The 1,057,245-nt window shown below is 42.3% G+C and overlaps 4 protein-coding genes and 2 long non-coding RNA genes across 6 annotated transcripts; 3 read left to right on the top strand and 3 right to left on the bottom strand.

Annotated features, from left to right (window-relative positions):
• Positions 1 to 64,523: 64,523 nt before the first annotated feature.
• LOC134621193 (C-X-C chemokine receptor type 2-like) lies at positions 64,524 to 76,868 on the bottom strand. Its single transcript, XM_063467629.1, has 2 exons — positions 76,812 to 76,868; positions 64,524 to 65,468 (listed from the first exon to the last, which is right to left on the bottom strand). Exons 1-2 carry the CDS (start codon positions 76,866 to 76,868, stop codon positions 64,524 to 64,526), a joined length of 1,002 nt encoding a protein of 333 aa, XP_063323699.1.
• Positions 76,869 to 86,087: 9,219 nt separating this feature from the next.
• Positions 86,088 to 565,294, top strand: LOC134621184 (uncharacterized). Its single transcript, XM_065470134.1, has 6 exons — positions 86,088 to 86,335; positions 88,376 to 88,714; positions 90,292 to 90,393; positions 562,295 to 562,377; positions 562,859 to 563,106; positions 565,192 to 565,294. Exons 1-6 carry the CDS (start codon positions 86,194 to 86,196, stop codon positions 565,292 to 565,294), a joined length of 1,017 nt encoding a protein of 338 aa, XP_065326206.1. The 5' UTR covers positions 86,088 to 86,193.
• On the top strand, positions 95,154 to 101,675 carry LOC134646776 (uncharacterized). The gene is made up of 14 exons (XM_063500708.1): positions 95,154 to 95,192; positions 95,371 to 95,532; positions 96,232 to 96,240; positions 96,351 to 96,509; positions 96,669 to 96,737; positions 96,809 to 96,888; positions 97,161 to 97,262; positions 97,367 to 97,572; positions 97,688 to 97,787; positions 97,863 to 98,025; positions 99,027 to 99,124; positions 99,254 to 99,413; positions 99,606 to 99,726; positions 101,499 to 101,675. The coding sequence occupies exons 1-14, from the start codon at positions 95,154 to 95,156 to the stop codon at positions 101,522 to 101,524; spliced, it is 1,494 nt and encodes a 497-aa protein (XP_063356778.1). The 3' UTR covers positions 101,525 to 101,675.
• LOC134616277 (uncharacterized) lies at positions 218,545 to 220,024 on the bottom strand. Its single transcript, XR_010091433.1, has 4 exons — positions 219,922 to 220,024; positions 219,121 to 219,232; positions 218,721 to 218,809; positions 218,545 to 218,607 (listed from the first exon to the last, which is right to left on the bottom strand). It is a non-coding gene; the product is annotated as an uncharacterized LOC134616277 (long non-coding RNA).
• Positions 412,484 to 424,144, top strand: LOC135932487 (uncharacterized). Its single transcript, XM_065469970.1, has 4 exons — positions 412,484 to 412,490; positions 415,026 to 415,352; positions 420,968 to 421,342; positions 424,044 to 424,144. Exons 1-4 carry the CDS (start codon positions 412,484 to 412,486, stop codon positions 424,142 to 424,144), a joined length of 810 nt encoding a protein of 269 aa, XP_065326042.1.
• A 476,734-nt stretch (positions 565,295 to 1,042,028) lies between the features above and the next one.
• LOC134616273 (uncharacterized) lies at positions 1,042,029 to 1,054,225 on the bottom strand. Its single transcript, XR_010091432.1, has 3 exons — positions 1,054,186 to 1,054,225; positions 1,042,262 to 1,042,308; positions 1,042,029 to 1,042,113 (listed from the first exon to the last, which is right to left on the bottom strand). It is a non-coding gene; the product is annotated as an uncharacterized LOC134616273 (long non-coding RNA).
• Between the last annotated feature and the right edge of the window lie 3,020 nt (positions 1,054,226 to 1,057,245).

Genomic DNA, 1,057,245 nt, shown 5'->3' with positions numbered 1-1,057,245 from the left:
TTTTTAATGTAAATAAGACTCGTCATTTAACACAAGTAAAGTAGAATTTCTTTAAAATCGACAGTATTTTCTAACCCCTGTAGTAAAATGTTGTGATCTACACCGAGTCCTAACAGGACAAGCACAGAAATAAGTCCTCTGTAACAGGTAATAAGGAGGCCGTTAGTAACCTTCACCACAGCTCACGTTTGGCTTTGTTGTCCTCTCAGTTCCCCAGGTGGAGGTGGATTCAGGGGTGGAGTCTGTCCAGCTGACGTTAAAAACCACAGTTTGGCTGCCTAAAGATGCTAAAGTGGAGTGGAAGAACAAAGACAACAGGAAGGTCCACGTGTATGAGAACGGCTCTGACCAGCCTGAAGAACAGGACGATAAATACAAGAGCCGAACAAAGATGAAGAGAAACTTACTGGAACCTGGAGACCTCAGTCTGACCCTGAAACACCCCACAGATGGAGACAACTCCACCTACACCTGCACCGTCTACAGCAGGGAGAGAAACATCCTGCTGAGGAAACAGCTGAAGCTGAAAGTCAGAGGTCAGTGCTGTAGATACAGGTCAAAGGTCAGAGGTCAGACTCATGATGGTGGTTCAGTCTCAGTGGGCTTCATCCAATTTTTGTTTAGCATGTGGCTAAAACACAGGCTAAGCTAAGTCAGTTCAAATATCAGTAAAAACCTTCTTTGGTCCTCATCTATAATCAGTCATATCTGAGTCACAATAACTAGAAGATGATTTCTAGCAGAACTGTGAAAATCTCCACATCCTTTCTCCATGTTATCATCCAAAGCTGTGTGAAGTTTCAGAGCTCTGCAGCTAACAGAGACTTTCAGTTTGCTGCTCTCTTCCTCTGACAGCTCCATTCTTAGGGAGCGTTAGTTCTCTGTTTCACTTTATTCCACTTATTCAGTCTGATGTTCTCTGATCTGTTTCTCTTGTTTAGTGTCTTAAATGCTGCCAGTGCCTCTCTTTGCTTTAACCAACCTTTCTCTTTATTTCTGAGCTTTTTAAGGACTTTAACTGCTGCATCAACCCAGAGGTGTGGACTTGAGTCACATGACTTGTACTCGAGTCAGACTCGATTTTATGACTTTAGACTTGACATGAAAAAATGTTCTAAGACTTTTGACTTGACTTGGACTTTTACACCAATGACCTGGGACTTGAATTGGACTTGAACCGGTTTACTTGAAAAGACTTGATATTTCACCCCAAATATAAAATTTAACACGCATATTATATAGAATATGCGTGTTAAATCATTTCATTCATTCATTTATTTAAACCACACTCCGTACGTATGTGTGCGTAAGCTGTAGCACAGCCAATCAAATTAACTATATATTTTTTTAAGAAGAAAAAAAAAACGCTCAAAAATGCTGCAAGGAGTTATTTTTTTCAGGCACATAAACTACGAAGTAGTCAACAAAAAACAAAATGCAATATGCAAAACATGCAAGAAGAGAATCACAGACAGAGATGGAACAACTTCCAACTTTGTCCGACAGTTGAAGTTGCATAAAGAACCGTAAGTGGTGCTTCTCTTTTGCTAAGATGAGATAGCTGACTTCATCCAACTAGCAAATGTTGTCCAGGCTACGTTGGTGATACTGTTTTTTTTTTTTTTTTAAATGTGTATAATATTTTTCTCATGCTATTTTAAAGCCGGTCCTACAAGCGCATCCTAGAATAACATGCAGCTTATCTCAGAACTGTCGGTGAAAATTATCCTTGAAGCTAAGTTTAATTGAGCTGCATTTTATAGAGGTGCAATTTCACAATTTGTGTATATTTTCTAAGTTCACTATTTCGACATGTGTTGAGAAAAATACAAATTTAAAAATCACATATGGTCTAATATTTACATTTAGCATATAACTGCAACATTCTTTTTTTTTCTTTTTTTTTAAAGACTTGAAAGGACTTGAAAATCTAAGTTTCAGACTTGTGACTTCACTCGGACTTTTACACAAGTGACTTGAGACTCAACTTTGCCTTGCCTAACATTACTTGAGACTTGGCTTGTGCTTTGAGGATAAAGACTTGAGACTTACTTGAGACTTGCAAAACAATGACTTGGTCCCACCTCTGCATCAACCTTTGAAAATGGAAAGAAATCAGTCAGATTCATGGCTGCATCAAAGTGTCACATGTAGTTCTCCCACATCAGCTGGATTATATCTATAGCAGCAAACAGCAGCTGATCCACAAATCTATGTTGGCATCTTGTACGGTTTCCTAACTAACACTGTAAGTCTGTACATGAGATTTTATTGGCTGTTAGTGAGTCAATCAAGAGCATTCTGACCAATCAGGAGACTGTGGGGGAGTGAAGTGGAGTTGACCTTGTGGCATTTAGCCACGAGCTGTAAACTTGGATAATGTTAGCAGAGAATAATGTCTGTTAGGGAGGTGGATACAGAGTTTAACAATAGGGTTAATAATAATAAGGCATTGCATTTATATAGCGCTTTTCAAGGCACCCAAAGCGCTTTACAATGACATTATTCATTCACACTCACATTCATACACTGGTGGAGGCAAGCTACGGTTGTAGCCACAGCTGCCCTGGGGCAGACTGACAGAAGCGAGGCTGCCATATCGCGCCATCGGCCCCTCTGGCCAACACCAGTAGGCGGTAGGGTAAAGTGTCTTGCCCAAGGACACAACGACCAGGACAGAGAGGCCGGGGATCGAACCGGCGACCTTCCGGTTACAGGTGCCCTTCCCAACCCCTTGAGCCACGGTCGCCCGACACGGTTGGGTGTCATCTGCATAACAGTGAAAATGTATGCTATGCCTTCAAATTATGCTGCCTAGGGGAAGAATGTATAATGTAAACAGAATTGGTCCAAGCACTGAATCCTGTGGAACTCCATAATTCACTTCAGTTTGTGAAGAGGACTCTCCATTTACATGCACAATTTGGTAAATGGACTGATTCTTATATAGCGCTATCTAAATTCACACACATTCACACTCCGATGAACGCATCGGAGGGCAATTTGGGGTTAGTATCTTGCCCAAGTACACTTGACATGCAGACTGGGGAAGCCTAGGATCGAACCACCAACCTTCCGATTAGTAGCTGATCTGCTCTATCACCTGAGCCACAGTCTGGAGTCTATTAGATAGATATGATACAAACCACTGCAGAGCATTACCTATAATACTTACAGTGTGCTCTAATTGCTCTAATAGAATATTTTGATATGAATGGAAGGGTAAAGATTGGCCTATAATTAGCTAGAGAATGCTCATTACAAATGTTACAGCAGCTGATCCACAAATCTTTGTCTGTGTTAATAAAGTTGGATCAGTTCAAATAGTTTGTTGCTCTGCACTTGAAAGCAGCAGTTTTTCTAATGCACCACCTTCATGTTTCCTTCATATTTGAATCCCCCTGTAGATACTGACAGGTAACCATGTCACACAGAGCTCAAGCCTTTGAATCCAGCTGTGATTGTTGATTTTCTATTGAATGGACTTTTTCAAATCCAGCTGTAGGCCTGTGTTTGTGAGCTCATTAACGGCTGTTTATTTAGAGATACGTGGTCCTCACAGGACAGCCACTACAAACATATGATTTTATAGAATATGATGCATTACTGCAGATTCAACACAATAGAAAGGATTTGAAATGACCTCAGCCTTAAACATGTGCAGCAGTAATATTGATCCATAGACACTGATGGGAACATTTTTCTGCACAATAAGTACTTTGACTTTTCATACTTTATGTCCAATTTGCCAGTACTGCAGTTTTGTGTGTAGTGAGGTGTTTTCATGGTGTTTTATTGGTGCTTTTACTAAAGGAAGGCTTCTATCAAATTCTTCCAAATGTTGTCAAACTGAGCTGTGTGATGAAGTGAGTGTGACAGAAACACTCAGACTGTGTTTTCTCTGCTTCATCCAAGCTCATGTTGTGCTTTGTTGTCCTCTCAGTCCCCCAGGTGGAGGTGGATTCAGGGGTGGAGTCTGTCCAGCTGCCCTGCAAAACCATACTTCACCTGCCTGAAGATGCTAAAGTGGAGTGGATGGATAACAAATACAACAGGAAGGTCCACGTGTATGAGAAAGGCTCTGACCAGCCTGAAGAACAGCACCAGGTTTACAGAGACCGAACAAAGATGAAGAGAAACCTGCTGAAAACTGGAGACCTCAGTCTGACCCTGAAATACCCCACAGATCGAGACAGCTCCACCTACACCTGCACCGTCTACAGCAGGGAGAGAAATATCCTGCTGAAGAGAAATGTGGAGCTGAAAGTCAGAGGTCAGTGCTGTAGATACAGGTCAGAGGTCATGTAGGATTTTATTCTCCATAACAGGGGTCTCAAACTCACGTCACCCCTACTTGCAGTCTGCATATTGACGTGAAGAAACATAATGCAATTTGGACCTTGAAGTTACTTTTTTCATTAAGGGGGATTTGTTTGTTGGTGAGTGCAATGTTACAATTGTCATGGTTCTGGGTCTCTTTATCCAGCATTTAAAGTTTCATGTCCCTTTTGTTTTATGGTCTTCTATAAAACTCCATGAAACTCCTGAAAACATTGGTCGATGTTCCACAGTGATGTAAAACAGGTGGAGCAGCCACAGTAAGTCTCCCCACGCTTGCAACTGTTAGCACTGTAGCAGCCTCTCTTACGACCCTCAGAACAAACCAGCAAACAGCTGTCTTTCAGTTCTGAACTTTCTGTTTTTAACAGCATGCTGTGTCTGATCAGACTCACACCCCGTTTCCTTCCACTGAAGCTGTCACACAGTTCATGCACAGGTCTCACTTATGGCTCTTTGGAAGTGGTTTCTGTTGGAACATCCACACAATGAAGGCCTTAATCACACTGATACTAAGAAAACCCCAAAATATAATTACACCTCTTTTTTGTGGGGCATTATGACATCATAACAGCCTCCACCCCAGAACTGTTGGTTGGAATGTAACTTAAAAAATTACATTCATTTAAAACTGATGACGATGTTGGTGCTGGGATTTGTTTGTGCGTCCGGGTTTTTTTTTTTTTATTCTTTATTTCTAAACTGTAACTTCAGATAGGTGATTACAGGCATTAATTAACACCATTTACAAGAGAAAACAAGGACGAAACGAATAAAGAAAGGAAAAGAAAACAACAAAAACAAAAAACAGGCAAAAAAGAAAAAAGAAAAAAAAAAAACTGTCCGGAGTGACTAATTAGCTAGGTTGGTAATTTTCAGCTGTGGAAAAAAGATTAGGCTTATGGGTATTGGCATATAGGACCTACTTATCCCAGCACACCCGGAACCAACACACCCTGTCATTAACATAGGCTGTTACCTCCTCCATCCTATAAATCTCTAGTGTGATTTCCCACCATAGTGACAGAGTCGGTATATCTTGCGAGGACCATTTCTTAGTTATACCTTTCTTGCTGGCAACAAGTAGCGCTCTTAACAGAAAAATATCATTTTTAGACCAATTCTGCGGTATACAACCAAAAAAGATTGTCTTCATGTCCAGAGGGAATGTGCAGTCAAAAATGCCTTGTAGTGTACCATGAATGTCTTTCCAGTAGGTCCGTAGCAAAGAACAGTCCCACATAATATGGGTGTGATGTGCTCGTTGATGCCCACAGTTTCTCCAACACACAGGAGGATTCCCATCATAGTGAGCCTTTTGACACGGAGTAATAAAGAACCTTATCAAGGACTTCCATCCAAATTCTCTCCAGCTGCTGGAAGAAGTACTCCTCCATTGCCATTCCCACATCTGAGTCCATTCATCCCTTGAAATACACACCCCTCCCTCCTTTTCCCATAACATCTTCACGTAGTCAGTTGAGTGGGAAAGCTTTTTTATAAAAAAATTATATAGAAAAGAAATGAGTCTTGTATTGACAGTCCCACTGTATGCCTGTCTAAACAGGGTTACCAATTCCACATTAGTGTTTGACATCACACCGATTGTTGTCTTTATATAATGTCTTATTTGCAAGTATCGATAAAAATCCTGTTTTTCTAGATTGTATTTCTGTTTCAGTATGTCAAAACTAATTAAGTTCCCATCCTTAATCAGACTATCAAATGTAGGTAACCCTTTAGCAGACCAACTTTTAAAACGTGAGTCCAATTTATTTGGGGCAAAGTCAGAGTCATATGCATACCATTTGAATAGAGCCAAATCCTGTTCCAATTTAAATTCTTTCACAACTTTTTTCCATACGTTAAGTGTACATGACACCCAGGGGTTGCAAATCTTGTCGATACATTCACGAATGTTTGAATCCATCAAGACAGCTTGTATTGGAGAGGAAAATATGTTCTCCTCAGTGGTCTTCCATTGTGCTTGGTAGCTTGTATCACACAAATTTACCACTGTCTTTAACTGAGCAGCCCAAAAATAATTTTTTAGTGACGGCAATCCCCATCCTCCCGCCTTCTTATGTAATTGTAAAGTTTTAAAACAAACCCTCGGCCGCTTCCCCCCCCATATAAACCGCGATATTATTTTATCCCATTCGTTCAATCGTCTTGAATCAATAGGTATTGGTAATGTTTGAAATAAATATAATAATCTTGGCAGAATATTCATTTTAATAGATTCAATTCGTGAATATAGAGAGAGAAAGGGGATCATGTTCCATCGTCTAATATCACCCACTATTCTCCTTTGTAGGGAGCCAAAGTTCTCCTCAAATAGTTTAGTTAAATCCTTAGGAATAACAACTCCTAAATATTTCAATGATTTTGCTTGCCATCTCATTGGATATCGAGCAGCCAGATGAGCCGGAGGGCTGTAGTTATAACAGAGAATTTGAGTTTTAGACATATTAATTTTATAGCCAGAGAGTTTCCCAGATTTTTGACATAAATTCATCAACAGAGGCAGGGAGCTAGTGGGCTGATCTAGGTATATCAATATGTCATCCGCATAGCAAGCAAGCTTGTGTTCCTGTCCCGCGATGGTGATCCCCTTAATATCTTTATTTTGTCTAATTGATTGTGCCAAAGGTTCTAAATACAAAGCGAACAGAAGTGGGGACCAAGCACAGCCTTGTTTATTTCCTCTTTGCAGAACAAAGCTATTTGAGAGAGAACCATTAACTTTAACATTAATTGTGGTGGGAGAAGTATATAGTGCCCTCACCATATTAACAATTCCCTTATGTAAGCCAAATTTATCCAAGACTTTATATAGAAAGTCCCAATTTACAGAATCGAAGGCTTTTTCTGCATCAATACTCATAAGCATGGCTGTACTCTTAGATATCTGTATCTGATGTATTACATGAAGAGTTCTACGTATATTGTCCTGGGTCTGTCGTTGTCTTATGAACCCTGTTTGGTCATTGCAAATCAGGTCGGGTAAAAATTCTTCCATTCTCCTGGCCATTATCGAAGTAAACAGTCTGTAATCGATGTTAAGAACAGAAATAGGTCTGTATGAGCCACACTCCATTTTGTCTTTCCCTTCTTTCGGAATAGCCGAGATAATAGCCTCTTTCCAACTCGACGGGATTTGCGCTGTTTTTAACACCCAGTTAAAAGTAGTGAATAATGTAGGGATCAAGTCCTGTTTAAATTCCCGATACCACTCCGCAGTGTAACCGTCGGGGCCCGGTGATTTATTTGGTTTCAATCTATTGATGGCCTTCGTGAGTTCAGCTTCCGTCACCTCCGCTATCATCTTTTTATTTTGTTCTTCATTAAGGCTTGGTAGGCATAAAGAATTCAGGAAATCGTCCATTTCATACTCAGTCCCTCCTGGGACTCTCGCTTATAATGTTTTATAAAATGATTCAAAGGCCTCCTGTATCTTACTAGGATGAGTCATTATGTTTCCCGTCTTTGGGTGTTTAATTTTAGTTACAGTATTCTCCGCTATCTTCTTCTTAAGTTTCCACGCTAAGATTTTCATTGATTGCAATCCCCCTTCATAATATTTCTGTTTCAAATATAACATTTTTCTCTTTATCATCTGTGTGCTCAGCGAATTTATTTCATTTCTGACCGATGTTAGTTTCTGCATAGTGCCCGCTGAAGGCGTATGTTTATGCTCCCTTTCTAATTGTTTTTGAATCTCTTGTAATTCTTCCATTTTTTTCTCTCTTGCTTTTTTTTGGAAGGAGGCAAACGCTATGATCTTCCCCCTCATGACAGCCTTTAACGCATCCCATAGTATCAGGGGAGACACCTCCCCATTATCGTTGATTTCAAGATAATCTTTAAGTTCATTTCTTGTTTCTTTCCTAAATTCCACATTTTTAAGCAGAGATGAATTCAGTCTCCAAATTAAAGTTTTGGGGTGTGGGTTCATATCAATCGTCAAATACAGCGGTACGTGGTCACTTATATCTATCGAGTCCATCTCACATGTTAAAATTTTATCCCTATCTTTTCCGAACGTCAAAAAATAATCTATCCTCGTATAAAGGGAGTGTGGGGCTGAGAAATGAGAGTAATCCCTCCTTGTAGGAAAACAATTTCTCCATACATCAATTAAGCCCACCTCGTCAAACAATGCTGAATTTTTTTTATATAGGGTATTCGATTGCTGCTTCCTTCTATTAGAGCTAAGTCCGGCTGCAGGCGTATGTTCAGATCGCCGCCGCAAATTAAGGGGCCCTGAGTTTCTGTCACCATTATATTAACAATGTTCTTAAAAAAAATCAAGTCGCTTCCTGGTGGGGCATACACATTCATTAAGGTAATCTGATCGCCATCAACTGTTCCCCGAACCAGTATAAACCTCCCTTCCTTATCTTTAAGTTTGAATGACTTTTCAAAATTCAAATCCCTAGAAATCAATATCGCCACACCCCGTCTGCGGCCAGATTCGTATGCTGAAGAGAACATGTTTGTGAAGCCCATCCTCTTAAGTTTTTCATGTTCATTATTATTCAGGTGTGTTTCTTGTAAGTATACGATCTGTACTCGATCTTTCTTCATTTTAGTCAAAATTCTACTTCGTTTAATAGGATTTGTAAGCCCATTCACATTAAAAGATACAACCTTAATTCCCTTAGCGCTCATTTTTCCAAAATAAAGTATCCAAATTTAAGTAACTTATCAGCTGATCTACTCCCTCTAAAAACCCAAACATTGAACAACAACAACCTTCCAAAACCAGACAAAAGGACAAAGAAAACAAAAAAACAAACAAAAATAAAAAAATAAAATGTGAAAAAAAAAAAGCGTGATTCCAAGGTTGGGGTCAATCCTATCAGACCCTGGCACATAAATCCCATAAACAGGGGGAAACCTCCCCTGGCTAAAGGGCAAGGGCCCCTGATAAATCCTTTAAGATGCATTTCTCCATAGTCTCTCTAGCAATCTTAATTATTCATCTAGTAAGGGGAAAGTATTTGTTATCTCACCCACTTCGCCAAAACAGTATCTCTCCATTAATCTCCTGTCGTGGAGGAAGAGCAACTTCTAAGAAATTGAAGCTGCTCTTGAGTAGGTCTTTCTCTGTGCTCCTCCGAGTCGCGCCGCTGCGGCATTCCCATCTTCTCCCACGTCAGATTTGACAGCTGCTCCGTTAGATTCTGCTTTGGGACGACTTTAGCGATCTGGAATCCCCTTGTCCGCATGTCCGCCGTCGCATCCTCCGCAGTCGAGTAGAGCACAGTTCCCTCTTGATAGAAGACCCTTAGTTTGGCGGGATAGGGAGTTTGAAATCTTATTTTCTGTTGTTTCAAAGCCCTTTTAGCTTCAGCGTAGTCCTTACGTTTTCGCAAGATATCCGGTGCGTAGTCCTGATCGAAGTATATTCTTTTACTGTTCCACAGAACAGCCCTCTTGGCCCACACTTTGCGCAGAACTTCTTCCTTTGTTTTAAAGCGTGCAAATCGGATCAATATCGAGCGCGGGGTTCCCTCTCGGTTCCTCGCTGCTCCCAGAGCCCGGTGTGATCTCTCGATACCAAGCTCTGTACCCTGGGGGAGGTCGAGGCATTCCGTCAATACTTTTTCCACGAAAACTGGCATGGAAGATCCCTCTGCTCCTTCGGGGACATTATACAGCCTCAAGTTGTTTCGCCGAGCCCGGCCTTCCTGATCCGCGATTTTATTTTCTTGCTCGCCAATAACTTTTAGCATCTTTAGGATCACCTGTTCTACGTTTTGGACCCGGTCTTCCATCTTCACGATACGGGTTTCTGCTTCGGTTATCCTATTGTTGGCTCTCACCAAGTCGGATTTAAATTCTTGGTACTCTCTTCAAAAGTCCCGTAATTCTTCCAGTATCATGGTCAAAGCCGAGCCTTCCTCTGTATTAGCCCTAGCATGGGCTTCATGTCGAGGTGGAGATGCCGCTGCTAATAATCCTTCATTTGCGCGTTCTTCTGCCGTGCCTTTCTGTTTATCTCTTTTCTCCATGTTCACCCCGCTTATACCTCTGCTGTCTGTCAAAAAATTGGTGTTAATTGTAGCACTTCACGAGGTGAACGAATTAATTATGAGAGAGAGCTACTCATTAGACTGCCATGCATTGGGATGACGTCACCGGAACCCCCGTGCGTCCGGGTTTAATTTAGAAGCCACGTCCGAAGTTCACTCTGACACCTCTGTCTTTCTAAATAGAGTGACATTAACTGTGTGTGAATATGTAAGCATGTACAAACTGCAGATAGGAAGACTTACAGCAACAGTATTTTGTCCATATTTGCCATTGTACAAATGAATCCCATGTAAACAATAACGTGGCGCACAGCTGCATTTACTATGACAAGGTTTAAACACTGGGCACTACAATGAACGTAGAAAGCATACTTGGCCACCACGTTCATCTGAGCTAAGCACATGCCCTGCTCTTTCTGCTTCAGTTAGGGCTGCTGCCAGGGTTTTTGGTTCATGCAAGTAGATCTGCTCCTGCAGTTGTTTTGGCTGGAGTCCACAAACAAAAGTCTCATTAGCAAGCGCTTCCTGTGCTGCAGCATCAATAGTGCCATACCCCCTGTGTGCATAAAAAGGAAGATCTGCAACATAGGTGCCCAAACTCTCCCCTTCTCTCCATGGGCGGCTGGCACGAGTATGGTGTCCAAACCGGCACTACATTGCTCTTGCAATGGCAGACCAACTTAGACTCTCATCCAGCTGAAGGTCCATAAGGATCTGCAGGGCCCTGCCTTCCAAGGCTACTTGGATACCTGTTTCTTCTGCCACCACCCTGGGTAGCCAGCTGCACCTGGATAAGGTAGGTCTCTGGACTTTCTTCCCCATTATAGCGTGGCAGCTTCGTGCCCTCCGGGCCAATAACTTCTGGTACCAGCGCGAACTGCGCTTGGTCCGGAAAACAGGTGATGCTATCCCCTCCTAGCTGCCAGCAATGAGGGCGTGCTGCTCCTGGATGTCACTGTCAGTGGAGGCAAGCTGGGCACTCGTGGTCATGAAGCCTGAAGCATCCCTCATTGGCTCCGACAGCTTTCCACCAGTGGGCAGGTGTGTGATGCTCCATCCGGTAGCCCAAAGGATCTCCCCCTGGGCAACTTGATACCGCCTTCTGGGGGTATCAGGAAGGGAGAAATGGCATCAAGCAAAACAATAACAATATTCTGTACTCTGGGAATACTCCAACCAAGGGTTGGAGTTCCTCATTCCCCCCCTTTTTTTTTTTTTTAGAATAACCACAGCTTTTAGGGTATTCTGTAGTGCAAAACAACATTAAATCATAAACATTAACTGACAGTTTTCCTGTACTTAATGTAGAAAAATATAAAGCATGACTTATTTTTCTAATGACTGTCAGGATGCTTGGTCTCTTCAAGCTGCATCTTGAGCTGATAATTTAGTTCCTGTTTAACCTCAGTTTAGTCTTGTATTATGCTCCTCTGTGTTTGAGTTTTGTGGTTTTCCTTCAATAAGATTGATTTGCTGAGGTTAATTTTGTCTCACCACCATGTCGCTCATGTGAGTCTGTCATGTCTTCTGTGTTTACATTCACCTCCCTGTATGTATGCGTGTCTCTCACCGCTCGTTGTATCTTGTCTCCATATTTGTATTCTCTCTGTGTCCCATATTCTCTCTCTTGCTTTCTCTCCTCCCTCCTCCCTAATTGTATTGTCTCTGTGTTTTCTCTCATCTTCCCAGTGTGTGTCTTTTGCCTTCCTGTTTATCCCTGATGCTATGTCACTTCTATGTTTCTTAGCACTGCATCTTTGTATTTCCTGTTTTATTTTGACAGTTTTGCAATGTGTTCTGTTCTGCTTCCCTCTGGCCCGTCACCCTTAATTTGTCTCAGCTGTTTCCCCATATGTTTCCATTTCCCTGATCAGCTCTTGTCTGTAAATATTTGCTGTGTCCGAATTCAGGGGAAGGATGCTCATAAGGATCCTACCTACCTACAGAACGTAGGTAGTGTCCTTCGACGGATGGGTAGACAGGAAGTGAGCGGTGCTGAACAGCCCCCTTTTTTTCGCCTTAGCAACTTTATTGGAAAAAAAAAACACACAAAAAAGGTTGGGGACCGCTGCTGTACAACATGAGGGTTAATAAAACCGTGCTCATATGAATATGATGTGTAAATTGATTTATTCTTGTACCTCCACACTAGGGCTGGGTATTGTCACTGATTTCTAGAATCGATTCAATTCCGATTCACAAGGTCCCGAATCGATTCGATCCACGATTTGATTTAATTCGATTTGATTCAATTCAATTTGAATCTGAGAACTTTTGACAGTCAGAAATATTATAATTCAGATCAGTACATTTACATATTGTTGTATCAATAAAAAGGAAGCCGACACAGGCAAGACTTTATGAAAGATGTCAGCGTCACAGCAAAGTGTCAAAGTAGCTGAAAATAAAACACAGAAAAACATGAAGGTGATTTTCCTGGCCTGGATTTTACAAAAAATATTCTGCAGTACATCAAAAACAAAAGAAACTCATTAATCAACATATGAACATTACCTCTGACGTTACAGTGGTTTTATTAGAGACTGAGAGGCTGAGCGTTTTGCATTTTGCATAATTTTAAAAAGTTTAAATTTGTTCAGTATTGAACGGCAGAAATCAGGTTTTCTTTTCGGAAGAATGTAAAAGGAAGAAAAAAGAACAGCGGCCGACAGCGCTGTAAACAACAGTAGACTTGTGCGTAACAAGCAAGTGAATAATGCAGAAAACGATTTTTAGACGGGAAAGAGAGAGAGAGAGAGAGAGAGAGAGCTGTGTGCAACGTGGTGGAAGCAAAACAGGAAAAGTCAGAGTGAATTCATGACGATGTTTATGTGAAGCGTAGTTGGGATCTTTTTTTGCTGCTGGTTTGATCAATATTGTTTGGAGAGAGATAAAACTAACAGCTTTAGAATCAGCGCAAAAACGGCGTGAACACAAAGCGCGACCCGCCGACAGATCAGAATCAGCAAGCTGTCGACTTTCAGCCCCGACCGTGAGAAAGGCGAAAACTCACTGATTCTGATCCGCAGGTCGCGCTGTGTGTCTACATCTTTGTGCAGAATCTCTCATTTACTGCCTTAGCTGTTTGGTGGTTGTTGAAATTTTGTGAGATTTCACCAGAGATTCTGGCATTTTGGGTAAAATACATGTATATTAAAATATCGATTCTGGATTTTAATGAATCGAATTTACGTTTTCCAAGCCAGAATCGATTTTAATCGATTAATCGATTATAAAAACCCACCCCTACTCCACACCACAGTGGCCCAATAAAGAGGTGATCGTTTTCTCCTCTAATTTTAATAAATTAAGCCGTTTGGACTTTGTCCCCAACAATATATCACCAAAAGATTAATTCACAAAAATCCATTTGTGAATTGGCTGTATGTAAGCGGCAATACATGAAAAACCGCGAGACCCACCACACCACTAGTTTACAGTTATTTTAATAAAAAAAACCTGTCTATGCAGATGCCCATAGCTTAACAACACAACCGCTATAAAAATTTACCTTTTGTACCACCAGATTTCATATACTTACAATTGAAAGTGTTTTCCTCTCCCGCTTCGATCAACATCGTTATTAGAAAAACGGCCCGCAATGAATCCTGGGATATGGTAGGACACGGAGGATACACCGGACCCATGTTAAAATTTGGGGAAAAGTAGGACACATTTCTTGCCACATTTGGAGGACTCTTTGAATTCGGACAGACTTCGTCGCGTCACTGTGACGTCATTGGGTCCAAATACGGCATTTGAAGCATCCTTCCCCTGAATTTGGACACAGCTAGAGTGTTAGTTTTTACCCTGACCTTTGTCAACCCGTCAGTGTTTCCTCCTCGTCTGTGTTTCCAAGTTTTTTCTAGTGTTTCAGCTTTTGTGCTTATTTTCTTAGTTTCCCCAGTTTAGGCGTTCCTCTGTTTAGTTTGTTATCTATGTGTTTTCCTTGTTTGGTATTTCTGCCTACTTAAATGACACACTTTCAGTTTAATTCAGTTTTTGTCTCTCTGTGGTCTGCATGTGGGTTCTAAAAAGAAATCACACACAGGCTGCCTGCTCAAATGACAATAACACATGCCATTATGTCATTTCCAGAATGTACAAATCCGTACTGTTCATTCAAAATGTCCTCTGGCACAAATCAGACCAGAGCATCAGTTGCCATTTACAATAAGGGAGGTGGGAAGTTTGGAGGGGACACTATTGGCTGAACCATTTTGTTTCATGTTCAACACATCAGACATTCGTTGTTGTGGAGAATCTAACAGATCTCAGCGTTTGTAGCTCACACTGAGAAAAGTTTAAAGGCTCATATTTGTGTCCAAAATGTGAAAGCTCTTTGAAGCACTTTAACAGGTGACTGTTGTCAGGTTAAAGATGTTTGGTCTTTATTGGATAGAACAGTGAGACAGAGACAGGAAAGCAGGGAGACAGACTGAGGAGTGGACATGCAGCACAGGGCTGAAACTAAAGTAGGCTGCTGCTGTTGGGGCTTCGCTCTGCTACATGGACACGTGTTCTACAGGTTGAGCTACAACCATCTCAGCATCTCATCTGAGCCTCTCATCCTAACAACCTTTGTGCTTGGAAATGAAGCTGCATTAAAGGTGGAGCCATTTGTTCTGCTTTGAGATGCTGGTCTGACTTCCTGTGGCTCTGAGTTTCCATTATTGCAACTTTCAAAGTTTCAGTGTGTTAGGTCTGTGTTTCCACAAGTCCCGCTGGTTTTAGAGACTTATTCATCATGAAAGAAAACAAGACAGTCAGCGATCAATTACTTGCGCAAGGGAGGGCTCCTCTATGTCCACCACGAAAATGATACTGCATATGAGAAACAGTTCACACAGCAACACAACGTCCACATGGTATCTAAGACAAGGCATTGTATGTATATGTGTGAACTTCTGTATGTAAGTAAGAGTGTGTGTGTGTGTGTGTGTCCCGGACGAGCCCCCATTTGTCACAACCCGGCTCATAGGAAATGACAAACAAATCGTAGGCCACACACAGGCTTTTAAAGACTGTAAGACATATTTAATGAAAATAAGGTAAAGTAACTTAAACACAATTTAAAGGACATAACAGCCATAACTGAAACTTCCAAATGAACAAGCCGGGAGCCAGAGACAGAGCCAGTCAGAGCCTCCCTTGGTTCAGTCAAGGTGTCTTCATATACACTGGGACTGGCCTACTCAGGTGTGCTGCATCAATAATTGGGTCAGCTCCACCTACCTGCAAGAAACAGGTAAAAGAAAAAGCAAAACACAAGGCCAGCCCACTGGCCGTCACAGTGTGTGTGTGTGTGTGTGTGTGTCACATACACAAAATAGGCCTATCGCTTGCATCTGCACGCACAACTCTCATGGACCTGCATCCTATCCGTTTCTTTAGTAGCCTGCGACCTTCCTGCACGGCTGGCGCACTCCCGTACCTGTGAGTAACCACACGGTCACTTAGGCACTCTCTATTATTTTAGGTTTGCGTGAAACCTTGCAACCAGCGCTCCCCTGGACCCGTGTCTGCCCGCGCAGTCTCAGTAACGCATAAGGCCTTTTCTACTCAGTGTTCGTGTTGTTTTGGGTTCATGGGAAAAGTCTCTGGTTCCCATCAATTGACATCCATCCCGAGGGGAGTTGAGGCGCAAACTCTCCGGGCTGGTGACAAAGTACCAGGGGTTTCGTCAGTCATCCCAGACGATGCGGTGGCGTCCTCTCCCTCTCCTCGGTGGATGCTATGTGTTAGGCTCTGGCTCGGAGGACCAAATAAATGTTGGGTCTGTGTTTCCACAAGCCCAGCTGGTTTTAGAGACTTATTCATCATGAAAGAAAACAAGACAGTCAGCGATCGATTGATTACTTGCGCAAGGGAGGACTCGTCTGTGTCCACCACGAAAATGACCCCGACGATGGCCTCCTCCTGCTGCCTTTTATTGAGAGACAGCTCACACAAAATGCATCATAGCAAAGCAACGCCCACATGGTTCTAAGACAAGGCATTGTATGTACATGTGTGAACTTCTATATGTAAGTAAGAGTGTGTGTGTCTGTGTGTGTGTGTGTGGTGGGCAGGAAGCTTACATCAAAAAGACCCTCACAAGGATGTCTGTAATAAAAAACTACAACCCCCCACCTAGAACCTTGAGAACCTGGGGAGGGGGACAGTGGAATTCATTTTGTAGAGATGGCAAGCATGAAAATGACAACATTTAACAGTGAAACTGTGTTCAGCAAAGGGCTGAACTACGAAGCAGATTAATGTGTTAGTGATAGGGCTTCACGATTTTGCATAAAATGAGAATCACGATTTTTTTTGCTTAGAATTGAGATCACGATTCTCTTTTCCAATATAAATATTTATTGCACTTATTAACTGCACATCAACTTCGTAACAGTTGAGACTGAACATAAAAACAATAAATAAACATAAAAACAATAAATGCCTCACATTTTGTGGTTGCCGCAAAATGTTGTGCTGCTTGAAATTCCGTCTCCACCGTTGCTCGACACTGCGTGTATAGAGCAGGTAGTGCAACAATAGAAAAATAGTTGTGGGACGGCACTGTGTAGCGTTTGTCTAGGGTGTTGATCATTTTCCTAAATCCCTCGTTTTGCACAGTGTTGATGGAGCCATATCTTTGGTCAGGTGATAAGTAATAGCCTCCGTAATTTCGTCATGCCTGCGGGAGTTCAGCATGTATAGGGAAGCGCTGTATAAGGTTCCCGTTATTGATGTTTGGGTGGTTGACCAGGATGGATTTTCTCCTGTCACTTCCTCATCATCCCTGACGTGTTCTCCCTCGTCATTTGTTGAGCAGGAAGAGTGAGCCCTTGTTTTCATGCAGATCGTCCCGGATCAAAATGAGGTACAATCGTCGTCTTTCTTATTCTTTTTTCTTTTTTTTAAAATCGTTGTCATTTGGAAATGAGATCGCGCATAAGTATGAATTGAGATCGCGATTTTCTAACGATTAATCGTGCAGCCCTAATTAGTGAGTTGAGTTTGTGTGCATTTTCATTGTAACAACTTTGCTTCCTCTTACTGAGCATTTGGGCCAACATGTGTGATGTACAGGAGTCAGAGTGCAGTGTACAGAAGATGTAAATAGCACACACATTGCTGGCTGTCTGAGTGGTGTCCCAGAAACGATGTGTGCTTCATAGATAATTGGCAAACCTTCTGGAGGAAACCTGGTCTTGTTAGGAGAGACGGCATCCATCCCTGTTTGGATGGAGCAGCTCTCATTTCTAGAAATATGAACCAATTTATTAACCCCCCCAAAATATGACTATCCAGAGTTGGGATCAGGAAGCAGAGTTGCAGTCTTACACGCCTCTCTGCAGCTTCACTCAAAAAAACTGAAATTGGGTGGTTGTTACATTTACAAAATTTTAACTTGTAATGTAAACAAAACCATTTCATGTTTCTGTGGTGAACATAATTGAATCATGTAGGATCTGCATGAAATCCACTACTTAATTTATTCTTGTTGAGATGACATGATACAATCTAGTAAAAGTGGTTAGTTGCCCGTATTCACAAAATTCACAAGATCACACAAGAGTTCAAACAGGAAAATCACTAGGGTTAGAAGAGACAGACAACCATACACACACTACGTATATGCCTTAGGTATTTATTGCAATTTAACCTGTAAAGGACAAAAAAGTACAGAAAATTCTATACAAAGCCTTGTAATCATAGTTTCATTTTTTTTAAGTCTAGATTGACAACTCGGTGGCACAGTGGTTAGCACTGTTGCCTCGCAGCAAGGAGGTCTTGGGTTCAAATCTGCAATTTGGCCATCTTTCCAGTGGGTTCTCTCTGGGTACTCTGGTTTCCTGCCGCAGTTAAGTCATGCATAAATTAGGGTTAAGTTAATTGGTGTTTCTAAAATATCTGTGAAAATGAGTGCAAATGGTTGTCTGTCTCTCTGTGATAGACTGGTGACCTGTCCAGTACTCTGATTCCCACCCTATCACATCTGGGATAGGCCCCAGTGTCACTGCAAGCCTGGTAAAGATAAGAGGAGTGCAAGTTATTATAAACCCATTAAGATTTTATGTTAACCAGACTCACACTTTGTTGAACACTCCAAAAAAGAAAAGAAAAAAGAAACCTGTTTAAATGAACGTAAAATAATCATGGAGAGGATTTCCACATTAATAAATGGCTTTTTCTATCACGTTTAAGCATTTTTGTTGCACTAACGTAATTTGCATGGGTTGGATCAACTCAATTAAATTAAGTTGGACTCAACTGTAGTTGATTCATCATTAATTAATCAAGTTAGTCCAACTCAAGTACTGTCACGGCTGCCGAGGCGAGCCATGTGGTGTTGGAGGAAGGAGGACCCAAGATGCAAGCAGTGGGTGAAATGCTAGTGAAGTTTTATTTACAAAGAGGGGAAGTGGCAAAACAGGCAAGAGGAAAGACAAAGCTAAAGGACCTAAACTGGGGAAAGCTAAATGACAAACCTGGGAACATACAAACGGGGCGAGAAGCAGAGAGACGCAGACGAGGAACAGGACACCGTGGACCACAGACTGACGCGGAGTAACACAGGCAAACCGGCAACAGGCAGGAGAACACACAGGGCTTAAATACACACACCAGTAATCAGGGGATGAGAAACAGGAGGGCAACACAGCTGGGAGAACTCAGAGCTGACGGGACAGGGGAAACGTAAACTGAGCACACTCACAGAAGACACCGACCTTCACAATAAAACAGGAAACTCAGACACGGGGAACCAGACAGGACGCTGAACTAAACAGATTCATAAACAGACGGGGTGACATCATAGACAGACAGAGACACAGACTAAGGCAGAACGAATATAACACATAGAACTCAAACAATGATAATCGTCATCATCATCAGACAGCTAAAGAAACAGAACGTAATTATAACCAAAACAGCATCCCCAGAGAAGAACTAATGCAAAACTAAACCAAAACATAAGAAACACAAAATGCTGGGTCGAACCGACCCAGGACCGTGACAGTACCCCCCCCCCCCCCACCCCCCATCAAGTTGGAATAACAGAATTGCACAATGCTAAAATAAAGCAATTTAATTACGTGGAAATTCTTTCCATGATTTTTTTTATGTTCATTTAAAGAGTTATTTTTTTTAGTGTTCTCTCCTCCTGCTACCCCCCCCCCAAAAACCCATCTCCATTGAGACTGTGTCAGCTCCCAAAAAGACAAAAACAAACCAAAAACCAGCAACAAACAACTTAAACATAAAAAATAACAAAGAAAGAACAATACAGTATCCACATCTGAACCAAAGAGTAAAACAGTGAAATGTGGATTATTAAATATTAGGTCTCTCTCCTCCAAGTCTCTGTTAGTACATGACTTAATAATTGATCAACAAATCAATTTACTCTGCCTTACAGAAACCTGGTTGCAGCAGGATGATTATGTTAGTTTAAATAAATCAACACCCCCGAGTCATTATAACTACCAGAAACCTCGAAGCACAGGCCGAGGGGGCGGTGTGGCAGCAATTTTTCACACCAGCCTATAAATTAACGAAGGATTAAGACAGACTTTTAATTTATCTATCTAATAGACTCCAATTTGTAAATGTAAATAGAGAGTCCTCTTCACACACTAAGGTGAATTATGGTGTTCCACAGGGTTTGGTGCTAGGACCAATTCTATTTACATTATACATGCTTCCCCTAGGCAGCATCATTAGAAGACTGCTCGGAAGGAACAAAAACAAAAGAAAAATTGAACGTTTTTGGCCGGATTTGTGCAAAATTTGGCAATGGAGAGATGCAAGGATACCAATGGTTACATGCTCGTGCAGTACAGAGGATGAATGTTGGATCCTAAAAACTCGCTTAAAAGCCTTCAGCTAATCCAAAATGCTGCAGCAAGAGTCCTGACAGGGACTAGAAAGAGAGAGCATATTTCTCCTGTTTTGGCTTCCCTTCATTGGCTTCCTGTAAAATCCAGAATTGAATTCAAAATCCTGCTCCTCACTTACAAGCTCTTAAATAATCACGCCCCATCTTATCTTAATGACCTAGTAGTACTGTAAGAGCCAAAGTCAATGTTTATGTTTTGCTTATTTGTTATGGTGGCACAGGTGTAGAGCTTTACCTGCATCTCAGCTGATGACATGGGGGTGTGGTCACTGTCTATTTACCTAAGGTCGGTGTTCGCAGCAGGTGTGTTGGGTGAGTGGTTTGTGGGCAAACTTTTCTGTTGACCGTCATTTTTTGGCACACCAGTTAATCCATGCGCTATTTGTAAATCGATTGAAGCACAAAGTTTGTTTTTGTTTTGTTCTTAAAATAAATACGCAAACTACAAGTACGACTCATTATGGATTATTGGTGGCGCATCACAGGGACACAACCAACTCAGCCGGCCACGGCTTTATTTATGAAAGTCGCAACATTTAGTCAACAGAAAAGCTGTCTTTTATCGCATGCATCAGAACAATGAAGAGGATTTGTGGATATACGTTTTGGAGTCACGGAGCTTTCAGATGAGTGGACGCAGTTTTCAAATGAGTAATTGGAAACTGCACTGTCAATCAAGGCTGGACTGGGACAAAAAATCGGCCTGGGCATTTTGACTAGAGACCGGCCCACCAGGTATTATAGGAAAAACCATAAATCCTTTGAATGAAAAAACCCCCCGCTGTTGTCATAGTGATGTACACTGTCTTGTTGGTATATATGTATCAATCTAATAAACTTAAACCTTCACCATCCTCCCTATTCTGGTATTCTAAACAGTACCTGAAAGTAGACTGCTTGGTCGAGTTAACCTCCTGAACTATCTACAACACATGGTGAAAACTTGAACTTAAGACAGAGAAGACTGGAGGTGAGACATGATCATTACTGATTACTGATGACAGATTTAGATATATTTTCATAAACCATTCATTTGCCACATCAATAAACAGCATGGCAGGGCAAAATATTTTTTTCTAACATGGCAACCTTTAAAAAGTGAAAGGAGATTGAAAGACAGATGAGAAAGAAAAACTTAATTGACTTTTTGATGGCATTTTACACACAGTACTGGTACAGTATCTAGAAAATGTGGGAAAACGCTGGCATCATAAACAGTACTTAGCTACTTCTGATAGAAATTATGATGGGACCCTAAAAAAATTACTATGTACAATAATGGATTTCTATACATTTTACATCAGATGAAAACGTTTGTTGTAAGATTAGGATAATTATTTGTTAAAAGGAGCCATTTTAAATGAGAAAAAGAAAGAAAAGTATTTCCCTGTTAATGCCCTACCTGCCCCCCTGGCAAAACTTTGCTAGACCCACCCCTGCACAGTTACCAGCTGTGAGCTACTTAGAAAAGGATCCTGGTGTTATTTGTCTCTCAGAAACAGTTCATAACTTCCCTTCAACTCATTCATGTCACCTAAAAGGTAAACCTGTTTCTCCATCACCTGTTCAGCTCTGATGATTCAGTAAGGACATCTCCTGGTTTCATCTTCATGTTTCCCTCTCACCAGATAACCAAACTGACATCATGACCAGCAGCTTTTACAGCTGTGGCTCCAGCAAACATCAGCTGATACTAGAAATTAATATTAAATGAATTCTAACAACAGCTGTTTAAGCTTAAACGTGCTGCTGTTGTTTAGCACGACATCCGCTGGTTTCCTCTTTCTGTCGCAAAGTGGGCGATAAATAAACAAGAGAGAAAAGCCGATCAGCTGATCATTGATCAGTTTCATGATTGAAGCAGCAACAGGAGAGGGAGGGGAGAGAATGAGAGGAGAAGAGGCAGCTGTGCAGCAAAGACAGAATAACTCCAGCTTTGTGTCTTTTTCATTGTAGCTGAAGTCCGGGACAAACTGTGATCCTTTTCACCTCAATACCAAACACGCAATATTCTGCTTTTTTACTAACCTAATAAATAAAATAAGATAAAAAAAAGTTCAACATCAATAATATCATAGCACCCGCCCAGCAGTGGCCGTCATGCTAGCTAGTAAGCAGTACGAGTTATTGTAACTGACTGTAAAAAGTCATCATAACGAAAATAAACTCCACCTAAACTTGGTTTATATCTGACCCAGATAGACTGCAGGTCATAACTTCTTACCTGAAGTTCAGTTCACTGCCTCGGGTCTCTGCTCCTCCTGCCTTTCCATCATCCACCTGCCAGCGTGTTGCATCTGCGCCTCCACCACTTGCTAATATTACTGAATCTGTAGAAGCTCCGCAATAGCCACCACCAAACAACTGAGTTATTTTTACACATCTCCCTTCATCTGGCCAATCCACTACCTTTCAGTGTTTATACCGTTACGGGGGAAAAAACAAAATAAAAAAAAAAAAACCAAAAACCATCGGCCCATAAAAACGAAAAATCACCATCGGCCCACCGGGCAAGTGCCCGGTATGCCCGATGGCCAGTCCAGCTATGCTGTCAATGGCATGGTGGAACGCAGCGCAACAGACACTTCGGAAGTGGCAAGATGTTTTGAACACAGTTTGTAAGTGTCGCCGCTTGTCCATTGGGGACATTGGTTTGATCTGCATTGTGTGTGTGCGTGTGCTTGATTTGGCAAGCTGGAGGATGCTGCTCTGGTTTTGACAGCCTATGACGCTGCAGCGCAGTGGTTTACACGGATGAAAAGTATTGGCTGTGATCTATCTTTGAAGCTGTGGAATGTGTTGTTTTGATACATGTGGAAAAAGTGACGATGAGTGAAACAAAAGAAGCCGAAAATGAATTGGAAGAAAAAAGATCTGCTAAATTGATGGCTGAAGCGCTTGCTTTTAAAATGGAAACTTTGCAGAAAGAGCAAAAGTCCCATGTTAACAAGATTAAAGGGTTAACACGTGATGTTAATAAATTGATGGAAAATGATGACCATGCAAAAGCTGTGCAGCTTAACTTGGAAAAACTGAATGATTTGTATAAAAATGCCAAAGCAGTTCATGATGCATTCATTTTATTAATTCCTGAAGATGAACAAGCTCATATTGATTGGTTTGGACGCATAACAAAATGTAATGATGATTTTGTTGAAGATGTGAAACAGTGGCTTCTTGAAGCAGGAAGACCTTTTATGGAAAAAGGCAATGAAGTTGAGAATGTGCCTACTGCTGTTACTTTAGATTTGCCCGTTTCTGCTGAGACTGTTTTATCAAAGGAGATGGTTTCTTCCACAAACGACAAACATAACATCTTAACATCTCCAAAGCAGGTTAAAACAAATTCAGACATACAAGATGAAATACAGCCAGGTGACAGTGTTTCAAACGTAGGAAGCAAAAAGAGTAAAATCAGTTCTTCAAGCTCAAACTCCAGAGCCTCAACATCAGCACGAATAATGGCTGAAGCAGAAGCAGCTGCACTGATTGTAAGGCAAAAACTGCTTAAGGATAAACACGCCTTGGAGGAACATAAAGCACAGTGCTCAGTGCTGTTGTTTTGGGGTTTGTTCCCTGTGTTTTGGTTCCTGGCTCCTTGTGTTTTGTTTGTTTCCATGCTGGCGTGACCACAGTGTACACGTCTGCTGTTGCACACAGTGGTCCAAGGGACGGCTCAGGAAGTGTGTGTGTGCTCTAGTGATGGGAAATCTGGCTTTTAATAGAGAACTGGCTCTTTCGGCTCAGCTCACTAAAATGAGCTGTTGGCTCCCGATTGACTCTTCGGGTTGTTTTGTTGCTTTAATTACAGTGGTCCCTCACTATAACCCAGTTCACTTTTCGCGGCCTCGCTGTTTTGTGTGCGTGTGTATAATATTTTTATTTGTGTGTGTGCAATTTTGCATTTTTTTTTCTTTCTACGAAGAACGTTGAGTGTTTAAACGAGAGAGAAGTGTGAAAATGTTCATGCCTGTCTGAGAAAAGTGTATAAAGCATGTAGTGAGGGGTTTTGTCCTAAAACGTATCTTAAACATGTCTACATCTATAATAATTGTAAAAAATAAAGTTGGCTAATTTGCTTATTCACCTATTGTGGGTTATTTTTGGCTCCGCTGGAGGGTCCGAGGGGCCTTTGTAATTTATTATCAACAACAATATAAAATTATGCACAAAATGAATTACTAGTGTAAAAAAAGTGTTTTTATTTTTAATTTTTGTTTATATAAATATGCTTTAATTTATTCACTCTACATAAAATGTAAAAAGTATAAACTTTTAACTTTTTAAAATTGTCAGCCTTTTCCTTTTAAACAAATGTAAAATGAAACAACACAAAACACTGCAAACCACAACACAATTAAATATAAATTTAAATATGTAAAACAAAAAGAAGATGCACGTTCTCTGTCATATAGGCCTGGGATGATTTTTTTTTGGGGGGGGGGGGGGGGGGGGGGGGGGCTTGGAATTGCATACAAAGGATTCACTGCATGAATAAACTTTCTGAATCCTTTATCATCCACAACTGAAATCATGGTGGTTCAACTTTGCAACAAAAGAAAAATCATCAGCTAGATTAATCCCAAAACATTCATCCATCAGCCACATACCTCATAACCTTAACATAACCTTAATGTCTTACCGAGCAAATGCCCGGTATGCCCGATGGCCAATCTAGCTATGGCAGTGCCATCACTTAACCCTTCACGTGCCTAGGGTTGCCGACCCCTGCTTTACACACATGAGTCAGGATGCAAAAAAGGCTGCTGCCAAAGACAAATTAGACGTGTGAGGGGAAAAAACACTGAGCTCACAGACAGCTGCATGTTTGAGCTATAATAGCTTTGTTTCCCTCCCTTTGATGTGTTCGTATGTAGCTCCTGCTCTAAAAAATGTGTAACCTGCTCATCAGCTTAGCAGTGACCACATATTTAATTCAGCTTCTCAATCTTGTAGCTTTAGCTGTTGTATACAGGGTTTAGCTTATTAGTTGTTAGTATAGGTGTACTCTATATTTCAGCAATGTCCCATCTTGGATGGCAGGTTTTCAAGCAGGTCAAGTGTCTCTATGCACTTAATTAGTTTAGATATTTTCTTTATTTTCTTCATCTCATATGTCACTGTACTGAATTTGAGCAACCTTAAGCTTCATGCAGACTACCTTTAACAATTATCCACCTCACATCGTAGCTGACTAAGGTGCCTTTTCATACTAATATTATTTCATTATTAATGTTATTATCTTTTTATATAACAGCAATAGCATATTACAATATTTTATTTATATTTTATTTTGTATCCACCAAGGGCTGCGGGTGATCTGCAGTTTCACCCTTTACCAAGCTGGAGACATTTTCCTTTTCACACACTTGGCTGAACAATGACACAACCTTAATATACCTTATGCATCTCTCTATTTCATTTAAAACTGTGTTTGTGTGAATTATCTTTCGTTCATTCTATTCATTCTGGGTATGATCCTCAACCCAACTATGTTTCATTGTTAATACCAGTTTACAGGTTGTTATCCTCGCTATTATCTAGCTATTAGCTCTAGTTTAATTTAGCCTTTTGTTTATTTTACTTTATTCCTCTTGTACTTACATTTATTCAATTCAATTAGGTCTGTTTCCAACCCTTTTTAAACTCTAGTCGGCTGATAAAACAATCCGGTTTCTGTGATCTCTACTTTAGTATGTATTTTTCGGTTTGACTCAATTTTTTTCACGCTATCCAGCCGGCCCAGCAACGAATCTTGTGTCCTGGATCTCTCAATAGGTACTCCGGGAGTCCTGGCTGACGTCAGGTTTCAGCCCGTTGTTCTCCTCCCCGACAAACCAAGATCCCGAATCCGGCTCAAAGGACCAATTAATGTCAGAGTTTTACCCCTGATACTGCTGGATAAACAGAAACTCGCTCAGGAACGAGGTCACACAGAGCTCAAGTTTTCACTTGCGAGAGGGAAGCAGTCTCCAACCCACTTCAACTTGCTTTCCCCCTGCAGGTTGTTTTTATTGGTTACACACATGAATATTCATAAAGCTTGTTGCTGTATTATCTAAGAGAGATTGCTATATCTGGTTATAAAGTGTAATTGTGCAAGCATGGTTATACAATGTGTGTGGTTATATGATGGGACTGCAGCCCTCCCAGGATGTTGTCAGTAGAATCTATTCTTCTCAAGACTGCTTGTTCCCCTTATCAAGGTTGTGCACATATTATATGTGTGGGTTACATGCAGAGCAAACAGAAGCATTCTAGCTTTTTAAATGGCAACCTACAACACATACATTAAACCTAACAGTTACGTTGAAACCAAGCACACCATTGTTTTTCTTGTGACATTACCAATAAGTTTGATGTGTCACATGGCCCTCTTCCTATTGAAAAAACAAAAGTTGGCCGACTTCTAAATGTCCACCATGGTCACCACCCATCTTAAGGAGTTTGCCCCCTCACATATACTAATGTGCCACAAACAGGACTTTAATATGACCAACCATTCCCATTTTATTACAGTGTATCCATATAAGTGGCCCACCCTGTACTTTGACTTTTCATACTCAACGGTCTTTCTTCCTGTCAGTCTTCATCTTTCTGCTGCGTCTCCTCTTCACACTGACCACTTTCTATCTAACAGTGAGCTTCCAGTGAAGCAGCAGCATTCAGCCTGTTAGAGTCAACACAAATGTCTCCATCCAAGCTCATGCTGTGCTTTGTTGTCCTCACAGTCCCCCAGGTGGAGGTGGATTCAGGGGTGGAGTCTGTCCAGCTGCCCTTCAACACCACACTTCACCTGCCTGAAGACGCTAAAGTGGAGTGGATGGACAAAGGCAGCAGGAAGGTCTATGTTCATCAGAACGGCTCTGACCAGCCTGAAGAACAGCACCAGGCTTACAGAGACCGAACAAAGATAAAAGTAGACCTACTGAAAACTGGAGACCTCAATCTGACCCTGAAACACCCCACAGATGGAGACAACTCCACCTACACCTGCACCGTCTACAGCAGGGAGGAAAACATCCTGCTGAAGAAACAAGTGGAGCTAAAAGTCAAAGGTCAGTGCTGTAGATACAGGTCAAAGGTCAGAAGTCATGCAGGAGTTTGTCTACAAGCTTTTAGTTTGAATCCATTTTCAGTTCATTAAACTATCGCATGTCCACCATGACCTGCCCGAAATTGGAAGTGATGTCATTTTGTGGAAATAGTTTTTTTTTTACCATCATGGCCTCATGAGCCTATACTGGTGTTTTTAAAAGTTATGTTTGACTTTATGACTTTCTGTGATGCTTTACTCATATTGCACTGCTGGAAATTGCAAATTTCCAGCAGTGCAATATGCAGAGCCACCTCCACGGGACAAGACTCAGCAGTTCATCTGCATCTAAAGGATAAAGGTCACTCTTTCGAGGATGCCTACGTTCACATTTTAGACAGAGAGGACAGATGGTTTGAAAGAGGAGTGAAAGAAGCCATTTATGTCCACTGTGAGCGACCATCTTTGAACAGAGGCGGGGGTTTACGACACCAACTGTCTGCCATCTATAATCCAGTTTTGAGTTCTCTTCCCAGACGCCTTAACGCCCACTCACATTCTGGGCCATCTGACCTCAGGAAATCACATGATAGGGTGGGGCCAGGTTTCACAATGAGCTCACCCGAAACTCTGGCTGATTAGGTCCCACACCCGCTTTCACACCTTGGCTCATGAATTAGGTAGAGGATCATCAGGGAGTCCTTTGTCCCTCTTTGGGGGGAAACTCCCACTGGGTTTAAATCTGGGACTCTCCACCACTGATCCTTAGAACTGAAGAAGCTTCTCGGATGAGAGGTGAAACGTCTTCATGCAACTTAAAGAAGTCCAGACACTTTTCTTTCCAAGCTCCTTAGACTCTAACTAGAAATATATGTTAAAAAAAACAAAAATGATTTTCAATTTTTTTTGTAGTTTATTGCACTTTTTTGCAGTTTATGTAATTACTAGGGATGGGTATTGATAAGATTTTCATGATTCCAATTCCATTTTCGATTCTGTTTAAGGATTCGATTCTTTATCGATCCTTTTTTAAAAAGGAGAACACTAAGGTCGATTAGCTTAGAACTTTATTTTATATCTTCTCTTTGAACAAGATAGAAATTTAGGAGTAACATGGCCTTACAAACCCAACAGTGAGATCTTAAGAGATCCACAGCCTACGCCTCTTCAAAGTGGTGACAGGGTCCACAGGGAAAAAATTGTAAATGTAAAATAATAAAATAAATATTCTTCTATAGCAATAACAGAGTATAACATAAATTACTCTGTTTACACAAGAATATCCAGTAATGTCCCTGCCTACAATTAAACACATTCACTTTCCGAAAATCGGGGGCATCTGCTGTGGCAAACGGGTGCAAGCCTTTGACCACAAACTTAGTCACTGCTCGGTGACATTCGGGCCTGAAAGGAGACGCTACCGGCAGACTGCAGCGAGAACTGCCAACGAGCGCCAGCCAGACACTGTCCGAAGCGGAATTAAAAACACGACATTCATTTAAGGTCACCGCGTGTTTTGTGAGCAAATGCTTTTGCATATTCGTAGTGTTTCCTCCCTATTGGAATATCTCCTTTGCAAGTATTGCAAGTTGCTCTGTTGTCATCCGTTCTCGTAAAGTATAAAAAACCTTTGAGCGTTTGAGCCGCTGTGTTTCCTGCCAGGTACACTCCGACGCTTAGAAATCATACATATACCGACAAGACAGTGTACATCACTGTCACAACAGTTTTCAACGTTTTCATTCAAAGGCTTTATGGCTTTAATACCTGGTGGGCAGGTCTTTAGTCAAAATGCCCATTTTTTTGTCCCAGTCCAGCCCTGGGCACGACATGCAGTGAATTAATCTGAGAAGGTGCATTAAAAAAAATGGCCGGGCCAGCGGTGCACATCACAAATCAGCTCGCATAGACACATTAGTTGTGCCTCTTCTTAATGACGGTATCTTAGATAACAACCCCAAGTACCAGATTCAGCTTGTAATTGGCTAAAAAATAACTCACCGGTGAGAGGGACATTGCTAGCTGGCAGTTTTTTCAAGCAGTGTTGAAATTTCCACATTCTGACACTTCAAATGCTTCAGTAGCTTTCCACTCAGCACAGCATCAGCACCATGGAAATACACGGATACATCCTTAGACTCAACACAGAATTCACAACGCGTTTTCGGGACTTTCAGGCGTATGGACCAATGTTTTCTTTTCTGATCAAACCAGAAAGCTTTAATGAGCAGCTGGATTTGTCTCGCATTAGTTGGCTGACTTAATACCAGTCAATGCGACATCGAATTGCAGCTGATTGAACTGAAAACTTCGACTCTGTGGGGGTCAAAGTTTGCAGAACTACAGACGCAGCTGTAATCCACAGCTGTGTGTGTTCATGGAGCTTGCATTTTCACCTGCTGGACATCACTACCTGACAAGTTTAACTGTCTTCATAACATTACAGAGGCCTTATTGACAGTATTTGGCTCTACATATCCATGTGAGCAGATTTTCTATCACATGAGTGTCCTCAGGTAGGCGTCTGAATACTGGACACTCAGACCTGTGTCTCTGAGTAGGAGACCAGAGATCACATTTACATGTGTGTCTCTGTATTAAAAACATGCCATATTGGCTCAATGTATTTTTCTTATCATTGTTGTGAGGAGACCATAAATAGCATTTGTATTTTCTGTTGTACAGTTCATTTGCTGTTATGGATAAAAAGTGTCTTTTTTTTGTTTCAAAATAGCTGATAACTATTCACTGATAGCTCCCAACATCTGCGAACAAATATAATTCTATATAGTGTGTAACTGTTAATATAGAGCGTTATTAAATTTATTGATAATGCAAACATATGGCACACTGACCTCTGAGGAACTTTTAGATGGCACTGGTCATCAGAAAGGTTGCCGACCCCTTTCACATGGAAATCAAATGTGTGATAAGCTGTGATAAGGATTCAAACACAAGTGTAACTTATAAACACATGTTGATACTTTTATTCCACAATCAGAGAGAAAGAAACAGAGAGAGTGCAGGACAGACAGACAGGTGACAGTCTCAGGTGTACACACTGCTACAAAACAGCACAAGAGAAGGAGGATTTAGTGTTTGTGTTATTACGAGTGCTAAACAAGAAGAGTTCCAGATGGTCCAGTGGACACATGTGTGACTCCTGTGATTAAAGCATCTTTCTTTCAGCTTAACGAGTGAACCGTCAGCTCGTTCAAACACACGTTAAAGTCCGTTTGGCTCGACACCACCGAACAGAGGCAGCAATATAACATAGCTAACATTAACAGTGCAGTGAATCCTGCGTGTGCCGTGATATTCAGGACTGCAAACCGAGCAGCATCACTGACTTTCAGCTTGTTGTGTTTGTGGATATATGACTGACTTTAATTATCCACAAAATCATCACATTCTCTGTAAGATTAAAGTTGACTATTGAACGACGTATAAAGTAAAGGCTTTAAAACCAAGTTAGTACAAACATCACTAATGTTACATAACTTTGCCGACATGTGGCCAACTGGAATGTGTTAGTGTTCTTCATTATCAAAAATTTTGCACATAAATAAGTGACACCATATTCAGTACTAACTTTTAAAGGTTCACTTTTCGGCCGCCCTGCTTCAGCCGTCCGCCATTTTTTTCTAAAGACTTATCCACAGCCACCGCCATACCATGAATTCTAGGATAGGGGATAGGTTGGGCCCCATTTGGAGCAGCCCTCGAATTGGGACAGCCTTCCTCACGTCGCTGTGACGTAATCGGCCTTATAATGCGGCTTTCAAGGCTGCAGACTCTAATTGGGATACAGCCAAAATAGACACACACAAGGCAATGAGGGAAATTTGGAAATGACACACAGGAGGGAGACAGAGCTAAACCTAATTAAACATTATGAGACAGGGAGGAAGCAAAACAAATTATTATGTAGTTTTAGTTTGCATTATTCTCCTGACTTAGAAGAAGGTGATAACTATTACATTTATTAGACTGATTTCCATTACATTAGACTGCTGATTTATTGTGAATGAATTGTTTATGATGCATTATACTGCTGATTTATAAGGAATGCCGTTCTCAGAGAATCATGACCTTATTTGTCTGATTAGAAAGAACAGAACATACTGCACAGGAAGCCAAGGTCATAACTTTGTCTCACTGAGAGAGAGAAATGATGTGGATGTTTAGGTTTTATGACTGTGGAAGGGGGGCCAAAGCTATCAGAATGTGAGAAACACTCAGACACTTCGAGATCAGGTGGACACCCTCTGAGTCTCCTTAATGTCAGTTTGTTTTTGTTCAGACAGGGGGTATCCTTTATTCTGCATGAAAAGAGCAATGTCCTCCCTAAGCTCAAAAAAACCCAGCAAACAATTAACACCACGCCGATGTTGTTCACAGGACAGCAAGAGTAAACGATTGGGAGGCTCTTGTCGTCGTTATCGTCCACCTCGTACATTTTATCACTCCAATTTCAGCGTTTTTGCTTCACAACAAAAGTGTGTAGTTTACTTTGTGTTCACTCAAATGGAGTCGAGTCAACCAGCGCCACCTCTGGCCAAGTTGACAATCCACATTGCTGGGATTGCATCTTTCAACATGTTAGTGGGTATATTTGGATGCACCAGTTATAAGTGCAGCTATTCATCCTCTACTCAATGTGATCATAGAAGCAGGTGCAGATGTGTCACAAATTAATCTAGTTGTAGGCTGTGGCACTTGGCCACAGGTGGCAGCAGTGAGCTAGTGAAATATTAGTGTCATATATTTGTTCAAGACTTTTTTCTTATGGCAAAAATATTAAAATCATGATGACCAATTGGAGTGGTGATTTCTATGTGTGTATAATTTGGCATTTCTTACTGATGTAGGCCAAAAATAAATACATGATATCATTTCATTCAGTTCAAACTTTTATTTGCATGACTCACAAACACACAATTGAAAGGTACAAATGAATTGTGCATGAAACGAATTCAAACAGATGTGTGTCACAAGTTGATCTGGCTGTAGGCTGTGGCACTTGGCCAGGGGTGGCGCTGGTTGACTGGAGTCCATGTTAGTGCACACAAAGTAAACTGCACGCTTTAGTTGTGAAGTAAAAACGCTGAAATTGGAGTAATAACATACCCCACCTGATGGGAACGATAACGACGACTAGAGTCTCCCGATCGTTTACTCTTGCTGTCCTGTGAACAACACCGGCGTGGTGTTAATTGTTCGCTGTTTTCGCGATCGCGTCGTGCATGAGGAGATCACCAGGTAAACTCGCAACATTTTTAAACATTTTGTTGTTCAACAGCATCAAGACTGACAGAGTGTGTTTAAGTTAACCTCACAAGTGTCAGAGATGACACATTTGGCGGTTTTTTGCTGGTTTGTCGGTAGCAATTCCTGAAACGAAAGTGTGCCACACATCTGTTCGACCAACGCCAGTTAATCTGGACCACCGACTTAATGCTTCTAATAAAAATGGATAGCTGTGCTGTATCCGTGTTGTCTGTGCTTTCATCAACAGCTAATGAGAAAGCTGTGTAACTGTGAGACTCTTCAGTCAGCTGTGTTGAAAGGTTCCCTGCTTCCGTGACTCGGTCCGCGATGGCGTTACTTGACAAACTGACATTTTGAAAAGTCTGTATCTGGTCGGGGCACACCTGCTCACAAACATTCAGCATGCACTGCTTCATTGAAGCGCGGGTGATTTCTTCAGCCACAATAAAGCTAGTTCTCACTGCCGCATCGTTTTTGGCTTTTGTGAACACATTCTGCTGCCGTCGCAGTTTTTCCTTTTAATTCTTTGACTATTTGGCGTTTTTCTTGAAGGCTAATTTTGGCATACTTGGCTCTGTGTTTGGTGTCAAAATGCTGATGTAGATTATACTCTGTGACTACCGACACTGCCTCATGACACAAAAGACATACCGTTTTTTCTCCTTAAGACATAAATATATATTCACCTTCCCATCTTTCTTGAAATAAGCCTTCCTTCTTTATCAATCTTTATTTTCCTGGACATTTTGGGATCATTTGCGGATAGCTCTTTTCACTTGTCGCATTATTTAAACTGACTTCAGCGTGTTCATCACAATCATGGTGCTCTTCCGTCAAGTGTTTTATTCTCAAAAGATTCAGAGTAAAAAATTAAGTCCTGATGATGCTCTGACTCATTCTGATGTGATACGAGATGAAAATGTTCAATAACTTTCGCGGCTATTTTCCTTCTCTTTGTCCTCTGAGATTGCTCCATTGCTTTCTGAAAGACAAATAGTATAAAAAGGATAAATGTAGTATTTTTCAGTCACCTGGGTAACAGCTTGGATACGTTACACTAACTACATCAACAGGTCCTTACTCACAAATATTATTAGGGCCTGACAACTATCCAAAGCACATTTGCATGGGATTTGTGCTGTTTGTCCTTTAGTTTAGCTTTAGATATTTAGAAGTCAATGTGGGCAAAGGTCTGCTTCTATATAATAAGCTCTAGTGCATCAATCTTTATTATTTTCAGCTCATGATTTATTTCCATCTTTCAGCAAAGCAGCCTTTGAACTATGCACAGCACCTGCAAAGGGAGTTTTTCCTTCCCATTGTTGCCAAAGTGTTTGCTCATAGGGGGCAATATTATTGTTGGGTTTTTCTCTGTATGTATTATTGTAGGATCTACTGTACAATATAAAGCGACTGTTGTTGTGATTTAGTACTGTATAAAGAAAACTGAACTGAATTGAACCATCTCACAAGCTTACTCACAATTAGGGGTGGGTTTCAATAACAGATTGTCAGAATAAAATTGATTTTAGTTTGAATAAAGCGATATGGAATTATTGAAATCCTGAATTCACTTTTACATTTAAATGTATTTTGCCAGAAACACCAGAATCTCAGCTCAAAACTCAAAAACCTATTTCAACAACCACCAAACAGCTAAAACAGCAAATGAGAGGAGGTTTCAGCCCGTCGGGTGAGAAAGCCAACATCTCACTTATTCTGATGCCGATAAATGCGTCCTCCTTTTCCCCAGATTTGAAGGATGGGTCGGGTGTATCCTTCAAATCCCATAATTCATTGCGCGGCCCAGCCAATTCCAGTTTCCAACAATGGCGACCGCTACTTAGTTTTCACATTACCCTAGCTGTGTCCCAAAACGTAGGCCGCATCCATCGGAGGACCTGGCCTTCGCAGTTTATGTGGGCCGGGTCACTCAAAGACTGAGAAGGCCGGAATTTCAAGGCTGTGAAATGGGACAGTCTAGCCTTCAGATTTGCATCACCGTTGTCTTGGTGGAGTTTAATAAACATGGCCGTCTGCTCCTTGCTATCTAAAATATAACAGGACACTGGCGTAAATTCTCGACTATCTCACACTTCGGTTTAATCAGTTTTCTGTTTGATGTTTATTCAGCTGTGTGAAAACCAAGGAGGAATCCACCCGATGGATTAAAAAAGTTTTATTTAATCTAATCTAATCTAATAACTTTGATCTCAGGAAACCGATTTACCCCGGAACAAATAAAACACAAAAAAAGCCGAACAATAACATTTTTAAGTTATCCAAGTGACTTATATATCATGTTTAACCTGTATAGCGAAAGACCGCGGGGGTCTGAAAATGATGAAGCCAGGAGTCCGCTGCTCTCGCCGGCTCAAGTGACCATTGAACCCCCCCGGCTAGCTATCTAGTGGGTGGATAACAGACATTTCCGAAAAACATCAGCGCACTTTTGCAAATATGCGATGTCTTGATAAACCAAGCAGATATTTGAAGTTTACACAGAAAGATTAATAAGCGTAACTTATTAGCGGTCGCCATTGTTGGAAACTGGAAAGGCTGGGCCATCCTATGAATTCTGGGATATGGTGGGCCACGAAGAACACAACCAACCCATCCTTCAAATTCGGGGAAATTAAGGCCACATTTGATGGAGTCAACGAATTGGGACAGCCTTCGTCGCCTGGCTGTGACGTAATCGGCCTTCAAATGCGGCCTCCGAAGGATGCTGGCGACGTTTTGAGACACAGCTTCTTATTAATCTATGTCACAAAATAAACTTTTAACATATTTTCAGATGAGAAAGTAGCTGTGTGACACGCCAGTGTCCTGTTATATTTTAGACAGCAAGGAGCAGACGGCTGAGTTTATTAAACTGAAACCGAGACAGCGGTGACGCAAATCTGAAGGCTCGACTGTCCCATTTCACAGCCTCACACTTCCGGCCTTCTCAGTCTTCGAAGGACCTGGCCCACATAGACCGTGAAGGCTGGGTCGTCCAAAGGATGCGACCTAGGTTTCGGGACACAACTAATGCCTTCAAACTGTGAAAATCAGCTTTGTCCAACATTCTGGTCAAAATTTCAACTAGCTTGAGTGCTAGGAAAAAGTCCAGGACTTGACTAACACATACGACATACATTATCATAACTTTGTAAACATTTCTTTCAAATCAGGTCAAAATGTCCTTACTTTTAGTGCAGAAAATAAGATCCACTTAATCCAAAAAATGACAGCTCAACTGTCCAAGGGCGCGACATGATGAATTTTCCAGATTGGGGGGATGGGTTTACAAAAACCTGACAATATTTCTTGAAGTAACGCGAGATTTCAAAAAAACACTCCTACATGGATTTTAAAAAATATTTCACTTAAATGTAAAACCTTACAATTTTAAGTCACATCTGTTCTTTGTGTTTCATTCATAATAATATATTTTAGATGTATATTTTTATTAATTAAATATACAATTTAATTGCTCTAATAGAATATTTTGATATGAATGTAAGGTTGAAGATTGGCCTATAATTGGTAAGCTTGGTAAGCTCCAAGATGGCGCCGCGTATGGATGCCCTGGTACTTTAGTGCGTTACTTCTGTTTTGTTTTTGTGCATAACTTGTGTGTCTGGGCACTACTCTGGATATTCTTACACCCGAGAAGAGCTTCTTAACTACAGGACTACAACACCTGTGGATTTACTTCCAATTTTTGTCGCATCTGCGGCAGATTTACTACAGACCTTGATCAGGAAAGTGAGACGCTGAAGGAGAGGAAAGCGAGCCGGCGCACTCGTGCGCCTGAGGAGACGCGGACTGCGAACTGCTCTTCCTGGGATCTTCCTTTCCAACGTACGCTCACTCAGGAATAAGATGGACGAGCTGGCCATGATGAGAAGCATGAACAGAGATTTTGTCTCCTCCTGTGTCTTATGTTTTACGGAGTCGTGGCTCTGCGAGGACATCCCGGACTGCGCGCTTAAGTTGGAGGGTTTTCATCTGCTGCGCGCGGACCGGCAGGCCTCTCTCTCTGGTAAGACCACAGGTGGAGGTGTCTGCTTCTACATTAATAGTGGCTGGTGCACAGATGTAACAGTGATTGCTCAGCACTGCTCTTCCTCTCTTGAATACCTTTTTATTCACTGCAAACCGTTTTATTCTCCGCGGGAGTTTGCTTCATTCATCTTGGCCGCTGTTTACATCCTGCCAGATGCGGATGTGCAGGCAGCTCAGTGCGCCCTCGCGGAGCAGATACTGCACATGGAGCAGACTCTGATCACGTCATGGTCCACCTGATCCCCGCGTACAGACAGAGGCTGAAGCTCTCCAAACCTGTCACGAGGACTAAAAAAGTGTGGAGCAACGAGGCTGTGGAGGAGCTTCGCACGTGTTTGGAGTTCACAGACTGGGACACAATGAAGGCTGCTTCTAACAGCTTGGACGAGTTTACAGACATTGTCACCTCCTATATCCACTTCTGTGAGGACAGCATTGTGCCATCACGCACCAGGGTGAGTTATAACAATGACAAACCCTGGTTTACTCCTAAACTCAAAAAGCTGTGGCTGGAAAAGAAAAAGGCGTTCAGAAGCGGAGACAGGGACTGCTACGGAGAGGCCAAGTACAGGTTCACTAAAGAAGTGGACATTGCTAAACATCAGCACTCTGAGAAGATGCAGCAGCAGATCTCAGAGAATGACTCGGCCTCTGTGTGGAAAAGTTTTAGGAATATCACAGACTACAAGCCTAAAACCCCCCACTCCACTGATGACTTGCTCTTGGCCAACACCCTTAACGACTTTTACTGCTTTTTTGATGAGCCATCAAGCAGCCTTCACACCTCCAACGGCCCCAACAATAGAGACACTTTGGACACTAATTCCCCCACCTCTCCCCCCTCCATAGAGCCATCACCACCATCATACACTTCATCTACAACACCTCCCTCCACACCCCACACCAAGGAGGATTTCACACCACCTTCTCACACCACTACTCATCATATTCATGAAGCAGATGTGAGGAAGCAGTTCAAGAGTCTGAATGCTCGAAAAGCTCCTGGCCCAGACGGTGTGTCTCCTGCCACCCTCAGACACTGTGCAAACGAGCTGGCCCCAGTGTTTTCTGGTATTTTCAACTCCTCACTGCAGGCATGTCACGTGCCTGCCTGCTTCAAGTCCTCTACCATAATCCCTGTCCCCAAGAAACCTAGGATCACTGGACTAAATGACTACAGACCTGTGGCTCTGACATCTGTGGTCATGAAGTCATTTGAGCGCCTGGTTCTCTCCTACCTCAAGACCCTCACGGCCCCCCTCCTGGACCCCCTGCAGTTTGCATACAGAGCCAACAGGTCTGTAGACGACGCGATCAACATGGCTCTACACTTCATCCTGCAGCATCTGGACTCCCCAGGAACCTATGCCAGGATCCTGTTGTGGACTTCAGCTCTGCCTTCAACACCATCCTTCCAGACCATCTCCAAGGCAAGCTTTCCCAGATTAATGTGCCTGATCCCATCTGCCGGTGGATCACTGACTTCCTGACGGACAGGAAGCAGCATGTGAGGCTGGGAAAGAATGTCTCGGACTCCCGGACCATCAGCACCGGCTCCCCTCAGGGCTGTGTTCTTTCTCCTCTGCTCTTCTCCCTGTACACCAACTGCTGCACCTCCACCCACCAGTCTGTCAAGCTAATCAAGTTTGCAGATGACACCACCGTTATTGGACTCATCTCGGACGGGGATGAGTCTGACTACAGAAGGGAGGTTGACGTCTGGCGTCCTGGTGCAGCCACAACAACCTGGTGCTGAATGCCCAGAAGACAGTGGAGATTATTGTGGACTTCAGGAAGCACACAGCCCCACTCGCCCCCATCATCCTGACTGACACCCTCATCACCTCTGTGGACTTATTCCGCTTCCTGGGTACTACCGTCACCCAGGACCTGAAGTGGGAGCCCACCATCACCTCCGTCATAAAGAAAGCCCAGCAGAGGATGTACTTCCTGAGGCAGCTGAAGAAATTCAACCTGCCAACACGGACGATGATGCAATTCTACACCGCAATCATCGAGTCCATCCTCACCTCCTCCATCACCGTGTGGTACGCTGGAGCCACTATCAGGGACAAACAGAGACTGCAGCGTGTTGTGCTCTCTGCTGAGAAGGTGATTGGCTGCAAACTCCCATCTCTGCAGGAGCTATACACCTCCAGGACACTGGGGCGTGCAGCTCGGATCAGAGCTGACCCTTCTCACCCTGGACACAGTCTGTTTGACCTGCTCCCCTCAGGCAGGAGGCTCCGGTCCATCCGCACCAGAATCTCTCGCCATAAGAACAGTTTCTTCCCCTCTGCTGTTGGACTCATGAACAATAACCATATGACTGTTCCCACCACTAACACATGACCCTACACTGTGTTCACTGCATCATTCCATGTTTGGCACTGATCACCACCTGCACTCATGTACATATCTATCCTCTTAGCACTTTTAATTCTTATTTTTATGTCTATTTAAGAGTTGTATAACAGTATGTTTGCACTAAGTACCGCAGCAATTTCCTAATGTTGTAAACCTGCTCAATATTTGGCAATAAAACCCTTTCTGATTCTGATTCTGATAATTAGCTAGAGATGGCTTTTTAAGTAACGCTTTACCTACTGTCAGCTTGAAGGCCTATGATACATAGCAACTTATTAGAGATAGATTGATCATATTTAAGATTGAAGCATTAATTAATGTCAGGACTTCATTGAGCAGTCTTGTATGACTGAGGTATTGATTCCAGCTGTGATTGTTGATTTTCTATTGAATGGACTTTTTCAAATCCAGCTGCAGGCCTGTGTTTGTGAGCTCATTAACAGCTGTTTATTTAGAGATACGTGGTCCTCACAGGACAGCCACTACAAACATATGATTTTATAGAATATGATGCATTACTGCAGATTCAACACAATAGAAAGGATTTGAAATGAGCTCAGCCTTAAACATGTGCAGCAGTAATATTGATCCATAGACACTGATGGGAACATTTTTCTGCACAATAAGTACTTTGACTTTTCAGACTTTATGTCCAATTATCCAGTACTGCAGTTTTGTGTGTAGTGAGGTGTTTTCATGGTGTTTTCTTGGTGCTTTTACTAAAGGAAGGCTTCTATCAAATTCTTCCAAATGTTGTCAAACTGAGCTGTGTGATGAAGTGAGTGTGACAGAAACACTCAGACTGTGTTTCTCTGCTTCATCAAGTCAAATCTGGTCCTCAGAGACTGAATAAAGTCCTGTCCCACTAACAGCAGCTCCAACAGTCTGTTCACTGCTTTCTTCCTGTCAGTCTTCATCTTTCTGCTGCGTCTCCTCTTCACACTGACCACTTTCTATCTAACAGTGAGCTCCCAGTGAAGCAGCAGCATTCAGCCTGTTAGAGTCAACACAAATGTCTCCATCCAAGCTCATGTTGTGCTTTGTTGTCCTCTCAGTCCCCCAGGTGGAGGTGGATTCAGGGGTGGAGTCTGTCCAGCTGCCCTTCAACACCACACTTCACCTGCCTAAAGACGCTAAAGTGGAGTGGAAGTGCATCCATGACAGTTATATCCATGTGTATGAGAACGGCTCTCATCAGTTTAAAGAACAGCACCAGGCTTACAGAGACCGAACAAAGATGAATGAAGACCTGCTGAAAACTGGAGACCTCAGTCTGACCCTGATATACCCCACAGACTGGTACACAGACATCTACATCTGCACCGTCTATAGCAGGGACGGAAACATCCTGCTGAAGAGAAAGGTGGAGCTGAAAGTCAGAGGTCAGTGCTTTAGATACAGGTGAGAGGTCATGTAGGAGTTTAGGTGACATACAATGTAAAATGTAAAAAAAAAAAAGAAAAAGTTGTGAAAGAAAAAGTTTTCCTCCAGAGGTCTGTGGTGCAGACCATTTCATGGTGAGCTTCATTCGATCATTAGAAGAAGCTGAACAATATTTATTGAAGTACAGAATTCAATTACGCTGTTCAACAGTTGGACTCCAACGGGCCGTTACAGCAGAGCAGAATAGTGATAGAAACAGCCACCCCCCACCCCCCTCCGGTATAGATACTGGTGGTGGTGAAGATAAGGTGGAGTCTTGGATGAAGCACTGAGCTGAGGTTGAGATGGGGAGAAAGTGACTTGCATGAAGTCTGCAAAAGAGTAAGAGAAATGGGAAGTGAGGTTTTTATTACACAAGGAGGAGGCTGATATGCTGGAAGAAGATGGGCAGTGAGATAATTGGACTAGTGCAGGGGTCAGCAACCTGCGGCTCACGAGAAGTTTATTCTGTTTAGTGTCCTCAAGTTCTCATCACTTTTCATTCAGCCTCATTTATCCAAAGAAAGAAAGGAGCTTCGTGTAGATCCTTGTATGTGTGACCTCTGTGATGTCTCCTCTCTCTCTGTCTAATGAATGTTCTTGAGCAGCTCAGCTTTGAGCTAATAACCACTTCACTTCACATATTTATTCATGACAGTGGATCATCTCTCATCTAATCATCACTTCTAATGTTGCGTTTGTTTTTCTCTCAGTCCTTGCGTTAGAGGTGCATTCAGGGGTGGAGTCTGTCCAGCTGACCTTCAAAACCACAGAAAACCTTCCTGAAGACGCTAAAGTGGAGTGGAAGGATGAGAGATCCAGAAAGGTCTATGTGTATATGAATGGCTCTGACCAGCCTGAAGAACAGCACCAGGGTTACAGAGACCGAACGAAGATGAATGAAGACCTGCTGAAAACTGGAGACCTCAGTCTGACCCTGAAACACCCCACAGAGAGAGACAGTGGAAGTTTCATCTGTAAAGTTCAGAGTAGTGGAAACATCCTCAGGACAAAATCACTGCTGCTCAAAGTCAAAGGTTTGATTCATTGTTTTTCTTTTTTTCCTGACTGTCACTGAGGACAGACTTCCTGGACTCTGACTCACATCATTTCTTCTTCTCATGTTTTATTTTCAGCTCACATGATTGCAGACATGAGCATAAAGAGCACTGACAGCAAACCATGTCAGTGTCATGCTCATGTCTGTGTAACTATCTCTGTTTCTAATCACAGAGGTTATTTATGTTGTTGAGAAGGATTAAAACCACTGTTTGAGGTGCTGTTGGAAGGATACATATAGGCTTAAATGTAAAAAAAAAAAACCCTACAAGGCAGTCCCATTTCAAAATAAAATTTAAATGCCCTTACATTATTTTCACAGTAAGGTTACGTAAAAACATGTTGTGGTGAGGCGTGGTGGGAGGTGCCATGCGGATGCACCGGCACGGCATCCGCAATCACGCCCATCTGTTAAAACACGGGGACTCAGGGGTTGGTGAGGATTGTGGCGTGATGTATGTGCGGCTGCCAGCAAAGAGCTGCAACCATGGAATGAATAAAGATGGCTCTCAATAACAACCTGTGGTCTCTGTGTGGGATTAGAACGATGCCACCTTATCCCATATCCCTTATCCAGCCAATGATGAGATTCACATTCGTATATATGCAGCTAATCAACGGCGTTGACAGGCTATGACAGCGTCCTTATGTTCCGACACCGGTGTTTTAGCTGGCAAAGCGGAGTGGCTGATGTGGAGTGAAGCCACATTAATGACAACGTGTACAACCATTGGAGATGTGAGCAGGACAGACGGAACAATTGATGGAAAAACTGTGGACTTTATACCAGTTTTTAAATTGTGTTGATAGGCCACGTAAAACCAGAGTTATGATAATAAAAAAAAATGCAATGTTAGTTTGTTTTTCTATCGTTGTTTATATTTACTGCGGAAAAAAACTGTGTTTTATAAGGAAAACGCTCGAAAGCGCCCTCCGTCTGTGAGCCAAAACAGCCCCCCCCCCCCCCCCCCCAACTCCCCCAGCCTTTCCTATTGGTGGAAAAATATACTATGTGGACCAATCAAAAAATGATATGGCAACATGGCATTTAGTTGTTTTAGGAGTGACGGCGGTGTTTTGAGATGTGAGAGGTTTGCGACGTTTAGCGCAAATCTTGTGTAGTTAGTGTGTAGTAGTGGTGCAACGGATGAAAAGTGTCATGGATCAGTTCGGATCACGTTTTTTTCGTCACGGATCGGATCAATTTTTGGATCAGCAGAAAAAAAAGACAAGACAACAATTTAACTCGCCATTTACTTATTTAAGTACTTTTTGCCTATTAAAAAACAATTATATAAAAACAAATTAAGATGAAACATAGGGCAGTTCGGGGCTTTCTATCTACCACTCCGCTGTGATATAATGAGCGGTCATGGTCACGTAGCTTTCCGTTGCTCTGGAGGTGCAATCCGTGTTGTGCCAAAAAGTGATTGTCTGCCAAAAACTGATTTCCGGTATTTGCCAAAAACTTATTGCTCGTATTTAAACTGCTATAAGTAACTTCTTGCGCTATAATATGTGAAACATATGTCAAATGCATCCCTCATGGATGACATAAAGTCATGTGGAGCCACAAACAACATTCATGTAAAAAGGTTGAAGTCGCAATCAGTTTTTGCCAGTGACTTTTATATAACCTTTATTTATGCAGTTAAAAAAAATCTCATTAACATTAAAAAAGTCTTTTGTAGGAGTAAGTTGGCCAAGAGGACAGCAGAAACAGCAGAAAATATTACAATAGTTCTGTAAAAATAAGTGGGGATAAAGGACTGGATTGGTTATAATGTAAGTACAATAACACAGAGTTGTAAAGATACTTGAAAAACAGATAATCTTTTAATTCTATATATAACCGGGTGTTCACCTAAGTCTATTTACCAACATACATAAAGATATTACACATAACAAATACACAGAAACATTGGAAATCAGTTTTTGGCAGGCAATCACTTTCCGGCACAACAAGTTCCACAGAAGATCCCTGGGACAGCTCATAGGACCATAACTTTAAACTTTTCCTGCTCATACATGCTTGGAGCAATCTTGTCACAGAAGTGGATGCGCGACGGGATATCATAGCGTGGCTCAAGCACGTTCATCATAGTTTAAACTAGTGCTGTCAGCGTAAAGTGTCTGTCTCCCGAATCCAAACTGGAAGCTGGTTCCACAGAAGAGGGGCCTGAAAACTGAAGGCTCTGCCTCCCATTCTACTTTTAAATACTCTAGGAACAACGAGTAGGCCTGCAGAGCAAGAGCGAAGTGCTCTAATAGGGTGATATGGCACTACAAGGTCATTAAGATAAGATGGGGCCTGATTATTTAATACCTTGTATGTGAGGAGCAGGATTTTGAATTCTGGATTTAACAGGAAGCCAATGAAGGGAAGCCAAAACAGGAGAAATATGCTCTCTCTTTCTAGTCCCTGTCAGGACTCTTGCTGCAGAATTTTGGATTAGCTGAAGACTTTTCAGGGAGTTTTTAGGACATCCCGATAATAATGAATTCCAGTAGTCCAGCCTGGAAGTAATGAAGGCATGAACTAGTTTTTCAGCGTCACTCTGAGACAGGATATTTCTAACTTTAGAGATGTTGCGCAAATGGAAGAAAGCAGTCTTACATAATTGTTTAATTTGTGCGCTCAAGGAACTGGTCAAAAATTACTCTAAAAATGGTTCTTCACAGCATTACTGGAGGCCAACTTAATGCCATCCAGAGTAAGAATCTGGTTACCATATTTGTAAGATTTTCAGGGCCGAGTACAATAACCTCAGTTTTATCTGATTTAAGGAGCAGAAAGTTAGCGGCCATCCAGGTCTTTATGTCTTTAAGACATTCCTGCAGTTTAACTAATTGGTGTGTGCTACTTGGCTTCATGGATAGATAGAGCTGTGTGTCATCTGCATAGCAGTGAAAATTTATGCTATGTCTTCTAATGATGCTGCCTAGGGGAAGCATGTATAATGTAAATAGAATTGGTCCTAGCACCGAACCCTGAGGAACTCCATAACTGACCTTAGTGGGTGAAGAGGACTCTCCATTTCCACTTGCAAATTGGAATCTATTAGATAGATATGATAAAAGTAGTATGAGTAGTATGCAGATGATGTGCTACTGTTCATAACAAATCCAAAAAAAATATTTAGCTGCTGTAATGTGCTGCTCATTCAAACTTATAGTATGTTAACAATAAAATAGCACAGACTATGAATTAACTGGACCCACCTGAGAGGTTTCTGGTTGATTTTAAACTAGAAAAGGGATTTATAGGGCACTGCTGTGATAAATTATAAAAACATGATGGACATTCTATTGGAAAGCAATGCTTCCCTAAGCATTGGGAAGAAGACCTTCAAAAGAATTATGATGAACAATGTTGGAGGGATGGCATTTAATCAACTCATCCTCTTTTTCTTTGTACCAAATGCAAAAGATTACAATTCAGAATACTTTACAGACTCTAAAGAACTCCTCATTGTCTGAACAAAGTGGACCCACATAGATCAACCTTTTGTCTCAAATGTAAAACTACAGATACAGATCTTTTACTGGATTGTCCAAAAATGTCAAAATTCTGGCTATGCATAAAAAATGAAGTAAATTGTTATTGAACAGGATTAAGGACGTATGGACTCCACCTTACATCTTCCACCAAATGTGATTTCCATGTCTCCTTCATGATGTGACAGTGTCAGAGCTGAATGCACTTGTAGAGTATCATGTTTTTATGGCTCACATTTAAAGTGTTCCAGCTCTAATGTACAGCTGTCATATTAGAAATAGAAGCAGCTTTTAGTGCTCAAATAAATCTATGAAGTTATGAATTCACACATGAACAGTTTTCTGCAGCGTTCCTCTCGGCCTTATTTGCAGCTCCACTCTTGTTTTTGCTCTAATAATTATTTCTCTCCATGAGCTGTTTCTCTGCCTGAAGGAGGCGCCACTCCATCGCTTCATTTAGTGCAGAACAAGAGTCACATGATGCTGCTCTGTCAACACCAATCACACTTTGTACAGCTCATGTTGTGTTTGTTATCCTCTCAGTCTGTCAGGTGGAGGTGGAGGAGGGGGCGGAGTCTGTCCAGCTGCCCTTCATAACCACACAAAACCTGCCTGAAGATGTTAGAGTGGAGTGGGAACGCTATGATCCATTAATGTTGGTCCATGTGTACGAGAACGGCTCTGACCAGCTTCACAGACTTCAGCAGGTTTACAGAGACCGAACGAAGATGAATGAAGACCTGCTGAAAACTGGAGACCTCAGTCTGACCCTGAAACACCCCACAGTGAGTGACAGTGGGAGATATGTGTGTGAAGTCTTCACTAAGAACATCTGCATCAGAGGGAAAACAGTCCAGCTCAAAGTCAAAGGTTTGTGTGTGTGTGTGTGTGTGTGTGTGTGTGTGTGTGTGTGTGTGTGTGTGTGTGTGTGTGTGTCTGTGTGTGTGTCTGACTGTCTTGTGTCTCCTCTGCAGGGAGAGTTCAGGTCCAGGATCAAACAGGGGACATCAGGAACAGAAGCAGCTCCATTGATCCGACTCCTCTGATGGCTGATCAATCAGTTTGATCTGTGTGTTCTTTGATTATTGATCAGTGATGTCAGAGTGGAGTCAGTGTGATGTTGTTGTTGTGTGTTTGAGACTTTTAGTGTCCATGAAGGTCTCTGCTGCCGTAGATCCTCTGAACTGTGACAGAGGTCTCACTCTGGAGGAAACTCTCAGCACTTTCCAGCAGCTCCTCCATCATGGAGGACGTTCCCTCACTGTAACAGGTGGAGGAGAGAGGAGAGGAAGCACAGGTGGATCCTCTGAGGAAGAGGAGCGTTCCTACAAACCACATGATCACATGACCAGAGGGGCGTGGCCTTCAGTGGTAGTAAAAAAGGAACAGTCCACATGTTCCACTTTGAAGGCTCATCTCCAACAAAGCAGACCTGTGATCACTTTAACTCAGTATGATGGATTGTTTGGATTTGTCTTTGTTTCTCTGGCTTTTCTTGTGTGTCTGTGTGTCTTTGTATGCTGGATAGAGTCATGTGACCTGCCCAGGGACTACACATGGAAATGAGCAGTTTAGCTCAAATCTGGCAGGTTTCCATCTCCTGTTTTTATCCTGATGTCCATGAACATGAACACTGTCCCTGTCAAATAAATCCAGATACAAAGATCAGATCTACTGAGCATCATCAGCGTGTCAGCCGCTAACTGCATCTTCATATAAATAAATGTGTCTGATCAGCGGTGATAAGAGGAGAGACGCTGAGCGAGTGAAACTTTAAAAACTGACTGAAAAAATTCTTCTTGGCTTCATTTTTCCTTCCAGTCTGAAAAAACTTCCATTTAATGATTTTGTGGAAATATGAGACATTTGAAGACCTTCATTTATTTGAATTTCAGAGTTTTTAATGAGCCACAGCAGCCCTGAATAAACACTTGAATTACTGTCTGAGCTGCTGCAGTTTCCTGCTGCGTCCACTGGGTGTCAGTAAAGCTGCAGGTGTCTCACCTGTGAGTCCAGCTGTGGGGAAACAGTCCAGCTGCTGGTTCTGTCTCCAGCTGAGGAAACACTTCATTCCTTTTATTGCTGATCTCTCTTTATGAATCCACCTGAACTCGTCTGATCCTGGAAACCTTTCACTTTCCTTCCTTGCTGTCTCCGTCTGTCTCTCACTTTCACATTGGTTGGTTCCTCTCTGAATCTCTCCTCTTATCTGTGAACATTCATGAGGAAAAAGCAGAATCAGTTCAGGCTTCGCTCTCACAGGATTTTAATGTTTGTGCTCAGAGTCTTTTCAATGAGCTCCATCTTTTTCCTGGAATCATCTCCAGAAGGAGCTGAAAGGATCCGTGTTACACAACGTGGCCACTTTAAGGCCATGAAAAGGATCCAGGAAATAGTCAGAGCACAAAAACCTTCAGGGGGGAGTGAAAGGTGTGTTTTCTTTGATGACGTCACCAAAATGAGAGCTTTGTAAAAACAGGAGAAAGAAATGTGCCAGTTTATTAAACACGTCTCATTTCAACTTCCCGATGAAAGTGTCGCTTTGAAGTCAAAATCTGAATCCAAGACTGAGCTGTGTTTTTGTTTCTGCAAAGTTCTTCCACAAACTCAGGTTTTCAAACAGCTGTGACAGCTGCCTCTGTGTGTCAGTAAGTCTTTGAGCTTCTTTATCATAATATCAGCAGCCTTAAAAATAAAGACGTACTGATGTGGACGATTATCAGTAATCAATGAGACCGATCACTGATATCTGGAGCTGACAGAGATTTAGAAACAAATCAAATCCAGCAAAGAAAATGTATTTTTCTGTTGTGGCAGAAACGGTTGGTTTCAAATATCTGATGATGTTTAAGTTCATGCAGCTGTTACACATCTGTACTCACAGCCAGCTGTAGTGCTCAGGCCTGCTTAGCCTCTAATCTGCTGGCAGAGAGCTAATAATCTACTAATAATCTCACTCATACGTTACAGGATGGCTGACAGTGAACATCACAGCAGTTGTGTTACTGAGGTATAACAGGGCAGCACTAACCATGAATGTGCATCAGACCAACTCACCAGAGGCGTTTGTGTGATCACAATAACTCCTGGACACAGCTTCAAAGTGACTCCTCACTCTGACAGCACATTACACTCATCAGTTTCACTCACACACATTTTTATAAACTCATCATAACTACTTTGAAACAAAGTTCCAGCACACAGAGGAAAATCCACAGCTGCAGTGTGTGGCTGCCACGCCCACATCAACATCACCGTGGCGTGTTCACTGACCATTAAACAGTAGGAAATGTCACTCAGCAATGAGACCTGGGTCACGCTGACATCATGGTTGTGTTCTGTGTCCATATGAGTTTGAATCTGCTTCAGTGAGGAGAACATCACAGTCCACGCTTCCTTCAAACAGTCCACAGACCCGTCAGGTCTGAGCGTCGGGGACATTTCACGCTTTTTGAAATCAGCTCTCAGGATTACAGCAGCTCATGGATGTCATCAGTTTCCTGTTCTGGTGAGTTCACAGCAAACAAAGTTCCTCCTCGTGTTCCTCTGTGAATCCAGTCGTGCTGGAAAATTTAACAATATTCCCACAGTAATGATGTCATTTCTACAGGAATTGGTTTTATAGAAAAATCCTGATATCTGACAGCTCATGGGAAGGACCAAAGGGAGGAGGCCAGATATGATAGTTTAGCAAAAATGTTCTATAACAAAAGTAAAATAAGCAAACTCATGTAGCTCAGTGAAGTCAGCGGGATGTGCAGTGTCTGGATCTGTGACATGGACTGAAAGAAACCATAACACAAAGCAAACAGCCAAAATCAAACTCCAAGTAGAGACAGAAATCCTGCTGCCACCATTCATTTCTGTTTGGAAGCAGACATAAAGTCCTCGTGCTGTCAAATCCAGAACCACTCGAGCCTTTTGGAGCCGTTTACATCTGTGAAAAAGGTGGAAACATGTCAAACATGTGAGGAAGAACCAGCAGCAGCTCACACGTTTACCACAACCACACACAGTCCTCTGAGAGCAGCGTGGCCTCCATCTTTGAAACAAAGTTCACAGTGAAAATCAAACTCGCTGATTGATTATTGATTGATTTTCAGAGATGATGTCAGATCGGGGCTGCTCAGGGTGCTGTGGCTGTAAAACACCAATCATATCCACTCAGAGAGCCTCACTAAGCCCCGCCCCTCTTCATACACCTTTTCATAGAGGACACACACACTGATGCAGGAAAAGATGGATGCACATGAAAGCTTCACACACTCCTGATGAGTGAGGACACACACACTCACAACATGAGCAGCGAACAGGCTTTAAATGCTCAGTGTGAAGAAGTTTCCACACTTACCTTAATATCATCAAGCAGCTTCTTCTTCTACTGGTTCCCACAGTTCCCAGTGTTAATAAATGCACAGCCACATGTGCTCTCTGTCATCACCTACAGATCTGAGATCAGTAGCTTGTCCACTGTAGGCTTTATCTTTTCCATGTAACTGTGCTGCTTCACAGAGAGGGAGAACTGCAGCGCTTTGTTTGCTTGTGAACAATATGTGCATGTTAAATATGAACAGCTGCTCCAGCATGTGTTAGTGTGACAGACTGAAATGTTGCTCCTTTTAAAGCTTCTGCAGGAACTTCATTTGAACAGGCAGGAATTAGTTGTTCAATAAAGGCATGAATTGGACCTTAAAGGTGGCCAATCGATACCAACGCTGGTATTGGTGTCGGATCAATACTAGTGTGATGGGACTGAGACTTTGTTTCTATGCTCTAAGTTCATTATACAGACACTGGACTGTGTTACATCAATATTTTGGAGAAAAACAAAGTAGGTCAAACATGCACAATGAAAACTGTCTGAAGCTTTTGGTGTGACTATCACACCTATTTTATTTGTAGCCTGCAGCACATTGTGTTTTACTGAGACGCACATTTATATTCAAGGTGTCCAAAAAAGCTCAAAGCTGTGTTTTTATTGTGTTAACTAATTATTGCAGAATGTGAACATCACAGTGATTTAGTGTCATTAAAATGTGTTCAGAACATTGATGATGGTTCATCTCATAAATGCTGACACACTGCTCTCCCCTACATATACATACATATACTGCCATTAGAAGTGACACAGAGCAGTGTTAGTATTGATATGAGCAACACTGCTCATGGATTTACTTGGTAGTGCACAGCACTGCTGGCCTTTCATCACACAACTTGGTCCTTTGATACAGCGAGTTCAAAAAGTTGTTGAATGGACTCATTTCATGTCAGTGATTGTAAAGATTGTTTTTCTTCTTTCAGCCCTTAGAACTGCAGATATTTGTGTTGATGTTCTTTCCACACAGATGATCCTTCTGCTCAGCCCTGCTGTGTCAAACCAAACAGCTCGTCCACTTACAGAAACACAAACAGAAAAAACAAAGAGTTGATCTTTATTAACCTTGGAGCAGATTCCAGTCATGAGACATCCTGCTGAGTTCATTTGGTAAAACTCCTCCCAGCAGCTTATAGAGACCTTTTCTAGTGGAAGTTCAAGATTTGCTGTCATTGCAGTTTGTCTGATGCACATCACGTCATGGCTGCCTGCGGCTAAATCTGCACACCTTCTTTCTGCGAGTGCTGAAGACACGAGTGCATTTACAGCAATATTTGTTAGCCTGCAACAAACAGCTCCAACCACAGTAACAAATGTGTGACATCAATGATTCATTGTTCAGCTGCTCAATGTTCAACCGTTTATTTGAACTAAACGTGACGCTCCCCCCATGTTCTTCTCTAATTGTCTTCTATGTCCTCCCTCCTCATCCAAGCCGTGCCAGCCCACAGACCATAATCAGCCCACACACTGAACTCACACATGAAACTCCAGCTGACGTGGTTTTACATCAGCATCAGCAGATTGGACGCAGCTTTGTGTTCATCTGTAAATCAGCATCTCCCTGGAATCGTTTGATTCCTGTGGATTAAAGGCAGACAGTAAACTGAGCTTCCAGGCATGTAGGCAGCTACAGTAATGCTGCACTAGACAGCACGTCCTCGCCCATTAGCAGGCATCATCTTTACATTTGATTTTATAAAAACAAATCATGAATTAAATCCAAACTGAACAACTGCAAGACTCATGAAAGGATTTGCAGTTTTGCAAACTCCTGTTAAAAGGGAGTTTTTCCTTCCCACTGTTGCCAAAGTGCTGCTCATGTATGTATTATTGTAGGTCTACCTTACAATATAAAGCACCTTGAGGCGACCGTTGTTGTGATTTGGTGCCTGTGTAAATAAAACTGAATCTTTAATAGAAGAAATGCAGTTTTTAAGAGCAGCTGTGTCATTTAGAAACATGAAAACAGTTTCAAACTGTTAAATAGTTTTAATTACAAATTCATCGTCTGAAAAACCAACGGCTGTTTTTATCAAATCATATTTCAAATGTTTGTGTGAAGAGTGAAAAAAGGGGGAACTTTTCTAATGTGTTGTAAAGAGCAGCATAACTGGAAGTTGAACTGCTCAGTCAAAGCCTTTTTTCCCTTTGAGCTTCATTTCAGGTGGAGTCATTCTGGATTCTGAGTGTGTCCCAAAGGCCACAAGGATCCTCCAGGATAGAGGTACAGACTGCACTCCGGGACAGAGGAGCAAGGAAACATGTTGCTCTTCATAACTTGATGTCAGAGCTTTGAACTAGTTTGGGATTCAGCTCCATCCTGTATCTCTGTGAAACCTGACCTGTGTGGCTTTTGTCCCCTCTGTGAGAAACATGCACATTATAAAGCCGACACATTCATTCAGTTTACTCTTTCATTCTAAAGTGAAAGTGACTGTGTGAGCTTTCTATACAAAGATGTGTAGTTGTGTTGACTTCAGTTTCAGTCAGAATTAAAGAGACTAATTGTGTTTAAGAGAGGAGGCAGAGACACCATTGATGTCACAGTTCCAACTACTCACACCAATCACATTCAGTCCAGTTCATGTGGACAATAATTAGATGTTGTAAAAGCAGAATGGGAGTCTGCATTTAAATCAATAATGAGTTCAGAGTTATTTTTCAGGCCGACCACAGTTATTCTATAACATGCAGGTAAAAAGGAGCCTGTATATTTGATGGATCTTGTTAGGGTTCAATTTCGAGAGAGGAATCCATAAATAACCACAGATCCGGTCCGGTGTGCAATTAGACAGTATTTTAATAAACACATGCGTGAGTCCGACCGCTGTGCAGATTTCAGCGTCGAACTGAACTTACAATCATTAGACAAGGTTTTATAGGAGTAGGACAACAAAGCCCCCTCTTTTGCAAAACAGACAATAGTACAGCTTACGTCAATCCAAACCACAAAATGTTCCGTGAACTTTAACATAGTTTAAAGAACATTACGTCTCATCTCCATCCCGGTATCGCCCCACGTACGCCTTCTTATCTCAACATCAGTACGCTTCCTCTAAGTACTTCGGCACAATTCTGCATTTGCAGCAAAAACACATCTTCACTTCCTACTTACCAAAATAGATCTATTATGGTGTGTATGTGTGCACGTGCGGGGGCGCGTGCGTCCTGTGTACTGTGTACGTGTCATGACCTCTCCTGCACTCTGGCTCACCTCCCACCTCTGTCATAGCCAGACATAAGGCCTGAGCTTTTACCCAACTACACTATGAGTGACTCCTAGACTAAAGGTCTAACTCGAACTTACTTAAAATGAACCTAAATGAAACTTAAAACTTACTTAAAAGGATATAAATGATAAATGATACAAACTTAAATCTTAGCTCTAAAGGATATAAGGATATAACTCCAGGCATATGTCATGTAAGCAGGTGTGTTGCAATTCCTTTCAGAGCTCCTGTTCTTCTCACCTTGTATTGGCTGATCATTAACGCCCGCCAAGAGTTTCTGACCTTCACTTGACCAGGAGCCACAGCTCTTTAATAAGCTCAAATGCAATCATGTATAAAAGATTAAAATCATTTTCATAACACAGGTTTTCCTTCTCAGATCTGCCAATATGTTTGCTCCTCCTAATATAATCTAAAAGCAACCCCAAGCAAAACAATTTGAACTTTCCCCTATCAGTGATCCCTCTAACTAAGTGTGTGTGTTAATCAACGATACATGCATAATAACACCCTGTTCTTAACTTGCAGTTAAACTCTGGTTTCAGTTTCACTTCTGCAAAAGCCTGCAACTTCAAACAAATGTAACTTCCTGTCCCTGCAGTCTACACAGAAACATTTAAGATTATCGAAGCATTAGAAAAGCATTTAAAATTATAGATTCAACTCAACAATTTAAAATGGTTCTTCTTGGACTTGTAATAAAGACTAATATAATACCCATATATTTGAACATCTGAATGCCTCTGAATGCAACATCACTATTAACATGAAATGGTAATGATGATTATAAAAATAGCAGCAAATAATAGCAGGAAAATATTTCTATTCTTCACAATCTGTTTGAATGCAGAAGTTTGTGAAAGAAGTTCCTCCAGTGATTCTCTGCAGTTACCTTGAGTGGGTCCAGTCCAGCTCCAGTTCCATCATGACCATTGTACAACATCTGTTGCAGCTGCATGAACCAATAACAGCTAATACATTGTTGAAAACGTGTCTCTGTCCTTGGAGCAGATGTCTGTTCATGCAGGGTTTTACTGCTGGTTTCTTATTCCACCTTATTACCCACTCTGATACATGACTGAGTGCCCATGTGCATCAGTGGGTCTGGGCTGCTTCTCACAACAAGAGATTTAAGAAGAGTCTTCCTTTAACTAGGAAGTGATCCACAGGTGGCCTAACACATGGAGACAGACGAGCATTGGCACATTTAGACTCAGCAAATAATCCACGCAGACGTGGGGAGAACATGCAGACTTCTCACAGAAAGGCCCGACGGTGGGTTCAAACCCGTCGGCTCACACGGAGAAAATCTTCCCTTATTACCCGCCGACTCAGCAGATTTGTGTCTCTACAGCTTTGTGTTCTTCTTCAAAATGAAATTCAAATGGAGGGTTTTGTTTGACACTAGAGATCAGAGATGCCCCACAGACCAACACATGAAGTACTTTCTATGTGTGGATTAGAAGGAGAAATATATCTGTATTATCAGTTTATTATAATCTACCTGAATCAGTGTTTGGGATCAGATTTCTGTGTGGCCTGGTTCACTCACTTCATCATCATTTTAACATCATTTTCTATTGACTTTGACTGTATAGAAATGATGCACACTTAACCTCCGTCTGTAGATTTCTTTGGTTAGTAGACACCTGCCTTTGTTCGCTCTAGAGTGGATATTATAATATGATTCCTGACTGGTCTCTACTCTGTGTGGGTCAGTCTAAACCCTGGGCTTCAGACTTCAGGCAGAGCTCCCTGCAGCCATGTTAAAGAGCTGGGAAAGCTTCAACGTTGTGGAATTGACTGGCAGAGCTTACAGGCTCATAAAGGTTCAGCTGTGATTTACAGGAAGCACTTCTTTGATCTTTGTAAGTGTAGATCATTGGTTAAATGATCACCAAGCAATATTTGTTTGCGCAGACTTGCCATAACTGTGGGGGACTAGTCCAACCGGAATAGTGTGGTGGGGGAGTTTTGTTCTTCCGGTTCGCGGGCTTGGTGTGTTTTACCGTGTGCTGGAGTACACATTAAAAGTTTTATAGCGGACTAACGTCGGGAGTGATTATTGGCTCGTCGCATCACACGAGAGTGCTACATGGTGTCAGAAGACGGCACGGACTTCTCGCCAGCGCGTATGTTTACATCCCTCTCGGGGTACCGCACTGCTTGTTGTGCGCTGTGTTGGATTAGCCGCTGAAAAGAAAAGAAGTCGCCCCGTCATGGCGGACGGATTTCACAGACCTGACCCTCTGGCTTTTGATGAGAACATTGCCGAGAATTGGCATGTTTTTGAAAGGGAATATGATATTTTCATTGCCGCTGCTCACTCTGACAAGCCGGCAAAGACACAGGCTTACATTCTCCTAAATATTGCTGGACCGGACGCCATTGAACGAGAACGCTCATTTGTTTATGCTCCTGCCGTTCGCGCAGCTGGTGCAGACGGAGAGATACTCACTGCTGCTGAGTCCAGAGAGGATCCAGAATGTTTGAAGGCAAAATTTCGAGAAATCTGCAATCCTCAACACAACAGGACGATGGAAAGATATAGATTCCACACCAGAAATCAGAAGCCAGGTGAGACACTTGAATCATTCATCAGTGATTTGAAGATTAAGGCTAAATGTTGTCACTTTGGGGACCTCACTGACGAGCTGCTCAGTGATCGTATCGTCTGTGGTGTCATTAGCGACACGTTGAGAAAAGCTCTGCTAAGAGACAGCGAGCTGACACTTGCTAAAGCTATCTCAGTGTGTCGAATACACGAAATGACTGAAAAAAACAGCAAGACACTAGCAACACAAGCTACCAGTGTCGATGCAGTAAAGCCCATTCTGAACAGCAAGCACAAGCCTAAGCCCCTTTCATTCCCACAGACTGTCACCAATTGCTCCAATTGTGGAGGCAGCCATGCAGCCAAGCGAGACAAGTGTCCAGCATTCGGACAGCAGTGTCACAACTGTAAAAAACTGAATCACTACAAAAGTTGCTGCAAGTCTAAACCACGCAGCCATCACAGAGCCCACCCTAACAGACAGACTGCAAGGCGGCTTGTGAACGAATTAACGGTGAGTGAGCCACCACTCCAAGATGAAACGTCTTATGTGGATGGTGTAGAGCTTGACAGCCAGATTGATTGCATCCACGCTAAAGCTAATAAGAAAGATGAGGGATTTGTCACAATACACATACATGGCGAGCCCACCGAAATGAAAGTAGATACAGGAGCGAAATGCAATGTCATGTCCCTCAAGACTTTTGAAACAGTGAATGGCGGAAGACAGACTGTGAAACAAGAGAATGCTGTGAGCCTTGTTGCCTATGGAGGCACGAGAATTCAGACCAATGGAACTGTTACACTCCCTTGCTGCTTAAAGAAGCAGTGTCACGCGTTGCCTTTCTTCTTGGTGGATAGAGAAGTGCAACCACTGCTAGGATTTCGAGCATGCATGGACATGGGCATTGTGAAAATGAGCCCTGAGGTACACCAGATCAGCACAGAAAGCAGCACAGATTTCAGCTCCCACATATTCACACACTACCATGACCTGTTCAGTGACGAACTGGGGGAACTTCCAGTCACATAATCAATGATGCTAGATCCGGATGTACAACCTGTGGTCCGTCCAGCTCACCGCATCCCCGTCGCGATGCAAGAAAGAGTCAAAGCTGAACTTGAACGCATGCAACGCATTGGCGTTGTAACACCAGTCACCGAGCCTACTGACTGGGTGTCCTCGATGGTGGCAGCACACAAGAAAGACAAGCATGAGATCAGACTGTGCATAAATCCAAAAGACCTCAACACAGCACTGAAGAGACCCCATCACCCAATGCGCAATGTTGAGGAAGTGGCAGCACAGATGTCAGGAGCGACAGTGTTCTCAGTGCTAGATGCAAAAAACTCCTTCTGGCAAATACGGCTCGACGAGAAATCCTCAATGCTGACCACATTCAGCACCCCATTTGGGCGATACAGATTTCTGCGGATGCCCTTTGGGATCAACTCTGCCAGTGAGGTGTTCCAGCGCTCCATGGAACAGCTGTTTGCTGGTTACCCGTCCTCTGTCACCGTGGATGACATCATCATCGGAGGACACGGGGTGGCCGAACATGATGCCAACCTAAAGAAAGTGCTGACACGTGCTCGAGAGATCAAACTCAGGCTAAACCCTGACAAATGCAAATTTCGCCTAGATCAAGTGTCATATGTGGGCCACATTTTCACAAAGGACGGTCTGAAAGCAGACCCCTCCAAAACCACAGCAATAGGAGCAATGCCAGTGCCCACGGATGTCACGTCGCTACAGCGCTTTCTCGGTATGGTAAATTACCTTGGGAAATACATACAGAACCTCAGTGAGATAGCCGCACCCCTCAGAAAACTAACCCACAAGGAGACTGCATGGTGCTGGTTCCCGCAGCACCAGGAGGCCTTCGACCACCTCAAATCATGCCTCTCCAGCCCGCCAGTATTGGCGTATTACAACGTCAAGGAGCCGGTCACACTGACATGTGATGCATCATGCTATGGACTAGGTGCCGCATGTTTGCAAAATGGCAGACCGGTGGCTTTCGCTTCGCGTGCTCTCACTGACACAGAGACGCGATATGCTCAGATAGAGAAGGAGCTCCTCGCCGTGGTGTTTGCCTGCACGAAGTTCAAAGATTATGTCTATGGCAAAGCAACAATCATTGAAACCGACCACCAGCCCCTGGTGACCATAATGAAAAAGCCCATCCATGCCGCCCCTGCCCGGCTCCAGAGGATGTTGCTGCGACTACAGAGTTACGACATCAGCCTGGTCTACAAAAAGGGGAAATACATGTATCTAGCCGACACCCTTTCAAGAGCCCCGCTCGCCCCGCTGTCACACTGCCCGGCTGAACACACTGATTATGAAGTGATGACAGTGAGCTACATCTCCACTGCTCGCCTGGAGGAGCTAAGGCAGCACACAGCACAAGATGATGTGCTACAAGCGCTCAGCACAGTCATCCAGCGAGGATGGCCCAGCAGAGAAAGCCAAGTACAGCCTGCTCTAACTCCGTTTTTTCCTTATAGAGATGAGCTCAGCATGGAGGATGGGATTATCATGAAAAGCCACAAAACGGTCATTCCCCAGTCCCTGCACAAAGAGTACATTAACATCGTACACAAAGGTCATCCAGGTACCGAAGCAACCAAGCGCAGAGCGAGGAGTGTCATCTTTTGGCCAGCAATGTCAAAAGACATCACAGAAGAGCTGCTCTCTTGCACTGTGTGTAACAGCACTAAGACACATCAGCAGAGAGAACCACTACAACTGCACCCTGTTCCAGACCTCCCATGGTCAACGGTGGCCGCTGACATTTTTACCTGGCATGGAAAACAATACCAGGTTCTTGTAGATTCCTATTCAGGATGGATCGAGATTGACCTTCTCCGTGACTTGACCACAGCAGCGGTCATCTCCAAACTAAAGAGACACTTTTCAGTTCATGGCACACCGCACACGCTCCTCACTGACAATGGCAGACAATACACTAGTCAACAGTTTATCGACTTCGCAAAGCAGTGGGACTTCACCCATTTAACCAGCAGCCCAGAGTTTCCACAGTCAAATGGTCTTGCAGAGAGAGCGGTGCGTAGTGCAAAACAGCTCATGGAAAAATCACACAGAGATGGAACCGATGTGTTTCTTGACCTTCTAAACCTTAGAAACATTCCTCGTGACACACAACTAGGCTCCCCTGCTGAACGCCTCATGTCTCGTCAGACACGCGCGGGCATTCCCGTGTGCAGCAAGCTGTTGGTGCCCATTGCAAAAAACACAGGACAGATCTGTGACCGACTTCGCGACAAAAGACTCAGACTGAAGCGTCACTATGATAAGTCCAGCCGCACGCTACAGCCGTTGCAAGAAGGAGAAGTGGTCCGCGTGCAGACAGAGAAAGGCTACAACAAGCTGGGAATTGTGGAAAGGAAGAGCAAGGAGCCGCGATCCTACATCATTCAGGTCGATGGAAGAACCTACAGGAGGAATCGCCGCCACATCCTCCCAGTGGCAGAACCGCCGCCACCACTCCGTGACTATGACCCTGAGTACCAGGACACTAATCATTCTACAATGGACAGTTCCACACTCACACCGCAATCACACACACGCTCAGACCAAGATTCACATAACACATCCTCTCCTCAGCCCCAACCTGCTGTGCAGGTGCCCGGCCAGAACATTGTGAACCAGACACCATACACCACACGTGCAGGTCGCATCTGCAGACCCAACCCAAGATACATGTAAATGGAAAACACGAGGATGCCACATGTGTAATCAGTTTGTTGTCAATATGTTGAAATATGATGCTTGCTGGCTATTTGCATTTTGATCATTGCTGTTATGTTAAGGTGTGGGGTTACTCCGAGCATAAACATTGTTAAGTTAAAGTTGTGTTAAGAAGCACTGTTTAGAAACTTGTGAGTGAATTAGTTTTGTTAGGTGCTACCAGCTAAATGAGGAGGATGTAGATCATTGGTTAAATGATCACCAAGCAATATTTGTTTGCGCAGACTTGCCATAACTGTGGGGGACTAGTCCAACCGGAATAGTATGGTGGGGGAGTTTTGTTCTTCCGGTTCGCGGTCTTGGTGTGTTTTACCGTGTGCTGGAGTACACATTAAAAGTTTTATAGCGGACTAACGTCGGGAGTGATTATTGGCTCGTCGCATCACACGAGAGTGCTACAGTAAGTCTTTAAATCAAAATCATGGAAACTTCCTCCTCCAGTGACAAACATCACAGTTTCATGTCTGACCGCTCACAGCACTTTTACACTTTTGTAGCCTTTTAGACACGACTGCAAAACTTTGGACATTTCCATAAAAGTGAGAAGACATTAAAGACCTCGGGGAGTGATGCTCCCTTTATTGGATTTTGGCTGAGCTGTCAACAAACTAAAGTGTGAAACATGTCTTATCTTTGTATGTGGCACACCAAGGGCTTTATTTACATATCCGGCTTCTTGACTAAACTGAGAGCATCATGTTTCCCATTTCTGTGGTATTTTAACGTTTCAAACACCAAACAGGCTCAGAGGACAACAAATCACATCTGATCCCTTTGAAATGTCCTCACATGTCACAGGATGGCATTAAAAGAGCTATAAAAGGACTAAATGAGATAAAATATAAATTAAAGTCACAATAAAAAAAATGACTTTTCACATCTAATCTCCTAAAAAGAGCAACAACAAGAGGAACACATCTAAAAGTCTACTTAGCCTGAACTTTTCACGTAATGGTATTTGGTTTCCTTGTTTCCTTCCTTTCTCAATCTTTTAAAAACATATTCACTTGTATGTTTTCATGCACTTGCTAATACAGTGTGCAATGTGTTGCTGTTGCCAGAAGGTTGCAACAAGACGCCTACAAGCTGTTTGCTAACCAGAGTTAAAAACTAAATGAAAGAACTGGTCAGGGTCCTGTTACTGTACTGGTCCTATACAAGGCTTCTCAGAGCTGCTGTCATCATATGTAGAAAAACATGTAGAAGAGCTTCTAAAGGAGGTGAAGCTTTTTCAAGCTTCTGCTTTTTGTTTGTCTTTAACTTCTTCCCTGTCAGGAAAAGACAGAAATCATAACAGACAAAGAGCTTTATGAAGTAAACAAATTCACTTTGTTCTTCTTATTCAAGCTGACGTTTCAAGCTGCCATTCAGCAGCACAGAGGTTACACTCTACTGTCTTATTAAAGGACTGCAGGACGATCCATCTCCACAGGTTTGTGGTGCTGAACTGGCATTTTTCTTTGTCTCATCTAACAGGTACATGAAGGGACACAAAGATGTAAATCCAGCTTTAGTTATGTCCCAGACACATGGGCCTAGAACATTTGGCAGATTGCTGCAGTTGCCCACAGTCTGCATAGAAGTTTACCTGCAAAATCAACAACTTGAGAAAGTGCCATCCAAACGAGAGACATAGAGCTTCACTTTCAAAGTAAAAGCTGGGCTTTACCTCTGCAACCAACATGCTTCAGCTTCAACTTTTACTCTAAAAGCACTTTCCACAGATTCACTAATCCTCAGCGAGTGTTTACAGGCATGTTGGTGTCTCCCATGCAAGCTACAGCCAATCAGGACAACCTTCAGTCCATCAAAGCAGTCACATGGAGGTTTTTGGTGGACGACCCTCTTTGTGACTAACTTCACCAGCCAGCAGTCAGGTTGGAGAATGCACATTTTTCACCAGCAACCAGACATGCCAGGAGGTCTGAAGTGTGTTGGTCTCAAGGTTTATGTGACAACGTACACTGCCATGCAAACATGTGTTGTCCAGTGTGATTAGGTACGACTGTACAAATATAAGAATTATTCAAAGCATGTATTACTCATAAAACTGTCAGTCAAAACTAAATAAAATAGAAAAAAGGTAAAATTCTGCAACTTAAAGTCAGCATATCACAAGTTTACCATGTTTTTACTTTCTGACTGCCATCTTCTTTCACCTCAGTGTTTGTCATTCAGGCAGCAACACTCTCAACTGTTGCCGCCCTTCAAACAGAAGACTGTGATTTTATGTTTGCTGTTCAGCTGGAACGCTTAAAGTGCAGCTTTGTGTTTCTTAGTACGTTGGTGTTTCTCTAGATTAGTGTGATGTTGAACTGCACAGCACACAGCTGGGACTAATCACACATGACAAGACAGAGAGGAAGCAAAACAGGATGCAGTAACACAGGACACGGGATTGTCAAAGTAAAACAGGAAATACACAAACATCAAAGACGAGAGCGAGACGTAACACAAGGGACAGAAGAGAGGCACAGAAACAAAACCTAAAGACTAGAAAGCACCAAAATAAACCAGAAACTACCTGAAACGAAGCACACTTATAAAAACACACAAACATGGAGTCATGATGATAGATCCATCATAACCACATCTGGTCTGAAGGTTCGATGTGTTTATGTGGTCGTGACTAGATGTGATTGGTTTGTAACTTTTAAAAAAGCTTAATTTTCTGAAAGTTTCACATCTCTGATGAAGACATGAGCCGATCAGAAATGCTGGAAGAACGATTTAAAAGCACAAATGTTTTACTTTAAGGGTCTGAAACTCAAAATTATGAATAATATGAAGACAGAGCTCTGAATGTCTTTGTAAAAAACTAAAGTTATGAGTTGATGTGGGCTCGACCCCAGAAGCAGACAGAAATAAAAATGTGATCAGGCTGAAGTGTCCAGGACTGATCCACGCTCTGAAGGTCACATGTTCACTCAGAACGATCATTAAACTGTATTTGTTCAATCATGCAGCACTCAGATATCCTCAGAGGAAAGGCTACAGAGACCAGCATCAACAGCAGCCTCACATTCACACACAGCTGATCAGTCAGAGTTACTGATACATGGTCAGTGAGAAGAAAGACGTACACAGAGCAGAGGAGGCCGAGAAAGAGCATCAAATAAATTCCAGCTCCATGGAAGAAAAACTACAGCCCATATTAGTCTGAGGAGCTTGGAAAGAAAAGCCACTGGACTTATTTAAGTTTCCTGAAGACGTTTCATCGAGAACCTTCTTCAGTTCTGAGAGCAATTGTTGGAGAGAGGCCCAGAAATTTAAGCCCTAAGTAGGGTCCCTAAAAGGGCCGTGTACTCTGCTTAATCACATGAGCCAAGGTGAGAGATTTTGTGACTCCAAGCTCCTTAGACCACCATGACCTGGAGGACTGAGAGCCTCCACAGACATACAGCCATTGCAACACGTTCTCACTCCCAACTCGTCAAACGTGTGACGCATGGTCAGGCTTCCTCTGCTTCACTTATCGACGCACAGGGTACCCCCCTCGCGTCGAGAATTGACGTGCAGGGTCCTCCTATTGAATACTGTGAAGGAAGTTCAACACAGCCCGGCTTCCTTTGAGGTAGTTGGCTCGACAAAACCTAAAACCTCATATAGCGATAACCGATATCAGGGTAGCTATCAGTTATTATCAGTGTTAAGCCTTGAGTTCTCCTTCAGGCTAATTAAAAACGGGTGTTTAATGATCTCTATGAGTGCTGGCTACTCCAGCCAGAGACATTATCAGATAATGATGATGAAAGGGTGATTAAAGTCTATAAAGAACATAAAATTTAATTTATTATTCATTTAATTCATTGTAACTACATAAGAGCCCAGTAGCAGCAAATAGGCACACTGAAGCCCGGTGATTTGCTGGGGGGGAAATAAAATAAAAAATCAAATCACTTTTCTGAATAAAAAGGATTCCATGACATTGCTCTGGAAAATAAACTTTGTGCATCTTGAACATGTAGCTTGTACATGTACATTAAACCCATACTTTTATTGAATATATTGTTTGCATTCATGCTGTACTCGTAAAAATGACTCAGAGTAAAGGTGTTTAAATAATTTAAAAGCTTTCTTAAATGCATTTTTTCAACTACCTTTAAGATTACCATAAAGACCATAAAACCACAAATACAGACGTGACTTTGGGGCCATTTGGTCACGACAGGATGGATGTACTGTTGACTTGGAGCTCATTTACAGACCAGTCGATGCAGAAATATCAGAATTCACAGAAACAGAAATGATGCCTGTTCTTTCAATAGGCCCAAAGGACCTACTTCATTTTTATTACACACAAAGACAGAGGTTATACACAAATAAACAGTTGCAAAATCAAAATGGCAAAATACAACAGATCTAAAGACTGATCTGGATTACTCAAAAAGAAAAGAACAAAGAAAATCAAAGACACAACGATGATTTAACACCCACATTTCATGTCCGCTTCACTTCTCTACTCTAAGCCCACACATGGCATATAAACAAAAGCGATGCACTGACTTCCTAGAACTACTTTCTCTACTGACACCATTTTCTACGTCTGGGTATGGTTTTAGATTTAATATGTAATAACTTGCTCTATAACATTTTAAGGAATGAACCTTTAATTAATATACCAAAAACAAAACAAAAAAACCACACATCAAAATTATTAATACAACATTGTATCAAGGTCGCTTTAAAATTGACAACAAATGCCTGCAGAGCCTGTTACAAGTATTTTCTAACAGTGTGCATTGAATCGTAAAAACAAAAAAAATCTGATGTAAATGAAGAATTAAACTCATAAATTCAAAATTATTTAAGTACACTTTGCTGTGCTCATTATCAGCTCTGCATTTTAAGTAAATTGACTTGGTGTGATGATTTATCATACAGTGACCCTTTATGCAGTCCCTCTGTTCATCCTCTGCCTGAAAACACATTTAGGTCATGTGTCAAGTCTTTAAGTTCAAACAATGATCATTTGGGACTCTGTCAGGTTCAACATAGCCAGTGGCTAGTAACAAAGTTTATCGGGAAGTTGACTGCGTGTGAGTGTGCGAATGACGTATTTGTTTCTGAAAATTCTGCATGATAAACACTTAAATCTTGTTTTTTCTCAATTTTTTTTAATGTCACATATTTGTCTATACAACTTCTTGGTCTTCATTGCCATCTGCTGGATAGTTTGTACAACTACAACTAGTGATGATGACAGTAATAAGCAAGAAGCACTCAGGGAGCCCAAACTTAAGCCATGGCAGCTCACTCCCTGGGCAACATTTACTTTTAAGGGGATAGCATTGTATTTTGTGTATGTCCATTTCGTTGTCTTTCTTCTTTTTACACATACTTTAAAATTTAAAGTGTGGTAAAAATAACAGATTTTGGGGTCAACTTGAAAGAAAGACTGATGTGAAATGTAAAAGTGAGGTCAGAGGTCAAGTGTGAGATATTTAGACTTTATATAATCATTCCCAATATTTGCTATTTGTTATCAGTACAAACAATGGCAGTAAGAAACATAGTTTAAAAAGCATTATTATCACTATGACCTTCAGATCAATCTACTGACATGGTGACCTCCTGAATTTTGAGCGTCACCTACTTTCCCATCTGTCTTTTCCCTAAAAAAGCAGTTTCATCTTCTTCCTGAGTTTTTCTTCTGCAGCGACATAAAGGAAAGGGTTGATGCAGCTGTGCAGCAGAGCCAGGCAGTGGGTTGCAACCAAGGCTGTGTTTAACGACCTCCTCGTATCACAGTCATGCTGTACCACATCAGCCCTCAGCAGTATGTCTATCACCATGGTTATCTGGTATGGTGTCCAGAGGAGAAGAAACGCAACCACGATGGTTATGATCACCCACATGGCTCGGTGCTTCTGGAAACCGTGAGTGAGCAGCAGCCGTGAAACAGTGATGCTGTAGCAGGAGATCATGACAATCGCAGGGACCAAAAAGCCAAAAACACGAATGAACCCCTGAATCGCGAGCCTCCATGCGGTAGAGATGCTGATGTCAAAGCGAAAGAAAAGAGTAGGCAGAGCAAGGGCACAACTGAGAACCCACACCACTGTGCAGAGGATCCTGCTGCACATCCTTTGGTGACTCTTGAGTGTCTCCCTGGCGTCCACATTCACAAGGTAACGATCGATGCTAATGCAGGTGAGGAAGATGATGCTGGTGTAGAAGTTCGCATCCATGACGATGTGGAGGAGTTGGCAAAGGAAGTCTCCTAAGAGCCATCCTCGAGTTAGTGCTGCAACACAGAACTGAAGCGTTAAAGCCAGCAGCCCATCTGCTATGGTCAGTTGGAACAGGTACACATCTGATGGAGCCAAAATTTCTTGGCTGGTTCTGATCACCCATCCTACCAGCAGGTTTCCGAATATGGCCAATACAGAGATGACTGTGAAGATGACGCACAGGATCACAACTGCTGTAGGTTCCAAAGGTTCATATCCACATTTCAAGCTATCTGGATCTGGAGAGAATGATTCACTGGATTCGTTGTAATCATAGGAATAATTGTTCCAAAAGAAATCATCTTCAAAGACAGACAAATGACATGGCTGTGGACAGAAAACAATGATATTTTAACCATAGCAATAAAAGCAATGATTCAGCCAAAGGTAAATCTACAAAGAGGGGGAAAACAAACAAACAAAAACAAACAAACAAACAAACAAACAAACAAACAAACAAACAAACAGGAAGTGTATGCACAAAAATAAAGGGATGACAACACTGACTTCGGATCTTATCCTGAAAATGATCAAGACTTGACTGGAAGTCAGGCACAAGACATCGCAGCTCCTTTTTCATTTTGATGTTTTCATTTGCTTTGAAGTTTCTGATAGATGCTGATCAAACAATTTTAGAACCATGAACAGCACACACTGTTTTCAATGTGATCGCATGAGCTGTGCTCTAACACCTGTTTTACTGGTGAACCTACACAAATTCAGCTGCATGAGCTTTGACAACACGTGAGACATAGATTGAGCAGTTTAGTAAATCTGGCCCCAAGTCTAATTGTTTGTCTAACCCTCAAAAAGACACAAAACCAAGATGCTGATTTTGATGGACCCCAAATTCTAACACACATCAACACTATCATGGCTTAGGTGGGCATTTGGTGATGCCAGGATGAGTAAAAAAAAGACAGGTGACAAGGCCCTGCTTACCTACTCACCTGTGTGCAGCAGACTATCGAAAATCCAAAAAGGACACAAGAAAAACAGCAACGAGAACAAAAGCACAATAAACCCTGGTTTCTCTGTGACGTCCTTTTTGTATTATACCAAGTAGAATTTGTGCAGATAGCAACAGCTTTGCAAACACATTTCCTGTTTCTGCCATATGTGTGAATCGGGCAAGACTGAGGAACCAAACAGCAAAACTAAATTACAAAAATATTGCTAAGTTGCAACATACAAAATCTAAACTGTGAGGAACTCCAAACCAAACTAACTGGGAGAACACACAGCTGGAGAGAGAGATCACAACAACCAGAGGGAGACTGAGGACTTAAATACACATACACACACAGGATAACAAGGCTGGGGGACAGGTGGGAACATAGGAGCAATAAATCAGACATAACGAGACAGGGGAAGCAAAACTGAACATAATCCACACAGGACAATAGACTACCAAAATAAGACAGGAAACAAACAAACAGGCTCATCTGCCTTGACCTGTGGGATGATAGGAGGAAGACAGTACAGAGACATGCTGTGAAAGAGATGAAAGGTTTAATGTTCACTTTTAATGATTCAGTGAAGATGTCAAGGGCCAGCTATGTATGAATTAATTCTAATAAAGTGGACCTTTAACCCCACAAATTTTAGTCAGATTTTGAATTTCTTACATTTCTAAACTGTCTAAACTTTTTTAAGGATAAAAATTTATCCAAAACAATACCTCCTGATTCTTTGTTGATGTCCCTTACCCAAACAATGTTTCATATTCATTTATGCCAGGCTCTGCAGATGAGCTTTTAAGTAGTCTGGTGCAACTGAAGCATTCTTCAAGGCATGTTGATAGCATACATCCAAAGTTTCTGTGTCAGGTTCTGAATCTCACTGCCCCTTGGTTTGTTTTTCCAAAATCAACACTTCTTTGTCCTCTAAAAAATTCTGGCCAACAATTGTAGAACAATCTAGAGGTTATAGCAGAACTCTTGTAGAAGTTTCTTTGTCTCCAGCTTCTTGAAGCATTATGTCAGAACAACATGTTTGAAAAATTTAAGACAGGTTTTAAACAGCAAAACAGTACAGAGACTGTGTTCTTTTTAGGGTTTATGATAGTATCTGAAGACCTGCTGATGCTAGCTAGTGGCCAGGGGCCCTGATCCTGCAACTTCACCAAGTGACGTCTTCTCTGAAGAGAATTAACACTAACAAAGCTGCAGGACCAGACAAGGTGTTGGGGAGGGCTCTGAGGACATGTGCTGACCAGCTGGGAGGGGTCTTTCTGGACATTTTCAATCTGTCCCTGCAACTTTCCACTGTCCCTCTGTCATTGTGCCTGTGCCCAAAAAATCAGCTGTGACCTGCCGAAATGATTTCCGCCCAGTTGCACTGACCCCAGTCACCATGAAGTGCTTTGAGAGGACTGGTGGTCTTGGTCTTTGGTCTTGCTGGTGCTGGTCATAGTAGACTACAGGAGGTCCAGTAGGATCTGACTTGATTACTGAACACTGCCTTTCCGGTGAGGAAGACCAAAGAAAGACTCTTCTTCCTCAGGAAACTGAAGAGAGCTGGACTCTTCTCCCAGTTGCTCAAGAACTTTTACAGAGCCGTGATCGACAGAGCATGACTGTGTGGTATGTAGCTGCACAGTCCAGGACAAAAAAGACTTGGCCCGGGAGCTGAAAACTGCCCAGCAGATTGTCGGGGGACAGTTAACAGACAGTATATGCTAGCAGACTGCAAAGGAAGGCCAGTCGTATTGCTGCGAACCCCACTCACTCAGGTTCATACTGCTGCCATCTAGGAAATGGTAAAGTATTTATTTTATTTATGACATTTATTTATTATGTTTCTATAAGTAAATCAACATGAGGCCATTGCTCACACGACATAAACCCTGCATGTGAACAAATTCATAATATGACTCTGAGCAAAGGCGTGCTGTCCACACATCACACTGTGGATGAAGGTTTATTTATGGTGTGAACATCACACCCTAGCAATGTATGTGCTGCAGAAAAAGTCACAAAGGTGTGAACTGCAATTGTGAGAACTCACGTTTATTTACAAGTGAATGTTACACCTCAAAGAGACACCAGAGGCAAAACAGATATGAGCTATAAACTCAGTGCAAAGTACATCAGAATTATTTGTACTTAAATCAGATTTAAATGATTAAATAAGAATAATGCTTATATTTTTACCCAATGTATCTATCAAAAAAGATGATTTGTTAACTACATCTTTTGCCAACATCGCCTTAAACAACAAAGAGAAATGAGCCACATGACAGGTCAGCATGGCACGTGTAAGTCTGTCTACAGAGACGAGATCTTGTGAGCTGTCTTTGCATTCAGACTTCACATGTTTCAGTTAGGGAGACTGAAAACCATTTTTTGAGGATAAATCATCATGGAAGAAGATATCATTAGGAGTTCTGTACTATATCCTCAGAGAAAGAGAAAGAAAGAAACAGAAAAGGTTGTTTGCAGCAAAAACCTGGAAAATCTGGATAGTGAGTTTCCTCGAGCTGTACAGGTTCGCTGTTTTTATATTCCAGTTTACCATATTTCTTCACCTGACTGCTGAGTGGTCAGTTGCTTAACCTGCAGTGGTTCAGGCACAGTTGATCGTCTGCAACACTAGATAATGAGTGAAATCTTCTGAAGTTGGTTAATAGTTAGGGAAACATTATTAGAAAGTATGTGATATGTATGCAAAATTTCCATACTTCCACAATAAATGTCACACGAGCTTCACCTCTGTGCGCAATTTAGTACAGCAGCAGAAAAAAGTGTGTGAAAATTTTAATTGGTCATAAAATTGGATCTGACCTTCATCTGTGACAATTATGAACTAAATTGACATTCTTATCCAAATAACACATAAAACAATGAAGATATTTTTGCCACTTTATTTGGCACATCATTAGATGCTCCAAGTTTGGTAAAAAAAAAAATAAAAAATAACAAACAAACAAACAAAAATAAAAACCCACCAAAAGACTGATGTCTAAACAAAGGCTAAACAAATAAAATGATATCAAACACTGAATCAAAAAGAACTTTTTATTCATCTCCATTGTTGGATGATTTCAGTGGATGTCAAAATCTAATGATCACATAAATACAGCTGTGAATCAGAGACTTGCACTATCCAGTTATGGTAGCTAAAACCATAATTGGATAACTTAAAGACTCAACTCACTGTCCACCTTAGAGGATCAATGGTTAGAGACAGCTGACACATACAGGTGATGAAGCCTCTGGCTGAATGGGATGAATACCTCACTACTTGCCTCTAAACACCAGATTTACCTTTTTGCCTCCTGTTGAACATTAGTATCTAGAGGAGGAGAGATGAAAGAAAGGAGGTTTGCTCTGCCAGCGGGTCAGAGGGACCTACTTAAGTTCCATTACAGTAAAGCAAAAGGTTATACAAAAGCAAACGGTAAATGCAGCTGAGGATCAACCAAAGAGGGAACGACAAAAAGAGCCACAACAACAAAAGGATAAATGAACCCTGATTTCTATGTCGGCCCTATTATACCACACTCCTTACAGTACTGCCCTCATCATCAGTGACATCAGTACAAATACAGCAACAGCGTAGCAGCCACATTTCCTTTCACTTCACATCTCTACTTTGAGCACAGATATGACATATACACAAACACCACAAAAGCACTGTTACAGAGATGTGACTGTCAACAAAGAAAATATGTTGGCTTCCTAGAACAACTTTCTTTGCTCACACAAAAAACATTTTCTATGTCTGTGTATAAATTTATCATGCTTAGTTTAACACTTAATCACAATGTTGTAGCTAAGAGACAGCTCTTCACTGAGACATTAATATATCTAAGACAGTCGTGCATTTTAATTTCAAGCTGAAGAGTCACATTTTTGTGTTTCTTTTTACTTGATCTCACTCTCCAGTCATCTAACTCCCTGCCATCCTAGTTACTGACATTGTCAGGACTATTTCTCCACATGATTTGAGTGACTGTCTCAGTCGGAGCTTCATCATCCCTCAGGCTATAATGTTGTAGGCTAAACAAGAGGCACATAAAATGCATTGAATTTTAGATAATGATAAGTTTCCTTTTAGGAAGAAGTAGGTTATATCATTAATAAGAAGAACACGGACCACATAAAGTTTTAGTCTGACCTCTCCACATAGATAAAAACATTTGTATGATTTTCTTTGCCTTTTAAGTCTGTTATAGTAAGCTGTGTTATAGTTATGTTTATCATTTATTTCATTCAGCTGAATTTTGTTGAACTCAACCCAGTTTATGGCCCTTTAATTTCATATGTAGTACAAGCCCTTGTTACAAACATAATGTCTTTAAATAACTGCTTAAAACAGCATCTCAGGTTTGCACAGTTCAGGGGTCACACATATGGAAACTGACTGCTTCCATCCTGCTCACACAGATATTGTCATGTGCCATGGAAGTGTCTGGAGTTTTTCCTGTCTGTGAGAAGAGTTCCAGCTTCCATCTTCTAGGGTTTAGTTTTTAGCATCTCACCTGCTCCTCATCCCAGGGCAATCAGCAGGAGGCTTTTTAAACCAGCGCCGCATGCCAGTGTTTGCCAGCTTGTCCTGCTACCATCAGTGGTAACTTGGCCTCCTCGTGTTCAGCTTCATGCTCGTCAGTTCTGTGTCTAATGTTGCCTCTCTGTCTGCAGCTCCATTAGATTCTCCTCCTGCCATGCTTTCTCTCCAGCACTGGTTCTGTTCACTTCCAATACTACAGTCAGTGCACAAACCATCCATACTCACGCTGCTCACCTGCCTGCCCTCCTGCTCCTGCCCATCGTGACTCTTCTGGATTCCTCCTCTTGACTCCCAGGAACTTAACCCTGTCCTGTCACTGTGCTTGCCCCACAGCACACCCTCACGGCCCACTCCATGTCAATCCATGCTCACCTCTGGCCACTCTCTCGCTGTCCTGCTCAGTAACCTCTCTCTCCTCTTCTCATTGCTCTCAACGTGTTCAGACATTCTCTGGCTACAGCCTTCTTCCGCTCTAGGTTCCCCATTAACATTTTAAGTCATATTCTAGTTTTTGAGTTCACATTTTGTAAATAAATCTTGTAAATAGTTCAACATGTATTGAGTGTACTTTTGGGTCCAAATCTCACACATACCACTGGTTCTTGATAAATATAACCCATATGGAAAAGATATAAATCTGACAAAGTTTGTATCTGTCTTGTGTGAAACTTATTTGAAAAGCATACAAAAGTGAAAACAGATATAAGATCCCATGAAAAATTATATGAATGAAACTTGTATGTTTTGGATACTTACTAAAACGATATATGAAAGTAATGAGAAAGTGACCACTTTCATGAGTAAATCATATAAGCCTTATATGATTCACTATATGAAGTAGGCCACATCTTATGCAAGTCTTTTATATGTATTTTCTATTTCTTTTCCATATGGGAATCTGCAAACTTTTAGATTTGCAGGTGAACTATCGCATGTTCGCCAATACCTCCCCGAAACCGGAAGTGACGTCATTTTCACGGAAAATGTAGTTTTTTACTTGTAGGCCTTATAAGCCTTTACTGGTGTTTTTAAAGGTCATGTTTGACTCTATGCTTTTCTGAATAGTTTCTAGGATGCTTAGAACTCAAATTGCACTGCTTTAAATAGTTTATTTTTATGCACATGCTGTTTTCTCTGCAAATTTGCATTATAGGATTGTTTTTCGTTTTTTCTGCAGTTTCTCACACAAACGAAGTGCAGATGTGTTTGTGATGTTCACGTTATTCATGTCAAACCATTTCTTTAAAACTTTCAGTTTTTTACCACTGCATTCAAAAGTCATCCCAGAATTTCACTACAGCAATTTAAAGCAGTGCCATTAGCAAATAAGGTGTTAACCATTTAGACACATTGTGCATCATTTGTGCACAACACAAACAAATTAGGGACCAGCTCTGTACATACTGATGTAATGCCATTTAATACCACATCTCTCAAGCTTTTCCCTCAGTAATCTGGGCTCTATTGTACCAAATCAAAGAACAGAGCAACCTGCCTGCTTTAAATTCACGCTTGTAACAACTCAATAAAATTTAGTTTCCAATGAAATGATGATGCCTTGATCTGTGACTAGAATAGTTGTTTATCTATTATACCTATTCAGCTTTATAGATCTTTAAGCTCATTCTGGACACACTGCGGTCCAGAGAAAATAACTAAATGTTGCCAAGATAGTATCAACACTTAAAGCATTTTGTACATAGAGTGAGTTTGTGTTGTTTCTGGGCTTGTAGTCTGAAGAAAACTGGGTTTTTACCCTGAAGTCAGGTTTCTCAGTTCTCCAACTATGAGTATGTCTTCATGGGGTTGATGGAGCCATCCCCATGCATCATCAGGATCCAGTTATCTGTCTGTTATTACTGATACATGCTGCAGTAAAGCACACAGCACAGAGGTGATGTGCTGTGTATCAGGGTTTTAGGAACCAGCTGAGTTTTAAGTGTTTTGTGTGAAGGCGTGGCTGTCTTACAAAATTTAAACACACATCTTTAGGAAAAATATCAAGAATAATTATAATGAAGTCCAAAATGTATTTTTTTTAAACTAAAAAACATGAAAATAAACCCCTCATGCATCTGTCTCTGTTTATTTCCTGTGAATGTGAACTTGAAGATGTTAAACTGTCTGCCCTTTGGATTATTGTGGTTAATAAATAGTAACAAAGAACAGGAACTATGACAAAAAAGCAGGACTTTAAAGTTACCAGCAGTGTTTCTACCTTTTATTGCAAACCAGTGAAACACCAAGGCTTTAATAAAAGGCAGATTAAAGTGGGTGAGGGTTTGATTAAAGGGTCCATGTGGTGTATTGTTCTTCACAGCTGGATTCTCAGTCTTTAGCTGCTGTTTGTTGCTGCAGCACATGTTCTAACAGACAAGCTTTAATTTTTGTTTTTCAACCAAACAGTCAGAAGACAGCACACAAACTTTACAACTTGTGTTAACAAGTATCTTCTCTGAAATGAGCTCCATGCTGGCTGGATGTCCTCACTCACAGTGTGAGATCTCTGCAGGCTCCCACAGATGCTGCAGAATCTGGATGTTCTTCACTGCTGTGAGTGTTATTACTGTGGTTCATGTGTATGAGAACAATAATGAACATGAAATAAAACAGCACTGAAGAACTGAAAACTTCATCTCTTAGATTTCTTAATAAGTTTGTGGATGATTTTTAATTTGACTTCAGATGAATGTACAGATCAATGCCAGCCTAATTACTGATAATTAGATCAATAATATCAGGAGACTCAGTGGAGATGTGAGGCAGGTCACGTGGTTCAATCCTAATGTAAATGTATTTGGAATATATTATTGTGTGGTGCCAGATTCAGTGACCATGTGACCCAGTAACAAACAGCCCCATCAGTAACACTGACACAGCACCAACAGGTTGAACAGGTGTGCCTAATAAAGTGGCAGGTGAGCGTAGATAACAGAAGCAGAGAGGAGGCCAGAGCAGCTGAAGCTTCATGTTTCTGTGAGCTCCACAAACGTTAACAGCTGACACAGACCATCAGCATCACTGACCGTCTGACTCACCGACACTTCCGGTGAAACCGAAACTAACCTGCGGTCAGAGTCACAGCTGGAGGAGGAGCAGTGTGTGGGAGCGGCTCCGTGGGAATTTCACGGGACTAAAGGAGGATGAAGATGCTGCTGCTGCTGCTCCTCGTCAGCGGTAAGAACCTCTCTGTTTAACCCGCAGTTTGAGCCTCATCACACGGATACACGCAGTTTAAAAAAAAAAAAAAACTGCCCCGACATCGTGCCAGCGCATTTTGGGGACTGCATGGGAACCGATCGGGCTTCTGTTGTCCATTTGTGGCCAGTAAGGGCGCCCTCCGTTTGCGAGGTGCGCCTGCTACTTGCCGCAGAGTGACGATACGGGCGGGGCGGCGGCGGGGGAATGAGGGTGGGGTTTGGGCGGTTTCTCTGGTTGGAGTGGCATCTACAACAAACACAGAAGCAGCAGACATCATGAGACAGACTTAAAAAACCCACATATACGTGTGCGCGAGGGCCTTCATTGCGCCTGCGTGCTGCTCACACATACCCTGTAGAAACGGCGAAGGGGGGGGGGGTTGCTTCCAAATAAAGCACATTTCATTCATAATATTGTCAATCCAAGCCCATTATGTCACAATCAATTTTTTTCTAGACTTTACGAAATTGCAGAAAAAACCTAATACAAACCGAGTCTGCAGTAAGGCGGAGGTCTGTTAATTGGTGCTGATTCTCGAGTTGGGGTTGGGTGTTGATATTGGAGAGCAAAATGAATACCGGAAGATGCACAAGAAGAGGTCAAAGCCATCAGGTGCTTGGTTTAGAAAAAAGACAGAAGAAGAGGAGGAGAAACAAGCAAAATATAAAGGGAAGCAGAGGTGTGATTGGATAATGGCAGGTATTATGTATGATGTGTATCCTGAAACAAGATCGCATTCATTAGTAGGGATAGTGACAAACTTATGTTTATGTTTAAACTTATGTTATGTTTACTAATGTTATGTTTGTTAGCCACTTGGCTTTGATAGTAAACAGTAGACAGACAGTAGACACTGAAGTAATATTATATAATATAATGATAATTAGCCATTATTGTATTTATTACATTAGGAGAGGTGTGTTGTTGATTTGTCTCCTATTCTCAGTGTATGATGAATTATAAGGGCTGTTTCTTACACTATTAGGCTGTTTTACCTCGGAAAGTTATCTTACTCTAATTACAAAGTAATGCATGACTTCCAAACAATGATGTTGTCATATTCATTAAATGCTTTTTATACATATAATTCTGAGTATTTGATAAACGGTGCAAAATAATATGTTTGTTTTAATTATTTGCATGTTTAATTAATTGCATGTTTCAGAGTTTCATACTGGGTTTCTGACAGGGGATTTCTTTAAATCATCCTGCCGTTCTTCAGTTGAGACGTCTGAGTTCAGAAAACACACAAACACTGCAGAAGTTTTTCACTTGCAAGGGGCAGTCATGAAACGCACGAACTGCGTCTATTGACTGTCTCCGCTTTTATTTATACTTTTCTGTGTGAGTGTGTGTGTGTGTGTGTATGTGTGTGTGTATGTGCAAAAGTAACAACGTCATTTAGAGCCGCGGGTTTTTCCCCTTCACTACATTTGCATGTTCTTCTAAAAGAGCTGAGGTTTCACTTCTCTGTTCTCTGAAGACAGGAAGCGGTTAGTATCTGCAGAGGTTCAGCACACAAGTTACTAGGTGAAAAGTCACTTAGACATGTCCTTAATAATAAGATAAAAAGGTACATTTCATATAGCTGATCATATTATACAATATTCTCTTGACAGTTTCTATTCAGGAGCACTTCTGAAATATTTTGGAGCACCCTCTGCTACTTCCCATGATGAGGGGCCGTCCACCTCCTCAGCCACATCTGTGTGTCCACAAATGTCTGATCCCGAGGATGGAGACCAAATTACAGGATCCCTTTCCAGACGCCTTAACGCCCACTCACATCCTGGGCCTTTTGACCTCAGGAAATCACATGATAGGGTGGGGCTAGGTTCACAGTGAGTTCACCCGAAACTTGGCTGATTGCGACCTATAGCCGTTTTTACACCTTGACTCGTGTGATTAAGTAGAGGATGAATAAGGGGTCCATGTCCCTTTTGGGGGATACTCCCATAGGGCCTAAATCTGGGACTCTCCACAAAGTGACCGTAGAGCTGAAGAAGAGAGATGAGAGGTGAAACGTCTTTAAGCAATGTTAAGGGAAAATCCCAAATGGCAAACTGCAAATATAAACAGAAACACAGTGAGACAAAATACTTAATCACATGTACATGGGTGAAGTCTCAAGTGACAGTCACACAGTGTACCTCTTTATTCGTGCATTTATAGTCACTGGTGCCCACACAACAGGGCGGCGTATTTTCACTCTTCTCAGAAAAATGACTATACAACAGTATGTGGCTATCTTACTGGAACATTCCGTTCCGGAATGTTAGTGCGTAGGGAGTGAAGATAAGAGTGGTTGAGGTGTGTGTGTGTGTTGTGAGATTCAGAAGGACGCGGCCCCTCTTCTTGTTAGGGAGCGCAGATAAATGTATCCAGCTGTCCTCTTCCTGCTTGTTCAGCTATTATCGCTGTGAGAAAGAATTTATAAAACAGTCTTGTAGTGGACAACAGTCTAAGTCATCAAAAGGTCAACATACAGTATTCTATCATATGCAAACTTATATCATTAAAAGCTTATACTGACTACTAAGTACAATTTTCCATTGACATTCCCTCCTGTTGTCAGTATAACTTTCAAGTGAGGTATCAGTATGTAACATCTTGTTGTACAGTTTCTATCACACCATCATTAATCACACAGAGTCTTCATGTTCCAACAGGTCGGGGTCATCATCATCATCATTTGTCATGGCTATGTATGCAGCAACAGTGGAAACAATTATGCGGTTAATCATGAGTTTTAGACATGGCAGGATACATGTTACAAAAACACAAAATAAAAGTAAAAATACAAAAAGGGATAACTAGAATAAATAAGAATAAGAATACAAAGGAATTGCAAGTATTTCAAGTATTGAAGTCTATTGCACCGTTGGTTTTTAACAAAAAGTATTGCACAGTGAAAAGGCAGTAGTAGTCTTTTTAGCAGTCACTTGTATTATTTACATAGTCCTGAGTTTGGGCCTGCTGGATCTGTCTCAAGGCGTTCAGGGCATCAGTCATGTTTGATGAGTGTACATTGTCTGATGTGTGTGTAGATGTGTATGTTGGTGTGTTTATCACTTTCCTGTTCTGGTGTTTTGGGTAAACCATGGCCTGAAGCGTGCCCTGGGGTCCTGCCCTCCTCCTTTTCAGTCCGGTTGCGACCATTGCTGCTGCTGCTGCTGCTCAAACTTCAGTCTGTCCTGGTTTTGGCCCCAATTGGGGCAGTCCTTTCTTCTTCTGTGTTTTGTCCATTCTGAGGTGCCTTTTGACCTCAGTTGCTCCTCCTGTCTCTGGCACGCCCTTTCTTCTGCTGCCCGATCATCCGTGTTGGTCCATCACTGTCCTGCACAGTGTTAATGCAGAGTTACCAAGGTCAGCATTCTTTTGCTCGGCCTGACTTTTCATTCGGGCTTAATGGGCGTCTCGTCACAGCTCTGTCAGCTGAAGCTGTCTGGAAATCTCCCCCGTGTAGTGAAACGGGCCTTGGATTTAACGCTCTCCGTCTCTGCTGCATGAGATCCTTTTCCTACAGCACTGTTGACATTTTCAGATTGTTGTTATGGGTCCAGCTGCTGCAGTATTTGGTCAGGGTCAGGGTCAGAGATGGTAGAGGGGAGAGCAGGAGTCCAGGTCAGCTTCGGCTTTCAGGACCGGCAAAGCAGCCTGTAATTAAACATAAAGAGAAAAAACAAAAACAGACGAACAGGAAAATGATGTTGTTTTGGCTGTGTTATTCAGAGAGGGGAGAAACACCGGGCCAGGCCCTGTGTCAGCCTTCTCTCCCCCTTTTTTTTGTGTTTTTCTCACCATATAATCAACTCATAACCCACCAAGTTGACAGGACAACACAGGTACATGGTAAAATTCATAAGATCATGTTTAAAAGCACAAAAAAGGAATTTTCCTTCCTTCAGTAATCACTTGTATGATTCAATCAGCAGAAAACATCTCACAATTTGACTCTTAACCACTAAATTTGTTGTTTCATCACTGGTTGGTCATACCAGTGTCGTTCTTTTTGAAGTTGTTGTCCTGCAACCCAGAGAGTTTATTTGTTAGTAGTGGATAAACTTCAGCATTTGATAACAAAACTATTAAGTTTTCCCTGTTTTAACACTAATGAGGGATATAGGCACATGTATAGTGTGTGCTGTAGTGTAAGCTGTTCTTCATTGCATGTATGTGTGTTAGTACGCTTGCATGCAGGGCCTCTGGGCCTGTCTCACCCAAAAGAGCATTTTCTCAACAGTTGCCTTTCTCTCGTGTGTGTTAAGAAAGGCAAATGTGCTTGTAGCAGTTGTGAGATTATTATGCTGTTATATATTACATTATACCTCTAATCAAAATGAGTGAATCATGATACTGCTGTAGGCCACATCATACTTCTGAGTTAAAAGAATGTGAAAATCATTAGATCTATTAGATAGGTTTGTATTATCCTATACTGCTGATTTACTGTGAGTGAGTTACACTGTTTCATGACATTTCATACTGCCGAGTTATGAAAAGAATATTGTATTCAGAGAGCAGGGGTCTCTCTCTCTTTTTTTCTTTGTGATAGTAAAAAGAACAGAGCACATGCCACGGGAGCGTCACCCCCACCTTTGGTGGAAGCAGAAAAACAGGGAGCCAAGGTCATAACTCAGGCTCACTAAGAGTTAGAAAAAATATGAATGCTTAGTTTGTGGGTGTGGCGCATTTTGTATGGCTTCTTTTCTTTGTTTAGTAGCTTTCTGCCTGCACCTGAGGGTGTGCCCTAAGCATGTGACGTCAGGTCTCCATAATTGGAGTTTATTTAAAGATAAATAAGATGATTTCATTTATTGCTCGCAGGTCATGCACTAAATGGTATTTTGCAGTATTAGCTGTCTTCACCACTTAAACAAAACATCACTCTTTGTTTTATTATTATTATTATTATTATTATTATTATTATAAATTCTCCTTTCTCAAAAACAGAAAATGAAATTGTAGTTGTTCTTGGCTGAGAAACACAAAACCTCCCTTTTTTCCCTTTTTTCTTTTTCAAAACAAGAAACTAAATTTTAACTTTTCTGCCTTGTCACCTAAAACAAAACAGACAGCCCAGCTCTCAGCTGGCTCTGGACTTATCATCATCAAGGACGCATGGTGAGAGCTACTTCAGAAGTTACAGTAGTCATCACTCAAGCAACATTTCAAAAAAAACAAAAGAAACAAAAACCAAACTCAGCACACTACACAGAGAACAACAACAATACACAACTGAAGATGTTGTTCTTGTTTGTTCTCCTTGAATTTTAGAATAAAGTTATTACATCTGCATTAGTAAATCATATGCCTAATCATTATGTGCCACTGTGATCCACAAGTATGATCACAAATTTATTCATTTTTCAACCCAACAAAACAGAAAACAAAACAAAACAAAAAACAAGTTACTGATGGCTTGAACGCTTTACACACGAGTCAGGATGCAAAAAGGCTGCTGCCAAAGACAAATCAGAAGCGTGAGGGAAAAAAAACTGAGCCCACAGATAGCTTCATGTTTGAGCTTTAATAGCTGTTTCCCTCCCTCTGATGTGTTCCTATGCAGCTCCTGCTCTAAAAAATGTGTAACCTGCTCATCAGCTTAGCAGTGACCATGTATTTAATTCAGCTTCTCAATTGTGTAGCTTTAGCTGTTGTATACAGGGTTTTTAGGTGTTAGTATAGGTGTGCTCTATATTTCAGCAATGTCTCATCTAGGATGACAGGTTTTCAAGCAGGTCAAGTGCCTCTATGCACTTGATTAGTTTAGATATTTTCTTTATTTTCTTCATCTCATATGTCATTGTACTGAATTTGAGCAACCTTAAGCTTCATGCAGACTACTTTTAACAATTATCCACCTCACATCATAGCTGACTGAGGTGCCTCTTCATATTAATATTATTTCATTATTAATGTTATTATCTTTTTATATAACAGCAATAGTATATTACAATATTTTATTTATATTTTATTTTGCATCCATCGAGGGATGGGGGTGATCTGCAGTTTCACCCCTTCCCAAGCTGGAGACATTTACCTTTTCACACACTTTCCTTGGCTGAACAATGACACAACCTTAATATACCTTATGCATCTCTCTATTTCATTTAATATGTGTTTGTGTGGGTTATGTATTTTCTTTCATTCTATTCATTCTGGGCATGGTCTTCATCCTAACTATGTTTCATTGTTAATACCAGTTTACAGGTTGTTATCCTTGCTATCACCAACTTGAATACATTACAGTTAAGTTCTAATTCAATTTAGCCTTTTGTTCATTTTATTTATTTATTTATTTTTTTTCTGTCTCTCTCTTTCATCTGTCTGGCAGCCACAGTGGTTGCAGCTAATCATTCTGTGTCGGGTGTTCTCTGTGTCTTACAATCGCGTGCAAAATGTCCCTTTTTTCCACACTTCCAGCATGTAGTGCTATAATTACTGTTTGGTGTGTATCTAGGTCTGTCTCTACCTCTTGCTCTTCCCCTACGCATTCCTCTCCCTCTCTTTTGGCCTCTGAAACCTCCCCTGTAGCCTCCACTAAAAGCTGTGAGAACAGTGTCAGCATCGAGGGCAAAAACTGAGACCTTCTCTTTCCGTTTCACCACTGTCTGTGCATGGTTAGCATATTGAAACTTAGGATTTCTCCATCTATATGCACTAATTTGTCCGGCGCCTGGACATTTTTTTCTCTAGCCACTGCTCGTCAGCAGTGAGTTTTGTTGTTTTATTTCCCATTTTCTTATTTGTTTTATATGTGTATTTCTACTTATTTTAGTAATACACACACACACCTGCGGTGCTTTCACTGGCACGAGAACAGAGAGAGGAGGCTGACACGCCCTTCTACTTTTGAGCTATTCTCAAAAGCGGTGTCGACTTTATGTGATAAAACACGACCTTCCTCTCAGTTCACCAGTACTTCAGCGACCAACAGTAAACAAATTAGTGGAATAGTTCAGCCTCCTTATTGTGCCGTGAAAATCAACTTATTCCACCAACAAAATGAACAATAAAGACAGACAATTACGCGCGTTCCTTAACCCTTTCGGGGAGCTCTCAATCCCTCTGGACAAGCTCAATATTTATTTACTTTAACCCTTTCGGGGAGCTCTCAATCCGGACAAGCTACTTTAATAACCCTTTCGGGGAGCTCTTAATCCGGACAAGCTACTTTTTCGTTTAGGTTTCGTTTTCGATTTCACGCAAACCTCTTTGTCTCAAAGTTATCTGTCTTACCTTAAGTGGTGGTTTCTTCAGATGCACCCGATCAGCCCCCGACGGTGCGGACCGCTTGTAAAACGTTGGCCAAGACCCGAATTCACGTTCCTGGACTTTATCACACACCTAGTGCGTGAGCTGCCAGCAGACTTCAACGTGGGCTTCTCGCACCGACGGGATCTGGTGGGGCGCCTCTTATGGGAGCTACTTTAAATAGGCCGTCCCATCCGGCTCGGAGGACCAAGAAATGTTAAGGGAAAAATCCCAAACAGAAATCTGCCAATTGTAAACAGAAACACAGTGAGACAAAATACTTAAACACATGTACATGGGTGAAGTCTCAAGTGAGAATCACACAGTGTACTTCTTTATTCGTGCATTTATAGTCACTGGTGCCCATACAACAGTGAATACGCCTATTCATAGGCAGAGGAATGTTAGGGAGTGAAGATAAGAGTGGTTGAGGTGTATGTGTGTGTGTTGTGGGATACAGGAGGATGTGGCCCCTCTTCTTGTTAGGGAGCGTCAGATAAGAGTGTCCAGCTCTCCTCTTCCTGGCAAGAGTGAAATAATAACAGCTTGTTCAGCTGTAAGAAAGAATTTATAACACAGTCTTGTAGTGGACAGCAGTCTAAGTCATCAAAAGGTCAACAGTATTCTATCATATGCAGACTTATATCATTAAAAGCTTATACTGACTACTAAGTACAATTTTCCATTGACAGTTCTGGTTCCAAGTGTTTGTGGCTCCATTTCACAGCTTTAAGAACACTTTCAGGACTTTTACTGTCAGAGCCTCAGTGTTTTTAACCTTTATTGAACACAAACAGTTTATAGAGAAATATAAACATGACAGATGAAGTCACATGGTGCAGACGGCATGAACAACACATGCAATGCTCGAAGGTTTAAAGAATGACAAATACTCTGTTTTTGTTCTCAGAGACTGAGCTTCAAGTTATTTATAAAACGACTAAAACAAGATTAAAATGTGTTAAACTTTGGTTTTAGGTGGTGAAACTGTCAGCTGTGGATGTGACATTTACCATAAATGAAAAATAAATCACCATCGATCTCGGTAAAGATGGTACAAAGAGACAATAAAACCTGTTTTATGAACAAAGTTCATCACATCAGTCCAGCAGAGAAGCGTCACTGTTTCAGAACGAGCAAAGTCAGCTGCAGTTTATATTTAAGAACATCTTCACAGCTGTGGATCATTTAGAGTCACCTCTGAACATTCAGGGTAAAAACTGTGACTGTTTCCAGTTAATGTTCAGAGTTATTGATCCAAAAGGAGACAGAGGACGGAGACGTGGTCGAGGATCTGAGAACGATGTTTCTGATCAGTTGGTTTGATAAAAAGTCTCTTATTTTTATATTTGTTGTTCCAGATGTGATTTTCATGGGGTGAGAATTATGTAAATATTATGTTTTTACATAAGTGGGCAGCTTAGTAACATCTGTTTGTGAACATAATCATTTATACTGAAGTTCCACCTTAATACAAAGATCATCCTCTGACTGAATGAAAGAGAAGAAGAGGTGTAGCATTCACAACAACATCTGGATTTTTAAGGAGATTTTGAGATAATATTTTATTTTAAACTTTTCTTGATTTTTCACTTTTCCCCTTAAATCAGAGTCACAATCTGATTGTAATTCTTTGCTAAAGTTTACATCGACCATAACAGATAAAGTCAGAGGATGATTAGTGGCAGAAACAGGCTTCCATACTTATCCCATTAAGTCATCAGCTGACACTAACAGAAAAAGGATATTTACACATTTCATATTTAAAATGACTCGACAACACCAGTCTGTACCTGGGGAGGATCACATGTGGCTATCCAATCACATGCAATTCAAATGTCACATTAAACCTTTGAACCACAACCAAAGCCGTGACAGACGTGGACTGTGTAGATCTCTGATGATCAGGAAACATCTTACTTTAAACCTCCAAAGCTTTAACTGCAGTGAGAGTAGAAATGATCTGTGTCATGGAAACGTAGGATCAGAAGTAAAAACACTAAAGATGTAAATATGTATCCAGGCTGCTTCAGAAGGACTTTGTTTTAGTTTAATGCTGCAGTGATGATCTCTGGATGCTGTGACCTGATCTGTGGATGTTCTCATCATTAACACAGCTCCATCTGCAAGACACTGAGGAAATGTAAGCTGTGTCCCAAAACGTCGGCTGCATCCTCCGGAGGCCGCATTTGAAGGCCGATTACGTCACAGCCAGGCGACGAAGGCTGTCCCAATTCGTCGACTCCTTCAAATGCGTCCTTCATTTCCCCGAATTTGAAGGATGGGTTGGGTGTGTCCTTCGTGGCCCACCATATCCCAGAATTCATAGTGCGGCCCAGCCAAATTTCAGCTGCCAACAATGGCTTCCGCTACTAAGTTTTAAAATTACTCTTATTAATCTTTCTGGGTCACAAAATAAACTTTTAACATATTTTCAGAGAAAGTAGCTGTGTAAACATCAAATATCTGCTTGGTTTATCAAGACATCGCATATTTGCAAAAGTGTGCCGACGTTTTCGGAGCCGTCTGTTACCCACCCGCTCGATAGCAAGCCGGGGGGTTCAGTGGTTCTCTTGGCTCATCTGTTCACTTGAGCCTCAGGTACCTTGGTGTGATCTTTGATTCTGCCATGTCCCTAGAGCAACACTCTCGACAGTTAATTAGGAATTGCCTTTTTCAGCTAAGGAACATCTCCAAACTGCGAACTTTGCTGTCTAAATCTGAGTTAGAAATGGTTATTCATGCTTTTATTTCATCTCGCTTAGATTATTGTAACAGCCTTTTTCTTTGTTTGAGCAAAAGGAATCTTGAGCGTCTCCAGTTAGTCCAGAATGCTGCTGCAAGGCTTTTAACCAAGACACGAAAAAGAGAGCACATTACACCAGTGTTACGTTCATTACACTGGCTTCCAGTACATTTTAGAATTCATTTTAAAATCTTGGTACTGACTTTTAAAGCTTTGAATTGTGATGCCCCTGCCTACATTTCCGATCTTTTAGAACCCCACACTCCCTCTCGCAGCCTGAGATCTTCTAATCAAAGGCTGTTGGTTGTCCCACGAACTCGTTTTAAGACTAGAGGTGATAGATCTTTTAGAGCGGTGGCCCCCAGGTTGTGGAATGCTCTCCCTCCATCTTTACGTTGTCTTGATTGTATTTATTCTTTTAAAAAGCAGCTTAAGACTCATTTATTTAGATTGGCTTTTAATTAGATTTGTGCTGTATGTTTGATTATTAATGTATTTTAATGTATTTTATGTATTTCTGTCTTATATTACTGTGAAGCACTTTGTGGTTTTTATCCTGTGAAAAGTGCTATATAAATAAATTGAAATTGAAAATTGAAATTGAAATGGTCACACAGCCGGCGAGAGCAGCGGACTCCCGGCTTCATCGTTTTCAGACCCCCGCTTTTTCGCTGCTCAGGTTAAACATGATATATAAGTCACTCGGATAACTTAAAAATGTAATTGTTTTCCTTTTTCGGTGTTTTATTTGTTCCGGAGTAAATCGGTTTGGCTGAGATCAAAGTTATTAGATTATTAGATTATTAATCCATCGGGTAGGTTCAACGATATCCATTATTTCACCGAGGGGGAGGAAGCGGTAAGGGCGGGAACAGCTGGTGACGCAAATGTGAAGGCTAGACAGTCCCATTTCACAAGCCTCGCACTTCCGGCCTTCTCAGTCTTCGAAGGACCCGGCCCACGTAGACCACGAAGGCCGGGTCCTCCGAAGGATGCAGCCGACGTTTTGGGACACAGCTGTAGTGAGCTTAGTTCATGGAAAGAAACAAATACTTCAGTAGAATAAATCATGAACGTGCAGGTTTTTAGGTCTGAAGATCTTTACACACTGAGTGCATTGAGGAAACAAACAAATTTTTTTTTTTCAGATTTTCACATTTGTCTTGTAACATATAAATAAACTGAAAACTCTGTGATTTTATGAAAAATGTATCCTCAGAAACGCACAATGTAAACAATGGTGTAGCCATGAAGCGATGATGATGGTCCTGATGTTTCTGAACAAAAAAAGAAGAAACAGAGATTCTTGGTTTTTCCATTTCTCAGGAAAAGGCAGCAAGAGTGAGAATTTCCTGGTTTTCCTGGTTCCATCTCATTGTATATTCAGTTGGCAGCACGGTGGTGCAGTGGTTAGCACTGTTGCCTCACAGCAAGAAGGTTTGACTCCACCATCAGGCCTTTCTGTGTGGAGTTTGCATGTTCTCCACATCTTTGTGTGGGATCTTTCTGGTACTCTGCTTTCCTCCCACAGTCCAAAGACGGTCAGTGTGGCTGAGTTATTGGATGATTCTTAATGTCCATAGTGTGAATGATTGCCTCTCTCTTTTTCCCTGAGACTGCTGACCTGTCCATGGTCTACACTATGATAGCTGGGACAGGTTCCAGCCCCCCGTGACTCTGAACTGGATAAGTGGAAGAGAATAGATGGATGGATATTCAGTACCAGTGCATGTTTTCTACTATTAGCTTGTTGCGAAATGCAGTGATCTGATTGGCCAGATCTGTTTATTTGCATGCGAAAAATCTGAAAAATTGAGCTTGAGCCCAAAAATTTCATGAATACATGTTTGATGTGAACAGCTGTATTAAGAAAAACTGAGTCTGAAAAGTATTTTTAACACACCAAATATTTGCATGAATTTTACAGGCCTGGTGTGTAAAGACTTCAACAGTTCAGCTCTAATAACAAATAAGAACAGAGGATCTTATTCTGAACTGAGGCAGCATTTAGCTGATGTTTTATATCTTCAGATGTTTGTGTGAGTCTAAACTCTGACAGGTCTCTGAGTGAACAGATGCAGAGTTCAGGTTTAGATCCACACACAGCTGGTTCATGTTTCTGTCTCTGTGTCCTCAGTTTCCCAGCATGCCTCGGCTCTGGAGGTGTATGAGGGGGTGGAGTCTGTCCTGCTGACCTGCAAGGCCCCTTCTGTACCTTTTGACCCCACTCTGGTGTGGACTCGCCACGACCTCGATCTTCCAATCGTCCATGAGCGTAATGATGCAGGAGATGAACTGACAGACCAAAACCAGCGTTACAGGAGAAGAACATCCATGAAGACGGACTCTCTGCAGACCGGAGACTTCAGCCTCACTCTGAGGAACCCCATCACCTCTGACAGCGGCACCTACACCTGCACCGTCACTGCATTTGGAAACACACGGACACTGACAGCAGTAGAGCTGCAGGTCAAAGGTCAGCAACACACCCAACACACCAATAAAGACTGTTGACTGTCTCAGCTTTGTTGTAGCTGTTTACACAGATGTTCACGCTCAGCTGTCATCAGACTGTGAACAGCTTCAGTCTTCATAGAGGACAAACCTCCACTCTGCTGTTTATTTGCAGAGCTGAGTTCAGCCTCACTGTTTATAAATGTCCTCACACATTCATAAGAACTAAAGCAGGAGGTCCAAACAGCTTCAGGTGTGAGCAGCACAGAAAGGTCTGACTTACAGAGAGACACCAAAGACAGCAACAGGAAACAGACGATTATCAGACATTAGAGACTTTAAACCAACATCCAAACTCCCTCTGTTAACATTAGGTTCTGACGCTGTGGCCATCAAAACTGATCATAATGGCTCTCTATTCTATTCTATTTTATTCTATTCTATTCTATTCTATCCTATTCTATTCTATTCTATTCTTTTCTTTGGTGTTCTATTTTGTTCTGTTCAGTTTGGTTCTATTGTATTTTATTCATGTTTTTGTTTCATTCTGTTATTTAGTGTTTGTTTTCTATTCTGTTCTATTTTATTCTGTTCTGTTTAGTACTATTTCTTCTTTTCTAGTCTGTTCTTTTCTATTCTATTTTATTTGGTTCTCTTCTATTCTATTCTCCATCCATCTTCTTCCGCTTAGGAGGGTCGCAGGAGCAGCAGCCTAAACAGACCAGTGCAGCGTCCGCATCACTGCAGCTGCTGCACCAATCCGTCTGTCGATCTCCCGCTCCCTTCTCCCATCACTCGTGAACAAGACCCCGAGATACCTAAACTCCTCCACTTGAGACAAGGACTCGTCCCTGACCCGGAGTGGGCACTCCACCCTTTTCCGGCTGAGGACCATGGCCTTAGATTTGGAGTTGCTGATTCTCATTCCCACCGCTTCACAATCGGCTGCGAACCGTTCCAGTGCGAGCTGGAGGCCATCGCCCAGTGAAACCAACAGAACCACGTCATCTGTGAAAAGCAGAGATAAGAGTTTGAGGCCACCTAAGTGAAAGCCTTCTGCCACTTGTCTACACCTAGAAATTCTTTCCATAAAAATTCTGAACAGAATCGGTGACAAAGGGCAGCCCTGGTGGAGCCCATCACCCACCGGGAATGAGTCCGACTTATTGCCGGCTATGTGGACCAAGCTCTTGCAACGGTCGTATAAGGACTGAATGGCCCGTAGCAATGGGCCTGACACCCCATACTCCCGGAGCAAGCCCCACAGGACTCCCAGAGGGACACCGTCGAATGCTTTCTCCAAGTCCACACAACACGTGTAGACTGGTTGGGCAAACTCCCATTCGCCCTCAAGTATCCTTCAGAGGATAAAGAGCTGGTTCAGTGTTCCATGACCCAGACGAAAACTGCATTGTTCCTCCTGTATCCGAGGTTCGACTAACGGACGGATTGTATTCTATTCTATTCTGTTGTGTTCTGTTCTATTCTATTTTCTTCTATTTGGTTCTGTTCTCTAAATTTAAATTATACATTTAAGTTTTCATTTGTGGCATCAGATATTGGATCTGTATATGAAGGAAAATTATGTTTTTTCATATTGTAAAGTGTCCAATAAAAACACTGAGGTACCTCATCAAGAAATGACTCTGCAGGATAAACAGGTTAGCTCATCTTTCTGTGATTAGTTTACAGTAAAGAACAGTGTGTGACTGCTGCACAGCAGCTGTGCTGTTCAGGGTCAGAGTTCACTCACATCAAGTGTAGCAGAGATGACACTTAGATTCATTTACTGGATTCAACCTTTATACCAACTGCCAACCATCTCGTATAAAGACATCATCAAGACAGTTTACTGTATGCAGAAAACATCTTTCATGTACCAATCAAAGAGCTACTTTGAGTACATTTCAGAGCCTGTACTGTAGAAGTTGAATCATTACTTCAAGTTTTACTGGAGTATTCTTAACACACGTATCTGTACTTTGACTTAAGTACAGACTGTCTGTACTTTTGCCGTCTCTGCACACAGCTGATTCATGTTTGTGTCTCTGTGTCCTCACAGTGTCCCACCAAGTCTTCACCCTGGAGGTGTACGAGGGGGCGGAGTCAGTCCTGCTGCCCTGTCACATCCCGTTTGTATCTGGACCCACCACAGTGATGTGGAGCCGCTACGACCTCAATCCTCCAACCGTCCACCAGCATCAGCAGGAAGAGGACGAGCTGACAGATCAAAACCAGCGTTACAGAGACCGAACATCCATGAAGACTGACGCTCTGCAGACTGGAGATTTCAGCCTCACTCTGAGGAAACCCCACATCTTTGACAGCGGCAACTACACCTGCACCATCAGAGTGACGGGAGAAGAACCCAGACTGACGGATGTTCAGCTGCAGGTCAAAGGTCAGCAACAAACTACAAATCCTAGTTTTTACCATGAGCTTTTCTGAAGGTGAAGTTACAGCTCATGTTTTCAGTTAGCTTTTAAAAATCTCATTTCCTTTTTATAAGACACACATTTTGTTTTGATTATGATGTAAACAGTGAAAGGATTTTCAGGGTTAACACCTTTAGTGAGGGTGCTGAAAGGAAAAGCAAAGATGATCTATAAGAAGAAACCACATACTAGATATAGAAGAAGAACTTGTAACTAAATCAGAGGTGTGTAGAAATGAAACAGTGATAATTATCATAGTGTTCAGAGAGGGAAAGGACAGATTACTGGAGGTGAGCAGGCAGGATGGAGGTGGAGAGCAGGCAGGCAGGTGGATGAGGAGGCCAGCTGAGTAAATCCAGGAAGCTTGAGATACGCAGGAGCAACACTTCTGAGAGACCAAACAGGAGTCATGTGGGACTGTAGGAGGGAGGAGAGCTAGGAGGCAACAGAATAACAGGATCACTACTCGAAGCCAGATGACTGAAAGGAAAACACAAGAGACCTTACATTATGATGGTTTATGATTATGATCCTACTATGATATCCACAACTTGATTTTTTTTTCCAAGGTAAAGTTTTTGTTGTGTGCCTGGTAGCTGGAGTACAGCATCTGATCTGTGGGTATCATCTATATCACCCCTGCCTCTCTGAGTGAGAGGGTTTTCTCCAAAACTGAAGAGGTTATCACCAAAAAACCATCTGAGTCGAGCACAGTGGAAAAATATTTCTTAATAAAAATGATTAATGCCACCATCACCCAGTATATTTGAACACAGTCACTGCCCATCATTTGAAGACACTGCAACAGCTTTAACATAAACATGTTGGATTTGACTGAAATCATACTGACTGAAGTTTTTTTGACATTGATGGAATTTTATTTCTTAGACTCACATTAATCAATAACAGATTAGATGAATTAATCTGAACACACACACATCAGATTAAGGTGTTTTTACTTCTAGGCAGGGATTATTCCCATGCTGACCTGTTGAAAGAAACGACAAGAGACCAACTTTTGATGGCTTAAACAACTAAGGTATTGACCAGAAAGGTGTTTGTCTGCATGTGAAGCCTCGAGAAATGAACCATTTTTTGAAGCAAAAGTATGGAAAGCTTCAAGGATTCATGAGGCTTCGTTTTGCCATCACTACCTAACATGTTACCATTACTGCTATAATAACAGTAATGTTCAGGCTGCTGCTTAAATACACCGCCCTGATGGAGGAGATCAGTCACAGCTGTGCGAAGCAAACCCCGCCCACTGTAGCTCCGCCCACAGGTACACCTGCTAACTGTAGGGAAATAAAAAAGAGGAAAACAAACAGAACCCCAGCCACACCCTCCCATTATAGTGTGACTAGAACATGAGTTATTCAGACTGAAGTGTTCAGTGTACTCTGATGTTTGGGTGGAGGTATTTTCTGACTGATTTTATTCTTTAACCAGTGAAACTCTTTAATGAGCAGCAGACCTGATACAGCTCAGACTGACTCACAATAATCGTGTTCATGTAAACCTCATTCTGTTCTTCTTCTCACAGAGCCGTACACTTTCCCAGCCGAGGCCTCGGTGATCCTGGCTGTCCTGGCCATCGCTGCCATTGTGGGTCTTGGAGTATATTTATGGAAACTCTTCTACAGAGGTGTGTGTGTGTGTGTGTGTGTGTGTGTGTGTGTGTGTGGCAAAGTGTTTCTGCACAGTGTACCAGGGGCATGGAGAAAAGTTGTCGTACCATATGCACGAGTGTGTGTGTGTGTGTGTGTGTGTGTGTGTGTGTGTGTGTCTTAAAATAATTAAAGTCTCTGACAGTGTTCTACTTTATTTCTGAGGTTATTCCAGTGACCTCTGTGATAATAATCAGGTGGTTTAGGTTGATGTGTTCGGTGAAGGTTTCAGCCTTTCAGCCTCATAGCATCAATATAATTCTCCTGCTTGTAAGTCAGAGTTACCATATGGTAATGTGACATGGTATTTACAACAGAACAATAACAAAATAAGCAGCCTTCTGTTTAAAACGTTGTTTTAATGGTAAGAGTTCCTCCCTGGAAGCTCTTGGTGTCATTTGCTCATTTATAAACTCCCATCTAAGCTCATAGTACATCTTCAGTCCATCCATCCATCTGTCCATCCATTTCTGCTGCTTATCCAGGACTCTTGTGGGGACAGCAGTCTAAGCAGAGAAGCCCAGATCTCCCCACAGCCACCTCCACCTGTTCATCCAGGTTTAAGCTGAGGTGTTTGCAGCCCAGCTGAGAGATGTCATTTCTCCAGGGCCTCCTCCTGGTAGGACATCCCCAGAACACTTCACCCAGCAGGCATCCACCTCATCAGCTCCAACATCTTTGTTTTAATGGTTAGCTCTCTCTTCATCATGATGGACCGCTGCAGAGTCCGGACTACTGCAGACACAGCCCCAATCCATCTGTCAGACTTGTGCTCCCCTCTCAGACGTGATGAAACCAACAGAACCACCTTTTCCTCAAAAACCAGAAACTAGATCCTGAGGACACCAAAGTGAAAGAAGTTATGAACAGGCATCCCCGGCAAAGTTCATCACCCACCGGGAACAACTCCAACTTATTGCCAGGAATGTGGACCAAACTCTCACTGTGGTTGTACAGGGACTGAGTGGTTTGCAGAACTGGACAATATTCCCAAAGCACCCACACATGATCCCTACGGGAAAACCCCCAAGTTGGTGAGATACAAGAACACCCACCCCTGCCCACTGCCTCTCGCTGAGGGCAACTCCAGTTTTGATTAGAGCCCCTCCCCATTAACTGGTTCCACAGCCCAAAGTGTGTGCTGAGGTGAGACTGATTGTATCTAGTCGGCATCTCCCAACCTCAGGCATTAGCTCAGGCTCTTTCCCCACCAGAGAGGTGACGTTCATGCCACAAGAGTCGGCCTGAGTAGTCAATTAATGGATCACCACCTGATCCCTATGGCGCTTCTGACAGGTGGTGAGCCCACAGGAGGACACGCTCATATTGTCTTTTGGTGTCAGCAGGTGTTCTCCTTTTAGGTCCATCTCCAGCTCTAGCTCCAGGGTGCTGCCCTGGTGAACTTATCCCAGGCAGGGTAAACTGATCCCTTGGTTCTTTGTCCTTCTTAGAAGTCTAGCACAGTTGGATAAACTTACTTTTTTACAAACACTAAAATCCCAGTTAAAGATTAGTTTGTTATTTTGTGGACTTCAATCAGTTGTGAATGATAAAGCAGAATCACAGTTAGAAAGATGTAGGGTACAGATTTAATCCTGACCTGATAAGTGATGTACTCACTGTCTCCATCTTTACTGTTTGAGCCATATTTTTATATGAATTTTCTGTCGTCTATATTTTATCCCTGTCAGGTTACAGATGGATGAGTAGGTTTTAAAATAAAATGTAAAATTAGAATTCCAGCTTCATGTAATAAAAATTCAAGTGTCTTTCCAGTGAGAAATAACAAAGACATCATGGTGCACATTGGTGAAAATACCCAAATTCAGAATTTGATGGTTGCAACATACTCAACAAATGTTGGGGCAGAGGTATATTTACCATTGTGTTAGATCACCTTTGCTTTTAATGACAGTTTGTAATCACTTGATGATGATGCATGCAGTCCAACCATGGATATACCTACAGACCATCACAGCTCTTGGGCGTTTATAACAATCTGGATGTTTCTTTCAATCAGAGAACCAGGCTTAAATGTGGACTCATCTGACCACACACATGGTTTAACAGTCATTTGGTCCATTTGAGATGAGCTTGGGTCCAGTTTTTCTTCTTAGAGTCGATGTATGCCTTCCTCTTTATGTCACTTTAAGGAGAGAAAATTGTTCCATTTCATTTCAATTCTGTATTCTCATTACATTTTTAACTCTGCTGCTGCTGTCTGTACAGCTCATGTTGTGCTTTGTTGTCCTCTCAGTCCCCCCAGTGGAGGTGGATTCAGGGGTGGAGTCTGTCCAGCTGCCCTGCAAAACCACACTTCACCTGCCTGAAGACGCTAAAGTGGAGTGGAAGGACGGTGGTTATAAAAAGGTCCATGTGTATAAGAACGGCTCTGACCAGCCTGAAGAACAGCACCAGGCTTACAGAGACCGAACGAAGATGAATGAAGACCTGCTGAAAACTGGAGACCTCAGTCTGACCCTGAAACACCCCACAGATGGAGAAGGAGGCATCTACACCTGCACCGTCTACAGCAGAGAGAGAAAAATTCTGCTGAACAAGGAAGTGGTGCTACAGGTCAGAGGTCAGTGATTAACACTAAGTGGAAACGTTCATCAGCTTAAAAAAGATATTTACATTTTTAAATGTAAGACACATTTCTAGAAACTTCCAACATTTTTTAAGAATTCAGCCCAACTCAAAATGTACAAACTGAACCTGCTGAATAGAGCACAAGTTCTTCAATTACAATAGATTTATATTGAGTACCGAAACTAAATACAGTCATAGTGTATTTATATTTTTTGCAATCATATCCATTATGTGATTGGATAATTACAGCTGTTAAGAATTTTAAATACAGTGGAACCACGACTTACGAAATTAATTCGTTCCCGAGGGTCTTTAATAAGTCGAAGCACCCATCGCGCCTTTTGATTGAACGATAGGCTATAGGCTAATTGCTAACTGCAACAACAATACGTCGTTCAAGTGGAACAGCGAAGCGGAAGTACGAAAGCCAAGGGGGTTGTCACGTGATTCTGAAGGCATTCTGGGCTCAGCCAATCAGAGCCAGCGGATTTCGTTGCGCGGGCATTTTGCCGTAACACGGGCGGAAATATTTTCGTTAAGTGCCTTTGTAACTTGAATTTTTTGTTAAATGAGGTATTGGTAAGTCGGGCTTCCACTGTACTTATATAATTTTAAAATACTGGTATGAAGTAGGGTAGAGTAGAAATGCTAAATGGACTGGTTCTTATATCACGCTTTTCTTAACTAACCATCCACACACATTTATACTCCAATGGTTGCATCGCAGAACAACATTGGGTTAGTACTGTGCCCAAGGACAGTAGGTATGCATACTGGAGCAGACTGGGATCAAACCACTATTACGGGTTCGAAATTGAGGATGAGAGCAAAACAATGATAGTCCAGAAGAGGTCGTTCAAACAATTGATTTTAATGAATGCACGCTGCGTGGAGAGGTGTAAACTGCAAAACAGTTGTACATCTCTACCCAAAATACACTCTAGATTGCTTTTATAACATCAGGGTATTGTAACGCCCCTTCTTGCGTTTACAAGCACATAATTTGCATGTACAGAACATTCAGGTATTTTAAGAATTAAATGTAACATAGAGGTTCCTCCTTGTGGCATACTCTTCCGAATATGGTGATGACCTAAGGCCTTTGAGGTCACCATGGGCTGGACATCCTTCCGTCACCTGTAACTAGGCAAACTCAAATCCCACAAGAAGCTGAATACATTCAGGCCTTTGCTCAGCTACTATTTTGCTGTACCAATATACTCAGCATATGAGTTATGATACATATATATTTAACTCAATCATTTTAAAGTAGTTATAACTGCACCTGTAATAAACATGTTAATATTTGATTATGATAACCCCTATAATATAAATTATAACATAATGCCAGCAGCTTCAATAAACACTTTGATGAAATGATAATTAATGCAATGATAAGATGATGGTTATATAAAATAATCCATGTAATTCCACAATTCCCTCTTTTGACATTCCAATCAGGAATGTCACCATACTTCGTGTTGCATCACTCCCTGCTCGGCTCTATGGGTTCTAAGTTCATCCTATAGATGCCCTCAACCCAGCCAGGGTTCACAACCCATTACCTTACCAACAGTCCTCTTACACAAGGAATGATACAACAACCAGCGATGACCAACATTCCCAAAAATACAGCCAATGAACATATCACTGACATAGCCACACCTTTCCATTGTCCAAACACAGATGTCATCCAGGACTCCAGCGGATTTTCGATACCTGAGTGCTCATGCATCATTTTAGACAAAATCTTCAGACCCTCCAGAGCTTATGGAATCAGAACGATGCCACCTTGAAACGAAACCGAAAAAAATATTAAAACCGAAAAAATCGCTTACAATTTTTATTTTTCAGTTTCAATCCATTTTTTTTCGGTTTCAATCCATTTTTCGGTTTCACTCCATTTTTTTTCAGTTTCAATCCATTTTTTTCAGCTTCAATCCATTTTTCGGATTCAATCTAGTTTTCGGTTTCAATCCATTTTTCGATTTCAATCCATTTTTCAGTTTCAATCTGCTGGCACTGTTTTGGCGTCCGGAGGCGCGCTTGAGGGGGCGGGGATTCCGACCCGCATGAATTTGCATACATTATAGAGTCCGTTGCTCGTGCTGACCAAGCTGCCATTTTTCTCTTTTTGCCTCTTTCAATGGCTGCATCAAGTTCAGGTGGACCCTCTAAACCGCAGGTAAGTAATCATTTTCCGTCGTCTTTCTTTGCTATTTCACTCGACTGGACATAGGTTTAGTTTTTATTAGCTAAATCTGGTGAAGTTGTGGTAAAATGCCAACATTAGCCTAGTCGTTGTAGCAAGCTAGCTGGCAGCTAAAATTTGCTAAATTCAGTGATGCCCCTGTCTCTTTTAGGAGTTAGAGGCCCGTGTTATAACAGCGGCACAAGATATAATCAACAGGTTAGCTCAAAGTCTTCAGCAACCTAATACCACATGTATACCAAATGCTGAACACTCTCACGAGCACTCAGGTGGACAAGCCCAGACCCCAAAAGATACAGTGCAGACGGAGATGGCAAGGTTAGAAATTGTATTGAACAATTATACTTTTTAATCATTTGGATTAGTAAAAAAAAAAAAAATCCCTGCATGTTGAAAATGATTTCTACTTCTCACATGTAGGTCATTTCCAGGATTTTTTACCAAAAAAAGGGGGAAAAATCGCTTTTCCCCACTCCAAAGTAGTGCGCTGAGGCCTAAATCCAGCAAGCCTTTCAGTGTATATATATATCTAGTGAATAAAGGCTGTACCAACACTCCTTCTGCTACTGAGGAGCTGCAGCTGAGCCAAGCAGGGCTGGGAAAGAGATCCCTCATCTTGACTGATGATATGAGCCATACAATGGTAATGTCTCACAGATTTAATGTAGTTACACTTATATAAGAGAAATGCATTTACATTAAAAAAAAAAACATGTTCTATATCAAATCATTATGATAGACATGCAAATGATAGTAGTTATTCTTTTTTTGGTCATATATTAGCACTGATAAAAATATATCTTAATTATGTAGTTTTACCAATTGTGTCCCCTTATGCACTGTTTTAGGTTAATAAAAAAATCAAGGAGGAATATCCCAAAATGGATGGAGTGCAAGGATGGTTGTTGCACAAGTCCTCAGGTGCATAATTTTCCTCTTTGAAATTATGTTTTTAGATGCTAGTGAAAGTTGAAAATTGTACAATGTTTTTTCTATCAATCTGTGTATTTAGGTGGTCAAGGTAGGAGGAAACTTGTAGCAATTCCTCCTGATGTAAATGGCTACACAGGAAGACTGATCCGCAACGTTTCCAGTGCAGGAAAGACCCTCTTGTATGTTGTTCCGCTGCAGCAGGACCTTGATCTTACTCCTCTTCCATCAGATGCAGCTGAATTTCAAACCATGCCAAAGGCTTCTTGCCAGGTGTGCAAGGAAAGTATGCCTCTGCATATCCTAGCACTCCATGTCAACAATTGTGTGAAGTCTCAGTCAACAGAAGAGGAAGATGAGGTGAATTTGTATTATATTGTGGAATATTGCCTTATTAACAGTCTATAAATATTTGGGATATTTGTGCACGGAATTATAGAAGGCTTTTTTCTGTGTGTGTGACTATTCTGTTTTTGTTAATGTACAATACATTGTAGTAATTACAATTGTACTTCATAGACTGATGTCCAGCTTCTGTCTGTCATGAATTCACCAAGCTTTTGTAGAGAGCCTCTTGACATGAAGCAGGTGATAATGTTCAATCCACATATTTACAAATCATTGTTTCTTTTATGTTTTAACAATATTTTTTTCTCTAGGACATGAAAGAATGCCCAATCTGTCTTTGCTGCTTTCCAGTGAATGAGATTGCCCAGCATGCAAGCCTGTGTGGTGAAAGGTTCCTTCAAATTTATACATATTAAACACATTTTCCTATGTTTACATCTGAATCCTTTTTAAAAAATTTATGGCATTACAGTTTTGAGCTCAGTATGTAGTTACAGTAAATACTTACTTGGTCCACATTTTAAGGCGTACAGTATATTTGAAACACACAATGTAATCACCGTACCTGTTAAGCTCAGGACCCAATTTAAATGCCAGTAAAATCAGTTAAAAGACATCATAATTTAGATCACATATATTTTTGCTATTGTTCATAATTTTTAGACCTGAGGACACTTCCACTCACATGACAGACGTTTATGTCAGTACTGACTCTGAGTGCAGTGTGCCAAGCAACAGAACAGATCCTTTGACTGATTTAGTCAGGTATGATTTATATTCTTTGCCCTTTCATATTATCTGGTTTTGTTTATAATACATTTGCTTTCATTTTAAGAAATGATAATCATTTTCAATTTTTCTTTTCTCAGTGAAGCAGATGTGCTACAATGGCTTTCAAGTCAGGTGGATACCAGCAAAGACTTTAGGATTTGCATCACTCGGAATGATCTTGTTCAAAGAGGCTTCATTCAGTGGCAACGACAGAAGAAGGGTTCCCCTGCCAACAAACTCCACGTGACTTTTATCGGAGAAGCAGGAATTGATACTGGTGCATTAAGCAAAGAATTTTTGACTGGTATAGCTATGTACATTGTACTTACAGTTCAGATATTGAATATGGCCAAATCAAATTAAGATACAGTATAAGGTTAACCCTTTAAATTATTTTGTCTTTCTGTATATCTATGTAGAAATGATGCATGGTATTGAGACTCGACTGTTTGAAGGCAGTGGCAAGAAGGGAAAGAGTCCTGTCTATTCTATCAGTGATTTAGAAAATAGTTTCTACAGGTTTGTCTGTTTTTATACATTTCCCAGCATTATGTAGCATATGAAGCATGTTAAATATTTCTTTGTATCTTGCAGAACTGCAGGAGAAGTGTTTTCAGTGAGCCTTGCACAGGGAGGTCCACCACCATGCTTCCTTAGAAGCTGGTGTTATCAGTTTCTTGCAACAGGAAACTTCGATGCGCTTCAGCTGACCAAAGATGATGTGGATGACACTGAATATAGGTCTCTAATTGAAAAGGTGAGCTGTGTTTGTACAGACTAGTGAAAAAATGCTGATTGTTTGTGTGTGTATACAGTGTTGCGGAGTAACGTAAGACATGTACCAGCGTTACGTATTTAAAATACAAAATATGAGTAACTGTATTCCGTTACAGTTACCGTTTAAAAAGGTGGTATTTAGAATACAGTTACTTTGTTGAAATATATGAATTACACAGCGGCAGCGTTACGGTTGCCATAGTTACAGGGTGACGCGCTCTCTCTGCGACTGTGTGTTTCCTGGGTGAGAGAGCGCCTTTTTGTTGTTGTTGTTGTTGTTGTTGTGCTAAGCTAATAGGCAGAGTGTTACAGGCATAGCTCTAAAGAATGTAGCCTCATGGGCAGTGTAGTCTGTGCTGTAGGGAGAATGGACTGCCATATTCGTTATGTGTCTGTGAGAGTGAGGACGGAGAAAAAGGCGAGTGGAAAAGTACGAACTGTCATCGAGCAGAAACAGGAGCTGGAAGCATGTAAATATAATAATAACCACAGCAGCCAAAAAGAGTGCCTGACGAGCCCAGTTGAAAGTAAGCTATTAAGACTTGACTGTACACTGTTTTTGTGTTTTCTTCCGAAACAATAAGTTCCGTTGGAGCAGCCTTTCAACGCCTCTCTCTGTCTCTCACTAGCAAAGTTAACCCAGACAACAAAGTAAAGCTAGTTTTTGGCTACGAGCCCGACACAAACCTGACATATTAGCCAGAGGTCCCTTTACAATGGTTCAGAGCCGCGGACCTTCAGTAATAGTAATAAATCATATTTATGTAGTTGTAAACAGCATGATAATATATTAAGTAATCCAAACTATTCAGAATATATTACTGCCATTCAGTAACGTAACAGAATACATTAAAAAATACAGTTTGGGGCCTGTAATCTGTAGTGGAATACATTTTAAAAGTAACCTTCCCAACACTGTGTATAGTTTCATAATTTCAAAAACTTGAAATCATTTACTGTTTTGTTTCTGTATGTTTTCAGGTGGAAGTGGCAGACAACCTGACAGACCTCACTGAAGACATTGTGAGCTGTGGTTACACAGGACTTGTGAAGCTGGACAAACGGGACAGTATAATAAGGTAGTATAATTTAATAGACAATATACCAACCAGAAACATTTGAAATTAATATTTTCTAAGTTCAAACCCTGGTTTCGACCACCATACCCCATCAGTTTCACTAATGACTGTGTTTGCTTTTCTAAATAGATCAATTGTTGTGCATGCTACGGTGCGTCTGACTCCAATGCTACAGCAAATTAGAAATGGCATGAAGATCTACAACCTTCTGGAGGTGATTGGAAGGCACGAAAGTCTCTGTTCAAACCTGTTTGTTCCCAGAGATGAGAATGATGATACAGCGGTAAATATGTCTTTATTTATTTATTTCAGTGGTTTAGTTTTTACAACAGATTCTAAAAATACATGTGATGTAGTAATAGCCCTGTAAGGACTTTTTTTGTTTCAGCCTTTATTTAGGTTGCTCAGATTAATGACTATTAAACAATTTCTTAATAAATAAACAATTTCTTATTGTTTATTTGAAATCACAACACGTGACACTGATTACATAATGAGCATCCTTGAGCCTGAGCTGAGTGAGAGGGGAAGTCCAAGGCATGCCAAAGAAAATGCCATCATCAACTTCTTCCAAGACTTCCTGGAGAATCTTGAAAGCTCAGGTTTGTGCCATCGGCCAGTTACTGGTATTATCATCAAAACATTAACACAACAGCTGTTACAAATACAGTGTTGTAGCATTTCTTTCAAACCTACTGTACTCTGCAAAATTGTCATCACAAACGATAACAGTCTAAAGGAACTGAAATCTCTGTAAAGATTTGTTTATATGTTTTGATGTTTTATACAATCTACCACATGTCTAAATGACAAAATTGGTTTTGCATATTAATAAATATTTTGGTATGATAGTTAAAGATTTAAAGTAAGTCGAATCTGCTTCTTCAGATCAGGATAAAGACAAAAAGAGCTGTGAGTATGGGATCCAAGACCACCAGGACCAGGACCAGGAAGAACACTGGAATTCCAAACACCAACCACCGAGAATGTCTGTCCCAGCGATTATGCAGTGGTTAACTGGACAAAGACACAAACCATGCCTTCCTTCAGAAAGGGCAAATTTTAAAATACATGTAAGATTTGAGCATCAATGCAAAGATATGATGCCTGAACACTACATATGTTACCCACTTGTAAGTGCCTGCACAAACACAATCTTCTTTCCTGTGGCACACATGAACTCATACACAGAGTTCACAGAAGTTATGACAACAGCTGTCACAATGGGAAGAGATTTCAGCCGTGTGTAGTTAGCACTTGAATAGCATACCATCACAAGTTATGCAGTATTGCACTGTATTTCTACTATTTGTCTTAGCCTTTAAACCTATTTCAGTTCTTGGAACACAGATTAAAAAAGGAAAGAATATTTACAGTTCAAGATTATTTTTCCACGTTGTTTCATTTTTTGTTCTTATAATGTTAAAAACTATGTTCTCAAATTCTGTAAGTCTGAAGAAGTTTAAATGAATTTTGTTTAAATATATTTTCTGTATATGAAGCATGTAGTATTATTTTGTTACTGAAAAGTTTTCCACTGTGAAGTGTAAAGTGATATTCCAACTGTTTTGCTGAAAAGAAATATTCTTACACTTGATGAATTGTTTTTTTCAGTCATTAAAAGGATATCATTTAATTGTTTATAGTATTTATTAACATGACATGTTAAACAAATTTAATCAACCCAGTTACAAAAACATCAGACGTGAGATGCTTAACTGAATGTGGCTACTTTAAACATTAAGTTATAAAAGGTAAAAACAGTATTTGATGCAATTAAAAAGGATACATTCATCTAATTATCTGACAATACATCTTAAGATTGATTGATTTGCTATTCTGTCATTACAATACAAATAATGTGGTTAAATCCTATGAGAAAGGCTAACTGAGTGGGTTCTGTTGTGTTACTGAATGAACTCTGATGTAGTTCAGCACTCTCTCATAAAGGTCTCTTCCGTTGTCAAAAGAGGGACTAAGAGGATGAATGGCTGCCCTCAGTCCTGCCATCGCCTCAGGCCCCAAAGGACACTGTATTGGTGGAAGAACTACTCCACCACCACTTTCTGGTCTCGAACAGTCAAGGTCCAAAGAGAAATGTTCTTGAATGTCCTGAAAATAGACTTGTTTTTGTTATGAACAGTATAACTATAGTATGCAGCTATTACAAAGGTATGTCTTTAAAAACAAGACAGGTGCACATTTAAATATGTGCATGTGATGAATTTCAAGGTACAAAAACCCAAGCGATATAAAACATCTGTAATAGCACATTTTATAGTCGTACCTCAGTGTTTTCTGGTGCAGCCACAGGATTTTGAAGAAGTCCTATAGTCCAAAGTTGATTAGGTGTAAGACTTTGTTCTGTTCGCAGGGCATGATTATCCCACCCGTTCTTGAAAGTGTCAAGGTCCTTCTGCAGACGTTCCACAAAGATGTACTGAGCACAGAACAGGTGGAGGCTGTTGGAGGGGTCAAGCAGGCAGTCTTCCTCAAGGTTGTGAAGTAGCTCATAATAAACACTGGTTACAGCCATCCAGACATCACGCCACAAGCGCTCAACTCTACAACATAAAAAATATCAAAAGAACACATTAGTTTACAAATCCAGGCTTGTACCTGTTTTTGATTTACTAATGATAAAAGACCCATATATATATATATATATATATATATATGCTAAGCCCTGTATATAACTTACCTTTGATTGTGAACACTTTTTCCTGAAATGTAGCTTGCTCTGCCGCAACCACGAACAGTAAACATGCAATGAGCAATGCCAACATTTTCGACACCCTGGTCTCCTCTAACTCTGCATGATGAAATAGAATACAAACAAGTTTTCAGAAAGTTGACTAATAATATGAAATGTATCAAGGTTTTACATTACCTTAAAGGAAAGCCAAACTGTTCAACAGAGCTCATAAAGAAGCCTAATGCAGTTGATGCCTTGTTATTATTTCCTGCACCAAGGTACATTATCTGGAACATAATTTATGAATAAATGATTTTGTTTTGAAGAAACAAACACAATATCTAACAAACTAATAAACACCTGACAGTTATATACTTCTTAAAGTAAAATAAAGACAACTCAACACTAATGAACGTAAATTTTTTGTCAAAGGAGTAGAAGAAGAATATGCCACTTTCTCTCTATAGGGTAGTTAATTTTGAGGAAAAAATTGTGATTGCAAGGGAAGATTGTTTACCTTTCGCGAATAGCCATCAATCCCAGCAAATATAACTATGCCATATCTAAAAAAAAAAAAGAAGAAAAGCGAAATATTAAACACACACGCCCAAGTATAACATTTGTCCACAAGTCTGAATTTATCAACTTGTTTGTTTCTTTGCTTACTAAACAGGAACTTTTTTTACTTTGTAGAAATAGAAATTTACCTGGATCCTCTAACTGTTAATGTAAAATGCCTTATGCTCAAATCAGAAATCAAAATAGTTACAGGGTATCCAGAGTACTGAACATACAAACACGAACTGTACACAAACCTGATGAGTTTGTGGTTTGTATCTACATGAACCAATGAGAGGGGACCTTTTACAGAGTACACTCTTCTTGCAACACAGCCGACAGATGCCATCCTTTCTAGGATTCCTGCAGCATCTACCCTATGCATCGATGCAGACACTTGCTCCCATCTGACACGGTATCCCATGGCCTGCAGTTCCCCCATCATCATTCGATAGCCGATGTGTGGCAGTCTCATTTTAACTGACCTAACAAGGCTGTCCAGCTCATCATCTGTGACACTGCTGTATGATGCATGCACTGAAAGTCCATACTCTTGCATCCGACGAAATAATGTCCTTTTGCTGACACCCAGAAGCCGAGCTATACTGGGAATGGAAAATTTCATGCTGATGAGGCTTTTCAAAGATTCTTCTGATATACTAAGTTTACGTTGTCCTCTCGCTGTGTATACAACATCAACAAGAGAAGAATGTGGGTGTCTCTCTCCGTCTTGAAAATTTATCAGTCTCAAAAGATTGGATAAGGCATTAAGAATATCTTGTGGTACTGCTAAAATATTACCAAATGACTGTATAAGTCTCAATTCATGAGTGATGACATAATGCAAATAGTCCATATCTACAGGTCTGCGTTGTAGAGCTCCATGAAGCTTTGTTAGCAATCTTTCATAGAACTGCCTCCTTATTAATGGTACCTGGAACAGAAATTGATACATTTGCTAATTGTGCACTAATGACAAAATAATCTATGCATACATACATGAACACAACAGGAAGATAAACAAATTAAATCGTTTCCATAAACAAGTAAATCCATTTCATAAGAAATACATTTCTTATGAATGTATTTCTTATGAAATGTTAAAATATCAGTACTACAGTCTAAATATCAGGAGAGCAAATCAATATGCTTTCAGATGTGTGGCTACATGTTGGTGACAAATGTATACAAATACAAATGTATTTTAAAATACATTGGTGATTTAAAAATACTAAAAAATGCAAAATATGTGAAAACTTTTTGTCCAGATTGGAGCAGAATATTCATATTTGAAATTAATTTAGTTAAAAATGGCAACTATTTTGTTTTAAAGAGTATGGCAAGCAAAGGTGTATAAAAAAAAAAGGTGACCCTTTATGGCAACACTGCCATAAAGACGTTACTTCCAAACCTACACTTGTCTTACCGTTATGTGCCTGGAATCTGCCATTGCTTAATATGTTATCATCACCACTGGCCATCAGGAGTAAGGCTCTGGCCTCCTTGTAGATACTTTTGCAGTTTGAACCTCAAATCCCTGTACTGCAGAATCCATTACAAAGTTAAAGTGTTTGTTTATTCACAAAAGAGACAGGGGCATCACTGAATTTAGCAAATTTTAGCTGCCAGCTAGCTTGCTACAACGACTAGGCTAATGTTGGCATTTTACCACAACTTCACCAGATTTAGCTAATAAAAACTAAACCTATGTCCAGTCGAGTGAAATAGCAAAGAAAGACGACGGAAAATGATTACTTACCTGCGGTTTAGAGGGTCCACCTGAACTTGATGCAGCCATTGAAAGAGGCAAAAAGAGAAAAATGGCAGCTTGGTCAGCACGAGCAACGGACTCTATAATGTATGCAAATTCATGCGGGTCGGAATCCCCGCCCCCTCAAGCGCGCCTCCGGACGCCAAAACAGTGCCAGCAGATTGAAACTGAAAAATGGATTGAAATCGAAAAATGGATTGAAACCGAAAACTAGATTGAATCCGAAAAATGGATTGAAGCTGAAAAAAAATGGATTGAAACTGAAAAAAAATGGAGTGAAACCGAAAAATGGATTGAAACCGAAAAAAAATGGATTGAAACTGAAAAATAAAAATTGTAAGCGATTTTTTCGGTTTCAATATTTTTTTCGGTTTCGTTTCAAGGTGGCATCGTTCTGATTCCATAAGAGCTCAGGTTACTGAGCCATCTCGGGCTGTATTAATAGGGATAAAAGTGCAGCACATGTCTCCGAACATGGCGCATACGCCTCCCCTCTCACGTCAAGGGTCATTTGATTTTGCACTCCCATCAGCAAACTCGGACCCAATTGTTCTTCCAACCCCATCATGGCGTCCCTGGTGAGGTTAGAGAGTCTCAGCAGGTTTTAGTGAACCAAATGCGGTCAAAATTTTGATTAGGCGTTACCCAAAGAAATATACTCTCAAATCCTGCAGCTATCAGATTTACCAGCTTGTGCTCGTCTGGAACTCCCCTAGGCACTCCTATGGAGTCTACCCAGGTCGGTGAGTTTAGGCGAGGATCATAAACATGTGTACTCTAGGTCCCTCTTTTGGCCAAAATCTGTCTCTTATGTCTGGCAGCTAATGTTCGCGAGTTGTGTTATGGAATAGTCTTTACCTGGTTTCTAATCAGCATGAGTGGAGCTCCCAGTCGCTCTGTAGACAAACGTGGCCTGGCTAAAGCACAGGCAACATAATCAGATACATGTTGTTCTCTAGCGTTTTGAGCCACCCAATCAAGCCAGAGGTTACTGTCCTTGAAACCAGTGACACGCTCAATTAAATCCTTAAGCCTCAGTCTAGAGTAATCTGTGGTCAGAAGTACTCTCCCTTTTGGTTCCTGTTGCTTTTGAGCTACTGCTCTCAAAGTTAGCATCTGATCAGTCAGAATGGTGATAGAACTTTCTGCGAGCGGCTTAGACTTTGGATCAACTACATTTACCTAAGCATATCATGGGGTGATTGCAGACCTGTACATCATACGCTCTCCAACTACTATTAGCTCCTGTACATTAATGACGTTACACAAATCAAACGTGAATGAGCTGGTAGTCCCTTTAACATAATTCAACTCTATGCCATTATTGCTGCTGAGACACTCATCACCTTTACCTGACACCTCGCGCTTTTGTCTTTTTACCGATCCCGTTTTAGCAACTACAGTCTCAGGAAGCGCTGGACTGGACTGGCGTCCGTGTTCAGACAAGGGGTCTGGAATACCCTGCAAAATATAAACAGTCAATGTATGTGGAGAGTGTTTTCACAGTTTAAACATAGGTTACTCACATTTCTAACCTGATTCTTTCCCAATAAAAGTGAAATCACACATTGCATTTGATTTCACTTATACATTATCATGTTCTGGGCTCTATCCATTATATTAACTTTATTCAATCTCAATACTCTTTATGTGTGTGAGCAACGCTTTTAGTTTTATTAAACACAACCCCAGTAAAATACACACCATCCCCATGTCAGCCTGACTCTCCGCTAAAAAACACACTTCAAAGTTTTCTATCCGAATTTACGCCTCTTTTGGCTTCAATCATATACATAACATGTAAAAATTACTGTTAATGCCAGTTAGACAAGTTTCCATTATCTACAACATTTTGTTTCACCCGGCTCACCCTCACACGTTTCCTGTTCACTTATTGCATATTTATCTTTAAGACCTTTTACCTCAGTAGTTGCTAAGCAGAAACAAAGCAACCTGTGGTCCACCTTTACCCTGTAAAATAAACCCCTGTCATGTTTGTGTCTGTAAGCATGTTTTGCATTCATTCGTTACACTCCACGCCATTCCTGCAAATTAGGAGCTGTAAAGTTGAAAGCTGCATCAAGTCCAGGCCTCTGGCCTGGCCTATATATAAATCATGTGTGTTTGTAAGCGTGCATGCAATTCACCTGCTATGTTCTCATCTTCCCTCAACATGTATCACCTGGACACTCTCACCAGTGAAGCTTAAAACCCTTTTGGACGGAACATCAACTCTAAACAAGCACAGTTATGCATTGTGTATAAAATGAACTCAACCTGTAAATAGAGACATCACTGTTATGACCAACATCGACCTCTGCACAGCTCAGACGCCAGTTGCAAGAGCTCTCTAACATTAGAATCATCAACTGTGACTTATATAGTGTTATTTCGGTACTTTATACTTCACACATTTTTGAACGTTGTTTATATGGGGTGTTCCTCTTTTTGTGTCTATATTTATTAATATGCCTTGTGCACTAAAGCTTCTTGTTTTTCAGTCTGGCTGAGCACTTGTTTGTGATTATAAACTGGCCTCTACAAGCCTTCATAGCAGATACACATTACAAATGCTTCATATATACAGAGAAAAACCCAATAATCTACATTTCACTATTTTGTTCTTTGGTTCAGATTTGGATTCTGTATTGTTCTTTATTTATTATTATTTATATTCAGATTGTTTTTTTTTTTTTTTGCTAGTCTTGGTTTGTTATTGTCTGTTTGGGAGCTGACATAGTCTCTATAAGTGAACTTCTTTTGGTGGAGTAGCATCAGGAGAGAGGCTCCAGAGAGGCATCTTCCATGTTAAACACTAAAATATAACATAAGAGATCTTCTCAACGTGTTGTATATTTTTAATATTTCCTTATTATTTTGTCATAAAATAAATCAACCAAATAACTTCAGCTGTGTGACAGCACCTTGCGTTTACGCCAGGCTGTGAGCTGCCCTGAAGCTACACCCCCTTTTACCCCATTTAATTTCTCAATCTTAGTTTAAACTATTCCTGACCTTCTCCTTCTCTCGTCTGATCATCTCAAGTACGTCCTGTACCAAATTTGCTTCCTCTTTTCAAGTCCCACATTTAATTTCAAGCTCTAAACTCAGAGCTGAAGTTCCCCTTTTCTAATTCTGTATGTTCTACAAGAGAGCAAGTCGGTAAACAAGTTTATCATCACAAAGGTTGTTAGGTACAGGTCACATAGACATTTGCTTAGTACCCCTAAAACAGCACATTTCATGTAGCTAATCGCATATATTAACACCCCCCTTTTTGTGACACATCTCATGTGTTACAAAATCAAAATCCTTCACTCAGGTTTGGGAATTAAAGCAAAAGTTTACTCCTATCGCATTATGTATAAATGCTCCAGAACTTCAAACCTGTGTGTTACCCAGAACATCACCTGTTATACTCACCTTCTCCACTTATGATCCAACCTGTGTTATAAAACAAAAGTTAAAACAGAACAATTATCAGTCATGTGTTCAACCTGAGTCCAGTCTTTTATCAGGGTCCAGTCGGTCCAACCTATGGTCTGCCTGGTCCGTCCATTCACCTGTCCATTCCCACACATTCACTCACACGCATCAACATCCGGTAGTGGTAAACGTCCACACAAATAATCACATTTTCCACTCTCTGCAAACTCAGTTTATTTATATAATCATTTATTTTCTTTTTAGTTGTGTCTAGGAAAATATTTCTTGATACTTTTGGACTGGATTGGCTCGCTGCAATCCTTTTAGACAGGGACTCACAATCTGTCCCATTGTAATTCGGAAAAGGTCACCTTACTTTTTGTTCTCCTGAGACTATTGTCGGCGCCGTTATTCATTGTTTTCTTCTGCAGGCCTGCTTAGAACAAAAATGAGAAAAAAAGAGAGCTGAGTATTAGCTCATCAAAGTACCAAACAAAATCACCTGACAGGTTTTTTCTTTATAAGTGCACTGTTACAAAACCCCTTAAACATGTCCATGTTTATTAAAACTCCCTCTTTAAAAATAAAACAACAACCTCAAAAATCTTCTACAAACTTAAATTTCACCCATAGAACACACCCAAAACGTAAAAAGCTTCACCGTTTTGTACACAGCATCCCCCTTTAAGCACTTTACCAAACTCACATTCATCCTTAACATATAAGCACGTTCTGACAATATGTCAACACTAATTTAAAACCTCTTAACCAAATTTGCACCTCTGAACAATCTACCCCTCCTTTAAGGCCTCAATCACACACACACAGCCAGCTCCTCTGTCGACATTCACACGAGCTCTCAAACTTTTTGCATACTCAGCCATATCTCAACAATTTAACTTGGCAAGAGAAATACTTTTTTAAACCTCATGCCATTATTCAATTATTTTCATTTTCTTTCTATACTAATCCCTTGTTTTCATCAATCAGTGCAAAGCACTCCTAAGTCACACTTTTAAACTAGTTTAATCAGTTTATTCAACATTCACACCATTCTATCACTCATACAAGTAGCAAGCCGATCTTCATTGCGTATGTTTGTGTGTGGTATTTTACATATATGGCTTCACAGTCTCACAGACACTTTCCCATTCTCCAGTTAAAGAGTCAGTTTTCTCCGTCCCCGAATCACTAAGCCAAACTTTACTTCCCCACCTTAAATCACAGCCCTCCTGGTCTTCCACCACCAGTTAGGGCTTGCTGTCAGGTTCCTGGACACTGTAAACAATTCAACCAGAAACTTGCCTTAACATATCCATTCATGTTAACCTGTACTTTCGTCCGACTCCTGCATCTGGAGAATTGGTGCGGGTCTGTTGTACCCCTGAAAATAACAAACTAAAACATTTTCATTATTATCACGGACGCCTAAACGACCCATTTCTCATTTTCTATTCAAAAATACCAATTATGTCATGTATGTAAGCGTGTTCTTCCTTGCGTTATGTGGTCATGTAAATGCAGTGTAAGCTGTTTTCTTCATTGCATGCCTTCATTGCGTTCCACATTACATTCTCCTGTATTCATGTCAATATACACTAAGTGTAAGCTGTTTCTTCATTGCATGCCAGGTGATCATCTTAATTAAGTGTAAGCAGTTTCTTCATTGCATGAGTGTAAGCTGCTTCTTCATTGCATCCTTATGTATTCATTGCATTTTCATGTTTTCATATTTAATTTATGCATCTTTTCACTGAGCTCTAGATTCAAACTATCTCACTTCTGATTCGTCTCAAAAACAATCTCACATGTAACAATTTGTATATGTGTGTTTTCTATTCATTAATATAATTGTCAGTTATTTTGATTATCTTTACCTTTTGTATTGTTTACCTCTTTGTTGTGATGTGGACATCCCTAAACGATCCCGAGTTCAGGGTTCATTTTCAATCCAATCATCTCCTATCTTCTCGCAGTCAAACTCGTCCAGCTTCATCTCTCACTGGTCCTTTTCCATTCACAGTGTCCTGTTCGGGCTTCAGAGCTCCAGCAAACACAGTCTGTTTCTTCTCTGTTTTGATCTTTCAGTATTTCCTCTTCCTTCAGTCTTATTTTCATTTGCTCTGTTTTCTTCTCCATTCATTTTTTCTGTCTTTTCTTCCAAGATTGCTCCAAGCTTGGCAAATATGACAGTCAGTGCCTTCAAGCAGACGTATCACGCTGTTCTTCACCAGCATGCATGTTGCATTTCGTGCTGTCTTCCATGCTGCTGGACTCATCAGTCGTTGTCAGTGTTACTGCTTTCGCCTGCACTGTCTTTTAGCTTCCGTTACTTCTTCACGTCCACGATGTTCTATCGGTCTTCATCAGGAAATTGGCTATCCCTTGCTTTTCTTCTCGGGGTCAAGGACAAAGTGAGAGCTCAAGCTGCACAATTTCGAGCCAAAGACTGGCTTATTTTCTCCCAATTCTTTTAATCTACTTTTCTGCTGCTGAACTCAAGGTTGCAAAGTTGAGAGAGTCCACCTGTATTGGCACACTAAAGCATATAATTAGTATCATATTCATTGTTATCTTAAAACCTCCCTTTTGCTTCATCTGCACAGAGTTACATCTCTCTCTCTACTCTGGGTGCACACTTATCACCGTGAGCTTCCCTTTTATGGGCATGCATTTCCTGTCCCAGACACACACACACGGTTTCCTGTTTCTACAGCTTCTGCAGAGACTTCCTTTTAATAATCAGTCTACAAATACTCAGTAATTCTACTAAATCTTTATCTAAAAACAATATGCCTTCATTTCACTCACACACATTTAAATAGCGCTCTTTCACACATCAGGACAACTAACACTTCTCCACACACATCACCATTCTTTAGGTCAGTTTTGTAGCATCAGTCACACAATCATTTCTTGAGTGGGTGTACTAAGTGCGTATACTTATGTGTTTTTAAACAGAAAAATAAAGTCAACCTCTCATAACATCACTCAAAGTCAAATATCTTCATAGACCCAAAGTAAACATATTATTTCCCTATTCAAAAGTCAAACCGTCACTCACAGTAATTTTAATCTCACAGCCTTTGTGTTTTAAAACTAAAAAGAGGAAGGAACAGCGCCCAATTTAAACTGCGCATCTTGTCACTCAACAACACACACACAGAAAATGTAACTGTATATATTATCTCAAACTGAAACAAAACCCATCTAAAAATCCTAAAACATCTTACTTCGACACCCCAAAACACACATCGCTTACAGACATCTTTATTAATTAAATTATCTCAAATTCAATTTCAGTTCTCAGAACCCAGGTAACGGTCTTAAGTATCAACAGTTTATGTATCCTATCTCAAAACCCCGCAAAAAGTCATACAGTCATGGCAAGAAATAAAACTTTACTTACAATATTGTAATAAACAAAACCAGCGTCTTAAATACAGCCATCAGCAATGTCTAGCAGTCTCTATAAACTTCCTCATACTCTATGCACCTCTCAGCTTCCTTATTTACATTTTCACACACACACACACAGTCTAAAAATAGTACCAGCCTGACTCACAGACTCCTCTGACACACAATTTTACCCAGACGTCTTTATAATTACAACTGCAGTATTAGGCCTGACATTTTAAAACCTACACAATTTCGACAAATTTAAATTAACAGTCCAACCGATAAACTCCCTGAGTTTTTTGTCATCAATTAAGCCATTATCCCGTCCCCGACGGTGGCCCGATTGCTACTGCCCTACCAGAATTTAAAAGCGTTAACCAACCCAAACTTTCCCTGAAGCTCTATTTGTGGCATCTCACAGCCAAGGCTTTTTTGAAATGTTAAGTTAAAGTTTCACGCCTGAAACCGGGTTTCTACTGACCAAAAAAGTGCAAACCACCGTCCCGGACGGTAAACTGACCCAGTCAGTGGCTATTTTGGAGCGTCGTTGTTCTCCACACTTGCCAAGTGAACTATCCCTCCCCGAGGAAGATGTCGATCGTCACCGACAAATTGGAAGCGTCACCTTCCGACAAATGCACTTGTTAGACTCCCAGAGTCCCGTTCTATACAATTTAATTATTTTGAAGACACCTCGAAAATCACAAACCCACCATGTCGGTGTCCAAGCCCGGCTTTATATTCAATTGAGACTTTAATGTCACAAACTTCACCAATTACCTATTATTCTAAATCCTCTTTATTCTAAATCCTCTTTATTCTTATTCCTTTGGGACTTTAACCCGATACCTTTAGTGAGACTCTAACTCACTTTTACTCTTTTTCTTATCATTACTTCAACTTCAACTTCTCATGAGATTTTCACCAAAATCAAAACAGACCTTTACCAGTAATTTTCAGTGAGTAGACTTTCAATTTGTTTTCAGATCCAATTCAGCACTGTTTGGAAATAATTCAACAGGTAGTGCCTTACCTTTAAATAAGCCGGCTTATGTCCACTCACTTCGACCACTGACTCGTGTCTGCCTGTTTGAGCACCTTGGACCCTCTCAGTCTCATTCTCCAACTTTCTCCCTCAACCTCGGCCAATGCACCAAATATTACGGGTTCGAAATTGAGGATGAGAGCAAAACAATGATAGTCCAGAAGAGGTCGTTCAAACAATTGATTTTAATGAATGCACGCTGCGTGGAGAGGTGCAAACTGCAAAACAGTTGTACATCTCTACCCAAAATACACTCTAGATTGCTTTTATAACATCAGGGTATTGTGACGCCCCTTCTTGCGTTTACAAGCACATAATTTGCATGTACAGAACATTCAGGTATTTTAAGAATTAAATGTAACATAGAGGTTCCTCCTTGTGGCATACTCTTCCGAATATGGTGATGACCTAAGGCCTTTGAGGTCACCATGGGCTGGACATCCTTCCGTCACCTGTAACTAGGCAAACTCAAATCCCACAAGAAGCTGAATACATTCAGGCCTTTGCTCAGCTACTATTTTGCTGTACCAATATACTCAGCATATGAGTTATGATACATATATATTTAACTCACTCATTTTAAAGTAGTTATAACTGCACCTGTAATAAACATGTTAATATTTGATTATGATAACCCCTATAATATAAATTATAACATAATGCCAGCAGCTTCAATAAACACTTTGATGAAATGATAATTAATGCAATGATAAGATGATGGTTATATAAAATAATCCATGTAATTCCACACCACCAACCTTCCAGTTAGTAGGTGACCTGCTCTACCACCTGTGCTACAGCCACCTCTGCATTAAAGTTATTAAAGTATGAATAGATTAAACATGTACTCCTCCTGGTCCTTTACATGTTGTCTTCCAGTGGTGTTGGTGGGAATTGTAAGATTAACAGAACTGTGGTCCAGTGACATTGTTGGTGGTGGGTGGGGGCACCACAAAGTTTTTTTTTATATTCTCCTCCTACACAAACACTTCCTCTCTGACTCTCAGTCCATCAGGTGGAGGTGGATTCAGGGGTGGAGTCTGTCCAGCTGCCCTTCACCAAAGTTCACCTGCCCAAAGATGCTAAAGTGGAGTGGACGGCTGATTCCAAAAAAGTCCATGTTTATCAGAACGACTCTGACTGGCCTGAAGAACAGCACCAGGATTACAGAGGCCGAACAGCAATGAAGCAAAACCTGCTGAAAACTGGAGACCTCAGTCTGACCCTGAAATACCCCACAGATGGAGACAACTACAGCTACACCTGCACCGTCTACAACAAGAGGAAGAAGATCCTGATGAAGAAACAAGTGAAGCTGAAAGTCAGAGGTCAGTGCTGTAGATACTGCTGTTTTGTTCTGTTGCTATTTTCCATCTAAATTGACAAGAACTTCTTTTTTCAGCAGCTTTTGAGGAAGCTAAAAGGTTCCTTCAAACTTTTTTTGTTTTCTGACCTGAAAAGATCATTCAGATTATTCTGCTGAGTTACCCAGGAAGTGGGCCGCCTCAGAGACTCACACGATCGACAGTCTACAGTTCCCTGTGGGCCCCACTGTAAAATGTAGGGCACATGTTGGCCCACAGCACAGTGCACACATGGTACATCAACCAACACCAAAAGGTCAAAAAAGAAGAGGAAAAAAGTTACTTTGTAGACTCTCAGCTTTCATTAGAGAGCATCCAAATTCAAATTGGATGAAGGGTTTAGGAGTTTCAGCTGCTTCACATGTGCCACCCCCCCCCCTTTTTTTTTAAACGGACCAAAAGTAGTTGGACAGTTGACTCAAGGGCTGTTTCATGTGAAGGTGTGGACTATTGTTTTTCATTATGTCATGCTCAATTAACCAGATAAAGGCCTGGAGTTGATTTGAGGTGTGGTGCTTGTATTTGGAAGATTTTGCTGTGAACAGACAACATGCGTTGAAGAATGCAGGTGAAACGAGCCATACTTAAGCTGTGAGAACAGAGAAACATCCCAGAAATCGGCACAATTTACAGTTTGGTCCATCCTGAGAGAGAAATAAAGCACTGATGAACGCACACAAAAAGACCTGGACAGCTATGGAAGACAACAGAGGTGGATGATCTCAGAATTATTTTCAGAGTGAAGAGAAACCCCTTCACAACAGCCAAGTGAACAACACTCTCCAGGAAGGTGTATAGATATCCAAGTTTACAATAAAGACAAGACTGCATGAAAGTAAAGTGAAGTACTTTGTGACATGGAGTCACACAACCACCTGCAACTCAACACCTCAAAGACCCCTGTAATGAAGGGATTGTGTAAAAAATACTTTAGTTCTCCACATTTTTAGGCAATCTTTTTGTTCAACTCACTGAATTGAAGCTAAAAGTCTGCACTTTAAGTCGGCACTGAGTTGTTGCATTTAAAATTCATTGTGGTAATGTACAGAACCACAATTGGAAAGTGAGATTATGTCTCCTTCCATACTTGAATCAATACTCTTGTTAAGCAAATATGTAAACCACTACAGTTTGGAGCCACCCACACTCAAAGGGGAAAATGAAAATACAACAAGTCTGTCTACAATATTCACAAGTCCCTTTGTGGCGTTTGTGTCCTGTGGTGGGAACACACATTTAACTGTTGCTGATAGTTCCTGTGGGTAAAATGGCCAGGTGAGACCTGGACCTGATGTAACATCAGTGACTCCAACAGGAGCTGATCCTTTATCCCAGTGTTCAGAGACACTGTCCTGTCCCAATAACAGCAGCTCCAACAGTCTGTTCACTGCTTTCTTCCTGTCAGTCTTCATCTTTCTGCTGCGTCTCCTCTTCACACTGACCACTTTCTATCTAACAGTGAGCTCCCAGTGAAGCAGCAGCATTCAGCCTGTTAGAGTCAACACAAATGTCTCCATCCAAGCTCATGTTGTGCTTTGTTGTCCTCTCAGTCCCCCAGGTGGAGGTGGATTCAGGGGTGGAGTCTGTCCAGCTGCCCTTCAACACCACACTTCACCTACCTGAAGACGCTAAAGTGCAGTGGATGGACAGAAGCAACAGGAAGGTCCACGTGCATAGGAACGGCTCTGACCAGCCTGAAGAACAGGACCAGGTTTACAGAGACCGAACGAAGATGAAGAGAAACTTACAGAAACCTGGAGACCTCAGTCTGACCCTGAAATACCCCACAGATGGAGACAACAGGACCTACACCTGCACCGTCTACAGCAGGGAGGGAAACATCCTGCTGAAGAGAAAGGTGGAGCTGAAAGTCAGAGGTCAGTGCTGTAGATACAGTCTTTTGTTTGTATTTTCTGTCACACTTACCCAAATGGAAAAAGTCTGATAGAGTTACTGAATCATCAAGGTGCACGTACGAGATTTAATTTGAAAGGTAACATGTTGTAGTGTAGAAATATTTGTGTGGATGGTCCAAATGTGAAGGGACAAAAACCTTTCTGAACAGGTGAAGGAAGACATAGAGTCAAACTTTTTAGAGACTACATAAATCACAGCTCTGTCCAGGGGACAAAAACATTAAAGAAAAATGTGAACAACAAAATATAAAAATACTATCTAAAAATCCAGTGATGAGTAAAGCAGTTCAAACCCACACACTTCATTAAAAGCTTTCCATGTCTGACTCCATCACCATGAATCACTGCTTGGTGACCAACAGGCTCACACTGATAGTTCAGTAGTGGAGCATGAACTCTGGCAGGTGAAGATAATTAGTAATCAGGCTGCTTTTCTAATAATAAAAATATGAAATAAAATAAAAAAAAATAAAAATAAAACCCATAACTCGAAGGATTAAAAGCAAAATAAAGATGAAAACATAACTGTAAAAGATAAAAAACCAAAACACCACTGGAAAAAAGTTTAACACATCTCATCTAAAACCAAACATCAAACAAAGCACCCTTCCCCAGGGTGACACATGCAAGTGAAAAAAATTAAGCTGAGACAGTTCAAATACCACTAATATCTCCTCTCTCTGTTTCCTATCCTACTTTCTTTGACCTCGATGAAAGATTCAGTGAGGTTGAGGAACAGTGGGTAGGAGAGTTGCTAACGACTGAGGAAAAGAGAAGAGTCCTGTTGTGAGAATTGGAACACCGTTACTCTCGTCTCTCCTTAACGATGTGACGCTGTGTTAAAACTACAATGTGCAGAAGATGGAGTACGAAACGCACATCTTACTTCACCACAGTGTGTTCTAACTCTGTGGTTTTATGCAGGTCATATTAACAAGAACAGCCGGTGAAAAATCTCCTTTTATTACAAAGTATGAAATTTTAAAGAAGGAACATTTAGAGTCAGATTAACAAACATCTGCAGCAGCACAAAGACACACAGCAGCATCTTACACCATCTGGAGACGGGTGATGCAGCAGCCACTAACCCCCACATAAAGAGCATCACAGTGATCCAGCTGAGTGACCTAAGTGTGTAATACTGTCTCAAAGTGCTGCCTGAAAGAATCACTTTAGTTTGACCGGCTGCCTTAATTAGAAGAAACTCGATGTAACGACAGACCTGATCTGACTGTAAAGCTTCAGATCAGTCTCCACTTTAACCTCGAGGTTTGTGATAGTTGGTTCTAGACCAAGAAACCCAGATCCACAGAGGGTCTGAGTGCTGCAGCCAAAACCATCACTGCTGTCTTTTTGAGAGTTGTCCAGACCTTTGTCATTAAGACTCTCGAGCAACAGTCTAACACAGTATGTGTCGTTCTTTTTAATAGGGACACAAATCTGACTGTCGTCCACATAACAGATGAAATGTTGCTTCGTAAGTATGAAACCAAGTGGGAGCAAATAGAGACAGAAGGGGCCTAAAACTCTGTGTGGTTCATCTATAATCAGTCATATCTGAGTCACAATAACTAGAAGATGATTTCTAGCAGAGCTGTGAAAATCTCCACATCCTTTCTCCATGTTATCATCCAAAGCTGTGTGAAGTTTCAGAGCTCTGCAGCTAACAGAGACTTTACACAGGCATCATGTGAGCTTATAAACATGGAGACGAGCTGAGCTGTGTTCATTCAACTTAAAAAAGAAGAACATGAAACAATCCATAACTATTCAAACATGAGCTTCAACAATCCATCAGCATCCAAAACAACACTTACACTCAGAACAAGTTTCTTTTCTGTTCACTTTGTAAAATGTCTTTTACTTTGTGAGCAAGAGTCCAAAAACTTCCTCAGACTGTCAGCAGATTTTCACAGAGTCGTCCCAACTAGTAGAAAAGCACCAAAGCTTTCAGCTTCTCCAGTGATCTCCACCTGTACAGACACACATGGAGGTTTCCAGCACTCATTAATACATTTGGCCCTCTTACTATTAGGACAAATAATTCATTTAGGTTTGATGAACGTCGGCCTAAATCCACCTCCCACCACCAGGAACTGAATAAGCAGTTATAGATGTAAATACATCTGTTTCATTATCATCTGGAGACCCAAACAGTCGAATGTACAGAGCTAAAACCATGTGTTTGATTTTTGGCTTTTACAAACAAGCCATTACTACCACACTTACTGGCCACTTCATTAGGTCCACCTTGTTAGTAATGGGCTGGAGCCCTTTTTCCTTCAGAGCTGCTTCATTCTTTGTAGTATAGTTTTAACAAGGAGACATTTTCACCATGTTAACATGATAGTGTTACACAGTGACTGCACACGTGTCATCTCCACATCCATGATGCAAATATCCACTTCCACCACAGCCACAGCTGCTCTATTGGATCCAGACTTGGTGGATTTGAATCCAGTGAAGTGATTTTCATGTTTGAAGAACTGCTTTGAGATGATGTCAGATTTGCTTCTCCTGCTAGAAACATCCACACCAACCAGGTGTTTCCACACAGAGAGCTGCTGCTCACTGGACAGCTTCTCTTCTTTGGACCATTGTCAGTAAACCCTGGAGGAGGCTGTGGTCAAATCCCAGCACATCAGAACAACCGAGCCCTGTTCACAGTCATTTAAATGAGCTTTCTTACAAGGATCCATGTGCAAGTGACAGGAAACTGCAACAGTTTTACAAGCTGTGTTACAAAATGAATGTCACAGAGCAAACTTATATATAACACTATAAGTCTTTGCTCTTTGTTTCCTTAGTGCAGCTTTAATGATCTCTGGTTACTGTGGGCCCATTAAAAAGTGTGGACGTGTCATTTCCACAGAATATTTTACAGACAGGAAGATAGAAGCATAACTTCATAAATATAGTGTTTTAAATGCACATGCTGCAGCTCACAGTGATGCTGCTGTGTGACAGGGTTGTGTTGTTCACACTGTCATACTTGGTTGTCTTGGCGACAGACTTTCTGGTATCTTTTCATAATAACTTGTACCTGTGGGTCACATGATCAGGGCTCGTCACTAAAAGAAGAAAGAAACATTCGATTCAATCTGTTTACTCAGTTTGATTCTTTTAGTACTTTAGTTTCTTTCACTAATCTGATGCTGCGACTACAGACAGAATCATTTTGTCCTCTTTAATGGTTTTGTAGATTCCCAGTAGCTCGACAGAAAGGCTGGTTTATATTTAAGGTCCAATCATGTACTTGTGTATTTGTAACTAAGCAACGACGTGGGCGGAGCTTCAGCTCTGAACTATCAGGAAACATTTTAGAGCATCAGCTGATAAAAACACTGTGAGACAGGAAGGATTTGAAGTCTTCTGCGCTCTTTATTCTTGCTTGTGCAGAGTTTGTGGGCTGCAAAGCGACCGTCAACAACAACTGCTTCCTCTGCTGACAGGAAATGACATCATCCCACCTGAGGCTTTGATTCAAACAATAAAAGAACTAAACTGCTGAGTAGAGAAAAGATGGGTTTACTAAAACAGAGTATCAGATGTCAGGTCAGTTAATGTCTTCATTTAATCCAGTAACAAAGCAAAGGTTCCAGATTTGAGCTTTTTGAAGTCCTGTTATTAAGTCTGTTCATCATTTTCATTTCATTTGATAACTTCTACCAATAACAACCAATTATTTTCAAGCTGAGAGATTTAGTGTGAAAAACAGAAGCAGGAAATGATGCTGTGCAGTATATTTGTGGAAAACAATGATGAGGCTCAAATCAAAATCACACACAGGTAAAAATAAACACAACATTTGTGTGTAAATATACGAGGTGGAACATTTATTTGATGCTTTAGCTGCTACTTGTGATACTAAATGTTTGCAGTTGTGCTTCATGGTTACTGAACGTAACACAAACACTGCTGATTGTTGGTTGGTGTGTTATTTGTGTTGTATTCAGGTGACTATAGAAAGACTAATAACACAAATATTATGGATGAACACATTTCCTGGGCTGTTTCAGGTTTTCCACACAAACACTTGATGTTTGGTAGTTGCAGGTTCAACATGGTGCATGGATATATCCAGCGTCCCTCTTCTGCACGTTTCCATCAGTCTCAGCCTTCCTCTCTATCTTTGTCCTGTAGACTCCTCAGCCTGAGCTGTCCCTGTCACCCACTCATTTCCATCCTTTCTATTCTGCTCACTTGTTCAAATCTTCTGCCACCTCCAGGTCGCCTCCTGTCTTTGTGTCATGTCTCCATCATCACAGCCTCACTAGGCTGGAAAGCTTCATATTGACTTTAGCTGCTGTCCTCCCGTCACAGATCACACCTGATACATGTGTGCACCCACTCCATCCTGCCTGTACTGTCACTTCACCTCTTTTGGACTTTGCTGCTTTGTATGGAGGACTTCATGTATTTAAACTGATCTACCATCACCACCTCGACTCCTTCATCTTCACTGTCGTATCTGCAGCTTCTTCACACACATGTATTCTGTCTTTCCTTCCTCTTCTCTTCAGAGCATACCTCCACCTCTGCAGGCTCTCCTCCACCCACCTGCTTCCTGCTCTCACTACAGATCACAATGTCCTCAGCAAACAGAGCTGCTGAGACTCCTGCCTGAGCTCATCTGCCAGCCTGTCCATCAGCACTGCTAACAAGAAGGGGCTTAGAGTGGATTTCTGATGTAATCCCAGCCCCAGCAGGAACCCATCTTTCCCTGCTGCTGCAAACCTTCCCGCTGTCTCTCTGTCCTCATACATGTACTGCACCAACCATTGTTTGCATGCATACAGAAACAGTGCAGCTCCTCCTGACCTTCTCTGTACATCTGAAGTGCTTGTTCTTGTCATGAAGCCATCCTGCTGCTCACACGTCACTCTTCCACCTTCTCAACACACTCTTTACATGTCAGTACATTTACACCTCTATCTGTCATCACACTAACCTGCTGTTAAATAATTCAACAGATTAAAAACAAAACATAAAATGAGAAACCATGAGTGAAACAAACAGTATGGTGGTGCTGATCATTGTTGCCTCACAGCAACAAGTTCCTGAGGTCATTTCCACCACCTGAGTGGGGCCTTTCCCCCGACACTCCTCTCTGTGTGCTGTGAGTGTCTCTCTGTGTTAGCTGGGATAAGGAGAAGAGGAAGAGGATGGAGGCTGTTGAAGGTCTCTAATGTTGCGTTTTGTTCCACAGTTTAGGAGCAGCTGCAAAGCCCTGATCTCCTCTGTGTTTGAACCTGATCTGGAGACAGTGAGAACCAATAACTGAGGGCAAAATAAGGACACTGAAACTAAAAGCATCTACAGGGACGACTTTATGTTAAAAACACCAAACCATGAAGCACTGGTGCAGCTGACTCACACAGACTCTCCTCCACACTGTCCTCAGTTATAAAGTGCTTTACAAACCCAAACATTATGACTAACAGCTGGATTTTCCTGTTTCAGTGCAGCGAACTAACAATGAGCCAACAAGGCCTCACGTAACATCAGTCAGTGAGAGTTTCACTGTTTCAGCAGCTCTGTTCACTCACACTTATTAATATTAATGCTCATTACAAATGTTACAGCAGCTGATCCACAAATCTTTGTCTGTGTTAATAAAGTTGGATCAGTTCAGATAGTTTGTTGCTCTGCACTTGAAAGCAGCAGTTTTTCTGATGCACCACCTTCATGTTTCCTTCATATTTGAATCCCCCTGTAGATACTGACAGGTAACCATGTCACACAGAGCTCAAGCCTTTGAATCCAGCTGTGATTGTTGATTTTCTATTGAATGGACTTTTTCAAATCCAGCTGTAGGCCTGTGTTTGTGAGCTCATTAACAGCTGTTTATTTAGAGATACGTGGTCCTCACAGGACAGCCACTACAAACATATGATTTTATAGAATATGATGCATTACTGCAGATTCAACACAATAGAAAGGATTTGAAATGAGCTCAGCCTTAAACATGTGCAGCAGTAATATTGATCCATAGACACTGATGGGAACATTTTTCTGCACAATAAGTACTTTGACTTTTCAGACTTTATGTCCAATTTGCCAGTACTGCAGTTTTGTGTGTAGTGAGGTGTTTTCATGGTGTTTTATTGGTGCTTTTACTAAAGGAAGGCTTCTATCAAATTCTTCCAAATGTTGTCAAACTGAGCTGTGTGATGAAGTGAGTGTGACAGAAACACTCAGACTGTGTTTCTCTGCTTCATCAAGTCAAATCTGGTCCTCAGAGACTGAATAAAGTCCTGTCCCACTAACAGCAGCTCCAACAGTCTGTTCACTGCTTTCTTCCTGTCAGTCTTCATCTTTCTGCTGCGTCTCCTCTTCACACTGACCACTTTCTATCTAACAGTGAGCTCCCAGTGAAGCAGCAGCATTCAGCCTGTTAGAGTCAACACAAATGTCTCCATCCAAGCTCATGTTGTGCTTTGTTGTCCTCTCAGTCCCCCAGGTGGAGGTGGATTCAGGGGTGGAGTCTGTCCAGCTGCCCTTTAAAACCACACTTCACCTGCCTGAAGACGCTAAAGTGGAGTGGAGGAATAATTACAACAGGAAGGTCCACGTGTATGTGAACGGCTCTGACCAGCCTGAAGAACAGCACCAGTTTTACAGTTTTACGCGAACGAAGATGAATGAAGACCTGCTGAAAACTGGAGACCTCAGTCTGACCCTGAAATACCCCACAGATGGAGACAACTACACCTACACCTGCACCGTCTACAGCAGGGAGGGAAACATCCTGCTGAAGAGAAAGGTGGAGCTGAAAGTCAGAGGTCAGTGCTGTAGATACAGGTCAAAGGTCAGAGGTCATGTAGGAGTTTATCCTCTAAAAGCTTTTAGTTTGAATCTATTTTCAGTTCATTCAAATAAAATAAATTCTTTGATGTTTTGATCTAAAAGCCAAAAATGTCAGGCGGAGCAACTGTGTGTTTAAATGAACAGACTAAGAAGACCATTAAAATGATCCTAACTTCAAAATAAAAGCCTCTGGCATGATTTGAGTTTGCATCAAATCAATATTTTTGTTAGTTTAGTCCAAATCAGTGTAAATGTATAAATATCAATAGTTTTAAAGCTGCTGAGATCATTCAAACACTTTGATCCAGTCATTTGGATGTTGTCACATGTCAGGGTGGAGCAGCCATAAATATGAGGCTTTTATTGTGAAAATGATGAGTGTGATGATCCAGAGGAGCCCATGGGGTGTTTGTGGCTGGATGCAAAGGTTTGTAGCTCTCCTTGTAAAGAGAAACAGCTTGAAGCTACAGAGGAGCGTCTGCAGAAGAAGACAGGGGAAAGAGGAAGAAGCTGAGGCCGCTGGAGAAAAGACAGGAAAAGAAAATCAGCTTTATTTGTTGGAGGCCGTTTGTTCATCACACTGAAATATTCCCACTTTAGAGACATGAAACAAAGTGAAGTGTGGATTGATGTTTGTCTCAATGATTTGGGCCCTGGAATCATTTCTTCATCTCCCACTTTAAGACATATTAATGTCAGCCTCACATGTCCCACAGTGGACAGATTTCTATTTCTAGATGATATTTGGAGGATTTTCATGTGTTTCTCTGCTGTCACAGCTCTTTGTGATATTTGAGCGCAGCTGTAATGTTTGTGTGGTTAAAGCCACCAGACTCCACTGACAAAAACTCTCATTTTAGCCGGAGAACACGGGGCTGCTGTGGGACTTTGTGTTTGCAAAGATTTCTATTGGAGGCATTTTTGCCTTTATTATATAGGTGCAGAGAGTAGACAGGAAAGTGGGGAGAGAGTGAGGGACACACAGGCACCTGTAGTAAGCCCCGCCTTCAGTCCACCTGCTCAGCCAGGTGAGCTATAGCGCTGCTTTAACATGTTAGTGTGATTGAGAGTGAATGAAAGTGAGTGATGGAGGCAGCAGGAAACTAACAGGCTGTTTGTTCTGAGAGGTCACATGACTGTTTTTCTCAGCAGAGTCTGATGGATTTGATGAGACCATGAGAGCGGCTTCAGTTCCTCATCAGAAAGAGTCTGACAGAAGCTCCTCCCTCTATACCCCAGTAGACTTCTATTAGACTGCTCCAGATTCCTGAGAGTTCACACAGAAAACTTTACAAACAGCCAAAGAAAAACTATTGAAAAGGCTTCAAGATGACAAAGAGCTCTTTCACAGCACATATGAGCCATTAAGAAGTGCACATTTGTGTTTTCCATAGTCCATCATCCAATAATATCAAAGGACAAACTGTGAGGTAAAAAGCCTTCAGCTCTTTGTGAATGAAGCAAAAAGACTTTGGTCCTGAGAGATGGTTCAAAACACAATTCAGACCTACCAAAGTATTATTGGTGCCAAACACATGAAGCCTTCAACTTTGTATTTGTCCAGTCAGTGTGGCAATAGAAGTCACTGTGAGGATTTTCAATGTGCTATCAAAGAGCATCCAAACAATCAGGTGAGAATGAAGAGAATTAGTGTGGATGGACAGAAAATCCATATCCAGTGTGATTTAGGAGCCGTTCATATATAATGAGTGAAATGAAAGAAGAGCACAGACAGTAAGAACATGAGTGAGCAGACATTTTGGAGCTGCTGATCCACACAGGGCTGGATGGAAGGAGTGGGAGTCCATGATGGCTCAAAGTCTCTGATCCTAACTGTTCCTGAGCCTCTCCCCCTGCCTCCTCTTTGGATCTTCTCCTCCTCTTCTTCCTTATCTGCCTCCTCCACCACTGCTCTCTCCTCCCTCATCTCCTCCTCAGCTGAACTGAAGTCAGGGCTGTAACATGAGGAAACGTGCAGAAATGACTGAGTCAGCATGTTGTTGAAGTGAGTTGAGTGATTGTGAGCAGATTAGATGTGCGAGCCTCCCCTGTAGAGAAAAGCAAATCTTCTCCAGAGTTTCCCACCTCATGTTTTCCTGTGTCACAGCTGATTGTCAAATCCTGGCTGTCACTAAATGAGTGGTCCAAAGGTGGAAGGAGGAGCACAGTTAGATTGTTCACCTGCTAACCTGTGAAATCAATCAGCTGAATGAAAAACACTGTGATCCTATGAGCTGCTATCAGGGCTGCTCCATTCTCAGGATTCTCATCTGGATGATTGAAGCAGATTATTGATGAAGTCAGCAAACAGCTTTCAAAATGGCTCTTTTTCCAGGGGAACTCCCTGAAATGTAAATCTCATGGAAATGAAGAAGAAGTCCAAAGGCGTGGTTAGGCCCAGACTTGTGGCTGTTTTCAATGTAAAGCCCATGTTGCAGGCAGCTGCTGCTCCTTACTGGCCCACAGTCTCCACTGATGGATGTGTCAGCTCACTTGTACTGTAGCCACGGGGAGAGCGATGGAGAGATGAAGCTGACAACCAGAGGTGTAGTGCTATTTGTTGAAGTAGCCCAGCGCACCGTGTGCCATGTAAGCACAAGTTTCCAGAGATGATTGGACTCTGAAATGATCCATGTTGGACTGAATGTAAGAACAGATCATAAAGTCCTCTGTGTGCCCGTCTGAGCATCTTCATCAGTGTGCAGCTGATCTACAGCTAATGTGCTGATTGATGAGCAGCCTGTTCATGGTGATGATGAGAAACAGATTTGATTCAAAGCACAAATGAGTGAAAAAGGAGCAGCAGCCATGATAGAGCGAGTCATCTGCTGACAGAAATAGTGGAGTGAAGGATTTGTGCAGCGTTTCTCTGTGAAAACAGCTGATTCAGATCAATGAGAGGAGGATGAAGGAGAAGCAGCATGTTTCTGATAGAAGGATCACTGCTGTGCTACAAACTGCTGGGACTGTGTGTGAATGTGTGTGTGTGACGGCTCAGCTGGAGGCAGGATTGGTCCAGAGGAGAGCTGCTTTATTCCAGACTAACTCTTCTAGAAAGCTGAAATCTGTGTGGAACAGCTGACCTGTACCATGTGGAAAAGAACAGCAACATGATTCAGCGTCAGATCCCGACACATCCACGGATTCATCCCGTTACAGGAACTGTGCCACACGTGGCCTCTGTTTGTTCTGCATGTGATGCTGCAGGGATTTCTTCAAGTCACTATAATATAGTGTCAGATGGACACATGAAGCTAACACGGCACATCTTTGTGAGTCTGCAGCATGTTGACACACATGTCAGTGTTGTACAGATCTGAGAGCAGCACAAACAAACTCCATCAAAGGGATTTGTGCTGTTGCAGAGCTGTGTGACTGCATTTGTCTTCATTATGGACACATTTCTACAAATGGGACTAAACATGTGACCCTCTGCACATCCATGGGCTCAGGCTCAACAGTGCACCCATTGGCTGGATGCAGCTTGTATTGTGGCTCCTCCCCCTTGACCTCCGTGTTAGCTTCAGGTCTGTTTAGCTGCGTTTCCTCCAAATCCCAGCATTCCTGAGGAGCAGGAATATGTGGGGCTGGGCTCTAAACACTCAGGGTGAGGACTGAGTGAAGAGCTACAGGACAGAGCCAAAGTTTCAGCACTGCGCTCACAGCTTTGAGACGTCCAATCAGCAACTGGTCCTGATAACATCTCCCCTCTCATTCCACATACATGAAGACTGCTAGAAGCAGCTATCAGCCACATCAGGCTCACATTATGCTTGGTATTAAACATGCTGCAGTCTGCAGTAAACTCACTGCCACAAAGCTTTGAGTGCTCTGAAAGGGAATCTCCTCCAAATCCACCTGTAACAAGGTCACCTGCAGAAATAACTGTGTCCACGGGCAGAGTCACTAACACTCTGCACCAGAGCTAAACCTGCTTTGGAGCTAAAAAGATGCTGTTTCCTGCAGAGCTTCACAGTAAATGTGGAGACTGAAAGCTGTGGACAGTTTCTGTGGCTGGATTATTTCATATGTGTTTGTAGGAGTTTCACTTTCAAAGTTTGGAGTAAAGTGTTGAAATAAATCAGGTCTGTGACGCACACTTTACTGCAGATTGTTCTCAATGGAACACAAAAAGCAATCAAAATGTGATTGATCCTGATGTGGTTGTGATTGTTGCTTCTAGCAGTGTTCATGTATTTGCACAGAGAGGGGGAGATGTTATCAGAGTGTGTAACTGATCAGATCTGATGCTAAATCATGTTCATGTACAGTCAGCTGATCCTCACAGTTCACTTTGTAATCATGCAGCTCTCCTCTGATCAATCCTGAGCTCCACCTGAGTCTCAGTCCTCAGGACCTCACACAGTCCCAGCAGCTTCTATCAGCAGAGTTCTCCCTGATATCACAAACATATTGATCCTCCTTCAGCCTCCTCTCATTGATCTGAACTGTTTCCACAGAGAAACTCATCAGTGAAACCTGAGCTTACTGTGGATTATTCTGGTTGCTCCATCACTCTCTGCCTCACACGCCCTCATCTGCTGCTTTCCTCTGATTGGCTGCTCTGACAGAGTCATGATTGGCTGCATGTTTGTATATAAAGCAGCACGTTGCTGGTAGATCAGCCATCAGCTCATGTTTGTGACTGCAGCATGGCACCAGTTTGCTCCTCGTGTTTCAGTCCCAGACTGACCTGCAGCTCTTTAGTAAATTCAGACAGCAGCTTTTGAACTGTTAGTAAATCTGACCATGAATCTCATTATGACACCTCTGACCACTCATTCTGTCTTTATTGGCTTTCATACATGAAACACGCTTAAAGTCACCATTGAATTTAAACTGGATGAAAGCAGCTGTGAGTCACTGCAGCAGCTCTACACCTGTGCCAACAACCAACCAACACCTGGGTGGAGTCCCAGCTGAAGCTGAGAGATACTCAGAGATCAGAGACAGAAGCAGCTGTATGTAAGCGTTCTACAGGACGGCTCACACAAACCTGATGTTACTGATGTCTCCTAGATAGATCTCATGGACCAAAGGCTCTCTGTGTCATCTTGGCTCCAGCTGAACTCAACTGAGAGTGAATTTGGGCTTTTAGGGAGGGGTGAAAGCAGAGCGCTGTAAAGGAAAGGGCTGTGATTGGTTCATAACACGTCAATGAGAAGAAAGGAAAGCTTCAGAGCAACATGAATGAAACAAAGTGTTTTGATGACGACTGAAAGCCAAAACTGTGACTGAAATCAGAATCCAGTTCATCTCCAGCCCTGTCAGCAGTTCCAGCTGTAGTGCTGTTACAATAATAGTCATCACTTCTAGTTTCACAGCAGGAAACTGGGAACATTCAGCGTCTCAAAGATTGACCTGTTAGCACCTGCAGACATTGTTGAGCTGGGTCTGCTGATATTGTGGAGGTCTTCATTTCTCCACTATTTGGAGAAGCTTCAGCAGGATCCACAGTCAGAGTCAAAGTGGAGTTCTAGCATGGACGTAACGCTTCAAGAAGCTTCAGACAGACAGTGTTCTCCAAAAGTTCTGCTCTAAAAGGAAACTTTGAGCTGGCTCTGTAATTGTTGTAGTCAGAAGGATGGAGGCTGGATCTTTGATGAGTGCTTGCACACAGGCTGTCTTTAAGTATTCTGGGACACAGCCAGAGGACAGACAAGTGTTCATTATTGGAAGCAGCCGAGGGGCAGGGACATCCCAAACTTCACTCAGGAACTTTGGAGGAATCATATCTACACAGCTTGATGAGCGTTTCAGTTGTGCCACAGTCCTTCAAAGCTCCTCCACAGAGACTGGCAGAAAAGAAGATCAGATATTGTGGCTGGGGTCGGGGACATCAAGAAAAGAATCAGGAGCTGCTGGTTTGGATTTCCTCTCATTCATTTGATCCTTCAGAAAGTTTAGAAAGTGAAGACGTTCCTCACTCGATGCCGTAATCTGATGAAAACTTGCAGGATTTCAAAGACGCTCCACTGAGCTCCAAAGAGCTCTGGGCTGTGCTTATTAGAATGAATTAAAGGAGAGAAATAGCCGGCCCTCGCCTCGTTCACCTGTTCATTGAAAGCAGTCGTTCATGCTTTCATTTCTTGATGACGGAGCTGAAGACTCACCTTCTTCCGTCTCCTTTCTGCCCTCCGGCATTGTCTTTTCAGACTGTGAATGTCTTTGTGAATCCAGGGCAGCGAGCGAGCACCACGTTTAGTCCTGATCTTAAAAGGTGCAGTTGAATCTAAAGTGGATGTACAAAGGAGGTTCAGATCATTCAGAGTGTTTGTGTGTGTGAGGGAGGAGGAATACCAGTGGTGGTAGGAAACACTGATGAACATGTTTCTCCTGTTTCCTCATGAAAAGAGCGTCAGCGTACTGACACAGCTTCTTTTGCCTGATCACTTGGAAAAATGATCTCAAACAGAATCCATCAATGATCAGATAGAAACACATCAGCTCAAAGCCTGGAGTTCATACTGAAGCCCACAGTTATATGTAGGCCAACAACACGCTGTTTGAAACCAATGAATTTACTGTACTGAGGAACTCTGTGGCAAATGAGTCAGTAAGATCATCAACATGGATCTTAAAATCAGCAGCTCAGATCATGTGATCACACATAAGAACCATGGAGCAGGAAACATCTGAGAGCTCCAACTCTGATGGAGTCTTAGGAGGGCGGAGATACCTGCACAGATAGGAGCTGTTTCACACTTTAACAAGCAGCACCTCCAAACTACACCCTTCATCCACCTTAATAGGGGAGCATTTGAAGCCAAAGCTCCACCCACCCAGCCACTTTCTCTGGGCTGACTGAAACAATCATATGTGGGGTCAGAGTTCACAGACTAGACAGTCCTCTCCAGATTTCATCATGTTTCTGTTCAAAACATCAAATCAAGCTGAGGGGAAGTTGTAAAATCCTTCAGAATAAAAGCCTGACTATTCAGAGCTCCAACATTAAGAAGAGCAAAGTGAACCAAGGTGGATGGAGGCAGCAGAGAAACTGTAGGGTGGAGCTGAATGCTTCATCAATGGGATGATGCAGCAGATTTTCTCCACCTTGCACAAACTGTCCTGTTAGTTATTATGACTGGAATATCCAAAATGTCTCCAGAGGCTCCGAGTCCAGCTGAACATGTATTAGTGTTTAGAGTGGAACTGAGATGATAGGGACTAGGACCTGGGGGACGTCAGTCAGTGACGGAGCGGTCAGCAGGTGTGGGCAGGTGTGGACAGGTACTTGATGGAGTGTTTCCTGCACGCTGGACTCCATGTGATATGTTAGCAGAGAGTATCTGGCTCCTGATTGGTTGAAGTGGAGCCCATCTGCTGCAGAAAGATGCCTCCTGTCCCAGAAAACATTGAAGTTGTCTCTAAAGCCCAGGCTGTGGGAGTCACACACAGAGGAGAGCCAGGTGTGGAGGCCGAGCAGCCGCCCAAACGCCCCACGGCCACAGGTGGGAGTGGGGCCGGAGATACAAACACTACGGTGGGCTTGTTTCACAGCCTCACAAAGACACACAAAGTCCAGTTTGAGGAAGTGGGAGCGCTGTTTGGAATCCGGTTTGTGCCCATGTGGATAAGGATGGTGTCGGCCTCCGGACGGGATCGTATTCTGCCAGGAAACTTGTCTAAAATGTCCCAGAGCGTCGGGCCGGGAAAAGACAGAGCGTACGCCGCCTTTATTGTGAAATTCCTCACCATGGTAACTGAACACATCAGCTGGTCTGCAGCAGGTTATGTTCAGAGTTTGAGGCTCAAATTGGCTCAAAGTGTCCCATTTTCACTGATTGTTTCCCGACGACATGCTTCAAGTGTGATATGGATCCTCTGCTGAAGGAATCTGCTTTCTATCCACAACCTGTTGATCCGTATCTGACTAACAGCAGCGCAGGAAGCCCTGCAGTTATAGAGAAACTGTCTGAGTCGCATTGTTGCTGCAATTTACCTGCAACTGCTGATGAAGAAAAAGTCTCAATGTGTTTGTGTTTGGTCCTAATCTGCTGCCAAGTCTGTTTGACACTGCTGGATTTCCAGCTGATAGATGACAGATTAGAAACTGATCAGTCTATTGATCACACAATATTCCATCAATAGAATTGATTTGACTTTGATTTGTGTAACAAAGTGATTTCCACGTCTCCTTCATGATGTGACAGTGTCAGAGCTGAATGCACTTGTAGAGTATCATGTTTTTATGGCTCACATTTAAAGTGTTCCAGCTCTAATGTACAGCTGTCATATTAGAAATAGAAGCAGCTCTGATTTTAGTGCTCAAATAAATCTATGAAGTGATGAATTCACACATGAACAGTTTTCTGCAGCGTTCCTCTCGGCCTTATTTGCAGCTCCACTCTTGTTTTTGCTCTAATAATTATTTCTCTCCATGAGCTGTTTCTCTGCCTGAAGGAGGCGCCACTCCATCGCTTCATTTAGTGCAGAACAAGAGTCACATGATGCTGCTCTGTCAACACCAATCACACTTTGTACAGCTCATGTTGTGTTTGTTGTCCTCTCAGTCTGTCAGGTGGAGGTGGAGGAGGGGGCGGAGTCTGTCCAGCTGCCCTTCAAAACCACACAAAATCTGCCTGGAGATGCTACAGTGGAGTGGAGACGCATCAAACCTGAATACAACATGGTCTACATGTATATGAACGGCTCTCACATCCAGCACCAGGTTTACAGAGACCGAACGAAGATGAATGAAGACCTGCTGAAAACTGGAGACCTCAGTCTGACCCTGAAACACCCCACAGAGAGAGACAGTGGGAGATATGAATGTGAAGTCTACAGTGAAGAGATCGTCCGCTATCACACCTTGAGCAATGTGCTAAGGAAGAAAACAGTGCAGCTCAAAGTCAAAGGTTTGTTTATTGTTGTTCTGTGTGTGTGTGTGTGTGTGTGTGTGTGTGTGTGTGTGTGTGTGTGTGTGTGTGTGTGTCTGACTGTCTTGTGTCTCCTCTGCAGGGAGAGTTCAGGTCCAGGATCAAACAGGGGACATCAGGAACAGAAGCAGCTCCATTGATCCGACTCCTCTGATGGCTGATCAATCAGTTTGATCTGTGTGTTCTTTGATTATTGATCAGTGATGTCAGAGTGGAGTCAGTGTGATGTTGTTGTTGTGTGTTTGAGACTTTTAGTGTCCATGAAGGTCTCTGCTGCCGTAGATCCTCTGAACTGTGACAGAGGTCTCACTCTGGAGGAAACTCTCAGCACTTTCCAGCAGCTCCTCCATCATGGAGGACGTTCCCTCACTGTAACAGGTGGAGGAGAGAGGAGAGGAAGCACAGGTGGATCCTCTGAGGAAGAGGAGCGTTCCTACAAACCACATGATCACATGACCAGAGGACAAGCATGTGTAGAAACACATTAAAGTCAGCCTGTAAACACGTTTGTGTAAATCCTAGTCGTGTTTGTCTGTTACTGTCAAATAAAAGCAGAGAAAGCAGAACAAATGCTGAAGCTGTCTGTGTGAAATAAAGGAGTTAAAGTACTCACACACACACACACACACACAATACTGAGGATGAGGAGTAACTCTGAGGTAATTATGACACAGACAGCAAAGAAACACTGACTAAAAGTTTCATCTTCATCTGAATCATCATGAAGCTTCAGTCTGATGAAAGCTGACAGTGTGACGTCACACACTGACTCAGGGAGGCACAAACTCCTCAGTAAATTAATGGAAATGGAGTCAACAAAAACACTTGAAACCATTTATTGTATCATTATCTCGTCTAACAAACCAACAGCAGCTGATTTTTTACAAACAGTCTTTCACAGTCTTTAACAGCACATTAGCTAACACCATTTTAGCTTACAACATATTAGCTAACAGCATATTAGCTAACACCATTTTAGCCTACAACACATTAGCTAACAGCATATTAGCTAACACTACATTTGCTAACAGCATATTAGCTAACAGCATATTTGCTAACACTACATTAGCTAACAACATATTAGCTAACAGCACATTAGCTAACAGCACATTTGCTAACAGCATATTAGCTTGCAGCAAATTAGCTAACAGCATATTGGCTAACAGCATATTAGCTTACAGCACATTAGCTAACAGCATATTAGCTTACAACACATTAGCTAAAAGCATTTTAGCTAACACTACATTTGCTAACAGCATATTAGCTAACAACATATTAGCTAACAGCACATTTGCTAACAGCATATTAGCTTACAGAACATTAGCTAACAGCATATTAGCTTGCAGCAAATTAGCTAACAGCATATTGGCTAACAGCATATTAGCTTACAGCACATTTGCTAACAGCATATTAGCTTGCAGCATATTAGCTAACAGCATATTGGCTAACAGCATATTAGCTTACAGCACATTAGCTAACAGCATATTAGCTAACGCTGTTTTAGCCTACCTTCAACACATTAACTAACAACATATTAGCTTACAGCACATTAGCTAACAGCATATTAGCTTACAGAACATTTGCTAACAGCATATTAGCTAACAGCATGTTAGCTTACAGCACATTAGCTAACAGCATATTAGCTAACAACATTTTAGCTTACAACACATTTGCTAACAGCATGTTAGCTTACAGCACATTAGCTAACAATATATTAGCTAACAACATTTTAGCTTACAACACATTAGCTAACAGCATATTAGCTTACAGCACATTAGCTAACAGGATATTAGCTAACACCATTTTGGCTTACAGCACATTAGCTAACAGTATATTAGCAAACAGTATATTAGCAAAGAGCATATTAGCGGACAGGATTTATTTGTGTAGCAGGTTTAGTCGTTCAGTTTTCTGTCCTGGTGCTGACTTTACTCCAGGACTGAGCTCACAGAAGTTTTTCACCCCTTCAGGAATAATTGCACATAAAGTTAAGTTAACTTAGTTAAGCTAACTTAGCTCACTTTAATTTCAATGAACTTTGCATCTCCAGATTAAAAACTAACTGCAGAGACAACCATCAGATTAAAGTGGGCCGTATTAAATGAATGTCTCAGAGACATTTTTACTTATTACAGCCTGTTACTGGCAGGCTGTAATTTCAATGAACTATTAGTAGTTCATTGAAACATAGCCAGATAAACACAGAAGTCAGACAACATTCAGTCAGCCTGTTTTATATGAATCTAACATGTGTGACAAACACAGAGGACACACGAGTGTTGCTGAGTCAGCACTAATGTTTATGAGGAAACCTGAGAATGACTGAAAGTGATGCAGAACCTCTGAGAACCTCATGTTTAACTTCTTTTAAATAAAGACGTCGTGCTGATTACTCTGACTGAGACCTCTGACTGAGACCTCTGACTGAGACCTGTGACTGAGACCTGTGACTGAGACCTCTGACTGAGACCTCTGACTGAGACCTGTGACTGAGACCTGTGACTGAGACCTCTGACTGAGACCTCTGACTGAGACCACTGACTGAGACCACTGACTGAGACCTGTGACTGAGACCTCTGACTGAGACCTCTGACTGAGACCACTGACTCAGACCTCTGACTGAGACCTCTGACTGAGACCTCTGACTGAGACCTGTGACTGAGACCTCTGACTGAGACCTCTGACTGAGACCACTGACTGAGACCTCTGACTGAGACCACTGACTGAGACCACTGACTGAGACCTGTGACTGAGACCTCTGACTGAGACCACTGACTGAGACCACTGACTGAGACCACTGACTGAGACCTCTGACTCAGACCACTGACTGAGACCTCTGACTGAGACCACTGACTGAGACCTGTGACTGAGACCTCTGACTCAGACCACTGACTGAGACCTCTGACTGAGACCACTGACTGAGACCTCTGACTGAGACCTGTGACTCAGACCTGTGACTGAGACCTCTGACTGAGACCTCTGACTGAGACCACTGACTGAGACCTCTGACTGAGACCACTGACTGAGACCACTGACTGAGACCTGTGACTGAGACCTCTGACTGAGACCTCTGACTGAGACCACTGACTCAGACCTCTGACTGAGACCACTGACTGAGACCACTGACTGAGACCTGTGACTGAGACCTCTGACTCAGACCACTGACTGAGACCTCTGACTGAGACCACTGACTGAGACCTCTGACTGAGACCTCTGACTGAGACCACTGACTGAGACCTGTGACTGAGACCTCTGACTCAGACCACTGACTGAGACCTCTGACTGAGACCACTGACTGAGACCTCTGACTGAGACCTCTGACTGAGACCACTGACTGAGACCTCTGACTGAGACCACTGACTGAGACCTCTGACTGAGACCTCTGACTGAGACCACTGACTGAGACCTGTGACTCAGACCTCTGACTGAGACCTCTGACTGAGACCTGTGACTGAGACCTGTGACTGAGACCTCTGACTGAGACCTCTGACTGAGACCACTGACTGAGACCTCTGACTGAGACCACTGACTGAGACCACTGACTGAGACCTGTGACTGAGACCTCTGACTGAGACCACTGACTGAGACCTGTGACTCAGACCTCTGACTGAGACCACTGACTGAGACCTGTGACTCAGACCTCTGACTGAGACCTCTGACTGAGACCTGTGACTGAGACCTGTGACTGAGACCTCTGACTGAGACCTCTGACTGAGACCACTGACTGAGACCTCTGACTGAGACCACTGACTGAGACCACTGACTGAGACCTGTGACTGAGACCTCTGACTGAGACCTCTGACTGAGACCACTGACTGAGACCACTGACTGAGACCTGTGACTGAGACCTGTGACTGAGACCACTGACTGAGACCACTGACTGAGACCTCTGACTGAGACCACTGACTGAGACCACTGACTGAGACCTCTGACTGAGACCACTGACTGAGACCACTGACTGAGACCACTGACTGAGACCTGTGACTGAGACCACTGACTGAGACCACTGACTGAGACCTCTGACTGAGACCACTGACTGAGACCACTGACTGAGACCTGTGACTGAGACCACTGACTGAGACCTGTGACTGAGACCACTGACTGAGACCACTGACTGAGACCACTGACTGAGACCTGTGACTGAGACCTCTGCACTAACAGCTCCAAACTGGAGGTTTTAGAAAGAACAAAGTTCAGTTGGACTCAACATTTACACCAAACAAAACTAAACAACATCCTCCAATAAAACTTTAAGTTGGTCCTGATATGTGTTCGTGTCCATTTCTACAAGACTCTCTGATGTAATCTTGTTACATGTAAGCAGGCAAATCCAACCACGTCAGCCTGCAGCAGGTGGAGGACGTCCAAGAAGCTGTGCTGCTGTAAGGAACATGATCCTGCTGCTCCATGGAAACAGGTTTAATGGTACCAGAGCTTCTATCAGAGGCTTCACACAGAAGCTGAAGCAGTTTGTTTGCATGAACACAGAGTTAGACGGTGTCTGTGGGCTGGGTGGATGTTCTCCTCTCACTGTGATGGAGGTAAAGAAGCTTTCTTCTGTAACATAATGACACAGTTTACATGTTTATAAGGATTTGATTCATGTTTACACTTGTTTTGTCTTGACTTTGGGGATAAAACCAGTTAATAAGAATATAATAAAATTAATAATAAAATCATTAATGTGACATTTTAGTCTCTTTGTTTGTCCTTAAAAAGCACGACAATAAAAACAAACGTTTTTAGAACAGAGGCTCCAAATTTGATCCTATGACTGAAAATATTATAATATTACTATTAGTGCTGTCAATAGATTTAAAAAAACAACTAATTAATCGCACAATTTTCTGTAATTAACTGCCATTAATTGATCAATCGATACTTGATCAATAGCCTGGTTGCTGTTACATTTTTTCAACTCTATATTTAAGCTTGTAACAGACATTTATGCAATATAATGAAGTAAATGCAGATTAAACACAAAGAATGTTAAATGCTTCAATTCAAAGAGAATTTAAATATTTATTTTATTTATGTTTTTATATGTTTATTCTGAGAATTCTTACCACCTTAACACTTAGTACCCAGCATAAATAAATAAACAAACACATGTTTATGACGCCACCTTTATTTGAGAAGGTAAAGCAAACAGAGTGATGAGTTTATGGGCTCAGTCGCTGGTTTCAGGTCAGATTCTCTGCTTTTCACTGGTTTTGTGAATTACAGCCCCCAGTACAGTCAGAAGGACCCGGCTAACGCAGTGATGCTCAAACTGGATCAGCCAGTCTGAGAACCACGTTTCACCTTCTGCTCTCACTTTTTACAGAACGTAGCAGAAAACATGCTGAACAATACAGTTTTATTTATATAGCACATTTAAAAACCTGAAGGCACACCAAAGTGCTCCACAGTAACACGTAGAAACAACATCAGTCAGTAACAGGCTACAGATCGGGCACCAGCACAGACAGGATGGAGGCACTAATAGACCAGAAGAGTTAAATAAAATAGGTGTCAAACCTCAATAAAGAGGGAAGGTCAGATCTCGAATACAAAACATCTACTGAGAAGATAAAACAGCAGTAAAATTAATAATAAAATAATAAATTTAATAAAAAGTTTAAAAGAGTATTAACTGGTCAAATAGGTAAGCTTTCAATCTTGATTTAAAGGATTGGATAGAGTCCAAGGCTCGAATCGAAGCAGGGAGGCTGTTCCAAAGGTTGGGTGCAGCTGAAGCAAAGGCACCATCGCCTCTGCTCTTCAGTCTGAACTTAGGTTGGATCAGGAGTAACTGACCTGATGATCTTAATGCACGACAAGGAGTGTACAGATTGAGGAGGTCAGTGAGGTAACTGGGCGCAATGTTATTCAGGATTTTAAATGTGAGGAGCAAGATTTTAAACTCAATGTGATATTTGATCGGTAACCAGTGTAGATCAACGAGAGCCGGAGTGATAGGATCAAATTTTCTAGCTCCAGTAAGAAGGCGAGCCGCAGCAATCTGAACAAGCTGCAGCTACGAAGAGAGAAGGCTTGGTTGAAAACATTCAACATAAGATTACACAACCAGTACTGCAAGTAACAACATTATATACAGATTTCTGCATAACAAATGCATTTAAACAAGTATATGTATTTCTTAAATAACTGAGATGGCTCGAGTGCATGTATGAAAAATGGCTACATCCTGTGGCTGTAGCTCAGAAGGTTGGTGGTGCGCGGGCGGCCCCCGGAATGGACACTTCCCCGTCGCTGGGCCAGGGCCTGGGGTGCCGGGGAAGGTCCGGGCCGATTCCCTCGCGGGGGTGGAGTAAGTTCAGCCGGATGGCTCCCCGGCCTCAGTAGGGCGATGGGGGTATGTGGCAAGGCTTGGTCTGCAATGCTGCTGCAGGTGAGATGGATGCACCTGCGCGGCATCTGCAATCACGCCTCGTCAGTGTAACAGGCTGAGCTGTTGTCATTACTCGTTGTTGTGGATGTGTTGGCTGGGACGCTGAAGCCGTTCATGTGTGTATTCAGCAGCCGTGTGCCTTAATAAAGCATTGCTGCAAAGTACAAATGTGTCATTGGGTCTGCTGTGGTGGTTTACATCCAGATGAGTCCAAACAAAGTGTAAAATAAGAGCAACATTTCACTGAAGCTGTGGCTTCATTTATCACAGTGTCACAAAGAGTTTCCTGTTTCTGTTTTCAGCCTGTCAGCTCTCACAGTGTTATATTGCACATGTGCTGTGAGTAATAATATAAATAATAATAATAGAAATGAATAAATAAAGAGATAAACAGCACCAACAGGAGCCTGTAGAGAGTTTCTGGTCTTGCAAAGACAAACATGTTTGTTCCAACAGAACATTCAGATCATAATTCAGATGTGAAAAGCTGTCAGACAGGACAGGTTATATAAACACAGTGTTTAGTTTGTGAGAGCAGGTAAAGGCAAAGAACCAGGAATGAACTGTGGGGAACCTGATTGGACGCTTTGGATTTCCTGATCTCACAGTGTTTTTGTCCTGTTTCAGTAGATTTTGATGGCTTTGGTTCCATGAAATGTTCGGGCTGATGAGTGTTTGCCTCTGCTCGCATCCTTTGTGTGCTTTGAGCTTTTAAAGGAAGAGTTTGTGACAAAGTCCAAATCTTCCATGTCAGCAGACCTGCTGGCCCCAGAGGAAAAACCATCATTAATAAAGTGAAAGAGCAAAGCGAGCGTGACACAGTGAGAGTTTGATCTGCTCAGAGTGTCGTCCTCACAGCTCAGAGACACAAAGTCTCCTTCAAACAGCTGCTGGACTCAGAGGAAGACGAGCTGTGAGGCTGGAGTGAAACCTGCTGACTGAACTCGTTCACAAACATGTGAATGAATAAAAGTGCTCCACAGCACAGAAGCTCCAGCACATTCTGTCACAGCTTTCCTCACAGCTCGCTGGAGCCACAGTCCACATGTTCACCTGTGAAAAAGCCTCTGAAAATAACACCGCTCCCTTTTTTCTTCTTCTTTCAGCTGCTCCTTTAGGGGGCGCCACAGCACATCATCTGCCTCCATCTCCTCCTATCCCAGCATCCTCCTCTGTCACACCAGCCCTCTGCATGTCCTCCTTCATCCATCAACCTCCTGTAGTCCTGGTTATATGAATAGGTCGTTTATTTTGATGGTTGAATTCAAATGTTCTGTGTTTAAGAATGTAAACAAATGCCTGTAAGCTATGTGATGTGTGTCAGACGCACAGCCTGTTTATTTGCATTGGTGTAGGTCATTATTTTCTGTATGTTATTGGTATGAACTACAGCTCCAACCAACCCTGAGGTAGTCTGAGGTTGAGGGGGTGGGAGTAAGGGTAAGGGTAAGTAAGGGGGGAGCTGGGTGCACTCCACGAGAAGAGAGAGAGGAGAGATGAGCAACAGTGTTGTGTGGACGCAGAGTTCATAGTCAGGCAACAAACTTTTATTTTGAGGTTGACGTTCAGTTAACTGAAGGGGGAAAGCTGTTGTACCCACTGTGGGGAGGAGACAGATGTCTTGCTGGCACGTCAGACGTCCCTTCTGCTGCTGTGTTGAACCTAAGTGTTAATGTGGGAATACATGGATACGACAACCACGAGTGCTGCTGCTGCGCCCTGCTGGGGGCCAGTTTCCCCCCAACTGTCCCTTTGAGCCGCCTGGAGGTGTGAGCACTTAATGTTAGGTGTTAGTCATTAATGTTACTTATTTTCTTTTGTGTTTTGGGAACTAATCATTACTAATGTGGGGTTAACTTTATCATTGACCTGCTTGCGTTCGGTTTATTTCAATATAGTCTAGTTTGATGCACGTTCCATGTCACAGGCATCAAAACGTTTGTCACACTGGGAGTGAACTATGACCCTAAAGCTAAATGAACCTTTCACTGAACATGAGCTCACTGCACAACAATGACTGCAGCTACACACACACACACACACACACACACACACACACACACACACACACACAGGCTGTGTGTTGAGGTGAATAACAGGCTTTTAATTTGCTTCTTAGGAATAAAAATGCTTCCCAAATATTTAATATTTATAAAAATGTTGAAACATCTGGAGCACAGATGTGTAAAGATGCTGTGATATTCAAATCAGAGTCAAAATGAGGAAAGAGGAACAGACGCTTTTCAGATCAGCACACATGAAGCCACCTGCTTAGAAACAAGCTCACATCTGAAAAAGCAGCTTTCACATGTGGAGAGGATTTAAATGATAAAATTAGCAATGATCTGATTTCTCACACTTGTACTTAAGACTGACGAGCATCACAAGCTGAGCTGTTTTCCTGTAAGTGAACCTCTGGCCAACACAAGCGAATCGTTCCTAAAATGATCGGTCTGAAAAGAAAAACCTGCAAATCTTTCCATAATTAATCCTTCCAGGAAACAGAACCAAGCTGAGTGCATGACCCTGCAGCAGAGTTCACTATAGTACAAGGTGGTTGTAGATGATGGACTGGAGTAAGAGCACATTTGATGTGTGATTCACACAGTCCCATCTTAAAGCCTCCAGCCTGATGTTTTGAAACTGGCGAGAGGGAACCGAGGGGACGCTGACGCAGCAGTAACGTGTCGCTACAGCATGAACATTGTTGTGTTGGAGACCAGAAACCCATCCATGTCTCACCAGAGTGGGCTTGTTTATTTAGAGGTGCAGTTACTGCAACGCTAAGGAAACACTACCTCCATCTTTTACACAAAGCCTGGAGTTCCCTGCGTGAGAGCAGGCATGGATAGACCTGACTGTTGGGTGTTAGGATGTATGTGTCCCACTGCGCAAGTGTCGTGTGAAGGGGGGCATGGCTACGCACAGGCAGGAAGGGGGAGAAAAGGTTTGGGGAGCGACAGTTCTTTTGCTGTGGTTGTATGAGAGAAGGCGACCATTAAAGTTGCAGTTACCATGCCAGTTGTGTGATTATTGCACTAACATTGGGAACATATCCACAGACTTCTGAGCGTTGAAGTGTTGACCGGTCTGCAGGCTCAGACAGCAGCTGACTGTTAGCCTGATGCTGGAGAGGAAGCTGTCAGCAGCTCCCACAGAGCCTGACTGACTGTGAGAGGACAGAGTGACTTCAAATCCAGCATCGCTTCAGCCTGTGATGAACTATTCGCCGTGGTTATTTTGTAGTACGATGAATCGTCTCTGCAGATCAAAGCGTGATTGTGAGATAGTAACAGGCAGTGGCTGAGATACAGTATGGTGACATTAAGTGCAGATTCCTTCAGAGCGCCATGCTGAAGCTGGACAATGTCAAATTCAATTTTTCCAGAAGGAATTCAGGAGAAATATCTGTCGTTTAAAAGATTTAATTTGCTGCAGCAGTTGAAATTACAAGTTTACAGCACTGGACCACAGTGTGACACAACAGTCTGCCTCACACCAAGGATGACCCTCATTGGGCCGTACAGCTCATGTGACAGTAACAAAGATAATTATGGCCGTCTTCTCCCAGAACCAAACAGTCTGCTGTGAATCCTCCCCGTTCAGTCCGACCTCGCCTGGTTTCTGCTCCTTCTTCTGTAAGAGACAGAAAAGAAAAACATCTCCCTCCATTAGATCTACAGTGTAGTTCAGGATATGTTGTTCGGACGTCCTGACCCAGAGATTATTCTCATCATTATTATGTGTCTGTGTAAGCATTGCTGCAAACCCTCTGCACTCCTGCAACATTTCAAATCCAGACAGTAACGCTGGACGAAGCTTTAAACCCTCAAACACAGAGCACCAACTCATTTATGAGCCATTGTGTATAAATACAATAATGAAATAGCTTCATTTAAATATTTTATAAACAATTGAATCATTTTACAATCCTAACAACAAAACTACTCCATCACTTTTATTCACACTGAGATCATATCAAAAGAAGAGCCTGACTGCTTTGGTGATATTTCTAAATGCCTCCGTCTGCTCCTCTGTGCTGTGTTCAAAAACAAGCAGCCAGCTGGGAAATCCCGCTCACGCCCCAGCCCTCGCTCATAAATACAAGCTGCAGCTCACCAAGTGCTTTCAGCTCCAGAGAAGTATGAGCAGCACATGGACAGCTTTACAGGAAGAAGATTCAAAATGAAAATATTTGACTTACTTTTTTTTTTTCAATGGTTGAGCAGTTGACAGTTGCTGCTTTAAGAGCCTACGAGGCTAAAACAGGTCACTTTGGCTGAAGTGATGCTATTTTCATGTGTGTTTACAATGCGAGTGATGGCTGTGGCGTGGTGGGAGGGAGCATCTTTTAAATGCAGTCATTAAATATTCCTCAGCCCTGAATGAATTCCAGGAGCTCTGGCTGCTCCGTACCCAGCAGGGCGGGGCCTGTGTCAGAGGGAATGGCAGAAACGTCACTATCATGTCTGCACTCTGTGTCTGTGTGTCGCTGCTCGTCTCCCACCACCCTGCAGTTCAAAGGGTTTCTGCATGGTGCCACCTCCTTTCTGTTTACATGAGGTCGTCCATCAGCCCTTCCCCACCAGCACTGAGCTGTATGTGTGCAGCTTCTTTTCTAAGGCGAGCAGTGCAACAATACTTCAGAATCAGCAGAGTACCATGTCCACAAACACCAGCCTGCAGGTCTGTCTGCACTCACAGCTAAATACACATAAAAGCATCTTCCTGGTGGACATCACTGAAGGTTTCCTTCATAAATATAAATAAATACTTAAAAAATAACAAACATTGAATAAAAGCGATATGATTTCATGAGATTTTATTTAATAAGCTGTTTTCTTTTGGAAACGAGGACCAAACAGATTTATGGAGCAGTAAGTCCAATAACGTCAGTGCTGGTCACAAGTTTTCCAGCTCACTGCATCGTCGCTTATTTCCTTATCTCTGACCTTTGACCTCAGCTTTGTCCCTGATTTTTTACTCTTTTTTTTTTCTTTTTTTTGAAACAGTTTTTAGGAGGCAGTGAATTCTTTGGAAGCTGATGTTTGGTGCGCCCTCACCAGCCGGATCTGATGGGAGCATCAGTTTGATGTTGCACGCAGGTTTATCTTCAGTATGTTTCACCTGAGCTCATATTTGAGCTGCTGTGTGTGAATGAATCACTCTGCTGCTCAGACGTCTGTTTATTCTGAGATTCCTACGACACGTCGCTCCTGGTGAGGTCTGGTTTTTGATGCTCGTCCTTTCTTGTGCTGCTGGAGGAAGAACTTGAGATCAGTGAAATCTCTGTGCTGCTGTGTCCAGACCACATAGCCAGTGTTTCTGTCACTGGGCCTTTTCACAGTCCCAGTGAAAGAACTGGTTCCATCGAAGTGCAGCCCAGAGGAGCAGTTAAGATGCACCTCCTCTTTCACTTTCTGAGCTCCTTTCTTTTTCTGTCTGAAAACATGTTTGCATCAAACGTGTCACAGCGGCACAAACACTGCTGCTGACAGGAGGCCTGCTGTGACTCTGCTGTGTCAGACTGAGGGTCCACACTCTGGTGGGTTTCACACACATCTCCCTGGAAGCTTCACACAGTCTCAGCTGGCACACGCAGATGAAGCTGATTAGCATCTTTGTGCTGCAGATTGAAGGTGATCCTTCTATAATAACTCGTTTGCAGCGATGCTGAAAATGGGAGCTTTAGCATTAGCAGCAGCTCGCTCTCTGACCTTTCACCTCTAAGCCTCTAAACAGAAACTGTGCTAGCACAGCTCCAGAAACACGAGGCAGAGGGTGGGTGTGAGACTGTAGCTGGATCGTGTTACACTTTATGGTGTTTATCGCATATTTGAACATCTCACACTGTGAACCTTCAGCTGATAGCACAGTTTGTGTGACGGTCACGGCTCCTTGCTGTCAAACACACTGCTGCACAAACACGTCGTCAGTGCTAATCACTGTTTTCTGTTGCTTTGTTTTTCAGGCTGTCGCCTTACTAAAGAAGATGTCCTGATCACTGGTGGTCAGTCTGATAACTTTCATGGCTGACTGAGAGACACGGCTCCCATCACCCCACACACACAAAACAACAGTGATGTCTGGTTGATCACAAATACAAATGAGGCCACATATTTCAGGTTTTTAGGGTTAAAATAATACCTGAAAAAATGCTGTGGTTTGGTTTATGTCTCGGTTTGTGCCAGGTGGGTGGAGCCTGTGTGATGGGGGACGTTTCAGATGCAGCAGAGCATTTTAAAGTGAAGGTTTAGAGGTTTCTCTGGAAGCTTCATGGGAGCCCAAATACCTCAGTTTATCCTGGCAGTGATTTTTTTGGGGGGGGGTTGTTTGTTTTTTTAGCATTTATAACGTTCCCGTTTCTGATTTCCTGATGTCCAGCACAGCCAACATCCACAGAATGTGGTTAATTCATGAAATAATGCTTATGCTGCACAACAGGCTGCTCGATTTTTGACCAGACAATCTCCATCAAAGGTGTGCACATGATTTTCTTTTATGTTTGTGTGTTTTCACAGTGAACTCATCTTCATGTGTCTGTTTTTATCTGGATAGCTGTAGCTGATTTTCTGAAAACCATAAACATCTTAATGTCTGCTGTTTGAGAAAACACACAAACAGAATGTTTGTTTAAAAAACAAAAAAGATGTGTAGTGGTAAGACTACACATCTTTGGAGCGGGAGTCGCAAGTTCGATTCCCATCCAGTATCCAGTAAGGGTCCTGGCTAGACCCTTCATGCTAAAAACCAAAAGGCCCTGGAATGGCTCGGCTACGTCTGCAGCCTGTCCACAACACGGACACAAGAACATTTTACTGCATGTTGTACTCTGTATGATACTGTATGTGACAGATAATAAAGCTTGTGAGAAGAGATATTTTACTGTTATGTTATCATTACATTAGAATCATATAATAAGCATTGCATTACAGCATTTATTGAAGCTATTGACATTACATTAACGTTTGTATTACAGTGATTGTTATAACCTCATGTTAATCTTCTATTTACAGGTGTTGGTATAATCATATAATCTTTCATTACAGGTGTAACCATGATCATCATTATACATATTGCCGCTTGGTGCTTATTATGGAGTTGTGCTCATGTCAGTAAGGGTTAAAAGCTACAGTCAGCGGGATGTCTGGCTGATCTATTGAGGGAAGTGACGTAGAGCGTAGAAGGCCGCACATGCTTACACGACACTTACATCATGTTATTTTTTGATCTTTATTTAGTGATATCTTTTGTTAACCTTTAAGTAGTGTGTATTGGCAATAATTACTCATTAGTTCATTTATGTATCACCATCATTATTAAGTGTTACTTCATTAGAGAATTTCTTTAGGCTGTCGGCCTTATGTTACAACTTGTATTACAGGTATTGTCATGATTACATATTAACAATTTCTATTACAGGTGCAGTGATAATTCTTTTGTATATACATGCATTGTATTTTTGTGCTTGCCAATGAGGGGGGCTCGGTCAACTAGTGGAGGGTCGGAAACTTTGTTCGGCGCGAGGACCGAACAATCTATTGTGTTAAGGATCTTGAGCTATAGAAAGAACACACTTACAAAACACAGATATCATGTTATTCACCATTATCCTTTATTCATTTATATTCTTTTATTAAGCTTTGAGTAGTGGCATTTGATTAGAACATTTATTACATGTATGGTTTCAGTTAGGTTATTGCACACATGCAGAGTTGGCCTCTGCCCTTATAGACAGAGTGAATGCTGAGGTCGAGGCACACACGCACACATACAAGCAGTAGTTAAACTCATGTGTAGGGGAGAGTTCAAATATTTAAATAACAATCTGCAAAGCCTTGTAGCTGTTTGATTATGCTTGCAGGAGAGACGGTTTGTTCCAGGGGATAAGCAGAGTTAGAAGATTACTGGGAAGGATCTGGCCTCGGGAAGAAGAAGATGTTCTTTTAATGTGTTAAAAGTTGTCAACATTGATTGTATTGTACCTACTTTACGCATGAGGGTGCATCCTAATACCCTGATGTTCATAAAAACTATTGTTGTGTGGTTTTCGTTGAGAGATCGATGCTGTCTGCGTGCAGTGTTCATCTCCCACACGTGTGCATTAAAATCATCGTTTGACTCAACCCGGCCGGACCAGTGTTGTTATTTTGGTTTTCCTCCTGTATCCATCCCCAATATTTTGAACTCGTAACACTTGATTGTTGTTGTATTAAAAACACTATGTGGATACAATGCTTTGTCGTCCTAAACAAGGCGTGTGTGTGCAATATATATCGGATTTATGATTTTTTTTAAACGTCTCCTCTCTGTAAGAAAAGATATTCGTATAAGTGATGAAACAAATGAAAAATAAAAGTTGTCAAAATATTTCCCCAATTTCTTTCTGTTACTCATGTTTTGTTTTTGTTTTTACTATGACACTTCTTTTTCAGCTCAAAAAAGAGAACAACCAATCAAAGTCTGCATGTGTTCCAACCATCCAATCACAGTGTGTGCTCCTGCATGCCTGTGATGGCTGAGGTGAAGTACACCTGAGGGTTTGGGGACTGTCTCTTTCTCTGTCATCGTTCTTCAGTTTTAAAGCTGACCTGTTGTACTGGTGTAGCTGCTGCACTGGAGCATGCTCACATTAAAAACAGCTACAGTTTCAGATAACAAGGTGACCCCCGTGAGTCCAAACCGAGTGCAGCAATCTGTGTTCACAGACAGGATGACCCTGAATCATACAGTTTTACATGTACAGTTTTATACCCCAACAATAACACATTATTAGGACTATCATCTTCTGGAACCGATGTGGCCATCCTGTTGTCTCCCTTCAAGACTCCTTCTTACGCCCACATCCCTCGTTATCTGCACCTTTTCCTGGAACGACAGAGACAAAAACAACTCTCTGCCTAGCCCTGATTATTTAATATGATCCTGATACTGATTCTATTTATCTAGTTCGGGAGATTCTGTTTGGACTTCCTTTGGCACAGAAATATCCTTCTAATCATTATCTGGTGTGATGTAAGCATGTAGGAAAAAGACCCTCTGTGCTTCTACATCAATTCTCTATCAGTCATAGCCCTGAACAACGTTTTTGACCCTCAAAGCATGGAGCACCAACTGATTTATGAGCACATTGCATTCTCTATATAAAAATAATAAAACAGCTTTATTTAATCATTTCCAACCCTAGCAGTCCCTCCTTTCACACGTATTTTACATGTGAATCAAAAGAACATGTGTTTCATTCAGCCTGCTGTCCCACAGCTTCCCCTGCAGTGTGATGCTCAGTCTTTCAGCTTTTCCCTTTTAACTGGAGTCCTGTGCTCAAGTCAGTGCTAAATCAGCTGTCGCCCTCCTTTGGTCAGTTACTGGGTGTTATAGACCGTCAGCCTGCCCCCTTAGGAGAACGCACCAAACGAACACAGGCATTTTACCTTTTGAACATCATCCAGTGTTTCTTTTAATCATTAAAAGCTTGAGTATGCAAATAAGAAATATACATTTAGCCCTTCCTACCTCTCAAAACCTGGGGGATCCAACTTACAGTGGGGCAAAAAAGTATTTAGTCAGCCACCAACTGTGCGCGTTAAAAAGATGAGACTTTTCATCATAGGTGTACCTCAACTATGAGAGACAAAATGAGTTTAAAACAAACCCAGAAAATCACATTGTCTGATTTTAATTAATTTATTTGCAAATTATGGTGGAAAATAAGTATTTGGTCAATAACAAAAGTTCATCAAAATACTTTGTTAAATACCCTTTGTTGGCAATGACAGACATCAAATGTTTCCTGTAAGTCTTCACAAGGTTTTCTCACACTGTTTAATTAACTTTGCTTAATGATTGGTTTTAGCCTTGACAACCCACATTGCTGGCATTGCTTCTTTCAACGTGTTTGTGGGTCGATTTGAATGCACCAGATGTAAGTGCAGACACTCAGCCTCTACTGCGGATGTGTCAATAGTTAATCTAGTAGTAGGCTATGGCACTTGGCCACAGGTGGCAGTAGTGAACTAACCTCCATTTGAGACTGCTCCAGCTGCTGTGTGATAGCAGATCTACTACAACTTGAAGATCATATGCAAGTTTTGGAAATTACATTATAAATATTCCTAACTTAGCTTTAAAAATTCTAGCTCTCCCCCACACTCAAACAGATGACAAACCAACTGACACACTTGAGTCACTCACTTTCTTCCACTCACATTTAAACATTTTGTTGTTCAAGAGCCACAAGACTGATGGAGTGTGTTTGAGGTAACCTCACAAATATCACAGATGGAATATTTGGTGTTTATTTCCTGTTTTGTCGGTAGCGGCTCCTGAAAAGCAAATCTACCACACATCTGTTTGACCAATGCCAGTTGATCTGCGACGCCAGTTAATCTGGAATTCAATTATCCATGTTATTAGCTAAGTACAGTGGAACCCCGACTTACAAAATTAATCCGTTCCCGAGGGTCTTTCGTAAGTCGAAAATTTTCGTAAGTCGAAGCACCCATTACGCGTTTTGAGTGAGGCGATGCTGAACGATAGGCTATAGGCTAATTGCTAACTAGAACAACAATACATCGTTCAAGTGGAACAGCGAAGCGCAAGTACGGAAGCCAAGGGGTTGTCACATGATTCGGAAGGCATTGTGGGCATTGTAGGCTCAGCCAATCAGAGACAGCGGATTTCATTACTCGGGCATTTTGCCGTAACACGGGCAGAAATATTTTCGTTAAGTGCCTTCGTAACTTGAATTTTTCGTGAAACGGGGTGTTCGTAAGTCGGGGTTCCACTGTAATTCCTAAATGCGTGTAGATTAAAGGAAATTATTTTACCTGGATATGATTGTCTCTGATGAGCCTAAGGTACAAAACATGCAGGCAAAAACGATAAGGTTTTTCTAGCTCATTAAGAATTAAAAATGTACAAGAAAACGGAGCGACATTTCTGGGTCCGTTTTAAAGTTTTCGCGCTATGGCGTTAGCGACTGGAAAAACAAAGTAGAGGAAGTAAGGGCAGACTTGAACGAAGGCTAGAAAGCTATCCACAGCCCACCTGTTATGTTGTATACTCACTGTTTGTTCAATAAAGTTTCTATTGATAAAAGGCTGTCCACAGCCGCTCACTTCCTGACAACCTGTCCGTTGAAGGACACTACTACTAAGGACACTATTTACCCGTAGGTACCTACCCGTAGGTAGTGTCCTTTCGAAGGATTAGAAATAAGCTTGTGCAGGGATCATAAGGGGTGTGCGGTTCAGATTTATGTGAACCTGAGATTTTTGCCAGGACGTGATGTAGGCGGTGTCCTTTGGAGCATCCTTCCCCTGAATTCGGACACGGCATTAGTGTGTGCAGCCAAACATGATGGCAGACTGCCACAGATCACTTCTGAGGAAAGAGGAGGCATTCAGCTTCCTCATAGTTTGACACCTGCATGAAGCAGCCTCACCCTGACAGCTCCACCTTCAAAATACTGTGTCAGCTGATCACTTCCTGTCCTGTGATTGGCTGGCTGTACTTCATCCCACAGATCTGCTTTCAGGGATTTGAACACTGCTTTTGGAGGATTAGAAATAAGCTTGTGCAGGGATCATAAGTAGTGTGGCTCAGATTTATGTGAACCTGAGATTTTTGCCAGGTTAAGTTTTAATGATGAAATTATAGACAGAGATTGAATAAACATATTTTCACAGTTTGTCAGAAAAATTTAAACAGGAAATGAAATGAAAAAGCTCCAGTGAGTCCAGGGCCCTTCTTGTGCTGGTCTGAATCCAGAAGAACAGAACTATAATACTATAATACAAATGAAACTATAAAACAAATGAAACATGGAGTAAACATGTGAAAAGCTTGGTGAAGCTTTTTAACACTGTGGATTTCCCACTCTGTGTCACTGTGAGGGCAGCTGTGGCTACAACTGTAGCTTGCCTCCACCAGTGTGTGAATGTGAGAGTGAATGAATAGTGGAATTGTAAAGCGCTTTGAGGGCCCCCGAAAAGCGCTATATAAATGCAATCCAATATTATTATTATTATTATAACCACAGGGTTTGGTTTGTGCTCTTTGAACTGATATTGAACAGATATTTATTTCCTGAGTGAATTTAATGTTTGATGTAGATTGCACACAAAATCAATTTGGATCATCTGCAGAAACGAGCAACATCACAAACATCATGAATATAAAGTAGAAAAAGCTGCGGACCAATCAGAGGTCCCGGGCTAGCACACGTGACCTCTCTAAATCCTGACACAGTGCCGTTAATCTGTTCACATTGTTGTCTGTTTTCCACACAGCTGATCTCACACTTCTCCACTGTGGTCAATAACTGACTGTGATCGATGGGATCAAAGCTTCTGTAGATCAATAGAAAAACAACAACACTCATCATTTTCAACGGCTTCTCTTATTCCTCCAACCGTCTCCATCACCGCATCAGTCGTAGTTCTATTTCTCCTCCAACCACACTGCTGTTCATCCAATCATTTCTATTGATCAATAAACAGATCAGATTGTTTCACAGATCATTTCTCTGATATTTGTGAACATTGATGAAGGAGGGATCCTGCTGCCTTCACTGTCTCTGCTTCTCTGCAGTAAAAACTGCTTCTAAAGTGGATTTTTCTTCCTGCGTGTCCTCTGCAGACCTTTAGTCATCCACAGCTTTTCTTTCTCCTCATCTTTAAGCAACATTTCCTAACAGGACAGAGTTTATGATGTGATTCTAAGGATGGATTTCAGAGACACTGTGTGCCTGATCAGGAACGTCAGCACACACTTCATCCCAGTGATGATCTGTTAGCTCCGTCTTTAAGGCTGTGTGCTGTGTACCTGTACAGGTGTGTGTGAGCTGAAGCCCACGCTGTCCGTCAGGTAGGAGGTGAACTTTTCAGGTCTGAGCCTCAAACTCCTGCAGGGACCAAACGTCTCCTGAAAAACATCCATAGAAAAGAATCTTTGACTGTGTCTGAGCTCATTTTCATATTCTCCACACATGAGGGCAACGCAAATACCAACAATCATCTAACAACAACACAAACATTGGCCCCCAATGAGAGGGCTGTGCTTGGTTTGGTCCAATCAGCACTTCCTGTATAGAACTACCAACAGCCCTCAGCAGTCACATGGAGCCTTCAGCAGCAGGAAAACAAAGAAATGTGACAAAGACAGAATTTAACTGTGTTGTACAAAAGCTCACTAAATGTGCTCCAAATAGAACTAATGGATTTCACCAAAGTCCAAATGAATGAGTGAGATATATGAACAAGAAGTGTGAGTCATTATATTTGTGTGTGCAGTGTGTGTGAAACTAACACAACTCATACTGCATCAAAGTGTTGCTGCACGGGGGTCACTCACTTCATAGTTGTGTGTCTGCAGGTGCGCCCGTCACACCAAACATCTTTTGCTGTGGCTGTTCCACAGCTGCAGCTCCAGGGTGAATAATCTGCCCAGCAACAGGCTCTGATAGGCCCGTTTAAACAGTCTAACTGCAGACATGTGAACACACAGAACAAACAGCAGACAGACAAAATAAGAAAAATGGTTCTTGGAAAGTTGAACATCAGCTAAAAAAACTAATATGTTTCTCAGGGTCTGATTTGACCCAAATCAGAGTTAAAATGAGGGAATCATGGACTTGTATGTAAATACTACTCCAAATAAATGGAAATGTTTCACTGTGTACACAACTTTGATGTGGAAGTGGGTAACAGAAATGTTTTAGCCTTCTTTCCAGGTGATCCTGTCAGGTGTGATTGTAGCCATGCAGCTACCGAGTGGACAGAATGTAAAATCAAATCAACTTTATTTCTCATTTCATGGATTTTATGCTTTATTTTAAACGTTAATACTTTTTTCTCCTCTGTGTAAGCTGGACTTGGAGTTTGTCAAGCTCACAGCAGGAAAGACGGATCGTTTTTATGAAGATGGGAAGCCAGTATCATTCTGAAACTCACATCAGAGGAAACAAGAACGTCCTCTCTGCTGAAGGACTTTGAAGAGAAGACTGAAGGTATTTTTCCATAAACATAAACTCCTCCCCTCACGTTTACCGCTAGAAAGTGAAAAAAAAAATTTATGACCAAATTAAGAAGTCTCCTTACTGTCTTTAGATGACGAGTAAGTGGAAGTTTTTATGATGTTAACTGAAAAATTATACAAAAAATATTTATAAATTTTTACTTTTGCTGCCACCCTCTGATAAACAGGTTGGAATATCACTGTGTTTACTGATGGGGGAGAATGAGGTCTATGGAGATGGTTGTTAACAGACTTTAAGTTATATGGCCTTGTGCAGCCGTCTTAGCTGCACATGTTTGTAACAAGTTTTGTCCAGCTTGGTCTGAGAAGACAGTTTATCACATAGGAGCCAAAGGAGGAGTCTTTAGCCTCTGCATTTCTGATTTCAGCCATTTTTGTTGTACATTTCATGACTGATTGAAAAACACATTTCATCACATTACTGAGAAGTAACAGCTGCTTAACATGAAGCCCAGATGTTGGTGTGGGTCAGTGCTGTGGGCATTTTTCTCCAGCATTAGGATCAGATTACATGATCTGGAGTCTCAGAGTGAATTGTTTATATCTTCTGTTACCACGGCACGTTAACTTCCTGTTACTTTAACCATAAATCTGTGATCCCAGAGCTCAGTGAAGACAGGAAGTGAAGCTGCTGCATCTACAGGAGGAAGAGGAGGGACCTGAGTTCCTGTTAGAGGAACAAAGTGCTGATTAAACAGACTGAACATCATGAGCTCTGAATAACAACCTCAAAGTTTCATCTTCTCAGACTCACAGGGAGGAGCGCCTGCTGTCAGTGTCAGCAGCACAGCAGGTGTCAGTATGAAGGCAGACTCTGACCTGATGGTCACATGACTCTTCTTCTTCTGCAGAAATGATCCCTGTAACTGCTGCCTGCTCCAATCAGTCAGTAGATGATGATGATAAAATAATTTAAAATCTGTGAAGAAGATGAAATTAAAATGCAGCAGCTGTAACAAATAAGACGAGATTAAAGCAGAAAATCATCAATCTGCTGATTTAGTGCACAAAGCAGTAAACAAACATTTTAATGTGATCATTATTTAACGCTGAGCAACTTTGTGCTGCTGTTTATTTCTGAGGTGATGGCTGCACGTTAGAGTCTGAAGCTTTAAACCCACGTAAACACTGGAAGATCATGCAAACTCTACACAGAACAGCTCTGGTGTGATGGTGGAATTGAACTCAAGACCTTCTTGTTATGAGGCAACGGTGCTAACCACTGCACCGCCGTGCAGAATGCTACCTTTAAAATAGTCTGTAAATAAAAGAATCAGTGAAAAGGTGGCACTTCTAAATGATTTACTCTACAGATTACAAGTTTTACAGTTTTACTAAGTCTGTGCAGGTTTTCAGTCATAACGGCTTGAAGACAACAGGGAACGTTCCCTCTAAGGTGGAAGAGAAAGAAAAGGAACATTAAAACTTGGTTATCCAAACTTGGCCTTTATGAAACTAGTGAAGACACAACAGAAGGAGTCTGAGACAGCAAGCAGAGAAGGGAGCAACAGACAGAACAACACCATCATCACTTATGTAGCAGGTTTATCAGAGAAACTCAGGAGAGTCTTCTCCAAGCACGACATCCCAGTGTACTTCAGACCCAGCAACACACTCAGACACAAACTGGTTCATCCCAAAGACAAAACTCCCAAACACAAACTTAACAATGTGGTGTATGCTGTACAGTGTACAGGAATGCTCAGACCTCTACAGTGGAGATGTGTGTTTACAGATATTTTATTTTGAAAGGCTGAATGTAAGGCGGAAGGAGTAGTAAAAAAAAAAAAGAGAACGAAAAACGTGATGAAGATGAAAAAGGGATGAAGCACATTATTGCATATGCAAGCAGAGCACTGAGTGATGTGGCAAGGAGATAGTTGCAAACTGAGAGAGAAGCACTCGCCATCGTGTGGAGCTGTGAACATTTCCATTTGTATGTTTATGGACATTCATTCACACTGGTGACCAATCACAAGGCTCTCGAAATCATCTGGAATAAGCCAAGATCGAAACCACCTGCCAGAATAGAAAGATGGGACTGAGACTTCAGCCATATAACTTCAGAGTGGAATACAGGAAAGGTGCTGATAATGCAGCTGACTTTATGTCACGTCATCCAGTGCCAACACAAGAGAATGAAAGTGCTCGTACATGTAAGGTTGCAGAAGAGTATGTCAATTTCTTCTCTTATCACTCCACCCCAAAAGCCATGACACTTCAAGAGATAAAAACAGAGACTCTGAAAGACCAGGTTCTGCAGGAAGTCATCAGTCACATCAGGAACAACACAGCATCTAACAGATAAATCCCAGCATGCTGACGTTTTGAAATCATCCAAACATTTCAAAGCGAACTAACAGTAGCTGACTCATCTGACTTCATACTCAGAGGCACGAGGATAGTTATTCCAACTGTCCTACAAGCAAGAATACAACTGGCACACGAAGGGCACCAGGGTGTCGTCAAGACCAAAGCGCTGCTACGTACCAAAGTTTGGTTCCCAGAGATCGATCGCAAAGCAGAATCTGCAGTTCAAAACTGTCTGCAATGCCAAGCTAGCACACCTGTCACACACCGACCCTCTGCAGATGTCACCATGACCCGAAACACCCTGGCACAGTGTCAGTGCAGATTTTTATGGACGGCTTCCTACGGGGGAATATCTGCCCGTCATCACAGACGAGTATTCTCGCTATCCAGTCGTTGAAAGTGTACGCTCAACATCAGCATCTTCTGTTATCCCAGTCATTGACAAAGTGTTCTCCATGTTTGGAATCCTAAGGACAGTAAAGACCGATAATGGTCCTCCTTTTAACAGTGAGGCTTTCTCACAGTTTGCAGACTAACTAGGATTTCATCATCACAAAATCACACCTTGTTGGGCTCAGATGAATGCCATTGCTGAGACATTTATGAGGACCCTAGGCAGAGCACTGAGAGTTGCCGAGACACAGGGCACACCATGGAAACAGCAACTAAACATCTTTCTTCGTGAGTACAGATCTACACCTCATAGCACAACGGCGAGCTCACCAACCGAAATACTGTTTCAACGCCAGCTATACACCAAACTCCCCTTCTTTAACACCACTCCACGGAAGAGTTCAGATGCTGAAGTGAGAGCAAAGGATGATGGTGCCAAGATCAAGATGAAGGTGATTGCAGATGCAACCCGTCACGCTAAACCACACTCACTAAGTCTGGGTGACACAGTGCTGCATCGCCAACCCAAGCACAACAAATTATCCACACCATACAATGTAAAACCTACAAAGTGACCAAGGTTAAGGGTTCTGAAATTACAGCTACAAGGGAAGGACACTCGATTGTCAGGAATGCATCATTCTTCAAGAAAACATGACATGGACTTGAAAACGCCTGGACTGCATGTCGACCCCGCCTTAACAGACAAGCCCAGATACCCAGTCAGATCTAACAGACGCGTACCCATGCATCTGTGTGATTACATCAGATCTAAGACTTGAACATCTGAGTGACCAGTTGAAGGTTACGCTGTGTGAACATGTTTGATGTGCCTGAATCTAACACCTGTATTCTAGTGTTGAATGTTTATAGTGTTTAGTCAGAGATCTGCACAAATGCAGTTCTGTTCAATTGATGTTTAGGTGTGGAGAAACTGAAGTAATAAGAACGTTCAGTAATTTTATCAGGCTTGTTTGTCATAGGTTCAGATTAATAATTCACCTCACTGAGTACCTAAGTTTGTTTAAGAAAATAAAAAGGGAGGTGATTGTGATGTTTACAGATATTTTATTTTGAAAGGTCGAATGTAAGGCGGAAGGAGTAGTTAAAAAAAAGAGAACGAAAAACGTTAGAGGAACAAGTTAGCGCTGCAGACTGTGTTGCTGCTGCAAGCCTGAGAATTAAAGAATGGAACTGATAAACACTGAAGGTGTCATCATTAATATTTGAGGCATGCAAACATTACAGGAGAGACCAAACAGCCACGTCATAAACTCACAACATAGAAGAGCCACCTCCACGGGACAAGAGTCGGCGGTCCATCTGCATCTAAAGGTCAAAGGTCACTCTTTCAAGGATGCCGATGTTCACATTTTGGACAGAGAAGACAGATGGTTTGAAAGAGGAGTGAAAGAAGCATCTATGTCCACTGTGAGCGACCATCTTTGAACAGAGGGCGGGGCTTACAACACCAACTGTCTGCCATCTATAATGCAGTCTGAGATCCTCCCAGACGCCTCAACACCCACTCACAATCAGGTGACCTCAGCAGGTCACATGATAGGCTGAGGCAAGTCACACCTGTGATGGTAATGACCCACGCCATGTTTCACATGTTGGTTATGTGATGAGTCACATGATCAGTAGTGGGTCAATAACCCTCAGCACCACCTCCAAGGTGACAGCCCCTCTAGGAGTAACATACCTGAGACTCTCCAGGTATCACATGAGAGCAGAAACATCTTCCAAGAACCAACAAAGATCCTTCTTTAAGGTTTTACTACGCTGTCACCATCTTGAAGTCCAGCCTGGTGGAGCTTCTCTGGTTTTCCCAGCTGGAAATCTGACTTCTGACACTGAAATCTGACATCGAGGCTGTGGACAGCTACAGGTACCTTGGTGTTCATCTGAACAATAAACTGGACTGGTCTCATAATTCAGACGCCCTCTACAGGAAAGGGCAGAGCTGTACCTGCTGCGGAGACTCAGGTCTTTTGGAGTGGAGGGCCCACTCCTGAAGACCTTCTATGACACTGTGGTGGCCTCAGCCATCTTTAACAGTGTGGTCTGCTGGGGTGGCAACATCTCTGCTGGGGACAGGAAGAGACTGAACAGGCTGATCCGCAGGGCCAGCTCTGTTCTAGGATGCCCTCTGGACCCAGTGGAGGTGGTGAGTGACAGGAGAATGGCGGCTAAGCTGTCATCCCTGTTGGACAACATCTCCCACCCCATGCATGAGACTCTGGCAGCACTGAGCAGCTCCTTCAGTGGCTGCGGCACCCACGGTGTGGGACGGAGAGATTTCCTCCCCACTGCTGTTAGACTCCACAACAAAGACTTTAATTGATCAAACACACACAAACCCACACATGTGCAATCACAATAACACTAAGTGCCCTACTCTCGCTTTCTGGCATCGTTGTATTATACTCATATTGTATATAGCATTTGTATTCTATTCTATTGTGTACAGGATCTTATGGATATATTATTCCAGTGTTTTTTCTCTAATTTTTCTATGCAACTTTGCACTGTCCACTGCTGTAACAAAACAAATTTCCCATGCGTGGAACTAATAAATGTTATCTTATCTTATTATCTTATCTTCCCATTTAAGCTGGAATGAAGCATGTGTGCTGTTGGTTCAATGACTGCTCACAGGCTCTGATACACAAACACAGGATCTACCACTAATCACATCACACTCATAAAAAGCATGACTACAATTTCATAGTTTTTATTATGTTTTTATTGATTAAACAGTAAAAGTAAATAAAAAAAATCCTAAAACAGATTCCCACTGATGTCAACATCTCACATTGTTACTACTTAAATGTTTAGCAGAGTAAAGTTTGAAGGATTCAACACAGACAATTAAAAAGAAATGTGAAAATGTCACATTTGACTTCTTTTCTCATCAATACATGAGCATTTATATCATAAATTACATTTATATTGGGTTATGTTTGATCCTGAAAACTATGACTTAAGTGAAAATTAATGAAAATTGATTATATTACTCTTAATTTATTGAGGCTATTCCATAACTCACATTATGTTATTAATCTGTGGCAGATCTTATTACTGCCTCATGAATCAGATTTTAACAGGATGTGTTCAGTTTAACTCTCTCACCACTATAAAGGCTGAAGCTTTAAATGATAATAATTATAATAATGTTTTATTTTTATAAAACATATTTTAAATGGAAACACTTTTATAATTTCACCATAACAAAGTTCACTTCCTGCATGAAGGTGATCCACAGCTCCATGAACTATTCCCACAAACATCACTGAGCCTCAGACTTTCTTTAACAGGCCTGTCAGACCACAATGATCCAGCTGTTTGTGTTCATGTGGCACATTTATACGTTTTATTTAAAATCTACTTCACACACATTTTATTATCTGATATCTGCGACACACGGAGACTTCCTGTTAAACAGAAAGTAACCTTTGTGCGTGGGCGTGTTTGGGAGCTGCAGGTGTGTCCAGGTGTGGGTTCGTTGGGTCAGCAGAGGATTTAACGGGACTTTGTGTCGGTTTGAGTTGTTTTTAAAGGAGGATGAAGACGCTGGTGGTGTTCCTGCTCCTCATGAACGGTAAGAAAGTCTCTGTTTAACCTGCAGCAGCTCCGCAGACAGTCCTCTGTGACCGGAAGTGTTACACTCAGGTGCAGCTCGCGCCTCTGACGTCATGGAAAGTCACAGTAGATTTAATGCTAGCTAGCTAACCATGCTAAAGTAGCCTCGTGTCTGCGCTGTTTCCGGTCTGAGCTCCGTTTCTCCGCACTAAACACAGCACAGGTGCACCTGATCAACGGTGATGAAGGATTTTGACATTTATACCACAGGTGCATCTACTGGGAGGCTGAGGGGAGCACTGGTGGCTGTCTGAATTTTTCACAATATAATAATGTTTTTGTGTTTGTCTGCTTTTCCAAAAGAAATACAAAATGAGCTGGATCAATGAGTCTGAAAGATCTTCCACTTGATTAAATTTCTCTGTTTTCCATCCATGGAGATCAGGATCAACACCGAGGCTCCTTGACTTTGTCCCCTTTACTCTGTCGGGCCCCTGCTGGGGTGTGTGAGGCACCCTTGAGTCTCAGGACTCTGGGCCTGGTGCGTGGTCTGCTCTGGCATAGCCAGCTGCCGGTGGAGCCTGCAGGCTCATTGCCGGGGCCCCCTGGGGCTTCTGCACTGTGCCTGCTGGCTAACTCCCGTCCAGGGGTCTGCTTTGGTCTTTTCTGAGTAGGTAGTGCGATTGCCCCTGCAGTGAGCCTCTTTGGACTCTCGTACTCTGGGGGAATCTAGATGTCTGGAACCTGCATCTCCTCCATGCCTGCTTCATCTCCTGGGGGGGCATGGCTATGGCTCCACATACCCACTATTAGACAGTTACATGATAAAACCTTGTGAACACAAGCTCACACACACAGGTGCACACACACGTACTCACAGACACACTATCTTGGTTGGCTGCTGCCTCTAAACATATCATGTAGTCCTGTGTGCTGCTCAGTGTGTGTGTTATAAGCAGGTTTGGAGCAGATCCTCAGTGTTTCTTTCTCTCCCTCTCCTTCTGTAAACGTTCTCACCAATTTCTTTCTTTCTTTTTCTTTTCTGTGGAAAGTCTTTTCTGTTCTGATAGTAATAACTCAAAATTTAAAAAAAGAATATAATAATCAGGGCTGTCAGTGTTAATCGGCGTTAACGCATTTAAGCCCCATTAAGGCGTTAATGCCATCATCATGACTAACGCAATTAACAATTAAGCCATCTGAGCGCAGACTGACTCAAAATCCCTGAAATGTCTCTGTCAATGCATTTTGGGCAGTTTGTCTAAAGCTTGTGCAGAAGCCCCCCCCCCGCTGGCTGAGCCCCATCCAGGGGTCTGCTTTGGTCTTTTCCGAGTGGGTAGTGCGTTAACGTGGGCTAATTCATGTTAATGAGTTAATGCAGATGCAAATTAGCCCATTTTAACGCATTAATGCTGACAGCCCTAATAATAATAATACATTTAAAAACCAAACAAAACAGTATGTCAGTTTGTTATCCTGGTATTCAGTCTGTGCTGCTCTCACTCAGAGATCAGAGGTCATGTTCAGTAACCACACTGACAGGAAGAGGAGGAAACGATTGGTTTAATTTATAAGAACAGTCTGAGCTGTGGATTAAAACAATAAGAAATATATAAGTGAGTCACATATCAAACACAGACCATTAAGTGTAATAAGAAGCAGAATAAAAAGCTGAGTGTGAGGGTCAGGGTGCTGTCTCACTGCAGAGGCTTCAGGCTGAATCCTGCTGAGCACACAGAGTCAGACTCACCTGTGCAGCTTGGACAGGTAAACACATCAGGACATGAGGAGAGTTGGCAAAGTACAGACATTCAGTACTTAAGTCCACAAATAGACTTTGTAGACATATGGGGCGACCGTGGCTCAGGGGGGATGGGAAGCTTATCTGTAACCGGCAGGTCACCGGCAGGTCACCGGTTCGATCCCTGGGCTCTCTGTCCTGGTCGTTGTGTCCTTGGGCAAGACACTTTACCCTACTGCCTACTGGTATTGGGCCGATGGCGCGATATGGCAGCCTTGCTTCTGTCAGTCTACCCCAGGGCAGCTGTGGCTACAACTGTAGCTTGTCTCCACCAGTGTGTGAATGTGAGAGTGAATGAATATTGGAATTGTAAAGCGCTTTGGGTGCCTTGAAAAGTGCTATATAAATGCAATGCATTATTATAAGTCTACAAATACTACTATTAAAGTACTCCAGTAAAAGTAAAAGTACTGATTCAACTTCTTTACTCAAGTAAAAGTAAAAAAGTACAGGCTCTGAAATGTACTTAAAATGAGAAAGTAAGAAAGTAAAAAGTAGCTCTTTGAAGGATGTTTGTAAAATATATTTATACTGGGGACACAAGTCTGGTCTAAGTCTTCTGTCAGAAAGACTGCAGCAGTCCAGGAGTTTGTTAATTGTCTTTAATTAAGTCCCACAAAAGATTTGTTTACATGAAAATGTTTGTGAGGCTTAATCTGAATTCAGTGCAGCCAAACTTGAACTTGTTGTTTTATAGTAAACAGCACGTGTGACTATAAACATGGTTTTCTGGAAACAGAAATGGGCAATTTTATAATTAGTAGAGTCATAGATAACTAGGAAAACAATCACAACACATCATCTACTCAACACAAGCAACATCTCACAATGTCCACAAGGGGTCACTGCAGACCCAAAATTAGCTAAATAGCACATGTCTCACAAGCTGCTAATAGTGAGGCATAAATATGGCAAGCTAGCAACAGTTAAAGGAAACCATAGAAAAGTCCTTTATTCCTCATCCCGCTGATTGTAGTCATTGCAGGAGATTACAGCCAGATTATAATCAGTATCATGTTAATGAATCTGCCAAAGTAAGAACACTAAGAACAGGTAACTGAACCTTGTGCTGTATTAACATAATGATAAAATCATATCAGTATATGTGAGTACAAACTTTAGTCTAACTCTTTTATTCTAATTGTATTCAGCTTGAACCAGAAGAAAAAGAAGGAAAATAAAACTATATTTCTATTTCCTGTTGCTACATTGTAGAGGGCGACTTTGCCTCTAAACAGGAACATGTGTGCAGTCCTGCATCAGCAGCTTCATTCTTATACAGACCTTTCTACTCTGTTTGTTAAACTGAGCTCTATGTTTGCTACATAGCAGTCAATGAATCCAGTTTTTATACCACAGTTAAGTTAATGTAGTTAAATCTGTGTATTTGTAACTCAAATATTCAGTGATCTGTTTTAAACACAAACCTGACTTTGACATATTTAAGTTGGTATGAACACAGTCAGAGCTGCTGCTGCTTTTATTGCTCTGTTGCTTTTTAAAAGCTTTCTGTGCAAATCAATAGAAATATTTATTGTTGCATTTTAAAGCTGACAGCACAGCAGCAGCATGAGGAGAAGAGTGTTTGCTCAGGAAATACACGGGTCCCTGAAGAGTTCCAACAGGAAATATTCCTGCATTAAATCTGCAGTTCAATCATCAGCAGCTCTCAGGTTGAATCAAAGCACAGATTACTGTCAGTGTCATCTGTCACCAGGCAGGTTTTAACAGGCGTGTAAGCCACATATTATTATAACACCCTTTTATGTTTGTATGATAAACACATGTCATTTAGTTCTGTTTGCTCTTTTAACTTGTGCTCAGTTTCCACAATGAATTCATGATGGAAATCTCTAATAAACTATCAAAATAGACACTATTTTCCCCCCAACACTCTCTGTCTGTGGCTAGTGCCCCCATCCTCTGGTGAGTTGGTGGTTCTTGGTGCTTGGGTGTTCTAGCTAATGGCTGCTTGGCGGGGCCTGGTCCCCTGGCTCCATCAGGCCCCTGCTTGGGGGTGAGGGGGCCCTTGGGTCTCGGATCTCTGGGCCTGTGGCGCGCTCTGGTCTGCCACAGCCGGCCCCCTGTGACTTCAGCACCATGGCTGCGGTTTCTTTGTTGTCTGGTTTTGGTATATGTGTGTGTTTGATTGTTTTTTGTTTGTTTGTTTGTTTTTTAAGCAGGTTTGGAGCAGATCCCCAGTTTTTTTCTTTATTCTTTTTCTTTTCTGTTCTGATTCTAATATCTCAAAATAAAAAATCCTAATAAATTTCTAATAAAATATGACTACTATTATAGCAAAAGCAGTAATGATGCACTTGGGAAAATCACAACACATGTAAGAAGTAGAAAGTTCAGATATGTGTTTAAAATTGTAGGGAGTAAAAAGTAGTTAGAAAAAAAACTACTCAGGTAAAGTACAGATACCTTAAAATTGTACTTAAGTACTTACTGCCCAACTCTGGAGAAGAGGAGAAGTTTTTATTCCTCACATTATGATTAATTAGCTGTTAGAATTGTCATCAGTTACTATGAATCTATGTAATCAATAAACACTAATAATGTAACATTAGAGTATTGACCTGAATGAGTTTTTCCTCCTGAGGGTTACAGCTGTGCATGATGTGTTTAACAGGCACAAACTAAGATTTACACACATGTTCATCCAAACTTAACATTAAATACACCTCCATGAGTCACCTGATACACACCTGTGCACGTGTAGTTTTGAGACTCTGTCAGCTTTCAGTGAGTCACATTTAGGCTACGTCCACACGTACACGGGTATTTTTGAAAACGCAGATTTTTCGATGCGTTTGAACCTTTCGTCCACACGTAAACGGCGTTTTCGATCACTGAAAACTGAGATTTTTAAAACTCAGTTTTTGCTTTTACGTGTTGACGAGGAAAACAGAGATTTAGTCACACAACGTCAAAGGTGTGCGCCTTTTTTGACGTGACGCTGTATCTCATGTTGTTTACATGAGATTAATTTCTATAATGGTGGATATAGACAAAATACTGTTTCTGTTAATCTGACTATCTGCAGTCTACTGCAGCCATAATACTGTTTTTGGTTATTAACATTTGAAATGATGAAGCCACTCAAAAACACAAAAACTTTTCAGCAGTACTTCAGGTTTGCATAAAAACCTGCTTACTCTTTCCCCCCCAGGCTTCTAGGCTTCTGATTGGCCAACATTTCTACACAGTTAGGATTTGACATGTTCTTGACAGTGTTTGACTGTGTTTTTGGCGAGATTTTCTTTAAAAACAAAAACAGAAAATCTCAGTTTTCCAAAGTACGTGTGGACGTAGCCTTAGTGTGTGCAGCCAAATATGATGGCAGACTGCCACAGATCACTTCTGAGGAAAGAGGAGGCGTTCAGCTTCCTCATAGTTTCACACCTGCATGAAGCAGCCTCACCCTGACAGCTTCAAATCACTGTGTCAGCTGATCACTTCCTGTCCTGTGATTGGCTGAGCTTCAGGCCTTCTCTCAGTCAAACTGGAAACAGGGATTGAGACAGTGTGAGGGTTTGTGGAGTGCCACAGTGCTGTAATGAATACTGTAGTGGAAGAAGTTCTTTCACACTCTTCATCCTGGAGCTGCTTTATGTCCATGATCTGCATGGAAACACATCTATGGAGAGCAAATCCAGCTGCTGAGGGTCACATCTGCATCACTGTAGCTACAGTGGATGTTTCAGTGTCAGGACTGAAGGTGGAGCTTTGTGCGTGTCAGGGTGAGGCCGCAGCAGCCGCCTCCAACCGGAGCGCTCGGGCGTGAAACTGGCAGGAAAGCCGACGTCCTCCTGAACTCTGTGACAGTGTGAGCAGTGTGAGAGTGTCAGTAGATGATCAGCAGAGGAAAGTGAGAGCTGCTGTGAGCTGATGTCCTGAAGGGCTTTTAAAGAGTCTCTGAGTTTGACAGGAACATGAAGATGTTTGTGGTGTTTGTGATCCTCCTGCACGGTAAGTACACCTTCCTCTCTCTGCTCTCATCATCATCTCTCTCTCTTTAATGTGTTGAAGTGCAGCAGGAGGAGATTTCCATCAAACACTGGATTCTGATTCAGATCAAACTAACAATCCAAAGCAGCAACTTTCAAATCACTGGATTCTTCTTGGTGGCTTTCAGATGAGCTGTAGGACTCCAGCAGTAGGTCTGTGCCTCTTTGGACTGGATCACAGACTTCAGGAAGTTGTGGTCATTGTTCAGTTTGGACTCAGTGTGAGTCACTTTCTATAATACATGGTCCAGATGTCAGGTGTGCTGTGACATCTGGAGTACTGAACACCTGTCAGAGCTGTAACTGAATCATAAGTGGGCAGATTGTGTCTCTGGGCTGTAGCTGGATCACTGTGTGCTGCGTAGAGACTGTTGCGCTGCAGTGGGCAGAGTGAGGTGAGGAAATAACTTATAACAGCAGGACCTGGTTATCTCACCCGTGGCTGCACTGATATTATAATACTCATGTACTCATGATGAACTCAGTTATTCAGGGTTTTCCCACACACGGAGCTCAGTTACAAACCTGAATAAAGGTTGTTGACATGGCACAACAGGCCATCTTTAAGAAGCTTTAAAAACAAATAAAAACAATGAGTTTCAATATGTATGATTGTTTTGTTTAGGTTTTTTCAACACGTAAATGCTAAAATCAACACTTGAATATTTCTTAAACCTTTGCAGTTAAAAAAAAAAAACTTAAAAAAGAGAAGAATAGAAATATCCTTTACTGTCCATCACTGGGTGAGTGTTCCAGCAGCAGAGGGACAGGTGTAGCGGTCTGGCCTGACACTCTGATTGCTGTGTTCTCTGTGTTTTGTTATGCGAATGATGAGACGAGTTAACTCTCGCTTTGCCAGCTGAGGCAGGTTTATCCTCCCAAAACTGTTCAAATAAAAACAAATTCAATGCAGCAACTTCATATGACCGGATGTCTGCATGCACACCTCTCCCCAGCAGGAGCTCTAGACGACTGAGGTGTGACATCACAACAAACCTCATTATAAATCAAGCTGCTAAAATACTGAAATATACATATAAACATATATAACAAATTAAGATGCACTGCATCGTCACCATATAGTAACTTTGTGAGACAAAATGCATAAGTGGAACAAACAATGTTTGAATGACTTTGATTACTTTAACAGAAAATAAATATATATACACATGCATGTCCATAAACATCAAAGTGACTCATGGAGTCTCTGTCTGTGTGTCCTCAGTTTCCCAGCATGCCTCAGCTGTGGAGCTGTATGAGGGGGACTCGTTCATCCTGCCATGTGCGTTAGACACTTTACTACTGGACGACCCCACAGTGTTGTGGAGTCGCTCCGACCTCAGTCCTCCAACCGTCCACCAGCGTCAGCTTCAAGGAGACGAACTGAAAGATCAAAACCAGCGTTACAGCGGCCGAACATCCATGAAGACTGATGCTCTGCAGACTGGAGACCTCAGCCTGAACCTGACCAACCTCCAACTGTCTGACAGCGCCACCTACACCTGCTCCGTCACAGACCTTATCTATGGCTACATGAGACTGGGAGACGTACAGTTGCAGGTCAAAGGTCAGCAACAAACACTCGTATCACTTGGTTTTATCACTCAGATAAAACTTTATTATTTTATTGCTGAAAACATGTTGACTAAAGGTATCTTGGCTTGAAGTATATTCAGCAAAAAATATTTCATTCATTCAGAGGTCAAAGGTCATGCTGTTCTTTGTGTTTCTCCACAGAACGGTTTCCATCCTGGGCCAAAGCTCTCCTGGTTCTCCTGGTTCTTCTTGTGGTTTCTGGAGGTCTTTTATTTTATTTCCGGCACTATTTCATGTCAGGTGAGTGTCTCCTACTACACTACCCATAATGCCGATGGTCAGCAGGTGTCCTCTGGTGGCTCCTTGACTGCGGCTCACACAAACTTGTTCCAGAAGCTGAAAGAGTTGAGAGTTACAAACAGCTGATACAGAGAGCTGAAGAGAAACTTCCAGGTTTGTTCCTGTCAGTCAGAAAACCTCCTTCAGACTCAGTCATTGATCAGTGAAACAGCTCCACAACATGACTTTACTAAACAGTGTGTGTGCTTCACTGCATTGATCTGACACAGAGGCTGCATGTGGACAAGCTGTTCTTCTTCTGTGGTGGTAAACAGCAGGCTGACATGGAAACATGTGCTGACAGTAAATGTTGAGGCGCAGCACAGAAATAAGTTTACTCTGAGGAGGCCATCAGAGGATCATTATTAACTTTTACTACAGCTCATGTTGTGCTTTGTTGTCCTCTCAGGTTATAAGGTGGGGGTGGAATCAGGGGTGGAGTCTGTCCTGCTGCCCTGTCAAGCCATAGTTTGCCTGCCTAAAGATGCTAAAGTGGAGTGGATGGACAAAAACAACAGGAAGGTCCACGTATATAAGAACGGCTCTGACCGGCCTGAAGAACAACACCAGTTTTACAAAGGACGAACAAAGATGAAGAGAAACTTACTGGAACCTGGAGACCTCAGTCTGACCCTGAAACCCCCCACAGACACAGACACCTACACCTGCACCGTCTACAACAGGGAAGGAAACATCCTGATGAAGAAAGCAGTGCTGCTCACTGTCAGAGGTCAGTGCTGTAGCTACGGGTCAAAGGTCAGAGGTCAGACTCATGATGGTGGTTCAGTCTCAGTGGGCTCCATCCAATAATGTTACAGTGTTAGCATGTCTGATGTTTGTGGCTGTTTTGGTTTTTATTTGATTTCCACCCAAATGTAAAAGCTTCAGCAGATGAACTGTAGGAGCAAAGTTCATGTGTGAGACTTCATCTGAAAGGTAACATCTTCTAGTTTCTGAACATGTGTTTGTTTAGCATGTGGCTAAAACACAGGCTAAGCTAAGTCAGTTCAAATCTCAGTAAAAACCTTCTTTGGTCCTCGTCTATAATCAGTCATATCTGAGTCACAATAACTAGGAGATGATTTCTAGCAGAACTGTGAAAATCTCCACATCCTTTCTCCATGTTATCATCCAAAGCTGTGTGAAGTTTCAGAGCTCTGCAGCTAACAGAGACTTTCAGTTTGCTGCTCTCTTCCTCTGACAGCTCCATTCTTAGGGAGCGTTAGTTCTCTGTTTCACTTTATTCCACTTATTCAGTCTGATGTTCTCTGATCTGTTTCTCTTGTTTAGTGTCTTAAATGCTGCCAGTGCCTCTCTTTGCTTTAACCAACCTTTCTCTTTATTTCTGAGCTTTTTAAGGACTTTAACTGATGCATCAACCTTTGAAAATGGAAGAATCAGAATCAGTCAGATTCATGGCTGCATCAAAGTGTCACATGTAGTTCTCCCACATCAGCTGGATTATATCTATAGCAGCAAACAGCAGCTGATCCACAAATCTGTGTCTGTGTTAATAAAGTTGGATCAGTTTAAATAGTTTGTTGCTCTGCACTTGAAAGCAGCAGTTTTTCTAATGCACCACCTTCATGTTTCCTTCATATTTGAATCCCCCTGTAGATACTGACAGGTAACCATGTCACACAGAGCTCAAGCCTTTGAATCCAGCTGTGATTGTTGATTTTCTATTGAATGGACTTTTTCAAATCCAGCTGTAGGCCTGTGTTTGTGAGCTCATTAACAGCTGTTTATTTAGAGATACGTGGTCCTCACAGGACAGCCACTACAAACATATGATTTTATAGAATATGATGCATTACTGCAGATTCAACACAATAGAAAGGATTTGAAATGAGCTCAGCCTTAAACATGTGCAGCAGTAATATTGATCCATAGACACTGATGGGAACATTTTTCTGCACAATAAGTACTTTGACTTTTCAGACTTTATGTCCAACTTGCCAGTACTGCAGTTTTGTGTGTAGTGAGGTGTTTTCATGGTGTTTTATTGGTGCTTTTACTAAAGGAAGGCTTCTATCAAATTCTTCCAAATGTTGTCAAACTGAGCTGTGTGATGAAGTGAGTGTGACAGAAACACTCAGACTGTGTTTCTCTGCTTCATCAAGTCAAATCTGGTCCTCAGAGACTGAATAAAGTCCTGTCCCACTAACAGCAGCTCCAACAGTCTGTTCACTGCTTTCTTCCTGTCAGTCTTCATCTTTCTGCTGCGTCTCCTCTTCACACTGACCACTTTCTATCTAACAGTGAGCTCCCAGTGAAGCAGCAGCATTCAGCCTGTTAGAGTCAACACAAATGTCTCCATCCAAGCTCATGTTGTGCTTTGTTGTCCTCTCAGTCCCCCAGGTGGAGGTGGATTCAGGGGTGGAGTCTGTCCAGCTGCCCTTCAACACCACACTTCACCTGCCTGAAGACGCTAAAGTGGAGTGGATGGAAAGTTACAGGAAGGTCCACGTGTATGAGAACGGCTCTGACCAGCCTGAAGAACAGCACCAGGTTTACAGAGACCGAACGAAGATGAATGAAGACCTGCTGAAAACTGGAGACCTCAGTCTGACCCTGAAACACCCCACAGATGGAGACAACTACACCTACACCTGCACCGTCTACAGCAGGGAGGGAAACATCCTGCTGAAGAGAAAGGTGGAGCTGAAAGTCAGAGGTCAGTGCTGTAGATACAGGTCAAAGGTCAGAGGTCATGTAGGAGTTTATTCTCTAAAAGCTTTTAGTTTGAATCTATTTTCAGTTCATTCAAATAAAATAAATTCTTTGATGTTTTGATCTAAAAGCCAAAAATGTCAGGCCGAGCAACTGTGTGTTTAAATGAACAGACTAAGAAGACCATTAAAAATGATCCTAACTTCAAAATAAAAGCTTCTGGCATGATTTGAGTTTGGATCAAATCAATAGTTTTGTTAGTTTAGTCCAAATCAATGTAAATGTATAAATATCAATAGTTTAAAGCTGCTGAGATCATTCAAACACTTTGATCCAGTCATTTGGATGTTGTCACATGTCAGGGTGGAGCAGCCATAAATATGAGGCTTTTATTGTGAAAATGATGAGCGTGACGATCCAGAGGAGCCCATGGGGTGTTTGTGGCTGGATGCAAAGGTTTGTAGCTCTCCTTGTAAAGAGAAACAGCTTGAAGCTACAGAGGAGCGTCTGCAGAAGAAGACAGGGGAAAGAGGAAGAAGCTGAGGCCGCTGGAGAAAAGACAGGAAAAGAAAATCAGCTTTATTTGTTGGAGGCCGTTTGTTCATCACACTGAAATATTCCCACTTTAGAGACATGAAACAAAGTGAAGTGTGGATTGATGTTTGTCTCAATGATTTGGGCCCTGGAATCATTTCTTCATCTCCCACTTTAAGACATATTAATGTCAGCCTCACATGTCCCACAGTGGACAGATTTCTATTTCTAGATGATATTTGGAGGATTTTCATGTGTTTCTCTGCTGTCACAGCTCTTTGTGATATTTGAGCGCAGCTGTAATGTTTGTGTGGTTAAAGCCACCAGACTCCACTGACAAAAACTCTCATTTTAGCCGGAGAACACGGGGCTGCTGTGGGACTTTGTGTTTGCAAAGATTTCTATTGGAGGCATTTTTGCCTTTATTATATAGGTGCAGAGAGTAGACAGGAAAGTGGGGAGAGAGTGAGGGACACACAGGCACCTGTAGTAAGCCCCGCCTTCAGTCCACCTGCTCAGCCAGGTGAGCTATAGCGCTGCTTTAACATGTTAGTGTGATTGAGAGTGAATGAAAGTGAGTGATGGAGGCAGCAGGAAACTAACAGGCTGTTTGTTCTGAGAGGTCACATGACTGTTTTTCTCAGCAGAGTCTGATGGATTTGATGAGACCATGAGAGCGGCTTCAGTTCCTCATCAGAAAGAGTCTGACAGAAGCTCCTCCCTCTATACCCCAGTAGACTTCTATTAGACTGCTCCAGATTCCTGAGAGTTCACACAGAAAACTTTACAAACAGCCAAAGAAAAACTATTGAAAAGGCTTCAAGATCACAAAGAGCTCTTTCACAGCACATATGAGCCATTAAGAAGTGCACATTTGTGTTTTCCATAGTCCATCATCCAATAATATCACAGGACAAACTGTGAGGTAAAAAGCCTTCAGCTCTTTGTGAATGAAGCAAAAAGACTTTGGTCCTGAGAGATGGTTCAAAACACAATTCAGACCTACCAAAGTATTATTGGTGCCAAACACATGAAGCCTTCAACTTTGTATTTGTCCAGTCAGTGTGGCAATAGAAGTCACTGTGAGGATTTTCAATGTGCTATCAAAGAGCATCCAAACAATCAGGTGAGAATGAAGAGAATTAGTGTGGATGGACAGAAAATCCATATCCAGTGTGATTTAGGAGCAGTTCATATATAATGAGTGAAATGAAAGAAGAGCACAGACAGTAAGAACATGAGTGAGCAGACATTTTGGAGCTGCTGATCCACACAGGGCTGGATGGAAGGAGTGGGAGTCCATGATGGCTCAAAGTCTCTGATCCTAACTGTTCCTGAGCCTCTCCCCCTGCCTCCTCTTTGGATCTTCTCCTCCTCTTCTTCCTTATCTGCCTCCTCCACCACTGCTCTCTCCTCCCTCATCTCCTCCTCAGCTGAACTGAAGTCAGGGCTGTAACATGAGGAAACGTGCAGAAATGACTGAGTCAGCATGTTGTTGAAGTGAGTTGAGTGATTGTGAGCAGATTAGATGTGCGAGCCTCCCCTGTAGAGAAAAGCAAATCTTCTCCAGAGTTTCCCACCTCATGTTTTCCTGTGTCACAGCTGATTGTCAAATCCTGGCTGTCACTAAATGAGTGGTCCAAAGGTGGAAGGAGGAGCACAGTTAGATTGTTCACCTCCTAACCTGTGAAATCAATCAGCTGAATGAAAAACACTGTGATCCTATGAGCTGCTATCAGGGCTGCTCCATTCTCAGGATTCTCATCTGGATGATTGAAGCAGATTATTGATGAAGTCAGCAAACAGCTTTCAAAATGGCTCTTTTTCCAGGGGAACTCCCTGAAATGTAAATCTCATGGAAATGAAGAAGAAGTCCAAAGGCGTGGTTAGGCCCAGACTTGTGGCTGTTTTCAATGTAAAGCCCATGTTGCAGGCAGCTGCTGCTCCTTACTGGCCCACAGTCTCCACTGATGGATGTGTCAGCTCACTTGTACTGTAGCCACGGGGAGAGCGATGGAGAGATGAAGCTGACAACCAGAGGTGTAGTGCTATTTGTTGAAGGAGCCCAGCGCACCGTGTGCCATGTAAGCACAAGTTTCCAGAGATGATTGGACTCTGAAATGATCCATGTTGGACTGAATTTAAGAACAGATCATAAAGTCCTCTGTGTGCCCGTCTGTCTGAGCATCTTCATCAGTGTGCAGCTGATCTACAGCTAATGTGCTGATTGATGAGCAGCCTGTTCATGGTGATGATGAGAAACAGATTTGATTCAAAGCACAAATGAGTGAAAAAGGAGCAGCAGCCATGATAGAGCGAGTCATCTGCTGACAGAAATAGTGGAGTGAAGGATTTGTGCAGCGTTTCTCTGTGAAAACAGCTGATTCAGATCAATGAGAGGAGGATGAAGGAGAAGCAGCATGTTTCTGATAGAAGGATCACTGCTGTGCTACAAACTGCTGGGACTGTGTGTGAATGTGTGTGTGTGACGGCTCAGCTGGAGGCAGGATTGGTCCAGAGGAGAGCTGCTTTATTCCAGACTAACTCTTCTAGAAAGCTGAAATCTGTGTGGAACAGCTGACCTGTACCATGTGGAAAAGAACAGCAACATGATTCAGCGTCAGATCCCGACACATCCACGGATTCATCCCGTTACAGGAACTGTGCCACACGTGGCCTCTGTTTGTTCTGCATGTGATGCTGCAGGGATTTCTTCAAGTCACTATAATATAGTGTCAGATGGACACATGAAGCTAACACGGCACATCTTTGTGAGTCTGCAGCATGTTGACACACATGTCAGTGTTGTACAGATCTGAGAGCAGCACAAACAAACTCCATCAAAGTGATTTGTGCTGTTGCAGAGCTGTGTGACTGCATTTGTCTTCATTATGGACACATTTCTACAAATGGGACTAAACATGTGACCCTCTGCACATCCATGGGCTCAGGCTCAACAGTGCACCCATTGGCTGGATGCAGCTTGTATTGTGGCTCCTCCCCCTTGACCTCCGTGTTAGCTTCAGGTCAGTTTAGCTGTGTTTCCTCCAAATCCCAGAATTCCTGAGGAGCAGGAATATGTGGGGCTGGGCTCTAAACACTCAGGGTGAGGACTGAGTGAAGAGCTACAGGACAGAGCCAAAGTTTCAGCACTGCGCTCACAGCTTTGAGACGTCCAATCAGCAACTGGTCCTGATAACATCTCCCCTCTCATTCCACATACATGAAGACTGCTAGAAGCAGCTATCAGCCACATCAGGCTCACATCATGCTTGGTATGAAACATGCTGCAGTCTGCAGTAAACTCCCTGCCACAAAGCTTTGAGTGCTCTGAAAGGGAATCTCCTCCAAATCCACCTGTAACAAGGTCACCTGCAGAAATAACTGTGTCCACGGGCAGAGTCACTAACACTCTGCACCAGAGCTAAACCTGCTTTGGAGCTAAAAAGCTGCTGTCAGGGTTTCCTGCAGAGGTTCACAGTAAATGTGGAGACTGAAAGCTGTGGACAGTTTCTGTGGCTGGATTTTTTCATATGTGTTTGTAGGAGTTTCACTTTCAAAGTTTGGAGTAAAGTGTTGAAATAAATCAGGTCTGTGACGCACACTTTACTGCAGATTGTTCTCAATGTAACACAAAAAGCAATCAAAATGTGATTGATCCTGATGTGGTTGTGATTGTTGCTTCTAGCAGTGTTCATGTATTTGCACAGAAAGGGGGAGATGTTATCAGAGTGTGTAACTGATCAGATCTGATGCTAAATCATGTTCATGTACAGTCAGCTGATCCTCACAGTTCACTTTGTAATCATGCAGCTCTCCTCTGATCAATCCTGAGCTCCACCTGAGTCTCAGTCCTCAGGACCTCACACAGTCCCAGCAGCTTCTATCAGCAGAGTTCTCCCTGATATCACAAACATATTGATCCTCCTTCAGCCTCCTCTCATTGATCTGAACTGTTTCCACAGAGAAACTCATCAGTGAAACCTGAGCTTACTGTGGATTATTCTGGTTGCTCCATCACTCTCTGCCTCACACTCCCTCGTCTGCTGCTTTCCTCTGATTGGCTGCTCTGACAGAGTCATGATTGGCTGCATGTTTGTATAGAAAGCAGCACGTTGCTGGTAGATCAGCCATCAGCTCATGTTTGTGACTGCAGCATGGCACCAGTTTGCTCCTCGTGTTTCAGTCCCAGACTGACCTGCAGCTCTTTAGTCAATTCAGACAGCAGCTTTTGAACTGTTAGTAAATCTGACCATGAATCTCATTATGACACCTCTGACCACTCATTCTGTCTTTATTGGCTTTCATACATGAAACACGCTTAAAGTCACCATTGAATTTAAACTGGATGAAAGCAGCTGTGAGTCACTGCAGCAGCTCTACACCTGTGCCAACAACCAACCAACACCTGGGTGGAGTCCCAGCTGAAGCTGAGAGATACTCAGAGATCAGAGACAGAAGCAGCTGTATGTAAGCGTTCTACAGGACGGCTCACACAAACCTGATGTTACTGATGTCTCCTAGATAGATCTCATGGACCAAAGGCTCTCTGTGTCATCTTGGCTCCAGCTGAACTAAACTGAGAGTGAATTTGGGCTTTTAGGGAGGGGTGAAAGCAGAGCGCTGTAAAGGAAAGGGCTGTGATTGGTTCATAACACGTCAATGAGAAGAAAGGAAAGCTTCAGAGCAACATGAATGAAACAAAGTGTTTTGATGACGACTGAAAGCCAAAACTGTGACTGAAATCAGAATCCAGTTCATCTCCAGCCCTGTCAGCAGTTCCAGCTGTAGTGCTGTTACAATAATAGTCATCACTTCTAGTTTCACAGCAGGAAACTGGGAACATTCAGCGTCTCAAAGATTGACCTGTTAGCACCTGCAGACATTGTTGAGCTGGGTCTGCTGATCTTGTGGAGGTCTTCATTTCTCCACTATTTGGAGAAGCTTCAGCAGGATCCACAGTCAGAGTCAAAGTGGAGTTCTAGCATGGACGTAACGCTTCAAGAAGCTTCAGACAGACAGTGTTCTCCAAAAGTTCTGCTCTAAAAGGAAACTTTGAGCTGGCTCTGTAATTGTTGTAGTCAGAAGGATGGAGGCTGGATCTTTGATGAGTGCTTGCACACAGGCTGTCTTTAAGTATTCTGGGACACAGCCAGAGGACAGACAAGTGTTCATTATTGGAAGCAGCCGAGGGGCAGGGACATCCCAAACTTCACTCAGGAACTTTGGAGGAATCATATCTACACAGCTTGATGAGCGTTTCAGTTGTGCCACAGTCCTTCAAAGCTCCTCCACAGAGACTGGCAGAAAAGAAGATCAGATATTGTGGCTGGGGTCGGGGACATCAAGAAAAGAATCAGGAGCTGCTGGTTTGGATTTCCTCTCATTCATTTGATCCTTCAGAAAGTTTAGAAAGTGAAGACGTTCCTCACTCGATGCCGTAATCTGATGAAAACTTGCAGGATTTCAAAGACGCTCCACTGAGCTCCAAAGAGCTCTGGGCTGTGCTTATTAGAATGAATTAAAGGAGAGAAATAGCCGCCCTCGCCTCGTTCACCTGTTCATTGAAAGCAGTCGTTCATGCTTTCATTTCTTGATGACGGAGCTGAAGATTCACCTTCTTCCGTCTCCTTTCTGCCCTCCGGCATTGTCTTTTCAGACTGTGAATGTCTTTGTGAATCCAGGGCAGCGAGCGAGCACCACGTTTAGTCCTGATCTTAAAAGGTGCAGTTGAATCTAAAGTGGATGTACAAAGGAGGTTCAGATCATTCAGAGTGTTTGTGTGTGTGAGGGAGGAGGAATACCAGTGGTGGTAGGAAACACTGATGAACATGTTTCTCCTGTTTCCTCATGAAAAGAGCGTCAGCGTACTGACACAGCTTCTTTTGCCTGATCACTTGGAAAAATGATCTCAAACAGAATCCATCAATGATCAGATAGAAACACATCAGCTCAAAGCCTGGAGTTCATACTGAAGCCCACAGTTATATGTAGGCCAACAACACGCTGTTTGAAACCAATGAATTTACTGTACTGAGGAACTCTGTGGCAAATGAGTCAGTAAGATCATCAACATGGATCTTAAAATCAGCAGCTCAGATCATTTGATCACACATAAGAACCATGGAGCAGGAAACATCTGAGAGCTCCAACTCTGATGGAGTCTTAGGAGACCTGGAGTTGCCCACCCCTGATTTAAGGTCAAATGTTAAAAACCACAGTTGTAAAAGTTTTTGTCAAGAAGTCTGTGGTCATTAAGAGTTTAGTTTTTTTTTTTTTTTTAGTGTCTTCAGGTTCTCTTATTTTTCTGTTCAGATTCATTTATCCAAAGAAGAGCTTTCTGTAGATTTGTAAAATCCAAATTGTGCCCTTTGTGAGATTTTCTACTGTCTGACTGAATGGTCCGAAGCTGGTCAGCTTTGTGCTAATAGCCACTTAAATCCACTTCTGTCGTCATGACAGTGGATAAAGTGGAACCCTCACTGTGGACACTGCCAGGTCTGTCCCTGCCAAGCCCCCATTGTGCTGAGGATTACCGACAATCCTTTGCCAGTACTACTCTCTGAAGACAGCAGGTGGCATAAGTGTTTACCTGAAGGGTTTATAATGTGTTACACATACATTAATTTTGACCAGCAAAGCCACAACTTCCTCTTTAGTCACCGTCAATTAGGATAAAAAAAAGCAGCTGTGGCTACAATGTAGCTTGCCATCACCAGTGTGTGAATGGGTGGATGACTGAATGTGTAAAGGGCTTTGGGGTCCTTAGGGGACAAAGTAAAGCGCTATACAAATACAGGCCATTTACCATTTACTTTTACCTTTTGCTTCTGTCCTTCAGCTTTCTCTACAACTCTGAAACGTGCTGCTGTCTGTACAGCTCATGTTGTGTTTGTTGTCCTCTCAGACTGTCAGGTGGAGGTGGAGGAGGGGGTGGAGTCTGTCCAGCTGCCCTTCAAAACTACAGAAAACCTGCCTGATGACACCAGAGTGGAGTGGAGATGCTATGGAACGTCAACAAAGGTCCACGTGTACCAGAACGGCTCTGACCGGCCTGAAGAACAGAGTGTATTATATAAAGGTCGAACAAAGATGAATGAAGACCTGCTGAAAACTGGAGACCTCAGTCTGACCCTGAAACACCCCACAGAGAGAGACGCCTACAAATATGCTTGTGAAATCAGAAGCAGCAAGATCTGGAGATACAAAACAGTGCAGCTCAAAGTCAAAGGTTTGTTTGTGTGTGTGTGTGCCATGTTTACATATCTTATTATTCCCAGTGTGTAAAATACTGATGATTTGTCCGCCCATAGAAGTCTCATTAAAGCAATCAGTACCCTTCCACGTCCTTATTAAACGCTCTGAGTCTTCGGTTGACTCCAACATAAACCTGCTTGCGGCAGTAAGAGACGCTTAGAGCAGAGACGCCAGTCGTCTATTCCAACACAAACACATCAAAGTATCACTGATAATTCAACAATGAAATAGCTTCATGTTGTGGCCATCAGATAGTGTTTTCTAAAGTGATTCAGGATCTGAAAGTGAACAAATTTAACGTACATAATTCTTTGTTAGGTTTATTATTTTCATTTCAAATGTGAAACACATTTATAGATTCATTCCAACCCACTCTCATTCCCAACATGTAAACTACCAATAACTTGTCAAAATCATTGCTTTTTTACGAATTAGAATGAGAACGTGTTGGTTTGAGACTCAAATTGTGGGTTGAGTGTCAGGGTTACAGTTAAGTTAGGGTTAGGCATTATGTCAATTAGATGTCCTTACTTAGGTATGGAAACAAGTGTGTGTGTGTGTGTGTCTGACTGTGTTGTGTCTCCTCTGCAGGGAGAGTTCAGGTCCAGGATCAAACAGGGGACATCAGGAACAGAAGCAGCTCCATTGATCCGACTCCTCTGATGGCTGATCAATCAGTTTGATCTGTGTGTTCTTTGATTATTGATCAGTGATGTCAGAGTGGAGTCAGTGTGATGTTGTTGTTGTGTGTTTGAGACTTTTAGTGTCCATGAAGGTCTCTGCTGCCGTAGATCCTCTGAACTGTGACAGAGGTCTCACTCTGGAGGAAACTCTCAGCACTTTCCAGCAGCTCCTCCATCATGGAGGACGTTCCCTCACTGTAACAGGTGGAGGAGAGAGGAGAGGAAGCACAGGTGGATCCTCTGAGGAAGAGGAGCGTTCCTACAAACCACATGATCACATGACCAGAGGGGCGTGGCCTTCAGTGGTAGTAATAAAGGAACAGTCCACATGTTTCACTTTGAAGGCTCATCTCCAACAAAGCAGACCTGTGATCACTTTAACTCAGTATGATGGATTGTTTGGATTTGTCTTTGTTTCTCTGGCTTTTCTTGTGTGTCTGTGTGTCTTTGTATGTTGGATAGAGTCATGTGACCTGCCCAGGGACTACACATGGAAATGAGCAGTTTAGCTCAAATCTGGCAGGTTTCCATCTTCTGTTTTTATCCTGATGTCCATGAACATGAACACTGTCCCTGTCAAATAAATCCAGATACAAAGATCAGATCTACTGAGCATCATCAGCGTGTCAGCCGCTAACTGCATCTTCAAATAAATAAATGTGTCTGATCAGCGGTGATAAGAGGAGAGACGCTGAGCGAGTGAAACTTTAAAAACTGACTGAAAAAATTCTTCTTGGCTTCATTTTTCCTTCCAGTCTGAAAAACCTTCCATTTAATGATTTTGTGGAAATATGAGAAATTTGAAGACCTTCATTTATTTGAATTCAGAGTTTTTAATGAGCCACAGCAGCCCTGAATAAACACTTGAATTACTGTCTGAGCTGCTGCAGTTTCCTGCTGCGTCCACTGGGTGTCAGTAAAGCTGCAGGTGTCTCACCTGTGAGTCCAGCTGTGGGGAAACAGTCCAGCTGCTGGTTCTGCCTCCAGCTGAGGAAACACTTCATTCCTTTTATTGCTGATCTCTCTTTATGAATCCACCTGAACTCGTCTGATCCTGGAAACCTTTCACTTTCCTTCCTTGCTGTCTCCGTCTGTCTCTCACTTTCACATTGGTTGGTTCCTCTCTGAATCTCTCCTCTTATCTGTGAACATTCATGAGGAAAAAGCAGAATCAGTTCAGGCTTCGCTCTCACAGGATTTTAATGTTTGTGCTCAGAGTCTTTTCAATGAGCTCCATCTTTTTCCTGGAATCATCTCCAGAAGGAGCTGAAAGGATCCGTGTTACACAACGTGGCCACTTTAAGAACATCACAGCAGTTGTGTTACTGAGGTATAACAGGGCAGCACTAACCATGAATGTGCATCAGACCAACTCACCAGAGGAGTTTGTGTGATCACAATAACTCCTGGACACAGCTTCAAAGTGACTCCTCACTCTGACAGCACATTACACTCATCAGTTTCACTCACACACATTTTTATAAACTCATCATAACTACTTTGAAACAAAGTTCCAGCACACAGAGGAAAATCCACAGCTGCAGTGTGTGGCTGCCACGCCCACATCAACATCACCGTGGCGTGTTCACTGACCATTAAACAGTAGGAAATGTCACTCAGCAATGAGACCTGGGTCACGCTGACATCATGGTTGTGTTCTGTGTCCATATGAGTTTGAATCTGCTTCAGTGAGGAGAACATCACAGTCCACGCTTCCTTCAAACAGTCCACAGACCCGTCAGGTCTGAGCGTCGGGACATTTCACGCTTTTTGAAATCAGCTCTCAGGATTACAGCAGCTCATGGATGTCATCAGTTTCCTGTTCTGGTGAGTTCACAGCAAACAAAGTTCCTCCTCGTGTTCCTCTGTGAATCCAGTCGTGCTGGAATATTTGACAATATTCCCACAGTAATGATGTCATTTCTACAGGAACTGGTTTTATAGAAAAATCCTGATATCTGACAGCTCATGGGAAGGACCAAAGGGAGGAGGCCAGATATGATAGCTGAGCAAAAATGTTCTATAACAAAAGTAAAATAAGCAAACTCATGTAGCTCAGTGAAGTCAGCGGGATGTGCAGTGTCTGGATCTGTGACATGGACTGAAAGAAACCATAACACAAAGCAAACAGCCAAAATCAAACTCCAAGTAGAGACAGAAATCCTGCTGCCACCATTCATTTCTGTTTGGAAGCAGACATAAAGTCCTCGTGCTGTCAAATCCAGAACCACTCGAGCCTTTTGGAGCCGTTTACATCTGTGAAAAAGGTGGAAACATGTCAAACATGTGAGGAAGAAGCAGCAGCAGCTCACACGTTTACCACAACCACACACAGTCCTCTGAGAGCAGCGTGGCCTCCATCTTTGAAACAAAGTTCACAGTGAAAATCAAACAAACTCGCTGATTGATTATTGATTGATTTTCAGAGATGATGTCAGATCGGTGCTGCTCAGGGTGCTGTGGCTGTAAAACGCCAATCACATCCACTCAGAGAGCCTCACTAAGCCCCGCCCCTCTTCATACACCTGCTCGTCCCGGTCGGGCTCACGGGGGCGGCGGTCTCAGCGCACACGCTCACACCTCTTTCCTCGTCCTCCAGCTCTTCTGGGATGCTGAGGCGTTCCCCGATGAGTCGACAGACTGAATCTCTCCAACGTGTCCTGGGTCCGCCCCGGGGTCTCCTCCCAGTCGGACGCCTCACCCAGACGCCCTTCAGAGGAAGCTCACGGATGGCGTTCGTACCTTCAGCCTGATCCTTTCAGTCACAGCTCGTGCAGTCACAACACTGCTGCCAATAAAGTGAAACAAAGCATCTTAAAGCCATTTCAATAAACGCACACACAGAGTTATCACAGCACTCATGAAACATGCACACTGGGCACAAACTAACTTCTAACATGTTGAACTTTGCTCCAGTTTGTTCTGATTGGCTGAAGCTTGGTAGTCACATGGCTGCCTGTGAGTGTGTTTAAACACAGAGAGAAGCTGAAGCTTCACATGTTGTGTTCTTCACACAGTCGGATCAAACGTGTAAACTTTGTGACACAGCCTGGTCTTCATGTGTGTGTGTGCACGGTCTGAGGAGCTCTCAAGCTTTTCATAGAGGACACACACACTGATGCAGGAAAAGATGGATGCACATGAAAGCTTCACACACTCCTGATGAGTGAGGACACACACACTCACAACATGAGCAGCCAGCAGGCTTTAAATGCTCAGTGTGAAGAAGTTTCCACACTTACCTTAATATCATCAAGCAGCCTTCTTCTTCTACTGGTTCCCACAGTTCCCAGTGTTAATAAATGCACAGCCACATGTGCTCTCTGTCATCACCTACAGATCTGAGATCAGCAGCTTGTCCAATGTAGGCTTTATCTTTTCCATGTAACTGTGCTGCTTCACAGAGAGGGAGAACTGCAGCGCTTTGTTTGCTTGTGAACAATATGTGCATGTTAAATATGAACAGCTGCTCCAGCATGTGTTAGTGTGACAGACTGAAATGTTGCTCCTTTTAAAGCTTCTGCAGGAACTTCATTTGAACAGGCAGGAATTAGTTGTTCAATAAAGGCATGAATTGGACCTTAAAGGTGGCCAATCGATACCAACGCTGGTATTGGTGTCGGATCAATACTAGTGTGATGGGACTGAGACTTTGTTTCTATGCTCTAAGTTCATTATACAGACACTGGACTGTGTTACATCAATATTTTGGGGGAAAACAAAGTAGGTCAAACATGCACAATGAAAACTGTCTGAAGCTTTTGGTGTGACTATCACACCTATTTTATTTGTAGCCTGCAGCACATTGTGTTTTACTGAGACGCACATTTATATTCAAGGTGTCCAAAAAAGCTCAAAGCTGTGTTTTTATTGTGTTAACTAATTATTGCAGAATGTGAACATCACAGTGATTTAGTGTCATTAAAATGTGTTCAGAACATTGATGATGGTTCATCTCATAAATGCTGACACACTGCTCTCCCTACATATACATACATATACTGCCATTAGAAGTGACACAGAGCAGTGTTAGTATTGATATGAGCAACACTGCTCATGGATTTACTTGGTAGTGCACAGCACTGCTGGCCTTTCATCACACAACTTGGTCCTTTGATACAGCGAGTTCAAAAAGTTGTTGAATGGACTCATTTCATGTCAGTGATTGTAAAGATTGTTGTTCTTCTTTCAGCCCTGAGAACTGCAGATATTTGTGTTGATGTTCTTTCCACACAGATGATCCTTCTGCTCAGCCCTGCTGTGTCAAACCAAACAGCTCGTCCACTTACAGAAACACAAACAGCAAAAACAAAGAGTTGATCTTTATTAACCTTGGAGCAGATTCCAGTCATGAGACATCCTGCTGAGTTCATTTGGTAAAACTCCTCCCAGCAGCTTATAGAGACCTTTTCTAGTGGAAGTTCAAGATTTGCTGTCATTGCAGTTTGTCTGATGCACATCACGTCATGGCTGCCTGCGGCTAAATCTGCACACCTTCTTTCTGCGAGTGCTGAAGACACGAGTGCATTTACAGCAATATTTGTTAGCCTGCAACAAACAGCTCCAACCACAGTAACAAATGTGTGACATCAATGATTCATTGTTCAGCTGCTCAATGTTCAACCGTTTATTTGAACTAAACGTGACGCTCCCCCCATGTTCTTCTCTAATTGTCTTCTATGTCCTCCCTCCTCATCCAAGCCGTGCCAGCCCACAGACCATAATCAGCCCACACACTGAACTCACACATGAAACTCCACCTGACGTGGTTTTACATCAGCATCAGCAGATTGGACGCAGCTTTGTGTTCATCTGTAAATCAGCATCTCCCTGGAATCGTTTGATTCCTGTGGATTAAAGGCAGACAGTAAACTGAGCTTCCAGGCATGTAGGCAGCTACAGTAATGCTGCACTAGACAGCACGTCCTCGCCCATTAGCAGGCATCATCTTTACATTTGATTTTATAAAAACAAATCACGAATTAAATCCAAACTGAACAACTGCAGACTCATGAAAGGATTTGCAGTTTTGCAAACTCCTGTTAAAAGGGAGTTTTTCCTTCCCACTGTTGCCAAAGTGCTGCTCATGTATGTATTATTGTAGGTCTACCTTACAATATAAAGCACCTTGAGGCGACCGTTGTTGTGATTTGGCGCTGTGTAAATAAAACTGAATCTTTAATAGAAGAAATGCAGTTTTTAAGAGCAGCTGTGTCATTTAGAAATATGAAAATCTTTTCAAACTGTTAAATAGTTTTAATTACAAATCCATCGTCTGAAAAACCAACGGCTGTTTTTATCAAATCATATTTCAAATGTTTGTGTGAAGAGTGAAAAAAGGGGAACTTTTCTAATGTGTTGTAAAGAGCAGCATAACTGGAAGTTGAACTGCTCAGTCAAAGCCTTTTTTCCCTTTCAGCTTCATTTCAGGTGGAGTCATTCTGGATTCTGAGTGTGTCCCAAAGGCCACAAGGATCCTCCAGGATAGAGGTACAGACTGCACTCCGGGACAGAGGAGCAAGGAAACATGTTGCTCTTCATAACTTGATGTCAGAGCTTTGAACTAGTTTGGGATTCAGCTCCATCCTGTATCTCTGTGAAACCTGACCTGTGTGGCTTTTGTCCCCTCTGTGAGAAACATGCACATTATAAAGCCGACACATTCATTCAGTTTACTCTTTCATTCTAAAGTGAAAGTGACTGTGTGAGCTTTCTATACAAAGATGTGTAGTTGTGTTTACTTCAGTTTCAGTCAGAATTAAAGAGACTAATTGTGTTTAAGAGAGGAGGCAGAGACACCATTGATGTCACAGCTCCAACTACTCACACCAATCACATTCAGTCCAGTTCATGTGGACAATAATTAGATGTTGTAAAAGCAGAATGGGAGTCTGCATTTAAATCAATAATGAGTTCAGAGTTATTTTTCAGGCCGACCACAGTTATTCTATAACATGCTGGTAAAAAGTAGCCTGTATATTTGATGGATCTGCTTGAATGCAGAAGTGTGTGAAAGAAGTTCCTCCAGTGATTCTCTGCAGTTACCTTGAGTGGGTCCAGTCCAGCTCCAGTTCCATCATGACCATTGTACAACATCTGTTGCAGCTGCATGCATGAACCAATAACAGCTAATACATTGTTGAAAACGTGTCTCTGTCCTTGGAGCAGATGTCTGTTCATGCAGGGTTTTACTGCTGGTTTCTTATTCCACCTTATTACCCACTCTGATACATGACTGAGTGCCCATGTGCATCAGTGGGTCTGGGCTGCTTCTCACAACAAGAGATTTAAGAAGAGTCTTCCTTTAACTAGGAAGTGATCCACAGGTGGCCTAACACATGGAGACAGACGAGCATTGGCACATTTAGACTCAGCAAATAATCCACGCAGACGTGGGGAGAACATGCAGACTTCTCACAGAAAGGCCCGACGGTGGGTTCAAACCCGTCGGCTCACACGGAGAAAATCTTCCCTTATTACCCGCCGACTCAGCAGATTTGTGTCTCTACAGCTTTGTGTTCTTCTTCAAAATGAAATTCAAATGGAGGCTTTTGTTTGACACTAGAGATCAGAGATGCCCCACAGACCAACACATGAAGTACTTTCTATTTGTGGATTAGAAGGAGAAATATATCTGTATTATCAGTTTATTATAATCTACCTGAATCAGTGTTTGGGATCAGATTTCTGTGTGGCCTGGTTCACTCACTTCATCATCATTTTAACATCATTTTCTATTGACTTTGACTGTATAGAAATGATGCACACTTAACCTCCGTCTGTAGATTTCTTTGGTTAGTAGACACCTGCCTTTGTTCGCTCTAGAGTGGATATTATAATATGATTCCTGACTGGTCTCTACTCTGTGTGGGTCATGTCTAAACCCTGGGCTTCAGACTTGGGGCAGAGCTCCCTACAGCCATGTTAAAGAGCTGGAAAAGCTTCAACGTTGTGAATTGACTGGCAGAGCTTACAGGCTCATAAAGGTTCAGCTGTGATTTACAGGAAGCACTTCTTTGATCTTTGTAAGTCTTTAAATCAAAATCATGGAAACTTCCTCCTCCAGTGACAAACATCAAAGTTTCATGTCTGACCGCTCACGGCACTTTTACACTTTTGTAGCCTTTTAGGCACGACTGCAAACTTTGGACATTTCCATAAATGTGAGACGACATTAAAGACCTCGGGGAGTGATGCTCCCTTTATTGGATTTTGGCTCATGTCCTTGCAGTTTCTCACATTACAAATATCTTTGTTGTCTTCTGTGTTTCACTTCAATGATGTTCTCTCAAGGGCAGCAACATGTCTGCCATGTTTCTGCAAACAGACAAAAGAACAGTAATAATTAGGATTATTAGCCAATCGGTGCCTCTTCCTGTTTATCACAATGTTACCGTTATTTAGAAAATAGCTGTTGGTGAAGAGACGAGATCAAACTTTCCTCTAATCAGCGATGTTTGATAGTGCTCTATGTTGAGGCTCATAATGACACTGGCACAGTGACTCATACTGTTTAATAAGCTGTCAACAAACTAAAGTGTGCATGTGAAACATGTCTTATCTTTGTATGTGGCACACCAAGGGCTTTATTTACATATCCGGCTTCTTGACTAAACTGAGAGCATCATGTTTCCCATTTCTGTGGTATTTTAACGTTTCAAACACCAAACAGGCTCAGAGGACAACAAATCACATCTGATCCCTTTGACATGTCTTCAAATGTCAGAGGATGGCATTAAAAGAGCTGTAAAAGGACTAAATGAGATAAAATATAAAATAAAGTCGCAATAAAAACTGACTTTTCACATCTAATCTCCTAAAAAGAGCAACAACAAGAGGAACACATCTAAAAGTCTCCTTAGCCTGAACTTGTCACCTAATGGTATTTGGTTTCCTTGTTTCCTTTCCTTTGTTTCCTTCCTTATTGAAACTGTGTCTTGAAATGTTCTTTGCATTTTTGAATAGTCGTGAAATTAAACATTATTTTAGTGTTTTTTATATATAAAAAATCATATTCACCTGTATCTTTTCCTGCACTTGCTAATACAGTGTGCAATGTGTTGCTGTTGCCAGAAGTTGCCCACAGTCTGCATAGAAGTTTACCTGCAAAATCAACAACTTGAGAAAGTGCAATCCAAACGAGAGACATAGAGATTCACTTTCAAAGTAAAAGCTGTGCTTTACCTCTGCAGCCAACGTGCTTCAGCTTCAACTTTTACTCTAAAGACACTTTCCACAGATTGGCTAATCCTCAGCGAGTGTTTACAGGCACGTTGGTGTCTCCCATGCAAGCTACAGGCAGTGTTGGCAAGGTTACTTTTAAAATGTATTCCACTACAGAATACTGAATACATGCCCCAAAATGTATTCTGTAACGTATTCCGTTACGTTACTCAATGAGAGTAACGTATTCTGTATACTTTGAATTACTTAATATATTATCATGCTGTTTACAACTACGTGAATGTACTATTGCTGTGATTTATTACTGATACTGAAGGTCCGCGGCTCCGAACAGTAGTAAAGGGACCTCTGGCTAATACGGTGGGTTCCGTGTCGGGCTGGTAGCCGAAAACTAGCTTTACTTTGTTGTCTGGGTCAACTTTGCTTGCCAGAGACAGAGAGAGGCATTGAAAGGCTGCTCCAACGGAACTTATTTTTTCCAGAGGAAAACACGAACACAGTGTACAGTTGAGTCTTAATAGCTTACTTACAGCTGGGCTCGTCAGGCACTCTTCTTGGCTGCTGTGGTTATTATTATATTTACATGCTTCCAGCTCCCGTTTTTGCTCCGTGACAGCTCGGACTTTTCCTTTCTCTCCCTCCCTCGCTCACAGACACATAACGGGTATGGCAGTCCATTCTCCCTGCAGCACGGACTACACTGCCCATCAGGCTACATTCTTTAGGGCCATGCCTGTAGCATTCTGCCTTTTAGCTTAGCACAACAACAACAACAACAAAGCGCTCTCTCACCCAGTGTATAAAAGGCTCTGGGATTTATGTCTATGTTCTGCAATATTGTGTGGGGTGGAGCCGTAGGAAATGACGTCGGCAGAAGCTGGGGGATAGTGCGCTGCTGCTCGAGAAGGGGAGATTGTTACCGTGAAATCTCTTTTTACCTTGTAAACTGTGTTCCTGGTTGCCATCCTTCGTTGCTCCGAGTGTTAAGTTCTTGACTGCAAGTAAGTTCCTTAAAGATGTCTATTTTCCGATCCTGATGTGCGCCGCGGCTTTAGTTACTTTCTACCGCGATATAGCAGCAAGTTTCATCTCGTGACTAGAGGCATGCGCCGCTGGCCGCCGCCATTATGTAGTAATTTTATTCGGCCACACGATGGCGCCAAAGTCCTTCTGTTCACAGTTAGAGTGGATGTTTCAGCTATGTATGACATTCTCACTGTGTTTAATTGTGTCTTTTCTGTGTTTAGAGCAAGAGATGTAAGATTGGCATAGTTCGAATCATATATGCTATATTATGTGTATATTCAGATGGATGTGTTGGTTTATTTCATTTTACTACTTTATGTTTATCTTAGTGAAGCTGTTTCTGTATATGTTTATATACTCATGTCAATTTGTTTGCTACTACAGACTGCTAGCAACACTGAGCATCTAGGTGGCAATAAAACAGCTGGCGGTGACAATCCAGCAAAGTGGAAGCCTGTTGTCCTCCTTCCTGTATCCTGACCGATACACCATCTTGTTAACTGCTGAACCTAAAAGAACTAGCCCACGCCAAGTACTCCTCAATACCCAGGAAACACGCAGAGAGAGAGTGTCACCCTGTAACCATGGCAACCGTAACGCTGCCGCCTGGAACAACAGAACATAAACAAACCCAAACAGTCCTGACCCGCCACAATATGAAACAGGAAAGTACCTCCGTGTAATCCATTTATTTCACCAAAGTAACTGTATTCTGAATACCACCTTTTTAAACGGTAACTGTAACAGAATACAGTTACTCATATTTTGTATTCTGAATACGTAACGGCGGTACATGTATTCCGTTACTCCCCAACACTGGCTACAGCCAATCAGGACAACCTTCAATCCATCAAAGCAGTCACATGGAGGTTTTTGGTGGACGACCCTCTTTGGGACTAACTTCACCAGCCAGCAGTCAGGTTGGAGAATGCACATTTTTCACCAGCAACCAGACATGCCAGGGGGTCTGAAGTGTGTTGGTCTCAAGGTTTGTGTGACAACGTACACTGCCATGCAAACATGTGTTGTCCAGTGTGATTAGGTACTACTGTACAAATATAAGAATTATTCAAAGTATGTATTACTCATAAAACTGTCAGTTAAACTAAATAAAAAGGTAAAAGTCTGCAACTTAAAGTTAGCATATCACAAGTTTACCATGTTTTTTTTTTCAATTGCAACAGCAAATGAGGTGGGAGAAGAGTTGGACTTGAAGTCCTTGAGGAAATGTTCACAGGTTCCCTGAATGTTGAATAGTAGCAAACAATGTTTCTACTTTTAGCTCCACTGACATCGAACAATATTCTAAGAAAAACTATTAGAGAGCTGGAAACCATTCACAACACCAAGTGTTACTAATAAAATACTCAGCCATTACTTTCTGACTGCAATCTTCTTTCACCTCAGTGTTTGTCATTCAGGCAGCAACGCTCTCAACTGTTGTCGCCCTTCAAACAGCAGACTGTGATTTTATGTTTGCTGTTGAGCTGGAACGCTTAAAGTGTCACAGCTTTGTGTTTCTTAGTACGTTGGTGTTTCTCTAGATTAGTGTAATGTTGAGTTGCACAGCACACAGCTGGGACTAATCACACATGACAAGACAGAGAGGAAGCAAAACAGGATGCAGTAACACAGGACACGGGATTGTCAAAGTAAAACAGGAAATACACAAACATCAAAGACGAGAGCTAGACGTAACACAAGGGACAGAAGAGAGGCACAGAAACCAAATCTGAAGACTAGAAAGCACCAAAATACACCAGAAACTACCTGTAACGAAGCACACTTATATAAACACACAAGCACGGAGTCATCCTGCTCTGGACCGTGACAAAGTGGCCCTTCTTGTGTGAGTTGTATTTTCATACATTTTATGAGTTATAATGGACTTTTCTCAGCATCCTGCTCTAGTGTTTGTGTTTTATATGAGCTTGTTTGTAATTTGGACTTTCAGCATATCTGAAACACAGTGTTGTGAAACATGACTTTTAAAAGAAAGTCCTGTGTTTCCCACGGTCTCTGAATGCAGCAGCAGTGTTCCAGGTTGTGTCCTGTGTGATGTCACACACATTTAAATAAGTCTTCACTGATGCAGCTGAATGTCTTTATGTGAGCACTGATGTCCACCAGCAGAGGGCGCCCTCGCCCTGCTACAGGGATGCATTTAAGGCCGTCCACAAAGGTTTGTTGGACTGGGAGAAACGTGCTGAGAACCAAAGAGCTCCAGTAACAGACTCTTAGTGTCGGACTGAAGCTGATCAGACCATCACAGAGAGCCTGTGGGGGACTGCTGACCTCTCAGCTTTGTGAAACACAGACGTTTCCTTCAAACACTCACAGAAGTCAGAGTCAGTTTATTATTTTAATGTGTTTCAGTTACACTTTGGTCAGGTTCAGGCAGCAGAACTACTCGGCTAGATTTAGGTTAGTTTAATAAAGTTTGGGGTTAAAGTCGTGTGTGTGTGTGTTTAGTTTGTGGGGCCACACTGTAACACTATGTCAGGTTAACTCACTGTGAGAAGAACAGTGACTGGAACAATCTGAGCTCATATTGTGAATAGAAGAAGAGAGAGCTGTGCCAACTGGAGCTCAAACAGAAACATTAAGATTCATTAAACATTATGAAGAGAAGTAAACCAGTTAAACCAACTTAAAGTCTGAATGATTAAGTTAAGTGTTTGCTCATAGGGGGTCATCGACCTCATGTTTGTCAATGTGGGAACTTTGTGTCGACTAAATGCAACTTAAAGCTCGACGGCTGCCCAAATGTTTTAAAGAAGTTGATAAATTCAAAAAGCTGTGACACTTGTTGCTCAACATTTTATAATTTTTGGTTTCAAAGCTTCTTCTGGTACGAGACTGACATGCCAGTGGGAGGAGTCAGCAGACGACCTGCTCTACCTGCTGAGCCACAGGTGGAGTCATCAGGGTGGAGTCGTTTCAGTAAGGACAGATCAATAGAAAGAATGAAGATGTGTTATTGATGAGCAGAATATAGACAGATGTTTGGTGGTTAGACTCCGGTGGCCCGTCTCAGCAGAACTGAACCCAGCTGTGACAGGATTAGAGCAGGACCCCAAAGAAAGGAAGTGGTGTCACCTCAGCAGAGTTCTGGTCTACAGGGAAAAGAACATGAGTGTTAAAGGTGATGCATGGCACAGGTAAGCATAGCAAGCATGAGCACAGAGAAGGGTGAGAAACTGAAGAAGGGTCTGGAAGATCCCGGTCAGGTCCAGAGGTCAGCCTGCTGGGCTGAGGAACAGATGCCCAAAGCATCGGCGTGAGTGTCGGGGAGCCCTGTGATAGCAGGACATGTTTGGTATTCAATCGGAAAGGAAAAGGGAAACAGTGAAAGGGCAGAGGGATGCAGAGGCTGGGTGAGAGTTTGATCCGTCTGATGATGACAGCAGAGAATGAAGAAATGGAAGAAAAACTACAGCCCATATTAGTCTGAGCAGCTTGGAAACAAAAGCCACTGGACTTATTTAAGTTTCCTGAAACTTCGTCAGTTCTGAGAGCAATTGGTGAAGAAAGGCCCAGATATTTAAGCCCTAAATAGGGTCCCTAAGTGGGCCGTGTACCCCCTTTTGATCCTCTGCTTAATCACACGAGCCAAGCTGTGAGATTTTGTGTCTCCAACCTCCTTAGACCACCATGACCTGGAGGACTGAGAGCCTCCACAGACATACAGCCAATGATTCTTCACAGCCATGAAGTGCCAGTTTGATCCGTCTGATGATGACAGTCCTGACAGCTCGTTGTTACTGAGCACAGAATAGAATAGAACAGAGGAGGTCCATATGAACATACTGTTTATCTGAACAGCTGCTTTGAAGCTCCAGATGTGAGCAGTGTTTTTAACCCTTTACTGTCTGATAGTAATATTTGATTAAACTGGACATTATCTGGTATTTTAGAGTTTTTACTGTTTCTGTATTAATATGTTTGTTCATTGATATTATCTGAGATAATCTTTCTAATGTACATCACACTGCTTCCACAGTGTCCACACTTTCCTTCATACAGCAGAGCTTGTGGGGAGATTGTATCAGAGGGATGATGGAGGAGCAGACAGTCCCTGGATCAGTTGCAGCTGTCCGGTTGGAGGGAGCAGATGTCTGAGGGTCTGGGTGAGCGCCACAGATGTTGGTGTGATGTTTGATCTGCTCTACACTCTCAGCTCTGAACATCCAGAGAACGTCAGGTACATTTAAGGCCGCCCACAAAGGTTTGTTGGACTTGGAGAAACGTGCTGAGAACCAAAGTGTTCCACAGTGTGGACACCAAGCAGGGAGTGAACAGGCTCAGGCAGCAGCAGTGCTGATATACGCCTGGCCTCCATTCTTCTCATTAAAGCTGCCCGAGCAACAACAACATTCACACACGTGAGCCTCACAAATATCACTGACGACCAAAAGTCCAATTTTTATATTGCTGTCAGCTTTATTCCATCATGAAGCAACAATAGAAACACATCTTCATTTTATCTCTGTTGGAGCTTTTTGTTCAGTGAAAGGACAAAAAGCTGTCAGTGAATCAGATTTACTCTGCTGCACTGAAACACTGTGGACACAGTCTGGAGACACGCAGACTTTAAACTTTATTTGCATGATGTGAAAAGAAACCACATCATAAATGTGATCATGTGGGACTTTAGAAACAGGATCGCTGTGATCAGAGAACCCGCCTCGTTAATAACCTGTACTGATCTTTTTGTAGTTTTAAAGTCCCCACAGCTCCACACAGTCACACATGTGAGTGTAGAAGCTGTGGACCAATCAGAGGTCCCGGGCTGGCACATGTGACCTCTCTAAATCCTGACAGAGTGTCGTTAATCTGCTCACATTGTTGTCTGTTTTCAAACAGCTGATCCCACACTTCTCCACTGTGGTCAATAACTGACTGTGATCGATGGGATCAAAGCTTTCTGTAGATCAATAGAAAAACAACAACACTCATCATTTTCAACGGCTTCTCTTATTCCTCCAACCGTCTCCATCACCGCATCAGTCGTAGTTCTGTTTCTCCTCCAACCACACTGCTGTTCATCCAATCATTTCTATTGATCAATAAACAGATCACATTGTTTCACAGATCATTTCTCTGATATTTGTGAACATTGATGAAGGAGGGATCCTGCTGCCTTCACTGTCTCTGCTTCTCTGCAGTAAAAACTGCTTCTAAAGTGGATTTTTCTTCCTGCGTGTCCTCTGCAGACCTTTAGTCATCCACAGCTTTTCTTTCTCCTCATCTTTAAGCAATATTTCCTAACAGGACAGAGTTTATGATGTGATTCTAAGGATGGATTTCAGAGACACTGTGTGCCTGATCAGGAACGTCAGCACACACTTCATCCCAGTGATGATCTGTTAGCTCCGTCTTTAAGGCTTCACTTCTTCCTGCTGTCATGTCAGTCGTGTTGTTTCACTGATTTTCTCCAATATTTTCTGTTCCTGACACTAAATCTCCTGCTGGAGCAGAACAAATATGTCTCCTGACTGTGGCTGTGTGCTGTGTACCTGTACAGGTGTGTGTGAGCTGAAGCCCACGCTGTCCGTCAGGTAGGAGGTGAACTGTTCAGGTCTGAGCCTCAAACTCCTGCAGGGACCAAACGTCTCCTGAAAAACATCCATAGAAAAGAATCTTTGACTGTGTCTGAGCTCATTGTCATATTCTCCACACTGCTGTGACCTTCTATATGTTTGTATTCAGCTTTCAGGGCACGCTTATATCACATTCAAAATGCACAAATATCCAACAGGAAGTGACACAGGGCCTCAGAGAGGTCAGCTGATCAGAACTAAACTCAAACAACTTCACTCCAAACTAACTGCTCAACACAATCAAAGTGAGCCGACCCACAAGAAACAAAGAGGACTTAAATACTGGCTGATCAGAGCAGTGTGAGACATGAGGGCAACACAAATACCAACAATCATCTAACAACAACACAAACATTGGCCCCCAATGAGAGGGCTGTGCTGGGTTTGGTCCAATCAGCACTTCCTGTGTAGAACTACTGTTAAGTATTTCACTATAAGCAAAGTCATGTCCAAGTGACGAGATGACGTCAGAGAGGTGCGTGCCTGCGTGCACGAGATTGTTATTGTTTTCTCTTGTGAGCATGCGCAATAAACGGCCAGTGTGGTTCCCAGGCCAAAATGGAAGATGGCTATCGTTATTTTCTCTCCGTGAATATTAAGCCACTAAAGAGTGCAAGCTAGCCACTTTGGAGAAGGTTTACACGCAAGACTGCTGTAGTAATGTCTATCGCTACAGGTTATGGGCCCAGGCATACCAGCCAAAGGTGGTTTAAGCTTTTATTCGACGGCGATGAGAAAAACTACGAGCTCTGGGAAACGCGGTTCCTCGCGCACATGGAGTTGCGCGGCCTCGGTGCTGTCCTGCAGCAGGAAGCAGAGGACGACGAGGATGCCCGCGCCGAAGACGAAGCGAAGAACGGGGAAGCATACGCAGAGCTGGTACAGTGCTTGGATGACAAGAGTTTGTCACTGGTCATGAGAGATGCAAGAAATAACGGAAGAAAAGCGCTGGAGATTCTCCGCGAGCACTATGCAGGAAAAGACAAACCACGTGTCGTAAGTTTATACTGTGAACTGTCCTCCCTCCAGATGACTAGTAAAGAAACAGTAACTGACTATATTATCAGAGCAGAGACTATATTCACGTCATTAAGAAGAGCTGATGAAAATATAAGTGATGGACTCCAGATAGCCATGGTAGTAAAAGGGCTACCTGATTCATATAAACCCTTTGTCGTGCACATCACTCAGACAAATGACACGGTAACGTTCAGCGAGTTTAAAACAAAACTGCGGAGTTACGAGAGTACCGAAAGATACGGGAGGAGTGACGTGAGTGTAGAGGAGGACAACGTGATGAAGACCATCGGCGGGACAAGGTCGCGGGGAAGACAGAGAGGAAAGAAAGTGGACATGGCTACTATCGAGTGCTACACCTGTGGTAAAAAGGGACACATGGCCAGGACTTGTCTTGCAGATCCCCAGTTAAAGAGAGAGGAGCAAAACTGGGGCACACCACAACGAGGAAGAGGACGCGGTCGTGGACGAGGACGTGACTACATGAATAAAGCAGAGGAAGAGGCTACATCCTTTTGTTTCTTTAAAATGAGTGACTGTCCTATGCAACAAGAAAAGAAAAGTCTTTTAGTAGACTGCGGTGCCACCACACACATGATTAACGACGCCACAAAGTTCAAGACAGTGGACAAGAACTTCAAACCAGAGAACCACGTGATCGAACTTGCAGATGGAACCAAGGTGAAAGGAATGGCGAAGATGAGGGGCGACGCAGAGATCTACATCCTGGACAGCGAGGGACGGCAGGTGAAAACAAGGCTGAAGCAAGCACTCTTCGTCCCATCGTTTCCTCAGAACATTTTCTCAGTTAAAGCAGCAACAGCCAACGGAGCCGAACTCCATTTCAAGAATGGGGATAACTGGTTATTCCACAAAAATGGAACCAAATTTGAGGTGAAGGTGTACGGTAGGCTGTATTACCTGAATACTGTAGAAAATGAAAATGTTGATGAGATATATGGTTGTCATGATATTCAGACCTGGCACAGAATACTTGGTCATTGTAACCTAGATGATGTTGCAAAACTTGAAAAGGTGGTTAAAGGCATGACCATAAAAGGAAAACAGGAAGGGTCCAACCAAAACTGTGAAGTTTGCATACAGGGAAAATTCACACAAAACAGAAACAGACAGGCAGATGCTAAAGCTAAAACTATACTGGAGCTAGTACACACAGATTTATGTGGCCCTATAGAGCCAGTAGGCAAAGATGGGTACAAGTATGCGATAACATTTACTGATGATTACAGTGGAATGATTTTTCCGTACTTTATAAAAGCAAAGAGTGGCACAACAAAAGCTACAGAAAAGTTCATTGCAGATGTAGCTCCATATGGAAAGATAAAATGTATAAGATCCGACAATGGTACAGAGTTTACCGGGCAACCGTTCCAAACTTTACTCAGGAGTAATGGGATAAGGCACGAGACTAGTGCACCCTACTCACCACACCAGAACGGAACTGCAGAAAGAGGTTGGAGAACCTTATTTGAGATGTCACGATGCATGCTGTTGGAGAGCAAACTCCCAAAGCATTTATGGACGTATGCTGTGCAAACAGCTGCCCAAATCCGCAACAGATGTTACAGTAGGCGACTGGAACAGACTCCTTACTGTGTATTCACTGGAAAAACACCTGACCTATCAAACATGAAGGTATTCGGTTCTGAGTGCTACGTGTACAAACAGGATAAAAAGAAATTGGACTCTAGATGTGAAAAGGGAATTTTCCTAGGCTATGACAAATATAGCCCAGCCTACAATGTCTACTATCCTGAAGTAGGAAAGATCCAAAAACACAGGCTGATAAAATGTCTTACTAAAAGTAATGCAGACAGTCAGACACAAACAGATTTTGACGTCAGAAATGTTTTTGAGATCCACAAAAATACACCACCAAACATGGTTGACCAAAATGAAGTAGAACCAAAGGCGAGTGTAGAACCAAACCTAGATGAGTTTACAGGGGCAGATTCAACAGAAAGTACTCAGGAAGGAGAAGAAGTGAGGTATCCTACAAGACAGAGAAAAGCTCCAGAGTATTTAAAGGATTATCAATGCAAAACTGAGTGTGACAATGATGATGATGAAGGTGTAGACTATTTCTATAAAGTGGCTTATGGGGTGCCAATAACATTCAAAGAAGCCATGGACTCTAAAAAATCAAAAATGTGGAAAAATGCCATGAGAGAGGAAATGAACTCTTTAAAGGAAAATGAGACTTTTATTTTGATGCCACTGCCAGAAGGTAAACAAGCAGTGGGAGGCCGTTGGGTGTATGCAGTAAAGGAAAGCCCAGATGGATCTGAGACTTACAAAGCAAGGTATGTTGCAAAAGGATATGGACAAAAAGAAGGGATTGACTATAAAGAGACTTTTTCACCAACAGCGAGTATGACGTCTGTTCGAGCTTTGATGCAGGTGGCGGTGCAGGAAGACCTCACACTGCACCAAATGGACGTAAAGACTGCTTATCTCCACGCTCCGATGGACTGTGAAGTTTATGTGGAGCAACCAGAAGGTTTTGAGGTAAAATCCAAGACAGGAGAACACTTAGTGTGTAAACTGAACAAGTCACTGTATGGTTTAAAACAGTCGGGACGTAACTGGAACTTGTTACTGCACGATTACCTTGAAGAGAATGGTTTTGTCCAGAATGATGCTGATTATTGTGTCTACAACAGAGGTTCTGAGAGTGGGAAGGTCATTCTATTAGTGTGGGTAGATGACTTGATCATAGCAGCAAGTGACAACACCTTACTCAGGGATGTGAAAGAGATGTTAAAGAAAAGGTTCAAGATGAAAGACATGGGTCCACTTAAACATTTTCTAGGCATCGATTTTTCACAGGATGAGGGAGAGATTAAAATGACTCAAAAAAGACATATTGAAAAGGTGCTGACAAAATTGGGGATGTCCGATTGTAAACCGAGATTCACGCCAGGCGAGCAAAAGTTAAGTTTTGACAGTGAAGGAGAGATCATTGATCCTACAGGGTACAGAGAGATGGTGGGAAGCTTGATTTACATTATGACATGCACCAGACCCGATCTAAGCTGGATCGTTAGTAAATTATCACAACATCTTGCGGAACCAAAACAACAGCACTGGTCTGCAGCAAAACATCTATTGAGATATTTGAAGGGTACTAGAGACCAAGAGCTTCACTATCACAAAAGTGAGAAAGGTCTAAAGCTTGAAGGGTACAGTGATGCTGACTGGGCGTCAGATAAAGATGACAGGAGGAGCACAACTGGATACTGTTTTAGTCTAACTGAAAATGGTCCAGTTATATCCTGGAAAAGCAGAAAACAGTCAACAGTAGCTCTATCTACGTGTGAGGCAGAGTATATGGCGCTGGCTGCTGCTACTCAAGAAAGTATGTATCTTGTACAACTACTTAGAGGAGTAGATAGTAGAGAGCATGTACCTGTTAAGATATATGAAGACAACCAGGGGGCGATAGCTTTATCAAAGAACCCGGTATGCACACAGAGGAGCAAACACATAGATATAAAGTTTCACTTTGTTCGATCTGCGCACACTGAGGGAAAGATATCTATTGAGTACTGCCCTACTGAAAATATGATAGCTGATGTTCTTACTAAGTCAGTGACAAAGGTCAAGTTCGAGAGTTTCAAGGAGTATCTATTTGGAAAATAAAATGGATCAGCACAGAGAATCCTAAAAAAAAAAGAACAAAGGAGCGATGCGAAAGTTTTTTTTTTTTTTTGGGTATGGCCAGTATTGAAAAATATATCTGTATATTTTTTTTTGTTTGTTCTATTTTCTATTACAGAGAACAATGAACATGTCTTTGAGTGGGACTGTTAAGTATTTCACTATAAGCAAAGTCATGTCCAAGTGACGAGATGACGTCAGAGAGGTGCGTGCCTGCGTGCACGAGATTGTTATTGTTTTCTCTTGTGAGCATGCGCAATAAACGGCCAGTGTGGTTCCCAGGCCAAAATGGAAGATGGCTATCGTTATTTTCTCTCCGTGAATATTAAGCCACTAAAGAGTGCAAGCTAGCCACTTTGGAGAAGGTTTACACGCAAGACTGCTGTAGTAATGTCTATCGCTACAACTACCAACAGCCCTCAGCAGTCACATGGAGCCTTCAGCAGCAGGAAAACAAAGAAATGTGACAAAGACAGAATTTAACTGTGTTGTACAAAAGCTCACTAAATGTGCTCCAAATAGAACTAATGGATTTCACCAAAGTCCAAATGAATGAGTGAGATATATGAACAAGAAGTGTGTGTCATTATATTTGTGTGTGCAGTGTGTGTGAAACTAACACAACTCATACTGCATCAAAGTGTTGCTGCACGGGGGTCACTCACTTCATAGTTGTGTGTCTGCAGGTGCGCCCGTCACACCAAACATCTTTTGCTGTGGCTGTTCCACAGCTGCAGCTCCAGGATGAATAATCTGCCCGGCAACAGGCTCTAATAGACCCATTTAAACAGTCTAACTGCAGACATGTGAACACACAGAACAAACAGCAGACAGAGAAATAAGAAAAATGGCTCTCGGAAAGTTGAACATCAGCTAAAAACCCTAATATGTTTCTCAGGGTCTGATTTGACCCAAATCAGAGTTAAAATGAGGGAATCATGGACTTGTATTTAAATACTACTCCTGTGTAGTACTACTGTTTCACTGTGTACACAACTGTGATGTGGAAGTGGGTAACAGAAATGTTTTAGCCTTCTTTCCAGGTGATACTGTCAGGTGTGATTGGAGCAGGAAATGAACCTGCTGCATCTACAGGAGGAAGAGGAGGGATCTCTTCAAAGTGCTGATTAAACAGACTGAACATCATGAGCTCTGAATAACAACCTCAAAGTTTCATCTTCTCAGACTCACAGGGAGGAGCGCCTGCTGTCAGTGTCAGCAGCACAGCAGGTGTGAGTATGAAGGCAGACTCTGACCTGATGGTCACGTGACTCTTCTTCTTCTGCAGAAATGATCCCTGTAACTGCTGCCTGCTCCAATCAGACGTCAGTAGATGATGATGATAAAATAATTTAAAATCTGTGAAGAAGATGAAATTAAAATGAAGCAGCTGTAACAAATAAGACGAGATTAAAGCAGAAAATCATCAATCTGCTGATTTAGTGCACAAAGCGTTAGATAAACATTTTAATGTGATCATTATTTAATGCTGAGTGCGCTCAGTGCTGCTGTTTATTTCTGAGGTGATGGCTGCACTGAAGCTGAAGCTCTGAAGCTTTAAACCCACATAAACACTGGAAGAACATGCAAACACAGAAAGGCTCCGGCCTGATGGTGGCACTTCCAAATGATTTACTCTACAGATTACAAGTTTTACTAAGTCTGTGCACTTTTTCAAACATCCAGGTCATAACAGCTTGAAGGCAACAGGGAACGTTCCCTCTAAGGTGGAAGAGAAAGAAAAGGAACATTAAAACATGTGGTTATCCAAACTGGGTCTTTATGAAACTAGTGAAGACACAACAGAAGGAGTCTGAGACAGCAAGCAGAGAAGGGAGCAACAGAAAGAACAACACCATCATCACTTATGTAGCAGGTTTATCAGAGAAACTCAGGAGAGTTTTCTCCAAGCACGACATCCCAGTGTACTTCAGACCCAGCAACACACTCAGACACAAACTGGTTCATCCCAAAGACAAAACTCCTAAACACAAACTTAACAATGTGGTGTATGCTGTACAGTGCAGCGAGGAATGCCCAGACCTCTACATTGGAGAGACCAAACAGCCACTTCATAAACACACAACATAGAAGGGCCACCTCCACGGGACAAGACTCAGCTGTTCATTTGCATCTAAAGGTCAAAGGTCACTCTTTCAAGGACACCAATGTTCACATTTTGGACAGAGAAGACAGATAGTTTGAAAGAGGAGTGAAAGAAGCATCTATGTCCACTGTGAGCGACCATCTTTGAACAGAGGGCGGGGCTTATGACACCAACTGTCTGCCATCTATAATGCAGTCTGAGATCCTCCCAAACGCCTCAACCCCCACTCACACCCTGCATCAGGTGACCTCAGCAGGTCACATGATAGGGTGAGGCAAGTCACACCTGTGATGGTAATGACCCACGCCATGTTTCACATGTTGGTTATGTGACGAGTCACATGATCAGTAGTCTGTCAATAATCCTCAGCACCACCTCCAAGGTGACAGCCCCTCTAGGAGTGACATACCTGAGACTCTCCAGGTATCACATGAGAGCAGAAACATCTTCCAAGAACCAACAAAGATCCTTCTTTAAGGTTTTACTACGCTGTCACCATCTTGAAGTCCAGGCTGGTGGAGCTTCTCTGGTTTTCCCAGCTGGAAATCTGACTTCCCATTTAAGGTGGAATGAAGCATGTGTGCTGCTGGTTCAATGACTGCTCATAGGCTCTGATACACAAACACAGGATCTACCACTAATCACATCACACTCATAAAAAGCATATGACTACAATTTCATAGTTTTTATTATGTTTAGTTTTTACTGATTAGACAATAAAAGTAAAACAAACAAAAATCACAAAACAGATTCCCACTGATCTCACCATCTCCCATTGTTACTACTTAAATGTTTATCATAGTAAATTTTGATGGATTCAACACAGACAATTAAAAAGGTGGAAAAAGTCACATTTGACTTCTTTTCTCATCAGTACCTGAGCATTTATATCATAAATGACATTTATATTGGGTTATATTAATGAAAACTATGACTTAAGTGAAAGTTAATGACAGTTAATGATATTACTCTTAATTTATTGAGGCTCTTCCATAACTCACATTATGTTATTAATCTGTGGCAGATCAGATTACTGCCTCATGAATCAGATTTTAACAGGATGTGTTCAGTTTAACTCTCTCACCACTATAAAGGCTGAAGCTTTAAATTATGATATAATAATTATAATAATGTTTTATTTTTAAAAAACATATTTTAAATGGAAACGCTTTTATAATTTCACCATAACAAAGTTCACTTCCTGCATGAAGGTGATCCACAGCTCCATGAACTATTCCCACAAACATCACTGAGCCTCAGACTTTCTTTAACAGGCCTGTCAGACCACAATGATCCAGCTGTTTGTGTTCATGTGCCACATTTATACGTTTTATTTAAAATCTACTTCACACACATTTTATTATCTGATATCTGCCACACACGGAGACTTCCTGTTAAACAGAAAGTAAACTTTGTGCGTGGGCGTGTTTGGGAGCTGCAGGTGTGTCCAGGTGTGGGTTCGTTGGGTCAGCAGAGGATTTAACGGGACTTTGTGTCGGTTTGAGTTGTTTTTAAAGGAGGATGAAGACGCTGGTGGTGTTCCTGCTCCTCATGAACGGTAAGAAAGTCTCTGTTTAACCTGCAGCAGCTCCGCAGACAGTCCTCTGTGACCGGAAGTGTTACACTCAGGTGCAGCTCGCGCCTCTGACGGCATTGAAAGTAGCCTCGTGTCTGCGCTGTTTCCGGTCTGAGCCGAGCTCATTCAGCCCTCTGAGCTCCGTTTCTCCGCACTAAACACAGCACAGGTGCACCTGATCAACGGTGACAACAAACCGGAAATAAACACAGTGATATTTGGAAATGTAAATCTGTCTGTAAGCTCCAGGCTGAACAGAAATGTCAAATAAAACTTAGTAAACCAGGTGAACAATTAAATAAAAACACTAAAAGAGCATAAATACATAAACAAAAGCAAATAATAATAATAAGGAATGTCTGTGAAGGTTCTCAGTTATTGTAGTCTAAGGAGCTTGGAACGAAAAACTCTGGACTTTAAGTTTCCTTGAAAACTGCTGTTTAAGTCGCAGCTTCATTTGCGTTTTAAAAATGTATTCTCAACAATTATTTACACACGGATAACAACAGATACTGATGTTTTAGTGTTTTTCTTATTTTGAGCCCCCTTGGCTCTGTTGGCTCCCTGCTGAGGTGTGTGTGGGGGGGCCCTGAGTCTCAGGACTCTGGGCCTGGTGCGTGGTCTGCTCTGGCGTGGCCGGCTGCCGGCGGAGCCTGCGGGCTCGTTGCCCGGGCCCGCATGTTCATTTTGGTTGCCATGTAGTCCTGTGCGCTGCTCAGTAACATTTAATATTATCATTTACTGGTACTTGTACATATCTTGGTTGTTGCCACGGTTTCTCTGTTGTTGGTTTTGTGTGTGTGTTTTAGGCAGCTTCAGTGTTTTTTCTCTCTCCATCTCTATTTTTCTCTCCCTCTCCTTCTGTAAACTTCCTCACCGATTCCTTTCTTTCTTTCTTTTTCTTTTCTTCGGACGGTCTTTTCTGTTCTGATTGTAATACTGTCAGTGTCATCTGTCACCAGGCAGGTTTTAACAGGCGTGTAAGCCACATATTATTATAACAACCTTTTATATTTGTATGATAAACACATGTCATTTAGTTGTGTTTGGTCTTTAACTTGTGCTCAGTTTCCACAATGAATTCATGATGGAAATCTCTAATAAACTATCAAAATAGACACTATTTTCCCCCCAACACACTCTGTTGGTGGCTGGTACCCCCATCCTCTGGTGAGTTGGTGGTTCTTGGTGCTTGGGTGTGTACTGGCTAATGGCTTCTTGGTGGGGCCTGGCCCCCTGGCTCTGTCAGGCTGTGGTGGATTTTTGTGTGATATGTATAACTATGTAACTATATACACTATATATCTATGTGCACTGAACATATATATTTTAACTTTCATGTGGAGTCTTAAGCACAAGATATTTTTGCTTCACCGAGGTTTATTAAGTTGGTACAGTAACAGGGCAGTTAATGTAGGGGGAGAGTTCTCTTGAATAATTTACTTAATAATTAATAATTTAACGTCTTTAACGCAGCACAACCAAAACAGTAACATTGTAATAGAGATCCTGAACACATCACGATAACATATCATACAAAATACACACACACACACACACACACACACACACACACACACACACACACACACACACACACACACACACACACACTTTGAACCCACACTGAAGTGTTTTTAAGCATGTAACCTGTGTATTATATGTTATAAGATTGTGCCACTTGCTGTATAAGATTTAATAATTAGGATTAATGTGTGACCTTTGACCGTGTCATGACCTATTGTGATAAGCCAGAGCAGGGGTACTCAGAGTCCTGACTGGCCTTTGGCCAAGACCTTGGCCGCTACCTGACCCCTGCAGCTGTGCTGGGCGTGTGGGAAAGTTACCCAGCAGCAGGGGGCGGCGATACTGGTCCCTATATTAGGGGACCAGAGGACAGCCCCAGAGCTCTTTTCCTCCTGCTGCTGCTACCTGTCCGTCTCTGTGTTGCTCTGCTGTCTGTGCTTAAGGCTGTACACCCCGGGGTTTTGCTTTGCTTGCTTTCTGCTTTGTAATTTTCTTGCTAAATGTCTGTATGTATTTTTCCTGCTGTTCATATGATTCAGTGTATTAAACTCTGTTCCAAGAATTCTACTCTTTTACAGAGCATCTTTTTGAGTGTCTTGGTTTTAATTGGATTTGGATCTCCACATCGTTGGTGGGAGAAGGTTATCAGAATGGCTTCAAAATTTGCGACCACAAGGCCCCTGCTTGTGAGTGAGGGGGCCTTGTGTACGTGTAGTTTTGCTTTCAGTGAGTCACATTTAGTGTGTGCAGCCAAACATGATGGCAGACTGCCACAGATCACTTCTGAGGAAAGAGGAGGCGTTCAGCTTCCTCATAGTTTCACACCTGCATGAAGCAGCCTCACCCTGACAGCTTCAAATCACTGTGTCAGCTGATCACTTCCTGTCCTGTGATTGGCTGAGCTTCAGGCCTTCTCTCAGTCAAACTGGAAACAGGGATTGAGACAGTGTGAGGGTTTGTGGAGTGCCACAGTGCTGTAATGAATCCTGTAGTGGAAGACGTTCTTTCACACTCTTCATCCTGGAGCTGCTTTATGTCCATGATCTGCATGGAAACACATCTATGGAGAGGAAATCCAGCTGCTGAGGGTCACATCTGCATCATTGTAGCTACAGTGGATGTTTCAGCGTCAGGACTGAAGGTGGAGCTTTGTGCGTGTCAGGGTGAGGCCGCAGCAGCCGCCTCCAACCGGAGCGCTCGGGCGTGAAACTAGGAGGAAAGCCGACGTCCTCCTCTTTCCTCAGAAGTGATCTGTGGCCGGCCGGACTTCATTCCACAGATGTGCTTTAACAAAGTGTGAAGCTGAACTCTGTGACAGTGTGAGCAGTGTGAGAGTGTCAGTAGATGATCAGCAGAGGAAAGTGAGAGCTGCTGTGAGCTGATGTCCTGAAGGGCTTTTAAAGAGTCTCTGAGTTTGACAGGAACATGAACATGTTTGTGGTGTTTGTGATCCTCCTGCACGGTAAGTGCACCTTCCTCTCTCTGCTCTCATCAACATCTCTCTCTCTTTAATGTGTTGAAGTGCAGCAGGAGGAGATTTCCATGAAACACTGGATTCTGATTCAGATCAAACTAACAATCCAAAGCAGCAACTTTCAAATCACTGGATTCTTCTTGGTGGCTTTCAGATGAGCTCATGTTACAATCAGCTGCTGTGTGTGTGTTGTTGTGTAGCTGAAGCTCTGACTCACATTTCATATGTGACCAAAGGAAACTTGGTGCTGTGTGACACACTTTAGATTCTCTGCTGCTGCTTTGAACTCTTCAAACTAAAGAGCCAAACTGATGATTGACTGTGCAGCTCTGACATGGCACCAAATGTCCCTGTTATCAGCTGCTGGATGGACGTTATCAGAGCTTTTTAGTCCCACACGGATCACCAGGAGCTCCTCCTCTGTCTGCATACAGGCTCAGCAGCTCTGATCATTCATTGGAGTCAGCACAGAGTGTGGAGACATCTAGTGGTCGTGGAGAGAAGTGCATGTAACATGTGTGTGTTGTGTTAATCAGCATGAGTAGTTAGGGGGACGTGCCTCCCTGTGCCTGATGGGAGTCCTTGTAATTACCCAGCATGCTGTGCTGTGTGTTTCATTTCTAACACTGGTTTCATGGTAACAAAAAATAATTGAGAAGCAATACATACAATAACGTCTGTATGGCCTTGAAGTCCTGAAGTCACAATGGGTGGTGGAGAATGACCAAGCTAAGATCCTGTGGGACTCCAGATACAGATGGACAAAATGGCGATGGCTAATGAACCGTGGTGGTGTTTATCTACCATCATACTGGTGGTGGTCAGAGGGCCCGGTGGCGCCAGTGTCCGGCAGCATTCGCCTCTGTCAGTGCGCACCAGGGTGGCTGTGGCTACAATGTAGCTTACCTGGTAGAGGACCCAAGCTTGAAGGATAAACAGACTTTTTGTAGGAAAAATGCCAAAATGCCAGGGCTGATTTTCCACCCCAGTCCTGCCCCGTTTTTATCTGACACAGATTTGAAAATGTCCTCCAGTCCTCCCTCATCTAATGTGTGGACATGACTGGACTTCTTGATAATGTTTTTATTTTTGATTGTTTTTATTTGTCTGTCATACTGTTCACTTTATTTGTTCAGGTTTTTATGTGTGAGATGTTAAAATGTTGAATGTTTCTGTCGTTCTGTCTCCTGGTTTCTGTAAATGTGTCTAAACTTGATCTTTACCTCAAAGTGACTCATGGAGTCTCTGTCTGTGTGTCCTCAGTTTCCCAGCATGCCTCAGCTGTGGAGATGTATGAGGGGGACTCGTTCACTTTGCTGTACTGTCAGTTTAATACTCCTCTACTAGAAAACCCCTCAGTGGTGTGGAGTCGCTCCGACCTCAGTCCTCCAACTGTCCACCAGCGTCAGGTTCAAGGAGATGAACTGAAAGATCAAAACCAGCGTTACAGCGGAAGAACATCCATGAAGACTGACGCTCTGGAAACTGGAGACCTCAGCCTGAACCTGACCAACCTCCAACTCTCTGACAGCACCACCTACACCTGCTCCGTTAGAGAATATGACCGTGAACTGAGTCGGAGTTATGTACAGCTGCAGGTCAAAGGTCAGCAACAAACACCTGATGTAGACACATTGGACATCACTCAGAGAAAAATTTATTATTTTAACACTGTCAGAATAAACATGTTGCCTCCTTGACTGAAATGCAGGTCCATTTATTGATTTCATGGATTTCATTGAGTCAGAGGTCAAAGGTCATGTTGATCTTTGTGTTCATCCACAGAACGGTTTCCATCCTGGGCCAAAGCTCTCCTGGTTCTGCTGATTCTTCTTGTGGTTTCTGGAGGTCTTTTATTTCATTTCCGACAGTATTTCATGTCAGGTGAGTGTCTCCTACTACACTACCCATAATGCCGATGGTTGAGCATTCACCATGCTTCTGAGGCTTTTTAAAGTCATGTACAATAACTTCAGCTTTGTCTGAATTTAGGGGGAACAAATCAGGTCATTGTGACTGTAGAAGATGTGTACATATATATATATATATATATATATACACATATCTATACACACATATATATATGTACACATACATATATATATATATATATATATATATATATATATATATATATATACACACATATATATATGTACACATACATATATATATATGTATATATGTATGTGTACATATATATATATATATATATGTACACATACATATATATATATATATATATATATATATGTATGTGTACATATATATATATATATATATATGTATGTGTGTATATATATATATATATATATATATATATATACACACACATATATATATATATATATATGTATGTGTGTATATATATATATATATATATATATATATATACACACACATATATATATATATATATATATATATATATATACACACATACATATATATATATATATATATATATATATATATATATATATATATATATATATATGTATGTGTACATATATATATGTGTGTGTACATATATATATGTGTGTGTACATATATATATATATATATATATATATATATGTATATATATTTATATATTTATAGCTCGGGTCCTCTACCAGAGGCCTGGGAGCTTGAGGGCCCTGCGCAGTATCTTAGCTGTTCCCAGGACTGCGCTCTTCTGGACAGAGGTGTCCGATGTTGTTCCCGGGATCTGCTGGAGCCACTCGCCTAGCTTGGGAGTCACTGCACCTAGTCCTCCGATTACCACGGGGACCACCATTACCTTCACCCTCCACATCCTCTCGAGCTCTTCTCTGAGCCCTTGGTATTTCTCCAGCTTCTCGTGTTCCTTCTTCCTGATATTGCTGTCATTCGGAACCGCTACATCGATCACTACGGCCGTTTTCTCCTGTTTGTCCACCACCACTATGTCCGGTTGGTTAGCCACCACCATTTTGTCCGTCTGCATCTGGAAGTCCCACAAGATCTTAGCTCGGTCATTCTCCATCACCCTAGGGGGCATCTCCCATTTTGACCTCGGGACTTCCAGGTTGTACTCGTCACAGATGTTCCTGTACACTATGCCGGCCAGTTGGTTATGGCGTTCCATGTATGCCTTGCCTGCTAGCATCTTGCACCCTGCTGTTATGTGCTGGATTGTCTCAGGGGCATCTTTACACAGCCTGCACCTGGGGTCTTGCCTGGTGTGGTAGACCCCAGCCTCTATGGATCTTGTACTTAGAGCTTGTTCTTGTGCTGCCATGATTAGTGCCTCTGTGCTGTCTTTCAGTCCAGCTTTGTCCAGCCACTGGTAGGATTTCTGGATATCAGCCACCTCCTCTATCTGCCGGTGGTACATACCGTGCAGGGGCCTGTCCTTCCATGATGGTTCCTCGCCTTCCTCCTCTTTCTTGGGTTTCTGCTGCCTGAGGTATTCACTGAGCACTCGGTCAGTTGGGGCCATCTTCGTGATGTATTCTTGGATGTTCGTTGTCTCATCCTGGACTGTGGTGCTGACACTCACCAGTCCCCGGCCCCCTTCCTTCCGCTTAGCGTACAGCCTCAGGGTGCTGGACTTGGGGTGAAACCCTCCATGCATGGTCAGGAGCTTTCTTGTCTTGATGTCAGTGGCTTCTATCTCCTCCTTTGGCCAGCCTATTACCCCAGCAGGGTACCTGATCACGGGCAGGGCGTAGGTGTTGATGGCCCGGATCTTGTTCTTACCGTTCAGCTGACTCCTCAGGACTTGCCTGACCCTCTGCAGGTAAATGGTAAATGGCCTGTATTTATATAGCGCTTATATATATATATATATATATATATATATATATATATATATATATATGTATGTGTACACTGGAGGAGGTGCTGGGTATAGAAGTCTGGCCTAAGTCTTCGGTCAGAAGAGGTCCAGGAGTTTAGTTCATCAGTTGTCTTTAGTTACGCTCCACAGAAGAATTGGTTACATATGAGCTTGCCATGTTTAATCCAACTGTGATGCAGCCAGATATGAACTTATAGTTGTAGCAGATGCAGTATATGTGACTATAAGCATGGTTGTCTGGAAACAGAAACAGGTAATACTATAATTAGCAGGGTCAAAGATAACTAAGGAACAATCATAACACATCTACTGAGACACAGCAATATTTTACAATGTCCACAAGGGGTCGCCGTAAGACCAGAAGTTGGCTAGAACATCTTCTATGTGGCTAGTACTTTTATCATCTTCCATCATGAATAAAAGTATCTGAGTGTCATCTTCTTAGACGTTGAAATGTATACATTGTTTTTATATCATCTAAGAGAAGCATGTGTGATGTCCTAGTCCCAGAAGCTTGTGGATTCTATCAATAACGATTGTGAGGAAGACGCCAAAAAGTTGGCATCTATCAGACAGAAATGATTAAAACCACTGCAGTGTCTGTTCTGGTTTCTGTAGTAAAATATGATCAGCTGTGGAATCAAATTCTGTACAGAAATAAGTTTATTTTAAGGAGGCTCAGAGAAGATCATTATTAAATTTGACTACAGCTCATGTTGTGCTTTGTTCTAATATCAGTTTACAAGGTGGAGGCAGATTCAGAGGCGGAGTCTGTCCTGCTGCCCTGCAAAACCACAGTTTGCCTGCCTAAAGACGCTAAAGTGGAGTGGAAGATTGGTTCATACACCAAGGTCCACGTGTATCAGAACGGCTCTGACCAACCTGAAGAACAGCACCAGGATTATAAAGGCCGAACGAAGATGAAGAGAAACTTACCCGGAGACCTCAGTCTGACCCTGAAATACCCCACAGACACAAACACCTACACCTGCACCGTCTACAGCAGGGAAGGTTTCATCCTGCTGAAAAAAGAAGTGCTGCTCACTGTCAGAGGTCAGTGCTGTGGATACAGGTCAGAGGTCAGACTCATGATGGTGGTTCAGTCTCAGTGGGCTCCATCCAATAATGTTACAGTGTTAGCATGTCTGATGTTTGTGGCTGTTTTGGTTTTTATTTGATTTCCAGCCAAATGTAAAAGCTTCAGCAGATGAACTGTAGGAGCAAAGTTCATGTGTGAGACTTCATCTGAAAGGTAACATCTTCTAGTTTCTGAACATGTGTTTGTTTAGCATGTGGCTAAAACACAGGCTAAGCTAAGTCAGTTCAAATCTCAGTAAAAACCTTCTTTGGTCCTCATCTATAATCAGTCATATCTGAGTCACAATAACTAGAAGATGATTTCTAGCAGAGCTGTGAAAATCTCCACATCCTTTCTCCATGTTATCATCCAAAGCTGTGTGAAGTTTCAGAGCTCTGCAGCTAACAGAGACTTTCAGTTTGCTGCTCTCTTCCTCTGACAGCTCCATTCTTAGGGAGCGTTAGTTCTCTGTTTCACTTTATTCCACTTATTCAGTCTGATGTTCTCTGATCTGTTTCTCTTGTTTAGTGTCTTAAATGCTGCCAGTGCCTCTCTTTGCTTTAACCAACCTTTCTCTTTATTTCTGAGCTTTTTAAGGACTTTAACTGATGCATCAACCTTTGAAAATGGAAAGAAATCAGTCAGATTCATGGCTGCATCAAAGTGTCACATGTAGTTCTCCCACATCAGCTGGATTATATCTATAGCAGCAAACAGCAGCTGATCCACAAATCTTTGTCTGTGTTAATAAAGTTGGATCAGTTCAAATAGTTTGTTGCTCTGCACTTGAAAGCAGCAGTTTTTCTAATGCACCACCTTCATGTTTCCTTCATATTTGAATCCCCCTGTAGATACTGACAGGTAACCATGTCACACAGAGCTCAAGCCTTTGAATCCAGCTGTGATTGTTGATTTTCTATTGAATGGACTTTTTCAAATCCAGCTGTGGGCCTGTGTTTGTGAGCTCATTAACAGCTGTTTATTTAGAGATACGTGGTCCTCACAGGACAGCCACTACAAACATATGATTTTATAGAATATGATGCATTACTGCAGATTCAACACAATAGAAAGTATTTGAAATGAGCTCAGCCTTAAACATGTGCAGCAGTAATATTGATCCATAGACACTGATGGGAACATTTTTCTGCACAATAAGTACTTTGACTTTTCAGACTTTATGTCCAATTTGCCAGTACTGCAGTTTTGTGTGTAGTGAGGTGTTTTCATGGTGTTTTATTGGTGCTTTTACTAAAGGAAGGCTTCTATCAAATTCTTCCAAATGTTGTCAAACTGAGCTGTGTGATGAAGTGAGTGTGACAGAAACACTCAGACTGTGTTTCTCTGCTTCATCAAGTCAAATCTGGTCCTCAGAGACTGAATAAAGTCCTGTCCCACTAACAGCAGCTCCAACAGTCTGTTCACTGCTTTCTTCCTGTCAGTCTTCATCTTTCTGCTGCGTCTCCTCTTCACACTGACCACTTTCTATCTAACAGTGAGCTCCCAGTGAAGCAGCAGCATTCAGCCTGTTAGAGTCAACACAAATGTCTCCATCCAAGCTCATGTTGTGCTTTGTTGTCCTCTCAGTCCCCCAGGTGGAGGTGGATTCAGGGGTGGAGTCTGTCCAGCTGCCCTTCAACACCACACTTCACCTGCCTGAAGACGCTAAAGTGGAGTGGAAGGACAATTATGATAATAAGGTCCACGTGTATAAGAACGGCTCTGACCAGCCTGAAGAACATAGCAAGTTTTACACAGATAAAACGAAGATGAATGAAGACCTGCTGAAAACTGTTGACCTCAGTCTGACCCTGAAATACCCCACAGACTACGACACCAGGACCTACATCTGCACCGTCTACAGCAGGGAGGGAAACATCCTGCTGAAGAGAAAGGTGGAGCTGAAAGTCAGAGGTCAGTGCTGTAGATACAGGTCAAAGGTCAGAGGTCATGTAGGATTTTATTCTCTTAAAGCTTTTAGTTTGAATCTATTTTCAGTTCATTCAAATAAAATAATTTCTTTGATGTTTTGATCTAAAAGCCAAAAATGTCCGGCGGAGCAACTGTGTGTTTAAATGAACAGACTAAGAAGACCATTAAAAATGATCCTAACTTCAAAATAAAAGCCTCTGGCATGATTTGAGTTTGGATCAAATCAATAGTTTTGTTAGTTTAGTCCAAATCAATGTAAATGTATAAATATCAATAGTTTTAAAGCTGCTGAGATCATTCAAACACTTTCATCCAGTCATTTGGATGTTGTCACATGTCAGGGTGGAGCAGCCATAAATATGAAGCTTTTATTGTGAAAATGATGAGTGTGATGATCCAGAGGAGCCCATGGGGTCTTTGTGGCTGGATGCAAAGGTTTGTAGCTCTCCTTGTAAAGAGAAACAGCTTGAAGCTACAGAGGAGCGTCTGCAGAAGAAGACAGGGGAAAGAGGAAGAAGCTGAGGCCGCTGGAGAAAAGACCGGAAAAGAAAATCAGCTTTATTTGTTGGAGGCCATTTGTTCATCACACTGAAATATTCCCACTTTAGAGACATGAAACAAAGTGAAGTGTGGATTGATGTTTGTCTCAATGATTTGGGCCCTGGAATCATTTCTTCATCTCCCACTTTAAGACATATTAATGTCAGCCTCACATGTCCCACAGTGGACAGATTTCTATTTCTAGATGATATTTGGAGGATTTTCATGTGTTTCTCTGCTGTCACAGCTCTTTGTGATATTTGAGCGCAGCTGTAATGTTTGTGTGGTTAAAGCCACCAGACTCCACTGACAAAAACTCTCATTTTAGCCGGAGAACACGGGGCTGCTGTGGGACTTTGTGTTTGCAAAGATTTCTATCCGGTTGTTAAGTGATGACGTGACGAATCGTACTTCCAGGCCTAAAGTAGTCAGCGTTTAATATGGGTTTTGTGTTGTTAACATGTTTAATGTTTTGTATTTTCTTCTATTTAATCTCAAAAAGCTCCTAAAAACAGTCAGTGATCACCGTTGACCTCCCTCAGCTTTTATTACCGCTAATCATTTATTTAAGCTCAGTTTTTAAAACCTTAAGATGTAACTACAGCACAGCCCATGCAGCAGTATATGAATAACTAACCTCGTATTGTGGATGGATTATCTCAGTTGTTCTCCTGGCTGAAGTTTGGTCCGTTTACAGCATCCTGCCATGCGATTACATTTGTTCCTGACCACCGAGAACACTCACGTTAACTTTTATCGAGTGGAAAAAAAGTTAGCTTGTTTATATTATGCTAACATAGCTGTGTCGCTAGCGGTCACGTAGCACATCATTATATACCAGCTAGCCAAACTTCAGTAACCCTACAAACGTCACTGCTGTTTAGTTTTCTGTCTTCATTTATGTTGGAAGTGATAGCAGAGCTGTACGTTTTAATTTGTTTCTAAACCCCCGCAGTCAGGACATGCTATATTGTATTTAGATAGAAGCTAGCGAGCTAACTTCCTGCTAACTTCTAACTCCGTTAAATGTCATAAATTCCGTTTTCATGGATGCCTGGATGTTAAACTCAATTGTTACACCTGGTAGAGAAGAACGCTGATCATTTTATTAAAGATGAAAGACTTTAGACAGTGTTTTAACTCTCAGTAATGCCACAGTGATCATTTGATATATGGACCTGCAGCAGAGTTTAGGCCCAGACACGGCCAGTGACGTCAGACTGAACAACCGGATTGGAGGCATTTTTGCCTTTATTATATAGGTGCAGAGAGTAGACAGGAAAGTGGGGAGAGAGTGAGGGACACACAGGCACCTGTAGTAAGCCCCGCCTTCAGTCCACCTGCTCAGCCAGGTGAGCTATAGCGCTGCTTTAACATGTTAGTGTGATTGAGAGTGAATGAAAGTGAGTGATGGAGGCAGCAGGAAACTAACAGCTGTTTGTTCTGAGAGGTCACATGACTGTTTTTCTCAGCAGAGTCTGATGGATTTGATGAGACCATGAGAGCGGCTTCAGTTCCTCATCAGAAAGAGTCTGACAGAAGCTCCTCCCTCTATACCCCAGTAGACTTCTATTAGACTGCTCCAGATTCCTGAGAGTTCACACAGAAAACTTTACAAACAGCCAAAGAAAAACTATTGAAAAGGCTTCAAGATGACAAAGAGCTCTTTCACAGCACATATGAGCCATTAAGAAGTGCACATTTGTGTTTTCCATAGTCCATCATCCAATAATATCAAAGGACAAACTGTGAGGTAAAAAGCCTTCAGCTCTTTGTGAATGAAGCAAAAAGACTTTGGTCCTGAGAGATGGTTCAAAACACAATTCAGACCTACCAAAGTATTATTGGTGCCAAACACATGAAGCCTTCAACTTTGTATTTGTCCAGTCAGTGTGGCAATAGAAGTCACTGTGAGCATTTTCAATGTGCTATCAAAGAGCATCCAAACAATCAGGTGAGAATGAAGAGAATTAGTGTGGATGGACAGAAAATCCATATCCAGTGTGATTTAGGAGCAGTTCATATATAATGAGTGAAATGAAAGAAGAGCACAGACAGTAAGAACATGAGTGAGCAGACATTTTGGAGCTGCTGATCCACACAGGGCTGGATGGAAGGAGTGGGAGTCCATGATGGCTCAACGTCTCTGATCCTAACTGTTCCTGAGCCTCTCCCCCTGCCTCCTCTTTGGATCTTCTCCTCCTCTTCTTCCTTATCTGCCTCCTCCACCACTGCTCTCTCCTCCCTCATCTCCTCCTCAGCTGAACTGAAGTCAGGGCTGTAACATGAGCAAACGTGCAGAAATGACTGAGTCAGCATGTTGTTGAAGTGAGTTGAGTGATTGTGAGCAGATTAGATGTGCGAGCCTCCCCTGTAGAGAAAAGCAAATCTTCTCCAGAGTTTCCCACCTCATGTTTTCCTGTGTCACAGCTGATTGTCAAATCCTGGCTGTCACTAAATGAGTGGTCCAAAGGTGGAAGGAGGAGCACAGTTAGATTGTTCACCTCCTAACCTGTGAAATCAATCAGCTGAATGAAAAACACTGTGATCCTATGAGCTGCTATCAGGGCTGCTCCATTCTCAGGATTCTCATCTGGATGATTGAAGCAGATTATTGATGAAGTCAGCAAACAGCTTTCAAAATGGCTCTTTTTCCAGGGGAACTCCCTGAAATGTAAATCTCATGGAAATGAAGAAGAAGTCCAAAGGCGTGGTTAGGCCCAGACTTGTGGCTGTTTTCAATGTAAAGCCCATGTTGCAGGCAGCTGCTGCTCCTTACTGGCCCACAGTCTCCACTGATGGATGTGTCAGCTCACTTGTACTGTAGCCACGGGGAGAGCGATGGAGAGATGAAGCTGACAACCAGAGGTGTAGTGCTATTTGTTGAAGGAGCCCAGCGCACCGTGTGCCATGTAAGCACAAGTTTCCAGAGATGATTGGACTCTGAAATGATCCATGTTGGACTGAATGTAAGAACAGATCATAAAGTCCTCTGTGTGCCCGTCTGTCTGAGCATCTTCATCAGTGTGCAGCTGATCTACAGCTAATGTGCTGATTGATGAGCAGCCTGTTCATGGTGATGATGAGAAACAGATTTGATTCAAAGCACAAATGAGTGAAAAAGGAGCAGCAGCCATGATAGAGCGAGTCATCTGCTGACAGAAATAGTGGAGTGAAGGATTTGTGCAGCGTTTCTCTGTGAAAACAGCTGATTCAGATCAATGAGAGGAGGATGAAGGAGAAGCAGCATGTTTCTGATAGAAGGATCACTGCTGTGCTACAAACTGCTGGGACTGTGTGTGAGTGTGTGTGTGTGACGGCTCAGCTGGAGGCAGGATTGGTCCAGAGGAGAGCTGCTTTATTCCAGACTAACTCTTCTAGAAAGCTGAAATCTGTGTGGAACAGCTGACCTGTACCATGTGGAAAAGAACAGCAACATGATTCAGCGTCAGATCCCGACACATCCACGGATTCATCCCGTTACAGGAACTGTGCCACACGTGGCCTCTGTTTGTTCTGCATGTGATGCTGCAGGGATTTCTTCAAGTCACTATAATATAGTGTCAGATGGACACATGAAGCTAACACGGCACATCTTTGTGAGTCTGCAGCATGTTGACACACATGTCAGTGTTGTACAGATCTGAGAGCAGCACAAACAAACTCCATCAAAGTGATTTGTGCTGTTGCAGAGCTGTGTGACTGCATTTGTCTTCATTATGGACACATTTCTACAAATGGGACTAAACATGTGACCCTCAGGGTCAACAGTGCACCCATTGGCTGGATGCAGCTTGTATTGTGGCTCCTCCCCCTTGACCTCCGTGTTAGCTTCAGGTCAGTTTAGCCGTGTTTCCTCCAAATCCCAGAATTCCTGAGGAGCAGGAATATGTGGGGCTGGGCTCTAAACACTCAGGGTGAGGACTGAGTGAAGAGCTACAGGACAGAGCCAAAGTTTCAGCACTGCGCTCACAGCTTTGAGACGTCCAATCAGCAACTGGTCCTGATAACATCTCCCCTCTCATTCCACATACATGAAGACTGCTAGAAGCAGCTATCAGCCACATCAGGCTCACATCATGCTTGGTATTAAACATGCTGCAGTCTGCAGTAAACTCCCTGCCACAAAGCTTTGAGTGCTCTGAAAGGGAATCTCCTCCAAATCCACCTGTAACAAGGTCACCTGCAGAAATAACTGTGTCCACGGGCAGAGTCACTAACACTCTGCACCAGAGCTAAACCTGCTTTGGAGCTAAAAAGCTGCTGTCAGGGTTTCCTGCAGAGCTTCACAGTAAATGTGGAGACTGAAAGCTGTGGACAGTTTCTGTGGCTGGATTATTTCATATGTGTTTGTAGGAGTTTCACTTTCAAAGTTTGGAGTAAAGTGTTGAAATAAATCAGGTCTGTGACGCACACTTTACTGCAGATTGTTCTCAATGGAACACAAAAAGCAATCAAAATGTGATTGATCCTGATGTGGTTGTGATTGTTGCTTCTAGCAGTGTTCATGTATTTGCACAGAGAGGGGGAGATGTTATCAGAGTGTGTAACTGATCAGATCTGATGCTAAATCATGTTCATGTACAGTCAGCTGATCCTCACAGTTCACTTTGTAATCATGCAGCTCTCCTCTGATCAATCCTGAGCTCCACCTGAGTCTCAGTCCTCAGGACCTCACACAGTCCCAGCAGCTTCTATCAGCAGAGTTCTCCCTGATATCACAAACATATTGATCCTCCTTCAGCCTCCTCTCATTGATCTGAACTGTTTCCACAGAGAAACTCATCAGTGAAACCTGAGCTTACTGTGGATTATTCTGGTTGCTCCATCACTCTCTGCCTCACACTCCCTCATCTGCTGCTTTCCTCTGATTGGCTGCTCTGACAGAGTCTACTCAGATAGATGACAGATTAGAAACTGATCAGTCTATTGATCACACAATATTCCATCAATAGAATTGATTTGACTTTGATTTGTGTAACAAAGTGATTTCCACGTCTCCTTCATGATGTGACAGTGTCAGAGCTGAATGCACTTGTAGAGTATCATGTTTTTATGGCTCACATTTAAAGTGTTCCAGCTCTAATGTACAGCTGTCATATTAGAAATAGAAGCAGCTCTGATTTTAGTGCTCAAATAAATCTATGAAGTGATGAATTCACACATGAACAGTTTTCTGCAGCGTTCCTCTCGGCCTTATTTGCAGCTCCACTCTTGTTTTTGCTCTAATAATTATTTCTCTCCATGAGCTGTTTCTCTGCCTGAAGGAGGCGCCACTCCATCGCTTCATTTAGTGCAGAACAAGAGTCACATGATGCTGCTCTGTCAACACCAATCACACTTTGTACAGCTCATGTTGTGTTTGTTGTCCTCTCAGTCTGTCAGGTGGAGGTGGAGGAGGGGGCGGAGTCTGTCCAGCTGCCCTTCAACACCACACAAAACCTGCCGGAAGATGCTACAGTGAGGTGGAGACGCATCGAACCTGAACCATCACTGATGGTCCACCTGTATAAGAACGGCTCTGACCAGCCTCACAGTCAGCACCAGGTTTACAGAGACCGAACGAAGATGAATGAAGACCTGCTGAAAACTGGAGACCTCAGTCTGACCCTGAAACAGCCCACAGAGAGAGACAGTGGAGAGTACAGATGTGACGTTGTGATGAATCGGCTTGTGATTAGAAGGAAAACAGTGCAGCTCACAGTCAAAGGTTTGTTTCTGTGCGTGTGTGTGTGTGTGTGTGTGTGTGTGTGTGTGTGTGTGTGTGTCTGACTGTCTTGTGTCTCCTCTGCAGGGAGAGTTCAGGTCCAGGATCAAACAGGGGACATCAGGAACAGAAGCAGCTCCATTGATCCGACTCCTCTGATGGCTGATCAATCAGTTTGATCTGTGTGTTCTTTGATTATTGATCAGTGATGTCAGAGTGGAGTCAGTGTGATGTTGTTGTTGTGTGTTTGAGACTTTTAGTGTCCATGAAGGTCTCTGCTGCCGTAGATCCTCTGAACTGTGACAGAGGTCTCACTCTGGAGGAAACTCTCAGCACTTTCCAGCAGCTCCTCCATCATGGAGGACGTTCCCTCACTGTAACAGGTGGAGGAGTGAGGAGAGGAAGCATAGGTGGATCCTCTGAGGAAGAGGAGCGTTCCTACAAACCACATGATCACATGACCAGAGGGGCGTGGCCTTCAGTGGTAGTAATAAAGGAACAGTCCACATGTTCCACTTTGAAGGCTCATCTCCAACAAAGCAGACCTGTGATCACTTTAACTCAGTATGATGGATTGTTTGGATTTGTCTTTGTTTCTCTGGCTTTTCTTGTGTGTCTGTGTGTCTTTGTATGTTGGATAGAGTCATGTGACCTGCCCAGGGACTACACATGGAAATGAGCAGTTTAGCTCAAATCTGGCAGGTTTCCATCTTCTGTTTTTATCCTGATGTCCATGAACATGAACACTGTCCCTGTCAAATAAATCCAGATACAAAGATCAGATCTACTGAGCATCATCAGCGTGTCAGCCGCTAACTGCATCTTCAAATAAATAAATGTGTCTGATCAGCGGTGATAAGAGGAGAGACGCTGAGCGAGTGAAACTTTAAAACTGACTGAAAAATTCTTCTTGGCTTCATTTTTCCTTCCAGTCTGAAAAAACTTCCATTTAATGATTTTGGGGAAATATGAGACATTTGAAGACCTTCATTTATTTGAATTTCAGACCCAGATAGCAAGGAAACATTGAAACAATGTTGAGTCAATATCAGGCGACGTCATTGAATCAACGTTGAAGTGTGACGTTGACCCAACGTCACTCTTGCACCCATTTTTAACATTGAAACAACGTCAGGTTTTGATGTTGAATCAATGTTGAAACCTGACATTGATTCGACGTTATATTTTCTAACACTGTTGACATTGAAACAATGTCAGATTCTGATATTGAAACACTGTTGAGCTATGGTATTGATTTTCCACCTCTTTCGCACAGTTGCTTTTTATTGAAAAAAACAAAATAACAAAAAAGGTCAATAGACATGTATCATTTGCAAAATACTTTATTAAAAGACAAAGTTTCCTATTTACATTTCTATGTTTCACGTCACTTTTTATTATTTACTCCGGGATGGGGATGGATGATGTGCGTCCTGCGTGCCACCCGTACGATCTGGATCATATCTGAGCCATTTCTGGACTGCTTGAGCAAAGACCAACTCAGACATAGAGTTCGCCCCTACCTGCTGCGCCAGGCCATCTAGGACAAAAATAGACACACACACAAACAAACAAAGACAAAAAAAGGGAATTAGAGCACATGAATACGCTCTTGTTAATTGTCTTCAGCAGTGAGAAAGTATGTAAACTCCTAGGCTGATAAACATGAAAGTCACCAGGCGGAAATCAGCAAACTGCTGCATTTGATTCCCAAAGAGCTATAAGCTGAAAATGTGATATGTCTTAGCATGGTGTGCCGTGTATCCTTTAAAAAAAAGAAAAAGAAAACATAGGGCCCTCAGGCCCGAGGACAAAACAAGCCGAAGACCAAAGACTCCATCTCCAGATTAACCGGACATGAAAGTCTTGTTATTAAGAAAGACAAAGTAATATAGCAAAAAACAGACATAGGAAATGTGAAACGCACCCAGCACATCAATTGATCCCTTTATTTTTCACTTTAGGCTCATAAAACTACAATAAATGTTCAAACTTACCAAATATGCATCTGCACAGCGCTGTCTCTTTAAATGCCCTTTTTTGCTTTGTCTGGTCCTTGGTTTTTTTTCCCCTGCCCAGTTGAGTACAGAGGCCAGCTCCTTTGTAATGGCATAAACCATTACACGGCGGACTCGCACCTCCAGTGTGGTTCAGCAGCACCAATCAATGCAAAGCGTCTCACCTATAGACACATTTTATGAGATGGAATTAGCGCGTCTCATGTCTTAAATGTGTATGCAAGTGCTTGTGTGTTTACTTCATGTAATTGATGATAGAAACATGTCATTTAGTTTTCCCTAAAGCCTGATTTTCAAGTCATACAAAGAATAAACCAAAGTATTGGCAGTACAATGTATTTCTATTCCCTTTTGTTGGATATTCATTTGTTAGTTCTTGTAACTGCTAAAAGTGTTTACTAGTTTTTGCCTGTCACATATATTTGTTATACCATGTAAACTGTGAAATTCCAAGATTTTCAAACTTGCCTTGTAATAGTGGCCTCACAGAGTCTCTGGAATCTACAGAAAAAAAAATCACAACAAGATGACATTCAGGAGTATAAATTGTTTTGTTTTTTTTAGATAAGAGTACAATGACATTGTGATGCAGCTTTAAAGCTTTTTAAAAAGCATACAATCTATAGGGAAGACATCAGACTCTGCATGCTGGCGAGATCGCAAAGCTGTGTTGGTTTGTGCCGGAGTGGCGAAAGGTGCCGGGAGGTGGGTGGGGCATTATGATGGTTGCTATCAGTGGGCTGGGGGGCAGACTGCGGAGTGGTGAGGGCTGTTTAGAAAAAGATAATTTTTTAAGTATTTAAGAATACAGACAACTTGTCAAAAAAGTTTCCTCGTGTCAGACACAGATATGTACACAGACACTAGACAGTATTTTATTACCTGGTATTTTCACTCGAGGGGCCTGGGGAAACCGTTTTTTTGTAGGCTGCTCATCCTCTGAGTCCGTATATGTGTACAGGGGATTTGGTCTAAAGAAAAGAAATTAAAAACGGTCTTAAGTAATTGTAAATATGCTTTTGGCATATTGTTTCCTAAAGTTAGTTTGATTTCTAACAACACACACAGGAAACAGAGACGTGCAAGAAGGTGCAGTATACAATGAATTTTTGAAGTGCACAAGTGTACACGGCTTTGCATTTTTAAAAAGTTTACAAACTTCCACTTTTTGGACTATATTATGTGGTGATATTGCAGTATGCAAGCACCACAGATATGTATAAAAGACAAGATCATAAATTCTTAACAATCAAAGATATGTTTGTGAATAAAAAAGTTTTACTTGTGCTTTCTTTTAAGACTGGTCTGAGTTTCAGCTTCGGACTGAAGGTCAGACGTATCACAGCGTTCACGTGGATATCTCTGAAGACTGCGTTCTGCTTCGTGAAATGCGCCTGGAAATACAAACACAATGTACGGCCAGACATACATTACGTGTGGACAAAAGGTGCAAACGCATAGAAAAATCAGCGGTTTCAAAAATACGCTGGTACGTGTGGACGTAGCCTTATTCATTATTTAAGGCACAAACGGAAAGTCATGTACGCGTGCAACGTAAAGTTAGGTGCGCGTACAACGTACAGTCACATGGGCATGCTGCGTGAGCATTCAAACTGAGTCTAAAGTTTTCGTGTGCGAATTGAAGCGAGTGCTCTCCAATCATCAAAAGTAACAAAGTCATTGAACACGTTTATACAGTTAACTTTACGTTTATCAATCATATATCACAGATTTAGAATTTTTTGTAGTACTAAGCAACTACAGAGCGAAAGTCTGGGTCAAGCGCCGAAGCGACGGCAAGAAGAAAGGAAACCTCGAAGCGTTAAAGCTAGCTTTGTAAGGGAATATAACAAAGAAATTATGAAACGAAAATGTTTTCTTTGTTGATAGACTTTGTTCGCAGTGCAATTTATTTGTTGCCGGATTGTAAGAAGTAGACACAATTTCGGGCTCCCACATTTTGTGGGAGCAACGTAAATAACAGTAAAAAACTCGTTAATGTACAACATTAACGAGTTTTTTACTGTTATTCAAATGCAAACATGGAAATAATGAGTAGGGAAAAAAAATCATTCATTCTTACCTTATACTAATCGTGGTGCAGGCCAGTGCAGTGCATGAACTGATGCCTTCTCCGGTCAATTCCGCTGAGAGTAAATCAAATGTCCCGCTCTACTGTAGAAGACAATGAATAGAGATTGACAGACCACGTGACTTTCGCGCGTTGCATGCCGGGAGGTGATGGAAAGACATTCGAAGTACCGCATTAAATGCAAGCATTTGCAGCACCGCAAAACGTTTATTCTCCGGTTCCAATACCTTCTTGCTTTTTCTTTCCTCACCAAAAAAAGAATGTACAAATGAAGGACAACAACGCCGGTCCGTACAGAGACAGACTCGACGAAAAGGCAAAGAAAAGCTACGAGGAAAATATCAAAGGAGTGAAAGGGTCAGACCCTTAGGAGCACACAGAGTGGATAAAAGACGTCAGCGTACTGGCCAACTTTCACCACGCTCAGATTTATAATTATTCTTGGAGTGAGTGCATACACTCATGAAGTTTTTAGTAACTTCAGGTCATTGCAACAAGCCCGGGTACAGTTTACCGACGGATGGGTGCAGGACCTTGAAATGCACCGTGTAGAACACAAGACCATCGTACGAACAAAGGTAAGTTTACCAGTCTCACAAATCGTCTGCATAAACGTGGCAATTATTATATATAATATATTATATTATATGAACACTCTGGATCGCATTCCAGCATTTCGTAGGCTGGTTTGCCTACAAAATACAGCAAACATTACACACAGCAGCATAGCGCGATGATTTCTGTTCAGCGCCAATTAAGACGTATTAACTACCACAAAACACTTACCTTTGTGGAAATGCTTGGAGCAGACTAACATGTGAGGTGGAGTGTTTTCGAACGTTATATTAGTTATTAGGATAGCGGCAATCCAGGCCATCCGTCGCCTCTTCGTGACTTCGGAGACATGGCTTGGACAATTTCTCTTTCACGCCGGAATCCGATAAAAACCAAACGCATTTCCCGTCGACTTCACGTGGCTGTCGTTCGCCCGGCTTGTGCAGTTAATAATACAACAGCTTCTTGCCATTTTATGTTTCTTTTTTATCGCTGTTTAACTGATTTCTATTGAAAGCCAGTGCCCGCTAGTACCTCTTTCCACCACCTCCCAGAATCCTTTGCGGTTTTACCCCTGAATGACGTCACATTTTCAATCTCTTAATTGGGGGGATGTACCAATGTGAGAGGGGTGCTGCGGAATAGTCCAAGTGATCGCTGCTTTAATTTCCCGGTCAACTATACATAATTTGCACGTAGACACGATTTTTTAAAGCTGGTGAACTAGACCAAGTCATTGATAACAAATGAACAATAAATCTACTTTCTCTGGTACTTTATACCCGATCAGTTGCAATGCAATTTAATGCTCAACTACAAATCGATGGTTTTTGATGGTGACCGGAGCCGAATGATCGTCAACTATAAATAGACGTTTTCTCGACGTTGTTGTTGTCACCTGGTCGACTATAAATAGATCAAATATCAATGACAAAAAAAACAACGGTGAATCAACATTGTTACAACGTCTCTATAGTAAGACCGTCGGTTTACCACAGTATTTCAATGTTGTTACAACATTGGCATTTCAACCCCGACCATATACGACGGTTCGGATGAAAAATCAACATAGATTCAATGTCGTCTTGCTATCTGGGGAGTTTTTAATGAGCCACAGCAGCCCTGAATAAACACTTGAATTACTGTGTGAGCTGCTGCAGTTTCCTGCTGCGTCCACTGGGTGTCAGTAAAGCTGCAGGTGTCTCACCTGTGAGTCCAGCTGTGGGGAAACAGTCCAGCTGCTGGTTCTGCCTCCAGCTGAGGAAACACTTCATTCCTTTTATTGCTGATCTCTCTTTATGAATCCACCTGAACTCGTCTGATCCTGGAAACCTTTCACTTTCCTTCCTTGCTGTCTCCGTCTGTCTCTCACTTTCACATTGGTTGGTTCCTCTCTGAATCTCTCCTCTTATCTGTGAACATTCATGAGGAAAAAGCAGAATCAGTTCAGGCTTCGCTCTCACAGGATTTTAATGTTTGTGCTCAGAGTCTTTTCAATGAGCTCCATCTTTTTCCTGGAATCATCTCCAGAAGGAGCTGAAAGGATCCGTGTTACACAACGTGGCCACTTTAAGTCCATGAAAAGAATCCAGGAAATAGTCAGAGCCCAAAAACTGTCGGGGGAAGTGAAAGGTGTGTTTTCTTTGATGACGTCAGCAAAATGAGAGCTTTGTAAAAACAGGAGAAAGAAATGTGCCAGTTTATTAAACACGTCTCATTTCAACTTCCCGATTAAAGTGTCGCTTTGAAGTCAAAATCTGAATCCAAGACTGAGCTGTGTTTTTGTTTCTGCAAAGTTCTTCCACAAACTCAGGTTTTCAAACAGCTGTGACAGCTGCCTCTGTGTGTCAGGAAGTCTTTGAGCTTCTTTATCATAATATCAGCATCCTTAAAAATAAAGACGGACTGATGTGGACGATTATCAGTAATCAATGAGACCGATCACTGATATCTGGAGCTGACATAGATTTAGAAACAAATCAAATCCAGCAAAGAAAATGTATTTTTCTGTTGTGGCAGAAACGGTTGGTTTCAAATATCTGATGATGTTTAAGTGTTCATGCAGCTGTTACACATCTGTACTCACAGCCAGCTGTAGTGCTCAGGCCTGCTTAGCCTCTAATCTGCTGGCAGAGAGCTAATAATCTACTAATAATCTCACTCATACGTTACAGGATGGCTGACAGTGAACATCACAGCAGTTGTGTTACTGAGGTATAACAGGGCAGCACTAACCATGAATGTGCATCAGACCAACTCACCAGAGGAGTTTGTGTGATCACAATAACTCCTGGACACAGCTTCAAAGTGACTCCTCACTCTGACAGCACATTACACTCATCAGTTTCACTCACACACATTTTTATAAACTCATCATAACTACTTTGAAACAAAGTTCCAGCCCACAGAGGAAAATCCACAGCTGCAGTGTGTGGCTGCCACGCCCACATCAACGTCACCGTGGCGTGTTCACTGACCATTAAACAGTAGGAAATGTCACTCAGCAATGAGACCTGGGTCACGCTGACATCATGGTTGTGTTCTGTGTCCATATGAGTTTGAATCTGCTTCAGTGAGGAGAACATCACAGTCCACGCTTCCTTCAAACAGTCCACAGACCCGTCAGGTCTGAGCGTCAGGGACGTTTCACGCTTTTTGAAATCAGCTCTCAGGATTACAGCAGCTCATGGATGTCATCAGTTTCCTGTTCTGGTGAGTTCACAGCAAACAAAGTTCCTCTTGTGTTCCTCTGTGAATCCAGTCGTGCTGGAATATTTGACAATATTCCCACAGTAATGATGTCATTTCTACAGGAATTGGTTTTATAGAAAAATCCTGATATCTGACAGCTCATGGGAAGGACCAAAGGGAGGAGGCCAGATATGAGAGCTGAGCAAAAATGTTCTATAACAAAAGTAAAATAAGCAAACTCATGTAGCTCAGTGAAGTCAGCGGGATGTGCAGTGTCTGGATCTGTGACATGGACTGAAAGAAACCATAACACAAAGCAAACAGCCAAAATCAAACTCCAAGTAGAGACAGAAATCCTGCTGCCACCATTCATTTCTGTTTGGAAGCAGACATAAAGTCCTCGTGCTGTCAAATCCAGAACCACTCGAGCCTTTTGGAGCCGTTTACATCTGTGAAAAAGGTGGAAACATGTCAAACATGTGAGGAAGAACCAGCAGCAGCTCACACGTTTACCACAACCACACACAGTCCTCTGAGAGCAGCGTGGCCTCCATCTTTGAAACAAAGTTCACAGTCAAAATCAAACAAACTCGCTGATTGATTATTGATTGATTTTCAGAGATGATGTCAGATCGGGGCTGCTCAGGGTGCTGTGGCTGTAAAACACCAATCATATCCACTCAGAGAGCCTCACTAAGCCCCGCCCTCTTCATACACCTGCTCGTCCCGGTCGGGCTCACGGGGGCGGCGGTCTCAGCGCACACGCTCACACCTCTTTCCACGTCCTCCAGCTCTTCTGGGACGCTGAGGCGTTCCCCGATGAGTCGACAGACTGAATCTCTCCAACGTGTCCTGGGTCCGCCCCGGGGTCTCCTCCCAGCCGGACGCCTCACCCAGACGCCCTTCAGAGGAAGCTCACGGATGGCGTTCGTACCTTCAGCCTGATTCTTTCAGTCACAGCTCGTGCAGTCACAACACTGCTGCCAATAAAGTGAAACAAAGCATCTTAAAGCCATTTCAATAAACGCACACACAGAGTTATCACAGCACTCATGAAACATGCACACTGGGCACAAACTAACTTCTAACATGTTGAACTTTGCTCCAGTTTGTTCTGATTGGCTGAAGCTTGGTAGTCACATGGCTGCCTGTGAGTGTGTTTAAACACAGAGAGAAGCTGAAGCTTCACATGTTGTGTTCTTCACACAGTCGGATCAAACGTGTAAACTTTGTGACACAGCCTGGTCTTCATGTGTGTGTGTGCACGGTCTGAGGAGCTCTCAAGCTTTTCATAGAGGACACACACACTGATGCAGGAAAAGATGGATGCACATGAAAGCTTCACACACTCCTGATGAGTGAGGACACACACACTCACAACATGAGCAGCCAGCAGGCTTTAAATGCTCAGTGTGAAGAAGTTTCCACACTTACCTTAATATCATCAAGCAGCCTTCTTCTTCTACTGGTTCCCACAGTTCCCAGTGTTAATAAATGCACAGCCACATGTGCTCTCTGTCATCAGCTACAGATCTGAGATCAGCAGCTTGTCCACTGTAGGCTTTATCTTTTCCATGTAACTGTGCTGCTTCACAGAGAGGGAGAACTGCAGCGCTTTGTTTGCTTGTGAACAATATGTGCATGTTAAATATGAACAGCTGCTCCAGCATGTGTTAGTGTGACAGACTGAAATGTTGCTCCTTTTAAAGCTTCTGCAGGAACTTCATTTGAACAGGCAGGAATTAGTTGTTCAATAAAGGCATGAATTGGACCTTAAAGGTGGCCAATCGATACCAACGCTGGTATTGGTGTCGGATCAATACTAGTGTGATGGGACTGACACTTTGTTTCTATGCTCTAAGTTCATTATACAGACACTGGACTGTGTTACATCAATATTTTGGGGAAAACAAAGTAGGTCAAACATGCACAATGAAAACTGTCTGAAGCTTTTGGTGTGACTATCACACCTATTTTATTTGTAGCCTGCAGCACATTGTGTTTTACTGAGACGCACATTTATATTCAAGGTGTCCAAAAAAGCTCAAAGCTGTGTTTTTATTGTGTTAACTAATTATTGCAGAATGTGAACATCACAGTGATTTAGTGTCATTAAAATGTGTTCAGAACATTGATGATGGTTCATCTCATAAATGCTGACACACTGCTCTCCCTACATATACATACATATACTGCCATTAGAAGTGACACAGAGCAGTGTTAGTATTGATATGAGCAACACTGCTCATGGATTTACTTGGTAGTGCACAGCACTGCTGGCCTTTCATCGCACAACTTGGTCCTTTGATACAGCGAGTTCAAAAAGTTGTTGAATGGACTCATTTCATGTCAGTGATTGTAAAGATTGTTTTTCTTCTTTCAGCCCTTAGAACTGCAGATATTTGTGTTGATGTTCTTTCCACACAGATGATCCTTCTGCTCAGCCCTGCTGTGTCAAACCAAACAGCTCGTCCACTTACAGAAACACAAACAGCAAAAACAAAGAGTTGATCTTTATTAACCTTGGAGCAGATTCCAGTCATGAGACATCCTGCTGAGTTCATTTGGTAAAACTCCTCCCAGCAGCTTATAGAGACCTTTTCTAGTGGAAGTTCAAGATTTGCTGTCATTGCAGTTTGTCTGATGCACATCACGTCATGGCTGCCTGCGGCTAAATCTGCACACCTTCTTTCTGCGAGTGCTGAAGACACGAGTGCATTTACAGCAATATTTGTTAGCCTGCAACAAACAGCTCCAACCACAGTAACAAATGTGTGACATCAATGATTCATTGTTCAGCTGCTCAATGTTCAACCGTTTATTTGAACTAAACGTGACGCTCCCCCCATGTTCTTCTCTAATTGTCTTCTATGTCCTCCCTCCTCATCCAAGCCGTGCCAGCCCACAGACCATAATCAGCCCACACACTGAACTCACACATGAAACTCCACCTGACGTGGTTTTACATCAGCATCAGCAGATTGGACGCAGCTTTGTGTTCATCTGTAAATCAGCATCTCCCTGGAATCGTTTGATTCCTGTGGATTAAAGGCAGACAGTAAACTGAGCTTCCAGGCATGTAGGCAGCTACAGTAATGCTGCACTAGACAGCACGTCCTCGCCCATTAGCAGGCATCATCTTTACATTTGATTTTATAAAAACAAATCATGAATTAAATCCAAACTGAACAACTGCAGACTCATGAAAGGATTTGCAGTTTTGCAAACTCCTGTTAAAAGGGAGTTTTTCCTTCCCACTGTTGCCAAAGTGCTGCTCATGTATATATTATTGTAGGTCTACCTTACAATATAAAGCAGCTTGAGGCGACCGTTGTTGTGATTTGGTGCTGTGTAAATAAAACTGAATCTTTAATAGAAGAAATGCAGTTTTTAAGAGCAGCTGTGTCATTTAGAAATATGAAAATCTTTTCAAACTGTTAAATAGTTTTAATTACAAATCCATCTTCTGAAAAACCAACGGCTGTTTTTATCAAATCATATTTCAAATATTTGTGTGAAGAGTGAAAAAAGGGGAACTTTTCTAATGTGTTGTAAAGAGCAGCATAACTGGAAGTTGAACTGCTCAGTCAAAGCCTTTTTTCCCTTTGAGCTTCATTTCAGGTGGAGTCATTCTGGATTCTGAGTGTGTCCCAAAGGCCACAAGGATCCTCCAGGATAGAGGTACAGACTGCACTCCGGGACAGAGGAGCAAGGAAACATGTTGCTCTTCATAACTTGATGTCAGAGCTTTGAACTAGTTTGGGATTCAGCTCCATCCTGTATCTCTGTGAAACCTGACCTGTGTGGCTTTTGTCCCCTCTGTGAGAAACATGCACATTATAAAGCCGACACATTCATTCAGTTTACTCTTTCATTCTAAAGTGAAAGTGACTGTGTGAGCTTTCTATACAAAGATGTGTAGTTGTGTTTACTTCAGTTTCAGTCAGAATTAAAGAGACTAATTGTGTTTAAGAGAGGAGGCAGAGACACCATTGATGTCACAGTTCCAACTACTCACACCAATCACATTCAGTCCAGTTCATGTGGACAATAATTAGATGTTGTAAAAGCAGAATGGGAGTCTGCATTTAAATCAATAATGAGTTCAGAGTTATTTTTCAGGCCGACCACAGTTATTCTATAACATGCTGGTAAAAAGTAGCCTGTATATTTGATGGATCTGCTTGAATGCAGAAGGTTGTGAAAGAAGTTCCTCCAGTGATTCTCTGCAGTTACCTTGAGTGGGTCAAGTCCAGCTGCAGTTCCATCATGACCATTGTACAACATCTGTTGCAGCTGCATGCAAAAACCAATAACAGCTAATACATTGTTGAAAACGTGTCTCTGTCCTTGGAGCAGATGTCTGTTCATGCAGGGTTTTACTGCTGGTTTCTTATTCCACCTTATTACCCACTCTGATACATGACTGAGTGCCCATGTGCATCAGTGGGTCTGGGCTGCTTCTCACAACAAGAGATTTAAGAAGAGTCTTCCTTTAACTAGGAAGTGATCCACAGGTGGCCTAACACATGGAGACAGACGAGCATTGGCACATTTAGACTCAGCAAATAATCCACGCAGACGTGGGGAGAACATGCAGACTTCTCACAGAAAGGCCCGACGGTGGGTTCAAACCCGTCGGCTCACACGGAGAAAATCTTCCCTCATTACCCGCCGACTCAGCAGATTTGTGTCTCTACAGCTTTGTGTTTTTCTTCAAAATGAAATTCAAATGGAGGGTTTTGTTTGACACTAGAGATCAGAGATGCCCCACAGACCAACACATGAAGTACTTTCTATTTGTGGATTAGAAGGAGAAATATATCTGTATTATCAGTTTATTATAATCTACCTGAATCAGTGTTTGGGATCAGATTTCTGTGTGGCCTGGTTCACTCACTTCATCATCATTTTAACATCATTTTCTATTGACTTTGACTGTATAGAAATGATGCACACTTAACCTCCGTCTGTAGATTTCTTTGGTTAGTAGACACCTGCCTTTGTTCGCTCTAGAGTGGATATTATAATATGATTCCTGACTGGTCTCTACTCTGTGTGGGTCATGTCTAAACCCTGGGCTTCAGACTTCGGGCAGAGCTCCCTACAGCCAAGTTAAAGAGCTGGAAAAGCTTCAACGTTGTGGAATTGACTGGCAGAGCTTACAGGCTCATAAAGGTTCAGCTGTGATTTACAGGAAGCACTTCTTTGATCTTTTTAAGATTTTAAATCAAAGTCATGGAAACTTCCTCCTCCAGTGACAAACATCAAAGTTTCATGTCTGACCGCTCACGGCACTTTTACACTTTTGTAGACTTTTAGGCACGACTGCAACACTTTGGACATTTCCATAAATGTGAGAAGACATTAAAGACCTCGGGGAGTGATGCTCCCTTTATTGGATTTTGGCTCATGTCCTTGCAGTTTCTCACATTACAAATATCTCTGTTGTCTTCTGTGTTACACTTCAATGATGTTCTCTCAAGGGCAGCAACATGTCTGCCATGTTTCTGCAAACAGACCAAAAGAACAGTAATAATTAGGATTATTAGCCAATCGGTGCCTCTTCCTGTCACAATAAAAACTGACTTTCACATCTAATCTAATCTCCTAAAAAGAGCAACAACAAGAGGAACACATCTAAAAGTCTCCTTAGCCTGAACCTGTCACCTAATGGCATTTGTTTCCTTGTTTCCTTTCCTTTGTTTCCTTCCATATTGAATCTGTGTCTTGAAATGTTGTTTGCATTTTTGAATAGTCATGAAATTATACATTATTTTAGTGTTTTTCTCTTTAAAAAAACATTCACTTGTATTTTTCATGCACTTGCTAATACAGTGTGTAATGTGTTGCTATTGGCAGAAGGTTGCAATAAGATGCCTACAAGCTGTTTGCTAACCAGAGTTAAAGACTAAATGAAAAGAACTGGTCAGGGTCCTGTTACTGTACTGGTCCTATACAAGGCTCCTCAGAGCTGCTGTCATCATATGTAGAAAAATATGTAGAAGAGCTTCTAAAGGAGGTGAAGCTTTTTCAAGCTGCTGCTTTTTGTTTGTCCTTAACTTCTCTTCTGCCAGGAAAAGACAGAAATCAGACAAAGAGCTTTATGAAGTAAACAAATTCACATTTGTTCTTCTTATTCAAGCTGACGTTTCAACCAGCTGCCATTCAGCAGCACAGAGGTTACACTCTACTGTCTTATTAAAGGACTGCAGGACGATCCATCTCCACAGGTTTGTGGTGCTGAACTGGCATTTTTCTTTGTCTTATCTAACAGGTACATGAAGGGACACAAAGATGTAAATCCAGCTTTAGTGATGTCCCAGACACATGGGCCTAGAACAGATTGCTGCAGTTGCCCACAGTCTGCATAGAAGTTTACCTGCAAAATCAACAACTTGAGAAAGTGCAATCCAAACGAGAGACATAGAGCTTCACTTTCAAAGTAAAAGCTGGGCTTTACCTCTGCAACCAACGTGCTTCAGCTTCAACTTTTACTCTAAAGGCACTTTCCACAGATTCGCTAATCCTCAGCGAGTGTTTACAGGCACGTTGGTGTCTCCCATGCAAGCTACAGCCAATCAGGACAACCTTCAGTCCATCAAAGCAGTCACATGGAGGTTTTTGGTGGACGACCCTCTTTGTGACTAACTTCACCAGCCAGCAGTCAGGTTGGAGAATGCACATTTTTCACCAGCAACCAGACATGCCAGGGGGTCTGAAGTGTGTTGGTCTCAAGGTTTGTGTGACAACGTACACTGCCATGCAAACATGTGTTGTCCAGTGTGATTAGGTACTACTGTACAAATATAAGAATTATTCAAAGCATGTATTACTCATAAAACTGTCAGTCAAAACTAAATAAGAAAGGTAAAATTCTGCAACTTAAAGTTAGCAACAAGTTTACCATGTTTTTTTCAATGGAGAGGAGGTGGGAGAAGAGTTGAAGTTCTGGAGGAAATGTTCACTCGTTCCCTGAATGTTGAATAGTAGCAAAGAATGTTTCTACTTTTAGCTCCACTGACATCGAACAATATTGTAAGGAAAATTATTAGAGAGCTGGAAACCGTTCACAACACCAAGTATTACTAATAAAATACTCAGAAAATCATTTGCTGCAAACAATAGCCATTACTTTCTGACTGCCATCTTCTTTCACCTCAGTGTTTGTCATTCAGGCAGCAACGCTCTCAACTGTTGCCGCCCTTCAAACAGCAGACTGTGATTTTATGTTTGCTGTTGAGCTGGAACGCTTAAAGTGTCACAGCTTTGTGTTTCTTAGTACGTTGGTGTTTCTCTAGATTAGTGTAAAGTTGAGTTGCACAGCACACAGCTGGGACTAATCACACATGACAAGACAGAGAGGAAGCAAAACAGGATGCACTAACACAGGACACGGGATTGTCAAAGTAAAACAGGAAATACACAAACATCAAAGACAAGAGCGAGACGTAACACAAGGGACAGAAGAGAGGCACAGAAACAAAACCTAAAGACTAGAAAGCAGCAAAATAAACCAGAAACTACCTGAAACGAAGCAAACTTATAAAAACACACAAACACGGAGTTATCCTGCTCTGGACCATGACAAAGTGGCCCTTCTTGTGTGAGTTGTATTTTTAAACCTTTTATGAGTTATAATGGACTTTTCTCAGCGTCCTGCGCTAGTGTTTGTGTTTTATATGAGCTTGTTTGGAATCTGGACTTTCAGCATATCTAAAATACAGTCTTGTGAAACATTACATTTAAAAGAAAGTCCTGTGTTTCCCACGGTCTCTGAATGCAGCAGCAGTGTTCCAGGTTGTGTCCTGTCTGATGTCACACACATTTAAATAAGTCTTCACTGAAGCTGCTGAAGCTGCTGAATGTCTTTATGTGAGCACTGATGTCCACCAGCAGTGGGCGCCCTTGCCCTGCTACAGGGATGCATTTAAGGCCGTCAACAAAGGTTTGTTGGACTGGGAGAAACGTGCTGAGAACCAAAGAGCTCCAGTAACAGACTCTTAGTGTCGGACTGAAGCTGATCAGACCATCACAGAGAGCCTGTGGGGGACTGCTGACCTCTCAGCTTTGTGAAACACAGACGTTTTCTTCAAACACTCACAGAAGTCAGAGTCAGTTTATTATTTGAATGTGTTTCTGTTACACTTTGGTCAGGTTCAGGCAGCAGAACTACTCGGCTAGATTTAGGTTAGTTTAATAAAGTTTGGGGTTAAAGTCGACTCTTCCTCAGGTCAAATCTATGAGTTAGTGCAGTTTGTTCTTTAGTATAAACCATAAAGACACATTTGTCACATGTCAAACCTCCTTAAAGGACAGCCTCTCCCGTATGTGGACCCTCAGTACTGCTGGACTCATCTCATACTGAAAACACCCACTCTGTGTCAGTCATCAGTGGATTCACTGTTTCTCAGGTTTCATTAAGGTTAACATTTCTACATTCTTTGTTCCTGTCAGAGCGTCACGTGAGTCATTAAACATCAGTGATCAGTATCAAATCTGGAACATGTACAGGACACGTCAGTCTGTGTGGACCTGCTGATGTCATCACTGTGTTTACTTTATTGTTGTCTTATGGTCGGGATTCAGAAATGTTCACTGCCATCACGTGTGTGTATGTGTGTGTGTGTGTTCAGTTTGTGGGGCGACCACACTGTAACACTATGTCAGGTTCACTCACTGTGAGAGAAGAACAGTGACTGGAACAATCTGAGGTCATATTGTGAATAGAAGAAGAGAGAGCTGTGCCAACTGGAGCTTAAACAGTAACATTAAGATTCATTAAACATTATGAAGAGAAGTAAACCAGTTAAACCAACTTAAAAGTCTGAATGATTAAGTTAAGTGTTTGCTCATAGGGGGTCATCGACCTCATGATTGTCACTGTGGGAACTTTGTGTCGACTAAATGCAACTTAAAGCTCGACGGCTGCCCAAATGTTTTAAAGAAGTTGATGAATTCAAAAAGCTGTGACACTTGTTGCTCAACATTTTTTAAGTTTTGGTTTCAAAGCTTTTTCTGGTACGAGACTGACATGCCAGTGGGAGGAGTCAGCAGACGACCTGCTCTACCTGCTGAGCCACAGGTGGAGTCATCAGGGTGGAGTCATTTCAGTAAGGACAGATCAATAGAAAGAATGAGGATGAGTTATTGATGAGCAGAATATAAGATAAGATAAGAGATAAGATAAGATAAAACTTTATTAATCCCTCGGGTGGGTTCCTCTGGGAAATTCGGTTTCCAAAAGCACAGCACCGACAGAAGTTACAGAGCGTGAGCAGAATATTATATATACACACATATATAAATACAGAGACATATATAAATAAAATATACCAAGGGGATAAATAGAATAAATAGGAATAAGAATACAAGGGAATTGCACATTTCAAATATTGAAGTCTATTGCACCGTTGACTATTAACAAAAAGTATTGCACAGTGAAGTGAAGAGGCACTACAGCTTAGTTCTTCCCCCCTCCTTTGTCCTCCTGTTTCCCCTCCCTCTCCCCTCCAGAGAGGAGTTAAACAGTCTGATGGCGTGTGGGACAAAGGAGTTTTTAAGTCTGTTGGTTCTTGTCTTTGGGAGAAGCAACCTGTCACTGAACAGACTCTTCTGGTTGTTTATGGCCGTGTGCAGAGGATGCCCAGCATTGTCCATAATGTCCAGCAGTTTTTTTAGTGTCCTTTTCTCTGCCACTGACACCAGAGTGTCCAGCTTCATGTCGACCACAGAGCCAGCCTTCCTGATCAGTTTCTCCAGCCTGGATGAGTCCTTCTTTGCTGTGCTGCTCCCCCAGCACACTACAGCATAGAACAGTACTCCAGCAACCACTGACTGGTAAAACATCCTCAGGAGCTTCCTGCAGATGTTAAAAGACCTCAGCCTCCTGAGGAAGTACAGTCGGCTTTGGGCTTTTTTATACAGGTGCTCTGTGTTGCATGACCAGTCCAGTTTGTTGTCCACCCACAGCCCGAGGTACTTGTACTTGTTGACCACCTCCACCACCTCCACCGCCGTCTGAACCGGCAGTGGACCTTCTCTGGACCTCCTGAAGTCCACAACCAGTTCCTTGGTCTTTGAGGTGTTGAGTTGCAGGTGGTTTGTGTGACTCCATGTGACGAAGTTCCTCACCAGACTCCTGTACTCCTCTTCCTGATCATCCCAGATACACCCCATGATGACCGTGTCGTTTGCAAACTTCTGAATGTGGCATAATTCAGAGTTGTAGCAGAAGTCAGAGGTGTACAGGGTGAAGAGAAGAGGAGACAGCACAGTTCCCTGTGGTGCTCCTGTGCTGCTGACCACAGTGTCAGACATGATGTCCTTCAGCCTGACGTACTGTGGTCTGTCAGTGAGGTAGTCGGAGATCCAAGCAACCAGGCAGGGGTCCACCTGCATCCTGTTCAGTTTTTCCTGGAGCATACAGGGCCGGATGGTATTAAAGGCACTGGAAAAGTCAAGAAACAGGATCCTGACCGTGCCTTTACCCCCGTCCAGGCGTGAGTGGGCTCTATGCAGGAGGTACAGGATGGCATCCTCCACTCCGACACCCGCCTTGTATGCGAACTGTAGTGGGTCCTGGGCATGTTGTACCTGTGGTCGGAGGAGGTTGAGGAAGAGCCGCTCTAGAATCTTCATAAGATGTGACATCAGTGCCACCGGTCGGACAGATGTTTGGTGGTTAGACTCCGATGGCCCGTCTCAGCAGAACTGAACCCAGCTGTGACGAGGATTAGAGCAGGACCCCAAAGAAAGAAAGTGATGTCACCACAGCAGAGTTCTGGTCTACAGGGAAAAGAACATGAGTGTTAAAGGTGATGCATGGCACAGGTAAGGCACAGCAAGCGTGAGCACAGAGAAGGGTGAGAAACTGAAGAAGGGTCTGGAAGATCCCGACTAGGTCTAGAGGCCAGCCTGCTGGTCTGAGGAACAGACGCCCAAAGCATCGGCGTGAGTGTCGGGCAGCCCTGTGATAGCAGGACACGTTTGGTATTCAGTCAGAACGGAAAAGGGAGACAGTGAAAGGGCAGAGGCATGCAGAGGCCAGGTGAGAGTTTGATCCGTCTGATGATGACAGCAGAGAATGAAGAAATGGAAGAAAAACTACAGCCCATATTAGCCTGAGGAGCTTGGAAAGCTGCCCGAGCCTCCAAACAACAACAACATTCACACATGTGACCCTCACAAATATCACTGACGACCAAAAGTCCCATTTTTGTATTGATGTCAGCTTTATTCCATCATGAAGCAACAATAGAAACACATCATCATTTCATCTCTGTTGGAGCTTTTTGTTCAGTGAAGGACAAAAAGCTGTCAGTGAATCAGATTTACTCTGCTGCACTGAAACACTGTGGACACAGTCTGGAGACACGCAGACTTTAATCTTTATTTGCATGACTTGAAAAGAAACCGCATCATAAATGTGATCATGTGGGACTTTAGAAACAGAGGATCGCTGTGATCAGAGAACCCGGCCTCGTTAATAACCTGTATTGATCTTTTTGTAGTTGTAAAGTCCCCACAGCTCCACACAGTCACACATGTGAGGAAGTAGAAGTGAGCAGTAAATGATCTGCAGGCCTTATAGTTTAATACATCCTCTGTTTTATACTCACTCAATAACCACTTTAATGTTTCCATGGTAACCTGTGATCAATCACAGCAGCTAAAATAAATAAACTCTTTCAGTTTGAATGTTTCACATTTTTCCTTCAGTTTCTTTTTGATGTATAAACATCATAAATGTGGTTTTCTTCATATTAAGTGACAGTTTATTAACATCAGACACATTTTAAGGACTTCCAGCTTCCTTCAACAGCAACAACAGATCCTGTAAATTTATCACACAACTAAATCAGTTTGGATCATCTGCAGAAATAACACATGTGAACAAACCAACAACATCACAAACATCATGAATAAAAAGTAGAAAGAGCTGTGGACCAATCAGAGGTCCCGGGCCAGCACATGTGACCTCTCTAAATCCTGACACAGTGTCGTTAATCTGCTCACATTGTTGTCTGTTTTCCACACAGCTGATCCCACACTTCTCCACTGTGATCAATAACTGACTGTGATCGATGGGATCAAAGCTTTCTGTAGATCAATAGAAAAACAACAACACTCATCATTTTCAACGGCTTCTCTTATTTCTCCAACCGTCTCCATCACCGCATCAGTCGTAGTTCTATTTCTCCTCCAACCACACTGCTGTTCATCCAATCATTTCTACTGATCAATAATCAGATCACATAGTTTCACAGATCATTTCTCTGATATTTGTGAACATTGATGAAGGAGGGATCCTGCTGCCTTCACTGTCTCTGCTTCTCTGCAGTAAAAACTGCTTCTAAAGTGGATTTTTCTTCCTGCGTGTCCTCTGCAGACCTTTAGTCATCCACAGCTTTTCTTTCTCCTCATCTTTAAGCAACATTTCCTAACAGGACAGAGTTTATGATGTGATTCTAAGGATGGATTTCAGATACACTGTATGCCTGATCAGGAACGTCAGCACACACTTCATCCCAGTGATGATCTGTTAGCTCCGTCTTTAAGGCCTCACTTCTTCCTGCTGTCATGTCAGTCGTGTTGTTTCACTGATTTTCTCCAATATTTTCTGTTGCTGACACTAAATCTAAGCACAGCTCACAGCTGAGTGTGTTCCAGTAAAGTGTGAGCAGCACAAACACAATCAGAGTTTGTCTCTGTCAGCTTTCAGCCAAACATGGTGGCAGACTGCCACAGATCACTTCTGAGGACAGAGGAGGTGTTCAGCTTCCTCATAGTTTCACACCTGTTGGTCTACTTTATGTCAGCATGAAGAAGAATCCCACTTATGCACTTATACACCTTCAAATGAGTGAACGTCCTCCTCTTTCCTCAGAAGTGATCTGTGGCCGGCCGGACTTCATTCCACAGATGTGCTTTAACAAAGTGTGAAGCTGAACTCTGTGACAGTGTGAGCAGTGTGAGAGTGTCAGTAGATGATCAGCAGAGGAAAGTGAGAGCTGCTGTGAGCTGATGTCCTGAAGGGCTTTTAAAGAGTCTCTGAGTTTGACAGGAACATGAAGATGTTTGTGGTGTTTGTGATCCTCCTGCACGGTAAGTACACCTTCCTCTCTCTGCTCTCATCATCATCTCTCTCTCTTTAATGTGTTGAAGTGCAGCAGGAGGAGATTTCCATCAAACACTGGATTCTGATTCAGATCAAACTAACAATCCAAAGCAGCAACTTTCAAATCACTGGATTCTTCTTGGTGGCTTTCAGATGAGCTCATGTTACAATCAGCTGCTGTGTGTGTGTGTTGTTGTGTAGCTGAAGCTCCGACTCACATTTCATATGTGACCAAAGGAAACTTGGTGCTGTGTGACACACTTTAGATTCTCTGCTGCTGCTTTGAACTCTTCAAACTAAAGAGCCAAACTGATGATTGACTGTGCAGCTCTGACATGGCACCAGATGTCCCTGTTATCAGCTGCTGGATGGACGTTATCAGAGCTTTTTAGTCCCACACGGATCACCAGGAGCTCCTCCTCTGTCTGCAAACAGGCTCAGCAGCTCTGATCATTCATTGGAGTCAGCACAGAGTGTGGAGACATCTAGTGGTCATGGAGAGAAGTGCATGTAATGTGTGTGTTTCATTTCTAACACTGGTTTTACTGAAGAGCTTTCTGAGCTTCTTTCATTGATTGTGACCAACATACATGTTTGCTGTGGATCCACATCTGCTCTTACTGCTAATGTCATGAAGCTGTTTGAGTGGTGAGCAGTCAAAGAAGCAGGTCCTAACAGGGACATAGCAGGATATTCCTGCCTCTGAATGAGCTGTAACTGCACATATGAGCACAGCTGGTCTGCATGTAGTGAACACAAAGAGTCTGTGTGAGCTGAATTTACACCAGTCTGTTTGTGTTCCTGTTATTTTGGCCCTTAGACAAACTCAAATGTATTTAAGCTTAAATGAAAGTGTACTTATAAAAATGCTGTAAAATCACAGTCCTGCTGATTTTCCTTTGGTGGACACCAAACATTTTTACCTGCAGGTGAAACTCTGCAGTGACCTGAGCATGTGCTGTTCTTTGGTATCTCTCTGAATCATGTTGAATGCTTGATGTTCTTGTCTGTGGTCACGAGGATCTTATCTTCCATCCCTGCTTCTGTTTCCTGCTCACAAACCTGCATCCATCTCAGTGTCTAAACTCAGAGTCAGCAGCAGCTTCTTAGCTGTCTCTGCCCTCATAGCCCTGATCTCAGGGACTCTTAGATCATTTCAATATGTACATGGAAATCTGTCCTTGATGACATCGCCCCATTGAAGGTGAAACATCAGAAATATAATGCCCTCCATGGCTCAGTGATCACAGCAGAGATATAAAAACACAAAGCAGAAGCAATGAGAGGAACTGGGAGAAAGATGAACAACCCCAGGGTTTTATTCCAGGTGATAAAGCCTCCTGGATCCTCCTGTCTGAGTTAATCTTAGACAAACTTCACACCTCCTGTTTTTATCTCAAACTTTGAAAACTCTGCGGCTTCTCAGTTAATCCCACATATATACAGCAGAAATATTTCTAGAAGTCTCTCTCAGGTTTGTTCCCTACAGCACAGAAACAGCTCTGATCTCTGCTGATTCTGATCTTATGTTGATCTAATGTTAAATGCTGGATGTCACACTGGGAATTTTCCCCAGTGTGCCAACACACTTTTGGGCTGATGAGCTGGACTGAGGCTGCCCATAGACATGAAGACCTGGATGGCCTCTAATTTTCTGATTCTACATTCAGACAAATCTGAGGTTTTTGTACTCTATCCTAAAAATCTTAGAAATATGGTATCTAACCAGATTCTTACTCTGAATGGCATTACCTTGGCCTCCAGTAACACTGTGAGGAACCTTGGAGTGATTTTTGACCAGGATATGTCCTTCAATGCACATAGTCTAAGGAGCTTGGAAAGAAAAGCGTCTGGACTTCTTTAAGTTGCTTGAAGACGTTTCACCTCTCATCCGAGAAGCTTCTTCAGTTCCAGGGTCAAATGGTGGAGAGTCCCAGATTTAAACCCAGTGGGAGTTTCCCCCCAAAGAGGGACAAAGGACCCCCTGATGATCCTCTACCTAATCACATGAGCCAAGGTGTGAAAGTGGGTGTGGGTCCCAATCAGCCAGGGTTTCGGGTGAGCTCACTGTGAAACCTGGCCCCAGCCTATCATGTGATTTCCTGAGGTCAGATGGCCCAGGATGTGAGTGGGCGTTAAGGCGTCTGGGAAGGGAACTCAAAACTGGATTATAGATGGCAGACAGTTGGTGTCGTAAACCACCGCCTCTGTTCAAAGCCTCTGTTTGAACAGAGGCGGGAGTGGCCTAGTTGGAGCCAAGTATTAGTGACAAAGAAGATGTCTACGTTTTGAGAGGTTACGTCACGGCAGGGGGGGACAGACTCAAGTGCAGAGAGAGAATCCCAGTTAAACAGTTCTTTATTTACAACGCCAGGTGCTCAATACACATGTGGGGGAAAGGCCAGGATTCCAGGGATCCACGGGGAGATTAGGGAAAACAGGATCTTCACACTTGCACACGCCATGCCAAACCACAAACACTCACGCTCAGGGTTCCGAGATTCAGTATTACAAGACAGGTCCAGGGATTCTATGTACAAAGACGAGAAGTCACTGCAAGAAGATGCACGAAGGCACACAGAAGTTTGCAGAGCCGGGATTACACTAACATGTGTTACTCAATAGTCCAGCAACGAGTAATTCAGAGCCACTGCCTTATGAAGTGGCCAGCAAACAGAGTGATGAACCACAGGTTAGTAATTATCTGCAGGTGCATGGACCAAAGGCAGGAGCCCATGATGAGCTCCACCCGGACAGAGTGATGCGAGCGAGAGAGATAAAAGTAATCTTCCAGGTCTTCACAGATTAAATGTTCAGATTTAATAAATAAATACATTAAATTTGAATGTCTGACTGTAAAACTGGTCTCTGTGTCCTGCTGATAAATGAGACAAACACACAGCATGCAGTTAATTTGTGTTTCTGTTTGTTTGTTCTTATAGTTTCCCAGCATGCCCTGGCTGTGGTTGTGGAGGTGAATGAGGGGGAAAGATCTGTCCAGCTGCCCTGTCTGCACTCAGGTTTCATACCTGAAGAGCCCACAGTGATGTGGACTCGCTCTGATCTTCATCCCAAATCTGTCCACGTACGACAAGAAGGAAGAGATGATCTTACAGGACAAAACCAGCATTACAGCGGGCGCACATCAATGAGGTCTGATGCTCTGGACACTTCAGACTTCAGCCTCACTCTGAGAAAACCAGCAAAGACTGACAGTGGCAACTACACCTGCTCCATCAGTGATGGGAGAGTAAAATGGAGACTGGGAGATATACAGCTGCAGGTCAAAGGTCAGTCAGAACTCTCGGTGGGTTATGTTACGGGTTCAAAATATTGAGGGAGAGCACAAAAACAACAATTGGTCCAGGAGAGTCGGTCAAACAATGATTTTTAATGAACACACGCGTGGGGAGATGAACACTGCACACAGACAGCATCAATCTCAAAATGGTGGAGCATTGCTCAAACTCTTATAGCCTCTAGTGGCCCCCACCTAGTCATAAAAGCCTAAACATTGACATTCTTTCTCTCACACGGCGCCTAAGTTATGACCTTGGCTCCCTGTTTATCTGCTCCTGCTGAGATGGGGCAGAAAACCTCTCCGGTATGTTCTGTTCTCTTCTAATCAGACAAATAAGATCATGACTCTCTGAAAACAGTATTTCTTATAATTCAGCAGTATAATGCATCAAAAAACAATATCATTCATTCACAATAAATCAGCAGTCTAATGTAATACAAATCAGTTTAACAAATGTAATAGTTATCACCTTCTTCTAATTCAGGAGAATAATGCAAACTAAAACTACATAATAATTTCAACATCTTTAATTAGGGGTATAACATGTCATAAAGTAATATTATAATCCCACAATTCCCCCTTTTGATCTCTTTTTAAAGAGATCACTTACACCCTGCAATCCAGTGTTGCAGGGTTCATTTCTTCTTTCCCCTGAGGCCCTTTGTCCCCCTTTAACGGGTGGACAATATGTGAGATGACCTCTGTGTTTGGGCAGTTCAGATGCAAGAAAAACTATGATTACAACAACAATAGTAGGTACACATGACACCCCCATCACTCCCCAGTTCTCCCACAGCTTTATTTTGGTGCTACCTTATACCCTTCAAACGTACTCAGACTAGAACCTCTGTCCAAGGAGCTTTTAACCTTTATTTTATTGCTGCAGCTACCAGTAACTTCCAGTCGGGTGATTCGCTGCTTCTCTTCTTTCTTCGACCTCAGGGGTTAGACCACCCTTCAGTCGTTGCACAGATCAGGGGATTATTCTGCCCCTATTTCAAACAAAGATCTGTGTATTTTGGGGTCACCGCCGTGTCCCCCTTTTTACCGAGAGCCTCTCGAACCTCATTGGTCTGGTGTTCCTGGATTTTTGCCAACCTCTTCATGGTTATTGCTGTGTTTATGGGATCCATCCTCTTGAGGTGACTAGCCGGAGCCCAAACGCCATGACACTTGAACCCAGTTGGTGTCTTGGCAGTCTCTGTGTCTGTCTCTGCTGCGAAGGATCCTCATATCTCTGTGACCTCGTCTGGTGTCTGTTTCTTTCTCTGTAGAGCAGAAAACCAAAACACCTCTCTGCCTAGCCTTAATAATCTAATGTTGTTATCCATTGTTCCTCTAGTGATTCAAAATCGGTTTAGCACATCATGTTCAGGACTTCCTGACCCAGCGACTTATTCTAATCATAATCTATGTGTGTGTAAGCGTGTTTGCATTTAGCCCTCTGCAGTCAAGGCATTTCCTACACTTTATCAGTCCGGACATCACGCCGAACGAAGCTTATGACCTTCAAAAGACTGAGTGCCAACTCATTATGAGCACATTTGCAATGTGTGTATGAAAATTATTAGAACCACTCATTTTAATAAAAGACATCAAAAACAAATTAACCATTTTTACTTCTAACATTTGCCCCCCTTTTTCACAAAAATCATTTGTTTCCTTCAGCCTACCGTCCCACGGTTTCCTTTCCAGTGTGGTACTCAGCTTCTCGTGAACACAGGCATTTTATCTTCTAAACGCTATTCAGTTTATTTCAATCATTAACGCTTAAACATGGAAATAATGATTTATGCTTCTCACTGGTTCTCTAAAAAAGTCTGGGATCTTTTGGGTCATTATAAGCTGAAGTTTTATACCTAAATTATTAAACACACAAATAAAATCATAAAATGTTTATAAAACCATTGTTTGATGTTCAAACTCAACTTCCCTCCTTTTTGACACACTCCCATGTGTCAATTCATCGGAGCTAGAAATTAAAAGAAAAGGTTAGTGACCTCATATCTCAGAAAGTATCAGAAATTCTCCTCTCCAGTATCGTTGCTCCAGTCTTGTCATCCTGTGCTAGGGAATGAAATCAATTTAGTTATTATGTCAAATCTGTTAAACTCCTGGCTCCTCCCAGAGCCTGTGTCCGCCGAATTGCTCAGAAACAAAACCTGTATTAACATGTACTTCACATATAAAAACGCCTTTTTTAAAATTTTTTATTTCCCCCTGTTTATCCCTCACTGAGCACAGCAGGGGAATCTATGTCTTGATTCAGCCATGAATCCCGCTCACCTGATTCATCACTGAGCCCCACCGCCACTGGCATCTGATAGTGTGGCGCTGCATATTTTCCCTTAATATCACTGTTTTCAATCTGTTAATTACAGTGCTTGAACATGAAGTAGACTGAGTCTATAACAAGTCAATACAGCTGTAAATGTCGCCAATTATCAATCTATTACCAATCAATAACAAAATGATAGCTTTTATTCTATGCATGCTTTAGTCAACCACTTACCCAGAGGATCTTCAATCCCAGAAACTTCCTTCTCCCCATTTAATAATGTCTGTCATCCGTCCATGCCCTGGTAACTGGTCCATCCAGAGCCATATCATCTTGAAAAATACATACAACAAGCCAAACCACACCTTGGTCACACCAACCCTTTTCCACCCTGAAGATGTCCAACGCCATCTTAGTCTGGACTGTCAAAAGTGACTTTAATGCCAACTGTTCCGACAATCCTGTTTACTGCATTTCCTGCTCAGATTAGCCAACCTATGCACACTGGAATAAACATAATCAACATGGTCAACATTTTACTGCGTGTTATTTTATCTTATCTTATCGATTCCAATGCTCCATCCTTATGTGGTTTGCTACATTATGTTTATCTAGAACTCCACTCTCTCTCTAAATTTTTCGGAGAATTTTTTATGCTTGGTGTCAAATTTTAAGAATTTGACATTTTTATGGTGACATTTATGGTGTTATCACCCCCATCGGGGCTTACCTTTCCCACTTTTGGTGATATTCCTCCCTCGAATATTCGCAATTACCCTCCTTTGGTGGCGAAAAACTGTTGGTGTGGTCAAGTGGGTGCTATAGGAAACAAAAGCTCTGGACAGAACAGCTATCAGTCATGTGCTTCATACAGAATTTGCATATATCATAATTCCAACTTGATCCTCTGAGTGTAATGGTACATTTTAATTTGAACTTATCAAAACTAAACACAATAGTTTTTCTTTCTTTACTTTGCTCTTCTTCTTTTGCAGTACCACATCTCAGCACATGCCCCTGTCTGTCCTATTCTACTTTTTTAAATCATTGACTATTTCAAGGGAGAACCTAAATCACGTGGACCAGTGTTTGTTATTACATATCTCTATTTTGAATGTGAAGTCTACCATTCCCCTGTTATTCATACATATTGTCAAAGTTTTGGCTTTTTCCTCTATAAAAGTTAATTGACTTTTTACAGTGGCCTGCTATGGTTAATAGTAACATATTCCAGTCATGAGTGAAATCAAACGTTTTCTCCGCTGTAGCATTTGGCATTCCCAACAATATAATGTGATACATTAATCGAAACACAGCTAATAAAACACAATTTTCTTATTGCAAACATCAGTAACTCAAAATTAGCAACCAAAGGGTTCAGTCTGCAGCTCCACACTCTCATGTGAAGCTACAGTCTCCCCCTCTGCTCTCTCTTATCCTCCTGCTCCTGCAAAAACAAAACAAAACAAAGTATCCACCCATCTGTTGCAGGCTGGGTGAATTATTGCTCAACATAAAGTCTGTGTCGTTTTTGTCTCAGTATCGAGTCAGTCAAAACCTTTAGTCCGTCCATCACAGTCCAGTCACATGCATACATTCACACACATTCATACCAGATATTGCTGATAATGGAGTCTCACACGCAACCTATTCGAGTATCCATCACCAGCAAGATGACATCATCATTTTAAAGGAAAACAGTTCCTTGTTTTTTGACCGGATTGACTCGCTGCAATCCTTTTAGACTCAGGACTTCTCATGTGATCAATGTCCCATATAAGTGAATTTCTCCCAAGCCCATTATAATCATGGAGAAACACTTTGCGACTGTTTTCAGTAAGAATATTTCATAGCACTCTAAATTTCAATCTCTCAGGCCTGCATTAAAGAGCTGATTTGTTAAATCAGGAACTCACAAAATACCAAAATATCACGACTGGTGGATCACACCTCTCAGATGTTCTTATCTCAGTGCACTTTAACAAAAGCAAAAACAACTGTACCCAATAAAATACTAATAAAATACCAAATACTAGGGCCCGTTGCAGACATGTCCAAGCATAAAACCATCCCTCTCTTTTAGAGAAAGAAAACAACCCAAACTTCACTGATAAAATCAACCAAGTGCTAAGCAAAACCCCAAAATCAACCATAAATTCACAGGAAAGTTTTGCTCCCTCCCGGAACAACATTGTGTGGGAATAAGAACCTCAGGTGCTGTAACACCTTTTGTTCCTCCTTGAATTAAATCTCAATCACAGAAAATGCGGTGCTCCGAAATAAAACTCACACCGTTAATTCATCATTTTCACTCTGTACCACTGCTCCTTATCAAGCTGTGTGAAGCACAGTAAACAATTCAGTCGAGGCCTTGAGCAGCCGTACACAGACATCGCGCACAGAGATTGTTTTCATAACCAAACTGCTTTAGACCCTGTCCCTTAAATCTACATACATGCAATCTGGGTGACATAAAACGCATTTAACCAATAAACAATCAATGGCTTCTTGTTGTTGTAACAGATTCTGTATTTGGATGTTTGTGTGCAGCATTTTGCGTATCAGCATAAGCATTTGTTAGCAAAGCATTCTTCATTGCATCAGCATGTGTATGTGTGTGTGTGTGTGTGGATCACTTATCAGTGAATCAGCATTTCGATTTGTGTGTGTGTCATTTCTCACTCAATCAACGAGTGCACATGCGTTCAGGTGTGTGTTCCTCTTCATTCTGAGTCAGTGCGTGTAGATGTGTGTTTGTGTGTGTTTGTGTTCATCACTTTCCTGTTCTGATGTTCTGGGTAAACCACGGCCTGAAGCGTGCCCTGGGGTCCTGCCCTCCTCCATTTCAGTCCGTTTGCCACCCTTGCTGCTGTTCAAAGTTCAGTCTGTCCTGGTCCTGGCCCCAAATCAGGCAGTCCTTTTCTCCAGTGTCCATGCTCACCGCAGGTGAAACCTGCATCTTCCTCTGTGTTTTTGTCCATTCTGAGGTGCCTCCTGACCTCAGTTACTCCTCCTGTCTCTGGCACTCCCTTTTTGCTGCCCGATCATCCGTATTGGTCCCTCACTGCCCTGTCCAGTGTTAATGCAGAGTTGTTAAGGTCAGCATTCTTTTGCTCGCCCTCACTTTTCATCCGGACTTAATGGGCGTCTCGTCACAGCTCTGTCAGCTGAAGCTGTCTGGGAATTATCCCCCGTGTAGTGAAACGGGCCTTGGGTTTAACGCTCCGTCTCTGCTGCATGAGATCGCTTTCCTGCAGCACTGTTGACATTTTCAGATTGTTGTTATGGGTCCAGCTGCTGCAGCATTTGGTCAGGGTCACATCAAAGATGGTAGAGGGGAGAGCAGGAGTCCAGGTCAGCCTCGGCTTTCCGGGCTGGCAAAGCAGCCTGTAATTAAACATAAAGAAAAAAAACAAAAACAAAACAAAAAACAGACGAACAGGAAAATGATGTTGTTTTGGCTGTGTTATTCAGAGAGGGGAGAAACACCGGGCCAGGCCCTGTGTCAGCCTTCTCTCCCCCTTTTTTGTTTTTTCTCACCATATAATCAACTCATAGCCCACCAAGTTGACAGGACAACACAGGTACATGTTGAAATTCATAAGATCACGTTTAAAAGCACAAAAATAAATTTTCCTTCATTCAGTAATCACTTGTATTAATCAATCAGCAGAAAACATCTCACAATTTGACTCTTAACCACTAAATTTATTGTTTCATCACTGGTTGGTCATACCAGTCTATTTCTTTTTGAAGTTAAGTTGTTATCCTGCAACCCAGAGAGTTTATTTGTTAGTAATGGATAAAATTCATCATTTAACAACAGGTGTATGTTAATTTTCGCTGCTTTAACCTTGCTGGAAAATCTTCACGTGTTCATGAGTGTAAGCTGTTTTTTCATTGCGTGTGTGTGCGTTTGTAGGCGGGCTATTTTAACTTTTTTCTCAAACAAGGCATCTCTCTAACAGGTGCCTTTCTCATACATTTCTCTGGTTGTGTGTGTGTTTTTATTTTGTTTCCCAAATTTTGATTTCCCACCTTAGATAACAGCATTCCTTGTCTTCAGCCAGGAGTTAGAGCTTGCCTGTGAGATTCAGGGACACATGGTGCCAACAACAATTTAGCCAAAAACTTGCCTGAACCTCTCCAGTGATGGCAACCTATAACTTTCTTCCGACCGCTGCATGTGGAAAATTGATCCAGGTCTGCTTGCACCTACAGATACCAAAACTGAGACATTTTCATTATTCTCATCAGTGCTTCACCGACCCGTTTCTCTCTCCGGTCAGAAATACCAATTTATATAATTTACAAAAATAATTTCACATGTAACAATTTGTGTATGCGTGTTTTCTATTCATTAATGTAATTGTTAGTTAGTTTCTCTCTTATTTTACCTTCTTTTGTTTATCTCTTTGTTGTCATGTGGTGGACATCTCTAAACCATCATAAGTTCAGCCTTCAATTTCAATCCAATTATATCCTGTATTCTCGCAGTCAAACTCGTCCGGGCTTGACCTCTGACTGGTCCCTGTCCCTCTCTTCTCACAGTGTCCTGTGTGGCCTTAAAATCTCCAGCAAACAAAGTCACCAATTCAGCGGTTTCTTCTTCTCTGTTTCTTCTCTGTTGATCTTTCAGTCTTTTCTTGTAGGTTAACTCCCGGCCTGGCAAATATCATCCAGTGCCTTCAAACAGTCATGTCACTTGTCAGGTTTCCAGCTTGAGATTCACAGCTCATGTTCCATCAGGTGTGTTCAGACATGCTGCTGCTTGACCCTTCAGTGTTATAGGTCAGTTGCACTGTCTTTTGCCTGCTGTTCACTCTTCACTTCCACGATGTTCTGTCGGTCTTCATCAGGAGATTAATTGTCCTTTAAGCTTCTTCTCAGGGTGGGGACAAAGTGAGAGGTCGAGCTGTAAAATTTTAAGCCAAAGCCTGGCCTGTTTGTCGTCCCAATTCTGTTAATCTATCCTTTTGCCGCTGTACTCAAGTTTCCAGGTTGAGAGAAATCCACCTGTATTAACACACTAAAACATTCAATTAGTATTTCTTTTCTGAAAACATCAATTGGCTTCATCCGCCCAGATTTTACTCTCTCTCTCTCTCTGGGTGCACACTTCACACAGTCCGGCAGTTGCCTTTTATGGGCATGCAGAGTTCCTGTCACACACACACAGCTACTCACACCCAGCGGCTGCAAAGCCGTCTTCACGTTATCTATCCACACACTCAGCCACAATCATCCGCTCCTTAATATAAATGTATAAAACCAGTAGTAATTATCCCTAGAAACACACACACCCTCAAAAAAATTTACTGTATTTAATCATTTATTCGTACTCACTGTGACAAATGCAACTCATGTAAAGAAGATCCCCTATAGGTGAAATTTCAATTCGGCACGACCCCGAAAAAGCATGCCTTTTATGTAAATAAAATGAAATTACTACACCACATCTAGTGGTGAAATCCGTGCTTGATCACACCCTATATTATGATAAAACCAAAAGTAAATCAAATGTAACTGCTTATATTATTTAACTGAAAGAAGAACCACTTAAAAATCTTATAAAATCCTGCTCCACACCACAAAAATGAAACAAATCACCCCCGTATTTATCACTCAAACTCCTCCACTCACTCTTACCCTGCTGACTGAAATGCCGGTCTAAATCATGCACGATTTGTCTCTTCTATATCAAAACCCAGCCAAACATCAAACATTCACCGTAATCAATCAAAACTTTATTTGTAATGTTATAATCAGCAAAATCAGCGTCTTAATTATAGGCAAGTATCATTGTTTGCAACAGTGTTTGTAGAGCCACTAATACTCTAAGCGTTTCACCGCCTCCTCATTTGCATTTACACACACACCGTCTAAAAATAGCCTGCAGCACTGCAGCGCGCTGTCGACACACACAGCCTCCTCTCACACCAAACTCTCTTATATTACAAAGACGTCTTATAATTACAACTGCAGAGGTTGTCAGGCCTATTAACACCTACACAATTTCGACAAATTTAAATTAACGGTCCAACCGATAAAGTCCAACTTTTTTGCGATCAATTAACCAGTATCAGTTCCAAACCGTCTCTCGCCTAATTTCTAAGATCCCTAAATCAATTTAAAAGTGTCCAACACCCAAGGTCCAACCTTTGCTACCCAAAAAAGCGCAATCCACTGTTCCAAACGGTAAAGTGGTCCAACCACTAGCTATTCTGGAGTGCCCCAAGCTCCACAGTAGCCAACTGACTATCCCTCAAAGAGGACAAAGCCTAAGCGTCCTTGGCCTTGGCAAGCGTTACCTCTGGGCCCTGCGCTTCTTAGCAGTCCAACTGCCGTTCTACAAAAATTTACCTTAATTTAAAACAACCATCACAACTTCACATGAAGTATGTGACCGAAGCCGGTCCAACCGTCTCACCAACTAAAAATGACCAATTACCTATTATACTAAATTCACTTAGGAGTCCAACTGCTTTAAATTCTCTTAGCAGTCCAACTGCTTTAAATCCTCAGTACTGTCACTTTCAACGTTTCATTATCATTACTTCAACTTCAATTCTCATGAGATTTTCACCAAAATCAAAACAGACATTCACCTGCAACTTTTACTGAATAGACATTTAATTTTATCGTCCAATTCAGCACACTTCGGATAAAATCAACAGGCCTGTGCCTACCTCTTTTATAAAGGCGCCTGTCCACTCAGTTCGATTGCCGGATCGTGTCTGCCCGTCTGACCACCTCGGACCCCGGATATCTCCGTCTACACCTCCAAGCTCACTCCCTTCCTCAATACACGGACGAGCCCCCAAAATGTTACGGGTTCAAAATATTGAGGGAGAGGACAAGAACAACAATTGGTCCAGGAGAGTCGGTCAAACAATGATTTTTAATGAACACACGCGTGGGGAGATGAACACTGCACACAGACAGCATCAATCTCAAAATGGTGGAGCATTGCTCAAACTCTTATAGCCTCTAGTGGCCCCCACCTAGTCATAAAAGCCTAAACATTGACATTCTTTCTCTCACACGGCGCCTAAGTTATGACCTTGGCTCCCTGTTTATCTGCTCCTGCTGAGATGGGGCAGAAAACCTTTCCGGTATGTTCTGTTCTCTTCTAATCAGACGAATAAGGCCATGACTCTCTAAACACAATATTTCTTCTAACTCAGCAGTATAATGCATCATAAAACAATATCATTCACAATAAATCAGCAGTCTAATGTAATACAAATCATTTTAACAAATGTAATAGTTATCACCTTCTTCTAATTCAGGAGAATAATGCAAACTAAAACTACATAATATTTCACAATCTTTAATTAGGGGTATAACATGGCATAAGGTAATATTATAATCCCACAGTTAGAGACTCCACATGGAGCCTGTTATCTATGTGACATATCAGAGTAAGAGGTCAAACTGAAGGGAACGTTTTGTAAATTGTTGTGACTAACCTGAAGAAACCAGCAGCAACATGTAGCTCAGAACTAACCTCAGTGGAAACAGGATCTCACTGCTACAACAGCTGGAGTCTTTACTGCATGTGGAGGGTTCACTCACAACATTTACACACTGTACACGGTGGAGAACATGAGCTCGCTAACTGCAGCTCACAGAGCAGCAGGAAGTGTCCTGATGTTGTACAGACTCAGACTGGAGGAGCTGCTATGAAACGCAGACAGAGCAGAGATGGTTCATCATGTTTCATCCAGCTGGTCCTGATGTCACTGAGACTCTCAGGTTAATAACTGCTGTGTTAGGATATGTAGTGTAAATCATAGCGGGGTTCAGGTAACAGTGAGGGGACTGCAGAGTTAATGGCATAAAACTGTAGGACTGATGTTTATATTTTGATATTGCTCTGCTTAAGTTTTTATCTGTTACATTTATCAACCATCATCTCAGACAGCTGCTGCCTGACGGAAACACTTGAAATAGTTTCAATAGACTAGACTTTCCTGTAAGTTCATTATACACAAACAAAGCATTTACTCATTTGAGAGACATTTGTAAAAAACTAAATAGAAAGCATCTTTTTCAGTGGACTGGCTGTCCCAGAGAAAGATCCAGTGAATATTTTATGAAACCATTCAAGAGTAAAAGCAAACGATCCCAGACACCCTCTCTATTTCTAAGGTTAGACTCCAAACTTTCCTTTTTTGATAGAGATTATAGTTTTTACACTTATAGGGCTATAGATAGAAACAATATGAATTTGGCCAACAGTAGAGATTTTGACTATAGCTCAATGGCAACTAAAGAGTCAAGTATAAGTCAATTAAGTACTGTATCTACATTTCTTTCATGTATGCTGTCCAATAGAGGCTGAACCGTTTGAAGTCCGGCATCACTTGTGTCACTGCTCTGACTGCTGGTGGTTGAGACAGACAATGTATCTGTTAGACTTGGAGAGCAGGGCTCTTCCACGTGTTGCTTCAGGACAGTCAAATCTGAGGGTGACAAACAAAAATATTAGAATATAAGGTATATACAATCAAAAACACAACACAACAAAGATACCATTTATGCACATAGGGCCAGTAAATTGCACGCTTTGATTAAATTATACTTTCTCCCAGGAGAACACATGGTTATTTTGTATTTTATTATGGTAATATGCAATTTACATACCACAAGGTGTGAGTGTCACATGGTGTGTTAGGTCTGAGCAGTCACGCAGCTTCTTGGATGATTCTGTTTCCATAATGTCTGAAATGCATGTGATAAATCCAACTTACTGTTGAGCCATGAAAACAGCATTTTCTGATTGTTACAACAGGATATTAGACAAATTAAAAATGTTTATTTAGGAGTAACTGTACAAATCAAATCCTTCAAAATCTATCAGAGCATATATTTACTTACCTTCACCTGTATAGATGACAAAACACACCTCTTTGACTGCTGCAAGTTCAGGAAAGACATCCTCATCCACCTCTATACCCTGCTCATCGGTGACTTTCAGTGCTGCATTTTCTGGTATGAGAAACTTCTGCCGCACTGAAGTAAAATCATCACTCAGTTAATAACAACATTAGTACAAACCATAACTTACCTGCTCTCACAAAATCTGTGAAGCTGACTTCTTCCAATTTGACATATTTCTTTGTCTCTCTGTGTTTTACTTTTATCAATATCTTGGCCACCCACGGAAAAAAATACCTTTACTAATATGAAACACAAGAAGAAGAGGTTGTTTATGGTAACTTTATGTGAACTGTGTATAACTTAATCAATAAACACTTTCTTACATAGAGTTAGCCTGCCCGCACTAAATATTGCTTAAAATCTATTTAGCTAGGCTAGGTTTAGCAGACAATGTGACCGGATGTTTGCTGTGTCCTTGTCTTTTCAGTTCTGGAGACAGGGTTGTTTGCATATCTCAGTGTGCAGCAGGACTAACTAACTGATGTTAATGGTACCTCGACATCTCATCAATGCAGGCTGCACCTCTCTTTGGTTAAATACGGCCATTACCATGAGTCTAAACAGAATATTACTGTAGTTAGCTAACATTAAATTAAACGTTAGTGTTAAAAATAAGAAATAGAAATAAACGTTTTCACTGACAATGTGAAATGTGTATCTTAAAATACAGTAAGATAAGTTAGTTAGCTAACTTTTGACTAGCGTTAGCCTAGCTGCTATCTCCAAATCAGCATAACATACAGAAAACACATGTAGTGCTAGTTGGTCAACTTTATATTTTACTTATGCATACATGCAACCAAATATATACAAATAACATCACTACACTCTCAGAAAATCCCAAAGTAAATAAAGTATTTTTACCTCCTACATGTCAGAGTCCAAGAAAGAAACACAGATAGGCGCAGTAACGGTCGACAGACAAACAACACCAGCAATGTGTTGAATTAGACTCCTTAGCACCCAGTGAATTAACACCTAAATATTACACCGCTTTAGAGTACTCTCCAACACTGACTGTAGTATAAGGTGAAAAATAAACTCCCGGAATGTAACTCTTGCGCACTTTTATGCCTAACTCCAGGATATTTAACTCCAGAGATTTGCTGTGTAGATACTCAGCTGTGCTTCAGTTACCATCAGTGTGACTGCTGCTGCTTCTACATCTGATACTGTGCTTTATTGTCCTCTCAGACCACCAGGTGGAGGTAGAGGTGGAGGAAGGCTCAGAGTCTGTCATTCTGCCCTGCAAAACTACAGCTGACCTGCCTCAGGACACCAGAGTGGAGTGGACTCACTCTGACCCTGAACTGATGGTGGTTCATGTGTATCCAAACAAAAGTAACCACCTGGATGACCAGGACAGTTTTTACAGAGACCGAACAAAGATGAATGAAGACCTGCTGAGAACTGGAGACCTCAGTCTGACCCTGAAATACCCCACAGAGAGAGACAGTGGAGGATACATCTGCACCATCTACAGGGACAAAGACATCCTGAGACAGAAAGTAGTGCTGCAGGTCAAAGGTCAGAGATGTAGAAAAACACCAGGTGTTAATGGAGGAAATTGAGGTCAATGTTCAGCAGTCATGTTGGTATTGTTTTATGTTTCTCCACAGAACGGTTTCCATCCTGGGTCACAGCTCTCCTTGTTCTCCTGGTTCTTCTTCTGATTTCTGGAGGTCTTCTATATTATTTCCGGCACTATTTCATGTCAGGTGAGTGTCTCCTACTACACTACCCATAATGCCGATGGTTAGCAGGTGTCCTCTGGTGGCTCCTTGACTGTGGCTCACACAAACTTGTTCCAGAAGCTGAAAGAGTTGAGAGTTACAAACAGCTGATACAGAGAGCTGAAGAGAAACTTCCAGGTTTGTTCCAGAAGTCAGAAAACCTCCTTCAGACTCAGTCATTGATCAGTGAAACAGCTCCACAACATGACTTTACTAAACAGTGTGTGTGCTTCACTGCATTGATCTGACACAGAGGCTGCATGTGGACTTTATTTATGCACGTAAAAGTCTCACTGGGATTAAAATCTCTTTTACAAGAGAGACCAGCGGAGAGCAGCAGAAGTTACAATGAAAACAACCAATACAACTGAACAGAAATGTCAATAATATATAATAACTTTACATTACATTGTAGAAAACCAAGTATAATATCAGCAGTAATGGTGACATTTCTGTGGAAGTCCATGTCTAAGTTTTCTATGTGAAGAAAACTCCTTACAAACTGGAATCTATCAGATATGATTTAAACCACTGCAGTGAATTTCCTTTAATAACTCTGGTGTGTTCTAGTGTTTGCAGTAAAATGTTCTGGTCTACACTGAGGTCTAACAGGACAAGCACAGAAATAAGTCCACTGCAACAGGTCATGAGGAGAACATTAGTAACCTTCACTACAGCTCATGTTGTGCTTTGTTGTCCTCTCAGTCCCCCAGGTGGAGGTGGATTCAGGGGTGGAGTCTGTCCAGCTGATCTGCAAAACCAAAGTTTGCCTGCCTAAAGATGCTAAAGTGGAGTGGAAGGACAAAAACAACAGGAAGGTCCACGTGTATGAGAACGGCTCTGACCAGCCTGAAGAACAGGACGATAAATACAAGAACCGAACAAAGATGAAGAGAAACTTACTGGAACCTGGAGACCTCAGTCTGACCCTGAAATACCCCACAGATGGAGACAACTCCACCTACACCTGCACTGTCTACAGCAGGGAGGGAAACATCCTGATGGAGAAGCAAGTGGAGCTGAAAGTCAGAGGTCAGTGCTTTACAGGTCAAAGGTCAGAGGTCAGACTCATGATGGTGGTTCAGTCTCAGTGGGCTCCATCCAATAATGTTACAGTGTTAGCATGTCTGATGTTTGTGGCTGTTTTGGTTTTTATTTGATTTCCAGCCAAATGTAAAAGCTTCAGCAGATGAACTGTAGGAGCAAAGTTCATGTGTGAGACTTCATCTGAAAGGTAACATCTTCTAGTTTCTGAACATGTGTTTGTTTAGCATGTGGCTAAAACACAGGCTAAGCTAAGTCAGTTCAAATATCAGTAAAAACCTTCTTTGGTCCTCGTCTATAATCAGTCATATCTGAGTCACAATAACTAGAAGATGATTTCTAGCAGAACTGTGAAAATCTCCACATCCTTTCTCCATGTTATCATCCAAAGCTGTGTGAAGTTTCAGAGCTCTGCAGCTAACAGAGACTTTCAGTTTGCTGCTCTCTTCCTCTGACAGCTCCATTCTTAGGGAGCGTTAGTTCTCTGTTTCACTTTATTCCACTTATTCAGTCTGATGTTCTCTGATCTGTTTCTCTTGTTTAGTGTCTTAAATGCTGCCAGTGCCTCTCTTTGCTTTAACCAACCTTTCTCTTTATTTCTGAGCTTTTTAAGGACTTTAACTGATGCATCAACCTTTAAAAATGGAAAGAAATCAGTCAGATTCATTGCTGCATCAAAGTGTCACATCAAGGGCGTAGATTTGGTTTTGGCATTGGTGGGGACGGATGATTCAACCACCGAACCCTGCCCTGTTTCTTTTCTTTTTTTTCCTTTTTGTCTTTGCTTCTTGCTTCTTGATAAAAAGAAGGAGAAATATACTTGTCTACATATGCTATTCTTTTAAACCATTTAAAATTACAATTCATAGTTTTATATGTGAATTATATAATGTTAAATTACTATTAAACAAATGACTAAGTATTTTAGACTTTAGTTTACTTCAGCCATATTTCATATAAATCAGGTATCATACAAAAATAAAAATAGCTTCAAATACAGTCATGACAATAAAAGAATATGACTTTAAGGACTTAAGAACATTACTTCAGTTATAGTACACCAACATTGTCACGGACTGCGCTGGCAGACCGTGGGGAGATGGGGAAATAGGACCCAAACGCCGGACTCTTCAATGCGACAGTGTTTATTTACAAAGGTGGTGAAGTAAACAACAATAAATCCCCTAGTGTCCCTGACTCCCGTGTAGTGTCTTCTTTCCCAAAAAGTCCCCGTGTAGTGCTCTCTGCTCCAGTTTCTCGAGCACTCCTCGTGCTCACTGCTCTCTCTCGTTCCACATTCCTCCTGAAGGAAAACAATAGAGGCAGCCGTTAACACACTATATCCTAGCAGGCATACACTCACACCTCCTACGAGCTAGAAGACTGACGTGTAGTCAAACGCAATAATCCCGCGCCGGTGGAAGCTCCATCACTCCTCTAAATAGTTCCACCGACGAGCCCTGATGAGGAGCAGGTGTGTGGCAAGGGCTTCGGGTGTGGCCAATCCTCGAGCTAGGCCATGCCCCTCAGGCCTGAAGATGCCTGTAACTTGGCCACAGAAACAGCAACACACAAACACACACACAAACCTGCCTACATACAGATGAGGACAGATCAGAGGCAGTGCAGACAACACACAATAATAATAATAATAATAATAATAATAATAATAATAATAATAATAATAATGGTCCACACTGTTCACGGACCCCGAGTCCCCGGAACCGGGTCCGTGACAGTACCCCCCCCCTAACGGTCGACTCCCGACGACCCGAAAACCAAAACCAAAACCACAGGACAACCAACCCAGGGCGGGCGGCGGGGGGTCCAGGACGGAGGGCCCCAAAACCACTCCAACAACTCCACTCAACAACAAAAAGGAACACCTCAGTTCAATAGTCCAACCCCAGCCCTAATGGCAGCGGACATAGTTCTGGCAACCGACCCGGTGGGCGGCAAAACAGGTGAGATCTACCGTAGGCAGGCAGAGGCAGAAAACAGTTCAGGAGGTCTACCTCTAGTCCATTGGAGGAAACGCAGGGTCTCCGGCGGACGGTCATGGGTCCAGTAGCGGCGACGAAACAGTTCTGGGGACCTGCCACTGACCCAGTGGCGGCGGTGCTGCATCTCTGGTGGCCTGCCAGGCGTCCAATGGTTGCGGCGCTGCAGCTCCGGCGGGCGGCCACGGATCCGGTAGCAGCAGTGTTGCAGCTCTGGCGGGCGACAGAGTAGAACAGCCCATGATGCCCGGCGCGCTGGACGTGGACGGCGTGGAGGGCGCGCTGGGCGTGGAGGGCGTGGAGGGCGCGCTGGGCGTGGACCCTGCACACCGACCCCCCGCGTAGACTGATCGGATTCCTCCCGCCCGCCGACCTCCGATGGCTGTGCGCGCTCCTCCGGCCTGCTGAGCCCCTCTCTCGATGGCGGGCACTCCTCTTGCTCGCCGAGCTCCTGCTCTGGCTTCTGCTGCAGCTCCGGCCCCTGCAACTCCAGCTCAGGCGGTGCGCGCTTCTCCGGCCCGCCGGGCCCCTCTCTTGACGGTAGCCGCTCCTCCCGCTCGCCGAATTCCGGCTCACAAAGCTCCTCCTCAGGTGGTGCGAGCTCCCTCCGCTCGGTGAGCTCCACAGTCGGCGAGGCGGGCTCCTCCGGCTCGCTGAGCTCCACAGTCGGCGAGGCGGGCTCCTCCGGCTCGCTGAGCTCCCCCGGCTCGTCGAGCTCCTGCTGCGGTTCGCTGAGCTGCTCCGCCGGCTCGCCGAGTTCCACAGCTGGCGAGGCGGGCTCCTCCCGCTCGCTGAGCTGCTCCTCCGGCTGCGACGCGGGCTCCTCCCGCTCGCTGAGCTGCTCCTCCGGCTGCGACGCGGGCTCCTCCCGCTCGCTGAGCTCCGCCGGCTCGCCGAGCTCCACAGCTGGCGAGGCGGGCTCCTCCCGCTCGCTGAGCTGCTCCTCCGGCTGCGACGCGGGCTCCTCCCGCTCGCTGAGCTGCTCCTCCGGCTGCGACGCGGGCTCCTCCCGCTCGCTGAGCTCCTGCTCGGGCAGCGCGAGCTTCTCTGGCTGCGGAGCGGCTATCGATGGATGAACCGGAGGTGAAGATGGCGATGCGGTAGCTGCAGGTGGTGAAGACGATGGTCGAGCGGGTGATGTGGAAGGTGAAGCCGAGAGTGCCGCGGTCGCTGCAATCTGATGGGACGCTGGTGGAGAAGTAGCTGCAGAGGGCGGAGGCGATGATAGTGTGGCAGCTACTCATGGTAGACTGGACAGCGATGCAGGAACAACAGACTGGTGAAATAGTGGCAGAGTAGGTCCAGCAGACATATCGACCTTCAACTGAGGACGAGGATGAAAGGCTGACTGGACTAAAGACGATGTTTCGTGCTGGGCAGCAGACTGAGTTTCGTGCTGGGCAGCAGACTGGGTTTCGTTCTGGGCAGCAGACTGGGTTTCGTGCTGGGCAGCAGACTGGGTTTCGTGCTGGGCAGCAGACTGGGTTTCGTGCTGGGCAGCAGCTATGGGCTGTGCTAACAGCTGGGTTACAACATTAGCATTCACACAGTCCGAGACAGAGTTGACAGATGGGGTGTGTAAAGAGAAATTGTCCACATGACTCACCACAGCCGACTGTTGAGAAGTCCGGAAATCCGGCTGCGGAGAAGAGCGCCGGCGGCGCGAGCGTCGCTTCTTTGACGATGCCGGGGCCGGCGCGAAAGGCTGAGATTCCACCAGTCGGCCGGGCAGGAGAGCAGCTGTGTGGTTTGGAGCAGCTGGTCCTTTGTCTGCCGACTCAGCAGATGCCGCGGAGGTGAGTGGAGATGTGGTGAGGTGCAGAGGGCGTGTGAGCCGTTTCCCCCGCAATGGAGGGTCCAATAGGTGAGTCGCAAACGACGGTGGGGAAGCTATCTGCCTATGAGAAAAGAAACAGGCAGCAAGGGCTCCCAGGGAGGCCGCCACATCCTCCTCGCCCGGACAGCCCAAACCGAAAAGCTCAAAGCTGGAACTTGCCCTCAGCATGGTTATAATAGAAATTAATTTCTTAATGTCCAAAAAGCTCCCAGAAAAGGTGGTTGAAGACAGGAAAGCATCAAAAAATACGACCTGTATGTGTCTCTGATGTGGATCTGCCGCCTGGATAATGCTCCGACAGTAAGTCCAGAGCTGGGCGAGCAACCCCTCCTGTGAAACGGTCCTTGAGTCCGCTGGGCCCATGATGGTGGGATTATTCTGTCACGGACTGCGCTGGCAGACCGTGGGGAGATGGGGAAATAGGACCCAAACGCCGGACTCTTCAATGCGACAGTGTTTATTTACAAAGGTGGTGAAGTAAACAACAATAAATCCCCTAGTGTCCCTGACTCCCGTGTAGTGTCTTCTTTCCCAAAAAGTCCCCGTGTAGTGCTCTCTGCTCCAGTTTCTCGAGCACTCCTCGTGCTCACTGCTCTCTCTCGTTCCACATTCCTCCTGAAGGAAAACAATAGAGGCAGCCGTTAACACACTATATCCTAGCAGGCATACACTCACACCTCCTACGAGCTAGAAGACTGACGTGTAGTCAAACGCAATAATCCCGCGCCGGTGGAAGCTCCATCACTCCTCTAAATAGTTCCACCGACGAGCCCTGATGAGGAGCAGGTGTGTGGCAAGGGCTTCGGGTGTGGCCAATCCTCGAGCTAGGCCACGCCCCTCAGGCCTGAAGATGCCTGTAACTTGGCCACAGAAACAGCAACACACAAACACACACACAAACCTGCCTACATACAGATGAGGACAGATCAGAGGCAGTGCAGACAACACACAATAATAATAATAATAATAATAATAATAATAATAATAATAATGGTCCACACTGTTCACGGACCCCGAGTCCCCGGAACCGGGTCCGTGACAAACATCTCTTATACATTAGCACTAAGGGAACACTGAACGACCTGGTGGTTTTTGTCCATAAAACTACTCATCTAAGATTACCACAAAATTATTATTATGTGCTTGATGTGCCTCACCTTTGGCCCTGGCTCTTCCCCTCTGACTGCACTAGGACATATTGCCATTTGATAAAATAACACATTGATTCGTGCCATATAAAAAGTGAGACTTGTCAATTCAGATTCTTTGTCAAATGTACACTAATGAATCAATTTACATCAGCAGCCTAACAACTGTCATGATAATAAATACTAGTTAATCTATAGCACCAAATCATCAGTCAGTCACCTGTGACCTCGCCTCTTCACCTCTGTCTGAGCTACAACATGGCAGAGCTGCCTCTGTCACCTGATAAATAACAGTGAGACATTCCAAATACATGCAGTCACACATGTGCTTCAAATACAGAAATGAACCACCAAGTCATCATCCAATTTCACCTGTGATCTTGCATCACCATTGCTCTCTGAGCTTTGTGTTGGTTCTTCTGTCACCTGACAAATAGGACATACATGACAATAAGAATAAAATGTGTAGCTGCTTCAGTGTTTCTGTCAATTTGTGCAGATCTTGACTCATCAGTAATGTTTGTAGGGTGAGTGCATTTTTAAAACAATTTGTGCAAACTGCACTACAAGGTGGAATATTTGCAAAATCATGACTACCTCATGATATATTGTCTCAAAAATCAACCCTATGAATATGTCAGTGCCATTAGGAAAAAATTATTGTGTCACCAACATTTTAACGTTAGACATATAATTTTAACAGCCTCTGTAAACTAATATCCTGGCTTGCTCGAGGCTGCCGTTTTCTCTGACACTTTCAGTCAAAATTAGAAATGCTGCTCTGGGAGACCGAGATAACTAATAGTGCTGCCTGTTGTGCAGTTAGTTTCCAAAACACGTTATTCATGGTTACATACAATTTTAGACTCATGTGGACCAAAGCCTAGCATAGCCTGTAACGTTATTATGACGGACACATTTTATGAGTGAACTTGGCTTTAAGTGACTGACAGGTTTCTTTGAAAAATACTTTCTTATATCCAGGTTCTTCCTTTTTTGCTGCCATCCTCCTCTCCTCCTTGCAGGTCCTCGCAGCGCAGGATTGCCGCTGCTAAAACTAAACAGAGCTCCCTGAAAGGCACAGCCAATCACATTGGCCATATTTGTCACATGAGGTAGGACTCCAGTAGCGAACGTAATTTAAATCTTTCTGCACCGCTGGGTGAATGAGACGTTGATAGATCTTTTTTTTTTTTTCTATCGGGTTTGTTTTTCTTTACTCGAAGAGATCAAATTATTGGTGGGGACAATTCAATAATCGCTGGATATTGGTGGGGACATGTCCCTTCCGTCCATGCCAAATCGACGCCCTTGTGTCACATGTAGTTCTCCCACATCAGCTGAATTATATCTACAACCCTGGGATTTCTGACCATTTCCCAGTTATGTTCATTGTCAAAATATGTAATGTGGAGCTGAAATGTGAGGGCCCTTTGCAAAATGTGCATATGATTAATTCAGAGGCTATTGCCCAGTTCTCTATGGGCACTGACTAACTCCTCCTTCTATGATGCTAACTGTAATACAGTTACACCGGTTAACGATGTCATTAACTCTTTTATTGCGACTTGTACCTCTACCGTAGACACTGTGGCCCCCTTAGAAACTAAACGTTTCAAACCGTCCCCTTAACCATGGCTGAATGACTGCACCCGTTATCTCAGACGTGAATGTTGCCGAGCTGAGAGGAGATGGAAGAAAGACACACTTCAGATTTCCTTGGACGTTGTTCATAACTGCCATAAGGAATATCAGAAGGCTGTTAAAACTGCAAAAACCTCTTTCCTATCGGGCATTATTGCCCGTAACACTCATAAGCCACAGGTTCTTTTTTAGATTTTTAACTCGCTAATAAATCCACTCTCCGTCACTCAGACTGAGACCTCTCAAGCCCTCTGAGAAAAACCCCTTAACTACTTTTTAGATAAAATCACAGCACTAAGATCTTCATTTTTACCTGTTGTAGACCAATCTTCAACTTCTGAACCCTCAACGGTCTTTCAACAGTCTGAACCTGTATCTTTTCTGGACCCTTAAGGAAATAATAGGCCAACTGAAAAGCTCTAATTCTCGTCATGATGTGCTTCCCTCTCGCATTATCAAGAATGTCCTGAACATTATTAGACCCTGCATCTCTCTTCTAATGAATTCATCAATCTTATCAGGCTGTGTCTCTACTGCTTTCAAATATGCAATTGTGAAACCTGTTATTAAGAAAAGTAATCTTGATCCTAATGTCCTTTCAAACTACAGACCAGTCTCTAAACTTCCTTTTGTGTCCCAAATCTTAGAAAAAACAGTTCTTAAGCAATTGCAATCATTCTTAGAGACAAATGGAATCAATGAAGAATTACAGTCCGAGTTTTTAATGACCTCCTTGTAACTGTTGACGTAGGGCGTCCTCTGGTTTTAGTTCTATTAGACTTGACTTCAGCCTTCAATACGGTTGACCACAACATCCTCCTTTCAAGGCTAGAACATGTAGTTGGCCTTAAAGGCAAAGTGCTTTCATGGTTCAAATTATATTTATCTGAGAGGACTTTCTCTGTCTCTATGGGGAATTATTCTTCCTCCTCTGCACCCCTCTGCTGTGGTGTGCCCCAGCAATCTGTGTTAAGTTGTATGCTGTTCTCTCTGTATCTGTTATCCCTGGGACAAATTTTCAGAAAACATAATATTTCCTTCCATTGCTATGCAGATGATATCCAAATCTATTTCCCCCTGAAGTTGGATCTTCAGTCCCCTTTACTGCCTTTTCGCAACTGCCTGCATGAGGTTAAAGACTGGTTACTGCACAACTCTCTCTCACCCTTAATGAAAACAAAACAGAAATTATCATCTTTGACAGTCACATCCCTGTGGAAGAGCTATCTGATACCTTGGGATCCTATGCCAGTCATCTTTGCTCTACTGTTAGGAACCTTGGTATAGTGCTGGATAGTTCCCTCAAGTTAGACAAGCAAGTGGTTGCAGTGGTGAAATTCAGCTTTTACCAATTACGTCAAATTTCCAAGGCAACGCCCTATATACGACGTACAGACCTTGAAAAGCTCATTAATGCTCTTATTATTTCGAGATTGGACTATTGCAATTCTTTTTATCTAGGCCTCCAATTTTCCCTCATCCAACGCCTGCAACTAGTCCAAAATGCCACAACACGTCTTCTAAGCGGCACCGGAAGACATGATCATATTACACCTGTCCTAGCTAACCTTTACTGGCTCCCTGTCAAATACCGTCTTGTTTTTTCAAAATCCTTTTACAGACTTGAAAAATTTTAAATAACTTGGCACCCAGCTACTTAATCGACCTCCTTCACCTATACATCCCCAAGAGAGCACTTAGATCCTCTAATCAGTGGCTCTTAGTGCAACCAATGTCCGGACAGAAGACTAGGAGGGATCGTGCTTTTGCTTTTGCCGCACCTAAACTTTGGAATAGCCTGCCGATTGATTGTAATTGATAACTGTATTTTCTTTGTCCCTCTATTGTTGTAACCTCGCAATGTGGCTGTTGTGTGAAGCACTTTGATGTACCTCTGTCTTTTAAATGTGCTATAGAAATAAAATTGAAACTGAAACTATTGCAGCAAACAGCAGCTGATCCACAAATCTTTGTCTCTGTTAATAAAGTTGGATCATTTCAAATAGTTTGTTGCTCTGCACTTGGAAGGAACGCTTCTATCAAATTCTTCCAAATGTTGTCAAACTGAGCTGTGTGATGAAGTGAGTGTGACAGAAACACTCAGACTGTGTTTCTCTGCTTCATCAAGTCAAATCTGCTACTCAGAGACTGAATAAAGTCCTGTCCCACTAACAGCAGCTCCAACAGTCTGTTCACCGCTTTCTTCTTGTCAGTCTTCATCTTTCTGCTGTGTCTCCTCTTCACACTGACCACTTTCTATCTAACAGTGAGCTCCCAGTGAAGCAGCAGCATTCAGCCTGTTAGAGTCAACACAAATGTCTCCATCCAAGCTCATGTTGTGCTTTGTTGTCCTGTCAGTCCCCCAGGTGGAGGTGGATTCAGGGGTGGAGTCTGTCCAGCTGCCCATCAACACCACACTTCACCTGCCTGAAGACGCTAAAGTTGAGTGGAAGGACAGAAATGACAGGAAGGTCCACGTGTATGAGAACGGCTCTGACCAGCCTGAAGAACAGCACCAGCGTTACAGAGACCGAACGAAGATGAATGAAGACCTGCTGGAAATTGGAGACCTCAGTCTGACCCTGAAATATCCCACATATGAAGACAGACTGACCTACACCTGCACCGTCTACAGCAGGGAGGGAAACATCCTGCTGAACAAAGAAGTGCTGCTGAAAGTCAGAGGTCAGTGCTGTAGATACAGGTCAAAGCTCATGATGGTGGTTCAGTCTCAGTGGGCTCCTCCAATAATGTTACAGTGTTAGCATGTCTGATGTTTGTGGCTGTTTTGGTTTTTATTTGATTTCCAGCCAAATGTAAAAGCTTCAGCAGATGAACTGTAGGAGCAAAGTTCAACCTTCTTTGGTCCTCATCTATAATCAGTCATATCTGAGTCACAATAACTAGAAGATGATTTCTAGCAGAACTGTGAAAATCTCCACATCCTTTCTCCATGTTATCATCCAAAGCTGTGTGAAGTTTCAGAGCTCTGCAGCTAACAGAGACTTTCAGTTTGCTGCTCTCTTTCTGTGACAGCTCCATTCTTAGGGAGCGTTAGTTCTCTGTTTCACTTTATTCCACTTATTCAGTCTAATGGTCTCTGATCTGTTTCTCTTGTTTAGTGCAGTGGTTCTTAACCTGGGTTTGATTGAACCCTAGGGGTTCGGTGAGTCGGTCTCAGGTGTTCGGCAGAGTCTCCGCCGTGACATGCATGGCTCATTTTGTGCACCAGTAAAAAACATATCTATGTCTTGAATTGGAAAAAAAATCACATTTTATTTTTCACTAAAGAGGGATTCAGTGAATGCGCATATGAAACAGGTGGGGTTCGCTACCTCCAACAAGCTTAAGAACCACTGGTTTAGTATCTTAAATGCTGCCAGTGCCTCTCTTTGTTTTAACCAACCTTTCTCTATTCATAAGGTTTGTAAGGATTTTAACTGATGCATCAGCCTTTGAAAATGGAAAGGAATCAGAACGTTTCATGACTGAAGTCTGAACTCCGCCGAGGATGGTCCCAAGCCCGGCTGCAAAAGGAGGAGTGTGGTCGCCCTGCCGAAGCGACCAGAACCAGGCGTCTGGGGAAATTGGGCATGAAACTATATGGATCCAAATTGATCAACGTCACACATTCAAGATACCGCATTGGGGACCCAGGTTGCTGGTGAGAAGTGGACTACTGGCCAAGGAAATATTTGAATTTCACCCAAAAGTGGCGATCAGCATCGGTGTATGGAATGTCTGCACAGGACATCATGTTGGCCAGAAAGAGATCATCGCGCAAGACATCTAGCACTATGAAATTGCAGCTTTGTCTGAACTTCATCAAATGGGATCAGGTACTACCAGCATCAACCCCTCTTCCCCCAACAAAATAATGACACTCTATTATTCTGGGGTAGATAAGCGAGAAGCAGGCGTCGGCTTCATGGTTGACCGCAGAGTTTCTACCAGTGTCCTCGCCTTCCAACCAATCTCAGAACGCCTTGCCACCCTCACCATCAAAGGAACAATCCTGATGCACATCATCTCTGCCTATGCATCAACAGAGACCAGCTTGGATGCGGCCAAGGACAACTTCTAAAACAGTTTGTGGCTCATCTTGGACACAACTCCAAAGACCTCATCATTATTTCCGGTGATCTGAACGCCCACGTTGGATCTGAACGACTTGGCTGGGAGGCTACCTTGGGGTATTCCAGCCATGGAGAGATCAATGACAACGGACTTTGTCTTTTGTCCTTTGCTGCGACCAACAAAATGGTCATCGGGAATACCATCTTTCAGCACCCCATTGAACACCAGCTCAACTGGAGAAATCCTAGTGGAAAGGACTCAGCGATGCTAGACTATGTGCTAATAAATGCCAGATTTTGATGATCCCTTCAAGATGCCTGTGCAATGAGGGGCCCAGACTGTGGCTCCGATCACTACCTTATTCACGCTCGACTACGATTGAAACTCCAGCACACAAAGCAGACGCCATCCAAGTTGCCCTGGCTGAAATGGAAACCGCTCACAGATGATGGACGTTGCCAAGAATTCCAACTTGCTTTGCTGAATTGTTGTGCCCTGCTGGCTGATTCAGACAATGTGGATAAAGAAGAGCAAAAAATTGCCAAGGCCATCTTTGAAAGTGCCCGCCCACTCTGCCCCCCAACTCGGCACCACACCCAGTTATGGATATCCGACGAATGTCTCGATCTGGTAGCAGAGCGCAAGAAAGGAAAACTAGTAGACCTTGAGCGTTACCGCCTGCTCAATCAAGGAGTATGCAGGATGATGAAGAGGGACTGGAAGCTCACTGGGACCAAGTGGCTGAAGACCTGGAAGTGGCATCATCGAGACATGACTACCCCACACTTTACTACTCGTTGTGTCATCTAAGAAACAAATCAAAGTCCACAAATGACATCAAGAAAGCTGATGGTACCTTCGTGCGCTCAGCAACTGAAAGCCTGCATTGGAAGGAATTCTTTGATGGCCTATACAATCATGACATGCTGCAAGGCCCAACTGCAGTGCCTCCCGAAATTTCAATTATGACCTCAACAAGCTCGAGGTCTTCCAAATGTACTGTTTGCGTCAGATTCTCTGAGTGTCCCTCTGTGATCATCTCAGCAACAGCGTGATACGAAGTCAATGTCACCAGCAGCGCTCAATGGAAGAGCTGATTAGGAAGCGATGACTGTAGGGGTTTGGCCACATCTGCCACATGAGTTACCATTGCCTGCCATATTGCCTTTTGATGCAGCAGCACCCCGCCCACTAGAGAATCAAGCGTGATGCGCCCAAGAAGACAGTCTTCAATTTGCTTGATCCATCTTAAACAACGACATCTAACCCTCAAGCAAGCGAATGTGAAGGCAAGAGACCACAAAGCCTGGAAGTGCATTGTTCATCAGGATGGAAACCGTACGGCACACACAGTGACGTATTTGCTTCGTATTAGCAGCCAACCGCCAGCTAGGGACGGAAGAAGAAGAAGAAGAAGCATCAAATTGTCACATGTAGTTCTCCCACATCAGCAGGATTATATCTATAGCAGCAAATAGCAGCCACTACACAAATATTTGTCTCTGTTAATAAAGTTGGATTAGTTCAAATAGTTTGTTGCTCTGCACTTGAAAGCAGCAGGTATAGTTCACGAGCAAACCCCACAGAGCTTTAGACTGTGTCATACTCTGTTTGCTAACGTTAGCAAGTTTAATGACAAGTAAAGGACCTTTAAAGATTTCCAGGAGGGAAATATTCATGTGTGTGATGAAGCCACTACAAACATATGATTTTATAGAATATGATGCATTACTGCAGATTCAACACAATAGAAAGGATTTGAAATGAGCTCAGCCTTAAACATGTGCAGCAGTAATATTGATCCATAGACACTGATGGGAACATTTTTCTGCACAATAAGTACTTTGACTTTTCATACTTTATGTCCAATTTGCCAGTACTGCAGTTTTGTGTGTAGTGAGGTGTTTTCATGGTGTTTTATTGGTGCTTTTACTAAAGGAAGGCTTCTATCAAATTCTTCCAAATGTTGTCAAACTGAGCTGTGTGATGAAGTGAGTGTGACAGAAACACTCAGACTGTGTTTCTCTGCTTCATCAAGTCAAATCTGCTACTCAGAGACTGAATAAAGTCCTGTCCCACTAACAGCAGCTCCAACAGTCTGTTCACTGCTTTCTTCCTGTCAGTCTTCATCTTTCTGCTGCGTCTCCTCTTCACACTGGCCACTTTCTATCTAACAGTGAGCTCCCAGTGAAGCAGCAGCATTCAGCCTGTTAAAGTCAACACAAATGTCTCCATCCAAGCTCATGTTGTGCTTTGTTGTCCTGTCAGTCCCCCAGGTGGAGGTGGATTCAGGGGTGGAGTCTGTCCAGCTGCCCTTCAACACCACACTTCACCTGCCTGAAGACGCTAAAGTGGAGTGGATGGATAACAATGCAAAGGTCCACATGTATGAGAATGGCTCTGACCAGCTTGAAGAACAGCACCAGGTTTTCAGAGACCGAACGAAGAAGAATAAAGACCTGCTGAAGACTGGAGACCTCAGTCTGACCCTGAAACACCCCACAGACTGGGACAACTGGACCTACACCTGCACCGTCTACAACAGGGAGGGAAACATCCTGCTGAAGAAACAAGTGGAGCTGAAAGTCAGAGGTCAGTGCTGTAGATACGGGTCAAAGGTTAGAGGTCATGTAGGAGTTTATTCTCTAAAACCTTTTAGTTTTAATCTATTTTTAGTTCATTCAGTGGATTAAAAATGGAGTTGAAATGATCCTAACTTCAAAATAAAAGCCTCTGGCATGATTTGAGTTTTGGATCAAATCAATAGTTTTGTTAGTTTAGTCCAAATCAATGTAAATGTATAAATAGCAATAGATTTAAAGCTGCTGAGATCATTCAAGCACTTTGTTCCAGTTATTTGGATGTTGTCAAATGTCAACCAACCAACACCTGGGTGGAGTCCCAGCTGAAGCTGAGAGATACTCAGAGATCAGAGACAGAAGCAGCTGTATGTAAGCGTTCTACAGGACGGCTTACACAAACCTGATGTTACTGATGTCTCCTAGATAGATCTCATGGACCAAAGGCTCTCTGTGTCATCTTAGCTCCAGCTGAACTAAACTGAGAGTGAATTTGGGCTTTTAGGGAGGGGTAAAAGCAGAGCGCTGGCAAAGATGAGGAAAATTGAAGATTTGGAGTGGATTAAGCTGTCGCTTAACTTATTGTCAACAGACGTCGAGAGAGTAGTTAAGAAACAAGGAATGTTAATGACTTTAATGGACCAAATTAAAGAATTAAAAAGCTTGATTAAGGAAAAGGATAAAACAATCCAGCTCTTAGAAAGGAGAGTGGAGGATTTAGAACAGCATGCACGACTGGAGGACGTGATTATTACCGGTTTGGAAACCAAACACAGGAGCTACGCGAGAGTCACTGAGACTGGGAATGGTGTGAAGTCTGGCGGAGATGAGCCCCCGGTGGAGGAGCAACAAACATTAGAGCGCCAGGTAGTGGAGTTTTTTGTGAGTAAAAGAACTTCCCCTGCATAGCAACAACATCGTGGCGTGTTATACCCTCCCCAGAAAGAATGCCAGGGCACATCCAGTAATACTAGTAAAATTTGTGAATCGAAAACACAAAATTGAGCTATTGGGGCAGTCCAGACAACTGAAAGGAAGTGTGAATGAATATCTCACAAAGAGGAATGCCGATATTGCCAGACAAGCCTGTATCATGCGTAAAGAAAACAAAATCCAAGCAACATGGACGAGAAATTGCAAAGTGATGATAAAGCTCAACGGAACACCAGAAGTAGCCAAGGTTGTAATGATCAGGGATCTTCATGATTTGGACAACTATGGGGGATGATTACACTGATGCAGTCGGACGGCAGAAGGTCTGTTATTATGTGTTTGCTAACAACTAGCCGAACTTATTCAATGAAAGACACCATTTCCGAATGTTGGAGGGGGAAAATGGCAAGGTATGAGACAGTAGACTGGAAGAGTATTAGTGTGAAGCTGCAAGTCGGATATGGAACTGGGTGTCACCATTATGCGCGGAGACGAGATATAGATCGGACCCGCAGTTATGTATGGATCAGAGAGAACTGTATAGGTATGAGTGGATTCCCAAAATATGTTGTGAAATACTTGTACGGATGTTAATGGGTATTTCATAAGGATAACAGACATTTAAAGAATACTTAATCACAATGACTGAAGATTTGGATTACAAACTACATGATTTTGAAGATAATATCGATCCAGAAAGGAATGTGCTTAATGCAATTAATGTTACATGCGAGTAGTATACTGAGAAACAATTTAGGGATAATGTTGACATAGGCAATACATTTTCATTAATTAATTTCAACTATAGAAGCCTCTATAAAAGTTTTGTTCTGATCAATGATTTTTTTGAATAACCTGAAAGGCAAGTCTAAAGTGACAGCACTATCACAAATTGATAGATGAGGAAAGTGGTTGGGACTTTCACATTGATGGGTATGAATTCATATAAATAGATCTAATAAGAAGGCAGGAGGTGTGGCACTTTTTGTTGATAGTGATTTGAAATGTAAGCAGGTTGAAAATATGTTTGTGGCTATTGATGATTTAATGGAGTGTGTGACAGTAGAAATAGAAATGGAAAGAAGGAGTAATATAATTGTTACTTGTATGTATGGGAGGCCTGGGACACTGATAGAAACATTCACATTCAGAATTCATATTCACATTCACACTCTTCTACATTCAGTAGAAGATTTATTGAGCAAGGTAAAGGGAAATAAGACATTTTGTATTTGCTGAGATTATAATATTGATTTTTTTTTTTTAAATGTCCAATCATAAGGCATCATCAGATTTTTCTTGAGTTATTATTTGGAAGAGGGTTCTACCCTCTGATTACTAACCCTAGTAGAATAACTGAAAAGTCAGCTACTTTAATTGATCATATTTTCATTAATAGCTTGGAAAGCAACATTATAAGTGGTCTTGTCATAAATGACATAAGTGATCTGTTTTTGTTACTTTAGATTATAAAATGACACAAAAGGAGGAAGTGTGTGTGGACAGATATATAAGAGTTAGAAATGACGATGCAATAAATAAGTTCAGGCAAGATCTTATGAAAGAAGATTGGAATGAGGTTTATTTAAATGAGGTCAATGCTGCATACGAGGCATTCCTAAATTCCTCGTATTTGGTTTTGTATGAAAATCACTGTCCACTGGTATTATATAAGCAAAAGAAAAAGAAAACTACTGGTAAACCATGGATAACAAAAGGACTAGAAAATGCATGTAAAAAGAAAAGTAACTGTGTAGAGATTATATAAAACTTCGAACAAAGTTTGCTGAAATGAAATATAAAGTTGATAAAAATAAATTGGTATTAATTATGAGAAAGGCTAAGAGTATTATAATAAATTATTTTACGAAAACAAAAATAATATTAAGGGTACGTGGAATATCTTAAATGTATTGGGTAATAAATATACATCTTTAAATTTGCCTACTTACTTTAATAAGAAAAATAAGGTCGTAAGTGATATGAATGAAGTGGTAATTGAATTAATTTTTTTTTGTAAATATTAGAAAACAGGATGATTCAGAATGGAATGACGAATGCTTGTGGTTAATAGTGGATGACAAGTTAACATGGAAATTTCATATTGAACACGTTAAAAAAAGTTTGCTAAAAGTATTTATATCCTGGGTAATGTCAGATATATATTAGATTACAAGACAATGCGAATATTATATTTTTCATTATTTCTAGTTATTGTGTTGAAGTAATGGGGAATACATATATAACTAATATAAAATCATGATACTTATTACAGAAGAGAGCGCTTCGAATTATGGATAATGTTAAATTATAAAGAACACACTAATGAGTGCTGAGTGTTTGTATATGTGTGCATGAGGGTGGGAAAGCATGTTTATGTCTGTGTGTGCCTGTTTGTCTGTGTCTATATGTCAGGTCGGGTCTTAGACTCCACCTCCCTGGGTAATCCCAGGCCCTCCAAGTGTGGAGGCCTATCTCCCCTCACCACACTCCCTGCTGGTAACTGATGCCCTCAGGGGTTGGTGCATTGGTGGTTCTTGGTGTCCGGGGCTGGGCGCTCAGGTATGCACCAGCTCAATCCCGGTGGCTACTTGGCGGGGCCTGGTGCCTGTCGCTTGGTCAGGCCTCTTCCGGGGCAAAGGGGGCCCTCGGGCCTCCGGCCTCGGGGCCTGCAACTCGGTTCACTCTGGCACAGCTGGCTGCCGGCAGAGCCGGCGGGCACGCCAGTGCAGCCCCCTCTGGCTTCTGCTCCATGGCTACTGGGTGACCCCCTCGTCTGGGGATCTCCTCAGCCCTTCCCAGGAAGGTGGCACGGATGCCCCTCCGGTGGTACTCCTTGGGCTCTCGCACTCTGGGGCCTCTTGATGTCTGGAGCCTGGATCTCCTCCATGCCTGCTTCATGCCCTGGGGGACGGGGCTATGGCCCTCCACACCCTCTAGCAGACCGTTACATGGGGAAACCTTTTGTATACAAGCGCGTTGATCCACACAGGTGTGCACACGGGTGTTCACTGTTTGTAGACATAAACTACACCTTTCTTAGCTGCTACTTCAAAGCACATTGTGCGCTGTCTGTCCTGCGTGCTGCACAACAACTTTCAATATTTAGTATTTACTGCTGTTCACACTTAGCTAGATTAACGTGATGGTGTTGTGTTTAGTATGTTGCTTTGTTTTTGTTTGTTTGTTTTTTGCTTGTCTTCTCTTCTTTTTCTCTCAACAGGTGATCCAGGAGATTTTTTTTTTTCCTTTCTCTTTGTCTTTGTAAGTGCCCTTTCTCACTGTCCCTTTTCCCTTCTGTTTTTCTTTTCCTTCCTCTCTTTCTTTCTCCCTTTCCTATCCCCCAGTCATGTCTGTCCCATCTGTAACAACTGAAAATAAAATAAATAAAAATAACAAAGTTTGATCAAATGGACCAATACGGCAATGCCATGATGATCCATTTGGCAAAATAAATCCATTTGGTTTCCTTGTTGGTCTTCAGACAACAATTCTGACGGCTAAAGAACCAAATGGGACAGACAAAAAAAAAAAAAAAGAACACACTAATAATTTGTTTATAAAATCGAAATTATTAAAACTAGAATCTATAGTGAAATTATAGTCATTAATTATTATGTTTAGGGAAAAAAATAAAACATTACCTCTTAAGTTACAAAGTTTATTTGTATTGTGTTCGGAAAATGGACAGCAGAAGGAAGTTTTATTTTAAGCATCGGTTTGCTCGAACCACACAAAGGCAAATGTGTCCAACACTCATAGGCATAAGAAACTGGAATTCTCTCCATGATCATCTTAAGGGTTGGTTGAAATGGTTTTCAATAAACCAATATGAAGAAGCTGAAAATAACAGAAGTTAACTGTAGAAAGAATTATCCTTTTAGTTTGATATTTAGTGGTATTGCTCATTGTTGAGTATACTGGGGTTTTTTTTGCTGTGTGCAGAATAGTGTCAGGGTGTATTTTGGTTGTAAGTGCTTAGCTGTACTATCACAGATAGGGGGCAGGTGTCAATAAGAATTTATTCTTCTTCCTGCTCCTTTTCACGCATGGAAACAGTGTTACTTTAATTGAAAGGAAGGTTTGTGTATAGGAAATGAATTACTGCTGTACCATGTGTGAAACAAAATAAAAAAATGAAAAATGAAATCAGAATCCAGTTCATCTCCAGCCCTGTCAGCAGTTCCAGCTGTAGTGCTGTTACAATAATAGTCATCACTTCTAGTTTCACAGCAGGAAACTGGGAACATTCAGCGTCTCAAAGATTGACCTGTTAGCACCTGCAGACATTGTTGAGCTGGGTCTGCTGATCTTGTGGAGGTCTTCATTTCTCCACTATTTGGAGAAGCTTCAGCAGGATCCACAGTCAGAGTCAAAGTGGAGTTCTAGCATGGACGTAACGCTTCAAGAAGCTTCAGACAGACAGTGTTCTCCAAAAGTTCTGCTCTAAAAGGAAACTTTGAGCTGGCTCTGTAATTGTTGTAGTCAGAAGGATGGAGGCTGGATCTTTGATGAGTGCTTGCACACAGGCTGTCTTTAAGTATTCTGGGACACAGCCAGAGGACAGACAAGTGTTCATTATTGGAAGCAGCCGAGGGGCAGGGACATCCCAAACTTCACTCAGGAACTTTGGAGGAATCATATCTACACAGCTTGATGAGCGTTTCAGTTGTGCCACAGTCCTTCAAAGCTCCTCCACAGAGACTGGCAGAAAAGAAGATCAGATATTGTGGCTGGGGTCGGGGACATCAAGAAAAGAATCAGGAGCTGCTGGTTTGGATTTCCTCTCATTCATTTGATCCTTCAGAAAGTTTAGAAAGTGAAGACGTTCCTCACTCGATGCCGTAATCTGATGAAAACTTGCAGGGTTTCAAAGACGCTCCACTGAGCTCCAAAGAGCTCTGGGCTGTGCTTATTAGAATGAATTAAAGGAGAGAAATTACTTTACTTTAGCAAGCAGCACATTGATGTTCAAAACATCAAATCAAGCTGATGGGAAGTTGTAAAATCCTTCAGAATAAAAGCCTGACTATTCAGAGCTCCAACATTAAGAAGAGCAAAGTGAACCAAGGTGGATGGAGGCAGCAGAGAAACTGTAGGGTGGAGCTGAATGCTTCATCAATGGGATGATGCAGCAGATTTTCTCCACATTGCACAAACTGTCCTGTTAGTTATTATGACTGGAATATCCAAAATGTCTCCAGAGGCTCCGAGTCCAGCTGAACATGTATTAGTGTTTAGAGTGGAACTGAGATGATAGGGACTAGGACCTGGGGGACGTCAGTCAGTGACGGAGCGGTCAGCAGGTGTGGGCAGGTGTGGACAGGTACTTGATCGAGGCGATCGTGGCTCAAGAGCTGGGCTTTCGCCTTGTAATCGGAAGGTTGCCGGTTCGAGCCCCGGCTTGGACAGTCTTGGTCGTTGTGTCCTTGGGCAAGACACTTCACCCGTTGCCTACTGGTGGTGGTCAGAGGGCCCGGTGGCGCCAGTGTCCGGCAGCCTCGCCTCTGTCAGTGCGCCCCAGGGTGGCTGTGGCTACAATGTAGCTTGCCATCACCAGTGTGTGAATGTGTGTGTGAATGGGTGAATGACTGGATATGTAAAGTGCTTTGGGGTCCTTAGGGACTAGTAAAAGCGCTATATAAATACAGGCCATTTACTTGATGGAGTGTTTCCTGCACGCTGGACTCCATATGATATGTTAGCAGAGAGTATCTGGCTCCTGATTGGTTGAAGTGGAGCCCATCTGCTGCAGAAAGATGCCTCCTGTCCCAGAAAACATTGTTGTCTCTAAAGCCCAGGCTGTGGGAGTCACACACAGGAGAGCCAGGTGTGGAGGCCGAGCAGCCGCCCAAACGCCCCACGGCCACAGGTGGGAGTGGGGCCGCAGATACAAACACCACGGTGGGCTTGTTTCACAGCCTCACAAAGACACACAAAGTCCAGTTTGAGGAAGTGGGAGCGCTGTTTGGAATCCGGTTTGTGCCCATGTGGATAAGGATGGTGTCGGCCTCCGGACGGGATCGTATTCTGCCAGGAAACTTGTCTAAAATGTCCCAGAGCGTCGGGCCGGGAAAAGACAGAGCGTACGCCTCCTTTATTGTGAAATTCCTCACCATGGTAACTGAACACATCAGCTGGTCTGCAGCAGGTTATGTTCAGAGTTTGAGGCTCAAATTGGCTCAAAGTGTCCCATTTTCACTGATTGTTTCCCGACGACATGCTTCAAGTGTGATATGGATCCTCTGCTGAAGGAATCTGCTTTCTATCCACAACCTGTTGATCCGTATCTGACTAACAGCAGCGCAGGAAGCCCTGCAGTTATAGAGAAACTGTCTGAGTCGCATTGTTGCTGCAATTTACCTGCAACTGCTGATGAAGAAAAAGTCTCAATGTGTTTGTGTTTGGTCCTAATCTGCTGCCAAGTCTGTTTGACACTGCTGGATTTGCAGCTGATAGATGACAGATTAGAAACTGATCAGTCTATTGATCACACAATATTCCATCAATAGAATTGATTTGACTTTGATTTGTGTAACAAAGTGATTTCCACGTCTCCTTCATGATGTGACAGTGTCAGAGCTGAATGCACTTGTAGAGTATCATGTTTTTATGGCTCACATTTAAAGTGTTCCAGCTCTAATGTACAGCTGTCATATTAGAAATAGAAGCAGCTCTGATTTTAGTGCTCAAATAAATCTATGAAGTGATGAATTCACACATGAACAGTTTTCTGCAGCGTTCCTCTCGGCCTTATTTGCAGCTCCACTCTTGTTTTTGCTCTAATAATTATTTTATCTCCATGAGCTGTTTCTCTGCCTGAAGGAGGCGCCACTCCATCGCTTCATTTAGTGCAGAACAAGAGTCACATGATGCTGCTCTGTCAACACCAATCACACTTTGTACAGCTCATGTTGTGTTTGTTGTCCTCTCAGTCTGTCAGGTGGAGGTGGAGGAGGGGGCGGAGTCTGTCCAGCTGCCCTTCAACACCACACAAAACCTGCCTGAAGATGCTGAAGTGGAGTGGGTACGCTATGAACCTGAATACAGGAAGGTCCACCTGTATGACAACGGCTCTGACCAGCCTGAAGAACAGCACCAGGTTTACAGAGACCGAACGCAAATGAATGAAGACCTGCTGAAAACTGGAGACCTCAGTCTGACCCTGAAACACCCCACAGAGAGAGACAGTGGGAGATATGTGTGTGAAGTGAGGAGGAACGGACGATTTAGATATAAAACTGTTCAGCTCAAAGTCAAAGGTTTGTTTGTTTGATTATTTTTATCTTCTCCATACTGTTTATGTGTGTGTGTGTGTGTGTGTGTGTGTGTGTGTGTGTGTGTGTGTCTGACTGTCTTGTGTCTCCTCTGCAGGGAGAGTTCAGGTCCAGGATCAAACAGGGGACATCAGGAACAGAAGCAGCTCCATTGATCCGACTCCTCTGATGGCTGATCAATCAGTTTGATCTGTGTGTTCTTTGATTATTGATCAGTGATGTCAGAGTGGAGTCAGTGTGATGTTGTTGTTGTGTGTTTGAGACTTTTAGTGTCCATGAAGGTCTCTGCTGCCGTAGATCCTCTGAACTGTGACAGAGGTCTCACTCTGGAGGAAACTCTCAGCACTTTCCAGCAGCTCCTCCATCATGGAGGACGTTCCCTCACTGTAACAGGTGGAGGAGAGAGGAGAGGAAGCACAGGTGGATCCTCTGAGGAAGAGGAGCGTTCCTACAAACCACATGATCACATGACCAGAGGGGCGTGGCCTTCAGTGGTAGTAATAAAGGAACAGTCCACATGTTCCACTTTGAAGGCTCATCTCCAACAAAGCAGACCTGTGATCACTTTAACTCAGTATGATGGATTGTTTGGATTTGTCTTTGTTTCTCTGGCTTTTCTTGTGTGTCTGTGCGTCTTTGTATGTTGGATAGAGTCATGTGACCTGCCCAGGGACTACACATGGAAATGAGCAGTTTAGCTCAAATCTGGCAGGTTTCCATCTTCTGTTTTTATCCTGATGTCCATGAACATGAACACTGTCCCTGTCAAATAAATCCAGATACAAAGATCAGATCTACTGAGCATCATCAGCGTGTCAGCCGCTAACTGCATCTTCAAATAAATAAATGTGTCTGATCAGCGGTGATAAGAGGAGAGACGCTGAGTGAGTGAAACTTTAAAACTGACTGAAAAAATTCTTCTTGGCTTCATTTTTCCTTCCAGTCTGAAAATGACCTTAAATTTAGTGATTTTAGAGAAATATGAGACGTTTGAAGACCTTCATTTATTTGAATTTCAGAGTTTTTAATGAGCCACAGCAGCCCTGAATAAACACTTGAATTACTGTCTGAGCTGCTGCAGTTTCCTGCTGCGTCCACTGGGTGTCAGTAAAGCTGCAGGTGTCTCACCTGTGAGTCCAGCTGTGGGGAAACAGTCCAGCTGCTGGTTCTGCCTCCAGCTGAGGAAACACTTCATTCCTTTTATTGCTGATCTCTCTTTATGAATCCACCTGAACTCGTCTGATCCTGGAAACCTTTCACTTTCCTTCCTTACTGTCTCCGTCTGTCTCTCACTTTCACATTGGTTGGTTCCTCTCTGAATCTCTCCTCTTATCTGTGAACATTCATGAGGAAAAAGCAGTTTGTCTGATGCACATCACTACGGCATTACCAATAAGTTTGATGTGTCACATGGCCCTCTTCCTATTGAAAAAACAAAAGTTGTATCCAAGATGGCCGACTTCTAAATGGCCACCATGGTCACCATGGTCACCACCCATCTTGAGGAGTTTGGCCCCTCACATATACTAATGTGCCACAAACAGGACTTTAATGTCATCATCCATTCCCATGTTATTATGGTGTATCCATATAAATGGCCCACCCTGTATTTTCATACCTTTTATGAGTTATAATGGACTTTTCTCAGCATCCTGCGCTAGTGTTTGTGTTTTATATGAGCTTGTTTGGAATTAGGACTTTCACCATAGCATATCTAAAATACAGTGCTGCTGAAGCTGCTGAATGTCTTTATGTTAGCACTGATGTCCACCAGCAGAGGGCGCCCTCGCCCTGCTACAGGGATGCATTTCAGGCTGTCCACAAAGGTTTGTTGGACTGGGAGAAACGTGCTGGGAACCAAAGAGCTCCAGTAACAGACTCTCAGTGTCGGACTGAAGCTGATCCATCACAGAGAGCCTGTGGGGGACCGCTGACCTCTCAGCTTTGTGAAACACAGACGTTGTCTTCAAACACTCTCAGAAGTCAGAGTCAGTTTATTATTTTAATGTGTTTCAGTTACACTTTGGTCAGGTTCAGGCAGCAGAACTACTCGGCTAGATTTAGGTTAGTTTAATAAAGTTTGGGGTTAAAGTCGACTCTTCCTCAGACCAAATCTATGAGTTAGTACAGTTTGTGACATGGTTTTGTAAACGGACTCAGGTGCAGACCAGGAGACCTTTGCAGAAACTGATAGTTCGTTTATTTACAGTGGTGTCACCAGGTGAATATATATACAAGGTGCTCGGGAAAGGGGTCCGGGGCTCCAGGGGGGAAAGGGGAAGGGTCCAAAACCACACTCTGCTCTTTCAGCCAACAATCCCACTCCTTTTCCACCAGTCGCTCCTCTCGCTCACTCGGGGGTACAGGGACGGGTCCGGGGGGAATCTACACACACACACAGAAAATCCAATTAGCTCTAGATCACAGGGAAACTCACAGACTAGGCAGATTGCTGAAGCACTAACGCGGGTGACTCAACGTTCCAGCGACGAGTAGTGGAGGTCTGCCATCTTAAAAAGTCCTTCTGATTGTAGTAAACAGCGACAGGTGTGATGATGAGCACAGGTGCGTGGGCCAGGGGCGGAGCCCGCAGTGAGCACCACCGTGGCAGGGGAAAGAGGGAGAGAGAGAGAACAAAAACAAACACATGTTGCCTAACACAGAATCAGCCGGTGAGGCACGGGGACCGTGACAGTTTGTTCTTTAGTATAAACCATAAAGACAAATTTGTCACATGTCAAACCTCCTTAAAGGACAGTATTGGGATTAGAGAAATTATTTCCCTGCTATTGTTCATATTACCATGGCATTAATCACATAATCTCCAAGTAGGGATAGTGCATTTAGATGTTTAAACATATTGGCACCCAATTAAGCTTTTATTACAAGTCCAGTAAGAACCACTTTGAACTGTTGAGTTGAATCTATAATTCTAAATACTTTTCAATGTTCCTATAATCTTAAATGTTTCTGTGCAGACTGCAGGGACAGGAAATATACTCTGTGCCAAAATGAGACAGGAAACACTTCTGCAAGGCTTGCTGAAGTGAAACTGAAAGCAGTCTGAGTTGGTTTGTCATTTTATTATGCATTTATATTTTTGATTAAGCTTTGATTAAGCTTTAAGTAGTTGTATCAGATTGAAACATTTGTTTTATACATTTTATATATCAGTCAAGATTATTACACACATACACACACATAGTTTCAGTTGCGTACGTGCTGGCCTTCTGTCTGGTGGAAAGGTTACAAGGTTTAGCTGATGAAGTGAAGGGTGAAACAAAGGGCAGCAGAAGCTGACACACACATACACCCACATACACACACACATATCAGTTAGACTCATTTATATAGGTAAGAGTTTAATCATGTTTTGCTTGCAACTGCAAAGTTGTGCCTGCATGAGTGACAGTTTGTGCAGAACGTGGACCTGATGTTCCAGAAGATAAGCCTGGGCAGGATGGTGACAGGAAGCACCTGGGTTCGAGCCGAAGACGATGTTCTTTTAAACTGTGTCAAGGGTTGACTGAACGGTTGTGGTTTTGGATTGACGTATGCTGTACTGGATCTGCCTGGCAACAGAAACCCTATAAAGCCTTTGTTCTGACTATTGTAAGACAGTTCAACACTGAATCTGCAGTGTTGGACTCCACATGTGTATTCATTAAAATGTCGTCTAATTGCACCCGGCAGGATCAGTGATCATTATTTTTGGTCTTCCTCCTCAATTTCTGAACCTTAACAACAGCCTCTCCCATCTGTGGACCCTCAGTACTGCCGGACTCATCTCATACTGAACTCACCCACTCTGTGTCAGTCATCAGTGGATTCACTGTTTCTCAGGTTTCATTAAAGGTTTTTCTACATTCTTTGTTCCTGTCAGAGCGTCTCGTGAGTCATTAAACATCAGTGATCAGTATCAAATATGGAACATGTACACTGTAAACCCAGATTTTGTTTCTAGTTAAACTTCTGAGTGATCATTACTTATACTGTTATGTTTTGTAAAAACCTGCTATCATTACTAAACAACATTAGTTAATTGTACTTTTTAGCTGAAATAGTAAGTGCCACTAATCCGGTTTAGTAGAATTAACTTGGTGTGTTTAGTTTTATAACAAAGGGGAGGGGCCTAATTCAAAACTTCACTGGGCGCCCCACAAGGCCTCTGCAACGGATTCAACGCGGACTCTGCGGGAGGGAAGAAAGCAGACTGTTGCCGACATTTTCTCAGCAGCATTGAACGCCTTGAACGGTTAGTATGTAAAATAAGTAGTATAAATATCTTTGTTGGAACATGCAACACCAAAAAGCTTGGAGGTATTTTTTGACGCTGTCACTTACTGTACGGTTTAAACTTGGTGCATATCGGTAATATATAGGCTACTTATTGCTAGCTAGAGTCCATCTATTATTGTCAGCAGAATAATAAAGTTAGATTTAGTCAGTTTAATTTGTCAACCACAATTACTTTGATATATAGGGTAACATAAGTTTATATTTGCTGAATCAACGATTTAGAACACTATGATGACCCAGGTCAGAAACTCAGAACACGATGTCTTAGAGAAATGATTAACATTAAAAAAATGTAACAACGTTAAAAAACAACATTGTTAGACAAACTTTCTTGTGGCCTTCTGAAGTGTTCTTTAATTTTTCACAACTCTGCTTGGCTAGTTATCAACTTTTACAGGTACTGCCACCTTTCGTTTTTAACATAAAAAGTCTTAAAAGGGTCAATCTTTTAAAACTACTTCTCCCTGAAATATTCATATAAAGTTTTAATTATATTTCGGGGGTCCGTGCTTGTTCCAAACGTTATTTTTTTGGCGTTATGCATATTTAGTGTGCAGTCCTCACTCCCGCCGCACTAAACGCCCCACTAAATATGCATTTAGTGGGGCGTTTTGAGTGAAAAAGCGTGCTCCAGCAGCTCCGTTTTCACTCTGCCTATAAGTACGAAAAGTATGAAAAAATGCAAAAATGAATGCACTAAATGCCCTACTAAATATATATGTAGAAAAATTAAAAAAATAACCGCCGATCAACTTTGAAACATGTCCGGCCATGTTCTATACACTTCCATAAAACAGAGCGGGCGAGAGCTACATTCATAGCCGGATAAAGGCGCTCGATGACCGGCCACAGCCAGCGGGGGTGAATACCCCTGCTTCAAAAGTGAACAAATGGCGCCACCTGCTGGCCAAATAAAAAAATTACAAATTTAAGCTCCCGACTCCCGAGAGAAATACTTAAGTCCGGTATTGGAGTGGTTTAAGTTATAATACATTTGGGATGAAAAATAGCGTTTATAATGTTTTTCAATGGGTCCTTTAACGGACCCAAGGAGGATGAGTGTGAGTATTTTTGCTGCTCAGCCATTTTAGGCTGATTTAAGAAAACCAGACTGAAATTTTAAAATTTATAAAAAAAAAAAATCCTTTGGCAAGTTTGGCTATATTCCATTCAACACAGTGGAAATGACATGAAATTAAAACTCGAAAGTGTCCGCAAAATGTAACAACGTTAAAAAACAACTTAACATTGTTAGACAAACTTTCTTGTGGCCTTCTGAAGTGTTCTTTAATTTTTCACAACTCTGCTTGGCTTGTTATCAACTTTTACACATACTGCCACCTTTCATTTTTAACATAAAAGGTCTTAAAAAGACTAACTAACCTGTAGGAACTCTGTTCTCGTTCTCCCTCACTCTCTCTTACCTATTTACGTGCCAGTTTTATGGTAACACATATATTTTGGTTCTATTACTTTTTTGTGTTATACAGCAATATTATTTTGGTCTGATAGTTTTCTTGTTTTATGTTTTACAGATCCTTGTGTTGTGAAGATGCTGTGGAAGTGTAAGTATTGTGAGTTTATGTGTGAGAAAAGGGGTTACCTTTTAAAACATTACCGGTTAAAACACGGAAACTATGGAAGAACAGCCCCATTTCCCTGCTTACACCAAGAATGTGTGTGCACATTCAACTCCATGAATGCACTCAAGGTTCACTTAGCAAAGATCCACCAAAAAACCCAGGTTCCACAGCCAATATATACTGCACAAGTAACCTTTCAGTGTCAGTCATGTGACTTTTCTGCACCCTGCACAGAAGCAGTCTTCCTCACTCACTTGCGCAGTACACATTTGAAGGTAAATCACAGAGTCCAGTGTCCATTTAATGGCTGCAACTTTCACACCAGTGTGTATTCTACATTTAATGCACACAGAAGTAAAGAGCACAGAACACTCGACTGGAGGATGTTCAGGCCGGAAATTGTTGCTGGTAATGTAACTAATGAAATGGCACAAGAATATCACGAGCCTCCCAATGACACCTCCGAATCGGAAGACAATGAGGACTCTACCAATGAAGATCTTCATGATTTAGAAAAACAGCTGGAGCACAATCTTGCTGCTCTTTTTTTAAAGATGCAAACAGTGCTACACATTCCAGAAAATACAGTACAAGAAGTTATAAAACAGCTGCTACAGATTTGTCAACTAGCCTAGCCACTGCTGCATAATGCATGACTCAGATTTCACAACAGACCAATGTAAGTTCATACAAATTATGTTTAGTATTGTTCTTTACAGGTTTTACAAACATCATAGTCCCAGTCTATAGTTTGTGTAATTCAGTTTATTGTTGATCAGTAGCTTTCTTACTGATAAGTTATTTTGTTTTATTTTAGTCGTCTAATTTGTTATTCTGTTTCATTCCCAAAGACTACTGACCCAACTGCAATCCGGACACAGGTGCTCAGAGGGCTTCCAATCATCCTGGGGGACAATCCTTCAACCTTCTTCAAAGCAGGCTTTGTAAGTACACTCTTGTGTTCTTTTAGCCAAACGTCTCCTGGCACAGCTTCACCCACATGCAAGGTGCACAGAGAAGGTCAAGAGTTGATTGGACAGACGCCTGCAGTAAATAAAACGCTTTGAGGTTATAGGAAACAATAATCAACCTGGAAATGCACAAAATATATTTGGAAAAAAGAACAAAAGAAAAATAATATGAAAAATAAAATATCAAAAGGAATGCAAAGAAAGAATGTCTAAGTATAAAAGGAAGTAATTAACACAATTAGAATGGAATTAGAACCGGATCAAGTCTGAAAAATCACTTATACTGATCCAGTTCAAATTGCTTTTGACCCAATTAAATTGAAGGTACCACCCCTACATTTTGATTGGTGTATCGACGTTCCTTCCTATATTATGCTGCATATTTAAACGCTGGTTGGTTGGTTGTTGTTTTTTGTTTCAATAACCCTGTCAATCTACTTATGAAGATTGTTTTATAGCACTTCCAAGTGTTCCCGAAGCCTCTATTCCACTCTTTTCTTTTACATTTCACTATGACACTCTCATGGTATCATGATTGAAGTTTATTTTTGTAACGAGTATTCTAATGATTATGTACTTTTGTTTTACAAGGAATCAGATGCTGATTTTTTCCGTGACCTTGACATCGGGATTCTTCTCACTGAGCGTGAAGAGGCTGTGCTCACATCTGCCCAGCATCCAAGTCCAACCTTGTTGAAAATTATCATTGAGGGAGAAGTCGTGATGGAAAACATCCAAGATCTGCCTAAAGCAATGTGCATTCTGTTTGGACTCACGTATGCACTCCATCTTAACTATCCTAAAAGTATGAAGCTGACCTTTCTGTTCATCCAACAGATTTTGCTCTCATTAGGCCACACTGACCTAAAGCCAAAGATACAATCTTTGAAAAATCAGCTTACAATGTAAAGTGATGTCATCTCTACTGTGACATGTTTGTTTTTTTTCCTCACCTTTTTGGTTCTGTAAAACAGCCCAACAAAAAGGCACAAAACGCAGAAACAGACACATTCAGCACCCAGTCAGAACAGTCCCATACAACACCTACAAACAAAAAACACTACACATAAACTTCTATACACACAAACACACACACACACACACTTAGATGCTTTAGAAGTGAGCAGAAGCATGTGACGTGAAAGTAAAAATTGAAGAGTTGTACCTGAAAGACAGACATTGTTTAAGTTGTTGCATCATAAGTCTTTGTAGATGGAGTTGGATATTGTTCTAATTAGAAAGTCTTTGTTAGTATGTCTGTTGACCTGCCTTAATGTAGGCAGATGGTGCAGATCCTGTTTGTAACAGGGAATTTTTGGGAATTCTGTTTTTTGTTGGTTGTTACATTCACCTACCACACAACACACACACATTCAACTACCACACAAACACACACACATTCAACTACCACACAAACACACACACATTCAACTACCACACAAACACACACACATTCAACTACCACACAGACAAATTAACATTGGCTTTGTTGTGGCTTTTTCTTAAAAATAAAATGCATTGGAGCATTTGAAGATTTTGTTTTTTTTCCTATCCAACTTCATTGTAACAATGTTTTTTATAATTCATAAAAAAGTTATTTTGTTAGAGGAAAATACAATCTAATTTTTTTAGTAAGTACCAGTAACAAGTAATATCTTGTTATTCAATAATTCTGACTACACAAAAAAATATGAATATGAAAATTCATGTTATATTAATACAGCTAAAAGTATTTAGTTTCAGCTTGTGTAAAAACGTAGTATTCCATGTTAATAAAACTAAAAATATTTAGTTTTAGCTTGTGTAAAAACTTAACATTCCATGTTAGTTAAACTAAACCTATTTAGTTTCAGCTTGTGTAAAAACGTAGTATTCCATGTTAATAAAACTAAAAATATTTAGTTTCAGCTTGTGTAAAAACTTATGATTCCAAGTTGGTCAAACTAAACCTATTTAGTTTCAGCTTGTGTAAAAACTTAACATTCCATGTTAGTTAAACTAAACGTATTTAGTTTCAGCTTGTGTAAAAACTAAAGTGGTATAAGGCAACGGGTTTCCTCGCAATTTGCGAGTAAAGTCAACTAATTCGGGTTAAGAGTGTACAGGACACGTCAGTCTGTGTGGACCTGCTGATGTCATCACTGTGTTTACTTTATTGTTTGTTGTCTTATGGTTGGGATTCAGAAATGTTCACTGCCATCACTTTATGAAATGTTACAGGGGTGTGTGTGTGTGGGGGGGGGGGGGGGTATTTACATCTTGATGGGGACCAAAAATTGGTAGTTTACTATACTTGTGGGGACAAACAGCCCTCGTGGGGACCAAAATCCCGGTCCCCACGAGTTTGAAGGTATTTTTGAGACTCAAAATGTGATTTTAGTGTCAGGGTTACAATTAGGTTATGGTTAGGTTTAGGGTAAGGGGCTAGGGAAAGCATTATGTCAATGAGATGTCCCCACAAGGATATAAATACACACATGTGTGTGTGTGTGTGTGTGTGTATTTTAACTCCTTTATTTCACACAGACAGCTTCAGCATTTGTTCTGCTTTCTCTGCTTTTATTTGACTGTAACAGAAAAACACGACTAGAATTTACACAAACGTGTTTACAGGCTGACTTTAATGTGTTTCTACACATGCTTGTCCTCTGGTCATGTGATGATGTGGTTTGTAGGAACACTGTCTCCAGCAGCTGTCTGAGCTGCAGTCTGTATTGTGTGTGTAATATCTTCATATGTTTCTAATATTACAGTTTTATCTTCAGGTGTAAAATCAGCTGCTCTGCTGTCTTATCCCCTGATCCTGTGTGATTGATTAGATCCTGCAAACGCCACAAATTTCATTTCAGCTTTTCTTTGAAAGCCAGCGAGTAAAAGGATTAGCGATAGTTTTCAGAGCGATGCCAAAGCTTGGGTTCCTCTCCTACAGCAGCTTTTCTTTTCTTTCTTTTCTCTCCCTGTGAAATACAGCAGCTGGACCTTTAGCTGCAACACACTGTGAGACAAACTGCACACAAACAGTTTGTGTGTTTGCTGATGTTTGTTGAGCTGATAGAAACGCTGCATTTGAAATGAGCTGACACTTCAAAAACCTTCCTCCCTTTATGCTCGCTCCTCTTCAGCAGGGCTAGCTAGATGCTAAAGTAGCGCTAACACAACTTACAGACACCTGCAGTCGTTCAGGTGTCGTCCCAAAAACATATCAAATAAAAACATGGCCCACTTTAAGCCCTGACTGTGACTCACAGTTTGACTCTTTGGTCTCTTTTTATGTGATTAATAAATGAACAGGATTTCCTTTCATGTGTTTCTGTTTAGGCTCAAATCACTTTGATGTTTGAAGGCTCGCACTGATGAAATAATAACTCCTGTGGAAAATATATCATTATATGACAGGGCTTTGAATTAGTGACATGTTAATCTAGAAGCTATTGAACGTGCAAAGCACGGCAGGGCCTTAGAAGCAGCGTTCTGCTTATAACTTGCATACGTGCCTGCTCAGCAACGGTTAGGACAGGATGTACACGGGATGTGCTATATACGAAAGCATGAACAACAGGAAACAGACAGTTGAGATAGCTTTCTAAGTGTTATAGAAAATTACCAAAAAAGGAATTATGTCTAAGTGTCACTAACTGTAACTGATGCATGTTATGTCATCTGCTTACGCATGAAGGGGCGTGAACCCTGACATATAAAACTGTATCTACGTGCTTCCTCTTGGTGGCGTTGTAAAGAAGTGTTGTTAACTGGACCTCGTCTGAGTATTTGGTTGTTTTTTCTCAGCCCAACATTAAAGAATTCGGGACACTCCCCTCAAATGTGTTAAACCTAAAGTAACCAGCCTGTTTGAACATGTAAGGAGTAGAAAGTACAGATACCTGAAAATCCTACTTAAGTACAGTAACAGAGTATTTGTACTTTGTTACTTCCACCTCTTCCTACCGTTTTATCCCATATGACTAAACCCAGGTAGGGGCTGGCTGGATTCAGCAGAGCAAACATCTAATGTAGTCGTGGGCTCACAAGTTTCTCTCTGGATGCTGTCATGTTGTAGTTGCCATGGTTACACAAGGTTTGGCCCTGACCGAAGCGCTCGGCACAGACATGGTAGAGAAGGCCGTCACTAAATGATGGAGGCGGGGAAGCGAGACTCAGAGGGGGTCAGGTATCCTGGTGTTACTGAGGAGAACTCTGCTCTCTCTTTCTAGTCCCTGTTATTTACTCACACTGTCCCATTTAAAGCAGCTGAATCCTCTGTGATGCTGTTCACACAAATATGGTTGGATCACGCTGAGACTGAAGGAACTCTGACTGTCAGCTCACTCTTGAACACACTGAGTTTCTGGGAGTCTGGCAGATATAAGACCCTCTTCAGGAACTGACTCAAAGAAGAAAAAGTGTGGATTTTTTCATTTGATTGTCATTTTTCACTGGACGTGGGTAAAACTCCTGGATATCAAAGACATTCTGAGGATCACTGAAGTTAAACGGCTGTTGCTGAAAGTTTAAAGAGAATTGTAAAATGATAAGATAATGATTGACTAATAAGATTATCTGACAGGTCCTTAAAGTGGCCCCTTGGTGGAGCTCAGCAGGACGACAGGTGGCTGTGAGCTCATTTTAAAATAATCATAGAATAAACAGAAACATTAGCAGATGACGTTTGAAGGCTTTACATGTGTTGGATATGAATGTTTGGAGCCCAGATCATCATTTGTCTTGTTTCAGTGGGAATGTTTTTCTCCATGTTGGCCTGAGGGTGGTGCTGTTTAGCCTGTACTGAGTATTTGTCACTATGCTGAGTTGTGGGTGGAGTCAGTGATTGGCTGAAGGTGCCTTCTTTAAAGCGGGAACACTGGCTCAGCTTTCCTACCTCCTTACTCCCAGCTGGACCACGCTGCATCAACAAGTGATTGTCTGTGTGTGGAAGAGTGATGCCATTGTACACACTGTAAATATCTTCTTCTTCTTCAGCTGTGTGGGTGGAGAAGCTTTTCTGTTAGGGAGACGGTGTCCTTCTCACCTTCAGACATGAGATTAGAAAGAGAGGGAGAGAGAGTTCAGATTACAGTGCAGATATGAATGAATGAATCCGTGCTCGTCCTCACGGCTCCTGCATGCTTTTAAAAAAGTGTGTGTTCAGCTCTGATCTCCAATCTGTTCTTTTCTCTCTTTGTTTCTTTCCTGGCTTCATGATCATCATCACACCGTCTGAGGCTCCTAAATATCCATGTTTGCTTGTTTCACTTTCACAGCTGAACTCTGGGAGTCAAAGATGTTTCAGCTCCAAACTCACTGAGAGCTCCTCGTGCCCACCACGTGACCAAAAACATCTTTGTGCTCACGTGCTGCACGTGTCTGAGACACTTTAGTTTGAAGGAGACAAACTGCAGACGCAGCATTTCCTGTTCCTGAGTGTAAAGCTGAGCATTTGAAATGAGCTCCACAGGGGAAGCTGTAGGTGACAGAGATACTCACAGACTCACTGACGTTACAGTCTGTTAGCATCACGCAGTATCACAGACACACGGCAAGATTTAGTGCAAGTGCTGAGAGACACACAGCAGACATATTGACTGGAAACATATCAGACTGAAATAAAGCAGAAGCACATGTTAGCACATGCTAATATGATGTGGATGTGTTTAGTGTGGAGCAGGACTCACCTGAGACACACCTGTGTGGATGATGCTGCTTCCTGCTCTGCTCTTTCTGCTGATTCAGCTTCTTCATCACGTCTGAGGCTCTGTCACAGTTTGTTTGTTAACATCATCATGGACACAACACAAGCACATTTATTTGACATTTTCTATGATTGTGATTGATGTGGATGTAGAACATGTCACTATTTCATTGTTTAATAAAGTAAATGTTCCATTAGAAACAAAGACAGTAGAATTATAAACAGAGTTTGAAACATGAGACATTTGATGGAAGTTTGACCTTATTTGACCTTGAAAAAGAGCTCAGAGGTCCAAAATGGCTCTAAAGAGCATTATTATCACTTTGACCTTCAGATCCATCTGTTGACCTTGAAAGTGAGGTCAGAGGTCAGATGTGAGCTGATATTTGAAATCTTCATGTGCTCCTTTCTACATGTTGATGATCCACAGCACACTTGTTCCAATCCTAGTTTCTAAGTTTGAGGCTTTTTCTCAGTTTCCATCAATAAATCATGAAGTCAGCCTTGAAGACTTGGGTGGATGTGAGCCAGATTTGAATAGATTGTTAACATGAGCCCGCTCTACACCCCTACAAAGTTTGATCAGAGTTCATTCACAACTCTTCGAGCTCTCGTGTTCACACACAGAACGACACGCACACACACGCTACCAAAAACATAACCTCTGTTTTCAAGGTGAGCTAAAGCTACAGGTGTCACATCAAACACTCACAGGGAAAACACCAATCACAGCACGCACACATATACTGAACATTACAGAGAGAATTATTAGAGATCAGCTTTTATAAGATTTATTCTTCCTCAAAGTTCCAACAGAGCCAAACAACCCAGAGGGAAATGTCCGGGTCCTCCCAACAGCCAGTGAGCTTCTGTAGAGAGGACACGTGAATAAAGCCGCAGTGATCCAAAAACACATAAACAGCTCTTTGCTGCCTTTGACTCCTTACTTGATGCAACAGCTGATGCTGTCAAATAAAAACAAACTTCATGTTGACGATCAAACTGATCTTTATTGTCTTTCTTGCAGAAAGTTTCATTATTTCATGGGCAGCTGAAAGAAGTAAGAAGTGCAGAATATGACAGGAAATAAGAACAAAATCTTCATTTCCTCCAAGTCTTCTGGGCCTGGATGTGATGGAAACACTCACTGAGTCCACTGCTGTGCTCATTACTGAAGCTCATAATGCAGCAGGTAGTATTGCACATTTCCAGGACTGAAACATGTTTGAAACCTTGGAGGATTTCCTGCGTTCTTCTCCAGGTCATTGAAGCAAACTGCTGGGCCTGAGCGGGCAGTTTCCCATCGAGTGTCCAAAAACTCTTTAACATGGTGGAGATTTCATAGCCACGCTGTAACCACGCTGTAAGAACATGAGGATGATCCCACCGTCACCGTTCTCATAGGGGGGTCGTCTGATTGGTGGAGTTTCTCTCTGTTATTGTCGAGTCTTTACTTTACAGTAGAAACTCCTGGAGGTGACTGTTGTTGTCATTTGCTGCTGTAGAAATAAAACTGAAGGAATTTTGCAGGTAGAAGATATTTGATTTACAGCTTCTCACACACGAGACCAGGCCTGCAGCTATCCATTATTTTAGTGTGTAAACAGACTCCGCCTCTCTGTGTGAACAGACTCCGCCTCCATGTTAAACTGTGACATCATCATTAGTGCTGCTGTTTTCAGTGTTTGTGTTTAACACTGGAGGCTGTGTGGGCTTAATGTGCTCAGACTTTTATTCACACGCTGCTCATAAACACGTTTCTATTGGAGGTCTGTGAAACATGGAAGCAAAGAATTTTATAATCCAATTATTGGAATTACTCGATGAATCGTTGCAGCTCTACACGAGACACTTTCTTTAAAAATCATCAGACTGGTTTCATACATGTTAACGCTTAAATACAGAAAACTTCAGCCTGATATTCCCGACGTATGAAACTATGTTCAAATCCAGATGAACTTTTTTACAAAGAGCCTGTTTCTGTTAATATTATATCAAAAGTCTGTGATGGTGTTCTGTCTCGTTTTCCCAACATTAACCTGTGAAATGTTCATATTTATGTACCAGTCAAAGGTAAAACATGTTTTCTAATAAACTGTGTTTGTAAAATCTGCTGGTTGTAAGAAGAAGTGTGTAAATGTCCCCAGTGGCTGCTGTGGTTTACATGGTGAGATAACATGTGAGAAATAATTCAGATACTGAGGCTACAAACTGTTAGTTAGTGCTGCTGTGGAGACGGATGAAGAACATGTGATGATGATAAAAACTAAGAGCTGAACTCCCCCAGCTCACATTATATGGGCTGAACCATTAAAATAGGTAGGGCACTTCCTGTAGGGAGTATAATAGACATTACAAACCTCCATGTGTCCACACATCAACTGTCACTGCAACCTCAGAGCAAAAAAAGGGTTTAGACCCACTGTGTTCTTAACCCACAGTTACCCCCCATGAGCATTTCTACTGCTGAAGACAAGCCTGGTAAAACTTCAGCTGCCCAACATACTGTTAGTGATTCACAGCTTACAAACAGCTGCTGGCACTTTAGATGATCGCTGTTCTAAAATAAATGTGTTCTCTTAACTTAGTTAACCCAGTTCAGTTTTGAAATGATTGCAGCACAAACAAAAATTTTTGCAGCACAAACCAGCACAAACGTTTGATACCACTTTTGTTGGATTTGAAGAAGATGGGGGGGCTGGTTGACCTTTTGACCTTTACATTTTCAATAATATCTTTAAAACAGAAGCAGCACAAACGACAATTTTAGCAGCACAAACCAGCACAAACGTAGCACAGTTGATTGACACCAGTTTTGTTTGATTCCATTAATATGGGGGGGCTGGTTGACCTCTGATGACCTCTAGAAATTTTTATTAATATCTTTAAAATGATAGCAGCACAAACGTAGCACAAACGTTTGAGACCACTTTTGTTAGATTTGAAGAAGGTGGGGGGGCCAACTTCACTCAGGTTCTACCTTCAGTCATTCCCACTCTGTGTGCTGAGCACTAGGGGTGGGTTTTTATAATCGATTTATCGATTAAAATCGATTCTGGCTTGGAAAACGTAAAATCGATTCATTAAAATCCAGAATCGATTTTTTAATATAAATTTATTTTACCCGAAATGCCAGAATCTCTAGTGAAATCTCACAAAATTTCAACAACCACCAAACAGCTAAGACAGTAAATGAGAGCAGGAACACGGATTCTGCACAAAGACGTAACACACAGCGGGACCCGCGGATCAGAATCAGTGAGATGTCGCCTTTCTCACCTAACGGCACGGACACGGTCGGGCTGAAAGCCGACAGCTGGCTGAGTCTGATCTGTCGGCGGCTCCGCGCTTTGTGTTCACGCCGTTTTTGCGCTGATTCTAAAGCTGTTAGTTTTATCTCTCTCCAAACAATATTGACCGAACCAGCAGCAAAAGAAGATCCAAACTACGCTTCACATAAACATCGTCACTCTGACTTTTACTGTTTTGCTTCCACCTCTCTCTCTCTCTCTCTCAGTTTCCCGTCTAAAAATCTGTTTTCTGCATTATTCGCTTGCTTGTTACGCACAAGTCTACCGTTGTTTACAGCGCTGTCGGCCGCTGTTGTTTTCTTCCTTTTACATTCTTCCAAAAAGAAAACCTCATTTCTGCCGTTCAATACTGAACAAATTTAAACTTTTTAAAATTATGCAAAATGCAAAACGCTTTACGTCAGAGGTAATGTCCATATGTTGATTAATGAGTTTCTTTCGTTTTTTATGTACTGCAGAATATTTTTTATAAAATCCCAAGCCAGGAAAATCACCTTCATGTTTTTCTGTGTTTTATCTTTAGCTACTTTGACACTTTGCTGTGACGCTCACACCTTTCATAAAGTCTTGCGTGTGTCAGCTTCCTTTTTATTGATACAACAATATGTAAAGAAAGCCCAGCAGAGGATGTACTTCCTGAGGCAGCTGAAGAAATTCAACCTGCCAACACGGACGATGATGCAATTCTACACCGCAATCATCGAGTCAATCCTCACCTCCTCCATCACCGTGTGGTACGCTGGAGCCACTATCAGGGACAAACAGAGACTACAGAGTGTTGTGCGCTCTGCTGAGAAGGTGATTGGCTGCAGACTCCCATCTCTGCAGGACCTGTACACCTCCAGGACACTGGGGCGTGCAGCTCGGATCACAGCTGACCCTTCTCACCCTGGACACAGTCTGTTTGACCTGCTCCCCTCAGGCAGGAGGCTCCGGTCCATCCGCACCAGAACCTCTCGCCATAAGAACAGTTTCTTCCCCTCTGCTGTTGGACTCATGAACAATAACCATATGACTGTTCCCACCACTAACACATGACCCTACACTGTGTTCACTGCATCATTTCATGTTTTGCACTGATCACCACCTGCACTCATGTATATATCTAACTACTTAGCACTTTTAATTCTTATTTTTATGTCTATTTAAGCATTATATGACAGACAGTATGTTCGCACTAAGTACCGCAGCAATTTCCTAATGTTGTAAACCTGCTCAACATTTGGCAATAAAAACCCTTTCTGATTCTGATTCTGATTCTGATTCTAAATGTACTGATCTGAATTATAATATTTCTGACTGTCAAAAGTTCCCAGATTCAAATCGAATTGAATCGAATCGAATCGAATTAAATTGAATAGTGGATCGAATCGATTCGGGACCTTGTGAATCGGAATTGAATCGATTCTAGAAATCAGTGACGATACCCAGCCCTACTGAGCACGTGACCACTGGTTTCCTTTGGGTGCGCTTGATTCTCGCTTCTAGACATCCTGAGGCCAAGTCAGAGCAGGAAATTTGAACAATGTTTGTATTTTTGTGCAAAGCTAACTGACCCTTGTGCTGTATTAACATAATGATAAAATCATATCAGTATATGTGAGTACAAACTTTAGTCTAACTCTTTTATTCTAATTGTATTCAGCTTGAACCAGAAGAAATAGAAGGAAAATAAACTATATTTCTATTTCCTGTTGCTACATTGTAGAGGGCGACTTTGCCTCTAAACAGGAACATGTGTACAGTCCTGCATCAGCAGCTTCATTCTTATACAGACCTTTCTACTCTGTTTGTTAAACTGAGCTCTATGTTTGCTACATAGCAGTCAATAAATCCAGTTTTTATACCACAGTTAAGTTAATGTAGTTAAATCTGTGTATTTGTAACTCAAATATTCAGTGATCTGTTTTAAACAGAAACCTGACTTTGACATATTTAAGTTGGTATGAACACAGTCAGAGCTGCTGCTGCTTTTATTGTTCTGTTGCTTTTTAAAAGCTTTCTGTGCAAATCAATAGAAATATTTCTTGTTGCATTTTAAAGCTGACAGCACAGCAGCAGCATGAGGAGTGTTTGCTCAGGAAATACACGGGTCCCTGAAGAGTTCCAACAGGAAATATTCCTGCATTAAATCTGCAGTTCAATCATCAGCAGCTCTCAGGTTGAATCAAAGCACAGATTACTGTCAGTGTCATCTGTCACCAGGCAGGTTTTAACAGGCGTGTAAGCCACATATTATTATAACACCCTTTTATATTTGTATGATAAACACATGTCATTTAGTTGTGTTTGGTCTTTTAACTTGTGCTCAGTTAACACAATGAATTCATGATGGAAATCTCTAATAAACTATCAAAACAGACACTATTTTCCCCCCAACACACTCTCTGTTGGTGGCTGGTACCCCCATCCTCTGGTGAGTTGGTGGTTCTTGGTGCTTGAGTGTGTACTGGCTAATGGTTAATGCTTGGCTGGGCCTGGCCCCCCTGGCTCTGTCAGGCCCCTGCTTGGGGGTGAGGGGGCCCTTGGGTCTCAGATCTCTGGGTCGGTGGCGCACTCTGCTCTGCCACAGCTGGCTCCTGGGATCCTGCAGGCTCCTCACCACAGTCAATCAAGCACAATCAAACACACACTGTGTGTGTGTTTGATTGTTTTTTGTTTGTTTATTTGTTTTTAGGCAGGTTTGGAGCAGATCCTCAGTGTTTTTTTTTTTCTCTCCCTCTCCTTCTGTAAACTTCCTCACCAATTTCTTTGTTTTTCTTTCTGTTCTGATTTTAATATCTTTAAATACATTTCTAATAAAATATGACTGCCATTATAGCAAAAGGAGTAATGATGCACTTGGGAAAATCACAACACATGTAAGAAGTAGAAAGTTCAGATATTTGTTTACAATTGTAGTGAGTAAAAAGTAGTTTAAAAAAACTACTCAGGTAAAGTACAGATACCTGAAAATTGTACTTAAGTATTTACTGCCCAACTCTGGAGAAGAGGAGAGTTTTTATTACTCACATTATGTAAATTAATTAGAATTGTCATCAGTTACTATGAATCTATGAAATCAATAAACACTAATAATGTAACATTAGAGTATTAACCTGAATGAGTTTTGCCTCCTGAGGGTTACAGCTGTGTATGATGTGTTTAACAGGCACAAACTAAGATTTTCAAACATGTTCATCCAAACTAACATTAAATACACCTCCATGAGTCACCTGACACACACCTGTGCACGTGTAGTTTTAAGACTGTCAGCTTTCAGTGAGCTCACGTTTAGGCTGCGTCCACACGTACACGGTTATTTTTGAAAACGCAGATTTTTCTATGTGTTTGCACTTTTCGTGCACAAGAAAACGGCGTTTTCGATCACTGAAAACTGAGATTTTTAAAACTCAGTTTTTGCTTTTATGTGTTGACGAGGAAAACTGAGTTTTAGTCACGCAGCGTCAAAGGTGTGCGCCTTTTTTGACATGATGCTGTGCGCCACGTTATTGTTTACATGAGATTAATTTCTATAATGGCGGATATACACAAAATACTGTTGCTGTTAATCTGACTATCTGCAGTTTTTACACACGTACATATACACACACAGTTACTGTCCCTCCATTTACACAGACAGGGACGTCAGAGTGAACTTCTCCATTCAACACAGACGCTCTCACAACCTAAATCCAGACGCCGACGTCGTTGTCGGTTTAGTATAAATTTAATTTGTATTAAATTAAAATTTATGCATGTTGTATGCAAATTCCTAAGTTGTGAGTCTACAGCAGCCATAATACTGTTTTTGGTTATTAATATTTCAAATGATGAAGCCACTCGAAAACACAAAAACTTTTCAGAAGTAAAGTTTGCGTAAAGCCCTGCTTACTCTTTCCCTCCCAGGCTTCTAGACTTCTGATTGGCCAACATTTCTACATGGAGTGGATTTCAGATGTTCTTGACAGTGTTTGGCTGCGTTTTTGGTGTTTACATGTGGACAGAGATATTTTTCAAAACTGCACGTGTGGACGGGATTTTCTTTAAAAACAAAAACAGAAAATCTCAGTTTTCCAAAGTACGTGTGCTGTGTGCAGCCAAACATGATGGCAGACTGCCACAGATCACTTCTGAGGAAAGAGGAGGCGTTCAGCTTCCTCATAGTTTCACACCTGCATGAAGCAGCCTCACCCTGACAGCTTCAAATCACTGTGTCAGCTGATCACTTCCTGTCCTGTGATTGGCTGAGCTTCAGGCCTTCTCTCAGTCAAACTGGAAACAGGGATTGAGACAGTGTGAGGGTTTGTGGAGTGCCACAGTGCTGTAATGAATCCTGTAGTGGAAGAAGTTCTTTCACACTCTTCATCCTGGAGCTGCTTTATGTCCATGATCTGCATGGAAACACATCTATGGAGAGCAAATCCAGCTGCTGAGGGTCACATCTGCATCATTGTAGCTACAGTGGATGTTTCAGTGTCAGGACTGAAGGCGGAGCTTTGTGCGTGTCAGGGTGAGGCCGCAGCAGCCGCCTCCAACCGGAGCGCTCGGGCGTGAAACTAGGAGGAAAGCCGACGTCCTCCTCTTTCCTCAGAAGTGATCTGTGGCCGGCCGGACTTCATTCCACAGATGTGCTTTAACAAAGTGTGAAGCTGAACTCTGTGACAGTGTGAGCAGTGTGAGAGTGTCAGTAGATGATCAGCAGAGGAAAGTGAGAGCTGCTGTGAGCTGATGTCCTGAAGGGCTTTTAAAGAGTCTCTGAGTTTGACAGGAACATGAAGATGTTTGTGGTGTTTGTGATCCTCCTGCACGGTAAGTACACCTTCCTCTCTCTGCTCTCATCATCATCTCTCTCTCTTTAATGTGTTGAAGTGCAGCAGGAGGAGATTTCCATCAAACACTGGATTCTGATTCAGATCAAACTAACAATCCAAAGCAGCAACTTTCAAATCACTGGATTCTTCTTGGTGGCTTTCAGATGAGCTCATGTTACAATCAGCTGCTGTGTGTGTGTTGTTGTGTAGCTGAAGCTCTGACTCACATTTCATATGTGACCAAAGGAAACTTGGTGCTGTGTGACACACTTTAGATTCTCTGCTGCTGCTTTGAACTCTTCAAACTAAAGAGCCAAACTGATGATTGACTGTGCAGTGTACTGGTGATGGCTAACGAACCGTGGTGGTGTTTGTCTACCATTGTAGTGGTAGACAAGAAGAGGAAGACGAACGTAGTGATAGATAGCGAATGACAGCAACATCAGGAAGAAGGAACACAAAAAGCTTTACAAGTACCAAGGGCTCAGACAAGAGCTTGAGAAGATGTGGAGGGTGAAGGTAACGGTGGTCCCAGTGGTAAGCGGAGCACTGGGTACAGTGACTCCCAAGCTAGGCGAGTGGCTCCAGCAAGTCCCAGGAAAAACATCAGAGATCTCTGTTCAGAAGAGCGCAGTCCTGGGAACAGCTAAGATACTGCGCAGGACCCTCAAGCTCCCAGGCCTCTGGTAGAGGACCCGAGCTTGAAGGATAAACCGCCCGCAGGGGCGAGATGGGTGTTTTTTTTATACACTGGAGGAGATGCTGGGTATACAAGTCTGCCCTAAGTCTTCGGTCAGAAAGACTGCAACAGTCCACGAGTTTAGTTCACTGTCTTTAGTTACGCTCCACAGAAGAACTGGTTACTTACCAGCTTGCCATGTTTAATCCAACTGTGATGCAGCCAGATATGAACTTATAGTTGTAGCAGATGCAGTATATGTGACTATAAGCATGGTTGTCTGGAAACAGAAACAGGTAATACTATAATTAGTAGGGTCAAAGATAACTAAGAAACAATCATAACACAACATCTACTCAGACACAGCAATATTTTACAATGTCCACAAGGGGTCGCCGTAAGACCAGAAGTTGGCTAAATAGCACATATATTCCCAGTTGCTAGTACTAAGGCAAGAATGTGGCAAGCTAACAACAGTTAAACTAAACAATAAACAACAGAAAAATCATTTAGAATAAAATAGAATAGAATAATCCTTTAATTGTCCCACAAGGGGAAATTTGGGTGTAACAGCAGCAAGAAAGACACATATACAAACAAACAGTACACAGGACACAGAACAGAAACATACACAATTTTTACATATTTACATGAAGGATTTTAACTGAGGGATGTAATCATTGGAGGAGATTCTGGCCACTGGTATTAACTTAGTGCAAATTAATGAAATACTTAAATAAACCTACTAACATGATATCAGTGTACCGAGGCATAACTTTAGCTTTAACATGCACAAACAACTATAAGTGTTATCACACCTGTCAAAGGTAATAACACTTACAGGTTCATTACAGGAATTACACAAAACTGCGTTACAACCAGTGTTGGGCAAGTTACTTTGAAATAGTAATTCAATTATAGTTACTAGTTACTTCTTCAAAAAAGTAACTGAGTTAGTAACTCAGTTACAATATTCTAAAAGTAATTAATTACTTGGAAAAGTAACTATTGCGTTACTTTTAAAAAAAACAAAACAAAGAATGTTTAACCCTCTGGGGTCCAGGGTATAATTGGCCATTTTTTTACTACTCTTGATTTTCCCTCCACATTTTACCTTTAAAAACTATTTACTTTCCCTTGTTTGGTATCATTCTTTTTAGCGCAACCTCACGTGTCTGAATTTACAGTTATGTTCTCATTTTGTCATACTGTATAACCAGAATTGATCTAAAATCAGACACAAAACATAAAATCAGAGTAGAAAAAGTTATATTTTTTACTGTAACAACCATAAACATGTTTAATGAATCATATTTCATAACTTTAAATGCAAATATTAATTGTCAATTTAAAAATCCTATGCACAAGTTTTGCAAACAACAAAGTTTATTTGCAGCCATTTACCTTTTACCCTTTTTTTAAATAACCATTTCAAACTATTTACAGAACAATCAGCTGCTCATCAATAAGATGGCACACAAATTATTTGTGCCACTCCAAAAAAAGTAATTTCTGTCCACTACAAAGGAGAACATCACAGCCTGATACCTGCAGGTCTGACAGCAGCAGGTGTATCACTCCTGTTTCTACCTGGAGACAGCAGTCGCCTCATTGTTCTGACACACAACACAAAACTATCCACAACACTACACACTAACTACACAAGACAACACATGAACTACACACTCCAAACACACTAAACGTTGTTTTGTTTTGTTTTTTTTGTTCACTCAGAGAGTGCTTGCTAGCGCTAACGTGGCGAAACTATTGAGCAAAAAAACGCCGCGTATATATTGTTTATCATGACTCTGGTTTTACGTGGCCTATCAACACAATTTAAAAACTGGTATATATCACCTTGTTGCTTTGTCTTTAAGTGGTCATGTGGTCAACTGCCATGCTCTGCCACTGCGCCTTTCGTCTCTCACTCTCCCGTGGTTTGATGCGAACATGACCACTGATGCGCTCATTTGGGTGCCCTTGATTCAAGCCTCTTGACATCCTGAGGCCGAGTTAGCAGTAAATTTGCACAGTGGCCTTTAGGCCTTTAAGAGATGCCTGTAGGTTAACTAATTGATTTGTGTCATCTTTCATCATGAATAAAAGTATCTGAGTGTCATCTTCTTAGAAGTTGAAATGTATACATTGTTTTTATATCATCTAAGAGAAGCATGTGTGATGTCCTAGTCGCAGAAGCCTGTGGATTCTATCAATAACGTTTGTAAGTGAGAAAGAAGCCAAGAAGTTGGCATCTATCAGACAGAAATGATTAAAACCACTGCTGTGTCTATTCTAGTTTCTGTAGTAAAATATGATGAGCTGTGGAATCAAATTCTGTACAGAAATAAGTTTATTTTAACGAGGCTCAGAGAAGATCATTATTAAATTTGACTACAGCTCATGTTGTGCTTTGTTCTAATATCAGTTTACAAGGTGGAGGCAGATTCAGAGGTGGAGTCTGTCCTGCAGCCCTGCAAAACCACAGTTTGGGCTCCATCCAATAATGTTACAGAGTTAGCATGTCTGATGTTTGTGGCTGTTTTGGTTTTTATTTGATTTCCAGCCAAATGTAAAAGCTTCAGCAGATGAACTGTAGGAGCAAAGTTCATGTGTGAGACTTCATCTGAAAGGTAACATCTTCTAGTTTCTGAACATGTGTTTGTTTAGCATGTGGCTAAAACACAGGCTAAGCTAAGTCAGTTCAAATCTCAGTAAAAACCTTCTTTGGTCCTCATCTATAATCAGTCATATCTGAGTCACAATAACTAGAAGATGATTTCTAGCAGAGCTGTGAAAATCTCCACATCCTTTCTCCATGTTATCATCCAAAGCTGTGTGAAGTTTCAGAGCTCTGCAGCTAACAGAGACTTTCAGTTTGCTGCTCTCTTCCTCTGACAGCTCCATTCTTAGGGAGCGTTAGTTCTCTGTTTCACTTTATTCCACTTATTCAGTCTGATGTTCTCTGATCTGTTTCTCTTGTTTAGTGTCTTAAATGCTGTCAGTGCCTCTCTTTGCTTTAACCAACCTTTCTCTTTATTTCTGAGCTTTTTAAGGACTTTAACTGATGCATCAACCTTTGAAAATGGAAAGAAATCAGTCAGATTCATGGCTGCATCAAAGTGTCACATGTAGTTCTCCCACATCAGCTGGATTATATCTATAGCAGCAAACAGCAGCTGATCCACAAATCTTTGTCTGTGTTAATAAAGTTGGATCAGTTCAAATAGTTTGTTGCTCTGCACTTGAAAGCAGCAGTTTTTCTAATGCACCACCTTCATGTTTCCTTCATATTTGAACCCCCCTGTAGATACTGACAGGTAACCATGTCACACAGAGCTCAAGCCTTTGAATCCAGCTGTGATTGTTGATTTTCTATTGAATGGACTTTTTCAAATCCAGCTGTAGGCCTGTGTTTGTGAGCTCATTAACAGCTGTTTATTTAGAGATACGTGGTCCTCACAGGACAGCCACTACAAACATATGATTTTATAGAATATGATGCATTACTGCAGATTCAACACAATAGAAAGGATTTGAAATGAGCTCAGCCTTAAACATGTGCAGCAGTAATATTGATCCATAGACACTGATGGGAACATTTTTCTGCACAATAAGTACTTTGACTTTTCAGACTTTATGTCCAATTTGCCAGTACTGCAGTTTTGTGTGTAGTGAGGTGTTTTCATGGTGTTTTATTGGTGCTTTTACTAAAGGAAGGCTTCTATCAAATTCTTCCAAATGTGGTCAAACTGAGCTGTGTGATGAAGTGAGTGTGACAGAAACACTCAGACTGTGTTTCTCTGCTTCATCAAGTCAAATCTGGTCCTCAGAGACTGAATAAAGTCCTGTCCCACTAACAGCAGCTCCAACAGTCTGTTCACTGCTTTCTTCCTGTCAGTCTTCATCTTTCTGCTGCGGCTCCTCTTCACACTGACCACTTTCTATCTAATGTTACACACTGAAGGACGACAGGGTTCATTCAGGTGCACATGAAGATTTATTGCGCTGAAACACAGTAAAACAGTTCAGTGTTACTGGCGGCTTCCATTGTAATAACTGGCCTGCGTTACTTTGTAGCATTACATGTAATGGCCATGTATTAATCAGCCCTTAACACACAGAGAAAATGACCAGGAAACACTAGACAACATAACATGTACTGGCTGGTCTATTTCCTATAACTTTAACTGAAACCAACTAACAGTTTCCTTTCACATTACTAATGGAACAACACGGTTACAGAGATTGATGCAGGAGGCTAACATCGCTTAGCTAGCGCACAAACGTTACTAGGATTACCCACAGATAACGTGAAACAACTCCCTTATTCCCTCACATCAAACACCATATAAACACGAATTGCACTCCAACATGTTAAATAAGCATCAACTCTACATAAGTGTATGTAGTGCTTGTATATCGCTCTCACCTGAAACACAGTAAAACAGTTCGGTGTTACTGGCGGCTTCCATTGTAATAACTGGCCTGCGTTACTTTGTGAGAGATTATTTTGCCAGTTACCCGTTTGGCTGAGCCGTCACTGCCACCTACTGGCGAAACTAAATATCGCCCTAACATCACATCAGGTGGGAGCAAATGAGCTTTTCGCTTTGTGTTATGATGCAAACTATTGTCACAACAAATAGCAAAAAAAGATGATGGGGGGGGGACACGAACACAAAAGGAACACATCTGAAACTTGTTCTTAATGCTCAAAATACTCAGGGTGCCACACCCTCCCCTACTTAATAAAAAAGAAAGAAAGAGAAAAAAAAAAGGCTTCTGTCTATTTTCTTTCCAAACTCTTTGAACATGTTTGCTGTTGTCAGTACATTTCTTGTGTACTACTAGTATACCTATCCATGAGTGACAATTATGGTTACACATACTTCTGACATCTGTTCAATGAAACATTGCATTTCAACAATTTGCATTCAGCAAATCAAAACTCATAGTAGAAGCTAATCATGAATCATGTTGTGCCAAGTAACCATTTTTCTCCCTCAAGGTTAGTAAACAAGTTTATCACATTACTACGCATTTTCGACTGTAACCAGACTCAATATTCGGCCAACAATACACTAGTCTGTTACCACACTTAACTTTGTTTACAGATTAAGGCACTTTTACAGATGGTCATCATCATCACATGTACAGCATGTGACAAGTGAGCACACACCACAAGAATGAGTGTTAGATTCTGTCTATTGTCTTTTGGTGCTACATTTGCTCTATTCTGCTTGTCACAATGTTCATGTTAATGTCTTCATTTTGGATCAGTTTCTTATTACTGTCTCTCACACCTTGCTGGTATATCTTCAGGCCACCAAGGCCTCCACAGTCTCTGGGTGCAAATAGCTCCCATCTTAACGCTGTCCATATCAGCTTGTCTGACTGTGGGTTGTCCTAATACGTCATATGTCAGCATTTTGGGCTGACGTCGCTCTCTCTTGGGGTGTCTGAGGACAGGTGACAACCCTTGTTCACTGTTGGAGTCACTGTCTCCTTGCTCATCTTGTTGTTCATCTAATGTTTGTTCATCCTGTGACTCCTGTTGGTTGTAATGTTGCTCTACTGTCTGCAACTCAGGTTCGTGTACCTCTCTGTGGTCCTGTAAGAAAGGGTCGAAGTCAGCTGTTTGAGGCTCCCCCAGTTGTTGTTCACCCACCAGAGATTCCAGGGTTGGAGGGATAATGCTGGTGGTACTGTTTTGCTGTGGAAACCTCCACACAAGCTCACCCTCATCTTCACTCTCCATGTCTGTGTCTTGTTGTAGTAGCTGTTGTTGAGCTTCTACCCCCTTTTGTCTCAGGCTTTTTTGTCTTTCGTGTTGCTCCTGTCTGTTTTTTTTTTCTACAGGTAGACTGTCACATGGAAGCAACAGGTTCCTATGTACTGTGCGGCTTTTTCCTCCCCTCTCTGGCTTGATCTCATAAACTGGGATGTCAGGGCTTTTTTGACTCACCACCACATACACTGTATCCTCCCAGTATGACCGAAGCTTGCCTGGGCCTCCTCTCTCTTTGAGGTTGCGGAGCAGGATTCTGTTCCCCGGATGAAGTTGAGGTCCGTAGATCTTACGGTTGTAATACTGTTTACCTCTCGAAGCTTCTTTTTGGGCTGCCATAGATGCAATCTCATAGGCCTCCTTCATTCGGGATTGCCATTTTGTCACATACTCCTCGTAGCTTAATTGCTGTTCCTGTGAAGGCAGGTTGAACAAGATGTCTATAGGAAGTCTCGGAGTGCGGCCAAACAACAAATAGTACGGGGAAAACCCAGTAGCCTCATTCCGAGTGCAGTTGTAGGCGTGCACCATCTTTGTCAGTGATTCCTTCCAGTCTGCTTTTTCAAGGTCAGTTAGTGTTCTCAACATGGACAATAAAGTTCTGTTGAAACGCTCCACTTGCCCATTTCCTTGTGGATGATATGGGGTAGTGTGAGAGCCACGTAGACCACAGACTTTTTGCAGCTGGGAAAACATCTGATTCTCAAATTCCCTGCCCATGTCATGGTGGATGCGTGCTGGGAAACCAAAGTTCAGAGCAAAGTGATTGAAGACCTTATCCACCACTGTTTTTGCAGATTTGTTTTTTGTTGCATAAGCTTGTGCAAAACGTGTGAAGTGGTCCATCACTACCAGTATGTACTCATATCCCTGTTTACAAGTCTCAAGGTGCAGAAAGTCTATGGACACAAGCTCAAATGGGAATGTCGTTGTAATGGTGGTCAGTGGGGCCCTGGTAATCTTACTTGGCCGCTTTCTCTTGAGGCATTCACAGGCATGCATTACAAAATGCTCCACATCACTTTGCATTCGAGGCCAGTAGAACCTGTCCCTTATTAAACACAGAGTTCTTTCTGCCCCCAAATGTCCCATCTCTTTGTGCAGTTCCCTGAACACAGTATCACGATGCTCTTTAGGGAGAAGGAGCTGATCTCTGCCTTTCACTCTCCTATAGAGGACTCCATCATCATTTATGTGCACTCTGCTCCACTGCCTCAGCAAGATTCTGACATCAGGGGGTTCTGCTGTTAGGGCACGACCTTTTGGTAAGTAGTTGTTGATTCTGTGTTGTAAAAAACGACCGATGATGGGGTCTTTCTCCTGACTCACTCGGATTTCCTCTGGTGACAGAGACTTTCCAGCAGACAGTGTGACCGCGTCTTGCACTAAACTGACGGCACTCAGGCTGACAACAACAGTTTCATGCAGCAGATTCTCCCTCTGCAATACTGCACTTTCAACAGCAGCTCTAGTGACACCCTGTTTGACTTCTGATGTGCACTGTGCCATATACTGCTCAATGTTTAGTGGTAAGCGGGATAGGCCATCTGCATCAGCATTTTTCTTCCCCGGCCGGTATTTGATAGTAAAGTTGAAGTCAGCCAGTTCACTCACCCAGCGGTAACCTGTGGCATTCAGCTTTGCTGTCGTGAGGACATATGTCAAAGGGTTATTGTCTGTGTAGACAACAAAATGTGGGGCAAAATATAGGTAGTCCCGAAAGCGTTCACAGACTGCCCATTTTAAGGCCAAGAATTCCAGCTTTCCCGAATGCATATGATAGTTTTTCTCAGGGGGTGTTAATGTCCTTGAGCCATATGCAATGACCTTCATCTTGCCTGCTTGCTTTTGATATAACACAGCTCCAATGCCCTGCTGTGAGGCATCACAATGGAGTACAAAGGGCTCTGTGAAATCAGGGTAACCCAAAATAGGAGGCTGTGTTAGACAATCAGTCAACTCATTTAGGGCATTTTGATGGCTCTCAGTCCATTTAATGGGTGTGTTAGGCGGTGGTCGACCTTTTGGCTTTGTCTTAACCACTTTCCCCTTTGTCCTGGGCACTGGTGGCGGTGCTTTATCTGGAGGTAGTGTCAGCAACTGGTACAGGGGTTTTGCCACTTTTGAAAAGTTTGGGATATAGGATCTGTAGTAGGACAGGAATCCTAGGACCCGACTCAATTCCCCCACTGTGGATGGTGGTTTGTCTCTGAGAGCTTGTACAGGGGCTATTTCCGCTGGGTCCATGGTATATCCCTCTTCGGACACCATCCGACCAAGGAAACGTACCTTTCTCTTGAAGATGTCACATTTCTGTGGGCTGAGTTTGACACCATGTTTTTGGTATCTCTGAAGGACGGCTCTGATGTGTTCAAGATGAATATCAAATGAAGGAGAGTGGACTAAGTTGTCGTCCAAATATGGCTGACAGATTACATCCCGCAGTCCCCTTAAACAGTCCTCCATGCTCCGCTGAAACTCTGCTGGGGCTGAGCTGAGGCCAAAGGGTATGCGGTTCCACTGGTACAAGCCCCAAGGTGTGATGAAGGCTGTCAGGGGACGACTTTCAGGGTCCAGGAACCCCTGATGATATGCTTTCCCCTGATCAAGAACAGAGAACCGGGAGCTGCCATGAAGGGAATCTAGCATGTCCTGAATTCTGGGAATTGGGTGTCTGTCCGGTACTGACTTCCGGTTGAGTTCCCTGTAATCACAGCACAATCTCAATTCACCTGACTTCTTCCGAACGCAGACGATTGGAGACGAGTAGGGTGACCTGGACTCTGAAATCCACCCACGGTTCAGCAGGTCTTGAAGATAGTCTTTCACCTCTTGGTGCAGAGGCTTTGGCACAGATATGTAGGTCTTTCGAACAGGTGTTGTGTCATGCAATGTGATGTGCATGTTTAAACTGGGGATGCACCCAACATCTTTATCATCATAAGCGAAAGCATGACATTCCTCTCTTAACAGCTGTCTCACCGTTTGTTGTTCATTTTCACGGAGATGGTCCAACTTAACTGGAGGGTCCCACTGAGGTGGCTTATGGCTGGAGGAAAGTGTGTTAATAACCTCACTCACCTGTATAGGAGGCTGTGACGAAATCTGCTCCACTGAGTCTTGTGTCTTTTCAGGGGTGATGGGGTACACTGCTTTTATTTCTTCCAGATGTCCCAGAACAGTGTGAGGAATTAAGTTGACATCCCGCTTGTTGGTATTAGCTATCGCGACTGGGATGTACACTGACCTGCCCTTCATTATTGTGACTAGTCCCTCTTGAATGACAAGACCCTCAGGCAACTGTGGTGGTTCATTTGGGACAAACAACAGACTCTGTCCCGAAAACTGGGCTCCAATGTGTGCACGGACATATGTGGTGGTAATCTGTTCAGCAGCCAGTAGTTCTCGCCATTCATTGTTAATCAGACTTGCCTGAGCTCCGGTGTCCCACAGCGCCTCCACTGGTACCTTATCTAGGTGGCACTGAACTGTGCATCTTTTCCCAATTAGACTGATGAGCTTGGTTTGCCGTTGTGAGGGCATATAACCATTAGATGTGTCACTTGTCAATTTGTTGCTGTTTGGCTCTTTGGGGCCAGTTTCAGTGTGTGTAGAGTCATTTTGTGGTGCTTGTTGATGCGAGGTGTTTTGCACATAGACAGGATTTACCTGGGACCTGGGTGATGAGTGGGCTACTGTGGGTCCCGGCTCAGTAGCCCCCTCCCGTTTCCCTGGGTGATCCTGGCCTGTCTACACCCTCGAGACAGGTGGCCCTCCTGACCACAGCGGTAGCAGTGTCTGCACAGGCCACCAAGCTGGGCGTCTCTACACATTTGACAACCTCTTGCACGCCTTGTTGTTGGAGAGGACCGACTGTCCATACTTGACCTGAACTTTGTTGCTTCTAAAGTCTCATTAAACATTTTCTTTACTTCAAGTACATCAGCTTTCAGGCCTTCAATCAGCTGAGCTGTCTCTGAGTCCATGCCCATACTCTGTCCTTGTTTTTTCTTTGTAACCACTTCACCCCCCTTTGTCCGAATTTCATCCTTTCTGTCTGATTCACTGTTCAAAGGTGGCTGAGTGTGGTTGTGTTGTGACTCTGTGTGTACCTCATTTATCCTTGGTGTTTTTACTGCAGTATTTCTCCTCAGTTTGTTTTGTCACTCTAATTCAAGGCTGGCTGCTTCGTTTATCTTCTCAATCAAAACCTCATCTGTTACTTGGTAGTTGCTAAGATAAGGCTTTAACTGAAACTTCACGGCTTCACTGAGGAGGCCAGTCTCTAATGAGCGCAGGAACTTGCGCTGAATTAAGTCTGGGCTGAACTGCTCCCCTTCATCATCATCACCAGACTTCCAGAGCAATTTCTCTCTGAGTTCTATTGCCCTGAACAGAAAGCACTGAGCAGATTCTTTGGGGTCTTGGGATATGCTCATGAGTTGATTAAGCAGGTCAGCTGACGAGTCTACTTTGTAATGTCCCCTTAATATAGTTCTTAGTGTGGGAAGTGTGAGGTCACGCTTCACTTCCAGCAAGTCTCGAAGGTGAAAGCCAGGGCTTACTGCCTTAATCACAGCTTCAATGATTTCATTCTCTGAGTAGCCTTTCTTAAGCCCGGAATCGATTTGGTTGGTCAAGCTAGTGAAAGATAACTTGTCTTTTTGTCCTGCTTCCCCAATCTGACCCCAGATCCGAAAGTCTTTTCTCAGAGTCACTTCTGGTGTAGTAAAGGGTGCAGGCTGACTTACTTGTTTTTCACTTATCCAAGCTGCACCTCTAAACTCTGTCCCCAATGCTTCAATTTTTTCTTCCAGAACACGTCGTGCCTCTGCTTGAGCTTGTTGGAGCTGACTGTACTCTTGTTTCAGTCTTTCTATCTCACTGAGCTCTGCACGTTGTAGCTCCACTTCAGTCACAGGATGTTCTTGTAATGACTGTACGAATGACTGGAGATCATGGATGAACTGCTGAAACACTTCAGATTCCTCTGCTTTTTCAATTTCGTCCAGAGTACTTTCTGCCAGCCGAATCAGAGCACGTCGGGACTGTCCTTTAAAACCCACCCCTGCTGGTTCGCTGCACTTAAGATGCTGGCACACCTTGGTGAGTTCGGGTTTCCCAAGTGTCCACAATGCTGTGCTGATCTCATCCTGTAGTTGTTCCATCTTTACCAGATGTTGATTTAACGCGTTCTAGGTTCTTGTCTGGAGCAGGAAATATGCTCCTGGCTGCTGGCTCGCCAAATGATATTACACACTGAAGGACGACAGGGTTCATTCAGGTGCACATGAAGATTTATTGCGCTGAAACACAGTAAAACAGTTCAGTGTTACTGGCGGCTTCCATTGTAATAACTGGCCTGCGTTACTTTGTAGCATTACATGTAATGGCCATGTATTAATCAGCCCTTAACACACAGAGAAAATGACCAGGAAACACTAGACAACATAACATGTACTGGCTGGTCTATTTCCTATAACTTTAACTGAAACCAACTAACAGTTTCCTTTCACATTACTAATGGAACAACACGGTTACAGAGATTGATGCAGGAGGCTAACATCGCTTAGCTAGCGCACAAACGTTACTAGGATTACCCACAGATAACGTGAAACAACTCCCTTATTCCCTCACATCAAACACCATATAAACACGAATTGCACTCCAACATGTTAAATAAGCATCAACTCTACATAAGTGTATGTAGTGCTTGTATATCGCTCTCACCTGAAACACAGTAAAACAGTTCGGTGTTACTGGCGGCTTCCATTGTAATAACTGGCCTGCGTTACTTTGTGAGAGATTATTTTGCCAGTTACCCGTTTGGCTGAGCCGCCACTGCCACCTACTGGCGAATCTAAATATCGCCCTAACATCACATCAGGTGGGAGCAAATGAGCTTTTCGCTTTGTGTTATGATGCAAACTATTGTCACAACAAATAGCAAAAAAAGATGATGGGGGGGGGGACACGAACACAAAAGGAACACATCTGAAACTTGTTCTTAATGCTCAAAATACTCAGGGTGCCACACTAACAGTGAGCTCCCAGTGAAGCAGCAGCATTCAGCCTGTTAGAGTCAACACAAATGTCTCCATCCAAGCTCATGTTGTGCTTTGTTGTCCTCTCAGTCCCCCAGGTGGAGGTGGATTCAGGGGTGGAGTCTGTCCAGCTGCCCTTCAACACCACACTTCACCTGCCTGAAGACGCTAAAGTGGAGTGGAAGGAGAATGAATATGACACAAAGGTCCATGTGTATGAGAACGGCTCTGACCAGCCTGAAGAACAGGACCAGTTTTACAGAGACCGAACGAAGATGAATGAAGACCTGCTGAAAACTGGAGACCTCAGTCTGACCCTGAAACACCCCACAGATGGAGACAACTCCACCTACACCTGCACCGTCTACAGCAGGGAGGGAAACATCCTGCTGAGGAGAAAGGTGGAGCTGAAAGTCAGAGGTCAGTGCTGTAGATACAGGTCAAAGGTCATGTTAGTGTGATTGAGAGTGAATGAAAGTGAGTGATGGAGGCAGCAGGAAACTAACAGGCTGTTTGTTCTGAGAGGTCACATGACTGTTTTTCTCAGCAGAGTCTGATGGATTTGATGAGACCATGAGAGCGGCTTCAGTTCCTCATCAGAAAGAGTCTGACAGAAGCTCCTCCCTCTATACCCCAGTAGACTTCTATTAGACTGCTCCAGATTCCTGAGAGTTCACACAGAAAACTTTACAAACAGCCAAAGAAAAACTATTGAAAAGGCTTCAAGATGACAAAGAGCTCTTTCACAGCACATATGAGCCATTAAGAAGTGCACATTTGTGTTTTCCATAGTCCATCATCCAATAATATCAAAGGACAAACTGTGAGGTAAAAAGCCTTCAGCTCTTTGTGAATGAAGCAAAAAGACTTTGGTCCTGAGAGATGGTTCAAAACACAATTCAGACCTACCAAAGTATTATTGGTGCCAAACACATGAAGCCTTCAACTTTGTATTTGTCCAGTCAGTGTGGCAATAGAAGTCACTGTGAGGATTTTCAATGTGCTATCAAAGAGCATCCAAACAATCAGGTGAGAATGAAGAGAATTAGTGTGGATGGACAGAAAATCCATATCCAGTGTGATTTAGGAGCAGTTCATATATAATGAGTGAAATGAAAGAAGAGCACAGACAGTAAGAACATGAGTGAGCAGACATTTTGGAGCTGCTGATCCACACAGGGCTGGATGGAAGGAGTGGGAGTCCATGATGGCTCAAAGTCTCTGATCCTAACTGTTCCTGAGCCTCTCCCCCTGCCTCCTCTTTGGATCTTCTCCTCCTCTTCTTCCTTATCTGCCTCCTCCACCACTGCTCTCTCCTCCCTCATCTCCTCCTCAGCTGAACTGAAGTCAGGGCTGTAACATGAGGAAACGGTCATTTCTTCATAGTCAGAATAAATCAGCACATCAGCCTGAGACAACATTAAATGTCACAAAAGAGAAATGTTGTACAACTTTAGGTCTGTGGTCCGGACTATTTCCAGATTTATTCATATAAAGAATTTAGTTCCGCTGTTCAGGGGTTGGACTCCAATGGCCCATCGCAGGCAGAATCCTTGCAGTGATGGAGCTGAGGTTGGGATGGAGGCAGGTTGCGTAAAGGAGTCTACAAAGGAGAATGAGAGATGAGCAGTGAGATTTAAATTACACAGAGAGGAGGCTGATTGGCTAGAAGAAGACAGGCAGTGAGATCATTGGACTAGAGTAATGATGTCAGCGTTGAGTTTGAGGGCATGGGAAAGTGGAAGCAATGTAAAGAATAGACGAGCAGCCAAGCACCTGGAAACCAGACAGATGAGTGAATACAGATGTTCCTTATTGAACTTACACATGAGCTTCATTTCATTATCTGCAGAGTCACTAAGAAGTTTATTCTGTTTAGTGTCCTCAAGTTCTCCTCACTTTTCATTCAGCCTCATTTATCCAAAGAAAAAAAAGGGGCTTCTTGCAGACCCTTATATGTATGACCTCTGTGAGATGTCTCCTCTCTCTGTCTGAATGAATGTCCTGAAGCAGCTCAGCTCTGTGCTCATAACGGCTTTATTCCATATCTGTATCCATGACAGTGGATCGTCTCTCATCTAATCAGGATTTCTAATGTTGTGTATGTTGTCCTCTCAGTCTGTCAGGTGGAGGTGGATTCAGGGGTGGAGTCCGTCCAGCTGCCCTTCAAAACAACAGAAAATCTACCTGAAGACGCTAAAGTGGAGTGGAAGGATAGTGATGATGAAACAGTCCACGTGTATGAGAACGGCTCTGACCAGCCTGAAGAACAGCACCAGGTTTACAGAGACCAAACAAAGATGAATGAAGACCTGCTGAAAACTGGAGACCTCAGTCTGACCCTGAAATACCCCACAGATGGAGACAGTGGAAGTTTCATCTGTGAAGTTTGGAGGAGTGGAAACATCCTCAGAGTGAAATCACTCCTGCTCAAAGTCAAAGGTTTGTCTTGTTTTCCTGGCTGTCATTGACACTTCCTGGACTTTGACTCACATCATTTCTTCTTCTCATGTTTTATCCTCAGCTCACATGATTGCAGACATGAACATGAAGAGCACTGACAGGAAACCATGTCCATGCTCTTGTCTGTGTCCATAAATGTCTAAATATCTTCTGTTCCTAATTACAAAGGTGATTTCAGTTGTTGTTGAGAAGGATTCAGCCCACTCTACAAGGCTGTCCTTTTTCAAAATAAAAGTCAGATGCCCTTAAATTGTTTTCACAATAAGATTATGTAAAAACACCTTTCAGCACACAGGCCTTTATCAGCAAGTAAAACAGAGTCCATGAGCACACTGAATATTTTTAGTGGTATTCCACCAAAGGCAAACTTCTAACTAAGAGTTAGAGGGATATTCCACCAGTGAAGCTCCACCAACAGGAGAAGTTCTCAAAACATGTGCAGGTAAATGAGCCTAAAAATATCATCATCAAGTCTAAAAATTCAGCCAAATTCAATTCAAATCAGACACGTGAAAAAGAACATATGATGGCATCAAACACGGATGACATGAAAGGAAACATTGATGGATAACTCTAGCTGGACTTTTATTATAGTAACCATCTACACTACAAGCCTTTGGAACTGACCTCATCATTTGGAGCTGACAGACAAACAATTCTGAACCAAAGCAAGACTCTTGGATTTATGAACTACAGACCATGGTCACTATAGAGACTATTGTGCTGCAAACCTGTTTTTGTTTCCTTTTCAGTGTGCAGCTGATCTACAGCTAATGTGCTGATTGATGAGCAGCCTGTTCATGGTGATGATGAGAAACAGATTTGATTCAAAGCACAAATGAGTGAAAAAGGAGCAGCAGCCATGATAGAGCGAGTCATCTGCTGACAGAAATAGTGGAGTGAAGGATTTGTGCAGCGTTTCTCTGTGAAAACAGCTGATTCAGATCAATGAGAGGAGGATGAAGGAGAAGCAGCATGTTTCTGATAGAAGGATCACTGCTGTGCTACAAACTGCTGGGACTGTGTGTGAATGTGTGTGTGTGACGGCTCAGCTGGAGGCAGGATTGGTCCAGAGGAGAGCTGCTTTATTCCAGACTAACTCTTCTAGAAAGCTGAAATCTGTGTGGAACAGCTGACCTGTACCATGTGGAAAAGAACAGCAACATGATTCAGCGTCAGATCCCGACACATCCACGGATTCATCCCGTTACAGGAACTGTGCCACACGTGGCCTCTGTTTGTTCTGCATGTGATGCTGCAGGGATTTCTTCAAGTCACTATAATATAGTGTCAGATGGACACATGAAGCTAACACGGCACATCTTTGTGAGTCTGCAGCATGTTGACACACATGTCAGTGTTGTACAGATCTGAGAGCAGCACAAACAAACTCCATCAAAGTGATTTGTGCTGTTGCAGAGCTGTGTGACTGCATTTGTCTTCATTATGGACACATTTCTACAAATGGGACTAAACATGTGACCCTCAGGGTCAACAGTGCACCCATTGGCTGGATGCAGCTTGTATTGTGGCTCCTCCCCCTTGACCTCCGTGTTAGCTTCAGGTCAGTTTAGCCGTGTTTCCTCCAAATCCCAGAATTCCCGAGGAGCAGGAATATGTGGGGCTGGGCTCTAAACACTCAGGGTGAGGACTGAGTGAAGAGCTACAGGACAGAGCCAAAGTTTCAGCACTGCGCTCACAGCTTTGAGACGTCCAATCAGCAACTGGTCCTGATAACATCTCCCCTCTCATTCCACATACATGAAGACTGCTAGAAGCAGCTATCAGCCACATCAGGCTCACATCATGCTTGGTATGAAACATGCTGCAGTCTGCAGTAAACTCCCTGCCACAAAGCTTTGAGTGCTCTGAAAGGGAATCTCCTCCAAATCCACCTGTAACAAGGTCACCTGCAGAAATAACTGTGTCCACGGGCAGAGTCACTAACACTCTGCACCAGAGCTAAACCTGCTTTGGAGCTAAAAAGCTGCTGTCAGGGTTTCCTGCAGAGCTTCACAGTAAATGTGGAGACTGAAAGCTGTGGACAGTTTCTGTGGCTGGATTATTTCATATGTGTTTGTAGGAGTTTCACTTTCAAAGTTTGGAGTAAAGTGTTGAAATAAATCAGGTCTGTGACGCACACTTTACTGCAGATTGTTCTCAATGGAACACAAAAAGCAATCAAAATGTGATTGATCCTGATGTGGTTGTGATTGTTGCTTCTAGCAGTGTTCATGTATTTGCACAGAGAGGGGGAGATGTTATCAGAGTGTGTAACTGATCAGATCTGATGCTAAATCATGTTCATGTACAGTCAGCTGATCCTCACAGTTCACTTTGTAATCATGCAGCTCTCCTCTGATCAATCCTGAGCTCCACCTGAGTCTCAGTCCTCAGGACCTCACACAGTCCCAGCAGCTTCTATCAGCAGAGTTCTCCCTGATATCACAAACATATTGATCCTCCTTCAGCCTCCTCTCATTGATCTGAACTGTTTCCACAGAGAAACTCATCAGTGAAACCTGAGCTTACTGTGGATTATTCTGGTTGCTCCATCACTCTCTGCCTCACACTCCCTCATCTGCTGCTTTCCTCTGATTGGCTGCTCTGACAGAGTCATGATTGGCTGCATGTTTGTATATAAAGCAGCACGTTGCTGTAGATCAGCCATCAGCTCATGTTTGTGACTGCAGCATGGCACCAGTTTGCTCCTCGTGTTTCAGTCCCAGACTGACCTGCAGCTCTTTAGTGAATTCAGACAGCAGCTTTTGAACTGTTAGTAAATCTGACCATGAATCTCATTATGACACCTCTGACCACTCATTCTGTCTTTATTGGCTTTCATACATGAAACACGCTTAAAGTCACCATTGAATTTAAACTGGATGAAAGCAGCTGTGAGTCACTGCAGCAGCTCTACACCTGTGCCAACAACCAACCAACACCTGGGTGGAGTCCCAGCTGAAGCTGAGAGATACTCAGAGATCAGAGACAGAAGCAGCTGTATGTAAGCGTTCTACAGGACGGCTCACACAAACCTGATGTTACTGATGTCTCCTAGATAGATCTCATGGACCAAAGGCTCTCTGTGTCATCTTGGCTCCAGCTGAACTCAACTGAGAGTGAATTTGGGCTTTTAGGGAGGGGTGAAAGCAGAGCGCTGTAAAGGAAAGGGCTGTGATTGGTTCATAACACGTCAATGAGAAGAAAGGAAAGCTTCAGAGCAACATGAATGAAACAAAGTGTTTTGATGACGACTGAAAGCCAAAACTGTGACTGAAATCAGAATCCAGTTCATCTCCAGCCCTGTCAGCAGTTCCAGCTGTAGTGCTGTTACAATAATAGTCATCACTTCTAGTTTCACAGCAGGAAACTGGGAACATTCAGCGTCTCAAAGATTGACCTGTTAGCACCTGCAGACATTGTTGAGCTGGGTCTGCTGATCTTGTGGAGGTCTTGTGGTTTGTGGTTTAGGGCCCGGATGGCTTGGGGATAGAAGCTCCTCTTGAGTCTCTTTGTCTAGGGCTGCTCAATTAATTGAATTTTAATCGTGATTACGATCTGGGCTTTCAACAAACATTAAAAATGACTGAGCTGATTATTAGCTCCTCCTCTCGCGCTGCTCCGTGTGGCAAACTGAGCGCACCTCTCTACGTTTCGAACACGTGTCACAACAATTAAGAGGACCCGAGGGAAGCTCGGAAAGCTCGGAAAGCTAAGCAAGCTAAGCAAGCTAAGCAGAAGTTATTTGGTGAGGATAATGGCTGCTGAAGAAAGAATGCCGTTGGTTGAAAAGAGAGGTAAAACGACTTAAGTGGTGTGGAAACATTTTGGGTTCGCGGAGTCAGACGTGGATCAAGTAGACATAGTGTGTAAATTTTGCTACGGTGTCGTAGCTGCACCATAGAGCAATGCTACAATTCAATCTTTGCTCAAATGATCATTTGAAGACCGCTCACAAAGTGACATATGATCAAACAATGAAGGAACATAGAGAAAAAACTCTTGACAACACCTGCTTCATCCTCACAGACCTCCATTCACGCTACCCTGTACAAGGCGACTAAACATCCCACCAGAGACACAAGGAGACAACAAACGCGATAACGTTTTCCTCGTCAAAGACCACTGCTCAATTAACACAGTGAACAACCAGTATTATGCAGTATTTTGAAGTTCACATGTCGCAGTACCAGAGTAACTGGGAGGCTGTTTTCAGAGAAACACTTGCCTTAAACCTCAGCTCACACAGGATTTTTGAGCCACTAATTTGCACTGATCTCTGCAAAGTGTTGGTTGGTGTATATAAATTAAAGTGCATTTTTAGTTCTTGCAGAACAAGAGTCACATGATGCTGCTCTGTCAACACCAATCACACTTTGTACAGCTCATGTTGTGTTTGTTGTCCTCTCAGACTGTCAGGTGGAGGTGGAGGAGGGGGCGGAGTCTGTCCAGCTGCCCTTCAAAACCACACAAAACCTGCCTGAAGATGCTGGAGTGGGATGGGGACGTACGGAACCTGAACCATTAATGGGAGTCCACGTGTATAAGAACGGCTCTGACCAGCCTCACAGTCAGAACCAGGTTTACAGAGACCGAACAAAGATGAATGAAGACCTGCTGAAAACTGGAGACCTCAGTCTGACCCTGAAACACCCCACAGAGAGAGACAGTGGAGAATATGTGTGTGGAGTTGTAAGAAAGGAAGGAAATACCTGGAAGTTAACCAAATACAAAACAGTCCTGCTGAAAGTCAAAGGTATCTGCCTCTCTGTCTTCATGTTCATATTTGTTTGTACCCATCTGAGTGTCTTCTCTCTCTCTCTGTTTGTGTGTCTCTGACTGTCTTGTGTCTCCTCTGCAGGGAGAGTTCAGGTCCAGGATCAAACAGGGGACATCAGGAACAGAAGCAGCTCCATTGATCCGACTCCTCTGATGGCTGATCAATCAGTTTGATCTGTGTGTTCTTTGATTATTGATCAGTGATGTCAGAGTGGAGTCAGTGTGATGTTGTTGTTGTGTGTTTGAGACTTTTAGTGTCCATGAAGGTCTCTGCTGCCGTAGATCCTCTGAACTGTGACAGAGGTCTCACTCTGGAGGAAACTCTCAGCACTTTCCAGCAGCTCCTCCATCATGGAGGACGTTCCCTCACTGTAACAGGTGGAGGAGAGAGGAGAGGAAGCACAGGTGGATCCTCTGAGGAAGAGGAGCGTTCCTACAAACCACATGATCACATGACCAGAGGGGCGTGGCCTTCAGTGGTAGTAATAAAGGAACAGTCCACATGTTCCACTTTGAAGGCTCATCTCCAACAAAGCAGACCTGTGATCACTTTAACTCAGTATGATGGATTGTTTGGATTTGTCTTTGTTTCTCTGGCTTTTCTTGTGTGTCTGTGTGTCTTTGTATGTTGGATAGAGTCATGTGACCTGCCCAGGGACTACACATGGAAATGAGCAGTTTAGCTCAAATCTGGCAGGTTTCCATCTTCTGTTTTTATCCTGATGTCCATGAACATGAACACTGTCCCTGTCAAATAAATCCAGATACAAAGATCAGATCTACTGAGCATCATCAGCGTGTCAGCCGCTAACTGCATCTTCAAATAAATAAATGTGTCTGATCAGCGGTGATAAGAGGAGAGACGCTGAGCGAGTGAAACTTTAAAACTGACTGAAAAAATTCTTCTTGGCTTCATTTTTTCTTCCAGTCTGAAAAAAATTCCATTTAATGATTCTGTGGAAATATGAGACATTTGAAGACCTTCGTTTATTTGAATTTCAGAGTTTTTAATGAGCCACAGCAGCCCTGAATAAACACTTGAATTACTGTCTGAGCTGCTGCAGTTTCCTGCTGCGTCCACTGGGTGTCAGTAAAGCTGCAGGTGTCTCACCTGTGAGTCCAGCTGTGGGGAAACAGTCCAGCTGCTGGTTCTGCCTCCAGCTGAGGAAACACTTCATTCCTTTTATTGCTGATCTCTCTTTATGAATCCACCTGAACTCGTCTGATCCTGGAAACCTTTCACTTTCCTTCCTTGCTGTCTCCGTCTGTCTCTCACTTTCACATTGGTTGGTTCCTCTCTGAATCTCTCCTCTTATCTGTGAACATTCATGGGGAAAAAGCAGAATCAGTTCAGGCTTCGCTCTCATAGGATTTTAATGTTTGTGCTCAGAGTCTTTTCAATGAGCTCCATCTTTTTCCTGGAATCATCTCCAGAAGGAGCTGAAAGGATCCGTGTTACACAACGTGGCCACTTTAAGTCCATGAAAAGGATCCAGGAAATAGTCAGAGCCCAAAACCCATCAGGGGGAAGTGAAAGGTGTGTTTTCTTTGATGACGTCACCAAAATGAGAGCTTTGTAAAAACAGGAGAAAGAAATGTGCCAGTTTATTAAACACGTCTCATTTCAACTTCCCGATGAAAGTGTCGCTTTGAAGTCAAAATCTGAATCCAAGACTGAGCTGTGTTTTTGTTTCTGCAAAGTTCTTCCACAAACTCAGGTTTTCAAACAGCTGTGACAGCTGCCTCTGTGTGTCAGTAAGTCTCTGAGCTTCTTTATCATAATATCAGCAGCCTTAAAAATAAAGACGGACTGATGTGGACGATTATCAGTAATCAATGAGACCGATCACTGATATCTGGAGCTGATTTAGAAACAAATCAAATACAGCAAAGAAAATGTATTTTTCTGTTGTGTCAGAAACGGTTGGTTTCAAATATCTGATGATGTTTAAGTTCATGCAGCTGTTACACATCTGTACTCACAGCCAGCTGTAGTGCTCAGGCCTGCTTAGCCTCTAATCTGCTGGCAGAGAGCTAATAATCTACTAATAATCTCACTCATACGTTACAGGATGGCTGACAGTGAACATCACAGCAGTTGTGTTACTGAGGTATAACAGGGCAGCACTAACCATGAATGTGCATCAGACCAACTCACCAGAGGAGTTTGTGTGATCACAATAACTCCTGGACACAGCTTCAAAGTGACTCCTCACTCTGACAGCACATTACACTCATCAGTTTCACTCACACACATTTTTATAAACTCATCACAACTACTTTGAAACAAAGTTCCAGCACACAGAGGAAAATCCACAGCTGCAGTGTGTGGCTGCCACGCCCACATCAACACCACCGTGGTGTGTTCACTGACCATTAAACAGTAGGAAATGTCACTCAGCAATGAGACCTGGGTCACGCTGACATCATGGTTGTGTTCTGTGTCCATATGAGTTTGAATCTGCTTCAGTGAGGAGAACATCACAGTCCACGCTTCCTTCAAACAGTCCACAGACCCGTCAGGTCTGAGCGTCAGGGACGTTTCACGCTTTTTGAAATCAGCTCTCAGGATTACAGCAGCTCATGGATGTCATCAGTTTCCTGTTCTGGTGAGTTCACAGCAAACAAAGTTCCTCCTCGTGTTCCTCTGTCAATCCAGTCGTGCTGGAAGATTTGACAATATTCCCACAGTAATGATGTCATTTCTACAGGAAGTGGTTTTATAGAAACATCCTGATATCTGACAGCTCATGGGAAGGACCAAAGGCAGGAGGCCAGATATGATAGCTGAGCAAAAATGTTCTATAACAAAAGTAAAATAAGCAAACTCATGTAGCTCAGTGAAGTCAGCGGGATGTGCAGTGTCTGGATCTGTGACATGGACTGAAAGAAACCATAACACAAAGCAAACAGCCAAAATCAAACTCCAAGTAGAGACAGAAATCCTGCTGCCACCATTCATTTCTGTTTGGAAGCAGACATAAAGTCCTCGTGCTGTCAAATCCAGAACCACTCGAGCCTTTTGGAGCCGTTTACATCTGTGAAAAAGGTGGAAACATGTCAAACATGTGAGGAAGAACCAGCAGCAGCTCACACGTTTACCACAACCACACACAGTCCTCTGAGAGCAGCGTGGCCTCCATCTTTGAAACAAAGTTCACAGTGAAAATCAAACAAACTCGCTGATTGATTATTGATTGATTTTCAGACATGATGTCAGATCGGGGCTGCTCAGGGTGCTGTGGCTGTAAAACACCAATCATATCCACTCAGAGAGCCTCACTAAGCCCCGCCCCTCTTCATACACCTGCTCGTCCCGGTCGGGCTCACGGGGGCGGCGGTCTCAGCGCACACGCTCACACCTCTTTCCACGTCCTCCAGCTCTTCTGGGACGCTGAGGCGTTCCCCGATGAGTCGACAGACTGAATCTCTCCAACGTGTCCTGGGTCCGCCCCGGGGTCTCCTCCCAGTCGGACGCCTCACCCAGACGCCCTTCAGAGGAAGCTCACGGATGGCGTTCGTACCTTCAGCCTGATCCTTTCAGTCACAGCTCGTGCAGTCACAACACTGCTGCCAATAAAGTGAAACAAAGCATCTTAAAGCCATTTCAATAAACGCACACACAGAGTTATCACAGCACTCATGAAACATGCACACTGGGCACAAACTAACTTCTAACATGTTGAACTTTGCTCCAGTTTGTCCTGATTGGCTGAAGCTTGGTAGTCACATGGCTGCCTGTGAGTGTGTTTAAACACAGAGAGAAGCTGAAGCTTCACATGTTGTGTTCTTCACACAGTCGGATCAAACGTGTAAACTTTGTGACACAGCCTGGTCTTCATGTGTGTGTGTGCACGGTCTGAGGAGCTCTCAAGCTTTTCATAGAGGACACACACACTGATGCAGGAACAGATGGATGCACATGAAAGCTTCACACACTCCTGATGAGTGAGGACACACACACTCACAACATGAGCAGCCAGCAGGCTTTAAATGCTCAGTGTGAAGAAGTTTCCACACTTACCTTAACATCATCAAGCAGCCTTCTTCTTCTACTGGTTCCCACAGTTCCCAGTGTTAATAAATGCACAGCCACATGTGCTCTCTGTCATCACCTACAGATCTGAGATCAGCAGCTTGTCCACTGTAGGCTTTATCTTTTCCATGTAACTGTGCTGCTTCACAGAGAGGGAGAACTGCAGCGCTTTGTTTGCTTGTGAACAATATGTGCATGTTAAATATGAACAGCTGCTCCAGCATGTGTTAGTGTGACAGACTGAAATGTTGCTCCTTTTAAAGCTTCTGCAGGAACTTCATTTGAACAGGCAGGAATTAGTTGTTCAATAAAGGCATGAATTGGACCTTAAAGGTGGCCAATCGATACCAACGCTGGTATTGGTGTCGGATCAATACTAGTGTGATGGGACTGAGACTTTGTTTCTATGCTCTAAGTTCATTATACACACACTGGACTGTGTTACATCAATATTTTGGGGGAAAACAAAGTAGGTGAAACATGCACAATGAAAACTGTCTGAAGCTTTTGGTGTGACTATCACACCTATTTTATTTGTAGCCTGCAGCACATTGTGTTTTACTGAGACGCACATTTATATTCAAGGTGTCCAAAAAAGCTCAAAGCTGTGTTTTTATTGTGTTAACTAATTATTGCAGAATGTGAACATCACAGTGATTTAGTGTCATTAAAATGTGTTCAGAACATTGATGATGGTTCATCTCATAAATGCTGACACACTGCTCTCCCTACATATACATACATATACTGCCATTAGAAGTGACACAGAGCAGTGTTAGTATTGATATGAGCAACACTGCTCATGGATTTACTTGGTAGTGCACAGCACTGCTGGCCTTTCATCACACAACTTGGTCCTTTGATACAGCGAGTTCAAAAAGTTGTTGAATGGACTCATTTCATGTCAGTGATTGTAAAGATTGTTTTTCTTCTTTCAGCCCTTAGAACTGCAGATATTTGTGTTGATGTTCTTTCCACACAGATGATCCTTCTGCTCAGCCCTGCTGTGTCAAACCAAACAGCTCGTCCACTTACAGAAACACAAACAGCAAAAACAAAGAGTTGATCTTTATTAACCTTGGAGCAGATTCCAGTCATGAGACATTCTGCTGAGTTCATTTGGTAAAACTCCTCCCAGCAGCTTATAGAGACCTTTTCTAGTGGAAGTTCAAGATTTGCTGTCATTGCAGTTTGTCTGATGCACATCACGTCATGGCTGCCTGCGGCTAAATCTGCACACCTTCTTTCTGCGAGTGCTGAAGACACGAGTGCATTTACAGCAATATTTGTTAGCCTGCAACAAACAGCTCCAACCACAGTAACAAATGTGTGACATCAATGATTCATTGTTCAGCTGCTCAATGTTCAACCGTTTATTTGAACTAAACGTGACGCTCCCCCCATGTTCTTCTCTAATTGTCTTCTATGTCCTCCCTCCTCATCCAAGCCGTGCCAGCCCACAGACCATAATCAGCCCACACACTGAACTCACACATGAAACTCCACCTGACGTGGTTTTACATCAGCATCAGCAGATTGGACGCAGCTTTGTGTTCATCTGTAAATCAGCATCTCCCTGGAATCGTTTGATTCCTGTGGATTAAAGCAGACAGTAAACTGAGCTTCCAGGCATGTAGGCAGCTACAGTAATGCTGCACTAGACAGCACGTCCTCGCCCATTAGCAGGCATCATCTTTACATTTGATTTTATAAAAACAAATCATGAATTAAATCCAAACTGAACAACTGCAGACTCATGAAAGGATTTGCAGTTTTGCAAACTCCTGTTAAAAGGGAGTTTTTCCTTCCCACTGTTGCCAAAGTGCTGCTCATGTATGTATTATTGTAGGTCTACCTTACAATATAAAGCAGCTTGAGGCGACCGTTGTTGTGATTTGGCGCCTGTGTAAATAAAACTGAATCTTTAATAGAAGAAATGCAGTTTTTAAGAGCAGCTGTGTCATTTAGAAATATGAAAATCTTTTCAAACTGTTAAATAGTTTTAATTACAAATTCATCGTCTGAAAAACCAACGGCTGTTTTTATCAAATCATATTTCAAATGTTTGTGTGAAGAGTGAAAAAAGGGGGAACTTTTCTAATGTGTTGTAAAGAGCAGCATAACTGGAAGTTGAACTGCTCAGTCAAAGCCTTTTTTCCCTTTGAGCTTCATTTCAGGTGGAGTCATTCTGGATTCTGAGTGTGTCCCAAAGGCCACAAGGATCCTCCAGGATAGAGGTACAGACTGCACTCCGGGACAGAGGAGCAAGGAAACATGTTGCTCTTCATAACTTGATGTCAGAGCTTTGAACTAGTTTGGGATTCAGCTCCATCCTGTATCTCTGTGAAACCTGACCTGTGTGGCTTTTGTCCCCTCTGTGAGAAACATGCACATTATAAAGCCGACACATTCATTCAGTTTACTCTTTCATTCTAAAGTGAAAGTGACTGTGTGAGCTTTCTATACAAAGATGTGTAGTTGTGTTTACTTCAGTTTCAGTCAGAATTAAAGAGACTAATTGTGTTTAAGAGAGGAGGCAGAGACACCATTGATGTCACAGTTCCAACTACTCACACCAATCACATTCAGTCCAGTTCATGTGGACAATAATCAGATGTTGTAAAAGCAGAATGAGAGTCTGCATTTAAATCAATAATGAGTTCAGAGTTATTTTTCAGGCCGACCACAGTTATTCTATAACATGCTGGTAAAAAGGAGCCTGTATATTTGATGGATCTGCTTGAATGCAGAAGTTTGTGAAAGAAGTTCCTCCAGTGATTCTCTGCAGTTACCTTGAGTGGGTCCAGTCCAGCTCCAGTTCCATCATGACCATTGTACAACATCTGTTGCAGCTGCATGCATGAACCAATAACAGCTAATACATTGTTGGAAACGTGTCTCTGTCCTTGGAGCAGATGTCTGTTCATGCAGGGTTTTACTGCTGGTTTCTTATTCCACCTTATTACCCACTCTGATACATGACTGAGTGCCCATGTGCATCAGTGGGTCTGGGCTGCTTCTCACAACAAGAGATTTAAGAAGAGTCTTCCTTTAACTAGGAAGTGATCCACAGGTGGCCTAACACATGGAGACAGACGAGCATTGGCACATTTAGACTCAGCAAATAATCCACGCAGACGTGGGGAGAACATGCAGACTTCTCACAGAAAGGCCCGACGGTGGGTTCAAACCCGTCGGCTCACACGGAGAAAATCTTCCCTTATTACCCGCCGACTCAGCAGATTTGTGTCTCTACAGCTTTGTGTTCTTCTTCAAAATGAAATTCAAATGGAGGCTTTTGTTTGACACTAGAGATCAGAGATGCCCCACAGACCAACACATGAAGTACTTTCTATTTGTGGATTAGAAGGAGAAATATATCTGTATTATCAGTTTATTATAATCTACCTGAATCAGTGTTTGGGATCAGATTTCTGTGGCCTGGTTCACTCACTTCATCATCATTTTAACATCATTTTCTGTTGACTTTGACTGTATAGAAATGATGCACACTTAACCAGCGTCTGTAGATTTCTTTGGTTAGTAGACACCTGCCTTTGTTCGCTCTAGAGTGGATATTATAATATGATTCCTGACTGGTCTCTACTCTGTGTGGGTCATGTCTAAACCTTGGGCTTCAGACTTGGGGCAGAGCTCCCTACAGCCATGTTAAAGAGCTGGAAAAGCTTCAATGTTGTGAATTGACTGGCAGAGCTTACAGGCTCATAAAGGTTCAGCTGTGATTTACAGGAAGCACTTCTTTGATCTTTGTAAGTCTTGTTCCCTGAATGTTGAATAGTAGCAAACAATGTTTCTGCTTTTAGCTCCACTGACATCGAACAATATTCTAAGAAAAACTATTAGAGAGCTGGAAACCATTCACAACACCAAGTATTACTAATAAAATACTCAGATAATCGTTTGCTGCAAACATATCCATTACTTTCTGACTGCCATCTTCTTTCACCTCAGTGTTTGTCATTCAGGCAGCAACACTCTCAACTGTTGCCGCCCTTCAAACAGCAGACTGTGATTTTATGTTTGCTGTTCAGCTGGAACGCTTAAAGTGTCACAGCTTTGTGTTTCTTAGTACGTTGGTGTTTCTCTAAATTAGTGTGATGTTGAACTGCACAGCACACAGCTGGGACTAATCACACATGACAAGACAGAGAGGAAGCAAAACAGGATGCACTAACACAGGACACGGGATTGTCAAAGTAAAACAGGAAATACACAAACATCAAAGACGAGAGCGAGACGTAACACAAGGGACAGAAGAGAGACACAGAAACAAAACCTAAAGACTAGAAAGCACCAAAATAAACCAGAAACTACCTGAAACAAAGCACACTTATAAAAACACACAAGCACGGAGTCATCCTGCTCTGGACCGTGACAAAGTGGCCCTTCTTGTGTGAGTTGTATTTTCATACCTTTTATGAGTTATAGTGGACTTTTCTCAGCGTCCTGCTCTAGTGTTTGTGTTTTATATGAGCTTGTTTGGAATCTGGACTTTCAGCATATCTAAAATACAGTGTTGTGAAACATTACGTTTAAAAGAAAGTCCTGTGTTTCCCACGGTCTCTGAATGCAGCAGCAGTGTTCCAGGTTGTGTCCTGTGTGATGTCACACACATTTAAAGAAGTCTTCACTGAAGCTGCTGAATGTCTTTATGTGAGCACTGATGTCCACCAGCAGAGGGCGCCCTCGCCCTGCTACAGGGTGGCTGTAGCTCAGGTGGCACAGCAGGTCAGCCACTAATCAGAAGGAAATATCCCAGGCTGCCCCCTGGCTGCATGACAAATATCCTAGGGCAAGATACTAACCCTATGTTTGCCTACTGGTGGTGGTCAGAGGGCCCGGTGGCGCAAGTGTCCGGCAGCCTCGCCTCTGTCAGTGCTACAATGTAATTTACCATTGCCAGTGTGTGAATGTGTGTGTGAATGGGTGAATGACTGAATGTAATGTAAAGCGCTTTGGGGTCCTTAGGGACTAAGAAAAGCGCTATACAAATACAGGACATTTTACCATTTACGGCCGTCCACAAAGGTTTGTTGGACTGGGAGAAACGTGCTGAGAACCAAAGAGCTCCAGTAACAGACTCTTAGTGTCGGACTGAAGCTCATCATGAGTTAGTGCAGTTTGTTCTTTAGTATAAACCATAAAGACACATTTGTCACATGTCAAACCTCCTTAAAGGACAGCCTCTCTCATCTGTGGACCCTCAGTGCTGCCGGACTCATCTCATACTGAACACACCCACTCTGTGTCAGTCATCAGTGGATTCACTGTTTCTCAGGTTTCATTAAAGGTTAACATTTCTACATTCTTTGTTCCTGTCAGAGCGTCACGTGAGTCATTAAACATCAGTGATCAGTATAAATCTGGAACATGTACAGGACACGTCAGTCTGTGTGGACCCTCTGATGTCATCACTGTGTTTACTTTATTGTTTGTTGTCTTATGTTGGGATTCAGAAATGTTCACTGCCATCACGTGTGTGTGTGTGTGTGTGTGTGTGTGTGTGTGTGTGTGTGTGTGTGTGTGTGTGTGTGTGTGTGTGTGTGTGTGTTTAGTTTGTGGGGCGTCCACACTGTAACACTCTGTCAGGTTAACTCACTGTGAGAGAAGAACAGTGAGTGGAACAATCTGAGCTCATATTGTGAATAGAAGAAGAGAGAGCTGTGCCAACTGGAGCTCAGAAACATTAAGATTCATTAAACATTATGAAGAGAAGTAAACCAGTTAAACCAACTTTAAAGTCTGAATTATTAAGTTAAGTGTTTGCTCATAGGAGGTCATCGACCTCATGTTTGTCACTGTGGGAACTTTGTGTCGACTAAATGCAACTTAAAGCTCGACTATTGCCAAATGTTTTAAAGAAGTTGATCAATTCAAAAAGCTGTGACACTTGTCGCTCAACATTTTTTAATTTTTGTTTTCAAAGCTTCTTCTGGTACGAGACTGACATGCCAGTGGGAGGAGTCAGCAGACGACCTGCTCTACCTGCTGAGCCACAGGTGGAGTCATCAGGGTGGAGTCGTTTCAGTAAGGACAGATCAATAGAAAGAATGAAGATGAGTTATTGATGAGCAGAATATAGACAGATGTTTGGTGGTTAGACTCCGATGGCCCGTCTCAGCAGAACTGAACCCAGCTGTGACAGGATTAGAGCAGGACCCCAAAGAAAGAAAGTGATGTCACCACAGCAGAGTTCTGGTCTACAGGGAAAAGAACATGAGCGTTAAAGGTGATGCATGGCACAGGTAAGGCATAGTAAGCATGAGCACAGAGAAGGGTGAGAAACTGAAGAAGGGTCTGCAAGATCCTGACCAGAACCAGAGGCCAGCCTGCTGGTCTGAGGAACAGACGCCCAAAGCATCAGCGTGAGTGTCGGGCAGCCCTGTGATAGCAGGACACGTTTGGTATTCAATCAGAAAGTAAAAGGGAGACAGTGAAAGGGCAGAGGGATGCAGAGGCTGGGTGAGAGTTTGATCCATCTGATGATGACAGCAGAGAATGAAAGTCCTTCAGCTTGGTTTAGGTTCAGGGCCACAGATGGTCGTCAGAAAGCAGAGAGCCGAGAGGGTTGAGAGAGATTTGGAAAGGAGATAAGGAGACAAGGCCAGGAACGAGGACGCTACTGCGCTTCACTTACATGTAGGAAGCGTCCACTTCCTGTGTGACTGCAGGTGACGGAGGCTTGTTTCCTGCTGCTGCCGCACATTCAGTGCAGTAGAAAACATGGAGGTGATGGAGGAGCTCACAGCAGGTCCCAGCTGCACAGGTGGTGTTTGTGCTGAAAGGACACGCCCCCTCCCCACCTGAGAGGCGAGCAGAGGAGGAGAGAGGAGTGGGGTAGTGATGGTAAATTTGATTCTTTTTACTGAATCGAGTTTTAATGAGTCACTCACCAAAGTGAATCGGGTTTTTTGAGTCATTTGAGTCACTGAGTCAGTTGACCAGAGAGTGCAAAAAATGTACATTTTCACTCAAACTTAATTTGTTTCTCTTTTAATGTAAATCCTACTGCTAAGATGAATGATTCTTAAAGAAAACAACTATTTTATATAGCAAAAAAGAGCAAAAGAATTTCTAAAGGGAACATTTCTTTTGTTTATTTTTATTTTATTAGTATTTTCCTTACATGTGTCAAATATATATTTTCTCATCTAAATGTCCACTGAGCTGTGAGCCAGGGGGCGGTAGTGCGCCTTAACATTGGTTGCCAACCAAGAAGAAGAAGAAGTAGCTGCGAGCCAGGAGGGAGGGGGTGAGTGAGTGAGTGAGTGATTCGTTCGCTCTATGATTCAGCACAGGAGGGAGGGGGTTAGTGAGTCCTGAGTGATTTGCTTATGCTACGATTCAGCACAGGAGGGAGGGGGTTAGTGAGTCATGAGTGATTTGCTTCCCCTACGATTGAGCGCAGGAAGGGAGGGGGTGAGTAGCTCAAATGTGCTGTTAGCATGTTAGCAGAGCGATGCTACTGTGAACCGAGGAGCTATTATCTTGATGTGAGCTTCTACTCAGGGTTTTTTCTTCCAGTTCAGAGCAGAAATGTTTTTGTTAAGATACTGGATGTTGTGTTTTTCTCCACAATTTGAATTATAAGCTAGATATATTTCTACTAATGAAATTAGTTTGCTAACAGCAACAGGGATGAGTCAGTGAGTCAGTTGCGCTTGTGAATCATGATTCACGAGTCAGTAAAGTGATTCTCGAGTATTGAACGATTCGTTCATGATTCACGCATCACTAGAGTGGGGTCAGTGCAGCTGTGGAGCTCACAATGTTGGGGAGTAACAGAATACATGTACCGAGTTACTTATTTAAAATACAAAATATGAGTAACTGTGTTCTGTTACAGTCACCGTTTAAATAGGTGATATTCAGAAAACATCTTGATGCATTCTCAATCATCCAGGAAAGTAAATCTCCAAAAGTTGAATCTGTTCATCTGGACGTAGCGTTTTGTGGGAGAAACGTTTCGTCACTCATCCAAGTGACTTCTTCAGTCTCAGCTGACTGCAGGTTTCCCCAACCCTTATAAACAGTACATTTGCATAATGACTGACAACTTGGTACTCATGGCCATTGATCAGTGTTCTTTGATCAGTGGGTTTTGGTCGGTGATTGTTGATCAATGGTCATGGGAATTTGCATAATTATGATTAAGGAACTGACCTCACAGCCCATTGTTCCTTCAGTGGGCTGGTTTCAGTCATTATGCAAATGTACTGTTTATAAGGGTTGGGGAAACCTGCAGTCAGCTGAGACTGAAGAAGTCACTTGGATGAGTGACGAAACGTTTCTCCCACAAAACGCTACGTCCAGATGAACAGATTCAACTTTTGGAGATTCAGAAAACAGTTACTTTGTTGAAGCAAATGGACTACCTGGCGGTCTTTTCCTGTTTCATATGTTCGGCTACGCTCTCTCTATTTTTGGTAATTCCACGCCGGTGGAAACCCAAACAAAAAACACATTAAGAGGCTCTAATGCCTGTGTCTCAATCTTGTGGCCCATGGCTCCTCTACTTGCGGCTGCATAATGACGTGAAGAAATATTTTTTTTAATTATTATTCACAAAAATGATTTAATATGAAGGCAATAGGCAGAGTGTTACAGCTCTAAAGAATGTAGCCTCATGGGCAGTGTAGTCCGTGCTGCAGGGAGAATGGACTGCAATACCAGTTATGTGTCTGTGAGCGAGGGAGGGAGAAAAAGGCGAGTGGAAAAGTACAAGCTGTCACCGAGCAGAAACGGGAGCTGGAAGCATGTAAATATAAAAATAACCACTGCAGCCAAAAACAGTGCCTGACGAGCCCAGTTGTAAGTAAGCTATTAAGACTCGACTGTACACTGTGTTCGTGTTTTCCTCCCAAACAATAAGTTCCGTTGGAGCAGCCTTTCAACGCCTCTCTCTGTCTGTCGTTAGCAAAGTTGATCCACACAACAAAGTAAAGCTAGTTTTCGGCTACGAGCCCGACACACAACCCGACGTATTAGCCAGAGGTCCCTTTACTACCTTACTACAACCTTGAAGACTTGGGTGGATGTGAGCCAGATTTGAATAGATTGTTAACATGAGCGCGCTCTACACCCCTACAAAGTTTGATCAGAGTTCATTCACAACTATTCGAGCTCTCGTGTTCACACACAGAGCGACACGCACACACACGCTACCAAAAACATAACCTCTGTTTTCAAGGTGAGCTAAAGCTCCAGGTGTCACATCAAACACTCACAGGGAAAACACCAATCACAGCACGCACACATATACTGAACATTACAGAGAGAATTATTAGAGATCAGCTTTTATAAGATTTATTCTTCCTCAAAGTTCCAACAGAGCCAAACAACCCAGAGGGAAATGTCCGGGTCCTCCCAACAGCCAGTGAGCTTCTGTAGAGAGGACACGTGAATAAAGCCGCAGTGATCCACTCCAAAAACACACAAACAGCTCTTTGCTGCCTTTGACTCCTTACTTGATGCAACAGCTGATGCTGTCAAATAAAAACAAACTTCATGTTGACAATCAAACTGATCTTTATTGTCTTTCTTGCAGAAAGCTTTCATTATTTCATGGGCAGCTGAAAGAAGTAAGAAGTGCAGAATATGACAGGAAATAAGTGGAAGAACAAAATCTTCATTTCCTCCAAGTCTTCTGGGCCTGGATGTGATGGAAACACTCACTGAGTCCACTGCTGTGCTCATTACTGAAGCTCATAATGCAGCAGGTAGTATTGCACATTTCCAGGACTGAAACATGTTTGAAACCTTGGAGGATTTCCTGCGTTCTTCTCCAGGTCATTGAAGCAAACTGCTGGGCCTGAGCGGGCAGTTTCCCATCGAGTGTCCAAAAACTCTTTAACATGGTGGAGATTTCATAGCCACGCTGTAACCACGCTGTAAGAACATGAGGATGATCCCACCGTCAGCGTTCTCATAGGGGGGTCGTCTGATTGGTGGAGTTTCTCTCTGTTATTGTCGAGTCTTTACTTTACAGTAGAAACTCCTGGAGGTGACTGTTGTTGTCATTTGCTGCTGTAGAAATAAAACTGAAGGAATTTTGCAGGTAGAAGATATTTGATTTACAGCTTCTCACACACGAGACCAGGCCTGCAGCTGTCCATTATTTTACTGTGTAAACAGACTCCGCCTCTCTGTGTAAACAGACTCCGCCTCCACGTTAAACTGTGACAGCATCATCACTGCTGCTGTTATCAGTGTTTGTGTTTAACACTGGAGGCTGTGTGGGCTTAATGTGCTCAGACTTTTATTCACACGCTGCTCATAAACACGTTTCTATTGGAGGTCTGTGAAACATGGAAGCAAAGAATTTTATAATCCAATTATTGGAATTACTCGATGAATCGTTGCAGCTCTACACGAGACACTTTCTTTAAAAATCATCAGACTGGTTTCATACATGTTAACGCTTAAATACAGAAAACTTCAGCCTGATATTCCCGACGTATGAAACTATGTTCAAATCCAGATGAACTTTTTTACAAAGAGCCTGTTTCTGTTAATATTATATCAAAAGTCTGTGATGGTGTTCTGTCTCGTTTTCCCAACATTAACCTGTGAAATGTTCATATTTATGTACCAGTCAAAGGTAAAACATGTTTTCTAATAAACTGTGTTTGTAAAATCTGCTGGTTGTAAGAAGAAGTGTGTAAATGTCCCCAGTGGCTGCTGTGGTTTACATGGTGAGATAACATGTGAGAAATCATTCAGATACTGAGGCTACAAACTGTTAGTTAGTGCTGCTGTGGAGACGGATAAAGAACATGTGATGATGATAAAAACTAAGACCTGAACTCCCCCAGCTAACATTATATGGGCTGAGCCCCTACAATAGGTAGGGGACTTCCTGTAGGGAGTATAATAGACATTAAAAGCCTCCATGTGTCCACACATCAACTGTCACTGCAACCTCAGAGCAAAAACAAAGTGTTTAGACCCACTGTGTTCTTAACCCACAGTTACTCCCCATGAGCATTTCTACTGCTGAACACAAGCCTGGTGAAACTTCAGCTGCCCAACATACTGTTAGTGATTCACAGATTTTTCCTTTGTTCACTGTCAAAGCTGATGTTCCCACTTCCTTGTGATCCTCCCTCATGTGCTCCTGGTTTCTCTTTTGTATTCTTTGGACTTCTGTATACAAACCAACACAAGATTAGTTTATAATGTTGACCTTAATCTAACCTTTAGGTCCAGTCCCTGCTCTGTCATTACAGGATGCTCTGACCAGTCATGGATCCAGCAGATTCAATGTGTTCAAAGACTTTTGCTCAGACTCCACAGAAGCAGCTTTGTGGAGGATTCATGAGGAGACTCTGGAACAATGATGGCTTGTAGATGTTTTGCTGCTGTGGCTCAGGGACTTGGTAAGTTCTCGCTCTCCAGCTTCATCTGACCAGGACTCCATTTCCCAGCTTTCCTACTAAAAGCAACACTTTCCAGTTCAGCAGAGTCCAGTGGGTGGTGCTGCCTCTGCTGCCCTCAACCTCCAGCTCAGCCACCCTCTGCTGCTCCCTTATACTGCAGTGTTGATGGAGTACTGCTGGTCCAGGCACCAGCACCCCCGGAGGGGCTTTCTGCCCCCAGACCCAGGAGATGGTTCCCTTTACTGGAACCATGAGCTCTGCTGTCTACCAAAACATCCTGAAGGAGAACATCCGGCCATCAGTTCATGCCCTGAAGCTCAAGAGCACTCAGGCAGCAGGACAATGATCTGAAACATACCAATAAGTCGACCTCTGAATGGCTAAAAAACAAACAAACAAAATGAAGTTTTTGGAGTTTGTGATAAAAGGACCCGACACAAACAGTGTTTAATTAAAAAAAACTGGATTTTCTATTTACACAAGTTGTCTTTGTCTAATAGTAAAAATTTGTTTGATGATCTGAAACATTTAAATGTGACAAACACACAAAAAAAGGGAAATCAGGAAGGAGGCAAACACTTTTCACACCACTGTGTGCAGAATTGTGCAACCTTAACAAAAAATATGTAACTTGTGTTGTTATTTGTTACGAACATAAATCTTCTTACACACAAATTCTCATCTATAGATGCACAAACATCACATCTCCAGATTTTTTGATTTACAAGGTTACAAAACTTAGTTCACAACTCTGCAGTCTCATTTACAAGCACAAAATATTTATGACCACAGTTTGAGCCCAAACAGCTGCCTCCACACATCCTTTTATACTGATGTAGGCTGAAGGTTTCTAAGTAGTGCGAGCGACTAGGCAATAACTAATATAACTAATAATCAGTAACAAACTAGATTCTACTAATCCCATACAACAATCAAACCCAACAAATCCTTTTACACCTTTTAAGGTCCACAAATCATAGAAAAAGTGCAAAATTCTTCCAGTAAATCTGGAATCCCTTTTTTTGTGTAAGCTGCATTTCTTTGGACCTTCCCTCCTTTTGACACATGGACCTTCCCCTGTGTTAATTTACCATAATTAGGAGAATGAGTAAAAGAAAAAGTCTCTTGGGTTTTCTGAGGGCTTCTCCTCTGGGCTAGTTTTACTCTGGGCCTGTAAATCTGTGTTAAGAGATGAAGTTAGTGTGGTTTTCAGCACGGTGGCACGGTGGTTAGCACTGTTGCCACACAGCAAGAAGGTCCTGAGTTCAATTCCACTATCAGGCCAGGGTCTTTCTGTGTGGAGTTTGCATGTTCTCCCCGTGTCTGCGTGGGTTCCCTCCGGGTTCTCCGGCTTCCTCCCACCGTCCAAAGACATGCAGTTTGTGGGGATAGGTTAATTGGATAATCGAAATTGTCACTAGGTGTGAATGGTTGTCTGTCCCTGTGTGTTGGCCCTGCGACAGACTGGCGACCTGTCCAGGGTGTACCCCGCCTCTCGCCCTATGACAGCTGGGATAGGCTCCAGCGCCCCCCGCGACCCTGAAAAGAATAAGCGGAAGCAAATGGATGGATGGATGGTTTTCATGTTTATTCTGTGCTCTGGTTCCATATTGTGTTTAACTCCTGGCTCTGCCACTGCATCCACACTATAACTGCCAGAAAACAGAATCTTTGAGTGAATATAAGCGTCACATTTACAAACAGCTGTAGTTTATGGGAGTAATAAGGCTGTAGCCACAAGTTTGTGATACAACAACTACAACAAGGGTCATCCTGAACTAGCTGCAGTCTAAAGTGTCAGTTTGAAGTCAGTCAAAGCTTTGTGTGCATCATCAGTCTGTTGTAGTCTGTCATGTCCAGTCAGTCCCTCACATGTGTCACTGCTGATTGTGGAGCCTCTCATGCAGCATGTTTGGGGTCCACTGACAGAAATATGAGCTCATGTAAAAAGAAAAAAATGAATGGATGGATCAATGCAATCCTTTTCAGACAGATGGACCATCTGATGTGATCACATGTTCCAGAAAGGTGAATCTCTCCAAAGCACATTGTAATTTGGAGAGATTCACCTTGTAAACATTCTCATTGAGGTATTTTGAAGCACTTTAGTTTCAGTCTTGCAGGGCTGCTTAAAAGGAGAACAGATTATTAAATCATTGATGCAAACATGTCGGCCCCTCCTGAGAAACGAAACCTGACAGGTTTTCTTTAAGTGCACTGTTAACAAACATGGGGTCTGGTTTAAGACATGTGCAAATATAATTTTGTTTAATGCTTCTCAAACACAGAGCAATGTTTCACCTGGAATGTCAGATTCTTCCCAGTGTTTGTGCTGTTGCACTCATTTTATTCAGCTTTTCAAATAAAAACAGATAAAATGCTCTCATGTATTTTGTAAAAACAGTTTTGTTCAGTATTCACAGCTTCACCTCTCATCCTTTTCTTATCCTGGAAAGAAGCTCCGAGGACGGTCAATCTCTTCCTGAAGACAAAAGGCAGCTCCAGAGCAACAGCGTCGACTTCAAGTTTCAACAGGAGGTGAACAGACAGCAACACTGACCTAAAACTCTGAAGGGGCCAGAAGCATATACAATACCACCATGGATGGAAGCATGCGCTCTTAATCACAAGCTGGGAAGATCACCAGTGACATCATTGTGTGGGAATGGACTTGAGAGGACTGTCTGAGTTTTACATTTGCCATGCTGGGAGTTAAGCGGCAAAAGAAGAGACCGAAAAGAGGAAGAAAGAATGAGGCAGAGAAGAAGAATGGCCCACTGGGCCTCTCACTGCTGCAGATTTGGGAGAGCAGACAGGAGCTGTGAGAAGTTAGGAGAAGAGGACATGGAGGAGAAATGAAGGCTGGTGTTGTTAAACTGAGAGCATATGAAAATTGGGTTGAAAATTGAGGCTGGCTGCCCTGTGGAGGTTGAGAAAGTGTCCAGAGCATCGCAACAGAAGGATAAATAAATAAGTAAATAAATGAATAAAAAGCATACATACACAAACAGAAACATGTGAAATTCTTATTGGAGAAAATAAGGAGCTGGGGGGAGAAAGTTTGAATCCACAGCTCCACATCACAGGCATGCATCAATCTGAATATAAACCCACACATGCAATGAGGATCAGCTTACACTCTCTAACATGCCTGTATCTCACATCAAGGCTAAAATAGTGTAGATCTAACAGACACTTGCTATCAAATGTTGAGGTTATCTATCACTGAGAAATAACTCTCCAAGTTGCAGGACAACAGGTTGACTTTTGTGAAAAAGGAAAAAGAGACTGGTGTGACCAACCAGTGACCAGACAATAAATGTAGTTTTAAAACAGTAAACTGTGAGAGGTCTTCTGCTGTTGGAGCAACACAAGTGATTTACTGTATGAAGGAAATTCCTTTTGTGGTAATATTTCAAATATGCATTTCTGTTGTCCTGTCAACTTGGTGGGTTAAGAACTGATATGAAAATTAGGTGATTGTTGTTAGATTAGGAACAGATGATTTGATCTAACAAGTGAACAGGATGTAGCAGAGTCTGTGAGAGTGGAGACTAAACAACAAACAAATGAGTTTCCCGTTTCTGATGCATGGGTGAAGCGTGCACCCAGATATACACGTCTGACTATATGAAAATAAACTTGCTTTGTAAAATACATGACAGCAGGTTAGAATATAATTGAATAAAGTGATTGGGTCTGTGACTAAAATGGGTGCAGCAGTGCAGACCTGGAGAAGAAATTCATAATCCAGTGATGAAACCTTGTCATGAAGTGTTTAGGAAGCGTTAAGGGTGAACATTAGTGTTGTGTGAATTTTGCAGCTGCCAACAAAGTTTTCTGTGTATTTAGCAGGTGGAACTATGCTAATGGACCCCAGACTCTCCAGGATTCTGGAGCACTTGTGGGGAACCAGTAAATATGATGTGCGGAAAATGAACAGAGCTAGTGACACTTAAGTCTGAGTTCAGACCAGATAAAGTAGGGGCAGTGACGACAACACTGAATCTCATGGTACTGGAAGTTGTTATGCCTAAATAATATTGTTTTATTGGGAGTGAAAGCTTTTCTGGTTCATTTTCCCTTTTAAGAGGAAGCAGTTTATACTTGGACATGTCCTGAAATGAGCCTAATATCTTTGTAACAGTGCACTTAGAGAAACCTGTCAGGTGTCACCCTTATGGTGATGATGTTTGTGTTTTGATGATTTATTAATCAGCTCTCTCTCTCTAATTTTTTTCTAAGCAGGCCTGCAAGATTGGAATTAACAGCGCTGTAAAACATTTTTGAGAGCAAATATAAGGTGAGTTTCTCACAACTTACAATGAGCTTTGGAGAGACTTACCTGTGGGAGATGCAATCAGATTGTAAGTCCCAGTCTAAAAGGATTGCAGCAAGTCAATCCAGTCCAAAATCATAAAGAACTCGTTTAAAAAACAAACAAAAAACAAAAACAGATTGATGAGCTCCTATTGCTGTCAGTGGATACTCAAATATGTTTTTACTCAAATACTCCACTATCAGCAATAACTGGTATGAATGTGTGTGACTGAATGTGTGTGACTGGACTGTGACTGGACTGACGATGTGGACTTAAGTTTTGACATTAAATTGAGATTAAAGACTGGACTTATTTTTATTTTCTTGAAGAACAGTGTATTTAATGGCTGTGTTTGGGTCATTGTTGGGAAATGCCAAATGTTAAAGTGGGGACCCCCCCCCAAAAAAAACCCCCAAACCAAAACAGAAAACAAAGCATGGGTGAGAGTTACTGTGTTACAGTCAGTGTTACTCTTGCTACAGAAAAGGGGTTGCAAATGTGAAATTCATAATAATTGACAGGTTTTGTTTTCAGCCAGGTGCTGTGTGGATGCTCCAGGAGTTCAACAGATTTAACAGGATAATTAAACTGATTTCATTCCCTAACACAGGATGGCAGGGCTGGAGCAGCGATGCCCGAGAGGAGAACTTGTGATGTTTTCTGAGAAATAATATGAGTAACCTTTTTCTTTTAACTTACTAGTTGTGGTGAAGCCTTTTCAGTCTGTGTGACACATAAAAGTGTGTCAAAGGGGGGGGAGGGGGGGGATTTCAAGTTTAACATGAAACAATGGTTTCTATGATCATTTTTCTTTGACTCTATGGTGATTTGTGTGACTAACAATTCAGGTACAGGTGTAACTTAAGATTGTAATGAACCATAAGTTCCCAGAATTCCAGATTTATTTATAGAGAACCAGCGAGAAGCACAAATCATTCCAGGCATAGCAGACGGCACAGTCAATGATTGCGGTCAAGGGTCAGGCTGTTTGGGCTCCTGCTGGTCACCTTGAGAGGATTCCAGAACCACAGCAATAACCATGAAGGGGTTGGCGAAAATCCAGGAAGCACCAGACCGAATGGCTCTGGTCAAGAAAGGGGGACACGGCGGTGACCCCAAAAGAAACATAGATCCCGGCCCAGGGGCAAAATAAATCCCCTGATCTATGCAACGAGCCAAAGGGTAGTCTAACCCCTGAGGTTGAAGCAAGAAGAGGAGAAGAGCGCAGAGAATCGCCTGTCCTGAAAGATTAGTTGTTTAACTGAAAAGAAGGTCAAAAGCTCCTACTAATAAAAGCTTTACTAATAGTCTGTGTGATCTTTATGTTATGTCAATTGCCTGAACACAGTGGTCATCCCACATCTGGTCCACCCGTTAAAGGGGGACAGATTGTCCAGAGAGGGAAAAAGCGCAACAACTAAGAGAACTGACAGGTACTGGGTATAGAAATAGTAACCTGTGGTTAGATTGGTTAATTCAAACTGTAAAGGAACAAAAGGTGTCAGACTGTGTGGCGTGCGTAGCCGCCCGACCACACATGTTCACCGAACCTGGCCCTGTCTATTCAAATGACACGTGGGGATTTGGTTGTATGCTTAAAATAACCGGAAGTGCTGTTTATATAGGAAACTGATTAACTCTGTCCAGCCTGTTTGCAGTAACTGACAATAAATGTAGTTCATAGGCCATAGGGGGTCCCTAGGGGAGTCGCATTAATCGCATAGATCGTATTAATTATATATATTACAAGGTCGTAAGGGGGTGTATGTGCAATGTTTAGAGAGATGTGTTGCACTTCCATGCCGAAGAGTACTGCTCCAGACAGTTCTGTAACCAGAGCCCTGGAAAGCCTAAGAACATTATCCAAAACAATACATGAACATTGAGGAATACACAACCCGTTGGAGGAATGCATGACATGTATGTTTGGGCAATGGAAAGGGTTTATTTTGTCGATTATGGTTTCACTTGCTAGACTCCTAGCTATCATTGTTACCTGCAGGACGGAGTAATGGGAGAACTCAGGAAGTAGTTCATATCTCAAATGAGATATGAAAAGGGGGAATATTGGGAAATAATATATTCTAGTGCTTACTTGCTGTGTATTTTGTTTTATGCATTTAATAACAGGTCAGTGTATTAAAGGCCACCTTTGAGTTATAAACTGTGTCATAGGTCATTAGATTGTTTAGCAAGACTGAAAACTGTGCAGAACAGGATGTACTCAGGATGTGTCATAGAGTATTATAGGCCTCATATTAAGAACAACAGGAAATAGAGAGGCGAGAGGCAGTTAAGATAGATTTTTAAGTAATTGTAGAAGATCACCAAAAAAGGAATCTAGCTGTCACTAACTGTAACTGATGAATGATAAATATACTTTGCTTACACATGAAGAGGCGTGAACCCTGATATATAAAACTGTGTATCAAAGTGCTTCCTCTTTGAGATCTACGCAGAAGGTGGTGTTGTGTGGATCTCCGTTGCATGCAAGATAAATAAATAATTGTGGATTGACTGGACCTGTTCTGAGTATTGGTTGTTTGTTCTCAGCACATCAACAAAGAATCAGGACATCAGTGAGAATTACCCTGGCTGCTCACTAATCTTTGTCAAATACACACTGTTTATTCATACTGCTCAGTGTCCTGCACCACTTTACTCAAACTGCTCATCAGCTCCCTCAGACCCATGTGCTGTTACATGTAGCGAGTTTATTTTCAAAGTAATCAGGTGTGTGTGTGTGTGTGTGTGTGTGTGTGTGTGTGTGTGTGTGTGTGTGTGTGTGTGTGTAAGCAGTTTGCTAGTAGTCTGTTGGAGTCTCCAGTAATTTAACCATCTGCAAGATTCTGTTGAGTTGTCTTGATGCATGCTCAGTCATCCAGGTAAGGAAATCTCAGAAAGTTAATTATCTGTGAGCTCGAGGCTGCTGTCGGGGGTTGGGGGACTCTGTGTAGTTGGTGAGGGCTTGGATACGTCTCCACACCTGGCGGGTGCTGTTGTCAGTGAGGAGGCCCTCTATCCTCCTCCTACTCACATCACCTCGGCACAGTTGGCTTGTTTGCAGGTTGCTGGTTTGCAGGGTTTTCCATTAGGTCAGAGGACCTTGTACCAGGTCCTTTTTTAGTAGCTGCTCGGCCGACGTTTGAAGGAGCAGTGATCCTCCTCCTGCTGTCAGGCCTGCAGGTTTATACCTGTGATGTTCTCCTCTGTCTTGTGGTGGACAAACTATTTTTTTCACTGGCACAAATAATTTGTGTGACACCTGATTGTTCTCTCGTTTTAGTTTTAGTAGTTTTTAAATGGTTGGACAAACTTCATTTTTAGATAAATAGTTGTATGTAACTTTTTTTTAGTTTTTTAAATGCAAACTTTATATTTGCATTTCAAGTTATGACAATAATTCAATAAACATGTTTGTGGTTTCTACAGTAAAATATAACTACTACTAGGATTTTATGTTTCTGTGTGATTTCAGATCAGTTGTGTTAATACAGTATGTCAATTAAAAAATAACTGTAAATTCAGACATGTGAGGTTGAACTGAAAACAATGACACCAAACAAGGTGAGAAAATAAACACATTTAAAGGTGAAATACAAATGTAAAATCAAAAGTAGTCAAAAATGTCCGATTATATTTTGGACCCCAGATTAACCCAACAAAACATGAAACATTAGCTTTAAATTTTTGGTGACAAACGTGTTCATGACAGTGCAGATTTCTGACATTTTGTGTAAATTCAAGCAAAAATGTGATTATTTTAACAAAAGTGTGACACTTAAGTTAGACTTGTGTTTGTAAATGTTGTGCAGCTTTCTGGATTTTATACTTATTGGGCTACATATTTATTTATTATACAGGTTTTACAGTACATGAAATAATTCACATGTTTATGAAACTGAAATGTTTCATTATGTGGGCTAAAGAAAAGAATGAAGTTACCAACTATATTTATATGAAACACTTACTGTATTTGAAGTATTGTAACCATATGTAACACCTGCATGTGTGTAAAAAATAGTAAAAAGAAAAAAGGCTTTGATTTTTCCTCCCCAGTTGATTTCCGTGCCACCCGAAGAACATTTCTCTAGATCCGGCCCTGTGCTGAACAAACAACAGCAAATGTAATCAGGCTAATTACAGTTTCAGCATTTGTCAGTTTAGTGTTTTACACGTTTGCCTTGTTTGACTCCAGGAGCTCAGAAATCAGTTTGATGTGTGTCAGAAAGGCATCCAGTGTAAAATCTCCCAAATCAAACAGACGGAGCTAAAAGCTGTGGCAGCGCCTTGTAATACCAGCTGCTGCAAGCAGCTTTTGTCTGGATAGATTTTTCTATATTGTTGAAAATCTGCTTTGATGTTGTTACATTGATTCAGTAACAAAACACATTTTTAAAAAGTTTCTTCAGTTCATCTGTGCACCATAATCCATCAGAGTCCAAATGCATCCTCACTGTGAACTAAAGACGTTTAGTTTATTGGTCATTAAATTACAGCATGTTTCCACAGATTATGTGTCTGAAGGTGTTTGTTATGAAATTCTCATTTTTACACTAAATAATAATAATGGAAACATGAAGTCTCAACATAACAAAGTACTTCAAGTTCTCACATCTCAATGAACTTTCTGTTTGTTATATTTGCAGTGACAGTATCAGTACATTCACACCAGCCTGCACAGTTATACATAAACAAACACATGTTTATGATGCCGCCTTTATTTGAGAAGGTAAAGCAAACAGAGTGATGAGTTTATGGGCTCAGTTGCTGGTTTCAGGTCAGATTCACTGTAACATGTCACTGGTTTTGTGAATTACAGCCCCCAGTACAGTCAGAAGGACCCGGCTAACGCAGTGATGCTCAAACTGGATCAGCCAGTCTGAGAACCACTTTTCACCTTCTGCTCTCACTTTTTACAGAACGCAGCAGAAAACATGCTGAACAATGAAAACATTCAACATAAGATTACACAACTAGTGCTGTAAGTAACATAAGATACAGATTTCTGCATAAAACAATGTATTTAAACAGGTATAAATGTGTGTCTGACATTTGTAACCAATCAAAGTGCTTAAAATGAAGACATCCTGTCGGTGACCAATGTGGTATCTGGATGTTTGGATCTTTGGCTCCACATATTTATGACACTGTTCCCCGCAGACAGGACACAAGTACAGTCTGCAGATATTATATGTGACTTGTTTGTAACACAATGAAAAGACTCTCTGGCTGAAGGAGGCGGCACATCAGGCAAAGTGCTGCTGAAATTCACTGGTGGGCTCCCACGTGTCATCCCAGATTTTACCCACTGGAAAATATCATTCCTGAAACAAACAACACCAAAAACATGAAATCAGGTTGGGGATTACTTTATGCTTTTTATGTTTAACACCAGTGGTGGAATATAATAAATACATTGACTTTAGTAGTGCACTAAAACACAAATGTCATTTTGATGGATGTTTTTGCTTCTGCTCCATTCTTTGTAATTCAGAGTGATTCCAAAGAAAACACTCGTGTACAGGTTCACTAAACTTGTACCACAGATTTAGTTTTTGTTCTTCAGTTGAACATTTCGTAACTTTCTGCAAAGTGGAAACAACATTTCTCCAAATGTGATTTGGATTTCGTGTCGATCGTTCTGAAGGCTGAAGTGTTTCTACTATTGAGAAATTCTGCCTCCTCACAAAGTTTTAAAGCCTCTGATTATCTGTTAAAGGCATCACACACACACAGGATATTTTTCTCTCCACTGATCAGAGATGCATCGTTCTCACACAGTATTACTGCTACAAATACAGGATGCAAACAGCTGAAACCTTCCACAGTGTGATGTTAGTACTTTGTTGTAAAGTGAAGAATCTGAGTACTTCCACCACTGCTTCAGCAGTTCAGCTTCTTTCACAGAGAAATCTGTGTAAGACATGAACATGTGCTCTCCACTCTGTCAGTGTCCTCATAGTGTTCATATATTTCCTCTCATTGCTGTGAGTGCTCTTATGCTCCCAGCACGGTGCTGCTGGAATCACTCCCAATACTTTTGCATCTAAGTGAGACACTACGTGTGTTTTTCCCACAGCTCCAAAAATACTTTAAGATAACAACTTCACACTAAACCTGTATCTAATACTCACTGTGTGCTACTTTTTATGATTCCACAAAGAAGGCAAGAAACTTTCTCCAAACACTGCATTTCTTAAATAACTGAGACAGGAGAAAACAACAACAACACTTTTAATTACTGTCCAACAAGGTCATAAATGGAAACTGAACATTGTCAGAGAATCAAGAACTTCTTACCAAACAGAGCGAGGCGACCACCGCACTCTTCCTTCTGCTTTCCCCCAGACAGAAGGAAGAACAACAGCAATCTTTAAATAACAGATTGATTATGTGCCTTTAAACAGCTCTGAATGAATCATGGAAGCAGTTTTCAAACATGAATTCAACGAACAGAGAATCAGGCCATGACTCAGTTTGAACCTTTTTCCCACCACAGCAGTGAGTCTGCCATGTTTAACTATCAGAAATACTGAATCACAGTGATACAAATGCACTGCACACACACATACTGCACAGTGAACGTGTGGCATCAGTAACACATCAGAGGAATTCTCACAGCATCCAAATCTGGCTTTTACCAAAACATTATTATTATTATGATCCCAGGTTTAGTTTCCTGCTTTCATCTGTTTCTGACTCTGTTCTTTTCTTCTGAATGTTTTAGTAGCTGTGACATCAAACACTGACATCATCAATATTCATTATCAGTTATTACAATTATGTCCATTTACACACTTCAAACAACACAAGTCACTACATGATTATTTCCAGTGGACAGTGAGACAGGTCAGCATCTATCAGCACCTATAAAGTGCTTTCTGTGCTGCTGAGTCAACAAGACCAGCTGAAGATTGAGGCTTACATAGAAACACTATGATCCTTCCTCATGCACTCATTTCTATGTCAGCCATGTAGGTTTCTGCTGCTACAAATGCAGTTTAGCTGTAGCAGCTATTCAATGACTGTGCTTCATTTTGCTGAATGGTTTGACAGCGTACACATGAAACACACTCTCTTAATGTAAATGCATTGAACGTTTCCCTCCACTCATCTCAACAACACGTTTGAATTCCAGCAGGAAGCAAAGTTCATGGCTGGAGTGTATGAAAAATAACACATGCTGTCAGTGAACAGTGGCTGTAGCTCAGGAGGTGGAGCAGGTCATTGACTAATCAGAAGGTTGGTGGTTCCATGTCTGGCTCACCACAATGACTTGACTACTAACCCCAAGTTGCTCTGATGCATCCATCAGAGTATGAATGTGTGTGAATGCTTAGATAAACAGCACAGAAGAAAGTGCTTGTGTGAATGAAGGTTGGTGAACGTGTCATGTTGTATAAAGCACTGTGAGTGCAGAGTAGAAATAAGCTGTATAAGAATCAGTCCATGTACCATAACTTGAGCCTGGCCTGCTGTAAACAGCCTGTTGAAAACATCTCTCAGTCTGACCTCATCTGTCCTGCTCCCAGTCACTGCTTCAAACTTCAACACCTGCTGCCTGCTGCATTTTCCAAAACTGAAGAAATGAAACGTTTAAAAAACAGAGACGCTGTTTACACTGAAGAAGAAATCAAATATGAGTTTTCACTCAAGAAGTGAACATTTGTGATGTGACTCGCATATTTGAATATTTCTCTCAAAGTAAGTTTTAGTTTCCTCAATCAAATCAGGTTGAATTACAAAGTCCTCTTAACTGAAGTCAGGGATTGACATTAACCATCGCCATCTTAGAGTGGCCACCAAAATACAGCTAAATAACTGGTGAATAAAATGCTGTGCACTGGTTTGTAAGTTCTCTAGGACAACATGTGCATCATTTTCTGAAGTCACGTTCATTTAGGAACAAACGTAAGAATCTAAAGACGTACGATGCAAAACTAAACTTACTCTTCCTCCTCTTATTTTCATGTTGGCCACCCTGCCTTAAAGACTGGGAGATGGCAGCAGGTGGATGAAGAGACTGCAGAGATGGTCTGTGGGTTTAACAGGTGGTGGCAGGTGTTGGAGAGGAGCTTCTCTCTCTTCTTCTGCTGGAAAGACTGGGAGCATGGACCAGAAGGAGGAGATAAAGGAAGAAGATGTAGAACAAAAACAGTCTCTGTCTGCTCGTCTGACAGGCTCTTTGGATGCTCCTGGAGGAGAAGCTTGATGCTCCTTGGTGGTCGTCTCAGGCTGCTCCTCGGTGAGGCTCTGCCTGCTTGTTGATCAGAGTCTCTGCCTGTTCTTCACTCAGGGTCCTGACTTCATGAATAAAGGATTCTGGTTCTGACAGCAGGTTGAGACCACTTGTTGTGAAATGCTGCTACATACATGACATTTAACTGAACTGAAAGTGCTGTGAGCACAAAAAGATTTCACTCTTAGTCAAGATAAATTCATAAGCCCTCTGCATCGTCTCCAGGAAACCTCTTATAGTAGAAGTGGGCTCCAAATGGGTAATAACATCTGCTACCCACTTATTTGAAACCTTATTTTTCTACCATTAAATAAAATGTAGCCTATAGCATCAAGTTTGCTGCTTTGATTGAGCAGGAACTGGTGGGGGAGCCTTTCAGAGCCTCCAGCCTCCTCTGAAAGACACAGGCATAAACACACAAACATGCATTCACATGTTCCACAGTCTTCCACTTTGATCATCTGGATTTTCTCATCCTGTGGACAACAACGTACATGGATGCAGGTTTATTGTTGACTTTTGTAAGGTGTATTTATTGAACATATCCAGCTCCAGCCTCTGTCATCCTGAACTGAATCATTAGTTAAGAAAATGTGTGAATAAATGGTCACAGATCAGCTGACTGAATTTATCCAGACAGACTGGACCAATCAGGGTTCACTGAATCAGACTTTAACAAACTCTTCTATCTGCTGATAGACCTGCAAACACACTACATGTAGCTGTCCTCATATGTCACCTTTATGTCTGCTTTCCCATTTTTATAATCATTACTTACATGTTGATGAGAGACTTTGACTTTGTAAATGATCAGATTACATACTTGGAATACAATATTTCCACTTCAGGGTTGAAGCCTGTCCCAGCTGCCACGGGGCAAAAGCAGGACAGTTTATCGCAGGGCAAACACCAAATATATGTGAGAGAAAATCCACTGAAGTGTTTGATATTTACTGAACCTGAGGAGCAGAAACAGGACAAACACTGAGCTTCCTATAAGAAGTACATTCATACAGAAGAATCTATGGAAACACTGGTTCACACTTTGAAATCAGTTTCTCTGAAACGTTTCTGTAAATGAACATCGTGTGGAGAATGAATGAAATGAGTTTTTCAGCTGACTCAGCCGTCCCACACCGATAAATGAAACTTCTGTTTATGAACAAGACGCTATATAAACCACAGTTATGTAAAAGCACATATTAAGTATTGTTGCTCACCTTTGTTTCTGATAACGTCACTTTTTAATAATCGTATCCCGTCAGCTCTCATGGGTGAAGTTTGGCTTTGAGGGTCGGGGAGCAGAAAAAGCTTTTAAGGACCTTTGATTTCCATCCAGTTCTGCTTTAAAGTGTTAATGATGAAGCAACAGTGCTCCTCTTTGCTCCTCTGAAATCTGTCTACACCCGACTGATAAACAACAGCAAACAGTGCAAAACTTATGAATAAATTAGTAACAGAAACACAGTGTAGAAGGTAAGTAGAGGCTTTACACACCATCATCAGGCCCAATGCTACGAAACTCCAAAGTCTCCAGCTGACCTGCATCCTGAGGTTTGTCTGCAGGATTAAAGGAGCCAGACTTTGTTCACACAGGTAGGATTGTATGTTACACTGACCCTGGGTCAGTATGAGGATGCTAAACTCTATAAATGCTGTCCATTTAAATGGTCTTACCTGTAAACACTGCTGTATCCACCAGAATCCAGTGAGAGTGGATTCTGGAGTCTTCCCATCCTCCTGTTAGTGATCCTCCATCTGGATGGATGATAACAACCTTGTGAACAAACCAGCAGGTGTAGCAGGTCCTACTGGCCCATATCTATGAACTGGTTACTGCTAATAACGCCCATTGAATGGACTGATGACATCTGAAGCTGGTGTTTCGAGTCTGTCTGTGCTGTCGTCAATAGACAAGGTAAGAAAATATAACATTTGAAGATAATTCCAGAAAATAACACTAAAATATGCTGTTATTACTGCTATTAACATAGTTGTTTTTAGAGGTGCTCTGATAAAATCTGGGGATTCTTGAACATTAAAAAAGGGTCTGAACTGGCCTGTGGTCCTGATTAATATCTTTACTCTCTCTGTGTCAGGGCTGCACTGCTAATCTAGCATACGGGCCTTTTGGGCCGATGGACCGGCCACATGTTTACTCCATGTTTCTATCTAATGGAAGGCCCAACACGTCCGTCCCATCTACCAGGTTTCATTTGTATTATAGTTCTTCTGGGTTCAGAGCAGCACAAGAAGGGCCCTGGACTCACTGGAGCTTTTTCATTTATTATCCTTTTTGAATCTTTCTGACAAACAGTGAAAATGTGTTTCTTTAATCTCTGTCTATAGTTTCATCATAAAAACTTCACATGACTCTGAGCCACGCCCCTTATGATCCCTGCACAAACTCATCTCTAATCCTCTGCTGATCTTTGTTCCATGGATTTAAGTCTTCGATGAACTGGACGTCTACAGTGGAAGTCCAGCCAGCCAATCATAGGACAGGAAGTGATCAGCTGACACAGTGATTTGAAGCTGTCAGGGTGAGGCTGCTTCATGCAGGTGTGAAACTATGAGGAAGCTGAACGCCTCCTCTTTCCTCAGAAGTGATCTGTGGCAGTCTGCCATCATGTTTGGCTGCACACACTGAATTTAACAGCTGAACAATGAACTTTTAGAAAGTGTCAAATCTGACAAACAAACTTTTACCTTCATGTTGTTAAAGTTTCACATGTTCAAATATTTCTGTCGTTTCAATGAACAAAATAAATGTTGATGTGATGTCCAAGTAAAACACAGTTTAGATTGATTTAAAAATGTCTGTAATCCAGATTATTCCAAACAAAGTGTAAAATAAGAGCAACATTTCATTGAAGCTGTGGCTTCATTTATCACAGTGTCACAAAGAGTTTCCTGTTTCTGTTTTCAGCCTGTCAGCTCTCACAGTGTTATATTGCACATGTGCTGTGAGTAATAATATAAATAATAATAATAGAAATGAATTAATAAAGAGATAAACAGCACCAACAGGAGCCTGTAGAGAGTTTCTGGTCTTGCAAAGACAAACATGTTTGTTCCAACAGAACATTCAGATCATAATTCAGATGTGAAAAGCTGTCAGACAGGACAGGTTATATAAACACAGTGTTTAGTTTGTGAGAGCAGGTAAAGGCAAAGAACCAGGAATGAACTGTGGGGAACCTGATTGGACGCTTCGGATTTCCTGATCTCACAGTGTTTTTGTCCTGTTTCAGTAGATTTTGATGGCTTTGGTTCCATGAAATGTTCGGGCTGATGAGTGTTTGCCTCTGCTTGCATCCTTTGTGTGCTTTGAGCTTTTAAAGGAAGAGTTTGTGACAAAGTCCAAATCTTCATGTCAGCAGACCTGCTGCCCCCAGAGGAAAAACCATCATTAATAAAGTGAAAGAGCAAAGCGAGCGTGACACAGTGAGAGTTTGATCTGCTCAGAGTGTCGTCCTCACAGCTCAGAGACACAAAGTCTCCTTCAAACAGCTGCTGGACTCAGAGGAAGACGAGCTGTGAGGCTGAAACCTGCTGACTGAACTCGTTCACAAACATGTGAATGAATAAAAGTGCTCCACAGCACAGAAGCTCAGCACATTCTGTCACAGCTTTCCTCACAGCTCGCTGGAGCCACAGTCCACATGTTCACCTGTGAAAATGCCTCTAAAATAACACCGCTCCCTTTTTTCTTCTTCTTTCAGCTGCTCCTTTAGGGGGCGCCACAGCACATCATCTGCCTCCATCTCCTCCTATCCCAGCATCCTCCTCTGTCACACCAGCCCTCTGCATGTCCTCCTTCATCCATCAGCCTCCTGTAGCCCTGGTTATATGAATAGGTCGTTTATTTTGATGGTTGAATTCAAATGTTCTGTGTTTAAGAATGTAAACAAATGCCTGTAAGCTATGTGATGTGTGTCAGACGCACAGCCTGTTTATTTGCATTGGTGTTGGTCATTATTTTCTGTAATGTTATTGGTATGAACTACAGCTCCAGCCAACCCTGAAGTAGTCTGAGGTTGAGGGGGTGGGAGTAAGGGGTGAGCTGGGTGCACTCCACGGTTGTGTGGACGCAGAGTTCATAGTCAGGCAACAAACTTTTATTTCCAGGTTGACGTTCAGTTAACTGAAGGGGGAAAGCTGTTGTACCCACTGTGGGGAGGAGACAGATGTCTTGCTGGCATGTCAGACGTCCCTTCTGCTGCTGTGTTGAACCTAAGTGTTAACGTGGGAATACGTGGATACGGCAACCACGAGTGCTGCTGCTGCGCCCTGCTGGGGGCCAGTTTCCCCCAACTGTCCCCTTGAACCGCCTGGAGGTGTGAGCACTTAATGTTAGGCGTTAGTTATTAGTGTTACTTATTTTCTTTTGTGTTTTGGGAACTAATCATTACTAAAATGGGGTTAACTTCATCATTGACCTGCTTGCGTTCGGTTTAATTCCATATAGTCTAGTTTGATGCACGTTCCATGTCACAAGCATCAAAACGTTTGTCACACTGGGAGTGAACTATGACCCTAAAGCTAAATGCACCTTTCATTGAACATGAGCTCACTGCACAACAATGACTGCAGCTACACACACACACACACACACAGGCTGTGTGTTGAGGTGACTAACACTTCTAATTTGCTTCTTAGGAATAAAAATGCTTCCCAAATATTTAATATTAATAAAAATGTAGAAACATCTGGAGCACAGATGTGTAAAGATGCTGTGATATTCAAATCAGAGTCAAAATGAGGAAAGAGGAACAGACGGTTTCAGATCAGCACACATGAAGCCACCTGCTTAGAAACAAGCTCACATCTGAAAAAGCACCGTTCACATGTGGAGAGGATTTAAATGATAAAATTAGCAATGATCTGATTTCTCACACTTGTACTTAAGACTGACGAGCATCACAAGCTGAGCTGTTTTCCTGTAAGTGAACCTCTGGCCAACACAAGCGAATCGTTTCTAAAATGATCGGTCTGAAAAGAAAAACCTGCAGTGAAACGTTCCTGCAAATCTTTCCATAATTAATCCTTCCAGGAAACAGAACCAAGCCGAGTGCATGACCCTGCAGCAGAGTTCACTATAGTACACGGTGGTTGTAGATGATGGACTGGAGTAAGAGCACATTTGAAATTAAACCAGGAGCCCAGGCTGTATGTAGAAGACGGATGAAGCCTCCAGTGATTCACACAGTCCCATCTTAAAGCCTCCAGCCTGGTGTTTTGAAACTGGCGAGAGGGAACCTAGGGGACGCTGACACAGCAGTAACGTGTCGCTACAGCATGAACATTGTTGTGTTGGAGACCAGAAACCCATCCATCTGTCACCAGAGTGGGCTTGTTTATTTAGAGGTGCAGTTACTGCAACGCTAAGGAAACACTACCTCCGTCTTTTACACAAAGCCTGGAGTTCCCTGCGTGAGAGCAGGCATGGATAGACCTGACTGTTGTGAACATATCCAACAACTTCTGAGCGTTGAAGTGTTGACCGGTCTGCAGGCTCAGACAGCAGCTGACTGTTAGCCTGATGCTGGAGAGGAAGCTGCCAGCAGCTCCCACAGCCTGACTGACTGTGAGAGGACAGAGTGACTTCAAATCCAGCATCGCTTCAGCCTGTGATGAACTATTCGCCGTGGTTATTTTGTAGTACGATGAATCGTCTCTGCAGATCAAAGCGTGATTGTGAGATAGTTACAGGCAGTGGCTGAGATACAGTATGGTGACATTAAGTGCAGATTCCTTCAGAGCGCCATGCTGAAGCTGGACAATGTCAAATTCAATTTTTCCAGAAGGAATTCAGGAGAAATATCTGTCGTTTAAAAAGATTTAATTTGCTGCAGCAGTTGAAATTACAAGTTTACAGCACTGGACCACAGTGTGACACAACAGTCTGCCTCACACCAAGGATGACCCTGATTGGGCCGTACAGCTCATGTGACAGTAACAAAGATAATTATGGCCGTCTTCTCCCAGAACCAAACAGTCTGCTGTGAATCCGTTCAGTCCGACCTCGCCTGGTTTCTGCTTCTTCTTCTGTAAGAGACAGAAAAGAAAAACATCTCCCTCCATTAGATCTACAGTGTAGTTCAGGATATGTTGTTCGGACGTCCTGACCCAGAGACTGTTCTCACCATTATTATGTGTCTGTGTAAGCATTGCTGCAAACCCTCTGCACTCGACGTCATCCTGCAACATTTCAAATCCAGACAGTAACGCTGGACGAAGCTTTAAACCCTCAAACACAGAGCACCAACTCATTTATGAGCACATTGGCATTGTGTATAAATACAATAATGAAATAGCTTCATTTAAATATTTTATAAACAATTGAATCATTTTACTTTAATTTCCAACTTTGTTTTATTGATTTCAACGATGACATACAAAGTTAGCAACAGCAAAGTCAATCTTGATTTCAGAACAATTGAATCATTTTACAATCCTAACAACAAAACTACTCCATCACTTTTATTCACACTGAGATCAAATCAAAAGAAGAGCGGCCTGACTGCTTTGGTGATATTTCTAAATGCCTCCATCTGCTCCTCTGTGCTGTGTTCAAAAACAAGCAGCCAGCTGGGAAATCCCGCTCACGGCCCAGCCCTCGCTCATAAATACAAGCTGCAGCTCACCAAGTGCTTTCAGCTCCAGAGAAGTATGAGCAGCACATGGACAGATTTACAGGAAGAAGATTCAAAATGAAAATATTTGACTTACTTTTTCATTGGTTGAGCAGTTGACAGCTGCTGCTTTAAAAGCCTTCGAGGGTAAAACAGGTCACTTTGGCTGAAGTGATGCTATTTTCATGTGTGTTTACAACGCGAGTGATGGCTGTGGCGTGGTGGGAGGGAGCATCTTTTAAATGCAGTCATTAAATATTCCTCAGCCCTGAATGAATCCCAGGAGCTCTGGCTGCTCCGTACCCAGCAGGGCGGGGCCTGTGTCAGAGGGAATGGCAGGAACGTCACTATCGTGTCTGCACTCTGTGTCTGTGTGTGGCTGCTCGTCTCACCACCCTGCAGTTCAAAGGGTTTCTGCATGGTGCCACCTCCTTTCTGTTTACATGAGGTCGTCCATCAGCCCTTCCCCACCAGCGCTGAGCTGTATGTGTGCAGCTTCTTTTCTAAGGCGAGCAGTGCAACAATACTTCAGAATCAGCAGAGTACCATGTCCACAAACACCAGCCTGCAGGTCTGTCTGCACTCACAGCTAAATACACATAAAAGCATCTTCCTGGTGGACATCAGTGAAGGTTTCCTTCATAAATATAAATAAATACTTAAAAAATAACAAACATTGAATAAAAGCGATATGATTTCATGAGATTTTGTTTAATAAGCTGTTTTCTTTTGGAAACGAGGACCAAACAGATTTATGGAGCAGTAAGTCCAATAACGTCGGTGCTGGTCACAAGTTTTCCAGCTCACTGCATCTTCGCTTATTTCCTTATCTCTGACCTTTGACCTCAGCTTTGTCCCTGATTTTTTTCTTTTTTTTGAAACAGTTTTTAGGAGGCAGTGAATTCTTTGGAAGCTGATGTTTGGTTCGTCCTCACCAGCCAAGAGATAAATGGAGCCGAGATTCTGTGATAAGATTCAGCGATTAAACCAAAACTTATTTTCTTTGTTTGTTCGCTGATGTTTAGTCTGAGAAATCCGACTCCCTGAATACTTCTGTGGTCACATGACCATCGAGGTCTAAGATGTTTCAGAAGGACAGTGGAAACATGTGGGAGTGGGGGGTCTTAGCCACAGTGAGATGTGGAGGGGATCTGATGGGAGCATCAGTTTGATGTTGCACGCAGGTTTATCTTCAGTATGTTTCACCTGAGCTCATATTTGAGCTGCTGTGTGTGAATGAATCACTCTGCTGCTCAGACGTCTGTTTATTCTGAGATTCTTATGACACGTCGCTCCTGGTGAGGTCTGGTTTTTGATGGTCGTCCTTTCATCGGCTGCTGGAGGAAGAACTTGAGATCAGTGAAATCTCTGTGCTGCTGTGTCCAGACCACATAGCCAGTGTTTCTGTCACCGGGCCTTTTCACATTCCCAGTGAAAGAACACACATCCACACATGTGTAATGACACTAAGTGCAATACTCTCCCTTTCTCACATCATTGTATTATACTCATATAGTATATAGCATTTGTATTCTATTTTATTCGATTGTATATAGTATTTTATTTTATTTTATTCTATTCTATTGTGTACAGTATCTTATGGACATATTATTCCAGTGTTTTTTCTCTAATCTTTCTATGTAACTTTGCACTGTCCACTGCTGTAACAAAACACATTTCCCATGCGTGGAACTAATAAAGGTTTTCTTATATTATTATCTTATCTTATCTTCCCATTTAAGCTGGAATGAAGCATGCGTGCTGCTGGTTCAATGACTGCTCACAGGCTCTGATACGAAAATCACAAATCACATCACACTCATAAAAAGCATGACTACAATTTCATAGTTTTCAGTATGTTTTTACTGATTAAACAGTAAAAGTAAATTTAAAAAAATCCCAAAACACATTCCCCGAAATATGAAAAAGTCACATTTGACTTCTTTTCTCATCAGTACATGAGCATTTATATCATAAATCACATTTATATTTGGGTTATGTTTGATCTCGTATTACTGAAAACTATGAATTAAGTGAAAGTTAATGACAGTTAATGATATTACTCTTAATTTATTGAGGCTATTCCATAACTCACATTATGTTATTAATCTGTGGCAGATCTAATTACTGCCTCATGAATCAGATTTTAACAGGATGTGTTCAGTTTAACTGTCTCACCACTTTAAAGGCTGAAGGTTCAAATTATAATAATATAATAATTATAATGTTTTATTATTATAAAGCATATTTTAAATGTAAACACTTTTATAATTTCACCATAACAAAGTTCACTTCCTGCATGAAGGTGATCCACAGCTCCATGAACTATTCCCACAAACATCACTGAGCCTCAGACTTTCTTTAACAGGCCTGTCAGACCACAATGATCCAGCTGTTTGTGTTCATGTGCCACATTTATACGTTTTATTTAAAATCTGCTTCACACACATTTTATTATCTGATATCTGCGACACACGGAGACTTCCTGTTAAACAGAAAGTAAACTTTGTGCGTGGGCGTGTTTGGGAGCTGCAGGTGTGTCCAGGTGTGGGTTCGTTGGGTCAGCAGAGGATTTAACGGGACTTTGTGTCGGTTTGAGTTGTTTTTAAAGGAGGATGAAGACACTGGTGGTGTTCCTGCTCCTCATGAACGGTAAGAAAGTCTCTGTTTAACCTGCAGCAGCTCCGCAGACAGTCCTCTGTGACCGGAAGTGTTACACTCAGGTGCAGCTCGCGCCTCTGACGTCATGGAAATTCACACAGTATTGGAAATACAGATTTAATGATGAGACTTTAATAGTAAAAGTATGAGGGAAGGTTAGAAACAGACCAGATTAACAGACTGTGGACTTTGTAGTCACAGATTGGACACTTCCGGTATGGTATCATCTACTCAACACAAGCAATATCTCACAATGTCCACAAGGGGTCACTGCAGACCCAGAATTGGCTAAATAGCACATGTCTTACAAGCTGCTAATAGTGAGGCATAAATATGGCAAGCTAGCAACAGTTAAAGGAAACCATAGAAAAGTCCTTTATTCCTCATCCCGCTGATTGTAGTCATTGCAGGAGATTACAGCCAGATTATAATCAGTATCATGTTAATGAATCTGCCAAAGTAAGAACACTTACAGATTCATCAACTCACTCACGGTGTGTTCACACCGAACGCGATAGGCGCGAGCGAAAACGCCCCAAACGCCCCTAATTTGACGCCTGCACATTTGCACCTCGACGCGTGTCCAACAGAAATCCACCGCGCCTCAAAATTGCATATTTTGACGCGCGTGAACCGGAAATGTGGGAGGGATGTGGGAGGAAGTTGTGCCAGACGGTATCTTTGCTAGATGGCAGCTGTCGAGCTAGCGCTTGAACATGACAGCATGCATAAAAGCAGAACGGTATTTGTACATCAGTGGGAAAATAGCGGTGGCTTGCTAGCTTTTGTGCGGCTTCCCCGGGTCAGTGAAAAATGTAAAAAGAGAAATGAATGAACTTAGCAGGTTGCCCGAACTGTTCACATTTCTTCCTCCAAACTCGGTCCTTTATATTCCTGTCTCGGTACACAAAGCAGCTGGTGTCGTACAGCTCCGGGTTGTTTGCTACGGTGTTGATTAGCCTGCCCTTCATTGAAGAATGAAGGACTTTGGCTGAATCTGCCCCTTTGACCTGGTTACAGCCACGTCACCAGGCTCCTGATTGGTTGACGCGGCGCGATTTGACGCTGGAGTTCAAATTTTTCCAACTCGAGCGGTAGAGGCGAAAGACGCGTATGCACAAAATGCAACACAAAAACTCACGCGCGTGGTTTTTTCCGCGAGTCAAACGCGCCAGACGCGGTACACTGACGCGCGTTTCAGGCGTTTTGGCGTTTTCGCGACGCAAATCTGCTTCAGAATTTTCGCCGGACGCGCAATCGCGTGTCATCACCCTCTTTCCATTGACTTTACATGTAAACCTGACGCTCTGGCCGCCTCTATCGCGTTCGGTGTGAACGCACCGTCAGTCACACAAAACTGCATTATAGCTGCGTTACAGCAGCTCCTTCAGTCATTCCCACTCTGTGTGCTGAGCACGTGACCACTGGTGCGCTTGTTTCCTTTGGGTGCGCTTGATTCTTGCTTCTAGACATCCTGAGGCCAAGTCAGAGCAGGAAACTTGAACAATGTTTCTATTTTTGTGCAAAGCTAAGTGAACCTTGTGCTGTATTAACATAATGATAAAATCATATCAGTATATGTGAGTACAAACTTTAGTCTAACTCTTTTATTCTAATTGTATTCAGCTTGAACCAGAAGAAAAAGAAGGAAAATAAAACTATATTTCTATTTCCTGTTGCTACATTGTAGAGGGCGACTTTGCCTCTAAACAGGAACATGTGTACAGTCCTGCATCAGCAGCTTCATTCTTATACAGACCTTTCTACTCTGTTTGTTAAACTGAGCTCTATGTTTGCTACATAGCAGTCAATAAATCCAGTTTTTATACCACAGTTAAGTTAATGTAGTTAAATCTGTGTATTTCTAACTCAAATATTCAGTGATCTGTTTTAAACAGAAACCTGACTTTGACATATTTAAGTTGGTATGAACACAGTCAGAGCTGCTGCTGCTTTTATTGTTCTGTTGCTTTTTAAAAGCTTTCTGTGCAAATCAATAGAAATATTTATTGTTGCATTTTAAAGCTGACAGCACAGCAGCAGCATGAGGAGTGTTTGCTCAGGAAATACACGGGTCCCTGAAGAGTTCAAACAGGAAATATTCCTGCATTAAATCTGCAGTTCAATCATCAGCAGCTCTCAGGTTGAATCAAAGCACAGATTACTGTCAGTGTCATCTGTCACCAGGCAGGTTTTAACAGGCGTGTAAGCCACATATTATTATAACACCCTTTTATATTTGGATGATAAACACATGTCATTTAGTTGTGTTTGGTCTTTTAACTTGTGCTCAGTTTCCACAATGAATTCATGATGGAAATCTCTAATAAACGATCAGAATAGACACTAATTACCCCCAACACACTCTGTCTGTGGCTGGTGCCCCCATCCTCTGGGTGTGTACTGGCTAATGGCTGCTTGCTGGGGGGTGAAGGGGCCCTTGGGTCTCGGATCTCTGGGCCTGTGGTGCGCTCTGCTCTGGTGCTGCAGGCTGCTGGGATCCTGCAGGCTCTTCACCCTGTGACATCAGCATGTGAACAACATGCTTTATGCCTCAATCCAGACACAAATAACAAAACTAACATGATGTTAGTCAGGCCCCTGTTTTGGGGTGAGGGGCCCTGTGTGTGTGTAGTTTTGCTTTCAGTGAGTCACATTTAGTGCGTGCAGCCAAACATGATGGCAGACTGCCACAGATCACTTCTGAGGAAAGAGGAGGCGTTCAGCTTCCTCATAGTTTCACACCTGCATGAAGCAGCCTCACCCTGACAGCTTCAAATCACTGTGTCAGCTGATCACCTCCTGTCCTGTGATTGGCTGAGCTTCAGGCCTTCTCTCAGTCAAACCGGAAACAGGGATTGAGACAGTGTGAGGGTTTGTGGAGTGCCACAGTGCTGTAATGAATCCTGTAGTGGAAGAAGTTCTTTCACACTCTTCATCCTGGAGCTGCTTTATGTCCATGATCTGCATGGAAACACATCTATGGAGAGGAAATCCAGCTGCTGAGGGTCACATCTGCATCATTGTAGCTACAGTGGATGTTTCAGCATCAGGACTGAAGGTGGAGCTTTGTGCGTGTCAGGGTGAGGCCGCAGCAGCCGCCTCCAACCGGAGCGCTCGGGCGTGAAACTAGGAGGAAAGCCGACGTCCTCCTCTTTCCTCAGAAGTGATCTGTGGCCGGCCGGACTTCATTCCACAGATGTGCTTTAACAAAGTGTGAAGCTGAACTCTGTGACAGTGTGAGCAGTGTGAGAGTGTCAGTAGATGATCAGCAGAGGAAAGTGAGAGCTGCTGTGAGCTGATGTCCTGAAGGGCTTTTAAAGAGTCTCTGAGTTTGACAGGAACATGAAGATGTTTGTGGTGTTTGTGATCCTCCTGCACGGTAAGTACACCTTCCTCTCTCTGCTCTCATCATCTCTCTCTCTTTAATGTGTTGAAGTGCAGCAGGAGGAGATTTCCATCAAACACTGGATTCTGATTCAGATCAAACTAACAATCCAGAGCAGCAACTTTCAAATCACTGGATTCTTCTTGGTGGCTTTCAGATGAGCTGTAGGACTCTAGCAGTAGGTCTGTGCCTCTTTGGACTGGATCACAGACTTCAGGAAGTTGTGGTCATTGTTCAGTTTGGACTCAGTGTGAGTCGCTTTCTGTCATTTAGTCACAGATCTGTAATACATGCTCCAGATGTCAGGTGTGCTGTGACGTCTGGAGCACTGAACACCTGTCAGAGGTGTAACTGAATCATAGGTGGGCAGATTGTGTCTCTGGGCTGTAGCTGGATCACTGTGTGCTGTGTATAGACTGTTGTGGTTCAGTGGGCGGAGCCTGAATACTGTTAGCTGGTTTCAGCTGTGCACCTGTCAGGTGGAAGGGGCTGATGGGAAATCAAAAAATCATTTTGATCAATAAAAAACAAAGAAAAACGGTTTAACACTTTTAATGCTCAATGATGGAGGACCAAACCACTGTGAAGGACATGAGTGATTGAAAACTTAACAATGTTTTTGTTTTCCTGCTTTAATTAAATAACTTTTTATGAATTCACTCAGTTATGTTCTCACAGTGAGGAAATAACTTACAACACCAGGACCTGGTTATCTCACCCGTGGCTGCACTGATATTATAATTGAGTACTCATGATGAACTCAGTGGCTCAGGGCTTTCACACACACGGAGCTCAGGTACAAACCTGAATAAAGGTTGTTTACATGACACAACAGGACATCTTTAAGAAGCTTTAAAAACAAATAAAAACAATCAGTTTGAAAATGTATTATTCCTTTTTGGCTTTTTTCAACAAATGTAATTTCTAAAATCAACACTTGAATATTTCTTAAACCTTTTGCAATAAAAAAAAACCGTTACAAAAGAGAAGAATAGAAATGTCCTTTATTGTCCCTCAATAAAGGATATTAAAGCTATCTTTAAAGGTACCACAGAGTCCTGGATTTGCGCTTTAGACTCAGGTAGGCATTTGAGTGCAGGAATCTGGGGCAAGAGTCTCTTTCCATCAGCAGGTAAACATGTTTCTGGGCCTCATCAAAGCAGGAAAGTGACAGGTGTAGCGGTCTGGCCTGACACTCTGATTGCTGTGTTCTCTGTGTTTTGTTATGCGAATGATGAGACGAGTCAACTCTCACTTTGCCAGCTGAGGCAGGTTTATTCTCCCAAAACTGTTCAAATAAAAACAAATTCAGTGCAGCAACTTCATATGATGGGACGTCTGCATGCACACCTCTCCCCAGCAGGAGCTCTAGCCGACTGACGTGTGCTAAAGCTGCTAAATACTGAAATATACATATAAACATATATAACAAATTAAGATGCACTGCATATCGTGACCATATAGTAACAGTGTGAGACAAAATGCATAAGTGGAACAAATAATGTTTGAATGACTTTGATTACTTTAACTGTGTTTAATCGCTCTGTAACCGGAACAGGAAGTGACTCTGTGGGAAGTCAAAGGTCACACAAAGAAAATAAAAGCTCCCAAAATATAAATACAGAAAATAAATATGTATACATATGTAAGTCCATAAACAAGACTGACAAATGAAAATAACACCACAGTATGGATCTTTGGTGAAATATAAATGTTCTTTTTAATACACCTGTTACAAATGGATGGAGCATGCAGATTCACAGAAAAGTAAAGAATCTAAAAATAAAAAATAAGAAGTGAGAGACTGTACAGAAAGTAAAGGAAAGAAAAACACAAATATCTACCTGGTGTATCTTTACCTCAAAGTGACTCATGGAGTCTCTGTCTGTGTGTCCTCAGTTTCCCAGCATGCCTCAGCTGTGGAGCTGTATGAGGGGGTCTCGTTCATCCTGCCCTGTCAGTTTGTTACTTTCAATCTGAGAGAACCCTCAGTGGTGTGGAGTCGCTCCGACCTCAGTCCTCCAACCGTCCACCAGCGTCAGCTTGAAGGAGACGAACTGAAAGATCAAAACCAGCGTTACAGCGGCCGAACATCCATGAAGACTGATGCTCTGGAAACTGGAGACCTCAGCCTGACCCTGACCAACCTCCAACTGTCTGACAGCGCCACCTACACCTGCTCCGTCACAGACCTTAGATATGGCTACATGAGACTGGGAGACGTACAGGTGCAGGTCAAAGGTCAGCAACAAACACTCGTATCACTTGGTTTTATCACTCAGATAAAACTTTATTATTTTACTGCTGAAAACATGTTGACTACAAGTATCTTGGTTTGAAGTATATTAAGCAAAAAATATTTCATTCAGTCAGAGGTCAAAGGTCATGTTGTTCTTTGTGTTTCTCCACAGAACGGTTTCCATCCTGGGCCAAAGCTCTCCTGGTTCTCCTGGTTCTTCTTGTGGTTTCTGGAGGTCTTTTATTTCATTTCCGGCACTATTTCATGTCAGGTGAGTCCGTCCTCCTACACTACCCATAATGCCGATGGTTAGCAGGTGTCCTCTGGTGGCTCCTTGACTGCGGCTCACACAAACTTGTTCCAGAAGCTGAAAGAGTTGAGAGTTACAAACAGCTGATACAGAGAGCTGAAGAGAAACTTCCAGGTTTGTTCCAGAAGTCAGAAAACCTCCTTCAGACTCAGTCATTGATCAGTGAAACAGCTCCACAACATGACTTTACTAAACAGTGTGTGTGCTTCACTGCATTGATCTGACACAGAGGCTGCATGTGGACAAGCTGTTCTTCTTCTGTGGTGGTAAACAGCAGGCTGACATGGAAACATGTGCTGACAGTAAATGTTGAGGCGCAGCACAGAAATAAGTTTACTATAAGGAGCCATCAGAGGATCATTATTAACTTTTACTACAGCTCATGTTGTGCTTTGTTGTCCTCTCAGGTTACAAGGTGGGGGTGGAGTCAGGGGTGGAGTCTGTCCTGCTGCCCTGTCAAGCCATAGTTTGCCTGCCTAAAGATGCTAAAGTGGAGTGGATGGACAGTTACAGGAAGGTCCACGTGTATAAGAACGGCTCTGACCAGCCTGAAGAACAGGACCAGTTTTACAAAGGACGAACAAAGATGAAGAGAAACTTACTGGAACCTGGAGACTTCAGTCTGACCCTGAAACCCCCCACAGACACAGAAACCTACACCTGCACCGTCCACAACAGGGAGGGAAACATCCTGATGAAGAAAGCAGTGCTGCTCACTGTCAGAGGTCAGTGCTGTAGATACAGGTCAGAGGTCAGAGGTCAGACTCATGATGGTGGTTCAGTCTCAGTGGCTCCATCCAATAATGTTACAGTGTTAGCATGTCTGATGTTTGTGGCTGTTTTGGTTTTTATTTGATTTCCAGCCAAATGTAAAAGCTTCAGCAGATGAACTGTAGGAGCAAAGTTCATGTGTGAGACTTCATCTGAAAGGTAACATCTTCTAGTTTCTGAACATGTGTTTGTTTAGCATGTGGCTAAAACACAGACTAAGCTAAGTCAGTTCAAATCTCAGTAAAAACCTTCTTTGGTCCTCATCTATAATCAGTCATATCTGAGTCACAATAACTAGAAGATGATTTCTAGCAGAACTGTGAAAATCTCCACATCCTTTCTCCATGTTATCATCCAAAGCTGTGTGAAGTTTCAGAGCTCTGCAGCTAACAGAGACTTTCAGTTTGCTGCTCTCTTCCTCTGACAGCTCCATTCTTAGGGAGCGTTAGTTCTCTGTTTCACTTTATTCCACTTATTCAGTCTGATGTTCTCTGATCTGTTTCTCTTGTTTAGTGTCTTAAATGCTGCCAGTGCCTCTCTTTGCTTTAACCAACCTTTCTCTTTATTTCTGAGCTTTTTAAGGACTTTAACTGATGCATCAACCTTTGAAAATGGAAAGAAATCAGTCAGATTCATGGCTGCATCAAAGTGTCACATGTAGTTCTCCCACATCAGCTGGATTATATCTATAGCAGCAAACAGCAGCTGATCCACAAATCTTTGTCTGTGTTAATAAAGTTGGATCAGTTCAAATAGTTTGTTGCTCTGCACTTGAAAGCAGCAGTTTTTCTAATGCACCACCTTCATGTTTCCTTCATATTTGAATCCCCCTGTAGATACTGACAGGTAACCATGTCACACAGAGCTCAAGCCTTTGAATCCAGCTGTGATTGTTGATTTTCTATTGAATGGACTTTTTCAAATCCAGCTGTAGGCCTGTGTTTGTGAGCTCATTAACAGCTGTTTATTTAGAGATGCGTGGTCCTCACAGGACAGCCACTACAAACATATGATTTTATAGAATATGATGCATTACTGCAGATTCAACACAATAGAAAGGATTTGAAATGAGCTCAGCCTTAAACATGTGCAGCAGTAATATTGATCCATAGACACTGATGGGAACATTTTTCTGCACAATAAGTACTTTGACTTTTCAGACTTTATGTCCAATTTGCCAGTACTGCAGTTTTGTGTGTAGTGAGGTGTTTTCATGGTGTTTTATTGGTGCTTTTACTAAAGGAAGGCTTCTATCAAATTCTTCCAAATGTTGTCAAACTGAGCTGTGTGATGAAGTGAGTGTGACAGAAACACTCAGACTGTGTTTCTCTGCTTCATCAAGTCAAATCTGGTCCTCAGAGACTGAATAAAGTCCTGTCCCACTAACAGCAGCTCCAACAGTCTGTTCACTGCTTTCTTCCTGTCAGTCTTCATCTTTCTGCTGCGTCTCCTCTTCACACTGACCACTTTCTATCTAACAGTGAGCTCCCAGTGAAGCAGCAGCATTCAGCCTGTTAGAGTCAACACAAATGTCTCCATCCAAGCTCATGTTGTGCTTTGTTGTCCTCTCAGTCCCCCAGGTGGAGGTGGATTCAGGGGTGGAGTCTGTCCAGCTGCCCTTCAACACCACACTTCACCTGCCTGAAGACGCTAAAGTGGAGTGGAAGAATAACAAATACAACAGGAAGGTCCACGTGTATAAGAACGGCTCTGACCAGCCTGAAGAACAGCACCAGTTTTACAGAGACCGAACGAAGATGAATGAAGACCTGCTGAAAACTGGAGACCTCAGTCTGACCCTGAAACACCCCACAGACTGGGATACCAGCACCTACACCTGCACCGTCTACAGCAAGGAGGGAAACATCCTGCTGAAGAGAAAAGTGGAGCTGAAAGTCAGAGGTCAGTGCTGTAGATACAGGTCAAAGGTCAGAGGTCATGTAGGGGTTTATTCTCTAAAAGCTTTTAGTTTGAATCTATTTTCAGTTCATTCAAATAAAATAAATTCTTTGATGTTTTGATCTAAAAGCCAAAAATGTCAGGCGGAGCAACTGTGTGTTTAAATGAACAGACTAAGAAGACCATTAAAACTGATCCTACCTTCAAAATAAAAGCCTCTGGCATGATTTGAGTTTGGATCAAATCAATAGTTTTGTTAGTTTAGTCCAAATCAATGTAAATGTATAAATATCAATAGTTTTAAAGCTGCTGAGATCATTCAAACACTTTGATCCAGTCATTTGGATGTTGTCACATGTCAGGGTGGAGCAGCCATAAATATGAGGCTTTTATTGTGAACATGATGAGTGTGATGATCCAGAGGAGCCCATGGGGTGTTTGTGGCTGGATGCAAAGGTTTGTAGCTCTCCTTGTAAAGAGAAACAGCTTGAAGCTACAGAGGAGCGTCTGCAGAAGAAGACAGGGGAAAGAGGAAGAAGCTGAGGCCGCTGGAGAAAAGACAGGAAAAGAAAATCAGCTTTATTTGTTGGAGGCCGTTTGTTCATCACACTGAAATATTCCCACTTTAGAGACATGAAACAAAGTGAAGTGTGGATTGATGTTTGTCTCCATGATTTGGGCCCTGGAATCATTTCTTCATCTCCCACTTTAAGACATATTAATGTCAGCCTCACATGTCCCACAGTGGACAGATTTCTATTTCTAGATGATATTTGGAGGATTTTCATGTGTTTCTCTGCTGTCACAGCTCTTTGTGATATTTGAGCGCAGCTGTAATGTTTGTGTGGTTAAAGCCACCAGACTCCACTGACAAAAACTCTCATTTTAGCCGGAGAACACGGGGCTGCTGTGGGACTTTGTGTTTGCAAAGATTTCTATTGGAGGCATTTTTGCCTTTATTATATAGGTGCAGAGAGTAGACAGGAAAGTGGGGAGAGAGTGAGGGACACACAGGCACCTGTAGTAAGCCCCGCCTTCAGTCCACCTGCTCAGCCAGGTGAGCTATAGCGCTGCTTTAACATGTTAGTGTGATTGAGAGTGAATGAAAGTGAGTGATGGAGGCAGCAGGAAACTAACAGGCTGTTTGTTCTGAGAGGTCACATGACTGTTTTTCTCAGCAGAGTCTGATGGATTTGATGAGACCATGAGAGCGGCTTCAGTTCCTCATCAGAAAGAGTCTGACAGAAGCTCCTCCCTCTATACCCCAGTAGACTTCTATTAGACTGCTCCAGATTCCTGAGAGTTCACACAGAAAACTTTACAAACAGCCAAAGAAAAACTATTGAAAAGGCTTCAAGATGACAAAGAGCTCTTTCACAGCACATATGAGCCATTAAGAAGTGCACATTTGTGTTTTCCATAGTCCATCATCCAATAATATCACAGGACAAACTGTGAGGTAAAAAGCCTTCAGCTCTTTGTGAATGAAGCAAAAAGACTTTGGTCCTGAGAGATGGTTCAAAACACAATTCAGACCTACCAAAGTATTATTGGTGCCAAACACATGAAGCCTTCAACTTTGTATTTGTCCAGTCAGTGTGGCAATAGAAGTCACTGTGAGCATTTTCAATGTGCTATCAAAGAGCATCCAAACAATCAGCTGAGAATGAAGAGAATTAGTGTGGATGGACAGAAAATCCATATCCAGTGTGATTTAGGAGCAGTTCATATATAATGAGTGAAATGAAAGAAGAGCACAGACAGTAAGAACATGAGTGAGCAGACATTTTGGAGCTGCTGATCCACACAGGGCTGGATGGAAGGAGTGGGAGTCCATGATGGCTCAAAGTCTCTGATCCTAACTGTTCCTGAGCCTCTCCCCCTGCCTCCTCTTTGGATCTTCTCCTCCTCTTCTTCCTTATCTGCCTCCTCCACCACTGCTCTCTCCTCCCTCATCTCCTCCTCAGCTGAACTGAAGTCAGGGCTGTAACATGAGGAAACGTGCAGAAATGACTGAGTCAGCATGTTGTTGAAGTGAGTTGAGTGATTGTGAGCAGATTAGATGTGCGAGCCTCCCCTGTAGAGAAAAGCAAATCTTCTCCAGAGTTTCCCACCTCATGTTTTCCTGTGTCACAGCTGATTGTCAAATCCTGGCTGTCACTAAATGAGTGGTCCAAAGGTGGAAGGAGGAGCACAGTTAGATTGTTCACCTCCTAACCTGTGAAATCAATCAGCTGAATGAAAAACACTGTGATCCTCTGAGCTGCTATCAGGGCTGCTCCATTCTCAGGATTCTCATCTGGATGATTGAAGCAGATTATTGATGAAGTCAGCAAACAGCTTTCAAAATGGCTCTTTTTCCAGGGGAACTCCCTGAAATGTAAATCTCATGGAAATGAAGAAGAAGTCCAAAGGTGTGGTTAGGCCCAGACTTGTGGCTGTTTTCAATGTAAAGCCCATGTTGCAGGCAGCTGCTGCTCCTTACTGGCCCACAGTCTCCACTGATGGATGTGTCAGCTCACTTGTACTGTAGCCACGGGGAGAGCGATGGAGAGATGAAGCTGACAAGCAGAGGTGTAGTGCTATTTGTTGAAGGAGCCCAGCGCACCGTGTGCCATGTAAGCACAAGTTTCCAGAGATGATTGGACTCTGAAATGATCCATGTTGGACTGAATGTAAGAACAGATCATAAAGTCCTCTGTGTGCCCGTCTGTCTGAGCATCTTCATCAGTGTGCAGCTGATCTACAGCTAATGTGCTGATTGATGAGCAGCCTGTTCATGGTGATGATGAGAAACAGATTTGATTCAAAGCACAAATGAGTGAAAAAGGAGCAGCAGCCATGATAGAGCGAGTCATCTGCTGACAGAAATAGTGGAGTGAAGGATTTGTGCAGCGTTTCTCTGTGAAAACAGCTGATTCAGATCAATGAGAGGAGGATGAAGGAGAAGCAGCATGTTTCTGATAGAAGGATCACTGCTGTGCTACAAACTGCTGGGACTGTGTGTGAATGTGTGTGTGTGACGGCTCAGCTGGAGGCAGGATTGGTCCAGAGGAGAGCTGCTTTATTCCAGACTAACTCTTCTAGAAAGCTGAAATCTGTGTGGAACAGCTGACCTGTACCATGTGGAAAAGAACAGCAACATGATTCAGCGTCAGATCCCGACACATCCACGGATTCATCCCGTTACAGGAACTGTGCCACACGTGGCCTCTGTTTGTTCTGCATGTGATGCTGCAGGGATTTCTTCAAGTCACTATAATATAGTGTCAGATGGACACATGAAGCTAACACGGCACATCTTTGTGAGTCTGCAGCATGTTGACACACATGTCAGTGTTGTACAGATCTGAGAGCAGCACAAACAAACTCCATCAAAGTGATTTGTGCTGTTGCAGAGCTGTGTGACTGCATTTGTCTTCATTATGGACACATTTCTACAAATGGGACTAAACATGTGACCCTCAGGCTCAACAGTGCACCCATTGGCTGGATGCAGCTTGTATTGTGGCTCCTCCCCCTTGACCTCCGTGTTAGCTTCAGGTCAGGTTAGCTGCGTTTCCTCCAAATCCCAGAATTCCTGAGGAGCAGGAATATGTGGGGCTGGGCTCTAAACACTCAGGGTGAGGACTGAGTGAAGAGCTACAGGACAGAGCCAAAGTTTCAGCACTGCGCTCACAGCTTTGAGACGTCCAATCAGCAACTGGGCCTGATAACATCTCCCCTCTCATTGCACATACATGAAGACTGCTAGAAGCAGCTATCAGCCACATCAGGCTCACATCATGCTTGGTATTAAACATGCTGCAGTCTGCAGTAAATTCCCTGCCACAAAGCTTTGAGTGCTCTGAAAGGGAATCTCCTCCAAATCCACCTGTAACAAGGTCACCTGCAGAAATAACTGTGTCCACGGGCAGAGTCACTAACACTCTGCACCAGAGCTAAACCTGCTTTGGAGCTAAAAAGCTGCTGTCAGGGTTTCCTGCAGAGGTTCACAGTAAATGTGGAGACTGAAAGCTGTGGACAGTTTCTGTGGCTGGATTATTTCATATGTGTTTGTAGGAGTTTCACTTTCAAAGTTTGGAGTAAAGTGTTGAAATAAATCAGGTCTGTGACGCACACTTTACTGCAGATTGTTCTCAATGGAACACAAAAAGCAATCAAAATGTGATTGATCCTGATGTGGTTGTGATTGTTGCTTCTAGCAGTGTTCATGTATTTGCACAGAGAGGGGGAGATGTTATCAGAGTGTGTAACTGATCAGATCTGATGCTAAATCATGTTCATGTACAGTCAGCTGATCCTCACAGTTCACTTTGTAATCATGCAGCTCTCCTCTGATCAATCCTGAGCTCCACCTGAGTCTCAGTCCTCAGGACCTCACACAGTCCCAGCAGCTTCTATCAGCAGAGTTCTCCCTGATATCACAAACATATTGATCCTCCTTCAGCCTCCTCTCATTGATCTGAACTGTTTCCACAGAGAAACTCATCAGTGAAACCTGAGCTTACTGTGGATTATTCTGGTTGCTCCATCACTCTCTGCCTCACACTCCCTCATCTGCTGCTTTCCTCTGATTGGCTGCTCTGACAGAGTCTACTCAGATAGATGACAGATTAGAAACTGATCAGTCTATTGATCACACAATATTCCATCAATAGAATTGATTTGACTTTGATTTGTGTAACAAAGTGATTTCCACGTCTCCTTCATGATGTGACAGTGTCAGAGCTGAATGCACTTGTAGAGTATCATGTTTTTATGGCTCACATTTAAAGTGTTCCAGCTCTAATGTACAGCTGTCATATTAGAAATAGAAGCAGCTCTGATTTTAGTGCTCAAATAAATCTATGAAGTGATGAATTCACACATGAACAGTTTTCTGCAGCGTTCCTCTCGGCCTTATTTGCAGCTCCACTCTTGTTTTTGCTCTAATAATTATTTCTCTCCATGAGCTGTTTCTCTGCCTGAAGGAGGCGCCACTCCATCGCTTCATTTAGTGCAGAACAAGAGTCACATGATGCTGCTCTGTCAACACCAATCACACTTTGTACAGCTCATGTTGTGTTTGTTGTCCTCTCAGTGTGTCAGGTGGAGGTGGAGGAGGGGGCGGAGTCTGTCCAGCTGCCCTTCAAAACCACACAAAACCTGCCTGGAGATGCTGAAGTGTGGTGGGAACGCTATCAACCTGAATACAACACGGTCGACGTGTATTTGAACGGCTCTCACATCCAGCACCAGGCTTACAGAGACCGAACGAAGATGAATGAAGACCTGCTGAAAACTGGAGACCTCAGTCTGACCCTGAAACACCCCACAGAGAGAGACAGTGGAAGATATGTGTGTGAAGTAAAGAGAAAGGGACGATTTAGATATAAAACTGTGCAGCTTAAAGTCAAAGGTTTGTTTCTTTATTTGTTTGTTTGTTCGTTTGTCTGTCTCTCTCTGACTGTCTTGTGTCTCCTCTGCAGGGAGAGTTCAGGTCCAGGATCAAACAGGGGACATCAGGAACAGAAGCAGCTCCATTGATCCGACTCCTCTGATGGCTGATCAATCAGTTTGATCTGTGTGTTCTTTGATTATTGATCAGTGATGTCAGAGTGGAGTCAGTGTGATGTTGTTGTTGTTGTGTGTTTGAGACTTTTAGTGTCCATGAAGGTCTCTGCTGCTGTAGATCCTCTGAACTGTGACAGAGGTCTCACTCTGGAGGAAACTCTCAGCACTTTCCAGCAGCTCCTCCATCATGGAGGACGTTCCCTCACTGTAACAGGTGGAGGAGAGAGGAGAGGAAGCACAGGTGGATCCTCTGAGGAAGAGGAGCGTTCCTACAAACCACATGATCACATGACCAGAGGACAAGCATGTGTAGAAACACATTAAAGTCAGCCTGTAAACACGTTTGTGTAAATTCTAGTCGTGTTTTTCTGTTACAGTCAAATAAAAGCAGAGAAAGCAGAACAAATGCTGAAGCTGTCTGTGTGAAATAAAGAAGTACACACACACACACACACACACACACATCTGTCTCCAGCTGCTGTCTGAGCTGCAGTCTGTATTGTGTGTGTAATATCTTCATATGTTTCTAATATTACAGTTTTATCTTCAGGTGTAAAATCAGCTGCTCTGCTGTCTTATCCCCTGATCCTGTGTGATTGATTAGATCCTGCAAACGCCACAAATTTCATTTCAGCTTTTATTTGAAAGCCAGCGAGTAAAAGGATTAGCGATAGTTTTCAGAGCGATGCCAAAGCTTGGGTTCCTCTCCTACAGCAGCTTTTCTTTGCTTTCTTTTCTCTCCCTGTGAAATACAGCAGCTGGACCTTTAGCTGCAACACACTGTGAGACAAACTGCACACAAACAGTTTGTGTGTTTGCTGATGTTTGTTGAGCTGATAGAAACGCTGCATTTGAAATTAGCTGACACTTCAAAAACGTTCCTCCCTTTATGCTCGCTCCTCTTCAGCAGGGCTAGCTAGATGCTAAAGTAGCGCTAACACAACTTACAGACACCTGCAGTCGTTCAGGTGTTGTCCCAAAAACATATCAAATAAAAACATGGCCCACTTTAAGCCCTGACTGTGACTCACAGTTTGACTCTTTTTATGTGATTAATAAATGAACAGGATTTCCTTTCATGTGTTTCTGTTTAGGCTCAAATCACTTTGATGTTTGAAGGCTCGCACTGATGAAATAATAACTCCCCTCAAATGTGTTAAACCTAAAGTAACCAGCCTGTTTGAACATGTAAGGAGTAGAAAGTACAGATACCTGTAAATCCTACTTAAGTACAGTAACAGAGTATTTGTACTTTGTTACTTCCCACCTCTGGCCCTACCGTTTTATCCCATATGACTAAAGCCAGGTAGGGACTGGCTGGATTCAGCAGAGCAAACATCTAATGTAGTCGTGGGCTCACAAGTTTCTCGCTGGATGCTGTCATGTTGTAGTTGCCATGGTGACACAAGGTTTGGCTCTGACCAAAGCGCTCGGCACAGACATGGTAGAGAAGGCCGTCACTAAATGATGGAGGTGGGGAAGCGAGACTCAGAGGGGGTCAGGTATCCTGGTGTTACTGAGGAGAACTCTGCTCTCTCTTTCTAGTCCCTGTTATTTACTCACACTGTCCCATTTAAAGCAGCTGAATCCTCTGTGATGCTGTTCACACAAATATGGTTGGATCACGCTGAGACTGAAGGGACTCTGACTGTCAGCTCACTCTTGAACACACTGAGTTTCTGGGAGTCTGGCAGATATAAGACCCTCTTCAGGAACTGACTCAAAGAAGAAAAAGTGTGGATTTTTTCATTTGTCCAGATTGTCATTTTTCACTGGACGTGGGTAAAACTCCTGGATATCAAAGACATTCTGAGGATCACTGAAGTTAAACGGCTGTTGCTGAAAGTTTAAAGAGAATTGTAAAATGATAAGATAATGATTGACTAATAAGATTATCTGACAGGTCCTTAAAGTGGCCCCTTGGTGGAGCTCAGCAGGACGACAGGTGGCTGTGAGCTCATTTTAAAATAATCATAGAATAAACAGAAACATTAGCAGATGACGTTTGAAGGCTTTACATGTGTTGGATATGAATGTTTGGAGCCCAGATCATCATTTGTCTTGTTTCAGTGGGAATGTTTTTCTCCATGTTGGCCTGAGGGTGGTGCTGTTTAGCCTGTACTGAGTATTTGTCACTATGCTGAGTTGTGGGTGGAGTCAGTGATTGGCTGAAGGTGCCTTCTTTAAAGCGGGAACACTGGCTCAGCTTTCCTACCTCCTTACTCCCAGCTGGACCACGCTGCATCAACAAGTGATTGTCTGTGTGTGGAAGAGTGATGCCATTGTACACACTGTAAATATCTTCTTCTTCTTCAGCTGTGTGGGTGGAGAAGCTTTTCTGTTAGGGAGACGGTGTCCTTCTCACCTTCAGACATGAGATTAGAAAGAGAGGGAGAGAGAGTTCAGATTACAGTGCAGATATGAATGAATGAATCCGTGCTCGTCCTCACGGCTCCTGCATGCTTTTAAAAAAGTGTGTGTTCAGCTCTGATCTCCAATCTGTTCTTTTCTCTCTTTGTTTCTTTCCTGGGTTCATGATCATCATCACACCGTCTGAGGCTCCTAAATATCCATGTTTGCTTGTTTCACTTTCACAGTTGAACTCTGGGAGTCAAAGATGTTTCAGCTCCAAACTCACTGAGAGCTCCTCGTGCCCACCACGTGACCAAAAACATCTTTGTGCTCACGTGCTGCACGTGTCTGAGACACTTTAGTTTGAAGGAGACAAACTGCAGACGCAGCATTTCCTGTCTCTGAGTGTAAACCTGAGCATTTGAAATGAGCTCCACAGGGGAAGCTGTAGGTGACAGAGATACTCACAGACTCACTGACGTTACAGTCTGTTAGCATCACGCAGTATCACAGACACACGGGAAGATTTAGTGCAAGTGCTGAGAGACACACAGCAGACATGTTGACTGGAAACATCTCAGACTGAAATAAAGCAGAAGCACATGTTAGCACATGCTAATATGATGTGGATGTGTTTAGTGTGGGAGCAGGACTCACCTGAGACACACCTGTGTGGATGATGCTGCTTCCTGCTCTGCTCTTTCTGCTGATTCAGCTTCTTCATCACGTCTGAGGCTCTGTCACAGTTTGTTTGTTAACCCTTTAAAACCGGTCGGAGCGGGTACGCTCCGTTTTGGGTAACTATTTTTAAATCCCGGTAGCTCTGCAACCACGTAAGCTAGAGCAATAATTTTTTTGCATATGAAATTGGAGGAGTTGTACCTACATCTTATGCCACCAGCTTGTCCTAGGTCACAGTTTTCTTCCACATATAGCTTTGCAAAAACTGCATAAAAAGCGCTTGCAGCAACAAAAACATAATATTCCAGAAACACGCTTTGCCGATCCGATCAGCTGTTCGTAAAACACTTCCTACGCTGGAATAGGCTTCAGCGCGAACTTTCGCATGTCCGCCATAGGGCTTTGGAGTTGACGTCACGCCGCGGAGCGCGACGCCATTTTCGGGGTCTACGAATCAAAAGAGACACTGTGTTGGATCGACGTCGACAAGAATCATGCTTAAAAGCAGCTCCAAAGAAAACGGACGGTATAGAGACCGATTGCGTCCAGAGGCGAAGCGGCGGTACTTGCAGAAAATAGCGTGCATTGGAAATGTGGACCCGTATGAAACACGGCCGTGGAGTAGAAACCCTGAAGACCAACCGCTACTGACATAGCCTCACATATTTTCATACCTTATCTGTGCAGTCAGCGAGTACAAGTCGTCATTCAAACAAAGGTAAGTCAGCTCGAGTACTGCGTGTGAAATAATAATAATAATAATAATAATAATAATAATAATATTATTATTTAATTCAGTATATAATTAATTATATAATTATTATATAATTCAGTGCATTGATGAGACATTGTCCTGAAGGATTTAGTTATTCTTTATGGTTAAAGAAATGGCACTGATTTATTCATATTTATTATAAATAATTTAAATATACATCTTGCTTCTGTGTTTGTGTCTTGTGTCACTAAAAATACATTTTATTTTAATTTTATACATTGATTAATGAACTGCAGAATCTCCTTATCATATTAAGTGATTCATAATTGTCACTTTATGCTTTCTCCATCTCTAAAGTGATGACATCCTTGCATTACATACTTTAGGTTCATTTTCTGCAGGCAGGTTTCTGACAGAAAACAGGCAGATTTAGAATATAACATGCAGCGTTCTATAGATGGATACATAAAATGATGGAAAATTACATGTATGTGCTAACTTTCTAAACACTTTGTTACATTTATGATAAAGTAGATAAAACACATTTATGTCGCCCTTGGCTCAAAGTTCTTGTCTTTAAATGAACTTTGTGTGTGTTTCAGGTGCTGCACTCTCAAAGACTGAATGAACCAGCATTGCAGCCATGGGTCACTGTGAGCATCACAGGGAAGGTTGAAGCCGCCCACTGCACCTGTATGGCCGGAGTCGCAGAGACCTGCACCCATGTCCCTGCTCTTCTGTTTAATGTAGAAGCAACAGTGTGGATCTGTGGCACAAGGCCTGTTACAGATGAACCTGCATACTGGGTTTTGCTGGGTAATGTGACCAAGATACAGTCAGAGGTTGGCCATAAGATAGACTTCTCCTCTTCAGCTGCCGAACAAAAGGCTCTGGATCAAAACATTAACAGACCATCCGTATTGAAAGGTAAAAGGAGCCGTCCTCAAAAAAGAAAAATCCCACCTGCTACTGTGGAGGAGTGTCACTGCTATAATGCCATAATGTTTTATCTAGGGGTCTAGATTTATGCCTGTAGTGCACTGCCATGTAAATAATTTGCATTTACTGAATATGTACTGACTGAGTACCACTGTTCAAAAGTTGAATAAAGAAACAAACTAATTTCTGCCTCTTTTTTTATTATTAAAACCACTTTATAGAACATCACACCACACTGTTCACCAAACGCAGCAAACCTTCACCATCTTATCCAGAAGGCTCACCTCTTCACCCTCACATGGAAGAAGTAATCTGATTGGCATGCTGGTATGTTTGAAGCAGGTCCCTTATGTAGCTCTGGAACCCAGTCAGGATGTGTTTCATCCATTTCATAGGCTGGTTTGCTGCAATAATGCCAAATAATTAGAAACTCTATAAATAGAAGGTAGTTCTGCAAAATCACTCAGTAGGATGTTTGTTCTAATTTGCTATGACCTCAGAGTGCATCGAAAATAAAACTAATAGGCTATAAAGAGTGATATGAACATATTTAGAACTTACCGGAATGAAAATGTCTGGAGCACCAAGAGATATTTGGAGATGGAAGAGAACTGGATATCAGCTCGTCTCACAGCTGCTATCCCGGCTAGATGCCTTCATTTAGTAACATCCGATACACGAGCTGCCTCATGTTGCTTCCAGGTTGGGAAAGACAAACCCTTTTCAAGCTTATTCTCTTGCCGGTCGTGCGATCGAACATTGCAGCCGACCAGACAGCAAATACGAACCATGGCTGTTGTGTGTGCGTTCGCTCCCTTTTCACTTGCGCTAGACCCCCAAAATGGCGGATGGGGCCAAAATCCTTTCCACGCCCACCCCCGTGACATCACGCTCCAAAGCCCTATTACCTACCCGAAACCGGAAGTGACGTCATTTCGCGGAAATGTAGTTTTTTTTATTATCAGGGCCTCATGAGCCTATACTGGTGTTTTTAAAAGTTATCTTTGACTTTATGACTTTCTGTGTCGTTTCTGGGATGCTTAGGACTCATATTGTACTGCTGGAAATAGTTTATTTTGATGCATATGCTGCTTTTTTGCAAATTTGCATTATAATATTTATTTTCGTTTTTCCTGCAGTATATGAAAATTGGTGTATTTCAAAAATAAAACTATGAAGACACTCAAAATAAATTTCCTGTGGTGGGAAACTATTTTGTGCAACTTTTTTGTATTTACAGTTTTGAGGGATAAGCCTCTTAAATTTCTCTACACTGTAAAAAAAAATATTGTAGAATTTACGGTGAATTACTGGCAGCTGTGGTTGCCAGAATTTCACCGTGAAAAATAAATTGTAAATGTAGAACACAAAACGGTATCCTATTTTGGTAACCTTAAATTTCACAGTAAATAATAATTATTTCTTTTACAGTAAATGACTGAATTTAAACATAAATTCATGTGAAAACAGCAGACATTCCGTTAACCTGATTACAGTCTGACTTTGTAAAATATAGTGAAACTGTATAAACTAATACGGTATCATACCTAAAAAGTTGAATATTACGGTAAATTACTGGCAGCTGTGGTTACCAGAATTTCACCGTGGAAAATATAGTAATAATGTAGAATATATAACGGTATAATTTGTTGATAAATGTAAAATTCACAATAAAGAATCATAAACCTGTTCATGGTAACTCATTTAAAAGCAACAAACATTCCATTAACCTGATTACAGTTTTGTATTGTAAAATACAGGGAAACTGTATAAAATAAATATTAAAAAGTTGAATATTACAGTAAAATACTGGCAGCTGTGGTTGCCAGAATTTCACCGTGGAAAATATAGTGATAATGCAGAATACATAACGGTATACTTGTTGATAAATGTAAAATTCACAGTGAACTTTGGTTTTTGGGCAATTATTACATTGAAATAAAGAACTAATATAAAGTAAACCAGTTAAAATACATTTTAATAAGCTTGTTTACCGTCTCCTATTGACAAAGCACAGAAGAGCTGTATAATACAAAACATGCCTTTTTATTTAAAAGTTCATATTTACATGAAATTATTGGCAGCTGTTGCAGACAGAATGTTGTCTAAAAAAATTAAGGTCCAACAAATGAGGTAATAAACATAATAGGGCTAACTGGCATAAAACTTACAGTCTTTGACTTTTTGTCATAATTTGCTACATTAATAAAAACCAGTAGAGACAATGATTAAATTAAACAGTTAACATCCATCCATCCATTCGCTTCCACTTATCCTTTTTCAGGGTCGCGGTGCTGGAGCCTATCCCAGCTGTCATAGGGCGAGAGGCGGGGTACACCCTGGACAGGTCGCCAGTCTGTCACAGGGCTAACACACAGGGACAGACAACCATTCGCACTCACATTTACACATATGGGCAATTTGGATTAATCAATTAACCTATCCCCACAAACTGCATGTCTTTGGACGGTGGGAGGAAGCCAGAGTACTCGGAGGCAACACACGCAAACACGGGGAGAACATGCAAACTCCACACAGAAAGACCCCGGCCTGATGGTGGAATTGAACTCAGAACCTTCTTGCTGTGCAGCAACAGTGCTAACCACCGTACCACCGTGCTGCCTTAAACAATTAATACTTAATAATCAAATTAATGACTAAAAAGGCACTGATCTAATTAATATCAAACTTAATACAACCAAAAACAAATAAGAACATAATAAACAGTCAAACAAAATTTAAAACACTTGATACTTGCAGTGGTTGCCAAAGTTTCTTTTTATCCAGACTTGATAGTAGAGGGCTTTCAAAACAGTCTCTGACAGTGTCTGAGGAACTGGAACAGGTTTTGGATTCAATGTGCTGGAGGACTTGCATGTTGTTCTTCAGATGCTCGGTGTAGATTAGCGTTCTTTCCTTGCAGTCTGAAAGCAAATACAAAGCACAATAAAGCAAACTGCCCATTTCAAAAGCAAATATACAATCTTACATCTAATAGAGCTGACACAATTAATCGTATGATTTACAATTGTGATGCATTGTGGGAAAAGCATTCTTAATCCATTCAGAAGAAACTAATTGATTATTAAATACAGTCCCGATCAAAAGTTTAAGACCACTTGAAAAATCATCTTTTGCATGGTTGGATCTTAACAAGGTTCCAACAACATGCAACAAGCAGAAATGGGAGTGAGACAAAACATTTAACTTACATTTCACAAACTTAAACTGGGACAGGCTGTTTTACAGCTGATCAAATGTTTAGGACCACATGCCTTTAAAAGGCCAAATCTGTGCAAAACTGTGGATTCATTGTCATTTTCTGTTAGGTAGTCAGACTGTCAGGATATTCTGATGGCAAAAGCAAAAAAACTTTCCTTGTTGAACATGGTCGGCTTGTTGAACTGCATAAGTAGGGTCTCTCACAGCGTGCCATCGCTGCTGAGGTGGGATGCAGTTAAGATGGTCATTTCTTAAATAATCCTGGGGGTTATGGAACAAAAACGTGAAGTGGAAGACGTAAAAAATCCTCAACCCGAATTAAGGCCATTAGTGGTGCCGATTGCACCCCCATAACCATCAAATGGCATCTGAGACTGAAGGGCTTCAAAAACTAATTCTCTGATGAGAAAAAAATATAAACTTTTTTTATTCTGTAAAAAAATGCAACCTTGATGGTCCTGATGGTTTCCAACCTTACTGGCATGACAAGCAGATCCCACCTGAGATGTTTTCTTCGCCCTACAGACGAGTGGGTGCCACAATGATTGGGAAGATGCTTTTTCCTTCAGTGGAACAATGAAGCTTCAGGAGGTGCAGGGGTGTCAAAAGGCTGCTGGCTATGTCCAGATGTTGCAGAGAGCATCCGTGATGGCTTAGGGCCCTCATCTGTGTGGTAACGACTGGGTTTTTCAACAGGACAACGCTACAGTACACAATGCCCACTGGACAAAGGACTTCTTCCAGGAGAATAACATCACTCTTTTGGACCATCCTGCGTCTTTCCCTGATCTAAATCCAACTATGAATGGACAACAGTTCCAGACAGTAGAGACCCTTCGTGTGGCCATCTTCACCACTTGGAGAAATGTTCCCACTCACCTCATGGAAACGCTTGCATGAAGTGATCAACAAGAAAAGCGGACCTATTAATTACTGAGTTAAAATTTGGAACTTTCTGTTTTGGGGGTTTACCCATGTTTTCTGGAGGTGTGGTCCTAAACTTTTGATCAGCAGTAAAACAGCCTGTTTCAGTTTAAGCATTGTTTTTAATAAATTGCATACTCAAAAAATGTTTTGCCTCACTTCTATTTCTTCTTGTTGCATGTTGAAGCTGTACTTGGAACCTTCTTAAGATCCAACCATGCAAATATGATTTTTTGCCATTTTTCAAATGGTCTAAAACTTTTGATCAGGACTGTACAACCTAAAAATAACAGCAATTTGTTTTCTTCAGCCACATACACAGTGGACCAACAAGTGCAGTTTGTGTTCAGACAAGTTTTGAGCAATAAAAAAGTAGCGTATATGTAAGCTCCTTTATTTGTTGATGAAAAGAAACAAACTGAAATGAAATTATCATGATGCACTGGGAATAAATTATATTTTTCAGCGTAAAATGTCTGTAGTTTTATAATAAAATCTCTGTTACTGAGCCTCACAGGTCCTTTTCTTCTGCTGCTGCGCATCACGTGCCAGCAGTGGCTTCGCACATGCGCGATTGGATGCAGTGGGGTAAAAATCATCTGCTCCATCTTCCATTCCACCACGTCATCAATCATGAGAGGCAACAGCCTTAAAAAGTTCCAGTTTTATATTAACTGTGCTGAGAGTTTGTTTGAGGACTGATCTCACATGGCTTTGAAGAGGTATCAGAGTCAGAGTATTTAAACTGTTTGATGCTCCAATTCAGAATGGAGTAGGTGAACCATTCTTTTTTTTTTTTTTTTTTACAAAAAAATTTAAGAAACAGCACAACATCATATGACAAAATTCCATAAAATCTTGTGTCCTAATCAAAATGGCAAACCTGGCTGACAGATGTGAAAATATTTTAAACAGTTGAAAACTGACTCAAACTTTACTCCTTCTATATCTGGTGTACCTTCAGTCTTGAGGTGTTCAACAGGAGAGTTGTACATTTCTTTGGTGCATTCTGCTCCACACTGATTTGGATCACCACCCTGAAAAACAGATTGCGTCATTAAACAGTATCTACAGAAATGTTGTGTACGACTAAAGCAGAGGCCACCAGTGCAATGTAAGCCCAAATTATCTCCAGCATGCAAAACAAGGTTCCTTTAAATACAGTTTTATCTATTTATTTCCATAACCTAAAGGATTAACAACTTCAAAGGCATTTTGGTATAGCAGTAGTTTGAAACATAATGGATTTTGGTAAAATAAATAAATAAAAAAAATATACTACTTTTGAATATCTGACCATCACTAATGTCACACACTACATTTGATGAAGACTCAGCTGATTGCTCACCTGTTACACATTTCTGGATCCCTTGACTGCCTCACAAAGCTTGGAAAGACCCTCATCAGATAATGTTGTTTTAGTTTTACGAAGTGTAGTGAGCTTATTCAGAGTATATGACTGACCCAACTCATATTATTTTATTTTTTTTAATTTCCTCTACAGTGGTCAGGATGGCAGAAGCAGGTCGCAATAAAATACATAACCCCTCAGTGACTTCACTGACTTGGCACAGAAATCAAAAAGGAACATTGTCTTTAGCTGCTTTTGGTAAATTAAACTGGCGTTTGTTGCACAGTAAAGCTAGCTAAAATCTTCAACCTGCTGCATTAGCATGAACTTTCCAGAAAACTAAACAGGACTGAAGGCTGATATACGTTTCAAGTGTAATGATATACTTACATTGAAAGAGAAGGTTGTTGGTTCGGAGCAGGGTGCTGCTGGCCTCCCTTGCTGAGCAGGAGTCTGTCTGGACCAGGTCTGGACCGTTAGAAGTGGCGCTATCTTCTTCTTCGTTGGTTTGGTTTTAAATATTTGGCGCTTCCAAGGAGTATTGGTGCCCTCTGCTGTTGCAGTACCTCAAAGTCAGACAGCTATTTCTGACAACATCGTACCCTCCTCGTCTAAGTTCATATATATATATATATATATATATATATAGACATATATAGACATATATATATATTAGACACGTGATGCATTTTCTCCCAAACGTGCATAGACTTTAAGGAAACTGATTGTTACAGCTTTTATAATACATTCGTTGACTGCTCTTGACCTTGCAAACTACACCAATTTATTAACATTATTTCATTGTTTTTTTGTATTTCATTTTGATCAATTAATTTTAATTTCAGAAGGTGGTATCACAGTCAAACAGATTGAACACGGACTGAACATTGATAAATCCATGATTTAAACCTCCCTATAACACAAAATATTTTTTTTTCATTGTAACTGTGATATACTTGGTAAGACTCTAGAACTTAAAGAAATATACAATTTTTTTTATTAGTAGTAATTGTTTGTATGTACTGTTAACATATACTGTTTTATCAAACAGCCTGAGGTTGTTGATATTAAAAACATTTCACCGTAACTTTCACATTAATTCTAACAATATTTTCACATTTTGTTAAAATTAAAAGTACGGTATGTTTTAGGTAATTAATATACAGTTGTAAATCGTAAATTCAAATGAAAAAAGCAGGAAAGATTGTCATTCATACAGAGTTATTATGTAAATTGTAGGGTGATTAATTGTAAATAATGTTACAGATTTTTCCTGTTGTTTTCAAATACAATGGGCCATATTACAGTACATTAATATATTTTCAACATATTAGGAGTGTAAAAATAAAGGCAAATCACCGTTTTTCAATTTACAGAAATGTAATGTCCATATTACAATCAATTACTCTTTATGATTTAATGGTAATTTTCCGTTGCCATTTTACAGTTATTAACTGTAATTTTTATGTACATTTCTTACAGTGTAACTAGAAATATATGTTAAAAAAACAAAAACGATTTTCAATTTTTTTGTAGTTTATTGCACTTTTTTGCAATTTATGTAATTACTATGCACTTAATGCGTACATATTATTAAAATGTGGGCTATAATGGTTGTATTGATGTATATCAACTTGAAATGGTCCCAAAATTGGCACTACAGCATGTAAAAATATAATATAAGCTCTGGCGGACTTGGTTCTATGGTAGGTCTTAAAGGGTTAACATCATCATGGACACAACACAAGCACATTTATTTGACATTTTCTATGATTGTGATGGATGTGGATGTAGAACATGTCACTATTTCATTGTTTAATAAAGTAAATGTTCCATTAGAAACAAAGACAGTAGAATTATAAACAGAGTTTGAAACATGAGACATTTGATGGAAGTTTGACCTTATTTGACCTTGAAAAAGAGCTCAGAGCTCCAAAATGGCTCTAAAGAGCTTTATTATCACTTTGACCTTCAGATCCATCTGTTGACCTTGAAAGTGAGGTCAGAGGTCAGATGTGAGCTGATATTTGAAATCTTCATGTGCTCCTTTCTACATGTTGATGATCCACAGCTGTCAAGAGATTTATTCTAAAACACTTCTTCAGTTTAGAATCAGAGAGGAGAAACACACCCTGCAGTTGTCAAAGGAGTTTGCAAAGAAAAGCGTCTGGACTTCTTTAAGTTGCTTGAAGACGTTTCACCTCTCATCCGAGAAGCTTCTTCAGTTCTAGGGTCAAATGGCCGAGAGTCCCAGATTTAAACCAAGTGGGAGTATCCCCCCAAAGAGGGACAAAGGACCCCCTGGTGATCCTCTAATCACATGAGCCAAGGTGTGAAAGCGGGTGTGGGACCTAATCAGCCAGGGTTTCGGGTGTGCTCATTGTGAAACCTGGCCCCACCTTGTCATGTGAATTCCTGAGGTCAGATGGCCCAGGATGTGAGTGGGCATTAAGGCGTCTGGGGAGGGAACTCAAAACTGGATTATAGATGGCAGACAGTTGGTGTCGTAAACCACCGCCTCTGTTCAAAGATGGTCGCTCACAGTGGACATAGATGGCCTCTTTCACTCCTCTTTCAAACCATCTGTCCTCTCTGTCCAAAATGTGAACGTTGGCATCCTCAAAAGAGTGACCTTTATCCTTAAGATGCAGATGAACTGCTGAGTCTTGTCCCGTGGAGGTGGCTCTTCTATGTTGTGCCATGCGCTTGTGAAGTGGCTGTTTGGTCTCTCCAATGTAGAGGTCTGGGCATTCCTCGCTGCACTGTACAGCGTACACCACATTGTTAAGTTTGTGTTTAGGAGTTTTGTCTTTCGGGTGAACCAGTTTCTGTCTGAGTGTGTTGCTGGGTCTGAAGTACACTGGGATGTCGTGCTGGGCCATCTGACCTCAGGAATTCACATGACAAGGTGGGGCCAGGTTTCACAATGAGCACACCCGAAACCCTGGCTGATTAGGTCCCACACCCGCTTTCACACCTTGGCTCATGTGATTAGAGGATCACCAGGGGGTCCTTTGTCCCTCTTTGGGGGGAAACTCCCACTTGGTTTAAATCTGGGACTCTCGGCCATTTGACCCTAGAACTGAAGAAGCTTCTCGGATGAGAGGTGAAACGTCTTCAAGCAACTTAAAGAAGTCCAGACGCTTTTCTTTGCAAACTCCTTTGACTACGATGACCTGGATGACTGAGAACCTTCACAGTCACACCCTGCAGTTAGTTACTTGCAAGCAAGGGCAGTCACAGCACTCACACAAAAGTGAGGGCTCTGAGACTCGCCCTGAGAACTGCCCTGGTCTTTATTTTATACTTCAGTGAGCGTTTGTTCCTTACATTGGAATGTGGATGTTTAGGTGTGTGTATGTGTGTGTGTGGTCAGAGTGTGACCCCACAAATGACTTCCCTAAACCTGCTGGCCTGGAAGTCCAGCAGTTCATCTAAACAAAAGGCACTTAGCCTAAAACTGACATAGATACGTTTATCCTATCATAAAACAATAAGACAAGGTATGTCCTTTCCCATGCTCCCAGGATGTGGGTGTGAATGCCAGAACACTCTGGAATGCACACAACGTTGTTACAGACTTCCTAGGATGGGACATTCTTTCAATATGCCAACAACTATATACTTCTAAACACAAATGATTACATGCAGTATTCTACCATATGCAAACTTATATTATTAAAAGATTATGCTGACTACTAAGTACAGTACAATTTTCCATTGACAACAGCACACTTGTTCCAATCCTAGTTTCTAAGTTTGAGGCTTTTTCTCAGTTTCCATCAATAAATCATGAAGTCGACCTTGAAGACTTGGGTGGATGTGAGCCAGATTTGAATAGATTGTTAACATGAGCCCGCTCTACACCCCTACAAAGTTTGATCAGAGTTCATTCACAACTATTCGAGCTCTCGTGTTCACACACACAGAACGACACGCACACACACGCTACCAAAAACATAACCTCTGTTTTCAAGGTGAGCTAAAGCTACAGGTGTCACATCAAACACTCACAGGGAAAACACCAATCACAGCACGCACACATATACTGAACATTACAGAGAGAATTATTAGAGATCAGCTTTTATAAGATTTATTCTTCCTCAAAGTTCCAACAGAGCCAAACAACCCAGAGGGAAATGTCCGGGTCCTCCCAACAGCCAGTGAGCTTCTGTAGAGAGGACACGTGAATAAAGCCGCAGTGATCCAAAAACACACAAACAGCTCTTTGCTGCCTTTGACTCCTTACTTGATGCAACAGTTGATGCTGTCAAATAAAAACAAACTTCATGTTGACAATCAAACTGATCTTTATTGTCTTTCTTGCAGAAAGTTTCATTATTTCATGGGCAGCTGAAAGAAGTAAGAAGTGCAGAATATGACAGGAAATAAGTGGAAGAACAAAATCTTCATTTCCTCCAAGTCTTCTGGGCCTGGATGTGATGGAAACACTCACTGAGTCCACTGCTGTGCTCATTACTGAAGCTCATAATGCAGCAGGTAGTATTGCACATTTCCAGGACTGAAACATGTTTGAAACCTTGGAGGATTTCCTGCGTTCTTCTCCAGGTCATTGAAGCAAACTGCTGGGCCTGAGCGGGCAGTTTCCCATCGAGTGTCCAAAAACTCTTTAACATGGTGGAGATTTCATAGCCACGCTGTAACCACGCTGTAAGAACATGAGGATGATCCCACGTCACCGTTCTCATAGGGGGGTCGTCTGATTGTTGGAGTTTCTCTCTGTTATTGTCGAGTCTTTACTTTACAGTAGAAACTCCTGGAGGTGACTGTTGTTGTCATTTGCTGCTATAACACAGAACAAACAGCAAACAGAGCAAAAGAGCCTGTTTCTGTTAATATTATATCAAAAGTCTGTGATGGTGTTCTGTCTCGTTTTCCCAATATTAACCTGTGAAATGTTCATATTTATGTACCAGTCAAAGGTAAAACATGTTTTCTAATAAACTGTGTTTGTAAAATCTGCTGGTTGTAAGAAGAAGTGTGTAAATGTCCCCAGTGGCTGCTGTGGTTTACATGGTGAGATAACATGTGAGAAATAATTCAGATACTGAGGCTACAAACTGTTAGTGCTGCTGTGGAGACGGATAAAGAACATGTGATGATGATAAAAACTCCGCCAGCTAACATTATATGGGCCCTACCGTTTAATGTCAGCATTTTAATCGCTTGTTTAAAGGCTGTAGGTTGCAGCTCTAAAGCTCTAACACTCTATAAATGTAACAGGGCTTAGTGCTGGTTCTAATAGTCTAAGCTGCTTCCAGCTGTATTTGTGAAGAGCACAGCAGCTTACAAAACACATAGCTAGCTAGTACAGCTGCAACATAAAATTTTCAAAAGCTAACCCACGTATCAGACAGGTCTGGCCCGGATCTGGTGTCAAGCTGGCACTGCTGGCTGACTTCTCGCATGGTAAGTGGTATGTCATCCAGATATGGGCCAGGCCTGGTGTAGATGACACTGTATATGTGATGGCATGCCACATCTGGCCCGATCACGGTTTGGTTTATGTGGCCCAGACTCATAGCAAACAGGTCTGGCTCAGATCCGGCATCAATCTGGCACTTCTGACTGACTGGTGTCATGGCAGGGTGTATGTCAACCAGATGTGGGCCAGGTCTGGCAATGATGGCACTGTATATGTTCCTATTTTAGTTAGAAGACCCAAATGCCACGTTGCAATACTATACTGGTATGGTAGCCAATTAGATCTGGTAAGCAGATCTAATTTAAGAGAGTTTAAGTAATAGCGAACTTCAATTAAAAATAAATTAAATAGTGGGGTTGAGTTTTGAAATTTACATTTATGTATGTGGAATTTCCCTAGTAAGATATAAAAATTGACAATGGCACATAATTCTTTTTCTTTGGTTTCAAAATAAGTGATAATGTCCTTCCCTTCAATTTTGATTTTGTATGTTGCTTTGCACAGTATATAATTTTCAAGTTCTCTCCAAAATGTCAAAATGTAGCACTATACACTGTTAAAAATGCTGGGTAAAAGTCGTAGGTTCGCAAGTTGGGTTATTGTGACCAAATATTGGTTCAAAAGTCATGACTCAGGAGTTGGGTTGGTAATGTGCCGGGTTCTTAAATTCACTCCACAGCTTGACTAATTCTGTTGGCTCATAGGTTGGACAGCTTTGATAATATATTGGTTCAAAATTTTACCCAATTGTTTGGGTTGAAGATAAGTCTCAGAAGAAGCGACATCATTCTTCACAAACTGCCATTTTCAGCTAGACTGTGACCTGATCAGATATCACTGGACTTCTCCACTACTATGAAATAAAACATGGTAAGTAAAAAGTGAATTCTAACAGTTTGAAAATCATATTTTTGACAATGCAATTTATTGGTTTATTCTAGAACTTTACCTACTCATTAAAGGTCTTTTAACAGATAACACCAGCTAGCTTATGATGAAGAACGCTATTTCTACTTAAAAATGCTTGATATCATCTTTTAAAGTTGTTATTTGAAGTGTGGCTGAGGTTGCTCTGTTTGATAAACTATTTAGAGATCAGTGTATATAGTACAAAGAAAGTATGAGATTGGGTGTTGCATTTGTGGGAAAAAGGTAAAAAAAAAAGAAAAAGGAACACAGTCCATCTAAACGATTTAATTTAATTCAATTATTTAATTTAACCTAAATGACATCTATGTTGAAAACATCTTTTTATTTTAAAAACAAAAGGAAATGATAATTTGTTCCATTTAGGTTTTTTAAAGATAGATTGCCCGAATACTTTGATCCCCTTTTTACCTCGTTCACTAGATGGCGCAAAGGGCACGCACATCCTTGCACTTAGCTTGCTTGCTACTAATGAAAATGTGACGGCAACAGCAACATACATGAGTATTTATACTGCCACCACCCAATATTTAGCCACCATCTTCGATCCTTACTCTGAGACCTCGGTAGCTTTAAGGTCTGCCACTCCAAAGTTTACGTGTAATCAAGGTAAAAAACAAACAAACACTAATTTAATGCCTTCTAAATACCGTTTGTATTTAGCCTTTTGGTTTTTGGTCAACACACAAGGGTAAGTTGTTAAAGGGTTAACCTGGCGGTGCTGAGAATGTTGGCTGCACTCAAACCCTGCTCATACAGCTAATCTGCTCTTCACAGATGGAGGCAGTGCTAGCTACTCTATGACACTGGGTGAAAGCAGCCTGCTATTACTTCAAAGTAACCGACTTAATTTGATTGGTCCCAGGTACACAAGCTGTGCAATCACACTTGCTTATATTTTTTGTAACTTCTATGTATGTACATTCACTTTAATGAAATTGAAAAATGAGAATTGTTATCCTTGCTAACCTTTGAGTATTGTGATGGACCGAGCAGCGAAGTAACGTCAGGTACAGGTTAAAGTGCAAAATAAGTTTGTTTTTTTGAATTTGACCCTAAAACAAACTTGGTTAAATTATACAGGAAATTCAAAATCTTGGGCCCATAAAAGAGGTCAAAGTAACAGGACTCTTCTCAAAAGCTGGCAACAAACAATATGACTAACTCAAGCAAACAGACCTTCATAAACAAGACAAAGGGGAAACTTAAACAAAAACACAGAAAGGCGTAGAACACACAAAACCCAACTAAAACTAACATAACAAATTCCATTTCCCCCCCATGATCCAGAATTGTGGTATGACCCAATTTGTAGGTCTCCACATAGGCCTGCTCCGCCCCCTTTCCACCTTTTAGCTCATAAACCAAGGGGCTGGGAGCAGCCACTGAGGTAACTCAGAAAACAAAGAAAGATTAAATCATACATAACAGTGTAAACTAAACTGTGTGCACTATTTTACATTTTATGTAATTGTAAATTACATAAATTAATTCTAAACCAAAACCAATTCTTTATTACCTTGTAAATTAAATACTATATGTAACCTCCTAGGACCTGGCGTCCACATATGTGGACATCACATTTTGGGTTATTTAGACCAAAATACTGAATTTTGCTCTACAAGGGCCTGATATCTACTTACGAGGACACTATACTACCATTGTTCTATCAAAACTTTAAACGAATATCCTCATATGTGGCTCTTGTTTTTCTTAAAAACAAAAAAAGGAAAAAAAATAATCTGGTAATTCTTTGTTTTTACATTCATCGGGCCCCAATGTGACCAAATATCAAAGAGAAATTAAAAATGCATGTCGTGGAAGAGTTCAGGTCTTAGGAGGTTAAAGAAAGAAAAATGTAAGTGTAGTGTTCTGGTTAAGCCTCTGTTGTAACACTGATGCTTGCTAGACATTACTACTGAGTGGCTGTAACTGCAGCCACCACAAGTAGATTCAATTATTCTAAAGTTAACATAAAAAATGTTTTAACTTTAATTATTTATCTTTAAAACATCCGTGAGGTTCACCTGAGGGGGGATCTGTGGTTGCTTTTGGTTGTCTTGAGGAACACCAGCACATCTGCATACAGGAAAGATGGAGGGTCTGGATACTTATTTTACGCTTGATGGAGCGCTGTGGAGAAAAGTGAGTATTTCTTGTACATAAACTAAATCATATAAATTATAAGGTGTGTGTGTGAGTGTGTGTGTCAGGGACACTGAGCTGTGTTGGCCCGAGTAAAATGACTCCAGTGGCAGCTCCTAAAGTGTGTGCGCTGGGGTGATGAAAACAAAGAGGATCAGTTAAAAATGTTTGATTTCTTTTATTTTTCCAAAGCTTCTGCTCTTTGTATTTGTTTATTTTACAAGAAATTTACAGAAAAGTAAAGTTTTGTTTATCCAATTTTATTAAATGCAACTGTTTTTGCTTGCAGTCCAACTTCAGGAATAAAGGCAAATTTGGCATCATCAATAGTAGACCAGTTTCCATGTTTAAAGGACTGCCGTGGCCCAGGATATGTAAGTATCTACACTTCAATGGATACACACAACAACAATTAAAAAACCTGAATACTGGTCAGTTTTTCAATCAGTATACCGAGTGTCATTGTGATTATAAAAATAAATATGATCACTCAATTTCCATATCTTTAAAAGATGTATGCACATTATATGTGAGTCATCTAAGTGACATCTTCAGTCATGTGCACATTATAGATGCATAAATAATAACATTTGTTTAAATCTATTGCGAGGTTGGAAAAAAGGTTTGTACAACCTTGTGACAGGATAAAGTGTGTGAAACATGATACTTGATCTTGGCTTAGTTCATCTCCTAACGATTAATTGCCAGCATTCACAACCACAGACGGGTCTGCTTCATTGTTGTTTTGCCTGACATTTGCTCAGAGAGGCATAGTGTTGGAGCTCACCGCTCCAGGATTACAGACAACTTGACATTAACCAAAGACCTGCAAATAATCTTTCAAATCTTACTTTACTGACCCCTTTCTTTTGTTAAAACATTACAGAACGCATGGTTAGCCCTTGCAGAACTCAAAGGCCAGCAACTGGATTTCTGAAGTGGTGTCTACGCAATGTCAGGAAAAGGCTTCGTTCTGTCAGGAAGAAGAATTCAGCACCAAGAAAATGTTCATCTTGCCTGGTGCTAGAAGACAGATTTGTTTCTGGTTTTTGCAGCAATCTAAGGTCTGTTGATGGCTGCAAAAAGCACTTTTTGTTTTTGATGCAGGTTAGCCAAAGTCATGCGCCCAGTTTTGGGAATTCTTTCACACAGTCCTCTTTCTCAGGAATAAAAGAATCCCAGGACATGAACCAAATATGATGAAATGAATGAGGGCTCATTTAGCTATGATGGAAGTGTAAAATGTTGCTCATAAAGGTGAATGACATGATCTCAGAGGGAGATCCTATCTTGCCACTTTTCCACAGTGTTGATGTATGTTAAGTACTGAGAAAATTTTAAAGTTTCTCAGTTTACAGTTTTTACATGTAATTTGTTCTAAAAACAGAGCCTGCTTTACATAGCATGTCTTCACGGGTACTAAAGACGGGCGCTAAAGAAAAAAAAATCAAATGCACTTCTGACCTGTTTATTCTATTTATTCAACCATTACACTGTTCAACCACAAATCAGTACAAAAGCACAGACTGCACAAACAAGGATAAATGCGAGCCACAAACTGTCACACCAAATTGCAGCATCAACCTGTGACCAACAGAAAGTTTCACTCCATGCTCGCTCTACCTTTGGGCTCATCAAACATCAAGTGAGGTGAACAGGTCAGTGCAACCAACTTTATCATGTAATACACGCCCATGAGTCATGCCACACAAACCACTCACCAAGCTCACATAAGGCTCATACACCAAATAAAGCTTCTGAAGTTGTAGGCTGTGTCCGAATTCAGGGGAAGGATGCTCATAAGGACACTACCTACCTACGTCACAAGGTAGTGTCCTTAGACGGACGGGTAGTCAGGAAGTGAGCGGCTTGGACAGCCCCCTTTTTTTCTCCATAGAAACTTTATTGAACAAACAATGAGTATCCAACAGATGATAGATGGGCTGTGCACAGCCTCCTAGCCTTCAACTCCGCCCTTACTTGCGTGTTTTTCTGGTCGCTAGCGCCACAGCGCGAAAACTTCAAAATGGACCCAGAAATGTCGCTCCGTTGTTTGGACAATTTTATTTCTCGAGGAGCTAGAAAAACCTTATCGTCGCCGCCCGCACGTTTTGTACCTTAGGCTCATCAGAGACAATCATATCCAGGTAAAATAATTTCCTTTAATCTACACGCATTTAGGAATTACTTAGCTAATTACACGGATAATTGAAATATTGCCAGCGTTGTGCCAAAAAAGTGTTCGCCTGCCAAAACTGATTTCCAATGTTTCCGAGTGTAATATGTGTAATATCTTTATGTATGTTGGTAAATAGACTTCGGTGAACATGGTTTACAAAGGGGTTTTATATATACAATAATTACCTGTTGTTCAAGTATCTTTATAACTCTGGCTATAATGTAGGTACAATTGATATATTTGTTGCGCTGTCTGCTGTCCTCTTGGCCAGATTACTCTTAAAAAATAAATTTGTAATGTCAACAAGATTGTTTGCAAACTGGATAAATAAAGATACATAAAAGTCACTGCCAAAAACTGTCTGCAGCTTCTACCTTGTTACAGGAATGTTGCTGGTGGCTCAAAGTGACTTGATATCACTAATGAGGGAAACATTTGACATGTTTCACGTATTATAGACCAACAAGTTATTCATAGCAGGTTAAATACGAGCGATCAGTTTAGGGCAAAAAACGAAAATCATTTTTTGGCAGACGATCATTTTTTGGCACAACACCGGTCATTGTCACACATGTACTGTATCATATAAAATATATAAACTAAATATCTTTGAAACGTATAGAATCTAATCTTTTGTTTGTTTTTTTACATAGCACTTTATCAAACTGTTGTCTGCTACAGAGTTACAAGTATTATAATAATCATATGGCATCCACCATCTCCTGCTTGCATATTTCTGTAAACATCTTAGTGGTGTGGCAGCCATGAGTGAGCCAGCCCTGCAAACCCTGTGGATGGACGATGCAGTGGACAGTGGGAGGAAGCATCCTAAAGCTCTTTGCAGACCACCCTGTGTGATTCTCCACTCGCCAACCAGAAAAGACAAACCGCAGGTCTCAGTTGCAGCAGCTCATCCACGTCTGATCTTCCTCGGGCAGATTCAGCAACACTGCCAGAGACTTCCTGTAATCTATTACAGTTGTTAAAGAAACGGTCCAGGAACAGGTCACTCAGGTTAATCCTGTGTGAACAACTGAAAATATTGTTTTTCCATCTTTACATACTGTGTATTTGAAATATTCTTGTTTAATTGTTATTGTTATTTACTTTATTGCTATCAAATAAATATCCAAGTAATATTGTTCAAAGTTAGTGTTATGTTTATACGTGTTACAAATGCCTGTAAATCAAATTGAGTTCAGTGACAATTACTGTTTGTTTGAATCAATTTATTAATAACATAAAACCTTTAAACTAATGCAACACATATAACAATGTAACAAATATATTCAAATAAATAAATTTCTCAATACATAACTCATTTGGGAACTAATCTTTCTAGAAGTGAAAACAGTCTGTCCATCCTCTCCCTGCTCTCCTCTCCTCAGCCTCTCTTTGCTGCCTCATGTCCTCTCTGATGAGGTCTAGCAGCTCATCATCCCTGTCTCTTTTCCTCTTTCTCCCTGTCGTAGGTGGCTGAGCCGCTTCGTCATCGCTGTCGTTTTGGTCACCCACTGCTGCGCTTGGCCCTGGAGTGTCCTCAGGGAGAGAGGACATTAGGACAGGAGGCTTAATGGAAGGCCTCTGTCCTATCACCTCATCCATGAGGGCAAACCAAGTAGCAGCAGTGGGCTTCCCACTGTCTCCCTCTCCTGAGCCTGGATACTTGCAATCCTAAAGGCAGAGGAAATAAAAATGACAGGAGGCAAATAAAAACACCACAACAACTCTTAGTAATTGCACATTTATTAACTTGTGTTCATAAGAATTATCTTCTTGATAACATACATACGTACTTTGTATTCTTTAAAGTTATCTCATGTCTTCTGGCCTGCAAGGGGGTGACTTTCCCCTGCAGGCCCATCCTCTCCAGAATTGTCCTGATCACACACAACAAATAAGAGAAGAAAGGAAACCATGGAAACTATGTTAATCCCTAAGCCCAAAGATTTTCACAGCAGAACACCAGAGGAACACCGTCTGGACATCACAGGTTCTGTACAGCAGCGGTCCGTGAGTCGTTTGGTACCGGGCCACAGAGTTAAGGCTCCGGTGTGAAATTTATGGTTTTCAGGGTTTTATCGTTAACTCGGTTTCCCTGAGTCTTTCCCTTGTTGTAGTTGTGTCTTATTTTGAAAGAATTATTTACACGTTACCATAGCGACCAGAGAGCATTAAGCGGCAGAGAGGAGGATGTTACTGTCAATATTGGTGCATTTTCAGGAGGACGCTGCTAATAAAGTTACACAATTACACAGTACATTCACGTTTATTATTATATTTACAAAATACCACCGTTTTTGTCTTGGTCGGATCATTTTATGTGGTTGTATTTATCCACGATACCTTAAAGGCCGCTCTGTGTCTGACATAAACCGGTCTGTGGCTCAAAAAGGTTGGGGACCGCTGCTGTAGAGCATGAGGGTTAATAGGACCGTACTCATATGAATATGATGTGTACATTGATTTATTCTTGTACATCCACGCCGTAGCGGCCCAATTCTTCACCCCAGTGAAGAGGTGATCGTTTTCTCCTCGTTTTAATAAATTAAGCCGTTTGGTCTTTCTTCCCCACAACATATCACCAATTTGAAAAAATCTAAATTAGCTGTATGTAAGCGGCAATACATGAAAAACCGCGGGACCCCCGATACAAGCTGGTTTACGGTTATTTAAATAAAAGAAACATGTCTATGCAGATGCCCAAAGCTTAACAAAACGACCGCTATAACAATTTAACTTTTGTACAACCAGATTTTCATATACAGGGAGTGCAGAATTATTAGGCAAATGAGTATTTTGTCCACATCATCCTCTTCATGCATGTTGTCTTACTCCAAGCTGTATAGGCTCGAAAGCCTACTACCAATTAAGCATATTAGGGGATGTGCATCTCTGTAATGAGAAGGGGTGTGGTCTAATGACATCAACACCCTATATCAGGTGTGCATAATTATTAGGCAACTTCCTTTCCTTTGGCAAAATGGGTCAAAAGAAGGACTTGACAGGCTCAGAAAAGTCAAAAATAGTGAGATATCTTGCAAAGGGATGCAGCAGTCTTAAAATTGCAAAGCTTCTGAAGCGTGATCATCGAACAATCAAGCGTTTCATTCAAAATAGTCAACAGGGTCGCAAGAAGCGTGTGGAAAAACCAAGGCGCAAAATAACTGCCCATGAACTGAGAAAAGTCAAGCGTGCAGCTGCCAAGATGCCACTTGCCACCAGTTTGGCCATATTTCAGAGCTGCAACATCACTGGAGTGCCCAAAAGCACAAGGTGTGCAATACTCAGAGACATGGCCAAGGTAAGAAAGGCTGAAAGACGACCACCACTGAAGAAGACACACAAGCTGAAACATCAAGACTGGGCCAAGAAATATCTCAAGACTGATTTTTCTAAGGTTTTATGGACTGATGAAATGAGAGTGAGTCTTGATGGGCCAGATGGATGGGCCCGTGGCTGGATTGGTAAAGGGCAGAGAGCTCCAGTCCGACTCAGACGCCAGCAAGGTGGAGGTGGAGTACTGGTTTGGGCTGGTATCATCAAAGATGAGCTTGTGGGGCCTTTTCGGGTTGAGGATGGAGTCAAGCTCAACTCCCAGTCCTACTGCCAGTTTCTGGAAGACACCTTCTTCAAGCAGTGGTACAGGAAGAAGTCTGCATCCTTCAAGAAAAACATGATTTTCATGCAGGACAATGCTCCATCACACGCGTCCAAGTACTCCACAGCGTGGCTGGCAAGAAAGGGTATAAAAGAAGAAAAACTAATGACATGGCCTCCTTGTTCACCTGATCTGAACCCCATTGAGAACCTGTGGTCCATCATCAAATGTGAGATTTACAAGGAGGGAAAACAGTACACCTCTCTGAACAGTGTCTGGGAGGCTGTGGTTGCTGCTGCACGCAATGTTGATGGTGAACAGATCAAAACACTGACAGAATCCATGGATGGCAGGCTTTTGAGTGTCCTTGCAAAGAAAGGTGGCTATATTGGTCGCTGATTTGTTTTTGAATGTCAGAAATGTATATTTGTGAATGTGGAGATGTTATATTGGTTTCACTGGTAAAAATAAATAATTGAAATGGGTATATATTTGTTTTTTGTTAAGTTGCCTAATAATTATGCACAGTAATAGTCACCTGCACACACAGATATCCCCCTAAAATAGCTAAAACTAAAAACAAACTAAAAACTACTTCCAAAAACATTCAGCTTTGATATTAATGAGTTTTTTGGGTTCATTGAAAACATGGTTGTTGTTCAATAATAAAATTATTCCTCAAAAATACAACTTGCCTAATAATTCTGCACTCCCTGTACTTACATTTGAAAGCGTTTTCCTCTCCTGCTTCAACCACCATCGTTATCAGAAACAAATCTCCTCTATGACCCGCAATGAATCCTGGGATATAGTAGGACACGAAGGATACATCGGACCATCCTTAAAATTTGGGGAAAAGTAGGACGCATTTGTCGCCACATTTTGAGTACTCTTTGAATTCGGACAGCCTTCGTCGCGTCGCTGTGACGTCATTGCCTCCAAATGTGGCATTGAAACATCCTTCCTCTGAATTCAGACACAGCTAAGCCTCAAATTCGCGGAAAAGTAGGACACATTTGTCGCCACATTTTGAGTGCTCTTTGAATTCGGACAGTCCTCGTCGCGTCGCTGTGACGTCATTGCATCCAAGTATGGCATTTTAAGCATCCTTCCCCTGAATTCGGACACAGCCATTGATCAGATGTTCAGATGAACCAAGCTTCAAGTCAGTGTTTCTGAAGAAAAGTGTTGTTTTTTTGACACATTTCACAGTCATGTCCTGCTGTTGTGTTGATGGTGCAGAGGTGCTGCGCAGTGTGTTGTGATATCGAGCACCGACCTCGATCTTTTTGAATCCATCACTCTGGCTTCAGTCTCATGGCTGTGTCCAACATGTTTCTGCCAAACTCATGCTCGCTGTCACGTATGAAGGTTTGTCTGTAAAGCAGAATTACACCTGTTCAAACAGCAGTAACATTATAAAGGACAGGAAGCAGAGTGTTCCTCAGACCTTCATGCTGACTTCCCCGTGTTAATGATGCTCAGCATGAAGCTGCTCTCACTGCTAACATGTCTGTGCTGTGATGATGTAACAGCCACAGATCATCTGTTGCTGCAACACACCCAGCATCTGCTGCTGTTCGTGCTGGAAGGACACGCCCGCTCCTTATTCCTCACTACCTACATCCTCGCATCCTTTGCTCGCCTCTTTGATCCCTCTTACCTGAGAGGCAAGCAATGGAGGAAAGAGGCATGCAGTCAGCACGGCTGTGGCACTCAGACATTTGAACTGTGGAGTCTGTCCATTGTTTAGTTACAGTTACTGCTGCCCAATCAGGGTGCAGAAACATGTCAACCAGCATCCAGACAATCGCACCTGAGCTCAGTTTCAGGTGTTTGTGCAAAAGCTCTAAATTGTTTTGTAAATGTGAGATTTCACTTTTTTCTTTCTCATAAATGTAGAAAAGCTTGTAAAACTCAGAGATGAGTTTGTCATCATGGGGCCCTGAGTGCAGATCACTGAGGAGCATGAATGGAAACATGACAACGTGTTAGAGACTGAACACCACCTCAGCCTGCTCACTCACAGGTCTCCACCTGCTTCAGCTCCACCTGTGTCTACAGGGGTGGTGTCCTGCTGTTGTAATGAAACGGCTGTGTAAAGGAGGCAGGAGAGAACCCAAATACAAACTCACAGGGACGAAAGGTGAACTCAAAACAGGTGATACAAGAACTAAACTGGGATTCAGTAACCTAGAGAAACACTCAGAGAAACGCAGGGAGAGTTACACAGAACTGAGTGAGACGCTGACATAAATAACACAGAAAGATAACGAGGGACGTGGGAGCACATGGGGAACACAGCTGACATGAATAATTATAACTAGACAGGGGAAGCTAGACTGAACAGAATGAACATGAAAACATGGGACCTTCACAATAAAACAGGAAACATGATGCAGGAGTGGAGGAGAGGCAGACGAGAGGGAGCGAGGGAACACAATTATTGAATTGAACAAAAAACCAAAAAAAAAAAACAATTTCCTTCGGGGCCAACCTTTGTGATCAATAAAGTTTTATTGAATTGAATTGAACGAGGGAGAGCACAGACATGACGGGCTGGGGAAACATGGATAAACATGATGGAATAAAACACGAGGGGAAAACAAGGCACAAGAACTCACAAAACTATATAAACACAGACAAACATGGAGACACAGAGGGCAAAGGCACAGGGGAGCCTAAATGTACAAAGGTCAACATGGAATAAACTCAGGATGCCACTAAGAATAATAAACCGTAACACAACAGGTCATGAAAACACAAGGAACACAAAATGCTGGGTCAAAAGGACCCTGTCCCTCTGCTGATTTGTTTAACTCTTAAACTGTATTTTACTGAATTTTGTTTATTTCTGTAACTTTTATGAATAAAGGTCGATTCTTGCTAAACAAAGAGACTTTTACAAATTCAGCTTTGATCTTCACGTCCTGCCTGCCACCCACACTCGACCCGCTCCAGTTCGCATACAGAGCTACCAGATCAACTGAAGATGCCATTGCTATAACGCTCCACACCACCATCTCTCACCTGGAAGAACAGGGCCGTTACACCAGGCTGCTCTTTGTTGACTTTAGCTCTGCTTTCAATACGATACTCCCGGACAGACTAATAGTTAAACTGCTGGATATCGGACTTCCTTCTACCACCTGCTGCTGGATCAGAGACTTCCTCTCAGACCGTGTACAGAGAGTTAGAGTGGGGCCTCATCTTTCCTCAGCCCACACCGGCTCTCCACAAGGCTGTGTACTGAGTCCCCTACTGTGCACTCTGTACACACATGACTGTGTTAGTTCCCACCCAGACAACACAGTAATCAAGTTTGCAGATGATACCACTGTGGTGGGGCTCATCTCTGGGGGAGATGAGACGGCGTACAGAGCTGAAGTTCAGAGGCTGTCAGATTGGTGTGTAGATAACAACCTGGACCTCAATACCACCAAGACAAAAGTAACTGGTAGTTGACTTCAGAAGGAGGAAGTCTAAGCTGCAGCCTGTCAGCATCAACGGAGAGTGTGTGGAAAGGGTCTCCAGTTTCAAGTTTCTGGGTGTGCACATAGACACAGACCTCCAATGGAGCTCTAACACCTCTGCGGTTTTAAAGAAGGGCCAACAGCGTCTCCACTTTCTGAGAATCCTCAGAAAAATGGACCTGAAGAAGGAGCTGCTGACCGTCTTCTACCGCTGCTCCATTGAAAGTGTGCTGACATATTGCATCGGTGTATGGTTCTCCAGCTGCACCACAGCACACAGAAAGGAACTCCAGAGGGTCATCAATATGGCCCAAAAATCCTTGGACATCCTCTTCCCTCCCTGAAGGACCTGTACAGCACTCGCTGTCTCAAGAGGGCACGCAGCATCCTACGGGACGGTACACACCCAGGACACCGGGTGTTTAAGCTGCTGCCGTCTGGCAGGAGGTTCAGGCTGCTGAGGTCCCAAACAAATAGACTCAAGGACAGCTTTTACAACAGGGCAATGGCCCTAATCAATGCAAACAGCTGACCTGATTGGCTACCTCCCTGGACTTATTTTTTTTTTGGGGGGGGAGGTAACAACGGTAAAAACAATAACAATAATAATATTTATAGTTATAACAAGGTGCAATAATATTTAATGTGCAATACACATATTATTCATTTTTTTATTATTAAGTAAATGGACTGATTCTTATGTAGCGCTTTTCTACTCTCCCAGAGTACTCAAAGCGCTCTATACAACACGCCACATTCACCCATTCAGACCCACTTATACAAGCACTTCTAAAGTCAAGTGCAACTAATAAGCATTCACACACATCCACACTCCGATGAACGCATCGGAGGGAAATTTGGAGTTGGTATCTTGCCCAAGGATATTTGGCACGCAGACTGGGGGAGCCAGGAATCAAACCACCAACCTTCCAATCAGTGGCTGATCTGCTCTACCACCTGAGCCACAGCCATCCCCAGTTAAGTTACTGTGTTGTGTTGTTTGTGTTGCGTTGTGATGTGTCATATCGTGTCATGTTGTGTTATATGTAGTGCCGACGTAGGACAGTTTTCCAATTTCATTGTACTACTGTACTATGTATGACTGTGCAATGACAATAAAGAGTTATCTTATCTTGATTGTAATCTAGAATGAGACAGTTGTGTGTCTGTGGTGGTCACTGGGATTTGTTGTTGTGTTTCTGAGGTTGATTATTACTGAAAGGTGCTTCTGTTTTATTGCTCCTTCACTTTTTGGACTTTTTCATTGTGTTCCTGTCTCGGGTTTATTTCCTGTGACTTGTTTGAGTTTGTGTTGTGAGTTTATTGTGGTTGCTGCCTCCTCAGTGTGTGTCTGGATCGTGTTTAGTTATTTCTCGTCTTGTTCATTCGTTGCTGTTTTGTTGTTTAATGTTTTACTTTAGTCTGATTTCTCTGACCATCATAAAACCTTAATCTTTTTAATCTGAAGTCCAGAGTTCAGAGTTCACAGTGTTTGATTTCATGTGTAGTTAATCATTTCTTCTTCCTGCTGGGATCCTTTGTCCTTTATTTCTCTGTTGTTCCTGATTGTAGAGCTGAGATAAACATTAAGCACCACTTCTGTTTCCTTCTTTTATTCGCAGAAGAATGTGTCTGCATGTGTTTCTGAGTGAAGTGTGCAGTGATAGAAACAGCCTGGTTTACATGTGAACACTTTAATGACAGATTTAGAGCTCAGTGCATGAATCTGAAATAATAACACACGTGTACATTTCAGCCTTTGTGCAAACACACAGTTTCAGTGAGTTTTGTTGGAGTTTGAAACAATAATGGTCTCTCACATTAATCACATCCATGTATATCAGACGCAATTTGGTTTCTTACTGCAGCTGTTTGTGTTGGTGGAGGTCAAAGGTGTGTTTAGTGTCTCCACAAAGAGTCTTAAATCACAGGAGTGTGTGACGTGTCATAAAAAGGTTCTGGCTCAGGCTGAAATCACCACATTAATCCCATAAACACTGATGTACACCACAGAGTGGAGCTTCTTGTTGGGGTGTGTGCAGTGTGTAGCAACATAAACTCACTGAAGCACTAAAGCTTCAAGTTTCAGTTTTATTGTGTTTGACTCATAAAGTTGCTCTGGGCTGGTTGTAAATGACGGTTATGTGACAGGACTTTGAGCTTTCTGTGTCGCTGTGAACCTGGAGCAGTTACACTACGAGGAGGCTGAACGTCCTCCTCTTTCCTCAGAAGTGATCTGTGGCCGGCCGGACTTCATTCCACAGATGTGCTTTAACAAAGTGTGAAGCTGAACTCTGTGACAGTGTGAGCAGTGTGAGAGTGTCAGTAGATGATCAGCAGAGGAAAGTGAGAGCTGCTGTGAGCTGATGTCCTGAAGGGCTTTTAAAGAGTCTCTGAGTTTGACAGGAACATGAAGATGTTTGTGGTGTTTGTGATCCTCCTGCACGGTAAGTACACCTTCCTCTCTCTGCTCTCATCATCATCTCTCTCTCTTTAATGCGTTGAAGTGCAGCAGGAGGAGATTTCCATCAAACACTGGATTCTGATTCAGATCAAACTAACAATCCAAAGCAGCAACTTTCAAATCACTGGATTCTTCTTGGTGGCTTTCAGATGAGCTCATGTTACAATCAGCTGCTGTGTGTGTGTTGTTGTGTAGCTGAAGCTCTGACTCACATTTCATATGTGACCAAAGGAAACTTGGTGCTGTGTGACACACTTTAGATTCTCTGCTGCTGCTTTGAACTCTTCAAACTAAAGAGCCAAACTGATGATTGACTGTGCAGCTCTGACATGGCACCAAATGTCCCTGTTATCAGCTGCTGGATGGACGTTATCAGAGCTTTTTAGTCCCACACGGATCACCAGGAGCTCCTCCTCTGTCTGCAAACAGGCTCAGCAGCTCTGATCATTCATTGGAGTCAGCACAGAGTGTGGAGACATCTAGTGGTCGTGGAGAGAAGTGCATGTAACATGTGTGTGTTGTTTTAATCAGCATGAGTAGTTAGGGGGACGTGCCTCCCTGTGCCTGATGGGAGTCCTTGTAATTACCCAGCATGCTGTGCTGTGTGTTTCATTTCTAACACTGGTTTTACTGAAGAGCTTTCTGAGCTTCTTTCATTGATGTTTGCTGTGGATCCACATCTGCTCTTACTGCTAATGTCATGAAGCTGTTTGAGTGGTGAGCAGTCAGAGAAGCAGGTCCTAACAGGGACATAGCAGGATATTCCTGCCTCTAAATGAGCTGTAACTGCACATATGAGCACAGCTGGTCTGCATGTAGAGAACACAAAGAGTCTGTGTGAGCTGAATTTACACCAGTCTGTTTGTGTTCCTGTTATTTTGGCACTTTGACAAACTCAAATGTATTTCAGCTTAAATGAAAGTGCACTTATAAAAATGCTGTAAAATCACAGTCTTCTCCCACAAAACGCTACGTCCAGATGAACAGATTCAACTTTTGGAGATTTACTTTCCTGGATGATTGAGAATGCATCAAGACGTGATATCGATTCATTAAATTCTGAATAGATTTTTAAGTATAAATGTATTTTGCCCGAAACGCCAGAATCTCAGGTTAAAGCTCACAAAACTATTTCAATAACCACCAAACAGCTAAAACAGTAAAGGAGAGCTGGTAAACGGATTCCATACAAAGACGTAAAGACAAAGTGCATCTTGTCCAACCGACAGCACGTGCACAGGCAGGTCATCAGTGCTGAAAGCCAGCAGCTCACAGATTCTGATTCAGCAGGGTTTGTCTCCAACCAAAATTGACTGAACCAGTAACAAAAGAAGATCAAAACTACTCTTCACATAAACATCGTCATTAATTCCCTCTGACTTATGCGGTTTTGTTTCCACCACGATAAAAATCACACTCTCTGCACTGCTCTCTCTCTCTCTGTACTTCAAGAACAGTTTATCATCAAAAATCTCTATTTTCTGCAATATTCGCTTGCTGATTACACCGCTGTTGGCTGCTGTTTTTTTGTTTTGTTTTGTTCTTTTTTCAAGAATAAACTCTGACAAAAAAGCCTAATTTCTGCTGTTTAATACAGAATAAATTCAAACATTTACAAATTGTTGCCTATCTGGGTCTCTAATAAAACCTCTGTAACTTTGCTCTCCTTCACTTCAGCAGCATCAGGTAATGTTCAGATGTTGATTCATGGTTTTCTTAAGTTTTTGTTCTACTGCAGAATATTTAAGGTCATCTGCTATAAAAAGTCAGGCCAGAAAAATCTCCTTCATGTTTTCCTGTGTTTTATCCTCAGTTACTTTGATGAAAAGACATCTTCTGTGATGTTTACACCTCTGATGAAGTCTCACAAGTTCGATTCCAATTCAATTCAATTTTAGTTATATAGCGCCAAATCACAACAAAAGTCGCCTCAAGGCGCTTCATAGATACAGAGAAAAAACCAACAATCATATGACCCCCTATGAGCAAGCACTTTGGCGACAGTGGGAAGGAAAAACTCCCTTTTAACAGGAAGAAACCTCCAGCAGAACCAGGCTCAGGGAGGGGCGGGGCCATCTGCTGCGACCGGTTGGGGTGAGAGAAGGAAAACAGGATGAAAGACATGCTGTGGAAGAGAGACAGAGATTATTAACAGAAATGATTCGATGCAGAGAGGTCTATTAACACATAGTGAGTGAGAAGGTGACTGGAAAGGAAAAACTCAATGCATCATGGGAATCCCCGGCCGGCAGCCTACGTCTATTGCAGCATAACTAAGGGAGGATTCAGGGTCACCTGGTCCAGGTCTAACTATATGCTTTAGCAAAAAGGAAAGCTTTGAGCCTAATCTTAAAAGTAGAGATAGTGTCTGTCTCCCGAATCCAAACTGGAAGCTGGTTCCACAGAAGAGGGGCCTGAAAACTGAAGGCTCTCCCTCCCATTCTACTTTTAAATACCCTAGGAACAGAGTAGGCCTGCAGAGCGAGAGCGAAGTGCTCTAATAGGGTGATATGGTACTACAAGGTCATTAAGATAAGATGGGGCCTGATTATTTAAGACCTTGTATGTGAGGAGCAGGATTTTGAATTCAATTCTGGATTTAACAGGAAGCCAATGAAGGGAAGCCAAAACAGGAGAAATATGCTCTCTCTTTCTAGTCCCTGTCAGTACTCTTGCTGCAGCATTTTGGATCAGCTAAAGGCTTTTCAGGGAGTTTTTAGGACATCCTGATAATAATGAATTACAGTAGTCCAGCCTGGAAGTAATGAATGCATGAACTAGTTTTTCAGCATCACTCTGAGACAGGATATTTCTAATTTTAGAGATGTTGCGCAAATGGAAGAAAGCAGTCTTACATATTTGTTTAATATGTGCGTTGAAGGACATGTCCTGGTCAAAAATGACTCCAAGGTTCCTCACAGCATTACTGGAGGCCAAGGTAATGCCATCCATAGTAAGGATCTGCTTAGATACCATATTTCTAAGATTTTCAGGGCCAAGTACAATAACCTCAGTTTTATCTGAATTAAGAAGCAGAAAGTTAGCGGCCATCCAGGTCTTTATGTCTTTAAGACATTCCTGCAGTTTAACTAATTGGTGTGTGTTACCTGGCTTCATGGATAGATAGAGCTGCATGTCATCTGCATAGCAGTGAAAATGTATACTATGTCTTCTAATGATGCTGCCTAGGGGAAGCATGTATAATGTAAATAGAATTGGTCCTAGCACTGAACCCTGTGGAACACCATAATTGACCTTAGTGGGTGAAGAGGACTCTCCATTTACTTGAACAAATTGGAGTCTATTAGATAGATATGATACAAACCACTGCAGTGCAGTACCTGTAATACCTACAGCATGTTCTAATCGCTCTAATAGGATATTATGATCAACAGTATCGAACGCAGCACTGAGGTCTAGCAGGACAAGCACAGAGATGAGTCCACTGTCAGAGGCCATAAGAAGATCATTTGTAACCTTCACTAAAGCTGTTTCTGTGCTGTGATGAGCTCTGAAACCTGACTGAAACTCTTCAAATAAGCCTTTCCTCTGCAGATGATCTGTTAGCTGTTTGACAACTACTCTTTCAAGGATGTTTGATATGAAAGGAAGGTTGGAGATTGGCCTATAATTAGCTAAGACAGCTGGGTCTAGAGATGGCTTTTTAAGTAAAGGTTTAACTACAGCCACCTTGAAGGCCTGTGGTACATAGCCGATTATTAGAGATAGGTTGATCATATTTAAGATCGAAGAATTAATTAATGGCAGGACTTCTTTGAGCAGTTTTGTAGGAATGGGGTCTAAAAGACACGTTGATGGTTTGGAAGAAGTAATTATTGAAGTTAACTCAGAAAGATCAATTGGAGAAAAAGAGTCTAACTTAACATCGATGGTACTAAAAGTAGCTGTAGATAATATTACATCTGTGGGATGATTATTGGTCATTTTTTCTCTAATGATAAAAATTTTATTTGTGAAGAAGTTCATGATGTCATGAACCGAAGTTCAGTGCACAAGCTGAACCCAGAAGCAGAGCCAACACACACACAGGAGTACGAGAAAATAAACTTTATTTTAACTAAAGGTGTCCTGGGAGGGTTAAAGGAAACACGCGTGAAACTAGAGAAACCAAGGGACCGGGAGATGAGTCGCGTAGGAACGCCGAAAACGGGACTGTGGGAGGCTGCAACAGAAAAAGGAAAAGAATTACTGGGGCGTGGGTAAATAGCAGCATACGTGGGGGAGAGTATGAGTCTTACAGTCAAAGCGGGGCCATGGGAGTCGGAGGGAGGGGTCAGGGTCCGCGGGGAGCTCCAGGAAAGGCGAGGTGACGGATACTGAAGGTGATCCAAACTCCAGGCGGGCAAGTGGACAGGCAGGTGGCTCAAAAAACACGCCGAGCTGTTATCTGAGTGCACAGGAAAAAATCAGCGCTCATACAGACAAATGAGGGTTTTCACAATCGCTTCCCCGTAGGTATACGTTACCACTGTGAGACGACTAACGGACTGGCGTGGAGCAGCAGGCTGGGCTGGATCAAATAGTCCACCTGATGATCGCCTGGGATGGGATGCAGGTGTGGAGTTAACAGCCACGCCCGTGGGCGTGAGCATCCCATCAGCTCCTCGGACGCCGGGCCGCGGACCATGACACATGAAGTCATTACTATTTAACGTTAAAGGGATGGTTGGCTCAGTAGAGCTCTGACGTTTTGTCAGCCTGGCTACAGTGCTGAAGAGAAACCTGGGGTTGTTCTTATTTTTTTCAATCAGTGACGAATAGTAAGATGTTCTGGCTTTGCGGAGGGCTTTCTTATAAAGCAGCAAACTATTTCTCCAGGCTAAATGATGATCCTCTAAATTTGTGACACGCCATTTCCTCTCCAGCTTACGAGTTATCTGCTTTAGGCTGCGTGTTTGAGAATTATACCACGGAGTCAGGTACTTTGGATTTGAGGCCTTAGTTTTCACAGGAGCTACAGTATCCAGAGTCGTACGTAGTGAGGAGGTAAAATTATTAACAAGATAATCGACCTCTGTTGGAGTAGCGTTCAGATAGCTGCTCTGCTCTATGTTGATACAGGGCATTGAAGATGATAACAGTGGGTGGATTATATTGTTAAAGACAGAAAGACATCTACTGTAATAAAGTCTACTCTCCACTGCTGTGTAATCAATTATTGTAAATGTAAATGTTATCAGGAAATGATCAGACAGCAGAGGGTTTTCAGGAAACACTGTTAAATGTTCAGTTTCTATGCCATATGTTAAAACAAGATCTAGAGTGTGATTAAAGTGGTGGGTGGGTTCTTTTACATTTTGAGAGAAGCCAATTGAGTCTAATAACAGATTAAATGCCATGTTGAGGCTGTCATTTTTAGCATCTACATGGATGTTAAAATCACCCACAATAATTATTTTATCTGAGCTGAGCACTAAATCAGATAAAAAGTCTGAGAAATCAGAGAGAAACTCTGTGTAAGGCCCAGGTGGACGATATATGATAACAAGTAAGACTGGTTTCTGAGTTTTACAGCTGGGGTGGACAAGGCTAAGCATCAGGCTTTCAAATGAATTAAAAGTCTGTCTTGGTCTTTCATTGATTAATAGGCTGGTGTGAAAAATTGCTGCCACACCGCCCCCTCGGCCTGTGCTTCGAGGTTTCTAGTAGTTAGAATAACTCGGGGGTGTTGATTCATTTAAACTAACATACTCATCCTGCTGCAACCAGGTTTCTGTAAGGCAGAGTAAATCGATTTGTTGATCAATTATTAAGTCATGAACTAACAGAGACTTGGAGGACAGAGACCTAATATTTAATAATCCACATTTCACTGTTTTACTCTTTGGTTCAGATGTGGATACTGTATTGTTCTTTCTTTGTGATTTTTTATATTTAATTTGTTTATTGCTGGTTTTTAGTTTGTTTTTTGTCTTTTTGGGAGCTGACACAGTCTCAATGGAGATGGGTTTTTGGGGGGGTAACAGGAGGAGAGAAGCTGCAGAGAGGCGTGTAAGACTGCAACTCTGCTTCCTGGTCCCAACTCTGGATAGTCATATTTTGGGGGGTTTAATAAATTGGTCCATATTTCTAGAAATGAGAGCTGCTCCATCCAAAGTGGGATGGATGCCGTCTCTCCTAACAAGACCAGGTTTCCTCCAGAAGGTTTGCCAATTATCTATGAAGCCCACATCGTTTCTGGGACACCACTCAGAGAGCCAGCAATTTAAGGAGAACATGCGGCTAAACATGTCACTCCTGGTCTGATTGGGGAGGGGACCAGAGAAAACTACAGAGTCCGACATTGTTTTGGCAAAGTTACACACCGATTCAATATTGATTTTAGTGACCTCCGATTGGCGTAACCGGGTGTCATTACTGCCGACTGCCCATTCAAGTGTGAGCTTTGTAGATAGAAAATATGGATATGCACTGATAAATGATCAGAATCAGCTATAAAACTCAGTGATGAGCCTTTCTGTTCTGCCTTTTATAAATTACGCTGGATTATACAGTTTGTAAACTGCCCCGGAGCTCCCTCTAGTGGCTGCTTTGTAATATTGTTCGGATTACTTTGCGAAAAAGAAAAAAGCTGAACGTAATGCCGAAGTATTATTGTTTTAAGCTGACGGGGACCTTAAAATGTTGTTGCTTTGGACGAGATTTGTCCGTAAGTATGAGTGATGATAAAATAATAATTGTTTCTTTGCTTAAAGTTGGTGTGATAATTTGTACGTTTAAGTGAGTGTGAACGTTTTATCCTGTTAGCTTGCAATAAGCATGTAACAAGCTAGTTTGCGATGTTAGTTAGCTAATACAATATTTAGTATGTTTTCAGATTTACGATGGTCAAAGAGAAGGCAATGGTCACAGGACAATAAATCAGCACAAAAAAAGGAAATAAGTCTGAAGCATCATTATCTCGCTGTCTAGCTGGTGAAACCCAGGAAACTCCAGGGACAGCTTTCATTTTTAACTTTCATTACCAAATGAACAAATTGGTCCTCTCTTTCTAATCAGACACTTAGCAGCACTTCTGGTTCTGCTTTGTTCATATTTAACAAAATCCAAATGCAGACATGAGTGGACACATTAGTTTTTGACGCTCTCACTGAACTAACACAGCCAATCCCTCAGCATGTTTGTGCTCTCAGCTCATATCGTCTTCATATTTAATACTTTTTTGCTTTTTCAAGAACTTGTTTTAACATCACACTCAACAACAAACAAATCCTCAAAAACAAAAAAAGTAACTTTAATGTCCAAAATGCATTATATTTCTTCATGTCATTCTATGGGCCATGTATGATATCGTATCCATGAATTACTGTGTGGTTAAACTTCCTGTCAGGTACATAATGTGGTCTGTGCCTCTGTCTGTTTAAAGGACCAGTTCATCCACATTAACCACAGCTGACTGTATCCTGAACACTGACAGGCTTCAGGTCACCCACAGAGACGGTTTTATGTGTGTCCTTGTTTTACTGCTTAACTTTACACTGACCAGAGGGAGCAGCAACAAACCAATGTAAAAGAGCGTGACAGCGTGGGCTGGGTTTATTCTGTCCTCCTTAATGTTTTCAGTTCTGGTCCTATAACATCTAAGAACAGAGGGTCTCATTTATATTTGAGGACTTCAGGTAGCTGATGTTTTATATCAGCACAGATTCGTGTGACTCTAAACTCTGACAGGTCTCTGAGTGAACTGATACAGAGCTCAGGTTTACACTCACAGCGTGTTCATGTTTGTGTCTCTGTGTCCTCAGTTTCCCAGCATGCCTCGGCTCTGGAGGTGTATGAGGGGGTGGAGTCTGTCCTGCTGCTCTGCAAGGAAACTTCTGTACCTGCCTTTCCCACTCTGGTGTGGACTCGCCATGACCTCGATCCTCCAATTGTCCACCAGCGTAATGATGAAGGAGATGAACTGAGAGACCAAAACCAGCGTTACAGGAGGAGAACATCCATGAAGACGGACTCTCTGCAGACCGGAGACTTCAGCCTCACTCTGAGGAACCCCATCACCTCTGACAGCGGCACCTACACCTGCATCATCACTGCATTTGGAAACACACGGACACTGGCAGTACTAGAGCTGCAGGTCAAAGGTCAGCAACACACCCAAAAACCTGCTTAGACTATAAAAGGTCAGAGGTTCTCACACTAACAGACTTGTGCAGGGACAAGAACAATGCACATGCATATGAGCTTTATAAACAGCTGTGCTGTAGCTGTATATATGTCAGATGCTAAGACCAAAGTATGATTAGTCGGATCAGCTGGTGTTTAATCTACAGAACTGAGAGACTCATAAATGTACCCACACACTCCTGAAAACTAACCCAGGAGGTCCAAACAGCCTTCAGGTGTGAACAGCACTGAAAGGTCTGACCTACAGAGAGGCACCAAAGACAGCAGCTCACCCACAGGAAACACAGGATTATCAGCCTTTAACACTTTAAACCAGCAAGTCCTGAAAAACCTCTTTTTGGAGTCATGATTAATGCAGCCTACATGTAGCATTACCTCGTGACTCTTATACAGACACCATCTTGTAGAACTAGTTTCTAATCTCAGGTGGTCATGTGACCAACAGGTCACACAGACAGCTGACTCGTGTGTGTGTCTCTGTCAGTGTTGGGGAGTAACGGAATACATGTACCGCCGTTACGTATTTAGAATACAAAATATGAGTAACTGTATTCCGTTACAGTTACCGTTTAAAAAGGTGGTATTTAGAATACAGTTACTTTGGTGAAATAAATGGAATACACGGCGGTACTTCCCTGTTTCATATTGTCGCGGGTCAGGACTGTTTGGGTTTGTTTGACAGCTACGTTCTGTTGTTCCAGGCGGCAGCGTTACGGTTGCCATGGTTACAGGGTGACGCGCTCTCTCTCTGCGTGTTTCCTGGGTGAGAGAGCGCTTTTTTGTTGTTGTTGTGCTAAGCTAATAGGCAGAATGCTACAGGCATGGCCCTAAAGAATGTAGCATCATGGGCAGTGTAGTCCGTGCTGCAGGGAGAATGGACTACCATACACGTTATGTGTCTGTGAGCGAGGGAGGGAGAGAAAGGAAAAGTCCGAGCTCTCACGGAGCAAAAACGGGAGCTGGAAGCATGTAAATATAATAATAACCACTGCAGCCAAGAAGAGTGCCTGACGAGCCCAGCTGTAAGTAAGCTATTAAGACTCAACTGTACGCTGTGTTCGTGTTTTCCTCCGGAAAAAATAAGTTCCGTTGGAGCAGCCTTTCAACGCCTCTCTCTGTCTCCCGCAAGCAAAGTTGACCCAGACAACAAAGTAAAGCTAGTTTTCAGCTACGAGCCCGACACGGAACCCACCGTATTAGCCGGAGGTCCCTTTACTACGTTTCGGACCTTCAGTAACAGTAATAAATCACAGCAATAGTACATTCACGTAGTTGTAAACAGCATGATAATATATTAAGTAATCCAAAGTATTCAGAATACGTTACCCTCATTGAGTAACGTAACAGAATACGTTACAGAATACATTTTGGGGCATGTATTCAGTATTCTGTAGTGGAATACATTTTAAAAGTAACCTTCCCAACACTGTTCTCTGTGTCCTCACAGTGTCCCACCAAGTCTTCACCATGGAGGTGTACGAGGGGGCGGAGTCAGTCCTGCTGCCCTGTCACATCCCGTTTGTATCTGGACCCACCACAGTGATGTGGAGCCGCTACGACCTCAATCCTCCAACCGTCCACCAGCGTCAGCAGGAAGAGGACGAGCTGACAGATCAAAACCAGCGTTACAGAGACCGAACATCCATGAAGACTTATGCTCTGCAGACTGGAGACTTCAGCCTCACTCTGAGGAAACCCCACATCTTTGACAACGGCAACTACACCTGCACCATCAGAGTGACGGGAGAAGAACCCAGACTGACAGATGTTCAGCTGCAGGTCAAAGGTCAGCAGCACACTCGAAAACTTAACTATATTATTTTTTATCATATCAGTTTGTCCAACATTAAAAGTAATATTTTCATTTGACGAGTAACTTTGTAAAATAGAAAAGCTCTTAATTTATTTGAACCAAAAATTCAAATCCTTGCTTGGATTCCACGTTTAATCCACACCACTGTATCGTTCAGTGGGTACGATGTTACACGTGCAGAAAGCAGTCGTACATATTTGTATAATATGTGTAATGAAGATCATTTGTAACCTTCACTAAAGCTGTTTCTGTGATGAGCTCTGAAACCTGACTGAAACTCTTCAAATAAGCCATTCCTCTGCAGATGATCTGTTAGCTGTTTGACAACTACTCTTTCAAGGATTTTTGATATGAAAGGAAGGTTGGAGATTGGCATGTAATCAATCTCAAGAGTTGACTTTTTAAGTAAAGGTTTAACTACTGCCAGCTTGATGCCCTGTGGTACGTAGCCGATGACTCCTGTAGACTTTGCTGTTTAACCTGATGAGCAGCAGACCTGTTAGGTGATTATTCACTTTAGAGAAGAATAATCATGTAAACCTCGTTCTGTTGTTGGTCTCTTACAGAGCCGTACATCTTTCCTGCTGAGGGCTGGGTTCTCCTGGCTATCATGATTATTGCTGCTACTGTGGCACTTGGAGTGTATTTATGGAAGTTACTGAAGAAAGGTATGCTGTGTGTCTGTGTGTGTGTTTCACCTGCATGTTCTTCTAACCCAGTCAACAGTTTCTTACATTCCCACATTGGAGCTGTCCACTACGACACAGTCTGCTCTGCAGGCGACAGCTCCACTGAGATTGGTGAAGCTGATAATTAACACCAGAATCTGTTGAATCAAAACCTTCCTCAAAACAGACAGAGCAGTGGAGCAGCCAAAGGAATGCACACGAATTAAAAACTGTATGTCTAAAATATAGTTTATTGTAGTTAAACAGTTAAAAATGTAAAATGAATTAAAACAACCCTGGCCAGGGAACAACACAATAGAAATCAATAAAACACAACATTAAAAATCCAGTGGCGTCTGCCACAGTATAAAAGTCACTAAAAATAAAAAATCCAGGCAAGCGGTGCTGAAGGGGGAAACCCGGCGGCGTCCTCGCCTTCCTGTCCGTGTTCTCAGCTCCAGCGCGCTAAACAAAAAACAAAAAAAAAAGGTAGCGACATTAACTACTCTTTTAGCGGCTACCGTTCAATAAAGTGGGATAAGTCAGAAGACTTACCCTGGGAGGGCAGAGCTCTCTCTCCCTCTCTCTCTCTCTCTCTCTTCGGCCGCTCCCTTCTGCCGTATTTTGCGGCAAAATTATCCACACCCACCGCCGCGCGATGAATTGTGGGATATATGGGACCACGAAGCGTGCACCGGACCACGCTTGATGTTTGGGGAAATCGACGGCGCATTTGGAGTATGCATTTGAAGTGCACTTCGAATTGGGACGCACTTGAAATGCGTACTTCAAGCGTGCATACCCTGAATTGGGACACAGCTTCAGAGAAACACAGGGGCTGTTTATCAATGCCCAAGTACGCGAGTACATACTCGCGTTCTCGGTGAGTACGTACCCGCCGAGAACGCGAGCACGGACTCGTGGGCTGTTTCTCAATTCTCAAGTACGCGAGCACGGACTCGTGATTTGTACAGTCGGAACACCTGCGTACGTGATGATGTCACAGGGCCGGAGTTTTTACTGCCGTCCCCTCTTAATGTAACTGTGAGTAATATGTTATGAAGCTTAACTTTAATCACAGCCAAACCAGTTTACTCAGGAACAAATAAAACACTGAAATAAACCAAACATTAACATTTAGAAGTGATCTAAGTGACTTATATATCATTGTTAACCTCAGTAGTGAAACCTCTATTAATAAAAATAGTGTACATGTACATACATGTACATACCTTAATAAAAACAAGCAGGTGAGATGTTAGAACGCTTTTATTTCTATTCTAGTGGACACTCAATACAATAGACAGCTGCTGGGGTTTCTTTAACCTGAGTAGTGAGAAGACCGCGAGCGGTTTGGGGGGGGGGGGGTTGGAAACGATGTGCCGGGAGTCCGCTGTTGAGTTTTGGACGAAATGCATTCTGGGATATTTAGCTGTCCCAAGTCTACACTGATGCATGCTCGATAAAACGGGCGGATCGAGAACACATCCGGGACTTTTTCGCACAAGTACGCATATTGATAAACGCCCAGGGAGATTACACACAGGTGGGGGACACAGCTGGGAGTGATTAACATGACGAGACCAGGGAGGCGAACTGAAAACACTCACATAAGACGCAGACCTTCACAATAAAACAGGAAACACATACAGGTGACACAACACACAAACGTAACACAGACTGGGGGACACAGAACACAGGAACATGAAACGTGAAAAAAAGAGAAAACAGAAAAGCAGGATAAACAAAACCACAGAATAATAATAAACTAAAACATAAACACGGAGACTGGACCATGACAGCTGTGTTGTGTGTTTGCCTGTAACTGTTAGTTCTTTCTAGAATGAGCTTTAAGACAATCTACTTTTTGAGTCTGTTAAATCCTGATGGTTCCAAGTTTGCCTTGTTCTAAGTTCCATGTTTAGTTGAAGCCAGTTCCTTTTCGTGTCCAGTGTCTTTCTCCCTCGCCCTTTTTCTCTCATTGTGTCTCCTTCTCTCGCTCTCTGTCTTCATTCTTGTCTCCTTAATCTTTTGTCTGTCTCCTCTCTCTGTTCCTTCTTTGTAGTCAGTCTCATTTGTGCTTGTTTCTCGTGTCTTCCTGTGTCAGGTCCGTCTGGTTCCTGTTTTATTGTGATAGTCACTCTTCCTGTGTGCATCGTGTTCAGTTTAGTTTTGCCTCTCTCGTCACTTAGATTATTTCCAGCTATCTTTCCCAGGCATGTCCTCTCTTCATCGATTCACTTGGTGTTTATATTGTCTGTCTCCCACTGCTCTTTGTTGTGATCACGTCATCTCTCCAGCAAGTTCCCAGTGTTTCCCAGTATGATTAAGTTGTTATACTCTACATCCAGCTATAAAGCTGACGTCAACTCCAGTCCTCCAAGTCCTGCAGTTTGGGTCCAATCCTGCTAATAATTTTTATGATCAGTACCTAAACCTGTGAAAAAATATTATGTTTTATCTAAAAACAGGATAAATATTGTGTTACAATTAATCATCTGTATACCCATATTATTAAACATTAGGCTTTATCTAATGTAAAAATGTCAACAGACATCTTTAAGTTAATTAAGAAAACTGTTTATTTATTTATGTTTTAAATTCAGCCTTTTTAAAATTTATTTTAAGTTCATTGCTTTCAGTTTACTGTCGGATGGGGCTGAATAGCAGGTGTCTTGCTCCACCCATCTGATGTGGAGTGTAGCAGAGCCATTTCTGCACTGCTTGGGTGAAGGAAACTCAAACGTGAATAAACTCCTGCCAAAAGTCTTTATCAGGGAGAAAGCCGATAAAATACTAGGCTGATAATTATGAAAGCCTTTTGGAAAGAGAAGATGAGCTGGGCCGCAGACTAACGTGTTGGAGTCCCACAATTTAACAGAAGGCAGAAATCAGCAAACTGCTGCCTCACTTTGTTCACCTGTGGATTTTATTCCACAGTCTGCTCATCTGCAGGAACAAACATGTGGCCTGAACAAACAGGCAGGGTCTAAAACATTTCCCTGCATCTCTCAGATAATAAGGATGTTGTCATCTGCCAGCATCCTCATGCTCTGCTTTAAGGCATCAACTCCAGCAGTGGAGAGTTTGTGATAGAGTTAGAAGCACAAACTAATGTGGTTCATATTGGAGGGGGTTCTTTGTAGCCCCCAGGACCCTGTCACAGATACTGCAGCACCTTAAACACTGCAATGCTAGCAAAGCAATAACAGAGGGAGAAATGCTCAGCCAAAGGTATCAGCACCTCACACAGCAGCTACAGACCAACTCTGTGTGCATCCAGTTACCATGAGCTGCTCCACTGCAGGCTCTAAATATTCAAGCCAGTTTGGGTGTTTTAATACTTTGTTGGTAGGGATGGGTATCGAAAACCAGTTCTTGTTGAGAACCGGTTCCCACTGTTTCAATTCCTTGGAATCGTTTGCCATTTTTGCAAACGATTCCCTTATCGATTCCAGTCGCCCCGAATGACGTCACCACGTTGCGGAGCATCGGAGCGTACCTGGCAGGAAACACGGCGCCTAAGCGGCTCAAACGCTTAAAAGTTTGTTTATACTTTACGAGAACGGATGACAACAGGGCAACTTGCAATACTTGCAAAGTAGATATTTCATTAAGGGAGGAAACACTACGAATATGCAAAAGCGTTTGCTCACAAAACACGCGATGAACTTAAATGAATGTCTTTAATTCCACTCCGGACTCGTGAATCTCAACCCAGCAGCAGCGGTAATGTTTGCACGTCCTCTCCCGTTAATGCGGCAGGTAAATAATCAACTAACAGTGCATATTATGTTAGCACAATCTGCCTTATTACAAAACCTGCCATTGTGCATTTAGGTGGCCATGATGAGACAGACAGACAGAGTCTGGCTGGCGCTCGCTGGCAGTTGTCGCTGCAGTCTACCGGTAGCGTCTCTTTTCAGGCCCGAATGTCACCGAGCAGTGACTAGTTTGTGGTCAAAACCTTGCAGCCATTTGCCACAGCAGATGGTAAGTGATAGGTTTGTAGCTTAAACCTATTCGCTGGAACGTTAAAGGCAATGTAATTACACAGCAAGCAAGACACGAAGTAGGCAAAGTTCTTTGTGTTACTCATGCATGAGGGAGGCCTGCCTGGAGCCAAGTGTCGTTGCACCCACTTGACCTCCGTCAGACTCTCAGCCAGGTTCCCCATAGCACTCCTTTTATTGAGGTTACTTGAATATGCATAGGGTCATTAACATATGATGTATACATACACACAAAGAGTACCTTGCCTGTGGTTTTGTAAGTGCGTGTGTGTGTGTGTGTGTGTGTGTGTGTGTGTGTTACCTCCTGCTGACCTAAGGGTCGTAAACGCAGGAAGCTTACATCAAAAGAAGCAGATCTTCCAGATAGGATGTATCTGCAATAAAACACTACAGCCCCTCACCCAGAACCTCGAGAATCTGGGGAGGGGGACAGTGAAATTCCTTTCATCCCACAGTTAAACAATATAGAAATGGATGGTAAGCATAAAAATGACAAACATTTAACAATTCACTCTAACAGTAAGTGAATGTGTTTAATTGTAGGCAGGGACATTACTGGATATTCTTGTGTAATTGCTACAGAATAATTTATGTTACACTTTGTTATTGCTACAGAAGAATATTTATTTTATTATTTTAAATTTACAATTTTTTTCCTGGGGACCCTGTGACACCCCATTGAAGAGCCGTAGGCTGTGGATCTCTTAAGATCTCACTGTTGGGTTTGTAAGGCCATGTTACTCCTAAATTTCTATCTTGTTGAAAGAGAAGATATAAAACAAAGTTCTAAGCTAATCGACCTTAGTGTTCTCCTTTTTTAAAAACAAGAATCGATAAAGAATCGAATCGTTAAACAGAATCGAAAATGGAATCAGAATCGTTAAAATCTTATCAATACCCATCCCTATTTGTTGGTATGTTTTTTTTAAAGCGTTGTTACTCTTTATGGTCATATTATTAGGTACACCTTTTTAATGTCTCTGTGATAAAAATATTAAATCAACCAATCACATGAGGCTCATCCCATTTAGGCATACAGTACTGTGCAAAAGTCTTGAGCTTCACCTTCTTTCTGTGTATTTTCCTTCCAAGGAGCCAGACTGCTTTCTGAAGGTCTTTCAGAGTTTGTTTGTGGACATTTGCTTTCTACTCATTTTCAGTGCAGTAAAAAGCACATAAAAGGCAAGTCAGCACAAAATCAATTTGAAATTATACATGTAGACACTTTACTAGTAGCCTGTTGAACTTCTTTAATTATATATTAATTATTAGATTAATTAGATTAATTTGTTATACAGGTAACTACCAAATAAATCCCAATCTGAGATCATGGAATAGTATTTTTAACAAGGAGAATTTAAAAACTTAGAGTTTTTATCTTTTTACGTTATGGAAAGGATGTGTTTTATTGGAATCTGAAATAAGACAAGAAAAGATTGACATGTAAATCAAGTACGCACATACTAATTACTTCACCTTCACACTTCCACCCTGTGATAGAATTAAAAGACTTGCTGCTTTATTACAAACCATTTAACCACTACAAGAATCCGTCTACCAGCTGACCTGTTAGAGGTGTATAAGAATACAGAAGTTTACAGTTACCCACTGTGTATTTATGCAGTTACACACCACTCCCACTTTAAATAAGTATTATTACTATTTATGCCAAACTTGCTTATTAACAATCCAGAGAAGAACAAATTAGCGGTGCTGGCTCTACATTACAAATATTCTAAATGTATATTTTAAGAATCCAGAAATTCAACAATACATAAATTAAATTATGTACAAAGTGCATAACTGTAAAATAATCTAAACATGGCTGAAAGATAAAATTTGTATGAAGGTTTTATGAAATATTATGAAATATTACTTCTCTGTTTCAGCTAGCTTGGCCAATGACAACTTAGCCAACTTATATATGATGGAAACCAGTTTGAGTCTATGATATTTTAGTGATCTCTTAAAACAACCAGACAGACACAACTGTATGACTCCCACATTGTTTAAAAAATCTATTAAGGTTTTTTCAATTGGACCTTCAAATACTCCACAGTGTTGGGCAGTGGTTGCTGTAATTTCTAACTTTGGACTCCCCAGAGCGACTCTTCAGATGATGTCTACAGAGTTAAAGATGATTTACTTTGGTCAAAGACATTCAAAGATAAACTCTGTTTTAGCACTCTGTCTCTCTAAACACAAGCGTCCTTTTACCCTCTCAGCTGCAGTGACAGGTATCCAGGGGGACTTTGGTCTCCGCTCTAGATTAATTAATTAATTAACTAGGTTAATTTCATTGAAAAATGTAAATGTGATGACGCGTCACCGCTGACAGCCCTGGTTTAGGTATGAACACAAAACCAAAATCAAAGATGAAAAGCAGCACAAAAAGTGGTCGTCATGGTGATTCTACTGTAGAAACATGAGCAGGTACAAACAGAGGCGGCAGTCTGGCTGCTCATCACTGCCAAATGTAATTTAATGTAATGCGTTACTTTCTAATACATTCAAATACAGGAACATCATTGCTGCTGTATTGAATAACATTGTGTGTGTTACAGTGAGTTTAGATGGGTTAAAAAGTGAAAATAATAAAGTAATTTAATATTTTTACATTTTAGGCTTTTGGCTTGTAAACTCATAAGTCACACATACCATGTGATACCCACACAGACAAGAGTCTCAATCAGCTTTCACAACACACAGGAAACAATCTTTAAATGACTTTTTCATATATCAGATAAAGTTGACTGATAATAACAACCTGATGAATCATACGTGAACAAAAAAATTGTGTATTTACTCTGTGAAGGTAGTACTTGAGTCCATAACAAATTTCAATGAGGGGACAATAAAGTTATCTTATCATTTATCCTCAAATGTTTATTTCTATTTTATTTCAATCTTTGTTTTCACTTACTTCTTAATTCTGAGTAACATGAGGCTACTTTGATGTTAAATATTTCAGTCAGAGAAAATGAGCTCAGTGCTGCTTTGTTGTCCTCTCAGTCCCAAAGGTGGAGGTGGATTCAGGGGTGGAGTCTGTCCAGCTGCCCTGTAAAGCCACACTTCACCTGCCTGAAGACGTCACAGTGGAGTGGACGGACAGAAAAAACAGGAAGGTCCACGTGTATGAGGATGACTCTGATCAGCCTGAAGAACAGCACCAGGTTTACAGAGACCGAACGAAGATGAATGAAGACCTGCTGAAAACTGGAGACCTCAGTCTGACCCTGAATCACCCCACAGAAGAAGACACAGACACCTACACCTGCACCGCCTACAGCAGGAGGGGAAGAGTCCTGATGAAGGAAAGAGTGCAGCTCTATGTCGGAGGTCAGTGCTGTAGAACTGAGAGGAAACGAGTCAGCTACACACTTGATTCACTGTCTGAAACAAATGTTTAGAACTTTCCAGCTTTAAAAATGCAAACCACAGTTTTAAAACTAAATTTACTTTTGACTCTTTGACTGTTGTGAATCTATCCAAGCAGAAATCCAACAGTGCTTTAGAACCCAGTTTGGTTCAACACTCAGAAACAAGAAAACACAAAAATGTCCTTGTACTCTTTCATAACTCCTGTAAGATACAGAATGAAAGAAATCAGAGTATTTACTGATGTAATCAGAGTATTACTGAAGTAATGGTGAGCTGTATGCACAGGTGATCAATCCAACCAAGCAGACAGATGAGAAGAAGACAAAAGTAAAACCCAGGAAACATAAATTTATTTATTTATTTATTTATTTATTAACCTTTATTTAACCAGGAGGAGCCCGTTGAGAATAAAAACCTCTTTTCAAGGGAGACCTGGCCCAGATAGGCAGCAGCAAGTGTCTCACAGTTACAGAGATTACTCAATTAAAGACAGGCAGCAACAACACACATGCAAAAATAAATGAAAAAATAAAATTCAATAAAGTTCAAATAAAAATAAAAAAACTCAGTTAAAATGACAGTCAATCTAATTGAAACAGTTGCATGTTATGGACTTGGCCTCAAGGATTCGTAGTTTAGATTTAAAAGCACTTAATGAAATGAATTCAGTCATTTTCCATTCGTTCTGCTGTTTGTTCCAAGCCGAGGGTGCTACATGGACAAAAGCTCTTTTACCAAGTTCAGTTCGGGCAAATGGAACAGAAAGCAACAAGTAACCATGCCGACGAAGAGAATCCCGACCAGCATGTTTCATTTCATTGCAAGCAGGGAACATGTATAAGAAGGCAGAAACCCAAGTATCGCCTTATAAAACTGTATAGATGAGAATTCCTCCGACTTACCAAAGCAGGCCATCCTACCTGAGAGTATAACTCACAGTGGTGAGTCTGAGATTTACAGTTAGTGATGAACCTCAGAGAAGCATGATACACAGTATCAACCATTCGAAGACATTGAGCAGAAGCATTCATATATAGAATATCTCCATAATCCAGCACAGGCAAGAATGTTGCAGCAACAAGTCGCTTCTTTGTATTAAAAGAGAAACACAACTTATGTTGAAAATAAAATCTCAGTTTTAACTTCAGATTTTTCACAAGATTCTCTACATGTGGTTTGAAGGTGAACGAGTCATCAATTAAGATTCCCAGATATTAATAGGTGTGAAATGACAACCAACAGTAAAATGTTGGACTGCCAAGTTCATACTGTGCTGTGAAAAACTATTGGCTCCTTCCTGATTTCATATTTTTCTCATATTTGTCACAATTAAATGTCTCAGACCATCAAATTAATTTTACTATTAGAGAAAGACAACCTGAGGACATAGAAAATGCAGCTTTTTATTAAATCTTGTGTGTTTTAGGCCCTTTTATCAAATATTCCAAAACCTTCATTTTGTTTTGTTTTTAGCCATTCAGAGGTCGACTCACTGGCATGTTTCAGATCTTTGTCCTGCTGCCTGAGTGTTCTCAAGCTTCAGGGCATGAACTGATGTCCTGATGTTCTCCTTCAGGATGTTTTGTTGGAGGGCAGAGGTCATGGTTCATCAGTTACAGGAAGTCATCCTGAATCAAAGCAGCCTTCACATCACACCACCACGTCTGACTGTTGCTGTTCTCGTTATGAAATGCTGTTAGTTTGATGTAACGGGACTCAAACCTTCCATAAAGTTCAGATTTTATCTCATCTTTAGATGTTCTGGGTTCTTCTGTGACCTCCTGGATGAGTCATTGATGTGCTCTTGAACTAATCTGTTTGTGAGTTTTCTCTATGTGTGGTTGATGATGGTCCTCACTGTGACTTTACAGGAGTCCCAAAGTAGAGGTCTGCATTCCCGCGGCTGTCCCGCGGGAGCCGCGGGACCCGACCAGATTTCTTGCGGCGCGGGAATAAATTTCCAAATAAAATGCGGTAGCGGTCGGTAACTCTGGTGTAATTTGAACGGGAGCGGGCGGTCTGAAAATATAGCGTGCCCGACATTTTTTCGGAACAGCATATCTGTGATTTCCTCATTCTAATTGAGCACTGGTACAGCCAGTGCTCACGCCTGTTACACGCACTGAGCGCATGGATCAGTGCTTTTTGCATGTGCATTTTACTTGCACAGTCTGTGACTCTGTGCGCGCATCACCTGCATCAGAGCGCGCTTTACCAACATGGCAGAGCAAACTGAAGATGCAATTTCCTTGAAGGACGTTCAGCTGGGATTAGACAACGGTCAGTTTACTTTAAGGAAACCCACATCAGGCAAGTCTGATGTATGGGAGTCTTTTTCATGCGTCATAGACGCAAATGGAAAAAAATTACCCTTTGTACAATGCGATAAATGCCTCAAAGTTTTACCCTTTTGCAGTCACAAGACTGGAACCTCAGGTTTAAGGCGGCACTCATGTCCCATCACAAAGGGGCAAACAAAACTGGCATTTACTAAATCTTTGCTGGTGCCAGAGAAGTTTAAAAAAGAAACCAGAGACAAATGTGTTCAGTTTGTTTGCCAAGACATTCGACCGTATGATACCATCTCTGGAAAAGGCTTCACACAGCTGGCCCAACATTTGGTCGACACAGCAGCAAGAATAGGAAAATTCGATGTCTGTGAGATACTACCACACCCCACAACGGTGTCAAGAAATGTTGAAATGAGGGCTCAGAGTCTACGTAAACATGTTGTGGAGGAAATCACTGCAACAATATCGAAGTTTGGATGCGCTGTTACAGCAGACATATGGACAGAAACATATCGAAAAACGTCCTTTTTGTCTGCAACCATCCATTACGTTAATGAGCAATCTGAGCTACATTCAAGAGTGCTTTTTGCTGCCCCTTTTGACCCAAGCACCTCAAAGACAGGTGAAAACATTCGAAGGCACCTGCTGCAGAATCTCAGAGTGTTTGGCATTGATGCGACAGACATGGGCAAAAAGATTATTTTTGTCACAGATCGTGGAGCCAACATGATCAGTGCCTTACGAGAATACACGAGGCTAAACTGCACAGCGCACATACTAAACGTGACTCTCTCCAGTGCGTTTGGTCCTGCCATAATCGAAAAGTCTCCAGAGATCGCTAGCCTTCTGACTGATGTTAAAAAGTTGGTTACATATTTCAAACACTCAGGACAGCAGGGCAAGCTTAAAAAGTCACTGAAACAATCCATAGAGACACGATGGAACTCTAACTTTGACATGTTAAATTCTGTCTTGGAACAGTACGAAGACATTGCATCTGTGCTGACTGAGAGCAATAATTATGACAAGATCGGACGCATTAGCATCAGTACTCTTAAATTACTAGTATCATTCCTAAAACCCTTCAAAGAGGCAACTGACGACTTGGAAACTGATAACACAGCTCCCAGTGCCTCACTTGTTCTTCCGTGGTCTGTGCGATTAATTGAGCACTGTACATCAGCCACAAAAGACCCTCTGCTCTCTGAAATTGCAACCGTCTGTGTAACACGGCTGAAAGAATTACTGTCAGCAGACAGCACTTCATCCCATTCTGTTCACATGCTTTATAAAATAGCAACCTTTCTGACACCAAATCTGCGAGGTCTGAGAATGTTAGATGAAAGAGGGCGACAGAATGTGATACAGGGAGTCAAGGAGATGATCGAAGATTTAAAGTTTGATCATGCACATGATGAGGATGTTGAACCAACACCTGCCAAAAGGCCTACTGTTCTTCATAAATTTTCAGATTGGGAGGAAGAGGAAGAATCATGTGGATCAAAATCACTAGATGTTCAGATTCAGGAGTACAGGACCATGAAACTTGAATTATCAAGTCAACAAAACATTTTGCAGTGGTGGAATTCCAACAGTTCCCAGTTCCCTGCCCTGAGCAACCTTGCAAGATTTGTCCTCTGCATCCCGGCAACGAGTGCACCTTCCGAGAGAGCATTCAGCCTTTGTGGTCGGATTTTGGAGGAGAGACGTTCAGTACTGAAACCCTCATCAGTCAGTGACATTCTTTTCCTGCATGGAAATTTAAAATAATTTGGATTTTTTAAGTAAGTTTCGTTCATTTGATTAATAGTTTATAATTTTGAGATGTCGTTTATTGTTGTATTTATATATGCATATTTTCTTTTGTAGGAGAGACCTTGAATTCGACATTGGGACATTTTTTCGTTAAACTGATAGTTTAAACAATCATTTAATTTCGCAGTGGCCAACTATTTTGTTCTTTTGTTTACAATTTTAAGTGACTTTTTTTTTTTTCGCGACACTTTCCCTACTGTGTTGACAGAAAAATGTTACGTTTGTATTTTACATAAAAATAACAAATAGGCCACAATGCTGTATTCGTTTTTATTTATTTTATTTTTGCAACACGTTTTCCATGTTAAAAGATAAATGTTGCATCTTGACAGATAAATGCATCTTGTTTAAGAAAAATAAATACAATCATTGCACAACCTGCAGTTTTATCTGTTATCTCTATTTTTTGGTGGTACCCCATTTAAATGTGAGATTTTGGAAACCAGATCTAAATTTAGCGGGAACGGTCGGGTCGGGTAGAAAATTATTCTAAGCGGGCAGCGGGTGAACAAAGACTGAATATACAGCGGGAGCGGTCGGGTGCGGTACAAAACCTTGCGGGAGCGGGCGGGAGCGGGACTAAAAAAACATTCCCGCGCAGACCTCTATCCCAAAGCCATAGAAATGTCTCTGTAAGCATTTCCACACTGACAGATGTCACTGTCTTTGTTTCTCGGCTGTTTCTTTAGATCGTGTCATGATGTGCTGCTGTTTGAGATTCACTCTGTCTGACAGCTTCTATTTAAGTGAATCCTTGATTCAGCAGGTCTGTCCCTAATCAGTGCAGGTTGTGGCAGTGAAATGTGGTTCATTACAGTTCATTCAGGATTTTTGATACATGGCCAGATAGCTTTGGATAGCTTTGATCTTTAATTAAAGAAATCCACATTTCAAAACTATGTTTGGAATTTAATTGTTGTGTTGTGTGGATTCTGGAAAGGGACAAATACTGCAGCACTGCACTGAGACTAAACTGAGGCAAGACACACAGCTCAATGCAGGTTGAGCACCTGAGAGAGGAGCAGGTAAACACAGGAGGACAGAGAGGAGATTAAAATGAAAAAAGAGGGTGAGTAACCCAACAGCATGCAGGAGAAACTCAAAGAAGAACTCAGCCAGGATCTGTCGCCTTCCTGTGGTCATTTTGTAGAAACTACAAGATACAGGATCAGTCTCCCTTATATAACTCAACTTCTGTATTCAGTAAACTTTAAACATGGTGGTATCCTGCAGAGATCAGATTGAACAGCCTAAATGTGAAGTTCCCCCAGAAAAGCAAAAAAATGTCTTCATTATAATTGAATGCAATTAAGTGGAACATCATGTTTGTTGTAATAAAAAGGGTTTTTATAACAATTTCCCACCATAAATCTCAAAACCTACAACACAAACTACCTTCCTCCTCATTCTGCTCCTTTTATGCAGTCTATCTCTCTCTCTCTCTCTCTCTCTCTCTCTCTCTCTCAGTCCCCCAGGTGGAGGTGGACTCAGGGGTGGAGTCAGTCCTGCTGCTTTGCAAAGCCACAGTTCACCTGCCCAAAGATGCTAAAGTGGAGTGGAAGGATGATTACTACTATGATGATTACTACTATGATGATTACTACTATGATGATTACTACAAGAGGAAGGTCCACGTGTATGAGAACAGCTCTGACCAGCCTCACAAACAGGACCAGGTTTACAGAGACCGAACGACAGTGAAAAGAAACCTGCTGAAAACTGGAGACCTCAGTCTGACCCTGAAATACCCCACAGATGGAGACAACCACACCTACACCTGCACTGTCTACAGCAGGTGGAAGAGGATTCTGATGGAGAAACAAGTGACGCTGAAGGTCAGAGGTCAGTGCTGTGGATATAGGTCAGGTGACAGTGGGATCAGATCAAACCATCCATCTATGTATTTTACAGTGTCAGGAAGTTTGATGTTATTTATTATATATTTAACTTGATGCAAAAACAGTCATAGCTCCGTCAGAATAACTACAACATGTATCAGCAGGACTGTGAAACATAAAATAGCAGAAGCATTAGACATCTCAGCTTACTGTCTTCAGCTTGATTTCCAAATGTTAAGACTTCTGCAGTTAACTATGTGATACTTTCAGTTTGTGACATCACTGGTGGCTCCGCCCCCTCTAAAACATCTCCAAAGCACCAGTTTTTCTTCTGTGCGTGAAAATAAGAGAGCTTCTCTTTCTTCAGTGTGACAGTTACAACACGCACATTAATCCAGAAAAGAGAGTGATGCTAAGAAGAAGATAATGAACGCTAACTGTGCTGAGAAACATCTCTTTAAAACTTACACGAATATCTCCACTCAGCACCTGGTGAAGGTTACAGTGATGGAAGATTACAGCTGCTGCTGTTGGGGCTTCGCTCTGCTACATGGACACGTGTTCTACATGCTGAGCAACAGCACATCTCATCCTAACAAGCTTTGTCCTTGGAGTTGAGACTGCATTAAAGGTGGAGGGAAGGTGGAGCTGTTTGTTCTGCTTTAAGATGCTGCAGCTCCACTCTGACCTTCTGTCTCTGAGTTTCCATTAGTGTATCTTTGAAGGTTTAACTGAAACAGTGTTGAGCAGAGGGCTACGAAGCAGATCAATGTGTTAGTGAGGTGAGTGTGTGTGTTGTCATGGTAACAGCTCAGTTTCTGCTTACTGAGCACTGGGCTAATATGTGTGATGTAGAGGAGTCAGTGCAGAGTGAAGAAGCTTTGAATAACTCCTTTAACACGTTAGCAAAGAAAGACTTGATGATGGAAACATCAGCTCCTGCCATGATTGATTTAATAAAACAGGAAGTTGAACAGGTGGAAAATCAACAGCATTTTCACATTAACATCTGTGAGAAATCACTTGGTTGGGTGAAAGTTGAAGCAGCAGTTTTTCTAATGCACCACCTTCATGTTTCCTTCATATTTGAATCCCCCTGTAGATACTGACAGGTAACCATGTCACACAGAGCTCAAGCCTTTGAATCCAGCTGTGATTGTTGATTTTCTATTGAATGGACTTTTTCAAATCCAGCTGTAGGCCTGTGTTTGTGAGCTCATTAACAGCTGTTTATTTAGAGATACGTGGTCCTCACAGGACAGCCACTACAAACATATGATTTTATAGAATATGATGCATTACTGCAGATTCAACACAATAGAAAGGATTTGAAATGAGCTCAGCCTTAAACATGTGCAGCAGTAATATTGATCCATAGACACTGATGGGAACATTTTTCTGCACAATAAGTACTTTGACTTTTCAGACTTTATGTCCAATTTGCCAGTACTGCAGTTTTGTGTGTAGTGAGGTGTTTTCATGGTGTTTTCTTGGTGCTTTTACTAAAGGAAGGCTTCTATCAAATTCTTCCAAATGTTGTCAAACTGAGCTGTGTGATGAAGTGAGTGTGACAGAAACACTCAGACTGTGTTTCTCTGCTTCATCAAGTCAAATCTGGTCCTCAGAGACTGAATAAAGTCCTGTCCCACTAACAGCAGCTCCAACAGTCTGTTCACTGCTTTCTTCCTGTCAGTCTTCATCTTTCTGCTGCGTCTCCTCTTCACACTGACCACTTTCTATCTAACAGTGAGCTCCCAGTGAAGCAGCAGCATTCAGCCTGTTAGAGTCAACACAAATGTCTCCATCCAAGCTCATGTTGTGCTTTGTTGTCCTCTCAGTCCCCCAGGTGGAGGTGGATTCAGGGGTGGAGTCTGTCCAGCTGCCCTTCAACACCACACTTCACCTGCCTGAAGACGCTAAAGTGGAGTGGAAGGACAATTATGAGTTCATAAGTGCAGCAGACAACAGGAAGGTCCACGTGTATGAGAACGGCTCTGACCAGCCTGAAGAACAGCACCAGTTTTACAGAGACCGAACGAAGATGAATGAAGACCTGCTGAAAACTGGAGACCTCAGTCTGACCCTGAAACACCCCACAGATGGAGACAACTACACCTACACCTGCACCGTCTACAGCAGGGAGGGAAACATCCTGCTGAAGAGAAAGGTGGAGCTGAAAGTCAGAGGTCAGTGCTGTAGATACAGGTCAAAGGTCAGAGGTCATGTAGGAGTTTATTCTCTAAAAGCTTTTAGTTTGAATCTATTTTCAGTTCATTCAAATAAAATAAATTCTTTGATGTTTTGATCTAAAAGCCAAAAATGTCAGGCGGAGCAACTGTGTGTTTAAATGAACAGACTAAGAAGACCATTAAAAATGATCCTAACTTCAAAATAAAAGCCTCTGGCATGATTTGAGTTTGGATCAAATCAATAGTTTTGTTAGTTTAGTCCAAATCAATGTAAATGTATAAATATCAATAGTTTTAAAGCTGCTGAGATCATTCAAACACTTTGATCCAGTCATTTGGATGTTGTCACATGTCAGGGTGGAGCAGCCATAAATATGAGGCTTTTATTGTGAAAATGATGAGTGTGATGATCCAGATGTTAGTGTGATTGAGAGTGAATGAAAGTGAGTGATGGAGGCAGCAGGAAACTAACAGGCTGTTTGTTCTGAGAGGTCACATGACTGTTTTTCTCAGCAGAGTCTGATGGATTTGATGAGACCATGAGAGCGGCTTCAGTTCCTCATCAGAAAGAGTCTGACAGAAGCTCCTCCCTCTATACCCCAGTAGACTTCTATTAGACTGCTCCAGATTCCTGAGAGTTCACACAGAAAACTTTACAAACAGCCAAAGAAAAACTATTGAAAAGGCTTCAAGATGACAAAGAGCTCTTTCACAGCACATATGAGCCATTAAGAAGTGCACATTTGTGTTTTCCATAGTCCATCATCCAATAATATCAAAGGACAAACTGTGAGGTAAAAAGCCTTCAGCTCTTTGTGAATGAAGCAAAAAGACTTTGGTCCTGAGAGATGGTTCAAAACACAATTCAGACCTACCAAAGTATTATTGGTGCCAAACACATGAAGCCTTCAACTTTGTATTTGTCCAGTCAGTGTGGCAATAGAAGTCACTGTGAGGATTTTCAATGTGCTATCAAAGAGCATCCAAACAATCAGGTGAGAATGAAGAGAATTGGTGTGGATGGACAGAAAATCCATATCCAGTGTGATTTAGGAGCAGTTCATATATAATGAGTGAAATGAAAGAAGAGCACAGACAGTAAGAACATGAGTGAGCAGACATTTTGGAGCTGCTGATCCACACAGGGCTGGATGGAAGGAGTGGGAGTCCATGATGGCTCAACGTCTCTGATCCTAACTGTTCCTGAGCCTCTCCCCCTGCCTCCTCTTTGGATCTTCTCCTCCTCTTCTTCCTTATCTGCCTCCTCCACCACTGCTCTCTCCTCCCTCATCTCCTCCTCAGCTGAACTGAAGTCAGGGCTGTAACATGAGGAAACGTGCAGAAATGACTGAGTCAGCATGTTGTTGAAGTGAGTTGAGTGATTGTGAGCAGATTAGATGTGCGAGCCTCCCCTGTAGAGAAAAGCAAATCTTCTCCAGAGTTTCCCACCTCATGTTTTCCTGTGTCACAGCTGATTGTCAAATCCTGGCTGTCACTAAATGAGTGGTCCAAAGGTGGAAGGAGGAGCACAGTTAGATTGTTCACCTCCTAACCTGTGAAATCAATCAGCTGAATGAAAAACACTGTGATCCTATGAGCTGCTATCAGGGCTGCTCCATTCTCAGGATTCTCATCTGGATGATTGAAGCAGATTATTGATGAAGTCAGCAAACAGCTTTCAAAATGGCTCTTTTTCCAGGGGAACTCCCTGAAATGTAAATCTCATGGAAATGAAGAAGAAGTCCAAAGGCGTGGTTAGGCCCAGACTTGTGGCTGTTTTCAATGTAAAGCCCATGTTGCAGGCAGCTGCTGCTCCTTACTGGCCCACAGTCTCCACTGATGGATGTGTCAGCTCACTTGTACTGTAGCCACGGGGAGAGCGATGGAGAGATGAAGCTGACAACCAGAGGTGTAGTGCTATTTGTTGAAGTAGCCCAGCGCACCGTGTGCCATGTAAGCACAAGTTTCCAGAGATGATTGGACTCTGAAATGATCCATGTTGGACTGAATTTAAGAACAGATCATAAAGTCCTCTGTGTGCCCGTCTGTCTGAGCATCTTCATCAGTGTGCAGCTGATCTACAGCTAATGTGCTGATTGATGAGCAGCCTGTTCATGGTGATGATGAGAAACAGATTTGATTCAAAGCACAAATGAGTGAAAAAGGAGCAGCAGCCATGATAGAGCGAGTCATCTGCTGACAGAAATAGTGGAGTGAAGGATTTGTGCAGCGTTTCTCTGTGAAAACAGCTGATTCAGATCAATGAGAGGAGGATGAAGGAGAAGCAGCATGTTTCTGATAGAAGGATCACTGCTGTGCTACAAACTGCTGGGACTGTGTGTGAATGTGTGTGTGTGACGGCTCAGCTGGAGGCAGGATTGGTCCAGAGGAGAGCTGCTTTATTCCAGACTAACTCTTCTAGAAAGCTGAAATCTGTGTGGAACAGCTGACCTGTACCATGTGGAAAAGAACAGCAACATGATTCAGCGTCAGATCCCGACACATCCACGGATTCATCCCGTTACAGGAACTGTGCCACACGTGGCCTCTGTTTGTTCTGCATGTGATGCTGCAGGGATTTCTTCAAGTCACTATAATATAGTGTCAGATGGACACATGAAGCTAACACGGCACATCTTTGTGAGTCTGCAGCATGTTGACACACATGTCAGTGTTGTACAGATCTGAGAGCAGCACAAACAAACTCCATCAAAGTGATTTGTGCTGTTGCAGAGCTGTGTGACTGCATTTGTCTTCATTATGGACACATTTCTACAAATGGGACTAAACATGTGACCCTCAGGCTCAACAGTGCACCCATTGGCTGGATGCAGCTTGTATTGTGGCTCCTCCCCCTTGACCTCCGTGTTAGCTTCAGGTCAGGTTAGCTGCGTTTCCTCCAAATCCCAGAATTCCTGAGGAGCAGGAATATGTGGGGCTGGGCTCTAAACACTCAGGGTGAGGACTGAGTGAAGAGCTACAGGACAGAGCCAAAGTTTCAGCACTGCGCTCACAGCTTTGAGACGTCCAATCAGCAACTGGGCCTGATAACATCTCCCCTCTCATTGCACATACATGAAGACTGCTAGAAGCAGCTATCAGCCACATCAGGCTCACATCATGCTTGGTATTAAACATGCTGCAGTCTGCAGTAAACTCCCTGCCACAAAGCTTTGAGTGCTCTGAAAGGGAATCTCCTCCAAATCCACCTGTAACAAGGTCACCTGCAGAAATAACTGTGTCCACGGGCAGAGTCACTAACACTCTGCACCAGAGCTAAACCTGCTTTGGAGCTAAAAAGCTGCTGTCAGGGTTTCCTGCAGAGGTTCACAGTAAATGTGGAGACTGAAAGCTGTGGACAGTTTCTGTGGCTGGATTATTTCATATGTGTTTGTAGGAGTTTCACTTTCAAAGTTTGGAGTAAAGTGTTGAAATAAATCAGGTCTGTGACGCACACTTTACTGCAGATTGTTCTCAATGGAACACAAAAAGCAATCAAAATGTGATTGATCCTGATGTGGTTGTGATTGTTGCTTCTAGCAGTGTTCATGTATTTGCACAGAGAGGGGGAGATGTTATCAGAGTGTGTAACTGATCAGATCTGATGCTAAATCATGTTCATGTACAGTCAGCTGATCCTCACAGTTCACTTTGTAATCATGCAGCTCTCCTCTGATCAATCCTGAGCTCCACCTGAGTCTCAGTCCTCAGGACCTCACACAGTCCCAGCAGCTTCTATCAGCAGAGTTCTCCCTGATATCACAAACATATTGATCCTCCTTCAGCCTCCTCTCATTGATCTGAACTGTTTCCACAGAGAAACTCATCAGTGAAACCTGAGCTTCCTGTGGATTATTCTGGTTGCTCCATCACTCTCTGCCTCACACTCCCTCATCTGCTGCTTTCCTCTGATTGGCTGCTCTGACAGAGTCATGATTGGCTGCATGTTTGTATAGAAAGCAGCACGTTGCTGGTAGATCAGCCATCAGCTCATGTTTGTGACTGCAGCATGGCACCAGTTTGCTCCTCGTGTTTCAGTCCCAGACTGACCTGCAGCTCTTTAGTAAATTCAGACAGCAGCTTTTGAACTGTTAGTAAATCTGACCATGAATCTCATTATGACACCTCTGACCACTCATTCTGTCTTTATTGGCTTTCATACATGAAACACGCTTAAAGTCACCATTGAATTTAAACTGGATGAAAGCAGCTGTGAGTCACTGCAGCAGCTCTACACCTGTGCCAACAACCAACCAACACCTGGGTGGAGTCCCAGCTGAAGCTGAGAGATACTCAGAGATCAGAGACAGAAGCAGCTGTATGTAAGCGTTCTACAGGACGGCTCACACAAACCTGATGTTACTGATGTCTCCTAGATAGATCTCATGGACCAAAGGCTCTCTGTGTCATCTTGGCTCCAGCTGAACTAAACTGAGAGTGAATTTGGGCTTTTAGGGAGGGGTGAAAGCAGAGCGCTGTAAAGGAAAGGGCTGTGATTGGTTCATAACACGTCAATGAGAAGAAAGGAAAGCTTCAGAGCAACATGAATGAAACAAAGTGTTTTGATGACGACTGAAAGCCAAAACTGTGACTGAAGTCAGAATCCAGTTCATCTCCAGCCCTGTCAGCAGTTCCAGCTGTAGTGCTGTTACAATAATAGTCATCACTTCTAGTTTCACAGCAGGAAACTGGGAACATTCAGCGTTTCAAAGATTGACCTGTTAGCACCTGCAGACATTGTTGAGCTGGGTCTGCTGATCTTGTGGAGGTCTTCATTTCTCCACTATTTGGAGAAGCTTCAGCAGGATCCACAGTCAGAGTCAAAGTGGAGTTCTAGCATGGACGTAACGCTTCAAGAAGCTTCAGACAGACAGTGTTCTCCAAAAGTTCTGCTCTAAAAGGAAACTTTGAGCTGGCTCTGTAATTGTTGTAGTCAGAAGGATGGAGGCTGGATCTTTGATGAGTGCTTGCACACAGGCTGTCTTTAAGTATTCTGGGACACAGCCAGAGGACAGACAAGTGTTCATTATTGGAAGCAGCCGAGGGGCAGGGACATCCCAAACTTCACTCAGGAACTTTGGAGGAATCATATCTACACAGCTTGATGAGCGTTTCAGTTGTGCCACAGTCCTTCAAAGCTCCTCCACAGAGACTGGCAGAAAAGAAGGAATCTGCTTTCTATCCACAACCTGTTGATCCGTATCTGACTAACAGCAGCGCAGGAAGCCCTGCAGTTATAGAGAAACTGTCTGAGTCGCATTGTTGCTGCAATTTACCTGCAACTGCTGATGGAGAAAAAGTCTCAATGTGTTTGTGTTTGGTCCTAATCTGCTGCCAAGTCTGTTTGACACTGCTGGATTTCCAGCTGATAGATGACAGATTAGAAACTGATCAGTCTATTGATCACACAATATTCCATCAATAGAATTGATTTGACTTTGATTTGTGTAACAAAGTGATTTCCACGTCTCCTTCATGATGTGACAGTGTCAGAGCTGAATGCACTTGTAGAGTATCATGTTTTTATGGCTCACATTTAAAGTGTTCCAGCTCTAATGTACAGCTGTCATATTAGAAATAGAAGCAGCTCTGATTTTAGTGCTCAAATAAATCTATGAAGTTATGAATTCACACATGAACAGTTTTCTGCAGCGTTCCTCTCGGCCTTATTTGCAGCTCCACTCTTGTTTTTGCTCTAATAATTATTTCTCTCCATGAGCTGTTTCTCTGCCTGAAGGAGGCGCCACTCCATCGCTTCATTTAGTGCAGAACAAGAGTCACATGATGCTGCTCTGTCAACACCAATCACACTTTGTACAGCTCATGTTGTGTTTGTTGTCCTCTCAGTCTGTCAGGTGGAGGTGGAGGAGGGGGCGGAGTCTGTCCAGCTGCCCTTCAAAACCTCACAAAACCTGCCTGAAGATGTTAGAGTGGAGTGGGAACGTGAAGAACCTGAACCATCACTGATGGTCCACATGTATAAGAATGGCTCTGACCAGCCTGAAGAACAGCACCAGGTTTACAGAGACCGAACGAAGATGAATGAAGACCTGCTGAAAACTGGAGACCTCAGTCTGACCCTGAAATACCCCACAGAGAGAGACAGTGGGAGATATGTGTGTAGACTCATGAGGAGCATATGGACCATCAGAAGGAAAACAGTGCAGCTCAAAGTCAAAGGTTTGTATTTTTGTGTGTGTGTGTGTGTGTGTGTGTGTGTGTGTGTGTGTGTGTGTGTGTGTGTGTGTGTCTGACTGTGTTGTGTCTCCTCTGCAGGGAGAGTTCAGGTCCAGGATCAAACAGGGGACATCAGGAACAGAAGCAGCTCCATTGATCCGACTCCTCTGATGGCTGATCAATCAGTTTGATCTGTGTGTTCTTTGATTATTGATCAGTGATGTCAGAGTGGAGTCAGTGTGATGTTGTTGTTGTGTGTTTGAGACTTTTAGTGTCCATGAAGGTCTCTGCTGCCGTAGATCCTCTGAACTGTGACAGAGGTCTCACTCTGGAGGAAACTCTCAGCACTTTCCAGCAGCTCCTCCATCATGGAGGACGTTCCCTCACTGTAACAGGTGGAGGAGAGAGGAGAGGAAGCACAGGTGGATCCTCTGAGGAAGAGGAGCGTTCCTACAAACCACATGATCACATGACCAGAGGGGCGTGGCCTTCAGTGGTAGTAATAAAGGAACAGTCCACATGTTCCACTTTGAAGGCTCATCTCCAACAAAGCAGACCTGTGATCACTTTAACTCAGTATGATGGATTGTTTGGATTTGTCTTTGTTTCTCTGGCTTTTCTTGTGTGTCTGTGTGTCTTTGTATGTTGGATAGAGTCATGTGACCTGCCCAGGGACTACACATGGAAATGAGCAGTTTAGCTCAAATCTGGCAGGTTTCCATCTTCTGTTTTTATCCTGATGTCCATGAACATGAACACTGTCCCTATCAAATAAATCCAGATACAAAGATTAGATCTACTGAGCATCATCAGCGTGTCAGCCGCTAACTGCATCTTCAAATAAATAAATGTGTCTGATCAGCGGTGATAAGAGGAGAGACGCTGAGCGAGTGAAACTTTAAAACTGACTGAAAAAATTCTTCTTGGCTTCATTTTTCCTTCCAGTCTGAAAAAACTTCCATTTAATGATTTTGTGGAAATATGAAACATTTGAAGACCTTCATTTATTTGAATTTCAGAGTTTTTAATGAGCCACAGCAGCCCTGAATAAACACTTGAATTACTGTCTGAGCTGCTGCAGTTTCCTGCTGCGTCCACTGGGTGTCAGTAAAGCTGCAGGTGTCTCACCTGTGAGTCCAGCTGTGGGGAAACAGTCCAGCTGCTGGTTCTGCCTCCAGCTGAGGAAACACTTCATTCCTTTTATTGCTGATCTCTCTTTATGAATCCACCTGAACTCGTCTGATCCTGGAAACCTTTCACTTTCCTTCCTTGCTGTCTCCGTCTGTCTCTCACTTTCACATTGGTTGGTTCCTCTCTGAATCTCTCCTCTTATCTGTCAACATTCATGAGGAAAAAGCAGAATCAGTTCAGGCTTCGCTCTCACAGGATTTTAATGTTTGTGCTCAGAGTCTTTTCAATGAGCTCCATCTTTTTCCTGGAATCATCTCCAGAAGGAGCTGAAAGGATCCGTGTTACACAACGTGGCCACTTTAAGTCCATGAAAAGGATCCAGGAAATAGTCAGAGCCCGAAAACCATCAGGGGAAGTGAAAGGTGTGTTTTCTTTGATGACGTCACCAAAATGAGAGCTTTGTAAAAACAGGAGAAAGAAATGTGCCAGTTTATTAAACACGTCTCATTTCAACTTCCCGATGAAAGTGTCGCTTTGAAGTCAAAATCTGAATCCAAGACTGAGCTGTGTTTTTGTTTCTGCAAAGTTCTTCCACAAACTCAGGTTTTCAAACAGCTGTGACAGCTGCCTCTGTGTGTCAGTAAGTCTTTGAGCTTCTTTATCATAATATCAGCAGCCTTAAAAATAAAGACGCACTGATGTGGACGATTATCAGTAATCAATGAGACCGATCACTGATATCTGGAGCTGACAGAGATTTAGAAACAAATCAAATCCAGCAAAGAAAATGTATTTTTCTGTTGTGGCAGAAACGGTTGGTTTCAAATATCTGATGATGTTTAAGTGTCCATGCAGCTGTTACACATCTGTACTCACAGCCAGCTGTAGTGCTCAGGCCTGCTTAGCCTCTAATCTGCTGGCAGAGAGCTAATAATCTACTAATAATCTCACTCATACGTTACAGGATGGCTGACAGTGAACATCACAGCAGTTGTGTTACTGAGGTATAATAGGGCAGCACTAACCATGAATGTGCATCAGACCAACTCACCAGAGGAGTTTGTGTGATCACAATAACTCACACAGCTTCAAAGTGACTCCTCACTCTGACAGCACATTACACTCATCAGTTTCACTCACACACATTTTTATAAACTCATCATAACTACTTTGAAACAAAGTTCCAGCACACAGAGGAAAATCCACAGCTGCAGTGTGTGGCTGCCACGCCCACATCAACATCACCGTGGCGTGTTCACTGACCATTAAACAGTAGGAAATGTCACTGACCAATGAGACCTGGGTCACGCTGACATCATGGTTGTGTTCTGTGTCCATATGAGTTTGAATCTGCTTCAGTGAGGAGAACATCACAGTCCACGCTTCCTTCAAACAGTCCACAGACCCGTCAGGTCTGAGCGTCGGGGACATTTCACGCTTTTTGAAATCAGCTCTCAGGATTACAGCAGCTCATGGATGTCATCAGTTTCCTGTTCTGGTGAGTTCACAGCAAACAAAGTTCCTCCTCGTGTTCCTCTGTGAATCCAGTCGTGCTGGAAGATTTGACAATATTCCCACAGTAATGATGTCATTTCTACAGGAATTGGTTTTATAGAAAAATCCTGATATCTGACAGCTCATGGGAAGGACCAAAGGGAGGAGGCCAGATATGATAGCTTAGCAAAAATGTTCTATAACAAAAGTAAAATAAGCAAACTCATGTAGCTCAGTGAAGTCAGCGGGATGTGCAGTGTCTGGATCTGTGACATGGACTGAAAGAAACCATAACACAAACCAAACAGCCAAAATCAAACTCCAAGTAGAGACAGAAATCCTGCTGCCACCATTCATTTCTGTTTGGAAGCAGACATAAAGTCCTCGTGCTGTCAAATCCAGAACCACTCGAGCCTTTTGGAGCCGTTTACATCTGTGAAAAAGGTGGAAACATGTCAAACATGTGAGGAAGAACCAGCAGCAGCTCACACGTTTACCACAACCACACACAGTCCTCTGAGAGCAGCGTGGCCTCCATCTTTGAAACAAAGTTCACAGTGAAAATCAAACAAACTCGCTGATTGATTATTGATCGATTGATTTTCAGAGATGATGTCAGATCGGGGCTGCTCAGGGTGCTGTGGCTGTAAAACACCAATCATATCCACTCAGAGAGCCTCACTAAGCCCCGCCCCTCTTCATACACCTGCTCGTCCCGGTCGGGCTCACGGGGGCGGCGGTCTCAGCACACACGTTCACACCTCTTTCCACGTCCTCCAGCTCTTCTGGGACGCTGAGTCGTTCCCCGATGAGTCGACAGACTGAATCTCTCCAACGTGTCCTGGGTCCGCCCCGGGGTCTCCTCCCAGTCGGACGCCTCACCCAGACGCCCTTCAGAGGAAGCTCACGGATGGCGTTCGTACCTTCAGCCTGATCCTTTCAGTCACAGCTCGTGCAGTCACAACACTGCTGCCAATAAAGTGACACAAAGCATCTTAAAGCCATTTCAATAAACGCACACACAGAGTTATCACAGCACTCATGAAACATGCACACTGGGCACAAACTAACTTCTAACATGTTGAACTTTGCTCCAGTTTGTTCTGATTGGCTGAAGCTTGGTAGTCACATGGCTGCCTGTGAGTGTGTTTAAACACAGAGAGAAGCTGAAGCTTCACATGTTGTGTTCTTCACACAGTCGGATCAAACGTGTAAACTTTGTGACACAGCCTGGTCTTCATGTGTGTGTGTGTGCACGGTCTGAGGAGCTCTCAAGCTTTTCATAGAGGACACACACACTGATGCAGGAAAAGATGGATGCACATGAAAGCTTCACACACTCCTGATGAGTGAGGACACACACACTCACAACATGAGCAGCGAGCAGGCTTTAAATGCTCAGTGTGAAGAAGTTTCCACACTTACCTTAATATCATCAAGCAGCCTTCTCCTTCTACTGGTTCCCACAGTTCCCAGTGTTAATAAATGCACAGCCACATGTGCTCTCTGTCATCAGCTACAGATCTGAGATCAGTAGCTTGTCCACTGTAGGCTTTATCTTTTCCATGTAACTGTGCTGCTTCACAGAGAGGGAGAACTGCAGCGCTTTGTTTGCTTGTGAACAATATGTGCATGTTAAATATGAACAGCTGCTCCAGCATGTGTTAGTGTGACAGACTGAAATGTTGCTCCTTTTAAAGCTTCTGCAGGAACTTCATTTGAACAGGCAGGAATTAGTTGTTCAATAAAGGCATGAATTGGACCTTAAAGGTGGCCAATCGATACCAACGCTGGTATTGGTGTCGGATCAATACTAGTGTGATGGGACTGAGACTTTGTTTCTATGCTCTAAGTTCATTATACAGACACTGGACTGTGTTACATCAATATTTTGGGGGAAAAACAAAGTAGGTCAAACATGCACAATGAAAACTGTCTGAAGCTTTTGGTGTGACTATCACACCTATTTTATTTGTAGCCTGCAGCACATTGTGTTTTACTGAGACGCACATTTATATTCAAGGTGTCCAAAAAAGCTCAAAGCTGTGTTTTTATTGTGTTAACTAATTATTGCAGAATGTGAACATCACAGTGATTTAGTGTCATTAAAATGTGTTCAGAACATTGATGATGGTTCATCTCATAAATGCTGACACACTGCTCTCCCCTACATATACATACATATACTGCCATTAGAAGTGACACAGAGCAGTGTTAGTATTGATATGAGCAACACTGCTCATGGATTTACTTGGTAGTGCACAGCACTGCTGGCCTTTCATCACACAACTTGGTCCTTTGATACAGCGAGTTCAAAAAGTTGTTGAATGGACTCATTTCATGTCAGTGATTGTAAAGATTGTTTTTCTTCTTTCAGCCCTTAGAACTGCAGATATTTGTGTTGATGTTCTTTCCACACAGATGATCCTTCTGCTCAGCCCTGCTGTGTCAAACCAAACAGCTCGTCCACTTACAGAAACACAAACAGCAAAAACAAAGAGTTGATCTTTATTAACCTTGGAGCAGATTCCAGTCATGAGACATCCTGCTGAGTTCATTTGGTAAAACTCCTCCCAGCAGCTTATAGAGACCTTTTCTAGTGGAAGTTCAAGATTTCCTGTCATTGCAGTTTGTCTGATGCACATCACGTCATGGCTGCCTGCAGCTAAATCTGCACACCTTCTTTCTGCGAGTGCTGAAGACACGAGTGCATTTACAGCAATATTTGTTAGCCTGCAACAAACAGCTCCAACCACAGTAACAAATGTGTGACATCAATGATTCATTGTTCAGTTGTTCAATGTTCAACCGTTTATTTGAACTAAACGTGACGCTCCCCCCATGTTCTTCTCTAATTGTCTTCTATGTCCTCACTCCTCATCCAAGCCGTGCCAGCCCACAGACCATAATCAGCCCACACACTGAACTCACACATGAAACTCCACCTGACATGGTTTTACATCAGCATCAGCAGATTGGACGCAGCTTTGTGTTCATCTGTAAATCAGCATCTCCCTGGAAACGTTTGATTCCTGTGGATTAAAGGCAGACAGTAAACTGAGCTTCCAGGCATGTAGGCAGCTACAGTAATGCTGCACTAGACAGCACGTCCTCGCCCATTAGCAGGCATCATCTTTACATTTGATTTTATAAAAACAAATCATGAATTAAATCCAAACTGAACAACTGCAGACTCATGAAAGGATTTGCAGTTTTGCAAACTCCTGTTAAAAGGGAGTTTTTCCTTCCCACTGTTGCCAAAGTGCTGCTCATGTATGTATTATTGTAGGTCTACCTTACAATATAAAGCACCTTGAGGCGACCGTTGTTGTGATTTGGTGCTGTGTAAATAAAACTGAATCTTTAATAGAAGAAATGCATTTTTAAGAGCAGCTGTGTCATTTAGAAATATGAAAATCTTTTCAAACTGTTAAATAGTTTTAATTACAAATTCATCGTCTGAAAAACCAACGGCTGTTTTTATCAAATCATATTTCAAATGTTTGTGTGAAGAGTGAAAAAAGGGGAACTTTTCTAATGTATTGTAAAGAGCAGCATAACTGGAAGTTGAACTGCTCAGTCAAAGCCTTTTTTCCCTTTGAGCTTCATTTCAGGTGGAGTCATTCTGGATTCTGAGTGTGTCCCAAAGGCCACAAGGATCCTCCAGGATAGAGGTACAGACTGCACTCCGGGACAGAGGAGCAAGGAAACATGTTGCTCTTCATAACTTGATGTCAGAGCTTTGAACTAGTTTGGGATTCAGCTCCATCCTGTATCTCTGTGAAACCTGACCTGTGTGGCTTTTGTCCCCTCTGTGAGAAACATGCACATTATAAAGCCGACACATTCATTCAGTTTACTCTTTCATTCTAAAGTGAAAGTGACTGTGTGAGCTTTCTATACAAAGATGTGTAGTTGTGTTGACTTCAGTTTCAGTCAGAATTAAAGAGACTAATTGTGTTTAAGAGAGGAGGCAGAGACACCATTGATGTCACAGTTCCAACTACTCACACCAATCACATTCAGTCCAGTTCATGTGGACAATAATTAGATGTTGTAGAAGCAGAATGGGAGTCTGCATTTAAATCAATAATGAGTTCAGAGTTATTTTTATGGAACGCCAGGACTGCCATAATGAGTTAATTAAATACACCATTAAACAATTAATTAAATGTGTCATAACTTTTTATTTAATTAATTAATTCCAATTTTAATTAATTGTTTAATGGTGTATTTAATTAATTCATTATGGCAGTCCTGGCGTTCCATAGTTTTAATGTTTCATGTGAAGTGATGACTCTTTTTTATAAAAGTTTTATTGAATCAGTTTTAACCTTCTGTATCATTGCTTTGTACGGTAATATGTCCCTGAATAATAAGACCTGACTTAGCAACCTGGTTAAAGTGGCTGGTCAGATTTCAGGGAGGTCTCAGGTCCAGCTTGTGGACTTTTATAACAGGCAGGTGCTGAGGAAGGAAACCTCTGTCACGTTGTGTTCAGATCATCTTTAATGATTTTCAACTGCTTCCATCAGGTCGTCGTTATAAAGTGCCTGCAGTGAAGACGAAGAGACCTACTGCTATTATCATGGTTAATAACACTAAACCATAAGTGTTGTTGCCATTGCACATTGCACTTTTTTGATGATAAAATCTAGGTTGTTTTCTCAGAGCTTATATTATATTATTTTTGTATGTGTATGTGATGTGTTTGGTTGTCTGTTTGTTTGTTTATATGGACATACTGCAAATCAATTTCCTGTTAGGGACAATAAAGTTACCATTGACCATTGACTTCCTGTGTGGCTGAAGGTGACGGAGGCCTGTTTCCTGCTGCTGCCATACATTCAGTGCAGTAGAAAACATGGAGGTGATGGAGGAGCTCACAGCAGGTCCCAGCTGAGCCACACTGTCACACTTCAGCACAGGTGGTGTTTGTGCTGGAAGGACACGCCCCCTCATTATTCCTCACTTCCTTGGTCCCTCCCACCTGAGAGGTGAGCAGAGGAACAGCGAGGAGTGCGGTCAGTGTCACTCAGACATGTGAACTGTGGAGTCTGTCCATTGTTTAGTTACAGTTACTGCTATGTCTTCTAATTCTTCTGCTATGCCTGATAGGTCAGCAGAAGATGAGTCATGACAGCTTTTATCCAATCAGAATGCAGAAACACATCCTGAGAAATATGTGACAGGAAGCAGAGACCCATTGAAAAGTCGCTGGTTAACAAGGATGAAAGTTTGTGTGGAAGTCATGAGAAAGTGTTGCTGTTGTGTTCCTGATGGTTTCACGTGTTGTGTTCACTCGTTTGTTTGTTTCTGTGATCATGACTTCAAATGCAAGCAGCTGATTTTCAAACAGGAACTTTTGATTTGGTTTTGGTTATTTAAAGCCGTTTAAATAACCGTCACGGTTCTGGGGGGAAGATTGCTGAGTTTACGAGGTGCACCTAAATGCCTCGTGCATTCCTGATGGCGTCTACAGCTTAAACCGTAAGGTCCTCTTCAGCAGGGCTAGCTAGATGCTAAAGTAGCGCTAACACAACTTACAGACACCTGCAGTCGTTCAGGTGTCGTCCCAAAAACATATCAAATAAAAACATGGCTCACTTTAAGCCCCGACTGTGACTCACAGTTTGACTCTTTGGTCTCTTTTTATGTGATTAATAAATGAACAGGATTTCCTTTCATGTGTTTCTGTTTAGGCTCAAATCGCTTTGATGTTTGAAGGCTCGCACTGATGAAACTCCTCTGGAAAATATATCATTATATGACAGGGCTTTTAATTAGTGACATGTTAATCTAGAACAGGGGTGGGCAAACTTTTTGGCTCAGGGGCCACACTGAAGTTTAAAATTTACAAAACGGGCCAGGACAGCACCAGATGCATACATATCAAAGAAAAACATTAAGAAGGCATTATGGTGTTAATACTTACATTCACTTTTAGTGGGAACAGTGTTGTTGATCACCGTTTTTTGTCAGTGCGTCAAAATCTGGTGTTAGATTTGTTGTGGCAATTCTCAGAACAGATCTGAGGTGTTCATCACTCAACTGGGATCTGTGGGATGCTTTGTTGTTGTTCATCACACTGAAAGTCTGTTCACATACATACGTAGAGCCAAACAACACCAGCATCCTCTGTGACATCTTCTGGATCTTTGGAAATTTGGCTGCGTTTAATGATGCATAAAACTTATCCAGTTTAAGAGAGTTGAACTTCTCCTTTAAGACAGTGTCACATTGCAGATCAATCAGTTCCAACTGCAACTCCTGTGGCGCTGTTTCAGGGTCTTGTGTGAAGGGACATGACACCAGCTGAAGTGACTTTTCAATTTTCCCAAAATCAGAGAACCGACGGCAGAATTCCTCATGGAGGTCATCCAGTGATTTCCTGTATTTTTTCACATGTTGAGGTGCCTCTTTCAGTATAGCCAGTGTGGGAAAATGAGCGAACAACTTATATGACTTTTGTTTTGAGAATAAAACCAGCTTGGTTTTAAAGGCTCTGACGTTTGTGTACATTTCATGTACAAACTGGTCTTTCCCTTGCAGCTTCACGTTCAGCTCATTCATGTGTGCCAGTATGTCCACAGCAAAAGCTAAATCACAAAGCCAATTTGTGTCACTCAGCTCAGGAAAATCGCCATCTTTCTCAAGTAGCTCCAAAAATGACACAATCTCCTTTCTGAGCTCCCACACTCGTTGACATGCTTTCCCCAAACTTAACCAGCGGACATTGGAGTGGTAAAGCAAGTCCTGGTGATCAGCATCAATTTCTTCAAGAAACTTAATAAACTGACGATGCTGAAGTCCCCTTGCTCTAATAAAGTTAATGCATTTTACAACTGGCTTCACTACGTGATCAAGGTGCAATACAGATTTGCACAGTGCTTCCTGGTGGATTATGCAGTGTAAAAAAATTACCTCCTGCTCAGGGTTGTCCTCTTTTACCCTGTCCTGGATTCTTTTGAGCAACCCGACTTTTTTTCCAGTCAGATTTGGCGATCCATCTGTGGTGACGTTGGCGAGTGTACTCCAAGGTAGGTTGTGCCTCTTGATGGCCTCCGACACGCTGTGATACAAGTCCTCTCCCCTCGTTTTCCCCATTAGGGATTCCATGGCCAAAAACTCTTCCGTTATCTCAAAATTGTCATTAATCCCTCTGATAAAAATTAAAAGCTGAGCAGTGTCCTTTATGTCATTACTTTCATCCAGTGCCAAGGAATATAATGTAAATGACTCCGCTTTTTTGTTTGGGTTGCTAGTTAAGTCTTCGTCGATTAGCTCAGCACGGCGAGTCACTGTCCTGCGTGATAAGCTAATTTTTTCAAATTTGTTCTTGCTCTCAGGACACAAGACACCTGCTGTCTCTACCATGCACTCTTAGAGAAACTCCCCGTCAGAGAATGGCTTGCTGGCCTTTGCTAATTTGAATGCCAGTAAATAACTTGCTTTCGTGCTTGATTCTTGGATGGTAGTTTGTCGGATAAAGGTGTTTTGCTGAGCCTGCAAACTAGCTGCTAATCTCTGAGCGGTAGTCGTCCGTTCTTGCGTCGACAGGTTGTTAGCATAATTTGCATGCTTAGTGGAAAAGTGACGGCTGATGTTGTATTCCTTAAAAACCGCAACGGTTTCTTGGCAAATAAGACATACAGCCTTTGACCGAACTTCTGTGAAAAAGTATTTAGTTGTCCATTCCTTGTTAAACACTCGGCACTCACTGTCAACTTTTCTTTTCTTTGGCCCACTCATTGTTGCAGAAAGGTTCAGAGCAGAACAACAGAGAGTAGCCCGGGCTTGTACAGTTTTCACAGCACAAATGCGTATGTGGCGGGGCGTGGCTTGCGCCAAGCTTGAGATCGGCGAGCTCGCCAGACCGGCTTCACCCCCACCAGAGGCTGGTGCACATCTGCCCAGCCCCCTGTGAGCTGGGGCTCACGACCGTGCCGGCCGTGGCACGTCTACCTGCCACGCAGCCGACCTCCGGACAAGCTTCACCGGCGCCGCTGAATTCGGGGGCGGCCAAATGAACTCACATCTCCCTGTTTCTTGACCTGGGCCCGGTGGCCGCCAACAGTCCGGGCCGATTCCCTCTCCTCTCCCGCTCGCGGGGGGAGGGGGGGATGGAGTAGGTTCTGCCAGATGGCTCCCAGCCTCAGTCGGGCGATATGGGTATGTGGTGGGGCGTGGAAGCTGCAGCTCTGTGTGTCCGAATAAATAGATGCTTAAAAACATGAATGTGTCATCGGGTCTGCCATGGTCACAGAGTACATAATTAGAGTAACTTCACACTGCGTGCCCTGCCCCTCGACTTCATGGCTCGAGACACACCAATCTTTGGCAGGCTGGAATAAAAAGCCCAATGTGGAATGTGGCCCGCGGGCCGTAGTTTGCCCACCCCTGATCTAGAAGCTATTGAACGTGCAAAGCACGGGGCCTTAGAAGAAGCATTCTGCTTGTAAGTTGCATACGTGCCTGCTCAGCAACGGTTAGGACAGGATGTACACGGGATGTGCTATATACGAGTATGAAGAAAGCAAGAACAACAGGAAACAGACAGTTGAGATAGCTTTCTAAGTGTTATAGAAAATTACCAAAAAAGGAATTCTGTCTAAGTGTCACTAACTGTAACTGATGCATGTTATGTTATCTGCGTACGCATGAAGGGGCGTGAACCCTGACATATAAAACAGTGTATCTAAGTGCTTCCTCTCTGAGATCTACGCAGATGGTGGCGTTGTAAAGAAGTGTTGTTAACTGGACCTCCTCTGAGTATTTGGTTGTTTTTTCTCAGCCCAACATTAAAGAATTCGGGACACTCCCCTCAAATGTGTCAAACCTAAAGTAACCAGCCTGTTTGAACATGTAAGGAGTAGAAAGTACAGATACCTGTAAATCCTACTTAAGTACAGTAACAGAGTATTTGTACTTTGTTACTTCCACCTCTGGCCCTACCGTTTTATCCCATATGACTAAAGCCAGGTAGGGGCTGGCTGGATTCAGCAGAGCAAACATCTAATGTAGTCGTGGGCTCACAAGTTTCTCTCTGGATGCTGTCACGTTGTAGTTGCCATGGTGACACAAGGTTTGGCCCTGACCAAAGCGCTCGGCACAGACATGGTAGAGAAGGCCGTCACTAAATGATGGAGGCGGGGAAGCGAGACTCAGAGGGGGTCAGGTATCCTGGTGTTACTGAGGAGAACTCTGCTCTCTCTTTCTAGTCCCTGTTATTTACTCACACTGTCCCATTTAAAGCAGCTGAATCCTCTGTGATGCTGTTCACACAAATATGGTTGGATCACGCTGAGACTGAAGGGACTCTGACTGTCAGCTCACTCTTGAACACACTGAGTTTCTGGGAGTCTGGCAGATATAAGACCCTCTTCAGGAACTGACTCAAAGAAGAAAAAGTGTGGATTTTTTCATTTGTCCAGATTGTCATTTTTCACTGGACGTGGGTAAAACTCCTGGATATCAAAGACATTCTGAGGATCACTGAAGTTAAACGGCTGTTGCTGAAAGTTTAAAGAGAATTGTAAAATGATAAGATAATGATTGACTAATAAGATTATCTGACAGGTCCTTAAAGTGGCCCCTTGGTGGAGCTCAGCAGGACGACAGGTGGCTGTGAGCTCATTTTAAAATAATCATAGAATAAACAGAAACATTAGCAGATGACGTTTGAAGGCTTTACATGTGTTGGATATGAATGTTTGGAGCCCAGATCATCATTTGTCTTGTTTCAGTGGGAATGTTTTTCTCCATGTTGGCCTGAGGGTGGTGCTGTTTAGCCTGTACTGAGTATTTGTCACTATGCTGAGTTGTGGGTGGAGTCAGTGATTGGCTGAAGGTGCCTTCTTTAAAGCGGGAACACTGGCTCAGCTTTCCTACCTCCTTACTCCCAGCTGGACCACGCTGCATCAACAAGTGATTGTCTGTGTGTGGAAGAGTGATGCCATTGTACACACTGTAAATATCTTCTTCAGCTGTGTGGGTGGAGAAGCTTTTCTGTCAGGGAGACGGTGTCCTTCTCACCTTCAGACATGAGATTAGAAAGAGAGGGAGAGAGAGTTCAGATTACAGATATGAATGAATGAATCCGTGCTCGTCCTCACGGCTCCTGCATGCTTTTAAAAAAGTGTGTGTTCAGCTCTGATCTCCAATCTGTTCTTTTCTCTCTTTGTTTCTTTCCTGGGTTCATGATCATCATCACACCGTCTGAGGCTCATAAATATCCATGTTTGCTTGTTTCACTTTCACAGTTGAACTCTGGGAGTCAAAGATGTTTCAGCTCCAAACTCACTGAGAGCTCCTCGTGCCCACCACGTGACCAAAAACATCTTTGTGCTCACGTGCTGCACGTGTCTGAGACACTTTAGTTTGAAGGAGACAAACTGCAGACGCAGCATTTCCTGTTCCTGAGTGTAAACCTGAGCATTTGAAATGAGCTCCACAGGGGAAGCTGTAGGTGACAGAGATACTCACAGACTCACTGACGTTACAGTCTGTTAGCATCACGCAGTATCACAGACACACGGCAAGATTTAGTGCAAGTGCTGAGAGACACACAGCAGACATGTTGACTGGAAACATATCAGACTGAAATAAAGCAGAAGCACATGTTAGCACATGCTAATATGATGTGGATGTGTTTAGTGTGGGAGCAGGACTCACCTGAGACACACCTGTGTGGATGATGCTGCTTCCTGCTCTGCTCTTTCTGCTGATTCAGCTTCTTCATCACGTCTGAGGCTCTGTCACAGTTTGTTTGTTAACATCATCATGGACACAACACAAGCACATTTATTTGACATTTCCTATGATTGTGATTGATGTGGATGTAGAACATGTCACTATTTCATTGTTTAATAAAGTAAATGTTCCATTAGAAACAAAGACAGTAGAATTATAAACAGAGTTTGAAACATGAGACATTTGATGGAAGTTTGACCTTATTTGACCTTGAAAAAGAGCTCAGAGCTCCAAAATGGCTCTAAAGAGCATTATTATCACTTTGACCTTCAGATCCATCTGTTGACCTTGAAAGTGAGGTCAGAGGTCAGATGTGAGCTGATATTTGAAATCTTCATGTGCTCCTTTCTACATGTTGATGATCCACAGCACACTTGTTCCAATCCTAGTTTCTAAGTTTGAGGCTTTTTCTCAGTTTCCATCAATAAATCATGAAGTCGACCTTGAAGACTTGGGTGGATGTGAGCCAGATTTGAATAGATTGTTAACATGAGCGCGCTCTACACCCCTACAAAGTTTGATCAGAGTTCATTCACAACTATTCGAGCTGTTCACACACAGAACGACACGCACACACACGCTACCAAAAACATAACCTCTGTTTTCAAGGTGAGCTAAAGCTCCAGGTGTCACATCAAACACTCACAGGGAAAACACCAATCACAGCAAGAAAGAAGTAAGAAGTGCAGAATATGACAGAAAATAAGTGGAAGAACAAAATCTTCATTTCCTCCAAGTCTTCTGGGCCTGGATGTGATGGAAACACTCACTGAGTCCACTGCTGTGCTCATTACTGAAGCTCATAATGCAGCAGGTAGTGTTGCACATTTCCAGGACTGAAACATGTTTGAAACCTTGGAGGATTTCCTGCGTTCTTCTCCAGGTCATTGAAGCAAACTGCTGGGCCTGAGCGGGCAGTTTCCCATCGAGTGTCCAAAAACTCTTTAACATGGTGGAGATTTCATAGCCACGCTGTAACCACGCTGTAAGAACATGAGGATGATCCCACCGTCACCGTTCTCATAGGGGGGTCGTCTGATTGGTGGAGTTTCTCTCTGTTATTGTCGAGTCTTTACTTTACAGTAGAAACTCCTGGAGGTGACTGTTGTTGTCATTTGCTGCTGTAGAAATAAAACTGAAGGAATTTTGCAGGTAGAAGATATTTGATTTACAGCTTCTGAAGCGAGATCATTCAACTGCAGACCAGACAACAAACGACGGAGGCCCAGAAAAGTGCAATCAAACGATGAGTTTATTGACAACGGAGAACAACCATCAGCATATGGCCTGTTTTGCTCTGACAAAAATACACTGGGTTCTGGTTTTATAGCATAGAGGATCACACCCCCACGTACACGTCAATACAGTTCAAAAATACATTGTGTACAGTCATTGTTTACAGACAAGGGTACATCTTGTACATCTCTAATAACTATAAACAGACATATAACTTCTCTTTTTGATAACACCTTCCTTTTAAGGTAATAACTTCAAGCTTCAGGGCCTCTAAGGGCTAATAATTGACCCTCGTCCTCAATCTCTAAGTAGACTGAATTGGCGCAGGTCTCAAATAAGAAGTAGAAGACACTTGGGCCTTCGCTCAGGCCCGCTACTAAATTAATATGTGTATTGTAAGCATGCATGCAATTAACCTGCTATGTTCTCATCTTCCCTCAACATGTATCACCTGGACACTCTCACCAGTGAAGCTTAAAACCCTCTTGGATAGAACATCAACTCTAAACAAGCACAGATATGCAATGTGTATAAAATGAACATAACTACACCTGTAAATAGAAAGGTCAGTGTAATGACAAACATATTCAATGCAATATGAACCCTGTAAACAATATTACTGTTAAAATAATACTCTAAAACATGTTATTAATACATTCATCATAAGGCAGATTATATGATAGCAATAAAAGAATCTCTGAATTCCAACACTTCTCACACACGAGACCAGGCCTGCAGCTATCCATTATTTTACTGTGTAAACAGACCCCGCCTCTCTGTGTGAACAGACTCCGCCTCCACGTTAAACTGTGACATCATCATCACTGCTGCTGTTATCAGTGTTTGTGTTTAACACTGGAGGCTGTGTGGGCTTAATGTGCTCAGACTTTTATTCACACGCTGCTCATAAACACGTTTCTATTGGAGGTCTGTGAAACATGGAAGCAAAGAATTTTATAATCGAATTATTGGAATTACTCGATGAATCGTTGCAGCTCTACACGAGACACTTTCTTTAAAAATCATCAGACTGGTTTCATACATGTTAACGCTTAAATACAGAAAACTTCAGCCTGATATTCCCGACGTATGAAACTATGTTCAAATCCAGATGAACTTTTTTACAAAGAGCCTGTTTCTGTTAATATTATATCAAAAGTCTGTGATGGTGTTCTGTCTCGTTTTCCCAACACCTGTGAAATGTTCATATTTATGTACCAGTCAAAGGTAAAACATGTTTTCTAATAAACTGTGTTTGTAAAATCTGCTGGTTGGAAGAAGAAGTGTGTAAATGTCCCCAGTGGCTGCTGTGGTTTACATGGTGAGATAACATGTGAGAAATAATTCAGATACTGAGGCTACAAACTGTTAGTTAGTGCTGCTGTGGAGACGGATAAAGAACATGTGATGATGATAAAAACTAAGAGCTGAACTCCCCCAGCTAACATTATATGGGCTGAACCATTAAAATAGGTAGGGCACTTCCTGTAGGGAGTATAATAGACATTACAAACCTCCATGTGTCCACACATCAACTGTCACTGCAGCCTCAGAGCAAAAAAAGTGCTTAGACCCACTGTGTTCTTAACCCACAGTTACTCCCCATGAGCATTTCTACTGCTGAACACAAGCCTGGTAAAACTTCAGCTCCCAACATACTGTTAGTGATTCACAGCTGAAAAACAGCTGCTGGTTCTTTAGATGATCGCTGTTCTAAAATAAATGTGTTCTCTTAACTTAGTTAACACAGTTATTAGACAATATTAGATATTTGCTGATATCTGGCATTTATAATGGGCCATGAATCAAAATGTGAACAGTAAAAAGAGATGGTGTGGGAGAAACACCCTTTAACCATATTATGAGTATTGATGTTGCACAGTTTGATCACCAGGGGGCGCTCTGCAACTTCCCTGCTGACAACACGAGTTTGAAATGTCACGACACCGAGTGATGGGAGCAGAGTCAGGCAGACTGATTCTTGTATGTAATCTATGACACCAAATATGACAACATCAGTTTATTTTTCAAAGGTTTCATAGACGACACAGTTTGGACCAAATCCTCTAAAACTGATTCTCTAAAACAGCCCACTGAAGGAACAATGGGCTGGGAAGGGTTCCTTCAGTGGGCTGTTTTCAGTCATTATGCAAATGTCCTGTTTATAAGATTTGGGGAAACCTGCAGTCAGCTGAGACTGAAGAAGTCACTTGGATGAGTGATGAAACGTTTCTCCCACAAAACGCTACGTCCAGATGAACAGAATCAACTTTTGGAGATTTACTTACCTGGATGACTGAGCATCATCAAGATGTTTTCTTGATTCATTTCGGTTCTTGGTAAGTTCTCACTCTCCAGATTCATCTGACCCACTATCTCCTCATTGCCACCACACCTCCCCAGGTTCTTCCCCACTGCATCCACCGAGCCTTCTAGCCTTGTTGCTCTTGCCATGTGTGATGGAGATGATGGCGCCCAGCCCGATGGAGGCAACACTTTACAGTTCAGTCGAGCCCAGTTGATGGTCCTGCCTCCACTGGACTCAACCTCTAGCTCAGCCACCCTCTGCTGGTCCCTTATACTGCAGAGATAAAAAGTAATTTTGTCAAGACTGAATGTACTTCTATGTTTACCAACTGCTCGGGAACTCCTCAGTCCGAACTGACTTTATGGTCCTGTCATGACCTCCTCTCTGTGAGCGCACACACACACACACACACACACACACACACACACACACACACACACACACACACACACACAGACAGAGAGAGATCATCAATTCAAACAAAGGATTGTTGCAGCTTTTGGATTTCTTTGGATGTCTCTGTTGGATTTTAGATGAACAGTCACATAAAATTCGTTCCAAATTTTTCGCCTTTGCTTCAATTAAGATGTGTCTTTAAATCTACGATACCTTTTTTTTTCAAAGGGTTTATTCACATAGTAAAGAAGCAGCTAGGGAACTCAGTAAGTAGGAACAACAATAGTTTCAGGACATTTTCTCAAATAAAGAGGATTTCATCATCCGCAGTCTTTGAAAACTGCAGGATCAGTAGATTCACAGATGATGGATAAAGACTTCAGAGGTAGAGGTACACTTCATGTAGTGATTACAGTTCAAAGACATGCATTAGGGTGCACACTTGGGCACCTTTTATTTAGCACAGTTATACCATTGTGGATTTTGCTATATGAATGAATATATTTATTTTAAATCAGCAACATTGTATATCTAGAGGAAATGTTTTTGGATAACAGATGAGTCACGTTTTAAACACTTTGAATAATCAAACAGACATTTATGAAGCGTGGGCTATAACAGACATGCTCACCGTGTGAAAGGGCATCTTGGAGCAGAGAAACACGCCGTATTGTTGCAGTTCTCTTTTGCATAAGCAACACCAGAAACGCTCTGTGAGGATAGCAAAGTCTGTGAGGGCGTTGCGGCTGGCTGGACCCTCAGCTTCCACGCCAGGATCTGCCGCACAACCTCGCACTGGCCCCAGGGGCACAGCAAAACTTGTAAGCCCTCGTTCAGCTCCCGAAAAAGATGCTTGAGTTGTTCTTGTGTCTAACAAAATTGGTTCTAATATGTTCTATTTTTAATGTTACTCTGGGCTGTGTTGAACAAATTGAGTCAGCAGATTTTAAATTCCAAAAAATTATTGGTCACTTAAATGACTGGCATGTGACTAGACCGTCATCTGGGACTCGGTGAGCGGTACGAGGCTTAAAAACAAACTATACTGTCAACAAACATCTCTTGGTCTGCATTTTGTCAGAACAAATTGTTTTCCATCTTGTGCATCCGAGTACACCGATTTAGAGATGAAATTACAAACTCAAAAGTGGGATAAATACACACACACACACACACACACACACACACACACACACACACATACACACACACACACACACACACACACATACACACACACACACACACACACACACACAAACAGTATGGAGAAGATAACTTGACATTTGTTAGGGATGAGCTCATTGAGTATAGAGAGACGGGATTGCTACTTCTCATTCATGTACTCTGCATTGTGCATTATGTTGAAAGTGTCCACATCTGTCCTTGTAACATGAATTATTTCTTTTCAGAATAAATGGCTGAGAAAAAAACATCAAAGTTGAGGTAAGTGGTGACTGTTCACCTCAACTAAACAGTGTTGTGTTTTTGTTTTTTAACTGTTATCAAATTTCTCTTTGGGTCAAAATGAAGCCAACATCCAAGTGTCAGAGAACTGTAATGCCTCTAAAGGCCTCTTAAGGCCGGTTCTAAAACCAAGTCAGTCCCTAAAGCTTATTTGTCCCTCAGATGCTGATTCGGTGACAACTCAAGTCTGTGGGAATGTGTAAGGAATGTTTTGGGATTGGACCCGTGTCATCTTAAAAAAAGCTAACTTTGTTGTTACATTACAGCAATATTGAGGAAACATTTAACGGTTGGAGGTTGATCATGGAGCAGGAAAGAGGTCAAAGGGAAAATCCCAGCCAAGCTTCCAGCCATGCTTCCATCCAATGTAGTCATTCAACCGGTCCATGCTACATCGCCCCTCCCAACCTGGAGTTGTATAACGTGTTGTAGAAAAGTTTGATTCGCTCTCTCTCTTTTAAAAAATAATAACTTCTGTGGGTTTTTTTTCTTATATGCTGGTACCCGACAGAGGAAGTTGAAGCATTCCGAGCTCTCCCTCCTATCACACCCAAACCTTGCGGGCTGCGCGTCAGGAGACTCGGAGGTAATTGACCGGGATGAACCTATTGACAGTTGTCTGACTCCTTCTTGACCCGCGGTGTGCGTAAAAAAAGCCGTTTCCCTTAATCTCACGCTAATTTTCTTTTAGGGTTGTGTTTTTCTGTCTATTGAGCGTTTCTGCTAATGAGAAAATCCGCTTCCTTGTTGTAAAAGTAGCTCTAAAAAATGAAGAAAAACTCTTTCCCCTCACTTAGCCTCAGTCTAACAGGCGGCTGCACAAAACCAAAATACCTAATCAAGGGTGAAATTGTTTAATAAACTTATTTGGGACGCTAAATAGCACCGAGTTCTGAATATGTGTGCAGTGCTTTTTTTACTCAGGATTATTTTACACGTACAAAGAGATGAGTCGATGACCTGTGCGTGTATGAAGTAGAAATTCTTTGCACGGACATCAATACTTTAGGATAGTCAGATAATCTTAAAGGTTCAAATCTCGTGCGATGACAAAGTTCATTTTATTGTGTCTGTAGTAAGGTTATTATAAGAAAGTAAAATAAATCTAAATCCACTATTGTAAAAAGAAAGAAATAGTCTTTACCAAAAAATGGTTAGATTTGTAGGTGAAAATGGTTATCGAGATTTCTGCTCACCATCTTCGTCATAATATAGAAACTAATAATAGAGACTAAAACATTTAAACTGTGTATTCAACAGAATTCAAACTGTGAGTTCAACTCTTGTCTATACAAAAGCAAACAGGCGGGTTTAAACTGCTGCGATCATTCTGTCATCAGCCGTATTCGCTCTGATCTCCACTGACTCATCAGAAATCTGCTGTTACCCCTGAACCTCCCTCAACCGTGCGCCCCAGGTACGACCCCCTCCATTCCTCTCTGGACAAACATGACTTTTTTTCCCCCACCGCACCCAATTTGTCACGCATCTGGATTTGATTCATCACGCTTCTCATTTCCGGAGTACTTCCAGTAAGGTCAAAAGGTCAGGTCAAAGGGTCATCAATCAAACTCGCATTCTTGAGTGACACAAGCTGTACCCTTATCTTTTTCTGCAGTGATGCTGGAATACTGCTTTGCTCCCACTGACCTCCTCCTATGCCTCTTAAGGGTCTTCGCCTCCACTGCTGCCTACTGCCTCACCAGCCTGTCTGTTCTCCTGAAGTGCTCCTCTTCTTCCACCTTGTGGATGCCCTCCTGAACTGTTTCTGCTCCCCTCTGAGTTTTTATTTTTTAAGTTCCTGTCTGTTGGTCGTCTGCTTCGACTCCTGGACTCTGAAGCTTCTCTTCTGTTTTCTCTAATTTTGATTTTCACTTTGTTCCACTGGAAATGTTTGTGTTCTTTGGACGTCTGCATGAAACCTAATAAACTGTTGGTTTGTTTGTTTTTAACTGTGTCAGTTTTGAATTTGGTTCCACTCACTCCTGGATCATAACACAGTTTTATTTAGAAGAGGTCAGAGTAACATGTTAAACATGTATATATATCTTATTTTTAAATCCCACTTCTCTTAAAGCTGTTTCCACTGGTTTGAATCCAAAACAACACATTTATAATAAAGACAAACACAAATATACCAGTTTTTTAAAAAGCCAAAAAGTTTGTAACATTTAAAAAATTACAGACCTAATGAAGTCTTCAGATGCAAAAACCTCTGAGTCAGTTTTATACAATCCCACAGTGATGCTGACTCGTAATGACCTTCATCCCAAATCTGTCCACATAAAATGAGAAGGAGGTGCACATCTATGAGGTCTGATGCTCTGAAGACTTCAGCTTCACTCTGAGAAAACCAAAACCGACTGACAGCAGCAAAGGCAGCTTCTCCATCAGTGATGAAAGAGAAGAACTGATACTGAGAGACGTTCAGCCGCAGGTCAAAGGTCAGCAACAGAGTTACTGGAGTTATCCTTACAGTGTCCTTAGCTTTGCCCTCTAAGTTGGACATTATTGCTGGGTACTGTTCCAGAAGAGGCGTGGCTTACTTCTTGAAGTACATTCTCATAAACTCCTCCCACTCACAGACTCCATGTTTATCTGACTCCTCTGAAGACTGGAGGCTCGCTCACATCTGACTGCAGGACTAACTCTGCTGGGTCAGGTTGGGGTCAGTGGGCTCACTGGGTGGCTGGTTCACACTGCTCTGAGCTTGTGTGTCCCTGTCATCACTTTCTTTCTTCCCCCTTTAACTGATCCCTAATGGTCTGTCCCACCTGCTGAGCTATTTGTGTTATCAGGTCATTTAATAGAACAGAACAGAAAGCTGCACTATGACCTGGTGTAACAGGCAACCCTTCAGCTAACCTCCCTCTCCCCACAGCAAAGCTGAAACAGTGCCTTGCTTCACTTTGTCAGGCAGGTTGTGTCTAAGTGATCTCATGATTCAGCAGGTCTGCAGTGATCAGGCCTGAGTGTGGCTGCTGAGACTGAACTCAGCTTTCTAAATATGTGTTTAATTACAGTTAATTCATGATGCAATAAAGAGGAGCAGTTACAGGATGATCAGAGCATCCCCAGTGTTTCCTACCTCGCTGCACATCTTTGTGTCTCCTTTGTTTCCATCATCAACACAGACATTAACCCACAAAGTCTGACACTGTAGCTTCATGACCAGCAGGAAGACGATGACCATGCTGTGTTGTCTGTTTGTTGTACTGGAGGTTAGAGATGCAGAAGATAAAGAAGGTGCTGAGTGTGTCCATGGATGATACAGTGGTGTCAAAGTCTTTGCCTGATTTCCTGAATTTTGGACATCTGTCACACTTTGCACTTTGCACACTGACATCTATCAGTTTTAAATGGTTTACAAAAGTCATATCGAAGGCTTTGAGACCAGCGAACCACAGTGACAACCATTATACACAAATAGAGAAAACTTGAAACAGTAATGAAGCTTCCCAGGAGTGACCGGCTGACCAAAATTACAGACATCAGTTCATGACATCAAGCTGAAGACCACTCGGGCTCTGCAGCAGGACGATGATCCAAACACAGCAGCAAGTCCACCTTAACAAAAACAAAATGAAGACTTTGGAGCGACTGAGTCAAAGTCCTGACCTGAATACAACTGAAATGCTGTGGGGTGACCTTAAAAAGCTGGTTTATCCCTGAAAAGCCTCCAATTCTGCAAAGATGAGTGGGCCAAAGTTCCTCCTCTGTAAAAGACTCAGTTATCACAAACACTTGATTGCAGCTGTTGTTGGTAAGAGTCGCCCAACCAGGTATTAAGTTTAGGGGGCGATCACTTTTTCACACCAGTGTTTGCAGAGTTTAGTTTGTGTGAGACCTTTATGCAGAATCAGAGCAGGATGACTTTGTTTCACACCTAAGAATGAAGCTCAGAGTCCTCTCACTGTCCTCAGATTCATGCTTCAGCAGACTGCAGCTCATTCTGAGCTCTGCACATAAAATGATTAAATAAAACTGAACACAAGAGCAGCTCACTCCGGTTTGGCTCCCAGGAAGAAACAATGTTTTATTTCTGACTTTCTCTCGAGTCCAAACTCAGAGATCCTCCACTCACAAACTTTGGAACAGCCGACCACAAAGTAATTCACACCGAAGTATTTAAAGTTAATAAATACTGTAAGATTACAACAGAGTAGCTCTACGAGACATTTATTTATGGCCTCACCTACTGAGTATCCATCTGATAACAAACAGGGTGCTGTGCTCAAAACATCCTGTTCTAATCTAATCTACTTTGTGCGTGTGTGTGTGTGTGTGTGTGTGTGTGTATGCGTGTGTGTGTGTGTGTGTGTAAATCATTCAGCTGAAGGATAACTGAATCTATACTTTGGTATAACTGAGGCACAAACTCAGTCCAATATGTTATAGTTCTCACAGTACGAAATGCTTCAAATGTCAAAGGTCAAAGTGGGTTTACAGTGTACACGATGGGCTCCTGGGAGGAGCTCACAGCAGAGCTTTGAGATGTTGAAGACTGTCTGGTCAGAGTGACTCAGATAAACGTAGTAACCAGAAACCTGCAGAGCTTCTGTAGCTGAAGCTGCCAGCAGGAAGGTCACGAATGCTTGGACCCCGACAGCCCGGTGTACCCGCCTGTGACAGGGTCTGATTCTGTTTGTCTACAGCTGAACCCCCAGCAGCGCTCTGTTATTATATTTATTATTTATTTGTTTTTTTGTTTAGTTTGTCTGAGCTGCTCCACTTTCTCCAAGCTGTCTTTTAATAAACTATTTTCTGCACTTTGAAGCTGCATCTCCAGCATTTTCATGCATGTGTTGAACCAACCTGACTACATTATTAAGAGTTTTGTGAGTTTAGCTCAGAGATCGTAAACTTGGTCCTCACTGACAGTTTTTTGACACAACAAAACTCTGTGGAAGCTCTTACCCACATAGCAAAATTGGTATGGTCCAGATCTGGCCCACACAATGTGCTTACACATGGCCCACATACCGCAAAGAATGACGGCCCTTTGGTGGCCCAGATCTGGTTTGCCAAAGGTGGCCCACACATGGGACAGCACAAGGCCAGTTGCAGACACACTGGTGGTCCTTTCCTCATATGCTCATATACAAGCTACAGTTGTAGCCACAGCTGCCCTGGGGCAGACTGACAGAAGCGAGGCTGCCATATCGCGCCATCAGCTCCTCTGGCCAACACCAGTAGGCGGTAGGTGAAGTGTCTTGCCCAAGGACACAACAACCGAGAGTGTCCGAGCCGGACAACCTTCCGATTACAAGACAAACTGCCAACTCTTGAGTCACGATCGATCCTAATTGGAGCCTCGTCGTCTCGTCTCTCTATATACTGGACTGTATGTAGCGGAGATGACAATAAAGTTTACTTTGACTTCGGCAGCGAGCAGGCGCACTGAGGGCTCTCGCGCTCACTTTATAGAATTTCGAAAAAACATCGGTGCAAATTGTAAGTCTATATCATAATGTCTGGTGTTTTCGTGTTTGTTGGTTTGTTTTTATTTTGTTTTATTTTGCGAGTTGGTTATTAAATGCTGCTCCAGCCAGCAAGAGAATCCCCTGCTGCCCCACCCTCTCCTCTCTGCGCTGCAAGCAGCAGGCGCACCTCGCAAATGAAGAGTGCCCTTACTCCCAGTAATTGGGCGATAGAAAACCAATCGGTCCCCAAATGCGCTGGCATGACGTCGGGGCAGCATTAGCGCAAGCAACTTTTTTTTGGAGATGCCTGTGATGCCGTCCCCACCACGATGCCGCCCTAGGCAACTGCCCATGTCGCCCCTATCAAAAACCGCTACTGTAGATTAAGTCAGATCCCAAATTAATGAAAGCTATGACGTAAGTGAAAGTTAATGAAAATTGATGATATTGCTCTTAATTTATTGAGGCTATTCCATAACTCACATTATGTTATTAATCTGTGGCAGATCTTATTACTGCCTCATGAATCAGATTTTAACGGGATGTGTTCAGTTTAACCTTCTTACCACTATAAAGACTGAAGCTTCAAATTATAATAATATAATAATTATAATAATGTTTTATTTTTATAAAACATATTTTAAATAGAAACGCTTTTATAATTTCACCATAACAAAGTTCACTTCCTGCATGAAGGTGATCACAGCTCCATGAACTATTCCCACAAACATCACTGAGCCTCAGACTTTCTTTAACAGGCCTGTCAGACCACAATGATCCAGCTGTTTGTGTTCATGTGCCACATTTATACGTTTTATTTAAAATCTACTTCACACACATTTTATTATCTGATATCTGCCACACACGGAGATTTACTGTTAAACAGAAAGTAAACTTTGTGCGTGGGCGTGTTTGGGAGCTGCAGGTGTGTCCAGGTGTGGGCTCGTTGGGTCAGCAGAGGATTTAACGGGACTTTGTGTCGGTTTGAGTTGTTTTTAAAGGAGGATGAAGACGCTGGTGGTGTTCCTGCTCCTCATGAACGGTAAGAAAGTCTCTGTTTAACCTGCAGCAGCTCCGCAGACAGTCCTCTGTGACCGGAAGTGTTACACTCAGGTGCAGCTCGCGCCTCTGACGTCATGGAAATTCACACAGTGTTGGAAATACAGATTTAATGATGAGGCTTTAATAGTAAAAGTATGAGGGAAGGTTAGAAACAGACCAGACTAACAGACTGTGGACTTTGTAGTCACAGATTGGACACTTCCGGTATGGCAGAGCTAGCTAACCATGCTAAAGTAGCCTCGTGTCTGCGCTGTTTCCAGTCTGAGCCGAGCTCATTCAGCCCTCTGAGCTCCGTTTCTCCGCACTAAACACAGCACAGGTGCACCTGATCAATGGTGATGAAGGATTTAGACATTTATACCACAGGTGCATCTACTGGGAGGCTGAGGGGAGCACTGGTGGCTGTCAGTATTTTTCAAAATATAATAATGTTTTTGTGTTTGTCTGATTTTCCAAAAGAAATACAAAATGATGCTGATTAATAGTTCTGATTATATCCAAAGAATGAGCTGGATCAATGAGTCTGAAAGATCGGTTAAATGTCTCTGTTTTCCATCCATGGAGATCAGGATCCTGGACCTGGACCTTCAGTCCACCTGTCCAGGGCTGGGTGCTCAGGTGTGTACTGAGTCACTCCCGGCATCTGCTTGGCAGTGTTGCCAACTCCTCAGTAAGGAAAATCGCTATTGGCTGTCCTAAAAGTCGCTAGAAGTCGCTAAATGACGTCATCGCCTAATTTGCATAATTGGTCATGCTAATGTAATTGTAACCTATGTTGTTGGAGAGAGAAATAACATCGTGGAAGAGACATAAATTGAGTAAAAAACATCCTAAATGCATTTAGAGTTTATTTAGAACTACAAATTAAATTTCTTTTAGCAATTATTGTTTTTTTAATGTCACAATTCCAACCCTGCTCCTTCACCCGGGCTTGGACCGGCAAAAGTGACCCGAAATAGGCGCTCTGGTGGAGTTATTTTGTGTGTGTGTGTGTGTTTATAAGTAGTTTTAAACCTTGTGATCCACAAAACAGCATAAGAGTAAAAGAAGAACTGACTGCGTTACAGTCAGTGCGGGAGCAGCGGCTTCGCTCATGCGCGATTCATTTGCAGTTTGGACGCACAGGTGTGAACATCTCCTGTCCTGATAGCAGCTGGGGGAGGACTATCCTCCGCCCGTGAGCGCTTTGGCACGGGCGAGGTGCCCACGGCAGCACCCGCTGCTTGTTGAAAGTAAAAGCGACACGCGCTTTCACGTCAAAAAGTCGTCATAAATAAGTCTCCAATAACACCAGAAAAAGTCGCCAGATTTGTCGCTAGTCGCTTTTTAGAAAAAAAAGTCGCTAAGGGGGTTTGAAAACTCGCTAAATATAGCGACAAAGTCGCTAAGTTGGCAACACTGCTGCTTGGTGTGGCCTGGCCCCCTTGGCTCTGTAGGGGCCCCTGCTGGGGTGTGGGGGGTGCGTGGTCTGCTCTGGCATAGCCTGCGGGCTCGTTCCTGGGGCCCCCTGGGGCTTCTGCACTGTGTCTGCTGGCTGACCCCCGCCCAGGGGTCTGCTTTGGTCTTTTCTGAGTAGGTAGTGCAATTGCCCCTGCGGTGAGCCTCTTTGGGCTCTCGTACTCTGGGGGCATCTAGATGTCTGGGGCCTGCATCTCCTCCATGCCTACTTCATCTCCTGGGGGGGCACGCTCACACACACAGGTGCACACACACGTACTCGCAGACACACTATCTTGGTTGGCTGCTGCCTCTAAACACATCATGTAGTCCTGTGTGCTGCTGAGTAACATTTAATATTATCATTTACTGGTACTTGTACATATCTTGGTTGTTGCCATGGTTTCTCTGTTGTTGATTTGTGTGTGTGTGTGAGTGTGTGTTTGTTTTATATAATAATAATTATGGCTGTCAGCGTGAACGCAATCATGACAACTAACGCGACTTACAATTAACCCATCTGGAGCGCAGACTGACTCAAAATCCTTGAAATGTCTCTGTCAATGCATTTGGGCAGTTTGTCTAAAGTTTGTCCATTTTTCAGAAGCCCCCCTGTGTCTGCTGGCTGAGCCCCATCCAGGGGTCTGCTTTGCTCTTTGCTGAGTGGTTAGTGTGTTAACGTGGGCTAATTTGTGTTAGCGAGTTAATGCTGACAGCCTGAATAATAATAATAACACATTTAAATCCATACAAAACAGTATGTCAGTTTGTTATCCTGGTATTCAGTCTGTGCTGCTCTCACTCAGAGATCAGAGTTCATGTTCAGTAACCACACTGACAGCAAGAGGAGGAAACAATTGGTTTAATTTAAAAGAACAGTCTGAGCTGTGGATTAAAACAATAAGAAATATATAAGTGAGTCACATATCAAACACAGACCATTAAGTGTAACAAGAAGCAGAATAAAAAGCTGAGTGTGAGGGTCAGGGTGCTGTCTCACTGCAGAGGCTTCAGGCTGAATCCTGCTGAGCTCACAGAGTCAGACTCACCTGTGCAGCTTGGACAGGTAAACACATCAGGACATGAGGAGAGTTGGCAAAGTACAGACATTCAGTACTTACGTACAACTACAAATACTACTATTAAAAATACTCGAGTAAAAGTAAAAGTACTGATGCAGCTTCTTTACTCAAGTAAAAGTAAAAAAGTGCCTTCTCTGAAATGTACTTAAAATAAGACAGTAAAAAGTAGCTCTTTGAAGGATGTTTGTAAAATATATTTATACTGGGGACACAAGTCTGGTCTAAGTCTTCTGTCAGAAAGACTGCAGCAGTCCAGCAGTTTGTTAATTGTCTTTAATTAAGTCCAACAAAAGAATTGTTCACATGAAAATGTTTGTGAGGCTTAATCTGAATTCGGTGCAGCCAAACTTGAACTTGTTGTTTTATAGTAAACAGCACGTGTGACTATAAACATGGTTTTCTGGAAACAGAAATGGGCAATTTTATAATTAGTAGAGTCACAGATAACTAGGAAAACAATCACAACACATCATCTACTCCACAAGGGGTCACTGCAGACCCAACATTGGCTAAATAGCACATGTCTTACAAGTTGCTAATAGTGAGGCATAAATATGTCAAGCTAGCAACAGTTAAAGGAAACCATAGAAAAGTCCTTTATTCCTCATCCCACTGATTGTAGTCATTGCAGGAGATTACAGCCAGATTATAATCAGGATCATGTTAATGAATCTGCCAAAGTAAGAACACTTACAGATTCATCAACTCACTCAGTCACACAAAACTGCATTATAGCTGCGTTACAGCAGCTCCTTCAGTCATTCCCACTCTGTGTGCTGAGCACGTGACCACTGGTGCGCTTGTTTCCTTTGGGTGCGCTTGATTCTTGCTTCTAGACATCCTGAGGCCAAGTCAGAGCAGGAAATTTGAACAATGTTTCTATTTTTGTGCAAAGCTAACTGACCCTTGTGCTGTATTAACATAATGATAAAATCATATCAGTATATGTGAGTACAAACTTTAGTCTAACTTTTTTTTATTCTAATTGTATTCAGCTTGAACCAGAAGAAAAAGAAGGAAAATAAAACTATATTTCTATTTCCTGTTGCTACATTGTAGAGGGCGACTTTGCCTCTAAACAGGAACATGTGTACAGTCCTGCATCAGCAGCTTCATTCTTATACAGACCTTTCTACTCTGTTTGTTAAACACAGCTCTATGTTTGCTACATAGCAGTCAATAAATCCAGTTTTTATACCACAGTTAAGTTAATGTAGTTAAATCTGTGTATTTGTAACTCAAATATTCAGTGATCTGTTTTAAACACAAACCTGACTTTGACATATTTAAGTTGGTATGAACACAGTCAGAGCTGCTGCTGCTTTTATTGTTCTGTTGCTTTTTAAAAGCTTTCTGTGCAAATCAATAGAAATATTTATTGTTGCATTTTAAAGCTGACAGCACAGCAGCAGCATGAAGAGTGTTTGCTCAGGAAATACACGGGTCCCTGAAGAGTTCAAACAGGAAATATTCCTGCATTAAATCTGCAGTTCAATCATCAGCAGCTCTCAGGTTGAATCAAAGCACAGATTACTGTCAGTGTCATCTGTCACCAGGCAGGTTTTAACAGGCGCGTAAGCCACATATTATTATAACACCCTTTTATATTTGTATGATAAACACATGTCATTTAGTTGTGTTTGGTCTTTAACTTGTGCTCAGTTTCCACAATGAATTCATGATGGAAATCTCTAATAAACTATCAAAATAGACACTATTTTCCCCCCAACACACTCTCTGTCTGTGGCTGGTGCCCCCATCCTCTGGTGAGTTGGTGGTTCTTGGTGCTTGGGTGCATACTGGCTAATGGCTGCTTGGCGGGGCCTGGCCCCCTGGCTCTGTCAGGCCCCTATTTGAGGGTGAGGAGGCCCTGTGTACGTGTAGTTTTGCTTTCAGTGAGTCACATTTAGTGTGTGCAGCCAAACATGATGGCAGACTGCCACAGATCACTTCTGAGGAAAGAGGAGGCGTTCAGCTTCCTCATAGTTTCACACCTGCATGAAGCAGCCTCACCCTGACAGCTTCCAATCACTGTGTCAGCTGATCACTTCCTGTCCTGTGATTGGCTGAGCTTCAGGCCTTCTCTCAGTCAAACTGGAAACAGGGATTGAGACAGTGTGAGGGTTTGTGGAGTGCCACAGTGCTGTAATGAATACTGTAGTGGAAGAAGTTCTTTCACACTCTTCATCCTGGAGCTGCTTTATGTCCATGATCTGCATGGAAACACATCTATGGAGAGGAAATCCAGCTGCTGAGGGTCACATCTGCATCATTGTAGCTACAGTGGATGTTTCAGTGTCAGGACTGAAGGCGGAGCTTTGTGCGTGTCAGGGTGAGGCCGCAGCAGCCGCCTCCAACCGGAGCGCTCGGGCGTGAAACTAGGAGGAAAGCCGACGTCCTCCTCTTTCCTCAGAAGTGATCTGTGGCCGGCCGGACTTCATTCCACAGATGTGCTTTAACAAAGTGTGAAGCTGAACTCTGTGACAGTGTGAGCAGTGTGAGAGTGTCAGTAGATGATCAGCAGAGGAAAGTGAGAGCTGCTGTGAGCTGATGTCCTGAAGGGCTTTTAAAGAGTCTCTGAGTTTGACAGGAACATGAAGATGTTTGTGGTGTTTGTGATCCTCCTGCACGGTAAGTACACCTTCCTCTCTCTGCTCTCATCATCAGCTTTTCTTTCATCTCTCTCTCTTTAATGTGTTGAAGTGCAGCAGGAGGAGATTTCCATCAAACACTGGATTCTGATTCAGATCAAACTAACAATCCAAAGCAGCAACTTTCAAATCACTGGATTCTTCTTGGTGGCTTTCAGATGAGCTCATGTTACAATCAGCTGCTGTGTGTGTGTTGTTGTGTAGCTGAAGCTCTGACTCACATTTCATATGTGACCAAAGGAAACTTGGTGCTGTGTGACACACTTTAGATTCTCTGCTGCTGCTTTGAACTCTTCAAACTAAAGAGCCAAACTGATGATTGACTGTGCAGCTCTGACATGGCACCAAATGTCCCTGTTATCAGCTGCTGGATGGACGTTATCAGAGCTTTTTAATTCCACACGGATCACCAGGAGCTCCTCCTCTGTCTGCAAACAGGCTCAGCAGCTCTGATCATTCATTGGAGGCAGCACAGAGTGTGGAGACATCTAGTGGTCGTGGAGAGAAGTGCATGTAACATGTGTGTGTTGTGTTAATGAGCATGAGTAGTTAGGGGGACGTGCCTCCCTGTGCCTGATGGGAGTCCTTGTAATTACCCAGCATGCTGTGCTGTGTGTTTCATTTCTAACACTGGTTTTACTGAAGAGCTTTCTGAGCTTCTTTCATTGATTGTGACCAACATACATGTTTGCTGTGGATCCACATCTGCTCTTACTGCTAATGTCATGAAGCTGTTTGAGTGGTGAGCAGTCAAAGAAGCAGGTCCTAACAGGGACATAGCAGGATATTCCTGCCTCTGAATGAGCTGTAACTGCACATATGAGCACAGCTGGTCTGCATGTAGTGAACACAAAGAGTCTGTGTGAGCTGAATTTACACCAGTCTGTTTGTGTTCCTGTTATTTTGGCCCTTTTCCAGATGGTACATGGCGGATCATTTACTGTCAAGATGGCGCCGGTGTATGTGGTTGCTTGTCTGTCGCTGTCAGTTTCGATTGTTTTTATATTGCTCCTGTCCAGGGGCGGATCTAGAGAAATATTCTTAGGGTGGCAAAGAAATCAAATGGGGTGGCAAAATCAAAGCCTTTTTTTTTTCAAACACATATGCAGGTGGTTACATATGGTTAAAATGATTCAAATGCAGTAAGTATACACGTTTTTCATATAAATATAGTCTATAACTTAATTATTTTCTGTAGCCCACATAATTACACACTTTAGTTACATAAAACATGTGAGTTTTGATTTTATGTACTGTATAGCCTGTTTAATTAATACATATGTAGCCCAATAAGTATAAAATCCAGAAAGCTACACAACATGGGGCGGTTCATTTACAAACACAAGTCTAACTTAAGTTTCACATTGTGTTTTATTAGAAAACAATCACATTGTTACAGCTTAAATTACACAAAATGTCAGAAATCTGCACTGTCATGAACAAAAATTTAAACCTAATTTTTCATGATTTGTTGAATCATGAGGTCCAAAATATAACGTTTTTGACTCCTTATGATTTTACATTTGTGTTTCACCCTAAAATTGTTTCATTTTATTTTTTCACCCTTGCCTTGTGTGGTATCACTCTTTTCAGCTCAACCTCATGTGTCTGAATTTAGTTGTTTTTTCACTGACATACTGTGTTAATTTTACTGATCTGAAATCACACAAAAAACTTAAAATCCTAGTAGTATTTTTTTTTTTACTTAAAAAAAACCACAGACATGTTGAGTAAATAATTTTTATAACTTGAAATGCAAATATAAATTGTACATTTTGAAAACTTATACACACATTTTGTAAACATATACAACTATTTATCTAAAAATGCAGCCAATACGCCTGCTGTTTTTTATTTTTTTTATTTTGTACAGCCATTTAAAAATATTACTAAGACTAAAATAAGAGAACAATCAGGTGTCGCAATAAGATGCCCCACAAATGATGTGTGCCAGTAAAAAAAAAAGTTTGTCCACCAAAAGACAGAACAGCACAGGGATAAACCTGCAGGCCTGACAACAGGAGGTGTATCACTCTGCTGGTTTTCTACTTAGTGACAGTGTTTACATTGCAAATGTGCCTTTGTGACATTCATTAGTGCCCTCACTGACACACAAAACAAAACGACTACACAACAGAACAACTACACAAGACAACACAACACACTAACTATACACTCCAACCTAAACGTCACAAATCTCCCACATCTAAAAACTCTCTCTCTCTCTCACTCGCTCGCTCTGTCTTGCTGCCGTTACTGTAACTCCCAAAACTCTTCCCTCTTCCTAAACAACCGAATCCTACGTGCTGACTTTTTAAAAAATTGGTCGACATGGTACATTTTTCCACCGATAGGAAAGACGTGGCCTTTTTCTTTCTTTACTGTTTTCGAGCTGTCCTTAGAATACGCTTTTTAAAAAAAAAAAAAAAAACACCCACAAAAAACGTGAGGACAATATTTAGAAAAAAGCGTGGCTTATACATATTTTTTTTATCATAACTCTGGATTTACTGGCCTGTAATTAAAATTTAAAAACCGGTGAATACTTTGAAATTCGAACTTTCAACATGGGCTGAAAGACTCAGCGTGGCTGCAGCTTGTTGCTGTGTCAGCTTAAACCAGTCATGTGATTTGGAGGTGCAGCATGTCGCCACAGAGGGTTAATAACACTCACCTTCCTTCCATTTCTAGAGTGTAACATCCAACCACCTGTTTGAAATCTGAAATTCCCATGGTGTTGTTCAAAATGTGCTCTGGCACAATCATAGACATCGCTTGCTACTGAAAACAAGAAAAAAGCCGGTCCTGCTATGGGCTGAACCATTTGGGTGGAGGGGGGGAACACTATGCAATATATTCAGTTTTAGCATTTATATTCACTGTTAACTGTAACGACGCTCAAACTGTTAATGCTATCTTATTTTAATAAACAACACTGTCATATGCAAAACTAGGGTGGCACTTGGGGTGGCAAGGGATCATTTTAGGGTGGCACTTGCCACCCCATGCCACCCTTCTAGATCCGCCCCTGCTCCTGTCATGTGTCACTCAGGAAATCGGGTCCTTACTGGTATATGACTGCCAATCGCTTCTGAATCTCCGAAGCTCTGGTCAAAATACAGTTACGTTTGCTAACGGAGGACAGAAATCCTGGTGCCCGCTGCTGTCAGAAACACCGTCTTACCTATGCCGTGTTGTCATGCTACCTCCCCAGTGAAGGCGTCGGGGTAGGCGCAGTGGTGGGCTGGTTAAACTCAAGCGCTTCTTTTTTTTTTTTTTTTTTTTTTTTTTTTTTTTTGCCTGTCCCGTTTGGCTCTTTTGCCATCAGAATTATTGTCTAAAGGCGAAGAAAGATGCCCAACGGATTTACTTTACCAAATGGACCATCCCAGCCTTGCCGTAATGGTCTATTTGATTCACCTTTTATTGTTTATTTTATTTTCACTTGCTGAATACGGGACAGACTTGACTGGGGGAAAGAAAGGGGAGAAAGAAAGAGGGAAAGAAAAACAGCTGAGAAGAGGGACGGGGAAAAAAAGGGCAAAAAACAAAAACCAACAGAATAAGCAGACAAAAAATACATATATCGATCACCTGGATCACCTGTTGAGAAAGAAAAAAGAAAACAAGCAGAAGAAAATGAGAGTAATAGAATAAACAACATCACAATGATATATGGGAATATAGCAGTAAATATTAAATGTTAAACATTATTGTGCAGCACGTAAGATCGACAGCGCACAGTGTGCTTTGAGGTAGGAGCCAAAAAGGGTGTAGTTTGTGTGTGTAATCATCCGTGTGTACACCTGTAAGCATGGACGCGCTTGTTTTTTTTAAAAGGTTCCTTCATGTAATGATCTGCTAGAGGGTGTGGGGGGCCACTGCCCCGTCCTCCAGGGCATGAAGCAGGTATGGAGGAGATCAAAACTCCAGACATCCAGAGGCCCTCAGAACACAAGAGACCAGGGAAGACCAACAGAGGGGCAGCCGCGCCACTATCCCAGAAAGAGCTGAGGAGAGTCCCAGATGAGGGGTCACTCAGCAGCCGCGGAGCAGAAGCCAGGGGGGATTGCAGTGACGTGCCCGTGAGCTCCGCCGGCAGCCAGCTGTGCCTGAGTGACCGAGCCCCAGGCCGAGAGGCCGAGGGGACCCCACCTCCGAAGTGGCCCGAGCGAGCCCCAGGCTCCAGGCCCCGATAAGCAGCCGCCAAGGAGTGAGCCGGTGTGTACCTGGGCGCCCGTCCCCGGACACAAAGAACCACCAACGCACCGATGTCTGAGGGCGTCTGCCACCGGCAGGGGAGGTGGTGGGGGGGAGATAGGCCTCCAAACCTTGGAGGGCCTGAGATGTCCCCAGAGAGGTGGCGTCTGATACCCAACCTGACATATAGACACAGACATACAGGCACACACAGATACAAACATCCATTCCCACCCTCATGCTCTCATAAGCAATTACGCCACACTCAACCAACGTGGAGATAGACATAAAGAGACACTAGACACACAATCACACTCCCCAAGCATACTCTAAGAACCGGGTCTAGGTACCCTTGCCGCTGGAGGGGGAAACTGCACCCAGACCCAGGTGGTGTTACCCTTTTCCCTGAGGTGGGGAGAAGCAGACCGCCCCGACTCCGCAGCGGCAGGGAGGCCCCACATTCCAGACCCCAGTCGGACGGCCAACTCCTCCTCCTAGCCCCCCTGCTCCAACAGGCCGCAGAGGACGGGGGTGTGAGAAGACTCCAAACCTCCCTCCACCCGCTCATATGTAGTGTTGATGTATGTGTGTTCTAAGGTGCATTTAAAACCCAGGAGGGCATGGAGCTACCTGCCAGAGAGCAGCAGGTAAGCGCATAGCCCACCTGATAGCCCTCAATGTCTACGTGTATTTAAAATTGAGAGGTGGGCAACGACGCCAGGGGTGAGGTGTACACCCTGATGGTAATTTGGATTCCGTGTAGCGTGCCCACCCCCAAGATCCTATATGTATGTGTTATGAGAGTGTGAGTAATGTGAATGTCTAAGTTGTGGGATAAAATTGAGGCAGAGGCAGCCAGAAGGGGACAGAGGGGGGGGGATGCCTCCTCTGCACCCTGGTGACACACCCCTACCCCAAGGCCCTGCATGTGTGGGTGATTGTGGTGGAGCGGGAAGAGGGAGGCAGCTGGAGATGGGGAGGGAAGGAAGGGAGGGGCAAGTGACCCCTCCCTGGGGCCAGCTCCCCCGCTAACCCCAGTAGGCACCCCCATACTCCACGACCCGCCAGGGAAAGGGGGCCCAGGCCCATCCGGACCGGGGCCCAGTGCAGCAGCGCAGCCCGGCCCCACAGAGCCCGGGACAGTCCACCTGACCCCACCACAGAGAAAACTGCACCCACCCCATCATCCACTCATCTTCCAGACTACACAAGACAATAGACGCCCAGGCTGAGATCTTCCTCCACCTCTCCTGTATCTCCCCCTCCTGCAGAGAGAGTTCCTGAAGAGAGGAGAGCACCTGCAAGGTGTAACAACCTCCCCCACCAGTTGAAGAGCCCCCCAGGTGGCTCGATGCACCAGCGGCACCCTGCGCCAGGGCTGTGCCCCCATACACCCACCCGCCCACAACCCCGGTAACACACCAACCAGGACCCAAGCCCCCGAGGCCCGGCTAGGGTCCCAGCCCAGTGACGGAGCGCCCCCAGAACCTCACGCCCATCCCGGACCCACCCAGGGGCAGCCAGGCTACCAGGTCAGTAACCCACGTCCGTCAGCACAGACCCTCCCCTAGCCCCGCTGCACGCACCCACGAGGAAACCGTCACCTAAGAGCCAACAGAGCCCCTAATTGGCCATGACCGCTACCCCTGGTGAGCCCCCCAAGGAAGATGCTCCTGGGGAACCCCCCGACGCCCTAAGCCCGTCCCTACCCCCACACCTATCACAACAGTGAAGGCGGGACCAAACTATGACCCCCCACCCCCACTAGGTGATGGAGCTGATCAAAGTAGCCCAGAGCAATTGATCTGATGTGGTGGCAGAGGCTGTATCAAGACTAATGTAATCTAATAGATAATTTCTATATTGGTTAGAATTAAGATTATTTTTATTTTTCCAGTTCATGAGGACTGTTTTCTTGGCTATGCATAGGGCAGTGAAAACCATATGGGCTATATTCTTTTCTGTAGTGACATTATCTAAGCTGCCCAACAAACACACTAAAGGGGAAGTTGGAATGTTACATTTCAGACACTTTGATAAGTCCTCACATATCTCGCGCCAAAACTTCTGAACTGGTGGACAGAACCAAAGAGCGTGGATATAATTGTCCGGTGAATTGGTTTGGCAGTGTGAGCAGTTGTTGGTAGACGTAAAGCCCATCTTGAACATCCGATGACCTGTATAGTGCACTCTATATAGTATTTTGTATTGAATTAATTGAAGACTGGGATTCCTAATTAGATGAAAGGTTTTTAAGCAAATCTGAGACCAGAAGTTTTGGTCTAAGTTAACTGATAAATCCGCTTCCCATTTTGCAATAGGAAGTGATATTGATTCATCTGTTTTAGAAAGCATTCTGTATATTTTGGATAGTAATTTGGGGGTTTTAAGAGTAAGAAATTGAACCACACTTGGTGGTGTTTGTAGTTCAACTTGACCCGGTTTAAATTTCTTTTTTATTATGGATTTAATTTGTTGATATTCTAAAAATCTTTTATTGTTGATCCCATATTGTGTAACTAGTCTGTCAAATGAAATATATTCTGTTCCTTCTAATATATGTTCTAAGTATTTGATTCCTTTACCACTCCAATCTGAAAAGTATATCATATTATTGTTTTGTAATATGTCAGGGTTGTTCCAGATAGGTGTACGTTTGCATGGGATTAATGAAGTCTCCGTCAACTTCAGAAACTCCCACCATGCTGTCAGAGAAGAGCTGATGTTGATGCTTTTGAAGCATTCATGTCGTTGGACGTTTGAGCTGATAAATGGTAGATCTGAAATCTCTAGATTATTGCAAAGTGCTTGTTCTACATCTAGCCAAGGTTCATCTAAGAGGGTATGTTTTTGCCATCCTGAGATAAGCTGAAGCCTGTTGGCTAAGAAGTAGTGCTGAAAGTTGGGTAGTTCTAATCCTCCTTTATCCTTGGTCTTTTGTAGTGTTTTTAAGCTTATACGTGGGGGCTTATTATTCCAAAGGAGTTTGGACATATATGAATCTAGAGATCTGAACCAATCTTGCGGCGGTTTAGTTGGGATCATTGAGAATAAATAATTTATTTTTGGTAATACCATCATTTTTATAGCGGCAACCCTTCCCATGAGTGATATGGGTAGACATTTCCACCTAGCCAGATCACCTTCTACTTTCTTTAAAAGTGGGATATGGTTTAATTTAGTTAGATCTGCAAGCTTGGGAGAAACATTAATACCTAAATATTTTATATTTCCCGATTGCAGTGGAGAAGAAGAGGAATTATGAAAGGAGCAATTAATCGGAAGGACTGTAGATTTTGACCAGTTAATTGAGTAATCTGAAACTTTTGCAAACGACTTTATCAATGCAATTACCTCAGAGATATTGGTTTGTGAATTTTGGAGAAAGAGTAACACATCATCCGCATAAAGGCTGATTTTATGTTCCACATTCTTGCATTTTATGCCCTTAATTACAGAATTCTGTCTAATTGCTGCTGCTAGTGGTTCGATAAAAATTGCAAACAGTGAAGGGGAGAGTGGGCATCCCTGCCTGGTGCCCCTCAGGAGACAGAAGCTGGAGGATGTTTGGTCATTTGTTCTGACACAAGCTGTTGGGGAGTTATATAATATTTTTAACCAGTTAATGAAAGAGGTTCCAAAACCAAATTTGTTTAAAGTTGCAAATAGAAATTCAAACGCTTTTTCTGCATCTAAAGATAATATTGTAGTTTCAAGGTTTTTGCTGTATGAGTAGTCTATCAAATTAAGTAATCTACGTGTATTTGTTGATGAGTGCCTACCTTTTATGAAACCAGTTTGGTCAGGATGAATTAAGAGGGGGGTTATTTTCTCTAGTCTCTTCGAGAGAGCTTTGCAGATTATTTTGAGGTCTACATTTATAAGGGATATTGGACGATAGCTTGAGGGATATACAGGGTCTTTGCCTGGTTTTAGCAGGAGATTAATGTTTGCAGAATTCATATTTGATGGAAGTCTGCCATTTTCTTTGATTTCCAACAACGTTCTGTAAAAAACTGGTGCTAGAATCGTCCAGAATTCTTTGTAGAATTCTGCAGGAAAGCCGTCTGGGCCTGGAGCCTTATTATTGGGCATACTTATCAGGGCTTCCTGGAGTTCACCTGATGTCAGTGGCGAATCCAGTGCCATTGCTTGAGAGTCTAATAATTTTGGGAGAGTTATGTTGTCTAAAAACTGATCAATTTCCTTTTTAGATGGGTTTATTTGTGGTGAATACAACGTTTTATAGAAATCCCTGAAAATGGTGTTTATTTGTTTTGGTTCATATATTGTGTTGCCAGATGAATCTTGAACAGCACATATAGTTGTTTTTTCTTTATTTATTTTTAGCTGGTTTGCTAGAAATTGACCGGATTTATTACTATGTTCATAATTTTGTAAGCGTAGTCTTTGTAAAAAGAATTTTTTTTTTTTTATCAATTATCTCATTTAATTCTAGTTTTGTTTTGCGTATTTTGTTCAATGTTTCCTGATCTTGGTGGTTTGATGGTTTTGATGTTTTTTTCTAATTCCTGAATATTTTTGTTTTCTTTTTTCTTTTTATGTGATGAGAAAGAAATTATTTTACCTCTCATCACAGCTTTCCCTCCTTCCCATAGAACAGAAGCTGATGTTCCGGGAGTGTCATTAAAATCTAAATATGAAGTCCACTCTTTTTTAAAATATTTAATAAAGTCTTCATCTTTAAGCAGTGATGTATTAAATCTCCAGTTTTTACTTGGCGTAGTATTATTCTTGTGCATTAGTGTTAAAGATACAGAAGCATGATCGCTGACAGCTATAGGGTGAATCTCAGTGTCTGAAATGTCACTCAGCAGTGAGCTGCTGACCAAAAAATAATCCAGACGAGAGTAGGAGTGATGAACATGTGAGAAAAAAGAATATTCCTTGCTGGTGGGGTGAAGGGAGCGCCATGCATCGCAAAGACCAAAGTCGCTCATGTACTGTTTGATTATATTTGTGGACTGCCAATTACGCTGAGTTCCTGTTGTATTGAGCCTATCCATTTCTTCATTTAGTCCAAGTTTGAGGTCACCTCCAAGAACAAGTGTGCCATCTAAGTGTTCAGAGAGTGCACTGAAAAAAACGTGAAAGAATGAGGGATCATCAACATTTGGACCATATACACTTACAATACATAGCTTTTTATCAAGTATAGATAGTTTAATAATTAAGAATCTGCCCTCTGGATCTATAACTGTATCGAGTACTGTGAAATTAATTTTTTTATAAAATTGCTACTCCCCTTTGTCTAGAATTATAACAAGCTGAGAACACATTAGGAAACTCAGGTGTTTTAAGTTCATTCGAACCTCTAAGAGGTCTGTGGGTCTCTTGTAAAAGGACAACATCTGCCTGTAGTTTTTTGAGTTGGTTAAATATTTTTAACCTCTTTTCTCTGGAGCCAGCTCCATTTACATTCCATGAGACGAATCTTAGTGCACCCATAGATGTCTGTGTATAACTAGGGGTGTACGCTGTGTGTGTTGCTTAGACAGGTGGAGAGAAAACATCACTTGTTCATAAATAAAGAGAAGGAGAGAGAGAAAGAATATGTGGCGAGATGCTCCCCGAGTCTGACTATGTGTGTGCATATTTACTAATATGAGTTCGCTTGGCTTAAGTGTGTGTATCCTGTAGGTCTGTGTGCGCTGTCTGACTGATGTAAATGTGCTGCCGTTGAGCGCATGACTGTGCGTGATTGTGCTGTGCGTATGTGTCGAAATAAAGGATGTTGTTTGTGGATGAGTGTGGAAGCAGGTGATCGAAGCAGTGAAAGAAAGAAACCAAGGACAAGGGTGAGCAGCATAAAAACAAGAGGGGGAAAAAGAGAGAAGAAAAAACGAGAGGGAAAAAAAACCGGAAACATTCCAATCAAACCATTGACGGAGAGTGACGGTGTTAATTCTGCTATGAAATCACACGTAAGATGCGATTTAATACTATTAAGTTAAACAGATGTTAATGCAAATTAGTGTGAGTGGATGGGGAAAGGGTGTAACGGATTCTTATCTGGTGTGAAGTTAATACAGCCACGGAGTGATGTCGGGGTTGCGGTGGAGCTGTCCGTCCACATACAGCCGGTCCACAGCGATGACAGCGCGTGAGCCCTTCTGGATGAAGCCGCGTCAGATTGGGAAGAGGACCCTGCGTCGTTCCAGGATCTCTTTGGGGAACTGTTCATTCACGCTGAAGTCCGTTCCTTTTAATTCCCTGCCGCGGCTTTTCACATGCTCCTTTTGTTTGCAGTGGCCGAATTTGGCCACGATAGGACGTGGTCTCCCGGCCGCAGCTCGAATGGGGCCGAGGCGATGCACCCTATCGAAGACGATGTTCTTCACCGTGTCCTCCGGCAGCTTCAGGTGGGTTTTGATGAAGCTTTTTACCGTGGTCTCCGCGTCCTCTCCAGCGGCTTCTGGAATACCAGAAAATACCAGATTGTCACGCATGCTACGAGCTTGTAGATCAATAACTGTTTCTTTTATTTTTTTATTTTCTCTATTGAGCTGGGTAACATTTTCTGTGAGACATTTCACCGACTCCCTTAGCGTGGCATTTTCAGCAGCGAGCGTTTCCACCTGCTGCTGGCTGAACTCCAGGGATTCTCGCAAGCATTTAAATTCCCGGTGAAGAATCTCCACCAAGGACAGCTTTGCATCGAAACTGGACAATCGCTTGTCGATTGACTCCAGTATGTCGGCAATATCTTTGCCGGCTGGCGATGTTGTGCTGGGGGAATCTGCCGGGCGAAGTCTTTTCGACGACGGCGTCTCAGATTTAGCCGGGGAAGCTGCACACTGGGCCTGCTTCATCACGAGATCCTGAAAGCACTGATCAATATAATCTTGGAGAGCCTCTAAACTCTCCCCGTTGTTCTCCAGGGTGTTAGAGATTATTTAGACAAATAATGTTAGTTGTAAGACAATTGATAAGTGTATTTGGTAATATTGAAGCTTAAAGGAATTTGTTCAAATCAAAACTACCATTCGCTTTAATTTTCCACCAAAAATCTCCAGCGTCTGACGTCAGTTACAACATTAGTCGCTTACCTTGTCCGTCACTTCCGTCACTTACCTCTCCTCTTCCGAGTTTAGCCTCAAGCGCTTCTAACTCAAGCGCTTCTAACTCTGTGCTCTTTGCTGTTATTTATCGTCACACTAAATACAATAAAAATTTCATAAATTACTTTTCAGAATTTCTAGCTGGGATTATGCCCAAATACGATCACGTTCTTATTGTGGGAGATTTTAATATCCATGTCTGCTGTCCTGACAAACCTCTGGTTTTTAAGCCTTATTGACTCTTTTAATCTGGTCCAGTCCGTACCTGGTCCCACACACTGGTCTTGTTGCACAGTCTGCCTGTGTCTAACGTGGAAATCTCTGCTTTGTCTGACCATATGCCTGTATTGTTTAATGCTGTGTTTTCGTGCACTGCAGTTCAGACCACCTTCCACTGCCGCTAGGGATGGGTATTGATAAGATTTTCACGATTCCGATTCCATTTTCGATTCTGTTTAACAATTCGATTCTTTATCGATTCTCTTATCGATTCTTTTTCTTTTTTAAAAAAAGGAGAACACTAAGGTCGATTAGCTTAGAACTTTGTTTTATATCTTCTCTTTGAACAAGATAGAAATTTAGGAGTAGCATGGCCTTACAAACCCAACAGTGAGATCTTAAGAGAACCAGCCTATGGGTCTTCAATGGGGTGTCACAGGGTCCCCGGGGAAAAAATTGTAAATGTAAAATAATAAAATAAATATTCTTCTGTAGCAATAACAAAGTATAACATAAATTATTCTGTAGCAATTACACAAGAATATCCAGTAATGTTCCTGCCTACAATTAAACACATTCACTTACCGAAAGTCGAGGGCATCTGCTGAGGAAAATGCCTTTTACCACAAACTTATTCACTGCTCGGTGACATTCGTCTATCCTGGCCTGAAAGGAGACGCTACCGGTAGACTGCAGTGAGAACTGCCAGCATCTGAGCCAGCCAGACTCTGTCTGTCTCATCATGGTCACCTAAATGCACAGTAATGGCAGGTTTTGTAATAAGGCAGATCACGCTAACATAATATGCACTGTTAGTTGATTATTTACCTGCCGCATTAACGGGAGAGGAGGTGCAAACGTTACCGCTGCTGCTGGGTTGAGATTCACGAGTCCGGAGCGGAATTAAAATCACGACATTCATTTAAGGTTATTGCGTGTTTTGTGAGCAAATGCTTTTGCATATTCGTAGTGTTTCCTCCCTTAAATGAAATATCTACTTTGCAAGTATTGCAAGTTGCCCTGTTGTCATCTGTTCTCGTAGAGTATAATCAAACTTTTTAGCGTTTGTTTCCTGGCAGGTAAATGATGCTCCGCAACGTGGTGACGTCATTCGGGGCGACTGGAATCGATAAGGGAATCGTTTGCAAAAATGGCAAACAATTCCAAGGAATTGAAAGAGTGGGAACCGGTTCTCAACAAGAACCGGTTTTCGATACCCATCCCTAACTGCCGCCCAGTTCTCCTCTGCCTTTAGCCAGCTGTCCGTCCCTGCTGATCTCACTCCCTTGGACACAGAGGGAGTGAGATCTTTCTTATTTAGAGGATGTGTTTGGCCATCTCTGTGGTTCTCCAAATGATCCTGCCTATCTACGATTTTTTAAGAAGACTTTTCCTAGCACAGGGCACGCTGTTCTTACTATTAGAGTTTCAGTGTCCTTGTTTTCCTCTGAGTTATTGATCCAGTCACTAGTTAGCTAACATAAAATAATGTAAGTCTGTTAGCCCCAACCAACCACATGACGTCCCGTACAGACACAAGATGGCGCTAAACATGTTTATAAAACTTCACTTTGAGCACAAATACAGCTTCACAGACAGAGTTACATCTGTGAGCAGGGCTCAGTGCTGTAAATTAGCCTTTATGTGTGTCAGGTTTCATGTCCCCTTTAAGAAATAAAACAAATATCACACATTTTTATGTAAAGCAGGCTTGAAAAAGTCCTCCATCATCTCATCATGTTTGGACTGTTGTAATTCTCTCTACTCGGCTCTCAGCCAAGTGTCCTCCAGCTCATCCACAACTCAGCTGACAGATTTTTAATAAACTGAAAGAGACGAGTCCTCATCACTCCATCCTCACAGCACAGGCAGCCTGTTAGATACACACCTGACTTTAACCTTTTATTCATCACTTTTAAAGCCTCACATCAGCTCGTTCCTCCACTTCCTCTGGACTTCCTGCCTCTTCCTTTTTTATCTGTCAGTTGTTAAAATGTTGAATGTTTCTGTCGTTCTGTCTCCTGGTTTCTGTAAATGTGTCTAAACTTGATATTTACCTCAAAGTGACTCATGGAGTCTCTGTCTGTGTTTTCTCAGTTTCCCAGCATGCCTCAGCTGTGGAGTCGTATGAGGGGGACTCGTTCATCCTGTCCTGTCAGTTAGATACTTTCAATCTGAGAGAACCCTCAGTGGTGTGGAGTCGCTCCGACCTCAGTCCTCCAACCGTCCACCAGCGTCAGCTTCAAGGAGACGAACTGAAAGATCAAAACCAGCGTTACAGCGGCCGAACATCCATGAAGACTGACGCTCTGGATACTGGAGACCTCAGCCTGACCCTGACTGACCTCCAACTGTCTGATAGCGCCACCTACACCTGCTCCGTCAGAAACTTTGGACGTGAACTGAGTCGGAGTGATGTACAGCTGCAGGTCAAAGGTCAGCAACAAATACCTGCTGTAGAGACATCTGACATCACTGGGATAAATCTTTATTATTTTAACACTGTCAGAATAACCATGTTGGCTCTTTGATTGAAATGTAGGCCTATTTATTAAATCCATTAATGGCATTCAGTCAGAGGTCAAAGGTCATGTTGTTCTTTGTGTTTCTCCACAGAACGGTTTCCATCCTGGGCCAAAGCTCTCCTGGTTCTCCTGATTCTTCTTGTGGTTTCTGGAGGTCTTTTAATTCATTTCCGGCACTATTTCATGTCAGGTGAGTGTCTCCTACTATACTACCCATAATGCCGATGGTTAGCAGGTGTCCTCTGGTGGCTCCTTGACTGTGGCTCACACAAACTTGTTCCAGAAGCTGAAAGAGTTGAGAGTTACAAACAGCTGATACAGAGAGCTGAAGAGAAACTTCCAGGTTTGTTCCAGAAGTCAGAAAACCTCCTTCAGACTCAGTCATTGATCAGTGAAACAGCTCCACAACATGACTTTGATCTGACACAGAGGCTGCATGTGGACAAGCTGTTCTTCTTCTGTGGTGGTAAACAGCAGGCTGACATGGAAACATGTGCTGACAGTAAATGTTGCAGCAGCTTCAGTAAATGTTCCTCCTTGAGTTATGCTCAGTCATGTGGTGGAGAGCTTCAGATGTTCAGAGCAGACACATGAGATCTTCATGGTTTCTGTGCTGATGTGTGTGAGACATGGCCGAATGTGGAGGCTCAGTCTGTCTGCTCTTCTGCTCTTCATTAAACATGTCTGCAGCACTTTACAGGACGCTGCAGACTAGTTACCAAAGAACGAGTCAGGAGCAAACTGAGACAGAAAATAGACATAAGTTTAAGGGTATCTACTCAGGGAATGTGTGTAACACACAATAACACAGGCATTTACATTTACACAAGAAGATATGTACAAGTTATACATACACATGTGTACAGCTTGTTTAGTCTGTTTACTAAAATGGCAGATCAACTGTGTCAAACGCCTTCAACATGCCAAGAAAAAGAGCAGCTCAGTATTTTTTGCAGTCCATTACATCAATGATGTTGTTCACCACGTTAACAGCAGCAGTTATTTGGTGTGTTTTTTTTTTTTTTTCTAATTCCTGACTGATGCTGGGAAAGAAGGAGCACCTATTTTCAGCAAAGAAAGAACAGGGGCAGGTTTCCATATTTCAGGGATCTCACTGTTTAAAGGCTAAAATTAGAAATATAAATGAGCAGTTCTGCTATAATGTCTGCAGCTAGCTTAAGAAAATTAGGATCAAGTTGATCTGGTGCTGCAGATTTATTTGGATCCAACAGATTTAAGGTCCTGTGGATCTCCAGGACATTCAGAGGAGAAAAGCTGAAGGCCTGAAGCACAGATTGAGTTTGAGTGGTTGCAGAGAGCCTCCTGTTCATTAAGCTATTTGAAATCTGATGTAAATATTCACATAAAGACCCTGAAGAATCTTAACCCTTTCATGCATGAATTATGACAACCTCAATCAGGATTTTTCTCTTAAGTATTTTTATTCATCTTTAGGCATCAAAAATATTTTTGAACTTCATTTTTTTAAACATGTACTTTTCAAAGAGTTTGTTAAATGTCCACTTAGGTGGACAACAGACATTTTGACTTATGAATTTGACACACGAATAAATAATATACACTGTGTAAAAGCTACAAAATAATTTTTAAAAAAAATTTATAAAAAAGATGACAATATAACAACATATATATAAACTACAACAAATAGAACCCTTCCACCCACTGGCTGACCGGTGGAGTGACACATTAGTGTCCAATGTGCATGTATACCATCAACACTGACACAAATACAAGAAAACAGCCTTTGAATAGCTGTCCACTGCAGTGACCACTATGTGTGAAAGGGTTTATGTATAGATCATTTAAGAAAGTCACATTTTTCAGTGAAGTTCATGACACTTCTAAAACAAAAGCTGCCATCTTTGTGGTTATATTCATGTAATAAGATTTTATTATTTTCCAGAACTTTTTAGGATTATTAAGATGTTTAATGTTTTATGTGTGGAAGATCTTAGATTTGGACTTTTTTAATTTTAGACTATTAAACGATTTCTGAGATGTCCAAAAATCAAACAGTTTTCCTCGGATTCAGTTTCTCTGGTCTGAGCCCAGATGGCATTTCTTTGTTTGAGGGAGACTGGAGGAGAAAACCAAGAATTGTTTCTGTACTGTGCTGATGGAGGCGTGTTTATTTATAATTCTTATCAAAACATCATTAAAGTATTTCCATGCCAGCTCTACATCAGTAATGAGGTGATTCTGTTCCAGTTTCAGTCCCAGAAATCATGAAAGAAAGTTTACACACAGAAATTCTTAAAATCTCTTAAAAACTGAGGATTTGGGCAGCTTCAGTTGTCGGCAGCGATCACACAGTGGTCACTGATATGGTTTGCAAAAACACCAATATGGGCATGTTAGGTAAAAGGTCAAGGATCACTGTGATGAATTTAGAAACAGGAGGTCATCAAGGCCTTATTGTCTTTAAGACGTGCCTGTGACTGATTTAACTGGTGACATAAAAATAAAAATCTAATGTCCATCATCTACATGGCAATGAAAATGTATACAGTGTTTTCTAAGATTATTACCTAACAGAAGCATGTAAACAGAACTGGTCCCAGCACAGAACTCTGTGGAACTCCAGTACAGATTTTTGAGTGTGAAGAAAACTGGAATCTGATCATTCAAATCATTGCAGTGAATTTCCTTTAATATCTCTGGTGTGTTCTAGTGTTTGTAGTAAAATGTTGTGGTCTACACTGAGGTCTAACAGGACAAGCACAGAAATAAGTCCACTGTAACAGGTCATAAGGAGAACATTAGTAACCTTCACTACAGCTCATGTTGTGCTTTGTTGTCCCCTCAGTCCCCTGGGTGGGGGTGGATTCAGGGGTGGAGTCTGTCCAGCTGATCTGCAAAACCATAGTTTGCCTGCCTAAAGATGCTAAAGTGGAGTGGATGGATGAAGACGACAGGAAAGTCCACGTGTATGAGAACGGCTCTGATCAGACTGAAGAACAGCACCAGTGTTACAGAGACAGAACAAAAATGAGGAGAAATTTACTGGAACCTGGAGACCTCAGTCTGACCCTGAAATACCCCACAGATGGAGACAACTCCACCTACACCTGCACCGTCTACAGCAGGGAGGGAAACATCCTGCTGAAGAGAAAGGTGGAGCTGAAAGTCAGAGGTTAGTGCTGTAGATACAGGTCAAAGGTCACGTAGGAGTTTATTCTCTAAAAGCTTTTAGTTTGAATCCCCAGAAGTTAATTCTGTTCATCTGGACGTAGCATTTTCAGTGGGAGAAAAGTTTTGTCACTCATCCAAGTGACTTCTGCAGTCTCAGCTGACTGCAGGTTTCCCCAATCTTATAAACAGTTTGGGGAACACGCTGTGCCAAAAACTGGTCCACCCCAAGGATCGGGTCCCCCGACACAAAGAGATTATGTATGCTGTTAAGTGCCAGGATTTATACATCGGGGACACCAAACAACCTCTGGTGAAGCGGATGGCACAACACAGAAGAGCTACCTCGTCAGGCCAGGACTCCGCAGTCTATTTACACCTACAGGCCAGTGGACACTCTTTCAATGATGAGGATGTACACATCCTGGACAGGGAGGAACGCTTGTTTGAGCGCGGAGTCAAGGAGGCCATTTACGTGAAAAGGGAAAGACCATCTCTGACTCGAGGAGGGGGCCTAAGGGTACATCTGTCACCATCTTACAATGCTGTGATTGCAGCCATTCCCCAACTCTCTGTGAATGGTACTCATGGCCATTGATCAGTGGTCTCTGATCAGTGGTCTTTGATCAGTGGCCATGACAATTTGCATATTAATGATCATAAACTGACCTCACAGCACATTGTTCCTTCAGTGGGCTGGTTTCAGTCATTATGCAAATGTACTGTTTATAAGATTGGGGAAACCTGCAGTCAGCTGAGACTGAAGAAGTCACTTGGATGAGTGACGAAACGTTTCTCCCACAAAACGCTACGTCCAGATGAACAGAATCAACCTCTTACGATTTACTTACCTGGATGATTGAGCATCAAGATGTTTTAGTTTGAATCTATTTTCAGTTCATTCAAACAAAATAAATTCTTTGATGTTTTGATGTAAAAGCCAAAAATGTCAGGCGGAGCAACTGTGTGTTTAAATGGACAGACTAAGAAGACCATTAAAAATGATCCTAACTTCAAAATAAAAGCCTCTGGCATGATTTGAGTTTGGATCAAATCAATAGTTTTGTTAGTTTAGTCCAAATCAATGTAAATGTATAAATATCAATAGTTTTAAAGCTGCTGAGATCATTCAAACACTTTGATCCAGTCATTTGGATGTTGTCACATGTCATGGTGGAGCAGCCATAAATATGAGGCTTTTATTGTGAAAATGATGAGTGTGATGATCCAGAGGAGCCCATGGGGTGTTTGTGGCTGGATGCAAAGGTTTGTAGCTCTCCTTGTAAAGAGAAACAGCTTGAAGCTACAGAGGAGCGTCTGCAGAAGAAGACAGGGGAAAGAGGAAGAAGCTGAGGCCGCTGGAGGAAAGACAGGAAAAGAAAATCAGCTTTATTTGTTGGAGGCCGTTTGTTCATCACACTGAAATATTCCCACTTTAGAGACATGAAACAAAGTGAAGTGTGGATTGATGTTTGTCTCCATGATTTGGGCCCTGGAATCATTTCTTCATCTCCCACTTTAAGACATATTAATGTCAGCCTCACATGTCCCACAGTGGACAGATTTCTGTTTCTAGATGATATTTGGAGGATTTTCATGTGTTTCTCTGCTGTCACAGCTCTTTGTGATATTTGAGCGCAGCTGTAATGTTTGTGTGGTTAAAGCCACCAGACTCCACTGACAAAAACTCTCATTTTAGCCGGAGAACACGGGGCTGCTGTGGGACTTTGTGTTTGCAAAGATTTCTATTGGAGGCTTTTTTGCCTTTATTATATAGGTGCAGAGAGTAGACAGGAAAGTGGGGAGAGAGTGAGGGACACACAGGCACCTGTAGTAAGCCCCGCCTTCAGTCCACCTGCTCAGCCAGGTGAGCTATAGCGCTGCTTTAACATGTTAGTGTGATTGAGAGTGAATGAAAGTGAGTGATGGAGGCAGCAGGAAACTAACAGGCTGTTTGTTCTGAGAGGTCACATGACTGTTTTTCTCAGCAGAGTCTGATGGATTTGATGAGACCATGAGAGCGGCTTCAGTTCCTCATCAGAAAGAGTCTGACAGAAGCTCCTCCCTCTATACCCCAGTAGACTTCTATTAGACTGCTCCAGATTCCTGAGAGTTCACACAGAAAACTTTACAAACAGCCAAAGAAAAACTATTGAAAAGGCTTCAAGATGACAAAGAGCTCTTTCACAGCACATATGAGCCATTAAGAAGTGCACATTTGTGTTTTCCATAGTCCATCATCCAATAATATCAAAGGACAAACTGTGAGGTAAAAAGCCTTCAGCTCTTTGTGAATGAAGCAAAAAGACTTTGGTCCTGAGAGATGGTTCAAAACACAATTCAGACCTACCAAAGTATTATTGGTGCCAAACACATGAAGCCTTCAACTTTGTATTTGTCCAGTCAGTGTGGCAATAGAAGTCACTGTGAGGATTTTCAATGTGCTATCAAAGAGCATCCAAACAATCAGGTGAGAATGAAGAGAATTAGTGTGGATGGACAGAAAATCCATATCCAGTGTGATTTAGGAGCAGTTCATATATAATGAGTGAAATGAAAGAAGAGCACAGACAGTAAGAACATGAGTGAGCAGACATTTTGGAGCTGCTGATCCACACAGGGCTGGATGGAAGGAGTGGGAGTCCATGATGGCTCAAAGTCTCTGATCCTAACTGTTCCTGAGCCTCTCCCCCTGCCTCCTCTTTGGATCTTCTCCTCCTCTTCTTCCTTATCTGCCTCCTCCACCACTGCTCTCTCCTCCCTCATCTCCTCCTCAGCTGAACTGAAGTCAGGGCTGTAACATGAGGAAACGTGCAGAAATGACTGAGTCAGCATGTTGTTGAAGTGAGTTGAGTGATTGTGAGCAGATTAGATGTGCGAGCCTCCCCTGTAGAGAAAAGCAAATCTTCTCCAGAGTTTCCCACCTCATGTTTTCCTGTGTCACAGCTGATTGTCAAATCCTGGCTGTCACTAAATGAGTGGTCCAAAGGTGGAAGGAGGAGCACAGTTAGATTGTTCACCTCCTAACCTGTGAAATCAATCAGCTGAATGAAAAACACTGTGATCCTATGAGCTGCTATCAGGGCTGCTCCATTCTCAGGATTCTCATCTGGATGATTGAAGCAGATTATTGATGAAGTCAGCAAACAGCTTTCAAAATGGCTCTTTTTCCAGGGGAACTCCCTGAAATGTAAATCTGATGGAAATGAAGAAGAAGTCCAAAGGCGTGGTTAGGCCCAGACTTGTGGCTGTTTTCAATGTAAAGCCCATGTTGCAGGCAGCTGCTGCTCCTTACTGGCCCACAGTCTCCACTGATGGATGTGTCAGCTCACTTGTACTGTAGACACGGGGAGAGCGATGGAGAGATGAAGCTGACAACCAGAGGTGTAGTGCTATTTGTTGAAGTAGCCCAGCGCACCGTGTGCCATGTAAGCACAAGTTTCCAGAGATGATTGGACTCTGAAATGATCCATGTTGGACTGAATTTAAGAACAGATCATAAAGTCCTCTGTGTGCCCGTCTGTCTGAGCATCTTCATCAGTGTGCAGCTGATCTACAGCTAATGTGCTGATTGATGAGCAGCCTGTTCACGGTGATGATGAGAAACAGATTTGATTCAAAGCACAAATGAGTGAAAAAGGAGCAGCAGCCATGATAGAGCGAGTCATCTGCTGACAGAAATAGTGGAGTGAAGGATTTGTGCAGCGTTTCTCTGTGAAAACAGCTGATTCAGATCAATGAGAGGAGGATGAAGGAGAAGCAGCATGTTTCTGATAGAAGGATCACTGCTGTGCTACAAACTGCTGGGACTGTGTGTGAATGTGTGTGTGTGACGGCTCAGCTGGAGGCAGGATTGGTCCAGAGGAGAGCTGCTTTATTCCAGACTAACTCTTCTAGAAAGCTGAAATCTGTGTGGAACAGCTGACCTGTACCATGTGGAAAAGAACAGCAACATGATTCAGCGTCAGATCCCGACACATCCACGGATTCATCCCGTTACAGGAACTGTGCCACACGTGGCCTCTGTTTGTTCTGCATGTGATGCTGCAGGGATTTCTTCAAGTCACTATAATATAGTGTCAGATGGACACATGAAGCTAACACGGCACATCTTTGTGAGTCTGCAGCATGTTGACACACATGTCAGTGTTGTACAGATCTGAGAGCAGCACAAACAAACTCCATCAAAGTGATTTGTGCTGTTGCAGAGCTGTGTGACTGCATTTGTCTTCATTACGGACACATTTCTACAAATGGGACTAAACATGTGACCCTCTGCACATCCATGGGCTCAGGGTCAACAGTGCACCCATTGGCTGGATGCAGCTTGTATTGTGGCTCCTCCCCCTTGACCTCCGTGTTAGCTTCAGGCCAGTTTAGCTGTGTTTCCTCCAAATCCCAGAATTCCTGAGGAGCAGGAATATGTGGGGCTGGGCTCTAAACACTCAGGGTGAGGACTGAGTGAAGAGCTACAGGACAGAGCCAAAGTTTCAGCACTGCGCTCACAGCTTTGAGACGTCCAATCAGCAACTGGTCCTGATAACATCTCCCCTCTCATTCCACATACATGAAGACTGCTAGAAGCAGCTATCAGCCACATCAGGCTCACATCATGCTTGGTATTAAACATGCTGCAGTCTGCAGTAAACTCCCTGCCACAAAGCTTTGAGTGCTCTGAAAGGGAATCTCCTCCAAATCCACCTGTAACAAGGTCACCTGCAGAAATAACTGTGTCCACGGGCAGAGTCACTAACACTCTGCACCAGAGCTAAACCTGCTTTGGAGCTAAAAAGCTGCTGTCAGGGTTTCCTGCAGAGGTTCACAGTAAATGTGGAGACTGAAAGCTGTGGACAGTTTCTGTGGCTGGATTATTTCATATGTGTTTGTAGGAGTTTCACTTTCAAAGTTTGGAGTAAAGTGTTGAAATAAATCAGGTCTGTGACGCACACTTTACTGCAGATTGTTCTCAGTTTAACACAAAAAGCAATCAAAATGTGATTGATCCTGATGTGGTTGTGATTGTTGCTTCTAGCAGTGTTCATGTATTTGCACAGAGAGGGGGAGATGTTATCAGAGTGTGTAACTGATCAGATCTGATGCTAAATCATGTTCATGTACAGTCAGCTGATCCTCACAGTTCACTTTGTAATCATGCAGCTCTCCTCTGATCAATCCTGAGCTCCACCTGAGTCTCAGTCCTCAGGACCTCACACAGTCCCAGCAGCTTCTATCAGCAGAGTTCTCCCTGATATCACAAACATATTGATCCTCCTTCAGCCTCCTCTCATTGATCTGAACTGTTTCCACAGAGAAACTCATCAGTGAAACCTGAGCTTACTGTGGATTATTCTGGTTGCTCCATCACTCTCTGCCTCACACTCCCTCATCTGCTGCTTTCCTCTGATTGGCTGCTCTGACAGAGTCATGATTGGCTGCATGTTTGTATATAAAGCAGCACGTTGCTGGTAGATCAGCCATCAGCTCATGTTTGTGACTGCAGCATGGCACCAGTTTGCTCCTCGTGTTTCAGTCCCAGACTGACCTGCAGCTCTTTAGTAAATTCAGACAGCAGCTTTTGAACTGTTAGTAAATCTGACCATGAATCTCATTATGACACCTCTGACCACTCATTCTGTCTTTATTGGCTTTCATACATGAAACACGCTTAAAGTCACCATTGAATTTAAACTGGATGAAAGCAGCTGTGAGTCACTGCAGCAGCTCTACACCTGTGCCAACAACCAACCAACACCTGGGTGGAGTCCCAGCTGAAGCTGAGAGATACTCAGAGATCAGAGACAGAAGCAGCTGTATGTAAGCGCTCTACAGGACGGCTCACACAAACCTGATGTTACTGATGTCTCCTAGATAGATCTCATGGACCAAAGGCTCTCTGTGTCATCTTGGCTCCAGCTGAACTCAACTGAGAGTGAATTTGGGCTTTTAGGGAGGGGCGAAAGCAGAGCGCTGTAAAGGAAAGGGCTGTGATTGGTTCATAACACGTCAATGAGAAGAAAGGAAAGCTTCAGAGCAACATGAATGAAACAAAGTGTTTTGATGACGACTGAAAGCAAAACTGTGACTGAAATCAGAATCCAGTTCATCTCCAGCCCTGTCAGCAGTTCCAGCTGTAGTGCTGTTACAATAATAGTCATCACTTCTAGTTTCACAGCAGGAAACTGGGAACATTCAGCGTCTCAAAGATTGACCTGTTAGCACCTGCAGACATTGTTGAGCTGGGTCTGCTGATCTTGTGGAGGTCTTCATTTCTCCACTATTTGGAGAAGCTTCAGCAGGATCCACAGTCAGAGTCAAAGTGGAGTTCTAGCATGGACGTAACGCTTCAAGAAGCTTCAGACAGACAGTGTTCTCCAAAAGTTCTGCTCTAAAAGGAAACTTTGAGCTGGCTCTGTAATTGTTGTAGTCAGAAGGATGGAGGCTGGATCTTTGATGAGTGCTTGCACACAGGCTGTCTTTAAGTATTCTGGGACACAGCCAGAGGACAGACAAGTGTTCATTATTGGAAGCAGCCGAGGGGCAGGGACATCCCAAACTTCACTCAGGAACTTTGGAGGAATCATATCTACACAGCTTGATGAGCGTTTCAGTTGTGCCACAGTCCTTCAAAGCTCCTCCACAGAGACTGGCAGAAAAGAAGATCAGATATTGTGGCTGGGGTCGGGGACATCAAGAAAAGAATCAGGAGCTGCTGCTTTGGATTTCCTCTCATTCATTTGATCCTTCAGAAAGTTTAGAAAGTGAAGACGTTCCTCACTCGATGCCGTAATCTGATGAAAACTTGCAGGATTTCAAAGACGCTCCACTGAGCTCCAAAGAGCTCTGGGCTGTGCTTATTAGAATGAATTAAAGGAGAGAAATAGCCGGCCCTCGCCTCGTTCACCTGTTCATTGAAAGCAGTCGTTCATGCTTTCATTTCTTGATGACGGAGCTGAAGATTCACCTTCTTCCGTCTCCTTTCTGCCCTCCGGCATTGTCTTTTCAGACTGTGAATGTCTTTGTGAATCCAGGGCAGCGAGCGAGCACCACGTTTAGTCCTGATCTTAAAAGGTGCAGTTGAATCTAAAGTGGATGTACAAAGGAGGTTCAGATCATTCAGAGTGTTTGTGTGTGTGAGGGAGGAGGAACACCAGTGGTGGAAGGAAACACTGATGAACATGTTTCTCCTGTTTCCTCATGAAAAGAGCGTCAGCGTACTGACACAGCTTCTTTTGCCTGATCACTTGGAAAAATGATCTCAAACAGAATCCATCAATGATCAGATAGAAACACATCAGCTCAAAGCCTGGAGTTCATACTGAAGCCCACAGTTATATGTAGGCCAACAACACGCTGTTTGAAACCAATGAATTTACTGTACTGAGGAACTCTGTGGCAAATGAGTCAGTAAGATCATCAACATGGATCTTAAAATCAGCAGCTCAGATCATGTGATCACACATAAGAACCATGGAGCAGGAAACATCTGAGAGCTCCAACTCTGATGGAGTCTTAGGAGGGCGGAGATACCTGCACAGATAGGAGCTGTTTCACACTTTAACAAGCAGCACCTCCAAACTACACCCTTCATCCACCTTAATAGGGGAGCATTTGAAGCCAAAGCTCCACCCACCCAGCCACTTTCTCTGGGCTGACTGAAACAATCATATGTGGGGTCAGAGTTCACAGACTAGACAGTCCTCTCCAGATTTCATCATGTTTCTGTTCAAAACATCAAATCAAGCTGAGGGGAAGTTGTAAAATCCTTCAGAATAAAAGCCTGACTATTCAGAGCTCCAACATTAAGAAGAGCAAAGTGAACCAAGGTGGATGGATGCAGCAGAGAATCTGTAGGGTGGAGCTGAATGATTCATCAATGGGATGATGCAGCAGATTTTCTCCACCTTGCACAAACTGTCCTGTTAGTTATTATGACTGGAATATCCAAAATGTCTCCAGAGGCTCCGAGTCCAGCTGAACATGTATTAGTGTTTAGAGTGGAACTGAGATGATAGGGACTAGGACCTGGGGGACGTCAGTCAGTGACGGAGCGGTCAGCAGGTGTGGGCAGGTGTGGACAGGTACTTGATGGAGTGTTTCCTGCACGCTGGACTCCATATGATATGTTAGCAGAGAGGATCTGGCTCCTGATTGGTTGAAGTGGAGCCCATCTGCTGCAGAAAGATGCCGCCTGTCCCAGAAAACATTGAAGTTGTCTCTAAAGCCCAGGCTGTGGGAGTCACACACAGAGGAGAGCCAGGTGTGGAGGCCGAGCAGCCGCCCAAACGCCCCACGGCCACAGGTGGGAGTGGGGCCGCAGATACAAACACTACGGTGGGCTTGTTTCACAGCCTCACAAAGACACACAAAGTCCAGTTTGAGGAAGTGGGAGCGCTGTTTGGAATCCGGTTTGTGCCCATGTGGATAAGGATGGTGTCGGCCTCCGGACGGGATCGTATTCTGCCAGGAAACTTGTCTAAAATGTCCCAGAGCGTCGGGCCGGGAAAAGACAGAGCGTACGCCTCCTTTATTGTGAAATTCCTCACCATGGTAACTGAACACATCAGCTGGTCTGCAGCAGGTTATGTTCAGAGTTTGAGGCTCAAATTGGCTCAAAGTGTCCCATTTTCACTGATTGTTTCCCGACGACATGCTTCAAGTGTGATATGGATCCTCTGCTGAAGGAATCTGCTTTCTATCCACAACCTGTTGATCCGTATCTGACTAACAGCAGCGCAGGAAGCCCTGCAGTTATAGAGAAACTGTCTGAGTCGCATTGTTGCTGCAATTTACCTGCAACTGCTGATGAAGAAAAAGTCTCAATGTGTTTGTGTTTGGTCCTAATCTGCTGCCAAGTCTGTTTGACACTGCTGGATTTCCAGCTGATAGATGACAGATTAGAAACTGATCAGTCTATTGATCACACAATATTCCATCAATAGAATTGATTTGACTTTGATTTGTGTAACAAATTGATTTCCACGTCTCCTTCATGATGTGACAGTGTCAGAGCTGAATGCACTTGTAGAGTATCATGTTTTTATGGCTCACATTTAAAGTGTTCCAGCTCTAATGTACAGCTGTCATATTAGAAATAGAAGCAGCTCTGATTTTAGTGCTCAAATAAATCTATGAAGTTATGAATTCACACATGAACAGTTTTCTGCAGCGTTCCTCTCGGCCTTATTTGCAGCTCCACTCTTGTTTTTGCTCTAATAATTATTTCTCTCCATGAGCTGTTTCTCTGCCTGAAGGAGGCGCCACTCCATCGCTTCATTTAGTGCAGAACAAGAGTCACATGATGCTGCTCTGTCAACACCAATCACACTTTGTACAGCTCATGTTGTGTTTGTTGTCCTCTCAGTCTGTCAGGTGGAGGTGGAGGAGGGGGCGGAGTCTGTCCAGCTGCCCTTCAAAACCACACAAAACCTGCCTGAAGATGATAGAGTGAGGTGGGGACGTTTTGATCCATTAATGTTTGTCCACGTGTATGAGAACGGCTCTGACCAGCCTGAAGAACAGCACCAGGTTTACAGAGACCGAACGAAGATGAATGAAGACCTGCTGAAAACTGGAGACCTCAGTCTGATCCTGAAATACCCCACAGAGAGAGACAGTGGGAGATATGGATGTGAAGTCTGGAGGAACGGAGACATCATGAGATGGAAAACTGTGCAGCTTGTAGTCAAAGGTGTGTGTGTGTGTGTGTGTGTGTGTGTGTGCGCGTCTGTGTGTGTGTGTGTGTGTGTGTCTCTCTGACTGTCTTGTGTCTCCTCTGCAGGGAGAGTTCAGGTCCAGGATCAAACAGGGGACATCAGGAACAAAAGCAGCTCCATTGATCCGACTCCTCTGATGGCTGATCAATCAGTTTGATCTGTGTGTTCTTTGATTATTGATCAGTGATGTCAGAGTGGAGTCAGTGTGATGTTGTTGTTGTGTGTTTGAGACTTTTAGTGTCCATGAAGGTCTCTGCTGCCGTAGATCCTCTGAACTGTGACAGAGGTCTCACTCTGGAGGAAACTCTCAGCACTTTCCAGCAGCTCCTCCATCATGGAGGACGTTCCCTCACTGTAACAGGTGGAGGAGAGAGGAGAGGAAGCACAGGTGGATCCTCTGAGGAAGAGGAACGTTCCTACAAACCACATGATCACATGACCAGAGGACAAGCATGTGTAGAAACACATTAAAGTCAGCCTGTAAACACGTTTGTGTAAATTCTAGTCGTGTTTTTCTGTTACATTCAAATAAAAGCAGAGAAAGCAGAACAAATGCTGAAGCTGTCTGTGTGAAATAAAGGAGTTAAAGTACTTTAAGTGTCAAAGCTTGGGTTCCTCTCCTACAGCAGCTTTTCTTTTCTTTCTTTTCTCTCCCTGTGAAATACAGCAGCTGGACCTTTAGCTGCAACACACTGTGAGACAAACTGCACACAAACAGTTTGTGTGTTTGCTGATGTTTGTTGAGCTGATAGAAACGCTGCATTTGAAATTAGCTGACACTTAAAAAACGTACCTCCCTTTATGCTCGCTCCTCTTCAGCAGGGCTAGCTAGATGCTAAAGTAGCGCTAACACAACTTACAGACACCTGCAGTCGTTCAGGTGTTGTCCCAAAAACATATCAAATAAAAACATGGCCCACTTTAAGCCCTGACTGTGACTCACAGTTTGACTCTTTGGTCTCTTTTTATGTGATTAATAAATGAACAGGATTTCCTTTCATGTGTTTCTGTTTAGGCTCAAATCACTTTGATGTTTGAAGGCTCGCACTGATGAAATAATAACTCCCCTCAAATGTGTTAAACCTAAAGTAACCAGCCTGTTTGAACATGTAAGGAGTAGAAAGTACAGATACCTGTAAATCCTACTTAAGTACAGTAACAGAGTATTTGTACTTTGTTACTTCCACCTCTGGCCCTACCGTTTTATCCCATATGACTAAAGCCAGGTAGGGGCTGGCTGGATTCAGCAGAGCAAACATCTAATGTAGTCGTGGGCTCACAAGTTTCTCTCTGGATGCTGTCATGTTGTAGTTGCCATGGTTACACAAGGTTTGGCCCTGACCAAAGCGCTCGGCACAGACATGGTAGAGAAGGCCGTCACTAAATGATGGAGGCGGGGAAGCGAGACTCAGAGGGGGTCAGGTATCCTGGTGTTACTGAGGAGAACTCTGCTCTCTCTTTCTAGTCCCTGTTATTTACTCACACTGTCCCATTTAAAGCAGCTGAATCCTCTGTGATGCTGTTCACACTAATATGGTTGGATCACGCTGAGACTGAAGGAACTCTGACTGTCAGCTCACTCTTGAACACACTGAGTTTCTGGGAGTCTGGCAGATATAAGACCCTCTTCAGGAACTGACTCAAAGAAGAAAAAGTGTGGATTTTTTCATTTGATTGTCATTTTTCACTGGACGTGGGTAAAACTCCTGGATATCAAAGACATTCTGAGGATCACTGAAGTTAAACGGCTGTTGCTGAAAGTTTAAAGAGAATTGTAAAATGATAAGATAATGATTGACTAATAAGATTATCTGACAGGTCCTTAAAGTGGCCCCTTGGTGGAGCTCAGCAGGACGACAGGTGGCTGTGAGCTCATTTTAAAATAATCATAGAATAAACAGAAACATTAGCAGATGACATTTGAAGGCTTTACATGTGTTGGATATGAATGTTTGGAGCCCAGATCATCATTTGTCTTGTTTCAGTGTGAATGTTTTTCTCCATGTTGGCCTGAGGGTGGTGCTGTTTAGCCTGTACTGAGTATTTGTCACTATGCTGAGTTGTGGGTGGAGTCAGTGATTGGCTGAAGGTGCCTTCTTTAAAGCGGGAACACTGGCTCAGCTTTCCTACCTCCTTACTCCCAGCTGGACCACGCTGCATCAACAAGTGATTGTCTGTGTGTGGAAGAGTGATGCCATTGTACACACTGTAAATATCTTCTTCTTCTTCAGCTGTGTGGGTGGAGAAGCTTTTCTGTCAGGGAGACGGTGTCCTCCTCACCTTCAGACATGAGATTAGAAAGAGAGGGAGAGAGAGTTCAGATTACAGTGCAGATATGAATGAATGAATCCGTGCTCGTCCTCACGGCTCCTGCATGCTTTTAAAAAAGTGTGTGTTCAGCTCTGATCTCCAATCTGTTCTTTTCTCTCTTTGTTTCTTTCCTGGCTTCATGATCATCATCACACCGTCTGAGGCTCCTAAATATCCATGTTTGCTTGTTTCACTGTCACAGTTGAACTCTGGGAGTCAAAGATGTTTCAGCTCCAAACTCACTGAGAGCTCCTCGTGCCCACCACGTGACCAAAAACATCTTTGTGCTCACGTGCTGCACGTGTCTGAGACACTTTAGTTTGAAGGAGACAAACTGCAGACGCAGCATTTCCTGTTCCTGAGTGTAAACCTGAGCATTTGAAATGAGCTCCACAGGGGAAGCTGTAGGTGACAGAGATACTCACAGACTCACTGACCTTGCAGTCTGTTAGCATCACGCAGTATCACAGACACACGGCAAGATTTAGTGCAAGTGCTGAGAGACACACAGCAGACATATTGACTGGAAACATATCAGACTGAAATAAAGCAGAAGCACATGTTAGCACATGCGAATATGATGTGGATGTGTTTAGTGTGGGAGCAGGACTCACCTGAGACACACCTGTGTGGATGATGCTGCTTCCTGCTCTGCTCTTTCTGCTGATTCAGCTTCTTCATCACGTCTGAGGCTCTGTCACAGTTTGTTTGTTAACATCATCATGGACACAACACAAGCACATTTATTTGACATTTTCTATGATTGTGATTGATGTGGATGTAGAACATGTCACTATTTCATTGTTTAATAAAGTAAATGTTCCATTAGAAACAAAGACAGTAGAATTATAAACAGAGTTTGAAACACGAGACATTTGATGGAAGTTTGACCTTATTTGACCTTGAAAAAGAGCTCAGAGCTCCAAAATGGCTCTAAAGAGCATTATTATCACTTTGACCTTCAGATCCATCTGTTGACCTTGAAAGTGAGGTCAGAGGTCAGATGTGAGCTGATATGTGAAACCTTCATGTGCTCCTTTCTACATGTTGATGATCCACAGCACACTTGTTCCAATCCTGGTTTCTAAGTTTGAGGCTTTTTCTCAGTTTCCATCAATAAATCATGAAGTCGACCTTGAAGACTTGGGTGGATGTGAGCCAGATTTGAATAGATTGTTAACATGAGCCCGCTCTACACCCCTACAAAGTTTGATCAGAGTTCATTCACAACTATTCGAGCTCTCGTGTTCACACACAGAACGACACGCACACACACGCTACCAAAAACATAACCTCTGTTTTCAAGGTGAGCTAAAGCTACAGGTGTCACTCACAGGGAAAACACCAATCACAGCACGCACACATATACTGAACATTACAGAGAGAATTATTAGAGATCAGCTTTTATAAGATTTATTCTTCCTCAAAGTTCCAACAGAGCCAAACAACCCAGAGGGAAATGTCCGGGTCCTCCCAACAGCCAGTGAGCTTCTGTAGAGAGGACACGTGAATAAAGCCGCAGTGATCCAAAAACACACAAACAGCTCTTTGCTGCCTTTGACTCCTTACTTGATGCAACAGCTGATGCTGTCAAATAAAAACAAACTTCATGTTGACAATCAAACTGATCTTTATTGTCTTTCTTGCAGAAAGCTTTCATTATTTCATGGGCAGCTGAAAGAAGTAAGAAGTGCAGAATATGACAGGAAATAAGTGGAAGAACAAAATCTTCATTTCCTCCAAGTCTTCTGGGCCTGGATGTGATGGAAACACTCACTGAGTCCACTGCTGTGCTCATTACTGAAGCTCATAATGCAGCAGGTAGTGTTGCACATTTCCAGGACTGAAACATGTTTGAAACCTTGGAGGATTTCCTGCGTTCTTCTCCAGGTCATTGAAGCAAACTGCTGGGCCTGAGCGGGCAGTTTCCCATCGAGTGTCCAAAAACTCTTTAACATGGTGGAGATTTCATAGCCACGCTGTAACCACGCTGTAAGAACATGAGGATGATCCCACCGTCACCGTTCTCATAGGGGGGTCGTCTGATTGGTGGAGTTTCTCTCTGTTATTGTCGAGTCTTTACTTTACAGTAGAAACTCCTGGAGGTGACTGTTGTTGTCATTTGCTGCTGTAGAAATAAAACTGAAGGAATTTTGCAGGTAGAAGATATTTGATTTACAGCTTCTCACACACGAGACCAGGCCTGCAGCTATCCATTATTTTAGTGTGTAAACAGACTCCGCCTCTCTGTGTAAACAGACTCCGCCTCCACGTTAAACTGTGACAGCATCATCACTGCTGCTGTTCTCAGTGTTTGTGTTTAACACTGGAGGCTGTGTGGGCTTAATGTGCTCAGACTTTTATTCACACGCTGCTCATAAACACGTTTCTATTGGAGGTCTGTGAAACATGGAAGCAAAGAATTTTATAATCCAATTATTGGAATTACTCGATGAATCGTTGCAGCTCTACACGAGACACTTTCTTTAAAAATCATCAGACTGCTTTCATACATGTTAACACTTAAATACAGAAAACTTCAGCCTGATATTCCCGACGTATGAAACTATGTTCAAATCCAGATGAACTTTTTTACAAAGAGCCTGTTTCTGTTAATATTATATCAAAAGTCTGTGATGGTGTTCTGTCTCGTTTTCCCAACATTAACCTGTGAAATGTTCATATTTATGTACCAGTCAAAGGTAAAACATGTTTTCTAATAAACTGTGTTTATAAAATCTGCTGGTTGTAAGAAGAAGTGTGTAAATGTCCCCAGTGGCTGCTGTGGTTTACATGGTGAGATAACATGTGAGAAATAATTCAGATACTGAGGCTACAAACTGTTAGTTAGTGCTGCTGTGGAGACGGATAAAGAACATGTGATGATGATAAAACTAAGAACTGAACTCCCCCAGCTAACATTATATGGGCTGAACCATTAAAATAGGTAGGGGACTGTTAAAAAACATGGGGTCTGGTTTAAGACATGTGCAAATATAATTTTGTTTAATGCTTCTCAAACACAGAGTAATGTTTCACCCCTGGAATGTCAGATTCTTCCCAGTGTTTGTAAAAGCAGACTGCTTGGCTAACAGCTTCATTTTAAACACATGACAATGGGACTAAAAACACCTGAATTCACAGATTAACAGCTGTGGCCCAACACTTTTGTCCATACAGTGTATATCCCTGTTTTTCCTTTGTTCTCTGTCAAAGCTGATGTTCCCACTTCCTTGTGATCCTCCCTCATGTGCTCCTGGTTTCTCTTTTGTATTCTTTGGACTTCTGTATACAAACCAACACAAGATTAGTTTATAATGTTGACCTTAATCTAACCTTTAGGTCCAGTCCCTGCTCTGTCATTACAGGATGCTCTGACCAGTCACGGATCAGCAGATTCAATGTGTTCAAAGACTTTTGCTCAGACTCCACAGAAGCAGCTTTGTGGAGGATTCATGAGGAGACTCTGGAACAATGATGGCTTGTAGATGTTTTGCTGCTGTGGCTCAGGGACTTGGTAAGTTCTCACTCTCCAGTTTCATTTGCTACACCTCTGGAGAGGCCTCGCCTCCACTACTGACTCACCAGCCTGTCCGTTCTCCTGAAGTGCTCCTCTTCTTGGCTCCACCTTGTGGATGCCCTCCTGAACTGTTTCTGCTCCCCTCTGAGTTTTTTACTTTTTTAAGTTCCTGTCTGTTGGTCGTCTGCTTCGACTCCTGGACTCTGAAGCTTCTCTTCTGTTTTCTCTGATGTTTGATTTTCACTTTGTTCCCCCTGCAGATGTTTGTGCTCTTTGGACGTCTGCATGAAACCTAATAAACTGTTGGTGTGTTTGTTTAGACTGTGTCAGATTTGAATTTTATTTAGAGAAGAGGTCAAAGTAACATGTTTAGCATGTAGATATATTTTATTTTTAAATTCCACTTTTCTTAAAGCTGTTTCGAATCCAAAACAACACATTTACAATAAAGACAAACATTAATAAACCAGTTGCAGAACTGTATGGGGTACACACACTCACACTCCCCATACATAATCTATACTCCTGGGTCCAGGCACCAGCACCCCCGGAGGGGCTATCTGCCCCCAGACCCAGGAGATGGTTCCCTTTACTGGAACCATGAATTCTACTGTCTACCAAAACATCCTGAAGGAGAACATCCGGCCATCAGTTCATCCCTGAAGCTCAAGAGCACTCAGGCAGCAGGACAATGATCTGAAACATACCAGTCAGTCGACCTCTGAATGGCTAAAAAACAAACAAACAAACAAAATTAAGTTTTTGGAGTATGTGATAAAAGGACCCGACACAAACAGTGTTTCATTAAAAAAACTGCATTTTCTATTTACACAAGTTTTCTTTGTCTAATAGTAAAAATGTGTTTGATGATCTGAAACATTTAAATGTGACAAACACAAAAAAGGGAAATCAGGAAGGAGGCAAACACTTTTCACACCACTGTGTGCAGAATTGTGCAACCTTAACAAAAAAATATGTAACTTGTGTTGTTATTTGTTATGAACATAAATCTTTTTTACACACAAATTCTCATCTATAGATACACAAACATAACATTTCCAGATTTTTGGATTTACAAGGTTACAAAACTTAGTTCACAACTACGCAGTCTCATTTACACGCACAAAATATTTATGACCCCAGTTTGAGCCCAAACAGCTGCCTCCACACATCCTTTTATACTGATGTAGGCTGAAGGTTTCTAAGTAGTGCGAGCGACTAGGCAATAACTAATATAACTAATATAACTAATAATCAGTAACAAACTAGATTCTACTAATCCCATACAAAAATCAAACCCAACAAATCCTTTTACACCTTTTAAGCTACACAAATCATAGAAAAACTGCAAAATTCTTCCAGTAAATCTGGAATCCCTTTTCTTGTGTAAGCTGCATTTCTTTGGACCTTCCCTCCTTTTGACACATGGACCTTCCCCTGTGTTAATTTACCATAATTAGGAGAATGAGTAAAAGAAAAAGTCTCTTGGGTTTTCTGAGGGCTTCTCCTCTGGGCTAGTTTTACTCTGGGCCTGTAAATCTGTGTTAAGAGATGAAGTTAGTTGGTTTTCATGTTAATTCTGTCCTCTGGTTCCATATTGTGTTTAACTCCTGGCTCTGCCACTGCATCCACACTATAACTGCCAGAAAACAGAATCTTTGAGTTAATATAAGCTTCACATTTACAAACAGCTGTAGTTTATGGGAGTAATAAGGCTGTAGCCACAAGTCTGTGATACAACAACTACAACAAGGGTCATCCTGAACTAGCTGCAGTCTAAAGTGTCAGTTTGAAGTCAGTCAAAGCTTTGTGTGTGTGATACCCACTAATGTGTGATCACATTTATGTGAAATTATTTAAGTAATTTTACTTTCAATGTAAGTGATATTTCCATTTTGGAGTGCCCTAAATAATTACAGTAATTTTAACAGGAAACTTGGTAACTACTCTGGGATATTTGTAGCGGACGCTCCATTTTTGTACCAGTAGGTGGCAGTGTGAGACCATGGTTTGGCCTGTTGTTAGCAGCCTGAAGCGCATGCTCCGCGCTGTTTTCTCATAATGGCGGAGTATTCAGGAACTGCAAGCCACGTCTCCTTGTCTGATCATTTCTTTCCTGTTTACAGGTTCGTATCGAGCCCGAAATAGAATATAACAGCGATTACATCCATTATATAGCATAGATTAACCATTATGGTTGTAAACTGAAAGCGCACAACGTTGTGTAGTACAATAAATTAGACTTTTGTAAGTATTTGTTTCCAGCTTTAGTAGCATGCTATGGTTAGCATGTTAGTTTGGGTCACACACCTCCTTGTGCTCTGTGATGTTAGTGATCGGCTCCACCGTTATTCTGTATTGTTTTAGTCCCTTGTTTTCTGCCATAAAGTGTTTCCGTGAATTCAGTGCACATGTCAAGATGGTGCTGATGACGCCATTCTTTCAAACTATATGAGATTTATAGATTTGTCTTGTTGGAATTCATTTTGAACCAAGTCTTACAAGAAAATTGGTCATGTTTATGACATTGGAATGTGTTAATTCCCTTTAGTCTAGTTGGTAACAGAACACATATGGAAAATGTGTGAGCTATGTTTAGGAACAAGTAAATACACAGTTGTAATACTGTAAAAGTAATAAAAGGAGTGCATAATTGTGAATTTGAATAAATAATGGCGGAGTATTCAGGAACTGCAAGCCACGTCTCCTTGTCTGATCATTTCTTTCCTGTTTACAGGACACATATATAGCTGTCTACAGGTGCTGCCACCCGGTACCTGTAACATGTGCATCATCAGTCTGTTGTAGTCTGTCATGTACAGTCAGTCTCCAAGTTACGTTGAAACCAAGCACACCATTGTTTTTCTTGTGACATTACCAATAAGTTTGATGTGTCACATGGCCCTCTTCCTATTGAAAAAACAAAAGTTGTATCCAAGATGGCCGACTTCTAAATGGCCACCATGGTCACCACCCATCTTGAGGAGTTTGCCCCCTCACATATACTAATGTGCCACAAACAGGACTTTAATATCACCAACCATTCCCATTTTATTACGGTGTATCCATATAAATGGCCCACCCTGTAGATTTCCTAACATGCAAGTTACATAGTAGGGGAAAAAAAAGGTTTCATAAAATATATGCCGGTTTGGATATCGCTACTATTTTCTCAAGGGCCCTGGTATAATGCAAGCATGTCACTGCCATTTTACATATGTGTATTGTTAATTGTATCTCATAATCAAAATGTCTGGATTTTCCATTTATTTATTTGTATTCTTGAGCCGGGTTGTTTGTTTTGTTTTGTCTGTTTTGTTTGGTCGTGTCATGTTTTGTTTTGTTTAATGATGGTGTCAGTGTAAAGTTTAAAACTCAATAAATACATGGAAGGAAAATAACAAAATAAAACAAACAAACAAAAAAACATGGCAACACTTTTTAAGGTTCTTTGTTCAAATTGTATTTAACACATGACAGTCTGCTGATGAGCCTTGTGTCAGCACTGAGGTGGAAGTTGTTGTCTGTAAAGAGGGTTTGTCACAGTGGACAGTTTCATGTCACATGGCTGACTTCCTCTTAAAAACAAAAGTGAACTTTTCTTTGCGTGTTTACAGCTGGAGAGTGTTTGTTTCTTTGTTCAGTCAGCTGCATATTTAAAGCACTTCGTGTTTGTTTGAGGTTTTTACAGGAGGATGAAGATGTTGCTGATGATCCTGCTCCTCATAAATGGTAAGAAAATGAATGCAGATCAATCTGCACTCACACCACAGTTTAAGACAGATAGTCTCACTGTGTGGTGTGTGTGTGATGATTTAAATTAATGCACTGTACAAAATATAAATGTAATGATGTGTGCTCTGTGAGAGTCGTAACAGTAAGACCAACTTTACATTTACAGAGTAAAGCTTTGTGTTTCATGCCTTGGTTTAGCTCACATGTACACCTTGTTGTATTTGACTTTGACTGTACTTGAGATTAATTACATATTTTTGCATTTAAGGAAATGTTTTATTTAAAACTCATAAACGTGTAAATACAACAATGGGTGTTGTTGGGTTTATGGACAGATGTATGTTTTCGTTAAACTTTAAAGTATTGCAATTTCTAAAATGGAAAGACCTGTGTTTCTTCTCTTTTTAAGATTTATTATTTTTCATTAATTAGACAAAAGCATTTCATATCTGATTGCTTCATTAACCCTTTAAGACCTACCATAGAACCAAGAAGGCCAGAGCTTAATTGAAATTTTTACATGCTGTGGAGCCATTTTTGGGAGCATTTCAAGTTGCTATACATCAATACAACTGTTATAGCCCAAGTTTTAATAATATGTATGCATTAAGTCCATAGTAACTACATAAATTGCAAAAAAGTGCAATAAACTACAAAAAATTTGAAAATCTTTTTTTTTTTTTTTTTTTTTACATATATTTCTACTTAGAGAAATTTAAGAGGTTTATCCCTCAAAACTTTAAATACAAAAAATTTGCAAAAAATAGTTTACAACAACAGGAAATGTATTTTGAGTGTCTTCATAGTTTTATTTTTGAGATACACCAATTTTTATATACTGCAGAAAAAACGAAAAACAATCATATAATGCAAATTTGCAGAGAAAACAGCATGTGCATAAAAATAAACTATTTAAAACAGTGCAGTTTGAGTTCTAAGCATCCTAGAAACTATTCAGAAAAGCATAAAAGTCAAACATGCCTTTTAAAAACACCAGTAAAGGCTTATAAGGCCTAGAAGTAAAAAACTACATTTTCCGCGAAAATGACGTCCGGTTTCGGGGAAGTAATGGCGGACATGTCATAGTTCTCTCTGACATCTATTTCAATGTAGGAAGTGTTACGAACAGCTGATCGGATCGGCAAAGCCCGTTTCTGGAATGTTATGTTTTTGTTCCTGCAAGCGCATTTTATGCTATTTTTGCAAAGCTTTATGTGGAAGGAAACCGTGACCTAGGACAAGCTGATGGCATAAGATGTAAGTACAACTCGTCTGGTTTCATATGCAAAACAAATTTTTGCGCTAGCTTACGTGGTTCCGGTTCTACAGGGATTTAAAAATTGTTACGCAAAACGGAGCGTGCCCGCTCCGACCGGCTTTAGGTGGAATAATCAAAGGCTTACTCAGTTACTAATGGCTGTACAATGTTGGTGTTCTGTGGATTAGGTTGTGGTCAGGATGGAGGTTCTAGTTGTCAATTTTAGTTTTATTTGTATAGCACTAAATAACAATCGCCCCAAGGTGCTTCATATCGAAAGGTAGACCCTACAATAATACATAGAGAGAAAAACAGGACCGTTCTCACTCCCGACACGTAACATACCCATGATCTGTCACATCCTGAGGCGTCCCATGGGAACGTGAAAGGTAATTATAACAGAGTGGCTTTCATCGCTGCCTGCAGAATAACATAGGAACAGGGTGGTGAAATATGGCTAGCATGTGTGTGTGGTGGAGCAGCGGGTTAGCAGACCCTGCTTCCCCCTCAGCTCATTTTTTCTCTGACTTAGGTATCACCTAAAAAGCTGCCTTTTTCTCTCTCTGTTTTCATTAATAATCCTTCACACATCAGCGAAGGATTGAACCGATTTAACTCTTTTTTTCCCCTAACATTTCTTTCCCCTCAACTGCTCTTCCACCTTTTTCAACACTAAGTGAGCCCATTTCAGGAAAACTATTCTCTTTTCACCCCACGTCTATACGCTAAATGGAAGGAAGGAGGCCGGGGACTAGTGAGTGTCAGAACCACACTCCAGGACAGGGCAACGAACATACACAAATACATCAGGCATATCTATGTTTCGCTGTGTTAATGCAAGTGGGATGAAACTTCCCAATGGTCTAGAATTTTTTCTGTTTTTTTTTTTTTTTTTTTTTTTTTTTAAATTTTCAACATCAGCTACTTAATAATATCAATAATTTACACTATACACCAAATTGTTCCTCTTGGCTCTATCCTGGCCATCTTTGGCCAGTTAAACGCATTAGAACCACCTTTTTAATTCTTTGTTATTGACAATATTAAATCATGTAATTTAGGTAAAATTGCTTTCTTTCTAAACTCAACACATAAAGATTGCAGCTTTTAATGTTTTGTACCAAATTACATAATTTCCATATTTTTGGCCAAACAAGCAATTTCATGTAATATTCTTAGTTTCCAAAAGGGGCGTTTCATGGCTTACTGCACTCCAGAACCAAAACATGACACAGTTTTGACATAGGTTTTAAGGATGTTATAGTTTGTGTTTGTGCATGATATTAAAGCACAAACACAAGATAAACTGGAATAAATTATAATGCATTAAATATTACATAGGTTGCAGCGAATTTCTGTCGATGCAGGCTATTGAGCTTTGAGGTTCCCAGTCAAACTTAGCTTTGAAGCACATCATAAAAGCACTTTTACTCTTGTACTAGATGTTACAATCCCTGACTGTTGTAAGGTCCTGTCACTGAATCATGAAAAGATACCATACCCAACAAAACTCTAAAAAAAAAAAAGTTATAGAACATTTTGGCAGAGTTCACAGCTGCAGCTGTGGTGCAAATAACAAAAACAAAGACAGTTTGTAAATGTCTCCTGGAGTTTATGCAGGTGCAGTCAGTGCTATTTCTGTAAGTACGCCTAACAGCTTCCAGATCATTTTTCTTTCTGGCAATAAGCAAGAAGGGCATCACTGCTTCAAGCACTGTCTATATGATCTTCCCTTGGAGACAAGACATCTGCCCAAGATGAAGAAACTCCCTCTCCAGAAGATGAGGGAAGAATCTCTAAAGAGGCTGACCAAAGCACCACTGGAGATAAGTACTAGCCAGTGCCTGAATCCTCTTTTTTGGGGGGATTGGGGGATGGGAGGAACTTTACTGACACGGAGGTGGAGGCTGAGCAGCTGATGGCAAAGTACATAGGAGCATTTTCGGAGAATTTGGAGCCGGCAACTGAGTGAATGCCTTGTGAAGAGAAAACCATGTTAAGAGAGACTGCTCTACAATCCGGTGCCCACTGGTATCAAACCAGGGCTCAGCCTGTATGCAGTTCCCTGCATTATCAGCCTGAGATCTCCTTTTGACTTTTTTTGTGAGAAATGAAATCTTTTAGCTGCTGTATACAACCCTGCACAGGAGGCGAAGTTGTTAGGATTAAAGGGTTATAGATGAAGTGAAGATGGCAGTGGAAATGGATGAAGTGGAAATGAGCGAAGGTGGTGGAGAATGGTAAATGGCCTGTATTTGTATAGCGCTTTACTAGTCCCTAAGGACCCTAAAGCGCTTTACACATTCAGTCATCCACACATTCACACACTGGAGATGACAAGCTACATTGTAGCCACTGCCGCCCTGGGGCGCACTGAGAATGACCAACCTAAGATCCTGTGGGACTTCCAGATCCAGACGGACAAAATGGTGGTGACTAACCAACCAGACACAGTGGTGGTAGACAAACAGAAGAAGACGGCCGTAGTGATTGATGTAGCTGTTCTGAATGACAGCAACATCAGGAAGAAGGAACATGAGAAGCTTTAGAAATACCAAGGGCTCAGAGAAAAGCTCAAGAAGATGTGGAGGGTGCAGGTAAGAGTAGTCACAGTGGTAATCAGAGCACTAGGTGTGGTGACTCCCAAGCTAGGTGAGTGGCTCCAGCAGATCCTGGGAACAACATCGGACATCTCTGTCCAGAAGAGCGCAGTCCTGGGAACAGCTAAGATACTGCACAGGACCCTCAAGCTCCCAGGCCTCTGGTAGAGGACCCGAGCTTGAAGGATAGACCGCCCGCAGGGGCAAGAGGGGGATTTTTTTCTAATATATATAATTGTTTATTAAGGATACAAAATGGAATGCAGAATACAGAAATTACTTAAATTAACTTACAGGTTTTCCTCTTCTTTGAATTCATCTTTACCATCTTTTTCTTTTTGTGTAACTCTTCATAGTTTCCACCTTGGCTTTGGGTTTGGTGGTGGAGGTGAACGAGGGAGAAAGGTCTGTCCCATTGCCCTGCCAGTACTCAGGTGTTATACCTGAGATTAATCCCACAGTGATCTGGAATCGCAATGATTTTGACCAAAAATCTGTCCACATACGACGAGAAGGAGGAGATGATCTCAGAGGACAAAACCAGCGCTACAGCGGGCGAACATCGATGAGGCCTGATGCTCTGGATACTTTAGACTTCACCCTTACTCTAAGAAAACCAGAACTGACTGACAGTGGTAACTACACCTGCTCCATCAGTGATGGAAGAAGAGAATGGAGACTGAGAGATGTACAGCTGCAGGTCAAAGGTTAGCAACAATCTACATAGCCTCCGTAAATATGGGTGAAAGATCAGTACTGTAGACAAGTCAGATGTTAGACTCATGGATGTATTGAATATTAATATGATAACAATATGTTGGAAAACCAAACACTAACAGTTTCTTGACTTGACCCCTCTCAAAACAAACAAAAAACCAAAATGTGGATGATTAGACTAAAACATTTTACATCCTGTATGTACAGTAAACATGAAGCTCACTGTACCTAAAAGGTTCTCACATGAAGCAACACCATAAACACTTAAATGCTGAGTAGAAATCTTGTGAGCACCACAGTAAGTTGCTTGCAGAAATATGAGCTTCCTTCAAACTTTTCACCATTTTAGGAAACAAACAAAAAAGTCAAATTTAATTTATGCAGCTCTAAAACACAAAAACAATCCCAAAATACTCCAAAAGTGATAAGATACAAGCTGCATGGTTGAGATTTACATGAACATCTTTTTTACCAGGCTTGATCCTGTGTATAATCTCTCCAGACGAGCTTTGGTTTGAAATTTACTGCATGCTAAAAGGGCAATTGCTACTGTACATTGCTAATATCACTTAATGAAACAGTGAAGGTACAAGGGGACTAACTGTTCCTCCTACCACATAAGTGTGCATTAATATGTTTGTCAGTTTGATCCTAATTAGCTGCTAAACTGTTGGCACCATAACTACTACTGCTGTGATAGCTAGTAGAAGTCAAATTCAAGCACTAGCTAATTGTAGACTAAAATTGATTTGAAGCCCTACAAACATAGTGTGGCCAAATCCATTTTTTCTGCTATGCATTCACAAGACTCAAAATTATATGTACAATCCATGTCACGCTGATTTTTACTTTTAAATATGTTATCTATAAAGCAAGTGAAGCTGCACTAAGGTTGTCAGTTTTGTGCTAAAGATAAATTAAAATATCCACCCCTGAGCAAACACAGATCCCAGAGTATATCACCACTTTCATTTTTACTGCTACCGCTTCTACAGCATTATGATTTTGTTGTTTATTGTCCTCTCAGACCACCAGATAGAGGTGAATGTGGAGAAGGACTCAGACTCTGTCATACTACCTTGCAAAACAAAACCTGACCTGCCTGAGGACACCACAGTGGAGTGGACTCACTCTGATACAGAACTCATGATAGTCCATGTATATTCAAACAGAAGTGACCAACTTAAAAAACAGGATGGCCTTTACAGAGACCGAACAAAGATGAACGAAGACCTCCTGAGAACTGGAGACCTCAGTCTGACCCTGAAACACCCCACAGAGAGAGACAGTGGAGGATACATCTGCACCATCTACAGGGACAAAGACATCCTGAGACAGAAAGTAGTGCTGCAGGTCAAAGGTCAGACATGTAGATGCAAGTCAGAGGTTAGTGCAATAGATTTAGTTCAGGATTCATAATTTTTTTTAAAGAAATTCTGTCTCTACAGAACCATTTCCATCCTCGGCCAAAGCACTCCTCATTCTCCTTGTTCTGGTTTTGGTTCTTGGGGGTGTTTTATTTCATTTTCGACACATTTTCAGAACAGGTGAGCATCTTCTGCAGTATTGAAGCTGAAGTAATAAAGAGTTACAGACAGCTGATAGAGCTGTAGAGAAATTTTCAGTTTTTTTCCAGAAATCAGAAACCCCCCCTTGAGACTTAGGCTACGTTCACACTGCAGGTCTTAATGCTCAATTCCGATTTTTTGATGAAGTCCGATTTTTTTGTCTGCTTGTTCACACTATAAATAAAATGCGACAGCAAACGCGCTCTAGTGTGAACGTTCAAAGCGGCCCGCATGTACAAAAGATGTCACACACAACGCGCTCTGTTTAGACCCAGACCAAGAAGTATTGTTTGACTGATGGCCCTTAATATAAAGACTTCGGACTTTACGTTTCCCAATTTTTGCTTTAAGTTATTTGTTATTTACATAATAACGTAATTAACCTAATAATTATCCTTATTGTTGTTTTAGAGAGGAGCGGTACTTCAAAGGATAGTTGCAGATTTTTGTCAGAGTCTGCAGATTATACAGTACAAATAAATTGACATCTACACTGGATGGCCAGGAAGCGTTCACGATGTCTTCTCGCACGCTTCTCCGGCGCTGATAATTGGCGTCTGTCTTGTGTCAGTGACGTAAAAGACGGATTTAATGTGACATGACCGTTCACACAGCAGTCGCTTTCTAAAACATCGGATATGTATCGGATTCAGGACCACATACGAAAGTGACCCAGATCGGATTTGAAAATATCGGATTTGTGCCGTTCACACTGTCATACCATGATCGGATATGGGTCGCATAGGGTCAGAAAAATCGGATTTGATGCGCTTTCGCCTGCAGTGTGAACGTAGCCTTAGTCACTGATCAGTGAAGAAGCTCCACAACATGACTTTATGACTAGGGCTGGGTATCGTCACTGATTTCTAGAATCGATTCGTTTCCGATTCACAAGGTCCCGAATCGATTCGATCCACGATTCGATTCGATTAAATTCAATTTGAATCTGGGAAATTTTGACAGTCAGAAATATTATAATTCAGATCAGTACATTTACATATTTTTGTATCTATAAAAAGAAAGCTGACACACGCAAGACTTTATCAAAGGTGTGAGCGTCACAGCAGATGCCTTTGTGTCAAAGTAGCTGAAGATAAAACACAGAAAAACATGAAGGTGGTTTTCCTGGCCTGGGATTTTATAAAAATATTCTGCAGTACATCAAAAACGAAAGAAAACCATTAATCAACATATGAACGTTACCTCTGATGTTACAGCGGTGTTATTAGAGACACGGCTAAGCGTTTTGCATTTTGCATAATTTTAAAAAGTTTAAATTTGTTCAGTATTGAACGGCAGAAATTAGGTTTTCTTTTCGGAAGTATGTAAAACGAAAAAGAAAACAAAACAGCGGCCGACAGCGCTGTAAACAACGGTAGACTTGTGCGGAACAAGCAAGCGAATAATGCAGAAAACAGATTTTTAGACGGGAAACTGTTCTTGAAGTACAGAGAGAGAGAGAGAGAGAGAGAGAGAGAGCTGTGCATGAAGTGTGATTTTATCGTGGTGGAAGCAAAACAGTAAAAGTCAGAGTGATTTCATGACGATGTTTATGTGAAGCGTAGTTTGGATCTTCTTTTGCTGCTGGTTCGGTCAATATTGTTTGGAGAGAGATAAAACTAACAGCTTTAGAATCAGCGCAAAAAGGGCGTGAACACAAAGCGCGGACCCGCCGACAGATCAGAATCAGCGAGCTGTCGGCTTTCAGCCCTGACCGTGTCCGTGCTGTTGTTGTGCCAGAAAGTGATTGTCTGCCAGAAAGTGATTGCCATCCGCGGGAGTGCGCGCAGCCTCTTAAAGCTGCAGCGCCCGTCGGGTGAGAAAGGCGACATCTCACTGATTCTGATCCGCGGGTCCGCGCTGTGTGTTTACGTCCTTGTGCAGAATCCGTGTACCTGCTCTCATTTACTGTCTTAGCTGTTTGGTGGTTGTTGAAATTTTGTGAGGTTTCACCTGAGATTCTGGCGTTTCGGGCAAAATAAATTTATATTAAAAAATCGATTCAGGATTTTAATGAATCGATTTCACGTTATCCAAGCCAGAATCGATTTTAATCGATGAATCGATTATTAAAACCCACCCCTATTTATGACTTTATTAAGGAGTGTATGTGCTTCACTCGATTGATCTGACACTGGGGTTGCATGTGTTGAACTTGCTTTACCCTGATTAACTTTGCCTAGATAGCTGAAGATGGCACTAGCAAGCTCTCCTTTACAAGGTCAGAGAAGCCTCCTCCAACCACTGAGAACCTACATACAAATTATTGACATGAGGTTAACACATAGTGAGTGAGAAAGGTGACTGAAAAGGAAAAACTCAATGCATCATGGGAATCCCCGGCAGCCTACGTCTATTGCAGCATAACTAAGGGAGGATTCAGGGTCACCTGGTCCAGCCCTAACTATATGCTTTAGCAAAAAGGAAAGTTTTAAGTCTAATCTTGAAAGTAGAGATAGTGTCTGTCTCCCGAATCCAAACTGGAAGCTGGTTCCACAGAAGAGGGGCCTGAAAACTGAAGGCTCTGCCTCCCATTCTACTTTTAAATACTCTAGGAACAACAAGTAGGCCTGCAGTGTGAGAGCAAAGTGCTCTAATAGGGTGATATGGTACTACAAGGTCATTAAGATAAGATGGGGCCTGATTATTTAAGACCTTGTATGTGAGGAGCAGGATTTTGAATTCAATTCTGGATTTAACAGGAAGCCAATGAAGGGAAGCCAAAACAGGAGAAATATGCTCTCTCTTTCTAGTCCCTGTCAGTACCCTTGCTGCAGCATTTTGGATTAGCTGAAGGCTTTTCAGCGAGTTTTTAGGACATCCTGATAATAGTGAATTACAGTAGTCCAGCCTGGAAGTAATAAATGCATGAACTAGTTTTTCAGCATCACTAAGAGACAGGATATTTCTAATTTTAGAGACAGGACATATCCTGGTCAAAAATGACTCCAAGGTTCCTCACAGCATTACTGGAGGCCAAGGTAATGCCATCCAGAGTAAGAATCTGGTTAGATACCATATTTCTAAGATTTTCAGGGCCGAGTACAATAACCTCAGTTTGATCTGAATTAAGAAGCAGAAGGTCATTTAGTCATCTTTATGTTTTTAAGACGTTCCTTTAGTTCAACTAATTAATGGCATTATCTGGCTCATTGATGGGTAAAATTGGGTGCCATCTGCATTGTGGTTAAAATGTGTGCTATGCTTTCTAATGAAACAAAACAAATGTGCTCATTGCTGCTGCTACCCCTATCTTTACAGCTAATATTGTCCTTTGTAGTCTTCTTCGTTCACCAGGTTGAAGTGGAGTCAGGGAAGGAGTCTGTCCTGCTGCCCTGCAAAACCACATTTTATTTATTGGAAGACTCTAAAGTGGAATGGACAGATAGAGACAACAGGAAGATTCATGTGTATCATAGTGGCTCTGACCAGCCTGATGAACAGGACTGGCTTTTCAAAGACCGAACATGGATGAATGAAGACCCGCTGAAAACTGGAGACCTCAGTTTGACTGTGAACTACCCCATAGAGTGGAACAGAGACATCTGCACCTGCACCGTCTACAGCAGGGAGGGAAGAATCCTGATGAAGAAGCAAGTGGAGCTGAAAGTCAAAGGTCAGTGCTGTAACAGGTCATTTTGTGTTTCAAGGAACATATTTCTTTTACATGCACATGCACTTCTTCTACATCATAATACAAACTAATGTTTCATACATGTGGCCTTGGGTTTTGAACTGGACCACAAACAGTGTGATTAAGCTCACTGTTGATTCTCAGCCAAATATTAGCAAGGGATGCAGTTTTGAGAGAAAAAGACATTACTGTTAAGCAGCATATGAAACAGCCCCCCACCAAAAGAACAAACAAACAAACAAAAACAAAACAAAACTGTGCAATCAGACTCTGATCATCGCTAAAAGCTTGAAAGGTGCTTTTATTCCCCATATTCCCCATGGATTAGTTAACTTTATTACCGCTACATGCTCCTCCATCTTGGACACTGTAGCCCCAGTAAAGACCAAACGCCGTAAAATCTCGCGTCAACCCTGGTTAAATGAATCTACCATTGCCCTCAGACGTGATTGTCGCCGAGCCGAGAGGAAATGGAAGAAAGATCAACTCCAGGTGTCTTTAGACATCCTGTACATGAGCCGGTCCAAATATCAGAAGGCCGCTAAAATCGCTAAAACGTCTTTCTTGTCAAACATTATTGCAACTAACAGTCATAACCCTCGAGTTCTATTTAAAATCTTCAACTCAGTGGTTAATCCCTGCCCTGACGTCTTGATGGATGCCTCCCCGGCCCTTTGTGAGAAATTCTTGAACTATTTTGTAGATAAAATTTCACTGCTAAGGGCTTCACACCCCCTGATTGTAAATCATGCCCCAATCTCAGTATGTTCAGCTGCCTTCCATCAGTTTGAACTGGCATCACTCACGACGTTAAAAGAATGAATTAATACCCAGAAAAATTCTAACTCTTTGCTTGACACCATCCCTTCGCGCATAATTAAGGAGGCGTTCGATACTATCGGGCCCTGTATCCTACTTTTAATGAACTTATCATTGTCATCTGGCTGTGTTCTGACTGCCTTTAAACACGCAGTCGTGCAACCAGTTATAAAGAAAGCTAGCCTTGATCATAATACGCTAGCGAATTACAGACCGATTTCTAAACTTCCTTTTTTGTCAAAAATCCTAGAGAAAATAGTGCTTCAACAACTTCAGACTTATTTAGAGAGAAATGGTCTATATGAAAAATTTCAGTCTGGATTTAGACAGCGTCATAGTACTGAAACTGCATTATTAAGGGTTTTTAATGACCTGCTCCTAATTACTGACACAGGGTGTCCCGCAATCTTAGTCTTACTGGATCTGACGTCAGCATTTGATGCTGTTGACCATGATATTCTTTTGACAAGGCTTGAACAAGTAGTTGGCCTAAAAGGAACTGTCCTTACATGGTTTAAATCCTATTTCTTTAATAGGTCATTCTCAGTCATGATAGGTAAATATTTTTCCACACCTGCTCTCCTTCGTTGTGGTGTCCCCCAGGGCTCGGTGTTGGGTCCTGTGTTGTTTTCCTTGTACTTGTTGCCTTTGAGTTCCATATTTGCTAAACATAATGTCTCTTTTCATTGTTATGTGGACAACATTCAAATTTATCTTCATCTGACAGGACTTGCATCCTCCCCATTACATCTTCTGCTTGATTGTTTAAGGGATGTTAAGGAATGGCTATCACAAAATTTTATTACATTAAATGAGAAGAAGACAGAAATTATTGTCTTTGACAGAGATACTTCTTCAGGACGGTTGAATGACATATTTGGTCCTGCTGCTAGCCATCTTACTGATGCCGTTAGGAACCTTGGAGTCATTATGGATAGCTCATTTAAACTAGATAAACAGGTATCCAGTGTGGTTAAATCCAGCTTTCATCAATTACGTCTAATTTCCAAGGCTAAATCTTATATTCCCTACAAGGATTTGGAGAAACTTATTCATGCCTTCATTACTACAAGGCTAGATTACTGCAACTCCTTGTATATGGGCCTACAACTCTCCCTTCTTCAACGACTGCAGCTAGTTCAAAATGCCGCAGCTCGCCTTTTGACTGGCTCAAGAAAGTACGACTCTATTACCCCTGTCTTGGCAAACTTACACTGGCTTCCCATTAAATTTAGAATTGATTTTAAAGTTTTACTGTTTACTTACAAAATTTTAAATAATATGGCACCTGATTACCTAGCTGATCTTCTCTGCCCGTATAGCCCCATAAGAGCATTAAGATCATCAGACCAACTGCTCTTAGTGCAACCCAGGTCTCGCTTGAAAACCAGAGGTGATCGTGCCTTCGCCGTTGCAGCACCTAGGTTATGGAATACACTTCCTTTCCATATACGCGCATCGGACTCTATTCAGTCTTTTAAATCACGTTTAAAAACATACATGTTCAACATTGTATTTAAGGTCAATTAGGGCAAACTGCATCCGGATTGCATTGGATTATGTAACTATTTTATTATATTTTCATATTTATAATTTTATTATATTTTGATTTTATCTGTACTATGATCTTATGGAAAGCACTTTGGTGTACTTCGGTCTTTGAAATGTGCTATATAAATGAACTTTGATTTGATTTGATATTTTTGTCATCTGTTGCGATTTCATCTGGTTCCTTCCTTTAGTTTTGTCTGCAACTATGTGTGTGCAGACAGCAGCAGGAGCAGGTTTTTAAATGTTTTTCTCCTCTCAGATTGTCATGTGGAGGAGGAGGAAGGGGTGGATTCTGTCCAGCTACCATTCAAAACCACTGGTGATCTACCTGGTGACACTAAAGTGGAGTGGAGACGCATTGAACCCAAAACACTGATGACTGTCCATATGTATCAGAATGGATCTGACCAGGTTGGAGAACAGAACCAGGATTACAGAGACCGAACAAAGATGAATGAAGACCTGCTGAAAACTGGAGACCTCAGTCTGACCCTGAAACACCCCACAGAGAGAGACAGTGGGAGATACAGATGTGAAGCTTACAGAAGGGAAAGTAATATATGGAGGGAGAAAACAGTGCTACTTAGGATCAAAGGTATGGTTGGTGGGTTGGTTGGTTAATTAATTGGTTGATTGATTGACTGAGTCTGACCGTGTCTTGTGTCTCTTCTGCAGGCAGAGTTCAAATCGGGAATCAAAGAGGGGAGATCCAGCTCAGCTGATGCAAGTCATCTGATAGCTGATCAATCAGTTTGATGCATGACTGATTTGATAAATAATCAAACAAAAAATTATGAAGAGAGGAGGACATTCTGAATGTTATTTTTTTTCAAAACCAAGACTAAAAGTGCTAGATGAAAAAGTTACTTTAACAATGAAAGAGATTGTGATGTACACAGATTAAGCAGTTCAGTGTGTTCTCCTTGATTTTCTGTTTGTGTCCATCCGCAGCTGGCACTCTTATGCACACACACAGAGAGAGAGAGAGCGAGAGAGAGAGAGCGCGCGCGCGCGCGCGCGAGCCTTAGATGCTCCTTAGAAAGTTGAATCTTGACAAGACATTTCTGGTAGTTTTTACTGAAAAAAATGACTCAAGGTCTCATCAACCCGAGACTGTCTAATTAAGAAATTTCTAGCACTAGGATTACTGGCAAAGTATAAAGTTTAGAAATGTACAGTGCAGTTACGCTAATGGTAATTTTCTTGAAAATGCAGGATAAAAAAAAGAAGTGCAGGTAAATTGAACATCCATCCATTCACTTCCGCTTATCCTTTTCAGGGTCGCAGGGGGCACTGGAGCCTAACCAAGCTGTCATAGGGCGAGAGGCGGGGTACACCCTAGACAGGTCACCAGTCTGTCGCAGGGTAACACACAGAGACAGACAACCATTCGCGCTCACATTCACACCTATGGGGAATTTGGACTAAATTCAGTTCAATTCAATTTTATTTATATAGCGCCAAATCACAACAACAGTTGGCTCAAGGCGCTTTATATTGTACAGAAGATCGTACAATAATAGATACAGAGAAAAACCCAACAATCATATCATCCCCTATGACCAAGCACTTTGGCAACAGTGGGAAGGAAAAACTCCCTTTTAACAAGATGAAACCTCCGGCAGAACCAGGCTCAGGGAGGGGCGGGGCCATCTGCTGCGACCGGTTGGGGTGAGAGAAGGAAAACAGGATAAAAGACATGCTGTGGAAGAGAGACAGAGGTTAATAACAGATATGACATATAGTGAGTGAGAATTAAGTCAAAATAATCATAGTTATGTGATGTGCTTAATGAGAGAAGTAAAATCATATCACAAAAAGAAGTGCAATCAAATCTTTCTGTACAAGCAAAATTGTGTAAAGCAAAACAGTGAAAAAGAGGACATAAGCATAGCACAACTCGAATGTGTTGAGGGATTTTAACAGCAGTGTAGAAAGGGGAGAGAAGAGTTTGCAAGAGAGGATGAAAGATGATGCTTTAATAATAAAGAACAGTTTGCTCTGTAGACCTGACTATGAGCAGATGGATCATCAGGAAAAAAAGGTTCACAATTGTATTTTAAAATAAGGAATACTCTACTGGAGGATTAACCATGTATTGAAGTCTTAGTGTCTGTGGCAAATAAAAAAAAACAAACAAAAAAAAAAAAAACAGAGTTTCCCAAGAATAAATGCCACATTTTTGGGGGCAGAAGTTGATACATTCTTATCTGACATTATCTCACTAAGTGGATTACTTTATACCAGAAAAGTGAAGACCAAACCTAAGTGACAGAAGAGATTTGGATTTCCCTGCAGTGATGCTGGCATATGTTAAGCTTCCTGAATGCGCTTCAACAAGAAACGTGTTTTGGTGTAAATTGACTGGATGTTATTAAAGAAATTTATTTTTAAATTTTATAGCATCAGATATGTGTATGTGTATATATTCAACCCACACCATCCTTATTTATAAAGTGCTCCGAAAACACCGGCATTATGGCTAATCGGTGGTCTGCTGTTTCCATACATTTCTTAAATTCAGTTTCACAGGAGAACCCCTAGAGACGTTATCCCTGGAGGGCACAACCCGGGGGGTTGTGGTCATAACCTGGTGAGTGGCTCTGGTCGCTCTTAGAGGGTGTTCTCCTCGTGGCTGCGTGCAGCGGGGCTGGGGGATGGTCTGTACTGGCGGACGTAGGTTACTGGCCTGGTAGCCTGGCTGCCCCTGAGTGGATCCGGGGCAGGCGGGGGGGCTTGGGGTTCGGGGGTGCTTCGTCTCCGTGATGGGGCTCTGGCTGGGCCTTGGGGGCTTCGGTCCTCGTCGGTGTGTCGCCGAGGTTGTGGGCCGGTGGGTGCACGGGGGCTCAGCCCTGGCGCAGGGGGCCTCTGGTGCATCGACCTAACTGGGGGACTCTTCAACTGGCAGGGAGGTTGTTCCATCCTTGCAGAAGTCCACTCTGCAGGTGGGGGAGAGACACAGGAGAGGTGGAGAATAAACCTAACCTGGGTGTCTGTTGTCTTGTGTAGTCTGGAGATGATTGAATGTTGGGGTGGGTATAGTTCCCTCTGCGGTGGGGTGGGGTGGGCTTCCCCAGGTCCTGTGGGGCTTAGCGGTGCTGCTGCCGTGGGCCCCGATCGGGATGGGCCTGGGCTCCCTTGCCTTGGTGGGTACTAGGGGACGGGGGTGCCTACTGGGGTCAGCCGGGGAGCTAGCCCTAAGGAGGGGCATCTTGCCCCTCCCTTCTTTTCCTCCCCATCCCCGGCTGCCTCCCTCTTCCCGCTCCACCACACCCACCCACACAGGTAGGGCCTTGGGGTGCGGGTGTGTCACCAGGGTGCAGGGGAGGCATTCCCCCCCCCTCTGTCCCCTTCTGGCCACCTGTGCCTCAATTTTATTTCACAACTTAGACATCCACATTATTCACACTCTCATAACACACACACACATATATATATGTATATAGGGCCTTGAGGGTGATCACGTTAACGGCGTCCAGAGGACGGTCTGTGTATTCAACCCTACCTCTGGCGCCGGTGCCCACCTCTCAATTTTAAATCCATGTAGACATTGAGGGTTCTCGGGAGGGGCCGTGCTAACACCTGCTGCTCTCTGGCAGCAGCACCATGCCCTCCCTTGTTTTAAATGCACTTTAGAACAACACGCAGCAACACTACACATGAGCGGGAGGAGGGAGGTATGGGGTCTTCACACACCCCCGTTCTCTACTAGCCATCGGGGCGGGGGGCTGGGAGGAGGTGTTGGCTGTCCGATTGGCCTCCCTTCTGCTGCGGAGCCTGGGGTGGTCTGCTTGCCTCCACCCCGGGGGAAAGGGTCACATCTCTTGGGTCTGGGTGCTGTTTCCCCCTCTGGGGGCGAGGGTACCTGGACCCAGGGCATAGAGTATGTTTGGGGAGTATGATTGTGTGTACATGTCTATGTATGTCTATCCCTACGTTGGGTGAGTGCTGAGTGTTTGTATATGTGTGCATGAGGGTGGGAAAGCATGTTTATGTCTGTGTGTGCCTGTTTGTCTGTGTCTATATGTCAGGTCGGGTCTTAGACTCCACCTCCCTGGGTACTCCCAGGCCCTCCAACTGTGGAGGCCTATCTCCCCTCACCACACTCCCTGCTGGTAACTGATGCCCTCAGGGGTTGGTGCATTGGTGGTTCTTGGTGTCCGGGGCTGGGCGCTCAGGTATGCACCGGCTCACTCCTGGTGGCTACTTGGCGGGGCCCGATGCCTGTCGCTCGGTCAGGCCTCTTCCGGGGCAAAGGGGGCCCTCGGGCCTCCGGCCTCGGGGCCTGCAACTCGGTTCACTCTGGCACAGCTGGCTGCCGGCAGAGCCGGCGGGCACGCCGGTGCAGCCCCCTCTGGCTTCTGCTCCGTGGCTACTGGGTGACCCCCTCGTCTGGGGATCTCCTCAGCCCTTCCCAGGAAGGTGGCACGGATGCCCCTCCGGTAGTGCTCCTTGGGCTCTCGCACTCTGGGTCCTCTGGATGTCTGGAGCCTGGATCTCCTCCATGCCTGCTTCATGCCCTGGGGGACGGGGCTATGGGCCTCCACACCCTCTAGCAGACCGTTACATGGGAAAACCTTTTGTATACAAGCGCGTTGATCCACACAGGTGTGCACACGGGTGTTCACTGTTCGTAGACATAAACTACACCTTTCTTAGCTGCTACTTCAAAGCACATTGTGCGCTGTCTGTCCTGCGTGCTGCACAACAACTTTCAATATTTAGTATTTACTGCTGTTCACACTCAGCTAGATTAACGTGATGGTGTTGTGTTTAATATGTTGCTTTGTTTTTGTTTGGTCTTTTTTGCTTGTCTTCTCTTCTTTTTCTCTCAACAGGTGATCCAGGAGATTTTTTTTTTTTTTTCTTTCTCTTTGTCTTTGTAAGTGCCCTTTCTCACTGTCCCTTTTCCCTTCTGTTTTTCTTTTCCTTCCTCTCTTTCTTTCTCCCTTTCCTATCCCCCAGTCATGTTTGTCCCATCTGTAACAACTGAAAATAAAATAAATAATAACAACAAAGTTTGATCAAATGGGCCAATACGGCAATGCCATGATGATCCATTTGGCAGAATAAATCCATTTGGTATCCTTGTTGGTCTTCAGACAACAATTCTGACGGCTTAAGAACCAAATGGGACAGACAAAAAAAAAAAAAAAAAAAAAAAAATTCAGTTTCACAGACAATGTGAAATTTAAGATTTATTTTATTTTTTTTAGATCAGGGCTCCATGGTCTTAATACATGTCGAATTTAACCCTTGTGCGGCCTGGACCAAAAAAAAAAAACAAAAGGGAGAGGGGGGGTCACGCAGACCCCGGCAGCGCAGACCCAGGTCTCGTCGCGAAACAGGGCCCCGGCTCGGGGTGGGGGCGGATGGGGGTCAGGTGGACCCCCAGCTATAGCGGGGCTCGTCACAGCGTCGGACAAAGGCACCTAATCGGCTGTAACCCTCCATCGATCGGGTAAGTTACGATGGCAAACCTTGGGGTCTGGAGGGACCCCCAAGCGCCAAGGCAACAACTCTCAACTTCACATCATCATCTTCATCATCATCATCATCGTCTCCTTCTCGAGAGTGTTTGCGTAAACCGGCCTCAGTGAGGACCTCGGGCGCTCTGTGTTCCGTGGGTACTCTGTGACCCCTTAGTAATGGTGATGGGGTATTTCGCAACCCCAATGCACATTCGTAAGTTACAATGACAAACACTGGGGTCTGGAGGGACCCCGAACTGCCGGAGGAAACAACTCTCAACTTCCCATCATCATCATCATCATCATCATCATCATGATCATCTCCTTCTTGGCAGTGGTCGCGTAAACCGCCCTAGGTGAGGACCTGGGACTCTCCCTGCCTCCTAGTCCTCCTACCTCCTTCCTCTTGGTTCTCCTGCGCCTCGCCGTGGGATGCTTAGCTTTGCAGAGGGCAGTGTTCGCATAAACCAGCCTAAGTGAGGACCTCGGACGCCTCCTGCATCCCAGTCCTCCTACCTCCTGCTCCTCGGTTCTCCTGCTCTTCGCAGGGTAGGGCTTAGCCTTACGGGCCCCGGGTTACGTGTAAACCGGCCTAAGTGAGGACCTCAGACTTTCCATGCCTGCTGGTCCTCCTTCCTCCTTCTGCTCCGTTCTCCTGCTCCTCGAAGGCGAGCACCTTGCCGGATGGGCCCCGGTTTACGCATAAACCGGCCTAAGTTAGGACTGGGGTAGCTCTCTACTCCGTGGGTACTCTGTGACCCCTTAGTAATGGTGATGGGGTATTTCGCAACCCCAATGCACGTTCGTAAGTTACGATGGGAAACACTGGGGTCTGGAGGGACCCCCAAGTGCCACGGCAACAACTCTCAACTTCATATCATCATCTTCATCATCATCATCATCATCATCATCATCTCCTTCTCGGCAGTGTTCGCGTAAACCAGCCTAAGTGGGGACCTCGGACTCTCCCTGCCTGCTAGTCCTCCTACCTCCTTCTGCTCCGTTCTGCTTCTCCTCGAAGGCAAGCACCTTGTCGGATGGGCCCCGGGTTATGCGTAAACCGGCCTAAGTGAGGACCTCGGACTCTCTCTGCCTCCCTCTCCTTTTTCCTCCTTCTGCTCCGTTCTTCTGCACCTCGCAGGCCAGCGCTTAGCCGGATGGGCCCCGAGTTACACGTAAACAGGCCTAAGTCGGGACCTCGGGCGCTCTGTGTTCCGTGGGTAATGTGTGACCCTTTAGGAATGGCGATGGGGTATTTCGCAACCCAAATGCACATTCGTAAGTTACAATGGCAAACACTGGGGTCTGGAGGGACCCCGAACGGCCGGAGGAAACAAATCTCAACTTCACATCATCATCATCATCATCGTCTCCTTCTCGGCAGTGTTCGCGTAAACGGACCTAAGTGAGGACCGGGGGTGCTTTCTACTCCGCGATTACTAAGGGGTCAAAGTGTTCCCATGATGGGGTATTTCACAACCCCAATGCACATTCGTAAGTTACGATGGCAAACCTTTGGGTCTGGCGGACCCCCAAAACACCATGGCAACATCTCTCAACTTCACATCATCATCATCATCATCATCATCGTCTCCTTCTCGAGAGTGTTCGCGTAAACCAGCCTAAGTGAGGACCTCGGACTCTCCTTGCCTCCCCGTCCTCCTTCCTCCTTCTGCTCTGTTCTCCTGCTCCTCACAGACGAGCGCTTAGCTGAATGGGCCCCGGGTTACGCGTAAACCGTTGTAAGTGAGGACCTCGGACTCTCTCTGACTCCCTGTCCTCTTTCCTCCTTCTGCTCCGTTCTCCTGCGCCTCGCAGGTGAGCGCTTAGCCAGATGGCCCCGAGTTACGCGTAAACAGGCGCTCTGTGTTCCATGGGTAATGTGTGACCCTTTAGGAATCGCGATGGGGTATTTCGCAACCCCAATGCACATTCGTAAGTTACAATGGCAAACACTGGGGTCTGGAGGAACCCCGAATGGCCGGAGGAAACAACTCTCAACTTCACATCATCATCATCATCATCATCGTCTCCTTCTCGGCAGTTTTCGTGTAAACGGGCCTAAGTGAGGACCGGGGGTGCTTTCTACTCCGCGATTACTAAGTGGTCAAAGTGTACCCACCATGGGGTATTTCGCAACCCCAATGCATATTCGTAAGTTACGATGGCAAACACTGGGGTCTGGAGGGACCCCGAACGGCCGGAGTAAACAACTCTCAACTTCACATCATCATCATCATCATCGTCTCCTTCTCGGCAGTGTTCGCGTAAACGGGCCTAAGTGAGGACCGGGGGTGCTTTCTACTCCACGTTTACTATGGGGTCAAAGCGTACCCACGATGGGGTATTTCGCAACCCCAATACACATTCGTAAGTTACGATTGCAAACACTGGGGTCTGGAGGGACCCCGAACCGCCGGAGTAAACAACTCTCAACTTCACATCATCATCATCATCATCGTCTCCTTCTCGACAGTGTTCGCGTAAACGGGCCTAAGTGAGGACCGGGGGTGCTTTCTACTCCACGTTTACTATGGGGTCAAAGCGTACCCACGATGGGGTATTTTGCAACCCCAATACACATTCGTAAGTTACGATTGCAAACACTGGGGTCTGGAGGGACCCCGAACCGCCGGAGGAAACAACTCTCAACTTCACATCATCATCATCATCATCATCATCATCATCATCATCGTCTCGTTTTCGACAGTGTTCGCGTAAACGGATCTCAGTGAGGACCTCGGACTCTCCCTGCCTCAGCGTCCTCCTTCCTCCTTCTGCTCCGTTCTCCTCCTCCTCGCAGGCGAGCGCCTAGCCGGATGGGTTCAAGGTTACACGAAAACGGCCCTAAGTGAGGACCTCGGACTCTCCCTGCCTCCAAGTCCTCCTTCCTCCTGCTGCTCCGTTCTCCTGCTCCTCACAGGCGAGCGCTTAGCATGATGGGCCTCGGGTTAGGCGTAAACCGGCCTTCGAGAGGAGCAGGGATGTTCTCTACTCCACGTTTACTATGGGGTCAAAGCGTACCCACGATGGGGTATTTCGCAACCCCAATACACATTCGTAAGTTACGATTGCAAACACTGGGGTCTGGAGGGACCCCGAACCGCCGGAGGAAACAACTCTCAACTTCACATCATCATCATCATCATCATCATCATCGTCTCGTTTTCGACAGTGTTCGCGTAAACGGATCTCAGTGAGGACCTCGGACTCTCCCTGCCTCAGCGTCCTCCTTCCTCCTTCTGCTCCGTTCTCCTCCTCCTCGCAGGCGAGCGCCTAGCCGGATGGGTTCAAGGTTACGTGAAAATGGCCCTAAGTGAGGACCTCGGACTCTCCCTGCCTCCAAGTCCTCCTTCCTCCTGCTGCTCCGTTCTCCTGCTCCTCACAGGCGAGCGCTTAGCGTGATGGGCCTCGGGTTAGGCGTAAACCGGCCTTCGAGAGGAGCAGGGATGTTCTCTACTCCACGTTTACTATGGGGTCAAAGCGTACCCACGATGGGGTATTTCGCAACCCCAATACACATTCGTAAGTTACGATTGCAAACACTGGGGTCTGGAGGGACCCCGAACCGCCGGAGGAAACAACTCTCAACTTCACATCATCATCATCATCATCGTCTCCTTCTCGGCAGTGTTCGCGTAAACGGGCCTAAGTGAGGACCGGGGGTGCTTTCTACTCCACGTTTACTATGGGGTCAAAGCGTACCCACGATGGGGTATTTCGCAACCCCAATACACATTCGTAAGTTACGATTGCAAACACTGGGGTCTGGAGGGACCCCGAACCGCCGGAGGAAACAACTCTCAACTTCACATCATCATCATCATCATCATCATCATCATCATCGTCTCGTTTTCGACAGTGTTCGCGTAAACGGATCTCAGTGAGGACCTCGGACTCTCCCTGCCTCAGCGTCCTCCTTCCTCCTTCTGCTCCGTTCTCCTCCTCCTCGCAGGCGAGCGCCTAGCCGGATGGGTTCAAGGTTACGCGAAAACGGCCCTAAGTGAGGACCTCGGACTCTCCCTGCCTCCAAGTCCTCCTTCCTCCTGCTGCTCCGTTCTCCTGCTCCTCACAGGCGAGCGCTTAGCATGATGGGCCTCGGGTTAGGCGTAAACCGGCCTTCGAGAGGAGCAGGGATGTTCTCTACTCCACGTTTACTATGGGGTCAAAGCGTACCCACGATGGGGTATTTCGCAACCCCAATACACATTCGTAAGTTACGATTGCAAACACTGGGGTCTGGAGGGACCCCGAACCGCCGGAGGAAACAACTCTCAACTTCACATCATCATCATTATCATCATCTCCTTCTCGGCAGTGTTCGCGTAAACGGGCCTAAGTGAGGACCGGGGGTGCTTTCTACTCCACGTTTACTATGGGGTCAAAGCGTACCCACGATGGGGTATTTCGCAACCGCAATACACATTCGTAAGTTACGATTGCAAACACTGGGGTCTGGAGGGACCCCGAACCGCCGGAGGAAACAACTCTCAACTTCACATCATCATCATCATCATCATCATCATCGTCTCGTTTTCGACAGTGTTCGCGTAAACGGATCTCAGTGAGGACCTTGGACTCTCCCTGCCTCAGCGTCCTCCTTCCTCCTTCTGCTCCGTTCTCCTCCTCCTCGCAGGCGAGCGCCTAGCCGGATGGGTTCAAGGTTACGCGAAAACGGCCCTAAGTGAGGACCTCGGACTCTCCCTGCCTCCAAGTCCTCCTTCCTCCTGCTGCTCCGTTCTCCTGCTCCTCACAGGCGAGCGCTTAGGGTGATGGGCCTCGGGTTAGGCGTAAACCGGCCTTCGAGAGGAGCAGGGATGTTCTCTACTCCACGTTTACTATGGGGTCAAAGCGTACCCATGATGGGTTATTTCGCAACCCCAATACACATTCGTAAGTTACGATGGCAAACACTGGGGTCTGGAGGGACCCCGAACCGCCATTCGTAAGTTACGATGGCAAACACTGGGGTCCGGAGGGACCGCGAACCGCCGGAGGAAACAACTCTCAACTTCACATCATCATCATCATCATCATCATCATCATCATCATCATCGTCTCCTTCTCGGCAGTGTTCGCGTAAACGGGCCTAAGTGAGGACCTCGGACTCTCCCTGCCTCCAAGTCCTCCTTCGTCCTTCTGTTCCGTTCTCCTGCTCGTCACAGGGTAGCGCTTAGCCGGATGGTCCTTGGGTTACGCGTAAAACGGCCTTCGAGAGGAGCAGGGATGTTCTCTACTCCACGATTACTATGGGGTCAAAGCGTACCCACGATGGGGTATTTCGCAACCCCAATACACATTCGTAAGTTACGATGGCAAACACTGGGGTCTGGAGGGACCCCGAACGGCCGGAGTAAACAACTCTCAACTTCACATCATCATCATCATCATCATCGTCTCCTTCTCGGCAGTGTTCGCGTAAACGGGCCTAAGTGAGGACCGGGGGTGCTTTCTACTCCACGATTACTAAGTGGTCAAAGCGTACCCACCATGGGGTATTTCGCAACCTCAATGCTTCTATGAGGACCTCGGACTCCCCCTGTATCCTTATCCTCCTACATCCTGCTGCTCTGTTCTCCTGCTCCTCGAAGGCGAGCACTTAGCTGGATGGGCCCCGGGTTACGCGTAAACCGGCCTAAGCGGGGAACTTGAACTCTCCCTGCCTCCTGGTCCTCCTACCTCCTTCTGTTCCGTTCTCCTGCTCCTCGCAGGCAAGCGCCTAGCTGGTGGGCCCCGGGTTACGCGTAAACCGGCCTTAGCGAGGACTGGGGGTGCTTTGAACACCATGGGTACACTGTGACCCCTTTGTAATCGCGATAGGGTATTTCGCAACCCCCAATGCACATTAGCAAGTTACGATGGCAAACACTGGGGTCTGGAGGGACCGCGAACCGCCGGAGGAAACAACTCTCAACTTCACATCATCATCATCATCATCATCATCATCATCGTCTCGTTTTCGACAGTGTTCGCGTAAACGGATCTCAGTGAGGACCTCGGACTCTCCCTGCCTCAGCGTCCTCCTTCCTCCTTCTGCTCCGTTCTCCTGCTCCTCACGGGCGAGCGCTTAGCGTGATGGGCCTCGGGTTAGGCGTAAACCGGCCTTCGAGAGGAGCAGGGATGTTCTCTACTCCACGTTTACTATGGGGTCAAAGCGTACCCACGATGGGATATTTTGCAACCCCAATACACATTCGTAAGTTACGATTGCAAACACTGGGGTCTGGAGGGACCCCGAACCGCCGGAGGAAACAACTCTCAACTTCACATCATCATCATCATCATCATCATCGTCTCGTTTTCGACAGTGTTCGCGTAAACGGATCTCAGTGAGGACCTCGGACTCTCCCTGCCTCAGCGTCCTCCTTCCTCCTTCTGCTCCGTTCTCCTCCTCCTCGCAGGCGAGCGCTTAGCCGGATGGGTTCAAGGTTACGTGAAAACGGCCCTAAGTGAGGACCTCGGACTCTCCCTGCCTCCAAGTCCTCCTTCCTCCTTCTGTTCCGTTCTCCTGCTCCTCACAGGCGAGCGCTTAGCCGGATGGGCCTCGGGTTAGGCGTAAACCGGCCTGCCTATTACGCGAACACTGCCCTCCAGTTGGACCTCGGGCTCTCCATGCCTCCTCGTCCTCCTCGCTCCCTCTACATCGTTCCCCTGCGCCTCGCTAGTGAAAGAGCAGCTGTTTGGCCTGCCTATTACGCGAACACCGCCCTCCATTTGGACCTCGGGCTCTCCGTGCCTCCGTGTCCTCCTTGCTTTCTCTCCATCATTCTCACGTGCCTCGCTAGTGAAAGCGCAGCTGTTTGGCCTGCCCATTACGCGAACACCGCCCTCTGTTTATGCTCCTCGCTAGCATACGCTTATGTCTGCGGAGGTCCGGTTTCGCGAACACCCCCTTCGGTGAGGACCTCGGGATCTCCGTTGCTCCGCGTCCTCCTTGCTCCTTCTCCTTCGTTCTCATGCGCCTCGCTAGTGAAAGAGAAGCTGTTTGGCCTGCCTAGTACACGAACACCGCCCTCGGTTTATGCTCCTCACGAGAGTAGGCTGAGGTCTGCGGAGGGCCTATTACGCGAACACCGCCCTCCAGTTGGACCTCGGGCTCTCCGTTGCTCCTCGTCCTCCTTGCTCCCTCTACATCCTTCTCAAGCGCCTCGCTAGTGAAAGCGCAGCTGTTTGGCCTGCCCATTACGCGAACACCGCCCTCCGTTTATGCTCCTCGCGAGCGTACGCTTAGGTCTGCGGATGGCCGGTTTCGCGAACACCGCCCTCTAGTTGGACCTCGGGCTCTCCGTTGTTCCTCGTCCTCTTTGCTCCTTCTCCTTCGTTCTCATGCACTTCGCTAGTGAAAGAGAAGCTGTTTGGCCTGCCTATTACGCGAACACTGCCCTCCAGTTGGACCTCGGGCTCTCCATGCCTCCTCGTCCTCCTCGCTCCCTCTACATCGTTCCCCTGCGCCTCGCTAGTGAAAGAGCAGCTGTTTGGCCTGCCTATTACGCGAACACCGCCCTCCATTTGGACCTCGGGCTCTCCGTGCCTCCGTGTCCTCCTTGCTTTCTCTCCATCATTCTCAAGTGCCTCGCTAGTAAAAGCGCAGCTGTTTGGCCTGCCCATTACGCGAACACCGCCCTCCGTTTATGCTCCTCGCTAGCGTACGCTTATGTCTGTGGAGGGCCGGTTTCGCGAACACCCCCTTCGGTGAGGACCTCGGGATCTCCGTTGCTCCTCGTCCTCCTTGCTCCTTCTCCTTCGTTCTCATGCGCCTCGCTAGTGAAAGAGAAGCTGTTTGGCCTTCCTATTACGTGAACATGGCCCTCCGTTTATGCTCCTCGCGAGCGTACGCTTAGGCCTGCGGATGGCCGGTTTCGCGAACACCGCCCTCTAGTTGGACCTCGGGCTCTCCGTTGCTCCTCGTACTCCTTACTCCCTCTACATCTTTCTCAAGCGCCTCGCTAGTGAAAGAGCAGCTCTGTGGCCTGCCTACTACGCGAACACCGCCCTCCGTTTGGACTTCAGACACTCCTTGCCTCCTCCTCATCCTTGCTCCCTCTACATCGTTCTCAAGTGCCTCGGTAGCGTACGGTTAGGTCTGCGGAGGGCGGGTTACGCGAACACCACCATCTTTGAGGAACCCAGTACCTCCTACACACACACACACACACACACACACACACACACACACACACACACACACACACACACGAGGCAGTGAGGAGGAGAAGGAGGTTGTTGCTACGCCTGTGTCGCGAAACCAGGGCTCATTGTGTGCGCGCCCGGAGTAGCTACGGGGAAACACGTGGGACAACCGACCAGTTTGGGGTCATGGTTTATTCAACGCGTATTTTCAGTGTGGTTTAACTTGGTAATCTGATCTGAAAGACTTTCCCTGAATGTGCCTTAATTTCACCTCTTTTTCCTTTCTCCTTTTCTTAGCTTACTGAAAATGTTGGCGACCAAAGGCCGGATTCAGAGACGTGTGCTGCTTGTGCTACTCGCGTTACGTGGGCAAACTGCTCGCTGTCATCATCGATACAAAGGTAAAGTGCAATCCCAGGGTTGTGTGCTGCTTGTGGTACTCGCTTTATGTAGACAAACTGCTTGCTGTCAACATCGATACAAAGATAACAAAAGAATAGCCTAGTGTAACGTAGTGTTTCATGTTTTGTTTTGTTTTTTTCTAGAATGATTCAAATGTAACCATCGTTTCCCCAACCCCGCAGGCTCTGCGACCCGTGAAGAACTGAGACTCCTTCTGGTCGGTAAAACAGGCTCGAGAAAGAGTGCGTCCGGAAACACCATCCTGGGGGATGCGTACGCTTTCAAAGAGGACGTTTCGCCCGAGTCTCTCACCGACAGCTGTCTCAGAAAAGAGGCAGAGGGCGACAAACTGGTGGGAGAGGATGTGGTGAAAATCGGCCAGCTGCGGCTGGTCACAGAGTGTTACAAAGGAGATTACTGAGATTCGTTTGTAACAAAAGGCTGATTCTTTCAATGCACGCATCCTACGGTGAGATTTATATCATGTATTCACAGCTACCAGAGGCGCTGTACAGCACCGAGTGCCTGAAACACGGACAGTTTGTTGATATTTTTTTAATGTAAACCTTCTTTTTTTTCATGTAAACCTGTTCTTGACATATCTACTGAGATTCGTTTGTCTTGAAAGGCTGATTCAACCCCGTTGTTGACTTTTATTTTGCCTTCCAGATTGCCTCAGTTGTATCGTGAGTGTAATTTCAAATAAAATAAAATAAAACTCAGAAGCATCTGTGTGTTGTATTCTTCTTCTTCTTCTTCTTCTTCTCATTATTATTATTATTATTATTATTATTATTATTATTATTATTATTATTATTGTTGTGATTATGCTTCATTTTCATGTACTGGGGTATCAATGACCCCCATGGTGCCACAGCAGCTTCTGTGCGTGGTCCCCAAGTGCTACGTTTTCTTTCCCGATCCCCTGACGAACCCATTAGAATCGCTCTGGGGCACTCTTCGACCCCAAATGATCATTCTGGGTTTTTTTAACATTTTCATTCACCGGTCTCTACTGAGGTTGGGGTACTCTGGGACCCCCGGGGTCTGGGGCTGCCCCGAAGGGAAGCATGAGGGTTAACATTTTCATTCACCGGTCTCTACTGAGGGTGGGGTACTCTGAGACCCCCGGGGTCTGGGGCTGCCCCGAAGGGGAGCATGAGGGTTAATACACCACTGACTGCTTCCAGGATGTGGAGTTTAAGACTTTTTTGTGCTGGCCCATATATTTTACCTGGGATTTTACTATGTTAATGATAACTGCTGTGCACACTGTGTATGTTAATACTAACGCAACTCTTGGTTAGTAATATAACACCATTAGCAGTCAGCAGAGTATGCATCTTAAGCCCATGAGACCATGGCCTGAACGTGCCTCTCATTGCTTGCAGAACAGCTTCGAGAGAATTTCTTCTGAAAAACAGTCAGGCAGATAAGTTGTCTGTACTTTCTCTGGTTTTCTTTTGAAGATAGGAAATCTGTATTTTTATACTTAAGATAATTGTATTTGCTATTTTGTCCACTTTGATCATGATGGCAGTAATGGCCAAATAAAACCATTTCGTTTAGACTATTTTCTGCTTTTACATGGGTGCTCTGTTCATGTGTCACCAAATCTAATGTGTAACAAGGCAGGTAATCGGTATGAATTCAATTCATCTCTCCATCATGTTCAGCATGAGGTCATGAACTGATAGCCGAATGTTCTCCTTCAGGATGTTTTTTGTAGACAGCAGAGTTCATGGGCCATTTGTCAGCACTGTAGCCAGTCTGACAAAACGTCAGAGCACTGCTGAGCCAACCATTCATTTAGCGTTAATTAGTAATGAATTCATGAACTTCTTCACAAATAAAATTTTAATAATTAGAGAAAAAATTACCCATAATCATCCCACAGACGTAATATTATCTACAGCTACTTTTAGTACCACTGATATTCATTTAGAGTCTTTCTCTCCAATTGTCCGAGCATTCCTAGATGAACAGTTTCCTGGAAAGTGGATTGGTCGTCGTGGGCCAATTGAATGGCCCCCAAGGTCTCCCGATCTGACCCCCTTAGACTTTTATCTTTGGGGCGGCCATCTTTGAACAGAGGTGGTGGTTTACGACACCAACTGTCTGCCATCTATAATCCAGTTTTGAGATCCCTTCCCAGACGCCTTAATGCCCACTCACATCCTGGGCCATCTGACCTCAGGAAATTACATGATAGGGTGGGGCTAGGTTTCACAATGAGCTCACCCGAAACCCTGGCTGATTGTGACCTACACCCGTCTTCACACCTTGGCTCATGTGATTAGGTAGAGGATCATTAGGGGTCCTTTTGTCCCATCTCGGGGCGACACTCCCACAGGGTTTAAATCTGGGACTCTCCACCATTTGACCCTAGAACTGAAGAAGCTTCTCAGATGAGAAGTGAAATGACTTCAAGCAACTTGAAGAAGTCCAGACACTTTCTGTTTCACAACAATGCGACAGCACCATACTACACCAACAATGGTCTTGAAAAATTATATATTTTGAAATAAAAGAATAAAACATACTAACCAAACATGGGGTTTAATTTAGTTTAAACCAAACCACTCCACTGGCTTTAGTGACAATGGGGACCATGTTTCCCGAATGCAGTAGCTAGGAGCTGACTGGAGACCAAAACAGCCAATCAGAACTTTTGCATCTGTTGAGGTTTAAATTTATAATCTTAAATGCTTATATGCTGATTATATTACTTTATATAAGAGAGGCCCAACTCTTAGTACAGTCTGTGCTGAAAGGACTGACAGGAAATTACATGTTTTTGCAGAGTATGCTTTTGATCGAAACTTAAAGTGTGGTGTGACGTGGAGAGGAAGTATATAAATAACTAGGCTTCCTTTGTGTTTGTGTGTTCAGGTCTCCATACTCCGGAATATGTAAAATTAAAGATCATTTTAAGTAAAAAGACCACTTTGAGCCGTGTCTTTTTTGGCCGTAAAGAATCCAAAAGAACTGGGATATAATACTTGGTGCCAGTGACCCGGATTCTTGTGCGGCTGAGGGGACTAATTTGGACCTTAAGGTACGATCTGATATGAGGCGGACAACAGACCGGTCTAAAAGATTAAAGGTAAGCACAAGCCTGTTAAAAATTGTGCACATTGGATGAATTCTAAATTAGTTGTCCACCGAATTGATGATTGTTACCGTTAAATTGGCTCAGTAGTGGAAATTAAACTAGATTACAAAATCTGTTAAGGTGACATGTCCATGATAATTTGGGTAATTAGAAATAAATGAAGGTAAAGTTTGGGGATATTTGATGAAAGCTCATTGTTGTTAATACTGGGGTGGATTTTTAATTGTTGTGACGTATGTTTGAAGTTGGTGTGTATTGTGTGTGTGTGTTACATCAGCTAAGAAAAGAGATATTAGGTTGGGATATTTGGTTAAGGGATCTATCCCTGTATTGATAAGTGGTAGAGTTGGACTCGGGTACCAGATAATTCAACTGTGGAATCCCCACAGTGGTGCTTTTAAATGTATTTAAATAAATTTTAGGAAGTTGGACTTCCAGCGGTGCAAAATGTTCTGTGGGTTATGCCTCCACTCTGTTCCGGACGCGGGACATTGTCCTCCGACGAGAGGGTTAATTCGGCTGGCAGCCGCGATCACCGAGGACGCTCGTTAATAGCTAGTGGTCAAGCACCACTTTTCTTGCACCGTTTGACCGATAGGGTTGGACCTGGGTGGCCCCGTTTGAATGTGATTGACAAGTAAACCTTAAGTAAAGCTTCAGGCGCAGACAGGATTCGAAAGCGCCCAGGAGTGGGGTTTCCGGTCAACTCATGGAGACCACTTTTAAATTATTATAGGGCTTAGAAATTTGACCGCTATCGGTGAGGGCGTTCCCGAAGCGGGTCGATCGGTCAGCAAGGTTGGACCTAGGCTTAGAGGCTTTTAAATTTGTCAAATTGCGTAGGAAAAGTCTGGTACCAGAAGATGGGGGAATAAAGGTTGGACCCAGGCAATGGACGCCAGAAAACCCCTGTAGGGATTATGTTTTTTGTGTCTGTATGGAATTGGGTTGTCTGAGTATTGTGTATTGCTGTAAGTGTAGAGTGTGGGTTATAAAACTTGATGTTGTTGTCCAGGGTGTGGTGTGTGTGTGTGAGACGACGAAGTTCAGGGAAGTGTGTAAAATGCTGATGAAAGTATTGTGTGAATGATGCTACAAAACTGAGCTGAAAGAATGGTGATATGTGTGGAAAACTGTTAATTGTGCCAAAACAGTTCTGGTAAGCCAACTGAAGATTTTGATGTGAATGCTGGCAAATGCAAAGAGCGTAGTATATTTAAGTGTGTGTGCATGTAATAAGCAGTGTTGGTCAAGTTACTTGAAAAAAGTAATCAGTTACTAATTACTGATTACTTCCCCCCAAAAGTAATCCCGTTACTTTACTGATTACTTATTTTCAAAAGTAATTAATTACTTAGTTACTTAGTTACTTTTAAAAAACACGATTTACAACCTGAATAGGTGATAAAGCGATAGATCTTTCAGCCCAATTCTACTTTTTCTGCATAATTCATCATACAAAATGTAATCAAACGGAAAAGTCTCTTTTTAAAACTTCTTTTATTAGTTTTAATCTTTTAACTTTATGCATCAAGCAAAAATTAAATTATATGCAACATTCTCTGACTGGAAGAAATTTGTTTAACATTTAAACCTATTTTCTGCACATTCCAGCACATAAAATAAAATATTTTTTTGTGTTTACACTCACTCTTTCAAATAGATGCAAGTAAAACACAGCAGAAAATAAATAAAATCAAAGTCTAGCGGTCCTGTTGCTCTATTTTCACCTGTAAAGCAGGACTGGGGTAGGCGGAGGAGGTTTACCCTGGTGCAGGTGTGCCGCAGCGGTCAGTGGAAGAATCCGCGAGTTTCTCTGTGAATTTCACATTACGTTGTAGTACACTCGGTGCTTGCTTGGAAGTTTAGGGGTTTTTTCGCTGTAAAAAGAAGTTTTCTTCCCACGCACAACGGACACTAATGTTTTTGTCACTTTTTATGGAATCAAACTCAAAATAAGGTCAGTACTTCCACGCTTTAAACGCTGCATGCTACACTCTGTCCCGCACTCGATATATTATGATCTGCAGACAGCTGTTGTCACGAACGTCGCACTCGTTTACGTCACTGTCATGAGACGTTCTCGCAAAAAATCACGGTTTTAGTAACGCAGTAACGCAGCGTTCCTACGTGAAAGTAACGGTAATCTAATTACCGTTTTTGCAATAGTAATCCCTTACATTACTCGTTACTTGAAAAAAGTAATCAGATTACAGTAACGTGTTACAAGTAATGCGTTACTGCCCATCTCTGGTAATAAGGGTGCATTGTTTTTAGATGAAGACTTAGCAGAATTACAGAGGGTTTATAACTGTAAATACAAAAAAAAACAAAAAAAAACAGAGTTCGATTAGCCTGTGTCATGGTCCTGGGTCGGTGACCCAGCGCTTTGAGTTTATTATTATTATCATTTTCTAGTTTATTCTGATTTTGTATCAGTTCTTTGAGTTTGGTTGTCGTGTCATCATGCCTACCTGTGTTTTCCCTCCGTACTCTGTTCGGGTCCTCGTGTTGGTGTGGTAAAATAGTCTGTGTGTTTCCTGTTATGCTTTGTAGGTCTGTGTCTCATTATGTCCATGAGTCCCAGCTGTGTGCCCACCTGTTCCTCGTTTCCTCATGTGCTTGCCAGTGTATTTTAGTCCCTGTCAGTTAGTTCTTGTTGTCGCGTCGTCAACGTCGGTTCCCCTTGCATGCTGTGTGTTTCCTTGTAAGTTCTTTTCCTTAGATTTTCCAGTTTAGTTTGATGCTGTTCTGTATTCCTGCCAAGCCTGCATTAAAGCAGAGTTTTTGAGTTCACGTTTTCTTCACTGAGTCCTGCATTTTGGGTCCAATTCCTGCCTGCCACACCGCACTCCTTGACAGCCTGTAGAAACAGGAAAGAGAGAAACAGAAAAATATGAGTCTGTGTGGCTGTGTGTGTGACAGGAAGTAGACAACTTTGCACGCCCATAAAAGGACACTGGCTGATGTGTGTAGTGTGGGAGCAGAGAGAGAGAGAGACTTAGGAAGGAATGTCTTACGAAAAAGTAATAAAAAATTATATTAATTGAATGTTTTAGTGTGTTAATACAGGTGGATTCTTCTCAACCTGGAATGACTACAGCGGCAAAAGGACAGATTAACAGAATTGGGAGGAAAACAGGCCAGGCTTTGGCTTAAAATTTGACAGCTTCACCTCTCATTCTCTCCTTATCCTGAGAAGAAGCTTAAAGGACAGTCAATCTCCTGATGAAGTCAGAAGACAGACAGAACACCGTGTACTTGAAGAATTAACAGCAGGCAAAAAGACAGTGCAACTGAACTATAACACTGACGACTCCAGCAGCAGCATGTAGGAAAGCACTTGATGCAACATGCACTGTGAATTACACAGTTATTTATCCCACTGGTAAGAACAGTGGAATAAATAACTGTGTGAAAGCACTGGACAGTACTGGACACTGAGTTTCATATTTGCCATGCTTGGAGTAATCCTCGAAGAAAAGACTGAAAAGATTAAGAGAGGAGCAATGGAGAGAAGAAACAGCTGATTTGGGCCTGTGTTGATCTGCGAGGCCCTACAGGAAACTGTGAGAACAGTGAGAGGTGAACCTGGACGTGATACAGTGAAAGCATATGGGAAAATTGGATTGAAGGTTGAGACTGAACTCATGGAGGTTTAGGAATGTTCACCACATCACAACAAAGAGGCTAAAAAAAAGGTTAAAAATAAAGATTAAAAGAAAAAGATATAAAGATAGAAATTAACTAACAATTACATTAATGAATAGAAAACTCATATACACCAATTGTTACATGTTAAATTATTTTTGGAGAGAAGCAGAAGTGAGACAGTTTGAATTCACAGCTCAGTGCAAAGAGGCATGAGTTAGACCTGATTATAAAATACATATGCAATGAAGAAGCAGCTTACACTCAATATTAATATGAACACATAACATAAACGCAACGAAGACACGCTTACACTTTTGTCGTTCAAGTTTGTCATTTTTAGGTGCAAAGCAGACTTGGATAAATTTTCCACATGCAGCAGTCGGAAGAAAGTTATAGGTCAACATCCCTGGAAACATTCAGGCCAAGTTTCTGGTTGAATTGTTTACAGCGCCATGCGTCACTAAACCTGACAAGCGAGCTCTAACTCCTGGCTGAAGACAAGGAATGCTGTTATTTAAGGTGGGAAATCAAAATTTGGGTTAGCAAACTTGGGAAAGAGAAAACTGACTGCTTAAGTGGGAAAATTGTGAAGGAGTCTGAAACACTGCAAAAAGAAACATATACAAAATCACACACACAAACAGAAAATGCATTAACCTTACAAATACAAGAGAGCTCATGAAGATTAGACAGCATCTTGAGCATGTGAGTCTGTTTATGAGTGTTAAAATAGTGTGAACACACTTAAACCCTGAAGTTGAGGAATAACTCAGGGAAGTTCCATGACATTAGAGTGACATTGATGAAAATGAAAAGTGATTAAAAGCTTAAATTAGTTTTAAAACAGTGAATTGGAAGTGCTCTTGTGTCGATTGAGCAAAACAAGTGATTACTCTAGGAAGAAAATAAAAATAATTTAATAATGTGGTAAGGTTTAAATATGAATTTCTTTTGTCAAGGCAGCTTCTTGAGATATGACTCGGTATGCAAATTAGCTGAAATGAGTGGTGACAAAGAGGCTTCCTGTGTGGCAGGGTGTCAGAGACTTTCAATGGAGGAAACATAGTAGAGACTGAGAACAATTACTTGGTGAAATACATAATGGTAAAATAACAGGATAATTAAATAAGGTGGTCAGGTCTGTTCAGAACTGCAGATTTGGACAAGAAATTTATAATTTAGTGATGACACATTGTTATAACGGGTTTATATGTTGTGCTGAATCTAAGTATGTTAAAGTGCGTAGAGGGGAACATTACTGTGTGCAAACTGTGTGGCTTTTAACAAGATTTTCTGTGTATTTAGCAGGTGAAATTATGTCAGTTAACCTCGGACTCTCAGGACGCTGTGGAATCTGAGGCCAACAACTAGATATGATGTGGGGAAAATGAACAGAGGGAGTGATTTAAGTCTGATTTCAGACTATGTAAGTATTAATTAAACCAAGAGTAGGGCAAAACTTTTGTGGCCCTGAAGTTCTAATCTCCATAACATATTGATAGATTAATAAGCAAATTTGTTCTGTGTTTAAGATTTTTGAGGTTGTTGTTTTAGTGATGGGTGGACTCTGTCGGTTAGGTTTGGGTTGTTTTCTCATTTTAATAGAGAGAGTTTTATTGAACATGGACATGTCCAGAACTGGGCCTTTTAAAATTGTAACAGTGCACTTAGAGAAAACCTGTCAGGTGATTATGTTTTGTGTTTTGATGAGCTAATAATCAGCTCTCTTTTTCTCATTTTTGTTCTAAGCAGGACTGGAAGATTGAATTAACAACGCTGAAAAATTTTCGGGAGAGCAAATAATGTGACCTTTTCCAGATTACAACTGGCTGAGAAGAAGGCTACCTGTGGGGACCTGATCAGCTTGTAAGTCCCTGTCTAAAAGGATTGCCGGGTGTCAATCCAGACCAAAAATGATAGACAAGTGTTTTTCTTTTGAGTGAATTTGGGTTAGCATGAATAAAGGGTGACAAACAATTGAATAAGTTGGGTAGAGAAAGGGGATGCTTTGCTTTGCTTTGTTTTGCTTTTGGCTGCAGCAGCTGGAGGAGAGAGTGTGGAGCTGAAGACTTAATCTTTTGGCTGCTAATTTTGGGTTGCGGATGTTTGCTTTAAAAAGGAAAATTTCTGTTTTATTGACTGGGTTTAGATTATGGTATTACATTATATTGTGGGGACAATGCCAAATGCTAAAGGGGAGAAACTTTTTGATATAATTCATGTTACCACTAACAAAATAGGCCACTGTAGAAGTCAATTAAAGTTTATAGAGGAAAATAACTAAAACAAAAGTAACATTTATGAGTCACATAGGGGATTGTCAGACGTTTCATATAAAAGGCAGTTATAGAATAACAAACACTTGTCCAAGTGACCAAGGTTTTTTTCTCCCTTTAAAACAGGAGCAAAGTAAGGAAAGCACATATACTTTGGTTAAGTCTGTTAAGTCCCAAACACAGGTTTGGAGGCCCGGATCAAATATACCCGAGAGGAGAATTGCTGAGGGTTTTGGAGAAATAACGTAAGCTTTTCCTTTCATTTTATAAGAGGTGGTGAAGTATTTTCAGTATTTTCAGTTTTAGTAGCTGGTCTTTAGTAGCTTTAGTAGCTTGGTCTGACTGAATTGATATACTGTAGGGATGACCTTGAAGGCCGATGGATAGATTCTAACATGCTTATACACGTAATTAGGTTAATCCTTTTGATTAGAGAGTCCCAAACATGATAGGTTGAACTAACTTTGAATAATTAAGAGAACAATTGATGAACATAATAAGTTAAGGAGGCGTAGCAGGGAAAGGTGTTTTGTTTCCTTTGCAGGAGATTTCAGGACCACAGCGACCACAAGTGTGGCGAGACTCCAGGGAACACCGGACCGTATGGAACCACCAGAAAGGGGGACCTCGAAAAGAACCACAGAGCACCATAGTTGAATAAAATTTGTTGTTTAGGAGATTAAAAGCTTGTTAAGGTTAAATGTGAGCATAAAAGTAATGAAGAGTAATGAGAGCAACTTTAGTAATAGTTTGCAGGATTCCTATGTGATGTAAATTGCCCAAGAAATAGTGTTAAGACCAGATTTATGTTACCCGTAGAGGGGGTGTCAGAAGTTGGTTTAAAGCTTGATTTATGGGCATGATTTGTTTCGTTACATTTTAGCTATTATTTTCACATGCAAGTAAATTTAAAGGGATAAATAAGGAATTAGTTCATTTCTCAAGAGAGAAATGAAGAGGGGGAACTGTTGAGGTTTAAATTTATAATCTTAAATGCTTATATGCTGATTATATTGCTTTATATAAGAGAGGCCCAACTCTTAGTACAGTCTGTGCTGAAAGGACTGACAGGAAATTACATGTTTTTGCAGAGTATGCTTTTGCAGGTAAAAAGGGAAACTAAGCAGAGTGTTTGATCGAAACTTAAAGTGTGGTGTGACGTGGAGAGGAAGTATATAAATAACTAGGCTTCCTTTTTGCGCTTTAGACCTGGGCTTGTGTGTTCGTGTGTTCAGGTGTCCATACTCCGGAATATGTAAAATTAAAAATCATTTTAAGTGTCTTTTTTGGCCGTAAAGAATCCAAAAGAACTGGGATATAATACATCCAAATCTGTGATTGGTTGGTTTTGTGGCACACTTACAGCGTACAGAAAGAGTTGAGCACGCAGGGAGCAGAGATGTTGAGAGAGGGAGCGACACACACACAGAGCAGAGATCTGAGCCAGAGCAAATGACAACAATTGAGTGAGAGTGCCTGTTATTGCGTGTGTGTATATGGATAATAGCAAACACTGAAATATATTTCTTGCACGTAGAAATGAATTTGTTCAATTAAACTTTTCTTTACTCAAAATGATTTTCCCCTCAAAGTGAAACATTTGTACTTGCAAAAATAATTTACGTGTGCTGAGAGTAGAGACACAAAAACAATGCCATATTGTTTGTGGAAGCTAATTACCACCACTGAGAAGACAACAGTCTGTTAGAGGGTGGAGGTCCTAGCCAGTCTTTATTTCTATGTCACATTATAAAGCAAACACAGTACATGGGTTATCAATGAGGACCCTGGGCTGTAAAACCATTTAACAAAAACTGAAACATTATCACAATAATATAGACGATAGGATAATAAGTCCTTTCCTCCTCCTTTCTCCTTAGATTGCAGACTGTCCAGAATGCGGTGGCACGCCTTTTGACGGGTAGAAGGAAATTTTCACTCCTGTTCTTGCTGATGTAACGGGTGTATTAAAAAATAATTTATATTTCACCAAAGATCCATCCTGCAGTGTTATTTTGCGTTGTCAGTATTGGTTATGTATATGTGTTTATTTATTTATGTTTATTTTCTGTATTTATATTTTGGGAGCTTTTATTTTCTTTGTGTGACCTTTGACTTCCCACGAAGTCACTTCCTGTAGCTGCGAGCTATTTTCCTCAGTCGCCTAGAGGCCCCGCTGAGGAGAGGTGAGTGTACGCTAGTGTTCTCAGTAACAGAGCGAATAAACACAGTTAAAGTAACTAAAAGTAATTCAAACACTGCTCGTTCCCTTTGTGCATTTTGTCTCGCAGTTCTGTTCGATGTTTCAGTGTGAATTATTGTTTCTCTGTCGAGTACAGCACTTTATTGTAACATGCTAGTTAGCCATTCTCAGATGAGAGCATATGAGCATGCAGGGGGCTTCTCATGTGGTCTGCTATCCTTCTCTCTCCCTTGAAGGTGTTCATGCAGAAGTCCAGTAAAGTTAAGTCGCTATACTGTTTTGTTTTTATTTTAAACAGGTATGTGAGCTCCCTCTTTTATTTTTATGTCATGTGTACTGGTTATATCTTTTGTTTGTTTGTGATTCATGTTCACTGTTTCAACTTACTGTTAGATTTATGTAACTAAATCAATATGTAAAATTGCCACTGGTAAATGAAGTCTCCCTAAAGTATAATTTTGTTGATGAGGTAATTGCAGTGTTGGGTAAGTTACTTTAAATTAGTAACTTAGTTACATTACTAGTTACTTCTCTAAAAAAGTAACTCAGTTACTTCAAGTTACTCGTTACTTTCAAAGTAACTAGTTACTAGGGAAAGTAACTTTGGTTTAACTCAGAATTCTCTTGTTAATGTGTTGCTTCCGTAACTGGATACCAGCCAGACTGCCAGTCTTCTAGCTTGCTTACTTGCCACAAGTGCACTGTGCCACCTACCAATAGAAAGTGTTAGGGTTCAATATTGAGAGAGGAATCCATAAATAACCACAGATCCGGTCCGGTGTGCAATTAGACAGTATTTTAATAAACACATGTGTGAGTTCAACAACCCAATCAGTGTTGAACTGTCTTTATCATATTCAGACAACTGTTTTATGGGGTTAAGATAGTACAGCCCCCTTTCCTGTTACTAGGCAGATTTAAACAAAGCATACGTCACTCCAAAACCACAATGACTTTTAACATAGAACATCATCTTCGTGTCGACGGCTGATGCTTCCTGTCTCCATTCTCGCTGTCGCTTATCTCCTAGGACATCAGGTGCACTTCCTGTACAAAATGTCACTCATACAGGCACAACTCCGCAGTTAGACTCATTTAGGTGAGAGTTTATATCTGTGTGTGTGTGCACGTGCGGGGGCGCGTGCATGCTGTGTACTGCGTACGTGTCTGGATGTGTATGTCTCGCCCTTAAATGCTCTCTTTGCTTTCAGTTTCACTTCTACAAAAGCCTGCAACTTCAAAGACATATAACTTCCTGTCCCTGCAGTCTACACAGAAACACTGAGATCATAGCAGCATTAGAAAAGCATTTAAAATTATATATTCAACCCAACAGTTCGACGTGGTTATAACTGGACTTGTAATAAAGACTGATATAATACCAATATATTTGAACATCTGAATGCATCTGTGAAAGCAACATCAGTATTAACATGAAATGGTAATGATGATTATAAAAATAGCAGCAAATAATAGCAGTAAAATATTTCTATTCCTCTCAATCCCCTCTCTCGACCTCTGGCACACCAGAGGTCGCCATACATTATGGTGGGTCACTCCTTGGCCCATTCAACTGCTTCCCTGTCCACCCCTGACATCATGGACATTAGGATCACTGTTCTTAGCTCTGACCCTCTCTTGGCATCCTGTGACTTAACAAATCAGACAACCTCATGTCATCTAGGTGGTCTTAGTTATAAAATGCCCGCTCCCACTTGAGAACACTTCATGCTTAAGTGGTCTCTGCTCCTCTTCTGGGTCCCACTCTAGTGGAAATCTGGCCACCTGCAAAGGAAACAAAACACTTTCTCCCTAGTACGGCTTCCCTGCCTTATGTCCCTCAGTTGTCTTCTTTATTCAAACCTAATGTTACTCAACCTAATGTTACTCAAAACATGAACCTAATTACGTATTTGGTTTTTCGACATTTATTTTTATATCTTATTCAACATTACTCAGCATTTGTGAACCTCTGAAAGCGTTGTCTTTAAGAGGATCAAAGGAAGCATGTCTCTGCATGTGCTTCCTGTTGCTCCTTATCTGATCATCAACATCCTGTGCACAAACTGTCGCTGCTGCTGCAAGTGCCTCTCATCTAAAGTCACCTATCACAAGCAAAATCATCATAAACGCTTATTCTCCTAAAGGATCAAAGGAAAACAACCACTTTAATCACTCAGTGTAAGCACATAGTTAATTGCTCCTAGATAAACTTCATCATAGCTAAAAGCTGAACTCTAACTGTATTTTGAACTCCCATTTCCTGGGTGATAACCTGTTTGAATATATCATTTTATTTCATTTTGCTGCTCTTAATGTAATGACTCCTTCTAACTTAAACTTTATCAGACTTAACCAACATATATAAGCTTTCTCCCTTTGCTTCTGTTTTGCTTCAACAAGTATTTGTTATCCTGTAACTGCTTTTTATATAAGAGGACTAATTTAGAGCTGCATGTGTTATCTCAATATTTTATATGTCACTCAGTTTAGTTACAAGCAAAACTCCTATTCAGTTCCTCTTTCTGTCATTTGTTATTGGGCCAACTCAAATTCAGTTAAAAGCTAAAGGAATTTCAGGCCCTAGGCCTCACCTATGTTTAAACCATATGTGTTTGTAAGCGTGAATGCTGTTTATCCTTCTGTTGCTCCAAGTCCCCTACAATATATCGACTGAGACATAACGCTCATCGAAGCTTATGACCTTTAAATGGACCGAACATCAACTCTGTTAATGAGCACGATTGCAATGTGTAAGAAAAAATCATTTCTACATATATAATCTCCAATATTATTCATTTGAGTCCATAACACTTTTAACATCCTCATAAAAAGCTCTCCTCTACCCTAGAAATAAATCTATTTACTATCTGTTTCTAAAGCCTACATTATAACAACATTCTAGCATTATGTCACTGTTACAACTTATCCTAAAAATCAAAAAGAAATCCCACATTTTCTACTCATCAAATGTTCACTATTTTCCCCAAAGCATATCCTTTATTCCCACGGTTCCCCTTTAAGTTTGGTGTAGAACTTCTTATTAACACCAGCAATTTATCTTCTCAACCTAATTCAGTTCATTTTACTCCTCTTTACAATCTCTGCCTCGGTTTTACCCTATCTAAATTATCAAACAACCCCAATAGTTATAAATCATACTAAAACCCATTTCAAATTAAACAAATTAAATCTTAAATCCCTCTCTTTTTTGACACATCTCATGTGGCAAAAAACTCAAAATGCTCCACCCAAGCTTAACCAATTAAAAGGAAAAAAGGTTAGTCATTTCATTTCATTTCTCAGAACAGCTCAGCCATCCTCCTCTCCGGTATTTTGCTCCAGCCCTGAAAACCTGTGTTTAAGGAACAAAATCAATTTAATCATCATGTCAAATCTTCTCAAAATCATTGCTCCATGCAAAGTCTGGATCCTTGGAACTTCCTGGAAACAAAACCTTTACTCAACTCTCCCCCTATATGATCCAATCTGTGTCATGACAAAAACAAACTTAAACAAAACAGTTATTAATCATGAGTTACCTCAGTTAATGGTAACTTGAATTTCATCAAACAATGTTTTCCCTTTTAGCCTTTAGCCTTCTCCCAACAATATAATGTAATCCCCTAATCTAACCCCAGTAAAAAGAAATTTTCTCCAAGCATACATCAGCAACCCAAAATCAGCATCCCCAGATTTAAGTCTCCCACTTGTCCTGCTTATGGCAAAAGCAAAACAAAGCATCCCCTTTCTTTTCCTCACATGATAAATCTGTCCACATTTATTCATTCCCACCTTAGTCCAGTCACTCACATTCACTCACACTCATCCACACATGATATTTTTTGCTGATCTGCAGCCTTCTGCGCACGTCATCAGATGCTCCACATCAGCAAAATGAGCTCAATCATTTGTTTTATTTCCTTTTTAGGAAAATAGTTCTCCATACTTTTGACTGGATTGACTCGCTGCAATCATTTTTAGACAGAGACTTGCCGCCACTCAGTCTCTGATTGTAATCAATTATAATTCTGTAATGCCCACCTGATTTTCGTACTTGGTAATTTTGTCAGCGCCGTCCGTTCACTCTCTTCCAGGCCTGCTTAGAACAAAAATGAGAAAAAAAAGAGCTGATTGTTAGCTCATCAAAGTACAAAACAAAATCACCTGACAGGTTTTTTCTTAAGTGCACTGTTCCAAAAACTATGGGCCCTTTTAGACATGTCCATGTTTATCAAAACTCCCTCTCTTGAAATAGAAACAACAGCCTCAAAAATCTAAAACAATCTCAAAGTTCACCCGTTCAATGCACTGAAACCTCGTCAAAAGCTGCACCGTTTTACACACAACCATGTCTCCTTTGACACTTCACCATACTTAAATTCAGCCTAAAATATAAACACGTTATAACAATGTGTCCACACTAAATTATAAATTTCTTGTCCAAATCTGCACCTCTGAACAGACCTGACCACCGTAATCAAATATCCTGATACTTTACCAGTATATATTTCGCCAAATAATCTTCAACAGCCACCGCTTTCTCTTGAACTGAACTGAAAGCCTCCGACACACACGCACACAGGAAGCGTCTCTGCTCCAGCTAATTTGCATAAACCCACAGCTCAACAGCCAACTTAACAAGAGGAATACATGTTTAAACCTTATCACATTATTGAATTATTTTCATTTTCTTTCTATACTAATCACTTACCCTTATCAATCAGTGCAAGAGCACTCCTAAGTAATCACTTCTCTTTTGTTTTGTTTTGTTTTGTTTTTTTCCATAACTCACTCCCTTGTCATACAGCTTCGTTTGAGTTATTCCACCACAACTCTATTTTATCCAAGTGTGTTTTAAGTGTCTTTTCTTCAACATTCACACCATTTTAACCCTCATGAAATTACCAGGCTGATTTAATTACATATGTTTGTGTTCTTAGCCAAATTTTAATCACTATCTATGCATTACTCTTCATGAGCTTATCTCTGTAAGGTTAGGAAAAAATAATGTGCACATTTCCACGAGAGAAATCCCACGCCTGGACCGTCGTTGACCGCCGCCATGATTCTAGCCTGCTTTTTACATCCAACACAAAAACTGCAGTCGTGGTGCTTTTGATTGTACTCAGAACTTGGAAATTCTGCCTTCTGAATAGGAAGATGTAGGTAACACCAGACTGCAGATGAGCTGCATACAGAGCTGGACTGGGACAAAACAATCGTCCCGGGCATTTTGACTAGAGACCGGCCCGCCATTATAGGAAAAATCATAAAGCCTTTGAATGAAAATAAACACTGTTGTGACAGTGATGTACACTGTTCTGATGGTATATATGTATCAATCTATCAATTGTTTGTTGTAAGACTCAGATAATTATTTTTTTTTAAAGCGAGACATTTTAAATGAGAATAATAAAGAAAAGTATTTCCTTGTCCCCCCCTTTCCCTGTTAATGCCCTACCTGGCCCCCTGGCAACACTTTGCTAGATCCACCCCTGCACAGTTACCAGCTGTCAGCTACTTAGAAAATGATCCTGGTGTTATTTGTCTCTCAGAAACAGCTCATAACTTCCCTTCAACTCATTCATGTCACCTAAAAGGTAAACCTGTTTCTCCATCACCTGTTCAGCTCTGATGATTCAGTAAGGACATCTCCTGGTTTCATCTGCATGTTTCCCTCTCACCACATATCCAAACCGACATCATACCAGCAGCTTTACAGCTGTGGCTCCAGCAAACATCAGCTGATACTAGAAATTAATATTAAATAAATTCTAACAACAGCTGATCAAGCTTAAACGTGCTGCTGTTGTTTAACGCGACATCCGCTGGCTTCCTCTTTCTGGCGCAAAGTGGGCGATAAACAAACAAACAGAAAAGCCGATCAGCTGATCATTGATCAATTTCATGATTGAAGTAGAAACAGGAGAGGAGAGAATGAGAGAAGAAGAGGCAGCTGTGCAGCTTCAGCTTTGTGTCTTTTTCATTGTAGCTGAAGTCCGGGACAAACTGTGTTCCTTTTCACCTCAGTACGAAACGCGTAATATTTTCTCTGAATACGAGACGATTCTGTTTTTTACGGGACGGTTGGCAACTCTAATAATTAACCGTATGAACAAAATAAAGTTCAACATCAGTAACATAGCACCCACCCAGCTGTATAGAAACTCCGTCATGCTAGCTAGCACGCAGTACGAAAATGTCAGCATACCGAAAATAAACTCCACCTAAACTTGGTTTATATCTGACTCCGATAGACTGCAGGTCATAACTTCTTACCTGAAGTTCAGTTCACCTGACACGCGGACCGGCGGCCGCTTCGGGTCTCTCCTCTTGCCTCCCTTTTCCTTCATCCACCTGCTGGCCTCCACCACTTGCTAATGTTATTGAATCTGTGGAAGCTCCGCGATATCCACCACACGAAGTAACGAGTAACGAGCCTATCTAAATCCCAGTAATGAGTAACGCGTTCCTGGTTTTGGCATAATAACTAGTTACCGTGCTCGTTACCACAATAATAACGTAGTTACTGTAACGCGTTACTTAATAACGCGTTAGTCCCAACACTGGGTAATTGTCATTATATGGTCACGATGCAGTGCATTTTCATTTGTTATATATGATTATAAATGCATTTTGGCAGTTTTATTTGTTAATTAGATTTGTTGTGATGTTGCACCTCACTCGTCTAGAGGCCCCGCTGAGGAGAGATGTTCATGCAGAAGTCCAGTAAAGTGAAGTCGCTGTACAGTTTTATTTTTATTTTAAACAGTTCTGGGAGAATAAATCCACCCAGCTGGCAAAGTGAGAGCTGACTCCTCTGGTTATTCGCACAACACAACGCAGAGAACTAACAGCAATCAGAGTCCAAGGCCAGACCGGCTACACTGACTTGCACTGGCTGACAGTTAAAAACCGTATTTAATTTAAAATAGAATAGAATAGAATAGAATAATCCTTTAATTGTCCCACAAGGGGGAATTTGGTTGTAACAGCAGCCAAAAAGACACATATACAAACAAACAGTACACAGGACACAGAACAGAAACATACACAATTTTTCTTACATATTTACATTAAGGACAATGGTTACTATAAACAGAGTACTGTACAGTTATTAAATTAAATAAAAATAACTACAGATAAGAGGCAAACCAGGTTGTAGTGCGAATCGGTTAATTAACTTATTGCAGTTACAGCACTGATGTAAACCTCTATGTTTGTTGGGAGCAGTTCTGATTGTACAGTCTGACAGCTGCAGGGAGGAAGGACCTGCGGAAACGCTCCTTCATGCATCTAGGATGCAGCAGTCTGTCACTGAAGGAGGTCTGCAGTTCAGCAACATTTACATTCATAGGGTGGGAGACTCTGTCCATCAGAGATGTTATTTTGGCCAGAGTCTATCTGTCTCCCACCGCCTGCACTGGGTCCAGGGTGCATCCCAGAACAGAGCTGGCCTTCCTGACGAGTTTATCCAACCTCTTCCTCTCAGCTGTCGATAAACTGCTGCTCCAACATACCACACTGTAAAAAATGACAGATGCTACCACAGAGTCATAGAAGGTCTTTAAAAGCACTGGACTCCAAATGACCTCAGCCGCCTCAGCAGGTAGAGTCTGCTCTGGCCCTTCCTGTAAAGAGCATCAGTGTTGTGGCTCCAGTCCAGTTTATTATTCAGGTGAACACCAAGGTACCTATAAGAGTCCACTATCTCAATGTCCACTCCCTGGATGTTCACCGGTGTCAGTGTGGTGGGTCTGCGTCTCCGGAAGTCCACCACCAACTCCTTGGTTTTCCCGGCGTTGATCAGCAGGTGGTTCTGCTGACACCAGTCTACAATGTCCAGAGTCCACTGTCTGTACTCTGAGTCGTCCTCACCTGTGATGAGGCCAACTATGGCAGAGTCATCAGAGAACTTCTGTAGGTGGCAGCGTGGGGAGTTGATGGAGAAGTCTGCAGTGTAGAGGGTGAAGAGGAACGGTGCCAGCACAGTTCCCTGCGGGGCCCCCGTACTGCAGACCAGCGTGTCAGAGACACAGCCCTGTGTCCTCACATACTGTGGACGTTCTGTGAGGTAGTCCAGTATCCACTGGGACATGTGGTGGTCCACTCCCGATAGCTCCAGCTTGTCTCTCAGAAGTCGTGGCTGTATGGTGTTGAAAGCACTGGAGAAATCAAAGAACATGATCCTCACAGTGCTTCCAGGCTTCTCCAGGTGAGTCAGAGCTCAGTGCAGGAGGTAGATGATGGCGTCCTCCACCCCAATGCCAGGCTGGTAAGCAAACTGCAGCGGATCCAATGAAGACCTCACCAAGGGGCGCAGATGGTTTAGAACCAACCTCTCGAGGGTCTTCATCAGATGCGATATCAGGGCTACCGGCCTGTAGCTGCTGAGGTCCTTGGGATGGGAGGTCTGGGAGGTGGGAGGTGTGAAGTCCTGAGATGAAGGACAGGCAGTCCCTGAAGATGAAGGAGATTGGAGCAGGGGGGACGATGCTGTGGGAGGGGTGGGTGGTTGATCAAACCTATAAAAATATTTATTTAGGTCATTTACCCACCCCAAGTCTCCTGCAGCCTGGGGGGTTGGTTTTTGTCCTGAGATTGTCTTCAGGCTGTTCCAAACCCCTTTGATGTTGTTCTGTTGCAGCTGCTCTTCCATCTTCCTCCTGTAGTTTTCCGAGCGCAGATGGAGAAAAACAAACCTCCAGGTTCATTATGACATCTAAAAAGAGAAACTTCACAATTATAATTTACAACTGAGGAGTGCAAGGAGGTCCTACTTCTCTGACATCATCACTAAAAACAGTCATAACGCTCGGGTCTTATTTTCTACAGTTGACAGGCTAACAAACCCTCCTTTGTCAGTGGCAGCTGAACTTCATTCGACCATGGCCTGCAATGACTTTGCCAAATTCTTCACAGAAAAAATCCAAAAGATTAGACAAGCAATTGGTACATCAACAGCAGATCCAGGATATATATTGTGTCCACCGAAAAACTGTTTAAACACCTTGAAACAGTTTCACCCTATGAACAGCAAAGACCTGGAGGACATCTTAGGTCAACTGAACTCCTCCTCGTGCTGTTTAGATGTCCTGCCAACAAGTTTTTTCAAAAAGGTCTCAAAGACTGTGGAGTCAGACCTGTTACAGATTGTAAACTTTTCTTTAATATCAGGTGTGTTTCCAGAATCACTAAAGACTGCTGTAATAAAACCTATACTGAAAAAGGACAATCTTGACAAGACACAAATGAATAACTACAGGCCGATCTCAAATCTCCCATTCTTAAGTAAGATCATTGAAAAAGCAGTTTCTCAACAGCTCTGTCAGGATCTGTGTCGTGGATGAGAGAAGGAGGACCCAAACGCTGGACTCACAGGTAGGTAGGTGAAGGTTGGTATTTATTGCCGATGGAGTGAACAAACAGAACAGAGGTAGGAAATGGCTGGCTGGCTGGACGACTGACTGAATGACTGAATGACTGAAGGACTGACTGAAAGGCTGAATGGCTGACTGACTGAATGCAGAAGTAAACGACAACATAATATCACCAGAACATCAATGACACGACAGAGAAGTGGTAAAACTGAGGAACTTAAATACACAGACTGGATGATGACGATAATTGGACACAGGCGAATACACAGCTGAACATTCTCTTCTCTTGCTCTCGGCGAAGGCGGTCGCACTTTTTTTCCTCCTCCTCTCCTCTCCCTTAGCTTCCCTGCTTAGCCTCTTGTGTCCTTGTCTAGTCTCGTGTTTTTTGTATTACTTTTCCCTGGAACACTCTCTCACAGTCTGTTCTCTAAAACCTAAAAGAGGAATTATGGATTTGATCAACTGGTCCCTGAATGCAATTGACACCCCTTTCTCAACGAGAAGTCTGGGCTCGGGTGAGCCTGACTGCTGAAGATATCTACCTATTTGGAACCATGATAACAGGGTTCTTGCTGATCGGAGCTGGCTTGGCCCTGGCTTATCGAAGAATTAAGGAAGCGGAACCGGCTGTTCAAACCCCCACAAGGCTGCCCGCTGGGATTGAAACGATGGGACGAGGCGTGAGTTTCTCAAAATGGGCTCATTGAGTGCAGCACGGATAAGATCTTGGAGAAGCTTACGGCTGCCGTGAATACTCAGAACAAGACCTCTGAGTGCAAACTGGATTACATCTGGAGGGGCTCGCTCGGAATAACACCTCTGAGCGCAAATTGGATCACATCTTGGAGAAGCTCACTGCGGTCGTGAGTTCTCAGAATCGGCTCTTTGAGCACAAGAATGACAACATCATGGAGCGTAAGTTTGATAACATCATGGAGAAGCTCACGGCTCTCCAACGGGAGATTGAGTGACCAGTGTTGGACTGCTAGAACAGCTTTGAAATTCATATGAGTTGTTCGCACTAAAGTTAAAACCACCATCACTTCATGCGGATACCCCTTTGGCGCCAGCTGCGGTCTCAAGGCTGGAGCTGAACAACAACACCCTGATAATGACTGTGTTGAGACTGTTCTTCCCTTTCTATGCAAGGCCACCTGGGTTGGCTGGAAGACTGTTTACTTAGCCTGGCAGGGCGAAGGACACTGTCTCAGCTGAACTCTGGACATACACACACACACACACACACACACACACACAGACATATATACACATGCAGATGTACACTCATCCCCCCTCCCCCTCCAAACACCTTCGACGCTTATTCCCTTCCGATGCTGACGGTGGATCATGGAGACCAGCGCATAGGCTGCAGGCCCGGATGTACTGTCTACATTGGCTGTCTCTCACCCTTTACCCATCCCTGTTGCTTGTCATGTGTTTCTTTGGTGTATTAGAGTTTTTTTTCATGTGCTATGTGCAGAGGTGTTTTTTTTCTGTTCTCAAACTGATCTCCCTGTTGGAGCTCAGTCTGGGGGGAGTTATTTCTTTTCTCCTTATCTTTCCTCATGTTGTGCTTTTCCATGTTATACCCCTCTGACCTGTCTTCCCCATGTGATGTTTGTGTAATGTATGTATGGTCAGAAGGGTAAGACGGCGCTGGCACGGCTGGCAGCCTTAATCCAATTTCCCTCGGGATGAATAAAGTATGATCAATCAATCAATCAATCAATAATGAAACAGGAAATGGCAGGAGTGGTGAAAACAGAACATGAACTGAAAACGCTGGGTCAATGACCCAGGAATCCTGACAGTACACCCCCCCCCCCCCCCCCTCAAAGGCCGGCACCCGACGGCCGAAAGAAAGGAAAACCAGACCAGGGCGGGAGGAGGGGGTCCAGGATGGAGGGACGGAGTCCAGGCAAAGACAGGTCAGGCGGGCGGCCACGTGGCCAGTGGCTGAGCTGAAACAGTTCCGGTGGGCGGCCACGTGGCCGGCGGTGACGCTGGAGTCGATCTGGTGGGCGGCCGCGAGGAAGACTGCGGCGGCCACTGAGGAGGTCCGGTGGGCGGCCGCGAGGAAGACGGCGGCGGCCACTGAGCAGGTCCGGTGGGCGGCCGCGAGGAAAACGGCGCCGACGTTGACGTCCAGAACATGGCTTGGGCGACGGCGTGGCAGAAGCTGGACCAGGCGAAGGCAAAGCTGAAGCCGAGGCTGAGGCCGAGGCTGGACCAGGCGAGGCCGAGGCTGGACCAGGCGACGGCGAAGCTGAAGCTGAGGCAGGCGGGGCCAGCGGGTGCGGAAACCCCTGGCCGAGGAGCGGCCGGGCCAGCGGGTGCGGAAACCCCTGGCTGAGGAGCGGCCGGGCCAGCGGGTGCGGAAACCCCTGGCTGAGGAGCAGCCGGGCCAGCGGGTGCGGAAACCCCTGGCTGAGGAGCGGGAGAGCTCACAGCTGGCTCTGGATGCTGTGGCTGCAGGTCCGGGAACTGAACAGGATGGTGGATGAGTGGCTGGGCCAGAGACTGGTTAGGGGATTGGACAACGGGCGACTGAACCACAGGATGCTGGATGACAGACTGAACTGACTGGACTACAGAAGACTGGACAACAGACTGGACAGGCTGGAGGATGGGCGACTGGGGGACAGGAGAAGACTGGAGAGGATGAGACTGGAGCACAGGAGACTGAGCTATAGGGGACTGGAGGACAGAAGGAGACCGAACTACAGGAGACTGGAGAACAGGGACTGACTGGACAGGAGGGGACTGGAGAGCAGGTGACTGGGCTACAGGAGACTGGAGGACGGGAGGAGACTGAACTACAGGAGACTGGACAGGAGCAGCCTGAGCTACAGGTGACTGGACAGGAGCAGCCTGAGCTACAGGTGACTGGACAGGAGCAGCCTGGAGAGCAGGAGAGTGAACTGACTGGGCTGGAAGCTGAACAGCAGGAGAGTGAACTGACTGGGCTGGAAGCTGAACAGCAGGAGAGTGAACAGACTGGGCTGGAAGCTGAACAGCAGGAGAGTGAACTGACTGGGCTAGAAGCTGAACAGCAGGAGAGTGAACTGACTGGGCTGGAAGCTGAACAGCAGGTGAGTGAACTGACCGGGCTGGAAGCTGAACAGCAGGTGAGTGAACTGACTGGGCTGGAAGCTGAACAGCAGGTGAATTAACTGACTGGAGTGGGGATGCTAAGGGACGAACAGAGGTGGGTGAGGCTGACGACGGAGCTGAGGTTGGTGTGGCTACCGGCTGAGCTACAGACTGAGCTAGTGACGGAGATAAAGCTATAGCCTGGGCTAGTAAAGCTGGTGCCTGAGCAGGGGAAACCTCAGCTAGCCTAACCAGGGATAGTGCGAGTGCGTGAAAGGCTGGATCAGGAGGTGGATGAAGTGGTGGACTGATGGGTAAGCAGGCTAGCTCTTCCGAGCCTCCAGAGCATGAGGGCACTGGCTGGAGAGCCTCGGCTGGGCCTCCGGGATGGTCAGGTTGGGTTCTGGCTGCCCTCAGCCTAGGCGCTAGGACAGGCACGGGAGGTGGCTGGACACCAGTCACCCCCACCCGAGGAACAGAAGCGGGTGTGGGGGTATACTGGGTCACAGCTGCCCCCGCCCTGGGAGCTGGCACAGGTGTGGGTGTAGGCTGACTGATAGGGGTGGAAATAATGACTGGGTGAGTGATACTGACAGGTCTATCGGGATTTGTTCTGGTCCTTCTGCCACCACCATTTACAGTCTTTGACTGAACACTCTTTGGGGGAGCAGAGCAGAAAAAATCTTCCCAGTCCACTTCATCCTCTAGGAGGGAAGTTCCCCATGAATCAGAAACGAGTCTATTATGCATTTTAGGAGAAGAATCCGACGAAGGGTGTGGAGAACAGTCAATGGAACTCACCACCGGGAGTTGCTCAAAATGGTCCATATTGTGGCGGCGTGTGCGCCGCTTTTTCCGAGAAGAGGAAGCGGCCGGGGTAAACAGATGAGCCTCTGGCGCGGTAGCCTCCGTTGAGCCGAGGTGGGAGGCGTAGCCGCTGTGCCGTGGCGAGGTTGGAGGTCCGGCGAATGAGACGGCTGGCGGGCGAGCGAGGAGCGGAGCGGCGGGAGAGCGAGCAGCCGAAGCTTGGCCTGTGACGCCCACTCTCCGCGGCGAATGCTCCGATGCATGTGAGGCAGCAAGTGGAGAACCGCGGCGTCTCCGAGGCCCGCCCAGAGCCAGACGAGTCCCCTCAAAGACGTGCTCTCTCTCAGCGAAGAGCCGCTGTTTTCCCCTGAGCTCCTCCGTCCAGCGAAGGAGCGCTGTCTCCTGCCGCTCAAAAGGTTCCGAGTCCGCTGGGTCCACAACGCGGGGTCGTGTCATTCTGTCAGGATCTGTGTCATGGATGAGAGAAGGAGGACCCAAACGCTGGACTCACAGGTAGGTAGGTGAAGGTTGGTATTTATTGCCGATGGAGTGAACAAACAGAACAGAGGTAGGAAATGGCTGGCTGGCTGGAGGACTGACTGAATGACTGAAGGACTGACTGAAAGGCTGAATGGCTGGCTGACTGAACGCAGAAGTAAACGACAACATAATATCACCAGAACATCAATGACACGACAGAGAAGTGGTAAAACTGAGGAACTTAAATACACAGACTGGATGATGACGATAATTGGACACAGGCGAATACACAGCTGAACATAATGAAACAGGAAATGGCAGGAGTGGTGAAAACAGAACATGAACTGAAAACGCTGGGTCAATGACCCAGGAATCCTGACAAGCTCAATTACTTCTTAACACAGAATAACTGCTATGATGCCTTCCAGTCAGGTTTTAGACAGAACCACAGCACTGAAACCGCTCTGACCAAAGTGTTTAATGACATATGTCTGAATACAGACAGTGGAAAAATGTCAGTCTTAGTTTTACTGGATCTCAGTGCAGCATTTGATACAGTTGACCACAACATATTACTCAAACGACTGGAGAACTGGGCAGGTCTTTCAGGAACTGTACTAAACTGGTTCAAAACATACTTAGAAAACAGGAAATACTTTATATCAATAGGTAACTTCACATCTGAGCAGACAAGTATCACATGCGGAGTTCCCCAAGGTTCCATCTTGGGACCCCTTCTGTTTAACATTTACATGACACACAAATACATACACAAATATATATCGCAATGTCACCAGGAGACCGAGGCCCTGTACAGGCTCTTGGTAAATGCATTGAGGAAATTAATGACTGGTTGTGCCACAATTTTCTCCAGCTAAACAAAAACAAAACTGAAGTAATAGTCTTTGGTGCCAAAGAAAAACGATTACAGGTCACCAGAGAACTTCAATCTATATACCTAAAAACCACAAACCAGGCGAGAAATTTGGGTGTAGTGATGGATGCAGACCTAAACTTAGAAAAACACATTAAGACAATAACAAAATCAGCTTATTATCACCTCAAGAATATTTCAAGGATAAAAGATCTGATGTCTCAACAGGACCTGGAAAAACTAGTCCATGCATTCATCTTTAGTAGGCTTGATTACTGTAACAGCATCTTTACAGGTCTACCTAAAAAATTAATCAGACAACTACAGCTCATTCAGAACTCTGCTGCTCGAGTCCTCACTAAGACCAAAAAAGTGGACCACATCAGTGCAGCTCTGAGGTCTTTACACTGGCTGCCTGTCCATCAGAGGATAGACTTTAAAGTTCTGATGCTGGTCTATAAAGCTCTGAATGGTTTAGGACCAAAATACATCAGTGACCTCCTGACCCAGTATGAACCTTCCAGATCTCTCAGGTCATCTGGATCCGGTCTTTTATCAGTTCCCAGAGTCAGAACCAGACATGGAGAAGCTGCATTCAGCTTTTATGCTCCTTATATCTGGAACAAACTCCCAGAAAGCCTCAGATCAGCTGAAACACTCAGTTTATTTAAATCCAGGTTGAAGACTCACCTGTTCTCAGCTGCATTTGAATAAAGCACCAAATCCACACTTTTAAGCTTAAATTTCAAAATTTACATTTTAACTACTGATTTTATCTACTGTTCTTATTTTATCTACTGTTTTGATTTTTGATTTTATATACTGTTTTGTTTGTTTGTTTGTTTGCTTGTCTTAATCAATTTTAAATCATGCTTTTTATCTGTTTTGTTTTTAATGTCTCTGTAAAGCACTTTGAATCACCTTGTTGTTGAATTGTGCTATATAAATAAACTTGCCTTGCCTTTCCTTGCCTTATCTTCCATTTCATCTTCTTCTGAACAACTCTCAGCTCCTGTTTGTCTCCAGATCTAAAGACTCTCTTCTTCTCCTTGAGGAGGGCCTTAATTTCAGGATTTATCCATGGCTTGTTGTTAGAAAAACACCGTACCTTTTTGATGGGTACGGTGTTGTCCACACAGAAGTTCATGTAATCCGTAATGCAGTCTGTGATGCTGTTGAGGTCATCCTCCAGGGGGCTGCAGAGGTTGTCCCACACAGTAGAACGCAAACAGTCCCTCAGGGCCTCTTCAGTCTCTGCCGATCATTTCCTTACTGTGCGTTTCACAACTGGTTCTCTGTGTACTAGAGGTTTATACACAGGCTGGAGATGAACCAGATTGTGATCTGAGCCCCCCAGGGGAGGAAGAGGTGATAAGATAAGATAAGATAACCTTTATTAGTCCCACACGTGGGAAATTTGTTTTGTCACAGCAGGAAGTGGACAGTGCAAAAGTTATGAAGCAAAAATTAGAATAAAATAAAATAAGAATAAATACAGTACACAACTGTACAGAATAGAATAAAATAAAATACTATATACAGTAGAATAAAATAGAATAAAATATACAATAAGATAAAAATAGAATACAAATGCTATATACAACTGAGTAAAAATACAACGATGCCAGAAAAGATTATTGCACATTAGTGTTATTGCACATGTGTGGATGTGTGTGTTAGATCAGCTGCAAAAGTCTTTATTGTGGAGTCTTACAGCAGTGGGGAGGAAAGACCTGCGAAATCTCTCCGTCCCACACCGTGGGTGCCGCAGTCTCCCACTGAAGGAGCTGCTCAGTGCTGTCACAGTCTCATGCATGGGGTGGGAGATGTTGTCCAACAGGGATGACAGCTTAGCCACCATTCCTCTGTCACTCACCACCTCCACTGGGTCCAGAGGGCATCCTAGAACAGAGCTGGCCCTTCGGATCAGCCTGTTCAGTCTCTTCCTGTCCCCAGCAGAGATGTATGCCTTCTTGGTGTTGGCATACAATAAGTCCAATGTTTTATTCTCTCTGGTGTAGCAGGTAACATACTGGGTGAAGGTGGGGAGAGTGGAGGACAGGGAGATGTGATTAAAGTCCCCAGAGATCAGGAAAAGGGCCTGAGGGTGCTGTGTTTGGAGTCTGCTGGTTACAGTGTACACTTCACGCACAAAATTCTCAATAATTTGGCGCCGAGCTACCTCAACGAACTTCTTTAGTTACACACTCCTGTCAGAGCACTTAAATCTGCTACCCTACTTCTTCTGGAGCAACCTGGTTCTCGGCTGAAGTCTCGGGGCGACCGTGCATTTGCTGTAGTTGCCCCAGTTTTATGGAACAATCTTCCTGTTGCGTCTGACTCTATCCCATTGTTTAAATCACGGCTAAAGACTTGTTTATTTAATCTTGCTTTTCCACCTAGCTAATATTTGGTGTGTGTTGATACATTTTTATCCGTTATGCTTTGTTAACTACTTTTATGTATTATGATTGTCATGGTTTTATAATTGATACATGCCAGGTCCTTTCTCTTTTCGCTCCCATCTCCTTTTTCCTAATTTATTTTGTCAAGCACCTTGGTATACCCTTGGTTTTTTTAGTGTGCTTTATAAATAAAGTTTATTATTATTATTATTATTATTATTATTATTATTATTATTATAAGTACATTTAAAACTGTAAATTAAATTTGTCCCACATATGGATGATTTCAGACAGAGTTAAGATTTATAGGAATAATAGGTTCAAAAATATAGAGACAAGCAGAAACTTTAAGCTGCCATTTAAATTGTGTTAGTCTGCTGATGAGTTTTGGTGAGTGTGTCAGCACTGTGGTGGAAGTTGTGGGCTGTAAAGACTGTTTTTTTCACACTGGGCAGTTTCATACCACATGGCTGACTTCCTCTTGAAAACAAAAGTGAACTTTTCATTGTCTTTATAGTTAAATTGTTTGTCTGATTCTTTGCTCAAATGACATTTATCACATGCCAGTCTGCTGATGAGCCTTAATAGTAAGTAAGTAAGTAAGTGAAATTTATTTATATAGCACATTTCACAGATAAAAATCACAAAGTGCTTCACAATAAGATCAGACATACAAGTTAAAATTAATTAAAAGCCTGTTTGTATAAAAATGTCTTCAGCTGCTTTTTAAAGGAGTCAGTAGAGTCTAGACAGCGTAAAGACAACGGCAGGGAGTTCCACAGCCTAGGTGCCAGTGCCTGAAAAGCACGATTCCCACGTGTTTTAAACCTAGTACGTGGGACCACCAGTAGCCTCTGACCTGAAGACCTAAGTGCTCGGGATGAAGCATGAGGTTTCAACAGGTCAGAGATATACTGGGGAGCTTCACCATGCAGAGCTCTAAAAGTTACAACTAAAATTTTAAAATAATGAACCCTAAAATTTACTGGCAACCAATGAGTGTGTCAGCACAAAGGTGGAAGCTGTGAATGTTTTTCATGCTCAGCTCACAGTAAAAAAAATTCCTGTTGATTTCACATAAAAATGGCAGCTGTAGTTGCAAGAATAATTCTGTAGAAAAACAGTGACTTGTAAATACAAGTACTTATGAGGCTCTAAAGATATATATACATATATATATATATAGATAGATAGATATATACTTTAAAACTGTTATAATTTACAAAACACAATTTCAAACTTGCAAACCTGTCAGCCCTTTTCTGTTGAATTAACATAACCAAACTGGCATTAAAAGTTTTTTTCTGTGAGAGTTACACAAAGTTTCCGCGCATAGTACGCTATAACTCAGTTTCACAGAAAAACACATTTTGTTGTAAACGCCTCATTGTTAAAACTGTCATCGAATTTAATGTTTCTAGAGGGTTTACTCCACAGAAGTTTCCAATGTTTTCTCCATCTTGCAGGTCTTTTACAATATAAATGCTTAAAATAACATTAACATCTAAATATTGCAGTATATATAAAAAAAAATTCATTGTAATTTAAGCTAAAATCCTGTTCGGACTTCTAAAAGAGTTAAAATATAACTGTAATGTACCATCAATAAATTGCTTATAAATCATCCTATTAGTCAGAGAAAAAATGTCATATCAATATATTCAATTTAAAATTGGAAACCAAACAATACAAGTTTAAGAGTTAATATGTTAACACACACACACACAAACACACACACACACACACACACACACACACACACACACACACACATATATATATATATATATATATATATATATATATATATTATGGAATGCCGTATAGGAAAATATTATATATATATTACAATCAAAGTCTGAATATATAGAATGAAACTTGAATATATAGAATGATCTTTTGAATATATAGAACGAAACTTGAATATATAGAATGATCTTCTGATTATGCATGCCAGATGCTTCGGTTATTAGTAAATTTGGTTGTGTTCATTAGAAAATGGGTTTTTTTGTTGCCAGACACTAAAATTTGTGAAATATCACAATACTGAAAACGTTCCAAGGCTATTATTTAGGTAAAGGTTGATAAGACTGGTTTTATCTTCGTATTCCTTTGTGCCATTTAAATCATAAAAGTAGTCAAAGTGTTTAAAATATACTTTTCTTTCATGACAAACCATACTTGTCACAGTAAAAAAATGTCACACTATATGTTACATATCATGGTATGATGTACTAATTTATCTGTTAATAAACACGAATTGTGATTCTTTTATTAAATAAAATATCTGTTATACATTTTTAACTATCAAACAGAGAAATGTCTTTATTTAAACTCTTACAGGCTGATATTTGGAAAAAAAATGACACATAAAAGGTAGGAACACAGAACACTTTATTTGTGTATTTCCAGTACCCGGAGGAAGAAAAGAGTATTCTGTAGTAACAGGGCAACACTGACCTTAAAAAAACAAAGAAAAGAAAAGAAAAGAAAGGGAAAGGAAAAAAACAAACAAAATACAATTAGCCTGTCTAATCAAGTAAACAAATTCCTTAAACATTCCCTAAAGAATGTAAACCAAGTTATGTTTAACAGTTATTATCATTATTATTATTATTATTATTATTATTAGTAGTAGTAGTAGTAGTAGTAGTAGTAGTATCATTGTTTGATAAGAATGCAATGTCATATAGTGTGATGATGATATAATGTTCATATTTCAGCTATATATTATTATATATTTCATGTCTGTCACATTTATAGACAACTTGCTGGCAGTGTTGGAGATACTCAACAAAAACTATTATTTAAAGCTGTGAGTTAAGCTAGAAATCAAGTGAAAATTAATATGAATTTCAATGTAAAGCATAAATGTTCAAATGGGACACTGAAATAAAGCTTAACTCATCTCATTTGAAAATGTAAAGAAAAGTTGCTCTAAGTGGCAGATCTTTCAATGACCACATCTAGCTATAGTATTTAAAAATAAACAAAGGTATCTGAAATACAAAACATGGCTGATAAACCTGTATGTTATGACATTACCACTGACATTTTGCATTGTGTGGAATAGCTGGACACAGGAAGCATTTGAGAAAATTGAATTCTATGTAACAGTGAGGTCGTGGCATATTCTTTTGCTCCCTGCAGGGGTACTAAATAATCTAATGTTACTATGGGTCATATCAGAGAACAGAAACAAAACATGCCATATAGGCAGGAAAACAGATAAACTACAATCCAAAAACAAAATATGCCTCATATGTATAAACTGAAACCAAATGCATCCATCCATTCTCTTCTGCTTATTTTTATCCGCGTTGCTAGCCTATTGCAGCTACCACAGGATGAGAGGCAGAGTACACCCTGGACAGGTTGATAATCTGAGGCTGGGTTAACAACATTAACAAGAAACAAGAAAATTAAACATGCATATGCAAAATAGAAAGACAAAAACAAAATCCTCATCATTTCTACAATCCTTGAGAATACACATCATGCTCTTCCAAATCCTGGTGAATTCTGTATTGCAAAATCCATGTCTGATTTGAAAGTAGTGTACACTACATGAACTGGGATACGAAGGATATTTTCACAAGTATTGGTCACTGAAAATCTGCAGTTAGTGATGGCTTGGCTTTGGAGAAAACCCAGGGCTGGAATGCTGTCACATGAGTGCAGAAAACAAGAATATGTTCCAAAGAGACATCACTTTCAACTATAAGATAGAAAAATACAAAATCAAAATGAGATTCTAACTAGGACTATTGGTATACTGATACATTAAAATACCAAAAGATTAATGCAAAAGTAAAACATGCATATTTTGAAAATTAAGCTGTACTTTGGAAGTCACACATGAAGCTAATTAGCATTTAATCTATACAGTGAAACCATAATGTTGAAAAAAGAAGTTAGTGAAGACCACAACAATTTAAGCTTAGGTGGATGCAGAAATAGTCTATTATTTGTACTCAGTAAACAGGATTGGTAATAATGCGTTTATCTACGCTTTTAATACACTAAAGTGAAACTGAAATCACATTTGGGTACAATGTTCCTTGTAAATTCAGCACTTGCATCGGTACTTGGTATTCTATACCTACTGCACAATCCACTTTGTATTGTCTCTGTCCTATCTTTGTTTATTGTACAGTTAGTATTGTACAGCTATGATTATAGTATTGTATAGTTAGTAATTAGTACCTTTTTATCCCTTAATTTTACCCACATTTAGCATGTTATTTATTTGTAATTTCTAGTATTACATCTCTCTGAGATATATCTTTTATATACTTATAAATGCACCATGGTTTCCAGTTTATTTAGACCTACTTTTAGATAGGAAAATTTACCGCATTTGTCAGAATTCAACGTTTCTGTGAAATCCTGCCTGCTTGTATGGCTACTCAACAAAATGGCATAGTAAATATTAATATTATGTTTATGTATTATGTATTAAAACATAATACAAGTGACAATGTTTAAGGGAGTTTAAAATCCATCTTTGCCTTTTTCACTCTCATTTTATGAACATACATACATTTGCTGAAATGCTCAGGATTACTTACTGATTCATTGTCCTCATGTCCTGACAAAAATTCACTTCTGATGACACAGTTTTTTCTTACAAGGTCTCCATTCAAAGTCTGTTTGGAAGTGAGTGATGGCTCAACTAGTTTGGTGTGGCATGCCAGCAAAATCTGTAGCCTAGGGGAGGAAGAAAACAGTGTATATGAAAGTTTTGTTAATGATAACAGACTACAATACAATACAATACAGTACATTAAAAGGTTTAATTTTTGTTAACTCTAAAAGATATCAATCCAGTCCAATCTGATCAGTGCTCATAGATGCTTTTTGGAAATACCCAAAGTTGACCTTTAATAGTATAATAATCCAAGTAACAAAAAAAATCTTTTTATGAAAAAGGATCTAAAGCTTACCTGCATCCTTCAACAACTTGCTGGAAGGCAGTCCTTATTGCCTGCATTACTTTGTCTGAGTCCCAATCACAGCTAAACTCCAGTGCAGATTTTATTTGTCCATTTTCAAAAAGCCAAGCTTTTTTGTTACGCCTTGGCACATGTGCAGTTAGATGGTCTGGCAAGAGAATTACTTCTTTGGTGAATGACTGAGCCACAGAATGTGACCTGCTTAGCTGTGCTGGAAACCTAATAGAGGATAAAGGCAAAGTAAACATTTCTGCATGTAATATATTCACACTTGTCTGTTCAATGAAGTACATTTTATTAAAAAAAAAATACACCATGCTGTACACATGTCTAATTTGCATTAATAAACACCCTCTAGCCCCATGGTAGCTAGGATAGGCTCTTGGAATCCTGAATTGGATAAGTGGAAGAGAATGGATGGATGAATGGATGGAAAGATGATGGAAGATAGTGGGATGGGTGGGTGGAGAAACTTAACAATCACATAAAAATTTTCTTAAATTCACGAAGTACTTTTGCACTGAATTATGTGCTTTGCTTTTACACAAGGTTTGCAGATTAAGTTTACGGGGCGTGAAATATTATACAATTAAACAAATTAACTGTTGTGCACAGTTAGTCTCCACAGTCACACGCTGTGAGTCTATTGCACACTGTTTTTTACTGTGATATTTTTGTTTACTTAGCTTAGTCTAGCAATTGAAACCTGCCAATTACCTTACACTAGTAATTTCAGTGCATTTAGTTCCGTTCTTACCTCTTCTGCCTTGGGCCCTTTCGAGTGAAAGGTCTAAGATTGTAGATGGGACCCGTTGTGGGGCACTCCTGTGATGTGGAAGGCACGTTCTCCATAACGTTAGCTGGATAACCAGGGGCTATCTGACCGGAGAGGTTCACTGCATTTGGTCTTCCACGTTGAAACAGTGAATAAATTTCTTCATCAGTAGTACGATGCGGTACACTGGTACTAATATTAGGTTGGCCAGAACATGCATTTGCCAGGGTGTTTATTAGCTCCCATTACTTAGAATTTGAGCCACAAGATTCCGTGCAGACTTGCTCATAGTGCCATTCCTCGCAGGTACAAACAAGGAAAACACTAGATGGCGCAAGCGCCTCCGTGATGTCAAATTTCATTCTATATATTCAGAAGACCATTCTATATATTCAAGTTTCATTTTGTATATTCAAGTTTCATTCAATATATTCAAGTTTCATTTTATATATTCAGAAAATCATTCTATATATATAATAATTTCCTAAACGGCATTCCATAATATATATATATATATATATATATATATCAACTATTTTATTTGACAAGTTAGGAATTTCAATTAAAATCATTTTGGTTCTCCTGCTCCTCCACATAGAAAGGATGGGGTGGTTCACGCATCTGAAAAGGATGCCCTTCTGGGAGCCACCTGGGTGAGGTGTTCCAGGCATGACCCACTGGGAGGGGGCCCCGGGGCAGACCCCAGTCACAATGGGGAGATTATATCTCTCGGAAGAACAAGCAGAGATGAAAACACTGGCAGTGAATTACCACCACTGATAGAGCAACAGTCTGGTAGAGAGTGGAGGTCCCTGCCAGTCTTTAAATTCTACTGAGTGAATGAGCTGATGACAAACAGCTGCAACAGCCAGAGTCCAGGAAAACTGGAGATCAAGCCATCCACCCGAGAGGAAAGAGGGAGCGAAGGAAACACAGAGATGAAGCAAAGAAGAAAAACAAACCCTGACCTGCCAGGACCATCAAGAGTTTCTATTTATTCTGAAAAAGTTGTGCAAAAAATATCCCATCAGTGTTGTTTCAAAAAGTCCAGCTTAAATGACAAAACTTAAAACTATTCTTAGATTAAACTATAAAATAATTCTGACACATTATTTATTAAGCAAAGTCCACTCTGTCTTATCAGTGAGGGCGCTGGACCATAAAACTAATTGAACACTTAAATATTAGCTATTATGATAAAATTCCTTTAGTAAATGACATTGAGATTTGTCCCAAATATGGATGATTTCAGAGATCTCAGCCTATGACAGCTTGGATGAGCTCCAAGTCCCCTGTGACTTTAAGATGGATAAGCAGAATAAGGGGGATGGATGGTTTCAGAGAGCCCAGACTAAAGATTTATGTGAATAACAAGTTCTTATCAATATTATAGAAACATGCTGAAGCTTTGGGTATTAAACTTAAACTTTTTAAGCACGGCAACACGTTTGTAATGTTTTTTGCTCAAATGAAATTTAATGCACATCAGTCTGCTGATGAGCCTTGCGTCAGCACTGAGGTGGAAGTTGTGGGTTGTAAAGAGGGTTTTTCAAACTGGGCAGTTTCATGTCACAGGACTGACTTCCTCTTAAAAACAAAAGTGGACTTTTGTCTGTGTGCTTACAGCTGGAAAGAAATTGCTTAGTGTTTGTTTCTTTGTTCAGTCAGCAGCAGATATAAAGGACGTGTTTGTTTTAGTTTTTTTTTTACAGGAGGATGAAGAGTTGCTGTTGGTCCTGCTCCTCGTAAATGGTAAGAAACTCGAACGCTGATTGAATGCAGATTAATCTCCACTCACACCACAGTTTAAGGCAGATAATCTCACTGTGTGGTGTTTATGTGATGATTTAAATTCATTGCTACAAAAAACAAATGATTTGTGCCAAGAAGACAGAGTAAAGCTACATTTTTCTGTCTTATTTGATTTTTTTTACTGTACTGTACTTTTACAGTAACTTTTACTGTACTTGAGATAAATTATGTAGTTTTGCATTTAAGGTTTTTTTTTTCAAATTTATTATGGCACATAAATACAATGAAAGTGTTTAATTGGGTTTTTTTGATGGATGTTATTTTAATTAAAATGAAATCAGTTCATTTTGAAAGACCTGTTTCTTTTCTTTTTATTAAATTTATTAATTCCCATTAATTAGACAAAAGCCTTTTATATCTGATAATGTCATTAATCGGTGGAATAATCAATAGATTATTCAATTACTAATGGCTGTAGGATTTGGGTGCTTTGTGGATTGGGTTGTGGACTGGGTGGAGGTCCTGGTGGTCAAATCCCCAGTTGACAAATCTGGCTATAGAAACAGGGAGACTCACCCCTCTGATGGGGAAGGAGCGTAAACTAGTGTGTAATGTCGTGAGATACTGGCCAGGTGTAGTTGAGCTCACCAGAACACACTGTTGTGCTGATCTGCTGTGGTGAAGATCAAGCTGAGCATGAAAGCAAAGCTGCTGATTCATTGTCCAGTCTATGTTCCTCACAGCCTCGGGCTCTGAACAGGGACTAAAAGAATAACTTTGCTGACACAGCAGAAAAGAGCTTCCTCTGAAGGGTGGCTGGGCTCTCCCTCAGAGACAAGAGGCAGTAGCATGGTTATTCCTGAGGGACTCAAAGTACAGCTATGTATGTGTGTGTGTGTGTGTATATATATATATACACACACACACACCCAGCACGCCCCTGCGGGCGGTTTATCCTTCAAGCTCGGGTCCTCTACCAGAGGCCTGGGAGCTTGAGGGTCCTGCGCAGTATCTTAGCTGTTCCCAGGACTGCGCTCTTCTGGACAGAGATCTCCGATGTTGTTCCCGGGATCTGCTGGAGCCACTCGCCTAGCTTGGGAGTCACCGCACCTAGTGCTCCGATTACCACGGGGACCACCGTTACCTTCACCCTCCACATCCTCTCGAGCTCTTCTCTGAGCCCTTGGTATTTCTCCAGCTTCTCGTGTTCCTTCTTCCTGATATTGCTGTCATTCGGAACCGCTACATCTATCACTACAGCCGTCTTCTTCTGTTTGTCTACCACCACTATGTCCGGTTGGTTAGCCACCACCATTTTGTCCGTCTGCATCTGGAAGTCCCACAGGATCTTAGCTCGGTCATTCTCCACCACCCTTGGGGGCGTCTCCCATTTTGACCTCGGCACTTCCAGGCCATACTCGGCACAGATGTTTCTGTATACTATGCTGGCCACTTAGATTTTGGCGCCCCATGTATGCCCTGTCTGCTAGCATCTTGCACCCTGCTGTTATGTGCTGGATTGTCTCAGGGGCATCTTTACACAGCCTGCACCTGGGGTCTTGCCTGGTGTGGTAGACCCCAGCCTCTATGGATCTTGTGCTCAGAGCTTGTTCTTGTGCTGCCATGATTAGTGCCTCTGTGCTGTCTTTCAGTCCAGCTTTGTCCAGCCACTGGTAGGATTTCTGGATATCAGCCACCTCCTCTATCTGCCGGTGGTACATACCGTGCAGGGGCCTGTCCTTCCATGATGGTTCCTCGTCTCCCTCCTCTTTCTTGGGTTTCTGCTGCCTGAGGTATTCACTGAGCACTCGGTCAGTTGGGGCCATCTTCCCAATGTATTCTTGGATGTTCGTTGTCTCATCCTGGACTGTGGTGCCAGTCCCCGGCCCCCTTCCTTCCGCTTAGCGTACAGCCTCAGGGTGCTGACCCTCCATGCATGGTAAGGAGCTTTCTTGTCTTTATGTCAGTGGCTTCTATCTCCTCCTTTGGCCAGCCTATTACCCCAGCAGGGTACCTGATCACGGGCAGGGCGTAGGTGTTGATGGCCCGGATCTTGTTCTTACCGTTCAGCTGACTCCTCAGGACTTGCCTGACCCTCTGGAGGTACTTGGTGGTTGCAGCTTTCCTAGCGGCCTCTTCATGCTTCCCATTCACCTGCGGGATCCCCAGGTACTTGTAACTGTCCTCTATGTCTGCAATGTTGCCTTCTGGTAGTTCGATCCCCTCATTTCTGACTACCTTCCCTCTCTTTGTTACCATTCGACTACACTTCTCCAGTCCGAACGACATTCCAATGTCATTGCTGTACAGCCTGGTAGTGTGGATCAGTGAATCGATGTCTCGTTCACTCTTGGCATACAGCTTGATGTCATCCATGTACAGGAGGTGGCTGACAACTGCTCCGTTTCATAGTCGGTATCCGTAGCCAGTCTTGTTAATGATCTCACTGAGGGGGTTCAGGCTTATGCAGAACAGCAGTGGGGACAGAGCATCTCCTTGGTAGATCCCGCACTTGATGGTGACTTGTGCTATGGGCTTGGAGTTGGCCTCTAGTGTTGTACGCCACATCCCCATTGAGTTCCTGATGAAGGCTCTTAGGGTCCTGTTGATCTTGTACAATTCTAGGCATTCCAGTATCCAGCTGTGGGGCATTGAGTCATAGGCCTTCTTGTAATCAATCCAGGCTGTGCACAGGTTGGTCAGTCTGGTCTTGCAGTCTCGGCTGACTGTTCTGTCTACCAGTAGCTGGTGTTTTGCGCCTCTGGTATTCTTGCCAATCCCTTTCTGTGCCCCGCTCATGTATTGACCCATGTGCCTGTTCATCTTATCTGATATGATGCCTGACAGGAGCTTCCATGTAGTACTGAGGCAGGTTATTGGTCGGTAGTTGGATGGGACCGGTCCCTTCTTGAGGTCCTTGGGGATCAGGACCGTCCGAACTTCGGTTAGCCATTTCGTTAACTAGCAGCTGATTCAAGAGGGAGTGTTCGCCCGGGGCGCCAAACAGGCTAGGACCGCCACTGCATCTGATGATACTGACTAAGGGAAGCATGTATAATTTAAACAGATTTGGTCCTAGCACTGAACCAAAATTAATCTTAGTGTGAGAAGACGACTCTACATTTATATGAACAAATTGGAGTCTATTAGATAGATATTATACAAACCATTCAGTGCAGTACCTGTAATACAGTGTGCACTAATTGCTGTAATAGAATATTATGATCAACAGTATCAAACGCTGCACTGAGGTCTAGCAGGGGAAGCACAGAGATGAGTTCACTGTCAGAGGCCATAAGAAGATCATTTCTAACCTTCACCAAAGCTCTGTGTGTGTGTGTGTGTGTGTGTGTGTGTGTGTGTGTGTGTGTGTGTGTGTGTGTCTGACTGTCTTGTGTCTCCTCTGCAGGTAGAGTTCAGGTCCAGGATCAAACAGGGGACATCAGGAACAGAAGGAGCTCCATTGATCTGACTCCTCTGATGGCTGAATGCACTTGTAGAGTATCATGTTTTTATGGCTCCCATTTAAAGTGTTCCAGCTCTAATGTACAGCTGTCATATTAGAAATAGAAGCAGCTCTGATTTTAGTGCTCAAATAAATCTATGAAGTTCTTGTTTTTGCTCTAATAATTATTTCTCTCCATGAGCTGTTTCTCTGCCTGAAGGAGGCGCCACTCCATCGCTTCATTTAGTGCAGAACAAGTCTCACATGATGCTGCTCTGTGAACACCAATCACACTTTGTACAGCTCATGTTGTGTTTGTTGTCCTCTTAGTCCCCCAGGTGGAGGTGAAAGACGGGGTGCAGTCTGTCCACCTGTTTTTTAAAACCACAGAAAATCTGCCTGAAGATGCTGTAGTGAGTTGGCGCCGTGATGATTCTGAAGGGGTTCATATGTATGTGAACGGCTCTGACGATCCTAATTATCAGCACCAGGTTTACAGAGGTCGAACAACGATGAATCCTAACCCGCTGAAAACTGGAGACCTCAGTTTGACCCTGAAATACCCCACAGAGAGAGACAGTGGAGAATACATATGTTCAGTCTGGAGAAGCATACAGTACATAAGATGGAAAGTCATGATACTCAAAGTCAAAGGTTTGTATGTGCGTGTGTGCGCGTATCACTCCAGCAGCGTTCCTCTCGGCCTTATTTGCAGCTCCACTCTTGTTTTTGCTCTAATAATTATTTCTCTCCATGAGCTGTTTCTCTCCCTGAAGGAGGCGCCACTCCATCGCTTCATTTAGTGCAGAACAAGAGTCACATGATGCTGCTCTGTCAACACCAATCACACTTTGTACAGCTCATGTTGTGTTTGTTGTCCTCTCAGTCTGTCAGGTGGAGGTGGAGGAGGGGGCGGAGTCTGTCCAGCTGCCCTTCAAAACCACACAAAACCTGCCTGAAGATGTTAGAGTGGAGTGGAGGAGCCCATTTTCCACAATCCTCCACCTGTATGAGAACGGCTCTGACCAGCCTGAGGAACAGGACAGTCGTTACAGAGACCGAACGAAGATGAATGAAGACCTGCTGAAAACTGGAGACCTCAGTGTGACCCTGAAACACCCCACAGAGAGAAACATCGGGATGTATAGATGTGTAGTCAGCAGAAGAGTGAGAGAGGGGTTTCCTAATGAAGTTTATAGATCCAAAGTAGTGGAGGTCAAAGTAAAAGGTTTGTTTTTTTGTTTATCTGTGTGTGTGTGTGTGTGTGTGTGTGTGTGTCTCTCTGACTGTCTTGTGTCTCCTCTGCAGGGAGAGTTTAGGTCTAGGATCAAACAGGGGACATCAGGAACAGAAGCAGCTCCATTGATCCGACTCCTCTGATGGCTGATCAATCAGTTTGATCTTTGTCATTTATTTGTATCACTTCTACCTCTTCTTAAAGGCAATAAAGAGTTCTTTTACTGATGGCATGAAGTTGGCTTTAATGTTAGTTGTAAGGTCTTGGGGTTGTTACAGCTTCACCTTGATCACAAACTACGCCACCGTCGAACTAAAACATAACATAAAATGCATTGGAATTGTAAGACGAGTGAAATAAAGACATAAAATGATCTATATAACATACAAACATACCTCGCTGGCTGACCCATGCTTTGAGGCAGAAATGAGCGCTTTACAGATACTTTTAAGAAACAACTTTCTCTGAATTAAATTCTCTTTCTTCAACTTGCCATGCTCACACATCAACATGGGTGTGCATCTCCCTCAGGTGCACCAGTGGAACCAACATGCAGTACAATAGTTCCTACTTGAGAATTTTCACAATAAATGACTTGATGGCATATAAAATATGCATAGTGCAAAACAAAAGACATTAACTGAAAGTAAGGCAGTAAAAATTTGAATCACGAACATGTCTGGGAATGAAAATATTAAATTTCTTAATGCATTTTTAAAGAAGTAAGAAAGAAGGGTGAAAAGAGAAAAAAAATTAAGTGATTTTCAGTTGGAAAATGTTAACTTTCTTACAAGCAGCAAGAGTTTTAACAGCTTTATGATTCACATAAACTTTAATTGATTGAATGTTTTGCCTGAATTGATAAGTACACAGAGAAAGAGGATGTCTTCCTGTATACTTGCGTTTATGGATATGAAACTTTGCCAAAAAAATAATAAAGGCTTATCATGTATCTGTTGGTGGTATTGATTTATTTATGGTAATTTTAAAGACCAAATAAAACATATTTTCAAAATAGTACAAAACGATCCTCTTAAAAAAGAAGTTTGAATACTTGAAACAGAGTTTGAATTTGACCTTGGAACTCAAGAAGCTTCTTGGATGAGAGGTGAAACGTCTTCAAGCAACGTAAAGAAGTCCAGACGCTTTTCTTTCCAAGCTCCTTAGACCATCTTGTAATTACTATAAATTTCGGGACCATTTATACAGATTAAGGATGAATATTCACAACACAATTATGTATTAAGCAACAGAAATGTGTTAAGGGTCCGAAATTGAGGACGAGAGTAAAACAATGATGGTCCAGAAGAGCTTGTTCAAACAATTGATTTTAATGAATACACGCAGCGTGGGGAGATGTAAACTGCAAAACATCAGTTGTAAATCTCCGCCCAAAAATACACTTCAGATTGCTTTTATAACATCAGGGTATTATAACGCCCCCTCTTGCGTTTACAAGCACATAATTTGCATCTTAAGAACATTGTTTGCCTCTTTTACAGTCAATGATCAATTCTAAGAGATAAATGCAGACACAGGAGTTCCCCTTTCTGGCATCCTTTTCCAAATATGGTGATGAGGTCCCCATGGACTTGTCCTCCTTCTGTCACCTGTTGTCAAGTAAACTCTAGTGCAACATGTTGCTGAATACACTGAGGCCCTTGCTCAGCTACTATTTTACTGTAAAAATACACTCAGCATATAAGCTTTTAAGATTATAGATTTAACTCAAAGATTTAAAGTGGTTATAACTGCACCTGTAATAAACATGTTAATATGTGATTATGATAACACCTGTAATGCAAATTATAACATAATGCCAACAACTTCAATAAATGCTTTGATGAAATGATAATTAATGCAATGATAAAGATGATGGTTATGTAAAATAATCCCTGTAATTCTACAATTCCCTCTCTTGACGTCTCTTCCAGAGACGTCACTACACCGTTTTCTTGTGTCACTCCTCGACCCACTCTGTCACCTCTAGATCCATTAATGGCATCATGGGCACCGAAACCACCATTCCCAGGCCCACTGCCTTCGCTCTGACCCTCTCTAGCCGTCCTCTGACTCAACAAATCAGACAATAACCTCATGTCATCTAGGTGGTCCAGTAATAAAACGCCAGCTCCCACTTGAAAACACTTCATGCTTAAGTGGTCTCTGCTCCTTTTCTGAATCCCTCTCTTTTGGGAAATCTTCTCCTGTAAGGGACAGAAAACAAACAGCCTCTCTCTGCTACACCTCACTAATCTACTGTGTTCATCTAATGTTCCTTTAATTATTCAAAGTTGGTTCACAATATCATGTTCTGGGCTCTATCCTTTATATTAACTTTACTTAATCTCAATGCTCTTTATGTGTGTAAGCAACGCTTTTAGTTCTATTAAACACACCCCGGGTAAAATATACACCATCCCCATGTCAGCCTAAATCTGCGCTGGAAAGCACGCTTCAAAATTTTCTATCAGGGTTTATGCCTCTTTTTGCTTCAAGCATATACATAACATGCAAAAGTTACTGTTAATGTCAGTTAGACAAGTTTCCATTATCTACAACATTTTGTTTCACCCGTCTCACCCTCACACGTTTCCTGTTCACTTATTGCATACTTATCTTTAACACCTTCTGCCTCAGTAGTTGCTAAGCAGAAACAAAGCAACATGTGTTCCACCTTTACCCTATAAAATAAATCTCTGTCATGTTTGTGTCTGTACGCATGTTTTGCATTCATTCACTACACTCCACGCCATCCCTGCAAGTTAGGAGCTGTACAGTTAAAAGCTACATCAAGTCCAGGCCTCTGGCCTCGCCTATGTTTAAATCATGTGTATTTGTAAGCGTGAATGCTGTTTATCCTTCTATTGCTCCAAGTCCCCGACAATATATCGACTGAGACATCGCGCTCATCGAAGCTTATGACCTTAAATGGACCGAACATCAACTCTGTTAATGAGCACGATCGCAATGTGTAAGAAAAAATCATTTCTACGTATATAATCTCCAATATTATTCATTTGAGTCAGCGACACTTTTAACACTCTCTTAAGAAGCTCTCTCCTCTACCCTACAAAGAAATCTATGTAATATCTGTATGTGTAAGCCTGCATTATTCTAGAAATCAAAAAGAAATAAAACCTTTTCTACTCCTAAAATCTTCGCTAGTTTTCCCCAAAGCATATCTTTTTATTCCAAAATGTCCCACAATTTCCCTTTAAATTTGGTGTACAGCTTCTCATGAACACCGGCATTTTATCTTCTAAACAGGATTCAGTTCATTTTAATCCTTTAACTTAAACATAACAATTTCTGCCCCAGTTTTACCATATCTAAATTATCAAAAACTCCAAAAGTCATAAAATGATCCTAGAACCCATTTCAAATTACCCCTTAAATTCCCCCTTTATATTTGGACACATCAGATGTGTCCAAATAAATAAAAACTCAAAAACTCAAAATGCATCACCCGGGCTTAGTAAATTAAAACAATAAGGTTAGTCATATCATCTCTCCAAACACCTCAGCAATCCTCCTCTCCGGTAGATCTGCTCCAGCCCTGTAAACCTGTGTTTACGGAATGAAATCAATTTAATCATCATGTCACATCTCCTCGAACTCCTTGCTCCATTCAAAATCTGGATCCTTGGAACTTCCTGGAAACAAAACCTGTACTTTACATTTCATACTCAACTCTCCCCCTTTATGATCCAATTTGTGTTATCAGAAAGAAACCTTAAAACAAAACAGTTATCAGTCATGTGTTTCTTCTGTTAATGGTAACATGAGTTATATCAAAAATGTTTCCCTTTTAGCTTCCGGCATTCTCCCAACAATATAATGTAATACTATAATCTAACCCCAGTGAATAAAACAGAAACTTTCCCAAAGGAAACATCAGCAACCCAAAAATCAGCATCCCCAAAATTACGTCTCCCACTCGTCCTGCTTATGGCAAAGGCAAAACAAACCATCCCCTTTCTCCTTCTGGCATGATAAAATGTTTGTCCACATGTATTCATTCCCTCTTTGGTCCAGTCACACACATTCACTCACCTACATTCACACAAGATATTTGTTGATAGTGGAGCCTCCAAATAATCAGATTCTCCACATTAGCAAAATGAGCTCATTCATTTGTTGTATTTTGTTTTTTCCTTCTAAGAAACTAGTTCTTTAGGCTTTTGACTGGATTGAATCGCTACAATCCTTTTAGACAGAGACTCACAACCAATCAGGTCTCCACAGGTCGCCTTTCTCCTCAGCCAGTTGTAATCTGAAAAAGGTTACCTTATATTTGTTCTCGGAAATTTTGTCAGCGCTGTTAGTCCACTCTCTTCCAGGCCTGCTTAGAACAAAAATGAGAAAAAAGAGAGCTGATTATTAGCTCATCAAAGTACAAAACAAAATCACCTGACAGGTTTTCTAAGTGCACTGTTACCAAACTAATGGGCCCCCTTACACATCTCCATGTTTATTAAAACTCCCTCTATTAAAATAAAAACAACAACCTCAAAAATCTTAAACAATCTTAAATGTCACCCGTTCAACACACCGAAAACTTTGTCAAAAGCTGCACCGTTCTTCACACAACAATGGGCCCCCTTTACAACAACGTATCATCACTAAATTATAAATTTCCTGTCCAAATCTGCACCTCTGAACAGACCTGACCACCGTAATCAATTATCCTGTTACTTTACCCTTTTATATTTCGCCAAATAAACCTCCCCAGTCACTGCTCTGTTTCCTCAACTGAAAGCCTCAGACACACACACACACAGGAAGCTCCTCTGTCGTCACTCACTCCAGCTAATTTGCATACTGAGTCATATCTCAACAAGTTGCCGTGACAAGAGAAATACATGTTTAAACCTTATCACATTCTTGAATTATTTTCATTTTCTTTCTATACTAATCACTTGCTTTGATCAATCAGTACAAGAGCACTCCTAAGTCACTCTTATAAAAACTACTTTAATCACTTGTCTTTTGTTTTTTCCATAACTCACTCCCCTGTCATATAACCCCTTTGAGTCAACTTCAACTTCAAGCTTTAAGTCTATTTTATTAAACATTCACACCATTCTATCACTCATACAAGTAGCAAGCTGATCTTCATTGCGTATGCTTGTGTTCTTAGCCAGGTTTAATCAATGTCTATGCATTAATCTTCATGAGCTTGTCTTTGTAAGGTTAATGCATTCTCTGTTTGTGAGTGTTATTTTTGCATATGTTGCTTCGCAGTATTTCAGACTCCTTCACAATTTTCCACCTAAACAGTCAGTTTTTCTCCTTCCCCTGAATTACTAGCCCAAACTTTGATTTCCCACCTTAAATAACAGCACTCCTGGTCTTCAGCCAGGTGTTAGGGCTTGCTTTTCCGGTTCATGGACACATCATGCTGTGAACAATTCAACCAGAAACTTGCCTTACCATATCCAGTGATGTTAACCTATAATTTCCTTCCGACCGCTGGATGTGGAAAATTGATCCAGGTCTGCTTTGTGCCTGAAAATAACAAAACTAAGACATTTTCATTATTATCACGAGTGTTTAAACGACCCACTTCCCTCTCTGTCCTGTCAAAAACACCAATTATGTTATGTATGTAAGCATGTTCTTCCTTGCATGTCATGTTAATTGAGTGTAAGCTGCTTTCTGTGTTGCATGTCCTGTGATCATGTTAATGAAGTGTAAGCTGCATCTTCATTGAATTAATTCATAGTGTTCTTCGTCGCATTTTTTAATGTATTCCTATTTAATTTATGCATCTTTTCACTGAGCTATAGATTCAAACTATCTCACTTCTGATTCATTTCAAAAATAATGTCACATGTAACAATTTGTGTCTGTGTGTTTTCTATTCGTGTTTCCCTCTTTTAAACGTAATATGGTGGACATCCCTAAACAATCATGAGTTCCGGCTTCAATTTCAACCCAATTATACCCTGTATTCTCGCAGTCAAACTCGTTCGGCTTCACCTGACACTGGTCCTTTTTCTTCACAGTGTCCTGTGTGGCCTTCAAATCTCCAGCAAACACAGGCTCAACTCAGCTGTTGTCTTCTTCTCTGTTTCTTTACAGTCTTTTCCTTTAGGTTAAGTCCCAGCATGGCAAATATGACACTCAGTGTCCAGTGCTCTTCCACAGTTCTTTATCCCACTGTTCAACTGCCCAGCCTGTAATTCACAGTACATGTTGCATCACGTGCTTTCTTACATGCTACTGCTGGGGTCGTCAGTCAGTCTTATGTTTCATTTTGCACTGTCCTTTGACTGCTGTTAAGTCTTCAAGTCCACGATGTTCTGTCGGTCTTCGTCCCGAGATTAACTGGCCTTTGAGCTTCTTCTCAGGGTCAAGGACAAAGTGACAGGTCAAGCTATAAATTTTAGCCAAAAAGTGGCCTGTTTTTCCCAATTGTGTTGATCTATGCTTTTTCCGCTGTACTCAAAGTTCCAGGTTGAGAGAAGTCCACCTGTATTAACACACTAAAGCATACAATTAATATCCTTTTCATTTCTTTTCTTAAAGCCTCCATTTGCTTCATATGCCTAGAGTTTTAACTCGTCTGTCTGTCTGTTTCTGCAGACTCTGTCTTTCTTTGTATTTTATAGCCTACAAACCATCAGTAACCGCATAATCACCGCATTCACACACTTAAAATCACTCAAAATACACTTTCCTATGAGTATTTTATCAGGCATGCTTTTCAGACTCAGAAAGAGCAAGTGAAATAAAAACAATTGAAACCTCTAATCATTCTCACAGCACACACATAAAATGGAAAAAATAAATAAATAAATAAACACCTGCATTTATTGCTTAAGAAATGTTACTACTGAAAGTAATATGTTAGTCTTAAGTATATACAATGCACTCCATATATATATATATATATATATAACTCAAAACTCAGTCAATTACTATACATCCACTACAGCAACTCAAAACTTTATTTATAACCCTCTAATAAACATAAATGGCGTCTTAAACACACGCATTCAACAATGTTTGCAGCAGTACTTGTGAAACCAACTGTGGTTTAAGCAGTTCACAGCTTCCTAATTTGCATTTTCACACACACACCGTCTAAAAATGGCATCAGCACTTCAGCTCAGTGCTGGGTCAGACTCCTTTCACACCAAACCTCTTACTTTATATTACAAAGACGTCTTATAATTACAACTGCACAGATTTTAGGCCTTGTAAAACCTATATAATTTCGACAAATTTAAGTTAACGGTCCAACCGATAAAGTCCAACTTTTTTGTAATCAATTAAGCAGTATCTGTCCAACAGTTTCTGCCCCGATTTCTAAAATCCCTAACTCAATTTAAAAGTGTCCAACACCCAAGGTCCAACCTTTGCTACCCAAAAAAGTGCAAATACCGTTCCAAACGGTAAACTGATCCAATCAGTAGCTATTTTGGACCGTCCTCAGTTGTCCACGATTGCCAATCGGACTATCCCTTCCAAAGGAAAATCCTGAGCGTCCCCAGGAAATTTGGAGCGTCACCTCCGAACAATGCACTTCTAAGCAGTCCAACTGCCGTTCTAGAATAATTGATAATACTTTGAAACAACAATCAACACCTCAGAACAAGTGTATGACTGACACAGGTCCAACCTGTTTCTGTCCAATGGGGACTCTAACCCACAAAATGACCAATTCCCTATCATACTAAATTCACTCAGCAGTCCAACTGCTTTAAATCCTGTTAGCAGTCCAACTGCTTTAAATCCTCGGCCTCAGTACTGTCGTTATAATTACTTCAATTTCAATTCTCATGAGATTTTCACCAAAATCAAAGCAGACATTTACCAGTAATTTCAGTGAGTAGACTTAAATTTCCAATGTCCAATTTGGCACAATTTGGAATAATTCAACAGGTAGTGCCTTACCTTTGAATAAGCCGGCTTATGTCCACTCACTTCGACCACTGACTCGTGTCTGCCCGTTCGAGCGCCTCGGACCCTCTCGGTCTCAATCTCCAACTCTCTCCCCCCTCAACCACCGGCCAATGCACCAAATGTTAAGGGTCCGAAATTGAGGACGAGAGTAAAACAACGGTGGTCCGGAAGAGCTTGTTCAAACAATTGATTTTAATGAATACACGCAGCGTGGGGAGATGTAAACTGCAGAACATTAGTTGTAAATCTCCGCCCAAAAATACACTCCAGATTGCTTTTATAACATCAGGGTATTATAACGCCCCCTCTTGCGTTTACAAGCACATAATTTGCATCTTAAGAACATTGTTTGCCTCTTTTACAGACATGATCAATTCTAAGAGATAAATGCAGACACAGGAGTTCCCCTTTCTGGCATCCTCTTCCAAATATGGTGATGAGGTCCCCATGGACTTGTCCTCCTTCCGTCACCTGTTGTCAAGTAAACTCTAGTGCAACATGTTGCTGAATACACTGAGGCCCTTGCTCAGCTACTATTTTACTGTAACAACATACTCAGCATATAAGCTTTTAAGATTATAGATTTAACTCAACGATTTAAAGTGGTAATAACTGCACCTGTAATAAACATGTTAATATTTGATTATGATAACCCCTGTAATACAAATTATAACATAATACCAACAACTTCAATAAATGCTTTGATGAAATGATAATTAATGCAATGATAAAGATGATGGTTATGTAAAATAATCCCTGTAATTCTACAATCCACATTGAATAAATTAGCCACTAATAGCAAATCCGCTTTCGTGCACCGCTCCAACTTTTCAATGGAGGGCTGTTGCGCAAAATCATCCATGTCAAACAACATCACGAGTAAAGCAAAAAAGAAAAACACAACTCTGCAGACAACTAACCACATCCGCTCACTAAAGGGCCGCAAAACACGCGCCTAACGCATAGACGAATGAAACTCTCCGTCTACCCACACACCCTCAATGACGCTTCCCCCACCGCAAAAGCGAAAAGGAAGCGAACCAATCACACGAACAAAAAGGGACGAGCCCCCATTTATGTTACGCCCCTAGTCTAGGCGTGTAGAGACGCACATAAGGTTGGAGGAGAGAGAGACACGTACCCGCCCTGATTCCCAAGCCAAACATCCAAAACCAGTTGTGAGTAAAAAAAGGGGATTTTATTGAAGGTAATGAAGCATAGCTCCAGGGTGAACCCAGGCCAAAATAATAAACAAAACCAACTAAGTCCCACCAGAGAAAACTAACTAAACCCTAAGAAAGAAACAGAACAAACAATACTAACCCTCGCTCCCTAACCCGGAAAACAGGAGAAAACTGGTCCCCAAAGAAAAAGGCGGCTCACCCCTTCCGCTTCAGCCTATGGGTGCCTAAGCACTAAGTTAACACACGGGGAGCGGCTCTCACAGAGCACGCTCACACAAACACACAGCAAAAGTATAGGCTGGAAACCAGGGCCAGGACCGCGTCGGCTGTCAAACTGCTTGCTCGCTCGCTTCTCTCTCTCTCTTCCCGGCGGGAGCTGTCAGAACGGCTTTTTGAACGCGGTCACGTGTTCCACGGGCCAATCAGCTGCTCACTACTCTTCATTAAGGGAGGGACCTGCAAAGAGTCTTAAGCACAGTAAAGAGACAGAACAAAACAGCCCACACAGAGATCTTATGGCCACAGCCGTAACACACGTCCACATCCACAATACCGTCGACCGCCCGGCAAGCCACCCGAGGGTCTTCGTGCAAGCCGCCTGCCAAGCCGCCCGACAGGTCTCGTCCACGTCGCCGCCAGCCACGAGCCAAGCTGCCCCAGTGGGGCCAGCCATACCTGCTTCGCCACTGCCACCTTCCACGTGGTCGGCCCCCTGAACCATTGAACTATGAACTGTTATGCTGTCAACCTCCAGGACGGCCCCCCGAACTAATGAACTGTGGCCTTTTGTGCCATCACCCTCTGTGTGTGTGTGTGTGTGTGTGTGTGTGTGTGTGTGTGTGTGTGAACTCTGTGTCAAATACTGAGCTTCAGTAAAGATTTAAGTTGCATTTATTTATATTTCTTATCACCTTAAATCTTCACACAAAGACAAGTATCTTTGACAGTGTATATATAGATGTATCATATATGTGTAAAAAGAAAATGTACGAGCTGTGATAACTGTGTCTGATAGAATGAAGAGTAGACTGATATATTAAATATTCCTTTATTGGGTGAGAAAATCAGACCATGTCATAACTGCTTTAAATCATACAGAATAGATATCAGAGCCATAAACAGGCTGACTTCTGCTAAATGGGTGAAACTGGGCAGAAAGTCTACAAACACATAACATCCTTATAGAATATGATGTAACACTATAGATCAACTTACCTCAGAATATATAAAGCATATAAACAATTACAGCAAAATGATGCAACAAACACAGCAGTGCTACTAATCCAAAATACTCAAAGCTTCATAGAACTGAAACAAACATTTATTTTTAGCTCCATTCTGCTGCTGATACATACTTTAGGTTTCTGAATATTAAACTTGTTACTGCCTTTCATAGTGTGTAACTTGAAGGCCCTGAGTACTTTCTCCCACACTGAAAACACTGGAACGATAACATTATTTGAACATTACCTAATAAGACTGATTCAGGACAGACAATTAGTTATGTTAAACTTTCCTAGCAGTCCTTCACAAACAGGGAACAGTCTGTCTATTCTCTCCATCTGTCAGCTGCTGGAGTACACTTCGAATTGGTACACCCTTCGTCGCCGCTGTGACATAATTGGTCTACAAATACGCACTACGAAGCATGCGGTCGCTGGATTGGGACACCCCCACAATCTGACTGAGACTAGGGTGTATCCAAATTCATGGGTTGAATCCTCCTGAGGCCGCATTTGTAGGCCGATTATGTCACAGCGACGTGCCGACTCCGAATGCAGCCGACAAATGCGTCCTCATTTTCCCCGAATTTGAAGGATGGGTCGGGTGTGTCCTTCGTGGCTCACCATATCCCAGAATTCATAGCGCGGTCCAGCCAATTCCAGTTTGCAACAATGGCGGCCACTACAAAGTTTTTAATATTACTCTTATTAATCTTTCTGGGTCACAAAATAAACTTTTAATGTATTTTCAGGTGAGAATGTAGCTGTGTAAATTTCAAATATCTGCTCGGTTTATCAAGATATCACATATTTGTAAAGGTGCTCCGACGTTTTCTGAGATGTCTGTTACCCACCAGCTCGATAGCTAGCCGACAGCTCAAGGGTCACTAGAGCCGCAGAGAACAGCGAACTCCCGGCACATCATTTTCAGAACACCGCAGAGTTTCGCTACTCAGGTTAAACGTAATATATAATTCACTTAGATAACCTTTCGCAGGTCTTTCCTCCTGTTAAGGTTCGTAATTGGTGGAGAGTACAAAGGCAAGACAGTCCAGAAGGTTTGGGTCAAAACGATCTTTTATTGAAGTACACGCGCGGGAAGACAGTCACTGCATACATCAGCAAGGGTCTTCGCCCAAATTATACTTCAGACTGCTTTTATAGCATCAGGGTATTATGACGCCCCTTCTTGCGTTTACAAGCATATAATTTGCATGTACAGAACATTTATGTATTTTAAGAATTAACTGCAGCATAGAGGTTCCTCATTTTGGCATCTTCATCCAAAAAAGGCAATCAGCTCGGGCCTCCTGGTCCCCAGGGGCTGGTCCCTGCCACGCGTCACCTGTTGTCAGGAAAGCTCTAGTGCAGCATGTCAGCCAAATACATTCAGGCCTGTACTTCAGTCTGGTTCTAAGTTATATGTAATATATGTGTATATGTGATGTGTAAGCATGTGTGCTATCTTTCTTAAGCTCCCGGCTTCTTAACCAATGGATCACCCAGACAGTCACGCTGGATGAAGCTTGAGACCTTTATCCCCTAGGAAAGCTTCAACTCCTTATGAGCACATAACTGCAATGTGTATAAAGATATAACAATGTATAAATGTTTATTACTGCGCCTGTAAAAGATTACTATGGTGTCAGCATGTTTAAATGTCTCAAGGCCATCTTAAAGCTGTATGCAGTATGGTTAATGCTATGTCAAAGCTATGAAATATATGTTGTGGCAATGAAGCAATTTTCTCTTATCTCAATAATCCTTCTTTTGACCTCGTGCCCACACGAGGTCACCACACCGTGTGCTGTGTCACTCCTCGGTCCAGTCCGTCATTTCCATTTCCATCAATGGCATCATGGATACAGGGGTCACCGCCCCAGGATCCACTGCCCTCGTAATTACCTTTTCCAACAATCCTCTGACACAAGGAATGAGACAGCATCCACAGGTGACCAAAATCCCTAAGAAAGCAGATACAGAAAGCATTGCAGACATGACAAACCCTTTCCAGTGCCCGAACACGGATGTCAACCAGCCCTCAAAGGGATTCTCAATTCCGGAGTCTTCGTGCATGGTTCTGGACAACGTCTTAAGACCTTCCAGCGCTCGGGTAACTGAGCCATCTGGGGCAGTGTTATTGGGAATAAAAGTACAGCACAGGTCACCAAACATAGCACAGACCCCTCCACGCTCGGCCAAAACCATGTCGAGAGCGAGTCTATTTTGGACCCCCATTAACGAGGTCGGACCCAACTGTTCCACTAATCCCTCAAAGGCATCCCTGGTTAGGTTTGAGAGTCTCAGCAAATTATAATGGACGTAGTTGATTCTGTCCACGTTCTTATTTGGGGTCACTTGAAAAAGAGCAGAGATTATTGGCAAATTTTCAAAACCTGCCGCTATTGGATCTACTAACTTATACTCATTTGGAACGCCTCTAGGCACTCCTATGCAGTCAATCCAGGTGGGTGAGTCCATCCTGGGGTCATATGCATGTGTCCCCTTCGTGCTTCTTTTACTCAATATGTGTCTCTTACGTCTAGCTGCCAATGCGCGGGTGTTGCTTTGAGGCAGGGGTGTCGCTTTGTTGCCTATCAGTATCAGTGGAGCTCCCAACCTCACCATTGCACACGTCCCGACACTACCCAAAGGAACACGGACCACCAGGGTTCTCTGCCCACAATAATAATACAACCCACTTCTTGCCCATGTGCCAATTAATGTGTCTGAATGATTTTTTACATTGGTGGTCCTTCCTGTAAGTGTCGTACCGCACCAGCTGGAGTCAATATCACCTAGGGTATATCTCATTTTGTCTGTAGAGAACTTAAAACACGTATAGTTATCTTTCTTTGGTCTGAATGGTCCTACCTGTGTGTGCCTGTCTATTGGCGGGAAGAGGCTGGCCAAGATTGAACAGTTGCCAGTACTCACCGCTTCTCTAGTCAGTCGTAGCATACAGTCATACCCCCATTTGTCCTCTGGATACAGTGGAGCGGGTTCTGTAAACAGACGCGGCCTAGCCGAAGCACAAGCCACACAGTTAGATACATCTTGTTCTTTGGCATTTTGAGCCACCCAGTCCAGCCACAGGTTACTGTCACTGAAACCGGTGGCACGTTCAATTAAGTCCTGAGGCTTCAACCTCGTGTAATCAACAGTCAGGACTCGTCTGCCTGTTGGTTCATGTTCCTCTGGTGTGACGGTTGGCGACCCATCCCCTCCTTTTCCTGTAATATTTGTGACAGAGTGTGATACATTATCAGAGTTATGTGTTATTGGCTTGGGTTTATTATTCACTAAATTTATCCTAATCACCCCTATTGGGTCCGTCCCTGAAATGTCTACTCCAATTACCAGGTAAAACACGCCTCCTGGGCTGTCTGACCTGGGCAGAGCGTTCCAGGGGCCCAGAGAAAGTGTGATAGGGTTTTGGGCAGTTGAGAAATCCCTTTGAATCGCTATTCCCCTCAGTCCTTCCGGTACATATGGCTGCCACCCTACTCCAGTCCAGGCTACCACCTTCCCCCACCCAGGGGCGCACCACTGCGCTGCTGTGTATGACGCCAGCACAGGGCGAACTCCCCGGCTGGAGTGAGGATTCCCTCCCCGAGTGCAAATGTCTCTATGACTACAAAGCCACACATCATATCCCCTCCAGCTGCTGTTTGCACCTTCACAATTAATCACTTCACACAAATCGAACGTGTACGAGCTTGTGGACCCTTTAACGTAGTCCAATTCCATGCCATTATATGCGCTGAGACAACCATCCCTTTTACCTGATACCTCACGCTTGGGTCTCTTCAATGGCCCCATTTCAGTATTCGGTTTTTCAGTCAGTGGAGGGCTGGGCCGACCTCCGTGCTCAGGTGGGCTGCGCCAAGCTGTCTGCCAAAAATACACAAAAAAACATATGGCCAGAACTAATACTGTCTTATATAAAAGCCATGTGGTTGTGAAAAGCAGTTTTACCACTTTCCTCTCCTCACGCTTCTTGCTACGTGCCTGTGAGTCAAATGTGTGCATGGTGTCGTGTGTAATGTGTATTTCTGACATAAAATTCTTAAAAATTCTATCTTTTTTTTTTTTTTTTTTTTCTTCACTTTGTTACCACTCCTTTACGTTGGCGTGGGGATCTCCTCCTTGGCTGTTCTTCTTTCTTCGGCCTCCCAGGTAGACTACTGTTCGGCCCGTCGCACGGGTGAGAGGATTTATGCCTCTGGCTGTCGTCAGCACCCGTGTTCGGTGGAACTGGGTCGTTGTCCACCAAGCTCTCGTCCGCTGCGGCGCACTGGGTCCAATGGTACCAATTTTCACCTTTTCCTCTCAATCTGACCGCTGTGGCCGTCCGAGCCACCACCTCATAGGGTCCGGTCCAGCGAGGCTCCTTCCACTTCCGCTTTATGACTTTCAGCCACACTGCTTTTGCTTCTGGAACCTCTCCTTCTGCTGTGGGCCTCCCGGCAGCAACCTGTTTTGTGAAACTGGAGACAATAGCTTTCAACTCATTAAAATATTCAGCGTGAGACCTGTTACTTCTCTTAGACTGTTCTGTCGCCGGAACCACAGTCCAAGGTGCCGGGAACTGCCGTCCTGTCAGCAGCTCATAGGGCGTGAAACCTGTGGATTGGTTAACAGAACATCTTATGGTCATCAGAGCAATGGGCAGGGCTGCAAGCCAATTCAACCCTGTCTGTGCACATATTTTAGCCAGTTTGTTTTTCAAATTTAGGTTCATTCTTTCTACTTTCCCTTGGGACTGGGGATGGTACACTGTCCCGAATTTATGCTGAACCCCCAACATTCTCTCCACCTCTGCTAAATCCTGATTTCTGAAATGGGTGCCATTATCTGATCTAATTCTCTTAGGAAAACCATGCCTTGGGATGTAGTGGTTAATCAAACATTTAATCACACTTTTAGCATCCTCTCTTTTGGTCGCCCATGCCTCTGGCCAGCCGGTCAGAGCATCCACACATACCAACAAATACCTGACCCCTCCTGGACCTGGATCCACCATGTCGGTGAAATCAATCACAATTTCTTCTCCTGGTCTCTCTGGGACGAGAAACTTACCTGCTTCTGGCTTCACTGCTGGTTTTGGATTGTGTGCCCCACAAATGAGACATGTTCTGGCTTTTTCTTTTATCATGTCTTTCAAGTGAGGGTGCCACCAGTGACACAAATTTTTCTCCATCTGTGTTACTCCTACATGAGCAAGGCCATGGGCCTCACTTACCTTCTTTTCAGCCAGCTTAGCTGTCAGAACCGGTCGCCCGTGGGGTCCTCTCCACAGACCTGCTTCTTTCCGGGCTCCTCGGGCCTGCCACACCTCCTTTTCCTCTGGGGTGGCTTCTTCCTGTGCCCTTCTGGTCTCTGCCAACACATCCGTGCTTGGCTCTTCTTCCGCGATGACTTCCACCATCTGCCTTCGTCCTTTGTAACCAGCAGCTTCTTTGGCGGCTTCATCTGCTTTCTGGTTCCCTCTGGCCACCATTGTGTTTTCTTGAGAGTGTGCTTTGCATTTTATGATACTCACCTCATCCGGGTCATTCAAGGCTGCCTCCAGTTCCTCCATTTCCTTCTTATGGCATATAGGGGCATTTGTTGCTGTTCTGAAGCCTGCTCTCTTCCACTGAGCGAGCTCCACGTGAGCTGCCCCAAACGCATAAGCTGAATCGGTGTAAATATTCACCTTCATGTTCTTTGCCAGTCTCAGAGCTCGTGTCAGGGCTATTATTTCAGCTCTCTGTGCCGACTGTTGGCCTTCAAGTCTTCCAGCTTCTCTTACCTCATACTGCTGTCCTCTTCTGGAAACCACAGCATATCCTGCTTTTAGTCCTTCTTCGTCACGGTGACAGCAACCGTCTGTGAACCAGTCCTGCGCTCCTATAATGGGCTCTGCTCTCAGATCTTCTCTGACTTTCTCTTCCGCCTCAGCTCTTTTGGCGCAGTCGTGTGGTTCCCCTGACCCCATTAAGTCCGCCATATTTATTCCCTCATGTGTAAATGTCAAGTTTGGAGCATCTAGGACTTTGCTCAATCTCTGTTGTCTCAGTGGTGTCATTGTAAAGGCTTGTGAGTTCACATAGGCTACTACACTGTGTGTGGTGAGCACTTTAAGTGGATGTTCTCTTACTACATGTGCTGTTTTCTGAATGATTTTTGCTACTCCAGCTGCATGCTGTGTGCATGGGGGATGTCTGACCTCTGTTGGATTTAATCTTATGCTGACATACATAAGTACATCCCTACCTCCTCCTTTTTTCTGGAACAACACCCCATTCACCACCCCATTTGTTTCAGAAACATCAAGGTAAAACGGTTCATCATAGTTGGGTGTGGCCAGATCTGTAGCTCTGGACAGATCCTGCTTCAGTGAGATGAATGCCGTTTCTGTAGGTGGTGTCCATGGCAGTTCAGCCTTAAGATTTCGAACGCCCACCTTCTTTATCAGGTCCCTTAAGGGGGCCGTTTTACCTGCATAGCTGGGAATGAACTGTCTGCTGTAACCTGTCAGCCCAAGAAAGGAAAGGAGCTCTTTCACAGTTCTTGGTTTTGGGTGTGTCAGAATCTGATCTCTGTGTGTGTTCATCAAACCCACTGACCTGTGTGCGATGACACGGCCCAGAAACGTTACTTCCGGTCGGACCAACTGCAGTTTTTCTTTACTTACTTTGAACCCACATTCTGCCAGTCGGTTCAGAACCACAAGCGAGGCTGCTGTGCATGCTGATGCTGAGGGGGCTGCAATGAGAAGGTCATCAACATATTGAATTAATGTACAACCTTCAGGCAGGTGGCACGGGGACAGTGCGTCTTTCAACACCTGATTGAAAATGCCTGGGGACAGTGCAAAGCCCTGTGGCAGGCGTGTGTATCTGTATTGCTGTCCCCTGTAAGTGAATGAAAAAATGTCCCTTAGTGATTCATGCAGGGGGAGACAAAAGAAAGCATTAGCAAGATCAATACATGTAAACCACTTTTGGTCCCACGTAATGGCTGTTAAAGCCGTGTATGGGTTTGGTACAGGCACTGTGTCTGTACGTAGTATGGCATTAATGGCTCTCAGATCATGTGCCATCCTGTACTTTCCTGTCCCGTGCTTCTCCACTGGCAGGATAGGTGTGTTCCAAAGTGACTCAGAAGGCTCAAGCACACCTACTTGTAACAACCCCTCAATAGTTTCTGCAATGCCTTCCTCAGCTTCTGGTTTGTGTCTGTACTGTGGTCTCTCAATTGGCACCTCCGACTTTAGCTGAAACAGGACGGGTGAACAATTAGCCAGGCCAACATCCGTGGGCCCTGTTGACCACAAACTGTCAGGGAGCTGTGAAAGCGCTGCAACTGCGTCAGGGTGGTCTGTTTTTTCCCTGCCGTGTGTTCTTGAAATTTCTTTGTGTTCCACAACCACCGCGTCGTTAGACAGACAGGTGATTCGGTAGGTTTTGCACTTGGGTGCATACCAAACATTTGGGATTTGAGTACTTTGCCAGCAGCCGTTTTCCAGGGCCCGCTTGACCATCGGACCCACTTCTCTGGCCTGATGACCGATGTGGACCGCCAAAGTGACATGGGGAGCTGATTCGGAGCCCATCTCATACCAAGGCAGTTGTTCTTCCGTTAATTTCACCGCAGCTGCTACTCCTTCCGGCCCAACATAGATGTTGTGGCAACGCACGTTCCAAATTTGACCTTCAAGGTCAGATTCAAACTGTTCCCGGTATGTCTCATCGTCGTCCCTATCATAAAACAGAGTGAGGTGGTAGGGGTCACGCGGTCGGGTGTAGACGGCCAGGCTCATTATCCAGGGTCTCCACAGCTCATATTGTCTGAGAATGCCGTCTTCCACCAGCCTTCCCCAGTAAATGTCGGCTGTAGCTTGTTCAAAGTCTTGGATCAGATATTGAGTCTTTGAATGTGTCCCCAGGCACGGGAACTGCTTCCCTCCTGGAAGAGTGACTGTGAGTCCATCTGCAGAGCACATGATGGTAGCTCCCAACTTCACGAGCAGATCCCTGCCCATGAGATTTACAGGTACTTGGGGTGACACTACATATCTGTGTTTTAAAGTCTGTTTTCCCAGCTTGGTCAGTGCTGGATCAGTTAGTGGCAGAGTCATTGGAACCCCAGAGAAACCAACCACGCTCACAGTGTGGTCTGAGAGTGTTGCACTGTTTGGTGTGGATATAAGCGTTGAGTAGGTCGCTCCAGTGTCCACCAGGAAGGAGAGTGGTGTTCCTTCCACAGTCATTGACAGCATGGGATCTGCCATTCCCACACCGTCCGGTTTCTCAGGGCCCCGTCAATATTGTTCTCCCTCCCAGCCCCAGTCTGCTACTGGATACTGGGCGACTGGCGCTGCACCTGGGTTAGGAGCTTGGTGTCCACCTCTGTATGCACCTCTTCCTCTGGGAGCTCCACGTGCCTGGGTTTGGTAGCCTCGCCCCCGGTAGTTCAGGGGTGGTTCTGGGCAGTCTCTCGCCCAATGTCCCTCTGCTCCGCATCTCAGACAGGCATTCCATGACGTGTAGCCGGGATTCCCTGTACCACGGGCCCTTTGTCCTCTCCCAGCGTAACCACCACGCCCTCTGTACGGTCTCACTGCCCCCCAATTACCAGCGGGTTGTCTCTGCCTTGGTGCGTTGACGGGCCAACGGTCATCAGGATAGAGGTTGGGGTCCAGATCTGGCCACTCAGGCACAGGATCAGGCTGGGGCTTTGCCACCATCATTTTCTTTGTGGCTTCCTTATTTTCCTTCTTCTTTTCACTTGCTTTATCTCTCGCGTCTATCAGCTGTAATTTCAAGAGCAGTGCCTGCGCTTCCTCCAGCTCCCTCTTCTGCTTGCTCACTTCCTCCTGTTCCAACGTCAGCCGGTGTGTTAAATGCCTCTCCCACTGGGTGGAGTCAGCGACAGCAAAATCTGGGTTCTTTTCTAAATCAGTTCTCACCTGCTTAGGCAGTCCTGCCAGCACCGCAGCTCTAAACCAAGCTCGTGATTCTCCTTCTTGGCCAGGATGGATTCCTGTCTCTGACATCCACTGCTCTTTTGCTCTTGCTAAAAACTCTAGGGGTGTGTATTGCGGATCCCAAATTATTTTAGGAATGGCTCCCGTGTTTGGGGTCGGGTACTTTTCACGCACTGCGTTCGCTAGAGCGTTTCGCACTTCACTATATGGCCTGTTGTTGGCGTAGCAGCTTGTTCCTGCTATTTCTTCCACGTCTGCCAGGCCACACCCAATCATCACTCTCCCAGCCAGAGCGCGGAAGTCACCGATGGCAATTTCCTCTCCTTCTGTTAACGCATCCAGCTTCCTCAGCCATTTTGCTCCTCCTTCTGTAATGGGTGGCAGTTGTCGAACCAGGGCTTCCAGATCCCTTATCTTGTATGCCCGGTAGATCGGTTCATGTTTGGGGCCAACTATTAGCGGCATACTCCAGCCTGCTCTCTCGACTTCCTCCTCAAAGTCTACTTCCCTTCTCTTCCTGGTCTTCTCTGAGGTCTTTGGCACGTCGAACACTGATTTTCGTTGTAATCTTCTGGCCGTTGACTGCAGTCTTTTAACTGGATGTCTATACACTGTTCTATTGCGCAAGTTCAATTGTTTGTCCGGGTCACAGGCATCTCTTCCTTTACTCTCCTCCTCTTCTTCTTGCTCCATCTCATCTTCCGATGAAGTCTTGCAGTCCTTCATGTCATCCTCCTCAACTTTTTTCAGGGGCTTATGCCCTTTGGATGAAATCTTCCGGTCCTTTATGTCCTTCTCCACAAGATCCTTCAGGGTTTTCTGCTTCACCGTGGTCAGCGTGTCTAGTACTGCCAGTAGAGCGTCTCGATCCTCGTGCATTCGCCCATGAACTTGTCCGTCCCACCTGTCCTGCTTCTTTGCAAACTGTGTTCTTGGTTGTTTGCGTGTCTGTCCTTCGGGGTTCTGCAGCTCCTCCTCACTATTTTGAGAGAGCTCCTCCTCATTTGGGACAGCAGATGAGGCTTCGGTGTCAGCCACCCCGGGCCCTGACGCTTCTCCTGGTGAGTCTTGGATCGTACAGGCCCGGCGACACGATGTCAACCCAGGGCCTGAGGCACAGGCTGTCTGAGTCTCTGCATTCTCCCTGTTCTGTGGTCCCACCTCCGTCATTTCTGCAGGTTGGGTTGGCCTGGTCACGCCTGGATATTCAACATTGACGAGTCCTCCTACCACAATGCCAGTTTGTCCCTCAGGGCCCTGTACCGCTCCTCCTTCTACGGTCATCACTGGCATCACATAAGGGGGAGGAGCCTCCGGTCCACCAAGCTGTGGCGGGGCGCTGGGAAGTTGTGGGATCCACGGGTAAATTGTTGGTGGTTTGGGTTTGTTTACTTCTTCTCCCTTCAACGTGAGTTCTGTCATTTTGTCCTCCAGCTTTTCATTGTCTTCCTGTAATTTCTGCAATAGTTTCATTATACTCACCGTATCCTCTCTCTTTGCTGCCTCAGGCTGTTCCACTTTATCCTTCATCCAGGAGGACACTGCACTGCACATCATCATCCACTTGCAGCAGTTTCCATGCATTGCCTTCAGAGCCGTCATTTCCTTTTTTGTTTTCCTGTTGACTGAGCGGCCTCCTAATTCATCCTGTAAGCTTTTCAGTTTCTTCTCACATCTCTCTCCCTCTGTTTTAAGCACCACCTCCAAAGCTGTCCTGTCATCTTTGTCTTTGTGTTGTAATTCAAAAATTTTGCTTACCTCTGCTTCCATGGCTCGGCACTCCTTTTCGGCTGCTTTGGACGTACCTGCACAGGCCATCCTTATGGCCTTTTTCAGCTCCTCCACCTGGTCCTTCAATGTTTTGTAACGTCTCTGTCCGTTGTCTGAGCTGTCCGCCATTTTGTGTCTTCCTGTAAGACAGCACTTACCTCTTCAAAAATGGCTGCTCTCGGCTCCTCCCTGTCAGTCAACCTCTTCAAAATGGCTGCTGTCGGCTCCTCCCTTGCAGTCACCCCCAGACACTTCCCGTTTCAGCCACAGAGATCGTCTCTTCGCTCTAACAGTCACTTCCTCTTTTAAGTCTGCTTGGTGACACAGACAACAGTGAACTCAGGACTCACGACACACTGTTACCTGCTCGGTCACCCCTTAGCAACGACCGAAATCCGGTCATCGTCATAAATCCAGACATAATCCCCCTCATAAAGTGAAAAACTTTTATTTTAATGTATTGCCTGTAATTTCATGTTTAACAATATGTACAAAAGCTTTTGCAGCCCTCAAGGGACCCTAGTGTGGCTGTCATGAAACAGAGCTGCGTCCTGTCACACTCCAGTGAGCAAACAGGAACCACACCCTAGCTCTCCAGGGACCAAGCATCTCATCAGCAAATGTCATCTAAAAATACACCTTCATCTATAAGTCTCACTGAACTGCGTCACAGTTTAAAAGCCATCAAACCAGCATGTACAAAGCCGCCCCAAAAACACATCCATCATAACACCACATTAACATTAGTAGTCTTCGTCTCCACTCCCCTCATCGGGAGATGCCCAATGGACAGTCTCCACCTCCTCACACAGGTCCATCAATATACTGAACAATGCAAAGCTCGTGGTCAACCACCATACTATTTGTGATTCTGTGATAGTGGCGGCAAACTCAATTTCAACAGGGTCTTCCGGTGCGTCCGCCCTCTCTCCACGGAACACACGACTCGCTCTCAACTGCCCCTCTCCCAGGGGAGTGATTGTTATTTTGCAGGACCCAAAAGTCAGCATATTCCTGTGTTAGTGTGTGCGCTTTATGCACTATTAGTTATACCACAAAATCAAATTTGTATATTCATACACAGCAATGTTTCCCATAAAAGACAAGTAAAATGAAATTCAAAGCATAAAGTAACAAAATTCACACAAGCATATAACACAGTAATTCTCAAGCGGTCTACAGTTCTGCGGCCTCCTCGCTATTTTGTTCCACTATCTCACGTAGGGTGGTTACCAAACGCAAGCAGTCATGCAATAACAAGGGGAATTCTGTTTCTGTCAAATCCACAATTATACTTAAGTCATGGTCAATGAGCCCTACTTCACAGCAAACACGCACCTCTGTTTCCACCCACCATGTTTCACCGTCCGTTATCGGAGTTAAAATAAGACTGAAAGTAAACCCAGTTACGTCCCTGTGAGCTGCCCCCAAAACTGTATGTTGTCTGTCATCCATCAAAGCTACAGGTAAGTGAACGTGAGTGGAGTTACAATACAGTATGTTGAAAACAAAAAGCAATCAGAAATACAATGCAATCTATCCGGTCCACTGAAAATCAATATCAAAATCCCGAAAGGCAGAAGCACAAAAGACCGGAAAGGCACCCCGGAAAGGCACGTTCAGCCTCAGAGGGAATCGGATTCCAATGTGGGTTACAATATAAGTCCAACACCCGAAATATAATACCACTACGAGCGGTAGAGTCTAGTAACACTTGTCGTGAGCGCCTTATAGCCGCAGTTACTGTAAAGCCATAAGCAATATTAGAAAGCTCAGCGTGACAGCGACAGGTGACGTTATCAAACTCGCCTGTCTATGTATATTCAACCACACAAGAGCCATCGTCAAACATGCCAGCGGGATGGGACAACAGTTTATCCCATCCACTCAAACAGGATTTCAAAATCCCTGAATGCAATGTCACAGAAGGCCGAAAGGTCACTTTCGGCGTCCGTGAGGTTTAAATTTCTATGCTGTCTGCAGTACAACGTCAGAGCCCGAAAGATAATAACACTACAACATGCAAAATCAACTAATTTGTCTTCTGATGAATCTATTACTGTAGTTACTGAAAAGCCGTATCGGATACCGGATGCCACAACACGGCATCGACAGGTTACGACATAGAGATTCTCTTCCCTTGGTAGCAAAGGGTGGTCTGCACACCGTGTGTATTGAAGTAAGCAGTACCCTGAGTCCGGCATGTGTATGTACGAAAAGTTATTATAAAATAAACGGAAAGTTCTCATAAAATATCAAAAGCAGTGTCAGTGTGAACAATCAATAAACCGCAAGTGCAATTTGCTTTCATCAAATTTTAAATAGTTCAGGAACTTGTAACAGAAAACACATCATATAGTAGCCATCATATTTAACAGTCGTGCTGCCAACAAAGTAAATAAAGCAAATAAAAGCAATTCTTTCCTTAAAACACCGTCACAAGTTGTCCTTCACCCAGGCTCTGCATGCAGTCATTAACTACTCATTAGTAAACAGGAAATGTCTAAATAAGTCACAAGCATCTCATTTACATAGACACAGACACTGTCTCAAAATAACCGGGCTGCTGCAGTGCCTGTCACAGACAGAGCCGAAACACAAATATAGAAATTATAACATACAGACGTCTGATAGAGAAATTTATATTTACATGGCCTTAAATTCCACAACCTACACAATTGAGACAAAATTTGAATTAACCCTCCAAGGGAAAAACTCTAAGTTTTTGATCATCAATGACAGTCTCAGTTCCAAACTGTATCTGTTCTAATTCCTAAGTTTCCTAAGTGAATTTAAAAGCGTCCAACGCCCAAGCTCCAAGCTTTATCGCCCAAACAAGTGCATGAACCGTTGCAAACGGCAAAGTGGTCCAACCACTGGCTATTTAGGAGCGTCGTTGTTCTCCACACTTGCCAAGTGAACTATCCCTCCCAGAGGTAGATGTCGATCGTCACCGACAAATAGGAAGCGTCACCTTCCGACAATGCACTTCCTAGAACATCCCACAGTTCCGTTCTACAGAAATTTACTTGTATTTTAAAGACATCCTATGAAACCACCAAACCAACTATATTGATGTCCAAGCCCAGCTTTATATTCAATTATGACTGTATGACCATATACAGATTTCAAATGACCTATATCCTAAATTCAGTAGTCCAACTACTTTTAACTTGTCCTTTTCCTATATCCTTATTTATACGTATTCTTATCCAGTAGTCCAACTACTCTACCTTGTGGTATTCCTATTTCCAGTACTATTTATTGCTATTCTGTATTTAAACTGCAAAATATCAGATCATATCAACACAAACAGTCACCAGTAATCTAATGAGTAGACACTAATTTGTAACATCCAATTCGGCACATTTCGGAATAATTCAACAGGTAGTGCCTACCTTTTGAGATGGGCTGCCCTTTGTCCACTCAGTTTGATCACCAGGTCGTGTCTGTGTGACCCCCTTGGACGTCCAGAGTCCTCCTCCCCGAAACCAACCGCGGCCAATGCACCAATTGTTAAGGTTCGTAATTGGTGGAGAGTACAAAGGCAAGACAGTCCAGAAGGTTTGGGTCAAAACGATCTTTTATTGAAGTACACGCGCGGGAAGACAGTCACTGCATACATCAGCAAGGGTCTTCGCCCAAATTATACTTCAGACTGCTTTTATAGCATCAGGGTATTATGACGCCCCTTCTTGCGTTTACAAGCATATAATTTGCATGTACAGAACATTTATGTATTTTAAGAATTAACTGCAGCATAGAGGTTCCTCATTTTGGCATCTTCATCCAAAAAAGGCAATCAGCTCGGGCCTCCTGGTCCCCAGGGGCTGGTCCCTGCCACGCGTCACCTGTTGTCAGGAAAGCTCTAGTGCAGCATGTCAGCCAAATACATTCAGGCCTGTACTTCAGTCTGGTTCTAAGTTATATGTAATATATGTGTATATGTGATGTGTAAGCATGTGTGCTATCTTTCTTAAGCTCCCGGCTTCTTAACCAATGGATCACCCAGACAGTCACGCTGGATGAAGCTTGAGACCTTTATCCCCTAGGAAAGCTTCAACTCCTTATGAGCACATAACTGCAATGTGTATAAAGATATAACAATGTATAAATGTTTATTACTGCGCCTGTAAAAGATTACTATGGTGTCAGCATGTTTAAATGTCTCAAGGCCATCTTAAAGCTGTATGCAGTATGGTTAATGCTATGTCAAAGCTATGAAATATATGTTGTGGCAATGAAGCAATTTTCTCTTATCTCAATACTCCCCACTGCTGTCAGACTCCACAATAAAGACTTTAACTGATCAAACACACACATCCACACATGTGCAATAACACTAATGTGCAATAATCTTTCTGGCATCGTTGTATTTTTACTCAGTTGTATATAGCATTTGTATTCTATTTTTATCTTATTGTATATTTTATTCTATTTTATTCTACTGTATATAGTATTTTATTTTATTCTCTTCTGTACAGTTGTGTACTGTATTTATTCTTATTTTATCTTATTCTAATTTTTCCTTCATAACTTTTGCACTGTTCACTTCCTGCTGTGACAAAACAAATTTCCCACGTGTGGGACTAATAAAGGTTATCTTATCTTATCTTATCTTAAAAATGTAATTGTTTGGCTTTTTCAGTGTTTTATTTGTTCATGAGTAAATGGGTTTGGCTGAGATTAAAGTTATTAGATTAGATTAGATAAAATAAAAATTTATTAATCCCCCAGATGGGTTTCTCCTTGGTTTTTACACAGCTGAATAACCGTCAAACAGAAAAACGATTAAACAGAAGTGTGAGATGGTCGAGAATTTACACCAGTGTCCTGTTATATTTTAGATAGCAAGGAGCAGACGGCTGAGTTTATTAAACTCCACCGAGACAGCGGTGACGCAAATCAGAAGGCTAGACTGTCCCATTTCACAGCCGTTTACTTCCGGCCTACCTGACCGTCTGAGGACCCGGCGCATGTAGACTGCGAAGGCCGGGTCCTCAGGAGGATGCAGCCCATAAACGACCTATAAGACAACCACAGCTGCTGCTCATGTCATTGTGTTGTCCTTTGTTGTCCCCTCAGTTTACAAGGTGGGGGTGGATTCAGGGGCACAGTCGGTCCAGCTGATCTGCAAAACCACAGTTTGTCTGCCTAAAGACGCTAAAGTGGAGTGGAAGGACACAAACAACAGGAAGGTCCACGTGTATGAGAACGGCTCTGACCAGCCTGAAGAACAGGACGATAAATACAAGAACCGAACAAAGATGAAGAGAAACTTACTGGAACCTGGAGACCTCAGTCTGACCCTGAAATACCCCACAGATGGAGACAACTCCACCTACACCTGCACCGTCAGCAGCAGGGAGGGAAAGATCCTGCTGAAAAAAGAAGTGCTGCTGAAAGTCAGAGGTCAGTGCTGTAGATACAGGTCAAAGGTCAGAGGTCAGACTCATGATGGTTCAGTCTCAGTGGGCTCCATCCAATAATGTTACAGTGTTAGCATGTCTGATGTTTGTGGCTGTTTTGGTTTTTATTTGATTTCCAGCCAAATGTAAAAGCTTCAGCAGATGAACTGTAGGAGCAAAGTTCATGTGTGAGACTTCATCTGAAAGGTAACATCTTCTAGTTTCTGAACATGTGTTTGTTTAGCATGTGGCTAAAACACAGGCTAAGCTAAGTCAGTTCAAATCTCAGTGAAATCTTCTTTGGTCCTCATCTATAATCAGTCATATCCAGTGTTGGGAAGGTTCCTTTTAAAAAGTATTCCATTACAGAATACTGAATACATGCCCCAAAATGTATTCTGTAACGTATTCCGTTATGTTACTCAATGAGAGTAACGTATTCTGAATACTTTGGATTACTTAATATATTATCGTGCTGTTTACAACTACCTGAATGTACTATTGCTGTGATTTATTACTGTTACTGAAGGTCCGCGGCTCCGAACCGTAGTAAAGGGACCTCTGGCTAATACGTCGGGTTCATGTCGGGCTGGTAGCCGAAAACTAGCTTTACTTTGTTGTCTGGGTCAACTTTGCTTGCCAGAGACAGAGAGAGGCGTTGAAAGACTGCTCCAACGGAACTTATTTTTTCCGGAGAAAAACACGAACACAGTGTACAGTCGAGTCTTAATAGCTTACTTACAAATGGGCTCGTCAGGCACTCTTCTTGGCTGCAGTGGTTATTATTATATTTACATGCTTCCAGCTGCCGTTTTTGCTCCGTGACAGCTCGGACTTTTCCTTTCTCTCCCTCCCTCGCTCACAGACACATAACGTGTATGGCAGTCCATTCTCCCTGCAGCACGGACTACACTGCCCAGAATGCTACATTCTTTAGGGCCATGCCTGTAGCATTCTGCCTTTTAGCTTAGCACAACAACAACAACAACAAAAAAGCGCTCTCTCACTCAGGAAACACGCAGAGAGAGAGCGCGTCACCCTGTAACCATGGCAACCGTAATGCTGCCGCCTGAAACAACATTACGTAGCTGTCAAACAAACCCAAACAGTCCAGACCCGCGACAATATGAAACAGGGAAGTACCGCCGTGTAATCCATTTATTTCAACAAAGTAACTGTATTCTGAATACCACCTTTTTAAACGGTAACTGTAACGGAATACAGTTACTCATATTTTGTATTCTAAATACGTAACGGCGGTACATGTATTCCGTTACTCCCCAACATTGGTCATATCTGAGTCACAATAACTAGAAGATGATTTCTAGCAGAGCTGTGAAAATCTCCACATCCTTTCTCCATGTTATCATCCAAAGCTGTGTGAAGTTTCAGAGCTCTGCAGCTAACAGAGACTTTCAGTTTGCTGCTCTCTTCCTCTGACAGCTCCATTCTTAGGGAGCGTTAGTTCTCTGTTTCACTTTATTCCACTTATTCAGTCTGATGTTCTCTGATCTGTTTCTCTTGTTTAGTGTCTTAAATGCTGCCAGTGCCTCTCTTTGCTTTAACCAACCTTTCTCTTTATTTCTGAGCTTTTTAAGGACTTTAACTGATGCATCAACCTTTGAAAATGGAAAGAAATCAGTCAGATTCATGGCTGCATCAAAGTGTCACATGTAGTTCTCCCACATCAGCTGGATTATATCTATAGCAGCAAACAGCAGCTGATCCACAAATCTTTGTCTGTGTTAATAAAGTTGGATCAGTTCAAATAGTTTGTTGCTCTGCACTTGAAAGCAGCAGTTTTTCTAATGCACCACCTTCATGTTTCCTTCATATTTGAATCCCCCTGTAGATACTGACAGGTAACCATGTCACACAGAGCTCAAGCCTTTGAATCCAGCTGTGATTGTTGATTTTCTATTGAATGGACTTTTTCAAATCCAGCTGTAGGCCTGTGTTTGTGAGCTCATTAACAGCTGTTTATTTAGAGATACGTGGTCCTCACAGGACAGCCACTACAAACATATGATTTTATAGAATATGATGCATTACTGCAGATTCAACACAATAGAAAGGATTTGAAATGAGCTCAGCCTTAAACATGTGCAGCAGTAATATTGATCCATAGACACTGATGGGAACATTTTTCTGCACATTAAGTACTGTAAGCGCCAGACGTCTGCTTTATATTTTTATTTACGATTGAGTTGATGTTTGTTTTATAATTCATAGATTCATTATATAAGTCATCTTTTCAGGATTAATAAATGTGAAAATATATGTGTTTACATAAAGTAATTTTAAGTCACTGTTTTGGGATTGGAACCTAAAAGGGGGTGACTCTCACTTTAAGTATGTAGTGCAATAGTAGCATGAAACCCTGTGTGAGAGGGAAGGGGAGGAGCATGGACAGAGAGGTTAGGAGTCTCACGGTTTTCTGACCCTGTGCACAGGTAGTTCTGGATAACTGCTATTTTTTGGAACTTTCATGCTTATTTAGGAAGGAGTTCATTGTTACATCTTCAGTTCGCAATAAATAAACAGTCTTCAAATCATAATGCAGCTGGAAGCATTTCTTTTGGAAACCAGGAACACGCATCAGCCATAGACTCCTTTTTGAACTTGGTTTATTGGAAATTACCCTACATCTTAGTCAGAAAACCCTCTTGCTCCTTTTTGGGAAAAGGAATACTGAAATGGATCATATTTAGCAATGAATGGCCGTGCACGGTGGATTGAAGGTAATAGCTTACTTGGAGGAAGAATCACGGTAAGCAGTGAAAACAAGCTTTGCTACTGTGGAAATTTGTCATAATGCATGAGGGTGATGAAGAACTAGTGTGTGGAAAAAGAGAATCAAAAATGACAGAAAAGGCTGTGGAGGAAAAGCTGCACAGGTTGACCCAGTCTAGAAAGGCTAAGCTAGGCCACCTAACTAGCCAAGCTAATCAGCTCGAACGGCTAATGGAAGATGATGCTAACGTGAATGCTGTTAAGCAGAAATTGCGTTTAGACTACCAAGATTCATTTGGAGAACTGTGTAAGATAAATGATAGTTTGAGACTATAATGCATGAAGAAGAATTTGAAAAGGACCAAAGTTCTTGGTATGAACCTAATGCTAGTCGTATTCGTGGATTCATGGAACATGTGGAAACGTGGGTTAAAGCAGCTGAGGAGCGCACAGAACAAGCTAGACAGTGTGATGCAGACATCCAGCCTTCCGACAGTGTTTCTGTGATGTCTGCTGCATTAAGCAGTAAAAGCAGGAGGCGCAGGTCTATGGAGGACCACAAGAGCCACGCGCATCGAAATAAAAAATTCTGTGCTTAATTTTAATAAACTGATTTTCAAAATGCTTTTCAGTCTTCATTTCAAAAAACATTTTCGAATTGCACTTTAATAAACTGCATTTCAAAAACATTTTCGAATTCCACTTTAATAAACTTCATTTCAAAATCCATTTCCCTTTCCTGTTCGCTCAGGGATTAACATGTGGATTAGCAGTTGGCAGTGGCGTGTCTAGAAAATTTTTGTTGGGGGGGCCAGGTAGGGGCACACATTTGGAGAAGGGTGGCAGATGTAATTGGCAGATAATGTTAAAAAAAAAAATCTACCAACCGTTAATCATCATTCAATAACCCTGTAAACCTAATAACTGAATTTGCTTTTGACTCTTATTAGAATGAGGTTTTAACCACTACGGTGCAAAGTTTTTAGATACTGCGTTGATGAAGTACAAGAGATACAATCAGTGCTTTGTCAGTGTTTACTCAGCATTCAAGGACAGCAATATTTGCATAGTATTTTTACTGACATATAGGGCACATATGTTTTGGGCAAAAACCATTTTTGAATATTAAAATACAAACATTTTTAACATACAATTGGCAAATTACCCAATGCAAAACTTTATCTGAATATTAAAAAAAGAAGATAATCTCACAAACTGGTGTTTGATTTTGAAACAGGAAAAAAGTGGGGAAACAAATGAAAAGACTAACATTTGAATGAAACCTGAAAGCAAGTAAATACTTTCTATGCTGCCTTATGGTAAACTTTGGTAATATTGAAGAACAACACCGGCTGGTGATGAAATACAGTCAGCTGGCATGGTGACACTGCCAGTATTAACCTGCAGGGCTGGACTGGTACAAAAAATTGGGCATTTTGACCAGAGACCGGCCCACCAGGTATTAAAGCCATAAAGCCTTTGAATGAAAACAAACACTGTTGTGACAGTGATGTACACTGTCTTTTTGGTATATGTATGATTTCTATCAATTTTACGTCAGATAAAAACTTTGTTCGCAAGATTCAGATAATTATTTAATAAAAGCTAGACATTTTAAATGAGAATAAGTAAGAAAAGTATTTCTTTGTGCCCCCCTTTCCCTGTTAATGCCCTACCTGGCCCCCTGGCATAACTTTGCTAGACCCGCCCCTGCACAGTTACCAGCTGTCAGCTACGTAAAAAAAGGATCCTGGTGTTATTTGTCTCTCAGAAACAGTTCATAACTTCCCTTCAACTCATTCATGTCACCTAAAAGGTAAACCTGTTTCTCCATCATCTGATCAGCTCTGATGATTCAGTAAGGACATCTCCTGGTTTCATCTGCATGTTTCCCTCTCACCAGATATACAAACCGATATCATGACCAGCAGTTTTCACAGCTGTGGGTCCAGCAAACATCAGCTGATACTAGAAATTAATATTAAATACATTCTAACAACAGCTGATCAAGCTTAAACGTGCTGCTGTTGTTTAGCGCGACATCCGCTGGTTTCCTCTTTCTGGCGCAAAGTGGGCAATAAACAAACAAGAGAGAAAAGCCGATCAGCTGATCATTGATCAGTTTCATGATTGAAGTAGCAACAGGAGAGGGAGGGGGAGAGAATGAGAGAAGAGGAGGCAGCTGTGCAGCAAAGACACAGAATAACTCCAGCTTTGTGTCTTTTTCATTCTAGCTGAAGTCCGGGACAAACTGCGTCTCTTCTCAGCTCAATACAAAACCTGTAATATTTTCTCTGAATGAGGGACCATTCCATTTTTAAGGAGCCGTTGGCAACTCTACAAACTAACCTTATGAATAAAATAAAGTTCACCATCAGTAACATCACAGCACCCACCCAGCTGTACAGAAACTCCGTCATGCTAGCTAGTACACAATACAAGTTATTGTAACTGATTGTAAAAAGTCCGCACAACAAAAATAAACTCCACCTAAACTTGGTTTATATCTGACCCAGATAGACTGCAGGTCATAAGTTCAGTTCACACTCGGACTGGCGGCTGCCTCGGGTCTCTGCTCCTCCTGCCTACCCTTCCCTCATCCACCTGCTAGCCGCCGTGGAAGCTCCGCCATGCTCGATGGCCAGTCCAGCTATGTTAAACTGTTAATCTTTCGCCGAAAAACTGTTTTCTGTGGTGCTGTCTTTCGTGCTTGGCTCTCCTACCTTTGCTAACATGATACTCATAGCGCAGAAGCCGATGCTGCATTCACTTGCACTCGGATATCTGAGCTTCACTGTGAAAACATAATCGTACATTTGATATTTCATTGGATTTTATTGTTTTGGCTTCGGGGTGGCACCTGGGGTGGCCAGTCTGGTTGGGGGGGTGGCCTGTGCCCCCCCAGGCCACCCCGCTGGACACGCCACAGGCAGTTGGATTAACAACTTCATTTTAAAAATCCTGCTGCTATCCGGTTGTTCAGTCTGACGTCACTGTCCGTGTCTGGGCCTAAACTCTGCTGGAGGTCCATATATCAAATGATCACTGTGGCATTACTGAGAGTTAAAACACTGTCTAAAGTCTTTCATCTTTAATAAAATGATCAGCGTTCTTCTCTACCAGGTGTAACAATTGAGTTTAACATCCAGGCATCCATGAAAACGGAATTTATGACATTTAACAGAGTTAGAAGTTAGCAGGAAGTTAGCTCGCTAGCTTCCATCTAAATACAATATAGCATGTCCTGACTGCAGGGGTTTAGAAACAAATTCAAACGTACAGCTCTGCTATCACTTCCAACATAAATGAAGACAGAAAACTAAACAGCAGTGACGTTTGTAGGGTTACTGAAGTTTGGCTAGCTGGTATATAACGATGTGCTACGTGACCGCTAGCGACACAGCTATGTTAGCATAATATAAACAAGCTAACTTTTTTTCCACTCGATAAAAGTTAACGTGAGTGTTCTCAGTGGTCAGGAACAAATGTAATCGCATGGCAGGATGCTGTAAACGGACCAAACTTCAACCAGGAGAACAACTGAGATAATCCATCCACAATACGAGGTTAGTTATTCATATACTGCTGCATGGGCTGTGCTGTAGTTACATCGTAAGGTTTTAAAAACTGAGCTTAAATAAATGATTAGCGGTAATAAAAGCCGAGGGAGGTCAACGGTGATCACTGAATGTTTTTAGGAGCTTTTTGAGATTAAATAGAAGAAAATACAAAGCATTAAACATGTTAACAACACAAAAGCCATATTAAACGCAGACTACTTTAGGCCCGGAAGTAGGATTCGTCGCGTCATCACTGAACAACCGGATTCAAATTAGCCACACCGTGGGATGTAAGGAGCTCTCTGATTGGTTGGACAGACACGGGCTGTCTGCCTGGATTTTTCTAGGTCATAGCTTCGCCCTGCTAAGAAGCATGTGTGCTTGTACAAAGGCCGTTCAGCCTCAGGATTTACACTCGGCTCGACACGGATATGTGAAGGGACCCTGCAGCGAAACGGAGAGCCAACCTCTGACTGAGTGCCTGTTTTCACAGTCTGACCACCTGTTTAAGGTAACGTGCTAACATGGCTAACGCTAGTATCACCACACGTAGCTCCGTTATTTTAAGGTCATTTTAGCGTATGAAAGTTTTACGTCGCAGCTGTACGAGCTCGCTACGTGTTTTGTAAGCTGCTGTGCTCTTCACAAATAAAGCTGGAAGCAGCTCAGACTGTTAGAACCAGCACTGAGCCCTGTTACATTTATACAGTGTTAGAGCAATGGCTGCAACCTACAGCCTTTAAACTAGCGATTACAATGCTGACAGTAAACTCGTCAGTCCAGATGTTACCACATTACCTTGTGATACTTAGAGTTAAAACAACTGAGACAGGCTGATTAAAATAACAGCTGTCAGTTCTCTCATTCCTTATATCAAGACTGGAGATCACACTACTGATTTCAGTTCATTTAATATGTGAGTGCACAGATTCATTCTCAACTGGACATAAATGATGATCAAAGGTTGTATATATGATGAATTCATCAAATCCCAGCCTCTAACACAGTGCGCTGAATCTTAGCTTTGAATGTCCAGTATATTCTAATCAGTGCAATTTAAGCATTCACTGAACCTACAGTATCTACACCTGTGTGGCAAATGTGTGGTAAAGACACAGATAATGAAATTTAATAATTAATACAATATACATCATGAAAAATGAAAGCTGAAATTGATTCAGTTTAGTACTTTTCTCTGTATGTTCTGTGATTATAAAGGCCTTAAATTCTGTGATATATACTGTAAATGATTTTCACAGAGGTCTTAAAGTACTTAAATCACTGCTGATAGTCTGGTTGTTTATATTTTCACATTTTTGTGTCTGTAGGGCTGTTTGATGACGATTTGGACTCCTCTGGGAGATGAGGACACACCCACATCTGTTCCATACTGCAGCCATTGATGGTGTTACGGCTCTGAGTCGGCTTTGGGCCATCAGATGTACACATCAGGCTCACATCATGCTTGGTATTAAACATGCTGCAGTCTGCAGTAAACTCCCTGCCACAAAGCTTTGAGTGCTCTGAAAGGGAATCTCCTCCAAATCCACCTGTAACAAGGTCACCTGCAGAAATAACTGTGTCCACGGGCAGAGTCACTAACACTCTGCACCAGAGCTAAACCTGCTTTGGAGCTAAAAAGCTGCTGTCAGGGTTTCCTGCAGAGCTTCACAGTAAATGTGGAGACTGAAAGCTGTGGACAGTTTCTGTGGCTGGATTATTTCATATGTGTTTGTAGGAGTTTCACTTTCAAAGTTTGGAGTAAAGTGTTGAAATAAATCAGGTCTGTGACGCACACTTTACTGCAGATTGTTCTCAGTGTAACACAAAAAGCAATCAAAATGTGATTGATCCTGATGTGGTTGTGATTGTTGCTTCTAGCAGTGTTCATGTATTTGAGAACGGCTCTGACCAGCCTCACAAACAGCACCAGGTTTACAGAGACCGAACGAAGATGAATGAAGACCTGCTTAAAACTGGAGACCTCAGTCTGACCCTGAAACACCCCACAGAGAGAGACAGTGGGAGATATGTGTGTGAAGTTGACAGCGAGAATATTTGGAGATACAAAACAGTGCATCTCAACGTGAAAGGTTTGTTTATTATTTTTCTGTGTGTGTGTGTGTGTGTGTGTGTGTGTGTGTGTGTGTGTGTGTGTGTGTGTGTTTGTGTGTGTGTGTGTGTGTGTGTGTGTGTCTGACTGTCTTGTGTCTCCTCTGCAGGGAGAGTTCAGGTCCAGGATCAAACAGGGGACATCAGGAACAGAAGCAGCTCCATTGATCCGACTCCTCTGATGGCTGATCAATCAGTTTGATCTGTGTGTTCTTTGATTATTGATCAGTGATGTCAGAGTGGAGTCAGTGTGATGTTGTTGTTGTGTGTTTGAGACTTTTAGTGTCCATGAAGGTCTCTGCTGCCGTAGATCCTCTGAACTGTGACAGAGGTCTCACTCTGGAGGAAACTCTCAGCACTTTCCAGCAGCTCCTCCATCATGGAGGACGTTCCCTCACTGTAACAGGTGGAGGAGAGAGGAGAGGAAGCACAGGTGGATCCTCTGAGGAAGAGGAGCGTTCCTACAAACCACATGATCACATGACCAGAGGGGCGTGGCCTTCAGTGGTAGTAATAAAGGAACAGTCCACATGTTCCACTTTGAAGGCTCATCTCCAACAAAGCAGACCTGTGATCACTTTAACTCAGTATGATGGATTGTTTGGATTTGTCTTTGTTTCTCTGGCTTTTCTTGTGTGTCTGTGCGTCTTTGTATGTTGGATAGAGTCATGTGACCTGCCCAGGGACTACACATGGAAATGAGCAGTTTAGCTCAAATCTGGCAGGTTTCCATCTTCTGTTTTTATCCTGATGTCCATGAACATGAACACTGTCCCTGTCAAATAAATCCAGATACAAAGATCAGATCTACTGAGCATCATCAGCGTGTCAGCCGCTAACTGCATCTTCAAATAAATAAATGTGTCTGATCAGCGGTGATAAGAGGAGAGATGCTGAGCGAGTGAAACTTTAACAACTGACTGAAAAAATTCTTCTTGGCTTCATTTTTCCTTCCAGTCTGAAAAAACTTCAATTTAATAATTCTGTGGAAATATGAGACTTTTTAAGACCTTCATTTATTTGAATTTCAGAGTTTTTAATGAGCCACAGCAGCCCTGAATAAACACTTGAATTACTGTCTGAGCTGCTGCAGTTTCCTGCTGCGTCCACTGGGTGTCAGTAAAGCTGCAGGTGTCTCACCTGTGAGTCCAGCTGTGGGGAAACAGTCCAGCTGCTGGTTCTGCCTCCAGCTGAGGAAACACTTCATTCCTTTTATTGCTGATCTCTCTTTATGAATCCACCTGAACTCGTCTGATCCTGGAAACCTTTCACTTTCCTTCCTTGCTGTCTCCGTCTGTCTCTCACTTTCACATTGGTTGGTTCCTCTCTGAATCTCTCCTCTTATCTGTGAACATTCATGAGGAAAAAGCAGAATCAGTTCAGGCTTCGCTCTCACAGGATTTTAATGTTTGTGCTCAGAGTCTTTTCAATGAGCTCCATCTTTTTCCTGGAATCATCTCCAGAAGGAGCTGAAAGGATCCTTGTTACACAACGTGGCCACTTTAAGTCCATCACAGCAGTTGTGTTACTGAGGTATAACAGGGCAGCACTAACCATGAATGTGCATCAGACCAACTCACCAGAGGAGTTTGTGTGATCACAATAACTCCTGGACACAGCTTCAAAGTGACTCCTCACTCTGACAGCACATTACACTCATCAGTTTCACTCACACACATTTTTATAAACTCATCATAACTACTTTGAAACAAAGTTCCAGCACACAGAGGAAAATCCACAGCTGCAGTGTGTGGCTGCCACGCCCACATCAACATCACCGTGGTGTGTTCACTGACCATTAAACAGTAGGAAATGTCACTCAGCAATGAGACCTGGGTCACGCTGACATCATGGTTGTGTTCTGTGTCCATATGAGTTTGAATCTGCTTCAGTGAGGAGAACATCACAGTCCACGCTTCCTTCAAACAGTCCACAGACCCGTCAGGTCTGAGCGTCGGGGACATTTCACGCTTTTTGAAATCAGCTCTCAGGATTACAGCAGCTCATGGATGTCATCAGTTTCCTGTTCTGGTGAGTTCACAGCAAACAAAGTTCCTCCTCGTGTTCCTCTGTGAATCCAGTCGTGCTGGAATATTTGACAATATTCCCACAGTAATGATGTCATTTCTACAGGAATTGGTTTTATAGAAACATCCTGATATCTGACAGCTCATGGGAAGGACCAAAGGGAGGAGGCCAAATATGATAGCTGAGCAAAAATGTTCTATAACAAAAGTAAAATAAGCAAACTCATGTAGCTCAGTGAAGTCAGCGGGATGTGCAGTGTCTGGATCTGTGACATGGACTGAAAGAAACCATAACACAAACCAAAGAGCCAAAATCAAACTCCAAGTAGAGACAGAAATCCTGCTGCCACCATTCATTTCTGTTTGGAAGCAGACATAAAGTCCTCGTGCTGTCAAATCCAGAACCACTCGAGCCTTTTGGAGCCGTTTACATCTGTGAAAAAGGTGGAAACATGTCAAACATGTGAGGAAGAAGCAGCAGCAGCTCACACGTTTACCACAACCACACACAGTCCTCTGAGAGCAGCGTGGCCTCCATCTTTGAAACAAAGTTCACAGTGAAAATCAAACAAACTCGCTGATTGATTATTGATTGATTTTCAGAGATGATGTCAGATCGGGGCTGCTCAGGGTGCTGTGGCTGTAAAACGCCAATCACATCCACTCAGAGAGCCTCACTAAGCCCCGCCCCTCTTCATACTCCTGCTCGTCCCGGTCGGGCTCACGGGGGCGGCGGTCTCAGCGCACACGCCCACACCTCTTTCCACGTCCTCCAGCTCTTCTGGGACGCTGAGGCGTTCCCCGATGAGTCGACAGACTGAATCTCTCCAACGTGTCCTGGGTCCGCCCCGGGGTCTCCTCCCAGTCGGACGCCTCACCCAGACGCCCTTCAGAGGAAGCTCACGGATGGCGTTCGTACCTTCAGCCTGATCCTTTCAGTCACAGCTCATGCAGTCACAACACTGCTGCCAATAAAGTGACACAAAGCATCTTAAAGCCATTTCAATAAACGCACACACAGAGTTATCACAGCACTCATGAAACATGCACACTGGGCACAAACTAACTTCTAACATGTTGAACTTTGCTCCAGTTTGTTCTGATTGGCTGAAGCTTGGTAGTCACATGGCTGCCTGTGAGTGTGTTTAAACACAGAGAGAAGCTGAAGCTTCACATGTTGTGTTCTTCACACAGTTGGATCAAACGTGTAAACTTTGTGACACAGCCTGGTCTTCATGTGTGTGTGTGCACGGTCTGAGGAGCTCTCAAGCTTTTCATAGAGGACACACACACTGATGCAGGAAAAGATGGATGCACATGAAAGCTTCACACACTCCTGATGAGTGAGGACACACACACTCACAACATGAGCAGCCAGCAGGCTTTAAATGCTCAGTGTGAAGAAGTTTCCACACTTACCTTAATATCATCAAGCAGCCTTCTTCTTCTACTGGTTCCCACAGTTCCCAGTGTTAATAAATGCACAGCCACATGTGCTCTCTGTCATCAGCTACAGATCTGAGATCAGCAGCTTGTCCACTGTAGGCTTTATCTTTTCCATGTAACTGTGCTGCTTCACAGAGAGGGAGAACTGCAGCGCTTTGTTTGCTTGTGAACAATATGTGCATGTTAAATATGAACAGCTGCTCCAGCATGTGTTAGTGTGACAGACTGAAATGTTGCTCCTTTTAAAGCTTCTGCAGGAACTTCATTTGAACAGGCAGGAATTAGTTGTTCAATAAAGGCATGAATTGGACCTTAAAGGTGGCCAATCGATACCAACGCTGGTATTGGTGTCGGATCAATACTAGTGTGATGGGACTGATACTTTGTTTCTATGCTCTAAGTTCATTATACACACACTGGACTGTGTTACATCAATATTTTGGGGGAAAACAAAGTAGGTCAAACATGCACAATGAAAACTGTCTGAAGCTTTTGGTGTGACTATCACACCTATTTTATTTGCAGCCTGCAGCACATTGTGTTTTACTGAGACGCACATTTATAACATGTAAGGAGTAGAAAGTACAGATCCCTGAAAATTCTACTTAAGTACAGTAACAGAGTATTTGTACTTTGTTACTTCCACCTCTGGCCCTACCGTTTTATCCCATATGACTAAAGCCAGGTAGGGGCTGGCTGGATTCAGCAGAGCAAACATCTAATGTAGTCGTGGGCTCACAAGTTTCTCTCTGGATGCTGTCATGTTGTAGTTGCCATGGTGACACAAGGTTTGGCCCTGACCAAAGCGCTCGGCACAGACATGGTAGAGAAGGCCGTCACTAAATGATGGAGGCGGGGAAGCGAGACTCAGAGGGGGTCAGGTATCCTGGTGTTACTGAGGAGAACTCTGCTCTCTCTTTCTAGTCCCTGTTATTTATTCACACTGTCCCATTTAAAGCAGCTGAATCCTCTGTGATGCTGTTCACACAAATATGGTTGGATCACGCTGAGACTGAAGGAACTCTGACTGTCAGCTCACTCTTGAACACACTGAGTTTCTGGGAGTCTGGCAGATATAAGACCCTCTTCAGGAACTGACTCAAAGAAGAAAAAGTGTGGATTTTTTCATTTGTCCAGATTGTCATTTTTCACTGGACGTGGGTAAAACTCCTGGATATCAAAGACATTCTGAGGATCACTGATGTTAAACGGCTGTTGCTGAAAGTTTAAAGAGAATTGTAAAATGATAAGATAATGATTGACTAATAAGATTATCTGACAGGTCCTTAAAGTGGCCCCTTGGTGGAGCTCAGCAGGACGACAGGTGGCTGTGAGCTCATTTTAAAATAATCATAGAATAAACAGAAACATTAGCAGATGACGTTTGAAGGCTTTACATGTGTTGGATATGAATGTTTGGAGCCCAGATCATCATTTGTCTTGTTTCAGTGTGAATGTTTTTCTCCATGTTGGCCTGAGGGTGGTGCTGTTTAGCCTGTACTGAGTATTTGTCACTATGCTGAGTTGTGGGTGGAGTCAGTGATTGGCTGAAGGTGCCTTCTTTAAAGCGGGAACACTGGCTCAGCTTTCCTACCTCCTTACTCCCAGCTGGACCACGCTGCATCAACAAGTGATTGTCTGTGTGTGGAAGAGTGATGCCATTGTACACACTGTAAATATCTTCTTCAGCTGTGTGGGTGGAGAAGCTTTTCTGTCAGGGAGACGGTGTCCTTCTCACCTTCAGACATGAGATTAGAAAGAGAGGGAGAGAGAGTTCAGATTACAGTGCAGATATGAATGAATGAATCCGTGCTCGTCCTCACGGCTCCTGCATGCTTTTAAAAAAGTGTGTGTTCAGCTCTGATCTCCAATCTGTTCTTTTCTCTCTTTGTTTCTTTCCTGGGTTCATGATCATCATCACACCGTCTGAGGCTCCTAAATATCCATGTTTGCTTGTTTCACTTTCACAGTTGAACTCTGGGAGTCAAAGATGTTTCAGCTCCAAACTCACTGAGAGCTCCTCGTGCCCACCACGTGACCAAAAACATCTTTGTGCTCATGTGCTGCACGTGTCTGAGACACTTTAGTTTGAAGGAGACAAACTGCAGATGCAGCATTTCCTGTTCCTGAGTGTAAACCTGAGCATTTGAAATGAGCTCCACAGGGGAAGCTGTAGGTGACAGAGATACTCACAGACTCACTGACGTTACAGTCTGTTAGCATCACGCAGTATCACAGACACACGGCAAGATTTAGTGCAAGTGCTGAGAGACACACAGCAGACATATTGACTGGAAACATATCAGACTGAAATAAAGCAGAAGCACATGTTAGCACATGCTAATATGATGTGGATGTGTTTAGTGTGGGAGCAGGACTCACCTGAGACACACCTGTGTGGATGATGCTGCTTCCTGCTCTGCTCTTTCTGCTGATTCAGCTTCTTCATCACGTCTGAGGCTCTGTCACAGTTTGTTTGTTAACATCATCATGGACACAACACAAGCACATTTATTTGACATGTTCTATGATTGTGACTGATGTGGATGTAGAACATGTCACTATTTCATTGTTTAATAAAGTAAATGTTCCATTAGAAACAAAGACAGTAGAATTATAAACAGAGTTTGAAACATGAGACATTTGATGGAAGTTTGACCTTATTTGACCTTGAAAAAGAGCTCAGAGCTCCAAAATGGCTCTAAAGAGCATTATTATCACTTTGACCTTCAGATCCATCTGTTGACCTTGAAAGTGAGGTCAGAGGTCAGATGTGAGCTGATATTTGAAATCTTCATGTGCTCCTTTCTACATGTTGATGATCCACAGCACACTTGTTCCAATCCTAGTTTCTAAGTTTGAGGCTTTTTCTCAGTTTCCATCAATAAATCATGAAGTCGACCTTGAAGACTTGGGTGGATGTGAGCCAGATTTGAATAGATTGTTAACATGAGCCCGCTCTACACCCCTACAAAGTTTGATCAGAGTTCATTCACAACTATTCGAGCTGTTCACACACAGAACGACACGCACACACACGCTACCAAAAACATAACCTCTGTTTTCAAGGTGAGCTAAAGCTACAGGTGTCACATCAAACACTCACAGGGAAAACACCAATCACAGCACGCACACATATACTGAACATTACAGAGGGAATTATTAGAGATCAGCTTTTATAAGATTTATTCTTCCTCAAAGTTCCAACAGAGCCAAACAACCCAGAGGGAAATGTCCGGGTCCTCCCAACAGCCAGTGAGCTTCTGTAGAGAGGACACGTGAATAAAGCCGCAGTGATCCAAAAACACACAAACAGCTCTTTGCTGCCTTTGACTCCTTACTTGATGCAACAGCTGATGCTGTCAAATAAAAACAAACTTCATGTTGACGATCAAACTGATCTTTATTGTCTTTCTTGCAGAAAGTTTCATTATTTCATGGGCAGCTGAAAGAAGTAAGAAGTGCAGAATATGACAGGAAATAAGTGGAAGAACAAAATCTTCATTTCCTCCAAGTCTTCTGGGCCTGGATGTAATGGAAACACTCACTGAGTCCACTGCTGTGCTCATTACTGAAGCTCATAATGCAGCAGGTAGTATTGCACATTTGCAGGACTGAAACATGTTTGAAACCTTGGAGGATTTCCTGCGTTCTTCTCCAGGTCATTGAAGCAAACTGCTGGGCCTGAGCGGGCAGTTTCCCATCGAGTGTCCAAAAACTCTTTAACATGGTGGAGATTTCATAGCCACGCTGTAACCACGCTGTAAGAACATGAGGATGATCCCACCGTCACCGTTCTCATAGGGGGGTCGTCTGATTGTTGGAGTTTCTCTCTGTTATTTTCGAGTCTTTACTTTACAGTAGAAACTCCTGGAGGTGACTGTTGTTGTCATTTGCTGCTGTAGAAATAAAACTGAAGGAATTTTGCAGGTAGAAGATATTTGATTTACAGCTTCTCACACACGAGACCAGGCCTGCAGCTATCCATTATTTTAGTGTGTAAACAGACTCCGCCTCTCTGTGTAAACAGACTCCGCCTCCACGTTAAACTGTGACATCATCATCACTGCTGCTGTTATCAGTGTTTGTGTTTAACACTGGAGGCTGTGTGGGCTTAATGTGCTCAGACTTTTATTCACACGCTGCTCAGAAACACGTTTCTATTGGAGGTCTGTGAAACATGGAAGCAAAGAATTTTATAATCCAATTATTGGAATTACTCGATGAATCGTTGCAGCTCTACACGAGACACTTTCTTTAAAAACCATCAGACTGGTTTCATACATGTTAACACTTAAATACAGAAAACTTCAGCCTGATATTCCCGACGTATGAAACTATGTTCAAATCCAGATGAACTTTTTTACAAAGAGCCTGTTTCTGTTAATATTATATCAAAAGTCTGTGATGGTGTTCTGTCTCGTTTTCCCAACATTAACCTGTGAAATGTTCATATTTATGTACCAGTCAAAGGTAAAACATGTTTTCTAATAAACTGTTTGTAAAATCTGCTGGTTGTAAGAAGAAGTGTGTAAATGTCCCCAGTGGCTGCTGTGGTTTACATGGTGAGATAACATGTGAGAAATCATTCAGATACTGAGGCTACAAACTGTTAGTTAGTGCTGTTGCACACTTGGATTAAAATGAATCAAAACCAGTGTTGCTTTGTGAGTTCGCCTTTAGTGTATCTGCAAAAATATATGTAGACATAGCACAAGGTTACACACTTTTGCAGTCTCACACAACTCTTATAGGCGCACTGCCTTATGGTTTGTTTTTAAACTCAAAACACTAATACTTCTTACAGTACAACAATGAAATAAACATAAACAAAAGACAGTGTGATCCACCAGTCTATATCTGCTGTGATTACAGCTCGGTGCAGGTCATTTTTGGAGACTGGGGCACACATTATTTTACAACAATCAAATTAAATACATATTTAAACAATCAGACCATTTAACTAACTATAGCATTGTAACTAAAGATTATGGGGGGTGTCCTGTTTTGTCCACAATGTCTTTCTTGTCCTTACAGTGCTGCTGTGGAGACGGATAAAGAACATGTGATGATGATAAAAACTAAGAGCTGAACTCCCCCAGCTAACATTATATGGGCTGAACCATTAAAATAGGTAGGGCACTTCCTGTAGGGAGTATAATAGACATTAAAAACCTCCATGTGTCCACACATCAACTGTCACTGCAACCTCAGAGCAAAAAAAGGGTTTAGACCCACTGTGTTCTTAACCCACAGTTACTCCCCATGAGCATTTCTACTGCTAAAGACAAGCCTGGTAAAACTTCAGCTGCCCAACATACTGTTAGTGATTCACAGCTTAAAAACAGCTGCTGGTTCTTTAGATGATCGCTGTTCTGAAATAAATGTGTTCTCTTAACTTAGTTAACCCAGTTATTAGTTATTATTATTATTACTTATTAGTATTCTCATAGAGCTCCCTGAATGTTGGTACCTGATGACACGAGACTGTTGTCTGTATATTTATATGGTTCTGAAATCACATTATAGTCACAAATACTGAACACAATAAATTATATCATCTAAACAACTGAGTGAAAATTACAGCAGATAAATTAATTCTAGGCCTTTGCTTTTGTATCGGTTATTGCATTGATGAAGGAGCTGATGCATGCTGGGTAATGTCACAGCTAGAGACTGACTGACTTTGTTGAACTGGCTTTATAAAATATTCTATGATCCTTTTCATAGTTGGCAGTTTTTGAATTTCTTAAGCTTTTTGTTCATTCTGCTGCAGCTTTAACATATTTTGTCCAGCTTCTCTGATCCATGCAGTCATTTTACCATCTGCAGTTGGATCATCACACTCTTAACTATTAAAATAAATAAATAAAAAGTTTCATGTGAGGCAAAGCATGCATGGTGCTCGTTAAAGATTATTTCAAAAACAGAAAGTGAGTCGTGTGTAAAAACATTTGTCATATTAAACCAGCATCATTGACGTCATCAAACATCAATCTGTATATTTTTTTATTTTTGTAATTTGAAATTAGAAGTTAGAAATTCTAGGAGTGAAGCGAAGCAATTTCATGGAACAGCCTGACTTAAAACATGTAAGTGCAGATATCTCACCACACCACATGTGCAGTCAGGTAGCTAAATTAGTTTCTGTTAGCCAATCAAGCTGAAGCTCATCACATGTCATCATCCAGAGTACAGTCACAGAGAAGTGTGTTCATGTTTGTTGTTGTTGCAACTTTGTAAAGTTTGAGGTCCTAATAAGGGTCAGTGTTGTAGGACTGGGTTGATGTTCAACATCTGGATGGATTTTGATCTCTCTCTCTCTCTCTCTCTCTGGATTAATAACTTGTCAGCGTTAGATAATCATTAAACACCAAACATCTCTGCGTTACATACAAATACAACACAAATGGACAGTAAACAGTGTTTATCTTAATTGTTACACTGCAACAAGTCTCAACAGTTTACCAGCTGAGTGACTAAATTCTTCACATCACGAAGGATTTAATAAATGTATTTATGTATTTATCAGCTGAAGATCCTAATATGTTTCTCAGGGTCTGATGGGACCTAAACCAGAGTTAAAATGAGGGAATCATGGACTTGTATGTAAATATCTCTCCAAATAAATGGAAATGTTTCACTGTGTGGGCAACTTTGGTGTGGAAGTGGGTAACAGAAATGTTTTAGCCTTCTTTCCAGGTGATGTTGTCAGGTGTGATTGTAGCCATGCAGCTACTGAGTGGACAGAATGTAAAATCAAATCAGCTTTATTTCTCATTTCATGGATTTTATGCTTTATTTTAAACGTTAATACTTTTTTCTCCTCTATGTAAGCTGGACTTGGAGTTTGTCAAGCTCACAGCAGGAAAGACGGATCGTTTTTATGAAGATGGGAAGCCAGTATCATTCTGAAACTCACATCAGAGGAAACAAGAATGTCCTCTCTGCTAAAGGACTATGAAGAGAAGACTGAAGGTATTTTTCCATAAACATAAACTCCTCCCCTCATGTTTACCGCTAGGAAGTGAAAAAAAAAGTGGATAATCAAATTAAGAAGTCTCCTTACTGTCTTTAGATGATGAGTAAGTGGAAGTTTTTATGATGTTAATAGAAAAATTATACAAAAAATATTTATAAATTTTTACTTTTGCTGCCACCCTCTGATAAACAGGTTGGAACATCTCTGTGTTTACTGATGGGGCAGAATGAGGTCTATGAAGATGGTTGTTAACAGACTTTAAGTTATATGGCCTTGTGCAGCCGTCTTAGCTGCACATGTTTGTATTAAGTTTCTCCAGCTTTGTCTGAGAAGACAGTTTATCACATAGAAGCCAAAGGAGGAGCCTTTAGCCTCTGCATTTCTGATTTCAGCCATTTTTGTTGTACATTTCATGACTGATTGAAAAACACATTTCTGCTTTGCATTGTTAGATGGGGTTTTTTACACTGCCCTGATGGTGTAAACACACCTGCTCCAACCAGTTGGTGCCAGTTGTTGCAGCCTGAAATCAGCAGCTGTTACTTCTCAGTAACTTAAAATGAAGCCCAGATGTTGGTGTGGGTCAGTGGGCAGTGCTGTGGGCACTTTTCCCCAACATCAGATCACATGATCATCTAGTCTCAGAGTGATGCGTTTATATCTTCTGTTACCACGGTGCATTAACTTCCTGTTATTTTACTGAGATCCTTCCCAGACGCCTCAGCACCCACTCACAATCGGGTGACCTCAACAGGTCACATGATAGGGTGAGGCAAGTCACACCTATGATGGCAACTCTTATAGGCCCACTGCCTTATGGTTAGTGGCTGGGCTTATTTACTCCCGCTAGAGCTGCTCATTTTAGGGGATACTCCCTCTTGTGGTGTAATGGAGGAATAACTACCCTCCTGCACTATGTCATTTTTGGAGACTGGGGCACACATTATTTTACAACAATCAAATAAAATACATATTTAAACAATCAGACCATCTAACTAACTATAGCATTGTAACTAAAGATTATGGGGGGTGTCCTGTTTTGTCCACAATGTCTTTCTTGTCCTTACAGTGCTGCTGTGGAGACGGATAAAGAACATGTGATGATGATAAAAACTAAGAGCTGAACTCCCCCAGCTAACATTATATGGGCTGAACCACGCCATGTTTCACATGTTGGTCACATAATCAGTAGTCTGTCAATAACCCTGAGCACCACCTCCAAGGTGACAGCCCCTCTAGGAGTAACACAACTGAGACTCTCCAGGTATCACATGAGAGCAGAAACATCTTCCAAGAACCAACAAAGATCCTTCTTTAAGTTTTTACTACACTGTCGCCATCTTTAAGTCCAGGCTCGTGGAGCTTCTCTGGTTTTCCCAGCTGGAAATCAATGACTGCTCATAGGCTCTGATACACAAACACAGGATCTACCACTAATCACATCACACTCATAAAAAAGGCATATGACTACAATTTCATAGTTTTAAATATGTTTTTTTTTTACTGATTAGACAGTAAAAGTAAATTTTTAAAAATCCCAAAACAGATTCCCACTGATGTCAACATCTCCCATTGTTACTACTTAAATGTTTATCAGAGTAAATGTTGATGGTTTCAACATAGACAATTAAAAAGATGTGAAAAAGTCCCATTTGACTTCTTTTCTCATCAGTACCTGAGCATTTATATCATATATCACATCATATTAGGTTATATTAATGAAAGCTATGACATAAGTGAAAGTTAATGAAAAATGATCATATTACTCTTAATTTATTGAGGCTCTTCCAACTCAATAAACTCACATTATGTTATTAATCTGTTGCAGATCTTATTACTGCCTCATGAATCAGATTTTAACAGGATGTGTTCAGTTTAACTCTCTCACCACTATAAAGGCTGAAGCTTCAAATTATACTAATCTAATAATTATAATAATGTTTTATTTTTAAAAAACACATTTTAAACACTTTTATAATTTGACCATAACAAAGTTCACTTCCTGCATGAAGGTGATCCACAGCTCCATGAACTATTCACACAAACATCACTGAGCCTCAGACTTTCTTTAACAGGCCTGTCAGACCACAATGATCCAGCTGTTTGTGTTCATGCGGCACATTTATACGTTTTATTTAAAATCTACTTCACACACATTTTATTATCTGATATCTGCGACACACGGAGACTTCCTGTTAAACAGAAAGTAAACTTTGTGTGTGGGCGTGTTTGGGAGCTGCAGGTGTGTCCAGGTGTGGGTTCGTTGGGTCAGCAGAGGATTTAACGGGACTTTGTGTCGGTTTGAGTTGTTTTTAAAGGAGGATGAAGACGCTGGTGGTGTTCCTGCTCCTCATGAACGGTAAGAAAGTCTCTGTTTAACCTGCAGCAGCTCCGCAGACAGTCCTCTGTGACCGGAAGTGTTACACTCAGGTGCAGCTCGCGCCTCTGACGTCATGGAAATTCACACAGTGTTGGAAATACAGATTTAATGATGAGGCTTTAATAGTAAAGGTATGAGGGAAGGTTAGAAACAGACCAGACTAACAGACTGTGGACTTTGTAGTCACAGATTGGACACTATCATCTACTCAACACAAGCAATATCTCACAATCTCCACAAGGGGTCACTGCAGACCCAACATTGGCTAAATAGCGCATGTCTTACAAGTTGCTAATAGTGAGGCATAAATATGGCGAGCTAGCAACAGTTAAAGGAAACCATAGAAAAGTCCTTTATTCCTCATCCCGCTGATTGTAGTCATTGCAGGAGATTACAGCCAGATTATAATCAGTATCATGTTAATGAATCTGCCAAAGTAAGAACACTTACAGATTCATCAACTCACTCAATCACACAAAACTGCATTATAGCTCCGTTACAGCAGCTCCTTCAGTCATTCCCACTCTGTGTGCTGAGCACGTGACCACTGGTGCGCTTGTTTCCTTTGGGTGCGCTTGATTCTTGCTTCTAGACATCCTGAGGCCAAGTCAGGAAATTTGAACAATGTTTCTATTTTTGTGCAAAGCTAACTGAACCTTGTGCTGTATTAACATAATGATAAAATCATATCAGTATATGTGAGTACAAACTTTAGTCTAACTCTTTTATTCTAATTGTATTCAGCTTGAACCAGAAGAAAAAGAAGGAAAATAAAACTATATTTCTATTTCCTGTTGCTACATTGTAGAGGGCGACTTTGCCTCTAAACAGGAACATGTGTACAGTCCTGCATCAGCAGCTTCATTCTTATACAGACCTTTCTACTCTGTTTGTTAAACTGAGCTCTATGTTTGCTACATAGCAGTCAATAAATCCAGTTTTTATACCACAGTTAAGTTAATGTAGTTAAATCTGTGTATTTGTAACTCAAATATTCAGTGATCTGTTTTAAACAGAAACCTGACTTTGACATATTTAAGTTGGTATGAACACAGTCAGAGCTGCTGCTGCTTTTATTGTTCTGTTGCTTTTTAAAAGCTTTCTGTGCAAATCAATAGAAATATTTCTTGTTGCATTTTAAAGCTGACAGTACAGCAGCAGCATGAAGAGTGTTTGCTCAGGAAATACACGGGTCCCTGAAGAGTTCAAACAGGAAATATTCCTGCATTAAATCTGCAGTTCAATCATCAGCAGCTCTCAGGTTGAATCAAAGCACAGATTACTGTCAGTGTCATCTGTCACCAGGCAGGTTTTAACAGGCGTGTAAGCCACATATTATTATAACACCCTTTTATATTTGTATGATAAACACATGTCATTTAGTTGTGTTTGGTCTTTAACTTGTGCTCAGTTTCCACAACGAATTCATGATGGAAATCTCTAATAAACTATCAAAATAGACACTATTTTCCCCCCACCACACTCTCTGTTGGTTGGTGGTACCCGCGTGCTTTGTTGAGATGGTGGTTCTCGGTGTCTGGGGCTGGGTGCTTGGGTGTGTACTGGCTGATGGCTGCTCGGCAGGGCCTGGCCCCCTGGCTCCATCATGCCCCTGCTTGGTCTTGTGAGAGAATTCTTATCACTTCTCTTTTGTAAGTGTATTTGCTAAAATGTGCAACTATTCCTTTAAGACTGAATCCAGCACATGCAGCCACAGTCTGCTCTGGCACAGCCGGCTGCTGGGATCCTGCAGGCTCCTCGCCAAGGCTCCCTGTAACTTCAGCACCATGGCTGTGGTTTATCTGTTACCTGGTTTTGTTGTTGTGTGTGTGTGTGTGTATGTGTGTGTGTGTGTGTGTGTGTGAGATTGTTTTTGTTTTGTTTGTTTGTTTTTTAGGCAGGTTTGGAGCACATCCTCACAGTTTTTGCTCTCCCTCTCCTTCTGTAAACTTCTTCGCCAATTTCTTTCTTTTTCTTTTCTGTTCTGATTGTAACAACTCAAAATAAAAAATCCTAATAAATTTCTAATAAAATATGAGCATTATAGCAAAAGCAGTAATGATGCACTTGGGAAAATCACAACACATGTAAGAAGTAGAAAGTTCAGATGTGTTTAAACTTGTAGGGAGTAAAAAAACTACTCAGGTAAAGTACAGATACCTTAAAATTGTACTTAAGTACTTACTGCCCAACTCTGGAGAAGAGGAGAGTTTGTATTACTCACATTATGTAAATAATAATGTAAACGTTATTGATCCCTGTGGGTAAACTCCTCTCTGCATTTAACCCATTCACTCAGTGAAGCAGGGGGCAGCCATTGGGCGCCCGGGGAGCAGTGTGTAGGGACGGTACCTTGCTCAGGGGAATCAAACCCTCGACCTTCCGATCATGGGCCACCACTCTACCTACTGAGCTATCCCTGCCTGATAAATTAATTAGCTGTTAAATTGTCATCAGTTACTATGAAACTATGTAATCAATAAACACTAATAATGTAACATTACAGTATTGACCTGAATGAGTTTTGCCTCCTGAGGGTTACAGCTGTGTATGATGTGTTTAACAGGCACAAACTAAGATTTACAAACATGTTCATCCAAACTTGACATTAAATACACCTCCATGAGTCACCTGATACACACCTGTGCACGTGTAGTTTTGAGACTCTGTCAGCTTTCAGTGAGCTCACATTTAGGCTGCATCCACACGTACACGGGTATTTTTGAAAACGCAAATTTTTCTATGTGTTTGCACCTTTCGTCCACACGTAAACGGCGTTTTCGATCACTGAAAACTGAGATTTTCCAAAACTCAGTTTTTGCTTTTACATGTTGACGAGGAAAACAGAGATTTAGTCACACGACGTCAAAGGTGTGCGCCTTTTTTGACGTGACGCTGTGCGCCACGTTATTGTTTACATGAGATTAATTTCTATAATGGTGGATATACACAAAATAATGTTGCTGTGAATCTGACTATCTGCAGTTTTTACACACACACATATACACACACAGTTACTGTCCCTCCATTTACACAGACAGGGACGTCAGAGTGAACTTCTCCATTCAACACAGACGGTCTCACAACCTAAATCCAGACGCCACGTCGTTGTCGGTGTTGAATGAATTTAATTTGTATTTAATTAAAATTTATGCATGTTGTATGCATTTGTTCACTCCTAAGTTGTGAGTTTACAGCAGCCAGAATACTGTTTTTGGTTATTAACATTTGACACGATGAAGCCACTCGAAAACACAAAAAATTTTCAGAAGTACTTCAGGTTTGCATAAAACCCTGCTTACTCTTTCCCTCCCAGGCTTCTAAACTTCTGATTGGCCAACATTTCTACACGGCGTGGATTTGACATGTTCTTGACAGTGTTTAGCTGCGTTTTTGGCGAGATTTACTTTAAAAACAAAATCAGAAAATCTCAGTTTTCCAAAGTACGTGTGGACGTAGCCTTAGTGTGTGCATCCAAACATGATGGCAGACTGCCACAGATCACTTCTGAGGAAAGAGGAGGCGTTCAGCTTCCTCATAGTTTCACACCTGCATGAAGCAGCCTCACCCTGACAGCTTCAAATCACTGTGTCAGCTGATCACTTGCTGTCCTGTGATTGGCTGAGCTTCAGGCCTTCTCTCAGTCAAACTGAGGTGTTCAGAGAATAATTTGTTTCCAGAAAGGATTCCACTCTCTTTCTGAGAAATCAGTAAATTCTTGGTCACTTAGTAGTTATTAAAACGCTATGTGGTCGTAGATTCCAGTTCTTAAGATAAACAAAAACTGGGACATGGTGAGTGTAAGGAGTTTTCCTGTAATTCAACTCAGATTGGAATAAATGACACTCAGACAGGTTTTACATATTAACGTGCACGGGAGAGAACTGGACAGGCGCCGTTCCTTCGCTTGACCTCAGTTGCTCTCGTCCGCTCTCCCGTAACACTGCTCTTTTATTGCGGTTACATAAATATGCATAGGTTCATTAACATATGACATCTTATAGGTATGCATGTGAACAAAGAATACCTTGTGTGTGTGTGTGAGTGTGTGTATCTGTGTATCTGTGTGTGGGAGTCTTCCTGGGACCCCAGGAAGACTCCCCAAAGCTGGTGCCAGGAGTCTAACGGTACATCTAAACAAAGGGCTCTTAGACTCAAACAGATATACGTGTGTTTGTTATACCATATATCAGCAAGAGAAGTTACGACCTCTCTTAGGAGACGTGTGATCTATGCCAGAACACTCTGAGGAGGAGTGAACGCACTCCCCTCTTCATGCTGCACAGAGTTGTTACAGACCTCCTAGGATGAGACATTCTTTCAATCTACAAATGACTATATACTTCTAAGCATATATGAGATAAACAATAAAACAAGGTGTGTGACCTCTCCCATGATCCCAGGATGTGGGTGTGAAAGTCAGGGAGCTCTGGAATGCACACAAAGCTTGCACAACGTAACTTCTCTAATAAAAAGAGCAAACACATCTATAAAACCTTAAACAAAATGTACTTCTAAACATAAACATAATAAAATCTTTCAACAGGCATCACACACACACAGGATATTTTTCTCTCCACTGATCAGAGATGCATCGTTCTCACACAGTATTACTGCTACAAATACAGGATGCAAACAGCTGAAACCTTCCACAGTGTGATGTTAGTACTTTGTTGTAAAGTGAAGAATCTGAGTACTTCCACCACTGCTTCAGCAGTTCAGCTTCTTTCACAGAGAAATCTGTGTAAGACATGAACATGTGCTCTCCACTCTGTCAGTGTCCTCATCGTGTTCATATATTTCCTCTCATTGCTGTGAGTGCTCTTATGCTCCCAGCACGGTCCTGCTGGAATCACTCCCAATACTTTTGCATCTAAGTGAGACACTACGTGTGTTTTTCCCACAGCTCCAAAAATACTTTAAGATAACAACTTCACACTAAACCTGTATCTAATACTCACTGTGTGCTACTTTTTATGATTCCACAAAGATGGCAAGAAACTTTCTCCAAACACTGCATTTCTTAAATAACTGAGACAGGAGAAAACAACAACAACACTTTTAATTACTGTCCAACAAGGTCATAACTGGAAACTGAACATTGTCAGAGAATCAAGAACTTCTTACCAAACAGAGCGAGGCGACCACCGCACTCTTCCTTCTGCTTTCCCCCAGACAGAAGGAAGAACAGCAGCAATCTTTAAATAACAGATTGATTATGTGCCTTTAAACAGCTCTCAATGAATCATGGAAGCAGTTTTCAAACATGAATTCAATGAATAGAGAATCAGGCCATGACTCAGTTTGAAGCTTTTTCCCACCACAGCAGTGAGTCTGCCATGTTTAACTATCAGAAATACTGAATCACAGTGATACAAATGCACTGCACACACACATACTGTACAGTGAACGTGTGGCATCAGTAACACATCAGAGGAATTCTCACAGCATCCAAATCTGGCTTTTACCAAAACATTATTATTATTATGATCCCAGGTTTAGTTTCCTGCTTTCATCTGTTTCTGACTCTGTTCTTTTCTTCTGAAGGTTTTAGTAGCTGTAACATCAAACACTGACATCATCAATATTCATTATCAGTTATTAGAATTATGTCCATTTAAACACTTCAAACAACACAAGTCACTACATGATTATTTACAGTGGACAGTGAGACAGGTCAGCATCTATCAGCACCTATAAAGAGCTTTCTGTGCTGCTGAGTCAACAAGACCAGCTGAAGATTGAGGCTTACATAGAAACACTGTGATCCTTCCTCGTGCACTCATTTCTATGTCAGCCATGCAGGTTTCTGCTGCTACAAATGCAGTTTAGCTGTAGCAGCTATTCAATGACTGTGCTTAATTTTGCTGAATGGTTTGACAGCGTACACATGAAATACACTCTCTTAATGTAAATGCATTGAACGTTTCCCTCCACTCATCTCAACAACACGTTTGAATTCCAGCAGGTAGCAAAGTTCATGGCTGGAGTGTATGAAAAATAACACATGCTGTCAGTGAGCAGTGGCTGTAGCTCAGGAGGTGGAGCAGGTCACTGACTAATCAGAAGGTTGGTGGTTCGATGTCTGGCTCACCACAATGACTTGACTACTAACCCCAAGTTGCTCTGATGCATCCATCAGAGTATGAATGTGTGTGAATGCTTAGATAAACAGCACAGAAGAAAGTGCTTGTGTGAATGAAGGTTGGTGAACGTGTCATGTTGGAAAAAACACTGTGAGTGCAGAGTAGAAATAAGCTGTATAAGAATCAGTCCATGTACCATAACTTGAGCCTGGCCTGCTGTAAACAGCCTGTTGAAAACATCTCTCAGTCTGACCTCATCTGTCCTGCTCCCAGTCACTGCTTCAAACTTCAACACCTGCTGCCTGCTGCATTTTCAAAACTGAAGAAATGAAACGTTTAAAAAACAGAGACGGTGTTTACACTGAAGAAGAAATCAAATCAGGTTGAATTAACTCTTAACTGAAGTCAGGGATTGACATTAACATCGTCATTTTAGAGTGGCCACCAAAATACAGCTAAATAACTGGTGAATAAAATGCTGAGCACTGGTTTGTAAGTTCTCTAGGACAACATGCGCATCATTTTCTGAAGTCACGTTCATTTAGGAACAAACGTAAGAATCTAAAGACGTACGATGCAAAACTAAACTTACTCTTCCTCCTCTTATTTTCATGTTGGCCACCCTGACTTAAAGACTGGGAGATGGCAGCAGGTGGATGAAGAGACTGCAGAGATGGTCTGTGGGTTTAACAGGTGGTGGCAGGTGTCTTCTTCTGCTGGAAAGACTGGGAGCATGGACCAGAAGGAGGAGATAAAGGAAGAAGATGTAGAAGAAAAACAGTCTCTGTCTGCTCGTCTGACAGGCTCTTTGGATGCTCCTGGAGGAGAAGCTTGATGCTCCTTGGTGGTCGTCTCAGGCTGCTCCTCGGTGAGGCTCTGCCTGCTTGTTGATCAGAGTCTCTGCCTGTTCTTCACTCAGGGTCCTGACTTCATGAATAAAGGATTCTGGTTCTGACAGCAGGTTGAGACCACTTGTTGTGAAACGCTGCTACATACATGACATTTAACTGAACTGAAAGTGCTGTGAGCACAAAAAGATTTCACTCTTAGTCAAGATAAATTCATAAGCCCTCTGCATCGTCTCCAGGAAACCTCTTATAGTAGAAGTGGGCTCCAAATGGGTAATAACATCTGCTACCCACTGATTTGAAACCTTATTTTTCTACCATTAAATAAAATGTAGCCTGTAGCATCACGTTTGCTGCTTTGATTGAGCAGGAACTGGTGGGGGAGCCTTTCAGAGCCTCCAGCCTCCTCTGAAAGACACAGGCATAAACACACAAACATGCATTCACATGTTCCACAGTCTTCCACTTTGATCATCTGGATTTTCTCCTCCTGTGGACAACAACGTACATGGATGCAGGTTTATTGTTGACTTTTGTAAGGTGTATTTATTGAACATATCCAGCTCCAGCCTCTGTCATCCTGAACTGAATCATTAGTTAAGAAAATGTGTGAATAAATGGTCACAGATCAGCTAACTGAATTTATCCAGACAGACTGGACCAATCAGGGTTCACTGAATCAGACTTTAACAAACTCTTCTATGTGCTGATAGACCTGCAAACACACTACATGTAGCTGTCCTCATATGTCACCTTTATGTCTGCTTTCCCATGTTTATAATCATTACTTACATGTTGATGAGAGACTTTGACTTTGTAAATGATCAGATTACATACTTGGAATACAATATTTCCACTTCAGGGTTGAAGCCTGTCCCAGCTGCCACGGGGCAAAAGCAGGACAGTTTATCGCAGGGCAAACACCAAATATATGTGAGAGAAAATCCACTGAAGTGTTTGATATTTACTGAACCTGAGGAGCAGAAACAGGACAAACACTGAGCTTCCTATAAGAAGTACATTCATACAGAAGTCATCTATGGAAACACTGGTTCACACTTTGGTAGAGAAATCAGTTTCTCTGAAACGTTTCTGTAAATGAACATCGTGTGGAGAATGAATGAAATGAGTTTTTCAGCTGACTCAGACGTCCCACACCGATAAATGAAACTTCTGTTTATGAACAAGACGGCTATATAAACCACAGTTATGTAAAAGCACATATTAAGTATTGTTGCTCACCTTTGTTTCTGATAACGTCACTTTTTAATAATCGTATCCCGTCAGCTCTCATGGGTGAAGTTTGGCTTTGAGGTTCGGGGAGCAGAAAAAGCTTTTAAGGACCTTTGATTTCCATCCAATTCTGCTTTAAAGTGTTAATGATGAAGCAACAGTGCTCCTCTTTGCTCCTCTGAAATCTGTCTACACCCGACTGATAAACAACAGCAAACAGTGCAAAACTTATGAATAAATTAGTAACAAAAACACAGTGTAGAAGGTAAGTAGAGGCTTTACACACCATCATCAGGCCCAATGCTACGAAACGTTTCTAGCTGACCTGCATCCTGAGGTTTGTCATGCAGGATTAAAGGAGCCAGACTTTGTTCACACAGGTAGGATTGTATCTTACACTGACCCTGGGTCAGTATGAGGATGATAAACTCTATAAATGCTGTCCATTTAAATGGTCTTACCTGTAAACACTGCTGTATCCACCAGAATCCAGTGAGAGTGGATTCTGGAGTCTTCCCATCCTCCTGTTAGTGATCCTCCATCTGGATGGATGATAACAACCTTGTGAACAAACTAGCAGGTGTAGCAGGTCCTACTGGCCCATAGCTATGAACTGGTTACTGCTAATAACGCCCATTGAATGGACTGATGACATCTGAAGCTGGTGTTTCCAGTCTGTCTGTGCTGTCGTCAATAGACAAGGTAAGAAAATATAACATTTGAAGATAATTCCAGAAAATAACACTAAAATATGCTGTTATTACTGCTATTAACATAGTTGTTTTTAGAGGTGCTCTGATAAAATCTGGGGATTCTTGAACATTAAAAAAGGGTCTGAACTGGCCTGTGGTCCTGATTAATATCTTTACTCTCTGTGTCAGGGCTGGACTGCTAATCTAGCATACGGGCCTTTTGGGCCGATGGACCGGCCTCATGTTTCCTCCATGTTTCTGTCTAATGGAGCCCAACACGTCCGTCCCATCTACCAGGTTTCATTTGTATTATAGTTCTTCTGGGTTCAGACCAGCACAAGAAGGGCCCTGGACTCACTGGAGCTTTTTCATTTATTATCCTTTTTGAATCTTTCTGACAAACAGTGAAAATGTGTTTCTTTAATCTGTTTATATTTTCATCATAAAAACTTCACATGACTCTGAGCCCCTTATGATCCCTGCACAAACTCATCTCTAATCCTCTGCTGATCTTTGTTCCATGGATTTAACTCTTCAATGAACTGGACGTCCACAGTGTTCAAATCCCTGAAAGCAGGATGAAGTCCATCCAGCCAATCACAGGACAGGAAGTGATCAGCTGACACAGTGATTTGAAGCTGTCAGGGTGAGGCTGCTTCATGCAGGTGTGAAACTATGAGGAAGCTGAACGCCTCCTCTTTCCTCAGAAGTGATCTGTGGCAGTCTGCCATCATGTTTGGCTGCACACACTGAATGTGACTCACTGAGAAGCTGAACCATGTTTTTGATGATCACACTTTAATTTAACAGCTGAACAATGAACCTTTAGAAAGTGTCAAATCTGACAAGAAAACTTTTACCTTCATGTTGTTAAAGTTTCACATGTTCAAATATTTCTGTCGTTTCAATGAACAAAATAAATGATGATGTGATGTCCAAGTAAAACAGACTTTAGATTGATTTAAAAATGTCTGTAATCCAGATTATTCCAAACAAAGTGTAAAATAAGAGCAACATTTCATTGAAGCTGTGGCTTCATTTATCACAGTGTCACAAAGAGTTTCCTGTTTCTGTTTCAGCCTGTCAGCTCTCACAGTGTTATATTGCACATGTGCTGTGAGTAATAATAGAAATAATAATAATAGAAATGAATAAATAAAGAGATAAACAGCACCAACAGGAGCCTGTAGAGAGTTTCTGGTCTTGCAAAGACAAACATGTTTGTTCCAACAGAACATTCAGATCATAATTCAGATGTGAAAAGCTGTCAGACAGGACAGGTTATATAAACACAGTGTTTAGTTTGTGAGTGCAGGTAAAGGCAAAGAACCAGGAATGAGCTGTGGGGAACCTGATTGGACGCTTTGGATTTCCTGATCTCACAGTGTTTTTGTCCTGTTTCAATAGATTTTGATGGCTTTGGTTCCATGAAATGTTCGGGCTGATGAGTGTTTGCCTCTGCTCGCATCCTTTGTGTGCTTTGAGCTTTCAAAGGAAGAGTTTGTGACAAAGTCCAAATCTTCATGTCAGCAGACCTGCTGCCCCCAGAGGAAAAACCATCATTAATAAAGTGAAAGAGCAAAGCGAGCGTGACACAGTGAGAGTTTGATCTGCTCAGAGTGTCGTCCTCACAGCTCAGAGACACAAAGTCTCCTTCAAACAGCTGCTGGACTCAGAGGAAGACGAGCTGTGAGGGTGGATTGAAACCTGCTGACTGAACTCTTTCACAAACATGTGAATGAATAAAAGTGCTCCACAGCACAGAAGCTCCAGCACATTCTGTCACAGCTTTCCTCACAGCTCGCTGGAGCCACAGTCCACATGTTCACCTGTGAAAATGCCTCTGAAAATAACACCGCTCCCTTTTTTCTTCTTCTTTCAGCTGCTCCTTTAGGGGGCGCCACAGCACATCATCTGCCTCCATCTCCTCCTATCCCAGCATCCTCCTCTGTCACACCAGCCCTCTGCATGTCCTCCTTCATCCATCAGCCTCCTCTGAGCTCTTCCCCTGTTCCTCCTGCCTGGCAGCTCCACCTTCATCCTCCACCCTCCCTCCTCTGCACATGCTCAGACCGTCTCAGCCTCTGATGGACTCATTTGTGTCGTTAATCTGCTCACATTGTTGTCCGTCAGGTTGGAGGTAAACTGTTCAGGTCTGAGCCTCAAACTCCTGCAGGGACCAAACGTCTCCTGAAAAACATCCATAGAAAAGAATCTTTGACTGTGTCTGAGCTCATTTTCATATTCTCCACACTGCTGTGACCTTCTATATGTTTGTATTCAGCTTTCAGCGCACGCTTATATCACATTCATGTTTTGGGGCGTGAGCGAGTGTGATGGAGCGAGCCGCTCAGACGTGAGAACACAGCGGCCATTTTGGGAAAAAGTGGCTTTTATTTAGCCAAAAATGCACAAATATCCAACAGGAAGTGACACAGGGCCTCAGAGAGGTCAGCTGATCAGAACTAAACTCAAACAACTTCACTCCAAACTAACTGCTCAACACAATCAAAGTGAGCCGACCCACAAGAAACAAAGAGGACTTAAATACTGGCTGATCAGAGCAGTGTGAGACACGAGGGCAACACAAATACCAACAATCATCTAACAACAACACAAACATTGGCCCCAATGAGAGGGCTGTGCTTGGTTTGGTCCAATCAGCACTTCCTGTATAGAACCACCAACAGCCCTCAGCAGTCACATGGAGCCTTCAGCAGCAGGAAAACAAAGAAATGTGACAAAGACAGAATTTAACTGTGTTGTACAAAAGCTCACTAAATGTGCTCCAAATAGAACTAATGGATTTCACCAAAGTCCAAATGAATGAGTGAGATATATGAACAAGAAGTGTGTGTCATTATATTTGTGTGTGCAGTGTGTGTGAAACTAACACAACTCATACTGCATCAAAGTGTTGCTGCACGGGGGTCACTCACTTCATAGTTGTGTGTCTGCAGGTGCGCCCGTCACACCAAACATCTTTTGCTGTGGCTGTTCCACAGCTGCAGCTCCAGGATGAACAATCTGCCCGGCAACAGGCTCTGATAGGCCCGTTTAAACAGTCTGACAGCAGACATGTGAACACACAGAACACACAGCAGACACACAAAATAAGAAAAATGGCTCTTGGAAAGTTGAACATCAGCTAAAAACCTAATATGTTTCTCAGGGTCTGATGGGACCTAAACCAGAGTTAAAATGAGGGAATCATGGACTTGTATGTAAATACTACTCCAAATAAATGGAAATGTTTCACTGTGTACACAACTTTGATGTGGAAGTGGGTAACAGAAATGTTTTAGCCTTCTTTCCAGGTGATACTGTCGGGTGTGATTGTAGCCATGCAGCTACCGAGTGGACAGAATGTAAAATCAATCAGCTTTATTTCTCGTTTCATGGATTTTATGTTTTATTTTAAACGTTAATACTTTTTTCTCCTCTATGTAAGCTGGACTTGGAGTTTGTCAAGCTCACAGCAGGAAAGACGGATCGTTTTTATGAAGATGGGAAGCCAGTATCATTCTGAAACTCACATCAGAGGAAACAAGAACGTCCTCTCTGCTGAAGGACTTTGAAGAGAAGACTGAAGGTATTTTTCCATCAACATAAACTCCTCCCCTCATGTTTACCGCTAGAAAGTAAAAAAAAAGGATAATCAAATTAAGAAGTCTCCTTACTGTCTTTAGATGATGAGTAAGTGGAAGTTTTTATGATGTTAATAGAAAAATTATACAAAAAATATTTATAAATTTTTACTTTTGTTGTCGTTTTTCAAAAAATTGTTAGATGCCACCCTCTGATAAACAGGTTGGAATATCACTGTGTTTACTGATGGGGCAGAATGAGGTCTATGGAGATGGTTGTTAACAGACTTTAAGTTATATGGCCTTGTGCAGCCGTCTTAGCTGCACATGTTTGTAATAAGTTTCTCCAGCTTTGTCTGAGAAGACAGTTTATCACATAGAAGCCAAAGGAGGAGCCTTTAGCCTCTGCATTTCTGATTTCAGCCATTTTTGTTGTACATTTCATGACTGATTGAAAAACACATTTCGTCACATTACTGAGAAGTAATAGCTGCTTAACATGAAGCCCAGATGTTGGTGTGGGTCAGTGCTGTGGGCATTTTTCTCCAGCATTAGGATCAGATTACATGATCTGGAGTCTCAGAGTGAAGTGTTTATGTCTTCTGTGCTGCATCTACAGGAGGAAGAGGAGGGACCTGAGTTCCTGTTAGAGGAACAAAGTGCTGATTAAACAGACTGAACATCATGAGCTCTGAATAACAACCTCAAAGTTTCATCTTCTCAGACTCACAGGGAGGAGCGCCTGCTGTCAGTGTCAGCAGCACAACAGGTGTGAGTATGAAGGCAGACTCTGACCTGATGGTCACATGATGCTTCTTCTTCTGCAGAAATGATCCCTGTAACTGCTGCCTGCTCCAATCACACGTCAGTAGATGATGATGATAAAATAATTTAAAATCTGTGAAAAAGATTAAATTAAACTGTAGCAGCTGTAACAAATAAGACGAGATTAAAGCAGAAAATCATCAATCTGCTGATTTAGTGCACAAAGCGTTAGATAAACATTTTAATGTGATCATTATTTAACACTGAGCGAACTCACTGCTGCTGTTTATCTCTGAGGTGATGGCTGCACGTTAGAGTCTGAAGCTTTAGTCCCACGTAAACACTGGAAGAACACGCAAACTCTACACAGAAAAGCTCTGGCCTGATGGTGGAATTGAACTCAAGACCTTCTTGCTGTGAGACAACGGTGCTAACCACTGCATCACCGTACAAAACAGTACACTTATTTATTGCTTACTGTGCAGAATGCTACCTTTAAAATAGTCTGTAAATAAAAGAATCAGTGAAAAGGTGGCACTTCTAAATTATTTACTCTACAGATTACAAGTTTTACAGTTTTACTAAGTCTGTGCAGGTTTTCAGTCATAACGGCTTGAAGACAACAGAGAACGTTCCCTGTAAGGTGGAAGAGAAAGAAAATGAACATTAAAACATGTGGTTATCCAAACTGGGCCTTTATGAAACTAGTGAAGACACAAAGGAAAGAGTCTGAGACAGCAAGCAGAGAAGGGAGCAACAGACAGAACAACACCATCATCCCTTATGTAGCAGGTTTATCAGAGAAACTCAGGAGAGTCGTCTCCAAGCACAACATCCCAGTTTACTTCAGACCCAGCAACACACTCAGACACAAACTGGTTCATCCCAAAGACAAAACTCCAGAACACAAACTTAACAATGTGGTGTATGCTGTACAGTGTACAGGAACGCTCAGACCTCTACATTGGAGATGTGATGTTTACAGATATTTTATTTTGAAAGGTCAAATGTAAGGCGGAAGGAGTAGTAAAAAAAAAGAGAACGAAAAACGTGATGAAGATGAAAAAGGGATGAAGCAGATTATTGCATATGCAAGCAGAGCACTGAGTGATGTGGCAAGGAGATAGTTGCAAACTGAGAAAGAAGCACTCGCCATCGTGTGGAGTTGTGAACATTTCCATTTGTATGTTTATGGACATTCATTCACACTGGTGACCGATCACAAGGCTCTCGAAATCATCTGGAATAACCCAAGATCGAAACCACCTGCCAGAATAGAAAGATGGGACTGAGACTTCAGCCATATAACTTCAGAGTGGAGAAAAGGTGCTGATAATGCAGCCGACTTTATGTCACGTCATCCAGTGCCAACACAGGAGAATGAAAGTGCTCGTGCATGCAAGGTTGCAGAAGAGTATGTCAATTTCTTCTCTTATCACTCCACCCCAAAAGCCATGACACTTCAGGAGATAAAAACAGAGACTCTGAAAGACCAGGTTCTGCAGGAAGTCATCAGTCACATCAGAAACAACACGTGGCATCTAACAGATAAATCCCAGCATGCTGACGTTTTGAAATCATTCAAACATTTTCAAAGTGAACTACCAGTAGCTGACTCATCTGACTTCATACTCAGAGGCACGAGGATAGTTATTCCAACTGTCCTACAAGAAAGAGCAATACAACTGGCACCCGAAGGGCACCAGGGTATCGTCAAGACCAAAGCGCTGCTACGTACCAAAGTTTGGTTCCCAGAGATCGATCGGAAAGCAGAATCTGCAGTTCAAAACTGTCTGCAATGCCAAGCTAGCACACCTGTCACACACCGACCCTCTGCAGATGTCACCATGACCCGAAACACCCTGGCACAGTGTCAGTGCAGATTTTTATGGACGGCTTCCTACGGGCGAATATCTGCTCTTTATCACAGACTAGTATTCTCGCTATCCAGTCGTTGAAAGTGTACGCTCAACATCAGCATCTTCTGTTATCCCAGTCATTGACAAAGTGTTCTCCATGTTTGGAATCCCAAGGACAGTAAAAACTGATAATGGTCCTCCTTTTAACAGTGAGGCTTTCTCACAGTTTGCAGACTACCTAATATTTCATCATCGCAGAATCACACCTTGTTGGGCTCAGGCGAATGCCATTGCTGAGAGATTTATGAGGACCCTAGGCAGACTGAGAGTTGCTGAGACACAGGGCACACCATGGAAACAGCAACTAAACATCTTTCTTCGTGAGTACAGATCTACACCTCATAGCACAACGGCGAGCTCACCAACCGAAATATTGTTTCAACGCCAGCTATACACCAAACTCCCCTTCTTTAACACCACTCCACGGAAGTGTTCAGATGCTGAAGTGAGAGCAAAGGATGATGGTGCCAAGATCAAGATGAAGGTGATTGCAGATGCAACCCATCACGCTAAACCACACTCACTAAGTCTGGGTGACACAGTGCTGCATCGCCAACCCAAGCACAACAAATTATCCACACCATACAATGTAAAACCTACAAAGTGACCAAGGTTAAGGGTTCTGAAATTACAGCTACAAGGGATGGACACTCGATTGTCAGGGATGCATCTTTCTTCAAGAAAACATGACGTGGACTTGAAAACGCCTGGACTGCATGTCGACCCCGCCTTAACAGACAAGCCCAGATACCCAGTCAGATCTAACGTACCCATGCATCTGTGTGATTACATCAGATCTAAGACTTGAACATCTGAGTGACCAGTTGAAGGTTACGCTGTGTGAACATGTTTGATGTGCCTGAATCTAACACCTGTATTCTAGTGCTGAATGTTTATAGTGTTTAGTCAGAGATCTGCACAAATGCAGTGCTGTTCAATTGATGTTTAGGTGTGGAGAAACTTAAGTAATAAGAACGTTCAGTAATTTTATCAGGCTTGTTTGTCATAGGTTCAGATTAATAATTCACCTCACTGAGTACCTAAGTTTGTTTAAGAAAGAAAAGGGAGGTGATTGTGATGTTTACAGATATTTTATTTTGAAATGTCAAATGTAAGGAGGAAGGAGTAGTTAAAAAAAAGAGAAAGAAAAACGTTAGAGGAACAAGTTAGCGCTGCAGACTGTGTTGCTGCTGCAAGCCTGAGAATTAAAGAATGGAACTGATAAACACTGAAGGTGTCATCATTAATATTTGAGGCAAACATTACAGGAGAGACCAAACAGCCACGTCATAAACACACAGCATAGAAGAGCCACCTCCACGGGACAAGACTCGACGGTCCATCTGCACCTAAAGGTCAAAGGTCACTCTTTTGAGGATGCCAATGTTCACATTGTGGACAGAGGAGACAGATGGTTTGAAAGAGGAGTGAAAGAAGCATCTATGTCCACTGTGAGCGACCATCTTTGAACAGAGGGCGGGGCTTACAACACCAACTGTCTGCCATCTATAATGCAGTCTGAGATCCTCTCAGACGCCTCAACACCCACTCACAATCAGGTGACCTCAGCAGGTCACATGATAGCCTGAAGCAAGTCACACCTGTGATGGTAATGACCCACGCCATGTTTCACATGTTGGTTATGTGATGAGTCACATGATCAATAGTGGGTCAATAACTCTCAGCACCATCTCCAAGGTGACAGCCCCTCTAGGAGTAACATACCTGAGACTCTCCAGGTATCACATGAGAGCAGAAACATCTTCCAAGAACCAACAAAGATCCTTCTTTAAGGTTTTACTACGCTGTCACCAGGAGTGGTGGAGCTTCTCTGGTTTTCCCAGCTGGAAATCTGACATTGAGGCTGTGGACAGCTACAGGTACCTTGGTGTTCATCTGAACAATAAACTGGACTGGACTCATAATTCAGACGCCCTCTACAGGAAAGGGCAGAGCTGTACCTGCTGCAGAGACTCAGGTCTTTTGGAGTGGAGGGCCCACTGCTGAAGACCTTCTATAACTCTGTGGTGGCCTCTGTGGGACAGGAAGAGACTGAACAGGCTGATCCGCAGGGCCAGCTCTGTTCTAGGATGCCCTCTGGACCCAGTGGAGGTGGTGAGTGACAGGAGAATGGTGGCTAAGCTGTCATCACTGTTGGACAACATCTCCCACCCCATGCAGGAGACTGTGACAGCACTGAGCAGCTCCTTCAGTGGCTGCAGCACCCACGGTGTGGGACGGAGAGATTTCACAGGTCTTTCCTCCCCACTGCTGTCAGACTCCACAACAAAGACTTTAACTGATCAAACACATCCACACATGTGCAATAAGACTAAGTGCCATACTCTCTCTCTCTGGCATCATTGTATTATACTCATATTGTATATAGCATTTGTATTCTATTTTATTTGATTGTATATAGTATTTTATTTTTATTTTATTCTATTCTATTGTGTACAGTATCTTATGGATATATTATTCCAGTGTTTTTTTTCTTTAATTTTTCTATGCAACTTTGCACTGTCCACTGCTGTAGCAAAACAAATTTCCCATGCGTGGAACTAATAAAGGTTATCTTATCTTATTATCTTATCTTCCCATTTAAGCTGGAATGAAGCATGTGTGCTGCTGGTTCAATGACTGCTCACAGGCTCTGATACGAAAACAGAGGATCTACCACAAATCACATCACACTCATAAAAAGCATGACTACAATTTCATAGTTTTTCTTATGTTTTTACTGATTAAACAGTAAAAGTAAATTAAAAAATAGCAAAACAGATTCCCACTGATGTCAACATCTCACATTGTTACTACTTAAATGTTTAGCAGAGTAAATCTTGAAGGATTCAAAAAAGACAATTAAAAAGAAATGTGAAAATGTCACATTTGACTTCTTTTCTCATCAGTACCTGAGCATTTATATCATAAATCACATTTATATTAGGTTATGTTTGATCCTGTATTACTGAAAACTACGAATTAAGTGAAAGTTAATGAAAATTGATGATATTACTCTTAATTTAATAAGGCTCTTCCATAACTCACATTATGTTATTAATCTGTGGTAGATCTTATTACTGCCTCATGAATCAGATTTTAACAGGATGTGTTCAGTTTAACTCTCTCACCACTATAAAGGCTGAAGCTTCAAATTATACTAATCTAATAATTATAATAATGTTTTATTTTTATAAAACACATTTTAAACACTTTTATAATTTGACCATAACAAAGTTCACTTCCTGCATGAAGGTGATCCACAGCTCCATGAACTATTCCCACAAACATCACTGAGCCTCAGACTTTCTTTAACAGGCCTGTCAGACCACAATGATCCAGCTGTTTGTGTTCATGTGGCACATTTATACGTTTTATTTAAAATCTACTTCACACACATTTATTATCTGATATCTGCGATACACGGAGACTTCCTGTTAAACAGAAAGTAACCTTTGTGCGTGGGCGTGTTTGGGAGCTGCAGGTGTGTCCAGCTGTGGGTTCGTTGGGTCAGCAGAGGATTTAATGGGACTTTGTGTCGGTTTGAGTTGTTTTTAAAGGAGGATGAAGACGCTGGTGGTGTTCCTGCTCCTCATGAACGGTAAGAAAGTCTCTGTTTAACCTGCAGCAGCTCCGCAGACAGTCCTCTGTGACCGGAAGTGTTACACTCAGGTGCAGCTCACGCCTCTGACGTCATGGAAATTCACACAGTGTTGGAAATACAGATTTAATGATGAGGCTTTAATAGTAAAAGTATGAGGGAAGGTTAGAAACAGACCAGACTAACAGACTGTGGACTTTGTAGTCACAGATTAGACACTTCCGGTATGGTATCATCTACTCAACACAAGCAATATCTCACAATGTCCACAAGGGGTCACTGCAGACCCAACATTGGCTAAATAGCACATGTCTTACAAGTTGCTAATAGTGAGGCATAAATATGGCAAGCTAGCAACAGTTAAAGGAAACCATAGAAAAGTCCTTTATTCCTCATCCCGCTGATTGTAGTCATTGCAGGAGATTACAGCCAGATTATAATCAGTATCATGTTAATGAATCTGCCAAAGTAAGAACACTTACAGATTCATCAACTCACTCAATCACACAAAACTGCATTATAGCTGCGTTACAGCAGCTCCTTCAGTCATTCCCACTCTGTGTGCTGAGCACGTGACCACTGGTGCGCTTGTTTCCTTTGGGTGCGCTTGATTCTTGCTTCTAGACATCCTGAGGCCAAGTCAGAGCAGGAAATTTGAACAATGTTTCTATTTTTGTGCAAAGCTAACTGAACCTTGTGCTGTATTAACATAATGATAAAATCATATCAGTATATGTGAGTACAAACTTTAGTCTAACTTTTTTTATTCTAATTGTATTAAGCTTGAAGCAGAAGAAAAAGAAGGAAAATAAAACTATATTTCTATTTCCTGTTGCTACATTGTAGAGGGCGACTTTGCCTCTAAACAGGAACATGTGTACAGTCCTGCATCAGCAGCTTCATTCTTATACAGACCTTTCTACTCTGTTTGTTAAACTGAGCTCTATGTTTGCTACATAGCAGTCAATAAATCCAGTTTTTATACCACAGTTAAGTTAATGTAGTTAAATCTGTGTATTTGTAACTCAAATATTCAGTGATGTGTTTTAAACAGAAACCTGACTTTGACATATTTAAGTTGGTATGAACACAGTCAGAGCTGCTGCTGCTTTTATTGTTCTGTTGCTTTTTAAAAGCTTTCTGTGCAAATCAATAGAAATATTTATTGTTGCATTTTAAAGCTGACAGCACAGCAGCAGCATGAGGAGTGTTTGCTCAGGAAATACACGGGTCCCTGAAGAGTTCAAACAGGAAATATTCCTGCATTAAATCTGCAGTTCAATCATCAGCAGCTCTCAGGTTGAATCAAAGCACAGATTACTGTCAGTGTCATCTGTCACCAGGCAGGTTTTAACAGGCGTGTAAGCCACATATTATTATAACACCCTTTTATATTTGTATGATAAACACATGTCATTTAGTTGTGTTTGGTCTTTAACTTGTGCTCAGTTTGCACAATGAATTCATGATGGAAATCTCTAATAAACTATTAAAATAGACACTATTTTCCCCCAACACTCTCGGTGCTTGGGTGTGTGCTGGCTAAGGGCCTGTGGCACGCTCTGGTCTGGTGCAGCCGGCTGCTGGGATCCTGCAGGCTCCTCACCAAGGCGCCCTGTGACTTCAGCACCATGGCTGCAGTTTCTCTGTTATCTGGTTTTGTTGTGTGTGTGTGTGTGTGTGTGTGTGTGTGTGTGTGTGTGTGTGTGTGTGTTTGATTGTTTTTTGTTTGTTTTTTAGGCAGGTTAAAGTAGATCCTGTTTTTTTCTCTCCCTCTCCTTCTGTAAACTTCCTCACCAATTTCTTTCTTTTTCTTTTCTGTTCTGATTGTAATAACTCAAAATAAAAACTCCTAATAAATGTCTAATAAAATATGACTGCCATTATAGCAAAAGCAGTAATGATGCACTTGGGAAAATCACAACACATGTAAGAAGTAGAAAGTTCAGATGTGTTTAAAATTGTAGGAAGTAAAAAGTAGTTAGAAAAAAAACTACTCAGGTAAAGTACAGATACCTTAAAATTGTACTTAAGTACTTACTGCCCAACTCTGGAGAAGAGGAGGAGTTTTTATTACTCACATTATGTAAATAATATTGTAAACTTTATTGAGCCCCATGGGTAAATTCCTCTCTGCATTTAACCCATTCACTCACTGAAGCAGTGGGCAGCCATTGGGCGCCCGGGGAGCAGTGTGTAGGGACGGTACCTTGCTCAGGGGTACCTCAGGGTAGCTGTTCAGGGGAATCGCACCGCCGACCTTCCGATCATGGGGCACCACTCTACCTACTGAACTATCCCTGCCTGATAAATTAATTAGCTGTTAAATTGTCATCAGTTACTATGAATCTATGTAATCAACAAACACTAATAATGTAACATTACACAGTATTAAGCTCGATGAGTTTTGGCTCCTGAGGGTTACAGCTGTGTATGATGTGTTTAACAGGCACAAACTAGGGCTGCCACAAACGATTATTTTGATAGTCGACTAGTCACCGATTATTTTTGCGATTAGTCGACTAATCAGATCATGCATCCATTGGACGTAAAACATACAGCTTATTGCACCAGCAGCATCTGCTCTTATATAACTATCATTAGCTTACAGCTTTAAGTGTTTAAGGTATGTGCTAACTAAAAATAAAGACAAGATGATAGTTTATTAAATTTAAATGAAATCTGCAGATTGTTTCGGTGAAGTTTAATAAACTCCTTGCTATCTAAAATATAATAGGACACCGGAGTATATTCTTGAGCATCTCACACTTCTGATAATCATTTGTCTGCTTGACGTTTATTCAGCTGTGTAAAAACTATAACTTTAATGTCAGCCAAACTGATTTACTCAGGAGCAAATAAAGTACAAAAAAAAAGCCAAACAATAACATTTTTAAGTTATCTAAGTGACTTATGTATGTTTAACCTGAGTAGTGAAAGACGGCGGTGGGTTTGAAAACGATTTGCCGGGAGTCCGGTGTTCTCACGGGCGCTAGTGAGCCTTGCCGCCGGCTAGCTATCGAGCTAGTGGGTAACAGACGTCTCCGAAAACGTCGGAGCGCTTTTGAAAATATGTGTGACGAGTGACGGACAAGGTAAGCGACTCATGTTGTAACTGACGTCAGACGCCGGAGATTTTGGCGGAAAATTAAAGCGAATGGTAGTTTAGATTTGAATAAATTCCTTTAAGCTTCAGTATAACCAAATACACTTATCAATTGTCTTATAACTAACAATATTTGTCTAAATCATCTCCAACACCCTGGAGAACAACGGGGAGAGTTTAGAGGCTCTCCAAGATTACATTGATCAGTGCTTCCAGGATCTCGTGATGAAGAAGGCCCAGTGTGCAGCTTCCCCGGCTAAATCTGACACGCCATCGTCGAAAAGACTTCGCCCGGCAGATTCCCCCGGCACAACATCGCCAGCCGGCAAAGATATTGCCGACATACTGGAGTCAATCGACCAACGACTGTCCAGTTTCGATGCAAGGCTGTCCTTGGTGGAGATTCTTCACCGGGAATTTAAATCCTTGCGAGAGTCCCTGGAGTTCAGCCAGCAGCAGGTGGAAACGCTCGCTGCTGAAAATGCCACGCTAAGGGAGTCGGTGAAATGTCTCACAGAAAATGTTACCCAGCTCAATAGAGAAAATAAAAAAATAAAAGAAACAGTTATTGATCTACAAGCTCGTAGCATGCGTGATAATCTGGTATTTTCTGGTATTCCAGAAGCCGCTGGAGAGGACGCGGAGACCACGGTAAAAAGCTTCATCAAAACCCACCTGAAGCTGCCGGAGGACACGGTGAAGAACATCGTCTTCGATAGGGTGCATCGCCTCGGCCCCATTCGAGCTGCGGCCGGGAGACCACGTCCTATTGTGGCTAAATTCGGCCACTTCAAACAAAAGGAACAGGTGAAAAGCCGCGGCAGGGAATTAAAAGGAACGGACTTCAGCGTGAACGACCAGTTCCCCAAAGAGATCCTGGAACGACGCAGGGTCCTCTTCCCAATCCGACGCAGCTTTATCCAGAAGGGCTCCCGCGCTGTCATCGCTGTGGACCGGCTGTACGTGGACGGACAGCTCCACTGCGACCCCGACATCACTCCGTGGCTGTATTAACTTCACACCAGATAAGAATCCGCTACACCCTTTCCCCACCCACTCACACTAACTTGCATTAACATCTGTTTAACTTACTAGTATCAAATCACATCTTAAGTGTGATTTCATAGCAGAATTAACACCGTCACTCTCCGTCAATGGTTTGATTGGAATGTTTCCGGGTTTTTTTTTGTTTGTTTGTTTTTTTCTTCTCGTTTTTTCTTCTCTCCTTTTCCCCCTCTTGTGTTTATGCTGCTCACCCTTGTCCTTGGTTTCTTTCTTTCTTCTTTCTTTCTTTCACTGCTTCGATCACCTGCTTCCACACTTCTCCACAAACAACATCCTTTATTTGGACACATACGCACAGCACGATCACGCACAGCCATGCGCTCAACGGCAGCACATTTACATCAGTCAGACAGCGCACACAGTCGCATAGGATACACACACTTAAACCAAGCGTACTCATATTAGTAAATATGCACACACATAGTCAGACTCAGGGAGCATCTCACCACACATTTTTTCTCTCTTCCCCTCTTTTTATTTACGAACAAGTGATGTATTCTCTCCACCTGTCTAAGCGACACACACAGCGCACACCCCTAGTTATACACAGACATCTATGGGTGCACTAAGATTCGTTACATGGAATGTAAATGGAGCTGGCTCCAGAGAAAAGAGGTTAAAAATATTTAACCAACTCAAAAAACTACAGGCAGATGTTGTCCTTTTACAAGAGACCCACAGACCTCTTAGAGGTTCGAATGAACTTAAAACACCTGAGTTTCCTAATGTGTTCTCAGCTAGTTATAATTCTAGACAAAGGGGAGTAGCAATTTTAATACATAAAAATATTAATTTCACAGTACTCGATAGTTATAGATCCAGAGGGCAGATTCTTAATCATTAAACTATCTATACTTGATAAAAAGCTATGTATTGTAAGTGTATATGGTCCAAATGTTGATGATCCCTCATTCTTTCACGGTTTTTTCAGTGCACTCTCTGAACACTTAGATGGCACACTTGTTCTTGGAGGCGACCTCAACCTTGGACTAAATGAAGAAATGGATAGGCTCAATACAGCAGGAACTCAGCGTAATTGGCAGTCCATAAATATAATCAAACAGTATATGAGCGACTTTGGTCTTTGCGATGCATGGCGCTCCCTTCACCCCACCAGTAAGGAATATACTTTTTTCTCACATGTCCATCACTCCTACTCTCGTCTGGATTATTTTTTGGTCAGCAGCTCACTGCTGAGTGACATTTCAGACACTGAGATTCACCCTATAGCTGTCAGCGATCATGCTCCTGTATCTTTAACACTAATGCACAAGAATAATACTACGCCAAGTAAAAACTGGAGATTTAATACATCACTGCTTAAAGATGAAGACTTTATTAAATATTTTAAAAAAGAGTGGACTTCATATTTAGACTTTAATGACACTCCCGGAACATCAGCTTCTGTTCTATGGGAAGCAGGGAAAGCTGTGATGAGAGGTAAAATAATTTCTTTCTCATCACATAAAAAGAAAAAAGAAAACAAAAATATTCAGGAATTAGAAAAAACCATCAAATCACTAGAAGAAGCCTATGCGTCCGACCAAGATCAGGAAACATTGAACAAAATACGCAAAATAAAACTAGAATTAAATGAGATAATTGATAAAAAAACAAAATTCTTAGTACAAAGACTACGCTTACAAAATTATGAACATAGTAATAAATCCGGTCAATTTCTAGCAAACCAGCTAAAAATAAATAAAGAAAAAACAACTATATGTGCTGTTCAAGATTCATCTGGGAACACAGTATATGACCCGAAACAAATAAACAACATTTTCAGGGATTTCTATAAAACGTTGTATTCACCACAAATAAACCCATCTAAAAAGGAAATTGATCAGTTTTTAGACAACATAACTCTCCCAAAATTATTAGACTCTCAAGCAATGGCATTGGATTCGCCACTGACACCAGGTGAACTCCAGGAAGCCCTGATAAGCATGCCCAATAATAAGGCTCCAGGTCCAGACGGCTTTCCTGCAGAATTCTACAAAGAATTCTGGACGATTTTAGCCCCAATTTTTTACAGAACGTTGTTGGAAATCAAAGAAAATGGCAGACTTCCATCAAATATGAATTCTGCAAACATTAATCTCCTGCTAAAACCAGGCAAAGACCCTGTATATCCCTCAAGCTATCGTCCAATATCCCTTATAAATGTAGACCTTAAAATAATCTGCAAAGCTCTCTCGAAGAGACTAGAGAAAATAACCCCCCTCTTAATTCATCCTGACCAAACTGGTTTCATAAAAGGTAGGCACTCATCAACTAATACACGTAGATTACTTAATTTGATAGACTACTCATACAGTAAAAACCTTGAAACTACAATATTTTCTTTAGATGCAGAAAAAGCGTTTGACAGAGTTAACTGGAAATTTCTATTTGCAACTTTACACAAATTTGGTTTTGGATCTTCTTTCATCAACTGGTTAAAAATATTATATAATTCCCCAACAGCTTGTGTCAGAACAAATGACCAGACATCCTCCAGCTTCTGTCTCCTGAGGGGCACCAGGCAGGGATGCCCACTCTCCCCTTCACTGTTTGCAATTTTTATTGAACCACTAGCGGCAGCAATTAGACAGAATTCAGTAATTAAGGGCATAAAATGCAAGAACGTGGAACATAAAATCAGCCTTTATGCGGATGATGTGCTACTCTTTCTCCAAAATTCACAAACCAATATCTCTGGGGTGATTGAATTGATAGACTCTTTTGCAAGAATATCAGATTACTCAATTAACTGGTCAAAATCTACAGTCCTTCCGATTAACTGCTCCTTCCATAATTCCTCTTCTACTCCACTGCAATCGGGAAATATAAAATATCTAGGTATTAATGTTTCTCCCAAGCTTGCAGATCTAACTAAATTAAACTATATCCCACTTTTAAAGAAAGTAGAAGGCGATCTGGCTAGGTGGAAATGTCTACCCATATCACTCATGGGAAGGGTTGCCGCTATAAAAATGATGGTCTTACCAAAAATAAATTATTTATTCTCAATGATCCCAACTAAACCGCCACAAGATTGGTTCAGATCTCTAGATTCATATATGTCCAAATTCCTTTGGAAAAATAAGCCCCCACGTATAAGCTTAAAAACACTACAAAAGACCAAGGATAAAGGAGGATTAGAACTACCTAACTTTCAGCACTACTTTTTAGCCAACAGGCTCCAATTTATCTCAGGATGGCTAAAACATACCCTCTTAGATGAACCTTGGCTAGATGTAGAACAAGCACTTTGCAATAATCTAGAGATTTCAGATTTACCATTTATCAGCTCAAACATCCAACGACATGAATGCTTCAAAAGTGTCAACATTAGCTCCTCTCTGACAGCATGGTGGGAGTTTCTGAAGTTGACAGAGTCTTCATTAATCCCATGCAAACGTACACCTATCTGGAACAACCCTGACATATTACAAAACAATAATATGATAAACTTTTCAGATTGGAGTGGTAAAGGAATCAAATATTTAGAACATATACTAGAAGGAACAGAATTTATTTCATTTGACAGACTAGTTACACGATATGGGATCAACAAGAAAAGATTTTTAGAATATCAACAAATTAAATCCATAGTAAAAAAGAAATTTAAACCGGGTCAAGTTGAACTACAAACACCACCAAGTGTGGTTCAATTTCTTACTCTTAAAACCCCCAAATTACTATCCAAAATATATAGAATGCTTTCTAAAATAGATGAATCAATATCACTTCCTATTGCAAAATGGGAAGCGGATTTATCAGTTAACTTAGACCAAAACTTCTGGTCTCAGATTTGCTTAAAAACCTTTCATCTAATTAGAAATCCCAGTCTTCAATTAATTCAATACAAAATACTACATAGAGTGCACTATACAGGTCATCGGATGTTCAAGATGGGCTTTACGTCTACCAACAACTGCTCACACTGCCAAACCAATTCACCGGACAATTATATCCACGCTCTTTGGTTCTGTCCACCAGTTCAGAAGTTTTGGCGCGAGATATGTGAAGACTTATCGAAGTGTCTGAAATGTAACATCCCAACTTCTCCTTTAGTGTGTTTGTTGGGCAGCTTAGATAATGTCACTTCAGAAAAGAATATAGCCCATATGGTTTTCACTGCCCTATGCATAGCCAAGAAAACAGTCCTCATGAACTGGAAAAATAAAAATAATCTTAATTCTAACCAGTATAGAAATTATCTATTAGATTACATTAGTCTTGATACAGCCTCTGCCACCACATCAGATCAATTGCTCTGGGCTCCTTTGATCAGCTCCATCACCTAGTGGGGGTGGGGGGTCATAGTTTGGTCCCACCTTCACTGTTGTGATTGGTGTGGGGGTAGGGACAGGCTTAGGGCGTCGGGGGGTTCCCCAGGAGCATCTTCCTTGGGGGGCTCAACCCGGGGTAGCGGTCATGGCCAATTAGGGGCTCTGTTGGCTCTTAGGTGACGGTTTCCTCGTGGCTGCGTGCAGCGGGGCTAGGGGAGGGTCTGTGCTGACGGACGTGGGTTACTGACCTGGTAGCCTGGCTGCCCCTGGGTGGGTCCGGGACGGGCGTGAGGTTCTGGGGGCGCTCCGTCTCTGGGCTGGGGCCCTGGCCGGGCCTCGGGGGCTCGGGTCCTGGTTGGTGTGTTGCCGGGGTTGTGGGCGGGTGGGTGTATGGGGGCCCAGCCCTGGCGCAGGGCGCCGCCAGTGCATCGAGCCACCTGGGGGACTCTTCAACTGGTGGGGGAGGTGGTCACATCTTGCAGGAGCTTTCCTCTCCTCAGGAATTCTCTCTGCAGGAGGGGGAGATATAGGAGAGGTGGAGGAAGATCTCAGCCTGGGCGTCTATTGTCTTGTGTAGTCTGGAAGATGAGTGGATGATGGGGTGGGTGCAGTTTTCTCTGTAGTGGGGTCGGGTGGGCTGTCCCGTGCTCTGTGGGGCCGGGCGGCGCTGCTGCACTGGGCCCTGGTCCGGATGGGCCTGGGCCCCCTTTCACTGGCGGGTTGCAGAGTATGGGGGTGCCTACTGGGGTCAGCGGGGGAGCTGGCCCCAGGGAGGGGTCACTTGCCCCTCCCTTTCTTCCCTCCCCATCTCCAGCTGCCTCCCTCTTCCCGCTCCACCACAATCACCCACACATGTAGGGCCTTGGGGTAGGGGTGTGTCACCAGGGTGCAGAGGAGGCATCCCCCCCCTCTGTCCCCTTCTGGCTGCCTCTGCCTCAATTTTATCTCACAACTTAGACATTCACATTACTCACACTCTCATAACACATACACATAGGATCTTGGGGGTGGGCTCGCAACACGGACTCCAAATTACTATCAGGGTGTACACCTCACCCCTGGCGTCGTTGCCCACCTCTCAATTTTAAATACACGTAGACATTGAGGGCTTTCAGGAGGGGCTATGTGCTTACCTGCTGCTCTCTGGCAGGTAGCTCCATGCCCTCCTGGGTTTTAAATGCACCTTAGAACACACATGCATCAACACTACATATGAGCGGGTGGAGGGAGGTTTGGAGTCTTCTCACACCCCCAGTCTCTGCGGCCTGCTGGAGCGGGGGGGCTAGGAGGAGGAGTTGGCCGTCCGACTGGGGTCTGGAATGTGGGGCCTCCCTGCTGCTGCGGAGTCGGGGCAGTCTGCTTCTCCCCACTGCAGGGAAAAGGGTAACACCACCTGGGTCTGGGTGCAGTTTCCCCCTCCAGGGGCAAGGGTACCTAGACTCGGTTCTTAGAGTACGCTTGGGGAGTGTGATTGTGTGTACAGTGTCTCTTTATGTCTGTCTCCACGTTGGTTGAGTGTGGAGTAATTGCCTATGAGAGCATGAGGGTGGGAATGGATGTCTGTATCTGTGTGTGCCTGTATGTCTGTGTCTATATGTCAGGTTGGGTATCAGACGCCACCTCTCTGGGGACATCTCAGGCCCTCCAAGGTTTGGAGGCCTATCTCCCCCCACCACTTCCCCTGCCGGTGGCAGACGCCCTCAGACATCCGTGTGTTGGTGGTTCTTTGTGTCCGGGGATGGGCGTCCAGGTACACACCGGCTCACTCCTTGGTGGCTGCTTATCGGGGCCTGGAACCTGGGGCTCGCTCGGGCCACTTCGGGGGTGGGGTGCCCTCGGCCTCTCGGCCTGGGGCTCGGTCACTCAGGCACAGCTGGCTGCCGGCGGAGCTCACGGGCACGTCACTGCAACCCCCCCTGGCTTCTGCTCCGCGGCTGCTGAGTGACCCCTCATCTAGGACTCTCCTCAGCTCTTTCTGGGATAGTGGCGCGGCTGCCCCTCCGTTGGTCTTCCTTGGTCTCTTGTGTTCTGAGGGCCTCTGGATGTCTGGAGTCTTGATCTCCTCCATACCTGCTCCATGCCCTGGAGGACGGGGCTGTGGCCCCCCACACCCTCTAGCAGATCATTACATGAAGGAACCTTTTAAATACAAGCGCGCTCATGCTCACAGGTGTACACACTGGTGCTCACACACACAAACTACACCCTTTTTGGCTCCTACCTCAAAGCACACTGTGCGCTGTCGATCTTACGTGCTGCACAATAATGTTTAATATTAAGTATTTAGTGTTATATTCCCATATGTCATTGTGATGTTGTTTATTCTATTACTCTCGTTTTCTTCTGCTTGTTTTCTTTTTTCTTTCTCAACAGGGGATCCAGGTGATCGATATATGTATTTTTTGATCGATATATGTATTTTTTGTCTGCTTATTTTGTTGGTTTTTGTTTTTTGCCCTTTATCCCCGTCCCTCTTCTCCGCTGTTTTTTTTTTTTCCCCCTCTTTCTTTCTCCCTTTTCTTTTCCCCTGTCCCGTATCTAGCAAGTAAAAATAAAAAAAATAAATAAAATAAAATAAACAATAAAAGGTAAATCAAATGGACCATTACGGCAAGGCTGGGATGGTCCATTTGGTAAAGTAAATCCGTTGGGCATCTTTCTTCGCCTTTAGACAATCATTCTGATGGCAAAAGAACCAAACGGGACAGGTTAAAAAAAAAAAAAAAAAAAAAAAAAAAAAAAGAAAATATGTGGTGTCTTGATAAACTGAGCAGATATTTGAGGTTTACACAGTTACATTCTCACCATAAAATATGTTAAACGTTTATTTTGTGACCCAGAAAGAATAATAAGAGTAATATTAAAACTAACTAGCTGCCGCCATTGTTGGAAACTGAGCTGGGCTGCGCTATGAATTCTGGGACAGAGCTACTTCTTCTTCTTCGGGGTTTAATGGCAGCTGGCATCCTTGTACATGCAGTGCTGCCATCTTCTGTTTCAGTCCGTTATTACACTCTTAAATCCTACTACTTATTCCTGCGTCTTTTGTGATACAAAGCTTCAAACGACGCGTCGACTATTAAATCAGTCGTCGACGATTTTGATGGTCGACGTAATCGTGACTAGTCGACTAATCGTGGCAGCCCTAGCACAAACTAAGATTTACAAACATTCATCCAAACTAAACATTAAGTACACCAACATGAGTCACCTGACACACACCTGTGCACGTGTAGTTTTGAGACTCTGTCAGCTTTCAGTGAGCTCACATTTAGGCTACGTCCACACGTACACGGGTATTTTAAAAACGCAGATTTTTCTATGTGTTTGGACCTTTCGTCCACATGTAAACGGTGTTTTCGATCACTGAAAACTGAGATTTTTTTTAAACTCCAGCGAGGGTGGAGATTTTCAGTTTTTGCTTTTATTTGTGGACGAGGAAAATGGAGATTTAGTCACACAACGTCAAAGATGTGCGCCTTTTTTGATGTGACGCTGTGCGCCATGCTATTGTTTATATGAGAATAATTTTTATAATGGTGGATATACACAAAATACTGTTGCTGTTAATCTGACTATCTGCAGTTTTTACACACGTACACACACAGTTACTGTCGCTCCATTTACACAGACAGGGACGTCAGAGTGAACTTCTCCATTCAACACAGACAGTCTCACAACCTAAATCCCAACACCACATCGTTGTCGGTTTTGAATGAATTTAATTTGTATTTAATTAAAATTTATGCATGTTGTTTGCATTTGTTCATTCCTAAGTTGTGAGTCTACAGCAGCCAGAATACTGTTTTTGGTAATTAACATTTGAAATGATGAAGGAAATCGAAAACACAAAAACTTTTCAGCAGTACTTAAAGTTTGCATAAAACCCTGCTTACTCTTTCCCTCCCAGGCTTCTAGACTTCTGATTGGCCAACATTTCTACACGGCGTGGATTTGACATGTTCTTGACAGTGTTTGACGGCGTTTTTTGGCGTTTATATGTGGACAGAGATATTTTTCAAAACTGCCCGTGTGAATCTCAGTTTTCCAAAGTACGTGTGGACAAAGCCTTAGTGTGTGCAGCCAAACATGATGGCAGACTGCCACAGATCACTTCTGAGGAAAGAGGAGGCGTTCAGCTTCCTCATAGTTTCATACCTGCATGAAGCAGCCTCACCCTGACAGCTTCAAATCACTGTGTCAGCTGGTCACTTCCTGTCCTGTGATTGGCTGAGCTTCAGGCCTTCTCTCAGTCAAACTGGAAACAGGGATTGAGACAGTGTGAGGGTTTGTGGAGTGCCACAGTGCTGTAATGAATCCTGTAGTGGAAGAAGTTCTTTCACACTCTTCATCCTGGAGCTGCTTTATGTCCATGATCTGCATGGAAACACATCTATGGAGAGGAAATCCAGCTGCTGAGGGTCACATCTGCATCATTGTAGCTACAGTGGATGTTTCAGTGTCGGGACTGAAGGCGGAGCTTTGTGTGTGTCAGGGTGAGGCCGCAGCAGCCGCCTCCAACCAGAGCACTCGGGCGTGAAACTAGGGGGAAAGCCGACGTCCTCCTCTTTCCTCAGAAGTGATCTGTGGCCGGCCGGACTTCATTCCACAGATGTGCTTTAACAAAGTGTGAAGCTGAACTCTGTGACAGTGTGAGCAGTGTGAGAGTGTCAGGAGATGATCAGCAGAGGAAAGTGAGAGCTGCTGTGAGCTGATGTCCTGAAGGGCTTTTAAAGAGTCTCTGAGTTTGACAGGAACATGAAGATGTTTGTGGTGTTTGTGATCCTCCTGCACGGTAAGTACACCTTCCTCTCTCTGCTCTCATCATCATCTCTCTCTCTTTAATGTGTTGAAGTGCAGCAGGAGGAGATTTCCATCAAACACTGGATTCTGATTCAGATCAAACTAACAATCCAAAGCAGCAACTTTCAAATCACTGGATTCTTCTTGGTGGCTTTCAGATGAGCTCATGTTACAATCAGCTGCTGTGTGTGTGTTGTTGTGTAGCTGAAGCTCTGACTCACATTTCATATGTGACCAAAGGAAACTTGGTGCTGTGTGACACACTTTAGATTCTGTGCTGCTGCTTTGAACTCTTCAAACTAAAGAGCCAAACTGATGATTGACTGTGCAGCTCTGACATGGCACCAAATGTCCCTGTTATCAGCTGCTGGATGGACGTTATCAGAGCTTTTTAGTCCCACACGGATCACCAGGAGCTCCTCCTCTGTCTGCAAACAGGCTCAGCAGCTCTGATCATTCATTGGAGTCAGCACAGAGTGTGGAGACATCTAGTGGTCGTGGAGAGAAGTGCATGTAACATGTGTGTTGTGTTAATCAGCATGAGCAGTTAGGGGGACGTGCCTCCCTGTGCCTGATGGGAGTCCTTGTAATTACCCAGCATGCTGTGCTGTGTGTTTCATTTCTAACACTGGTTTTACTGAAGCGCTTTCTGAGCTTCTTTCATTGATTGTGACCAACATACATGTTTGCTGTGGATCCACATCTGCTCTTACTGCTAATGTCATGAAGCTGTTTGAGTGGTGAGCAGTCAGAGAAGCAGGTCCTAACAGGGACATAGCAGGATATTCCTGCCTCTAAATGAGCTGTAACTGCACATATGAGCACAGCTGGTCTGCATGTAGTGAACACAAAGAGTCTGTGCGAGCTGAATTTACACCAGTCTGTTTGTGTTCCTGTTATTTTGGCACTTTTACATCGCCCCTTTGCAGGTGAAACATCAGAAATATAATGCCCTTCATGGCTCAGTGATCACAGCAGAGATATAAAAACACAAAGCAGAAGAGCTGAAAGGAACTGGGAGAAAGATGAACAACCCCAAGGTTTTATTCCAGGTGATAAGACCTCCTGGATCCTATCTGAGCTCATCTTTATGTCAAACTTTGAAAAGTCTGCTGCTTCTTCACATGAGCAGCAGAAATATTTCTAGAAATCTCTCAGGTTTGTTCCCCACAGCACAGAAACAACTCTGATCTCTGCTGATTCTTCTGGATCTCAGTTCTGGACCTGTTGTGGTCCACCATGATATCTTTCCTAGTTTCTCTCCTCGTTATCAGCATTGTTGGGCAAGTTACTTTAAAAAAGTAATTAGTTATAGTTACTTTTTTGAAGAAGTAACTAGTAACTGAGTTAAAATATTATAAACGTAACTAAGTACTAGAAAACGTAACTATTGCATTACTGCTAATCTGATGTTAAATGCTGGATGTCACAAACTTCCTTCACCTCATTGATTTCAGCTGTGAGCTCTTTCAGTTGCCCCAAAATCTTTAATTTAGAAAAAATCTTGAAAATCTGTCCTTAAACATCAGGAATTACAGTAAGAGCCTGGATATGACCTTTGACCTTGAGCTCTGTTTGGAAACACAAATCTCAAAGGTCCTACAGTCATACTTTCCCCAGTTAAAGGAGATATGAAACCTTACACACAAATGAAGGGTAATTTACAGCACTGAGATCTGCTCATAGATGTAACTCTGTCTGTGAAGCTGGATTTAAGAAATAAGTGCTTAAAGTGAAGTTTTATAAACTGATCGGAGCACATGCAGCAAAAGACTCATCACAGGAAATCCTTCGTACCAGTGGCAATAAGACTATGCAACTCTTCCTCGCTCTGTAGGTGATTCTCCTGAGGATTAATACCAAAGTTATTCTGTTCCCATTCAGACTGTGCAATATCACCCTACAGTATTTTGTCGAATGTTTGTTTCATCTCCCCATCATACACTACTACTCTCTTTAATCATTGCACAAAACTGGGTCACTTTTTTAGAATCACGTGCACTGATAGTTAAGATATTTATTTTACAGGATATAGTTATTTTGTTACTTCATTAGAGTTATTTGATATTATATTTTGCATTATCCTACTGTATATTACTGTATACTACTATTGTTATTGTATATATTGTATATCTTTATTCCTCTGTTCTCTGTCTCTCTTGCTGCATTGAGCATGTGTATGACTAAAGAATTTCCCTCGGGATAAATAAAGTTTTTCTTATCTTGTGTCTGTACAGGACGTGACATCATAGCTAACTGGTGACAGTATAGATAACTCAGAGGGAAAAAAGGACATTGAAATTAGTTTAATGGGAGCCTGTTTGAGACAGGTGACAGGTGATTCACTGGAAACCTCTGGCCGAGGTGCCATCAGCTGATGCGATCTGCCTTATTTTATGATGAAAATAGTCTTTGTCTTCCCAAACACTTCCAGAAGGTTTACAACATCACAAGTTACTACATACACATCACAGCACAAATATAACTGTGTAGGTCGATGTGTGTGAAGGAAAGAAAAACAGCGAGGCTCCGATGAGGAGATGGCACAATTTTTGGAGACCTTTTTGTTTTTTCCTCAAATCACTTCTCTGACTGGATTACTTCATATTACCAGTGAGGAAAAGTGAAGCCCAAATGTAAGTGAAGAAGACTAACGTGGGGATTTCTCCCCTGCAGACATGCTGATGGATGTTAGGATTTCCTTTGGTGAGAAGCTGTTATGTATTTCCTGTGATGTGCATGTTTTAACCTGTGGTGTTGGTGACAGAGATCATATCCGATCCCATAAAATAGAGCTGATTGCACAGTTTGGTCCACCTGACCTGGTGAGGAAAAGCTGGACCATTGGTCTGCTGGCTCTAACAGGCTCTCCTGCTCATAGTCTTCATTTATAAAGTGGACTGTTGTAATTCTCTCTACTCGGCTCTCAGCCAAAAGTGCCCCCGTCCAGCTCATCCACAACTAATCTGACAGATTTGTAACAAACTGAAAGAGACGAGTCCTCATCAGTCCATCCTCACAGCACAGGCAGCCTGTTTGTTGGGTCTAAAGTCAGACCCCGCTGTATCTCGGACTTATTCCCGTGAAAGAAAAACAAGGCAACAGCGATCGATCGGTTTCACTTGCAAGGGAGGTATGTCTGTGTCTAACACGAAAAAGACCCTGACTCTGACCTCCTCCTGCCTTTTTATTGAGAGAAAGTAACGCCCACTTGGTTCTAAGACAAGGCATTGTATCTATAGGTGTGTGTGTGTGTGTGTGTGTGTGTGTGTGTGTGTGTGTGTGTGTGTGTGTGTGTGTGTCCTCCTGCTGACCAAGGGTCGTAAACGCAGGAAGCTTACATCAAAAGAAGCAGATCTTCCAGACAGGATGTATCTGCAATAAAACATTACAGCCCCTCACCCAGAAACTCAAGAATCTGGGGAGGGGGACAGTGGAATTCCTTTCATCCCACAGTTAAACAATGTAGAGATGGATGGCAAGCATAAAAATGACAAACATTTAACAATTCACTCTAACACTGTTAGATACAGACCTGACTTTAATCTTGTATTCATCACTTTTAAAGTCTCACATCAGCTCGTTCCTCCACTTCCTCTGGACTTCCTGCCTCTTCCTTTTTTGTCTGTGAGTTATTGAAATGTCGAATGTTTCTGTCGTTCTGTCTCCTGGTTTCTGTAAAAGTGTCTAAACTTGATCTTTACCTCAAAGTGACTCATGGAGTCTCTGTCTGTGTGTCCTCAGTTTCCCAGCATGCCTCAGCTGTGGAGTCGTATGAGGGGGAGTCGTTCGTCCTGCCCTGTCAGTTTAACACTTTTAGATTTGGAAACCCCTCAGTGGTGTGGAGTCGCTCCGACCTCAGTCCTCCAACCGTCCACCAGCGTCAGCTTCAAGGAGACGAACTGAAAGATCAAAACCAGCGTTACAGCGGCCGAACATCCATGAAGACTGACGCTCTGGATACTGGAGACCTCAGCCTGACCCTGACCAACCTCCAACTGTCTGACAGCGCCACCTACACCTGCTCCGTCAGAGAATTTGGAGATGAACTGAGTCGGAGTGATGTACAGCTGCAGGTCAAAGGTCAGCAACAAACACCTGCTGTAGATAAAACTGACATCACTCAGATAAAACTTTATTATGTTAACAGTGTCAGATTAACCATGTTAGGTTTATGAGTTAAGGCCTATTCATTAAATTCATTGAGTCAGAGGTCAAAGGTCATGTTGTTCTTTGTGTTCCTCCACAGAACGGTTTCCATCCTGGGCCAAAGCTCTCCTGGTTCTCCTGGTTCTTCTTGTGGTTTCTGGAGGTCTTGTATTTCATTTCCGGCACTATTTCATGCCAGGTGAGTGTCTCCTACTACACTACCCATAATGCCGATGGTTAGCAGGTGTCCTCTGGTGGCTCCTTGACTGTGGCTCACACAAACTTGTTCCAGAAGTCAGAAAACCTCCTTCAGACTCAGTCATTGATCAGTGAAACAGCTCCACAACATGACTTTACTAAACAGTGTGTGTGCTTCACTGCATTGATCTGACACAGAGGCTGCATGTGTACAAGCTGTTCTTTCATTATCTGTAATTTATCCAGACCTGCAGAGGGCAGCAGAAGTTACAACAAATACAACACATGACAAGTAAAGAAACAACACAAACATGTGAAGTAACAGATTATTACAAGAGCGTCACACTGACTAACAGAGCTGCTCTCTCACTTCTTAAAAAAGGACTTAAACCAGCCCAAACAGGGATTTATAGATAAAAACCAAACAAACAGGAAAATCTTGCAGATATACAAAGATGGACATTTAGCAGCAGCGCACACAGAACAGTGATGTTCACAATTTCCACAGCCAGCAATCAAACATAAAGCACAACGATGGACAGTATCCAACCTGTTTAGCTACAGGATGGGTGCAGATCACTGTGATCCAATAAACATAAACAGTTACAGAGATGGAGTTTTTCCTCACTTGGAGAAGAAACAAGATTTATGCCCAAAATGTAAATTTTTAAATTTCAGCTTGGACACGATCCTTTCAATGTGAGCTTTAAATGACAAACTCTGATCTATAATGATACTGAGATACTTATAAGATGTGACCACTTCAGTTTCAGCCCTTTGAATGGGTTTGTTCTTAGGAGACGTAGATAACAACTCTTTGCTGTTTGAGAATAACATGAACTTGGATTTCTCTGCATTTAACACCAACTTAAATTAAATTGGACTGAAAAACATCAAAGACTTCAGAAATTCACAGGTTTGTTTTACTGAAGGAGACGAACAATCTGCATAAAGATGGAGTTTATTTATTTATAGAGAAAAGATCAGAGGTCCTAATATAAAACAACGTGGACACACTGAGTTCTTGGTGATGAGTTAAAAACAAACTCACAGCATTTACAGAGACCAACATTGTTTAGTCTGTTTACTAAAATGACAACTGTGTGAAAAACAAAGGCAGAACATGGACAGGTTTGCATATTTCAGAGATCTCACTGTTCAAAGGCTAAAATTAAAAATATAAGTTAGCAGTTCTGCTGTAACATCTTATTAAGAAAATAAGGATCAAGTTGATTTAGTCCTGCAGATTTATTTGGATCCAACAGATTTTAGGTCCTGTGGACCTCCAGGACACTCAGAGGAGAAAAGCTGAAGGCCTGAAGCACAGACTGAGTTTGAGTGGTTACAGAGAGCCTCCTGTTCATTAAGCTGTTTGAAAATTGATGTAAACATTCAAATAAAGGCCATGAAGAAACCAAATGCTCATTGAAACAGTTTAAAATACTGTTAAAAAAAAATCCATAGAAAAAGGGAAAATGTCCTCGGAATTTTCTGCCAGTACATTTTGTGTTTTTTTTACGGAAGACAGACTTTTCAGTAAATGATATTTTCCTTTAATAGAAAAATTGAAAGTTCTATTTATATTACTATTTACAGACACTTTTGTCCCTGTAACTCCTTTATTGTAACTCATTAAATTTACTTCTTTATATCCTTAAATGTACATTTCTATACAATTACAACCTAATACACCATTTGCTCAAAAAATCCTAATTCATAAATGAATCTGTGCTTAGTACACAACAACATTGGTACAGTTAATGTTAAATATTCTTTTATTTCCCTAAACTCAAACACTATACTAAAATATAATGACAGCATCCATCTCGTCATAAAACAACTAAACATCTAATACATGAACAAAATCACTCACAAACTTTCAAATTTGAGCATTTTTATTTCCTGGAAATCAGGTTTCCTTCATGTAAATGTGTTTCTATACATTCATTCAAGTGGCTCCAAAGTGTTTTCTTCAAACACCTGACAAACAAAAAATGTCATATTTAACGATATGTTCACATTTAATAATATCCAGATTACCTTTAAGTTAGAATCACAGCCTTGTGGTTGTTTTGCCTCAGCCAAACAGTTAATGTGTGGTTTACATCCATGTCTGTCCACTTATGATACAGTATACACATGTAGTCAGTTACAGCCAAACACCTTTGATTACTGAATTTGCATTTACTTCATAATTGAAGTGAATGCAATTCACATTTGTGTGAACATTTGTCTGATATTAACTCTTTGGGGTCTTTACCTTAGAATATAACGTGCTTTGAGTCAAGATTTGTTGACTGTTTATGTGATGCTACATGAATAAAGCTGAACAGACTTAAAGGAGTTCTGAAATTTGGGTTTATTAGAACAGGACGGATGGATAACCACAGGACTTTTCCCCATATGATAAATAAAACACAAATGGATTAACTCCAAACTTAAAGATAAAAGTGCGTTTACTGGACTTGTTTTGTCTGCTCTTGCTTTTCAAAGACAGTGAGAAGCAAAGTACAATTAGAAGAGCTTGTTCTGATGAAGGGTTAAATGTAAACAGCAGCATAGTGAATAGAGCAGGGTGATATGGCCAAAAATATTTATCACTATATACATTTGAAAATGTGCGATAACGATATAACTGACAATATAATTGACACGAGACAAAATATTTTACAGCTCCACAACTTTATTCGTGCAAAAAACCCCATCAATGTATTTTCACTTAAACAAGCAGCTGCACATTTAATGCACATAAAAATGTGCATTAAATGTGCATTAAAGTCATGTAAAAATGTAACGGTGCAAATTCTTTGCTGACAGTTTAACCAAAAGGCTTTTCCAGTGGAAATTGCCGACATATCCTCAGCATAACCATGTATAATATCCACAAAACTTAAAAAGGTTATACACACACAATGCAGTAATATTATGTTGAAGCACCGTATCACTGCGAGGCTCCCGACTACGGTAGCCGTAATGCTCCAACAGTCCATGAAGCGGTGCAGGTTTGTAGCTTAGCAAAGTCGTACTAAAACATTTGACAGATTTTCGAGCGCCGTGTACCACATAAAATCATTTCGAGGTCTGTAAACACAACCAGAATTCATAGATAAGGCACACGGGATTATAAGGGGCACTGTCAATTTTCAGAAAAATCAAAGGATTGATTTTAAGTGTGCCATATTTCCAAAAAACACGGTAATAACTAGCATGCTCTACCAAAAATTGTGCTTTGTTGTGTATCTGACGGACGAAAGCCAAACCAGTTCCACACCACTGAAGTTGCAGCATTTTTACAAACGCTTCATTCGACGATCCGCTTTCGCCCTTATCATTCTCTGTCGCCGCCATGCTTTTTCCACCATGTGCGTATGAAAACAAAGGCACTGCGCATGCGCGTTTTACCCATATTGTACCGCGATAGTTCATTTTCTTATCGTTGCCCGACATACCGGTATTACCCTGAATGGTATGATATGGCCCAGCCCTGGTAGTGAATTAGGATCTGTGTCCACGAATCCTCATCAGTGACCACAATTAAACATCATAGTCCAAAATCCTTAATGCACACCTTTTTCTCCACTGTGTTCAAATGCAAAATTTCTCATTACCACTCTTCATATATCAGTGTGTCAAATCCTGAATGCAACATGTTAGTCCGTCAAGTTCCATCTGAGCTTTAAATAAAATACATTCAGCTTTTCATTGGATTTTAAGAGTTGCTCAGTTCACAGCAATATTTTTTAATCATTTTGATGGTCACTGTAGTGGCTATATTAATTATATATTCAATATTATTGATGTTCTCTCTTTCTCTAATATTTAAAATAACCACATCACAGATAGACAAGCGACTGTTTTCACGTCTTTGTTAGCAACAAAGACGGTAAAACCATCATATGACTCTGCCGTCCCCTTGCTTATTTTCCACACAAACTTTTCACAATAAAGCTCAAGATCCTGTTGAGAGTTTTCAAAATAAACTGAGATGATATACATTATTCTCAAACATCAAATTTCAGAATATGCATCAAACAAATGACCTCTAATAAAAACATGAACTATAAATGGCGCTTACAGTCACCATGTGGATGAAGGCACAGAGAATACCAGCATGGCAAGTGACAATGAGGCAGAGCCATTTAGCTACAAACAGAATGACCAGTCAAAACAAGTCGAGGACCGTATTCCTAAACGAGGGGCTACCTCTATAGCATGGACATGGTTCGGTTATGAAAAGTCTGACATGGACCAGAAAACTCTACTATACAAATTATGCCGCAAACATCTGCCCACCTCAGACTCAAACACGACAAACCTCTTTAACCACCTACACAAGGATCACATGAAAGAGTTTGGAGAGAGTTTATGGATGAGAAGCAAAAAAAGAGCCGTCAGCTGCTCAAAATAAACCTTAGACTCAAACGTTAGAACAGGCTTTTCCTCACAGCACGCCGTGTAATAAATACTCACAAAGAAAATTGCGGCTGTTTCAACTTATCTCTAAAAAATATAGTTTCTTGCATCGGTCAAAACACTCGACTCCAGGTACATGACGCCCAGCTGAAAACACTTCACACAAGTCGAGTTGCCTGATATTCACAGAATTGAGAGAAAATGCACTATTTTGCGATATATATCGTTATCAGGAGAGAAATGTTTTATATCGGGATATGAGAGGTGATATCGCACAGCCGTACAAAGGATTATAATACACGTAGAGTTGCAGACACATAACAGCATTCTGTTGCAACATAAGCAGTTAAAGTAACATACATAACTTGAAAAACTAAATCAATCACAACATTAAACTCACCTTGTTTTTGTAGAGAAGGTGATCAGGCTTTTTCTTCAGCTGCTCTGGATCATCACCAGCTTGTATCTTCATCTTTTTGTCCACTGGGGGAAGTTTTTCCTTTTCTTGGCCATTGCTCTGCACTCGAAAACCAAAGTGTGTGATCACATGTGAAATTTAGGGATATTTTTCCACTGCAGGGTTTAGAGGGTTTATATGTCAGCATCCCCTACAAGGCATATAAAACCCCAGCACACCAGCACAGTGTTAATGTTATATAGTTATTATTGATTTATTATGTAGTTATAATTATTAGTATTTAATCACATTAGCACGATGGGGTGACAAAAATAGTCCACATACTGCTCAGCATTTCATAAATAACGTTTTCAACAAATGTTGGAGTAAAAACACAGTTACAGGGAAAATGTGTCTGTCTGCAAATATTAACTAAACATTTCTATGTGCTACAAAATGGACATAATGATAAATGTGCTGAGGTGAAACTAAACTTTAATTAATATTACCACTACAGTCTGTTAACCACCAAATTAATCCATGCTGGTCAGCTAGCTAAAAGTCTTTACTTTAGCAGCCCAAATCAGAGGCTAACATTAGCATTTGTTAGCATCAGCCAGGAAGGTCTGAGACTTAAACTAGGGTTAGTGTAACTTTGCCTGAAACCCTTTAAAGTGTACTGTAGAACCAACTGTAAAACATAGGCATTATTATATTACTTATTAGAGTCCTAAAATAATTTCTTCCTCTCTATACATTTAGTAGAACAATGACGTTTTCACTTTTCCCAGTTATCTACATCACTGACTTTCGCTAATTAGCTAGCTAGCAGTCACAGCTGTGTAGTACCCAGAGAGACGCAGACAGCTAACTATAGTATTTATGAAAACTGGTTCAGCCACTGAAGGGCAAAACAGGTGGTATCATAGTAAAAATTATTTTAACATTAACTAAAATGGAAAGCTTAAGTCATGTTTAATCTGGAAAACGATTATTTTAAAAATGAGTCGGCAAAATATTCCTGACTTGTCAGGAGACAGCAGAAACCAGTTAACAAATAAATTAATATTTCTTTCTAAATAAAAACGCGGAGTCTTTTGAAAAACATTATTTTAATGAAAGAAAATATGAGCTTGTACCGTACCGAACATTGTACCGTATTTTTATGGATTTTTTTTTTCCGGGTTCATTACTGATTTTTGAGTGTGAAAAAAACTGGAATCTATCAGATTCAAACCACTGCAGTGAATTTCCTTTAATAAGTCTGGTGTGTTCTAGTCTTTGTAGTAAAATGTTGTGTCTACACTGAGGTCTAACAGGACAAGCACAGAAATAAGTCCACTGTAACAGGTCATAAGGAGACCATTAGCAACCTTCACTACAGCTCATGTTGTGCTTTGTTGTCCTCTCAGTCCCCTGGGTGGAGGTGGATTCAGGGACGGAGTCTGTCCAGCTGATCTGCAAAACCACAGTTTGCCTGCCTAAAGATGCTAAAGTGGAGTGGAAGGATGCAAACAACAGGAAGGTCCACGTGTATGAGAACGGCTGTGACCAGCCTGAAGAACAACATGAGGATTATAAAGACCGAACGAAGATGAAGAGGAAGGTCCTGGAACCTGGAGACCTCAGTCTGACCCTGAAATACCCCACAGATGGAGACAACTCCACCTACAGCTGCACCGTCTACAGCAGGGAGGGAAACGTCCTGATGGAGAGAAAGGTGGAGCTAAAAGTCAGAGGTCAGTGCTGTAGATACAGGTCAAAGGTCAGAGGTCAGTGCTGTAGATACAGGCCAAAGGTCAGAGGTCAGACTCATGATGGTGGTTCAGGCTCAGTGGGCTCCATCCAATAATGTTACAGTGTTAGCATGTCTGATGTTTGTGGCTGTTTTGGTTTTTATTTGATTTCCAGCCAAATGTAAAAGCTTCAGCAGATGAACTGTAGGAGCAAAGTTCATGTGTGAGACTTCATCTGAAAGGTAACATCTTCTAGTTTCTGAACATGTGTTTGTTTAGCATGTGGCTAAAACACAGGCTAAGCTAAGTCAGTTCAAATCTCAGTAAAACCTTCTTTGGTCCTCGTCTATAATCAGTCATATCTGAGTCACAATAACTAGAAGATGATTTCTAGCAGAGCTGTGAAAATCTCCACATCCTTTCTCCATGTTATCATCCAAAGCTGTGTGAAGTTTCAGAGCTCTGCAGCTAACAGAGACTTTCAGTTTGCTGCTCTCTTCCTCTGACAGCTCCATTCTTAGGGAGCGTTAGTTCTCTGTTTCACTTTATTCCACTTATTCAGTCTGATGTTCTCTGATCTCTTTCTCTTGTTTAGTGTCTTAAATGCTGCCAGTGCCTCTCTTTGCTTTAACCAACCTTTCTCTTTATTTCTGAGCTTTTTAAGGACTTTAACTGATGCATCAACCTTTGAAAATGGAAAGAAATCAGTCAGATTCATGGCTGCATCAAAGTGTCACATGTGGTTCTCCCACATCAGCTGGATTATATCTATAGCAGCAAACAGCAGCTGATCCACAAATCTTTATCTGTGTTAATAAAGTTGGATCAGTTCAAATAGTTTGTTGCTCTGCACTTGAAAGCAGCATGTAGTTTACTAGCTAAGCCCACAGAGCATCAGTGTTTCAGTGAGACTCAGTGAATTAAATGGAGATGCTAATCAGGGTTAGAACATGTTGTAGCTCTATAAGTTACTAAGTTTGTTCATGTGGAGAATCTAACAGATCTAATCATGTGTAGCTCCCAGTGAAGCAGCAGCATTCAGCCTGTTAGAGTCAACACAATGACCAGGAAGTGAATAAGCAGTTGTAGATTTAAATACATCTGTTTCATTATCATCTGGAGACCCAAACAGTCGAATGTACAGAGCTAAAATCATGTGTTTGATTTTTGGCTTTTACAAACAAGCCATTACTACCACACTTACTGGCCACTTCATTAGGTCCACCTTGTTAGTAATGGGCTGGAGCCCTTTTTCCTTCAGAGCTGCTTCATTCTTTGTAGTATAGTTTTAACAAGGAGACATTTTCACCATGTTAACATGATAGTGTTACACAGTGACTGCACACGTGTCATCTCCACATCCATGATGCAAATATCCACTTCCACCACAGCCAAAGCTGCTCTGTTGGATCCAGACTTGGTGGATTTGAATCCAGTGAAGTGATTTTCATGTTTGAAGAACTGCTTTGAGATGATGTCAGATTTGCTTCTCCTGCTAGAAACATCCACACCAACCAGGTGTTTCCACACAGAGAGCTGCTGCTCACTGGACAGCTTCTCTTCTTTGGACCATTGTCAGTAAACCCTGGAGGAGGCTGTGGTCAAATCCCAGCACATCAGAACAAGCGAGCCCTGTTCACAGTCATTTAAATGAGCTTTCTTACAAGGATCCATGTGCAAGTGACATGAACCTGCAACAGTTTTACAAGCTGTGTTACAAAATGAATGTCACAGAGCAAACTTAGATATAACACTATAAGTCTTTCCTCTTTGTTTCCTTAGTGCAGCTTTAATGATCTCTGGTTACTGTGGGCCCATTAAAAAGTGTGGACGTGTCATTTCCTGAACACATCCACAGCTGTGAGGGACACTGGTGCTGTGACTGATTAAATACATCAAACACATCTGTGGACTCAATCTGTCAATATTATTTGTCATATTTGAAACAGCTTAAAAACAGTGCTGTGTTAAAGCTGTGCTGTGATGTCTGATTATATTTAAGGTCCAATCATGTGCTTGTGTATTTTTAACTAAGCAACGACGTGGGCGGAGCTTCAGCTCTGAACTATCAGGAAACATTTTAGAGCATCAGCTGATAAAAACACTGTGAGACAGGAAGGATTTGAAGTCTTCTACGCTCTTTATTCTTGCTTGTGCAGAGTTTGTGGGCTGCAAAGCGACCGTCAACAACAACTTCCTCTGCTGACAGGAAGTGACATCATCCCACCTGAGGCTTTGATTACAACAATAAAAGAACTAAACTGCTGAGTAGAGAAAAGATGGGTTTACTAAAACAGAGTATCAGATGTCAGGTCAGTTAATGTCTTCATTTAATCCAGTAACAAAGCAAAGGTTCCAGATTTGAGCTTTTTGAAGTCCTGTTATTAAGTCTGTTCATCATTTTCATTTCATTTGATAACTTCTACCAATAACAACCAATTATTTTCAAGCTGAGAGATTTAGTGTGAAAAACAGAAGCAGGAAATGATGCTGTGCAGTATATTTGTGGAAAACAATGATGAGGCTAAAATCAAAATCACACACAGGTAAAAATAAACACAACATTTGTGTGTAAATATACGAGGTGGAACATTTATTTGATGCTTTAGCTGCTACTTGTGATACTAAATGTTTGCAGTTGTGCTTCATGGTTACTGAACGTAACACAAACACTGCTGATTGTTGGTTTGTGTGTTATTTGTGTTGTATTCAGGTGACTATAGAAAGACTAATAACACAAATATTATGGATGAACACATTTCCTGGGCTGTTTCAGGTTTTCCATACAAACACTTGATGTTTGGTAGTTGCAGGTTCAACATGGTGCATGGATATATCCAGCGTCCCTCTTCTGCACGTTTCCATCAGTCTCAGCCTTCCTCTCTATCTTTGTCCTGTAGACTCCTCAGCCTGAGCTGTCCCTGTCACCCACTCATTTCCATCCTTTCTATTCTGCTCACTTGTTCAAATCTTCTGCCACCTCCAGGTCGCCTCCTGTCTTTGTGTCATGTCTCCATCATCACAGCCTCACTCGGCTGTAAAGCTTCATATTGACTTTAGCTGCTGTCCTCCTGTCACAGATCACACCTGATACATGTGTGCACCCACTCCATCCTGCCTGTACTGTCACTTCACCTCTTTTGGACTTTGCTGCTTTGTATGGAGGACTTCATGCATTTAAACTGATCTACCATCACCACCTCGACTCCTTCATCTTCACTGTCGTATCTGCAGCTTCTTCACACACATGTATTCTGTCTTTCCTTCCTCTTCTCTTCAGAGCATACCTCCACCTCTCCAGGCTCTCCTCCACCCACCTGCTTCCTGCTCTCACTACAGATCACAATGTCCTCAGCAAACAGAGCTGCTGAGACTCCTGCCTGAGCTCATCTGCCAGCCTGTCCATCAGCACTGCTAACAAGAAGGGGCTTAGAGTGGATTTCTGATGTAATCCCAGCCCCAGCAGGAACCCATCTTTCCCTGCTACTGCAAACCTTCCCACTGTCTCTCTGTCCTCATACATGTGCTGCACCAACCATTGTTTGCATGCACACAGAAACAGTGCAGCTCCTCCTGACCTTCTCTGTACATCTGAAGTGCTTGTTCTTGTCATGAAGCCATCCTGCTGCTCACATGTCACTCTTCCACCTTCTCAACACACTCTTTACATGTCAGTACATTTACACCTCTATCTGTCATCACACTAACCTGCTGTAAATCCTTTCAGCTGGAGCTTCTTTGTAGACACTTCCCTACATTGCAGCCTGATTACAATGCAGACAGTCGGCTACAGTGTGGCTGGATTTCCTTTCTTAGCGTCCTTTGCTATAAAATACCAGGATGTTAGGCTGAGGCTGAGTCGCTCCATAATATGAGCCGCGGCCCGGAAAGTACAAAGATGGAATATTGTTTGTTGTTCTGGAAATTTCCCATGAAATAACCCAGCACTTAAAATGACTGACGCTGTACTTAAATGTACTTACAGTCTAATTATTTTATTCTTTCTGTACAAACCTGCTTGTTACACAAACTTACAGGTAACTACAGGCTACTTGTGCCTTATTTGCAGGTCGTGTTATAAAGTGTTACTGAAACAGCTGCTGACCAAAGTGATGCACATTTAAATGAGTCAAAGTCCTGAAATAATTCAACAGATTAAAAACAAAACATAAAATGAGAAACCATGAGTGAAACAAACAGTATGGTGGTGCTGATCATTGTTGCCTCACAGCAACAAGTTCCTGAGGTCATTTCCACCACCTGAGTGGGGCCTTTCCCCCGACACTCCTCTCTGTGTGCTGTGAGTGTCTCTCTGTGTTAGCTGGGATAAGGAGAAGAGGAAGAGGATGGAGGGTGTTGAAGGTCTCTAATGTTGCGTTTTGTTCCACAGTTTAGGAGCAGCTGCAAAGCCCTGATCTCCTCTGTGTTTGAACCTGATCTGGAGACAGTGAGAACCAATAACTGAGGGCAAAATAAGGACACTGAAACTAAAAGCATCTACAGGGACGACTTTATGTTAAAAACACCAAACCATGAAGCACTGGTGCAGCTGACTCACACAGACTCTCCTCCACACTGTCCTCAGTTATAAAGTGCTTTACAAACACAAACATTATGACTAACAGCTGGATTTTCCTGTTTCAGTGCAGCGAACTAACAATGAGCCAACAAGGCCTCACGTAACATCAGTCAGTGAGAGTTTCACTGTTTCAGCAGCTCTGTTCACTCACACTTATTAATATTAATGCTCATTACAAATGTTACAGCAGCTGATCCACAAATCTTTGTCTGTGTTAATAAAGTTGGATCAGTTCAAATAGTTTGTTGCTCTGCACTTGAAAGCAGCAGTTTTTCTAATGCACCACCTTCATGTTTCCTTCATATTTGAATCTCCCTGTAGATACTGACAGGTAACCATGTCACACAGAGCTCAAGCCTTTGAATCCAGCTGTGATTGTTGATTTTCTATTGAATGGACTTTTTCAAATCCAGCTGTAGGCCTGTGTTTGTGAGCTCATTAACAGCTGTTTATTTAGAGATACGTGGTCCTCACAGGACAGCCACTACAAACATATGATTTTATAGAATATGATGCATTACTGCAGATTCAACACAATAGAAAGGATTTGAAATGAGCTCAGCCTTAAACATGTGCAGCAGTAATATTGATCCATAGACACTGATGGGAACATTTTTCTGCACAATAAGTACTTTGACTTTTCAGACTTTATGTCCAATTTGCCAGTACTGCAGTTTTGTGTGTAGTGAGGTGTTTTCATGGTGTTTTATTGGTGCTTTTACTAAAGGAAGGCTTCTATCAAATTCTTCCAAATGTTGTCAAACTGAGCTGTGTGATGAAGTGAGTGTGACAGAAACACTCAGACTGTGTTTCTCTGCTTCATCAAGTCAAATCTGGTCCTCAGAGACTGAATAAAGTCCTGTCCCACTAACAGCAGCTCCAACAGTCTGTTCACTGCTTTCTTCCTGTCAGTCTTCATCTTTCTGCTGCGTCTCCTCTTCACACTGACCACTTTCTATCTAACAGTGAGCTCCCAGTGAAGCAGCAGCATTCAGCCTGTTAGAGTCAACACAAATGTCTCCATCCAAGCTCATGTTGTCCTTTGTTGTCCTCTCAGTCCCCCAGGTGGAGGTGGATTCAGGGGTGGAGTCTGTCCAGCTGCCCTTCAACACCACACTTCACCTGCCTGAAGACGCTAAGGTGGAGTGGAAGGACAGTGGATATGATACAGTCCACCTATATGAGAATGGTTCTGACCAGCCTGAAGAACAGCACCAGGGTTACAGAGACCGAACGAAGATGAATGAAGACCTGCTGAAAACTGGAGACCTCAGTCTGACCCTGAAATACCCCACAGATGGAGACAACAGGACCTACACCTGCACCGTCTACAGCAGGGAGGGAAACATCCTGCTGAAGAGAAAGGTGAAGCTGAAAGTCAGAGGTCAGTGCTGTAGATACAGGTCAAAGGTCAGAGGTCATGTAGGAGTTTATTCTCTAAAAGCTTTTAGTTTGAATCTATTTTCAGTTCATTCAAATAAAATAAATTCTTTGATGTTTTGATCTAAAAGCCAAAAATGTCAGGCGGAGCAACTGTGTGTTTAAATGAACAGACTAAGAAGACCATTAAAAATGATCCTAACTTCAAAATAAAAGCCTCTGGCATGATTTGAGTTTGGATCAAATCAATAGTTTTGTTAGTTTAGTCCAAATCAATGTAAATGTATAAATATCAATAGTTTTAAAGCTGCTGAGATCATTCAAACACTTTGATCCAGTCATTTGGATGTTGTCACATGTCAGGGTGGAGCAGCCATAAATATGAGGCTTTTATTGTGAAAATGATGAGCGTGACGATCCAGAGGAGCCCATGGGGTGTTTGTGGCTGGATGCAAAGGTTTGTAGCTCTCCTTGTAAAGAGAAACAGCTTGAAGCTACAGAGGAGCGTCTGCAGAAGAAGACAGGGGAAAGAGGAAGAAGCTGAGGCCGCTGGAGAAAAGACAGGAAAAGAAAATCAGCTTTATTTGTTGGAGGCCGTTTGTTCATCACACTGAAATATTCCCACTTTAGAGACATGAAACAAAGTGAAGTGTGGATTGATGTTTGTCTCAATGATTTGGGCCCTGGAATCATTTCTTCATCTCCCACTTTAAGACATATTAATGTCAGCCTCACATGTCCCACAGTGGACAGATTTCTATTTCTAGATGATATTTGGAGGATTTTCATGTGTTTCTCTGCTGTCACAGCTCTTTGTGATATTTGGGCGCAGCTGTAATGTTTGTGTGGTTAAAGCCACCAGACTCCACTGACAAAAACTCTCATTTTAGGAGGAGAACACGGGGCTGCTGTGGGACTTTGTGTTTGCAAAGATTTCTATTGGAGGCATTTTTGCCTTTATTATATAGGTGCAGAGAGTAGACAGGAAAGTGGGGAGAGAGTGAGGGACACACAGGCACCTGTAGTAAGCCCCGCCTTCAGTCCACCTGCTCAGCCAGGTGAGCTATAGCGCTGCTTTAACATGTTAGTGTGATTGAGAGTGAATGAAAGTGAGTGATGGAGGCAGCAGGAAACTAACAGGCTGTTTGTTCTGAGAGGTCACATGACTGTTTTTCTCAGCAGAGTCTGATGGATTTGATGAGACCATGAGAGCGGCTTCAGTTCCTCATCAGAAAGAGTCTGACAGAAGCTCCTCCCTCTATACCCCAGTAGACTTCTATTAGACTGCTCCAGATTCCTGAGAGTTCACACAGAAAACTTTACAAACAGCCAAAGAAAAACTATTGAAAAGGCTTCAAGATGACAAAGAGCTCTTTCACAGCACATATGAGCCATTAAGAAGTGCACATTTGTGTTTTCCATAGTCCATCATCCAATAATATCAAAGGACAAACTGTGAGGTAAAAAGCCTTCAGCTCTTTGTGAATGAAGCAAAAAGACTTTGGTCCTGAGAGATGGTTCAAAACACAATTCAGACCTACCAAAGTATTATTGGTGCCAAACACATGAAGCCTTCAACTTTGTATTTGTCCAGTCAGTGTGGCAATAGAAGTCACTGTGAGCATTTTCAATGTGCTATCAAAGAGCATCCAAACAATCAGGTGAGAATGAAGAGAATTAGTGTGGATGGACAGAAAATCCATATCCAGTGTGATTTAGGAGCCGTTCATATATAATGAGTGAAATGAAAGAAGAGCACAGACAGTAAGAACATGAGTGAGCAGACATTTTGGAGCTGCTGATCCACACAGGGCTGGATGGAAGGAGTGGGAGTCCATGATGGCTCAAAGTCTCTGATCCTAACTGTTCCTGAGCCTCTCCCCCTGCCTCCTCTTTGGATCTTCTCCTCCTCTTCTTCCTTATCTGCCTCCTCCACCACTGCTCTCTCCTCCCTCATCTCCTCCTCAGCTGAACTGAAGTCAGGGCTGTAACATGAGGAAACGTGCAGAAATGACTGAGTCAGCATGTTGTTGAAGTGAGTTGAGTGATTGTGAGCAGATTAGATGTGCGAGCCTCCCCTGTAGAGAAAAGCAAATCTTCTCCAGAGTTTCCCACCTCATGTTTTCCTGTGTCACAGCTGATTGTCAAATCCTGGCTGTCACTAAATGAGTGGTCCAAAGGTGGAAGGAGGAGCACAGTTAGATTGTTCACCTCCTAACCTGTGAAATCAATCAGCTGAATGAAAAACACTGTGATCCTATGAGCTGCTATCAGGGCTGCTCCATTCTCAGGATTCTCATCTGGATGATTGAAGCAGATTATTGATGAAGTCAGCAAACAGCTTTCAAAATGGCTCTTTTTCCAGGGGAACTCCCTGAAATGTAAATCTCATGGAAATGAAGAAGAAGTCCAAAGGCGTGGTTAGGCCCAGACTTGTGGCTGTTTTCAATGTAAAGCCCATGTTGCAGGCAGCTGCTGCTCCTTACTGGCCCACAGTCTCCACTGATGGATGTGTCAGCTCACTTGTACTGTAGCCACGGGGAGAGCGATGGAGAGATGAAGCTGACAAGCAGAGGTGTAGTGCTATTTGTTGAAGTAGCCCAGCGCACCGTGTGCCATGTAAGCACAAGTTTCCAGAGATGATTGGACTCTGAAATGATCCATGTTGGACTGAATGTAAGAACAGATCATAAAGTCCTCTGTGTGCCCGTCTGTCTGAGCATCTTCATCAGTGTGCAGCTGATCTACAGCTAATGTGCTGATTGATGAGCAGCCTGTTCATGGTGATGATGAGAAACAGATTTGATTCAAAGCACAAATGAGTGAAAAAGGAGCAGCAGCCATGATAGAGCGAGTCATCTGCTGACAGAAATAGTGGAGTGAAGGATTTGTGCAGCGTTTCTCTGTGAAAACAGCTGATTCAGATCAATGAGAGGAGGATGAAGGAGAAGCAGCATGTTTCTGATAGAAGGATCACTGCTGTGCTACAAACTGCTGGGACTGTGTGTGAATGTGTGTGTGTGACGGCTCAGCTGGAGGCAGGATTGGTCCAGAGGAGAGCTGCTTTATTCCAGACTAACTCTTCTAGAAAGCTGAAATCTGTGTGGAACAGCTGACCTGTACCATGTGGAAAAGAACAGCAACATGATTCAGCGTCAGATCCCGACACATCCACGGATTCATCCCGTTACAGGAACTGTGCCACACGTGGCCTCTGTTTGTTCTGCATGTGATGCTGCAGGGATTTCTTCAAGTCACTATAATATAGTGTCAGATGGACACATGAAGCTAACACGGCACATCTTTGTGAGTCTGCAGCATGTTGACACACATGTCAGTGTTGTACAGATCTGAGAGCAGCACAAACAAACTCCATCAAAGTGATTTGTGCTGTTGCAGAGCTGTGTGACTGCATTTGTCTTCATTATGGACACATTTCTACAAATGGGACTAAACATGTGACCCTCTGCACATCCATGGGCTCAGGCTCAACAGTGCACCCATTGGCTGGATGCAGCTTGGATTGTGGCTCCTCCCCCTTGACCTCCGTGTTAGCTTCAGGTCAGTTTAGCTGTGTTTCCTCCAAATCCCAGAATTCCTGAGGAGCAGGAATATGTGGGGCTGGGCTCTAAACACTCAGGGTGAGGACTGAGTGAAGAGCTACAGGACAGAGCCAAAGTTTCAGCACTGCGCTCACAGCTTTGAGACGTCCAATCAGCAACTGGTCCTGATAACATCTCCCCTCTCATTCCACATACATGAAGACTGCTAGAAGCAGCTATCAGCCACATCAGGCTCACATCATGCTTGGTATGAAACATGCTGCAGTCTGCAGTAAACTCCCTGCCACAAAGCTTTGAGTGCTCTGAAAGGGAATCTCCTCCAAATCCACCTGTAACAAGGTCACCTGCAGAAATAACTGTGTCCACAGGCAGAGTCACTAACACTCTGCACCAGAGCTAAACCTGCTTTGGAGCTAAAAAGCTGCTGTCAGGGTTTCCTGCAGAGGTTCACAGTAAATGTGGAGACTGAAAGCTGTGGACAGTTTCTGTGGCTGGATTATTTCATATGTGTTTGTAGGAGTTTCACTTTCAAAGTTTGGAGTAAAGTGTTGAAATAAATCAGGTGTGTGACGCACACTTTACTGCAGATTGTTCTCAGTGTAACACAAAAAGCAATCAGAATGTGATTGATCCTGATGTGGTTGTGATTGTTGCTTCTAGCAGTGTTCATGTATTTGCACAGAGAGGGGGAGATGTTATCAGAGTGTGTAACTGATCAGATCTGATGCTAAATCATGTTCATGTACAGTCAGCTGATCCTCACAGTTCACTTTGTAATCATGCAGCTCTCCTCTGATCAATCCTGAGCTCCACCTGAGTCTCAGTCCTCAGGACCTCACACAGTCCCAGCAGCTTCTATCAGCAGAGTTCTCCCTGATATCACAAACATATTGATCCTCCTTCAGCCTCCTCTCATTGATCTGAACTGTTTCCACAGAGAAACTCATCAGTGAAACCTGAGCTTACTGTGGATTATTCTGGTTGCTCCATCACTCTCTGCCTCACACTCCCTCATCTGCTGCTTTCCTCTGATTGGCTGCTCTGACAGAGTCATGATTGGCTGCATGTTTGTATATAAAGCAGCACGTTGCTGGTAGATCAGCCATCAGCTCATGTTTGTGACTGCAGCATGGCACCAGTTTGCTCCTCGTGTTTCAGTCCCAGACTGACCTGCAGCTCTTTAGTAAATTCAGACAGCAGCTTTTGAACTGTTAGTAAATCTGACCATGAATCTCATTATGACACCTCTGACCACTCATTCTGTCTTTATTGGCTTTCATACATGAAACACGCTTAAAGTCACCATTGAATTTAAACTGGATGAAAGCAGCTGTGAGTCACTGCAGCAGCTCTACACCTGTGCCAACAACCAACCAACACCTGGGTGGAGTCCCAGCTGAAGCTGAGAGATACTCAGAGATCAGAGACAGAAGCAGCTGTATGTAAGCGTTCTACAGGACGGCTCACACAAACCTGATGTTACTGATGTCTCCTAGATAGATCTCATGGACCAAAGGCTCTCTGTGTCATCTTGGCTCCAGCTGAACTCAACTGAGAGTGAATTTGGGCTTTTAGGGAGGGGTGAAAGCAGAGCGCTGTAAAGGAAAGGGCTGTGATTGGTTCATAACACGTCAATGAGAAGAAAGGAAAGCTTCAGAGCAACATGAATGAAACAAAGTGTTTTGATGACGACTGAAAGCCAAAACTGTGACTGAAATCAGAATCCAGTTCATCTCCAGCCCTGTCAGCAGTTCCAGCTGTAGTGCTGTTACAATAATAGTCATCACTTCTAGTTTCACAGCAGGAAACTGGGAACATTCAGCGTCTCAAAGATTGACCTGTTAGCACCTGCAGACATTGTTGAGCTGGGTCTGCTGATCTTGTGGAGGTCTTCATTTCTCCACTATTTGGAGAAGCTTCAGCAGGATCCACAGTCAGAGTCAAAGTGGAGTTCTAGCATGGACGTAACGCTTCAAGAAGCTTCAGACAGACAGTGTTCTCCAAAAGTTCTGCTCTAAAAGGAAACTTTGAGCTGGCTCTGTAATTGTTGTAGTCAGAAGGATGGAGGCTGGATCTTTGATGAGTGCTTGCACACAGGCTGTCTTTAAGTATTCTGGGACACAGCCAGAGGACAGACAAGTGTTCATTATTGGAAGCAGCCGAGGGACAGGGACATCCCAAACTTCACTCAGGAACTTTGGAGGAATCATATCTACACAGCTTGATGAGCGTTTCAGTTGTGCCACAGTCCTTCAAAGCTCCTCCACAGAGACTGGCAGAAAAGAAGATCAGATATTGTGGCTGGGGTCGGGGACATCAAGAAAAGAATCAGGAGCTGCTGGTTTGGATTTCCTCTCATTCATTTGATCCTTCAGAAAGTTTAGAAAGTGAAGACGTTCCTCACTCGATGCCGTAATCTGATGAAAACTTGCAGGATTTCAAAGACGCTCCACTGAGCTCCAAAGAGCTCTTGGCTGTGCTTATTAGAATGAATTAAAGGAGAGAAATAGCCGGCCCTCGCCTCGCTCACCTGTTCATTGAAAGCAGTCGTTCATGCTTTCATTTCTTGATGACGGAGCTGAAGATTCACCTTCTTCCGTCTCCTTTCTGCCCTCCGGCATTGTCTTTTCAGACTGTGAATGTCTTTGTGAATCCAGGGCAGCGAGCGAGCACCACGTTTAGTCCTGATCTTAAAAGGTGCAGTTGAATCTAAAGTGGATGTACAAAGGAGGTTCAGATCATTCAGAGTGTTTGTGTGTGTGAGGGAGGAGGAATACCAGTGGTGGTAGGAAACACTGATGAACATGTTTCTCCTGTTTCCTCATGAAAAGAGCGTCAGCGTACTGACACAGCTTCTTTTGCCTGATCACTTGGAAAAATGATCTCAAACAGAATCCATCAATGATCAGATAGAAACACATCAGCTCAAAGCCTGGAGTTCATACTGAAGCCCACAGTTATATGTAGGCCAACAACACGTTGTTTGAAACCAATGAATTTACTGTACTGAGGAACTCTGTGGCAAATGAGTCAGTAAGATCATCAACATGGATCTTAAAATCAGCAGCTCAGATCATGTGATCACACATAAGAACCATGGAGCAGGAAACATCTGAGAGCTCCAACTCTGATGGAGTCTTAGGAGGGCGGAGATACCTGCACAGATAGGAGCTGTTTCACACTTTAACAAGCAGCACCTCCAAACTACACCCTTCATCCACCTTAATAGGGGAGCATTTGAAGCCAAACCTCCACCCACCCAGCCACTTTGTCTGGGCTGACTGAAACAATCATATGTGGGGTCAGAGTTCACAGACTAGACAGTCCTCTCCAGATTTCATCATGTTTCTGTTCAAAACATCAAATCAAGCTGATGGGAAGTTGTAAAATCCTTCAGAATAAAAGCCTGACTAGTCAGAGCTCCAACATTAAGAAGAGCAAAGTGAACCACGGTGGATGGAGGCAGCAGAGAGACTGTAGGGTGGAGCTGAATGCTTCATCAATGGGATGATGCAGCAGATTTTCTCCACCTTGCACAAACTGTCCTGTTAGTTATTATGACTGGAATATCCAAAATGTCTCCAGAGGCTCCGAGTCCAGCTGAACATGTATTAGTGTTTAGAGTGGAACTGAGATGATAGGGACTAGGACCTGGGGGACGTCAGTCAGTGACGGAGCGGTCAGCAGGTGTGGGCAGGTGTGGACAGGTACTTGATGGAGTGTTTCCTGCACGCTGGACTCCATGTGATATGTTAGCAGAGAGTATCTGGCTCCTGATTGGTTGAAGTGGAGCCCATCTGCTGCAGAAAGATGCCTCCTGTCCCAGAAAACATTGAAGTTGTCTCTAAAGCCCAGGCTGTGGGAGTCACACACAGAGGAGAGCCAGGTGTGGAGGCCGAGCAGCCGCCCAAACGCCCCACGGCCACAGGTGGGAGTGGGGCCGCAGATACAAACACTACGGTGGGCTTGTTTCACAGCCTCACAAAGACACACAAAGTCCAGTTTGAGGAAGTGGGAGCGCTGTTTGGAATCCGGTTTGTGCCCATGTGGATAAGGATGGTGTCGGCCTCCGGACGGGATCGTATTCTGCCAGGAAACTTGTCTAAAATGTCCCAGAGCGTCGGGCCGGGAAAAGACAGAGCGTACGCCTCCTTTATTGTGAAATTCCTCACCATGGTAACTGAACACATCAGCTGGTCTGCAGCAGGTTATGTTCAGAGTTTGAGGCTCAAATTGGCTCAAAGTGTCCCATTTTCACTGATTGTTTTCCCGACGACATGCTTCAAGTGTGATATGGATCCTCTGCTGAAGGAATCTGCTTTCTATCCACAACCTGTTGATCCGTATCTGACTAACAGCAGCGCAGGAAGCCCTGCAGTTATAGAGAAACTGAGTCGCATTGTTGCTGCAATTTACCTGCAACTGCTGATGAAGAAAAAGTCTCAATGTGTTTGTGTTTGGTCCTAATCTGCTGCCAAGTCTGTTTGACACTGCTGGATTTCCAGCTGATAGATGACAGATTAGAAACTGATCAGTCTATTGATCACACAATATTCCATCAATAGAATTGATTTGACTTTGATTTGTGTAACAAAGTGATTTCCACGTCTGCTTCATGATGTGACAGTGTCAGAGCTGAATGCACTTGTAGAGTATCATGTTTTTATGGCTCACATTTAAAGTGTTCCAGCTCTAATGTACAGCTGTCATATTAGAAATAGAAGCAGCTCTGATTTTAGTGCTCAAATAAATCTATGAAGTGATGAATTCACACATGAACAGTTTTCTGCAGCGTTCCTCTCGGCCTTATTTGCAGCTCCACTCTTGTTTTTGCTCTAATAATTATTTCTCTCCATGAGCTGTTTCTCTGCCTGAAGGAGGCGCCACTCCATCGCTTCATTTAGTGCAGAACAAGAGTCACATGATGCTGCTCTGTCAACACCAATCACACTTTGTACAGCTCATGTTGTGTTTGTTGTCCTCTCAGTCTGTCAGGTGGAGGTGGAGGAGGGGGCGGAGTCTGTCCAGCTGCCCTTCAAAACCACACAAAACCTGCCTACAAATGCTATGGTGAGATGGGAACGTGAAGAGCCTGAACCATCAATAAAAGTCCACCTGTATATGTACAGCTGTGACCAGCCCGGACTGCAGAACCAGGTTTACAGAGACCGAACGAAGATGAATGAAGACCTGCTGAAAACTGGAGACCTCAGTCTGACCCTGAAACACCCCACAGAGAGAGACAGTGGAAGATATGGATGTGGAGTCTCCAGCAGGAAGATCATGAGATGGAAATACGTGCAGCTCAAAGTCAAAGGTTTGTGTGTGTGTGTGTGTGTGTGTGTGTGTGTGTGTGTCTGACTGTCTTGTGTCTCCCCTGCAGGGAGAGTTCAGGTCCAGGATCAAACAGGGGACATCAGGAACAGAAGCAGCTCCATTGATCCGACTCCTCTGATGGCTGATCAATCAGTTTGATCTGTGTGTTCTTTGATTATTGATCAGTGATGTCAGAGTGGAGTCAGTGTGATGTTGTTGTTGTGTGTTTGAGACTTTTAGTGTCCATGAAGGTCTCTGCTGCCGTAGATCCTCTGAACTGTGACAGAGGTCTCACTCTGGAGGAAACTCTCAGCACTTTCCAGCAGCTCCTCCATCATGGAGGACGTTCCCTCACTGCAACAGGTGGAGGAGAGAGGAGAGGAAGCACAGGTGGATCCTCTGAGGAAGAGGAGCGTTCCTACAAACCACATGATCACATGACCAGAGGACAAGCATGTGTAGAAACACATTAAAGTCAGCCTGTAAACACGTTTGTGTAAATTCTAGTCGTGTTTTTCTGTTACAGTCAAATAAAAGCAGAGAAAGCAGAACAAATGCTGAAGCTGTCTGTGTGAAATAAAGGAGTTAAAGTACTCACACACACACACACACACACACACACACACACACACACACACACACACACAAACTAAATACTGAGGATGAGGAGTAACTCTGAGGTAATTATGACACAGACAGCAAAGAAACACTGACTAAAAGTTTCATCTTCATCTGAATCATCATGAAGCTTCAGTTTGATGAAAGCTGACAGTGTGACGTCACACACTGACTCAGGGAGGCACAAACCTCAGTAAATTAATGGAAATGGAGTCAACAAAAACACCTGAAACCATTTATTGTATCATCTCTTCTAACAAACCAACAGAAGCTGATTTTTTACAAACAGTCTTTCACAGGTGAAAAAGTTGTCGGTGGGGGGGGCAGCTTCACACATTCATCCTCTGATGCATCCATCAGTGGATGAATGGGTGAAGGAAACATACATGTATGCACAGTATGTTTGTCGGCTGTATGCAGTAAAAATATGGATAAAAGTACACAATACTTCACTTAATCCCACTTTCTAAATCTTGTAGTGTGGAATTTTAATAACATTCAAATCTATTACATACATCAAAAAATTCATAAGTCAAAGGCAGCAGGCTGTGTGGACTCCCAGATAGTCCAGGGTGGATCCATCCTCAGTCAGCAGATCCACGGAGTCCCTGATTCCACAGGATCAGCTCTCCTTCAGATCCATCAGACTCACTGCAGACCCACAGAGGATCCACTCATTTTATTTCTGCCCACGATCAGACTTTACAGAAGCTCTGTGGACTCAAACATCATGAGTTATTTAGAAATGTGAGACCAGTTAGCTTAAAGCACATTAGCTAACAGCACATTTGCTAACAGCACATTAGCTAACAGCATATTGGCTAACAGCACATTAGCTAACAGCATATTGGCTAACAGCATATTAGCTTACAGCATATTAGCTTACAGAACATTTGCTAACAGCATATTAGCTAACAACATATTAGCTAACAGCACATTAGCTAACAGCACATTTGCTAACAGCATATTAGCTTGCAGCACATTAGCTAACAGCATATTGGCTAACAGCATATTAGCTTACAGCACATTAGCTAACAGCATATTAGCTTACAGAACATTTTCTAACAGCATATTAGCTAACAGCACATTTGCTAACAGCACATTAGCTAACACCATTTTAGCTTACAACATATTAGCTAACAGCATATTGGCTAACAGCATATTATCTTACAGCACACTAGCTAACAGCATATTAGGTAACAGCACGTTAGCTAACAGCATATTAGCTTACAGAACATTTGCTGACAGCATATTTGCTAACAGCATATTAGCTTACAGCACATCAGCTAACAGCATATTTGCTAACAGCATATTAGCTAACAGCATATTAGCTTACAGCATTTTAGCTTACAACACATTAGCTAACAGCATATTAGCTTACAACATATTAGCTAACAGCATTTTAGCTTACAACACATTAGCTAACAGCATATTAGCTTACAGCACATAAGCTAACAGCATATTAGCTTACAGCATACTAGCTAACAGCATATTGGCTAACAGCATATTAGCTTACAGCACATTAGCTAACAGCATATTAGCTTACAACATATTAGCTAACAGCATTTTAGCTTACAGCACATCAGCTAACAGCATATTAGCTAACAGCATATTTGCTAACAGAACATTAGCTAACAGCATATTAGCGTACAACACATTAGCTAACAGCATTTTAGCTTACAACACATTTGCTAACAGCATATTGGCTAACAGCATATTAGCTTACAGCACATTAGCTAACAGCATATTAGCTTACAACATATTAGCTAACAGCATTTTAGCTTACAGCACATCAGCTAACAGCATATTAGCTAACAGCATATTTGCTAACAGAACATTAGCTAACAGCATATTAGCGTACAACACATTAGCTAACAGCATTTTAGCTTACAACACATTTGCTAACAGCATATTGGCTAACAGCATATTAGCTTACAACATATTAGCTAACAGCATTTTAGCTTACAACATATTAGCTAACAGCATTTTACCTTACAACACATTAGCTAACAGCATATTAGCTTACAGCACATTAGCTAACAGCATATTAGCTAACAGCACATTAGCTTACAACATATTAGCTAACAGCATTTTAGCTTACAGCACATCAGCTAACAGCATATTAGCTTACAGCACATTAGCTAACAGCATATTAGCTAACAGCACATTAGCTTACAACATATTAGCTAACAGCATATTAGCTAACAGCATATTTGCTAACAGATTTTAGCCTAAAACACATTAACTAACAGCATATTAGCTAACATCATATTAGCTTACAACACATTAACTAACAGCATATTAGCTAACAGCATATTAGCTTACAACACATTAGCTAACAGCATATTAGCTTACAGAACATTTGCTAACAGCATATTAGCTAACATCACATTAGATTCCAGCACCATTTCAGCTTACAACACATTAACTAACAGCATATTAGCTAACAGATTTTAGCCTAAAACACATTAACTAACAGCATATTAGCTAACAGCATATTAGCTTACAACACATTAGCTAACAGCGTATTAGCTTACAGAACATTTGCTAACAGCATATTAGCTAACAGCACATTAGCTTACAGCACATTAGCTAACAGCATATTAGCTAACAGCACATTAGCTAACAGCATATTACCTAACAGCATATTAGCTAACTGCACACTAGCTAACAGCACATTAGCTAACAGCATATTAGCTAACACCGTTTTAGCCTACAACACATTAACTAACAGCATATTAGCTAACAGCACATTAGCTAACAGCATATTACCTAACAGCATATTAGCTAACTGCACACTAGCTAACAGCACATTAGCTAACAGCATATTAGCTAACACCGTTTTAGCCTACAACACATTAACTAACAGCATATTAGCTAACAGCATATTAGCTAACAGCATATTAACTTACAGCACATTAGCTAACTTGGGCTAACATTAGCTAGCTTGGGCTCAGTCGCTGGTTTCAGGTCAGATTCTCTGCTTTTCACTGGTTTTGTGAATTACAGCCCCCAGTACAGTCAGAAGGACCCGGCTAATGCAGTGATGCTCAAACTGGATCAGCCAGTCTGAGAACCACGTTTCACCTTCTGCTCTCACTTTTTACAGAACGTAGCAGAAAACATGCTGAACAATACAGTTTTATTTATATAGCACATTTAAAAACCTGAAGGCACACCAAAGTGCTTCACAGTAACACATAGAAACAACATCAGTCAGTAACAGGCTACAGATCGGACACTAGCACAGACAGAATGGAGGCACTAATAGACCAGAAGAGTTAAATAAAATAGGTGTCAAACCTCAATAAAGAGGGAAGGTCAGATCTCGAATACAAAATATCTACCGAGAAGATAAAAACAGCAGTAAAATTAATAATAAAATAATAAATGTAATAAAAAGTTTAAAAGAGTATTAACTGGTCAAATAGATAAGCTTTCAATCTTGATTTAAAGGGTTGGATAGAGTCCAAAGCACGAATCGAAGCAGGGAGGCTGTTCCAAAGGTTGGGTGCAGCTGAAGCAAAGGCACCATCGCCTCTGCTCTTCAGTCTGAACTTAGGTTGGATCAGGAGTAACTGACCTGATGATCTTAATGCACGACAAGGAGTGTACAGATTGAGGAGGTCAGTGAGGTAACTGGGCGCAATGTTATTCAGGATTTTAAATGTGAGTAGCAAGATTTTAAACTCAATGTGATATTTGATCGGTAACCAGTGTAGATCAACAAGAGCCGGAGTGATAGGATCAAATTTTCTAGCTCCAGTAAGAAGGCGAGCCGCAGCAATCTGAACAAGCTGAAGCTACGAAGAGAGAAGGCTTGGTTGAAAACATTCATCATGAGATTACACAACTAGTACTGCAAGTAACAACATTATATACAGATTTCTGCATAACAAATGCTTTTAAACAAGTATATGTATTTCTTAAATAACTGAGATGACTCGAGTGCATGTATGAAAAATGGCTACATCCTGTGGCTGTAGCTCAGAAGGTTGGTGGTGCGCGGGCGGCCCCCGGAATGGACACTTCCCCGTCGCTGGGCCAGGGCCTGGGGTGCCGGGGAAGGTCCGGGCCGATTCCCTCGCATGCTCGCGGGGGTGGAGTAGGTTCAGCCGGATGGCTCCCCGGCCTCAGTAGGGCGATGGGGGTATGTGGCAAGGCTTGGTCTGCAATGCTGCTGCAGGTGAGATGGATGCACCTGCGCATCTGCAATCACGCCTCGTCAGTGTAAAAGGCTGAGCTGTTGTCTCGTTGTTGTGGATGTGTTGGCTGGGACGCTGAAGCCGTTCATGTGTGTATTCAGCAACCGTGTGCCTTAATAAAGCATTGCTGCAAAATACAAATGTGTCACTGGGTCTGCTGTGGTGGTTTACATCCAGATTATTCCAAACAAAGTGGAAAATAAGAGCAACATTTCATTGAAGCTGTGGCTTCATTTATCACAGTGTCACAAAGAGTTTCCTGTTTCTGTTTCAGCCTGTCGGCTCTCACAGTGTTATATTGCACATGTGCTGTGAGTAATAATATAAATAATAATAATAGAAATGAATAAATAAAGAGATAAACAGCACCAACAGGAGCCTGTAGAGAGTTTCTGGTCTTGCAAAGACAAACATGTTTGTTCCAACAGAACATTCAGATCATAATTCAGATGTGAAAAGCTGTCAGACAGGACAGGTTATATAAACACAGTGTTTAGTTTGTGAGAGCAGGTAAAGGCAAAGAACCAGGAATGAACTGTGGGGAACCTGATTGGACGCTTTGGATTTCCTGATCTCACAGTGTTTTTGTCCTGTTTCAGTAGATTTTGATGGCTTTGGTTCCATGAAATGTTCGGGCTGATGAGTGTTTGCCTCTGCTCGCATCCTTTGTGTGCTTTGAGCTTTTAAAGGAAGAGTTTGTGACAAAGTCCAAATCTTCATGTCAGCAGACCTGCTGCCCCCAGAGGAAAAACCATCATTAATAAAGTGAAAGAGCAAAGCGAGCGTGACACAGTGAGAGTTTGATCTGCTCAGAGTGTCGTCCTCACAGCTCAGAGACACAAAGTCTCCTTCAAACAGCTGCTGGACTCAGAGGAAGACGAGCTGTGAGGCTGGAGTGAAACCTGCTGACTGAACTCGTTCACAAACATGTGAATGAATAAAAGTGCTCCACAGCACAGAAGCTGCAGCACATTCTGTCACAGCTTTCCTCACAGCTCGCTGGAGCCACAGTCCACATGTTCACCTGTGAAAATGCCTCTAAAATAACACCGCTCCCTTTTTTCTTCTTCTTTCAGCTGCTCCTTTAGGGGGCGCCACAGCACATCATCTGCCTCCATCTCCTCCTATCCCAGCAGCCTCCTCTGTCACACCAGCCCTCTGCATGTCCTCCTTCATCCATCAGCCTCCTGTAGCCCTGGCTATATGAACAGGTCGTTTATTTTGATGGTTGAATTCAAATGTTCTGTGTTTAAGAATGTAAACAAATGCCTGTAAGCTATGTGATGTGTGTCAGACGCACAGCCTGTTTATTTGCATTGGTGTTGGTCATTATTTTCTGTAATGTTATTGGTATGAACTACAGCTCCAGCCAACCCTGAAGTAGTCTGAGGTTGAGGGGGTGGGAGTAAGGGGTGAGCTGGGTGCACTCCACGGTTGTGTGGACGCAGAGTTCAGAGTCAGGCAACAAACTTTTATTTTCAGGTTGACGTTCAGTTAACTGAAGGGGGAAAGCTGTTGTACCCACTGTGGGGAGGAGACAGATGTCTTGCTGGCACGTCAGACGTCCCTTCTGCTGCTGTGTTGAACCTAAGTGTTAACGTGGGAATACGTGGATACGGCAACCACGAGTGCTGCTGCTGCGCCCTGCTGGGGGCCAGTTTCCCCCCAACTGTCCCCTTGAGCCGCCTGGAGGTGTGAGCACTTAATGTTAGGCGTTAGTTATTAGTGTTACTTATTTTCTTTTGTGTTTTGGGAACTAATCATTACTAAAGTGGAGTTAACTTTATCATTGACCTGCTTGCGTTCGGTTTATTTCCATATAGTCTAGTTTGATGCACGTTCCATGTCACAAGCATCAAAACGTTTGTCACACTGGGAGTGAACTATGACCCTAAAGCTAAATGCACCTTTCATTGAACATGAGCTCACTGCGCAACAATGACTGCAGATCTACACACACACACACACACACACACACACACACACACACACACACACACACACACACACACACACACACACAGGCTGTGTGTTGAAGTGAATAACAGACTTTTAATTTGCTTCTTAGGAATAAAAATGCTTCCCAAATATTTAATATTAATAAGAATGTAGAAACATCTGGAGCACAGATGTGTAAAGATGCTGTGATATTCAAATCAGAGTCAAAATGAGGAAAGAGGAACAGACGGTTTCAGATCAGCACACATGAAGCCACCTGCTTAGAAACAAGCTCACATCTGAAAAAGCAGCGTTCACATGTGGAGAGGATTTAAATGATAAAATTAGCAATGATCTGATTTCTCACACTTGTACTTAAGACTGACGAGCATCACAAGCTGAGCTGTTTTCCTGTAAGTGAACCTCTGGCCAACACAAGCGAATCGTTTCTAAAATGATCGGTCTGAAAAGAAAAACCTGCAGTGAAACGTTCCTGCAAATCTTTCCATAATTAATCCTTCCAGGAAACAGAACCAAGCCGAGTGCATGACCCTGCAGCAGAGTTCACTATAGTACACGGTGGTTGTAGATGATGGACTGGAGTAAGAGCACATTTGAAATTAAACCAGGAGCCCAGGCTGTATGTAGAAGATGGATGAAGCCTCCAGTGATTCACACAGTCCCATCTTAAAGCCTCCAGCCTGGTGTTTTGAAACTGGCGAGAGGGAACCGAGGGGACGCTGACACAGCAGTAACGTGTCGCTACAGCATGAACATTGTTGTGTTGGAGACCAGAAACCCATCCATCTCTCACCAGAGTGGGCTTGTTTATTTAGAGGTGCAGTTACTGCAACACTAAGGAAACACTGCCTCCGTCTTTTACACAAAGCCTGACTGTTGGCAACATATCCAACAACTTCTGAGGTTGAAGTGTTGACTGGTCTGCAGGCTCAGACAGCAGCTGACTGTTAGCCTGATGCTGGAGAGGAAGCTGCCAGCAGCTCCCACAGAGCCTGACTGACTGTGAGAGGAGAGACTGACTTCAAATCCAGCATCGCTTCAGCCTGTGATGAACTATTCGCCGTGGTTATTTTGTAGTACGATGAATCGTCTCTGCAGATCAAAGCGTGATTGTGAGATAGTTACAGGCAGTGGCTGAGATACAGTATGGTGACATTAAGTGCAGATTCCTTCAGAGCGCCGTGCTGAAGCTGGACAATGTCAAATTCAATTTTTCCAGAAGGAATTCAGGAGAAATATCTGTCGTTTAAAAGATTTAATTTGCTGCAGCAGTTGAAATTACAAGTTTACAGCACTGGACCACAGTGTGACACAACAGTCTGCCTCACACCAAGGATGACCCTGATTGGGCCGTACAGCTCATGTGACAGTAACAAAGATTATTATGGCCGTCTTCTCCCAGAACCAAACAGTCTGCTGTGAATCCGTTCAGTCCGACCTCGCCTGGTTTCTGCTCCTTCTTCTGTAAGAGACAGAAAAGAAAAACATCTCCCTCCATTAGATCTACAGTGTAGTTCAGGATATGTTGTGCGGACGTCCTGACCCAGAGACTATTCTCACCATTATTATGTGTCTGTGTAAGCATTGCTGCAAACCCTCTGCACTCGACGTCATCCTGCAACATTTCAAATCCAGACAGTAACGCTGGACGAAGCTTTAAACCCTCAAACACAGAGCACCAACTCATTTATGAGCCATTGTGTATAAATACAATAATGAAATAGCTTCATTTAAATATTTTATAAACAATTGAATCATTTTACAATCCTAACAACAAAACTACTCCATCACTTTTATTCACACTGAGATCAAATCAAAAGAAGAGCGGCCTGACTGCTTTGGTGATATTTCTAAATGCCTCCATCTGCTCCTCTGTGCTGTGTTCAAAAACAAGCAGCCAGCTGGGAAATCCCGCTCACGCCCCAGCCCTCGCTCATAAATACAAGCTGCTGCTGCAGAAGTGTGAGACAGCTTTACAGGAAGAAGATTCAAAATGAAAATATTTGACTTATTTTTCATTGGTTGAGCATTTGACAGTTGCTGCTTTAAAAGCCTTCGAGGCTAAAACAGGTCACTTTGGCTGAAGTGATGCTATTTTCATGTGTCTTTACAACGCGAGTGATGGCTGTGGCGTGGTGGGAGGGAGCATCTTTTAAATGCAGTCATTAAATATTCCTCAGCCCTGAATGAATCCCAGGAGCTCTGGCTGCTCCGTACCCAGCAGGGCGGGGCCTGTGTCAGAGGGAATGGCAGGAACGTCACTATCGTGTCTGCACTCTGTGTCTGTGTGTCGCTGCTCGTCTCCCACCACCCTGCAGTTCAAAGGGTTTCTGCATGGTGCCACCTCCTTTCTGTTTACATGAGGTCATCCATCAGCCCTTCCCCACCAGCGCTGAGCTGTATGTGTGCAGCTTCTTTTCTAAGGCGAGCAGTGCAACAATACTTCAGAATCAGCAGAGTACCATGTCCACAAACACCAGCCTGCAGGTCTGTCTGCACTCACAGCTAAATACACATAAAAGCATCTTCCTGGTGGACATCACTGAAGGTTTCCTTCATAAATATAAATAAATACTTAAAAAATAACAAACATTGAATAAAAGTGATATGATTTCATGAGATTTTGTTTAATAAGCTGTTTTCTTTTGGAAACGAGGACCAAACAGATTTATGGAGCAGTAAGTCCAATAACGTCGGTGCTGGTCACAAGTTTTCCAGCTCACTGCATCTTCGCTTATTTCCTTATCTCTGACCTTTGACCTCAGCTTTGTCCCTGATTTTTTACTCTCTCTCTCTTTTTTGAAACAGTCAGTTTTTAGGAGGCAGTGAATTCTTTGGAAGCTGATGTTTGTTGCGCCCTCACCAGCTGAGAGATAAATGGAGCCGAGATTCTGTGATAAGATTCAGCGATTAAACCAAAACTTATTTTCTTTGTTTGTTCGCTGATGTTTAGTCTGAGAAACGCCGACTCCCTGAATACTTCTGTGGTCACATGACCATCGAGGTCTAAGATGTTTCAGAAGGACACAGTGGAAACATGTGGGAGTGGGGGGTCTTAGCCACAGAGAGATCTGGAGGGGATCTGATGGGAGGATCAGTTTGATGTTGCACGCAGGTTTATCTTCAGTATGTTTCACCTGAGCTCATATTTGAGCTGCTGTGTGTGAATGAATCACTCTGCTGCTCAGACGTCTGTTTATTCTGAGATTCCTACGACACGTCGCTCCTGGTGAGGTCTGGTTTTTGATGCTCGTCCTTTCTTGTGCTGCTGGAGGAAGAACTTGAGATCAGTGAAATCTCTGTGCTGCTGTGTCCAGACCACATAGCCAGTGTTTCTGTCACTGGGCCTTTTCACAGTCCCAGTGAAAGAACTGGTTCCATCGAAGTGCAGCCCAGAGGAGCAGTTAAGATGCTCCTCCTCTTTCACTTTCTGAGCTCCTTTCTTTTTCTGTCTGAAAACATGTTTGCATCAAACGTGTCACAGCGGCACAAACACTGCTGCTGACAGGAGGCCTGCTGTGACTCTGCTGTGTCAGACTGAGGGTCCACACTCTGGTGGGTTTCACACACATCTCCCTGGAAGCTTCACACAGTCTCAGCTGGCACACGCAGATGAAGCTGATTAGCATCTTTGTGCTGCAGATTGAAGGTGATCCTTCTATAATAACTCGTTTGCAGCGATGCTGAAAATGGGAGCTTTAGCATTAGCAGCAGCTCGCTCTCTGACCTTTCACCTCTAAGCCTCTAAACAGAAACTGTGCTAGCACAGCTCCAGAAACACGAGGCAGAGGACTGTAGCTGGATCGTGTTACACTTTATGGTGTTTATCGCATATTTGAACATCTCACACTGTGAACCTTCAGCTGATAGCACAGTTTGTGTGACGGTCACGGCTCCTTGCTGTCAAACACACTGCTGCACAAACACGTCGTCAGTGCTAATCACTGTTTTCTGTTGCTTTGTTTTTCAGGCTGTCGCCTTACTAAAGAAGATGTCCTGATCGCTGGTGGTCAGTCTGATAACTTTCATGGCTGACTGAGAGACACGGCTCCCATCACCCCTCTATCTGCCGTCTGTCTCAGCAGAAACATTTAACCCCAAATCATGGATTTAATCAGCTCTCAAGTTGCTGTTTGTCAGAATTCTTTTACATTTTTGGAGATTTTTTTAACCTCCACCTTCCTGTATCACTGGATATTTAGGGTTAAAATAATGCCTGAAAAAATGTTCTGGTTTGTTTTATCTCTCGGTTTGTGCCAGGTGGGTGGAGCCTGTGTGATGGGGGACGTTTCAGATGCAGCAGAGCATTTTAAAGTGAAGGTTTAGAGGTTTCTCTGGAAGCTTCATGGGAGCCCAAATACCTCAGTTTATCCTGGCAGTGGTTTTTTTGTTTTGTTTATTTATTTATTAACATTTATAACATTCCTGTTTCCGATTTCCTGACGTCCAGCACAGCCAACATCAACAGAATGTGGTTAATTCATGGAATGATGCTTACGCTGCACAACAGGCTGCTCAGTTTTTCCCATCAAAGGTGATCACATGATCGAGTTAGTTTATATGTCCAAGTGCAAAAAGCTCTGCAGATGTATGAAACAGTCCTGCAGTAAATCCTGCACCATGCAGGCTGTGATCAGTGCTTCTCCTGATAAACAGCATCACACAGCCTGGTGTTTCTATTATTTTGTCCTTTCACGCCACAGTAGAAAAACAGCAGCTGGTTGTCAGGGGTTGTGTGTGGAGGCGTGGAAGAGATGACCCAAACGCAGGACTCACGGTGCAGAAATGATGAGGGTTTATTGGAGCGGGTGAATGAACAAAGCTGGAACGGTAGGACTGACTAGCTGACTGAAAGACTGAGTGGCTGGCTGAATAACTGAGCACTAACAGGAACGACAACATAACATCAATGACACAACAAAGACCAGGAGAGAGCTGAGGACTTAAGTATACTGGCTGAATAATGACTGATAGGTGAGTGAACAGCTGAACATAATGAACTCATCATAAATGGGAAGAGGACTGAACATAATGCACACAGACCAAGGTTAACACAATAAAACAGGAAGTGGAACAGGCAGCAGATAAAGAGTGAACGTGAACTGAAAATAACCCTGACACTGGTGTGATGCAGGAACTCAGCGAGACGAGGATCCAGAGTTGAACATAGACAGCATCATTAACAGCACAAGCGTTACACTAAATCACATTGATCTTGCCCAAACTGTGCAAATTCACTTTTATTCTGATTACCTCCAGTTACACGAAGCTCCAACAGCTCAGTCTGTACTTACACTAATGAGGGGCGCCCCACAAAAACTCTGAGGCAACGACTGATAACACGCTGTCAGCCCACCAATCAGAGAGCAGCAGAAAGCAGGTCTCAAACTCAAACTAACACCTTAATAACTACACACACAGACACAGACAGTGTGTCCTTCCATAACCCCGGCTGGCCTTTTTACTGGCAGATTTCTTTATTCTATGTATTGATCACATTTTTTAACCATATCAATTTAATAATAGTAATATCACTTTGTCACTTATGTTAGCTTCACAAATGGGCCTTATGCTCTATCACACACACACACACACACACACACACACACACACACAGTGGGGCCATTGTAGTAAGTGGGAGACATGCATGTGAAGGACCATAATCTTGCTTATCTTGGGAAGCAGATCTGGGATGTAAATCTCCAGGATGAGCTGAGCTCCGGGTGACTTTGTGACACAGCCTGGTCTTCATGTGTGTGTGTGCACGGTCTGAGGAGCTCTCAAGCTTTTCATAGAGGACACACACACTGATGCAGGAACAGATGGATGCACATGAAAGCTTCACACACTCCTGATGAGTGAGGACACACACACTCACAACATGAGCAGCCAGCAGGCTTTAAATGCTCAGTGTGAAGAAGTTTCCACACTTACCTTAATATCATCAAGCAGCCTTCTTCTTCTTCTACTGGTTCCCACAGTTCCCAGTGTTAATAAATGCACAGCCACATGTGCTCTCTGTCATCACCTACAGATCTGAGATCAGTAGCTTGTCCACTGTAGGCTTTATCTTTTCCATGTAACTGTGCTGCTTCACAGAGAGGGAGAACTGCAGCGCTTTGTTTGCTTGTGAACAATATGTGCATGTTAAATATGAACAGCTGCTCCAGCATGTGTTAGTGTGACAGACTGAAATGTTGCTCCTTTTAAAGCTTCTGCAGGAACTTCATTTGAACAGGCAGGAATTAGTTGTTCAATAAAGGCATGAATTGGACCTTAAAGGTGGCCAATCGATACCAACGCTGGTATTGGTGTCAGATCAATACTAGTGTGATGGGACTGAGACTTTGTTTCTATGCTCTAAGTTCATTATACAGACACTGGACTGTGTTACATCAATATTTTGGGGGAAAACAAAGTAGGTCAAACATGCACAATGAAAACTGTCTGAAGCTTTTGGTGTGACTATCACACCTATTTTATTTGTAGCCTGCAGCACATTGTGTTTTACTGAGACGCACATTTATATTCAAGGTGTCCAAAAAAGCTCAAAGCTGTGTTTTTATTGTGTTAACTAATTATTGCAGAATGTGAACATCACAGTGATTTAGTGTCATTAAAATGTGTTCAGAACATTGATGATGGTTCATCTCATAAATGCTGACACACTGCTCTCCCTACATATACATACATATACTGCCATTAGAAGTGACACAGAGCAGTGTTAGTATTGATATGAGCAACACTGCTCATGGATTTACTTGGTAGTGCACAGCACTGCTGGCCTTTCATCACACAACTTGGTCCTTTGATACAGCGAGTTCAAAAAGTTGTTGAATGGACTCATTTCATGTCAGTGATTGTAAAGATTGTTTTTCTTCTTTCAGCCCTTAGAACTGCAGATATTTGTGTTGATGTTCTTTCCACACAGATGATCCTTCTGCTCAGCCCTGCTGTGTCAAACCAAACAGCTCGTCCACTTACAGAAACACAAACAGCAAAAACAAAGAGTTGATCTTTATTAACCTTGGAGCAGATTCCAGTCATGAGACATCCTGCTGAGTTCATTTGGTAAAACTCCTCCCAGCAGCTTATAGAGACCTTTTCTAGTGGAAGTTCAAGATTTGCTGTCATTGCAGTTTGTCTGATGCACATCACGTCATGGCTGCCTGCGGCTAAATCTGCACACCTTCTTTCTGCGAGTGCTGAAGACACGAGTGCATTTACAGCAATATTTGTTAGCCTGCAACAAACAGCTCCAACCACAGTAACAAATGTGTGACATCAATGATTCATTGTTCAGCTGCTCAATGTTCAACCGTTTATTTGAACTAAACGTGACGCTCCCCCCATGTTCTTCTCTAATTGTCTTCTATGTCCTCTCTCCTCATCCAAGCCGTGCCAGCCCACAGACCATAATCAGCCCACACACTGAACTCACACATGAAACTCCACCTGACGTGGTTTTACATCAGCATCAGCAGATTGGACGCAGCTTTGTGTTCATCTGTAAATCAGCATCTCCCTGGAATCGTTTGATTCCTGTGGATTAAAGGCAGACAGTAAACTGAGCTTCCAGGCATGTAGGCAGCTACAGTAATGCTGCACTAGACAGCACGTCCTCGCCCATTAGCAGGCATCATCTTTACATTTGATTTTATAAAAACAAATCATGAATTAAATCCAAACTGAACAACTGCAGACTCATGAAAGGATTTGCAGTTTTGCAAACTCCTGTTAAAAGAGAGTTTTTCCTTCCCACTGTTGCCAAAGTGCTGCTCATGTATGTATTATTGTAGGTCTACCTTACAATATAAAGCACCTTGAGGCGACCGTTGTTGTGATTTGGTGCTGTGTAAATAAAACTGAATCTTTAATAGAAGAAATGCAGTTTTTAAGAGCAGCTGTGTCATTTAGAAATATGAAAATCTTTTCAAACTGTTAAATAGTTTTAATTACAAATTCATCGTCTGAAAAACCAACGGCTGTTTTTATCAAATCATATTTCAAATGTTTGTGTGAAGAGTGAAAAAAGGGGGAACTTTTCTAATGTGTTGTAAAGAGCAGCATAACTGGAAGTTGAACTGCTCAGTCAAAGCCTTTTTTCCCTTTGAGCTTCATTTCAGGTGGAGTCATTCTGGATTCTGAGTGTGTCCCAAAGGCCACAAGGATCCTCCAGGATAGAGGTACAGACTGCACTCCGGGACAGAGGAGCAAGGAAACATGTTGCTCTTCATAACTTGATGTCAGAGCTTTGAACTAGTTTGGGATTCAGCTCCATCCTGTATCTCTGTGAAACCTGACCTGTGTGGCTTTTGTCCCCTCTGTGAGAAACATGCACATTATAAAGCCGACACATTCATTCAGTTTACTCTTTCATTCTAAAGTGAAAGTGACTGTGTGAGCTTTCTATACAAAGATGTGTAGTTGTGTTTACTTCAGTTTCAGTCAGAATTAAAGAGACTAATTGTGTTTAAGAGAGGAGGCAGAGACACCATTGATGTCACAGTTCCAACTACTCACACCAATCACATTCAGTCCAGTTCATGTGGACAATAATTAGATGTTGTAAAAGCAGAATGGGAGTCTGCATTTAAATCAATAATGAGTTCAGAGTTATTTTTCAGGCCGACCACAGTTATTCTATAACATGCTGGTAAAAAGGAGGCTCAGGGGACAACAAATCACATCTCATCCCTTTGAAATGTCCTCAAATGTCACAGGATGGCATTAAAAGAGCTATAAAAGGACTAAAGGATAAAAAATATAAAAGAAAGTCGCAATAAAAACTGACTTTTCACATCTAATCTCCTAAAAAGAGCAACAACAAGAGGAACACATCTAAAAGTCTCCTTAGCCTGAACTTTTCACCTAATGGCATTTCTTTTCCTTGTTTCCTTTCCTTTGTTTCCTTCCTTATTGAAACCTTGGGGAGTGAAGGAGGCCGTGCTGACGCTGCGGGCTGTGTTCCCCTGGCGTATTGCCCGCGGTTCGCCGGCTCACGCCCCAGTCGGACCTCTCTGTGTCTGATACCTCGGCCAGCGAGTGAGTGTTCTCAAGCTCGCAGCGCTGGCTCCCTGTCTGGCGTTGCCCGCTTCTTGCAGGGTTGCGCATCCAGTAGGATCCCCACCCAGCGGCTCGGTAAGCTACGCTTCCTCTCCTTACTTCCAATCCTGGGATTCCAGGTTCGGGCCCTGGGCACCCCAGGCTCCAGCTGGAGATCCTTTGGAGAGCATGCACACGGGCCCATCCTAGCCGACCGCCCATGCTTTCTGGCATGCTAACCGCGTCCGCGGGTTTACACGCTTGTCAGACCTCGCTGTGGTGAGGGAGAGTTCTCCAGCCTGTAGCGCCAACTCTCTGTCTGGCATTGCCCGCATGTCATAGGCCTATGCGACCAGCGGGATCCTACTTGGCAGCTCATTGTGCTGCACTCTCTGGCGGTCTGCCTCGCGGTCTCCGGGCTGACCTTGAGCAGCCAATCACTTGCGGTCCTGCGTCCTGCACGACCGGTTCAGGCCAGTCTGGCGTCTGCAGACTGCTGCCTCCACCCCCGGCTTGGCCTTCGCGTCTGGCGAAGCCCTGACTCGGGTGGTCTGCTTCTGTGTATTTTGTCAATGGTTCATTGTCACCTTCACTCTCCTCGCGGGGTGTTTTACAGGGTTACCCCTTACATATGGAATACGTAACGGTGTGGAGAGATGGTTTCGATATGCTAGAGAAGGTACGGTTACGGTGTAACCTTGGTTCTCTTAGTGAGAGACTATCTCTCCACCGTCAGGCCGCTTGGAGACACGTTCTGATCAAACTATCACCGGTGTCACGTCTGCACAGCTGTTTTATACCTGAGCTGTGTGGCGTGGCTGGGCGAGCCGAAGTGTCTTAAAGAAGTATCCACACGCCACGACCAAGGGGGGTCCCGTACATATGGAATATGTAACAGTGTGGAGAGATAGCCTCGATATGCTAGAGAACACCAAGTATTACTAATAAAATACTCCGAAAATCATTTGCTGCAAACAATAGCCATGTATTCTGTTACTCCCCAACCATCTTCTTTCACCTCAGTGTTTGTCAGAAGACTGTGATTTTATGGATTGCTGTTCAGCTGGAACGTTTAAAGTGCTCACAGTTTTGTTAGACCAGTGTAATGTTGAGTTGCCCAGTACACACCTGGGACTATTCACACATGACAAGACAGAGAGGAAGCAAAACAGGATGCACTAACACAGGACACTGGATTGTCAAAGTAAAACAGGAAATACACAGACATCAAAGATGAGAGCTGGACGTAACACAAGGGACAGAAGAGAGGCACAGAAACAAAACCTAAAGACTAGAAAGCACCAAAATAAACCAGAAACTACCTGAAACGAAGCACACTTATAAAAACACACAAACACATGCTCATGCTCTGGACCATGACAAACTGGCCCTTCTTGTGTCAGTTGTATTTTCATACCTTGTATGAGTTATAATGGTTCTTTTCTCAGCGTCCTGCGCTAGTGTTTGTGTTTTATATGAGCTTGTTTGTAATTTGGACTTTCAGCATATCTAAAATACAGTGTTGTGAAACTTTTAAAAGAAAGTCCTGTATTTCCCACGGTCTCTGAATGCAGCAGCAGTGTTCCAGGTTGTGTCCTGTGTGATGTCACACACATTTAAATAAGTCTTCACTGAAGCTGCTGAATGTCTTTATGTAAGCACTGATGTCCACCAGCAGAGGGCGCCCTAGCCCTGCTACAGGGATGCATTTAAGGCCGTCCACAAAGGTTTGTTGGACTGGGAGAAACGTGCTGAGAACCACAGAGCTCCAGTAACAGACTCTTAGTGTCGGACTGATCAGACCATCACAGAGATCCTGTGGGGGACCGCTGACCTCTCAGCTTTGTGAAACACAGACGTTTTCTTCAAACACTCACAGAAGTCAGTTTATTATTTTAATGTGTTTCAGTTACACTTTGGTCAGGTTCAGGCAGCAGAACTACTCGGCTACATTTAAGTTAGTTTAATAAAGTTTGGGGTTAAAGTCGACTCTTCCTCAGGTCAAATCTATGAGTTAGTGCAGTTTGTTCTTTAGTATAAACCATAAAGACACATTTGTCACATGTCAAACCTCCTTAAAAGACAGCCTCTCCCATCTGTGGACCCTCAGTACTGCCGGACTCATCTCACACTGAACACACCCACTCTGTGTCAGTCACCAGTGGATTCACTGTTTCTCAGGTTTCATTAAAGGTTTTTCTACATTCTTTGTTCCTGTCAGAGCGTCACGTGAGTCATTAAACATCAGTGATCAGTATAAATATGGAACATGTACAGGACACGTCAGTCTGTGTGGACCTGCTGATGTCATCACTGTGTTTACTTTATTGTTTGTTGTCTTATGAGTGGGATTCAGAAATGTTCACTGCCATTGTGTGTGTGTGTGTGTGTGTGTGTGTGTGTGTGTGTGTGTGTGTGTGTGTATGTGTGTGTGTGTGTGTGTGTGTGTGTGTGCGTGTGTGTGTGTGTGTGCGTGTGTGTGTGTGTGTGTGTGTATAAGATAAGATAAGATAACCTTTATTAGTCCCACACGTGGGAAATTTGTTTTGTCACAGCAGGAAGTGGACAGTGCAAAAGTTATGAAGCAAAAATTAGAATAAAAAAAAAAAAAAGAATAAATACAGTACACAACTGTACAGAATAAAATAAAATACTATATACACAGCAGAATAAAATAGAATAAAATATACAATAAGATAAAAATAGAATACACATGTTATATACAACTCAGTAAAAATACAACGATGCCAGAAAGATTATTGCACATTAGTCTTATTGCACATGTGTGGGTTTGATCAGTTAAAGTCTTTGTTGTGGAGTCTGACAGCAGTGGGGAGGAAAGACCTGTGAAATCTCTCCGTCCCACACCGTGGGTGCTGCAGCCACTGAAGGAGCTGCTCAGTGCTGTCACAGTCTCATGCATGGGGTGGGAGATGTTGTCCAACAGGGATGACAGCTTAGCCTCCATTCTCCTGTCACTCACCACCTCCACTGGGTCCAGAGGGCATCCTAGAACAGAGCTGGCCCTTCGGATCAGCCTGTTCAGTCTCTTCCTGTCCCCAGCAGAGATGCTGCCACCCCAGCAGACCACACCATAAAAGATGGCTGAGGCCACCACAGAGTCATAGAAGGTCTTCAGGAGTGGACCCTCCACTCCAAACGACCTGAGTTTCCGCAGCATGTATGCAGTATGTGTGTGTGTGTGTGTGTGTGTGTGTGTGTGTGTGTGTGTGTGTGTGTGTGTGTGTGTGTTTGTGTTTGTTTTTAGTTTGTGGGGCGACCACACTGTAACACTATGTCAGGTTAACTCACTGTGAGAGAAGAACAGTGACTGGAACAATCTGAGCTCATATTGTGAATAGAAGAAGAGAGAGCTGTGCCAACTGGAGCTCAAACAGAAACATTAAGATTCATTAAACATTATGAAGAGAAGTAAACCAGTTAAACCAACTTAAAAGTCTGAATGATTACGTTAAGTGTTTGCTCATAGGGGGTCATCGACCTCGTGTTTGTCAGTGTGGGAACTTTGTGTCGAGTTCTGAATATGTGTGCAGTGCTTTTTTTACTCAGGATTATTTTACACATACAAAGAGATGAGTCGATGACCTGTACGCGTATGAAATAGAAATTCTTTGCACGGACATCAATACTTTGATGGTTACAAGCTTTGGGAGCTCGCACTTCGCTCTCACACTGCAGGTATAAACACTAATATACCAGGTTTTTTTTGTTTTTTTAAAAAAAACTTTTAAAAAGCCAAAAAGTTTGTAACATTTAAAAAATTACAGACCTAATGAAGTCTTCAGATGCAAAAACCTCTGAGTCAGTTTTATACAATCCCACAGTGACGCTGACTCGTAATAACCTTCATCCCAAATCTGTCCACATAAGATGAGAAGGAGGTGCACATCTATGAGGTCTGATGCTCTGAAGACTTCAGCTTCACTCTGAGAAAACCACAACCGACTGACAGCAGCAAAGGCAGCTTCTCCATCAGTGATGAAAGAGAAGAACTGATACTGAGAGACGTTCAGCAGCAGGTCAAAGGTCAGCAACAGAGTTACCGGAGTTATCCTTACAGTGTCCTTAGCTTTGCCCTGTAAGTTGGACATTATTGCTGGTACTGTTCCAGAAGAGGCGTGGCTTACTTCTCATTAACTCCTCCCACTCACAGACTCCATGTTTATCTGACTCCTCTGAAGACTGGAGGCTCGCTCACATCTGACTGCAGGACTAACTCTGCTGGGTCAGGTTGGGGTCAGTGGGCTCACTGGGTGGCTGGTTCACACTGCTCTGAGCTTGTGTGTCCCTGTCATCACTTTCTTTCTTCCCCTTTAACTGATCCCTAATGGTCTGTCCCACCTGCTGAGCTATTTGTGTTATCAGGTCATTTAATAGAACAGAAAGCTGCACTATGACCTGGTGTAACAGGCAACCCTTCAGTTAACCTCCCTCTCCCCACAGCAAAGCTGAAACAGTGCCTTGCTTCACTTTGTCACACAGGTTGTGTCTAAGTGATCTCATGATTCAGCAGGTCTGCAGTGATCAGGCCTGAGTGTGGCTGCTGAGACTGAACTCAGCTTTCTAAAACATGTGTTTAATTACAGTTAATTCATGATTTAATAAAGAGGAGCAGTTACAGGATGCTCAGAGCATCCCCAGTGTTTCCTACCTCGCTGCACATCTTTGTGTCTCCTTTGTTTCCATCAACACAGACATTAACCCGCAAAGTCTGACACTGTAGCTTCATGACCAGCAGGAAGATGATGACCATGCTGTGTTGTCTGTTTGTTGTACTGGAGGTTAGAGATGCAGAAGATAAAGAAGGTGCTGAGTGTGTCCATGATGATACAGTGGTGTCAAAGTCTTTGCCTGATTTCCTGAGTTTTGGACATCTGTCACACTTTGCACTTTGCACACTGACATCAGTTTTAAATGGTTTACAAAAGTCATATCGAAGGCTTTGGGACCAGCGAACCACAGTGACAACCATTATACACAAATAGAGAAAACTTGAAACAGTAATGAAGCTTCCCAGGAGTGACCGGCTGACCAAAATTACAGACATCAGTTCATGACATCAAGCTGAAGACCACTTGGGCTCTGCAGCAGGACAATGATCCAAAACACAGCAGCAAGTCCACCTTAACAAAAACAAAATGAAGACTTTGGAGTGGCCGAGTCAAAGTCCTGACCTGAATACAACTGAAATGCTGTGGGGTGACCTTAAAAAGGTGGTTTATCCCTGAAAAGCCTCCAATTCTGCAAAGATGAGTGGGCCAAAATTCCTCCTCTGTAAAAGACTCAGTTATCACAAACACTTGATTGTTGTTGGTAAGAGTCGCCCAACCAGGTATTAAGTTTAGGGGGCGATCACTTTTTCACACAGGACCATGTTGGTTTGGATTATTTCTCCCTTAATAATAAACACCTTCATTTAGAAACTGCATTTTGTGTTTATTTGTTTTATCTTTGTTTAATATTTAAATTTGTTTGATGATCTGAAACATTGAAGTGTGGCAAACATACATTAAACAGGAAATCAGAAAGGGGTCAAACATTTTCACACCAGTGTTTGCAGAGATTAGTTTGTGTGAGACCTTTATGGCAGAATCAGAGCAGGATGACTTTGTTTCACACCTGAGAATGAAGCTCAGACTCTGAGCTCCTCGTACTGTCCTCAGGTTCATGCTTCAGCAGACTGCAGCTTATTCTGAGCTCTGCACACATAAAATTATTAAATAAAACTGAACACAAGAGCAGCTCACTCCAGTTTGGCTCCCAGGAAGAAACAATGTTTTATTTCTGACTTTCTCTCGAGTCCAAACTCAGAGATCCTCCACTCACAAACTTTGGAACAGCCGACCACAAAGTGATTCACACTGGAGTATTTAAAGTTAATAAATACTGTAAGATTACAACAGAGTAGCTCTACAGGACATTTATTTATGGCCTCACCTACTGAGTATCCATCTGATAACAAACAGGGTGCTGTGCTCAAAACATCCTGTTCTAATCTAATCTACTTTGTGTGTGTGTGTGTGTGTGTGTGTGTGTGTGTGTGTGTGAAGGATAAATTAATCTATACTTTGGTATAACTGATGAAAAAACACAGTCCAATATGTTATAGTTCTCACAGTATGTAATGCTTCAAAGGTCAAAGGTCAAATTGGGTTTACAGTGTACACGATGGGCTCCTGGGAGGAGCTCACAGCAGAGCTTTGAGATGTTGAAGACTGTCCGGTCAGAGTGACTCAGATAAACGTAGTAACCAGAAACCTGCAGAGCTTCTGTAGCTGAAGCTGCCAGCAGGAAGGTCACGAATGCTTGGACCCGACAGCCCGGTGTACCCGCCTGTGACAGGGTCTGATTCTGTTTGTCTACAGCTGAACCCCCCAGCAGCGCTCTGTTATTATATTTATTATTTATTTGTTTTTTGCTTAGTTTTGTCTCAGCTTCTCCACTTTCTCCAAGCTGTCTTTTAATAAACTATTTTCTGCACTTTGAAGCTGCATCTCCAGCATTTTCATGCATGTGTTGAACCAACCTGACTACATTATTAAGAGTTTTGTGAGTTTAGCTCAGAGATCGTAAACTCAGTCCTCACTGCCAGTTTTTGACACAACAAAACTCTGTGGAGGCTCTTAGAGACAGATTTTAATGGCACTAACATTTGTTTCTACTTAATAATAAGATCAGTCTGACTCGTTCTCCGTACAGATGCACTAACCTGTAGTTACACAGCAGATGCACAGTTTCTTCATCAGCCTTTCCCCCGTTTTGATTATGTTTTATGGGCATGAACACGTTTGAATCTAGAGTCACAATATTATCCAAAACTTTGTTCCACAGACACACAAACAGCGCTGTTGGAAATGTGCAGCACAGAATGTGGGTTCCCACTATGTGGTATATTTTTGTGTGTTGAGCCATCAGCTCTGACACAGACAGTATAAACAGCACATATAAAGTCCACAGTGTGGACACCAAGCAGGGAGTGAACAGGCTCAGGCAGCAGCAGTGCTGATATATGCCCGGCCTCCATTCTTCTCATTAAAGCTGCCCGAGCCTCCAAACAACAACAACATTCACACATGTGAGCCTCACAAATATCACTGACAACCAAAAGTCCCATTTTTATATTGCTGTCAGCATTATCCCATCATGAAGCAACAATAGAAACACATCTTCATTTCATCTCTGTTGGAGCTTTTTGTTCAGTGAAAGGACAAAAAGCTGTCAGTGAATCAGATTTACTCTGCTGCACTGAAACACTGTGGACACAGTCTGGAGACATGCAGACTTTAAAATTTATTTGCATGATTTGAAAAGAAACCACATCATAAATGTGATCATGTGGGACTTTAGAAACAGGATCGCTGTGATCAGAGAACCCGGCCTCGTTAATAACCTGTACTGATCTTTTTGTAGTTTTAAAGTCCGTCCCCACAGCTCCACACAGTCACACATGTGAGGAAGTAGAAGTGAGCAGCAAATGATCTGCAGGCCTTATAGTTTAATACATCCTGTTTTATACTCACTCAATAACCACTTTCATGTTTCCATGGTAACCTGTGATCAATCACAGCAGCTGAAATAAATAAAGTCTTTCAGTTTGAATGTTTCACATTTTCCTTCAGTTTCTTTTTGATGTATAAAAATCATAAATGTGGTTTTCTTCACATTAAGGGACAGTTTATTAACATCAGAGCACATTTTAAGGACTTCCAGCTTCCTTCAACAGCAACAACAGATCCTGTAAATTAATCACACAACTAAATCAGTTTGGATCATCTGCAGAAATAACAAATGTGAACAAACCAGCAACATTACAAACATCAGGAATATAAAGTAGAAAAAGCTGCGGACCAATCAGACGTACCGGGCTAGCACATGTGACCTCTCTACATCCTGACACAGTGTCGTTAATCTGCTCACATTGTTGTCTGTTTTCCAAACAGCTGATCCCACACTTCTCCACTGTGGTCAATAACTGACTGTGATCGATGGGATCAAAGCTTCTGTAGATCAATAGAAAAACAACAACACTCATCATTTTCAACGGCTTCTCTTATTCCTCCAACCGTCTCCATCACCGCATCAGTCGTAGTTCTGTTTCTCCTCCAACCACACTGCTGTTCATCCAATCATTTCTATTGATCAATAAACAGATCACATTGTTTCACAGATCATTTCTCTGATATGTGTGAACATTGATGAAGGAGGGATCCTGCTGCCTTCACTGTCTCTGCTTCTCTGCAGTAAAAACTGCTTCTAAAGTGGATTTTTCTTCCTGCGTGTCCTCTGCAGACCGTTACGGATTCAAATATTGGGGATGGATACAGGAGGAAAACCAAAATAACAAAACTGGTCCGGCCGGGTTGAGTCAAACGATGATTTAATGAATACACGCGTGGGAGATGGACACCGTACGCAGACAGCATCAGATCTCACCTCAAAAACCACACAACAATTGTTTTATGAAAATCAGGGTATTAGAACGCCCCCTCATGCGTAAGGCAGGTACAATAAAATCAATGTTGACAGTTTTTTGACACACCAAAGGAACATTCTCTCCTTCTCGAGGACAGGCACTTATCTCCTGGAGCCAACTGTCCCTTATGGAGACACAACATTGCAGCTACAAGGTTTCGCAGATTGTTAAGGTGATCAGTGTGTAATGCTCTGAATCAAGTATATAATATTAAATGAATGTTATTTAATCAACTGCCACTACTTAAAACTTAACAAAAGATATAACTGAGTAAAGATCACAAAAGAATAACATGATATCAGTGTTATGTAAGCGCGTGCGGCCTTCCATGCTCAAAGTCACTCCACTCCATAGATCAGCCAGACATCGCGCTGACTGTAGCTTTTAACCCTTATTAACTTGAGCACAACTCTAGAATGAGTAACAAACTGCAATATGTATAAAGATGATCATGGTTACACCTGCAATGAAAGATCATATGATTATCCTGGCACCTGTAAATAGAAGATTAACCTGAGGTTATAACAATCACTGTAATACAAATGTTGATGTAATGTCAATAGCTTCAGTAAATGTTTAATGCAATGCTTGTTATATGATTCTGATGTAATAATAATGCTGATGCTAAAATAAAAGTAAAACACCCCCCTTTTTATCCCACAAGACCTTTAGTCATCCACAGCTTTTCTTTCTCCTCATCTTTAAGCAAAATTTCCTAACAGGACAGAGTTTATGATGTGATTCTAAGGATGGATTTCAGATACACTGTGTGCCTGATCAGGAACGTCAGCACTTCATCCCAGTGATGATCTGTTAGCTCCGTCTTTAAGGCCTCACTTCTTCCTGCTGTCATGTCAGTCGTGTTGTTTCACTGATTTTCTCCAATATTTTCTGTTCCTGACACTAAATCTGAGCACAGCTCACAGCTGAGTGTGTTCCAGTAAAGTGTGAGCAGCACAAACACAATCACACTTTCATCACTAGTTCCCTCCAACAATGTGCTGACATGTGTGAGTCTTTATATTGATGCTGTCATTATTATTTCTTATATTGAGACAATGATTGTTATTCTGTCACTGATAAATTCAAAAAGTGCAAACGTAGCTGGAAATGCACTGAAGGACTCAACGCTGCTGAACGGGCCAATCACAGCAGCCGTGGGCTGCGCGGACCCGACGTGTAGTTATATTTGTTTGGAGGTGCTACGACATAAATCTCCTGCTGGAGCAGAACAAATATGTCTCCTCACTGTGGCTGTGTGCTGTGTACCTGTACAGGTGTGTGTGAGCTGAAGCCCACGCTGTCCGTCAGGTAGGAGGTGAACTGTTCAGGTCTGAGCCTCAAACTGCAGGGACCAAACGTCTCCTGAAAAACATCCATAGAAAAGAATCTTTGACTGTGTCTGAGCTCATTTTCATATCCTCCACACGGCTGTGACCTTCTATATGTTTGTATTCAGCTTTCAGGGCACGCTTATATCACATTCATGTTTTGGGGCGTGAGCGAGTGTGATGGAGCGAGCCGCTCAGACGTGAGAACACAGCGGCCATTTTGGGAAAAAGTGTCTTTGATTTAGCCAAAAATGCACAAATATCCAACAGGAAGTGACACAGAGCCTCAGAGAGGTCAGCTGATCAGAACTAAACTCAAACAACTTCACTCCAAACTAACTGCTCAACACAATCAGGTGAGCCGACCCACAAGAAACAAAGAGGACTTAAATATTGGCTGATCAGAGCAGTGTGAGACATGAGGGCAACACAAATACCAACAATCATCCAACAACAACACAAACATCGGCCCCCAATGATAGGGCTGTGCTTGGTTTGGTCCAATCAGCACTTCCTGTGTAGAACCACCAACAGCCCTCAGCAGTCACATGGAGCCTTCAGCAGCAGGAAAACAAAGAAATGTGACAAAGACAGAATTTAACTGTGTTGTACAAAAGCTCACTAAATGTGCTCCAAATAGAACTAATGGATTTCACCAAAGTCCAAATGAATGAGTGAGATATATGAACAAGAAGTGTGTGTCATTATATTTGTGTGTGCAGTGTGTGTGAAACTAACACAACTCATACTGAATCAAAGTGTTGCTGCACGGGGGTCACTCACTTCATAGTTGTGTGTCTGCAGGTGCGCCCGTCACACCAAACATCTTTTGCTGTGGCTGTTCCACAGCTGCAGCTCCAGGATGAATAATCTGCCCGGCAACAGGCTCTGATAGGCCCGTTTCAACAGTCTAACAGCAGACATGTGAACACACAGAACACACAGCAGACACACAAAATAAGAAAAATGGCTCTTTGAAAGTTGAACATCAGCTAAAAAACTAATATGTTTCTCAGGGTCTGATTGGAGCCAAATCAGAGTTAAAATGAGGGACTCATGGACTTGTATGTAAATACTACTCCAAATAAATGGAAATGTTTCACTGTGTGCGCAACTTTGATGTGGAAGTGGGTAACAGAAATGTTTTAGCCTTCTTTCCAGGTGATACTGTCAGGTGTGATTGTAGCCATGCAGCTACAGTGGACAGAATGTAAAATCAAATCAGTTTTACTTCTCATTTCATGGATTTTATGCTTTATTTTAAACGTTAATACTTTTTTCTCCTCTGTGTAAGCTGGACTTGGAGTTTGTCAAGCTCACAGCAGGAAAGACGGATCATTTTTATGAAGATATGAAGCCAGTATCATTCTGAAACTCACATCAGAGGAAACAAGAACGTCGTCTCTGCTGAAGGACTTTGAAGAGAAGACTGAAGGTATTTTTCCATAAACATAAACTCCTCCCCTCATGTTTACCCATAGAAAGTGAAAAAAATTTATGACCAAATTAAGAAGTCTCCTTACTGTCTTTAGATGACGAGTAAGTGGAAGTTAAAAAGTTAATAGAAAAATTATACATATTTATAAATTTTTACTTTTGCTGCCACCCTCTGATAAACAGGTTGGAATATCACTGTGTTTACTGATGGGGCAGAATGAGGTCTATGGAGATGGTTGTTAACAGTTATATGGTTATATGGCCTTGTGCAGCCGTCTTAGCTGCACATGTTTGTAATAAGTTTCTCCAGCTTTGTCTGAGAAGACAGTTTATCACACAGAAGCCAAAGGAGGAGCCTTTAGCCTCTGCATTTCTGATTTCAGTAATTTTCTTTGTACATTTCATGACTGATTGAATAACACATTTCTGCTTTGCTTTGTTAGATGAGGTTTGTCACACTGCCCTGGTGGTGTAAACACACCTGCTCCCACCAGTTGGTGCCTGAAACCAGCAGCTGTTACTTCTGCTTAACATGAAGCCCAGATGTTGGTGTGGGTCAGTGGGCACTGCTGTGGGCACCTTTCCCCAGCATCACATCACATGATGTTTAGTCTCAGAGTGATGCGTTTATATCTTCTGTTACCACGGCACGTTAACTTCCTGTTACTTTAACCATAAATCTGTGATCCCAGAGCTCAGTGAAGACAGGAAGTGAACCTGCTGCATCTACAGGAGGAAGAGGAGGGACCTGAGTTCCTGTTAGAGGAACAAAGTGCTGATTAAACAGACTGAACATCATGAGCTCTGAATAACAACATCAAAGTTTCATCTTCTCAGACTCACAGGGAGGAGCGCCTGCTGTCAGTGTCAGCAGCACAGCAGGTGTGAGGATGAAGGCAGACTCTGACCTGATGGTCACATGTCACATGAGTCTTCTTCTTCTGCAGAAATGATCCCTGTAACTGCTGCCTGCTCCAATCACACGTCAGTAGATGATGATGATAAAATAATTTAAAATCTGTGAGGAAGATGAAATTAAAATGCAGCAGCTGTAACAAATAAGACGAGATTAAAGCTGAAAATCATCAATCTGCTGATTTAGTGCACAAAGCGGTAAACAAACATTTTAGTGTTTTCATTATTTAACACTGAGCGAACTCAGTGCTGCTGTTGATCTCTGAGGTGATGGCTGCACGTTAGAGTCTGAAGCTTTAAACCCACATAAACACTGGAAGAACATGCAAACACAGAAAGGCTCCGGCCTGATGGTGGCACTTCCAAATTACTCTACAGATTACAATTATTATTATTATTAAGTCTGTGCACTGCTCATAGGCTCTGATACACAAACAGAGGATCTACCACTAATCGCATCACACTCATAAAAAGCACATGACTACAGTTTCATAGTTTTTATTATGTTTTTTTTTCACTGATTAAACAATAAAAGTAAAATAAAAAAAATCCCAAAACAGATTCCCACTGATATCAACATCTCTCATTTTTACTACTTAAATGTTTATCAGAGTAAATTTTGATGGTTTCAACACAGACAATTAAAAAGAAATGTGAAAAAGTCACATTTTCCTTCTTTTCTCATCAGTACCTGAGCATTTATAACATAAATCACATTTATATTAGGTTATGTTCGATCTCAAATTAATGAAAGCTATGATTTAAGTGAAAGTTAATGAAAATTGATGATATTACTCTTAATTTATTGAGGCTATTCCATAACTCACATTATGTTATTAATCTGTGGCAGATCTTATTACTGCCTCATGAATCAGATTTTAACAGGATGTGTTCAGTTTAACTCTCTCATCACTTTAAAGGCTGAAGCTTTAAATTATAATAATATAATAATTGTAATGTTTTATTTTTATAAAACATATTTTAAATGTAAACACTTTTATAATTTCACCATAACAAAGTTCACATCCTGCATGAAGGTGATCCACAGCTCCATGAACTATTCACACAAACATCACTGAGCCTCAGACTTTCTTTAACAGGCCTGTCAGACCACAATGATCCAGCTGTTTGTGTTCATGTGGCACATTTATACGTTTTATTTAAAATCTACTTCACACACATTTTATTATCTGATATCTGCGACACACGGAGACTTCCTGTTAAACAGAAAGTAAACTTTGTGCGTGGGCGTGTTTGGGAGCTGCAGGTGTGTCCAGGTGTGGGTTCGTTGGGTCAGCAGAGGATTTAACGGGACTTTGTGTCGGTTTGAGTCGTTTTTAAAGGAGGATGAAGACGCTGGTGGTGTTCCTGCTCCTCATGAACGGTAAGAAAGTCTCTGTTTAACCTGCAGCAGCTCCGCAGACAGTCCTCTGTGACCGGAAGTGTTACACTCAGGTGCAGCTCGCGCCTCTGACGTCATGGAAATTCACACAGTTTTGGAAATACAGATTTAATGATGAGGCTTTAATAGTAAAAGTATGAGGGGGGGCAGGGCTATGGCTCCACATACCCACTATTAGACAGTTACATGGTGAAACCTTGTGAACACAAGCTCACATACACAGGTGTACACACACGTACTCACAGACACACTATCTTGGTTGGCTGCTGCCTCTAAACATATCATGTAGTCCTGTGTGCTGCTCAGTAACATTTAATGTTATCATTTACTGGTACTTGTGCATATCTTGGTTGTTGCCGCGGTTTCTCTGTTGTTGGTTTTGTGTGTGTGTGTGTGTGTGTGTGTGTGTGTGTGTGTGCGTGTGTGTTTTGTGCAGGTTTGGAGCAGATCCTCAGTGTTTTTTTCTCTCCCTCTCCTTCTGTAAACTTCCTCACCAATTTCTTTCTTTTCTGTTCTGATTCTAATAACTGAAAAATAAAAACTTCTAATAAATTTCTAATAAAATAAGACTATTATAGCAAAAGCAGTAATGATGCACTTGGGAAAATCACAACACATGTAAGGAGTAGAAAGTTCAGATATGTGTTTAAAATTGTAGGGAGTAAAAAGTAGTTAGAAAAAAACACTACTACCACCATTATAGCAAAAGCAGTAAGCAGCAGCACTTGGGAAAATAATTATGTTGGGCATTTTTATTGGTTTGGAAACAGAAATAGGCAATTTTATAATTAGTAGAGTCACAGATAACCAGTGATGGGAATAACGGCGTTACAAGTAACGGCGTTACTAACGGTGTTACTTTTTTCAGTAACGAGTAATCTAACTAATTACTATTCCTATCGTTACAACGGCGTTACAGTTACTAACAAGGAAACGCGGTCCGTTACTATTTTTCAACAAACAGACGGTTGACGCTGTGTTCAGCTTACCGCATCTTCTGGGCGCTACAGCTTTAAGCAGCTGCGCGCTCCCGCGGACGCTAATCACGAGCACTGTCCAGCACAACACCTGGAGCTCAGGGGGCAAAACAATCGCATGAGTGCTGCTGTTTGACTGAGGAAGAATAAAGGAGTCGTGGTAAGCCAATCACATGACCACTTAAAGACAAAGCAACAAGGTGATATATACCAGTTTATAAATTGTGTCGATAGGCCACGTAAAACCAGAGTCATGATAAACAATATATACGCGGCGTTTTTTCCTCAATAGTTTCGGCACGTTAGCGCTAGCAAGCACTCTGCTTATGAGCAAAACAAAAAAAAAGTTTTAGGAGTGACGGCGAGAGAGAGAGAGAGAGCAGGAAAAGAGAGAGAGCGAGTTTTGAGATTTGTGACGTTTAGCGTGTTTGGAGTGTGTAGTTAATGTGTTGTCTTGTGTAGTTAGTGTGTAGTGTTGTGTATAGTTTTGTGTTGTGTGTCAGAACAATGAGGCGACTGCTGTCTCCAGGTAGAAACAGGAGTGATACACCTGCTGCTGTCAGACCTGCAGGTATCAGGCTGTGATGTTCTCCTTTGTAGTGGACAGAAATTATGTTTTGGAGTGGCACAAATAATTTGTGTGGCATCTTATTGAATGCAGAACAGCTGATTGTTCTGTAAATAGTTTGAAATGGTTATTTTAAAAAAGGGTAAAAGGTAAATGGATGCAAATAACTTTGTTGTTTGCAAAACTTGTGCATTGGATTTTAAAATTGACCATTAATATTTGCATTTGAAGTTATGAAATATGATTCATTGAACATGTTTATGGTTGTTACAGTAAAAATATAACTTTTTCTACTCTCATTTTATGTTTTTTGTCTGATTTTAGATCAATTCTGGTTATACAGTATGACAAAATGAGAACATAACTGTAAATTCAGGCACGTGAGGTTGCGCTAAAAAGAATGATACCAAACAAGACAAAGTAAATAGTTTTTAAAGGTAAAATGTGCAGGGAAAATCAAGAGTAGTAAAAAAATGGCCAATTATACTCTGGACGCCAGAGGGTTAAATGTTCTTTGTTTTTTTTTTTAAAGTAACGCAATAGTTACTTTTCCAAGTAATTAATTACTTTTAGAATATTGTAACTGAGTTACTAACTCAGTTACTTTTTGAAGAAGTAACTAGTAACTATAATTGAATTACTATTTCAAAGTAACTTGCCCAACACTGCAGATAACTAGGAAAACAATCACAACACATCATCTACTCAACACAAGCAATATCTCACAATGTCCACAAGGGGTCACTGCAGACCCAACATTGGCTAAATAGCACATGTCTTACAAGTTGCTAATAGTGAGGCATAAATATGGCAAGCTAGCAACAGTTAAAGGAAACCATAGAAAAGTCCTTTATTCCTCATCCCGCTGATTGTAGTCATTGCAGGAGATTACAGCCAGATTATAATCAGGATCATGTTAATGAATCTGCCAAAGTAAGAACACTTACAGATTCATCAACTCACTCAGTCACACAAAACTGCATTATAGCTGCGTTACAGCAGCTCCTTCAGTCATTCCCACTCTGTGTGCTGAGCACGTGACCACTGGTGCGCTTGTTTCCTTTGGGTGCGCTTGATTCTTGCTTCTAGACATCCTGAGGCCAAGTCAGAGCAGGAAATTTGAACAATGTTTCTATTTTTGTGCAAAGCTAACTGAACCTTGTGCTGTATTAACATAATGATAAAATCATATCACTACATGTGAGTACAAACTTTAGTCTAACTTTTTTATTCTAATTGTATTCAGCTTGAACCAGAAGAAAAAGAAGGAAAATAAAACTATATTTCTATTTCCTGTTGCTACATTGTAGAGGGCGACTTTGCCTCTAAACAGGAACATGTGTACAGTCCTGCATCAGCAGCTTCATTCTTATACAGACCTTTCTACTCTGTTTGTTAAACTGAGCTCTATGTTTGCTACATAGCAGTCAATAAATCCCGTTTTTATACCACAGTTAAGTTAATGTAGTTAAATCTGTGTATTTGTAACTCAAATATTCAGTGATCTGTTTTAAACAGAAACCTGACTTTGACATATTTAAGTTGGTATGAACACAGTCAGAGCTGCTGCTGCTTTTATTGTTCTGTTGCTTTTTCAAAGCTTTCTGTGCAAATCAATAGAAATATTTATTGTTGCATTTTAAAGCTGACAGCACAGCAGCAGCATGAAGAGTGTTTGCTCAGGAAATACACGGGTCCCTGAAGAGTTCAAACAGGAAATATTCCTGCATTAAATCTGCAGTTCAATCATCAGCAGCTCTCAGGTTGAATCAAAGCACAGATTACTGTCAGTGTCATCTGTCACCAGGCAGGTTTTAACAGGTGTGTAAACCACATATTATTATAACACCCTTTTATATTTGTATGATAAACACGTCATTTAGTTGTGTTTGGTCTTTAACTTGTGCTCAGTTTCCACAATGAATTCATGATGGAAATCTCTAATAAACTATCAAAATAGACACTATTTTCCCCCAACACTCTCTGTCGGTGGCTGGTACCCCCATCCTCTGGTGAGTTGGTGGTTCTTGGTGCTTGGGTGTGTTCTGGCTAATGGCTGCTTGGTGGGGCCTGGCCCCCCTGGCTCTGTCAGGCCCCTGCTTGAGGGTGAGGGGACCCCGTGTACGTGTAGTTTTGCTTTCAGTGAGTCACATTTAGTGTGTGCAGCCAAACATGATGGCAGACTGCCACAGATCACTTCTGAGGAAAGAGGAGGCGTTCAGCTTCCTCATAGTTTCACACCTGCATGAAGCAGCCTCACCCTGACAGCTTCAAATCACTGTGTCAGCTGATCACTTGCTGTCTTGTGATTGGCTGAGCTTCAGGCCTTCTCTCAGTCAAACTGGAAACAGGGATTGAGACAGTGTGAGGGTTTGTGGAGTGCCACAGTGCTGTAATGAATCCTGTAGTGGAAGAAGTTCTTTCACACTCTTCATCCTGGAGCTGCTTTATGTCCATGATCTGCATGGAAACACATCTATGGAGAGGAAATCCAGCTGCTGAGGGTCACATCTGCATCATTGTAGCTGCAGTGGATGTTTCAGTGTCAGGACTGAAGGCGGAGCTTTGTGCGTGTCAGGGTGAGGCCGCAGCAGCCGCCTCCAACCGGAGCGCTCGGGCGTGAAACTAGGAGGAAAGCCGACGTCCTCCTCTTTCCTCAGAAGTGATCTGTGGCCGGCCGGACTTCATTCCACAGATGTGCTTTAACAAAGTGTGAAGCTGAACTCTGTGACAGTGTGAGCAGTGTGAGAGTGTCAGTAGATGATCAGCAGAGGAAAGTGAGAGCTGCTGTGAGCTGATGTCCTGAAGGGCTTTTAAAGAGTCTCTGAGTTTGACAGGAACATGAAGATGTTTGTGGTGTTTGTGATCCTCCTGCACGGTAAGTACACCTTCCTCTCTCTGCTCTCATCATCATCTCTCTCTCTTTAATGTGTTGAAGTGCAGCAGGAGGAGATTTCCATCAAACACTGGATTCTGATTCAGATCAAACTAACAATCCAAAGCAGCAACTTTCAAATCACTGGATTCTTCTTGGTGGCTTTCAGATGAGCTCATGTTACAATCAGCTGCTGTGTGTGTCTGTTGTTGTGTAGCTGAAGCTCTGACTCACATTTCATATGTGACCAAAGGAAACTTGGTGCTGTGTGACACACTTTAGATTCTCTGCTGCTGCTTTGAACTCTTCAAACTAAAGAGCCAAACTGATGATTGACTGTGCAGCTCTGACATGGCACCAAATGTCCCTGTTATCAGCTGCTGGATGGACGTTATCAGAGCTTTTTAGTCCCACACGGATCACCAGGAGCTCCTCCTCTGTCTGCAAACAGGCTCAGCAGCTCTGATCATTCATTGGAGTCAGCACAGAGTGTGGAGACATCTAGTGGTCGTGGAGAGAAGTGCATGTAACATGTTCGCATCAAGCTTTAAAAAATTCTGTCCAATCACAGACCTTCTCATCTTTTTAAGTAGAGACAACATGCACACAGCTCAGGATGTGAAGCTTGTGTCCCAGTTTAGCTCAGTGAGTCGAGCAGCTGAAAGGCTGCTGCAGGGGCTCAGGTTCAATTCTGCAACAGATTTTATTGAAAGGTTCGATCAGACTGAAGTTTGTCTCCGTTTCTTTGGATGTTCCAAATTTCATGGAAATATGAGAATTCCCAGAAGACCAAACATCAGCCGAGAGTTTGCTGAACAGTCAAACGTGACGAGTCAGACTGACATCATTCACACAGAGTGAGCTCTCAGCAGGTCACATCAATAAGAAGGAAAACAGAAGGAATCATTAAACATGATCACACTGACTGTCTGATGTCCTCATGTTCACACTGTTCTACATCATAATGTTGTTGCAGGACCATCACTGCATCTGATGATCATATTTTTGTGATGTTACATATTTCAGGGAATTTCTCTGAAGCAGGAAACAAAAGAAAACAATCAGACAAAATCCTGCTGCAGCTTCATCCAGTTATTTAAAGGGTTAAACACACTGGTCACAGTTAGCTGTGTGTGTCCACAGATCAGCTGACCTGCTGGATCTTCATGATCAGTCTGGTTTCCTGCAGATAAAGGCTGAGACTCTTTAGTGCTTCAGTTCTCCAGAGAACCAGGAGGTCTGAGATCTGCAGGAACACAAAAACAAGAGCTGAAAAAAGTTACTGTGAGAAAACGAGGCTGGAGTATTGTGATCATTACTGAGTTTATATAGTTATTATACTTACTGCTGCAGAACGTTTTCCTTTTAAAAAATAAAGATTTGCTGTTATTATAAAATAAAATCTTGTGATAAAGAACAGATAAGAGTTTCAATGAAGAACAACATGAGGAGGATGAGGAGTAACTATGAGGTAATTATGACACAGACAGCAAAGAACCACTGAATAAAAGTTTAATCTTTATCTGAATTATCATGAAGGTTCAGTCTGAATTCTCAGGGCTGAATTTGAAAGCTGACAGTGTGATGTCAGACACTGACTCAGGGAGGCACAAACTTCTTCAGTGAGGGATGGAACAATCTCCAATATGTAAATGGAGTCAACAAAAACACTTTAAACCATTTATTATATCATTATCTCTTCTAACAAAACCAACACAAGGTGATTTTTTACAAGCTTTAAAGCAGAAAAACACCCTGCAGTCTTTATCACTGATAAAACAACAACAATCTTGCACAGGTGAAAAAGTTGTTAGGAAGGGGGCAGCTTCACACATTCATACTGTATGTATGTAGGTTGTATGCAGTAAATATTTTTGATTAAAGTCCAAGTCTAAACAAAACATCATTTAATTCCACTTTCCAAATCTTGTAGTGTGGGATTTTAATAACATTAACATCTATTACATACATACATAAAAAAAATCATAAATATTTTTAATATCTGCTGCCTGCATAGTGACTGCTCACTTTATTAAGAGCTTCTAAAATTCTGGTTATTTTCTTCATTCCTCATTTAAGCCTTAAATCAAACCAACAAGATTTGATTTAATTAAAAAACAAACAAACAAATATTTTTTTTTAAATAAGTCAAAGGCACCAGGCTGTGCATGATTCCCAGATAGTAACAGACTCCGGGGTGGATCCATCTTCAGTCAGCAGATCCACGGAGTCCCTGATTCCACAGGATCAGGTCTCCTTCAGATCCATCAGACTCACTGCAGACCCACAGAGGATCCACTCACTTATTTCTGACCACGATCAGACTTTACAGAAGCTCTGTGGACTCAAACAGGTCAGTAAACTGTGCTGTCAGGTTAACTCATGTTTGCTGTTCAGTAACATCAGACTGGTAGGAGACGATGAAGCTGATCATCATTTATTTACAAATGTGAGACTGAAACAGTTAGCTTACAGCATATTAGCTTACAGCATATTAGCTTACAGCATATTTGCTAAAATAGAGAGAAGATTTAAAGGGTTAAAAGTTTAAAAAAGACCTCATGGACAGGATTTATTTGAGTGTAGCAGGTGAAGTGGTTCAGTTTTCTGTCCTGGTGCTGACTTTACTCCAGGACTGAGCTCACAGGAGTTTTTCACCCCTCCAGGAATAATTGCACATAAAGTTAAGCTAATGTTACAGGTACCAGGGGCAGCACCCACAGACAGCCACATATGTGTCCTGTAAACAGGAAACAAATGATAGCTTAGTTAAGCTAACTTAGCTCGAGTTGTTTTCAATGAACTTTGTATCTCCAGATTAAAAACTAACTGCAGAGACATCCATTAGGTTAAAGTGGGCCTTTTTAAATGAATGTCTCAGAGACATTTTTACTTATTACAGCCCATTGTTGGCAGATTGTTGAATTATTAGCAGTTCATTGAAACATAGCCAGATAACTACAGCTAGCTGTTTAATACAGGTGAAACTGTATCAATGAGATTCTGAAGTGATGTTTTCCACAGTACTTGTTGTGTTAGTGGACAGAAATGTGTGGATGTATGTCATCATCATCATCCTATGAAAGTTTCATCACTCTGTCTGACGTCTTTTATGTTTGGAGATCAGTTTGATGGTGGAGGACGTCACAGGAGCTGTGCTGCTGTCCCCGTCCAGGAACATGATCCTGCTGCTCCATGGAAACAGGTTTAATGGTACCAGAGCTTCTACTGGACTAACAGAGGAAGCAGTGATCAGAGGCTTCAGACAGAAGGTGAAGCAGTTTGTTTGCATGAACACAGATTTCAACGGTGTCTGTGGGCTGGGTGGATGTTCTCCTGTCACTGTGATGGAGGTAAAGAAGCTTTCTTCAGTAACGTGATGACACAGTTTACACGTTTATATGGACTTGATTCATAATTGCACTTGTTTTGTTTTGACTTTGGGATAAAACCAGTTAATAAGAATCTAATAAAATAATAATAAAAACACTAATGTGACATGTTAGTCTCTTTATTTGTCCTTAAAAAGCACAACAATAAAAACAAACGACCAGAACACAAAGTTTTTAGATGAGAGGCTCCAAATTTGATCCTATGACTGAAAATACTGTAATATTATTATTTTTTTTATTATATCTTTGTTTGGAATGGACAGGAAAAATCAATCGATATAACAATATATAAATGACATGAAAAGGGATTCCATCCAGATTTTTGGAGTTAAGTCCAGGAAAAACAAATGACAAACACAGAGATCGCAGGTGCATATTGTCCTCTAATGAATATTGCCAAGTGAATTAGTTAAATAAAGTTCTACAATGTTCACATATTCTCTAGGAAAGGACTCATATCATATCACATAAAGGTAGAACATTATATGGAACTATAAACATGAACTGGGTTGGTTGCCTGAGCTGCTGTCAAGGAGAAAGAGGAAAAAAAAAATCAATAAATGAATTAACAATGGTCAGAAATTAGGTAAGTAGATTACAAAAGTATGATGATCAAGAAACATCTTACTATAACTTTAGTATAGTAAGATGTTACTTTAACTGCTTTAACTGCAGTGAGAGTAGAAATGATCGGTGTCATGGAAACGTAGAATCAGAAGTAAAAACACTAAAGATGTAAATATAATCCAGGCTGCTGCAGAAGGTGGATTTACTTAGTTCTAGTTTAATGCTGCAGTGATGATCTCTGGATGTTTTGACCTGATCTGTAGTTGTTCTCATCATTAACTCAGCTCAATCTACAAACCACTGAGGAAATGTAGTGAGTTTAGTTCATGGAAAGCGAAACAAATGAATATAACATGTTTTTTTAGGTCTGAAGGTCTTTACACACTGAGCGCACTGAGGAAACAAACAAACAAACAAACAAACATTTTTTTTTTTCAGATTTTCACATTTTTCTAACAACATATTACATATAAACAAACTGAAAGCTCTGTGATTTTATGAAAAATGTATCCTCAGAAACGCACAATGTAAACAATGGCGTAGCCATGAAGCGATGTTGATGGTCCTGATGTTTCTGAACAAAAAAGGAAGAAACAGAGATTCTTGGTTTTTCCATTTCTCAGGAAAAGGCAGCAAGAGTCAGAATTTCCTGGTTTTCCTGGTTCTATCTCATTGTATATTCAGCGGGCGGCACGGTGGTGCCTCACAGCAAGAAGGTTTGACTCCACCATCAGGCCTTTCTGAGTGGAGCATGTTCTCCACATGTTTGTGTGGGTTCTCTCCAGGTGCTCTGCTTTCCTCCCACAGTCCAAAGACATGCAGTCAGTGTGGCTGGGTTATTGGATGATTCTAATATGTCCATAGGTGTGAATGGTTGTCTCTGTGTTTTTCCCTGCTGACCTGTGGATGGTCTACCCCATTATAGCTGGGACAGGTTCCAGCCCCCTGTGAACTGGATAAGTGGAAGAGAATGGATGGATGGATATTCAGTACCCGTGCATGTTTTCTATTATCAGCTTGTTGCGAAATGCAGTCATCTGATTGGCCAGATTTGTTTATTTGCACGCGAGAAATCAGAAAAATTGAGCTTGAGCCCAAAAATTTCATGAATACATGTTTGATATGAACAGCTGTATTAAGAAAAACTGAGTCTGAAAAGTATTTTTAACACATCAAATATTTGCATGAATTTTACAGGTGTCAACAGTTCAGCTCTAATAACAAATAAGAACAGAGGATATTATTCTGAACTGAGGAAGCATTTAGCTGATGTTTTATATCTTCACATGTTTGTGTGACTCTAAACTCTGAAAGGTCTCTGAGTGACCTGATGCAGAGTTCATGTTTCTGTCTCTGTGTCCTCAGTTTCCCAGCATGCCTTGGCTCTGGAGGTGTATGAGGGGGTGGAGTCTGTCCTGCTGCTCTGCAACGCCCCTTCTGTACCTGCACGTCCCACTCTGGTGTGGACACGCCGTGACCTTGATCCTCCAATCGTCCACGAGCGTAACCCAGTAGGAGATGAACTGGGAGACCAAAACCAGCGTTACAGGAGTAGAACATCCATGAAGACGGACTCTCTGAGGACCGGAGACTTCAGCCTCACTCTGAGGAACCCCATCACCTCTGACAGCGGCACCTACACCTGCACCATCACTGCATATGGAAACACACGGACACTGACAGCAGTAGAGCTGCAGGTCAAAGGTCAGCAACACACCCAACACACCAAGAAAGACTGTTAACTGTTTCAGCTTTGTTGTAGCTGTTTACACAGATGTTCACGCTCAGCTATCATCAGACTGTGAACAGCTTCAGTCTTCATAGAGGACAAACCTCCACTCTGCTGTTTATCTGCAGAGCTGAGTTCAGCCTCACTGTTCATAAATGTACTCACACATTCATAAGAACTAAAGCAGGAGGTCCAAACAGCTTCAGGTGTGAACAGCACAGAAAGGTCTGACTTACAGAGAGACTCCAAAGACAGCAACAGGAAACAGACCATTATCAGACATTAGAGACTTTAATCTCAAAACTGATCTTAATGGCTCTCTATTCTATTCTATTCTATTCTATTCTATTCTATTCTATTCTATTTTATTGTATTCTTTTCTTTGGTGTTCTATTTTGTTCTGTTCAATTTGCTTTTGGTTCTATTGTATTTTATTCATGCTTCTGTTTCATTCTGTTATTTAGTGATTGTTTTCTGCTGTGTCCTCGTCTTTTCTATTCTGTTCTATTTTATTCTGTTCTGTTTAGTTCTATTTCTTCTTTTCTAGTCTGTTCTTTTCTATTCTATTTTATTTGGTTCTGTTCTATTCTATTCTCCATCCATCCATCTTCTTGCACTTAGGAGGGTTGTGGGAGCAGCAGCCTAAGCAGACCAGTGCAGCATCTGCTCTACTGCAGCCGCATCACTCGTGAACAAGACCCTGAGATACCTAAATTCCTCCACTTGGGGCAAGGACTCATCCCTGACCCGGAGTGGGCACTCCACCCCTTTCCGGCTGAGGACCATGGCCTCAGATTTGTGAACCATTCCAGTGCAAGCTGGAGGCCATCACACGATGAAGCCAACAGAACCACGTCATCTGCGAAAAGCAGAGATAAGAGTTTGAGACCACCCAAGTGAAAGCCTTCTGCCACTTGTCTACACCTAGAAATTCTGTCCATAAAAATTATGAACAGAATCGGTGACAAAGGGCAGCCCTGGTGGAGCCCATCACCCACCAGGAATGAGTCCAACTTATTGCCGGCTATGCGGACCAAGCTCTTGCAACGGTCGTATAAGGACTGAATGGCTCGTAGCAATGGGCCAGACACCCCATACTCCCGGAGCACCTCCCACAGGACACTCCGAGGGACACGGTCAAATGCTTTCTCCAAGTCCACACAACACGTGTAGACTGGCTGGGCAAACTCCCATTCGCCCTCAAGTGTCCTTCAGAGGATAAAGAGCTGGTTCAGTGTTCCACGACCAAGACAAAAACTGCATTGTTCCTCCTGTATCCGAGGTTTGACTAACAGATGTATTCTATTCTATTTTCTTCTATTTGGTTCTGGTTGTCCTGTCCTGGTTCTATTTGGTTATTTTGGTTCTTCTCTAGATTAAAATTTTTAAGTTTTCATTTGTGGCATCAGATATTGGATCTGTATATGAAGGAAAATTATGTTTTTTCATATTGTGAAGCATCCAGTAAATAAACTGAGGTACCTCATCAAGAAATGACTCTGCAGCATAAACAGGTTAGCTCACCTTTCTGTGATTAGTTTACAGTAAAGAACAGTGTGTGACTGCTGCACAGCAGCTGTGCTGTTCAGGGTCAGAGTTCACTTACATCAAGTGTAGCAGAGATGACACTAAGATTCATTTACTGGATTCAACCTTTATACCAACTGCCCACCATCTAGTATAAAGACATAATCAAGACAGTTTACTGTATGCAGAAAACGTCATGTACTAATCAACGAGCTACTTTGAGTACATTTCAGAGCCTGTACTGTAGAAGTTAAATCAGTACTTCAACTTTTGCTGGAGTATTTTTAACACACATATCTGTACTTTTACTTAAGTACAGACTATCTGTACTTTTGCCGTCTCTGCACACAGCTGATTCATGTGTCTCTGTGTCCTCACAGTGTCCCACCAAGTCTTCACTGTGGAGGTGTACGAGGGGGCGGAGTCAGTCCTGCTGCCCTGTCACATCCCGTTTGTATCTGGACCCACCACAGGGGTGTGGAGCCGCTACGACCTCAATCCTCCAACCGTCCACCAGCGTCAGCAGGAAGAGGACGAGCTGACAGATCAAAACCAGCGTTACAGAGACCGAACATCCATGAAGACTGACGCTCTGCAGACTGGAGACTTCAGCCTCACTCTGAGGAAACCCCACATCTTTGACAGCAGCAACTACACCTGCACCATCAGAGTGATGGGAGAAGAACCCAGACTGACTGATGTTCAGCTGCAGGTCAAAGGTCAGCAGCACACTACAAATCCTAGTTTTTTCATGTCTCATGTTTTCAGTTAGCTTTTAAAAATCTCATTTCCTTTTTATAAGACACACATTTTGTTTTGAATATGATGTAAACAGTGAAAGGATTTTCAGGGTTAACAAACTTTTAGTGAGGGTGCTGAAAGGAAAAGCAAAGATGATCTATAAGAAGAAACCAAGTGTTAGATATAGAAGAACAACTGGCAACTAAATCAGAGGTGTGTAGAAGTGAAACAGTGATAATTATCACAGTGTTTAGAGAGGGAAAGGACAGATTACTGGAGGTGAGCAGGCAGAGGAAGATCAATGTAGGTGAGAGCGGGCAGGCAGGTAGACGAGGAGGCCAGCTGAGTAAATCCAGGAAGCTTGAGATTTGCAGGAGCAACACTTCTGAGAGACCAAACAGGAGTTATGTGGGACTGTAGGAGGGAGGAGAGCTAGGGGGCAACGGGATAACAGGATTACTATTCACAGTCAGATAACTGAAAGGAAAACACAAGAGACCTAACATATGGTAGTTTATGATTATGATACTACTATGATATCCATGACTTGATTTTTTTTTCCAAGGTAAAGTTTTTGTTGTGTGCCTGGTAGTAGGGCTGTTTGATATAACGATATATATCGGATGACGATATAAAAACATCTAATGTTTCATTTTATGCTATCGCTTGTTTCGTGGTGTCGCAAAATAAACTGTTTACAGCAATATTTTTTTCATCATTTTGATGGTCACTGTAGTGGCTATATTAATTTCTATATTAATAAAATAAAGCTCAAGATCCTGTTAAGACTTTTCAAAATAAACTGAATCACATGAAAGAGTATCCAGAGTGTTTACGGATGAGAAGTAAAAAAGAGCCGTCAGGTGCTAAAAAATAAACCTTAGACTCAAACGTTAGAACAGTTTTTCCCCGCAGCACGCTGTGTAATAAATACTCACAAAGGAAACAGCGGCCGTTACAACTTATGTTTAAAAATGTATAGTTTCATTAAAACACTCGACTCCAGGTACACGACTCTCAGCTGAAAACACTGAAAACAGATTCACAGAATTTACAGAAAATGTTAAATTTTTGTGATTTATATTGTTATCGGGACGATAGATATCTTATATCGGGATATGAGATTTTGGTCATATCGCACAGCCCTAACTGGTAGCAAGAGTACAACAACATCTGATCTGTGGGTATCATATATATCACCCCTGCCTCTCGGAGTGAGAGGGTTTTCTCCAAAACTGAAGAGGTTATCACCAAAAAACCATCTGAGTCGAGCAGAGTGGAAAAATATTTCTTAATAAAAATGATTAATGCCACCATCACCCAGTATATTTGAGCACAGTCACTGCCCATCATTTGAAAATACTGCAACAGCTTCAACATAAACATGTTGGATTTGACTGAAATCATATTGACTGAAGTTTTTTTTGACATTGATGGAATTTTATTTCTTAGACTCACATTAATCAATAACAGATTAGATAAATTAATCTGAACACAAACACATCAGATTAAGGTGTTTTTACTTCTAGGCAGGGATTATTCTCATGCTGACCTGTTGTAAGAAACGACAAGAGATCTTTTGATGGCTTAAACAATTAAGGTATTGACTAGAAAGGTGTTTGTCTGCAGATGAAGCCTCGAGAAATGAACCATTTTTTGAACCAAAAGAATGGAAAGTTTTAGGCTTCGTTTTGCCATCACTACCTAACATGTTACTATTACTGCTGTAATAACAGTAACGTTCAGGCTGCTGCTTAAATACACCGCCCTGATGAAGGAGATCAGTCACAGCTGTGAGAAGCAAACCCCGGCCACAGTAGCTCCGCCCACAGGTACACCTGCTAACTGTAGGGAAATAAAAAAAGGAAAACAAACAGAAAACCAGCCACACCCTCCCATAATAGAGAGACTAGAACAAGAGTTATTCAGACTGATGTGTTCAGTGTGCTCTGATGTTTGGGTGGAGGTATTTTCTGACTGATTTTATTCTTTAACCAGTGAAACTCTTTAATGAGCAGCAGACCTGATACAGCTCAGACTGGTTCACAATATTCGTGTCCATGTAAACCTCGTTCTGTTCTTGGTCTCACAGAGCCGTACACTTTCCCAGCCGAGGCCTCGGTGATCCTGGCTGTCCTGGCCGTCGCTGCCATTGTGGGTCTTGGAGTATATTTATGGAAACTCTTCTACAAAGGTATTTGTGTGTGTGTGTGTGTGTGTGTGTGTGTGTGTTTGTCTTAAAATAATTAAAGTCTCTGACAGTGTTCTACTTTATTTCTGAAGTTATTCCAGTGACCTCTGTGATAATAATCAGGTGGTTTAGGTTGATGTGTTCAGTGGAGGTAAGAGTTCCTCCCTGGAAGCTCTTGGTGTCATTTGCTCATTTATAAACTCCCTATCTAAGCTCATAGTACATCTTCAGTCCATCCATCTATCCTTCCATCCGTCTGTCCATCCATTTCTGCTGCTTATCCAGGACTCTTGTGGGGACAGCAGTCTAAGCAGAGAAGCCCAGATCTCCCCACAGCCACCTCCACCTGTTCATCCAGGTTTAAGCTGAGGTGTTTGCAGCCCAGCTGAGAGATGTCATTTCTCCAGGGCCTCCTCTTGGTAGCACATCCCCAGAACACTTCACCCAGCAGGCATCCACCTCATCAGCTCCAACATCTTTGTTTTCGTTGTCCTCTCTCTCTTCATCATGATGGACCGCTGCAGAGTCCGGACTACTGCAGACACAGCCCCAATCCATCTGTCAGACTTGTGCTCCCCTCTCAGATGTGATGAAGCCAACAGAACCACCTTTTCCTCAAAAACCAGAAACTAGATCCTGAGGGAACCCACCGGGAACAAATCCAACTTATTGCCAGGAATGTGGACCAAACTCTCACTGTGGTTGTACAGGGACTGAGTGGTTTGCAGAACTGGACAATATTCCCAAAGCACCCACACAAAATCCCTACGAGAAAACCCCCAAGTTGGTGAGATACAAGAACACCCACCCCTGCCCACTGCCTCTCGCTGAGGAGAACTCCAGTTTTGATTAGAGCCCCTCTCCAGTAAACTGTTTCCACAGCCCAAAGTGTGTGTTGAGGTGAGACTGATTATATCTAGTCAGCATCTCCCAACCTCAGGCATTAGCTCAGGCTCTTTCCCCACCAGAGAGGTGACGTTCATGCCACAAGAGTCGGCCTGAGTAGTCAATTAATGGATCAACACCTGATCCCTATGGTGCCTCTGACGGTTGGTGAGCCCACAGGAGGACAAGCTCATATTGTGTCAGCAGGTGTTCTCCCTTTAGGTCCATCTCCAGCTCTGGGTCCAGGGTGCTCCCCTGGTGAACTTACCCCAGGCAGGGTAAACTGATCCCTTGGTTTTTTGTCCTTCTTAGGGGTCTAGCACAGTTGGATAAGTTTACTTTTTTTACAAACACTAAAATCCCAGTTAGAGATTAGTTTGTTATTTTGTGGACTTCAATCAGTTGTGAATGATAAAGCAGAATCACAGTTAGAAAGATGTAGGGTACAGATTTAATCCTGACCTGATAATAACTCAGTGATGTACTCACTGTCTCCATCTTTACTGTTTGAGCCATATTTTTATCTGAATTTTCTGTCGTCTATATTTTATCCCTGTCAGGTTACAGATGGATGATTAGGTTTTAAAAAAATGTAAAATTAGACTTCCAGCTTCATCTAATAAAAATTCAAACGGCTTTCCAGTGAGAAATAACAAAGACATCATGGTGCACATTGGTGAAAATACCCAAATTTTGAATTTGATGACTGCAACATACTCAACAAAGGTGGGGGCAGAGGCATTTTTATCCTTGTGTTAGATCACCTTTGCTTTTAATGACAGTTTGTAATCACTTGATGATGATGCAGCCCACCCGTGGATATACCTACATACCATCACAGCTCTTGATCATTTATAACAATCTGGATGTTTCTTTCAATCAGAGAACCAGGCTTAAATGTGGACTCATCTGACCACACACATGGTTTAACAGTCATTTGGTCCATTTGAGATGAGCTTGGGTTCAGTTTTTCTTCTTAGAGCCGATGTATGACTTCCTCTTTATGTCACTTTAAGGAGAGAAAATTGTTCCATTTCAATTCTGTATTCTCATTACATTTTGAACTCTGCTGCTGCTGTCTGTTCAGCTCATGTTGTGCTTTGTTGTCCTCTCAGTCCCCCCAGTGGAGGTGGATTCAGGGGTGGAGTCTGTCCAGCTGCCCTTCAAAACCACACTTCACCTGCCTGAAGACGCTAAAGTGGAGTGGAAGGACGGTGGTTATAAAAAGGTCCACGTGTATAAGAACGGCTCTGACCAGCCTGAAGAACAGCACCAGGTTTACAGAGACAGAACGAAGATGAATGAAGACCTGCTGAAAACTGGAGACCTCAGTCTGACCCTGAAACACCCCACAGGCTGTGACACAAACACCTACACCTGCACCGTCTACAGCAGGGAGAGAAAGATCCTGGTGAAGAAGGAAGTGGTGCTACAGGTCAGAGGTCAGTGATTAACACTAAGTGGAAACGTTCATCAGCTTAAAAAAGATATTTACATTTTTAAATGTAAGACACATTTCTAGAAACTTCCAACATTTTTTAAGAACTCAACCCAACTCAAAATGTACAAACTGAACCTGCTGAATAGAGCACAAGTTCTTCAATTACAATAGATTTATATTGAGTACCGAAACTAAATACAGTCATAGTGTAGAATGGTACTTTTTGCAATCATATCCATTATGTGATTGGATAATTACAGCTGTTAAGAATTTTAAGTACAGTGGAACCCCAACTTACGAAATTAATTCGTTCCCGAGGGTCTTTCGTAAGTCGAAGCACCCATCGCGCCTTTTGATTGAACGATAGGCTATAGGCTAATTGCTAACTGCAACAACAATATGTTGTTCAAGTGGAACAGCGAAGCGCAAGTACGGAAGCCAAGGGGTTGTCACATGATTCAGAAGGCATTCTGGGCATTCTGGGCTCAGCCAATCAGAGCCAGCGGATTTCGTCGCACGGGCATTTTGCCATAACACAGGCGGAAATATTTTCGTTAAGTGCCTTCGTAACTTGAATTTTTCGTTAAATGAGGTATTCGTAAGTCGGGGTTCCACTGTACTTATATAATTTTCAAATACTGGTATGAAGTAGGGTAGAGTAGAAATGCTAAATGGACTGGTTCTTATATCGCGCTTTTCTTAACTAACCATACACACACATTTATACTCCAATGGATGCATCGGAGAACAACATTGGGTTAGTACCGTGCCCAAGGATAGTTGGTATGCATACTGGAGCAGACTGGGATCAAACCACCAACCTTCCAGTTAGTAGGTGACCTGCTCTACCACCTGTGCTACATTAAAGTTATTAAAGTATGAATAGATTAAACATGTACTCAAGTACATTTACTCCTCATGGTCCTTTACATGTTGTCTTCCAGTGGTGTTGGTGGGAATTGTAAGATTAACAGAACTGTGGTCCAGTGACATTGTTGGTGGTGGGTGGGGGCACCACAAAGTTTTTTTTATATTCTCCTCCTACACAAACTCTTCCTCTCTGACTCTCAGTCCATCAGGTGGAGGTGGATTCAGGGGTGGAGTCTGTCCAGCTGCCCTTCACCAAAGTTCACCTGCCTAAAGATGCTAAAGTGGAGTGGAAGGCTGATTCCAAAAAAGTCCACGTTTATCAGAACGACTCTGACTGGCCTGAAGAACAGCACCAGGATTACAGAGGCCGAACAACAATGAAGAAAAACCTGCTGAAAACTGGAGACCTCAGTCTGACCCTTAAATACCCCACAGATGAAGACAACTACAGCTACACCTGCACCGTCTACAACAAGAGGAAGAAGATCCTGATGAAGAAACAAGTGAAGCTGAAAGTCAGAGGTCAGTGCTGTAGATACTGCTGTTTTGTTCTGTTGCTGTTTTCCAACCAAATTAGCAAGAACTTCTCTCAGCAGCTTTTGAGGAAGCTAAAAGGTTCCTTCAAACTTTTTTTGTTTTCTGACCTGAAAAGATCATTCAGATTATTCTGCTGAGTTACCCAGCAAGTGGGCTGCCTCAGAGACTCACACGATCGACAGTCTACAGTTCCCTGTGGGCCCCACTGTAAAATGTAGGGCACATGTTGGACCACAGCACAGTGCACACATGGTACATCAACCAACACCAGAAGGTCAAAAAAGAAGAGGAAAAAAAGCTACTTTGTAGACTCTCAGCTTTCAGTAGAGAGCATCCAAATTCAAATTGGATGAAGGGTTTAGGAGTTTCTGCTCCTTCACATGTGCCACCCCCCCACTTTTTTTTTAAATGGACCAAAAGTAATTGGACAGTTGACTCAAAGGCTGTTTCATGTGAAGGTGTGGGCTATTCTTTTTCATTATGTCATGATAAGTTAACCAGATAAAGACCTGGAGTTGATTTGAGGTGTGGTGCTTGTATTTGGAAGATTTTGACAACATGCGTTGAAGAAGCTCTCCATGCAGGTGAAACGAGCCATACTTAAGCTGTGAGAACAGAAAAGCATCCCAGAAATCGGCACAATTTACAGTTTGGTCCATCCTGAGAGAGAAATAAATCACTGATGAACGCACGCAAAAAGACCTGGACAGCTATGGAAGACAACAGAGGTGGATGATCTCAGAATTATTTCCAGAGTGAAGAGAAACCTCTTCACAACAGCCAAGTGAACAACACTCTCCAGGAAGGTGTATAGATATCCAAGTTTACAATAAAGACAAGACTGCATGAAAGTAAAGTGAAGTACTTTGTGACATGGAGTCACACAACCACCTGCAACTCAACACCTCAAAGACCCCTGAAATGAAGGGATTGTGTAAAAAATACTTTAGTTCTCCACATTTTTAGGAAATCTTTTTGTTCAACTCACTGAATTGAAGCTAAAAGTCTGCACTTTAAGTCGGCACTGAGTTGTTGCATTTAAAATTCATTGTGGTAATGTACAGAACCACAACTGGAAAGTGAGATTATGTCTCCTTCCACGCTTGAATCAGTACTCTTTAACTTGTTAAGCAAATATCTAAACCACTACAGTTTGGAGCCACCCACACTCAAAGGGGAAAATGAAAATGCAACAAGTCTCTCTACAATACTCACAAGTCCCTTTGTGGCGTTTGTGTCCTGTGGTGGGAACACACATGTAACTGTTGCTGATAGTTCCTGTGGGTAAAATGGGTGAGACCTGGACCTGATGTAACATCAGTGACTCCAACAGGAAGTGATCCTTTATCCCAGTGTTCAGAGACACTGTCCTGTCCCACTAACAGCAGCTCCAACAGTCTGTTCACTGCTTTCTTCCTGTCAGGCTTCATCTTTCTGCTGCGTCTCCTCTTCACACTGACCACTTTCTATCTAACAGTGAGCTCCCAGTGAAGCAGCAGCATTCAGCCTGTTAGAGTCAACACAAATGTCTCCATCCAAGCTCATGTTGTGCTTTGTTGTCCTCTCAGTCCCCCAGGTGGAGGTGGATTCAGGGGTGGAGTCTGTCCAGCTGCCCTTCAACACCACACTTCACCTGCCTGAAGGCGCTAAAGTGGAGTGGAAGGACAGAAGCAACAGGAAGGTCCACGTGCATAAGAACGGCTCTGACCAACCTGAAGAACAGGACCAGGTTTACAGAGACCGAACGAAGATGAAGAGAAACTTACAGAAACCTGGAGACCTCAGTCTGACCCTGAAATACCCCACAGATGGAGACACCTACACCTGCACCGTCTACAGCAGGGAGGGAAACATCCTGCTGAAGAGAAAGGTGGAGCTGAAACTCAAAGGTCAGTGCTGTAGACATAGCTTTTTGTTTGTATTTTCTCTTAAACTTACCCAAATGGAAAAAGTCTGATAGAGTTACTGAATCATCAAGGTGCACGTACGAGATTTAATTTGAAAGGTAACATGTTGTAGTGTAGAAATATTTGTGTGGACGGTCCAAATGTGAAAGGGACAAAAACCTTTCTGAACAGGTGAAGGAAGTCCTACAGTCAAGCTTTTTAGAGACTACATAAATCACAGCTCTGGGGGCAAAAACATTAAAGAAAATGTGAACAACAAAATATAAAAATAGTATCTAAAAATCCAGCTTTGAGTAAAGCAGTTCAAACCCACACACTTCATTAACAGCTTTCCATATCTGCTCCGTCATCACTGATTCCTGCTGTACATGTCTGACTCCATCACCATGAATCACTGCTTGGTGGCCAACAGGCTCACACTGATAGTTCAGTGGTGGAGCATGAACTCTGGCAGGTGAAGATGATTAGTAATCAGGCTGCTGTCCTAATAATAAAAATATGAAATAAAATAAAATAAAAAATAAAATAAAACCCATAACTCGAAGGATTAAAAGCAGAATAAAGATTAAAACATAAATGTAAAAGATTTAAAAAAAACACCACTGCAAAAAAGTTTAACACATCTCATCTAAAACCAAACATCAAACAAAGCACCCTTCCCCAGGGTGACACATGCAAGTGAAAAAAACTAAGCTAACACAGCTCAAATACCACTAATACCTCCTCTCTCCGTTTACTATCCTGATTTCTTTGACCTCGATGAAAGATTCAGTGAGGTTAAGGAACAGTGGGTAGGAGAGTTGCTGAGGACTGAGGAAAAGAGAAGAGTCCTGTTGTGAGAATTGGAACAACGTTACTCTCATCTCTCCTTAACGATGTGACGCTGAGTTAAAACTACAATGTGCAGAAGATGGACTAAAAAACGCACATCTTACTTCACCACAGCGTTTTCTAATTCTACAGTTTTATGCAGGTCATATTAACAGGAAGAGCTGCTGAAAAATCTCCTTTTATTACAAAGTATGAAAATTTAAAGGAGGATCATTTAGAGCCAGATTAACTGACATCTGCAGCAGCAGTAAGACAAACAGCAGCATCTTACACCATCTGGAGACGAGTGATGGAGGAACCACTAACCCCCATGTAAAGAGCGTCACAGTGATATAGCAGAGTGACCAAAGTGTGGACTACCGTCTCAAAGTGCTGCCTGAAAGAATCACTTTAGTTTGACAGGCTGCCTTAATTAGAATAAACGATGTAACGACAGACCTGATCTGACTGTAAAGCTTCAGATCAGTCTCCACTTTAACCTCGAGGTTTGTGATAGTTGGTTCTACACCAAGAAACCCAGATCCACAGAGGCTGCTGCCAAAACCGTCACTGCTGTCTTTGTGAGAGTCGTCCAGACCTTTGTCATTAAGACTCTCAAACAACAGTCTAACAGAGCAAGTGTCGTTCTTTTTAATAGGGACACAAATCTGACTGTCGTCCACATAACAGATGAAATGTTGCTTCGTAAGTATGAAACCAAGTGGGAGCAAATAGAGACAGAAGGGGCCTAAAACTGAGCCCTGTGTGGTTCATCTATAATCAGTCATATCTGAGTCCCAATAACTAGAAGATGATTTCTAGCAGAACTGTGAAAATCTCCACATCCTTTCTCCATGTTATCATCCAAAGCTGTGTGAAGTTTCAGAGCTCTGCAGCTAACAGAGACTTTGCACAGGCATCATGTGAGCTTATAAACATGGAGACGAGCTGAGCTGTGTTCATTCAACTTAAAAAAGAAGAACATGAAACAATCCATAACTCTTCAAAAATGAGCTTCAACAATCCATCAGCATCCAAAACAACACTTACACTCAGAACAAGTTTCTTTTCTGTTCACTTTGTAAAATGTCTTTTACTTTGTGAGCAAGAGTCCAAAAACTTCCTCAGACTGTCAGCAGATTTTCACAGAGTCGTCCCAACTAGTAGAAAAGCACCAAAGCTTTCAGCTTCTCCAGTGATCTCCACCTGTACAGACACACATGGAGGTTTCCAGCACTCATTAATACATTTGGCCCTCTTACTATTAGGACAAATAATTCATTTAGGTTTGATGAACGTCGGCCTAAATCCACCTCCCACCACCAGGAACTGAATAAGCAGTTATAGATGTAAATACATCTGTTTCATTATCATCTGGAGACCCAAACAGTCGAATGTACAGAGCTAAAATCATGTGTTTGATTTTTGGCTTTTACAAACAAGCCATTACTACCACACTTACTGGCCACTTCATTAGGTCCACCTTGTTAGTAATGGGCTGGAGCCCTTTTTCCTTCAGAGCTGCTTCATTCTTTGTAGTATAGTTTTAACAAGGAGACATTTTCACCATGTTAACATGATAGTGTTACACAGTTACTGCACACGTGTCATCTCCACATCATGATGCAAATATCCACTTCCACCACAGCCACAGCTGCTCTATTGGATCCAGACTTGGTGGATTTGAATCCAGTGAAGTGATTTTCATGTTTGAAGAACTGCTTTGAGATGATGTCAGATTTGCTTCTCCTGCTAGAAACATCCACACCAACCAGGTGTTTCCACACAGAGAGCTGCTGCTCACTGGACAGCTTCTCTTCTTTGGACCATTGTCAGTAAACCCTGGAGGAGGCTGTGGTCAAATCCCAGCACATCAGAACAAGCGAGCCCTGTTCACAGTCATTTAAATGAGCTTTCTTACAAGGATCCATGTGCAAGTGACAGGAAACTGCAACAGTTTTACAAGCTGTGTTACAAAATGAATGTCACAGAGCAAACTTAGATATAACACTATAAGTCTTTGCTCTTTGTTTCCTTAGTGCAGCTTTAATGATCTCTGGTTACTGTGGGCCCATTAAAAAGTGTGGACGTGTCATTTCCACAGAATATTTTACAGACAGTAAGATAGAAGCATAACTTCATAAATATAGTGTTTTAAATGCACATGCTGCAGCTCACAGTGATGCTGCTGTGTGACAGGGTTGTGTTGTTCACACTGTCATACTTGGTTGTCTTGGCGACAGACTTTCTGGTATCTTTTCATAATAACTTGTACCTGTGGGTCACATGATCAGGGCTCGTCACTAAAAGAAGAAAGAAACATTCAATTCAATCTGTTTACTCAGTTTGATTCTTTTAGTACTTTAGTTTCTTTCACTAATCTGATGCTGCGACTACACACAGAATCATTTTGTCCTCTTTAATGGTTTTGTAGATTCCCAGTAGCTCGACAGAAAGGCTGCTTTTAGTGCTCCACATAATATGAAGCCAGTAAGCAGCTGTGTGGATAGTATATGGTTCAGACTGGGACTGTGATTAGACAGGACGGCAGAGTGCTTTCATTAAAATGACATCATCTGAGTGGGAAATACTAAAGTGACTCAGATTTGTAACAGGAAGTGTGGACTGTGATGTCATCAGACAGACAGAAACAGTCATTCAGTAATAAAGTGATTTAATATTCAACAACAGAAAAATAACATCAAACATGTTTGTTTCATTCAATGTTACAGCTTCAGCTCATTAAGGCTAAAGTTCACTTTTTAAACTGTAAACTTAACTAGAAAGCGAAAATTTCCGAAGAAATTTTAAGTGTGCCTATGCTACTGCCGGATCAGATGTACGAACACATCAGGATGTATGCGGTTTGAGCAAAAAACTGCAGAGTTTTAAGCAGAGAGTCATCAGCTGTTCCTGCACTCAGCTGTTAGGGCCTGTTGCTATAGTAACTCCTGTGAGTGGCAGGAGGGGATGGGACACACACACACAGACTCTGTAGTTGGGGTCAGACAGAGAGATGGGCAAACAGGAATTAAGCTCTGAAACAAATGCTTGCCAAGAGAAAACTGTAGGTCCGATCGCAATAATTCTTTCACCGTCAGTGGCAGGAACTTCCAGACTACAACATATTAAATTTTCATGCCTGTAGAGTGTATTATACTGACGTGGTGACAGTGTAAAGACACCCTTCGATGTTAGGTTTGAGCTGAAAATTGAGAGCAGTTTTAGAATGGTCGTCTATGGGGGACAGAGAGGGAGGAGGCTGCGCTTTGATGGCATTTGTGAGAAAACCGTAAATCTGATCATGATCATAAACACATTGGATGAAAGAAGACAACGATAGCTACGTTTTGATGTATAAATTATTGATGTAAGGTGAACGGTTTGGGTGGGACAGGACGAGAAAGACAAATTTTTTCAATTATTCTCCACACTCTGTTTTTTTGGCAGTTGACAGTGCGGCGAACATTCCGTGAAAATCTCAATTTTCCTAAAACTTAAACTGCTCTTGTGAAACAACCGTAAGAGATCTGGTAACGAGGATTTGGACAATAAAAGTCCAACATCTTGTGACCCGTTTAAAGTTTAAATGACGTTTCTACGACAAAGTATGGCCGAGCGGTAGGCCTTCAAAGTGGCCTGGGTTGGCACCTTTTTTTGGGCCCTTCCCAATCGAAATGAATGGGGAAAAATGGGGTCTTTTTTGGGGAATTTTGGGAAAACCGTGCGACGAATCCCTACCAAAAGTCATAGCACCCTATTCCCGATTGAGCCGCACAAAACGGTGTGACATACGTGGGGGTCATCTCAAACCTGCGGGCTGTGAAAAAGTTCATAATTTCAGGCGGAAGAAAAATAATAATAACTAGAAAGCGAAAATTTCCGAAGAAATTTTAAGTGTGCCTATGCTACTGCCGGATCAGATGTACGAACACATCAGGATGTATGTGTTTTGAGCAACAAACTGTTGAGTTTTAAGCAGAGAGTCATCAGCTGTTCCAGTGCTCAGCTGTTAGGGCCAGTTGCTATAGTAACTCCTGTGAGGGGCAGGAGGGGATGGGACACACACACACACACTCTGCAGTTGGGGTCAGACAGAGACTTGGGCAAACAGGAATTAAGCTCTGAAACAAATGCTTGCCAAGAGAAAACTGTAGGTCCGATCGCAATAATTCTTTCACCGTGAGTGGCAGGAACTTCCAGACTACAACATATTAAATTTTCATGCCTGTAGAGTGTATTATACTGACGTGGTGACAGTGTAAAGACACCCTTCGATGTTAGGTTTGAGCTGAAAATTGAGAGCAGTTTTAGAATGGTCGTCTATGGGGGACAGAGAGGGAGGAGGCTGCGCTTTGATGGCATTTGTGACAAAACCGTAAATCTGATCATGATCACAAACACATTGGATGAAAGAAGACAACGATAGCTACGTTTTGATGTATAAATTATTGATGTGGGGTAAACGGTTTGGATGTGACAGGACGAGAAAGACAAATTTTTTAAATTATTCCCCACACTCTGTTTTTTTGGCAGTTGACAGTGCGGCGAACATTCCGTGAAAATCTCAATTTTCCTAAAACTTAAACTGCTCTTGTGAAACAACCGTAAAAGATATCGCAACGAGGATTTGGTCAATAAAAGTCCAAATTCTTGTGACCCGTTTAAAGTTTAAATGACGTTTCTACGACAAAGTATGGCCGAGCGGTAGGCCTTCAAAGAGGCCTGGGTTGGCACCTTTTTTTGGGCCCTTCCCAATCGAAATGCATGGGGAAAAATGGGGTCTTTTTTGGGGAATTTTGGGAAAACCGTGCGACGAATCCCTACCAAGAGTCATAGCACCCTATTCCCGATCGAGCCGCACGAAACGGTGTGACATACGTGGGGGCCGTCTCAACGCTGCGGGCCCTGAAAAAGTTCATAATTTCAGGCGGAAGAAAAATAATAATAATAATAATAAGAATAATAAATCTGTCGAATAGTAATAAGTGTGCCATTACATAGGCACACTTAACTAGAAAAATTTGCATTTCCTGCGAAAATGCAGTGTGGATGCTGGAACGCTGAAGCTGTCTGCTAAAAATAGCTGAAAAAGCTGGAAAGTTGCAGAAATTGTAAAAACTTTGCAGAAGCAAAGGAACTTTGCTAAAATGCAGTAACTTAGCAGAACTGCAATATGTTAGAGGAAAAATAATACTTGGCAGAAGTACAACAGCAAAGCAAAACTTAGCAGAAACATTGTAACTTGCCAGAAACACGATAACTTCTCAAAAATACAAGAATTTAGGAGAAATAGTATAAGATAACAGACAGAATATATTTAGCCAAACATTCTTAAACATTACAGAAATACTATGATTTAGAAAAACAGTACAACATAGCAGAAATGCTGTGATTTACCAGAGATACTGTAATATACTATGAATATTGTAATTTTAAATAAATACTATGTTTTAGCAAAAATTCTCCAGTTTAGCACAAATATTATAACATAGCAGAAGTACTATTCTATAGCAGAAATGCTATATTTAGAAAGAAAAAATATAATATAGTAGAAATACTATGGTTTAGCAGAAATGCTCTATTTAGCACAAATCTTATAAAATAGCAGAAATAGTATGATTTAGCAGAAATGCTGTATTTAGCACAAATCACATAAAATAGCAGAAAAAGTATGATTTAGCATAAATGCTGTATTTAGCAGAAATCTCATAAAAAACTAAAAATAGTATGATTTAGCAGAAATGCTGTTTTTAGCACAAATCTCATAAAAAAGCAGAAATAATATGATTTAGCAGAAAGGCAGTATTTAACACAAATCTTATAAAATAGCAGAAATAGTATGATTTAGCAGAAATGCTGTATTTAGCACAAATCTCATAAAATAGCAGAAAAAGTATGATTTAGCAGAGAATCTATATTTAGCACAAATCTCATAAAATAGCAGAAAAAGTATGATTTAGCAGAAATGCTGTATTTAGCACAAATCTCATAAAAAAGCAGAAATAGTATGATTTAGCAGAAATGCAGTATTTAGCACAAGTCTTATAAAATAGCAGAAAAAGTATGATTTAGCAGAAATGCTGTATTTAGCACAAATCTCATAAAAAAGCAGAAATAGTATGATTTAGCAGAAATGCTGTATTTAGCACAAATGCTGAAAAGCAGCAGTAATGCTATGACTTAGCACAATAGTAATAACTTAAATAGAAAAATTGGAAAAGCAAAATGGACAGCTGAACAAATGCTGAACATGCTAAGGGTCCCTCAAATGTAATTGTTAAATGAAAAAAGAATCAGCAAAAAAAAGTATAACAGTCACACAATCACAAATATGGACACATATGGAAACACACAAGCACAGAGAGACACACAGGATCAAATTCAGTCAACCAGTCTAAATATATTAAATTAAAATCATACAATAAGATGCTCCAATAGAAATTCTCTCTCGCCCTCTCTATCTCTCTCTCTTTGTCACACACACACACACACACACACACACACACACACACACACACACACACACACACACACAGGAAGAGAACAGCACGTTTGTAGGTCATTCAAGCAGCCTGGGAGCTACTAATTTGAATCCACCAATCAGAGAGGCTGTTTACTTTTTCCCGCCAAAACAGGTGCAACTGCTTACACATACGCAGCATAGAGAGAGCCAAACACACAGGGTCTATGCCAGTCAACCAGTCTGAATATATTAAATTTCTATCCACCAATGAGATGCTGCCCTAAAAAGGTTTTTTGTGTGTCTTTCTTTCTCTCTCTCTCTCTCTCTCTCTCTCCCTCCCTCCCTGTCCCTGTCTGTCTCTCTCTCTCTCTCTCTCTCTCTCTCTCTCTCTCTCTCTCTCTCTCTCACACACACACACACTCACACACTCACACACACACACACACAGCAGCAGCAAGTGAACAGCATGTTTCTAGGTCAGTAAAACAGCTGTGAGCTTCTCAATTTGAATCCACCAATCAGAGAGGCTGTGTGCTTTTTCCCGCCAAAACTGGTGCACCAAGTGCAGGCTTTTACACATGCAGCACAGAGAGAGAAAGGATTTTTGCAGTCTATTTCTCATAGTAAGGACTCCCCTCAAACAAACAGCCATAAATTCCTAACCGTAGGGGCTAAAACAGTCATTCTTAGACCGCTTTGTTCAGAAGACATGGGGGACTCTTGAAATGTTGACCATTTAAAATACAAATATGAAATATTAAAGATATATGACATAGATGATTGGTTGTCTTAGAAGCCATGAATGACCCAATATGCAAATTTGAATGTGCCAGGGCTCAGATATGATTGGCTGGCTGGGAAGCCGTCCAGGTCCTGATAGGTAAGTTTGAATATTACAGTCCTTACAGAGGACTGACTCCCTGGGGACCTGGCAGAAATATATAGAAATACAATGATTACCCAGAAATACTGCATTTAGTAGAAATACTATGTTTTAGCACAAATACTATAAAATGGCAGAAATACTATAATTAAGCAGAAATATTATATTAAGTACAAATCCTATAAAATAGCAGAAATAGTATGATTTAGCAGAAATGCTATATTTAGCACAAATACTGTAAATCAGCAGAAATGCTATGACTTAGCACAATACAAATAAGTTCTATAGAAAAATTGGAAAGGCAAAATGGACAGCTGAACAAATGCTGAACATGCTAAGGGTCCCTCAAATGTAATTGTTAAATGAAAAAAAAATCAGCAAAAAAAAAGTATAACAGTCACACAATCACAAATATGAACACATATGGAAACACACAAGCACAGAGAGACACACAGGATCAAATTCAGTCAACCAGTCTAAATATATTTAATTAAAATCATACAATAAGATGCTCCCATAAAAAGGCTCTCTCTCTCTCTCTCTCTCTCTCTCTCTCTCTCTCTCTCTCTTTGTGTCACACACACACACACACACACACACACACACACACACACACACACACACACACACACACACACACACACACAGGGAGAGAAAATCAAGTTTCTAGGTCAGTCAAGCAGCCTGGGAGCTGCTAAATTTGAATCCACCAATCAGAGAGGCTGTGCACTTTTTCCCGCCAAAACAGGTGCACCTCTTTTCACACACACGCAGCACAGAGAGAGACAGGATTTCTGCAGTCTATTTCTCATAGTCAGGACTCCCCTCAAACAAATGGCTATAATTTCCTAACCGTAGGGGTTAAAACAGTCATTCTTAGACCGTTTTGTTCAGAAGAGATGGGGGAATCTTCAAGTGTTGACAATTTAAAATACAAATATGAAATATTAAAGATATATGACATAGATGATTGGTTGGCTTAGAAGCCATGAATGCCCCAATATGCAAATTTGAATGTGCCAGGGCTCAGATATGATTGGCTGGCTGGGAAGCCATGAAGGTAAGAATATGCAAATTTGAATGTGCCAGGGCTCAGATATGATTGGTTGTCTTAGAAGCCATGAAGGCCCCAATATGCAAATTTGAATGTGCCAGGGCTCAGATATGATTGGCTGGCTGGGAAGCTGTCCAGGTCCTGATAGGTAAGTTTGAATATTACAGTCCTTACAGAGGACTGACTCCCTGGGGACCTGGCAGAAATATATAGAAATACAATGATTACCCAGAAATACTGCATTTAGTAGAAATACTATGTTTTAGCACAAATACTATAAAATGGCAGAAATACTATAATTAAGCAGAAATATTATATTAAGTACAAATCCTATAAAATAGCAGAAATAGTATGATTTAGCACAAATGCTGTATTTAGCACAAATACTGTAAATCAGCAGAAATGCTATGACTTAGCACTATAATAATAAGTTAAATAGAAAAATTGGAAAAGCAAAATGGACAGCTGAAAAAATCCTGAACATGCTAAGGGTCCCTCAAATGTAATTGTTAAATGAAAAAAGAATCAGCAACAAAAAGTATAACAGTCACACAATCACAAATATGAACACATATGGAAACACACAAGCACAGAGAGACACACAGGATCAAATTCAGTCAACCAGTCTAAATATATTGAATTTAAATCATACAATAAGATGCTCCCATAAAAAGTCTCTCTCTCTCTCTCTCTCTCTCTCTGTGTCACACACACACACACACACACACACACACACAGGGAGAGAAAATCAAGTTTCTAGGTCAGTCAAGCAGCCTGGGAGCTGCTAAATTTGAATCCACCAATCAGAGAGGCTGTGTAGTTTTTCCCGCCAAAACAGGTGCACCTCTTTTTACACACACGCAGCACAGAGACAGGATTTGTGCTGTCTATTTCTCATAGTCAGGACTCCCCTCAAACAAATGGCTATAATTTTCTAACCGTAGGGGCTAGAACAGTCATTCTTACACCGTTTTGTTCAGAAGAGATGGGGGAATCTTCAAGTGTTGACAATTTATCATTAAAATATGAATTATTAAAGATATTTGACTTGCAATGCACCATAACTGAGTAGAGGCGAAGAGAAAACTGCCTTGACTCACCCTCAAACAACGCTTTCTAACTCTAAATCTATTTGGAGTATTGATATCATTCTTTCACCGTAAGAGACAGCAGGCTTTGGTGAACAGTCATGGAAATTTTCAGGTCTCTGTGGAAATCCAAAAAAAAGATATGACGAGAGAAAAAAGTGCCTCATTTCCAGAGTTTGAAATCTGAAGAAATCTGAGCGAAGGACGAATTTCCTACCCTCAAACAAACCCAATTCATGGCCAAATGGTAATAGGTGAGAAAAAAATTCTTGAATTGTGAGCGTCAGGAGTGTCTGAAGATATACTGGGACAAGCCTCATGTTTTAACTTCGCTTCGTTAAGGAGATATGACGATTCGAATATGCCTCTCATGACAGAAATCAAGCGGTGATTTTAAACGACCTCTCCATTGACTTTCTATTGGGATTTTTGAGACTTTGTGTTGGTCTGAGGAGATTTGCCAAAATTCTATAAATCCCACAACAATGATAGTGCCATTTTCTGAAAGCCAGCAAGAATACCTACGTTTTGATGTATAATTTGTGTGGTTTGAGTGAAAATTGAGCGAGTAGCAAGAAGTTGTTCGGACATGAAGAGAAGACTGCGAAACTTACAGTGGCTCACTGAAAGCCAAGTGCATAGCAACCATAACAACGCATGTATTTTGTGAAAAATCACAAAAATGAAACTCAAAACTAAAAGAGGGATAAGATGAAAATGGTAACAGATATGAAAAAGCTGAATCAAACAAGAATAGCAGAAAAATTTGTGAACATTTTAAAGTTTGAATGGTTGTTCTAGGTGAAAGTATGAGGAAGTAGTTAAGTTTCAAAAACAAGCAAGTTTTAGCAGAATTTTGGAAGTTTTCCATTCATTTCAATGGGACAAATTAAAGGAAAAAAGCTTAATATTTTAAAAAGTATAATAGCAAAAAATACCAAAAGTCATAGCCGGAAAGAGCAAAAATAGCAGAATAGTTGAAAATTTGAACGGTGAAAATAGCACAAAAATTGTGGAAGCAGTTAAACAGCAAAAAACGTACGGAAGCAACTTGAAGAATAATAATAATAATAAAGAATAAAGAGAAACAGGAACTCAATAGTGTGGATGCATAAAGCATCCACACAATAATAATAAGAATAATAAATCTGTCGAATAGTAATAAGTGTGCTATTACATAGGCACACTTAATAAAACCAAACTGAAAGTAATATTTAGAATAAACACATGTTTGTATATAAAGTGAAGCCAGCAGGAGAAGCTGAACACATCCACAGCTGTGAGGGACACTGGTGCTGTGACTGATTAAATACATCAAACACATCTGTGACTCAATCTGTCAATATTATTTGTCATATTTGAAACAGCTTAAAAACAGTGCTGTGTTAAAGCTGTGCTGTGATGTCTGATTATATTTAAGGGCCAATCATGTGCTTGTGTATTTGTAACTAAGCAACGACGTGGGCGGAGCTTCAGCTCTGAACTATCAGGAAACATTTTAGAGCATCAGCTGATAAAAACACTGTGAGACAGGAAGGATTTGAAGTCTTCTACGCTCTTTATTCTTGCTTGTGCAGAGTTTGTGGGCTGCAAAGCGACCGTCAACAACAACTGCTTCCTCTGCTGACAGGAAATGACATCATCCCACCTGAGGCTTTGATTACAACAATAAAAGAACTAAACTGCTGAGTAGAGAAAAGATGGGTTTACTAAAACAGAGTATCAGATGTCAGGTCAGTTAATGTCTTCATTGAATCCAGTAACAAAGCAAAGGTTCCAGATTTGAGCTTTTTGAAGTCCTGTTATTAAGTCTGTTCATCATTTTCATTTCATTTGATAACTTCTACCAATAACAACCAATTATTTTCCAGCTGAGAGATTTAGTGTGAAAAACAGAAGCAGGAAATGATGCTGTGCAGTATATTTGTGGAAAACAATGATGAGGCTAAAATCAAAATCACACACAGGTAAAAATAAACACAACATCTGTGTGTAAATATACGAGGTGGAACATTTATTTGATGCTTTAGCTGCTACTTGTGATACTAAATGTTTGCAGTTGTGCTTCATGGTTACTGAACGTAACACAAACACTGCTGATTGTTGGTTTGTGTGTTATTTGTGTTGTATTCAGGTGACTATAGAAAGACTAATAACACAAATATTATGGATGAACACATTTCCTGGGCTGTTTCAGGTTTTCCATACAAACACTTGATGTTTGGTAGTTGCAGGTTCAACATGGTGCATGGATATATCCAGCGTCCCTCTTCTGCACGTTTCCATCAGTCTCAGCCTTCCTCTCTATCTTTGTCCTGTAGACTCCTCAGCCTGAGCTGTCCCTGTCACCCACTCATTTCCATCCTTTCTATTCTGCTCACTTGTTGAAATCTTCTGCCACCTCCAGGTCGCCTCCTGTCTTTGTGTCATGTCTCCATCATCACAGCCTCACTCGGCTGTAAAGCTTCATATTGACTTTAGCTGCTGTCCTCCTGTCACAGATCACACCTGATACATGTGTGCACCCACTCCATCCTGCCTGTACTGTCACTTCACCTCTTTTGGACTTTGCTGCTTTGTATGGAGGACTTCATGTATTTAAACTGATCTACCATCACCACCTCGACTCCTTCATCTTCACTGTCGTATCTGCAGCTTCTTCACACACATGTATTCTGTCTTTCCTTCCTCTTCTCTTCAGAGCATACCTCCACCTCTCCAGGCTCTCCTCCACCCACCTGCTTCCTGCTCTCACTACAGATCACAATGTCCTCAGCAAACAGAGCTGCTGAGACTCCTGCCTGAGCTCATCTGCCAGCCTGTCCATCAGCACTGCTAACAAGAAGGGGCTTAGAGTGGATTTCTGATGTAATCCCAGCCCCAGCAGGAACCCATCTTTCCCTGCTACTGCAAACCTTCCCACTGTCTCTCTGTCCTCATACATGTACTGCACCAACCATTGTTTGCATGCACACAGAAACAGTGCAGCTCCTCCTGACCTTCTCTGTACATCTGAAGTGCTTGTTCTTGTCATGAAGCCATCCTGCTGCTCACACGTCACTCTTCCACCTTCTCAACACACTCTTTACATGTCAGTACATTTACACCTCTATCTGTCATCACACTAACCTGCTGTAAATCCTTTCAGCTGGAGCTTCTTTGTAGACACTTCCCTACATTGCAGCCTGATTACAATGCAGACAGTCGGCTACAGTGTGGCTGGATTTCCTTTCTTAGCGTCCTTTGCTATAAAATACCAGGATGTTAGGCTGAGTCGCTCCATAATATGAGCCGCGGCCCGGAAAGTACAAAGATGGAATATTGTTTGTTGTTCTGGAAATTTCCCATGAAATAACCCAGCACTTAAAATGACTGACGCTGTACTTAAATGTACTTACAGTGTAATTATTTTATTCTTTCTGTACAAACCTACTTGTTACACAAACTTACAGGTAACTACAGGCTACTTGTGCCTTATTTGCAGGTCGTGTTATAAAGTGTTACTGAAACAGCTGCTGACCAAAGTGATGCACATTTAAATGAGTCAAAGTCCTGAAATAATTCAACAGATTAAAAACAAAACATAAAATGAGAAACCATGAGTGAAACAAACAGTATGGTGGTGCTGATCATTGTTGCCTCACAGCAACAAGTTCCTGAGGTCATTTCCACCACCTGAGTGGGGCCTTTCCCCCCACACTCCTCTCTGTGTGCTGTGAGTGTCTCTCTGTGTTAGCTGGGATAAGGAGAAGAGGAAGAGGATGGAGGGTGTTGAAGGTCTCTAATGTTGCGTTTTGTTCCACAGTTTAGGAGCAGCTGCAAAGCCCTGATCTCCTCTGTGTTTGAACCTGATCTGGAGACAGTGAGAACCAATAACTGAGGGCAAAATAAGGACACTGAAACTAAAAGCATCTACAGGGACGACTTTATGTTAAAAACACCAAACCATGAAGCACTGGTGCAGCTGACTCACACAGACTCTCCTCCACACTGTCCTCAGTTATAAAGTGCTTTACAAACCCAAACATTATGACTAACAGCTGGATTTTCCTGTTTCAGTGCAGCGAACTAACAACGAGCCAACAAGGCCTCACGTAACATCAGTCAGTGAGAGTTTCACTGTTTCAGCAGCTCTGTTCACTCACACTTATTAATATTAATGCTCATTACAAATGTTACAGCAGCTGATCCACAAATCTTTGTCTGTGTTAATAAAGTTGGATCAGTTCAAATAGTTTGTTGCTCTGCACTTGAAAGCAGCAGTTTTTCTAATGCACCACCTTCATGTTTCCTTCATATTTGAATCCCCCTGTAGATACTGACAGGTAACCATGTCACACAGAGCTCAAGCCTTTGAATCCAGCTGTGATTGTTGATTTTCTATTGAATGGACTTTTTCAAATCCAGCTGTAGGCCTGTGTTTGTGAGCTCATTAACAGCTGTTTATTTAGAGATACGTGGTCCTCACAGGACAGCCACTACAAACATATGATTTTATAGAATATGATGCATTACTGCAGATTCAACACAATAGAAAGGATTTGAAATGAGCTCAGCCTTAAACATGTGCAGCAGTAATATTGATCCATAGACACTGATGGGAACATTTTTCTGCACAATAAGTACTTTGACTTTTCAGACTTTATGTCCAATTTGCCAGTACTGCAGTTTTGTGTGTAGTGAGGTGTTTTCCTGGTGTTTTATCGGTGCTTTTACTAAAGGAAGGCTTCTATCAAATTCTTCCAAATGTTGTCAAACTGAGCTGTGTGATGAAGTGAGTGTGACAGAAACACTCAGACTGTGTTTCTCTGCTTCATCAAGTCAAATCTGGTCCTCAGAGACTGAATAAAGTCCTGTCCCACTAACAGCAGCTCCAACAGTCTGTTCACTGCTTTCTTCCTGTCAGTCTTCATCTTTCTGCTGCGTCTCCTCTTCACACTGACCACTTTCTATCTAACAGTGAGCTCCCAGTGAAGCAGCAGCATTCAGCCTGTTAGAGTCAACACAAATGTCTCCATCCAAGCTCATGTTGTGCTTTGTTGTCCTCTCAGTCCCCCAGGTGGAGGTGGATTCAGGGGTGGAGTCTGTCCAGCTGCCCTTCAACACCACACTTCACCTGCCTGAAGACGCTAAAGTGGAGTGGATGGACAATTACGAGTTATACAAGAGGACGGTCCACGTGTATGAGAACGGCTCTGACCAGCCTGAAGAACAGGACCAGGTTTACAGAGACCGAACGAAGATGAATGAAGACCTGCTGAAAACTGGAGACCTCAGTCTGACCCTGAAATACCCCACAGATGGAGACAACTACACCTACACCTGCACCGTCTACAGCAGGGAGGGAAACATCCTGCTGAAGAGAAAGGTGGAGCTGAAAGTCAGAGGTCAGTGCTGTAGATACAGGTCAAAGGTCAGAGGTCATGTAGGAGTTTATTCTCTAAAAGCTTTTAGTTTGAATCTATTTTCAGTTCATTCAAATAAAATAAATTCTTTGATGTTTTGATCTAAAAGCCAAAAATGTCAGGCGGAGCAACTGTGTGTTTAAATGAACAGACTAAGAAGACCATTAAAAATGATCCTAACTTCAAAATAAAAGCCTCTGGCATGATTTGAGTTTGGATCAAATCAATAGTTTTGTAAGTTTAGTCCAAATCAATGTAAATGTATAAATATCAATAGTTTTAAAGCTGCTGAGATCATTCAAACACTTTGATCCAGTCATTTGGATGTTGTCACATGTCAGGGTGGAGCAGCCATAAATATGAGGCTTTTATTGTGAAAATGATGAGAGTGATGATCCCGATGTTAGTGTGATTGAGAGTGAATGAAAGTGAGTGATGGAGGCAGCAGGAAACTAACAGGCTGTTTGTTCTGAGAGGTCACATGACTGTTTTTCTCAGCAGAGTCTGATGGATTTGATGAGACCATGAGAGCGGCTTCAGTTCCTCATCAGAAAGAGTCTGACAGAAGCTCCTCCCTCTATACCCCAGTAGACTTCTATTAGACTGCTCCAGATTCCTGAGAGTTCACACAGAAAACTTTACAAACAGCCAAAGAAAAACTATTGAAAAGGCTTCAAGATGACAAAGAGCTCTTTCACAGCACATATGAGCCATTAAGAAGTGCACATTTGTGTTTTCCATAGTCCATCATCCAATAATATCAGAGGACAAACTGTGAGGTAAAAAGCCTTCAGCTCTTTGTGAATGAAGCAAAAAGACTTTGGTCCTGAGAGATGGTTCAAAACACAATTCAGACCTACCAAAGTATTATTGGTGCCAAACACATGAAGCCTTCAACTTTGTATTTGTCCAGTCAGTGTGGCAATAGAAGTCACTGTGAGGATTTTCAATGTGCTATCAAAGAGCATCCAAACAATCAGGTGAGAATGAAGAGAATTAGTGTGGATGGACAGAAAATCCATATCCAGTGTGATTTAGGAGCCGTTCATATATAATGAGTGAAATGAAAGAAGAGCACAGACAGTAAGAACATGAGTGAGCAGACATTTTGGAGCTGCTGATCCACACAGGGCTGGATGGAAGGAGTGGGAGTCCATGATGGCTCAAAGTCTCTGATCCTAACTGTTCCTGAGCCTCTCCCCCTGCCTCCTCTTTGGATCTTCTCCTCTTCTTCCTTATCTGCCTCCTCCACCACTGCTCTCTCCTCCCTCATCTCCTCCTCAGCTGAACTGAAGTCGGGGCTGTAACATGAGGAAACGTGCAGAAATGACTGAGTCAGCATGTTGTTGAAGTGAGTTGAGTGATTGTGAGCAGATTAGATGTGCGAGCCTCCCCTGTAGAGAAAAGCAAATCTTCTCCAGAGTTTCCACCTCATGTTTTCCTGTGTCACAGCTGATTGTCAAATCCTGGCTGTCACTAAATGAGTGGTCCAAAGGTGGAAGGAGGAGCACAGTTAGATTGTTCACCTCCTAACCTGTGAAATCAATCAGCTGAATGAAAAACACTGTGATCCTATGAGCTGCTATCAGGGCTGCTCCATTCTCAGGATTCTCATCTGGATGATTGAAGCAGATTATTGATGAAGTCAGCAAACAGCTTTCAAAATGGCTCTTTTTCCAGGGGAACTCCCTGAAATGTAAATCTCATGGAAATGAAGAAGAAGTCCAAAGGCGTGGTTAGGCCCAGACTTGTGGCTGTTTTCAATGTAAAGCCCATGTTGCAGGCAGCTGCTGCTCCTTACTGGCCCACAGTCTCCACTGATGGATGTGTCAGCTCACTTGTACTGTAGCCACGGGGAGAGCGATGGAGAGATGAAGCTGACAACCAGAGGTGTAGTGCTATTTGTTGAAGTAACCCAGCGCACCGTGTGCCATGTAAGCACAAGTTTCCAGAGATGATTGGACTCTGAAATGATCCATGTTGGACTGAATTTAAGAACAGATCATAAAGTCCTCTGTGTGCCCGTCTGTCTGAGCATCTTCATCAGTGTGCAGCTGATCTACAGCTAATGTGCTGATTGATGAGCAGCCTGTTCATGGTGATGATGAGAAACAGATTTGATTCAAAGCACAAATGAGTGAAAAAGGAGCAGCAGCCATGATAGAGCGAGTCATCTGCTGACAGAAATAGTGGAGTGAAGGATTTGTGCAGCGTTTCTCTGTGAAAACAGCTGATTCAGATCAATGAGAGGAGGATGAAGGAGAAGCAGCATGTTTCTGATAGAAGGATCACTGCTGTGCTACAAACTGCTGGGACTGTGTGTGAATGTGTGTGTGTGACGGCTCAGCTGGAGGCAGGATTGGTCCAGAGGAGAGCTGCTTTATTCCAGACTAACTCTTCTAGAAAGCTGAAATCTGTGTGGAACAGCTGACCTGTACCATGTGGAAAAGAACAGCAACATGATTCAGCGTCAGATCCCGACACATCCACGGATTCATCCCGTTACAGGAACTGTGCCACACGTGGCCTCTGTTTGTTCTGCATGTGATGCTGCAGGGATTTCTTCAAGTCACTATAATATAGTGTCAGATGGACACATGAAGCTAACACGGCACATCTTTGTGAGTCTGCAGCATGTTGACACACATGTCAGTGTTGTACAGATCTGAGAGCAGCACAAACAAACTCCATCAAAGTGATTTGTGCTGTTGCAGAGCTGTGTGACTGCATTTGTCTTCATTATGGACACATTTCTACAAATGGGACTAAACATGTGACCCTCTGCACATCCATGGGCTCAGGCTCAACAGTGCACCCATTGGCTGGATGCAGCTTGTATTGTGGCTCCTCCCCCTTGACCTCCGTGTTAGCTTCAAGTCAGTTTAGCTGTGTTTCCTCCAAATCCCAGAATTCCTGAGGAGCAGGAATATGTGGGGCTGGGCTCTAAACACTCAGGGTGAGGACTGAGTGAAGAGCTACAGGACAGAGCCAAAGTTTCAGCACTGCGCTCACAGCTTTGAGACGTCCAATCAGCAACTGGTCCTGATAACATCTCCCCTCTCATTCCACATACATGAAGACTGCTAGAAGCAGCTATCAGCCACATCAGGCTCACATCATGCTTGGTATTAAACATGCTGCAGTCTGCAGTAAACTCCCTGCCACAAAGCTTTGAGTGCTCTGAAAGGGAATCTCCTCCAAATCCACCTGTAACAAGGTCACCTGCAGAAATAACTGTGTCCACGGGCAGAGTCACTAACACTCTGCACCAGAGCTAAACCTGCTTTGGAGCTAAAAAGCTGCTGTCAGGGTTTCCTGCAGAGGTTCACAGTAAATGTGGAGACTGAAAGCTGTGGACAGTTTCTGTGGCTGGATTATTTCATACAGTGGGGCAAAAAAGTATTTAGTCAGCCACCGATTGTGCAAGTGCCCCCACCTAAAATGATGACGGAGGCCAGTAATTTGCACCACAGGTACACGTCAACTGTGAGAGACAGAATGTGAAAAAAAAATCCATGAATACACATGGTAGGATTTGTAAAGAATTTATTCGTAAATCAGGGTGGCAAATAAGTATTTGGTCAATAACAAAAATACAACTCAATACTTTGTAACATAACCTTTGTTGGCAATAACAGAGGCCAAACGTTTACTATAGGTCTTTACCAGGTTTGCACACACAGTAGCTGGTATTTTGGCCCATTCCTCCATGCAGATCTTCTCCAGAGCAGTGATGTTTTGGGGCTGTCGCCGAGCAACACGGACTTTCAACTCCCGCCACAGATTTTCTATGGGGTTGAGGTCTGGAGACTGGCTAGGCCACTCCAGGACTTTCAAATGCTTCTTACGGAGCCACTCCTTTGTTGCCCGGGCGGTGTGTTTTGGATCATTGTCATGTTGGAAGACCCAGCCGCGTTTAATCTTCAAAGTTCTCACTGATGGAAGGAGGTTTTGGCTCAAAATCTCCTTCCATACATGGCCCCATTCATTCTGTCCTTAACACGGATCAGTCGTCCTGTCCCCTTGGCAGAAAAACAGCCCCATAGCATGATGTTTCCACCCCCATGCTTCACAGTGGGTATGGTGTTCTTGGGATGCAACTCAGTATTCTTCGTCCTCCAAACACGACGAGTTGAGTTTATACCAAAAAGTTCTACTTTGGTTTCATCTGACCACATGACATTCTCCCAATCCTCTGCTGTATCATCCATGTGCTCTCTGGCGAACTTCAGACGGGCCTGGACATGCACTGGCTTCAGCAGCGGAACACGTCTGGCACTGCGGGATCTGATTCCCTGCCGTTTTAGTGTGTTACTGATGGTGACCTTTGTTACTTTGGTCCCAGCTCTCTGCAGGTCATTCACCAGGTCCCCCCGTGTGGTTCTGGGATCTTTGCTCACCGTTCTCATGATCATTTTGACCCCACGGGATGAGATCTTGCGTGGAGCCCCAGATCGTGGGAGATTATCAGTGGTCTTGTAAGTCTTCCATTTTCTGATGATTGCTCCCACAGTTGATTTTTTCACACCAAGCTGCTTGCCTATTGTAGATTCACTCTTCCCAGCCTGGTGCAGGTCTACAATACTTTTCCTGGTGTCCTTCGAGAGCTCTTTGGTCTTGGCCATGGCGGAGTTTGGAGTCTGACTGTTTGAGGCTGTGGACAGGTGTCTTTTATACAGATGATGAGTTCGCACAGGTGCCATTCATACAGGTAACGAGTGGGGGACAGAAAAGCGTCTTACAGAAGACGTTACAGGTCTGTGGGAGCCAGGGATTGTCCATGTTTGAGGTGACCAAATACTTATTTGCCACCCTGATTTACAAATAAATTCTTTACAAATCCTACCATGTGTATTCATGGATTTTTTTTTCACATTCTGTCTCTCACAGTTGACGTGTACCTCTGGTGCAAATTACTGGCCTCTGTCATCATTTTAGGTGGGGGCACTTGCACAATCGGTGGCTGACTAAATACTTTTTTGCCCCACTGTATGTGTTTGTAGGAGTTTCACTTTCAAAGTTTGGAGTAAAGTGTTGAAATAAATCAGGTCTGTGACGCACACTTTACTGCAGATTGTTCTCAATGTAACACAAAAAGCAATCAAAATGTGATTGATCCTGATGTGGTTGTGATTGTTGCTTCTAGCAGTGTTCATGTATTTGCACAGAGAGGGGGAGATGTTATCAGAGTGTGTAACTGATCAGATCTGATGCTAAATCATGTTCATGTACAGTCAGCTGATCCTCACAGTTCACTTTGTAATCATGCAGCTCTCCTCTGATCAATCCTGAGCTCCACCTGAGTCTCAGTCCTCAGGACCTCACACAGTCCCAGCAGCTTCTATCAGCAGAGTTCTCCCTGATATCACAAACATATTGATCCTCCTTCAGCCTCCTCTCATTGATCTGAACTGTTTCCACAGAGAAACTCATCAGTGAAACCTGAGCTTACTGTGGATTATTCTGGTTGCTCCATCACTCTCTGCCTCACACTCCCTCATCTGCTGCTTTCCTCTGATTGGCTGCTCTGACAGAGTCATGATTGGCTGCATGTTTGTATATAAAGCAGCACGTTGCTGGTAGATCAGCCATCAGCTCATGTTTGTGACTGCAGCATGGCACCAGTTTGCTCCTCGTGTTTCAGTCCCAGACTGACCTGCAGCTCTTTAGTAAATTCAGACAGCAGCTTTTGAACTGTTAGTAAATCTGACCATGAATCTCATTATGACACCTCTGACCACTCATTCTGTCTTTATTGGCTTTCATACATGAAACACGCTTAAAGTCACCATTGAATTTAAACTGGATGAAAGCAGCTGTGAGTCACTGCAGCAGCTCTACACCTGTGCCAACAACCAACCAACACCTGGGTGGAGTCCCAGCTGAAGCTGAGAGATACTCAGAGATCAGAGACAGAAGCAGCTGTATGTAAGCGTTCTACAGGACGGCTTACACAAACCTGATGTTACTGATGTCTCCTAGATAGATCTCATGGACCAAAGGCTCTCTGTGTCATCTTGGCTCCAGCTGAACTAAACTGAGAGTGAATTTGGGCTTTTAGGGAGGGGTGAAAGCAGAGCGCTGTAAAGGAAAGGGCTGTGATTGGTTCATAACACGTCAATGAGAAGAAAGGAAAGCTTCAGAGCAACATGAATGAAACAAAGTGTTTTGATGACGACTGAAAGCCAAAACTGTGACTGAAATCAGAATCCAGTTCATCTCCAGCCCTGTCAGCAGTTCCAGCTGTAGTGCTGTTACAATAATAGTCATCACTTCTAGTTTCACAGCAGGAAACTGGGAACATTCAGCGTCTCAAAGATTGACCTGTTAGCACCTGCAGACATTGTTGAGCTGGGTCTGCTGATCTTGTGGAGGTCTTCATTTCTCCACTATTTGGAGAAGCTTCAGCAGGATCCACAGTCAGAGTCAAAGTGGAGTTCTAGCATGGACGTAACGCTTCAAGAAGCTTCAGACAGACAGTGTTCTCCAAAAGTTCTGCTCTAAAAGGAAACTTTGAGCTGGCTCTGTAATTGTTGTAGTCAGAAGGATGGAGGCTGGATCTTTGATGAGTGCTTGCACACAGGCTGTCTTTAAGTATTGTGGGACACAGCCAGAGGACAGACAAGTGTTCATTATTGGAAGCAGCCGAGGGGCAGGGACATCCCAAACTTCACTCAGGAACTTTGCTTTAGCAAGCAGCACGTTGATGTTCAAAACATCAAATCAAGCTGATGAGAAGTTGTGAAATCCTTCAGATTAAAAGTCTGACTATTCAGAGCTCCAACATTAAGAACAGCAAAGTGAACCAAGGTGGATGGAGGCAGCAAAGATTAGAAACTGATCAGTCTATTGATCACACAATATTCCATCAATAGAATTGATTTGACTTTGATTTGTGTAACAAAGTGATTTCCACGTCTCCTTCATGATGTGACAGTGTCAGAGCTGAATGCACTTGTAGAGTATCATGTTTTTATGGCTCACATTTAAAGTGTTCCAGCTCTAATGTACAGCTGTCATATTAGAAATAGAAGCAGCTCTGATTTTAGTGCTCAAATAAATCTATGAAGTGATGAATTCACACATGAACAGTTTTCTGCAGCGTTCCTCTCGGCCTTATTTGCAGCTCCACTCTTGTTTTTGCTCTAATAATTATTTCTCTCCATGAGCTGTTTCTCTGCCTGAAGGAGGCGCCACTCCATCGCTTCATTTAGTGCAGAACAAGAGTCACATGATGCTGCTCTGTCAACACCAATCACACTTTGTACAGCTCATGTTGTGTTTGTTGTCCTCTCAGTCTGTCAGGTGGAGGTGGAGGAGGGGGCGGAGTCTGTCCAGCTGCCCTTCAAAACCACACAAAACCTGCCTGAAGATGCTAAAGTGGAGTGGAAGGACAATTCATACGACAATGTCCACGTGTATAAGAACGGCTCTGACCAGCCTGAAGAACAGCACCAGGTTTACAGAGACCGAACGAAGATGAATGAAGACCTGCTGAAAACTGGAGACCTCAGTCTGACCCTGAAACACCCCACAGAGAGAGACAGTGGAGAATATGAATGTGTACTCTACAAACCGCAGTTTATTAGCAATATGCGCTTTCACGTCGAGCTAAGGAAGAAAACCGTGCAGCTCAAAGTCAAAGGTTTGTTTGTCTCTCTCTGTGTGTGTGTGTGTGTGTGTGTGTGTGTGTGTGTGTGTGTCTCTGACTGTCTTGTGTCTCCTCTGCAGGGAGAGTTCAGGTCCAGGATCAAACAGGGGACATCAGGAACAGAAGCAGCTCCATTGATCCGACTCCTCTGATGGCTGATCAATCAGTTTGATCTGTGTGTTCTTTGATTATTGATCAGTGATGTCAGAGTGGAGTCAGTGTGATGTTGTTGTTGTGTGTTTGAGACTTTTAGTGTCCATGAAGGTCTCTGCTGCCGTAGATCCTCTGAACTGTGACAGAGGTCTCACTCTGGAGGAAACTCTCAGCACTTTCCAGCAGCTCCTCCATCATGGAGGACGTTCCCTCACTGTAACAGGTGGAGGAGAGAGGAGAGGAAGCACAGGTGGATCCTCTGAGGAAGAGGAGCGTTCCTACAAACCACATGATCACATGACCAGAGGACAAGCATGTGTAGAAACACATTAAAGTCAGCCTGTAAACACGTTTGTGTAAATTCTAGTCGTGTTTTTCTGTTACAGTCAAATAAAAGCAGAGAAAGCAGAACAAATGCTGAAGCTGTCTGTGTGAAATAAAGGAGTTAAAGTACTCACACACACACACACACGAAATACTGAGGATGAGGAGTAACTCTGAGGTAATTATGACACAGACAGCAAAGAAACACTGACTAAAAGTTTCATCTTCATCTGAATCATCATGAAGCTTCAGTCTGATGAAAGCTGACAGTGTGACGTCACACACTGACTCAGGGAGGCACAAACCTCCCCCTCAGCAGATCCACGGAGTCCCTGATTCCACAGGATCAGCTCTCCTTCAGATCCATCAGACTCACTGCAGACCCACAGAGGACCCACTCATTTTATTTCTGACCACGATCAGACTTTACAGAAGCTCTGTGGACTCAAACAGGTCAGTAAACTGTGCTGTCAGGTTAACTCATGTTTACTGTTCAGTAACATCAGACTGGTAGGAGATGATGAAGCTGATCATGATTTATTTAGAAATGTGAGACTGAACCAGTTAGCTTAAAGCACATTAGCTAACAGCACATTACCTAACAACATATTAGCTTACAACACATTAGCTAACAGCATATTAGCTTACAAAACATTTGCTAACAGCATATTAGCTTACAACACATTAGCTAACAGCATATTAGCTAACAGCATTTTAGCAAACAGCATATTACCTAACAACATATTAGCTTACAAAACATTTGCTAACAGCATATTAGCTTACAACACATTAGCTAACAGCATATTAGCTAACAGCACATTAGCTAACAGCATTTTAGCAAACAACACATTAGCTAACAGCATATTACCTAACAACATATTAGCTTACAACACATTAGCTAACAGCATATTAGCTAACAGCATATTAGCTTCCAGCGCCATTTTAGCCTACAACACATTAACTAACAGCATATTAGCTAACAGCATGTTAGCTAACAGCATATTGGCTAACAGCATATTAGCTTGCAGCACATTTGCTAACAGCAGATTAGCTAACAGCAGATTAGCTAACAGAACATCAGCATTTTAGCTTACACCACATTAGTTAACATAGCACATTAGCTAACAGCATATTAGCTAACAGCATTTTAGCTTACACCACATTAGCTAACAGCATATTAGCTTACAGAAGCTGACTGAGACCTGTGCCTGAGACCTGTGACTGAGGCCTCTGACTGAGACCTGTGCCTGAGACCTGTGACTGAGGCCTGTGACTGAGACCTCTGACTGAGACCTGTGCCTGAGACCTGTGACTGAGGCCTCTGACTGAGACCTCTGACTGAGACCTGTGCCTGAGACCTGTGACTGAGGCCTCTGACTGAGACCTCTGCCTGAGACCTGTGACTGAGGCCTGTGACTGAGGCCTCTGACTGAGACCTCTGACTGAGGCCTCTGACTGAGACCTGTGACTGAGACCTCTGACTGAGACCACTGACTGAGACCTCTGACTGAGACCTGTGACTGAGACCTCTGACTGAGACCTGTGCCTGAGACCTGTGACTGAGGCCTCTGACTGAGACCTCTGACTGAGACCTGTGCCTGAGACCTGTGACTGAGGCCTCTGACTGAGACCTGTGCCTGAGACCTGTGACTGAGGCCTCTGACTGAGACCTGTGCCTGAGAACTGTGACTGAGGCCTGTGACTGAGACCTCTGACTGAGACCTCTGACTGAGACCTGTGACTGAGACCTGTGACTGAGACCACTGACTGAGACCTGTGACTGAGACCACTGACTGAGACCACTGACTGAGACCACTGACTGAGACCACTGACTGAGACCTGTGACTGAGACCACTGACTGAGACCACTGACTGAGACCTGTGACTGAGACCACTGACTGAGACCTCTGACTGAGACCACTGACTGAGACCACTGACTGAGACCTGTGACTGAGACCACTGACTGAGACCTGTGACTGAGACCACTGACTGAGACCACTGACTGAGACCACTGACTGAGACCACTGACTGAGACCTGTGACTGAGACCACTGACTGAGACCACTGACTGAGACCACTGACTGAGACCTCTGACTGAGACCACTGACTGAGACCTCTGACTGAGACCTGTGACTGAGACCTGTGACTGAGACCACTGACTGAGACCTCTGACTGAGACCTGTGACTGAGACCACTGACTGAGACCACTGACTGAGACCTCTGACTGAGACCACTGACTGAGACCTCTGACTGAGACCTGTGACTGAGACCTGTGACTGAGACCACTGACTGAGACCTCTGACTGAGACCTGTGACTGAGACCTCTGACTGAGACCACTGACTGAGACCTCTGACTGAGACCTGTGACTGAGACCTGTGACTGAGACCTCTGCATTAACAGCTCCAAACTGGAGGTTTTAGAAAGAACAAAGTTCAGTTGAACTCAACATTTACACCAAACAAAACTAAACAACATCCTCCAATAAAACTTTAAGTTGGTCCTGATATGTGTTCGTGTCCTTTTCTACAAGACTCTCTGATGTCATCTTGTTACATGTAAGCAGGCAAATCCAACCACGTCAGCCTGCAGCAGGTGGAGGACGTCCAAGAAGCTGTGCTGCTGTAAGGAACATGATCCTGCTGCTCCATGGGAACAGGTTTAATGGTGCCAGAGCTTCTACTGGACTAACAGAGGAAGCAGTGATCAGAGGCTTCACACAGAAGGTGAAGCAGTTTGTTTGCATGAACACAGAGTTAGACGGTGTCTGTGGGCTGGGTGGATGTTCTCCTCTCACTGTGATGGAGGTAAGGATGTTTATAAGGATTTGATTTGATTCATGTTTACACTTGTTTTGTGTTGACTTTGGGGATAAAACCAGTTAATAAGAATAAATAAAATTAATAATAAAAGCACTAATGTGACATTTTAGTCTCTTTGTTTGTCCTTAAAAAGCACGACAATAAAAACAAACGTTTTTAGAACAGAGGCTCCAAATTTGATCCTATGACTGAAAATATTATAATATTACTATTAGTGCTGTCAATAGATTTAAAAAAAACAACTAATTAATCGCACAATTTTCTGTAATTAACTGCCATTAATTGATCAGTCGATACTTGATCAATAGCCTGGTTGCAGTTACATTTTTTCAACTCTATATTTAAGCTTGTAACAGACATTTATGCAATATAATGAAGTAAATGCAGATTAAACACAAAGAATGTTAAATGCTTCAATTCAAAGAGAATTTAAATATTTATTTTATTTATGTTTTTATATGTTTATTCTGAGAATTCTTACCACCTTAACACTTAGTACCCAGCATAAATAAATAAACAAACACACATTTATGATGCCACCTTTATTTGAGAAGGTAAAGCAAACAGAGTGATGAGTTTATGGGCTCAGTCGCTGGTTTCAGGTCAGATTCTCTGCTTTTCACTGGTTTTGTGAATTACAGCCCCCAGTACAGTCAGAAGGACCCGGCTAACGCAGTGATGCTCAAACTGGATCAGCCAGTTTGAGAGCCACTTTTCACCTTCTGCTCTCACTTTTTACAGAATGTAGCAGAAAACATGCAGTTTTATTTATATAGCACATTTAAAAACCTGAAGGCACACCAAAGTGCTTCACAGCACAGAAGCTCCAGCACATTCTGTCACAGCTTTCCTCACAGCTCGCTGGAGCCACAGTCCACATGTTCACCTGTGAAAATGCCTCTGAAAATAACACTGCTCCCTTTTTTCTTCTTCTTCCAGCTGCTCCTTTAGGGGGCGCCACAGCACATCATCTGCCTCCATCTCCTCCTATCCCAGCATCCTCCTCTGTCACACCAGCCCTCTGCATGTCCTCCTTCATCCATCAACCTCCTCTAGCCCTGGTTATATGAATAGGTCGTTTATTTTGATGGTTGAATTCAAATGTTCTGTGTGTGTAAGAATGTAAACAAATGCCTGTAAGCTATGGGATGTGTGTCAGACGCACAGGCTGTTTATTTGCATTGGTGTTGGTCATTATTTTCTGTATGTTATTGGTATGAACTACAGCTCCAGCCAACCCTGAAGTAGTCTGAGGTTGAGGGGGTGGGAGTAAGGGTAAGTAAGGGGGGAGCTGGGTGCACTCCACGGGAAGAGATTCAATTCAATTCAATTCAATTTTATTTATATAGCGCCAAATCACAACAAAGTCGCCTCAAGGCGCTTTATATTGTACAGTAGATCGCACAATAATAAATACAGAGAAAAACCCAACAATCATATCATATGACCCCCTATGAGCAAGCACTTTGGCAACAGTGGGAAGGAAAAACTCCCTTTTAACAGGAAGAAACCTCCGGCAGAACCAGGCTCAGGGAGGGGCGGGGCCATCTGCTGCAACCGGTTGGGGTGAGAGAAGGAAAACAGGATAAAGACATGCTGTGGAAGAGAGACAGAGATTAATAACAGATATGATTCGATGCAGAGAGGTCTATTAACACATAGTGAGTGAGAAAGGTGACTGGAAAGGAAAAACTCAATGCATCATGGGAATCCCCGGCAGCCTACGTCTATCGCAGCATAACTAAGGGAGGATTCAGGGTCACCTGGTCCAGCCCTAACTATATGCTTTAGCAAAAAGGAAAGTTTTAAGCCTAATCTTAAAAGTAGAGATAGTGTCTGTCTCCCGAATCCAAACTGGAAGCTGGTTCCACAGAAGAGGGGCCTGAAAACTGAAGGCTCTGCCTCCCATTCTACTTTTAAATACTCTAGGAACAGCAAGTAGGCCTGCAGAGCGAGAGTGAAGTGCTCTAATAGGGTGATATGGTACTACAAGATCATTAAGATAAGATGGGGCCTGATTATTTAAGACCTTGTATGTGAGGAGCAGGATTTTGAATTCAATTCTGGATTTAACAGGAAGCCAATGAAGGGAAGCCAAAACAGGAGGAATATGCTCTCTCTTTCTAGTCCCTGTCAGTACTCTTGCTGCAGCATTTTGGATTAGCTGAAGACTTTTCAGGGAGTTTTTAGGACATCCTGATAATAATGAATTACAGTAGTCCAGCCTGGAAGTAATAAATGCATGAACTAGTTTTTCAGCATCACTCTGAGACAGGATATTTCTAATTTTAGAGATGTTGCGCAAATGGAAGAAAGCAGTCTTACATATTTGTTTAATATGTGCATTGAAGGACATGTCCTGGTCAAAAATGACAAAATGTCAAAAAGAGAGAGAGGAGAGATGAGCAACAGTGTTGTGTGGACGCAGAGTTCATAGTCAGGCAACAAACTTTTATTTTCAGGTTGACGTTCAGTTAACTGAAGGGGGAAAGCTGTTGTACCCACTGTGGGGAGGAGACAGATGTCTTGCTGGCACGTCAGACGTCCCTTCTGCTGCTGTGTTGAACCTAAGTGTTAACGTGGGAATACATGGATACGGCAACCACGAGTGCTGCTGCTGCGCCCTGCTGGGGGCCAGTTTCCCCCCAACTGTCCGTTTGAGCCGCCTGGAGGTGTGAGCACTTAATGTTAGGTGTTAGTCATTAATGTTACTTATTTTCTTTTGTGTTTTGGGAACTAATCATTACTAAAGTAGAGTTAACTTTATCATTGACCTGCTTGCGTTCGGTTTATTTCCATATAGTCTAGTTTGATGCACGTTCCATGTCACAGGCATCAAAACGTTTGTCACACTGGGAGTGAACTATGACCCTAAAGCTAAATGCACCTTTCATTGAACATGAGCTCACTGCACAACAATGACTGCAGTTACACACACACACACACACACACACACACACACACACACACACAGACACAGGCTGTGTGTTGAGGTGAATAACACTTCTAATTTGCTTCTTAGGAATAAAAATGCTTCCCAAATATTTAATATTAATAAAAATGTCGAAACATCTGGAGCACAGATGTGTAAAGATGCTGTGATATTCAAATCAGAGTCAAAATGAGGAAAGAGGAACAGACGGTTTTCAGATCAGCACACATGAAGCCACCTGCTTAGAAACAAGCTCACATCTGAAAAAGCACCGTTCACATGTGGAGAGGATTTAAATGATAAAATTAGCAATGATCTGATTTCTCACAGTTGTACTTAAGACTGACGAGCATCACAAGCTGAGCTGTTTTCCTGTAAGTGAAGCTCTGGCCAACACAAGCGAATCGTTTCTAAAATGATCGGTCTGAAAAGAAAAACCTGCAGTGAAACGTTCCTGCAAATCTTTCCACAATTAATCCTTCCAGGAGACAGAACCAAGCCGAGTGCATGACCCTGCAGCAGAGTTCACTATAGTACACGGTGGTTGTAGGTGATGGACTGGAGTAAGAGCACATTTGAGATGAAAACAAGGAGCCCAGGCTGTATGTAGAAGATGGATGAAGCCTCCAGTGATTCACACAGTCCCATCTTAAAGCCTCCAGCCTGGTGTTTTGAAACTGGCGAGAGGGAACCGAGGGGACGCTGAGGCAGCAGTAACGTGTCGCTACAGCATGAACATTGTTGTGTTGGAGACCAGAAACCCATCCATCTCTCACCAGAGTGGGCTTGTTTATTTAGAGGTGCAGTTACTGCAACGCTAAGGAAACACTGCCTCCGTCTTTTACACAAAGCCTGGAGTTCCCTGCGTGAGAGCAGGCATGGATAGACCTGACTGTTGGCAACATATCCAACAACTTCTGAGCGTTGAAGTGTTGACCGGTCTGCAGGCTCAGACAGCAGCTGACTGTTAGCCTGATGCTGGAGAGGAAGCTGCCAGCAGCTCCCACAGAGCCTGACTGACTGTGAGTCACTAAATCCTGCACCATGCAGGCTGTGATCAGTGCTTCTCCTGATAAACAGCATCACACAGCCTGGTGTTTCTATTATTTTGTCCTTTCACGCCACAGTAGAAAAACAGCAGCTGGTTGTCAGGGGTTGTGTGTGGAGGCGTGGAAGAGATGACCCAAACGCAGGACTCACGGTGCAGAAATGATGAGGGTTTATTGGAGCGGGTGAATGAACAAAGCAGGAACGGTAGGACTGACTAGCTGACTGAGTGGCTGGCTGAATAACTGAGCACTAACAGGAACGACAACATAACATCAATGACACGACAAAGACCAGGAGAGAGCTGAGGACTTAAGTATACTGGCTGAATAATGACTGATAGGTGAGTGAACAGCTGAACATAATGAACTCATGATAAATGGGAAGAGGACTGAACATAATGCACACAGACCAAGGTTAACACAATAAAACAGGAAGTGGAACAGGCAGTAGATAAACAGTGAACGTGAACTGAAAATATTGGGTCAGCGACCCAGAAACCCTGACACTGGTGTGATGCAGGAACTCAGCAGACGAGGATCCATCAGAGTTGAACATAGACAGCATCATTAACAGCACAAGCGTTACACTAAATCACATCGATCTTGCCCAAACTGTGCAAATTCACTTTTATTCTGATTACCTCCAGTTACACGAAGCTCCAACAGCTCAGTCTGTACTTACACTAATGAGGGGCGCCCCACAAAAAACTCTGAGGCAACGACTGATAACACGCTGTCAGCCCACCAATCAGAGAGCAGCAGAAAGCAGGTCTCAAACTCAAACTAACACCTTAATAACTACACACACAGACACAGACAGTGTGTCCTTCCAGAACCCCGGCTGGCCTTTTTACTGGCAGATTTCTTTATACTATGTATTGATCACATTTTTTAACCATATCAATTTAATACTTTGTCACTTATGTTAGCTTCACAAATGGGCCTTATGCTCTATCACACACACACACACACACACACACACACACACACACACACACACACACACACACACACACACACACACACAGTGGGGCCATTGTAGTAAGTGGGAGACATGCATGTGAAGGACCATAATCTTGCTTATCTTGGGAAGCAGATGTGGGATGTAAATCTCCAGGATGAGCTGAGCTCCGGGTGACTTTGTGACACAGCCTGGTCTTCATGTGTGTGTGTGCACGGTCTGAGGAGCTCTCAAGCTTTTCATAGAGGACACACACACTGATGCAGGAACAGATGGATGCACATGAAAGCTTCACACACTCCTGATGAGTGAGGACACACACACTCACAACATGAGCAGCCAGCAGGCTTTAAATGCTCAGTGTGAAGAAGTTTCCACACTTACCTTAATATCATCAAGCAGCCTTCTTCTTCTACTGGTTCCCACAGTTCCCAGTGTTAATAAATGCACAGCCACATGTGCTCTCTGTCATCACCTACAGATCTGAGATCAGCAGCTTGTCCACTGTAGGCTTTATCTTTTCCATGTAACTGTGCTGCTTCACAGAGAGGGAGAACTGCAGCGCTTTGTTTGCTTGTGAACAATATGTGCATGTTAAATATGAACAGCTGCTCCAGCATGTGTTAGTGTGACAGACTGAAATGTTGCTCCTTTTAAAGCTTCTGCAGGAACTTCATTTGAACAGGCAGGAATTAGTTGTTCAATAAAGGCATGAATTGGACCTTAAAGGTGGCCAATCGATACCAACGCTGGTATTGGTGTCGGATCAATACTAGTGTGATGGGACTGAGACTTTGTTTCTATGCTCTAAGTTCATTATACAGACACTGGACTGTGTTACATCAATATTTTGGGGGAAAACAAAGTAGGTCAAACATGCACAATGAAAACTGTCTGAAGCTTTTGGTGTGACTATCACACCTATTTTATTTGTAGCCTGCAGCACATTGTGTTTTACTGAGACGCACATTTATATTCAAGGTGTCCAAAAAAGCTCAAAGCTGTGTTTTTATTGTGTTAACTAATTATTGCAGAATGTGAACATCACAGTGATTTAGTGTCATTAAAATGTGTTCAGAACATTGATGATGGTTCATCTCATAAATGCTGACACACTGCTCTCCCCTACATATACATACATATACTGCCATTAGAAGTGACACAGAGCAGTGTTAGTATTGATATGAGCAACACTGCTCATGGATTTACTTGGTAGTGCACAGCACTGCTGGCCTTTCATCACACAACTTGGTCCTTTGATACAGCGAGTTCAAAAAGTTGTTGAATGGACTCATTTCATGTCAGTGATTGTAAAGATTGTTGTTCTTCTTTCAGCCCTTAGAACTGCAGATATTTGTGTTGATGTTCTTTCCACACAGATGATCCTTCTGCTCAGCCCTGCTGTGTCAAACCAAACAGCTCGTCCACTTACAGAAACACAAACAGCAAAAACAAAGAGTTGATCTTTATTAACCTTGGAGCAGATTCCAGTCATGAGACATTCTGCTGAGTTCATTTGGTAAAACTCCTCCCAGCAGCTTATAGAGACCTTTTCTAGTGGAACTTCAAGATTTGCTGTCATTGCAGTTTGTCTGATGCACATCACGTCATGGCTGCCTGCGGCTAAATCTGCACACCTTCTTTCTGCGAGTGCTGAAGACACGAGTGCATTTACAGCAATATTTGTTAGCCTGCAAAAAACAGCTCCAACCACAGTAACAAATGTGTGACATCAGTGATACATTGTTCAGTTGTTCAATGTTCAACCGTTTATTTGAACTAAACGTGACGCTCCATTACTCCATACATTTCAAGCTTGTTATTTAAGTTCTTGGGCTTAGCAACGCATCTATTAACGTTTGCTTGAAACCGTTATCAACATTAACAGACTGAACTGGACTTAATAACAGGAGTGCATATAATTTTAGTAAATTATTCTGGTGAGTATCAGCTGCGCTGGGTATGTAAATGGCCTGTATTTGTACAACGCTTTACTAGTCCCTAAGGACCCCAAAGCACTTTACACATCCAGTCATCCACCCATTCACACACACTGGTGATGGCAAGCTATGTTGTAGCCACAGCCACCCTGGGGCGAACTGACAGAGGCGAAGCTGCCGGACACTGGCGCCACCGGGCCCTCTGACCACCACCAGTAGGTAACGGGTGAAGTGTCTTGCCCAAGGACACAACGACCGAGACTCCCAACCTCCCAACTATTGAGCCACGATCGCCCCCATGTAAATCGGGCCATCCAGCTGTGGTGCTGATCGCCACTCATGGCAAAAATCCAGACAAATGTCACTCGATCAGGGAGCAGATCTGCATCAGACGAGATCAGCTGACTTTGCGTGTGCGTGCGCTGTGCACAGCGGTGTGTACTCTGTGTGTTAACAAGAAAAACGCATATAAGAAAGTGGTGCGCAAAAGCAGAGTAGTGACAGAATTGATGCGCATTATTGATATTTGAAGCAAAAAAATTAGCAGCTGTGCGGTGTCTGTGGCATCGGTGCTCTCATCGCATGCGATGGAGTAAAAATCAAAAGCACAGCTTTATCAGACAGTTGCAGTTTAATGTTGGCTGACAGTCTTCAGTGTGTCGCACAACTGTATTTCTGGACATGCTGACATTGTTGAAGTCCTGCACTTTTTCCGGGCACATTATTTCGGTGACTTTAACAAGGCCGTGTTTTATGAGGTCTCCATCTGAAAAAGGCTTGACATGTCTTGCGATGAGTTGGGCGACCCCATAGCTGGCTATTGTAGCCTTTTCCTGGATAATTTGAGCATAAAAAAATACTGTTGCTGACCCTGCAGGAGAGCTACCCTTTGCTTTAATTTCTGCTCTCGCTCAGCACCAGTGTAGGACGCATAGGCCTGATGTTTGGTTTCATAATGACGTCGTACATTATACTCTTTCATAACTGCCACAGTTTCAGTGCAGATCAAACAGACACACGTCCCCTTGAATTCTTTGAAGAAATATTCACTCTACCACCGTGTCTGAAATTTTCTGCATTCACTTTCTACCTTTCGCTTCTTTGGTTCTGCCATGTTTAGTAACTTGGGGTAAATTTCTTCTGTGATTGTCCTTTTTGGTGGAGCAACTGCCTTGATCAACAGCAGCTCCCCCTGGTGTTAAAACTAAGAAGTGCAATACACTCAAGCAAAAGTTGAAGTGCGGGCCATTTTCTATTCTATTTATAAAATTACTTGCTGGCCCACTTTAAGCCCTGACTGTGACTCACAGTTTGACTCTTTGGTCTCTTTTTATGTGATTAATAAATGAACAGGATTTCCTTTCATGTGTTTCTGTTTAGGCTCAAATCACTTTGATATTTGAGGGCTTGCAGTGATGAAATAATAACTCCTGTGGAAAATATATCATTATATGACAGTTTAATTAGTGACATGTTAATCTAGAAGCTATTGAACGTGCAAAGCATAGGGCCTTAGAAGCAGCATTCTGCTTGTAACTTGCATATGTGCCTGCTCAGCAATGGTTAGGACAGGATGTAGACGGGATGTGCCATATACGTATGAAGAAAGAGAGAACAACAGGAAACAGACAGTTTAGATAGCTTTCTAAGTGTTATATGGGGTGGCTGTAGCTCAGGTGGCAGAGCAGCCACTAAACAGAAGGTCGGTGTTTCGATCCCAGGCTGCCTCCTGGCTGCATGCCAAATATCCTTGGGCAAGACACTAACCCAAGGATATTTGGTCAGAGGGCCCGGTGGCGCCAGTGTCCGGCAGCCTCGCCTCTGTCAGTGCGCCCCAGGGTGGCTGTGGCTACAATGTAGCTTGCCATCACCAGTGTGTGAATGTGTGTGTGAATGGGTGAATGACTGAATGTAGTGTAAAGCGCTTTGGGGTCCTTAGGGACTGAGTAAAGCGCTATACAAATGCAGGCCATTTACCAGAAAATTACCAAAAAAGGAATTATGTCTAAGTGTTACTAACTGTAACTGATGCATGTTATGTTATCTGCTTACGCATGAAGGGGCGTGAACCCTGACATATAAAACTGTGCATCTAAATGCTTCCTCTCTGAGATCTACGCGGATGGTGGCGTTGTAAAGAAGTGTTGTTAACTGGACCTCGTCTGAGTATTTGGTTGTTTTTTCTCAGCCCAACATTAAAGAATTCGGGACACTCTCCTCAAATGTGTTAAACCTAAAGTAACCAGCCTGTTTGAACATGTAAGGAGTAGAAAGTACAGATACCTGTACTTTCTACTTAAGTACAGTAACAGAGTATTTGTACTTTGTTACTTCCACCTCTGGCCCTACCGTTTTATCCCATATGACTAAAGCCAGGTAGGGGCTGGCTGGATTCAGCAGAGCAAACATCTAATGTAGTCGTGGGCTCACAAGTTTCTCTCTGAATGCTGTCATGTTGTAGTTGCCATGGTTACACAAGGTTTGACCCCGACCAAAGCGCTCAGCACAGACATGGTAGAGAAGGCCGTCACTAAATGATGGAGGCGGGGAAGCGAGACTCAGAGGGGGTCAGGTATCCTGGTGTTACTGAGGAGAACTCTGCTCTCTCTTTCTAGTCCCTGTTATTTACTCACACTGTCCCATTTAAAGCAGCTGAATCCTCTGTGATGCTGTTCACACAAATATGGTTGGATCACGCTGAGACTGAAGGAACTCTGACTGTCAGCTCACTCTTGAACACACTGAGTTTCTGGGAGTCTGGCAGATATAAGACCCTCTTCAGGAACTGACTCAAAGAAGAAAAAGTGTGGATTTTTTCATTTGTCCAGATTGTCATTTTTCACTGGACGTGGGTAAAACTCCTGGATATCAAAGACATTCTGAGGATCACTGAAGTTAAACGGCTGTTGCTGAAAGTTTAAAGAGAATTGTAAAATGATAAGATAATGATTGACTAATAAGATTATCTGACAGGTCCTTAAAGTGGCCCCTTGGTGGAGCTCAGCAGGACGACAGGTGGCTGTGAGCTCATTTTAAAATAATCATAGAATAAACAGAAACATTAGCAGATGACGTTTGAAGGCTTTACATGTGTTGGATATGAATGTTTGGAGCCCAGATCATCATTTGTCTTGTTTCAGTGGGAATGTTTTTCTCCATGTTGGCCTGAGGGTGGTGCTGTTTAGCCTGTACTGAGTATTTGTCACTATGCTGAGTTGTGGGTGGAGTCAGTGATTGGCTGAAGGTGCCTTCTTTAAAGCGGGAACACTGGCTCAGCTTTCCTACCTCCTTACTCCCAGCTGGACCACGCTGCATCAACAAGTGATTGTCTGTGTGTGGAAGAGTGATGCCATTGTACCCACTGTAAATATCTTCTTCTTCTTCAGCTGTGTGGGTGGAGAAGCTTTTCTGTTAGGGAGACGGTGTCCTTCTCACCTTCAGACATGAGATTTGAAAGAGAGGGAGAGAGAGTTCAGATTACAGTGCAGATATGAATGAATGAATCCGTGCTCGTCCTCACGGCTCCTGCATGCTTTTAAAAAAGTGTGTGTTCAGCTCTGATCTCCAATCTGTTCTTTTCTCTCTTTGTTTCTTTCCTGGCTTCATGATCATCATCACACCGTCTGAGGCTCCTAAATATCCACGTTTGCTTGTTTCACTTTCACAGTTGAACTCTGGGAGTCAAAGATGTTTCAGCTCCAAACTCACTGAGAGCTCCTCGTGCCCACCACGTGACCGAAAACATCTTTGTGCTCACGTGCTGCACGTGTCTGAGACACTTTAGTTTGAAGGAGACAAACTGCAGACGCAGCATTTCCTGTTCCTGAGTGTAAAGCTGAGCATTTGAAATGAGCTCCACAGGGGAAGCTGTAGGTGACAGAGATCCTCACAGACTCACTGACGTTACAGTCTGTTAGCATCACGCAGTATCACAGACACGCGGCAAGATTTAGTGCAAGTGCTGAGAGACACACAGCAGACATATTGACTGGAAACATATTGCCATGTAGTTTGACACCAAAAGAACTGCAAAAAAAAGTCTTCACACATGCGGTTTCATATAGTACATGAATGACTGAGGGTGGTGTAACACTTTTACCACCGGTAACTGAATACTTAAATGTTAAAACACCATGCAATAAAACCAGCACAAGATCTCAGGTTTAGAAAATGTATTAAACATTTGCAGGAAACTCACATTCAAACCCTTTTTTTTTATGAAGCAGAATGAATATAGAAAATAAAATGGAACCCCGGGGGATAGGTTTTAGTCTTTCTTTCCTCAAACTGTCTAATTTTATTTTGAGTGCACTCTTAGTCTATTTTTGTTGGCGCGCTTTAGTTGGAGCTCTTTGTAATAACGATACCTCCGTGTATCCGTGAAGTCTTGGCCGCATCCGATGAATCACTCGTTCGTTGCGGTAGCAACCGTCTCCGCTCGCAGCAGCGAGCAACGAATCTCCGGTTCCCTCAGTAGTAGCGAATCGTCCTCCGTCAACGACTCTCTCCCGAGACGACTCTCAAAAAACTCCTTCTGTCCGTTCAAGCGGAATCTCCTTCAGCAAGGACCGCGGCGTTAGCCTAGCTCCAGCTAGCCAACGTAACCAAACTTGCCTCGTGTTCACCAAGCACAAATGGATACGGAACGTCCGGCTCAAACGCTCCGAGTAACTCCCGGAAAGTCCACAGTTGGGTGGTTTGTGGTTGCTGAACAACCTCAACCTTGGTGACATACGCAGTCCCGGAGTCTTTGCTCTGTCTACGCCATTTTCACATTACTCCTTTCCTTCTCTCTTGTTTTCGAGCCTTCTCCCGGAAGTGAAAAAAACTCAAGGTCATGAACTCACGTAACGTAGCATAAGAAAATAATTTTTAAACCTCTTCTCTTTTTAAAGACATTCACATTCCATGAAATTATGTTTTAAAGTAACTGATTTTAAACACAACTATTTATGCATTTTAATACATTTATCTATATCAAATATTTATGCAAGTTTTAGCTTCACCATGAACTGTAATTTTATCTTTAACTTATTCCCATGAAAAACAAACAAATACCACTGATATTTATCAGAGTATTACACTCTCCCCCCACCAAATAAAAGCATGCCCTCATGACTTTGTACCTTGAAAACATAAACCATTATGGCACAACTGGTGAGTAAAACACACAACTAAGCAAAGATGGGTGTACCTATCCACTTGTAAATACAAGAGACATATTTCACTGTAGGGGCTGCTACAACACTGGGATGACCTGGTTCATCATAAGTTAACCTTAAAGGAGCCCTCTTTAACCTCTGAGGTCTGGTCTTAATGTCAAAGTCAGGATTAGTCTCAGAGTTAAGTTCAGTGTCTTCTTCTAGCAAGAGAATGTCTTCAGTCAGTGTTTTGTCTTTGCCAGTCTCTTCGTGATTCTCACAAGTCTCTGGTAGTTTGGTTTCGGTTGTCCCAGTAGACTCAAATTCATTTACACTGTCCATTTCAGGTTCCTCCACACATTCCTGTGTTACTCCCAGCTCAACTGTTTTTGGTTGTTCAGTCCAGTCGCTTAAGGAAATATCCAAATCCAGACTGAATGGTTCCAGAGTATCATCATCCATGTTGTTTCTGAGAGGTTCAACAGTTAAATCATACCAAAGTCCATAGTCCTCATCCTCTGAGTCAATGTACTCTTTTTCAACTTGATCACTGGGTGTAACTCCTTCTCTTCCAGAGTCTTTATCTGGCGTTTTCTGTGATAGTGTCTTTTCCTTCTCAGGCTTGTCTGTGCGTTCTTTTTGTTTTCTCCGTCGAAGAACTCTCCTTGTAGGTGTAAGATCCGTATGATAGTGTGCTGGGTGCTCTTACTGCATCCTACATCAAACTCATGCAGAGAGAAAACTTCACTCCGTTCCATCATTTTTGTCACCAATCTTTCTTTCCACTCCTTAGGAACTGGTGAGTCTCCAAAGTTGAAAGAAGAGGAGCTCAACTTCCCAGGTGACTCAACTTCAGACTCTTCCTTTCCAGGTGGAGATGACGCAACGTCGACTGGAAACAGATGAGCTATTGGCGTCCCTCTGGTCAAGGTAATTTCCCGTGCTGACATGTTTCTGACTAAAACAGTGATTCTTTTAGCCATCACACCAGTGGAGGTCTGCAACTCTGGTCTCACCAGGAGTCCGTCGGGAAACCGTGACTCATCCGCAGGGTCATCAGGTGAGTCTACAAGGATTGTCTGAGTGCTCAGCACTCCCTGAAACTTTGGTGCCCCAGTCACTTTGGCGACTCCCCCAGGCCGTATGGTGACAGGTTTGGTTTGAGTGAACCACACAGTTCCTCCCTGGTTATTGTCAGTATCAGGTGGTAGAACTGAGATCTCACTGAAAACCTTTCTGAAGACTGGGTGAATGTGCATGGATCTCACAAAGTTTTCTCCTCCCTTTTTCCTGCAGTGGCTAAGCAATCGCCTCACAGTGGGTGTTTTTGTGCCAACAAGCAGGGAAGCTTCACCTCTCACAACTGTGTCGGGACATACCAACACAAGTGCATCAATGGTCTCACTCACGCCTACGTCTGCTTCCAAAAACTCCAGCCTAAGTGACAAATAGCCATCATAAGGGTACTCGGCGGAACTAAGACCCCATATCGCCAAAGTGTCGATAGACGTCAATGGCAGGTGTGTCAAATATCTGTTGTAGAAGGATCTGTACAGCGGCGTTACTTGAGAACCAGAATCGAGTATGGCTTTAGAGTAGATGCCTTCAATCTGTACCGACACTACAGAGCTAGGGCCGACTAAGCCTGCAGGTACAGTGTCGTTCACTTTTCCATCTAAGTTGCTGCACTTGGTGGAACGTTTTACAACCACCGAGATGCCAGGCCGTTCCTCTACTGGATCCCGCGGTAGTTTCCCGATTTCTTTGTCAGTTTAATGAGGTGCTTATTGACTTTGAGTAGGTTTTCTTCACCTTTACATTCTCTCTTAAAATGTCCATCCTCCCCACATCTATAGCAAAATATTCCAGGTTTATCCTCTTGATAACCAGACCTTTGTGGGGTAGCATTTTTTTTGTAAGGTGTCTTGGCAGGGATTTCTAGTTGTGGAATCTGGGTGTCTGGATGTGATGCAACTGTAGCAGCTTTAAGACTAAGCATCTCAGCCTTCATGACACTTATCTCTTTTTTCAGCTCTGCTACTTCAGGATCAACTTCTTGTTCAGGTGCCGACTTGGAAACAGGAGTTACAGACTGTGACATTACTGGGTTCTTAAGATCGTTTCTGCTTTGGAGCATATCCTCTTCCTCCCTTACTTCTTTTAGCAACTCACTGAAAGAAGGAGGTTCTCGCAGCTTGTGAGTCATACGAAGACGAAGTGCAATCATGTCTTGTTGCAGTGCTCCCCTCACAACCTGCTCCATCCGTAATCGATTCATGTCAGAAAGTGCCACGCCTCCTTTTCTGAAAATACAGTGCAGCAGTTTATCCAGCCTCAACAGGTAAGTAGACAGTTTTTCGCCAACATTCTGGTATGTATGTCTAAATTTCACCAGAAGATCAGATGCACTCTCAGTTGTTCCAAAAGCTGTCTCCAAAACTTGCATGTAGTCATATGAAGTTGCAGTGGGCTGCTGCACTCTCAGGAATCTTACAATGTCAGCAGCTGGACCTTTCAGACTTTCCACTATCCGCTGTTTCTTTATGTTGTCACTGCACTGCCACTCTTCTAGCAGATGTGTTGTCTGCTCTGCCCAGGCATCATACTCTTCCTCCCCATTGGGCGTAGGTTTCACACCAGAGAACATGCGCAGCTTACGATAGCTCTGAGAATCAACAGATGTGGTGTTACATTTATCCACTAAGGAACTGATGGCATGTATCAGGGCAGTGTTCACGTCAAGGGGTGAAGGCTGAAGTAAGCCACCAACATCAGTAAGAGTTTTACCTTCAGTCTTCAGGAATAACATTAGCTTAGATTGAAACCCGTCACTATCTGCAGGAGCAGTGAGCACATGAGCTGGCCATGGATCAGCCTCCCCAGGAAGTCCAACAACACCAGGTAAGGTTTGATTAGTCAAGTCAGTTGGAGTCTTGATCAGTACAAACTGTGTCTTAGAAGCTACGTCAAGACAACGGTCAACTATCTCGGATTTTCCAAATACTTTGACCTGACTCAAAGCTGATAGCAGAACTGCATCTGTGACATCTGGGTCCACATCACTCAAAACAACTGCATGTCCATAAGCTAACTGCTTCTTTTTGCACCAGGCTTCAATCTCAACGGCTTCCATTTTTCTTTTTAGCTCAAACAGTAAGAGATCTCACGATAAATGTAACCACACTTGACAATTCCCTGCTATTAGCAATGAAAATAATTACCTTAGCAATCTCAAAAAAATTAATTCCCTCTCTTTGGTGAATAAAGGAAAACCAGGTCAGTCATAACAAAAATTACATAAATCCCGGACGAGCCCCCCAAAATGTAACACTTTTACCACCGGCTCATGTAATAAAACCCACCTTATGCCTTCGGGTGATGTCTTAACCCTGGTTAAACATTCTGTGATAAAAGATACATCTCGAAAAGTAAACATCAGTCTAGGGTATCGTATGATTCTCACATCTAAATAATCAATTGGAGGCTATGGGAAATACACTTGGCCTGTAAACGCTTATGTATCTGAATACTTAAATGTTAAAACACCATGCAATAAAACCAACACAAGATCTCAGGTTTAGAAAATGTATTAAACATTTGCAGGAAACTCACATTCAAACCCTTTTTTTTTATGAAGCAGAATGAATATAGAAAATAAAATGGAACCCCGGGGGATAGGTTTTAGTCTTTCTTTCCTCAAACTGTCTAATTTTATTTTGAGTGCACTCTTAGTCTATTTTTGTTGGCGCGCTTTAGTTGGAGCTCTTTGTAATAACGATACCTCCGTGTATCCGTGAAGTCTTGGCCACATCCGATGAATCACTCGTTCGTTGCGGTAGCAACCGTCTCCGCTCGCAGCAGCGAGCAACGAATCTCCGGTTCCCTCAGTAGTAGCGAATCGTCCTCCGTCAACGACTCTCTCCCGAGACGACTCTCAAAAAACTCCTTCTGTCCGTTCAAGCGGAATCTCCTTCAGCAAGGACCGCGGCGTTAGCCTAGCTCCAGCTAGCCAACGTAACCAAACTTGCCTCGTGTTCACCAAGCACAAATGGATACGGAACGTCCGGCTCAAACGCTCCGAGTAACTCCCGGAAAGTCCAGAGTCGGGTGGTTTGTGGTTGCTGAACAACCTCAACCTTGGTGACATACGCAGTCCCGGAGTCTTTGCTCTGTCTACGCCATTTTCACATTACTCCTTTCCTTCTCTCTTGTTTTCGAGCCTTCTCCCGGAAGTGAAAAAAACTCAAGGTCATGAACTCACGTAACGTAGCATAAGAAAATAATTTTTAAACCTCTTCTCTTTTTAAAGACATTCACATTCCATGAAATTATGTTTTAAAGTAACTGATTTTAAACACAACTATTTATGCATTTTAATACATTTATCTATATCAAATATTTATGCAAGTTTTAGCTTCACCATGAACTGTAATTTTATCTTTAACTTATTCCCATGAAAAACAAACAAATACCACTGGTATTTATCAGAGTATTACAGTGGGTTTTATTGTGTCCTCTTAAAATTGTAATCTTGCATTTTTCAGAAAAATGTTGGTCCAGGTTAAGTATAATCAACAACTGAAGTATGTGAAGCTGAATGAGGATGAAGGACAGTACGACTTTCTGCGATTTAATGTAAAAGGTGTGCAGGTTCTTTCTACTTTATCTTGGATAAAGAATCTGTTCACAATAATATTTTAATACATATTGTAGGAACATCTTTTAGCAATGGTGTTGTATAATAAAGCACTTTACATTCAATTGAACAAATTATTTGAGGTTTTCTTTTTCTTTAGTGTTTTCTGACCTGTCTTCTGCTTCTGAGTTGTCTGACTCCAACTCAAGCTTCAGCTCACGTGCTTCAACTATAATCTTAGATGAGGTCTCATGCAAGAGACGAACAATTGCTTGACTCTCGTTCTTTGTTGTTTCCTCTCCAGTTTATAGAAAGGTTCCTTATTGCCAGTTTTTTTATTCTCAATGTTCATTTTTCTCTTTTTGTTTGTGTTTTCATTTTTAATAGTTAATTGAAACTGTCTTAAGAAGCAAGTCTGGTGGTGATGAAGTAATACAGGAATACCAAGCAACAAACACCATGAAGGATGCCACCGGGCGACAAATGGTTAACATACTTGTGGCTCACATGATTGATAGTCATGGGTATGTATTCAGTGTATGTTGTGTTCTTTATACTTGTGCTAAATAAATGCATACTAATTGTCTAAATTTAAAAAAACTGAAAATCTTCTCTCAGCCACCTTCCCCCAAAAGCAGTCAGAGAGGAGTGTGATGCTGTTCCCCTCGCTCAAGTATCCATATGCAGACAAAGGCTATGTAATAGTCAATATTTATTTATACAACACAAAATTGTTTAATGATGGACATAAAAATTATCTGATATTTTGCTATGAGCTAAATCTGACAAGATATTCTGTGTTTTCACTTATCCAGGATGCACTTCTTTGATGCAGCAAGTGGTACAGGATACATTTCTTGGCGTCTGAAAACTGTCCAAAGAAAGATTCGTCGTGGATCTCCAACACCACCTAATAGGTTGACAGACAGTTCTTCAGGTGGCCCAAATCTCCAAAGGACTGTGAATGTTATACACCAGCTTGATGGGGATGCTTGCAAGGAGGCCATGTCTTTGCTCAACCATACTACAGACAACTCTGTGATTCTGCAGAAGATGAAGGAGACCTTTAAGCACCGTCAGAGGCTTGTTAATGACCCAGGCAGAAGTGTTGGTATCCTATCCACTTTTCCAAGATTCCTGGATCCAAAGGGACTGGTAAGTTAGAATTCATTTTTTTAATGGTTTGGAATTTGGAGCTAGCAGTTGTTTCAAATACAATTTTCTTTCTTAAAGGTGGAGCAAGACTTCACTCTCCTATTCGATGATGGCAGGTTGCTTCAGAAATGGAAAACGTTCTTCAGGCCAAATGTCATAAAAGAGGCTAAGAAGCTCACATCAACACCAGAGTTGCTTCACTTAGTGCAGTCAGCAGAAGGTCATCCAGGAAATCATCAAGATGATTCTACAAGTGAGTTGTATTTTTTTATATATTAAAGGTTAAAGCTGCATTCAGGGGCAAATATAATTTGTTTCTGTGTTTTTTTAACATTTAAATTTATACAAATTAAATCTTTGTCAACTTTTTCTAGTTTTGATCATAGAATGTAATATAAAGTCAAACAAAGCATTGTCTGTTTTGTATGATGATCCTGAACCAATAATCCTGTAGATTATTTGTCTTCTTGTGTATCTCTAAAAATTGATCTACTTTTTGATAACTTTCAACAACAGATGGAAGACTCATAAGTCTCTTAACTTTCCCCTGTTTTCATTGTAAAACAGATCAGTACATTTGATGAAATGGTAATAATTTTGTGTCTTTTCATCTTCAGCCTTTGAACAAGAAATGGCATCACTGTTGGTGTTGTTACATCTCCTTCCACCACCAGGAGGACAAAGGTCTCCAAAAATCGGTGCAAGTGATGCAAGTCAGAGACTTTTAGTCTTTCATAAGGTAATTATATCACAGAATTTCAATAATATGAAAGTCTTTAAGCAATCTCTTCTACATTTATTTTTTCTGTATTTAGATTTCTGTGAATGATTTTCAGTTTCCTTATGTCAACCTCAGTCATGCTGCAGTCTGGAAGAGCATCTCTGCAATCAACAAGGTCGACGACCAAACCTCCTCACTGTCGGGCATCAGAAGAGCAAGATTGACACCTTCTACATCACCATGGATGAGCATCTCATTCCATGCCAGGCAGCCACTCACTCGGGGCATTTGATGAACTTTTCAAAGCACATTTTCTGTTTAATTTGTCCCAAGATAATATAAAGCTGGACTTGTTATTTGCAGTGCAGTGGAAGAAGACCTGCCTGTCTTTTGCCAAATAAGTGATTTACTTTTGGTTGAAGATGACATTTTTTTATGGGAAACAAGTTGTTTGCAGAGTGTTTTGATAACCATCTATATGCATTCAGAGTTGTACATACGGAGGAGAGATGCACAGTGAAAATGTCAGATCTAAAGTTTTATAAACCTTTGATATGCAAAGGTCATACGATGTTTCACATGAGAGAGTGCACATTGTGCCTTCATTCAAAAATCTGTGAAGACAAAATGAACGTCCTTTTTGGGAAAGTGTTTTTTGTGCAATGTAATTCTTTCTCAGAATTTACTTTTAACACTTTCCAGTGTAGAAAGCCTGACACTATAGGGAGTGAAGCCAACACTAACCAGAAGGTTAAACATTGTATCTCAGCAGAGTCATCTTAAAGGTTCAAATCTCATTTTATTGTGTCTGTAATAAGGTTATTATAAGAAAGTAAAATAAATCTAAATCCACTACTGTAAAAAGAAAGAAATAGTCTTTACCAAAAAATGGTTACATTTGTAGGTGAAAATGGTTATCGAGATCTCTACTCACCATCTTCGTCATAATATAGAAACTAATAATAAAGACTAAAACATTTAAACTGTGTATTCAACAGAATTCAAACTGTGGGTTCAACTCTTGTCTATACAAAAACAAACAGGCGGGATTAAACTGCTGCGATCATTCTGTCATCAGCGCTCTGATCTCCACTGACTCATCAGAAATCTGCTGTGTTACCCCTGAACCTTCCTCAACCGTGTGCCCCAGGTACGACCCCCTCCATTCCTCTCTGGACAAACATAACTTTTTTTCCCCACCGCACGCAATTCGTCACGCATCTGGATTCGATTCATCACGCTTCTCATTTCCGGAGTACTTCCAGTAAGGTCAAAGGTCATCAATTAAACTCACATTCTTGAGTGACACAAGCTGTACCCTTATCTTTTTCTGCAGTGATGCTGGAATACTGCTTTGCTCCCACTGACCTCCTCCTCGGCCTCCAAAGGGTCTCCACCTCCACTGCTGGCTGCGTGCTACACCTCTGGAGGGTCTCCACCTCCACTGCTGCTTACTGCCTCACCAGCCTGTCCATTCTCCTGAAGTGCTCCTCTTCTTGGCTCCACCTTGTGGATGCCCTCCTGAACTGTTTCTGCTCCCCTCTGAGTTTTTATGTCTTTAAGTTCCTGTCTGTTGGTCGTCTGCTTCGACTCCTGGACTCTGAAGCTTCTCTTCTGTTTCTCTGATTTTGATTTTCACTTTGTTCCACTGGAGATGTTTGTGTTCTTTGGACGTCTGCATGAAACCTAATAAACTGTTGGTGTGTTTGTTTAGACTGTGTCAGGTTTGAATTTGGTTCCACTCACTCCTGGATCATAACACAGTTTTATTTAGAAGAGGTCAGAGTAACATGTTAAACATGTATATATATCTTATTTTTAAATCCCACTTCTCTTAAAGCTGTTTCCACTGGTTTGAATCCAAAACAACACATTTATAATAAAGACAAACACTAATATACCAGTTTTTTAAAAAGCCAAAAAGTTTGTAACATTTAAAAAATTACAGACCTAATGAAGACTTCAGATGCAAAAACCTCTGAGTCAGTTTTCTACAATCCCACAGTGATGCTGACTCGTAATGACCTTCATCCCAAATCTGTCCACATAAAATGAGAAGGAGGTGCACATCTATGAGGTCTGATGCTCTGAAGACTTCAGCTTCACTCTGAGAAAACCACAACCGACTGACAGCAGCAAAGGCAGCTTCTCCATCAGTGATGAAAGAGAAGAACTGATACTGAGAGACGTTCAGCCGCAGGTCAAAGGTCAGCAACAGAGTTACCGGAGTTATCCTTACATTGTCCTTAGCTTTGCCCTCTAAGTTGGACATTATTGCTGGTACTGTTCCAGAAGAGGCGTGGCTTACTTCTCATTAACTCCTCCCACTCAGAGACTCCATGTTTATCTGACTCCTCTGAAGACTGGAGGCTCGCTCACATCTGACTGCAGGACTCACTCTGCTGGGTCAGGTTGGGGTCAGTGGGCTCACTGGGTGGCTGGTTCACACTGCTCTGAGCTTGTGTGTCCCTGTCATCACTTTCTTTCTTCCCCCTTTAACTGATCCCTAATGGTCTGTCCCACCTGTAGAGCTATTTGTGTTATCAGGTCATTTATTAGAACAGAAGAGAAAGCTGCACTATGACCTGGTGTAACAGGCAACCCTTCAGCTAACCTCCCTCTCCCCACAGCAAAGCTGAAACAGTGCCTTGCTTCACTTTGTCAGACAGGTTGTGTCTAAGTGATCTCATGATTCAGCAGGTCTGCAGTGATCAGGCCTGAGTGTGGCTGCTGAGACTGAACTCAGCTTTCTAAATATGTGTTTAATTACAGTTAATTCATGATGTAATAAAGAGGAGCAGTTACAGGATGATCAGAGCATCCCCAGTATTTCCTACCTCGCTGCACATCTTTGTGTCTCCTTTGTTTCCATCAACACAGACATTAACCCACAAAGTCTGACACTGTAGCTTCATGACCAGCAGGAAGATGATGACCATGCTGTGTTGTCTGTTTGTTGTACTGGAGGTTAGAGATGCAGAAGATAAAGAAGGCGCTGAGTGTGTCCATGGATGATACAGTGGTGTCAAAGTCTTTGCCTGATTTCCTGAGTTTTGGACATCTGTCACACTTTGCACTTTGCACACTGACATCTATCAGTTTTAAATGGTTTACAAAAGTCATATCGAAGGCTTTGGGACCAGAGAACCACAGTGACAACCATTATACACAAATAGAGAAAACCTGAAACAGTAATGAAGCTTCCCACGAGTGACCGGCTGACCGAAATTACAGACATTAGTTCATGACATCAAGCTGAAGACCACTTGGGTTCTGCAGCAGGACAATGATCCAAAACACAGCAGCAAGTCCACCTTAACAAAAACAAAATGAAGACTTTGGAGTGGCCGAGTCAAAGTCCTGACCTAAATACAACTGAAATGCTGTGGGGTGACCTTAAAAAGGTGGTTTATCACTGAAAAACCTCCAATTCTGCAAAGATGAGTGGGCCAAAGTTCCTCCTCTGTAAAAGACTCAGTTATCACAAACACTTGATTGCAGCTGTTGTTGGTAAGAGTCGCCCAACCAGGTATTAAGTTTAGGGGGCGATCACTTTTTCACACAGGGCCGTGTAGGTTTGGATTATTTCTCCCTTAATAATAAACACCTTCATTTAGAAACTGCATTTTGTGTTTATTTGTTTTATCTTTCTCTAATATTTAAATTGGTTTGATGATCTGAAACATTGAAGTGTGACAAACATACATAAAATAGGAAATCAGAAAGGGGTCAAACATTTTCACAGCAGTGTTTGCAGAGTTTAGTTTGTGTGAGACCTTTATGGCAGAATCAGAGCAGGATGACTTTGTTTCACACCTGAGAATGAAGCTCAGAGTCCTCTCACTGTCCTCAGATTAATGCTTCAGCAGACTGCAGCTTATTCTGAGCTCTGCACATAAAATTATTAAATAAAACTGAACACAAGAGCAGCTCACTCCAGTTTGGCTCCCAGGAAGAAGCAATGTTTTATTTCTGACTTTCTCTCGAGTCCAAACTCAGAGATCCTCCACTCACAAACTTTGGAACAGCCGACCACAAAGTAATTCACACCGGAGTATTTAAAGTTAATAAATACTGTAAGATTACAACAGAGTAGCTCTACGGGACATTTATTTATGGCCTCACCTACTGAGTATCCATCTGATAACAAACAGGGTGCTGTGCTCAAAACATCCTGTTCTAATCTACTTTGTGTGTGTGTGTGTGTGTGTGTGTGTGTGTGTGTGTGTGTGTGTGTGTGTGTGTGTGTGTGTGTGTGTGCTAGTACGTTATGTGTGGAAATCATTCAGCTGAAGGATAAATTAATCTATACTTTGGTACAACTGAGGAACAAACACAGTCCAGTATGTTATAGTTCTCACAGTACGAAATGCTTCATAGGTCAAAGGTCAAAGTGGGTTTACGATGTACACGATGGGCTCCTGTAATGAGACACAGAGCAGAGCATTGAGATGTTGAAGACTGTCCGGTCAGAGTGACTCAGATAAACATAGTAACCAGAAACCTGCAGAGCTGTTTGTTGGTTTGTTTTTATTTTCTTTTATTTTGCGAGTTGGTTATTAGATGCTGCTCCAGCCAGCCAGAGAATCCCCCGCTGCCCCGCTCTCTCCTTCCTGTGCCTCAAACAGCAGGCGCACCTCGCAAACGGAGGGCAGCCTTACTCCCAGCAGCCGTCCCCACCACGATGCCGCCCTAGGCAATTGTTCATGTCGCCCATATCAAAAACCGCTACTGTATATTAGGTTAAGTCAGATCCCAAATTAATGAAAGCTATGACGTAAGTGAAAGTTAATGGAAATTGATGATATTGCTCTTAATTTATTGAGGCTATTCCATAACTCACATTATGTTATTAATCTGTGGCAGATCTTATTATTGCCTCATGAATCAGATTTTATCAGGGTGTGTTCAGTTTAACCTTCTTACCACTATGAAGACTGAAGCTTTAAGTTATAATAATATAATAATTATAATAATGTTTTATCTTTATAAAACATATTTTAAATGTAAACACTTTTATAATTTCAGCATAACAAAGTTCACTTCCTGCATGAAGGTGATCCACAGCTCCATGAACTATTCCCACAAACATCACTGAGCCTCAGACTTTCTTTAACAGGCCTGTCAGACCACAATGATCCAGCTGTTTGTGTTCATGTGCCACATTTATACGTTTTATTTAAAATCTACTTCACACACATTTTAGTATCTGATATCTGCGACACACGGAGACTTCCTGTTAAACAGAAAGTAAACTTTGTGCGTGGGCGTGTTTGGGAGCTGCAGGTGTGTCCAGGTGTGGGTTCGTTGGGTCAGCAGAGGATTTAACGGGACTTTGTGTCGGTTTGAGTTGTTTTTAAAGGAGGATGAAGACGCTGGTGGTGTTCCTGCTCCTCATGAACGGTAAGAAAGTCTCTGTTTAACCTGCAGCAGCTCCGCAGACAGTCCTCTGTGACCGGAAGTGTTACACTCAGGTGCAGCTCGCGCCTCTGACGTCATGGAAAGTCACACAGTGTTGGAAATACAGATTTAATGATGAGACTTTAATAGTAAAAGTATGAGGGAAGGTTAGAAACAGACCAGACTAACAGACTGTGGACTTTGTAGTCACAGATTGGACACTTCCGGTATGGCAGAGCTAGCTGACCATGCTAAAGTAGCCTCGTGTCTGCGCTGTTTCCGGTCTGAGCCGAGCTCATTCAGCCCTCTGAGCTCCGTTTCTCCGCACTAAACACAGCACAGATGTACCTGATCAACGGTGATGCAGGATTTAGACATTTATACCACAGCTGCAGCTACTGGGAGGCTGAGGGGAGCACTGGTGGCTGTCAGTATTTTTCAAAATATAATAATTTTTTTGTGTTTGTCTGATTTTCAAAAAGAAATACAAAATGATGCTGATTAATAGTTCTGATTATATCCAAAGAATGAGCTGGATCAATGAGTTTGAAAGATCTTCCACTTTTAAAATTAAATTAAATTTCTCTGTTTTCCATCCATGGAGATCAGGGTATTTAACTTCATGTCTCACTGGTGGACCTTAAGTCCACCTGTCCAGGGCTGAGTGCTCGGGTGTTTACTGAGTCACTCTCAGCATCTGCTTGGTGTGGCCTGGCCCCCCTACTGGGGTGGGGGGGGGGGGGGGGGGGGGGCTTGAGTCTCAGGACTTTGGGCCTGGTGCGTAGGCTGCTCTGGCATAGCTAGCTGCCGGGGCCCCCTGGGGCTTCTGCACTGTGTCTGCTGGCTGACCCCCGTCCAGGGGTCTGCTTTGGTCTTTTCTGAGTAGGTAGTGCAATTGCCCCTGCGGTGAGCCTCTTTGTGCTCTCGTACTCTGGGGGCATCTAGATGTCTGGAACCTGCATCTCCTCCATGTCTGCTTCATCTCCTGAGGGTGGGGCTATGGCTCCAGATACCCACTATTAAACATTTACACAATGAAACCTTGTGAACACAAGCATGCTCACACACACAGGTGCACACACACGTACTCACAGACACACACTATCTTGGTTGGCTGCTGCCTCTAAACATATCATGTAGTCCTGTGTGCTGCTCAGTAACATTTAATATCATCATTTACTGGTACTTGTGCATATATTGATTGTTGCCACGGTTTCTCTATTGTTGTTTTGTGTGTGTGTTTTTGTTTTAGACAGGTTTGGAGCAGAGCCTCAGTGTTTTTTCTCTCCCTCTCCTTCTGTAAACTTCCTCACCAATTTCTTTCTTTTTCTTTTCTTCAGACGGTCTTTTCTGTTCTGATTGTAATAACTCAAAATAAAAAATCATAATAAATTTCTAATAAAATATGACTGCCATTATAGCAAAAGCAGTAATGGCCTGTATTTGTATAGCGCTTTACTTAGTTCCTAATGACCCCAAAGCGCTTTACACTACATTCAGCCATCCACCCATTCACACACTAGTGATGGCAGCTATATTGTAATGATACACTTAGGAAAATAATTCTTTTGGGTATTTTTTTGCCTTCAGACAATTATTCTCATTCTCGTATTGTCCTGTCCAGCTACACTGCCGGACAAGACAGGCAAAAAAAAAAGAATATAATATTTAGGGCTGTCAGTGTCAACGCATTAACGCAATCATGACAACTAACGTGATTTACAATTAACCCATCTGGAGCGCAGACTGACTCAAAATCCCTGAAATGTCTCTCTCAACACATTGTGGGCAGTTTGTCCAAAGTTTGTCCTTTCTGCAGAAGCCCCCCTGTGTCTGCTGGATGAGCCCCATCCAGGGGTCTGTTTGGTCTTTGTTGAGTGAGTAGTGCATTAACGTGGGCTAATTCGTGTTAATGCACTAACGCAGACAGCCTTAATTATTATATTACATTCTGCACTCCAGATGGGTTGAGTGCATTAAAAATTCTAATCGCGTTAATCGTGATGACTGCATTAACACCACATGAATGCGTTAACGCTGACAGCCCTAATAATAATAATAATAATAATAATAATAATAATAATAATAATACATGTAAAAACCAAACAGTACGTCAGTCTGTGCTGCTCTCACTCAGAGATCAGAGTTCATGTTCAGTAACCACACTGACAGCAAGAGGAGGAAACAATTGGTTTAATTTAACAGTCTGAGCTGTGGATTAAAACAATAAGAAATATATAAGTGAGTCACATATCAAACACAGACCATTAAGTGTAAAAGAAGCAGAATAAAAAGCTGAGTGTGAGGGTCAGGGTGCTGTCTCACTGCAGAGGCTTCAGGCTGAATCCTGCTGAGCTCACAGAGTCAGACTCACCTGTGCAGCTTGGACAGGTAAACACATCAGGACATGAGGAGAGTTGGCAAAGTGCAGACATTCAGTACTTAAGTACAACTACAAATACTACTATTAAAAATACTCCAGTAAAAGTAAAAGTACTGATTCAACTTCTTAACTCTAGTAAAAGTAAAAAAGTACAGGTTCTGACATGTACTTAAAATAAGAAAGTAAAAAGTAGCTCTTTGAAGGATGTTTGTAAAATATATTTATACTGGGGACACAAGTCTGGTCTCAGTCTTCTGTCAGAAAGACTGCAGCAGTCCAGGAGTTTGTTAATTGTCTTTAATTAAGTCCCACAAAAGATTTGTTTACATGAAAATGTTTGTGAGGCTTAATCTGAATTCAGTGCAGCCAAACTTGAACTTGTTGTTTTATAGTAAACAGCACGTGTGACTATAAACATGGTTTTCTGGAAACAGAAATGGGCAATTTTATAATTAGTAGAGTCACAGATAACTAGGAAAACAATCACATCATCTACTCAACACAAGCAATATCTCACAATGTCCACAAGGGGTCACTGCAGACCCAACATTGGCTAAATAGCGCATGTCTTACAAGTTGCTAATAGTGAGGCATAAATATGGCAAGCTAGCAACAGTTAAAGGAAACCATAGAAAAGTCCTTTATTCCTCATCCTGCTGATTGTAGTCATTGCAGGAGATTACAGCCAGATTATAATCAGGATCATGTTAATGAATCTGCCAAAGTAAGAACACTTACAGATTCATCAACTCACTCAATCACACAAAACTGCATTATAGCTGCGTTACAGCAGCTCCTTCAGTCATTCCCACTCTGTGTGCTGAGCACGTGACCACTGGTGCGCTTGTTTCCTTTGGGTGCGCTTGATTCTTGCTTCTAGACATCCTGAGGCCAAGTCAGAGCAGGAAATTTGAACAATGTTTCTATTTTTGTGCAAAGCTAACTGAACCTTGTGCTGTATTAACATAATGATAAAATCATATCAGTATATGTGAGTACAAACTTTAGTCTAACTTTTTTATTCTAATTGTATTCAGCTTGAAGCAGAAGAAAAAGAAGGAAAATAAACTATATTTCTATTTCCTGTTGCTACATTGTAGAGGGCGACTTTGCCTCTAAACAGGAACATGTGTACAGTCCTGCATCAGCAGCTTCATTCTTATACAGACCTTTCTACTCTGTTTGTTAAACTGAGCTCTATGTTTGCTACATAGCAGTCAATAAATCCAGTTTTTATACCACAGTTAAGTTAATATTAGTTAAATCTGTGTATTTGTAACTCAAATATTCAGTGATCTGTTTTAAACAGAAACCTGACTTTGACATATTTAAGTTGGTATGAACACAGTCAGAGCTGCTGCTGCTTTTATTGTTCTGTTGCTTTTTAAAAGCTTTCTGTGCAAATCAATAGAAACATTTATTGTTGCATTTTAAACAGCACAGCAGCAGCATGAAGAGTGTTTGCTCAGGAAATACACGGGTCCCTGAAGAGTTCAAACAGGAAATATTCCTGCATTAAATCTGCAGTTCAATCATCAGCAGCTCTCAGGTTGAATCAAAGCACAGATTACTGTCAGTGTCATCTGTCACCAGGCAGGTTTTAACAGGCGTGTAAGCCACATATTATTATAACACCCTTTTATATTTGTATGATAAACACATGTCATTTAGTTGTGTTTGGTCTTTAACTTGTGCTCAGTTTCCACAATGAATTCATGATGGAAATCTCTAATAAACTATCAGAATAGACACTATTTTCCCCCCAACACACTCTGTTGGTGGCTGGTACCCCCATCCTCTGGTGAGTTGGTGGTTATTGGTGCTTGGGTGTGTACTGGTTGATGGCTGCTTGGTGGGGCCTGGCCCCCTGGCTCTGTCAGGCCCCTGCTTAGAGGTGAGGGGGCCCTTGGGTCTCAGATCTCTGGGCCTGTGCTCTGCTCTGGTGCAGCCTGCTGCTGGGATCCTGCAGGCTCCTCACCAAGGCCCCTGTGACTTCAGCACCATGGCTGCGGTTTCTCTGTTGTCTGGTTTTGTTGTGTGTGTGTGTGTGTGTGTGTGTGTGTGTGTGTGTGTGTGTGTGTGTGTGTGTGTGTGTTTTTTAGGCAGGTTTGTAGCAGATCCTCAGTGTTTTGTTTTCTCTCCCTCAACTTCTGTAAACTTCCTCACCAATTTCTTTCTTTTTCTTTTCTTCAGACGTTTTCTTTTCTGATATTAATATCTCAAAATAAAAACTTCTAATAAAATATGACCATTATAGCAAAAGCAGTAATGATGCACTTGGGAAAATCACCACAAATGTAAGAAGTAGAAAGTTCAGATATGTGTTTAAACTTGTAGGGAGTAAAAAAACTACTCAGTTAAAGTACAGATACCTGAAAATTGTACTTAAGTACTTACTGCCCAACTCTGGAGAAGAGGAGAAGTTTTTATTACTCACATTATGTAAATAATAATGTAAACTTTATTGATTCTCGTTGGTAAATTCCTCTCTGCATTTAACTCATTCACTCAGTGAAGCAGGGGGCAGCGATTGGGCATCCGGGGAGCAGTGTGTAGGGACGGTACCTTGCTCAGGGGTACCTCAGGGTAGCTGTTCAGGGGAATCGCACCCCCGACCTTCCGATCATGGGCCACCACTCTACCTACTGAGCTATCCCTGCCTGATAAATGAATTAGCTGTTAGAATTGTCATCAGTTACTATGAATTTATGTAATTAATAAACACTAATAATGTAACATTAGAGTATTGACCTGAATGAATTTTGCCTCCTGAGGGTTACAGCTGTGTATGATGTGATCAACAGGCACAAACTAAGATTTACAAACATTCATCCAAACTTAACATTAAATACACCTCCATGAGTCACCTGATACACACCTGTGCACGTGTAGTTTTGAGACTCTGTCAGCTTTCAGTGAGCTCACGTTTAGGCTACGTCCACACGTACACGGGTATTTTTAAAAATGCAGATTTTTCTATGTTTGCACCTTTCGTCCACAAGTAAACTGTGTTTTCGAGATTTTTAAAACTTCGTTTTTGCTTTTACGTGTTGACGAGGAAAACAGAGATTTAGTCACACGACGTCAAAGGTGTGCGCTTTTTTGACGTGACGCTGTGTATGTCATGTTGTTTACATGAGATTAATTTCTATAATGGTGGATATACACAAAATACTGTTGCTGTTAATCTGACTATCTGCAGTTTTTACACACGTACATATAAACACACAATTACTGTTCCTCCATTTACACAGACAGGGACGTCAGAGTGAACTTCTCCATTCAACACAGACGCTCTCACAACCTAAATCCAGACACCACGTCATTGTCGGTGTTGAATGAATTTAATTTGTATTTAATTAAAATGTATGCATGTTGTATGTATTTGTTCATTCCTAAGTTGTGAGTTTACACCAGACAGAATACTGTTTTTGGTTATTAACATTTGACATGATGAAGACACTCGAAAACACAAAAACTTTTCAGAAGTACTTCAGGTTTGTATAAAACCTGCTTACTCTTTCCCTCCCAGGCTTCTAAACTTCTGATTGGCCAACATTTCTACACAGTTAGGATTTGACTTTTTGTTGACAGTGTTTGGCTGCGTTTTTGGCGGGATTTACTTTAAAAACAAAATCAGAAAATCTCAGTTTTCCAAAGTACGTGTGGACGTAGTCTTAGTGTGTGCAGCCAAACGTGATGGCAGACTGCCACAGATCACTTCTGAGGAAAGAGGAGGCGTTCAGCTTCCTCATAGTTTCACACCTGCATGAAGCAGCCTCACCCTGACAGCTTCAAATCACTGTGTCAGCTGATCACTTCCTGTCCTGTGATTGGCTGAGCTTCAGGCCTTCTCTCAGTCAAACTGGAAACAGGGATTGAGACAGTGTGAGGGTTTGTGGAGTGCCACAGTGCTGTAATGAATCCTGTAGTGGAAGAAGTTCTTTCACACTCTTCATCCTGGAGCTGCTTTATGTCCATGATCTGCATGGAAACACATCTATGGAGAGGAAATCCAGCTGCTGAGGGTCACATCTGCATCATTGTAGCTACAGTGGATGTTTCAGTGTCAGGACTGAAGGCGGAGCTTTGTGCGTGTCAGGGTGAGGCCGCAGCAGCCGCCTCCAACCGGAGCGCTCGGGCGTGAAACTAGGAGGAAAGCCGACGTCCTCCTCTTTCCTCAGAAGTGATCTGTGGCCGGCCGGACTTCATTCCACAGATGTGCTTTAACAAAGTGTGAAGCTGAACTCTGTGACAGTGTGAGCAGTGTGAGAGTGTCAGTAGATGATCAGCAGAGGAAAGTGAGAGCTGCTGTGAGCTGATGTCCTGAAGGGCTTTTAAAGAGTCTCTGAGTTTGACAGGAACATGAAGATGTTTGTGGTGTTTGTGATCCTCCTGCACGGTAAGTACACCTTCCTCTCTCTGCTCTCATCATCATCTCTCTCTCTTTAATGTGTTGAAGTGCAGCAGGAGGAGATTTCCATCAAACACTGGATTCTGATTCAGATCAAACTAACAATCCAAAGCAGCAACTTTCAAATCACTGGATTCTTCTTGGTGGCTTTCAGATGAGCTCATGTTACAATCAGCTGCTGTGTGTGTGTTGTTGCGTAGCTGAAGCTCTGACTCACATTTCATATGTGACCAAAGGAAACTTGGTGCTGTGTGACACACTTTAGATTCTCTGCTGCTGCTTTGAACTCTTCAAACTAAAGAGCCAAACTGATGATTGACTGTGCAGCTCTGACATGGCACCAAATGTCCCTGTTATCAGCTGCTGGATGGACGTTATCAGAGCTTTTTAGTCCCACACGGATCACCAGGAGCTCCTCCTCTGTCTGCAAACAGGCTCAGCAGCTCTGATCATTCATTGGAGTCAGCACAGAGTGTGGAGACATCTAGTGGTCGTGGAGAGAAGTGCATGTAACATGTGTGTGTTGTGTTAATCAGCATGAGTAGTTAGGGGGACGTGCCTCCCTGTGCCTGATGGGAGTCCTTGTAATTACCCAGCTTGCTGTGCTGTGTGTTTCATTTCTAACACTGGTTTTACTGAAGAGCTTTCTGAGCTTCTTTCATTGATTGTGACCAACATACATGTTTGCTGTGGATCCACATCTGCTCTTACTGCTAATGTCATGAAGCTGTTTGAGTGGTGAGCAGTCAAAGAAGCAGGTCCTAACAGGGACATAGCAGGATATTCCTGCCTCTAAATGAGCTGTAACTGCACATATGAGCACAGCTGGTCTGCATGTAGTGAACACAAAGAGTCTGTGTGAGCTGAATTTACACCAGTCAAAGGAAAATAAGGACAAACTGAAACAGACGAGTCCTCATCACAGAAACAGCTCTGATCTCTGCTGATTCTTCTGGATCTCAGTTCTGGACCTGATGTGGTCCACCATGATATCTTTCCTGATTTCTCTCCTCATTATCAGTCAGATCATTTTCTGTGGTGATTGGAGGATCATCCTCAGCCTCCCTCTCATGTGGAGTTCATCAGGGCTCAGTTCTTAGCCCCATTTTATTCTTTGTCTCCTTCCATCAGCTCAGATGTAAATACTGTTATTTCCACTGTCATGTGGATGATACACAGCTGTATGTTGCACTGATGGCAGTAACACAGATGTAATCTGAATCTGATGCTGATTTGATGTTAAATAGATCAGATTCACAAACTCGGTTCACCTCACTGATTTCACATGTGAGCTCTTTAAGTTGCCTTAAATCTTTAATATGGAAGAAATCTTGAAAATCTGTCCTCCAACATCAGGACTTCTACTCAGAGACTGGGGATGACCTTTGACCCTGAGCTCTGTTTGGATACACAGATTTCAAAGGTCCTACAGTCATACTTTCTTCAGTTAATAACACAAAGGCTAATTTACAGCACTGAGCCCTGCTCATAGATGTAACTGTCTGTGAAGCTGGATTTAAGAAATAAGTGCTTAAAGTGAAGTTTTATAAACATGTTTAGCGCCATCTTGTGTCTGTACGGGACGTGACGTCATGTGGTTGGTTGGTTGGGGCTAATAGACCCTACCTACATTAGTTTATGTTAGCTAACTACAGGGAGTGCAGAATTATTAGGCAAGTTGTATTTTTGAGGAATAATTTTATTATTGAACAACAACCATGTTCTCAATGAACCCAAAAAACTCATTAATATCAAAGCTGAATGTTTGTGGATGTAGTTTTTAGTTTGTTTTTAGTTTTAGCTATTTTAGGGGGATATCTGTGTGTGCAGGTGACTATTACTGTGCATAATTATTAGGCAACTTAACAAAAAACAAATATGTACCCATTTCAATTATTTATTTTTACCAGTGAAACCAATATAACATCTCCACATTCACAAATATACATTTCTGACATTCAAAAACAAAACAAAAACAAATCAGTGACCAATATAGCCACCTTTCTTTGCAAGGACACTCAAAAGCCTGCCATCCATGGATTCTGTCAGTGTTTTGATCTGTTCACCATCAACATTGCGTGCAGCAGCAACCACAGCCTCCCAGACACTGTTCAGAGAGGTGTACTGTTTTCCCTCCTTGTAAATCTCACATTTGATGATGGACCACAGGTTCTCAATGGGGTTCAGATCAGGTGAACAAGGAGGCCATGTCATTAGTTTTTCTTCTTTTATACCCTTTCTTGCCAGCCACGCTGTGGAGTACTTGGACGCGTGTGATGGAGCATTGTCCTGCATGAAAATCATGTTTTTCTTGAAGGATGCAGACTTCTTCCTGTACCACTGCTTGAAGAAGGTGTCTTCCAGAAACTGGCAGTAGGACTGGGAGTTGAGCTTGACTCCATCCTCAACCCGAAAAGGCCCCGCAAGCTCATCTTTGATGATACCAGCCCAAACCAGTACTCCACCTCCACCTTGCTGGCGTCTGAGTCGGACTGGAGCTCTCTGCCCTTTACCAATCCAGCCACGGGCCCATCCATCTGGCCCATCAAGACTCACTCTCATTTCATCAGTCCATAAAACCTTAGAAAAATCAGTCTTGAGATATTTCTTGGCCCAGTCTTGACGTTTCAGCTTGTGTGTCTTGTTCAGTGGTGGTCGTCTTTCAGCCTTTCTTACCTTGGCCATGTCTCTGAGTATTGCACACCTTGTGCTTTTGGGCACTCCAGTGATGTTGCAGCTCTGAAATATGGCCAAACTGGTGGCAAGTGGCATCTTGGCAGCTGCACGCTTGACTTTTCTCAGTTCATGGGCAGTTATTTTGCGCCTTGGTTTTTCCACACGCTTCTTGCGACCCTGTTGACTATTTTGAATGAAACACTTGATTGTTCAATGATCACGCTTCAGAAGCTTTGCAATCAGCTGATGCAGTCTGTGCTGTTTTATGCGGTAAATAATCTTTCTCTTCCCAAACACATGCAGTTTACAACATAACAGGTTACTACATACACATCACAGCACAAATATAACTGTGTAGGTCGATGTGTGTGAAGGAAAGAAAAACAGCGAGGCTCCGATGAGGAGATGGCACAATTTTTGGAGACCTTTTGCTTTTTCCTCAAATCACCTCACTGACCGGATTCCTTCATATTAGAAGTGAGAAAAAGTGAAGCCCAAATGTAAGTGAAGGAGACTAACGTGGGGATTTTTCCCCTGCAGACATGCTGATGGATGTTAGGATTTCCTTTGGTGAGAAGCTGTTATGTATTTGCTGTGATGTGCATGTATTAACCTGTGGTGTTGGTGACAGAGATCATATTCGATCCCATAAAACAGAGCTGATTGCACAGCTTGATACACCTGACCTGGTGAGGAAAAGCTGGAGCATTCGTTTGCTGGCTCCAACAGGATCTCCTGCACACGGTCCTCATTTATAAAGTGGACTGTTGTAATTCTCTCTACTCAGCTCTCAGCCAAGTGTCCTCCAGCTTATCCACAGTTAATCTGACAGATTTTTAACATACTGAAACAGACGAGTCCTCATCAGTCCATCCTCACAGCACAGGCAGCCTGTTAGATACAGACCTGACTTTAACCTTGAATTCATCACTTTTAAAGTGTCACATCAGCTTTTCCTCCACTTCCTCTGGACTTCCTGCCTCTTCCTTTTTTTATCTGTGAGATGTTAAAATGTTGAATGTTTCTGTCGTTCTGTCTCCTGGTTTCTGTAAATGTGTCTAAACTTGATCTTTACCTCAAAGTGACTCATGGAGTCTCTGTCTATCCTCAGTTTCCCAGCATGCCTCAGCTGTGGAGTCGTATGAGGGGGACTCGTTCATCCTGCTGCCCTGTCAGTTTCCCACAGAAAGATTTCGAAACCCCTCAGTGGTGTGGAGTCGCTCCGACCTCAGTCCTCCAACCGTCCACCAGCTTCAGCTTGAAGGAGACGAACTGAAAGATCAAAACCAGCGTTACAGCGGCCGAACATCCATGAAGACTGACGCTCTGCAGACTGGAGAGCTCAGCCTGAACCTGACCAACCTCCAACTGTCTGACAGCGCCACCTACACCTGCTCCGTCAGAAACTTTGGAGGTGAACTGAGTCGGAGTGATGTACAGCTGCAGGTCAAAGGTCAGCAACAAACACCTGCTGTAGACATCACTGAGATAAATCTTTATCATTTTAACACTGTCAGAATAACCATCTTGGCTTTTTGATTGATATAGGCCTATTCATTAAATTCATTGAGTCAGAGGTCAAAGGTCATGTTGTTCTTTGTGTTCCTCCACAGAACGGTTTCCATCCTGGGCCAAAGCTCTCCTGGTTCTCCTGGTTCTTCTTGTGGTTTCTGGAGGTCTTTTATTTCATTTCCGTCACTATTTCATGTCAGGTGAGTGTCTCCGACTACACTACCTGTTGGCTCTGTGTTTCCACATGCCCCGCTAGTTTAGAGACTTATTCCTCATGAAGACCGAAAAACAAGACAGAACATCTTCAACCGGCTTTTTACTCGCTAACGAGGGACGTTTGGGTCAGAACCAGCTCTTGGAGCTCACGCTCCTCATCTTTCTCTAGCCCAAATCCTTCAAAGAGCAGCTTCCCTCGCAGCCTTTTTATTGACATGACAGTTAAGGTACACATCACAGCACAAGCACCTCCCACCGTAAAACCCCCCAATGGTTCTAAGACAAGGCACTATGTGTATGTATGTGCAAGAACTTGTGTGTGTGTGTGTGTGTGTGTGTGTGTATGCATGTGCAAGAACTTGTGTGTGTGTGTGTGTGTCTCTCTCTCTGTATGCGTGACTTCCTGCTCACCAAAAGGATCATAAAAGCAGGAAGCTTACAACACAAGAAACAGATCTGTCAGATAGGATGTATCTACAATAAAACCTCCCCCAGCACAGAGTAGCTGGAGAGGTGGTCAGAGACAAAGGAATGTCTTGATCCTATAGATTGAACTAAGACTTTGCAAATTTAAGAACCACAATGACAACATTCAACAATTAAACTTAACACTACCCATAATGCCGATGGTCAGCAGGTGTCCTCTGGTGGCTCCTTGACTGTGGCTCACACAAACTTGTTCCAGAAGCTGAAAGAGTTGAGAGTTACAAACAGCTAATACAGCTGATGCATGTGGACAAGCTGTTCTTTCATTATCTGCAATTTATCCAGACCAGCAGAGGGCAGCAGAAGTTACAACAAATACAACACATGACAAGTAAAGAAACAACACAAACATGTGAAGTAACAGATTATTACAAGAGCGTCAGACAGACTAAAAGAGCTGCTCTCTCACTTCTTAAAAAAGGACTTAAAGCAGCCCAAACAGGGATTTATAGATAAAAACAAACAGGAAAATCTACAGATATACAAAGATGGACATTTAGCAGCAGCGCACACAGAACAGTGAAGTACACAATTTTCACAGCCAGCAATCAAACATAAAGCACAACGATGGACAGTATCCAACCTGTGTAGCTACAGGATGGGTGCAGATCACTGTGATCCAATAAACATAAACAGTTACAGAGATGAAGTTTTTCCTCACTTGGAGATGAAACAAGATTTAAGCCCAAAATTTACATTTTTAAATTTCATCTTGGACACGATCCTTTCAATGTGAGCTTTAAATGACAAACTCTGATCTATAATGATACTGAGATATTTATAAGATGTGACCACTTCAGTTTCAGCCCTTTGAATGGGTTTGTTCTTAGGAGACGTAGAAAACAACTCTTTGCTGTTTGAAAATAACATGAACTTGGATTTCTCTGCATTTAACACCAACTTCAGTTAAATGGGACTGAAAAACATCAAAGACTTCAGAAATTCACAGGTTTGTTTTACTGAAGGAGACGAACAATCTGTCATCTGCATAAAGATGGAGTTTATGTATTTATAGAGAAAAGATCAGTGGTCCTAATATAAAACAACGTGGACACACTGAGTTCTAACTGATGAGTTAAAAACAAACTCACAGCATTTACAGAGAGACCAACATTGTTTAGTCTGTTTACTAAAATGACAACTGTGTGAAAAACCTTCAATAAGCCAAAACAAAGAGCAGCTCATCAATGATGTCGTTCAGCACTTTAACAGCAGCAGTTATTGCACCGTTTTCTGAATCCTGACTGATGCTGAGAAAGAGTTTCATTTTTGTACAGAACATTTTTTAGTTGTTCACTAATAAGATTTTTGTAAACTTTTACTAAAGGATCGTCTCTTTTCAAAGGGAGAACATGGACAGATTTCCATATTTCAGAGATCTCACTGTTCAAAGGCTGAAATTAAAAATATAAGTTAACAGTTCTGCTGTAACATCTTATTAAGAAAATAAGGATCAAGTTGATTTAGTCCTGCAGATTTATTTGGATCCAACAGATTTTAGGTCCTGTGGACCTCCAGGACACTCAGAGGAGAAAAGCTGAAGGACTGAAGCACAGACTGAGTTTGAGTGGTTACAGAGAGCCTCCTGTTCATTAAGCTGTTTAAATCTGATGTAAACATTCAAATAAAGGCCATGAAGAAAAAAAATGTTCATTAAAACAGTTTAAAATGTCACATTTTTCAGTAAAGTACATCAGTCTTTTCAAACAAAAGCAGCCATCTTGGTGGATATATCCTCATAGTAAGATTTTATTATTATCCTAATTTGTTTTTGGATCATTCAGATGTTTAGTGGTTTTTGAGTGGTAGAAAAAGGGTCTAAAAATCAAACAGTCTGCCTCAGATTTAGTTTCTCTGGTCTGAGCTCAGACAGCATCTCTTTGTTTAAGGAGGCTGGACAGCTGAGGAGAAACCCCAGCATTGTTTCTGTGGTTTACTCTAAATTTAATGATGGACACATGTTTATTATCAAAACATCATTAAAGTATTTCCATCCTCATCAGTAAAGAGGTGGATTCTGTTCCAGCTGTCTGACTGCAGCGATTACACAGTGGACACATTTGAAAAAACACCACGTGTTAATAAAAATGTATCAATAGGATTTGTTTTTATATATCCAGGATCCATGGGACGAATTTAGAAGCAGGTCATCCAGGTTTTTATGTTTTTAAATCCCGTAACTGATTTAATTGGTGTTAATGATAAAAATCAAATATGTATCATCTGCATGGTAATGATACAAATCTATGAATAATTTTTGTGTCTGAAGGAAACTCATCATTTACACAAACAAACTGGAATCTATCAGATATGATTCAAACCACTGCAGTGAATTTCCTTTAATAACTCTGGTGTGTTCTAGTGTTTGTAGTAAATGTTGTGTCTACACTGAGGTCTAACAGGACAAGCACAGAAATAAGTCCACTGTAACAGGTCATAAGGAGAACATTAGTAACCTTCACTACAGCTCATGTTGTGCTTTGTTGTCCTCTCAGTCCCCTGGGTGGGGGTGGATTCAGGGGTGGAGTCTGTCCAGCTGATCTGCAAAACCACAGTTTGCCTGCCTAAAGATGCTAAAGTGGAGTGGAAGGACACAAACAACAGGAAGGTCCACGTGTATGAGAACGGCTCTGACCAGCCTGAAGAACAACATGACGATTACAGAGACCGAACGAAGATGAAGAGGAAGGTCCTGGAACCTGGAGACCTCAGTCTGACCCTGAAACACCCCACAGATGGAGACAACTCCACCTACACCTGCACCGTCTACAGCAGGGAGGGAAACATGCTGCTGGAGAAACAAGTGGAGCTGAAAGTCAGAGGTCAGTGCTGTAGATACAGGTCAAAGGTCAGAGGTCAGACTCATGATGGTGGTTCAGTCTCAGTGGCTCCATCCAATAATGTTACAGTGTTAGCATGTCTGATGTTTGTGGCTGTTTTGGTTTTTATTTGATTTCCAGCCAAATGTAAAAGCTTCAGCAGATGAACTGTAGGAGCAAAGTTCATGTGTGAGACTTCATCTGAAAGGTAACATCTTCTAGTTTCTGAACATGTGTTTGTTTAGCATGTGGCTAAAACACAGGCTAAGCTAAGTCAGTTCAAATCTCAGTAAAAACCTTCTTTGGTCCTCGTCTATAATCAGTCATATCTGAGTCCCAATAACTAGAAGATGATTTCTAGCAGAACTGTGAAAATCTCCACATCCTTTCTCCATGTTATCATCCAAAGCTGTGTGAAGTTTCAGAGCTCTGCAGCTAACAGAGACTTTCAGTTTGCTGCTCTCTTCCTCTGACAGCTCCATTCTTAGGGAGCGTTAGTTCTTTTTCACTTTATTCCACTTATTCAGTCTGATGTTCTCTGATCTGTTTCTCTTGTTTAGTGTCTTAAATGCTGCCAGTGCCTCTCTTTGCTTTAACCAACCTTTCTCTTTATTTCTGAGCTTTTTAAGGACTTTAACTGATGCATCAACCTTTGAAAATGGAAAGAAATCAGTCAGATTCATGGCTGCATCAAAGTGTCACATGTAGTTCTCCCACATCAGCTGGATTATATCTATAGCAGCAAACAGCAGCTGATCCACAAATCTTTGTCTGTGTTAATAAAGTTGGATCAGTTCAAATAGTTTGTTGCTCTGCACTTGAAAGCAGCAGTTTTTCTAATGCACCACCTTCATGTTTCCTTCATATTTGAATCCCCCTGTAGATACTGACAGGTAACCATGTCACACAGAGCTCAAGCCTTTGAATCCAGCTGTGATTGTTGATTTTCTATTGAATGGACTTTTTCAAATCCAGCTGTAGGCCTGTGTTTGTGAGCTCATTAACAGCTGTTTATTTAGAGATACGTGGTCCTCACAGGACAGCCACTACAAACATATGATTTTATAGAATATGATGCATTACTGCAGATTCAACACAATAGAAAGGATTTGAAATGAGCTCAGCCTTAAACATGTGCAGCAGTAATATTGATCCATAGACACTGATGGGAACATTTTTCTGCACAATAAGTACTTTGACTTTTCAGACTTTATGTCCAATTTGCCAGTACTGCAGTTTTGTGTGTAGTGAGGTGTTTTCATGGTGTTTTATTGGTGCTTTTACTAAAGGAAGGCTTCTATCAAATTCTTCCAAATGTTGTCAAACTGAGCTGTGTGATGAAGTGAGTGTGACAGAAACACTCAGACTGTGTTTCTCTGCTTCATCAAGTCAAATCTGGTCCTCAGAGACTGAATAAAGTCCTGTCCCACTAACAGCAGCTCCAACAGTCTGTTCACTGCTTTCTTCCTGTCAGTCTTCATCTTTCTGCTGCGTCTCCTCTTCACACTGACCACTTTCTATCTAACAGTGAGCTCCCAGTGAAGCAGCAGCATTCAGCCTGTTAGAGGCAACACAAATGTCTCCATCCAAGCTCATGTTGTGCTTTGTTGTTCTCTCAGTCCCCCAGGTGGAGGTGGATTCAGGGGTGGAGTCTGTCCAGCTGCCCTTCAACACCACACTTCACCTGCCTGAAGACGCTAAAGTGGAGTGGATGGACTACAGGAAGGTCCACGTGTATGAGAACGGCTCTGACCAGCCTGAAGAACAGGACCAGGTTTACAGAGACCGAACGAAGATGAATGAAGACCTGCTGAAAACTGGAGACCTCAGTCTGACCCTGAAATACCCCACAGATGGAGACAACAGGACCTACACCTGCACCGTCTACAGCAGGGAGGGAAACATCCTGCTGAAGAGAAAGGTGGAGCTGAAAGTCAGAGGTCAGTGCTGTAGATACAGGTCAAAGGTCAGAGATCATGTAGGAGTTTTTTCTCTAAAAGCTTTTAGTTTGAATCTATTTTCAGTTCATTCAAATAAAATAAATTCTTTGATGTTTTGATCTAAAAGCCAAAAATGTCAGGCGGAGCAACTGTGTGTTTAAATGAACAGACTAAGAAGACCATTAAAAATGATCCTAACTTCAAAATAAAAGCCTCTGGCATGATTTGAGTTTGGATCAAATCAAATGTTTTGTTACTTTAATCCAAATCAATGTAAATGTATAAATATCAATAGTTTTAAAGCTTCTGAGATCATTCAAACACTTTGATCCAGTCATTTGGATGTTGTCACGTCAGGGTGGAGCAGTATTAATCCCGATTCTTTTGTTCCCATGATAGAAGAGAGAAAACCAACTCATAGTGGTCAAAACATTTTATATTTCTTTTTATTCAATCATCTTCCGGAAGAGAGAGACCCCTGCACAGCCCAAATGCCAGTTGCAGGATCTCTAACATTAGAATCATAAACTGTGTCTCATATAGGTGTTATTTTGGTACTTTACACGTCACAGTTTCGATACAAACATTCCTTATATGGCAAAGTTCCTATTTTCTGTCTGTATTTATTAATATGCTTGTATAGCTCTACACTAACTTCCTGTTTTTCAGTCTGGCTGAGCACTTAGTTTGTGAGTCAAAAGTGGCCTTGCTTTACAAACCTTCATTATTAAAGTACATAAAACAATATAATAAGAAAATAAGCACTAAGGATATATTAATTACATGACACCTTCCTGTTAGGCTTCTTTGAATTCGCATGAAATCTGCCCGGTAACACAAAAGGGAAAAGCCGACATCCGCACAGCCCCTCGCGCTCACCGTCTGATGACATTTACATCACTGTGACCCACGTGGACCTTCAGAAATGAAGTGTTTGTGTCCACTGACATGTTAGAGTGCTTTTAATTTAAAATGCACACAGGAAGTGATGTCTTTCCATAGAGAGTGTAGTGGAGTAAGTTTAAGAGAGCAGGGCCAAAACAGACTGATGGATTATTGTGACATCACTGTTTGATTCTTCTATCAAACAGAAGAAGAAGAAAAGTTCTCTTCAGCAGGTGAGGTCAAAGGTTAAAGGTCAGCAAGTGGAAGAGAAAACACACAGTTCATGTGAATGAAGTAAAGGCCTCCCTCATTGTGATGACCTTTGACCTGCTGCCTGTTATTTTCACTCATTAACGTGTGAAAGCAGCAGCTAGCATCAGCTTTTAAGGTGCACTGTTTTCTTGCATGTTACTTAATGCAGGAGGTGACGTTGTGAAGTAATGAACACTTTAAGGGCAGATTCCCAAAGTGGGAAAATGATGGTGGAGACACAGATTTAGGTTTTAGTTGGAGTAATGACCTGTAATAATAGTAATCACCTGCTTCTCTTAAACAGCTGCAGCTTGATGGCAGTCATGTCCATAAATCTGTAAATGTCTTTGTTTCTAATCACAAAGCTGATTTATTCTATACAGTTCAACCTGTCTGCTTCCCTCAGTCAGTAACACACTTCTTCATTTCTTTACACAACAGCTGGTGTTGTTGATTTAGTTTGGGAGGTTTGATGTAAATTTATCACATGCCAGAGTTTAACCTTCTTATAGTGCATGTTCATTTCTTCATAGTCAGAATAAATCACCACATCAGCCTGAGACAACATTAAATGTCACAAAGGAGAAATGTTGTACAAGTTTAGGTCTGTGGTCCGGACCATGTCCAGATTTATTCATATAAAGAAATTAGTTCTGCTGTTCAGGGGTTGGACTCCAGTGGCCCATCGCAGGCAGAATCCTTGCAGTGATGGAGCACTGAGCTGAGGTTGGGATGGGGAGGAGGTGGGTTGCATAAAGGAGTCTGCAAAGGAGAATGAGAGATGAGAAGTGAGATTTATATTACACAGAGAGGAGGCTGATTGGCTAGAAGAAGACAGGCAGTGAGATCATTGGACTAGAGTAATGATGTCAGCGTTGAGTTTGAGGGCATGGGAAAGTGGAAGCAATGTAAAGAATAGACAAGCAGCCAAGCACCTGGAAACCAGACAGATGAGTGAATACAGATGTTCCTTATTGAAATTACACATGAGCTTCATTTCATTATCTGCAGAGTCACTAAGAAGTTTATTCTGTTTAGTGTCCTCAAGATATCCTCACTTTTCATTCAGCCTCATTTATCCAAAGAAAAAAAGGAGCTTCTTGCAGATCCTTGTATGTATGACCTCTGTGAGATGTCTCCTCTCTCTGTCTGAATGAATGTCCTGAAGCAGCTCAGCTCTGTGCTCATAATGGCTTTATTCCATATCTGTATCCATGACAGTGGATCATCTCTCATCTAATCAGGATTTCTAATGTTGTGTATGTTGTCCTCTCAGTCTGTCAGGTGGAGGTGGATTCAGGGGTGGAGTCTGTCCCGCTGCCCTTCAAATCCACAGAAAATCTACCTGAAGACGCTAAAGTGGAGTGGAAGGATGGGAGACCCTCAATGGTCCACGTGTATGAGAACGGCTCTGACCAGCTTGAAGAACAGCACCAGATTTACAGAGACCGAACAAAGATGAATGAAGACCTGCTGAAAACTGGAGACCTCAGTCTGACCCTGAAATACCCCACAGATGGAGACAGTGGAAGTTTCATCTGTGAAGTTTGGAGGAGTGGAAACATCCTCAGAGTAAAATCACTCCTGCTCAAAGTCAAAGGTTTGTCTTGTTTTCCTGCTGTCATTGACACTTCCTGGACTCTGACTCACATCATTTCTTCTTCTCATGTTTTATCCTCAGCTCACATGATTGCAGACATGAACATGAAGAGCACTGACAGGAAACCATGTTCATGCTCTTGTCTGTGTCCATAAATGTCTAAATGTCCTCTGTTCCTAATTACAAAGGTGATTTCAGTTGTTGTTGAGAAGGATTCAGCTCACTCTACAAGGCTCTCCTTTTTCAAAATAAAAGTCAGATGCCCTTAAATTGTTTTCACAATAAGATTATGTAAAAACACCTTTCAGCACACAGGCCTTTATCAGCGAGTTAAACAGTCCATGAGCACAGTGAATATTTTTAGTGGTATTCCACCAATAGCAAACTTCCAACTAAGAGTGAGTGGATTATTCCACCAGTGAAGCTCCACCAACAGGAAAAGCTCTCAAAACATGTGCAGGTAAATGAGCCTAAAATATCATCATCACGTCTAAACATTCAGCCAAATTCAACTCAAATCAGACACGTGAAGAAGAACATATGATGGCATCAAACACGGATGACATGAAAGGAAACATTGATGGATAACTCTAGCTGGACTTTTATTATAGTAACCATCTACACTACAAGACTTTGGAACTGACCTCATCATTTGGAGCTGACAGACAAACGATTCTGAACCAAAGCAAGATTCCTGGATTTATGAACTACAGACCATGGTCACTATAGAGACTACTGTGCTGCAAATCTGTTTTTGTTTCCTAATGTAAAGTCTCTGTAGTTGGGACACTTTAGCTCATAGATAAGATGGGTTAACATGAGTCATTGAGTAATTCCAGTATCTCAGTTGTAAAACATTCTTGACGTATATTCTTCATTTAATCCACAGTCATCACCATGAAAACAGCAAACTTTAATCCACATTCATGAGTAAACACAGCTTTGCAATAGAAACGTGTCTGGGAGGTGTGCACCTGATCTTCAGCTAATGTGCTGATTGATGAGCAGCCTGTTCATGGTGATGATGAGAAACAGATTTGATTCAAAGCACAAATGAGTGAAAAAGGAGCAGCAGCCATGATAGAGCGAGTCATCTGCTGACAGAAATAGTGGAGTGAAGGATTTGTGCAGCGTTTCTCTGTGAAAACAGCTGATTCAGATCAATGAGAGGAGGATGAAGGAGAAGCAGCATGTTTCTGATAGAAGGATCACTGCTGTGCTACAAACTGCTGGGACTGTGTGTGAATGTGTGTGTGTGACGGCTCAGCTGGAGGCAGGATTGGTCCAGAGGAGAGCTGCTTTATTCCAGACTAACTCTTCTAGAAAGCTGAAATCTGTGTGGAACAGCTGACCTGTACCATGTGGAAAAGAACAGCAACATGATTCAGCGTCAGATCCCGACACATCCACGGATTCATCCCGTTACAGGAACTGTGCCACACGTGGCCTCTGTTTGTTCTGCATGTGATGCTGCAGGGATTTCTGCACTGCGCTCACAGCTTTGAGACGTCCAATCAGCAACTGGTCCTGATAACATCTCCCCTCTCATTCCACATACATGAAGACTGCTAGAAGCAGCTATCAGCCACATCAGGCTCACATCATGCTTGGTATTAAACATGCTGCAGTCTGCAGTAAACTCCCTGCCACAAAGCTTTGAGTGCTCTGAAAGGGAATCTCCTCCAAATCCACCTGTAACAAGGTCACCTGCAGAAATAACTGTGTCCACGGGCAGAGTCACTAACACTCTGCACCAGAGCTAAACCTGCTTTGGAGCTAAAAAGCTGCTGTCAGGGTTTCCTGCAGAGCTTCACAGTAAATGTGGAGACTGAAAGCTGTGGACAGTTTCTGTGGCTGGATTATTTCATATGTGTTTGTAGGAGTTTCACTTTCAAAATTTGGAGTAAAGTGTTGAAATAAATCAGGTCTGTGACACACACTTTACTGCAGATTGTTCTCAATGTAACACAAAAAGCAATCAAAATGTGATTGATCCTGATGTGGTTGTGATTGTTGCTTCTAGCAGTGTTCATGTATTTGCACAGAGAGGGGGAGATGTTATCAGAGTGTGTAACTGATCAGATCTGATGCTAAATCATGTTCATGTACAGTCAGCTGATCCTCACAGTTCACTTTGTAATCATGCAGCTCTCCTCTGATCAATCCTGAGCTCCACCTGAGTCTCAGTCCTCAGGACCTCACACAGTCCCAGCAGCTTCTATCAGCAGAGTTCTCCCTGATATCACAAACATATTGATCCTCCTTCAGCCTCCTCTCATTGATCTGAACTGTTTCCACAGAGAAACTCATCAGTGAAACCTGAGCTTACTGTGGATTATTCTGGTTGCTCCATCGCTCTCTGCCTCACACTCCCTCATCTGCTGCTTTCCTCTGATTGGCTGCTCTGACAGAGTCATGATTGGCTGCATGTTTGTATATAAAGCAGCACGTTGCTGGTAGATCAGCCATCAGCTCATGTTTGTGACTGCAGCATGGCACCAGTTTGCTCCTCGTGTTTCAGTCCCAGACTGACCTGCAGCTCTTTAGGAAATTCAGACAGCAGCTGTTGAACTGTTAGTAAATCTGACCATGAATCTCATTATGACACCTCTGACCACTCATTCTGTCTTTATTGGCTTTCATACATGAAACACGCTTAAAGTCACCATTGAATTTAAAGTGGATGAAAGCAGCTGTGAGTCACTGCAGCAGCTCTACACCTGTGCCAACAACCAACCAACACCTGGGTGGAGTCCCAGCTGAAGCTGAGAGATACTCAGAGATCAGAGACAGAAGCAGCTGTATGTAAGCGTTCTACAGGACGGCTCACACAAACCTGATGTTACTGATGTCTCCTAGATAGATCTCATGGACCAAAGGCTCTCTGTGTCATCTTGGCTCCAGCTGAACTCAACTGAGAGTGAATTTGGGCTTTTAGGGAGGGGTGAAAGCAGAGCGCTGTAAAGGAAAGGGCTGTGATTGGTTCATAACACGTCAATGAGAAGAAAGGAAAGCTTCAGAGCAACATGAATGAAACAAAGTGTTTTGATGACGACTGAAAGCCAAAACTGTGACTGAAATCAGAATCCAGTTCATCTCCAGCCCTGTCAGCAGTTCCAGCTGTAGTGCTGTTACAATAATAGTCATCACTTCTAGTTTCACAGCAGGAAACTGGGAACATTCAGCGTCTCAAAGATTGACCTGTTAGCACCTGCAGACATTGTTGAGCTGGGTCTGCTGATCTTGTGGAGGTCTTCATTTCTCCACTATTTGGAGAAGCTTCAGCAGGATCCACAGTCAGAGTCAAAGTGGAGTTCTAGCATGGACGTAACACTTCAAGAAGCTTCAGACAGACAGTGTTCTCCAAAAGTTCTGCTCTAAAAGGAAACTTTGAGCTGGCTCTGTAATTGTTGTAGTCAGAAGGATGGAGGCTGGATCTTTGATGAGTGCTTGCACACAGGCTGTCTTTAAGTATTCTGGGACACAGCCAGAGGACAGACAAGTGTTCATTATTGGAAGCAGCCGAGGGGCAGGGACATCCCAAACTTCACTCAGGAACTTTGGAGGAATCATATCTACACAGCTTGATGAGCGTTTCAGTTGTGCCACAGTCCTTCAAAGCTCCTCCACAGAGACTGGCAGAAAAGAAGATCAGATATTGTGGCTGGGGTCGGGGACATCAAGAAAAGAATCAGGAGCTGCTGCTTTGGATTTCCTCTCATTCATTTGATCCTTCAGAAAGTTTAGAAAGTGAAGACGTTCCTCACTCGATGCCGTAATCTGATGAAAACTTGCAGGATTTCAAAGACGCTCCACTGAGCTCCAAAGAGCTCTGGGCTGTGCTTATTAGAATGAATTAAAGGAGAGAAATAGCCGGCCCTCGCCTCGTTCACCTGTTCATTGAAAGCAGTCGTTCATGCTTTCATTTCTTGATGACTGGAGCTGAAGATTCACCTTCTTCCGTCTCCTTTCTGCCCTCCGGCATTGTCTTTTCAGACTGTGAATGTCTTTGTGAATCCAGGGCAGCGAGCGAGCACCACGTTTAGTCCTGATCTTAAAAGGTGCAGTTGAATCTAAAGTGGATGTACAAAGGAGGTTCAGATCATTCAGAGTGTTTGTGTGTGTGAGGGAGGAGGAATACCAGTGGTGGTAGGAAACACTGATGAACATGTTTCTCCTGTTTCCTCATGAAAAGAGCGTCAGCGTACTGACACAGCTTCTTTTGCCTGATCACTTGGAAAAATGATCTCAAACAGAATCCATCAATGATCAGATAGAAACACATCAGCTCAAAGCCTGGAGTTCATACTGAAGCCCACAGTTATATGTAGGCCAACAACACGCTGTTTGAAACCAATGAATTTACTGTACTGAGGAACTCTGTGGCAAATGAGTCAGTAAGATCATCAACATGGATCTTAAAATCAGCAGCTCAGATCATGTGATCACACATAAGAACCATGGAGCAGGAAACATCTGAGAGCTCCAACTCTGATGGAGTCTTAGGAGGGCGGAGATACCTGCACAGATAGGAGCTGTTTCACACTTTAACAAGCAGCACCTCCAAACTACACCCTTCATACACCTTAATAGGGGAGCATTTGAAGCCAAGCCTCCACCCACCCAGCCACTTTCTCTGGGCTGACTGAAACAATCATATGTGGGGTCAGAGTTCACAGACTAGACAGTCCTCTCCAGATTGCATCATGTTTCTGTTCAAAACATCAAATCAAGCTGAGGGGAAGTTGTAAAATCCTTCAGAATAAAAGCCTGACTATTCAGAGCTCCAACATTAAGAAGAGCAAAGTGAACCAAGGTGGATGGAGGCAGCAGAGAAACTGTAGGGTGGAGCTGAATGCTTCATCAATGGGATGATGCAGCAGATTTTCTCCACCTTGCACAAACTGTCCTGTTAGTTATTATGACTGGAATATCCAAAATGTGTCCAGAGGCTCCGAGTCCAGCTGAACATGTATTAGTGTTTAGAGTGGAACTGAGATGATAGGGACTAGGACCTGGGGGACATCAGTCAGTGACGGAGCGGTCAGCAGGTGTGGGCAGGTGTGGACAGGTACTTGATGGAGTGTTTCCTGCACGCTGGACTCCATATGATATGTTAGCAGAGAGGATCTGGCTCCTGATTGGTTGAAGTGGAGCCCATCTGCTGCAGAAAGATGCCTCCTGTCCCAGAAAACATTGAAGGTGTCTCTAAAGCCCAGGCTGTGGGAGTCACACACAGAGGAGAGCCAGGTGTGGAGGCCGAGCAGCCGCCCAAACGCCCCACGGCCACAGGTGGGAGTGGGGCCGCAGATACAAACACTACGGTGGGCTTGTTTCACAGCCTCACAAAGACACACAAAGTCCAGTTTGAGGAAGTGGGAGCGCTGTTTGGAATCCGGTTTGTGCCCATGTGGATAAGGATGGTGTCGGCCTCCGGACGGGATCGTATTCTGCCAGGAAACTTGTCTAAAATGTCCCAGAGCGTCAGGCCGGGAAAAGACAGAGCGTACGCCTCCTTTATTGTGAAATTCCTCACCATGGTAACTGAACACATCAGCTGGTCTGCAGCAGGTTATGTTCAGAGTTTGAGGCTCAAATTGGCTCAAAGTGTCCCATTTTCACTGATTGTTTCCCGACGACATGCTTCAAGTGTGATATGGATCCTCTGCTGAAGGAATCTGCTTTCTATCCACAACCTGTTGATCCGTATCTGACTAACAGCAGCGCAGGAAGCCCTGCAGTTATAGAGAAACTGTCTGAGTCGCATTGTTGCTGCAATTTACCTGCAACTGCTGATGAAGAAAAAGTCTCAATGTGTTTGTGTTTGGTCCTAATCTGCTGCCAAGTCTGTTTGACACTGCTGGATTTGCAGCTGATAGATGACAGATTAGAAACTGATCAGTCTATTGATCACACAATATTCCATCAATAGAATTGATTTGACTTTGATTTGTGTAACAAAGTGATTTCCACGTCTCCTTCATGATGTGACAGTGTCAGAGCTGAATGCACTTGTAGAGTATCATGTTTTTATGGCTCACATTTAAAGTGGTCCAGCTCTAATGTACAGCTGTCATATTAGAAATAGAAGCAGCTCTGATTTTACTGCTCAAATAAATCTATGAAGTGATGAATTCACACATGAACAGTTTTCTGCAGCGTTCCTCTCGGCCTTATTTGCAGCTCCACTCTTGTTTTTGCTCTAATAATTATTTCTCTCCATGAGCTGTTTCTCTGCCTGAAGGAGGCGCCACTCCATCGCTTCATTTAGTGCAGAACAAGAGTCACATGATGCTGCTCTGTCAACACCAATCACACTTTGTACAGCTCATGTTGTGTTTGTTGTCCTCTCAGTCTGTCAGGTGGAGGTGGAGGAGGGGGCGGAGTCTGTCCAGCTGCCCTTCAAAACCACACAAAACCTGCCTGGAGATGCTGGAGTGTGGTGGTGGGACAGTTCACTTAACACTGTCCACATGTACAAGAACGGCTCTGATCAGCCTGACATGCAGCACCAGGTTTACAGAGACCGAACGAAGATGAATGAAGACCTGCTGAAAACTGGAGACCTCAGTCTGACCCTGAAACACCCCACAGAGAAAGACGGTGGGAGATATCAATGTTATGTCTCCAGCAGGAAGATCATTAGATCGAAATACGTGCAGCTCAAAGTTAAAGGTTTGTTTATTATTTTTCTGTGCGTGTGTGTGTGTGTGTGTGTGTCTGACTGTCTTGTGTCTCCTCTGCAGGGAGAGTTCAGGTCCAGGATCAAACAGGGGACATCAGGAACAGAAGCAGCTCCATTGATCCGACTCCTCTGATGGCTGATCAATCAGTTTGATCTGTGTGTTCTTTGATTATTGATCAGTGATGTCAGAGTGGAGTCAGTGTGATGTTGTTGTTGTGTGTTTGAGACTTTTAGTGTCCATGAAGGTCTCTGCTGCCGTAGATCCTCTGAACTGTGACAGAGGTCTCACTCTGGAGGAAACTCTCAGCACTTTCCAGCAGCTCCTCCATCATGGAGGACGTTCCCTCACTGTAACAGGTGGAGGAGAGAGGAGAGGAAGCACAGGTGGATCCTCTGAGGAAGAGGAGCGTTCCTACAAACCACATGATCACATGACCAGAGGGGCGTGGCCTTCAGTGGTAGTAATAAAGGAACAGTCCACATGTTCCACTTTGAAGGCTCATCTCCAACAAAGCAGACCTGTGATCACTTTAACTCAGTATGATGGATTGTTTGGATTTGTCTTTGTTTCTCTGGCTTTTCTTGTGTGTCTGTGTGTCTTTGTATGTTGGATAGAGTCATGTGACCTGCCCAGGGACTACACATGGAAATGAGCAGTTTAGCTCAAATCTGGCAGGTTTCCATCTTCTGTTTTTATCCTGATGTCCATGAACATGAACACTGTCCCTGTCAAATAAATCCAGATACAAAGATCAGATCTACTGAGCATCATCAGCGTGTCAGCCGCTAACTGCATCTTCAAATAAATAAATGTGTCTGATCAGCGGTGATAAGAGGAGAGATGCTGAGCGAGTGAAACTTTAAAAACGACTGAAAAAATTCTTCTTGGCTTCATTTTTCCTTCCAGTCTGAAACAAACTTCCATTTAATGATTTTAGGGAAATATGAGACATTTGAAGACCTTCATTTATTTGAATTTCAGAGTTTTTAATGAGCCACAGCAGCCCTGAAGAAACACTTGAATTACTGTCTGAGCTGCTGCAGTTTCCTGCTGCGTCCACTGGGTGTCAGTAAAGCTGCAACACACTGTGAGACAAACTGCACACAAACAGTTTGTGTGTTTGCTGATGTTTGTTGAGCTGATAGAAACGCTGCATTTGAAATTAGCTGACACTTCAAAAACGTTCCTCCCTTTATGCTCGCTCCTCTTCAGCAGGGCTAGCTAGATGCTAAAGTAGCACTAACACAACTTACAGACACCTGCAGTCGTTCAGGTGTTGTCCCAAAAACATATCAAATAAAAACATGGCCCACTTTAAGCCCTGACTGTGACTCACAGTTTGACTCTTTGGTCTCTTTTTATGTGATTAATAAATGAACAGGATTTCCTTTCATGTGTTTCTGTTTAGGCTCAAATCACTTTGATGTTTGAAGGCTCGCACTGATGACATAATAACTCCCCTCAAATGTGTTAAACCTAAAGTAACCAGCCTGTTTGAACATGTAAGGAGTAGAAAGTACAGATACCTGTAAATCCTACTTAAGTACAGTAACAGAGTATTTGTACTTTGTTACTTCCACCTCTGGCCCTACCGTTTTATCCCATATGACTAAAGCCAGGTAGGGGCTGGCTGGATTCAGCAGAGCAAACATCTAATGTAGTCGTGGGCTCACAAGTTTCTCTCTGGATGCTGTCATGTTGTAGTTGCCATGGTGACACAAGGTTTGGCCCTGACCAAAGCGCTCGGCACAGACATGGTAGAGAAGGCCGTCACTAAATGATGGAGGCGGGGAAGCGAGACTCAGAGGGGGTCAGGTATCCTGGTGTTACTGAGGAGAACTCTGCTCTCTCTTTCTAGTCCCTGTTATTTACTCACACTGTCCCATTTAAAGCAGCTGAATCCTCTGTGATGCTGTTCACACAAATATGGTTGGATCACGCTGAGACTGAAGGAACTCTGACTGTCAGCTCACTCTTGAACACACTGAGTTTCTGGGAGTCTGGCAGATATAAGACCCTCTTCAGGAACTGACTCAAAGAAGAAAAAGTGTGGATTTTTTCATTTGTCCAGATTGTCATTTTTCACTGGACGTGGGTAAAACTCCTGGATATCAAAGACATTCTGAGGATCACTGAAGTTAAACGGCTGTTGCTGAAAGTTTAAAGAGAATTGTAAAATGATAAGATAATGATTGACTAATAAGATTATCTGACAGGTCCTTAAAGTGGCCCCTTGGTGGAGCTCAGCAGGACGACAGGTGGCTGTGAGCTCATTTTAAAATAATCATAGAATAAACAGAAACATTAGCAGATGACGTTTGAAGGCTTTACATGTGTTGGATATGAATGTTTGGAGCCCAGATCATCATTTGTCTTGTTTCAGTGGGAATATTTTTCTCCATGTTGGCCTGAGGGTGGTGCTGTTTAGCCTGTACTGAGTATTTGTCACTATGCTGAGTTGTGGGTGGAGTCAGTGATTGGCTGAAGGTGCCTTCTTTAAAGCAGGAACACTGGCTCAGCTTTCCTACCTCCTTACTCCCAGCTGGACCACGCTGCATCAACAAGTGATTGTCTGTGTGTGGAAGAGTGATGCCATTGTACCCACTGTAAATATCTTCTTCTTCTTCAGCTGTGTGGGTGGAGAAGCTTTTCTGTTAGGGAGACGGTGTCCTTCTCACCTTCAGACATGAGATTAGAAAGAGAGGGAGAGAGAGTTCAGATTACAGTGCAGATATGAATGAATGAATCCGTGCTCGTCCTCACGGCTCCTGCATGCTTTTAAAAAAGTGTGTGTTCAGCTCTGATCTCCAATCTGTTCTTTTCTCTCTTTGTTTCTTTCCTGGCTTCATGATCATCATCACACCGTCTGAGGCTCCTAAATATCCATGTTTGCTTGTTTCACTTTCACAGTTGAACTCTGGGAGTCAAAGATGTTTCAGCTCCAAACTCACTGAGAGCTCCTCGTGCCCACCACGTGACCAAAAACATCTTTGTGCTCACGTGCTGCACGTGTCTGAGACACTTTAGTTTGAAGGAGACAAACTGCAGATGCAGCATTTCCTGTTCCTGAGTGTAAAGCTGAGCATTTGAAATGAGCTCCACAGGGGAAGCTGTAGGTGACAGAGATACTCACAGACTCACTGACGTTACAGTCTGTTAGCATCACGCAGTATCACAGACACACGGCAAGATTTAGTGCAAGTGCTGAGAGACACACAGCAGACATATTGACTGGAAACATATCAGACTGAAATAAAGCAGAAGCACATGTTAGCACATGCTAATATGATGTGGATGTGTTTAGTGTGGGAGCAGGACTCACCTGAGACACACCTGTGTGGATGATGCTGCTTCCTGCTCTGCTCTTTCTGCTGATTCAGCTTCTTCATCACGTCTGAGGCTCTGTCACAGTTTGTTTGTTAACATCATCATGGACACAACACAAGCACATTTATTTGACATTTTCTATCATTGTGATTGATGTGGATGTAGAACATGTCACTATTTCATTGTTTAATAAAGTAAATGTTCCATTAGAAACAAAGACAGTAGAATTATAAACAGAGTTTGAATCATGAGACATTTGATGGAAGTTTGACCTTATTTGACCTTGAAAAAGAGCTCAGAGCTCCAAAATGGCTCTAAAGAGCATTATTATCACTTTGACCTTCAGATCCATCTGTTGACCTTGAAAGTGAGGTCAGATGTGAGCTGATATTTGAAATCTTCATGTGCTCCTTTCTACATGTTGATGATCCACAGCACACTTGTTCCAATCCTAGTTTCTAAGTTTGAGGCTTTTTCTCAGTTTGCATCAATAAATCATGAAGTCGACCTTGAAGACTTGGGTGGATGTGAGCCAGATTTGAATAGATTGTTAACATGAGCGCGCTCTACACCCCTACAAAGTTTGATCAGAGTTCATTCACAACTATTCGAGCTCTCGTGTTCACACACAGAACGACACGCACACACACGCTACCAAAAACATAACCTCTGTTTTCAAGGTGAGCTAAAGCTACAGGTGTCACATCAAACACTCACAGGGAAAACACCAATCACAGCACGCACACATATACTGAACATTACAGAGAGAATTATTAGAGATCAGCTTTTATAAGATTTATTCTTCCTCAAAGTTCCAACAGAGCCAAACAACCCAGAGGGAAATGTCCGGGTCCTCCCAACAGCCAGTGAGCTTCTGTAGAGAGGACACGTGAATAAAGCCGCAGTGATCCAAAAACACACAAACAGCTCTTTGCTGCCTTTGACTCCTTACTTGATGCAACAGCTGATGCTGTCAAATAAAAACAAACTTCATGTTGACGATCAAACTGATCTTTATTGTCTTTCTTGCAGAAAGCTTTCATTATTTCATGGGCAGCTGAAAGAAGTAAGAAGTGCAGAATATGACAGGAAATAAGTGGAAGAACAAAATCTTCATTTCCTCCAAGTCTTCTGGGCCTGGATGTGATGGAAACACTCACTGAGTCCACTGCTGTGCTCATTACTGAAGCTCATAATGCAGCAGGTAGTATTGCACATTTCCAGGACTGAAACATGTTTGAAACCTTGGAGGATTTCCTGCGTTCTTCTCCAGGTCATTGAAGCAAACTGCTGGGCCTGAGTGGGCAGTTTCCCATCGAGTGTCCAAAAACTCTTTAACATGGTGGAGATTTCATAGCCACGCTGTAACCACGCTGTAAGAACATGAGGATGATCCCACCGTCACCGTTCTCATAGGGGGGTCGTCTGATTGGTGGAGTTTCTCTCTGTTATTGTCGAGTCTTTACTTTACAGTAGAAACTCCTGGAGGTGACTGTTGTTGTCATTTGCTGCTGTAGAAATAAAACTGAAGGAATTTTGCAGGTAGAAGATATTTGATTTACAGCTTCTCACACACGAGACCAGGCCTGCAGCTATCCATTATTTTAGTGTGTAAACAGACTCCGCCTCTCTGTGTAAACAGACTCCGCCTCCATGTTAAACTGTGACATCATCATTAGTGCTGCTGTTTTCAGTGTTTGTGTTTAACACTGGAGGCTGTGTGGGCTTAATGTGCTCAGACTTTTATTCACACGCTGCTCATAAACACGTTTCTATTGGAGGTCTGTGAAACATGGAAGCAAAGAATTTTATAATCCAATTATTGGAATTACTCGATGAATCGTTGCAGCTCTACACGAGTCACTTTCTTTAAAAATCATCAGACTGGTTTCATACATGTTAACGCTTAAATACAGAAAACTTCAGCCTGATATTCCCGACGTATGAAACTATGTTCAAATCCAGATGAACTTTTTTACAAAGAGCCTGTTTCTGTTAATATTATATCAAAAGTCTGTGATGGTGTTCTGTCTCGTTTTCCCAACATTAACCTGTGAAATGTTCATATTTATGTACCAGTCAAAGGTAAAACATGTTTTCTAATAAACTGTGTTTGTAAAATCTGCTGGTTGTAAGAAGAAGTGTGTAAATGTCCCCAGTGGCTGCTGTGGTTTACATGGTGAGATAACATGTGAGAAATCATTCAGATACTGAGGCTACAAACTGTTAGTTAGTGCTGCTGTGGAGACGGATAAAGAACATGTGATGATGATAAAAACTAAGAGCTGAACTCCCCCAGCTGACATTATATGGGCTGAACCATTAAAATAGGTAGGGTACTGTTAAAAACATGGGGTCTGGTTTAAGACATGTGCAAATATAATTTTGTTTAATGCTTCTCAAACACAGAGCAATGTTTCACCTGGAATGTCAGATTCTTCCCAGTGTTTGTACTGTTGCACTCATTTTATTCAGCTTTTCAAATAAAAACAGATAAAATGCTCTCATTTATTTGTAAAAACAGTTTTGATCAGTGAGAATTACCCTGGCTGCTCACTAATCTTTGTCAAATACACACTGTTTATTCATACTGCTCAGTGTATTGATGCATGCTCAGTAATCCAGGTAAGGAAATCTCAGAAAGTTAATTATCTGTGAGTTTGAGGCTGCTGTCGGGGGTTGGGGGACTCTGTGTAGTTGGTGAGGGCTTGGATACGTCTCCACACCTGGCGGGTGCTGTTGTCAGTGAGGAGGCCCTCTATCCTCCTCCTACTCACATCACCTCGGCACAGTTGGCTTGTTTGCAGGTTGCTGGTTTGCAGGGTTTTCCATTAGGTCAGAGGACCTTGTACCAGGTCCTTTTTTAGTACCTGCTGGGCCGACGTTTGAAGGAGCAGTGATCCTCCTCCTGCTGTCAGGCCTACAGGTTTATACCTGTGATGTTCTCCTCTGTCTTGTGGTGGACAAACTATTTTTTGCACTGGCACAAATAATTTGTGTGACACCTGATTGTTCTCTCATTTTAGTTTTAGTAGTATTTTTAAATGGTTGGACAAACTTCATTTTCAGATAAATAGCTGTATGTAACTTTTTTTAATTTTTGAAGTTTTATAAATGCAAACTTTATATTTGCATTTCAAGTTATGACAATAATTCAATAAACATGTTTGTGGTTTTTACAGTAAAAATATAACTACTACTAGGATTTTATGTTTCTGTGTGATTTCAGATCAGTTGTGTTAATACAGTATGTCAATTAAAAAATAACTGTAAATTCAGACATGTGAGGTTGAACTGAAAATTTCTATTTTATTCTATTGTATATATTATTATATTCTATTTTATTCTATTGTATATATTATTTTATTTTATTTTATTGCATTCCAGTGTTTTCTAATTTCTGCTACAAAACTTGCACTTTTGCTGTAACAAAAAAAAAATCCCACCTGTGGGACTAATAAAGGTCATCTTATCTTATCTTAAAACAATGAGACCAAACAAGGTGAGAAAATAAATACATTTAAAGGTGAAATACAAATGTAAAATCAAAAGTAGTCAAAAATGTCCAATTATATTTTGGACCCCAGATTAACCCAACAAAACATGAAAAATTAGCTTTAAATTTATGGTGACAAACGTGTTCATGACAGTGCAGATTTCTGACATTTTGTGTAAAGTTAAGCAAAAATGTGATTATTTTAACACAAATAAGAGTGTGACACTTAAGTTAGACTTGTGTTTGTAAATGTTGTGTAGCTTTCTGGATTTTATACTTATTGGGCTACATATTTATTTATTATACAGGTTATACAGTACATGAAATAATTCACATGTTTATGAAACTGAAATGTTTCATTATGTGGGCTAAAGAAAATAATGAAGTTATCGACTATATTTATATGAAACACTTACTGTATTTGAAGTATTTTAACCATATGTAACACCTGCATGTGTGTAAAAATAGTAAAAAAGAAAAAAGGCTTTGATTCCCCCCCCCTCCCAGTTGATTTCGGTGCCACCTGAAGAACATTTCTCTAGATCCGGCCCTGTGTGGAACAAACAACAGCAAATGTAATCAGGCTAATTACAGTTTCAGCATTTGTCAGTTTAGTGTTTTACACGTTTGCCTTGTTTGACTCCAGGAGCTCAGAAATCAGTTTGATGTGTGTCAGAAAGGCATCCAGTGTAAAATCTCCCAAATCAAACAGACGGAGCTAAAAGCTGTGGCAGCGCCTTGTAATACCAGCTGCTGCAAGCAGCTTTTGTCTGGATAGATTTTTCTATATTGTTGAAAATCTGCTTTGATGTTGTTACATTGATTCAGTAACAAAACACATTTTTTAAAAGTTTCTTCAGTTCATCTGTGCACCATAATCCATCAGAGTCCAAATGCATCCTCACTATGAACTAAAGACGTTTAGTTTATTGGTCATTAAATTACAGCATGTTTCCACAGATTATGTGTCTGAAGGTGTTTGTTATGAAATTCTCATTTTTACACTAAATAATAATAATGGAAACATGAAGTCTCAACATAAAAAAGTACTTCAAATTCTCACATCTCAATGAACTTTCTGTTTGTTATTTATATTTGCAGTGACAGTATCAGTACATTCACACCAGCCTGCACAGTTATACATAAACAAACACATGTTTATGATGCCGCCTTTATTTGAGAAGGTAAAGCAAACAGAGTGATGAGTTTATGGGCTCAGTTGCTGGTTTCAGGTCAGATTCACTGCAACATGTCACTGGTTTTGTGAATTACAGCCCCCAGTACAGTCAGAAGGACCCGGCTAACGCAGTGATGCTCAAACTGGATCAGCCAGTCTGAGAACCACTTTTCACCTTCTGCTCTCACTTTTTACAGAACGCAGCAGAAAACATGCTGAACAATGAAAACATTCAACATAAGATTACACAACTAGTACTGTAAGTAACATAAGATACAGATTTCTGCATAAAACAATGTATTTAAACAGGTATAAATGTGTGTCTGACACTTGTAACCAATCAAAGTGCTTAAAATGAAGACATCCTGTCGGTGACCAATGTGGTATCTGGATGTTTGGATCTTTGGCTCCACATATTTATGATTTATTTAGGACACAAGTACAGTCTGCAGATATTATATGTGACTTGTTTGTAACATAGAAACAACACAATGAAAAGACTCTCTGGCTGAAGGAGGCGGCACATCAGGCAAAGTGCTGCTGAAATTCACTGGTGGGCTCCCACGTGTCATCCCAGATTTTATCCACTGGAAAATATCATTCCTGAAACAAACAACACCAAAAACATGAAATCAGGTTGGGGATTACTTTATGCTTTTTATGTTTAACACCAGTGGTGGAATATAATAAATACATTGACTTTAGTAGTGCACTAAAACACAAATGTCATTTTGATGGATATTTTTGCTTCTGCTCCATTCTTTGTAATTCAGAGTGATTCCAAAGAAAACACTCGTGTGCAGGTTCACTAAACTTGTACCACAGATTTAGTTTTTGGTTTTCAGTTTAACATTTCGTAACTTTCTGCAAAGTGGAAACAACATTTCTCCAAATGTGATTTGGATTTCTTGTCGATCATTCTGAAGGCTGAAGTGTTTCTACTATTGAGAAATTCTGCCTCCTCACAAAGTTTTAAAGCCTCTGATTATCTGTTAAAGGCATCACACACACACAGGATATTTTTCTCTCCACTGATCAGAGATGCATCGTTCTCACACAGTATTACTGCTACAAATACAGGATGCAAACAGCTGAAACCTTCCACAGTGTAATGTTAGTACTTTGTTGTAAAGTGAAGAATCTGAGTACTTCCACCACTGCTTCAGCAGTTCAGCTTCTTTCACAGAGAAATCTGTGTAAGACATGAACATGTGCTCTCCACTCTGTCAGTGTCCTCATAGTGTTCATATATTTCCTCTCATTGCTGTGAGTGCTCTTATGCTCCCAGCACGGTCCTGCTGGAATCACTCCCAATACTTTTGCATCTAAGTGAGACACTACGTGTGTTTTTCCCACAGCTCCAAAAATACTTTAAGATAACAACTTCACACTAAACCTGTATCTAATACTCACTGTGTGCTACTTTTTATGATTCCACAAAGATGGCAAGAAACTTTCTCCAAACACTGCATTTCTTAAATAACTGAGACAGGAGAAAACAACAACAACACTTTTAATTACTGTCCAACAAGGTCATAAATGGAAACTGAACATTGTCAGAGAATCAAGAACTTCTTACCAAACAGAGCGAGGCGACCACCGCACTCTTCCTTCTGCTTTCCCCCAGACAGAAGGAAGAACAACAGCAATCTTTAAATAACAGATTGATTATGTGCCTTTAAACAGCTCTGAATGAATCATGGAAGCAGTTTTCAAACATGAATTCAGCGCATAGAGAATCAGGCCATGACTCAGTTTGAAGCTTTTTCCCACCACAGCAGTGAGTCTGCCATGTTTAACTATCAGAAATACTGAATCACAGTGATACAAATGCACTGCACACACACATACTGTACAGTGAACGTGTGGCATCAGTAACACATCAGAGGAATTCTCACAGCATCCAAATCTGGCTTTTACCAAAACATTATTATTATTATGATCCCAGGTTTAGTTTCCTGCTTTCATCTGTTTCTGACTCTGTTCTTTTCTTCTGAAGGTTTTAGTAGCTGTAACATCAAACACTGACATCATCAATATTCATTATCAGTTATTAGAATTATGTCCATTTACACACGTCAAACAACACAAGTCACTACATGATTATTTACAGTGGACAGTGAGACAGGTCAGCATCTATCAGCACCTATAAAGTGTTTTCTGTGCTGCTGAGTCAACAAGACCAGCTGAAGATTGAGGCTTACATAGAAACACTGTGATCCTTCCTCATGCACTCATTTCTATGTCAGCCATGTAGGTTTCTGCTGCTACAAATGCAGTTTAGCTGTAGCAGCTATTCAATGACTGTGCTTAATGTTGCTGAATGGTTTGACAGCGTACACATGAAATACACTCTGTTAATGTAAATGCATTGAACGTTTCCCTCCACTCATCTCAACAACACGTTTGAATTCCAGCAGGAAGCAAAGTTCATGGCTGGAGTGCATGTATGAAAAATAACACATGCTGTCAGTGAACAGTGGCTGTAGCTCAGGAGGTGGAGCAGGTCACTGACTAATCAGAAGGTTGGTGGTTCGATGTCTGGCTCACCACAATGACTTGACTACTAACCCCAAGTTGCTCTGATGCATCCATCAGAGTATGAATGTGTGTGAATGCTTAGATAAACAGCACAGAAGAAAGTGCTTGTGTGAATGAAGGTTGGTGAACGTGTCATGTTGTATAAAGCACTGTGAGTGCAGAGTAGAAATAAGCTGTATAAGAATCAGTCCATGTACCATAACTTGAGCCTGGCCTGCTGTAAACAGCCTGTTGAAAACATCTCTCAGTCTGACCTCATCTGTCCTGCTCCCAGTCACTGCTTCAAACTTGAACACCTGCTGCCTGCTGCATTTTCAAAACTTAAGAAATGAAACGTTTAAAAAACAGAGACGCTGTTTACACTGAAGAAGAAATCAAATCTGAGTTTTCACTCAAGAAGTGAACATTTGTGATGTGACTCGCATATTTGAATATTTCTCTCAAAGTAAGTTTTAGTTTCCTCAATCAAATCAGGTTGAATTACAAAGTCCTCTTAACTGAAGTCAGGGACTGACATTAAGCATCGTCATTTTAGAGTGGCCACCAAAATACAGCTAAATAACTGGTGAATAAAATGCTGAGCACTGGTTTGTAAGTTCTCTAGGACAACATGTGCATCATTTTCTGAAGTCACGTTCATTTAGGAACAAACGTAAGAATCTAAAGACGTACGACGCAAAACTAAACTTACTCTTCATCCTCTTATTTTCATGTTGGCCACCCTGACTTAAAGACTGGGAGATGGCAGCAGGTGGATGAAGAGACTGCAGAGATGGTCTGTGGGTTTAACAGGTGGTGGAAGGTGTTGGAGAGGAGCTTCTCTCTCTTCTTCTGCTGGAAAGACTGGGAGCATGGACCAGAAGGAGGAGATAAAGGAAGAAGAAGAAAAACAGTCTCTGTCTGCTCGTCTGACAGGCTCTTTGGATGCTCCTGGAGGAGAAGCTTGATGCTCCTTGGTGGTCGTCTCAGGCTGCTCCTCGGTGAGGCTCTGCCTGCTTGTTGATCAGAGTCTCTGCCTGTTCTTCACTCAGGGTCCTGACTTCATGAATAAAGGATTCTGGTTCTGACAGCAGGTTGAGACCACTTGTTGTGAAACGCTGCTACATACATGACATTTAACTGAACTGAAAGTGCTGTGAGCACAAAAAGATTTCACTCTTAGTCCCGATAAATTCATAAGCCCTCTGCATCGTCTCCAGGAAATCTCTTATAGTAGAAGTGGGCTCCAAATGGTAATAACATCTGCTACCCACTGATTTGAAACCTTATTTTTCTACCATTAAATAAAATGTAGCCTATAGCATCAAGTTTGCTGCTTTGATTGAGCAGGAACTGGTGGGGGAGCCTTTCAGAGCCTCCAGCCTCCTCTGACAGACACAGGCATAAACACACAAACATGCATTCACATGTTCCACAGTCTTCCACTTTGATCATCTGGATTTTCTCATCCTGTGGACAACAACGTACATGGATGCAGGTTTATTGTTGACTTTTGTAAGGTGTATTTATTGAACATATCCAGCTCCAGCCCCTCTGTCATCCTGAACTGAATCATTAGTTAAGAAAATGTGTGAATAAATGGTCACAGATCAGCTAACTGAATTTATCCAGACAGACTGGACCAATCAGGGTTCACTGAATCAGACTTTAACAAACTCTTCTATGTGCTGATAGACCTGCAAACACACTACATGTAGCTGTCCTCATATGTCACCTTTATGTCTGCTTTCCCATTTTTATAATCATTACTTACATGTTGATGAGAGACTTTGACTTTGTAAATGATCAGATTACATACTTGGAATACAATATTTCCACTTCAGGGTTGAAGCCTGTCCCAGCTGCCACGGGGCAAAAGCAGGACAGTTTATCGCAGGGCAAACACCAAATATATGTGAGAGAAAATCCACTGAAGTGTTTGATATTTACTGAACCTGAGGAGCAGAAACAGGACAAACACTGAGCTTCCTATAAGAAGTACATTCATACAGAAGTAATCTATGGAAACACTGGTTCACACTTTGGTAGAGAAATCAGTTTCTCTGAAACGTTTCTGTAAATGAACATCGGAGAATGAATGAAGTGAGTTTTTCAGCTGACTCAGCCGTCCCACACCGATAAATGAAACTTCTGTTTATGAACAAGACGGCTATATAAACCACAGTTATGTAAAAGCACATATTAAGTATTGTTGCTCACCTTTGTTTCTGATAACGTCACTTTTTAATAATCGTATCCCGTCAGCTGTCATGGGTGAAGTTTGGCTTTGAGGGTCAGGGAGCAGAAAAAGCTTTTAAGGACCTTTGATTTCCATCCAGTTCTGCTTTAAAGTGTTAATGATGAAGCAACAGTGCTCCTCTTTGCTCCTCTGAAATCTGTCTACACCCGACTGATAAACAACAGCAAACAGTGCAAAACTTATGAATAAATTAGTAACAGAAACACAGTGTAGAAGGTAAGTAGAGGCTTTACACACCATCATCAGGCCCAATGCTACGAAACTTCAAAGTCTCCAGCTGACCTGCATCCTGAGGTTTGTCATGCAGGATTAAAGGAGCCAGACTTTGTTCACACAGGTAGGATTGTATGTTACACTGACCCTGGGTCAGTATGAGGATGATAAACTCTATAAATGCTGTCCATTTAAATGGTCTTACCTGTAAACACTGCTGTGTCCACCAGGATCCAGTCAGAGTGGATTCTGGAGTCTTCCCATCCTCCTGTTAGTGATCCTCCATCTGGATGGATGATAACAACCTTGTGAACAAACTAGCAGGTGTAGCAGGTCCTACTGGCCCACATCTATGAACTGGTTACTGCTAAAAACGCCCATTGAATGGACTGATGACATCTGAAGCTGGTGTTTCGAGTCTGTCTGTGCTGTTGTCAATAGACAAGGTAAGAAAATATAACATTTGAAGATAATTCCAGAAAATAACACTAAAATATGCTGTTATTACTGCTATTAACATAGTTGTTTTTAGAGGTGCTCTGATAAAATCTGGGGATTCTTGAACATTACAAAAGGGTCTGAACTGGCCTGTGGTCCTGATTAATATCTTTACTCTCTGTGTCAGGGCTGCACTGCTAATCCAGCATACGGGCCTTTTGGGCCGATGGACCGGCCACATGTTTCCTCCATGTTTCTATCTAATGGAAGGCCCAACACGTCCGTCCCATCTACCAGGTTTCATTTGTATTATAGTTCTTCTGGGTTCAGAGCAGCACAAGAAGGGCCCTGGACTCACTGGAGCTTTTTCATTTATTATCCTTTTTGAATCTTTCTGACAAACAATGAAAATGTGTTTCTTTAATCTCCGTCTATATTTTCATCATAAAAACTTCACATGACTCTGAGCCCCTTATGATCCCTGCACAAACTCATCTCTAATCCTCTGCTGATCTTTGTTCCATGGATTTAACTCTTCAATGAACTGGACGTCCACAGTGTTCAAATCCCTGAAAGCAGGATGAAGTCCAGCCAGCCAATCACAGGACAGGAAGTGATCAGCTGACACAGTGATTTGAAGCTGTCAGGGTGAGGCTGCTTCATGCAGGTGTGAAACTATGAGGAAGCTGAACGCCTCCTCTTTCCTCAGAAGTGATCTGTGGCAGTCTGCCATCATGTTTGGCTGCACACACTGAATGTGACTCACTGAGAAGCTGAACCATGTTTTTGATGATCACACTTTAATTTAACAGCTGAACAATGAACTTTTAGAAAGTGTCAAATCTGACAAACAAACTTTTACCTTCATGTTGTTAAAGTTTCACATGTTCAATTATTTCTGTTTCTTCCATGTCAGCAGACCTGCTGCCCCCAGAGGAAAAACCATCATTAATAAAGTGAAAGAGCAAAGCGAGCGTGACACAGTGAGAGTTTGATCTGCTCAGAGTGTCGTCCTCACAGCTCAGAGACACAAAGTCTCCTTCAAACAGCTGCTGGACTCAGAGGAAGACGAGCTGTGAGGCTGGAGTGAAACCTGCTGACTGAACTCGTTCACAAACATGTGAATGAATAAAAGTGCTCCACAGCACAGGAGCTCCAGCACATTCTGTCACAGCTTTCCTCACAGCTCGCTGGAGCCACAGTCCACTTTTTCACCTGTGAAAATGCCTCTGAAAATAACACCGCTCCCTTTTTTCTTCTTCTTTCAGCTGCTCCTTTAGGGGGCGCCACAGCACATCATCTGCCTCCATCTCCTCCTATCCCAGCATCCTCCTCTGCCACACCAGCCCTCTGCATGTCCTCCTTCATCCATCAACCTCCTCTGAGCTCTTCCTCTGTTCCTCCTGCCTGGCAGCTCCACCTTCATCCTCCACCCTCTGCACATGCTCAGACCGTCTCAGCCTCTGATGGACTCATTTGTGTCGTTAATCTGCTCACATTGTTGTCTGTTTTCCAAACAGCTGATCCCACACTTCTCCACTGTGGTCAATAACTGACTGTGATCGATGGGATCAAAGCTTCTGTAGATCAATACAAAAACAACACAACACTCATCATTTTCAACGGCTTCTCTTATTCCTCCATCCGTCTCCATCACCGCATCAGTCGTAGTTCTGTTTCTCCTCCAACCACACTGCTGTTCATCCAATCATTTCTATTGATCAATAAACAGATCACATTGTTTCACAGATCATTTCTCTGATATGTGTGAACATTGATGAAGGAGGGATCCTGCTGCCTTCACTGTCTCTGCTTCTCTGCAGTAAAAACTGCTTCTAAAGTGGATTTTTCTTCCTGCGTGTCCTCTGCAGACCTTTAGTCATCCACAGCTTTTCTTTCTCCTCATCTTTAAGCAACATTTCCTAACAGGACAGAGTTTATGATGTGATTCTAAGGATGGATTTCAGATACACTGTATGCCTGATCAGGAACGTCAGCATATACTTGATCCCAGTGATGATCTGTTAGCTCCGTCTTTAAGGCTGTGTGCTGTGTAGCTGTACAGGTGTGTGTGAGCTGAAGCCCACGCTGTTTGTCAGGTAGGAGGTGAACTGTTCAGGTCTGAGCCTCAAACTCCTGCAGGGACCAAACGTCTCCTGAAAAACATCCATAGAAAAGAATCTTTGACTGTGTCTGAGCTCATTTTCATATTCTCCACACTGCTGTGACCTTCTATATGTTTGTATTCAGCTTTCAGGTCAACACAAATACCAACAATCATCCAACAACAACACAAACACTGGCCCCCAATGATAGGGCTGTGCTTGGTTTGGTCCAATCAGCACTTCCTGTATAGAACTACCAACAGCCCTCAGCAGTCACATGGAGCCTTCAGCAGCAGGAAAACAAAGAAATGTGACAAAGACAGAATTTAACTGTGTTGTACAAAAGCTCACTAAATGTGCTCCAAATAGAACTAATGGATTTCACCAAAGTCCAAATGAATGAGTGAGATATATGAACAAGAAGTGTGAGTTATTATATTTGTGTGTGCAGTGTGTGTGAAACTAACACAACTCATACTGCATCAAAGTGTTGCTGCATGGGGGTCACTCACTTCATAGTTGTGTGTCTGCAGGTGCGCCCGTCACACCAAACATCTTTTGCTGTGGCTGTTCCACAGCTGCAGCTCCAGGGTGAATAATCTGCCCGGCAACAGGCTCTGATAGGCCCATTTAAACAGTCTAACTGCAGACACGTGAACACACAGAACAAACAGCAGAAGGACAAAATAAGAAAAATGGCTCTCGGAAAGTTGAACATCAGCTAAAAAGCCTAATATGTTTCTCAGGGTCTGATGGGACCTAAACCAGAGTTAAAATGAGGGAATCATGGACTTGTATGTAAATATCTCTCCAAATAAATGGAAATGTTTCACTGTGTGCACAACTTTGATGTGGAAGTGGGTAACAGAAATGTTTTAGCCTTCTTTCCAGGTGATACTGTCAGGTGTGATTGTAGCCGTGCAGCTACCGAGTGGAAAGAATGTAAAATCAAATCAGCTTTACTTCTCATTTCATGGATTTTATGCTTTATTTTAAACGTTAATACTTTTTTCTCCTCTATGTAAGCTGGACTTGGAGTTTGTCAAGCTCACAGCAGGAAAGTCGGATTGTTTTAAATGAACATGGGAAGCCAGTATCATTCTGAAACTCACATCAGAGGAAACCAAAATGTCCTCTCTGCTGAAGGACTTTGAAGAGAAGACTGAAGGTATTTTTCCATAAACATAAACTCCTCCCCTCATGTTTACCACTAGAAAGTGAAAACAAAAAAAAAAGGAGGACCAAATAAGAAGTCTCCTTACTGTCTTTAGATGATGAGTAAGTGGTTAAGTAGGTTAAGTAAGTAAGTTAAAAAGTTATTAGAAAAATTATACAAAAAAAGGTTTATACTTTTTTTACTTTTGCTGCCACCCTCTGATAAACAGGTTGGAATATCACTGTGTTTACTGATGGGGGAGAATGAGGTCTATGGAGATGGTTGTTAACAGACTTTAAGTTATATGGCCTTGTGCAGCCGTCTTAGCTGCACATGTTTGTAATAAGTTTTGTTCAGCTTTGTCTGAGAAGGAAGTTTATCACATAGAAGCCAAAGGAGGAGCCTTTAGCCTCTGCATTCCTGATTTCAGCCATTTTTGTTGTACATTTCATGACTGATTGAAAAACACATTTCTGCTTTGCTTTGTTAGATGAGGTTTGTTACACTGCCCTGGTGGTGTAAACACACCTGCTCCCACCAGTTGGTGCCTGAAACCAGCAGCTGTTACTTCTGCTTAACATGAAGCCCAGATGTTGGTGTGGGTCAGTGGGCACTGCTGTGGACACCTTTCCCCAGCATCACATCACATGATCATTTAGTCCCAGAGTGATGTTTTTATATCTTCTGTTACCACGGCACGTTAACTTCCTGTTACTTTAACCATAAATCTGTGATCCCAGAGCTCAGTGAAGACAGGAAGTGAAGCTGCTGCATCTACAGGAGGAAGAGGAGGGACCTGAGTTCCTGTTAGAGGAACAAAGTGCTGATTAAACAGACTGAACATCATGAGCTCTGAATAACAACCTCAAAGTTTCATTTTCTCAGACTCACAGGGAGGAGCGCCTGCTGTCAGTGTCAGCAGCACGGCAGGTGTGAGAATGAAGGCAGACTCTGACCTGATGGTCACATGTCACATGACTCTTCTTCTTCTACAGATATGATCTCTGTAACTGCTGCCTGCTCCAATCAGACGTCAGTAGATGATGATGATAAAATAATTTAAAATCTGTGAGGAAGATGAAATTAAAATGCAGCATCTGTAACAAATAAGATGAGATTAAAGCAGAAAATCATCAATCTGCTGATTTAGTGGACAAAGCATTAGATAAACATTTTAATGTGATCATTATTTAACACTGAGCGAACTTAGTGCTGCTGTTTATTTCTGAGGTGATGGCTGCTCGTTAGAGTCTGAAGCTTTAAACCTACCTACAGAAACATGAGAAGAACATGCAAACTCCAAAGAGAAAAGCTCCGGCCTGATGGTGGAATTGAACTCAAGACCTTCGCGCTGTGAGGCAACGGTGCTAACCACTGCACCGCCTTGCAGAATGCTAAAAAAGTCTGTAAATAAAAATATCAGTGAAAAGGTGGCACTTCTAAATGATTTACTCTACAGATTACATGTTTTACAGTTTTACTAAGTCTGTGCAGGTTTTTAGTCATAACGGCTTGAAGGCAACAGGGAACGTTCCCTCTAAGGTGGAAGAGAAAGAAAAGGAATATTAAAACATGTGGTTATCCAAACTGGGCCTTTATGAAACTAGTGAAGACACAACAGAAGGAGTCTGAGACAGCAAGCAGAGAAGGGAGCAACAGACAGAACAACACCATCATCCCTTATGTAGCAGGTTTATCAGAGAAACTCAGGAGAGTCTTCTCCAAGCACGACATCCCAGTGTACTTCAGACCCAGCAACACACTCTGACACAAACTGGTTCATCCCAAAGACAAAACTCCAAAACACAAAAATAACAATGTGGTGTATGCTGTACAGTTCAGTGAGGAATGCTCAGACCTCTACATTGGAGATGTGATGTTTACAGATATTTTATTTTGAAAGGTCGAATGTAAGGAGTAGTAAAAAAAAGAGAATGAGAAACGTGATGAAGATGAAAAAGGGATGAAGCACATTATTGCATATGCAAGCAGAGCACTGAGTGATGTGGAAAGGAGATAGTTGCAAACTGAGAGAGAAGCACTCGCCATTGTGTGGAGTTGCGAACATTTCCATTTGTATGTTTATGGACATTCATTCACGTTGGTGACCGATCACAAGGCACTCGAAATCATCTGGAATAAGCCAAGATCGAAACCACCTGCCAGAATAGAAAGATGGGACTGAGACTTCAGCCATATAACTTCAGAGTGGAATACAGGAAAGGTGCTGATAATGCAGCTGACTTTATGTCACATCATCCAGTGTCAACACAGGAGAATGAAAGTGCTCGTAGTCAAAGGAGTTTGCAAAGAAAAGCGTCTGGACTTCTTTAAGTTGCTTGAAGACGTTTCACCTCTCATCCGAGAAGCTTCTTCAGTTCTAGGGTCAAATGGCCGAGAGTCCCAGATTTAAACCAAGTGGGAGTATCCCTCCAAAGAGGGACAAAGGACCCCCTGGTGATCCTCTAATCACATGAGCCAAGGTGTGAAAGCGGGTGTGGGACCTAATCAGCCAGGGTTTCGGGTGTGCTCATTGTGAAACCTGGCCCCACCTTGTCATGTGAATTCCTGAGGTCAGATGGCCCAGGATGTGAGTGGGCATTAAGGCGTCTGGGGCTTTAAGGCCCCAGACGGGCATTAAGGCGTCTTCCCCAGACGCCTTAATGCCCACTCACATCCTGGGCCATCTGACCTCAGGAACAGAGGATAGTTATTCCAACTGTCCTACAAGCAAGAGCAATACAACTGTCACACGAAGGGCACCAGGGTATCGTCAGGACCAAAGCGCTGTTACGTACCAACGTTTGGTTCCCAGAGATTGATCGGAAAGCAGAATCTGCAGTTCAAAACTGTCTGCAATGCCAAGCTAGCACACCTGTCACACACACCGACCCTCTGCAGATGTCACCATGACCCGAAACACCCTGGCACAGTGTCAGTGCAGATTTTTATGGACGGCTTCCTACGGGGGAATATCTGCTCGTCATCACAGACGAGTATTCTCGCTATCCAGTCGTTGAAAGTGTACGCTCAACATCAGCATCTTCTGTTATCTCAGTCATTGACAAAGTGTTCTCCATGTTTGGAATCCCAAGGACATTAAAAACTGATGATGGTCCTCCTTTTAACAGTGAGGCTTTCTCACAGTTTGCAGACTAACTAGGATTTCATCATCACAAAATCACATCTTGTTGGGCTCAGGCGAATGCCATTGCTGAGAGATTTATGAGGACCCTAGGCAGAGCACTGAGAGTTGCTGAGACACAGGGCACACCATGGAAACAGCAACTAAACATCTTTCTTCGTGAGTACAGATCTTCACCTAATAGCTCACCAACCGAAATATTGTTTCAACGCCAGCTATAAACCAAACTCCCCTTCTTTAACACCACTCCACGGAAGTGTTCAGATGCTGAAGTGACAGCAAGGGATGATGGTGCCAAGATCAAGATGAAGGTGATTGCAGATGCAACCCGTCACGCTAAACCACACTCACTAAGTCTGGGTGACACAGTGCTGCATCGCCAACCCAAGCACAACAAATTATCCACACCATACAATGTAAAACCTACAAAGTGACCAAGGTTAAGGGTTCTGAAATTACAGCTAGGGATGGACACTCGATTGTCAGGAATGCATCATTCTTCAAGAAAACATGACATGGACTTGAAAATGCCCCGCCTGGACTGCATGTCGACCCCACCTTAACAGACAAGCCCAGATACCCAGTCAGATCTAACGTACCCATGCATCTGTCTGATTACATCAGATCTAAGACTTGAACATCTGAGTGACCAGTTGAAGGTTACGCTGTGTGAACATGTTTGATGTGCCTGAATCTAACACCTGTATTCTAGTGTTGAATGTTTATAGTGTTTAGTCAGAGATCTGCACAAATGCAGTTCTGTTCAATTGATGTTTAGGTGTGGAGAAACTTAAGTAAAGTATAATTTCACCATAACAAAGTTCACTTCCTGCATGAAGGTGATCCACAGCTCCATGAACTATTCCCACAAACATCACTGAGCCTCAGACTTTCTTTAACAGGCCTGTCAGACCACAATGATCCAGCTGTTTGTGTTCATGTGCCACATTTATACGTTTTATTTAAAATCTACTTCACACACATTTTATTATCTGATATCTGCCACACACGGAGACTTCCTGTTAAACAGAAAGTAAACTTTGTGCGTGGGCGTGTTTGGGAGCTGCAGGTGTGTCCAGGTGTGGGTTCGTTGGGCCAGCAGAGGATTTAATGGGACTTTGTGTCGGTTTGAGTTGTTTTTAAAGGAGGATGAAGACGCTGGTGGTGTTCCTGCTCCTCATGAACGGTAAGAAAGTCTCTGTTTAACCTGCAGCAGCTCCGCAGACAGTCCTCTGTGACCGGAAGTGTTACACTCAGGTGCAGCTCGCGCCTCTGACGTCATGGAAATTCACACAGTGTTGGAAATACAGATTTAATGATGAGGCTTTAATAGTAAAAGTATGAGGGAAGGTTAGAAACAGACCAGACTAACAGACTGTGGACTTTGTAGTCACAGATTGGACACTTCCGGTATGGCAGAGCTAGCTAACCATGCTAAAGTAGCCTCGTGTCTGCGCTGTTTCCGGTCTGAGCCGAGCTCATTCAGCCCTCTGAGCTCCGTTTCTCCGCACTAAACACAGCACAGGTGAACCTGATCAACGGTGATGCAGGATTTAGACATTTATACCACAGCTGCATCTACTGGGAGGCTGAGGGGAGCACTGGTGGCTGTCAGTATTTTTCAAAATATAATAATGTTTTTGTGTTTGTCTGATTTTCCAAAAGAAATACAAAATGATGCTGATTAATAGTTCTGATTATATCCAAAGAATGAGCTGGATCAATGAGTCTGAAAGATCTTCCACTTGATTAAATCTCTCTGTTTTCCATCCATGGAGATCAGGATCCTGAGTGTTTAACTCGGCTCCTTGACTTTGTCCCCTTTACTCTGTCGGGCCCCTGCTGGGGTGTGTGAGTCTCAGGACTCTGGGCCTGGTGCGGGGCTATGGCTCCACATACCCACTATTAGACAGTTACATGGTGAAACCTTGTGAACACAAGCTCACACACACAGGTGCACACACACGTACTGACAATGACAAGACAATTACTAATGAGCACCCAACATTCACCATTTATTGTGCCATCTTAGTCATCTGAGAAACAGAAAAATCAGTGACGTAGCTCATCTTTCTCACAATCCATCAAAACTCAAAGGCTGCTCCTTGTGAAACAATAAATTTGAACTTGGTCTTGAGCCCAGTTTGGGTGAAGATTAAATTCTGACCAATACTCTAGGAGCAGTAGTGATTCTTGTGAAGTAACAACATAAAGTCTGCATTAATGTAACGTATCAACGGGACACTTGCTATTTTAGAAAAGTTATTCTTTACATTTGCAAAATCTTTAAACTTTATTGTGCTCAGTCACACCTGTTAGCATAAAACGTGAAATATTAAAATAGTACAAAACCTTTGATAAGTGACAGTAAAGATCAGTTTATAACAACTAAGACATCAAACTCTTGTATTTGTCTTCGTTTACAATTGCAACAAATTCCACAGAACCAATATCTCTGAAAATGAGTGCATGCTTCTGAAACATTTGATAATATGAATATTTCAGAAACATCAGTTTGAGTCTGCTCAATTGCAAAACAAAGGAAAAACTACTGACTTGCATGAGATAAGCATCTGCAGAGTCCACCATTATATTGTTGTTCACAGAAGTTTCTTAAACCATGAACAAATGAGTAATTGTCTAATCTGGAATGTAAAGTGTAGTCATTTAGTGACATACAAAAGTGAGAATGAGAACTTGCAAGAATAAAAAAACAAACAGTAAAATAAAAACTGTCCTTAACACTAAGGCAATTGTATGCTGTGAGCATACAATTACAGTTCTGCATGGCTTTCTGCAAGAATCTGTTTCTTAGACCATGCACTAGTGAGATGCACTGCCTTCCACCAATGTTCATTAGGATGTTCTGATTGACTTCAAAGATGTTCTTAAGTTCCTTTGGATAGTCTATGTTGAGGTCAAAAAGGAGGCCCATCAGCATGGAAATGGCACTTGAGACATCCCTCAGATTAGACAGGATTACTGCCGCCTCAAGGACAACCAACACATCGATGATGTCTTCTTCCTTCACCATCTCAATGCCAACTTTCATCCTCTTAGAAAACGTGTCTTCAATACCTGTCAGCTGTAAAAGACAAAAACAAAAATAAAATTACACAATTACAATTACACAATATCCCTTGTGCTTAAGAATTCATGTCTTTCCAAAGAACAGCCATACTGATGCTTTGGATGATGGTGATTGGCTTTGGGTAACACTTATTAGTTGTTAAAGTTTTTTCAGAATGAGATATGCACCCCCATGTTACAAATCCATTTCTTGCTTTAAACAAAGACCATGTTCATAAATAACTGAACATGTCTTCAACTGCAGAATTCAAACAAAATTTTCAATTTAAATGGTAAATGGCCTGTATTTGTATAGCGCTTTACTTGTCCCCTAAGGACTCCAAAACGCTTTACACATTCAGTCATTCACACACATGGGTGGATGACTGAAACTCAAGAGTTGACAGTTCGTCTTATAATCGGAAGGTTGCCGGTTCGAGCCCCGGCTCCGACAGTTTCAGTCGTTGTGTCCTTGGCCAAGACACTTCACCTGTTGCCTACTGGTGGTGGTCAGAGGGCCCGGTGGTGCCAGTGTCCGGCAGCCTCGCCTCTATCAGTGCACCCCAGGGCGGCTGTGGCTACAATGTAGCTTGCCATCACCAGTGTGTGAATTTAAATCTACTTATGCTAAATATTGGCTGTGCTCTAAACCAAATCTGGCTGAGAATACATGAAATGTGCAAACTGCAGCTACACTGCAGGATCAGATTATGGCTCTATAGACAATGCTTCTTCAATCAGTTTATTGATTAAAGTTTATTTTTTCCCCTATATTAACAGCATGAAAAAAGAGCATATAGACATGGCTGAACAGGTTGCATAATTGGCACTGAATATTAACATCCACCTTTACCCAGCTGCCCAATGACTCTCGGCCAGTAACCTTTAATTGCTTACCCAGTCTACACAGTCTCTTTTCCAGGGTCCAGGACATTTCACCAAAGTATTGCCCCCCACAGCTGTAGCAGCCACTGCAGCCCCTTAAATATCCTAATATCTCTGCCATTACAATATACAATGTGAGAAATCAAACGTAAAGCTGAAGTGAACAGTACAGCAGCGAAATGTCAGACTCTGGTGAAGACATGAATAAACACAAGACACTAATAATATCAATGCTAGCTTGCCAGTTAGTTTCTCTGAAACCCAGACCAACTCCAGTGTCAAAGATCTCGTAATAATACATTTGGTGAGGAAAAAGTACACATGTTATCATGTGGCATCTATTGTTTCATAGATGCCACATGTTTAATTTAAAATCCACTGTGGTGCTGTCATTATTAAATTTACTAAAAGAAACAATGCTAACCTTCACAGTATTGAAAGTGTGTGAGGGATCTTCCTTTAGAAAAGGAAGGTGAGGTCCTCTGTCCTCTTCCTTTGTGTAGGGCTCTGGTCAAAGAAGTCAAAAAGAAAACAAAAACACTTTTTAAACAGTGTTTATGAAGCATGTAGACAGCTCCAAATTCACAGCTTTTTGATACATAATTCCATCAATATATGATTATCATTGGAGATTTTGAATCAGGCTTATCAGGACATTCAAGTAGAATATGATATCCAACCTACCACCCTACCACCAATATACATAGATTCTGTAAAAGTTACCACACTAAATGTCCGGTTGTGAAATATGATCACAGACTTTACTTATCAGCTTTCTTTCAATGAGTTCATCAGTTGAACTGGATAACCTAAAACTTAAACAAAGGAGAACATTTCGCATTTGAACACTTACATCATCATTGAAGCATTTTATGAGGCTAGTTAGCCCTTCTATGCCGCTCTTGATTTTGTACAGCTCCACGGACCTCTCCATAATGGTCAAGCACAGCAAAAAGGAACCCTTTCAGCTCAACAGATGTAAGACGGGCAAATTCTGCTTCAACCTGAGCAATAGAAGAAGAGGGGTGGGGAGTACAGGCAGAATGAAAAAAAGATTCTTTGACACCCAAATTTAAGCAAACAGTCATCTGAGGCCCATTAGAGAAAACACAAACACACAAAAGCAAACAAACAAAAAGATGCACTTTACCTGCCGTTCAGCAAACAAGGAAGTTCAGAGAACAATAAGCTCTGTCTTGAAATCTTTTAAAGTAGAATGATTGTGAAAATGACTTATGTGATGTAAAACTTTAGTAAATGTGCGATTAAAAGAACACTGAGTAAAAGGACAAGTAACAGTTTCCTTATTCCTCAGATGTTTACCTTGATGAGCAATACTGTTTTAGTCCAACTGCCTCATTAAAGTTACACAACAGGCTTTTTACATTAAAGCCAGCAAGTCCATTACATACTCCCTTTTTAGATCTGAAATACTGTGCACTGTGCTCCATTGCCTTTGTTAATGAATCATTTGTTGGTAGCACTTCTGAAAAATTAGGTTATGCCACCTGCATGTGATCATCAATAGTGCAATATTACTTCTTAAGAAGTACCCTGACACTACAATCTTTATATCATTTGTTCTACAGAGCTATTAAGTTACAATATAATCTGTGGTGTTTCCAGTATGACAAAATGCACAAATTGTAACTTACCATTTGACTCCACTGACAAAAATAAATCCCCAGCATCAAGTTTGGCTTCACAGACCTAAAATAAGTAAAATAAAAATATATGTTATAATTATATTGTTTTCGCCATTTATTCATGTTTGCTAATTTTCTGACATATAAACAATATTAGTTTTGTTACAATACAGAGAATGCAGTTTAATTAAAAGGTAAATTATGCCAAAAAAAAAAAAAAAAGCTTCTGCAGTATACCATGCCAAAAATCAGTGTCTCTGATGCCAATTATTTTATCACTACAGCTCTTTTAGTATGGAAACTCACACAATCTAGTCATACTGATCACAAGAGTTCAAAAATAAGTTAAAATGGTGAGCTGTTGTTAAGCATAAAGCATTTCAGGGTAACAAATAACTGCACAATAGAATTAAAGCAAAAAATAAACACACTGGAAGACTATCTGATAAAAACTCATATAATGCTGGTTTGTAGACCATATTTTGTCTCAGTCCTCAGTGCACTCTTGCAGCTTAGCATGCAGCAGTTAATAAAAACTTAAGTGATTACATAGGGGTAAACAGATGACAACAAGCATCGGAGTCCTGCCAAAAAGTTCTTTTTGAACCCAGCCAGTTATTGGAAATATTGCCAAAATGAACTTCCACCAAAATACAACAGCCTGTGAACTTGAAAGAAATTTACAAGTACAGAGACAATATGAAATAAGCTTTATTAATTAGCTGAGTTAGCTTGCTAATATCGCAACAGTGGTTGAGTGCACAACCTTAAAGCTAGCGGCAAAAATACTTTTGATTAGGTCAGTGCCACATTAAACCCATAAAAAAGGCCATATGTCAGTTTATTAGGTCAAGTTTGGTCATGACACACAAGCTGGACCTTGTCGGCTAAAGTTACATTAGCTAAAGCAAACATTTCGATAAAAGAGAAAAACACACATCATGCCATAAATTCAAAACATGTTCCAACTTTTGTAGCTCTCTTTCCTTATAGTTATAACCAATGTTACTCACCTTGAAAGCATATTCCAAAGAAGATGATTAGAAAACGTCCAAGTAAAGTGAGCATGTCGTTAACCGCCAATTCCCCATGATGCATCTCGGTAGCAGTCACGTGAGGCAGTTTTGAATCCTGCTGTGCTCAACTTACCCACATTGTCAACTTCACATAAGTTGCTGATTTAGCTGGACATGAGTTTTTAAGTTAGCTTTTTTTGGTGTAATTGGGACGTTTTTAACTTGTAATTCTATGTTATAACAACAACTTCAGTCATCTATCGTCAAACTGACATAGAATAATATGTTGAAATAACAAACATCTAGAATTACATTTTACAGTGTAGCAAAAGCAGTAATGATGCACTTGGGAAAATAATTATTTTGGGCATTTTTTGGCCTTCAGACAATAATTCTCTTTCTCGTCTTGTCCTGTGCAGCTACACTGCCGGACAGGACAGGCAAAAAGAAGAATATAGTAATCAGAGCTGTCAGTGTTAACGCTAATGGGCTAATTCACATTAACAAGTTACGCAGATCAATCTGTGTAAGAAGTTTGTCCATTCTGCAGACCCCTGGCTGACCCCCATCCAGGGGTCTGCTCTGGCCTTTTCCGAGTGGGTAGTGTGTTAACGTGGGCTAATTCGTGTTAACGAGTTAACACAGATGCGAATTAGCCTGTTTTAATGTGTTAACGCTGACAGCCCTAATTATTATATTACATTCTGCGCTCCAGATGGCTTTAGTGCGTTAAAAATTTTAATCACATTATTCGTGACCACCGCGTTAACGCCACATTGACGCATTAATGCTGACAGCCCTAATAATAATAATAATACATTTAAAAACCAAACAGTATGTCAGTTTGTTATCCTGGTATTCAGTCTGTGCTGCTCTCACTCAGAGATCAGAGTTCATGTTCAGTAACCACACTGACAGCAAGAGGAGGAAACAATTGGTTTAATTTAAAAGAACAGTCTGAGCTGTGGATTAAAACAATAAGAAATATATAAGTCAGTCACATATCAAACACAGACCATTAAGTGTAATAAAAAGCAGAATAAAAAGCTGAGTGTGAGGGTCAGGGTGCTGTCTCACTGCAGAGGCTTCAGGCTGAATCCTGCTGAGCTCACAGAGTCAGACTCACCTGTGCAGCTTGGACAGGTAAACACATCAGGACATGAGGAGAGTTGGCAAAGTACAGACATTCAGTACTTAAGTAGAACTACAAATACTACTATTAAAAATACTCCAGTAAAAGTAAAAGTACTAATTCGCCTTCTTTATTCAAGTAAAAGTAAAAAAGTACAGGCTCTGAAATGTACTTAAAATAAAAAGTAGCTCTTTGAAGGATGTTTGTAAAATATATTTATACTGGGGACACAAGTCTGGTCTAAGTCTTCTGTCAGAAAGACTGCAGCAGTCCAGGAGTTTGTTAATTGTCTTTAATTAAGTCCCACAAAAGAATTGTTTACATGAAAATGTTTTATGAGGCTTAATCTGAATTCGGTGCAGCCAAACTTGAACTTCTTGTTTTATAGTAACAGCACGTGTGACTATAAACATGGTTTTCTGGAAACAGAAATGGGTAATTTTATAATTAGTAGAGTCACAGATAACTAGGAAAACAATCACATCATCTACTCAACACAAGCAATATCTCACAATGTCCACAAGGGGTCACTGCAGACCCAACATTGGCTAAATAGCACATGTCTTACAAGTTGCTAATAGTGAGGCATAAATATGGCGAGCTAGCAACAGTTAAAGGAAACCATAGAAAAGTCCTTTATTCCTCATCCCGCTGATTGTAGTCATTGCAGAAGATTACAGCCAGATTATAATCAGTATCATGTTAATCTGCCAAAGTAAGAACACTTACAGATTCATCAACTCACTCAGTCACACAAAACTGCATTATAGCTCCGTCACAGCAGCTCCTTCGGTCATTCCCACTCTGTGTGCTGAGCACGTGACCACTGGTGCGCTTCGTTCCTTTGGGTGCGCTTGATTCTTGCTTCTAGACATCCTGAGGCCAAGTCAGAGCAGGAAATTTGAACAATGTTTGTATTTTTGTGCAAAGCTAACTGAACCTTGTGCTGTATTAACATAATGATAAAATCATATCAGTATATGTGAGTACAAACTTTAGTCTAACTCTTTTATTCTAATTGTATTCAGCTTGAATCAGAAGAAAAAGAAGGAAAATAAAACTATATTTCTATTTCCTGTTGCTACATTGTAGAGGGCGACTTTGCCTCTACACAGGAACATGTGTACAGTCCTGCATCAGCAGCTTCATTCTTATACAGACCTTTCTACTCTGTTTGTTAAACTGAGCTCTATGTTTGCTACATAGCAGTCAATAAATCCAGTTTTTATACCACAGTTAAGTTAATGTAGTTAAATCTGTGTATTTGTAACTCAAATATTCAGTGATCTGTTTTAAACAGAAACCTGACTTTGACATATTTAAGTTGGTATGAACACAGTCAGAGCTGCTGCTGCTTTTATTGTTCTGTTGCTTTTTAAAAGCTTTCTGTGCAAATCAATAGAAATATTTATTGTTGCATTTTAAAGCTGACAGCACAGCAGCAGCATGAGGAGAAGAGTGTTTGCTCAGGAAATACACGGGTCCCTGAAGAGTTCAAACAGGAAATATTCCTGCATTAAATCTGCAGTTCAATCATCAGCAGCTCTCAGGTTGAATCAAAGCACAGATTACTGTCAGTGTCATCTGTCACCAGGCAGGTTTTAACAGGCGTGTAAGCCACATATTATTATAACACCCTTTTATATTTGTATGATAAACACATGTCATTTAGTTGTGTTTGGTCTTTTAACTTGTGCTCAGTTTCCACAACGAATTCATGATGGAAATCTCTAATAAACTATCAAAATAGACACTATTTCCCCCCCAACACACTCTCTGTCTGTGGCTGGTACCCCCATCCTCTGGTGAGTTGGTGGTTCTTGGTGCTCGGGTGTGTGCTGGCTAATGGCTGCTTGCTGGGGCCTGGTCCCCTGGCTCTGACAGGCCCCTGCTTGGGGGTGAAGGTGCCCTTGGGTCTCGGATCTCTGGGCCCGTGGTGCGCTCTGCTTGGTGCTGCAGGCTCCTCACCGAGGCCCCCTGTGACATCATCATGTGAACAACATGTGAAATCGTTTGTGCCTCAATCCAGACACAAATAACAAAACTAACATGAGGTCAGTCAGGCCCCTGTTTGAGGGTGAGGGGGCCCTGTGTATGTGTAGTTTTGCTTTCAGTGAGTCACATTTAGTGTGTGCAGCCAAACATGATGGCAGACTGCCACAGATCACTTCTGAGGAAAGAGGAGGCGTTCAGCTTCCTCATAGTTTCACACCTGCATGAAGCAGCCTCACCCTGACAGCTTCAAATCACTGTGTCAGCTGATCACTTCCTGTCCTGTGATTGGCTGAGCTTCAGGCCTTCTCTCAGTCAAACTGGAAACAGGGATTGAGACAGTGTGAGGGTTTGTGGAGTGCCACAGTGCTGTAATGAATCCTGTAGTGGAAGAAGTTCTTTCACACTCTTCATCCTGGAGCTGCTTTATGTCCATGATCTGCATGGAAACACATCTATGGAGAGGAAATCCAGCTGCTGAGGGTCACATCTGCATCATTGTAGCTACAGTGGATGTTTCAGCGTCAGGACTGAAGGCGGAGCTTTGTGCGTGTCAGGGTGAGGCCGCAGCAGCCGCCTCCAACCGGAGCGCTCGGGCGTGAAACTAGGAGGAAAGCCGACGTCCTCCTCTTTCCTCAGAAGTGATCTGTGGCCGGCCGGACTTCATTCCACAGATGTGCTTTAACAAAGTGTGAAGCTGAACTCTGTGACAGTGTGAGCAGTGTGAGAGTGTCAGTAGATGATCAGCAGAGGAAAGTGAGAGCTGCTGTGAGCTGCTGTCCTGAAGGGCTTTTAAAGAGTCTCTGAGTTTGACAGGAACATGAAGATGTTTGTGGTGTTTGTGATCCTCCTGCACGGTAAGTACACCTTCCTCTCTCTGCTCTCATCATCATCTCTCTCTCTTTAATGTGTTGAAGTGCAGCAGGAGGAGATTTCCATCAAACACTGGATTCTGATTCAGATCAAACTAACAATCCAAAGCAGCAACTTTCAAATCACTGGATTCTTCTTGGTGGCTTTCAGATGAGCTGTAGGACTCCAGCAGTGCCTCTTTGGACTGGATCACAGACTTCAGGAAACTGTGGTCATTGTCCAGTTTGGACTCAGTGTGAGTCACTTGCTGTCATTTAGTCACAGGTCTATAATACATGGTTCAGATGTCAGGTGTGCTGTGACATCTGGAGCACTGAACACCTGTCAGAGCTGTAACTGAATCATAGGTGGGCAGATTGTATCTCTGGGCTGTAGCTGGATCACTGTGTGCTCTGTAGAGACTGTTGCGCTGCAGTGGGCGGAGCCTGAATACTGTTAGCTGGTTTCAGCTGTGCACCTGTCAGGTGGAAGGGGCTGATGGGAAATCAAAAAAATCCTCTCAGCAATAAAAAACAAAGAAAACTGGTTTAATGATTTTAATTTTCAATGATGGAGGACAAAACTACTGTGAAGGACATGAGTGATTGAAATCTTACAAATGTTTTTCTTTTCCTGCTATAATTAAATAACTTTCTATGAATTCACTCAGTTATGTTCTCACAGTGAGGAAATAACTTATAACAGCAGGACCTGGTTATCTCACCCGTGCCTGCACTGATATTGTAATTGAGTACTCATGATGAGCTCAGTGATTCAGGGTTTTCCCACACACGGAGCTCAGGTACAAACCTGAATAAAGGTTCTTGACATGGCACAACAAGCCATCTTTAAGAAACTTTAAAAACAAATAAAAACAATCAGTTTCAATATGTATGATTGTTTTTTGGCTTTTTTCAACACGTAAATGCTAAAATCAACACTTGAATATTTCTTAAACCTTTGCAATTTTAAAAAAAAGAATTTAAAAAAGAGAAGAATAGAAATATCCTTTACTGTCCCTCACTGGGTGAGTGTTCCAGCAGCAAAGTGACAGGTGTAGGTGGTCTGGCCTGACACTCTGATTGCTGTGTTCTCTGTGTTTTGTTATGCGAATGATGAGACGAGTTGACTCTCGCTTTGCCAGCTGAGGCAGGTTTATCCTCCCAAAACTGTTCAAATAAAAACAAATTCAGTGCAGCAACTTCATATGACGGGACGTCTGCATGCACACCTCTCCCCAGCAGGAGCTCTAGCTGACTGAGGTGTGACATCACAACAAACCTCATTATTAATCAAGCTGCTAAAATACTGAAATATACATATAAACATATATAACAAATTAAGATGCACTGCATCGTGACCATATAGTAACAGTGTGAGACAAAATGCACAAGTGGAACAAACAATATTTGAATGACTTCGATTACTTTGACTGTGTTTAATCGCTGTGTAACCGGAACAGGAAGTGACTCTGTGGGAAGTCAAAGGTCACACAAAGAAAATAAAAGCTCCCAAAATATAAATACAGAAAATAAATATATATACACGTGCATTTCCATAAACATTAAAGTGACTCATGGAGTCTCTTTCTGTGTGTCCTCAGTTTCCCGGCATGCCTCAGCTGTGGAGCTGTATGAGGGGGACTCGTTCAACCTGCCCTGTCAGTTAGTTACTTTCAACCTGAGAGAACCCACAGTGGTGTGGAGTCGCTCCGACCTCAGTCCTCCAACCGTCCACCAGCGTCAGCTTCAAGGAGACGAACTGAAAAATCAAAACCAGCGTTACAGCGGCCGAACATCCATGAAGACTGACGCTCTGGATACTGGAGACCTCAGCCTGAACCTGACCAACCTCCAACTGTCTGACAGCGCCACCTACACCTGCTCCGTCACAGACCTTAGATATGGCTACATGAGACTGGGAGACGTACAGGTGCAGGTCAAAGGTCAGCAACAAACACTCGTATCACTTGGTTTTATCACTCAGATAAAACTATTATTTTACTGCTGAAAACATGTTGACTAAAAGTATCTTGGCTTGAAGTATATTCAGCAAAAAATATTTCATTCATTCAGAGGTCAAAGGTCATGTTGTTCTTTGTGTTCCCCCACAGAACGGTTTCCGTCCTGGGCCAAAGCTCTCCTGGTTCTCCTAATTCTTCTTGTGGTTTCTGGAGGTCTATTATTTCATTTCCGGCACTATTTCATGTCAGGTGAGTGTCTCCTACTACACTACCCATAATGCCGATGGTTATCAGGTGTCCTCTGGTGGCTCATTGACTGTGGCTCACACAAAATTGTAAATTGTAAATGTTGCAGCAGCTTCAGTAAATGTTCCTCCTTGAGTTGTGCTCAGTCATGTGGTGGAGAGCTTCAGATGTTCAGAGCAGACACATGAGATCTTCATGGTTTCTGTGCTGATGTGTGTGAGACATGGCTGACTGTGGAGGCTCAGTCTGTCTGTTCTTCTGCTCTTCATCCAACATGTCTGCAGCACTTTACAGGACGCTGCAGACTAGTTACCAAAGAACGAGTCAGGAGCAAACTGAGACACAGAAAATAGACATAAGTTTAAGGGTATCTACTCAGGGAATGTGTGTAACACACAATGTGTGAATACACAATAACACAAGCATTTACATTTACATGTACACATGAAGATATGTACAAATTATACATACACATGTGTACAGCTTGTTTAGTCTGTTTACTAAAATGGCAGGTCAGCTGTGTCAGGAGGTCATCAAGGCCTTATTGTCTTTAAGACATGCCTGTAACTGATTTAACTGGTGACATAAAAATAAAAATCTAATGTCCATCATCTACATGGCAATGAAAATGTGTACAGTGTTTTCTAAAATTATTACCTAACAGAAGCATGTAAACAGAACTGGTCCCAGCACAGAACTCTGTGGAACTCCAGTACAGAAAACTGGAATCTGATCATTCAAATCATTGCAGTGAATTTCCTTTAATAACTCTGGTGTGTTCTATTGTTTGTAGTAAAATGTTGTGTCTACACTGAGGTCTAACAGAACAAGCACAGAAATAAGTCCACTGTAACAGGTCATAAGGAGAACATTAGTAACCTTCACTACAGCTCATGTTGTGCTTTGTTGTCCTCTCAGTCCCCTGGGTGGAGGTGGATTCAGGGGTGGAGTCTGTCCAGCTGATCTGCAAAACCACAGTTTGTCTGCCTAAAGATGCTAAAGTGGAGTGGAAGGATGCAAACAACAGGAAGGTCCACGTGTATGAGAACGGCTCTGACCAGCCTGAAAAACAACATGAGGATTACAAAGACCGAACAAAGATGAAGAGGAAGGTCCTGGAACCTGGAGACCTCAGTCTGACCCTGAAACACCCCACAGACTGGGACAACTCCACCTACACCTGCACCGTCTACAGCAGGGAGGGAAACATCCTGCTGAAGAGAAAGGTGGAGCTGAAAGCCAGAGGTTAGTGCTGTAGATACAGGTCAAAGGTCATGTAGGAATTTATTCTCTAAAAGCTTTTAGTTTGAATCCCCAGAAGTTGATTCTGTTCATCTGGACGTAGTGTTTTCAGTGGGAGAAACATTTCGTCACTCATCCAAGTGACTTCTTCAGTCTCAGCTGATTGCAGGTTTCCCCAATCTTATAAACAGTTTGGGGAACACGCTGTGCCAAAAACTGGTCGACCCCAAGGATCGGGTCCCCCGACACAAAGAGAGTATGTATAATGATAATAATAATAATGATAACACATTTTATTTATAGGCGCCTTTCAGACCCTCAAGGTCACCTTACAGTAACACGTAAACAATACCATAAAAAACATAAGAAAAATGTATATATAGCAAACATGGTAAGATAAAATTTAGACATAAAAAGTCATAAAAGTATAAAAACTGAGCAAGGTAAAAATGGCCCAAGACAGATCAGGTGTATGCAATTCTAAATAGATGGGTTTTGAGTAGTGATTTAAAAGTGGTGAGACAGTATGTGGTCCGTAGAGCAAGTGGAAGTGCATTCCAAAGTCTCAGGGCAGAACAACTAAAGGCTCTGAGTCCAATGGTAGTGAGGCGAGCAGGTGGAACAGACAGAAGGGAAGCTGAAGAAGAGCAGAGTGTACGAAGGGGTGAGTATGTATGGAGAAGATCGAATAGATATGGAGGAGGAAGGTTATGAAGCGCTTTGAAAGTGAGAAGCAGGATCTTGAAATTGACACGGAGGTGAATTTGGAGCCAATGAAGCTGTTTAAGAACAGGTGTTATATGTTCAGTGGATCTAGTTCTGGAAATAATACGAGCAGCTGTATTTTGAACCAACTGCAGTTTATGGAGGGATTTACGAGGTAGACCATAGAGAAGAGAATTACAGTAATCCAGACGAGATGTGACAAGAGCATTGACAAGTATGGCGGTACTGTGTGGTGTGAGTGAGGGACGAAGACGGTTAATATTACGGAGATGAAAGTAGGAAGACCGAGTGATATTATTTATATGTACTGTGAAGGACAGAGTGCTATCGAAGATGACACCAAGACTCTTAACCCTTTAAGACCTACCATAGAACCAAGTCCGCCAGAGCTTATATTATATTTTTACATGCTGTAGTGCCAATTTTGGGAGCATTTCAAGTTGATATACATCAATACAACCATTACAGCCCAAATTTTAATAATATGTATGCATTAAGTGCATAGTAATTACATAAATTGCAAAAAAAGTGCAATAAACTACAAAAAAATTGAAAATCGTTTTTGTTTTTTTAACATATATTTCTAGTTAGAGAAATTTAAGAGGCTTATCCCTCAAAACTGTAAATACAAAAAAGTTGCACAAACTAGTTTCCCACCACAGGAAATTTATTTGAAGTGTCTTCATAGTTTTACTTTTGAAATACACCAATTTTTATATACTGCAGGAAAAACGAAAATAAATATTATAGTGCAAATTTGCAAAAAAGCAGCATATGCATCAAAATAAACTATTTCCAGCAGTGCAATTTGAGTTCTAAGCATCCCAGAAACGACACAGAAAGTCACAAAGTCAAAGATAACTTTTAAAAACACCAGTATAGGCTCTGAGGCCCTGACAGTAAAAAAAACTACATTTCCGCGAAAATGACGTCACTTCCGGTTTCGGGCAGGTAATGGCGGACATGCGAAAGTTCGCGCTTGTCACTACCCGATCCGTACCGGAAACCCGATCGGTACCCCGCATGCGCGAAAGGTGTCTACTTCCGGTCGAAGCGTTTTACGATAGTTACGGGTCAGAGTATCTGTTAAGATGTTAAGAATAATAAGTATCTCTTAAAATGTTTCCAATAATGAAACATTTCAATATAATGTAGACAAAAACGAAAAATAAAAAGATAGTTACGGATCAGGACTCCCCGATCCTTACTGCGCATGTGCAAAGTTGGACCGTACAAATCGGGTCTACCCGATCCGTACCGCGCATGTGCAGGGGTTTTCTTCTTCTTCTGTTTGTTTAATAGCAGTTTACTCCCCAGTGTACGAGGACACTGCCACCTGCTGACCGAGCGAATGAACCGCATTGTAAACTGAATTAGCGTCATTACAAATGTGTGTTAAATTTGATTTAGTGATAGTCGAGTGTGTTTATGCTTGTCTGTGTGGAGAGAATTGATTGGAATAGTGATGATGATGTCCGCTATCACTGTCAATTGTCACTAAACACTTAATCTGGCTGATGAATCTTCACGTGACATATTACAAAGTCTGTATTTTTAACTCTGTAATTTGGCACCATTCTTCTTATTTTACGGCGCTGTTGTTCAATCGGGGAACGCTCTCTGTTGAGGAGAAAAGCAGAAATTTGTTTGTATACGGATTTTCCATTGTTTAAATGTCCCGGTAGTCGAAAAGGAGGCACAGCTGTTGAGAAATGCTAGGCGCTAACTGGGCGCTAACCGTATCATTCAAATATATTGAATGTCGCAATGCTGGCAAAGAGAGGAAGTGACGTAAGGTTTGCGCATGCGGGGTACCTATCGGGTTTCCGGTACCGATCGGGTTGCGACAGCGCTGACGTCTATTCCAACGTAGGAAGTGTTATGAACATCGATCGGATCGGCAAAGCGTGTTTCTGGAATATTATGTTTTTGTTGCTGCAAGTACTTTTTATGCAATTTTTGCAAAGCTATATGTGGAAGAAAACCGTGACCTAGGACAAGCTGATGGCATAAGATGTAAGTACAATTTCTCCGGTTTCATATGCAAAAAAATTATTGCGCTAGCTTACGTGGTTGCAGTGATACAGGGATTTAAAAATAGATACGCAAATTGTAGCGGGGGCGCTACGCTCGGCTCTAAAGGGTTAACCTGAGGCGAGGGTGTGACAACAGAGTTATCAATGGATAACGAATCAATGGGAGAGTAGCTGTTGGTTTGGAGGACAGGTAGAGCTGGGTGTCATCTGCATAGCAGTGGATGTTATGCTTCCTAAAAATATTACCTAGGGGTAGGAGATAGATGATAAAAAGTAAAGGACACCGGAATTAACTGGAGTAGATACTGATCTGTGAGGGAGTAATTGAACAAACTGTGAGCGGCTAGAAAGATAAGAGGTAAACCAGGCGAGTGCTGTACCATTGATGCCAATAGATGCTAATCTGTGAAGGAGGATGCAGTGGGAGATAGTATCGAAAGCTGCTGTAAGGTCAAGGAGAATGAGGATGGATATAAGTCCAGAATCAGCTGCAAGCAGAAGATCATTGGTGATTTTTACTAGGGCTGTTTCTGTACTGTGACATTAACGGAAGCCGGACTGAAACTGTTCGTACAAGTTATTTCCAGTGAGATGATGATGAACCTGTGCAGCCACTATCTTTTCAAGAATTTTTGCTAGGAAAGGGAGATTTGAAATTGGCCTGAAATTATTTAGATTGGAGGGATCTGAACCATTCTTTTTCAGTATTGGAGTTATTATTGCAGTTTTAAGAGAAGAAGGAACAGATCCAGATATAAGAGAAGAGTGTACGATATTAGCAATCAGTGGGGCAAGAGACGGGAATGAGAGTTTAACAAGATTTGTCGGCAGTGGATCAAGTTTACACGATGATGACTTTAAGTTAGTAATTATGGAAGATAGCTGAATTATTGTGGGAAGATCAAAATTGGATAGAGAGGATGACAGCTGAGAAGGACAAAAAATGCAGATAGAACAATTGACCATTTCACAGGACGAGGGCAATTGTTGGTAAAGATTCTCAATCTTGGTGTAAAAAAAGTCCATAAATTTGTTGCAAACTGCGGCAGAGTGTGTATTTATGGCAAAGGTATCTGGGGGTTTAACAATATTATGCAATGTAGAAAACAAAGTGCGAGTGTTTCCTTCAGCGGATTCAATAACAGAGGTGTAGTAAGCAGATTTAGCATGATGAATAGCTTCTTTATAATGTTGTATATGACTGAGATACATGTCCTTGTGAATAGTAAGTCCTGTTTTCCTGGAGAGACGTTCCAGGCGGCGTCCAGTAGCTTTAAGTTGGCGAAGTTCAGATGAGTACCATGGCGCAGAGCGAGAGAAAGAAACAGTTCCGAGTTTTTTGGGGAGCCAAGGTATCTAAGAGGTTGATAAGTTCATTGTTATAGTGAGATACCAGGTCGTCTATGGAAGCTGAGGCATCAATGGTAGGTAAATTATTAGTGCCATGGGAAAGAGCTGATAGATCAATGCCCCTAATATTTCTAAAAGTAATTGAGCGGTTTTGTTTATTTTTGTATAGTGGGAGACTAACATTGAATAAAACTAATTTATGGTCTGAAAAATGCATGTCCAATACAGCACAATTCTTAGGGGTGACAACAATACAGCAAACAAGATCCAAAATGTGTCCTTTGTAGTGTGTGGGAACGTCCATATATTGGTGTCAGCCAAAATTGTCCAGACAGGATATAAAATCTCTTGTGACTGAATTTGATGTGTTGTCCATGTGGATGTTAAAATCTCCCAGCAGTAGTATATTTGGAGATAAGAGTAGGATTTCAGCGAGAAAGTTAGAAAAATCAGTTAAAAAGTCAGCGTTGATTTTAGGTGGACGGTAAACAGCAACTAATACTGTGGGGTTTGGTCCATTATTTGAATCAGCATGGATTCAAACGAGGAGTAGGCAGGAGCAGAAAGAGAGGTTACCTTATACTTGCTGTTGTACTGGATCGCAAGGCCACTGTGAATGTATGCTGTTAGTGCCAGGAGAATTGCCAGGATTTATACATCAGGGAAACCAAACAACCTCTGGTGAGGCGGATGGCACAACACAGAAGAGCGTGGAACTCTTTCAATGATAAGGATGTACACAACCTGGACAGGGAGGAATGCTGGTTTGAGCCCGGAGCCAAGGAGGCCATTTACGTGAAAAGGGAAAGACCATCTCTGAATCGAGGAGGGGGCCTAAGGGTACATCTTTCACCATCTTACAATGCTGTGATTGCAGCCATTCCCCAACTCTCTGTGAATGGTACTCATGGCCATTGATCAGTGGGCTTTGATCAGTGGTCATGAGAATTTGCATATTAATGATGAAGGAACTGACCTCCCAGCCGAATTGTTCCTTCAGTGGGCTGGTTTCACTCATTGTGCAAATGCACTGTTTATAAGATTGGGGAAACCTGCAGTCAGCGGAGACTGAAGAAGTCACTTGGATGAGTGACGGAACGCTTCTCCCACTGAAAACACTACATCCAGATGAACAGAATCAACCTCTTAGGATTTACTTACCAGGATGATTGAGCATCAAGATCTTTTAGTTTGAATCTATTTTCAGTTCATTCAAACAAAATAAATTCTTTGATGTTTTGATCTAAAAGCCAAAAATGTCAGGCGGAGCAACTGTGCATTTAAATTAACAGACTAAGAAGACCATTAAAAATGATCCTAACTTCAAAATAAAAGCCTCTGGCATGATTTGAGTTTGGATCAAATCAATAGTTTTGTTAGTTTAGTCCAAATCAATGTAAATGTATAAATATCAATAGTTTTAAAGCTGCTGAGATCATTCAAACACTTTGATCCAGTCATTTGGATGTTGTCACATGTCAGGGTGGAGCAGCCATAAATATAAGGCTTTTATTGTGAAGTGAAAATGATGAGTGTGATGATCCAGATGTTAGTGTGATTGAGAGTGAATGAAAGTGAGTGATGGAGGCAGCAGGAAACTAACAGGCTGTTTGTTCTGAGAGGTCACATGACTGTTTTTCTCAGCAGAGTCTGATGGATTTGATGAGACCATGAGAGCGGCTTCAGTTCCTCATCAGAAAGAGTCTGACAGAAGCTCCTCCCTCTATACCCCAGTAGACTTCTATTAGACTGCTCCAGATTCCTGAGAGTTCACACAGAAAACTTTACAAACAGCCAAAGAAAAACTATTGAAAAGGCTTCAAGATGACAAAGAGCTCTTTCACAGCACATATGAGCCATTAAGAAGTGCACATTTGTGTTTTCCATAGTCCATCATCCAATAATATCAAAGCACAAACTGTGAGGTAAAAAGCCTTCAGCTCTTTGTGAATGAAGCAAAAAGACTTTGGTCCTGAGAGATGGTTCAAAACACAATTCAGACCTACCAAAGTATTATTGGTGCCAAACACATGAAGCCTTCAACTTTGTATTTGTCCAGTCAGTGTGGCAATAGAAGTCACTGTAAGGATTTTCAATGTGCTATCAAAGAGCATCCAAACAATCAGGTGAGAATGAAGAGAATTAGTGTGGATGGACAGAAAATCCATATCCAGTGTGATTTAGGAGCCGTTCATATATAATGAGTGAAATGAAAGAAGAGCACAGACAGTAAGAACATGAGTGAGCAGACATTTTGGAGCTGCTGATCCACACAGGGCTGGATGGAAGGAGTGGGAGTCCATGATGGCTCAAAGTCTCTGATCCTAACTGTTCCTGAGCCTCTCCCCCTGCCTCCTCTTTGGATCTTCTCCTCCTCTTCTTCCTTATCTGCCTCCTCCACCACTGCTCTCTCCTCCCTCATCTCCTCCTCAGCTGAACTGAAGTCAGGGCTGTAACATGAGGAAACGTGCAGAAATGACTGAGTCAGCATGTTGTTGAAGTGAGTTGAGTGATTGTGAGCAGATTAGATGTGCGAGCCTCCCCTGTAGAGAAAAGCAAATCTTCTCCAGAGTTTCCCACCTCATGTTTTCCTGTGTCACAGCTGATTGTCAAATCCTGGCTGTCACTAAATGAGTGGTCCAAAGGTGGAAGGAGGAGCACAGTTAGATTGTTCACCTCCTAACCTGTGAAATCAATCAGCTGAATGAAAAACACTGTGATCCTATGAGCTGCTATCAGGGCTGCTCCATTCTCAGGATTCTCATCTGGATGATTGAAGCAGATTATTGATGAAGTCAGCAAACAGCTTTCAAAATGGCTCTTTTTCCAGGGGAACTCCCTGAAATGTAAATCTCATGGAAATGAAGAAGAAGTCCAAAGGCGTGGTTAGGCCCAGACTTGTGGCTGTTTTCAATGTAAAGCCCATGTTGCAGGCAGCTGCTGCTCCTTACTGGCCCACAGTCTCCACTGATGGATGTGTCAGCTCACTTGTACTGTAGCCACGGGGAGAGCGATGGAGAGATGAAGCTGACAACCAGAGGTGTAGTGCTATTTGTTGAAGGAGCCCAGCGCACCGTGTGCCATGTAAGCACAAGTTTCCAGAGATGATTGGACTCTGAAATGATCCATGTTGGACTGAAGTTAAGAACAGATCATAAAGTCCTCTGTGTGCCCGTCTGTCTGAGCATCTTCATCAGTGTGCAGCTGATCTACAGCTAATGTGCTGATTGATGAGCAGCCTGTTCATGGTGATGATGAGAAACAGATTTGATTCAAAGCACAAATGAGTGAAAAAGGAGCAGCAGCCATGATAGAGCGAGTCATCTGCTGACAGAAATAGTGGAGTGAAGGATTTGTGCAGCGTTTCTCTGTGAAAACAGCTGATTCAGATCAATGAGAGGAGGATGAAGGAGAAGCAGCATGTTTCTGATAGAAGGATCACTGCTGTGCTACAAACTGCTGGGACTGTGTGTGAATGTGTGTGTGTGACGGCTCAGCTGGAGGCAGGATTGGTCCAGAGGAGAGCTGCTTTATTCCAGACTAACTCTTCTAGAAAGCTGAAATCTGTGTGGAACAGCTGACCTGTACCATGTGGAAAAGAACAGCAACATGATTCAGCGTCAGATCCCGACACATCCACGGATTCATCCCGTTACAGGAACTGTGCCACACGTGGCCTCTGTTTGTTCTGCATGTGATGCTGCAGGGATTTCTTCAAGTCACTATAATATAGTGTCAGATGGACACATGAAGCTAACACGGCACATCTTTGTGAGTCTGCAGCATGTTGACACACATGTCAGTGTTGTACAGATCTGAGAGCAGCACAAACAAACTCCATCAAAGTGATTTGTGCTGTTGCAGAGCTGTGTGACTGCATTTGTCTTCATTATGGACACATTTCTACAAATGGGACTAAACATGTGACCCTCTGCACATCCATGGGCTCAGGCTCAACAGTGCACCCATTGGCTGGATGCAGCTTGTATTGTGGCTCCTCCCCCTTGACCTCCGTGTTAGCTTCAGGTCAGTTTAGCTGTGTTTCCTCCAAATCCCAGAATTCCTGAGGAGCAGGAATATGTGGGGCTGGGCTCTAAACACTCAGGGTGAGGACTGAGTGAAGAGCTACAGGACAGAGCCAAAGTTTCAGCACTGCGCTCACAGCTTTGAGACGTCCAATCAGCAACTGGTCCTGATAACATCTCCCCTCTCATTCCACATACATGAAGACTGCTAGAAGCAGCTATCAGCCACATCAGGCTCACATCATGCTTGGTATTAAACATGCTGCAGTCTGCAGTAAACTCCCTGCCACAAAGCTTTGAGTGCTCTGAAAGGGAATCTCCTCCAAATCCACCTGTAACAAGGTCACCTGCAGAAATAACTGTGTCCACGGGCAGAGTCACTAACACTCTGCACCAGAGCTAAACCTGCTTTGGAGCTAAAAAGCTGCTGTCAGGGTTTCCTGCAGAGGTTCACAGTAAATGTGGAGACTGAAAGCTGTGGACAGTTTCTGTGGCTGGATTATTTCATATGTGTTTGTAGGAGTTTCACTTTCAAAGTTTGGAGTAAAGTGTTGAAATAAATCAGGTCTGTGACGCACACTTTACTGCAGATTGTTCTCAATGTAACACAAAAAGCAATCAAAATGTGATTGATCCTGATGTGGTTGTGATTGTTGCTTCTAGCAGTGTTCATGTATTTGCACAGAGAGGGGGAGATGTTATCAGAGTGTGTAACTGATCAGATCTGATGCTAAATCATGTTCATGTACAGTCAGCTGATCCTCACAGTTCACTTTGTAATCATGCAGCTCTCCTCTGATCAATCCTGAGCTCCACCTGAGTCTCAGTCCTCAGGACCTCACACAGTCCCAGCAGCTTCTATCAGCAGAGTTCTCCCTGATATCACAAACATATTGATCCTCCTTCAGCCTCCTCTCATTGATCTGAACTGTTTCCACAGAGAAACTCATCAGTGAAACCTGAGCTTACTGTGGATTATTCTGGTTGCTCCATCACTCTCTGCCTCACACTCCCTCATCTGCTGCTTTCCTCTGATTGGCTGCTCTGACAGAGTCATGATTGGCTGCATGTTTGTATATAAAGCAGCACGTTGCTGGTAGATCAGCCATCAGCTCATGTTTGTGACTGCAGCATGGCACCAGTTTGCTCCTCGTGTTTCAGTCCCAGACTGACCTGCAGCTCTTTAGTAAATTCAGACAGCAGCTTTTGAACTGTTAGTAAATCTGACCATGAATCTCATTATGACACCTCTGACCACTCATTCTGTCTTTATTGGCTTTCATACATGAAACACGCTTAAAGTCACCATTGAATTTAAACTGGATGAAAGCAGCTGTGAGTCACTGCAGCAGCTCTACACCTGTGCCAACAACCAACCAACACCTGGGTGGAGTCCCAGCTGAAGCTGAGAGATACTCAGAGATCAGAGACAGAAGCAGCTGTATGTAAGCGTTCTACAGGACGGCTCACACAAAGCTGATGTTACTGATGTCTCCTAGATAGATCTCATGGACCAAAGGCTCTCTGTGTCATCTTGGCTCCAGCTGAACTAAACTGAGAGTGAATTTGGGCTTTTAGGGAGGGGTGAAAGCAGAGCGCTGTAAAGGAAAGGGCTGTGATTGGTTCATAACACGTCAATGAGAAGAAAGGAAAGCTTCAGAGCAACATGAATGAAACAAAGTGTTTTGATGACGACTGAAAGCCAAAACTGTGACTGAAATCAGAATCCAGTTCATCTCCAGCCCTGTCAGCAGTTCCAGCTGTAGTGCTGTTACAATAATAGTCATCACTTCTAGTTTCACAGCAGGAAACTGGGAACATTCAGCGTCTCAAAGATTGACCTGTTAGCACCTGCAGACATTGTTGAGCTGGGTCTGCTGATCTTGTGGAGGTCTTCATTTCTCCACTATTTGGAGAAGCTTCAGCAGGATCCACAGTCAGAGTCAAAGTGGAGTTCTAGCATGGACGTAACGCTTCAAGAAGCTTCAGACAGACAGTGTTCTCCAAAAGTTCTGCTCTAAAAGGAAACTTTGAGCTGGCTCTGTAATTGTTGTAGTCAGAAGGATGGAGGCTGGATCTTTGATGAGTGCTTGCACACAGGCTGTCTTTAAGTATTCTGGGACACAGCCAGAGGACAGACAAGTGTTCATTATTGGAAGCAGCCGAGGGGCAGGGACATCCCAAACTTCACTCAGGAACTTTGGAGGAATCATATCTACACAGCTTGATGAGCGTTTCAGTTGTGCCACAGTCCTTCAAAGCTCCTCCACAGAGACTGGCAGAAAAGAAGATCAGATATTGTGGCTGGGGTCGGGGACATCAAGAAAAGAATCAGGAGCTGCTGCTTTGGATTTCCTCTCATTCATTTGATCCTTCAGAAAGTTTAGAAAGTGAAGACGTTCCTCACTCGATGCCGTAATCTGATGAAAACTTGCAGGATTTCAAAGACGCTCCACTGAGCTCCAAAGAGCTCTGGGCTGTGCTTATTAGAATGAATTAAAGGAGAGAAATAGCCGGCCCTCGCCTCGTTCACCTGTTCATTGAAAGCAGTCGTTCATGCTTTCATTTCTTGATGACGGAGCTGAAGATTCACCTTCTTCCGTCTCCTTTCTGCCCTCCGGCATTGTCTTTTCAGACTGTGAATGTCTTTGTGAATCCAGGGCAGCGAGCGAGCACCACGTTTAGTCCTGATCTTAAAAGGTGCAGTTGAATCTAAAGTGGATGTACAAAGGAGGTTCAGATCATTCAGAGTGTTTGTGTGTGTGAGGGAGGAGGAATACCAGTGGTGGTAGGAAACACTGATGAACATTTTTGTTATTTAGTTGTTTGCTGCAAATTGCTTGAAATCTAATACTGGGGAAAAATTGTTTCTCCTGCCTGTTGTATCCCTGATAGTTGGTGATATTTTTAGGAGAGGAGATGTTATCGGCACTGTGTATGGATGGCTGAAGTGTGCTTCTCTTTATCTGCACACAGCGACCAACGTCTCTCTTACAAATAAGAGTGGTAGTGTGTTAGGTTAACCCTTTCATGCACAGTGGTCACTACAGTGGACAGGTATTCAAAGGCTGTTTGCTTGTGTTTGTGTCAGTGTTGATGGTATACTTGCACATAAACCACGACATTGGACACTGGATGTTGTCATTGGATGTGTCACTCCATACCCTGCCACCCACCTGTCTTTTAATGTTACGATAGATGTATGACGTGTGTCGTTGTATTTATTGTTATTTAACTCTTTCATGCATGAATTATAACAACGTCCATTGAGATTTTTTTTTAAGTATTTCTATTCGTCTTTTCATGCCTAAGGATGAATAAAAATACTTAAGAAAAAAAAATCCTGATTGAGTCATAATTCATGCATGAAAGGGTTTATACCTGATTTCTTCAGTGTGCTGTTCAAAATCATAAGAGATGTTTGCATTCACACACATGTCTCAGTACCAGAGTAACTGGGAGGCTGTTTTCAAAGAGAAACACTTGCCTTAAACCTGAGCTCACACAGGATTTTTGAGCCACTAATTTGCACTGATCTCTGCAAAATGTTGGTGGATTTAAATTAAAGTGCATTTTTAGTAGATCACCCTGTGGTTGTGACATCACAATAATTTGTGATATCAAATAAAATCTTATTTCCTTAGATTTTCCTGCTGTGATCCAGATGAACTCGTTTCCTCCTCCCTGTTTAAGATTTCTCTGACTGCAGTAAAATTCCCTCCAACCATTCCAGCCCTCTTGACCTGAAATTAAAATTATTTCATGAGAAGCATAAAGGCTGCAATGCAGCAACATACCTGACAAACTGCATTATACAGAACCTTAAGCACACTTTTATCAGTTAATATAGATCACAATCTAAACCTTAAACACAGCGGTCCAAATTATTATACAAATGACAGCCAGTATCATTTTCAAGTCATCAGCTGTTAGAGCACAATTCTGATTGAACAAACCTCCCAATGATAACTATGTTTTTGCAAAAGTAAACAAAAACCCTCAAATGCACAGTTCCACATTATTAGTTTCAAAACATTTCATTCGTTGTAAAGAACTGAACAGGTCCTTTGTTGACTTTGCAGCAGTAGGTGGTCATATTTACTGAAAGCAAAAGCTACTCAATTAAAAACAAATGAACACAAAAGATAACGAAACATCTAATGTTTTCATTCCGTGGCTCAGGGGGTTGGGAAGCAAAATGTAACCGGAAGGTCGCCGGTTCGATCCTTGGGCTTTCTGTCCTGGTCGTTGTGTCCTTGGGCAAGACACTTCACCTACCGCCTACTGGTGTTGGCCAGAGGGGCCGATGGCGCAATATGGCAGCCTCGCTTCTGTCAGTCTACCCCAGGGCAGCTGTGGCTACAACTGTAGCTTGCCTCCACCAGTGTGTGAATGCGAGAGTGAATGAATAGTGGCATTGTAAAGCGCTTTGGGTGCCTTGAAAAGCGCTATATAAATCCAATGCATTATTATTATTCCTTATCCAAGCCATTGCACTCTTTCACATTTTTCCCCAGCAAAGATCCCTTTTCTTTCCCATATTGCTTGAACCTGTGGTGTGCTTAATAATGTGGAACATCCTTCTAAAATAGTTTTCCTTTAACTGGGCTCACCTGACAAACTAATTATGACAGGTGTCTGAGATTAATCCAAAGAGCTCTGTGACAAAACACTGTCCACCGGTTTAACTGAAAACAAAACAATTAAAAATCCTATTTTTATAATAATTTGGAACACGGTCCGTATTGTTCTGCAGTCTTCATCCAGCAACAACTCACCAATAAGTAGTTTGTTCCAGCAGTGTGATGGAGGTCAGCTCTGCGTTAAATATACAATTATATAAATATATCAGCAGGTTCTGGGATGAAATACAAGATGGAGTAGAACTGACATTTACATGATCTGTGCCACTTTGTTTATTATGTTGATTTGTGTTTGTTGTCCTCGCAGTCTGTCAGGTGGAGGTGGAGGAGGGGGCAGAGTTTGTCCAGCTGCCCTGCAAAACAACAGAAAACCTGCCTGAAGATAGTAGAGTGGAGTGGGAGCGCATTGAACCTGAATACATGATGGTCCACCAGTATAAGAACGGCTCTGACCAGCCTGAAGAACAGCACCAGGTTTACAGAGACCGAACGAAGATGAATGAAGACCTGCTGAAAACTGGAGACCTCAGTCTGACCCTGAAACACCCCACAGAGAGAGACAGTGGAGGATACAGATGTGACGTCGTGAGGAATCAACGTGTGGTTAGAAGGAAAACAGTGCAGCTCACAGTCAGAGGTTTGTGTTTATTCGAGTGTGTGTGTGTGTGTGTGTGTGTGTGTGTGTGTGTGTGTGTGTGTGTGTGTCTGACTGTCTTGTGTCTCCTCTGCAGGGAGAGTTCAGGTCCAGGATCAAACAGGGGACATCAGGAACAGAAGCAGCTCCATTGATCCGACTCCTCTGATGGCTGATCAATCAGTTTGATCTGTGTGTTCTTTGATTATTGATCAGTGATGTCAGAGTGGAGTCAGTGTGATGTTGTTGTTGTGTGTTTGAGACTTTTAGTGTCCATGAAGGTCTCTGCTGCCGTAGATCCTCTGAACTGTGACAGAGGTCTCACTCTGGAGGAAACTCTCAGCACTTTCCAGCAGCTCCTCCATCATGGAGGACGTTCCCTCACTGTAACAGGTGGAGGAGAGAGGAGAGGAAGCACAGGTGGATCCTCTGAGGAAGAGGAGCGTTCCTACAAACCACATGATCACATGACCAGAGGGGCGTGGCCTTCAGTGGTAGTAATAAAGGAACAGTCCACATGTTCCACTTTGAAGGCTCATCTCCAACAAAGCAGACCTGTGATCACTTTAACTCAGTATGATGGATTGTTTGGATTTGTCTTTGTTTCTCTGGCTTTTCTTGTGTGTCTGTGTGTCTTTGTATGTTGGATAGAGTCATGTGACCTGCCCAGGGACTACACATGGAAATGAGCAGTTTAGCTCAAATCTGGCAGGTTTCCATCTTCTGTTTTTATCCTGATGTCCATGAACATGAACACTGTCCCTGTCAAATAAATCCAGATACAAAGATCAGATCTACTGAGCATCATCAGCGTGTCAGCCGCTAACTGCATCTTCAAATAAATAAATGTGTCTGATCAGCGGTGATAAGAGGAGAGACGCTGAGCGAGTGAAACTTTAAAAACTGATGAAAAAAATTCTTCTTGGCTTCATTTTTCCTTCCAGTCTGAAAAAACTTCCATTTAATGATTTTAGAGAAATATGAGACATTTGAAGACCTTCATTTATTTGAATTTCAGAGTTTTTAATGAGCCACAGCAGCCCTGAATAAACACTTGAATTACTGTCTGAGCTGCTGCAGTTTCCTGCTGCGTCCACTGGGTGTCAGTAAAGCTGCAGGTGTCTCACCTGTGAGTCCAGCTGTGGGGAAACAGTCCAGCTGCTGGTTCTGCCTCCAGCTGAGGAAACACTTCATTCCTTTTATTGCTGATCTCTCTTTATGAATCCACCTGAACTCGTCTGATCCTGGAAACCTTTCACTTTCCTTCCTTGCTGTCTCCGTCTGTCTCTCACTTTCTCATTGGTTGGTTCCTCTCTGAATCTCTCCTCTTATCTGTCAACATTCATGAGGAAAAAGCAGAATCAGTTCAGGCTTCGCTCTCACAGGATTTTAATGTTTGTGCTCAGAGTCTTTTCAATGAGCTCCATCTTTTTCCTGGAATCATCTCCAGAAGGAGCTGAAAGGATCCGTGTTACACAACGTGGTCACTTTAATAACATCACAGCAGTTGTGTTACTGAGGTATAACAGGGCAGCACTAACCATGAATGTGCATCAGACCAACTCACCAGAGGAGTTTGTGTGATCACAATAACTCCTGGACACAGCTTCAAAGTGACTCCTCACTCTGACAGCACATTACACTCATCAGTTTCACTCACACACATTTTTATAAACTCATCATAACTACTTTGAAACAAAGTTCCAGCACACAGAGGAAAATCCACAGCTGCAGTGTGTGGCTGCCACGCCCACATCAACATCACCGTGGCGTGTTCACTGACCATTAAACAGTAGGAAATGTCACTCAGCAATGAGACCTGGGTCACGCTGACATCATGGTTGTGTTCTGTGTCCATATGAGTTTGAATCTGCTTCAGTGAGGAGAACATCACAGTCCACGCTTCCTTCAAACAGTCCACAGACCCATCAGGTCTGAGCGTCGGGGACATTTCATGCTTTTTGAAATCAGCTCTCAGGATTACAGCAGCTCATGGATGTCATCAGTTTCCTGTTCTGGTGACTTCACAGCAAACAAAGTTCCTCCTCTGTGAATCCAGTCGTGCTGGAATATTTGACAGTATTCCCACAGTAATGATGTCATTTCTACAGGAATTGGTTTTATAGAAACATCCTGATATCTGACAGCTCATGGGAAGGACCAAAGGGAGGAGGCCAGATATGATAGCTGAGCAAAAATGTTCTATAACAAAAGTAAAATAAGCAAACTCATGTAGCTCAGTGAAGTCAGCGGGATGTGCAGTGTCTGGATCTGTGACATGGACTGAAAGAAACCATAACACAAACCAAACAGCCAAAATCAAACTCCAAGTAGAGACAGAAATCCTGCTGCCACCATTCATTTCTGTTTGGAAGCAGACATAAAGTCCTCGTGCTGTCAAATCCAGAACCACTCGAGCCTTTTGGAGCCGTTTACATCTGTGAAAAAGGTGGAAACATGTCAAACATGTGAGGAAGAACCAGCAGCAGCTCACACGTTTACCACAACCACACACAGTCCTCTGAGAGCAGCGTGGCCTCCATCTTTGAAACAAAGTTCACAGTCAAAATCAAACAAACTCGCTGATTGATCTACTTTCAAGATTAGGCTTCAAACTTTCCTTTTTGCTAAAGCATATAGTTAGGGCTGGACCAGGTGACCCTGAATCCTCCCTTAGTTATGCTGCAATAGACGTAGGCTGCCGGGGATTCCCATGATGCATTGAGTTTTTCCTTTCCAGTCACCTTTCTCACTATGTGTTAATAAACCTCTCTGCATCGAATCATATCTGTTATTAATCTCTGTCTCTCTTCCACAGCATGTCTTTCATCCTGTTTTCCTTCTCTCACCCCAACCGGTCGCAGCAGATGGCCCCGCCCCTCCCTGAGCCTGGTTCTGCTGGAGGTTTCTTCCTGTTAAAAGGGAGTTTTTCCTTCCCACTGTCGCCAAAGTGCTTGCTCACAGGGGGTCATATGATTGTTGGGTTTTTCACTGTATTTATTATTGTGCTATCTACTGTACAATATAAAGCGCCTTGAGGCGACTTTTGTTGTGATTTGGCGCTATATAAATAAAATTGAATTGAATTGAATTGAATTGAATTATTGATTGATTGATTTTCAGAGATGATGTCAGATCGGGGCTGCTCAGGGTGCTGTGGCTGTAAAACACCAATCACATCGACTCAGAGAGCCTCACTAAGCCCCGCCCCTCTTCATACACCTGCTCCTCCCAGTCTGACGCCTCACCCAGACGCCCTTCAGAGGAAGCTCACGGATGGCGTTCGTATTTTCAGCCTGATCCTTTCAGTCACAGTTCGTGCAGTCACAACACTGCTGCCAATAAAGTGAAACAAAGCATCTTAAAGCCATTTCAATAAACGCACACACAGAGTTATCACAGCACTCATGAAACATGCACACTGGGCACAAACTAACTTCTAACATGTTGAACTTTGCTCCAGTTTGTTCTGATTGGCTGAAGCTTGGTAGTCACATGGCTGCCTGTGAGTGTGTTTAAACACAGAGAGAAGCTGAAGCTTCACATGTTGTGTTCTTCACACAGTCGGATCAAACGTGTAAACTTTGTGACACAGCCTGGTCTTCATGTGTGTGTGTGCACGGTCTGAGGAGCTCTCAAGCTTTTCATAGAGGACACACACACTGATGCAGGAAAAGATGGATGCACATGAAAGCTTCACACACTCCTGATGAGTGAGGACACACACACTCACAACATGAGCAACCAGCAGGCTTTAAATGCTCAGTGTGAAGAAGTTTCCACACTTACCTTAATATCATCAAGCAGCCTTCTTCTTCTACTGGTTCCCACAGTTCCCAGTGTTAATAAATGCACAGCCACGTGTGCTCTCTGTCATCAGCTACAGATCTGAGATCAGCAGCTTGTCCACTGTAGGCTTTATCTTTTCCATGTAACTGTGCTGCTTCACAGAGAGGGAGAACTGCAGCGCTTTGTTTGCTTGTGAACAATATGTGCATGTTAAATATGAACAGCTGCTCCAGCATGTGTTAGTGTGACAGACTGAAATGTTGCTCCTTTTAAAGCTTCTGCAGGAACTTCATTTGAACAGGCAGGAATTAGTTGTTCAATAAAGGCATGAATTGGACCTTAAAGGTGGCCAATCGATACCAACGCTGGTATTGGTGTCGGATCAATACTAGTGTGATGGGACTGAGACTTTGTTTCTATGCTCTAAGTTCATTATACAGACACTGGACTGTGTTACATCAATATTTTGGGGGAAAACAAAGTAGGTCAAACATGCACAATGAAAACTGTCTGAAGCTTTTGGTGTGACTATCACACCTATTTTATTTGTAGCCTGCAGCACATTGTGTTTTACTGAGACGCACATTTATATTCAAGGTGTCCAAAAAAGCTCAAAGCTGTGTTTTTATTGTGTTAACTAATTATTGCAGAATGTGAACATCACAGTGATTTAGTGTCATTAAAATGTGTTCAGAACATTGATGATGGTTCATCTCATAAATGCTGACACACTGCTCTCCCCTACATATACATACATATACTGCCATTAGAAGTGACACAGAGCAGTGTTAGTATTGATATGAGCAACACTGCTCATGGATTTACTTGGTAGTGCACAGCACTGCTGGCCTTTCATCACACAACTTGGTCCTTTGATACAGCGAGTTCAAAAAGTTGTTGAATGGACTCATTTCATGTCAGTGATTGTAAAGATTGTTTTTCTTCTTTCAGCCCTTAGAACTGCAGATATTTGTGTTGATGTTCTTTCCACACAGATGATCCTTCTGCTCAGCCCTGCTGTGTCAAACCAAACAGCTCGTCCACTTACAGAAACACAAACAGCAAAAACAAAGAGTTGATCTTTATTAACCTTGGAGCAGATTCCAGTCATGAGACATCCTGCTGAGTTCATTTGGTAAAACTCCTCCCAGCAGCTTATAGAGACCTTTTCTAGTGGAAGTTCAAGATTTGCTGTCATTGCAGTTTGTCTGATGCACATCACGTCGTGGCTGCCTGCGGCTAAATCTGCACACCTTCTTTCTGCGAGTGCTGAAGACACGAGTGCATTTACAGCAATATTTGTTAGCCTGCAACAAACAGCTCCAACCACAGTAACAAATGTGTGACATCAATGATTCATTGTTCAGCTGCTCAATGTTCAACCGTTTATTTGCACTAAACGTGACGCTCCCCCCATGTTCTTCTCTAATTGTCTTCTATGTCCTCCCTCCTCATCCAAGCCGTGCCAGCCCACAGACCATAATCAGCCCACACACTGAACTCACACATGAAACTCCACCTGACGTGGTTTTACATCAGCATCAGCAGATTGGACGCAGCTTTGTGTTCATCTGTAAATCAGCATCTCCCTGGAATCGTTTGATTCCTGTGGATTAAAGGCAGACAGTAAACTGAGCTTCCAGGCATGTAGGCAGCTACAGTAATGCTGCACTAGACAGCACGTCCTCGCCCATTAGCAGGCATCATCTTTACATTTGATTTTATAAAAACAAATCATGAATTAAATCCAAACTGAACAACTGCAGACTCATGAAAGGATTTGCAGTTTTGCAAACTCCTGTTAAAAGGGAGTTTTTTCTTCCCACTGTTGCCAAAGTGCTGCTCATGTATGTATTATTGTAGCTCTACCTTACAATATAAAGCACCTTGAGGCGACCGTTGTTGTGATTTGGTGCTGTGTAAATAAAACTGAATCTTTAATAGAAGAAATGCAGTTTTTAAGAGCAGCTGTGTCATTTAGAAATATGAAAATCTTTTCAAACTGTTAAATAGTTTTAATTACAAATCCATCGTCTGAAAAACCAACGGCTGTTTTTATCAAATCATATTTCAAATGTTTGTGTGAAGAGTGAAAAAAGGGGGAACTTTTCTAATGTGTTGTAAAGAGCAGCATAACTGGAAGTTGAACTGCTCAGTCAAAGCCTTTTTTCCCTTTGAGCTTCATTTCAGGTGGAGTCATTCTGGATTCTGAGTGTGTCCCAAAGGCCACAAGGATCCTCCAGGATAGAGGTACAGACTGCACTCCGGGACAGAGGAGCAAGGAAACATGTTGCTCTTCATAACTTGATGTCAGAGCTTTGAACTAGTTTGGGATTCAGCTCCATCCTGTATCTCTGTGAAACCTGACCTGTGTGGCTTTTGTCCCCTCTGTGAGAAACATGCACATTATAAAGCCGACACATTCATTCAGTTTACTCTTTCATTCTAAAGTGAAAGTGACTGTGTGAGCTTTCTATACAAAGATGTGTAGTTGTGTTTACTTCAGTTTCAGTCAGAATTAAAGAGACTAATTGTGTTTAAGAGAGGAGGCAGAGACACCATTGATGTCACAGTTCCAACTACTCACACCAATCACATTCAGTCCAGTTCATGTGGACAATAATTAGATGTTGTAAAAGCAGAATGGGAGTCTGCATTTAAATCAATAATGAGTTCAGAGTTATTTTTCAGGCCGACCACAGTTATTCTATAACATGCTGGTAAAAAGGAGCCTGTATATTTGATGGATCTGCTTGAATGCAGAAGTTTGTGAAAGAAGTTCCTCCAGTGATTCTCTGCAGTTACCTTGAGTGGGTCCAGTCCAGCTCCAGTTCCATCATGACCATTGTACAACATCTGTTGCAGCTGCATGCATGAACCAATAACAGCTAATACATTGTTGCAAACGTGTCTCTGTCCTTGGAGCAGATGTCTGTTCATGCAGGGTTTTACTGCTGGTTTCTTATTCCACCTTATTACCCACTCTGATACATGACTGAGTGCCCATGTGCATCAGTGGGTCTGGGCTGCTTCTCACAACAAGAGATTTAAGAAGAGTCTTCCTTTAACTAGGAAGTGATCCACAGGTGGCCTAACACATGGAGACAGACGAGCATTGGCACATTTAGACTCAGCAAATAATCCACGCAGACGTGGGGAGAACATGCAGACTTCTCACAGAAAGGCCCGACGGTGGGTTCAAACCCGTCGGCTCACACGGAGAAAATCTTCCCTTATTACCCGCCGACTCAGCAGATTTGTGTCTCTACAGCTTTGTGTTCTTCTTCAAAATGAAATTCAAATGGAGGGTTTTGTTTGACACTAGAGATCAGAGATGCCCCACAGACCAACACATGAAGTACTTTCTATTTGTGGATTAGAAGGAGAAATATATCTGTATTATCAGTTTATTATAATCTACCTGAATCAGTGTTTGGGATCAGATTTCTGTGTGGCCTGGTTCACTCACTTCATCATCATTTTAACATCATTTTCTATTGACTTTGACTGTATAGAAATGATGCACACTTAACCTCCGTCTGTAGATTTCTTTGGTTAGTAGACACCTGCCTTTGTTAGCTCTAGAGTGGATATTATAATATGATTCCTGACTGGTCTCTACTCTGTGTGGGTCATGTCTAAACCCTGGGCTTCAGACTTCGGGCAGAGCTCCCTGCAGCCATGTTAAAGAGCTGGAAAAGCTTCAACGTTGTGAATTGACTGGCAGAGCTTACAGGCTCATAAAGGTTCAGCTGTGATTTACAGGAAGCACTTCTTTGATCTTTTTAAGTCTTTAAATCAAAATCATGGAAACTTCCTCCTCCAGTGACAAACATCACAGTTTCATGTCTGACCGCTCACGGCACTTTTACACTTTTGTAGCCTTTTAGGCACGACTGCAAAACTTTGGACATTTCCATAAATGAAGACATTAAAGACCTCGGGGAGTGATGCTCCCTTTATTGGATTTTGGCTCATGTCCTTGCAGTTTCTCACATTACAAATATCTTTATTGTCTTCTGTGTTTCACTTCAATGATGTTCTCTCAAGGGCAGCAACATGTCTGCCATGTTTCTGCAAACAGACCAAAAGAACAGTAATAATTAGGATTATTAGCCAATCGGTGCCTCTTCCTGTTTATCACAATGTTACCGTTATTTAGAAAATAGCTGTTGGTGAACAGACGAGATCAAACTTTCCTCTAATCAGCGATGTTTGATAGTGCTCTATGTTGAGGCTCATAATGACACTGGCAGTGACTCGTACTGTTTAATAAGCTGTCAACAAACTAAAGTGTGCATGTGAAACATGTCTTATCTTTGTATGTGGCACACCGAGGGCTTTATTTACATATCCGGCTTCTTGACTAAACTGAGAGCATCATGTTTCCCATTTCTGTGGTATTTTAACGTTTCAAACAGCAAACAGGCTCAGGGGACAACAAATCACATCTGATCCCTTTGAAATGTCCTCAAATGTCAGAGGATGGCATTAAAACCAAGCATTAAGACCAAGGAGATGGTAATCGACTTCAGAAGAACAAAGCGATCTGAGCACTCTACCCTCTACATTGATGGGGAGGAGGTAGAAAGGGTAGAAAGCTTCAAGTTTCTCGGAGTCCACATCTCGGCCGACCTTACCTGGTCCACAAACATCTCCCACCAGGTAGGGAAAGCACAACAAAGGCTGTACTTCCTCAGGAAACTACGTCAGGCCCAATTACCCCAAAGACTGCTAGTAAACTTCTACCGCTCCACCATTGAGAGCCTTCTGACTTACTGCTGCACACTCTGGTTCAACTGCTGCACCGCGGAGGACAAGAGGAAACTGCAGCGGGTGGTGAGGGCAGCAGAGCGGGCAATCGGCACTTCACTAACTCCCCTCAGAGACATCTATACTGGCAGACTTCAGCAGAAAGCCAGCATCATCATCAAAGACCCCTCGCACCCTGGACACTCACTTTTTTCCCCCCTTCCCTCTGGTAAACGCTACAGGTCCATCAGGTCGAAGACAAACAGACTCAACAGAAGTTTTTACCCACAGGCTGTCAAACATGCCCTACCTCCTCCCTGATTGGAGGATAACTGCACTGCCAACACTCATGGACATTACACCTTATTTATAAATCGTATTTCTGTTTATACTTCAATGCAAACAACACCCTTACCTCTTTAAACTGTATTTATTATAACATTATTTAGTATAGTTCCAACAGCACCCCCACTCAATGTGCAATATCATCCCCCCGCCACACACTCAATGTGCAATATCACTGATCACACTGCACCTCTCAATGCACCTGCTAGTTAGATGGCATGTATGTGTATGTATATAGATGTAAGCGTGTATGTGGAAATATGTGTGTGTATGCATGTACGGATGCAAATATGTATATATACATATATGTATGTATGTGCGTGTATGTTTGCAGGTGTATGTATAACTTGTACATATCTTTCTTGTGTAAATGTAAATTTGTCATTGTGTAAATACTTACGCTATTGTGTACTTCACACACATGGAGAGATGCCAAACTGCCTTTCACTGTTCTTGTAACAGTGACAATAAAAAGCTATTCTATTCTATTCTATTCTATTCTAAAAGAGCTATAAAAGGACTAAATGAGATAAAATACAAAATAAAGTCACAAAAAAAAAAATGACTTTTCACATCGAATCTCATAAAAAGAGCAACAACAAGAGGAACACATCTAAAAGTCTCCTTAGCCTGAACCTGTCACCTAATGGCATTTGTTTTCCTTGTTTCCTTTCCTTTGTCAATCTTTTAAAAACATATTCTCTTGTTTTTTTCCTGCACTTGCTAATACAGTGTGCAATGTGTTGCTGTTGCCAGAAGGTTGCAATAAGACGCCTACAAGCTGTTTGCTAACCAGAGTTAAAAACTAAATAAAAAGAACTGGTCAGGGTCCTGTTGCTGTACTGGTCCTATACAAGGCTTCTCAGAGCTGCTGTCATCATATGTAGAAAAATATGTAGAAGAGCTTCTAAAGGAGGTGAAGCTTTTTCAAGCTTCTGCTTTTTGTTTGTCCTTAACTTCTTCCTGCCAGGAAAAGACAGAAATCCTAACAGACAAAGAGCTTTTTGAAGTAAACAAATTCACATTTGTTCTTCTTATTACAGCTAACGTTTCAACCAGCTGCCATTCAGCAGCACAGAGGTTACTCTCTACTGTCTTATTAAAGGACTGCAGGACGATCCATCTCCACAGGTTTGTGGTGCTGAACTGGCATTTTTCTTTGTCTCATCTAACAGGTACATGAAGGGACACAAAGCTGTAAATCCAGCTTTAGTGATGTCCCAGACACATGGGCCTAGAACATTTGGCAGATTGCTGCAGTTGCCCACAGTCTGCATAGAAGTTTACCTGCAAAATCAACAACTTGAGAAAGTGCAATCCAAACGAGAGACACAGAGCTTCACTTTCAAAGTAAAAGTTGGGCTTTACCTCTGCAGCCAACGTGCTTCAGCTTCAACTTTTACTCTAAAGGCACTTTCCACAGATTCACTAATCCTCAGTGAGTGTTTACAGGCATGTTGGTGTCTCCCATGCAAGCTACAGCCAATCAGGACAACCTTCAGTCCATCAAAGCAGTCACATGGAGGTTTTTGGTGGATGACCTTTGTGACTAATTTCACCAGCCAGCAGTCAGGTTGGAGAATGCACATTTTTCACCAGCAACCAGACATGCCAGGAGGTCTGAAGTGTGTTGGTCTCAAGGTTTATGTGACAACGTACACTGCCATGCACACATGTGTTGTCCAGTGTGATTAGGTACGACTGTACAAATATAAGAATTTTTCAAAGCATGTATTACTCACAAAACTGTCAGTAAAAAGTATTTTTAAAAAAGGGTAAAATTCTGCAACTTAAAGTTTGCATATCACAAGTTTACCATGTTTTTTTCAACAGAGTTGGAGTTGAGGTCCTTGAGGAAATGTTCACTCGTTCCCTGAATGTTGAATAGTAGCAAACAATGTTTTTACTTTTAGCTCCACTGACATCGAACAATATTGTAAGAAAAACTATTAGAGAGCTGGAAACCATTCACAACACCAAGTATTACTAATAAAATACTCAGATAATCGTTTGCTGCAAACAATAGCCATTACTTTCTGACTGCCATCTTCTTTCACCTCAGTGTTTGTCATTCAGGCAGCAACGCTCTCAACTGTTGCCGCCCTTCAAACAGCAGACGGTGATTTTATGTTTGCTGTTCAGCTGGAATGCTTAAAGTGTCACAGCTTTGTGTTTCTTAGTACGTTGGTGTTTCTCTAGATTAGTGTGATGTTGAACTGCACAGCACACAGCTGGGACTAATCACACATGACAAGACAGAGAGGAAGCAAAACAGGATGCAGTAACACAGGACACGGGGTTTTCAAAGTAAAACAGGAAATACACAATATTAAAGATGAGAGCTGGACGTAACACAAGGGACAGAAGAGAGGCACAGAAACAAAACCTAAAGACTAAAAAGCACCAAAATAAACCAGAAACTACCTGAAACGAAGCAAACTTATAAAAACACACAAACACGGAGTCATCCTGCTCTGGACCGTGACAAAGTGGCCCTTCTTGTGTGAGTTGTATTTTCATACCTTGTATGAGTTATAATGGACTTTTCTCAGCGTCCTGCTCTAGTGTTTGTGTTTTATATGAGCTTGTTTGTAATCTGGACTTTCAGCATATCTAAAACACAGTGTTGTGAAACATGACTTTTAAAATAAAGTCCTGTGTTTCCCACGGTCTCTGAATGCAGCAGCAGTGTCCCAGGTTGTGTCCTGTGTGATGTTACACACATTTAAATAAGTCTTCACTGAAGCTGCTGAAGCTGCTGAATGTCTTTATGTGAGCACTGATGTCCACCAGCAGAGGGCGCCCTCGCCCTGCTACAGAGATGCATTTAAGGCCGTCAACAAAGGTTTGTTGGACTGGGAGAAACGTGCTGAGAACCACAGAGCTCCAGTAACAGACTCTTAGTGTCGGACTGAAGCTGATCAGACCATCACAGAGAGCCTGTGGGGGACCGCTGACCTCTCAGCTTTGTGAAACACAGACGTTTTCTTCAAACACTCACAGAAGTCAGAGTCAGTTTATTATTTTAATGTGTTTCAGTTACACTTTGGTCAGGTTCAGGCAGCAGAACTACTCGGCTAGATTTAGGTTAGTTTAATAAAGTTTGGGGTTAAAGTCGACTCTTCCTCAGGTCAAATCTATGAGTTAGTGCAGTTTGTTCTTTAGTATAAACCATAAAGACACATTTGTCACATGTCAAACCTATTTAAAGGACAGCCTCTCCCATCTGTGGACCCTCAGTGCTGCCGGACTCATCTCACACTGAACACACCCACTCTGTGTCAGTCATCAGTGGATTCACTGTTTCTCAGGTTTCATTAAAGGTTAACATTTCTACATTCTTTGTTCCTGTCAGAGCGTCACGTGAGTCATTAAACATCAGTGATCAGTATCAAATATGGAACATGTACAGGACACGTCAGTCTGTGTGGACCTGCTGATGTCATCACTGTGTTTACTTTATTGTTTGTTGTCTTATGAGTGGGATTCAGAAATGTTCACTGCCATCACGTGTGTGTGTGTGTGTGCGTGTATGTGTGTGTGTATGTGTGTGTGTGTGTATGTGTGCGTGTATGTGTGTGTGTGTGTGTGTGTGTGTGTGTGTGTATGTGTGTGTGTGTGTGTGTGTGTGTGTGTGTGTGCGTGTATGTGTGTGTGTATGTGTGTGTGTGTGTATGTGTGCGTGTATGTGTGCGTGTATGTGTGTGTGTATGTGTGTGTGTGTGTATGTGTGCGTGTGTGTGTGCGTGTATGTGTGCGTGTATGTGTGTGTGTGTGTATGTGTGCGTGTATGTGTGCGTGTGTGTGTGTGTGTGTGTGTGTGTATGTGTGTGTGTGTGTGTGTGTGTGTGTGTGTGTGTGTGTGCGTGTATGTGTGTGTGTATGTGTGTGTGTGTGTATGTGTGCGTGTATGTGTGCGTGTATGTGTGTGTGTATGTGTGTGTGTGTGTATGTGTGCGTGTGTGTGTGTGTGTATGTGTGCGTGTATGTGTGTGTGTGTATGTGTGTGTGTGTGTGTGTGTGTATGTGTGTGTGCGTGTATGTGTGTGTGTATGTGTGTGTGTGTATGTGTGTGTGTGTGTGTGTATGTGTGTGTGTGTGTGTGTGTGTGCGTTTAGTTTGTGGGGCGTCCACACTGTAACACTATGTCAGGTTAACTCACTGTGAGAGAAGAACAGTGACTGGAACAATCTGAGCTCATATTGTGAATAGAAGAAGAGAGAGCTGTGCCAACTGGAGCTCAAACAGAAACATTAAGATTCATTAAACATTATGAAGAGAAGTAAACCAGTTAAACCAACTTAAAAGTCTGAATGATTACGTTAAGTGTTTGCTCATAGGGGGTCATCGACCTCCTGTTTGTCAATGTGGGAACTTTGTGTCGAGTTCTGAATATGTGTGCAGTGCTTTTTTTACTCAGGATTATTTTACACATACAAAGAGATGAGTCGATGACCTGTGCGTGTATGAAAAAGAAATTCTTTGAACGGACATCAATACTTTGATGGTTACAAGCTTTGGGAGCTCGCACTTCGCTCTCACACTGCAGGTATAAACACTAATATACCAGGTTTTTTTTGTTTTTTTAAAAAAAACTTTTAAAAAGCCAAAAAGTTTGTAACATTTAAAAAATTACAGACCTAATGAAGTCTTCAGATGCAAAAACCTCTGAGTCAGTTTTATACAATCCCACAGTGATGCTGACTCGTAATGACATTCATCCCAAATCTGTCCACATAAAATGAGAAGGAGGTGCACATCTATGAGGTCTGATGCTCTGAAGACTTCAGCTTCACTCTGAGAAAACCACAACCGACTGACAGCAGCAAAGGCAGCTTCTCCATCAGTGATGAAAGAGAAGAACTGATACTGAGAGACGTTCAGCCGCAGGTCAAAGGTCAGCAACAGAGTTACCGGAGTTATCCTTACATTGTCCTTAGCTTTGCCCTCTAAGTTGGACATTATTGCTGGTACTGTTCCAGAAGAGGCGTGGCTTACTTCTTGAAGTACATTCTCATTAACTCCTCCCACTCACAGACTCCATGTTTATCTGACTCCTCTGAAGACTGGAGGCTCGCTGACATCTGACTGCAGCACTAACTCTGCTGGGTCAGGTTGGGGTCAGTGGGCTCACTGGGTGGCTGGTTCACACTGCTCTGAGCTTGTGTGTCCCTGTCATCACTTTCTTTCTTCCCCTTTAACTGATCCCTAATGGTCTGTCCCACCTGCTGAGCTATTTGTGTTATCAGGTCATTTAATAGAACAGAACAGAAAGCTGCACTATGACCTGGTGTAACAGGCAACCCTTCAGCTAACCTCCCTCTCCCCACAGCAAAGCTGAAACAGTGCCTTGCTTCACTTTGTCACACAGGTTGTGTCTAAGTGATCTCATGATTCAGCAGGTCTGCAGTGATCAGGCCTGAGTGTGGCTGCTGAGACTGAACTCAGCTTTCTAAAACATGTGTTTAATTACAGTTAATTCATGATTTAATAAAGAGGAGCAGTTACAGGATGATCAGAGCATCCCCAGTGTTTCCTACCTCGCTGCACATCTTTGTGTCTCCTTTGTTTCCATCAACACAGACATTAACCCACAAAGTCTGACACTGTAGCTTCATGACCAGCAGGAAGATGATGACCATGCTGTGTTGTCTGTTTGTTGTACTGGAGGTTAGAGATGCAGAAGATAAAGAAGGTGCTGAGTGTGTCCATGGATGATACAGTGGTGTCAAAGTCTTTGCCTGATTTCCTGAGTTTTGTACATCTGTCACAATTTGCACTTTGCACACTGACATCTATCAGTTTTAAATGGTTTACAAAAGTCATATCGAAGGGACCAGCGAACCACAGTGACAACCATTATACACAAATAGAGAAAACTTGAAACAGTAATGAAGCTTCCCAGGAGTGACCGGCTGACCAAAATTACAGACATCAGTTCATGACATCAAGCTGAAGACCACTTGGGCTCTGCAGCAGGACAATGATCCAAAACACAGCAGCAAGTCCACTTTAACAAAAACAAAATTAAGACTTTGGAGTGGCCGAGTCAAAGTCCTGACCTGAATACAACTGAAATGCTGTGGGGTGACCTTAAAAAGGAGGTTTATCCCTGAAAAGCCTCCAATTCTGCAAAGATGAGTGGGCCAAAGTTCCTCCTCTGTAAAAGACTCAGTTATCACAAACACTTGATTGTTGTTGGTAAGAGTCGCCCAACCAGGTATTAAGTTTAGGGGGTGATCACTTTTTCACACAGGGCCGTGTAGGTTTGGATAATTTCTCCCTTAATAATAAACCCCTTCATTTAGAAACTACATTTTGTGTTTATTTGTTTTATCTTTGTTTAATATTTCAATTTGTTTGATGATCTGAAACATTGAAGTGTGGCAAACATACATTAAACAGGAAATCAGAAAGGGGTCAAACATTTTCACACCAGTGTTTGCAGAGTTTAGTTTGTGTGAGACCTTTATGGCAGAATCAGAGCAGGATGACTTTGTTTCACACCTAAGAATGAAGCTCAGACTCTGAGCTCCTTGTGCTGTCCTCAGATTCATGCTTCAGCAGACTGCAGCTCATTCTGAGCTCTGCACACATAAAATTATTAAATAAAACTGAGCACAAGAGCAGCTCACTCCAGTTGGTAGTTGATTTCAGAAGGAGGAAGTCTGAGCTGCAGCCTGTCAGCATCAACAGGGAGTGTGTGGAAAGGGTCTCCAGTTTCAAGTTTGTGGGTGTGCACATAGACACAGACCTCCAATGGAGCTCTAACACCTCTGCGGTTTTAACGAAGGCCCAACAGCATCTCCACTTTCTGAGAATCTCCAGCTGCACCACAGCACAGAGAAAGGCACTCCAGAGGGTCATTAATATGGCCCAAAAAATCATTGGACATCCTCTTCCCTCCCTGAAGGACCTGTACAGCACTCGCTGTCTCAAGAGGGCACACAGCATCCTACGGGACGGTACACACCCAGGACACCGGGTGTTTAAGCTGCTGCCGTCTGGCAGGAGGTTCAGGCTGCTGAGGTCCCGAACAAACAGACTAAAGGACAGCTTTTACAACAGGGCAATATCCCTGATCAATGCTAACAGCTGACCTGACTGGCTACCACCCTGGACTTTTTTTGGGTGGGAGGTAACAACGGTAAAAACAGTAACAATAATAATATTTATATTCATAACAAGGTGCAATAATATTTAATGTGCAATACACATACAGTTATTCTTCTTTTTATTACTAAGCTATTATACTGTGTTGTGTTGTTTGTGTTGCGTTGTGATGTGTCGTATCGTGTAGTGTTGTGTTACATTTAGTGCCGACGTAGGACAGTTTTCCAATTTCATTGTACTATTGTACTATGTATGACTGTGCAATGACAATAAAGAGTTAACTTATCTTATCTTATCTTATCTTATCTTTGGCTCCCAGGCTGAAACAATGTTTTATTTCTGACTTTCTCTTGAGTCCAAACTCAGAGATCCTCCACTCACAAACTTTGGAACAGTCGACCACAAAGTGATTCACACTGGAGTATTTAAAGTTAATAAATACTGTAAGATTACAACAGAGTAGCTCTACGGGACATTTATTTATGGCCTCACCTACTGAGTATCCATCTGATAACAAACAGGGTGCTGTGCCCAGAATCCTGTTCTAATCTAATCTACCTTGTGTGTGTGTGTGTGTGTGTGTGTGTGTGTGTGTGTGTGTGTGTGTGTGTGTGTGTGTGTGTGTGTGTGTGTGTGTGTGCTCTTCTCGTAAGTTATGTGTGGACATCATTCAGCTGAAGAATAATTGAATCTATACTTTGGTATAACTGAGGCACAAATTCAGTCCAACATGTTATAGTTCTTACAGTATGTAATGCTTCAAAGGTCAAAGGTCAAAGTGGGTTTACAGTGTACACGCTGGGCTCCTGGGATGAGACACAGAGCTTTGAGATGTTGAAGACTGTCCGGTCAGAGTGACTCAGATAAACGTAGTAACCAGAAACCTGCAGAGCTTCTGTAGCTGAAGCTGCCAGCAGGAAGGTCACGAATGCTTGGACCCTGACAGCCCGGTGTACCCGCCTGTGACAGGGTCTGATTCTGTTTGTCTACAGATGAACCCCCCAGCAGCGCTCTGTTATTATATTTATTATTTATTTCTTTTTTTGTTTAGTTTTGTCTGAGCTTCTCCACTTTCTCCAAGCTGTCTTTTAATAAACTATTTTCTGCACTTTGAAGCTGCATCTCCAGCATTTTCATGCATGTGTTGAACCAACCAGACTACATTATTAAGAGTTTTGTGAGTTTAGCTTAGAGATTGTAAAACTCTGTGGACGCTCTTAGAGACAGTTTTTAATGGCACTAACATTTGTTTCTACTTAATAATAAGATCAGTCTGACTCGTTCTCCGTACAGATGCACTAAGCTGTAGTTACAGAGCAGATGCACAGTTTCTTCATCAGCCTTTTTATTATGTTTTATGGCCATGAGAACGTTTGAATCTAGAGCCACAATATTATCCATTCACTTCTGCATTAAAACATTAAAAACACACGTCGATTTCTAAAGTTAAAAATGGCACATAGAACCAGGCTGAACAACAACAACTCACATTCATCAAGAATCTAATATGGAAGCACATCATACTATATGACTGTCATCAGGTGGGGACAACGCAAAGCAAATGTGGCCTATGTTTTACCTGATGGGTACAATGTTGCTGTTGAGGAGTTGCTGCTGCTCCTGCTGCTGATAGTGCAGGAGGGCTGTGTTGATCTGAGACTGTAGACATTAACAAGTCCACAAGACAGATGGCAGCTGATTAAACAAGTGTTATAAGATAATAATAAAATGCAAAGATTAGTGACAGATTGGTGTCTGTTCCCCAAAGGCTCCACATTTGGGTCCCCTCATTCTACTATCTATTATCTCTCATGAAGCAACAATAGAAACACGTCTTCATTTCATCTCTGTTGGAGCTTTTTGTTCAGTGAAAGGACAAAATGCTGTCAGTAAATCAGATTTACTCTGCTGCACTGAAACACTGTGGACACAGTCTGGAGACGGTCGATCTGATTTCCTCGTGTTGGTGTTGTTCCCAGATCATCATAAAAATGTTGTTCCAGGATCAACATTGCAAGTGACCAATCAGAATGTTGTGACGTCATACCTTTGCGACTTCGGGAAAAACCGCCGTAAAACAAAAAACTGTACTTAAGCTGCAAGAAACCGCCTCTGTCTGCCGATCAACGGACCCTGACCCTAATCCTAACCCTAACCTTTTAATAAACGGTAAGCAGAATTGATATTGTCCTTGCAACACTGGAATTTCATAAATGCAGGAATGGTTTGGCGCGCAAAAGAATAACGTCACAACTTTCTGATTGGTCACTTGCAATGTTGATCCTGGAACAACATTTTCATGATGATCTGGGAACAACACCAACACGAGGATATCAGATCATCCGTCTGGAGACACACAGACTTTAAACTTTATTTGCATGATTTGAAAAGAAACCACATCATAACTGTGATCATGTGGGACTTTAGAAACAGAGGATCGCTGTGATCAGAGAACCCGGCCTCGTTAATAACCTGTATTGATCTTTTTGTAGTTTTAAAGTCCCCACAGCTCCACACAGTCACACATGTGAGTGTAGAAGCTGTGGACCAATCAGAGGTCCCGGGCTAGCACATGTGACCTCTCTAAATCCTGACACAGTGTCGTTAATCTGCTCACATTGATGTCTGTTTTCCAAACAGCTGATCCCACACTTCTCCACTGTGGTCAATAACTGACTGTGATCGATGGGATCAAAGCTTCTGTAGATCAATAGAAAAACAACAACACTCATCATTTTCAACGGCTTCTCTTATTCCTCCAACCGTCTCCATCACCGCATCAGTCGTAGTTCTGTTTCTCCTCCAACCACACTGCTGTTCATCCAATCATTTCTATTGATCAATAAACAGATCACATAGTTTCACAGATCATTTCTCTGATATTTGTGAACATTGATGAAGGAGGGATCCTGCTGCCTTCACTGTCTCTGCTTCTCTGCAGTAAAAACTGCTTCTAAAGTGGATTTTTCTTCCTGCGTGTCCTCTGCAGACCTTTAGTCATCCACAGCTTTTCTTTCTCCTCATCTTTAAGCAACATTTCCTAACAGGACAGAGTTTATGATGTGATTCTCAGGATGGATTTCAGATACACTGTATGCCTGATCAGGAACGTCAGCACACACTTCATCCCAGTGATGATCTGTTAGCTCCGTCTTTAAGGCTGTGTGCTGTGTACCTGTACAGGTGTGTGTGAGCTGAAGCCCACGCTGTCCGTCAGGTAGGAGGTGAACTGTTCAGGTCTGAGCCTCAAACTCCTGCAGGGACCAAACGTCTCCTGAAAAACATCCATAGAAAAGAATCTTTGACTGTGTCTGAGCTCATTTTCATATTCTCCACACTGCTGTGACCTTCTATATGTTTGTATTCAGCTTTCAGGGCACGCTTATATCACATTCATGTTTTGGGGCGTGAGCGAGTGTGATGGAGCGAGCCGCTCAGACGTGAGAACACAGCGGCCGTTTTGGGAAAAAGTGTCTTTTATTTAGCCAGAAATGCACAAATATCCAACAGGAAGTGACACAGGGCCTCAGAGAGGTCAGCTGATCAGAACTAAACTCAAACAACTTCACTCCAAACTAACTGCTCAACACAATCAAAGTGAGCCGACCCACAAGAAACAAAGGGGACTTAAATACTGGCTGATCAGAGCAGTGTGAGACATGAGGGCAACACAAATACCAACAATCATCCAACAACAACACAAACATCGGCCCCCAATGAGAGGGCTGTGCTTGGTTTGGTCCAATCAGCACTTCCTGTACAGAACTACCAACAGCCCTCAGCAGTCACATGGAGCCTTCAGCAGCAGGAAAACAAAGAAATGTGGCAAAGACAGAATTTAACTGTGTTGTACAAAAGCTCACTAAATGTGCTCCAAATAGAACTAATGGATTTCACCAAAGTCCAAATGAATGAGTGAGATATATGAACAAGAAGTGTGTGTCATTATATTTGTGTGTGCAGTGTGTGTGAAACTAACACAACTCATACTGCATCAAAGTGTTGCTGCACGGGGGTCACTCACTTCATAGTTGTGTGTCTGCAGGTGTGCCCGTCACACCAAACATCTTTTGCTGTGACTGTTCCACAGCTGCAGCTCCAGGATGAATAATCTGTCTCCTTACTGTTTTTAGATGACGAGTAAGTGGAAGTTTTTATGATGTTGACTGAAAAATTATACAAAACATATTTATAAATTTTAACTTTTGTTGTCGTTTTTCAAAAAAATTGTTAGATGCCACCCTCTGATAAATGGGTTGGAATATCACTGTGTTTACTGATGGGTAAGTGTGCTGTTTATTCTGAGGTGATGGCCGCATGTTAGAGTCTGAAGCTTTAAACCCACATAAACACTGGAAGAACACGCAAACTCTACACAGAAAAGCTCTGGCCTGATGGTGGAATTGAACTCAAGACCTTCTTGCTGGGAGGCAACGGTGCTAACCACTGCACCGCCGTGCAGAACGCAATGCCCCCCATGTCGACCCCGCCTTAACAGACAAGCCCAGACACCCAGTCAGATCTAACAGACACATACCCATGCATCTGTGTGATTACATCAGATCTAAGACTTGAACATCTGAGTGACCAGTTGAAGGTTACGCTGTGTGAACATGTTTGATGTGCCTGAATCTAACACCTGTATTCTAGTGCTGAATGTTTATAGTGTTTAGTCAGAGATGCAGTTCTGTTCAATTGATGTTTAGGTGTGGAGAAACTTAAGTAATAAGAACGTTCAGTAATTTTATCAGGCTTGTTTGTCAGAGGTTCAGATTAATAATTCACCTCACTGAGTACCTAAGTTTGTTTAAGAAAAAAAAAGGGAGGGGATTGTGATGTTTACAGATATTTTATTTTGAAAGGTCGAATGTAAGGCGGAAGGAGTAGTTAAAAAAAAGAGAACGAAAAACGTTAGAGGAACAAGTTAGCGCTGCAGACTGTGTTGCTGCTGCAAGCCTGAGAATTAAAGAATGGAACTGATAAACACTGAAGGTGTCAACATTAATATTTGAGGCAGGCAAACATTACAGGAGAGACCAAACAGCCACGTCATAAACGCACAACATAGAAGAGCCACCTCCACGGGACAAGAGTCAGCTGTACATCTGCATCTAAAGGTCAAAGGTCACTCTTTCGAGGATGCCGATGTTCACATTGTGGACAGAGAAGACAGATGGTTTGAAAGAGGAGTGAAAGAAGCCATTTATGTCCACTGTGAGCGACCATCTTTGAACAGAGGGCGGGGCTTACAACACCAACTGTCTGCCATCTATAATACAGTCTGAGATCCTTCCCAGACGCCTCAACACCCACTCACAATCAGGTGACCTCAGCAGGTCACATGATAGGCTGAGGCAAGTCACACCTGTGATGGTAATGACTCGCGCCATGTTTCACATGTTGGTTATGTGATGAGTCACATGATCAATAGTTGGTCAATAACCCTCAGCACCACCTCCAAGGTGACAGCCCCTCTAGGAGTGACATACCTGAGACTCTCCAGGTATCACATGAGAGCAGAAACATCTTCCAAGAACCAACAAAGATCCTTCTTTAAGGTTTTGCTACACTGTCACCATCTTGAAGTCCAGGCTGGTGGAGCTTCTCTGGTTTTCCCAGCTGGAAATCTGACTTCTGACACTGAAATCTGACATTGACGCTGTGGACAGCTACAGGTACCTTGGTGTTCATCTGAACAATAAACTGGACTATTCAGACGCCCTCTACAGGAAAGGGCAGAGCTGTACCTGCTGTGGAGACTCAGGTCTTTTGGAGTGAAGGGCCCACTGCTGAAGACCTTCTATGACTCTGTGGTGGCCTCAGCCATCTTTAACGGTGTGGTCTGCTGGGGTGGCAACATCTCTGCCGGGAACAGGAAGAGACTGAACAGGCTGATCCGCAGGGCCAGCTCTGTTCTAGGATGCCCTCTGGACCCAGTGGAGGTGGTGAGTGACAGGAGAATGGTGGCTAAGCTGTCGTCCCTGATGGACAACATCTCCCACCCCATGCAGGAGACTCTGACAGCACTGAGCAGCTCCTTCAGTGGGAGACTGCGGCACCCACGGTGTGGGACGGAGAGATTTCACAGGTCTTTCCTCCCCACTGCTGTCAGCTCCACAACAAAGACTTTAACTGATCAATCACACACATCCACACATGTGCAATAACACTAAGTGCCATACTCTCCCTTTCTGGCATCATTGTATTATACTCATACTGTATATAGCATTTGTATTCTATTTTATTTGATTGTATATAGTATTTTATTTTTATTTTTATTCTATTCTATTGTGTACAGTATCTTATGGATATATTATTCCAGTGTTTTTTCTCTGATTTTTCTACGTAACTTTGCACTGTCCACTGCTGTAACAAAACAAATTTCCCATGCGTAGAACTAATAAAGGTTATCTTATCTTATCTTATTATCTTATCTTCCCATTTAAGCTGGAATGAAGTATGTGTGCTGCTGGTTCAATGACTGCTATTAGGCTCTGATACGAAAACAGAGGATCTACCACAAATCACATTTGTGGTATTTTTATTATGTTTCTACTTATTAAACAGTAAAAGTAAAACAGATTCCCACTGATGTCAACATCTCACATTGTTACTACTTAAATGTTTAGCAGAGTAAATCTTGAAGGATTCAACACAGACAATTAAAAAGAAATGTGAAAATGTCACATTTGACTTCTTTTCTCATCAATACCTGAGCATTTATATCATAAATCACATTTATATTAGGTTATGTTTGATCTCGTATTACTGAAAACTATGACTTAAGTGGAAGTTAATGAAAATTGATTATATTACTCTTAATTTATTGAGGTTATTCCATAACTCACATTATGTTATTAATCTGTTACAGATCTTATTACTGCTTCATGAATCAGATTTTAACAGAATGTGTTCATTAACTCTCTCACCACTTTAAAGGCTGAAGCTTTAAATTGTAATAATATAATAATAATTATAATGTTTTATTTTTATAAAACATATTTTAAATGTAAAAGCTTTTATAACTTCACCAAAACAAAGTTCACTTCCTGCATGAAGGTGATCACAGCTCCATGAACTATTCACACAAACATCACTGAGCTGACTCAGACTTTCTTTAACAGGCCTGTCAGACCACAATGATCCAGCTGTTTGTGTTCATGTGGCACATTTATACGTTTTATTTAAAATCTACTTCACACACATTTTATTATCTGATATCTGCCACACACGGAGACTTCCTGTTAAACAGAAAGTAAACTTTGTGCGTGGGCGTGTTTGTGAGCTGCAGGTGTGTCCAGGTGTGGGTTCGTTGGGTCAGCAGAGGATTTAACGGGACTTTGTGTCGGTTTGAGTTGTTTTTAAAGGAGGATGAAGACGCTGGTGGTGTTCCTGCTCCTCATGAACGGTAAGAAAGTCTCTGTTTAACCTGCAGCAGCTCCGCAGACAGTCCTCTGTGACCGGAAGTGCTACACTCAGGTGCAGCTCGCGCCTCTGACGTCATGGACACAGTGTTGGAAATACAGATTTAATGATGAGGCTTTAATAGTAAAAGTATGAGGGAAGGTTAGAAACAGACCAGACTAACAGACTGTGGACTTTGTAGTCACAGATTGGACACTTGCGGTATGGTAGAGCTAGCTAACCATGCTAAAGTAGCCTCGTGTCTGCGCTGTTTCCGGTCTGAGCCGAGCTCATTCAGCCCTCTGAGCTCCGTTTCTCCGCACTAAACACAGCACAGGTGCACCTGATCAACGGTGATGCAGGATTTAGACATTTATACCACAGGTGCATCTACTGGGAGGCTGAGGGGAGCACTGGTGGCTGTCAGTATTTTTCACAATATAATAATGTTTTTGTGTTTGTCTGCTTTTCCAAAAGAAATACAAAATGATGCTGATTAATAGTTCTGATTATATCCAAAAAATGAGCTGGATCAATGAGTCTGAAAGATCTTCCACTTGATTAAATTTCTCTGTTTTCCATCCATGGAGATCAGGATCCTGGGTGTTTAACTCGGCTCCTTGACTTTGTCCCCTTTACTCTGTCGGGCCCCTGCTGGGGTGTGTGAGGCACCCTTGAGTCTCAGGACTCTGGGCCTGGTGCGTGGTCTGCTCTGGTATAACCAGCTGCCGGTGGAGCCTGCGGGCACGTCGTCTGGGGCTTCTGCACTGTGTCTGCTGGCTGACCCCCGTCCAGGGGTCTGCTTTGGTCTTTTCTGAGTAGGTAGTGCGATTGAACCTGCGGTGAGCCTCTTTCTGCTCTCGTACTCTGGGGGCATCTAGATGTCTGGGGCTGCATCTCCTCCATGCCTGCTTCATCTCCTGGGGGGGGGGGGGGGCAGGGCTATGGCTCCACATACCCACTATTAGACAGTTACATGATAAAAGCTTGTGAACACAAGCTCACACACACAGGTGCACACACACGTACTCACAGACACACTATCTAAACCACAGGTGTCGAACTCCAGGCCTCGAGGGCCGGTGTCCTGCAGGTTTTAGATGTGTCCTTGATCCAACACAGCTGATTTAAATGGCTAAATTACCTCAACATGTCCTGAAGTTCTCCAGAGGCCTGGTAATGAACTAATCACTTGATTCAGGTGTGTTGACCCAGAGTGAGATCTAAAACATGCAGGACACCGGCCCTCGAGGCCTGGAGTTCGACACCCCTGATCTAAACATATCATGTAGTCCTGTGTGCTGCTCAGTGTGTCTTATAAGCAGGTTTGGAGCAGATCCTCAGTGTTTCTTTCTCTCTCTCTCCTTCTGTAAACTTTCTCACCAGTTTCTTTCTTTTTTTTCTTTTCTTCGGAAGGTCTTTTCTGTTCTGTAATATCTCAAAATAAAATAAAAAAAGAATATAATAATTAGGGCTTTCAGTGTTAATCGGCATTAACGCATTTAAGCCCCATTAAGGCGTTAATGCCATCATCATGACTAACGCAAATAACAATTAAGCCATCTGAGCGCAGACTGACTCAAAATCCCTGAAATGTCTCTGTCAATGCATTTTGGGCAGTTTGTCTAAAGCTTGTGCAGAAGCCCCCCTGTGTCTGCTGGCTGAGCCCCATCCAGGGGTCTGCTTTGGTCTTTTCCAAGTGGGTTGTGCGTTAACATGGGCTAATTCATGTTAACGAGTTAATGCAGATGCAAATTAGCCCATTTTAACACATTAATGCTGACAGCCCTGATAATAATAATACATTTAAAAACCAAACAGTCTGTCAGTTTGTTATCCTGGTATTCAGTCTGTGCTGCTCTCACTCAGAGATCAGAGTTCATGTTCAGTAACCACACTGACAGCAAGAGGAGGAAACAATTGGTTAAATTTAAAAGAACAGTCTGAGCTGTGGATTAAAACAATAACAATATATAAGTGAGTCACATATCAAACACAGACCATTAAGTGTAATAAGAAGCAGAATAAAAAGCTGAGTGTGAGGGTCAGGGTGCTGTCTCACTGCAGAGGCTTCAGGCTGAATCCTGCTGAGCTCACAGAGTCAGACTCACCTGTGCAGCTTGGACAGGTAAACACATCAGGAGATGAGGAGAGTTGGCAAAGTACAGACATTCAGTACTTAAGTACAACTACAAATAATACTATTAAAAATACTCCAGTAAAAGTAAAAAAGTTCTGGCTCTAAAATGTACTTAAAATAAGAAAGTAAAAGTAGCTCTTTGAAGGATGTTTGTAAAATATATTTATACTGGGGACACAAGTCTGGTCTAAGTCTTCTGTCAGAAAGACTGCAGCAGTCCAGGAGTTTGTTAATTGTCTTTAATTAAGTCCCACAAAAGAATTGTTTACATGAAAATGTTTGTGAGGCTTAATCTGAATTCGGTGCAGCCAAACTTGAACTTCTTGTTTTATAGTAAACAGCACGTGTGACTATAAACATGGTTTTCTGGAAACAGAAACAGACAATTTTATAATTAGTAGAGTCATAGATAACTAGGAAAACAATCACAACACATCATCTATTCAACACAAGCAATATCTCACAATGTCCACAAGGGGTCACTGCAGACCCAACATTGGCTAAATAGCACATGTGTTACTAGTTGCTAATAGTGAGGCATAAATATGACAAGCTAGCAACAGTTAAAGGAAACCATAGAAAAGTCCTTTATTCCTCATCCCGCTGATTGTAGTCATTGCAGGAGATTACAGCCAGATTATAATCAGTATCATGTTAATGAATCTGCCAAAGTAAGAACACTTACAGATTCATCAACTCACTCAGTCACACAAAACTGCATTATAGCTGCGTTACAGCAGCTCCTTCAGTCATTCCCACTCTGTGTGCTGAGCACGTGACCACTGGTGCGCTTGTTTCCTTTGGGTGCGCTTGATTCTTGCTTCTAGACATCCTGAGGCCAAGTCAGAGCAGGAAATTTGAACAATGTTTCTATTTTTGTGCAAAGCTAACTGAACCTTGTGCTGTATTAACATAATGATAAAATCATATCAGTATATGTGAGTACAAACTTTAGTCTAACTTTTTTATTCTAATTGTATTCAGCTTGAACCAGAAAAAAAAAGAAGGAAAATAAAACTATATTTCTATTTCCTGCTGCTACATTGTAGAGGGCGACTTTGCCTCTAAACAGGAACATGTGTACAGTCCTGCATCAGCAGCTTCATTCTTATACAGACCTTTCTACTCTGTTTGTTAAACTGAGCTCTATGTTTGCTACATAGCAGTCAATAAATCCAGTTTTTATACCACAGTTAAGTTAATGGAGTTAAATCTGTGTATTTGTAACTCAAATATTCAGTGATCTGTTTTAAACAGAAACCTGACTTTGACATATTTAAGTTGGTATGAACACAGTCAGAGCTGCTGCTGCTTTTATTGTTCTGTTGCTTTTTAAAAGCTTTCTGTGCAAATCAATAGAAATATTTATTGTTGCATTTTAAAGCTGACAGCACAGCAGCAGCATGAGGAGAAGAGTGTTTGCTCAGGAAATACACGGGTCCCTGAAGAGTTCAAACAGGAAATATTCCTGCATTAAATCTGCAGTTCAATCATCAGCAGCTCTCAGGTTGAATCAAAGCACAGATTACTGTCAGTGTCATCTGTCACCAGGCAGGTTTTAACAGGCGTGTAAGCCACATATTATTATAACACCCTTTTATATTTGTATGATAAACACATGTCATTTAGTTGTGTTTGGTCTTTAACTTGTGCTCAGTTTCCACAATGAATTCATGATGGAAATCTCTAATAAACTATCAAAATAGACACTATTTCCCCCCAACACACTGTCTGTGGCTGGTTCCCCCATCCTCTGGTGAGTTGGTGGTTCTTGGTGCTTGGCTGTGTGCTGGCTGATGGCTGTTTGGTGGGGCCTGGTCCCCCTGGCTCTGTCAGGCCCCTGCTTGGGTTTTTGTTTTTTTTTTGTTTTTTTTTAAGCAGGTTTGGAGCAGATCCTCAGTGTTTTTTTTCTCTCCCTCTCCTTCTGTAAACTTCTTCACCAATTTCTTTCTTTCTTTTTCTTTTCTGTTCTGATTGTAATAACTCCAAATAAAAACTCCTAATACATTTCTAATAAAATATTACTGCCATTATAGCAAAAGCAGTAATGATGCACTTGGGAAAATTACAACACATGTAAGAAGTAGAAAGTTCAGATATGTGTTTAAAATTATAGGGAGTAAAAAGTAGTTTTAAAAAAAATACTCAGGTAAAGTACAGATACTTTAAAATTGTACTTAAGTACTTACTGCCCAACTCTGGAGAAGAGGAGAAGTTTTATTACTCACATTATGTAAAGAATAATGTAAACTTTATTGATCCCTGTGGGTAAATTCCTCTCTGCATTTAACCCATTCACTCAGTGAAGCAGGGGCCATTGGCTACCTACTGAGCTATCCCTTCCTGATAAATGAATTAGCTGTTAGAATTGTAATCAATAAACACTAATAATGTAACATTAGAGTATTAACCTGAATGAGTTTTGCCTCCTGAGGGTTACAGCTGTGTATGATGTGTTTAACAGGCACAAACTAAGATTTACAAACATGTTCATCCAAACTAAACATTAAATACACCTCCATGAGTCACCTGATACACACCTGTGCACGTGTAGTTTTGAGACTCTGTCAGCTTTCAGTGAGCTCACATTTAGGCTGCGTCCACACGTACACGGGTATTTTTAAAATCGCAGATTTTTCTATGTGTTTGCACCTTTCGTCCACATGTAAACGGTGTTTTCGATGACTGAAAACTGAGATTTTTAAAACTCAGTTTTTGCTTTTACGTGTTGACGAGGAAAACAGAGATTTAGTCACGCAACGTCAAAGGTGTGCGCCTTTTTTGACGTGACGCTGTGCGCCATGTTATTGTTTACATGAGATTAATTTCTACAATGGTGGATATACACAAAATACTGTTGCTGTTAATCTGACTATCTGCAGTTTTTACACACGTACATATACACACACAGTTACTGTCCCTCCATTTACAAAGACAGGGACGTCAGAGTGAACTTCTCCATTCAACACAGACACTATCACAACCTAAATCCAGACGCCACGTCGTTGTCGGTTTAGTATAAATTTAATTTGTATTTAATTAAAATGTGTGCATGCTGTTTGCATTTGTTCATTCCTAAGTTGTGAGTCTGCAGCAGCCATAATACTGTTTTTGGTTATTAATATTTGACATGATGAAGCCACTCGAAAACACAAAAACTTTTCAGAAGTACTTCAGGTTTGCATAAAACCTGCTTACTCTTTCTCTCCCAGGCTTCTACACTTCTGATTGGCCAACATTTCTACACGGCGTAGATTTGACATGTTCTTGACAGCGTTTGGCTGCGTTTTTGGCAAGATGTTCTTTAAAAACAAAAACAGAAAATCTCAGTTTTCCAAAGTACGTGTGGACGTAGCCTTAGTGTGTGCATCCAAACATGATGGCAGACTGCCACAGATCACTTCTGAGGAAAGAGGAGGCGTTCAGCTTCCTCATAGTTTCACACCTGCATGAAGCAGCCTCACCCTGACAGCTTCAAATCACTGTGTCAGCTGATCACTTCCTGTCCTGTGATTGGCTGAGCTTCAGGCCTTCTCTCAGTCAAACTGGAAACAGGGATTGAGACAGTGTGAGGGTTTGTGGAGTGCCACAGTGCTGTAATGAATCCTGTAGTGGAAGAAGTTCTTTCACACTCTTCATCCTGGAGCTGCTTTATGTCCATGATCTGCATGGAAACACATCTATGGAGAGGAAATCCAGCTGCTGAGGGTCACATCTGCATCATTGTAGCTACAGTGGATGTTTCAGTGTCAGGACTGAAGGTGGAGCTTTGTGCGTGTCAGGGTGAGGCCGCAGCAGCCGCCTCCAACCGGAGCGCTCGGGCGTGAAACTAGGAGGAAAGCCGACGTCCTCCTCTTTCCTCAGAAGTGATCTGTGGCCGGCCGGACTTCATTCCACAGATGTGCTTTAACAAAGTGTGAAGCTGAACTCTGTGACAGTGTGAGCAGTGTGAGAGTGTCAGTAGATGATCAGCAGAGGAAAGTGAGAGCTGCTGTGAGCTGATGTCCTGAAGGGCTTTTAAAGAGTCTCTGAGTTTGACAGGAACATGAAGATGTTTGTGGTGTTTGTGATCCTCCTGCACGGTAAGTACACCTTCCTCTCTCTGCTCTCATCATCATCTCTCTCTCTTTAATGTGTTGAAGTGCAGCAGGAGGAGATTTCCATCAAACACTGGATTCTGATTCAGATCAAACTAACAATCCAAAGCAGCAACTTTCAAATCACTGGATTCTTCTTGGTGGCTTTCAGATGAGCTCATGTTACAATCAGCTGCTGTGTGTGTGTTGTTGTGTAGCTGAAGCTCTGACTCACATTTCATATGTGACCAAAGGAAACTTGGTGCTGTGTGTGAGTGTACATGTTTAGACATCTTTGTGAGGACAGAAAATTGGCGTGCCACCATACTTGTGGGGACCATCAGCAGTTATGGGGACAAAATGCTTGTCACGGCATTTTTGAAACTCAAAATGAGGTTTTAGTGTGAGGGTTACAGTGATTAGGTTTAGGCATTCATTTATTCATTTAGGTTCAGAGGCCAGGGAAAGCATTACTTCAATTAGATGTCCTCACTAAGGTTTGAGAAGATGTGTGTGTGTGTTGTTTTTCAGGTGTGTGCCTTTTTTGTTCTTCTGAATGAACAGTAATCTCATGAATGGATCACAGACTTCGGGAAATTGTTTGACTTAGTTTGAGTCTGTTTCCTCTGTTCAGTCACAGGTCTATAATACACTGTAAAATCTAATTAGTCACAGCAACTGCACAAACTGTAAAATTTTATTATCAAAATAAATGTGTAATAATAAATAAATCTATGCGCTTTGGCGGATCTGTCTACAGATGTGAGAAATTTCAGACATTTTTAAATAAAGGATACAGATTTTATCAGGTCACAATAAGCCACATGAATCCAAAACAGATCAGGAACAAATGAGCTGGCAAACAACCAAATCATTTCTGGTGTGCAGTGTTTGTGGCTTCATTTCACAGGTTTAAGAATATTTTCAGGACTTTTACTGTCAGAGTCTCAGTGTTTTTAACCTTTATTGAACACAAACAGTTTATAGCAGCGGTTCTCAAACCTTTCACAGTGAGTACCACCTCATAAAATATATGTGTCTTAAGTATCACCCTTATGACTGACATTAAAGTACAGTAGTATAGGCCTATTTAACACCACATACAGTTTACACAGACAATGTCTTATATGAACGTTATTAATTTTAACTGTCATAAACAGGATGTGACAAGTGACAATAATAACAACTGTACTGCATTAAAACATTCACAGCAGGTGGGATATCCAGTCTTTAAGTGATGAGGTTTGAACAAACTACTCTGCAATTAATAAGGCTGGTGTGTTTTTAACATGTTTTAATGCTTTTTATCTTCTTCTATTTAATCTCAACAAGCCCCTAAAAACAGTCAGTGATCACTGTTGGCCTCTCTCAGTTTTTATCACCACTGTTCATTTTAAAGCTCCGTTTTTAAAACCTTACAATGTAACTACAGCCCAGCCAATGCAGCAGTATATTAATGACTAACCTTATATTGCAGTTGTTCTCACTGAATTTTGGTCTGTTTACAGCATCCTGCCATGTGATTGCATTTGTCCTTAACCATGGAGCCCTCATGTTAACTTTTATTGAGTGGAAAAAAGTTAGCATTCATCCTCCAGCTTCACTGTGCTAATGTTATGCTAACATAGCTGTGTCACTAGTGATCACGTAGCACATCATTATATACCAGCTAGTCAAACTTCAGTAAACCTACAAACGTCACTGCTGTTTAAATGGTAAATGGCCTGTATTTACGTATATAGCACCTTTCTGGTCCCTAAGGACCCCAAAGCGCTTTACATATCCAGTCATCCACCCATTCACACACTGGTGATGGCAAGCTACGTTGTAGCCACAGCCACCCTGGGGCGCACTGACAGAGGCGAGGCTGCCGAACACTGGCGCCACCGGGCCCTCTGACCACCACCAGTAGGCAACGGGTGAAGTGTCTTGCCCAAGGACACAACGACCGAGACTGTCCGAGCCGGGGCTCGAACCGGCAACCTTCCGATTACAAGGCGAACTCCCAGCTCTTGAGCCACGATTGCCCATAGTTTCCTGTCTTCATTTATGTCGTAAGTGATAGCAGAGCTGTAAGTCCTAATTGTTTTCAGAAATCTGTCAGTCAGAATATGGCATATTATTTAATCTTAAAAAAAAATGGAGACTTCCCGCGGACCACTAGAGGGAGCCCACGTACCACCAGTGGTATGTGTACCACAGTTTGAGAACCACTGGTTTACAAAAAAGTATAAATATGACAGATGAAGTCACACGGTGCAGACAGCATGACCAACACATGCAATGCTCCAGTGTTTACTGAAATACAAAGACTTTGTTTTTGTTCTCAGAGACTGAGCTTCCAGTTATTTATAAATGATTGAAACAAGATTAAAATGTGTTAAACTTTGGTTTTTGATGTGGAAACTGTCAGCTAAATGAAAAATAAATCACCGTCGTCCTTGGAAAAATGGTACAAAGAGACAATAAAACCTATTTTATGAACAAAGTTCATCACATCAGTCCAGCAGAGAAGCGTCACTGTTTCAGAACGAGCAAAGTCAGCTGCAGTTTATATTTAAAAACATCTTCACAGCTGTGGATCATTTAGAGTGACCTCTGAACATTCAGGGTAAAAACTGTGACTGTTTCCAGTTAATGTTCAGACTTATTGATCCAAAGAGAGACAGAGGACGGAGACGTGGTCGAGGATCTGAAAACAATGTTTCTGATCAGTTGGTTTGATAAAAAGTCTCTTATTTTTATATTTGTTGTTCCAGATGTGATTTTCATGCGGTGAGAATTATGTAAATATTATGTTTGTACATAAGTGGGCAGCTTAGTTCCACCTTAATACATGATCATCCTCTGACTGAATGAAAGAGAAGCAGAGGTGTAGCGTTCACAACAACATCTGGATTTTTAAGGAGATTTTGATATAATATTTTATTTTAAACTTCTCTTGATTTTTCACTTTTCCCCTTAAATCAGACAATCTGATTGCAATTCTTTGCTAAAATTTACATCGACCAAAACAGATAAAGTCAGAGAAGGATTAGTGGCAGAAACGGGCTTCCATACTTATCTCATTGAGTCACCAGCTGACACTGACAGAAAAACAATAAAAACACATGTAATACTTAAAATGACTCGACACTAACAGCAGTCTGTACCTGGAGAGGATGACGTGTGTCAGATCACAACCAAATCAAACATCACATTAAACCTTTGAATGAAAACTTTACCTAATGTAAGCTGTGACAGACGTGCACTGTTTAGAGCTCTAATGATCAGGAAACATCTTACTGTAAACCTCCAATGCTTTAACTGCAGTGAGAGTAGAAATGATCTGTGTCATGGAAACTTAGGATCAGAAGTAAAAACACTAAAGATGTAAATATGTATCAAGGCTGCTTCAGAAGGACTTTGTTGTAGTTTAATTCTGCAGTGATGATCTCTGGATGCTGTGATCTGATCTGTAGTTGTTCTCATCATTAACTCAGCTCCATCTGCAAAACACTGAGGAAATGTAGTGAGTTTAGTTCATGGAAAGAAACAAATGCTTTAGTAGAATAAAACACTACTGTGCAGGTTTTTGGTCTAAAGGTCTTTACACACTGAGTGCACTGAGAAAACAAAACAAGCAAAAATAAGTTTTCAGATTTTCACGTTTTTCTTGTAACATATAAACAAACTGAAAGCTCTGTGATTTTCTGAAAAATGCATCCTCAGAAACACACAATGTAAACAATGGCGTAGACATGAAGCGATGATAATGGTCCTGATGTTTCTGGACAAGAAATGGAAGAAACAGAGATTCTTGGTTTTTCCATTTCTCAGGAAAAGTCAGCAACAGTGAGAATTTCCTGGTTTTCCTGTTTCCATCTCATTGTATATTCAGTGGGCACCACGGTGGTGCAGTGGTTAGCACTGTTGCCTCACAGCAACCAGGTTTGACTCCACCATCAGGCCTTTCTGTGTGGAGTTTGCATGTTCTCCACATGTTTGTGTGGGTTCTCACCCAGTAACTCTGCTTTCATCCCACAATCCAAAGACGGTCAGTGTGGCTGGGTTATTGGATGATTCTTAAGGTCCATAGGTGTGAATGGTTGTCTCTGTGTTTTTCCCTAATACTGCTGACCTGTCCATGGTCTACACTATGAAAGGTGGGATACACTCCAGCCCCTGTGACTCTGAACTGGATAAGTGGAAGAGAATGGATGGATGGATATTTAGTACCAGTGCACATTTTGAGCTATGAGCATGTTTGTTGCCAAAAGCAGTGATCTGATTGGCCAGATCTGTTTATTTGTATGCAAAAAATGTGGACTCTAAACTCTACATCAGTTCACTCAGAGACCTGTCAGAGTTCATGTTTAGACTCACACACAGCTGATTCATGTTTCTATCTCTGTGTCCTCAGTTTCCCAGCATGCCTCGGCTCTGGAGGTGTATGAGGGGGTGGAGTCTGTCCTGCTGCTCTGCAAGGACACCTCTGTACTTCTGGAACCCACTCTGGTGTGGACACGCCATGACCTCAGACTTCCAATCGTCCATGAGCGTAATTATGCAGGAGATGAACTGACAGACCAAAACCAGCGTTACAGGAGAAGAACATCCATGAAGACGGACTCTCTGAGGACCGGAGACTTCAGCCTCACTCTGAGGAACCCCATCATCTCTGACAGCGGCACCTACACCTGCACCATCACTGCATTTGGAAACACACGGACACTGACAGAAGTAGAGCTGCAGGTCAAAGGTCAGCAACACACCCTAAAAGCTGCTGTAGATACAGGTCAGAGGTCATATTTAGAGTTAGAAACAAGAAGAAGGAAGACACAGTGTTCACGCTCAGCTATCATCAGACTGTGAACAGCTTCAGTCTTGATAGAGGATAAACCTCCACTCTGCTGTTTATCTACAGAGCTGAGTTCAGCCTCACTGTTCATAAATGTCCTCACACATTCACAAGAACTAAGCACAGAAAGGTCTGACTTACAGAGAGACTCCAAAGACAGCAACAGGAAACAGACGATTATCAGACGTTAGACACTTTAAACCAACATCCAAACTCCCTCTGCTAACATTAGGTTCTGACGCTGTGGCCATCAAAACTGATCATAATGGCTATTCTGTTCTACTCTATTCTATTCTATTCTGTTCTGTTCTATTTTATTCTCTCCTGGTCTATTTTATTACATTCTGTTCATTTTATTTTATTCAGTTCTATCCTGTTTTATTTTGTTCTCTTCTATTTTGTTTGGTTCTATTGTATTTTATTCATTTGTATTTTATTCTGTTCTGTTCCATTCCATTCTATTTAATTTTGTTCTGTTCTATTCTATTATTTTCTATTGTACTCTATTGTATTCTGTTCTTTAGTGTTTTATTCTGTTCTTTTCATCTCTATTCTGTTCTATTTTTTGTTCTATTATAATCTATATAGTGTTCAGTTGTGTCTTTTCTATTCTGTTGTGTTCTCTTCTCTCTAAAGCTTACATCTAAGTTTTCATTTTTGAAATCAGATATTAGACATGTACAATATGGGAAGTGTTGCTTTTTCATATTGTGAAGCATCCAGTAAATAAACTGAGGTACCTCAGTAAGAAATGACTCTGCAGGATAAACAGGTTAGCTCCCCTTTCTATGATTAGTTTAGAGTAAAGAACAGTGTGTGACTGCTGCACAGCAGCTGTGGGGTTCAGGGTCAGAGTTAGCAGAGATAATTTAATCTAATCACACTTAGATTCATTTACTTTCATTTTTATACCCACTGCCTACCATCTAGTACATTTCAGAACATTTCATTTTCACATTTTCATACATTTTCAGTACATTCAAGTACATTTCAGAGCCTGTACTTACTCGAGCAAAGAAGTTGAAACAGTACTTCAAGTTTTACTGGAGTATTTTTAACACACGTATCTCCACTTTGACTTAAGTACAGACTGTCTGTACTTTTGTCGTCTCTGCACACAGCTGATTCATGTCTCTCTGTGTCCTCACAGTGTCCCACCAAGTCTTCACACTGGAAGTGTATGAGGGGGCGGAGTCAGTCCTGCTGCCCTGTCACATCCCGTTTGTATCTGGACCCACCACAATGATGTGGAGCCGCTACGACCTCAACCCTCCAACCGTCCACCAGCGTCAGCAGGAAGAGGACGAGCTGACAGATCAAAACCAGCGTTACAGAGACCGAACATCCATGAAGACTGACGCTCTGCAGACTGGAGACTTCAGCCTCACTCTGAGGAAACCCCACATCTTTGACAGCAGCAACTACACCTGCACCATCAGAGTGATGGGAGAAGAACCCAGACTGACAGATGTTCACCTGCAGGTCAAAGGTCAGTTTGTCTGAACATTAAAGCTGATGTCTTTATTTGACAGGTGCTCAGAAACATGGCTGATGGAGATGATTTGAAGGTCAGACTCATTCATGGAGCAGAGGATTGTTTGTCTTTTCCAGAGTGTCAGTCAGTCATTGGAGCAGGAACTGTTTGTTAAAACAGGATAACATTTAATGAAAGTAAAAGTAGAGTTTAAACTTAAAACAATATTTAAATTTTATTTTTATTTTTTTACATTTCAGCAGTCTGTAGTTTTATGTTTGCAGCATTTCAGAAAATACTGGAGAATCTCAAATTAAAATTTATTGTACAAACACATAACACATGTTAAAGTGTGACTAATAAGGATTTGACCACTTTCTGCTAAAATGAGCCCTGAGCCTTGAGATGTTGAGATGACTTTGATAGTTCCCTGGAACATGAGTTATTCAGACTGATGGTGTCTTCACTGCTCTTTCAGTTTGGGTGGAGGTGCGTTCTGACTGATTTAGAAGAAATTCATCCTGCTGACTTCATTCTTTAACCTGTGAAACACTCAGCAGACCTGTTACAGACCGACTCTTTTTGGACCAGAATAATTGTGTTCATGTAAACCTTGTTCTGTTCTTGGTCTCACAGAGCCGTACACTTTCCCAGCTGAGGCCTCGGTGATCCTGGCTGTCCTGGCCGTCGCTGCCATTGTGGGTCTTGGAGTATGTTTATGGAAACTCTTCTACAGAGGTAAAGAAAAAAAATACTTTATTATTTAAAAAAAAATAACTAAAAATGATTAAGACTGTTCACCTTTATACAAAGGGGCTTTCTTGCTGGTGTGCTTTTTTAAAAAAAGAAAACACACTGTATGCTCTCAACAACTTTCCTCAAGCATTAAATTCAGTTTTATTTATACGGCACCAAATCACAACAACAGTTACCTCAAGACACTTTATATTATGAGGCAAAGACCCAACAATAATACTTAATCTTTCGTTAAGCAGATAAACATCATGGACCACATTAGTAAATATATTTACATTTAGGATTTGATGGCTGCAACATAAGTTTGGGCAAAATGAAAAACTTTTCCAACCCACAATCGTCAGCCCAATAACTGATGGTAGGCGATATATCCGCACATGCGCTGACTGTTTGATGGGTGGAGGAATGTAATCATGCACAAACTGATTTGCGCATTTAAAACACAGAAGTCCAAACATGGACGAACTAATTGCCAAATTGTACACTGGAGAAGAAAACGCAGATAGAAGTGGACTGTTACCTAAAGTGAACATGCTTGTTTTCCCGTCAGAGGATTTATACATTTTGTTTAGAGGGAATATTTTACCTTCCTTCTTGTGTGTTTCAGTATTAATATGCTACTTTTTGGATTATTCATTTATATATTTATTTATTTCAAATGTGCCCAATCGCACAAAACACTTTTCTTTTATGGTCGGTGGAAGAGACATTTTGGTTTTTAACTTATTTGTTGTTTGGTCGAGTGTAAAGACATAAACACTGAATGGCCTGTAAACACAGTTATAGTGAAAAAATAAGCCAGTTTCTCTTTGTTTCCACCACTGTGGGGTTTTTTTTTTATCTAAATAAAATGTTTGTTTTTTTCTGAATATCGACTACTGCTGTTCTTTCTTTCTGTTAGGAGTTTGAGTAAATGAATCGCTGCTGCATTCGGGCGCACTCTGTGGAGGATGCATTTGCTCACAGCTGGAAGAGGGTGCCGTTAACACAACGTTATTATTTTCTGCTAGCTTCAACCAACATTATTAGCAAACTTACTCATGGCAAATAAATAGATAAATCGCCCTTGTAAAAACGATGGACAATAGGCTCAGCCTCACTTCTCCTCACTCTTTGATCTGTGGAGGTTGTCATCTTTCTTTCTCCACTGTTTGCTGATATAAATCCGAGGAGCTTGGAAAGGAAAGGGGCTGGACTTAAATCACTACTTACTTTTTTCTCTCCAAAAAACAAGCTGAAATGTGGACTCACCTGATCACAGCACACAGTTCCACAGTCCTGCAGTCCATCTGAGTTGAATCAATGTATGTTTCCTCACAGTGTAACACAGTTTCAAGCTGCATTTCTTGAGGGAGCCACAGACTGTCTGACGATGGTAATGAGAAGTAATCCTGAGCCTGCTGTGTTTTTGACACTATGGCTTCTTAGGCAGTGCTGCCTGAGGGCTTCAAGATCACACTGTGATTTCTGACTTCATCCTTTGTGCACTGAGACGTCTCTGAATTCTCTGAATCTTTTCACAATATGATATTGTGTAGATGCAGAACGACCCACGTTCTCTGCAGAAATGTTACTTTTGGACTCAGTAACAATCCGTCCATCCTCTTACACTTATCTGATTTTAGGGTTGTGGGTGAGGCTGGAGCCTATCAAGGTTCATGTTTTATTGTCATGTACAGACAAACAGTGTAGCAACATTTTATCCATAATGAAATTCTTTGGCTCTTCAGCTTTACATGAGCATATAGAGAGTGTGCAGTTATATTGAGAAGAAAATAACAGAAATTAGCAGTGGTAGTAATAATAATAATAATTATAATAAAAGGAAAAAAGTATTAAATATTAGAGAATTTTGTTGGTATTTACATTCAACACAAGTTGGTATTCACAAGTTTGTGCAAGAGTATTTGTAGGTTGTACAAAGTTGTGCAACGAGCATTTAAGTAGCATTTGTTGAAGTGACAGTGTGCTGCCTGTAGAGATCCTGCATGGCTGGCTGTTCAGTCCTGGTGATGTGCTGTGCTGATCTCACCACCCTCTGCAGAGCTTTGTGGTCCAGAGCATTACAGCTGCCGTACCAAGTGAGGATGTCAGAATACTTTCAATGGTGCATCGATAGAAGTTTGTGAGTATTCTGGGGTTCATGCTGAATCTTCTCAAGCGCCGCAGGAAGAAGAGCTGCTGTCTTGCTGCTTTTGTGATCATACCAACATGGTGTGACCAGCTCAGATCCTCGCTGATGTTGATGCCCAGGAATCTGAAGCAGCTGACTCTCTCCACCCCTGCTCCTCTGATGTGTTTGGGGGTGTGGCCTCCTCTCTGCAGTCTCCTGTAATCCATGATGAACCCTGACACCATGAGGTCAGGGCTCTCTGCCCTGTATGCCGTCTCATCTCCATCATGGCGTGGCATACATAGAATAAAGTTATTGAAACAATTCAAAACTTTATGCATTTATCAGTTAAAGGTTTACATAACTTAACAGAACACAGATTTTTGGTTTTATTGGATGATGCAAAATTTCTCACCTTTTCCAGAGGAGGTGTAACTGCTCCTGTTATTCTTTTGATGTTTGGAGTAGAATAAAGAGCCAGGCTCCAACTGATGTTTAACCAGTATTTTAATCTTCTTTTCACCAGCAAACACCGTGAAACTGCTGAGAAATAAGAAATGAAGACACAGATATTATATCAGCAAAATAACATTACAAATAAAATGTACACAAAGTAAAATACTCAAACATACCGTGTGCGCCTTTCTACCAAACATCCACGAGCACTTTCAGTCCACAGTGTCCATTTTTTCGTCTTATACACGGCCAGCCTGCTCTTTCTGGCTGGAGTCCTCAGTCTCTGGCAGAATATGTGCTTAACTGAACATCCGCCAAAAGCATCCAACACAAAGCACAGTTCTCAAGTCCACCAGTAGGTGGCAACAACACAACATGAAACCAGATTAAACAACCAATTTTGAACATGCAATCAAATAATAATTACACTTCAATGCGACAGCTACAGGAGGGGTTTGTACCTGATAAATAAAATCTATCACAACAACAAGTGAAACAGTGAAATAATACTCAGGCTTTTACATTTACCATTTACATTAAATCAAAGTTTTAATTCATCAGTATCAGTCTGACATTTTCAGTTTGTGTTTATCATTTATGTATGCTGCTCTGCACAACTAAAAGAGAGACAAAGATTTTTATTTTACTTCCTCTTTTCATTAAAATATTAATTCTGTTGAATATTTTAGACAAAGAAAATGTTCTTGGTGCTGCTGCTGTCTGTACAGCTCATGTTGTGCTTTGTTGTCCTCTCAGTCCCCCAGGTGGAGGTGGATTCAGGGGTGGACTCTGTTCAGCTGGCCTGCAAAACCACACGTCACCTGCCTGAAGACGCTAAAGTGGAGTGGATGGACAGTAATTTTGAAAAGGTCCACGTGTATAAGAACGGCTCTGACCAGCCTGAAGAACAGCTCCAGGTTTACAGAGACCGAACGAAGATGAATGAAGACCTGCTGAAAACTGGAGACCTCAGTCTGACCCTGAAACACCCCACAGATGGAGAAGCAGGCAAATACACCTGCACCGTCTACAACAAGGAGAGAAAAATCCTGCTGAAGAAACGGGTGGAGCTCCAGTTCAGAGGTCAGTGGAAAAAATTCCAATTTATTTGTATAGCACCAAATCACAACAACGGTTGTTGCTTCATATTGTGAGGCAAAGACCTTAAAATAATACAGACAGCAGAAAACAGCAACAATCACATGACCCCTATGAGCACGTGCTAAAAAACAAAAACAAAACAGTGCACAGCTGATTCTCTGAATTTGCTACTTTTTAATTCTCCAAAATGAATTTTAAAGATTTTCAGTTAAAGGAAACCTCAAAATGCACTTCGAAGCCCTCATGAATAAAAATCTGATCAATAGAGAAAAAGCATGTTTGCACACACTGACCATCAATATAATTTAACTGAATATTTAACTGATAAATATGAAATATATCCAAAATACAATTACTATAAAGCTTTAAGGGCCTGTAGGGCAGTTTATGATCATTAATTTGCAAATTGTCATGACCATTGATTATTGATCAAGAAACTGAACTCTACTGACTTTACTGTTTTTCATTTTTAATTTCTTCTATTTTTTATTTTTCTGTGCGGTTGATTGTTTGAGAGGTTCTCAGTGAATGATTCAGTCATGTACTTGTATGTGAAATGTCTGAAATATTTTTTAGTGCCATACTATATTCTGTGTTTTCAGACTAGACCTGTGGCAAAATAAACAGGGGAGGGGCAAGTGTTAAGATGTATGTAACCTACTGCGCAAGTTTGTAATACAGTTTGTAATACACACAGATCTGCCTCAGCTGTGGGCAAAAGATGACAATCAATAAAATCCTAAAAGATAATTAATTACAACAATGATCACAAAAATGAATAAAACAAACAGTCCAAAGTGTCCAAACATTTTAAGTCATCTTTTACAGTCTGACCATATGACACACCTGCACAGAGTGACAGAATCACAGCAGTGTTTGCAGTGTGGGCTGTGAGTGAACCACAGTATGAGTGAAATCAAATACACCTGCCTTCGATTATCCCTGTCCAATCACAGCCACTCGCTCACAGCAGTTGTGACCACTCCCAAAGTAGTGGTCATTTCCCACAGCAGACGCAGAGGTGAGTTAATAAAGGCAATTGTAGTTCACCAGTGTTACAGAGTTTTACAGTACAGAGCTCTGTAGTCCTGTAAAATCTAAGTACACTTATACAGCTGCTGCTGGAGTCAAGAGGGTACATTTCTGCCAATCAAAAGAACTCTATTAACTGAGTTTTGTGAGTTGATCATGTCATCAAAACAGCACTTAACGGAACTTCCAGTGTGACGGTAGAGGAGTATGGTCGCATAAGTAAAGAGCTCCCGCAAGCCAAGTAGATAAACTCCGCTAAAACACAAATTAAACCATGAGACAAAACGACTTCGGAAGATGAGCGGAGGAACAAACAAACAAAAGCAGAGAATAAAAAAAATACGGAAACCCAAGGTAAGGTGGTGAGTGGTGACAGGTTCAGGTGCAGGGAGAAGCTGGGTGTGAACCTCCCTGGGAGCAGGAGCACACTGGCAGATGAGATGGTTCAGGGGTGGTCACAGGAGGGAAGAAAGTCAGATCTGTGTAACCCGTTCAAGTGTTACGCCTGTTGTTGTTGCGTTGCATTCTGGGGTAAAAGTAAGAGGCAGGAGACAGTACTGGATCTTGGGCTCTTTACTGTACATCTGCAACACAGAAATTCGAGTTTGATCTGTGTGTATCATGCGTCTGCCAGTAAACCTCTCCTCCGGCCATGCTGAAATGAGCTGTGTCTGCAGCTTCATTAATACTACAATAATATAATAAATCAAATACAACAAATTGTTTAAAAACCTTAACGTAAGCTCTCAAAAACAAAAAGCACAAAATAAATAATATGTCACTGAAAAATCATCAAAAACAACTTATAAGAACAATAAACAAAATAATTCAAAAACAAATAAACAGTCAGATAAATACAATTCAATAACCAGGACCCAATATTCTAGTGCTTATAATTCAAACATTACACTTCAGTACAATCATATTAATAACCACCATGCAACAGGCAATACAACACTGTACTTATAAAAACAATGAATGAAAGGCTGCATCTCTAAAACATAAGAACATCTCCATACCTGCAACACAGAAATTCGAGTTTGATCTGTGTGTGTCATGCGTCTGCCAGTACACCTCTCCTGACGCCTCAGTACACCTCCTCCTCCTTAGCAGAGAGCAGCGTGGCAGTGACTTACCTCCGGCCATGCTGAAAGGAGCTGTGACCGGGGCACACATGCACGCGCCTACGTCACCACGCAGCGCACCTACATACAAACGCACACAGACTCAGATCACACAGGTAGGAGAGTGAGATGCAAAACGAAATATTTAATTAAATAAAGGGGTGTTTTGGGTGAAATTCACAAGTATTTAACACATATGTTACATTCACCCCCCCTGAATTTCACCAAAATCACTACACATCTGAATGGTACTGCAATACCAAGAGTCACAACGATGCTGAACTACCATCACCTCCGGACCAGGCAACCCAAGGATCTTATCCCATAGTTCAGTTAAAAAACTATCCGTAAAATGGATTAAAAGAAGTTGGATAGGTTGATCAGGCCTCCAACCCTTTCAGAACACAAGTATTTAACACATATGTTACATCTGCATACTGGGAAGTAGCACAGTCCTGAGGTGGAACACCAGAAACAGACTGTAATTGAGCCTCAGATGGAGTATCTGTCTTAGGAGTCACAGGCTGGGGAGATAATCTTAGGAAGTTGAAAATTTACACTCTGAATTAGCTCTTTGACCCAGATCACCAAATGGTTTTTACATAGTTGGTGTCATTAACACAAGGAGTGAGCTCAGGAACAGGAAAAATAACACACTCAGAATTAAAAACATTAGCCTTAAAACCGCATCATTACTGCACTTAAACTTTCGAGCAGTAAAACAGCAATCACAGCATTTGCTCTCTTGGGCGAATGCACAGTAGTGATTGGATTTCCGGCTCTTTTTAGAGAACCGGCTCTTTCGGCTCGGCTCACTAAAAAGAGTCGTCTCTTTCGGCTCCCAACCGGCTCTTCAGGTTGTTTTGTTGCTTTAATTAATTTGTTATTAACAATAATATAAAATTAGGCACAAAAGGAATTAGTAATGTAAAAAAACGTGGTTTTCTTTATGTATGTTTATATATAAATATTTATGGGGGCCCCTAGAGACAAAGCAGGTACAAACTCCAAAACACATTTCTAGCGTTAACTGAACTTCCAAAACAGAGCTACCTAGATCACTTAAATTACACAATCGAATTCATATGTCCATTGTTTTTGTATTAATACACAAACACTCATATATATATATTCAAATAATTAAAAAAAAAAAACTTCATTTATCTGTTACTACCGCCCCGCCCCCTCAGCTCAGCGCTGAGCAGAGGGGGCGGGGCGCAAACACAAGGCTCTGTTTGCCGTCTCTGCTCAGCGCAAACACAAGGGTGACTTGCAGCGTGAAGCGAAAAAAAGTGAAAGAGAGGGCAGGAGAAAGAAAAAAAAAAACCCTCAGCTCCCAATAAGGAGCCGGCTCGCATCGTTCACTTCAAAGATCCGGCTCTAAGAGCCATTTCGTTCGTGAACGACCCATCACTAATGCACAGACTTACAGTAATCATGTTCAGAAACAGAGGACGTAGGCCGGTGGCTGGTTGACTCAGGTTTACAGATTGGAAAAACAGAATACCGGCACACTTGTGAGTAGAAGCCACTGAACACTCAGGCATTTTATTTACGTACTCATGGCCAGGGGTGAAAGTTTGAAAGGTCTCTTTATCGACAGCAGTTGAATTGAGCTTAACATGATGAAGCAGGGGAAGGTAAACTAAACACACTGAACCCAGGACGAGAGAAAACAGGAAAACCTTAAACTCATGGAATTCACATAGTAGTATAGACTGCATTTTTTTGTAGTCTTATGATGTCCCGTTTTTGGAAAGGCACCATGAGGTTGTTGCTTCTTCTTCGTCTATGTCAGTGGCAGTTGGCAAACAACTTCTAGTTGCACTACTGCCACCTTCTAGACTGTAGTAGGGATCAGACTCTACCGGTTTCTTTCAAAAATATAAAATATTTTCGCAGTTTAAATACCAGAAAATTCCAGCCAGTGATTGTGAAACCAGTGTAAGATCAACTGCTGATTCTTTACCGCCTCACAAATTCCACCTGTGTACCTGACCCAGTATTTAATACCACCAACTCCTTATCCTCAATGAATCCTTCTAATAATCTGACTGCTGTCATCCTGATTCCCCCATAAAGTGCTATGTGAGTTAAAGTCCCTACACCAAACTATCCTTCCTCCCCAATGAGCTAGGATTGATTTTAGTTTTCCTTTTTTTAAAATACCTACATGGGTTGAGATGGGAATCAGTTCTTGTAGAGAACCAGTTTCCAATAGTCCAATTCCTGGAATCGTTAGTCTGCCTGCTTATCGGTTCTTGCACTCTCGCTACGATCAGCTGATTTCACTTCGAGTGGCGGATGAGGAAAATCATGGTACAGTCTCCAGCGTGAATATGGACATGGCTTTTATTTTTATATCACAAAAGGACGAGAGCACGATGTTAAAGTGGAGGCGGCTCCAGGACAGAAACAACTGCATCACACTGTTAACACAGACAGACGGCATGCTAACACTAAGCTAGCCAAGAACCCAGAGTTAAAGCTGAGTAAACGCTGACCCCAGACCAGCACCGTGATAAAATGAGCCGCTGCTGAACTTCAGGAGGTAACAAACTGATGAGCAGTCAGGCTGCTGCCTCTGTTTCTACCTGCTCATGTATCTACAGTAGAATCACAATGACAACCGCTTTAAAGTCTCTTTGTGCTGGTTTCATCTCTGATTTGTGTTCATACCTAAATACTAAGAGAAAGATGTGTGTTGGTGTGTGGGTCTGTAAAACAAACATTTGACCAATCAGCATGTAATTAATTTGCATGAATGTAATGTCTTTGATAAGCTGCTTGGAGATGGTGGTGACTCTCAAAGTGGAGTCAATGAGGAATTAAAAGAATAAGTCATATTGATAATAAAATGTTCTAAAGGTCAAACTGACTGCAAAGTTTTATCCATTTATTTTACATTTTCAAACTTTACTTTAATTTTTTATATTTTAATGGCTGAAGGGTTTTACAATTAAAGCGATGAAAAGAATATAAAACTCTATTAAGTTTTGTTTATATAGCAACAAATACAAGCAGTGGCCTCATTGCGGTTTATGTTATTAGGCAAAGACCTGAAATAATAGAGAGAAAATCATCTATAGCTAGCTATTCAAGCTTTTATAAAGAAAGCGCCATCTCTGATCTCAGCAGTCTGACCTTTGGCTTAAAGTGGCAGTTTAAGTGGCTGTATCTCACAGTTATAAGTATAATAATTCTGTATGTCCAACAAACTGGTTGAAAAACAAAAGAATGAAGGTGTTTCAGTGGTCCAGACTTTCGCCTGATGAAACGCTGTGGCGGAGTTTCAGACAGCTGTGCATAAATCAGTGCCCATGCTTTTTATTTTTCCATTTATTTTCTATATTTCTCCTCATCCTGCTCCTCTTACACAAACTCTACATCCTCCTCTGGCTCTCAGTCCCACAGGTGGAGGTGGATTCAGAGGTGAAGTCTGTCCAGCTGCCCTGCAAAACCACAATTCACCTGCCCAGAGACACAAAGGTGGAGTGGGTCAAAAGCTCCAAGAAGGTCCACGTGTATCAGAACGGCTCTGACTGGCCTGAAGACCAAGACCAGAGTTACAGAGGCCGAACAGAGCTGAGGAGAAACCTGCTGAAAACTGGAGACCTCAGTCTGACCCTGAAATACCCCACAGACTGGGACACAGACACCTACACCTGCACCGCCTACAACAACAGGAAGAAGATCCTGATCAAAAAGGAAGTGGTGCTGAAGGTCAAAGGTCAGTGCTGTAGATTCAGGTCAAAGGTCGACAGTGCATGTATTGGCTGGATGCAGCTTGTATTGTGGCTCCTCCCCCTTGACCTCCGTGTTAGCTTCAGGTCAGTTTAGCTGCGTTTCCTCCAAATCCCAGAATTCCTGAGGAGCAGGAATATGTGGGGCTGGGCTCTAAACACTCAGGGTGCGGACTGAGTGAAGAGCTACAGGACAGAGCCAAAGTTTCAGCACTGCGCTCACAGCTTTGAGACGTCCAATCAGCAACTGGTTGCTTATAAGAGTGTTCATGTATTTGCAAAGAGACGAGAGATGTTACCAGAATGAGTCCTTAATCCTCTCAGAGCTCTGAGTTTAGAGTCTAGAGTTGAGAGCTCCCAGTAAAGCAGCAGCATTCAGCCTGTTAGAGTCAACACAAATGTCTCCATCCAAGCTCATGTTGTGCTTTGTTGTCCTCTCAGTCCCCCAGGTGGAGGTGGATTCAGGGGTGGAGTCTGTCCAGCTGCCCTTCAACACCACACTTCACCTGCCTAAAGAGGGTGGAGTGGAGTGGAAGGACAGTTATACAAGTTATAGGATCAGCAACAGGAAGGTCCACATGTATAAAAACGGCTCTGACCAGCCTGAAGAACAGCACCAGAGTTACAGAGACCGAACGAAGATGAATGAAGACCTGCTGAAAACTGGAGACCTCAGTCTGACCCTGAACAATCCCACAGATGGAGACAACCACACCTACACCTGCACCATCTACAGCAGGGAGGGAAACATCCTGCTGAAGAGAAAGGTGCAGCTGAAAGTCAGAGGTCAGTGCTGTAGATACAGGTCAAAGGTCATGTAGGAGTTTTATTTGATGTTTTGATCTAAAAGCCAAAAATGTCAGGCGGAGCAACTGTGTGTTTAATACCGCACTTACTGGCCACTTCATTAGGTCCACCTTGTTAGTAATGGGCTGGAGCCCTTTTTCCTTCAGAGCTGCTTCATTCTTTGTAGTATAGTTTTAACAAGGAGACATTTTCACCATGTTAACATGATAGTGTTACACAGTTACTGCACACGTGTCATCTCCACATCCATGATGCAAATATCCACGTCCACCACAGCCACAGCTGCTCTATTGGATCCAGACTTGGTGGATTTGAATCCAGTGAAGTGATTTTCATGTTTGAAGAACTGCTTTGAGATGATGTCAGATTTGCTTCTCCTGCTAGAAACATCCACACCAACCAGGTGTTTCCACACAGAGAGCTGCTGCTCACTGGACAGCTTCTCTTCTTTGGACCATTGTCAGTAAACCCTGGAGGAGGCTGTGGTCAAATCCCAGCACATCAGAACAACCGAGCCCTGTTCACAGTCATTTAAATGAGCTTTCTTACAAGGATCCATGTGCAAGTGACAGGAAACTGCAACAGTTTTACAAGCTGTGTTACAAAATGAATGTCACAGAGCAAACTTAGATATAACACTATAAGTCTTTCCTCTTTGTTTCCTTAGTGCAGCTTTAATGATCTCTGGTTACTGTGGGCCCATTAAAAAGTGTGGACGTGTCATTTCCACAGAATATTTCACAGACAGTAAGATAGAAGCATAACTTCATAAATATAGTGTTTTAAATGCACATGCTGCAGCTCACAGTGATGCTGCTGTGTGACAGGGTTGTGTTGTTCACACTGTCATACTTGGTTGTCTTGGCGACAGACTTTCTGGTATCTTTTCATAATAACTTGTACCTGTGGGTCACATGATCAGGGCTCGTCACTAAAAGAAGAAAGAAACATTCAATTCAATCTGTTTACTCAGTTTGATTCTTTTAGTACTTTAGTTTCTTTCACTAATCTGATGCTGCGACTACAGACAGAATCATTTTGTCCTCTTTAATGGTTTTGTAGATTCCCAGTAGCTCGACAGAAAGGCTGCTTTTAGTGCTCCACATAATATGAAGCCAGTAAGCAGCTGTGTGGATAGTATATGGTTCAGACTGGGACTGTGATTAGATAGGACGGCAGAGTGCTTTCATTAAAATGACATCATCTGAGTGGGAAATACTAAAGTGACTCAGATTTGTAACAGGAAGTGTGGACTGTGATGTCATCAGACAGACAGAAACAGTCATTCAGTAATAAAGTGATTTAATATTCAACAACAGAAAAATAACATCAAACATGTTTGTTTCATTCAATGTTACAGCTTCAGCTCATTAAGGCTAAAGTTCACTTTTTAAACTGTAAACTTAATAAAACCAAACTGAAAGTAATATTTAGAATAAACACATGTTTGTATATAAAGTGAAGCCAGCAGGAGAAGCTGAACACATCCACAGCTGTGAGGGACACTGGTGCTGTGACTGATTAAATACATCAAACACATCTGTGGACTCAAGCTGTCAATATTATTTGTCATATTTGAAACAGCTTAAAAACAGTGCTGTGTTAAAGCTGTGCTGTGATGTCTGATTATATTTAAGGGCCAATCATGTGCTTGTGTATTTGTAACTAAGCAACGACGTGGGCGGAGCTTCAGCTCTGAACGATCAGGAAACATTTTAGAGCATCAGCTGATAAAAACACTGTGAGACAGGAAGGATTTGAAGTCTTCTACGCTCTTTATTCTTGCTTGTGCAGAGTTTGTGGGCTGCAAAGCGACCGTCAACAACAACTGCTTCCTCTGCTGACAGGAAATGACATCATCCCACCTGAGGCTTTGATTACAACAATAAAAGAACTAAACTGCTGAGTAGAGAAAAGATGGGTTTACTAAAACAGAGTATCAGATGTCAGGTCAGTTAATGTCTTCATTGAATCCAGTAACAAAGCAAAGGTTCCAGATTTGAGCTTTTTGAAGTCCTGTTATTAAGTCTGTTCATCATTTTCATTTCATTTGATAACTTCTACCAATAACAACCAATTATTTTCAAGCTGAGAGATTTAGTGTGAAAAACAGAAGCAGGAAATGATGCTGTGCAGTATATTTGTGGAAAACAATGATGAGGCTAAAATCAAAATCACACACAGGTAAAAATAAACACAACATTTGTGTGTAAATATACGAGGTGGAACATTTATTTGATGCTTTAGCTGCTACTTGTGATACTAAATGTTTGCAGTTGTGCTTCATGGTTACTGAACGTAACACAAACACTGCTGATTGTTGGTTTGTGTGTTATTTGTGTTGTATTCAGGTGACTATAGAAAGACTAATAACACAAATATTATGGATGAACACATTTCCTGGGCTGTTTCAGGTTTTCCATACAAACACTTGATGTTTGGTAGTTGCAGGTTCAACATGGTGCATGGATATATCCAGCGTCCCTCTTCTGCACGTTTCCATCAGTCTCAGCCTTCCTCTCTATCTTTGTCCTGTAGACTCCTCAGCCTGAGCTGTCCCTGTCACCCACTCATTTCCATCCTTTCTGCTCACTTGTTCAAATCTTCTGCCACCTCCAGGTCGCCTCCTGTCTTTGTGTCATGTCTCCATCATCACAGCCTCACTAGGCTGGAAAGCTTCATATTGACTTTAGCTGCTGTCCTGCTGTCACAGATCACACCTGATACATGTGTGCACCCACTCCATCCTGCCTGTACTGTCACTTCACCTCTTTTGGACTTTGCTGCTTTGTATGGAGGACTTCATGTATTTAAACTGATCTACCATCACCACCTCGACTCCTTCATCTTCACTGTCGTATCTGCAGCTTCTTCACACACATGTATTCTGTCTTTCCTTCCTCTTCTCTTCAGAGCATACCTCCACCTCTCCAGGCTCTCCTCCACCCACCTGCTTCCTGCTCTCACTACAGATCACAATGTCCTCAGCAAACAGAGCTGCTGAGACTCCTGCCTGAGCTCATCTGCCAGCCTGTCCATCAGCACTGCTAACAAGAAGGGGCTTAGAGTGGATTTGTGATGTAATCCCAGCCCCAGCAGGAACCCATCTTTCCCTGCTACTGCAAACCTTCCCACTGTCTCTCTGTCCTCATACATGTACTGCACCAACCATTGTTTGCATGCACACAGAAACAGTGCAGCTCCTCCTGACCTTCTCTGTACATCTGAAGTGCTTGTTCTTGTCATGAAGCCATCCTGCTGCTCACACGTCACTCTTCCACCTTCTCAACACACTCTTTACCTGTCAGTACATTTACACCTCTATCTGTCATCACACTAACCTGCTGTAAATCCTTTCAGCTGGAGCTTCTTTGTAGACACTTCCCTACATTGCAGCCTGATTACAATGCAGACAGTCGGCTACAGTGTGGCTGGATTTCCTTTCTTAGCGTCCTTTGCTATAAAATACCAGGATGTTAGGCTGAGGCTGAGTCGCTCCATAATATGAGCCGCGGCCCGGAAAGTACAAAGATGGAATATTGTTTGTTGTTCTGGAAATTTCCCATGAAATAACCCAGCACTTAAAATGACTGACGCTGTACTTAAATGTACTTACAGTCTAATTATTTTATTCTTTCTGTACAAACCTACTTGTTACACAAACTTACAGGTAACTACAGGCTACTTGTGCCTTATTTGCAGGTCGTGTTATAAAGTGTTACTGAAACAGCTGCTGACCAAAGTGATGCACATTTAAATGAGTCAAAGTCCTGAAATAATTCAACAGATTAAAACCAAAACATAAAATGAGAAACCATGAGTGAAACAAACAGTATGGTGGTGCTGATCATTGTTGCCTCACAGCAACAAGTTCCTGAGGTCATTTCCACCACCTGAGTGGGGCCTTTCCCCCGACACTCCTCTCTGTGTGCTGTGAGTGTCTCTCTGTGTTAGCTGGGATAAGGAGAAGAGGAAGAGGATGGAGGCTGTTGAAGGTCTCTAATGTTGCGTTTTGTTCCACAGTTTAGGAGCAGCTGCAAAGCCCTGATCTCCTCTGTGTTTGAACCTGATCTGGAGACAGTGAGAACCAATAACTGAGGGCAAAATAAGGACACTGAAACTAAAAGCATCTACAGGGACGACTTTATGTTAAAAACACCAAACCATGAAGCACTGGTGCAGCTGACTCACACAGACTCTCCTCCACACTGTCCTCAGTTATAAAGTGCTTTACAAACCCAAACATTATGACTAACAGCTGGATTTTCCTGTTTCAGTGCAGCGAACTAACAATGAGCCAACAAGGCCTCACGTAACATCAGTCAGTGAGAGTTTCACTGTTTCAGCAGCTCTGTTCACTCACACTTATTAATATTAATGCTCATTACAAATGTTACAGCAGCTGATCCACAAATCTTTGTCTGTGTTAATAAAGTTGGATCAGTTCAAATAGTTTGTTGCTCTGCACTTGAAAGCAGCAGTTTTTCTAATGCACCACCTTCATGTTTCCTTCATATTTGAATCTCCCTGTAGATACTGACAGGTAACCATGTCACACAGAGCTCAAGCCTTTGAATCCAGCTGTGATTGTTGATTTTCTATTGAATGGGCTTTTTCAAATCCAGCTGTAGGCCTGTGTTTGTGAGCTCATTAACAGCTGTTTATTTAGAGATACGTGGTCCTCACAGGACAGCCACTACAAACATATGATGTTATAGAATATGATGCATTACTGCAGATTCAACACAATAGAAAGGATTTGAAATGAGCTCAGCCTTAAACATGTGCAGCAGTAATATTGATCCATAGACACTGATGGGAACATTTTTCTGCACAATAAGTACTTTGACTTTTCAGACTTTATGTCCAATTTGCCAGTACTGCAGTTTTGTGTGTAGTGAGGTGTTTTCATGGTGTTTTATTGGTGCTTTTACTAAAGGAAGGCTTCTATCAAATTCTTCCAAATGTTGTCAAACTGAGCTGTGTGATGAAGTGAGTGTGACAGAAACACTCAGACTGTGTTTCTCTGCTTCATCAAGTCAAATCTGGTCCTCAGAGACTGAATAAAGTCCTGTCCCACTAACAGCAGCTCCAACAGTCTGTTCACTGCTTTCTTCCTGTCAGTCTTCATCTTTCTGCTGCGTCTCCTCTTCACACTGACCACTTTCTATCTAACAGTGAGCTCCCAGTGAAGCAGCAGCATTCAGCCTGTTAGAGTCAACACAAATGTCTCCATCCAAGCTCATGTTGTGCTTTGTTGTCCTCTCAGTCCCCCAGGTGGAGGTGGATTCAGGGGTGGAGTCTGTCCAGCTGCCCTTCAACACCACACTTCACCTGCCTGAAGACGCTAAAGTGGAGTGGAAGGACAGTGATGGTGATAAGGTCCACGTGTATGAGAACGGCTCTGACCAGCCTGAAGAACAGCACCAGGTTTACAGAGACCGAACGAAGATGAATGAAGACCTGCTGAAAACTGGAGACCTCAGTCTGACCCTGAAATACCCCACAGATGGAGACAACTGGACCTACACCTGCACCGTCTACAGCAGGGAGGGAAACATCCTGCTGAAGAGAAAGGTGGAGCTGAAAGTCAGAGGTCAGTGCTGTAGACACAGGTCAAAGGTCAGAGGTCATGTAGGAGTTTATTCTCTAAAAGCTTTTACTTTGAATCTGTTTTCAGTTCATTCAAATAAATAAATTCTTTGATGTTTTGATCTAAAAGCCAAAAATGTCAGGCGGAGCAACTGTGTGTTTAAATGAACAGACTAAGAAGACCATTAAAAATGATCCTAACTTCAAAATAAAAGCCTCTGGCATGATTTGAGTTTGGATCAAATCAATAGTTTTGTTAGTTTAGTCCAAATCAATGTAAATGTATAAATATCAATAGTTTTAAAGCTGCTGAGATCATTCAAACACTTTGATCCAGTCATTTGGATGTTGTCATATGTCAGGGTGGAGCAGCCATAAATATGAGGCTTTTATTGTGAAAATGCTGAGTGTGATGATCCAGAGGAGCCCATGGGGTGTTTGTGGCTGGATGCAAAGGTTTGTAGCTCTCCTTGTAAAGAGAAACAGCTTGAAGCTACAGAGGAGCGTCTGCAGAAGAAGACAGGGGAAAGAGGAAGAAGCTGAGGCCGCTGGAGAAAAGACAGGAAAAGAAAATCAGCTTTATTTGTTGGAGGCCGTTTGTTCATCACACTGAAATATTCCCACTTTAGAGACATGAAACAAAGTGAAGTGTGGATTGATGTTTGTCTCAATGATTTGGGCCCTGGAATCATTTCTTCATCTCCCACTTTAAGACATATTAATGTCAGCCTCACATGTCCCACAGCGGACAGATTTCTATTTCTAGATGATATTTGGAGGATTTTCATGTGTTTCTCTGCTGTCACAGCTCTTTGTGATATTTGAGCGCAGCTGTAATGTTTGTGTGGTTAAAGCCACCAGACTCCACTGACAAAAACTCTCATTTTAGCCGGAGAACACGGGGCTGCTGTGGGACTTTGTGTTTGCAAAGATTTCTATTGGAGGCATTTTTGCCTTTATTATATAGGTGCAGAGAGTAGACAGGAAAGTGGGGAGAGAGTGAGGGACACACAGGCACCTGTAGTAAGCCCCGCCTTCAGTCCACCTGCTCAGCCAGGTGAGCTATAGCGCTGCTTTAACATGTTAGTGTGATTGAGAGTGAATGAAAGTGAGTGATGGAGGCAGCAGGAAACTAACAGGCTGTTTGTTCTGAGAGGTCACATGACTGTTTTTCTCAGCAGAGTCTGATGGATTTGATGAGACCATGAGAGCGGCTTCAGTTCCTCATCAGAAAGAGTCTGACAGAAGCTCCTCCCTCTATACCCCAGTAGACTTCTATTAGACTGCTCCAGATTCCTGAGAGTTCACACAGAAAACTTTACAAACAGCCAAAGAAAAACTATTGAAAAGGCTTCAAGATGACAAAGAGCTCTTTCACAGCACATATGAGCCATTAAGAAGTGCACATTTGTGTTTTCCATAGTCCATCATCCAATAATATCACAGGACAAACTGTGAGGTAAAAAGCCTTCAGCTCTTTGTGAATGAAGCAAAAAGACTTTGGTCCTGAGAGATGGTTCAAAACACAATTCAGACCTACCAAAGTATTATTGGTGCCAAACACATGAAGCCTTCAACTTTGTATTTGTCCAGTCAGTGTGGCAATAGAAGTCACTGTGAGCATTTTCAATGTGCTATCAAAGAGCATCCAAACAATCAGGTGAGAATGAAGAGAATTAGTGTGGATGGACAGAAAATCCATATCCAGTGTGATTTAGGAGCCGTTCATATATAATGAGTGAAATGAAAGAAGAGCACAGACAGTAAGAACATGAGTGAGCAGACATTTTGGAGCTGCTGATCCACACAGGGCTGGATGGAAGGAGTGGGAGTCCATGATGGCTCAAAGTCTCTGATCCTAACTGTTCCTGAGCCTCTCCCCCTGCCTCCTCTTTGGATCTTCTCCTCCTCTTCTTCCTTATCTGCCTCCTCCACCACTGCTCTCTCCTCCCTCATCTCCTCCTCAGCTGAACTGAAGTCAGGGCTGTAACATGAGGAAACGTGCAGAAATGACTGAGTCAGCATGTTGTTGAAGTGAGTTGAGTGATTGTGAGCAGATTATGTGAGCAGGAATATGTGGGGCTGGGCTCTAAACACTCAGGGTGAGGACTGAGTGAAGAGCTACAGGACAGAGCCAAAGTTTCAGCACTGCGCTCACAGCTTTGAGACGTCCAATCAGCAACTGGTCCTGATAACATCTCCCCTCTCATTCCACATACATGAAGACTGCTAGAAGCAGCTATCAGCCACATCAGGCTCACATCATGCTTGGTATTAAACATGCTGCAGTCTGCAGTAAACTCCCTGCCACAAAGCTTTGAGTGCTCTGAAAGGGAATCTCCTCCAAATCCACCTGTAACAAGGTCACCTGCAGAAATAACTGTGTCCACGGGCAGAGTCACTAACACTCTGCACCAGAGCTAAACCTGCTTTGGAGCTAAAAAGCTGCTGTCAGGGTTTCCTGCAGAGCTTCACAGTAAATGTGGAGACTGAAAGCTGTGGACAGTTTCTGTGGCTGGATTATTTCATATGTGTTTGTAGGAGTTTCACTTTCAAAGTTTGGAGTAAAGTGTTGAAATAAATCAGGTCTGTGACGCACACTTTACTGCAGATTGTTCTCAGTGTAACACAAAAAGCAATCAAAATGTGATTGATCCTGATGTGGTTGTGATTGTTGCTTCTAGCAGTGTTCATGTATTTGCACAGAGAGGGGGAGATGTTATCAGAGTGTGTAACTGATCAGATCTGATGCTAAATCATGTTCATGTACAGTCAGCTGATCCTCACAGTTCACTTTGTAATCATGCAGCTCTCCTCTGATCAATCCTGAGCTCCACCTGAGTCTCAGTCCTCAGGACCTCACACAGTCCCAGCAGCTTCTATCAGCAGAGTTCTCCCTGATATCACAAACATATTGATCCTCCTTCAGCCTCCTCTCATTGATCTGAACTGTTTCCACAGAGAAACTCATCAGTGAAACCTGAGCTTACTGTGGATTATTCTGGTTGCTCCATCACTCTCTGCCTCACACTCCCTCATCTGCTGCTTTCCTCTGATTGGCTGCTCTGACAGAGTCATGATTGGCTGCATGTTTGTATATAAAGCAGCACGTTGCTGGTAGATCAGCCATCAGCTCATGTTTGTGACTGCAGCATGGCACCAGTTTGCTCCTCGTGTTTCAGTCCCAGACTGACCTGCAGCTCTTTAGTAAATTCAGACAGCAGCTTTTGAACTGTTAGTAAATCTGACCATGAATCTCATTATGACACCTCTGACCACTCATTCTGTCTTTATTGGCTTTCATACATGAAACACGCTTAAAGTCACCATTGAATTGAAACTGGATGAAAGCAGCTGTGAGTCACTGCAGCAGCTACACCTGTGCCAACAACCAACCAACACCTGGGTGGAGTCCCAGCTGAAGCTGAGAGATACTCAGAGATCAGAGACAGAAGCAGCTGTATGTAAGCGTTCTACAGGACGGCTCACACAAACCTGATGTTACTGATGTCTCCTAGATAGATCTCATGGACCAAAGGCTCTCTGTGTCATCTTGGCTCCAGCTGAACTAAACTGAGAGTGAATTTGGGCTTTTAGGGAGGGGTGAAAGCAGAGCGCTGTAAAGGAAAGGGCTGTGATTGGTTCATAACACGTCAATGACAAGAAAGGAAAGCTTCAGAGCAACATGAATGAAACAAAGTGTTTTGATGACGACTGAAAGCCAAAACTGTGACTGAAATCAGAATCCAGTTCATCTCCAGCCCTGTCAGCAGTTCCAGCTGTAGTGCTGTTACAATAATAGTCATCACTTCTAGTTTCACAGCAGGAAACTGGGAACATTCAGCGTCTCAAAGATTGACCTGTTAGCACCTGCAGACATTGTTGAGCTGGGTCTGCTGATCTTGTGGAGGTCTTCATTTCTCCACTATTTGGAGAAGCTTCAGCAGGATCCACAGTCAGAGTCAAAGTGGAGTTCTAGCATGGACGTAACGCTTCAAGAAGCTTCAGACAGACAGTGTTCTCCAAAAGTTCTGCTCTAAAAGGAAACTTTGAGCTGGCTCTGTAATTGTTGTAGTCAGAAGGATGGAGGCTGGATCTTTGATGAGTGCTTGCACACAGGCTGTCTTTAAGTATTCTGGGACACAGCCAGAGGACAGACAAGTGTTCATTATTGGAAGCAGCCGAGGGGCAGGGACATCCCAAACTTCACTCAGGAACTTTGGAGGAATCATATCTACACAGCTTGATGAGCGTTTCAGTTGTGCCACAGTCCTTCAAAGCTCCTCCACAGAGACTGGCAGAAAAGAAGATCAGATATTGTGGCTGGGGTCGGGGACATCAAGAAAAGAATCAGGAGCTGCTGCTTTGGATTTCCTCTCATTCATTTGATCCTTCAGAAAGTTTAGAAAGTGAAGACGTTCCTCACTCGATGCCGTAATCTGATGAAAACTTGCAGGATTTCAAAGACGCTCCACTGAGCTCCAAAGAGCTCTGGGCTGTGCTTATTAGAATGAATGAAAGGAGAGAAATAGCCGGCCCTCGCCTCGTTCACCTGTTCATTGAAAGCAGTCGTTCATGCTTTCATTTCTTGATGACGGAGCTGAAGATTCACCTTCTTCCGTCTCCTTTCTGCCCTCCGGCATTGTCTTTTCAGACTGTGAATGTCTTTGTGGATCCAGGGCAGCGAGCGAGCACCACGTTTAGTCCTGATCTTAAAAGGTGCAGTTGAATCTAAAGTGGATGTACAAAGGAGGTTCAGATCATTCAGAGTGTTTGTGTGTGTGAGGGAGGAGGAATACCAGTGGTGGTAGGAAACACTGATGAACATGTTTCTCCTGTTTCCTCATGAAAAGAGCGTCACCGTACTGACACAGCTTCTTTTGCCTGATCACTTGGAAAAATGATCTCAAACAGAATCCATCAATGATCAGATAGAAACACATCAGCTCAAAGCCTGGAGTTCATACTGAAGCCCACAGTTATATGTAGGCCAACAACACGCTGTTTGAAACCAATGAATTTACTGTACTGAGGAACTCTGTGGCAAATGAGTCAGTAAGATCATCAACATGGATCTTAAAATCAGCAGCTCAGATCATGTGATCACACATAAGAACCATGGAGCAGGAAACATCTGAGAGCTCCAACTCTGATGGAGTCTTAGGAGGGCGGAGATACCTGCACAGATAGGAGCTGTTTCACACTTTAACAAGCAGCACCTCCAAACTACACCCTTCATCCACCTTAATAGGGGAGCATTTGAAGCCAAACCTCCACCCACCCAGCCACTTTCTCTGGGCTGACTGAAACAATCATATGTGGGGTCAGAGTTCACAGACTAGACAGTCCTCTCCAGATTTCATCATGTTTCTGTTCAAAACATCAAATCAAGCTGAGGGGAAGTTGTAAAATCCTTCAGAATAAAAGCCTGACTATTCAGAGCTAAACATGAAGAAGAGCAAAGTGAACCAAGGTGGATGGAGGCAGCAGAGAAACTGTAGGGTGGAGCTGAATGCTTCATCAATGGGATGATGCAGCAGATTTTCTCCACCTTGCACAAACTGTCCTGTTAGTTATTATGACTGGAATATCCAAAATGTCTCCAGAGGCTCCGAGTCCAGCTGAACATGTATTAGTGTTTAGAGTGGAACTGAGATGATAGGGACTAGGACCTGGGGGACGTCAGTCAGTGACGGAGCGGTCAGCAGGTGTGGGCAGGTGTGGACAGGTACTTGATGGAGTGTTTCCTGCACGCTGGACTCCATATGATATGTTAGCAGAGAGGATCTGGCTCCTGATTGGTTGAAGTGGAGCCCATCTGCTGCAGAAAGATGCCTCCTGTCCCAGAAAACATTGAAGTTGTCTCTAAAGCCCAGGCTGTGGGAGTCACACACAGAGGAGAGCCAGGTGTGGAGGCCGAGCAGCCGCCCAAACGCCCCACGGCCACAGGTGGGAGTGGGGCCGGAGATACAAACACTACGGTGGGCTTGTTTCACAGCCTCACAAAGACACACAAAGTCCAGTTTGAGGAAGTGGGAGCGCTGTTTGGAATCCGGTTTGTGCCCATGTGGATAAGGATGGTGTCGGCCTCCGGACGGGATCGTATTCTGCCAGGAAACTTGTCTAAAATGTCCCAGAGCGTCGGGCCGGGAAACGACAGAGCGTATGCCTCCTTTATTGTGAAATTCCTCACCATGGTAACTGAACACATCAGCTGGTCTGCAGCAGGTTATGTTCAGAGTTTGAGGCTCAAATTGGCTCAAAGTGTCCCATTTTCACTGATTGTTTCCCGACGACATGCTTCAAGTGTGATATGGATCCTCTGCTGAAGGAATCTGCTTTCTATCCACAACCTGTTGATCCGTATCTGACTAACAGCAGCGCAGGAAGCCCTGCAGTTATAGAGAAACTGTCTGAGTCGCATTGTTGCTGCAATTTACCTGCAACTGCTGATGAAGAAAAAGTCTCAATGTGTTTGTGTTTGGTCCTAATCTGCTGCCAAGTCTGTTTGACACTGCTGGATTTCCAGCTGATAGATGACAGATTAGAAACTGATCAGTCTATTGATCACACAATATTCCATCAATAGAATTGATTTGACTTTGATTTGTGTAACAAAGTGATTTCCACGTCTGCTTCATGATGTGACAGTGTCAGAGCTGAATGCACTTGTAGAGTATCATGTTTTTATGGCTCACATTTAAAGTGTTCCAGCTCTAATGTACAGCTGTCATATTAGAAATAGAAGCAGCTCTGATTTTAGTGCTCAAATAAATCTATGAAGTGATGAATTCACACATGAACAGTTTTCTGCAGCGTTCCTCTCGGCCTTATTTGCAGCTCCACTCTTGTTTTTGCTCTAATAATTATTTCTCTCCATGAGCTGTTTCTCTGCCTGAAGGAGGCGCCACTCCATCGCTTCATTTAGTGCAGAACAAGAGTCACATGATGCTGCTCTGTCAACACCAATCACACTTTGTACAGCTCATGTTGTGTTTGTTGTCCTCTCAGACTGTCAGGTGGAGGTGGAGGAGGGGGCGGAGTCTGTCCAGCTGCCCTTCAGAACCACACAAAACCTGCCTGAAGATGTTAGAGTGGAGTGGGAACACTATGAACCTGAATACAACATGGTCCACGTGTATATGAACGGCTCTGACCAGCCCAGACTACAGAACCAGGTTTACAGAGACCGAACGAAGATGAATGAAGACCTGCTGAAAACTGGAGACCTCAGTCTGACCCTGAAACACCCCACAGAGAGAGACAGTGGGAGATACAGATGTGGAGTCTCCAGCAGGAAGATCATCAGATGGAAATACGTGCAGCTCAAAGTCAAAGGTTTGTTTCTCTCTCTCTGTGTGTGTGTGTGTGTGTGTGTGTGTGTGTGTGTGTGTGTGTGTGTGTCTGACTGTCTTGTGTCTCCTCTGCAGGGAGAGTTCAGGTCCAGGATCAAACAGGGGACATCAGGAACAGAAGCAGCTCCATTGATCCGACTCCTCTGATGGCTGATCAATCAGTTTGATCTGTGTGTTCTTTGATTATTGATCAGTGATGTCAGAGTGGAGTCAGTGTGATGTTGTTGTTGTGTGTTTGAGACTTTTAGTGTCCATGAAGGTCTCTGCTGCCGTAGATCCTCTGAACTGTGACAGAGGTCTCACTCTGGAGGAAACTCTCAGCACTTTCCAGCAGCTCCTCCATCATGGAGGACGTTCCCTCACTGTAACAGGTGGAGGAGAGAGGAGAGGAAGCACAGGTGGATCCTCTGAGGAAGAGGAGCGTTCCTACAAACCACATGATCACATGACCAGAGGACAAGCATGTGTAGAAACACATTAAAGTCAGCCTGTAAACACGTTTGTGTAAATTCTAGTCGTGTTTTTCTGTTACATTCAAATAAAAGCAGAGAAAGCAGAACAAATGCTGAAGCTGTCTGTGTGAAATAAAGGAGTTAAAGTACTCACACACACACACACACACACACACACACACACACACACACAAAATACTGAGGATGAGGAGTAACTCTGAGGTAATTATGACACAGACAGCATCTGAATCATCATGAAGCTTCAGTCTGATGAAAGCTGACAGTGTGACGTCACACACTGACTCAGGGAGGCACAAACCTCCTCAGTAAATTAATGGAAATGGAGTCAACAAAAACACTTGAAACCATTTATTGTATCATTATCTCTTCTAACAAACCAACAGAAGCTGATATTTTACAAACAGTCTGTATGCAGTAAAAATATGGATAAAAGTACACAATACTTCACTTAATCCCACTTTCTAAATCTTGTAGTGTGGAATTTTAATAACATTCAAATCTATTACATACATCAAAACATTCATAAGTCAAAGGCAGCAGGCTGTGTGGACTCCCAGATAGTCCAGGGTGGATCCATCCTCAGTCAGCAGATCCACGGAGTCCCTGATTCCACAGGATCAGCTCTCCTTCAGATCCATCAGACTCACTGCAGACCCACAGAGGATCCACTCATTTTATTTCTGACCACGATCAGACTTTACAGAAGCTCTGTGGACTCAAACAGGTCAGTAAACTGTGCTGTCAGGTTAACTCATGTTTGCTGTTCAGTAACATCAGACTGGTAGGAGATGATGAAGGTGATCATGACATAACAGCACATTAGCTTACAGCACATTAGCTAACAGCATATTAGCTTACAGAACATTTGCTAACAGCATATTAGCTAAAAGCATATAAGCTTACAGCACATTAGCTAACAGCATATTAGCTTACAGCACATTAGCTAACAGCATATTAGCTAACAGCACATTAGCTAACAGCATATTAGCTTACAGAACATTTGCTAACAGCATATTAGCTAAAAGCCTGTTAGCTTACAGCACATTAGCTAACAGCATATTAGCTTACAGCATATTAGCTAACACCATTTTAGCTTACAGCACATTAGCTAACAGCATATTAGCTTACAGCATATTAGCTTACAGAACATTTGCTAACAGCATATTAGCTAACAGCACATTAGCTTACAGCACATTAGCTAACAGCATATTACCTAACAGCACATTAGCTAACACCATTTTAGCTTACACCACATTAGCTAACAGCATATTAGCTTACAGCACATTAGCTAACAGCATATTAGTTAACACCATTTTAGCTTATAGCACATTAGCTAACAGCATATTAGCTAACTGCACACTAGCTAACAACACATTAGCTAACAGCATATTAGCTAACACCGTTTTAGCCTACAACATATTAAGTAACAGCATATTAGCTAACAGCATCTTAGGTTACACCACATTAGCTAACAGCATATTAGCTTACAGCACATTAGCTAACAGCAAATTAGCTTACAGCATATTAGCTAACTGCACACTAGCTAACAGCACATTAGCTAACAGCATATTAGCTAACACCGTTAGCATATTAGCTAACAGCACATTAGCTAACACCATTTTAGCTAAAAGCATATTAACTAACACCATTTTAGCTTACAGCACATTAGCTAACAGCATATTAGCTTACAGCACATTAGCTAACAGCATATTAGCTAACTGCACACTAGCTAACAACACATTAGCTAACAGCATATTAGCTAACACCGTTTTAGCCTACAACATATTACCTAACAGCATATTAGCTAATAGCATCTTAGGTTACACCACATTAGCTAACAGCATATTAGCTTATAGCACATTGGCTTACAGCAAATTAGCTTACAGCATATTAGCTAACTGCACACTAGCTAACAGCACATTAGCTAACAGCATATTAGCTAACAGCATATTACCTAACAGCATATTAGCTAAAAGCACATTAGCTAACAGCATATAAGCTTACAGCATATTAGCTAACAGCACATTAGCTAACACCATTTTAGCTAACAGCATATTAACTAACACCGTTTTAGCCTACAACATATTAACTAACAGCATATTAGCTAACAGCTTATAGCACATTAGCTAACAGTATATTAGCTTATAGCACATTAGCTAACAGCATATTAGCTAACAGCATATTAGCTTACAGCACATTAGCTAACAGCACATTAGCTAACAGCATTTTAGGTTACACCACATTAGCTAACAGCATATTAGCTTACAGCACATTAGCTAACAGCACATTAGCTAACAGCATTTTAGGTTACACCACATTAGCTAACAGTATATTAGCTTACAGCACATTAGCTAACAGCATTTTAGGTTACACCACATTAGCTAACAGCATATTAGCTTACAGCACATTAGCTAACAGCATATTAGCTTACAGCACATTAGCTAACAGCATATTAGCTTACAGCACATTAGCAGGGCTCTAGAGTGCGACCAATTTGGTCGCAAATGGGACCAAATTTTTCAGTGGTGCGACTAAAAGAAAATATTTGGTCGCATCGGTGCGACCAAATATTTTCGGGTAACAATAAAAAAAAAAATCTCTGCAACTCTCGGTGTGGTCAACAACAGAAACACATTATGCCCCTATCGTGGACTAAACCAATCAGAGATAGTCAGGTGCGGGACCTCTCTGATTGGCCGTGGTCCAGTTGAAAGTGCAGGTGGAAGAGGGAGGTGAGTAGCTTGAATAAAGCGATATCAATTCATTAACGGATTCCACACAAAGACGTAAACACAGCGCGGACCCGACGCATCAGAATCGGCTTTGTCTTTCTCGGCTTTCTCACCCCACGGCCCGAACACGGACACGCTGTCGGAGCTTAGCAATTCTGATGCGTCGGGTCCGCGCTGTGTTTCCGTCTTTTTTGCGCTGATTCTGAGCTGCAGGTTTTGTCTCTCCAACCAAAATTCGCCGAGCCAGCAGCAAAAGAAGCAGCAAACTACGCTTCACATTTGATCAATGTCGTCATGAATTCCCTCTGACTTTTGCTGTTTTGCTTCCATCACGATAAAAATCCCACTTCATGCACAGCTCTCTCTCTCTCTCTGTACTTCAAGAACAGTTTCCCGTCTCAAATCTCTGTTTTCTGCATTATTCATTCGCTTATTACCCACCAGTCTACCGTTGTTTACAGCGCTGTCGGCCGCTGTCTTTTTCTTTTCTTTTTTTCACTTAAATGACCTCGGACAAGAAAGCCTAATTTCTGCTGTTCAATACTGAAGAAATTTAAACTTCTTAAAATTATGCAAAATTGCAGAATATTGCAGAATATTTTTAAGGTTATCTGCTATAAAACGCCAGACCAGGAAAATCTCCTTCATGTTTTTCTGTGTTTTATCCTCAGTTACTTTTACACAAAGGCATCTGCTTAGATGTTCACAATTCTGATGAAGTCTCACATATATCAGTATTGATAAATGATCAGAATTATAATATTTCTGACTGTCTGAGGCTAAATTGAATCGAATCAGGACTTTGAGAACCGGAATCGAATGGATTATAGAAATCAGTGATGATACCCAGCCCTAGTGAGCAGCCTAGGCCCGACAGAAGTGGATGTAGCTGTGGGTAATAAGAAACGATGAAAAGAACTATTGATAACTTTTGTGTTAAGTTAAGGACTGATCCATCTGAAATTCATAGCCAGCTCTGACACGGTGCCATCAATCTTTGAACGCTGAAAAAACAGCAGTGTATCCAGAAAACACATTATATGCTGCAATAAATGCACTGCCCAAGTGTCCCCTCTCCCCACTGCCTTTCAGCAGCAGGCAGCAGCAAACAGGTCGTTAGAGGAGGCCAAGATGATGATTAAGTTTAACATTTTCTACAATATTGACAAAGCACTTTAAACACAAGTTTGTTAGTTAATAATTTAGAAATGAATATTGTCTGTATGGACAAGCATCGCGGTGTTAAGCGATGCGGTTGAAAAATTTGAGTGCGCCTAACTTTTGTGCCGGTACGCCTAAATTTTTAAAGTTAGGCGTACCGGTGCGCCCATGGCAAAAAGTTAGTCCAGAGCCCTGATTAGCTAACAGCATATTAGCTTACAGCATATTAGCTAACAGCACATTACCTAACAGCATATTAGCTAACACCATTTTAGCTTACAGCACATTAGCTTACAGCATATTAGCTAACAGCATATTAGCTAACAGCATATTAGCAAACAGCACATTAGCTAGCAGCATATTAGCGGACAGGATTTATTTGAGTGTAGCAGGTTTAGTCGTTCAGTTTTCTGTCCTGGTGCTGACTTTACTCCAGGACTGAGCTCACAGGAGTTTTTCACCCCTTCAGGAATAATTGCACATAAAGTTAGGCTAACTTAGTTAAACTAACTTAGCTCACTTTAATTTCAATGAACTTTGCATCTCCAGATTAAAAACTAACTGCAGAGACAACCATCAGATTAAAGTGGGCCTTATTAAATGAATGTCTCAGAGACATTTTTATTTATTACAGCCTGTTATTGGCAGATGGTTGAACTATTAGTAGTTCATTGAAACAGCCAGATAAACACAGAAGTCAGACAACATTCAGTCAGCCTGTTTTATATGAAACTAACATGTGTGACAAACACACAGAGGACACACGAGTGTTGCTGAGTCAGCACAGACATGTTCTGACTCATCACTAATGTTTATGAGGAAACCTGAGAATGACTGAAAATGGTAAATGGCCTGCATTTGTATAGCGCTTTTCTAGTCCATAGGACCCCAAAGCGCTTTACACTACATTCAGTCATTCACCCATTCACACACACATTCACACACTGGCGATAGCAAGCTACATTGTAGCCACAGCTGCCCTGGGGCGCACTGACAGAGGCGAGGCTGCCGGACACAGGCGCCACCGGGCCCTCTGACCACCACCAGTGATGCAGAATCTCTGAGAACCTCATGTTTAACTTCTTTTAAATAAAGACGTCGTGTTGATTACTCTGACTGAGACCACTGACTGAGACCTCTGACTGAGACCACTGACTGAGACCACTGACTGAGACCTCTGACTGAGACCTCTGACTCAGACCACTGACTGAGACCACTGACTGAGACCTCTGACTGAGACCACTGACTGAGACCACTGACTGAGACCTCTGACTGAGACCACTGACTGAGACCTCTGACTGAGACCTCTGACTAAGACCTCTGACTGAGACCACTGACTGAGACCTCTGACTGAGACCACTGACTGAGACCTCTGACTGAGACCTCTGACTCAGACCACTGACTGAGACCTCTGACTGAGACCTCTGACTGAGACCACTGACTCAGACCTGTGACTGAGACCTCTGACTGAGACCACTGACTCAGACCTCTGACTGAGACCTGTGACTGAGACCTCTGACTGAGACCACTGACTCAGACCTCTGACTCAGACCACTGACTGAGACCTCTGACTGAGACCTCTGACTGAGACCACTGACTCAGACCTCTGACTGAGACCACTGACTGAGACCACTGACTCAGACCTCTGACTGAGACCTGTGACTGAGACCTGTGACTGAGACCTCTGACTGAGACCTGTGACTCAGACCTCTGACTGAGACCACTGACTCAGACCTGTGACTGAGACCACTGACTGAGACCACTGACTGAGACCTGTGACTGAGACCACTGACTCAGACCTCTGACTGAGACCTCTGACTCAGACCTCTGACTGAGACCACTGACTGAGACCTCTGACTGAGACCACTGACTGAGACCACTGACTGAGACCACTGACTGAGACCTCTGACTCAGACCACTGACTGAGACCACTGACTGAGACCTCTGACTCAGACCACTGACTGAGACCTCTGACTGAGACCACTGACTGAGACCACTGACTGAGACCTCTGACTCAGACCACTGACTGAGACCACTGACTGAGACCTCTGACTCAGACCACTGACTGAGACCTCTGACTGAGACCTCTGACTGAGACCACTGACTCAGACCTGTGACTGAGACCTCTGACTGAGACCACTGACTCAGACCTCTGACTGAGACCTGTGACTGAGACCTCTGACTGAGACCACTGACTCAGACCACTGACTCAGACCACTGACTGAGACCTCTGACTGAGACCTCTGACTGAGACCACTGACTCAGACCTCTGACTGAGACCTGTGACTGAGACCTCTGACTGAGACCACTGACTCAGACCTCTGACTGAGACCTGTGACTGAGACCTCTGACTGAGACCACTGACTCAGACCTCTGACTGAGACCTGTGACTGAGACCACTGACTCAGACCTGTGACTGAGACCTCTGACTGAGACCACTGACTCAGACCTCTGACTGAGACCTGTGACTGAGACCTCTGACTGAGACCACTGACTCAGACCACTGACTCAGACCACTGACTCAGACCTCTGACTGAGACCACTGACTGAGACCTCTGACTGAGACCACTGACTCAGACCTCTGACTGAGACCTGTGACTGAGACCTATGACTGAGACCTCTGACTGAGACCTGTGACTCAGACCTCTGACTGAGACCACTGACTCAGACCTGTGACTGAGACCACTGACTGAGACCACTGACTGAGACCTGTGACTGAGACCACTGACTCAGACCTCTGACTGAGACCTGTGACTGAGACCACTGACTCAGACCTCTGACTGAGACCACTGACTGAGACCACTGACTGAGACCTCTGACTGAGACCACTGACTGAGACCTCTGACTGAGACCTGTTACTGAGACCACTGACTGAGACCACTGACTGAGACCTGTGACTGAGACCACTGACTGAGACCACTGACTGAGACCTGTGACTGAGACCACTGACTGAGACCACTGACTGAGATCTCTGACTGAGACCTGTGACTGAGACCACTGACTGAGACCACTGACTGAGACCACTGACTGAGACCTGTGACTGAGACCACTGACTGAGACCTCTGACTGAGACCTCTGACTGAGACCTCTGACTGAGACCTGTGCGACCACTGACTGAGACCACTGACTGAGACCTGCGACTGAGACCACTGACTCAGACCACTGACTGAGACCTCTGACTGAGACCTGTTACTGAGACCTCTGACTCAGACCACTGACTCAGACCACTGACTGAGACCTGTGACTGAGACCACTGACTGAGACCTCTGACTGAGACCACTGACTGAGACCTCTGACTGAGACCTCTGACTGAGACCTGTTACTGAGACCACTGACTGAGACCACTGACTGAGACCTGTGACTGAGACCACTGACTGAGACCACTGACTGAGACCTCTGACTGAGACCACTGACTGAGACCACTGACTGAGACCTGTGACTGAGACCACTGACTCAGACCTCTGACTGAGACCTCTGACTGAGACCACTGACTGAGACCACTGACTGAGACCACTGACTGAGACCTGTGACTGAGACCACTGACTGAGATCTCTGACTGAGACCTGTGACTGAGACCACTGACTGAGACCACTGACTGAGACCTGTGACTGAGACCACTGACTCAGACCTCTGACTGAGACCTCTGACTGAGACCTGTGCGACCACTGACTGAGACCACTGACTGAGACCTGCGACTGAGACCACTGACTGAGACCTCTGACTGAGACCTCTGACTGAGACCTGTGACTGAGACCACTGACTCAGACCACTGACTCAGACCACTGACTGAGACCTCTGACTGAGACCTGTTACTGAGACCTCTGACTCAGACCACTGACTCAGACCACTGACTGAGACCACTGACTGAGACCTGTGACTGAGACCACTGACTGAGACCACTGACTGAGACCACTGACTGAGACCACTGACTGAGACCACTGACTGAGACCTCTGACTGAGACCTGTTACTGAGACCTCTGACTCAGACCACTGACTCAGACCACTGACTCAGACCTCTGACTCAGACCACTGACTGAGACCACTGACTGAGACCTGTGACTGAGACCACTGACTGAGACCACTGACTGAGACCTCTGACTGAGACCTGTTACTGAGACCTCTGACTCAGACCACTGACTCAGACCACTGACTCAGACCTCTGACTCAGACCACTGACTGAGACCACTGACTGAGACCACTGACTCAGACCTCTGACTGAGACCACTGACTGAGGCAAGGCAAGGCAAATTTATGTATATATAGCACAATTCAACAACAAGGTGATTCAAAGTGCTTTACAGAGACATTAAAAACAAAATAGATAAAAAGCATGATTTAAAATTGATTAAGACAAGCAAACAAACAAAACAGTATATAAAATCAAAAATCAAAACAGTAGATAAAATCAGTAGTTAAAATGTAAGTTTTGGAATTTAAGCTTAAAAGTGTGGATTTGGTGCTTTATTCAAAAGCAGCTGAGAACAGGTGAGTCTTCAACCTGGATTTAAATAAACTGAGTGTTTCAGCTGATCTGAGGCTTTCTGGGAGTTTGTTCCAGATATAAGGAGCATAAAAGCTGAATGCAGCTTCTCCGTGTCTGGTTCTGACTCGGGGAACTGATAACAGACCGGATCCAGATGACCTGAGGGATCTGGAAGGTTCATACTGGGTCAGGAGGTCACTGATGTATTTTGGTCCTAAACCATTCAGAGCTTTATAGACTAGCATCAGAACTTTAAAGTCTATCCTCTGACAGACAGGCAGCCAGTGTAAAGACCTCAGAGCTGGACTGATGTGGTCCACTTTTTTGGTCTTAGTGAGGACTCGAGCAGCAGAGTTCTGAATGAGACCTCTGACTGAGACCTGTGCGACCACTGACTGAGACCACTGACTGAGACCTGCGACTGAGACCACTGACTCAGACCTGTGACTGAGACCTCTGACTGAGACCACTGACTCAGACCTCTGACTGAGACCTGTGACTGAGACCACTGACTGAGACCTGTGACTCAGACCTCTGACTGAGACCACTGACTCAGACCTCTGACTGAGACCTCTGACTGAGACCTGTGACTGAGACCTCTGACTGAGACCTCTGACTGAGACCACTGACTGAGACCTGTTACTGAGACCACTGACTGAGACCACTGACTGAGACCTCTGACTGAGACCTCTGACTGAGACCACTGACTGAGACCTCTGACTGAGACCTGTGACTGAGACCACTGACTGAGACCACTGACTGAGACCTCTGACTGAGACCTCTGACTGAGACCACTGACTGAGACCTCTGACTGAGACCTGTGACTGAGACCACTGACTGAGACCACTGACTGAGACCTCTGACTGAGACCACTGACTGAGACCTGTGACTGAGACCACTGACTGAGACCTGTGACTGAGACCTCTGACTGAGACCACTGACTCAGACCTGTGACTGAGACCTCTGACTGAGACCACTGACTCAGACCTGTGACTGAGACCTGTGACTGAGACCACTGACTGAGACCTGTGACTCAGACCTCTGACTGAGACCTCTGACTGAGACCTGTGACTGAGACCTCTGACTGAGACCTCTGACTGAGACCTGTGACTGAGACCTCTGACTGAGACCACTGACTGAGACCTCTGACTGAGACCTGTGACTGAGACCACTGACTGAGACCACTGACTGAGACCTCTGACTGAGACCTCTGACTGAGACCTGTGACTGAGACCTCTGACTGAGACCTCTGACTGAGACCTGTGACTGAGACCTCTGACTGAGACCTCTGACTAGGACCTCTGACTGAGACCACTGACTGAGACCACTGACTGAGACCTGTGACTGAGACCTCTGACTGAGACCTGTTACTGAGACCTCTGACTGAGACCTCTGACTGAGACCACTGACTGAGACCTGTGACTGAGACCTCTGACTGAGACCTGTGACTGAGACCTCTGACTGAGACCTCTGACTGAGACCTGTGACTGAGACCACTGACTGAGACCACTGACTGAGACCTCTGACTGAGACCACTGACTGAGACCTCTGACTGAGACCTCTGACTGAGACCACTGACTGAGACCTCTGACTGAGACCTGTGACTGAGACCACTGACTGAGACCACTGACTGAGACCTCTGACTGAGACCTGTGACTGAGACCTCTGACTGAGACCTCTGACTGAGACCACTGACTGAGACCTCTGACTCAGACCTCTGACTCAGACCTCTGACTGAGACCTCTGACTGAGACCTGTGACTGAGACCTCTGACTGAGACCACTGACTGAGACCTCTGACTGAGACCTGTGACTGAGACCTCTGACTCAGACCTCTGACTGAGACCACTGACTGAGACCTCTGACTGAGACCTCTGACTGAGACCTGTGACTGAGACCTGTGACTGAGACCACTGACTGAGACCTCTGACTGAGACCTGTGACTGAGACCACTGACTGAGACCACTGACTGAGACCTCTGACTGAGACCTCTGACTGAGACCACTGACTGAGACCTGTGACTCAGACCTCTGACTCAGACCTCTGACTGAGACCTCTGACTGAGACCTGTTACTGAGACCTCTGACTGAGACCACTGACTGAGACCTCTGACTGAGACGACTGACTCAGACCTGTGACTGAGACCTCTGACTGAGACCACTGACTCAGACCTCTGACTGAGACCTCTGACTCAGACCACTGACTGAGACCTCTGACTGAGACCTCTGACTGAGACCACTGACTCAGACCTGTGACTGAGACCTCTGACTGAGACCACTGACTCAGACCTCTGACTGAGACCTGTGACTGAGACCTCTGACTGAGACCACTGACTCAGACCACTGACTCAGACCACTGACTGAGACCTCTGACTGAGACCTCTGACTGAGACCACTGACTCAGACCTCTGACTGAGACCTGTGACTGAGACCTCTGACTGAGACCACTGACTCAGACCTCTGACTGAGACCTGTGACTGAGACCTGTGACTGAGACCTCTGACTGAGACCACTGACTGAGACCTCTGACTGAGACCTGTGACTGAGACCTCTGACTCAGACCTCTGACTGAGACCACTGACTGAGACCTCTGACTGAGACCTGTGACTGAGACCTCTGACTGAGACCACTGACTGAGACCTCTGACTGAGACCTGTGACTGAGACCTCTGACTCAGACCTCTGACTGAGACCACTGACTGAGACCTCTGACTGAGACCTCTGACTGAGACCTGTGACTGAGACCTCTGACTGAGACCACTGACTGAGACCTCTGACTGAGACCTGTGACTGAGACCACTGACTGAGACCACTGACTGAGACCTCTGACTGAGACCTCTGACTGAGACCACTGACTGAGACCTGTGACTCAGACCTCTGACTCAGACCTCTGACTGAGACCTCTGACTGAGACCTGTTACTGAGACCTCTGACTGAGACCACTGACTGAGACCTCTGACTGAGACGACTGACTCAGACCTGTGACTGAGACCTCTGACTGAGACCACTGACTCAGACCTCTGACTGAGACCTCTGACTCAGACCACTGACTGAGACCTCTGACTGAGACCTCTGACTGAGACCACTGACTCAGACCTGTGACTGAGACCTCTGACTGAGACCACTGACTCAGACCTCTGACTGAGACCTGTGACTGAGACCTCTGACTGAGACCACTGACTCAGACCACTGACTCAGACCACTGACTGAGACCTCTGACTGAGACCTCTGACTGAGACCACTGACTCAGACCTCTGACTGAGACCTGTGACTGAGACCTCTGACTGAGACCACTGACTCAGACCTCTGACTGAGACCTGTGACTGAGACCTCTGACTGAGACCACTGACTCAGACCTCTGACTGAGACCTGTGACTGAGACCACTGACTCAGACCTGTGACTGAGACCTCTGACTGAGACCACTGACTCAGACCTCTGACTGAGACCTGTGACTGAGACCTCTGACTGAGACCACTGACTGAGACCACTGACTCAGACCTCTGACTGAGACCTGTGACTGAGACCTGTGACTGAGACCTCTGACTGAGACCTGTGACTCAGACCTCTGACTGAGACCACTGACTCAGACCTGTGACTGAGACCACTGACTGAGACCACTGACTGAGACCTGTGACTGAGACCACTGACTCAGACCTCTGACTGAGACCTGTGACTGAGACCACTGACTCAGACCTCTGACTGAGACCACTGACTGAGACCACTGACTGAGACCTCTGACTGAGACCACTGACTGAGACCTCTGACTGAGACCTGTTACTGAGACCACTGACTGAGACCACTGACTGAGACCTGTGACTGAGACCACTGACTGAGACCACTGACTGAGACCTGTGACTGAGACCACTGACTGAGACCACTGACTGAGATCTCTGACTGAGACCTGTGACTGAGACCACTGACTGAGACCACTGACTGAGACCACTGACTGAGACCTGTGACTGAGACCACTGACTGAGACCTCTGACTGAGACCTCTGACTGAGACCTGTGCGACCACTGACTGAGACCACTGACTGAGACCTGCGACTGAGACCACTGACTCAGACCACTGACTGAGACCTCTGACTGAGACCTGTGACTGAGACCACTGACTCAGACCACTGACTCAGACCACTGACTGAGACCTCTGACTGAGACCTGTTACTGAGACCTCTGACTCAGACCACTGACTCAGACCACTGACTGAGACCACTGACTGAGACCTGTGACTGAGACCACTGACTGAGACCTCTGACTGAGACCTCTGACTGAGACCTCTGACTGAGACCTGTTACTGAGACCACTGACTGAGACCACTGACTGAGACCTGTGACTGAGACCACTGACTGAGACCACTGACTGAGACCTGTGACTGAGACCACTGACTGAGACCTCTGACTGAGACCACTGACTGAGATCTCTGACTGAGACCTGTGACTGAGACCACTGACTGAGACCACTGACTGAGACCACTGACTGAGACCTGTGACTGAGACCACTGACTCAGACCTCTGACTGAGACCTCTGACTGAGACCTGTGACTGAGACCACTGACTCAGACCACTGACTCAGACCACTGACTGAGACCTCTGACTGAGACCTGTTACTGAGACCTCTGACTCAGACCACTGACTCAGACCACTGACTGAGACCACTGACTGAGACCTGTGACTGAGACCACTGACTGAGACCACTGACTGAGACCTCTGACTGAGACCTGTTACTGAGACCTCTGACTCAGACCACTGACTCAGACCACTGACTCAGACCTCTGACTCAGACCACTGACTGAGACCACTGACTGAGACCACTGACTGAGACCACTGACTCAGACCTCTGACTGAGACCACTGACTGAGGCAAGGCAAGGCAAATTTATGTATATATAGCACAATTCAACAACAAGGTGATTCAAAGTGCTTTACAGAGACATTAAAAACAAAATAGATAAAAAGCATGATTTAAAATTGATTAAGACAAGCAAACAAACAAAACAGTATATAAAATCAAAAATCAAAACAGTAGATAAAATCAGTAGTTAAAATGTAAGTTTTGGAATTTAAGCTTAAAAGTGTGGATTTGGTGCTTTATTCAAAAGCAGCTGAGAACAGGTGAGTCTTCAACCTGGATTTAAATAAACTGAGTGTTTCAGCTGATCTGAGGCTTTCTGGGAGTTTGTTCCAGATATAAGGAGCATAAAAGCTGAATGCAGCTTCTCCGTGTCTGGTTCTGACTCGGGGAACTGATAACAGACCGGATCCAGATGACCTGAGGGATCTGGAAGGTTCATACTGGGTCAGGAGGTCACTGATGTATTTTGGTCCTAAACCATTCAGAGCTTTATAGACTAGCATCAGAACTTTAAAGTCTATCCTCTGACAGACAGGCAGCCAGTGTAAAGACCTCAGAGCTGGACTGATGTGGTCCACTTTTTTGGTCTTAGTGAGGACTCGAGCAGCAGAGTTCTGAATGAGACCTCTGACTGAGACCTGTGCGACCACTGACTGAGACCACTGACTGAGACCTGCGACTGAGACCACTGACTCAGACCTGTGACTGAGACCTCTGACTGAGACCACTGACTCAGACCTCTGACTGAGACCTGTGACTGAGACCACTGACTGAGACCTGTGACTCAGACCTCTGACTGAGACCACTGACTCAGACCTCTGACTGAGACCTCTGACTGAGACCTGTGACTGAGACCTCTGACTGAGACCTCTGACTGAGACCACTGACTGAGACCTGTTACTGAGACCACTGACTGAGACCACTGACTGAGACCTCTGACTGAGACCTCTGACTGAGACCACTGACTGAGACCTCTGACTGAGACCTGTGACTGAGACCACTGACTGAGACCACTGACTGAGACCACTGACTGAGACCTCTGACTGAGACCTGTGACTGAGACCACTGACTGAGACCACTGACTGAGACCTCTGACTGAGACCACTGACTGAGACCTGTGACTGAGACCACTGACTGAGACCTGTGACTGAGACCTCTGACTGAGACCACTGACTCAGACCTGTGACTGAGACCTCTGACTGAGACCACTGACTCAGACCTCTGACTGAGACCTGTGACTGAGACCACTGACTGAGACCTGTGACTCAGACCTCTGACTGAGACCTCTGACTGAGACCTGTGACTGAGACCTCTGACTGAGACCTCTGACTGAGACCTGTGACTGAGACCTCTGACTGAGACCACTGACTGAGACCTCTGACTGAGACCTGTGACTGAGACCACTGACTGAGACCACTGACTGAGACCTCTGACTGAGACCTCTGACTGAGACCTGTGACTGAGACCTCTGACTGAGACCTCTGACTGAGACCTGTGACTGAGACCTCTGACTGAGACCTCTGACTAGGACCTCTGACTGAGACCACTGACTGAGACCACTGACTGAGACCTGTGACTGAGACCTCTGACTGAGACCTGTTACTGAGACCTCTGACTGAGACCTCTGACTGAGACCACTGACTGAGACCTGTGACTGAGACCTCTGACTGAGACCTGTGACTGAGACCTCTGACTGAGACCTCTGACTGAGACCTGTGACTGAGACCACTGACTGAGACCACTGACTGAGACCTCTGACTGAGACCACTGACTGAGACCTCTGACTGAGACCTCTGACTGAGACCACTGACTGAGACCTCTGACTGAGACCACTGACTGAGACCACTGACTGAGACCTCTGACTGAGACCTGTGACTGAGACCTCTGACTGAGACCTCTGACTGAGACCACTGACTGAGACCTCTGACTCAGACCTCTGACTCAGACCTCTGACTGAGACCTCTGACTGAGACCTGTGACTGAGACCTCTGACTGAGACCACTGACTGAGACCTCTGACTGAGACCTGTGACTGAGACCTCTGACTCAGACCTCTGACTGAGACCACTGACTGAGACCTCTGACTGAGACCTCTGACTGAGACCTGTGACTGAGACCTCTGACTGAGACCACTGACTGAGACCTCTGACTGAGACCTGTGACTGAGACCACTGACTGAGACCACTGACTGAGACCTCTGACTGAGACCTCTGACTGAGACCACTGACTGAGACCTGTGACTCAGACCTCTGACTCAGACCTCTGACTGAGACCTCTGACTGAGACCTGTTACTGAGACCTCTGACTGAGACCACTGACTGAGACCTCTGACTGAGACCACTGACTCAGACCTGTGACTGAGACCTCTGACTGAGACCACTGACTCAGACCTCTGACTGAGACCTCTGACTGAGACCACTGACTGAGACCTGTGACTCAGACCTCTGACTCAGACCTCTGACTGAGACCTCTGACTGAGACCTGTTACTGAGACCTCTGACTGAGACCACTGACTCAGACCTGTGACTGAGACCTCTGACTGAGACCACTGACTCAGACCTCTGACTGAGACCTGTGACTGAGACCACTGACTGAGACCTGTGACTCAGACCTCTGACTGAGACCACTGACTCAGACCTCTGACTGAGACCTCTGACTGAGACCTGTGACTGAGACCTCTGACTGAGACCTCTGACTGAGACCACTGACTGAGACCTGTTACTGAGACCACTGACTGAGACCACTGACTGAGACCTCTGACTGAGACCACTGACTGAGACCTGTGACTGAGACCACTGACTGAGACCACTGACTGAGACCTCTGACTGAGACCTCTGACTGAGACCACTGACTGAGACCTCTGACTGAGACCTGTGACTGAGACCACTGACTGAGACCACTGACTGAGACCTCTGACTGAGACCACTGACTGAGACCTGTGACTGAGACCACTGACTCAGACCTCTGACTGAGACCACTGACTCAGACCTGTGACTGAGACCTCTGACTGAGACCACTGACTCAGACCTCTGACTGAGACCTGTGACTGAGACCTCTGACTGAGACCTGTGACTCAGACCTCTGACTGAGACCTCTGACTGAGACCTCTGACTGAGACCTGTGACTGAGACCTCTGACTGAGACCTGTGACTGAGACCTGTGAATGAGACCTCTGACTGAGACCACTGACTGAGACCTCTGACTGAGACCTGTGACTGAGACCTGTGACTGAGACCACTGACTGAGACCTCTGACTGAGACCTCTGACTGAGACCTGTGACTGAGACCTCTGACTGAGACCTCTGACTGAGACCTGTGACTGAGACCTCTGACTGAGACCTCTGACTGAGACCACTGACTGAGACCTGTGACTGAGACCTCTGACTGAGACCTCTGACTGAGACCACTGACTGAGACCTGTGACTGAGACCTCTGACTGAGACCTGTGACTGAGACCTCTGACTGAGACCACTGACTGAGACCTCTGACTGAGACCTGTGACTGAGACCACTGACTGAGACCACTGACTGAGACCACTGACTGAGACCTCTGACTCAGACCTCTGACTCAGACCTCTGACTGAGACCTCTGACTGAGACCACTGACTGAGACCTCTGACTGAGACCACTGACTGAGACCTCTGACTGAGACCTCTGACTCAGACCTCTGACTGAGACCACTGACTGAGACCTCTGACTGAGACCACTGACTGAGACCTCTGACTGAGACCACTGACTGAGACCACTGACTGAGACCTCTGACTGAGACCTCTGACTGAGACCTCTGACCTGTGACTGAGACCACTGACTGAGACCTCTGACTCAGACCTCTGACTCAGACCTCTGACTGAGACCTCTGACTGAGACCACTGACTGAGACCTCTGACTGAGACCACTGACTGAGACCTCTGACTCAGACCTCTGACTCAGACCTCTGACTGAGACCACTGACTGAGACCACTGACTGAGACCACTGACTGAGACCTCTGACTGAGACCTCTGACTGAGACCACTGACTGAGACCTCTGACTGAGACCACTGACTGAGACCTCTGACTGAGACCTCTGACTCAGACCTCTGACTGAGACCACTGACTGAGACCTCTGACTGAGACCTCTTACTGAGACCTCTGACTGAGACCACTGACTGAGACCTCTGACTGAGACCTCTGACTGAGACCACTGACTGAGACCTCTGACTGAGACCTGTGACTGAGACCACTGACTGAGACCTGTGACTGAGACCACTGACTGAGACCTCTGACTGAGACCTCTGACTGAGACCTCTGACTGAGACCACTGACTGAGACCTCTGACTGAGACCTGTGACTGAGACCACTGACTGAGACCTGTGACTGAGACCACTGACTGAGACCTCTGACTGAGACCTCTGACTGAGACCTCTGACTCAGACCTCTGACTGAGACCACTGACTGAGACCACTGCACTAACAACTCCAAACTGGAGGTTTTAGAAAGAACAAAGTTCAGTTGGACTCAACATTTACACCAAACAAAACTAAACAACATCCTCCAATAAAACTTTAAGTTGGTCCTGATATGTGTTTGTGTCCATTTCTACAAGACTCTCTGATGTCATCTTGTTATATGTAAGCAGGCAAATCCAACCACGTCAGCCTGCAGCAGGTGGAGGACGTCCAAGAAGCTGTGCTGCTGTAAGGAACATGATCCTGCTGCTCCATGGAAACAGGTTTAATGGTGCCAGAGCTTCTATCAGAGGCTTCACACAGAAGGTGAAGCAGTTTGTTTGCATGAACACAGAGTTAGACGGTGTCTGTGGGCTGGGTGGATGTTCTCCTCTCACTGTGATGGAGGTAAGGATGTTTATAAGGATTTGATTTGATTCATGTTTACACTTGTTTTGTGTTGACTTTGGGGATAAAACCAGTTAATAAGAATAAATAAAATTAATAATAAAATCACTAATGTGACATTTTAGTCTCTTTGTTTGTCCTTAAAAAGCACGACAATAAAAACAAACGTTTTTAGAACAGAGGCTCCACATTTGATCCTATGACTGAAAATATTATAATATTACTATTAGTGCTGTCAATAGATTTAAAAAAACAACTAATTAATCGCACAATTTTCTGTAATTAACTGCGATTAATTGATCAATCGATACTTGATCAATAGCCTGGTTGCAGTTACATTTTTTCAACTCTATGTTTAAGCTTGTAACAGACATTTATGCAATATAATGAAGTAAATGCAGATTAAACTCAAAGAATGTTAAATGCTTCAATTCAAAGAGAATTTAAATATTTATTTTATTTATGTTTTTATATGTTTATTCTGAGAATTCTTACCACCTTAACACTTAGTACCCAGCATAAATAAATAAACAAACACACATTTATGATGCCACCTTTATTTGAGAAGGTAAGATAAGATAAGATAACCTTTATTAGTCCCACACGTGGGAAATTTGTTAGCAAACAGAGTGATGAGTTTATGGGCTCAGTCGCTGGTTTCAGGTCAGATTCTCTGCTTTTCACTGGTTTTGTGAATTACAGCCCCCAGTACAGTCAGAAGGACCCGGCTAACGCAGTGATGCTCAAACTGGATCAGCCAGTCTGAGAACCACTTTTCACCTTCTGCTCTCACTTTTTACAAAACGTAGCAGAAAACATGCTGAACAATACAGTTTTATTTATATAGCACATTTAAAAACCTGAAGGCACACCAAAGTGCTTCACAGTAACACGTAGAAACAACATCAGTCAGTAACAGGCTACAGATCGGACACTAGCACAGACAGGATGGAGGCACTAATAGACCAGAAGAGTTAAATAAAATAGGTGTCAAACCTCAATAAAGAGGGAAGGTCAGATCTCCAATACAAAATATCTACTGAGAAGATAAAACAGCAGTAAAATTAATAATAAAATAATAAATTTAATAAAAAGTTTAAAAGAGTATTAACTGGTCAAATAGATAAGCTTTCAATCTTGATTTAAAGGATTGGATAGAGTCCAAGGCTCGAATCGAAGCAGGGAGGCTGTTCCAAAGGTTGGGTGCAGCTGAAGCAAAGGCACCATCGCCTCTGGTCTTCAGTCTGAACTTAGGTTGGATCAGGAGTAACTGACCTGATGATCTTAATGCACGACAAGGAGTGTACAGATTGAGGAGGTCAGTGAGGTAACTGGGCGCAATGTTATTCAGGATTTTAAATGTGAGTAGCAAGATTTTAAACTCAATGCGATATTTGATCGGTAACCAGTGTAGATCAACGAGAGCCGGAGTGATAGGATCAAATTTTCTAGCTCCAGTAAGAAGGCGAGCCGCAGCAATCTGAACAAGCTGAAGCTACGAAGAGAGAAGGCTTGGTTGAAAACATTCATCATAAGATTACACAACTAGTACTGCAAGTAACAACATTATATACAGATTTCTGCATAACAAATGCATTTAAACAAGTATATGTATTTCTTAAATAACTGAGATGGCTCGAGTGCATGTATGAAAAATGGCTACATCCTGTGGCTGTAGCTCAGAAGGTTGGTGGTGCGCGGGCGGCCCCCGGAATGGACACTTCCCCGTCGCTGGGCCAGGGCCTGGGGTGCCGGGGAAGGTCCGGGCCGATTCCCTCGCATGCTCGCGGGGGTGGAGTAGGTTCAGCCGGATGGCTCCCCGGCCTCAGTAGGGCGATGGGGGGATGTGGCAAGGCTTGGTCTGCAATGCTGCTGCAGGTGAGATGGATGCACCTGCGCGGCATCTGCAATCACGCCTGGTCAGTGTAAAAGGCTGAGCTGTTGTCATTACTCGTTGTTGTGGATGTGTTGGCTGGGACGCTGAAGCCGTTCATGTGTGTATTCAGCAGCCGTGTGCCTTAATAAAGCATTGCTGCAAAGTACAAATGTGTCATTGGGTCTGCTGTGGTGGTTTACATCCAGATTATTCCAAACAAAGTGGAAAATAAGAGCAACATTTCACTGAAGCTGTGGCTTCATTTATCACAGTGTCACAAAGAGTTTCCTGTTTCTGTTTCAGCCTGTCGGCTCTCACAGTGTTATATTGCACATGTGCTGTGAGTAATAATATAAATAATAATAATAGAAATGAATAAATAAAGAGATAAACAGCACCAACAGGAGCCTGTAGAGAGTTTCTGGTCTTGCAAAGACAAACATGTTTGTTCCAACAGAACATTCAGATCATAATTCAGATGTGAAAAGCTGTCAGACAGGACAGGTTATATAAACACAGTGTTTAGTTTGTGAGAGCAGGTAAAGGCAAAGAACCAGGAATGAACTGTGGGGAACCTGATTGGACGCTTTGGATTTCCTGATCTCACAGTGTTTTTGTCCTGTTTCAGTAGATTTTGATGGCTTTGGTTCCATGAAATGTTCGGGCTGATGAGTGTTTGCCTCTGCTCGCATCCTTTGTGTGCTTTGAGCTTTTAAAGGAAGAGTTTGTGACAAAGTCCAAATCTTCATGTCAGCAGACCTGCTGCCCCCAGAGGAAAAACCATCATTAATAAAGTGAAAGAGCAAAGCGAGCGTGATACAGTGAGAGTTTGATCTGCTCAGAGTGTCGTCCTCACAGCTCAGAGACACAAAGTCTCCTTCAAACAGCTGCTGGACTCAGAGGAAGACGAGCTGTGAGGCTGGAGTGAAACCTGCTGACTGAACTCGTTCACAAACATGTGAATGAATAAAAGTGCTCCACAGCACAGAAGCTGCAGCACATTCTGTCACAGCTTTCCTCACAGCTCGCTGGAGCCACAGTCCACATGTTCACCTGTGAAAATGCCTCTGAAATAACACCGCTCCCTTTTTTCTTCTTCTTTCAGCTGCTCCTTTAGGGGGCGCCACAGCACATCATCTGCCTCCATCTCCTCCTATCCCAGCATCCTCCTCTGTCACACCAGCCCTCTGCATGTCCTCCTTCATCCATCAGCCTCCTGTAGTCCTGGTTATATGAATAGGTCGTTTATTTTGATGGTTGAATTCAAACGTTCTCTGAGTTTAAGAATGTAAACAAATGCCTGTAAGCTATGTGATGTGTGTCAGACGCACAGCCTGTTTATTTGCATTGGTGTTGGTCATTATTTTCTGTATGTTATTGGTATGAACTACAGCTCCAACCAACCCTGAAGTAGTCTGAGGTTGAGGGGGTGGGAGTAAGGGTAAGGGTAAGTAAGGGGGGAGCTGGGTGCACTCCACGGGAAGAGAGAGAGGAGAGATGAGCAACAGTGTTGTGTGGACGCAGAGTTCATAGTCAGGAGACAAACTTTTATTTTCAGGTTAAAGTTCAGTTAACTGAAGGGGGAAAGCTGTTGTACCCACTGTGGGGAGGAGACAGATGTCTTGCTGGCACGTCAGACGTCCCTTCTGCTGGTGTCTTGAACCTAAGTGTTAATGTGGGAATACATGGATACGGCAACCACGAGTGCTGCTGCTGCGCCCTGCTGGGGGCCAGTTTCCTCCCAACTGTCCCTTTGAACCGCCTGGAGGTGTGAGCACTTAATGTTAGGCATTAGTTATTAGTATTACTTATTTTCTTTTGTGTTTTGGGAACTAATCATTACTAAAGTGGAGTTAACTTTATCATTGACCTGCTTGCGTTTGGTTCATTTCCATATAGTCTAGTTTGATGCATGTTCCATGTCACAAGCATCAAAACGTTTGTCACACTGGGAGTGAACTATGACCCTAAAGCTAAATGCACCTTTCATTGAACATGAGCTCACTGCACAACAATGGCTGCAGATCTACACAGAGACACACACACACAGACACAGGCTGTGTGTTGAAGTGAATAACAGACTTTTAATTTGCTTCTTAGGAATAAAAATGCTTCCCAAATATTTAATATTAATAAAAATGTCGAAACATTTGGAGCACAGATGTGTAAAGATGCTGTGATATTCAAATCAGAGTCAAAATGAGGAAAGAGAAACAGACGGTTTTCAGATCAGCACACATGAAGCCACCTGCTTAGAAACAAGCTCACATCTGAAAAAGCACCGTTCACATGTGGAGAGGATTTAAATGATAAAATCAGCAATGATCTGATTTCTCACACTTGTACTTAAGACTGACGAGCATCTCAAGCTGAGCTGTTTTCCTGTAAGTGAACCTCTGGCCAACACAAGCGAATCGTTCCTAAAATGATCGGTGTGAAAAGAAAAACCTGCAGTGAAACGTTCCTGCAAATCTTTCCATAATTAATCCTTCCAGGAAACAGAACCAAGCCGAGTGCATGACCCTGCTGCAGAGTTCACTATAGTACAAGGTGGTTGTAGATGATGGACTGGAGTAAGAGCACATTTGAAATTAAACCAGGAGCCCAGGCTGTATGTAGAAGATGGATGAAGCCTCCAGTGATTCACACAGTCCCATCTTAAAGCCTCCAGCCTGGTGTTTTGAAACTGGCGAGAGGGAACCGAGGGGACGCTGAGGCAGCAGTAACGTGTAGCTACAGCATGAACATTGTTGTGTTGGAGATCAGAAACCCATCCATGTCTCACCAGAGTGGGCTTGTTTATTTAGAGGTGCAGTTACTGCAACGCTAAGGAAACACTACCTCCGTCTTTTACACAAAGCCTGGAGTTCCCTGCGTGAGAGCAGGCGTGGATAGACCTGACTGTTGGCAACATATCCAACAACCTCTGAGCGTTGAAGTGTTGACAGGTCTGCAGGCTCAGACAGCAGCTGACTGTTAGCCTGATGCTGGAGAGGAAGCTGCCAGCAGCTCCCACAGAGCCTGACTGACTGTGAGAGGACAGAGTGACTTCAAATCCAGCATTGCTTCAGCCTGTGATGAACTATTCGCCGTGGTTATTTTGTAGTACGATGAATCGTCTCTGCAGATCAAAGCGTGATTGTGAGATAATTACAGGCAGTGGCTGAGATACAGTATGGTGACATTAAGTGCAGATTCCTTCAGAGCGCCATGCTGAAGCTGGACAATGTCAAATTCAATTTTTCCAGAAGGAATTCAGGAGAAATATCTGTCGTTTAAAAAGATTTAATTTGCTGCAGCAGTTGAAATTACAAGTTTACAGCACTGGACCACAGTGTGACACAACAGTCTACCTCACACCAAGGATGACCCTGATTGGGCCGTACAGCTCATGTGACAGTAACAAAGATTATTATGGCCGTCTTCTCCCAGAACCAAACAGTCTGCTGTGAATCCTCCCCGTTCAGTCCGACCTCGCCTGGTTTCTGCTTCTTCTTCTGTAAGAGACAGCAAAGAAAAACATCTCCCTCCATTAGATCTACAGTGTAGTTCAGGATATGTTGTTCGGACGTCCTGACCCAGAGACTATTCTCACCATTATTATGTGTCTGTGTAAGCATTGCTGCAAACCCTCTGCACTCGACGTCATCCTGCAACATTTCAAATCCAGACAGTAACGCTGGACGAAGCTTTAAACCCTCAAACACAGAGCACCAACTCATTTATGAGCACATTGCCATTGTGTATAAATACAATAATGAAATAGCTTCATTTAAATATTTTATAAACAACTGAATCATTTTACTTTAATTTCCAACTTTGTTTTATTGATTTCAACGATGACATACAAAGTTAGCAACAGCAAAGTCAATCTTGATTTCAGAACAACTGAATCATTTTACAATCCTAACAACAAAACTACTCCATCACTTTTATTCACACTGAGATCAAATCAAAAGAAGAGCCTGACTGCTTTGGTGATATTTCTAAATGCCTCCATCTGCTCCTCTGTGCTGTGTTCAAAAACAAGCAGCCAGCTGGGAAATCCCGCTCACGCCCCAGCCCTCGCTCATAAATACAAGCTGCAGCTCACCAAGTGCTTTCAGCTCCAGAGAAGTATGAGCAGCACATGGACAGCTTTACAGGAAGAAGATTCAAAATGAAAATATTTGACTTACTTTTTCATTGGTTGAGCAGTTGACAGCTGCTGCTTTAAAAGCCTTCGAGGCTAAAACAGGTCACTTTGGCTGAAGTGATGCTATTTTCATGTGTGTTTACAACGCGAGTGATGGCTGTGGCGTGGTGGGAGGGAGCATCTTTTAAATGCAGTCATTAAATATTCCTCAGCCCTGAATGAATCCCAGGAGCTCTGGCTGCTCCGTACCCAGCAGGGCGGGGCCTGTGTCAGAGGGAATGGCAGGAACGTCACTATCGTGTCTGCACTCTGTGTCTGTGTGTCGCTGCTCGTCTCCCACCACCCTGCAGTTCAAAGGGTTTCTGCATGGTGCCACCTCCTTTCTGTTTACATGAGGTCGTCCATCAGCCCTTCCCCACCAGCGCTGAGCTGTATGTGTGCAGCTTCTTTTCTAAGGCGAGAAGTGCAACAATACTTCAGAATCAGCAGAGTACCATGTCCACAAACACGAGCCTGCAGGTCTGTCTGCACTCACAGCTAAATACACATAAAAGCATTTTACTGGTGGACATCACTGAAGTTTTCCTTCATAAATATAAATAAATACTTAAAAAATAACAAACATTGAATAAAAGCGATATGATTTCATGAGATTTTGTTTAATAAGCTGTTTTCTTTTGGAAACGAGGAACAAACAGATTTATGGAGCAGTAAGTCCAATAACGTCGGTGCTGGTCACAAGTTTTCCAGCTCACTGCATCGTCGCTTATTTCCTTATCTCTGACCTTTGACCTCAGCTTTGTCCCTGATTTTTTACTCTTTTTTTTTTTCTTTTTTTTGAAACAGTTTTTAGGAGGCAGTGAATTCTTTGGAAGCTGATGTTTGTTGCGCCCTCACCAGCCAAGAGATAAATGGAGCCGAGATTCTGTGATAAGATTCAGCGATTGAACCAAAACTTATTTTCTTTGTTTGTTCGCTGATGTTTATTCTGAGAAATGCCGACTCCCTGAATACTTCTGTGGTCACATGACCATCAAGGTCTAAGATGTTTCAGAAGGACACAGTGGAAACATGTGGGAGTGGGGGGTCTTATCCACAGTGGGATCTGGAGGGGATCTGATGGGAGCATCAGTTTGATGTTGCACGCAGGTTTATCTTCAGTATGTTTCACCTGAGCTCATATTTGAGCTGCTGTGTGTGAATGAATCACTCTGCTGCTCAGACGTCTGTTTATTCTGAGATTCCTACGACACGTCGCTCCTGGTGAGGTCTGGTTTTTGATGCTCGTCCTTTCTTGTGCTGCTGGAGGAAGAACTTGAGATCAGTGAAATCTCTGTGCTGCTGTGTCCAGACCACATAGCCAGTGTTTCTGTCACTGGACCTTTTCACAGTCCCAGTGAAAGAACTGGTTCCATTGTGCAGCCCAGAGGAGCAGTTAAGATGCTCCTCCTCTTTCACTTTCTGAGCTCCTTTCTTTTTCTGTCTGAAAACATGTTTGCATCAAACGTGTCACAGCGGCACAAACACTGCTGCTGACAGGAGGCCTGCTGTGACTCTGCTGTGTCAGACTGAGGGTCCACACTCTGGTGGGTTTCACACACATCTCCCTGGAAGCTTCACACAGTCTCAGCTGGCACACGCAGATGAAGCTGCTGCATCTTTGTGCTGCAGATTGAAGGTGATCCTTCTATAATAACTCGTTTGCAGCGATGCTGAAAATGGGAGCTTTAGCATTAGCAGCAGCTCGCTCTCTGACCTTTCACCTCTAAGCCTCTAAACAGAAACTGTGCTAGCACAGCTCCAGAAACACGAGGCAGAGGGTGGCTGTGAGACTGTAGCTGGATCGTGTTACACTTTATGGTGTTTATCGCATATTTGAACATCTCACACTGTGAACCTTCAGCTGATAGCACAGTTTGTGTGACGGTCACGGCTCCTTGCTGTCAAACACACTGCTGCACAAACACGTCGTCAGTGCTAATCACTGTTTTCTGTTGCTTTGTTTTTCAGGCTGTCGCCTTACTAAAGAAGATGTCCTGATCACTGGTGGTCAGTCTGATAACTGACTTTCATGGCTGACTGAGAGACACGGCTCCCATCACCCCTCTGTCTGCCGTCTGTCTCAGCAGAAACACCATTTAACCCCAAATCATGGATTTAATCAGCGCTCAAGTTGCTGTTTGTCTGAATTCTTTTACATTTTTGGAGATTTTTTTTTACCTCCACCTTCCTGTATCACTGGATATTTAGGGTTAAAATAATGCCTGAAAAAATGTTCTGGTTTGTTTTATCTCTCGGTTTGTGCCAGGTGGGTGGAGCCTGTGTGATGGGGGACGTTTCAGATGCAGCAGAGCATTTTAAAGTGAAGGTTTAGAGGTTTCTCTGGAAGCTTCATGGGAGCCCAAATACCTCAGTTTATCCTGGCAGTGGTTTTTTTGTTTTGTTTATTTATTAGCATTTATAACGTTCCTGTTTCCGATTTCCTGACGTCCAGCACAGCCAACATCAACAGAATGGAATGATGCTTACGCTGCACAACAGGCTGCTCAATTTTTCCCATCAAAGGTGATCACATGATCGAGTTAGTTTATATGTCCAAGTGCAAAAACCTCTGCAGATGTATGAAACAGTCCTGCAGTAAATCCTGCACCATGCAGGCTGTGATCAGTGCTTCTCCTGATAAACAGCATCACACAGCCTGGTGTTTCTATTATTTTGTCCTTTCACGCCACAGTAGAAAAACAGCAGCTGGTTGTCAGGGGTTGTGTGTGGAGGCGTGGAAGAGATGACCCAAACGCAGGACTCACGGTGCAGAAATGATGAGGGTTTATTGGAGCGGGTGAATGAACAAAGCAGGAACGGTAGGACTGACTAGCTGACTGAGTGGCTGGCTGAATAACTGAGCACTAACGGGAACGACAACATAACATCAATGACACGACAAAGACCAGGAGAGAGCTGAGGACTTAAGTATACTGGCTGAATAATGACTGATAGGTGACAGGTGAGTGAACAGCTGAACATAATGAACTCATGATAAATGGGAAGAGGACTGAACATAATGCACACAGACCAAGGTTAACACAATAAAACAGGAAGTGGAACAGGCAGTAGATAAACAGTGAACGTGAACTGAAAATAACCCTGACACTGGTGTGATGCAGGAACTCAGCCAGATGAGGATCCATCAGAGTTGAACATAGACAGCATCATTAACAGCACAAGCGTTACACTAAATCACATCGATCTTGCCCAAACTGTGCAAATTCACTTTTATTCTGATTACCTCCAGTTACACAAAGCTCCAACAGCTCAGTCTGTACTTACACTAATGAGGGGCCCCACAAAAAACTCTGAGGCAACGACTGATAACACGCTGTCAGCCCACCAATCAGAGAGCAGCAGAAAGCAGGTCTCAAACTCAAACTAACACCTTAATAACTACACACACAGACACAGACAGTGTGTCCTTCCATAACCCCGGCTGGTCTTTTTACTGGCAGATTTCTTTATTCTATGTATTGATCACATTTTTTAACCATATCAATTTAATAATAGTAATATCACTTTGTCACTTATGTTAGCTTCACAAATGGGCCTCATGCTCTATCACACACACACACACACACACACACACACACACACACACACACACACACACACACACACACACACACACACACACACACACACACAGTGGGGCCATTGTAGTAAGTGGGAGACATGCATGTGAAGGACCATAATCTTGCTTATCTTGGGAAGCAGATGTGGGATGTAAATCTCCAGGATGAGCTGAGCTCCGGGTGACTTTGTGACACAGCCTGGTCTTCATGTGTGTGTGTGCACGGTCTGAGGAGCTCTCAAGCTTTTCATAGAGGACACACACACACTGATGCAGGAAAAGATGGATGCACATGAAAGCTTCACACACTCCTGATGAGTGAGGACACACACACTCACAACATGAGCAGCCAGCAGGCTTTAAATGCTCAGTGTGAAGAAGTTTCCACACTTACCTTAATATCATCAAGCAGCCTTCTTCTTCTACTGGTTCCCACAGTTCCCAGTGTTAATAAATGCACAGCCACATGTGCTCTCTGTCATCACCTACAGATCTGAGATCAGTAGCTTGTCCACTGTAGGCTTTATCTTTTCCATGTAACTGTGCTGCTTCACAGAGAGGGAGAACTGCAGCGCTTTGTTTGCTTGTGAACAATATGTGCATGTTAAATATGAACAGCTGCTCCAGCATGTGTTAGTGTGACAGACTGAAATGTTGCTCCTTTTAAAGCTTTCTGCAGGAACTTCATTTGAACAGGCAGGAATTAGTTGTTCAATAAAGGCATGAATTGGACCTTAAAGGTGGCCAATCGATACCAACACTGGTATTGGTGTCGGATCAATACTAGTGTGATGGGACTGATACTTTGTTTCTATGCTCTAAGTTCATTATACACACACTGGACTGTGTTACATCAATATTTTAGGGGAAAAACAAAGTAGGTCAAACATGCACAATGAAAACTGTCTGAAGCTTTTGGTGTGACTATCACACCTATTTTATTTGTAGCCTGCAGCACATTGTGTTTTACTGAGACGCACATTTATATTCAAGGTGTCCAAAAAAGCTCAAAGCTGTGTTTTTATTGTGTTAACTAATTATTGCAGAATGTGAACATCACAGTGATTTAGTGTCATTAAAATGTGTTCAGAACATTGATGATGGTTCATCTCATAAATGCTGACACACTGCTCTCCCTACATATACATACATATACTGCCATTAGAAGTGACACAGAGCAGTGTTAGTATTGATATGAGCAACACTGCTCATGGATTTACTTGGTAGTGCACAGCACTGCTGGCCTTTCATCACACAACTTGGTCCTTTGATACAGCGAGTTCAAAAAGTTGTTGAATGGACTCATTTCATGTCAGTGATTGTAAAGATTGTTTTTCTTCTTTCAGCCCTTAGAACTGCAGATATTTGTGTTGATGTTCTTTCCACACAGATGATCCTTCTGCTCAGCCCTGCTGTGTCAAACCAAACAGCTCGTCCACTTACAGAAACACAAACAGCAAAAACAAAGAGTTGATCTTTATTAACCTTGGAGCAGATTCCAGTCATGAGACATCCTGCTGAGTTCATTTGGTAAAACTCCTCCCAGCAGCTTATAGAGACCTTTTCTAGTGGAAGTTCAAGATTTCCTGTCATTGCAGTTTGTCTGATGCACATCACGTCATGGCTGCCTGCGGCTAAATCTGCACACCTTCTTTCTGCGAGTGCTGAAGACACGAGTGCATTTACAGCAACATTTGTTAGCCTGCAACAAACAGCTCCAACCACAGTAACAAATGTGTGACATCAATGATTCATTGTTCAGTTGCTCAATGTTCAACCGTTTATTTGAACTAAACGTGACGCTCCCCCCATGTTCTTCTCTAATTGTCTTCTATGTCCTCCCTCCTCATCCAAGCCGTGCCAGCCCACAGACCATAATCAGCCCACACACTGAACTCACACATGAAACTCCACCTGACGTGGTTTTACATCAGCATCAGCAGATTGGATGCAGCTTTGTGTTCATCTGTAAATCAGCATCTCCCTGGAATCGTTTGATTCCTGTGGATTAAAGGCAGACAGTAAACTGAGCTTCCAGGCATGTAGGCAGCTACAGTAATGCTGCACTAGACAGCACGTCCTCGCCCATTAGCAGGCATCATCTTTACATTTGATTTTATAAAAACAAATCATGAATTAAATCCAAACTGAACAACTGCAGACTCATGAAAGGATTTTCAGTTTTGCAAACTCCTGTTAAAAGGGAGTTTTTCCTTCCCACTGTTGCCAAAGTGCTGCTCATGTATGTATTATTGTAGGTCTACCTTACAATATAAAGCAGCTTGAGGCGACCGTTGTTGTGATTTGGTGCTGTGTAAATAAAACTGAATGTTTAATAGAAGAAATGCAGTTTTTAAGAGCAGCTGTGTCATTTAGAAATATGAAAATCTTTTCAAACTGTTAAATAGTTTTAATTACAAATTCATCGTCTGAAAAACCAACGGCTGTTTTTATCAAATCATATTTCAAATGTTTGTGTGAAGAGTGAAAAAAGGGGAACTTTTCTAATGTATTGTAAAGAGCAGCATAACTGGAAGTTGAACTGCTCAGTCAAAGCCTTTTTTCCCTTTGAGCTTCATTTCAGGTGGAGTCATTCTGGATTCTGAGTGTGTCCCAAAGGCCACAAGGATCCTCCAGGATAGAGGTACAGACTGCACTCCGGGACAGAGGAGCAAGGAAACATGTTGCTCTTCATAACTTGATGTCAGAGCATTGAACTAGTTTGGGATTCAGCTCCATCCTGTATCTCTGTGAAACCTGACCTGTGTGGCTTTTGTCCCCTCTGTGAGAAACATGCACATTATAAAGCCGACACATTCATTCAGTTCACTCTTTCATTCTAAAGTGAAAGTGACTGTGTGAGCTTTCTATACAAAGATGTGTAGTTGTGTTTACTTCAGTTTCAGTCAGAATTAAAGAGACTAATTGTGTTTAAGAGAGGAGGCAGAGACACCATTGATGTCACAGTTCCAACTATTCACATCAATCACATTCAGTCCAGTTCATGTGGACAATAATTAGATGTTGTAAAAGCAGAATGGGAGTCTGCATTTAAATCAATAATGAGTTCAGAGTTATTTTTCTGGCCGATGTGGAATTACAGGGATTATTTTACATAACCATCATCTTATCATTGCATTAATTATCATTTCATCAAAGTGTTTATTGAAGCTGCTGGCATTATGTTATAATTTATATTATAGGGGTTATCATAATCAAATATTAACATGTTTATTACAGGTGCAGTTATAACTACTTTAAAATGATTGAGTTAAATATATATATCAAAACTCATAGGCTGAGTATAGTGTTACGGTAAAATAGTAGCTGAGTAAAGGCCTGAATGTATTCAGCTTCTTGTGCTATTTGAGTTTGCTTAGTTACAGGTGACGGAAGGATGTCCAGTCCATGGTGACCTCAAAGGCCTTAGATCATCACCATATTCTTAAGAGTATGCCACAAGGAGGAACTTCTGTGTTTGCATTTAATTCTTAAAATACATGAATGTTCTGTACATGCAAATTATGTGCTTGTAAACGCAAGAAGGGGCGTTACAATACCCTGATGTTATAAAAGCAATCTAGAGTGTATTTTGGGTAGAGATGTACAACTGTTTTGCAGTTTGCACCTCTCCACGCTGCATGCATTAAAATCAATTGTTTGAACGACCGCTTCTGGACTATCATTGTTTTACTCTCATCCTCAATTTCGAACCCGTAACACCGACCACAGTTATTCTCTAACATGCTGGTTAAAAGGAGCCTGTATATTTGATGGATCTGCTTGAATGCAGAAGTTTGTGAAAGAAGTTCCTCCAGTGATTCTCTGCAGTGACCTTGAGTGGGTCAAGTCCAGCTCCAGTTCCATCATGACCATTGTACAACATCTGTTGCAGCTGCATGCATGAACCAATAACAGCTAATACATTGTTGAAAACGTGTCTCTGTCCTTGGAGCAGATGTCTGTTCATGCAGGGTTTTACTGCTGGTTTCTTATTCCACCTTATTACCCACTCTGATACATGACTGAGTGCCCATGTGCATCAGTGGGTCTGGGCTGCTTCTCACAACAAGAGATTTAAGAAGAGTCTTCCTTTAACTAGGAAGTGATCCACAGGTGGCCTAACACATGGAGACAGACGAGCATTGGCACATTTAGACTCAGCAAATAATCCACGCAGACGTGGGGAGAACATGCAGACTTCTCACAGAAAGGCCCGACGGTGGGTTCAAACCCGTCGGCTCACACGGAGAAAATCTTCCCTTATTACCCGCCGACTCAGCAGATTTGTGTCTCTACAGCTTTGTGTTCTTCTTCAAAATGAAATTCAAATGGAGGGTTTTGTTTGACACTAGAGATCAGAGATGCCCCACAGACCAACACATGAAGTACTTTCTATTTGTGGATTAGAAGGAGAAATATATCTGTATTATCAGTTTGTTATAATCTACCTGAATCAGTGTTTGGGATCAGATTTCTGTGTGGCCTGGTCTCTACTCTGTGTGGGTCATGTCTAAACCCTGGGCTTCAGACTTGTTGTTGTGTTGTTATTGTCAGAAGGTTGCAATAAGACGCCTACAAGCTGTTTGCTAACCAGAGTTAAAAACTAAATGAAAAGAACTGGTCAGGGTCCTGTTACTGTACTGGTCCTATACAAGGCTTCTCAGAGCTGCTGTCATCATATGTAGAAAAATATGTAGAAGAGCTTCTAAAGGAGGTGAAGCTTTTTCAAGCTGCTGCTTTTTGTTTGTCCTTAACTTCTTCTCTGCCAGGAAAAGACAGAAATCATAACAGACAAAGAGCTTTTTGAAGTAAACAAGTTCACATTGTTCTTCTTATTCAAGCTGACTTTTCAACCAGCTGCCATTTAGCAGCACAGAGGTTACACTCTACTGTCTTATTAAAGGACTGCAGGACGATCCATCTCCACAGGTTTGTGGTGCTGAACTGGCATTTTTCTTTGTCTCATCTAACAGGTACATGAAGGGACACAAAGATGGAAATCCAGCTTTAGTTATGTCCCAGACACATGGGCCTAGAACATTTGGCAGATTGCTGCAGTTGCCCACAGTCTGCATAGAAGTTTACCTGCAAAATCAACAACTTGAGAAAGTGCAATCCAAACGAGAGACATAGAGCTTCACTTTCAAAGTAAAAGTTGGGCTTTACCTCTGCAGCCAACGTGCTTCAGCTTCAACTTTTACTCTAAAGGCACTTTTCACAGATTCACTAATCCTCAGTGAGTGTTTACAGGCACGTTGGTGTCTCCCATGCAAGCTACAGCCAATCAGGACAACCTTCAATCCATCAAAGATGGATCGCGGCCACTCAGGTATGTCCGCTTCATTTATACGAAAGCAACAGCGATATTTCTCCACTATTTTTCCATAAATAAATATTACCAATGTAACTATAATGCAGCATTTGATTCTTTTATTGATTTCATACAGATACATACAGGTCATTTCCAAAAAAAAAGGGAAATGTACTATTAATCATTCTATGTCATGTAGTAGATCATATGTCAGATGTAATTCGTATTTTAGAGTAGTAATAGTAAATTACTTCGTGTAATCAAGATGAGAGACCACGGCTATAAAAGCGAAGGTGGATTTGGGAAGTCTGTCGCAGCCATGTCCTGTCCGTTTGTACGCGAGCAAGGAAGGTGCAAGATTGATAAGGAGAGTTTACAGAATTCAGCGGATATTGCGAGATAGACGGGATCCTTTAGCTCAGCACGACAGTGTGCTCATAGAGAGATATCGATCTTCCCGTGAGGGTATTATTTACTCTCTCTCTCTCTCTCTCTATATATATATATATACATATATATATATATATAGATAGATAGATAGATAGATATATATATATATCTCCCAACTTACTGTGCATGCTTCAGTCACCCCTTGCATGTGAACAGGTAAAAGTGATGGAGTGTTATGTAAAACTACACACAAAAAAACCCACAATGTCAATAAATGTCACAGAACAAAAAGCCGGGGTGTGACGAGGGGGTGCAGGACCACCACCTGTCTTTATTTGCTCTGCCCTTTTCTTGGTTGCAAACAAACAAACAGATTATTTCAGGGTCTCTTTTCAGGAGACTAAAAGCAATATAAGTGATAAATATTACCATTCTGTAGAATATTCTTATATTTCACTTTTACTTGTTCCCATGTTCTAGTGGGTCCTGTTGTGGCTCTAATGTGAAAGAGGATATAATGTAATATAATATAATAAATTACTTACGAGTTTAATTTGTCAGCAACTTTCTGCCAGCCCTCTCTCCTTGCTTTTGCAGCCTGTGCAGTGTTCCCCTGCGTTTTAATTAAACTCTGAAACTCCTGATATCCCTCAATCAAGAGTTCTTGCTCTGCTGCCGAAAAATACTGAGCGCGCTCCTTCGACATCTTCGCCGACCAATCACAGGGTTGCCGATCAATGTTTCTACTATCGATGCGTAGCCCCTTTTAAGCCACCCAGTGATCTCAGATTACTTCATCCAGCTGTACTAATCGTCAACAACAGGTGTGTTCAGAGAACCGGATTAGTGAGCTCAAAGTTGGCGCGATGATTTGATCTTGGATGTGTCATTTGATCTTGGATGTAGTAAGCGAGGTACGAAGAACGGACCCCTGGAAACCATTCACAACACCAAGTATTACTAATAAAATACTCAGAAAATCGTTTGCTGCAAACAATAGCCATTACTTTCTGACTGCCATCTTCTTTCACCTCAGTGTTTGTCATTCAGGCAGCAACACTCTCAACTGTTGCCGCCCTTCAAACAGAAGACTGTGATTTTATGTTTGCTGTTCAGCTGGAACGCTTAAAGTGCAGCTTTGTGTTTCTTAGTACGTTGGTGTTTCTCTAGATTAGTGTGATGTTGAACTGCACAGCACACAGCTGGGACTAATCACACATGACAAGACAGAGAGGAAGCAAAACAGGATGCACTAACACAGGACACGGGATTGTCAAAGTAAAACAGGAAATACACAAACATCAAAGACGAAAGCGAGACGTAACACAGGGGACAGAAGAGAGGCACAGAAACAAAACCTAAAGACTAGAAAGCACCAAAATAAACCAGAAACTACCTGAAACGAAGCAAACTTATAAAAACACACAAACATGGAGTCATCCTGCTCTGGACCATGACAAAGTGGCCCTTCTTGAGTGAGTTGTATTTTCATACCTTTTATGTGATATAATGGACTTTTCTCAGCGTCCTGCTCTAGTGTTTGTGTTTTATATGAGCTTGTTTGTAATTTCAGCATAGCATATCTAAAATACAGTGTTGTGAAACATGACGTTTAAAAGAAGTCCTGTGTTTCCCACGGTCTCTGAACGCAGCAGCAGTGTTCCAGGTTGTGTCCTGTGTGATGTCACACACATTTAAATAAGTCTTCATTGAAGCTGCTGAATGTCTTTATGTGAGCACTGATGTCCACCAGCAGAGGGCGCCCTCGCCCTGCTACAGATGCATTTAAGGCCGTCCACAAAGGTTTGTTGGACTGGGAGAAACGTGCTGAGAACCAAAGAGCTCCAGTAACAGACTCTTAGTGTCGGACTGAAGCTGATCCATCACAGAGAGCCTGTGGGGGACTGCTGGACACCTTTGTGAAACACAGACGTTTCCTTCAAACACTCACAGAAGTCAGAGTCAGTTTATTATTTTAATGTGTTTCAGTTACACTTTGGTCAGGTTCAGGCAGCAGAACTACTCGGCTAGATTTAGGTTAGTTTAATAAAGTTTGGGGTTAAAGTCGACTCTTCCTCAGGTCAAATCTATGAGTTAGTGCAGTTTGTTCTTTAGTATAAACCATAAAGACAAATTTGTCACATGTCAAACCTCCTTAAAGGACAGCCTCTCCCATCTGTGGACCCTCAGTACTGCCGGACTCATCTCATACTGAACACACCCACTCTGTGTCAGTCACCAGTGGATTCACTGTTTCTCAGGTTTCATTAAAGGTTTTTCTACATTCTTTGTTCCTGTCAGAGCGTCACGTGAGTCATTAAACATCTGTGATCAGTTTCAAATATGGAACATGTACAGGACACGTCAGTCTGTGTGGACCTGCTGATGTCATCACTGTGTTTACTTTATTGTTTGTTGTCTTATGAGTGGGATTCAGAAATGTTCACTGCCATCACGTGTGTGTGTGTGTGTGTGTGTGTGTGTGTGTGTGTGTGTGTGTGTGTGAGTTTGTGGGGCATCCACAGTGTAACACTATGTCAGGTTAACTCACTGTGAGAGAAGAACTGTGACTGGAACAATCTGAGCTCATATTGTGAATAGAAGAAGAGAGAGCTGTGCCAACTGGAGCTCAGACAGAAACATTAAGATTCATTAAACATTATGAAGAGAAGTAAACCAGTTAAACTAACTTAAAGTCTGAATTATTAAGTTAAGTGTTTGCTCATAGGGGGTCATCGACCTCATGTTTGTCACTGTGGGAACTTTGTGTCGACTAAATCAACTTAAAGCTCAACGGTTGCCCAAATGTTTTAAAGAAGTTGATAAATTGCCAGTGGGAGGAGCCAGCAGACGACCTGCTCTACCTGCTGAGCCACAGGTGGAGTCATCAGGGTGGAGTCGTTTCAGTAAGGACAGTAGTGATGGGATTTCCGGCTCTTTTTAGAGAACCGGCTCTTTCGGTTCGGCTCACTAAAAAGAGCCGGCTCTTTCAGCTCCGAACCGGCTCTTCAGGTTGTTTTGTTGCTTTAATTAATTTATTATTAACAATAATACAAAATTATGCACAAAAGAAATTACTAATGTAAAAGAAAAGTGGTTTTATTTATATATAAATATATGCGGTGGTCCCTAGAGAGAAAACACGTACAAACTCCAAAGCACATGTCTAGCATGAAGTGAACTTCCAAAATAGAGCTACTTAGATCACTTAAATTACACAATTGTTGTTTGTGTATTTATACACAAGCACTCATATGTAATCAAATAATTTTATAAAAATGTTCATTTACCTGTTACTATCACACACCAAATCTGGTCGTTAGTACTTGCTGGCTTGTGTAGCCACTAGGTAACAAAAGCTCAACACTGCGCCTAGCATGCTGGAGCACTTCTGTTTTCTTTTGTACGTGTTTTGGAGTTTTTACGTGCTACTGAGTTTATACGTGTTTTAGAGTTTGTACATGCTTCGGGGTTTGTACTTGCTTCGGAGTCTGTACGTGTTTTGGAGTTTGTATGTGCTTCAGGGTTTGTACGTGCCTCAGAGTTCGTACGTGTTTTGGAGTTTTTACATGCTATGGAGTTTTTACGTGTTTTACAGTTTTTACGTGTTTTACAGTTTGTACGTGCTATGGAGTTTTTACGTGTTTTGGAGTTTTTACGTGCTTTGTCTCTGGGGGTCACCGTAGATATACTTTTATTTATTCACTCCACATAAAATGTAATAAATAAATCATATAATGCAAAAACCAACTAGTCACATTTCAACTATTTAAATTTTCAGCTTTTTCCTTTTACAAATTTAAACACTGCAAACCACAACACAATTAAATATAAATTAAATATAAATTAAAAAATGAAAAACAAAAAGAAGATGCATATTCTCTGTCATATGGGCCTGCATGAATAAACTTTCTGACTCCTTTATCATCTGCAACTGAAAATAGTTGTGGATGATTACTATACCTTTCTAATGTGATGTTGTTGTCCCTGGCTCTCTTTCTCTCTCTCTCCCCCCGCTCTGTTCCTCTGCTACTGAGTGTAATTACCGCCCCTCCCCCCAGCGCAAAGCACAAGGCTCGCATGCAGAGTGAAGCGGAAAAAAGTGCGAGAGAGAGGGTGAGAGAAAGGAAAAAAAACCCGACGGCTCGCGATAAGGAGCCGGCTCGCGTTGTTCACTTCGAGGATCCGGCTCTAAGAGCCATTTCGTTCGCGAACGACCCATCACTAAAGGACAGATCAATAGAAAGAATGAAGAGGAGTTATTGATGAGCAGAATATAGACAGATGATTGGTGGTTAGACTCCGATGGCCCGTCTCAGCAGAACTGAACCCAGCTGTGACAGGATTAGAGCAGGACCCCAAAGAAAGAAAGTGATGTCACCACAGCAGAGTTCTGGTCTACAGGGGAAAGAACATGAGTGTTAAAGGTGATGCATGGCACAGGTAAGCATAGCAAGCATGAGCACAGAGAAGGGTGAGAAACTGAAGAAGGGTCTGGAAGATCCCGACCAGGTCCAGAGGCCAGTCTGCTGACCTGAGGAACAGATGCCCAAAGTATCTGTGTGAGTGTCGGGCAGCCCTGTGATAGCAGGACACGTTTGGTATTTAATCAGAAAGGAAAAGGGAGACAGTGAAAGGGCAGAGGGATGCAGAGGCCAGGAGAGAGTTTGATCCCTCTGATGATGACAGCAGAGAATGAAAGTCCTTCAGCTTGGTTTAGGTTCAGGGCCACAGATGGTCGTCAGAGAGCTGAGAGGGTTGAGGGAGATAATTGCTGTGCTCATTATCAGCTCTGCATTTTAAGTAAATTGACTTGGTGTGATGATTTATCACACAGTGACCCTTTATGCAGTACCTCTGGTCATCCTCTGCCTGAAAACACATTTAGGTCATGTGTCAAGTCTTTAAGTTCAAACAATGATCATTTGGGACTCTGTCGGGTTCAACATAGCCAGTGGCTAGTAACAAAGTTTATCGGGAAGTTGACTGTGTGTGAGTGTGCGAATGACTTATTTGTTTCTGAAAATTCTGCATGATAAACACTTAAATCTTGTTTTTTCTCAATTTTTTTAATGTCACATATTTGTCTATACAACTTCCTGGTCTTCATTGCCATCTGCTGGATAGTTTGTACAACTACAACTAGTGATGATGACAGTAATAAGCAAGAAGCACTCAGGGAGCCCAAACTTAAGCCAAGGCAGCTCACTCCCTGGGCAACATTTACTTTTAAGGGGATAGCGTTGTATTTTGTGTCTGTCCATTTTGTTGTCTTTCTTCTTTTTACACATACTTTAAAATTTAAAGTGTGGTAAAAATAACAGATTTTGGGGTCAACTTGAAAGAAAGACTGATGTGAAATGTAAAAGTGAGGTCAGAGGTCAAGTGTGAAATATTTAGAGACTTTATATAATCATTCCCAAATATTTGCTATTTGTTATCAGTACAAACAATGGCAGTAAGAAACATAGTTTAAATAGCATTATTATCACTATGACCTTCAGATCAATCTACAATGTTGACCTCCTGAATTTTGAGGGTCACATACTTTCCCGTCTGTCTTTTCCCTAAAAAAGCAGCTTCATCTTCTTCCTGAGTTTTTCTTCTGCAGCGACATAGAGGAAAGGGTTGATGCAGCTGTGCAGCAGAGCCAGGCAGTGGGTTGCAACCAAGGCTGTGTTTAACGACCTCCTCGTATCACAGTCATGCTGTACCAAATCAGCCCTCAGCAGTATGTCTATCACCATGGTTATCTGGTATGGTGTCCAGAGGAGAAGAAACGCAACAATTGTAGAACAATCTAGAGGTTATAGCAGAACTCTTGTGGAAGTTTCTTTGTCTTCAGCTTCTTGAAGCATTATGTGAGAACAACGTGTTTGAAAAATTTAAGACAGGTTTTAAACAGCAAAACAGTACAGAGACTGTGTTCTTTTTAGGGTTTATGATAGTATCTTAAGAACTGCTGATGCTAGCTAGTGGCCAGGGGCCCTGATCCTGCAACTTCACCAAGTGACGTCTTCTCTGAAGAGAATTAACACTAACAAAGTTGCAGGACCAGACAAGGTGTTGGGGAGGGCTCTGAGGACATGTGCTGACCAGCTGGGAGGGGTCTTTCTGGACATTTTCAACCTGTCCCTGCAACTTTCCACTGTCCCTCCGTCATTGTGCCTGTGCCCAAAAAATCAGCTGTGACCTGCCGAAATGATTTCCGCCCAGTTGCACTGACCTCAGTCACCATGAAGTGCTTTGAGAGGACTGGTGGTCTTGGTCTTTGGTCTTGCTGGTGCTTAACACCAGCAAGACCAACGAGGTCATAGTAGACTACAGGAGGTCCAGTAGGATCTGACTTGATTACTGAACACTGCCTTTCTGGTGAGGAAGACCAAAGAAAGACTCTTCTTACTCGGGAAACTGAAGAGAGCTGGACTCTTCCCCCAGTTGCTCAAGAACTTTTACAGAGCCGTGATCAACAGAGCATGACTGTGTGGTATGTAGCTGCACAGTCCAGGACAAAAAAGACTTGGCCCGGGAGCTGAAAACTGCCCAGCAGATTGTCGGGGGACAGTTAACAGACAGTATACGCTAGCAGACTGCAAAGGAAGGCCAGTCGTATTGCTGCTAACCCCACTCACTCGGGATCATACTGCTGCCATCTAGGAAATGGTAAAGTATTTCTTTTATTTATGACATTTATTTATTATGTTTCTATAAGTAAATCAACATGAGGCCATTGCTCACACGACATAAACCCTGCATGTGAACAAATTCATAATATGACTCTGAGCAAAGGCGTGCTGTCCACACATCACACTGTGGATGAAGGTTTATTTATGGTGTGAACACCACACCCTAGCAATGTATGTGCTGCAGAAAAAGTCACAAAGGTGTGAACTGCAATTGTGAGAACTCACGTTTATTTACAAGTGAATGTTACACCTCAAAGAGACACCAGAGGCAAAACAGATATGAGCTATAAACTCAGTGCAAAGTACATCAGAATTATTTGTACTTAAATCAGATTTAAATGATTAAATAAGAATAATCCTTATATTTTTACCCAATGTATCTATCAAAAAAGATGATTTGTTAACTACATCTTTTGCCAACATCACCTGAAACAACAAAGAGAAATGAGCCACATGACAGGTCAGCATGGCACGTGTAAGTCTGTCTACAGAGACGAGATCTTGTGAGCTGTCTTTGCATTCAGACTTCACATGTTTCAGTTAGGGAGACTGAAAACCATTTTTTGAGGATAAATCATCATGGAAGAAGATATCATTAGGAGTTCTGTACTATATCCTCAGAGAAGGAGAAAGAAAGAAACTGAAAAGGTTGTTTCCAGCAAAAACTTGGAAGATCTGGATAGTGAGTTTTCTCGAGCTGTACAGGTTCGCTGTTTTTATATTCCAGTTTACCATATTTCTTCACCTGACTGCTGAGTGGTCAGTTGCTTAACCTGCAGTGGTTCAGGCACAGTTGATCGTCTGCAACACTAGATAATGAGTGAAATCTTCTGAAGTTGGTTAATAGTTAGGGAAACATTATTAGAAAGTGTGTGATATGTATGCAAAATTTCCATACTCCCACAATAAATGTCACACGAGCTTCACCTCTGTGTGCAATTTAGTACAGCAGCAGAAAAAAGTGTGTAAAATTTTAATTGGTCATAAAATTGGATCTGACCTTCATCTGTGATAATTATGAACTAAATTGACATCATTATCCAAATAACACATAAAATAATGAAGATATTTTTGCCACTTTATTTGGCACATCATTAGATGCTCCAAGTTTGGTAAAAAAAAAAAAAAAAAAAATAGAACAAACAAACAAACAAAAATAAAAACCCACCAAAAGACTGATGTCTAAACAAATAAAATGATATCAAACACTGAATCAAAAAGAACTTTTTATTCATCTCCATTGTTGGATGATTTCAGTGGATCTCAAAATCTAATGATCACATCAATACAGGTGTGAATTACAGACTTGCACTATCCAGTTATGGTAGCTAAAACCATAATTGGATAACTTAAAGACTCGACTCACTGTCCACCTTAGAGGATCAATGGTTAGAGACAACTGACACATACAGGTGATGAAGCCTCTGGCTGAATGGGATGAATACCTCACCACTTGCCTCTAAACACCAGATTTACCTTTTTGCCTCCTGTTGAACATTAGTATCTAGAGGAGGAGAGATGAAAGAAAGGAGGTTTGCTCTCCCAGTGGGTCAGAGGGACCTACTTAAATTCCATTACAGTAAAGCAAAAGGTTATACAAAAGCAAACGGTAAATGCAGCTGAGGATCAACCAAAAAGGGAACGACAAAAAGAGCCACAACAACAAAAGGATAAATGAACCCTGATTTCTATGTCGGCCCTATTATACCACACTCCTTACAGTACTGCCCTCATCATCAGTGACATCAGTACAAATACAGCAACAGCGTAGCAGCCACATTTCCTGTTCACTTCACATCTCTACTTTGAGCACAGATATGACATGTACACAAAAACCACAAAAGCACTGTTACAGAGATGTGACTGTCAACAAAGAAAATATGTTGGCTTCCTAGAACAACTTTCTTTGCTCACACAAAAAACATTTTCTATGTCTGTGTATAAATTTATCATGCTTAGTTTAACACTTAATCACAACGTTGTAGCTAAGAGACAGCTCTTCACTGAGACATTAATATATCTAAGACAGTCGTGCATTTTAATTTTGAGCTGAAGAGTCACATTTTTGTGTTTCTTTTTACTTGATCTCACTCTCCAGTCCTCTAACTCCCTGCCATCCTAGTTACTGACATTGTCAGGACTATTTCTCCACATGATTTGAGTGACTGTCTCAGTCGGAGCTTCATCATCCCTCAGGCTATAATGTTGTAGGCTAAACAAGAGGCACATAAAATGCATTGAATTTTAGATAATGATAAGTTTCCTTTTAGGAAGAAGTAGGTTATATCATTAATAAGAAGAACACGGGCCACATAAAGTTTTAGTCTGACCTCTCCACATAGATAAAAACATTTGTATGATTTTTTTTGCCTTTTAAGTCTGTTATAGTAAGCTGTGTTATAGTTATGTTTATCATTTATTTCATTCAGCTGAATTTTGTTGAACTCAACCCAGTTTATGCCCTTTTAATTAAATATGTAGTACAAGCCCTTGTTACAAACATAATGTCTTTAAATAACTGCTTAAAACAGCATCTCAGGTTTGCACAGTTTAGGGGTCACACATATGGAAACTGACTGCTTCCATCCTGCTCACACAGATATTGTCATGTGCCATGGAAGTGTCTGGAGTTTTTCCTGTCTGTGAGAAGAGTTCCAGCTTCCATCTTCTAGGGTTTAGTTTTTAGCATCTCACCTGCTCCTCATCCCAGGGCAATCAGCAGGAGGCTTTTTAAACCAGCGCCGCATGCCAGTGTTGGCCAGCTTGTCCTGCTACCATCAGTGGTAACTTGGCCTCCTCGTGTTCAGCTTCATGCTCGTCAGTTCTGTGTCTAATGTTGCCTCTCTGTCTGCAGCTCCATTAGATTCTCCTCCTGCCATGCTTTCTCTCCAGCACTGGTTCTGTTCACTTTCAATACTACAGTCAGTGCACAAACCAAAGGTTCCATACTCACGCTGCTCACCTGCCTGCCCTCCTGCTCCTGCCCATCGTGACTCTCCTGGATTCCTCCTCTTGACTCCCAGGAACTTAACCCTGTCCTGTCACTGTGCTTGCCCCACAGCACACCCTCACGGCCCACTCCATGTCAATCCATGCTCACCTCTGGCCACTCTCTCGCTGTCCTGCTCAGTAACCTCTCTCCTGTTCTCATTGCTCTCAACGTGTTCAGACATTCTCTGGCTACAGCCTTCTTCCGCTCTAGGTTCCCCATTAACATTTTAAGTCATATTCTAGTTTTTGAGTTCACATTTTGTCAATAAATCTTGTAAATAGTTCAACATGTATTGAGTGTACTTTTGGGTCCAAATCTCACACATACCACTGGTTCTTGATAGATATAACCCATATGGAAAAGATATATATAAATCTGATAAAGTTTGTATCTGTCTTGTGTGAAACTTGTTTGAAAAGCATACAAAAGTGAAAACAGATATAAGATCCCATGAAAAATTATATGAATGAAACTTGTATGTTTTGGATACTTACTAAAACGATATATGAAAGTAATGAGAAAGTGGCCACTTTCATGAGTAAATCATATAAGCCTGATATGATTCACTATATGAAGTAGGCCACATCTTATGCAAGTCTTTTATATGTATTTTCTATTTCTTTTCCATATGGGAATCTGCAAACTTTTAGATTTGCAGGTGAACTATCGCATGTTCGCCAATACCTCCCCGAAACCGGAAGTGACGTCATTTTCGCGGAAAATTTAGTTTTTTACTTGTAGGTCTTATAAGCCTTTACTGGTGTTTTTAAAGGTCATGTTTGACTCTATGCTTTTCTGAATAGTTTCTAGGATGCTTAGAACTCAAATTGCACTGCTTTAAATAGTTTATTTTTATGCACATGCTGTTTTCTCTGCAAATTTGCATTATAGGATTGTTTTTCGTTTTTTCTGCAGTTTCTCACACAAACGAAGTGCAGATGTGTTTGTGATGTTCACGTTATTCATGTCAAACCATTTCTTTAAAACTTTCAGTTTTTTACCACTGCATTCAAAAGTCATCCCAGACTTTCACTACAGCAATTTAAAGCAGTGCCATTAGCAAATAAGGTGTTAACCATTTAGACACATTGTGCATCATTTCTGCACAACACAAACAAATTAGGGACCAGCTCTGTACATACTGATGTAATGCCATTTAGTACCACATCTCTCAAGCTTTTCCCTCAGTAATCTGGGCTCTATTGTACCAAATCAAAGAACAGAGCAACCTGCCTGCTTTAAATTCACACTTGTAACAACTCAATAAAATTTAGTTTCCAATGAAATGATGATGCCTTGATCTGTGACTAGAATAGTTGTTTATCTATTATACCTATTCAGCTTTATAGATCTTTAAGCTCATTCTGGACACACTGCGGTCCAGAGAAAATAACTAAATGTTGCCAAGATAGTATCAACACTTAAAGCATTTTGTACATAGAGTGAGTTTGTGTTCTTTCTGGGCTTGTACTCTGAAGAAAACATGGGTTTTTACCCTGAAGTCAGGTTTCTCAGTTCTCCAACTATGAGTATGTCTTCATGGGGTTGATGGATCCATCCCCATGCATCATCAGGATCCAGTTATCTGTCTGTTATTACTGATACATGCTGCAGTAAAGCACACAGCACAGAGGTGATGTGCTGTGTATCAGGGTTTTAGGAACCAGCTGAGTTTTAAGTGTTTTGTTTGAAGGCCTGGCTGTCTTACAAAATTTAAACACACATCTTTAGGAAAAATATCAAGAATAATTATAATGAAGCCCAAAATGTATTTTTTTAAACTAAAAAACATGAAAATAAACCCCTCATGCATCTGTCTCTGTTTATTTCCTGTGAATGTGAACTTGAAGATGTTAAACTGTCTGCCCTTTGGATTATTGTGGTTAATAAATAGTAACAAAGAACAGGAACTATGACAAAAAAGCAGGACTTTAAAGTTACCAGCAGTGTTTCTACCTTTTATTGCAAACCAGTGAAACACCAAGGCTTTAATAAAAGGCAGATTAAAGTGGGTGAGGGTTTGATTAAAGGGTCCATGTGGTGTATTGTTCTTCACAGCTGGATTCTCAGTCTTTAGCTGCTGTTTGTTGCTGCAGCACATGTTCTAACAGACAAGCTTTAATTTTTGTTTTTCAACCAAACAGTCAGAAGACAGCACACAAACTTTACAACTTGTGTTAACAAGTATCTTCTCTGAAATGAGCTCCATGCTGGCTGGATGTCCTCACTCACAGTGTGAGATCTCTGCAGGCTCCCACAGATGCTGCAGAATCTGGATGTTCTTCACTGCTGTGAGTGTTATTACTGTGGTTCATGTGTATGAGAACAATAATGAACATGAAATAAAACAGCACTGAAGAACTGAAAACTTCATCTCTTAGATTTCTTAATAAGTTTGTGGATGATTTTTAATTTGTCTTCAGATGAATGTACAGATCAATGCCAGCCTAATTACTGATAATTAGATCAATAATATCAGGAGACTCAGTGGAGATGTGAGGCAGGTCACGTGGTTCAATCCTAATGTAAATGTATTTGGAATATATTATTGTGTGGTGCCAGATTCAGTGACCATGTGACCCAGTAACAAACAGCCCCATCAGTAACACTGACACAGCACCAACAGGTTGAACAGGTGTGCCTAATAAAGTGGCAGGTGAGCGTAGATAACAGAAGCAGAGAGGAGGCCAGAGCAGCTGAAGCTTCATGTTTCTGTGAGCTCCACAAACGTTAACAGCTGACACAGACCATCAGCATCACTGACCGTCTGACTCACCGACACTTCCGGTGAAACCGAAACTAACCTGCGGTCAGAGTCACAGCTGGAGGAGGAGCAGTGTGTGGGAGCGGCTCCGTGGGAATTTCACGGGACTAAAGGAGGATGAAGATGCTGCTGCTGCTGCTCCTCGTCAGCGGTAAGAACCTCTCTGTTTAACCCGCAGTTTGAGCCTCATCACACGGATACACGCAGTTTAAAAAAAAAAAAAAACTGCCCCGACATCGTGCCAGCGCATTTTGGGGACTGCATGGGAACCGATTGGGCTTCTGTTGTCCATTTGTGGCCAGTAAGGGCGCCCTCCGTTTGCGAGGTGCGCCTGCTACTTGCCGCAGAGTGACGATACGGGCGGGGCGGCGGCGGGGGAATGAGGGTGGGGTTTGGGCGGTTTCTCTGGTTGGAGTGGCATCTACAACAAACACAGAAGCAGCAGACATCATGAGACAGACTTAAAAAACCCACATATACGTGTGCGCGAGGGCCTTCATTGCGCCTGCGTGCTGCTCACACATACCCTGTAGAAACGGCGAAGGGGGGGGGTTGCTTCCAAATAAAGCACATTTCATTCATAATATTGTCAATCCAAGCCCATTATGTCACAATCAATTTTTTTCTAGACTTTACGAAATTGCAGAAAAAACCTAATACAAACCGAGTCTGCAGTAAGGCGGAGGTCTGTTAATTGGTGCTGATTCTCGAGTTGGGGTTGGGTGTTGATATTGGAGAGCAAAATGAATACCGGAAGATGCACAAGAAGAGGTCAAAGCCATCAGGTGCTTGGTTTAGAAAAAAGACAGAAGAAGAGGAGGAGAAACAAGCAAAATATAAAGGGAAGCAGAGGTGTGATTGGATAATGGCAGGTATTATGTATGATGTGTATCCTGAAACAAGATCGCATTCATTAGTAGGGATAGTGACAAACTTATGTTTATGTTTAAACTTATGTTATGTTTACTAATGTTATGTTTGTTAGCCACTTGGCTTTGATAGTAAACAGTAGACAGACAGTAGACACTGAAGTAATATTATATAATATAATGATAATTAGCCATTATTGTATTTATTACATTAGGAGAGGTGTGTTGTTGATTTGTCTCCTATTCTCAGTGTATGATGAATTATAAGGGCTGTTTCTTACACTATTAGGCTGTATTACCTCGGAAAGTTATCTTACTCTAATTACAAAGTAATGCATGACTTCCAAACAATGATGTTGTCATATTCATTAAATGCTTTTTATACATATAATTCTGAGTATTTGATAAACGGTGCAAAATAATATGTTTGTTTTAATTATTTGCATGTTTAATTAATTGCATGTTTCAGAGTTTCATACTGGGTTTCTGACAGGGGATTTCTTTAAATCATCCTGCCGTTCTTCAGTTGAGACGTCTGAGTTCAGAAAACACACAAACACTGCAGAAGTTTTTCACTTGCAAGGGGCAGTCATGAAACGCACGAAGTGCGTCTATTGACTGTCTCCGCTTTTATTTATACTTTTCTGTGTGAGTGTGTGTGTGTGTGTGTATGTGTGTGTGTATGTGCAAAAGTAACAACGTCATTTAGAGCCGCGGGTTTTTCCCCTTCACTACATTTGCATGTTCTTCTAAAAGAGCTGAGGTTTCACTTCTCTGTTCTCTGAAGACAGGAAGCGGTTAGTATCTGCAGAGGTTCAGCACACAAGTTACTAGGTGAAAAGTCACTTAGACATGTCCTTAATAATAAGATAAAAAGGTACATTTCATATAGCTGATCATATTATACAATATTCTCTTGACAGTTTCTATTCAGGAGCACTTCTGAAATATTTTGGAGCACCCTCTGCTACTTCCCATGATGAGGGGCCGTCCACCTCCTCAGCCACATCTGTGTGTCCACAAATGTCTGATCCCGAGGATGGAGACCAAATTACAGGATCCCTTTCCAGACGCCTTAACGCCCACTCACATCCTGGGCCTTTTGACCTCAGGAAATCACATGATAGGGTGGGGCTAGGTTCACAGTGAGTTCACCCGAAACTTGGCTGATTGCGACCTATAGCCGTTTTTACACCTTGACTCGTGTGATTAAGTAGAGGATGAATAAGGGGTCCATGTCCCTTTTGGGGGATACTCCCATAGGGCCTAAATCTGGGACTCTCCACAAAGTGACCGTAGAGCTGAAGAAGAGAGATGAGAGGTGAAACGTCTTTAAGCAATGTTAAGGGAAAATCCCAAATGGCAAACTGCAAATATAAACAGAAACACAGTGAGACAAAATACTTAATCACATGTACATGGGTGAAGTCTCAAGTGACAGTCACACAGTGTACCTCTTTATTCGTGCATTTATAGTCACTGGTGCCCACACAACAGGGCGGCGTATTTTCACTCTTCTCAGAAAAATGACTATACAACAGTATGTGGCTATCTTACTGGAACATTCCGTTCCGGAATGTTAGTGCGTAGGGAGTGAAGATAAGAGTGGTTGAGGTGTGTGTGTGTGTTGTGAGATTCAGAAGGACGCGGCCCCTCTTCTTGTTAGGGAGCACAGATAAATGTATCCAGCTGTCCTCTTCCTGCTTGTTCAGCTATTATCGCTGTGAGAAAGAATTTATAAAACAGTCTTGTAGTGGACAACAGTCTAAGTCATCAAAAGGTCAACATACAGTATTCTATCATATGCAAACTTATATCATTAAAAGCTTATACTGACTACTAAGTACAATTTTCCATTGACATTCCCTCCTGTTGTCAGTATAACTTTCAAGTGAGATATCAGTATGTAACATCTTGTTGTACAGTTTCTATCACACCATCATTAATCACACAGAGTCTTCATGTTCCAACAGGTCGGGGTCATCATCATCATCATTTGTCATGGCTATGTATGCAGCAACAGTGGAAACAATTATGCGGTTAATCATGAGTTTTAGACATGGCAGGATACATGTTACAAAAACACAAAATAAAAGTAAAAATACAAAAAGGGATAAATAGAATAAATAAGAATAAGAATACAAAGGAATTGCAAGTATTTCAAGTATTGAAGTCTATTGCACCGTTGGTTTTTAACAAAAAGTATTGCACAGTGAAAAGGCAGTAGTAGTCTTTTTAGCAGTCACTTGTATTATTTACATAGTCCTGAGTTTGGGCCTGCTGGATCTGTCTCAAGGCGTTCAGGGCATCAGTCATGTTTGATGAGTGTACATTGTCTGATGTGTGTGTAGATGTGTATGTTGGTGTGTTTATCACTTTCCTGTTCTGGTGTTTTGGGTAAACCATGGCCTGAAGCGTGCCCTGGGGTCCTGCCCTCCTCCTTTTCAGTCCGGTTGCGACCATTGCTGCTGCTGCTGCTGCTCAAACTTCAGTCTGTCCTGGTTTTGGCCCCAATTGGGGCAGTCCTTTCTTCTTCTGTGTTTTGTCCATTCTGAGGTGCCTTTTGACCTCAGTTGCTCCTCCTGTCTCTGGCACGCCCTTTCTTCTGCTGCCCGATCATCCGTGTTGGTCCATCACTGTCCTGCACAGTGTTAATGCAGAGTTATCAAGGTCAGCATTCTTTTGCTCGGCCTGACTTTTCATTCGGGCTTAATGGGCGTCTCGTCACAGCTCTGTCAGCTGAAGCTGTCTGGAAATCTCCCCCGTGTAGTGAAACGGGCCTTGGATTTAACGCTCTCCGTCTCTGCTGCATGAGATCCTTTTCCTACAGCACTGTTGACATTTTCAGATTGTTGTTATGGGTCCAGCTGCTGCAGTATTTGGTCAGGGTCAGGGTCAGAGATGGTAGAGGGGAGAGCAGGAGTCCAGGTCAGCTTCGGCTTTCAGGACCGGCAAAGCAGCCTGTAATTAAACATAAAGAGAAAAAACAAAAACAAAACAAAAACAGACGAACAGGAAAATGATGTTGTTTTGGCTGTGTTATTCAGAGAGGGGAGAAACACCGGGCCAGGCCCTGTGTCAGCCTTCTCTCCCCCTTTTTTTGTGTTTTTCTCACCATATAATCAACTCATAACCCACCAAGTTGACAGGACAACACAGGTACATGTTAAAATTCGTAAGATCATGTTTAAAAGCACTAAAAAGGAATTTTCCTTCCTTCAGTAATCACTTGTATGATTCAATCAGCAGAAAACATCTCACAATTTGACTCTTAACCACTAAATTTGTTGTTTCATCACTGGTTGGTCATACCAGTGTCGTTCTTTTGAAGTTGTTGTCCTGCAACCCAGAGAGTTTATTTGTTAGTAGTGGATAAACTTCAGCATTTGATAACAAAACTATTAAGTTTTCCCTGTTTTAACACTAATGAGAGATATAGGCACATGTATAGTGTGTGCTGTAGTGTAAGCTGTTCTTCATTGCATGTATGTGTGTTAGTAGTTTGCATGCAAGGCCTCTGGGCCTGTCTCACCCAAAAGAGCATTTTCTCAACAGTTGCCTTTCTCTCGTGTGTGTTAAGAAAGGCAAATGTGCTTGAAGCAGTTGTGAGATTATTATGCTGTTATATATTACATTATACCTGTAATCAAAATGAGTGAATCATGATACTGCTGTAGGCCACATCATACTTCTGAGTTAAAAGAATGTGAAAATCATTAGATCTATTAGATAGGTTTGTATTATCCTATACTGCTGATTTACTGTGAGTGAGTTACACTGTTTCATGACATTTCATACTGCCGAGTTATGAAGAGAATATTGTATTCAGAGAGCAGGGGCCTCTCTCTGTTTTTTTCTTTGTGATAGTAAAAAGAACAGAGCACATGCCACGGGAGCGTCACCCCCACCTTTGGTGGAAGCAGAAAAACAGGGAGCCAAGGTCATAACTCAGGCTCACTAAGAGTTAGAAAAAATATGAATGCTTAGTTTGTGGCTGTGGCGCATTTTGTATAGCTTCTTTTCTTTGTTTAGTAGCTTTCTGCCTTCACCTGAGGGTGTGCCCTAAGCATGCACTGCAAAAACGGCTAGTCTATATTTAGGAAAAAAATACTACATTTGATACAAAAAGCACTGAAAACAAGTGAAATTATCTGTCCATGCAGCAAGTTTATTTTACTTAATAAGAAATCTTGAAATAAGATTTTTTAATCTAGAAATAAAAGAACACATTTGAGAATTGAAGAGGGTTAAAATAAGCTTTAAAAAGCTCAATTTTAGATAAAATTACTTGATATCAAGTCCCAAAAGTAAGTTAAATATGCTAAATTACAGTCTTTTTTATGTTTTGAATTCTTACTTGCAGCAAATGAATGCACTGCAATGAGAAAAATAGTTTTAATACTATGAAAAACTACTCAATATTAGTGAAGTATGATTAATTTGTTTCTTGATTCAGGTTGGCTTATCTTAAAATATAGCCTAATTGATATTAAATCCAAGCAAAAAAACCTTAAAACAGACCTTTTTCCTAGAATACTCCTTGGCTTCTACTGAAATCACAGCCAGGACAAGAGTGATATATGTCAACATTTATTCATCTCATAAGAACAAAACCCTTTTTTAAAACAATATAGGGCTGCTGCACAATCCCTAAAAGCCTAAATCAACCCTTTACAAGGCCTAAACAGAGAAAAAAAAATTACATTTTTGGCCTTAAACTTTTGTGACAGTCACATAGTCTCACAATGTTGTAAATAATGGCATTACTGACTTAAAACTTTACATGCCTCAGGTAAAGTGTCATTAAGAAAAAAAAAACAACAACTTTCATTTGTAAGGCATTATAAGTAAAGCAGTTTCTCAGGACATTGCTAGCCAAATTAGGAACAAAGTTGTACAAACGTACTACAAAACTAAACAATCTGCAAATGACCTAATAAAATTCTGCTGGTATTCACCTATTTTTCAAAGAATGACTTCCACTCAGCTATTGCTTTCTTATATGCACTAGTGGCATCTTGATCATGGATGGCATCAGTGATTACCTCAGTTTGTATGACAGAGAGGACCGTTGCAACACATTTCGGGTATGTTAAGTGCAAGCTGTAGTAATATGCCATCAACACCAACATTCCTTCCCAGAAATCCTCCAAGGGGAGAGTGGTCACTGGTATGTTTCCTACAGCAACAATGCTGGTTGTGCCATCAAAAAGCAGCACTGGGGAGGAGAGAGGCCGCTTCTCCAGGTATAGCATAGCATCTTCACCCGGCTAGAAAAGCACAAAAAAAGGACAAATTCTTCAAGATTTTAAATGAAAGGGTTGCTGTGCATCCAAACAGCTTAAGACACAAAAAGCAATATCAAGAATTTAGAATGCTCCAACTGATTTACTGTTGGAATAGAAGAAATAAATATAAACTATCTGACTTACATAAATGTTAAATTTTGGAAATGTATTAATTCTGAGCATGAATTTTCTCTAGTTTGCAGCATTTTTATCATGTCTATTTGTGCTTTTTTTCTCATTTGTTTTTTAAAACTATTTCTTTTAACTTTGTTATATATTCTAGTTTTTGAAGGCCTTTTTAAATATATCATTTTAGTGCTTCCACTTGTATCCCAACTGCAATTAAGAAATCCTGAATAAGGAGTAATTAAATCCCTGCTGAATTGAACTTTGACCTTTGAACTTTGGTGTAGTTTTTGAAGGAAAAAGAGATGGAAGTGCATTGAAGAGAGTGACAGTAAAATCCACTGTGGACAGAGAAAAGTATCTTAATAAAGTAATCTGAACATATCTGATGTATTGATTTAATGTATGAAAAGGCCACTTACCTCCATGTACATCCAAGGGGAGAGGTGGTTTCAGGACCTTCTTCCAAATGCCATAGAACTGCACCTTCGAACAAAACTCTGCCCATTGACCCTTCATTTGATCTATGTATTTGCGGTTGAAGCCACCAACGATGCGACGCAGTTCATCCATCGCCTATGACAAAGTTGTGCTCAGTTAGTCAAGAACTAACTAAACCTATCCAGAGAAAGCAAGGAATGTAACTGAAGGTAGTTGAACTTACATTTCGTATGTCTTTGAAGCACGGGTATGCTTCAAATATTTTTCTGGGCCGGTCTTCTTCCCTTGTAACATCTGCGTCAATAAAAGCTCGTCTGGCCTCAAACTCCAGGTCCAAAATTTGAGCAACGTCACTTTGGTTGGGTTTTGCATTGGGTTTCCTGTACATGTTGCTCAAGGTTTTGTAATGCCTTGCCTGCATCTTCAGGCTGTCATGGTCTGCTAGGGAAAGCAAAGAGCAATTGTAAGACATGGTGTAACTAGATTTCACAAAATTCAGATTTTTCTAATCAGTCATTTCTAGTAAGGTTGCATGGTTGTTTTTAAGTTATTGTTTTCAGTATAATATTTATGAGAATTAATGTTTAGGTTAAATATGTCTGAATAATGATTATGATAATTTCCCTTTGCGTCCTTTTCTTATAATGATCATGGATAATTAATTGTTAGTTTGAACAGAATCAAATATTAAAGCGAAAGTTTAAGATGCCTGTGAATAAAACTGTGGTGAAAAAAAGGTAAAGGTTGTTTACTGTGTATATCGTTCACATCAATGTGGACAGTGATTATGAGCTGATGGATAAAAATCTTTTAGGTAATTTGATCTATGACAGAAACACTGTGATAAGGCATGATAGATGTAACCAGCATGAGAATTTACATGTGTAAATAATCAGCACTGAATAACAGCCACTACAACACAAAGTGTTAAAATACTTACTATGGCTAACTGGCAAACTGGAATGAGGGATCTATCATATGTTGATTTTACACACCAACTTGAGTTAATGCCAAACCACTATGATTTATGGAATAAACACTTAGAACGGGGTTCATTGCTGAAGCCATATTTTGGAAAGAGCTGTAAGAGGAACCAGTCAGACTGAGAGGTAGATAAGGGTGATGGTGGACTTACCAACAACATCATCTGGAGGTGCAGTAGATAGACCTATATCAGCCCTGGGCACAGAGCATGAGGCTGACTTGGATAATAGTGGTAAAGCCAGGGTAGTATTGTTTGACGTAGTTGGTACAGTGGAGGGTAGCGGCAATTGGGATTCTTTCTCTGAGGAAAAAACAGAAGATGTACAGAATTTAATAACAGGGAATATCTGGAAAGTTAAGGAAAATACTCAACACTGTATAAATCTTGTAATGCACTCTGAACAGAAAACTGAGGGCAGGTGGTCTCTTTGAAGTTTTACATGTCCTAAAGTCATTAGTACAGCAGACCAAAGTACACACCTGCATTTGAGTTATCCTCGCTGAGGTCATCATTGCTCTCAAGAAGTACGGTATAGTCACTTGAACCACTTGCTTCACCACTTAGGTCACCTTCAGTCCCATTGTCTGTGTCGTCTGAGCTGAAAAGAGTCTTCCTGGGCCTGCCTCGTTGCGGCATGGAGCCCTGCCTCTTCCTTGGAGACTTCATATTTTGGAGTCGTTTGTACAGTTTTGTGTAGATGGTCAGCTGTGGTAAAATAATATATATTTGTACATCCTTTTATTATCTCACTCAATTTTAGATATTGTAGTGGGTAAAGAATGACTTACGTATGGCATGTGTGTGTCAGCATCACGTAACATGGGGTAATAGTCGACAATCTTCTGTGACATTGCTCTCATTTCGAGTTTGGAGGGGTATCTTACTTCTTTCCCCATGGGACTAGCACGGAGGATTGCAACCATGCTGGTGACTGTGTTCCTTACAAGTCTGCAACAGAGCTCCTTCGACATCTTACAGTCCTTTTTCTTTCCACTGTGGAGCAATGCAAAGTACTGACTGCGCACCATGTCCAACTCTGAATCTGTATACACCACATACTCTGGTGGGTCTGGCATTTTCATTTTTTTGTCAGCAGTGTAGGAAATGGGAGTGGAAGTTTGAGACTGACATTGTGACACATCAAAGCCTAAGGGGTTACTCTCGCTTCGATGGCAAGTGTTGGCATCTTGGTCAGTACTCTTAAACTATAACAGTTGTGGGATATAAACAAAAATACACAATTAGGCAAATTAATGCTAGACAATATGGACAGTAACCATCTTCTTAGAGGTATAATGTGTATTTACCTTTTGGCTGATAAAATCCCAAATCTTCTTTCTCCGGAAGAAATTTTCATGGCCCGGAAAAAGATCCTTCAGGTCATCCCAGGTAAAGCTTCTCAAAGCTTCCTCGTCAATATTCGCAGCTGTAAAAGAGAAAAACAACTTTAAAAGTGATATTTATTTCTCTTTCCCTGGGCGTGGCTTATTACATATTGAGATCATTTTTTGACAATAAATGTATTTTAGCAATAGGTAATAATAACAGGATAAAATGTCAAACTTAAAACAGTTTATGTGTTAACTAGAATAGAATACAATATAATTTTATCAAATATTTGGGAATGCAATAAAAGTATTTTTGGCTGTCTTCAAGAATGATGTTTCAAGTCTGTTTTGGCAAAAACAGCTCAAGGCTATAATGTGGATAAAGTTCAGAGTAGAGTACAATCCTAGCTCCAAGTTTCAGAAACGATGCTAACAGATGCTAAGGCTACTTAGCTAGCGTACCAAAATAACTGAAAAATAAGACTTACCCTGCAACACAGACACTATGGCATCGTCAAACTCGTCCATGCCGTGACAGCAGTTCTCTGGTTCGGTTCCAAAGCCTCCTCTCACAGTACCTGGAAATATCCCATGGCTTAAATAAGATCATTTTGCTAAAGTTAACACATTAGCTAGATTGCTAACTAGCAGCCCTCACAAAACACAGCTTTATCTTAATAACACCGTTGTACCATAGTATTTTTCAAATCAACTTAATGTTACCAACCTTAAATTACTGTTCGCTTAGTTTAGAGAAATAATTTTGATCTTCCTAACGGTCCTGATGGTTAACAAAGCAGGGGAAAAGATTTTGTCCCGCGTGAAAGTAACGTCACCACAGGAACTGAGAATGCGCATGCACAAAATTATTTATATTTAAAAAAAAATTAAGTAAAAAACTAAAATAAAAATATAAATTCAGACTTAAACACTTTGTGGAATTACATGGATTATTTTACATAACCATCATCTTATCATTGCATTAATTATCATTTTATCAAAGTGTTTATGGAAGCTGCTGGCATTATGTTATAATTTATATTATAGGGGTTATCATAATCAAATATTAACATGTTTATTACAGGTGCAGTTATAACTACTTCAAAATGATTGAGTTAAATATATATGTATCATAACTCATATGCTGAGTATAATGGTACAGCAAAATAGTAGCTGAGCAAAGGCCTGAATGTATTCAGCTTCTTGGGGTATTTGAGTTTGCTTAGTTACAGGTGACGGAAGGATGTTCAGTCCATGGTGACCTCAAGGCCTGAGATTATCACCATATTTGGAAGAGTATGCCACAAGGAGGAACCTCTATGTTACATTTAATTCTTAAAATACCTGAATGTTCTGTACATGCAAATTATGTGCTTGTAAACGCAAGAAGGGGCGTTACAATACCCTGATGTTATAAAAGCAATCTAGAGTGTATTTTGGGTAGAGATGTACAACTGTTTTGCAGTTTGCACCTCTCCACGCAGCGTGCATTCATTAAAATCAATTGTTTGAACGACCTCTTCTGGACCATCATTGTTTTACTCTCATCCTCAATTTCGAACCCGTAACATTTGGTGCATTGGCCCGGGGTTGAGGGAGAAAGTTGGAGGTTGAGACTGAGAGGGTCCAAGGTGCTCAAACAGGCAGACACGAGTCAGTGGTCGAAGTGAGTGGACATAAGCCGGCTTATTTAAAGGTAAGGCACTACCTGTTGAATTATTTCCAAACAGTGCTGAATTGGATCTGAAAACAAATTGAAAGTCTACTCACTGAAAATTACTGGTAAAGGTCTGTTTTTTGATTTTGGTGAAAATCTCATGAGAATAAGGTTAAGTGACAGTACTGATTAAAGGAAATGCAGTTGGACTGCTAAGGAAAGAGAATTTAAAGTAGTTGGACTACTAAATAGGAATAGGTAAAAGTAACGGAAATAGGAAAAGGACAAGGTACAAGTAGTTGGACTACTGAATTTAGGATATAGGTCATTTGAAATCTGTATATGGTCATACAGTCATAATTGAATATAAAGCTGGGCTTGGACATCAGTGAAGTTGGTTTGGTGGTTTCATAGGATGTCTTTAAAATACATGTAAATTTTTAGAACGGAACTGTGGGAGGTTCTAGGAAAGTGCATAGTTCGGAGGTGACGCTCCAAATTTTTTGATGACGATCAAGATCTTCCGTTGGACGGGATAGTTCGGTTGGCAACCGTGGACAACTGGGGACGGTCCAAAATAGCTACTGATTGGATCAGTTGACCGTTTGGAACGGTGTTTGCACTTTGTTTGGGCGATAAAGCTTGGAGCTTGGGCGTTGGACGCTTTTAAATTTACTTAGGAAACTTAGGCATTAGAACAGATACAGTTTGGAACTGAGACTGTCATTGATGATCAAAAACTTAGAGTTTTTCCCTTGGAGGGTTAACTTAAATTTTGTCTAAATTATGTAGGTTGTGCAATTTAAGGCCTTGTAAATATAAGTTAATCTATCAGACGTCTTTCTGTTACAATTTTTATGTTTGTATATAGGTTCTGTCTGTGATAGGCACTGCAGCAGCCTGGTTATTTTGAGAGTGTGTCTGTGTCTATGTAAATGAGATGCTTGTGACTTATTTAGACTGACATTTCCTGTTTACTAATGAGTGGCTAATGACTGACTGCAGAGCCTGGGTGAAGGACGACGTATATTGGTGTTTTAAGGGAAGAATTGCTTTTATTTCTACTTTGTTGGCATTACGGTTGTTAAATACGATGATTACTTTATGATACATGTCTGTCTCATTTTGCATGTGTGCGATTGGCTTTCAAATGTAGTTTTGTAATGTAACCTGTACACTCCATGGAGGAAACAGACCATGGAGTTTTGGAAGAAGATAGCAGAGATATGACTGGCTTTACGTTTAGTCTTGTGTTGACTCCAATAAAGGATGGTCAGACAGGGCTGGTTGAAACAGAGGTGCGTGTTTGCTGTGAAATAGGGGCCACTGACCATGACTCAAAATACAAAGGCTGTGAGATTAAAAATTACTGTGACTGTTTGACTTTTGACTAGGGAAATAATATGCTTACTTTTGGGTCTATGAAGATATTTGACCTTGAGTGATGTGATGAGAGGTTGAGTTTATTTTTCTGTTTAAAAACACATAAGTATATGCACTTAGTACACCCACTCAAGAAATGATTGTGTGACTGATGCTACAAAACTGACCTAAAGAATGGTGATGTGTGTGGAAAAGTGAAAGAGCGCTATTTCAATGTGTGTGAGTGAAATGAAGGCATATGGTTTTTAGATAGAATTACTGATTATTTGTAGACTGATTATTAAAAGGAAGTCTCTGCAGAAGCTGTAGAAACAGGAAACCATGTGTGTGTGTCTGGGACAGGAAATGCATGCCCATAAAAGGGAAGCTCTCTTGACAAGTGTGCACCCAGAGTAGAGAGGAGAGAGTTTTAGCAATAAAGACTGTGGGGTTTTAGTTTTCCAGTTATGTGTGTGCGGTGAGGATGGTTAGAGGGTTGAAGTGTTGTGATTAAATTTGCTGAATTTGCTGATTTATTATAGCATGCATGTAGAATACTCTTAGGGAAGCGTATTTTGACTGATCTGCACTGGGGGAAGTTCTGTATCAAATAGTAAATAAATACTAATAACACTAGGGAGATTTATAGGAGAATGAGTGAAAAAGTGGAAGTCTGAGAGAAAAGGCAGTGTGTGTGAGACGATTATGAAAGGATTGTGTGAATGAAGAAAAAACTGATAAATGCAAAATTAGTATACTTAAAAGTCTGTGTGAGAAGAGGGTGTATTGTTTTAGATGAAGACTTAGTAAAACTAAATAGACAGATGAGTTAAATTCTGAGAAGATGAAGCGAATGCATGTTTAAGTAAAAGTAATAAAAGACATTAATTACAGGTTTTAGAAAAAGGACATACCGAGAGAAATAAATACATGAACTGATAATTACATTAATGAATTGAAAACGCATGTACACAAACTGTTACAGGTGAAATTGTTGTTGGAAAGTTAATACACACATGAAATACAGAACGCAGTTTACACTCCTTTAATTTACAGAACCAGTGTGTCCCCTAGATCTGGTAACACCCTTGCCCAGCGGCCCCCGTATCAGGTGAGCATGGAAGGCTGGATAGCCCATGACGGGTAAGATCCCACCTCGAAACCCTGGGACAACCTAAGGCAGGCACAGTCACGATTGCTCGCTAGGTCCCTAAGTGAGCCTGGTGTCACTGGAGGAGATGGGACTAAAAGGTAAAGCCGCTGCGCAAAGGCATAGGGGGAAAGGTCGTTAAGAATGACCAGTGGTGAGCCAAAGACAGAAAACACATCCTGTCAGGAGGAGTCGGAAACATTGCGAAAAAACATTTACAAGATCACAGGGATCACAAAGACACATTGATGAAATTACACATACAAACAGAAGATGCACTAACCTTATAAAGATAAGCTCATGAAGATTAATGCGATTAAAACCTGGCTAAGAATACAAACATATGTAATTAAATAAGGTATGCAAAAAAAAAAAAAAAAAAAAAAAAAAAAAAATGGTGATTAAAGCAGGTTAAAAAGAGTGACTTAGCAGTGCTTTTGCACTGAGTGATTAAAACAAGAGATTAGTATAGAAAGTAAATGGAAATAGTTGAATAATGGCAGGAGGTTTAAAAAGTATTTCTCTTGACAAGTTAAATTGTTGAGTTATGGCTGAGTATGCAAAAAGTTTGAGAGCTCGTGTGAATGTCGACAGAGGAGCTGGCTGTGTGTGTGTGATTGAGGCCTTAAAGGAGGGGTAGATTGTTCAGAGGTGCAAAATTGGTTAAGAGGTTTTAAATTAGTGTTGACATATTGTGAGAACGTGCTTATATGTTAAGGATGAATGTGAGTTTGGTAAAATGCTTAAAGGGGGATATTGTGTACGAAACGGTGTAGCTCTTTACGTTTTGGGTGTGTTCTATGGGTGAAATTTAAGATTCTTGAAGATTTTTGAGGTTGTTTTATTTTAAAGAGGGAGTTTTAATAAACATGGACATGTTTAAGGGGTTTTGTAACAGTGCACTTATAAAGAAAAACCTGTCAGGTGATTTTGTTTGGTACTTTGATGAGCTAATACTCAGCTCTCTTTTTTCTCATTTTTGTTCTAAGCAGGCCTGCAAAAGAAAACAATGAATAACGGCGCCGACAATAGTCTCAGGAGAACAAAAAGTAAGGTGACCTTTTCCGAATTACAATGGGTCAGATTGTGGGTCCCTGTCTAAAAGGATTGCAGCGAGCCAATCCAGTCCAAAAGTATCAAGAAATATTTTCCTAGACACAACTAAAAAGAAAATAAATGATTATATAAATAAACTGAGTTTGCAGAGAGTGGAAAATGTGATTATTTGTGTGGACGTTTACCACTACCGGATGTTAATGCGTGTGAGTGAATGTGTGGGAATGGACAGGTGAATGGACGGACCAGGCAGACCATAGGTTGGATCGACTGGACACATGACTGATAATTGTTCTGTTTTAACTTTTGTTTTATAACACAGGTTGGATCATAAGTGGAGAAGGTGAGTATAACAGGTGATGTTCTGGGTAACACACAGGTTTGAAGTTCTGGAGCATTTATACATAATGCGATAGGAGTAAACTTTTGCTTTAATTTTCAAACCTGAGTGAAGGATTTTGATTTTGTAACACATGAGATGTGTCACAAAAAGGGGGGTGTTAATATATGCGATTAGCTACATGAAATGTGCTGTTTTAGGGGTAATAAGCAAATGTCTATGTGACCTGTACCTAACAACCTTTGTGATGATAAACTTGTTTACGACTGGCTCTCTTGTAGAACATACAGAATTAGAAAAGGGGAACTTCAGCTCTGAGTTTAGAGCTTGTAATTAAATGTGGGACTTGAAAAGAGGAAGCAAATTTGGTACAGGACGTACTTGAGATGATCAGACGAGAGAAGGAGAAGGTCAGGAATAGTTTAAACTAAGATTGAGAAATTAAATGGGGTAAAAGGGGGTGTAGCTTCAGGGCAGCTCACAGCCTGGCGTAAACGCAAGGTGCTGTCACACAGCTTAAGTTATTTGGTTGATTTATTTTATGACAAAATAATAAGGAAATATTAAAAATATACAACACGTTGAGAAGATCTCTTATGTTATATTTTAGTGTTTAACATGGAAGATGCCTCTCTGGAGCTTCTCTCCTGATGCTACTCCACCAAAAGAAGTTTATTTACAGAGACTATGTCAGCTCCCAAACAGACAACAACAAACCAAGACTAGCAAAAAACAATCTGAATATAAATAATAACAAATAAAGAACAATACAGAATCCAAATCTGAATCGAAGAATAAAATAGTGAAATGTAGATTATTGGGTTTTTCTCTGTATATATGAAGCATTTGTAATGTGTATCTGCTATGAAGGCTTGTAGAGGCCAGTTTATAATCACAAACAAGTGCTCAGCCAGACTGAAAAACAGGAAGCTTTAGTGCACAAGGCATATTAATAAATATAGACATAAAAAGAGGAACTCCCCATATAAACAACGTTGAAAATGTGTGAAGTATAAAGTACCGAAATAACACTATATAAGTCACAGATGATGATTCTAATGTTAGAGAGCTCTTGCAACAGGCGTCTGAGCTGTGCAGAGGTCGCTCTTAAGACAGGTACTTATGTAGGTTAACATAAGGTTGAGTCCAACAGAAGCAAGGCACCCTAAATGCGCACAGCATGCAGCAGGGGTTGCCAAAATAATATAGGAAACAGCACATGTAGGGAGAGAACACTCACTAAAAGTTCTGACTACACATAGTGTGGTGGCTTATGTGAACTTGCAGGCGTTCACTATGACATCATTAGCACAACAGAGACTGAGTAAAGTTTTAGATGCTCGAAATCTGACACTTACACATGAAGGAATCAATAGGGCAGATGTAATGGGATTAGGAGGACCTAATTATTGTACTAAGAAAGCAGAACTTGAAGGGAAAGTCAGGGAAGATTTAAAAGCAGGACTTGTTGGGATTTGGGATTTGGAGATTCTTTTAATGCTATCATATAATCTGCCTTAGGATGACTGTATTAATAACGTGTTGTACAGTATTATTTTATGTTTGACATAACAGTGATGTCTCTATTTACAGGTTGAGTTCATTTTATACACAAGGCATAACTGTGCTTGTTTAGAGTTGATGTTCCGTCCAAAAGGGTTTTAAGCTTCACTGGTGAGAGTGTCCAGGTGATACATGTTGAGGGAAGATGAGAACATAGCAGGTTAATTGCACGCACGCTTACAAACACACATGATATATATATAGGCCAGGCCAGAGGCCTGGACTTGATGTAGCTTTCAACTTTACAGCTTCTAACTTGCAGGAATGAATGCAAAACATGCTTACAGACACAAACATGACAGGGGTTTATTTTACAGGGTAAAGGTGGACCACAGGTTGCTTTGTTTCTGCTTAGCAACTACTGAGGTAAAAGGTCTTAAAGATAAATATGCAATAAGTGAACAGGAAACGTGTGAGGGTGAGCCGGGTGAAACAAAAGGTTGTAGATAATGGAAACTTGTCTAACGGGCATTAACAGTAACCTTTGCATGTTATGTATATGCTTGAGGCCAAAAGAGGCGTAAATCCAGATAGAAAACTTTGAAGTGTGTTTTTTAGTGGAGAGTCAGGCTGACATGGGGATGGTGTGTATTTTACTCTGTGTTTAATAAAACTAAAAGCGTTGCTCACACACATAAAGAGTATTGAGATTGAATAAAGTTAATATAATGGATAGAGCCCAGGACATGATAATACATAAGTGAAATCAAATGCAATGTTTGATTTCACTTTTATTGGGAAATAATCAGGTTAGAAATGTGAGTAACCTATGTTTAAACTGTGAAAACACTCTCCACATACATTGACTGTTTATATTTTGCAGGGTACTCCAGACCCCTTGTCTGAACACGGAGGCCAGTCCAGTCCAGCACTTCCTGAGACTGTAGTTGCTAAAACGGGATCGGTAGAAAGACAAAAGCGCGAGGTGTCAGGTAAAGGTGATGAGTGTCTCAGCAGCAATAATGGCATAGAGTTGAATTATGTTAAAGGGTCTACCAGCTCATTCACGTTTGATTTGTGTAACGTCATTAAGTGTACAGGAGTTAATAGTAGTTGGAGAGCGTATGATGTACAGGTCTGCAATCACCCCATGATATGCTTAGGTAAATTTAGTTGATCCAAAGTCTAACCCGCTCGCAGAAAGTTCTATCACCATTCTGATTGATCAGATGCTAACTTTGAGAGCAGTAGCTCAAAAGCAACAGGAACCAAAAGGGAGAGTACTTCTGACCACAGATTACTCTAGACTGGAGCTTAAGGATTTAATCGAGCGTGTCACTGGTTTCAAGGACAGTAACCTCTGGCTTGATTGGGTGGCTCAACATGCTAGAGAACAACATGTATCTGAATATGTTGCCTGTGCTTTAGCCAGGCCACGTTTGTCTACAGAGCGACTGGGAGCTCCACTCATGCTGATTAGAAACCAGGTAAAGACTATTCCATAACACAACTCGCGAACTTTAGCTGCCAGACATAAGAGACAGATTTTGGCCAAAAGAGGGACCTAGAGTACACATGTTTATGATCCTGGCCTAAACTCACCGACCTGGGTAGACTCCATAGGAGTGCCTAGGGGAGTTCCAGACGAGTACAAGCTGGTAAATCTGATAGCTGCAGGATTTGAGAGTATATTTCTTTGGGTAACGCCTAATCAAAATTTTGACCGCATTAGGTTCACTAAAACCTGCTGAGACTCTCTAACCTCACCAGGGACGCCATGATGGGGTTGGAAGAACAATTGGGTCCGAGTTTGCTGATGGGAGTGTAAAATCAAATGACCCTTGACGTGAAAGGGGAGGCGTATGCGCCATGTTCGGAGACATGTGCGGCACTTTTATCCCTATAATACTGCCCCAGATGGCTCAGTAACCTGACCTCTGGTGGGTCTGAAGATTTTGTCTAAACCAATGCATGAGCACTTAGGTATCGAAAATCCGCTGGAGTCCTGGATGACATCTGTGTTTGGACAAGGGAAAGGTGTGGCTATGTCAGTGATATGTTCATTGGCTGTATTTTTGGGAATGTTGGTCATCGCTGGTTGTTGTATCATTCCTTGTGTAAGAGGACTGTTGGTAAAGGTAATGGGTTGTGAACCCTGGCTGGGTTGAGGGCATCTATAGGATGAACTTAGAACCCATAGAGCCGAGCAGGGAGTGATGCAACACGAAGTGTGGTGACATTCCTGATTGGAATGTCAAAAGAGGGAATTGTGGAATTACATGGATTATTTTACATAACCATCATCTTATCATTGCATTAATTATCATTTCATCAAAGTGTTTATTGAAGCTGTTGGCATTATGTTATAATTTATATTATAGGGGTTATCATAATCAAATATTAACAGTTTTATTATAGGTGCAGTTATAACTACTTTAAAATGAGTGAGTTAAATATATATGTATCATAACTCATATGCTGAGTATATTGGTACAGCAAAATAGTAGCTGAGCAAAGGCCTGAATGTATTCAGCTTCTTGTGGTATTTGAGTTTGCTTAGTTACAGGTGACGGAAGGATGTCCAGCCCATGGTGACCTCAAAGGCCTTAGATCATCACCATATTCTTAAGAGTATGCCACAAGGAGGAACCTCTATGTTACATTTAATTCTTAAAATACCTGAATGTTCTGTACATGCAAATCATGTGCTTGTAAACGCAAGAAGGGGCGTTACAATACCCTGATGTTATAAAAGCAATCTAGAGTGTATTTTGGGTAGGGATGTACAACTGTTTTGCAGTTTGCACCTCTCCACGCAGCGTGCATTAAAATCAATTGTTTGAACGACCTCTTCTGGACTATCATTGTTTTACTCTCATCCTCAATTTCGTACCCGTAACAAGCGTCATTAAAGTGTCACTTCAGCAATGCTGCCAGGAGAAAGAAGTGTTGACTCGTGTTTTTTAATAGAAGACTTAAAACACTAAAGTCTAATTTCTGGGGTTTATTTTAAGTTTACAGAATATAACGTCTGGTATGACAATGATTTTTACTTCTCACTGTCTGTGTTATGTGTATCCATTTATCATGTATGCTACTTTGCTCTGTGGACTAAAATGTTTCATTGTATTCATGAAATAAACCAGAATTTCAATGTCCGAATCTTTTTACTGTTTTTCTGCTTTTGTTCACTCCAAGTTTGACTAAAACCGCAGCTCACTAACAATGTGGAGCAGTCTCAGTGTATTTAGCTGCTTTTTCCCTAAACACAATCAGTTGACTGAGAGAAATGCCTGTAGTCCTCACATTGGTCATTGTGAATCTTTAAGGAGATTTGTTTCATAGACACCTTATACTAGTGTTTCCTAAACTTAATCCAACACTACTATGGTCCAGTTAAACCCAGATTCCTTTTATAGTTTGCAGTGAAATTTGTTAAACCGTTGCTTAATGGGACAGCAGTACAAGTCACTCTTTCCTAACACATTGTAGATAAGTTTATTGCTGGTTTGTCACACACTGGGTTCAAACACTCAAAAAGCAACACAACAGCAGGTTCAAGAAGGACAAGGCCCCCTTTATTTGCACAGCCTCACACACTATAGATTTTTAAAGTTGTGGTGTACAATGGTATAGCCACAGATGTGACTTCTACTTTTGATAAAGATCACTCCACATGCATATTTCTTAAGAAATGAAGCGTCTTTATTAAGCTCTTATTTATACCTGTCTACACAATAATAGACACCGTGTGCTCTGTGACATTATAGTCTTCTACTTCTGCTTCCACTGGTTTGCTTTTTAAACTCCCTACCTTTCAGGTTGTTATGAACGGTTTATATTTCTAACATTTTGTGATGTAAAAGTGAATCACGCAGCTTTTTTATTTTCTGTCTGATGGAAGGACTTAAGACACGAGTTATTTAAACAATTCTAAATGACAGTGTGACGGCCATAGTACTTTATGCAGGTGAAATATGTTAAGGATAATGTTTCTCAATGTAACATGGCAAAGAACCTTTGGTTAGGATACAACATTTTGTAAGCAGTTACATCAGAAGCTGTACTGTCAGATCTATGCATGTAAGCTTAAACTTTCCACAGTACATCCACATACGTAAGTAACCAAACACATAAAGTCACCCTCACCAATAATCAACTGTTCCTTGAAAAAAGTAGCACAAACAGACAACTGACTCAGCAATGATAAGTAGAGCTACCCGAGGCTGATACTCAAGCAGAAGAAAATTAAAAGTTGTTTTGGTTTTTATGGCTCGAAAGATTGCCGAAAAATATGTTTAATAATTCAACAAGAGCCGCACCTTCAACACATGTACATTCAAATTTTGGAACAGGCTCAGCATTGCTGTTGTTCAATAGTTTTTATCCACTCTCAGAAGTCATTTTATGGCTTTAATATTTCCAGCTGATAAGGAGACTTACAGCATTTCAAATGCCCGTCCAAATGCTTTAACCATCCGCTTTGTCTGTAACGACAGTATCAAACTGCAGAGCATTGTTTTTACTCAAATTCAGCATTTTCTGATGAAAATTTAGCTGCTTTTTTTCACTGTAACACCCCCTCTGTGCCATTTTTTAGGATGATATTCTTGGAGATTCATTTTATATATATATTTATGCTTTTGGAGTGTGGGTATCTAATACGCACGTTGTCACTGTGTTTTGTACTACCAACTGTGAGGGCTCTGCTTTTACTTTGAGCAGTCTGGTTTTATTTTGTCTCATGAGTGTGTGTGTTTTTCAAAGGAGATCTTCATCGGTTTGATTTTGTTACCACAAACTTTGTGTAAAGTTCACAACAGAGGTAAAGAGATTTAAATACACCAGTTTAAGGAGGCATGCAGGGGTTGGACCAGCTGCACAGGAGAGGTGAAGAAGAGAGTGTCAGCGGAGATGTGCAAAAGAAGCAGAGGGAACATTCTACAAGATGATTAATGGCAGATTTAGATGATTACGGATTATGTTGACAAGATTAAAAGACACGTCCGTCAGAGTTCAGCAACATTTCAGTTTGATTAAATTAAAGGTTTTTTTTTTTAAACTACACAGGGTTTATTTTTCTCCTTTGATAGTAATCATATTGAACATGTCAGTGATGGAAACAAGAATATAAAGAAAAATGCTAAACGTGTGTCTAATTAAACTGTTCCTGTGAACCATAAATCATCCTTTAGTATGTTCGGTGTTACAAACTTGAAAAAGCACAGAAAAGATCATCAGACATTAATCTAATGAGTTTTCAGCCTTCATTCATATTGAAATGTTGAAATCTTTCCTGCTAGACTGAAGTGTAGCGTTTGATACCGTTGGCATACATCTATTATTAAATGGAGAGTCCTCTTCACACACTGAAGTCAATTATGAAGCTCCATGGCTTCTGTGCAAAGACTAGTTCTGTTTACATTATACTTGCTTTAGAAGGCATAGCATACATTTTTACTGCTATGCAGATGATACCCAGTTTTATTGGTTAAAATGCTGGTATGTCTTAGATACATAATGAGCTTTAATTTTCTGCTTCTAATCTTAGAAATCCTAGAAATCTTAGAAACACTGCGACTAACAAGATCCTTACTCTGGGCGACATCGTCTGTTGTAGTGATTTGACACATTATAAGTAAAATTGAAGCACACAATCCCGTCGCACAACATCAACATTTATTTATATACAAAAATAAAAAATGCTTTTTTTACATAAAAGAATTGTAACTTTACAATTCATCACCGATTACGTGGGTACATAGTCCTCATCCTTAGCCCATAGTGGATCGGGTAATTCCTCAGGGCCATATCAGGATACATGGTTGAAAACAGGATACATGTTTTTTTTTGTTTGTTTGTTTGTTTTTGAATGCGCTAAAATGTAAGATACATGCTTGAAAAAGCGTACATGCTTTTAAAAGATGTGGCAAAATGCAGATTACACATTTTAAGAAAGAAAAAAAGGGTAACTGTTTAAAGATACGGTACCATACGTGTTTTTTGGAAAGAATCAGTCTTTCAGAGAAAGCATTAGCAACCTCCTTTGTAACATTCTGTGACCATCCACAGCTGTCCGATTTTCACCACATCCTCCCCCACTAGATTGTCGTAGGCCTCGGTAATGGCGTCAAAGACTTTCCTCACTGATTTGAGCTCATGCAAGAGAGTCTCCACCACTGTGCCGACTTTGACATCGTCCGTTTTGATGTTCCGGGCAATCAGCAGGTGTTGAATGGAAGGAATGAAACGAGGGGTGAGGAGTCTTTTTCTGATGCTGTAATAATTTTCAGCGTAAAAGTCATCCTCCAACACTTGCAGACACTCGTGCTGTCTCTGGCTGGGTTGATCGAACTTACATCCGTTGCATTCTTCGGTGCGGTACTTGTTGATTACAAGGTTGACTAGATGATACACCGCGGTTTTCACCGTATCGATGAATAAAGAAGGTGCCCAACCGTCAAGCTCGTCGGCTTGCTGCAGTTTCTCCAAGGGGCGATAGTAACCGGGCGTGTCGGGTACTATTGTGCCCTCGTCCGAAGAACTGGCCAAGGAACTGTCCTCCTCAGCGCGACGCAGGGGTGCAGAGTCCATCTTTCTTTCTGTTTTTGAGCTAAAAAAAAAAAAGGTTTTTGAAAGAATGAGAAAGCGGTCTTCTTTTTAAAGTAAAAGAAGGCGGGCGTGGTCTGGAAGTGGGATGTTCTTAGAGGGGCGGGTAGGAGTGGCAGCGATTTTTAAAACCGGAGAGCTGGCCGTCAACTTCAGAAAAGAACGGTAATGTCCTTTCTTATCTTTTGGGGTTGAATATCTCCATGAAAAAATGACATCTTGCAGCCCTTCTGCTCAATCAACCATCAATGTGGCAGAACTTGGTACATACTTGGTACTTGGTACTATCAGGGACGCTGTGCAATCTTTACTCTCTGAAGATCCATCCACAAACCCTACATTTGAAGATTGGAGTGAAGACGCACCGTATTCACCAGTGTCAGAGTGGAGCGCACCCCCTTCACCGCCACAAGTGTGGACTATGGACACCGACGACGAGGAAGGTTTTTCGTATTTTGGCGACTCTCCCGACATTGATGAGATAGACTGGGCATGGCCGCCCTTCCAAGGCCCTGAGGAATTACCCGATCCACTATGGGCTAAGGATGAGGACTATGTACCCACGTAATCGGTGATGAATTGTAAAGTTACAATTCTTTTATGTAAAAAAAGCATTTTTTATTTTTGTATATAAATAAATGTTGATGTTGTGCGACGGGATTGTGTGCTTCAATTTTACTTATAATGTGTCAAATCACTACAACAGACGATGTCGCCCAGAGTAAGGATCTTGTTAGTCGCAGTGTTTCTAAGATTTCTAGGATTTCTAAGATTAGAAGCAGAAAATTAAAGCTCATTATGTATCTAAGACATACCAGCATTTTAACCAATAAAACTGGGTATCATCTGCATAGCAGTAAAAATGTATGCTATGCCTTCTAAAGCAAGTATAATGTAAACAGAACTAGTCTTTGCACAGAAGCCATGGAGCTTCATAATTGACTTCAGTGTGTGAAGAGGACTCTCCATTTAATAATAGATGTATGCCAACGGTATCAAACGCTACACTTCAGTCTAGCAGGAAAGATTTCAACATTTCAATATGAATGAAGGCTGAAAACTCATTAGATTAATGTCTGATGATCTTTTCTGTGCTTTTTCAAGTTTGTAACACCGAACATACTAAAGGATGATTTATGGTTCACAGGAACAGTTTAATTAGACACACGTTTAGCATTTTTCTTTATATTCTTGTTTCCATCACTGACATGTTCAATATGATTACTATCAAAGGAGAAAAATAAACCCTGTGTAGTTTAAAAAAAAAAACCTTTAATTTAATCAAACTGAAATGTTGCTGAACTCTGACGGACGTGTCTTTTAATCTTGTCAACATAATCCGTAATCATCTAAATCTGCCATTAATCATCTTGTAGAATGTTCCCTCTGCTTCTTTTGCACATCTCCGCTGACACTCTCTTCTTCACCTCTCCTGTGCAGCTGGTCCAACCCCTGCATGCCTCCTTAAACTGGTGTATTTAAATCTCTTTACCTCTGTTGTGAACTTTACACAAAGTTTGTGGTAACAAAATCAAACCGATGAAGATCTCCTTTGAAAAACACACACACTCATGAGACAAAATAAAACCAGACTGCTCAAAGTAAAAGCAGAGCCCTCACAGTTGGTAGTACAAAACACAGTGACAACGTGCGTATTAGATACCCACACTCCAAAAGCATAAATATATATATAAAATGAATCTCCAAGAATATCATCCTAAAAAATGGCACAGAGGGGGTGTTACAGTGAAAAAAAGCAGCTAAATTTTCATCAGAAAATGCTGAATTTGAGTAAAAACAATGCTCTGCAGTTTGATACTGTCGTTACAGACAAAGCGGATGGTTAAAGCATTTGGACGGGCATTTGAAATGCTGTAAGTCTCCTTATCAGCTGGAAATATTAAAGCCATAAAATGACTTCTGAGAGTGGATAAAAACTATTGAACAACAGCAATGCTGAGCCTGTTCCAAAATTTGAATGTACATGTGTTGAAGGTGCGGCTCTTGTTGAATTATTAAACATATTTTTCGGCAATCTTTCGAGCCATAAAAACCAAAACAACTTTTAATTTTCTTCTGCTTGAGTATCAGCCTCGGGTAGCTCTACTTATCATTGCTGAGTCAGTTGTCTGTTTGTGCTACTTTTTTCAAGGAACAGTTGATTATTGGTGAGGGTGACTTTATGTGTTTGGTTACTTACGTATGTGGATGTACTGTGGAAAGTTTAAGCTTACATGCATAGATCTGACAGTACAGCTTCTGATGTAACTGCTTACAAAATGTTGTATCCTAACCAAAGGTTCTTTGCCATGTTACATTGAGAAACATTATCCTTAACATATTTCACCTGCATAAAGTACTATGGCCGTCACACTGTCATTTAGAATTGTTTAAATAACTCGTGTCTTAAGTCCTTCCATCAGACAGAAAATAAAAAAGCTGCGTGATTCACTTTTACATCACAAAATGTTAGAAATATAAACCGTTCATAACAACCTGAAAGGTAGGGAGTTTAAAAAGCAAACCAGTGGAAGCAGAAGTAGAAGACTATAATGTCACAGAGCACACGGTGTCTATTATTGTGTAGACAGGTATAAATAAGAGCTTAATAAAGACGCTTCATTTCTTAAGAAATATGCATGTGGAGTGATCTTTATCAAAAGTAGAAGTCACATCTGTGGCTATACCATTGTACACCACAACTTTAAAAATCTATAGTGTGTGAGGCTGTGCAAATAAAGGGGGCCTTGTCCTTCTTGAACCTGCTGTTGTGTTGCTTTTTGAGTGTTTGAACCCAGTGTGTGACAAACCATCTGTTGGGGGTTGTGGATTTGACACCTCAGCATTGTGAAAGTGGGGAAACACACTTATGGCTGAGCATAAGATTTCTGCTTACAACGTACAATCTCAGTTCTAAATGAAATTCAAAATGTTTTTTGTAAGTGTTGCTAATGTATACTTTGACTTCTAAAGCACACACACACACACACACACACACACACACAAGAACAACAACACAGAGAAAAAGAAGAGGGGGTAGTTTACTACGCATCATAAAAACACAATCATTCATCTTCCAACTGTATCTTTCTGTTCTGACTTCAGAGTCCTTGTTTGTTTACTGAGCCGTACTATGGGAGTCATACTGTTGTGATACTGGGAGAAAAGGGTAAGGTTTGATAGAATAAACCATTACACACAAAACTTCAAAAACCTAAAGAGTGTGTGAGACTGCTAGCTGTGTTGTCCAGCAATAAACTTATCTACAATGTGTTAGGAAAGAGTGACTTGTACTGCTGTCCCATTAAGCAACGGTTTAACAAATTTCACTGCAAACTATAAAAGGAATCTGGGTTTAACTGGACCATAGTAGTGTTGGATTAAGTTTAGGAAACACTAGTATAAGGTGTCTATGAAACAAATCTCCTTAAACATTCACAATGACCAAAGTGAGGACTACAGGCATTTCTCTCAGTCAACTGATTGTGTTTAGGGAAAAAGCAGCTAAATACACTGAGATTGCTCCACATTGTTAGTGAGCTGCGGTTTTAGTCAAACTTGGAGTGAACAAAAGCAGAAAAACAGTAAAAAGATTCGGACATTGAAATTCTGGTTTATTTCATGAATACAATGAAACATTTTAGTCCACAGAGCAAAGTAGCATACATGATAAATGGATACACATAACACAGACAGTGAGAAGTAAAAATCATTGTCATACCAGACGTTATATTCTGTAAACTTAAAATAAACCCCAGAAATTAGACTTTAGTGTTTTAAGTCTTCTATTAAAAAACACGAGTCAACACTTCTTTCTCCTGGCAGCATTGCTGAAGTGACACTTTAATGACGCTTAAATTCACAGTCGTTATGATGATAAAACATGTTCTCTGATTAACAAATGTTTGCACTGCCACTTGTCATGAAAATCTCCAGAGCCGGGGTTCAAGCTTCCTCTTCAATCACCACTGATCATTATTAGAGCCCACAAAAGATTTTTCACATTATCCCCATAAACATCATGCGTTTATAGAAATCATTGTGACAGAAAGATTTAGATTCTTGTTTCACAATGTGCAAGAACTTAAAATCTTTAGAGTTTCATAGTTATAAAGTATAGAAAAGATTACATTTGTTCCAATGTATGAAATACACTTCTTGTAAAACAAAAAAAAAGTTGATTCGAAATGCATTAAAAAAAAGCTCCTGCCATCACCTTTCTCCTGTACACACACACACACACGCAGCATTATACACACCCACTCACACACACACACACACACACACACACACACACACAGGGAGAGAGAGAGAGAGAGAGAGAGATCATTAATACAAAAGATTGCAGCAGATTTTGGATTTTCACTCTTTAATATGAACATAAAATTCATTCCAATTTTTTGCCTTTGCTTCAATGAAGATGTGTCTTTAAATCTACGATACCTTTCCTGTTCAGAAAGTTTGCTGACATAGTAAAGAAGTGGTTAGGGAACTCAGTAAGTATGAACAACGATAGCTTAGGGACACTTTCTCAAATAAAGACGATTTCATCATCTGCAGTTCGTGAAAAAAAAGTTCCACATTAAAAACAAATCAAATTATGGATACAGACTCTTTTCAGCTATAGAGGTAATTAAAGGCATGCATTAGAGTGCATTGGTGGACACTTGGGCATCTTTTTATTTAACATGTTTATACCACTGTGAATTTTGCTATATAAATATGCTCAAGAGTCTAGAGTGTGACATCCAGTTAAAATCGAAAATATATATTTTTAAATCAGTAACTTTGCAAATTTAGAGGAAATGTTTTTGGACAACAAATGAGTCGCCTTTTAAACAGGGTTTGAATAATTAGCGCTGACAGACAGACATACATACATACCGTGTGAAAGGATGTCCTGGAGCAGAGAAGCACGCTGTATTGTTGCTTTTCTCTTATGCATAAGCAACGCCAGCATGTCAGAAACGCTCTGTGCGGGCAAAACCGGTTCCAACACCCGTCGAGGCATCAACTGGCCTTTCTGCCGGCTGGCTGGACCCTCAGCTTTCATACTGGGATCTGCAGCACAACTTCGCACTGGCCACTGGGGCAATACTGATTCTAAACTTTGAAGTACTAGTTTGGTTCTTCACTGCTCGCAGAGAAGTAACAATTAAAGAAAGTGATCCAGCACGAAACACAAATCAAACAGCACAGTCGGAATTGTCCACAACCGCACTCAGTTTCACAAATAAACAAAAAACTTGCACCAGCGAGACACAGGAGGGAAAACGGAAAACTTCCCAGAAACTGACAATGTAATAAATTAATCACGCTAAAGTCGCCTCTACACTTTTTTGGAAAGAGCCTTTATACATAGCATATGCCAAGCAGACTTAGTGCGAGATAAATAATATGTAGCCTTAGAATTTAACATCTAGAGCTTAAAGTTTTATCAGTTTTATCAACAGAGGACCCATGAAACGAGCAAAGCTGACAGGTCTGAAGAGCACGGTGCATGCTCTCGTGTCACAAGTTTACCAACATTTTCCAGAAAGACAGAAAGACCACACAGTTAAAACCTGTAAAAATACTAAATTAAGAGTTTCGCACTATGTTTCACCAAGTTAAAAAACAAATCCAGCAAAGCTGCTTCTACCGAAAGCATTTATCTTTCAGATCAGTGTCTCAAAAGCACCATTAAAAAAATGTGATCCTGCATTTACAAAAGTAACTCATTCACAGTGAAAACCAAAACGCACACAGCGTTTGATAAACGACATTAAAATAATGTATTGCACATCTATGTTTTAAAAATGGCATCAAAATTCAACGCGTATTTTCTCTAAAAATTTAGGGTCGAATACACAAAGTAACGTGCGGGTGTCAGGCTCAAGGATAGAGTTTGCTGGCTTTTATAAACCTTTATGCCTCTTCCCCCACCCCAAAGCACAGACCTCAAATTCACCTTAACTATCCCCCTCCCCAAAGTGCAGTTGTTAAAAAACACACAAATCTACCATTTCGGTTAGAGTGTGTAAAACACTATTGCAAAAGTAACTCCTGTTTGTATGTATTCACAATGAAAACTAAAACGCATCGGCTGATAAACACTAATTAAATAATGCGTTGCACATCTTTGTTTTAAAGAATATCTGGGAAAGCACTCGCCTATTTTTGTTTTAATTATTTTAAATTTTAACTGAAATGAATGCGAACTAACGGCGCTGTTCTTAGGTGAAAGGTTTTTTTGGGTGCAGTTATTTAATGAAAGGGATAAAAGTTTGGTCTCTCTCCACATCCTTATTCACCATTTCTTGAGATAAACAGCGTCTTAAAGTCTGAAACAGCCAACTAACTACTAACTGTAGAAAATCTGCTTATAAAACACACTGACGTTTCAGCTCGATTGTCTGACAACAAAAGTCTTTCTATAGAATAAAAGACAAAGTCATTCCTGTTTGTGTAAATTTACCGTGAAAAGCCCGAAATGCCTACAGCGGTTGATGAACCTTTAATTAAAAAACACCCTGCCAGGAGGAGACAGAGCATGCGCAGTGGACCGCAGGAAGTGTCCCTTTTCGGAAGAGTGAAAGCGCGTACATGAGAGTGCATGCGCGCGTGCTCGTACGTGCACAAGATGTCAGTTTTTAAGCTCGGCAAAGGGGGTGTGGGGGGCAATGCCCCCAGGCAAAACCCCCACCCCTCCCCTGACCTCTGACCCCTCACCCCCCCACCTCACCCCACCCCTCACCCCCCCCCCCCAAATAGGTATCATATATATTCTTCTGTTGCATTTTAAAGCTGACAGCACAGCAGCAGCATGAGGAGAAGAGTGTTTGCTCAGGAAATACACGGGTCCCTGAAGAGTTCAAACAGGAAATATTCCTGCATTAAATCTGCAGTTCAATCATCAGCAGCTCTCAGGTTGAATCAAAGCACAGATTACTGTCAGTGTCATCTGTCACCAGGCAGGTTTTAACAGGCGTGTAAGCCACATATTATTATAACACCCTTTTATATTTGTATGATAAACACATGTCATTTAGTTGTGTTTGTTCTTTAACTTGTGCTCAGTTTCCACAATGAATTCATGATGGAAATCTCTAATAAACTATCAAAATAGACACTATTTTCCCCCCAACACTCTCTGTTGGTGGCTGGTGCCCCCATCCTCTGGTGAGTTGGTGGTTCTTGGTGCTTGGGTCTGTACTGGCTAATGGCTGCTTGGTGGGGCCTGGTCCCCCGGGCTCTGTCAGGCCCCTGCTTGGGTTTTTGTTTATTTAGGGCAGGTTTGGAGCAGATCCTCAGTGTTTTTTTCTCTCCCTCTTCTTCTGTAAACTTCCTCACCAATTTCTTTCTTTTTCTTTTCTGTTCTGATTGTAATAACTCAAAATAAAAACTCCTAATACATTTCTAATAAAATATGACCATTATAGCAAAAGCAGTAATGATGCACTTGGGAAAATCACAACACATGTAAGAAGTAGAAAGTTCAGATATGTGTTTAAACTTGTAGGGAGTAAAAAGTAGTTATAAAAACTACTCAGGTAAAGTACATATTTCTTAAAATTGTACTTAAGTACTTACTGCCCAACTCTGGAGAAGAGGAGAGATTTTTATTACTCACATTATGTAAATAATAATAACTTTATTGATCCCTGTGGGTAAATTCCTCTCTGCATTTAACCCATTCACTCAGTGAAGCAGGGGGCAGCCATTGGGCACCCGGGGAGCAGTGTGTAGGGACAGTACTTTGATCAGGGGTACCTGAGGGTAGCTGTTCAGGGGAATCGCACCCCCGACCTTCTGATCATGGGCCACCACTCTACCTACTAAGCTATCCCTGCCTGATAAATTAATTAGTTGTTAGAATTGTCATCAGTTTCTATGAATCTATGTAATCAATAAACACTAATAATGTAACATTACTGTATTAACCTGAATGAGTTTTGCCTCCTGAGGGTTACAGCTGTGTATGATGTGTTTAACAGGCACAAACTAAGATTTACAAACATGTTCATCCAAACTTAACGTTAAATACACCTCGATGAGTCACCTGATACACACCTGTGCACGTGTAGTTTTGAGACTCTGTCAGCTTTCAGTGAGTCACATTTAGGCTGCGTCCACACGTACACTAGTATTTTTGAAAATGCAGATTTTTCTATGCGTTTGCACCTTTTATCCACACGTAAACGGCGTTTTCGATCACTGAAAACTGAGATTTTCCAAAACTCAGTTTTTTGCGTTTACATGTGGACGAGGAAAACAGAGATTTAGTCACGCAACGTCAAAGGTGTGCGCCTTTTTTGACGTGATGCTGTGCGCCATGTTATTGTTTACATGAGATTAATTTCTACAATGGTGGATATACACAAAATACTGTTGCTGTTAATCTGACTGTCTGCAGTTTTTACACAGGTACACACACAGTTACTGTCCCTCCATTTACAAAGACAGGGACGTCAGAGTGAACTTCTCCATTCAACACAGACGCTCTCACAACCTAAATCCAGACGCCAATTTAATTTGTATTTAATTAAAATGTATGCATACTGTATACATTTGTTAATTCCTAAGTTGGGAGTCTACAACAGCCATAATACTGTTTTTGGTTATTAACATTTGAAATGATAAAGACTTTAAAACACAAAAACTTTTCAGCAGTACTTCAGGTTTGCATAAAACCTGCTTACTCTTTCCCTCCCAGGCTTCTAGACTTCTGATTGGCCGACATTTCTACACAGTTAGGATTTGTCATGTTCTTGACAGTGTTTGGCTGCATTTTTGGCGATATTTTCTTTAAAAACAAAAACAGAAAATCTCAGTTTTCCAAAGTACGTGTGGACGTAGCCTTAGTGTGTGCAGCCAAACATGATGGCAGACTGCCACAGATCACTTCTGAGGAAAGAGGAGGCGTTCAGCTTCCTCATAGTTTCACACCTGCATGAAGCAGCCTCACCCTGACAGCTTCAAATCACTGTGTCAGCTGATCACTTCCTGTCCTGTGATTGGCTGAGCTTCAGGCCTTCTCTCAGTCAAACTGGAAACAGGGATTGAGACAGTGTGAGGGTTTGTGGAGTGCCACAGTGCTGTAATGAATCCTGTAGTGGAAGAAGTTCTTTCACACTCTTCATCCTGGAGCTGCTTTATGTCCATGATCTGCATGGAAACACATCTATGGAGAGGAAATCCAGCTGCTAAGGGTCACATCTGCATCATTGTAGCTACAGTGGATGTTTCAGTGTCAGGACTGAAGGTGGAGCTTTGTGGGTGTCAGGGTGAGGCCGCAGCAGCCGCCTCCAACCGGAGCGCTCGGGCGTGAAACTAGGAGGAAAGCCGACGTCCTCCTCTTTCCTCAGAAGTGATCTGTGGCCGGCCGGACTTCATTCCACAGATGTGCTTTAACAAAGTGTGAAGCTGAACTCTGTGACAGTGTGAGCAGTGTGAGAGTGTCAGTAGATGATCAGCAGAGGAAAGTGAGAGCTGCTGTGAGCTGATGTCCTGAAGGGCTTTTAAAGAGTCTCTGAGTTTGACAGGAACATGAAGATGTTTGTGGTGTTTGTGATCCTCCTGCACGGTAAGTACACCTTCCTCTCTCTGCTCTCATCATCATCTCTCTCTCTTTAATGTGTTGAAGTGCAGCAGGAGGAGATTTCCATCAAACACTGGATTCTGATTCAGATCAAACTAACAATCCAAAGCAGCAACTTTCAAATCACTGGATTCTTCTTGGTGGCTTTCAGATGAGCTCATGTTACAATCAGCTGCTGTGTGTGTGTTGTTGTGTAGCTGAAGCTCTGACTCACATTTCATATGTGACCAAAGGAAACTTGGTGCTGTGTGACACACTTTAGATTCTCTGCTGCTGCTTTGAACTCTTCAAACTAAAGAGCCAAACTGATGATTGACTGTGCAGCTCTGACATGGCACCAAATGTCCCTGTTATCAGCTGCTGGATGGACGTTATCAGAGCTTTTTAGTCCCACACGGATCACCAGGAGCTCCTCCTCTGTCTGCAAACAGGCTCAGCAGCTCTGATCATTCATTGGAGTCAGCACAGAGTGTGGAGACATCTAGTGGTCGTGGAGAGAAGTGCATGTGAAATGCATGAGTAGAAAATGAGTAGTTAGGGCAGTAGTTCTCAAACTTTTTACATCATTCCTCACATTGTAGGAAGAAATATTTTCACGCCCCATCTAAACAAAACAATGACAGAAAAGCCGAGCTTCAACTTTATCTAGATAACAAACTCATTCACAATGAATCCTTCAGTAATTTTTGTTTTAAACAAAGAGCTTTCATTTCAAACAACTATTTGTAACTTTTGTCACTAGACTGCTTCAATAGTCAAGAAGGCAAGAAGTTAAACAGAGTGTGAATATTGCCAAACATGGAAAATAAAGTTCAGTCTTAATCTTATAAAAAAAAAACAAAATCCAGAAATTTGTGAACAGAGATGAAAAATATATAATTTAGTGAGAGTTTAATATTATTCACTCTTAGTGGCTGCAGTGAGCATGTTTTGGCTGTGGCTGCAGGGAGTTGGACAGGCAGATGCAGGTGAAACTCTGCAGTGACCTGAGCGTGTGCTGTTTTCTGGCATCTCTCTGAATCATGTTGAAATGCTTGATGTTCTTGTCTGTGGTCACGAGGATCTTATCTTCCATCCCTGCTTCTGTTTCCTGCTCACAAACCTGCATCCATCTCAGCGTCTAAACTCAGAGTCAGCAGCAGCTTCTTAGCTGTCTCTGCCCTCATAGCCCTGATCTCAGGGACTCTTAGATCATTTCAGTATGTACATGGAAATCTGTCCTTGATGACCCCTTTGAAGGTGAATCATCAAAAATGTAATGCCCTCCATGGCTCAGTGATCACAGCAGAGATATAAAAACACAAAGCAGAAGAGCTGAGAGGAAAGATGAACAACCCCAGAGTTTTATTCCAGGTAATAAGACCTCCTGGATCCTCCTGGATCCTGTCTGGACTCATCCTAGACCAACTTCAAACTAGAAATATTTCTATAAATTTCTCTCAGGTTTGTTCCCCATAGCACAGAAACAGCTCTGATCTCTGCTGATTCTTCTGGATCTCAGTTCTGCATCCGATGTGCTCCACCATGATATCCTTACTTTTTTCTCTCCTTGTTATCAGTCAGATCATTTTCTGTGTTAATTTGATTTGATTTGATATACCTTTATTAATCCCACAAGGGGAAATTTCATGGGAGGATCCTCCTCATCCTCAGCCTCCCTCTCATGTGGAGTTCATCAGGGCTCAGTTCTTAGCCCCATTTTATTCTGCCTCTCCTTCCATCAGCTCAGATGTAAATACTGTTGTTTCCACTGTTATTGGAATGATACACAGCTGTATGTTGCACTGATGGCGCTAAACATGTTTAAAAACCTCACTTTAAGCACCTATTTCTTAAATCCAGCTTCACAGACAGAGTTACATCTATGAGCAGGGCTCAGTGCTGTAAATTAGCCTTTATGTGTGTGTAAGGTTTTATGTTCCCTTTAAGAAATAAAAAAATTGTCAAACAATTTTATAAGAAGCAGGCTTGAAAAAATCCTCCATCATCTCATCATGTTTGGACTGTTGTACTTCTCTCTACTCGGCTCTCAGCCAAGTGTCCTCCAGCTCATCCACAGTTAATCTGACAGATTTTTAATAAACTGAAAGAGACGAGTCCTCATCAGTCCATCCTCACAGCACAGGCAGCCTGTTAGATACAGACCTGACTTTAACCTTGTATTCATCACTTTTAAAGCCTCACATCAGCTCGTTCCTCCACTTCCTCTGGACTTCCTGCCTCTTCCTTTTTTATCTGTGAGATGTTAAAATGTTGAATGTTTCTGTCGTTCTGTCTCCTGGTTTCTGTAAATGTGTCTAAACTTTACCTCAAAGTGACTCATGGAGTCTCTGTCTGTGTGTCCTCAGTTTCCCAGCATGCCTCAGCTGTGGAGTCGTATGAGGGGGACTCGTTCACCCTGTCCTGTCAGGGTGACACTTCTAGATTGTTTGACCCCACAGTGGTGTGGAGTCGCTCCGACCTCAGTCCTCCAACCGTCCACCAGCGTCAGCTTCAAGGAGACGAACTGAAAGATCAAAACCAGCGTTACAGCGGCCGAACATCCATGAAGACTGACGCTCTGGAAACTGGAGACCTCAGCCTGACCCTGACCAACCTCCAACTGTCTGACAGCGCCACCTACACCTGCTCCATCAGAGATGAGATGATAGGACAAATTCGAGTGACAGACATACAGCTGCAGGTCAAAGGTCAACAACAAACACCTGTTGTAGATACATCTGACATCACTCAGATAAAACTTTGTTTTTTAAACTTAACAGAGCAACCATGTCGGCTCCATAAGTTAATATTTAGGCCTATTCATTAATTCTATTAATGACACTAATTCAGAGGTCAAAGGTCATGTTGTTCTTTGTGTTCCTCCACAGAACGGTTTCCATCCTGGGCCAAAGCTCTCCTGGTTCTCCTGGTTCTTCTTGTGGTTTCTGGAAGTCTTTTATTTTATTTCCGGCACTATTTCATGTCAGGTGAGTGTCTCCTACTACACTACCCATAATGCCGATGGTCAGCAGGTGTCCTCTGGTGGCTCCTTGACTGCGGCTCACACAAACTTGTTCCAGAAGCTGAAAGAGTTGAGAGTTACAAACAGCTGATACAGAGAGCTGAAGAGAAACTTCCAGGTTTGTTCCAGAAGTCAGAAAACCTCCTTCAGACTCAGTCATTGATCAGTGAAACAGCTCCACAACATGACTTTACTAAACAGTGTGTGTGCTTCACTGCATTGATCTGACACAGAGGCTGTGTGTGTACAAGCTGTTCTTCTTCTGTGGTGGTAAACAGCAGGCTGACATGGAAATGTGCTGACAGTAAATGTTGAGGCGCAGCACAGAAATAAGTTTACCGTAAGGAGCCATCAGAGGATCATTATTAACTTTTACTACAGCTCATGTTGTGCTTTGTTGTCCTCTCAGGTTATAAGGTGGGGGTGGAGTCAGGGGTGGAGTCCGTCCTGCTGCCCTGTCAAGCCATAGTTTGCCTGCCTAAAGATGCTAAAGTGGAGTGGATGGACAGAGACGACAGGAAGGTCCACATATATAAGAACGGCTCTGACCAGCCTGAAGAACAGGACCAGTTTTACAAAGGACGAACAAAGATGAAGAGAAACTTACTGGAACCTGGAGACTTCAGTCTGAACCTGAAACCCCCCACAGACACAGACACCTACACCTGCACCGTCTACAACAGCAGACAAAACATCCTGCTGAAGAAACAAGTGGAGCTGAAAGTCAGAGGTCAGTGCTGTAGATACAGGTCAAAGGTCAGAGGTCAGACTCATGATGGTGGTTCAGTCTCAGTGGGCTCCATCCAATAATGTTACAGTGTTAGCATGTCTGATGTTTGTGGCTGTTTTGGTTTTTATTTGATTTCCAGCCAAATGTAAAAGCTTCAGCAGATGAACTGTAGGAGCAAAGTTCATGTGTGAGACTTCATCTGAAAGGTAACATCTTCTAGTTTCTGAACATGTGTTTGTTTAGCATGTGGCTAAAACACAGGCTAAGCTAAGTCAGTTCAAATCTCAGTAAAAACCTTCTTTGGTCCTCATCTATAATCAGTCATATGTGAGTCACAATAACTAGAAGATGATTTCTAGCAGAGCTGTGAAAATCTCCACATCCTTTCTCCATGTTATCATCCAAAGCTGTGTGAAGTTTCAGAGCTCTGCAGCTAACAGAGACTTTCAGTTTGCTGCTCTCTTCCTCTGACAGCTCCATTCTTAGGGAGCGTTAGTTCTCTGTTTCACTTTATTCCACTTATTCAGTCTGATGTTCTCTGATCTGTTTCTCTTGTTTAGTGTCTTAAATGCTGCCAGTGCCTCTCTTTGCTTTAACCAGCCTTTCTCTTTATTTCTGAGCTTTTTAAGGACTTTAACTGATGCATCAACCTTTGAAAATGGAAAGAAATCAGTCAGATTCATGGCGGCATCAAAGTGTCACATGTAGTTCTCCCACATCAGCTGGATTATATCTATAGCAGCAAACAGCAGCTGATCCACAAATCTTTGTCTGTGTTAATAAAGTTGGATCAGTTCAAATAGTTTGTTGCTCTGCACTTGAAAGCAGCATGTAGTTTACTAGCTAAGCCCACAGAGCTTTAGAGCTTTAATTAAATGGAGATGCTAATCAGGTATCTTTTCATAATAACTTGTACCTGTGGGTCACATGATCAGGGCTCGTCACTAAAAGAAGAAAGAAACATTCAATTCAATCTGTTTACTCAGTTTGATTCTTTTAGTACTTTAGTTTCTTTCACTAATCTGATGCTGCGACTACAGACAGAACCATTTTGTCCTCTTTAATGGTTTTGTAGATTCCCAGTAGCTCGACAGAAAGGCTGCTTTTAGTGCTCCACATAATATGAAGCCAGTAAGCAGTTGTGTGGATAGTATATGGTTCAGACTGGGACTGTGATTAGATAGGACGGCAGAGTGCTTTCATTAAAATGACATCATCTGAGTGGGAAATACTAAAGTGACTCAGATTTGTAACAGGAAGTGTGGACTGTGATGTCATCAGACAGAAACAGTCATTCAGTAATAAAGTGATTTAATATTCAACAACAGAAAAATAACATCAAACATGTTTGTTTCATTCAATGTTACAGCTTCAGCTCATTAAGGCTAAAGTTCACTTTTTAAACTGTAAACTTAATAAAACCAAACTGAAAGTAATATTTAGAATAAACACATGTTTGTATATAAAGTGAAGCCAGCAGGAGAAGCTGAACACATCCACAGCTGTGAGGGACACTGGTGCTGTGACTGATTAAATACATCAAACACATCTGTGGACTCAAGCTGTCAATATTATTTGTGATATTTGAAACAGCTTAAAAACAGTGCTGTGTTAAAGCTGTGCTGTGATGTCTGATTATATTTAAGGTCCAATCATGTGCTTGTGTATTTGTAACTAAGCAACGACGTGGGCGGAGCTTCAGCTCTGAACTATCAGGAAACATTTTAGAGCATCAGCTGATAAAAACACTGTGAGACAGGAAGGATTTGAAGTCTTCTACGCTCTTTATTCTTGCTTGTGCAGAGTTTGTGGGCTGCAAAGCGACCGTCAACAACAACTGCTTCCTCTGCTGACAGGAAATGACATCATCCCACCTGAGGCTTTGATTACAACAATAAAAGAACTAAACTGCTGAGTAGAGAAAAGATGGGTTTACTAAAACAGAGTATCAGATGTCAGGTCAGTTAATGTCTTCATTGAATCCAGTAACAAACCAAAGGTTCCAGATTTGAGCTTTTTGAAGTCCTGTTATTAAGTCTGTTCATCATTTTCATTTCATTTGATAACTTCTACCAATAACAACCAATTATTTTCAAGCTGAGAGATTTAGTGTGAAAAACAGAAGCAGGAAATGATGCTGTGCAGTATATTTGTGGAAAACAATGATGAGGCTGAAATCAAAATCACACACAGGTAAAAATAAACACAACATTTGTGTGTAAATATACGAGGTGGAACATTTATTTGATGCTTTAGCTGCTACTTGTGATACTAAATGTTTGCAGTTGTGCTTCATGGTTACTGAACGTAACACAAACACTGCTGATTGTTGGTTTGTGTGTTATTTGTGTTGTATTCAGGTGACTATAGAAAGACTAATAACACAAATATTATGGATGAACACATTTCCTGGGCTGTTTCAGGTTTTCCATACAAACACTTGATGTTTGGTAGCTGCAGGTTCAACATGGTGCATGGATATATCCAGCGTCCCTCTTCTGCACGTTTCCATCAGTCTCAGCCTTCCTCTCTATCTTTGTCCTGTAGACTCCTCAGCCTGAGCTGTCCCTGTCACCCACTCATTTCCATCCTTTCTATTCTGCTCACTTGTTTAAATCTTCTGCCACCTCCAGGTCGCCTCCTGTCTTTGTGTCATGTCTCCATCATCACAGCCTCACTAGGCTGTAAAGCTTCATATTGACTTTAGCTGCTGTCCTCCTGTCACAGATCACACCTGATACATGTGTGCACCCACTCCATCCTGCCTGTACTGTCACTTCACCTCTTTTGGACTTTGCTGCTTTGTATGGAGGACTTCATGTATTTAAACTGATCTACCATCACCACCTCGACTCCTTCATCTTCACTGTCGTATCTGCAGCTTCTTCACACACATGTATTCTGTCTTTCCTTCCTCTTCTCTTCAGAGCATACCTCCACCTCTCCAGGCTCTCCTCCACCCACCTGCTTCCTGCTCTCACTACAGATCACAATGTCCTCAGCAAACAGAGCTGCTGAGACTCCTGCCTGAGCTCATCTGCCAGCCTGTCCATCAGCACTGCTAACAAGAAGGGGCTTAGAGTGGATTTCTGATGTAATCCCAGCCCCAGCAGGAACCCATCTTTCCCTGCTGCTGCAAACCTTCCCACTGTCTCTCTGTCCTCATACATGTACTGCACCAACCATTGTTTGCATGCACACAGAAACAGTGCAGCTCCTCCTGACCTTCTCTGTACATCTGAAGTGCTTGTTCTTGTCATGAAGCCATCCTGCTGCTCACACGTCACTCTTCCACCTTCTCAACACACTCTTTACATGTCAGTACATTTACACCTCTATCTGTCATCACACTAACCTGCTGTAAATCCTTTCAGCTGGAGCTTCTTTGTAGACACTTCCCTACATTGCAGCCTGATTACAATGCAGACAGTCGGCTACAGTGTGGCTGGATTTCCTTTCTTAGCGTCCTTTGCTATAAAATACCAGGATGTTAGGCTGAGTCGCTCCATAATATGAGCCGCGGCCCGGAAAGTACAAAGATGGAATATTGTTTGTTGTTCTGGAAATTTCCCATGAAATAACCCAGCACTTAAAATGACTGACGCTGTACTTAAATGTACTTACAGTCTAATTATTTTATTCTTTCTGTACAAACCTACTTGTTACACAAACTTACAGGTAACTACAGGCTACTTGTGCCTTATTTGCAGGTCGTGTTATAAAGTGTTACTGAAACAGCTGCTGACCAAAGTGATGCACATTTAAATGAGTCAAAGTCCTGAAATAATTCAACAGATTAAAAACCAAAACATAAAATGAGAAACCATGAGTGAAACAAACAGTATGGTGGTGCTGATCATTGTTGCCTCACAGCAACAAGTTCCTGAGGTCATTTCCACCACCTGAGTGGGGCCTTTCCCCCCACACTCCTCTCTGTGTGCTGTGAGTGTCTCTCTGTGTTAGCTGGGATAAGGAGAAGAGGAAGAGGATGGAGGGTGTTGAAGGTCTCTGATGTTGCGTTTTGTTCCACAGTTTAGGAGCAGCTGCAAAGCCCTGATCTCCTCTGTGTTTGAACCTGATCTGGAGACAGTGAGAACCAATAACTGAGGGCAAAATAAGGACACTGAAACTAAAAGCATCTACAGGGACGACTTTATGTTACAAACACCAAACCATGAAGCACTGGTGCAGCTGACTCACACAGACTCTCCTCCACACTGTCCTCAGTTATAAAGTGCTTTACAAACCCAAACATTATGACTAACAGCTGGATTTTCCTGTTTCAGTGCAGCGAACTAACAATGAGCCAACAAGGCCTCATGTAACATCAGTCAGTGAGAGTTTCACTGTTTCAGCAGCTCTGTTCACTCACACTTATTAATATTAATGCTCATTACAAATGTTACAGCAGCTGATCCACAAATCTTTGTCTGTGTTAATAAAGTTGGATCAGTTCAAATAGTTTGTTGCTCTGCACTTGAAAGCAGCAGTTTTTCTAATGCACCACCTTCATGTTTCCTTCATATTTGAATCCCCCTGTAGATACTGACAGGTAACCATGTCACACAGAGCTCAAGCCTTTGAATCCAGCTGTGATTGTTGATTTTCTATTGAATGGACTTTTTCAAATCCAGCTGTAGGCCTGTGTTTGTGAGCTCATTAACAGCTGTTTATTTAGAGATACGTGGTCCTCACAGGACAGCCACTACAAACATATGATTTTATAGAATATGATGCATTACTGCAGATTCAACACAATAGAAAGGATTTGAAATGAGCTCAGCCTTAAACATGTGCAGCAGTAATATTGATCCATAGACACTGATGGGAACATTTTTCTGCACAATAAGTACTTTGACTTTTCAGACTTTATGTCCAATTTGCCAGTACTGCAGTTTTGTGTGTAGTGAGGTGTTTTCATGGTGTTTTATTGGTGCTTTTACTAAAGGAAGGCTTCTATCAAATTCTTCCAAATGTTGTCAAACTGAGCTGTGTGATGAAGTGAGTGTGACAGAAACACTCAGACTGTGTTTCTCTGCTTCATCAAGTCAAATCTGGTCCTCAGAGACTGAATAAAGTCCTGTCCCACTAACAGCAGCTCCAACAGTCTGTTCACTGCTTTCTTCCTGTCAGTCTTCATCTTTCTGCTGCGTCTCCTCTTCACACTGACCACTTTCTATCTAACAGTCAGCTCCCAGTGAAGCAGCAGCATTCAGCCTGTTAGAGTCAACACAAATGTCTCCATCCAAGCTCATGTTGTGCTTTGTTGTCCTCTCAGTCCCCCAGGTGGAGGTGGATTCAGGGGTGGAGTCTGTCCAGCTGCCCTTCAACACCACACTTCACCTGCCTGAAGATGCTAAAGTGGAGTGGAAGGAGAACATATACGACAGGAAGGTCCACGTGTATAAGAACGGCTCTGACCAGCCTGAAGAACAGCACCAGGTTTACAGAGACCGAACGAAGATGAATGAAGACCTGCTGAAAACTGGAGACCTCAGTCTGACCCTGAAACAGCCCACAGAGAGAGACAGTGGGAGATATGTGTGTTATGTCTGGAGTCATGCAGACATCATCAGATGTAAAACTGTGCTGTTCAAAGTCAAAGGTTTGTTTATTATTATTTTGTGTGTGTGTGTGTGTGTGTGTGTGTGTGTGTGTGTGTGTCTGACTGTCTTGTGTCTCCTCTGCAGGGAGAGTTCAGGTCCAGGATCAAACAGGGGACATCAGGAACAGAAGCAGCTCCATTGATCCGACTCCTCTGATGGCTGATCAATCAGTTTGATCTGTGTGTTCTTTGATTATTGATCAGTGATGTCAGAGTGGAGTCAGTGTGATGTTGTTGTTGTGTGTTTGAGACTTTTAGTGTCCATGAAGGTCTCTGCTGCCGTAGATCCTCTGAACTGTGACAGAGGTCTCACTCTGGAGGAAACTCTCAGCACTTTCCAGCAGCTCCTCCATCATGGAGGACGTTCCCTCACTGTAACAGGTGGAGGAGAGAGGAGAGGAAGCACAGGTGGATCCTCTGAGGAAGAGGAGCGTTCCTACAAACCACATGATCACATGACCAGAGGACAAGCATGTGTAGAAACACATTAAAGTCAGCCTGTAAACACGTTTGTGTAAATTCTAGTCGTGTTTTTCTGTTACATTCAAATAAAAGAAGAGAAAGCAGAACAAATGCTGAAGCTGTCTGCGTGATACGGGCCTTAGAAGAAGCATTCTGCTTGTAAGGTGCATACGTGCCTGCTCAGCAACGGTTAGAACAGGATGTACGGGATATACGAGTATGAAGACAGCGAGAACAACAGGAAACAGACAGTTGAGATAGCTTTCTAAGTGTTATAGAAAATTACCAAAAAAGGAATTATGTCTAAGTGTCACTAACTGTAACTGATCCATGTTATATCTGCTTACGCATGAAGGGGCGTGAACCCTGACATATAAAACTGTGTATCTAAGTGCTTCCTCTTTAAGATCTACGTGGATGGTGGCGTTGTGTACATCTCCCACATATATGTGCTTAATAAAGAAGTGTTGTTAACTGGACCTCCTCTGAGGATTTGGTTGTTTTTTCTCAGCCCAACATTAAAGAATTCGGGACACACCCCTCAAATGTGTTAAACCTAAAGTAACCAGCCTGTTTGAACATGTAAGGAGTAGAAAGTACAGATACCTGAAAATTCTACTTAAGTACAGTAACAGAGTATTTGTACTTTGTTACTTCCACCTCTGGCCCTACCGTTTTATCCCATATGACTAAAGCCAGGTAGGGGCTGGCTGGATTCAGCAGAGCAAACATCTAATGTAGTCGTGGGCTCACAAGTTTCTCTCTGGATGCTGTCATGTTGTAGTTGCCATGGTTACACAAGGTTTGGCCCTGACCAAAGCGCTCGGCACAGACATGGTAGAGAAGGCCGTCACTAAATGATGGAGGCGGGGAAGCGAGACTCAGAGGGGGTCAGGTATCCTGGTGTTACTGAGGAGAACTCTGCTCTCTCTTTCTAGTCCCTGTTATTTACTCACACTGTCCCATTTAAAGCAGCTGAATCCTCTGTGATGCTGTTCACACAAATATGGTTGGATCACGCTGAGACTGAAGGAACTCTGACTGTCAGCTCACTCTTGAACACACTGAGTTTCTGGGAGTCTGGCAGATATAAGACCCTCTTCAGGAACTGACTCAAAGAAGAAAAAGTGTGGATTTTTTCATTTGTCCAGATTGTCATTTTTCACTGGACGTGGGTAAAACTCCTGGATATCAAAGACATTCTGAGGATCACTGAAGTTAAACGGCTGTTGCTGAAAGTTTAAAGAGAATTGTAAAATGATAAGATAATGATTGACTAATAAGATTATCTGACAGGTCCTTAAAGTGGCCCCTTGGTGGAGCTCAGCAGGACGACAGGTGGCTGTGAGCTCATTTTAAAATAATCATAGAATAAACAGAAACATTAGCAGATGACGTTTGAAGGCTTTACATGTGTTGGATATGAATGTTTGGAGCCCAGATCATCATTTGTCTTGTTTCAGTGGGAATGTTTTTCTCCATGTTGGCCTGAGGGTGGTGCTGTTTAGCCTGTACTGAGTATTTGTCACTATGCTGAGTTGTGGGTGGAGTCAGTGATTGGCTGAAGGTGCCTTCTTTAAAGCGGGAACACTGGCTCAGCTTTCCTACCTCCTTACTCCCAGCTGGACCACGCTGCATCAACAAGTGATTGTCTGTGTGTGGAAGAGTGATGCCATTGTACACACTGTAAATATCTTCTTCTTCTTCAGCTGTGTGGGTGGAGAAGCTTTTCTGTCAGGGAGACGGTGTCCTTCTCACCTTCAGACATGAGATTAGAAAGAGAGGGAGAGAGAGTTCAGATTACAGTGCAGATATGAATGAATGAATCCGTGCTCGTCCTCACGGCTCCTGCATGCTTTTAAAAAAGTGTGTGTTCAGCTCTGATCTCCAATCTGTTCTTTTCTCTCTTTGTTTCTTTCCTGGGTTCATGATCATCATCACACCGTCTGAGGCTCCTAAATATCCATGTTTGCTTGTTTCACTTTCACAGTTGAACTCTGGGAGTCAAAGATGTTTCAGCTCCAAACTCACTGAGAGCTCCTCGTGCCCACCACGTGACCAAAAACATCTTTGTGCTCACGTGCTGCACGTGTCTGAGACACTTTAGTTTGAAGGAGACAAACTGCAGACGCAGCATTTCCTGTTCCTGAGTGTAAAGCTGAGCATTTGAAATGAGCTCCACAGGGGAAGCTGTAGGTGACAGAGATACTCACAGACTCACTGACGTTACAGTCTGTTAGCATCACGCAGTATCACAGACACACGGCAAGATTTAGTGCAAGTGCTGAGAGACACACAGCAGACATATTGACTGGAAACATCTCAGACTGAAATAAAGCTGAAGCACATGTTAGCACATGCTAATATGATGTGGATGTGTTTAGTGTGGGAGCAGGACTCACCTGAGACACACCTGTGTGGATGATGCTGCTTCCTGCTCTGCTCTTTCTGCTGATTCAGCTTCTTCATCACGTCTGAGGCTCTGTCACAGTTTGTTTGTTAACATCATCATGGACACAACACAAGCACATTTATTTGACATTTTCTATGATTGTGATTGATGTGGATGTAGAACATGTCACTATTTCATTGTTTAATAAAGTAAATGTTCCATTAGAAACAAAGACAGTAGAATTATAAACAGAGTTTGAAACATGAGACATTTGATGGAAGTTTGACCTTATTTGACCTTGAAAAGAGCTCAGAGCTCCAAAATGGCTCTAAAGAGCATGATTATCACTTTGACCTTCAGATCCATCTGTTGACCTTGAAAGTGAGGTCAGAGGTCAGATGTGAGCTGAGATTTGAAATCTTCATGTGCTCCTTTCTACATGTTGATGATCCACAGCACACTTGTTCCAATCCTAGTTTCTAAGTTTGAGGCTTTTTCTCAGTTTGCATCAATAAATCATGAAGTCGACCTTGAAGACTTGGGTGGATGTGAGCCAGATTTGAATAGATAGTTAACATGAGCGCGCTCTACACCCCTACAAAGGTTGATCAGAGTTCATTCACAACTATTTGAGCTCTCGTGTTCACACACAGAACGACACGCACACACACGCTACCAAAAACATAACCTCTGTTTTCAAGGTGAGCTAAAGCTCCAGGTGTCACATCAAACACTCACAGGGAAAACACCAATCACAGCACGCACACATATACTGAACATTACAGAGAGAATTATTAGAGATCAGCTTTTATAAGATTTATTCTTCCTCAAAGTTCCAACAGAGCCAAACAACCCAGAGGGAAATGTCCGGGTCCTCCCAACAGCCAGTGAGCTTCTGTAGAGAGGACACGTGAATAAAGCCGCAGTGATCCAAAAACACACAAACAGCTCTTTGCTGCCTTTGACTCCTTACTTGATGCAACAGCTGATGCTGTCAAATAAAAACAAACTTCATGTTGACAATCAAACTGATCTTTATTGTCTTTCTTGCAGAAAGTTTCATTATTTCATGGGCAGCTGAAAGAAGTAAGAAGTGCAGAATATGACAGGAAATAAGTGGAAGAACAAAATCTTCATTTCCTCCAAGTCTTCTGGGCCTGGATGTGATGGAAACACTCACTGAGTCCACTGCTGTGCTCATTACTGAAGCTCATAATGCAGCAGGTAGTATTGCACATTTCCAGGACTGAAACATGTTTGAAACCTTGGAGGATTTCCTGCGTTCTTCTCCAGGTCACTGAAGCAAACTGCTGGGCCTGAGCGGGCAGTTTCCCATCCAGTGTCCAAAAACTCTTTAACATGGTGGAGATTTCATAGCCACGCTGTAACCACGCTGTAAGAACATGAGGATGATCCCACCGTCACCGTTCTCATAGGGGGGTCGTCTGATTGTTGGAGTTTCTCTCTGTTATTGTCGAGTCTTTACTTTACAGTAGAAACTCCTGGAGGTGACTGTTGTTGTCATTTGCTGCTGTAGAAATAAAACTGAAGGAATTTTGCAGGTAGAAGATATTTGATTTACAGCTTCTCACACACGAGACCAGGCCTGCAGCTATCCATTATTTTACTGTGGAAACAGACTCCGCCTCTCTGTGTAAACAGACTCCGCCTCCACATTAAACTGTGACATCATCATCACTGCTGCTGTTATCAGTGTTTGTGTTTAACACTGGAGGCTGTGTGGGCTTAATGTGCTCAGACTTTTATTCACACGCTGCTCATAAACACGTTTCTATTGGAGGTCTGTGAAACATGGAAGCAAAGAATTTTATAATCCAATTATTGGAATTACTCGATGAATCGTTGCAGCTCTACACGAGACACTTTCTTTAAAAATCATCAGACTGGTTTCATACATGTTAACGCTTAAATACAGAAAACTTCAGCCTGATATTCCCGACGTATGAAACTATGTTCAAATCCAGATGAACTTTTTTAGAAAGAGCCTGTTTCTGTTAATATTATATCAAAAGTCTGTGATGGTGTTCTGTCTCGTTTTCCCAACATTAACCTGTGAAATGTTCATATTTATGTACCAGTCAAAGGTAAAACATGTTTTCTAATAAACTGTGTTTGTAAAATCTGCTGGTTGTAAGAAGAAGTGTGTAAATGTCCCCAGTGGCTGCTGTGGTTTACATGGTGAGATAACATGTGAGAAATAATTCAGATACTGAGGCTACAAACTGTTAGTTAGTGCTGCTGTGGAGACGGATAAAGAACATGTGATGATGATAAAAACTAAGAGCTGAACTCCCCCAGCTAACATTATATGGGCTGAACCATTAAAATAGGTAGGGCACTTCCTGTAGGGAGTATAATAGACATTAAAAACCTCCATGTGTCCACACATCAACTGTCACTGCAACCTCAGAGCAAAAACAGTGTTTAGACCCACTGTGTTCTTAACCCACAGTTACTCCCCATGAGCATTTCTACTGCTGAAGACAAGCCTGGTGAAACTTCAGCTGCCCAACATACTGTTAGTGATTCACAGATTTTTCCTTTGTTCTCTGTCAAAGCTGATGTTCCCACTTCCTTGTGATCCTCCCTCATGTGCTCCTGATTTCTTTGGACTTCTGTATACAAACCAACACAAGATTAGTTTATAATGTTTATAATGTTGACCTTAATCTGACCTTTAGGTCCAGTCCCTGCTCTGTCATTACAGGATGCTCTGACCAGTCATGGATCCAGCAGATTCAATGTGTTCAAAGACTTTTGCTCAGACTCCACAGAAGCAGCTTTGTGGAGGATTCATGAGGAGACTCTGGAACAATGATGGCTTGTAGATGTTTTGCTGCTGTGGCTCAGGGACTTGGTAAGTTCTCACTCTCCAGCTTCATCTGACCAGGACTCCATTTCCCAGCTTTCCTACTAAAAGCAACACTTTCCAGTTCAGCAGAGTCCAGTGGGTGGTGCTGCCTCCACTGCCCTCAACCTCCAGCTCAGCCACCCTCTGCTGGTCCCTTATACTGCAGTGTTGCTGGAGTACTGCTCTGCTCTCACTCACCTCCTCCTCTGCCTCCAAAGGGTCTCCACCTGCACTGCTGTCTGCGTGCTACACCTCTGGAGAGGCCTCGCCTCCACTACTGACTCACCAGCCTGTCCGTTCTCCTGAAGTGCTCCTCTTCTTGGCTCCACCTTGTGGATGACCTCCTGAACTGTTTCTGCTCCCCTCTGAGTTTTTTACTTTTTTAAGTTCCTGTCTGTTGGTCATCTGCTTCGACTCCTGGACTCTGAAGCTTCTCTTCTGTTTTCTCTGATGTTTGATTTTCACTTTGTTCCCCCCGGAGATGTTTGTGCTCTTTGGACGTCTGTATGAAACCTAATAAACTGTTGGTGTGTTTGTTTAGACTGTGTCAGGTTTGAATTTTATTTAGAGAAGAGGTCAAAGTAACATGTTCAGCATGTATATATATTTTATTTTTAAATTCCACTTCTCTTAAAGCTGTTTCGAATCCAAAACAACACATTTACAATAAAGACAAACATTAATAAACCAGTTGCAGAACTGTATGGGGTACACACACTCACACTCCCCATACATAATCTATACTCCTGGGTCCAGGCACCAGCACCCCCGGAGGGGCTATCTGCCCCCAGACCCAGGAGATGGTTCCCTTTACTGGAACCATGAATTCTGCTGTCTACCAAAACATCCTGAAGGAGAACATCCGGCCATCAGTTCATGCCCTGAAGCTCAAGAGCACTCAGGCAGCAGGACAATGATCTGAAACATACCAGTAAGTCGACCTCTGAATGGCTAAAAAACAAACAAACAAAATGAAGTTTTTGGAGCATGTGATAAAAGGACCCGACACAAACAGTGTTTAATTAAAAAAACTGCATTTTCTATTTACACAAGTTGTCTTTGTCTAATAGTAAAAATTTGTTTGATGATCTGAAACATTTAAATGTGACAAACACACAAAAAGGGAAATCAGGAAGGAGGCAAACACTTTTCACACCACTGTGTGCAGAATTGTGCAACCTTAACAAAAAATATGTAACTTGTGTTGTTATTTGTTATGAACATAAATCTTTTTTACACACAAATTCTCATCTATAGATGCACAAACATAACATTTCCAGATTTTTTGATTTACAAGGTTACAAAACTTAGTTCACAACTACGCAGTCTCATTTACAAGCACAAAATATTTATGACCACAGTTTGAGCCCAAACAGCTGCCTCCACACATCCTTTTATACTGATGTAGGCTGAAGGTTTTGTGGAATTACATGGATTATTTTACATAACCATCATCTTATCATTGCATTAATTATCATTTCATCAAAGTGTTTATTGAAGCTGCTGGCATTATGTTATAATTTATATTATAGGGGTTATCATAATCAAATATTAACATGTTTATTACAGGTGCAGTTATAACTACTTTAAAATGATTGAGTTAAATATATATGTATCATAACTCATATGCTGAGTATATTGGCACAGTAAAATAGTAGCTGAGCAAAGGCCTGAATGTATTCAGCTTCTTGTGGTATTTGAGTTTGCTTAGTTACAGGTGACGGAAGGATGTCCAGTCCATGGTGACCTCAAAGGCCTTAGATCATCACCATATTCTTAAGAGTATGCCACAAGGAGGAACTTCTGTGTTTGCATTTAATTCTTAAAATACATGAATGTTCTGTACATGCAAATTATGTGCTTGTAAACGCAAGAAGGGGCGTTACAATACCCTGATGTTATAAAAGCAATCTAGAGTGTATTTTGGGTAGAGATGTACAACTGTTTTGCAGTTTGCACCTCTCCACGCAGCGTGCATTCATTAAAATCAATTGTTTGAACGACCTCCTCTGGACTATCATTGTTTTACTCTCATCCTCAATTTCGAACCCGTAACATTTGGTGCATTGGCCGGGGTTGAGACTGAGAGGGTCCAAGGTGCTCAAACAGGCAGACACGAGTCAGTGGTCGAAGTGAGTGGACATAAGCCGGCTTATTCAAAGGTAAGGCACTACCTGTTGAATTATTTCCAAACAGTGCTGAATTGGACCTGACAAAATTGACAGTCTACTCACTGAAAATTACTGGTAAAGGTCTGTTTTGATTTTGGTGAAAATCTCATGAGAATTGAAGTAATGATAATGTAAGGTTAAGTGACAGTACTGATTAAAGGAAATGCAGTTGGACTGCTAAGGAAAGAGAATTTAAAGTAGTTGGACTACTGAATAGGAATAGGTAAAAGTAACGGAAATAGGAAAAGGACAAGTTAAAGTAGTTGGACTACTGAATTTAGGAAATAGGTCATTTGAAATCTGTATATGGTCATACAGTTATAATTGAATATAAAGCTGGGCTTGGACATCAAGAAAGTTGGTTTTGTGGTTTCATAGGATGTCTTTAAAATACATGTAAATTTTTCTAGAACGGAACTGTAGGAAGTTCTAAGAAAGTGCATTGTTCGGAGGTGACGCTCCAAATTTTCTAAGGACGCTTAGGATCTTCCGTTGGACGGGATAGTTCGATTGGCAATCGTGGACAACTGGGGACGGTCCAAAATAGCTACTGATTGGATCAGTTGACCGTTTGGAACGGTGTTTGCACTTTGTTTGGGTAATAAAGGTTGGACCTTGGGCGTTGGACGCTTTTAAATTAACTTATGATGTTTAGGGATTAGAGCAGATACAGTTTGGAACTGAGACTGTGATTGATTATCAAAAACTCAGGGAGTTTGTCCCTTGGAGGGTTAAGTTAAAATTTTGTCTAAATTATGTAGGTTGTGCAATCTAAGGCCTTGTAAATATTATTTAATTTATTAGACGTCTCTGTGTTATAATTTCTATGTTTGTATATAGGCTCTGTCTGCCACAGGCACTGCAGCAGGCTGGTTATTTTGAGAGTGTGTCTGTGTCTATGTAAATGAGATGCCTGTGACTTATTTAGAGTGACATTTCCTGTTTACTAATGAGTGGCTAATGACTGACTGCAGAGCCTGGGTGAAGGACGACGTATATTGGTGTTTTAAGGGAAGAATTGCTTTTATTTCTACTTTGTTGGCATTACGGTTGTTAAATACGATGATTACTTTATGATACATGTCTGTCTCATTTTGCATGTGTGCGATTGGCTTTCAAATATAGTTTTGTAATGTAACCTGTACACTCCATGGAGGAAACAGACCATGGAGTTTTGGAAGAAGATAGCAGAGATATGACTGGCTTTACGTTTAGTCTTGTGTTGACTCCAATAACGGATGGTCAGACAGGGCCGGTTGAAACAGAGGTGCGTGTTTGCTGTGAAATAGGGGCCACTGACCATGACTCAAAACACAAAGGCTGTGAGATTAAAAATTACTGTGAGTAACGGTTTGACTTTTGACTAGGGAAATAATATGCTTGCTTTTGGGACTATGAAGATATTTGACCTTGAGTGATGTTATGAGAGGTTGAGTTTATTTTTCTGTTTAAAAACACATAAGTATATGCACTTAGTACACCCACTCAAGAAAGGATTGTGTGACTGATGCTACAAAACTGACCTAAAGAATGGTGATGTGTGTGAGTGAAAGAGCGCTATTTAAAATGTGTGTGAGTGAAATGAAGGCATATGGTTTTTAGATAAAGATTTAGTAGAATTACTGATTATTTGTAGACTGAAATTAAAAGGAAGTCTCTGCAGAAGCTGTAGAAACAGGAAACCGTGTGTGTGTCTGGGACAGGAAATGCATGCCCATAAAAGGGAAGCTCACGGTGACAAGTGTGCACCCAGAGTAGAGAGGAGAGAGTTTTAGCAATAAAGACTGTGGGGTTTTAGTTTTCCAGTTATGTGTGTGCGGTGAGGATGTTAGAGGGTTGAAGTGTTGTGATTAAATTTGCTGAATTTGCTGATTTATTATAGCATGCATGTAGAATACTCTTAGGGAAGCGTATTTTGACTGATCTGCACTGGGGGAAGTTCTGTATCAAATAGTAAATAAATACTAATAACACTAGGGAGATTTATAGGAGAATGAGTGAAAAAGTGGAAGTCTGAGAGAAAAGGCAGTGTGTGTGAGACGATTATGAAAGGATTGTGTGAATGCAGAAAAAACTGATAAATGCAAAATTAGTATACTTAAAAGTGTGTGAGAAGAGGGTGTAGTATTTTAGATCAAGACTTAGTAAAACCACATAGACAGACGAGTTAAATTCTGAGAAGATGAAGCGAGTGCATGTTTAAGTAAAAGTAATAAAAAGACATTAATTACAGGTTTTAGAAAAAGGACATACCGAGAGAAATAAATACATGAACTGATAATTACATTAATGAATTGAAAACGCATGTACACAAACTGTTACAGGTGAAATTGTTGTTGGAAAGTTAATACACACATGAAATACAGAACGCAGTTTACACTCCTTTAATTTACAGAACCAGTGTGTCCCCTAGATCTGGTAACACCCTTGCCCAGCGGCCCCCGTATCAGGTGAGCATGGAAGGCTGGATAGCCCATGACGGGTAAGATCCCACCTCGAAACCCTGGGACAACCTAAGGCAGGCACAGTCACGATTGCTCGCTAGGTCCCTAAGTGAGCCTGGTGTCACTGGAGGAGATGGGACTAAAAGGTAAAGCCGCTGCGCAAAGGCATAGGGGGAAAGGTCGTTAAGAATGACCAGTGGTGAGCCAAAGACAGAAAACACATCCTGTCAGGAGGAGTCGGAAACATTGCGAAAAAACATTTACAAGATCACAGGGATCACAAAGACACATTGATGAAATTACACATACAAACAGAAAATGCACTAACCTTATAAAGATAAGCTCATGAAGATTAATGCGATTAAAACCTGGCTAAGAATACAAACATATGTAATTAAATAAGGTATGCAAAAAAAAAAAAAAAAAAAAAAATGGTGATTAAAGCAGGTTAAAAAGAGTGACTTAGCAGTGCTTTTGCACTGAGTGATTAAAACAAGGGATTAGTATAGAAAGAAAATGAAAATAGTTGAATAATGGCAGGAGGTTTAAAAAGTATTTCTCTTGACAAGTTAAATTGTTGAGTTATGGCTGAGTATGCAAAAAGTTTGAGAGCTCGTGTGAATGTCGACAGAGGAGCTGGCTGTGTGTGTGTGATTGAGGCCTTAAAGGAGGGGTAGATTGTTCAGAGGTGCAAAATTGGTTAAGAGGTTTTAAATTAGTGTTGACATATTGTGAGAACGTGCTTATATGTTAAGGATGAATGTGAGTTTGGTAAAATGCTTAAAGGGGGATATTGTGTACGAAACGGTGTAGCTCTTTACATTTTGGGTGTGTTCTATGGGTGAAATTTAAGATTGTTGAAGATTTTTGAGGTTGTTGTTTTATTTTTAAAGAGGGAGTTTTAATAAACATGGACATGCTTAAGGGGTTTTGTAACAGTGCACTTATAAAGAAAAAACCTGTCAGGTGATTTTGTTTGGTACTTTGATGAGCTAATACTCAGCTCTCTTTTTTCTCATTTTTGTTCTAAGCAGGCCTGCAAAAGAAAACAATGGATAACGGCGCCGACAATAGTCTCAGGAGAACAAAAAGGAAGGTGACCTTGTCCGAATTACAATGGGACAGATTGTGGGTCCCTGTCTAAAAGGATTGCAGCGAGCCAATCCAGTCCAAAAGTATCAAGAAATATTTTCCTAGAAACAACTAAAAAGAAAATAAATGATTATATAAATTAACTGAGTTTACTGAAAGTGGAAATCTGATTATTTGTGTGGACGTTTACCACTACCGGATGTTGATGCGTGTGAGTGAATGTGTGGGAATGGACAGGTGAATGGACGGACCAGGCAGACCATAGGTTGGACCGACTGGACCCTGATAAAAGACTGGACTCAGGTTGAACACATAACTGATAATTGTTCTGTTTTAACTTTTGTTTTATAACACAGCTTGGATCATAAGTGGAGAAGGTGAGTATAACAGGTGATGTTCTGGTTAACACACAGGTTTGAAGTTCTGGAGCATTTATACATAATATGATAGGACTAAATTTTTCTTTTAATTTCCTGAGATGTGTCACAAAAAGGGGGGTGTTAATATATGCGATTAGCTACATGAAATGTGCTGTTTAGGGTTACTAAGCAAATGTCTATGTGACCTGTACCTAACAACCTTTGTGATGATAAACTTGTTTACCGACTTGCTCTCTTGTAGAACATACAGACTTAGAAAAGGGGAACTTCAGCTCTGAGTTTAGAGCTTGTAATTAAATGTGGGACTTGAAAAGAGGAAGCAAATTTGGTACAGGACGTACTTGAGATGATCAGACGAGAGAAGGAGAAGGTCAGGAATAGTTTAAACTAAGATTGAGAAATTAAATGGGGTAAAAGGGGGTGTAGCTTCAGGGCAGCTCACAGCCTGGCGTAAACGCAAGGTGCTGTCACACAGCTTAAGTTATTTGGTTGATTTATTTTATGACAAAATAATAAGGAAATATTAAAAATATACAACACGTTGAGAAGATCTCTTATGTTATATTTTAGTGTTTAACATGGAAGATGCCTCTCTGGAGCTTCTCTCCTGATGCTACCCCACCAAAAGAAGTTTATTTACAGAGACTATGTCAGCTCCCAAACAGACAACAACAAACCAAGACTAGCAAAAACAATGTAAATATAACGAATAACAAATAAAGAACAATACAGAATCCAAATCTGAATCAAAGAACAAAATAGTGAAATGTGGATTATTGGGTTTTTCTCTGTATATAGGAAGCATTTGTAATGTGTATCTGCTCATTATCTTGTTTATGTATTTTCATAAGGAAGGCTTGGAGAGGCCAGTTTTTACTCACAAACAAGTGCTCAGCCAGACTGAAAAACAGGAAGCTTTAGTGCACAAGGCATATTAATAAATATAGACACAAAAAAGAGGAACTCCCCATATAAACAACGTTCAAAAATGTGTGAAGTATAAAGTACCGAAATAACACTATATAAGTCACAGTTGATGATTCTAATGTTAGAGAGCTCTTGCAACTGGCGTCTGAGCTGTGCAGAGGTCTCTCTTAAGACAGGTATTTATGTAGGTTAGCATGAGGTTGAGTCCAACAGAAGCAAGGCACCCTAAATGTGCACACCATGCAGCAGGGGTTGCCAAAATAATATAGGAAACAGTACATGTAGGGAGAGAAAACTCACTAAAAGTTCTGACTACACATAGTGTGGTGGCTTATGTGAACTTGCAGGCGTTCACTATGACATCATTAGCACAACAGAGACTGAGTAAAGTTTTAGATGCTCGAAATCTGACACTTACACATGAAGGAATCAATATGGCAGATGTAATGGGATTAGGAGGACCTAATTATTGTACTAAGAAAGCAGAACTTGAAGGGAAAGTCAGGGAAGATTTAAAAGCAGGACTTGTTGGGATTTGGGATTTGGAGATTCTTTTAATGCTATCATATAATCTGCCTTAGAATGACTGTATTAATAACGTGTTGTACAGTATTATTTTATGTTTGACATAACAGTGATGTCTCTATTTACAGGTTGAGTTCATTTTATACACAAGGCCAAAGGCCAAAGGCCTGGACTTGATGCAGCTTTCAACTTTACAGCTCCTAATTTGCAGGAATGGCGGGGAGTGTAACGAATGAATGCAAAACATGCTTACAGACACAAACATGACAGGGGTTTATTTTACAGGGTAAAGGTGGACCACAGGTTGCTTTGTGTCTGCTTAGCAACTACTGAGGTAAAAGGTGTTAAAGATAAATATGCAATAAGCGAACAGGAAACATGTGAGGGTGAGCCGGGTGAAACAAAATGTTGTAGATAATGGAAACTTGTCTAACGGGCATTAACAGTAACTTTTGCATGTTATGTATATGCTTGAAGCCAAAAGAGACGTAAATCCAGATAGAAAACTTTGAAGTGTGTTTTTTAGCGGAGAGTTAGGCTGACATGGGGATGGTGTGTATTTTACTGGGGTTGTGTTTAATAAAACTACAAGCGTTGCTCACACACATAAAGAGTATTGAGATTGAATAAAGTTAATATAATGGATAGAGCCCAGAACATGATAATATATAAGTGAAATCAAATGCAATGTGTGATTTCACTTTTATTGGGAAATAATTAGCCAAGAAATGTGTATTGAACTCTCCACATACATTGACACTGCGCAACTATGAGTGGGCCATGGAATCAAGAAAATGTTACATATCTGTTTTAAACTAGCCAACATGGACTCACCACAAAATGATGTAGGATGTTGCCCTGCAGCGGGGGCAGAAAATCATTTGCAAATCAGGGATCTTACGTTGATTATCATATCCTTACTTATGTACACACACACACAGAAGGGAAAAATTTCAAAACAAAACAAAAACAACTTCCCTTATCCTGTCAAGCACAGGAGTAAAATAAAAATTTCTTTGGGCTCTGTTAAAAATTTCTTTAGTAAAAGTGTAAAAGGCCAAACCTAAGAGGTTGGGCAAACAGGAAAGTTCCTCCAGTGTCAGGAGTTAATAGTCAGGAAATATTTCTCACATTAACGCCTTATATCTGAAAAATGATTGACTCGTAGATGCAGCTAGACATACAAGTGCACATACATCCAGATGTGCATTTAGACATTAAAAGTGTAGAGGCATGTACACACAGATTGGCAAACCGGTACAGAGTCTAACTGAAGAGCTTAATAAAGCAGACGTGGCAGTAGGGTTTATCATTTTGCCTGATATGATATTGTGAACCAACTTTGAATAATGACAGGAACTTTAGATGAACACTGTAGGTTAGTAAGGTGTAGCAGAGAGAGGCTGTTTGTTTTTATCCCTTACAGGAGAAGATTTCCACTAGAGAGGGGAGGCGTATGCGCCATGTTCGGAGACATGTGCTGCACTTTTATCCCTATTAATACTGCCCCAGATGGCTCAGTAACCTGAGCTCTGGTGGGTCTGAAGATTTTGTCTAAACCAATGCATGAGCACTCAGGTATCGAAAATCCGCTGGCGTCCTGGATGACATCTGTGTTTGGACAATGGAAAGGTGTGGCTATGTCAGTGATATGTTCATTGGCTGTATTTTTGGGAATGTTGGTCATCGCTGGTTGTTGTATCATTCCTTGTGTAAGAGGACTGTTGGTAAAGGTAATGGGTTGTGAACCCTGGCTGGGTTGAGGGCATCTATAGGATGAACTTAGAACCCATAGAGCCGAGCAGGGAGTGATGCAACACGAAGGGTGGTGACATTCCTGATTGGAATGTCAAAAGAGGGAATTGTGGAATTACATGGATTATTTTACATAACCATCATCTTATCATTGCATTAATTATCATTTCATCAAAGTGTTTATTGAAGCTGCTGGCATTATGTTATAATTTATATTATAGGGGTTATCATAATCAAATATTAACATGTTTATTACAGGTGCAGTTATAACTACTTTAAAATGATTGAGTTAAATATATATGTATCATAACTCATATGCTGAGTATATTGGCACAGTAAAATAGTAGCTGAGCAAAGGCCTGAATGTATTCAGCTTCTTGTGGTATTTGAGTTTGCTTAGTTACAGGTGACGGAAGGATGTCCAGTCCATGGTGACCTCAAAGGCCTTAGATCATCACCATATTCTTAAGAGTATGCCACAAGGAGGAACTTCTGTGTTTGCATTTAATTCTTAAAATACATGAATGTTCTGTACATGCAAATTATGTGCTTGTAAACGCAAGAAGGGGCGTTACAATACCCTGATGTTATAAAAGCAATCTAGAGTGTATTTTGGGTAGAGATGTACAACTGTTTTGCAGTTTGCACCTCTCCACGCTGCATGCATTCATTAAAATCAGTTGTTTGAACGACCTCTTCTGGACTATCATTGTTTTACTCTCATCCTCAATTTCGAACCCGTAACAGTTTCTAAGTAGTGCGAGCGACTAGGCAATAACTAATATAACTAATATAACTAATAATCAGTAACAAACTAGACTCTACTAATCCCATACAAAAATCAAACCCAACAAATCCTTTTACACCTTTTAAGCTACACAAATCATAGAAAAACTGCAAAATTCTTCCAGTAAATCTGGAATCCCTTTTCTTGTGTAAGCTGCATTTCTTTGGACCTTCCCTCCTTTTGACACATGGACCTTCCCCAGTGTTAATTTACCATAATTAGGAGAATGAGTAAAAGAAAAAGTCTCTTGGGTTTTCTGAGGGCTTCTCCTCTGGGGTAGTTTTACTCTGGGCCTGTAAATCTGTGTTAAGAGATGAAGTTAGTTGGTTTTCATCTTAATTCTGTGCTCTGGTTCCATATTGTGTTTAACTCCTGGCTCTGCCACTGCATCCACACTATAACTGCCAGAAAACAGAATCTTTGAGTGAATATAAGCTTCACATTTACAAACAGCTGTAGTTTATGGGAGTAATAAGGCTGCAGCCACAAGTTTGTGATACAACAACTACAACAAGGGTCATCCTAAACTAGCTGCAGTCTAAAGTGTCAGTTTGAAGTCAGTCAAAGCTTTGTGTGCATCATCAGTCTGTTGTAGTCTGTCATGTCCAGTCAGTCCCCTCACATGTGTCACTGCTGATTGTGGAGCCTCTCATGCAGCATGTTTGGTATCCACTGACAGAAATATGAGCTCATGTAAAAGAAAAAAATGAATGGATGGATCGATGCAATCCTTTTCAGACAGATGGACCATCTGATGTGATCACATGTTCCAGAAAGGTGAATCTCTCCAAAGCACATTGTAATTTGGAGAGATTCACCTTGTAAACATTCTCATTGAGGTATTTTGAAGCGCTTTAGTTTCAGTCTTGCAGGGCTGCTTAAAAGGAGAACAGATTATTAAATCATTTATGCAAACATGTCGGCCCCTCCTGAGAAACGAAACCTGACAGGTTTTCTTTAAGTGCACTGTTAAAAACATGGGGGTCTGGTTTAAGACATGTGCAAATATAATTTTGTTTAATGCTTCTCAAACACAGTGCAATGTTTCACCTGGAATGTCAGATTATTCCCAGTGTTTGTACTGTTGCACTCATTTTATTCAGCTTTTCAAATAAAAACAGATAAAATGCTCTCATGTATTTTGTAAAAACAGTTTCGTTCAGTGAGAATTACCCTGGCTGCACACTAATCTTTGTCAAATACACACTGTTTATTCATACTGCTCAGTGTCTTGATGCATGCTCAGTCATCCAGGTAAGGAAATCTCAAAAAGTTAATTATCTGTGAGTTCGAGGCTGCTGTCGGGGGTTGGAGGACTCTGTGTAGTTGGTGAGGGCTTGGATACGTCTCCACACCTGGCAGGTGCTGTTGTCAGTGAGGAGGCCCTCTATCCTCCTCCTACTCACATCACCTCGGCACAGTTGGCTTGTTTGCAGGTTGCTGGTTTGCAGGGTTTTCCATTAGGTCAGAGGACCTTGTACCAGGTCCTTTTTTAGTAGCTGCTCGGCCGACGTTTGAAGGAGCAGTGATGCTCCTCCTGCTGTCAGGCCTGCAGGTTTATACCTGTGATGTTCTCCTCTGTCTTGCGGTGGACAAACTATTTTTTGCAATGGCACAAATCATTTGTGTGACACCTGATTGTTCTCTCGTTTTAGTTTTAGTAGTATTTTTAAATGGTTGTACAAACTTCATTTTTAGATAAATAGTTGTATGTAACGTTTTTTTTAGTTTTTTTAGTTTTTTAATTGTAAACTTTATATTTGCATTTCAAGTTATGACAATAATTCAATAAACATGTTTTTGGTTTTTACAGTAAAATATACAGTAACTACTACTAGGATTTTATGTTTCTGTGTGATTTCAGATCAGTTGTGTTAATACAGTATGTCAATTAAAAATAACTGTAAATTCAGACATGTGAGGTTGAACTGAAAACAATGACACCAAACAAGGTGAGAAAATAAATACATTTAAAGGTGAAATACAAATGTAAAATCAAAAGTAGTCAAAAATGTCCAATTATATTTTGGACCCCAGATTAACCCAACAAAACAGGAAAAATTAGCTTTAAATTTTTGGTGACAAACGTGTTCATGACAGTGCAGATTTCTGACATTTTGTGTAACTTTAAGCAAAAATGTGATTATTTTAACAAAAGTGTGAGACTTAAGTTAGACTTGTGTTTGTAAATGTTGTGCAGCTTTCTGGATTTTATACTTATTGGGCTACATATTTATTTATTATACAGGTTATACAGTACATGAAATAATTCACATGTTTATGAAACTGAAATGTTTCATTATGAGGGCTAAAGAAAATAATGAAGTTATTGACTATATTTATATGAAACACTTACTGTATTTGAAGTATTTTAACCATATGTAACACCTGCATGTGTGTAAAAAATAGTAAAAAAGAAAAAAGGCTTTGATTTTTCCTCCCCAGTTGATTTCCGTGCCACATTTCTCTAGATCCGGCCCTGTGTTGAACAAACAACAGCAAATGTAATCAGGCTAATTACAGTTTCAGCATTTGTCAGTTTAGTGTTTTACACGTTTGCCTTGTTTGACTCCAGGAGCTCAGAAATCAGTTTGATGTGTGTAAGAAAGGCATCCAGTGTAAAATCTCCCAAATCAAACAGACGGAGCTAAAAGCTGTGGCAGCGCCTTGTAATACCAGCTGCTGCAAGCAGCTTTTGTCTGTATAGTTTTTTCTATATTGTTGAAAATCTGCTTTGATGTTGTTACATTGATTCAGTAACAAAACACATTTTAAAAAGTTTATTCAGTTCATCTGTGCACCATAATCCATCAGAGTCCAAATGCATCCTCACTGTGAACTAAAGACGTTTAGTTTATTGGTCATTAAATTACAGCATGTTTCCACAGATTATGTGTCTGAAGGTGTTTGTTATGAAATTCTCATTTTTACACTAAATAATAATAATGGAAACATGAAGTCTCAACATAAAAAAGTACTTCAAGTTCTCACATCTCAATGAACTTTCTGTTTGTTGTTTATATTTGCAGTGACAGTATCAGTACATTCACACCAGCCTGCACTGTTATACATAAACAAACACATGTTTATGATGCTGCCTTTATTTGAGAAGGTAAAGCAAACAGAGTGATGAGTTTCTGGGCTCAGTTGCTGGTTTCAGGTCAGATTCACTGCAACATGTCACTGGTTTTGTGAATTACAGCCCCCAGTACAGTCAGAAGGACCCGGCTAACGCAGTGATGCTCAAACTGGATCAGCCAGTCTGAGAACCACTTTTCACCTTCTGCTCTCACTTTTTACAGAACGCAGCAGAAAACATGCTGAACAATGAAAACATTCAACATAAGATTACACAACTAGTACTGTAAGTAACATAAGATACAGATTTCTGCATAAAACAATGCATTTAAACAGGTATAAATGTGTGTCTGACACTTGTAACCAATCAAAGTGCTTAAAATAAAGACATCCTGTCGGTGACCAATGTGGTATCTGGATGTTTGGATCTTTGGCTCCACATATTTATGACACAAGTCCAGTCTGCAGATATTATATGTGACTTGTTTGTAACACAATGAAAAGACTCTCTGGCTGAAGGAGGCGGCACATCAGGCAAAGTGCTGCTGAAATTCACTGGTGGGCTCCCACGTGTCATCCCAGATTTTACCCACTGGAAAATATCATTCCTGAAACAAACAACACCAAAAACATGAAATCAGGTTGGGGATTACTTTATGCTTTTTATGTTTAACACCAGTGGTGGAATATAATAAATACATTGACTTTAGTAGTGCACTAAAACACAAATGTCATTTTGATGGATATTTTTGCTTCTGCTCCATTCTTTGTAATTCAGAGTGATTCCAAAGAAAACACTCGTGTGCAGGTTCACTAAACTTGTACCACAGATTTAGTTTTTGTTTTTCAGTTTAACATTTCGTAACTTTCTGCAAAGTGGAAACAACATTTCTCCAAATGTGATTTGGATTTCTTGTCGATCATTCTGAAGGCTGAAGTGTTTCTACTATTGAGAAATTCTGCCTCCTCACAAAGTTTTAAAGCCTGTGATTATCTGTTAAAGGCATCACACACACACAGGATGTTTTTCTCTCCACTGATCAGAGATGCATCGTTCTCACACAGTATTACTGCTACAAATACAGGATGCAAACAGCTGAAACCTTGTAAAGTTAAGAATCTGAGTACTTCCACCACTGCTTCAGCAGTTCAGCTTCTTTCACAGAGAAATCTGTGTAAGACATGAACATGTGCTCTCCACTCTGTCAGTGTCCTCATAGTGTTCATATATTTCCTCTCATTGCTGTGAGTGCTCTTATGCTCCCAGCACGGTCCTGCTGGAATCACTCCCAGTACTTTTGCATCTCAGTGAGACACTACGTGTGTTTTTCCCACAGTTCCAAAAATACTTTAAGATAACAACTTCACACTAAACCTGTATCTAATACTCACTGTGTGCTACTTTTTATGATTCCACAAAGATGGCAAGAAACTTTCTCCAAACACTGCATTTCTTAAATAACTGAGACAGGCGAAAACAACAACAACACTTTTAATTACTGTCCAACAAGGTCATAACTGGAAACTGAACATTGTCAGAAAATCAAGAACTTCTTACCAAACAGAGCGAGGCGACCACCGCACTCTTCCTTCTGCTTTCCCCCAGACAGAAGGAAGAACAACAGCAGTCTTTAAATAACAGATTGATTATGTGCCTTTAAACAGCTCTGAATGAATCATGGAAGCAGTTTTCAAACATGAATTCAGCGAATAGAGAATCAGGCCATGACTCAGTTTGAACCTTTTTCCCACCACAGCAGTGAGTCTGCCATGTTTAACTATCAGAAACACTGAATCACAGTGATACAAATGCACTGCACACACACATACTGTACAGTGAACGTGTGGCATCAGTAACACATCAGAGGAATTCTCACAGCATCCAAATCTGGCTTTTACCAAAACATTATTATTATTATGATCCCAGGTTTAGTTTCCTGCTTTCATCTGTTTCTGACTCTGTTCTTTTCTTCTGAAGGTTTTAGTAGCTGTAACATCAAACACTGACATCATCAATATTCATTATCAGTTATTAGAATTATGTCCATTTAAACACTTCAAACAACACAAGTCACTACATGATTATTTACAGTGGACAGTGAGACAGGTCAGCATCTATCAGCACCTATAAAGTGCTTTCTGTGCTGCTGAGTCAACAAGACCAGCTGAAGATTGAGGCTTACATAGAAACACTATGATCCTTCCTCATGCACTCATTTCTATGTCAGCCATGTAGGTTTCTGCTGCTACAAATGCAGTTTAGCTGTAGCAGCTATTCAATGACTGTGCTTAATTTTGCTGAATGGTTTGACAGCGTACACATGAAATACACTCTCTTAATGTAAATGCATTGAACGTTTCCCTCCACTCATCTCAACAACACGTTTGAATTCCAGCAGGAAGCAAAGTTCATGGCTGGAGTGCATGAAAAATAACACATGCTGTCAGTGAACAGTGGCTGTAGCTCAGGAGGTGGAGCAGGTCACTTACTAATCAGAAGGTTGGTGGTTCGATGTCTGGCTCACCACAATGACTTGACTACTAACCCCAAGTTGCTCTGATGCATCCATCAGAGTATGAATGTGTGTGAATGCTTAGATAAACAGCACAGAAGAAAGTGCTTGTGTGAATGAAGGTTGGTGAACGTGTCATGTTGTATAAAGCACTGTGAGTGCAGAGTAGAAATAAGCTGTATAAGAATCAGTCCATGTACCATAACTTGAGCCTGGCCTGCTGTAAACAGCCTGTTGAAAACATCTGTCAGTCTGACCTCATCTGTCCTGCTCCCAGTCACTGCTTCAAACTTCAACACCTGCTGCCTGCTGCATTTTCAAAACTTAAGAAATGAAACGTTTAAAAAACAGAGACGCTGTTTACACTGAAGAAGAAATCAAATATGAGTTTTCACTCAAGAAGTGAACATTTGTGATGTGACTCGCATATTTGAATATTTCTCTCAAAGTAAGTTTTAGTTTCCTCAATCAAATCAGGTTGAATTACAAAGTCCTCTTAACTGAAGTCAGGGATTGACATTAAGCATCGTCATTTTAGAGTGGCCACCAAAATACAGCTAAATAACTGGTGAATAAAATGCTGTGCACTGGTTTGTAAGTTCTCTAGGACAACATGTGCATCATTTTCTGAAGTCACGTTCATTTAGGAACAAACGTAAGAATCTAAAGACGTACGATGCAAAACTAAACTTACTCTTCCTCCTCTTATTTTCATGTTGGCCACCCTGACTTAAAGACTGGGAGATGGCAGCAGGTGGATGAAGAGACTGCAGAGATGGTCTGTGGGTTTAACAGGTGGTGGAAGGTGTTGGAGAGGAGCTTCTCTCTCTTCTTCTGCTGGAAAGACTGGGAGCGTGGACCAGAAGGAGGAGATAAAGGAAGAAGAACAAAAACATTCTCTGTCTGCTCGTCTGACAGGCTCTTTGGATGCTCCTGGAGGAGAAGCTTGATGCTCCTCGGTGGTCGTCTCAGGCTGCTCCTCAGTGAGGCTCTGCCTGCTTGTTGATCAGAGTCTCTGCCTGTTCTTCACTCAGGGTCCTGACTTCATGAATAAAGGATTCTGGTTCTGACAGCAGGTTGAGACCACTTGTTGTGAAATGCTGCTACATACATGACATTTAACTGAACTGAAAGTGCTGTGAGCACAAAAAGATTTCACTCTTAGTCAAGATAAATTCATAAGCCCTCTGCATCGTCTCCAGGAAATCTCTTATAGTAGAAGTGGGCTCCAAATGGGTAATAACATCTGCCACCCACTGATTTGAAACCTTATTTTTCTACCATTAAATAAAATGTAGCCTATAGCATCAAGTTTGCTGCTTTGATTGAGCAGGAACTGGTGGGGGAGCCTTTCAGAGCCTCCAGCCTCCTCTGACAGACACAGGCATAAACACACAAACATGCATTCACATGTTCCACAGTCTTCCACTTTGATCATCTGGATTTTCTCCTCCTGTGGACAACAACGTACATGGATGCAGGTTTATTGTTGACTTTTGTAAGGTGTATTTATTGAACATATCCAGCTCCAGCCTCTGTCATCCTGAACTGAATCATTAGTTAAGAAAATGTGTGAATAACTGGTCACAGATCAGCTAACTGAATTTATCCAGACAGACTGGACCAATCAGGGTTCACTGAATCAGACTTTAACAAACTCTTCTATGTGCTGATAGACCTGCAAACACACTACATGTAGCTGTCCTCATATGTCACCTTTATGTCTGCTTTCCCATGTTTATAATCATTACTTACATGTTGATGAGAGACTTTGACTTTGTAAATGATCAGATTACATACTTGGAATACAATATTTCCACTTCAGGGTTGAAGCCTGTCCCAGCTGCCACGGGGCAAAAGCAGGACAGTTTATCGCAGGGCAAACACCAAATATATGTGAGAGAAAATCCACTGAAGTGTTTGATATTTACTGAACCTGAGGAGCAGAAACAGGACAAACACTGAGCTTCCTTTAAGAAGTACATTCATACAGAAGTCATCTATGGAAACACTGGTTCACACTTTGGTAGAGAAATCAGTTTCTCTGAAACGTTTCTGTAAATGAACATCGTGTGGAGAATGAATGAAATGAGTTTTTCAGCTGACTCAGCCGTCCCACACCGATAAATGAAACTTCTGTTTATGAACAAGACGGCTATATAAACCACAGTTATGTAAAAGCACATATTAAGTCTTGTTGCTCACCTTTGTTTCTGATAACGTCACTTTTTAATAATCGTATCCCGTCAGCTCTCATGGGTGAAGTTTGGCTTTGAGGGTCGGGGAGCAGAAAAAGCTTTTAAGGACCTTTGATTTCCATCCAGTTCTGCTTTAAAGTGTTAATGATGAAGCAACAGTGCTCCTCTTTGCTCCTCTGAAATCTGTCTACACCCGACTGATAAACAACAGCAAACAGTGCAAACTTATGAATAAATTAGTAACAGAAACACAGTGTAGGAGGTAAGTAGAGGCTTTACACACCATCATCAGGCCCAATGCTACGAAACTCCAAAGTCTCCAGCTGACCTGCATCCTGAGGTTTGTCATGCAGGATTAAAGGAGCCAGACTTTGTTCACACAGGTAGGATTGTATGTTACACTGACCCTGGGTCAGTATGAGGATGATAAACTCTATAAATGCTGTCCATTTGAATGGTCTCACCTGTAAACACTGTTGTATCCACCAGAATCCAGTGAGAATGGATTCTGGAGTCTTCCCATCCTCCTGTTAGTGATCCTCCATCTGGATGGATGATAACAACCTTGTGAACAAACTAGCAGGTGTAGCAGGTAGTCCATCCAGCCAATCACAGGACAGGAAGTGATCAGCTGACACAGTGATTTGAAGCTGTCAGGGTGAGGCTGCTTCGTGCAGGTGTGAAACTATGAGGAAGCTGAACGCCTCCTCTTTCCTCAGAAGTGACCTGTGGCAGTCTGCCATCATGTTTGGCTGCACACACTGAATGTGACTCACTGAGAAGCTGAACCATGTTTTTGATGATCACACTTTAATTTAACAGCTGAACAATGAACTTTTAGAAAGTGTCAAATCTGACAAACAAACTTTTACCTTCATGTTGTTAAAGTTTCACATGTTCAAATATTTCTGTCGTTTTAATGAACAAAATAAATGTTGATGTGATGTCCAAGTAAAACACAGAGTTTAGATTGATTTAAAAATGTCTGTAATCCAGATGATTCCAAACAAAGTGTAAAATAAGAGCAACATTTCATTGAAGCTGTGGCTTCATTTATCACAGTGTCACAAAGAGTTTCCTGTTTCTGTTTTCAGCCTGTCAGCTCTCACAGTGTTATATTGCACATGTGCTGTGAGTAATAATAGAAATAATAATAATAGAAATGAATAAATAAAGAGATAAACAGCACCAACAGGAGCCTGTAGAGAGTTTCTGGTCTTGCAAAGACAAACATGTTTGTTCCAACAGAACATTCAGATCATAATTCAGATGTGAAAAGCTGTCAGACAGGACAGGTTATATAAACACAGTGTTTAGTTTGTGAGAGCAGGTAAAGGCAAAGAACCAGGAATGAACTGTGGGGAACCTGATTGGACGCTTTGGATTTCCTGATCTCACAGTGTTTTTGTCCTGTTTCAGTAGATTTTGATGGCTTTGGTTCCATGAAATGTTCGGGCTGATGAGTGTTTGCTCGCATCCTTTGTGTGCTTTGAGCTTTTAAAGGAAGAGTTTGTGACAAAGTCCAAATCTTCATGTCAGCAGACCTGCTGCCCCCAGAGGAAAAACCATCATTAATAAAGTGAAAGAGCAAAGCGAGCGTGACACAGTGAGAGTTTGATCTGCTCAGAGTGTCGTCCTCACAGCTCAGAGACACAAAGTCTCCTTCAAACAGCTGCTGGACTCAGAGGAAGACGAGCTGTGAGGCTGGAGTGAAACCTGCTGACTGAACTCGTTCATAAACATGTGAATGAATAAAAGTGCTCCACAGCACAGAAGCTCCAGCACATTCTGTCACAGCTTTCCTCACAGCTCGCTGGAGCCACAGTCCACATGTTCACCTGTGAAAATGCCTCTGAAAATAACACCGCTCCCTTTTTTCTTCTTCTTTCAGCTGCTCCTTTAGGGGGCGCCACAGCACATCATCTGCCTCCATCTCCTCCTATCCCAGCATCCTCCTCTGTCACACCAGCCCTCTGCATGTCCTCCTTCATCCATCAACCTCCTCTGATCCTCCTGCCTGGCAGCTCCACCTTCATCCTCCACCCTCCCTCCTCTGCACATGCTCAGACCATCTCAGCCTCTGATGGACTCATTTGTGTCGTTAATCTGTTCACATTGTTGTCTGTTTTCCAAACAGCTGATCCCACACTTCTCCACTGTGATCAATAACTGACTGTGATCGATGGGATCAAATCTTTCTGTAGATCAATAGAAAAACAACAACACTCATCATTTTCAACGGCTTCTCTTATTCCTCCAACCGTCTCCATCACCGCATCAGTCGTAGTTCTGTTTCTCCTCCGACCATACTGCTGTTCATCCAATCATTTCTATTGATCAATAAACAGATCACATTGTTTCACAGATCATTTCTCTGATATTTGTGAACATTGATGAAGGAGGGATCCTGCTGCCTTCACTGTCTCTGCTTCTCTGCAGTAAAAACTGCTTCTAAAGTGGATTTTTCTTCCTGCGTGTCCTCTGCAGACCTTTAGTCATCCACAGCTTTTCTTTCTCCTCATCTTTAAGCAACATTTCCTAACAGGACAGAGTTTATGATGTGATTCGAAGGATGGATTTCAGATACACTGTATGCCTGATCAGGAACGTCAGCACACACTTCATCCCAGTGATGATCTGTTAGCTCCGTCTTTAAGGCTGTGTGCTGTGTACCTGTACAGGTGTGTGTGAGCTGAAGCCCACGCTGTCCGTCAGGTAGGAGGTGAACTGTTCAGGTCTGAGCCTCAAACTCCTGCAGGGACCAAACGTCTCCTGAAAAACATCCATAGAAAAGAATCTTTGACTGTGTCTGAGCTCATTTTCATATTCTCCACACTGCTGTGACCTTCTATATGTTTGTATTCAGCTTTCAGGGCACGCTTATGTCACATTCATGTTTGGGGGCGTGAGCGAGTGTGATGGAGCGAGCCGCTCAGACGTGAGAACACAGCGGCCATTTTGGGAAAAAGTGTCTTTTATTGAGCCAGAAATGCACAAATATCCAACAGGAAGTGACACGGGGCCTCAGAGAGGTCAGCTGATCAGAACTAAACTCAAACAACTTCACTCCAAACTAACTGCTCAACACAATCAAAGTGAGCCGACCCACAAGAAACAAAGAGGACTTAAATACTGGCTGGTCAGAGCAGTGTGAGACATGAGGGCAACACAAATACCAACAATCATCTAACAACAACACAAACATTGGCCCCCAATGAGAGGGCTGTGCTTGGTTTGGTCCAATCAGCACTTCCTGTATAGAACTACCAACAGCCCTCAGCAGTCACATGGAGCCTTCAGCAGCAGGAAAACAAAGAAATGTGACAAAGACAGAATTTAACTGTGTTGTACAAAAGCTCACTAAATGTGCTCCAAATAGAACTAATGGATTTCACCAAAGTCCAAATGAATGAGTGAGATATATGAACAAGAAGTGTGTGTCATTATATTTGTGTGTGCAGTGTGTGTGAAACTAACACAACTCATACTGCATCAAAGTGTTGCTGCACGGGGGTCACTCACTTCATAGTTGTGTGTCTGCAGGTGCGCCCGTCACACCAAACATCTTTTGCTGTGGCTGTTCCACAGCTGCAGCTCCAGGATGAATAATCTGCCCGGCAACAGGCTCTGATAGGGCCGTTTAAACAGTCTGACAGCAGACATGTGAACACAGAACAAACAGCAGACAGAAAAAAAAAGGCTCTTGGAAAGTTGAACATCAGCTAAAAAACCTAATATGTTTCTCAGGGTCTGATTGGACCCAAATCAGAGTTAAAATGAGGGAATCATGGACTTGTATGTAAACACTACTCCAAATAAATGGAAATGTTTCACTGTGTGGGCAACTTTGATGTGGAAGTGGGTAACAGAAATGTTTTAGCCTTCTTTCCAGGTGATACTGTCAGGTGTGATTGTAGCCATGCAGCTACCGAGTGGACAGAATGTAAAATCAAATCAGCTTTACTTCTCATTTCATGGATTTTATGCTTTATTTTAAACATTAATACTTTTTTTCTCCTCTGTGTAAGCTGGACTTGGAGTTTGTCAAGCTCACAGCAGGAAAGACGGATCGTTTTTATGAAGATGGGAAGCCAGTATCATTCTGAAACTCACATCAGAGGAAACAAGAACGTCCTCTCTGCTGAAGGACTTTGAAGAGAAGACTGAAGGTATTTTTCCATCAACATAAACTCCTCCCCTCATGTTTACTGCTAGAAAGTAAAAACAAAAAAGGATGATCAAATTAAAAAGTCTCCTTACTGTCTTTAGATGATGAGTAAGTGGAAGTTAAAAAGTTAATAGAGAAATTATACACAAAAAGTTTATAAATTTTTACTTTTGCTGCCACCCTCTGATAAACAGGTTGGAATATCACTGTGTTTACTGATGGGGCAGAATGAGGTCTATGGAGATATCTGTTAACAGACTTTAAGTTATATGGCCTTGTGCAGCCGTCTTAGCTGCACATGTTTGTAATAAGTTTCTCCAGCTTTGTCTGAGAAGACAGTTTATCACATAGAAGCCAAAGGAGGAGCCTTTAGCCTCTGCATTTCTGATTTCAGCCATTTTTGTTGTACATTTCATGACTGATTGAATAACACATTTCTGCTTTGCTTTGTTAGATGAGGTTTGTTACACTGCCCTGGTGGTGTAAACACACCTGCTCCCACCAGTTGGTGCCTGAAATCAGCAGCTGTTACTTCTGCTTAACATGAAGCCCAGATGTTGGTGTGGGTCAGTGGGCACTGCTGTGGGCACCTTTCCCCAGCATCACATCACATAATCGTTTAGTCCCAGAGTGATGCGTTCATATCTTCTGTTACCACGGCACATTAACTTCCTGTTACTTTAACCATAAATCTGTGATCCCAGAGCTCAGTGAAGACAGGAAGTGAAGCTGCTGCATCTACAGGAGGAAGAGGAGGGACCTGAGTTCCTGTTAGAGGAACAAAGTGCTGATTAAACAGACTGAACATCATGAGCTCTGAATAACAACCTCAAAGTTTCATCCTCTCAGACTCACAGGGAGGAGCGCCTGCTGTCAGTGTCAGCAGCACAGCAGGTGTGAGTATGAAGGCAGACTCTGACCTGATGGTCACATGTCACGTGACTCTTCTTCTTCTGCAGAAATGATCCCTGTAACTGCTGCCTGCTCCAATCAGACGTCAGTAGATGATGATGATAAAATAATTTAAAATCTGTGAAGAAGATGAAATTAAAATGCAGCAGCTGTAACAAATAAGACGAGATTAAAGCAGAAAATCATCAATCTGCTGATTTAGTGCACAAAGCGTTAGATAAACATTTTAATGTGATCATTATTTAACGCTGAGCAACTCAGTGCTGCTGTTTATCTCTGAGGTGATGGCTGCATGTGTGAGTCTGAAGCTTTAAACACACGTAAACACTGGAAGAACACACAAACTCTACACACAAAAGCTCCGGCCTGATGGTGGAATTGAACTCAAGACCTTCTTGCTGTGAGGCAACAGTGCTAACCACTGTACCGCCGTGCAGAATGCTACCTTTAAAAAAGTCTGTAAATAAAAGAATCAGTGAAAAGGTGGCACTTTAAATGATTTACTCTACAAATTACAAGTTTTACAGTTTTACTAAGTCTGTGCAGGTTTTCAGTCATAACGGCTTGAAGGCAACAGGGAACGTTCCCTCTAAGGTGGAAGAGAAAGAAAAGGAACATTAAAACATGTGGTTATCCAAACTGGGCCTTTATGAAACTAGTGAAGACACAACAGAAGGAGTCTGAGACAGCAAGCAGAGAAGGGAGCAACAGACAGAACAACACCATCATCCCTTATGTAGCAGGTTTATAAGAGAAACTCAGGAGAGTTTTCTCCAAGCACGACATCCCAGTTTACTTCAGACCCAGCAACACACTCAGACACAAACTGGTTCATCCCAAAGACAAAACTCCCAAACACAAACTTATCAATGTAGTGTATGCTGTACAGGGTACAGGAACGCTCAGACCTCTACACTGGAGATGTGATGTTTACAGATATTTTATTTTGAAAGGCTGAATGTAAGGCGGAAGGAGTAGTAAAAAAAAAGAGAACGAAAAACGTGATGAAGATGAAAAAGGGATGAAGCACATTATTGCATATGCAAGCAGAGCACTGAGCGATGTGGCAAGGAGATAGTTGCAAACTGAGAAAGAAGCACTCGCCATTGTGTGGAGTTGTGAACATTTCCATTTGTATGTTTATGGACATTCATTCACACTGGTGACCGATCACAAGGCACTCGAAATCATCTGGAATAAGCCAAGATCGAAACCACCTGCCAGAATAGAAAGATGGGACTGAGACTTCAGCCATATAACTTCAGAGTGGAATACAGGAAAGGTGCTGATAATGCAGCTGACTTTATGTCACGTCATCCAGCGCCAACACAGGAGAATGAAAGTGCTCGTGCATGTAAGGTTGCAGAAGAGTATGTCAATTTCTTCTCTTATCACTCCACTCCAAAAGCCATGACACTTCAGGATATAAAAACAGAGACTCTGAAAGACCAGGTTCTGCAGGAAGTCATCAGTCACATCAGAAACAACACGTGGCATCTAACAGATAAATCCCAGCATGCTGACATGTTGAAATCAAACATTTTCAAAGCGAACTAACAGCAGCTGACTCATCTGACTTCATACTCAGAGGCACAAGGATAGTTGTTCCAACTGTCCTACAAGAAAGAGCAATACAACTGGCACACGAAGGGCACCAGGGTATCGTCAAGACCAAAGCGCTGCTATGTACCAAAGTTTGGTTCCCAGAGATCGATCAGAAAGCAGAATCTGCAGTTCAAAACTGTCTGCAATGCCAAGCTAGCACACCTGTCACACACACCGACCCTCTGCAGATGTCACCATGACCCGAAACACCCTGGCACAGTGTCAGTGCAGATTTTTATGGACGGCTTCCTACGGAGGAATATCTGCTCGTCATCACAGACGAGTATTCTCGCTATCCAGTCGTTGAAAGTGTACGCTCAACATCAGCATCTTCTGTTATCCCAGTCATTGACAAAGTGTTCTCCATGTTTGGAATCCCAAGGACAGTAAAAACTGATGATGGTCCTCCTTTTAACAGTGAGGCTTTCTCACAGTTTGCAGACTAACTAGGATTTCATCATCACAAAATCACACCTTGTTGGCCTCAGGCGAATGCCATTGCTGAGAGATTTATGAGGACCCTAGGCAGAGCACTGAGAGTTGCCGAGACACAGGGCACACCATGGAAACAGCAACTAAACATCTTTCTTCGTGAGTACAGATCTACACCTCATAGCACAACGGCGAGCTCACCAACCGAAATATTGTTTCAACGCCAGCTATACACCAAACTCCCCTTCTTTAACACCACTCCACGGAAGTGTTCAGATGCTGAAGTGAGAGCAAAGGATGACGGTGCCAAGATCAAGATGAAGGTGATTGCAGATGCAACCCGTCACGCTAAACCACACTCACTAAGTCTGGGTGACACAGTGCTGCATTGCCAACCCAAGCACAACAAATTATCCACACCATACAATGTAAAACCTACAAAGTGACCAAGGTTAAGGGTTCTGAAATTACAGCTACAAGGGATGGACACTCGATTGTCAGGGATGCATCATTCTTCAAGAAAATCAGACATGGACTTGAAAATGCCCCGCCTGGACTGCATGTCGACCCCGCCTTAACAGACAAGCCCAGATACCCAGTCAGATCTAACGTACCCATGCATCTGTGTGATTACATCAGATCTAAGACTTGAACATCTGAGTGACCAGTTGAAGGTTACGCTGTGTGAACATGTTTGATGTGCCTGAATCTAACACCTGTATTCTAGTGTTGAATGTTTATAGTGTTTAGTCAGAGATCTGCGCAAATGCAGTTCTGTTCAATTGATGTTTAGGTGTGGAGAAACTTAAGTAATAAGAACGTTCAGTAATTTTATCAGGCTTGTTTGTCAGAGGTTCAGATTAATAATTCACCTCACTGAGTACCTAAGTTTGTTTAAGAAAAAAAAAGGGAGGTGATTTTGATGTTTATTTTAAAAGGTCGAATGTAAGGTGGAAGGAGTAGTTAAAAAAACAGAGAACAAAAAACATTAGAGGAACAAGTTAGCGCTGCAGTCTGTGTTGCTGCTGCAAGTTTGAGAATTAAAGAATGGAACTGATAAACACTGAAGGTGTCATCATTAATATTTGAGGCATGCAAATGTAACCCATGGTTATTTTATTGCCAATTGTATTCTATTTTAATTCTAATTTGAAGTGTTACTGTTTTGTTAAGTGCTGAGTTTTCCCATGTACCGTGAATGCACCATAGCGCTGTGCGTGGTGACTTTCTTTCACTGCATCCGCCTGCACGGAGCTAGATGCGCAAAGCTGTGTGGAGATTCAGTCCTGTAACGTGTTGCGCTACGGAATTAATGTTTTCTTTGAAGAATATCCTGGCTGTTTTTTTTTTGTGGTAGAAATCTGCTGCAAGGACCGAGCGGTGCCATCTAATGACTGGATGCCACTGGAGGTGCCTAGAAAGGACATTCTCAATATGAAGGCCACCTGTTTCCTTGGAGGGTGGTAGGATACAACGATTTGCAATTTTTTTTTAAGGATTAACGCTTTTTACTGAGATCTCAGGACGCTTTATGTTGTTACTTTTTTCCTTTTTTTGGGTCAGATCTGATTCCACTTAGCACAAAAAACTGATGCATCTAAAAGCAAAACTGTGACTAAAGACAATTAACACTGACTAAGAACACTGAATACGAAGTGCACTGAACTGAAATGGACAGCCTACCTAATACATCTATGGACACTTTAAGTGATATATTGTACATTGTTGAGATTCACCTGTTGAAATGATTGAAATGTTTTGTTCATGTCTATGTTTTGGACCATTTAAATGTTGAATACACTCAAATCACTGTTTTTCCTTTAAGTTGTTCTCAGTGTCTCATTCTGAGTGGAGGGTTTTTCCTTCTTTAAGTTGAGTTACCACCGCCAGTCTCCTTACGATCCTAACTGAACCCAACAAGAGTAGATTCTAAAATATTGTTTTTTTTCTTGGCTTTGGATGACAGATTACTGTGGATTTAACTGATTTTTTTTTGACTACTCAGTTAAAAAGGGTGACACAAACATTACAGGAGAGACCAAACAGCCATGTCATAAACACATGGCACAACATAGAAGAGCCACCTCCACGGGACAAGAGTCGACGGTCCATCTGCATCTAAAGGTCAAAGGTCACTCTTTCAAGGATGCTGATGTTCACATTGTGGACAGACAGGACAGGTGGTTTGAAAGAGGAGTGAAAGAAGCATCTATGTCCACTGTGAGGGACTATCTTTGAACAGAGGGCGGGGCTTACAACACCAACTGTCTGCCATCTATAATGCAGTCTGAGATCCTCCCACTCACAATCAGGTGACCTCAGCAGGTCACATGATAGGCTGAGGCAAGTCACACCTGTGATGGTAATGACCCACGCCATGTTTCACATGTTGGTTATGTGATGAGTCAAATGATCAATAGTTGGTCAATAACCCTCAGCACCACCTCCAAGGTGACAGCCCCTCTAGGAGTGACATACCTGAGACTCTCCAGGTATCACATGAGAGCAGAAACATCTTCCAAGAACCAACAAAGATCCTTCTTTAAGGTTTTACTACGCTGTCACCATCTTGAAGTCCAGGCTGGTGGAGCTTCTCTGGTTTTCCCAGCTGGAAATCTGACTTCTGACACTGAAATCTGACATTGAGACTGTGGATAGCTACAGGTACCTTGGTGTTCATCTGAACAATAAACTGGACTGGACTCATAATTCAGACGCCCTCTACAGGAAAGGGCAGAGATGTACCTGCTGCGGAGACTCAGGTCTTTTGGAGTGAAGGGCCCACTCCTGAAGACCTTCTATGACTCTGTGGTGGCCTCAGCCATCTTTAACGGTGTGGTCTGCTGGGGTGGCAGCATCTCTGCCGGGGACAGGAAGAGACTGAACAGGCTGATCCGAAGGGCCAGCTCTGTTCTGGGATGCCCTCTGGACCCAGTGGAGGTGGTGAGTGACAGGAGAATGGTGGCTAAGCTGTCATCCCTGTTGGACAACATCTTCCACCCCATGCAGGAGACTGTGACAGCACTGAGCAGCTCCTTCAGTGGCTCCGGCACCCACGGTGTGGGACGGAGAGATTTCGCAGGTCTTTCCTCCCCACTGCTGTCAGACTCCACAACAAAGACTTTAACTGATCAAACACATCCACACATGTGCAATAACACTAAGTGCCTCTCTCTCTCTCTGGCATCATTGTATTATACTCATATTGTATATAGCATTTGTATTCTCTTTTATTTAATTGTATATAGTATTTTATTTTTATTTTATTCTATTCTATTGTGTACAGTATCTTATGGATATATTATTCCAGTGTTTTTTCTATAATTTTTCTACGTAACTTTGCACTGTCCACTGCTGTCACAAAACAAATTTCCCATGAGTGGAACTAATAAAGGTTATCTTATCTTATTATCTTATCTTCCCATTTAAGCTGGAATGAAGCATGTGTGCTGCTGGTTCAATGACTGCTCACAGGCTCTGATACGAAAACAGAGGATCTACCACAAATCACATCACACTCATAAAAAGCATGACTACAATTTCATAGTTTTTATTATGTTTTTATGGATTAAACAGTAAAAGTAAATAAAAAAAATCCCAAAACAGATTCCCAGAAATATGAAAAAGTCACATTTTACTTATTTTCTCATCAGTACATGAACATTTATATCATAAATCACATTTATATTGGGTTATGTTTGATCTCATATTACTGAAAACTATGAATTAAGTGAAAGTTAATAAAAGGTGATGATATTACTCTTAATTTATTGAGGCTCTTCCATTACTCACATTATGTTATTAATCTGTGGCAGATCTTATTACTGCCTCATGAATCAGATTTTAACAGGATGTGTTCAGTTTCACTCTCTCACCACTATAAAGGCTGAAGCTTTAAATTATAATAATATGATAATGTTTTATTTTTATAGAACATATTTTAAATGGAAACACTTATAATTTCAAAGTTCACTTCCTGCATGAAGGTGATCCACAGCTCCATGAACTATTCACACAAACATCACTGAGCCTCAGACTTTCTTTAACAGGCCTGTCAGACCACAATGATCCAGCTGTTTGTGTTCATGTGGCACATTTATACGTTTTATTTAAAATCTACTTCACACACATTTTATTATCTGATATCTGCCACACACGGAGACTTCCTGTTAAACAGAAAGTAAACTTTGTGCGTGGGCGTGTTTGGGAGCTGCAGGTGTGTCCAGGTGTGGGTTCGTTGGGTCAGCAGAGGATTTAACGGGACTTTGTGTCGGTTTGAGTTGTTTTTAAAGGAGGATGAAGACGCTGGTGGTGTTCCTGCTCCTCATGAACGGTAAGAAAGTCTCTGTTTAACCTGCAGCAGCTCCGCAGACAGTCCTCTGTGACCGGAAGTGTTACACTCAGGTGCAGCTCGCGCCTCTGACGTCATAGAAATTCACACAGTGTTGGAAATACAGATTTAATGATGAGGCTTTAATAGTAAAAGTATGAGGGAAGGTTAGAAACAGACCAGACTAACAGACTGTGGACTTTGTAGTCACAGATTGGACACTTCCGGTATGGCAGAGCTAGCTAACCATGCTAAAGTAGCCTCGTGTCTGCGCTGTTTCCGGTCTGAGCCGAGGTCATTCAGCCCTCTGAGCTCCGTTTCTCCGCACTAAACACAGCACAGGTGCACCTGATCAACGGTGATGCAGGATTTAGACATTTATACCACAGCTGCATCTACTGGGAGGCTGAGGGGAGCACTGGTGGCTGTCAGTATTTTTCAAAATATAATAATGTTTTTGTGTTTGTCTGCTTTTCCAAAAGAAATACAAAATGATGCTGATTAATAGTTCTGATTATATCCAAAGAATGAGCTGGATCAATGAGTCTGAAAGATCTTCCACTTGATTAAATCTCTCTGTTTTCCATCCATGGAGATCAGGATCCTGGGTGTTTAACTCGGCTCCTTGACTTTGTCCCCTTTACTCTGTCGGGCCCCTGCTGGGGTGTGGGGCGGCCCTTGAGTCTCAGGACTCTGGGCCTGGTGCAGGGCTATGAATCCACATACCCACTATTAGACAGTTACATGGTGAAACCTTGTGAACACAAGCTCACACACACAGGTGCACACACACGTATATATATATAATGTCATAATAATATAATATACAATATACAATAATATAAAAATAATATAAAAATATACAATATACAATAATATAATGTCATAATTTCTGTATGTATTCTGTTACAGTCGTTTCCAAACATGACAAAAGCTGTGACACGTTTTCACCAGCATAATTTAGAGCAAATATTAGTAACTACAAACTAATTTTCAAGAAGCTGCTGTTGGAATTCAGTAATCTTTAATACAAATATATCTTATTATTATATATCGCACAACTACATCAGTGACTTGATTTATCCTTTATTCCACACAGAGATCATTATGCTATCATATGTTATCTTATACCTGTAATCAAAATGAGTGGATTATGATACTGCTGTAAGCTACACCATACTTCTTATTATAGATTGTGTAATCCGTATGTAGTTTTAGTTTGCATTATACTTCTGAGTTAAAAGAATGTGAAAATAATTAGATTTATTAGATAGGTTTGTATTATCCTGTACTGCTGATTTACTGTGAATGAGTTACATGACATTTCATACTGCTGAGTTATGAGGAGAATAGTGTGTGTTAGGGCCTTGCTCTTCTGGTAGTAGAAAGGACAGAGCACATTCCACAGGAGCTTCACCCCCACCTTTGTTGGAAGCAGAAAAACAGGGAGCCAAAGTCGTAACTCAGGCTCACTGAAAGTTAGAGTGTATGTGGATGTTTAGGCTTTTATGACTAGGTGGGGGCCACCAGAGGCTATAAGAGTTTGAGTAACGCTCCACCATTTTGACATTTGCTGTGACCCTCTTCATGCATGTCTCCCCATCCGGATGGTTTATGCTCATAAAGTGTTGAATTGTATGGAATAAAATAATTGTTGATTGAACATTTATACACCGAGTATTGTCCTTCCTTCAGCCCAAAGATCAAAAGAATTGGGAGAATTTAACACTTGATTTATCCTTTATTCCACACAGTGAAGTTTGTAATGATGGACTTTAACCTTGTAATGCTCAAAGCGTCAAATCAAGTTCAATTTACAAACAGTATAAAAACTTTAGCAGGTTTGAGCAGAGATAGCATGATTAGGAGAGGTGTGCTCACATGTGGCTGTCATACTCTACGCCCTTCTGACAGCACTAAATAAATGCTGATTAGTGCATCCGATAGCAAAGCAATTATCTGGCATTTTGGTTCAGTTCAACTCAAAGACATTCAAAGGATGGCTGGAAGGCAAAGGACCACAGTTGTGTTTTCCCCTTCAGGTGGGCGTGTCCCACTTGCTCTTTGTTTTTGAGGCCACACCCCAAAGACCAGCGTCCCCACAGTGAAGTGGGGCAGTAGTTCTGACATCACATTAAAACCACGGATAACAATGAGTCTGAGGGTGGGGGTGGGTTGGACACAATATCTGGGGAGCAGGCTGCAGTGATAGAGATGGACAGTGAGAGTGGGCAGTAATGGTGAGAAATTCAGCAGCAGTGGGATTTAACAAGAGTCCCGTGCAGGGCTGTAGTACAGAGCAGGCCTGGCAGAGGCAGGAAGCAAAGATTTCAAAGACTTTGGAAAGAAAATTGGTGACAGATGTGTCTAAAGAGGCCGAACAGCTGCAGAGACACGAGTGAATGACTTGGCCGAGTCAGGAAAGAAGTCCCTGTAACCCAGGACAGAATGGACTGAGAGGTCTCAGACTAACATCAACTCAACTCATGCATAAATTCCACCTCAGAGCCAGACTGATCATGTGACCCTGGTAGTTTTTGTTTCCAAAGTCACATGATGTCAGCATCCAAACTAAAAGCAGGATGTTTGGAAAGGATGTGTGAGAAATCCCTGCTCTGTTTAACAGCAACTGGGAATGTCTGAGGGCTGAAAAGCAGATTTTGATTGCGAAGCTAATAACTAATGAAAGATAATCATGTTTTGTATTTCCTAAAGATCAGGTCATAATGAGCTGTTTTCAGTCAGAAATCATGAATGAAACATTGACAAACACATGAAACATGTTGAGTCTTTTTCTGTTGGCAGGTTCTGGTCTGAAGGTAAAGACAGCGTGTACAGTAACATCAGATCCAGTCTGTGAACCACTGGAGGGATTGGACTGTGTTTCCTCTGTAGAACACAGCTGTGAGAGCACAGAGACACAGCAGCTGTGAACCCGCACAGGACATCAGCAAATATGTTAGCTTTCTGTTTGTGAATGAAGCTGATCTAATATAACGTTTGTTGGATTCAAACAGCAACACACACATGAAGAAACAGCAGCATTTAACTGGCTCATGTAGAAATGTCCGCTATGACAAATGGTAAATTGCTTTAATTTTTACACTGCTAAGATGTCGTCATCTTGACGTTGACGAGGAGGGCGAGAAAAACTAGTTTTGTCCTGCAGATGGCAATCTTGCACCGTGTTCAGAGAGCCAACACGTTGATGATGCTGGTCTACCTAACTTACTTTGAGCCTGGGTTGGACTCTATATGAGCAGCTTCCACTCTGGTTTCACTGTTAAATACACTTGTTTGATTTCACTTGTAAAAGTTGAAAAATAAATATTTTATTGCAAAATTATTTGTTGGTACATTTTTTTGAGGGTCAAATATCTTGTTTGATTTGAGGAATGAACTGTTAAGGTGAAACAATGAAGCAGGTTTAAATCAGTGCAGATGTATAATGTAATTTAAAATGTTGATAATGGTTGTAGTGGGCTTGTAATGTAAATGTGGTCTGATTAAATGTGACATTAATGGTGACGCTGCATAAACCTGATAAAACAGTTCTATTAGTGGGTCTGTGTGATCAGCATCAGTGGGTTAAGGTCAGGCCTTGACTAGTAGAATGTCATGTTGGTGTCTGACAACACATGAGCCAACATCAGACTCCGAGACTACGATGCTAAAGATCAGAAGATCCAGGGTGACATCATCGTTACCTGGCAACAGCAGCCCTCAGCCCATCTGACTTTATTGGAGGATATTTACACCAGCAACACTGTTTAGTTTGATATGACGGATTAACAACATGCTGTGATATCCAGTTCATCTGTAATAGATACTGGATCTAATCAGTGAGCAGATATTTGATCAGCTTATTTATAACTATACTAGAAACAAACACAACTGTGTTGGTGATTCATGCAAACTTGCATATCAGCCTTTGAAGGTTTTGTAGTATTGAGAACAAAGAGGTTGTGTTAGGGCTGAAAAGCCCGACTTGTTCTCCTCTGCAGGTCATCAAATGCACCACAGAAGTTTGTATTTGCACAAGCCTGTATATGTTTGATCTGAATCCGAGCGGTGTTTTGTTATTGGACTTCTGTGCAACTCACAGTTTGGCCATAACGAACACCTTGTTCGAACATAAGAGTGTCCAAAGTGCACGTGGCACCAGGACGCTCTAGGTCGCAGGTCGATGATCGATTTTGTAATCGTATCACCAGACCTGCGACCAAATGTTCTGGACACTCGTTTAAAGAGAGGGGCTGAGCTGTCAACTGATCCCCACCTGGTGGTGAGTTGGATCAGGTGGCGGGGGAGGACGCTGGACAGACCCAGTGCACCTAAACGCGTAGTGAGGGTGTGCTGGGAACGTCTAGCAGAGGCCCCAGTCCGCGAGATCTTCAACGCACTCCTCCAGCAGAGCTTCAACAGCATTCCGAGGGAGACTGGGGACATTGAGTCTGAATGGACCATGTTCAGCGTCTCCATCGCCGAAGCTGCTGCACTGAGCTGCGGCCGCAAGGTGGTTGGCGCCTGCCGTGGTGGTAATCCCCGAACCAAATGGTGGACACCAGAGGTGAAGGGAGCCACCAGGCTGAAGAAGGAGTCCTATCGGGCTTGGTTAGCCTGTGGGACTCCGGAGGCAGCCGACAGGTATCGACAGGCCAAGTGGAATGCGCCTCGGGCAGTGGCTGAAGCAAAAACTGAAGCGGTGCTCTACCTGCACTGTGTATAGTGCTGGTGGAGCGCTGCTGACGTCGACTGAGAAAATTGTCAGGCGGTGGAAGGAATACTTCGAGGACCTCTTTAATCCCACTGACACGTCTTCCGAGGAGGAAGCAGAGTCTGGGGATGAGGGGAATGACCCGCCAATTTCCGGGGGCGAGGTCACTGAGGCAGTTAAACAACTCCTTGGTGGCAGAGTCCCTGGTGTTGATGAGGTCCGCCCCGAGTTCCTGAAGGCTCTGGACGTTGTAGGGCTGTCCTGGTTGACACGCCTCTACAATGTTGCGTGGAGATCAGGGGCAGTACCCCTGGACTGGCAGACCGGGGTGGTGGTCCCCATCTTTAAGAAGGGAGACCGGAGGGTGTGTTCCAACTACAAGGGGATCACACTCCTCAGCCTCCCTGGGAAAGTCTATGCCAGGGTGCTGGAAAGGAGAGTTCGTCCGCTAGTCGAACCTCGGATACTGGAGGAACAATGATCGATCTACGTCCCTACCCTCACCTATGGTCACGAGCTGTGGGTAGTGACCGAAAGAACGAGATCGCGGATACAAGAGGCAGAAATGAGCTTCCTCCGAATGGTGGCTGGCTTCTCCCTCTCAGATAGGCTGAGAAGTTCGGCCATCCGGGAGGGGCTCAGAGTAGAGCCGCTGCTCCTCTACATCGAAAGGAGCCAAGGAGGTGGTTCGGGTATCTGACAAGGATGCCTCCTGGGCGCCTCCTGGGTGAGGTGTTCCGGGCATGTCCCACCGGGAGGAGGCCCCGGGGCAGATCCAGGACACGCTGGAGAGATTATATATCTCTCGGGTGGCCTGGGAACGCCTTGGTGTTCCCCCGGATAAGCTGGAGGAGGTGGCTGGGGAGAGGGAGGTCTGGGCTTCTCTGCTTAGGCTGCTGCCCCTGCGACCCAGCTTCGGATAAAGCGGATGAAGATGGATGGATGAATGGATGTATATGTTTGATGGCTTTATTATTCTCTGTTCAAAGACAATAAATGTGGAAAATGTCTCATGTAGTATCAGCTTCATTTAAAATGACTGCAAACATTTAGAGGACATGTGCTGCTGTTTGTCCTACATTTCAACACTGAATGAACCCTGAAAACGTGATGGCAGGTGGCATATTGGAGTTCACATGAAATATAGGCTGTATGAAGACTGGAAAATATAGATGATAAAAACATGCAGCCAAACATTTGTGGACATGGATAAACTATCTGATCCAAAAAGCAAGAAGTGACACAGCTAGAAAATGAAAGTGTGTAACAGCTGAAGTCAAATGTAATGCAGAGTTGAATCTGCACTTGGATCCATGTGTGAAAGGTCCACATGTAGGGATTACATGAGTCCTGATGTTTGTCAGTGCAGCTTGATAACTCCATCTACTGTGGGCTACATATACTGGGCTGGTAGCTCCATAGTGTTGGAAAGAAACTATTCAATGTGCAAAGTTTAAAATCAGAGGCTCTTCTAACACAGGAGCCATGTTGAGTTTGCAGCCACATCATGCGTGGCAATGATGTGGTTGCAGCTGACACAGGTTTGGTTCAAACTAAACATCAGACGCATTTCACAGAGTTCACAAATAAACTCACGTTTTTATCTTTGAAGATCATCATAAAGTAGAATTGATGGTCCAGTAGACAACAGCAGGAGGTTTGAGCCCTTCTGATGCAGCAGAAACGGGATTTGGAGGAAGATTTTAATAGATTAGAAAGAATTGTACACTGTGAATCAATGCAAGTCTTTCTAGATAGACAGATCTTTAATAATCCCTCAGGTAGGTTCCTCTGGGACAGTCACAGATAGAGACACCAATTCTGACGTCCTTTGAAAGCCTGACTTTGAGTTTTCATCACTCGTCATGTACACAGATGTTAATTCTACATATTACTAGTACTGAACTCTAAATCAATATGAAGAAAATGCTCCTACTAATCTGCATATATGTTGATATCAAATCCTTTTCCAGCACATGGATAAATCTATATAAATATTTCAATCTGATCAGAATGGGCACAGTGTTGTTATTGCAGCACTCCCTGATGTTTGAAAAGCTAAATGTCCATTTTAAAGTGGTCGTGTGTAGGATTGTGTTTCCTTCCTTTGTGCAGTTCTTACAGTAAACATGTTTGAATGTTTCCTGTTCCCCTGATGCTTCTTCCTGTTGGATAAAGTTGGTTTGGAATAACATGTTCTTATAGGTTTCAATGAACTTCAAACTGTGATCCACTTACAAAACTGTCTCATTTTATTGGAACGATCCACATTTGCATCCATTCACGGTACATTTGACATCAGGTCTGAACACGTTTGTACAGATGATGAAAGGACAGATGGTGTTTGTGTGTCCTTCTTAAACTTAGTGTGAATGTTTCATCATGTAGAACTACTTAGAACAAAGTATTTGGGAACATTTGGAGAACACGTTTAGGAAAGTAACATCCTGGTAGAACATTTTCTTAAAGCAAAGCAGAGCTGCAACATGACTGTGAGGATTCACAATAATAAAGTCAGAATACTTTATTATTATGAAGACTAAAGTGCACCTTAATGCTGCCCATTAATACACATGTTCTTTGTGAAAGCATGAGCACAGCTGACATGCACTACACTGACCCCACTCGCCCCATTTCTTCATCCACTTCTTGCTCTTGTGCTTGAAATGAGACGCAGACACAGCAAAAGTAAGAGGCTCTAAAATCCACAAAAAGGGGGCTTGTTAGATCAGGATATTGGATGTGATCCATAGAAAACATGGATAATACACCACTTTATTTGAAGACATCTGTAGCACTGCCTCAGTTCTGGATGTTTCCACAGACTCCTCTGTGCACCTAAAGAAAAGGTCAAAGGTCAGCAGCACATGTAGTTGGGACAATTCTTCATTTACAAACAACAGTCGCACAAACTACACAATGATTTTCCTCCAATTAGGACTTTTCACTTGCAGAAATGGTCCTGTGTGATTTCTAGGTTGTGATATGAAAAACTAGTTCCTAATGGCAGCGATTCACTCAGTAAACATGTGTTTCCTTCACCAACCTCACACACAGATCCAATAAGATCAGGAAGTGGGCAGTATAGTACAATATGTGTTATTTTGTACTGTGCTGCCCAAAGTAAAGATCTGCTGAAGTGTTGGAAATGATTCAGATGTTTATTTTGGACGATACAGCAGAAGATCAGACATGAAAGTGGAGATAACACAGAGGACCTGCAGCAAAGGGTCAGAGGTCAGACTGGGCCACTGGATTCAACAATGAGCCAATGAGCATCAAGTAGTGACTAAAGCAGAGCCCTGACGCTCTGACATTTATCACACAGTTAGAACAAATGTCTGCTGATGACTTCATCTCATGAAATGACTGATAGATGTCAATTCATTGATCAGCTGAGCTGCTGCTGCTGATCTTCATCGTGCACAGAAACATTCAGCTTGTTTCAATCAGTAAATAACTCCCACTACTCTCAATTTGAACTGTTCCCACTCAAAATGCTGTCAGAACAATGATCATTGTAGAACTTCACAAACATCACGTGTTGTTTTCCACATGTAAGATCAGCAAACATACAGAAACTTCCTGTTGCCACACAACAGGAACATGTGGAGGCCGAACAAAAGCATGACACATTTCTCTGTTTGTATAAACTGGTGTCAAACACAAATATGAAGAGTTTGATTGACAGACTCCAAAATGCCCCCGCAGTGAATCAAAGGGAAATCCTACAGTGTGCAGAGAATCTTAATGGCTCCAACATCAACACATCCACAATGTTGGATCCAGTTCTACCTCACAGAGTTACTAAGACACACCCTCTGCCAGCATTACTTCACCTGCCTCCTCAGCCTCTGTACACCTGAAGAGAAAAGAAAGGCTCCAAAAGCTCAAATCTACAAAGGATTCATGAAGTTTCATCCAACAATAACATGTTTGCCTTCCACAGTGTGCTGTTAGACACCACTGTACCTCTGCCATTTCAAAAAGAGCAGCTTGGGAACATTTTGGCTCCAAACACTTTGTGTTTAAGTTCCTAATTTTTGTTTTCTTTGTGAAGCCAACAACATCTGGAGCTTTTTGACTCATAGAAACATCATTTTGTTCTTTAGATGACAGCAGATTGGGACTGAATAATCAATCACTATCAAACCAATAAAGACAAAAATGCTGATTTTACAGGAACTTTGTTGGAGAAGCTGTAAAGACATGAAACTGGTGGAGATCCCAAACCAGTTGATAGTGCTGATTATTCCAAATAAAGCTGTTTTCCATTTGAGATGAAATGACTTTCTGTCCTGATATATAATAAAGATGTTAGTTGTTTTTGAGCCCCTGTATTAAAAGTAGATCCAGTTTAAAGTCAGCTTGAGTTTGATGTCTTTATGTCAAAGCTGCTCATGATGTTGAGCTGCTGATGCAATAAAAACAGTGAAAAATCTCCCTCAATATAAAAGCATGTAGTCCAGACTTAAATGGAGCCTATTGTTAGCTGAGGTCCACACACAGTGTTTGACAGTGTAAACTGTGTGAAAGGGCTGCTGGTGGAGCTCACTAGGATGAGCAGGTGACCATGTGCAACGAGGTGGAGAGCAGCTGGCCTGGGTTTGATTCTGACCACGTCCCCTTTCTCTCTAACTCTGCTTTGCTGTCACTTATCTTCACTGCTCTGTCCAATAAAGCTGAAAAAGGCCCCAAATCAAAGAAATCTGCCTGCAGCCTCTGAAATGTCTTCTGTTTCCTTCCAGAGGCCGACGGCTTTTTCACCGTCAGCCCATCAGACAGTCCAGTAGCATTTATGATGATGTCATGATGTTGAAGAGACTGCTATGGTGGCCTCCCATGACCCCCAGCCTCATCTACACTGAGATGCAGACATTTGAAAACATTCAGCAGACAACTGAATAATAGTCCAACACAACAGTCTGTGTACAGACACACACTGACCTTTCATAGAGTCAAAGGAGTCAATCAAACACAGCTAGTTGAGTCATTTCTTGTGTGAGTCTAAAGTGAATCTAGTATTTGAAAGTCCACTTCCTGTATTTGTTGTTGAAGACTTCTTCAGCTTCTTCTCAAGGACATCAGCTGCTTGTTTGGCAGCAGAGGCAGTTAGGAAGCTTCCTGAAAAACACTGAACAGAGAGTTAAATATGACAAATTCAGCTTTCTATGTGCAAATGTGTCTGTGTCAACCTTTCAAATGCTGTTGAATCCCAAACATCAGCGGCTCCTTGGCTGCTCACTTCATGCACTTCTGTCTTTGTGACAGTCCAATGACATCACAGCTGTTTCCACCCCCAGTGTCTCAGGACTGGACACCTTTAAACATGTCGAGGATCAAACAGCCGTCCAGCTAAACATACATGAAACTATCAAAGCTGACAATCATTCCAATAACATCTAATGGTACATATATAGAGACACAGGACTACAAGGAAATGGCTCTCAGCATCTGGCTGTGGGAACAAATGAGTCCCTGTTTGTGTTCAAATTGTGTGCATGTTTTAGACGTGTGTCACATGTAGAAACACAAAAATCCCACAATGACACAAAGATTGGTTTGACACAACTGTGCAGCTGTAAGTTGTTTCTAATGATTCATTGAAGCTCTTCTAACATTCTGGAGACAATCAGTCCATGAATCTGTTCAACACGACAACAATTTGACTTCAATGTGAACGTTTGCCATTAAATAACCTTCTTCATCCAGCTGACAGCATCCTTCATCCTATGATATGAACAGTTCCTCCTGTTGATGACAAACCTCTGACATGATCTGCTTGAGGAGCTTTTTCATGTGAAGCTCTCTGAGCTCAGGGCTAAGTTGCTGTGTTTCATCTTTAAGAGCTGCTGCCTCCTCGCCGGACTTGTTCTTCTCTTCTTCTCCTAATGACACCATTTCTGCTTCATATCTTTCACTGGGCCTAAAACAGATGAAGAGTAGATCTGCTGCTGTTTACTGTTTGTGTCAATATGGAGAAATATGAAAAGACAAACACAGCACATACAGAGAAATGTAGACAGAATGTGCAGCCAGTGCAGTAAATGATCTAAATATCAGCTCTTTAGAAAATGATCCTGATGAACATGAAACTAACATCAAATGAGAAACACAGCTTCCTTGTTTCATGTCCAATAACAATAAATGAAGAGCTAATAAAGAGCTATTCTATTGTAAAATGCTGAGATGATTATTAGACAGAACCCAGCTGCTCACCAAAAGCCTGCATTGAAAATCTATATAAAAGTAATCTATGCTCATATATGGCAAAATCCTTTAACTGTCACTGTGTTTTTCATCTGTGCTCTTGTTGGTTGGACAAGTTTCTAAATGACAAAGAGCTCAGTGGACTTTGCATCCATCAAATCCTGTTAGATTGTTTTTCCTTCACAGCTTTGTGATGAAGGCTAAAGAACAGAGATATGAACTATTGCCAATATGAATCCTGATGCATGACGTGGGCACAGACCCACCAAAGCAACACTCAGCTCACCTCATTCCAGGCGCTTGTCTGCTGGAGACCATGAGCCTTGTTAGTCACACATTAGCACCGTGGTAGGAAACAGCCTCCATCATTTCATTAGATCTGAATTTGGACTGTTTCCCTCTGGATGAGAACCAAGTCTGTCAAATCTATTGATCCAACACAAACTATCAAACACATTGGCTCACAGTCAGATTGGCTTTGTATGGATGGTGTAACAGGGGGCTGGGAAAGGATGCTGAAAGCTGAATATAATACAGAACAATAACAGGACATATAATCATGTAGCAAACATGATCTTCAACAGGCACACTTCTATTATTCATGATCACAAACACAAAGAACTTGTGCAGCCCTGATATCAGCCCTAATATATGAGTGTGTTTGACCAAAGATTGAAACAGCATCAACATGACAGCTGTAAGAAATCTTCTCTCAGCCTTGTTTGGCAGAAGATCCCTGCAACAAAGATTGTAGCTGAAAGATGACGTGTGTAAAGTTTGTCTTTGGGAGGGTTGAGGCTGTTTTTAGACCTTTGATCGTTTCCAATCCAGTTCTGAAAGACAGAAATAAACCAAAACAACATCATTAAGATCAGATCATGGAGCTGTTTTCTGCCTTGTTTCTATCTTCACATTACAAGACTTTACTACAATAAAGATGCTAACATGTATCTGTAGGAACAACATCACTGAATCTATAACAACTGGAGCCAAACCAGTGGCCTCTGCTGGGATCACTGGTGAGCCAACACTTCCTTGTTGGATGCAGATTTCAGGGCTTCCTGTTGCTCCTCCGTTATAACTGTTCTCTCTTCTCAACACATGATGACACAAAGGAATCAGCAGTGACAAAGATGATGCTGAAGAGAAACACACATTTCACACATATAACAGACCAGTCCAGTTACACACACCTCTGCTTGACATTAGGCCTAAAACAAAGACACAAAACACTAACTTGACTCTAAATAGAAGAAACTCGCAGCTTTTTCTGTTCTGTGCTTATTTATATTTGACACACATGCTTCTCTTTGTGCAAACACACATTGGACTATAACGGTAACCTAGCACACAATGATTGGACAGCACAGTGATGATGCTGGGAGATCCTATAAGCAACACAGAAACACTGAGAACAAAACTTTAAACATTGATTATATTGACATAAGCAGCCGACCCAGTCTAGATAAAGGCGAGCAGCTGGGACTGCTGCTGCACCAAAAACAGGTTTCAGTGTTTCCATGTGTGTGTGTGTGTGTGATGTCTTTACTTATACTGGTCAATAGACTTTAGTCAACACATTATTGAAAGGTGTTATACATGAAATAAAAACAGTGTTTCATCTTTATTCCTCTGAAGCAGCTGCATTATAACCAATCTGCTCCTTTGTGGCCATTTAAAACAGCCTTAAATAACTATTGTTATATTTGTTGCAGTTTCTGCTCCTCTTGGATAGACGACTCTTGAAAAGACATTTTTGAATTTCAATGTTACTTTAACTGGATAAATATGGGATATATAAACGTCCCTCTGCAACAAACTGATTCCAGCTTCTATCTCATCTTTATTTAAGTGACGTGTGTCACAGATGTGACCTAGTAAAGTGTAACTGAACATTAGCAACGTTATTCTCATGCCGTGCTTTCATTGGGGAAACATTTGTGTTGGCTCTGTCTAGCACAGACCCACCGCAGGAACGAGACAATTCTACTACAACAGCAAAAAGCATTGGACAGAACAGAGCTCTTTGATCTCATACACGAGGGAGAGAACTGTCATGAGCACTGTTCCTTCCGCTCGAACCCCAGTCGCTCTCGTCTGCTCCCTCGTAACACTGCTCTTTATTGCGGTTACATGAATAAGCATAAGTTCATTAACATGTGACATCTTACACAGGTATGAACAAAGAGTCCCAGTCTGTGCATAGTGTAGGTATGTGTGTGTGTCAAGATGTGACCCTGTGAAGGACTCCCCAAAGCTGGTGCCAGATTGTGGCGTCCTTGAGTCCAGCGGTCCACCTAAACAAAGGGCTCTTATATTTAAACAGATACAGAGTAGGTGTACTCCTATACCATAAATCAGTAGGAGAAGGTACGACCTCTCTCATGACCTCAAGTTGTGTGTGCATGCCAGAGCACTCTGGAAGGCACACAGAGTCTTTACAGACTGCTAAGGATCAAACCTCTATCTATCTACAAACAATTATTTACTTCTAAGTATAAATGATTATAAATTTCTAAGCATATATGAGTATATATTTCTAAGGATAAATGACAATCAAACAATATAAACCTAACAATTTGACATAACATTTAACATAACAGTTTTACATATTAAAGACCAACAATTCATTCATAGCATTTTAAATACTTCTATTTGTAGTATGTGCAGAAGGACCAATCTGAGCCACAGTTATGGGGCTGATAACTGCTAATAATGCCCAATGGTGGACTGATAACATGAATATTAAATGTCAGCTCCCTCCAAAATAAGATCTAGGTAGAGAATGAACTCAACCTGAGTGTCTATTGTCTTGTGTAGTTTGGGAGATGATTGGATGATGGGGTGGGTGCAGTTTTCTCTGCGGTGGAGTCGGGTGGGCTGCCCCGGACTCTGTAGGGCTGGGTGGTGCTACTGCTGTGGGCCCTGGTCCGGATGGGCCTGGGCCCCCTTGCCCTGGTGGGTTCCAGAGTGTGGGGGTGCCTACTGGGGTCAGCGGGGGAGCTGGCCCCAGGGAGGGGCCGCTGCCCCTCCCTTTCTTCCCTCCCTATCCTCAGCTACCTCCCTCTTCCCGCTCTACCACACCCACACACACACGCAGGGCTTGGGGTGCAGATATGTCACCAGGGTGCAGGGGAGGCACTCCCCCTCTGTCCCCTTGTGGCCGCCTGTGCCTCAATTTTATTCTGCAACCTAGACATCCACGTTTTACAGCATCCAGAGGATGGTTGGTGTATTCCAACCCACCTCAGGCGCTGGTGCCCTACCCTCAATTTTAATGCATATAGACACTGAGGGTTTTCGGGAGGAGCCGTGCTGCTCTCTGGCAGGAAGCACCATGCCCTCCTGTGTTTTAAATGCACTTTAGAACAGCGCACAGCAACACTACATATGAGCGGGCGGAGGGAGGTTTGGGGTCTTCACTCACCCCGGTTCTGTTAGCCGTCAGGGCTGGGGGGCTGGGAGGAGGTGCTGGCCGTCAGATTGGGGTCTGGGATGCGGGGCCTCCCTGCTACTGCAGATAAGGAGGCGGTCCGCTTGCCTCCACCCCCAGAGAGAAGGGTTAAATCTCCTGGGTCTAGGTGCGGCTTGCCCCTCTGGGGGCGGGGGTACCTGGACCTGGGATATAGAGTATTTTTGGGGAGTGTGATTGTCTGTGCACTGTCTATTTGTGTCTGTCTACGCGTTGGGTAAGTGCCGAGTATTTGGTTGTGTATATAGGGGTGGGAATGCACATTTGAGTCTGTGTGCGCCTGTTCATCTGTGTCTATATGTCAGCTTGGGTCTTAGATTCGACCTCTCTGGGAACATCTCAGGCCCTCCAAGTACGGAGGCCTATCTCCCCGCACCACACTGCCTGCCGGTAGCTGATGCCCTTAGACGTTGGTGTGCTGGTGGTTTTCGTCAACTGGGGCTGGGCGCTCATGTATGTATCGGCTCACTCCTGATGGCCAATTGGCGGGGCCTGGCGCCTGTGGCCCCGCTAGGCCCCTTCTGGGGGGTGGGGTGCCCTCAGGCCTCTGGGCCTGAAGCTTGGTCCTCTCTGGCGAAGCTGGCTGCCGGCAGAGCCCGCGGGCACACCACTGCAACCCCCTCTGGCCTCTGCTCTGTGGCTGCTGGGTGACCTCTCGTTTGGGGCTCTACTCAGCCCTTCCCAGGAGGGTGGCATGGTTGCCCCCCTTTGGTGGTCCTCCTTGGGTCCTCGTACTCTGGGGCCTCTGGATGTCTGGGGCCTGGATCTCCTCCATACCTGCTTCATGCCCTGGGGGACGGGGCTATGGCTCCCCACACTCCCTAGCAGATCGTTACATGGAGAAACCTTTGGAATACAAGCATGCTTATCCACACAGGTGTACACACGGGTGTTCACAGACACAAACTACACCTTTCTTGGCTGCTACCTCAAAGTACATTGTGCGTTGTCTATCTTGCGTGCTGCACAACAACATTTAATATTTAGTATCTACTGTTATCTACTGCTAGCTAGTTTATTGTGATGGTGTTGTATTTATTATGTTGCACTTTTTTTGTTGTTGTTTTTTTTCTCTTCTGTTTTTTTTTCTCCATACAGGTGATCCAGGTGTTTTGTTTGTTTCTCCTTCTTTCTTCTCCCCTTTCTCACCATCTCTTCTCCCCTCTATTTTTCTTTCTCTCCCTCCCTCTCTTTCTTTCATTCTTTCTCCCTGTCCTATCCCCCAGTCATGTCTGTCCCGTCTGTAACAATCAAAAATAAAATAAATACATAACTATAATAAAGGTCAATCAAATGGACCAATATGGCAAGGCCATGACGATCCACTTGGTAAAGTAAATCCGCTTGGCATCTCTCTTGGCCTTAAGACAACCATTCTAATGGCTAAAGATCCAAATGGGACAAAAACAAACAAAGAAACAAAAAAGTAAGATCTTTTTTTTAAAAACTCAGACTGAGGTCTTATTTTGAAAGCCAGAGTTTGTTGAAGCTGTTTCCTGGAGCAGGACCCAGAACAATTAGAAAAAGCAGATTTAAAAACACTTCATGTCATCTGTGCTCATTCAACTGACATCATGTAGTTCATCTTCTCACCAGCAGAGGGCCACAAATCACCATCAATGAAAAGTTCAAGGAGACGTTAGTGACATCAGAGCTGTACGTATTGATCTGATCAATGTGCAAGTTCATGTTTCTGTGATTGGATCAGTTTTAAAAAGCAGCTGTTTTTATACAATGACCGAAACATGAGAGGTGCTGAATGTCTTTAATATTTGATACACTGAGTACTATTGGATGTCCATTTATTCAGCCATGATGGAAACATCCCATTAAGAAAGAGAAATCAAACATTTTGATTGATTTTAATGAGCTCAGACTTGTTGAAAATGCAGAGGAGCTGGTTGTGAACTGAGCTTCAGAGAAACACAACATACTAAGATTCACTGTGAAGTTTTGAGTGGAAAAAGACAGAAAAAACATGTGGATCCTGGAAAAATTGGAGCTTCCATCTTTAAAGGACTGAAGAGGAAGAAGTTTACAAGGAATCATTTAGAAGAGTTTCAAACATCAACTGATTGAATCCATGAATCTGAAACGTGTTTGTGAGTGAAAGAGACAGACATGTACAGACTGAACTATCTGTTCAACAGTCAGAGTGTTTCTCTAACCGGAGACACTCTTTACACTCCACTCAGCACAGGGACACTGAGGAACAAGGAGACAAGTAACTGAACCTAAACCCAGGATAAAGGGTTTCAGTGAATGTGGTGTTGAAGGTGTGGAGGTGGATCAGAGTGTCAGAGGAGACTCTGTAGAAGGACAGAGTGCCAGCAGGACAGTCCACATACACTGCTACTCTGTTAGAGACAGAGGAGGATGAGGATGAGATTGATGTTTTTCTGTTATTGTGACAGACATGACGAGGACCATCATCAGAGCATCTCAGACTCCAGGACTGATCATTGTTTCCAAACAAACAGTCACTGCCTCCTTTCCTTCTGATTCTTCTGTAACTCACTGATATATTAACGTCTCCTCTCCACTCGACCTCCCAGTAACAGCGACCAGTCAGACCATTTCTACACAGCAGCTGTTCATGAACATCAAACCTGTCTGGATGATCAGGATATGACTGAACCTCCTCCACATGTGTCACCTTCCTGTTGTTGTCAGACAGTTGGAGGTTTGTGTTCACTGTGTTTGCGTCGATTGTGAGTTGACAGGAATCTGATGGAGAGAACAAACACAATCCAGCTGCAGTTATTGATCCATCATCTGTTCATTGATTGACACTTTGATGATGACTCCTGACATGATGAAGATGGTTGAATGTGTGCTGCTTTGTTTTCATGAATCCCATTAAAAACACACTTACACTTCCTCAGACCTGGTCTCAACCATCGGACTCCAGCAGGCTCCACCCTGAAAGGAGGAGGGGGGTCAGAGCAGCACAGTCAGCATGCACACATGGACATTACATGGCTCTCATACACATGAACATTCACAGTGTTCATCAAAGTGAAAGCCCGGGGGAATGAATTGTCTGTGGTGTCTGTTTTTTTGTTAACAACACTCTGTATCGTCTGCCTGAAGGAAGAAATGTGAACAGTTTATCTCCATGATGTGAAAGGTCTGTAGAGATGTGTTTGTCCCTCATTCTGGACCTTTACAGGTCCTGGATGGAGGAAAGACAGCACAGATGAGCCTCTCTAAAGACCTTACTCTCTGGCCCCATCATGCTTCATGGCTGAGGCCAAGCAGACAGTGATTGATGGAAACAGGACAGACTGGATGATGCCATTTCTCCAGACTGCACAGGGTTATATCTTTGGATTAGTTCTGACACATTCATCAACACCATATCTCCAGTCATTGGACAAAATATCAGAGGAGAAAAAAGTCCGAGTTTTACTGTAAAAACCACAAACATGCTTAACCAATCATTTTGTACATTTTAAAAAAATGATGCACAAGTTTTGCAAACAACAACTCTGCAACTATTTTCCCAAAAAATGCAGCCGAGGCCTCAGGCGGTTTTGATATAACCATTTCAAACTATTTACAGAACAATCAGGCGTTCTGCACCAAATAAGAAACCACACAAATGATTTGTGCCACTGCAAAAAATAGTTTGTGTCCACTATAGGACAGAGGAGAACAGCACAGGGATAAACCTGCAGGTCTGACAGCAGGAGGTGGATCACTCCTGTTTTCCATGTGGAGACCGCACACACAAAACAACACACAAAACAATGACTACAGTACACACTAACTACACACCAACTATACACTAACGACCCACTAACTACAGCCTCCAAACACACTAAACATCACAAATCTCTCACGTATCAAAACTCTCTCTCTCTCTCTCCCTCTCTCTCTCTCTCGACATTACATGGCTCTCATAAACATACTGTTAGACACTGATAAAGGAACAGTCCAACATTTTCACAAATACACTTCAAGGAATGGGAGTCATGTGAATATTTTCATCTGATTGGTTTGAATCCTCTAGTGAGTCATAGAAAGAGGTCCTCCCCCCCCCAACACCCCCCACTGCTAGCTAACAGCAGCCTATTATCACTATGCTAATTGTATTGCTGTGGATGATTAGCAGCAAAACATATTTTGTCCAACAACAATCACTCTTAGTTGAACTATACAGTACGCTTTATTTTAAGTGTTGTCAGGGCTACAGTTACTGTGGAACAGCTCTTTGGGGCCATTAGCACTGTTAACTGCTCTGATCTAATACTAATTTGATGTGAATAAGCATTATATGCTAACGCTAACACTGTTTTCCCTTTCTGAATAGCTAACACTTATACCCTTTTCCCTTGCATTATGACAATATGAGGAGTTAATGCTGAGTAGGCTGCCATTAGCAGCTAATGCTAATTTAAGGTGAAAATACATTAGCAGCAAATGCTAATACTGTTGTCTCTTAATTTATAACAATGTGAGCAGCTAATGCTAAGTAGGCTACCGTTACAGCAAATGCCATTTTGATGTGAATTAGCATTTAAGTCAAGTCAAGTCAAGTTTATTTATAAAGCACATTTAAAAACAGCCAAGGCTGACCAAAGTGCTGTACAATAAAATACAAACATAAAATACTATAAAACACGGTACATAAAATACCTCACTGATAAAACAATAAATTAAAACAATAGGTTAAACCTTGCTAAAGGCCAAAGAAAAGAGGTGAGTTTTAAGAGCAGTTTTAAAAGTTCCTAGGCTTGTGGAGAATCTGATCTGAGGGGGTAAGCTGTTCCACAGTCTGGGTGCAGCTACAGCAAAAGCCCTCTCTCCCCTAGTCTTTAATCTGTACCTGGGAACGTCTAAAAGCCTCAAGTCTGCTGACCTCAAAGATCTCCTGGGGCAGTAAATGCTAAGAAGCTCTGCCAGGTAAGGAGGTGCAGTACCGTTAAGAACCTTAAAAACCAGCAGTAAAATTTTAAAATCAATCCTAAAAGCAACTGGGAGCCAGTGGAGAGAGGAGAGGACCGGAGTGATGTGGTCTCTCTTTTTGGAACCGGTCAGCATGCGAGCAGCAGCGTTCTGCACCAGTTGGAGGCGATGCAGACAGGAACGATCTAAACCAGCATAAAGGGAGTTACAGTAGTCCAGCCGTGAAGTAATAAAAGCATGGACCACCCTTTCTAGATTGTTCCTGCACAGGTAGGACTTGACTTTCGCTAAAATCCGTAGGTGATAAAAAGATCCCTTGACTACGGAGCTGATTGGTTTATCAAATTTAAAAGCACTGTCAAAAGTAACACCAAGGCTCTTAATGGAGGAAGTACATTCAGAAGTTAGGGGTCCCATAAAATCAAAGGAAGGGTTGGGGTCTTTAGGAAGCCCAAACACAATGACTTCAGTTTTACTTTCATTTAGATGTAGAAAGTTAAGAGCCATCCAAGTCTTAACGTCAGACAGACAGGAGAATAACGGCTGCAGAGAGTCCTTACAGTCTAACCTCAGAGGGAGGTAGATCTGAATGTCACCAGCAAAAGAGTGGAAGGACACATTGTGTTTGCGCAGCACATCGCCCAGAGGGAGCAAATACAGAATAAACAGCAGGGGGCCTAGAATGGACCCCTGAGGTACACCACAAGTTAAAGGAGCTCTGGGAGATGACAGTTCGCCGAGGTGAACAGAGAAACTCCTGTTATCCAGGTAGGACTGGAAAAACTTTAAAACAGTACCTTTCAAACCGACACAGTGTTCTACGCGGGATAACAGTATGTTGTGATCGACAGTGTCGAAGGCTGCTGTCAGATCTAAGGTTACAAGGACAGCAGCACGACCAGAGTCTACAGTTAAAAGCAAATCATTAAAAACTCTCAGTAAGGCGGTTTCAGTGCTGTGACGAGCTCTAAAACCAGACTGAAACTTCTCATAGAGACTGTTGTTGTCTAAAAATGACTGGAGCTGCCTGAAGACAACACGTTCCAATACTTTGGACAGAAAGGGCAGATTGGAGATGGGCCTATAATTAGAGAGTATAGATGGATCCAGGTTAGGCTTTTTGAGGAGAGGTTGAACAACAGCATGCTTAAAAGGTGTTGGAAAACAACCAGAGCTGAGACAGGCATTGATCAGGACCAGAAGGACAGGTCCAACTGAGTCCAGGACCTGCTTCAGAAGACGAGAGGGGATAGCGTCAGTGGAACAGTTGGTAGACTTGACCTTGCAGACTGTTTCATGCAGCTGAGAAAGAGAAATTAGCTCAAACTGATTAAAGGCAGATTGGCACGGGAGAGAAACACAGGGACTGAAAAGTGGAGGTGGAATGACAGACTGCAGGGAGGAAATCTTATCAACAAAGAAACATAAAAAGTCATTGCAAAGGGTGGCAGAAGGTGTGAGGCAAGTGGACGTATGAGGATCAACGATGGAGTTTAAGACACGAAACAAAGTCTGAGGTTTATGGACATTACTGCTAACCAGGTTAGATATATAGGAAGACTTAGCCTCTTTAGCAGCTTTCTGATAAGTTAAAAGAGAGTCTCTCAGGATATTGAAGGAGATTTGCAGCTTGTCCTTTTTCCACTTTCTCTCAGCACACCTGGAGGAGCGCCTGGAGTGGATACTCAGGCCGTGGGACATGACGAGGTCCAGTGTGTGACCTTTCTCATGTGTGGAGCCAGACACACACTGAGTCAGGTTAAAGGAGTCCAGCAGTGATACAAAGTCTCTAACCAGAGGTTTAGATGGACAACACACATGGATATTCAGATCGCCAACAATAAGAAAATGATCAAAATCTACTGAAAGTCCTGATAAGAATTCCCCAAACTCACTAATAAAATCCTTGTTGATATTGGGAGGACGGTACACTACTGCACACAGTAATGGAATAGATGAATTCAGTTTAAAAAGCTGCAGTTCAAAGCTGGAAAAGGAGGAAGATGAAATCTGATGACAGTCATAAACTGATTTAAAAACACAGGCAAGGCCTCCACCTTTACCAGAAGACCTGGGAGAGTTGAAAAAACAACAGCCTGGCGGAAGAAGCTCAGAGAAAGCCACAGTCTCACCAGCATGAAGCCAGGTCTCAGTCAGGAACATAAAATCCAGTTCGTGAGAAGAGAAAAAAATCCTTAAGCAGAAACGTCTTATTGGAGAGGGAACGAGTGTTGATCAAAGCCATAGATAAAATGAGATCAGTAGCTGTCATCGGGATTGATGTGCGGCTGAGTGGGCGGAGGTTTGAAATAACGGTACCAAATCTGCGGATCCGTGGCTGTAGAAGAGCCGCTGACCCAACACCCGAAGCAGGAGCAACCAGCGACATACTAGGAGAATCACGCAGGAGAGGAGCAGGCATCAGGCGCGGGCCGGAGGTGGAAGAGAGTTGCTCACCTGAGCAGAACGCCACCGCTGGCATGGCGAGGAGCAAACCAGACGACTGAAGGAAGGGCGGGCCGAAAAGCGGGCCCACCGGTGAAACAGGAGCAGCACCAGGCGGAGTTGGAGAGACAGTGCACACCCAGGGTCCTCTGGGTTGGAGTGAGCCTCTCACAGTAGCAGAGTAGCAAAAACCCATTTGTACAAGGAGAGGATCAGCCAGGCAAGAAAGTGACAGGAATGCCTTTGTACGAACTAAGAGACCACTTCGCTTCCCTAGTCTTCTCCAGCGTTTTCTCCGATATAGCTTGGGAGGGAGGAACCAGGTGCGACGTAGATAAGGCGGAATGCCATTGAGCGGTGGAGGGGCATTGCTTGTTTGCCCATCAAAAACAAAGGACAAAGGTGGTGTCACTGCTAAGTCTCGGATAATAAAAAGAATTTTTCGGTCATACGTCCGGAGCGAGTTAATTAATTAATTAAGGCAATGAACAGCAAACAGAAAACCAAAAAACAGGTGGAGTGACGGCGAGCCGAACATACTGGCGCCATCTTGAAACCTCCTTATCAACACTGACACAGTTTCCTGTGGTTTCAAATATTGTGATCAACAAATGCTAAGTAGGCTGCTATTCGCATGAAATGCTAATTTGAGGAAAAACGAAAAATAAGTAGCTAATGCTAATACCGTTGTCCCTTGCTTGATAACAAGGTGAGCAGCTAATGCTAAGTAGGTACGCTACTGTTAATAGCAAATGCTAACTATTTTTAACGCTAACTTAATACCGTTGTCCTTTACGTTTTAACGACGTGAATAGCTAATGCTAACACAGTTTTTCCTTTGTTTTATAACAATGTGAACGGCTAATGCTAACACTCTTTACCCTTGCATTATAACAATGTGAGCAGCTACTGCTAAGTAGGCTACCGTTAGTAGCTAATGGTAATACAATATTTTCTTGCTTTTAAAAATCCATCCATCCATCCATCCATCCATCTTCATCCGCTTTATCCGAAGCCGGGTCGCGGGGGCAGCAGCCTAAGCAGAGAAGCCCAGACCTCCCTCTCCCGAGCCACCTCCTCCAGCTTATCCGGGGGAACACCAAGGCGTTCCCAGGCCAGCCGACAGATATAATCTCTCCAGCGTGTCCTGGGTCTGCCCCGGGGCCTCCTCCCGGTGGGACATGCCCGGAACACCTCACCCAGGAGGCGCCCAGGAGGTATCCTTGTCAGATGCCCGAACCACCTCCTTGGCTCCTTTCGATGTAGAGGAGCAGCGGCTCTACTCTGAGCCCCTCCCGGATGGCCGAACTTCTCACCCTATCTCTAAGGGAGAGGCCAACCACCCTTCGGAGTAAGCTCATTTCTGCCGCTTGTATCCGCGATCTCGTTCTTTCGGTCACTACCCACAGCTCGTGGCCATAGGTCAGGGTAGGGACGTAGATCGACCGGTAAATTGAGAGATTTGCTTTTACACTCAGCTCCCTCTTCACCACGACGGACCGGTGCAGCGACCGCATCACTGCAGCCGCAGCACCAATCCGTCTGTCGATTTCCGGCTCCCTTCTCCCATCACTCGCGAACAAGACCCCGAGATACTTGAACTCCTCCACTCGGGGATGGAACTCATCCCCGAGCCGGAGTGGGCACTCCACCCTTTTCCGGCTCGGCTGAGAACCATGGCCTCAGATTTGGAGGTGCTGATCCTCATTCCCGCTGCTTCACACTCGGCTGCGAACCGTTCCAGCGCGAGCTGGAGGCCCTCACCCGATGAAGCCAACAGAACCACATCATCCGCAAAAAGCAGAGATGAGATTCTGAGGCCACCGAAGTGAAAGCCCTCCGCCACTTGGCTGTGCCTAGAAATCCTGTCCATAAAAATTATGAACAGAACCGGTGACAAAGGGCAGCCCTGGCGGAGCCCATCACCCACCGGCAACAAGTCCGAATTATTGTCGAAATGCGAACCAAACTCTTGCAACGGTTGTATAGGGATCGAATGGCCCGTAGCAATGGGCCAGACACCCCATACTCCCACAACACCTCCCACAGGACACCCTGAGGGACACGATCGAATGCCTTCTCCAAGTCCACAAAACACATGTAGACTGGCTGGGCAAACTCCCATGCATTCTCAAATATCCTTGAGAGGATAAAGAGCTGGTCTAGTGTTCCGCGACCAGGACGAAAACCGCATTGTTCCTCCTGTATCCGAGGTTCGACTAGCGGACGAACTCTCCTTTCCAGCACCCTGGCATAGACTTTCCCAGGGAGGCTGAGGAGTGTGATCCCCCTGTAGTTGGAACACACCCTTCGGTCTCCCTTCTTAAAGATGGGGATCACCACCCCAGTCTGCCAATCCAGGGGTACTGCCCCTGATCTCCACGCAACATTGTAGAGGCGTGTCAACCAGGACAGCCCTACAACGTCCAGAGCCTTCAGGAACTTGGGGCGGACCTCATCAACACCAGGGACTCTGCCACCAAGGAGTTGTTTAACTGCCTCAGTGACCTCGTACCCGGAAATTGGCGGGTCATTCCCCTCATCCCCAGACACTGCTTCCTCCTCGGAAGACGTGTCACTGGGATTAAGCAGGTCCTCGAAGTATTCCTTCCACCGCCTGACAATTTTCTCAGTCGACGTCAGCAGCGCTCCACCAGCACTATAAACAGTGCAGGTAGAGCACCGCTTTCCCCTCCTGAGACGCCTGACGGTTTGCCAGAATCTCTTCGAGGCAGTCCGAAAGTCTTTTTCCATGGCCTCTCCGAACTCCTCCCACACCCGAGGTTTTGCTTCAGCCACTGCCCGAGGTGCATTCCGCTTGGCCTGTCGATACCTGTCGGCTGCCTCCGGAGTCCCACAGGCTAACCAAGCCTGATAGGACTCCTTCTTCAGCCTGGTGGCTCCCTTCACCTCTGGTGTCCACCATTTGGTTCAGGGATTACCACCACGGCAGGAGCCAACCACCTTGCGGCCGCAGCTCAGTGCAGCAGCTTCGGCGATGGAGACGCTGAACATGGTCCATTCGGACTCAATGTCCCCAGTCTCCCTCGGAATGCTGTTGAAGCTCTGCCGGAGGAGTGCGTTGAAGATCTCGCGGACTGGGGCCTCTGCTAGACGTTCCCAGCACACCCTTACTACGCATTTAGGTGCACCGGGTCTGTCCAGCGTCCTCCCCCGCCACCTGATCCAACTCACCACCAGGTGGGGATCAGTTGACAGCTCAGCCCCTCTCTTTACCCGAGTGTCCAGAACATTTGGTCGCAGGTCTGGTGATACGATTACAAAATCGATCATCGACCTGCGACCTAGAGCGTCCTGGTGCCACGTGCACTTATGGACACTCTTATGTTCGAACAAGGTGTTCGTTATGGCCAAACTGTGAGTTGCACAGAAGTCCAATAATAATACACCGCTCGGATTCAGATCAGGGAGGCCGTTCCTCCCAATCACGCCCCTCCAGGTCTCACTGTCGTTACCCACGTGAGCATTGAAGTCTCCCAGCAGGACAACAGAGTCTCCAGGTGGGGCACCTTCCAGCACCCCCCCCCCTCCCAGGGACTCTAAGAAGGCTAGGTACTCTGAGCTGCCACTCGGCACATAAGCGCAGATGACAGTCAGTACCCGTTCCCCGACCCTGAGGCAGGGAACAAACCCTCTCATCCACTGGGAAAAACCACAACGTACCGGCAAGCAAGCCGAGGGGATGATATTAGAATACCCACTCCAGCCCGCCGCCTCTCACCAGGGGCAACTCCACACTGAGACAGAGTCCATCCCCTCTCCAGGAGACTGGTTCCAGAGCCCAAGCCATGCGTAGAGGTGAGCCCGACTATATCTAGCCGGTACCTCTCAACCTCACGCACTAACTCGGGCTCCTTCCCCACCAGAGAGGTGTCCATGTCCCAATTGCCAGTCTTGGCAGCTGGGGATCAGTCCGCCAGGGCCTCCGCTCCTGGCCGCCGCCCGGCACACAATGCACCCGACCCCTATGGCGCCTTCTGCGGGTGGTGGGCCTGCGGGAGGATGGGCCCATGTCTCCTCTTCGGGCTGTGCCCGGCCGGGCCCCATGGACTAAGGCCCGGCCATCAGACGCTCGCCCTCGGGCACACTCCCCGGGCCTGGCTCCGGGGCGGGGCCCCGGTAACCCTATCCCGGGGAGGGTAAACTGTTCCCTCGATGTTCTCTTCATAAGGATCTTCTGAATCGCTCTTTGTCTGGTCCCTCACCCAGGACCAATTTGCCATGGGAGACCCTACCAGGGGGCAAAAGCCCCCAGACAACGTAGCCCCTGGGATCCCTGGGACACATTTTATAGCATAATTTAGCATAAAAAAAGTTAATGCTAAATAGGCTGCCATTAGTGGCTAAAGCATTGGCAGCTAATGCTAATACATTATTTTCTTGCATTATAACGATGTGAGGAGTGAATTAGCATTATCTGCTAATGCTAACAATATTTTTTTCTTACTTTTTAACAATATGAGTAGATAATGCTAACACAATTTTTCCTTTGATTTTAACAATGCGAGCAGCTAATGCTAAGACTCTTTTCCCCTGCGATGTGTAGAGTTAGGACGCCATTAGTGGGTAATTCTAATTTTAGGTGAATAAGCATTAGCAGCTAATGCTCATACCGTTTTCCTTTGCTTTATGAGAATGACAGCAGCTAATGATAAGAAGGCTACCGTTATTAACTAATGATAATTTGATGTGAATTAGCATTATCCGATAATGCTAACTCTTTCCCTTGCATTATAACGATGTGAGGAGTTAATGCTAAATAGGCTGCTATTAGCGGCTTATTCTAGCGGTGAATAATTATTAGCAGGTAATGCTATTACCGTTTTCCCTTTCCTTATAACAATGTGAGCAGCTAATGCTAATTTGATGTGAATTTCCATTATATTAGTGAGGAGACAATGCTAAATAGACTGTCATTAGTGGCTAATGCTAATTTTTAGCTGATTAGGCATTGGCAGCTAATTCTAACACTCTTTTCCTTTGGGTTATAACAATGTGAGCGGTTAATGCTAAGTAGGCTGCCGTTATTAGCTAATGCTAAATTGATGCGAATTAGCAATATGCGCTAATGCTAACACTGTTTTCCCTTACTTTTTAATAATGTAAGTAGCTAATGCTAACACTAATTCCCCTTGCGTTATAACAATGTGACCAGCTAATGCTAAGTAAGCTGCAGTTATTAGCTAATGCTAATTTGAGGTGAATAAGCATTAGTACCTGATGCTAATACCATATTTTCTTGCTTTATAACAATGTGAGCAGCTAATGCTAAGTAGCTTGCCGTTATTAGCTAATGCTAATTTTGGGTGAATTAGCATTATCTGCTAATGCTAACACTGTTTTCCCTTGCTTTTTAACAATGGTCGTGTCCAAATTCATGGGCTGCATCCTCCTGAGGACCCGGCCTTTGCGGTCTACGTGGGCCGGGTCCTCAGAAGGTCGGGTAGGCCGGAAGTAAACGGCTGTGAAATTGGACGGTCTAGCCTTCTGATTAACGTCACCGCTGTCTGGGTGGAGTTTAATAAACTCAGCCGTCTGCTCCTTGCTATGTAAAATATAACAGGACACTGGCGTAAATTCTCGACCATTTCAAACTTCTGTTTAATCAGTTTTCTGTTTGATGTTTATTCAGCTGTGTGAAAACCCCCCGGGGGATTAATAAAGTTTTATTTTATCTAATCTAATAACTTTAATCTCAGTCAAACCGATTTACTCACAAACAAATAAAACACTGAAAAAAGATAAACAATATACTTTTTAGGTTATATTACGTTTAACCTGAGTAGCGAAAGTCCGCGGTGATCTGAAAATGATGTGCCGGGAGTTGTGCCGTTCTCGGCGGCTTCAGTGACCCTCGAGCTCTCGGTTAGCTATCAAGCTGGTGGGTAACAGACATCTCCGAAAACGTCGAAGCACTTTTGCAAATATGCAATACCTTGATAAACCGAGCAGATATTTTAAGTTTACACAGCTACATTCTCGCCTGAAAATATGTTAAAAGTTTATTTTGTGACCCAGAAAGATAAAAAAAAATAATTTTAAAACTTAGCAGCGGCCGCCATTGCCGGAAACTGGAGTTTGGCTGGGCTATGCATTCTGGGATATGGTGGGCCACGAAGGACTCACCCGACCCATCCTTCAAATTCGGGGAAAAGGAGGACGCATCTGTCGGCTGCATTCGGAGGAGTCTACGAATTTGGACAGCCTATGGCGCGTCGCTGTGACGTAATCGGTCTACAAATGCGTCCTCAGGAGGATGCAGCCCATGAATTTGGACACGACCAATGTGAGTAGCTAATGCTAATAGTCTTTTCCACTGTGATGTCTAGAGTTAAAGTAGAACGCCATTAGGCTAATTCTAATTCTAGGTGAATAAGCATTAGCACTGAATGCTCATATCGTTTTCCTTTGCTTTATAAAAGCAAAGCAGCTAATGCTAAGTAGGCTGTTGTTATTAGCTAATGCTAATTTGATGTGAGTTAGCATTATTGGATAATGCTAACAATGTTTTCTCTTTTTAACAATGATAGTAGCTAATGCTAATACTCTTTTCCATTGGGTTACAAAGATGTGAGGAGTTTATGCTAAATAGGCTGCCATTAGCAGCTAATGCTAATACTGTTTTGCCTCGCTATCTACAACATGAGCAGCTAATGCTAAGTAGGCCACTTTGCTATGGTCAGGATTTGTGTGACTATGATGCACTCTGACAAACTCTACATTCACAGCTGAATCGTCAATAAATGTGTTCTCAAGTATATTTTTTTTGTTATTGTTGTCAAACAACAGAATGAGAATGAAATATTGATTTTAACACGGCCCATTAGCAGCATTAGCTTATCAGAGTTTTAAGTATTTAAGCTTCCATTTCCAAATGTTAGCTGCTCCTGTCTTCCTCTTTGTCACACACACAGACTGAAATGATTCACAGCCTTGTTTCATCCTTCTGTCAGTGTCACTGACTGTCACTGTGACTGTGGACATACAGCATGGGAGACATACACATGGCTGAGACTTTATTAGGTACACAGTGGCCACCATCTCAGGTACAGTACACCTGTGACCTAATAAAGGGTATCTAAAGCAGGGCTCTAGACTAACTTTTTGCCATGGGTCGCATTTGCGACCAAATTGATCGCACTCTAGAGCCCTGTAAAGTTGTCTGTCCAAATATTTATGGACCTAACTGTAGGTCTACTTTTAATGAAACTCTTATCATTAATGTTCATGCAAACAAACTCCTTGGAGATCCCCTACATAAATATCCATGCACTATCCAGCTAGACTAGTGTGTCTGTCTCTGAAAATATTCCTGCATGTGTGATTGTTCATGTCTCATCTGCAGGAAACAAACAGGAAGTGAGTGAAGGACACAGGAAATGTTTCCAGCTCTTACTCCTGTATCAGACATTCTCTCCATACCTGAAAGTGTCCAGTCTCCAGCCTGGATCCTTCAGTCCAGCCGACAGCAGCTCCATTCCTGAGTCATCTGGATGATTGTAGCTCAGGTCCAGCTCTCTCAGATGGGAGGGGTTGGAGCTCAGAGCTGAGGCCAGAGAAGTACAGCCTTCCACTGTGATCAGACAGCCTGACAGACTGCAGACACACAAAACAACAATCCATCTGTCAACAATCATTTTCTCTTTATCACAATAAAATCTACCCATTTACATCCATTCAATGTAACTTTATTTATAAGTGACAATTCAAACAGTCATCTCAAGCTGTTTACCAGTGTAAGGTAACAGCCTCCAATATTAGAGAGAAAGCCCCAACCACCAGACAATCCACTGTGAGCAGCGCTTGGTGATGGTGGGAAGGAAGAACTCCCTTTGACACAAAGATCCTCCCAGTGAAAACAGGCTCCAGGAGGAGCATCTACAATGACTTGTTGCAGGGTGAGGGGAAAGAGAAGAGATGAGCTCAGAGAGACAAGGACAAAACACAAACTAAGGAGAGAGAAGACAAAAGTTAAGGTCATGCAGTAGTGACATATAAAAGCATCAGGAGTGAAAAGAGGGGAGTGGAGAAGAAAGCAGAGCATCATGGGAAGTCCAGCAACAGCCTGAGCCTATAGCAGCATAACGAAGGGATGTTTCAGGATCACCTGATCCAGCTCTAACTATAAGCTTTATCAAAAAGGAAAGTTTGAAGCTGATCTTCAAAGTACAGAGGATGTCTGTCTCCTAAACTGAAACTGGGAGCTGCTTCAACACCAAGTCCAACATAGCCAGTTTGAGTCGTTCGATTAGTCCAAAGTAAAGTCAGAAAGTCATTATTTGTGTCACATTTTATTGCAAATGTAGAAAAAACTATCCAAAAGTTATTTTTAATATAATATTAAACAGTTTAAATGGTGAAAAAAGCTGTAAAGAAAACAGAAAGAGTCAATAAAAGCCTCTTTAGAGGGTCACCAGTTTAAAACTCAGAACTTTAAACTGGTGATTCTCCTTCTCTGCTCCATTTCCTCTCTAGACTTCCTGTTCCTAGGAGGGATTTGATTGGCTGAACGTCCTTTTAGCCTTTCTTTAGTTCTTTGGGTGCTAATCAAAGAGGAAAACACACGAGTCATGTGACGTGACATAAGGAGCGCTCTGATTGGTTGGGATTCACAAACTATGGTGCTTTTTGCAAGCTTAGCTTTGCAGAGCCAAGAAGATCTCTTAAATAGGGATGAGACGCTCCACAGTGACGTTTCCACACTTTGGAGCTTCTGAAGTGCAGATGTTTGGAAACACTGGTCCAACGCGTGGTTCAAACACTAAGATCACGTGACCTCAGCTGCCACCAGTTTTCAGCTCTGTCTGCGCTCTACTTTTTTCTACTTTCAACAAAAAAGTAGGACTTACTGCATTCAGGGATCTCATTCTCTCTGTCAGCCGTTACTCACACACTGTGTATAGAAATAAAGAAAATATTGATCTTATAAAAAGGAAAAGTAGAAAAATACATTGATTGATTCCAGGCTCTATTTTCCTTTTTGATTTCAACTGATGCTTCTATTGTGAGTCTGTCAAATCCAACAGGACTTGTGCAGGTTCACTATGAGCCAAACTCCAGACTGACAGTGAAACATCAGGCCAGTGTTGGAAGATAAAGTTCAGGAAAGTTTCTTTGTGGTTCAGAAGATGTTCAGCAGAGGACAACTTAAAGATGTGAGTGAAATGGATGCTTCTGATTGGTCAGCATGAGCCTGTGAAATGGGACAAACTTTGTATAAAGAATGAAAACACATTTAGTCTTTTCATGGAAATATATCTTTTTTAAAAGTGATTCCAAATCAAAGCTAACTCCATGTCAGCTTGTAGCTTTGATTGACAGTGTGTAGAACAAGCCTGATGACACAAACTCCCTGAAAACCTCAAAATCAACATAATGCATCCGAAGTTTCATGGGCTGGGAGCAAAACATGAGGCCAACAAACAGCTGTAAACGTGTATGCTTATTACAGTAAACACAGCAGTCTGTTCTGTTTGACTAAACTGATATTTTGTGTGTCTGTAGTTGTGTTGTGAACTGTGCTGGGCTCGTCTGTGTCCCTGTTTTACAGAACAGCATCTTCAAGACGGCACAAATGTGTTTCAGGAGGCAGACTGATCCTTTAATGAGTTTGATGTCTTAATGTGAGGAATAAAAGGACACGAGGAACAAACTAAAGAGAATCTAAAAGAGGCTGGCAGCACATGAGGAGGAGAAACTGACACTGACATAAAGACTGAGGGAAGGACAGAGCCATTTATACATCTGAGGTCATCACAGGAGGGTCATGTGACACAGCTGAAACTCATCTAGACAACGTCTGACACCAGAGGCCATATTTACCAAAATAAAACAGGTTGAAATGAACAACCTTGAGTGGAACACCGGAGAGGACTGAGCAGAAGGAGGGAGGGCGTTTCTCCAAAACATTCAATTCAATTCAATTCAATTTTATTTATATAGCGCCAAATCACAACAAAAGTCACCTCAAGGCGCTTTATATTGTACAGTAGATCGCACAATAATAAATACAGAGAAAAACCCAACAATCATATGACCCCCTATGAGCAAGCACTTTGGCGACAGTGGGAAGGAAAAACTTCCTTTTAACAGGAAGAAACCTCCGGCAGAGCCAGGCTCAGGGAGGGGCGGCCATCTGCTGTGACCGGTTGGGGTGAGAGAAGGAAAACAGGATAAAGACATGCTGTGGAAGAGAGACAGAGATTAATAACAGATATGATTCGATGCAGAGAGGTCTATTAACACATAGTGAGTGAGAAAGGTGACTGGAAAGGAAAAACTCAATGCATCATGGGAATCCCCGGCAGCCTACGTCTATTGTAGCATGACTAAGGGAGGATTCAGGGTCACCTGGTCCAGCCCTAACTATATGCTTTAGCAAAAAGGAAAGTTTTAAGCCTAATCTTGAAAGTAGAGATAGTGTCTATCTCCCGAATCCAAACTGGAAGCTGGTTCCACAGAAGAGGGGCCTGAAAACTGAAG

Source organism: Pelmatolapia mariae, linkage group LG3_W (assembly GCF_036321145.2).
Source record: "Pelmatolapia mariae isolate MD_Pm_ZW linkage group LG3_W, Pm_UMD_F_2, whole genome shotgun sequence".
Classification (NCBI taxonomy): domain Eukaryota; kingdom Metazoa; phylum Chordata; class Actinopteri; order Cichliformes; family Cichlidae; genus Pelmatolapia; species Pelmatolapia mariae.
The sequence above is the reverse complement of the archived record's forward strand: the minus strand, read 5'-3'. Positions and strand labels throughout refer to the sequence as shown.

Coding starts and splice junctions, on each gene's coding strand:
- LOC134621193 (XM_063467629.1), bottom strand. CDS start 76,868: ATGACTGATGCCCTGAACGCCTTGAGACAGATCCAGCAGGCCCAAACT. Junction 65,469..76,811: donor AGGCCCAAACTCAGGACTAT/GTAAATAATACA, acceptor TTCTGTCCACAG/CCATGTCATTTGTCTGTCTT.
- LOC134646776 (XM_063500708.1), top strand. CDS start 95,154: ATGGCTGCATCAAGTTCAGGTGGACCCTCTAAACCGCAG. Junction 95,193..95,370: donor GTGGACCCTCTAAACCGCAG/GTAAGTAATCAT, acceptor TGTCTCTTTTAG/GAGTTAGAGGCCCGTGTTAT. Junction 99,414..99,605: donor ATGATGATACAGCGGTAAAT/ATGTCTTTATTT, acceptor ACAACACGTGAC/ACTGATTACATAATGAGCAT.
- LOC135932487 (XM_065469970.1), top strand. Junction 415,353..420,967: donor AGTGCAGCTCTATGTCGGAG/GTCAGTGCTGTA, acceptor TCTCTCTCTCAG/TCCCCCAGGTGGAGGTGGAC. Junction 421,343..424,043: donor AGTGACGCTGAAGGTCAGAG/GTCAGTGCTGTG, acceptor TTTTCTCAGCAG/AGTCTGATGGATTTGATGAG.
- LOC134621184 (XM_065470134.1), top strand. CDS start 86,194: ATGAAGACGGACTCTCTGCAGACCGGAGACTTCAGCCTCACTCTGAGG. Junction 90,394..562,294: donor ATGGAAACTCTTCTACAGAG/GTGTGTGTGTGT, acceptor TTGTCCTCTTAG/TCCCCCAGGTGGAGGTGAAA. Junction 562,378..562,858: donor ATCTGCCTGAAGATGCTGTA/GTGAGTTGGCGC, acceptor TCAGTCTGTCAG/GTGGAGGTGGAGGAGGGGGC.